Here is a 1,074,349-nt window from a genome sequence, read left to right on the forward strand (position 1 = left end):
ATCTCTACTAAAAATACAAAAAAATTAGCCGGGTGTGGTGGCGGGTGCCTGTAGTCCCAGCTACTCGGGAGGCTGAGGCAGGAGAATGGCGTGAACCCGGGAGGCGGAGGTTGCAGTGAGCCAAGATGGCGCCACCGTACTCCAGCCTGGGCGACAGAGGGAGACTCCGTCTCAAAAAAAAAAAAAAAAAAAAAGTACCAAACAGTAGCTCTACCACTAGAAAATAGAATTATCAAAATTAAGAATTCAGTATGTAGGTATAATAGCAGATGAGACACATCTGAGGAGGGAGGAGGTGAACTGGAAAACAGGGAGGAAGAGATCCCAAATGATGTGTGTTGCACCAGACACCGAAGGAGGAAAGGACTCCATTCCTTCACAAGCTCTTCCAGGAAGCAGAAAGAGGTGGACATCCGCCAACTCATGTTTTGAGGCTAGCATTTCTTTGGCATCAAAATCTGAAGACATCAGCAGAGAGAAAAAAATTACAGCCCAATCTTATGCTTACACATTCACATACTTTTTTTTTTTTTTTTTTTTTTTTTTGAGACGGAGTCTTGCTCTGTTGCCCAAGCTGGAGTGCAGTGGTGCAATCTCAGCTCACTGCAGCCTCTGCCTCCCAGGCTCAAGCGATTCTCCTGCCTCAGCCTCCTACTCAGATAAATTCTAAGCAAAATTTTAGCAAACCAAATCTAGCAGTGAACAATCTCATTTGGTAACTAACTGTGGCTGGATTCAATCAGGTGTCATATCTTGTATTCTGTACCCTTGTTAAGCTCTCTAATTAATCATAACAGTTTCCAACAATATAACAATCTCAGTCCTTTAGATTTTCAACATGACACGTGTTTGGGCTGTGACTGCAGCTTGGCTTGACCTTAGAATATCACTCAATGTGACTCAACACACTGACAGATTAAAGGAGGAGAAATTCATGTGATCCTCACGGCCAAGGCAGACACAGCTTTTGAGAAAATTCAGCATCCAAGAAAAATGCTTAAAAAAAAAAAAAAAAAAAAAGGGCCAGGCATGGTGGCTCACGCCTGTCATCCCAGCACTTTGGAAGTCAGGAGTTCAAGACCAGCCTGGCCAACACGGTGAAACCCCGTCTCTACTAAAAATACAAAAAAACAGCCTTGCGTGGTGGTGGGCACCTGTAATTCCAGCTACTGGGGAGGCTGAGGCAGGAGAATCGCTTGAACCCGGGAGGTAGAGGTTGTGGTGAGCTGAGATTGCGCCATTGCACTCCAGCCTGGGTGACAGGGCGAGACTCTGTCTCTCTTTTTTTTTTTTTTTTTAGATGGAGTCTCGCTCTTTCAGCCAGGCTGGACTGCATTGGCACTATCTCGGCTCACTGCAACCTCTACCTCCCAGGTTCAAGTGATTCTCCTGCCTCAGCCTCCCCAGTAGCTGGAATTACAGGCGCCCACCACCACGCAAGGCTGTTTTTTTCTATTTTTAGTAGAGACGGGGTTTCACCGTGTTAGCCAAGATGATCTCGATCTCTTGACCTCGTGATCTGCCCACCTCGGCCTCCCAAAGTGCTGGGATTACAGGCGTGAGCCACTGTGCCCGGCCAACTCTTAAAAAATAAAAAAAAGCATTCTAGAAAATAAAAGGAATTCCCTTGACTTGATCAAGAGTTTCCACAGAAGCCTTGCAGCCACAGCGCGCGTCCCCATGGTCAGGAGCAGGACTGGGTGCCATTCTCACAGCTTCTGTCCAGCTGTGTGGAGGTCTCGGGAACAGAGAAAGAAAACAAGCCAGAGGTACACTGTGGAAACGAAGAGACAAAACAAAACCCACTGTTCGCAGGTGATGTCACTGTGTTCTGGAAAACTCCAAACAATTTCCAAAGATAACCTAAAATATTTCCCAGGGAAAAATATCGGAAATATTAAGAGATGTCAGCACGTTTTTGGGGATCAAAGTCAGTATACAAGGTGTCATTGCGTTTCTGTCATCAGCAGTCATGCGAAAAGGAAACTTTAAAAAGCCACCGTTCAAAAAGCTTTAAGATATAGAAATGTCAAGAAATAACTCCAATTAAAGATGCAAAAAGATGTTTATGGGAAAAAAATCATAAAACTTTCCTGAAAGAGGTTAAAGAAGACCTAAATTAAGGGAGCCCCATCCCGCATCCGTGGATTGCAGAGCACACTGTGCTGACCCCTGTTCTGCCGTCTCCCCTGTGGCTGGCTGCCCTGGCCCCTTCTTCAGCCGGGCCAGGAGCCCAGACCCGCGCTCCCCTCTGCGTGGACACACCCTCAACCCCTTCGCACCTCCGAGGACTCACCTCGTAGGACTCACCTAGACAAAGCCCCAAGCAGAGATACATGAACCTTCGCCTGCCCTGTACCTGAGAGCAGGAGAAGCAGCGCACACCTGGTTGCATTTTTGCTGTGAAACCACAGGCTTCCAGGCAGCCTCTTCATACTGCCCGGCAGCCCCACTTCCCTTCCCTTTGCCTTGAACCTGTACACCGCCTCCCCACCTCCACTCCACTACTGGGGATGCCTCCCTGTTCATCAGCCAAAGCAATCAAAAGAAACCCCACAGGCACCCCAGCCACACCCACTCACCCACCTGCCCTGCACTCGCCTCCCTTTGGTCCCCCACATGGGTGGGTGCCCGCCTGGCTCCCCCAGCAGCCGGGCCCCACCCGCCCCACGCTCGCCTCCCTCTGCTCCCCCACATGGGCGGGTGCCCGCCTGGCTCCCCCAGCAGCCAGTCCCCACCCACCCCACACTCACCCGCCTCTGCTCTCCCACATAGGCGGGTGCCTGCCTGGCTCCCCCAGCAGCCGGGCTGTGGGAAGATGGGTGAGAGTCAGCTCTCTGAGTGCTTGGCGGCAGGCGGTCAGCTCAGCTGGTGGGAACAGCAGGACGGTGTGGACGTCAGCCTGGCACGGGGCAGGGGTGCCCCTCAGCAGAATGGCATGGGGGCTGTGGCAAGCTCCCCTCCATCTCTGGTCCCTGGAGTCAGACTAGACCTTCGCCGCATCCGGCTCGAAGGCTCGGATGGATGATGGATTGCCCGGCCCATCTTCCCCGGGGGGTTGGATCTGAGACCATCAGCATCCAGCAGCCGTGAGTGTGATGGATGAACCGAGGCCAGTCACCTAGTGGGGAAACGACATCTCACATTTAAAGAACACCAGGCGTTTCTACACAGCGGGGGAAGGAAATCCGTCCTGATTTTAAACTTTGGCACAGCTGTGAAACCGAGGGTAGTGAACTCTGAGGAGAGGACTCTTTTCTGTAAGTGGCCCTCCAAGAGCCGAAGTCCCGGTCCCGAGAGATGCGTGTCATGTGTGTGGCCTTGTGACAGAGCCGCTGGGGTTCTCTGTCTACTTCTGGATCGTCCCCGTGTTGCTGGGTGGGCTCCCTGTTCCCCCACCCCAGGCCGTGCAGGCTGGCTTCGCAGTGGACTCGGCTGTGGGAGGTCCTGGCAGGGCGGGTGCTCCTTCCCCGCTTCCCCTACACCCCCGTGACTACAGCCCCATCCCTGGCATCAGCATCCTTGGGATCTTTGCCCCTCAAGCCCGTAACCTTGCTGGTCTCTGAGGCTGTACAGAAACCTGTTTCCTGCAGGGACATACATTTAACGTCCGTGAAAGCCTCAGACCCCCTGAGCACACCTGCCTAGCCGTGTTGTGGACGAACAAGGGCTGACGAAATGCCTGTGGAGGCTGATTTCACCGGAGTCAGGGGAAGTCAGTCTAAGCAAAGAGCAGGGGCACGGATGAAAATAACAGAACAGTGACCCAGGTAGGAACCGTGTGCCGGGGAGGCTGGGCCAAGCATTTATAGAAACTGCCCAAAGAGCAGAGCAGGGCGGGCGTTTCGGCCCATTTTACAGACCAGGAAAACGGGCGGAGAGGCTGAGTGACTGCCCGAGGCGACACACAGCTCTCCCGCCCTGTTTGCTTACACACATTCTTGGCCATGCAGTGAAGGGAGTTCCCAGCAGTGTCCCCCGCCCACTCGCATCCTATTGCCCAGCTGAGCCCCTCCCTTGGCTCTCCCACCCATGGGCCTGATGGCCACAGCTGGGATCCACCGGACACTGCAGTCCCCCAGGCTTCGGGTCTTTGCCTCCTTAGTCACCTGCGAAGCACCTCCTATGTGCCAGCTCTGCCCGTCCAGGGAGAAGCAGCACAGCCCGGCCACCCGAGGCCTCCTGTGCGCTTCCCCGTCTGAGGTCCGTGATCAGAACTGCGGGCCTCTCCCCAGAGGTCGGGGCAGCGACAGGACAGCCGCGGGCTTCTCCGCAGAGGTCGGGGCAGCGACAGGACAGCCTCAGCCTCTTCAGATGCTGCCTTCAGGGAGCAGTGAAAGAGGGAGGGAGAGACAGAGAGCACCCGGGCGGGTCTCCCAGCCACACCAGGCTGGTGGGTGGGATTTATGTGCCAGGTACTGTGCTGGCTATCACCGGGGCCTGGTGGTCTCTTGGAGTCACAAGCAGCCGCCTGAGATGAGGTTTATCATTTTGAGCTAGAATAGGACTGAAGCTCATTCCCGAGGGGCTGGCCGGGCCGGCTCTCCCTGCCTGCCGGCATCTCCACTGCCTCTGCTGTCCTGAAGCTCTTATGAGGGTTCACATTACTAGGACGCCAATGTGGGTTCTCCTCTGGGCACTGGCCCCAAGGCACCCCAACCTCAGACATGTCACCTCCTGGGCCTACTAGAAATGGAGACTGCAGTTCTATGATGGGAAAATCTCTACACCATCGGTCATTTGGGCTATAGAAGAAAAAGAAATTATTTTCAGCTGCAGCTTCGTTTTTGGAATCTTGGCAAAAAAGTTAACAGTGGAGGGGGAAGGAGGCTGGGCACCCTGCCACGAGGCTGGTTCTTGTGGTCCTGGGCACCATCCGGTCACTTTAAAGTAGCAGGTGTCCCCGATGGTACACGCGTGCCTTGTCAGGGTGCACTGTCGGCCGCCTGCTCGCGGTTGGGACACACATGAGGGCTGTGAGAACCCGGGGGTGGTGGCCAAGTGACTCCACAGTGGCCCAGTTGGGGTCTCTTCACTTGCTGGACGGTGGCTCAGCCTGACAGGTTTCACAGGTATCCACGGGTCTGAGTCCAGAGCTGCCCCACACAGATGGCCCCTCCCCAGGTCCTGCGTCAGCCAGCGAGAGGTTCCTGCCCAGACCTCAGGTGACCCCAGCTCCGGTCACTTCTGCCCAAAGGCAAATGAGCTTTTCCTAAAGTCCAAACCCAGTGGTCCCCACAAATCTGAGCAAAGCTGGAAACCCTTGTTCGTTCTGTGGTGCACAGGACGGGCAACTCTGCGGCTGAAATTGCTGTTTTCAGCTACTGTCAGCTGAGCCTTGCCTGGAGCCTCAAACCGCATTGAGGGCTTTCTGTGCTTTGCCTCCCAGAATCCTGGCTGTGGCCTCATGAAACAGGTGCTGTTAAAATCAGCTGCATTGGAAACAGCCGAGTCAGGCAACGAAGGCACAGAGAGGTTAGACAACTTGTGGAAAATCACGCAGCACCGGTGCCTCCACATTCACACTCCGCCCCTCCGTGTCCTGCAATCCTGACCAGCCCCACGTTCCCCAGGACAAGCCGCCAGCATCCCGGAAGGGGTTAATCCCTCTCTGGTGGGTCAGCTCCTGCCACTCTCCCGAGTGCTTTTGCACATGGTCTGGTCGCAATGTGCCCAAGACGGCCCTGTGCTGGGGAGGAAAGCGCTTACATAATCCTCCCCGAGTGTCTTCTCTCTCAGGCGGCATGCACACCCCACTTGGGTTGCAACACAGGCAAGCAGATGCCAGGAAATTCTGAGGCTGCTGCTGAGCCTGGGCTGGGTGAGGCCCAGACCTGAGACCCCCTCACCTGTGTGGGCCCTTGGCTTCCTCTGTGCCCCTCCTGAGCGGGGTCCCTGGCACAGACTCTTGTTCAGACCGTGCAAGGTAGGTGCGTGGTCAGGAGCCCACGGCTCAGGACAGAAGCCATTTGGGGAACCAGCGGGACCTCCAGCGGCTTGGAGGAGGCTGAGTGGGAAGCACGTTCCTACCCAGGCTGAGCACTTCACACAGGGGGCTGGGCCAGAGGGAGAGCTGCCTGCCCCGGAGACCCCTACCTGCCTTCCTGTGCTGGCACAGCCATGCCCAGCCTCCGCTGGACAGCTTGGACTGAGGTTTCCTTGTGGTGGCCCCTCCCCAGAGTGTCTCCCGGGGGCACAGGCCCTGGCGGCATGCACGTCACCCGGGGGGCTTTTAACAGAGACCAGCAACCCTCCCACAGAGGACTGGGGAGCCGGCCCGTGGCTGGCGTGGGGGAGGCAGGCACTACCCAGCCATGCCGGGTGGACAGGCATTTTCCACAGCTCGGGAAACGGAGCCGGGCCAGGAAGGTTGGAGCTCAGCTCTTGGGTGAGAGCCGCGGAGCCCTGGCTGAGCCTCACCTGCGCTCGGAGCCCGTTTCCTTTTCTGTCAAATTCACAATGGGATCTGGCCCTTGACTCCACCCCAGCAGCACCAAAGACACCGCCCTGCACTCATTACATTTCCTCCCAGCCCGCGGGGGGTCGGGGGGGGTGGTGGGGGTGAGGGTGGGCGCAGGCACTGCCTGGCAGGGGAGTGAAAGGAAGGGCCGCGCCGCCCAGGCCTGGGCCCCTCCCCAGCATGTCTCCTCCCCCACCTGCCACCTCAGAGGGTGGACACCCGGCAGGGCCTGGCGAGGGGCGGCAGGGCGGGTTGTGTGCCTGGGGCTGGGGGATGAGTGTTGGGGTCTGCCGGCGCTGACAGTGGGGTGAGGACCGTGTCCCCTGGATTCCCTCCACCCCCGGGCCCTCTTGCCTGGCGGGGACAGCCAGGAGAGAGACTGAGCATTCTCCGTGTCCTGAGGCTCTTCTTGAAACGGTCCCCAGGATCCTGTGAGCAGGAGCCGCGCAAGGCCTGGATCAGCCTTGATCTCGTCTTGAACTCCCTGACTTCTTGCACAGGAAGGTGCTGGGCGCCGAGTCCTCACTGCGGGTGAAGGACCCAGAGGAGAGGAGTGAGCCGAGGCCGCCTGCCCATGGCCAGGGGGTCTGAGTTGGGACACGTTTTCTATTTGGTGGCCTCAGACCCTGCTGGCTGCCAACCCTTGGAATAAGCAACAGGGCGCCTTGGACCCAACAGCCTGGTGGCCATGAGCCCATCTGAATGCCCGGAACTCGCCTTGGACCCAACGGCCTGGTGGCCACGAGCCCATCTGAATGCCCGGAGCTGGGGAGCTGGGACCAGGTGGTGGGAACTATGCTTGCCTCCCGGCCAGGCCGCCTGTCATGGGAAATGGGCCACCGGAGCCCCTGCCCAGCAGTTGGCTGCCCCCCAGGGCTGCTCCGGCCAAGCTTCTCCAGAGGTCACGCACTGCACCACATCCTCCCACCCCACTGGGCCAGCCCTGCTAGAGGAGGGGGTGCCCCCACAGAGTCTGCCCCCGCCGCTGCCGGCGAGGACCTCCGGGTGTGACCACACAGGGCCCGGGCTCCCATCCAGGCCGAGTGGGCGCAGGGCACGGCTTCTCCGTGGAGTCCCAGGCCCTACGCCTCCAGGCGCCAGGCGTGCCTGAGTGAGGGCCTCATCCTGGAGGACGGGGAGGGGTGCAGGAGGCAGCTCAGGAATCCCTCAGGGCGCCCCAGGCCAGGCTGATCACAGCAGAGCGGCCTTAGCAAAGCTTCCAGCTTCCCCCAGCCTTTGCCGCACGTCTGCAATGGGGACTTTTCAAAGCTGATCTCGGTGCAGTGGGCGTAGCTGATTCCGGCCCCGGGCTGCGGAGCCAGGAAGGAAAGCCTGCGTCTGCTTTTTGCTGGAGTTTAGCACAGATGGCAATCCTGTGCCGCCATGAATTAAGTGGGTTTCAACCCAGTGCTGCTCTCTCCAGCCAGGGCCAGGCTCCTAGAGGGGCTCACAGGGCTCCCAAGCTGGACTCCCTGCCCCAGCTCCTTCCTCTTCCCCGGCTCCCAGCAGAGCGGGGCTGTCATTTCACCAAGCAGCCATGGGGGTGGGGGCCAGAGCCTTGTGGGCTCATGGGTGTGGGGGGAGTGAGGTGGGTCCCTGCCCGTGGGGGAATGTGGGGGCCCAGCGGTGCTGGAACAGGAGTGATTCTGCCCCCAAGCAGGAAACACAAATCAATATGTGAATGTTTGGGGTTGTTGCAACTGGGGAGGGGGCGATACTGGCAATTAGGGGGTGTAAATCAGAGGGAAGAGGGAGGGAGGGAGAAAGAAGGGAGAGAGGAAGGAGGGAGGGAGGGAGGAAGGAGGAGAAGAAGGTGCCCAAGCCCCCATTCCCCAGGAGAGGTAGTGCCCAGGACTATGGTGCCCTTTGCAGGGCCGACCTCCCATCTCCATGGCGTCACTCTCTTTCCTTCTCGGGGACTTGGGGTGACCATGAGCCGTACTATCGAAGTACTTACTGTGGAAGGTGGAAGAGCTGAGGAGGGCGCCCGACAGGATCCCCCAGGACACCCTGGCCCATTCGGCACCATTCGAATGCATGAGATCGCAGGCCCTGTGCCGGTGCCCGGGGCATGAGGGGCCTGCCCGTCCTGCAGGGTGCTGCTCAGATGCCTCGACCCTGGGAGGCCCCTCCTGGCCATTCTTGCAGGCCTGCCCCAGCCTGTGCCTTCTGCTGGGGCAGGGCCTCAGGCAGCAGTGGACAGTGGCCAGGAGGGCGCCGCTCAGGTTGGGAGAGGCCCGTGGGGGATCAGCCTCCCCGGATCCCGGGGTGGGGCCTAGTTACACACAGAGATAATGCAGACTCAGGCAGTGCGCAGGCAAGGCCGGAGTGCCGAGTATGGTACAGGAAACGCAGTGTGCGCAGCTGCGCTGCACCGTGGTCCACACAGCCAGGCTCTTTGGTGTGTTTCCTGCACACAAGGACATTCACAAGCCCTCAGCATCGTCAGAATCAGGGAGTGGACAGGTCCCTGCAAGGCCCCACTGCAGCCTGACCACTGTCCCCACGAGGTTCTGAGAGCGGAGTCTGATGGTGTCACGCCCTTCCCCAAGCCGCCGTCTCTCCTCCATCTCTGTCAGCCTGTGCAGGCTCCTGGCCCCTCCGTGCTGTGGGCACTCGGACTGCTTTGCCTCTGGATTCCTGGTGATGAGATCCTGGGTGGGCGGGGACAGCAGGGGGCGAGGCTGCGCTTCTGCAGGTGTCCTGGCGGCGGGTGTAAAATCTCACCCTGGGCGGTCTCTGGTGACGTGAACGCTGACGGTTTAATTGATGCCGTGTCTGCAGCCTCCCCTGCAACGCTGTCCTTTCTCTCTATTATGATTAATCCGTGTTCTGTGGGGCGTCCTTTAAAGCCATGGGGACATCCACGCGCACCAGGCTTCCAGCTGCTTGTCTGAGCCTGAGCTGTGGGGCCGCTTGTGCCCCAGGCCATCTCCTGGCACTGTCAGCTCCCACCATCCCCCCACAACCCTCCCCATCAAGCAGGCTCCTGAGTGCTCGGGCACGGCCTCGTAGCCCTGGAGGGTCGCGATCTCCTACAAGCCTCTGGTGTTTTCCCTGCCCAGGCTGGAGCTGGCCAATTCTCCCAGGAGTCCTGGCCACTTTGAATGGAACACGGTACTGAGAAGCCGAGGTCTGGGTGCTCGGGATGCTCATGCCCATGGAGGCCGGGACGTCAAGGGGCTTCCAACTCCAGCCTCTCATGGGATGGTACAGCGGCCTGGGCAGGGGCGGAGCTGAGAACAGAATTTCACCCCCGAGGTTCTCGGACTGGAGCTCCAGAGGAGCCGCTGCCCAGGGGCACTTACCGTGTCCTTTATGAAAACAGAAAGTTGAAAACCCCAGATGTCTAACAATGAGCGAATGATTTGGCGAGCTGTGGCTCGGGGTCTGCCATGAATTCTTGGCTCCTGGACTGTGGACTGGGGGTGGAGGACACCAACAGGAACTCTTAGAGGGAAGCTGGAGGAGGTGGGGGAGACAGAGCTTTGGAAAAAGAGCTTCGACTTTGCTCTTGGGTGGAGGAGACGAGGGGAGGGCACGCAGCCAGGGACCACGGGCCGCAATGCTCCCTCCTTCCCAGGGTCCACGGGCGGCAATGCTGCCTCCTTCCCCGCGTCCACGGGCGGCAATGCTCCCTCCTTCTCAGGGTCCACGGGCGGCTGGTGCTTTTTCCTTGCCGGCGTCCACAGGCAGCAATGCTCCTTCCTTCTCAGGGTCCACAGGCAGCAACACTCCCTCCTTCCTGGCATCCAGGGCGGTCGGTGCTCCCTGCTTTCCAGGGTTCCAGGGGAAGTCCCACCCCCTGAATCTTGGGAGCTGGGGAAGAGGTGGGACCCTCGAGGACAGGCCGTAGCCCTCATAGCCAGCCACCCCTAAGGGAGCATAGCTGCTCCACACGGCGGAATTCTCTCCGCACAGACAGCGCAGCCCTGACGCCTCCAGACACCCCTTCTTGCCGATGCCCTTTTCTAGCTTGATCTTGATGGTTCCTAGAGCCTGGGGGTCAAGTGTTCCCTGGCTCGCTTCCTGTAACATCAACTGGAACTTTTCAATGTGGTCTAAAAATAATCCCACCAGCACTTTGGGAGGCCAAGGCAGGAGGATCGCTTGAGGTCAGAAGTTCGAGTCCAGCCCGGGCCACGTAGCAAAACCTCACCTCTACTAAAAAAAAAAAAAAAAAAAAAAAAAAATTCAGCTGTGTGTGGTGGCTCACGCCTGGAGTCCTCGGAAAGCTAAGGCAGGAGGATCACTTGAGCCCAGGAAGTGGACACTGCAGTAAGCTACGATAGCAACATTGCACTCCAGCCTGGTGGACAGAGCAGACTCTGTCTCCATCATCATCATCATCATCATCATCATCATCATCATCATCATCTCTCAAGCATCAATAAGACCTTATTCTATAATGATGATGGTCACACAACTCTGAATAAAGACTAGTGAATTGTGCACTTCACATAGGTGAAATGTATAGTATATTAATTATATCCAAGAAAGCTGTTTATTTCTAAAGGGATTTATCATTCTAATAACAAAAATAAATGATAATAGTGTGACTCTTTGGCACTTTCATTTTTTTTTTTTTTCTGTTTGCTCCTTTGATCATCCAGCACATGGGTGGGAGAAGGCTGGGTTTCACTATCATCTCTGCCTTGCCAGTGGATGAAGCCCAAACCCCAGGTGGGAAGTGCTGGGGTGGAGACTTCAATCCAGGGACTCTGCCCAGGGCCTGTCCCATGTTTTCATGTCAGCTGGCATTTCGTCATCTTAGCCTGATCAGTCCTGTCTAAACTGGTCATTCTTGGGTTGAATCATTGGAATCCCTTTGGCCCTGTCACCGAATCCCCCTCTGGGACAATGCTGAGACAGCTCTGTGGCCTCCAAGATGAACCCACTGACCCACGCCTCCTGGGGTTTATCATCTTCCTACATTGACTCAGGGCTGATGTGTGTGGCCCGTGGAACATGGCAGAGCTGACAGTGTGTAACTTCCATGACTGAGCTGTACAAGGCAACATAGCTTCTGTCTTGGTCTCTCAGGCCATCCACTCCGAGGGGAGCCAGCCCCCATGCTGTGATATTCAAGTGGCCTCATGGCAGGGTCCATTTGGAGAGAACTGAGTTCTGGCCAGCAGCACCACTGGCCAGTGTGTGATGGAGTGACCTAGGAGTGACCTGGGAAGGCCAGCCCCAGTCAGGCCTTCAAATGAGACTGCAACTCCAGCTGATGCAAGACTACAGCTTCAGGAGACTTTCAGGCAAGAATGTTTAATCAAACCCCTCCAGAAATAGGGACTCTTATTCTATCAGCAAGATCATGGCCTGCAGTAATGTGGAAAGTGGCCCAATGAGCTGAATGATCAAGCTAGCAAGCTTTGTAAGGAGGGCACTGAGGGTGGCATATCTTGTACTTTATTTTATTTATTTATTTATTTTAAATAGTAATATTATAAAATAGAGATGGGGTTTTGCCATGTTGCCCAGGCTGGTCTCAAACTTCTAGGTTCAAGCAATCCACCTGCCTTAGCCTCCCAAAGTGTTGGGATTACAGGCATAAGCCACTACACCTGGCCTCTTGCTACTTTTAAATAAAATAAGAGAGGGAAGAGATAAACTAAAGGAAGGGCTGCTAAATATAAAAGAGATGCTTTCTGTCTGAAAACACTTTTTCTCATTCCCGGCCCCTCAAGGTGGCACACAATGCTGAGAATAGGAAACCCAGGGATGCAGGTCATTTAGGGAACAGGACAGGTGATGGTGGCAAGCCTCCCAGATGGCTCCAGTGACCCCCCCAACTCCTGTATTTGTCTGTGTGTGCTCCCCTCCCACACAGCAGGGCTGGTCTGTGTGGTCAGCATAGAGTACGGTGGTGGGCAACATGTGACTTCCCCTTGAGGCTGGATTATAACGGCATTGCAGCCTCCACTTGGCCTGTTGGCTCACTCACTCTAGAAGAAGCTGGCCACCATGCTGTGAGGACATCAGGCAGGCCCTGGAGAGTAACTGGGGCCCTCAGCCAATAGCCAGCACCAGCCCACCCACCTCGTGAGGGAGCCACCAGCCCCAGTCTAGCCTTCAGGTGATGCACCCCAAGCTGACATAAGACCACATGAGAGACCCTAAGGAAAACCGCCCTGCTGAGCACTTCCCACTTTCCTGGCTAACAGTCTGTGAGGGATAAAAAGTGATTTATGCTCTTTAAGCCATTAAGTTTTGGGTGTGTAGCAACACAGCAACAGATATAAAATATAGCAGCATATAAAAGACCTGCACAGAATTCCTATGGAAGTGGGGATGCACCATGGATTTGGACCAGGGACAGACAATATCATCTGTTTTTCCTCCCTGAAACCCTTCTTAATGATCCTGGAGTCAGGGCACTCCTATCAGAATCAATGACCTGCTTTGGGTTTTAATTCTAACCAGCACTGGCGTGTCCCCTCCAACATGCAAGGTATGAGAAGGACTTGCTTTTGGTTACTTAAACATGCCAGGCCATCTGACAACCTCACTAATGACAACCACTTTGCAATCTCACTGATTCTCACTTGGGTGGCCAGTGTTTGACTGGTGACTCTTCTAAAAAGTTGGACATGCCGTTACCCAGGGGTGTGCTCCGTGTCTGCCCCGTGGAGGAAATGCTTTGTCCAAAATGCCTAATCAGAGTCCTAGAGCCAAACCAGGGTGTCAGCCTTGGCTGAGCCCTGGAGACACCTGGGAGCTCTGAACATGCAGCTGCCCACCCCACCCCACCCCGGGAGCTGCTGGGAGCTGGAGAAGGTGGGAAGAGGCCTCCCCAGGGCCCTCAGAGGGTGCACAGCCCTGGAACAACTGGCTCTCAGACTCAGCCTCCAGCGAGGGAGAGGGTGAATTTCTGTCACATGGACCCCCCGGTTTGTGGCACTTTGCTGCAGCAGCCCCAGCACACGGATGTAAAGTGGGTCCGGCATCAGCCCCACAGCCCTTTGTTCCTGCTTCATGGCCCCCAGGAGAGACACCCTGAGCTCCCACTCTCCCACACACACTCGAGGCTGAAAACGCAGGATTTTTATGCCCAGACCTGCTGTTTCTTTCAGTTGTAACTTTTATCTTATGAAAACATTTCTGACCTACTCGAAGGTAGAAGGGCAGGACTCATCACTTCTGCCTCCTCTTTCTGCCCAAGGATAGAAAGAATAAAAGCCAGCCACGTGGTCCCTACAGGAGGACGCCATGTGGTCACTGCTGTCACCAAGAGACTGCACAGGCCCAGCTGTGCATGGGCGCCCTGAGTGTTAACTGGGCTCAGCCATGTCCTCACTTTGATGGTGACACACAGAGGCATCTGCCTGTTAAGCAGGTGGTCCTCCGGGGTCCCCTGAGAGCACAGCCAGGGAACCGGATGCCCACATTTCCTCACTCTCCTCCCATCTTCCCTCCCTCATCTTTCTCCATGCGCTTGAGTGCTTGCTCTGAAATCCAACCTTTAGTGACAATAAAGGAATGAAAAAGAATTCCCTCCACTTAAAGTGGACAGCAAGCCCCTCAATTCCTCTAGGACCCTCTGTCCTTGGTGTAAGTTTGTAAGAAACTTCCAGGAAACGTTGCTTCTATCTTATGTAGATACTTCTGCACAAATGACAGATGTCCACAGGATGTCCAAAGGATGACAGGGGACTCTCCCTGCTGCCCAAAGACATCCTGGCTTCCCTGAGGGTGATGGACCCGCCCAGCTCTCCACTGCCTAGACCCTCCGGCTTTCCTGAGGGTGATGGAGCTGCCCAGCTCCCTGCTGCCCAAAGAACCCCCAGCTTTCCTGAGGGCGATGGAGCTGCCCAGCTCCCCGCTAGATGCCCTGGCTTTCCTGAGGGTGATGGGGCCCTGCCCGAGGACAGCTGCTTTTGTGCCAACTTTCGATATTTCATCTGAGCCGCCAGAGGCTCTAGAAATTGGAATCTACCAATGTCGACCAACACTGGGAGCAGCGTCCTGAGCCCCGAGACAACGTGATCACCCAGAGATCTCTCTTCCCCACCCCACCTTCTTCCTGAGCCATGCACAGAGAGGGTAGACGTTGAACAATGATTAGAAGCAACCCCAGGGTCCCTCCATGGGGTCGAGACCAGGTGACGATGTGCGCCAGGCGCGTTCTCGGAAATGCTGGAGGAATAGGGCCGTCTGGACACGTTGAGAGGTGGGTGGTTCCAGCTCAAACTTCAGGGGGCGCACCGCGGGTCGGGGTGAAAATGGCACTTCTATCTCTAGAGTTCCCCCAGTGGCCAAAAGGTGGACTCAACCCAGATGTCCTTGGGTGGACTGATGCCTGCTTACCCAACATGTGGTCTCTCCCCACCGAGGAGTACGACTCAGCCATAGAGGAATGAGGGCCTCACCCATGCTGCGGTGTGGGCCAGCCTGGAGAACGTCATGGAAGCAGAAGGAGCCAGATGGGAGGACCACACATGGCCAGCTGCATCCCTGTGACATGGCAGAGCAGGTGGGTCTGCGGAGACGGGGGCCCTGGGTGGTTGTCCGGGGCTGGAGGGGATGGGCAGTCATTGGGTGGCCTTTGGGGATGATGAAAACGCTTTGGAAGTAAACAGAGGGCATAGTACAGCATGCGCCTCATGCCACCTACAGTGTCATACTTTAAAACATTAATTTGATGTGCAGTGAGTTTCACCTCAATTTAAAAAACAGGAAGAGAAGTACCAGAGGATGAGAATTGTTTACTCCCTGTGTGCTCTGTGCATGTGAGATGAATGTCACACTCCACACACACTTGCAGACTCCCAGCCGGGTGCCGTTCCTGCCCTTCTGGGGTTGACGACCTGTACAAAGCCCCCAAAAGAATGGGATGGTGTCCCGGCAGCCTGGGGCTTCGAGGGGGGAGGGCGTCGCCCGGGTGGACCCTGCCCCACCCACATGTTCTCGAGGTCAGACCCCTCACTTAGGGGTGGCCGAGGGTGCACCAACTGGCAGCCTGGGTCTCTGTGTTCCGACCACAGCGCTGGGGCCCTTTCTAGAAGCTTCCTGGAAGCGAGAGCCAGTTTTTGTGTAGGCGCGGGGAACGCAGTCCAGAGGCCCCGTAAGGACGGGCACATCTCCCTCCCATTGCCTCAGTGGCTGCACCTGCTTCAGGGTAGCAAAGGGGGCTGCTGGAGTGCTCGGGCTGTGGGAGGTGCCCGTCAGAAGGCGAGCGTGAAAACAGCAGTGTGTGTGGAAGCAATGGAAGGGGGGTCTGGGGAAAATGAGGGGGCGGTCAGGACGGGCTTCTGAAACAGTTTTTAAATGTCTGTTTTCTGATTATAAAGGCAATGTATGCTCATTGTAGCAAACTGCAAAAATACAGGAAAGTAGAAAGTGGGAAAAGGTGCTGCGAATCTGCCGTCCAGACCTAACCGAGAAGGCATGGCATGTTGCCGCCCTCAGGGCATGTGCCGATGGCTCCTCCTGGGCCCACGCCTCCTCCTGCGCCCACCCTCACATCTCCCCATCTGGCATGAAGCCTCTCAGTAGCTATTTGTGGGCTAAATTTTGGCCATGATTAAATTCCTGTGACTCGGCTTCCCTGGAAGCTCATAAGAGCCCAGGACGCCTTAAGTGGATGGAACGGCGACTCGGGGCTCAGGGGAAGGCAGGCAGAATCACTGATGCACCTGCACTCCACCTGGCAGTAGCCTGCCTCAGTGGCAGCAGCTCAGTTTTGGGTGCTGTTTATCTCCTACGAACGAGGAAACCAGGGCTCTGAAAGCACCAAGGCTGGCTAAGGGTCCCCACAGGGAATTGAGGAGTGGGCTGGAATTCCCCCCCAACCAGTGCCCCTTGCTGAGCCTGGAGTGGGGTCTGAGTGTTAAAATCTCCAGGGGAACCCCCACTAAGGGTGACCCCCGCAGAGACCGGAGGGCTTGACATCCCGAATTCCTTGGAGCAGGTGCACCCCTCTGCTGCCTAGGAGGAAAAAAGCCCAGTGGGTTAGAAAACACCCGCTCACCCTTGCAAAGCCGCAGCAGCATCCAGGGTCTTGGCCGCTCGTTCCAGTTTATGGCGAAAGCCAGGTGAAGCCAGGAACAGACTCTGTGCCTCTGAGGCAGCCGGACGCGGCTGTTGACGCAGAAGGTTGATTTTGTCTGGATCTCTCTTGACCAGACAAGGTAGGGTTAAGTGTGTGAAGGGGGAGAAGGGAATGCAGACCGCCTGGAACTTGAAACTTCCCAGCCCAGAGCCAGCCAGTGCGCAGAGACGCAGCCCCAACGCGCTGCTGCTGCTGCGGACACCTGGGGCGTGGAGCCGGGGCACGGGGCAGCTGTCCCTCTGCAGCCACACACCACAGGGGATGGGCGCCGGCAGACACGCCTGCTCGCTCCAGGGTAAGTGCAGTGTGTGGCGTCTGGGGTGGCTCTGGTGTTAAGGAGGTCAGAAGTGAAGTGTTTTCACGCAGGCTGGATTCGATGCGATTGGGCCATCCGGATTGACGATGGTGACGATCGCGATGCCTTCAGGCTCGCAACCGAGGGGGTGCACGCAGGGGAACGTGCCATCCGGGAACATCTTTCAGGCAAAACAAAGCATTTTGCTTTCCAGTTGATGATAGGGAGTGCTGAACCCAATGCCAAGAGCTCAAAGGCGAATTCGTTTGGTGGGAAGAGTCCGCCTGCATCTTTGATCTGATGTGGTTAGGGGCGTCCTCCCCAATTAATGATTTCTATTAGCTGCTGGCTTTGTCTTCTCTCCTTTTTGTGGCACGCTCCAGGTGACCGGCTTATCTCTCAGCGCCCGGGTTGGGATATGCTGTGGACAGACTCAATTAGCTAAACATGTTGTTAAACGTGCATCTCATTACGCTTTTTTTTTTTTTTGAGAAAAGAAAAACAAAGTGTGGAGGCAGAAGGGCTGGGTGCCCCGGCCACCCAGGGGCAGGACGAGTTTGGGGCTTGCAAGTCCACAGCGAATCTGAGGCAGGCACCGTCAATAACAAAGTGCCTTTACGATATTTATAAGAACTAGGCTCTCCTCAATCCTTTCATTTGAACACGTTTCAGAGCAGACCCCTTCCTGGCACTTCGGTGAGGTGTCTGTTTCCCATTATAAAGCTGGGCCATGAATGAAAGTGACAATCGCAGCTTCCAAACATAAACTTCCTGAAACTCCTTTAGAAGGTTCCTCCATGACGTGTAGACATAACCAGAAAGCCGTCACGCTGGGAGGTCGGCCGCGGGTGCGTCTTGGCTCCGTCAGGATCCTGGTGAGGGTGGCAGGTCAGGATTGTAAACTCCAGGAGGGGACTTAAGCGACGGAACAGGGAAGAAAAGTGGCTGAGCTTAGCGACAGGCCGGCCTCAGAAGTGACATTCACCCCCCCACCCCCGCCCCCCGCCCAGTGTCCTTACGCTTTGTGCAGAAATCTGGCGTGATCTAAGATATTGGTGCAGAATTCCCATGTGCTGGTGATTTATCACACCTTCCAGTGTCCTGAGCAGGAACGGGACAGAGGGCGTCGGTGGCTTTTTGGATAAAAACAGGCAGGGCCATGCCAGGCCAGGCTTGGTGGCTCACGCCTGTAATCCCAGCACTTTGGGAGGCCAAGGCGGGTGGATCACCTGAGGTCAGAAGTTCGTAGAGCAGCCTGGCCAACATGGTGAAACCCCATCTCTACTAAAAAAATACAAAATTTAGCTGGGTGTGGTGGCAGGCACCTGTAATCCCAGCTACTCAGGAGGCTGAACCTGGGAGGTGGAGGTTGCAGTGAGCCGAGATTGCACCATTGCACTCCAGCCTGGGGGACAAGAGTGAGACTTCGTCTCAAAAAACAAAACAAAACAAACAAAAACAAACAAACAAAAGAACATGGGCAGGGCTTCTTGCCCAGTGTGATGGCTTAGGGATGCAGAGCTTCCTGGCCACCCTTCGGCTCTGGTCCCATCCGTCCTCACAGCGGTCCAGGGGCTAAATCACAAGGTACCGACAGCCCTCATCGTCCTCCCAGACTTCAAGGAGTGTTTCTTTGCAGACGCCGTACTTGGATTGGGCTGTGAAAGAGGAGAAACCCTCCCTGGGGTAGGTGGGGGTGGTGGGTCACTTGCTACCAAGGCGTCCACCGCAGGGCCCCTGATCGCCGCCTCCCCGCCTCCATCCGCCGGGACCTGGCCCCTTGGCCTCGTGTCTGTGCAGCCTCTGTGGTGACACGTGGCAGAATGCATGTGCTCATGGCTTTGGTTCCTCTGGAAAGGGTGTCCCAAGATGAGGGTGTTCAAAGACTCTTCAAGGACAGGAATCGCTCTCCTCCAACTCTTTAGACGTGGATAGTTTTGTTCTCGTGTTTTACGTGGTGCCTGATGGTAATGCGATTCTTTAACACCAAGAATGGGGCCGTCATCAGTCGCTAAAGCTGTTCTCATGTGTCCACTGCAGTGGCCGGTTTCTGGCGGACGCCCCTTCTGGCCCCTCCCCCCTCCCCTGGGTAGAGCAGGAACAGGACAGATGGTGTCGGTGGCTTTTTGGTTAAAAACACTGGCATGGCCTCTCGCCCAGTGTGGTGGCTCTTAGGGACGCAGAGCTTCCTGGCCGCCCTTCGGCTCTGGTCCTGTTTGTCCCCACAGCAGTCCACGGGCCATGAGATCTCAAAGGCTGGGCACTGGACGCTTTGCTCTCTATCCTTCACACCAAGCTGGTCTGAGCTCTCCACCTGCTGGGGCTGCCCAGTGCCCCTTGCCAGAGACCCAGCTCAGAAACTCAGAAATGCTTCCAGCCACCCGCCCTCGGGACCGGCGTGAAGACCCGGTGCTGGGGCTCCTGGGTGGGGCTGTCACTGCCTGAGTTTGGGGGCCTGCCCTCCTTGTCCCCCCCGAATCTCCCCCTCCCTAATCCCTTGGGGGGGATCAGGAGAGTAGGGGTTCCTAGTTTCATTTCTCCTGCATGAATCAGATCATCTTCTCACCCCACGGGAGCCCTGGGATGCCGAGGCTGGGTGGGGGCGGTAGAATAATCCTCCGTGGCACGAGGAAGCGCTGGAATAATCCTCCATGGCACGAGGGAGCGGTGGAATAATCCTCCGTGGCACGGGGGTGGGTGGAATAATCCTCCGTGGCATGGGGGGTTGGTGGGATAATCCTCCATGGCAAAAGGGAGCGGTGGAATAATCCTCCGTGGCACGGAGGGGGTGGAATGATCCTCCATGGCACGAGGGGGCAGTGGAATAATCCTCCGTGGCACGAGGGGGCAGTGGAATAATCCTCCGTGGCACGAGGACGGTCACTGCATTCGTCACTCTTAGCTGCAGTGCGTGTGACAGTCGCCAGGGCTGCTGTTTGAGGAACGGGGGTTGCCTGCGTCTGCTGTGCCCCAGGTGGTTCGTAGGGTGCTTTTTACTCCTTGCCAAAGCCCACACAGCCCCGCAAGGCAAACAGTGTTCAACTCTTTTCATGGCTGAAAAATTGGGACATCAGAGAGGTTAAGACACTGGCCAGGACCACCTGGCAGGGAAGCTTCCGGGCCTTGCCTGCACCAGGACTGTCCGATGGGGACGTCATCTGCCTCCCAGACGGTATCTTAAAAAAAAAAAAAAAAAAAGACAAGGGATTTATTGAGATACGCTTCACATACCATAGAGTTCACCCATCAAAGTGCAATTCCGTTTAGACTGCAGAGAGATGTGCACCCACAACCACTATCAACTTGGAAATTTTCATTACCACAGACAGAAGCCCCCAGCCTCTCGCCGGCCCCTTGCATTACCCTGGACTGAAGCCCCCCAGCCTCTTGCCGGCCCCTTTCATTACCCCGGACGTTAAGTCCCCAGCCTCTCGCTGACCCCGCCAGCCACACTCTGCTTCAGTCCTGGAGTCGTCAGCTCTGGTCCTGTCCCATGCGTGGGTCACGCAACGCGTGGCCCTTTGGGAGTGTCTCCCTCGCTCAGCGTCACATTCCGGGGGCCTGTCCATGCAGCCTGCACCACCCCAGATGTTCTTGTCTGAGCCTACAAAGATTCCTAAAGAAAGGTTAGAAACTTCAGCTTCATTGGCTCCAGCCAGTGTGGACGCTCCTATCCTTCTGTGATCCCGTTTTCTGCCTGTCCCCACAGCCTGATAAAATGTGCTCCCCACCCCTCCCTTTCTCCTACACCTGGAGGCCTCCAGCTAGACTTCCTTCAGGCCTGCGTTTCACTATCAGTGTGTGGACCTCTGGTTATTTTTTTCCTGGAGAGGACACTTCTTGGGTATTAAGGGGAATTTTGGCCAGGTGCAGCAGTGGCTCATGTCTGTAATCCCAGCACTTTGAGAGGCTGAGGCAGGAGGATCACTTGAGTCCAGGAGTTTGAGACCAGCCTGGGCAATACAGTGAGACCCTATCTCTACAAGAAACAATTTTAAAAAATTAGCCAGGGGTGGTGGTGCGTGTGTATAGTCCCAACCAGTTAGGAAGCTGAGGCGGGAGGAACAGTTGAGCTGGGAAGGTCAAGGCTGCAGTGAGAGCTAGGATGGTGCCACTGCACTCCAGCTGGGGCAACACAGTGAGACCCTGTCACAAAAAAGGAAAGAGGAGTTTTGATCCTCAACACTATAAAGGCCTCTATAACACATACAGCATTTTCTTTTTTCTTTCTTTCTTTTTTTTTTTTTTTTTTGAGACAGAGTTTCGCTCTTGTTGCCCAGGCTGGAGTGTAATGGTGCAATCTTGGCTCACTGCAACCTCTGCCTCCCAGGTTCAAGGGATTCTCCTGTCTCAGTCTCCCAGGTAGCTGGGACTATAGGCACCTGTGACCACGCCCAGCTAATTTTCGTATTTTTAGTAGAGATGGAGTTTCACTGTGTTGGCCAGGCTGGTCTTGAACTCCTGACCTCAGGCAATCCACCTGCCTCGGCCTCCCAAAGTGCTGGGATTATGGCGTGAGCCACCATGCTTGACTACATACAGCATTTTCAAAGGGCCCAGGGGGACACAGTGAACCCAGCAACCCCAGGCAGGATTAGCAAATAAGCATAATTGGGAACGGATGAAGAGCTGAAAGCCTGAGTGCTAAGTTGTAAAGACTCAGAAGCCCTGGTGGGAGCTCGGTAGTTGATTGATGATGTCTGCCATGACTGGGTAGGGGGATAACGGCACGTGTGCTACGTGGTGGCATCTGGTGCAGATTTGGTTGGGTGGGAAAAGTCCCTGGATTCCAGAAGTCAGGGTGGCCACACCCAGGAAGCAAGCACTCACACCACCTTGTGTGTGGACAGCAGGGCCTGGCTGGCCTGGCCCAGGAGGCTCCATCATGGTTGCAAGCTGCAGGCCAACTGGGTCTTGGCACGGGCCCAGTAAGCTGCTTTCAGGGAGTCTGTGAGGAGCTGCCTCCTGGGTCAGCCACCTCTGAGTAGCAGAGGATTTAAAAACCAGACCCCATTGCCCTGCCACACCTGCAACATCTGGCCCAGCACAGTGTGTGTCCTTCTTGGGTAGCCGGGTCCCTGCAGAGGGAGACAGTGTGGCGGGCGCCAGCAGGCCGTGCTCCAGCCTCCACCCGCGCCCCCACACCCTGGAGTCAGCGCACTGCAGAACTGTGACGGCCCCTCCTCTTCCTCCATGCCGCTCCTGCGCCCACCTCTCCCTGCTCGTGATTCACCTATGGGGCTCAGCACAGGGATTCCTGAAGGAATTTTTCTCCATCCGAGAGGCAGTACGATAATCTCCCACAGATGAGATTGGCTGTCTAGCAGAGGAGAACCCTGTCTACTCTTGTGTTCTAGAGCTTTCTTTTGGTGTCACCTTATTTATTTTTGCAACCTCCTGCCTAATTTTCTTTTGAAATGTTTTTTCACTTTAAAAACCGATTCAGAGGGCAAATGTGAACAGAGAAAGGAGTAGGCTGCCTGTGCCCACGTGTCTAGGCCAACCAGCGGCTTTTCTGCAATGCTGCACCCGGAGCAGCCCCCACTGTCTGTGGTCTTGGCAGACACTCCCTTGTTCATTTTGCACCACGTGAGCCAAGGCAGGTTGGGTGGGCCATGGCTGCTCTTGGTCCCAGCGATGGGCATTCAGGTGCAGGCTGGGGTGGGCGTGGATGCCTGCTGGCCACCAGCCTGGGATGCCATGGGACGGAGCTCAGCTCAGCCACCGCCTGCCATTGCCGCACAGGCCAGGAGGTGAATTGAGCTGAAGCCATCGCCCCCAGGCGGGAATCCCACTGTCTGCCTTCAGGAGGGGTGGCAGCAACGCCAGCCTCTCCAGGGTGATTTTCGGTAGAAACAGACCCCTCTAGATCCCAGAAACTGGGCCCTCACCATGGCCAGCTCAGCCTCATGGGGTGAAGAGCCATTGTAATATCCAAGTAACAGCAGCGAGGGTCACGAGTTCTGCCTTTGGGGCGTGCTGGCAGGCGGGCGGGGGTCTGCGTGCCTCGGCTCTCTCAGGCCCGCACGGGAGGTGCCGTGACTGTCCCAGGCTTCAGACAGGCTGACTCTGGCCAGCTGGAAAAGGCTCCCCAAATGCCCTGATCCCCAAAACCTGTGCTTGATGCCTGGATTAGCCCATTTTCACACTGCTATAAAGAACTGCCCAAGACCGGGTAATTTATAAAGGAAAGAGGTTTAATTGACTCACAGTTCAGCATGGCTGGGGAGGCCTCAGGAAACTGACAATCATGGCGGAAGGCGAAGAAGAAGCAAGAACCTTCTTCACAAGGCAGCAGGAAGGAGAAATGCAGAGCAAAGGTGGGAAGAGCCTCTTATAAAACCATCAGCTCTCACAAGAACTCACTCACTATCATGAGAACAGCATGGAGGAACTGCCCCGTGATTCAGTCACCGCCCCCTGGGCTCTCCCTCCACACGTGAGGATCATGGGGATTAAATTCGAGGTGAGATCTGCGTGGAGACACAGAAACTGACCATGCCACTGCCGTGCACAGCACTGCCTGTGGCTGAGGGTCACGAGGCAAGGTCTTCCCAGATGATCCAGCTGGGCCCAACATAATGGCAGGGTCCTTTTAAGGAAGAGGCAGAGGAAGATTCGGCCCACACAGAGGCAATGGCCCTGGGACATAGACGCGGAGGCAGAGATTACAGGGAAGCAGCCACAAGTCAGGGCACGCCTGGCTTGCAGACGCTGCAGAAGCAGGAAGGACCCTCAGGAGAGCACAGCACTGTAGCCCTTGGCTTTGTCCCCACAGGGCCCATGTTGGGCTCCGGCCTCCACACCACATTTTAAGGCCCTTGGTTTGTGATGTCATGGCAGCCCAGGCGCCTGGTAATGGCTGAGGGCTGAGGTGCCCTCCCATGCCCTGCACACAGGTCTCGCTGACCCCAGAGTCAACTCCTCCATGCGATCTGTATGTCATTTGGAGGTGGATGCAGGGTAGAGAAGAGAAGACTTTCTTGAGGATTTTTGTGCCCTTCTCTTTGAAGAAATAAGGACATTTGCACGTCTGTGGGGATGTGGGGATGGAGGTGCACGTCTGTGGGGATGTGGGGATGGGGGTCCACGTCTGTGGGGATGTGGGGATGGAGGTGCACATCTCTGGGGATCCCAGGACAGAGGTGCACGTCTGTGGGGATGCGGGGAGGGGGGTCCATGTCTGTGGGGATGTGGGGATGGAGGTGCACAGAGGACGCCTTCCAGTGAGCCCTGCACCGTCACACTGTGGCCCTGGCCATCCCTGTGGGACAGCGTGTCTGGGTCTGGCTGCTGGTGCAGCCCATCTCGATTCTGGACTGAGATTCAGTGGTCACACCCGACGTCTCCTGGGTGCAGGCAGAAGACAGGGCTCTGGGGTTGCTGCCCAGAATTCAATTGCTCTTTCCACCCTGAAGAATCAGGCTGTCAAGTTGCACAAACCTGGTGAAGGGGACTTCTGGGGGTGAGGATCTTTGGGGGTTGAGTTGCTGATGTCCTAGGATCTTCTCCCCACCTCTGTTTCCCCAGAGAACTCTCGGCTCAAGGGTCCCCACTTCAGTGTGACTTCCCTGAAAGCAGGTGGTGGTGACGCTGTAGGGTGTTGGCCTCCTTTCCTGGCCTCACCCTCTTTCAGGGCCTTGCCCACTGTATGGGGGGCCACGCATGTGTTTGCTGAGGCTAGGTCATCATGGGCACCAATAGCTTCTTGCCCTCACTCCCCAAGACCTCCTGCTCCAGGGGAGTCCAGTGCCATGTGCCAGCAGCTCTGTGGGGAGGCTCAACAGGGGAGTGCTGAGGCCTCGGGCCACCAGCCCCGGTCGGGACTTCAGATGACTCCAGCAAAGACATCTCGACGGCAGCCTCATGAGTGAGCCTGTGCCACAGCTGCCCAGCCAAGTCACGCCACATTCATGACCCAGAGAAACCAAGATAATCAATGACTGTTGTGCTTTTTAGCCACCAAGTTCAGAGGTGACTTGTTACGCAAAAGCAGAGAACAAATGCGCCAGCTGCCAGGGTTGTCGACGGCTCATAGCTGGGTCCCTCTGGAAATGGCTGCCGTGTCACCCCACGTAATGCCTTCTCCTGGGAGCAGCTGCATGGAAAGACTGGTCCTCATGTTTCCATTCAGGACACCCACAGAGGGTCTCTCTTCTTTGTGGGTGAGGCCCCAACAGTGAGACCTCAACAGTGAGACAGCTGAGGCCTCTGCTGCAACCACATTGCAGCCCAGTGGCTCCCCCTGTCCAGGCCCACTTTCCACACCCCTGCAGGTGTTGCTCCAAGGAGCCTCTGCACCTCCTCCCAGACTCAGATCTGTTTCCTGGGACCCAGGCATGAGGCTTCTCCCCGGCAGCCTCCGATGTCACGTGGATCAGGCAAAGCTGGGCATCTGTGTCCACGCTGTCTCCTCTCCAGGATCAGGAGGTGCTGAGCGTCTGTGTCCACGCTGTCTCCTCCCTGGGATCAGGAGGTGCTGAGCATCTGTGTCCACGCTGTCTCCTCTCCAGGATCAGGAGGTGCTGAGCATCTGTGTCCACGCTGTCTCCTCTCCAGGATCAGGAGGTGCTGAGCGTCTGTGTCCACGCTGTCTCCTCTCCGGGATCAGGAGGTGCTGAGCGTCTGTGTCCACGCTGTCTCCTCTCCGGGATCAGGAGGTGCTGAGCGTCTGTGTCCACGCTGTCTCCTCTCCGGGATCAGGAGGTGCTGTGCGTCTGTGTCCACGCTGTCTCTTCTCCGGGATCAGGAGGTGCTGAGCGTCTGTGTCCACGCTGTCTCCTCCCTGGGATCAGGGGCTTTGCCAGCTTGCTCACCTTTGGCCCCTGGGCACATGATGGACTCTTACCAAATGTTAGTTGAGTAAATGTGAGTGGGTGGCACAGGAGGAGTCAGGCTAGGTGGCCATCTGTGTGGGAGATTCGAGAAAACTCTTCCTGCAAACAGCCTCCCAGAAACTAGCACCAGAATGCCTGGGCCTCACCATTGGTGACTCCTTTTTCCCTCACTCCTCACATATAGAATGCAAATACTATGAGGAAGACAAAGACATGAAATCATTAACACTTCTTCAGAGTCACACACACGTCCAGCTGCCCCTCCCCAAATCACCCAGGCCGAGGCCGCCCCACCCCAGTACCCGTCAGAACCCCCTGGAGGGTGAGTTCAGACCCCCGGGGGGCCGCCTCCTGGGCTTCTGATTCAGGAGGCTGGGGCGGGCCCTGAGGCTCCACATTGCTGACAAGTTGCAGGTGGTCCGCTGCCAGTCCGCTTGGAGAATTCTGCTCCCGCTCACGCCGGACTGAACTGGCTGCTGCCCAGCCTACCACGGTCTCCGTCCGTCTTCTCTGGCAGGGGCTGGCTCTCCCAGGTGTCGCTGAGTGCCTGGTTGTTCCAATTCAGTTTGCTTACAGTGTCTGTGAGTAATGTCCAAGGCTCCCCTCCTGCTCCTCCACACCCACATGGCGTGAGCAGCTTCCCCAGCCCTGGTGCAGCCTCCTGACTTCAGGCCCGTCTCTGCCTCAGTGTGAACTGTATCGGAGAGATGTCCTCCCAGCGTGGGCTGCTGTCCTGCGGGTGAGAATCATAACGTGGTCATTCAGAACCACTCGTCTTAAAGTGTCTTCTCTAGACAAAAAATGCCTTTTCCATCGAAGGTGGGGAGGGGAGAAAAATGGCCTCCAACCCAGGGAGTGCTGTGCGGGTTGGGCAGGTGCTTGTGGGCTCTAACAAATGGATTTCCACGAGGGGCCCAGGGCAGCAGGTGCAGCTCAGCCGGGTGTAGCCTCGCTGGAGAAATGCGTCTGCAGCCGGGCTCTGTGGGGCCTCGGGACAGGCACTGGGAAACCTGAGAAACTGCAGACCCGGGCCAGCAATGGCACAGTGTCCGTGGCAGGGAAGCTCAGGCCCCCTTCACAGATGAAGACGCTGCGGCCCAGACGGGCACTCGTGGCGCTTGCAGTCAGTGTCGAAGGCCCCTTGCTTTTCTTCAGCCCCCAGGCACCTGGGCCGGTGCGACTTCCCAAACCCCACTGTCAGGGCCCCTCCCGCACCGCCCCATGTCAAACCATTTCCTGCAGCGATGGGGCTGTGACGCCACTGCCGAAGAGGCCAGCGTGAGGAAGGCCTTTTGAACTAAAACCACTCCCCGCAGTGGCCAGTCTGCAATGGGCTGTTTTTCTAAAGACTTTTTTTTGTGGGTACGTCGTAGATGTATATATTCATGGGGTACATGAGATGTTTTGACACAAGCATGCAAGGTGTAACAATCACATCAGAGAGAATGGGGTCTCCATCCCCTCAAGCATTTATCCTTTCTGTTACAAACAAGCCAGTGATTTTATTTTAGTTATTTTAAGATGTACAACAAATTATTGTTGACTGTGCTCACCCTGTTGTACTATCAAATAATAGGTCTTATGCATTTCTTCTGTCTTTTTGTACCCATTAACATCCCCCCCACTTCCCTTCCCAGCCTGTGGTAACCCTCCTTCCACTCTCTATATCCATGAGTTCAATCGTTTTGATTTTTAGCTCCCACGAATAAGTGAAGACGTGTTTTTGTTTGTTTTGTTTGTTTGTTTGTTGAGATGGAGTCTCGCTCTGTCACCAGGCTGGAGTGCAGTGGTGCCATCTCAGCTCACTGCAACCTCCGACTCCCGGGTTCAAGCGATCCTCCTGCTTCAGCCTCCTGTGTAGCTGAGACTACAGGTGCCCACCATCACACCCAGCTAATTTCTGTATTTTTAGTAGAGATGGGGTTTCACCATGTTGGCCAGGCTGGTCTCGATCTACTGACCTTGTGATCCGCCTGCCTTGGCCTCCCAAAGTGCTGGGATTACAGGTGTGAGCCACCGCGCCCGGCCAAAAACGTGTTGTTTTTCTTTCCATCCCTTGATTATTTCACTTAATGACCTCCAGTTCCATCCGCGTTGTTCCAATGACAGGATCTCGTTCTTTTTTGTGGCTGAATAGTACTACGTTGTGTACGTGTCACATTTTCTTTATCTGTTTGTCTATTGATAGGCACTTAGGTTGCTTCCAAATCTTGATACTGTGAACAGTGCTGCAGTAAACACAGGCGTGCCGGCCAGGCGCGTTGGCTAACGCCTGAATCCCAGCACTTCGGGAGGCTGAGGTGGGTGGATCCCTTGAGGTCAGGAGTTCCAGTAAACACAGGACTGCAGACATCTCTTTGATAGATGGATTCCTTTCTTTTGGGTCTATACCAAGCAGTGGTATTGCTGGATCCTATGGTAGCTCAATTTGTAGCTTTTTGAGGAACCGCCAAACTGTTCTCCACAGCGGCTGTATTAATTTACATTCCCACCAACGGGGTACGAGGGTTCCCTTTTCCCACATCCTTGCGAGCATTTGTGATTGTCTGTTTTTTGGATAAAGGCCATTTTAACCGGGGTGAGGTGATGTCTCATGGTAGCTTTGAGTTGCATTTCTCTGACGATCAATGATGCTGAGCTCCTCTTCAGATGCCTGTTGGCCATTTGTGTGTCTCCTTTGAGAAACGTCTATTCAGATCTTTTGCCCATTTTTACTCAGATGATTAGATTCTTTCCTATAGAGTTGTTTGAGCTCATTATATGTTCTGGTTATGAATCCCTTGTCAGATGAGTAGTCTGAAAATATTTCCTCCCATTCTGTGGGGTGTCTCTTCACTCTGGATTGCTCTCTCTGCTGTGCAGAAGCTTTTTTTTTTTTTTTTTTTTTTTGAGATGGAGTCTTGCTCTGTTGCCCAGGCTGGAGTGCAGTGGCACGATCTCAGCTCACTGCAAGCTCTGCCTCCCGGGTTTGCGCTATTCTCCTGCCTCGGCCTCCCCAGTAGCTGGGACTACAGGTGCCCGCCACCACGCCTGGCTAATTTTTTTGCATTTTTAGTAGAGACGGGGTTTCACCGTGTTAGCCAGGATGGTCTCGATCTCCTGACCTCGTGATCCACCCGCCTTGGCCTCCCAAAGTGCTGGGATTACAGGTGTGAGCCACCGCGCCTGGCCTGCTGTGCAGAAGCTTTTTAGCTCGAGGTGGCCCCATTTGCCTGTGTTTGCCTTGGTTGCCTGTGCGTGGGGGCATTGCTTGAGAAATGTTTGCCCAGGTCAATGTCCTGGAGATTGTCCCCAGTGTTTTCTTGTAGTAGTTTCATCATTGGAGGTCTTGGATTCCAGACTTTAATCCATTTTGGCTTGATGTTTGTATGTGGCGAGAGCTAGGGGTCTCGTTTCACTCTTCTGCAGATGTGTAGCCAGTTTTCCCAGCACCGTTTATGGAAGAGACTGTCCTTTCCCCAGGGTATGTTCTTGCCACCTTTGTTGAAATTGAGTTCACTGTAGGTGCGTGGGTAATGGGCGGCTCTTCCAGCTGGTGAGTTGCCATGGCTTCTGGCGCTTTGACACCTGGTGACAGGAGAGCCTGCTGAGCAGGGATCCAGCCCTGTGGACGCAGGACGTGAGGACCTGTGGCTGAAGCCCGGCTCGGGGAGGAACAGTTTACCTCCAGCCCTGGGGAAGGCCATGCTTTTTGGGTCTCAGTTACCTCCGCAGACTGTGGTGAAGGCACAAAGGCTCTCGCAGCTGAAGGGCCTATCGTAGGTCAGGTCTGGCCTGTCTTAAACGGGTAACAAGTGGCCCCTCTGGGACAGGCGGTGCAGGGCCCCAGCTGTGAGGCGTGCGTCCCTTCTTCTTAATTTCACCGACACGGCTGGTTTGACACCCCCCGGTGCAGGCTGCAGGGAGATCAGATACACATGCAGCCTCTTGCTTTGGAAAGCTCACCGTGTGGTCTAGTGCGTGGAGAAGCTCCCAGGTGTGAGGAAAGTTCTTGCCGCACTGAGAGTGCTGTGGGACTGGACACCTGGCTCCTGCCAGGGCCGCACTGGGCAGGGCTGTGGGCCGTGCGATGGGAGGTCCTGTGGTCCCATGATGTCCGGCGAGCACCATGGGTGGCTAAGGAAGGGTCTCCCCCACCCCACAGCCAGTCCTGTCCCCCACCCCCAGCTTCATGGCCTTTGCAAGTCCCTCCACCTCTCTGTGCCCAAGTTTGCCCACCTGTGAATGGGGAGAACGGTAAGGGCCACACTCCCTGACTGCGGGGGTCTCGGGGGAGAATGACAGGGACCATACTCACTCACTGCGGGGGTCTCCGGGGAGAATGACAGGGACCACACTCACTCACTGCGGGTGTCTCCGGGGAGAATGACAGGGACCACATTCACTCACTGCGGGGGTCTTCGGGGGGAATGACAGGGACCACACTCACTGACTGCGGGGGTCTCAGGGGAGAATGACAGGGACCACACTCACTCACTGTGGGGGTCTCTGGGGTGGGGAATGACAGGGACCACACTCACTGCGGGGGTCTCCGGGGAGAATGACAGGGACCACACTCACTGACTGCGGGGGTCTCCGGGTTGGGGAATGACAGGGACCACACTCACTGCGGAGTCTGAGGTGAGATTGGATCAGGGAACGCGCGGTGCCCAGCTGACTTCCCAGGCCATGAGCTGGGGTAGACGGAGCCGTGGTTCTGGTACTGCATTCTCCTCCGTGCCTCCAGCTTCTGCAAGTGTTGCCCTGGGCGTCTGGGACCCTGTCTGAGCCTCTCTGCAGCCTGGTGAAGGCGGGCCTGGCCCCCAGATGCAGCTGTGTGTGCGGTGAGTCGGCTTGCTGGGCCCACAGAGGGGCAGGGAGCTCAGAGGGGCTGTTGGGGAAGAGGTGCCTCCCCTTCTCCACCTACAAGCCCAGCAAACCTGGTTCCTTGTGGCTGCCGCACTGAGAATTCTTGGACACCATTGCTTTGGGAGGAAGTGGGCACTGGAAACAGGCCAGGGCGAAAATGTCTTCTCAGTCTGTAAAAAATTTCAGCCGCCTTTCTCTTGCTGTGGCCTCTCATGGAGACGATGCTTCTGGGGCCGGGGAAGCAGAACCCAGAGGTGACTTAAAAAACAACCACCAACCCTCCAGGTCGCAGGGCAGTGAACGGTGGCTCCGCAGGGAAACGCAGGTGGTTCTGCCCCTGCCCAGCCTGTCTTAACCATGCTGCCTGGTCTGTGCCGGGCTCTGCGCATTCAGGGTGTGATTCCATTTAATTAAACTTAAACTAAACCTTAGTGCACAAAGGGGAAACGTGGCAGGAAGCACACCAAAAACAGCCACTGTGTTTATTTTCAAGGGGCTGGATTATTTTATGCATTGCTGCCATTTCTGATCTGCAATAGATATATATTATTTTCATAATCAGAAAAACACATTATAAAAAGCTTTAGGAAGACAAGTACATGTGTGACGCTCATATGTCCCGGCTGATCAGCCAAGGTTGCTCCTCTGGAGAAGCTCGGGGGTCACCGCCGTGCACCCCTCCAGCTCATGTCAGCCTTGCACAGTGCACATGACCCGGTCCCCTCCCGCTTTCCCTCCTGAGTTGACCCTGGTTTATCTGGGATGGCCATGGGCTCCGCTAAAAATATGCACCGTCCAGGACGGTGGTGTGGAAAGAGAAAGGTGCCAGGGCCCTGTGTGTTCCTGGACTTCCTAACTCTAGTTCTGGAGACCAGAAGGGAAATCAAGAGGCCCGCCGAGCCGTACTCCCTCTGGAGGCTCTGGGCCCTTCCATCTGTACTCCCTCTGGGGGCTCTGGGTCCTTCCAGCCGTACTCCTTCTGGGGGCTCTGGGTCCTTCCAGCCATACTCCCTCCGGAGGCTCTGGGTCCTTCTAGCTGTATTCCTTCCAGAGGCTCTGGGCCCTTCCAGCCTCTCCCAGCTCCTGGGCACTCCAGGTATTCCTGGGCTTGTGGCCACATTGCTCTCATCTCTGCCTTTATCCTCATGTGGTCTCTTCGTCTTTGGGGGCAAACCCTGCCCCGCCCATCTCCCTCGTGTAAGGATACCTGGTCATCCAGGGTGGCCTCCCCATCTCAGGTGAAAAGTGTGCGCTCTGGGAAAGGCTCTTTGATGAGGATGGAAAGAGAAACTGCAGAGCGGGGAAAGTATTCACTAACACACATGCCCGACTAGAGCCCTGGGGTCCAGACTGTATAGAGAACTCTCAAAACTCAACCGTGAAAAAACAAGCCGATGTGAGAATGGGCAAGATGTGGGGGGTGCTCTTCCATGAAGAGGATGCAGACGGCCAATCAGGGCATGGCAGGTGCTCCTTGCCAGCAGCTGTCGGGAAACGCACTGAGACCACAGGCAGGGATTGCCACACCCCCATGAGGACGGCCAGCACAGAACCGGTGATGTTGCGGTGTAGACACAGGGCCTGGACCTCCAGAACCAGCGATGCCGCAATGCCGCAGTGTAGACACAGGACCTGGACCTCCATTGCTGGCAGGAATGCAAATGGCATGGCCACTGTAAACACCAGCTTGACAGTTTCACCCAAAAGTAAACACCCGACTAATGTACAACCCCACAATGACACTCTTGGGGCGTTTATTCCAAAGAAATGAAGACGTATCTTCATGCCAAAAACCGTGCAGCTGCATTTGTAACAGGCAGAACGTGGAGACAACCCAAGCGTCCTTCAGTGGACACACGAATGGCCACACCACGGAACGCTACTCAGCCGTGAAAACAAACAGACCAGCTGCACACAGCAACTTGGACCATCTCCAGAGAATTCTGCCGAGTGGGAAAAGCCGACCTCAAAAAGCCTGTACATGCCATGACGCTGTTTATGGAACTGGCGTCATCAAACCAGAGACTGAGAACAGGTTGGTGGTTTGCCAGGGCTGGGGACTGTGGGTCGGGGGAGTAGGGGCCGCAGGGGGGCAGCTGGAGGCAGCCTGTGATGAGGGGAATGGTTAGTGCTTTGGTGGTGGTGGCAGTTACACGAATCTACACGTGTGATAAAATGTCCTTGCCTGAAGTGCATGCGTGCACACACACACACACACACACACACACACACACACACCAGGGCATGCAGAGCTACGAGAATCTGAACCGGCCCTGTGGGTCATGCCAGGCTGATGGCTTGGCGTGCTGCTGTGTTGGCACGCCTGATGCTCTGAAGGGTGTGGCTGGGTGGGAGTGAGAGTCAGGGATGCGTGAGGGCCAGGGATATGTGAGAGCTGGGGACGTGTGAGAACTGGGGGCATGTGAGGGCCGGGGATGTGTGAGGGCCGGGGACACGTGAGAGCTGGGGTCGTGTGAGAGCTGGGGACGTGTGAGAGCCGGGGACGTGTGAGAGCTGGGGGCATGTGAGGGCTGGGGATGCGTGAGAGCCAGGACAGATGCGTGTGGCTCTCTCTGCCTTTCTCTGCAATTTCCTGTGCATCTATAATTGTTTCAAAAATAAAAGTTTTTTTACAAAAAGAAAAAAATGAAGAAAAAATCACTGCAAATTCCTGTTTTGTCCCTTTGATCTTTTTTTACTTGGAGAGACAATTCAGGTCTCTGAATACTCAGCCACTGACTGCCTAGAAGACCCTGGGGAGGGCTGGGCCTCTGAGACTCAGGCCAGTTTATACCTGTGGAAGTGTCACGTGCCTTCACGGACCGTGGAGGTGCCACGTGCCTTCGGGGACCGTGGAGGTGCCACGTGTCTTCATGGACCGTGGGAAAGTGCCACGTGTCTTCACAAACCGTGGAGGTGCCACGTGTCTTCGGGGACCGTGGAAGAGGGGCTTTTCCTGGGGAAGGGCTTGATGCTGCCGCACTGTTGCTGGGACCCAGTTTCTTGGAGCCCCGGTCGTGTGCAAGTGACCTGGGAGGTGGACCTGTCGGAGTGACTGTGAGGGAAGCTGTGTGAAGGTGGGAGGCCGCCGTGTCGTCAGAGGCAGCTATGGCAAAGGGAGGCTCCACACACTGCGCCCGTCAGCAGAGCAGGAGGAGGAGCACGAGGGGAGGCGCCATACTGTGATTTTATTTCTTTGTTTTTTTGAGACGGAGTCTCGCTCTGTCGCCCAGGCTGGAGTGCAGTGGCACGATCTCATCTCACCGCAACCTCCGCCTCCTGGATTCACACCATTCCCCTGACTCAGCCTCCCCAGTAGCTGGGACTACAGGCTCCCGCCACCACACCTGGCTAATTTTTGTATTTTTAGTAGAGACGGGGTTTTGCCATGTTGGCCAGGCTGCTCTCAAACTCCTGACCTCAGGTGATCTGCCCGTCTCAGCCTCCCAAAGTGCTGGGATTACAGGCGTGAACCACTGCACCCGGCTCCTATCTTTTCATTGAAATCTTGCCTCGCAGCTTTTAAAGACTGTACATTTCTTCTAAGTTCTTTTTAGAATTCTTCGCAGTGTTCTGGTGGAGCCTTTTGAGTTTTTTCACGGGCTCTCCATAGCCCCACCCTGAGGACGGGAGCCCTTTGGATGGGGCCGGTGTCAGCAAAGGAGGCACAAGAGTCTCAGCTGCTCGACCTGGTCCTGCCCGCCGTGGGCCCAGAGAACCGTGGGAGCAATGTCTACCATTTGGGCTGACTCTCTGCTTTCTGTGTCAGCTCACCTGTCACCTCCGCCTCTGCAGAAGGAGGGTGATGGCGCGCAGGGGTCAGGCACACCCCGGGTGCTCCTGGAGTCTCATCTTCCTGTTTTCTTCCCTTCAGAGTGCGCTGATCCAGGCTCAGATTCCCGACTCTACGGCTTCCTTAGCAGAGGGGCCCTGTTGTCAAAGGACTGCTTTTAAAAGAAGATACAATTCTGACTCACAAATACAGAATACATACATGTCAAAGACTTTATTTAACTCATTAACTAATGCAGGCACCAGTAAGATGTTTCCGGCATTTGGGAGAGAATTCAGAGAACCACACGGATAAGCAATAGAGAATGCTGAGATGAGTTTACAAATAGATGCCGAGCTGCTTTATCCCCAGGTGGTCATCGGCTGCATTCCACGGAGATGCAGTTCACTTGTGTTTCCACTGCTCTCACTTTTCTAGGATTTACAAAGTTGTAAAATAGCCCCAAGACAATGAGAGGCAGGGCGCTAGGCAGGAACTGAGTCACTGTTTGTTTTTGCTCGTTTCAAAGTCTTTTGCAATTTTCCCTGACAACTCGTAACTCTTGGGCTTGTTTTGCCATCTGTGGAATGAAAATAACGTTTGTCCAGTCCTTGAGGAGTTGTGAGCTTGAAAAGAAAGATAGTAAGTGAAGAAATGTCTTCTACAAGCTTCTTTGTATCAGCCGAGGCGGTCTCACGGTTAGCTCTGGGCACCCTGGGAAGCGGGTCTGAAATTCACTATTTCATGATCTCCTACAGGTTTATCTCCCTCCCTCGCTTCATCCCCGCACTCTTCCTTAAAGCCACATCCCTCAGTGCAGAAGCCTGGCCGTCCGCAGCCTGTGGTGCACGTGCGGGGCCCATCTGTGCCGGGTGTTTGTCATTATTAAGTGACCCTGATGAGAATAACCTTGCACGGCTGGGAGCAACTCAGCATTCTTCTTGGTCACCAATTTTCCTTCCAAGCCAATTGCTCAAAGCAACCAAATACCAAAGTTTTCGTCAGAATGCCTCGCTCCACATGCACTGATGAACAACACCTGCTCCTGGGTCACGGGGCCGGCAGCCTGGATGTGTTTTACGCAGAGGATGGGGTGGAGACACAGGTGCCGGAAGCTTTTCCCTACCGGGTCCAGCCGTTTGGGTGGATGCTGGCCGGCCCAGCTCTGGATGTGTGGGACTGGGCTGTTCCCAGGTGGCTGCCTCTCCTGGTTCTCCGCTGGGAAGTCAACGGCAGACTGATAAGGTTTTGCCCAGCTCCCTGAAGCCTGGTCTTGGTTAACTGGGAGCGTGTCGTAGGGAGTGGGGTTAGGGAAGAGATGGGGACATCTGGTTTTTGTCCTGCCCACTGCTTGGGACAGGATGGTTCAGTCAGACCACATTTGCAAAGCGAGAGCCGTCTGTGGAGTCCTGGCCCGTGGGGTCCTGGTGTTGGGTCTCTCTGCCGCCGCCGTGCGTGCTGTGAGGGGAGCACTGTCTTCTGAGAATGGGATGGGGAACCACACACAACCAAGGGGCCCCCAAGTCCGCCTGGGAGGGTGGAGGCTGCACCGGGTAGAGTGTGCTGAGGCCAGGGTGGGTGGACGTGTCCCGTGGAGGGGGAGGCATCGCCCCTGAGCCATTCTCCAGCTTCCCGGCTTCCAGGGAGCGCAGAACTGCCCCGTGGTTGCCGAGGAGGAGAGCAATCTTCAGGGGCAGCCCTGGGCCCAGGGGAGCCACTGCCTGCCTCAGCAGAGCCTCGTGACACTTGCTTTCTCTGGGGTCCTTGCAGGAGGCCCAGGCCCCTGCCTTCTGCTGCATGTGTGTGTTACAGAAATGGCAGATGATAAACTAATTCCTCCATCGGAGCTTGGTGCTCATTTCCCGGAGTGATGTCATCGGGCCGGCGGGACGCATTAGCCAGAGGGCTGGGAAACAGCGGAGATGGCGCGCCCCACCTCGGAGAACACAGGCAGCTGGAGGACGTGGGTGGTGTTACTGTGACGGTCACCTGGACTGGGCAGTTGCAGGCGGCCGGATGCTGGACCCGCAGCGTGAGCTCCACGGCCGCAGCAGGGAGGCGAGAGCCCTCAACCAGGGACGGAGCCGCCCTGTCCACGGAGCATGCAGACCCACCAGAACGCCTGGGTCACCGCGGCTCCCGGGCGGGCCTCACTGCACCGGGACACGTCAGGACACGTGGCAGCTCCCAGCACGGTGGAAGGCCTGAGCCCCGGGAACACTGGCTGGAAAATGGAACTCGGAGGACAGAGCTTGTCGACGGCGTCTCGTATGAATCCCGGAGGAGACGCCCGTGTCGAGGGCAGTTAGAATCCAGGTGTGAGCCCCGGCTGGCTGCGTCCACTGGAGCCGCCTGACCTCACCCGAGGGTGGGAGGCCGTGTGGTTTCTTGGTCCTCAGCCATGCGGCGTTTCTTGGCCGCAGGCGTTGGGTGAGGTTCTAGAAAGGCCTCACCATAGGTGTGGGGTGTTTTGCACCCTCTCCTTCACTGGGATGGCACGAGGCACCCGCTATGTACTGTGCACAGTGGGGTGGGGTGCTGGTGGGTGCTGCATGAGGCACCTGCTGTGTACCATGCACGGTGGGATGGGGGGTCGGGAGGGGGGCGCTGCATGAGGCACCCGCTATGTACCATGCATTGTGGGGTGGGGGTTGGGGGGGTGTTGCACTTGGCACCCACTGTGTACCATGCATGGTGAAGGGGGGGAGGTTGGGGGGTGGGGGCGCTGTACTTGGTGCTCTCCTTACACTGACTTTGGTCCTTGTCCAAACCCTCCGAGGAGTTCACCCTATTATTAAAACTCGAAACAAAAACCAACCAAACATAAAAACATAGAGTTAAAGAGAGAAACTAAGCCGCTGTCGCCAGCGCTGTGTCATGAGCCGAACATTTCAGTATCGATTCTGGCCATCGGAGGGGCTGGCTCAGTGAACTTCCAGAATGAAACGTTCGCAAAGAAACAAAATTGACCTTGAAGAGAGCTCAGCCTTGGCCAGATGGGCCCTTGAAGTCTGGCTGTCACGTCACAACCCCGGCTCACAGGCTGAAATCCGGCCCTGGGCCACTGTGAGAGTTGAGTAGGCAAAATTCCATACATATTTAAGCTTATCTATAATTTATTCCAATGACCTAAGGAATCATATATCATTTTGTCTGTTGTTCAGTGACTTTTAAGCCCTGCCTTCCTAATCCTAAATTGGCCAGGAGGTTGCAGGCCGCACTGCAGAGTTCTGATATAACTGTGCAAATACTCGCCCACTAGGTCCTGGGTTTGCTGAAGTTTACTGTTTATGATTAGGAATTTATTTGTCAAAATACGCTTCTTTTTTACTCACTGGCCACTAGAACAGAGGCTCGTGGTAACGCGTACAGAGATGGTGCGTCCCTGTCCTCTCATCAAAGTGATTCCTCTTCCTTTTGCCAAACTTCCACAGAAGCCAAATAAACAGTGTAGACACTCCGTCACTCGCTACGGCCACGGCGGCCACTCGGATCACACTCTGTCACTCACTACGGCCACGGCGGCCACTCTGATCGCACCCTGTCACTTGCTGCGGCCTCGGCAGCCCCTCGGATCACACTCTGTCACTCACTGTGGCCACAGTGGCCACTCAGATCACACCCCGTCACTCGGTATGGCCACGGCAACCACTCGGATTGCATCCCGTCACTCAATAGGGCCACGGCAGCCACTGTGATCGCAACCTGTCACTCGCTACAGCCACGGCAGCCACTCTGATCACACCCCATCACTTGCTACGGCCACGATGGCCCCTTGGATCACACTCTGTCACTTGGTGTGGCCACGGCAGCCACTCGGATCACACTCCATCACCCACTATGGCCACAGCAGTCACTCAGATCACATCCCGTCACTCACTACAGCCATGGCGGCCACTCGGATCACACTCCGTCACTCGCTACGGCCACGGCAGCCACTCTGATCACATTCCCGTCACTCGCTATGGCCACGGCGGCCACTCAGATCACACTCTGTCACTTGCTATGGCCACGGCAGCCACTCAGATGGCACTCTGTCACTCACTACGGCCACGGCAGCCACTTGGATAGTTGGTCAATAAAATAAGAAGGTCAAGCATTTACCCTGTGTGAGCCGGCAACCTCCAAAAGGCAAACACAGTCAGTTTGGTCAGGAGCTGGAGGATTTGTACACATATTTGTATGCTTTAGTCTGCCACAGTTTTATGTGTGTGTACATAAATATACTTTAGGTATATATTCTTAGCTCTGTGTGTATATATATGTGTATATATATGTATATATATGCTTAACTCTGTGTATATATGTGTGTGTGTGTATAAATATATATTTTAGAGATGGCGTCTCACTCTGTCCCCCAGGCTGGAGTGCAGTGGTGCAATCATAGCTTACTACAGCCTTGTCCTCCTGGGTTCAAGTGATCCTCCAGAATAGCTGGGACTACAGGTGCCCGCCATTGGGTCCAGCTGCAATTGTTATATTTTTGATACTCAGATTGCCTCTTTGTTGGCTATCACTTTTATTTATTTATTTTTGCTAAATGATTTTAGTGGTTTGAATGGCATATGCTGGCGAGTATGGACACATTTTTGCACTCACATAGCCAGCACCATCCCGAGACTACCCATCACCTGGAAAGGCCCTGCTCCACCCCTTGTATGCCCCAACCCGTCTGCTTTCCCTTGCTTGGATGAGACGGTTTTCCAGGGTTTCGTGTCCATGGAGTCGGGCAGCATGCACTGGCTGTGTGTCTGTTCTTTCACCCAGCGGAGCATCGAGGTTTATCCATGCAGTGTTGCCTCTCAGAAGGTCATTCCTTTTATTGTTGAGCAGTGCTTCATTTTTGGATATACTGCGGTTTGTTTGCATGTGCACCTGTCGATGAAGATTTGGGCTGTTTTCAATTTTGGGCTGTTGTTAGGAATAAACTGCCGTGGATGAAGATTTGGGCTGTTTTTAATTTTGGGCTGTTGTTAGGAATAAACTGCCGTGGATATTAACAGCAAGTCTTGGTGTGTGCCTGGGTTTTCATTTCTCTTGGGTGAGGGCCTAGGAGGATAATTGCGGGGCCACGTGGTGAGTATATGTGTGACTTTATCAGCAGCGCCAAACCCTTGCCAAAGGGGTCGTCCCCCCCAGTAGATGTAGGGATGGGTTGCGTATTATAATTTTATTTTTTATTTTTCTAGTTTTTTCATTTTCTAGTGACTAATGATTTTGAGAATCTTTTCCTATACCTCTTTGCAATCTGTGATGAAGTGTCTATTCAGATATTTGACTCTTTTTTAAATTTTGAGATGGAGTTTCACTCTTGTTGCCCAGGCTGGAGTGCAATGGAGCAGTGTCGGCTAACTGCAAACTCCGTCTCCCAGGTTCAAGCGATTCTCCTGTCTCAGCCTCCCAAGTAGCTGGGATTACAGGCATGTGCCACCACGCCCAGCTAATTTTCTATTTTTAGTAGAGACGGGGTTTCTCCATCTTGGTCAGGCTGGTCTCGAACTCCTGAACTCAGGTGAACCAGCTGCCTCGGCCTCCCAAAGTGCTGGGATCACAGGCATGAGCCAACGCACCCAGCCAGTTTCACTCATTTTTATGGGGATGTTTGTGTTGAGTTTCAAAAGCTTTTGATTGTGGTCTGGATGCAAGTCCTTTATCAGGTATCTGTTTGACCAGAATTTTCTCCCAGTCTGTGACTTGTTTTTTATTTTTATTTTATTTATTTTTTGAGACAAAGTCTCACTCTGTCACCCAGGCTGGAGTGCAGTGGTGCAATCATGGCTCACTGCAGCCTCCACCTTCTGGGCTCCTCCCACCTCAGCCTCCTGAGTAGCTGGGACTTCAGGCACATGCCATCACACCCTGCTAATTTTTGTATTTTTTGTGGAGACAGGGCCTCACCATGTTGCCCATGCTGGTTTTGAACCAGGCTCAAGCAATCCACCAGCCTCAACTTCCCAAAGTGCTGGGATCACAGGCATGAGCCACCATGCCCAGGCTGATTTCCTTTTTAATTTCTTAATCATGTGTTTGGAATAATAGAAGTGTTTTCTGTTTGTTTGTTTTTGGTTTTTTTTTGAGATGGAGTTTTGCTCTTGTTGCCCAGGCTGGAGTGCAATGGCACGATCTAGGCTCACTGCAACCTCTGCCTCCCGGGTTCAAGCGATTCTCCTGCCTCAGTCTCCCGAGTAGGTGGGATTACAGGCATGCACCACCACACCTGGCTAATTTTGTATTTTTAGTAGAGACGGGGTTTCTCCATATTGGCCAGGTTGGTCTTGATCTCCCGACCTCAGGTGATCCACCCGTCTCAGTGTTCCAAAGTGCTGGGATTACAGGCGTGAGCCACTGCGCCCGGCCAAGAATAGAAGTTTTCGATGTTTAATTTATCAGTCTTTTTAAAATACTTTTTGTGTCCTATCCAAAAAAATTTGTCTATCTCAGGGTCATGAATAATTTTTCCTATGTTTTCTTCCAGAAGTTTTCTAGATTAAGCTTTTATAATTAGATCTATGCTCCATTTCAAGATACTTTGTGTGTGCTGTGAGGTGGGGTTCATATTTTTCCATATGAATTTGCAGTTGTGCCAGCACCATTTGTTGAGAAGAATGTTCTTTCCTCACAGAATTGCTTTAGCACTTTGTTGAAAATTGACCATTTATGTGTGGGTCTATTTCTGGACTTCTTTCATTGATCTACACATCTATCTTTACACTGGCATGCTGTCTTGTGGTTTTATACTATATCTTAAGATAGTATGTCTTCTAAATTTGTTCTTTTCAAAATTATTTTAGCTATTATAGATCCTTTGCATTTCAGAAATTCAAAGAAGAATTGGTACCAATCCTATTGAAACTATTCCAAAAGACGGAGAAAGAGGGAATCCTCCCTAAGTCATTCTATGAAGCCATATAACTTTGAGAATCAGCATGTCGGTTTCTACAAAAATAGCCTGCATGGCTTGAACTGGAATGAGTTAAATCTATTGGCCGATTTGGGAAGGGTTGCCATCTTAACTCTATCGAGTAATCCAATCCATGAACATAGTTTGCCTCTCTTTTTATTTAGATCTCCTTTAATTTCTCTCAGTAGCATTTTATAGTTTTCACTATCAGGTCTAGCTCATACTTTGTAAAAGGAGAAGGATTTATATGATCTGAAGAGAAATCAGAGTATAGTAGCTCATATTTTGTTAAATTTATCCCTAAGAATTTTATGATTCACTTGCAAATGATATTTTATTTTTTTGCAAATGGTATTTTTTAAAAATTTAAATTTCCAATTGCTTGTGCTTATAGACAGAAATACTGTTAATATTTGCATACTGGCCTTTATCCTGAGACCCTGCTTAGTTCTAGTTCTAGTAACTTTTTAAAAAGTTCCGGTTGGGCGCAGTGGCTCACGCCTATAATCCTAGCACTTTGGGAGGCCAATGCGGGTGGATTGCCTGAGCTCAGGAGTTTGAGACGAGCCTGGGCAACATGGTGAAACCCCGTCTTTACTAAAATATAAAAAATTAGCTGGGAGTGGTGGTGGGTGCCTGTAATCCCAGCTACTGAAGAGGCTGAGACAGGAGAATTGCTTGAACCTGGGAGGCAGAGGTTGCAGTGAGCCGAGATTGCACCGTTGCACTCCAGCCTGGGTGACAGAGTGAGACTCCATCCCAAAAAAAAAAAAAAAAAAAAAAAATTCTTTGGGATTATCGAAGTAGATGTTTGCATTGTCTGTAGATAATGCAGTTTTATTTCTTCCTCTCCTGCATGCTTTTTATTGTTTGTTTCTGTCTTTACTGTACTGGCTGGAACCTAGTACAATGTGAGATAGAAGTGATGTGTGGAGACATCCTGGCCTTGGGGGAAACGTCTCGTATTTCACCATTAAGGATGATGTTAGCTCTAGACTTTACAGAGATGTTCTTTATCAGTTGAGGAAGTTATTTCCTATCCCAGTTGTGCTTGGAGATTTTAATCATAACTGGATGTTGAGTTTTGCCAAAGCCTTTACTGCATCTTCCACAATGATCTTATTGTTTTTCTCCTTATTCTGCTTATATAGTGAATTGTGTTGATTGATTTGTGAATGCCAACTCTGCATTTTTGGGATGAATCTCACTTGGCGATAATATGTTTTTTGTTTTTTGTTTTTTTTGAGACAAAGTCTTGCTCTGTAACCCAGGCTGGAGTGCAGTGGCTCGATCTCGGCTCACTGCAACGTCTGTCCCCCGGGTTCAAGCAATTCTCCTGCCTCAGCCTCCTGAGTAGCTGGGATTATAGGCATGCACCACCATACCCCGCTAATTCTTGTGTTTTTGGTAGAGATGGGGTTTTGCCATATTGGCCAGGCTGGAGTGCAGTGGGGCGATCTCGGCTTACTGCAACCTCTGTCCCCCGGGTTCAAGTGATTCTTCTGCCTCAGCCTCCCGAGTAGCTGGGATTACAGTCACACGCCACCACGCCCGGCTATTTTTGTATTTTTAGTAGAGACGAGGTTTCATTCACCATGTTGGCCAGGCTGGTCTCGAACTCCTGACCTCAGGTGATCCGTCCGCCTCGGCCTCCCACAGTGCTGGGATTACAGGTGTGAGCCACCACGCCCGGCCCAGTTTCATGTTTTCTGGGATGGATTTGCTCATTTTTGTTGAGGAATGTTGCCGTGCTCACGAGGGCCTTGCTCTGCTGTTGCCTGCAGGTTCTTTCCAGCGTTGTCCGCGTCACAGGCCTCATAACACAGATGGGAAAACAGTCCCTCCTCCTTCACTTTCTGAAGAAGTTTGTATGAGTTTGACGTCATTCTCTTCCTTAAATGTCTAATAGAATTCAGCAACGAATCCCTGGCTTCCAGGATCTCGCTAGAATAGAATATTATCGCCTTGATTTCACTGCTTTCATTTTTATGGCGACTTTCTATTTGGTCAGTTGACTCTGATTTTTCCTTTACAGTAGTAATATCAAGTTTGATTTCTCAATACTTGCATTGCAGCTTATGAGAAGATTTGTTTAAAGAAAGATAAGTGAACAGCATTCTGGGGCGGGAGGAGGAGGGCGGTATTCAGATACGGCGAAACCATTTGTTGAGAGTGGAAAGGCTGGTGTGATGAGCGTCGTCAGTGCTGGAGGCGGCAGGGAGGGCCTGGGGCTGCCCTGTCTCACCTCTACCTTGGGAGCCGCTGTGTGAGTTGAGCACTGGGCTGAGGGTGGGGTGGCCTCCTTTCCATCTGAATTCTGTATTTGAGATGAAGAAGGTTGGATTTGGTGACAACAGGAACTGTGTTTAGAAGGAAAACTCCATTTCTTGAAGCAACACCTACTCCAAATTTCCAGAGGGTTTTGCTGTCTCCTCACCTCAGTTAAGTGAGGGAGACTGTGAAGGACCAGCCCAACAGTGAAGATCAAAGAGTTTATTCCCAAAACGCCTCCCCAGAACCAAGCTCCAGGACACACAGGCACGAGGCTTGCCTGTGCCGGCGGCCACAGCAGTGAGTGTAGGCCAAGGGTTCTGCACAGGAGGGGCTGTGCCCGTTTAGGTCTCAGCCCACCGGCCTCTAGTCTGTGTGAATTCTGTGGGAATTACTCCCTGGGCCCTGGGAGAAGGGCAGAGGATGGCAGCTGTTGGGTGACCCAGATGGCGAGACGGCACCAGCACAGATGCCTGAGCCGCTGAGGATGGGTGGCCCCTCTCGAGGCCAAGGGTTGAGCCCCTGAGGGCCACGTCGCCCAGAATGCAGGCCTTTCTCGGGGGGCTGTCAGGAGAAGTAGGGGGTGATCCTGGGTAACTTGGGGCACAGGCTGGTGCAGCCCTCTCCAAGGATGGCGTCTCTTGAGGTTTTACATTGAATTCCATGATATAGCATATTTTTTAAAATATGAAAATGATGTTCATAATAACCAACTGGTTGAATTATTATTTTTTGCTGTTCTCACCCTCCAACCCTCAAATACAATCGATCCTCCATGAAGTGGCACCATTGTGGTTCAGAACACTTTACACTTTGCTTAGAGGGTGCTCCACCTGGAAGGGCCTGAGCTCCTAAGCAAAGGTGTGGGCACTCCCTTTGTGGGTGTGAAAGCCCACAGCTCAGACAAGAGACCCCCTCCCGCAGAGGCAGGGGCTTCTCTCCCCCGACCCAGGTCTCCCTTTGCCCCTGAGCCTGCTCCCCATGACGCTTTGGTCACGTAAACCCCTCTAGGCTGTGGGTTCCCCAAGCTGCCTGGGCAAGAGCTGGGGCCCTCCCAGCCCCTCCAGGCCTCTGCTAAGCTTCCTGGGATAGTCCAGACAGAGCATCCCAGGGGCTCTGCTCACCTGGGCCGGGAGGATCTGACAGGCAGGCAGGTGGGCAGAGCAGAGCGCAGGGCAGGAACTCCCCTCGCCAGCATCTGCCGCTGCTGAGAAAGCTCCTGGCTCACAGGAATGACCAAGAATGGAGAGAACCTTCGATGACTGGAAAATGCAGCACACTGGGAATGTGTGAAATACGCATGTTTGCGTTGAATGATGGCGCTGTGCTTACAGGTACAGCATTAAGTGGAGAAGAATACGTAAAATGAGTTAAGAGAAACAATCGGTAATGCAGTGATAAAGCGTTAAACTCCAACTATCAAAAAGTACCTGCCTCATTCATTCCAACTGGAGCTCATCCCCGTGAGCTCTGGGTCAGAGAGGTGAGCTCCCCAGCCCTGCCACAGCGTCATGCCAGGAACCAAACTAACACGAGCCTCAGGCTCCTCATCTTAAAGTGGGGTTAGCCTTAGGGTCGTCTCGGCCTCTGGTGAGCCATCACGGCAGCCTCTCGGCGGGGTCTGGCGGGCAGGAGGTCCTCGGTGAGTCTTGCCACTGCCTCTGTTCTTCCTTGGAATCTGTGGAGCCGAGAAGACAGAACTCATTGTCCTCTGCTTCCGTACTTTGCACATACCGTTTTTTTTGCTACAAGTTCTATATTGCATTGCATTGATTTATGCAAATATCTGTTTCTTAATCTGGGGTCCTACCCTCTTTCAACACAGTACTTGGAATTCAGTAGGTGATAAATATATTTTTGTTAAATTGAAGCTGCCTGGGAGTGGTGGTTCATGCCTATAATCCCAGCACTTTGGGAGGCTGAGGCAGGAGGATTACTTGAGCCCAAGATTTTGAGACCAGCCTAGGCAACATGGGAGACCCCATCCCTACTAAGAATACAAAAAAATATAAAAAGCCAGATGTGGTGGCGCACGCCTGCAGTCTCAGCTACTCAGGAGGGCTGCGGTGGGAGGATCACTTCAGTCCAGATCAAGGCTGTAATGAGCCAAGATCGTGCCATTGCACTTCAGCAGCCTGGGCCACAGAGCGAGACTCTGTCTAAAAGAGAAAAAAAGAAAAAGAAGGCTATTGCCACACCAGCCACCGAAGCCCCTCCGAGGGAATCCTGGCATGCTTTGGTCTTTGGTTTGGAAAAGTTACCAGTTTCAGACTCAGCTTTTCTTGCTTGTGATCAAGTCCTGGTCCTGTGGTGGCAGAAGTTTCTGTAGTTTTCTCTTCAGTGAAAAACCATTTCTAGATCTGCTTTAAGAGGACTAAACCGAATGCGTGGGTCGGCAGAGTTGGGCTCAAGGACCATTACCATCGGGCGCTGTTTGTGTCTAACCCGAATGCCAAGCTTCCCAGATGGCAGCTTGCAGCATCGGGGTGCGTGCGCAGGAAACGGGAGGCCAAGCTGTCCAGCCCTCCCTCAAAAGCCGGGGTCGAGGCCATCTGGGGGTCTTCAGAGAGGTCTCGCTGTATGCTCTGGACAAACCGCACGCCGCAGACAGCCGGTATAGTCAGTTCTGCCAAAACGTGATATCGGCGTCCCTAGAAACCACCACGCAGGCAGAATGGCACAGTTAAAAACCACAGGGCGTGTGGGGAAAGGAAGCCAAGGGTGCAGCACTCAAGGACTTCACCGGCACCAGGTTACAAAGGGAGTGGAGGCCGAGGCGGGCGGATCACCTGAGGTCAGGAGTTCGAGACCAGCCTGGCCAATATGGTGAAACCCCGTCTCTACTAACGATACAAAAATTAGCTGGGCGTGGTGGCAGGTGCCTGTAGTCCCAGCTACTCGGGAGGCTGAGGTAGGAGAATCACTTGGACCTGGGAGGCAGAGGTTGCAGTGAGCCGAGATCGCGCCATTGCACTCCAGCCTGGGCCACAAGAGTGAAACTCTGTGTCAAAAAAAAAAAAAAAAAAAAAGAGGCACCTAATAAAAACGGCAGCGCAGCCTCCCACGCACTCAGTGGTTCAGACACACGAAGACAGCAATACAGATGTTACCTCGGCTGGTCTCAGCGCAGCACCGGCGCTGGGAAACGACGCTGCCTGGGATGGCGGGCGCGTGGGAAGGCCCCGCGGAGTGGGGGTGTGAAGTGGCCGCGGGGTGTCGGCAGAGACAGGCGGAAGTGGCGTCCCGATGAGGACGAGGTGCCCGGGCAGCCGGGGACGGGGGTGCGAGGGGCGTGTGCTTCTCCTGTTCCTGCGTGGCTCGGTTCCACGGCGGGCAGCGCGGCGTTCGCCTGGCATTTCTGGCGGGTGAAATTGCACAAAGGTAAACACAAATTTGCATCATGTTCAGATCGTCTCCTGGAAATCAATTGCTTTGGAACCAGTTGGCATTTTCAAAACAAACGTGCGGCAGAACCGGCTGTCTGGGCCATTCCGTGTCGAGTAAGGCGCAGAATCACACCCCGTTGAATAAATTTCAAAAGTGACTGCTTTTCTCAGCCAGGGACTGTTGAAAAAAATGAAAAACGAAACAAAAGAAGTCAAAACAATACCAAGGCTGGTGTGTCGCCTAAGCCCTTGTGACACCTGTCTGGATGCAGAGGGGCCGGCCTGTTTGTTAGAACCTCTCGGCTTTCCCTTCCCGGGGCCTGTTTGTTAGAACCTCTCGGCTTTCCCTTCCCGGGGCCTGTTTGTTAGAACCTCTCGGCTTTCCCTTCCCGTGGCCTGTTGTTAGAACCTCTCGGCGCTGCCTTCCCGGGGGCCCAGGCCTTCTCCTAAACCACCCCTTCACCGGGTCTCTCATAGTCAGGCAGAGAAGGTCTTATGTTTCCCCATTTCTGAAAACAATACCGAATGCCCCTTGGGCTTGGGCATCCTGTGAGGCGAGGCAGGCTGGGGCGCTCCTGGACCCCACGTGCCAGTGCAGGGAGGGGCCGCTCGCAGAAGGCAGGGGCTGACCTGGCCACACGGCGTCCACTGCATGTCTTTGGTGGACACTCTGTCCAGGGATGGGGTCAGGGACGGGTTTGGCTGTTGCCTAGATGCTGCCCTGGGACACGGCTGTGCTTTGGGGTCAGCTCTGTGACCTCCTGGTGGGGAATTCCCCTCCTGGTGGGTGGCTTGGGGCGCCCACCTGCCCGCGCCCACCTGCCCGCTCTGGGTGGGATGCTGCCTTGCCAGCCTCTAATGGCTCCTGCCCGGCCCGCGCATCTCCGGGGCTGCTGAAGACAGGGCAGCGATGCTCCGCCCGTGGGAAGCTGGGCAGCGGCAGGACGGCACTCCCAGCCTCTCCATCGGCTTTGAATCACGGCCTGGAGTTCCGATGCTTCGTGGCCACTCTCCTCTCCATGTGTGGACATCGCTGTCTGTGGCCCCGGCCATACCGATGGCTTCAGGTGCCTCAGGCTGCACTTGGGGTCATGCCACAGCGCCAGGCCCCCACCCCTACCCAGGACGGGGAGGTTGCTTTCGGCCTCCGACGCCCGCCTTCCTGCACCCAGGAAGTGATCCCAGTCACTCGGTGCTCGGGGACGGACGCTCTCTCTGTCCTCCCCATGCCCTGGCCTTCGGCTCCCCGCGGTGACTGGCTGCCCAGAAGAGAGGCTGCAGCTCCATCATCCCCATCGCTCCCTCCTGGGTGCTCAGCCCACCCAGAGCGCCGCGTAGCCGGCGGGGCTGGATCTGTGACTGGCCCCATCTCTCCAGCTCCATGGGGCTCGAGAGACTGAGCCTTTCCCAACAACACGTGGCCGTCCAGTGTCACAAACTCATCTGAACTCACACAACCCGGGGTCTTGGAGACACACGCTGGCCCCAGCTCTGCTACCGTCAGGAAAACATTTTCAGAATTGTTCAAAGAATCCATATCACATTCTTTCCTGTGCTCTCGGTGGTGACAAACTTTCATCTTACGAGAGCAGATTCAAGTTTTCAAACTAAATGGAGACATAAGTGCGGCTCTCCTGGGCTTGGTGGCTGTGCACCTGGCTGAGTGTCCTGGGGCAGTGGCCCTCTGCCATGTCAGCCCACGCTTCCTCTTTAGTGAAGTCAGAGGTGGAGGCCTCCGCACAGCATCAGTTACAGGAGGGTGAAGCGAATTTGGACATAAACAGGTCAGCTGAGGGCCCTGCACAGAGCAGCTGCCTTGGGCAGCACTGTGGACCCCCGAGCTGACCACCACAGGTGAAGGGCTCACAGAGCCAAGGCGTGCCACTCCAGGTAGGCACAGGTGCGGTGGGCATGCTGGGAGAGATGCCAGGAGACCCGTGGGCAGCTCCCATGGGAGGGTCACCACACACAGGTTGGGGGCCGGGGGGCTGCCCTTCTTGTGCACCGTAGCTTTGCGGGAGAGCACTGCCTGCGATCAACATCACCCACCAGCTGTGCTGCAGCGTACCGGCCACAGCACCTCACTCGGGAAGGCGGGCACTGAAACAGGGCCCTGCCAGGGCTCCTTCCGCCCTCGTCCTTGGTATTGTTTCTGACGGCCTAAGAATAAAGGGTTACTTCTGATGATTCCCACGGTCAAATCATTACTGCTGGCGATCCCGCACATTCCCAGCGCTTGGCAGCTCGAGAACGTCTTTTGCACAGAGGATTCATCTTTGCTCTGCAACCCTCCCTGTCAAGCAGCCCCTGGGGCCTGTCAGGGAAGGGCTGAGGAAACCGCAGCTCACACAGATGGTGGGAATGGCAGACGCCGCCTGGGGCTCTGAGTCCAGGCCTGACGCGGATTCTCACAGGAAGATTTAATTTAATAATGTATGTATTAAATGTATTATTAAAAATAAATAAAACCAACAGATTTAACCAATAAGTTCAATCATTCAAGCAATAAATCAAATCATTCAATAATTTTAATAAATCAATAGATTAATAAAATAAATTATAAATAAAATAATGAAATAAATATAAATAAAATCAAATAATTATTAAATTAATTAACTAACTTAACATTCATAGGATATTAAAGTTATAAAATTCTTGTGTTTTGAATATTGGAAATACCTCGACCTGGCTTTCTGATTGTACATTATGCATAAAAACGGAAACATCAGCCGGACACAGTGGCTCACGCCTGTAATCCCAGCACTGTGGGAGGCCGAGGCGGGTGGATCACCTGAGGTCAGGAGTTCGAGACCAGCCTGGCCAACATGGTGAAACCCTGTCTCTACTAAAAATACAAAAAATTAGCTGAGCATGGTGGTGGGCGCCTGTCATCCCAGCTACTCGAGAGGCTGAGGCAGGACAATCAATAGAACCCCCCCGGAGGTGGAGGCTGCTGCGAGCTGAGATTGTGCCACTGCACTCCAGCCTGGGCAACAGAGCGAGTCTCTGTCTCAATGAATGAATGAATGAATGAATGAATGGAATCATCATAGTGATCCCAGTACTTAGGTTTAGAGTATCATCTTTCTGAATGTATTGTCATCTAAATGGGCTGCCCTTGGCATTTAGCTTTATGACCACTTTTTCTACCCGGTGGTATTTTGGGGCCATCCTTCTGCGTCGGGACACACTGCTTTGTTCCTTTTCATGGCTGCACGGTGCACTGTTGTACTCACTCTTTGGGCAAACGTTTACGAACCACGTGCTGTGTGCTGGAACCATGTGCTGGGAGCTGGGGACACAGTGAGGAGGACGGAGAGGTCTGCGTGGTTGCACCACCATCCATTTCACAAACCCCTTATGGATGGGTCTAGATCATTCCGTGTGGTTACTTTCTGCAATGAGCCGTGTTGCAATGCATGTCTCCACTTATCCATCTTTGCATATGTATCTATTAGTTATTTAGAGTAAGTTCCTGGAGGTGGAATTACAGAATCAAGAATAAGCACATTTAAAAGCCAGGCGGATGTCCAAGTAGCTCCTAAAAAGCGGCATCCATTTCCATCTGCCGACCCCGTGTGGGTGTGCCCGCCTCCTCACCCTGACAGCAGGGTGTTGCCACGCGTGTAAATCCCTGCCGTCTGGCAGGTGGCCTGGGCCTCGAGCAAGCTGGTGTCATGGATTGTGAGTTAGGATGGACAGCTGTTTGCATTTTTTCTTTGGCTGATTGCCAGTGTATATTATTTTAAAATTTTAAACGGATTTGTCTTTTCCTCAATGATTTATAAGAGCTCTTTCTATATGGAGGATATTTACTCCTTGCCATATACCCATTGCCATTTTTCTCTCTGTTAACTGATTCATTTCATCAGAGTTTTCATCTTGTTTCAAAAGAAAGTCCCCAGGCCGCTCCTCCCTGCAGGCAGCTCCTGGACAGGGGTCAGTCCACCCCCATGTGCCTGCCTCACCGATGAAGCCAGGGCGAGGCCCCGGGCAGAAGGGGCTCCTGACCACCTGGGAAGAATGGGCACTCCCTGCTGGCGTCTGGAACAGAAGCCTATTGGCCTGCGGACCCGAGCATTCCGTGGGGCAGGGCTATGAAGGAATCGTCTCTGTAAATCTTCAGTGTCCTCATTTCTCCCCTCCTTTATCTCACAAGGCCTCTTGGCCGAGCCCAGTCTCCCCCGAGGAATCCTCTCTGGCACACATCATTTGTCGTCTGCTTTGTTCTACTGCTCAATGTTTGGAATTCCAGGCTCACTGAGAAGTCATCTGTTGGGGAGAATTTGGGGCTGGTTGACTCTGTTGTCAGTGACACCGCCAGATGGGGCTGACTCCAGATGGACGAGGTTGGCCAGGGTCGATCTGGGCCAACAGTGCCAGCCCGTGGCTGCTTCCCGGGCAGGGGCCATCTCATGGGTGCCTGAGGGGTGAAAACTTGGGGTGTTCGTGTCACCTTGGCTGGGGCACAGGAAGGCCCCGCACGTTAGCTGTTGGTGAGGAGCACCCACAGCCAGGGGAGCACTCACACCCGGAGGAGCACCCACACCCGGGGCCCCTCTTTCCTGGGCATTCGGTTCCTCAGCAACAGCGGCTTGGTGCTGGGACCGGTGATCCACAGGCACAGATCTGTCTTCAGGGATCTCACTGTGAAGCTGGCCATGTTTTTTTTTTTTTTTTTTTTTTTTTTTTTTGGGATGGAGTCTCGCTCTGTCGCCCAAGCTGGAGTGCAGTGGTTTGATCTCGGCTCACTGCAACCTCCGTCTCCCGGGTTCACGCCATTCTCCTGCCTCAGCCTCCCGAGTAGCTGGCACTACAGGCGCCGGCCAACACGCCCGGCTAATTTTTTGTATTTTAGTAGAGACGGGGTTTCACTGTGTTAGCCAGGATGGTCTTGATCTCCTGACCTCGTGATCCACCCACCTTCGCCTCCCAAAGTGCTGGGATTACAGGCGTGAGCCACCGCGCCCGGCCAGCCATGTTTTATTCTATGTGTTCAGCTGGACAAAGGTCCCCCAGTTGTCCACGTCCTAGTCCCTGGACCTATGAACGTGCAGCTGGACAGCAGTGCCAGAGGTGCTGTGAAATTCAAGGCACTGCTGTTAAGTCAGGTTCCTCTGCGTGGGGGAGGCTGTGAGGATAGAGCCACCTCCAGTGTTGTCTTCCAGCCTGGCCCCTGCCCTCCTCCTCCTCATCCCATCTGGCCCGCCCTACAGGCACAGATGTCCTTCTCACAACGCTGATTTTCATTTTGTTAACTCAGATTGCTGGGATAAAGCAGAGACATGTTCAAGGCATGCAGCTGTCCTGAGCTTTGAGGATGGCGTGTTGCAGCCGTCTCCGGCTTGGCCAGGAGGCTGGGTCCAGATGGCGGCAGCAGGGTCTATTTCTGGCTATTCGTAACCCCAGGCCTGGTTGACCATTTAGATGCATGAGTTGTGTGCTCCTGGTCAGCAGCACTTGCTGTATTGTGTGCCCTTCACAAATAAACCTAGCTAGCAGATGTAGCGTGGGCCCCGCCCGTGGGGGCCCGTTGACATTTTGCTAATTACTCAAAGAGGAGGCCTGGAGCCTGAACGATGGACGTCTGATGGCTCATCTCATCCAGAGATTGCCTCATGCCTGTTACGAGTCTGTCCCCAGCTGCCATCCTGCCAGCTCTGCCTTCTTTGTGGAGAAGATTAGACGATTCTCATGTACCGAGCGTGCCCAGTACAGGGCAGGGCCTGGGTGAGAGCTCAGGTCGGTGCAGTTTGTACCTGAGTGATGACTGTGGAGGGCTTTGTCCTGAGCCTGGCCACTGGGAGGGGAGGATGCAAAGATAAGTTCTGTCCTCCACACTCAAAGATCTCAGCATCCTTGGGCAGACATGCATGTATGTAACTATGGATGCATACAGCCATGTGCATGTACAGTTGTGTGTGCGTATAGCCATGTGTGCATACAACCATGTGTGCATATGGCTATGTGAGCATACCACCACACAAGCACCATGTGTGTGCAACCATGCATGTGCAAGTCATGTGTGCATACAGCCATGTGCACATACAACCGTGCATGCAATAACCACGTGTGCATACAACCATGTGTGCATACAGCTATGTGAGCATACAACTACATATGCATACAGCTATGCATGTATACCACCACACATGCATAGAGCCATGTATGTGTAAAACCATGTGTGTGTATGACCATGTGTGCATACAGCTGTGCGTACATACCACCAAGCCTGTGTACAGCTATGCATGCATACAGCCGTCTGTAACTGTAAACAGTCATATGTGCATACCACCATGTGTGCGGTTGTGTACATACAACCAAGTGTGTGACAGCTATATGTGCATGCAACCGTGTGTGTGCAGCTATGCATGCATGCAATCATGCATGTATACAATTATGTGCACATATGACCGTGTGTGCATACTCCACACATGCATGCAACCACATGTGTCAGCTATATGTGCATACCGCCATGCATGTATACAGCTATACATGCATACAACTGTGCATGAATACAGCTATGCGTGCATACCACCACGGTGTGTGCACAGCTATGTATGCATACCACCATGTGTGCCTGTAACTGTGTGTGTATAACTATGCTATGAGCCATGGTAACTCATTGCAAGAGGGAAGGGAAAGACAGCCAAGGGGTTATTGTAGTCTTTAGAGGAAGAGCTTCTTTACAACTGAGGAGGAGAAAGATGTTTGATACGAGGCATGGTCAAGGCTCAGGGAGCAATGTGAGGTGCAGAGCCCTGGGTTTGCAGATTTGGCTGGGAGACCATGGCTAGCCCAGGGAGACAGAGGGTGGGAAGAGGAAGATGGGATTGGAAAGCTCTAGGGGTGCTGTCTTGCCCAAGACGATAGAGCCGGGTTAAAGCAACAACAGAGCCTGGAGAGTTGCTGGTGTGGCCTTCACCCCATCACGGAGCATTCCACCACTCCCGGTCCAAGGGAGTGCCCATCTCACTCAGTGTCTGTGACATGGACAGCAGAACTGTGGAATCAGACACACAAACTATCAAGGTGTGTTGAAACTATCACATTCTAGAATGTTCCATGGACTCTTTTGGCATCCAAGAGCAGGGACTTTACTATTCCAAACTCAGCCATAATTTTGTAGTAGTTGGTGAATCATTACTCACTGGCAAGAGTTCACTGTTGTTTGTCTTGTAATCACAATCCCGTTTAAACCATGTCCTAGTGCTGGGATCGGCCCCTCCCCTGCCCTCAGCCCACTTTCCCAAATGCCACACCAAAGTCTTGGCAGGGGATGTGCCTGCCTGGGAGCGCCCAGCGGGTTGTCAAGGGATGATTACACAGAGTCCTAGCCCCAGCTTCCTTACTTCTTGGAATAACATAACACATAAACCTCCTAATTTTCATCTTCATTCTACATAAGCCTGATTGAATAGTAGAAAAGTCATCTTTTTAAAAGGAATCTGCCCCTAGACACAATATTAGTAAACTTTATGTGGCAGTGTCTGAATAAAAGGGACATTTAGAGTCATGAAAGGTTGGTTCTGCAAAGGAACATAACAAGCCATCACCAGATTAACCTCTAAATCCATTCAAAATGCCATGTGACCAAATTCACCTCTTCCTGATTTCAGTAAACTAGACATAAAAAGCAGCCTTCTTAACTTCATAAACTTGCATAGGATATTATTCCTAATGGAAACACATTTAAAGCATTTCCACTAAAGTCAGTAGCAAAACAAGGGTGTTGGCCTTGCTGCTACTTTTCTATGTTGTATCTGAGGTCATCGCCAAAGGAATAAGACAAGAAAAAGAAATAAGCAGCGTAAGCACAGCTATTCGGCTATTCACCATTCGGCTGCCTGGAAAATGCTAGAGGGAGGCCTCTGGTGAAACGCTAGGCTGTGCTGACAGGGGGGACCCTGTCCCAATGTAAACACACAGACATTCTGGGTGAAATGTAACCTGCAACATTTTAAGTCCATAGACAAGCTTGAAAGAAAGACCGGGAAAGCTTTCAGGACTAGAAATGAAGAGTGAAATGAGAGGGTGTTTCGGAGATCCTGAGAATTGTGATGAGCGTCAGAGCAGAGACTGCTCTGCATCCCACATGCTGGAAGCTGGGATGAGCCCAGCCAGGAGGCTCAGAGCCCCAAGGAACTGCGCATGCTGTGAAAAGTGGATCTGAAATCTTTTTGCCCCCTGGCCTGGGGATGTGATGAGGAAAATTGCTGTGAAAAGTGGATCTGAAACCTTTTTGCCCCCTGGCCTGGGGATGTGACGAGGAAAATTGCTGTGAAAAGTGGATCCGAAACCTTTTTGCCCCTTGGCCTGGGGACGTGATGAGGAAAATTGCTGTGAAAAGTGGATCCAAAACCTTTTTGTCCCCTGGCCTGGGGATGTGATGAAGAAAATTGCTGTGAAAAGTGGATCTGAAACCTTTTTGCCCCTTGGCCTGGGGACGTGATGAGGAAAATTGCTGTGAAAAGTGGATCCAAAACCTTTTTGTCCCCTGGCCTGGGGACGTGATGAAGAAAATTGCTGTGAAAAGTGGATCTGAAACCTTTTTGTCCCCTGGCCTGGGGACGTGATGAAGAAAATTGCTGTGAAAAGTGGATCTGAAACCTTTTTGTCCCCTGGCCTGGGGACATGATGAGGAAAATTGCTGTCTGTCCAGGCTTTGAGTAGAGGAAAGAAGTTTCCCATAAGAAATAGAATCTCCAGACCTTCTCGACACCTGAGTCTGGTGACTGCATGGTTAGCACAGCACAGAATCCCTAAGACGGAAATTCACAGAACCCCAGGCCAGAGGATCTGGTAAATGAGGACATTTCCTCAGCCCAGCATTCGTGAGACAGTCTCCAAACAACAGCATCAACAACAAAAGATACACAAAATAACTCCTACCGAGTTTGAGCTCCAATAAACAGCCACAGGAAGAAACGAACTGTCAGGATCAAGTGCAGTGAACACAGAATCAGCACTGTGCAGACAGGGAATAATTGAACAGCAGGAAATACATGTGTTTATCTAAAATTATTTAATACAAAAGAGGGAGTCATAATGAAAGTCCAGAGCAAGAGAAATGGATTTGGCATTGAAGTGGCAGAACCGATTTAAATGAAAAATATAGTCATAAAAAAAAACTTTGGCTATATTAAATGGAAGCTGTAAGAGAGCTGGTAAGAAAAGTGGCCGGGGAAATACAATACGGAGGAATAAATATTTGGAAAGGAAGACAGAGCCATTTAGAAATCGGAGGGTAGCACGGAGGAAAGGAGGACGGAGCCACGTAGAAATCGGGGGGTAGCACGGAGGAAAGGAGGACGGAGCCGTGTAGAAATCGGGGGGTAGCACGGAGGAAAGGAGGACGGAGCCACGTAGAAATCGGGGGGTAGCACGGAAAGTCAGTGACAACACTGATTTACAAATGAGCAGGCAGAACGTGAGAGACGCGATGTTCAAAGATCCTGCAGAAAAGCCGGGGGCCTTGCCCTTCTAGTTACCAAAATATACTCTAAAACTGTGTTAATCCAGGAGGAATTTCAGTATAGAAACAGGTAAGTGGATTTTAAATTGAGGCCAGGCGCAGTGGCTCAGGCCTGTAATCCCAGCACTTTGGGAAGCCGAGGTGGGTGGATCATTTGAGGTCAGGAGTTCGAGACCAGCCTGGCCAACATGGCGAAACCCCACCTCTACTAAAAAATACAAAAGTTAGCCGGGCGTGGTGGCGGGCGCCTATAATCCCTGCTACCTGGGAGGCTGAGGCAGGAGAGTCGCTTGAACCCAGGAGGCGGAGGTTGCAGTGAGCTGAGATCATGCCATTGCACTGCAGCCTGGGTGACAGAAGGAGACTCTGTCTCAAAAAAACAAACAAACAAAAAAACAAAAAAATCAAGTCTAGCGTATGGCCCTTTACAAGAGAATTTAATGTAGGAAATTGGTCACGTTTGAAAGAGAGGAAAGAATCATTCAGAGGCATCGTTGGGCCAATGAATCCACCATCTGGAAAAACAAAGTTAGAACCCCACCTTACGGACACAATAAATTCTGTGCAGATAAATCCGCTAAATTGCAAAAAAAGTATAAAAGTATTAGTAGAAAAATAGAATAGTTGTATAATTCTGGTGGAGGAAAAGACTTTCTACCCCAAATTCTAATCCCAAAAAGGACAAGATGGACGTCTTCAGTTACATAAGAAGTTAAAGCAGTTGTGTAACAAAAGACACCAAAACCAGTGTTAGAAGACAAGAGTCGGACTAGGAAAGAAACATGCAGCCCGGGAAAGACGCCCTGGGAGGTACCCCCGTCCTGGTCCCCGGAGCCTGCTATGAAATGCTCAGCCTGGGAAAGAGGCCCTGGGAGGTACCCCCGTCCTGGTCCCCGGAGCCTGCTATGAAACGCTCAGCCTGGGAAAGAGGTCCTGGGAGGCACCCCCGTCCTGGTCCCCGGAGCCTGCTATGAAACGCTCAGCCTGGGAAAGAGGTCCTGGGAGGCACCCCCGTCCTGGTCCCCGGAGCCTGCTGTGTGCCTCTCCCACGGCAGTAGGGCCTGTGCAGATGGGACTGAGCGAGAGGCCTCCAGGTGGGGACCATCCTGGTCATCTGGGTGGCCCAAGGTCATCACGGGCATCCTTGTAGGAGGGAGGCGGGAGGCCAGGGGCAGGAGGGTCAGCAGCAGGCAGTGGCAATGGCAGCAGAGGTCGTGGTGACGTCAGAGGCACCATGAGCCCAGGAACACAGAAGCCTCTGGAAGCCAGAAAAGGCAGGAAAGGGATTCTTCCCTGCGCCTCCAGAAGGGACCAGCCCTGCCGACACCTTGATTTCAGCTCCGTGAGAGCCGGTTGGGCTTCTGACCGCCAGAGCTGTGGGAGAATGCATTCGTGTTGTTTCAGCCATAAGTCTGTGGGCCATTTGTGACTGCAGCCGCAGGAGGCTACGCAGACAGGCTCATGTGTGCAGATCTGAGCTGAGCTCGAGATGCCTGATGCAGATGATAGGAAATAGTCCACAGCGGCCAGGATCTCAACAGGCTTCCAGGGGAACAACACAGCGATGTCCAAGGGTGCGTCCAGGGTGAAACTGCAGGGCCACGTTCAGCACAGGGAAGCAGAGAAAGAAGGTGAGAATAAATCAGCTGTCCTTCCTGCAAGACCCGGCTGGGCGGGGGGTCTGGGAAAGGCTGCCCTGGGAGGGTGAGCAGGTTCCCTGGGCTCTCAGCCACAGCCCTGCCCTGCTTTGCTAGGTCAGGCGAAGGCACCTGACCTTCACCTCCTGGCCCTGGCCCTGCCATCCAGGCTGGGCAGATGATGTTGGCGGGCCAGAATCCTGCGAGGGTTATCCTGAGGCTCGAAAGTGGAAATAGATGGGAGGGACCTTGAAAAGCTCAGAGTGATGCCTAAGCGGGTCCTTATCAACAGCCCAGTGTGAGCCTCAAGCACTGAACTCCAGCCTCAGGACTGAGAAGGTCCTTATCAACAGCACAGACCTCAGCGTGAGCCTCAAGTCTCAGGAGCTTGAAGAATGGCTTCTGTTTACTGAGCACACGTGATGTGCCAGGTGTGGCCCTGGGGCTCGAACTCTATTGCCTGGTCTATAAAGCACATGTCACCACCCTGTTTTACAGAGGAGGAAACTGAGGCTTGGGGAGGCTCATCAGCTCACCCTGCGGGGAGTCGGCCGGCAGCAGCTGCGTCGCTGTGGATCCCACCCGAGGGTCCCTGATGTGGGTCACACCTGTGTGCTGGCTTTAATCCCCAGCCCCACCTGGATGTGCAGCCTGGGGCCAGCATGGCCCACAAGGGTGGGACGGATGGCATCGTCACCCTCCACGCACAGGGGCCTGAGAGCACAGGGCCCCTCAGGGAGAGCCCCTGCGGCAGAATCAGAGTCTCAGGAATAAAGACAAGCAGAGGTCTCAGTTTCTCTGCCTGAAAACTGGGGGTGGCAATCCCCACCTCACCGGCCTGTGATTAGGATGGGAGGAGACAGGCTGAGATGGGGCCCCAGGCACTTCACCGACACCCGGTGAGCACTCACCGAATCCTCACCTGGAGAAGCCCTGGGGGGGTGGGGGGCTCAGCGGCCCTGCCCACGGAATGCCCACCTGGAGCTTCTTCAGTCATGGCATCAGGGGCAAGTGCTTGATCGTTTTGTGCCTCAGTTTCCCCCTGTGTCAATGGAGATTTCAGCAGTTCCAACCTGTTCAACACCATGAAGATGGAATAGGTTAGCGTGCTTAACGCACTCAGGGCCGTCTCCAGCCTTAAGGAGGCACCACTCAGAGCGGGGTGGAGCGCCTAGCGGGGTGGGGTGCAGAGCGGGCTGGGGCGCCGAGCAGGGTGGGGCACCGAGGCTGTGTTCCTTGTTGCTGGGGGGATACAGATGCCCCCCCACTCCTTCCCCCTAAGACGCAACCACCAGCCTGGAACTGGAAGTGGGGATCACCCCCACCTTCGGGCCTCTGCTCCCCCCATGCGTGGCCCATGGCCATGCGTCTCCCTGCAGCAGGAGAAGAAAGCCAGGAGGTGGCCCAGGCCCAGGGCTGACATGTGTCAGACACGGGTGAAAATGCTGCCTTTGTGTCTGACGTCTGTCTCTTGCTGTTAAATGATGACAGCTTGTCAGAAACATCACACACGTTTGCTCTAATTAAGGGAACGTTGTGAACAAGTCGCAGCCTTGCGGGGAGCGGTCCCGGCTGGATGTGTCCTCTGATCGGCCCCTGCCTGTGTCCTCCCAGGCCATGCACTGGCTCTGTGTCTCCTGCATCTTCACTTGTCTGCCTGGCTGGCGGCCAGCGGCACCAGACCAAGGACCCGCCGCTATTTCCCTGTGTTCGCTGCCTTCCTCTTCGCAAGGACACCGAGAGCCCCTGGCTCTGGGCCTCCCATCTGCCCTTCCTCCCGCCCATCGTCAGCGTTTACGAGGGTCTGCCACGTGCCAGGCGCAGGGGAAACGGCGCAGGGTCAGAGGCAGAACCCGCCTGCTGGGGAGACAGGAGTGGGGAGTGGCCTCACACCCCAGAGGAGGGGATGGAAGAGGTACGCCCGGGGCCGTCCCGGAGCAGGGCAGAGGCTTGGTCCAGCCTGTGGCAGTGAGCAGCCGGTGGGACAGAGGCCACAACAAGGCCAAAGGCGTGGTGGGGAGGGCGGGGGGCGTCTCTCTGGTCCCGGCAGAGCTGCCAGTCCCTACTACGTCTGTTTGTTGATTGGGTCACGTTTAACTTCGGGAACCATGCACAGTGTTGGCCAGGAGATGCCATAACCAGAATAAAACAGGACTCTGCCTGGCGTCAACGTAGCTGTCTCATGTCCTTTCAGGAGGTAGGGCAGAGATAAGGGGATGGTGTGATTAACGCCAGCTGCCTCTGCCCTGGTGGAGAGGACGGAGGACATCACGTCCCTCCAGCCACCCCAGCCCGTGACACGTGACATTTAAAGATTTTTCTTGCTCTTTGAGGCACATTTTTCTATTTTCAAGGACAGATGAGGTCACAGACGCAGTGTGTGCTGCATTTGAAATGTTTTAGGCTAATTTTTGGCCTTTGATTCCAAAGCCTCTTTAAGACGTATGTTCTCTCTGTCATCACCCGTGTGGCCCAGCGAAATCCTGAACTCTAAGGAGAAGGCGAAGCTCTATCCTTGCTTTTCAGCCTCAGACAGTGAAGTGAGAAGTTCAACTTGTTGGGTTTTGTAGCTGTTTTCTCCTTGTTTGCTAGACGTGTCCATATTCTAGAGTCTCTTATCTTGGGAAGTTACATGCCCTGTTTTTGCCCCCCTTTTTTTTTTTCTCTTTTTGAGGCGGGGTCTCGCTCTGTAGCCCAGGCTGGAGTGCAATGGTGTGATCTCGGCTCACTGCAACCTCCGCCTTCCGGGCCCATGCAATTCTCAAGCCTCAGCCTCCTGAGTAGCTGGGATTACAGGCTCCCACCATGACGCCCAGCTAATTCTTATATTTTTAGTAGAGACAGGGTTTCACCATGTTGGCCAGGCTGGTCTCGAACTCCTGACCTCAAGTGATCCGCCCACCTCAGCTTCCCAAACAGGCATGAGCCACTGCACCCGGCCCATTGTTGCCTATTTAACGATTACAAAAAAAAAAATCTTTAAACTTAAGTGACCTTAAGTCCCAGGGAAGGGTGATGTGTCATGTTCAGGGAAACAGCTTTGCAGTCAACCGACTAGCATTTTAAAAGCAATTATTTTGGAGCATTTCAAACACACACACATAATGAATGCATGCCACCTGGGGCTGGGCCACAACACCACGGCCCCTCGTGCTATCTCTGCTCCCCCCACCTCCCCTCCCACTGGGCTATTGGTGGCAAATCCCAGATGCCTTTCTCAAACTCACGCATTGGAATCCCACAGCACTAGCTTTGCCATCCAGCCCCTGCGAGCCTCGTGCTTGGCCGCTGTTCACCGGGCCGAGCTGCCCTCTTGGGTTTGCCGCTGTTGGTGCAGAGGTGCCTGCGATGGGCCCAGGGTGGTGGTTCTGCTGCCAGGTCTGGTCTTCCAAATGGCTTCTAATTTCTTCTGGCAAGAATTCTCCTCTCTGGCTCCCCTAGGGGCCCAGTGAAGACCAGAGCTGGATGTTGTGTCCTGGCTGGGCTTTCACGTCCTCCTTATTCCCGATCCCAGGGGGCCTCTTGCCCCGTCGCTGCAGGCTTAGGGTGCTGCCCCAGCCCCCAGTGCCGGGCAACTGCTCTGCAGAAGGATGCTTGGGAGATGGACGGGCTCCCCCTGCCGCTGGAGCCTCCTGTGGCCCGAGGCCATGAGGGCAGTGGGTGGCAGATGTGGGGTGATGAGTGGTGAGTGTCCTGATGGGGCCTTCAGACCAGGGCCCAGCGGTCCGGCCTCTGGGAAGTGGCCGAGAAGCTGGAATTTTCCCAGCCGGCCTCGCAGTCCCGTGTTGGGAGACTGGGCCACTTTGTGTTTTCTGGGCTTGAGAACAGGAACAGCAGCTTCATCCAACACCGCCTCCCTCCACACGGTGCCCGGTGCAGGGCCTGCCTGCTCGCCCTGGCTGTGCACCCCTCCTTGCTGCCTGTAATGCCGGAACCACCAGCTCCTTGGGCACAGTCCAGGCTGCTCAGGCATCCATGCACCAGCGGCACCACGACCCACCCGGGCCCAGGTGACTAGACTCAGGACTCAGACAGTGCCTGGCACGTGGCAGGTGCTCTGGCCGTGGCGGGGGGGCAGGGACCCTCGCTGCGGGCCACCGTAGCACATCCTCAAGGGTGAGGTCAGGCCCTTCTGGCTGTCTTTGTGCCTGCTCCATTTATTAAATCAAAGCCACCTGTGTTCTCTGGGGTCAGGAGGAGCCATGCCACCTGCAGTGGCAGCCGTGGCTGGAACCTTCTTCCCTGTGGACCCGGGTCTCACGCCCCCAGGTGCAGCACAGAGCTAAGGTGAGGCCCGGGGAGAGTGGCACCCTCCCCCCAGTCTCAGCCCCCGTGGGGTTTTCTGGGCTCCTGGGAAAGAATCTGGTGGCCAGGGCCCAAAGCAGAAGCCCCAGGGATGGGGACAGCTCTTCTCTCCCACCGTCTCCAGTCTCTGCCCTGGGGACGGCTGCTCCCGTGTGCTGTGCATTTGTGGGGGGGCATTCCTTACACCTCTCCCTGGCCCTCCACACAGCACAAGGGTGGTTTCCAGCCCATGAGATCCATTTGCACCTGAGAGAAGGGGCTGCTGTCTGAAGGGCCTGCGGGAGGGACTCCAGGGCACTCACGGGGCTTCCAGGATGGAAGGGACCCCTGGGGCTGAACGTGACCAACGGGTGGACTAAGGCTGAAGGGGCCGGAAGAGCACGCTGGAAGAGAGGGCAGTGGGGCTTCCAGCACGGTACAGCGTGGGTGGCCTCCTGGGGGTGTCTCAAGCTCAGAGAAACTGTCCCCACGTCAGGAGGGGTCTGCTGAATAACAGCCCCAGAGGCATCCATGTCCTGATCCCTGGATCCTGCAAACATGTGCCCTCACGTGGCAAAAGGGACTTTGCAGATGTGACTGAGGTTCCCTTTCCAGGGAGAGGACCCTGGATTCCCTGTCATCTCAAGTCCTTGGAAGAGGAAGGCAGAAGGACGAGGCCACGGAGAGACTGGAGCTGCCACGCAGCTGGCTCTGATGGCAGAGGAGGGGCCACGAGCCAAGGGATGTAGGGGCCTGGGAAGCTGGAAAGGTGGGGAAGATTCTCCCCTGGAGCCTCCGGGAGCAGCCAGCCTGCCCGTGCCCTCACCGTAGCCCAGGGAGACTGGAGTCCCACGTCGACCTCTGACCTTCAGCGCCAAAGTCAGTCCATGTTGTTTTAGCCACAGAGACTGTGGCCATCGTTCTGGCAGCAGTGGGAGACACAGGAAGCTCTCGGGTGGGGAGCACCGACTGGGGTCCAGGGCTGCGAATTCAGGCCGATGGAATCCCAGCCCCCAGGGGTGTGGGTGGGAGCCAGGAGAGATTCTGGTCGGTGCTGGGAGGAGAGGCCAGGCTGCTTTCACTCTCAGGGAGGGGCCTGTGAGTTGGAGGAGGTGGGGACCTCCAGGCCAGTGAGCAGAGCACCTGCTGGGTGCAGTGTGCTCACGGGACGCTGTGCCCCCTGCCAGCTAGGGAGTCCCTGGGCAGCTGCTTGCTCAACCCTGGGGCATTCCAACATACCCCTTAGACTGTGAGCATGTTGGATGCAAACTGGCCTCCTGGTCATCACAGGGGCTTCCTGCCCTCCACAGCCCACGTGCAGCTGACCAGGCAGCTGAGCTCAGAGAATATCCCATGTGGAGGCAATCTGAGTGTTGAAGAGAAACCACAGCCTATGGAAGGGACCCCTGAGTGTTGAAGAGAAATCACAGGCGGCAGTGATTGTGGCTTCCTTCGTCGTTGTGTGTACACCAGCGGTCACCTGTCTTTGCACCCCACTCTGAAGCCTGCAATGGGGCAGCGATTGCAGCTTCCTTCGTCGTTGTGTGTACGCCGGCGGTCACCTGTCTTTGCACCCCGCTCTGCAGCCTGCAGTGGGGCGGCGACTGCAGCTTCCTTCGTCGTTGTGTGTACGCCAGCGGTCACCTGTCTTTGCACCCTGCTCTGTAGCCTGCAATGGGGCTTTCCCCCAGTTCCTCCCACGCATCAATGTGTGTTCACTCACCAACTTGCCCCTCTGAGGGGCAGAGGCGTGTGGTGTTTTGCTCCTTCAGAGACTCCCTCGGGGCCTCGTTCCCAGCTCCACCACCCCCATGGGGCCTGCAGCATGTTCTGCACATGAATGCCCCAGCACAGGAGGTCCAGCCACACAAGAGGATGCCCTGCTCCATGCCGGACACACACCAATGGCCCAAGGAGAGCGGAGTTGGCCCTGGCGCGGTGCCTCCCACCAGCGTCCCACTCTGTGAGGTCTTTCTTTAATCACGAATCCTAAGGGAGGAGGTCTCCTGTGGGGCACAACTGGCCAGAGGGGCAATGTGGAAGCCTGGCTGCGGCACCAATGTCTCTGTGAATTGCAGCTCCTTTGAGCTCATGGGACCCTTTCTCCAGGGTCCCTGAGCTCCCAGGTCACTGGTGTCCTTGAGGCAAACCCCCTTCCAGAAGCTGTCAGTGGATCCGGGCCTTGGATGGGCTCCTCCCTCTGGGCTTGGCAACCCTGTCTCAGGCGTCTGCCACCACCCTGCCTTGGTGGCGGTGAGGCTGTCATCATTCTGGGGCTGGGCTGTTGGGAGGCGTCGTGCTGGGGCCAACTCTGTTCTCACTGGGCCGTTGGCCTGAGTCCGGCATGGAGCTGAGCATCCCCTTGTGTGGCCATGACCTCTTGTGCCGGGGGGTTCATGTGTGGGACACGCTGCAGGGTCCTCAGGACTCAGACAGTGCCTGGCACGTGGCAGGTGCTCTGGCCGTGGCTGGGTGGCAGGGACCCTCACTGCGGGCCACCATATCACATCCTCAAGGGTGAGGTCAGGCCCTTCTGGCTGTCTTTGTGCCTGCTCCATTTATTAAATCAAAGCCACCTGTGTTCCCTGGGGTCAGGAGGGGCTGGGCCTGGTTCATTTGTCATTGTTCAGAGTCAGAAGCTGAGCTCACAGTCTTTCCTCCAAGGTCACACAAGGTCTCCTGGTACCACATCAGCTGATATTGTGGAACTTCTCCTTGAAGGACAGCAGCCAGGCCCGCTTCTTTGTGCTCTTCCTGGAAAGAGATGTGCACAGGCCACATGGGAGACCTCCGTGGGCTCTCCGGCCTTCACTCGGCCAGAGATAATTCCCCTGGTGAGTGCTGGGCGGGAGAGATTTCCATGGATTCATTTTCACAGAAAAGACCAAAGCCGTCCAGCCGCCCCTTATCTGTCAGGCCGGTGTCTGTGTCCTGACAGAGGCCATTTGTCGGCCCCCGCCTCTCCTGCCCTGTCTCTGTGCAACCGCAGCCTGAGTGCAGAGATGGGCGCATCCCTGAACAACCCTTTCTGCTTCTCCTGACACCCTTTGCAGCGCTGTGGCTTGGGGAGTGGAGTTTAGCAAGCAGTGGGCGAGTCTTGCACTCAGTCCAAAAGTAGCAAGGGGACTGATTTGTACCATGGTCTCACCACTGAAGAACCCCCCGCACCCCCAGCAGCTCCTGGAGACATGGATGATGCCAGGACAGCAGCTCCCGGAGACACGGATGATGCCAGGGCATTGGGCCTCAGCTCCTGGCTGCAGCTTTACCCCTGACACGTGCTGGGCAGGCTCTCTTTCCCTCTTTCAGTCTCAGGTTTCTCCTCAGAAAACAGGCTGAGGAACTGGTCTATAAACTCCTTTGCCCCCAGTGAACTCCTACTTATCCTTCAAAGCCCTGTTCACATGCCCCTCCTCTCCAGGTGGACAGGCATTGCCATCCTCCAGCTTTGCTGTGCTCCCCATAGAACTTTCCAGGTGTTGCCTACCTCTGTCAGGCAGGGGCACAGCCCCCCAGCACATCACTGGGTTCAAAAAACATTTGTTGGTTAGGAGCAGTGATTCATGCCTATAATCCCAGCACTTTGAGAGGCCGAGGCGGGTGGATCACCTGAGGTCAGAAGTTCGTGACCAGCCTGGCCAACATGGTGAAACCCCGTCTCTACTTAAAAAATACAAAAATTAGTTGGGTGTAGTGGTAAATGTCTGTAATCCCAGCTACTTGGGAAGCTGAGGCAGAAGAATCGCTTGAACCCGAGAGGCGGAGGTTGCAGTGAACCGAGATCACACCACTGCACTCCAGCCTGGGTGACAGGGCGAGACTCCATCTCAAAACACAAACAAAAAAACCAAACAAATAAACTAAAAAATGTGCTGCAAAAATCAATTTAGAGCCATTTTCCTCTCTGGATTCAGTTACAGCTGTTTTTTGGTTTTTGTATAAATATTTCGAAGGGCAAGCCATAGCATCTGGGTAAAATCTAGACTTGCCCTCTGAGCTGCCTCCACGTTCAGGTGGGTGTTAGGGTCATCCGGAGGGGTTGCTGATGGCAAATAGCTGCTCCCCCTTTGTGGGTGGACTCTCAGTGCCTGGAACAGTGCCCAGGAAGCTGCATTGTGAATCAGCCCTTCAGGCGACTGGCTGCAGGTGGTCTTTGGACCCACGGTGAAAATCCTGCCGGCCTGGGAAAAGTGCCATGAACAGGAAGCACCAGGACTGGGTGGGGCCGATTCGGGAGCTTTGAGCTTTCCAGGTTCGAGTTTCCGGACTTTGGGAGGGGGGTGGGAGGGCGCTAATTTTGAGGAAGCAGCCTCTAAGGAAGAACATGAAACTGGCCCGGCCGTAGAAGCGCCGTGGGGTTCCGGTAGGCAGGCTGTGGAATTCTGCGCCACGTCATTCATCTCTCGCCACGGTGGGGAAACTGAGGGTAGAGGCAGGGGTTTGAATTCCTCAGGCCCGGGGAAGGGGTTTCGAGCCATGGAGTTTGAAAGTATCGTCCAAAGAAGTCCAGGAAGAAAGTGCTTATGTATAATTTACGACTCACTAATGAAAATGGCACAGAAGTGACACGCGACTCCAGAGCCAGCACCCGTCCAGGTGAAGCCCCACAGGGGGCAGCTTTCTGGGACCTCAGTGAGCTCCTCTGCCGGCTCAACCCAAAGGCAGCCCCTCTGCAAACAAAGTCTTATTCCTTTGAAACAGGAACCCTCAGGGGCCGCCTGGGGACTGGTGCCGACTGTCAAACCCAGCAGACGGGCTTCATCCAGGCCTCGACTGTCAGCCGGGACGACCCCAGATCACACGGGCGCGGGCCGTGGTCAGCCAGGAGCGTCCACGTGGTCAGCCAGCCTGATGTGTTCGGTGACTCAGCCAAAGCTTAAAACACGGAAGCCGGGGAGCGCTGGGCGGCTGCGTGTCAGAGAATGAGTGTTTCCCGATGGAACGGCGGGACAGAAATGGCCGCAGACTCTCCCTGCTTCCAACCAATTTCGCTTTGCGGTGCTCACCTGTAAGCGACTGTCCAAAAGTCCACAGATGCGCAGGGCTCTGGGTGAGACCTCTGCCAGGGTGGCGTCTGCTGCAGTCCTTTGCTGTTAATATAACTGTGTGCCTCACACCACTGCTTCTAGTGTCTTCCGTGTGGATTGGTAGGCACCATTAGTATCATAATCATTCTTTTAAAACCAAACAATACTTGTGTGCACCCTCAGTTGGCTGCTGCTGTAAATGTTCCCCGTAACCCAACCTGCTGGTCGAGAAGGATCCTCGTTCGGCCACTTCTGAATTGCAAGCTACAGCTCCCAAGAACCTGAGCCCAGGCTTTGGCAGGAAGCCTCCAACAATTTTTAAGGCACCTTAGTAAAGACGTCCCCGCATTCATCACAGCAAAAGTGCAGAATTGCTCTGAGCAACAAAGTCATGGAACCCAGAAACTCAGAAAACCCTTTTCTGATAAATAAATACTTGTGTAAAAGATGTTTCTGCGGAGGAGCTGATGTTCCCACACCAGCAGTAGATACTCCCTTCTTACACAGAAGAGATGGAAACGCCTGCTTCTCAGCTCTTGGGGGCAGGGTGTGGGGAAAGCCCCACAGAGAGAGCTGGCTTTGGAGAAGATGGCCTGGAGGTGAGGCCATGGGTGGAGGAGGGCAGGCGTCTCAGGCTGTGGATGCAAAAACAATTCTGAGAACTGTAGCGAAAGGAAGATTTCATTTTAAATGTGTTGAAAAAATCACCATTTGGCTAAGATTCTGCACCGGGCCCCACCTTGCTCTGGCCCTAACGCGTAACCCTCTGAGATGGGCTTTGGCGTTGGAAAAGTCACGGGCAGCCATGAGCAGCCTACAGACACGCTCTGGTTTCCATAGCTCTCCAACACTCCTCTGCAGGGTTTCTTCTGGGGCTGGGGGAGCGCAGCTGCTTTTCCGTCTATGGTGCTGGCCGAGGCTGGGGCCGGGGCCTCGGCAGCTGTGGATTTTGGCTGCCCCCGCGGTCCCAGATCCGTGCTGCTGATGTCTGCTTGGCGCGCTGGATGCCTCTCTGTGGAATCTGTCCCTGGCTGGGTCTTCTGTTGAGCCCCCCTGTGCCAGCCCTGACGGAGTCCTGGCGTCCACAGGCGGGCTCTGTGGTGCTTTGTAGCTACCTCTGTGCTAATTGGAAAAAACCATTTGCCCCTACCTGGGCCTCTGGATGGATTTTTTTTTAATGTAAGAATTACTTAGCAGTTGGTAAATCACTTCCCTCTCTTCATTTCCAGAGAAACTGTCCCTTTCTGGGAAGGCGAGGGTCGGAAGGACTGCAGAGTTGCCAGGGAGGCCGCAGCCAGGGTGATTTGCTTTGTGTTTCTGACACAAACCGCTGTCTAATGATTTCCCAGACTTAAACCATTTGCGTTTTCATTAATGGTTTTGGAGCCGGGGCAAGTTTCTGTCAAGGGGATCAGCTCCAAATGCCGTCTCCTCCACCTCACTGGCCGTGAAGGGCTCTGGCGGGGCATGCCCCCAGCACCGTGGCTCCGGCTGGCGTCTGCTGCTGTGGTGACGTTCTGCACTGTATGGGGGGTGGCGCGAGGGTTCCCTCCCACGACAGGATATTTCTTTCTGAACTCCTGCTGCCCCGGGCAGGTTGGCGGGGCCGGGGGTGTGGACAGTGCCCAGCACAGGCTGGACAGGGTATCCCATTTCCAGCCCAATCTCGTTCTCTCTGCACTCCGGGAACCCAGGTGGGGGGCTGAATGGCTGCACCACAGCGGAGCCTCCAATCAGGGTGTTCCGGGGTGTCCCCTCGCCTTCGTGGGGGGCCTGCGGTGGTGCTGGGCTCCACACTGAGCACCCTAACCCTAGTTATTCCCTGTATCCCTTCACATGTAAAGCAATGGGCTGGTCTAGAAGAGTCTCCGTTGTCTCTTCCGATGCTAACACCTTGGTATCGGTGATGCTACCTGGTGTTTTGGAAGCAAAACAGTGGCTGGGAAAATAAGGTAGAATTTACCCATTGCCCTGAGGATTTTTCCCGAGTGGGTAGAAGGATGCACCTGCCCGTCACAGGGTGAGGTTGACCTTTGCTTATGGGGACACAAATGGCACGTGCAGGCGAGAAGGTCATAGCAGCCCTCAGCAGGGTCGCTGACTGTGGACTGCGGGAGGCCTTGTGTTAGCCCAGGCCGCCTGCAAGGCACACAGCCCCGGGTGCCTGAGGCAGGCGCTTGCTGCTGAGAGTTCTGGAGGCTGCAAGTCCAAGGTCAAGGGCCCTACAGAGTTGGATTCCCTGAGGCCTTTCTCCATGGCCTGCGGATGGCGTCTCCTCCCCCATGTCCTCACAGGGCCTTCCCTCTGTGCATACATCGGGGTAGAATGAGAGTGAGAGAGAGAAGGGGAGACAGAAATCCCTGGTGTCTCCTCCTCTCCCTAGGGGGCACCGGCCCCAGTGGATCAGGGCCCCACTCTCAAAGCCTTATTTATCCTAAGCCCCCTCCTTAAAGGCCCCATCTTCAAACACAGCCACACTGGGGCCTAATTAAGCCTCAAGGTATGAATTTGGGGACACAGCTCAATCCACAGGAGGTGTGAATTAGTGTTTCCAGCTTCTCCGGTCCTCTGGTCAGTCTCCATCATGGTGTGTAATGGCACCTTGCCAAGCCTTCATGCTTTTCTAAGCATCTTTTTTGTTTGTTGGTTTGTTTTTGTTTTGTTTTTTGAGATGGATTCTAGCTCTGTCGCCCAGGCTGGAGTGCAGTGGCGTGATCTCGGCTTACTGCAACTTCTGCCTCCCGGGTTCAAGTGATTCTCCCGCCTCAGCCTCCCAAGTAGCTGGAATTACAGGCATGCGCCACCACGCCCAGCTAATTTTTGTATTTTTAGTAGAGATGTAGAGATGGGGTTTCGCCATGTTGGCCAGGCTGGTCTCAAACTCCTGACCTCAAGAGATCCACCCACTTTGGCCTCCCAAAGTGCTGGGATTACAGGTGTGAGCCACCGCACCCGGTCTGCCCCATTGCTTCTGTCAAAAAACACTTTGGGAAGAACCATGGTACCATCGTAGAAAGTTCTGCCATTTCCAGGCCACTGTGTTTCCTGATTGAAGCCTCGCTGGCCTCCAAGGCCAGCATATCCCCATCACCATTTGCTGAGGAGGAGCTGAGGCTCAGAGAGAAGGGCTGGCTGCTCACTTTCCTGTTTGTAAGGGCTGCTTAGACTCGCTATTTTGTGAGCTGCATGGGGCGGATTCTGTTCATTTGTCTATCACTGTCTGTGTCCCTAGAGCAGCATCTGCCACATCACAGGCAGCTGCCCGTGCCATCGAGGGGACGGTGAACGCAGGCAGGGATGTGCACAGGAGTGGCACGGACGGGATTTAAGCCTGGGTCTTCTCGCTCCAGATCATGGGCTTTTTTCCTCACTAACCTGGCTTCTGATGTGACTCATCTACATCCAGGAACAGCTGGCAAGCGCTTCTGGGCAGTGGGGTGTGGGTGGCAGGGTTCAACCCGTGCTTTAATGTGGACATGAGCCACCTGTACGGCAGACAAAATGCAGATCCCGTCTGCAGGTCCAGGTGGGGCTGGAGATTCTGCATCACCAGCAGACCCGGGCACCACAATGCTGCTGGTTCACAGACCGCATTCCATGGGGTACAGGGCTAGGCTGGCACAGGTGAGGAGATGCAGAGCTGGGGACACAGACACAGAGCCTGCAAGTCCAGAGTGGGCCATGGAGCGCAGCTGCAAGTGCCGGCCCACAGGGCTGAGTTCAAGTCCTGCTTCTGCCATTGGTGTGTGTGCAGCCCCCTGCTGACCCTGCTGAACCTCCACTGTTTTGAATGACGGCTTTATTGAAGCATAATTTTCCTACCATACAATTCAGCTTTTTAAAGTGTACAAGTCAGTGATGACTGGTTATAGACATAGAGGTGTGCAGCCAGCACCAAATCAATTTTAGAGCATTCTTGTTGCCCCAAAAGGAAACTGTCCCCACTGAGCAGCCACTCCCATCCTCTCATCCCCCAGCCTCTGGCAACCAGTCCTCTGCTTCTGCTTCTGTGGATTTGCCAGTTCGGGATGTTTCACAGAACCGGGATCACACAAGACGTGGCCTCTGCCTGTGGCCTCTTTCACTCCAAATGGCGTTCTCCATCTATGTTGCAGTGTGGACCAGAACCCCATTCCTTTGTATGACTGAATCATATTCCATGGTGTGGATGGACCACAGTTTATGCATGAATTTGGTGGGAATTTAGGTCGTTTTCACTTTTTGGCCATTACAAATAACGCTGCTGAAAACACTGGTGCATCAGTTTCTATGTGGGCATCGGCTTTTGGTTCTTGGGTGTGCACGGAGGAGTGGAATTGCTGTGTTTAACTTGAGAAGCTGCACCATGACGTTCCCACTAGCAGTGCATGAGGGCCTCGTCATCGCCACGTTCTCATCAGCACTCACTGCTGTCTGCCTTCTTCTTACAGCCGTGCTTATAGGTGTGAGGTGCCTCTCGCATGATTGTGACTTGTACTTCTCTGGTGGCTGATGACACTGAGTACCTTTCCATGTGCTTGCTGGCCATTGTGTATCTGCTTTGGAAAAATGCCTGTTTAGTTCTTTTGCCCATATATTAATCAGGTTATCTGTCTTTTTATTATTGAGTTGTAGAGGTGCTTCATATAGTCCAGATACATGTTCCTTATCAGATGTGTGATTTGCAAGTAGTTTCTCCCATTGTGTGTCTTTTCACTTTCTTGATGATATCTTTTGCACAGAAGTTTTCATCTTGATGCAATTTATTTATTTGTTCTTTTCTTATGATGCTTTTGGTGTCATATATAAGAAACCATTGCCTGACCCAGGGTGATAAAGATTAATACCTTTGCTTTCTTCTAAGGCTTTTATAGTCTTACGTCTTACATTTACCCTTGATCTACTGTGAGTCCCTTTCTGTGTATGGTGTGAGGTAGGGGTTCAGCTCCATCCTATTGCACATGGATATCCAGGTGTCCCGGCACTGTTTGTTGAAGACTATTCTTTCTTCATCAAATAGTCTTGATGCCTTTGTTGAAAATCAATTGAACCTACATGTGAGAAGTTGAAGCGTTAGATTTATATCTTTGCAATCAGGATAAAAATTAATACCTGCATCATATTGCTATTACAAGGGTTGAATGAAATAATTCACAGGAGGGATGTCTTATCCATGCCCTGGCATCCTACAGACCCCTGGAGCACCAGGTGATGACAAAGTGAGGAGGAAGGACAGGGATGTTCTCTCCTGGAGGGACTTGAGGTGCTGCTGGGGGCTGGCTGGTGGGAAGCAAGCAGCATGACCCAGCTGACTGTGCAGGCAGAGGCTTCACCACTCCCAGCCCTGTCTTGTTGCCATGCCAACAACAGCCTGGCCCACGAACACCCAACCTGGCCAGCAGGGATGGAAATAATTACTCTGTCTTTTCACAGAGATGGACGATGATCTCAGGTGAGGGGCAGGGATTTGGCACAAAATGTCCTTGGTAACAAAGCCTCGAAGAAAACACAGCCCCAACAGTCATCTCTAGATGGGCCTCGGTGCCGGGGTTTCCTTGCTGGGCCTCCATGGCCCATGCAGCCGATGCAGGGATGCCCCTCCCCTCTGCAGGGCTCCTGTGTCCCGGAGGCTCCACAACCATCACTCATGAGCACCAGGGCACACAGGCAGCCGGCGCCACCGAGGGACATGCGCTTGTTGCTCTCTCGGGGCTGAAGCCGACACCCCCACCTCACAGGCTCTCTCAGGAAGGCCTGCTGTCTCAGTGCTCTTTCTCCCTGAACACTCGGTGCCTGATGGACTCAGTGGAGCCCCACAGCCTCAGGCGTGGGGCCCACTTTCTTCCACACAAGATGTTGCACCACAGGGAGGCCTGGGCTCTGAGCCTCTCTCCTACTCCAGGAATCCATTTGCACCAGTTCCACCTCCTGTGCAAAATTGCATGTGGACAGTTCGAGCTGTGTCCTGGTGAGGGCTCTCCTCTGTGTCACTGTGGCTCAGAGGGCAGCAAGCCTTGTCTGCCAGCCATGGTGAGGGTGGGACAGCACCCATCTCTCCTCCACCCTCCGCCACCCCCTCCCAAGGCCCCCAAACCTGCTCTTATCCACAGCACCATGACAGACCCTCTCAGGGGCTGGAAGTGCCATAGCAGATGGACTCTCTCAGGAAAGTTTATTTGGTTGGATGTGGGGCTGGTGAAGAAATGCCCAGCTCCCCGCTCCTGGTGGCCTCCTGGGCCCCAGATGCCTTCCCTCAGCCCCCATCCCGAGTCTGGGTCCAGGGCTCCAGGTGGGGGCTCCCTGTGTGTCATTGTTATATGACCGTGCCATCCTCGCCACTGCTGGGTGCCATGCCCGTACAAAGTGCTGGCACCTGGTGAGGATGCCTGGGTCTCTGCTGAATGACCAGGGATCCTGTGTTGGGGTTCACGGGCCCCTCATCCTCTCCTGTCCTGGAGAGGCAGCTCTAAGACCTGGATGCCACACGAGGCTCTGAGTGCTTTGCTCAAGACCAAGGCCACCTGGGCCGGCAACGTGGTCAGGTCCTGCTGCGGGGATGCTCCGGGGGTCTGCTCTTGGGGTGTCCGCCACCCCCAGGGGATGCCTTATTGCTTGCCTGAGCCCTATAGACTCAGGGTCCAGGGAGGGACCTGAGAATGTGCATTTCTGGCAAGTCCCCTGGGGGTGCTGCTGCTGGGGCCCCACCTTGAGAACCCTTGTTAGAGGCAGCCTCTGGGCCACACAGCAGGGAGGCGGGAGATGGGAGGTGGGGGCTGGGAGGCCAGGGAGTGGGGGCAGCTGTAACAAAGCCGAGGCTCTGTGCTCTCGCTGCTAGAGAGTGGGGTGGGGGCACGGGAAGCCCCCGGGGCAGGCAAGGGTGTCTGGGTTGCAGCCCCACCCACCCCGAGCTGCAAGGCGACATCCTGCCATCTGGGGGTGCTGTGGACCCCATGGGGAGGGTGGGAGAGCTCAGGCTGGGGGCCTCGGACTCCGACAGTGGAAGCACCACCTGCCACACCTTGAACTTGGGCACATGCCTGCCTCTGCGCAGAAGCCTGGCCTCATCTCTGCTGTCCCGGCAGCCTCTTGGTCAGGACTCAGGGCTGGACAACCTGGCTGAAGCCCACTCTCAGCAGGAGAGGACCGTGAGCCTGGAAAACGGAGGGGAAGAGATGGGAGAATGTGGCCACCGCTGCCCCTCTGCTGGGGAGCTCTGCTACTCTCTTCTAAAGTGGATCTGTGGCCTGTGGACAGCAGCTCCTGCCCTCCCTGGCGGGAAGCCAGGCCGAGTCAGAGTGCAGACAGGACTGGGGTCTGGGGGGCACCGGGCAGTGCAGGGGGGCAGAGCTCTGCAGGAAGACTCCTTTCCAGCTCCTGGGGCCCAGAATCAAGTTGTGGTTCTGAACCTACTGGGGCCTTCCGACATCCTCCTTCCCCAGACCTCGCTGGGGCAGGGACCTCAGCTCCCCAGGTGCACACGTGCTGGTCCAGTGGGGCTTCCTATGGGGTGGGTCAGTTTGTACAGAACTTGTGGCCTACGAGGTGATGTCTTATCAGTGCACCGGTCACGGATGCTCATATGGCTGTATGGACCACTCTCACCGTCCTGGTCACGGATGCTCACAGGGCTGTGCAGACCATTCTCACCGTCCTGGTCACGGATGCTCATATGGCTATGTGGACCACTCACTGTCCTGGTCACGGATGCTCACAGGGCCGTGCGGACCACTCTCACCGTCCTGCAGCGTCTGTCTGTGTGAGCTCTTTCCCCTACACCCTTGGTTTCCTCAAGATTGTCCATATGGTCTCAGGGCACTGCAGATTGTGGAAAAGATCAGGAGCGATTGTGCCTGTGTGTGTCCCGTGCAGTGTGCAGCACCCCAGAGGAGCCGTCTCTACCGTGCCACGGCTCACGGGTCCATCTGATCCCATCTTCTCAGAGTCCTGGGGGACAGGCCATGGCTCTGTGGATCTCGTGTCCATGTGGTGCACGGAAGCGCTTCAGGGATCTGGGAAGGGAAGGCCCGGACGGATGAGCGCAGAGTGTGGAGCGCAGCGTACGGAGAGAGGGGTGGGAAGGAGCAGCCCTTCCCCGCATTCTCGTCTCTAAATCAGCTTGAAGCAAAAACAACAGCTGAGCCTCCTTTTCTGACTTTGAAACAGAGCTGCCTTTCATCAAAGCCTCTAAGTGTTTATATTAACACTTTCCTATCATTTAAAATTATTTGCTGCATTCTCGGTGCTGTTTCTCACCTCCCGTTGTGCAATGGCTTTGTCGTCTTCACAGACACATGGGCAGCCATCTCTGTCCCTTGTCACCAGCGGTGGGCAGTGAGGCTGTCATCCCACAAAGCAAGGATGGTCCCTGAGGGATAAGAGAGTGAGGACTGTGAGGCGTCAGCACAGGCTCAGGGGAGGATCCTGCAGAAGAGCTGCCTCCCCCGTCTGAACTGGCAGCCTGTCTGATGGCAGAGGGAGGCAGCAGGTATTTGGGCCCAAGGCTGCCTGGATCACCTCGGGTAGCTTGTTTTCCCCCTTTCTGACTCAGTTTCCTGAAGTGTGAGTTCTGCTGGCTTTTCTCCTATCCCATATGGATGATCCTACCTATGCAGCTTTCATCAGTCCCACAGAACCCACCGAAGGGTGCTGACCCCTGTGCCTTTTTTCCAAATCCTGTGATTGCGACAAGGAAGGAGACTGGGTCTGGGACTAAGGAGCCACGGCTGTCGCTTGCCAATCTCCCTTTGGAGCAAAGAGACGGCAAATATCAGGCCTGGAGACTTTGGTGGGCAAGATTATCTCTCTAGAATGTAACAGATTTTTAAACGATTTTATTTTTGAAGTGACCTCCCATTGACAGCAAGAGATGCCGGTTTCCTTGTTAGGGCCGGCATCTGTCCGAGACCGGCATTTTTAATGAGGTATTGCTGTTGATCACTGCACTGGAATGTGCTTGGGGAGCAAGGGGTGCTGCCTGCGCACTTTGCACTCTGACCTCGTGCTCCTGGCTCCATCGCGGTCTTTTCTGCGGGTGCGGGAGGCATGTGGGCCGTGGGCAGAGGCCTGGCGAGGCCTGAGAGGAGCCACCAGCCCTTTCGCTTTTCTCAACTCTTTTCACAACAACTTAGCTAAAATCTTCCCTCTGGGGATCAGGTGGGTCCAGAACAAGGGGTTGGGGCACCACTGTGCCTCCCGCTGTTGTTAGGGTTGAGGCACTGCTGTACCTCCCGTTGGTGGTGGGAGAGGCGTGGCACCTGCTGCCCGGCTCTGACATTGCACCTTTTCCCACCCAGCAGCCTGCGAGATACACTGAGCCACCCAGCCGCCAGCAGGCAGGAACAGTGAGCAGCACAGGAAATAAAAAGGGTTTTAAAGGCCAGGTGCGATGGCTCACACCTGTAATCCCAGCACTTTGGGAGGCCGAGGTGGGCGGATCATTTGACATCAGGAGTTCAAGACCAGCCTGGCCAACATGGCAAAACAATGTCTCTATATTAAAAATACAAAAATTAGCTGGGCACTAAAAATATAAAATTTAGTGGCAGGTACCTGTAATCCCAGCTACTCAGGAGGCTGAGGCAGGAGAATCGCTTGAACCCAGGGGGCAGAGCTTGCAGTGAGCCGAGATCGCGCCATTGCACTCCAGCCTGGGTGACGGAGCGAGACTCCATCTCAAAAAAAAAAAAACGGGCTTTATTAATTCCATTGAAAAGTCCAACCTTAAAGGTACACTGATTTATCTTTACAAATACCAATTCTGGTGGAGCATAATAGCATGGTTAAAACAACGTTCTCCCTAAACGGTGACGATCTGTGGGGCGGAAATATTCTCCCTAAACGGCGACGATCTATGGGGCGGAAATATGCTTGGAACTGACAGTACTGCCTGCAGGTGTGTGCTCATCAGAATCTATTCCCAACACAGTAGAAGCGGATGTTTCAGGAGGTGCAGAGTGACTAGACCACAGCATGTGTGTGAGAAAACTGACACTGAATGAAAACACGAAACAAACTTCATCTCAGTCAGTGCTTTCTGTTTGTTGCCTGTCACCACTCAGCGTTTAGAGAAAACGTCCTTGCCTCTGTAAATCAAAGTGGCTCACGAGGGTATCGAAACTTTTCGTATGTGAGTGCTCTATAAATTTTGGTTGCATTTTATTCGGACTTCACTAGAAACTTCCAGTTATTCAATGAATGTTGTGCCAGAAAACATCAGTTTTGTAAGGGGAAAAAAAAAGCTAGCTCAAGGAAAGAAAAGAAGCTGAAATAAATGTTTCCCTGCAAAACCGAGGGACAGCCGAGGAAGCCAGATGACGTGAGCTTGCGTGGCTCGTGGACTTGGCGTGCAGTGTTACAGTTTTACTGTGCAATGTCCTGCACTTGGGCAAGAGTCTTCTGATGGAGTCCACATTTTTAAGTTGGATATATTTATATTCTGGACCCAAATGGAATGCCGTTGAGACAGCCTATGATTTTAGAGCATTTAAATTTAGTGAAACATTGGAAAGAATCACAAATAGAGACAACTTTTTGGAAGAGTTTTGCATGAAGATTTGTCCAATTTTTTTGTTTATGAAAAGTTCTCTGAATGGAGACAAAAAGATGGTACGTACACAAATAGCCTGGCTGAAAGAGCCACACATCTCCACATGGAAACATGAGAGTTGAGAAAATCCTCCATTTAGCCAACTTGCCCTGAGCTTCCTGGGTCTCTTAGACTCGTAGGAAGGGTATTTTTTCAATAAAATATTTCATACTACAGAGTAGAGTCAAAGCTGTCAACAATTTTTAATTTATCCATCACAAAATTCAACACTGAAAAAAATTGGAGGATATTTTATGAAAAATAAAAGAAATAATGAAAAAAGACATTCTTCAAAAAAAAAAAAAAAAACCACATCAATGACATAGTGTTAGAGCCAGAAATGCTTGAAGACTGAAATGAAGTTTGTAAGTATGTACCAAGAATAATTATTCTGCTTGTTTTTTAAGTGTAATCAATACAAAGGATTTTATAAAAAACATTTTGCTTTAATATACAGATCTATTGAAATAATTTATTTTTGATAATAGATTTTAAATAGAACTGTTTTATAAGTCTGCCAATAAAAATAAATACACACAAATGTCAGAAAATAAATAGGCATTTCAAAAAAGCATTTATCTTAACAATTCTTTTTAGTGCCCCCCCCCTTTTATTCTCTGTGTCTTGGTTTGCTTGGCAGTTTCCCTTGCCACCCTGGCAGTGTGTCATACATCACATTTGTGGAATGATTATTTTGTTCACTTTCCTTGCCCTTTATATAAAGGTACAAGTGATATCTTAATTATTTTTGTGTTAATTATTCACTCAATTCAGCTATCCAAAAAATACTTAGTGCCTACTCCAAGCTGGGTATTAGAACTTTGTAAACTCAGCATGTAGCAAGAGTATAGCAACACAAGGCCCTTTAAAGTTGGATGGACGGATGGTTGGGGAGGGAGTAGGTGTTGGATGGATGGGTGGGTGGATGAATGGGTAGATGGATGTGTGGATTGATGGGTGGCTGGATGAATGGATGTGTGGGTGGGTAGATGGATGGATGGATGGGTTGATGGATGCATGACTGGGTGGGTGGGTGGATGTATGAGTGGCATAAGTGGATGAATAGATGGGTAGATAGGTGGGCAGTTGTGTGGATGGGTAGACGGATGGATGGATGGATAGATAGAAGGATGGATGGGTTGATGGATGCATGACTGGGTGGGTGGGTGGATGTATGAGTGGCATAAGTGGATGAATAGATGGGTAGATAGGTGGGCAGTTGTGTGGATGGGTAGATGGATGGATGGATGGATGGATAGATAGAAGGATGGATGGGTTGATGGATGCATGACTGGGTGGGTGGGTGGATGTATGAGTGGCATAAGTGGATGAATAGATGGGTAGATAGGTGGGCAGTTGTGTGGATGGGTAGATGGAGTGATGGATGGATGGATAGATAGAAGGATGGACAGAGAAGGATGGATGAATGGATGGATGGATGGATGGATGGATGGATGGATGGATGGATTGGTAAGTGGGCAGATGAGTGGGTGAGTGGATGAATAGTAGGGTAGATGGATGGGCAGATATGTGCATTGGTAGATGGATGGATGGATGGATGGATGGATGGATGGATGGATGGATAGTTGGGTAGATGGGTGGGCAGATATATGGGTGGGTGGATGTATGATGGATGGGTGAGTGAATGGATGGGTGGATAGATGCATGAGAGGATGGGTAAGTGGATGAATGGATCGGTGGATAGATGCCTGAAAGGGTGGGTAAGTTGATGAGTGGATGGGTGGCTGGATGCAGGGATGGTAGATGTACAGACGGATGAGTGGATGGATAGGTAGGTAAGTGGATGAATGGATGGGTAGATGAATGGATGGATGGATGGATGGATGAGTGGGTGGATGGATGAATGGCTGGGTGGGTGGCTGGATGAGCGGGGTAAGTGGATGAATGATTGGGTAGATGGGTGGGTAGATATATGGATGGGTAGATGGATGAATGGATGGATGGATGAATGGATAAGTGGGTGGATGGATGAATGGATGGGTTGGTGGGTGGGTGGATGAACGGGGTCAGTGGATGAATAGTTGGGTAGACGGATGGGTAGATGGGTGAATGGATGGGTAGATAGATGAATGTATGGATGGATGGATGGACGAGTGGGTGGATGGATGAATGGATGGGTGGGTGAGTGGATGGGTGGGATAAGTGGATGAATAGTTGGGTAGATGGGTGGGCAGATATGTGGATGGGTAGATGAATGAATGGATGGGTGGATGGATGCAGGGATGATAGATGTACAGATGGATGGGTGGATGTATAAGTGGGTAAGTGGATGAATGGATGGGTGGACGGATGCAGGAATGGTAGATGTACAGATGGATGGGTGGATGTATAAGTGGGTAAGTGGATGAATGGATGCACGGATGGATGGATAGATGGGTGGCCAGATGCATGAATGAGTAGATGGATGTTTGGATGAGCAGATGAATGTGTGGGTGGATGGACAGACAGGGTGGGTATGTGGCCTGAACCTCGCTGTTGATGAGGGCACTGTTGATACTCTGAGTTTTTTCCCTTTTTATGTTTGACGTGGATTCTGGTTCATGACAGCACAGTGCCTTCCCTGGCCAGATGATTTCACTGTGCTTTATGGCTCTGCCAGTGGGGATCACAGGGCTGGCCATCAGGGCAGGGGGTGAGAAAGCAGGATGAGGTCAGAATAAAGCCCTTAAATCTTCACAGGGAAGCAGCTGGGCCTTGGGTTTCTGGGTGGTGGGTCTGCAGTATCCCCTGTGACTGAATAGTGCATGAGTCCATTGGAGGCAGGACCAGCACAGGACACTTCCCGTGGGGTTGGATCACAGTCTACACTGAGCGTGCTTTCCAAATTGGCTCAGGGCCAGGCAGTAGGTGGTGTGCCCCGCCATGCCACGGTGCCGAGGGAAGGCAGGGCCATCGTGGGCTCGTGTGTCTTTTATCCCCCCACAGGTGGTGTGCCCCTCCATGCCGATGATCCTGAGGGAGGGGAGGGCCATTGTGGGCAAGTGTGCCTTTCATCCCCTTCATGGCTTTCAGTTGTGCTCAAACCAGAGTGGCCTCAGCCCGAAGGTAGAGGCAGCAGGGCTCCTGTGAGTGGGCTCAGGGCACCCAGCAGGGTCTGTCTGGCATCATGTGCATTTCACTGGAGTCATCTCCCCAAAAGGCTGCCTGTCACCTCCCCATGGAGAAGCATGTGCTGCCTTCCCTGGCTCCCAATGCCCAGCTCACGCCACCCCGGGTAGCCGAGGCTTCTCTGGCGCCTCCCAGTCCCTGTGCCTTCAACCTGGTGTCCCCGATGGCTGTGAAAGGCCATTGAGGGAGGACATTGCTGCGGGGTCTGCTGGTCTCTCCTAGGCACCATTTCAGGAGGGCTCACTCGGGCTCAACTTCCAGAAACTGGGAATGCAGGGCTCTGCTGTCTGAGGCCTTCCTCAGCCTCTGGGCTCCTGGATTCTCGGATGTGAAGCAGCTGGTGAGAATCTCTGGGGACTGCTCGGCCCTCTCTGTGGGCCAGGGCTTCAGCACGCTAACTTTTTTCCAATTTTTAAATCGTGGTAACATAACATAAGACGTACTATCTTAACCACTTTTAAGGTACAGTTCTCTGGGACTCAGTACTTTCTTTATGCTGTGCAAACCTCACCAGCATCCATCTCCAGAACTTATTTGATTCCACACTGAAACTGTGTCCCCACTACACCCCGACTCCCCGCTTTCCCTGCCCCAGCCCGGCCCCGCCGCCTCCTTTCCGTCTCTGAGTCTGATGCCTCCAGGAACCTCGCGTAAGTGGGATCCTGCGGCATTTGTCTTTTGGTGCCTGGCTTATTTCAGTCAGCACAAAGCCCCCGAGACTCATCCACATGGGGTGTGTCAGAATCTCCTTCCCTTTTGAGGCTGAGTGGTGTTTTTAAACTTTTAAAACCTTGCACAACCCCAGAAGCGGGCACTATTGTTACGCACCCAGGGGCCACTGAGGCCCACGCCAGTGAGGAGGCCGACCCTTGTCCCACGGTCACTGCGTGTAGAGTGAGATTCATGACAGACAGGCTGGCCCAGAGCCTGCGTTCATTCTCTTTTCCAGCATTTTCTTGTGAAGAAGTTCAAACATACAGTAAAGTTGAAATAATTTTGCAGTCAACACCCACACACCCACCACCTAAATTCCATTAACAGTGAACTACACTCACTTTGATCAAATCTCCATTCCTCCCTCCCTCCCTCTTTCCTTCCCTCCATCCATCTTATTTTTGGATCCATTTCAGAAAACAACTGTGGACGCAAGCATGATTCACTCTAAATGGTTTTAGCTCAATTTCATTAGCTAGAGTGCAATCGTTGTTTACGTTTTAAGTGAAATTTCCATGCGGTGAAATGCACAAGTCTTAGATGTACGGTTCGCTGTTTTGGCAAATGTGAGCGCCCCTCGGCACCCTCCCTGATCAAGACATGGAACCCCAGGAAGTTCCCTCCCCACTCTTCCCAGCCATCCGTGTCCCTCCTGCACCCCTTGAGGCAACCATTGTCCTGACTGTTTCATCAAAAATAGTTTTTTTAGTCCCAGAACTTCATATAAGCCAGAGTCAGCATTGGAAACCGCCCATCGATAGCGCCACTGGGTGAGGCGTTTTTCAAGGGCTGGGTTTCAGAACCGATATGCCTTTCCTACTCCGTGGATCAGGGCGCTCCAGAGAATCAGAATCATAAACACACACACACACACACACACACACACAAATACATATAAATGTATATAAAATATGTAAATATATAAAAATGTTATATCTAAATCCACCACATTGATAACAGATAGCATTATATCTGTAAAATCATTTCTATATGTGTGATTTTTAGGAGTTTTCTCTTGCAACTGTAGGGGCTGGCGAGCTCACGGTGTGCAGGTGCCGGCAGGCAGGACTCTTGGGCGGAATCCATGCTGTGGTCTTCAGGTGCAATTCCCTCTTCTCTGGAAAACTGCAGGCTTATTCTTTTTTTTTTTTTTTTTTTTTTTTCTAAGAGGGAAATCCCATCTGTCCTCCAGGCTGGAGTGCAGTGGTGTGATCTTGGCTCACTGTAACCTCCGCCTCCCGGGTTCAAGCGATTCTCCTGCCTCAGCCTCCCAAGTAGCTGGGATTACAAGCACCTGCCACCGTGCCCGGCTAATTTTTGTTTTTTTAGTAGAGATGGGGTTTCACCATGTTGGCCAGAATGGTCTTGAACTCCTGACTTCAGGTGATCCGCCCGCCTCGGCCTCTCAAAGTGCTGGGATTACAGGCGTGAGCCACCATGCCCCGCTCGCAGATTTGTTCTTCAGGCCTGCCATTGACCAGATGGGTCCCTGCATTGCAAGAAGAATCTCCTTGACTCCGGCAGCTGGTTGCTGACACCGACCACGTCCACCTGGCACCTGCACTGCAGTGTCCAGGCTGCTGCTTGACCGCCACTGCCCCCAGCCCACTGAGCGACACATTAGATTTCCCTCCTGCACTGGACGCCTGCAAGTTGCCACCTCCTGCCCTGGCCCTGGTTAGGAATGTGGTAGGGAGGTTTCCAAGGTGGGGGGCAGGACCCAGAGACCCAGCCCCGGGGGAAGTCCTGATTCCATCTCAGGAGCCACTCCGCTGCGTTTCCTCATCTCTCTGGTCAAGGGGGCGCCCATCCCGGGCAGAGCTGCAAATGGGGGGTGGGTGTGGCCACCAAGCCCCCTCCCCTGGTTGCCGGAAGAGCAGCTGTTGTGTAACAGAGGGATTCTCTGCACCGCTCCCCAGGACGGACCGCTCCTTACAGCGATGATCTGATTAGGTTTTAATGAGAATAATGTTGGCTTCGAGGAAGGAAGAATCCAGCAGTGTTTTGATGTCAGCCAGGCGTCTTGAACACTGCCCCCCTCCAAACATTTGGAATCTGGCACGACCTGTCATGCAGTTTGGCGGGCGGGTCCCCCTCCACCCGCTTCGCGATGAACCCCATGGGCGTTTCCAGGGAGACGTGAGCCATGTGTCCCTTATTCATTTACACTTCGTTCATCAAAACACAGTTTTGTAAGAGCTAATTGGCACCGGGGTAGCCTTTCAAATCTTTTTTATAAGCCTCTTACCATCTCTCTAGTTTTGAGCCAAGAGTTAACAGAAGCTCAACTTCAAAAGACTGAAGTTTGGTCTGAAACTCAGAGTGTGGGTGTCTGAGGGGTACTGAACTTGGCCGAACATTTTCTACTGATTTTAGGCTGAGCAGAGCCAGGCTGTTGGGAAAGATGCTGGAATCCAGGCAAAGTGAACTGGTTTTTTTCCCCACATATTTTCTAGGCTGACAACGGCCTTGAGCTGGGAATTCCGTGGCCTCCCTGTCACCTGCCCGCTGTGGGCCTGGGCTGGCTCATCAGTGATTGTGACCTTGTGTGGGGTCGCTCATGTGTGATTGTGACCTTGTGTGGGGTTGCTCGTGTGTGATTGTGACCTTGTGCAGGTTCAAGAGGGGTCCAGGTAACTTCTTTCTTTTTAATAGTCCCTTTTCTCTTGCCAAAGAATGGGGCTTAGATAAGTCATTTTGTCCCCATCTCCTCTCCAGAACAGTTTGTTTATCTGTCCATTCATCCACCGGCTTCTTTAATCATTTGTATTGCACACCTGCCGTTTGGCAAGCACTAGGACGAGGGCTGGGCTTTGAGGATTAGCAAACAGCACCGTGGCAGGCCTTCTGCAGAGCAAACTGGGAGCTGACAGCTAAGTAGAAAAATAAGACTCTGAGGCTGGGCTTTGTGGTGGCTGTGCCTGTAATCCCAGAGCTTTGGGAAGCCAAGGCGTGAGGATCGCTTGAGCCTAGGAGTTTGAGACCAGCCTGGACAACATAGTGAGACCCCCCCCTCTACAAAAAATAAGAATTAGAATCTGAAAGGGCAGGAGGGGGGCCTCCTCGTGTGTGGTAGGGAGGACGCCATCTGGAAGGATGTGGGGAGGAGGACAGGATGAACATTCACGTTGGGGGACAGAGTGTTAGGGTCCCTGGGACACCAGGGGACAGGCCGGAAGTGTGTGCAGCTGTGGGTGGGAGGGTCAGCTGTGAAGAGGGTGGGGTTGAGGACAGGGCCCAGCTCACGCATGACTGCCATGAGGCAGAGGGATGAGGTGACGTTGGTACAGGAGGATGTACCTGTTGTTGCTGAAGTCAGGTTTGCTGGGATGTAATCTACGTCAGTAAAATCCACACTTTCAATTGCTGCTCTCTGAGTTTCCGCGAATGTGTACAGTTGTGTGACCAACATGGAAACGGAGGTGCAGGATGTTCTATCACTCCCCCAGACTCCCTTGTGCCCTGGGAGTCAGCCCTTCCCCTGCGCCAGCCCCTGGCAGCCCCCCTCTGATTTCTGTCCTGGAGATGATTTTGCCTGTTCCAGAACGTCATCGAGGTGGAGTTCTCCAGTACGCAACCTTTCACCTACCAGAGTGCGTTTGGCGATCCAGGTTGCAGCCCATCTCCATCCTTCTTAGTCCTGAGCTGAGTCCGGGGCTTAGAGGCACCAGCTGCGGTGGTCCATCCACCTGCCGAAGGACGTTTGGGCTGATTCCGGGTCTGCCAACTGGACACAGAGCTGCTGTGAGCCTTTGCGCCCAGGTCGGCCTTCGTGCTTACATTGGCCGTCTGCCCCTCCGTCCCAGCACCCAGCCAGTGCTCCAGGAATGTTTGTAAGGGCTTTGGCGTGTGCATGTTGAACAAACCCTTCTCCAGAGCGGCCATGCCACGCTCCCACCAGCGGTGCATGAGGGTTCCTGTGGCCCCTCCGCCTCTGGCACACGTGGGCCCACCAGTCTCTCTGGGGTCGGCCCTGCCAGTGGGGTGCAGTGGCACCTGGCTGGGGTTTCGAGATGCATTTCCCTAGTGACTAGTGATGTTGCGTGCCTTACATGGACTTCAGCTGCTGTTTTTAGGATGCATTTATGGGGGGCATGGTGCAGAGAGCACAGGCTGGAGGAGGACAGAGCACCCGAGTCCCGCTTGTGGCTGCTGACTTACTGTGTGACTGTGGGTGAGTCACTTAACCTCTCTCAGCCTCGCTTCCTATCACTGTGTTTCTTTTCCACCTTTATCTAAAGAGGTATATTCGACAAATGGAAATTGAATAGAGTTAAGGCATGTAATGTGAAGCTTTGATGTGCGTATACACTGCCGAATGATTACCACAATCCAGCTAATTGTCACATCCATCGCCCTACAGTGACCTTTGTGTGTGATGAGAATGCTTAGGACCTGCTCTTCTCAAATTTCACATACGCAATCGATTATTCTGAACTAGAGTCACCAGGCTGTGCACTAGATCCCCAGGACATATTCACTGTACAACTGAAAGTTCTCACTCTTTGATGGACACCTCCCCATTCCCTCCCTGTTCCCAGCCCCAGCAACCACGGCTCTACTCTCTGCTTCAGTGAGTTCAACTTTTTTAGATGCCACATGTAAGTGAGATCGTGCAGTGTTTGTCTTTCTGCACCTGGCTCATTTCACTTGGCATGACGTCCTCCAGCCTCCTCCACGTCATCACAGATGACAGGACGGCCTTCTTTTTAAAGGCTGTAGCATGCTCCGTCATGTCTATACCACGCCCTGCTTGTCTGCTCGTCTGCCAAGCAGCCGTTGGGATGGTTCCTTTCTTGGCTGTTGTGAGCAGGGCCGACACGTCTCAATGTTGTACTGATTTCCTTTCCTTTGCATAGGTACCCGTTGATGGGGTTGCAGGATCATATGGTGGTTTTACTTTTAATTTTTTGAGGAACCTGCATACTTTCCTCCCCGGAAGCTAACTGACTTTCCCTCCAACCGCGAGCAAGTGTTGCCGCTCCACACCCAGCACCAGGGGTAGCGGGGGACAGCAGACTTCCCCGGGCTGCCACGAAGGCCAGGGTCCAGGCACAGGAGGGGAAGTGCATCATAGTTAAACACTCACCCTAGGACAACCTCTAGGAGGTCAGCACTGTAGTAATACAAATGTCTTTTAAATATACATTTATCTAAATTTAAGAGAGAAGCTAATTTTAAAGAAATACGTTAAATAAATAACAAGGTAGGCATTTAGCAAGGTAGGCATTTACCTAGGTAGGCATGATGGAGATTTGGCAAAAGTCATGAGGATGCACATGTGAGTGATGTTTGGGAATCCCTGAAATAATGCAAAGGGCCTTGGCCTGTTCTAGCCCCAGCTCCACCCCAGGTAGTGGTGGCCCATCTGCCACCTGTTCCAGGAGCATGTTGAGAATTCGAAGTGATCACTGTCCCAGGCACTTGCCTAGGAACACCTGGAGTTCTGTGGAGCATGTTTCAGAGATTGCACCCAGAAGCTCAGTGTAAGAACTTGCTCCTGATGGTGCCAGCCCAGGCCCAGCCTGCCCTGCTGTATCTCAGAAAGCTCCTGAAGCAGGAACCCTACCTTTCTGCCAGGATGACACAAGCAAAGAATGTCAGGCTCACAATCTTGGCTTCAGATACACACACATAAAAATAATCACATTCTTAAGTCCTATGATCAGGTACTGTGTCTCCATGATCTCCAGTGAATAGTCCCAAATGTTAGCTTATGAAAAATGCACAGACTCTGTGGTTAAATACGGACATTGTAGAGAGTTTATAAATGGGTGGAAGACCCATCGCTGCGTTACCCTGGGGAGAAACGGTCTTTATCCTGATATCATGTCCTTCCTGCTGTGTGATGGAATGACAGTGACAGTAGAGGGTGATGTATTTGTTGGGGTTAGTCTTTAAAATGTGGGAATGAAAAATGATTTTGTTCAAAAAAACTCAAAATTTTACTGCTATTTGGACATCTGGTTCTGACTAATACGGGGTAACAGGAATGGGGATTTACCCTCCTGCTGCTGTAAACTACTAGAAAACTGGATGAAGTGTTCAGAGCATCATGTTCAGACATTGGACAACAGATAGCTCAAGACTGTGATCCCTGCGAGAAAGGACACAAGTGTCCCATGGAGGTGCCAGCTCACTGTAATGAGGGGAGAGGAGATCAAGGTGACCATCTCACTGAGTAGAGGAGATAGAAATGAGTTCAGGGAGGGCAAATAGCAAGAACCAGAGGGCAGACTACTGGAGAGGAAAGCACTGCCCAAAGAGAGCGCCAGAGGTCTGCAGAGAGGGCCCCTGGGGTTTTGGCTAAGCGTTGATCTGTGTGTGCGTGTGAAGAAACTGCTGAAGGCTGGGGAAACACCCACCCGAAAGGAGCAGGCAGAACAATACTTGGAGCTCACACAGGGTGGGGGACGGTTTGTGTTCCCACCAGCCAGGATGGAAAGACTATATAATATGAAAATCCTCAGAAGAGTGTTGCCTGAGAAATGGTGGTAAATTAGCCATAGCCTAAGGCTGTTTTGGACCCACCCTGACAACATTTAAAAGCAAGCCTCAGAAAGATCGAACTGATTCCAAATAACTTCATTGCACATAAAGTCCAACGCTATTCAAAGGAGTACAACAAAAGCCAGAAATCAACAATGAATTTTCACGATGTCTGGCATTTGGTCAAAAATAAGAAGATATGCAAAAAATTAAGATCCATAATTGGAGGTGGGAGTGGGAATCAATCATAAGTGACAGATGATGGAATTCACAGACAAGGATGCTAAACAGCTATTAAAAATGTTTTCCATGTGTTCAAGAAGGAGGAAGAAAACATGGTCATGTAAGGAGAGAAATTAAGCATATAAAAGGTCACAAGCGAAACTTTTAGAGATAGAAATTTAATACCTGAAATGAAAAATACACTGGATGGGATTCACAGAATAGAAGAAAAGATCATTGAGTCTGAAGCTAGAGAAACTATAGCTATAGCTATAGAAACTGTTCGAATCAAAGCAGAGAAAAAAGTCTTAAAAAACAAAAACAAAAACAGGACACTGGTGACCTGTGGGATAATATCAAAGCATCGTGTCTGTGTGTAACTGGAGATCTAGAAAGAGAAGAGAGGCAGGGACGGAAAAATGTTTTGAAGAAATAATGGCCAAACGTTTTTTGAATTTGTTGGAAAGTATAAACCCACAGATCTAAGAAGCTTGATAAATCCCATGTAGAATAAATACCAAAAGAGCCACATCAAGGCATGTTATAAACAAATTTCTGAAAGCCAGTGATAAAGAGAAATCTTAGAAGCAGCCAGATAAGAAAAAACATATTATGTATAGAGGAAGAAAATATGAGAGACAGCAGATCTCTTGACAGAAACCATGCAAGCCAGAAGGCCATGGGAAGACATCTGTAATATGCTAAGGAGGCGGTTGGTGGGGAGAACCTGCCAAGAATGATTTTTTTAACTCAGTAAAAATATCATTCAAAATTGGAGATAATGACTATTTTATACAAATAAAAACTGATGGAATTCATTGTCAGCAAATCTGTTCTACAAGAAATGTTAAAGGCTTCCTTCAACATTTCTTTATTTTTCTTCTTTCAGCAGAAGAAAAATAATTCCAGATGGAAATTTAGAGTGACACAAATCAGTGAAGAGTAATTACAGAGATAAATGCAAAAGATAGATAAACGCATTTTCCTCAATAATTCACTGTTTAAAACAATTTATTTTGGGGTTTATAGTATATGTGGAAGTAAAATCTATGACAATAATAGCACAAAGAATGAGGGTTGGGGGAATGGAAGTACACCACTCAGTGATTCCTACACTCTATGTGAAGTGGAACAATATCATTTGAAAGTAGACTGTGATAAGTCAAAATACATATTATAAACTCTAGAACATTCAATAAAAATTAAAAATTAAGGGATAGCTAATAATTCAATAGTAGGATAAAAGAGAATCATTAAAAATAAGACCCTCGATTAATCTAAAAGAAGGCATGAAAAAAGGAAAGAAGAAAGAAAGAACAGATGGAGGCAAATAGAAAACAAATAGCAAGAAGATAAATTTAAATCAAACATAATCAATAATTACATTAAATGTAAATTATCTAACCTCCAAATTATGAACAACAATTGTAAGATACAGTAAAGAAGGAAGACCGAAGTATATGTTGCCTACAAGAAATGCAATTTAAATAAGAAGCACAAGTAGGTTAAAAGTAAGAGGGTAGAAAAAAGATATATCATGCTAACACTAATCAATAGAAAGATAGAGTGGCTCTATTAATGGCAAACAAAAGAGATTTGCTAGCAAAGCATATTAGTGGAGATAAAGACAGTTATTTCCTAATGATCAAGGTGTCAGTTCATGAAGGGGACACAAAATCCTAAATATGTACATTCTTAATTACAACTTCAACTTACATGAAGCAAAACTTGATAGAACTGAACAGAAAAATAGAAAAATTCAAAATTATAGCTGGAGGCTTCAGTACCCCTGTATCAGATCAGTCAGAGTGTAACCAGAGGAGCAGAATTTGTCTGTCGTCTGTCTGTCTGTCTATCTATCTATCTATCTATCTATCTATCTATCTATCATCTATCTGTAGTTGATCCTTGAACAACATGGGTTTGAACTGCAGGGTCCACTTATAGGTGGATTTCCTCCCACCTCTTCCAGCCCTGATACAGCAAGATTAGTCCCCTCTTCTTCCTCCTCTGCCTCAGCCTACCCAATGTGAAGATAATGAGGATGATGACCTTTACAATGATCTACTTCCACTTTACCAATAGTAAATATGTTTTCTCTTCCTTATGGTTATAATATTTTTCTCTAGCTTTATTGTAAGAATACAGTATATAATACACATACAAAATATGTATTAATAACTATTTCTGTTATTGGTAAGGCTACTGGTCAACAGTAGGCTATTCGTAGTTTCTGGGGAGTCAAAAGTTATTTGCAGATTTCCAATTGTGCAAACATTGGCGCCACAACCTCTGCATTATTCTAGGGTCAACCGTGTGTGTGTGTGTGTGTGTGTAAATGAAATTGGCTAATGTAATTGTGAGGGCTGTCTGCAAGTGTGAACATGGGCTGACATGACACAGACACAAGCTGGAGCTGTTGTTCATAGGAGAAATTTCTTCTTTCCTTTGGGAAAGGCTTACTGAGCTTTTAAGATCTTCCGACTGATTCAGTCAGGCCCTGCCAGGATAATCTCCCCTACTTAACATGGACTGATTATAGACTGTAGTGACACCTGCAAAATCCCCGCACAGCAGCACCTAGAATAGATTTAGATTGGGTAACTGGGACTGTAACCTCACCAACAGACACATCAGAAAGTCATCAGAGCCCTCTCTCAACAACTGATAGAATAAGCAGACAGAAAGTCAGTAACATGTGGAAGACCTGAAGAACGTTACCAATCAGCTTTACTTAATTGGCACTTACAGAAAATTCCCTCTAACCACAAAATAAACATGGAACATTCATCAAAGTGGACTATATTCTGGGCCATGAAATAGATACCACTAAATTTAAGAAGATTAAAATCATACAATATATGTTTTCTGACCACAAGAGGATTAATTTAACTAGTTATCAGTAACAGAAAGATGTCTGGAGACTACCTAAATATTTGAAATTAAACAACACACTTCTAAATAACTCATGTTTCAAAGAAGAAATCACTAAGAAAATTAAAAAATATTTGGAACTGCGTGAAAACGGAAATGCAATCCATCACACTGTATAGAGTTCAGTTAAAGCCGCACTTCAGAGGGAAATGTATAGCATTCAATGCTTATGTTAGAAGAGAAAAAAGGTCCCAAATCAATTATCACCTTGAGAAACTAGAGAAAGAAGAGCAAATTAAACTCAACAACCCAGAAAGGAGAAGAGAAGAAAAGGAAGAATCAGTAAAACAGAAACAGAGGAAATCCGTTTCACTGGTCCTTTTAATTCTGGAGTTGGAGGACACTGCCCTGATCTATATGATGATCTAGGAATTATCCTACCTTAATCTGTACGATTATCCTTCCTAAGTCATAGATGACAAATAGGCTCAGAAACACCAGGTGGCTAGTGTGTGGTGAAGCTGACTCAAACACAGGCCCTCTTGCTTGTAGAAGTTCCCACCTGCTTCCTGCCACCCCAGGGCTACTCCACTCCCAGAGGGCTGGGGGGTCTCAGCCTGATGGCCTGAGGACGTCTGGCACCCTGCACCCACCGAAGCTCATAAAATGCTTCCATTAGATGGGGATCCTGAGTTATTAGTACCAGACTGCACGGAGCTCACAAGTTCCAGCCTTCTGTCCATCATCACGCAGGGCCTCCTGCTCTCCACCCTGGGATGCTTTTGTCTTGGGAGATGCCAGAGTGAGCTGACATCACTGGCGCTGCTCCTTGAGGCCATCCACCCAGAGATGTGCAGTGCAGAGAACATGATGGATTGGACCTGGGCCTGGGGGAGCTGGCTGGGACACCCGTGTGCTTTCCATCAACATTTCAGAGGCGTCAAAGAAGGAGATTTGTTCTGCAGTGCCAAGGAGCTTGGCCAGGCCATGCCTCCAGCCCCTGCCAGGAGCTTCTCCACTAGGGCGTTGGATAGCAGAGACGCAATGGCGGCCTCCACACACCACCCTCTCTCCCATGAAATTAAAGAGCTGCTACAAGAAGTCTCAATCTTGAAACTCTAAGAAATATGAAAAAAAAAATGAAGGTGGGGAAGTTGTTATCATGATGACCGTGTGTTTGTCCTTGGCAGGTTGCTACGCTGCCTGTGGTGGGTCGGCCCGTGGCCTGCCGGCCCACATACAGCCCCGGCCCCTGCCACAACCCCCAACGCCCAGCGCAGCTTCTGGCTCACTCATCTGCTTTGCAGTAAGTTTGGGTCAAAAGAGGCCTTGAGAGGAGAGACAACCCAACCAGAACAGATGCAGCACGGAACACGTACGGGATCGTAAATGCAGAAACGACAGATTCTTCCATCCCACCTTGAAAGTTTTGGCAAGGTGGGGCGTAGCTCGTGTGTCTGTGACCCGTGGCAGGGAAGCCTCATCCGGGAATGGGATGGGCTTTTCCCAGGTCATAGAAACCTCGAGGCAAAGGAGAAGGCACCCGTGCACGTCTCTGGTGACTGACAGGTGATAATGTTTGACTGACAGGTGATAATGTTTGTTTGACTGGAGCAGAAACATTTCTGGACTAATTCACCCCTTCGCTCATCTGGATAGAAAAAGAGGGGCGTGCCGGGCAGGGAGAGAGTGAGAACACAGAAGCAGATCAAGGGGACCCGAGCTGAACTCATGTGCCAAACTATACACACCGCGGGCCTGACTTTCACTACGCAAATGCAAGGTTGAATTAGGCACAGCAAATTCAAATGCTATTTATTGAAGGCTGGAGGTGTCCAGGCTCTTGCGGCTTGTGGAATGCTCCCCTCTTCCCCACCCTGCTCCCCACTCTCCCAGTCCTCACCCCCCACTGGCAAATGAACTTGCGTTTCCTTCCATGCAAGTCCACTGAAATCAGGATATTAGTTATATTTGAAGCGACATGTTCTAAAGTTACTCGGAAAGAAAAAGGTATCAGTTTTCCATCAAGGCACTTCCCATCTCAGACGTGGTCCTGGGGATGTGCCCCTGACACCGAAACCAGCAGACCCTGCCTGTGGCTCCCCGGCCAAGACCAGGCACAGCCAAGGCTTGGCTTGGCTTTTCTGTTGCATCAGAGTGAAACTCGCTCACCAGATTCCTCCTGCATTTAAACCGGGCCTCGTACTTTTATTTTTTTATTTTTTTGAGGCAGGGTCTCACTCTGTTGCCCAGGCTGGAGTGCAATGGTGCAATCTCGGCTCACTGCAACCTCCACCTCCCGGGTTCAAGTGCTCCCCCTGCCTCAGCCTCCCGAGTAGCTGGGACTACAAGCATGCACCACCACACCCGGCTAATCTTTTTTGTATTTTTAATAGAGACGGGATTTCACCATGTTGGTCAGGCTGGTCTTGAGCTCCTGACCTCAGGTGATCCACCCGCCTCAGTCTCCCAAAGTGCTGGGATTACAGGTGTGAGCCACTGCACCCGGCCGGCCTTGTACTTTTGAGGCGGTGTTGACTCTTGCAATCCGTAGCTTTGAGAGCTCCCCATCCGAATCTCAGGCACATTTGACTTTTTCACTCTCATAGGAGTGATCTCCTTAGTCCATCGATCAAACTGCTGAGAGCAGGCCATGGCCTGCCTGCTGTCATGGCCCATGAAGCAGAATTGGAGATGAGAGGGGAGGACCTGGGCTGGAGAGTGGGCAGGAGGAGATCCTGCAAACAGGGAAATGAGAGAGGGGAGGGAGGAGGAGGGTTTGAGAGTGGGGAGGGGAGCTGGGGGTGCTCCCTGACGACCGGGAGGAGAGGAAGGAGGGGAGCTGCAGGCTATGAACGGGGCTGCAGGTTATGAATGGGGCACTCCGGCGTTCTGAGAACTGAGCACTCCGACGTTCTGAGAACTGGGCACAGGGGCACCAGGCCCTAAGTGAGTTCTGCTCCGGGGTGGCCGGGCCCATCCCGAGAGCACTGACGTCCAACAGGAGTGTCGCTGCCCACCGCCTCCCACAAGAGGACACTTCGATTTGCCAGAGAAGGGCAGAGTGGGAGATGACTTTTTCTCAGCATCTTGCCTCGTTTTCCTCTTCCCAGAGGTTTGTTTTTAAGGAAGTTTAAGCTTGCTGCACTGGAAGAGCAAAAAACAATATTTTGTAAAATAAATATTTGTTTTGTGCAGACTTGGGCCTTCCCACATATTGGTTTTTCTTGAAGAGGAGACACAACCACAGCAGGGGTGAGGAGAAGAGAGACACAGTCACTCACTCATTCAGGAATAATCTTTGAGTTGAAACTGCAGTCTCCTCTTGGCCAAAGGGAGGGTGCTGACCACCTTCACCTGGAGGCCGCCTTCACCTGGAGGCCGCCCACCACCTTCACCTGGAGGCCGCCCTTGCTCTTTCAGGATCCTCTTTCATGGGTTTCTGCAGAGCCACTGGGTCAGAGCACATATGTGGGCCATGAGGACTTTTCCTTTGCACCCCAACACATCTCTACCCGTCCTCCCTGCACCCCCAACCCGAAGACGGGCGTGTGATCCTGTGGGTGGGTGCGTGGTCCGTGTGTGTAATTTTGTCCGGAGCAGTCATTCTCGGAGTGGGCCCCAGACCCGCAGTGTAAGCATTGCCTGGTGCTGTGGTTTGGACGTGTGTCCCCTCCACATCTCATGTTGAAATGTATCCCCAGTGTTGGAGTGAGGCCTACGGGCGGGGGTTTGGGTCAAGGGTCAGGTCCCTCAGGAATGGCTTCCTGCCGACCCCACCTGGCAGTCATGAACGAGCCCTTGCTCAATTAGTTCCTGCGTGAGCCAGGTGTTAAAAGAGCGTGGCCCCTCCCTCCCTTTGGCTTCCTCTCCCACTGTGCCCTCTGCACACATGGCTCCCCTTCACCCTCCACCCTAAGCAGGAGCAGCCGGAGGCCCCACCAGAAGCAGATTCTGTTGCCAGGCTTCTTGTACAGCCTGCAGAACTGTGAGCCAAAGAAACCACTTTTCTTTAGAAGTTGCCCGGCCCCAGGTGTCCCTTGATAGCCACACAAATGTTCACCTGTGAACTTGCTATAAATTCAGATTCTCAGGCCCCACCCAGACCTGCTGAGTCAGAAACTCCAGCAGGGGCCTGGAAGTCTGCCTTTTACCAGGAACCTGTGTGATTCCCATACAGAGTTTGAGAACCTCTGGTCTCTGGAACTGCATGCTTCAAATGGGTGCATTTTATGTATGTGGATTATATCTTTAAAAAGATATCCAAAGACAGAAAGATAATTGACTACCTGAAGCAAAGACGGGAAAAGTGTATTGTGGGGTTTGTAACATGCAGAAGCAAATCTGTGGTAACAACAGTACCAAGTATGGGAGGGAGGAAGTACAGGCCTTGCTGTCAGGTTACTACATGTATGTGAAGTGGTAGAATATTGTGTAATGGCAGACTGAGAAGCTACAGCTGTAACTTTATCATAAGCCCTACTGCAACCATGAACAGCTACACTAAGAGGTATAACAAGGCAATAGTGAAGATAAAATGAAATAATAAAAAATACTCAGCAGCTCTGCCTATGGAGTAGCCATTCTTTTATTCCTTCACTTTCTTAATAAATTGGCTTTCACTTTAAAAAAAAGTACTTGATCCAATAGAAGGAAGAAAAACGGAAAAATTATTTAAAAAGAACAGACGAGACAAATACAAAATAAATGTCAAGGTGGTAGATTTAAATTCAACTTCCCAATAAAAATATCCAGATTTTTAGGTTGGGTAGATATAAAAACAAGATCCAACTCTATGCTGTCTACAAAAGAAAAAAAAAATAACATAAAAACATAAGTGGATTGAAGGTAAGGGACAGAAATAGTTATATTCTGAACTATTAAAAGAAAGCTGGGGCGGAGATGTTAGTATCAGATAAAATAGATATCCGAACAAGGAATATTACCAGAGATGAATAGATACATTATATGATCCTGAAAGTGCCATTCTGGCCAGGCGCGGTGGCTCACACCTGTAATCCCAGCACTTTGGGAGGCCGAGGCGGGTGGATCACCTGAGGTCAGGAGTTCGAGACCAGCCTGGCCAACATGGTGAAACCCTGTCTCTACTAAAAATATAAAAAAATTAGCCGGGCGTGGTAGTGGGTGTCTGTAATCCCAGCTACTCAGAAGGCTGAGGCAGGAGAATTGCTTGAACCCATGAGATGGAAGTTGCAGTGAGCCAACGTGGTCCCACTGCACTCCAGCCTGGGTGACAGAGAGACTCTGTCTCAAAAAACAAACAAACAAACAAACAAATAAAAGTGCCATTCTGTAGGAAAATATAGCAGTTGTAAATATGCTTGCACCTAACAGCGGAATTTCAAAACACATGGATCACAAAGTAAAGAAGAAATAGAAAAATCCCTGAGTATCGTTGGAAACTTCAATACTCCTCCAATACTCCTCTCTGTAAGCTATAGAAGAAGTAGACAGGAAACCAGTAAGGATGTAGAACCCTGAATCACAATATCATCCAAATTGATTGATTTGACATTTATTAAGCAATACTTTCAATATTAGCAGAATACACACTTTTTTTTTTTTTTTTTGAGACGCAGTCTCGCTGTCGCCCAGGCTGGAGTGCAGTGGCACGATTTCAGCTCACTGCAAGCTCCGCCTCCCAGCTTTAAGCAATTCTCCTGCCTCAGCCTCCCGAATAGCTGGGACTACAGGCGCCCGCCACCACGCCTGGCTAATTTTTTGTATTTTCAGTAGAGACGGGGTTTCACTGTGTTGGCTAGGATGGTGTTGATCTCCTGACCTCGTGATCCACCCGCCTCGGCCTCCCAAAGTGCTGGGATGACAGGCGTGAGCCACCACTCCCGGCCAGAATACACACTTTTTTACAAATGCACATGGAGCATTCACCAAGATAGACCATATTCCAGGCCGTAAAACAGATCTCAACAAATTTTAAAAAGTGAAGTTATGCGAAATATGTGGCCACAACAGAATTAAGCCAGAAATTAATAGTATGTCTCTTCAAATATTTGGAAGTTAAAGAACATATTTTAAAATGACTGATAGATCAAAAAATCCAAAGAGAAATTAGAAAAAAAATTAATTGAGCAAAAAAGAAAATACATATGACAATTTGTAGGTGCTGGCAAGGCAGTGCTTGGAAGAACATTTATAGCATTAAATGTATATATGTGAAAAGAAGAAAGTTCTCCAATCAGTAATCTAAGCTTCTACCCTTAAAAGCCTAGAAAAGGAAGAGCACAATAAATTCAAAGTAAGGAAAAGAAAGAATATGATAATGATCGAAGCAGAAAGACTGGAAACAAAGTCAGAATGTCACTCTCATCACTCTTATTAACACTGTGCTAGAGGTTCTGGCCACTGAAATAAAGCCAGGAAAAGAAGTGAAAGGCATGCAGATTGGAAATAAGACATAAAATTGCCTTTATATGCACTCAACATGATCATCGATGTAGAAAATCCTAAACAATCTACCAGAAAATGTGTAAGAGCTTATACATTTAGCAAAGTTGCTGGACATAAGGTTAATGTATGAAAACCAATTGTATTTCCATATACTAGCAGTGGACAATAGGAAATTGAATTTAAAAACAATATTCACCATAACATCACAAACATGAAATACTTAATGATAAATCTTACAAAATATGTGCAAAATTTGTTTACTTAAAACTATAAGATGTTGATGAGAAAAAATACAAGAAGACCTAAATAAATGGAGAGATGTACCATGTTCATGGATTTGAGGACTCAGTATTGTTAAGATGTAAATCCCTGCAAACTGAGCTATAGATCCAATGGAATCACAATCAAAGTCTCATCAGACTTTTTTTTTCTTTTAGAAACTGCAAGCTAATTCTAAACTTATATGAAAATTAAAAGGCACTTAAATAACTCACACAACTTTGAAAGAGAAAATCTTCCAAATCTTCTTTGGAAGATTCACACTTGATTTTTGCAAGAGGTACAATAATGCCACTGTAATCAAAACAGTGTGATATTGTCATAAGGACAAACAAGTCAGTCAACAAAACAAAATAGAGTCTTGGAAATAAACGCATGTATATATGGTCAATAGATCTTTTTCAACAAAGTGCCCACATAACTTGATGGGATAAAGATACTCTTTCCAACAAATGGTTCTGGAATAGCTGGACATAAGTCTCCAAAAACAGAGAGAAATGAATCTCAACTTATACCTTACATTAAATACAAAATCTAAATCACAATGGTTGTAGACCTGAAGGTAAAATTTAAAACCGTAAAACATCTAGAAGAAAACAAAAAACTGCTTTGTGAGAATTTGATAGTCAAAGATTCTTAGATAGGATACAAAAACATAACCCTAAAAGAAAAAACTGACAAACTGAACTTTATCCAAATCAAAAGCCTCTGCTCTTTAAAGACATACTTAAGAAAATGAAGAGACAAACCACAGACTAGAAGAAATTATTTACAAAACACATTTCTGACAGGGGACTTGTACCCACAATATTTAACTCTTATAACTCAATACTAAGAAGACAAATATAATCCACTAAAAAGTAGGTAAAAGATTGGAAATAACCCATGAAATAATACCTAAGATGTTTAACATCACTAGTCATGAGGGAAATTAACATTGAAAGCATTATGAATCACCACTGCCAGGTGCTGATGAAAATGCCGCGCGCCTGGAGTCGCGGGCGTTGCTGGCGGGGGTGGAAAACGGGGCTGCCATTTGGAAGACAGTTGAGCTGATGAGTTGAACGTACCCTTAACACGGGCTCCAGCAATCCCACTCTCAAAAGAAATGAAACTGCACGTCCCCACCAAACCTGCACGCAAATGTCTAAAGTGGCTTCACTCACAACAGCCCACATGCCCATCCACAGGTGAACCCGTGAGCAACTGTGTACCTCCACCTGTCCCACAACCTACAGCTCAGCAGCACCAAGGGCGGGACGCTGGTGCCACCACACGGGTCCCGCGAAGCCTGCTGCGAAGTGAAGGAAGCCAGACACAAAAGTCTCCATCCTGTGGGAGTCACTCACAGGACAATTCTGGAGGACGCAAAGCTGTAGGACCGAGGAGAGACAGGTGGTGGTTGGAGGCCGGGAAGGGGCCTGACTGCAGAGGGGCAAAATGTGGGCTGCCTCTGTCGGGGCAGAAGTGCCCCACTCTGGACACTTACCAAGTCGTCGGCTGTGCATCGAAAAGGGGTGAGCCTTATGTGTGTACGTGATACCGCAATAAACCTGACTTGTAAAAGCAGCATGTGAAGTCATCAGCCCAGGACCCGGCCACAGGAGGGGGCGCACGGTGAAAAGGAGACCCTGCTGGGCCCACCTTGCCCGGTGGGTGGGACAGGGAAGCGTCCCTGGAGAAGGCGGCCCATGGGCTTGGGGGAGGGAGGTCCTGTAGGGAGTGGGGAGAGCCACTCGCGTCTTCCTGGGGCTCTTCCTTGCCACCCCAGCCCTTTCCCAGCTTTCTGTTCCTACCGGGAAGGAGGAACGCAGAGGTGCCGGAGTCTCCGGCACTTTGAGGCGGGCAGAAGTGGAAGCTTGAAGTGGGCATAGATTTGCCCCTCCCCTGCCCGGGCTGGGATCTGCACTGTGGCCCCCGTGTAAACAGACGAGACGACCCTCACATCCCAGGGAGAGCCTCACGTGGCTGGGACTGATTCTAGAGCCCCTAACTCAGCTCCGTGCCAGGGAAGACCGATCACCACAGGCCGAATTCCGGGGTCACGGCAGCTTGGCACCCAGCCTGGCAGTGTGGGGCTTGGGGCCACCAGAGCCTCCAGGGACAGGAGGGCACAGCAGTGCAGCCCCTGCTAACCTTGGCAAGCAGGAGGGCGCCGTGATTAAACGTATGATTTCTGCCACCTCCAAAGCCGCAGCCAATGAGAAGGCTATTTTAGCAAAACTGGAAAGAAAAATGCAATTTTTCTTGGCCACATCGTCTTCGTTTCCTCTGCTCCTGGCGTTCGGTTTGTTTGTCTCTTCTCACTACTGAGAGGCAGTTTTGCCAGCCTGTGCCTCCCGCCGGCTGTGGCTCGAGGTGTGGACGCCCGCGCCACCTTCCCGTTCCCGTTTCAGGGGGGAAGCTGCAGAGTTCTGGAGCTGTGAGTAGCACCGCTGTCGCCGCAAAGCAGAACCCCCAGTGATTAGGGACGCTCCACGGACTTCACGGCTGCACGGCCGGCGTCACGGGCTGCTGTTGCTCCAGCGTGTTGGGACGTGCGAGAGGCATTTACGACCTCAGCGACACATTCCCTCAACCTCGTCACGCTGCAAGTGCTGCCAGGGTGTGTTCAGGGGACACTCCCTCTCGGGCTGGCTTGTGCGGGGACACGTGCGTGCACAGACACGGACTCACATAAATGCAATCCACATGCACACACTCACACAATAGGCTGTTATGCACAGACCCTCACACTCATGTGAACACACTCATGCACACGCAAGACTTACATATTCACACTCACACCCGTGGGCACACCCAGACATGGATACACACTCATACAGGCACATACGTATCCAGACACCCACGCACAGACACTCACACCCACGGGCACACCTAGACATGGGTACTCACACAGGTAGTCACAAGCACTCACATATCCAGACACCCATGTGCACACTCACACTCACAGGCACACCCAGACATGGATACACAGGCACACACATATTGGGACACCCACGCATAGACACTCACATTCACACACGGGCACACCCAGACTGATGCACACGAACACAGGCACGCACTAGTATAGCCAGACACACAGGCACACTCAAACTCTCACAGTCACACATTCACATACACTCACATGAATACAATGCATGCACACACAAACATACCTATACACTTGTGTGTGCAGAGAACACACACACATTTGCACTTATACTCACATGAATACAATAGAAACACATGCATACACACTTGTGTGCCCAGACCCACACTCACACATTTGCACACTCACATGACTATAATACATGCACACATGCATACATACATGTGACCAGACCCACACCCACTCACATTCGCACTCACACACACGTGAATATAGTACTCGCACACACATGCATACACATGTGCCCAGACCTACAGACACACTCACATTTGCACACTCACACATGTGAATATAGTATATGCACACACTCATGTGCCCAGACCCACAGACACATTCGCACACTCACACACGTGAATATAGTACATGCATACACACGCATACACACTCGTGTGCCCAGACCCACAGACACATTCGCACACTCACACATGTGAATATAGTACTCGCACACACACGCATACACGTGCCCAGACCTACAGACACACTCACATTTGCACAGTCACACGTGAATATAGTATATGCACACACACACTTATGTGCGCAGACCCACAGACACACACATTCACACTCTCACACATGTGAATATAGTACATGCACACACACACGCATACACACTCGTGCCCAGACACACACACTCACACATTCGCACACTCAGAGTGCCCCCCTCCCTCTCACAGGCCTTGTCCTGGGGACGAGTCAAGCCGTCAGGTACCTACACTCTGAGCTCCCGGATCACTGGGCCGACACCGGAGGCTGCTGCTGTTTGTGGTCCGTCTTCCTGTGGAGTGTATTCGACTGCGGGGGCGTCCACAAGGTGGGTGTGGGTGGGCCCGGAGACCTTTCTTCCGGGAGGCCAAGTTTCCAAAGCCAGTCCTTCACGTTCAAGGATGCCCTCTCCCTGCAGGATCCTGGACTTGTCATGGGGTCTGGATTAGGTTATGCTAATGGCATCCACACTTGGCCTTTCCCCTCTTTCCTTATAAATCAGCCAACAATGGGAGGCCGTGGGCTTCGCCAGAAGCCTCTGGAAACAGAGCTGCTCCTTTCCAGCAGGCCAGGCCGACCGGGGAGGCTGCGGCCCATCGTGCGCTGGGGGAAGGTGAGCCAGGCTCCCATCACGTGCCGGGAGCTGATCTTGGCAGGTCGCGTCCTCCCGAAGCCTGCACTTCAGCCCCAGGGTTTTCCGACCGCCTCTGCTCCCAGAGGGGACCCGCAGGGACGAAGAGGCCGAACACAGCACCGAGACCTCAGTGTCGGGCGCGGGTGCTCCCAAAGCGCAGCGGGCCCACCTCCCCCGGCAGAGGATCGTGCGGCGGTCAAAGTCGCACACGGGGCTTCTGAGACGTGCGGCCCGGGCCTAAGAGCTGCATGTGTGCAAGCCGCTCCGTGTTGGAAAATGTATGTAAAGTAAAATAAACACGGCTCTCGCTGGGAGGGCTCCGGCATCCAGGGTTCTGGCGGGGCGGGGGGATGCGGTCAGCCAAAGCATTTGAGGAAGCGGCTGTGACTCACGGGGCCTGAGCTGCAGAGGAGCTGGCTGCCGAGATGCAGGACACGCCGGAGACACTGGACCCGGGACGCTCAACACACCCTGCCCCCCACTGCAGAGACGGGCTCCAGGGAGGCACAATGGCAGGCTTTGTCTCGGGAGAAAGTTCTAGCAGCCCTGCAGGTGGGGCGGCTGGGAGGCCCCGGGGTATGAAGACGATGTAGCGGGGCCCTCTGGAAGGCAGGGCTGGTGGGCGTCTGGCCAGCAGGTCAGGACTAGCTGAGGTGTCTGTGGAGACCCCCAGGGTCCAGCTCACCTGGTGGGGGGAGCCCTGAGCGGGTGGCGCAGGTTGGGGACCCTGAAGCAGCTCTTCTTTGCCTGGGGTGGCCTAGGAAAGCCGCCTCCAAGCTAGGCCTCCCAGGTCCGACCGGACCCCGCAGAACCTAGCACGTGTGGGCCCAGCACCTGCCCAGGTGTGTGACTTCAGTTTCATGGTCAGCATGAGAACACACGTTCTATTAACAGCAAAATTCTCGCTGATAAAAATGCAGATGAAATTGCATACAGGAAGGAAAACCTCCGGAATGGCTCCTAAACGCAACATCTCACAGGCCCTCTGTAATCAGAACAGTGTGAATTACGCCAATTACAGTAGGACAGGGAGGCCCCTTGTGGGAACATGGCACCAGCCGGGACCCCAACAACTGCTCCCCACAGAGGGTATTTAGGTTGTTTTTTTCTTTCTTTTTTATTTATTTTTTTTGACTTGAAGAAATCTCTGTAAATTGAATCTCAGAAACGCTGGAAGAATCCCAAATGTGGTTTATAGAAACAGTTTGAAGTAGTCCAACTTAATTCCAGATTGCCTGCATTTTTTTTTTTTTTTTTTTACATCTGTGAAATCAAAACCAGACAGAATGCTGTATTAAAATGCAGTGCCTAATGGTGATTTTTCCCATGGCCAATGTAACGAGTCTCAACTCTTAGTTTCCCTGTTTATCTTGGAGTGTCTGAAATCACATTGACTGCCCTCTCCTCCTCCTGTGCTGTTGTCTCTTTTTCCCCAGCAGGGTCTCAGGAAAGGGGCCTGGGAAGAAAAGCGGGTGGGCAGGGGCTTTCCTGGGATGCATCCCGGGCCCTGTCTTTCACACCAGCCTCCTGGCTCCCCTGCTCCCCAGTTCTCCTCCCATAACCCCATCTCCACTTTGGAGCTCAGGGCCTGGCCCTAAGCTGATTCACGCAGTTTCCAAGCAAACAACGAACTTTGCCACCTCTGTGCCTCTGCCCGTGCCGTGACCCCTGCCTGGGGTGCCCTTCCTTGCTGCCCTGGACAACTCCTCCTTTCCTTCCAAGGTCCAGATCACGTCTCACCTCTCCTGTGACACCCCAACACCTCCTCTCCCCCAGAGCACCACAGGCTGCTCCCTCCCCGACTGAGCACCCGTGTAACTGTGCATCTCACTTGGGTAGCATCTAGCACATCTTGGGGGACCATCTGCTGTCTCCTTAGTGTCTGTGTAGACCTGGGGTGTCGTACTGTCATCCTGGGGGCCTGGACTGCTGCCTGGAGGGTTCTGAGGCTGTGCCTGGCCTAGTGGACGGCATGGGCTGCTTAATGACATCTTACAGCATGCAGGAAGGGCGAAGTGCAGCTCCTGGATGGGCTGTTGCCATGGTCTGGCCCCCATGGTGCTCAGACTTGCCAGAGCATCTGAATCTCTGGGAGTCCTGTTCAACCTGGGTCCCCAGGCACCACTGCCAGGGATTCTGAGGCAGGAGGTCTGGGATGCCCCAGAACTTGCGTATCAAACAAACTCTCAGGGATGGCCAGTGCCACGGGTCTCCAGGCTGGGAACACGGATCCCAGTCCAGGCTAGCTGCCCCTGTAGCTCTCGGGAGCCCATTAGAAATGCAGACCCTCCCCCTGCCCAGATCCACTGCACGAGAATCTACATGTCTGTGAGATTCCGGGGGCACCTCTCTGTGGAGTTTGAGGAGCACAGCCTTAGATGCTAGTCCCCGGTGTGGGCACCATGCACCACTCCTTCTGCATTTGTGTCACTACCTGCTTCTGCACGTAGGAGGCACCTCAAATGCCATTTAGAATGGATGCTCAGTAAGCCAAATGTGGCCTCCTTTTTCCCTTTTGGAAAGGAAGGTCCTTCTTTCTCAAACCTTGTGTCTAGAATGTTCCCCAATGAGGGGAGGATGTCTCACTAAAAACACTGAAAGGACATTGCTTATACACTGGCCTTCTGTAGAGAGCCTCTGGAGCCTCGAGGAAGTGTAGCTCCTAACAGTCGGCTGCACTGACTCAATTATACCTCTGTTGGACCTTCCCAAGTGCAGAGCTGCCACTGTCACTTCTGATCGTAACAACCCAAATGCATGTCTCCAGATAGCACCAGAAGTAAGAGCTGGAGGGATAAGGATGGTAATGCTTGGGTGTTAGCCCCACAAAGGAGAAGGGGAGCAAAGGTCTGATGGGGGTATGTGATGGTTCTTCCCAACCGGGGTCTCTGATGGGGGGATGTGATGGTTCTTCCCAGCTGGGGTCTCTCATGGTCTCTCTCTGACTGGAGTTGGGGAAGGATATTTGGACACCTGGACATGCGTGTCTGCATGCCCCTGGGACGTGCTCTCTAGAAAAGCACTGGGCACGTTCATTTATCCACCATTCCACATGCACTTATTGTGCTCCTACTGTGTGCCAGGCACTAGGTTGGGTGCTGGGGAAACGCTCCTATGGGGGAATTGTTTTCTGTGCTAATTGTTGCCACAGAAAAAGGCACAGGCTGGGCACAGTGCCTCACACCTGTAATCCCAGCACTTTGGGAGGCCGAGGTGGGTGGATCACCTGAGGTCAGGAGTTGGAGACCAGCCTGGCCAACATGATGAAACTGTCTCTACTAAAAATACAAAAAATTAGCTGGGCATGGTGGCAGGCACCTGTAATCCCAAGTACTTGGGAGGCTGAAGCAGGAGAATCGCTTGAACCCAGGAGGTAGAGGTTGCAGTGAGCCGAGATTGCACCACTGCACTCCAGCCTGGGTGACAGAGTGGGACTGTGTCGGAAAGAAAAGAAAAGAAAAATGCACAGAAATTTTAACCAACCAGGAGGCAACCAGACTCTGGGGAACTTTCAAGATCCTTATCACAATTTCCCACCCCACCCACCCTGTTACTTCCTCTACTTTTCTCTCTCTTGTTGCCTTGTCTTGACCCTTTGTGCTGCAAAATGGGTACCCATACATGGGGCTGGGGGCTTTAGACCAGTGGACGGGTCTCAAGCCACACAAACAGCTAATCTGGCTACACGAGGCCAAAACCTTCTCATTTTTCTGGGCAACTTTTTTTCCTGGCCCAAAATGTTTTGATTGTTGTAAACTCACAGGAGTGGGGTAGACCATTAAGGCTAATTTCAGGCCGAATATTGTCATTTTTAGAGGAGAAAAGTGGAAACCCTTGGCACTTGCCTGGGTAGTGGCTGAACCAGAGGTGACACCTTGCTCAGTCCCAGCACAGCCCCACCATGCACCCGGCACCACACCAGGCACTCACCCTCTTAACTCATGCAACAGGACAGGTGGCGTGTTTGTGAAACTAGTGGAGGTTTGTGTTCAGGAGGTGGAGGAGGGAGGACAGGAAGGAGAGGGAGAAGAGCATGCACTGGAGAAGTAAATCCAGGGATCACACACAGCCACGTCCTCACAATGCATGCTTGAGATCAGTGTTTGTACTAAGGGCAATGGGGAGCTATTGAAGACTCCAGGCTGGAAGCAACACAGGCAAGAGTGTGTCTTAGAAGCATCTCTGTTGCATTTGGTAGGCTGAGATAGAGGCTAAGCTGAGGCTGTTGGAGAACTCAACAGAGGAGGGTGTTGGCTTGAACTAGGGAAGTATGTTGAGTAAACGGGAGTGCTGTGACCTTTTGCAGTCTTACTTTCCCACTGACTTCTATGGAGTATCAGTTTCCTGTTGCCTCTGTAACACACTGCCACAAACTGGACTTTAGAACAATAGATGTTCATCATCGCTCTTCCCAGGAGTGTCCGGAGGGAGCCAGCCCCTGCCAACACCTGGACCTTAGGACCTCTGACCTCCAGAACTGGGAGAGACTAGATGTGTGTGGTTGGAAGCCTCTAAGTCAGTGGTCATTTGTTATAGCAGTGCTAGGGGCACTAGGAAACAATTACCAGAGGCAAGAGACAAAGTCTTATTAGCTACCCTCCTCTGAAGGACAGAAAGGAAAATATGAGACCAGGAGGGTGTTGAGAGCCAAGTGGATTGAAGTGAAGGCTTGGGGCTCCTTGTGGATTTTGTTTGTGTGGGTTATTTTGTTCCCAGGAGTCTCAGGCTGTGTAGCCAAATGCAGTCTGCAGTTCTACTCTTTCCTTTCTTTGAAAGCAAACAGCCTCTTTTGGAAGAGTGAAGGGCACCCGAGGTTCCAGCTGGGGCTGGCCCAGGCCACGGAGCTCTCGGAATGCGTACAGAGCAGACAGCACCCTGCAGTTGGGTGGGTGCTGGCTTTGAGGTCTGGAGATCTAGATGCCCACAAGGTGCCCCTGGCAATTGGGGGCTGCAAAGGCATCAACCACCGCACTGGGCTGGGGCAGAGAAATTGACACGATGAGCTCGGAAAACATTTCTAATGTATTTATTTTTTGTGGTTCGGCTACAGAAGAGAATACGAAAGGGCTGAAGGGGATGAATGAACAAGAGCAGGAGAAGGACCGCCCTGAGGGCAGGAGAAAAGGGTGTGAATCGGGATAGAAGTCAGAACCCCACCAGCTTCTCGCCTGGGAACCAATTGCTGGGGCTGCTTCCTTCCTTCATTCATTCCTGCTTTCTTCACTTCTTCATTCCCTGAACATCAGACATGGTCATAGGCCCTGCTGAGAATTAAAACAGAACAATGAACAAGTCCCACTCTCAGAACGCAGGCAGAGGTGAAATGTTCGGTGGGCTATGGTGATGGCTTTGGAGATTTACTGGTAGCTTCTGTGGGGTTACTCTGGCTGGGATGGGGACCCCAGGGGCCTGCTATGGACAGAATTGTCTCCCTCTCAAATTTGTATATTGAAGTCCTAACACCCAGCGTGATGGTATTTGGAGGGGGGGACTTTGGAGGGTGATTAAGTTTAGATGAGGCCATGAAGGTGGGACCCCATGATGGGACTGGTGTCCTTACAAGGAGAGGAAGAGGCTGGAGCTCCCTCTTTCACCTTGTGAGGACACTGTGGGAAGCCACCTGGAAGTCAGGAAGGGCCCTCATCAGAAGCCAAGTCAGCCATACCTTGATCTTGGAATTCCAGCCTCCAGAACTATGAGAAACAAATTCCTCTTGTTGAAACCATGCAGCCTGAGCTGGTGGAAGCGTTCGGGGTGAGCATGGCTCCTGCAGGGAGATGGAGCAGGGACATTGTGTCAGGTCTAAGGCTGCTGGTAGAGCCTCAGCTTCCTTTCCTTGGCACTCACCAGGCCATGCTGGGAAAGAAGTCTGAGCCAGGTAGTTCGGAAAACACCCCCTTGGTAACTCTTTTGGGAAACGGAGACAGACATCAAGGTCTTGTCTACTTTGTGCAGGAAGATGACATGCGGTAATAAGGAAAAGAAAATGGGAGGTCCTCTGTCTCATGGAATTTGGGGTCACAAGTGTCTCTACAACACCTTACTGGGTCTCAACTCCCAGCTTCTCAGGAGCAAGAGACAAAGAATACAGGTCAGCAGAGCAGAGCCCGAGGGGCTGGTCCACAGTCCAAGTCACACATGATGAGGACAGTATTGAGAGTCATCACATGATGATGGCAGTGATGGTGGTAATGATGATGGTGGTGATGGTGATGATGGTGGTGATAAAGGTGATAATGGTGGTGATGATGGTGTTGATAATGGTGGTGGTGACAGTGGTGATGATCATGATGGTGATGATGGTGGTGATAGTGGTGATGACAATGATGGTAATGATGGTGATGGTGGTGGTGGTGGTGATGACAATGATGATAATGATGGTGATGACGGTGGTGGTGATGATGATGATGGTGGTGGTGATGGTGGTGATGATGGAGGTGATGGTGATGATGGTGATAGTGATGATGGTGATGATGATGAGGATGATGGTGATGGTAGTGATGGTGGTGGTGATGGTGGTGGTGGTGATGGTGGTGATGGTGGTGGTGGTGATGGTGGTGATGGTGGTGGTGATGATGGTGATGGTGGTGATGGTGGTGGTGGTGATGGTGGTGGTGATGGTGTTGATGGTGGTGGTGGTGATGGTGGTGGTGGTGATGGTGGTGATGGTGGTGGGGATGGTGGTGATGGTGGTGGGGATGGTGGTGATGGTGGTGGTGGTGATGGTGGTGGGGATGGTGGTGATGGTGGTGGTGGGGATGGTGGTGGTGGTGATGGTGGTGATGGTGGTAGTGGTGATGGTGGTGGTGGAGATGGTGGTGGTGGGGTTGGTGGTGATGGTGATGATGGTGGTGACGGTGGTGATGATAAGGATGATGATATTGATTATGAGAGTTGTCTTAGTCCATCTGGGTTGCTTTAACAAAATACCGTAAATTGGAGGCCAAGCATGGTGGCTCACACGTGTAATCCCAGCACTTCGGAAGGCTGAGGCTGGAGGATCACTTTAGGCCAGGAGTTCGAGATTAGCCTGGGCACTACACAGGAGGATCCATATCTCTACAGAACATTTTAAAATTAGCTGGGTGTGGTGGTGTGCACCTGCAGTCCCAGTTACTCAGGAGGCTGAAGTAGGAGGATAGCTTGAGCCCAGGAGGTTGAGGCTGCAGTGAGCAATGATCTCACCACTGTGCTCCAGCCTGGGTGGCAGAGCGAGACCCTGTCTCTAAAAAAACCCCAAAAAAACATAAATTAGGTGGCTTATAAACAACAGAAGTTTCTTTCTCATAGTTCTGGAGGCTGGGAAGTCCAAGATTAAGATCTCAGTAGAGACAGTGTCTGGTGAGGCCCATTTCCTCATAGATGGTTAACTTACTGCGCCCTCACATGGCGGAAGGGGCAAGGGGGCTTTCTAGGGCCTTTTATAAAGCACTCATCCCATTAATGAGGGCTCTGCTTCTTAACCTCGTCACCTCTCGAAGGCCCCACTTCCTAATCCCATCACTTTGAGGTTAAGGATTTCAACAAATGAATGTGGAGGGACACAAACACTCAGGCCTCAGCGTGGCCCGGCACCTGCAGAGTGTGGCTTGGTGCAATCACTCTTTAAGCTCCCGCCCCTGGTTACTTGGTTTATTCCCCCCTCCGCCACACAAACCTCCAAGGCTGGGCTACTGATCATCCTCTTCCTACAGACGAGAGACTGCAGGCCTGGAGATGGCACAGCCTGCTCAGGCCACACGGCCTGCAGGTGGCACTGCACTGCAGCAGCCGGGGACGGGCCTCACGTCCTCAGTGCCCCGTGATGTCATTTCAGTGTCGGAGCAGGGAGGGACCTGCTTGTTTTAGAGAAGGGGGTTCACCTGGGACACCCCTGAGCTTTGTCCCAAGCCTCAACAAGCCACTCACTTCCCACTTGGGAGTAGTTTCTCTGCACGCACCAGGCAGTGGGACCAGGGAAGAAATCGCGTCCGCTAAGTGGTGTCGTCTGCCTGCAAGACCTGCACAGCTCCCAGGCCTATGGCTTTGGGCACCAGGTGCTGGGCCGGCGTCTGGAAATGATTAATTCCCTTTGGAGAGAAAAACATCACAGCTGCGTGGCCCTTCCCGGTCCTGGGCGTGGGGCGGGAGGCAGCCGTGCCCGGGATTTCGCGCTGCCCCCGGCGTCTCCTTCCCCGTGCTTTTGTGACTTGATCAGGGTAGATTTATTTTCCGATCCACTGGTTTGTCAACATGTCAATTGACTTGCCTCCATCTGCTTTTTCCCCATGCCAGGACGGTGCCGGCTGAAAGGGAAGTGTCAGCTGTTCTTCTGTCTTTAAAAGGCAGCAAAGAAAAAAGCGCAGGGTTGGGTTTCGTAACGTCAGAGGAGGCCAAGGACACAGCATGGAGTGAGTTACCCGGGCGGGGAGGGAATCGGTGGGGCTGGTCCACGTCGCTGTCCCAGGGAACGGTATTTCTCTCTTTCTTCAGCCCTCATGCGTGTTGCTGGGCTGTGGACACTGGACGAGTTCGGAGAACTCTGGGCCACGTAGGCCCCAGAGGTGCAGGCTGATGGATGGGCTTGTCTTTCTCCCCTTGTCGCCTTTCAGATCTGACGGGAAACGCATGTGGGCGAGGAGGTGATGGGCTTCAAGGCGCGGCTCTCTGGTCGCAAGCCGCCTGTTCTCAGAATACAGCTGGCTGTGTTGTAATCGCACGCTGATCTCACAATAAATAACGTGTGCATGGAACGTGCCTTCAGATGAGCGTGAATTTTTACAGTGTGCACAAACAAAATCCCCCAGCCTGGAGAGCTAAAAGCAGGAGGCGGCCCAGGGGGTGACAGGGCCTGCCTTTCTGGACATGCATGACCTGCAGCCTCTGCACCGGGACTGTGCTGCTAATTATAGCTGTGTTCGTGGGCCCCGCTGGGTGGTTTTGCGAAAATCCATGATTCAGTTCACACTGATAATCTGCTCTGAGGCTGTGGGTGAGGGAGGATTTTCTGGGGGAACAGAAGGTGATCTGAGGGCTGGAGGGGAAGTGGGTTTTAGCTGGGGCTGTCGGCTGATCCTGGCCAAGAGACAAGGTTGCAGAGTTGATTCTGAAAGTTGGACGTGTCTTGGGGTGAGAGTCTCTCTGTCATATCGTCAGACTCAGCATGAAGGTGGTAACAGTCCTCGAGAGGGCATGGGCCCAGCTAACAATGGCAGATGGACGTTTGAAGAAAAGGGGGAAGAGGGCTCTTGCTCTGAGACCTCGGGGTGTCCCGAGATGCAAAGGAGAACAGAGCCCAGAGCGTCAGGAAAGGTCCCATGAGTCTCTCATTGGTCCCCCACCCTGAGCTGTCTCCAGGGAAATCTCTTCTGGAGTAATTTATATTCCATGTCAACTGGTCAGGACAGCCTCTGTGGGTTTGGGAAGGTAGGAGGGAGCTCCAGAGACAACACCGAGCAGGACTTGATGCCCAGACACTTGCTCCCAAGATGATTAACTTGGGAAACTGGAATTATTCTGCCCAGAGGAGGCTGCGTCGTGATCCACAGACATCTGATATCTCAGGCCACATCAGTAATGTTCTGTTTTTCCTGGAGACCTGTGCTCTGACTTATCCATCTGCATTTGGACATTGGAGTCTGTGAGGCCAGCCCTCGCCTTTCTGTGTGTAGGTGGCGAAACTGAGGCCTAGAGAGAGGCATGGCTTGCCCGAAGTGGTGCTGATGGCGTGAAGTTGCTCTTAGAAGTGGAGTACCTGTCGGGACAGCATCTACCTTTGTGGACCACCAGGCTAGCAGGCCTGGCCCAGAACAAGACCTGCAGCCTGTGCCAAGGAGAGAGGTGGCCTGGGTCAGGTCAGGTGCAAAAGCTGGCTCTGAATGACGTCTATGATTCTCATGAGGGCAAGGATCCCAGCCTAGTTCAGCAAAGCCATCGGGGGGAAATTTGGGTTTGAGCAGTCATGGGAGGAGTCTGATAATATGACAGAGGTACCCCCACCTCAAGACATGTCCAACGTTCAGAATGAACTCTGCAACCTTGTCCCTTGGCCAGGAGTGGCCGACAGCCCCAACTAAAACCCACTTCCCCTCCAGCCACTCCATTGAGTTTGGTGGAGTGGTGTCCACCCAGGAGTGACCACCAAAAATAGCTGGAAAGAAGCAATAAGGGAACAGGGCCTACAGGTTGGCTGCTGTGGGCCACTCACTGACAGGCCCCTTGCTCTGCCCAAATTGTCTTGGTAGCCCTTTAGTCAGGTGATATCACCCCTTCATCACAGATAGGAAAGTGAGGCTCAGAGCTCCACCAACTGCTCAAGGCCACACAGCCAGGCCACACAGAGCAGGAGCCGGAGACTGAGCACTGTTTTGTCCGATGCCAAAGCTCTTTCTGAGAGTGCACACACCTCCATGAGCCCTGTGGGCTCCTCCTGCTCTTTGGGGCATGAGGAGCGCTGCTTATGCCCTTAGGGAGATGCCTTGGGAGGGGTGACTTGCTCTTGAAAAGCAGCCACCTCTCACCTGGGTCATGTCTGAGCTGGGCTCCCCAGAGCATGACTGTCTTGTTCAGCGGCTGGAATTCGTCCATCAGTGTTGGTCACTGACCGTTTTCAGGGATGCTTCTGGCTGGCGCTCACTTCCCTATAGATCTAATCTTGGACTTCATCACCGAGGCCATCACACCTAGGAAGCTGGCTGTCCCTACCCTTCTAGCCTTCGGATAAAGCTGTACTTGCAGGGGAAGCTGCCCCTTTGGCCTCCGAGTGGAGCAAAGACGTCAGGAAGCACAGGTGCAAAGGAAGAAGCCAGTGGCACGGACCATGGCTCACCGCGGGATCCTGCCTCTTTGTACAGACACAGAGGAGGGCTTTGGCCACTAGAGCAGGAGCGAGCAGGGGCAGCTTCTTCATGCTAAGTCCCCCACTAGTCTAGATTCTTAATATTTCTATTCTCAGTGCTGGATACATAGAAGGTACACAGTTAATGTTTATCCCACAGGATTAAATGCCCACAGGAAAGCAGATGTCTTTCCCAAGGGAATGTGGGCCAAGGAATTGGGATGGCACGATCAGTTTGCATTTGGGAGAAAGCCCTTGCCCATTGTATTAGTCATCCACTGCTGCATAACAAACTACCCCCAACTCAGCAGCTGCTGCCTCAACACTTACCCTCCCCATGGTTCCTGGGGCCCAGAGTCTGACAGCCACCCAGTACGATGGTGTGGGCCTTGTGGTCCTGCAGTCACAGCGTCCGTGGGGCTGCCATCATTCGCAGGCCCCCCCAGGGCCGGAAGGTCCACTTCTACGTTTGCACCTGGAGAGTGTGTGCTGGCTGCTGGTGGGAGGCCGTGGGCATCTGCCATGCGGGCTTCTCCATGGGCTGCCTGTGTGTCCTCACAGCATGGCAACCAGCTCCCCAGGGACCAGTGATCCCAGCAGAGCAAGGCAGGCCTGCGTGTCTTTTGACTTCATCTTGGCAGCTGCACGCTAGTGTGCCCACAACCCTCTACTCATTAGAAGCATGTCCCTGAGTCCAGCCCACACTCAAGAAGGGAGCTTTTGAGGGAGGAGTGTCAGAGTTTGGGGGTGTATTTTAAAACCACCACACCCATCACAGCTACAGAAATCTCATTTGCTCATTCAAAAACTGTCTCCTGAGTACCTGCTGTGTGCCCAGCCCTGGGGCTGAGGACAGAGCCCTTTCCTGCCATCATGGAGCCTGCATTGCACGGGGTGAGATGCGTGACAGAAGGACGTATCCCACATCACGTGCACTGAAGACAAAGCTGTGAAAGGATGGAGTGTGGGGAGGGGCTTCTGTCTCAGATGTGGAGGTCAGGGACGTCCTCCCCAGCGGGGGACTTTGGAGCAGGGGCCTGAGGGACGTGGGAAGCCCGGCAGACCCCTCATTACATGTGTTAAAGCCTCCTCCGGTGGGGGGCTGGGCAGAGGCTATTGCAGTTGTCCAAACTTCCTGCAATGGCAGAACATTCTAGATCTGCACTGTCCAGTAAGGTGGCCATGAGTCACACGTGACTGTCGAGCTCTGGAAATGCAGCTGGTGCAGCTAAGGAGCTGAATTTTAAATTGTATTTAATTCTTGTCACTTTAAATGTAAATGTCTACCCATGGCTAGCAGTGACAGGGCAGGCCCACCTGGCCTTGGCGAAGCAGGTGAGTGCTGGAGTGTGTACTTTGAGGCTGACGGGTTTCTTGATGGATGGGTGGCGAGCAGAATGGGTTTTTAGCTGGCCAGGCCTTGGAGTTGTGAAACCTGGGCTTTGTTTCGTGGTGGTTCTGTGGTCTTGGACAGAGCTCACAACCTCACCAACTCCCTGTTTATTAAAAAGAGAGCGATGGCTCTGCTGGTCACGCCGGGACGTTGCAAGGCACAAATGCAGCAGACGTGAGCCTGTGTGTGGCTCACATTGGGTCAGCGTTAGCCCCGCAAGCCACCCGAGGCGAGGGCCCCTGGCAACTCCAGGGCGGCTGCTTGACAAGACGCTGCTGCCGCCTCATGTTCTCTGTTAGCTGGCTTGGGGTCTTCTGGGCTCTGCAGGCCGTGTTTGAGGTGGGTTGTGACCCAGTGCTCCAGTCTGACCCTCGACCCTCCCCCAAATGCCACCAGGGTTCCCATTCCACCGTGACCTGGCAGGAGATGTCAGACCGCAGCTGAGGGCCCTGCTGGTTTCCTACGAGGAGGCTGCAGATGGGAATGAGGACCTCACGGTCAAGGGCATGGGCACCGCCCACCTGGCAGATGACACATTTGTGAGTGGGTCCCCAGAGGTCTGCCCTGGCACCCGACAACCCCAGGAGGCAGGAACAGGTTAGAGCCAACTGTGGAGCTCATCAGAGAGGTGACTTTCAGTACCAAAAGGGTGTTTTCCAAGGGAAATCCTGCCACACAGGGCAAATGAGAGCAGGTCAGGGCTCACCAGTCACTGCAGAATCCGCCGGCCCACATGTCCCTGGTCTTCAGGGGTGGGAGCAGCCAGCGGGAAGGAATCCACCTGCCCCCATGGCCTGTGGATCTGAGGACTCTGCTCCCACCTCCTGTGCCAACCATTGTTTGATGAAGGTGCCCTTGCTCCCAGCCCGCTCTCCTCTGACATTCTTTGGTGAACATCCCATCTCCTTTTCTCCAGAACCAGCCGGCTCGGACCACCCACATATTTTACAGTTACTGGGCTTCTATGTTCCACAGAGGGTGCTTGGCTGTGGGGACTGGGGAGGGGACAGAGCCTCAGGCCAGGTGCAGGGAGGACAGTGCTGGCCATAGGGCTGGGGCAGCCTCAGGTCACACCACCATTCCAGCACTCTCTGTGTGGCTCCAGGGACTCAGCGTCCCCACCTGGGAGTCAGGATGGGGGCTCAGGCAGAGGCGCTGGTTTGTTGTCCCACAGATCAAGCCTCTCTGAGTCCTCGGCTGTCTTGGTGGAGACTCCAAAGGTGAGGCCGGACTGCATGTCCCATGACCCTTCTCTACCAGGCAGGGCCGAGGACCCCGCAGCAAGGGCCCTTCATGCCGGGCTCACCACCCTGTTCCCTCCATGACCTCGCCAAATGCCTCCCGCTCCCACCCCCGGCTTTGGGACGGTCAAACAGGCGAGGGCTGGGGGTCGTGCCCCGGGGGGAGGATGACAGGTGACGGGAGGAGTGCCCGGCACGGCCGAAGAGAACACGGCAGTGGGGTGTGTGTCAGCAGCAGTGGCACCACCAAACCCCGGCAGGCTTCACGCAGAAGGCGGCATTTGGGGAGAAGTTAAAGGCTGAGCAGGAGCCAGCGGGTGAAGTGGGAAACGGAGAAAGGGCTAGCCTGTGCCCAGCTCTCCCTGTCAGCCCAAGACGAGGGACATCTTTTGTGTCTGGGCACTGCCTGGGTTGCTTGGACAGAAGCCTCAGAGCTGGAAGGAGCTGAGAAACCACACGCTCCAATGCTCACGCCCCATAGGGGACCGAGGAACCGCAGAAGGGACCGCACCTGCCCCGTGGCCAGCAACAGAAGGCCGGCAGGGAGCGAATGCACTCCAGCCCCTACGGTCTCTCCGCTCTCCCAGCTGAGCTGTCTTCCCCGGAGGCCGGTCTGCAACCAGAGAAGGCGCCACGCCATCGGCCCTCACCCTGCTCCGCCTAAGCTGCTGCTTTTCCTCTGCAAATGCCCTGGGCTGGACGTCAAACCACAGTCAGGTAGGGGCGGCCCAGACCAGGGACCAGCAGCTGGTTCCCTCTGCCTGGTCTCACTTCTAAAGCCACTGGAAGAGGAAACACATAAAATGTGACTTTGCAGAGGAATTCCAATAAACAAGATGTGTTTCCAAGTCTTCTGAGGCTGCTGAGACTGAGTAGCTGCATGTGAGCAGCCACAGCTCCTCTGTTGTCCTCCTGCAAAGGGGTCCCCGCCCTCCCACTCAGGTCGCGTTCCTCCGGCCGCCCCCGGCTGCTCCCGCCACAGGAGACTGGACGGTGGGCTCTGGCCCTGGGGACCTCCGGCCCTGCCTGCAGCAGGCCCCACTGTGTGTGGGCGAGAGGGCCGGGCCAGCTGACTCCCGTCTTTCTTTGGGACCACGTCATCAAGCGGGCTGGAGCCAGAGGCTGGGCCCCTCTGTGCCCCGGGGATCCTCACCCCGCAGGTCCCCAGTGCTGTCCTTGTCACCACTGAGCGACAGTTTCTCCCCACCCCGTGCTTCAGTTTACCTGTCCGGACCAGGGGTGGCAACCTCTTTTCCAGAACGGGGCAGAAGGTGAATGCAGTTCACTGTAGTTCTCTGCATTGTGTCTTCTTTTTAAAGAAAATAACCCTTTACAAATGAAGGGTTGGCCGGGTGCAGTGGCTCACGCCTGTAATCCCAGCACTTTAAAAAGGTCAAGGCAGGTGGATCACCTGAGGTCAGGAGTTCGAGACCAGCCTGGCCAACATGGTGAAACCCCATCTCTACTACAAATACAAAAATTAGCCGGGCGTGGTGGTAGGCACCTGTAATCCCAGCTACTTGGGAGGCTAAGGCAGGAGAATCATTTGAACCTGGGAGGTGGAGGTTGCAGTGAGCCGAGATTGTGCCACTGCACTCCAGCCTGAGTGAGAGAGTGAGACTCTGCCTCATAAATAAATTAAAAAAAAAAAATGAAAACAAAGGGTTAAAACACCACTCTCAATGTGGAGGCTGGGCACAGACAGCTGTGGCTGCCGGCAGTCCTGCAGCCCTGGAGTGGACTGTGGGGTGAGGCCGCACCTGCCCAGGGGTCTCCGGGTGTCCCTGCAACTCCATCTTGAGCAGGTCCTTACATGCCAGTGCCTGGCATTGCTCGTGTTGGCCTGTGGTTTACAGATGAGGAAACTGAGGCTGGGAAGGACCAGAAGTTCCCTAAGGCGCCGGCTGCTGGCAGGGGTGGGGGAGCTCTGAACCCTATCATTTGTGTGCTCAACTGTGATTCGATAACCCACAGGTGGTGGGGGCCGTGGTGTCTCTTGATGGCCTGGGGCTCCCATGCGGGCCCACCCTGCTGGGTCCAGGGTGTCCTCCTGTTCCTCCTCCCTTTTTGCCTGGAGGAGACTCCTCCACTAACTCGGAGGTTCTAGTGACTTCCTGCCGTGCTCCCCCCAGGAGTAGCCATGTTTCCACAGCCACCCCACGGGCAGTGGCCAGAGTGGCTGGAATGCCAGGTTCAGCGTCTGTGGTGTGAGGCATGGACACGGCACCTGCGAATCCACGTTGGCTGTCATCACTATTAACCAGTTATAACAAGGATCACACACCTTGTTCCCCACACCAGTCATGTGGTGGCTGCACTGTGAGGCAGACACCAACCGTGCATTTTCCACATACAGAAGTGGCTGAACACAGCCCAGGAGCTTGCCCAAAGCTGCAGGAGGCCGCTTTGGCTCGGGCTCAGGACCGGGGGCTGCTTAGAGTGAGGCTCTGGCTGTCCTGCCTGCCTGTGGGTCCTAAAGTCCTCTCCTTGCCATTCCAGGTGCCCCCGTGGATAAGCTGCACCCACCTGTCCCCAGGAGCACAGCCAGCACCTCTCAGGTGCGCCCCTGAGGTGTCTGCGGCACCTGTCTCTTATCCATCATCATTCTCCCAGGCAGACCCAGGGCGGGGCAGGTGCTGGCTCTGGCACCGCAGGAAGCACATCTGGTCCAGGGCATCTCAGAACCTGAGGCTCTGGGGTGTAGAATGGACTTTGAGTTTCTGGAAGAGACCTTAGGAAACGTTGTGTCTGCATTTCCAGGTGGCCGGATGGTGGTGGGGGCGCCTCACTCCTCACCGTGTGCTGCATCCTCAGCCTCTGCCTGCATCTCTCGAGTCTGCTCTGGGTCAGCACTGGGGGTGAGGAGGTGATGAGGGGCAGCGGCAGGGGCCGGGGGTCAAGAGCACCAGAAGGGAGGCCAGGTCAGGTCCCTGCAGCCCAGGTGAGATGAGGGCCTCGTGGTGGCCTTGAGGGCTGGAGGTGAGGGAAGGGCCCTGAGCCGGGTGCCGCAGCCGATGCCCTGTCCTTTGCCGTGACAGTCTCTGTGCAGTGCAGGCAGCCCCCACCGAATCCAGGTACAGTGCTCAGTCACAACCGTAGGGAGAGTGGTCAAATCGGAGCGGGGGCGGGGGCCGTGAGTCAGGCTGAAAAGAAGAAGCTCAGAGCAGGAAGGGCAGAAGGGCCGGGAAGGGCAGGTCTGAAGCTCGGAGTGGGAAGGGCAGAGGTGGTGAAGGGCGAGTCCGGAGCATCCTCGAGTTGCCCAGGTGCTCGGAGAGTGAGGAACCCCCCAGGGAGGGAGGAGCCCCCAACCCACAGGGCTGCAGCCTTGGACATGGCCAAGACCCGCGTCTAGGAAGAATGGGGTCCTCAGAGCTCAGGTGGGTTACTCATCCGCCCGCTCTGTGCCCAGGGCCCTCCCCCACCACCGTCAGCGAGTCCGCACACAGGTGCCCGGGGTTGTCACCTGAGGGCGGCGCCTGCCTCCTCTCCTGCTCCCACAGCAGCCCAGGGAGCAGGGCCCCGTGTGAGCTCCCGGAGCTGCGGCATCAAAACACCACAAATGACGGTGGGGGCGGGGACGGGGCGGGGGTGGAGGCAGGAGCTGGGGGCCAAAGCCGTGGAATTCACTCCCTCTCAGCCTGGAGACCAAAATCCAGGTGTCTCAGGGCCATGCTGCCTGGGGGGTCTCCCGGGGATCCTTCCTGCCTCTTCCAGCTCCTGGTGGCTCCAGGCGTCCTTGGCTTGTGGCCATGCCACTCCAGTCCCACCTCATCCTCACATGGCCTCTGCTCTGTGTCTGTCCCTGTGTGTGTGTGTGTGTGTGTATCTCTGTGTCTCTCGCTTTATAAAGACACTGGTCATTGGATTTAGGGCCCACCCTACTCCAGCGCAACCTCATCTTGACTAATTACATCTGCAAAGAGCGCATTTCCAACAAAGCGACACTCACACGGGTCGGGGGTAGGACTTGGACACAACTCAACCCATAGCAAGTGTGGGTTTTGAAATAGAATCTTAAAGAAGTCCCTCATAAGCCCCAGAGAGCAGCTGGAGGTGCCCCATGAACCCCACAGAGTGGCCAGAGGTGTCTCATAACCCCATAGAGCAATGGGAGGTGCCCCGTAACCCCATAGAGCAGCGGGAGGTGCCCGGTAACCCCATAGAGCAGCCGGAGGTGCCCCGTAACCCCACAGAGCAGCCGGAGGCGCTCCGTAACCCCATAGAGCAGCCGGAGGCGCCCCGTAACCCCACAGAGCAGCCGGAGGCGCCCCGTAACCTCATAGAGAAGCGGGAGGCGCCCCGTAACCCCATAGAGCAGCGGGAGGCGCACCATAACCCCATAGAGCAGCCGGAGGTGCCCCGTAACCTCATAGAGCAGCTGGAGATGCCCCATAAGCCACATAGAGCTGCTAGGGTACCCCAGGCCTTGTCTGTTTTTCTGGGCATCCTGGGAACTGGGCAGAGTGGGATTGTGACACCCGTGGACCAGGAGAGATTCTGGGAAGCCCCTGCCATTCTGTTTCCCACTTCTTTCAGGCCACTTGGCCAGCACCGCTAGGCCCTCCTCGTCCCTCTTCGTGGAAAACCGTGCAGAGGGAGGCAGGTAGAGGAGAGAAAAGATGTCTGACTTCAAGCTTCTAAAGGATTTTCTCCGACAGGAGGAAGAGATACTTTTCAAAATGGTTGTGAGCCGCCTTGGCCAGAATGCAGGAGGACCCTGTTAAGAGGAAATCAGGCACAAGGCACCCACACAGCCAGGGTGGGAGGTCATTCCAGGATGGTCACAGCCGTCTCCGCTGTGGTCTCAAATGACTTTGCTTGGCCTTCTGGAATCTAAAGGGTCCTGGAGTGGGGCGTTCACTGGATTTGCTGCCGAGAAGTCTGCAGCTTTTCACTGTCACTCTTGAGACCTGGATCCTTCAGACGTGGAAAAGGGGGTGATTGCTCTGAAAGTTCCAGTTTGGGTGCTAGCGACCGGCCTCCAGGCATCTAGGAAGTCGGACAGCACAGTGCTGGGGACCTTCCATAGAAACCCAAGTGTGCGCCAGCTGCAGGATTTATAATGTAAAAATCAGTGCTCGCGTTAAGGGGCAGCGCCGAGGGAGCAGAGCCTGCGTCCATCGCCATTGTGTTCCAGGCCTCCTTCTGTGAGGTGCCCCTACCAGCAGCTTGCATTCCCTGTACCCCAATATTTCACTGCAGATGTTACTGGAAGCCCTCTGCCACAGGAATCCTCAGGAGCTGATTATTTTAGGAAAGTAAATGGAGAATGAGGAAAATAATATCCGAATACATGACCTCAATCCGCAATGGAGATGTTTCCCGGCAGAACGTTGGCTTCGTAGAACCACCTGATTATGTCCCGGCTTCCTCGAAGGGTTTTTTAGGAGCCTCCTGAGGCACAGCAGGGCTTCGAGGAGGCTCCTAAAGGGTACAGGAGCACTTTGCAGGGCCGTACCCAGAAATCCCATTCTAGGCAGGGTTCCCCATTTGGGCTGTGTTTTGAGAAGGCGTTTTTAAGGATTCTAATCCTGTATTCAAACATCATTAAGAGCCTAACATCAACCTCATAGTTTTTTCCTGAACATTCAGCTTAAGGGGCTGAGCTCCAGCGTGGCAATCCTGAAAGTGGAATGAACAGTTTCGGGGTGATGCTAGAATTCTCTATAAAAACACACACAAGCAAAGAGAGGGCCTGGGGCTCGTCCGGCGGTAACAGCAGCACAGTACAAGGCACGGATGCGGAACCGGCTCCCAAACCCCGCGCCTCACTGTCCCTGGTGTAGTGACGAGGTGTCAGAGACGCGCGATCATTTCAGACGTTTTCTATGGGGAGGAAGCTGGGTTTTCTGAGCAGTCATGGGGGGTGAGTGATGTGTGTGAGGACTCGCACAGGCCAGAAAAAATGATGGCTTTAACACGGATCTGGAAAGAAATTCTGAAAACCAAAGAAAGTCGGCAATGAGGCCAGCCTGGGAAATGTTCCGAGAGGGTGTGGAGAACTGGGGAGCAGTGGAGGGTTTCAGAGGAAGGGGGGGGCCCAGCCCATGACAGGCCTGAAGAAGGACCCTGAGCCCCCACCCCGGGTGGCACAGGGGCGCCCAGGCCTGCAGCCCCCAGGGAGAGACGCCGTTCCTGGTGAGGGAGGGGGGAGCTGTGCTGACCCCCCGTGTTTTCCATGATCTCTCACTCCATGCTGGGCAGAGGCTTTAGGAAAAGCTGAGCTGTGCCCGGAGACGGCACCCAGGAGTCCAGCCGGGATAGGACTTGTTTTTCTTCAACAGCAGCGCCGGAGGCGGAAGGGCCAGGACTTCACTTGCCGTGGTCCCGGCCCCTCTCCTGGGGCCCATCCTGGGTCTTGGCCTGGGCTCAGGGCCCACTGGCTGGACAGACTGGAGACCCGAACTGAGTGCAGGAGGCTGTGGGTCTGGGCGCCTCCCTTGGGACTTCCATTCATTGCATTGATTTATTTTCACCGCAGATACCTCAGGTGTACTTCCTAAGAGCAAGCAGAGGCCCTTTCATAACCGCAGCTCAGTTTCGGAAATGGGAAAACTTCCATGATCGCAATCCTGTTACCAGATCCACGGACCTTGTTCAAAGGCTGCCGATTACCACAATCGTGTTCTTTATGACAAAAAAACAAACAAACAAACAAAACCCTACACTTGTCTCTGGTCCAGCCCAGCAGCCAGAGTGGTGCTGGTTTGTCACGACTCGACTCTGGTTCCCTGGAACCCTGCGTCTTTCTTTCTTTTAAAACCTCGATGGCTTTGGAGGGAACAGACCAGTTTGTAGGTTGCCCCTCTGCCTGGGTCTGGCGGGCGCTTCTTGGTGAGAGATCCCACTTGGTATCTCTGTGGGAACGGAAGGGAGGGGAGGCCGTGGGGACGGAGGGGAGGGGAGGCCGCGGGGACGGAGGGGAGGGGAGGCCGCGGGGACGGAGGGGGAGGGGAGGCCGCGGGGACGGAGGGGGAGGGGAGGCCGCGGGGACGGAGGGGAGGGAGGCCGCGGGGACGGAGGGGAGGGGAGGCCGCGGGGACGGAGGGGAGGGGAGGCCGCGGGGACGGAGGGGAGGGGAGGCCGCGGGGACGGAGGGGAGGGGAGGCCGCGGGGACGGAGGGGGAGGGGAGGCCGCGGGGACGGAGGGGAGGGGAGGCCGCGGGGACGGAGGGGGAGGGGAGGCCGTGGGGGACGGAGGGGAGGGGAGGCCGCGGGGACAGAGGGGAGGGAGGCCGCGGGGACGGAGGGGAGGGGAGGCCGCGGGGACGGAGGGGAGGGGAGGCCGTGGGGGACGGAGGGGAGGGGAGGCCGCGGGGACGGAGGGGAGGGGAGGCCGTGGGGGACGGAGGGGAGGGGAGGCCGCGGGGACGGAGGGGAGGGGAGGCCGCGGGGACGGAGGGGAGGGGAGGCCGTGGGGGACGGAGGGGAGGGGAGGCCGCGGGGACGGAGGGGAGGGGAGGCCGCGGGGACGGAGGGGAGGGGAGGCCGCGGGGACAGCGGGGAGCTGAGGCTGCGCCTCCTGGTTCCCTGGCTGAGAGGGTAACTCTGACCACCTGGGTGCAGTGGAGCCGCCAGCTGTCCCCCCTGTAAAGGGACTGGCGGCTCTGGGTGCCTGTGGCTGCTCCAACAACGAACCACAAACCGGGAGCTTAAAACTTATTCTCTCCATTCGGAGGCCAGAAATTCAAAATCAGCCTCCCCTAGACATAACCAAGGTGTCGACGGGGCCGCCCTGCACCTGGGAGAGTCTCCCCGGCCCTTCCAGCTTCTGGGGCTGCTGGCTTCCTCGGCTTGTGGCCGCATCGCTCCCGTCCCCACCTTAATGGTTACAGTGCCTCCTCTCCTATCTGAAATCTCCCTCTGGCCCTCTTATAAGGATGCACCTGATAGCAGCTGGGGCGCCCTGGATAAGCCACATCACCTCCACATCTCGATCCCATCTGCAAAGTCCCCTTTCCATATGAAGACGCGGTCACAGGCTCGAGGGTGTGGGGGGTGGATGTGTCTTTGGCGGCCATGATTTAGCCTGCCAGACTTAATAAGTATTTTGTGAGCTGCCTTTGGAATGTATAAATGTCCTGTACTTTGTTAAATTTCATGACGACTGAAGAGATTTCCTTTCTCCCCATTTATCTGTGTATTCATTTATATATTTACATTAGTGTGGACTCGTGGCTTTTTAAAGATTTAATGGGTTATAATCCATTGCCATCATCATGTGTTTGATGCCCACATTGTCCCGGGTTTGGTCGGTGGGAGCCCCTTCAAGCCAATTCCTGTGTCCCCATCATCCTTTAAGTACCTATTTCCTTTGCAGCAGGAAGAGATATCTCAAGCTCATCTGCGCTTTCCCTGTTGCGTGCTGCAATCTGGCGCTTTCCCTGTCACGTGCCGCAATCTGGAACTTTTCCCATGAAGCCTTCTGTTCATGGCAAAAGGTATCCAGAAACCAAGACGTGGGTGCTAGTGCGCTCATTACTACTGGGGTGCCTCGGTGTCCAGGGTGTTTCAGTGGCTTCAGTGAAGGAGTGTAAGGGGAGGAGAGGAGGGAGGGAGGGAGGGAGAGAAAGGGAGGGAGGAGAGGTGGGAGGGTGGGAGAGAGAGAGGGAAGAAGGAAGGAGGGAAGGAGGGAGGGAAGGAGAGAGGGAAGGAGAGAGGGAGGGAGAGAAAGGGAGGCAGGGAGGGAGGGAGGAGAAGTGGGAGGGAGAGAAGAAGGAAGAAGAGATGGAGGGAGGGAGGGAAGAAGGGAGGAGGGAAGGAAGCACGCACAGATAAGACAAGATAGGACAAGAAAAGACACACACATATATCTGCATCTATAATCTGTCCATAGTAAATGCGCGTGCGCGCGCACACACACACACACACACACACACTCTCTCTCTCTCTCTCTCTCTCTCTCTCTCTAACATACATGAGCCACGAGCTCCCACGATGCCTCCAGTTCCAACCTGGAATACCTGCGAGTCCTTCCCCAGCAGGGCCAGGTCTGCCCTCTACCATTCTCAGGGTATTTGCTTATTTGCTCAGTCCTAGAATAAACAGAAAATAGTTTCAGCATTGCTAACCCACCCCACTGTGGAAACCACATCTGTTCACCCCACATATTCTTTGCCTGAAGTACAGCAAGCTTCTTTTGTTTCTATCTGCAATCCAATTAGAGTCACCTGCCCCCTCTTTTTTTCCTTTCAAGTATGTAAACTTAACCTGGTTCCACAAAACAAAACCCTACACACACACATCTATTCGGAGAAATGTCGCTCCCTAGTCCATCTCCCCAACACTGTCCCTCACCTCCTGTGACATACACCGTCTCATCGGTCTCTGGGTTGTTCTTCCGGTGTTTCTTTTCTTTTCTTTTTTCTTTTTTTTTTTCTTTTGAGATGGAGTCTTGCTCTGTTGCCCAGGCTGGAGTGCAGTGGCGCGACCTTGACTCACTGCAAGCTCAGCCTCCCAGGTTCATGCCATTCTCCTGTCTCAGCCTCCCGAGTAGCTGGGACTACAGGTACCCGCCACCGCACCCAGCTAATTTTTGTGTATTTTTAGTAGAGACGGGGTTTCACTGTGTTAGCTAGGATGGTCTCCATCTCCTGACCTCGTGATCCTCCCACCTCGGCCTCCCAAAGTGCTGGGATTATAGGTGTGAGCCACTGCACCAGGCCCCTGTGTTTCTTTTTACAAAAACTAAGCATTGTTTTATTTCCCCTTTCTTTTACCCAGAAGATGGCATGTTAGAGATAGTCTTTTACATTATTTTCACTTAATAACATATCGTGGAAATGACTCCATATGAGTTCATAGAGGACTTCCTTATTCTTTTTTACAGCTGCATAGTACTCCACTGTTTGGGCATACCACAGTTCATTCAACCTCTCTCCTGTCTGTGGGCATTCCAGTTGTTTCTAATATTTTGCAATTACATGCAATGTTGCAATGAATAAACCTGTGCATCTGTTTTTTTCTAATGCATTTTCATACTGTTGTAAGAGTATCTTCAGAGTAAATTCTAGTCATGAGATTACTGATGCAAAACTAAACTCTTCCTCCAAGACGGTTTTACCAATTTGTATTCCCACCAGCAAAGTAAGGAAAGGCCCACTTCCCCAGAGCTTTCTCATGGGAACATGTTCTCAGTGACGCTGCTACATTGTTGCAGTCTGAGAGGTGAGAAATGAGACCGCAATGTAGCTCTGATTGACATTTCTGTTTTGAGTGATATTGAGCCATTTGTTCATGTGTTTAAGGCCCATTTATAAACATTTTTGGTAAATTATCTCTTCATGTCTTTTGTTCATTTTCCTATTGGGTCTTTGGTCATTTCTTCCCTCAGTTTTTAATAATGCTTTCTGTATTAGAACTATTTCCCCTATATTTGATGTATGTTATAAATATTTCTCCTAATTTGTCATTTGTCCTTTGGATTTCTTTGCGGTATTTTTTAACCATGGAAAAGTGGTTCTGTTTTTATATCGTCAAATGCATCCATCTTCTCTAGTGTTGCATTTGGATGTTGAAAAGTGGTTCTGTTTTTATACCGTCAAATATACCCATCTTCTCTTGTGTTGCATTTGGATGCTGAAGTTTAAAAAGCTTTTCTGACATTTCCTTCTAGCATTTGTATGGTTTAATTTTTTACATATAGATCTCTAATCCATTTGGAGTTTATTTTTTATGTATAGTATGAGATATGAATCTAATTCCATCTTTTACTAAACAGCTAACCAGTTGTCCCAGCACCGTTTGTTAAAAAGATCATCTTTGTCCTAGAGACGTGAACGTCACTTTGACCATCTACGAACTATTCAGAGGTCCTCAGGTCTATTTCCGGGTGTTCTTTTCCACCGTTCTGTTTTGTTGTGTATCGGTCCCACACTTTTTTCTCTCTAGAAGCTTTTTAGTGTGTTTTAATGCCTGGTAAAGCTGGGCCTCCTCCTCCACCCCCCACCAGCCCCCACTGTGCTAACGTGTTTATTTTTCATATAGGTTTTCATATCAACTTAGCATCATTGTAAAAAGCTCATTGGTATTGGGCGGGGTTGCCTTAGCAGTAGGAATTAACTTCAGGAGAACCGATGCCTTCGGCCGTTGAGTGGCCTTGGCCAGGAACAGGAGATGCCTTCTCATTTGTCAGTCTACTTGTATGTGTCTCTCAGGAGTATTTTAATGTTTTCCTTAAATAGTTTTTCCCCGCATTCTTGATACATTTATCCCTAAATGTTTTTATCTTATTTGGTGCTTTTGTAATGGAGGTTTTCGACCATTAGCTCTTCCACCTGGTTATTGTTGATGTACACGGAGGGTATTGATTCTCATGTGTTTGTGATCTATTCTGCTGCCTCTATCAGGTTTGGAGATGCAGAATCACTAGAAGACAGAGGTTAGAAGCCTTAGTACAGGGAGGTGATCGTCTACAAGGCAGGCATTAGTTAAATGCCTGGAAGGCCAGTGTCTTCACATCCCATGCTGGGTCACGGACTCTTCAGGGTGGGTGGTTGTCAGGAGGGAAAGTCGATACAAACTGGGGGTCACATTGTAGGTTTCTTTGAATGTCTAGTGATCTTTTATTGTATTCCGAACGTTGTTACTGACACATGGTATAGACCCTGGGTCCTGTAACAAAGACTGGGCTCTGTCATGTTTCTCTGATGTGTACTGATTTCTCGGTGTCTGTTTTAATGGGCAATTCACTTAGCTGAGCAGATATGTGCATACTTCAGGTGTTAGACAAGGATTTGGGCAGAGTTTATATGCAGAACTGTGGGCTCTGTCTGTTTTTATCTTTTTCTGGATTTTTCCTCCAACCGTCCAGCTGCTGTGATCTCCACAAATTCTGTCCTTTGCTTGTTCAAGCCGGTATGCTTGTGAGTTTCCTATTAGAATGTTTGCCACCTGTGTGGTGCCAGCTGGGCCCTGCCCTGATGCAAGGGGCATGAAAATGGGAAGTTCACCCAGCACCATTCCCTTCACCCATGTGCAGCACCCTCCATTTCATGCTTTTCCATGCTCTCCAATTCCTCCAGATGTTTTAAAAACAATTTGTCCAGTGATTATGGTGGTTATTTGTGGAACAGCTGGTCTTGTAGGGATGACTTCTCCATTCCTGCAAGTGGAATTCAGTTGCCTTGCTTTGTTTATTCCTTGATGCTAGGCTAAAATTCTTATATATTTTGTCCTCTTAAAGTTGCCTGCTATTTTTGTCTGGAGGACCCAAGCATTTTTTTTTCTTCATCTTTGAGGATTTCTTTCTTTATATGTAATGTCTAATAGTCTCACTGAGCTATGCCTCGGAATCACTTGTTCCAAACGGATTGCCCCAGTCACCTGGTGGATCCTTGCATAGGTCTTCTATCTCAGGTCTTCTATCTCTGAGAGTTCTCTTGCATTACATTTTTCTTTTCCATGACTTCACTTATACACAGTGTCTCTTCTCCTTTCTTCTGTTTCAACCACTTTATCTTTGACACTCTTTCTTTTTTACATCATCTCATTTTCATTGCCATGGTTGATTTTCTGCTCTTCTTCAGTGGTATCCCTGAATTTTCATTAACATCTGTTCTCCTTTGGGTACCTTTTAATTTAATCTTCATCATTAGTGTGATTTTTGTCATATTCTTCTCTTTCTTTCTTTCCTTCTTTCTTCCCTTATTTATTTATTGACATTTATTTATTTTAGACAAGGTCTCACTCTGTCACCCAGGCTGGAGTGAGGTGGTGCCATCTTGACTCACTGCAACCTCTACCTCCTGGGCTCAAGCAATCCTCCCACCTTAGCCTCCCAAGTAGCTAAGACTAAAGGCACACACCACAACACCCAGCTAATTTTTGTAATTTTTTTTGTAGAGACAGGGTTTTGCCATGTGGCCCAGGCTGGTTTTGAACTCCTGGGCTCAAGCAATCCGCCTGCATTGGCCTCACAAAGTGCTGGAATTACAGGTGTGAGCCACTGCTCCCTGCCTCTTGTTTCAGTTCCATCAACTTGTACCTTGTTTCTTCCCATTTTTTGGTCCATCTATGTCCTTAGTTTTAAATTTTACATCACAAGGTGATTTTTATATACTCAAATGCTTAAGAATATTTAATTTATGTTATGCTACCGTTTTCTTCTGCTTTGTGTTGATACTGGGGGTGGTAATTTTTAGTCACTTGAAATGTTTTGATTCCGTATTCTGTTTGCTTTTTTTTTTCTTTGAGATGGAGTCTCGCTCTGTGGCCCAGGCTGGAGTGCAGTGGCACCATCTTGGCTCACTGCAAGCTCCGCCTCCCTGGTTCACGCCACTCTCCTGCCTCAGCCTGCCGAGTAGCTGGGACTACAGGCGCCCGCCACCACGCCCAGCTAATGTTTTTGTATTTTTAGTAGAGACAGAGTTTCACTGTGTTAGCCAGGATGGTCTCGATCTCCTGACCTCGTAATCCGCTCGCCTCGGCCTCCCAAAGTGCTGGGATTACAGGCATGAGCCACCGCGCCCGGCCTCTGTTTGCTTTTAATAGTAGTTTTTTTATAGAAGAAGACTTCTTACATATTTGCACTTAATGGACAGGGTTGGCAAGTTGGAGTTGTTTACAAGATTTCAAGAGCATTGTCTTTTGTTAGCATAGCAAAAAGTCTTCGGGGTGAGCATGGAGAAGGACGTGTGTGCTCATCCACATGTTTGTGTCTTCAGAGAGTCTAAATTTCTCTCCTCATCCTACTCATCACGATGCCATTTCCAAAGGGTGCCTCCTCCTCCTCCCCCAAAAGGGTTGCCTTTCTGAGATTACCTCCTCACTCTCGTGTGTCCTTCTAAGAGCTTTTCCGGGAGTCAGGGCTCTTTTCCCAGTATTTCCACACTTACTGTGGCCTTGCTGTTTCTGGGGGTGCTTTTAGCTCAGTCTCCTCTTCTGTTTTCTGGGTGGCTTTTCCACCCCTTCCCTTTGCTCCCAGCTTTCCGCAGAGGCTTACGATGAGAGCTCAAGAAATACTTCTGTTTGAAACTGGTGTTTGTTTTCCTATTTGCAGATCATTTAACATTTATATTATTCTCTGTCATGCAGACATGCTGAAAGCGTGGAATTTGTGTGATTTTGTTCTTGCTGATCTGTGTGATTTTTAGAGGATGTTTGGAAAGATTCAGATTTGGGTGGTTACTCTTGTCTTGGCTGCAGAAGTCACAACCCCTGTCCTCTCTTCGCTTAACAGGGAACTGTGTGTGTCTTGACCTGAGTGACCCCAGGGAAGCATGGAGGCACATGAATTAATACAAGGGAAAGCTACTCTATTCCATAAAGAGGATAGGATACCCCCCGAAGGATTCACTGATAGCCTCTTGATGAGAGCACGCCCAGGGGTTTTCCGGTGATGACCCCATCTGCAGTTTGCTCACAGCAAGGATTTCCTATAAAGAAGATGTTCTCCATGTGAGGGCTGGTTAGCTTTCTGCTTAGATTTTCCAGAAGCTAGAGTTTCCATATGAGGGGAGTCAGGGTGACTCTGGGCATTTGAAGAGGGGTGTTAATGTCCCCACTCTGATTGTAGATTTGTCTACCTCTCCTTTTAGTTCTTTTGAGTTTTTTTTTTAGAAGGTATGGTTTTATTTTAGTTCTTTATTTTATTATTATACTTTAAATTCTGGGGTACAGTGCAGAACGTGCAGGTTTGTTACATAGGTATACACGTGCCATGGTGGTTTGCTGCACCCATCAACCCGTCATCTACATTAGGTATTTCTCCTAATGTTATCCCTCCTCTAACCCTCACCCCCCGACAGGCCCCGGTGTGTGATGTTCCCCTCCCTGTGTCCATGCATTCTCATTGTTCACCTCCCACCTATGAGTGAGAACATGCGGTGTTTGGTTTTCTGTTCTTGTGTTAGTTTGCTGAGAATGATGGTATCCAGCTTCATCCACGTCCCTGCAAAGGACATGAACTCATCCTTTTTTATGGCTGCATAATATTGCATGGTGTGTATGTGCCACATTTTCTCTTGATTTTTTTTTGAATAAATACAGACTTAGGATTCAAGTATTTTTCTGGTGGATTGACCACTTTATCTGCAGAAAATGTCCCTCTTTGTCTCTGATGATGCTCCTCGCTTTATAGCTTTAACTAATATTAGACTAGTTCTTTTGGTTACTGTTTGAATAATCTTTAATTCCATATTTTTATCTTTCAAATTTTCTGTCCTATAATTCTGTCAGGCATGTCTATTGTAATCAGCATGCGGACAGATTTTGTTTTTTACCTAGTCTCCAATAATTGTAGTCATTAAATTGGAGTAGTCTATTTGCCTTTAATGTAATTACTGAAATACTTGCATTTCTATCTACCATGCTTTCTTTCTGTTTGAGCCATCTCTTTTATACCTTCCTTCTTTCAAATCCATTTAATGTAATTACTGAAATACTTGCATTTCTATCTACCATGCTTTCTATTTAGCCATCTCTTTTATAGCTTCCTTCTTTCATATCTTGCCTTTTAATTTTTTTTTTTTTTTTTTTTTTTGAGACAGAGTCTCACTCTTGTCACCCAGGCTGGAGTGCAGTGGCATGACCTGGGCTTGTTGCAACCTCCGCCTCCAGGGTTCAAGCGATTCTCCTGCCTCAGCCTCCCAAGTAGCTGGGATTACAGGCACCCATCACCACCCCCAGCTAATTTTTGTATTTTTAGTAGAGACAGTGTTTCACCATGCTGGCCAGTCTGGTCTCGAACTCCTGACCTCAGATGATCTGCCCACCTCGGCCTCCCAAAGTCCTGGGATTATAGGTGTGAGCCACTACACCTGGCCAGCCTTTTTTTTTAAATCAATAAAAAAAAATTATTCCATTATTTCCCTTTATTAACTTTTGCTAGTCTTTTAGTAGTTACCTTAGCGATTAAAACAGGTACTTGAAATGTTGCCTCTGCTACTCCTGGATAATGCCAGAATCTTAACCGCTACTACTTTTATGTTTTTGTGGTCTTGCATTATTAATTCTATATATACTTTAAACCCCACAATCCATTCCTATCATTACTTTGTACAGCTAATATTCAGTAAATATTCCTTCATATTTGTCCACAGATTTACTTTCTCTTTGCTTTCTATTCCATTCTGCAATTTCATGTTTTCCTCTGGGGTCATTTTCCTTTTGCCCTAAGAACTCTCTTCCATATTTTTTTTTGGTACAGATTTTCAGACAACAAAGTCTCTCAGTTTTTACTTGTCTGAACATGTCTTTATTTCACCTTCATTTTTAAGATGATTTTCGCTAGGCATATAATTCTAGGTTGGCAGATACCATCTTTCAGCACTTAAAAGATATTATTTCAGGTCGGGTGCAGTGGCTCACGGCTGTAATCCCAGCACTTTGGGAGGCCGAGGCGGGTGGATCACGAGGTCAGGAGATCGAGAACATCCTGGCTAACACGATGAAACCCCGTCTCTCCTAAAAATACAAAAATTAGCCGGGCGCGGTGGTGGGTGCCTGTAGTCCCAGCTACTTGGGAGGCTGAGGCAGGAGAATTGCGTGAACCCGGGAGGCAGAGCTTGCAGTGAGCCGAGATCACGCCACTGCACTCCAGTCTGGGCAACAGAGTGAGACTCCGTCTCAAAAAAAAAAAAAAAAGATATTATTCCATTGCCTCTGCACTTCCTTAATTTCTATTGAGAAGTTGGCTGTCAGTCTTATTGTTGATTCTTGGAAGACACAGAGTCTCTGACTGCATCTAAGATTTTATATCTGGTTTTGGAAGTCTTCATATGATGTACCTAGTTGTGCCTTTGTCTTTATCATGCTTCTGATTGAAAGGGTTTTGGAAGCTATCCTTTCAAATATTGCTGCCTTTTTCATACCTTACCTCTTCTCCAGAGATACTGATTACTGGATGTTAACCTTTTAACTATGTCCCATTTGTCTCTAACATATTTTTCTATATTTTTTATTATTTTTTTCCTGTTGCTTCAGTTTGCTTATGTTCTATTAAACTGTTTTCCAGTTTACCAAGTCTGTCTTCTTCTTTGTCTAATCTGTGTTCTTCCTTTTAGTTTTTTTTTCTTCATAGAATTCTAAAATTCCCTCTGGTGAATTTCTTCATCTGTTCCTCTATTTTCCTGAGCTATGGTTCTTGAATCAAGGTTATTTGAAAGTTGTTGCTTGCAAAATCTGTTATCTGGATCATCTCTGTATCTGCTTCTAAGTTGTGTATTTTCTCTTGGTTTTTGGTCGTGTGGTCCTGCCTTTGGTCATGACATGTGATTTTTGATTGAATACTAACACGGTGAATAAAATGCATCGTGGAGGCTCCAGCTGATGCTATTTTCCCACACAGAGGGTTTACCCTTCCTTGTGCTAGGATGAGACAGTAGTAACTCCTCTCCTTAATCCAGCCAGGTACTCTGCTGAGTCAAGTGGGGCTGCAGCCTGGCAAACTCTATCTCCTTTGAGCTTTCTGATCCTTTAGAGTTTTCTATGGAAAGCGTGATGTGTTCCTTGGGGCCCCAGTCTTTCATGGGTCCTGAAGTCTAAACATTGCCTTGTGACTGTGTTGAAATTTCTTTTTTTTTATTATTATTATACTTTAAGTTTTAGGGTACATGTGCACATTGTGCAGGTTAGTTACATACGTATACATGTGCCATGCTGGTGTGCTGCACCCACTAACTCGTCATCTAGCATTAGGTATATCTCCCAATGCTATCCCTCCCCCCTCCCCCCACCCCACCACAGTCCCCAGAGTGTGATATTCCCCTTCCTGTGTCCATGCGATCTCATTGTTCAATTCCCACCTATGAGTGAGAATATGCGGTGTTTGGTTTTTTGTTCTTGCGATAGTTTACGGAGAATGATGATTTCCAATTTCATCCATGTCCCTACAAAGGACATGAACTCATCATTTTTTATGGCTGCATAGTATTCCATGGTGTATATGTGCCACATTTTCTTAATCCAGTCTATCATTGTTGGACATTTGGGTTGGTTCCAAGTCTTTGCTATTGTGAATAATGCTGCAATAAACATACATGTGCATGTGTCTTTATAGCAGCATGATTTATAGTCCTTTGGGTATATACCCAGTAATGGGATGGCTGGGTCAAATGGTATTTCCAGTTCTAGATCCCTGAGGAATCGCCACACTGACTTCCACAATGGTTGAACTAGTTTACAGTCCCACCAACAGTGTAAAAGTGTTCCTATTTCTCCACATCCTCCCCAGCACCTATTGTTTCCTGACTTTTTAATGATTGCCATTCTAACTGGTGTGAGATGGTATCTCATTGTGGTTTTGATTTGCATTTCTCTGATGGCCAGTGATGATGAGCATTTTTTCATGTGTTTTTTGGCTGCATAAATGTCTTCTTTTGAGAAGTGTCTGTTCATGTACTTCGCCCACTTTTTGATGGGGTTGTTTGTTTTTTTCTTGTAAATTTGTTTGAGTTCATTGTAGATTCTGGATATTAGCCCTTTGTCAGATGAGTAGGTTGCGAAAATTTTCTCCCATTTTGTAGGTTGCCTGTTCACTCTGATGGTAGTTTCTTTTGCTGTGCAGAAGCTCTTTAGTTTAATTAGATCCCATTTGTCAATTTTGTCTTTTGTTGCCATTGCTTTTGGTGTTTTAGACATGAAGTCCTTGCCCACATGATTATCTCAATAGACGCAGAAAAAGCCTTTGACAAAATTCAACAACGCTTCATGCTAAAAACTCTCAATAAATTAGGTATTGATGGGACGTATTTCAAAATAATAAGAGCTATCTATGACAAACCCACAGCCAATATCATACTGAATGGGCAAAAACTGGAAGCATTCCCTTTGAAAACTGGCACAAGACAGGGATGCCCTCTCTCACCACTCCTATTCCACATAGTGTTGGAAGTTCTGGCCAGGGCAATTAGGCAGGAGAAGGAAATAAAAGGTATTCAATTAGGAAAAGAGGAAGTCAAATTGTCCCTGTTTGCAGACGACATGATTGTATATCTAGAAAACCCCATTGTCTCAGCCCAAAATCTCCTTAAGCTGATAAGCAACTTCAGCAAAGTCTCAGGATACAAAATCAATGTACAAAAATCACAAGCATTCTTATACACCAACAACAGACAAACAGAGAGCCAAATCATGAGTGAACTCCCATTCACAATTGCTTCAAAGAGAATAAAATACCTAGGAATCCAACTGACAAGGGATGTGAAGGACCTCTTCAAGGAGAACTACAAACCACTGCCCAAGGAAATAAAAGAGGATACAAACAAATGGAAGAACATTCCATGCTCATGGGTAGGAAGAATCAATATCGTGAAAATGGCCATACTGCCCAAGGTAATTTACAGATTCAATGCCATCCCCATCAAGCTACCAATGCCTTTCCTCACAGATTTGGAAAAAACTACTTTAAAGTTCATATGGAATCAAAAAAGAGCCCGCATTGCCAAGTCAATCCTAAGCCAAAAGAACAAAGCTGGAGGCATCACACTACCTGACTTCAAACTATACTACAAGGCTACAGTAACCAAAACAGCATGGTACTGGTACCAAAACAGAGATATAGATCAATGGAACAGAACAGAGCCCTCAGAAATAACGCCGCATATCTACAACTATCTGATCTTTGACAAACCTGAGAAAAACAAGCAATGGGGAAAGGATTCCCTATTTAATAAATGGTGCTGGGAAAACTGGCTAGCCATATGTAGAAAGCTGAAACTGGATCCCTTCCTTACACCTTATACAAAAATCAATTCAAGATGGATTAAAGACTTAAACATTAGACCTAAAACCATAAAAACCCTAGAAGAAAACCTAGGCATTACCATTCAGGACATAGGCATGAAATTCCAACCTACTTCCCTGGGGCCTTCCATATATCCCATTTCCACATGACCCCAGTTTTCATCATGTGACTTGTGGGGAAACCTGGCCAGGTCCTTCAGGCAGCCCAAGTCTCCACCAAGAGCTCAGCTCTTTCCTCTGTCCCCAGAAGTGGCCCTCCGTGGGTACAGCTCAAGGTTCTCAGCCTCCTGCCTGTGCCCACAACTGGCAGATGCCCCTAGAGAGAAGGCACCTGAGACATTGCTCCCCTTCCTGGTTCTCCCCTAGAGAGAAAGCATCTGTAGATGTTTGCTCACCTTCCTGGTTCTCCCCTCTCCAGAGTTCTCCAATACTTGACATGACCTCAGCAGCCTCATGATGCCTTCCAAAGACAATTTTGTGTCCAATAGAGTTTTTCTAGCCGTTCTCAGTAAGCCATGGCCCCATGGTGGCCTCATTCCCACCCAGAACCTGCTGTTGGGGTTCTGAAACAGAGGGCACTGCATGCTGGCCTCATTCCCACCTAGAATCTGCTACTGGGGTCCTGAAGCAGAGGGCACTGCAGGCTCCCTTGTGTGAACGCATCCTTCAGCGAGATTGGAAGATACCCAGTGTGCAGCCGGTGTGACGCCAACCCTGCTATAAAACCTGGAGAATTGTTTGTAAATGGAGGAAGTCATGGAGGCCTCAGATCTGCTGAGATGATTTGTGGATGATTTGCTGGGATTCCCACCGTATGAGAGCAGTGCCAGAGCTTTCTTGCCCGGATGAAGTGTGCTGCAAGCAGATGGCAGCCAGGTGACAGAATGCCACAGTGTGACCCATGACGGGACGGGGGTGAACCGGGTGCTCTCATCCAACACTTACTGAGCCCCTGGAGCAAACTGATTCTCGTGATTTATCTCATTTAATCCTCATGACACTGTGAACTAATCACAGTTATGGTCCCATTTCACAGCTGAGGAAGATGAGGGAGAGGTCGCACTGTCCAGGTCATGTCACTTTAAGTAGCAGAGCCCAAACAGGAACCTGAGTCTGTGGTTCCAGGGCCTGAGCTCTGAGCCACCGTATAGCACAGACCTTGGTGCAGCCATGGGGCCCCTACACCCTTGAACATTCCCCCACAAGGGGATCCTTCCTGGCCTGGCTCCCAAATTAACTCTGGGCGTTTCTCCAATACATTGTTCAGGTTTGGCTCCCACTTGCCACTTGCTCTCCGGGTCTCAAATTGCTGCCATCCACCTGCCCTGTACAGGGAGCCTCACTCATCCACTCACTGCCACCAGTAAGCACCACCCTACACCCTGCACTGGTCCCTGAATGGCCAGAGGGAAGGACCACCCAGAACACTGGTGAAGGCGTTAATCAGGGACCCAGTTCAAGCCAGGCCCTTCTGCTGCTCCTACTCGGTGTCACTGTGAGGTACTGGGAGTGCCCAGGACACAGTGACCCAGGCCTGGACCCGCTGGCACGTTCTGGATAGAGCAGGCCTCACACCAGAGAGATGAGGGCTTCGGGTAAGGACAGACCCGGGCTGGCTGGGCCGCAGAATGTCATCTCCTGCTAGCCGTGGCTTCCTCATCACCAGATCTATAAAAACAGCTTCCCACGGCCGTGAGGGCTCGAGCGAGATAGCGCAGAGGAAATGCTTCCCCACTTGTAAAACTCTCTCTGTGGGCCACTATCGTGCCTGGCCGCCACACTTCCTCTCTGCTCCAACTATGGCCTCGCTCTTCACATGCAGGCAGCTCCCCGAGGAGGTTGTGGGGCCAGGATACAGGGCCTTGTAGACGAGCAAGAATGCATGGTCTCAGGGGGACGGGAAGCCTTCTGAGCGCTTCCTCCAGACTGTGCCGGAGAAGGGGCCTGGCTGCTCCTTGCCCCGGCTGCGGGCCAGCGTCCAGTCTGCTATGTCTCTTGCATGTGCCCCTCTGAGATCAGTGAGAGCCCCCGTCATGCATCCCCAGGGGTCCTGTAACAGAGGACCACACACCGGGGGGCTTCAAACAACAGAAATGCATCCTTGCACGCTTCCAGCGGCCAGGAGTCCTAAGGCATCGGCAGGGCTGACTCCTTCTGGGGTCTCCGAGGGAGAATCCCACTCCATCCGCTCCCAGCTGCTGCTGGCCCCTACTCTTCTCTGCTTGTGGACACTTCAGTCCACTCTGCCTCTGCTGTCCCGTGGATTTTCTCTTCTAAGAACACTTGTCATTGAATTCACAGCCCTCCCTACTTCAGAACAATCTCATCGCTACATCCTTAACTGAACCACACCTACAAAGACCCTTTTTCCAGATGAGGCCACTCTCACAGTCTCTGGGCCGTGGGCTTATTTTTTGGGGCTGCCATTCAACCCCCCTCATCACACTCTCACACTTTCTGAGCTGAGATCCACAGTAAGGAATACACTGTTTCATCTTTGCCCTAGGCACATACTCTCATCCGCAGCTGAAATGCAGTTTCAGAATGTGAATCCTTATCTCACGTTCTGTGTGGTAATGTTTTCTGTTTTCTCTCTGCCTCCTCTTCAGCACTGGCTACACACCCACTAATTGATTCCCAGAGCTCACAGCCTGGATCAAAGTTGTTTCTTTGTTTTGTTTGTTTGTTTGTTTGTTTAGAGACAGAGTCTTGCTCAGTTGCCCAGGCTGGAATGCAGTGGTGCAATCACAGCCCACTGCAGCCTCAACCTCCTGGGCTCAAGTGATCCTCTTGCCTCAGCCTCCCGAGTAGCTGGGACTACAAGTGCATGCCATCATACCTGGCTAATAATTTCAAAATTTTCCTAAGGCTGGGTGCGGTGGCTCACGCCTGTAATCCCAGCACCATGGGAGGCCGAGGCAGGTGGATCGCCTGAGGTTGGGAGTTTGAGTCCAGCCTGACCAACATGGAGAAACCCCATCTCTACTAAAAATACAAAATTAGCTGGGCATGGTGGCACATGCCTGTAATCCCAGCTACTAGGGAGGCTGAGGCAGGAGAATCGCTTGAACCTGGGAGGCAGAGGTTGTGGTGAGCCGAGATCATGCCATTGCACCCCAGCCTGGGCAACAAGAGCGAGACTCCATCCCGAAAAAAAAAAACAAAAACATTCTAGAGACATGCTCTTGCTATATTGCCCAAGCAGCTCTTGAACTCCTGGCCTCAAACGATCCTTCCACCTTGGCCTCCCAAAGTGCTGGGATTATAGGCATGGGCCACCACACTCATCCCAAAGGATTATTTTTGCAAAGCGTCAGCCTCTCCCTACAGCACCCAGCACCTGGGTTCCATGCTAGAGGAAGTCATCCTGATTTGTAAAAGAGGGTTGAAACCAGTTGCTTAAAACCTGCCACACAAGGGTAAAAACCTGAAGCATGATGATGTTCCCAGCAGTGGCATTTGTGAGAGGGAAGAACTGGAAACAACCCAGGTGTCCCCTAATAGGGGAGTGATATGGTTTGGCTGTGTCCCCACCCAAATCTCACCTTGAATTATAGTGTCCATAATTCCCATGGGTTGTGGGAGGGACCCAGTGGGAGAAAACTGAACCATGGGGGCCGTTTCCTCTATTCTGTTCTCGTGGCAGTGAATAAGTCTCATGCGATCTGCGGGTTTTATAAGGGGAAACCCCTTTCTCTTGGTTCTCATTCTCTCTTGCCTGCTGCCATGTAAGACATGCCTTTTGCCTTCCCTCCCCAGACACATGGAACTGTGAGTCCATTAAACCTCTTTTTCTTTATAAATGACCCAGTCTTGGGTATGTCTTAATCAGCGGCATGAAGAAGAACTGATACAGAGAGGCTGAGTAAACACCATGTGGGGTGTTTGCATCACTGAGTATCACACAACCTTTTCACTCATGGTTAGAGACGGAGCAGAAAGGTGGACAGACACCCCAGCACAAAGCCGAGTGAAGAACTCTGAGGAAGGATGCGTGCTTGGGAATGATGCCTCGACCCTGGTGCCTGAAGCCGTGCCTGGTGCGTGGGGCGTCCCTGTTTGCTGAAGGAATGTGGGGACAGAGCACAGGAGCAAAGACTGGCTGGGACCGTGTGAAAGCAGCTTTCCGCTGCCTCTCATCCAGCCCGCTGTGTCCTTCCACAGCACTCATCTCAATTTGTGGTTATTTGACTTTTCTCCTGTCCCTCTGGGCCGCCCGCCCCCTTCGTTAGAATGTAAACTGTGTGGAGCGCAGGCCTCGCCTGTCTTACTGTGCCCTCATCTCACGCTCAGCACCGCGTCCCGCCCTGGGGGCCCCCATGAACATGTGCCGAATGAACGAGCGGAGGAATGGGGGTTGGGGCATTTTTATTAGTTTTCCATTCGCCCAGTCATTTCTAATGTGGATGATTTTCTTTCAAATGATAAGAGCGATGTTGACTTTTCTATGTTTGAAAATAAGATAAAATAAAACAAAACACGCCTGTTGTTTTCTCGGGGCAGGGGTCTGAAGGGAGCCGAGCTCCTTCTGCAGAAGGGCGCTGAGAAGGGAGCTGGAAGGAAAAGAAGGAAACATTCCTTCCTCAACTGGAGGAAGACACGCGGCCACACACAGAACCAGCGGCCCCAGGACCGCCACCCTGCGTGCCCGGGCCTGTCCCTCCTGACCCCAGGATTATAGTGGCGAGGCAGGGTGTTAGCCAAGCGGATTGAGCCAGGACACAGCACCGCGGGGCCCCGCAGGTGGTGAGTGATTTCTTCCTGGTTTTTAACGTCACTGTTGGCGCGGATGAGGTGTGAATCTGGGTCTTGCCTCTGTAACATGCGCTGGAGGAAAGGGCCTTCTTTCTGTTTCATGGTCCCCAGCAAATACTTGGGCAGTACAGGAATGTGGACGGGGTTGGGGGCTGGCCTGGGTGTGGCCTGCAGCGTGGCACTTAGTGGTAAACCCGTCAGCTTCTCTGATGAGGAGACTGAGGCGCAGAGAGGCTGAGCAGCCTGACACGCAGCAGGAGGGCGTCTGGGCTGCACCTCAATCCAGGCTCGCAGGGTCGGAGCCCGGCAAGGCCGCGAGCTCTGCCCGTGTGTCTCTGTGTGTGTGTGTCCATGTGTGTCTCTGTGTAAGTACGTACATATGTAAGTGTGCACGTGTGTGTCTGTAAGCATGTACACGTGTCTCTGTGTGTGCACACACATGTGCCCTGGGCCCACAGCCTTTTGATTCCTTATCTGTGAAGCGCCCAGTGGGTCCCCAGCGGCTCAGGGTGTTGAGCGGCTCAGGATCTGCTGTGCTCTGGGGAGCGGAGGTGCCCCAGCCTCACTGCTGGGCTCACGTGGCTCAGCCCCATGGTGGGATGGTGGGGCCCCAACGCTAATCCTAACCCTAACCTCCGCCTCTGACCATGCAGGATGTGAGCGTGGGCTGCTCTGCTCCCCACTGTACATCCTCCTCACTGGCCCCCCTGCCCCTTCCCCTCAGTGCCTACGGGCGCCTGGCGCAGGGATCACCCGACCCTCTCAGCAGTTTGGACTCTGCCCAACCTCCGTTCCCCACTGGCTTCCTCAGGCCACCTGCCCTCAGCCAGCCATAAATGAGTGGCTGTCTTTGAGTTTCCTCAAATATTCTAAAAATCACCCTTGTGGCACCCACTGGGAGTTGGATTCTGATTTCCCGATGTGGCTGAATTCTGGCTGAATCCCTGCATTGACTCGATTCAGAGTCCCTGAGGTTTAAACTTGAGACACAGTCTCCACTGCTTATCCCAAAATCTTATAGAGTGCGAGGCATTTTGAAGGAGGCTTTAGATCAAAGGCCCCCTTTCTAATCGCCAGAAGGGAAATCGGTGGGCAGGGATTGGGGAGACCCTTCAAAGGGAAGGTGAGGGGCAGGGAGGGTGGAGGGCTTTGCCTTTTTCGGGGAGGAGGTGAATGCAAAGGGGGTGAAGGAGGAGCCGCCCATGCCCTCTGCCGCAGCCTGTGTCTGTGGCCCCCAAATGTGTGTGTTGAAACCCCACCCCCAAGGCCATGGTGTTGGGAGCTGGAGGACATGAGGGTGTGGCCTCGTGGGTGGGATTGGTGTCCTTACAAAGAGGCCCTGGAGAGATCCCTGCCCTTCCCATCACATGAGGACACACAGGAAACACTGCCTATGAACCAGGAAGGGGCCTCCCCACACACGGACCTGCCAGCATCTCCATCCTGGGCTTCCAGCTCCAGAGCTGCCAGCAGGAAATGTCAGCTGTTTGCAAAGTACTTAGTCTCGGGTGTTTTGTTATAGCAGCATGTATGTACTAAGACAGCCTCCCTGACAAGTCCTGAGGTCTCTGGCAGCTGGACCTTCCTGGCTGTCTCAGGACACCCTGGCTCCTTGCACATGGCAGAAGGGCTTTCTCTGTAGCCCCAGGATGGTCGCCCCCCACCTCCCCAGGCTGCAGGGTGCCGTCACAGTGGCCCCGCTGGTGTCTGGGGGCCTTGGTCCATGGTCACTCATGAAACCGAGCCAGAGATTTTTCGCAGGCGTCTGTGCTGGGGGTGGAGGGTGCTAAACGTCTTCCACCTTGTTAAAGTCCTGAGTCTTTTTGGACAGTTGTTTTGGGTTGAATTGTGTCCCCCCAAAAGGCATGTTAAGGCTTCACCCCCAGCACGCAGGATGTGAGCTTGTGAAAATGGGCCTCTGCAGATGTGAGGAGGGTGAGGTGAGGTCGTTAGGGTGGGTCCTTAGGAGGCTGGGAGAAGAGAGGCGTAGGGGAGAGGCCACGTGCAGCGGGAGGCAGAGGCTGGCGTGGTGCAGCTGCCCACTGAGGACCCCCAGGATCGTCAGGGCCTCCCACAGCTGGAGTGGGAAGGGAGCAGACCCTTCCCAGCGCCTCCAGAAGGAGCCGGCCCTGCCCTCACCTTGATGTTGGGCTGTGACCTCCGGAGTTGGGAGAGAGGAGTTCCTGAAGCTTTGCAGCACCCTAGTCTGTGGCCCTTTCTTACGGCAGCTCAAGAGACCAGTGCGGCCCTCCTTCTGGAAAGCAGATGTCACCCTCCAGACACCGATGGTGCTGGGTGATGCTCCAGATGCTCGCCCAGACCTCGAATGTCCCCTGGCAGACAAGGCTCAGGAGGGCCCGAAACAGGCCCTGCCCGCCCCCCAACCCCCACCTCCAGCTCCATTTCCTCCTCCCTTCCTGCCTTTAGTGGTTTCACCGTCTTATTTGCACCCTGCGTACTTCACCTCTGAGTTAAGAAGTGTGGGTTCCAAAGCAAAGGGCGTGTGGGAAATCACGCACCACAGGCTGCACGTTTAAATTCCAGCCCCCTGTGTTCCACCCGGGAAGGATTCCCAAAAAATGCCCTGCGCGTTTCCACCCGTGCCTCCTCCGCGCCGGGGCCTGCGCGTTTCCACCCGTGCCTCCTCCGCGCCGGGGCCTGCGCGTTTCCACCCGTGCCTCCTCCGCGCCGGGGCCTGCGCGTTTCCACCCGTGCCTCCTCCGCGCCGGGGCCTGCGCGTTTCCACCCGTCCCTCCTCCACGCCGGGGCCTCCACACTTTGCAGCCACTGCAGGGATCCCTGCGGCCAGAGCTTGCTGCCTCTGTGTTTGAAAGCCCCTTGCCCGTCGTGGGGATACATAAGGGCGGGCACCTGACTAGTCTTGTTCCCACTGTCTCCCCAGGGCCGGGAACAGTGTCTAGCACAGGAAGAGAGAGGAAGCGGGGAAGGGGGAGGAAGGAGGATGGAAGGAGGCCGGGAGGACCCGTCAACCGCCACTCAGCCGTGCCTGGCCTCAGGCTGCCCCCACCCCTTCTCTCTGTCTCCTGGCTCCTGGCCTGGGAGGCCCACACCGGCCTCCAGTCCCTCCCTCAGCTTCTCCCTGTCTCCCCATCTCCCTGTCTCCCTGTGTCCCCGTCTCCCCATCTCCCCATCTCCCCATCTCCCCATCTCCCCGTCTCCCCTTCTCCCTGTCTCCTGGCCCCCGGCCTGGCCCCCCCCTTCTCCCTCCCTCGAGTCTCCCCACTGCCCCATCTCCCTGTGTCCCCGTCTCCCCTTCTCCCTCCCAAGGGTGCCTGCCTTGATGCGTATTTTCCATATGTTCATCTCTGTGTTGACGTCCCCAACAATGATGGAGACGTTGTTTCCCGTCACCGCTGTAACAAATGCCACACACCGGAGGCTTAAAACAACAGAAACGCATCCCCCACAGCCCTGAAAGCAGAGGGCTGGCATCAAGGAGCCGGCCCAGGGGTGCCAGCCGTCCTCGGCGTTCCCCGGCACGCAGGTGTACCCCGCCAGGCTCCGCCTCCATTATTATGGGACCTTGGCTCACAGGTGCACCCCGCCAGGCTCTGCCTCCATCCTTAGGGGAACTTGGCTCACAGGTGCACCCAGCCAGGCTCCGCATCCATCGTTACAGGGCGTTGTTCCTTCCATGTCTTCATGTGGCTCCTCCTTTTCTTATGGGGACACCCACCGTTGCATTTAGGGCCCCCGATCCAGTATGACCTCGTCTAAGCTGAACTGATCACGCCTGTAAAGACCCTCTTTCCAAATAAACCCATCTTCTGAGGTTGCAGGAAGACGTGGCTTTGGAGGACACTGTTTGGCTCACTGGGAGGGTGTGGGCTGTGGAGCAGGGGGACCCTGCCTCGCTCCTTGGTGCTGCCTGCCGGCTTCGCAGGCTCCGAGCAACGGGATGAGGGCCCCACTGCGCAGGTCGCCCTGTGGGTCCCGTGAGACAGCACACACGGCGCCTGGCATGGGCGCTGGGTCTGGGCCCTGGGGTGTGTGTCCTGGGGCCTTGCCTTACAATGGCACCTGCCCCGCAGGACTACTGCGGGATTCCCGAGATAAGCCCTATAGCAGCCCTGTCAGAGCAGAGGAGAGGGCACGGCAATGGTGGTTTACTCTCTACTCTCAGACAAGCTGATTAAAGCAGAGACGCACCCCTGGGGAGGAGAATATTTTCCGTAACTTATTTTGAAAGCTCATCCTGAGTGTCCAAACCTGGCAACTCCTGTTTTTTTGCAAAATATTCTCATTATGAGAAATTTGGAAAACACATAAAAGTAGATAAAGGACCAAAAAGACACCAAAGCCAGCTCTTACTCATCTTCTGGAGAGTTTCCTTCCGGCCTTGCTTTGCTCCCCCTGTGAATTGTTTCAATAGTTGGGATTGACCTGGAAAACAATTTTCATACAACTCCTGGGAGGCCTGCCTGTGTCAGATGTCATAAATGGCTTTTATTTTTAATGCAACACACACCAGTTTGGCCATGGGCTCCCAGTGTCTGGGTGGACGGGGTCTGGTGAGGCAATGTGGGGGCTCAGCAGCAGCATCGGGCAGAAGCCAGGCGGGGAGGGAGGCACAGCAGCCGGGCACCCATATCTGCCGTCCTCACCGTCCTTGTCAAGGTAAGAGCTGAGCCATCTGCAGTCCACGGTCAACAAACAGCATTTAACCCATCACCTCCCCGGGACTGCAGACTTTTCCAAAACTTCAAACATGAGAATTTATTTTGCACTTCACTAAAAATGAATCAACTTAAAGGAGAATAAAAAAGTCAAACCAAGATAAAGAGATAAAATCGATGTAAATATTTTCACCAATTTTCCAATATTTTTCTCGAGAAAAAAAACAACCGGAGAGACTCTAGTGAAGATCTTGACAAGACATGGCATTTGTGCTGGCTCCAGCCTCCTCCGCGAGCAGCCCGTCAGGCGGCAGGAACCTGCCACTCCTGGGAGTAAAAAGCTGCTCTCGGGAACCCTCCTGCTTCTCGGGCACACCAGCCCTGGGAGGACTTAACGATGATCTGGAGGAAAAAGAGGCTGCACGAGGTTGGAGGCAGCTTGTTTTCCGTTCCTGCCAAGACCCTCTGTGGTCATTACGTGCGGTGCTTGTGCTAGTCCTGTCTGAATGATGAATGTGTGCGTGTGTGCTGATGTCACGCGTGTGGATGTCACACGTGTGGATGTCACGCTTGTGCGCTGATGTCACGCGTGTGGATGTCACGCGTGTGTGCTGATGTCACGCGTGTGGATGTCACGTGTGTGTGCTGATGTCACGCGTGTGGATGTCGCGTGTGTGCTGATGCCATACGTGTGGATGTCACACGTGTGTGCTGATGTCACGCGTGTGGATGTCATGCAGGACCGCAGCTCCCTCCTCACCAACAAACTGCTTCCCACAACAATGGTGCCTCTGTGCACACCTCCTCCTCCACTCTGCCCCGCTGTGGTCCAGGAGCCCAGGGAGGGTGAACAGCAGGGACCCCCCAGCAGGTGCAGCAGGGCCGGTGGCTCTCCCAGGGGCACGGGGCCAGTGGCTCTCCCGGGGGCGCGCTCTGTTCTGGAGGACTCTGTGCCACTCTGGTTGGGTCTGGGATCCAGGGCAGCAGCCTACTTTCTCAGGGCCCTTTCTGTCCGGTCCTCATCCACTCTCCATCGGGAAGGCTCAGACTGTTTCCAAAGTCCAGTGTCCCTTTCCCTCCGGTCCTCATCTGCTCTCCATCAGGAAGGCTCAGACTGTTTCCAAGGTCCAGGTGTCTTTGGCTTTCATTGACGATGGAATGAAGATTTTGGGTTCTAGTCCCGCTCGTGGTTTTCCCAGAAATTCCAAGGAAGAGAGAACACAGCAGAACCACCCTTCCACCTTCAGCTGGAGCCTGGAAACAGCCAGAAAGGGCTGATCCGAGGCTGCCGTCTGCTGTCTGCTTCAGGATTGCTGAGGCGGCCTCTGGCCTCTGGGCCTGGGCCCCCAGAGGCAGGCCTTGGGAGCAAGATTTGGGGGTGACCCCAGGCAGCCCTGGGGAGTGGGCAAGTCAGGCAGGAAAGGAGCTGATAAGGGCTGATGAGCAGGGGTCACTGTGGGTAACTGGGCTCTGAGCCTCTGGGGACTCCCCTAGAGGAGCGGAACGTGGAACGCACCAAGGAGTGGGCAAGTCGGGTGGGAAAGGAGCTTATGAGGGCTGATGAGCAGGTGTCGCTGTGGGTAACTGGGCTCTGAGCCTCCGGGGACGCCCCCTCTCCCGCCAGAGAGTGGAACGCACCAAGGAGTGGGCAAGTCGGGCGGGAAAGGAGCTTATGAGGGCTGATGAGCAGGTGTCGCTGTGGGTAACTGGGCTCTGAGCCTCCGGGGACCCCCCCTAGAGGAGTGGAACATGGAACGTACCAAGGAGTGGGCATCTGTCCCGCAGTCCCCACCCGCTGCTGAAGCGGCTGCTCCCATGGCCTCCCTCCCTGGCCCCGTGGCCTCTCCTGTGGACAGGGAGCAAGCTGCCTGGCAGAGGCCCGGGCTCTCACAGCGGGAGCTGTCAGCATGCTGGGGACGGTGAGTGCCAGGTGCCATGGGCCAGAGCCTTTGGTGTAGGCTCTGGCGAAGGGACCCAGGACACACGGCTGGAACTCTAAAAGTCCTGGGAATCTGACATGTCACACGGGAGAAAACCTCAGACCAGCCGCACGTGCCCTCCCCTCCCCCAACACACGCAAGCCCTTCCCGGGCTGGAGAGACGGTGGCTCCTGGTGGTCATGCCAGTTGGTTCATGCTCATCAGAACCCATGGATGGCATTGCCTGGGGGACTTCCAGGATAGCAGGGGAAGGCAACACTGTTGCCCAAACGGGAGGAACAGGACCACATCGGTCAGAGCCCAGCAGGAGGGAGACAGCACCTGGAGGAGGGCTTCACAGTGCTGAAAAGGTTTGGGCGGGGCTCAGGGAACCTGTGTGAAGGGACCGAGGACCCTGTGAAAGAGAAGCCCCATCGCCCTAAGCCTGAAGGCTGGGGTGGGACTGGGGTGGTGTCCTTTCTTGGAATCCACAGAGGACAGGTGTGTCAGTGCCACGGGGCTGCGACGAGATGACCACAGGCTCACAGCTCTGTCAGCTCTGGAGGTCAGAAGTCTGGCACACACCTCGCTGGGCTAAAATCAGGGTGTGTGAGGGCCGGTTCCTCCTGGGACCTCCAGGGGAGGGTCCTTTTCTTACCTTTGTGGCCTCTGAGGCCGTTGCACTCCTCGGCTCATGGCCCTTCCTCCACCTTCCAGGCCAGCAGCGCAGCCTCTTTCCATTTCTCTCTGACTCTGTGTTCCTTCTCACACCTCCTCCTCCTGTGAGCCCCCCGCCTCCCTCTTCAAGGACCCTGGGATGACACTGAGCCACCGGGACAACCCCGGGCCACTCCCATCTCAAGAGCCTTCACTTACTCACCTGCTCAGTCACGTCTGCATGTAAATATCACCAGGGAACATATTCCCAGGATCTGGGATTAGGATGTGGGCATCTTTGGGGGCCATTATTGAGCCAATAACAGTAAAGTCTGAAGGTGCCCGTGATGGGCTTTTTGGGGTGCAGCCAAGCCGCAGGAGGCAGGGAATGAACACCCGGCCCCAATCTCCCTGCTGCCACACTCTGCATGGACCCAGGCATGGTGGACCCTCCGGGCAGGCTCCTGGACCTGGAGCCTGGAGGGAAGGCAGGGCGGGCGCGAGGAGGGTATCTGGCCCTCAGACCTCGACCACGCAAAGGCTGGGCACTGCCAACGTTGACGGCAAGGTCCCTGCTGAGGCTGCAACAGTTCCCAGGTTCAAGAAAACTAGAGCACGAAATCACGCTGAGTCCTGCCACTTCTTTCCCAGCCTCAACCTGAGGGCAGGATGAAAGGATTGCCCTGCACAGCCATCGGGCTGTTTCAGTGATTACCTGGATGTTTAGAACACAGATTTTAAAAACCTCCCCCACCCAATACGGCTGGTCAATGAGAGAGACACCACTTTGGGAGGTGGCGTCAACAGCTCCCCCTCCCACCACCACCCCGCCTCCCAATTCCCTGGGACAGCTGGACCAGGCCTGGGACTTTCGGGGGTGTCCAGGCACTGGCCACTGCAATCTCTGGAAAGAGTAGAGAAACCCCAGCATCTTTCCTCCATCCTGATTAGGCCTGCCCTTTGCGGAAATCATTCTTGTCCCAGTTAACGCTGTCCTTGTTTTGAGAAGAGGTGCCCTGGGTGCAGTGATGCGTGGGTAGCAGGCTGTCCGGGAGCTCTCTGCCTGAGAGAGGGTCAGCCTGCGGCAAGAGGGTAGCTGCAGAGTGATCAGGCCACGGCGGCTTCTGCTGGCCCTGAGAACGCCCTGCCTGGGGCTGGGTCGGGTCTGTTTGGCAGCATTGCCCAGATTGCAACTCATGTGTCCTTGAACAAAGTCAATGTGTTTTTCCTCTCCAGAGCCCAGCAACTATTTGACATTCGGAGCTGCTCCTCAGGGTTCTGGGCACGTCGCATATTGCGCCCCAGCCTTCTCAGCAGCCAGGAGCTGGGAGGTGGAGGGGCCTGTGGTCTGGCCGCCGCCTAGCAGGCCTGCATGGCCACCTCCAGCCGGGTGCAGGCTGGCTGGGGTGGGGCTGCCCTTGACCTTGGGCTCTTCCTCCTCCGCCAGATCCTCAGGCGCTGGCTCAGCCTCCCACGGCCCGGGGGAGCCTCTGTCTGCTCCTTCCAGCCGTTCAAGGACGAGGCTTCCGAAAGACTCACTGTTCCTGTGTGGGGAACTGAGGCCGTGTGAAGGCTGGATGAACCGCTGCTGTGGCCTGGTGAGAAAGAGGCTGTGGGCACCGCGGCAAGCATCTCCCCTCCCACAGTGCCAGAGAGCCGTCCCCGCCAGGTTCTTTGTGTGTGTAGCCTCGTTTCTGCTTCTGTTTTCATTGTGGGGCTTGGGAGGAAATCGCCAACCTTCAGCACTGGGGCAGCCCCACCATGGCCAGTGGTTTGTCAATTCCTTTTGTCCCTGCCTGTGTCCAAAGTCTGGGGGCCACCTGGGAACCTGAACATCATTGCCGTCTTCCTGGCCTGGGCCGTGGGCTCACTTTGTTATTCCTCTTGGAAATTTGGCCAGGCCACCTTGGATGGGCCCCAGGCAGCAGGGGGCTACTGGATGCCGTGTTCTGGAGGTTTCTGCGGGAGGGAAGGCGCCCAAATGTATAGCAGCTGGCCTTGACTGGGTTCTGTTTTGGTGAGGGAGTTTGATTAGGCTTAGGGCCGCCTGGGCATGAAACAGGATCCCAAAACCTCAGCCCCATGACTCTCCCACTCTCCCACCAGGGGAAGGCAGATGTTTTGGGGCCGTGATGGGCTGGCCTGGCTGTGCCGAGGTGCCTGGAGGCAGATCTGTTTCAGGACCCCGATGGGGACGTAGAGGATGCGGGAAGCCCATGAGTGCCTCCTGTGCGCGAGCGCTTTGGTGAGCGCAGTGCAGCCGCCTTCTTGGTTGCTGGTGGACGTTCAGCCCTAATACCCTGCTCTCTCGCCCGCAGCCCCGTCTGAAGCCCCTGAAATTTGAACCTTGGTTTAGGGATTTGGCCTGTTTGTCAGTGGGTTTTCCACATGTGGTTTCCACAGGAACTTTTGCTGTTTAAGTGCTTTTTTAAACGATGAAATTATCTTTTTCCTATTGGGATGAGCTCACTGGCTTTTGTGTGGGCTGCAGGCGCTGGGTGATTGGAAGGGCCATGGACTTCTGAACCCAGAGGAGAAGCCCTGTGTACAAAAGCCGCTGGGTCTCAGCAGTCCCCGAGGAGGTGGTTGTGAACGTAGCACCAACTTCTTTGATCTTCTGAGATCACTGCGTTTTTCTAGTAAGGCCCCCATGGAAAGCTTAGCATGCAGGCACGTGGGTCGTGGCCTCCCTCTTGAGTGAGCTGAAGGATTTAAGAACTGTCAGCTTCCTATATTATAGATGGGATGGGATTTAACATCTGCAGCAGCCAGACTTTGTAAGGGCCAAGAAACTTGTGTGACCTTGTGTGATCTTGAGGGGCAGGGAGAAGACCTTTAGCTCAGAACGGTACAAAGAATTAACGCTGAGGACGAAGCCAGGGAGGGGAACCAGAGCCGGAGCTGGGCTAAGCCAGTTTCCACCTCCCATCTCGCAGCGCAGACCGGGGCTGGCTCCAGCCTCGCAGCGCGGACCAGGGCTGACCGTGGCACAGCCTGTGGATCATCCACCAGGGGTGCCTGAGGGGACCGGTTTGGACGCAGCCCGTGGGGAGCTGGGCGCGCTCTTCTGGAGCTGGACGGCCTCCAGGGTCCCCTCAGAGTGTCTCCGATGGGGAGGCTGGACACAGCGTCCCTGAACCAAGGGGGCAGTGCTCTCGTCACAGAGCAGAGGGCCGCACCGCCCGTGTTTGTCTTTCCCATTGCAGCTTCTCAGGCCCTAGGCCAGGCCTCGTTCCCATCAGATAAAGCCTGGGGCGGCCGGACGCAGTGCAAGCAATCGTGCCTGACTCACAGGAAGGGAGGAAAACAGGAATTCACGCAGAAGCTGTAATGTTCCCCCTTGGCCCTGGGAAGGGTGTGAAGGGATGTGCGGGGGGGCAGGCGGCCGAGCGGGGTGGGGGCGGCTCTGCCCTTCCTCGCCCCCTTCCAGGTGCCTAGACTTGGGAAGGAGAGGGATGCCGCCAAGCTCGGGTCCTGCAGGGCCCCGGCCTTCTGGTGTGGGATCTGGCTTGGGAAGGCCCGGCGCTGGGGCTGCTGCTGAAATTCTTGAGACTGGTTGACAAGGGATCCCGTGGTTTCATTTCGCACCGGGCCTCTCCAGGGATGGAGAGGGTCCTGACTGGCAGTGTCGAAGCCACGGGGTCTCTCCTTGGTCCCTGGCTCCCCTCACAGCCCTCCCTGCCCATGGAGCTCCGGGCTTCCGCACACATTTCTCTCCTTTTTAACGGCTCATTTCTTTGGGTTCAGCAGTACCTGGGTCCCCAGTGCCCTCCTTCTGAGGCTCTCTCCTTTGAGTGGCCACCCTCCCCCAACACACCTGGAGCGCGGAACTGGGAGTGCCGTGGACACCAGCCCTCCCTGGCCCAGAGCCTCTGCCTCTCCTGGGCCTCCCAAGAGTAAAACCTCTCCACGCCAGACCAGGCTGCAAACCTGGATTTGAAACCAGCGCTGTCGCACTCCTTGAACTGTATCAGGGGTTTTCAGTAGCGGGACGGGAACCAGAACCCAAAAGAGGCTCCTTCCTTGTCTTGAATTCCTCCCACCTGAGTTAGCATCTTGGAGGTCAACGTTTCAAGGAATTCAGTATCTGAGAAGAGAAAGACACCAAACCGTGGTTCCCCATGAGGACTTGTTGCTGAAAAAAACATCTAACTCCATACAATATTTGAAGAGAGTTATTCTGAGCCAGATGTGAGGAGCGTGACCCGTGACACAGCTCCAGGGGGTCCTGAGGACATGTGCCGCAGGGGGTTGGGCCACAGTGTGAGCTCATACACTATGGGGACAGGAGGTTCAGGCAGAGTCAGTCAATACTTGACAGATGTGCGTTGGCTCTGCCCAGAAAGGCGGGATGACTTCAAGGTGAGGAGGGGCTTCCTGGTCACAGGTGGGTTCAAAGACTTTCTGATTAGCAATTGGTTGAGAGAGTTAAGTTATTATCTGATCACCTGGACTCAACAGAAAGGAGTGTCTGGATTAAGATAAGGGGTTGTGGAGACCAAAGTTCGTATTCTGTAGAAGAAATCTCATAGGGGGCTGCCCTTCAAGGCAATAGATGGCAAATGTCTCCTATTGAGACCTTTGAAATGTGCTAGATGCTAAGCCCATCTCTCCAGCATCAGAAAAAGCCCTGGAAAGGGAAGAGGATTCTCTACAGAATGTGGATTTTCCCCACAAGAGACAGCTTTGCGGGGCCGTTTAAAATTATGTCAAACACTCTATTCCTTCCAGGACCTGCTCCCTGTCATGTGATGTTATACTAGACTCGGGTTGGAATTTGGTGTCTTATTGCTACAAACAGCCTGTGCTGTCAGTCTTAAAGTCTCAGTTTTAATGTGAGTGCTGGTCAGCTGGGCCTGAATTCCATAGGGAGGCGGGTATAAAGAGACGTGTCCGACCCCCACTTCCCATCACAGCCTGAACTTGTTTTTCAGGTTTACTTTGGAATCCTCTTGGCTGAGAAGAGGGTTCCATTCAGTTGGTTGGGGAGCTTAGAGTTTTATTTTTGGGCTGGGCGCGGTATCTCACGCCTGTAATCCCAGCACTTTGGGAGGCCGAGGCAGGTGGATCACCTGAGGTCAGGAGTTCAAGACCAGCCTGGCCAACATGGCAAAACCCCATCTCTACTAAAAATACAAAAATTAGCCGGGCGTGGTGGGGGGTGCCTGTAAGCTCAGCTACTCTGGAGGCTGAGGCAAGAGAATCGCTTGAACCTGGGAGGCGGAGGTTGCTGTGAGCCGAGCTAGTGCCACTGCAGACACAGCGAGACTCTGTCTCAAAAAAAAAAAAAATTATATTTGGTTCACAGACTTAAAAGAATCAGTGCTCTGCCAAGCAAACCAGCATCCCTCTAATTTTTTCTTAATTAATAAACTATTTTTAAGAGCAGCTTTAGGTTTCAGAAAATAGAGCAGATAACAATTACCATATCCCTTCTCTCCATCCTCCCTTGCCCTCCAGTTCCACTACTGAGAACATTCTGTGGGTGCTGACAGATGAATCATGGCACACGATCCCCATTACAGTATCACAGAGCAGCTTCCTGGGCCCCTAAATCCTCCATGCTCCTGCCACGGACCCTCCCTGCCCTCCTTGCTCCTGCCACTCACCCTCCCTGCCCTCTGTGCTCCTGCCAGTCACCCTCCCTGCCCTCTGTGCTCCTGCCACGCACCCTCCCTGCCCTCCGTGCTCCCGCCACTCACCCTCCCTGCCCTCCGTGCTCCCGCCACTCACCCTCCCTGCCCTCCGTGCTCCTGCCACTCACCCTCCCTGCCCTCTGTGCTCCTGCCAGTCACCCTCCCTGCCCTCTGTGCTCCTGCCAGTCACCCTCCCTGCCCTCCGTGCTCCTGCCACTCACCCTCCCTGCCCTCCGTGCTCCTGCCACTCACCCTCCCTGCCCTCCGTGCTCCTGCCACGCACCCTCCCTGCCCTCCTTGCTCCTGCCACGCACCCTCCCTGCCCTCCGTGCTCCTGCCACTCACCCTCCCTGCCCTCCGTGCTCCTGCCACTCACCCTCCCTGCCCTCTGTGCTCCTGCCAGTCACCCTCCCTGCCCTCCTTGCTCCTGCCACTCACCCTCCCTGCCCTCCGTGCTCCTGCCACTCACCCTCCCTGCCCTCTGTGCTCCTGCCAGTCACCCTCCCTGCCCTCCGTGCTCCTGCCACGCACCCTCCCTGCCCTCCTTGCTCCTGCCACTCACCCTCCCTGCCCTCCTTGCTCCCGCCACTCACCCTCCCTGCACTCTGTGCTCCTGCCAGTCACCCTCTGCCCAGCCCCGGCAGCTGCTGATCTTTCTTGTTTTCATGGTTTTGCCTTTTCCTGAATGTCATGGAGTTGGAATCACACAGTATCCAGCCTTCTCCAATGGGCTTCTTCACCTAGCAGCACCTAAGACTCCTCCCTGCCTTTTCACAGCCTGGCAGTTCCTTTCTTTATAGCACTGAAAAATATTCCATTGTCTGGAGGGACCCCAGCCCATCCATTCACCTATGAAGGTATCTTGGTTTCTCCTAAGTTTCTGGAGATGATGAAATCCACCCTCTAATTTTCACCTGTTTCTCTGTGCTCCGCCCCTCCCAACTGGGAGCTCTGACGGGGAGGGGGATGCCCACGCTGCCATGTGGCCGGCAGCACCCACTCACCCTGTGTCTGCTGAACTGCATGGTAGGGAACAGAAGGGAGGCTGGAAGTTCCCCGTGGGAAGGGAGAGAGGAATGAGCCCTTCTGTCCCTCTGTCGGGTGGAGAGCCGCACAAGTGACACACAGGGGTCCCTCCCTGATGCTGCTGGGAAGGAGGCAGGAGGAAGGGATGTCCCAAAGTGGGACGCAGAGACCCTAGATAGATAGACCCTAGGTAGACCCTAAATAGACCCTAGATAGACCCTAAATAGATAGACCCTGGATAGATAGACCCCAGATAGACTCTAGGTAGACCCGAGGTAGACTGCCTGGGTCTTTCCAAGCCAACTTGAGGGCTTCCCTTAGGAGGCCACTGTCCAGGTCCTCTCTGGGTTGGAGACTGGGGTTTGCCAATCACCACTTAATTTAAACACTTTAAAATGTATATATCTGAGAACATTCAGGACCAGAAGGCAGTGAAGTTGATAGCTTCCTATCAACCCTCTTAAAACCATGGAGATCCCAGCCTTCTCTGCAGGGAAGGGGGCAGAGCCCGGAACCTGACCCTGGGGCAGCCATGCCCTGTGATAATCCACCAGAGCCCAGCAGCCCACTGTCCTTGTTGAGAAGAGCAGGCGCCTCTGCTTTGTAGTGGAATCACTGCATACAGAACATGCTTCTGAAAGTTCCTGCCCCTCAGCCTTGTGGAGATCCGGCCTCCCTCCCTCCCATGGCCTTGGCTGTCTGCCCAGCTTCAGGAGATACAGTCCAGCCTCCTTGGTGACTGTGTGAGGCTGGGTGAGTCACTGCCCCCTTTCTGACCTTGTCTGATTCATGGTAAAACGGGCTATGAGTAACTGGTTTAATCTTGCACATGAACTGGGATTGACTGGTAATGGCTGTCTGGAGTCTGGGTCTAGCTCTGTGTAGATTAGACATGTCTGCCATGGTGCGGGTGAGGGAGGTGGGGTTGTGCCGAAGTCTCTGCCATCGGCTATTCTCTGGGGTTTTTCTACTGGTCCTACTCGTTTTTGTTCATTTTATAATCCAGAGTTGTGAGTTGGGTAGATCAGCTGGGAAAAAATTGAAAAGTAGTTGTTTTAATTATTTCCCCTTTATGTGGTTAAAAAGAAGATGAAGAAGATTCTTTAAGTTCTAGCATTGACTGTTGAAAGCCACTTATATAAAAGGTGCCAAGAACTACAGGATTCTTTCATCTACTGCTTTGCTTCAGGTGAGACTTGGAATATGATGGGATCAGGAATGGGTCTGAGTGCGAATTTTCATGATGGTCTCTCTTTTTTTTTTTTTTTGAGACGGAGTCTCGCTCTGTCACCAGGCTGGGGTGCAGTGGCGCGATCTCGGCTCACTGCAAGCTCCGCCTCCCAGGTTCACGCCATTCTCCTGCCTCAGCCTCCCGAGTAGCTGGGACTACAGGCACCTGCCACCACGCCCGGCTTATTTTTTTTTTTTGTATATATATATATATATATATATATATATATATATATATATATATATATTTTTTTTTTTTTTTTTTTTTTTTTTAGTAGAGACAGGGTTTCACTGTGTTAGCCAGGATGGTCTCCATCTCCTGACCTCGTGATCTGCCTGCCTTGGCCTCCCAAAGTGCTAGGATTACAGGTGTGAGCCACCATGCCTGGCTAACAATCACTGTGGTCTCTTAATGACAGTGTTATCTTGCATGCCCAGAAATTTACATTATTTCCAGCTTGAAATTGCCCAGCTAGGTAGGTATTACAATCTGATGGTGGAAAAGCTCAGGCAGACCTGCCCAGGCCCCATTGGCGGTGGAGGGGCTGCTGCTCTGGCCTGTGCTCGGGGCCATCGATCCTCCTGCCCAGAGAAGAGCCAAACACCCATGCCCATTGGTGACTGACCCTGAGCCGGCGATGCTGGCTGCCTATGATGATTTAAGGGGGTGATTCTCAAAGCCTGCTCTGTCCTGCCAGCCCCAATCAGCAGTGGGAGGTGCTCCCGGTCATTTCTGGAGGTCAGGACGTGTCTTCTCACACGGGTTTCTTTCACTTAGCCACAGTGTGGCCTGACCTTCAGAAATGAGTCACTTAAGGAGGAGTGGGAGGAAGTCCAGTCATTCCTCTAATAATCGTGTGATGGGGGAAGAGAGAGAGATTTGGAGGGAGGGAATGAGAGAGGCAGAGAAAGAGCATGGTGGGAGAGAGGCCACAGCTAGCAGCTGACAGTTGCCCAGGGCTGCGTGGGGAGGCTGGCCTTTCTGTATGGGATCGGTCACGGGCATGCTGACCGCCTGGCCTCAACACTGTGCCCACCAGGTGCAAGAATTGAAAAGGGAATGCACTAATATGCAGAACGTGGGGTCCACAGAGACGCAGATGCATCAACCAGAGAGCGAGAGAAGCGTCTCTGGAGCTGGGATAGGCCACTGTGTAAGATGCAAGGCTGGAGAGTGGGTATCTGCCAACCCCAGAGCCCTCAAAATAGGGGAAATTAACCGCTCCAGGTGGAAGGCAACTTAGGGATATTTTGGAGACAGGCACATCACCACTGTCACCTGCAGCCACGGGCAACCGCGAGTTGGTTTGAAGGATGGTTGAAAAGAAAAGCCCCTTGTGATGGAAAAGTCCTTCCCGGCCCACTTCCCCTCCCCAGCTGACGCCAGGGACCCTCAGTGTGCCCCAGCCTGCACCGCCAGCCCTCTCTCAGTGGGGGTAAGAGACACACAAGCCACCTGCCACCGAGGCCCACCCCAGGGGCTGGGCGGAAACCCCATCTTCCTGCAGGCCCTGGCTGCCAGGAGGGCCGCCCACACCATGTCAGACGCTGCCTGGCAGGGCTCTGCCATTGTCCCTGCTTGGTCACGGAGCAGCATGGGTTAAAAGTGCTATTGTTAGGCCGGGCGCAGTGGCTCACGCCTGTAATCCCAGGACTTGGGAGGCTGAGGCAGGCAGATCACTTGAGGTCAGGAGTTTGAGATCAGCCTGAGCAACATGACAAAACCCTGTCTCTACTAAAATTAGCTAAGTGTCATGGCACGCACCTGTAATCCCAGCTACTTAGGAGGTTGAGGCAGGAGAATTGCTTGAACTCGGGAGGTGGAGGTTGCAGTGAGCCAAGATCGCGCCACTGCACTCTAGCCTGGGCGGCAGGGTGAGACTCCCTCTAAAAAAAAAAAAAAAGCCCTATTGTCACATGAAAAGTTTATTTGTTGGGGACCTGTAAGGCTCAAGAGAATAAACCCAGACTTGGTGGCAGCTCTGTTGGTGGCTGAGCTCTGGGGACAGTGCTCTCACTGGGGTGGGCTCAGGTGTCACCAGGGCCCAGGCGACAACTGGGGAGCCAGCACTGAACCAGACACAGTGGTTGTCCCTCCCTTGCACTCATGACAGGCTCAGGGTCCTGGCAGGCGCTTGCAGAGCCCACTGGCAGGGAGTGTTGACATCCGGTCCCCACCCATCCCGATCACACCACTGATGTCATCACCTTGTACCCCTGGGATGCTTCATGGCCTCTCCACCATGCACACTGGAACATGGGGAGAAGGATGCCATGTCTGAGGTGGTATGAGATGACAAGGAGCATGCTTGGGGCCGGTGGAACAACGTGCTCCCAGCTGCCCCTGCCCTTCAGGGTGAGGGACCTGCTCCAGCAAGTTCAGGGCCCCGTGGAGACTCAGCCTGGAGAGGAGAGGCTCAAGGGCTCCTCCCGGAGTTCTGGGAATGTGTGGGAGATGGGGGCACCCTGCAGCTGGAAGGCGCTGTTTCCCGCTGCTGTGCAGACAGGATGGGAGGAAGGGGGTTCATGCCGTACCCAGGGAATTTGGCGAGACTGTTAAAGGCTGAGCAAGGAGCTCATGAGGCTTTGGTGGGGCTGGCATGGGTCCCCCAACCCTGGACGTCGCAGACAGCACCACCTGCAGGTGGCCCAAGCCATCCTTCAGGAAAGGCACTCGAGCCCAGCGCTCTGCAACCGGCTCTAGTGGTCAAGGGTGAGGAGCCTGGAGCCCCACACTGGGCCCTAAGGTTCAAGGGCTTCTCATCAGCGGCTTCTCATCCGTCTCACCCTGGTCTGCAGCTTCTTCTCTAAATGCATTTTCAAAATTCAAAATGCATTCAAAATTCTTCAACAATGCATTTCTGCACAGCTCTGGAGGCCAGAGTCCGAGTCAGGGTGCCGGCAAGGCTGGCTCTTCTGAGGCCTCTCCCTGGCTTGTCGAGGCCGCCTTCTCCTTGTGACCTCACTTGGCCATCCCTCTGTGCATCTATGTCCTAATCTTCTCCTAGAAGGACACCAGGCAGATTGGACTGGGGCCCACCCAGATGACCTCATGCTACCTGAGTCACCTCTCTAAGCCTGTCTCCAAATACGGTCACATTCTTAGGCCCTGGGGGTTAGGACTTCTACATGTGCACTTTGGGAGGACCTAGTTCAGCCCAGAGCAGATGGGAGGAAGCTCCAGCCTGACCACCGCCCCCTTTCCCAGGCAGGGTCCTAGGCAGCAGCGGGTTGAGGGTCAGCCTGGTTCCCACAGCGAGGATGCTAGCCATTGCCTGAAAGCATGAGGCATCTCCGGCACATGGGGCTTGGCACTGTCTCTAAAGCCCAGGGTGTTTACACATTCCTGTCATGGAGGGGAAAACCCAAGGAGCAGCAGCCTGGAGCACGCATTCACCCCTGCCTGCCAGGGCTTCGGAAGGAGCTAGCTGGGAAACCATGAGTCAAGGAAAATCCTTTATGGAATGAACAAAAACAAAAGGAACAGAAGCCTTTGACTCAGCTCACCGAACCCCACAGGGAGACACTGATGCGGTGGGGGATGTCTACCCGCCTAGTGTCTCCAAACTCACTGCTGGCCAGCCCGGGTATTCTGCATCCCCTGGGCCCACTTTCCGCTGCTTTATCATCACTGCTCATGACAGGGCTCAGCAAGTGGCTCACGAGGCTGGAAGACAGTGAATTGTCCTTGGCTGGTGGCCAGCTCATAAGCTCCTCATGTGACCACCATAGAATGGCACCCACCTGAGATAGTCAGTGTTGGTCCATTGGTCACCAGTGCTGACAGATCCGTTCACAGCCTGACAGCACTCACTCTAAGCCTGCTCAGTCATGGATGCCTGTACCACTGAGCTCTTCCATGGTCATACCAGTAGGATCCAGTCCCTGTCTACAAGAGGGTTCTGGCCACAGTTGGGATGTAAGATATACCCACCCCTTCTGGAAGTTTCCTCAGATTCTCCAGGCACAGAGCGTCCATCAGTTGTGTTCACATTTGGCACTTGTCCCCTCCTCTGTAGTCATCTGCTGATGGACCTCCCCAAGACTGCATTTCTCAAGGACAAGCGAACTTGGGTTCCCAGGCGAGCAGAGGGAGTAGAGCATCTCCTTCAACCCCATGGTCCCTGCATGTACGTTAGCAGGTGGTCCAGAGGAGATGCCTCCTCTGTGCTGTTTGGATGGATGGGTGGGTGGATGGGTAGATGGATGGGTAGATGGGTGGACAGATGGGTGGATGGATGGATAAATGGGTGGATGGGTGGATAGATGGGTGGATGGAAGGGTGGATGAATAGATGGATGGATGCAAGGATGGATGGATAAAGGAATTGGGTGAATAGATGAATAGGTGGATGCATTGATGGAAGGATGGATGGGTGCATGGATGGATGGTTGGATGCATGGGTGGATGAGTGGACAGGTGAACTGATGGCTGGCTGGATGCATATATATATATATATATATATATATATATATATATATATAAATGTATGTGTGGATGGATGGATGGATGGATGAGTCAATGAGTGAATGGATGGATGTACGTATGGGTGAGTGCACGGATCATCGGTGGATGGGTGAATGGATGAGTGCATGGATGGATGAATGGATGGATGGATAGGTAGATGGCTGAATGGGTGGGTGGGTGGATGGATGGATGGATGGATGGGTGCATGGGTGGATGGGTGGATGTGTGGATGGACAGATAGGTGGGTAGGTGGATGGATGGGTGGATACATGCATTTATGCATGCATGGATGGGTGGGTGGGGGTTTGGGAGGGTGAATGCATACATGGATGGGTGAATGGATGGATGGATGAATGACTGGATGGGTGAGTGGATGGTTGGATGGATGGGTGGATGAGTGGGTTAGTGGATGGGTGAATGGGTGGATGGATGGATGGGTGGATGGGTGAATGCATGGGTGGATGGATGGATGGATGGATGGATGGATGGATGGATGGATAGGTGGATAGATGGATGGATGGGTGGAAGGATGGGTGGGTGGATACATTGATGAGTGGGTGGATGCATGTATTCGTGGATGGATGGATCAGTGAATTGATGGATGGGCAGGTGCATGGCTGGATGGGTGGATGGATGCATGGATGGATGGATGGATGGATGTGTGGGTGTCTAGGCAGATGGATGTATAAGTGAAAGGATGGGTTAGTAGATGCATGAATGCATGGATTAGTAGATGGGTGGGTAAATGGGTTTATGGATGGATAGATGAATTGATGGGTGGATGGGTAAGTGGATGAGTGGGTGGATGGGTAGCTAAACAGAGGTATGGCTGGGTAAGCATAAAACAGTCACCTAAGTTTGACAACTGGTGCATATTATATGCCCAGTGGCATGGCTCAGAAAGTTTATGATTTAGGAAAGCAGAAAAACTTATGGTCCCCAGGAGATGTGGAACTTGGTGCCAATGACAAGAAGAGACCCTCTGAAGTAGTGCACAACCCTGGGACACCAATATATCACTGCTAAAAGGAAGACCATGAACTGATCAGAAGACCCATCGGAAGACTAGGCCTTGTCCTACAGTCCCAGCACTCCTGAGCAGCAGGACACACCCGTAGGGCAAAGGAATTTTGTTTCCGAGGGAAGGAGCATTTGGTCTCTGTGGACCCTTCATCAAGGGTCATGTTGCTATGAGGGAGGGGAGGAAAGAAGGGGTGTGTTCTGAGGGGATCAAGTCCTTCCTGATGAAGATGTCTCAGCAGAGGTACAGTCATGTGAGCCTGGTGCAGCCTTGCTGCAGCATGAGGAACTTAGGACCGATGTAGTAAGGACTTCGGGCTATGAGGATGATTAAGTAGAGGAGGAGGCTGTGACTCAGTCCTGCAGGCTGTGGGAGCAGAGCTGTTTCTCATGGTCTGCTGCTTGCTGGAGTCTGGCTCCAGAACAGTTGGAGAGAGGATGCGTAGGCTCTTGGCCTCTCCCTCCTGGACCGTCCTCCCGCAGCCGCTGTGAGACTCAGCAGGGCTGAAGTTCACTGCTGTCATCTCCCTCTGTGGGTCCTGGAGATGAGCCCTGAGGCTGGGAGGTCAGCTGCCCAGGAGAAATCCAAGGCTGACAGGCAACAGTCGCCTCTGAGCTTTCCCAGATGAGTCACCACGTGACGGTCACCTTCCTCATCCTCCACAAGCCCAAATCCCGAAGAGGGGAATTCTCATCCCCAAGTGTCCTTCTCCCCCTTGCCTACAGAGCTCATGAGTCAAGACTCCCCGGCCTATTTTTAGGCCATTTCTTCAGATCACACGGTGGGCAGGGTTTGTTTACTCTGGATCAGAGCTGCTCTGGGAACTCTCCATGCAGCCACCAGACACTAGAACAAAGACCAGTGAGGAAGGATGACTGAAGTCCAGACATTGAGCGTGCCTGGTGTGTGTCCCGGTGACAAAGGCAGCCGAACAGACCACAGGGACTGGGGCTGGAGCAGTACATAGCCCGGGGACATCCTCCTGCCTGGCTCAGCAGCTGGAATGGTTGCTTTGGCTCATCCAACAAAAGCAGAGAGGACGCATCCGCCTGGGCGCCATGCAAAGTTTATTGGACACAGGAAGGTCAGCCAGTGCTCAAAGGGCTTCCCTCATGCAGCCATCAGCTCTGGCCCCAAGCCCCTGGAGGGCCTCATTCATTTATTCTTTGCTCCCCATGATGTTCTGAGAGCAAGCCAAGGGCAGGAGCTCCGCCTTGCCCATGTTCATAACCCCAACTCTACCACCAGAAAAGACTCAGTAAAGTCTGTGTTCATTCACTTACTCATGTTTTCATTCATTTATTCATCCCTTCTGTATTTAACATTTGCTGTGCACCTGATGTGTCAGGTACCAGTTCCATCTTCAGGAAACTTTACCCAGGAGACTGGCAGAAACAGGTGTGATAAGCGTCATAGTGGGGGAGCAAAGGAGCTGGGGGACCAGGAACCCCATCTCAGAGCAAGCCAAGTAAGGATTCCCAGATGAGGGGAGAATTTGTTGAAGGACCTGTAGGCATCAATCAGGCATGGAGACGGGTAGGAGGAGGCTGTCTTGGCACACTCGTTCTCACACTTCAGCCTGCATTAGAATCGCCAAGAGCGCTTGCTAAAACACAGATCACTGGCACCAACCCAGAATTTTTTATTCGTAGGTCAAAGTGAAGCCCAGGAATTTACATTTTCAACAAGTTTTAGTGATGCTGATCTGCAGGTACAGGGACCACACTTTGAGAACCACCGCTTTAGGGAGCAGGAGCAGCAAGGGCAAAGGTAAAGAGGTGACTGTGAGTGAGTGAGTGAATGAGTGAGTGAATCAGTGAGTGAGTGAGGGAGGGAATAAATGAGTGAATGAGGGAGTGAATGGTGAATGAGTGAGTGAATGGTGAATGAGTGAGTGAATGAGCAAGTGAATGAGTGAGTGAATGAATGAGTGAGTGAATGAGTGAATGAGTCAATCAGTGAAGGAGTGAGTGAGTGAATGAGTAAGTGAATGAATGAATGAGTGAATAAGTGAGTGAATGAGTGAATGAATGAATGAGTGAGTGAATGAGTGAATCAATGAGTGAGTGAATGAGTGAATGAGTGAATGAATGAGTGAGTGATTGAGTGAGTGACTGAGTGAGTGAATGACTGAGTGAACGAGTGAGTGAATGATTGAATGAGTGAGTGAATGAGTGGATGAGTGAGTTAGTGAATGAGTGAATCGTGAATGACTGAGTGAATGAGTGAGTGAATCAGCGAGTGAATGAGTGAGGGAATAAGTGAGTGAATGAGGGAGTGAATGGTGAATGAGTGAAGGAACAAGTGAAAGAGTGAGTGAGTAAATGAGTGAGCGAGTGAATGAGTGAGTGAGTGAATGAGTGAGTGAATGGTGAATGAGTGAATGAGTGAGTGAATGAGTGAGTGAATGAATGAGTGAGTGAATGAATGAGTCAATCAGTAAATAAGTGAGTGAGTGAATAAGTGAATGAATGAATGAGTGAATAAGTGAGTGAATGAGTGAATGAATGAATGAGTGAGTGAATGAGTGAATGAATCAGTGAGTGAGGGAATGAGTGAGTGAGTGAATGAGTGAGTGAGTGAATGAGTGAATGAATGAGTGACTGAGTGAGTGACTGAGTGAGTGAATGACTGAGTGAACGAGTGAGTGAGTGAATGTTTGATTGAATGAGTGAGAGTGAATGAGTGGATGAGTGAGTGAGTGAATGAGTGAATCGTGAATGACTGAATGAGTGAGTGAGTGAGTGAATGAGTGAGTCAATGAGCGAGTGAGTGAGTCAATGAGTGAGTGAATGAGTCAGTGAGTGAATGAGTCAGTGAATGAGGGAGTGAGTAAATGAGTGAATGAGTGAGTGAGTGAGTGAATGAGTGAGTGAGTGTATGAATGAGTGACTGCTTGGGTGAACCCAGCTCCCATGGTTGGGTCATGTCCAGATTTGAGTCTTCTCAGCTGAGCTGCCAGACATCCAAATTGCTGACCCTCGGAACGTATAAGCATTGTTCAGTGGTCGTCCCAAGCTGTGACGCGGCTGGACGGAAGGCTATCAGAGCAGCCAGCCTCAACCAAGTGGGAGGCCACCCACACAGGGCTGCTCCAGTGGGGTTGGAGAGACAGGCCACAGCCAGGTCAGAGACAGATGAGAGCCAGAGAACCAGTCTCTGACTTTGGGGGCTTGTGAACCAACCAGTGGGATACACAAGGAGAGAAATAGAATTGGCCATTTTTAAGGGAACAGAGAAAGCACTCTTAGGGTGAGAGAGCTTGCCTTCAACGTAGAAGTGCATTTAGTAACCACTGTGGAAATTATCAAGAAAAATTCAAAGCTGAACCAGGCCTGATAGGACCAAGCGTGAAAAAGGCGGTCAAATGGATCCGTGTCTTTGATAAAAGCTGTGAGCAGACATTCGGGGACTGAAATATTGGTCCAGTTTCTCTCTCAGAGTTGCAACACTCTCTAAAAATTCCCCCCAACTGCCAGGCACAGTGGCTCATGCTTGTAATCCCAGCACTTTGGGAGGCCAAGGCAGGAGGATCACTTGAGACCAGCCTGGGCAAGATAGTGAGACCCCTGTCTCAAAAAAACAATTCCCCCCAACTAATTTTAACTTGTGTAGAATTTATAAAACTTGAGTGTATGCTATAATAGTACCATGAGAGAGGAAGATGGGCTAGTTATAACATTAAATAAAAGAGAGAGTGTTATAACATGTTTATGAACTCAGCATCATGGAACTTTGGAGTTAGAAACCTTTGCATTTATTCATCTGGACTCCCCCACATTGCAGATGACGAGACGGGTACAGGGAGGTCCAGCCACTCATTTCAACAGGTCAGCCAGTAGTAGCAGAGCGGGGATCAGAAGCCAGCTGTCGGGCTGAGGCAGGTGCCCTTTCTCCACTTCAAAGCTTTTCCTTTGTCTGGCAGGGATGATCTCTCTGTGTGCGCACCATGGTCTCAGCCTCAGTCTTTCCCTCCCCGCTGTGTCCCTCGGCCTCTCTGTCCACCTTCCTCAGTGTGTCTGTCTCCCTCTGTGACTGTGTGTCCGTGTGTCTTGCAAGGCCCCTGGCTGTCTCCCTCTCACGCTGCACACACATGTCTATGCGCTCTTTTTAACCCCACATCCATTGCTGATGCCCCAAATGAAATAGCCACAGGGATTATCCAGTATCCCATGTCCCAGGTGCCCCGAGCCACTGCTGGATAGTAGCTCCACTCCTTTTATGGGTAAGATAACAATATGCCGTCAATACCCACAGCCAGCTTCTGTTTAAAAAAAAAAAGAAAGAAAGAAATGGGGTCTCAGGCTGTTGCTCAGGCTGGAGTGCAGGGCCACAATCATACCTCACTGTAGTCTCGAACTCCTGGGCTCAAGCCATCCTCCCACTTTAGCCTCCCAAGCAGGACTCCCAAGATGGGACTACACCACAACTGCCATTTTTTTTTCTTTTTCTTTTTCTTTCTTTTTCTTTTTCTTTTTTTTTTTTTTTTTTTTTTTTTGAGTTGGAATCTTGCTCTGTCAGCCAGGCTGGAGTGCAGTGGCACCATCTCGGCTCACTGCAAGCTCCACCTCCCTGGTTCACACCATTCTCCTGCCTCAGCCTCCAAAGTAGCTGGGACTACAGGTGCCTGCCACCACGCCGGGCCAATTTTTTATATTTTTAGTAGAGACGGGATTTCACCGTGTTAGCCAGGATGGTCTCGATCTCCTGACCTTGTGATCCGCCCACCTCGGCCTCCCAAAGCGCTGGGATTACAGGCGTGAGCCACCACGCCCGGCCAATTTTTTAATTTTTTTATAGAGACAGGGTCTTGCTATTTTGCCCTGGCTGGTCTGGGCTCAAGTGATTCTCCCTGCTTGGCCTCCCACATTGCTGGGATCACAGGCGTGAGCCCCTGCACCCAGCCCCCATGACCTGCTTCTAGATCATGTGTGACTCCTCCTCACCCCAAGGCCCCTGTGCCAAGTGCTCCTCCCTGACCTTCAGCATAGCTGGTTCCTTCTCGACCTCCAGGATTTGGGTTGAAGTTGGCTCCTCAAGTGAAAATGTCGCTTACCTCTCATTATTCTCTGTCTATCCCTTTTTAAAATTAAAAACATTCTTACTTTGCAATTCAAGTATAATGTATGTGCAGAAAAGCGAAGCTGTATATATCTAATGCAAAGCGTTTTCACAAAACAAAGCCACCAATCAGATCAGGAAACGGAACAAGACCAACACCCCAGAGATGCTCCTACTGCACCTCCGTGGGACTTCCCTCTCCTCTTCACTAAAGGGCGCTGCCATTTTCACCTCTATCACCTTGAGTTAGTCTCGCCTATTTGAACTTTATATGAGTGGAATCATATCACGTTATTCCTGTGCATTAGGCTTCTTTTGTTCAATATATTTTTTGTGAAGAGTTATTCATTCTGTTACATGTAGCTCTAGTTTATAATTTTTATTGCTGAATAGTATTTCATTTTGTGAATATAAAACAGTTTGTTTATCCATTCTGTTGTCGACGGATTTGTTTATCCTGCCCGGGCTTCACTGAGATTCTTAGAACTGTAAATTTATGTTTTGCACCAAATCTGGGAAGTTTTATGTCATTTCTTCACGTATTTTTCAAGTGACTTTCCCTCTCATGCCTCTGGAATTCCATTTCCACATAGGCTGCACTGCTTGCGGTTTTTGCATAGGTTTCTGAAGTTCTATTCCTTTCTTTTCAATAATGTTTTCTCCATTTTTCAAATTAAGTAATTTGTTTTCACTTATTTCCAGGTTCTCTGATTCTTTCTTCTTCCAACCCCAATCTGTTTAAAAACTAGCAAGTTTTTAAAATCTCAGTCATGGTACTTTTGAGCTCCAGATTTATCACGCATCTGTTGTAGTTTCTGTTACTTTGTTGAGGCTTCCTACCTGTTCGGGGTTTTTCCGTTTTGGGGTTTTTTTGTTTTGAGATGGGGTATTGCTCTGTCCCACAGGCTGGAGTGCAGCGGCATGATCTCGGCTCACTGCAAACTCTGCCTCCCGGGTTCAAGCGATTCTCCTGCCTCAGCCTCCCAAGTAGCTGGGACTACAGGCACCTGCCAACACACCCAGCTCATTTTTATATTTTCAGTAGAGACGGGGTTTCACCTTACTGGCCAGGCTGGTCTCAAATTCCTGACCTCAGGTGATCCACCCGCCTCAGCCTCCCAAAGTGCTGGGATTACAGGCATGAGCCACCGCGCCCGGCCTGTTTGGTTTTTGATAGCACATTTTCCTTCAGGTCTCTGAACACATTTATAACATCTCATTTGAACTCTCTCTGTGAAACCCATTATCTGGATTAACTGGGAATCATTTGTTCTTGAGCACGAGTCACACTTCCCTGTTTTGTTGAATGTCATTTAACATTTGGACATTGCATGTGTCATGTCTACATGCACGTGTCAGGTAATCTACATGTAGAATGTAGATGCTATGTCGGCAGCAGCTCTGGAATCTGTTGTGTTCTTCTGAAGATTGTTGCTTTTTTTGTTCTAACAGCTGTCATGTGCTGGATTCTAAGGACAAACATTGCCATCTCTGTGGTAAGCAGCTAATGTCCCTGCTGTCTTTTTTTTTTTTTTTTTTTTTTTTTTTTTTTTTTTTTTGAGATGGAGACTTGCTGTGTCGCCCAGGTTACAATGCAGTGGCGTGATCTCGGCTCACTGCAACCTCCACCTCCCGGGTTCAAGCAATTCTCCTGTCTCAGCCTTCTGAGTAGCTGGGACTATCAGTGCATACCACCACACCTGGCTAATTTTTGTATTTTGAGTAAAGACAGGGTTTCACCTTGTTGGCCAGGCTGGTCTCAAACTCCTGACCTTAAGTGATCCACCTGCCTCGGCCTCCCAGAGTGCTGGGATTACATGTGTGAGTCACCGCGCCGGGCCCCTGCTCTCTTCTTATGGCTCCAGCTGCTGATTTTTAAGCCTGAATCCTGGAGATTTTCCCTGCACCTGTGCAACGGGGCAGGCAGCCATGGATCTGGGCTAAGGCTATGCTCAGATTTAGGGTCTCGGTGTCTCAGTGGCTTCCTTGCTTCCAGTGAGTACTCCTGAATTTCCACAGCTCTGCCAGCTTTGGGCTCTGTCCTCTTCAAGCATCTACGGCTTCAGGTGTCTGCCTCTTGAGCTGCACACAGCTGGGGCATGCACTCATTTAAAAAGGCAGCAGCACACAGACCTTGCCCTGTGCAACTCCATCTTTCAAGAAGTGGCTCCACTCTGGCGTTTCCCTGCTTATTGATGGCTGCCTGGGACTCCCTCTGCATATGCACAGTCTAATTGTCAGCCAGGGATTTGGGCAGAGCTCACCCTGGGTGTGGAGTTTCAAGCCAACTTTTCTCACTGCCAAGATCTCCCCTGTATGTATATACTCCACACCCAGGCAGTCTTGCCCCTCATCTCTGGCACCTGGAGTCTGTCGGGCTGTGATTTCCACCAAGGCTGTGCCGTCAAGACAGAAAGCTGCAAACTCACAGCTCCTAACACTTCCATTTGCAGTTGACAGTCACCTCTCCTCTGGCTTCTCTTGGCTTCTCATCTCTTTATAGAGTATTTAAATCATCACTGTTTACATTTTATGAAGTGTTTGGAGTTGTTATCTGCGGGAAGGTTCACATAACCACTCAGCTCTCATGCCATTCCCAGAAGTTCTTCGCTAAATACTTAAGTATGTTGATATCTATAGAGACTATGACTTCATTTGAATAAAGTATATATACACGCATGTGTATGTGTGTATTACTGAAGCATAACTTACAGTAATAAGCACATATGTTAAGTGTGTGATTTGATGAGTTTTGACAAATGTATAGCCTATATAATCAACACTCATATGAAGACATAGAACGTTTTTCACCCCAGAAATTTCTCTCATCTCTTTTCCAGTCAGTTCCACCAACATCTCCCAGAGGCAGCCACTCTTTGAATCTCTATAGCCTGCGTTATTTCTGCCTTTTCTTGAACTTCCTTTAAGCAGAATCCTATAGCATACGTTCCTTTGTATCTGCCGGTTTTTTGCTTCACATGGTGTTTTTGAGATTACGCTGTTGTGTATTTCAGTGGCTCATTGCTTTTTATCACTGAGCAAGAGTCCATGGGATGAATGAATTATCACCGTTTCAGGTCACTTACTTGTTAACATTTGAATAGATCTTTGGAATGTTAGAGGGGTTTTGACTGTCATGAATAAAGTTGCTGTCAGCATTCTTATCCATGCCTTCTTGTGGCCACGTTTCATTTCTCTTATGTGCCTACCTAGGAATTGAAATGAGGGGTCGCTGAGCAGAAGACATTTTGCCTATTAGAAACCCTCGCAGAGATTTCCACAGTAACTCCCTGACGATCAGTGAGGGACCTGGTTGTCCCGCTTCATTACCTACACTTGGGCTTGTCTTGTTTTTTCCTTTTAGCTCTTTTAGTGAGCGTGAGGCTGCATCTCACTGTGGGATTTGCATTTCTAGTTCCCTGATGACTGATGATGTGGACCCCCTTTTACTGAGCTTAGGGACCATTTGTGGATTTTCTTGCATAAGGTTGTGTTCAAATCTTTTGTCCATTTTTTGTTGTTGTTGTTTTTGTTTTTGGAGATGGAGTCTCATTCTGTTGCCCAGGCTGCAGTGTAATGGAGTGATCTCGGCTCACTGCAAACTCTGCCTCCAGGGTTCAAACAATTCTTCTGCCTCAGCCTCCTGAGTAGCTGGGATCACAGGCGCCAGCCACCATGCCTTGGCTAATTTTTGTATTTTTAGTAGAGACAGGGTTTCACCATGCTGGCCAGGGTAGTCTCGAACTCCTGACCTCAAGCAATCCTCCCACCTCGGCCTCCCAAAGTGCTGGGATTACAGGCGTGCACCACCGCGCCCAGCCCTTTTGTCCATTTTTAACAGGTGGTTTGTCTTGTTCTTACTGGTTTGAAGCAGTTCTTTATATTATTTGATGTTCAGTTCCATGCCAAATCTACATTGTGAATATTTTCTCCTAGTCTGTAGCTTTTTTTTTTCCATTTCCTAATAGTGTTATTTAATGAGCAGAAATTATCAATTTTGATAAAGCCAAATTTAACTTTTTTCTTTTCTGGTTATTACTTTTGGCTTCTGTCTGATAAATACTTGCCTATCCCAACATCACAAAGATATTCTCTAGTGTTTTCTTCTGTAAACATTACTGCTCTAGGTTCTATGTTTAGGCAACAATGCATTGCAAATTCATAGTTTTGCACAGATTGAGATAGAGGTAGAGATTTATTTCCTTCCACGTGATCGCCAATTGTCCCTGCACCATTTATTAAAAAGTCTTCCCTTTTCCAAGTGAGTTGCCATGATGTCTTTACTAAAAGTCAGTTGTATATATGGGGTCTATGTCTAGATTCTCTAATTTTATTGAACTATTTGTCCATTCATACACCAATATAATACTTTGTTGATTATTGTATATTTATAGTAAGTCTTAAAGTCAGATAGTATAGCTCCTCTAATTGTGTTGTTCTCTTTAGAGATCATCTGGCAGCCGGGCATGGTGGATCACGCCTGTAATCCCAGCACTTGGGGAGGCCGAGGTGGGCAGATCACTCGAGGTCAGGAGTTCAAGAGTAGCCTGGCCAATATGATGAAACCCCGTCTCTACTAAAAGTACAAAAATTAGCCGGGCGTGGTGGCACATGCCTGTAATCCCAGCTACTCCGGAGGCTGAGGCAGGAGAATTGCTTGATCCTGGGAGGCGGAGGTTGCAGTGAGCCAAGATTGCATCATTGCACTCCAGCCTGGGTGACAAGAGTGAAACTCTGTCTCAATAAATAAATAAATAAATAGGCTATTCTAGATCCCTTTGCATCTCTGTATAACTTTTAGAAACAGCTTATCGACTTCCACAAAAAAAAAAATCAGCTAGAGTTTTGATTGCAAATGCTTTGAGATTACAGATAAATTTTGGGGAAAATTAACATTGTAATGGTATTGAGTGTTTGAATCCATGAACATGGTATACTTCTCCATTTATTTAGGTCTTATTTAATTTCTCTCAATAATCTTTTGACATTTTCAGTGTAAAATTGTTCAGTAGCTTCTTTTCTTAATATACAACTATGTCATACATAGACATGTACGATATGGGCTGTGCTCTCAAATTGCTTAGGGTCCGATAGCTGGGAGAAATAAAAAATCTTGGACAATGAGCCCAAGTAATTTAAGACATTCACAGTTGGGCTGTGGGTTGCTCTTGCCAATGTGCAGATGCAGGCTGCATATGTTGCAGGGTCCTCTCATTCATTCCTCAAACATTTATCAAGCATCAGTGATATGCCCAAACACTTAGAATATAGTGCTAAGCCAGATGGGTTCTATGGGAAAGGAAACTCAATAGTAATGATAATTATGTGCCAGGTATTTTCTACATGCTTTCCCTGTGTTATCTCATATCATCCCAACACAGCTATAAAGAAAGTGCTATTTTTAATAAACTTAATTTTTAGAGCAAAGTCTAAACCTCTGTTTTAAGTTCACAGCAACATTGAGCAGAAGGTACAGAGATTTCCCATATATCCTCTGCCCCCACACAGGCATTGCCTCTCTCATTATCAACATCCCTCACTAGAGTGGTACATTCATTCCAGCTTATAAACCTACACTGACACATTATTATCAACCAAAGTCCACGGTTTACGTTGTAAGAGTTAAAGAAAGAGGAAAGAATCCTGAAAAGTGCCTCAACAGTCCGAGACAGGTTTATTTTGGAGAATAAACCTGAGAGGGGCTTCTGGCCAATTTCAGTCAGGAGTGCTCTGTCTTACAGACTAAGAGTATGGAAGGGTTCAGGGCGAGAGAGCTTATCACAGCCTTAGGATGTTTCTGTGTGGAGGAGAAGTTTATTACAGGGTTGGAATGTCTCTGGTCGGAGGGAAGGTTACCTCTGGGCTGGCATGTCTCTGGTTACGGAAGGGTTTGTCTTAGGGTTGGCATGTTTCTGGTTGGAGATGTCATTTGTGATTTATGGTCATGCTGACATTAGCCATTAGGCTGATTCCCCTTGGGTTGGATTTAGGCCGTTTTTGATCATGGGGAACTTTAAAACGGTGGTACTTGTCCAAAATGGCGATGCTCCTGCTCTGTCATACATCAGGGTTCATTCCTGGTGGTGTACATTCTGTGGGTTTGGAAAAATTTCTAACAATATCTATCCACCATTATGGTATCATACAAAGTAGTTTCACCGCCCTAAAAATCCTCTCTGTCCTGCCTGTTCATCTCACCCTCCTGCCAGCCCCGGGCAACCACTCATCTTTTGATGGCTCTCACAGTTTTGCCTTTTCCAGGATGTCACATAGTTGGAAGCACACACTACGTAGCTTTTTAAGACTGTCTTCTTTGACTTAGTAATATGCACTTACATGTCCTCCACATCCTTTCATGGTTTGCAGCTCATTTCTGTTTAGTGCTGAATAATGCTCCACTGTCTGGATGGACCATAGTTTATTATCCATTCACTTATGGAGGGCTATCTTGGGTGCTCCCACATTTTGGCCACAGTGAATAAAGCTGCTATAAACGTCTGTGTGTAGGTTTTTATGTGAACATAAGTTTCCAACTCCTTTGGGTAAATATCAAGGAGTGTAATTACTGGGTGGTATGGTAAGAGCATGTTTTAGCTTTTTAAGAAGCTACCAAACTGTCTTCCACAGTGGCCACACCATTTTGCATTCCCATCAGCAATGAGTGAGAGTTCCTGTTGCTCCACATCCTCGCCCAGCATTTGGTGTTGTCAGAGTTCTGGGTTTTAGCCACGCTGTTAGGTGAGAGGCGATATCTTATGCTTATTTTAATTTGCATTTCCCTGATGACATGTGTGGTGAGGAGCCTCTTTTCTTTCTTCCTTCCTTCCTTTCTTCCTTCCTTTTTCCTTCCTTTCTTTCTTTTCTTTTCTTTTCTTTCCTTCTTTCTTTCTTTCTTTCTTTCTTTCTTTCTTTCTTTCTTTCTTTCTTTCTTTCTTTTCTTTTCTTTCGTTGATGGAGTTTCACTCTTGTTGCCCATGCTGGACTGCAGTGGCACAATCTCAGCCCACTGCAACCTCCGCCTCCTAGGTTCAAGTGATTCTCCTGCCTCAGCCTCCTGAGTAGCTGGGATTACAGGCATGCACCACCATACCCCACTAATTTTTTTTTTTTTTTTTTTTGCATTTTTAGTAGAGAAAGGGTTTTGCCATGTTGGCCAGGCTGGTCTCCAACTCCTGACCTCAGGTGATCTGCCTGCCTTGGCATCCCAAAGTGCTGGGATTACGGGCGTGAGCCACCGTGCCCAGCCGGGAGCATCTTTTCATATGCTTATTTGCCATCTGTGTATCTTCTTTGGTGAGGCGTCATTTAAGATCTTTGGCCCACTTTTTAAATTGGGTTGTTTATTTTCAAATTATTGAGTTTTAGGAATTCTTTGTATATTTTGGATAACAAGCCTCTCTTCTCAGATATTTCCATCAAAAATATTTTCTCCCAGTCTGTGGCTTGTCTTTTCATTTTTTGGCAGCATCTTTCACAGAGCAGAAGTTTTCGTTTTAATGAAGTCCAGCTTATCAATTATTTCTTTCCTGGATCCTGCCTTTGGTGCTGGATCTAAAAAGTCATTGCCAAACCCTAGGTCATCTAGATCTTCTTTTATGTTATCTTCTAGGAGTTTTATAGTTTTTCATTTTTCATTTAGGCCTGGGATCCATTTTGAGTTATTTCTTTGTGAAGGTCCATGTCTAGATTCATTGTTTGCAAGTGCTCTTTTTATGTGCATTGATGAGGTTTGGGAAGGTCAGTAACTTGGACAAAGCACACACCCTGGTCAGCAAAGGAACCCCAGACCATGCTTCTATCCATAGGGCTGAGCTGGGGCACAGCTTTGTGGAAACTGAGTTATGTATGAGACCCCACAAAAGGCTTAGAATCACTTCCCTTTTCCCCTCTCACTTCCTTGGCTCCAGAATGAGAATAGAATGTGCGTCCAGAAGCTCCTTTCAGTCTGCATCCTCTGACCCGTGTGCCCACATGCTGCAAGGGCTCTGATGCCCTCTATGAAGTACAAGGAAACACTTATAAAATAGCTAAATGTGCAGTTTTGCCCCAACCAGAGGTGATTGCAATAGAACCTGGTACAGACCAGTAGAAGCAGGCATTGACAATTCAAAGAAGAAATAATAGACAAACATAACAGAGAAAGAAACATAATTGAGAAACAGAAAAATTATGGGAGACACATAACAGAGAAAGGGTGTGTGTGTGTGTGTGTTAGGGAACAGCCACTATGTTCTAACTTTGGGGAAACATCATTAAGATCTCTGAATTACTGTGTCACAGAGGAAGGGATTTCAAGACCACCTGCTGACATTTGAGGATTTTGCTCAAGGAAGGTTCCTGGAAGGGAGGGGCCACTCCCATGAGACAGCACAGCTCAGCAGAGCTGAATGGCTCACCCCCCCACCCCCCCAGCTTACCCCCTACATTGCCGATGGCCTTCTCTGCCAGGGATAGGGGCCCTGGAGCCATCGGCTAAAGGAGGCCCAGCACAAAAGGTGCCCAAGTTTATTGAGGGTTCTGGGCTAGAAGTTTAAGGCAGTAATATTGGAGAGAACCTTCTTCGTGGTGACTCTAGCTTTGGGGACGCTAAGCATGGTAGCATTTGGCACAGACCCATGAGTTTAGACACTTGGAGATTTGAGCGTTTGGGTGAGGGTGACGATGATGGTGGTGGTGGTCCTTGTGGTTCTGATGAACTCGGATGACATTTTAGAGGGTTTGCAGCAATGCAGAAAACGCAGCCCCAGCCTCATGGAACTTGCGTTCTGGCAGTGGGAGGTGTACAAACAGCATCCCTCACAGTAATCCTTCTACACAGATGTTATGCTTATTCTACACTCAAGGAACCGAAGCTCAGAGATGTCCACAGCTTGCCCAACCCACACAGCAGGTGGTGGTGAGCCTGGATTTGAACTGCCTTGTCCGTGGGGTGGTAGAGATTTGAGCTGAGAAGACACACGTGCCTCACCAAAACTCGTGGGAGTATTTTGTTCTCAGGGGTGACTGAGCACGCCATTTCCTCTTGACCCAGCTTAGCTCAACCCTTCAAAGGACCAGAGAATGGTATGTGTGTCTCTTTCTCTTTAAGCAAACTTTCCTTAGGGGAAAAGAAAAAGCCATGCCACAAGGCAGAAGAAAGTCGCAGGAATGAGGCCGTGCGGCCAGGCCTCGCGGCCACCCACCGGCTTGTGAGTGGGAAGCAGTGGGATTTCCTCCCGGGCAAGCCGACCCACCCCCCGCCCCCCCGAAGCGGGCCAGAGAGGTGTCCTCGGTGGGTCAGGAAGGGTCGACGCCCCCTCCTTCCCTCAGCCGCATCCCGCGCCCCCATCCCTCTGCCCGCCAGATTCTGCGGAGTCTGCGAAACAAAACCGCCGTTGTTTCCAGCCGGGCTGCTCAGGAAAAACAACAGGTTTTTCCACTTTGGGGCCTTTGTAGATGTGGATGCCCCGCATGCTTCTCCTCCGCTGCAGAAGGCTGTGGTCTTCTGTTCATTTCGTCAGGAAATACTCTGGGAACTCTCCAGGGCCACGGCAGCTGGGGGCCTGTCCAGCCTCCAAACTTAGGGGTTCCCTGGGACCCCAGAATCCCTATGAGCCCCAGGATCTCCCAGCCTGACAGCCACCCCCAGGCACCGCGCTCTTTCTCCTCCCAAGATGCCTCTCCTCTGCGTCTCACCCCCACCTGCACTCACACCAATGTCCCAGGGTCTCCACACACCGTGGCCCCCAAGCGGCCTCCCCAAAGTCCAGGCGCTGATCCCTCCCTCCAGGGAGAGACCCCTGACCCTGGGGTGGGGGGCTGCAGGCTCCGCCGAAGACCCTCCTGGACATCTGAGCAGCAGAGCTGATGTCTTACTCCTAGGACACAAGCCCCATCCGGACATTTACAGATTTACATATTTTTTCTGTACATCTAAAACTGTTTTAGAATAAAAAGATAAAAAGTCACTTTTTTTTTGTTTTTTTGTTTTTTTGTTTCGAGACAGAGTCTCACTCTGTCACCCAGGCTGGAGTGCAGTGGTAAGATCTTGGCTCACTGAAACCTCCGCCTCCCGGGTTCACGTGATTTTCCTGCCTCAGCCTCCTGAGTGGCTGGGATTACAGGCGCACACCACCACGCCCTGCTAGTGTTTTTTTTTTTTTTTGTATTTTAGTAGAGACAGGGTTTTACCATATTGGTCAGGCTGGTCTCACACTCCTGACCTCAAATGATCCTCCCACCTCGGCCTCCCGAAGTGCTGGGTTGACAGGCGCGAGCCACCGTGCCCAGCCAAAAAGTCGCTTTAAAAAGCATTCGGCTGAATGAGGGAACGAGTGTTTCCACAATACGACACGATGTCAGGCTCAGCCTAAGGCCTTGGACTGAGCAGGTTTCAATGAGCTCTGGGCCCCTGGCCACGGTTGCATCTCCGGCCGTCAGTCCTAAGCCTCGCTCTGGGGACTGTCTAGAGTGGTAGGTGCTGGTCTGGGTGCACACACGTGTCCCTTGTGTTTGCTGCTGGGAGGACGCCGCTCTCACAAATTTTGAGAAATTGGCTGGGTTTAGGAGAGTGGAGGGGCTTTACTCTTTTACAAAACTGCTTGATCTTTGACGTTCTTCTCAATCATGCTCGCGGCTCCGTGTTGACTAGGATATAGAGCTAAATGCCGTCATTTCTTTTCTCCATGATCAAATCTCAAACCCATCTGTACTGGCCCCAGAGATATCAGATCCTAATCCCTGGGACCTGTGAATGCTACTTTACACAGAAAAAAAGGGTCTCTGCAGATGTGATTGAACTGAGGATCTTGAGATGGAAAGATTGTTCTGAACCATGGTGGGGCGGCGTCTGATGGCATCAGGAGGTCCCGATAAGAGGGAACAGAAAGAAGTTTAAGACACGGAGAAAAGGAGGAGGCTGCGTGGCCACGGACGCAGACTCTGGTGTGATGCAGCCATGACCAAAACGCCTGCAGCCCCAGGAAGACAGAAACACGGCGGAGAGGATCAAGTGAAAATGGGGAGCCCGGGCCAGCGTCTGGGGGTCTTGGTGCCTGACGGGGGCTTCCTGGTTCTAACAGCTGGGATGCGGTCCGGAGAGGCTCGAGCACGCTGCCACTATCCCAGGAGGCAATCAGCGATCTCACGCATGGTGGGCGGGACACAGGTGGGCCCTTCTGGGGCCTCAGCTGCTGATGCGGGTGGGAGAGGAAGGAGCCCGCATTTGAGGGAGGCAAAGTGTGCAGAGAGAAACACTTTGAGGTTCCTTTTCCTTGTGAGAAAAGCCCTGGGTGCCACCGCCCCTCACACGGCACCACCTGCCCCTCCCTGTGGCAGAGGCTGTCCCCATTCCATTTTGGGCTGGGGGAGGCTTGTGGTCCAAGGCTAAGGGGTAAGTACATGTGCCGCAGCCCTGGAATGCACAGTAGGTCATGCCCCCCGCTGAGGAATTGCCAGAGGCGGGGGACTTGTCTGATGTCACACCTGGCCTCACCCAGTTCTGCTGACGGATGGGCAGCCACAGGACCCGAAGTCCTGAAGCTTTGGGAAGTATGAGCCTGTCCTCTAGAAGGGCAGGTCCTGGCCTTTGTAAAGAGCTCATTTTGGTGGATTGAGAACCTGGAGAAGTGAAATTAATGAGCTGAAAGTGACACCTGCCTTTGACACAGAAAGTCCACCAGCCGCTCCTCCCCCAGCCCTACCACAGGGCAAGTTCTTGGCCCTGTGCAGGTCTGTCTCGGGTGGGGGCTGCCTCGGTTAACTCCCCTTCCCGTGGCTGTGGGGAGAGGCAGGGAGCAGCTGTAGAAACCAAGAATTCCGTCTGGATCTTCAGGGTGAAGGCTCTTTGCTGGCTGTTCCCTGCTGGTGGCACAGAGGGCTTCTGTGGATGAGGACTCGGAGGCCCCCTCTCTGAGCCCAAGGAAGGCCTCACACCCCAGTGAACCACAGAACAGGGGCCATGGCGCTGCACTGGCTGAAGCTCCGGCCTCCTCTCCCTCCCACCATCTGTGCAGGACGCCCGGCTCATCCCAAACCAACTTCCTGGAGCTTTCCGAGGCCGATCTACGAGTGACAACCAGGTGAGCTGCAGGCTGCACCGACGTTTCCACCTCACTCAGCCTTCTGGATTGTAGAGACTATGTCTCCACTCAGCATTAGTGAAGGAATTGCATTCTTGGGATTGGGGGAATCTGAGGGAAGAGGCCTTTTCCATCCCGGTGGTAGCAGAAGTGGAAATCTGTGCTGGAAATAAAACACCCTGAAATAACAGAAGAACTGGACATACTCCAGAGGGTTTTGAAGAAACCATCCCAGAGCGAGAAGGCAGCCTGGCTGCTCAAAGAGCCGAGGGGTGGGGCGTTTGAACTGCAGTTCAGTGACTGGAGAGGGGCCATTTGGGGCAGTGGCTTCCAAACCAAGTGGCTGGGCTTTGGTGGATGGGGAGCAGTCCATCATAAGCTACAGTTTGCAGGTCACGGATGGCTGCAAATTTCCTCCACGGCTGGAGGAAGATGGGCCCTTCCATGGGGCTGTCTAGGGCTCTGGGGCAGCTCTGGAAAAGACAGCCATGAACTTGGCCACGGGCAGGAGCCTGCAGAGTCCCAGCAGAGACCCCACCACCTGGGGGGCAGAGGCTCCCTATTGGGGTCCCCTCCTGGGGTCCTGGGTCCCCACAGACCAAGCACAGGCCGACAATTTCCCTGCCCTCACGCATCTCGGAAGGCTTGATGCTGGGCAGGGCCAGGGATGCTTCAGTGAGTTCTAAACATTCTCAGTGGATCAAAGATTCTCATAAACAGAGGCCTAAGTGCTTACATGGAAATTCCCAGTGGTTTATCTTGGGAATTAGTTAAGTGCAATAAAACAGGCTTCGGGCAGATCTGCGTCCTGTGGTGGCGTGACCCCCACACAGCCTCCTACGGATGAGCTCTGACCGGCTTGAGTGGGGCTGGGCTCCCTCTCAGTGGAGGAGCGTTTCATTAGCGACAGCTGGGGATCGTTCGCAGAAATGCAGGCGTGGCCCCCGGGAGAAGCAGACCTGTGAAAATCCGGACTTTGAAAATGGAAGTGAAAAAACAAGCTCTGTATGAGAACTAGGAGTCTCCAGGGATTCGTGTCTGAGTTCCTCTCTGTGAAGGAGCTTGCTGGCACTGGTCTGTCCAACCCCGGGGTTTACGGAGACTCAGGTTCCCGGACGATACTGCGTCTCCACGGCGTCCAGCGAAATGCCTCCCCCACCCCACCCAGTTGTTGGGCCTCTGGGGTAGAAAACGAACTAGGGGATTGGGATTCACTGGTGTACTCAACAGATGCATATGAGGCCCTTGTCGCAGGCTGGGCTCTGCCAGGCTGCTGTAGTACGCCGAGGTGAGTCCTCTGTGAATCGGGAACGCCCGCTCCCTGTGTCTGCCCAGAAGGCTGCACTTGTCCTGGGCCGCTCGCGGGAAGAGGTCACCCAGCAGGGAGATGTTCTGTGCCAACGTGTGCGGGGCCCCAAGGAGACAGAGGGAGGGGCAGGCGTGTGGGCCATGGTGGGGTTGGTTGGCTGAGGGCATGGGGTGCCCATGTGGGCAAATCCCTGGGACCTCCTGAGGAGGGTGGATTGGGACTTTGCTGAGAGGCTCAGAAGGGGTCAAGGGTGCAGTGGGCAGCTCAAGCCTCCCTTTTCCGGGGGGTCCAGAGTCGCCAGAGGACCCGTAGCCCCTTGCAGCAGCAGCAGGGGCAGATGGACAGACTTTGTGGGAAGGGCCCTGCAGACACCGCCTCTCCCATCCCAGAGGTGACTGTGAGGCAGAGGAGGAGAGGAGGCCTGCTGAGAACAAACCCTGGGTCCCCCACCTCCGAGACTGATGCGCCGGGCAGAGGCCGCCTTCCTGCCTCCTTGCTGGGGCATCTTCCCCTTCCTGCTGACCTGCGTGGCCATGAGACCCCAGGCTGGGCTGACCAGAGCCCTGGAACAAGCTCACAGAAAGCGCTTCTCCACTTCCCAGGGAGCCTCCTGCCCACACCAGCCTCCCTGTGGCAGGCCCAGTGTCCACACCACGTGTACTCATGGAGCTCGGCCCCTGGGAGACTTACTCCCCACCCCCCAGGACCTGCTCCTGGCACCAAGCTGGCCACAGGGGCCACGTCCTCTGCATGTGGCAGGCCTCAGGGACGGCCCTGCCCACAAGGTCACTCTGCTCCTGGGTCCTCAGGCCCCTTTGCTTCCAGGAGGAGCTTGTCCTTCCTCCTCCCACACCGAAACCCACAGAGAGGAGCGGACGCCCCGTGGCTCCTGCCCTGCCCTAGGCTGGCCACCCCTCATGCAGCTCAACTCCCACGTATTCCTGGGGCCGGGGCAGGCCAGCCCTGATGCCCACCTTCCTCTCTCCCATGGCCCCCTTTGAGGTGAGCCAGCCCTGTCTCCAAGCCTGGGGTGCTGTAGAGATGCCTCCTCCTGTCTGCTGGCTCCAGGACTGTCCCCTGCTCTGCCCCCACCCCAGCCTCCCCACCTGTGCATGTTCACAGAGCCATGGCACCTTCCAATACCTGCTGAGCTCAGCCCTGGCCCCTCATCCCAGCCCCATCTTCCTCCCACATCCTCCTCCCCCCTCATCCCAGCCCCATCTTCCTCCCACATCCCCCTCCCCAGCACCACCGCCTGACCCCTGCATGGCCAGAGGAGACACACCTTTGTCCGGCCTCCCAGCCCAGCCACACCTCAAGCTCAGCACAGGTCCCCGCTCCCCCGAGCCCCTCCCAGTCCAGTCCTGCTCGTCCCACACCTGCTGGGCTTTGGCGCAACCCTAGGCTGCCTGGCCACACGGCCCCCCGCCTCGCACCCTCGCGCCAGGCACAGGCGGTACTGCTCAGATGCTCACTGCGCTGCTTTCCAGTGGGTCTGGGGGCTCCTGAGGGTGACCGTGGCCTCTCCCCCATGTCCTTCCTGTCCTCATCCAGGGAGCGGGCACACAGGGCTGACTGCGGTTCTGTGCTCAGCAAGGGAGACGCCCATTTTCTTCGAGGATTTCCTCTGGCGCTGACCTACTAGATGCGTGGGTTCAAGGGACGGGGGCAGGGCAGAGGAGTTCAGGTTTCGGCAGCTGCCACTCCGCCCTCATCCTGTCAGGGACACCTCAGGCCAAGGCGCTGTCTGGATTTTAGCCAGCAATGGGGAGTCCCGCTCTGCCCTGGCCGCCGCCCACTGTCTCGTGTGAGTGAGTCACCGGCTGCTTCAGCTCCCTCCTCCTCCAGGGGTGACTTCACCCGGTCGGCTCTCACTGACCAAGAAAGGGATCCAAGAAATCAGGGGTGTGGAGGCAGGAGGCCAGGGGCCTTCCTGGGACCCCTCAGGAGGTTCCCCTAGCACCACTCGCAGGCAGAACAGCCCAGCCTCACCCCGAGGGCTGCGGGAGGTGCTGCTAGAAAATCACTTGGGGCTTCCTTTTGGCCTCCCAGTGAGTCATGAGGGCTGCGGCACAGAGGGGCAGGGGGACATCCAGGAGGGCTGGGTGCTCCTGCTGCTGTCCTGGGAGGGGGCACGGCAGTATCCGGCGGGGCCGGGTGCGTCCAGTAAAGGAGTGCGTGCAGCGTGTGGCATCTGAGCAAAGCCAGAGCCACACCGTGTGGCTGGGGACCGCAAACACCTCACTCAGCTCCCCTCAGCCTCAATGTTCCCGTCTGTGAAGTGGGGCACAGGAAACCCGCCCGTCCTGGGTCACAGGGTGCTGCAGGAGCAGACGGGAGTGGGTTGTGCCCTGCGAAACTCTGCACCTCGGGAGGCGGCGCGTCTCTCTCGCAGCCTCACTGGGGTGTGTGTGGCCCAACCAGGGGATCCCCGCTGGCTTCTCCACTCCCTTGGCTGCCTCCAGGCTCAGCAGAGGTGGTTTCTGTCCTTTGGTTTAGATGAAGGTGGTTGGCTCAGCGGAGACCATCTTTCTCTGGTAAATGGGGACAGAGGCCCAGAGGGGGTGGGATTGGCCCAAATTTGCACATGACGGGCCCTGAGTGCCCGGCCAGCTCCCCACCCCCAACAAGCTTGAGCTGCCACCCCTAAGTGCCAGGCTTCCTGGAGGGCCCCTGCCCAGGCAGCAGGCCTGAGTTCCGTGGGGATGGTGGCCTGTGCCCTCCGACAGACACGGGGTTGGCCACTACTGAGGGTCAGCAGCGTGTGAGGCTGGCTGGCCACTGTGAGGCTCAGGAGGGCAGGGGGCCCAGCCCTCCATGGAATGCAGGGCCACTGGGAGGCCGGGTTCACGCTGCAGGGACAGCACCACTGGAGCTATGGGGGGACTTGGGGCCACTGGGAGGCCAGGTCCACGCTGACCACAGGGATGGCACTGCTGGAGCTACAGGGAGGTTGCTGGGGCCGCTCCGGCTGAGCTTCCAGGTGTCAGGCCCCAGGCTCCAGGAGACAGTACGGCCTGTCGTGCACACGAAGGAACCAGGAGCAGGGAAGGTCACTCGTGTCCTCGGGGTCTCACGGTTGCTGGGGTATGTTCAAGTCAAAATAAAAATGTAGAGGCGAATTTCCAAGTTTAACGTTTTATTTGGGAAGAAAGGATTGCATCTTGGGGCATACGTGCCGACCAGGTAAATGGTGGAGGTTGGAGAAGCAGTAGAAGGTTGGTGGTTTTACAAGAAAGGAGAAGGTTACCTATTGCTCTTTGAGAAAGTTCACTGGCGCTGGGAAAGTTCTGAGGACCTGGGACGTGCTGGTCGGTGTGACAGCTGTGAGCAGAATTCCTTCTGGAGTTGGAGCAAGTGACCTCAGCAGCTGTGGATAAAACTGGTCCCAGGTGACAAAAGGCAGTTTCAGCAGCTGGACTTGCAGAGAGTTCCATCCTTGGAGCAGTGTCGTGCCCTGAGTACTTTTCCCCTGCCTTCCGAAGGCAGTTTTAGTTGGTGTGACAAGAATGACACACTTTGTATGATCAGTGTTTATAGGTGTGAGCTTGGTGGCGGGGGCATCCTCTGCAAACTCATCCCAGCCATAACCAGGGGGGCCCTGGAGCAGCAGCCCCCGCCAAGTCCTCGGGAACTGGATTCCAGGCGCTCCGGGTGCCCGGCAAGAGGACCTGGGTGTCCGTGGGTCACGACTCTGGAGCTCACTCTATCTGCCTTCTCCCTGCGGCTCACACTGGCTGGCGGCACCCTCCATCGGCGCCCTCACTCTCTGCGTGTGGTCTGTCCGTGTCACTCATCTGCCCCTGTCACTTTGGCTTATTTATACCTTGCTGCCGAGGGCTTGCTCCTGACCGTGGCTGCCATGGAGCCCCGCCTCCACCCGTCACCACATCGATTCTTTCCCTGTGGCCCCGTTTAAGTGCCCCAGGGAGGAATCTGGCCCAGTGCCTTCTTGCCCAGCCTCACTTCGGTGCCAGTCGCGAAAGCCCAGGGATTGTCTGCCCGGGAGCCCGACGCACACCCCTGGACACAGAAGTGCTGTCCGTTCAGACGTGGTGAGGAGGGGTCCGGGGGCCAGCTCTGCTCATCTCATGCCCAGGGCTGGTCCACCACGGACACAGAGCAGCACGTGGTCAGTGAGGCTGGAAATAAAGAGCCTACTTTTCCCGGCTGAGCTGAGTCCCTTTCGGTTCCAAATGGATTCTGTGTTCCTCCCTCTGGGGCAGGCTGGCCTGGCAGGAGGTCACCACACAGGGCCCCCAGGTGTGGAGTGGGTCCCTGGGGGATAAGGGCTGAGTGGAAATGGAGGGGAGGGTGCACCTGTTGGGGGATTGACTTACCCAAGTCCAGGAGGAGGCTGTACTGGGGGCAGGGGGTCAGCAGGGACACCGTGGCTGTTTGCAGGTCGGGCTGTTTGGGATAATGCAGCGATGAGTGTCCAGTAGGTTTCACTTCACTCACATAGATTCCTTGGGGTGGCACTGCCGGGTCCTGAGTAAGCCGACCTTTCACCTTTTAACAGCACCAGCTGGCTTTCCAAAGCGGCTGAGCCATTTCCCATGCCCCCCGGCAGCAAGGGAACCGATTTCTCCACATTCTTACCGGCTCCTGCCATCCTCTGGGTTTTGATCAGGGTTATTCCAGCAGGTGTGCAGTGGGCTTCGATGCGCTTTTCCCCTCTTCATGGAGGTTGAGCTCCTTTGGATGTGTTTATTTGCCATTGACATGTCGTCTTTGGTGAAATGTCTATTCAAGTCTTTTCCCTATATTTTAAATGTAAACTTTTTACTTTGGAAGAATTTTCTATTTCTAGGACAGTTGTGGCATGAGCCCTGCGTTCCCATGCCCCGTTGTCAGTCTCCCCCTCGCTGGTGTCTTAAGTCTCTGTGGTGCATTTGGCTACCCTGAGAAGATGACGTTGGTCTGTACATCAACAACATTGACTGACTACAGACAAATGTCAGACTTGGTTCTGATTTCAGTCGTTTTTTCACCAACATCTGTGTTCTGTCCCAGGACCCCGTGTGACACTCCATCCCCAGGGCCTCCTCTCAACTGAGACCGTTTCTCAGAATTTCCCTATTTTTGAGGACCTTGACAGTTTTGAAGAGGACCGGCTGAGTATTTTGTGGACTGTCCCTCAATTTGAGTTCTCCTGGCGTTTTTCTCCTGGGTAGAGTGAGATCCTGGGTTTTCAGGAAGAACATGCAGGGGTCAAGTGCTTGGTGCCTCATATCCCCGTGGGGGTTGGCACCGCCAGCAGGACGTGTGGCTGTCGACACTGACCTGGGCCGCTGGGCTGAGGTCACGCTTGTCACACTTCTCTACTCTGTTCTTTGGAAGCAAGTCACTAAGCCCGGGCCACCATAACATTTTTTTTGAGGTAAGCCTGGGAGGGTGCCCCAGACACTCGCTTGAAGTACATCGAATGTTTTCTGTGTGGAAAACGTGCAGCCCGGCCCCCATGAGCTGTGGGACACCAGGCAGGTCACCTCCCCTCTGTGAGCCTCCCCTGAAGAGGGAGGGGATCCTTGGACACATAGAGCCCTGGGCCTGGGCAGTGACATCACATTTAGGCCCTTGGAAGGGCATGGAAGGTCACGGGCTGCCGGGAGGAGAGATGGTATTTCAGTTGACCTAGGAGGGTCTGGGCCATGCAGGGCCTGGGTGAGGGCTGGGTATGCTGGGTCCCTCTGCTCAGCCCTCCCCTTTCTCACAGCCCAGTCTTTCCATGAGGAGCAGGTGAAGGTGGGGCAGGCACGGCAGGCGGGAGCTGGGCTCCACACCAGTGGAACTGGGTTTGAGTCTTTCCACTTTCCACGGCCGGCTGGGGCAAGCTGCATAATTTCTCTGCGCCTTAGCTTCTTTCCCTGCAAAATAGGGATAAAAACTGCACCCAGGCGGCTTGGCCTGTGACAGGTGGGTGCACCCAGGCGGCCGGGCCTATGACAGGTGGGTGCACCCGGACGGCCGGGCCTACAGCAGGTGGGTGCACCCTGGCGGCCGGGCCTGTGGCAGGTGGGTAGAACTGGTGTTTCCCACAGGAGATGAATATCACCCTGCAGCACATTCTTTTTCTTTTTCTTTTCTTTTTCCCAATCCTCATCTTTATTTTTATCTTTTCTCAACATCTTACTATGTGACTTTCCAAACACACGGACCTCTTAAGACCCCTGCACACACTATGGGCCCCGCCTCCACCTGGGCTGCCCAGCTTCCTCCCACCATGTCTGTGTGGCATCCTCCCACCCATCCTTACCGGGACGCTTGTTTAAATCACGTCTTCTGCACCTGCTGGTTGGTATCCTGCTCTCGGGAACTGCTGACCAATCCCCCCAGCACACATTTGCCGGTTTTTCTGTCACCAGGATGGCCCTGTGAGTTGTTACTCTATTCCATGAGTTACAACCTCAGTGGCTTCTGATGGCTCCTGAGGTGGTCAGGAGTGTCCCCACCTTTTCTGAGTGTGTCTGACTTCCCGGCGTAGATGCTCCAGGTGCACCCAGTCATTCTCCTGCCCACGCCCTGGACTCAGCCACTTCTCCATGGAGCCCCGGCTCCTTTAGAGCAGAGTGTTTTCTAGAAACCACCATCCAGGATCTAGGTTCGCGTCCTGCATTTCTAGGTGGTTGTGACATCAGCACTGCCTCCTGTAGACGGGGCAAGCCATCATCAGCTGGAGACTGGCATTCGTTAGTAGCTTTTTTTTCTTGGAGGTAAATTGCGCCTGCAGTGAAATGCCAAATCTTCATGGACCAGAATTCTGGCATGCATCCTCCTGGATGACCCCAAGCCCATGTGGGTAGAGAGAGGGTCTGGCCAGGGCCCTGCTCCCCACCCTGGGCCCAGGGGACTCCAGCTCCTTGACCTTCGGCCTCCCAGCCCTGCCACCCATCCTTCCCAAGGACGTTGAGGGTGAAGGGGAGGAGATCTGGTTGGCTGCTCACAAACCAGCTGGGCCTTTCAGCACCGTGGGCTGATGGCTGTGTGTGCCCATGTGGCCGGCCAGCTCACCAGGGTCCTGGATGCTCGCACCTGCTGCCTGGAGGGTATGGAAAATGGGGACAGCCAGAGGCTCAGGACAAGGCCGGACTCCACATGGCTGCTCAGGGCCTGCTTATCATGCAGACTCCCTGGGCATTTGTGTGCATGCTTCTGTGCCTGAGCTTCCCAGACAGTGACATTCCATCCGTCTGCAGCATACAAAACCAAAGGCTTTTACCATACTCGATGCTTCACAGACTGTGCCCAGATTCCAAGTATCCAAAGCAATCATGCTCACTCCACGGGAAAATTCTCCAGGCTGCTTTCCTCTGCCTCTTGTTTTTCTCTTGGCTTTTGCCTGCTTCTCATTCCTCCTCTCTGGGAAGGAAAAGCCCATCGCTGAACACTTCTGTGTGGTGTTCAAGGCTTTCTATGGAGGGCTAACCGCCAAGAACTTCTGGGCTTTGAGATCAGTGCCGTTGGCTTGAGCCTCCACCCATTTATTCTATCATTTATTCATTCATTCATTCTTGTTTTCAGTTCAGGAACAGACAGTTCAGGTGTGGGTCCCCCCTCTCGGGGCTGGCATCCAGGCTGAGGATTCACGGCCGGTCCACATCCCAGCTCTGGAATCAGACAGGCCTGGGTTGGGATTCAGCTCAGTTGTTCACTGTGTGACTTGGAATGAGTCGCATTCCCTCTCTGAGCCTCAGGGGTCCTCCTCTATAAGAGGGGGATGGTAACAGAACCTGCCTTATAGGGTTGTTGAAAGGATTCAGTGAGATTCTGCACAGAATGCTCGAGCCCAGGCCTGGCTTCCCGGAGAGCGTGTTGACGTTAGTCACCGTCATCATCTTTGTTGGTAATAACAGACCCTGCGGAAAAGCTATTGTGCAGAATTTGGACAAAGTACGTGGGAATGTGGCAACATGTGCAGCTGCTCTTCCCCCAGGGAGGGGGTTAGGGCCGGGGCCGGGGTCAGAGGCGGCTTCGCAGACCATGAGGGTGATTTGTGAGAAGGTGGCCTAGACTAGAACAGCCCAGACAGAGGCATGAAGTGTGGGGAGCCGTGTGAGTTCACAGTGGGCGGACTGGCTTCCAGGGCTGGGCTGCAAAGGTCTCGAAGGCCTCAGTAGGACGGCATGTGTGGCACGTGGAAAGGAAGCTGCCTGATGACGCTGCTTGCTCCCAACAGGGTCTGAGACTAGAGCATCCAGGGGGCCAGGCCCCAACAGCAGGAATCCCCATGGAGCTCAGAGCAGAGCTGCATGCAGGAATCAACAAAGGGTCAGAGCGAAGGTGAGGCAGGGGAGCTGAGTCACCACAGCAGGCAGGTCCAATGGAGACTAAGTAGGAACTGACCATCAAGAACTCAACAGAGTTGGGAACAGACAGGGCTGGGGCACAGTGTCAGATTCTAGACGTGGCAGGGCTCTCAGGGGTGGGTGGATGGATGGTGGGTGGTTGGGTAGATGGATGAATTGTGGATAAATGGGTGGGTGGATGGATATATGAATGAGTGAGTGGATGGACAGATGGATGGATGGGTGTATGGGTAGATGAGTGGGTGGATGGATGAATTGTGGATAAATGGGTAGGTGAATGGATAGATGAGTGGTTGGGTAGTTGAATGGGTGGACAGACGGATGGATTTATGAGTGGGTGAATGAATGAACTGGGGATAAATAGGTGGGTAGATGGATAGATAAATGGGTGGATGGATGAATAGATGAGTGGGTAGATGGATGAATTTTGGGTAAATGGGTAGGTGGATGGATAGACGAGTGGGTGGGTAGATGGATGGGTGGGTGGATGAATTGCGGGTTGTTAGATGGATGGATAAATGGATGTGTGGATGAGTAGATGGATGGATGAGAAGTAATGAATGGATATGTGGATAGACGAATGGGTGGGTGGATGGATGGGTGGGTGGGTGGGAGGATGTATGCATGCTGGGTGGTTAGATGGGTGGATGAATGAGTGGGTTGATGTAGATGGATGGATGGGTGGGTAGGTGGATGGATGGTGACTGGATGGATGAATGGTGGATAAATGGTGTGGATGGTTGTATGCTGGGTGGTGAGATAGATGAATGAACAGGGGGGTGTATGGATAGATGAGTGGATAGATGAATGAACAGGGGGGTGTATGGATAGATGAGTGGATAGATGAATGAACAGGTGGGTGTATGGAGAGATGAGTGGATAGATGAATGAACAGGTTGGTGTATGGATGGACGAGTGGATAGATGAATGAACAGGTGGGTATATGGGTAGACGAGTGGACAGATGAATGAACGGGTGGGTGTATGGATAGACGAGTGGACGGATGGATGAACGGGTGGGTGTATGGATAGACGAGTGGACGGATGGATGAACGGGTGGGTGTGTGGATAGACGAGTGGACAGGTGGATGAACGGGTGGGTGTGTGGATAGACGAGTGGGCAGATGGATGAACAGGTGGGTGTGTGGATAGACGAGTGGACGGATGGATGAATGGGTGGGTGTGTGGATAGACGAGTGGACGGGTGGATGAACGGGTGGGTGTGTGGATAGACGAGTGGACGGATGGATGAACGGGTGGGTGTGTGGATAGACGAGTGGACGGATGGATGAACGGGTGGGTGTGTGGATAGACGAGTGGACGGATGGATGAATGGGTGGGTGTGTGGATAGACGAGTGGATAGATGGATGAACGGTGGATAAATGGGTGGATGGATAGATAGACTGGTGGGTAGGTGGACAGGCAGGCACATGGCTGGATGAGTGAGTGGGTGGATGGATAGCTGGATAGATAGATAGATGGATGGGTGAGTGAATGGATGCATGAATGAAGTTGCCAGTTGAAACCACTTGCTGCAATCCTGTGTGGTGTTATGCTAGAAAAGAATGACCTTCAGAGGAAAACAGTCATGGTTCTGTCCCTCACAACCACATTACTCTGCAGTAGTTCCTCAATAATATCCATCCAACAAAGGATTTTTATATAGAACTTATTTTACAAAGTCGTGCACATGAAAAGACGCACAATATCACTAATCATTGGGAAATGCAAATCAAAACCACACTGACATACCACCTCACGCCCATTAAGATAATTACCATAAAACACAAAGCTAAACCAGAAAATAACATGTGTTGGCAAGGACGTAGGGACACTGGAACCCTCCTGCAAGGTTGGTGGGAATGTAAATGGCACCGCATCTGTGGAAGACGGTATGGAAGTTCCTCAAAAAATTAAAACTATATCTGCTTTATGATTCAGCCACTTTTGTGTACATACCCAAATGAACTGAAAGCTGAGGTCCAAAGAAACATCCGCACACCCATGTTCACAGCAGCACTATTCACAACTGCTAAAAGGTGGAAGAAATTCAGTGTCCGTGGACAGGTGAATGGATACATACAATGTGGTGTATTCACACTGTGGAATATTTTTTTTTTTTTTTTTTGAGACGGAGTCTCGCTCTGTCGCCCAGGCTGGAGTGCAGTGGCGCGATCTCGGCTCACTGCAAGCTCCGCCTCCCGGGTTCACGCCATTCTCCTGCCTCAGCCTCCCGTGTAGCTGGACTACAGGCACCTGCCACCATGCTCGGCTAATTTTTTGTATTTTTAGTAGAGACGGGGTTTCACCATATCGGCCATGATGGTCTCGATCTCCTGACCTCGTGATCCGCCTGCCTCGGCCTCCCAAAGTGCTGGGATTACAGGCGTGAGCCACCGCGCCTGGCCAGAATATTTTTTATTCAGCCTTAAGAAACTCTGACACATGCTACTGCATGGACGGACCCTGAGGACATTCTGCTCAATGAAATAAGCCAGACACAAAAAGACAAAAACTGTCTAATACCCATGGTGTGAGGTCCCTAGAGCAGTGAGATTCACAGGGCTGGGAAGTTAGTCTTTAATGGAGACAGAGTTTCAGTTGGAAAGCTGAAGAGAGTTCTGTGGATGGTGGTGGTGATTGCACAATGCCGGAAACGTGTTTGATGCCACTGAACTGCTTACTCAGAAATGGCTAAAGTGGTAAATTTTATGTTATGTGTATTTTACCACAATAAAAGATAGAAATATAAGTCTCATAGACATGGTGTTGCATGAAGTCACATGCTTCTGGTGTGACCGCACCAATAGAAGTTTCACAACAGATCAGCCCACCCTCTGCCTTCAGAAGACAGGCTGGTGTCCGGGCGGGGCCCCCGGGGAGGGCAGGCCGTGTCCTGATTCTGGATCGGGCTCTGGTGACATGCGTGTGCTCTGTGTGAAAAGGCCGTGGGGGTGTGCTTGCTTGCTCATTTTTCTGTGTTTCTGTTATCCTTGGAAGAAGGTTTTAAAACTACAGAATTCAGTTCAATTCTGCTATTCAGTTATTAGAGTAAAGGACACTTCTTTCACCGTAGCTTCATGGAGGACTCGCCGTATTGCCTTAGCCCTCACTCATGGCCGTAGGATCCTGAGAACCTTCTCATGGACCTGACATGGTTCGCAGACGGACACTGGCAAACATTGCTTATGGGGCAGCACTGGCCCCCAGGCAACAGCCGAGCTGTTTTACAAACAGCGTATACACGCTTGGACACTCGCTCGCACACATGCCAACACTCTGATTTAAAAACTAAAAAGGAGCAAAGTTGCCTTAAAGACAGAGTGAGTGTGTGGGAGGGGGTTTCCGGGAAGCCTGGGTGTCCCCACCCCCATGTCTGTGGGCTGGAGAGATAGGGCACAAATGCTCCCACGAGCTCTGCAACCTGGAAACGATTAATTAATTAGACAGTGGAGACGGGAGCCTGCCGCGCATTTGGCCTCTGCAGGCAGCTGCTTTTTTATGTCTCGCTGACAGTCCGAACGATCCTACATAAAATGGGGAGGGGCCGGCGAGCACCTGGGGAGGCCGAACAGTGGATCCCAGCAAGCACAGCCACCATGCAAAGACCCCAGCCTCCGGTGCTCTGCACTTTTACATGTAAAACATCACCAGAGACAAGAAAACATGTCTTTGGAAGCTACCTGGGTTACTTGGAGTCATGGGTGCTGAGTTAGCTGGAGTTAGCTGGGGTGACGGGTGCTGAGGAAGGCACCAAGAATCCAGTGCTCCTGAGATCCCCTCAGAGCCACAGCTCCTGCCGCCACCCACCTTCCGGGGCGTTGATGGCGGGAGGGTGCCTGGAGTGGCTCGGGCCCTCACAGCATCCTTCCACCTCTGTCATCACCCTGAGAGGGAGGCGCGGCTTTCTCCTCATGACTAGAGTGGGTACACTGAGGCACTGAAAGACCAGGCTGGTGTCCAGGCTGCTGGCTCTGAATCCCATGCAGCTTCTAAACCGGTGTTTGTCACGAGCCTGATTTCCTCCTTCCCCCAAACCCCAAAGCCTCCCAGGACCCTGGTTAGGGAAGGAAGTGTGGGGCTGGCAGCGTGGTCCTGACTCTTGTTGCGGCATGGCGGAGGGGATAAGACCCCCCCAGGAGGCGGGGCACAGGGGAACAGGGGAAGGTGTCTCCCCAGCCCCTGGCTCACACAGCCCAAGTGAGACACAGAGTCCTGTAAGATGGAGACCAAGGGGCTGGAAAACACGGGAACAGGCCCATAAAGTGCAGAGTCCATCCTGGGAGGCCGTGGCAGCGACCCCGGCAGGACCACAGCGCTGCAGTCCTTCCCCCAGCATGATGCCGCCTGGCACCCTCCAACAGGCTCCACATGGGCCAGCAAGTGGACACCCCCTCTGGGGCACAGTGCAACGACCAAACAGAGTGATCCAGACTTAGATGCCATCCTGGGGGTGGGGGATGGGGTGAGAAAACGAGGCCCCTGCACAGGAGTCAAGGCCACAGAAAGCTGGATGGGCAGGTCCTGGGATGGCCAGGCCCCTGTGCGTGTAAGCGAGTGTGCTAAAACCATCCAAGCACACTCGCTGGATATGGAGTGGGGGTGCAGCAAGCAGGGGGGATTGGGAGGAAAGTCAGTGCATTTCAGACAAGCGCCATCAAGCTGGCCCCTCTCCTCCACGGGGCCTGGCAACTGCCCACCCTGGGGGGCTGCACCCTACTGGTTTCCCCAGCACCCCCGCCGAGCACCTCAGCCTAAATGTCTGTGTGTGATTTGCAGAGTCCTCCGGAGGCTGAGAGCAAACGGCTGCACTAGGAACCCAGCAGTCAGACCGGCCCCCACCCTGGAGTGAACACATCGCCACTGCCAGGCATCACAGGGGTAAGGAGCGGTTTTCTCTTCTCTTTAAAGCTTGATTTCGCGTCACGTCCTGCCTTTTTCCTTATGTTTATTGTCACGGGCTGTATCGCATGAAGACAGTGCACGAGTTAGTACTGGAATCATAGCAGTGCATGGGTCAGTGCTGCACCACGCTGACACTCAGTCAGGACCCTGTAGATGTCATTAGTGCCACCCTACGCTGACACTAGGTCAGTACCAGGTAGATATCATTAGTGCTGCGCCACGCCGACACTTGGTCAGTACTGTGTAGATATCATTAGTGCTGTGCCACGCTGACGCTCGGTCAGTACCATGTAGATATCATTAGTGCTGTGCCACACTTATGCTCAGTCAGTACCATGTAGATATCAGTGCGTGGTTAGTGCTGCGCCACGCCAACACTCGGTCAGTACCATGTAGATATCATTAGTGCTGTGCCACGCTGACGCTTGGTCAGTACCATGTATATATCATTAGTGTTGCACCACACTGATGCTCAGTCTGTACTGTGTAGATGTCAGTGCACGGTTAGTGCTGTGCCACGCTGACGCTTGGTCAGTACCGTGTAGATATCAGTGCACGGTTAGTGCTGCACCACACCGACGCTCAGTCAGTACCGTGTAGATATCAGTGCACGGTTAGTGCTGTGCCACACCGACGCTCAGTCAGTACCGTGTAGATATCAGTGCATGGTTAGTGCTGCGCCACGCCGACGCTCAGTCAGTACCATGTAGATATCAGTGCACGGTTAGTGCTGCACCACGCTGACGCTCAGTCAGTACCGTGTAGATATCATTAGTGCTGTGCCACGCTGACACTCGGTCAGTACCATGTAGATATCAGTGCACGGTTAGTGCTGCACCACACTGACGCTTGGTCAGTACCATGTAGATATCATTAGTGCTGTGCCACGCTGACACTCGGTCAGTACCGTGTAGATATCAGTGCACGGTTAGTGCTGCGCCACGCCGACACTCGGTCAGTACCGTGTAGATATCAGGGCACGGTTAGTGCTGCACCACGCTGATGCTCCGTCAGTACTGTGTAGATAGCAGTGCATGGTTAGTGCTGTGCCACGCTGACACTCAGTCAGTACCATGTAGATATCAGTGCACGGTTAGTGCTGCACCACACTGACGCTTGGTCAGTACCATGTAGATATCATTAGTGCTGTGCCACGCTGACACTCGGTCAGTACCGTGTAGATATCAGTGCACGGTTAGTGCTGCGTCACACCGACGCTCGGTCAGTACCATGTAGATATCAGTGCAGTTAGTGCTGTGCGACGCTGACGCTCAGTCAGTACCACGTAGATATCAGTGCACGGTTAGTGCTGTGCCACGCTGACACTTGGTCAGTACCGTGTAGATATCAGTGCACGGTTAGTGCTGCGCCACCCTGACACTCGGTCAGTACCTTGTAGATATCAGTGCACAGTTAGTGCTGTGCCACGCCGACGCTCGGTCAGTACCATGTAGATATCATTAGTGCTGTGCCACGCTGACACTCGGTCAGTACCATGTAGATATCAGTGCACAGTTAGTGCTGCACCACACTGACGCTTGGTCAGTACCATGTAGATATCATTAGTGCTGTGCCACGCTGACACTCGGTCAGTACCGTGTAGATATCAGTGCACGGTTAGTGCTGCGTCACACCGACGCTCGGTCAGTACCATGTAGATATCAGTGCAGTTAGTGCTGTGCGACGCTGACGCTCAGTCAGTACCACGTAGATATCAGTGCACGGTTAGTGCTGTGCCACGCTGACACTTGGTCAGTACCGTGTAGATATCAGTGCACGGTTAGTGCTGCGCCACCCTGACACTCGGTCAGTACCTTGTAGATATCAGTGCACAGTTAGTGCTGTGCCACGCCGACGCTCGGTCAGTACCATGTAGATATCATTAGTGCTGTGCCACGCTGACACTCGGTCAGTACCATGTAGATATCAGTGCACAGTTAGTGCTGCACCACACTGACGCTTGGTCAGTACCATGTAGATATCATTAGTGCTGTGCCACGCTGACACTCGGTCAGTACCGTGTAGATATCAGTGCACGGTTAGTGCTGCCTCACGCCGATGCTCGGTCAGTACCATGTAGATATCAGTGCAGTTAGTGCTGTGCGACACTGACGCTCAGTCAGTACCACGTAGATATCAGTGCACGGTTAGTGCTGCGCCACGCCGACACTTGGTCAGTACCGTGTAGATATTAATGCACGGTTAGTGCTGTGCCACGCTGACACTCGGTCAGTACCTTGTAGATATCAGTGCACAGTTAGTGCTGTGCCACGCCGACACTCGGTCAGTACCGTGTAGATATCAGTGCACGGTTAGTGCTGTGCCACGCTGACACTCGGTCAGTAGCGTGTAGATATCATTAGTGCACAGTTAGTGGTGTGCCACGCTGACACTGGGACAGTACCATGTAGATATCATTAGTGCTGTACCACGCCAACGCTCAGTCAGTACTGTGTAGATATCAGTGCATGGTTAGTGCTGCGCCATGCCGACACTTGGTCAGTACTGTGTAGATATCACTGCACGGTTAGTGCTGCACCACGCCGACACTTGGTCAGTACCGTGTAGATATCAGTGCACGGTTAGTGCTGCGCCACGCTGACACTCGGTCAGTACCTTGTAGATATCACTGCACGGTTAGTGCTGTGCCACGCCGATGCTCGGTCAGTACCGTGTAGATATCAGTGCACAGTTAGTGCTGTGCCATGCTGACACTCGGTCAGTACCTTGTAGATATCAGTGCACGGTTAGTGCTACGCCATGCTGACGCTCAGTCAGTACCTTGTAGATATCAGTGCACGGTTAGTGCTGTGCCACACTGACACTCGGTCAGTACCATGTAGATATGATTAGTGCTGTGTCACGCCGACGCTCGGTCAGTACCGTGTAGATATCAGTGCACAGTTAGTGCTGTGCCACACTGACACTCGGTCAGTACCTTGTAGATATCAGTGCACGGTTAGTGCTGCACCACACTGACACTCGGTCAGTACCGTGTAGATATCAGTGCACGGTTAGTGCCGCGCCACACTGACACTCGGTCAGTACCATGTAGATATCAGTGCACAGTTAGTGCTGTGCCACACTGACACTCGGTCAGTACCTTGTAGATATCAGTGCACGGTTAGTGCTGCGCCACACTGACACTCGGTCAGTACCGTGTAGATATCAGTGCACAGTTAGTGCTGTGCCACGCTGACACTCGGTCAGTACCTTGTAGATATCAGTGCACGGTTAGTGCTGTGCCATGCTGACACTCGGTCAGTACCGTGTAGATATCAGTGCACAGTTAGTGCTGCACCACGCCGACACTCGGTCAGTACCGTGTAGATATCAGTGCACGGTTAGTGCTGCGCCACGCTGACACTCGGTCAGTACCATGTAGATATCAGTGCACGGTTAGTGCTGTGCCATGCTGACACTCAGTCAGTACCGTGTAGATATCAGTGCACGGTTAGTGCTGCATCACGCCGACACTCAGTCGGTACCGTGTACATATCAGTGCATGGTTAGTGCTGTGCCATGCTGACGCTCGGTCAGTACTGTGTAGATATCAGTGCACGGTTAGTGCTGCACCACGCTGACGCTTGGTCAGTACTGTGTAGACATCAGTGCACGGTTAGTACTGCACCACCCTGACGCTCAGTCAGTACTGTGTAGATATCAGTGCACGGTTAGTGCTGTGCCACAGTGACAGTCAGTATCGTGTAGATATCAGTGCACAGTTAGTGCTGCGCTACGCCGACACTTGGTCAGTACTGTGCTGATGTTGGTGCACAGATCAGTGCTGTGCCACACCAACGCTTAGTCAGTACCTTGCACAGGTTAGTGCTGTGCCACACCAATGCTTGGTCAGTACCGTGTTGATTTTGGTGCACTTGTTGGTGCTGTGCCACCCTGATGCTTGGTCAGTCCCATGCCGATGTCAGCACACGGGTTGGTGCTGTGCCACGCTGATGCTTGATCAGTACTATGCTGATGTTGGTGCACAGGTTAGTGCTGTGCCACACCAACGCTTGGTCAGTACCATGTAGATATCAGTGCATGGGTTAGTGTTGTGCCACACTCAAACTTGGTCAGTACCATGCATGGGTTAGTGCTGTGCCACACCGATGCTTGGTCAGTACCATGTTGATTTTGTTGCACGTGTTGGTGCTGTGTCACCCTGATGCTTGGTCAGTCCCATGCCAATGTCAGCACATAGGTTGGTGCTGTGCCACCCTGATGCTTGGTCAGTACTGTGCTGGTGTCGGTGCACAGGTTAGCGCTGTGCCACACCAACACTCAGTCAGTACCATGTAGATATCAGTGCATGGGTTAGTGCTGTGCTATGCTGATGCTTGGTCAGTACCATGCATTGGTTAGTGCTGTGCCACACCGATGCTTGGTCAGTACCGTGTCAATTTTGGCACACAGATTAGTGCTGGGCCATGCTGACGCTTGGTCAGTACTGTGCCGATGTTGGCTCACAGGTTAGTGCTGTGCCACACCAATGCTTGGTCAGTACCGTGTCAATTTTGGTGCGTGGGTTAATGCTGTGCCACACTGATGCTTGGTCAGTACTGTGCTGATGTCGGTGCACAGGTTAGTGCTGTGCTATGCTGACGCTTGGTCAGTACCATGCACGGGTTAGTGCTGTGCCACACCGATTCTTGGTCAGTACCGTGTCATTTTGGTGCGTGGGTTAATGCTGTGCCACACTGATGCTTGGTCAGTACTGTGCTGATGTCGGTGCACAGGTTAGTGCTGTGCCACACCAATGCTCAGTCAGTACCATGTAGATATCAGTGCATGGGTAAGTGCTGTGCCACACTGACGCTTGGTCAGTACCATGCATGGGTTAGTGCTGTGCCACACCGATGCTTGGTCAGTACCGTGTCAATTTTGGCGCACAGATTAATGCTGGGCCATGCTGACGCTTGGTCAGTACTGTGCCGATGTTGGCTCACAGGTTAGTGCTGTGCCACACCAATGCTTGGTCAGTACCGTGTCAATTTTGGTGCGTGGGTTAATGCTGTGCCACACCGATGCTTGGTCAGTACTGTGCTGATGTCGGTGCACAGGTTAGTGCTGTGCCACACCAACACTCGGTCAGTACCATGTAGATATCAGTGCATGGGTTAGTGCTGTGCCACACTGACGCTTGGTCAGTACCATGCATGGGTTAGTACTGTGCCACACCGATGCTTGGTCAGTACTGTGTCAATTTTGGCACACAGGTTGGTGCTGTGCCATGCTGACGCTTGGTCAGTACTGTGCTGATGTCAGTGCACAGGTTAGTGCTGTGCCACACTGATGCTTGGTCAGTAGTGTCTGGATATTGGTGCACGGGTCAGTGCATGGATTGTACTGCGAGATGTTGAGCACGAGTTCATATCATGCTGATGCTGGTGCATGGGTTAGTTAGTACTAATGAGCCAACATTATTGCATCAGTCATTATTGTGCCAGTGTTGGTACCTGGGTTGGTATGAGCTGGCATTGGTGTATAGTGTAGGGTAGTCCATGGCAGATAAGGAAATGTAATCTCGACATTCCAGCAGTTCTTGGGATGGACCAAGGGCCAGAAACACCTTTGGGCAGGAAACACCTTCAGCCAGGCTCAAGGCATTTGGGAGACACAGCTCAGAGGGCAGTGCTGGCTCCACAGGGGTGCACCTTGTGGATGGTGGTCGGAAGGCACCTTGGGCCTGTGTTCTCACTGTGTTCCAGGGTGAAAAGTGGGGTTTATGTCAAAAGTCAGCCCTGGGTGATGAGTGGCAGCCGCCTGGTGCTGTGTTGAGAGGGACCTGGGTGTGTCTGGGTGTGGCGGGGAGGCTGAGGTCACTGTGAAACAATCATGCCCGCAGTGCCTGTTGGACCTTGCCCTGGGCCCTGGCCTTTTGACCCCCGCTGTGGAGGTAATCATCCTTCAGATGCTCACCTTGCAGAAGACACAGTGGTGACCATCTGGAGCCAACATGCACAGAGGGGAGTGTGTATAAGAGCTGGGGGATGTCGCCAGACTCCTCCACACAGCTGCAGAGACGTCGGATTGCAGACACAGCCCCTTATCTGCTCAGCCGTTAAGCAGCTTTATGCAGTGCAGAGCAGAGTCCCACAGGGAAGAGCCTCACTGTCAATTGTCAGCACGTCTCACCCGTAAAGGGTCATCCCTGTTACCAGAGCAGGAGACATCTCCTGACCTCGATGGAGTGGATGCAGCTACTCACTGCGGCTATAAAAACTCCACCCTCCTAAAGCAGCTGTCTGGGCTTGTTTCTGATTAAGGTCCACACAGGGAGTGCAGCATTCTGGGAGCGCATTACCTCCTGGCAGCCCTCAAGCTCCCAGAGCAGCCCCAGGAATCCAGAGTATCCTGACATTTAGCTTAACGGGGAGCAGGAGGACCCCAGCGATTCCCTCCGGAGTTTGGCCAATGCATTAGGTCAAGAAGTTGGCAAACCCAGGAGAAAGTCACTTTCCCATTTCTAATTATTCAAGACCCGGCTGCACAAATTGTTTATTTTAGTCGTTGACATTTATTGGAGCAAATGCTGAGTGGTGAGCAGTCGTCTAGGGGGTGGGGAGGGGACTGGGAAGGAACGTTTCTGGGGTGATGGAAACCATCTATACCTTGACAGGATTTCAGTCACCCGAGGGAACGCCTCTGTCAGAACCCATTGACTTGTACGCTTGTGATGTGCACATTTTAACTAAAAAAAAAAAAAGCAACCATAAACAAATGTTGAACTCTGGTTAACGCAGTACACCCTGAAGTGTGTTGGGGAGGTGTGTGGACACCTGCCGTTTACTTTGAAATGCATCAAAAAATAAGACGAATGAATGAACAGAGAGGGATGGAGAAGTCAATACATTTGTAATAGCAGGAAGAGTAAAACGTCAACAACTGTGAGCCTAGGCAGTGGGTCACTGGATGTGTGCTACGCCATTCTTCCAACTTTTCTGTGTGTTTGAAAATTTTCCCAATAAAATGCTGGGAAAAAATTCTAGGTGGTGGGTTGGGGGTATCTGTTACATTACTTTCTAGGCTTTTCCCTACTTTGGATATCGTTCATGATTCTCTGGGGTGTGAGGAGTTGGAGCGGATTCTTAGGGCTGGCCACTTTCCGGATGGCCCACCAAGGTAGCTCAGCTGTGAACGCGGAGGCTGGTAGACCCCGAGTCTGCCCGAGGTCTGCGGAGGCTGGTAGACCCCCAGTGTGCCCGAGGTCTGTGAAGGCTGGTAGACCCCCAGTGTGCCCAAGGTCTGCAGAGGCTGGTAGACCCCCAGTGTGTCCGGAGTGCCTGAGGTCTGTGGAGGCTGGTAGACCCCCAGTGTGCCCGAGGTCTGCGGAGGCTGGTAGACCCCCAGTGTGCCCAAGGTCTGTGGAGGCTGGTAGACCCCGAGTGTGCCCGAGGTCTGTGGAGGCTGGTAGACCCCCAGTGTGTCCGGAGTGCCTGAGGTCTGTGGAGGCTGGTAGACCCCCAGTGTGCCCGAGGTCTGCGGAGGCTGGTAGACCCCGAGTGTGCCTGAGGTCTGTGGAGGCTGGTAGACCCCCAGTGTGCCCGAGGTCTGCGGAGGCTGGTAGACCCCCAGTGACCGAGGTCAGCGGAGGCTGGTAGACCCTGAGTGCCCAAGGTCTGCTGCTGCCATTAGGTTTGAGCAATTATCTCTTGGCTCAGTTTGCTGACAGAGCCCCTGGCTAAATAAAAATGGACGCCAGGCTGGGCACAATGGCTCACGCCTATAATCCCAGCCTCCTGAAGTGGATGGTCTCTTCGACCGAGGGATCCTGGGGCATCCCAAGAAGAATGACTTGAGCCCATGAGTTTGAGACCAGCCTGAGCAACATAGCAAGACCCCATCTCTACAAAAAAATAAATACATAAAATTAGCTAGGCCTGGTGTAATCCCAGCTACTTGGGAGGCTGAGGTGGGAGGATCGCTTGAGCCCAGGAGGTCAAGGCTGTAGTGAGCTGTGATTGTACCACTGCACTCCAGCCTGGGCGACAGAGGGAGATCCCATCTCAAAAAAAAAAAAAAAAAAAAGAACAGGCTCCTGTAAAAACCAACACACAATTCACCACCACCAACACTCTGCAGGGTGGGTCCTCCCAAGGAGAGCAGCAGGTGCTAAGGGCCTTCCGTGGTGTGCGGCCTGCAGGCACACTCCGCCGTGCCCCTGGCAGCTCTGCAGGAGGGCGATGGGGCCTTGGTGAGGAGTGAGACTCAGCCTTGGCCTGAGCCGCAGGTCCCCACACATGGATTCCTGATGCTGAAAGGGGCCATCTGTCCTCTACCAGCTGGCACTCTGGGAGGCCACTGTCCCAGGCTCATGCAGGAAGAATTTTGTTTTGTGCTGATTGCACTGAGATGTTATTTCCCAACAGAGATCATCCTTGGGAGTCCAGGCAGCCGACTCTGAGCCCACAGCCGGTTCCCCTAGGGCCGGGTCTCAGGTTCCCAGGCTAGGGGGAGGCGCATTGCCCATGCCTGGCCTAACATGCCTCATACCCGTCAGCTTCAGCCCAAGAAGCCCAAGGCACACGTGCCCATGACCATCACTGACTGTGGAGTCTCAGGGCTGCTATCTGGGCCAAAGGCCCGTGTGCCCGGAGAACTGCCCCCAGAGCTGTGGTAGGCAGGCAGCATCAGCCCCGCCTCCCGCAATGGAGCTATTCTGGGTACATGAGGGTTCCTGCCAGGGCAGGTGAGGCCCTCAGGAGAGAGTTCTGAGCAGGGCCCACTGCTGAGCGGTCTCTAACCCTCGGCATCTGTGCAGGGGATCAGGCAGGTGCAGCAGCCATGGTCACCCTGGTGGACGAAGACAGGCAGCCAGGGGCTGTGGGGAGACAGTGTGGGAGGCCACACTGTCACAGCAGAATCTTCCAGGCATTGCCACAGCCAGCGTGGGCAGGGCCACAAAGAGCAGGGTCAGCCTGGTCACGAGGTGAGGCCTTTCCAGCAGCTGACACGGCACCCAGGACCCGAGGCCCACCTGTGGCCCATTTGGCACCCTCTTGCCCACAGCTGTGGTCTGTCCATGTAATGTCCTTTCAGACACGCTGGAAGCGTCGGCACGGTGGGGAGGTGCTCAGGGCCTCCGTGGGGCCGGTGGAGAGCAAGCCAGCTGGTGATGTCCCTGGGCCCTCTCTGAGTGGTGGGCAGTGAGGGGGTTGGGAGTGCCCTCTGGCAGGGGCCACCATGTTGTCTGCTGCTTCCCAGGCCACCCTCGTCACAGTGCAGTGGTGGCAAATGCTTTCCATGTGGGAGGGGCCCTCGTGCCACTTGGCCTGTGGCCACAAGAAGGCCTCAGCTACAGATGTCTTCATCCCTCCATGAGACTCCTGCTGACCCTGTGAAGGCCGCTCACTCTGGCATTGTCTGCTCAGCCCCCATCGGACCCACAGCCCGGAGCATCGCCATCTCCTTCCTTTCAGAACCACCCACCTGTGTTTTAGCCCAGGAGCCCCAGTCCCAGCCCACTCGGTGCCTCCATCGTGCCCCATTGCTGGGGATGGAGCACATTCCCCTGTTGGGAACTGCCTTTGGCTTTTGGAGTTTTTGTGCATCCTGTCCTGCCTGGGACGGATGAGTTTCTCAAAGTCACAGGTCCCTCCAGTTGTTTTCCTAAGAAGCCCCCACTCCGTTCACCACAGAGTCCTGAATGGATTCAGGCTCCTGGGCCTCAGCGGCAGCTAACTGTGCAACAAGATTGATTCGCTCCTTGGAGTCCTGGGAGAGCCACGGCCTGGCTGCTGACATCTGCCGTTATACTCAGGTGGCTGCCAGGCCTTTCTGCACCTGCCTGTCTGCTCTGAGCTCGCTGGTGCCCTCTTCTCCCTGCCCCATCCTCTCCCCATCTGAACGCCGGGTATTTACACCTTCCTGCCAATCTGCAGGAGCCAGCTCCCACATGCCATCCTCTGGCTGCTGATCTGAGCCACTTGCCATCGGGAGAGGACATGGCCCCTCACCTGGCCTGGGCCCCTGCCAGGGCTTTGTCAGTGCAGGTGGGGGAGGGAATGTGGAGGACAGGAACATTCTGCATTCAGTGCTGACAAGATGCCATCATTCAGCAGGGGCTGGCTGGGAAGAGGCTCCCAATGACTGACAGGTGAGCTGCTGTGAGCTTTAGAAGGAACAGAAAAGTACTTTCATGTTCCCAGTGCTGCGTGGCCCACAGAACAGGACAGATACTGCCCTGTGGCCCTGTCCTGGCCCCTCTCTGCCTCTGTGTCTTATAATACTGCATCCATCCAGGTCACATGAGTCCCCCTGAGGCCCTCGACTCCCAGATACTGAGCTCTGGGGAACTCGCTCAGGAGAGGAGATGTGGGTGGAGCCACATCAGGGGGAGTGTGTATGAGACCATCTGACTACAGCAGCTCAAATGAGCTTAGGAATGCCTAAGTCCCGTTTTTCTTATTCTTTTGCTTTTATTTACAGTTCTACCCTATAACTAGTGTCCCCAAACACTAGATTTTTCTTGCTTTTTAAAGCTTTTCTGAACATGGTAGGGTCCAGGCCATATGCTGTTCTGTGACTTGCTTTATTTCACCGAATCTTCAGTTTCTAAGGTGCACCTTGGTTGTTGTCCGTAGCCGATGGCCATTCATCCTCACTGCTGTATAATACACCCTTGTGTGAATGTGCCACAATTTGTCTACCCAAGTCTCCTGTCAACGGACACAGGAGTTTCCAGTGTTTTGCTGTCACAGTGAAACTGCTCTGAGCATCACAAGTCTCCTGATGTGTGGCACAAAGGTTTCTCTAGGTGCACATGTATATGGCATGTTGCATTGTAGACAGTGGTTGTGTACAACCGCACCAGCGGAGCCCAGCCACCTCCAAAAGGCTGCACCACTGCCCACTACCACTAGGGGGAGACAACAGCTCCAAGTCTCCCCACCTTGTAGCACCTGCTACCCTTGAACTTCAGTTTCTTTATCAATCCCATGCTGGCAAAACTGTAGCTCACTTTTTATCTGGTGGATCATTTTATCACAATTATAAATACACATCACTTAAAGCCTTAAAACATTGAACAGTTCTATAAGGCTTGTTATGAGAAACAACATCCCTCCCAGGTCCAGCCCCCACCCCCAGTACCCTTTCCGGTCTTCATGTTGCTATGAATGCTGGTGTGACGCTACTTCTTGAAGTTCTGTTTTAAGCATTATGCATTCACGCTCCAGGCTAGACTTCCTTCACCCTGCCGCATTAGCCTTATGGCCAGCGCTGACTTCATGGTGATCACGTAGCTGTAATTCATAACTGAGGCTTACTGAGTACTGTCATTTCCTTTTCTTTATTGCACATGTTTTTTAGAAATGATTTGAGATTTTTGTCGGTTGGTTGTGATTGGCTGGTTTGTTTGCTTGCTTTTCTGTGCACTTATTAATTCAATCCCAAACTCACTCCAGTTGTATAAATCTCCTCCCAAGACTTTCAAACACACTAGATAATTTATCCATTTCATCTTTGTGGAGAAACCTTTTTCCTCCTGCTGCTCCAATCTGGACTAGATGTTCTCCGTGCCCTGTGGTCAGTCAACATTTTGCGAGTCTCCTTTCTCCATCTTACCGGGGAGTATCTGTACCTTGCTCTTGTGTTGAATCTCCTGCTTCCTAGATCCATGCCCTTCACCTTCTTGGTTTACTCCCTTGTTTTCATGGAGCATGCCCCCAGTAGCTTTGTGAGAGAGGGAGCCAGGGAGGCACGCATGTTGAGAACTTGGATGTTTTCACATGTGTTTATTCTACTCTGTCACTCACGCTCCTTGATGGCAGGACCTACCTGTTTTTTATTTATCATATTTGCCTTTGTTCACCCCATTTTTATTGCCAAGAACATTGTCTCCTACCCATCCACCTATCCAAATCTATCAATCATCAAGGCTACACTCTATGATATTTATTGCATCACTCTCTTGACATTTATACTCATCACATTTATTCATTAATTCAGCATTCACTTGATGAACACCTGCTATGTGTGTTTGAGGAATTCACAATGAATCAAAAACAAGCTCTTCTGCCAAGAGGAATTCTAGAATGCTGGAGCTAGACGGGACCCCTGATACTGTCTCATGTAACCCCTGTTGCATAGATGGAAAGATTGAGACCTGCTTGTCCAAAAAGTATGCAGCCCAAATCTCCTGACTTCCAGGCTCTTGCTCTTCCTATGTCAAAAGCTATGTACCAGAGGGGCTTTAATATAAAAGGATGACAAATAAAAGTAAAAGCCTGTGACCAGAGTTTCACAGGAGAGAGAGAGAGAGAGCACTTGTAACAGAAGCACTAAGGGCAACAGTACCAGAAAGTCATTTAATGACAAAGAGCATAAAGCAGACACTCCATACATCCAGTGTTCTTGGTGACTCTACAGTTATAGTACAGTGGTGGTGATGATGGTGGTGGTGATGATAATGACGATGATGAGGGTGATAATGATAACAGTGATGGTGATGATGGTGGTGATGAGGGTGATGATGATGAGGATGTTGATAGTGATGAGGGTGATGATGGTAACAGTGATGGTGATGACGGTGGTGTTGAGGATGATGGTGATGGCAATGATGATGATGATGAGGGTGTTGATGATGATTAGGTTGATGATGGTGATGGTGGTGATGATGAGGGTGATGATGATGATGAAGGTGATAATGGCAACAGTGATGGTGATGATGGTGAGGGTGATGGTGATGATGATGGTGATGAGGATGATGGTGATGGCGATGATGATGATGAGGGTGTTGATGAGGGTGTTGATGAGGGTGATGATGGTGATGATGGTGATGGTGATGATCATGATGATGGTGATGATGATGATGATTATTATGACAAGGGTGATGATGATATGATGATGATGATTAAAATAACACAATTACACCGATCTGTGACTGCGAGTTATTGAGTGTTTGTTCTCTGTTAAGTAAGTACTATGCTGAGTGCTTCACCTAAATTAGCTCATTTAATCTCCCATCACCACTCCATGAGCAATGAGTGTTATTTCACTCATTTTACAAATGAAGAAGCTGAGAGAGAGAGAAATGAAGTCACTTGTGAGTGGTGGAGCTGGGATCGTTCCCAAGGTAGTCTGACTACAGAGAGAGGGTGCGTAGGAGTGAATGTGTTCCTAAGCTCTCTTGGTCTTCGTGCCTTAAGGTCCTGGTAACAGATGTTAGAAATGCAGAAACTGGCAGATGCGCATGGTAGGATTTATGGACCAGATATGCACACTTATGTCCCAAGTGTGTGTCTGTTGTATGTTTGTGGAGTGAGGAGGGAATCCCTTGCAACATTGCCTAACCAGAAAATAGCTTTCACGGGCCAAGAAGACTCAGCCTCTTATTTAGGCTGATGGACATTGTCTGGAGCCTGAGGCTGTGTCAGAGCACACAGGAGACACTCTGTCTGGGCACTACTTGGGAAAGATGTTTGTTCCCAAGTCACAACTGTGAGCCGCTCCCTCAGAGCTCAGACAGCAGCGATGGACATCGTGGGTGAGCTGTCTGTAGCTCAGTCCCTCTGAGAGCAGTGAGGCACTTAGAGTGCCGGGAGCCATGCACCGCGGCTTAGCACGCCAGCAGGAGCTAATATGTACGCTGCACCACTGTCGCGGCATCTGCCTGGCTGCAGATTTCCTGTGCAGCTGATGGACTTTCAGATGAAAGGCAAAATTTCCGGTGCCCTTGATCTCAAAGTTGTCTCTTGGACTTCTCACTTCCTCATAAGCTGCCTCCATAAAGGGACAGAAAAAGGGAGGTTTTTGGCAGAAAAGGAGTGGGTGTTGGGAGCCTTTCGAAAGTCTGTTTCCAGCATGGCAGGTGACGTCCCCTCCTTAAGCAGATCTGTTATCCCTGTCACAGTTGGGCCATGACAGTTCAGAGCCATGTTCAGGTTCACACAATTCGAGATGTTAGTCTCTTCCTTTCTGAGGCATTCCTGAAAGTTCTATCTGAGGCTCTATTCCTTTATATACAATTCTATGTAAATAAATGTTGAGAGTCTGAACAATCCTAGTACCGAGCATTCTGCATTAAGTAGAATTACCGATATTGGGTCCCATCTATTCATCCCCACCACCCCCCAACCTCAACTACAGCAGAAGCTCTGCCCAATCTGGTTCTGCCCAATTTTGTGGTCACCACAGTGGCACATGCTGGAGGTTTTCAATACATGTCTGCTGAACGAATGAGTGAATGAAGTCACATCTAGGAGGTGCCCACTTGTTCATGACCCTGATTGCAAATGACCTAGTGGACATCAGGCCACCCCCACCTTCAGGACAGCATCTTTCCAGGGATCCCTCTGCCTGCCATTCCTGTGTGGGTTTAAACCCACGTTTCCCCACAAAACCAGATCGGAGCGCGTCAGCCTTGGCCAGTGCTCTCTGCCTGATGTCCAGGGCAGCTCCTGCCACATGGGGTATCTGGGAAGTCTCGCTGAGTGACTGGATGGGCTCCAGGTGTGTGTCCGTCCGGCACCTCTGCTTCCCTCTGGGAGACACACCTGGAGCCAAGCAGGCCAAGGGATGCTAACCCACATAGATGGGGCAGTCCGGGCTCCCCACTCCCCTCTTGGCTCCTCAGACCCACCTGGACCCTGAGATTTCTCCAGAAGCACCAGTGGGCAGAAACCATGAGCTTCCTGTTCAGACTTTTCTGTAGGAGCTTGGTGTCTGCCCAGCAGGGACTCCAGGGGCTCGGCTGCTGCACATTGGTCCCCACTACACACACTTGTTTGATGCATGAAGGGCACTTGCTGAATTTTGACCAGAATCCTGAGCTATCGGACGTAGAAGCAGCTTTAGCCTCCCAGCCCACTTTCCCCTCAATAAGACGCGTTCATAAACTTCTGTCCTTCGCCAAGTCCTGCTGCCGGGGAGGCAGAACCTCGTCTCTTCGCATCGGGCAGCCATCATCTTGTTTTACAGATGAAGACACCGGGGCTCAGCACGCGGCTTGCCTGATGTCTTCCAGGTAATAAGGAACAGTCAGGAACTGGACTTGCCTCCCTAGTTAGAGACTCTCCCACTTGTGTATCCGTCTTACACCCCATGCAGACGCCCCCCTTCATAGCCCTTGACCTTGAGGGAGCCCCGTGCGGAAGCACTTCTCATGGCTGCTGGTGGTCTCGGTGAATATCAGCAGAAAGGAAATGGAGCCGCCATATTGGATCCTCCCTGCGTCTGGGTGTCCTGGGAGTGCCTTTAAGTCCTCCTGGGCCTCAGTCTCCCTTCTGGGGAGAGAAGAACCACCCAGGTCCGTCCTCCCTGGCGAGCTGATGTGGTGCCTTCAGACCCCTCTGTTTTGTGTCCTTCCTTCTAAGAAGGCAGGGCCTCTGGGGCTCAGCCTTGATGGCTGCTGGCTGCCCAGGGAAGGGGCTGGAGCCGAAGGTATGAGGCACATATTCTGTGGTAGGACAGTTTTGGGGACCGAGGCTTTGGTGTCAGGTCCCAGGAGTCTGGAGAACATGAAGTGGATCTGGATATGCGGGTCACAATTAAGGCAAGGGGGTGCCATGTGGGGCCTGGAGAATGGAGCAAAGGGGACTTCCAGAGGCAGAGGGGGAGCCAGAAGGGGCCCTGGAGTCACCTGCAGTGGGTGGGTGCTGCATAGCACTGAGCTGCCTGGTGTGCGTGGTCCCAGCAGGGGCCTTGACCAGACAGCAGCCGATGCTTGGGTCCCCAGCACCGAGGACCATGCATTTCCAACTGGGGCAGGGTGGCCCAGGTGAGCCAAGGCCACAGGAGCCGGGACATTGGGTAGCAGGGCCTGAGTGTGAGTCCCTGTTGTAAACTCGGACCAGTAATTTTGCATCTATAGGCCTCCACCCTCCCATCTATGAATTGAGACTGATAAACCCACCTCACCAGGGCCCCAGTGGGGTCCGGGGACCAACATGTGTGAAGATGCTTCACTGGAAAGCATTGTGGTGACATGTGTGACGCACGTGGGGAAGGGTCAGAAAACGGGTTGAGTGAAGCCTCGTACAGCTAAGTCGGGTGGGTGGGCTGGAATTTGGAGCTGGAATCTTCTGGGGTGATGGTGGCCAGCCAGGCCTCGGTGGCCTTGACTGGAAAAGTCTGCCCATTGTGAAGCGCCTCCTGCTCTGGGCAAACTGTGCTCATTACTTGCTCACTCGTAGGCTCTCCAGACTCTGCCCTGAGTCACTTTCCCCATATGTTAGCTGTCTCCACCCTGTGTTATCAAAAAAAAAAAAAAAAAAAAACCTCTAACAGAATTTGATTTCCATCCAGCTCACCAGGAACTTTAAATCCCCCTGTCTGGATCCTTTATCGGACACTGGTCCGCTAGACAGTCTCTCTGAGGAGCACGATCCTGACAGTTTCCACCTAAATGCCCTTGGGGAGGCCCTGGGGTCTTCCTCATCCTTCACACAGAAAGATTGAGATCAATGGCATGGCCTCTACCAGCAGCCAGAAACATAAATTTACTTCCCTTCTATTCTCCTGAACAAACTGAGGCCTGTGGATGGTGGGTGGATGGATGGATGGGTGGATGGGTGCACGAATAGATGCATGGATAGACTGATGGATGGATCAATAGGTAGACAAGTGGATGAATACATGGGTGGATGGATGGATGAATGGATGGGTAGATGGATGGATAGGTAGATGGGTGGATGAATGGATGAATGGGTAGATGGACAGGAAGATGGGTGGATGGATGGGTGGACACGTGAGTGAATGGATGGATGGGTAATTGGATGGATGGATGGATGGATGGATGGATGGATGGATGGTTAAATGAGTACATGGTGGATGAATGGATAGTTAGGTGGATGAATAATTGACTGGGTGGATGGATGGATGGATGGTTAAATCGGTACGTGGTAAATGGATAGATAGGTGGATGGATGAATGAGTGAATGAGTGGGTAGGTGAATGGATGGGTAGGTAGATAGATGAATGGGTGGACTTATTTACTAAATGGAAAGGGAAATGATGATCCATCACCTGCCAAGATTCTGGGCTTTGTCTAGAAAGTTCTCCCACCTGAAGGGGTCTGTACTGGCCATTTCTTCTTTCTAGAATATTCCCTTCAAAGCTTCATTGGGGGGTGTATTTTCCCTCTTAACCTTAATGTCACCTCTTCTGAGACTCTTCTGTGATCCTATAGGGAGACCAGCACTAAATAAATAATTAACCTTCAAATAAGTCTACAGTGTCCAATTAGGATGGGTGCATGAGGACTGGGACTGTGGGTGGGAATTGTGGGGCATGGAGGGGGCTATGGGTAGCTGATCGGGAAAGGTTTCTCTTAGCCTTCGGTCTCTCTCCTAAGGCACAAGCAGGCTAAGTGGGGTTCACGTGACACAGGTGGAGGGAACGGTGTGAAGACCACGAGACGGCCTTTACTCTGAACCAAGATAAGCATCTGTGTGCTCTCTGCCCAGCTCCGAGTGCCAGGACTGTGCACGGGGTCTCCCCTAGAGCCCCCAGTGCCTCAAGAGAGGAGTCAGTGGCCTTTGTTGGATGTGAGGGTTATCTTCCTATGGTCACCCAGGAAAGCTCTGGCTCAAATTCCTTTGTGGCCAAAAGTTGCTTGTGGCAGAAACACATGGGACCAGTGACAAAGATCAGCTGAAACTGTCTTTAGACCAAGATGCCAATCAGAACCAACTGTGCAGAACCAGTGTGCCGCCATGCCAAACCACTGCCCAAGGTAGGCTCGTGCCATCCTACCTCCTGCCCTGTGCACTTCTAACACACCATCTAAGCACCCGCTCCTTCCTTACTTCCTTCCACAAATACCTGCCTAGTGCTGTCTTACTGTCTCCTCAGTGGTTTAGGGCGCATAAACTTGGCCTTCCACATCATTGTGCAAACTCCCTTGTTCAAATCCACATGGCACTTTGCTGGGTTCCTGCCTCCTGCCCTCTGGGCTCCCAGGCTACTCAAAGACACAGGCAAGAAAATACAACCCTGCATTAAGAGCCACTCATTCTTTGAAGAAAGAGGCCATCTCATCTGAGGAGCTTTTTCCACGTGGAAATTGCCTCTTTAACCCTGAGTATCCTTGAGTCCAAGCGCTAAAAACCAACACACCTGCTTGCTTCCCACGACTGGGAAGCGGCTAAAAGCCTGGGTCTCTGCTTTCTTTGTAGATCGTGGCTGAGCAAATGCAGCCGATGAAATGGAAGAGCAAGGGGTGAAGAAATGAGTGAGGTGCCCACGCAGCCCTCATAATGCCGGGGCCATCGGAGAGAAGACCGGGATGAGTTTTTAGGGTAAATGCCAGGTCTCTGTAATAACCAAAGAATGATTTACACCAAGCACGGCCTGTGCTGTTGGGGCATCCATGGCACAATGACTAGCAAGAGCCTCTCGAGCCCTCAGGACGTGGCAGGGCTCAGGGTCTGGGGAGGATGTCATCTCTAGCCCCCAGGACGTGGCAGGGCTCAGGGTCTGGGGAGTATGTCATCTCGGGCCCCCAGGATGTGGCAGGGCTCAGGGTCTGGGGAGGACGTCATCTCAGGCCCCCAGGACGTGGCAGGGCTCAGGGTCTGGGGAGGACGTCATCTCGGGCCCCCAGGACGTGGCAGGGCTCAGGGTCTGGGGAGGACGTCATCTCGGGCCCCCAGGACGTGGCAGGGCTCAGGGTCTGGGGAGGACGTCATCTCGGGCCCCCAGGACGTGGCAGGGCTCAGGGTCTGGGGAGGACGTCATCTCGGGCCCCCAGGACGTGGCAGGGCTCAGGGTCTGGGGAGTACGTCATCTCGGGCCCCCAGGACGTGGCAGGGCTCAGGGTCTGGGGAGGACGTCATCTCGGGCCCCCAGGACGTGGCAGGGCTCAGGGTCTGGGGAGGACGTCATCTCGGGCCCCCAGGATGTGGCAGGGCTCAGGGTATGGGGAGGACGTCATCTTGGGCCCCCAGGATGTGGCAGGGCTCAGGGTCTGGAGAGGGCGTCAACGGCTGTAGCTGAGCCCCTGCTGAGGAGTTGGGTTGTGGCCATTCTGGTGTTTGTGGGTTTTGATTAGAGGGCTATCTGAAAGCGCTGATCTGTCATTGAGCTGTACAACTGTACACATTGATACTACGGCCTACACTCGGTGCACACAAAGACATACATGGGCCAGGCCCCCGGGAGATGCTGGGCAGGACCAAGCTGTTCACCCATCACTGTGCTTAGCAGTGCGAGGATGGCTGAGTTCTAGAAGATCCCTCTCTCTGGAACAGATCTGGTGAAGATGTGCTGGGAACACCATCTGCTCTCTGCGTGGAATGACAGACACTCTCATCAACACAGATAACATATGTCTGAGGTCTCAACCTGCGTTCTGTCGCCCCAGAAATATGGAAGGCAGCTGGCACCTCTGCCCCTGTGAGATGTTTGACTGTCAATAGAGAAAGGGCTTGGATGTCGCGCCATCCCTGGGGCAGCGCCTGGCTTTGATAAGCGTCCCCCCTCGGGCTCTCGGCTCTGCAGAGGATATTGCCCCTGAAGGGTGGAAGCGAGCCCGCCCGGCTGCGCCTTTGCAGGGCCCCCTCCTTTCAGATCCCTTCCTGCGACAGGAATTTCCCCGAGAGTGGCCCTGACAGACCCTGATGCATTGCAACAGCCCCAAGGCCATAGGGTGGGGCTTCTGTGTCCAGACTCCAGATGCCTGGGAAGGGGCCAGCCTGGCGGGGACATCCTCATAGGATCCCAGCTTCTGTCCCCACTGGGGATGGCAAGGTGGGCGGAACATGAGAGACAGGCTCCAGCTGCGTGGGGGTGGGGGAATGACACACACACTCACACACACATGCTCATGCACACATACACAGGTGCACATACAGACACATATGTGCACACCCATGCTCACACACATACATGCACACTCACAGACATGCTCACCCTCCCCCCCACACACAGTGCACAAACACACATATGTGCACACTCACAGACAAGCTCACCCTCCCCACACACACACAGGTGCACATACACACATATATGCACACTCACGTGCTCACACACAGGTGCGCATATGCACACACATGCACACTCACAGACATGCTCACACTCATGCACACTCACATACGCATACACACATGCACAGACATGCTCACACACTCATGCACACTCGTGCACACTCACATGTGCAGACCCATGCTCTCACACATTCGCCCATGCTCCACCCACACACACATACACAGGTGCACATACATGCACACACACATGCACACATGCTCTCACACACATGGTAGTGCACACACATGCTCACACATACCACGCACACACTCACGCACCCACACCCCACCGAGGGGAGGGACAGGCACACCAGGCAGAAGGACAGCCCTGGTGCAGCACGTTGGATGCAGCTGTTTTGAAGCAGGGCCATTTCGGTGCAGGCTGGATCAGAAGCCACACAGACTGATGTTGGCCACTGAGCAATGCGTTCAAACTGTCTCTCAGTGGGTCCTCGTCTCCCAAACGCTGGAAAAGCCATTGCTCCAGGAGAGATCTGGAGCAGACATCCAGTAAGCAGCCAGCGGCAGGCACCAAAACAGTGTCGCCACGCAGGGGCTGCTTTCGGCTCTAGCCTCGAAACCTGCATTCCGTCCAGCCCAGCAACATGCAGCTCAGAGGCGGCTCAGTGGCGATGGGAGATTGGGACGGGGCAGGCGTCTGAGTGGTCTCTCGGCTGTGCTGATGGCTACAAAGCTAATGGCGGGGGGCTGGCTTCAGGTATGATCAAAGAGGTTCCGTTGCTCAGCAGGGTCCCGCCAGGGATGAGTCAAAGACGGGTGCGTGCATGACAAGGCTCAGCCACCCTCCACGTCCGCTTTCCTTGGCTTCTCTCCATGCACTTTTTTTGTTTTTTTGCACTCTGTCATAGGCTTACCTGCAAAGCACCTGCATCTGCCCACACGTGGCCTGGAGGTGTCCGGCCTGCCTCACTGCCGCTGAGTCTCTCACAGCCCACGGCACACGGCAAGTGGGAAACGGAAGCTGTTGCCATGAGCCCTGCATGCCTGACCTCCTGCAAAGACCCCTCCGTGGGATGGGAGTGTGGCAGCTCACTCCAGTCTCCAGGGCCGGCATCTTCATCTCTCTCTGCTCTGTCCCCACGCACCCTCTCCTCTCTGTGGGCCGGAGCCCCCTCTGCCTCCCTCTTATGAGGACATCTGTGATTGCATTCAGGGCCCACCCAGGTGGTCCAGGATCATCTCGTCTCCAGAACCTTCACTTAGTCCTGTGGCCCCTTCTCCAAACAAGGACACGTTTGCAGGGTCCAAGGATTAGGACCTGACCTCTTTAGGGTACATTATTGAGGGCACTACAGGTGCCGGTGTGGCTTTTGTCCCCAGGAGTCCCTGGGAGGTGACAACTGCCATCCTTTGCCTGTGCTCCCAGCTTGAGGAAGGAGGTTCCCCAATATCTTTATGTTACGAGCAGGGCGAGTCGATTCCTGCAATTGTCCCACAGGTCTTGTCCCCAGAAATCAAGTCCTTCTTCATCTTTTCAGTTTATGAATGGCACAAGGGCCTTAAGACCAGAATTGCAGATGTAACCCCGCCATCCTCTTGACAGTCCCCCACCCCCTGCCACAGCCCATGGGGTGAGGTGGGGTCTGGGGGCACCAGGCTTGGTCCCCAGGACTCTTTCATCAGCGGCTTTGGAGAAGGGGCCTCTGGGCTGTGCTGTCCACTCCCATAGGCAGCGGCACCCCTGGTCAGGGCTTCCCGGACCAAGAACATGCCTCGAGCGTGTTTGCTGGGGGCTCCTTCTGCCTCGAGGAGCTGTGCACAAGGGAGTCTCCGGGAAAGGGCGGATGACACATGCAGGGCCAGTGCCGCCAAGTTGCTGCTTGTTCACTGAGTTCCAAGAGAAGCCTGTTCAATCTGGGGCAAGGCTGGGAGCAGCCACCAGTCCAGACAGCCCAGGCTGAGACCCTGGAAGGCGAAACTCAAAATGTCTTCAGTTGTTTTAAGCTTTTCACATTAGGAAAGTCTCCTGAGGCGTGGAGAGGACATGGAGCTGCTGACGATTCTTACTCTTAAAATATTTCAGATTTAGACATTTCTGAGCTCTTGGTTATGTGCCAGAGAGATTTGGCCCTGGGACACGGAGGGAGGCAATGTTCTGGAAGGTCACACCTCCCACCTTCCTCTCCCCACTCCTCACTGGCTCTCCAGATCCCACGGGCACCTCCCGAGACAGGAGCAAGCAGACGTGCATTCCATCCTTAAATAGATAGGTCTGCTAGAAATTCCTTCCATCTTTGAAGCCAAAATCCACATCCCTGTAGGGTCCACCCAGCTGGCCCCATTTTTCCCTCTGAGGGGTGATCCCTCTTCTGTGTAAAATCCCCTCACAGAAGGTTTGGTGGTGAGCTCTCTGAGACCTGGGGGAGCAGACACACAGCAGACGCTTGCCCGGGGAACCTAGGCCAGCCTGAGCCTGTCACCCTGCACCTCCAGAGCCCCACACAGATGAGTGTAGGGTGGAGGTCAGGAGAAAGGCCTGCAAGCCAATGGGGGGCAGGGAGGGCTTCCTGGAGGAGGCAGCTTGGGGTGGGGAGGGCTTCCTGGAGGAGGCAGCTTGGGGTGGGGAGGGCTTCCTGGAGGAGGCAGCTTGGGTGGGGAGGGCTTCCTGGAGGAGGCAGCTTGGGGTGGGGAGGGCTTCCTGGAGGAGGCAGCTTGCGGCGGGGTAGGCTTCCTGGAGGAGGCAGCTTGCAGCAGGCGAGGGCTTCCTGAAGGAGGCAGCTTGCAGCAGGAGAGGGCTTCCTGAAGGAAGCAGCTTGCAGCAGGAGAGGGCTTCTTGGAGGAAGCAGCTTGCAGCAGGAGAGGGCTTCGGAGAGGCCGGAGGGCAGAGGCTCCAGGTGCCGGCAGCACTGTTCTTTGGAGGAAGGAGCCGAGTGAAAGGGAACCAGCCAGGCTGCTCCAGGAGCCAGACAGGAAGGAGCACAGCTTTGATGATCTAACAAGGGCTCATCTTGAGGCATGGGGCTGTGGCTTCTGGGAGTCATAGCTGAACCCAGGGAAGCTTTGCCGTGCGGTGTGGGCGGTGGCAGTCTCTGTTCTGGGGCGGTGGCTGGGGGTCAGGTCGCTGTGATCCCACTCCAGCTGAGTGCCAATCCCTGCCCCACCTGGATGAGCTGCTGGGAGGTCTTCAGGGATTTGGGTGGGCTCTGCCTCTGCCACAGGGGCCCCACTGGCTCTCATCCACTTCCCTGGGCAAGACAGGGGACTCAGGCCCAGGAGTTGCCTGACCCTGAGCAGGATGGACTTCTCCATGGGGGTTCCAGCCACTCTGGCTGGAGTTTCCCTCTGAGGCCAGCACTGCCCCGGTGCAATGGCAGCATTGCAGGGCGCTTGTTTGAGGACGACCTTTTCTTTGTGTGGTGGCATCACCACGGCCCCTCTGCCAGGTCTCTCCCCGGGGAGCCTGCTGTGATGGAGGCAGCGCACGGCACGGCTAGGGGGACGCAATGGCATTTGCGGATGAGGAAGGAACGGGAGAAGGGCCCTGCTCGGCCTGACTGGCTTACACCATTGTCCCTTGATTGCCTGACCTGGGAAAAGGAAACTGGAATTTCTCCCAACTCTGCAGTGGGGCATCTTCTCTTGGTCAAAGTCACTTTGATTTCAACAAAGTTGATTCTACTCCCAGAGCCACTGGGTTGCTGGAGGCACAGCCACTGCAGTTCGCAACAGTCCTGCCCGGGTGGTGAGGGTGGGAGGTGGCCATGGATGGAGGCTGGATTTACAGTCGGGAGACCCAAGTTTAAAGTCAGCCTCCACCCCTCTGAGCCTGTCACCCTGCATCATCTTATCATCTTCAGTCCAGGTCCTCGGATATTCGATATCTTTTCTTCCTCTCTAGAGTGAAAACCTGCGTGTGACGGGTGCAGCATCCCCCAGGGCCCCGACACTGCTCACAGGCGCCATGCTCGGTGCTGCCATACTCTATCCTAAGCCAGAAACCCACCACCTAGCAGCAGGGAGCGCTTCTCTCGGTGGCTCCATTTCTTGTATACAAAGGGAGCCTCAGAGGTTGGCACACCATTGTGTCTAACACTTGCATAGAGCACGTGATTCCCCTTGGAATAATGAACAAGTGAGTCGTGAGTGGGCCGCCTTCTTCACCCACCCAGCCCCTGGGGAGCTCCATGATGACTCCAGCCTCTTCCAAGCTGGTTGTCTCACTCTAAGAGCCCGTTCTCAGAGCTAAGCTGTTAGAGGCCGGGTGCGGTGGCTCACGCATGTGATCCCAGAACTTTGGGAGGCCAAGGCGGTTGGATCACCTGAGGTCAGGAGTTGGAGACCAGCCTGGCCAACATGGTGAAACCGCGTCTCTACTGAAAATACACAAATTAGCCAATCGTGGGGGCAGGTGCCTGTAATCCCAGCTACTCGGGAGGCTGAGGCAGGAGAATCCATTGAACCTGTGAGGCAGAGGTTGCAGTGAGCTGAAATCATGCCATTGCACTCCAGCCTGGGCAACAGAGCGAGACTGTCTCAAAAAAAAAGAAAGAAAAGAAAAGAACTAAAGCCGTTGGGAGCGTGCTTTGTACGTGAGAGGATGGAAGATAACTCCGACGCACAGTGGCCACACTTTTCTTTTTTTTTTGAGATGGAGTCTCGCTCTGTCACCTGGGCTAGAGTGCAGTGGCGCCATCTCAGCTCACTGCAAGCTTCACCTCCCAGGTTCACACCATTCTCCTGCCTCATCCTCCCGAGTAGCTGGGACTACAGGTGCCCGCTACCACGCCTGGCTAATTTTTTGTATTTTTAGTAGAGACGGGGTCTCACCATGTTAGCCAGGATGGTCTCAATCTCCTGACCTCGTGATCCACCAGCCTCGGCCTCCCAAAGTGCTGGGATTACAGGTGTGAGCCACCGCACCCAGTGGCCACGCTTCTCTAAGCGATGATTATTTGGAAGAGAACCCTCTCTTGTACTCAGTGAACAGTGGGATGCAGAGGCAGACGCTCACCCGAACAGCCTCTCCAGGGCACCGTCAGGCGAGTAGGGGACACAGGCATCTCCTGAGCGTTTGGGCAGGTCACCATTTGTAGCCACGTCCAGGAATTCCCAGGAGCTGTTGAGGAGCCTGCTGGGAGTGGTCATGAGATGCCGTCCCTGTGGGCACCACTGGTATGGGGCAGGGCCAGCTTTGTCTCCGCCCAGCTCTCTTGTCCCTTCTGTCTCTGTGTACATCCTTTTTGTGGGTTACTGAGAAACAGGCCTCACCTTTCTGCCCCTGCCACCTGAGCCCCCTCCTCAGATCTCCACTCGGGGCTCAGCATCCCAGGCTGCAGGCAGGAGGGGGTAACTATCAGGGTGACAGTCCTGATGACTGTTACCCAATTCCTAGTTCACCAGCAACTGCAGGCCCTCCTCCCCCAATCCTTGTTACATATACATTGTTGTGCTCACTATAAAGACAGGGAAGCTGAGGCTCAGGGAAGCCCTGAGCTCCACCATGGCAGGGCTGAGCCTGGCTCACGGGCAGTTCGTTGCCAGGCAGCCCTGTGCAGAGCAGATGCTGCTGAGAACAGCTGGGCTCTCGGTCAGGACAGTGGCCCTGTTCTTCCTGGGTAGTGGGAGACTCGGGGGGTAACCGACGCCAGGGAGGACGGAGGAGCTGCAGGGGCGGTGGTTACCTGCCGTCTGACCCGCTGTTCCCGCTGCTGTCGGAGTGCTGGGAATCAGCCTCTTATGAAACAATTCCACACAAGCCCAGATGATATTAATGATAAAAATGCTTCATCTCTGAGTCTGGCCAATGGAGTCTCACTCAAGATAAAATTCATTCCTTTTTTAAGAGTGGATATATTTATATTTGGTGCTCTGTGTGTCTTAAAAATCTGTTTCAGTGGCTGCTTCCTTTGGCCCGGAAGCGCGGCCCACCCTGCCTGACTTCCAGCACTCCGTTCCTCGGCTTCTCCATGAAAAGGAGAACGTGTTCCGGCCACCTCCCTGGGCTCACAGCTGCCTGGGCTCGTCTGGACCTGTGGTTGAGAAAGGTTCTCCATTGCCCTGGTGGTGGAGATACAGGGTCAGGCTGTGTACAGAAGGCGCTCCACAGATGCTTGCTGGCCAAGAGTGAACAGACGTTGGGAGGAAGGACCAGCATCTGCTCCCTGCCGGAGGCTCACTTTCTGCTTGGACTCCGAGGCCCCTGTCCCTGCTGGCTGCTCTGTAGGGCCCTGCATCTGTCTGCTTTCCAGGAACCTCAGGTGTCTACCCTCGCCTCACTCTCATCTACCTCCCAGTTCAGCAATGTGCTGTAGGGGCCAGGGTGGGGCCACCACTACAGAACCCCTCTGCCCTGGCCAGCTGTGGGGCTGCCGAAAAGGGGAGGCTTGGCAATCCCAGATGCTGCAGAAAAACAGATGTGTGGGAAGGGCGTGGAACTCAGCAGTGCCAGCCTCCTGCAGGCCCCTGAACACTCCTGTCCCGGGTGCCAGTGTGGAGCATTTGCCTTTCAGAGGTTGGGTCCCTTAGGGTTGAACTCCAATCTGACGGCTGAAGGACAGGTTCCCTACTCCCCTGGTGTCTGTCTGTTAATCCCTGCTGTGAGCTCTGGGCCTGATAGGAAAGTGTGAAGTTGTGTCTGAGGATTTGGTGTTTGCAGCCTGTCATTGTCGGAGCAATCCAGAGCTGTACCCTCCAGCATGCAGCCGCCAGCCATGGTGATCATTTATTAATTAATTAAAGTGAAATCAAGGTAACAATTCACTTCATCCCATGTATCATTGCATAAGTTCTCCTGGGCCCCGTTGGCTGGGGACGTGGACACGTGTGATTTCTGCTCTGCACCCTCGCCAGCGCTGTTCTTTCCAGTGGGCCTTTCCAGCCGGGATCCCTGCCCACTTCCTTGTGCCCAGCTTTCCAGAGCCCCTCAGCCCCTCCAAGGGCCCACCACAGCCTGCAGCAGCACCTGGCCCTGGCTCCCATGGAACTCCACTGCCGGGAGGAACATTCTACTTGTGCTTCTTGGAGGCATCTCAGAAGAAAATCTCAGAACCGCAGAGTTGGAGAAGCCCTCCCGAGGGCATGGGGTCCAGCTCCACCTCCACCTTCCAGTGGGGCTGATGGCTCCGGCGGTGCCTCCACTCTCTTCCTACCTTGTCCTCCCAGCCAAGCCATGAGCCTCTTACAGGCAGGCCCAGCATCCTCTTCAGAACATGTTTGACTCCCCCTGAAATCCTGAACCTGCCTGCTAAGGGGTGGGCTCCTCATCTGGAGAGTGGGAATGACAATTATCTTCCTCTCATCAGGAGGTTGTGCAGATTGAAGGAGATATGATGCAAAGCACCCACACAGGCCACACTCAGTGCCACACACTCAGTGCCACTCACTCAGTGTCATCGCTCTTAATGAAAGTTGCTGATGAGGTCTGGGGGCTGCTCCTGCTTCCTCTTGAAGAGGTGCTTTTGCAAGGAGCTGCTGAGAAGTGAGGCAGCTTTCCAGAGGTAATGGGGCAACTCCGCAGCTCCTGGGCTGTTATGCAGACCAGAGTGTGCTCAGAGGAGGCTTGTTCTGGGAGGAGGACTTGCTGGCCTTTGCAAGCAGTTTGCAACCTTCACATAGGACCCCTCTGGAAAACTCATCCTAGGAGTGGGGAGAGGCTTGGGAAGGGAGACCATGGATTCACAGCCCTTTATCTTATCTGGGAGGTCACGGATGCCCCGACAGCCCAGCGCTGCAGCCCGGCCGCCCCCACACCAGTGACACCAGGGCGATGGAATGCACACACGTCCCCATCGCACTGTGGGCTCCTCCCACCCTGTTGCAGGCGAGTCTGCACGGCCAGTACAACAGCCTGGAACTGTCTGAAGATGGGAAACTGAGAAGGGCCAGGACAGAGGAATCTGCAGGGGCCAGGCCTCCATCCAGACCTCTCTCTCCAAGAGCGGAGAGAGCTGTGGGGAGGGCATTTTGACTTTTGGTGACAGACTCACCCAGTCGCCCGGTGAGCAAGGGGGCCAGCATGTTCCCATATCCACCCGACTCAGCTCAGGAATGTGCCTGTCCAGGGCTTCACCCAGCTGCTTCTGCTCTCTGTGGCATGCTTCAACCTCAAGTGTTTGGAAGCCAAGAGCATAAAAAGGCAAACACTAACCCAATGCATTCCTTCCCCCATCATCTCAGTGTTTTATTCCTCCCAAAGAGCATCTGCTCCTGGATGTTGCAAAATCAGATTATAGCTTTTGACTGCTGCTTTGAGGAATTTGTATTGTCTCATCTGGCTAAGGAGGCAGTGTAATAACACATTGTTCACCAAAGCAAGGGACCCAGGTGCTGCCTGCACCCTGGAGGCCAGTGGACTTGCTTCCCCTGCAAGAATTTGGACATTGGCTTGGGATCCCTTTTCTGAAGCTCTGAATCCTGGGCTCTTAAAGCCACACCCAAGTTCCATCTGGAATCCCCCTCCCCAAGCCACTGGATGATTTAGGAGCCTACTGGAAGCTAGAGCAGTAGAGGCCAAGCTGGAGACAGGGCAGCATCTGACACCCACACAGAGCAAATGCAGTGATGGGCATCAGCAGGAGTGATGCCCTGGTGCAGAAACTCCCAGTCCTTCTGAGTCCTAATGTCCATGCCCGGCATGGGGCAGGCCACACTGAGGGGATGTCTGCATGTGCAGGAAATGTCAGTGCACACCCTCACACACATGCACACACACGCTCACAGGCACACACGCATGCACACCCTCACACACATGCTCTCAGGCACACACACACGCACACCCTCACATGCACACACACACAGGCACACACGCACACCCTCACACACATGCACACACATGCTCACAGGCACACGCATGCACACCCTCACATGTGCACACACACGCTCACAGGCACACATGCACGCCCTCACACACGTGCACACATGCTCATAGACACACACGCACACCCTCACACGTGCACACATGGTCACAGGCACACACGCACACCCTCACACACATGCACACACACGCTCACAGGCACACATGTGTGCACACCCTCACACGTGCACACACGCTCACAGGCACACACGCACACCCTCACACATGCACACACACCCTCACGTGCACACACATTCTCACAGGCACACACGCATGCACACCTTCACATACACACACATGCTCACATGCACACGCATGACCATACATGCATACTCTCATACCTGCACACTCATGCCTGCATGCTCATACACACGGAAACACACATATGCACACTCATAAATGCACATTCACATGCACACATATACACATGTATGCACACTCACCACTCATGCACATGCCCAGACACAGATGCACACTCACGCATCCATGTTCACATACACACATACATCCCCAGCACACTCTCATGCACACCGATATTCTCATGCACTCACACACTGTCACGTAAACCCACACACTCACATACATGTCCTTACACACATGCACACATGTACACATCCCCACACCCCATGCAGCCATACACATGTGGGTGTGAATGTAGACACCTGGTCTGACTGCACTGCAAAAAGGCCTGGAGACGCCAAGGCTGGTAGTTCCCAACAGGTGTGTTGTGGGCCTAAGGAAGTCACAAGGCAGGGGCTTCCAATGACAAGAGGTTCAGAAGCAGCCTCCTGTCCATGGTTTACTAATGATGTCAGGAGCCTACAGTGTGCCAGGCACCGGACTGTGCTGCCAGCACCCTCCAGGCACCTCTTGCTCTTGTGTCCACACACCCCTGCATGGCAGGTGCTGTCCGCATCTCCTTGTCAGTAAGGGAACTTGAGGAGCTGAGGGACGTGCCCTGCCTCTGCCTCCTGTGTGAGGGCTGGAGCTCTCGCACTAGCCTGTCACAGTTGTTCTCTGTAGGTGTGTGGATACCAGGTGGGTTTAACACACAGCAGCCTGCTTAGCCTGTGTGACACCCTGGGAGGCTCGGGGAGGCTGAGCTGCAGAGCACCTGTTGAGTGGGAAGCCCTCAGGAAGATGCGGGATGTCACCTGCACCCAGAGGGTGGTGGGGTGTGGTCCACACAACACTGGGGCCACCAGCACCAACAGCCTGAAGCCCCATGACTAGCCTGAAGCCCCATGACTGCCCGGCATTGCTTGATGCTGTTGGAACGTAGCTCAGACGCCTCCAGGCCAGGCGTGGACAGGGCAACCCAGGACCCTGACCAGCACCAGGGTCCTTGCTCCAGAAATGAGCTTTGATGGACAGGCTCTGGCTTTATTCCGTCTCCTTCCCTGTCCCCGCTTCTACCAGATGGTAAGGAGTGGGGGAAAACAGTGAATTTTTTTAGTGACATCTGTATTTAGATATAAGTCATATACCATAAAAGTCATTCTTTTAATTCAGTGTTTTTTTGTGAATTCACAGAATTGTGCAACCGTCACCACTATCTAATTCCAGAACACTTTTATCACTCCAGAAAGAAACTCCAGGCCCTTTATCATCAGCTCCTTGTTCCTCCCCCTACTTCTACCCCGGTCCCTGGCAACCGCCAATCCACTTCCTGCCTCCAAGGTTTCCCTGTTCTGGGCATTTCATAGAAATGGGATCATACCACACATGGCCCTTTGAAGCTGGTGTCTTTTACTCAGCATGATGTTTTCAAGGTCCCCCACACTGGGGTGTGTGTCAGCACTTCATTCCTTCTGTGGCTAAAGAACATTCTGCTGAGTAGATAGACCACATTTTGTTTATCTGTTCTTCCACTGATGGAAGTGTGGGCTGTTTCCACTTTTTGGCTATTGTGAATAATGAACATTTGTGTACCCGTTTTTATGTGAACAAAGGTTTCCATTTCTCTAGAGTCCCCAGCTACAAGCAGCATTGCTGGTCGTACAGTCACTGTACAGTTAACATTCCAAGAGGACTGGCCAAACTGTTTTTCCAAAGAGGTTGCCACATCTTACATTCCCACGGGCAGTGTGGGAGGGTTTCAAATTCTCCCTACTCTCATCAACACCTGTTATTGTCTGTCTTTTTGGTGACAGCCAAGCTCCTGGGTGTGAAGTGGCATCTCATTGTGGTTTTGATTTGCCTTTCCCTGACGGCTAATGATATCAGTGTCTTTTCATGTGCTTGCTGACCATTTGTGTATCTTCTTCAGAGAAATATCTACTCAGACCCTTCACCCCATTTTTAGTTGGATTCTTGTCTTTTTATTATTGTTGCAAGAGTTCTTTATGTGTTCTACAGCCAGGTTCCCTATTGGATATATGGTTTGCAAAAGTTTTCTCTCATTCTCTGGGTTACCTTTTCACTTTCTTAATGGTATTATTTGCAGCACAAAAGTTTTAATTTTGAGAAAGTCCAGTTTATCTACTTTTTGTCATTTGTGCTTTTGGTGTCATATGTGAGAAATCATAGCCTAACTCAAAGCCACAAAGATGTATTCCTATGTTGTCTTCTAAGAGTGTTATGGTTTCGGCTCTCACATTTAGGTTGCTACTACTTTTGGAGTTCACATTGTGTATGGTGTGAGGTAGGGGTCTAACCTCATTCTTTTGCACATGGATATCCACTAGGCCCAATACCATCTGTTGCAAAAATTATTCTTTCCCTGTTAAACTGCCTTGGTGCCCTTGTTGGAAATCAGTGGACTGTAACTCTGAGGGTTTATTTCCAGCCCTCATTCTCAGTCCATTCCATCAATCTGCGTATCTGTGTTTATGCCAGCTCTTGACTTCTGTGCTTTTGCCATCAGCTTTGAAAGTGGGATGCGTGAGTCCTCCAGCTTTGCTCTTTTTCAAGATTGTTTTGGCTATTCTGAGTCCCTTACATTTCCATATGAATCTCAGGATCTGCTTGTCAGTTTTGGCAAGAAAGCCAGAAGAGATTGTGATCGGGATTGCACTGACTCAGGGATAAGATTTTAAAATCATCTGATTCTTTGGGAGATGTTTTTAAGGACCTAGGGAATCTTTCACCAATAATGAGTTAAAATGAAAGGGCCAGTTCTTCCCATCTCCCCCAGCCTGCCCCTCCACACTCTGTTCTCTGCAGAGCACCCAGCATTGCAATCTAGTCCTCTCCCACTAGAGCCCATGTCTTAGAGCAGGATTCCTTCTCTTCTTCACTGCTGCATTCCTGGTGCCTGGAGCAGAAGGACACCCACAGACTGGGCATGGTGAGGGCTGGAAGACTGAGCAGACCCCACCTCCATGAGGTCCATGGGATGCAAAGCACAGAAGATTCTCAGGAGACCCCCAGAAAGAAACTGGGAGGTTTTTCCTCATCTATTTGGACAGACACCCTTCTAAGTGCTGTCTGCAGAGCCATGAGAACATGCCTCTCAGGCCTTCCATTGTGGGGAGCAGGACTGACCAGTGGCCCAGCCTCTGCATCCTGAGCTCACCTCCACATTTGCATCAAGGCTAGCCTGACACCCAGGCAATCTGTTCCTGGGTGGTGGTGACTTTGGCTTGAGGTCCCCCCAGTGGCCCTGCTGAGCCACCGTGCAAAGGGCTCCCAACCTTCCTTCCTTTCCTCTCCCCTGCCCAGGGCCCAGACCCACGTCCCGACTGGACCTTCTCCCAACCTCCCAGGCTCCTGCCCCGGTTTTCTCACAGATTTTCCCCTAGTGAGTCTCTCATACCTGATCCTGCCCTGTGCGTGTTGCCCAGAGGCCTAAGGCTGATGCTCACCTCTCAGGGGAAGGAGGAAGGCCTCATAAGTGTCACAGCCTGGAGGAGTGGGCTCCGTGGTGGTGTGCTGGCAATTTGAGGAGGGTGGGACAGCGGTGACCTGTGGTGGCCAGCCCTACAGGGACACCTCCGAGCTGGGCCAGGAGGAGCACAGTGTTCAGGACACCTGACGGGGGGAGTGCCCTCTGAGGTCCCCTGTCAGTGTTCAGGACACCTGGTGGGGGGAGTGCCCTCTGAGGTCCCCTCTCGGTGTTCAGGACACCTGACGCGGGGAGTACCCTCTGAGGTCCCCTCTCGGTGTTCAGGACACCTGACGGGGGGAGTGCCCTCTGAGGTCCCGTCTCGGTGTTCAGGACACCTGATGGGGGGAGTACCCTCTGAGGTCCCCTCTCGGTGTTCAGGACAACTGGCGGGGGTAGTGCCCTCTGAGGTCCCCTGTCAGTGTTCAGGACACCTGATGGGGGGAGTGCCCTTTGAGGTGCCCTGTCAGTGTTCAGGACATCTGACGGGGGGAGTGCCCTCTGAGGTGCCCTCTCAGTGTTCAGGACACCTGGCGGGGGGGTGCCCTCTGAGGTGCCCTCTCGGTGCCAGGGAGTGTGGTTCACTCTCCTCAAATGCTGGCCTCCAAGCCCCTCTGTCCTGTCCCTGGGATCAAAATAACAAAGCATCAGGGCCACTCTGTTAAGGCAGAAACAACCCACGTGGCAGGAGTCAGCTGTAACCTGAGGGCCTGCCCCTGCCAGAGGCCAGATCCCTCCACTGCCCAGGGTAGCCTGGCTTTGAAGAGTCAGGTCCATGACCCACCCGTGTTGTAAAACCCTTCCTAGAATCAGAAGAGCAATAACAGGTGTGCAATTCCTGTGCACTGAGTGGCCTGAGAGGGAGGGCGCTATGGGGAGCAGGGGTGCCCTCCAGTGGTGCAGTGGGGGCAGGGAGAAGCCAATGGGGAGGGAAGGGGTCATCAGGTGGGACAGCCTGGCATGAGAGCAAATCTCTGCAGAACCCTCAGATTACACGGAGGACATCAGCTTCAGGCACCTGCTGACTTCCTCACCACCCCCAAACTCTGAGGCAGGAGAGGTTGGGGGAGGGAAGCAGAATTTCTTTGGGGAGCTGGGGGGTGGGAGCTGTTGGCTAAGACACAAGGCAGTGCCTCCCACTGCTTAAATTTTAGGGTGGCCATGAAAGGCAGAAATAAGGGTGTGCCTGGGGCTCTGGTCACATCTCACAAGTCACACATCTAACACAGCCCTGCGTGCTGCCCCTTCTTCCCGGTGGAACCATTTGCACACAAAAGTGATAGCTGCACTTCCCCCTTTGTTTTTCTGTAGCCTGTGTCTTGGATCTTGTTCCTTGACAGTACCTTGTCCTTCATTTTATTTTTTTTTTTTTATTAATTTTATTTATTTACTTTCTGAGACAGAGTCTCGCTCTGTTGCCCAGGCTGGAGTGCAGCAGCGCGATCTCGGCTCACTGCAACCTCCACCTCCTGGGTTCAAGCGATTCTCCTGCCTCAACCTCCTGAGTAGGGATTACAGGTGTGCGCCACCATGCCCAACTAATCTTAGTATTTTTAGTAGAGACCGGGTTTCACCATTTTGGCCAGGCTGCTGCTTTTTATTTTTAATAGGCTTTTTAAAAGAGCAGTTTTAGATTTACAGAAAAATCGAGAAGATGGCATAGAGTTTCTACTTGCCCTGCGCCCAACTGTCCACATCTCACCCTCTCACGGTGCCTTTGTTGTCACTGATGAACCCAACACTGATCCATCCTCATTCACCGTGCACCCTCACAGCCTCCTCCTGCACCAGGACCACATCCGGATCCCACCCAGGATTTGCTCGTCACGCCTCCCTCGGCTCCTCTCCAACTCCTTGTTTTTGAGGATCTTGACAGTTTTGAGGACCGCCTGGGCATTTTGTGGATCATCCCTCAATTGGGATTGTCTAGTGTTTTTCTCATGGTTAGACTACAGCGATGAATCACTGGGAGGAAGACCCTGGGGGCGAAGTGCCCATCTCACCACATCCCCTCAGGGGTCTACATCATCAACAGGATGCATCGCAGGGGACATTGACCTTGGCCACCTGGCTGAGGCCTCACTCTTTTTAAAGCTGAAACTGCAGGTCCCCAGGCTTTTATCCAAACCCTGGAGCTCGACAGGCTTTTTATTTCAGAGCTCAGGATTTTAGAAATGTAATGTACATTTACACAGCACTCCCATGGGATCCAGGGAAATAACCCATAAGAAAGCCCATGACTGTTTCTGCACTGAAACATGAATATTTACCCTGATTGGAGAAGCAGAGAAAATAAACAGTCTCACTGCAAATTTCCAAGCAAGTTCCAGAAGAACTTTTGTGGGGACTTCAGAACAGCTAGTAAGGGATGGTGGCCTGCCCTCCGTCAGTGGTTCATTCTATAACTTACTGTGCTGGGCTCCAACTGAGGGGTGTCTGGTGGTTTCAGGGCTGTCCCTGCAGCGTTGCAGAGACAGTCCTAGTGTGGAAGTCTCTGTGAGTACCTGCCAGGTAGATTTCTGGGAGGCCACACTTGGCCCCAGGTTTTTGTGTCTTAAACTTGGATTGAGTTGGCCAAGTCGTTCGCCAACAAGGACATATTGATTTGCATTTTCGCAATGATATAGCCTGGGGCTTGTTCCTGAAGCTGCGTGCTTTCAAATGATTGATTGTGGAACACCTGATGGTGAAATCTCATTGGCTGCTTGTATTAGTCCATTCTCACACTGCTGATGAAGACATACCCAAGACTGGGTAATTTATAAAGGAAAGAAGTTTAATGAACTCACAGTTCCACATGGCTGTGGAGGCCTCACATTCATGGCAGAAGACAAAGGAAGAGCAAAGGCACATCTTACATGGCAGCTGGCAAAGAGAGAATGAAAACCAAGTGAAAGGGGTTTCCCAGTATAAACCCATCAGATCTCATGAGACTTCTTCAGTACCATGAGAACAGTATGGGGGAAACCACCCCCATGATTCAATTATCTCCCACCTGGTCCCTCCCACAACACAAGGGAATTATGGGAACTACAGTTCAAGATGAGATTTGGGTGGGGACACAGCCAAAGCCTATCAGTACGGTAGTTCTAATTCCCAGGAGGCTCAGCCTGTTCTCATGTGGTTATAGGTTGCTGGGATTTACCTTCTTGCACCAGCTTCTCAGGCCATTTGCCCATTTGTCTCTTGACGGGTTGGTCTGTAACTTACTCTTTTTGTTGTTTCTTTAATCCCCTGTTTCTGATATATAAGTTGCCAAATTTCTCCCCAATTCTTCACTTGCTCGTGTGCCTGTGTTTTGTTCATTTGTGTTGGCTTTAAGACCCTTATTTTATGTGGTCACATATACCCACCTCCTTTTAAGCTTCCTGTGTTTTGTTTCATTCTTCAAAAGGCCTTGCGCATGCTGAAATTATTTTGTTAGAAACATCTTTCATGATTTCTTCTAGTGCTTTTGTTTTTTTGCCCTTAAGTCTTTGATTTGAGGGAGAGACGCCATTTTTCCTTTGTCTAGGGGGTGAGCCAGCTGTGCCAAGACCATTTGAAATGCTGCCTTTACAACGCAGTCAATGCGTCTGCCTTGTTCCACTGATGGGTCCACCCATCTTCATACCAGCCCCAAACCGCATTTTACTACAGTAGCTTTGCAAGCCATGCTGGTGCGCCATGGACTCCACGCCTCCATGCCCTCACGAATTATTCTAGGATGGCCTGGATGTTTATTTTTCCATATGAACTTTAGACTCAACTTACTTAGTTCCAGAAATAATTGTTGGTATAGGAAAAAGGAGCTGATTGACTCTGCAGCCTGATCTAGGGATAACTGACATATTTGTTATTATCGTGGCTCCTGGTCAGGGTCACGGTCAGGGTCAGTGTTAGGGTCTTCCCTTGATTCGGGCATTTTGAGCATCCCTCCGCTGTGCCTCCAAGTTCCCTTCATGTGGCTGAGGCACATTTCCTAAGTTTTTTCTGAGATATCTTTTTGTTGCTGTTATAAATTTGATCTCTCATTATATTTTCTATCTAATTATATATGAGAAAGCTGTTGATATTTGAATATCTTACTCTAACCAGTCATCTTCATGAACTCTGTTCATTTTCCAGATATGTAATCATATCAACTAAAATGGTGATCATTTTCTCTGCTCTTTTTCAATTTTTATACCTTGTAATTCTTTCTCTAGTCCAATTGCATCCGCCCATCCCTCCAAAAAATGTTCAATCCTAGTGAATATCTCTGTCTTATTTCACTATCTGTAATTAAGACGATGCTGGTGTGGACTGTCTCTGTAATTAAGACGATGCTGGTGTGGGCTGTCTCTGTAATTAAGACAATGCTGGTGTGGACTATCTATCTCTGTAATTAAGACAATGATGGTGTGGACTCTATCTCTGTAATTAAGATGATGCTGGTGTGGACTGTCTGTGTGATTATGATAATGCTGGTGTGGACTCTCTCTGTAATTAAGACAATGCTGGTGTAGACTGTCATCTCTGTAATTCAGGCAGTGCTGGTGTGGACTGTCATCTCTGTAATTCAGGCAGTGCTGCTGTGGACTGTCATCTCTGTAATTCAGGCAGTGCTGCTGTGGACTGTCATCTCTGTAATTCAGGCAGTGCTGGTGTGGGCTGTCTCTGTAATTAAGATGATGCTGGTGTAGAATATCTCTGTGATTATGATGATGCTTGTGTGGACTGTCATCTCTGTAATTCAGGCAGTGCTGATGTGGGCTGTCTCTGTAATTAAGATGATGCTGGTGTGGAATATCTCTGTGATTATGATGATGCTGGTGTGGACTGTCATCTCTGTAATTCAGGCAGTGCTGGTGTGGGCTGTCTCTGTAATTAAGATGATGCTGGTGTAGAATATCTCTGTGATTATGATGATGCTGCTGTGGACTGTCATCTCTGTAATTCAGGCAGTGCTGGTGTGGACTGTCATCTCTGTAATTCAGGCAGTGCTGGTGTGGACTGTCATCTCTGTAATTCAGGCAGTGCTGGTGTGGGCTGTCTCTGTAATTAAGATGATGCTGGTGTAGAATATCTCTGTGATTATGATGATGCTGGTGTGGACTATCATCTCTGTAATTCAGGCAGTGCTGCTGTGGACTGTCATCTCTGTAATTCAGGCAGCGCTGGTGTGGGCTGTCTCTGTAATTAAGATGATGCTGGTGTAGAATATCTCTGTGATTATGATGATGCTGGTGTGGACTGTCATCTCTGTAATTCAGGCAGTGCTGGTGTGGACTGTCATCTCTGTAATTCAGGCAGTGCTGGTGTGGGCTGTCTCTGTAATTAAGATGATGCTGGTGTAGAATATCTCTGTGATTATGATGATGCTGGTGTGGACTGTCATCTCTGTAATTCAGGCAGTGCTGCTGTGGACTGTCATCTCTGTGATTCAGTCAGTGCTGGTGTGGACTGTCATCTCTGTAATTCAGGCAGTGCTGGTGTGGGCTGTCTCTGTAATTACGATGATGCTGGTGTGGAATATCTCTGTGATTATGATGATGCTGGTGTGGACTGTCATCTCTGTAATTCAGGCAGTGCTGGTGTGGGCTATCTCTGTAATTAAGATGATGCTGGTGTGGAATATCTCTGTGATTATGATGATGCTGGTGTGGACTGTCATCTCTGTAATTCAGGCAGTGCTGGTGTGGGCTGTCTCTGTAATTAAGATGATGCTGGTGTGGAATATCTCTGTGATTATGATGATGCTGGTGTGGACTGTCATCTCTGTAATTCAGGCAGTGCTGGTGTGGGCTGTCTCTGTAATTAAGATGATGCTGGTGTAGAATATCTCTGTGATTATGATGATGCTGGTGTGGACTATCATCTCTGTAATTATGCTGAGGAAGTGTCCTCCTCGATCTGACCTGGAGTTTTGAATGAGATATGATTTTCCTCTCTGACCCTAGATTATATTTTGGTGAGAGCCAGGGGCAGGAAGGTCTCCCCCGAGGGCCAGGGCTCCAGGGCAAGTCACCTAAGGTTGTGCGGCTTGGTTTTCCTCACTGTGAAACGGGCGCACGAGATCTGTGTGGTCGGAGTGTTGGTGCCCTCTGAGGTCCCTGGGGCAGGGGCTGGCACGGCACTGGCCCCAGACCTAGAAAGCAGGGCCACCATCCTGTGTGTCACTGTTGGGCCACACATGCACACAGACCCAGGAAGTGGGGGCCGTCATCTTCTCCATCGCTGCCAGGCCACGCACGCACACAACGCCTGGATGGACTCTGGCCTGACGCTCACCCTGGCACAGGGGGAGATGAAGCTTCTGTTTGTTCTTTGCAGAGCCCGCTGCCTCTGTTGGACCATTTTATCGCCATGGTGACCAAGGGCGTGGCCAGGTGACTTTGCAGAGGAGGGAGCAGGGCCCAGGAGCTCTCAGGCCTCCCTGTGACCCCAGAAGGAGGGTGGCCATCCTAGTCCAGGGCTGGGGAAGTGCACATCCGTGCGTCTGCCTGTGCAGAAGGTGGGGGAGGGAGGACCCTCACTCAGCCGATCAGCTTCTAAAGCCCCCAGGGTTCAAAGGACAGCCCTCGACCTCCTGGCCTGGGTTGGTTTCCAAGACAAGAGCAGGCCTGGGCTGGGGTCCTTGGAGGCCAAGGGGGTGGGAGACACGGAGCAGCGGCAGGAAGAGCAGCTGGTCCTCCAGGCCCTCCCCCTCCTGCTGAGTCACACACAGGGCCTCGCCCGCCCAGGCTGCCTGCTCCGGACGTTCCAGAGGAAACCTGGAAGTGCACAAGGCCCTGACCCCACCCCCGGCGCCTGCACCACTGAGGAAAGGCTGTGATCACGGCCATGCACCTGCAGCTCTGTAGGGCGGCACCTGGACCACGCGTCACCAGGGCACATGCTGCCACCACAGCCCCGGGTGGGCAGAGAGCAGGGCCGGCCGCCCCTCACTACTCGCCAGTCTGAAAGGCAGGAGCAGCTTCCCCCAGGTCCGTCCTCCTCACCGGAATCTCCGGGGCAGTTTTCATACGTTTTGAACAGTCCTAAGTCAGAACCCGCAGGGCTGGGTCCAGGAATCTGGACGTACCTTTTATACCTTGGGCGAGTGTGATCGCAGCTGCCAGCCCTGGTCTGCCCGCCAGCATCTGCCACCTTTAGGATGGGATGGTGCACCACGCTCGTGGGGCCAGACGCCAGCCTTGCATCCAGCTCACCTTGGCACGGCTCTTCCCACTTCTCTGCCCTGGGAGTAACACTCCTTCCGGGGTTTTCATGAGGGTGATGTGATCTGACATGCAGACACCCCGACGGTGGGCCTGGGCTCCCTGCTGCTCAGCCAGTGTGCGTCAGCTTGGCTGGTGAGCACTGAGTATAGGTGCTGTCTTTTTTTTTTTTTTTTTTTGAGACAGAGTCTCGTTCTGTCGCTCAGGCTGGAGTGCAGTGACACGATCTTGGCTCACTGCAACCTCCACCTCTGGGGTTCAAGCGATTCTCCTGCCTCAGCCTCCCGAGTGGCTGGGATTACAGGCGCCCGCCACCACGCCCAGCTAATTTTTGTGTTTTTAGTACAGACAGGGTTTCACCACGTTGGCCAGGCTGGTTTCAAACTCCTGACCTCAAGTGATCCACCCGCCTCAGCCTCCCAAAGTGCTGGGATTACAGGCGTGAGCCACTGCACCCAGCCTGGGTGCTGTCTCAGTGCCGCATTGCCCAGCATGCTGGGAACCTATCGAAGCTGGGGTCCTCCTTGAGAAGGATGCACCCCCACAGAAAACTCCAGATCCCACGCGCTCTCCAGCTCTAAACCCAGAACACCTGACCTCGGCATTCTCCCTCCCAACCCAGCTGGAAGGGGCAATGCTCCACCCAGATAATAAACTGTAGATGGTGGGGCTCTGGCAGAGAGAGGGGCCGGCCGGCCAGAGGCTTGAGGAGAGCGCCACATGGGCAGCCCCCACCCCAGTTTGATGGAATCCAACTGATCTCAGGGCTGAAGCCCTTTCCCCACATGCTGGCCTGGCCCTCAGCTGTCAGGCAGGGTGGGGAGCCGAAGCAGTTCCCAACTGCCTCTCCAGCGTGATGAACACCGACTCACATGCCAAAGCCTACTTCAGACACCCTCTTCTCCGTGGAGCCTCCTTCTGCCTTCTCCCCAGGGCAGATGCTCACAGCACCTCACCTGTTCCATTCTTCTGCGGGTGAAACGTGGTCCTAGGGGGACCCTGTGCATTTTCACCTTTGCACGCTGGCCAGGGGCAGGGTGGAGCCTCGGAACCTGGCTGGTGAAGGTTGGAAGAGTTTCGCATCCTCTGAAAACAGAGGTAGGGCCACGGGCCTGTGGTCCAGGAGACCCTTCCCTGGGAGGGGTCTCTCCTGGCATTCTCCCGACCTGGTGCAGATGTAGTCTCCATCGTGCTGAGGCTTGGGTGTTGGGGTTGAGGGGCAGTGCCCGCCGGCAGCCGCCCTGCACAGCTCTCTGGCCGGTGCAGAGGCCTTCTCTTTCCTCACTCTGGCTTCCAGCCACAACTGTCCTCTCAACCACAGGAAGTCCATGTGCAGCTTCCCAGACGCCTTTCCCTTGACCGTGACTTGAGTCCCCAGGAACTTACAGGAACCTTCCAGAAATTCCCTCTTTATCTCCCAAATCCCATCTGGTTCTGTTTAAGGATTCACCATACTTCCTCCTGCTCTCTGCGCCGCTGAACCGGGCCTGTCTCAGAGCTCGGTGTCATCTTTCTCCCTGGGACAGGGGTGAACCTAGGTCTTGAGGGTGATGGTGGGGTGAGGTCCCCGTGCCTTGGCACTCAGAGCATGGCCTTTCCTCCTGCTTCCTCCTCCTGGCCCCAGCCCTGTCCTCTGCTGTCCTTTAATGACAAGTTACTTTTATTGCCACAGAATCTGCCACTGTCCCCATGAGGAGAGGGACCTGCGATCCCTGCCCGTGGCTTGGGCCTCTCAGGTTTGGACAGCCGGTGGCAGCTCCACCCTCTCAGCCCTTCTCTCCCAGATCTTCGGGCCCAGCCTGGGCTGGAGGGAGGCCGCTGGTTCTCCAGGGCGCGTTCCATGGAGCTGCGGCTGTGGCTGTGGGTATACCAACTGCAAAGCCCCCAGTGGGCCCGGGTCTGTTACATTCGGCAGGGGCTGCCCTTTTTAGCCTGGCCCCCTCCAGCCCAGCCTCCTCCTGGAGACGCTGCCCCCCCTTCCTCCTCTCCATGCTCTGTGCCCATTCGGTAAGCGGGGAAGAGCCAGCGGTGTCCTCTGCCCCAGCTGCATCTCAGGATCAGGGGAGGAGCTGGCGGTGTCCTCTGCCCCAGCTGCATCTCAGGATCAGGCAATTCTCCCCCCAGCCCTTTAGCAAGTCAGGGAGACGCGGTGGCCCCTGCCTGCCAAGGGCAGGAGTGGGGTGGGGGATCAAGAAGGGGACCATTTTCTGGGTTCTGTTGCTCATGAAGTAAGAACTCCTGGCGTGTCCCACACCTGGGCTGCCTCCCTCCCTGGCCTGTGCCGTGGGGAGAGGACAGAGCTCAGCCACGGCTGGCTGCTCTGCCAAGGGAGGAGTCTGAGATCTTGGAGCTCGGAGGAGGGGATGCTCCCTTGGAAAGCATGCGAGGGAGGGAGTCTGTGCAGAAGGACCACTGCCAAATCCCGAACAGCGCGTGCAAGGGGGAGAAGCCCCAGCGTCCAGACGGCCATCATGCAAACAGCTTGGCCCTCACGTGGTGACCGTCCTCACCAGGGCAGCAGCATCTTCAGATGTCAGCTGTATGACACCCAGAGATAAACTTGCTTTTGTTTGGGAGCCCAAAAGTCTCATTACCTGGGGGTCAGGACCAGACGGGGCACCCCAGGGCTTTCCTAGCAGGTCATTTTGTATTGCCAGCTGGGGTCAAGAGGGCCTTGGCCACCAGGCTGGGGCAGGATGGGACTCTGCCTCAGGCTTCCGATGCATGCCTTCCCATGACCGGCCACTGTCCTGCGGATTCTGGATTTGGGGTTCGGGCTCCTCACAGACAGATGGAAGAGGGTCTGGGTGTCTGGCTGCCCACACTGTCCCCCTTGGCCTCACCTCCGAGGGGGCCTTGCAGGTGGCCGAGACCTGGACACCTGCCTTTCTGAGGTTCTTCCTCACCAGTGTCGCCTAAACAAATGCACTCAGGCCCCTGACTGAGCCGAAGGGGGCTCCTCGTCTGCAGGGCCAGGAGACTTTCTTGGGCGGAGCCACACAGGAGGTGCAAGGATTGGGCCCCGGGAGGAGGGGGCTGCTCCCCCAGGGAGGAGGAGGCAGTCCGAGGCCTCGGAAGGTGGGGGCCCTCCTGAACAGAGTGAGCACAGGCCCTGCTGATGCGCCCGGGTCCTGCCAATGATCCCTTTTCCATGTGCAGCGCCTCTCAGAGGGGAAGCAGCGGGGCCACTCCCCAGGCTGCCCTCCTAGGGCCTCAGGTAGCCCCCTTGGCTCCCTGCCACCCTTCTCCTCCCCATCCACCATTTCCAGCCCTCCCTAGGAAGCCCCGTCTGTGGGTCGTGCAAACTCGACGCCTTGGGTTTGTGGATGCTGCAGGGAGAATAACAGGACACGCTGAGTGGTCAGGAGCCGGCCCCCAGGCCTCCCTGCAGCCCAGCTTCGCAGCTAGAGGACTCCCCTGCCCTACAGGTGGGACCCTGACTCTGGTGGAGACCAAGCTGCTGGGTGAGGAGCTGGGCCTCAGGCCCCTATCTTCCAAGGAAAGGTTTTCTCCAGTCTCCAAAGCCAGAATGGTGGGCTCCTGACCCTCATGTGGGGTCAGTGAGGGTTTCCTCCCATCTGGCATCTCCCCGGCCTGAAGCCTGACTCCTCGCCACACAGGCCATGATAACAGGCACCCCCCAAATGTCCAACAGCGGGGGATAATTCAAAGCATGGCCAGGCCTCCACTCATGGAGCATTATGCAGCCATTCAAAAGCAGGTGGGACATTTACAGAGCACGGGGGAAGCTGCTTGCCGTGGCAGAAGTTAAACAGGCTGAGTGCCTTGCACGTGTTTACTAAGTGATAATTCCACCCAATTTATATAATCCTAGGGAGACTCGGGGTTTTAAATGTCATCTTCAGAATGTTCCTGCTGATTACACTGCCCTCATGATGGGAAGCCTGCGTTTACTCTAATGGTAATAATTATTGTTAACAGTGAGGCCTTGCGTCTTCATCAGCATTTCTTAAAGGCTGACCACGAGATTCTTTATTCTTTTTTCTTTTTTCTCGGAGACAGAATCTTGCTCTGTCGCCCAGGCTGGAGTGCAATGGCATGATGTGAGCTCACTGCAACCTCTGCCTCACAGGTTCAAGCAATTCTTCTGCCTCAGCCTCCAGAGTAGCCCGGATTACAGGCGCCCACCACCATATCTGGCTAGTTTTTGTATTTTTAGTAGAGACTGGGTTTTACTACGTTGGCCAGGCTGGACTTGAACTCCTGACCTCAAGTGATCTGCCCACCTTTGCCTCACAAAGTGCTGGGATTACAGGTGTGAGCCACCATGCCCAGCCTGACCATGAGATTATTGACAGGTATGTTGGTCTTGAACTTGAACACGTCAGCTGGAGACCCGCAACAGCCTCCTGCACTTATGTCCATGTAGTCTCATTGCTGGTCTTTAGAAAAACAACAAAACAACCCCCAGTGGTTAACCAGCCAGTCAATGCCGAACCCACCCAGCACACGCCCAACACGAGTCCACAGAGGGTGTGAGCTGCCCCCTCAGACTCTGCAAGTGGGAGGAGTTCAGGACGCAGATGCAGTGTCCAGTGCTCGGGAATGAATGAATGAGTGAATGGATAGATGAACAGGCGAATGAGACACCGTGGCTGCCATCCGAGGCTGCCTTTCAGTATGAAATGTTGGGGTCAGGGTGGGGACGTGAGGGCCTTCCTCAGCCAGTCGGTCCCAGGTTGACCAGGCTGCAGAGCGGCCCAGCCTGGCCCGGGGATGCCGCAGGGACCAAGCTCCTCCTGTCCAGGCTGTCCTGGGCGAGGCGCCAAGGGGAAGGTCCTGGGGTGCCCCCCACCTTGGGTTTCCCCCTCGGGATCTTGCTGGGGCAAGTCTGAAATCCGTAGGGCAGGCTGGAAACCCAGGCAGGAGCTGATGCTGCAGCCTTCAGGCAGAATCCACCATCCCAGGGAAACCTTGGTTTTTGCCCGTAAGGCCTTGCCTGATTGGATGCAGTCTTCAAATTCTGCATGTAAGGCCTCACCTGACTGGATGCAGCCCTTGGCATCTGCTCATAAGGCCTCACCTGATTGGATGTGGCCCTTGGCTGCTGTGTTAGGCCTCACCTGATTGGATATGGCTCTCAGAGTCTGCATGTCAGGCCTCACCTGATTGGATGCAGCCCTCGAATTCTGCATGTAAGGCCTCACCTTATTTGATGTGGCCCTCGGATTCTGCTCATAAGGCCTTACCTGATTGGTGTGGCCTCAGATTCTGCATGTAAGACCTCATCTGATTGGATGTGACCCTCGGATTCTGCTCATAAGGCCTCACCTGATTGGTGTGGCCTCAGATTCTGCATGTAAGACCTCATCTGATTGGACATGACCCTTGGCTTCTGCACATGAGGCCTCACCTGTTTGGATGCAGCCCTCGGATTCTGTTGGTAAGGCCTCACCTGATTAGATGCAGCCACCGCCATCCGGAGCATGATCTGCTTCACTTAAGGTCAGCTGATGGCCAAGGCCAGTGCCTCCCCCAAATGCCTTCTTGGCAACACCCAGACAGGTGGGATGGAACCCAGGGCTCAGTGGCCACAGGATGCTGCACCGCTTCTGACATCACTCAACAGCAAAGACCCTAGGACAGGCCCTGGCGAGATCTCTGTGGGATGAGAGGGCCCTGGGCATGAGAGAGAGGCCTCACTATTGGAAATGGTCCCTGTGGGCCTGGACGAGCTGGGCGGGCTGCAGGCTACAGCATCATGGAGCCACGGCAGGAGGTGCCGCCTGGGCTGCTCCGACCCTCCCCGCGGCCTCGGCATCTTCTCCCAGCCTCCGATGGACTCAGAGCCCAGCGTGTCAGAGCCGGGGGCGCTTTTCACCCAAACCTGTGCCCCACACAGTCCCCAGGAAATCGGAGGCCAGGTGAATCGGAACTCACCTGAGGCCCCACGGCCGCTCTGGGAGGAGCCAGCTCTGCCAGTACCTGGACCCATCACATGGGAGGCGGCTGCGAGGCTGGGAGGCAATGGCTCCTGCACCTGCTCTCGCGGTCTCGGGAGCCCCGCCCTGCCTGTCACGTCAGTGTCCCGGCCGTGTTCATCCTGAAGCTCCACAGCCGCAGCCACCCATGGCAGTGGGGAGCCAACTGCAGTATGCTCTGATCAAACCGTATCTCATGGCTCCAGCACAGATGGCGGGAGCTACGGCAAGTCCGGTGATGCTGGAGGGGGTGTGACTGACGAGGAGGGTTTGTGCCAGAGCAGGCGGCACCACCACTCCTCGGAGACTGTGTGGGACCCGAGCGACCCCTCCATCCCACGGACTCCAGGACTCAGTCAGGGGTCGCCCTTGCCTTGAGCTCTAGGCTGCATCAGGAAATGCATGAAGGTTGCCGAATAACCACTCCAGGCCCTCCCCGTGCCCACCCACCTTCAGGAGAATCCGTGGGATGGGGGAACCATCGAATGGACTTGGCCCAGGACTTGGGGGCCAGGTTCAAATGTGAGCCCAGCCCAGGAGACTTTGGGCAGGCCTGTGACTGTCGGAGGCAAGGAGACGAGCTCAGGAAAGCGGAGAGGATGACAGCTCTCGGCTCCTCCTGTCTCTCCCAAGATTGGAGAACGGCATGCTTACAACGCTGTCAGTACTCATGCCACCCAGCCACGGCCATCTGGAAGTTGTTAGCTGTTATTACCTGTGGACAGTGTGGATGGCACATGAGCCTCAGTTCCCCTCGTCTGTAAAGTGGGGGCAGTGATCCCACATCATGGATTAGAGCTGCCGTTCCCTGGGTGCCCATGTTGTGCAGTCAGGAGCCAGGCTCGGTGGCCACCCTGCCTTCTGCCACGCAGTCTGCCCCAGGCTCTGCAGAGCTCCGAGGAGGGGCCCCGGAGGCCTTGGTGGTGCAGTGCCATGCCCCTGGGAGGCTGGGGACACGTGTCCCAGGCCCTGACACCCTCGCAGGCCGCTCAGTGGATTACAGGGCCACAGACCTGTCCTGACAGGGCCACATACAGCTGCCAAGATGATGGCTGCTTACCTAGCAAACTCTAATGCCAGAAACCACCTTCTTCCTTCCCACTTCTCTGTAGCATTTGTGTTTTGATCACTTCTGACATCACTCAGCAGCAAAGGCCCCAGGACAGGCCCTGGCGAAATCTCTGTGGGGTGAGAGGGCCCTGGGCATGGGAGGGAGGCCTCACTATTGGAAATGGTCCCAAGAGCCTCAGGACCCTGTGGGAAGGCCTGGGCAGCCAGGCTTCCTCTTGGCAAAGCCAGGATCTCCCTGACCCCCACTTTCTGGTGGACAGTGTAGAGGTATTGGGGGGGCTGCCACTGAGTGGCAGAAGTGGGCAGGGGGACTCCCACACCCAGTGTTGCCCATGACCGGTAATGGCCGTGGTCCCACAGACCAGGGGCCCACTCTGCCCCTGGCACATGCCAGACCGCAGCTGTGCAGTCTCCCACTCCGTGCCCCCATCCCCCTGCAAAAGGGTGTTGTGTGTCCATCCTACAGATGGTGACAGGGAGACTCGGAGGAGGCACGTGGGGGTGCCCACCATTTCACCCCTCCCAGTTCCCTACCATGGTAGAACAATCACCCCAGAACTTAGTGGCTAAAACCAAGCAGAGTTACTTATTTTGCTCACAAATCAATGGTTGTCAGGGCCTGCGGGCAGCAGCTCACCTCAGTGACACAGGCTTCAGCTGGAGCAGCTGGGCTGGGGTGAGATCCGCCGCAAAAATGGCACACCACATGGCTGGCCAGGGGCCTGTGGTCAGCGCCTCCCCACGGGGCCTGTTCGGGGCTACTTGGGCTTCCTCACAGCATGAGGGCTGGGTCCCAAGAGGCAGGAAGTAGAGGCTGTCAGTTTCGGACCGCCAGCCCTGAAATTTTCTGAGCAATACTTCTGCAGCATTCTGTTTTGGCCAAGAAGTAAAAAGGTCCAGATTCAAAGGCAGAGACGCAGACCCCCACACACACCCCTTATGGGAGGTGGGTGGAAGGATGTGGGGGGCTGTTGTGTCACAGCTGTGCCGTCTGGGATGTTGACCTCCCCAGAGCTCTCAGGTGTGAACACACGTGTGGCCAGGCCTCAGTGCTGTCCTCTCCTATGGCTGTGATGCAGAGAGTCCCAGAACCAGGGCTCAGCCCGGGAGGGTTCTTGGCTTCACTCAGGAAAGAATTTGAAAGCCAGCTGGTGGTGGAAGGCAGGTTTACTTAAGCGGCCGTGTACAGAGAGTTGCTGCTCCTTGCAGAGCAGGGCTAACCCACAGGGAGTGCGCCAGGGTGAGTGCATAAGGGACTGTAGCTGTTTTTATACCCACTTTTAAGTATGTGCGAATTAAGGGGAAGGTTATTCAGAAATCTCTAGAAAGGGGGCGGCACCTTCCAGATGTTGCCATTGCGTTTGTAAACTGTCATGGTGCCGGTGGGTGTGTCTTATGCTGATGGGCAGAGGGGGCAGCTGGAGGAAGCTGTGTTAGTCTGTTCTTGCACTGCTATAGAGAAATACTTGATACTGGGCAATTTATAAAGAAAAGAGGGTTGGCTCACAGTTCTGTAGGCCGTACAGGAAGCATGGTAGCTTCTGCTTCTGGGGAGGCCTCAGGAAACTTACAGTCATGGTGGAAGGTGAAGGGGGATCCAGCACTTCAGCCAGTGGGAGCAGGAGGAAAAGAGAGAGGGAGGAGGTGCCCTTGGGAAATATCCTTCCAGCAGCTTCTGGTTGAGATCACATCCAGCTGCGGCATACTCAGGGTCTCAAGTCCTCACCTGCACACTCCAGGTGGTCCCGACAGCAGCTGCGACATACACAGGGCCTCAAGTCCTCACCTGCACACTCCAGGTGGTCGCGACAGCAGCTGTGACATACACAGGGCCTCAAGTCCTCACCGGCACACTCCAGGTGGTCCCTACAGGCTCCGTAAGCTGCCCGAGGTGCACCCCGGGGGGCCGCAGGGGCTCAGACCCAGGACACCCACCAGACTGCACAATTGGTGGCCAGCTTCTGGGGCAACCATCAGGGTCACAGTGGGAGAGGCACAATTTCCACCCAGAGCATCACTCTTCCCAATTCATGCCTGAAGGCGGGGCAGCCGCTGAGTACCCTGCCCAGGGGACCCGGAGGACACAGGTCAGTGATAGGCGTGGCCCCACCACTGCAGCCAGGGGCACTATGTGTGGTGGCGCCAAGCCCAGCATGGCCAGAAATGACACTGATACCCACACCAGGACACAGTGTCCCAGGGTGGTAGAGCTGGAAGGGCCTCTGCCACTTAGGGCTCCTGGTCCCATCCCTCATGCAATTTGTGGCCTGTGAGACCCCCTAAGGGAAAGTGACTTGTTCAATGTCACCCCAAAAGTCTGCAGTGGGGCCAGGACAGACAGGGCCTTGCCACTCAAATGCTCCGTGTGACGGCTACCCTGGTCCTTCCTTCCCCTCTTTCTCCTTCCTTCCTCCCTTTCCTCCTTCCTTTCTTCCACGCATCCCAGATGGGGCTGCAGGGCAGAAGGATCGGTGCTCTGCCCCCTTAGACCTGAAGGACGCCACTTCCTCTCTAGCCTCAGCTTCCTCAGCTGTACACTGTGAGCAATAGAGCTAACAACACCTGTCAGTCAGTCCAGGGGTGGCCACTGTGCCTGTGATTGCGCCCCCTCCCCACTCCCAGCCAGTGTGATCCTGTAGGCAGAGAGGAGGGGCTGCCAACCCAGAGGCCCCAGCAATGGGCCACAGACATGTCCTGGTCTCAGAGCCTTTGTGATATGGTTTGGCTGTGTCCCCACCCAAATCTCATCTTGAATTCCCACATGTTGTGGGAGGGGACCCAGTGGGAGGTAATTGAATTACGGGGGTGGCTCTTTCCATGCTGTTCTCGTGATAGTGAATAAGCCTCATGAGATCTGATGGTTTTAAAAATGAGAGTTTCTCTGCACAAACTCATTCTTTTTGCCTGCTGCCATCCATTTAAGAAGTGACCTGCTCCTCCTTACCTTCTGCCATGATTGTGAGGTCTCCCCAGCCACGTGGAACTGTAAGTCCATTAAACCTCTTTCTTTTGTAAGTTGCCCAATCTCAGGTATGTCTTTATCAGCAGCATGAAAATGGTCTAATACACTTCGAGACACTCTCCAGGGACTGCAGCTTCTGCTGCTCCTGGGCCTCGGGGACATCCAGAACCACTTTATTAAAGCACCCAAGGCCCAGGGCAGTGACACTGCTGGGCAGGACACCGCATGTTTCCCAGGGACCACCCTCCAGCCACCTCACATGGAGGTCAGGACCAGAGTGCCTGACGCAGGCACTCACATGGAGGCCTCGGGTTTGGGGTGTTTGCTTTAACGTCACTGACTCATGGGACCCCCGCTGTGAAAGCACCTTAGAGACCTTCCAGAACAATCCCAGATCAGAGGGTGACACCCAGGCCTTCCCTGGCCAGGGCAGCACTCGGGCCGGTCCTGACCCCCCCGCTCTTTCCTGACTCAGCCATGGCTGCCTTGTCTGCACTTCATTTTCTTGAAAACTGGGCAGAGTACCCAATGCCCACCTGGCAGCGGGGCCCAGGAGCAGCACCCCCACCTCTCTCGGCCTGTGTCCCTGTCTCCCTCCCCGTCGCTCTCCCTCCTGTCTGTCTGTCTTTGGTTTGAGCTGTCTCCTGGGTCAGGGCGGCCCCGCCTCTCTGATGGGCGGAGGGTCCTGATGTCCTTGGTCTGTCCTCAGCATCTGCTGTGGGACCTCAGGAGAAGCGCCACTCTGGACCCCAGGAGTGGGGCCATCCCCCATCCCAAATAGTGTCCCTCGTACTGGCACAAGGTCCAGGCCCCGGGTGGCCGCCTCTCCAGAGCCTGTGGGACCCTGTGGCCTGCACCACTGGGGCTTCTCACACCAGCCCCTGCCTCCCCGGCACTGGTTCTCTGGGTCTGCCTCTCCATCCACTCAGCCTCACGCCAGCCCCCGCCTCGCCACGCTGGTCCTCCCGGCCTCGCCTCTCCTTTGTGCAGCACCCCTGCCACCTGGCTTTGGTAGATGCACCTTCACCTGCTTCCCTGGACGAGGTGGGCTGCAGGCCACATCCTGTGAAGCGGGTAGGCAGCCCCATCCCAGGGCGTAAGCATGGTGTGGGTGCTGAAATGTTCTCATCTGCGGTTCCCAGGGCCAGCTAGGGGCCAGGCCTGTGCCATCCTCAACATATCACGTTGGGGTTGGGGGGGGGTCTGTGCTCACGGTGGGCTGCGTCACCGGCAGCAGGACAGGGCACGTGCTCCGTACCTCAGGGCTGAGTGCTTCCAGGGCCACCTCCTTGTTCCTCCCTCCTCTCCGCTCCTCCACCGCCCTCTCCCCTCCCACCTTCCGTGCACACTCACTGAGCACTGACAGGGCAGCCTGGGCTCCATGCTTAGACCCCGCACCACAGGTGTCATCCGGAAGGAGCTGGAGAGGCCGCAGTGTGGTCGGAGCTGACTAGGCCCGGCTGCTTGAGAAAACCGGCCGGATCCCGAGTTCAGCTGGGGCCCACACACCCACCGGAAACACACCCAGCAGAGCAGAAACCAGAAACGTGAGATTGTCTACCAGAAACACTTTCACGGCCGGGCTCCATCACGGCTGCACACCCACCTGCTGTCCCAGCCAATGGGGAATGCACGACCCATGCTGCTGCCCAGGCAGGAGAGCAGCAGCTCCCGGCACACACGGCGACTCCCACAGACACAGAAGGGCACACGCCATGGGAGCCACGGTCCTAAAGCTGGGATGAGGTCGAGGAATCCGCAGGTCCCAGGGAAGGAGGAGCTGCCGAGTCTGTGCTTCTCGCCCGGGGCTGCTGTGCAGGCAGACGCACGCTATGTCATGGGCCAGGCCGGACACTTCAGTCTTGGTGCTTTCTGCACGTGTACTGTATTCTGCCTTAAAGGTGTATTTAAAATGCCTGTAGAGGAACAAAATTCTCACTCTGCTGCTGACTGTGTGACCTTGGCTGAACCATATGACGGCTCCCAGCCTGCACTTCCTTACCTGTGTGATGGGAATGATAGCAGTGCCTTCTTCACAACCTCCAGGGAGGTTCCCCAGGAAAACGCCATGGCAGTTCTCAGCCGGGGCCTGGCCGCATGGCTACCGTCGAAGCTCTGCTGCTGGACCTGAAACGCCACGGCCCCAGTGCAAGACACCATCAGTGTGTGCTCTGTGGGGAAGCTGATCCGATGCACCTGGCCTGACATGGATCTTTGTGGGGTCCAGGGCCCGGGTTCTTCTCCAACGCACTGATCTCCTCCATCCCTGGCTCCCAAAATGCACCAGACAAGGAAAACCAGAAGAAATCAGATACAACCCTCAAGCGTTCCAGCCGGGGGGCTGGGATGTGCACACACAGCTGAGTGCAATGGGAGAGGGTGCGGTGTGAGCAACAGAGGCGCCCAGTCTAGGGAGGGCTGCTTCCCACACAGTGAGCACCACACAGGAACCAGAGAGGATTCCAGGTGTCCAGAGAAAACAGCTGGGGCAGGCGGGTGGGGGAGACGCAGTTTGGCCACAGCAGAGGAGGCCGAGGAGGAAGCGGAGGAGGCCGAGGAGGGAGCAGAGTCAAACCGAATCAGCAAGAAGGGTCAGGGCCCTAAATGTTCTCCACGGGGTCCCGACGTTCACCCGCAGCCGGAGTCCTTCAAAGAAAACCCAGAGACCACCTGCCTCCATATTTCCTGCAGTTTTTATAAAAGTGCAAGTTCCTGTATCCGACCCATGATGTGCTGACCGGGAGCTCTGGCAGTGGTATCCGGGGTCTGTGTGTCGACCCTCACTGTCAACAACAGGGAGCCACAGAAGGTTCATGAGCTGGGGAGTAACACGGCCGCTGCTGTCCGTGACTGGGCAGGTGGTGAAGGGGCTCCAGGGAGGGAGCCCAGCCAGTGTGTTTGCTGCTTCTTCATCTTCTGAGAACACGGAGAAGCCCCGTTGGAAGGAAAGGCCTGGGTTAGTATTGATCCAGATGTGGACACAGCTAGCCGATAAGGGAGGGTGTGTGAGACGTGATTTAATTCCTCCCACCAACCGCACATCGCTGCCTAGCGGAAGCCCCCTCCAGGGGTCTCACCTCATACCACAGCCAAGCAGGGGCTGGGGGCTGCCTCCCGCTGGCCCTCTGAGGGCCTGAGTCAGAAGGGTGAGGATGAAACACAGGTGGGAGCTCCCCAGATTCCCCAGAGGGGCTCCCTTCTCAGAGGCGAGGGCTAGCACCTCTGCCAGCCACTTCTGCCCCTGAAGGCCCCAAATCCTGGGAGCGCTTCGGTCCCCAAGAGACTGGGAAGTTGGTCACACTGACAGGGAATTGGTCCTCATTGAAAACATTAGTCTTTCAGCTGTTCCAGGGGAAAGGGGACGGGGGTCAAGGGAAAAGTTCTTAACAACATTTGTGCTGAAAACATGGGGTTGGGGGCAGCAACCCCAAGGTGAGAACAAGCTGAAACCTTTCCTGGGATGCAGACGCCTTCACAAGGCCTCACCCACCAGAGCAGAGATGGCCTCAGCCCTCAGGCCATCCGGTGAGGGACGGACAAGCACCACGGGCGCCCACAGGCGTGGCATCATCCAGGCACCCAAAGGAACGTAGTCTGATGCACTCTGGGCACAGGGTGCCTGGGTACAGGCAGAGTGGAAGCAGCCAGTCACAAAAGGCCACATCCAGCCTGATGCCATCCACATGAAATGCCAGGCATAGGCAAAGCCTCAGAGGCAGAGGGAGGTCAGCGTTGGACTTGGCCTTCTGACTTTCGGTTAGAGCGTTTCTCATTTAGGGACATGCAATGATGCTGTCATCACCCCTAGGCAATGGGCACTTATGCTGTGGCTGTTTCCTGTGAATGCACTTGCACACGGGACCTGTGGCATCCTGTGGGCGTCCTGTGAGTGTTGTGTGGGTGTCCTGCATGTGTGTGCACATGCGAAGGCCCTTCCTAGCATTTCTGCTGTGTGTACTGTCGGATACGGTCCTGGAAGTGGACTCCACGTTGCCGTGATGATGTGTGGGGCATTGGTGCCATAGCCACGCCTTCTGAAAAGTCATGCCCATTCAGGCTCCTACCCTGAGAGCGGAGTGGGTTTGCTTCTCCACACCGTCCTTAGCACGCATATTCCCAGTGGTTCTCATGCGTGAGCAACAGTCACAAAACAATGACGTGTTGTGGTTTTCCTGGCATGTCTTTGGTTCTCACTGGCCCAGACTGTGGCCTCCGCTTCATGGACAGAGGGACTAAGAAAGAAGCTTGTGTCTGGCTTGCCACGTGTAGAGGCAGAGGCATGGCCCACACCCCTGCCTCAGTCAGCACAGGAGGTGAGAGACTTCTGCCCCCAGGGAAAGGAGAAGTTTTCTCTCCTGGCCCTCCCATGATCTCTCCTGCTGAGGCTGCACACTGAGTGACAGGCCAGCCACTGCCGCATGCTACCTGTTTGCCACTCTGTGACCTTGGGCTTGCCCCTTCAGTCCTATGAGCCTCATCCACAAAAATGGAGACACATTCCCTGTGCAGCAAATGGTTTGTGCAGACTGAGAACATGTCTGCAAAAGCACCTGGCATGCAGCAAGTGCTCACTAAACACTGAGCAGCTGCATCATCATTGTCATAGTCATCACCATCGCCACCACCATCACCATCACCACCATCGTCACCATCACCATCGCCATCACTATTACCACCATCATCACCATCATCACCATCACAACCATCACGACCACCACCACCATCACCACTATCACCATTGTCACCATCGCCACCACCATCACCATCGTCACCATCACCATCACCATCACTATTACCATCATCACCATCATTACCATCACCACCGTCGTCACCATCACCACCACCATCACAACCGTCACCACCACCACCATCACCACCATCACCATCGTCACCATCACCATCACCTTCATAGTCATCATCATCACCATCACCACCATCACCATCATTATCATCATTGTTACCATGACCATCACCACCATCATCCTCCTCACCACCATCATCACCATCATCATCATCATATCACCATCACCATCACTACCATCGTCATCACCATCACCACCACCAACACCACCATCATAACCATCATAATCACCACCATCATCACTACCACCATCATCACCATCATCATCACTATTGTTATCACCACCACCATCATCCTCATCACTACCATCACTATCATCACCATCACCACCATCGTCATCACCATCACCACCACCACCACCACCACCATCACCACTATCATCACCACCATCATCATCATCACTATTGTTACCACCGCCATCATCATCACCACCATCATCATCTTCATCACCACCATCACTATTATCACCATCATCACCACCATCATCATCACCATCGTCACCATCACCATCACCACTATCATCACCACCATCATCATCATCACTATTGTTACCACCGCCATCATCATCACCACCATCATCATTCTCATCACCACCATCACTATCATCACCATCATCACCACCATCACCATTGTTGTCATCATTATTCATTTTTCCTTTTCTGGAGACACCCATGAGTCCTGGAAGCTCAGGATGCAGGCTTTAGGAGTAGCCCCCTCCTCATTCACAGGAATATGAAGGCCTGGCATGGCAGTGACTTGCCCAAGGCCACTGTGCCAAGAGCAGAGCTGGGTTTGACCCTCTGTCTCCGCATGGCCCTTGGCAGCCCCCGAGTCCCCTTTGGCAGATAGCTTTCCTCACAGCCCTGAGGACAGGCATGATGGGACAGGGAGTCTCTCTCCACCCCCTCCTTGGTGTTTAGTTGACATCAGTAAAGCCACCGAAGGAATCTTTCAGAAATAAACAAAGTTGCATTTTTTGACAGAGGATGGAAAATGACTCATAGGAAATCAGCATTCCAAGTGCACTACCCCATTAGGTATTAAGCGGGTCGGGTTTCGGCACAGCGTCCAAGAATGCTGTGGCTTATTGCAGGAGGATGACACCGTCTGTGTGGGGAGCTGGCGCGGGTGCCTGAGGCCTGGAAGCACCCGTGGGAACCCATGATGTGCCGTCACCGCGTGCCCTGCCCCCTCTGTGCCGGCTCTCCTGGCAGTGCTGAGCACCGCCACGCTTGGGCACAGCCTTGCCGCTGGCCCTGGCCTTGAGCAAGGTCCTTGCAGCATCACTGGATGCTGGGTTCTAATTTGGCTCTGAATCTGACTTGCAGGTTTGGGCCATTCCAGAAGAATAAACCTTTCTGTGTGCACCTCTGGCAGGCAGCCACCTGGCATAGGCCATGTGAGGCAGGGAGAGGGAAGGCACCATGAAAATCAACAAAGCAAGTCCTCCCCTAAGGGACTCCAGAACCCGTGGGTTGAGATGGGCAGGATGGGGGAGGGGGGGCTGCTGGGAACAGGGTGAGGGCCCCCAGCACCACTGCTCAGGCCGGCTCTCACAGCCTGCAAACCCTTCCCACAAGACTCCACACAAGCAGCCTCTGCAGCCAGCCTCCTCACCGTTTCACAGACGAGAAGACCAAGGCCCCGGGTTGCCCCTTGAGTCTGGGCACTGGAGACCCAGTCATGCTGCTTTCCAGCCCATGACCTTCCCACCCCCCTGTCAGAGCCACCGAGCTGTGTCCCCAGGAGCCACGTCCCTGCCCAGCCTCTGTGGCACCCAGAGGTGCACTCTGGCACCAGGACACACCCCGTGGGTCCTTGTGCTGCTGCTCATTGGTGATTTGGCGGTAAACCTTAGAGGGAGGAGGCCTGCTGGGATCATGTGCCCACTGCCCATGCTGTGGCCTCTGTGGGCAAAGCGAGTGTCCCCACATCCACCGTCCATCCGTGAGTCCCCTGCTTGATGCTTCCTGAGAGCCTCCACCCACCCAGAGGGAAACCAGGTGTGGTCTCCAAGCCGGTGGGTACGGCCAGGGGAGAGAAGGCTCCGGACTTGCTGAGTCACGGAAGAGGGGCCCATGGGTGGAGAAGGCTCGGACTTGCTGAGTCACGGAAGAGGGGCCCATGGGTGGAGAAGGCTCGGACTTGCTGAGTCACGGAAGAGGGGCCCATGGGTGGAGAAGGCTCGGACTTGCTGAGTCACGGAAGAGGGGCCCATGGGTGGAGAAGGCTCGGACTTGCTGAGTCACGGAAGAGGGGCCCATGGGTGGAGAAGGCTCGGACTTGCTGAGTCACGGAAGAGGGGCCCATGGGTGGAGAAGGCTCGGACTTGCTGAGTCATGGAAGAGGGGCCCACGGGTGACTGAGCGACAGTTACAACTTGGAGACATTTCCTTCCAGCAAAGATGCAAAGGTGGGGCATGAAGGCAGGAGCACGGAAGTCTTTGCATGTGTGGCCGGGGCTGCCTGCCCAGGGAAGGCATTTTCATTCTTCCCACGGATGCGGGCCCGCGAGGTGGGGCTGGTAGTAAAGATCCCGAGGAGAATAAAAACACACCAAGAACCGGAGCACTTCACACACTTGAGCAAGGGAGAGTGACGGCTGCGTGGCAGGGGGTGGGGGGGACGTGGGGGCAGTTGCAGTGTGTGTGTGTGTGTTTGTGTGTCTGTGTGTGTGTTTTTGTGCATCTGTGTGTGTCTGTGTGTGTCTACATGTGTATGTGTTTGTGTGTCTGCATGTGTGTCTGTGTGCATCTGTGTGTATCTGTGTGTGTCTGTGTCTATGTGTTTGTGTGTGTGTGTCTGTGTGTGCATGTGTGTCTCTGTGTGTCTGTGTCTGTGTGTGTCTGTGTGTGTGTGTCTATGTGCATGTGTATGTCTGTGTCTGTGTGTCTGTGTCTGTGTGTGTGCCCAAGGGAGGCAGGCGTGAAGCTAAGGAAGTCTTGCTCTGTGTTACAAATGTCACTCCCTTTCCTAAGAGACCAAAGAGTTAAGAAATTTTTCAGGTTTGTTGAGATGCTGGACTAAGCTGGACTAAGCCTCCTGTGAATGCCCCCTTTGAAAAAAATTCTGGGGATGGATGGTAAAAAACAACAACAACAATCTTACCTGAAACGCTCGGGACCAGAAGTGTTTTGGTTTTGATTTTTGTCACATTTGGGAATGTTTGCCTTACGCTGACCAGTTGAGCATCCCTGACCCAGCATCTGAAATCAGACATGCTCCAGGGAGCATTTCCCAAGAGCATCATGTCAGAGCTCAAACAATTTTGGGTTCTGGGGCATTTTGGGTTAGGGATACTCAACCTGTATGACCCAGGGTGTGCACACATCACAGAGCCGGGAGTGATTCATCTGTCCCAGAAGGTTCAAAAGGTCAAACTGTGACCAATTCATGTCCACCTGGAGCCGATGACTGTGGCCTTATTTCATATAAGGGTGTCGGCAGATATGATTGCACTAAAGATCTCAAGATGAGGTTGTCCTGGACCAGGGTGGGGCCTAAATCCTATGAAAGCGTCATAAGGAAAAGGGAGCCTGAGATGGGAAGATGCCGACGGGAGGACACACATGTGATGGATACAGATGAGGGAGCCGTGTGGGAAGATGCCGACGGGAGGACACATGTGACAGAGACGGACGTGGGAGCCGTGAAGGAAGATGCCGACGGAACGACACATGTGTGACAGAGATGGATGTGGGAGCCGTGAAGGAAGATGCCAACGGAAGGACACATGTGTGATGGAGATGGAGGGGGAGCCGTGTGGGAAGATGCCAACGGGAGGACACATGTGTGATGGAGACGGACAGGGGAGCCATGCAGCCACTGGGCACAGGAAGAGGCAGGGAGGACCCACCAGAGCCTTTGGAGGGAGCACAGCCCTGCGCATGCCTTGATCTGGGACTCGCAGTCTCCGGGGCTGTGAGAGGATGAACGTCTGTTGCCCTAAGCTGCTAGGTTTGCCAGGAAACCAGGCCAGGCTCTCCACCACCCCAAAACTCAGAGCTTAACTGTAGGGTCAGATGCAGGCCAGGCTCTCCACCACCCCAAAACTCAGAGCTTAACTCCCTGGTTAGTACATATCTGGATGCACGTCAGGAATGCAGGCAGGGCTGGATGCACTTCCGCTCCACATGGTGTGGATGAGGGCCACTCCGGGGTGCTCTGTGGGCAGCTGGGCTGGTCAAAAACTTCCAGGGCGGCCTTACTTCTGCAGCTGGTGCCATGGCGAGACAGCTGGAACGTCCCCACAGGGCCACTCTGGCACGGGGTCTCAGGGTGGCCAGGCCCCCTCCTCGGCCCCTCAGGGCTCCCAAAGTGAGTGTCTGGAGGGGCCTCTGATGACCCAGCCACAGGGCCTCACTTTGGCCACACTCCACTGTTCAGGCATTGCCAAGTCCAGGCAGATGCCTGGGAGGGGAATTAGCTCTGCCTCCTGATGGGAGGAGAAATGAGAGCCTCGATAAGCATCGAATCAATGAAAGAAAGAAACTCACATGGAGGCATTGACGCAGCAACACCATGCATGTTCATCCTTCACGTGAGACACTAACATGCCAATACCACGCACATTCGTCCTTCACGTGAGACACTGATGCGCCAATACCACACATGTTCATCCTTCATGTGAGACACTGATGTGCCAATACCACACACATTCATCCTTCACGTGAGGCACTAACATGCCAATACCATGCACGTTCATCCTTCTCGTGAGACACTAACATGCCAATGCCACGCATGTTCATCCTTCATGTGAGACACTGATGCACCAATACCACACATGTTCATCCTTCATGTGAGACAGTGATGCGCCAATACCACACACGTTCATCCTTCACATGAGACACTAACATGCCAACACCACACATGTTCATCCTTCACGTGAGACACTAACATGCCAACACCACGCATGTTCATCCTTCACGTGAGACACTAACATGCCAACACCACACACATTCATCCTTCACTTGAGACACTAACACGCCAATACCACGCACGTTCATCCTTCACGTGAGACACTGATGCGCCAATACCACACATGTTCATCCTTCATGTGAGACAGTGATGCGCCAATACCACACACATTCATCCTTCACGTGAGACACTAACATGCCAACACCACACATGTTCATCCTTCACGTGAGACACTAACATGCCAACATCACACATGTTCATCCTTCACGTGAGACACTAACATGCCAACATCACACACGTTCATCCTTCACGTGAGACACTAACATGCCAATACCACGCACGTTCATCCTTCACATGAGACACATGCCAATACCGCGCATGTTCATCCTTCACGTGAGACACTGATGTGCCAATACCACACATGTTCATCCTTCATGTGAGACACTGACATGCCAACACCACACATGTTCATCCTTCACGTGAGACACTAACGTGCCAACAGCACATATGTCCATCCTTCACGTGAGACACCGACATGCCAATACCACACACATGCATCCTTCACATGAGACACTGACACGCCAATACCACGCAGACTCATCCTTCACATGTGCGATTCGGTGGCTTTTCATGCATTCACAAAGTTATGCGACCATCACCACTATCTCATTCCAGAACAGGTCATCATCCCCAAAACAAACCCCATACCCATGGAAGTTCACCACCTGCCGTTCCCCCAGCCCCTGGCCACCCCGAGTCTACCATCTCTGCTCTTCTGGGCATTTCCTGTGAGCAGAATCATGCTGTGTTTGCCCCTTTGTGTCTGGCTTCTTCCACTCGGCCCCGTGTTTTCAAGGTTCCTCCACGTTGCTTCATGTGCTAGTGTTTCACTCCTCTTCGTGGCTGAAAAGTATATTCTGTCATGGTTTAACCGTTCACCAAATGATCAGCATCTGGGCCATTTCCACGCTGGGGCTATGGTGAGTAGTGCCGCTATGAACGTTCACACCTGGTATGGTTTGGCTGTGTCCCCAACCAAATCTCATCTTAAATGGTGGCTCCCACCATTCCCGCATGTGGCAGGAAGGACCCAGCAGGAGGTAACTGAATCATGGGGGCGGGCCTTTCCCATGCTGTTCTCATGACAGTGAATAAGTCTCATGAGATCTGATGGTTTTATAGGGGAGCTCCCCTGCACAAGCTCTCTCTTGCCTCCTGCCATGTAAGATGTCCCTTGCTCTTCCGCCATGATAGTGAGGCCTCCTCAGCCCTGTGGAACTGAATGCATTAAACCTCTTTCCTTTATAAATTACCCAGTCTCGGGTATGTCTTTATCAGCAGTGTGAGAACGGACTAATACAACACCCAAGTGTTTGCACGGACGTGTTTTCAATTCTGCTGAGTTTATACCTAGTGGTACAGGGTCCCAGCGTCACTCTCTGATTGTCTTTTTGAGGAAGTGCCAGGCTGCTCCTCATTTTGCATCCCCATTTGCAAGGCACGAGGACTCTGGTCCTCTGCATCCTCAGCAGCAAGCATCACTGCACATCTTTAGTTCTGGCCACCCCACGGGCGTCAGGGGCAGCTCGCCGCAGCTGTGACGCACGTTTCCCTGGTGGCTGATGGTGTCAGGCATCTCTCCATGTGCGTTGGAGAAGCCCACTCAGATACACGGCCTCTGCTTTAATGGGGTTGTCTGGCTTTTTGTTGTTGAGTTGTGCGTGCTCTGTGTATATGCTGGACGCTAAACCCTTCTCAGATGGACGGTTTGCCAAAATTTTCTCCTGCTTTGTGACCTGCCTTTCACTTTCTCAATGGTGTCCTTTGAAACACAAATGTTTTTAGCTTATGAGGATCCACTTTCTCTATTTTTCCTCTGGTTGCTGTGCTTTCGGTGACACATCTACGAAAAGTGCTGTCACTTGGCCAGCGGTTCCTAACTTTGCTTTCTCACAGTGCCCCAAGACATCCCATGGCCCATGGGCAAACTTCCTCTTAATGCGCAATGCAACCCTCCAGCGCTGCCAATCGCCTGGGGAGAGACCCTCCGGCGCCTCCAATCGCCTGGGGAGAGACCCTCTGGCTCCCGGAAGGCAGGGGTCCCATGGGTGGGGAGCTGCTGACTGTAGTGCAGTACCCAGCGGTGGTCCTGAGCTGGGTCCAGGCTGCGGGATAGTGCTCTGTGGTTGATTAGCAATGTCTGCCCCGGCAAGAGAGGAGTCTGCACCCTGCAGGCCACCCCCGGCTCCTGACTCTCCAGGCTGATCATCACTGTGCCCTGGTCGACTTGATGAGGAGAGGTGGCCTCGGGTGATGCACTGAGGCTCCACGCCCCCAGGGTGTGTTTGCCCCGCACAAGTATTGGGCCGTCTGTAGAGACTGTCTCCTGAGAACCACAGAGCCCCCAAGCCATCTTGTGCTGTCACCAAGGAAGAAACACGGAGGCCAGAGGCCTCTGCTGGGTGAACATTGCCCCCAAACCCATGTCCACCCACAACCTGTGAACATGGCCTGCTTTACAGACAGGGCCTTTGCAGGTGCAATTAGTTAAGATGAGATCAGGCTGGTGTCCTTATCAGAAGGGGGGATATGGGCAGACACACAGAGGAAGGGCAGGGCCACAGCAGAGATGGAGGCTGTGGCGATACAGGCACAGGCCACAGGCCAAGAGCGTCACAGAAGCCAGCATCCCCCAGAAGCAGGGAGGGGCAGCAGGGACCCTCCTGGAGCCTCAGGAGGAGCGTGGCCCTGCAACGCCTTGGTTTCAGGCTTCTGTATGGAGAGAACATTTGTCTCTTTTTGAAGTTCCCCAGTTTATGGCACTTTGTTCTGGAAGCCCCAGAGAACCCACATCACACTTGATAGTGTGCGTTCACTGCACAGCAGGGCTGCCTGAGCTGGACTCCCCAGGGCTGCTGCGTCCTGGAGGGGGCGTGCCTGCCTGAGCAGAGAAGTCACTCAGGTGCACTCCCAGAACTAGGAGGGCCACTGGAGCGAGAGTGGGAGCCAGGGAGGACAGGGTGGCGGGGGACATGGGGACAGGGTGGCAGGGGGATGTGGGGACAGGATGGCAGGGTGATCGGGGATAGGATAGCAGGGGATAGGATAGCAGGTGGCAGGGGGACAGACTGGCAGGGGAATGGGGGACAGGATGGCGGGGGATGGGGGACATGGTAGCAGAGGGATGGGGGACATGGTGGCAGGGGGATGGGGAACATGGTGGCAGGGGGATGGGGACATGGTGGCAGGGGGATGGGGGACAGGATGGCAGGGGGACGGGGGACATGGTGGCAGGGGAAGGGGGACATGGTGGCAGGGGGATGGGGACATGGTGGCAGGGGGATGGGGACATGGTGGCAGGGAGATGGGGGACATGGTGGCAGGGGGATGGCGACAGGATGGCAGGGGGATGGGGGACAGGATGGCAGGGGGATGGAGGACATAGTGGCAGGGGGATGGGGATGGTGGCAGGGGGATGGGGGACATGGTGGCAGGAGGATGGGGGACGTGGCAGGGGGATGGGGGACATGGCAGAGGGATGGGGAGACAGGATGGCAGAGGGAGGGGGGACATGGCAAGGGGATGAGGAGACAGGATGGCAGGGGGATGGGGGACAGACTGGCAGGGGGACGGGGGGACATGGTGGCAGGGGGATGGGGGGACATGGTGGCAGGGGGACGAGGGGGCAGGATGGCAGGGGGATGGGGAACATGGTGGCAGGAGGTCAGGGGACAGAGTGGCAGGGGGCCTGGCCATGGCAAAGCCCAGGTGCTTCACGGGGTGGCACAGTGTTGGGGACGGGCCACCCCTGCAGAGGGGAGCGAGTGGGCGGGCCTCTTTACTAAGATACAAACCTTGGTCATCTTCTGAGCATGCAGGGGACAGGTGCAATATTTTTAAGCAAGAGCAGTGCCAGGTCTGAGCCACGGACACCAGTCCTCTCTATAAAGTGAGTCAGCAAGCAAACAGCCCCCTCACCACCCCTTCTCCTCCTACCCCAGCCGACATGGCTGAGCCGGCACAGAGGTGCCTCCCCTGCACGGCAGTCCAGGCCGGCACGGCAGCTTAAGGAGTTCACCTGCAGAGCAGGGGGAGCCTGTTGTTCAGGCACAGAGCACCTCATAGGTGGGAGTGAGCCACGTGTACCAAACGAGGTGTTGTCATGGGCCAGGTGTCAAAGGCCAGGTGACATGAACAGGTATAATGGACCAGGTATCAAAGGCCAGTTATCATAAGCCAGATGTCATGCGTCAGGTGACATGAACAGGTGTCATGGGCCAGGCATCACAGGTCAGGCATCACAGACTAGGTATAAAGGGCCAGGTATAATGAACCAGGTGACATAGGCCAGACATCACGGGTCAGGTGTCATGGGTCAGGCCCACAAGAAGTTCTCGAAGCTTTGATAGGACTGGGGAGTGCTGGGCTTTGCAGCCAGAAAGTCTCCCAGGGAGGGTGCTGCCCAGCCCCACAGAGCTGAGGCCCAGAGGGAGGAAGGAACAACAGTGCAGGGCGGCGCAGCTTAACAGCCGGGAGCACAGAGGAGGCAGGTGCGTGGGGAGGAGTCCCGCTGGAACAGAATCCGCCTGCCTGGGCTGGGAATCAGCAGAGGGGAGGGTGGGTCAGAGGGGAGGGTGGGGCAGAGGAGAGGGAGAGGGTGATGCACAGGGAGGAGTTTACAGGCAGAGGTGTCAGGCAGAGCCACCCTGAGGGACCGTGAGAGGACTTGGGATGAGGACCTGCTAGGAGAGCCCGGGGGCCTAGCGTGGAGGAGGGCCTCGCAGAGAGCCCTGGGGGTTGGGGTAGCAAGGACCCTGCAGAGAGAGCCCGGGGCCCGGGCAAAGCGGTCCAGGCTGGCGTCTGGCTGGCAGCCCTCGCAGAGCTCCTGGCCCCCTCCTGAGCCACCTGAGCACCTCGTCTTCCCCCAGAGGTTCAGACCTCTCCTGTGAAGGTCCAGTAGCAAATCTCTCAGGCCTTGTGGGCCACACGTGGTCTCTGTCACACATCTCTACCTATTTTGTACAATCCTGTAAATGTGTAGAAGCCCTTCTTAGCTCACAGGCTGGACAACACCAGGTCTTGGGGTGTCCCTGTTCAATGCCCGCCTGGTGCACTGAATGCTGGGGGCCTGTACAGGGCCAGCCCCTCAGTCTATTCTCCAGGGCCCAGGAGGCGCATGGGCCAGGGCCTCCCACTGGGAACATGCGTTTGGAATCTTGCTCCTGGTGGCTGCTGGGACTCAGTTGCCCCTGCTGGGACGTGCTGGGCAGCGTGAGGCAGGGCCGGCCACTGTTGTGATCTCTCACCTGGGGGACTCATTCTGGGCCACCCTCCAGGTTTCCCAGGTCAAGCCGTCCTCCCCAGCTCTCTGACGTAATCCCAATTTCCTTTCGCATTGACTCTCAAGCCGTGCCCCAGAAAGCAGGCACCTGGGTTCCTAGCCATCCTAACTCCCGCACGGCTCACAGCTGGGACGGAGCCAGGGTGGCAGCAGGCAGGCCCTGCACACCTGCAGGTGGACTGGGTATCTCGGTTTTGCCATCTGCGGGGGCATGGATGCATGCTCCCTGAGGCAGGTGGTGCAGCGTCCACAGACTGGGGGTGGGGTTCAGATGAGCCAGGAAGGGTGTGCAGGGGAGGATGGCTGGGGGCTGCCATGCCCAGTGGGGGCTGGGCGGGTGACTGGATGAGCCTGAAGGACTTGGGGACCAAGGTCATGATGGGTCCAGGGCCAGGGCGAGAGCATCACCAAGGGCGCTGGCCATCTGGGAAGGCCGTGAGAAGGAGCTGTGCAGGTGTCGGGGCGGCCAGCATTGATGTGTGGACTTCGAGGTGCCCAGCTGGGGAAGCAGAATGGGGCTTTGGGCATCATAGCAGGTGGCAGCTCCAGCCAACAGGGTCCCAGGTGAGGCAAGCAGCAACATGTGCAGGGCGGGGCGGGGCTGGCTGGGGACGAAGAAGGCCGGTGGGAGAGGCCGGGCAGGGGCTGAGGAGGCGCTGCGACAGGGGTCTCCAGCCCTTCGCCCCCCAGCACCTCGCAGGTCTGGGCTCGGTCTCCACCTTGTCACTGCTGGGAAGGTGACTCGAGAGATTTACCCAAAGTGACCAGGGAGCTCAGTGTGGGGGTCCAGGCTGGGACTTGAGTCTCTGCCTCCCCTCCTGCCTGCATCTCTCATGTTCCTGGAGCTCCAGGAACCTCAGGAAGATCTCATGGGGGAGGCCAAATGTCCTCTCCCAGCAGCCCAGTTCCCTGTGCCCCGCTCATGGCCGAACCTGGATGGAGCCTCAGAATCCTCCTCAGCTCCCCACTCCAATGGCCACTGAGGGTCAGAGAGGATGATCGGGGAAAGCTGCTTCTGCTCTGATGCACGGTGGGGGCCCACTGCCCTGCACTCAGGTAGGACATCACTGCCCCACCTCCTGTGGTCCCGCAGCCCCTTCCTTTGCTCAGCCTCTCGGACCTCCTGCCAGGGCCCGTCATGCAGAGGCGGCTCTGAGCAGTGAGCCTTTTCCCTGTAACTTGGGGACAGACCATGGGGGGACTGAGGCTGTGCCAGCAGGCGGTGGGCCTGCTTCTTTTCAAGGTGGCATCTGTTCTGCGTTGGGCCAGGTGGGAGAACGTGCATAAGTGTAAGACTCTAGCAGCCGCCTGATGCCAGCGTAGGGCGATGCCTGTCAATGACGCCAGCATAGGGCGATACCCGTCAAGCCCTTGTCGGGACCCAGTTGCAGGACGTCATGTGTATTTGGGTGGTGGGTCCCTGTGGGAGGTAACCCTCCCTCACCTGGAGGGGCACAGGGGCAGCAAGGCTGGGCTCAAGTCCTTCATGGCCACTGGATGAGCTTTGTGGGCAACTGCTGAGCTCCACGTGGTCCACAGGCAAAGCAGCGGGCAGATAGCACACGGGGACTGAGAAGCATAGGCGTCCTGTCTCACACCCCTTGTGGTCCATAGGCAAAGCAGCGGGAACATAGCACATGGGGACTGAGAAGCACAGGCATCCTGTCTCACACCTCTCATGCTCCTGGGTCCGTGGTAGCCCACCCTGCACTTGCTCTCCTGGACCTCCGTCCAGAGCTCAGGGCCACGGCTGAGATGGCATCCGGTGACAAAGTAAACATGGTATGGGGTTGTATGGGGTTAAAATCCCAAGGATAGAATAAACATCCACGAGCCCACAGTAACATAAAGTATCGAATGGATGAAATAAATAAATGGGGAAGAAAAGACACATCCCTCCCAAACAATGTACATAGACGCTTGCCCAGGAAGTAGCACAGAGCCGCCCGCCCACATGCAGCCTGCCCATCGTGACTTCTTCCTAAGAGCAGAGTGTGTGTCTTAGTCCATTTCTGCTGCTGTAGCTGAATCCCTGAGCCTGGGTAGTTTATAAAGGAAAGAAGTTTATTTCCCAGGGTTCTGGAGACTGGGAAGTCCAAGGTCGAGCGGCTGCCTCTGCTAAGGGCCTTCTTGCTGGTGGGGACTCTGCAGCATCTGAGGCAGCACAGGGCATCCATGGCAAGGGGGCTGAGCCTGGTGGCTCAGGTCTCTCTTCTCCTTCTTATGAAGCCACTAGTCCCACTCCTGTAATAACCCATGAATCCATGAATGGATTAATCCATTCATGAGGGCAGAGCCCTCTAATCACCTCTTAAAGGCCCCACCTCTCAAGACTGCCACAATATGGATTGAATTTCAACATGAGTTTTGCAGGGGACAAATATTCAAACCATGGCAATATGGGGAGATGGAAAGAGAGGGACTGCACAGTGGAGATGCTGACAAACACGACCTCGGCCAGGAGGTCAAGGTCATCCTTGACCATCATGAGTCCTTTTGATGGTGTGGATCCTGGACGGGACATGATCAGATGGGCACTTCACCCCTGGGGTCTCTGTCCCAAAAACCCATAACCCTCGTCTAATCATGAGAAAAACAGCAGAGAGTCTCAACAGGGAGAGACTCTACAAAACACCTGAGCGGTCCTCACAACGGTCAAGGTCATCAAAAACAAGGAGGGTCTGAGAATTTGTCACGGCCCAGAGGAGCCGAAGGAGACACGAGGATCCTGGATGGGATCCTGGGGCAGAGAAAGGGCATGGGGGGAGAAGAGGCGATGGGGGGGCGGGTTCCGAACAAAGCGTGGACTTCAGTTCATACCAACGTGTCGATGCTGGTTCCTTAGTTCTTGCTGGTGTCCACAGTGATGTGAGATGTTAACGGCAGGGGACCCTAAGTGAGGGGTGGACACAAACTCTCCATGCTGTCTTTGCAACCTTCATGTACATCTTCAACTGTTCTGAAATTAAGAGTTTATTGAAGAGCCATTGGGCTGGGTTGCAGTGCTGGGCACAGGGCCTGAGGCAGGTGCTCTGCAGAGTGAAAGTCCCCATGGGCTTCTGGCAGGGATGGGGTCAGTGTGAAGAGGGGCACATTGCACTGGGGGCCGGGACAGCCAGCTGTGTTTTGGCCCTGCCTCTGCTGCTGTGCACCCTCAGGCGGTGCCCGGGCCCTCTCTGGGCCTGTGACCACAGCTGTGCAAAGAGCGTGGGAAGCAGCTCTGCATATGGCCATGGTGGACCCAGGATGCAGCCGGAAGGTCCCCCAAAGTGCCTGGGTTCCTGGGAGGGGCCGCTATGGGTGTGTGCCCCGTGTCCCAGAGGCGAGACCGGGTCGGAACCCGAGTCTCCTCCCCAAACCACCACATTGGCTCTGGGTCCCGCGTGTCGAACCCGTCAGGTCGCCCTGCCTCCATCACCCGGCCTCTGGGATTTCCTGCAACCTTCCAGGTGTCAAGCGTGTGGCCCCGACATCCCTGACAATGTTGTATATCCATCACAGAAGTCGCCCTGACTTGGGGTTTGGCTGGTCAGGCCCAGAGCCCTACAGCAGGTTCTAGAAGGGCCTGAGAAGACCAGTCACCTCCTCCTCACCCGTTGTAAAGGTGACGTGAGCCTGGGATGGGGGGAGTGGATCCCGAGGTCATAGGGCATGTTGCTGACAGAGCCTGAATTGTCCAGCCAGCCCCCTCCCGGGCACCCAGGCCAGATGCTCCATTTCCATCCTTGCTCTTGAGTCCAAAAGGAGACCCTGGCATGGCGCCATCCACGCACACCTCGTGTGACCGTGGGACAGCTCTGTGCCTGTGCTGGCAACAAGCTGCCACCACACACAGGGCTTCTGAGCACCTGAGGCCTGGGTAGTGGTATCAAAAAACCAGATTTTTAATTGTACCTAATTTCAATTAACTTAAATGTAAGCAGCTCCGTGTGGCCCAGGGCTTCCTTATGGGACGGCACAGCCATGATGGCTACACACGCAAACGTTGGGTAGGTGACACCAGGAGCATGGGATCTGCACCAGGGCCCCTCTGTGGTCACTCACCATGAGATGTGGGCACGTCACTGCCCTCTGTAAGACGAGAGGCCTCTGCAGGCTGGCATGGCAGAACCCACACCTGGGCAGCTGTCCCCTCTGCCCGTGGGGTCGCCACGGGGTCCATTTCACACAAGCCCAGAGGGAGCCTCTGGCTCACCATGCAGGGAAGGGCGCTTTCCAAAGCCTTGCCTGCTTCCACCAAAACACTGGCTCCAGCTCTCCTCACGTGGATGGAACTCCCCCGGACTGGAAGAAGGAGGGTTTTACGAGAGTCAGCTTTTCATAGGGGAGAATGCTTGCCAGCCCGCCCGCCAGGCCCCACCGAGGCTGCCAGAGGTGACCTTCAGGCTTCAGCAACTCTGCCCTTCATCCAGAAGGATCTAGACCTGCTCCCTCGTCGAATATCACTACAATGACCTGGCATCGCATCACCCTGGAAGGACCAGAGGAAAATGGCGCCATCTGTTCCCATTATTCTTGGCGGGGGCAGGAGCGTGAGAGGTGGGGCTCTGGACCGGGTCAGGCTGTGAGCACACCACTCAGATTTCTGGCTAAAGTGCTGAACTTCACAGCCGAGAGCATTACAAAAGAATTTTTATTCCTTTCCTACTCTTCCTCCGTGGGTGCCCGACAGATATCTCCAGGGATGGGAGTTCTCGGCTCCATCCCAGGCCCGATTCTCCAGTGGTTTCCAGGATGTGGGGACGGCCGGTGCAGGCTGCTGGGTGAGGGAGAAGCATGGTCTCTGGCCCGTTCATCTCGGGAGAACCTCTGCTGACCACGAGGCCCTGCGAGTGTGCTGGGGACCCAGCTACGCTTGTCCACTAATCACCAAAACAGACCCCGGCTCCTGGCAGAACTCGCTGGGAAACTCCAGGTCGGCTGCCCGGAGCCCCTCCCTCCCAGCCCTGGCCTGGACCTGCACATGCAGCTCCCATGCCACCTCAAAGCCACAGAGCAAACCCTACAGCAGGACCGTTGCTCCTACTCTTATTTACTTTTATTTTTTTTATTTTTTAGAGACAGGGTCTCGCGCTGTTGCCCAGGCTGGAGTGCAGTGGCACGATGTTGGCTCACCGCGGCCTGAACCTCCAGGCTCAAGCAATCCTCCTGCCTCTGCCTCCCGAGTAGCTGGGACTACAGGTGCGCACCACCACACCTGGCTAATTTTTTAATTTTTGTAGTGATGGAGTCTCGCTATGTTGCCCAGGCTGGACCTGTTCCTTCCTTTAAGAGGAAGTGGGGAGATGGGCGGCCCTGTGTGTGCGTCCCAAGCTGCTCAGGCAGCGAGCTGGCCCTGGACCTGCCCACTGCTGGACTTTCAGGTTCCCATTGTGTCCACGCTGCCACATCCTCCCTCAGACTTTCTTCAGAACCACAGAATGAAAATCGGCAGCCGGGAAGAACCAGCTGGCCTGGCCACCCTCGGGAGAAGGCCCTCGTTCCCAGGAGAGGCACACTGAGGTATTTAGCAAGAAATGTCATTCCTGCTGGTTCTGGGGGGAAGTAAGATAAATTCACAGGGAAAGAGCAGAAATGTGGTAATGTGTGAACAGGCCGTACGGCTGAGCTTGGGCGGTCTCAGCATGGTGTCACCTGTGTTGGTTTTGCTTCCCTGGGAGCAGGATGCCGGCCCTACCTCCTTCCCACCAAGCTGGGGACCCACACCTATGAGGCAATGCAGGAGGCCCCTGAACCTTTGGACGAGTGAGATCCCATGTTTTGGCTACATTCGATCCCCCAAAAGACGTCAGGGCCCCACCCCCACACCCGTGCACGGGCCCTTCTTTGGAAATAGGGGCTTTGCAGATGCTCAAGTGAAGACATGGTCATTAGGCCGGGTCCTAATTCACTAGCACTGTTATTCAAAGGTGAGATTTCCACTGAGCCGCGGGCACACCCAGAGAGACGGTCACACGTAGACACCCGGAGGAGACAGTGTCGCCAAGCCCAGGAGAGAGGCCCGGAGCAGACCCTCCCTCCTGACATCCGCAGGAACCAGCCCCACCATCTTCACTTTGGACTTCCAGCCTCCAGAACTGTGACGATAAACTCCCGTTTTAACCACACCATCTGTGATACTTGGTTATCATGGCCCCAGGAAACCCATCTGCCCCACATCCACCCCGATGTGAAGAACTGTGGGGAAGGCGGGGCCAGTCTCCTCCAATCACAGTGAAGAACCTGCACCTCACCCCTGCCTCTGGTCCTCCCATCTTCGCCTTTCCAGCCTTGGCTCAAATTCACCCCAAAGGCGTCTCAAGTCCTGGGCCACGCCCAGCACCCACCCGCCTCCTGGGACCATTGGATGTGTTTGGGCCTCCCAGGAAGATAGCAGAGTCCTGTGAGAGGTGTGCAGGGTACAGCTGGAGTAGGGGTGCCCCATGACCCCTGAGGAGGAGGATCTCAGACCAGGCAGGGCAGGGCTCTTCCCAGAGAGCTCCGCCAGGTGTCAGGAGCCCAGAGGCCCAAACGGTCTACCCTGCACCCCCACGTCCTCCTCGCTGTGGAAGCCTGGTGGGCGGAGCATGGTCGTGGTGGGCCAGGGACAGCAGCGGGTCGGAGCCTGAGTCTTCTGGGCTGGCCCACCTGCCCCTTCGCATCTGTGTGCGTCCCCTGGGGCTTCCCTGACAGCAGCAGCAGAAGCGATCCTTTCAGAGCTCTGGGGCCGGAAGTGCAAAGTCAAGGTGGCTCAGGGCCGCCTTCCTGCCTCTTCTGGCTCCTGGTGGCTGCGGGAGCTCCCTGACTTGTGGCCACATTGCTGCTGTCCCTGCCTCTGGCTTCACACTGCTGTCTCCCCTGTGCGTGCCTCTCGTTTCCCTGTCCTTGTAGGGACACCCATCATAAGATTCAGGGCCCCACCCCACTCCTGTGCGAACCCAGCTCCATGACACCAGAAAAGACTCTGGCTTCAAATAAGGCCACACCAACAGGTCCCCAGGGTTGGGACATGGGCATATCCCTCAGGGGCCACCATTGCACCTGCCTCAAGACCCCGCCACCCTCAGCCCCAGAACTGGGATGACCTGCTGATTTGCCCACACGGGGGAGCTGTACAGGGAGTGGGGGTCCAACAGTGTCCCAGTGGACCGGGTCAAACAGGTGAGGGACAGCACTGACCAGGGCCAGCCCAGGCCCTGCCCAGACCCCTGCCGTGAGACGTGGGGACCTCCTGAGGTGCCATTTGGGGGCTGGGACCTGGGTTGGATCCGGGGAGCCTGCCTCAGCCGCCCCACTGCCCTGGGACCCCAACTCTCCAGGTGAAGAGTTGAAGAAGACCTGTCGTCTCCTTCTTGAGGCCCCTGGGGCTGTCGGGGGAATGGTCACACAGGACCCCACAGGCACTCGGCATCACGCGTGGGCATGTATGTGTGTGCCTGCGTGTGTGTGGTGCACACAGCCGCTCTCCCGGGACAGGGTAGGGCTCACCACAGCCCCCACAGCCAGTCCTGAGCTGGGGACAGCATACGAGTCCTCGGCCCCTGCCTCCCACGCAGGCCCCAAGCCGACTGCGGCCTCTCTGACCATTTCCATCGCTTTACTCGGAAAGATCCACAGGCCAGCATGGCTCTGGGCGGGAGGCAGGAGGCTTCCAGCAACCTGGAAAAAGAAGCAAGCAGCCACTCGTCCCCCCTCACCAGCACCTCGGTTCCAGACACCCAGGCCGGTGCAGCCTTCCCCGACGGAGCAGGAAACTGAGGCCATGAGAGACAGACGGAGGCTTCACAGCCAAGAGGGCTGAGCGAGGCTCTACACGCACAGGTGACCTTCAGGTAGCAGCGAACACCACACACGCTGCATGGGACATGCACATGAGCACCACACACCACACACAAGTACACACATATCACACACACACACCACACACAAGGGCACACACACCAGGCACCACACACACCACACCCAAGTGCACACACCAGGCACAATACACACACCACACAAGTACGCACACCCGGCACAATACACACCATACACAAGTACACACACACTCTACACAATACACACCAACACAAGTGCATACACACCAGGCACACACCACACCCAAGTGCACACACACCAAGCACAATACACACACCACACAAGTACACACACACACCCAGCACAATACACACCAACACAAGTGCACACACAGCAGGCACAATACACACTGCACCCAAGTGCACACACACCAAGCACAATACACACACCACACAAGTACACATCCAGCACAATACACACCACACACAAGTGCACACATGCCCAGCACAATACACACCAACACAAGTGCACACACACCAGGCACATTACACACATCACAAATGCACACACACGAGGCACCATACACACCACACACAAGTGCACACACACCATGCACAATACACACCACACACTTGCACACACATCACACACAATACACACTACACACCACATACCACACAACACACGAGACACAAATACACACCATGAGCGATACATACCACACAATACACACCACAAGCACATGCAGCACGCACAGCGTACAGACCATGTGCACCCACATCACACACAGACACCCCCAGCTTCTGCCATGGCCCAGCCCGGCAGGCACGAGAAGGGCAGTTCCTCCCGCCCCCCTTGGGGCGGAGGGTGCAATCATGGAGCTGCTTTAGTAACCGAAGGTCAAACACTGTCCACGTTTAAACACAAGGCAGCCACAGCAGCTGCTCCAGGCGGATCTCCAAAGGTGTCACAGTGAGCAGCCTCCCACAGCACTGCCCTCCTGTCCCAAGGGCCCTGCCCCCCCGTCCGCTCCCCTCCCCTTGGCATGATCCACGCAGGGACCTGGATGGTGCCCACACAGGCTCCAGCACAAGCGCCACATCCCGGCACAAGGCCATGGGCACCTCCCGGCGCACCCACCTCCCTTGGCCAGAATCGCCTAGGGGAGGGCAGGGAAGCCCCACCACCAGCTCTCGCCTGGGCTGGGCCACTCACCAGCACATGACCAGGCAGGTCGCCTCCCTCTCAGAGCCTCAGTTTCCCCTCCGGAAGATGGCCAGGACCTGAATTAACAGGGGAGGCAGACCAGCCTGGACTCACGCTTAGCCTCCCTGTGGTGGGCGGAATAAGATCATGATTCCGGAACCTCACGTGGTGAAAGGGGGACGTTCAGGACGCTGAGATGGGAGAAGATCCCAGGGCTCCTGATGTCATCACCAAGCTCCTCAATGCTGAGCCAACCTCCCTCTTGGCCAGAAGTAGATGTTGATTATGGCAGCAGAGGTTAGAGACACGCGCTGCGGGCTCTGAAGGCAGAGGACCCTGAGCCCAGCAATGCAGGCCTCTAGAATTTGGAAAAGGCAAGAAACAGATTCTCCCCAAGAGAAAAGATTCTCCCCTGGAGCTTCCGGAAGGACCCAGCCCCGCCAACACCCTGATGTTCGTGGAAGCAGTGAGAGTGATTTTGGACCCTGACTTCCAGAACTGTGGAGGAATAAATGTGTGTTCCAAGCCTCCAAGTGTGTGTGGCCTGTTGCAGCAGCAAGGCGACCTGCCGCGCTCCCCCGGCGTGGCCATGTGACCCTGGACACCTGCTGTGACCTTGCTGGGCCTGTTTCCTGGTCTTCAGCATGTCGGGGTCAGTCACTCCAGGTGCTCAGGAAAGGGTGATAGGTGACAGGCAGTGTGGCCTGTCCCTGACCTCGGCACACACCCGGCCCTCGGTGGCGTAGCCAAAGGCTGGACGGCTGCCCCCTCCCACTGCTGGTCCCGGGTGCCCAGCTGCGGGTCACTGGGCTGTGTGGGTCTCCGTTTCCCCAGCCATACAATGAGGACGTTAAATGCTGGGAGTTTCTGAGACCTTCTTCTGCCCCACAGGCCTCTGTGCAGGCCTCCATCACCCCAGCCATGGGATGAGGACGTTAAATTCAGGGGATCTGAGACCTTACTCAGCCCCACAGGCCTCACATGGCACCGCCCTGGGCCTGTGGGATTGTTGTCTGACAAAACCAAAATCAAAGCACAGGTCCCAGAAAGGCCCTGACCCCTCAGGAGCAAGAGCATCCCAGGCTCCCCAGGCGGCCTGTGATGTCCCCGTGTCCTCCGCGAAAGGACAAAGGGGCCGCCGACGCTCCAATGACACTGACCAAGTCCCGTGCTGTGGCGGCCGCCCTGGGCTGTGGATCTGAGGTCCAGACGGCCCTCTGTGGAGGCCCCCACCCCCACCGCCGGCAGCAGGCCCCAGCCGGAGCTCCTCCCCCACCAGCAGGGTGCAGGGGGTTGTGCGGGGCTCCAGGGTTTGAGGCCGGGCCACGCTTTGCCACCACCCACCACCCTCTCCCCACCCTTGCTTGTCTCCACTGGGAAATGACAAGTGGTGCCGTGCTCGCTCCAGCATCTCATTTGATGTCTATAGTGGGTTTCGAAACTGGGTCACCTGGCTGGTGGAGAAACACGACGTGTCCCACGTGAGGAAGGGAGGCCCCTCCGCCCCGAGGAGAAATATGATGGTGACGCTCACCACGACACAGAGAAACCTGCAGGTGGTGCAGCCACAACAGGCCACACATGGTGGGATTCCGTTTCTAGGGAACACCCGGAACAGGCACACACAGAAAGCGGGTCCATGGGTGCGAGGGGCTGGGGGCGGGGGATGGAGAGTGACTACCCAGAGGAACAGGTTTCCTTCTAGGGTTAGGAAAAAGCTCCAAAACCAGCGAGAGGGGACGGGTGCACAATGCCATGGACAACTCACTGCCACCAAACTGCCACCGAACTGTGCCCTTTCAGATGGTGGCAGCGGTGAATTTTAGGAGTATGTATTTTGTCGCAGTAAAGAAGCTTCATGCCAACCCAGAGGAATGACAAATTTGCCTGGTGTCCTCGTGACTCATCTGAGAGAATTTCACTTATGAAACCAATAACAGAGCCAGGGCCTTTTGGAGGGTGCTGCAGGTGCACAGAGGGAGGGGTTGCCTGTGTGGAGGCTGAGCATGGTGCTGACGGGCACGGAAGGGCACACTGGGCACCATGGCTCAGCACCAGGCCACTGGGCTGCCAGGCAGGTTCCTGAAGCCCTCAGGCCTGTGTCCTTGTCTGTACAACCACAACAGGCATGGGGCCAACTTCCCAGAACTGGTAGACGGGGCCGATGGTGGGCACTTTGGTACCAAACCTGCCGTGGGAATGAGCCCTTCCCCTCCCTGGCTGGTAGCAGCCGTGGGGACGTGGCGTGGAAGATTTCGAGGCTACAGCCCCAAGGGTCTTCTCTCCCCTCTTCTCCCTCCCTAGGCAGGTCCACATCACAGGGAGATGTGGGCATATGGCTGCCCCGGCCTCACAGCTCTGATGGCTGACCCCGTCCTGCTGCATGGGCCTGACCCCTGGGCACTGCCCCAGAGCCCACCGAGTGAGACGGCTCCTCCTGGGTCCCCTCCGTTGGAGAGGCCTGGGAGGTGGGGGCAGAGAGCCAGGCCCAGCCTGGGGTGGGAGGCCAGCCAGAGAGATGTGGTTCTCAGGCCCAGCAAGTTGGGGGCGCCCAGGCAGGCCCCGGTGAGACTGCAGGGTCTGGGCAGGGAGAGACCAGGCTCAGGCTCAGGGTGGTGCCAAGCAGGAGGGAAACCCTTAGGTGGGCTGACATCCCAGGGTGGGATGGTCCAGAGAATGCTGGTCGCCTAACAGTCCTGCGGACAGTGCACCTCCGAGGCCGTAAGTCTCACTGCAGAGAGAGCGCTCCCAGGTCCAGCCCTCTCACTCGAGACGTCACAATACGCTCCCAATAATGCGGCTGGAGGGACCCTGGCTCTTTAAAACGTGAGTCTGCCATGTCTTCCTCCACGCAGGAACCACCGATGGCTTCTGCCCTCCCACTCAGAGGGCGGGACAGTGTCACTACTCCCATGCCAATGACAAGAGGCCTGTGACCCGGCGCCCACCTCCGCTTGGGGCTCAGTCCCACCCAGCTTCCCCAGCCCCACACCCTGGCCCCCTTCACGCTGTACAGAGCCACCAGCGGCTTCCTGCCCCAGGGCCTTTGCGCACAACGCCCTCCGCCAGCCTCTCGCGGCTCACTGCTGCCTGCCCAGAGAGGCTCCCGGAGCCCATTGGGTGCCTTAGGCCTTCCCTGCTCGGTGTTGCTTCAGAGCATGCGCGCGTGTCGTGGTGAACGGTGGCTCCCAACAACTCAGTCCACACGAATCCTCAGAATGTGACCTCTCTGGAAACAGGGGCCTTGCAGGTGTAATTTGCTATGGATTGAAATGAGGTCATACACAGATGCAGGGAAGATGAGCCCAGGATGACGGAGGCAGAGATTCTGGGGATGCGGCCACTCGCTGAGGACCGCCTGGGGCCTCCGGCAGCTGGAAGGACCAGGAAGGAAGCTCTCCTGGAGCTTCCGGAGGGAGCATGACCCTCCCCTCCCTGCTGTTGGCCTCTAGGCAGCGGGAAGGTAAAGCCTGTCGTCTCAGCCCCTCCTCACATCCGCCGTGAGGGGTGAATGCACCCCTGCCTGCTTCATATCTACCTGCTCGTGGCTGCCCCAGCTGGAATGTAAGGACACAGGGCCAGGGACCGTGTTGCCAGGCTGTGGCTGCAACCTCAGCACTGGGGACAGTTTCACAAACAGTGGGTACTCAGTGAATGCCTGTGGACTCAGTGGCTAGGTGACAGCTCCCTGTGACACAGCCTCCTTGCAACCCAAGGGGTTCCCTTCTACGGGCAGAAAGTCTGCCGCAGGAGCCGCCAGCATTTGAATCCGGGTCTGTAGCTCCCCAGGGGGACCAGGGAGAAGCAAGGGATGGTGCCTGGCATCCTGGGGCCGGCTGCCTGCCAGCCCAGTGCCAGGTTCGGGGTAGGAGGGCTTCTGGCAGCCAGGTCCTCGGCTCCCTGGATATTCTCTGGAACCCGGGACGCAGGCGGCGGGAGTGGAGAGGGCTGTCTGCAGAGTGGTTACCAGCTCGTGCTCCAGAATTAGGTGCAGCTGGGGTCAAGTCTGTGTTTGGCCACTTACTAGTCCTGTGACCTGGGGTGAGCCACAGGAGCCGACCGCACCCCGGTTTCCCAGCCTGTCCAGTAGGGATAGCGGGACCAAGTCGGAGCAGTGACTTAAGGATGAAATAAGAGGGTGCGTGCGAAGGCGCTTCTCACCGCGCCCGGCCCCCAGCTCAAATGGAATCGAGGCTGCTGTTAGGGTGCGCTCATGTGTCTAAACGCTCTTTGAATTTAATTTCCATTCTCCGCCCAAGCAGTCTCCCAAGCGGACCAGGCTCCCAAGGCTCCCAAGCCTCCTGGCTGCAGGTAAACAGGGCTTCCTTTTACTCACCCTAGACCCACCTTGGTCAGCTTCAAAAGGGGCCTCTCAGCCCTGAGGCTCCAGGGTCTGAAGGGCAGCTGAGATCAGAGCAGGGTGCTGCAAGGGAGGCCTGAGGAGTCGAGTCGAGTCCAGGGTCTCCAGTGGGGGCAGGGGGCTGAGAAGAGACTTGTGCTTATCCAGCCCAGCTCGTCTCTAGGCCCTTGTCCCCGCTAGGGGAAGAGCACAGCACTGTCCCACCTGATACTCAGGGAACGTGGGCTCGCGGCCCTGTCTCCCACAGACCTCGGGCCTGGGGAGGGTGGGCAGGGGGCGCAGAACACTGGGCAGAACACTGGGCACCTGCCCAGCTGCAGACACTCAGCTCCGCCAGCCTCGGCCTCTCAACTCTACAACGAGACTATCACGCCCCCTCCCAGAGTCCACTGTGCAGACAGCTGAACACCCATGGCTGGAGGTGCTTAAAGGCTGGGCTATTTTCTCATCCTAATCCCAGCAGCATGACCTCAAACAGTCCCCTAACCTTCTTGGGCCTCGGTTTCTGCTGCTACAAAACAAAGAAGCTAAACTGGGAGCCCCTGAAAGTGGCCTCTGGTTCCTACCCTCCCCGTCCCGCCACCATGGCGCTCACGGACGAATCAGCTCCATGTTCATCTTCCCGCTGGACCCTTACCTGGCCTGAAGGATGGGGAGAAACGTGAGCGTGGCGTCGGTGACCCGGGCTCCCGCACCCTGCAGCAGCTGCTGCCGATCCTGGGGGTGGGTGAGGAGTCCAGGCCAGGCCCTCAGATCTCAGTGCTGGTGGTCAGATCGGCCTGGCTGTGAGTCCACAGGCAGCAGTCTGCTCTGTGAGTGGACAGGTGTTTCCAGGACCCGCAGGAAGCCCAGGCACCCTAACAGGCCTATCATCCAGGGGCTGGGAGTCTTGCAGGGAGAGTCCTCTGGGCCACATACTCAGACCCAGCATGGCGACAGCTCTGCAGAACTGTGAGCGGGGCCGGGGGACACTCAGGAGGCAGGATGGACCTGGACCCGAAAGAGGTGTGGGACTCCCAGGGGAGGACCAAGACCACACTTTGGGGTGCAGACATGCCCTCGGCGGCCGCCTCTTGGGTCAGCCTCTGGGGCATGCCGTGGGGGTCCTGCACAAAGACCTACACAGAAGGGGGTTTTAAAGCCTCCGGCCTGGCAGACGTCCCATATGTGGCCACACCCCCTGAGGCCCTCTGAGGAGGAGAGGACCCTAGAAGCTGGCACCACCAGCCTTCATCATCACTTTCAAAGGTCAGCAAATCAGACCGCACGCCCCGCCCTCTGCCACACCACTTCAGAACTATGTGTGTACCCCAAAATCACACCCGTACCCTCCATCCCTCGTGCCCCTCCCACACCACTGGTGGGGGCCTCCTCGGCTCTGGGCACAGAGAGTTCAATGTGGGAGCCGTGGGTCTAAGGTTGGAGATCAAAGGGGAGTGGTCAGGGTCCAAGGTCCATGATCGAATCTCAGTCCTGCCACTGCCCAGCTGTGAGCCGCCTGGTTTCAGTCTTGAAGCCCTAGCGGGCTTCTTGGGAAACCTCTGCCCCAGTACACAGGGAGGGGGCAGGGCTCCATGCAGGAGCCCCTGGGGAGGCCTGTGTTTTAGTATAAACAAATGTGTGTGTCACTGTGTGTTGACGTGTGCCTGTGTGTGTGTGTACACATGCCTGTGTGTGTGTGTACATGTGCCTGTGTGTGTATTGCCGTGTGCCTGTGTGTGTTGACGTGTGCCTGTGTGCGTGTGGGCATACACCTATCATCACTGTTAACATCATCACCATCTGCCAGCTCCCAGCAGACTGGGCTCAGAAGGTCCTCCAAGGCCATGTCAGTGGAGAGGCCAGATACATGAACAAGGCACCACGGAGAAAACCTCCAGCCAGGGTTTCCGTCGTTCCGTGACCTTGACGCAGCCCCATGTGCAGAGGGGTCAGTCCTGGCACAGCCTGTGGACTCACCTATCTCTGCTGTTGGCCTGGAAGCTCCCCGGGGCAGGAGCCGCATCAGTTCCTGGAGATGGGGCAAGAGGCACCAGGCCAGGGTCCGCAGACTCTTGCTGAATCCCGGCTCTCCTGTTAGCTGTGCAGGGTTAGGCAGTAACAGAGAACCTTCTGGAAGCTTGGCTTGCCCTGCTGTGACACGGAGGTGCAGCTGTGGTGGCACATGGTGGGTGCCCAGGCAATGCTTGTGGGGGAGCTGCAGGGTGCCCGGCCAGCCCCGGTTACGGGTCCCCTCCCAGCCCTTGGTGGTCCCCAGTTGTACCCTCTGACCCGGGCCGGGCTGGCCCTTGGCTGGAGGGGTTGGAGGTTGGTGGTCTCCCTGGCAGCAGGGGCAGAACAGTGCTCCTTCTGGGACGATGACAGAGCCCTGGACCCGGGTTTGAATCCCACTCCCCACTTACTGTCCCTTCAAGCCACACTCATGACCTCAGTTTCTCAACCTGTACAATGGGATGACAACCTCTCTGCAGAGGTGGTGGGGACCAGCTGTCACTGCAGCGTGGTGCCACCTCTCCACGGGTCTAGACACTGCCCCTAGCCACCTGCAGATATCCAGTCCTCGACTGCGTTGACCCCCAGACCCTGGATGAAGACTTCCTAATGGACATGGGAAGTGTAGGTTCGAGTCTCATCCCGGCCCTGATCCTGGGAGGCCACTCCCCCTCCCTGGGCCTCGGTGGCATCAGCCAGGAAGTAGCAGGTGGACCCCAAGGCCTCTTTCCGAGCCAGCATCTCAGTACACTGGGTGCTAGCAGGCAGGCGGGGGCCTGGGCAGGGAGGCGATGGCTGAGACAGAGGGGAAGAGGGGGGGCCCGGGCTTGGTTTGAGTTAGCTGTGACTGAGCTCCGAAGCACGCCAAGTCTGTTTTGAGGCAGCGCAGTTATTTCATTTCCCATCGCATTTATGGGAGATCATGATTCAATTAGTCCTTTTGTTGCCCATGCAATGCAAAAATGTGCAGCATGCGCTCACTGCCTCCCAAACTGTGGTTGTTATTAAGCGAGTGACTCAGGCCGCCAGGTGTAGACAAGGGAGGCCGGAGGGAGCCGGTGGCAGGGCCTGTTGGGAGGACGGAGCGGAAACAAGAAGCGCCTCTTCTGCAGGCGCCTTCCACACCCGCAGTACAGATGCCTGGGATGGCATTTGGCCCGAAATGTCCACTTGTCCTGGGAAGAAACTGAGGCACAGAGAGAGGGAGTGAGTGGTCACATGGACACGCGGGGGGCTGGGCCAGATGGCCTCAAGATCCAGCCTCCTTTCAGGGCAAGCTTCGCTTCAGTGTGGGCTGCTTGAGGTCCCACCTCCCCCAGGCCCCCAGCCGGCTTGCACTGCAGCGTGGGCGTCAGGCCTCAGGAAGAACAGAGGCGGGCATTGTGAGGAAGCCCAGCTAAGCAAACAGACTCAGCTCGGACCCCCAGCGCCCAGGGGCTCGGACCTCAGACCCCCACCACGGCCCCGCAGCTGGAAGGTCCACACCCGGGGGAGGGGGGCTGGTCTTCCCACCCGGCCTCCAGGGACCGTGTTGGGCAGAGTGTCATGATGCGAGACCTCTGGGGCTGGGTGCATTTCCTGTATTGCAGGATCATTTATGTACAGAAAACCACACAACTCGAATGTCTGTAAAATGAACCTGCCCACCCATGTACCAACCACCCAGATCCGAACATTCCGGGATCCAGGAATCCTCCCTAGAGGCAGCCACCAGCCTGCCACTCCCACCCAGGCCAGGCCCTGATGCTGAATTTTATTTCCATCAGTGACATGGAGGAGGCTCTTTTGTGTCTGCCTCTCTTGCAGAGAACGCCAGGTCTCTGAGAGTCACCCCATCCTGGGGTGCGTAGCATTCCTCTGTGTGAAGGCACCACTTTTGTTTTAATTAATTTATTTTAATTTTTTTTTTAATTTTTATTTTTTGAGACCGAGTCTTGCTATGTCTCTCAGGCTGGAGTGCAGTGGTGTGATCTCGGCTCACTGCAAACTCCACCTCCCAGGTTCAAGCGATTCTCCTGCCTCAGCCTCCTGAGTATCTGGAATTACAGGCGCGTGCCACCATGCCAGGCTAGCCTCACCTTTTCTTGTCCTTTCTGCCCTTGGTGGACACCTGGGATGCTTCCAGTCTCAGGCTCTTCTAACTTGCAGGCTGTGGGCTTCCTTGGACAGCTCTTGGGAGCATAAGTGTTCACTCACTTCTACGGGGACTCCCCCTAGAAGTAGAATCACCGAGTCGTTGGCTGTGCAGACGCTCTGCCCCAAAGATGCTGTCACACAGCTATTCAGAGGATCTGTGGCAAGTTACGCCCCCACCAGCAGCACGTGAGTGTCCTGGGGGCTCGGTATCCTGCCTGCATTTGCTATTGTCTGCTTCAGAGAGTCCCGGGGGCTCGGTACCCTGCATGCATTTGCTATGGTCTGCTTCTGAGCGTCCCGGGGGCTCGGTACCCTGCCCGCATTTGCTATTGTCTGCTTCTGAGTGTCCCGGGGGCTCGGTATCCTGCCCGCATTTGCTATTGTCTGCTTCTGAGCGTCCCGGGGGCTTGGTATCCTGCACGCATTTGCTATTGTCTGCTTCTGAGTGTCCCGCGGGCTCGGTATCCTGCCCACATTTGCTATTGTCTGCTTTTGTGCTCTGTTTCCCTGTGTTTTCATTTGAGTCATTTGGTTTGTGTGGGAAGGAGTTTTGATTTACATTTCACTGCTGCCTAAAGATGTTGCGAACTTTCTTAAACATCGTTGGCTATCGGGATAGCCTTTTTTTGTGAAGTGTCTGCTCGAGTTTCAGTCCACTTATCTAAGATCATCTCTGTCTTTTTTGTATTGATTTTAGAAGTATTGAAAAATACTTTCTGGATACCAGTCTTTTGTTGGAAGAAAAATAAAAGCATTGCAAATATATTCTTTTACTCTGGGGCTTACATTATTTCTTCTTTCTTCCCCCAACATTGGATCTGAAAATCAAATATCTAGAAAGCTCGAAAGAATTCTACAGTGATGATCCATATACCTGCCACCTGGATTGTAGAATTAACATTGAATAGACCTTATCATGTCTCTGTCCATCTTTCTATCTATCAGTTCATCTTATTTTTTGATGCATTTCAAAGTAAGTTGCAGACATTAATACACATTGCTCAAAATACTTCAACATGTACATCATTAACAGAGAGGTCAATATTTGTATATTGGTTCTTGATTTTTTAATTTTTTTTGTATTTTTAGTAGAGATGGGGTTTCATCATGTTGGCCAGGCTGTTCTCAAACTCCTGACTGCAGATGCACCCACCTCGGCCTCCCAAAGTGCTGGGATTACAGGCATGAGAAACCACACCCGGCTGGGATTACAGGTGCACACCATCACGCCCAACTAATTTTGTATTTTTAGTAGAGATGAGGTTTCTCCACGTTGGCCAGGCTGGTCTCAAACTCCTGACCTCAGGTGATCCACCCACCTCGGCCTCCCATAGTGCTGGGATTACAGGTGTGAGCCACCGTGCCTGGCCTTGACTTTCTTTTCAAGTGAACTTTACATGCAACGAAATGTACAACTCGAGCGCCATTCAGTGAGGTCCAATAAATACAACCTAAAACCTGCCAACGTGCAGAAGAACATCATCTCTCCAGTCAGCGCCCGCATGCTCCCCCAAAGGCAGTCCACCCCCAGACAGCGCCCGCATGCTCCCTCAAAGGCAGTCCACCCCCAGACAGCGCCTGCATGCTCCCTCAAAGGCAGTCCACCCCCAGACAGCGCCCGCATGCTCCCTCGAAGGCAGTCCACCCCCAGACAGCGCCCGCATGCTCCCTCGAAGGCAGTCCACCCCCAGACAGCGCCCGCGTGCTCCCTCAAAGGCAGTCCACCCCCAGACAGCGCCCGCGTGCTCCCTCAATGGCAGTCCACCCCCAGACAGCGCCCGCATGCTCCCTCAAAGGCAGTCCACCCCCAGACAGCATGCTCCCTCAAAGGCAGTCCACCCCCAGACAGTGCCCGCGTGCTCTCTCAAAGGCAGTCCACCCCTGCCCGACACCCCCTGTTACAGTGATTCCCAACCTTTTTAGCCTCAGGGACCGGTTTCATGGAAGATAATTTTTTCATGGACAAGGGGTGAGGAGGATGGTTTTGGGATGATTCAAGCACATTACTTTTATTGTGCACATTATTTCTATTATTATTACATTGCAATATATAGTAAGTAATTATACAACTCACCATAATGTAGAATCAGTAGGAACCCTGAGCTTGTTTTCCTGCAGCTAGGTGGTCCTATCTAGTGGTTATGGGAGACAGTGACAGATCATCAGGCATTAGATTCTCATAAGGAGCACACAACCTAGATCCCTCACATGCGCAGTTCACAATAGGGCTCACCCTCCTGTGAGAATCTAATGCCACTGATCTGACAGGAAGTGGAGCTCAGGTGGTAATGTGAGCCATGGGGAGTGGACGTAAATACAGATGAAGCTTCCCTGGCTTACCTACTACTCATCTCCTGCTGTGTGGCCCAGTTCCTAATAGGCTTGGGGGTTGGGGACCCCTGCCCTAGAGGAAGCACACACTGTATGATTCTATTTTTATATAGGAAAATCTAGAGCAGGTAAAACTAACCTATGATGGAAAAATGAAAACACCAAATCAGAGAAACTTCGCATTTCCCAGAAGACTGATGATGTTGACACCTTTCCATGTGCTTATTGCCCATTTGGATATCTTCCTTTGTGAAGGTCTCTTTAAATTATTTGCCCACTTAAGGCATTTTCTGTTCTAATTCTTTATATGCCCTGGATACAAGTGCTTTGTCAGATACATGTTTTGAAAATGCTTTCTCCCAGTCTGTGTCTTGTCTATTCATTTTCTTAATGGTGACTTTTCATGAGCACTGGTTTCTTTTTTTTTTCGTTGAAATCTAACTTATGAATATTTTTCTCATATGTTCTTGCTTTTCATGTCCTAAGATACTTTCTCCAATCCCTAAGCTGTGAAGATATTCATCTAAATTTCTTTCTTTTAAGCATGATCGGTTTAGCCTTTAGGTCTGTGGTTCATCGTGACTGAGTCTGGGGTGTACAGATACCCAGTTGTGCCTGTGTCATTGGTTGGAAGATTCACCATTGGATTGCATTGACACTTCTGTTGAAAAACAAATCGTCATGTAAGTGTGTGTCTGTTCCTGAATTGTCAGTTCTGCTCATTGATCCGTTTATTGACTGCTGTTGCAGTCCCTGCTGTCTGGCTTCTGTAGCTTTAGATTGATTCTTAAATTCAGCTACTATCGATTCTTCAACTTTGTTCTTTTCAATGTTGCTTTGGATATTCTTGGTCCTTTACATTTCCCTATCATTTTAGAATCAGTTTGTCAATTTCTATGGAAAAATTCTGGTAAGATTATCATTGGAATTGTATACCAATTCCAATGGTATACAATTGTAAGATCAGTTTATGGCTCCTGGTTTTTGCATAGAATGTCAAAATGTGGAAAGAGCTTTGCTCCCATCCTCATGCTGTTCACCCATGTAGTTACCATTTCTGATGTTCTCCATTTCCTCCAGAAGACCTGAATTTCTATCTGAATTCCTACCTCTTCAGCCTTGAGAAGTTTGTTTAGTATTTTCTTAAAACCTAGGTCAGCTGCCGATGAAATTCTCTAGTTTGCTTTTATCCAAAAATATCATTTCACCTTCATTCTTGAAGGGTGTTTTTCCTGGATATAAAATTCTGGGTTGACATTTTTTTTCTTTCATCGCTTTAAAGATGTTGTTCTACTGTCTTCTGACTTCTGGTGTTTTTAATGAGGATTTCGTGGTAATTTGGATCATTATTCCCCTAGATTTTTGGTGCCATTTATCTTTGGTTTTCAGAAGTTTGACTATGATATGCCTGAATATAGCTTCTTTATATTCTTCTTGCTTCTTGTTGACTTTCTTATAGCTATAAATTTATCTTTCACCAAATTGGAGAAAAACCTAACTGCTGTTTGTCCAAATAATTTTTGACCCATTGTCACCCTCCTTTGTTTCTGAGGCTCCAATTACACACATAGCAGACCTTTTGATATTGTCCTGTAGGTCTCTGAGGCTCTGTTAATTTTGACTTCCATCTTTATCTAGGGTTAAACCACGTCCATTAATCTATGTTCAAACTTATGAATTTTTTTCTTTGTCATCTCCATTCTACTGTAGAGCCCATCCAGGAAATTTCTCATTTCAGATATTGTATATTTTACTTTTAGATTTTTACTTGTTTCCTTTTTATAGTTTCTATTTTTCTGTTGAGGCTTTCTGTCTTTTTTATTTGTGACAAGCATAATTTCCTTTACAACCTTGAGCCTAGTAAAAGAACTACTTTTAAAATCTTTGTTGATTCTAGCCCCCAGGTCATATCAGACTTGGTCTCTGTTGATTGTCTTTGCACTTGAGAAAGTGTCACATTCTTCTGGGTTTTTGTTGCTGTTGTTGTTGTTGTTTTTACATGTCAGGTAATTTCAGATTTTATTCTGGACATTGTGAGTGACATATTTTAGAACCTTTAGATTCTGCTGTGTGCCTCCAAAGAGTGATGCCTCCAGACAGCAAGCATTTAAGTTGGATAAACTCAAAGTGAAAGAAAACTCTGTCTCCTCTGTTGTGGATGACAGCTCAAATCTTGATTCCAATTATTTAGCCCCAGCCAGACTGCCTGGGGTCTACCCCATGCATGTGTGGCTTGGGGGAGTCAGCCAGATGTCCTGGCAAAGTTTAAATACAAGATTTTTCCCATGTTGGTCTCTCCTATTTAAGATCTCCTCTCCTCAGTTTTCAGTGTCTGTAGCTGCCCTAAACTCTGTCTTCTGGTTTTTCCACCCAGCAAGACCACAGGTTTTGCATCAGAGTTTTAGCTGTCCCACGTGGCAGACATTAGAGTCATCTCTCAGACCAAAAGCTGTAAAACCCAGAAAACACCACAAATACTCATCCTTTTTTCCATGTGCAGATGCCCCTCCAACATCAGCCTGCCTTTATTCCCTCTCCAGCACCTCTGAGTCGTTGTTTTCTGGTATTTTGTCTGCAGTTGATAGTTATTACCTGCATGCAGGCTGGTCTGGAAGGGGCTAGTTGGCCATTAGCAGGAACAGAACTTGTGGTTTGCATCTCACTCTCTAATGGTGTCTACTGGTGAACCGATGATTTTAATTTTAGTGCACTTTTATTTATCAGTCTTTTCCTTTATAACTAGTGTCTTGTGCCATGTTTAAGAAATCACTGCCTATTCCAAGACCACAGATATATTTTTTGTGTTACCTTCTGGATGCTTTGTTATTTTACCTTTCACACTTAGAGCTAAGATTCCGAAATTGAGTTTTGAGTATGATGTTAAGCAGGGTTCAACATTCAGTACTCAGTTGATCCAGCAGCGTTTACTGAAAATACTATCATTTCCCCTGCAATAATTCATTGGCACCTTTGTCATCAACCAGGTGACTGCATATGTACAGATTTATTTCTGAACTCCAAATCTTGTTACTTTGGTCTATCTATTCCTGTGCCAATATCACTGTTTTCATTACTTTAACCTCACAGGAAGTCACAATATCTTGTGGTGGAAGCCTTCCAGCATGTTCTTCCTTTATTTTGTCTGGCTATTATTGTTCCTTGCTTTTCCACACAAATTCTAGAATCAGCTTGTTAGCTTGTTGATTTCCAAAAAAAAAAAAAAAAAAAAAAAAAAGCTGCTGGGATTTAGACTGAAATTGTGTTTAATCCAGAGATCAATCTGAGAAGAATCAACGTCTTTCCATTAGAGTCTTCCAGTCCATGAATATGGCCCCACACTTATTTAGGTCTTAATTTCACTTAGTGATGTCGTGCCATTTTCTACATAAAAGTCTTGTATAGACTGGGCGCAGTGAGTCACGCCAGTAATCCCAGCACTTTGGGAGGCCAAAGCAGGCGGATCACTTGAGGTCAGGAGTTCAAGACCAGCCTGGCCAATGTGGTGAAACCCCATCTCTACTAAAAAATACAAAAATAAACTGGGTGTGGTGGCAGGAGCCTGTAATCCCATCTACTTGAGAGGCTGAGACAGGAGAATCCGTTGAACCCAAGGGGCGGGGGTTACAGCAAGCCAAGATCACGCCACTGCACTCCAGCCTGGGCAACAGAGTGAGACTCCATCTCAAAAATAAATAAATAAATGAGTGAATAAAAAGGCTTGCACATGTTTCATGAGTTTATTCCTGGATATTTGATGTTTTACGATGTTATTTCAAATGGTATCAATTTTCAAATTTGATTTTCCGATTGCATGTGGGGAAAATGAAATAGCATTATTTTGGGATCCATGAGTCGAGTCTCAGCCCAGCTAATCATTAGCTGAGTAATCTCGAGCAGACCTCCAGGCATCAATTTTCCTGTCTGCAGGATGGAAGCTAGGCCTGTGTGCCAGATATTAGTTGTGTTCAACTCCCAACATCCAGCCTTTTCTGGTTTATGTTGCTCTACTTGTCTTCTGGGGATTGGCCTGGTGTTGGCTCCACCCATGGCTCCTGGGTGGCCCACAGCTAAGCCCATCCAATCAGAGCTCTACATTCCTGGCTGCTGGGATGGACATGGGACCCACTGGAGCCAGTGGTCAGTCATGTCTTCTGGGACTGTCAGAAGGGGCCAAGCACCCATCTGCTGCTGGACCAGGAGGTGGCGGGCATGAGGCTAGCATGGGGGAGCTGTCTTCCTGCTGCCAGGGGCAGGGCTCTGCTGGGAAAGAACCCTGGAGCCGGCCAGCAGAAGCCCTCGGCTGTGCCTGGGCTTTCCAGTTATGTGAGCCAAGCACTGCCTTTTCTCAGCTGGTCCATTTGGGCTGGGTTTTCTGCCACTTGCTGCCAGAGGGTCCTGACCAGGAGCGGGTCCACTCCATGGTGCTGGTATGGCTTCAGGGCTGAGTGTGGTTGCAGGTGTCCTCACCAGCCTTGGAGTCCTTTGCAATTACATCTGTGGTCGGGGTAAGTGAGGGAGTCCAAGGGTTCCATTTACCTTATCATGGCAGAGGCAATGCCGCCACACAAGCTACCAGGCTGAGACTGCCAAACCCTTCCCAGATTGAGTTCTGCCTCCTCACTAAAGCCTCCTCTACCTCTTCCAACCAGCCATACACACATGGTGACAGTGCCCCCTGCAGAAATCTGCAACATTCTGGTGTTCCCCCACAGTCTACTATGTGTTACAATTAAGATAATGTAGACAATAAGTTTACAAGCCCTGGTATAAAGTAAATGCTGATAAATGTGAGGCCACCATCATCACCATCATCATCACCATCATCACCATCATCATCACCATCATCACCATCATCATCACCATCATCACCATCATCATCACCATCATCACCACGATCATCATCACTATAACCATTTTCATCATCATCATCATCATCACCACCATCATAATCGTCACCACAACCACCATCACCACCACTATTATCATCACCATCATTACCTTCACCACCACCACCATCATCACCATCATCACTATCACCGTCATTATCATTACTGTCACCACCACCATCATCATCACCACCATCACCATCAGCCCCATCATCACCTTCACCACCATCATCACCTTCACCAACACCACCATCATCACTATTGTCACCACAACCACCATCATCACCACTATCATCATCACCATCATCACCATGATCATCATCACCACCACCATCACCATCACTATCATCATTATCACCATCATCATCATCACCACCACCATCATCACCATCACTATCACCTCCATCATCACCTTCACCACCATCATCATTGTCACCACAACCACCATCATCACCACTATCAGCACCATCACCATCATCACCACCACCATCACCATCATTATCGTCACTATCACCATCACCATCATCATCATCACCATCACCATCATCATCACCATCATCACATCACCATCATTATCATCATCACTATCACCATCATCACCGCCATCGCCACCGTCACCATCATCACCAATACCATTACTGTCATCACCACCACCATCRCCATAACCATCATCATTACCATCACTACCACACCATCAACACCATCACCACCACCATCATCACCGTCATCATCACCAAGACCATCATCATCATCAAGACCATCATCATTATGAGCAATAACAGTGCTAACATGATCTCTGTCATTACCACCATCACTGACACCTCCATCCTCATTACTAGCATCTTCACCACCACCACCAACATCATCACCATTGTCTTCATCACCATCATCATCTTCACTTGAGGGCAAGATCCATGTCTTCCCCCTTTTTGCGTCCCCTCAGTGCCTGTCACAGACTCTGATTCCTCTGGGTACTCAGCAAATGTTTGCTAAGTAAATGAAAGAAAATAGCCTATTGAGCTCCAACTGTATACCAAGTTCTTAGTTTTAACAATAGCAACAGCATATATTGAGTTAGATGTTGGTCCCCACGCTCTCATCTCAATGGTCATAGGCAAGACTCAATCCTTCAAGGCAAGTATTCCAAGCCCACTTTACAGATGAGGAAATTAAGGAACAAGAGGGGTTAAGCTCAAAGTCCCACAACTCGTGAGTGACGGAGCTGTGATTAGCATGTGATGTGACTGGCTCCAAAGCCTTCCTTCCCCTGCCCCAGGATAGCTGATGAAGGTCATCCTTCGCCACCTTTTCCCAGGGCATGGGGCACCAGAACATTTGCCATGATAGCAGACACAGAGACAGCTTTGAGGGCTTTGGAAGGAAGTGCACGTCCCAGCGCCTGTGATGAACTGAAGCAGGAATTTAGAAATCAAAGCAAAGCGACCATGACCACAAAAAGGTGTTTGTGTGAGTGTTCTGTGTGCTGGAGCCAAGCCCAAGCATGCAGTGACCTCCATTATGCACCAGGCCCCGCATCCTTGGGCACCATCCTGAGCCTCACTGGCAGCTGCTCATCGGCTGGTCACTGGCTCCGGTCCCTGGGGTCCCGGGCTCATGGCCCCATCTGGAATTCCGAACAATTCCACGAAGAGACCAGCTTTCCAAGAGACATATTTATCAAAAAACAAAAACATCCCTCTCCAAAGCAGCCCCCACACTGCTGAACCAGTGAACCTGGGCCAGCATCAGCATCAGCGCCAGCTCTACGGCAAACACAGAGACCCGCATTCTTATCCTAATGCCCGCAGACGAAAGCACGCCCGATCTCAACTCCACTCCAGATGAGTGTCCTCCCTACACAGGATGAGAGAGGAAATCCAATATTATTTTAGGACTTGCCTTCGCATAATAGCAGCGAGGGCAGAGAACAATCCCGCGCTTATATCAAACATAAACAAGCCTGCTCCCTCAGCTGACACTGGGCCTCACTGCTGCCCAGGGGCAAGCTTGGCATCAGATGCTGTGTCCTTCTGGACAGTGACCGGGTCTCTGGGTTGGAGTCCGGAGCCAGTCACAGCCTCCACAGAACCCACGGGCAGATACTGAGGAGGGCGTAAGAGCTACACATGTGGGACAGGGTACAGGTGACCTGGGCCTGGACGCCATCCCTGAGCCGGCAGCAGAGAACTCAGCTCTGATGGAGGCCGAGCTCCTTGCAGGGGCTCTGCGAGGTGGGGGTTCTGCGAGGTGGGGGGCTCCATCCTTTCTCTTCAGGGCTTCCTGAAACCATCTAGCTTCTTGGTCTCTGAGAGCAGAGCTTGGTCATTGGCTGGGAGCAGCCTCTGGGGAGAGTGCAACCTTGGAGAGAAGGTGGTCTGGAGAGAGTGGCCTGGGAGAGCATAGCCCTGGGAGAGTTTGTGGTCTGGAGAAAGAGTCGCCTGGGAGAATGTGGCCTGAGAGGGTGTGGCTGGGAGGACATAGCCTGGAGAGAGAGTGGCCTGGGAGACCATGGCCCTGGGAGAGAGATTGGCCCAGAAGAACGTGGTCTGGGAGACTGTGGCCTGGGAAAGTGTGGCCTGGGAGAGTGTGGCCTCAGCAGTGCCACCAGCTCACTGAGCTCCTTGATCTCCTTCTCAAAGGCCTGGGCAGGCCAGGCACAGTGGCTCATGCCTGTAATCTCAGCAGGCAAATCACTTGAGGTCAGGAGTTCGAGACCAGCCTGGCCAACATGGTGAAACCCTATCTCTACTAAAAACACAAAAATTAGCCATGTGTGCTGGCGGTCACCTGTAATCCCAGCTACTTGGGAGGCTGAGGCAGGAAAATTGCTCGAACCCAGGAGGTGGAGGTTGCAGTGAGCTGAGATTGCACCACTGCACTACATTCTGGGCAACAGAGTGAGATTCTGTCTCAAAAAAAAAAAAAGCCCTGGGCGGCAGGTCTCCACAGCTTCCACTTTATGTACCAGGCCCTGCATCCTTGGGCGCCATCCTGAGATGGTGGCCCTGCAGGCTTTCCAGAAAGTTCTGAGCCATGGATTCCCCTCGCCATTCCCCCACCCCACGCTGGGGAATAAACCCCTCCCTCCCAGGTAGGCAGGACGCCCAGCACATGCATCACTGCCCTTGGGACGCCACATGCAAATAAATGCAAATGACATGCAAATCCACCTGTTGGGACTAAAGCCCCATTGCTTCTTCCCAGGGCTCCTTGGCATTGCCTGACTCACAGGATGGAGGCAGCCCAGTAGGCTGGGGTCTGTGTGGCCTTCTCTCCCCACTTCTCCATTGCAGGGGGCACCCAAGCCACATGAGGAGAATATGGGAATTGAAGTCGGACACAGCAGGGCATCATGTCAGCCCATTGCCCATTGCTATGTGACCCTGCGCAAGTCACTTCACCTCTCTGAGCCCAGCTCCCTCAACTTCAGGCAGGATGCTAATGTCATGAGTCAGGTTCACAAAGTAGCCCCTGGCTGTGACGACATTCTCATGATGACTCTGAGGGGCGACACTGTCCCCACTGCCCTGTTTCTCAGATGACAGAGCAGGCTCTTGCAGAGCTAGATGGAGAGGAGCAGGAATAACGAGGGGCCACGGTGAGGTGGGGCCCGCCCTGTGCTGTTCATGCCACAGAGGCCACCCCCGCGACCCCCAGCCCCAGCTTCCGGGGACAGTGACACAGTCTCAACAATCCGTCCCCACCGCGCCCTCAGAAACCACAGTGTCCGCTCCTTCCCTCCTGGGGACCCACCTCCCTGAGCACAGCTTTGACCACTTGGGCTGAGGCCACTGCTTTTAATTGCATTGTTTTCCTGTTTCAAAAATAATACCTGTTCTTTACACAAAGTTTGGACACTCCAGCAAAACCCAAACAGGGAAATTTCAAAGTTGCCCTTGATCCTGTGGCCGGGATGTCGACGCAGCCTTTCTGACCGCTGTCTGTCTTCCCACTGTTCCCAGGAGCATCAGCTTCTTTTTGTTGCCTTTTAACAAAATGAGTGCAGACGTCTCTTATAACCAGCTTTTTACACGCACCTATTCGGCACAATTTCCAGCATCAATAAGAACAAGCCTTTTCAGCATCTTCTGGTGAGAGCATATGTATTTAAACTATTTGCCTGTTGTGGGCATTTGTGCAGATTGTTGCCGACTCTGATACCATGAAGAGCGTGGGGCGGGCTCCACCTCATGGTGGGCCCCTCGTTATTCCTCAGGGGAAAGCCATGACACAGAGTTGCCAGAACAGACAAAGGTTCCAGAATTCAGTAGCATGTGCGTGCTCACTGTCCCCCCAGTCACTAGCCCTGGGATCCACGTGCCCTGAACCTTGGACGATCGGCTAAGGAATAATATCTTGTCGTGTCACCCACGTCTGGGTTCCTCTCGGGGTTAGACGTTCCGTGTGACTGGGCTGCTGCGTGCCTCACGTGTGTCACATGTTTGTGTCCAGGGCCCACTCCTGAGTCCTGAAGCGTGTGAGTCTCCTGGGGCTGCTGTCACAAATGACCGCAAACTGGGCAAGTGAACACAGCAGCAATCTATCCCCTCAGCTTGGAGACCAGAAGTCTGAGGCCGAGCTGTGGGAAGGGTGGGTGACCCTGTGGCTCCTGCCTTCAAGATTGGAGTCTCTCTCCATCCCTTGAAGTTGGCTTTGGCGATGGGGCAGTAGCAAGTGCGATGCAAGTAGAAAAAGCTTGGAAAGTTTTGCTCATGGGGGTTACGCTCTTGCTGAGCTTGGGAACCCTGCAATCCCTGCCATGTGAGTGAGCCAGGCTACCTGCTGGAGGATGGGAGGCACGCGGCCCAGTCATTCCTGTCGTCCAGCTCACAGCAAGTCAACCATTAGACCATCCAGCCCCAGCCAAGTGGCTGGCTGAATGCAGATATCAGCCAAGCTGGCCTAGGCCAGAAAATGGCCCACATGCTCCTCTGAATCATGAGAAATAATCTAGTTACTGTTTAAGCTGTTAACTTTGGGACTGGCTGTTACACAGCAAAGCCTCACTGATAGAGCATCCCACAGACATGGCAGCCTCCTCAGTCTGAGAAACCAGCCTGATCTCTTCTGAGACAGGAAGAGGAGTTAGTCAATACTAAGCACACACAATGCTCCGATAGATAAACAATTAGGAGAATCCAGGATGGGAGATGCTAATTTATCCTAAAACCCATGCACAGCCATATACATGAGCAATCAAGTTCTCACATTTACATAGGACGTGACAATTGACAAAGGGTGTGGCATATGTCCCCAGTTCAGTCCTCATAGTAACGGCCTGATAACAGGCCAGGCAGATCTGATCATCCCCATGTGACAGATGGGAAAACCAAAGCTCAGGGAAGTGAAGGGGTTTGCCCAAAGCTGCCAGTCATGCTTTGTAGAGGCAGAGCTCCACCCCGGTTCTAGATCTCAGCCAGAAAGTCATGCTATGGACAAAATGCATTCACACTCATGCTTACAGTAGGCTTGGTTTTGAGAATTTAGCATTCCTTGTTCCATCTCTTCCTCAGTGATGTAACCATTGAGCAAACCTAGCCAGCCACCAACATCACAGCTTGGTTGCTTGTTCTCAGTGACATCAACACATTTGCTATGCTTAATTTGGTGTTTTCAGTATACTATTCTGTGAGATCATCATCATCACCATCACTATCATCACCACCATTATCACCACCATCACCATCATCACCATCACCATCATCGTCACCATCACCATTATCACCATCACTACCATTACCATCACCATGATTACCACCATCACCATCACCACCATCATCACCATCACCACCATCATCACCATCACCACCATCATCACCATCACCATCACCATCATCACCATCATCACCATCACCATCATCACCATCACTACCATTACCATCACCATGATTACCACCATCATCACCATCACCACCATCATCACCATCACCACCATCATCACCATCACCACCATCATCACCATCACCGTCACCATCATCCCCATCATCGTCACCATCACCATCATCACCATCACTACCATTACCATCACCATGATTACCACCATCATCACCATCACCACTATCATCACCATCACCATCACCATCATCCCCATCATCGTCACCATCACCATCATCACCATCACTACCATTACCATCACCATGATTACCACCATCATCACCATCACCACCATCATCACCATCACCATCGTCACCATCGCCATCACCATCATCCCCATCATCATCACCATCACTACCATCACCATCATCACCATCACCATCATCACCATCATCATCACCATCACCATCATCACCATCACTACCATTACCATCACCATGATTACCACCATCACCACCATCACCATGATCACCATCACCATCATCACTATCACCACTATCATCACCATCTTTACCATCTTCACCATCATCACCATCACACCATCACCATCATCATTACCACCGTCATCATGATCTTTGTCATCTTCACCATCACCACCATCATCATTACCATCTTTACCATCTTCACCATCATCACCACCATCATCACCATCACCATTATCATTACCACCGTCATCATGATCTTATCATCTTCACCATCACCACCATCATCACCATCTTTACCATCTTCACCATCATCACCACCATCATCACCATCACCACCATCATTACCACCATCATCATGATCTTTACCATCTTTACCATCACCACCATCATCATCACCATCTTTACCATCTTCACCATCATCACCACCACTACCATCATTACCAACATCATCATGATCTTTACCATCTTCACCATCTTTACCATCATCACCATCATCACCACCATCATCATGATCTTCACCATCATTGTCTCCATCATTACCATCTTCACCATCATCGCCATCATCCTCTTCATCCCTTCCTAACGCTGACAGAATCCCCTGGCTTGGTACCAGGCACTCTTTTAAGTACTTGACATTGTTTTGTTGCATTATCATGACAATGTTTGAGGTGTCAACCTCTATTTTGTCACCTCTGTTTTTCAAAAAAGAAGACTGGGGCTCTAAGAGGAAACAAGACTTGCCCAAAGTCACCCAACTGGCAACTGACAGGGCTCCTCCTGCAGTGGCCACAGTCACCCTGTGCCAGGGATGTCCAGCTCCCTGGTATATGGCTTGCAGGAGTCTCATTGTGTGACAGGATGTGTTAGGTGGTTTGGTGGGGGAGTGGAATGAAGCCAGGATGCCTTGAGAGACAGCATCTCAGGATGGGGTGTTGAGCTGTCAACAGGATGAGACAGCTGGGCTGTCCCTGTGTGGAGGCGGATGGGGAGGCCACGCAGAACAGAAAGTCCCCTTGGGAGATCTGGTCCCACCCTGCCTGTGCCCCACCTGGCATCTCTCCCTCTCTGGGCCTCAGTTTCTTCATCTGTAAAGTGAAAAGCCTGGACCAGACCACCCTCAAGAGGCTTTCTGGTGCCAACATTCTCAGATGCTCCATAGACTTGCTCACATCACAGTCACATTGGGTTAAGCACAGAGGGCTACCTTCAGGGGAGGAATCTTGAGCAGGTTTTGGAAGAGAGAAGAAACGGCAGGGTGCGGTGGCTCACGCCTATAATCCCAGCACTTTAGGAGGCTGAGGTGGACAGATCACTTGAGGCCAGGAGTTTGAGACCAACCTGACCAACATGGCAAACCTCCATCGACACTAAATATACAAAAATTAGCTGAGCGTGGTGGTGCACGCCTGTAATCCCAGATACTTGGGAGGCTGAGGCAGGATAATCGCTTGAACCCAGGAGGAAGAGGCAGAGGCTGCAGTGAGTGGAGATTGCACCACTGCAGAGCCTGGGCAACAGAGTGAGACTTTGTCTAAAATTAAAAAAAAAAAAGAGGCTTTAAGTGTCAGAGATATGAGCCATTCCAAGCTGAGGAATGAACGTAGTGTGTGGTGAGGAATGAAAGAGCAGACTCAGCCCATCACAGATGCACATAGCCCTGCATGGGGTTAGGCACTGTCTGAGGTACAGGGTGGACAGAAATGAGTAAGGCCTGGCACTCTGTGGCCCAGCAAGGGAGAGCCAGTGCACAGCGAGACACAGGACACAGTATGACATATGTGTGCCAAAATACAAGGAGGCAGCATAGAGGAGGTGACTTCTGAATGGGTCTTGAAGGATGAATAGGAGTTTGCTAGCTGGCAAAGCTGGCAGCAAGGGAGAGGATTCCAGGAAGGAGAAACATCACATACAGAATGAGTGAGGTGCGGGAGACTAGGGAGCAGCAGCTCAGGGTGGCCTGAGTCGGAGTTGGGGAGGCAGAGAAGAAGGGGCACTGAGACCAGGAACATAGCTGGGGGCCCCGACAGGGAAAGGCTGTGAGTCTAGAACTGAGTGAATATTCATGCTATGGGCACTGGGGTGCCATGTGAGGCTTCTGAGCAGGGGCATGACATGACGAAGTCCATGTTTATTCCTGACCCCTTGGTGTTCAGGGACATTCTTGTGATGGGTAGGATGTTGTTTTCTTATTCACACTAACCCAGAGTTTCATTAACAAAGAGCTGCGTGTGCAGTGGGCTGAGCTCAGCACCATGTGCGGTGGGCTGAGCTCGGCGCCGTGTGCTGTGGGCTGAGATCGGCGCCGTATGCCAAGTGGGCTGAGATCGACGCTGCTGAGCTGTGAGCGGCTGTATCTGCGCTCTGAGGCGTGCTGGTTTTGCTAGCAGCTTGGGCGGTGATGCAGGCCCCAGCACAGCTCACAGTTCGCAGCAGATGTAAAGGTTTTACCTGCCCTGAGCAAACGCCTGGCAGCGTTCAGTGTGGTGGAATCTACGCACAAGGCTCCGGGAAAACACAGGCCCCAGCTGCATTTGCAGAAACCGCCCAGGCACCGAAGCGCTGGGACTGTGCACACAGCTGGGGCAGGGCCCTGGAAGGACAGGCCCGAAGGCTGCAGCAGGCGCAGGGCAGGGTGGTTGATGGTCTCTCAGGCTTTTTCTGGTTATGAAATAGAATTCATGACCAGCGTGGAAATTTGGGAACTTGTGAAGGAGAAAACAAGTCACCCAGAAAAGATTCCAAGAGCAGCCACAGAGTTCACCTCCATCCGGACTCAGGCTGGGCCGCCCTGAGGGCCTGACGCAGGCCACCATTCATCTCTCTCAGCACAAGGATGGGGAAACTGAGGCACAGAGGGGCCAAGGCCACTAGCCCAAGGCCACCAGTAAGAGGCAGAGCTGGGATTGAACCCGGACGTCTGCTACGCTGCCTCTCAGCAGGCATCTGGGCCACTTAGCAGCAAGTTGGGTGAGTTACCAGAACGAAATACATTAACACCTGTGACATCTTTGCACAGAGTCCCACCAGGGACACAGGCCCGGCTGGCTACTGGTACCATTGCCATGAATGGTTCCACAGCATGGCCCCTGGTACACCCAGACATCGCCCCTGCCGGTGCCTCTGCTCATCCTTCCCACGTTTCCTTCCAGCCGTTGAAGAATCTCTTTGTTCATTCATTTATTCAACAAAGAGGAGTGTTCCTGGGTGCCGGGCGCCATCGCAGGCATGAGGCGCACTGTCCTCTGGCACCCGGCCTGGTCACATCTGACCACAGTGGGAATGCTGAGCCACACGGCCAGCCTGTGCAAGTTCAAAGACTAAACGAAGGAAATCGTCTGACTGCCGAACTTCACCCCTTGGGAAATCAGAAGGAACGACTGGGCTCCAGCAGCAGGTGGCAAAAACGGAAGCATGATTTTTCTTTAATGTCACTAAAGGGAAGAAGAGCTGGCTGACGTGTGGGCCGGACTGGAGTGGATAAGCCATTTGGAGAGGAAAAGCTCCCAGGGAAACTTGCCACATTTTTTTCTAGAAGAATGTTGGAAGATTCAGTGGCCAGGTATGGAAAAGAAAACCCGCGTACACTGAGGGCATTCATGGCAGGTTCAGGGCGGGCGGCACGCAGGCCCAGGTGCTGGGAGAAGGACGCCGCTGTTCACGGCGCAGCCGGGCCACAAGGGCCAGTTGTCTGCACGCCTTCGCCAGTCGCCCCAGCAACACAAAAACACACATCAATGCGCCTTTTACTGTGGGCCTTTCTCGCAGGCTCTGGATAAATGACTGAGCTGAGCAAAATGTAAATGCGTAGTTGTCCCCTGGAGACATAATTACAGGAAAAAAAATGAGGACAGTGGCGATTCGGACTGCGGACGTCTGACTCCTTCACACAGCCGGGCCCGGTGTGAGGGGACGTCCGGGGTGAGAGGGGGAGGGAAGCTGCAGCAGGCACTGAAGGCCGCTGTCCCTCTCCTCGCCTGCCCCAGGCCTGCCCCAGGCACTGCCATTCCTTGGGCCCAGCCCGGGTGCCTCCTCCGGGGCCCTCGCTCTGCCGCCGCCCGTGAACGGGCCCATTCATGCGCCAGCCGCTGGCTGGGGTTCCCGCGGCCGGCCGGTCTCCACCGCCTCTGTTTTCTTTTCATTAGAAGGATTCCCATTTTGAAGGTCTGCGAGGGCTGAGTGAGGGATGCTCCGGCTGAGCGTGTCTGGAGAGAGCAGCTGCCCACGGCCCCAGCACATTCACTGGGTTACCGCGGCAGATGGGGAAACTGAGGCTCGCGGGGTGTCCCGGCCACACGGCTGGCAGACAGCAGAGCTGGGGCTTGGACCCAGGCCACCAGCTGCCTGCTGTGCCTGAGATTCCCAGAGAGGCTCCTAGGGCAGCCAGGAAGTGCAGGGCACAGGTGTGGTGTGTGCCCAGCCCAGACGCCAGGCCTCCTCCCAGCGTGCCCCGAGGCCCCCGAGGGCCCAGCCTCCTACTGGGTAAAGCAGGGAGGACGGCTCTGCCCGCTCATGCCGCCGGGAGGGCCAGAGGCACCAGAAGGCCAGGCCCCAGCGCAGGCTGGCTCTCAGCTGGGTCCCTTCAGCATCTCCCAGGAGGGACTTGCCAGAGCTGGAGGCAGAGATGGGACTCGACCCAGAGCCCACAGTTAGCCACCACTCCTGTGTCTTCTGCACACCAGGCAGGCCACAGGAGTCTTCCCAATGGGGCAGGGGCACAGACCGTGTGTCCAAAAGCAGCCCTGCTCAGAAGGCAGGAGCCGGGGTGGTGCAGGGCAGGGGGACTTCCCAGGGGAGGGGCGTTGCTGCTCAGAGCCTCACAGAGGGTGGGCAAGGTGGATCCTGCATGCCCAGACCCTCTGCCGACCCATGGGCCCGGTGGCTTCCGGCTACTCTCCCGCTGGGCCCGCCACCCATGGCAGCACGTGAATGTGTGAGCCGGTGTGTATGGCCTGCAGTGGGGGTGTGTGCCTGTGCCCCTGTGCAGGACGCCCTCGAGGCCACCCCTGTCCACCCCAGCTTTTTGCTCTCGACTGGGGCCATTCAGATGATGGGGCAGAAACGCTTGGGCCGTAGGCATCTGAGTCACGCGCCACCATCCGTCTGGAATGTCTCCTTGGACCGGGCTCAGCCGGGCTCCAGGCCCTGACACTCCCTCCCTCAAGCTTCCCTCTGTCCTTCCTCCCTTCCTCACTCCCCATCCTCCCTCCTCTATCTCCCTCCTCCAGCCCTCCCTCCTCTCTCCCACTCACTTTCCAAAGCCTTCCCCCTGTCCCAGCTGGCATCCTGTACCCACACAGGTCCTCAGGGCGCGGACCACGCCACCCCTCAAGCGCTGGCCTGCAGGTGCTGTGCTCTGTAGATGAAGATGTATTCATCCCCACTTTCGTATTCTAGAGCTTGTTGTTGTTGTTGTTGTTTGATGCCAGGAAAAAAAAATGGTTTTTGAGCCGAGCCCTGGCCAGGTGCCTAGGGCAGCACAGGGGTCACCACAGCGTGAGAGGAAGCCTGACCCAGGGACGGACACCTGCATCCTCAAGGACCCCAAGTCCAAAGAGCCACCCACTCCTCCTACCTTGCACATACCTGTTATGTCCAACTGTCCTAGACGCCCCAAGATCCCCCCAGTTCACCGCCAGGGAGTGGTGAGGCCGCAGCACCGTAGCCTCTAGGGGCCAGCTCTGCCCTCCTGACAGGTGGGCGCCATGATGTCATCTCCCAGATGAGCAAGTGGAAACTCAGAGAGGCCGCTGACTCACCCAGGCACACACGGCGGGCAGGGAGCAGGGGGCACCGGGGCCGGGCCTGTTTGTGCCCTTTTCTCTGCAGCATCCAGACCCAAATTGAGGGTCTACTCAGCAAAGTCCACGGGTACTGATTGTGTTCCAGAAATCCCAGGCTGGTAAAATAACTAGCGCCATATCAGCCAGGTCGCACGTTCTTGGAGAGGCCCCGTGATCGCTGTCCTCTGTGCTTGCACGCATCGTAACGGGGAGAGGACACACAAGCCCCTGCTCACCTCCTGCTGCACCCAGGAGCCGTCCTCAGGGAGGTGGGAGCTCATCAGAGGCCGTCCAGATGGGCTTCCTGCCCCATAGGGAGCGCCGAGTCTGCACCTCTGCCCGGCTGCTCACAGACCCCTGTATGTTGTGCAGACCCCAATGCTCGGGGCCCCCAAAGCTGCTCTCCCTTCCACTCCCACCCTGAACTAGGGAGAGGGTGGCAGCAGTCAGCACCTGGGACAGGCTCGACCACTAACTGCCACATCTTTGGGATGGGCTCTTTGCATCCTCCAGCCTCAGCTTCCCCTATCTAGCAAATGGGATTAAAGAGCCCATGAGATCACAGGTGAAGCTTGCTTTGAAAACTCCCAGAGTGTTTAAACGTCCCACATGCCACATCTCGGCCACAGGTCTGGTCCTCGCTCGGAGGTCTCCTCTCTCGAGAGCCCATCTGGGGCAGGCGTGGGCCCACACGTGGCAGGGGTGCGGCCTTGCTCTCAAGGTGCATGGTTGTCAGGATGGACGGGTGTCCACACACCCAGGCCATCAGCGCTGACCTCGAGTGCCAATGGCAATTGCCCTTGGAATCTGTCGGAGGCTTCTCGTGCCTCCCCCTGCATGGCGCTGGTTACTCGGTTTCATTTTTACATCAGGCAAAAGTCCAGGGGGTGACTCGTGTGAGCTGGCCCTCCTGACCGTCTACTGGGACCCAGGAAACCTCGCCCCCCGAGGTTGATCAGTAGCAGGCCTGGAGCTCTGGGCAGCATGTGGGCTTGGCCAGGGCATGAGACCTGGCTCAGTGGCTGTGGGTAAGTCTAGTCAGCAGCCTGCTGGGCCAGTTTCCTCCTGGAAAGCAGGGGCTAGGACCACCCGGGAGCCTTCCAGCTCTGCTGAGCTCACAGACACAGGGGACCTTCCCAGCCCCTGCTCCCTGCAGAGCACCCCATCAGGCAACTCCTTCCAGGAGGGGTGGACGTGGCCCTCCTTTTCAGCTCTCTGATGGCTTTGAGGGCTATGAAGAGGGGGAAGAGGCGCTGCCAGGGCCAGGCCAGGGGAGGGACGGGAATCAGGAGGCCAAGCCTGGAGCAAAGCTGCCCCCAGGAGGGTGCTGATACCAGGATTCTCACCTCCCGCCATTGACACCTGGGGCAGGATGATTCCTGTGCACTGGGGAGGCGTGGCAGCAGCCCCTGCCCCCCAGCTAGATGCCAGAGGTAGCTCCCAGTTGTAACAGTCCAAAGTGACTCCTGATGCTGCCACTGGGTTAGTCAAAGCAGGTGGGTGTGGAACATGGGGACAAGGCAAGGGGTGGACGGTGGCTCTGGGACAGGGGAGGTGTGCCGCGGGCCTTGGCCAGGTTGCTAGTCCTCCCTGTGAAAGGGAAGAGGCAGTCCCACCTCGCGGGGTTGTCAGAGTCCTTCACACAGTGACTGGCCCGGAGTGGGTACAGGGTCATCCCCTGTTGTCACCATGCTTGTGAGCATGGACTCTGAGTGAGGGCTTCTGTCATTTCTCACGCCCAGGCGGCATTCAGGTGCCCCAGGGCTAGGAAAAGAACTTGTGTGCATGCATACACATGCAGTCACACACACACATACTCACACACAGACACGCACTCACACACACAAATGCACTCACAGACATGCACTCATACACAAACACACACACAGACACACACTCACACACAAATGCACTCACAGACATGCACTCACACACAAATGCACTCACACACAGACATGCACTCACACACAAATGCACTCACAGACATGCACTCACACACAAATGCACTCACACACGTGCACTCACACACCCAGACATGCACACACACACACGCACTAAAACACAGACATGCACTCACACATGCACTCACACATGCGCTCACACACATGCGCTCACACACAGACATGCACTCACACGCACTCACAGACACGCCCTCACACAGACATGCACTCACACAGATGCATTCACACATACACAGTCACACACAGACATGCACACACACATGCACTCACACATACGTGCACACACACATGCACTCACACAGACATGCACACACACGCACTAACACACACGCACTAACACAGACATGCACTCACACACAGACGCCCTCACACAGACATGCACTCACACACATGCACTCACACACGCACACACCCAGACATGCGCTCACACACATGCACTCATACACACACAGACACGCCCTCACACAAGACATGCATTCACACACATGCACTCACACTCAGACATGCACTCATACACACACAGACATGCACTCACACACAGACATGCACTCACAGACGTCCTCACACACATGCACTCACACACATGCACTCACACATGCACACACACCCAGACACACACACACACGCACTCACACAGACATGCACTCACATGCACTCACACACAGTCATGCCCTCACCCAGACATGCACTCACACACACTCACAGACATGCACTCACACAGACACGCACTCACACACAGACACGCCCTCACACACAGACATGCACTCACACATATGCACTCACACAGACATGCACTCACACACATGCGCTCACAGACATGCACTCACACACATGCACTCACACAGACACGCTCTCACACACAGGCATGCACTCACACACGCACTCACACACCCGGACATGCACTCGCACACACGCACACACAGACATGCACTCACACACACACTCACACACAGACACGCCCTCACACACAGACATGCACTCACACACATGCATTCACAGACACACACACAGACATGCACTCACACACGCACTCACAGACATGCACTCACACGCACTCACACAGACATGCACTCACACACACGCACTCACACACATGCACTCATGCACTCACACACAGAGACATGCACTCGCACACAGACACACACTTATACACACATGCACTCACACACAGAGACATGCATTCACACACACGCACTCACACACAGACATGCACTCTCTCACACACACACACGGGTTTGGAAATTGAAGTCTTTCTTAGAAACAAGAACAGACCCAGTAGAAACGAGAAGGAAGGAAACGCCCTCTGGGGTCTTTGTCCACAGCCAGGGGACCCCTGGCCCTTGAAACTTTAGGAAACCCGCTTGATTGAAATCCTGATTAACTCGAGAGGGTTTCTTAGTTCTTCCCCATTTTCCATGGAAAGGGAGATCCCAGGACCTGGAGGCCCCAGATGATGCCATGGAAATGTGAGCCAAGCCTCGAGCCTCTGGGGCCTTTCAGCCCCTGCCCCTTTTTCAATTCACGTTTTCGCGTCCACTGGCAGGAATGCCATGTGCTGCGATGCCAGCACAGAAACCCCACTGCCATGTGCAGTTCCTTTTAGTTTATTCTATACCGTTCGCAGAGTCCCAAAACAGCTTCAGGAGGCAGACCAGATTGGGGGAGGGGCAGGCCCACTCATTGGCTCCACCAGAAGGCCCGTGGTTAGGCCACACCTTGCTTTACATAATAAAGGTGTCCTTAAAAGGGTGTGCAACTTGAACTTGCGTAAGTAAAGCGTGCTTGACCTGCTCCCGGGGGACCTTTGTCTGAAGGACTAATTCTGAAAGCATTCCTTTCTGCGAAGTCCCCCCACTGCCACCCTATTTCTTAGAAGTCCACCAAGTTCATGACTTGGGATCCTCTGAAGTGGGGGAGGGCGATCCGTCCCCAGATGCTGCCCGTAACGCTGCACCCCTGCCCTTGGAGGAGGCCCACACGCCCCTGTCTGGGACAGCCGGGGACGGGCACGTACTGGGCCAGGGGGCTCTGCCTGGAGCCATCTCCGCCGTGTGGCCTTGGGCAGGTTCCTTGTCTTCTTCAGGCCTTGGTTTCCTTGGCTGTGAATGGAGATGTTGGACAAATGACCGGTAAGGGCCTCTCCCTCTCTAGGGGCCTGGATGGCTCCTAGCGCCCCACCAGCAATGCTGCCGAACTCACGGGCCAGTCTGGGGCAGTCCCAGGGCTGGACAAGGGACCCAGAGTGGAGACACGAAGGTCTGGGGGCAATGTTAGCTCCCACCTATGAGAAAGCGTGCCATGGGGACCTCCTTATGGTGCCTTCGAGGGCCAACTTGAGCCACTCAAACCGAACTTGCCCAGGCAGGTGCCAGGTGCCAGTCGGGACATCCCCCACCTCCTAGACAGAAGCACAGGGACAAGCGTGTCATGTGTGGGCACCTGGGGAGCTGGAGCGCAGGCCAGGGATGGAGATAGAGCAGCCACTGGAAGCCACATGGGTAGCATTATGGCAGACGTTTTTTAAGTTGTGCTGAATGCAGCGTTTCCGTCTCAGCAGCAAGGCCTGCCATTCTGGGGTGGGCTGGCTGGGGAGTGTGAAGAGGGGGTTCAGGGAGCAATGCCTCAGGGCCCCCCATCGCCGGGGTGGGTCCCATGAAACAAACACCTAGGAAAAGCGGCGCTAAAAATAGCTGGGGGGAGGGTGCGGGGGCGGCGGAGTCTGTAACCTAAGCCGCCCCAGCCTCCGGGGGGCAGACCCCGCGGCCGCCGGCCGGCGTCCGGCCTTCCCAGCACCCGGCCCAGGGCTGGAGCTGGCTGCAGGGCTGGCCCGCGGCGACCTGGGCAGGGTGGCGGCTGCTCCCTCTCCTCCCACCCCGCCCCGAGGCGCAGCGCGCGGCAGAGCGGCTCGGTGCCCGGCGGGCGGGCGGCCCGGGCGGGCCTGCGGTCGGGATGAGGACGGCGCCTCCGCTGCAGAGCGCTGGGGCGGCGCGGGCCGGGAGCTCGTTGGCGGCGGCCGGCGTGGCGGGCGGAGCGGGCCTCGGAGCGGAGGTGAGTGCGGATGCGCCGCCTGGGCGCGCGCGGTGCCTGGGGACCCCGGGCTGGAACGCGGGGCGGGGGTGTCACCGGGCTGCGCGGGGGTCTCCGGCCCGGCTCCCGCTCCTGCGCCCTCGGGGGCCGCTCCCCGGCGGGGCCGGACCCTCCCAGCGCTCGCGGCGCCCGGCCCGGCTCCCCCGACCTCCTCCTCCCGGGCCCGGACGTGCGGGGCAGCGAGCGCCGGGGCCCGGCGGGGGCCGCAGCCTTGCCCGGAGCGGAGCGTTGGCAGCGCGGGGTCCGGCTCCGTGGGCAGTTTGGGAAGCGCCCGGGCAACGTACTGGCGAGGGCCGCGGAGCGAGGGGCTCGGGGAGCGGGACCTCCGGGCGGGGCTGCGGGGAGCGGGGCCCGGGCCGCCCCATTCATCGCGGATCGGAGCCGGGGGTGCCCCAGCCGTGCCGCCGCCTCCTCCGGGCCGCCCGCCCGGGCGTGCTGGCCCCGCGGCGCTCCGAGCGCGGCATAGGCTTGCGAGTCGGCGGTGTCAGCGCCCCGGACGGGGGTGGGAGCTTTGGAGCCCACCCTGGGGGAGACCACGCCGCACCCCCGCCCAGCCCCGCGCACCCCCAGAGGCTTTTGCAGAGCCGGGAAGTTGGCTGGACGTCTAGACCCGTGGGGACGCGGCGCCCCGCGTGGCGGCGGCCGGAAGGGAAGGCCAATGGGGCTCGGGGGACTCCCGCGGCCACCCAGTCCTTGTCCCTGCACCCTGGGCCGAGGGCAGAGGGACAGGTCCCCGGCGGGGGCGGGGGGGCAGCTCAGCTGCCAAGTCCGCTCCTGCAGCGGAGGCGGTTAACTGCTTCATCCCCAGCCGTGAGCCATGCTGGGCATAGGGAGTGTGCCACGTGTTATCACGTTTAATCCTTACGTCCTGAGATCCGTGTTAACCCAAGTCTTAGATGCAGAAACTGATGGTCAGAGTGGGCTGATGCTGGGAAGTGAGCACAGCACGCGGTAGTGTCGTGGACAGCCCCTGCCCATTCTGCCAAGAGCAAGTCTAGTTCCCTTCTGCCGGTCGGGTGGACAAAGGTGTCTTGAGGCCCTCTCAGTGCCCAGCCTGTCCTAGGTGCCCCCAGCACAGCCCACAGCCCTGCATTCCTGAAAATAAACAAAATAAACAGGTAAATGCCTGGACAGCGTCGGGCGTGAGGGCTGAGCAGGGAGCTCGGAAGCTGGGGCGGAGCTGCAGTTTTAGGAAGGGCAGCCAGGCACCCTCGGAGGAGGTGGCCTGGGAGACGTGTCTTCCATGCCATGCGCCTGGCAGGTCCCAGACCACAGGACAGAGCTCACCGGGAGGTGATCATTCTGCCCTGCAAATAGAAAAGAGGAAGAGGATATCTGAGGCAAAAAGGAAGGCCAGGGCCTTCTCAAAGGGAACCCAGGGGCCCCGCAGAGTCTCAGCTTGGGAGGCACAGGTGAAGGGTGTGTGGCTGTAATGCCCCGAGGCTGGCAGCTCTGGGCAGTGTGCAAACCAGGAAGTCCCAGGATTTCAGGGTCAAGGGAAATTTTGGGGTCATGAACTTCAACCCCCTCATCAGCGCTTCAGTCTCCACCAGACCCTGCCTCCAGGTTACTGACTCTGCTTGGATACCTCCAGTGACCGGGAACTCACTCCCCATCACAGCAGCCTGTTCCAGCCATTCCTGCAGTCCTACCAGCTGGAATGCACTGGTCCATCATCCTGAGGCAGCAGGCAGCACATCTGCTCAGCTGTTACACATGGCTGCCTTTGGATAATTTTAATAGGGATGGTCTCCCCCTGTATGCCTAATCTCTTCAGGTCATTTCTGACTTGACATTCCTGGTCAGGCCCCATCCTGCCACCTTCCCCTGGGAGAAATTCAGTGGGTTTCTGCCCTTTCCTCGTGTTTGCTGAACGGAAGTAAACCTGAACACCAGGGTGGCCTGGAAGCAGAGATGCCCTCCCCTCCTTTCTCCTGGAGTCTTGTCACCACCGATAGTGCCCTAGATATCAGGCCATGGTGGACTCATCTGGAGCCCAGATGGTTTCAAGACAAGCCCCCTACCCTCCCTTCCGGTTCTGACTCCTACTAATAATTCAGTTACCAGCCGGGGATGGTGGCTGTGTAATCCCTGCAATTTGGGAGGCTGAGACAGGTGGATCACTTGAGCCCAGGAGTTTGAGGCCAGCCTGGGCAACATAGTGAGACCCCATCTCTACTAAAAAAAAAATTGAAGTAAGTTAGCCAGGCATGGTAGTGTGCACCTGTACTCTCAGCTACTAGGGAGGCTGAGGAGAAAGGATTGCTTAAACCCAGGAGTTCAAGGCTGCAGTTAATGATGATCGTGCCACCGCATTCCAGCCTGCGTGATAGAGTGAGACTCTGTCTCAAAAAAAAAAAAAAAAAATTCTGTTACCCTGCCTGCCTCCTTGTCCAAACATAGGGCTGATGATGTGGGGAATGCCTGTGTAGTAGTTAAGAGTCCAGGCTCTGGGAACAGCTGCTAGGGGCTGTGTGGCCTTGGGTGAGTGACCAAACCCCTCTGGGACTTTATTTCTCATCAGAAAAATGGGGAGCCCTCACAGGGGTCAGTGGGACGGGCTGGTGTGTGGAGCACCCTGGCACAGGCCTGGCACACTGCAAGTACTTGGTAGGTACCAGCTGCTGTGGTTGCAGCCCATGGGTTTCAGGAGACTCCGTGGGACCTGTGGAGAGGGTTCTGAGGACAAGAAAGACCTGAGTGGTGCAAGGTGCCAGCTAAAAGCCCAGATGGAGGCCGCCATAGGGAGCAGGGATGCCGGTGAGGCACAAGCGGCCCGGTCCCGTGGACTCTGCCTTCCCCATCTTCTTCCCAGCGCCCTCCCCATCTTCCCAGCGCCTTCCCCATTTTCCCTCCTGGCCAGCCAGCCCACCCTTGCTTTGGTTCATTCTAGACCTGCAGGGTGGGGAGGAGACCTGGGAGAGTGTGACCAGCCCGTCCTCCTGCTCACTGTGGGCGGTGGCCATGCTCGGGTCCTGCATTCCAGGCCACAGTCCAGCCCTGTTCTGACTCCCTGATAAGGGTCCTCATGGGTTCATCTCAGGATGTGTGTTCTCTCTTCCCGCCTCCTGCCCGGGACCCCACCGTCCCGCCCCATCTCCACCGGCGACTGCCTGCCCTTCTCCCCTAGACATCACCCCCACCCTCGTGGGAACACCCCTCCTCTCCCTGCTGCCCTCACGCATCCTGCATCCCACCTCCCATCACTGGTGTCCCATCTACCCTGCAAGGCCATCCCCCTTGACGAAGGGGCCCTATTCAGGCCGGATCCCTTCTCCCCGGGCTCAGCAGGCGCTGGCCGGTGACTCGGAGGGTCCCGTCACATCCAGGGCCCTCTAGTGATTCCTTTCCAGACACAGCTCCATCCACCTACCTCGAGAGACCAGCCGCTTCCAGGTCAAGCCTGTCTCCAAGTGGCTTTAAGGTCCCAGGCCTCTCAACTGAACCCCATGAGCCAGCCTCGTTCTCTGATGGAGCTGACCTGCTACATGCTGGGGGCTGGACAGAGCGTGGTGGAAGGCAGTGGGTGGTTCCGTGAGGATGGGGCTCTGTGAAGTAGCCTTGAGGTGGCTCAGGGCCTGTTTCTTTGGCCACTCCCTCCCCGTGCTCATCATTTGCCAGTGGTCATGGTGGGGGTGGCAGATGCTGTCCTCAGGGACTGGCTGCAATCGTATACTTCAGAGCTAAGGACTTCCATTTCCCTGGGTAGAAGGAAAGATGGGCCAGTACAGTTGGGCAGGTTGTTCACTGCACGTCGGCACCCAGTCTATACTCTGCTTGTCGGGCCTCCCCAACCTCCAAGACTGTGTCCACCCAGGGGAGCGCCTTGTGCTAGACACCCAGAGACCCGCGGCAGCCCTGGGTCAGGTGCGGACGCCGTCCGCACCCCTGAGGACCTTCCATTGCAACCCCATCCTGCGTGCCTGCGGAAGCTGCCCTCAGTGGCCGGAGGGTTGCGGCCTTGGCCCTCCTCAGGTGCTATCGGCCGTCCAGCCCCCTCATTCCTGTGAGTCCACGTCACTCCCGGTTCTCCCCCCTTGGTCTGGGTTCACCAGGCTGGCTTCAGGGCGGGGTGGGAGCGGCGGGCAGGACCCACCCCCGGGTGCCGGGGGACTCGGGCCGCGGTCAGCACAGCCTCCAGATGTTCTTCAAAGCATGCCCCACCCCCTTGGCTGCTTGCGGTTGCTGGTCCCGAGTCCGGAGGACCAGAAAGTGAGACCAGCGACAACGCTGGGGGCGGCTTGGGGGCTGTGACCCGGCGTCAAACGGTAGACTTCCTGCTCAGTACTCACCCCAGCCCTGCCAGGAGTGAAGTGGTCTCTGAGAATCACACTGTTGCTGAAAGGGAGCTGGCCTTGGGGAGGAGAATTCCAAATATAAGCTGTTTTTGACCCAGCGAGGAGAGCCCGCAGGCCAGGCTGAGAAGGCTCAGCGTGTGTGGGGAACGCTGGGTGCTCACCTGGCCCACCCTAGTATGGTGGACCTGGGGCTCCTGCCACCCCGTCCCCCTAACACCCAGCTCTTGAAGCAAGAGGAGCTCTGCCCCCCGCCGTGGAGGAACCAGGAGCAAAGGGCCCATCTCCCCAGCCCTTGCTCCTCCAATCAGGGTGGGTGGCCCCTCAAGTGGAAAGAACACAGGCTTGGGGTCCTCAGAGCTCTGGGGCCAAGCTTCACCCAGCCCTCCCAGCCACACCGCCAGGACAGGGCAGCCACGGCTCCCAGCCTCGGTTTGCGTTACCAAGTGGGGTGCACAGCACCTGGAGTCTCTTTACAACCCCAGAGTGGCTGCAGAGGGGCTCCCCAGAGAGGAGAGCGGCCGAGCAGGCGCGAGGGTGTGGATAGGCAGGTGAGTGGAGGGATGAGTGAGCAGTGAGTGTGAACTCAGCAGCCCCGGCCGAGGGAGCTGTGCCCAGGGCTGCTCCTAACACTCCCCACCCTCAACCCCTCCTGGCCGGTGGGCCAGAGCCAGAGGCAGGATGGGGGACATTCCGTCCCCTGGCTAACTGCTAACAGCGCCTGTCCTGTCTCTGGGCTGTTCGCAGGGCCAGCATCCCAGCCAGCGGCCAAACAGAGTCCACATTCATGAGCAGCCATTGAGGCTTTCCTACCGGCCGGGCACGGCAGCCGCCTGCAGAATGTGACCGTTGGGAGCGTCCCTGAGCGGGGTTTTCCGCATTCCTCCGGGGCTGCTGGGCCAAGGTGGCTGTGTGTAAACAGAGCCTGCGTCTCCAGGCCTGGATGTGGCCAGCCGGGCACTGCCCACTGGGAGGCTACAGAATGGAGCTTCTCTGCATTCCGGGCAGGGGCAGGAATGTGACTTGCTAAGATCCCAGCCAGAGGGGGCGTGGGAGCCAGGATACCCGGGTCTCCATACTGGAGGAGGCTGCCCCATCTGTAGAAGCCGGAGAGCCTGATGCCAGGGCCAGTCTCCATACTGGAGGAAGCTGCCCCATCTGTAGAAGCCGGAGAGCCTGGTGCCAGGGCCAATCTCCATACTGGAGGAAGCTGCCCCATCTGTAGAAGCCGGAGAGCCTGGTGCCAGGGCCAGTCTCCATACTGGAGGAAGCTGCCCCATCTGTAGAAGCTGGGGAGCTGGGTGCCAGGGCCAGTCTCCATACTGGAGGAAGCTGCCCCATCTGTAGAAGCCGGGGAGCCAGGTGCCAGGGCCATCCTCTGTGCCTTACACCAGCCCTTCGCTGTAGGAACCTTTTCTACAGAGACAGCGATAAAGCTCTCGAGTCACATAACCGCTCTCCTACAGTGTGCGCTTCAGTGGCTTTCAGGATATTCACAAGGTTGTACAAACATCACCACCATCTAGTTCTAGAACGTTTTTATCACCCCAAAAAAAACCCTGTGCCCATGAAGAAGTCACTCCCTATTCCCCTCTCCCAGCCCTCGGCAGCCGCTCCTTCCTGCCTGTGGATTTGTGCATTCTGGACACTTCGAGTACGTGGTTCCTACATCCCGCTCGTTTGTGACTGGCTCTGTCACTCAGCGTCACATCTTTAGGGTCCATCTGTGCCGTGGCGGGAGTCGGCGCTTCCTTCGTCTTTGCGGCTGAGCGCTGTTCTGCCCCGTGGACGGAGCACATTTTGTGCACGCACCCCTCCTCCGTTGGACGCCTGGCTTGCCTCCCCTGTCTGGCTGTTGTGAGTCCAGCTGCCGTGAGCTTTTGTGTACCGCTTCTGTGTGGGCACCCACTGTCATCTCTCCTGGGCAGCTTCCTGGGGATGGAAGTGCTTCGTCCCGTGGCCACCCTGGCCTTCAAGGAGCTGCCCCACTCTTTCCCACCGTTCCGCTCCCACCAGTGTGTCAGTGGTGGGAACCTCTTACCCCGACTCTGTGGATGAGGCAACCAGGCCAGGGGAGGGTGAGGCGTTGGCTCAGGACCACACGACTGGGAATGGGGCCAGGATTCAAACTGGGAATGGGGCTCAGGATTCCCTGAGTAGGGAAGTCAAGGCAAGGGAGTGAGTGGCCATGGGGACCTCAAGGCTGTGTCTTTGAACGACAGCGCAGTCCCCCAGGAGGCTCCCCCGCTGTGCCTCCCTGGCCCCCTGAGGACAGCACAGCCCTCGCCTCCTGAACACTTACCTGTCCACTCTCCACTCTCCACATGCAGGGCCAGGTGCTTCCTCAAGGGAGCCTGGTGAAGCCGCGAGTGAGGTGGGGTCGGCCTGCGGAGGGCCCCGCTACGCTGCCAGAGATGACGCTGTTCGTCCTTGCACAGCCTCCTCCCAAGGGACCCACAGCTTTTTTCCGGGGTGGCTGTGTGTCGAGGAGAAAGAAATAATCAGACTTTCGGGGGCCACTAGACACTGGCTCCGAACTGACACTGACTCCGGGAAACCCAGGACATCCCTGTGCTCTCCAGGCAGAGGGGCTCACGGAGGTCAGGTGGTCACGGGGTTCAGCTCAGGCCTGTCTCACAGTGGGCCCAGCGGGTCCTGGGATCTGTCCTGTGGCACCTTCCCCAGTTCTGGATACACATGGGAGTAGGGGCACCCACCAACTGGCAGGGGCCCCATGGCTCCAACCCCACCGAGGTCAGGGCACCTGTCCAGAGCCTACCCAGTGGGGAGCAGTCAGAGGGGTTGGGGGAGGCAGGCCAGACTGCGTAACCCCACGTGGGGTCCATGAGCACTGTGTGTCTTCTCCAGCCAAACAGGAGGCGGCCGCTCTGCCTGGGAACCCCCACTGCTCCTCCTGACCCAAGTCTCACTTGGACACAACCTCCAGGGGGCCTCAGTTTCCCCTTCCTAGGCAAGCTGACTTTTCCTGCACTGTCAGCTACTCTCAGCTGGAGAAAACAGGAAGCAGGGACGGCCACAGTGCTAACATTCGGATGCCGCCGGGCACTGCCCCAAGCAGCCCCTCCAGAGGGTAGAAGCCAGCAGGTAGACTAGGGAGACAGGCCAGTGTGTGAGGATCCTATAGTGGCTCCCTGGGGGAAGGCGTCTCTGAGCTGGGTGGGTTTTGAACGGTGACTGGGAGTTCTCCAAGCATGCCAGATGGGAGAGGGAATCCCCAGGTTCTCCAAGCATGCCAGATGGGAGAGGACATCCCCAGCAAAGGAAGCAGCATAGGCAAAGGCGCAGAGACACATTCCTCTTGGCAGAACTGAAACCTCTGGCAGCTCATGGTCAGCAGTTCCGAAAGACCCGACCCAGGCAGCTGCCCACACCACAGGCCCGGGTGAATGGCCCGCGTCATTCTCTCCAAATCAGGCTGCTGTCCTGGCGATGGGACCAGCTCCGGCTGCCGTCCGCCCATGTCATGCAATTGCATTTGGGAGGTGTGATATAGAATCCCACTGTGCCAGCTGCTGCCCGGGAGACTGTGGCCAAGTCCCCCGCAGCCTCAGTTTCCCCACCTGTTCAGTGGAGTGATAAGATGTGGAGAGCACCTCAATGGTGCTGAGGCAGCACAGGGCACCATGTGCAGGGTCTGGGTGCCAGCACCCCGTGGAGAAAGGAAAGAGCCGGGCAGCACACAGGGCTGGGATTCAAAGCTGCCACCTCTTGCTTGGCAGAAGGGACAGAGCCAGGACAGTTGCTCCATGTGACTGTGCTTGGCTGGCTGCGTTCCCCAGGTCCCAGCATCCACAGGCTCAAGTCTGATCCTGGGCAAAGCCCTGGGGAACAGCGAATTCAGGGCCATCGTTTTGGACAGACTGTAAGGGTTGGCTGTCTCTGCCACCCAAGGCAAGGGTGTCCCTCTCTGGCTTTGGTGTCCTCTTCATCAAGTGGAGGGCTGAGTGGTCCCCACAGGCACAGGCCCAATGCCTCGGGATCGGGAGCCTCTGACCTGTGTAGGTGGGAAGGCTCTTGGGACAGGTGGGGCCGGGGGACAGGAGGCGGCGGGGAGCAGTGCGGTCTGTGGCCCACGGCAAGCACCCGACACATCTTCAGGAGATGCGAGGGGACAGGCTTATGGCGGCCACATCTCATCGGCTTTCAAGAGAAGCCTGACTGAACTTTTCTGTAACATCTCTTGGCTGGAAATTTTTATGAGCATTTTGAACCCTGTGCAGGCAGGCTGGGTTTGCAGTCTGTGGGTCAGAGCTCACCAATAGAAATAGCTAGAAAAATTTAGTATAATATGATATACAACATAATGTAATAAAGTATAATGTAATCTAAAGATATGATGTATGACAACCTGTCATATAACACATAACATGATACGGTATCCTATTATGATGCAGATACATTATATCACATAACATCATACAATATCTTATGCAGGCTACAAACTCAAGCTACCCAAGTGATTTTGGAGCCACATTTAAAAATATGTAAAGAAACAGATGAAGTTAATTGTATTGTATCTGCAAAGTATTCTCATTCCACCATGTGATTGATACAAACGTCAGTGAGTTCACATTCTCCTTGCTGCGCCCTCAGGAAGTCGCGTGCGCTCTGCGCTTGTACCGTGTCTTGATTCTGGCCAGCGATGTGCAAACGCTCCGTGGCCACGTATGCCCGCAGCTGCTGCACGAGCAGCTCAGCCCTGCACCCAGGGTCTCTGAGTGCCCTTGTGCCTTGCAATCCTGATGCCAAACGCCTAGCGTAGGTGCCTCCTCCCCAGCCCAGCCTTCTCACGCCTGACAGCCTTCTCTGTTTTCTCCGGGAAGCCACACCCGACTTTTGTGTCCATCACGGACCTCTTTCGTCTCTGAGAGTTCGTTCCTTAAAATAGGGTCGGTGGGCCTGGATCAGACCCCCTCGGGGGCTGGTTAAGCCACACATTCCCAGCTGAGTGGAAATCAGTGGGGCAGGGTCTGGGGTCTGCATCTGAGGCTGCTCTGGTGATTTTTATGTTGAGCTTTCAGACCCTTGTAAAGCCTCATCTCTTTGTCCCTAGATGCTATGTTTCAGGCACCTGGATGGCAGCTGCTGTCCCCAGACACCCCACTTCCTTGCTCACCACCAGACCATTTTGCTCTTGCTATTCATCTCCACCTGGAATTCTTGGAAGACTCCTATTCATCCTTCAAAACCCACCTCCAACATCGCCCTGCCTTTCCTCTGAGAAGGTCTCCCTTCCCCGGCAGGTTCCCTCCCCAACCTCCCTTGCTCCTTGTAGATCTGTGGTTTGCCTGCTGGTCCTGAGTCCCAAGTCCCTGAAGCACTGACACCTGCTGAGGGTCGTGACTGTCACCCAGCTCTTTGAGTCCCGGAGTCCGCCAGGTCCTGGCACAGAGAGGCCTCAGAGCGTGGATGTGGGATAAATCCAGGCGTGTGTGGGTGGGTTGGTCTCTGCAATCTCAGTAAACATCTGGCCGCAGGGCCTGGCAGGAAGCTGACCTCGTGGGCACCACGCGGCTGGCAGCTGTGGCCGGTCTATAAATACATTCTAAACGCGGACCAGCCCGTGTGCATTCCTGCCTCGCCCGCCCTGGAGTGCCCTCCCAGCGGAAGAAAAGCCGCCAGCGGCCCTCCGTGCCCGGCCAAGCGGTCACTCCCGGTGAGTGGGAGCATGCCCACAGCAGGGTCAGCCCAGGGCCCGCGGCATCCGATTGTTAGCTGAGCGCTCAGGGCCTGCCTGGAGCTGGGAGCCGCATTTAGCTCTGGGAAAGGCTGTCCACACCAGCAGCCTGCTTTGCTTGGATGTCTGGGCTGTGTTTATGCCGGACCGGTGCCTGGGGAATAATTAGAGTCTCCAGAGGGCACCCAGGGGGGCCTGCCGTAGGCGGGAGGTGCCTGGGACCCAAAGCCCTGCTGTGTCCTGTGGCCCAGGGTGGGCAGAGCCCAGGAGCCCATCGAGGAAAGAGCGGGAGTGGGTTCGCCCCAGTGCCGAGCTGCCCGGGCAGGAGGAGGGGTTCGGGTGGGGGTCAGCCCTGGAGCTGTGGGTTTTGTTAAGGTATTTCACACCCTCAGCCTCAGTTTTCCCACCTGTTCCCTGGTATCACAAGTCCTGCCTTCAGGACACAGGTGACAACCAGCAAGGCTGGCAATTGGTCTGAAAGGCAGAGGCCAGGGCCGGTGTGCGACGGCCATCATGGTTCCAACCACAAGTGGGGCGGACGCTGCCCCACCGGTCTCCGGCCAGCAGCTTTGAGGGCATGTGTCCAGGAGACGTCATCGGGGACCCCAAAGGGCGAGCCATGCTGGGGCCTCAGGAAGGAGGGGCTCATGCTACACCTCTGCTGTCCGACAGGAGGGGGGTTTGACACGTCTACACCTGTGCTATCCGAGAGGAGCGGGGTTTGACACGTCTACACCTGTGCTGTCCAAGAGGAGCAGGGTTTGACACGTCTACACCTGCGCTGCCTGAGAGGAGCAGGGTTTGACACGACTACACCTGCGCTGTCTGAGAGGAGCGGGGTTTGACACGCCTACACCTGCGCTGTCCGAGAGGGATGGGGTTTGACAGGTCTACACCTGCGCTGCCTGGGAGGAGCGGAGTTTGACACATGTACACCTGTGCTGTCCAAGAGGAGCAGGGTTTGACACGTCTACACCTGCGCTGCCTGAGAGGAGCAGGGTTTGACACGTCTACACCTGTGCTGTCCGAGAGGGGTGGAGTTTGAGCCACACTCAAGTTTCAGGTGCTCAGTGGCTTCAGATGAGAAAAGAGGTGAAATGAACTTTAATGATACATTTCATTTAGCCCGGCATAACCGCAATAGTTTCACGTTAACATGTGGTCTGGATTTTAAAAAATTATCCGTGAAGCATTTCACGTTCTGTTGGACTCAGTCTTTGAAGGTGCTTCCCGGTCGTATCATGAGCACAAGAGGTGCCCGTGGCCAGGCACCTTGAAGGACAGGCCTGTGGGGTGTGAGGTGGGGCTGACACTCCCGGCCCCTCCCCAGGCCAGGCCTGGCATCTCCTCTGCCGCCTGGTGAGCTTGTCGAATGCTGGAGGTACCTTGTCATTTTTTTGGCCCTGAAGGCCAGGAGACATCCAGGTGTTCAGAGAGTGAAAGGTGCAGTGCCTGAGGGAACAGGGGGCTCAGGGCCTCTCAGAGCGTGACAACAGCATGTGGAGACCCCTGGACACGTCGGAGCCCTGTCACCATGGCTTTCATGTGGTCCTTCTCTCATGGTCCCCGAGATACCTGGGCCCACCACTGGGCAGGCACCCAATCCTCTTTACCAACCTGTACTCACCCCGATCCCTCCCTGCTGTCCAGGACAACTTTACTGTGCCTTGGCCCCAACAACAGCGTTGCCCCCATCAGCCTCTCCACTCTGGGATCTGGGCTTTGCTGCCATGTCTTGGCCAGTACAGCCTCAGGTTGGCTCACGTGCCCCCCGCCGCAAGGAGTGAATCAGCCCCAGGGACCCTTCTACTTTGAGGTGAACTCTGTAGGCAGAACTTCAGAAAGTTGAAGCCAGGAGGAACTTTCTCTTATGGCCATGGACAGCCAGCCAGGGAGCTCTGTAGGTAGGTGGGTATGTGGATGGATGGGTGGATGGATGGGTGGATGGGTAGATGGATGGATGGATGGATGGATGGATGGATGGATGGATGGATGGATGGGTGGATGGATTGATGGGTTGGGTGGGTGGGTGGATGGATTGATGGGTTGGGTAGGTGGGTGGATGGATGGATGGATGGGTGGATGGCTGGATGGCTGGATGGGTAGGTAGGTAGATAGAAAGATACACACATATATACAGATATTGTGTGTATACTTATGTAACATTGTATGTTACACGTATTGTATAAATAATATATAATTGTATATATGTACAAATATAAATTATATAACTGATATGTTCTTGGTTTGGGTGTGCCACTCTTGAGTATGACATACTAGGCACCATGCTGTGACCTGCCCAGGTTCGTTGGTGTCAGGGATCCTCATGGAAGCCCTGTGGGTAGATAACATTATAATGTTATAATTCCCACCGGAGGCTCAGAGGCTAAATGCCTCACTCAGGGCTGTGTGACCAGCAAGGAGAAGGGATTAAAACCTGAAGGCAGAAGCTCTAGAGTCTGATCTTCACTCTATGCTGGGCCATTCCACAGCCAGTAAGAGCTGCCACCATGCGGGGTGCACATGGCCCAGGATGTTGACAGGCATCAGGCCGCACGTCTTTCCTGGATGGATCAAAGGCCATGCTGTGTTTAGACAGGCCCCATGCCCGTCTTCTGCACCTGTCCCGAGGGTCCTGACCCTGGGCCACCCCAGGTGAACTCTGGAGTCATCCCCACTGCAGGTGACGCCCTCCCAGCCATGTGCTCAGGCTTCCTACAGGCAGCAGAGTTTAGGTCTGAGGGCGGACACGGGACCATCTGTCGTGTATCCACTCCACGTCCCTTCTCCCCGTAATCCCACTCTCAGTGTGACGGTCAAGCTGCGTTTTTCAGGTGCTTGTACTTTGGGTCTGTTGAGTGCGAGTGACAGAAACACAACTCATAGAACACAATAGAGAATTTCTTGGCTTGTGATACTGAAAGGTCCATGGAATGATGGACTTAAGGCAAAGCTAAATCCAGGTTCTCAGACAGGGCCGGCAGGTATCTGCCTGTCTTCATCTCCTGGCTCTGCTTTTCTGCACATCAGCTCCAAACTCAAGAGACCCTCCTGCAGGGAGGCCTGGAGGAGACCCTCTTGAAGGGAGGCCAGGCAGAGACCCATCTGAAGGGAGGCCAGGAGGAGACCCTCCTGAAGGGAGGCTGGGAGGAGACCCTTATGAAGGGAGGCCGGGCGGAGACCCTCCTGAAGGGAGGCCGGGAGGAGACCCTCATGAAGGGAGGCCAGGCGGAGACCCGTCTGAAGGGAGGCCGGGAGGAGACCCTCCTGAAGGGAGGCCAGATGGAGACCCTCCTGAAGGGAGGCCGGGCGGAGACCCATCTGAAGGGAGGCCGGGAGGAGACCCTCCTGAAGGGAGGCCGGGCGGAGACCCTCCTGAAGGGAGGCCGGGAGGAGACCCGTCTGAAGGGAGGCCAGATGGAAACCCTCCTGAAGGGAGGCCGGGAGGAGACCCTCATAAAGGGAGGCCAGGAGGAGACCCTCGTGAAGGGAGGCCGGGAGGAGACCCTTGAGAAGGGAGGCCAGGCAGAGACCTGTCTGAAGGGAAGCCTGGAGGAGACCCTCCTGAAGGGAGGCCGGGAGGACACCCTCCTGAAGGGAGGCCGGGTGGAGACCCTCATGAAGGGAGGCCGGGAGGAGACCCGTCTGAAGGGAGGCCAGGAGGAGACCCTCATGAAGGGAGGCCAGGAGGAGACCCTCCTGAAGGGAGGCCGGGAGGAGACCCTCCTGAAGGGAGGCCGGGAGGAGACCCTCATGAAGACAGGCCGGGAGGAGACCCTTCTGAAGGGAGGCCAGGCAGAGACCCTGCTGCAGGGAGGCCAGGCAAAGACGCTCCTGCAGGGAGGCTAAGTGGCCCCCAGGGCTGAGGCCTCTGTCTGACCAGCACAGCAAAAGCACCTCTTCCTATGAGTTCCAGCAAAGGACCCAGGGAAGCCTCTCATTGGCGGACCCGGTGCCCACCCTCAAGCGATCACCATGGCCCTGGGATGGATGTGGTGCCCTGGCTTGTGAGACTGGGCCATGCACTCACCCTGGGACCTGGGACAGGGTCAGTCCCACTCGGGGCTTGTGGCCTGGGAGTGCCTTTCCTTCATCATCTCCCTCCTGCCATGCAGGTCTGCCTGCCCTCATCCCAGCTAAGAAGACTGCTGAGGAAGGCTGGCTAAAGGAGATCGATGGAGCTGGCAAATTTCAGGATCTCAGGGGGTTAAAGGGCAAGGTCGTGTATCTCAATGTTAGCAGTCTTTGCCCCACCATGTAAATCCAAAGCTGAATATTTATAAGGCATATATGTATGTAGTATGTGTATATATGTGTGATGGATGGATGGATGGGTGGATGGATGGATGGATGGATGGATATAAATAAGAGATAGATAGATAGATAGATAGATAGATGTGATAGAGACACATAGATATATACGCGAGGAAAGAGAGAGAGAGAGATTCTCCTCTGTAAGATCTCTTCTTATGGTCATTCGAACGAAGGTGTCAATGTGGAGAATGTTGGAAATCCCCTCCCTGGATGGCCTCTGACTCCCTGCATCCCAGACACTTTGGAGACTGTGCCTGGGAGTGACAGTCGAGGTCAAGAGAGGAACTCAGCTTTTGCTTCATGGCGTGTCATCAAGCCTCTGGTGTCAGGGGCCTGGCTCTCAGGTCCAGGGTCAGAGGTTCTGCCCTGCCCAGAGCCGGGCACAGGAGATGGTGCAGGTCCTCTTCAGCCCGGCAGGGCCAGGCCTCCATTAGCCTCTGGACAGGGCCAGGTCAGAGAAAGCAAAACAAAGCCCCAGAAAGTGCTGGAGGAGGTGACCTCTCTACAGCCTGATGGGCCTCTGATCCCTGCTCCCTGCTGTGGTGTCAGAAGTCCTGGTTGCAACGTGCAGCTCTTTAGAGTGGCAGGTGGGGCTGTGCTCCCTCCACCACCCTCCTCACTACTGGTCCTGTGTTCAGGCCACACACGCAAGACACCACAAGCCACGGACAAAGGGAAACGTGAACCACAGATGAAGGGCGACGTGAGTCACAGATGAAGGGCCACGTGAGCCACGGGTGAAGGGACACGTGAGCCACGGATGAAGGAGGACCCGTGAGCCACGGATGAAGGGACATGTGAGCCACAGATGAAGGGACATGTGGGCCACGGATGAAGGGACATGTGAGACATGGTTAAAGGGGGACCCGTGAGCCACGGATGAAGGGGGGCATGTGAGCCATGGACAAGAGGACATGTGAGCCACAGATGAGGGGTGTGTGAGCCACAGATGAAGAGAATGCGCGAGCCACAGACAAAGGGACATGTGCCACAGATGAAGGGGGCATGTGAGCCATGGATGAAGGGACATATGAGCCACAGATGAAGGGGGGGTGTGAGCCACAGATGAGGGGACACGTGAGCCACAGGTGGAAAGGGCATGTGAGCCACAAATGAAGGGAACACGTGAGTCCCAGAGGAAGGGACACATGGGCCAGCAGGATGGACTTGGACTTGGCTCCTTTGCAGCAGCCCAGGGCATCCGGGCTGGGATCCGTGACCAAAGGTCAGGGCAGATCTGAGGAAAGTGTTGCTTTCATGGGTCAGAGACAAAGCAGAGGACGACAGTCACTCGTCTGCACTCACTCTGACCTGCACTGCCTCATTTCATCCCCACAGCAAACCACCACCCCCCCAGGATCTATTTTTAACCTCATTTAACAGATAAGAAAACACAGCATAGAGACGTTAACCACTGTCAGCTGCCACGTAACAAGCAGCCCCACTGCTGAGGTTCACACGGCAATGGTCTCCCCTGTTCCGAGAGTATGATGTTGGCGCTTCGGCAGGTCTCACCTGGCCACCCAGGGGCTGCATGTGGCTGGCAGTTTGGCAGGCAGCCCACTGGGCCCAAGAGGCTCTGTGTGTTTGCCTGGCAGTCATCTGAGGCTGGGCCTGGGCCCCTCCCTCCCCTCTGCTCCCTCATGTGATGGCGAAGTCTCCAGACTCATATGACATCTGCCGCATCCCAATGATCAAAGCAAGTCCGGGGCCAGCCAGGTTCTGGGGACAAGGATACACTCCATGTCTGGATGGGACACAATGCAGAGACTGGGACCACATTCAATTACTTGCCCAGAGTCACAGCTACAAGATGACAGTGTTGGAATTTAAACTGGGCCTGTGGGCCCACAGGTTACACAAGCAGATGCCCGTGGGCCAGGCAGGAGGGGGCTGCGTGAGAAGCCCGGCTGTGGGTGGCAGGGGCAGACAGAGCCACCTTCATGGGAGGGCCAGGCTGGAGCAGGGACAACCTTGTCACAAGAGCCAGAAATGAGTATCTGTGGTGCCTCCCAGCTGCTCAAAATCACCTAAAACCAAACATTTTCAATAGCAGAACACGCTTGCTGTGGCCAGGTATGAGCTGAGGCCCACATATGTGAGCTGCCCCCAGCCTCACTCCTGCAGCCTGAACCAGCTGTGCACCCCTCTCTGCTGTGGATGGAGCTCCCAGTCCTTCCTTCTCACCCAACGCCCAATCTCGCAGGAGTGCACAGGAGGCGTGGAGCCTGGGACAGCAGCCAGGACGGCAGCCCCTCTGCCAGGTGCTCCTCCGCAGGGCTCTACCCAGGGCTGGGGCCACCTCAGGAGAAGCAGATCCCTAGAGAGGCAGACACCAGGAGCTCTGGGATCCCACGCGGGTCACTCCACCTCCCTGGGCCTGGACTCCTCATTGGGAAAATGGAAGCCACCATCATGCCTGCCTCATAGGGTGAGTGAGGGCCGGCTGAAGTGTGGCAGGGACGTGGGGTGAAGGGAGGCAGTGTCCGGGCCAGCCGTTCATCAGCAGCAAATGCCATCATGCCATCACTGGGGAGGCGCAGAGCCAATGGCCTTCATGGCAGGTGAGGACGGGCACCCAGCAAGGAGGCTGGCATCTGGATCAGCAGGCCCGAGTTCGAGCTCCGGTTCTGCCCTAGCTCACACGGGACCCTTTCTGCCCTCCTTGGAGCCTCAGTGTCCTGTGGCCCCACCTGCTGAAAGCCCAGCAAAATGTGCCCAGGCCTGGCAGCTTGAAGCCCTGCTGCAAAATTGGCCTACCAGGACAACGGCTCCATTTTCCAGATGGGGAGACTGAGGCCCTGCCGGCTCACACCTGTCAGAGCTCCTGCTGCTGCTCCCAGGAGCTGGCCAGACCAGGAAGGAGCACAGTCCCAGAGCTGCTGTGGGTCTTGGAAGCAGTTTGCTCGTCCCTGCTTTCCGGAACCTCTAAGCCAGGCGAGCCCAAAGGCCTTCCTGGGGCCAGGGACCCAACTGCTCCACATCAGTCCCTCCTCTCAGCTGTGAAAACAGAGCAGCAGCAACAGCTGGACCCAGAGCCAGCTCTGTCCCCACAGTCATGGGTCAGCGGGTGGTCGGCAGTGCAAGGCCCCATTCCAGAGGCTGAGGGCAAGCTGGGATGGCACCCAAGGTCAGCCTGTGGGTCCGCAAACAGTCTATCTCTGGGCAGGTCACCTCACCTCTGGATAAAATGGGCAGAATCTCTTCAGATCGTGTTCACGGGGTCACCTGGGAGCATCTTCAGTAACCCCAAGACAGTGGTTACCACCACTAGGGACCAAGCAGAGGGCCAGGGGGTGGCGGGGGCAGGAGATGGAGGGGCCCAGAAACAACCCGCTGAACAACAGGCCAGGGGTTGCTTCTGCAGACCGGAGGGGGATGGAAGGGCATCCACTGCAGGAAAAAGAAGAGGCCATTGTCCCCCACCAAGCCTGGCTCCCTCCACCCCAGCCCCTCCCTGACCCTGGCTCATAAGGCCCTTGGACACTCAGTAGTCTCAAGCAGAAAAGTGCGTTCAGACCCCAGAAGACTGGGTACAGTTTCTCTCTCCCATGGGACCCAGAGACAACCAAGAGTAAATGCAAGAGAGGGGCAACTTATCTCTTCTCCCAGCATTGGGGTATGCAGAGCAGTAGAAGACAGTGCCACGGGCACCGTGCTGTCCAGCCTAACAATGTCAGGGCCTCTCTGGTTGAGGCTGGGCAGTGGGGGACAGTACGGCAGTGGCTTACTCCAGGACGCCACAGCACCTTCAGCCCTGCAGTAAGCCGAGGGCTAGAATAGAGTACTTGCAGGCCCAAGACCCAGATTCTAGTCCTGATGATGGACAGATGGATAGAGGGAAGAATGGATGGATAGGTGGGTGGGCAGATGGATGGATGGATGGATGGATGCTGGGGTGGGTGGATGGGTGAGTGGATGGATGGATGGATGCATGGGTGGATGGATGGATGCATGGGTGGATGGATGGATACATGGGTGGATGAATAGGTAGATGGATGGATAGTTGGGTGAGTGGATGGATGGATGGATGGATGGATGGATACATGGGTGGATGGGTAGATGGATGGGTGAGTGCATGGATGGATGGATGGATGGATGGATATATGGGTAGATGGATGGGTGGATGGGTGGATGGATGGGTGATTGGATGGATGGATGGGTAGATGGATGGATGCATGGGTGGATGGATAGTGGATGGATGGATGGTAGATGGATGCTTGGGTGGATGGATGGTGGATGGATGGATACAAGGGTGGAGGAATAGGTAGATGGATAGATGGGTGAGTGGGTGAGTGGATGGATGGAGGGATGGATGGATGGATGGATGGATAGATACGTGGGTGGATGGGAAGATGGATGGGTGGATGGATAGATACGTGGGTGGATGGGAAGATGGATGGGTGGATGGATAGATATGTGGGTGGATGGGTAGATGGATGGGTGAGTGCATGGATGGATGGATGGATGGATAGATGGTAGATGGATGGGTGGGTGGATGGATGGATACATGGGTGGATGGGTAGATGGATGGGTGAATGCATGGGTAGATGGATGGAGAGATGGTGGATGGATGGGTGGGCGAATGGATGGATGGAAGGGGGAATGAGTGGGTGGCAGATGCTGGATGGTGACTGCAGTCTTCCAGGCACCAGAAGCACAGTGGTGACCCTGTCCTACTCTACCCTCTCCTTCAGGAGTGTCCCATCTAGTGCAGGAAGCAGATTCACCCAGGTGAACAGGTGGATCAAGAACTGGGCCCCAGTTATGCTAAGGATGCTGAGTGCTGTGGGTAGCACCATGGCTGGACCATGAAGTCATGGGAGTGCAGTGGGAGGGAGGATGGTGAGGAGACAGTCTGGGGGCACCAGCTTGGGGAGAGGATGCTACCTGGGCCAAGTTGTGTTTGAAGGCCCCTGTGGAGAGGGACAGTGTGTCCCTGCAGGGGCCTCAGTTTCCCTCTGTGAGTAGAGACTTTCCCAGGATGCTGGTTGCAGCTCAGACCCCTTTGCAGTTGACCTGGGTCTGCCCCCACGGTCAGGGCCTCCACCGTCACCTGCTTTCTCAGGGCCCTCTCTCATGCCAGGCCAGCCCTGCCAGGATCTGGGGGCACAGAATGGGGCCCGGCCCCCGCCTGCCTCTGGACATTATTCCTCCGGTTCCAGGGCCTCTGATGAGCTGGGTTCATCTCCCACTGAACTCCCTTATGCACTTCATCTTACCAGTGCGGAAACCGAGACAGGCCAGGCTGGGGCAGCGGTTGGCCCAGGGTCACTCCACCAGCCAGGCTTTCCCTGGGCTCTGCTGACTCTTTCAGCTGAGAACCCCCACGCCGGGAACAGGAACACCCCATCAAAAGGCCAGCCCGGCCCGGGAAGATGAAGCAGCAAATGGCAACACCCGCCGTGCATACCAGAGTGTGGACGCGTGGGAGACATGGTGCATCCAGGCACTTTTAACTTTATGGGGCCCAGAAACTTAAGAAGGAGAGGTGTGGGAGGGATCGGGGAGTCCAGGAGAGAACCTTGGGTGGAGGCCGAGTGCGGTTGGGAGCTCGGGGCCAGTGGCCGTGCTGGATGCTTCTGTCCGTCCGTTGCCAGGGCTGTGTTCCGCAGGGTGGCCATGCATCCTGGTTGCCCAGAACAGTCCCTGCTGTCTCACACCTGCTCTGGGTGAGCATTTACCCTGGACTTCTCATTTTTTGTAACATAGTGTTATTAATGGTTATGTTAAAATCCTCTGCGTGGGTTTGGTGGCTCTGGGTTCCGTCTCGCACTTGCTGAAGGGGGCAAACACAGGATCTTGTTTGGACAGTGGTGGGATTGGGCAGGTCACTGCTCTCCCAGGCACCACAGAGCTCACACCGCCATCTCGGGAGCAGCTGCTGAAACACAGGGCAGAGGGCTCCAGGTCTCGGGGTCTGCAGCCGGGCCTGTGAGCTGCCATCGAGGCCACCGTCTGCAGAGGCCAGGGAGGGTGGGACCAGGGGTGGGCGAGGGTGGCAGAGCAGCTGCTGGGACAGGGAGCAGGGCCTCCTGCCCTCGGCCCCCACAGTTTGTACCATTTGTTTCTGTCTTGATCATTGACCCTTTCCATTCTGCAATTGTTACAAACTTATAACTTGAATTGTTTTACTCTCAGAAGTAGCCTGGTGCCCACAAAGCATCCTCCATCCTCCCTAGAGGCCAAGCCCTGGGCCTGTCTGGATGCCTCCCGCCCCCACTCAGCTCAGGTGCCCCCTCCCCTCAGTCCCAGGACACTCCTCAGCCTGGTTCAAAAGCAAATTCAGGGGTTCCTGGTGGGCAAGGAGGGGCAGCGCCCTTCCCACCAGCTCAGCTCTGTGGCTTCGGGCGGTGCTGCAGGGCCCCCCAGAGGCCTCTCCGCCCTCACACTGACAGTGCAAACACAGCCTCTGTGCCGCCAGGGGGCCCAAAGCCCCCCGACTGGTCAGCTCCCCTGCAATTCTGGGATCCTTTAGAAAAACAGTGATTGTTGTTTTGCGGGACCCTTGTGTTTATGCTTTTATTGTGGACCTTTTTAAACATATACAAGAGCAGCGAGAGACATGTCACAGCCCCACACCCCCGGCACCTGGCTGCAATGGGTGCTGGCCCCTGGGCAGCCTGGCTTCATCTGTCTCTGCCCCCATGCTTATTCTTGCTGTGCTTTTACAAGCGGATTCTAGATACCAGGTCATTTCGCCTGTAAGGACTTCAGCAAGAGCCACAGCCAGGCCTTGAGAGGCCCGGCAGACTGGCCCTGGGCGGCGCCGGCGGTGCGTGTGCTGTTAGTGATTCACCAGCACGAGTGAGTTGCTCACCTGTGTGATTCAAACTGGAGTTGGTTCGAGGTTGTCCACCCACATATCCCTTTGGCCATGTTCTGTTAGGCCTTCGTGGTGGGGAGAGGAAGGGGCAGCTGTCATGGCTGAGCCACAGTGGGGATGTCGTCTGTGCCTGGGTGGCAGGGGAAGAACTGGGAGGCCTTGGAAAGGTGGAAGGCTCTAGTGCAGGGTGATTGCCCACGGACGTGCTGCTATGCAAATGAGTGCATGTGCTGGTGGGGGCAGGCACAGAGGGATGCTGCAGGAAGGAGGCACCGACCACCCAGAGGGGTGAGTGTGAGTGGCATTATGAGGAGAAAGGTAGCTAGGGACCACAGGGCTGAGTCAGGCCCTCAGGACAGCCAGTGCAGACGCACAGCAGACCCAGGACAAAATCGGCACCCAACTGGGTCACCCGTGAATCCCCACCTGGGGTCATGTTGGTCAGGACACTTTTCAGCTTCAGGAGGACAGAACGCAACTCCAAACAGACTTAGCAGAAAGGAGACTCTATTGGCTCACATAACCAGGCTGTGCAGGGGGACTTCAGGCATAGCTGGATCCAGGTATTCAAACATCAGCATGAGGATCCAGTCTAACAGGGCGGGGAGGGGGTCAGCCCTCCCGGAACCACATGAACACAGGGCAGGGGAGGGTAGCTCCACACAGCATGCTTGAGGTGCTGTTGCCAACAATGGGAGATTGGTGGTGGACAGGCAAGGAACAGATGTCCACACAGAGGGGACATTTGCAGCCACAGGATGGGCCAGGGCTAGAAAGGAGGATGAGGAGAGCAGAGCAAGAGCATCTGAGCCCTGAGCCTTGGGGTGTGGCCTCATACAGGACGAGGCTGGCACACGGGTAGCCCCTGGGCTACCGCTGTGGTTTGGCCACCACTGTTTTTAAAATATTAGAAGTGCACGAGAATATCCAAGCTTCTGTTGGAAACCAGAGGGGAGTGGCCACATGGGCCCGTGGTGCCTCCCGGCAACAGTCAGGTGGGGCCGACTGCTGCCACCCCTTGGGATGGGCCATGAGTTTCCCCAGCGTGCCCTGTGGCCCACCTGCCTCCCTGGCGTCCTCCCCCAGCAACTGAGGCATTTGCATCAGGGCCTTGGGGGCTGGAGAGGACTCCAGTGGGAAGGGCTGGGGAGTGAGTGGACACAGGTCCCCAGGGAAGTGAACACCAATGAGATTTCACCAAACACCCATGAGAGCAGAGCAGAGGGTGCAGCTGGGCCCCACGGACCCTGTGGGTGCTCAGAGTACCCCCAGGAAGTGCACGTGGGTGTGCAGGCTCCCGGCACTCCAAGCCGCCTCGGTGGGGCCACAGCGTCTGTCCCGGTCATAGCCCGCCCTGCCAAGCCCTGCCCAGCCCGCCCCACGGCCCAGGCCAGAAACGCCTCCAGCCCTGCAGCTCTTGGCCTCAGAAGCGGAAAAGCCTCTGCAGTTAGCAACACAAGACGGTTCCTGCGTCCTCCCGACCCCCGCCCCCAAAACACACACACACACACATCAGAGCGTCTTGGCAGCTGGTGAGCGCTAACGTGGCTGAATTGCTTTTGGGGACTTTGAAGGAAATTAATTAAAACCAGCTGAGATGGGAAAGCTGGAAGGTGGCGGGAGCCAGGGACAACTTTCCACAGGGCCTGGGAGGGAGCAGCCCGGAGCCGACCACGCCACCACGAGCCACCGTGTCCAGCCAGGCCCGACGACCTGCCCGGCCTCGCCAAAGGTGGGACTGCCCAGGAAACCGCCCTTCCGTGGGGCCCAGAGCTGAGTACGGGAAATGGGGTGGGAGGGCAGAAACGTGGGTGTGTCTCAGGGTGGCCGTGTATGTGTGCACGTGTGTGTTCATCCGTGTACACATGTGTGTGTTCCAGGGCAGCTGTGTGTGTGGAATGTGTCTCAGGATGGCCCTGTGTATGTGTGCCTCAGTTTACCTGCCTATCCAAGTGCCCTGCAGTGCCCCCCACGCTGGGAAGCCCCCGCTGCCCGCTGTGGCCTTCCTGTCCTCCTCCCTGCCGTGCGGGCTGCCCATGGCCAGGGTCCAGGTAGCCTGCGCCTGCCGCCTGCAGCTCAGCAGAGGATCTCCAGGTTATCGGAAGGACCCGTGCTTTGGTTCTTCTCATTACAAAAGCTGTCCCTGCCCAGGGTGAGGGACTTAGACGCAGAGGGTTCAACAGGGAGAGGAGAGGGGCAGCTGACCCCACGCGCCTGCAGCCCCTGCCTCCGAGGGCCGCAGAGTCCTCTCCCTGTGTGCATGTCTGCGGCCCCTGCCTCCGAGGGCTACAGAGTCCTCTCTGTGTGTGTGCGCCTGGGCATAGAGGTGGCTTTTCTTTGCCTTTTTTACAAAGATGGGGTTGTGCCTCGAGTACTGTTAGTGTTTTGCTTTCTTGGTTGGGGATGACACAGGGTTGGCGCCACAGCTTCCCCCGTCGGCCCCCAGGTCTCCTGATTCCCCCTAGCGGCTGTTCAGCACCCCTCAGGTCACTCAGTGCCTCGTGGGTCCCCCTCAGTGGACATTTTCTTTCATTTCCTACAATCTTTCTGCCTTAAAAATCAGCATAAACATGTTTTAAGAGACCAGGAGATCGCGCCTGTGATACTGGGGACAGTGCTTATCTGAGAAGCCTGCCCTGATTGCTGTGACCGCCGCACCTGGGCCTTTGCTCTTTCTCCACCCTCTGCGGCCCCAGGACTGAGGTGTGTGCCCGGCGCTCTGTGGCCAGCTGTCCCTGAGTGGGCGGCTGCGGCTCAGAGCTCCCAAAGGGGTGAGGTTGGGCTGGGCCCCCCAGGGTGGGAGCTCCTGCGTCACTGGGAATTGTCTCAGCTGCGTCCACACTTCCAGGGATCCGTCCGGAACCGTCGCCAGCACCTGCGTGCAGCTCTGAGCTGGGAGCCGGCATCATGGCAGGGCTCACGGTACCCTCTTCTCAGTGTTACGCGAAGGAAGGAGCAAGCCTGGACAGGGATGGGGCGGACCCTCATCAGCGTCACTCTCTGTATCTATAGCGTGGCCGATGACGCACTAATTGAGTACCCTGCCTGATCATTTTTAGTGAGAAATCACCAGGTGTCGGACACCGAACGAGGCCGTGTGCATCCGACGTCTGAGTTCATCTTCATTTCAACCCTGTGTGGCTGTGTCCTTGTCCCCGTTTTGTGCAGGGGAAACTGAGGCATGGGCATAGGAGAGTCATTTGCCCAGATGGCTGGCATGTGGCAGAGCCTGGGTTCCAGGCCTGGCATGCATTTCTAGATGGTTCCTAGCCCCCAAGTCCCACCTGTGGGCCCAGGTTTAAATTACTCCCAGGGTGGTGACACCACAGGCCCTGCCAGTGCTCAGACGCTGCCTTCTGTGAGTTGGGGGCATGGGCATCTCCTGTGGAGCCCTGCTGGTGCCCACTCTGTCTCTGAGTACAGGTTTGTGCAAATTAAGACAGTATCACAGGTAGGACATAGAAACCACATGCACACACCCGGCCATGCCTGCACGTGTGTGCCTGCTGCATCACGTGAGTGCATGCATCTGACACACGGGCACTCACTCCCCTTGCCCAGGTCATGGAAGAGACAAGCTTACTGTGTGTTGTTCCCTTTTTGCCTTGCTGGCCAGGAAGCTCAGAGCTTAGACTTCCTGTAAGCTTTTTGGTTTGTGGTTTGTGTCTCAACCTCTTGTCGTATAGGCCTCATTTTCCCTAAGCCCCCTTAGTACTTTTTTTTGTTTTTTGTGTGTGTTTTTTTGCAAAGGAGTCTCACTCTGTTGCCCAGGCTGGAGTGCAATGGCGTGATCTCAGCTCACTACAACCTCTGCCTCCCAGGTTCGAGCAATTCTCCTGCCTCAGCCTCCCGGTAACGGGGACTACAGGCACCCACCACCACGCCCGGCTAATTTTTGTATTTTTAGTAGAGACGGGGTTTCGCCATGTTGGCCAGGCTGGTCTTGAACTCCTGACCTCAGGTGATCCGCCCACCTTGGCCTCCCAAAGTGCTGGGATTTCAGGCGTGAGCCACCGTGCCCAGCCCACTTAGTACTTTCTGGAACAAAGGGAGGGCAAGTTTTCAAGAAACAAAGTTGGAAGGAGAAAAAGATTGAGGAATGAGAGGGAGGGGCTGTCACCGTAGAACCCTCACCAGAAGCGGGGTCAGCACGAGGCTCAGGAATGCCCTCCCAGACTGCCAACGACCTGCCAGCACTGACTGCTCAGGGCTGAATTGGTGTCTCCCCGCTTTCCTTCCGGAATCGTCTCTCCCTTCCAGGCTTACTGCCGGGGCCACATGGGCTTCCCAGGCCAGCCCTGACCCTCCCGCCTGGCCCCCGTCCCTGCAGACCCCAGCTGGCCCGAGAGAGGGGCCGCCTGTGCCCGGCACCCAATGCACCATTGAAGGAAAACATGGCCCCAGTGCCTTTTCCAGCCCCTGGCAGATATCCCTCTTTCTTCATTTCTTCCCTACTTTTTCTCCAAATGATGAAAGAAAAACACTCATAGGGAAGCGGGGAGGGAGGGGCTTTCTGCTGTATCCTATCCAGCCCCACCTTCTGAAGCCAGCAGCTGGGGCTTGTGTGGGCTGAAGGTCAGCCCAGCAGGGGGGCCCTCCCTAGCTGCAGGGGAGATGGGGCTGGGGCTGGGGCTGGGCCTGCAAGGAAGCTTCTCTCTGGGGGCCCCTCTGCTGCAGGGAGGGTCATGGGACCAGAGACCCCGGGAGTGCGGCCTGGAGTTGGGGGCTCGCCCACCTGTGATGTGATGTGTCTGGGCTCAGGTCAGCATTCAGGGAGGGTCAGTTCCTGACCTCACGGTGACTCAGTTTCCCCACCTGCAAAGAGGCGATGATGACGAGGTCTCTTGGAGCCATCTGTGAAATGGAGGTAGAGATGGGATCTCCATCCTTCCCTCGGAGACACTTGAGAACTGGAGGATGACCAGAGACTGAGCACGGCTAGACAAACGTGAAAGCGGGAGGGCAGCAGCCAGGACAGAGGCTGGTCACTCGAGTCCTCAGGGCAGCAGCCAGGACACAGGCCAGTCACCTGCATCCTCGGGGCAGCAGCCAGGACACAGGCGGGTCACCCACGTGCTCAGGGCAGCAGCCGGGAGTGTGGGAGGAAGAGACCCTCACCAGGGGCAGGGGGCCAGCCGGGGAGGGGTCCTGGGTGTTCAGGATGGAGGACCTTCTCCTCATAGGCCGTGTGCACCCCATGCACATATGCTATATGAGCGTGTGCACTCACAGACACTTTTTGAATGGAGACGAAAAATGCATGTGTTCACACGTGTGCAGCTCTGCGTGAGGAAAATGCAAACAAAGCTCGGTAAAGCAGGCCGGGGCCCACACATGCGGGCAGGGCATCCAGGCAGCTTGGGCAGAGTGATCAGAGGTCCTCGCTCAGTGGCCTGTGAGCGGAGGCCTGAGTGCGACAGGTGTGGTGGCCATCTTGGCCGGGGGGGGGGGGGGGGGGCGCGGGGCGTTCCAGGGCTCTGGGTGGGGCGGGCCTGGTGCAGGTCTTCCAGGCCAGCTCTGGCTGCTGGAAGATGGTGAAGCAGGGTGCGCAGCAGAGCCCAGGAAGGGGATGCCGAGTGTTCCAGTGGACGATGAGAGTCAGGGGGTTCAGAGCAGATACTGGGAAAGGCTGGATTCTAGAAGGCAGAGCCACTGATAGATCAGATGTGGGGGTGGGGGAAGGAAGGTAACTTAGCAGATCAGGGAAGCCCAACTGTTCACGGAGAAGTTCACGGTGCAGGTCACACAGTTCACGGTGACGGCTATGATGCCATTGATGGTGCAGGTCAGACAGTTCACGGTGACGTCTATGATGCCGTTGATGGTGCAGGTCACACAGTTCACGGTGACGTCTATGATACCGTTGATAGTGCAGGTCACACAGTGACATCTATGGTGCATGGTTCACAGTAACGTCTATGATGCTGTTGATGGTGCAGGTCACACAGTTTACGGTGACGTCTATGATGCTGTTGATGGTGCAGGTCACGTGGTCATGGAGAAGTTCACGGTGCAGGTCACACAGTGACATCTATGATGCACGGTTCACGGTGACGTCTATGATGCCGTTGATGGTGCAGGTCACGTGGTCATGGAGAAGTTCACGGTGCAGGTCACACAGTTCACGGTGACGTCTATGATGCTGTTGATGGTGCAGGTCACGTGATCATGGAGAAGTTCACGGTGCAGGTCACACAGTTCACGGTGACGTCTATGATGCTGTTGATGGTGCAAGTCACGTGGTCATGGAGAAGTTCACAGTGCAGGTCACACAGTTCACGGTGACGTCTATGATGCCGTTGATGGTGCAGGTCACACAGTTCACAGTAACGTCTATGATGCTGTTGATGGTGCAGGTCACGTGGTCATGGTAAAGTTCACGGTGGAGGTCATGGTGAAGTTTGCAGTGAAGCGATGACCCGACAGGTGTGGGCAAGGCCACCTCCTGCTCAGGCCCCTGGAGAAGGTCCCTCCCACCTCCTCCTCCTCCAGCCCCTGGAGGTCCCAGGCATTCCTGGCTCGTGGCCGCCTCACTCCACCTCTACCTCCATCTTCACGTGGCCTCCTCCTGCGTCCGTCTCCCTTCTCTTCATGGGGCCCTCTCCGAAGGACACCTGTCTTTGGATGTAGAGCCCCTGTAATCCAGGGCGACTCCTCTTAGCTAATCGCATCTGCAAAGACCCTATGTCTAGGTAAGGTCACATTCGTAGGTGCTGGGGTTAGGACTTGCTTTTGGGGGACACACCTCAGCCCACACCTCACAATTCCCCACCCTCCACCCAACCTCAGCAATGACAACTTCAGAGGGTGAAAGTGCCACACAGACAATGACACAGAGACGCAGGTGAGTGGCTCCGTGGGGGTGGCTCAGACCCCAGCGAGCCAGCATCTGGGCCGAGGCCTCCAGAGCCCAACGCAGCCCCGGCGGGTGGTCCAGGGGGAGTGGCGGGCAGGGGTGGTGGGGCAGCAGGGGCAAGGCCAGGAGGTGTGTATGCTTGGGCTCAGGCAGGCAGGTGAGCAGGCAGGGGTGCGAGTGGGCAGGGGTGCAAGCAGGCAGGGGTGCGAGCGGGCAGGGGTGCAAGCAGGCAGGGGTGCGAGCGGGCAGGGGTGGGTGTGAGCATGGCTCTCCCGCATGGCTGCAGCCTCAGGTGTGTTTGGAAGGACCCCTTGGCCTGCCTCAGGGAGAACGGGGTGTAGGGAGCCCCAGGAAGCTGGAGACAGGTGTCAAAATCTTCTGGGCAGGAGACGGCGGTGGCCTGAGGTGGCGCAGGGTGGATGCCAGCCCAAGTGCTGCAGGGCCTGGGGCCTCTCACTCTGTGTCCATGGCGAGTGTCTCACCCTCTCTGAGCTTGGTTTCTTTATCTGTAGGGAGTGTGTGAGGCCCCCACCTGGTTTCCCTTTCTGTCACAGCTGAACAGGCCCACACCTGGGGTCCCCTTCTGCCCTTCAGCATTCTGGGGGCCTCACAGGGCCCCCACCAGCCTGCCCTGCCTTCCCAGAAGAGACGAAACCCTGATGTTCATGGAGCCCTGGCGTGGTGTCGCACAGCAAGGCCAGGTCCAGCTGGCGAACCTGGGGTCCCAAGACCCTGTTGGTCTCGCCTCTGTCTCCTGCCAGAGCCGAGTCAGCCTCAGGCTAGGGAGGTGCAGGGGGCGGGGGGTCCGGAGAGGCAGTTGGGGAGGCAGGGGCCAGCATAGAGCCCCACCCTCCATCAGGAGCCCACCACGCCCCCTGTCCCAGGCCCACCGTCCCAGGCCCACCCTGCTCTGCCATCCCCTCTCCAGTCCCAGGCCCGAAGTAACACGTCTGCCAGTCCCACTTGGCCATGCAGGCCTCTGCGCAGCCTCAGACACAGCCACCCAGTGCCCACCTTCCCAGTGCCCTCTCCACAGCCTGCTGTGTGACTGCAGGCACCTCGCTTAACCTCTCTGAGCCCTACTGTGTGACCGCAGGCACCTCGCTTAACCTCTCTGAGCCCTGCTGTGTGACTGCAGGCACCTCGCTTAACCTCTCTGAACCCTGCTGCATCGGAGTTCATGAGGTCTTTGCCAGTGAAGGCTTTTCCTGCTCCAATGGCGGTTCCAGAAACCCTTGACCTTTCCTGGGCACAGCAGCCCAGACCCAGCCATAGAGCCAGGGACCTTTGTTCTGTCCTAGAGTTGCCCCAGACTGGGCCCTGGGATAGCAGCATGCAGCATGGGGGACAGGGAGGGCAGTCTGTCTCACCCACAGCGATGTCCCCACACTCGGTCAATATACCCGAAAGAGCGAGTGGGTGAACGGGGGACCTCGTCAGGGCGGGGACAGCTTGGAAAATGTGCAGCCCAGAGAGAACGCTCACACACCATAAACCATGCCGACGGCTTCGGCCCACATAGTAGTTACTTGTTTTACATGAATTCTTGCCAAAGTTTTTAAATGGGGAGATTTCACTTTAAAACCTGGATTTCTCAAAAATCAGAAAGTCTGCCACTGTGCTCCGTGTCCTGGCAGCCACAGCCACAGCCGGGGCCCGGGCAGCAGTGGCCGCTTATCCAACTGTGGGCATGGGAGCCCTGCGACCCCCACCTGAGTGGGAGGGTCACCGAGAGACCCAGGGCGCACCACGGCGACACCAGACCAGGCACTAGCGGTGTGGCATCCCCATTGCTCCTTCCTTGAACAAATCTGGGCCATTATCTCTGCCTTATCCAAGGCACGGGGGCCATAGTCGTGCGTAAAGCTAATTAAAATCTGGGTCCCCGCACGCACGTGATAAATGGGACAAACAGCTGCCATCCCGTGTGCACGAGAGGCCGGGACCAAGAAGGCAGAGCAGCAGGAAATGGCTGGGTGCTGAGGCTGGCGGCCTGGGCAGTGACACTCCAGGACAGACCCGCTCTGTCTCTCCCCTCAGCCTCTCTCTTCCCTTCACCCTCAAAACACCCACCTGTGGGCCCTGGAGGTGGCAGGAGGAACGCAGGAGTGAGGAGACAGCAAAGGAGAGGCCCAGCAGGCCGAGGCCCGGCGCACCGTGGCTTTCCCAGCACAGATGTGTTTTCTGTGTTTTTCTGAAAGCAGGGAGCCCTGGGCTCTGTGGCAGCCCTGCTCAGCCCCACTGGGCCCCGCCGTCCTGCCTGCCTGTGAACCCAGGCCTCTGGAGAAGTGATTCCGTCCAGAGTGAGCCTCGGAGGGTGTCCTGCAGAGCTGGGGGCAGCGTTATAGCAAGGTTCAGTCAGTCCCGCCATTGCCTCTAGCTGGGCGTTGAACTCGGTTTTCTCAGCTCTGAAATGGGGTGACTGTGGCAGTGCTGACTGCAGCTGTGGTCCGGAGGGTGCAGGACCCAGGGACATCCCAGCTCCTGGGCTCCGCGCCTCAGGGCCTGGGCAGTGCCACAGAGGCCTCTGCAGCCTCCGCAGCAGTGGGGAGAGCGACCGGGCCAGCCCCCAGGGCTGTGTGAGTGTGGTGGCAGGTGCCATGGAGGCAGGTGCCATGGAAGCAGGCGCTATGGTGGCACTTAGAGACAGTGACCCTGAGCCTCCACCAAGAGGGGTGAGGAGAAGGGCCCTGCTGCCACCTGGCCAGTGACAACCCCAAGACCATGCGGTGGAGCCGTCTGGGACCCTCAGCATCCGAGCTTTCCCTACACCCTCGGGTCTGGGACTCCCTGAAGGACAGCTGGAGGCTGCAGGCCCTCAGGGCTGGCTGCCTGCAGTGGGTCCACACCCTGTCACCCTCAGGGCCTAGATCCCGAGTCCCCAGGAAGACAGGGTAGAGTCCAACCTTGGGAGCCCAAAGCCCCCACCTGGATTCAGGCTGCTCCCTGCAGGCCACGGGCCTCCAGGTCGGACACGGCCACAGATCACGGCCACGGATCCCATCACGCCCGGGCTTCAGTCTCCAACACAAACACCTGCTGGGCATCGGGAAACGGGAACAAACTTTGGTGTGGGGTGGAGGCATCTGGCCTCGGGGGCACCTGGAGGAGGCCACAGTCTCGTTACCTCCACCCCAAAGAGCCCTGGGGACCGCAGACTCGAGTTGTTGGAGGCCCAGGGATGCTGTGGCGCCGGGATTTGAAAGGTGGCAGCCTCCCGGGAGAGAGCCGTGAGGGCAGAGGCCCCCAGGCCCGGCAGAGCTGCCCTGGATTGGGAGCAAGCTATGGCTGGGAGCGGGCCCCACGGCAGGAGGGTCCGAGGGAGAGGCAGGCCCTGTGGCCTCAGGTTGGCACCGTAGAGGCCTCCTCTGTCCTGGCTGTGGCCTCCTGCTCTCGAGAACAGGCCGAACCCAGAAGGACGTCCCAGTGGGGGGTAACTTCCCCTGCCCCAGGGAACAGGGCTCTTCAGTGCCCGGGCGGCACAGGGCCACCCCTCACCAGGCCACTGTGGCCAGAGGTCCACGCAGGACAGCCCCGCCCAGACGTCCACTGCCACCCGGCCCTGCCTTCCCAGGGCCATGGGTCAGCCAGTTAGGGCGGGGCAGAGGGGAGCACGGCCAGGCCTCCAGTTTCCAGCTGCCCAGAGACCAGCTGAGGCCACACAGCGAGTGGGAACAGCAGGGTCAGCCGCGCCAGGGCCCAGGTAGCCTCGAGGAGGCACCTGCAACAGGGAAGGGCACTGCCTCGGCCTCGCAGAGACTCCGGTCCCGGGTGCCACTTCCCACTGTGTGGCCTTGGAAAAGTCCCTTCCCCTCTCTGAGCCTCGGTTTCTCGTCTGAGCAATGGGGAGGAACAGAACCACCTTGTGGGGCCTTGAGAGGATTCATGAGGCAGTGCTGGCCCGGTGACCACCCGGAACATCAGGGACCCTCCGGGATCTCAGGATCTGTCAGGCCAGTGCCGGTCACAGCTGAGCGAGGTCCTGGAGAGGGGCCGGGAGCCTCCACCACAGCCTGCCGCCCAGGGCCTCGAACTGCCCAAGGCTCACCACCCTGCCCCACAACCTCAGGAGCCAGGGCCCTTCCCCCAAGCCCCTCCTCAAACCTCAGCCAGACTCCACCCCTGGCTGAAGGAGGGAAGAAGGCTCTGTGTCCTGGGAACCCAGGGGCCTGTGCTGCGGGGGGCAGTGCTGTGCCCATTTTACAGCTGAACACACTGAGACTGAGCCCCCAGCCTGGGAATGGCAGTGCAGTGGGAATGCCTGTCACTCAGGCCCCCTCTGCAAAGTGTCTGGAAAATCACAGCTGGCACTCCAGGTGGCCACCCAGACAGGATGTCTTCCAGGGGCAGGAGGACACGGACCCAGCCTGCTCAGGAGCAGGGAGAGCGCCCGGAAGTGACCAGAGCTGGGTGCACGTCCCAGCCCCACATCTCAGCCATGTGCCCTGGAACCCAGCACTGACACTGGAGGCCCATTTCCTCATCTGCAAACCGGGACCGACGGCTTCTTCCAGGCGTGTAGCTCCCAAGCCCCGCATGATCATTGGACCGATTGCCTGGAAGGCCACACCCGGCACACAGTCGGTGCTCATAGTGTCCTTCCTCAAGCTGGGGCGGCAGGCACGCAGCCCGGCCCCTCCCAGGACGACTCGCTTCCCAGCGCTGCAGAGCCAGAGTGCGGACACCCCATCCCCACCCAGCTCCCACCCCGGGCACTTCACTAATCCTCTCGTCCTTAGGAGGCAAAATTATAATCACTTTTAATTGAAAAAGGAGGCTGATATGATTCCGAACCCCACAGCAGCGGGAGAGTAATTAACGCAGCCACCAGGCGTCGCAGAAACCCATTAATCATGTCACTCAGGAGACAGCTCATTAAACCTCGGCTGGGGCAGTGGGAGGACCAGGTGACCCCCATGTAGGCCTCATCGGTCCCGGTTTCTCATGCAGAGACCTCACTCGAGGTGGGATGGGCTCCGTTCCCAAAAACCAGAGGCCGTGACCTTCTCAGGAGGCCACTTGACGGCACAGGGGAATCCAGGTGGCTGCTCGAAGTTCACTTACGCTATTGCTGCCCGGGCGTCCTCATCTGTGAGATGGGCCTGCTGGGGCTTCCCCACGCTGGAAGACAGACGACACCCAGGCCTCCCGTCCTACCTCCCACCCAGACCAGCTTCACACTGTCACACGTTGTGATCTTAGTGGTGTGTGACTTCGGCAGGATCTCCAAGGCAAGCTCTGGGCCTAGCCGGAAGCTTCTGACCCAGAGAGTCTGGGTAGGCCCCAGAAAAGACCACTGAAAGAAGCCACTTCAGACGCCACCACCATTACCGTGAGAAATTGCACGCAGGGCTTCATTGGGAAAGAGTAATGGAAAATAACTAGGGTTTCTAGCATCAACAAGCAGTCACGTGGTGATTGGTTGTTTTAGGGGAGGGATGGTAACAACCTTGCCCACAAAATCAAAACCCCGCAGGACCACGCACCCTTCGCCCTTCCAGGGCTCCCTCCACGGGACCCAGCCTGCAGAAGGGTCCTGCAGGAAGTGGCACGCTCGCTCCCCGGGAGGGGTACCCAGGGCTCCTCTTGGGGGACCAGAGCCTGAGCAGGGGCCTGTCCTGCGGTCGGCGTCTACCCCAGGGCCTGGGACTGTCAGGTCAAGGTCAGCCACCCACACACTCAGGGCGTCCTCCTGGGGTCCCGTGGAGTCTCCGTGGTACTCGGCTTCCTTCTCGCTGTGACAGGGTGAGGGCTGACAGCTCCAAGAGAAAGGCAGACTTGGGCACCGCCTGCCCTTTTCCAGAGCTGCTGCTTGGCACATGGAGGACTGTTTGTCTGCTGGGCCTCCCCCAGGAGGCCGAGAGCAAGGCCCCCACCCACCCTGCCCAGAGCGTCGCTGCAAGGGAGCTCAAAGCCAGGGGCGAAAGAGCCCAGGCTCCGCCACTGTGTGGCCTGGGGCAGGCCCACACCCTTTCTGAGCCACTGTTCCCATCTGTGAAGTGGGCACACTGACCGAGTCACCCTCAACGATCCTCATTCTAGAAATCCAAGGCAGGGCTGCTCGACCGGCCAATGAGAGAAAGGCACCCCCGTCTTTGGATTTTAAAGTGGGTTCTGGGGCTGTGGGCACCGTTGCCCATTCTAACCACCTGCCACCTCCACACCCTGGACGAGCCGTCTCAGCCTTGGGATACCCGCCTGGCTGTATTCACCTTGGCTCTGCTAGAAGGTTCCTGGGGCCAATGAATCCCAATCCAGTCCCCGCAAGCCAGATGCCTGGCGGGGCGGCCCCCAAACGTTTCTCGCTCCCCGCACATGGTCCCTCTTCCTACACCCTTTGGGCAGGGGAGAAGGACCCTCAGACAAATGTGCTGATGGAGGCAGCTGGCGTTTGCTGGGCTCCGGTACAGCATTGACATTTAGAGGGTAGGCTGTGTCTCCAAAGTCATTTCTGGACAGCATGCTACAGTTGCACCTCCACCTCCCAGTGCCGGGGAGCTCTCAGAGTCTCCTATAGAAATGAGGCCCCAAAGCCCCCCATGGCCTGGCAGGGGAGTGTGCGTGAGCCCACGTGTGCATGGGCATGTGTGGATGTATGCACGTATGAGCATGTGCTCACGCGTGTGCATGGATGAGCATGCATAACTGCACACACCTGTATATGTGTGCATGAGTGTGTCCACGTGTGTGCTCACAGGGAAGGCCTGTCCCCACCCTGCAGCCCACCCGAATTGGTCCCTCACCCTAACCTAGAGCCCCAGGTTCAAGGAGCAGCTCCTGGAGACCCCAGGAATAACAGCTGCCCCAGCTGGACTCTACCCGGGCTCCTGAGCACCAACTCCCTGCCAGGCCCAGGATGGGGGCAAGCAGAAGACCTGCGGCCCCAACCGGTGTGATGCCGGCAGTGAGGACAGGGGACAGTACAGCAGCAAATGGACACCATCTACAGAGCCGGGACCAACAGCAACAGCTCTGTGGTCAGGGAGGGCTTCCTGGAGGAGGTGGCATTGGAGCTAAAGCTGAAGGCCCATCTCGGTGAGGCCGTGGAGGGTTGTCTAGGAGACTGAGCAGAGCTGGGTTGGGGCCTGGCCACTGATGAGGTCCTGGTGTCCTTCTGGGTAATGACCCCCTGAATATTGGCCTTTGTGGCACAGAGGGGCAGAGGAGAGGGGGGCTGCCGTTCTTGCCTGCCTCTTGCCATGTGCCAGCTCTCAGCAATTTCAGTGGGTGGCAGGGCTCCGTCTTTAAGCACAAATCCCCACCGCCCCCCCGGCCACCTCCCTGTCATTTTCGAAGACATCATTTTCTTTCCCCATGTGCCCCCTTATCTCCCTCCTGTTAAAGGATCTCGAATAGGCACCCCGATAAGACAGGACGAACACCATTCCCCAGCCCCTCCAATGCCGGCCTCCACTTTCCCCCAAAGTAATTAAGATAAATGCAGCTGATAATTTGCGCCGTATTCTTAAACTTACCCTCCGGGCCATATCTCAGATATAATTTTACCTGCAAAGGTTTATCTGAGCACTCAGGTAACAGATAGTTTTTAAGCAAAGCGGCAGCGTTTGAAGCAAAAGGAAAGGAGAATGTTTGTGAAATAAATGTCAGGAGGCAGCAGCGCTGCAGCCCCGTACGGCGAGGACTACAGACGGGAGGCCCCTGTGCTTTTCTCCTGGGCTGCTCGGCTCCACCAGGGTTTGGGGTGAGCCTGGCCGCCTGCCCAAGTTGTGAATGGGGCCGGATGGGTGTGATGGGCAGACACGATGCTCAGGATGAAGGCCGGGGCACAGCCGAACTCCTCCCTTTTCCCAGCCTTGCTGTCTCGGGTGACCTGGGACCGGAGGCTGCTGCCCAGCGGTGCTGGCACACATGGCATCTGGCTTTGTGCTCCACACCCATCGGGGAGAGGCTAGCTGGCTTCAGGGGCCGTGCCAAGCCACGGAAGGGGGGTCAGACAGCAGGGGACGGTGCCCAGGGTGACACAGCTCGGACAGGATCAGCCCTGGTGGGCAGCCAGAGGCCGGAGGGAACCGACAGACTGGACCGAGCTGGTCCGAGGACGGGCCGGTGCCTCCCAAACAGACCGGGAGAGCTCAGCACGGGAGGCCAACATCCTGACCCCGGCTCTGCTCCCCAGACTTGCCATGTGACCTTGGGCAGGTTCTGTGAGCCTCAGTTTCCCCCATTCGGCCTGGAAGCCCAGCTGCTCTTCCCAGCCCGGTCCCACCCCATGGCACATATTTCTTGGCCCTTGTGTGGTGTCCAGGGTGGGACAGGTGGGGCCCTGGGATTGGGTGTGGACAGCCTCCCTAACCCCCGGCAGCCTCCCACTCCCTGCCCCTGAAGCCCATGCTGGTCCCACCCCTTGAAGCGCCGTCTGCCCCCTCAATAGCACTCCACCCCTCCTCAACGTTCCTCCAACAGCCAGGAATGCCCCCAACGCCATGCCTGAGAGACCCTCACCCAAGGCCAAGCCTCGGCTGAAGAGTCACATCATCAGAGCAGCCGCTCAGGTCACCCAGAAGGCCCCATGTCCCCACTCTTCTCTCTCAGGCCAGGGCCTTGGAGCTGGGATTGAGCCAGGCAGGACTCGGGGGCCTGTGGGGCTCACGCAATGCCCTCCTCTGCCAAAGGGAGGAAGGCACAGAGAGGGGTGGAGGCCGGCCTGAGGCCACACAGCACACAGTAGCAGACCCTGGCTGCAGGTGGGGGCCAGATCCCAACTGCAGGTTCAGCTCTCAGCCATGCTGTCCTTCCCCAGTGCCATGTCTGGAAAGCGGGGCCACACGCAGGTTCCATGTGTGGGGAAGACAGGGCACATGCACCAGGCCCCACTCCCACACCGGGACGAGGGAAGAAAGGGCAGTTCTCCCGCAGCTCCCCCTCGCCTGGAACCCCACGCTTTCCGCTCTCCCCACAGAGGGGCTGAGGAGAAAGGGAGAGCCAGTCCCTGCTGTTTGGGAAGGCACGGGCCAGCCCTGACGACAGCAGAAACAACCAGGAGAATGAAGCCTACCCCACACCAGGGATGGATGCAGCTGAAAGGGCTGGGACCGTTCACAAGGAGGAGGAGCAGGTTGCTTAGGATGCCTGGCTGCAAGTGGGACTGCGTGAGCGTTGATATCAGGGTGTCACAGACAGGCCCAAGGACCCATCAGATCCAACCTCCATTTACAGTTGGTGAAACTGAGGCCAGGAGGCCCAATTGGACAGTGGCACTCCAGTTGGGCAGTGCAGCCGAGTGTGCAGGGCTCCCAGGCCTGGTCCCCAGGGGATGGCCACCAGGATGTGGAACGACAGGCGCCCTTTGAGAATTGCAGGATCATGGAGACACGCCCGAGGAGTTCACACCACACGCAATCCAGGAGGGCTTCCTGGAAGAGGGATGCCATGCTTCTGAGCAAACGTCTGCTAGGCACTCACTGCGTGCTGGTTTGTGTGCTCCATGAGGTGGCTTGCGTTGTTCTGTTTAACCCTCTGACCACACCCTGTGAGGTCAAGACTCTGATCATCCCCATTTCACAGGTGGGAAAACGGGCTCAGAGAGGCTGGGACGGGGCTTGGATCCCACAGTCAAGGAGTGCGGGATCTGAGAGTCAAGCCCAGGTGGGGCTGGCCCCAAAGCCCCCTGTGTGGTTGGCCAGGAGTGAGTGGGGGTCGGGAGGAAGGGAAACGGGAGGGGCAACCCAATCCGAGGGATCTTCTCCAGCAGAGGCCCCAGGAGGGGCTGGGAAGGAAGGGCCAGGGGTGGGACCAGGGGCAGATTGGGGAGAACCTGGCTCTCGAGGGTGCACAGGCCATAGCTGAAACTGAGCAGGTTGAAAGAGGAGGTGAGGCGAAGAGGGTTGGGAGCAGCGGCCAGGGGTGGGGCAGAAGCGTGGGGGCAGGAGCCCAGGTGGGGGCACCCCTCCTTTCAGGCACTGGCATTCCCCCACACCCCCAGCCAGAGCCACCCCAACCTGCTCTTGAGTTACCAGAGCGCTTGGCCGGCTAAAGAGGGGCCAGTTCCTATTTCTGAGAGAAAAGGAGCCGCTCGTGCTCCTCCGGGGTCTCCCTGGGGCCAGCCCTAGATCTGGGGGATAGGATCTCCCGACTTCAAAGGGGTCCGGCCTACTGAAACCCACACCGACAGGCTGGCACCAAGGGGCTCTGCCAAGAGCCTTGGCGGGGCCAGAACCCAAGGCCTGGAGCACATGCCGCCCCATGCCCACCCCAGCTCCAAGGACTGGGACGCGTCCCCGAGCCCCTGGAGGGACAGCTGGCAGCTGGCCCTCGAGTGCCCTGGGGTGCTGCAGGCAAATGTCCCTGCTGTCCTGGGGCAGAGGAAAGGGGATGGGATGGCCAAGTTCTGCCCGCAAGCTGGGCAGGCAGAGGCAGGGCCACCCCAGGAGATGCGAAGGACAGAGGGACAGGGTGTGGAGGCAGTGGGGTGGGGCCACCCTTTGTTCAGCGCGGAAGAAGCACAGTTATAGACAGTCCTGCCTTCAAATCTCAGCTTGGCTGTGTCAATTGTGTGACCTTGGACCCGTCACACCACCTCTCTGGGCTGCAACTTCCTCACTTGCAGCAATTTCTTGATTCACTGACTTTCTGGTCAGCCTAAGGCTGCGAATCTGTCACATCACTGTGTGCCCAGTGCCTGACACAGCATCCAACACAAATGTAAAGACTTGTGGATGGATGGGTGGGTGGGTGGATGAGTGGGTAGATTAGAGGGGATGGGCAGGTGGGTAGATGAATGGGTGAGTGGGTGGATAGATGGGTGGGTGGATGAATGGGTAGAAGGGTGGACGGGTGGCTGACTGGGTGGATGGATGGATGGATGGATGAGTGGGTGGATAGATGGGTGAGTGATGGGTGAACGGGTGGGTGGATGGGCAGGTGGATGGGCAGGAGGATGGGGGGACGGGCACGTGGATGGATGCATGGGTGAGTGGGTGGATAGATGGGTGGATGAATGGTAGAAGCATGGATGGATGGGTGGATGGATAGGTGGGTAATGGATGGATGGATGGATGAGTGGGTGGATAGATGGGTGAGTGATGGATGGATGGGTGAATGGGCAGGTGGATGGGGGGATGAATGGGTGGATGAATGAATGGGTGAATGGGTGGGTGGATAGATGGGTGGACAAATGGTAAAAGGGTGGATGGGTGGGTGGGTGGATGGATGGGTGGATGGGTGATGGATGGATGGGTGGGTGGATAGATGGGTGAGTGATGGGTGGATGATGGGTGGATGAATGCATGGATGGGCAGGTGGATGGGGGGATGGGCGGGTGGATGGATGAATGTGTGAGTGGGTGGATGATTGGGTGGAAGGGTGGATGAGTGGGTGGGTAGATGGATGGGTGGGTGAGTGATGGATGAGTGGGTGGATGGATGGGTGGGTAGATGGACAGATGGGTGGGTGGGTGATACATGAGTGGGTGGATGGATGGATGGATAATGATGATGGATGAGTGAATGGATGGATGGATGGATGGATGGATGGATGGTTGGATGGATGGATGGGTGGATGGACAGATGGGCAGATGGGTGGGTGGGTGATGGATGGGTGGATGGATGGATGGATGATGATGATGGATGAGTGAATGGATGGATGGATGGATGGACGGACAGACGGACGGATGGGTGGATGGGTGATGGATGGGTGGATGGATGATGATGGATGAGTGGATGGATGGATTAATGGATGGATGGATGGATGGATAGATGGATCAATGGGTGAGTGGGTGGGTATCTGGATGGATGGGTAGGTGGGTGGATGGATGGGTAGATGATGGATGGGTAGATAGATGGATGATGATGATGATGGATGGATGGGTGGATGGATGGATGGATGGATGGATAGATGGATGGATGGGTGGGTTGGTGGATGGATGGGTGGGTGATGGATGGGTGGGTGGATGGATGGATGGGTGGGTAGATGGATGGATGGATAGGTGGGTGGATGGATGGATGGATGGATAGATGGATGGATGGGTGGGTGGGTAGATGGATGGATGGATAGGTGGGTGGATGGATGGATACATGAACAGATGGATGGGACAGTGTGGCAAAGGCTTTACTGCTAAGTCCCAGTGGCTTCCTGCAGTTCTTCACCCTCCCTGGGCCTCAGTCTATACATCTCTGGGTAAGGACATGCTTCCTCCTGTGACACAGTGACTCACATTAGGGCCTCTGGGTTCTCTACATTGCTAGGAGGGGCATGAGTTACGGTTGTCTATTGCTGTATCATAAAGAACAGACTGAAACAACAAACCTTTATTATCTCTTAGTTTCCAAAGGTCAGGATGCAGGCACAGCCTAGCGGGTGGTTCTGGCTCAAATTCCCTCACAAGGTTGCGGTCAGAATGTCAGCAGGGGCTGCAGCATCATCCAAAGGCCCAACGGAGTCTGGGGAAGCCACTTCCAAGATGGCTCCCTCACACAGCTACAGGCAGGAGGCCTCTGTTCCTCACCTCATGGCCTCTCCACGGGGCTGCTTGAGTGCCCGGAAAGCATGGCAGCTGCTTCCCCACATGTGTGATCTAAGTGTGCAAGGAGGAAGCTGCAGTGCCTTTTAGGGCCCAATCTTGAAGTCCAGCACCCCTCCTTCCAGCATATTCTGTTCATTAGCAGTGAGGCGGTAAGCTCAGCTGTGTTCAAGTGGAGAGAATGAGGCTCCACCTCTTGAAGGGAGGAGTGTTAAAGAATGTGTGGCCATATTTTAAAACCATCACGGAGACTGACAATTGGACAATCTCCTTCCAAAGTCAAACGCAGGTGCCCTTTGACGCAGCTAGGCCCACAGCGTTTGGAGCACAGGCTGTCGCCATGTGGTGACCATTGCTGTATTGTTTCTAAGGGCCGAATGCAGGCAGCAGCCCAGTGTCCATCCAGACAGGTCTGGGTGCTCTGCAGCCTGGATGCGAGGACGAGTGGACAGAGAGTGAGAAACCTCTTCACGGAATGTTGTGGGATTATCTACAGGATATGTTGTTACATGAAAAAAAGGTCAGGTGCAGAACAGTGAGCGTAGCCGACGATCTTCTGTTGAAGGAAGGAGGAAAGGCAGTGTGTGTTCCTGTGTGCTGGTGTTTGCATCCAGGGACTCTGGGAGGAAACACCAGAAGCTCCTCTAGTCTCCCCAGCGGGACTGGGGAGGGATCCTGGCAGGGATGGGAGGGGCAGCGTTCTCACTGCAACTCGTAATAATCTGGAGCTTCGGAGCTGCATGTACACACAATCTATGCGTACATAAAGACCCAACAAAAAGAGATTTAAGATAGCCGTCAAAGCTGCAGCTGAGGCAGCCAGGTGACCCCTAAACCCTTCAGGGTCCCCCGGGCCAGCTGAGCTGCCCGCTGGCCTCTGAGGGGAGCTCACCCATCTCCCGGTGGCTCTTGGTGGCTTCCCGGTGCCCTGAGGCCACAGCCGGCTCTGCCCAGGAGCCGCTCCCTCCCACCTGGCTTCTCCTCGGGCTCTTGGTCCAGAGCCATGCACCACATCGGCCCTGACATGCTTTCCATTTTCTTTGCAGCCAAGAAATTCTCATTCCTCAGGAAGTTGTGCGGCGACCCAGCTGAGGGGCCCCCGACTCCCCAGGTATGTACAGGCAGCAGCCTGCACCGAGGCTGGCCACAGATGCTCTGGTCTTGATGGTCCTGAGGCCCCCTCCGCCCCCACCCGCCCGGCCTTCCTCTCCCTCTCAGGACAGTAACCGGGCCTGCCTACTGCCTCCCGAGAGCCGACTCCTGGGGCCCGCCGGGCAGGGCTTCCAGCCACAGCTCTGAGCCAGCAGGCGGGCGTGTCACCTGATGTTCCTCATGGCAGCCGCTGAGCCAGCAGGCCTCACTCCTTCCCTTGATAAATCAGACCAGCTCCTTCCCTTGACAAAGCCCCTGGGCACAGCTGTGTTCTCAACACTCCTCCCCACCATCCAGGACTCCGTAAAGGCCACCTCCTCCAGGAGGCCTTTATGATGCTCCATCTGGGCTGAGGTCCCCACTCTGAGCCCCCTCCTCCTCCATCACCTCCTGGAGGACTCTGGCCATGGGTAGGGGGGTCTGACATGTGGGACTGGGCTTCATGTGGGGCCTGGCTGTTGCTGTTCCTACCCCCAACCCTGCAGCCTGGCCCCAGTGGGTGTCTGGGCCATGTGGGACATGGCTAAGCCCAGTGCAGGGCAGGAGATGTGCAGGGCAGGAGATGTGCAGGGCAGGAGATGTGCAGGGCTAGGAGCCAGCCCTCCCAGGAGGACCTCGCCTACACTGGCTGAGGCCTTGAGCGGGTTCCCCACCTCTCTGTGCCTGGATTCCTCACCCATAAATTCAGGGCGACAATCACAGATCACCTCTGAGCCACCGTGAGCACAAGGGAGGCAGTTCAGGAAAGTGCTCAGACGCCCAGCATCATTTATTCACTCAACAAACCTCACCTGTGAATCCTGGCCCCAAGGACTCCCAGGCCTTTGCCCCCTGGCAGTGGATCCCAGAAGAGGGAAAGGGGCCCTCCTCCCGGGGTCATGGGACAGGAGGTACCTCAGTGGTGGGGGCAGAGGAGGAAGGGGCACCCGGGCCCCCCAGCTGGCATGACTCTTTTTGGTGGTGTGATGTGGAGTTTGCAGGCTGGGACCTCGCCCACCCTGGAGACCTTGGCCCAAATTGGGCAGGACCCTCCTCCCCGGTGCAGGCAGTCCCTGGGCACAGCAGGAAGAGCCAGCCGGAAGTACAGGTACCAACCTCGTGCTGGGGACAGAGGGCCTGCCAGCCTCTGCGTTAGGAGTCCCCAGGCGGCTGTAGTGCGGGAACTCCGGGAGGGGCATGAGACACCACCAGCTCAGGCCGGTGGGAGGGTCCTGTGACCTCAGGAGGCAGCCCCCGCCTCCACAGAGGCAGCAGGGTCTCTGAGAGTGCTCCAGGCCTGAGGCCTGTCCCTTCAGCTCCCAGCTGCTCTGCTGCTGGCTGTGTGACCCTGGCCAAGTCATCCGCCTCTCTGGGCCTGCCATGAGGACCCAGGGGTCAGTGGCAAGGACAATGCCTGCAAGGGCTGAGCCCTGCCTCACTCTGCTGTGTAAAGGACGCCCGGTCCCTGCTGGGCAAGTCAGAAGGGGCCCCCACACGGAGCGGCCTGCGCACCTCGTGGCCACAGCCAATGGCTCGGGTCTGAGTCCTGTCCGCACAGAGGACAGTCCCGTATGTCATGACATGAGAACAGACATGATGAGTGTGAAGCCAGCCCTGGGTGAGCAAGGGGCCAGGCTCCTCTGGGCAAGCGGCTCCTGCTACATCTGGCATGTGCCAGAATGGGAGCCGGCACCGTCTGGAGGCTGGGGGCTTCCTGGAGCAGGATCTGGAGGTTACCCTGTAAGGCCTGGTGGCAGGGAGACCCTGGCTGACGGCAGGATCTGGAGGTTACCCTGTAAGGCCTGGTGGCAGGGAGACCCTGGCTGACGGCAGGATCTGGAGGTTACCCTGTAAGGCCTGGTGGCAGGGAGACCCTGGCTGACGGCAGGGGAGTCCCCGCTTGGAACCAGCCGCCCAGGCCCTGAGAGGTTCAGGTTGAGCCTCTGCTGCCTCAGTCCCCTATGTCCTGCAACGCAGCCTCCTGCCTCAAGGCCCTCCCCATGGCAGGTGTAAGCATCCACCTGGGCCCTCCTGGACGCTGCCAGGACCCTGCCCTGGGGCAGTTCCTGCAGGCTGAGAGCTTGTGCCCCACACAGGTGCCTGTCCTCTCCACAGCCTGGCCGAGGACTGCTCTGAGCCTGTAAGCGGCCTCCTCACACCCCAGAAAGCTCCCCCTCCCTCCCCCTCCACTCAATCTCTGCGCTCCACCGCCCCTCTTCTCCCTAAGACAGGGAAGGGTCCCTGTTCCATCTGGCGGGATGCCCTCTCCCTTCCTGCTTCTAGGTAGGGGCTGAGCCGAGCATCCCTTCTAAGCGCGGAGCTTCTGTGATGGCTGCACGCAGCCTCTTCTGCTTCTGGCCCGGCCACACCCGCATGGAGAGCCTAGAAGCTCCCTGTCTAGGCGAGGGCCACCCAGCCCCTCTGCCCCACTCACCCCTGACCTTTCCTTCCAGGCTCCACTCAGGACCATGAGCGCAGGCTTCCCTGGGGCCCATCGAGGGCTGAGGATGGCCGTCCAGCCCACTCCCCAGGGCCCCCCTCGGACAGCTGCGTCGTCCTAGCGCCAGGACGGAGGGGCCATGCCTGGGGAGCGCCCCCGAGGAGCGCCGCCCCCCACCATGACTGGAGACCTGCAGCCCCGCCAAGTTGCCAGCAGCCCGGGGCACCCCTCCCAGCCGCCACTGGAGGACAACACCCCAGCTACCAGGACCACCAAGGGTGCCAGGGAGGCTGGCGGCCAGGCCCAGGCCATGGAGCTCCCCGAGGCCCAGCCAAGGCAGGCCAGGGACGGGGAGCTCAAGCCCCCATCCCTGAGAGGCCAGGCCCCGAGCAGCACCCCTGGGAAGAGGGGCAGCCCCCAGACCCCACCGGGGAGAAGCCCCTTGCAGGCTCCCTCAAGGCTGGCGGGCAGGGCAGAGGGCAGCCCCCCACAGCGCTACATTCTGGGCATCGCCAGCTCGAGGACCAAGCCCACCCTGGACGAGACACCAGAGAACCCACAGCTGGAGGCTGCCCAGCTCCCTGAGGTGGACACCCCCCAGGGCCCTGGGACTGGAGCTCCACTCAGGCCGGGCCTCCCAAGGACTGAGGCCCAACCCGCCGCCGAAGAGCTTGGCTTCCACAGGTGCTTCCAGGAGCCACCCTCCAGCTTTACCTCCACCAACTATACCTCACCAAGCGCCACCCCCAGGCCCCCAGCCCCGGGGCCCCCCCAGAGCAGGGGCACCAGCCCCCTCCAGCCCGGTTCCTATCCCGAATACCAGGCCAGTGGGGCCGACTCCTGGCCTCCCGCTGCTGAGAATAGCTTCCCAGGTGCTAATTTCGGGGTTCCCCCCGCCGAGCCGGAACCTATTCCCAAAGGCAGCAGGCCCGGCGGCAGCCCCAGGGGAGTTTCCTTCCAGTTCCCCTTCCCGGCACTGCATGGGGCCAGCACAAAACCCTTCCCTGCGGATGTGGCTGGGCACGCATTCACCAATGGGCCACTGGTGTTTGCCTTCCATCAGCCCCAGGGAGCGTGGCCGGAGGAGGCCGTGGGCACGGGCCCTGCCTACCCGCTGCCCACCCAGCCTGCGCCCTCACCCCTGCCCTGCTACCAGGGCCAGCCAGGTGGCCTGAACCGCCACAGCGACCTCAGTGGTGCCCTCTCTTCCCCTGGAGCTGCTCACTCGGCCCCGAGACCCTTCTCTGACAGTTTACACAAGAGCCTGACCAAAATCCTTCCCGAAAGACCACCTTCAGCCCAGGATGGGCTGGGGAGCACGAGAGGGCCCCCTAGCTCCCTACCCCAGAGGCACTTTCCAGGGCAGGCGTACAGAGCCAGTGGGGTGGACACCAGCCCGGGGCCTCCGGACACCGAGCTGGCCGCCCCAGGGCCCCCACCCGCCAGGCTGCCCCAGCTGTGGGACCCCACAGCAGCCCCTTACCCCACACCTCCTGGGGGCCCCCTGGCTGCCACCAGGAGTATGTTCTTTAACGGCCAGCCCAGCCCAGGCCAGCGGCTCTGCCTCCCCCAGAGTGCCCCCCTGCCTTGGCCCCAAGTGCTCCCGACCGCCCGGCCAAGTCCCCACGGAATGGAGATGCTGAGCCGGCTGCCTTTCCCCGCGGGGGGCCCCGAGTGGCAGGGGGGCAGCCAAGGAGCCCTGGGCACTGCTGGCAAGACACCGGGACCCAGAGAGAAGCTGCCAGCCGTGAGAAGCAGCCAGGGCGGCTCCCCAGCACTGTTCACCTACAACGGAATGACAGACCCTGGGGCTCAGCCCCTGTTCTTCGGGGTGGCCCAGCCCCAGGTTTCACCCCACGGGACACCCAGCCTGCCCCCACCGAGGGTAGTGGGAGCCTCCCCCAGCGAGTCCCCACTGCCGTCACCGGCCACCAACACGGCCGGCAGCACCTGCTCTTCCCTGTCGCCGATGTCCAGCAGCCCAGCCAACCCCAGCTCAGAGGAAAGCCAGCTCCCCGGCCCCCTCGGGCCCTCGGCCTTCTTCCACCCACCCACTCACCCCCAGGAGACGGGCAGCCCCTTCCCGTCCCCGGAGCCCCCCCACTCCCTCCCCACCCACTACCAGCCAGAGCCAGCCAAGGCCTTCCCTTTTCCCGCAGATGGGCTGGGAGCCGAGGGTGCCTTCCAGTGCCTGGAGGAGACCCCATTCCCCCACGAGGGCCCCGAGGTGGGTCGGGGAGGGCTGCAGGGCTTCCCCCGTGCGCCGCCTCCGTACCCCACACACCACTTCTCCCTCAGCAGCGCCAGCCTGGACCAGCTGGACGTGCTGCTGACCTGCAGGCAGTGTGACCGCAACTACAGCAGCCTGGCGGCCTTCCTGGCCCACCGGCAGTTCTGTGGCCTGCTCCTGGCCAGGGCCAAGGATGGCCACCAGCGGTCTCCAGGCCCCCCTGGGCTCCCCTCGCCCCCCGCTGCCCCCAGAGTCCCTGCCGACGCACACGCGGGCTTGCTCAGCCACGCGAAGACCTTCCTGTTAGCTGGGGACGCCCAGGCCGAGGGCAAAGACGACCCCCTGAGGACAGGCTTCCTGCCCAGCCTGGCCGCCACCCCCTTCCCGCTCCCTGCCTCGGACCTGGACATGGAGGATGACGCCAAGCTGGACAGCCTCATCACAGAGGCGCTCAACGGCATGGAGTACCAGTCGGACAACCCGGAGATCGACAGCAGCTTCATCGACGTCTTCGCGGACGAGGAGCCTTCCGGCCCCAGAGGTCCCAGCTCCGGACACCCCCTTAAGAGCAAGGCGGGGGTGACTCCAGAGAGCAAAGCTCCGCCCCCGCTCCCAGCAGCCACGCCGGACCCCCAAACCCCCCGCCCTGGGGACAGGGGCTGCCCAGCCCGAGGCAGGCCCAAAACGCGTTCCCTGGGTCTGGCCCCCACCGAGGCGGATGCGCCCAGCCAGGGCAGGCAGCAGAGGAGGGGGAAGCAGTTGAAGCTGTTCCGGAAGGATCTGGACTCGGGCGGCGCAGCAGAGGGGTCGGGGTCGGGCGGCGGCGGCAGAGCCTCCGGCCTGAGGCCCCGGAGGAACGACGGTCTCGGGGAGCGGCCCCCACCCCGTCCCCGGCGCCCTAGAACGCAGGCCCCCGGGAGCCGCGCAGACCCCGCGCCCCGGGTCCCGAGAGCCGCCGCCCTCCCCGAGGAGACCCGCAGCTCCCGGCGCCGCCGGCTGCCCCCCAGGAAGGACCCCAGGAAGAGGAAGGCTCGGGGCGGCGCCTGGGGCAAGGAGCTCATTCTGAAGATCGTGCAGCAGAAGAACAGGCGCCACCGGCGGCTGGGGCGGCGGGCGGGCAGGTGCGGCTCCCTGGCGGCGGGGAGGCCCCGGCCCGGAGCTGAGGACCGCAGGCTCCGCGAGTACGACTTCGCCTCGGAGTCCGAGGAGGACGAGCAGCCTCCGCCGCGGGGCCCCGGCTTCAGAGGCCGGCGGGGCCGAGGCGAGAAGAGGAAGGAAGTGGAGCTGACCCAGGGTCCCAGAGAGGATGAGCCACAGAAACCCCGGAAGGCGGCGAGGCAGGAAGCCGGCGGGGACGGAGCCCCCGCGAACCCCGAGGAGCCGGGCGGGTCTCGCCCGGGCCCCGGCAGGAGCCCTCAGGCCCGTGGCCCGTCTCGAAGCCTGGAGACGGGAGCGGCCGCCAGGGAGGGAGGCCCCAAGTGTGCTGATCGCCCCTCAGTGGCCCCCAAGGATCCCCTGCAGGTCCCCACCAACACCGAGACCTCAGAGGAAACCCGCCCGTCGCTGGACTTTCCCCAGGAGGCCAAGGAGCCTGAAACTGCCGAAGAGTCAGCCCCGGACAGCACAGAATTCACAGAGGCTTTGCGTTCTCCTCCAGCCGCCTGTGCGGGAGAAATGGGAGCAAGCCCCGGTCTCCTGATACCAGAGCAGCCGCCGCCCAGCAGACATGACACCGGCACCCCCAAGCCGTCGGGAAGCCTCGCCAACACGGCGCCCCACGGAAGCTCGCCAACGCCAGGTGTGGGCAGCCTGCTGGGTGGTCCTGGGGGCACACAGGCCCCAGTCTCCCACAACAGCAAGGACCCCCCTGCCCGCCAGCCTGGAGAATTTCTGGCACCCGTGGCTAACCCCTCAAGTACCGCCTGCCCCAAACCCAGTGTTCTGTCTTCAAAGATCTCCAGTTTTGGCTGTGACCCTGCTGGTTTTAACAGAGACCCCTTGGGGGTTCCAGTTGCCAAAAAGGGGCCTCAGCCCTACAGCAGCCCCCACAGTGAGTTGTTCCTCGGACCCAAAGACCTGGCTGGCTGTTTCCTGGAAGAACTGCACCCCAAGCCCTCAGCCAGGGATGCCCCGCCGGCCAGCAGCTCCTGCCTTTGCCAGGACGGCGAGGATGCCGGTTCCCTCGAGCCACAGCTGCCAAGGAGCCCACCTGGCACCGCTGAGACGGAGCCAGGCAGGGCTGCATCGCCACCGACCTTGGAGTCCTCATCCCTCTTCCCAGACCTGCCGGTGGACAGATTCGACCCACCCCTCTATGGCAGCCTGTCTGCGAACAGGGACTCCGGTCTGCCGTTCGCATGTGCCGACCCTCCCCAGAAGACGGTGCCGTCAGATCCACCGTACCCCTCTTTTTTGCTGCTTGAGGAAGTATCCCCGATGCTGCCTAGCCATTTTCCTGATCTCTCGGGGGGAAAGGTGCTCAGTAAGACGTGTCCCCCTGAACGGACAGTGGTTCCCGGCGCCGCCCCATCTTTGCCTGGGAAGGGGAGTGGATGTAGCGTTGCTCTTATGAGTCACCTGTCCGAGGATGAACTGGAGATCCAGAAATTGGTCACCGAATTAGAAAGTCAGCTGCAAAGGAGCAAAGACACACGTGGGGCCCCGAGAGAGCTTGCAGAAGCTGAGTCGGTGGGCAGGGTGGAGCTCGGCACAGGCACAGAGCCACCCTCCCAACGGCGCACCTGCCAGGCCACCGTGCCCCACGAGGACACGTTCTCGGCAGCTGACCTCACGCGCGTTGGAGAATCCACTGCACATCGGGAGGGTGCGGAATCGGCTGTGGCCACCGTGGAAGCGGTTCAGGGGAGGCCTGGGGGGACGTGGCCCTGCCCAGCCTCCTTCCATCCGGGACATGCAGCCCTTCTCCCCTGTGCCCAGGAAGACCTGGTTTCTGGGGCTCCTTTCAGCCCCAGGGGAGCCAACTTCCATTTTCAGCCAGTGCAGAAAGCCGGAGCCTCCAAGACTGGACTTTGCCAGGCAGAAGGAGACAGCAGGCCCCCCCAAGATGTCTGCCTGCCTGAGCCCAGCAAGCAGCCTGGCCCACAGCTGGATGCCGGGAGTTTAGCAAAGTGCAGCCCCGACCAGGAACTTTCATTTCCTAAGAATAAGGAGGCCGCCAGCTCACAAGAAAGTGAAGACTCCCTGCGGCTGCTTCCCTGTGAACAGAGAGGAGGGTTCCTCCCAGAGCCCGGCACAGCAGACCAGCCCCACCGAGGGGCCCCTGCTCCAGAAGCTTTTGGCAGCCCTGCTGTCCATCTGGCCCCTGACTTGGCATTTCAGGGTGACGGGGCTCCACCTCTGGATGCCACCTGGCCTTTTGGTGCCAGTCCCAGCCATGCTGCCCAGGGACATTCTGCAGGCAGAGCAGGTGGGCACCTCCACCCCACGGCAGGGAGGCCTGGCTTTGAGGGTAATGAGTTTGCACCGGCGGGGGCCTCCTCACTGACTGCCCCCCGGGGCAGGGAGGCTTGGTTGGTCCCTGTGCCAAGTCCCGCCTGTGTATCCAACACCCACCCTAGCAGGAGGTCCCAGGACCCAGCTTTGAGCCCCCCCATACGTCAGCTCCAGCTCCCAGGGCCTGGAGTGGCTAAGAGTAAAGATGGCATCCTGGGCTTGCAGGAGCTGACACCTGCTGCCCAGAGCCCTCCACGAGTGAACCCCTCAGGTCTGGAAGGGGGCACTGTGGAAGGAGGGAAGGTGGCCTGTGGCCCCGCCCAGGGCTCCCCAGGGGGTGTGCAGGTGACAACTCTCCCTGCAGTGGCCGGACATCAGCTGGGGCTGGAGGCAGATGGACATTGGGGCTTGCTTGGCCAAGCCGAGAAAACCCAGGGCCAAGGCACAGCCAACCAGCTTCAGCCAGAGAACGGGGTGAGCCCAGGGGGCACGGACAACCACGCCTCAGTCAATGCCAGTCCCAAAACAGCGCTGACCGGCCCCACCGAGGGTGCAGTCCTGCTAGAGAAATGCAAGGGAAGCAGGGCAGCCATGAGCCTTCAGGAGGAGGCCGAGCCCACCCCAAGCCCCCCGTCCCCTAATAGGGAGTCCCTGGCGCTGGCCTTGACAGCAGCCCACAGCCGAAGTGGATCTGAGGGCCGGACTCCAGAGAGGGCGTCCAGCCCCGGCCTGAACAAGCCACTGCTGGCCACAGGGGATAGCCCAGCACCCTCTGTCGGGGACCTGGCCGCCTGCGCCCCCTCACCCACTTCAGCCGCCCACATGCCCTGCAGCCTTGGGCCCCTGCCCCGTGAAGACCCACTTACCTCGCCTTCCAGGGCCCAAGGTGGGCTGGGGGGGCAGCTGCCAGCATCTCCGTCCTGCAGGGACCCTCCCGGCCCCCAGCAGCTGCTGGCCTGTTCTCCTGCCTGGGCACCTCTGGAAGAGGCAGATGGCGTCCAAGCCACGACAGATACTGGGGCTGAGGATTCCCCGGTGGCTCCCCCGTCTTTGACAACAAGCCCCTGCGATCCCAAGGAAGCCCTGGCTGGTTGCCTTCTCCAGGGGGAGGGCAGCCCCCTGGAAGACCCTTCCTCCTGGCCTCCTGGCTCCGTCAGTGCTGTAACCTGCACTCACAGTGGGGACACCCCCAAAGACAGCACTTTAAGAATTCCAGAGGATTCCAGAAAAGAGAAGCTGTGGGAGTCTCCTGGCCGAGCCACCTCTCCTCCTCTGGCAGGGGCCGTCTCCCCCAGCGTGGCCGTCAGGGCTACTGGCCTGTCCAGCACTCCCACCGGAGATGAGGCACAGGCAGGCAGGGGACTCCCAGGGCCAGACCCCCAGAGCAGGGGAGCCCCGCCCCACACCAACCCTGACAGGATGCCCAGGGGCCACTCCTCGTATTCTCCAAGCAATACTGCCCGCCTCGGCCACAGGGAGGGCCAGGCTGTCACAGCTGTGCCCACTGAGCCTCCCACGCTACAGGGTGCAGGGCCGGACTCCCCCGCCTGCCTGGAAGGTGAGATGGGGACCAGCAGCAAGGAGCCGGAGGACCCAGGGACCCCTGAGACCGGGCGCTCTGGTGCTACCAAGATGCCCAGGGTCACCTGCCCTTCCACAGGACTGGGCTTGGGAAGAACCACAGCCCCAAGCAGCACAGCCAGTGACTTCCAGTCTGACTCCCCCCAAAGCCACAGAAATGCCTCCCACCAGACTCCCCAGGGGGACCCCCTCGGCCCCCAAGACCTCAAACAGAGGTCCCGTGGCTATAAAAAGAAGCCTGCATCTACAGAGAACGGCCAGTGGAAGGGCCAAGCTCCACATGGGCCTGTGACCTGTGAGGTCTGCGCAGCCTCCTTCCGCTCCGGGCCGGGCCTGAGCCGGCACAAGGCCAGGAAGCACCGGCCACACCCGGGAGCCCCCGCGGAGCCGAGCCCAGCGGCCTTGCCTGCTCAGCAGCCTCTAGAGCCCCTAGCCCAAAAGTGCCAGCCGCCCAGGAAGAAAAGCCACAGGGTGTCTGGGAAGGAGAGACCAAATCACTCACGGGGAGACCCCAGCCACGTCACCCAGCCACCGCCTGCCCAGGGCTCAAAGGAGGTTCTCAGAGCACCGGGGTCCCCACACAGCCAGCAGCTGCACCCTCCAAGCCCTACTGAGCATGAGGTAGATGTGAAGACTCCGGCCTCCAAGCCCAGACCAGACCAGGCCAGGGAAGATGAGCTGCATCCCAAACAGGCAGAAAAAAGAGAAGGCCGGAGGTGGCGCCGAGAGCCCACCGTGGACTCTCCTAGCCACTCAGAGGGGAAGTCAAATAAGAAAAGGGGAAAGCTGAGAGGGAGAAGGCTCCGGGAGGAGAGCATTCTTCCAGTCTCTGCTGATGTGATTTCAGATGGGCGCGGCTCCAGACCATCCCCTGCAATGGCCAGTTACGCAGCCTCTCCGAGCCACTGCCTCTCTGTGGAAGGAGGGCCTGAGGCTGACGGGGAGCAGCCGCCTCGCTTGGCCACTCTGGGACCTGGGGTGATGGAGGGTGCAGCGGAGACTGACCAGGAGGCTCTGTGTGCAGGGGAGACTGGGGCCCAGAAGCCACCTGGAGATCGGATGCTGTGTCCAGGGAGGATGGATGGTGCAGCTCTGGGGGAACAGCCAACTGGGCAGAAGGGAGCCTCGGCAAGGGGGTTCTGGGGACCAAGAGAGACCAAGGCGTTGGGTGTGTGCAAAGAGTCTGGGAGCGAGCCTGCGGAGGACAGCAGCAGGGCCCACAGCCGATCAGAGGAAGGTGTCTGGGAGGAGAACACGCCCCCCTTGGGCCCCCTGGGTTTTCCCGAGACTTCCAGCTCTCCGGCGGACAGCACCACCAGCAGCTGCCTCCAGGGCCTCCCGGACAACCCAGACACCCAGGGTGGAGTCCAGGGGCCTGAAGGCCCCACTCCTGATGCCTCTGGCTCCAGTGCCAAGGATCCTCCAAGCTTGTTTGATGATGAGGTCTCTTTCTCCCAGCTCTTCCCTCCAGGCGGTCGCTTGACTAGAAAGAGGAACCCGCATGTCTACGGGAAGCGCTGTGAGAAGCCGGTGCTCCCGCTGCCAACCCAGCCCAGCTTTGAGGAGGGCGGTGACCCCACGCTGGGCCCAGCCCGCCTGCCCACGGACCTCAGCGACTCCAGCTCCCTCTGCCTCTGCCATGAGGACCCGTGGGAGGACGAGGATCCCGCAGGTCTGCCCGAGTCCTTCCTCCTGGATGGGTTCCTCAATAGCAGGGTGCCTGGCATTGACCCCTGGGCCCCCGGCCTCAGCCTGTGGGCCCTGGAGCCCAGCAGGGAAGCTGGTGCAGAGAAGCTGCCCTCCCACTGCCCCGAGGACGATCGGCCGGAGGCCATTCCTGAGCTGCACATGGTCCCAGCGGCTTGGCGAGGCCTGGAGATGCCGGCCCCTGCCGATGACTCCTCCTCTTCTCTCGGAGATGTGAGCCCCGAGCCCCCCAGCCTGGAGAGAGAACGCTGTGACGGTGGGCTTCCCGGGAACACCCACCTGCTGCCGCTCCGTGCCACGGACTTTGAGGTGCTCAGCACCAAGTTTGAGATGCAAGACCTGTGCTTTCTGGGACCCTTTGAAGACCCCGTGGGTCTCCCCGGCCCCAGCTTCTTAGACTTCGAGGGCACGGCGAGCTCACAGGGGCCACAGAGCCGAAGGACAGAGGAGGCTGCAGGGGCAGGGAGGGCCCAAGGCAGAGGCCGGCCGGCCAAGGGCAGGCGGGCCTCCTACAAGTGCAAAGTGTGCTTCCAGCGCTTCCGCAGCCTGGGCGAGCTGGACCTGCACAAGCTGGCCCACACGCCCGCGCCGCCGCCCACCTGCTACATGTGCGTGGAGCGCAGGTTTGGCTCGCGGGAGCTGCTGCGGGGGCACCTGCAGGAGAGGCACGCGCAGAGCAAGGCCGGGCCCTGGGCGTGCGGCATGTGCCTGAAGGAGGTGGCCGACGTCTGGATGTACAACGAGCACCTGCGTGAGCACGCGGTCCGCTTCGCCCGCAGGGGGCAGGCGCGGAGGTCCTTGGGGGACCTGCCCGGAGGCCTGGAGGGCAGCAGCGCTGTCGCCCACCTTCTGAACAGCATCACGGAACCCGCGCCCAAACACCACAGGGGCAAGCGCTCCGCCGGCAAGGCCGCCGGGAGCCCGGGAGACCCGTGGGGGCAAGAGGGAGAAGCCAAGAAAGACAGCCCGGGCGAGAGGGCGAAACCCCGGGCACGCAGCACCCCCAGCAACCCAGACGGGGCCGCGACCCCAGACAGCGCCTCTGCCACCGCCCTGGCTGACGCCGGCAGCCCGGGCCCCCCCAGGACGACCCCCAGCCCGTCCCCCGACCCCTGGGCCGGCGGGGAGCCCCTCCTGCAAGCCACCCCGGTGCACGAGGCCTGCAAGGACCCCTCCCGCGACTGCCACCACTGCGGGAAGCGCTTCCCCAAGCCCTTCAAGCTGCAGCGCCACCTGGCGGTGCACAGCCCGCAGCGCGTCTACCTGTGCCCCCGGTGCCCCCGGGTCTACCCCGAGCACGGGGAGCTGCTGGCACACCTGGGCGGGGCGCACGGGCTGCTGGAGCGGCCGGAGCTGCAGCACACGCCGCTGTATGCCTGCGAGCTCTGCGCCACGGTTATGCGCATCATCAAGAAGTCCTTCGCCTGCAGCTCCTGCAACTACACCTTCGCCAAGAAGGAGCAGTTCGACCGCCACATGAACAAGCACCTCAGGGGGGGGCGGCAGCCCTTCGCGTTCCGCGGCGTGCGGAGGCCGGGAGCGCCGGGACAGAAGGCCCGGGCCCTCGAGGGCACACTGCCCAGCAAACGGCGCAGGGTGGCCATGCCCGGCAGTGCCCCTGGGCCCGGCGAGGACAGGCCTCCTCCCCGGGGAAGCAGCCCCATCCTGAGTGAGGGCTCTCTCCCGGCCCTGCTCCACCTGTGTTCGGAGGTGGCTCCCAGCACCACCAAGGGATGGCCCGAGACCCTAGAGAGGCCTGTAGACCCCGTGACCCACCCGATCAGAGGTTGTGAGCTGCCATCCAACCACCAGGAGTGTCCCCCGCCGTCTCTGTCTCCCTTCCCAGCTGCCTTGGCTGATGGCAGAGGAGACTGCGCGCTGGACGGAGCCCTGGAGAGGCCAGAGAACGAGGCTTCCCCAGGCAGCCCCGGGCCTCTTCTCCAGCAAGCTCTCCCTCTGGGGGCATCTCTGCCGCGGCCGGGAGCCAGAGGCCAAGATGCGGAGGGAAAGAGGGCTCCTCTCGTGTTCTCAGGGAAACGCAGGGCCCCGGGTGCCCGTGGCAGGTGTGCCCCTGACCATTTCCAGGAAGACCACCTACTTCAGAAAGAGAAGGAGGTGTCCTCAAGCCACATGGTGTCTGAGGGGGGGCCCCGAGGCGCCTTCCACAAGGGCAGCGCCACCAAGCCTGCGGGCTGCCAGAGCTCATCAAAGGACAGGTCGGCAGCATCCACCCCCAGCAAAGCACTCAAGTTCCCAGTGCACCCAAGGAAGGCGGTGGGGAGCCTGGCACCCGGGGAGCTGGCCCGTGGCACAGAGAATGGGATGAAGCCCGCCACCCCCAAAGCCAAACCCGGCCCCAGCTCCCAGGGCAGTGGAAGCCCTCGCCCCGGCACCAAGACAGGAGGTGGCAGCCAGCCCCAGCCAGCCAGCGGGCAGCTCCAGAGCGAGACAGCCACCACCCCAGCCAAGCCCAGCTTCCCCAGCCGGAGCCCTGCACCAGAGAGGCTCCCCGCTCGAGCCCAAGCCAAGAGCTGCACCAAGGGGCCAAGGGAAGCTGGTGAGCAGGGGCCCCACGGGAGCCTAGGTCCCAAGGAGAAGGGAGAGAGCAGTACGAAGAGGAAAAAGGGCCAGGTCCCAGGGCCAGCCAGGAGTGAAAGTGTGGGGAGCTTCGGGAGAGCCCCCTCAGCCCCTGACAAGCCCCCCCGGACCCCTCGGAAGCAGGCAACTCCCAGCCGCGTGCTCCCGACCAAGCCCAAGCCCAACAGCCAGAACAAACCCAGGCCGCCACCATCAGAGCAGCGGAAGGCAGAGCCGGGCCACACACAGAGGAAGGACAGACTGGGCAAGGCCTTCCCCCAGGGGAGACCCCTGCTCAGGCCCCCCAAGAGGGGCACAGCTGTCCACGGTGCTGAACCTGCCGAGCCACACACCCACCGGACGGCCGAGGCCCAGAGTGACCTCCTCAGCCAGCTCTTCGGGCAGAGACTAACTGGCTTCAAAATCCCTTTAAAGAAAGATGCTTCCGAGTAATTTCTAGGAGCAAGAGCCTGGGACCGGAGCTGGGCGTTCCTGTCTCGGCCTGCCTCCTTGGCCAGCTCCGGCTCCCTGAGATGGTCCACTCTGTGGCCACTTGACTTCTTGTGCAACTGCTCAGGCCTTGATGTCAGAGCTGAGGTGGTGATGCTTTGAACAGGGCCCAGGTGGGCAGCATTCCCTTTCTTGCTGGAAGGCTGGGGGTGAAAGACGGGGCCACTGCAGCCCTTTTGAGACCACACAGCTGTTTTCTTGGTACCAAGTACTTGAAGAGACAGCAGCCCATCCCCTCAGCCCACACCCCTGCGCCCTGTGGGCACCGACACCACAGAAGCCAATGTTTGGAGATTTGCACAACCTCCCGTTCCCCCACATGGAGAAGGGAAGTAAGTTGAGGCAGCCGTGGGATGGTGGTAGGTTCCCTCTTAGTCTTGCTGCTGTTGCTGGAATTCCAAAGTGACCTTAGAAACCACGTGGGGGAAGGCAGTGCTCACTACTTAGAAGGGTTGCTTCTGAGCCGCCTGGTCCCCCAAGAGCACAACAGGCCTCCTCCCTCTGACCACAGGGTCATGCCTCCTCCCTCTGACCACAGGGTCATGCCAGCCTCCATTTGCTCTGCGGGAGAAAAGCCCATCTCTAGCACACCTTGACCCCAGGAACCGGGTTCCCGTATGGAACTGGGAAGAAACCGCCCCTGTGCCAGCTCCCGCGGGCCCTCCTCGTTCCCTCCCAGCCTCCATGGCCGCCCTCTAGAGCCTCCCTGCTGTACGGAGCTCTGGGCTCCGCCTATTTGCAATGTTACTCTGAAGTTTCTGGTGCTATTTTTGTGTTGTAATGTGAATACAGGCTTCCTTGATTTTTTTTTTTAATGGGGGTATTGGGTGGGACAGACGGGGTCAGGGAGGCCCCACCATGGCTTGTCGAGGGCACGGGCACCTGCATGGCGGCGCTCTCCCTGCCTCCCCTGCCGGGCTGCAAGCCTGAGGTCTGTGCTGCCAGACGGGGATGCTCAGGGCTGGGGCTGCAGAGCCGCTGCCCTGGCCAGGGCACCCTCATGCACCGACCCAACCCAGGCCTGGGACGCACGTGTCCTCTCACAGCGTCGTGCCTGTGAAGGTGGGTCAAAGGGTGAGAGGGCTTCCTTCTCACCCTTCTCTCCATAAGTATCTTGAAGATCCATGGTTTGTTTTGCTCTATTGTTTAGTTTTTACTTGGGTGCAATGTGTACGTCAAAAGTTTTTATTTTGATATTTGAAAGAGACCAAATCAGGCCCAGACCGCCTCTCTGGAAGGTGTTGTAGGCCATTCAAAACGCCTCCGGAGTGTCGCAAACCAAGTGCGGAGGGGCCCTGAGGTTGTACTGTAAACATCATAGTGACTTGTCTTTTCAAATATATTCCCACTATTTTCGCAGAAAACCTCCAGCTGCGTGACGTCTGTCCTCCCGCCGGCCCCCATCCCTGGTCTGCACCTCCCTGAGCCTCAGAACTTGGCTCCCAGGGTGTCTGCGCCAGCTGCCACTCTCGGGCCACCGTGGGCCAAGGGCCCAGCCGGGGCTGCGGGACCTCGTGCAGGACCCAGTGATGCAGCCATGGCTGTGTCCTAAGAACACCCCTTCAGCAGTGGGTGTTCCAGGTTTTCCAGAAAGGGGCAAGCCCACCCCGGCCATCCTCACTGAGGACCTCCCCCGCCCCCAGGAGGAACACACCACCCCTTCAGCAGTGGGGGCTGGCCCAGGTTTTCCAGAAAGGGGCAGGCCCACCCCGGCCATCCTCACTGAGGCCCCCCCTCACCCCCCAGGAGGAACAGACGGGAGGCTGAGGTGCCCTGGCGCCCCTCCCCCACATCAGAAGCAGCCCGGGGGACCCAGGGAGCGATGGGGCTGGGCTGAGGGAGGATAGGCGTGGGGACTGGGCTCTGCCACCCTCGGGCCTCCCCCCAGGCACCCGTCTGGTGTGAGTTTTCCAGCCTTCACATGCCAGGACGCAGCCCTCCCAGGCTGGGGAGCCAGGCCCCCTCACCTACCCAGAGACGCAGCCTTGTCCGCCTTGTCCCCTCCTCTCTCCCACACTCGGGTCCCTGAAGGTGTCCACACGTCCCTGCCTCAAAGCCTGCTCCCTCATGGCCCTTCCAAGCTTCTCCTGAGACTGTCTTCTGGAATGTTCTGTGGAAGTGCCTGCCACTGACCATCAAGGCATCCTCTCATCTTCTTGGCCAATGGACTTGGTCAGCTTTCACCCCTCCCCCAGGTGGGCGCTGGGCCTCCCCTGCTTTCCACTTGTTGCTGGCGGAACTCACACCGTAAGGGCGTCTGCGAAGGGGCCCAGCGTGGGGAGGGCAGCGCCTGTCCTCAAAGCCCTGCTCTCGGGGTGGATGTCGGACACCGTCATGCCAGCTGCAGGGGCTGGGGGCATGGGGAGCTCTAGACCCCAGCAGAACCTGGGCGGGATCTTACAAATGATTCCCAGCGGGGCAGCCACACCTTCCTGCTTGTTAACACACGGAGATCATGAGGCCGTCAGCAGCACTGCCTCAGTCTCCCGCTCTGTTTCCAAAACTTCCTGGCTCCGGGATGGGGTCCTCAGGGAGCAGAGTGGCTCCATTGAGGGAGCCGCAGGGAAGGGGCCAGGGCCGCAGGAAGAGTGGAACCAGGAGACCCTCCCCACCCAGCCTCCTGTGCCCTACAGCGCCCCTCAAAGATCCCAGTGTCCAGGAGACAAGTGACCCTCTCCAGTGAGGGTGGGTCAGAGTAGACCCCTGACTGGGCAGATGAGGAGGCTGCTCAGAGGAGGCCTCCAGCCCTCCCTGCCTCACCAGCCTTGCTTTCCTCCCCTCTTCCACGGGAAGCGGAGCTCCTAAATGAGACACCTTAACCGGGGTCTCACCACTTCCGTCCAAGCACACGGTGCCCCTCTTCCCTGGATAGAGGACAGATTCACCTGCGGCCTGCGGCTGTGGCCCACCCACCCCCACCGCCTCCCCACCCGCCAGGCGCCTGCCTGCAGGGTTCCCTTTGCCAGGAACACTGTTCCCAGGCCCGCACACGGCCCCTTCCCTCCTTTTGGGCCCCTCCCCTCACGCCCGCCGTCCTCTGCCTGGGTGGCTCTCTGCTCGGACACTGGTTTTGGGGTCTTCCCAGCCCTGATGGTGGCAGAGGCCACAAGGCAGCCTGGGCCAGGCCTGCCTGCAGGAGGGGCTGGTGAGTGGGGGTGTGGCCATCTGCCCACCCCCTTTGCTCACATTACCCCCCCACTGTGCAAGGAGCCTGGCTCAGGGAAGCCAGCAGACGCAGCCCCCAGGCGGGGCCTTCTGAACAGGTGCTGGTCTGGCACAGGGACTATACCTGGCGGGTGGCTTCATATCCAGGGAGGAGGCTCCGCAGGAGGCCCGTAGACGGGGGTTGGGGGGAAGGGCATGGAAAGGACCTTGCACCCCGCACAGGGCTCTGAGTTGGTGTTGGGGCAGCGGTGGGTCACGGGGCTGCCTGTCTGGGCTCGGTGTGTGAAAGGGTCCCATGGACTTCATGGGTGGAGACCCTTGAGGTCCCACCAGGTCTGCAGTCTGGGACACCCGCAGTGTGTCTGTTCAGCACAGTGTGTCTCAGGCAGGGCCCCGGCCGGCAGCATCCAGGGCACCCCACTCGGGTCAGCGGCTCTGGGACGGGCTGGGCACTCGCTCCCACCAGCCTCGGGGGCTGACGTTGGAGGGCCGCTGCTCTGAGCCATCTGAGGCCATGCTCAGGGACTGCCAGGAGTGAGCCCTGCCCCTGTCCACTCACCGCTCCTCCTGTGGGGCCTGAAACCACCGTTTGGCTGGAGACCCAGGATGTGGACGGCCCCCGCCTGGCCACCAGGTGGCAGCATTCGCCCAGCCAGGGGGTCCAGCCTCCACCTGGGCAGGGCGGCCGCCTGCAGCCTCCAGAGGCACCGCACCTGCCGACCCCACACCCACTTGACCTGCAAACCACCCACGTGCACACCCGGCACCTCCACACACTAAAGGGGACAGACAGGCGGGAATCCCTCGACTGCACACGTGCACACAGCACAGCCTCACCCCTGCGGACACCTGGGCATTCAGACGCATGCCCACAGGCACACACGCATGCACGCACGCACGCACACACGCCTACTCGGCCCCCGGGGTGCACTCAGGTGCCTGCCAGTCGCTCACACAGCCACAGGAGAGAGTGCTGCGGAGTCCCTGCAGGGTTCCCTGAAGGACAGGTGTTTGAGCTGGGAGCAGAGGAGCACTGGGCGTGAGCTGTGCAGGCCCTGTGGGGACCCCTGCAGAGGGAGTGGACACTGAGGCCCGGCCCTGTGCACAGCCAGGGTCACTGTCCACACCAGCCCTCCCCCTGGGCACAGTCAGGGTCACCGTCCACACCAACCCTCCCCCTGGGCACAGTCAGGGTCACCGTCCACACCAACCATCCCCCTGGGCACAGTCAGGGTCACCGTCTACACCAACCCTCCCCCTGGGCACAGTCAGGGTCACCGTCTACACCAACCCTCCCCCTGGGCACAGTCAGGGTCACCGTCCACACCAACTCTCCCAACCTGGGGACTCTGTCTCTCCCACCCAGGATTCTGAGGCCCAGTTTGCCCCAAGACTGCAGAGTCCCTCTGTGGCCAGAACCCCCAATGGGCTGCCCTGAAGCAGCAGGGGGAGGCAGGGAGGCTATGAGTATGCAGAGAGCTCCCATAGACAGCGGCGTTATTTCCCATCATCCACGTCTAGATTCCAAGGCCGCTGGGGAAGTGGGGTAGGAGAGAAGTGGGTGCCCTGGGCCAGGCTGAGGAGACAGAGGGGGCAGGCAGCCGTGGAGGAGACGCAGGCAGGGGAGCACATGCCAGGTGCCCTTGGGTCTCAGCCTGTGGGGCGAGGAAGCAGAGGGAGGGTAGGAGGGTGCCAGTGGTGAGTGGCAGGCCTGGCTTCATCCCCACACCCCACCGCACAGAGAGGAGGTATGCAGGGCAGGGTCAGGGGTTCCGCGGGATGGGGGCACACCCTCCTACCCTCCTCAGGGAACAGTTTACCGGGACGGTTTACTGGGAAACTCATTATTGAAAGCAGGCTCTCCTACACGCTCCTACACCTTGAAGCATCTGCTCTCCTGAGAAGATGTGTGGATGGCCAGGTTCACGCAGTGGGGAGAGGGGGATGGAGAGGGCCGGCCCCGGGGAAGGGGCTGTGTCCCAGTGACTTTGGGGCGGCTAATGTGGGGATTCCTTGAAACACCCCAGAGGTGATGGGACTTGGAGGCCCTGGAGCCCATGGGGAGCTCAGTCCTGCCCGTGTCCTCTGTCCACGTGCCACGTATGGGCCACAGAGATGCAGCTGAAGTTGGGGGCTCCAGCCCCAGTGTCTCCCCCTCCCAGCGCAAGGACAACAAGCAGGTCACGCCAGGTTCCAGCTGGGAAGCAGCGGGAGGCAGTTCCCAATTCTGGGTGGATCGCAGCCCCAGGACAGCCACGCTGAGGCCCAGGGGTGTCTGTCTTTCCAGGCCTGCCCTGGCCTGGGTCCCAAGCCCACGGCCCCTTTCCCCAATGCAGTGTCTGTCTCACTGACCAGCCGCGTGGCTGTGAGGAGAGGAGGCAGAGCTGGTCCTCCCCAAGGCCCGGGGCATGGCAGGGAGGTGAACACACTGCCCCTTGGCCTGCACTGCCCGAGAGAACCCCAGGCCTGCTTCTGGGCCCAAGGAGAGGGCAGATGTGTTCTGCCAGCACCAGGAGGTACCCAGGAGCAGCAGAGCACTGAGCTGGGGGCCAGAGGCCTCAGGCTGGTCACCAGCAACCCCCGACCGGGCCTCAGTTCTTCCATCTGTTAAATGGACGAAGTGACCAGCAACATCCTTTCCAGCCCTGGCTCCCAGCAGCTCCCTCTGAGAGCTCAATTCCAGGCAAGGAGCCGCGGTTCCCTGCGCCCGGCTGGATTTCACACTGCAGGCTCAGTTTCCCCTGTCTGTAAAACGGGCTCCATGAGACCTCCCGGGACTGTGGTGAGAAGGAGACGGCGTTTGTGAACTGCTGGCCTCACGCCAGGCAGTGGCGCTCTCTCTGTGAGGAGAGACGCACACGCTGCGGCTGGCGCCTTCCACACTGACCTGGGCCCCTGCGGCGAGGCTTGCGGAGTCAAAGTCATGCGGTGCTTCCTCGCCCCCCAGGGCCTGGCGCGGCTGGGGCCCTGCCCCTCTCCGACTCCGTCTCCCACCCTCTGTCTCGGTCATCTCTGGCTGCATGAAAAGCCACCCCGGCACTCAGTGGCTCGGAACAACAATCGCGTCTTTTGCTCACAAATCTACCATTTGGGCAGGGCTGGGTGGGCACAGCTCGTCTGCTGCCCGAGGCACCTGCTGGGGCTGGCGTCTCCGAGTGAGCTTCCACCCAACATGGTGATTGAGTTCCAACATCGAGGGTCCCGAAAGACGAGACCCAGACGCCGCCGGCCTCTCGAGGGCTGGGCTGGGAGCCGAAGTGGCGTGGCTTCCCGCACATCCTTCCGGCCAAGCAGTCACGGAGCCAAAATCCAAGACGGGGCCTGGGTCTCCCTGCCCGCACGGAGGTGTGTCACAGATCCGGGGGCCATGTTTTAAAACCATCACCGTTGCCCTCTGGCCACAAATTATTTGTATTCCACCCAGATGCAGGGCACACTCACCCCTCCAAAAGTCTCCCCAAAAGTCTCACCGTGTCTCAGCGTCAGGCTCAGGCCCGGGGCCCTGACATTTAGATAGGGCCAGGTGTGGCTGAGGCCATCGAGTCATTCCTCCGGTGAAGTATGCCCGTGCGTCGGGGTGCAGGGCACGGGGTGTAGGACAAATGCTACCAATGCCCCTGTCGGGAACTGGGAGGAGGGTGGCACATGTCCGTCACTGCCACAGGCGGTTCCGAAGCCCGGGCCCTGCCCCGTACAGTGACTGTGCTGTTAGCCCGGCCACCTGGGGCCTGGCTCTGCACTGGCGTGTCCTCTCCTCGAGGCGGCTGAGTCTGCCGTTCGGGGACCTCCCTCGCTCCCCTGCCTGGTGTCCTCTCCTCGAGGCGGCCGAGTCTGCCGTTCAGGGACCTCCCTCGCTCCCCTGCCTGGTGAAGGTCATGGGGTCCCGGGCCTCTTCACCCTCTGTGTTGTCTCCGCCTCCTTCCATCTCATCTCATGGTGCATCCACCAGAGCAAGGCCCCTTCGACCTTCATGGACAGACCCTTCTCCACTCTGCCAGCCGTGGCTGCTGTGTGGCCGAGCTCTTCCGATTCTGGAGGCCGATGTCCAGATGCAGCAACAGGGTCTTCCTGGGGCCAGACACGCAGTCTTGCAGCCACACCTTGGACCAGCTCCTCACTCTGAGGCCAGGGCTTCCTCCGAGCATCTTTCTCAGCGAGAGAGACTGGAAACGCGTGGCAGTTTTCTTTCCAGCCTGGCATATCCACACTCTCGCATATGGCTCCTAAGTTCTGCTTGAAAACCAAACAGGTCTTCCTGCAGCATCGCCTGGGACCAACCACACAGGCCACAGCCGCTTTCCATGTCCTGCCCGGGCCGTCCTCGCCATCGCGCACAGGTTTCCTGGCTCCTCATCGTGCCTCGGGTCCTGTGCCGAGAGCTTCCCCGGCGGTGCCAGAGGTGCAGCCACTGCGTCCCGCAGCTGTGCGCAGCCCCTGCCTCCGCTCACCCACGTTCGTCTGCACCATCTACGCCCGTGTCACAAACAGCCCCCAAGCTCGTGGCTGAAAACAGGACTGACGACGGACCAAGTTTCCACAGGTCGGCTGAGCGGACTGTCTTCTGGCCTCACCTGGGCTCATTCTGGCAGCTGCCACCCACCAGCAGGTCAGCAGGGGCAGGGCTGCACACCCCCCACCTCCAGGCAGTCTTTCATCCTCAAGGCCCCAGGTCAGGCGTCTTCAGGAAGCCGTGCATACACCTGCTCCGTGAGCCTCTGCTTGCCTCCGATTTGCTGGCGCTCCACTGACCGAAGTAGGTCACAGGGCCATGAGGTCAAGCCCAAGGTGGACAGAGATGGGGGAACTGAGCTGCAGTCCACAGCCTGCCTTGGCCACGTGCTGGCTCCCTCCTCCCGAAACCCTCCCCAAGTGTTACGGGGTCTCCCCTAGACACCTGGTCAGATGGCAACCCCCGCCCCACCTGATTTATAGCACATGGAAGCCCCCCGTGTCGTCTGCTGTCCACTCACTGCTGTTGGCCACCACCTCCGCCTGGCACAGTCCATCACACACAGTGACGACTTGTGTGTGTTCACTGCCTAATCTCAGTACCTGGGTTGGGAGCTCAAGACATATTTATGGATGGAAAGAAGGAAGGGAGGCCGGGTGCAGTGGTTCACGCCTATAATCCCAGCACTTTGGGAGGTGAGCGGATCACCTAAGGTCAGTAGTTCAAGACCAGCCTGGCCAACATGGTGAAACCCTGTCTCTACTAAAGATACAAAAATTAGCCGGGCATGGTGGCAGGTGCCTGTAATCCCAGCTACTTGGGAGGCTGAGGCAGGTAGAATTACTTAAACCCGGGAGGTGGAGGTTGCAATGAGCGGAGATTGCACCATTGCACTCCATTGCACTCCAGCCTGGGGGACAGAGTGAGACTCCTGTCTCAAAAAAAAAAAAGAGAGAAGAAGGAAGGGAGGGAAGAGGGGAAGAGGAGGAGGGAAGGAAGGAAGGAAAGGAGGGAGAGGAGAGAGGAAGGAAGGGAGTCCTATCTGTGATGTACATGACCCCCACTATCAGAGATTAAGAAATGTCCAGATAAGATTTCCTGTCTGCACTGGTATCACCTTGCCCCGCCGGATAAATGGGACAGACAGGCAGTTGCGTGAAAAGGTCACTCCCGGCTGATATCCAAGGACAGTCTCCAGGCAAGAGCCTGGCCATTGGCTCTTGGAGGGCAAAGCTTGTGAGACCCACAGGAGAGGGGCTTATCCAGCGTGCTCCCAGGCCAAGCCCGCTTTCTGCTGTCCCCGGATGTCTGATAGATCAGATGGGTCCCGGCTGAGGGTGGGACTGCCTGAGCCCCGTCTCCAAAGCCAGAGCCAGCCCCAGTGACAACAGGGCCACAGCAGCAGCAGCCCCTGCCCAGGGTGGCCCAGGCAGCATCCCAGAGCCAGCCAGACCACCCCCCATGGCGAGTGGCCTCCCGATTCCTAACTTAATTTATTTTGACATCTCCGCTGCCGCCTGACCTCCTTATGGAGTCATGTGGTATTTAAAACTCATTATCCCCCCCATTGAAACAGGAAGTTAATTAAACCCTTCACAGAGCCAGCTTTGACAAATGTCAGAATGGGCCCCTGGCACGGCTGCCCGGCGGCGCCAAGGCCTGGGGATGACTGGCAGTGGGGGAAGTGAGGCCCTGCCCGGGCGGGGACCACGGGAGAGGTCCTGGGGTCCCTTCCCCTCACTCAGCCACCCCTGTGCGTTTCAGAGCATGCGCGTCCCCGAGAGAGTCCTGCCCTGCGCTTCCCTGCTTTGCTGCTTCAGGCGAGTGACTTCCCCTCTCTGAACCTCTGTTTACAAATCTGGCAAATGGGAATTCTGACAGCTCCTTCTGCAGAGAGCTGCTGTGAGCAGAGTGTGCCGACATATGCAAATGTGCAGCCTGGCTCGGAAGGGCCCTCCGCAGTGTCTGCTGTGGCTGCTGCTGTAGGAGGGCAGCGCTGACTGCGGAAGAGGAGACAGCTGGGCCTGCCCTGCACTCTGGGACAGAGAGACCTGAGCCTGCCTGGGGCACTCAGTGGATTCCCTCAGGAGGGGTGGGCAGACCAGGCCAGGCAACGGAGGGAAGGGTGCACCCAGCAGCCCAATAGCTTGTGCCAAGGGGGACCGCTGGACCCACATACAGGGAGGCTCCAGGATGAAGGAAGGGCAGAGCCTGAGGCTACGACACATGGCTCTTAGGAGGCCCCGCTGGCTTCACCCTTCCATCAGGGACCAGCCAGGGTGGGGGAGAGTGGGCAAGATGAGGCTGATGAAGGTTTGGAGCAGGGTGGGAGGGGCCTCTCAGAGCCATAAGGAAGTGAAGTCACAGATCCTGGTGACAGGCCAGCTGTGGGGAGTGGTGGGAAGCAGACAGAGGAGTTGGGTGCAGCCTGGTTCCGAGGCCCTCACGTGGCCTGACCTCCAGGTGCACCAGCCCTGCAGCCACTGCGGTCCCTGGTCCACCCACCCCGGCCTCCAGCTTCTGCCCCTGCACCCTCTCCGCCAGAAATGCCCTTCTCTCTCCCATCACTCTTTTTTGATCATCCTCTTCATCCTCATCCTTCAAGGTCCAGCTTAAGTTCCTAGAACATTCTGTGGCTCCTTGAGTCACAGCTCAACAGTCGGCCTGGCACATAGGTGGTGCCACAATTAGCCCCTCACCCATCCACAGCTGCTGCCCAGCCCCGGGTGGCCTTCCTGAGCTCTCCCCGGGAGACTGCCGAAGAGGAGACAGGTGGGCCTGCCCTGCACGCTGGGGCAGCTCGGCACTGGCCCGTCAGAGGAGCCAGGTCCATGGCCGGTAGCCCACAGGTAGGAGGGAAAGTGGCAGAGCCAAGACTCGAACCCAGTTTTCCCAACGTCCCATTCAGGGTGAAGAACATGCGCTCTGGAGTGAGAGTTCCTGGGCTCCCTCCCAGCTCCAGCACTTCCAAGACGTAGGACCCCTGAAAAGCAACTGGTCCGCTCCAAGCCTCAGTTTCTGCATCTGTAATATGGTGGTAACTTGAGCCCCCACCCCAGCCAGTTGTGCAAAGGTGGCACGGACCTGGCACAGCCTGGAAGCACAAAGTCAGTGCTGTGCTGGTGATGCTGACACAGGTCCCGGAAAGGGGAGAGGAGGCTGGGGAGCTGGGAGAGGAGGCCATCTCAGAGTGCCTCCTCCCTTACCTCCAAATGTACAGGGTCGGCAACGCACAGGAGAACCTCCCCTGAAACCGACCCAGCATCAGGGGCAGGGCTGAGGCAGAGTAGAAGCATAGTAAGGCATTTGCCCCATCACACCCCTCTACTCCTAATAGAAGGCTGGAATTCCATGTCCACTGGCCCAGCCCACCCCTGCACACCCCCACTTCTCAAACCCCAAAAATGTCTTCTTTGGGCTGAGGTTGTTTTTGGAGGGGAGGCAGTCTCCAGGCCACTGCCAGACAGCACTTCCTATGTGTTCCAGGCCCTGCTCTCCCTGGGAGCCAGCAGGGGAGAACCCAGTGCAGCTCCTGAATGCAATTCCAACTTCCCCACCAGTGACTTTGGATGTGAATCTCAACACACCTCGAGAACATGCAGGGGCAGATGGAAACTGGGGTTCACAATGGGCAGCAGGTGGGGGGTGGAGGTCCTAGGTGGGCTCAGCCTGGACAGCCTCAGCAACCCCACGCCCTGTTCCTCTCCCACCTGATCAGGGACTCCTGGAAAGCCCCACTTGGATGTCACCTTCTCCAGAAAGCCTTCTCTGATTTCCCCAGGCAGAGATGGCCGCTCCTGCTCTGGGCTCCCCCAGACCATCCTCTAGACAGCATGCCTTGTGTCTCTTCCTCAGTGTATGGTTATCGTCATGACCACCCTGAGGGTTTAATGGTGTGTGCAAGGTCCTGCAGCTTTACCACTCGACATCAGCAGGCAGCCTCCCCTCTTGGCTGCGGTTTTCTCATCTGTAATAATGCCTTCCTCCGGGCAGGTAGAGGGACAGAGTGTAGAAGGAATGTGCTACAAAAGCAGCCCTGGCAGGGTTAGGGGACCTGTGACCGGTGCAGGGGCACAGGGCCCGAGCTGGGAAGGGCACCACACCGGGCTCAACATCCTGCCCTTGATGCCCTGGGGTTTTGGGGTTTGGGGGTTTTGATCAAGGGGGCTCCACATTTTCATATTTTCATTTTGCATGGGGCCTTGCAAGTGATGGAGGCAGGGCAGCAGGCTGTGGTCTGGACCTGCCGCCTGCCCCCTTCGCTGGCTTCCCTGGGCATGTCCCTCCATGTTTTCATCTATATATGGGCTCATAGAAATAAATCAGATCAGGCAAAGCAGCAGCCAAAATGATCCCCATCGTCTCCTCCTGCAGCCTAGACAGACATCAATCATGGATGATCATGGCTGTCTCCTGTTGACCCTCGGAATCCACCTCAACACAGATCTCCGCCCGTTCCAGCAGCGCCAGCCTGGGTGCCACTTGCTGTGCGTGGAGCTTCAGACCCAGCCCAGGTGCCAGCCCATGGCCACCTCCTCCAGGAACTCCCCTAACTCACAGGTCCACATACTCTAAAGTGGACTTCTTTGGGGAAGGAGGCGAGGCCTGGTGGGAAACCCAGACAGGTAGGTGCTCCATCCAGTTGACAAGCACTGGGTGGGGGCGGGAGGGTGGGGGGGAGGTCCTAGGTTGAGTGAACCAATCAGACATGGGCCCCACCCCCTCCAGAGAGCAGCTGTGGGAAGGCTGTGCCCACTGGACCCTGGCAGAGAGCAGGAAGGGCTGGAGGACCCGTATGCCCCTGGGCAGCTCTCTTGGCCTCCTGGTCTCAGTGTTCCTGTCTGTCCATGGCAGTGGGGAGGGACGGCGCATATCCAGTGTTGTACCCCTGCCTCTCCTACCCACCCGCCACTCTCCTGTACCAGGCTCTGAGGGTAAGCCCCCACTTCTCCCCTTCCTTGGAGCCAGGGAATAGGTCACAGAAGTTGGCACGAGATGGGGTCTTAGGAGCTCCCAGCAGGCTGGCGGGTGGTGTGACAGTCCTGCTGTGCGATGATCTCATCATCAGGTGGGAGGGGTCCTTCCTGTCTGCCCCTGGGCCCACTGACGCCCGTTTCTTATGAGTACGGGGGATGGGGGAGCAGGTAGCAAGTGTAGACCGAGAACATTAAAAGGAGATGATACAACTCAGCTGGGAGTGGGGGACAGCCCCCCAATGCGTGACCTTGAGCAAGTCCCCGAGCCTCCGTGAAGTGGGGCTCTTGAACACACCCCAGAGGGCAACAGTTCTCCATTTCCAGGCCTGAGCTGACAGCACCGCGCCCACAAACCTCGCTGACCTCTGACTGCTCCGAGAGGGGGCTGTGGCCCGGGCGCTGTGGGCAACTCCTTCGTGGGTCTCCTGCGGGGCGCCCTGGAGAGGCTCGGTGAGGAAAGAGGCCCCAAGTGGCAACGCCCAGGGCTGCCGGCTCCCGCGCCCCCTCCTCGATTTCCAGCCTGGTCTGAGCTCACAGGGGAAGACCCGAGATCCTGCTCTCAGTTGGCGGACCCCACCGCAGTCTGGGACGGAAGCCCCCTCCCTGGCCCGAATCCGCTCCACACCCCAAGTCTGGCCCAAGAGAAACGTGGGCGTCAAGGCCTCGGGCTTCCTGAGCCGGTTGTCACTGCCCCCACCGCGCACGTGGAGCGTGCGGCAGAGCCCAGGGGTCTAGGGAGGGACCAAGGGCTGGGGGCGGAGTTACAGTGCGGGGGCGGAGCCTCGGCGTCTCAGGACCCAACCAGGTCGGGTCAGGTTTGGAGGCGGAGCTGGCGCCGAGAGGCGGGGCGCAGGATGCGGTGCCGCGGGGCAGCAGAACAGAACCGAATAGGTCTCAGACTCCCAGCGCGGCCTGGGGACATGACCTCCGGGCCAAAGAGGAGTGGGGGAGGCTAGAGGTCTCCCCGGGGCGCGGGCGGGGCCGAACCAGGAAGGGGCGGGGCATCGAGCGGGGCGGGGACAGTGCCTTGAAGGCCCAGACGGACAGGGGCGGGGCCGCAGCGCTGGGGTCGGAGCCAGCGCCGTAAAGAGCGAGGCGGGCGGGGGCGCGGTCGCGGCTCTGGGGGCGGAGCCAGAGCAACGAAGAGCCGGGCTGGCGGGGGCGTGGCCGCGGCGCTGGGGGCGGAGCCGGAGAGGTGCAGGGCCCGGCAGGAGGCACGGGGCGGGGCCGGAGCGCCGGGGGCGGGGCGGGAGGTGCGGCGGCCGACGACGCTCAGGCCCGGCCCCGCCCCGTGCCTCCAGCCCGCCAGGAGCGCCCTCGCAGTGGCCGCCTGCTCCGCCGCTCGCCGCCCGCGGGTTCCATTGAGAAAAGCCGAGCGGCCGCGGCGGCGGCGGCGAGTGCGCGGGAGCGGAGGAGCCGGCACCCGCCCGTCGGGCAGTCCGCGCGCCCGCAACGCAGGACCGTGGCCTCTCGGGCCTCCGCGGCAGCTCCAGCGGCTCCGGGGCTGGGCGCGCGGGCTGGGGGCGCGGGCCGGGGCGGCCGCGGAGACCGGGGGCCGGGGGCATGAGCGGCCCCGCGGCCCCGCCGCGCCCCCGCCGCCCGCCGCCGCCCGCCCGGGGCTAGAGGCGGCCGCCGGGAGGGCGCGCGGCGCCGGAGACATGTCCAGGCGGAAACAGAGCAACCCCCGGCAGATCAAGCGTGAGTCAAACTTTGCCCGCGGTCCCCTCCGCGCGCCCGACCCCCGCCGGAGCCCAGCCGCCAGCGCCGCCCCCGCCCGTCCCCGCTCTGCCCTGGGCGCCGGCGACCTTCACCCCGCGCCGCGCCCCCCGCGCTGTGCCAAGCGCGCCGTAATCTAATCTCCGCCGGCGGCCTGGGCCCCCGCGTCTCGGCTTGGGCACCGGGGGGTTCAGCCCAGGAGGGGGCCGCCCGGAGGCCGGGAGGAGGGTGTTTGGGGGCGCGGCCCGGGCAGCTCGGCCCCTCGCGGCCTGCCCCTCCCCCGCATCTGCGAGATGGTGCGGCGATAGGGCGGCCCCGATCTGGGCTCAGATAAAGTTTAAAATATTACATTCTGCAAGTCCCGTCCTGATAAGATCGTTCTGTCGGGACGGGCTGAAATTGTGATCTTATCTCGCGCGGTTGACTCTCCCAGGCTTTGTATCTAGAAGCGAAGAGAGAGACCTGGGAGGCAGAGGGGACACCCGGGGCCGCGGAGATGCCTGGCCAAGTGGCAGGCACCGGCCCGCGCCCACCCCCACCGGTGCCGTCGCAGAGCCGCAGGACAGGGGAGGGGGTAGCGCGCAGCTGCCGCAGCCTAGGCACTTGGCTCCAGCCCCCCAGACACCCCCACCCCGTGCCCTAGCGCTGAAGTCCTGAACCCAGGCCCCGCCAGCCTGGTGACACCTCCTGGACCCTGCAAGTGTCCCAGCCAAGGCGGCATGGGCAACAAATGGTGCCCTCGGATGCCCGCGGGCACCCCCTGGCATCCCAATGGGCTGCTCTGAGTCAGAGAAGGGCCTCCCAGGACGCAGCCCCGGGCCGGGGTCGCCCCTGCACGCCACTAAGTTTCTCGCTGGTCCGGCTCCCTGCCCGGTCAGAGGCTGCTGCCCCGCCGCCACATTGCCAGTGCCCCCGCGATGAGAACTAAGCTGTCGGGGCCACTGTCTGGCCTGGGCCTCTGGGCTGTGCCAGGAGGGAGCAAGAGCACAGGAAGCTACCCTCCCCACCCTATGCCAATAATAACTTTGCGCCTCACAGTTAGGGCCCAGACGCAGGTCTTCCTCCCCGGGGCGCCTCCCCGGAGCCTGACGGGCAGGTCGTCTGAGCCCTGCCAGGAGGCCACGACGGAAACCCGCCCGCTGCCCAGCCGTAGGCGCCCGGGCACTACCTCCTTTGTCCACACGACCACTGCCACCAGGACCCCTTGTGCGGGGCCTGTGGGAGCTTCCCTACTCAGGAGGTCTCCCGAGGCGGGGGTCACAGGCATGAACCGGTTCCCGTAACCCAACTCCCTCAGCGCAAACGGGACCTGTTTTCCGAAAGTCGCCTTCTATCGTGTCAACTCAAGTATTAAAAGCCACCCACAGGTCCCGATCCGCGCTTGTGCTCTGGTTTCTTTTTCCTTCCTTCCCTGAGCGCCTATGTTCGGTTCTGGGGTGTGTGTGTGTGTGTGTGTGTGTGTGTGTGTGTGTGTGTGGTGTTTCACTGTGATGAGAAATGCAGATAGCTCGGACAGGGAGATCGCAGGTTGGAAACCGATCTCCAGCGCTGATAAGGCCGCCAGCGCCAGCGAGAGCCCGTAGCCCAGCCCAGCGGGGCGGGCAGAGCGCGCGCACTTTGGGAACTGGGACCGCGGCGGGTGCACGGTGAGCCACCGCGGCCCATCCTCGTTGCGGCCCGGGACCGGGGCAGAGAAAGGGCCCGGACGAGGAAGGCAGGGCCGCGGACCCTCCCTGTCGCTCGCGGCCCGGGGCGCCTCCTCCCCATGGCAGATCTCAGCACGTTAAGATGCGAAGGCTGATTGTCACCAAGCGGCGGCGCCCGCCCGCCCGCCCTCTTGCCAGCGCCTGTGCCTGCCCGCTGCCCTGGCCTCACCTGCGGCCGGGCCGCGAGTGCAGAGCGGAGGGGGCCGAGCGCTTCGGGCCGCCCACCCCCCACCCGCGCCCCCATCAAAGCCCTGGCGCAGCTGCCCGCGCCTCTGTGCGCCTTTTGTTCCGTGCGGAGATAGATGTGCCGCGCTGATAAGGCGCGCAACCGATGGTGGCTGAGATAGGCGCTTCCATTTATTAACTTCAAACGTGGGAGCGGGGGCAGGGCGAGGCGGGAGCGCGGCCTTGGCCGGCCAGATGGCGGAGGCGATAGGCCGGGCTGCCGACGGGGAGCGCGGGGCCGGGGCAGCTCGGGACCCCCGGCGCCCCCAGCCCGCTGGGTTTTCCTCCCGCCCGAGTCGATGTGAGCTCCGATAAGAGCCTGGCCGGTCGGCCCGATGGCGATCGCCAAGAGCGATAAGAGGCCTTATCTTTGGCCACCAGGCCCGGCCGGGTTGGAGAACAGCGCGGGGGCGCCGCGACTGGGGCGAGTGGGGGCTTGGAACGGCCCGGGTTGGGGCCGGGGAGCCGGCGTCCCTGCGCTGGTCTGTCTGGGGGAGTTTTCTCCCCAAACACACTTAATTGCCAAGAAGTTGATCCTCCCCTGTGGCCGGTGGTACAGTCCGTCAAAATGAAAGAAAACTGGCTTTGCCCCGGCCAGGAGGGGGAAGGGGGAGGACACCCCGCCCCGAGTCCTCGTAGATGGTGCGAGACCGCTAGAGGTGGGTTTGTCACCTCCAGAGGGAGAGAGGGTGTTTTCCCCTTGAATCATGCTGGTGTTGCTGGTAGTTCCTAGCAAGAACCAAGTGTACACTGCTTGGAGTTTTCTTGAAAAAAAAAAAATCAAGGTGGTTTCCATGGCCCAGACTGCTTTGGGGGAGGCCAGTGTACCCTGGTGTGGAGGCGCTGCAGACCTGCCTGGGCTGAGCACTGTTTGCTGAGCACTACTGCATACAGGCCCTGGGTCCCAGTGGCAAACGAGAGGGGCAGAGGGGGCAGCCAAGGGGAGCAGGGGGCACGTCAGGTGGTCAGGGACACTTCTTGGAAGGGGGTGACCTTTGGCACAGTAGGGCTGGCCTCAGTTTTCCACTGCTGTCGGGGGAGCAAGGGCTGAGAGGCGCCTGGGGCTGGGGGGCCAGCCTGTGCCAGCAGGTGCGAGTGAGGTCGGGAGTGATGGAGTTGGTCAGGTCCTTGGTCTCCCACTCTGAAAAATGGAATCAGGAATAGGTCCCCAGGGCTGTGGGAGTCCCCAGGTCAGGCTGGAGATATTGAGGGTCCACCGAGGCACTTTGCAGTGGAAGGGCCCATGGATCCCACAGGCCAGATAGAACCCTAGGCCATCTGGGTAGGGCCTTCCGGAAGGAGCCGGGGAGGGAGGGTCCCTGAGCCCCTCCTATTCCAGCCCAGGCAGCTGCTGCAGCTCAGAACAAGGTGTTTTTCACACACTCTCAGAGTTTGATTAAACAAATTATTGGTAACCACAGGATGACTAATTCACTCCAAGCTTCAAAGTCACCCACCTGCTCTCCCCAGCAGCCCAACGCCCACCCGTGGGGCTGGCAGTGCCATCTGGCAAGGGCCATTTCCAGTTCCAGAGAGGGCTGGGTTGGGCCCAGAGGGAGATGGGGTGGTTTCTGTGATGTGTTATGAACATGAGTGGGATGTCAGCACAGAGCCATCCACACTGGCCTTCCATGCGTGGGAGGCACCCGGGTGTTGAGGCTGTCAGAGGCCACCTTACCATGCTCATGACCCAGAGTGGTGGCAGAGCATCCAGGAAAGAAGGGGCTTTGGCAGCCTGGCTGACCCTGGTGCTGAACCACAGGGGACAAGTTACTGTGCTTTCCACAGCTCTCAGTTTCCCCCTGTTGGAAACATGGATATGATAGTGTCTGCCATCCAGGGGCTGCAGGTCCTGCTCTCAGCTTACCTGGTCCTTGGCCCAGTTGCCTCGTCCCCAGTCACCATCCTGAGGGGAACGGTGCCTGCAGCCTGCTTGATGCTTAGGCTGCGAAGCCATCATTGTCATCTCAGAGTCCTGATCCCAGCCACGTTTTTCTCTCTTTCTCTCTCTTTTTTTTTTCCTTAGTTAAAATTTTTTTACAAAATAGACATGGAGTCTCACTACGTTGCCCAGGCTGGTCTTGAACTCCTGGGCACAAGCTATACTCCCAGCTCAGCCTCCCAAAGCACTGGGGTTCCAGACACGAGGCACCGCACCTGCCCTCAAGCCACATTTAGCAGAGGGAATTAGAGATCGGGAGGTACTCTCAAGGCCCCCCACCCCTAAACCTGGACTCCAGCAGGGTCTGGCGGACCCCGGAGTCCACGCCGTCACCCAGCTCTGGGCCGATTGTGGTTTACCCCCTTTCCTGGGCCTTAGGGAAGGCAGACAGCTCATGATCATTTGATGGTAAGAATAATATTCATAACAGCCAATGCTTAAGAGCCCTCTCTGTGCCAGGCTGTGTATTAACTTAAAGCAGGTCCTCTTCTGATCACTATTTTACATCTGGGGAAACTGAAGCACAGAGAAGTTTCTCGCCCAAGCAAGTGATGGAGCTAGAGTTGGAACCCAGGCGGCCGGGCCTGCGCTCCTTAAGGGTGTGTCCGTGAGCACCGCGCTGCCTTCTCTCCATCCTCCGGCTTCTGTCTGCCCTGCCACCCTGAGCCTCTCTCAGCCTCAGTCTCCACATCTGTGAAATGGGCCTTTGGGACCAGAGGCCCTCTGAGGTCTTTCCCCAGATGGCCTCCTTCCTAAGACATGACTGCAAGGGGGAGGGGGTCCCCTGGGAGGCTCATCCGGGCCTTCCTTGGGCCTGGGACTGCCGTCAGCCCCGCCAGCCCCTCCCTGGAGGTCACCAGGAACCCAGTGTGGCATCCAGCACCACTGGGGATTTAAATGGGTCAGTTGGAGAAGAAAGGAGGAGGGAATGTGATGCCATTAATTGTGCCCCTTATCTCCTGTTTCTATGCCAACCAGACGTTCCTGGGCTTGACGGGCTTGTGAATAATACTCCCGCTGGCCTATCTGCCATCGACAGCCTCCTCCTGGAGGCAGCTGTTGCCTGGCCGATTGGTATCACCAACCCCATGGACCCGGCCCGGCCACACTCGGGGCCCTGGTGGGGCTCCTGCCCACCTGGCCACCATACCCGTGGGTATTCCTGGAGGTGCCCAGTGGCTCCTGACCCCATTTCACAGAGGGGGAAACTGAGGCTACAGCCACAGGTCTGCTCTCCAGACCTCGTCTGCCACCCTACACTCAGGCAGGAGTGGCCCAGACTGAAGGGAAGGGGGTTCCAGAACCTGCAAAGGGGTCATCTGCGCCCTGCCTGGTGAGTCCCGCCACTCTGGATGCGCTGTCCTTGCTTGTGTCATTAGGAGGCAGATGACCCCATGGGTGAGGGATCAGCCACCTGCAAGCTGCAGGCAGCGCATGTGGCCTTATGGACCAGGGGAGAGCCGGCGCCCGTCAGGGCTGAGCCCCTCGTTAGGGCCTGTGTGCAAGTCGAGACTTGGGTGGCTCCTCTGTGGCTCCTTTTGGCCCCTGGAATTTGCCTGTGTGCAGGCGGCCCCCATGCAGCTCCTTCAGAGGCCCTGTCCACACCTGCCTGATGGCCTTGCCAGCCCATCCTGTCACCCACTCCCCGCTCAGGCCCACAAGCTCTCTGAGAGCAGGACTGGGTCAGTCCCGTCCCCACAGAGTGGGCCTCCCGGAACTCTGTCAGATAAATGACCAGAGGGACGCTCAGCTCAAAATAGACATGGTCTGCTCACACCACAGCTCTGCCACTTACTGGCCGTGGAACTATGGGCAAGGCCTACCCATGTGAGCCTCCGTTTTCCCATCTGCAAAGTGAGCGTAATGATAGTACCTGCCCCCTGAGCACTGTTGTAAGAATGGAAGGAAAATACCTGTTATCCGAGACAGCTGCTACTAACCCTCTCCCCCTCCTACCCTTCTCCTTCCTCCCCTTCCTCCTCCTTCTCTTCATTCCCCCCTCCTCTTCTTCCTCCTCCCCCTCCTCCTCTTTCTCCTCCCCCTCCTCTCCCTCCTCCCCAGCAGCCTAACGCCCACCCATGGGGCTGGCAGTGCCCTCTGGCAAGGGCCTTCCTCCTCCCCCTCCTCCCCTTCCCCCTTCCCCTCTTCCCCTTCCTCCTCCCCCTCTTCCTCCTCCTCCCCTTCCTCCTCCCTCTCCCCCTCCCCCTTCCCCTCCTCCTCCCCCTCTTCCTCCCCCTCTTCCCCTTCATGGTCAATCACTTGGGTGAGATCTGTGGTTTCCAGCTTATCTGAGATGGAGCAATCCCTCTTCCCAAGCTGTCTCCCAGGACAGCCCAGCATGTGAAACACACAGGGGCCCTGCCTTGGAAGGGCCCCTCAACCCTGCTGCTCACATAGCTCACTGCGCTGGCCCCAGGTTCCAGGTCAGGGCAGCCCCTGACACCCACCCTCTAGCTGGCTGGCCCTTCCCTCCAGCGCATCCCGACTCCCCAGGCTGTGTGGCCTTGGCATACTCTTGCCCTCTTGGGCTGGGGCTTCCCTTTGGCGAAGGCAGCGAGGAGGGGCTGAGATGATGCTCCTGCCTGTGCCTGTCCACCTCCCCACCCGGCTCTGGGAGGGTCTGGACCAAGCCAAGCCAGAGGGGTTTTGGGTCCAGGCAGCCAAGCGAGAGGCCCAGGGTTTATCGAGGGTCCCCAGCCTACTGTTGGCAGGGCCCGGAGAGCAGTGGGCTGCTCTCAGCCTGGGAAGGTGGGTCAGGAGGAGTGGGGTTCTTCACAGGAAGGCACACTGGCAGTTCCTGGGGAGCTGCCTGCCATCTTTCTGGGCCCAGGCAGTGTCATGGTGGCGGCCCTCCCTGCCTCGGTTGGTTCAATGGGCATACCCATTTTTCAGATGAGGATGAAAAGGTCCTAAGGGGCCAGGACTCAAGTCCTGCCCTGGTGCGAGGAAGAAACAGGGGAGATGGTCTGGTCCTGCCCTCTGCCCAACACCAGCCTTCATGTTTAGCACGTGGCACTGACTTAAGGACCCCAGAGTGAGGATGGAGGGTGTGGCTCTCAGCCAGGTGGCCTCAGCCAATGCCCACCTTAGAGACTCCGCTTTAGAGTGGGAATAACAGGGTCCCTCCTATCCGAGCTGTGTTGGGTAGTCTAACAGGGCTGGTATACAGTAGGTGCTTAAATAGCAGCTGTTTGGAGCAGACCCCTGGTCCCGCGTCAGGAAGAGGACCTGACTTATTCATGCCGGGTGACATGGTGCTCCTACTCCCGTGGGCCTCGGCCTCCCAGCTGTTCATGGGGCCACTGGGCAGGCTAAGGACTGAGGGATGGGAGGCCTGGTGAGGACCGAGGGGCGGGGCGGGAGGCCTGGTGATGACCGAGGGGCGGGGCGGGAGGCCTGGTGAGGACCGAGGGGAGGGGCGGGAGGCCTGGTGAGGACCGAGGGGTGGGGCGGGAGGCCTGGTGAGGACCGAGGGGCGGGAGGCCCTGGTGAGGACCCAGGGGCAGAAGGTCTGGTGAGGACCAAGGGGCAGGAGGCCCTGGTGAGGACCCAGGGATGGGGCGGGAGACCTGGTGAGGACCGAGGGGCGGGAGACCTGGTGAGGACCGAGGGGCGGGGCGGGAGGCCTGGTGAGGACCCAGGGGCGGGAGGCCTGGTGAGGACCCAGGGGTGGGGCGGGAGGCCCTGGTGAGGACCGACGGGTGCGAGGCCTGGTGAGGACCAGGATGCTTGCTGGGGAGTCCCCAGGTTCCCACCCCATCCCCACCGCAGGGGCTTTGCCCCGCCACCTGGGCTGCACCCTCAGGGCTCCGGGTGGTTGCCGGCCTTCAGCTCTGGAGAGGGAGGTGACCAGTCTGGGGACCGCTTCGGACAACAGCGCAACCTCACGTCCTGGCCTGGCCTTGCTGTGACCCTTTGGCCAGTGGCTGTATCTGGGGCCTCTGTTTCTCTCTTGAAGGAGGAGCTTGATGAGAACACCTCCTTCCCGGCTGTTGTGTGGGGTGCAGGCTGGGAAGGGCTGTCCTAGGGACACGTCTGTGAGGGACTTTGCTGCCTCTGGAGCTGCCGGTTGCATTATTGATATTTTGCCAAAAGCCCTGAGGGTTGGACGTTAAGCAGAGTCCCGCTGGCCCTCCCCTCCTTCAGGCGTTAGGTTTTGAAGGGAGGAGGGACTCTGCCTGAGTGTGCCACGCCCTGGACTGGGCTGGCCTCACACCCCAGCCCCGGCTGTCCTCTTCTTGCCCGGAGATCTGACCCACTGCTAAGATCATCGTTGGCACTGGCCAACCCATTTTACAGGAGAGAAACGGAGGCCCTGGAGGCGTGACATGTGTGAGGTTATGTGACGTGGGAGCTGGGGCCGTGGACCCTGGGGGTGGGCCCAGGTTTCTCTGGGCACTGCCCACTCAGCACCCCCAGGCCACCAGCCCTACTGCATCGGCCGGCGGCCTCCCCATCTCCTCCTCCCTCCCCAGCTGCCTTGTGTTTTGGGGGAAGGCAGTGGTCCTGCTGAGGCAGGAATGTGGTGGCTGATCTTGGGCAGAGCCGCGTGAGCAGATAAGCAGGCCCCTCCCCTCAGCCTCCTGTGCCTCCGTCTGCTTCCCCAGCTTCCCCTGGGCTGCTGGCTGTGGTCTTGGGAGCCTCAGCTTCCCCGGCTGTGAAATGGGTGTTGGGGGCTGGTGGGCAGCTTCCGAGAGCTCAGGCCCTGACTCCCCTGGTTCCCTCAGTTCCCCACCTGGAGCTGAAGTGAGCCCGGCGTGCTGAGGGCTCCTGTCTGCTAAGTGCCTTACGGGCATCCCCGTTCTGCCCTTCTCCAGACACCACTTAGCTTTGGGTTCTCCACCCATTTCGCACGTGAGAAAATCGGGGGTCAGAGAGGGTGGGTGGCTGCGCTAGAGTCTCACAGCACACAGTGGTGCTCTGGCTGTGGAGGCAGCGGCAGGGCAGGGTGACCCTGCTGTGCCTAGGACCTGCATGGCTGCCTGTGCCTAGGACCTCCTGGACTGTCAGGGGTGTGGCTTCCTGAGAAGGAGAGGGCAGCCACCGCGGGCTTCCGGGTTGTTCCGGGAGCTTCCCTGTGGGCCGCCATGGTTGGAATCCTGGAGTGGAGAATCCTAGACCCTCTGTCATTATAGGGAGGTTACCTTGCTTCTCCAAGCCTCAGTCTCCATCTCTGCAAAGTGGGGGTATCGTAAGGCACCAGGCTGGGCTCCAGGGTTGCCCGGTCTTCGTGCAAGTCACTCAGCCACCCTGAGCCTCAGTTTCCCCACTATAAAATGGAGCAGTGATGCTCACCTCACGGGGCTGTGAGGAGCGATGCCACCCAACACGGGAGGTGCAGCCCGGGCCAGGGCCCCCTGTGGTCTGTAACAAAATCCACACAAACAGGGCAGGGGCCCCCCTCCCCTCCCCAGGTTGCTGACGTCCCTCAGGTGTCTCTGTCACGGCTGGCCTTGCGTGGGCCCACTCCTTCCCACTTCCTTCTGGGCACCTGCACCCATCACCGCCTCCTGCCCCAACTTCCCTTTTTTCCATCAAGCTCCCACTTCCCAAGTCAGACCCAGGGAGCAGGAGCGGAGGAGGCCCCAGGGCCAGGTGGTCGTGGCTCCTTCCCGAAGTGATGCATGAGGAAAGACCTGCTGGGTAGTCCTCCGGGGACAGGGGACAGGGCCTCACGGTTGATGGCGCATCTATCCTGGACATCCTCAGCCCCCAGTGAGGGACCAGGTGCCTGCAGCTGCCCCCTCAGCCTCTCTTGGGGTTCCTCTGGCAGCAGGCGCCCAGACCCTCGTGATGGGAGGGGAAGCCAAGACTCAGAGCCATCAGTGGCCACAGGGCCCTCCCCCGGATGTGACCCCAGGACCTAAGCCGCTCTCCACACTCAGCCCCCAGGTTCACCGGTGTCACAGCACCTACTGGGCATTTACTAGGCCCCTGCCTCGCACTAGGCCACCGTGCCCAGGATTTGATAGACGTGGCCTCACGTCCTTCTCCCGGCAGCCTTTGAAGGAGGCCCAGTGTGCAGATGGGGAAACTGACGCTTAGAGAGTTTCAAGGTCAGCCCCAGCCCCGGAGCTTGAGCTCCTAGATCTGGGCGGGGAAACCACCCGGCAAATATTTTGAGGAGGGAACGAGAGGAGGGCAGCAGTGGTGGTTTTCATAGGAGACCTTTCCCTGCTCCCGCTGGGCCAGGGGACGCCCGTCTTCAGGCTGAGGAAACTGAGGCCTTCCTGTGTCTCTAGGCAGATCCAGCTCTGGCCTCAAAACTGTGTCCTCTGGCTGTGTGACCCTGAGCAAGTCCCTTCCCTGCTCTGGGCCAAGGTGGCCACTGCAGGGCCTTAGAAATGTAGGAAAGAGATCAGAGCCACGGCTAGACCTGGCACACGTAGGGCAGGGCCAGCCCTGGGCACTTCCAGGAAGTCCCAGACCATGGGATGGGGCTCCAGCCAGCCAGGAGCCCTTGATCGAGGTGTTTGTTCTATACCCCGTGGTCCATCGGTCAATCCTTGGGGGCTGGAAGGAATGGATTGGAGGCTCCTTCTTCCCAGTGGACAGAGGTGCTCTGTTTAGGGCCTGGGTGCCGCGTCTCAAGGAAGGGCCCTGAGGAGAGGTGAGCAGCCCCTCAAAATTTAAGGGTGCACTGAGCACACCTGGGCCCGAGGGGCCGAGGCATGTGAGCCGTGCCTAAGGTTGAGACCCACAGGGGCAGGGCCCCCAGGTGCCCCCAGGCTGCCTGTTTATGACTGATAGTTCCCGACTCCAGGCCTGGGCCCTGGATATGCTCCCAGAGGGGACGGGACACCCTGCAAGTCCCAAGGCAGGAGGACGGGGTGTTTGCACCTCAGTCCTGCTGCTGTCCCCAACACCACCTACCGTCTTTCCACTTCGTGGGCCTGGAACAGCTCAGGAAGGCTTGGGACTACCCCAGCCTTCTTGGGACCTTGAGGCAGTCAGCCTCAGTTTCCCCCATTGCTCATAGGCCCACACCCAGCTCCACCAAAACCAAACATTTTCCCAGAAAGCAGAGAGACCCCCTACCCCCGCCATGGCAATGGTCGGTGGGCACCCAGGCCCTCTGGGGCCCTGGCTCAAGCCGATCATTCCCATACCCTTCCAGCTCTACAGGCTGCGGCCTGGTCCGCCCTGCACTGTCTCCTGGTCCGGGCCTCTGGCGGGCACAGGTTTCAGCTCCTGCGATAACTGGGAAAGTTGAACTGGCCCCATTACTGCGCCAAGATGGTGAGTGAGATACAGCCTTGATAATGGAGGAGATACCAGCTTCTCGGTGGCCAATAGCCCAGCCTCTCCACCCATTAACATTCCCCACCAGCGATCCGCTGCCTATCTCGTCCATTTCCACTCCTCCCGAAGATAAGAATGGAAATTCTGACTTCATAGCTCACTGATTAAAGTGTCTGGATTTCTTGATAATACATAGATAAATTATGTTTTTGAAAAAGAAGGTAGGGAGGAGGGTGAGGAGGATGGGGGCCTGGGGTGGGTGGGAGCCCTTGGCCGTTTCTCCCAGCCTCTTTTGGCCCCTGGGCCAGACCATGAACCACAGAGCATCCGGCCTACACCGCAGCGGCCTCTGCACAGACCCCGTGTCCGGAGGTGCAGAGTTAGCTCACAGCAGGGCCCGGGCTGGGGAGACACAGGCAGGGCGCAGCGTCTGCTCAGAAGACAAACAGCAGAAACATGTCATAATGCTGGAAACAGGCTGGTGCTGGGAGCTAGTAACCGTGGCCCACAGGCCTGCGGGGAAGCCCTCTGTCGGGGAAGTGCCCCTCCCAGCAGCCTGGTGGTGGGCAAAGGGTGGAGGAAAAGCCAGAAGTCTGGGCCTGGCTGGCTGCGCCTGTCTTGGGCCATGTCTCTGTGCCTCAGTTTCCCCACCTGTCAAATGAGTGGGAGCACGGGGCCCTCCTCACAGCCTTGACAGCAATGCAATGCCCCAGGGTGGGCATTTCGCCTGTGTGGATCCCTGGTGTCCCCCTGGTGCCTAGAACAGTGCCCGGTTATACAGTAGGTACTTAATAAATGTGGAGGGCCCAGGCAGAGTCCCATTGGCCAGCTGGGGAGGGGGAGGGGCTTGCCTGCATTGAGAAACCCTGTGTGCTCCCCGGCTTGGCTCCCACCCTGTCCCCAGCCATCCCTGGCCCTGCTGCTGCACCTGACAGCTGCGCCCAGATGGGACTCAGGTGCCATCGCGGCGTCTGTCTGGATAAAGCCGCCTCCTTCAGCTGATCCGAGATCCGGCGCTGATGGAGCGATTAGCGGCGATTAGAGCCCGGCGTGCGGCTAATCCTCCTGCTGAGGGACAGGTGAAGCAGCCATAGGGGTGGAGGAGGGACAGGTGAAGCAGCCATGGGGTGGAGGGTGCCAAGGGGCCCGCCGTGCACGGGGGAAACCAAGGCCACGCAGCTACGATGTCTCCTTGAGGCAGTGGCCCGGCCGCTCCCTCGCTGGCAGAAAGGCTTCCTGTGGAGCCGCCTGGGCTCCCAGTGGGTGCAGGCCAGCTTGCCATTTCCCCCTTCCTGGATTTTATATTTTGAGTGACTCTTGAGAAATGAGATCCTCTGGGAACCCAAAGGCAGGATCCCTGGGGCGGTGTGGATGGTGACATTTCTGGGTGGTTCTGGGACCCCCAGTTGTAGTGATCCTGATGGCGGCCGTGGTTAGACAACAGCTCCGTTACCCAGCCCCGGCAGTTCTGGCATGGAGTACTCTGCAGCCCTGGGAGGGGCGCCTATGACCTCATTCTCCTCAGAGAACTGAAGGCTCAGCGAGGTTGAGTAACTCACCCAAGATCACACAGCATGAAGAGAACAGAAGGGACCCTGGCTTCTGGCTTAGAGTCTAGCCGAGGTCAGAGTCTCCATCCTGGCTGGAGGTTCTGGGGTGTTTGCAGTGGGGGGCAGCCCACGAGCCTCCCAGGGGGCTCACCCGTACCTTTCAGGGAGAAAGGCCAAGCACAGAAAGGGCAGGGGACGGCTGAGGGCCGCACAGCCCATCCTGGCAGTGGGAGGGGATGGGCGGAGGCTGGCCTGCCTCTATTCTTGTTTCTTGGGTTCATTTCATCTGTCCCCAGAAAATAAGCTCCTTTGGTGAGAAAGTTGGTTTCTTTCTAACTTTTGGGTTTGGTTTTGTTTCAATATTCTAAAAGGAAGTCAGCTATTTCCAGTGCAGTGGGGTGTGTATGTGGGGGAGGGGGGTAAATGTCAGCTCCAGTGACCAGCGTTTAAATCCTGCCCCCTGGCCGGCAGCCTCTCAGTTTCCTCACTTGTATCATGGGCATGATCACAGTTCCAGCCTCCTTGGCCTTTGAGGAATTAGGGCAGAAGTGGGTAAAGCATCTGGGGCCCTTGTGCGGCAGGGCTCAGTGAACCCCAAAACGGCGGTGGTATTAATGGGGGGACACGAGCCGGGGCGAGGGTCCCTGGGGTGGGGCCACCTCTCCAAAGCCCTCTCTGCCCGCAGCCCACCCTCCCTGAATCCTACTGGCATTCTTCCTGCACGGTTTTCCGCCAACGGCTACAGTGTGCCGATGACCTCAGTGATGTCACCTAGGGCCTCGTCCCATCACACAGCGGCCAGAGTGGCTCCAGAACATTTGTCCCTGTGATCCAAGAGTCTACCCCTTGTCAGTCCCCCATAGTTGCCACAGTCACCCAGACCAGGAGCCGCAGCAAACAAGCAGGGGGTACAGCATCTGTCCCCATGGCCCTGGTTCTCACACACATCCCAGAGTCTCAGGTCTCAGTTTCCTCATCTGTCAAATAGGGCCGACACCGCTAAGCCTGCCCTGCAGGCCATGGCCAACCCCCCTGAGGTCTCCCCACCCCTCCCAGCGGTGCCCACCCAGGGCTTCTCGAGGAAGGAGCTCAGCACCCGCCCCAGTGACACTTCACTTCTCTGGGCTTTGCTGCCTTTTCCTATAAAATGGGGTGCCAGTCGCCCTCTCAGAGTCCTTTCAAGGAGCTGATGGTGTAGACCGCGAGACCTGCCTTGCAGGGCACATGCGCAGCTGCTCCTGTCATGCTGGGACCTCCGGACCCCGGGCCTCGCAGCTGCCTTGGATCCCCTCCCTCCTCCAGTCACGGGCTCTGGGCTGGCTGCTGGGCGTGTTGGGCACAGCGGGCCCTAAGCTGACCCGTGCCCTTTGTGGCTGGGACCTGAGATGGGGAGGCCCCCACCCCCTAGTTCCATGGCTTTGGGAGGTGGGGGTGGGGTGTTTTCTACTCTACCACCCTACAACGAAAAAGAAGAAAAGAGAACTTGATAAAAAAGGGCGATGCGTGCTGTGCGGTGGAGGAGGTGCTATCGCCGTTATCTATCTGCTTGCTCGAGCTGAGCGGCCCCCCTTCCCCTTATCTCACCCCACCCTAATGCCAGGAACAAAAGTGAGAACACACTCTCAACCCGCACACCCGCGAGCCCCCCACCGCCCCTCACACACCCGCGAGCCCACCGCCCCTCACGCCCCCGCGAGCCCACCGCCCCGACCCACCCGCGAGCCCACCGGCCGCTGACGCACCTGCGAGCCCACCGCCCCTCACGCACCCGCGAGCCCACTGCCCCTGACCCACCCGCGAGCCCACAGGCCCTGACGCACCCGCGAGCCCACCGCCCCTCAAGCACCCGCGAGCCCACCGCCCCTCAAGCACCCGCGAGCCCACCGTCCCGACGCACCCGCGAGCCCACTGCCTGCGGCGCACAGAGCCACCAGATCTAGAGGGAGAGCTGAGCACTCGGGGTGCTCTGAAAGTCATCATCATCATCATTTTGCAAAGAAAGCCCCCAAATAGCCCTCCCTGAAACAAGGCAGCCAAAAATAAGAAGTCGCTCTCAACAGGCCCCCACAGGAGAAAAGAGGCCGGCCTTGGAGAGGGGTTGGGACTTGGGGCCAGGTCCCAGCTGTGCCGGCCTCTTGGCTGTACGACCTTGGACCAGTATCTTTCCCACTCAGAGTCATCCCTGAATGGATGTCAGGGAGCCTTCGAGGAAAGGGGAGAGCCTGCACTGTAACTGAAGCCCCCCACCAGCCCCATGCAGCTTTCTGACCCTAGACTTGGGGCTGGGACCAGTCACCCAGAATCTGATACCCCCAGGGCCCCGCCCCCCAGAGCCCCACCCCCATGGCCAGGGCACCACTGTCCTAACCAGCCTGTTGGCAGCCAATGGAAATGGGGTATGCAAATGAGCAGGGGTGAGGCCCAGGGATTGGCTGAGCTGCTGTGTGGGGGCAGGGCCTCCTCCAGGGGCTGCCCTTGACCTGGGGGAGTAGTTCCCATCCTGGACCCTGCCCCAGGACGGGAGACCTCTGCCACCACCACCACCGGCTCTGGAAGGGCCCGCCTTTTAGGGGCCTCGCTGTCTGGGCACAGGCGGATGGACAGGCTGGCCTCTGGATGACCTGCCAACCGTCAGAGCCCAGACCCACGTGGCCTCAGTTGGGGACCAGGACCCAGGAGTTCCCGAGAGGAGTGCAGCCAGCAGCCACTCCCAGATGGGAACAGCGAGTTTCACAACCCGGCAGGGACGGCCCTGGGGCCAGCCAGCCTCCCACCCCCATGTCTGGGCCCACTCCAGACCCTCCTGCAGGCTGCCCCCCACCGCTCCACCCTCTCCCCGCGCTGACTTCCATCCGGAACCTCATTCTGCCAAGCTTCTGAAGTGCCGGCCGGGCCAGGGACGTGGCACCATCTTAATGAATGACAGTCCCAACCCCTTTGCCCACCCTCAGCCTCCCCATCTGTAAAACCGGAAGGCGGTCTAGTAGGTCTGCCTCCCAGGATGGTTTCTGGGCTCTTCAGCAAGCCCCTTGCCGGCCTGGGCCTCAGTTTCCCCTTCCACACCATGAGGCTGAGGTGGCAGGTTCTCTGGGGGTCCTCCTGTCTGTGGCTGTGGCATAGCCTGGAAACCTGGGGTCTTCCAGATTTCCCATTGTCAGAAATTCATGTGCCAGGAGACCATGTCTACAGGGGGCTTAGGACACCTTAGGGGGCATGCACCTGTGTTCTGCATCCACCCACACTGCACAGTGGGTCTTGCTGGCAAGACCAGGATGAGGCAGGCTCCGCCGGCCTGAGACCTGGCTGGAGGCCCTGTCAGCTCCCACGGCACCTGAAAATCAGCCACAGGTGTGGGTGTTTGTCAAAAATGTGTAAGTGGAAAATAGTGGCGGGGCGAGGAGAGAAAGAGTCTGGGCTGAGATCTAAGGAGAGGAAGTAGGGAGGGGCCGTCCGACCAGAACCAGACATCACCTTGGCCAGGGCCCCACCCCCTAACGTGGGGTGCAGTGCCTCTCACGTGGTGAGGGTCAGAGGTGCGTGCCCAGCCCAGAGGATCTCCCCACGCAGCCCTCCCAGTCTGCAGAGGGGTCTCCACACATGCAGGCAGCTCTGTCCTCTCCCAGGACAGCTTGGGGCATACAGTAGGTGCTCCATAAATACTCCCCAGCTGATTTCTGGATCTGCTCCCTGTGCCTGGCTGTGTCCCCAGAGGCAAAGCAAGCAGAAGGAAAAAGGAAACGGAGAAAAAGCCAGGGCCTCCAGAGCCAGCATTGTCCTGGGCAAAGGCCCCTCCCGTGTAGGAGCATCGCCTGTGGAGAGCCACGGTCCTTGTCCCTGTGCTGGGGCTGTGACTCACTCCTGCGGGGTCCTTGCTGTCAGGGCCACCCCACCTGTCCTGGGGACAGGGCTGCTGGACGGGTTGGGGCGGGCAGCCTCTGGATGCCCACGGGTGTCCCCTGTACTCTCCAAACCTGTACTGAGTGCCTGCTGTGTGCTGGGCATGGTCCAGGGACCCCAGGTGACCTCATGGAACCCCAGCCTAACGAGGGAGAGTGAACACAGGGGTCTGACGTGCTCTGTGGCAGAACCACTGGGGAGGCTGTTGTTGGGGGACTGGTGGTGTGGAGGGCCGGGTGGTGACACTCAGTGACAGGTGAGGATGTGGCACGGTGTGGAGGGCCGGGTGGTGACGCTGAGTGACAGGTGAGGATGTGGCACGGTGTGGAGGGCCGGGTGGTGACGCTGAGTGACAGGTGAGGATGTGGCACGGTGTGGAGGGCCGGGTGGTGACGCTGAGTGACAGGTGAGGATGTGGCACGGTGTGGAGGGCCGGGTGGTGACGCTGAGTGACAGGTGAGGATGTGGCACGGTGTGGAGGGCCGGGTGGTGACGCTGAGTGACACGTGAGGATGTGGCACGGTGTGGAGGGCCGGGTGGTGACGCTGAGTGACAGGTGAGGATGTGGCACGGTGTGGAGGGCCGGGTGGTGACGCTGAGTGACAGGTGAGGATGTGGCATAGGGAAACACATCCTCGCCGAGCGCACAGTGGGAGCTCCGAGCAGGGGATGAGGTCGTCCAGGAAGGGGCGGGAGACGCAGCGTGACGCACTGACCCAGGGCCCAGCTCAGATGCCAGTACCTCACCCGGTGGGGTCCAGCCTCCGCGACAGGCATTCCCTTCCCCGTGTGCCCTTGCCAACTACATACTGGGCTGCCCAGAGGCTGCCTTCTGAAGGAGCGAGGGGGCCGGGAGGAGGAAAGCCCAGCTCCCCTGCAGCCATGATAGATAGACCAGACTTTTCCTCTCCACTTACTCCGCCCTGACCGCGATGGGCACTGAGAATTCAGACAAGAGCCGGACTCCCTGAGCTCCCAACCAGCTGACCCTCCAGGGCTGCAGCCATGTGTGACCTCCACCCTCGCGAAGGCCAGCGGCCGCAGGGTCTGGCTTGGGCTATAGCATCTAGGCTCTGAGATGACTGTGTCCGTGGCGGCTCCCGCTCACAGTTCAGGACCCCGAGATGACCGTGCCCACAGTGGCTCCCACGCATAGTGGGGGGGCCAAGACCCCAAGATGACCATGGCTGCGGTGGCTCCTGCTCACAGTGGGGGATGCCAGGACCCCGAGACGACCATGCCCACAGTGGCTCCCACGCATAGTGGAGGGGCCAAGACCCCAAGATGACCATGGCTGCGGTGGCTCCTGCTCACAGTGGGGGACGCCAGGACCCCGAGATGATCGTGGCTGTAGCGGCTCCCACTCACAGAGGTGGGGTCAGGGCCCCAAGATGACCGTGGCCGCGGTGGCTCCCACACACAGTGGAGGGGTCAGGGCTCCCGGCTCTAAAGCCACATGGCCTGGGCATGAATTCCTGCCCACCACTTACTCACACTGGGATCTGCCACAGACACCTGAGCCTGTGACTAAGACTAAGGCTGTGTGTCCATCTCTGTGAAATCGGGGCGAGGCCCCCGCGGGCTGGGAGGGCTCTGGGCCTCCGGCTGGCTGTGCACCATGTTCCACTGGGTTATTCCTGAGGGGACCTGCAGGTCCGCAAGAGCCTTGGGTGGGCCGGGGCAGGGGCCGTGTGGTCTGCAGGGAGTGGAGCCAGAAGCCTGGGCCTCCCCGGTAGGAGCCCGGCAGGGCCAAACCCTGATGGGCAGCGGAAGTCTGTTGGGGCCACTCTCAGGACAGGTCACCTCAGCTGGGCTCCCACCACCCATGGCCGCCGGTAACCCCACCCCATCTGTGGACCCAGTTCGTGGAGGGGGCGCAGGGCTGAACCCCAGCGAGCCCCAGCCTCAGTGTCCACACCCACAAGTGGCTGGAGGCACGGTGGTGGGCAGGGCAGGTGCCCACAGGGTGGGGCACACAGGCAGGGATGTGCCAGCTCTGCGCCTCGGTCCCAGGAGAAAGGGAAGAGGCACCAGAGCGCCTGCTGCCACCACAGCACAGAGAGGGTGGCATTTCCTGCTTTTTTGTTTGAATTTTCTTTTTTTTTTTTTTTTTTGAGACTGAGTCTCGCTGTGTCGCCAGGCTGGAGTACAGTGGTGTGATCTGGGCCCACTGCAACATCTGCCTCCCGGATTCAAGATATTCTCCTGCCTCAGCCTCCTGAGTAGCTGGGACTATAGGCGCCTGCCACCACGCCCAGCTAATTTTTGTATTTTTAGTAGAGACGGGGTTTCACCCTGTTGGCCAGGATGGCCTCCATCTCCTGACCTCGTGATCTGCCCGCCTCAGCCTCCCAAAGTGCTGGGATTACAAGCGTGAGCCACTGCGCCCGGCCTGAATTTTCTATTTTTTATTGTGGTAAAGTGTACATCACATTTACCATATTAACCCTTTCCCGTGTACAGCTCAGGACACAAGTGCATTCGGTGCTGGGAACCCAGCAGCAGTGGGTCCCCATAACTCCACGCCCTCCCGGCACAGGCTCTCCCTGATGGTGGCTCCCACCCTTGCCCCAGCCCCACTCCAGCATCCTAGGCTCCGCCTCTGTGGGTTGGAGGCTGATGTGTTAACTCCTGGTTTCAGGCGGGGCAGCAGGCCCAGGGCAGGCCTGCATCACAGAGCTCAGAGCTCTAGCGCCCCACAAGCTTCCAGGACGCCGCAGCCCTGGACCCCACCAGGACGAGGGGCCAGCTGGGCAGGAGGTCTGGGCGCAGGCCCTGCGGCGCTGCCGTCCCCCGTGGGACCGGGCAGCCTCCGTTTCTGCAGCTGTGCGGTGGGAGCAGTTGCTTTGCTGCCTGAGACCCTGGAACGAGGAAAAGGCTGAACTGAGCCAGAGGGCGTGACTTCTTCCTTTCTGAAAGGCATCTGAGGGTCTGGACACTAGGGTCCCCAGGTCTGGGGTGAATCCTGCTCCTGGCCCCCGGGAATCTCCGGGATGGCCCACTTGGAAGAGGATGGCAGGAACCACCCACCCTTGGGCTGTGGTTGGATGCTGTGAATGAAAGCCTGGAGTCTCCTGGGCTTGTGAGCTCACCCACCGACCCTCAGGCCTCAGCCCAGCTGTACAGCCACTGATGAGGGGCCCCTCTCACCATGGCCTTGAGGGCGGGGTGAGGTGAACCCACAGGCCTGTCCTCGAGGGCCGCAGGGCGGGAGGAGGGTCGGCTGCTAGGGAGGGCCATGACGGCCCCGCTGCCCCGGGGTCTGGGTGCTGCGCCCCACTTCTCCCATGGCCGGGCCCATCCTGGGGGACCCCTGCTCCCTTCCAGGGAGCCAGCTGCCTCCACCCATCTGACGCAGGCTGCGCGGCGATGGCTCCGTGAGCCGCGGCCCCCGCCCCATCTATCAGCCCTTATCACCCATCTGGGGAGGGGGGTCGCTCCCCAGCCCAGATTCTCGGGGCCGTGCTGGGACCTCTCCTCCTCCCTGGGCCTCCGGCGGGCTTGCAGCCGCGTGCGTGGCCTCAGCCACCCTGCCACACATATGGCCTGACCCCATCCTCACCTTCACCCTGTGCGGTGGTCCTTGCCCGCCACGGCCCCACGCGGCCTCGCCACCCCCACCCACATCCCATCCCTGGGCACCCCCTCGGCTCTTCCGCAAGGGGTTTAGTAATCGGTTCTCCGGAGTGAAGCAATCTCATGTAATCTATCAGTGGCTATCAGGCCCATCGGAGGGCCGGGAGTGGCCGGGCCCAGAGATGGCGCCAACCTTCAGCGTCGATAAAGTTTCCGAGTTCAGCGGTGATGAATGTTGAGTAAGCGCAGGCCGCACCGATAGGATGTGGACTTGGCAGGCGGCGGCTCCGGCTGAAACCAATCTCTCCCCTATCAGCCGGGCTGGGCTTTCTCAGGCCCCGGCTCTTTCTTCCCTCCTCCTCCGCCTCCCTTTCTCTCTGCCTTGCCCCGCCCGGGCCACTGCCCCTGGGGACACGGGTGGGGGACCAGCCCACTGGCCCTGGCTCCAGAGAAGGGGCAGGCTCAGGGCAGGGGGAGGATCCAAGGGAGCCCGAAGAGGTGGCCAGAGCTGGGGGGCTGCCTGGAGGTGGTGGCAGATGCAGCAGCTGCCCGGCCAGGGTTCCCCCAGCAGCCCAGGGACCCTACCACAGTCTGACAGATTTTGGCATTCTGCTCGGTGTCTGATGGTGGCTTCTCACGGTGCCCAGAATAAAACCCCAGCTCCCTCCAAAGCCTCCAGCCCCCTGCCTCCCCGCCACCCGCCTCCTCCCATCCCTGGGCCGTGCAGGGCTCCGTCCCACTTCGGGGGGCGGGGGGCTCTGTCTTCAGCGCTCTCTGCCCGGAGCTCTTCTCAGTCACAGGTAAAGGTTAGCCTCTGAGAAGCCCTGGTGACCACCCTGTCTGAAGCCAGCCCCCACGCCAGCCCGCTCTTCTCCATCCTGAACACTGTCCGAGCCTCCGCGGCATCCTCCATTCCCACACATAGGATGTTCATTTGCTCCGCTCTTAACGCCCCTGCTGCAGAACCCCCAGGGCTGTCGGGAACCCGCATCTGGGGCCTCTCTGCCTCCTGCAGAGCCTCCCAGCCTCTGTTCACAGCAGCTCTTCGAGACTGATGAGTCCATACTCGTTGGCCAGATGTGTAAACCAGGACCTGGGCAGCCCCTATGCCCAGAGCCAGTCGCCAGCTAGATTCCACTTGGCCCTGAATGGCAGCTGACCTGAGGCCCGTGCTGGGACCATGCAGGGACAGGTCTGGCTGCTCTCTGCCTCAGTTTCCCTACAGGCCTGTGCTTGATCCTGGCAGAGCTTCATAAACTGTGAAGGGCTGTGCATTCGTGTTGATGGGGATCTGGTCAGAGGGAGCCACAGCTCCGGGAGGAGCCATGCCCGATGCCAGCCCTGCACCAGAGCAGGCGAGGCAGGTGGACGCTCCCGTGGGGTGTCGAGGGTGCCCTGGCTTCAGCCATGCAGTGGGCACCTGGCAGGGCCCAGGCCCTGGGGGGCCATCAGAGGGGAGGGTGGGCACACACAGGGACCATGGTGAGGGCAGGAGCGCACGCGATGGGAGGGAAGGTGTGGGACCGGGAAGGGCCTCGCTGAGCTGTGATCCTCCTATGACGTGGAGCCAGGAGGAGAAACTGAGGCCAGCAAGGGGAGAGACCAGACCTCGGGCCTGGAAGCTGCACAGACCTGTGTCCCAATCCCACCCAAGTAACCCTGAGCAGGGGCAGGGGTCCGGGGGGGGGAGCACAGCCAAGAAAAAGGGAGGAGGAGGAGGGGAGAGCGAGCTGAGGCCTGAGAAAGCCCAGGTCCTCTCTCCTGACTGTGAGGACCCCAAGGACAACGCCGGGTACAGGGCAGGGCTCGGGAAAAGGGTGCAGGCAGGCTGCTGGGTCAGCACACCTGGATCTGTGCTATCTGTGTGGCCACCCCGAGGCTCGCTGGCCACTGCCCACTGTCTGCTGCCTACCACTGTTAGTTCCTCTGCTTAGGGAGGGGCTGGGCTCAGAGGAGCCCCAGCATTGCCTGCAGCCGATGCTGCCTGGGACGCACGCGTGCAGGAGGACCTGGGCCTACCCTCGGCCCCCTGGACGGCTGCTCAGCCTGGACACCATTCGGCCAGAGGCTGGGCGTGGCTGTGGGCCCAGGGCAGTTAAGCCCACCAGGTCCACCCCTCGGTTACTGGGTCAGCCACAGGAAGAAGTGGTGGGGCTGAGGGGGTGTGGGTGCAGAACCCCCTCCCAATGCTGGTGCCCCATGACCCTGAGTCTCATCCCTCTCCTCGTGGTGCCCCCACACCCACCCAGGCCTCAGACCCCACAGGGGCAGGTAGCAGGGCACCTTGCCATGGGCACCTTCGGCCAACCAGGTGGGACTCAGCCTGGCTCACCCACCCCAGGGTGAGCAGGCTGAGACCCGAAGGCCCCTCGCGGGAACCAACCAAGCCTCCATCCCTCTGCACAGCCTCCCTGCTGGGGGAGCCCAGGATGACCTAGCCACACCCCCCTCCAAGCCAGCCACACCCCACCAGCCTGTTTCCAGGCCCTGACCCTTCCCGTGTCCATCAGCATTTGCTGGGTACCTACTGTGTGCCGGGCACCGTTCCAGATGCTGGGGGTGCGGCCGTGAGCATACGTGAAGGGAGGGAGAGAGGGCCGCCAAGTGGCAGGGCGGCCATCGTGGGAACTGGGGAGGGCTGAGGGAGGGAGGGGAGAGGGCCGAGCAGGTGCCTGCTGGAAGTTCTGGCAGAGAGGGCAGCCAGGGCAGGGCCATTTTCGGAAACCAGGTGGGAGCTGGGTAGGGGTTTGGCTTTTGCTCCGAGATCCCCGGGGGCCCATGGGAGGCATTTCAGCAGAGGAGGTGAGGGGTTGGGGGCTGCTTAGTGAACATGACCACAAGGCCAAGTGTGGCTGGGGAGGCAGGGAGACAGTTCTTCACACAGCAAGTGTGTTGTGGAATCCAGGCTGTTGGCACCGAGGGAGGGACTCGACTTGAACATACATACGATGGGGGCCAACCTGAGCCAGGGAGGGCTTCCCAGAGGGGCAGGGAAAGGCAGGGAATTTGAGGGCCCGAGATGGTCAGAAGCTAAGCCGGTGGCCTGAGGGCTTCCCACTTCTGGCCCGGGACCGCTTTTGGCTGCAAGACCCTGGCCCCCCAAGGGCAGTGCTTACGCTAGACACACAGTGTGATAGCGATGGAGAGAAGATTTGGACGTGCGCACGCCCGTGCGCCGGGTCCCTTCTCCACACCATCGCAGACCGGGGCCACGCAGACCTTCCCCGCAGCCCTGAAAGTGAGTTCTGGTCTCTGCCAGCCCGGCTTCCCTGCCTTCCATGAGGAAATTGGAACATGGACATAGAGGGAACCACAGGAGAGGAGAGGAGGGAGAGAAGCGGGCACAGTTCACATGAGTGCCGGGAAGGGACAGCTGAGCAGCCACGTGGGCTGGGCGTGTGGGCTTTGGCCTGTGAGGGCCCCGGGTCAGCGGAGAAGGGCACGGGGAAGGTGGCTGATGCTAGAAAGAGTAAGATTTTCAGTGACTCCTTTCAGACTCTTGAAGAGAAGCAAGCACAGATTTGGGTCACCGCGGTGTGTTTCTTTGCCTGAGACTGGGCCAGGTGGGGCCCTGGATTTTATTTGGGCTGCGTGTTACCACCATACCCATTTCCAGCAAACTTTCCTGCCTTTAAAAGCCAAACATGGCTGGGTGCAGTGGCTCATGCCTGCAATCCCAACACTTTGGGAGGCTGAGGTAGAAGGATTGCTTCAGTCCAGCATGGTGGCATGAACCTGTGGTCCCAGCTACTCAGGAGGCTTAGGCCGGAGGATCGCTTGAGTCTAGGGGTTTGAGGATACAGTGAACCGTGATTGCACAGGCACACTCCAGCCAGGGCAACAAAGCAAGACCCCGTCTCAAAAAAGAAAAGAAAAGAAAAGCAAAACCAAGAGAATGCTTATGGGGATGCAGTTGGTTGTATGTGAATTCCATCTCAATTGAATATTTATAAGGCTCTCACTGGGAGTGAGTCAGGGCTCAGGGCCCCTGCACAGCAGCCACCTACTTGAGCCTGGGGACATTCAGTTCAGCAGCAGCTCCCCAGGCTTGGCCTGGAGGGCGTGTTGGGCTCTGAGGCTGCTTCAGTGGGCTTGGCCCTCCTGGAGCCCACAGCCTGAGGCCGACCTCGGAGGGGAGAACAGGGAGAACAGACCTGGGGGTGGGTGGGTCTGGGACTCAGAAGAGGCACGAGCTCCCCATGGCAGGGTGTGTGGGAGCTCTGTCTGTCTGCCTCTTGGTGGAGCCGCTCAACCGCCATGTCTCCCCTGCCCCAGGCCCGCTGGCACAGTTGAGGGGCAGGACCGATGGGGGAGGGTGTCTGGGCCCAGAAGGCACAGCCCGGGTGGTGGGCTCAGGCCACGTCCCCAGCCTGCCACGACTCTCTGGGACCCTGGAGGTTCAGCCACGTGCTCCTGCGCTGGTTAGGGCTCTGCTCTAGTAAGCCGCACCCTCACCGGCATCCGCTTTTGTGGTTGCCCTGGCTGACAGCAAGTGCTGATCCCGAACTGAGGAGCTGCGGGTGGGCCAGGGGTGGGGCTGCTGCAGGGCACTCTTCCCGCCTGGGCCTCTCATAGCCCCCGAGGGCCTCTTCATTCTTCATCTCCATCAGCGTCTGCGTCTACACAGCCGTTCCTGTGTTCTTTCTTTAGCACCTGGTGCCGGCATCCCTGTAAGGGGTCGCTGTCACGGTTGCCCGTCCTGCCTCCCGCAGGGCTCACTGAGCTGCTGTTGCGGGCCCACAGAGGCACACATGCCCCCTCCCAGTCCAGCCGGTGAACCAGTGTGACCTACAAATAAACGAGGCTCCGGCAGAGCTGGGGTGCTGGAAGGGAGGCCTGGACCATGGGGGACGGACCTAGGCTGGGGGAAAAAGCCTCCGCCAGAGGGATGAGGAGGCCTCAACTGCACATAGAGGCGAGGGTTCCCGTAGAGGGGGCAGGGGGTGCTGAGGCCCCAAGGCAAGGGCGGCAGGGGAAGGAGTTGGGGGCCAACCTGAGGACCCATGGGTTTAAGAAGCCAGGTGACAAATGCTACTCGAGGGAAACGGGGGTGGAGACTTCCCCGGGGGCCTGGACCCCACATGGCAGTGGTGGCTCCGGGCCACACCGGGGTGATGGGTTGGACGTGAAGGAGGCTCGAGGCTCCGAGGGCGTGTGCCGAGCCTGGGCTCCCCAGTGGGTAGGTGGGTAGGCACAGAAGGCGCCGTCTGCTCCGGGCTCTCCCAGGCTCTGCGCCCACTCCCTCAGCTGCCCTAGTGCCTGGAAGTCAGTCTGGCTGCTTGATGGATTGCGCGTGAGGTACTGGCCACTTGGTCCTGAGGGTGTGGGCGGTGAGTCCCGAGTCCCAACCGCGGGGCCGGGCTCCCCACGCAGGTGGTGCTGGGCTGGTGTCGCCAGCAGACCCCACTTTGATGGCGGGGCTGGGCTGCTGCTACCACTGCTCTCTGTGCTTCGGTTTCCCTGCTTGGCGAGATTCACGGGATGAGAGATGCTCCTAGCTGGGCCAGGGGGTGTGGACAGCATCAGCCACTCACCAGGGACCTGGGAGGGCGCCGCTTGGCTGGAGGTCATGCTGTAGACTCAACTCGGGTCAGCCTGGGGGACCCAGGCCCTCTGCAATGGCTCACCACGGCCCCCAGACCCAGCCTGGGCCCCAGTCACCTTGCGCTCCCATAGCGTGGCCTCAACAGAGCGAGCGGGGCCGTCCCCGTCTCCTCTCTGTCCCCACCGTGGCCCAAGCTGCCCGCTGCCCAGCTGGTGGGAAAGTCTGAATCTGTTGCTATTTTCTGTCTGTTATCAGGGCCTTATCTGGCCGCTGTGTGCCGCCAGAGGCCAGGTTCTCCCTCCTGGCAATGCTGTGACCCCCCCCCACCCACCTGCTACCCAGGGCCAGCAAGACCAGGAGGCCAGCCCTGGGGGTCTTTCTCTTCTGCCTCCCCAGCCCCACCCCTCTCCCATCTCCCCATCCCATCCTCTGCCCCGACCTGTGCCCCTCTCCGCTCCCCTCCCCGTCCCTCCCTCCCCCCCGCTGCCACCCCCGCAGTACTTCCTCCCCCAGCCCTGGCCTTCACCCACTCACACCCCCCGCCGAAGGAGGAAGATGGGGCACGTCCCTGCAGAGTAGAAACAGTGACAGCAGCTGTGGTGACAACCTCACATCTGCGCCCAGCGCCCACTGCCAACACCTGGCTGAGTCCTAACGCCAGCCTTTGGCAAGACAGTTTGATCCGCTGAAACCAGGCTCAGGGAGAAGCCGCCTGCCCTGTGCCAGCCTCAGCTCCTGCTGTTCCTTTCTCCTGGAGCGCTTTTCCCTGGACCCGGTGCTGGCAGCCTCCTCCTCTCCCCATCCAGATTGCCACCCACTTGCTACTTCCTCCAGGAAGCCTTCCTGGATGGCACCTCTGACTCTTTCCTGTGGTGCTCACACTGGCATCTTCCACTTTTTGGGGGATGGGGCTGGTCACTGCAGGATCTCTGGCACCTCGTGAGGGTGGGGCACGCCAAGGGCTCAGGAAGGGGAAAGGAGCCAGCGAAAGCGAAGGAGGAAGAAGTGAGTGTGTGAGGGGACGGGTGAGTGAGGGAGCGGATGAAAGAGTGAAGGAAAGAGCCGTGGTGCTGGTGGGGGAGGAGCGGGGCCGTGTGGCTGCCAGTGGTCACCCGCCCCACCAGCTGCTCACATGGGGCCTGGGCAGGCACCTGCACCTCCACTTCCTCCCCTCTAGACCAAGAATGAGAGAACTCCCAAGAGAGGCCAGCATAGGCGCCTGTGTCCCCTGCAGGCACCCACTGGGGACTTAGGCTCATCTCAAACACTGAGCCGGAGCAGGGTGCTCCCTGGGCCAGGGCCCTGGTTTTCAGAAGGCTTGCCCAAGGTCACAGAGCCAGGGGCACCGCAGGGGCCTCCCCAGGGGCCTCAGACTCCTCATCCACAGCCCCCATCTGCGCCCCACCTGGCATGTCCACCCTGGGGCCCACAGTCTGGGGGATGCCCCCCTCTCCTCAGCGACTGGCTCCAGCTTTCCGCAAGACAGTCGTTCAAAGGAGCCCCCCAGCGCCTCGCCATCAAAGCCGGGAGGGGCCACCTTAATCGTCGGTGTGGGGACTTGGAAGGGAGCTGGGATCATCCCGCTGCACAGAGCCAGCTCCATAATTCAGTTTTAAAGCATGAAAAAAGGGAGTTGATGAAATTCCGCTATCAGCGCCAAGCCAATATGCAAAATATCTCACCCCCAATCAAATAGCTATTATGTTTTCATTTCCATTTCGGCGTCCGGCTTAATGAGCAGGAGACGGATGGGCGCACGGGTGTCTGCTGGCTGTGATAACCAAGGGGCTCCGGGCACCACAGGGGCTGAGCCCAGTGCTGCCCTGGCCGCCAATGACCACAGCCATAGCCCGTGGACACCTCCAGGCAGGTGCAGCCTTGGCCACTGACCTCTGCCAGGCCAGGCAATGGGGCTGACATCACCCTCACTGCAGGTGGTCCCAGGGCGAGGGAGGCGTGGGGTCCGTGTCTGGCTCGGGGAAGGGCTACGTGCTGGGTGCAGGTCTGAAACCCAGCCCCAAGTTCCTGTCCCACCACCCCCACCCCCACCACCGCTGCCTCCTCGCCGGGGGCCGTGGACAGGGCAGCTCGCAAGTCGGCCTTGCTGGGCCTTGGTTTACTCACCTGTAAAGTGGGAATGACCTGGCTTCCCACTGTGGGTATTGGGATGTGGTTGGCGAGTGGGATTTCCACGATGGCTGCCCCCAAGGTCCTGCTTACGCTACTCCACTCCACCCTGCCACAGCCGTCACCGAGTCCCCGTACTGTCCTCATACCCCCTCCTCCATGCACCCTGTCCCCCTGCACTTTCCTGACCGCCCCTACCTGCTGAGGTCTGTGTGGGCTGCCACCCTCTACACCCCAGGTTCCCCATCTGAAATGAAATTGGAAGACCATCTCGCTGGACTACGTGGGTGGGGGCGGTTAAGGGTGGGCATTTGTAAAGTGCTGAGCACCGCCCGTCCAGTCTTAACCATTCACACCCTTGCCCATTTCTCAAAACCTGTGCTAGCCACAGTTCATGTTCACTGAGCACCTGCCCTGTGTTGAGCTCTGAGGACGCGGGCAGGCTGCACGTTTCATCTCCTGAAGTGGGAGCTGCTGTGGCTTCCATCTGTAGACCGGGAAACTGAGCACAGAGAGTGGAGTGACTTGCTCGAGGTCACACAGCAAGGACGCAGCAGCTGTCAGCCTGCCTGGCCGTGGGTTGGCCTGCTCCAGCTGTTGGCATCACTGGGCAGAGAGAGGGTCCCCAGAGAGGCTAGGGGGGTTCTTTGCTAGCCCCGGGCATGGGGAGAAAGCAGCAGAGAGCAGCTGTGGCTCACAGATGCCCCCAGCCACTGGGGGCCCAAGTGCTCTGTCGCCCACCTGGAGAGTCCCCACGGACCCCAGGTGGGCCACAGACGAGACCGGTGCTGACTTAGGGGCTCGGTGGGGACCAGGCAGCTGCTCTCAGACACCGAGGCAGGCCCAGGGCAGCATCCACCTCGACACATCCTATTTGTGGGCTGACAGTTGTCTCCTGCATTATCAGAGCCGTTTTAATTGTGCTGGAACTGAAATTAGCCTGGCAGCCTCTTTCTCCACGCTCATCACCACGGCTTTGTGTGGAGCAGGAGCCTTTGTTCTTGTGTAAATAGGAGAACCCATCACCATCCCAGCACCTCCCTGGGTGTCTGAGGCCCACCTGGGTGGGGTATGGAGAGCCAGCCCACCTTCCTGAGGCTGCAGCAGGTATGCACAGGGCTGTGTCTCCTGTGGGCCCCAGCCCCAGTGCTCTGGTCCCCGAAGTCCCTGAAGGCAGGTGGCCTCCAGCCCATTTGCCAGAGCAGGTCACTGAGGCCCTGATGCCCTACAGCTGCTCAGCAGGAGGAAGCACAGCTCCTGGGCAGCCCCTCCCAGCTCCATGCCAGCCACAGAAAGCCCGGGCCTCTAGAAGGGGGAGGAGCCGGGCTGAGCTGATCGTTCCGCGTGCTCCCGCCAAGTCGGGGATGGCCGAGCACCTCCTGACCTTCTGGATGGCACTGCCTGCTCAGGGCCGACCCCAGAGGTGGGGAGGGGAGGCCTCGGTGGCTGCTTTTCTGCCCTGGCGTGTGCTGAGGGAGGGCACTCGGGTTGGGCCTCCTGTCCCAGGGGCAGGAGTTGAACCGGTCAGGGGTGGCCCAGCCTGCCCTGGAGCCTGCCCGTGTGGGCGCTTTAATGGGAGGCTGTGAGCCCTCGCCTGGGGCTGGCTCCTGTGTGGTCTGAGCCCAGCCCCCTCCTATAATTACAGCTCTGAGGTGCTCTGAGGAGGCCGGGACTCATGGGTCCCAGCTAGAGCCCCAAAGGCTGCAGCTAGGAGAGTCCAGCCTGCCCCTCCTGTCCAGGACCCCCCATGGCTCCCCGGTGGCACCTGCCCCTCCTGTCCAGGACCCCCCATGGCTCCCCGGTGGCCCCAGGATGAGGGTCCCCTCCTCCCCGTGGCCTCTGAGGTCAGCACGGCCAGGACCCTGCCTGCCCTCAGCCTTGACTGCCAGCACACCCTGGCCCCCGACCTCCCCTTCCTCCACCACCTCTGGCCCCGCCCCAGGGCCTTTGCACATATGGCCCCCTCTGCCAGAGCTGTCTTCTCAGGGGCTGGTCTCACAACAACCACTGTTCCCTCCGAGATCTACCGGCGGCAGCCCCTCCCATCCCCGTGTTTTTCTGTCTTTCTCTCATGGCCCCTTCCCTCACTGCACTTCCAGAACTTGCCATTGTTTTCGGCCGGGGCCCATCTGTTGTTCTCTGACTGTCCCCACAGTGGCCCGGACACCCAGGGCAGTGTTCAGCGATCTGGTGCACCCCTGCATCCTGGAACGGCACCTGGCACCTAGCCCTCGGGTGTCAGCAGAAGGCAGAAAAGGCATCTGCCCCTCCAGGAGCAGTTTGGTTTGACGGCATCAGCCAGCCACAGCCTGCTCATGATCAGAGAGGGGGCTGGAGTCCAAACGCGCAGAAAATCCACCTTCCCGCCTCCCTGCTGCATGGAACGGCGGGGTCAGCCTTGGACATCAGCCTGAAACTCAGTCACAGCATTTCTCCTTCTCTCGCATCTTCGGGGGTCTCTGACATGAGCCTCTGAACCTGGCGTTGGACGCTGGCGGGTGGCACGTTTCTTACTGGCTGGGCAGGTGTTTCGGGCGTTAGCAGGCTCCACCTCCGACCAGCCCATCTCCCTCCCATCTTCTGCCTTTCCCTGGAGAAACAAAGCAAAGCAGGGATCATGAGGGGCTGTGAAGGAGGACAGTGGGGATTCGGAGAGAAGCTCTTGAAGCTGGGCACATGTGGGCGCTTCGGTGTGTTTTTCTGGGGAGGAGGCACCAGGTTTCATCAGATTCCCAGAGGGGCCATGAGGCAAGACAAGCCAGGAACCACCTAGCCAGAGGCGCAAACCCCGAACAGTTCTCCATCCGTGCGGCTTGCTTGCCTCCAGGGATGGGGCGCTCAGCCCTCAGGAGGTGGTTGTTCCAGCCTGCAACGCTCAGGCCTTCCCTCTGGTGTCTTCTGTTCTGCCCCACCCCCACTCTGCCCCATCAGCTCCCCTGACACGTGAACTCAGACACGCGGTTTCCAGACTTTTCTTATTCATTATTCTGCTGTGACCATGGGGCTTGGCGGCCGCAGGACCTGGGGTCTGGGCTCAGGAGGGCCACGGCCCCTCCCACTCCTGAGTGTGTCGGGAGGCTCTGCCCCCATCGTGCTTCACACAGGACAGTAGAAGGCTGGGCGGGTCAGGCCTTGTGGAGTATGGGTGCAGAGGGGGCAGTCGCAGCACGCAGGCTGAGTCAGGGCCTGGGGACCTGGGGAGCAGTCAAACAGGATATGGAAGGGCACCTCTGTCCTCTGTTCACACTGGACACCATCACCCATCACCAGCCCCGCCGGCGGATGTCAGCACACACACCTGCACTCAGCGCCACTCCACAGCCACTGTGGGGTCCGGAGCAGCTGCCCCCGCACTTGGGCCGCGTGGCCTTGTCTCAGTCTGCCTTGTCACCTGTCAGGTGGACTCCTGGAGTTCCCCCACCCCGATGTGTGAGTCTCTGAGGGACCCAGGCCCTGAGGCACTCCACCCCCAGGTGCTGCAGACACCTGTGCCCTGCTTGGTTTGTTCGCTCGACAAGTCTGTGAGCGCCTCCTTTGTGCTGGGTGAGGGTGTCACCCCAGGGAGTTCCCAGACCGAGGGAATGAGTGTGAGGGAAGTGCACGGGGACTGGGCCCCTGGGCGGGGCACTGGCAGGTGATGCCAGGCGGAGGCCGTGGCGACGGCGACCCTCAGGGCCTGGATGGACGCTGGGCCTACAGTACAGGGAGGGCCCACTCGCAGCTCCAGGGCTGCCAGAGCAGGTGGGGGCCTGTCCCCTGGTGCTGGGGGGAGCAGGTGGGAAAGAGACACGGGGTCCGCGGCCCTTCTCTGGCAAGAGTGGAATCCGTGGGCGTGGTGGAGGCCAAGGGTCACGGCAGGTAAGGGTGGGCGGAGGCGACCCTGCAGCTTTGGAAATGTTGCAGAGGGTGGGGGTTCGTCAAGAATCATCAGGTCTTTTTTTTTTTTTTTTGAAACAGAGGTCTCACTCTGTCACCCAGGCTGGAGTGCAGCGGTGCAATCGCGGCTCACTGCAGCCTCCAACTCCCAGTCTCAAGCGATCCTCCCACCTCAGCCCTCCTAGTAGCTGGGACTACAGGTGTGCGCCACCACACCCAGCTAATTTTTGTATTTTTTATAGAGACAGGGTCTTGCCATGTTGCCCAGGCTGCTCTCAAACTCCTGGACTCAAGCAATCCTCCCACCTCAGCCTCCCAAACTGCTGGGATCACAGGTGTGAGCCACCATGCCCAAATGTCAAGTCTTGAGGAACCCAGAGGGAGCCCCCAGCTAACAGCCACCTGTCCTTTGACCTCAGGGTGAGGGATGACCCTCACCCCCACCCATTGCCATTTCCGCCTGGGCACCGGGGCTGTACCTATGCCAGGAGGGGTCAGGAGGCAGGAGCTGTCCCCCCAGAGCTCCTCCCGAACCCCCATCGTCTTGTGTCCACAGGTTCCCTCGGAGACATGGAGGCCAGAGAGGAGGTGCAGTTGGTGGGTGCCAGCCACATGGAGCAAAAGGCCACGGCACCTGAAGCCCCGAGCCCTCCCAGCGCAGGTGAGTCAGACTGAGCCCTCTCACCGCGCCTCCAGCCGGGGCCTCCATTGCTTACCCGTACCATGCCCTCAGAGCTCAGTGGTGTCTGAGAGGTGTGGGCCAACTATATGCAGGAGTCCAGGACAGGCGTCTTCCAGCCAGAGGCCTGTTGCCCGGAGGCCCTCGGTGGGGCTGGGGGGTCTCCAGGAAAGGGGAGATGTGCACACCTGCTGCATGTGCAGCCTGAAATCCAGCCCTCATACAAATGAGCAGACCAAGGCCCAGATGGGGCAGGTCTGGCCCTGGGTTGGATGGGAATCCATGCCCCTCCCAGCCTCAGTAGACCCTCTGTGAAGTGGGGACCATGAGGCCCCCTCCCTGGGGCTTGTTGAGCTGTGATCCCTGCTGGCATGCTGCTTGGGCTGAGTGCACAGTGGGTGCTGGGTGCAAGTGGGTGCTGGGTGCACAGTGGATGACCGCTGGGTGCAAGTGGGTGCTGGGTGCACAGTGGGTGCTAGGTGCACAGTGGATGGGTGCTGGGTACACAGTGGGTGCTAGGTGCACCATGGGCGCTGGGTGCACAGCAGATGGGTGCTGGGTGCACAGTGGGTACTAGGTGCACAGTGGATCGGTCCTGGGTGCACAGTGGGTGCTAGGTACACAGTGGGTGCTGGGTGCAAGTGGGTACTGGGGGCACAGTGGATGCTGGGTGCACAGCGGATGGGTGCTGGGTGCACAGTGGATACTGGGTGCAAGTGGGTGCTGGGTGCACAGTGGATGCTGGGTGCACAGCAGATGGGTGCTGGGTGCACAGTGGATGCTGGGTGCAAGTGGGTGCTGGGTGCACAGTGGTGTCTCCTGCTAAGACACCACACCCCATTCACAGACCAGAGAAGTTTGGTGACTTGCCAGGGTCACTCAGCTCGCAAGTGCCCTAGTGGGGGTCCCACCCAGGTCTGGGTTTAGCCTGATTTCCTCCACCCTCACAGGCACCTCCACATTCCCTGGGCCCTCCTGGTGGCCAATTCCATGGGGCAGGGCATTTCCCAAGCCGGAAGGAGGGCCTGCCCTCCCAGGAGACAGTTAACCTGCCATAAGGAGGCCTGCTGGAGCCAGCTGTACCCCAGACACATCCAGAGACCCTGGGAGAAGGGGCCTCCCTGGGACAGAGGTGCCAGGAGAGGTCAGCATGCTCACCCCCATTTTCCAAGGTCCGAGAGAGACAGCAGCAGGTTGTGGGGTGGGCTCCACCCAGCTCCCCCACACTCCACTTGCAGCCCCAGGCACCAATCTCATACCTACCCCATGCCATGAAACCCTTTGCACACAGACTGTGAATTACCCCCACTCCAACGTGGAGGGGATGTGGCCATACCCGGACCATTTGGGAGGATGCTAGGTGGGTGACATGAGCTGGGGTGGAGGAGAGATGGATGCGTGGGGCTGCCCCTGACGGGCGGAAGAATGCCAGGAGGCAGTGACAGCAGGTCCAAAGGCTCCAAGGCCAACGGGGGTGGGGGAGAGGTTTCAGAGGGGTCTGCAGCCGAGGGGCTGGGGTGGAGATCCCAGGCAGACCTTGGTCCCTGGCTTGGGAGCGGGATTTCTCAGTGGGGACCCCCACCCCAGCATTTCCCAGTCTGAGTGTCAGGGTCCCCGCTGGGTGGGCCGCGGCCCCAAGAGCCCAGCAGGCCTCACCCCCATCTGCACATGCCCAGCCTGCTGCGCCTGGGCCCCTTTTTCTGGCAGGCAGCAGGCCCTGGGGTCACCAGAGCCAGTGGGACTTGACCCCAGGGCTGGGGCCGCCATCTCCCCTAGCTCACCCAGGGACATCCCAGCCCCAGGACGGCCAGGCCAGGTGCAGGCGTCCAGCCCAGCCTCTGGTGAGGCCTGGGACCCGCTGGCTGCCACTCCTCCCTGTCCTTGCCGCCGTCCCCGTCGGCACACGCTGCTCGTGGTACAGCCAGAGCTCTCCCTGGCCAGTCCCGGGGCCGGGCTCTTAACCCTCGCGGAGCCTCCGTTACTGCACATGTGAGCTGGGTGCGAGTCCCTTGGTGGCTGGGGGGAGAGAGCACGTGTAGCACATGTGGACTCCGAGGCCCTTGGCTGTCACCGCCGCCAGCCTTAGTGCCGCACGCAGGTGCCGCCGGCAAGCTGCAGGGCGCCCTGATGGAGGGGCCGCAGCAAAGGGCAGGTGGAGGTGGACTTTGACCCGGGCCGGCTTCCCGGGGAGCCAGGCTCCTTATCTGATCTAGGAGCCAGGGCCGCATGGGGGCGGGGGTGGGGCCCGGGAAGGAGCTGGAAAAAACAGCCAGGGCTGCACCTGGCACCGCCCGTAGTGATAGCGTGGCGATGGGCGCGATAACACAGCAGCGCAGGAGCTGTCTGCCGCTTGGCGGGTCCAGCGAGGCTCCCTCGCGGTGGCTGGAGCTCAGATGCCAGCCACTTTGATTTATAGCCAAAAATAATAGGACTTTTATACTGTGTGATTGACTTATTTGATGTTAATCGCAGCCCTTATCGCGGGTATTAATAATCTGTAGACACGTGACGTCATGGGGTGGGGGGGCTTTATGGGATCGCATCGATCGGGGCCGAGGTGGTTATCAGGCCAGCTGGGAAGGCAAACATGCCCTTTGGGCTGGAATCGGTGCAGGGCCTGGTGGAGGGGCCCCCAGCTGCCAGCAGAGGGGACCAGGGAGCTGGCGACGGCGCATGTGCCTGCTGGCCGGGACAGGCCAGTTGGCCATCCTGTACCCTGATTATCAACAGCAGCTGGAATAACAATTATCTTTGAAGCAATTAATGAGGGGAGAGGGGTTTTAAAAGAGCAAGAGGAAAACTTGGATGTCTGTCCCACCCCAGTGAGAGCGCACCAGGAGATGGGGGTGGCTCTGGGCCCGAGCTCCCCAACCCGGCGCCCAGCGCCTCAGCATCCTTCCCAGCTACAGGGAGGGGCAGCTCAGTGCCCGGCACTCAGCAGGGATGTGACGGTGTTTTCCTCTCTGCAGATGTTAACTCACCCCCACCGCTGCCGCCCCCCACATCCCCAGGAGGCCCCAAGGAGCTGGAAGGACAGGAACCAGAACCCAGGCCCACGGAGGAAGAGCCGGGCAGTCCCTGGAGCGGGCCAGGTAACCACGCGGGTGGTGGGGGCAGCAGCATCGCCTCCCGGGCAGCCTGGCCCGGCCCCTGGGAGCAGGGCGACGTGGGTGCTGGGGCAGGTGTGCAGGTTGCTGGAGACCCACCAGGCCCAGGCCTGTGCCTAGTCCAAAGCTCAGCCAACCCGTGCAGCTGGTGGTATCACTGGAGCTTGGCACCCTCGCGCCAATCCCGGGCCTCACGTGGTGTACAAGGAAGCGCTGGGGGGTTCCCTGGATCAGAGCCTGGTCTGGGCCGCGGAAGAGGATCCAGAGTGGTGGCTGGTAAAGAATCCTCAGAGGCAGGAAAGGCAGGGAGGTGGGAACAGGAGGCTGCGTCTGAGCTGCCCGGGCCCGTGGCCTTCCCAGCTGGGCCGGGATTCAGAGCTGTGCTGAGGTGCCCAGGCAGGCGGTCAGGCCTGAAGGGCAGGAGAGGGCCCCACCCCACTCCAGAGCGGCTGCAGCCTATGGGGACGGAGTCCCATCCACATACCCCGCGGGGCCTGGGCCACAGGGTGTGTCCTAGAGGGTGGTTTGGTGACTCTGCTCCGTGATTTGCAGCTGGAGTTCTGACCCCAGAAGTCCCATGAACGTGTTCTCCCTGTGGCCCCTTCGGGGACTGTGAATTCCATTCATTTATGAACGCAGGAAATACTGGCAGTCAGGTTGTTTCTGTCGTTCCTAATAAATCCCACAGCCCAAGGAACCGCAGTAGCGTCTGGGGTGGAATCCCAGGGCTGCCTGGCCAAGGCCGTCATGGGAGCTGGTGGGTGAGGGAGGGAGGGGGCCCAGCAGAGGCGGGGTGGGGGTCGCAAGGTCCCCCGTGGAGGAGGGACAGCGTGGGGAGGGGCAGGTGCTCGAGCCAGATGCATGTACAGATGCAGCAAGTATTTATTATTTTTTTTTTTTTTTGAGATGGAGTCTCACTCTGTCGCCCAGGCTGGAGTGCAATGGCGCGATCTCGGCTCACTGCAAGCTCCGCCTCCCAGGTTCACGCCATTCTCCTGCCTCAGCCTCCCGAGTAGCTGGGACTACAGGTGCCTGCCACCATGCCCGGCTAATTTTTCTATTTTGAGGAGAGACGGGGTTTCACCGTGTTAGCCAGGATGGTCTCGATCTCCTGACCTCGTGATCCGCCCGCCTCGGCCTCCCAAAGTGCTGGGATTACAGGCGTGAGCCACCACGCCCGGCAGCAAGCATTTATTGAGTGCCTGCTGTGTGCCAGGCATATAGCCGGGAGCAGATGGCCGATGCAGAGCGCGCAAGCGGCCGTAATGACACCAGCAGGGCCCCGTCTGTGGAGAGAAGATGCATGGTGAGGCGCTCGCCGTGCTGGGGAGCGGGAAAGGCTTCGCTGAGGCAGAGGGACCACATTCCTTCCCAGGGGCCAAGATGGAAAGGGGTCAGCGAGGTCCCAGCAGCAAGGGGAGAGTGCACGATGGGTCCATGTGCCCGCCGGTGCAAGTAGGCAGCCGCTTGTTTAACGCTGCCCCTTCCCACAACAGGGCAGCCGGGGCCACAGAGAGAGGGGTGGGCCTGGGCAGCCGCAGCCAGGAGGATGACCCGGCCCCATGGGGAAGCTGAGTTACACCTGCATGGGCTGTGGGGCTGCCCAAGGCAATGCTGGGGCCTCATGGCCACCGGTCCTCACGGGCTCCCCCTGCTGTCCCCCAGGAAGGGGGACCGGGCATCCAGCACAGCAGATGATGTGACTTGCCCACCTGGGACCCACAGATGGTGGGGGTTCCAGGCGCCATGGTAGAAACTTGCTGGCTGCGTCCCTTCTCCTCAGGGACACCAGGTGGGGAGCAGGCCCAGGACACACCTGTCGGGGGTCAGACAGGCGCTGGTGCCTTCGGGGCTCTCGGTCAGGCGCTGGTGCCTTCGGGGGTCTCGGTCAGGCGCTGGTGCCTTCGCGGGTCCCAGTCAGGCGCTGGTGCCTTCGGGGGTCCCAGTCAGGTGCTGGTGCCTCAGGCCTTCGCTGCGGAGTCAGCATGACAGGGAGGCCTTTTCACTTGCAGGGCAGCACTGTGGGGTCGGGAGGGGCCGCCCTGACTGCCTCAGTGTCCCCTGCTGTAGAATAGGGTAGCGGGTAGCAGGGAGGGCGCCCACAGGCCCCCCTCGGGCCCGCAGAGCTCCCACACTCTATCAGTGGAGACCACCCACGCAGTGGCAGGGACCATTGTGTACCTGTGGGACCCAGTTGGCCACTGGGCAAACAGGGTGCTGGGCAGTCCTCACACCAGCCCCAAGAGGGGCCGAGATGGTGACCCAAGTCTCTGGAGGAGGAGACCCAGCCCGGGGATGCAGGACGCATCCACCGTCATGCGGCTGGGAGGTGGTGGAGCTGGGTTTAGGCCTGGAGTTCATAGACACTGGTTTGATCGCCACCCCAAGGGTCCCTGTCCATCCCTGCGGTGTTGAGAGGGGTTAGATCATCCTCCTGTTCTCCAGACGGAGAAGGCCCTGGGGGATGGAGCCTGGCGCCGGGAAGGGCCGGGCCCCTGAGGCCGGCCGTGGTTTGGGGCTGGGGCACACCCCCGAGCTTCCTGTGCTGTGTGCATCCTCAGGACCAGGCGGTGCCCTATCGGCTCCCGCAGATATGAATTTCTGTGCAGTGGGCGGTGATGGGCTGATACGCGGCCGCTGGCCAACCGCTGCAGTGGCTACGGCCTATCAGACCCACACAGGCTGAGCTATCACCCGCGGGGAAGCCAAGGAGGCTCTGTGGGCTGTTATCTCTCGGGGCGGCCCGTGCGTCGATGGCCAGCAGGGTCAGTGGCCCCAAGGGCAGTGCCCAGCCAGGTGACCGGTCCAGTGGCCAGGGCACAATAGGGGATCAGCCACATTTGCCCTGCTCCTCCTGAGCATCTCTGCCTTCTGTCTCCAGACCCTCTCTCTGATGCTCCATCTTGTGTGAGCCCCTCTCTCTCTCCCCATCCCTCCTCGCCTTCTCCCTCTCTCCCTTCCTCTCTCCCTCTCTCTTTGCCGTTCTCCTTCTCTCTTCCTCCCTCCCTGCCTCTCTTTCTCTCTCTCTCTCTCTGTCTCTCTCCATGCCTCTCTCCCTCACCCGTCTCTGCCCCTTTCTCTCCCAATTTCTGTTTTATGGTCTCTGGCCCACAGCTGCTCCCCACCCCACCCAATCCCAAGGGTGGGAAACAGTGCAGGCCCCAGCCCTTCTGAACCTGCCCCAGCCCCTCTGAACCTGGCCTGGGGCCCTGTTCTTGAGGCGGCCTGGGAGGTGCCGTCCTCCTTTCCTATCTGGGGTGGAGGGAGCACCAGCTCGGACCAAGGGGCACTCTGCACCTTGTGGCTTTGGGGAGGTGACTGGGCCCTGAGTCTGTTTCCCATCTGTCCTGCATGTGGATGGGACCCGGTCACGCTGCAGAGCCCAGAGCCCAGGGCCCTCATCTGCTGGCTGGACCCGGACTCACAGGTATCCTGGGAAACCCCCCAACCCCGACCCCGGTTAGACCCATTTCCCAGGGAAAGCGACTGGGACTTGTGGACATCCAGAAGGTGGACGGTGTTAGCCCGGCGGAGAGGCCCGGCCTTGGTGCCTCTCCCAACAGCTCCACCATGGGTCCAGCCAGGCTGCCCTGTCCCTGGTGGTCCCAGACTCCCTGGAGGCACTCATGTAACATCAGGCAGAGAGGAGGCCTCCCAGCCCCTCTCCTTCTCCCAAGGGACACCCAAGAGGCCCCCAACACCCGCTGCACACATAAGTGAGTTCCTGGGCACACAAGGACTTTGTAAGCACCGGAGAGCTGTCCCGGGGAGCAGAGACCTGTCCCAGGGTGTGGGGAGCTGTCCCAGGGAGCAGAGAGCTGTCCCAGGGTGTGGGGAGCTGTCCCGGGGTATGGAGAGCTGTCCCGGGGTATGGAGAGCTATCCCGGGGTGCGGAGAGCTGTCCCGGGGTGCGGGGAGCTGTCCCGGGGTGCGGGGAGCTGTCCCGGGGTGGGGGGAGCTGTCCCGGGGTGGGGAGAGCTGTCCCGGGGTGAGGAGAGCTGTCCCGGAGTGAGGAGAGCTGTCCCAGGGTGCGGGGAGCTGTCCCGGGGTGGGGAGAGCTGTCCCACGGTGAGGAGAGCTGTCCTGGGGTGCGGGGAGCTGTCCCGGAGTGAGGAGAGCTGTTCCGGGGTGGAGAAAGCTGTCCTGGGGTGTGGGAAATTGTCCCGGGGTGGGGAGACCTGTCCCGGGGTGGGGAGAGCTGTCCCGGGGTGGGGAGAGCTGTCCCAGGGTGCAGGAAGCTGTCCCGGGGTGCGGGGAGCTGTCCCGGGGTACGGAGAGCTGTCCCGGGCTGCGGGGAGCTGTCCCGGGGTGGGGAGAGCTGTCCCGGGGTGGGGAGAGCTGTCCCAGGGTGCGGGGAGCTGTCCCGGGGTGGGGAGAGCTGTCCCGGGGTGGGGAGAGCTGTCCCGGGGTGTGGTGAGCTGTCCCGGGGTAGGGAGAGCTGTCCCGGGGTACAGAGAGCTGTCCCGGGGTGCGGTGAGCTGTCCCGGGGTGCGGGGAGCTGTCCCGGGTTGCGGAGAGCTGTCCTGGCATGCACATGGCCATTGTCTTGACTTCCCATGATCTCCTGGCCCTGTTACTGCCCCCACCCCAGCCCCTTCCTGGCCCTACCTGATACCTGGTGGTCCCAGAGCCCTAAAAAGGATCAGGGAGGCACTCAGTGGGTGCTGGTTTTTGTTTTCAAAAGTTCTGAGCTCTGTCTGCTGCGAGCGGCTTTGCTCTCGAGCGCCACGGCTTCAAAGGAGGGCACCTTGAGCTGTTCTGAGACGGGAGCACAGGCCCTATAGTCCAGCCTCGCTGAGTGACAGCAGGCAGGCCGCCTGACCCCTCCAGGCCTCAGTTTCCGCATCTGTAAAATGGACATAAGGAAAGCCACAGCCGCAGGAAGCCTCCACGAGGAGGGGGACTGCGGAGTGTGTAGCGCAGAGTGTGGCTGGAGTCACTTCCCAGACCTCGGCTGCAGGCCTTGAGCTTGTCGGCTGCCCCGGGGCGGCCTGGGTTATCTCGGATTGGGGGGTGCGGGCAGGTTCTACGGGGAGAAGCCGCCATCTGCAACCTGGAACTCCCCTTTCCGCGGCCAAGAGGCGGCCGAGCAGGGGCCGGGAGCAGCCACCTTGCGCTCCCCCGTCGGTGGCAGTCACCATGGCCTCATGGCAGGAGGAGCTCACCCCCCAAACCCCGTTACCCTCTCAGCACCAGGGAGGCTTCCAGGTGGAAGCCGGAAGGGATCCACCAGTGGGGTTGTTGCAGTGCGGCCCCGCTGTCCAAAGCAGGACGCCCGGCCGGGGTGAGAGGCCGCGGGCAGAGCCTCCCGTCACAGGGACCAATCACAACACACCAAACCCCGCCGTCACCACCCACAGCAAACCCAGGAAGCGAGGGGGAAACAGGGAGGGGGCTGATTCCAGGAGGGGGTGTCCGCGGGCCTCCAGGGTGAGTCGGGGCCCTGCAGTAGGGAGCAGAGGGTGCAGTAGAGGGCGCAGCCCTGCACGGGCAGGAGGCCGCAGGGCCTGAGTGGGGGGCGAGGCGGGCGTGGACAGGCAGGAGTGCGGCCCGGTCACTGGGCCTGTGGCCTTGGACTCCAGTGAGGCAGCAGGAGGAGCCGGCAGGAGGAGAGAAGGGCTGGGGTCTGAGCGTGATCCCAGAAGTGGCCACAGAGAAGGGACCTCGGGTGGAGGCCACCAGGGCCTGGACTCCCTCCTCCTCCCTGGAGCCACCAGCCCGGATGCGAAGGGAAGGATGGGCGGCAGGAGGCGGAGAGCTCCTATTTTATCTTTGAAATGACCTTGTTTGCCGGAGGGGCGGCTGCTTAAGATTCTGCTATGCAAATGGCTAAGCCATAATCTATAATCCCTGCACGCGCTCGGGAGCAGCTCGGCCGTGGCTCATCCTGCAGGCCCGTCCCATCGTGGGATGTGGGGCTGAGTCCTGGGCATCCCACTCCTGCCTCGGAAAATGGAGGCGCTCAGACGTGCCAGCCCCACTAGGACTTGGAGGGGTGGAGCCGGGGTCCCATTCGACTCCCTGGGGTCCTGGGCTGGCCCATTTCACGGGCCCTGTGTGGTCGTCTGCCCAGAGAGTAATCGTGTAGGCTGGGCCACAAGGAAACAGGTGCAGGAAAAGGCCGAAGAGCGTGGGGGCTGGACCCTGGAGTGTGGAATCCCCTCCCCTGGAACAGGCCTCCGCCACCTCCCTCTGTGAGGCTGGGCAGAACTGAGGGGAACTGGGCTCAGAGGAAAGCTTCTCGCCCAGGGCTACCTGGGGCACCGAGGAGGCCTCACTTGTCCGTCCTTCCTCTGGCCCCCTACCTGCCCACCTGTGCCAGTGCAGAGGAGGTGCCTGGTCTGCTGGGTGGGCAGAGAGCGAGTCTCCCCCAGCTCTGCCTGTGTCTGTCTGGGAGGCAGCGTGGTGCAGGCACCGAGGGTGGGAAGGATGGCCTGAGACCTGACGCTAAGGGCAGGACCGTGCCAAGGGTGCCATGCTAGGCGGGGAGTGAGGAGGCGGCCTCAGAGGCCCACAGGACTTGCCCACCACTCTGTGTGTGTGAAGTAACATGAGGGAAGCCGGGGCTCTATGGCCCCGGATGGAAGGTGAGTGGCCAGGAGCCCACTTGGGGGCCAGGGTGGTGGGGTTCCCTTCACCAGGAGGCGTCTCGGGGCCTAGAGCTTTTTCCTGGTAACCAAATGTATGAAACAAAATGCAACTGGGCCATGGGGAGGGGGGCATGCTAAGGCAAGAGGAGCACAGGGGTCCGCCTGTGAGGTGGGAGCTGGGGTGGTCCAGGGCAAAGCGTGGCCGCATTGCCCACAGGCTCCGGGGCAGGCTCCCAGCAGTGACTCCTGCGGCTCTCACCTGAGCCTGGGCTCCATGTGGCCCCACGGCCATCCTTGGGCAGGGCAGGACACTCCATCCCAGAGTCCTCTGGAGCCGAAGGAGGAGGCTTCCAGAGGGCACCTGGCAGTGGCATCCACTGCCCTTGGGTGTCAGGGAGAATTTTCCTGGTGGGCTCAGCACACATCCCCTGCCTGGCCTCCTGGAAGGGTTTTCCATGAGGAGGGACCAGCCTGGGCAGAGGTGAGAGGCCCAGGATGTGACAGCGGCGGGGCTGGCTTTATCCTGAGAGCACAGGGCTGGGGGTTCCAGGCTGGAGCCTGGCCTTGGAGACAGGCTGGATAGGAGAGGGAGGGCAGAGTGGGGCTGGGTTGGTGCTTGGGGACCTGACCCAGGTGCACCACTGAGGCTCAGCCCTGGCCTGTGCAGTTCCCGGGCAAGCAATCCTCATGAAGCCCAGACCCCGCCCCACCCCCACTGACTCCAGGGGCAAAGTGGGGCCTGGGAAGCTGGGCCTTTGGTGGAGGAGAGGCCTGGGGTACCCTGCGGCTGAGATTGAACAGGGGGGCTCCCCTGGACCCTGAAGCCCCCACCTGGGGGCTTCAGGCTGTGGAACAAAAGTCCCCACCTGCCCTGGCCCAGGGTGGGCCACAGGGGAGAGAAAGCAACAGAGAGGGGGCTTGGGGTGGGGACGGGGACCCTCACCCACACACTGCTGGGCATCAGAGCACACCAGCACTGGTCATGTACACGGGGCTTGAGGAGATCGCCTCTCACTGGGCGTTTCCTGTGAGGGGGGCTCTCGACTCCTGGTATACAGGGTCTCTCACGTCTGGCAGCCAGTCCTGCAGGGGAGGTCTGAGTTGGATCCCACTCTACAGTTAGGGAAACGGGGGCTCAGCAAGGTGAGGTGGCTTCGCCACAGCGGTCCAACCCTGAGTGGACATGGGGCTGGGACTTGGGCAGCGCTGCCTGTGGGTGGGGGGCTGCCAGGCCTGCCCCTGCCCAGGAGCCGCACACACCTGCTCCTGGCTCGCTCCACCCGTAAGTGCCTCAGGACCTGGAGCTCTCCCAGGACCACTATGGACAAGGTGAATTCCAGCTGATCACACAAGTCGTGACTTTTCCATCCCCACTCCATCCTGGGCTCTGATGGCAGAGATGGGAAGGCTGGCCATGTCCCCAGGGCACTGCTGGCCAGTAGAAGGGATGCCCGAGTGTCAGGCTGGGTGTGAGAGATGGGAGGGGCGGCAGGTGGACGGCCCCAGCCCCAGCCCCAGCCCCAGCCCCATTCCAAGGTGTGACAGACACAGTAGAGTGGGGTCGGGTGTGCACAAGGAGCTGGCTCAGGGCCTGAGTTTCAAGTGGTCAGTGGTGGCTGGAACATCAGGGCCCGGGCGGGGATGGGGTTCAGAGGGGTCAGGGTGGGGCTCAGGGCCTGGGCGGGGATGGGGTTCAGAGGGGTCAGGGTGGGGCTCAGGGCCCGGGCGGGGATGGGGTTCAGAGGGGTCAGGGTGGGGCTCAGGGCCCGGGCGGGGATGGGGTTCAGCGGGGTCAGGGCGGGGGCTCAGTGCCAGGGACTGCAAGGAGCTGCCTCGGTTTTCTTGGCTGTAAAATGGGTACCCTGAAGGGTTTTGTGGGGGGTGTTCGTGCCGTGAGCGATCCGGTCCAGCATCCCGGCGCTGGGAGCCGGCAGCTGCTGTGAGGCGGGAGGAGGGCTCTGTCCACTATTTCCTGCCTGAGGCCCACGAAGGGTCCCCCGCCCCAGGGTCCCGACAGGGCCCGCCCGAGGCTGGGAATCCTCACCCGAGTGTGTGAGGGCGTCGGGCTGGTTATCTGGGCCGAGCTCCATCTGACTAATCTCGCCGGCGGAGCGTCTACGCAAACCTCAAGGCCTGCTATCGGGTGGAGGCTGAGGCGGGGGCCCGGCCTGATGGACAGCAGGGAGATGGGCCGATAGGCGACTGGCTCCCTCCCCACCCGGTGTGCGTGGGTGGGAAATCATTCCAGCTATTCTGCCTTATCAGCGGCCCTGTGCTGCCCCCGATAGCACTATTAGTCTTAGATTAACGGCGGAGGAGGGGGCCCTGGCGGATGGCAGGGGTCAGCCTGGGGTCAGCTCCAGAGACCAGACCCAGTGCTGGGTCAGGAGCCACCTCCTCTGGCTGTCCTGGGGAACACGGACCCACCTGGGGGGTCCCCAGAGGGAGCCTCAGACCCCGCCCCACTTCACAGCTGGGCAGAGGGGGCCCTGGGGAGCCCGAGACAGAACCCGAGGAGGGGCTGTGTGTCTCGCAGCCACGCCCCTTCCCCGGAGGTTTGCTGAGCACTTTGGGGCCAGGCGCATATCAGGTGCTGGATAGACAGGGATGGGCCTGCCCTGGACGTGTATGGTGGAGGGACACGGGCCCTGGAACCAGAAAGAACATGGGTGTCCTGCCCGGGAGCAGTTAAGAGAAGGAGGTGGCATGTTCATTCAACCAGCGTGTGTATGAGGGACGTGCTCAGGCCAGCATAGCCCAGGCCCTCCGGGATCTGCTCCTTGGTGAGGGAGACACCCCAAATCATGACGAGGTAGGAACCCCACATGTCCGAGGGGCAGGCAGAGCCGGCCTCGCTGAGCCGACGTTTGAGTTCCAAATGAACGAGGGGCGTCTGGAAACGGTGTCCCAGGCCGAGGGCGCAGTCCCGGAGCCGGGGGCACCCCTCTAATCTGGAGTGATCGCAGGGGTGAGGCAGCAGTCAGCTCAGAGCCTGAGGCCCCATCACATTGGGCCTGCGGCTGCAGAGGGTGGTTATCTTGGAAACTGAGTTCAGAGGTCGCAGGCTCTGGCTGGCCTGACCCTGGGTCGTTGGCGTGGACACCTTGGCTGCCCCTGGCCCTGAGCCTTCCCATGACACCCTTCCCTCCCCTCTCCCAAGCACTGGCCCCAGGCCTGGGTGGGGGCTGCACCCGGGTCCTGCCTGCACCACCAGACCCCAGGCCTGCCTCTCCACGCAAGGCCCTGTGGGCGGAGCCCCTGGACAGGGTTGAGCTTGGGGCCAGAGCCATCTGCAGCCCCCGAGGCCGGCTCCCCTTCCTTCATCCCCAGCTCCCCAACGGCCCCCGTGGCTCCCCCATGACCAGGCTGCCGGCACCCTGGGGCCTGGCTGACCTCCCGCACCCACCCCAGCCCTGGCCATACAGAAGCCGCCTCCTGAACCTGGCCCTGACTTCAGCCTCCACCCCGGGAAAGTCACCTGGGCCTCGAAGTCCCGAAATCGCAGGCAGAGCCGGCACTCACTCACTCCCTTGTACTTCCATTTATTGAGCACAAGCTATGTGCCAGCCCTGTGATAGACAGGGGGATGCAGCGTGAGGAAAACAGACCTCCTCCAGAGCAGCCGCGGAGGAGAAGAGAGCAGTCGTGGGGGCCGCGCAGCGGGTGGGAGACGCAGGCCAGGGCAGAGGAAGCCGGGTACAGAGGCCTGGGGTGGGGCCGGCCCAGCTGACTTTGGGAGCAGCGAAGGGGCCAGGGGGCAGGCAGGACCGCGCACGTGGACAGGGCGGAGCCTGGTGCCTAGCAGGCTGGACACGGAGCAGGTCTGCGTGCAGTGTGGGGGACCCCACCTGGGTGGCCCCTGAATCCCGCTGGCTGGGTGGAGGACGGCTCAGGGGCAGACAGAGGGAGATCTGAGAAAGGGCTTGGCTGAAGTGGGCAGTGTCCCCATTCACAGATGGGAAACTGAGGCCAGGAGAGGTGAGGTAGCCACCCCACCCCCATGCTGGGGAGGGGCCGAGTGGGCACAGAGCCCACAGGCCTGCCTCCCAGGGAAGGGCCCAGGCCCACCCATCCAGCCTCTCCGGGTCCAGCCCCCAAGTCCCGTGGGCTCCCCGGCCCCTCCTCGGCCCCATGCCAGCAGAGGGTGAGCGGACAGTGGATGCCCCATGAGGAGCGCAGCCGGAGCCCTGGGTCTCCAGCCATCCTGGTGGTTGGGGGGCGGGGGCCGGGCCTGGCTGCCTGCCGTGCTGCCCTCTGGCCTCACCACCTTCCGGGAGAGGCTATCTGTGGCCAGGGCAGCCTATCTCGGCCGCAGGCGCTAATCAAGCTGGCTTCCTCCTCCGCCCTCCCACCCGGCTTCCTGCCCCGGCCATCCCCCACCACCAGCCCCCACCCAGGCCCCGCCGTTGCCCTACCGGCCCCTCCCAGACATCTCGGGGGCAGGCCCACCAGAGTCACCTGGGCGAGCCCCTGGAGCCCCGGCTACTGCCCAGAAGCTTCCCTCCTTGCCCCTCCTGGGCCTGCCGCATGGCCGGGGACACAGCCAGCTCCCCCCATGAGCTGGTGGCCTCGTCAGGAAGACGGCCACAGGGCGCTCTTGGGAGGACCCTTGGGACAGTGGGCAGGCGCTGGGCAAGCCACAAGCGTGTCGCTGGCAGCTGCTGCCCCAGCTGCCCTTGTTCCCACCACTACACCCGTGTCACCACCAGCGTGGGCACCGTGACTGTCACTAGCACAGAAACAGCGCTATTAGAGAGTGCTGCTGCTGGCCTGGCCGCTGTCACCTTGCTGGTGCTGTCGCTGTCACTCTGGGTCATTCTGTCACCTTGCTAGGACTGTTGCTGCCAGCAGTGCTGTTGCCGTTACTGGCACCAACCCTCCCGCTGGCACAACGGCAGACTCAGCTTCCAGGTGTCACCTCTCTCACCGCAGACCTGGGGCCTGTTGTGCCCTGTTCTGGGCTCAGGGTCCTCATCTGTGAGACGTGGACAGGACAGTTCAGGCTCCCTGGGGCTGCTGGGGCAGGGCAGGGCCCACAGTTTCTCTTTCCCAGCAAGTCTGCGTGGTCAGCTCGGATCTTGGCCACCCTGGGCTGAGCCAGGTCCTGGGCACAGTGCTGGGTCCCTAGACGGCACCTCGGTGTCCTCACCTGACCGACAGGTACAGCGGGCCCTCCCTGTGGGGGTGCAGCCTTGGCTGGGGATATGTCAGGGTCTCTAAGGCTGGCCCCTCCCCACACTGGCCTGACTTCTCCACCTCCTCCTGCCCAGGAGGGAAACTGAGACACCACTGCTGGTGATGGAGGTAGCGGTCATGGATGCGGGGGCCCTCCCGCAGGTGCTGGTGATGATGGAGATAGCAGACATGGATGCGGGGGCCATCCCGCAGGTGCTGGTGATGATGGAGATAGCAGACATGGGTGCGGGGGCCCTCCCGCAGGTGCTGGTGATGATGGAGATAGCGGGTGTGGGTGCATGGGCTCTCCCGCAGGTACTGGTGATGATGGAGATAGTGGGCCTGGGTGCGGGGGCCCTCCCGCAGGTGCTGGTGATGATGGAGATAGCAGACATGGGTGCGGGGCCCTCCCGCAGGTGCTGGTGATGATGGAGATAGCAGACATGGGTGCGGGGCCCTCCCGCAGGTGCTGGTGATGATGGAGATAGCAGACATGGATGCGGGGGCCATCCCGCAGGTGCTGGTGATGATAGAGATAGCAGACATGGGTGCGTGGGCCCTCCCGCAGGTGCTGGTGATGATAGAGATAGCAGACATGGGTGCGTGGGCCATCCCGCAGGTGCTGGTGATGATGGAGATAGCGGGTGTGGGTGCATGGGCTCTCCCGCAGGTACTGGTGATGATGGAGATAGTGGGCCTGGGTGCGTGGGCCATCGCGCAGGTGCTGGTGATGATAGAGATAGCGGGTGTGGGTGCAGGGCCTCTCCCGCAGGTGCTCTTGATGATGGAGGTAACGGGTGTGGGTGCCGGGCCCTCCCGCTGGTGCTGATGATAATGGAGATAGCGGGCATGGGTGCAGGGCCCTGCCGCTGGTGCTGGTGATGGAGGTAGTGGGCGTGGGTGCAGGGCCCTCCTGCCACTGCTGTTTGCCATGGGATCAACCCCAGCCCGCGAGGGGGCTCCTGGGCCGATGAGCAAACTGAGGCCCAGTGAGTTCACGTGGTTCATCCGAGGTGGAGACCAGGCCGGTGAGCCCTGACCTCCTGACCCCAGCCCTGCAAACGCCCCAACCCATGGTTTAACACTCCTAGTAGCTCCTCCACCCCCGACGCGGCTCCACCCGCCCCCCCCCATTTATTTATTTATTTATTTATTTATTTATTTATTTATTTATTTATCTCTCCTCCTTCTCTGCGTGTAACTTTTTATTTCCTCACTGCGCTTTTCCATTACAGCGGCCGTGGACGCAGCTGATAAGATCGGTCCCCGGAGATGGGACAAAGGGGCCGCCATCGGCTCGAGGGCTGGTCATATCCTGCCCGAAAGGGCCGAGCAGGGCCTGAGATGCGGCAAGATGCTATCTCGGGTTTATTGCGTCTCGTGAGGGTGCCTCCCACCCCGGCCCCCCGCCCTCTCCCGCCCTGCCCAGGGGCCCGGGCGCCGGGCACTCAGGACCCACCTCTGCCCCATAGGCCTGACGCCTCTGTGCTTGCCCCTCCATGTCCCCCAACCCCGTCCCTGTGCCCTGTGGGCCGCCCGGGGCCATGGACAGGGTCTTTGGCCCCAGGTTCCCATCTGGATCCACCCTGGAGTCACTGTAGGTCTTGGGCTTGTCCCCAGCCTCCCAGAGCCCCACTGTCCCTTCCCGTCCAGTGCTGCTGGAGGCAGTGGCCTTGGTGACCCCCCCTAGCCGAGGGTCCCCACCTCGCAGGTCGGAGCCACCCGGTCCGGGCTGCCCCAGCGCCAGCAGCTGCTGCTTCCCTTGACTCAGCAGTTGGCTCCTGGGAATTTATCCCAGAAAAATCATCCCGGCATGGGCGGGCTCAGGTCAGCATGTCAAAGATGGCAAGCCATTTATTTTTTTAAATTTTTGCTGTCTTGCCACGTTTCTTCCAGAGAAGGATGTTCTAAGGGCAGCAGAGGCCACGTGGATGCCCGTTTGTGGGTCTCTGCACACACGGTGGCCGGACGGCAGATCCGGGGCTGCCCTCAGAGCGCTCGCCACCCCCACCCGCCTTTAGCTGTCGTTCCTCCAACCCCACCAGCCATGAAGGCCCCTCAGGGCTGGAAGGCTGTGTGCGGTCTCTTCGGCAGGTGGGAGGTGGCAGGGGCGCTGCTCCGCGGGGCAGGGTGGGTGGATGAGCACGGCGCCCCTGGGACAGGAACCCCCACTGTAGCACAGTGCTTGATTCAGGGGCCAGTGGGGACCCCCGTGGGTCCTGAGCAGCGGCACAGGGGAGGGAGCTGTGTCTGGGGGGCCACGGTTCCTGAGTGGAGGGATCTGTGTCTGGGGAGGGGCCCACGGTTCCTGAGTGGAGGGATCTGTGTCTGGGGGGCCCACGGTTCCTGAGTGGAGGGATCTGTGTCTGGGGAGGGGCCCACGGTTCCTGAGTGGAGGGATCTGTGTCTGGGGGGCCCACGGTTCCTGAGTGGAGGGATCTGTGTCTGGGGGGCCACGGTTCCTGAGTGCAGGGATCTGTGTCTGGGGGGCCCACGGTTCCGGAGTGGAGGGATCTGTGTCTGGGGGGCCCACGGTTCCTGAGTGGAGGGATCTGTGTCTGGGGAGGGGCCGGCCTGTTCTGCCTCCAGGGCTCCTCCTGCTTCCTGGTCTTTCCCACCCTCTGCCTGGCCTGCATCTGACTCACAGCCAGCTGCCTCTCTGTGGAGCCAGGTCCTCTCTGACCTCGGTCTTCTCATCTGTGTTGGGGTGATCGGTGCCATGGCAGCACCCTCTGTGGCTTCCCATAAAATCACACGTGACTTTTAGAAGAGGAGACACATTCACAGTTCACGGAAGCACCTTCTGCCTCCGGGACTCACATGGGGCTGGGCTCACCCCGGGGCACAGGCCCTGTACCCCAGTTAGCGCCTCGGGCTGCCAGGCAGATCTTGGGCTCCCGAGGCCTCAGTCTCCCCCTGGTTAGCACCTCCTCTGTGGAGGTGACGAGCCTGAAGGGTCAGTGAGGGCTCAGGGCAGCAGCCTTTTCTGGAAGGGACTTTTCCATTCTTGGGGGTAGCAGTGTCCTGACACTCTCGGTGGGTACCAGCGTCCTCACCAGCACCTGCCTGGGTGTCCATGGCTGCCCTCAGTGGGGGTGGGTGCCTGCCAGGCTGGGTAGATGGTCTCGCCCAGGGCTGAGGCAGTACCCTGGGCCCTCACTCACCCTCTCCCATTTATGAAGCACAGACAGAGTCCCCAGGGGGCAAATGAACAGGCTGAGCAGGGACCTGGTAGGAAGAAAGGGCCCTCAGCGGCATCCAGACCCTGGAAAAACGGGGCAGAGGCCAGGGCGCCCAGGCCGATAGGACACAGATAAGGTAAAGAAAATATGTTCTGTGCAAACAGCTTATCTGACATCCTGTTTTCAGCCACCAATAGGACAAGGCAAGGCTGGGGAGAGCCAGGGACCCCCACCCCAGTTCTCAGGCCTCAGGGTCCCCAAAGACCAGACTACTAGGACCTGGAGGCAAATCAGCTCCCTCTCCCCACTTCCCAGGCGGGAAGACCAAGGCCCAGGACCCAGGGTGTTTAGCCTTCCAGAAGCCCAGAGAGGCCGCCAATCTCCCAGCTTGGAGGTGACATGAGGCTGTGGCTTTCAGACTCCTCAGCCCTGGCGAGGTGCCGCAGAGTGGCAGAGACACCGCCCAGGGTGCATGGAGAAAGAGCACCTCGCTGGGCCCCGTGCACAGACCCCTTAAGGGTACATGGAGGGACATGGCCCCCCTGTGTACCGTGGCGCTCTGCCTGCCAGTCCAGCTGCCCCAGACGGGGCCAAGGTAGTGGTGTCTGAGACCACAGTCCCCAGAGAGCACCATGGAAGGGGTTCAGACAGGCAAGACCTGGCTCCGAGCTGTCCTCAAGGCCTCTGAAAGGGCAGTTCTGGGCCTGAGCACTGCCCCACTGCCCCTGTGGGGCCAGGGCCTTGCCCTTTCCCTTAGAGACACCCCCTCCCCAGGACAGGCCACTGGGCCTGCAGGTGCGAGGGCCCCCAGGTCCCTGCAGGAGAGCTGGGCCCCACCCTGCCCTCCTTGCTATTCCCAGGCGGTCCCAGCTCTGCCATTAGCTGGGGCCAGGGTTCAGCCCGATAAAGATGGGCTGTTGTTCTGTGTCAAAAAATCAATAATTGCAGCGATGTTCCAGGCGATAGGAAGACAAGTTCACAGGCACCAGCTGGCGGGTGGGCGGGGCGAGGCTGGGGGCTGCAGCACCTGGGGCCGGCCCTTCCTGCCTCTCCCTCGCCCGGTGGCTGACGCAGCTGCTCTACAGTGGACGCCAGGCCCAGGCTTGGCCAAGCCAAGCCATGGCCCCTGAGCCTGCTGCTCCTTACTGCCCGTTTGTGGAAGGGCAGCCCAGAGCCAGCTAGGGCCTCGGCGAGGAGGCCAGTCCCTCCCCAGGGTCCTCTGGCTGGGTCTTCTCCCAGGCGGTGGTGCCCTCCTCCTCCAAACACAGGCACTCAGGTCCACGGTGTCCCAGTGCCTTGGGGACACAGCCGTTCAACAGCCGGCCCTGAGGGGCTGACAGTCCAGCAGGAAGACAGAGTTAATGAAATCAAGACCTCTGCCCCCTGGTGCCCTCAGGAGGTGGTGAGCACTCTGGGGACCTGGGAGGCAGGGAGGAGGTGGGAGGGGCCGGCATCGCCCTCCGCACGACGGCTTCCTGGGGTCCTGGCACGGTGCCATGTGGGCTGGCCCTGAGGCATCACCATACCTGGCATCTACCATTCCCTGGAGCCAGCACCCCCTGCCGTCAGCTCCCGGGAACGCAGCCCATGCCGCCTGTCTGCTGACCCCACCCAGGCCCCCTGCGATGTGGGTCCTGAGCACATCTTGGCAAGGAGACCACCGTGCTGGTGGGCGGGTGCTTGGAGGATGGGCACATAGGGCACGAGGCCCACCTCTAGCAGAGAGAGAGCCTCGGCAGGTGCAGCCGCCGGCAGGGCCCCCCCATGGGGCTTTCCAACCACGTGCTCACCCCAAGGACAGGCACCCCCCGCACCCCCAGCCCCCCACAGCCATCCACAGTGAGTGCAGGGTCTGAGGGTCTCAGGAAGGCAGGTTCTGTGGTTCGAAGCCCTTTGTTAACCTCTGGCCTGGGGTGAGAAGAAAACCCTCATCCAGGAGGCCTGGGGCTCTAGGCCAACCCCACCCTGGGCTCTCCACTGGCCTCCAGGGTGCTCTGAGGTTTGTGGCCCAGCAGAGGCCAGGCATCATGGCCAGGAGGCCAACAGGGGCCATGCCAGGCAGAAGGCAGAGGAGACCAGGGCAGGAGGTGGGGAGACCAGGGGCAGGGGCAGGGAGACCAGGGTAGGGTTGGGGGGCACCAGGGTCAGGGGGCAGGGAGACCAGGGCAGGGGTGGGGGGGCACCAGGGCAGGGGGACCAGGGTAGAGGAGCTGGAACCCTCCCAGGAGGTGATGGGCCTGGGGTCTTCTAGGGCAGGGCGCTGGGGGGCCTTAGGCAGGCCCCTCCTTTGTTTCCCCTCAGTGAAATAGACTCAGGTCTTGTGCTGGGGCTTAACTGCAATGCTGGGCACACAATAACACAGAATAATCCAGAAAGGACTGAATGGGGGCGGGCGGGCAGGGCAGGTTGTGCACTGAGTGTGCGTCCGCAGAGTGGTGGCCATCACTGGGTGTGCACGGGGCACAGCTCTGAGGAGCAGAGCCATTTCCCCAGTGTGGCCAGAGGGCCCAGACGTATGTGACATCTGGTTTTTCAACAGCAAAGCTGATCCATTTCTCTACCCATCCTGGGTGTGCAGCTCCCAGGCTCCTCTGCGCCTCTCCCAGACCCAGCCCTCCTGCAAGGACCTGGACCCTCTGAGGGGCGCTGGGGGGACCCAGGAGGAGGCAGGGTGGGAGCCCTCATCAGGCCCCCAGAAGCCAGGCTAATCTGCAGAGCCCTCGAGTGGCTTTGTCTCCAAGCTCTGGTGCATCCATGGCTCCCGTCACCCGCGTCTCATCCGCCTGCGGCTCCGTCTCCCTTCTCGCTAGCGCATGTCACGTTGTTCCTTCCATCTCGGCTGTCCCGAGTGCCACAGCCGGGGCCACTGCTGCGAGTGAGGGCTACGGTCCTGCTGGCCTTTCCAGGTGGCCTTCTGCCTGCTCCGCTCGGCGACTCCTATCTGTGAACGGGGAAGGGGCTTCACGGAGGGCCCACTACCCAAGGGGTGGGATTCACTGCAAGTGGGGGTATGGCCTGGGCTGCAGACATGGGTTTGCGATCAGAGGACCTGGGCTCGACTCTCCCATGCCACTTGCTGGCTGTGTAACCTCCGACGTGGCCCCCAGCTTCTCAGGCCTTGCTTTTCACAGACGAGAGCAGGAGAAACGGTCCCCATCATCCCCCGAGCTCTTGGCCTCACCCCCTCAGCACCATGTCCCCGCCTCCAGAGCTCAGAGATGGGAAGCTGAGGTCTGCCCAGAGGTGCCATGGCCATCAGTGACCCAGCCAGGGCTGGAGTCAAGCCTGGGTCCCTTTATGTTTCTTGACTTGGCATTCAGGTGTGGCTTGATCCAGGGAACACACTGACTGACTAGTGCCCCATGGCTCTGGTCTCCTGGTCCTAGACCTGGGCTGCCTGGGTGTGTCAGCCTTCTCCATGCCCTGGCAGGTTGGCTGGACGGGGTATGACTCAGAGGACGGTGCTCAGCCACTGTCCATAGCCTGGGTTGGGTCTTGTGGATTCTACAGGCCTGAGAACACCAGCCCCCATGGGAGATGCCATCCAGCTCCGGCAGATGTGGGCCTCGGGGAGAAGTGGCAGCCCTGAGGGGCCCGCATGGCTGTGGGAAAGGCCCCCTGCAGAGAGCCAGCTGCCCAGTGTACCCTGACCTCACCCATGCACCCAGGCATTCGGATGCTCACAAGGGACCCTTGTGAGGCCCCTCTGCAGATGGGCCCAGCCCCACAGCCCTCCTGGGAGGATACCCTTCCCCAGGCCATCCTGGGCTCCACTCGGGGGCCTCCAGCAGCCACTCCCTCCTCTGGGCCTTGGTTGCCCCATCTGTAAACAGGAACCTAAAAAGGGGATCACAGGAAGGGGCCCAGTGGGTCGAGGATGTGTGAAGAAGTTGCTGGTGGGCCGGGCACGGTGGCTCACACCTGTAATCCCAGCACTTGGGGAGGCTGAGGTGGGCAGATCATTTGAGGTCAGGAGTTCAAGACACGCCTGGCCAACATGGCGAAACCCCTTCTTTACTAAAAATACAAAAATTAACCGGGTGCGGTGGCGCGCACCTGTACTCCCAGCTACTCAGGAGGCTGAGATGGGAGAATCGCTTGAACCCGGGAGGCGGAGGCTGCAGTGAGCCGAGATTGCACCGCTGCACTCCAGGCTGGGTGACAGTGCAAGATTCTGTCTCAAAAAAAAAGAAAGAAAAGAAGTTGTTGGACCCCCAGCCTCGTCCCCCATGCATTTCTCACCAGGCTTGGGTTTGTTCCCAGCCAGATCTTGGGAGGATCACATGTGAAGGAGGCCATGACATCCACACAGGACCACCCTTTCTACTGCCCAAGAGGCTTCCGTGGCTGCAGAGCAGGCCACAGAGTCCAACCACAGGCCTTGGGCTCCACGTGGGTTCCCCTGGTCTCTCCTGGGCACAGGCCCATCCCGACGCTCACTCTGAACCTCTCCCAGATGTGGCCTTCGGTGCCTGCCGTGGGCCCTGGTTGGTGAATCCTGGGAACCAGGGCTCTGCCTCCCGTAGGTGGCTGCAGCACACAGAGCCAGGGCCTGCTACTGAGGCTGCAGAGGGGACACAGAGTTTGCGCGGAGGTCACGGGGTGGGGGAGGAGCTACTTAGCCTCCCCCCTCCCCTTCTGTCGCCTCTCTCTGTCCTGGGGCCTCAGCTGCCACCCAGATTACGGGCTTTTCCCCCCAGGAGGGTCTGACTTTGGAGCCGGTGACCTTGGGCAGGTCACCTCACCCCCTGTTAAATGGGCTCCAGGTCCTCAGGGGCCCCGCGGGGTTTGCCTGCGTGGGAACCAAGCACAGGTGATCAGCAAGCGAATCCGCACGCGGCGCGTCATCGTGGACAGAGGGGCCGGCTTGCCCCGCCCCACGCAGCTGACCCCTGGCCACCCCGGTCTGCCTCCCGTGTGACCCTGGGGAGCCGCTCGCCCCTCTGGCCTCGGTTTCTGTGTCTGTACAGGATGTGTTGGAAGCTGGTGTTCTCGGGGCCCACGTGGTCTGTGCACCAGCCTCACCGCCAGTCCGCTGACCCACAGAGGCTTCCAGAACCCCGTCAGCCTGGGGTTTTTCCTTCCCTCCCCCTCACTCCTTTTTCTTTCCTTTTTTGTGACTTTTATCAAAAGCAAACAGCATGATCCCTGAGACAGGGCCGCTCCCAACAAAGCTGGACCCAGCTGGCCTATGGGAGCCACAGGGCGGGGCCGGGCGGAGCGATGGGGCCGATTAGATAAGTGGGTGCTGGGGTGACCCCACGGTGGGCACCAACCACAGAGCCCACCATCTGGGGTGGCTGGACTTTGCACTCCCGAGACTACCAGCCATTAGGCACACAGGGAGGCTGGCCCCTGGAAGGCGGGAAGGCCAGCTGTGTGCAGGAGGGGCCCCGGTTCCCGGACGTCCGCAGACTCACAGGGTGACGCCTTCACCTGCCTCCTCAAGTCAGAGCTGTGAGCCAGCCTGCCAGGGCCAGGGCTCAGGTGGAGAAACAGGCCTGGGGAGGCGGGCGGCTGAGCAGAGTGGGTTCAGGAGCAGGTGGAGAAACAGGCCCAGGGAGGCGGGCGACTGAGCAGAGTGGGTTCAGGAGGCAGAAGACCCTGGGTGTAGCCTTGGATCCTCTGTCAGAGAGCAGCTTCAGGGTCTGGTCTCGGGAGCAACTGCCCTCCCTGCTATGTGACCCCCAGCTGCTTGCTGGAGTCTCTGGGCCTGTGGGATGGGAGCAGACGCTCCTCTACCGGCTTGCTGCCACACGCGCGTCACGGAGGGGGCCACGGTTCCTGCGCTGGGCACTGTTGGCCACGTTGTTGAGGGAGGCGACAGGGGCCTCTGGGGCCTCGGGGGCAGAGCCAGAGCCCAGGGGTGAAGGCCAAGTCCCAGGGGGCAGCCCTGGGCTGGGCCCCAGGCCTTAGGATGCCCACCTGGTGCAGCTTCTCAGCCCATCTGGGCAGCTAGGAGAGAGAGAATAGTGCTGGCTGCACCGGCAGACACACCCCCTAACCTCACGGCACGAGCCCGAGGGAACGTCATGCTGGCACCCCCTTCTCCATATGGGTAAACTGAGGCTCAGAGCACACACAACCGCTGGCAAGCTGGGCAGAGGCAGGACTTGGCCCCAGGCCTGTGGATTCCAAACCCCAGCTCTCCCTCCCCAGGCACCCCCAAAAGGCCCTGGACCCTGGCCAGACCCACCGGGCTCCCCTCAGCCAGGTTCCCCACTCTGTGGGGTTGGCTCAGCCAGCAGCGCCAAGCTCTGCCTGGTCCTCGGTCCCCCACTGCTTCCATCCCCATGGGGTGTAATCGGAGGGCTTTAAGACCCATGTGGACCTTTCAATCATATAAATATGCAATGGCTGGAACTTCTCATTTGGTTCCTCGCAGATGCCTGGGGGTGAAATTGAATCCCAGCACAGCGTGTTTGTTCTGGAAATGGCGTGTGCAGTCTTGTTTGCCTGAATAAATTAGTCCTTGTCCCAGTGCTGTGCCTGTAGTGGCGGCCCCATTCCCCTGGCTGGGCTCACCCATGCGGCCTAGGTCCCGCCCCCTCCTCAGGAGACCCGTCTAGAGATGGGGAAACTGAGGTCAGAGCAGGAAGAGTCAGCCACGGGGCCACCAGCCGCTGCCTCCCACCTCAGCTCAGAAGAGCCCTGGGGCTCTGGTTCAAACCCACCCACCCACTGCCTACCCTTGGGCCAGTTGCTTAACCTCTCGGATCTGTCTCCCCCATGTACGTTGGGAGGAGTAACTTGAGCACAGCTGGAAAGAATCCTCACAAGTCCTGCTGGGCCTGGCTGAGGCTCGGTCCGTGGGGCAGGTACTCAGTTGGGTCCGTGGGGCGGGCACTCATGTTGGGTTCGTGGGTTTTTGGGAGCCACAGCTAGCGTCCCCATTCTTCAGCTGCAGAGACAACCTGGCCGGAGCTGGCATCTCTGCTGGGCTCACCCAGTTGTTCTGGAGCTGGGGAAGAGGAGGCAGAAAGACCAGTCACAGGAGGCTGGCAGGGAAGGACACCACCCCCTGGAAGCCCACCCTGACAGGCCCGCCCTCAGAGCTGTCGGTGCCGGTGGGGGTGTCTGGCCACTGCCTGTGTTTTCTGGGAGCCCCAAGGCCAAGGCTGTGGCATGCCTGTTGCTGCCCCAGGTGCCCCACAGGGTTTTGTGGCGGGACAAGCACTGAGCTCACGGTGGGTTCTGGTCCCACCTCCAGCCACAGCTCCCAGTGTGGCTTGGGCACTCCTCAGCCTCGCCGGGCCCCAGGCTTCCTGGTGGTGGGGTTGGGTGCTGACCATCTCCATGGGTGCCACTGTCTGGATCCCCCAGCCATTTCAGAGGCCATTTAAAAAAACAACTGCCTGTGTCTTCCTGCCCATTCCCACCCAGCTCAGCATCCCCCGGCCCTAGGCTCCAGGCCCCTCACCCTCACTCACGGACACTTCCATCCATTCTCAGCCTTGAGCCAAGTCCTCAGGAGGCACCCCATCTGCCAGGAGTAGGAGGCCTCACCCACCCCCACTTTCCAATGCGATTTTACTTCCGGTTGGGAGAGGGTCTCTGCAGGAACAGGGCTGGAAATAGGTTATGTGAGCAGAAGAGCGTTGAGAACCACCACGGCCTCTATGTTCAGTTGCACAGGTCGAATGCTGCACAAGGGCACCTGGGGTGAGCTGGGGCTAAGATCAGCCATGCTCCCCTTACCAATCCAGGCACCTGCATCCACCCCCAAGAGGCACCTTTCCCGTGCACAGCCCCTTGGAGACGCATCCTGAACCCTGGTCCAGGGAGATGGGTTGTCATGGTGACCATTGCCCTGGTCCCCAGCCCCACACCCCTCCGATCCCTGGACTCCTTGGAGGCCCCTCGCCCAGCCCCCGGCCATCCCTGAGTGGTGGGTTCTGCCCCTGGGCGAGTGGAACGGCCACCTTTATCAGAGCCAGCCCTCTCTGGCAGTGTGTGATACCCATACCCAGAAGGGGCGGCCGCCACGGGAAATGCCAGCCACGCTCTTATCTGGGAGGCTTGGCCGGCTGGCCCTGGAGCTCCGATTAGGGAGCAGGACCGTTTGCCTGTGGGTGCCTCGTGGGCCGGGTAGGGTGGGCACCAGTTCTGCCCTCCCACTTCCCCATGAGGGCAGGGGACAAGTGAGAGCCCAGGGCTGCCAGGACAGGGACCTCAGCACCCTTGAGGTGTGATACGCGGCAGGTGTGGACGCTGCAGGCCCAAGCTCCTCCTACCCCTGGAAAGGTGGGCACCAGCCCCAGGTGCACAGCAGTGTCTCAGGAACAGCAGGGACTCTGGTCAGGAATGTTCTGGAACCCGAGGGGAAGGCATGCCACCCCTTCCCTCTCTGAAAGGAAGTCGCAGCCACTCCTGGGTCCAGACGTGCCCTCAGGGGCTTCTCGGACAAGGGGTCCTCTTGGCCCCCCACCCCGCCCTGCCCCCCAGGCCCCAGCAGGAGAGCAGAGGCCTGCATGCAGGGCCCACCCCACGAAGCTCCAAGCGTTTCTGACAGTCCGGATGGGATTCCACATGCTTCCCTGTGGCCCCAGCCCTGACTCGGGGGTGACACACAGGCTCACTTGATGGTGGCACTGAGGACCCGCCGGAGGCCAGACAGAGGGACAGATGAGCACACACCAGGAGCTCCCATCGGGGGAGTCTCTTCTCTCCCGTGCCCACCCCCGAGGCCTGGCCAGGTGGGCCAGAGTCGCAGGTACAGCCAGGACATGAGGGGCCGGGCCCCCCACCACTGTCACACGCAGGGGTGCCCCTGGAGCCAGGCCTCTGGGTTTGGACCCCGGTGCCCCACTGCTAGCCTGCTAGCCGCAGAGCCTCCAGGGGCCTCGATGTCCTTGTCTGTGCAGGGGGATGACCGTCACAGGAATGGGTGTTCCCGGTCCCCCATAGGGCCGCGGGGTGCTAGCTGGCCCGTGTGACTGTGATGCTGGGACCCCGCTCACACTGGTCACCCTCTTGGTGCCAAGCCCTGCAGGGGCAGGGGAGGGGGCGGCCTAGTGGTCAGAGCCCTGGGCTGGGACCCAGGCATTCTGGGTGGGCTGGCAGCCCTGAAGCTGAGACGGCAGAACCGCTCCTGCTGCCCCCAGTCCGCTCTTCCCTTCCTGGGGGCTGATAAAGGGGCGCGGGCCTCCTCGGCCTCTCGGTCCTGGTTCGCTGCCATCTTATCTGCCCTGGGGAAGACAAAGACCCAGTTAAAACGTTTTAGCAGGGCCTCCCGGCGTATTTACATGTTATCTCTGCCATTAGGCAAGCAGCTATCTGATCATCAGGCCCATTAAGACCACAGCCTGCCCAATCGGGGCTCCAGGAAGTGGGGCCGCCACAGCACTGCGGCCAGGGGACCAGGCCAGGCCACGTGAGGCCTCTGTGGGCCCAGGCAGCCCTGGCCACAGGAGAGGTAGAGGTGGCCCGGCCTTCCTGGGCAGAGGGTGTGTGGCCTGGGAGGAGCCACGTCCCTGTTGTCCACCAAGGAGGCTGAGGCTCCAGGAGGCAGGTGAGGGCCAGGTGTGGCCAGGTGTGTGTGTGTCCTCGGCTGGGTGCTAAGTTAGCGTGACCTGGGGCTTCAGGCAGCAGAGTGTGTCCTTGCACAGCCCGGAGGCTCCAAGTCCCAAGTCCAAGTGTCGGCAGCACCAGGCTCCTTCCAGAGGCTCCCTCCTGCCACTCTCAGCTTCTGGGGGCTTCAGGCGACCCTCATGGCTGCCTCCCATCTCCACCTCCATCTTCCCATGGTCTTTTCTGTCTCCTTTTCTGTGTCTCTTAGAAAGATACTTGTCATTGGTTTTAGGGCCCACCTGATAATCCCATTGATCTCAAGAGCCTTAATCTAATTGCATTTGCAAAGACCCTTTTTCCAAATATCAGCACGTTCATAGACTGCAGGCTGATGTATCTTTTGGGGGCCCCCAGTCAGCCATGACATAAACTCAGGCCAGCGTTGCACTGTGCGGCCGGGCTCTGTGGGCCTGTCCCACCCGCAGCCCTTGCTCTGGAGAACGACCATCGCAGGGCTCACAGCTCGCTCAAACCCAGCCACAGGCATCCTCCTGGCTGCGTCCCTACACCCCACAGTGCCCTAGAGATCTTGCTGCAGGGCTGCCCAGGCCCCTGGGACCCAGCACCTGCCCGGCCCCTGCCATTCACCCCAGGCCCCCAGGACTGCCACCCTCCACTGCCCCTTGGGCCAACCCTAGCGGGAGGTGGGCTGGACAGGCCCCAGACCGGGCACGCCTCATGCCTGCGATGTCTCTCTGCAGACGAGCTGGAGCCGGTGGTGCAGGATGGGCAGAGGCGCATACGGGCCCGACTCAGCCTCGCCACGGGCCTGTCCTGGGGCCCGTTCCATGGGAGTGTCCAGACCAGAGCCTCATCCCCCAGGCAGGCGGAGCCGGTAAGAAGCCCCCATCCCCGCCCCTGCCCGCCCACCCCAATGCAGGGCAACATGGACCCAGGGGACAGGCCCAGCTTAGATGCCAGCTCCGGGGCTCTGGCCACTTGAAGATGTGGGCCTGAGATATTGGGACCTGGAGGATAGGGAGGGATTCGCTGCCTTGGGGCCCAGGGAGGGCTTCCTGTAGGAGGTGATATGGGGCCTTTGGTGCCCCAGGGAGGACTTCCTGGAGGAGGGGTTCTTTAAGCAGGACCTTGACAGATGACTGGGCATTGAAGCAGAGGAGAAGAGCATTCAAGGGGAGGGAGGAACAAACCAATGGCCCAGGCCTTGGGGTACTGGGACGGTGGGGATGCTACAGCAGAGAGCGAGAGGGTAGTTCTGTGTCTGTCCCCGCGGACTCTTCTGACGACAGGCACGGCCGTCAGGCCCATGGTCTCCATGGCCTCGGCACGTGTGCTCATCTCCTTGGTGACAGCCCCTGCCTGGCAGAGCCTTCCAAGGCAGCCCCTTGCTGCTAGACACAAAGGCCTGTGTCGTTTGTCTTGGATGTACTTCTGGGGCTACCTCCAACTTATGACAAGTCAGTTCGGTTTCCTCCGAAGAGGGTATAATGGTTTCTTTTAAACCACGTCTCAGCTAAGAAAGGGCACTGGTATATAGAAACCTGTAAGTACGTGTGGGGCTGCATCATGGGCGGCATAGGGTCTGGGGCCTCCTGGGCCATTCACACAGCCTTTTGCAGCTGAGCGGGCAGACGCATGTCCCAGGCCGCTCAGGGAGTCACTGGGAAGCTGGCCCAGGACAGAGGGCGTCCCCCTTTGCCAGGCCCTGGAGTCTCCTGCCTTTATGCCATTTCCTTGCTGTGCATCCCCAGGCAGGCCCCTGCCCACTGTGAGCCTCCACTTCCTCAGCCTTTGGGACCTTGGGTGAGACACAGGGGCGCCTAAAGCTTCCTTTTACGTCTGAGCCTGCAGACCCTGAGAGGGGGCGTGGGCAGGGCTGCAAGCTTATCTGTGGTGCAGGGAAGCCCAGGGCACCCCTGTCTGCCAGGGCAGCTGGGCGGGTCACGTGAGATGGTCAGGAGTGGTGCTTGACACAGGGCATGGCTCAGTGGGCACTGCGGCCAGCAGCCCTGCAGGAGGGGTGGCTGCCTGGCCCCGTGGCCTGGAGCAGGGAGGTGGAAGAACGGCAGCGGAAGCTCAGTGGTGGTCAGTTTTCTCCATGGAAGGAGCCACATTTCAGCTCCACCACAGGAAGGAAGCCATGGTGTTTAGAGCTGGTTCTGTGGGGCGTGAGCTCCCCATCACTGTACGCGTGTGAGCGGCAGTTGATCCTTCTGGGGTGCTGGGATGTGGGGATCTTGGCAGGCATTTATGGTTGCCAGGAGGAATGAGTGGATGGGCTAGGAGCTCCGTGGCTCTCATCTCTGAACTCTCAAAGTGTCAAGAAAACCCATAGGTAGAGACCAAGGGCAAAGACCGTAGGGGCTGAGATTGGAGGGCTCTGTGAGTTCCAGACACACCACACGCCCATCCTCACTTCCTCCTCCCCGCACCCTACGAGGAGGGTCCTGCCACTCCATTTTACAGATGAGAAAACTGAGGCTCCAAGATGTTAAGTCAATTGCCCAAATACCCAGGATCAAACAGCAGAGGGAGAAATAGAACCCACATCTGCCTATCCCCGGAGACCCTCGCAAGCTCCTTAATGGTAGGGCTGAGGGGCTGGCACCGGCCCAGGAGTCATCCCCACGGGCTGCCCTTTGCCCTAGCTGCAGTCACCCCTCCCTGTCCGCCTGCCTCCGCATTTAGTCCTGCTCTGGCCTAGGGCACAGGCCATCCTGGGGATACGGGCACGGGGTTAGAAACGCTCCCAAGTGGGGAGATAACGTCTGGGGGCACAAGGGGAGCCAAGGCCAGAGGAGCCGCTGGGGCTCTGTGGGGAGCCCGGGGAGGAAGGAGCCCCCGCTCCACTCTTCCCTCCTCTGCTTTATCTCCTGCAGAATTAAATCCTTGATTAACCCTTATCTCCCCAGCGAGGCGCTATCTCCGCCTTGGCGCCGAGTGTCCAGACACACCGTACAAGATGATTGATTTCTTCAAGATATGCACGCCTTTCCGATACTTCATTTATTGTCTAAATATTTTTGCGTCTCAGCGGGCCCCTGTCGCTCTTGGCTGATAGGTCCCAGTTCTCTCCCCGACCCCTCCCTGAGGAGGACGTTGCCTCCTGCCCGGATCGCCCCAGCTGCTGCCAGTTTTTCTTCTCTCTTTGTAGAAGGAGAAGGGGGAGGGGTGCAGATGCGATGCTGTGACCCTCCCCGCTGGCCTCCACAGGCCTGGGGCTTGCTCACAGGCCGGGATGAACAGGGACAGGGTGGCTTCCCCCTCGGTTCCCCACCTCTGGACATGGGGGGCGGGCACCCACAGAGGAAAATGAGTGCACAAGTCCCCAGCCGAGTCAGGAGCGTGGACTCTGGCACCGACTTGCCGTGTGACCTGGGGCAGGTCGCTTCCCTGATGCAGCAACAGCTCCCACCCCTGCCACGCCAGGGGTTGGAGGAAAGGGGCCTGAGGGGCCCAGCCAGCTTCAGAATTTATAGTCAGATACAGAAGAAACACTCGTGGTGGATGGGTAGGTGGACGGATGGATGGGTAGATGGATGGATGGATGGATGGATGGATGGATGGATGGATGGATGGATGGGTGGGTGGGTGGGTGGATGGATGGATGGATGGATGGATGTGTGGTTGGAGGGCTGGGTGGATGAGTGGGTGGATGGACAGATGGATGAGTGGGTCGGTGGGTGGGTAGGTGGGTGGATGGATGGGTGGGTGGATAATGGGTGGATGATGGGTGGATGGGTGGATGCATGGGTAGATGGATGGGTGGATGGTTGTGTGAGTAGATGGGTAGATGGACAGATGTGTAGGTAAATGGATGGATGGCTGGGTGGATGGATGGATGGATGGATGGATGGATGGATGGATGGATGGTTGGATAGGTGGGTGGATGGATGAGTGGGTGAGTGGGTGAAGGAGGGGTGGATAGACTAATGGATGGATAAATGAGTGGGTGAATGGATGGACAGGTGGATGGATAGGTGGGTAGATGGATGGTGGATAAGTGGATGGATGGGAGGATAACCAGGTGGATGGATGGATAGATGTATGGGTGGATGGATGAGTGGGTGGGTGGATAGATGGATGGATGAATGAATGGGTGGGTGGCTGAAAGGGTGGGTGGGTAGATGGATGGATGAATGAATGGGTGGGTGGCTGAAAGGGTGGGTGGGTAGATGGATGGATGGATGGATGAGTGGGTGAGTGGGTAAAGGAGGGGTGGATAGATGGATGAGTGGATAGATGAATGGATGGATAGGTGGATGGATAAATGAGTGGGTGAGGCCAGGCGCAGTGGCTCATGCCTGTAATCCCAGCACTTTGGGAGGCCGAGGTGGGCGGATCATGAAGTCAGGAGATCGAGACCATCCTGGCTAACATGGTGAAACCCCGTCTCTATTAAAAAAAAATTAGCCGGGCATGGTGGCGGGCGCCTGTAGCCCCAGCTACTCGGGAGGCTGAGGCAGGAGAATGGTGTGAACCCGGGAGGCGGAGCTTGCGGTAAGCCAAGGTGGCACCACTGCACTCCAGCCTAGGCGACAGAGCGAGACTCCGTCTCAAAAAAAAAAAAAATGAGTGGGTGAATGCGTAGATAGGTGGATGGGTGGGTGAGTAGATGGATGGTGGATAAGTGGATGGATGGGAGGATAACCAGGTGGATGGATGGATAGATGTATGGGTGGATGGATGAGTGGGTGGGTGGATAGATGGATGGATGAATGAATGGGTAGGTGGCTGACAGGGTGGGTAGGTGCGTGGATGGATGGATGGATGATGGGTGGATGGGTGGATGCATGGATAGATGGATGGTGGGTGGATGGGTGGGTAGATGGGTAGATGGACAGATGTGTAGGTAGATGGATTGACAGCTGGGTGGATGGATAGATGGATGAGTGGATGGATGGATGGATGGAAGGATGGATAGTGGGTAGATGGACGGATGGTTGGGTAGGTAGCTGGTGGATAAGTGGATGGATGGGAGGATAACCAGGTGGATGGATGGATAGATATATGGGTGGATGGATGAGTGGGTGGGTGGATGGATGGGTGGATTGATGGACGGATGGATGGATGGATGGATGGCTGAGAGGGTGGATGGATGGATGGATGGATGGATGGATGGATGGATGATGGGTGGATGGGTGGATGCATGGGTGGGTGGATGGGAGGGTAGATGGGTAGATGGACAGATGTGTAGGTAGATGGATTGACGGTTGGGTGGATGGATAGATGGATGAGTGGAGGGATGGATGGATGGAAGGATGGATAGTGGGTAGATGGATGGATGGTTGGGTAGCTAGCTGGTGGATAAGTGGATGGATGGGAGGATAACCAGGTGGATGGATGGATAGACGTATGGGTGGATGGATGAGTGGGTGGGTGGATGGATGGGTGGATGGATAGATGGATGGATGGATGGATGGATGGATGGATGGATGGATGGCTGAGAGTGTGGGTGGATGGGTGGATGGATGGATGGATGGGTGGATGGATGGATGGATGGATGATGGGTGGATGCATGGGTGGGTGGATGGGTGGGTGGATGGGAGGGTAAATGGGTAGATGGACAGATGTGTAGGTAGATGGATTGATGGCTGGGTGGATGGATAGATGGATGAGTGGAGGGATGGATGGATGGATGGATGGATGGGTGGGTGAGTGGGTGAAGGAGTGGATAGATGGATGAGTGGATAGATGAATGGATGAGTGGATGGATGAATGGATGGATAGATGGATAGGTGGATGGATAAGTGAGTGGGTGAATGGGTGGATAGATGGATGGATGGATGGATAGATGCATGGTGGATGGATAACCAGGTGGATGGATGGATAGACATATGGGTGGATGGATGAGTGGGTGGGTAGATAGATGAATGGATGAATGAGTGGGTGGGTGGCTGAAAGGATGGATGGATGGATGGATGGATGAATGGGAGGGTGGGTGGATGGATGGATGGATGGGAGAGTGGGTGGATGCATGATTAGGTGGGTGAGTGGATGATGGATAGGTGGATGGATGGATGGGTGGATGGATGGGAGGGTGGGTGGGTGGATGGACAGATGGATGGGAGGGTGGGTGGATGATGGATAGGTGGATGAATAGATGGACAGATGGATGGTGGGTGGATGGATGGATAGGAGGGTGGGTGGGTGGATGATGGACAGGTGGATGAATGGATGGACAGATAGATGGTGGGTAGATGGATGTGTGGATGGGTGGGTAGATGGGTAGATGGAGAGATGTGTAGGTAGATGGATTGACGGCTGGGTAGATGGATAGATGGATGAGTGGATGGATGGATGAATGGATGGATGGATGGATGGATAGTGGGTAGGTGGATGGATGGGTGGGTAGATAGCTGGTGGATAAGTGGATGGATGGGAGGATAACCAGGTGGATGTATGCATGAATACATGTATGGGTGGATGGATGAGTGGGTGGGTGGATAGATGGATGGATGAATGAATGGGTGGGTGGCTGAGAAGGTGGATGGATGGATGACGGGTGAATGGGTGGATGCATGGGTAGATGGGTGGGTGGATGGGTGGGTAGATGGGTAGATGGACAGATGAGTAGGTAGATGGATTGACGGCTGGGTGGATGGATAGATGGATGAGTGGATGGATGGATGGATAGATAGGTAGGTGGATGGATGCGTGGGTGAGTGGGTGAAGGAGGGGTGGATAGATGGATGAGTGGATAGATGAATAGATGGGTGGATGGATGAGTGGATGGATAGATGGATAGGTGGATGGATAAATGAGTGGGTGAATGGGTGGATAGATGGATGGATAGGTGGGTAGATGGATGGTGGATGGATGGACAGATGTATGGGTGGATGGATGAGTGGGTGGGTAGGTGGATAGATGAATGGATGAATGAATGGGTGGGTGGCTGAAAGGATGGATGGATGGATGGATGGATGGATGGATGGATGGATGGGAGGGTGAGTGGGTGGATGGATGATTAGGTGGGTGGGTGGATGGTGGATAGATGGATGGGTGGATGGATGGGAGGGTGGGTGGATGGGTGGATGGATGGATTATTAGGTGGATGGGTGGGTGGATGGAGGGATGGGTGGGTAGATGGATGGATGGATGGGAGGGTGGGTGGATGGATGGATGATTGGGTGGATGGATGGATGAATAGATGGATGGGTGGGTGGATGGATGGATGGATGGATGGGAGGGAGGGAGGGAGTGTGGGTGGGTGGATGGATGGACGGATGGATGGGAGGGAGGGAGGGAGTGTGGGTGGATGGATGGATGGATGATTCGGTGGGTGGGTGGATGATTAGGTGGGTGGGTGGATGATGGACAGGTGGGTGGATGGATGGATGGATGGGAGGGTGGGTGGGTGGATGGATGATTATGTAGGTGGGTAGATGATGGACAGGTGGATGGATGGATGGGAGGGTGGGTGGGTGGATGGATGATTAGGTGGGTGGGTGGATGATGGACAGGTGGATGGATGCATGGATGGATGGATGGATGAATATATGGCCTGAGGCCAACCTCAGTGTTCCCTCCCCCATGCCGTTCCCTCCTCTGTGCTGTTTCCCACTGCCACTCCATGCTGTTTCCCCCGCCTCCATGCTGTTCCCTCCTCCGTGCTGTGAAAACTAAAGGGAGAGTGGCCTGACTCAGCTCCCCAAGCCCAGCCTTCCCCTCCTATGAGATCAGGTTCTGCCATGGTGATGACCCCTGACGCCAGGCTCTGGGGCTCCCTGCATGGTTTCAGAGGACTGCTCAGACCCTGTGGTGCCTCCAGGGGTCCCAGCCCCATCCCCAGGTGAGAAAGCCTCAGGCCATCGTGGGTCAGGGACCCCCCGCTAAGGTATCCTGAGCACCAACACCATGTTCCCTCCCCCGTGCTGTTCCCCCAACCCGTGCTGTTCCCTCCCTCATGCTGTTCCCTCTCCCCTGTGCTGTTCCCCCAACCCATGCTGTTCCTTCCCTCATGCTGTTCCCCCAACCCGTGCTATTCCCTCCCCCGTGCTGTTCCCTCCCCTGTGCTGTTCCCCCAACCCGTGCTGTTCCCTCCCTCATGCTGTTCCCTCTCCCCTGTGCTGTTCCCCCTCCCCTGTGCTGTTCCCACACCCTGTGCTGTTCCCTCCCCTGTGCTGTTCCCACACCCTGTGCTGTTCCCTCCCCTGTGCTGTTCCCTCCCCTGTGCTGTTCCCTCCCCTATGCTGTTCCCTCTCCATGCTGTTCCCTCCTCTCTGTTTCCTCCCCCGTGCTGTTCCTTGGCCCCCTCGTATCCACACCCTCCCCTCCTCACCCTCCAGGTCTCGGCCAACATCCTGGCACAGCCACCCCCACTCCCCGTCTCAGCCTGTCCCGTGTCTCTGTCGCTGCCCCTCCAGGTGCCTACCTGCTATTTCTGGGCGGCTCCACACTCCAGGACTCACGGGAGATGCAGTTCTGTTCACTGTGTTCCCCACACCTGGCAACAGCTGGTGCACAAGGCCTGCCTGCCGGATAAGGGAGTGAGTGAGTGTGTGACCCAGTGGATGAAGTGGCAGCAGCAAGGCGGCAGGGGTCTCACGGACCTGGCTTGTAGTCGTGCAGGCCTCAGGCCCTCACCTGGGAAGTGTACTCCTTGCATGGTCGAGGGAGACAGAGGCACTGAGGGACCAGCTGGTGCCTCTGTTAAGGTGATGGGGAGGTGGAGGACTTCTCAGGGTGGGCTGGAGGAAAGACGGGCTGGGGCCTCAGCAGCCTCAGCCTCAGCCTCAGCTCCCACCCTCCCGTGAACCTGCTGCTGGCCCACTACCCCGCAGTGTCCTGGGGATGACCAAGCAGCCCCACGGGGCTTCTGCAGGACCGGCCGTTTGGCTCCATGGGCCGGGCCACCCCAGCAGCCCTGCAAGCTGCTTCAGAGCTTCACAGCGAGGTTTGGGAACGGCCTCAGATAAAGTTGTCACAGCGGATGCTGCACAGATAGGGTTTCCGATGGCTATCGGTGCCACCGCAGAATCAAGACACTGACCTCTTTGTTGGGGGAAACAAGGAACATTCTCAGGTCCGCCCGGGGAATTTAAAGTGGCCACTGCTGGTGGGGCCGGCCAGGGCCCAGAGGAGGGACAGGGCAACCCCAAGGGGCGGCAAACAGGGTGGGCTCTAGCGTCCTCCGTGGACCCTGGACACACCTGCCTGACCAGGCTGGGTGCCGAGCCTGTGGCACCCTGGGAGGGAAGATGGCCGCAGCACCCACATCTCTGAGAGTCTTGGCAGAAGGGCCTGGTTTGGAAGTTAAAAATAGGCCCCCTCCCAAGGCCAGGCGCGGTGGTTCACGCCTGTAATCCCAGCACTTTGGGAGGCCAAGGCGGGCAGATCACCTGAGGTCAGCAGTTCAAGACCAGTCTGCCCAACATAGTGAAACCCCGTCCCTACTTAAACTACAAAAATTAGCTGGGTGTGGTGGTGCTTGCCTGTAATCCCAGCTACTCGGGAGGCTGAGGCAGGAGAATTGCTTGAACCCCGGAGGTGGAGGTTGCAGTGAGCCGAGATCATGCCATCGCACTCCAGGCTGGGGGACAAGAGTGAGACTTCATCTCAAAAAAAAAAAAAAAATAGGCCCCCTTCCCCCTTGCTCCCCAGTGCCCACAGGCAGAGCAGGGTCAGGAAGGGCCTGCAGCACCAGAGAAAGGGCTTCTGTTCCAGGCTGATCAGAGGTGGGGAAACAAGAAGAGACAGAAAAAAATCAACAGGCAGACCCGTGCCCGGCCAGCCCCTCCGCAAGGGAAGCAGAAGCTGAAATTGGCTTCCTGCCCCAGCGTCTCCTGGCCGCGGCCCCAGCAGTGGCTCCCAGGATGGGCGGGTGGCCCCGGGCTGGCTTCAGGGGTCCGGCCACTTGGCACCGGGCAAGACCCTGGTTCAGGGCTGGCCGTGTCCATGCCACCTCCAGGCTGGGGACCCTGGTGGCCCCAGGCGAGGCTGTGCTCACCTGTCCCCTGAGAGGTGTCAGGGTGGCCCCTGCATCCTCAGCAGCCAGGGCAGACTGGCAGGGAGGCCCTCACCCCTTCCCAGCCTGTGGTCGCAGAAGTAGGAGCGGCAGGCCCCTCTGAGAGTGTTTGGCAGTGGGGGCCGTGGCAGGGTGGCCGGAGCTGCTTATCTTGCACCCCTAGGTCTCCTACCTGTTCCCTCCCGGGTCGGGGGCGGGTGCCGGATGGGAGCCTCACCCTCCTTCCCCCTGCCCCTCCCCACCCGCACAGCCAGGCCAGGCGCCCCGTCGCGCCCCACATACGCGGGGTGCACTCGGCGGGGCCGGGCGGGAACATGGCGCCTGCCCTCCACTCGGGACCGCCACAGAAAAATCGGGGGTGCGTGCAGCGTCAGCACAGTTGCGGCGCGTGTTTTTATCATGCTGGGAACACGCTGCTCCTGGGAGTGATAAGCATTAAACCGGCCGGCAGGCTGTCAGTCTCAGTTTGAGGGTTTAGAAATATTGGGACGAATAATTAGATTTCATATCGTTACCGCAGCACCCATCGGAGGATCAAGCAGATTAATTTTTTTCACCCTCCTCTGCTCATTAATATTCATTAGAGGCTCAGGAAGGCCAGGGTGGGGAGGGCCAGGCCCCAGCAGCCTCGCCGAGCGCTGCCCGCCTGGCTCGGGAGCAGCCGGGACACAGTAGCCGCCGGTCACCCACCTTTGTGCCAGGAATGTGCCTGCCCATTGCCCCTGGGGTTTACCCCCCAGCCTGCCCCAGCAGAAGCCCCCATCGGAGCCGGCAGAGCCCCACAGCTGGCGTGCAGTTCCTGAGCCCTGCTCTGCGGCCCTGGGAATCACGGGGGTGTCCTTTAAAAGGGGGGCACCCACCCGATGCCAGCCTGCACAAAGCACCTTTCTCGGGGCAGCCACTCACCACAGTGGACACTCAGCATGTGCTGCCCCGGACATGCCCTGTGGACGGCACCCCATGCCCACTTTGTCCTGCCAGGTCAACCCAAAAGCAACAGCCAGGGCTGGAGCTAATATGCATCCTGTGCTGGGAACCTGCCAGGCAGGCAAAAAGCTTCACACAGATCATGGCCTCCCAACATACCGGGAGGAAACTGAGTCAAAGGAGATAGGACTGACCCCCCTGAGACTGCCCCAAAGGCTAATGGTGGGCTTCGGGTGGGTCCAGAGTGAGCAGGGGCTCGGCCGCCCCTCTGTCCCCCCAACAGCCATGTGGGGAGAGGGCAGAGCCCCGTCTGCAGAGGAGAACCTGAGCCAGGGGTTGGGGTGGCTGCTGGGGACGGCTTCACACTGGGACTGCAGGGTTGCACCCACCCCAGCCAGGGCACCCACCCCACTGGCCAGCTTAGCTCTGCTCACCCGTTCTGTGGCTGAGCCGTGTGGTAGCAGGCAGGTGACGTGGAAGCCACCTGCTCTGCTGGCCAGCCCGCCTGAACCTTGCCTGAGTAGTCACTGAACGTCCCAGCCCAAAGGCTGTATCTTGCTAGATTCCTGAGTGCCCTGCGGATGGGCCAAGAGGCAGGGGTGGCCCAGAGGGGTCCCTGCATACGGGTCTGGTCGTGCCCTGCCCAAGGTCGCAGCAGGGAGGCCGAGCCTGGCTGGGACCCCACTGCCCACCTCTGCGGCCCACAGGGTCCCACGCGTGCTGGCAAAGTCCAGGAAAGCTCATGGGCTGGCACCTAGTGGGGAGGTACCCCAGACCCACAGGGGACATCCCTGCACTGTCACCAGCCCGACCCCTTGTACCATGGCAGGGTTGGGCTGACTGCCATCCTCACCACAGGGCTGCACAAACCTGTCCCGGGCCAGCGGCAGCATTTGTAGGTGACACTGGCTTTTCAGGCAAAGGTCATGGTGCAGGAAGTTTCTGATTAAAAGGCATTCATTTGTATAGAACAAAAAGTGTGTTTACAGGAAGTGCTGGAGCACGCGTGTATGCTGTGCCTCCAGATTGGACACCCAGGTGGCTAAGCTTGGGGACCACCAGTGCAGTGAGCAGCACAGGGCTGAGGGTCAGGGCACTGAGGCTGAGTCAGCCTTGCAGGAGGGACCGAGGCCTGAGGGGCAGCGGCGGTCACCCCTTCCTCCGTCACCATTTTCTCCCCTTGATGTCTGACCAGTGTTGGGCACCACAGAGCGAGGCCATGGACTGCCCGCCCCACCTCGCCCTGTCCCAGCCCCCGACTGCACTGGGATGGGGCCCCTCGCATTTCCTCTGCCATTCAGCTGGGGGCCGGGGTGCAATGGATGCAGGAAACGAGGCGGCCTCCACGGGCTCGGCCCAGAGTGTTTTCCTTCCAGACTTAGCCTGAGCCACCGCCGACAGCATGGCATGGCCCGAGGCACTGGCATGAGCTCTGTCCCTCCCCTTCCCAGGCCTCAGTTTCCTCACCCATGAGATGGAGAGGAGGGTACTGCCTGCTTTCCAGGGTGACAGTGAGGCCAGGGGGGCCAGGGCCGATCCAACACAGTGCTGGTGTCTCAGGCCCACAGGAAGGGGCCTGACCAGCCTCAGGGTGGGGACAGACCTGCTGAGTCCACCAGGTGCTCCCCAGCGTCCGCCGTGTGCCGGCCCCGGGAGCGAGCGGGAACGCAGGTGGCCCTGCCACGCCCTGTGGCAGGGAGGGGAGCCATGCTGTCAGGAGGACACTGAGGCCCGAGGGTTGCTAGGGAAGTGCCGTATCTTCTGGGCTAATCTCGGCCCCAGCCCACAGAGGTCATTCTGGAGGCATCTAGGGCCTGTGTGGAAGGAGCCTCTACCAGGTCCAGCCCCTGTGGGAACAGCGGTTTCACACCCAGCACTCTGGGGGCAAGGGTGGGCGAGCAGTGGGGAGAACACAGATACGCAGACCCGGGTGTGAGTTCAGGCTCTGCTGCTCCCTGGCTGTGTGACCTGGAGCATGTTGCTCGACCTCTTTGGGCCTCAGTCTCCACAAGAACCCTGCGCCCAACCCTGGAAGGTACTACTCCCTGCCAAGCCTCCCAGCCCCAGCACGGTGTTAGCCCCACCGGTCAACTATGGCACAGATGGCCCATGCCACACCTCTGCCAGCTCTTGGGCCAATGACTGTCCACAGCTTGGCCTACCAGCCAAGCCGGGAGGCAGATCCGTGTCACAGATGCCCCACATACTCACGGGAACCCCCAGGCAGGCTGCTGACGGACCCCTCCCCACGTGTTCCTACCCTCCCCCCCCAGAGCCCAGCCCTGACCCTGCTGCTGGTGGACGAGGCCTGCTGGCTGAGGACGCTGCCCCAGGCCCTGACTGAGGCCGAGGCCAACACAGAGATCCACAGGAAGGGTCAGTATGACGCGGCACCTCCGTCCCAAGCCTTCCGGAAGGTGGGGGTCACTTGGCTCCCCCTGGGCTGAGCCCTTAAAGGGAAACCAGCCTGCTAGGGCAGGGGATGGGGCACAGGGAGCTGCTGGCCCCGGGCGCTGCAGCATGAGGCAGACACTCTACTGGGACCAGTCAGCCCAGACCATGAGTCCCTGTATGAGGGTCCCGACTGGCAGGCTGAGCCAGGACAGGTGTCCGTGGCGGGGGGGTGGGGGAGGATTCTGCCCCTCTGGGGGACACCGTGATCCCCGTATCTCCTCCCTGCCTTGGCTGCACCTCTGGGAACCCACCAAGGGCAGCAGCAGGGACCCCGACACCAGACTGGCTGGCAGGTGCCACTGGACCATCCTCCATGTCGTCAGGCTGGCTCCAGGAACGGTCAAGGTGGCCGTCCAGGAAGTCGAGGGGCCTTGCCGTGCTGCTGCTACTGAGGGTGGCACGTCTGGGTGGCCTGCACCTCCGAGCACCCGGGGATGAAGCGGGAGGCCCTCTGGGCTTAGGCAGGTCCACTGGCCAGTGGAGTCCCTGGCCCCAGTGCAGGGTGGGGACAGGCTGTGGTGCGCGTGAGCGGGCCGGCTCAGGCCTGAGGGCGGCACCGCAGGGGACACACAGCCCGGGCGCCCCAGGTGAACAAGCCGGCCCCGCGCAGCCTGGGCTTTGTGGGCTGAGGCTGCCCCCTGCGGGTGGCTGCAGGAAGAGCCGCCCTTGGACGGTTTCCTGGAGAGCCGGGTCCACTCTAGGGCCCCACCTCTGGCTGCCGTCCCTGAGTGGCCACCCAGGGTCTCCCCTAGTTACTCCACCACCCGCCCTCCACGTCATCCCTTTCCTGGGAGACTTCCTCGGGGCCCTCCCACTAGGATGGGCCCAGAGCAAGGAGGCCTGGAGGCAGGCAGGCTGTGAGCACTCACAGGGGACCACCCAGCCTTGCCCCCCAGGCAGGATGGCCCTGGCAGCCAGCCAGCCATGGCTGTGAACCCGGGTGGCCGCTCTCCTGACCCCATCCTCTGCCCCTTGTTTAAGACGGGACAGGGAAGTGGGGCACAAAGTCCTAGGTTTGGACACCTGTCTCCCTCCAGATGACGCACTCTGGTGCAGGGTCACCAAGCCGGTGCCTGCGGGGGGACTCCTGAGCGTGCTCCTCACGGCCGAGCCCCACAGCACCCCCGGCCACCCTGTGAAGAAGGAGCCAGCAGAGCCCACGTGCCCGGCCCCTGCACACGACCTCCAGCTCCTGCCCCAGCAGGCCGGGATGGCCTCCATCCTTGCCACCGCAGTGATCAACAGTAAGTGCTGGGCTCTCCGCACCCAGGGCGGCTGCTCCACCAAGGAGGAGCAGGCAGGGCAGGAGAGGGTGGGAGCTGAGGGTGGGAAGCTCGGGGGCTGCAGGCTGCCGACAGAGTGAGAGGTAAGGCAGGGAAGGAGGTGACGTGGGTGGTCCCAAGTGCAGAACACATAGGGACAGGAGGGTCCCCAGAGCCCAGGGCCACCACAGGGAAAGCCCCTGCCAGCAGGCAAGCGGGCTTAGGCACAGACTCGGCTCTGCCCCGCACACCACACTAGAAGCCAGTGCTTTCCCTGGGGGCAGACGCGGGGGCGGCCCTGACTGTGGGCCAGAGCAGGACCCTCACCTCGGCCCTCCTGGCGTCTGGGGCCAGGTCACTCCACAGTGGAGGTGTCCCTGGACACCACGGGGGGTGAGCGGCAGCCCTGGCCCCGGCCCACTAGGTGCTGCCACCACCTCCACCTCCAAGTTGTGACAACCAAGACATCTGTTGGTTGGGTTTTTGTTGTTTTTTTTTCGAGACAAGGTCTCACTCTGTTACCCAGGATGGTCATAAAGTCCTAGTCTCAAGCCATCCTGCCTCAGCCTCCTAAGTAGCTGGGACTTCAGGCACACGCCACCAAAATCTCTCTACACATGGCCGTATGTCCCTGGGGACAGAGCCGCCCCTGGGGACAACTGAAGTGGACAGATGCCACTCTTGCAGTGGCTCTCTCGGAAACTCTGAGGGTGGCTGCGGGAATCATGAGTCACTCACCCCCGGCCGGGTACAGGAGCCATACCTGTGATCCCAGCACCGTGGGAGGCCGAGGCAGGAGGACCGTTTGAGCCCAGGAGTTCAAGGCCAGACTGGGCAACACAGAAGATCCCATATCTGCCAAAACTTTGAAAAATGAGCCGAGGGTGATGGTGCGCCCCGTGCACCTCTGTGGCCAAGGACAGCGCGTGGCCATCGTGGACAGGCACGAGTCACGCAGGGAACACGCAGCAAGTCTGGCTCCGGCCAGCGGCTGGGGCTTCCCAGGGGAACAGGGACGGCACCGGATGGCGTTTGGAGGGGGACGGTAAGACTCAGGTTTAGCTTTGGTGACCACAGAGTCACAAAACTGGAAGAAAAGCGACCTTTGTGAGCAAGTCGGATGTGAAGACGGCTTGAAGTAGGTGGAGGCAGCCAGTGGTTAGGGGCAAAGAGACCTGCAGGGCCAAGTGTGCAGCCACTGGGGGGATGTCAGCCCGTATGAGAGTCAGGGGAGCAGACCCCCACTCTTTGAGTGTCCTGACATCAAGACACCTGCTACATGCAAAAGAGAAGCCACAGAGTCCACTGAGGGACAAGGATGGGGCTCAGAGAGCCCTGGGGCCTGTGGACCCTGGAGTCAGGGGACAGGGGACATCTCCCAAGGTACGGAGAGTGAGCTGAGATAGGTTAGAGGGGGTCCTGGAGGGCGGCAGGTGGTCTGGCACATCCAGGCTGTGGCGAGACCAACAGCAGAGAAATGACTACTGGTCCTGACAGTGCAGAGGTCGCCATGACCCTGACCGAGGCCGCTCCAGGGAGGGTCAGAGAGGAGGCCTGCACAGGGGCCAGCTGGCCAGAGGGGGATGGGCTTGTGTGCCTGGTAGCCAGGACATAATAGCCCATGTTATGTGCTGGTGGGAATAGCTGGTGACACTGGAGAGAACGGGCCGAGCGGCCAGGTCCACACCTAAGCCCAGGTTGGGGGCAGGGGCTGGGCAAGCCACTGCCCCAGGGAGCCAGGAGGTCAGAAGAGAACACGGGCCGCAGGTGACTGAAAGGAGCCGGGAGCAAAGGGGGTCCCCATCTGCCTTCTCCTCTTCCCTGAAGAAGGCACGGAGGGGATGGGAGGCCATTGCACCCCTCCACCAGGATGGAGAGGGGGTGCCCCCGTAGTGTCTCGGGGTGCCCGGGAGACCCAACTCCAGGGGAACACCCCGCTGATAACGCCAGTAAGACAGTGGGGACAGCAGGCTGGTGAGGGTCCCGTCCTCCAGCAGGGTCCTTGCCCACACAGCCTGCGGAGACCACCTCCCAGTCCCTGAGGGGCAGCTGCGGGTGCCCCAGGCTCAGCCTCTGCCTCGGTTTCCCCCTCGCGGGTCTGACATGCCTCATCCCCAGGCAGCAGTGTCCTGGGAACGCTGCTTCGGAAGGACACCACCGTGAGCCACACATCTTGTTGACATACCTGAGTCCTGCCCTAGCACTTCTGCGGCTGCCAGGGCACGGCCGACGCTTGTCTGCTGCTCTGGAAGAGCCGCAGGAACCAATTCCAGGGTCAGATCCAGTTTCATTCTTGAGCCTCCGGCACTCTGGGCCCATCTCGCCTGTGAAGCGGGATGCAGAGGCACCTGCCTGGAGGCCCCTCCGCAGGCCACCAGATTTGGCCTGTGGTCACCAGCAGGCGGGCAGCCTTTCTAAACTGCATGGCCACGGCCCCTCTCCCCACACCCCTGCAGCAAGAGTCCCCCACAATGACCTTGGAGACGCAGAAACAAACCCACCCAGTGGCCTCCCAGGTCTGGGACCCAGCTCAAGGCCTCAGCTGAGAGAGGACAGAGCTGCCTGCAGCCCCCAAGTAAAAGGAACTTGAGAAACAGAAATCAACAGCACAGGAGGGAGATGTGAGCCAGAAAAGTCGTTAGAACAGCGAGGTGGAGGAGGAAGAGCCACCTCACCCAGGCACTGAAATTCCTCCCAAGAGGCAGAGGTGGCGAGCAGGCCGCAGAGGGGAGGGCGCGGGGGTAGGGGCCACCCCTGCGTGATAACTGCAGACTCAGGATCAACATCGGAGAAGCCGGGTGAGAAACCAGCACTAACCTGCAGAGGCAGAAACCAGATATCACATCAGTCTCTAAGTGGAACGGGCTTGAAAGCCAGATAAGGAATCCCAGGGCCCCTGGGTTCCACACGGAGGCCAAGGCCAAGCTGAACAGGTCCTTCCCTTCCCTGTCTTCAGCCAAGGGGCCATGGGCAGATGGGGCAGGGCTCTGGGGCAGAGAACATTCCTTAAACTGCTATAAAGACAAACCGAGAACACGCTAGAGAAGTCCTCCCCTGCTGGCAAAACCACCGTAAGCAGAGTGCAAGCCCCCAAAACTCTCAACAGTTATAAGCAGCCCATTTGGGGTCAGTGTGGTAAATTCGACAAATCTGACCAGCCAGGTGGTCACTGACATGGAGCCGCCCAGGTGTGTGGGCGCATGGGGGCTTCCTAACTTGTGCACTCCTGGTCTCATGCCCACATCCCTAGAACTGCAGTCAGCAGCCATCGTGTGCCTGAGTGCCCAGGGACTGTGTGCGTGGGTTTTCTTTGCAGCCTGGCACTCCCACGCACCTGCACGCACATCTGTACACACACGTTTCCTCTTCCACGGCCTCCCGGGTCCACACGGTCACCCCAGTATGTCATGGATGCTAGCCTCACCTGGCGGTGTCCACTTCTTCCTTCTGCCCCCATGAGGCCAAAGCATCTCCTTATGGGGCTCACCATTGGAAGGGGACCCATAGGGGTTCACTCAGACCCCACTCCCCACGGGTCCCAGGGCTCCTGGGATCTACGGAAGGGAGTGGGGCTGTCACAGGACCATCCAGGAGGCTTACAGTTACAGGAAGGGGTCAAAGCCTCAGCTCCTGGGGTGGGGAGGACGGTGGGGTCCGTCACGGCCAGGCCCTGCCTCCGCCCACAGCCTTGCCCTGGCTGGCAGGCTGGCCTTCAGCCTGACCCCGCCTGCTTCCCACCCCACAGAAGACGTCTTCCCCTGCAAGGACTGTGGCATCTGGTACCGCAGCGAGCGCAACCTGCAGGCGCACCTGCTCTACTACTGCGCCAGCCGCCAGGGCACCGGCTCCCCGGCCGCAGCCGCCACAGACGAGAAGCCCAAAGAGACCTACCCCAACGAGCGCGTCTGCCCCTTCCCCCAGTGCCGCAAGAGCTGCCCCAGCGCCAGCTCCCTGGAGATCCACATGCGCAGCCACAGCGGTGAGCCCCCACCCCGGACGCGGGTCCTCAGGATGCCGGCTGCTTCCCCACCCAGTCCCGCAGGCCGCCCGGGAAAACCCACATGCAAGCACACACGGTGCCACCATTCACCTGCGCGGTCTCCGGCACACCCAGGGCCCCCGCAGGGGCCCAGAGCAGGCAGGCCGGACTGTGGGCTATCTGGGTAGTCAGCTGAGGGCTGGGCCCACTGCTGTCCCGAGAGACAAAAGGCGGAGGAGGAGGAGGAGGGGTTTAAAGACCCTTCAGCACAGGGTCCCCCGGCACAGATCACGGCCCTGGGCCCAGTCGCCTTCCTCATCCCTGGAGTCCCAAGGTTAAGCTGGCCCGGGCACCGCTCTTACGCGCCCTGTGTTCCAGGAGAGCGGCCCTTCGTGTGCCTGATCTGCCTGTCGGCCTTCACCACCAAGGCCAACTGCGAGCGGCACCTCAAGGTGCACACGGACACGCTGAGCGGTAGGCACCGCAGGGGCCGGGGGGTGTGTGGGTCCCGCCTCCCCGCCCTGGGCCTTGACCACCTCGCCATGGCCCACAGGTGTCTGCCACAGCTGTGGCTTCATCTCCACCACAAGGGACATCCTCTACAGCCACTTGGTCACCAACCACATGGTCTGCCAGCCTGGCTCCAAGGGTGAGATCTACTCGCCAGGGGCCGGACACCCAGCAACCAAGCTGCCCCCAGGTGAGCAGCCCTGTGGGGGCCACCCCTGCCCCTTAGGCCCCCTGAGCAGTGGGAAGGGAGTGGGCTTGTCGCCCAAGACAGGTGGGGGTCCGTTTCAGCCTTCGCTCTAAACCACTCCCGCCCACCCCTCCCCTTCCGGAGCTCGCCCTCCAGCTCTGACCGGCCAGGTCCTGCCCCAGGCCTGAGGTGCCACCCCTGCGATCTCTCTGCAGACAGTCTGGGCAGCTTCCAGCAGCAGCACACGGCCCTGCAAGGCCCCCTGGCCTCCGCGGACCTGGGCCTGGCGCCCACCCCATCGCCAGGACTGGACAGAAAGGCCCTGGCCGAGGCCACCAACGGAGAGGCCAGAGCGGAGCCTCTGGCCCAGAATGGAGGCAGCAGCGAGCCCCCGGCGGCCCCCAGGAGCATCAAGGTGGAGGCGGTGGAGGAGCCGGAGGCGGCCCCCATCCTGGGCCCCGGAGAGCCTGGGCCCCAGGCCCCGTCGCGGACGCCGTCGCCGCGCAGCCCCGCCCCGGCCAGGGTCAAGGCCGAGCTGTCCAGCCCCACGCCGGGCTCCAGCCCGGTGCCCGGCGAGCTGGGCCTGGCCGGGGCCCTGTTCCTTCCGCAGTACGTGTTCGGGCCCGACGCGGCGCCCCCCGCCTCGGAGATCCTGGCCAAGATGTCCGAGCTGGTGCACAGCCGGCTGCAGCAGGGCGCGGGCGCGGGCGCCGGCGGCGCGCAGACCGGGCTCTTCCCCGGGGCCCCCAAGGGCGCTACGTGCTTCGAGTGCGAGATCACCTTCAGCAACGTCAACAACTACTACGTGCACAAGCGCCTCTACTGTTCAGGCCGCCGTGCGCCCGAGGACGCGCCTGCCGCGCGCAGGCCCAAGGCGCCCCCCGGCCCGGCCCGCGCGCCCCCCGGCCAGCCCGCCGAACCCGACGCGCCGCGCTCGTCCCCGGGCCCCGGAGCGCGCGAGGAGGGGGCTGGGGGCGCGGCCACGCCCGAGGACGGCGCGGGCGGCCGGGGCAGCGAGGGCAGCCAGAGCCCGGGTAGCTCCGTGGACGACGCGGAGGACGACCCCAGCCGCACGCTGTGCGAGGCCTGCAACATCCGCTTCAGCCGCCACGAGACCTACACCGTGCACAAGCGGTACTACTGCGCCTCGCGCCACGACCCGCCGCCGCGCCGACCGGCCGCGCCCCCGGGACCCCCTGGGCCGGCCGCGCCCCCGGCCCCCTCTCCCGCCGCGCCTGTGCGCACGCGCAGACGCCGCAAGCTCTACGAGCTGCACGCGGCCGGCGCCCCGCCCCCCCCGCCGCCCGGCCACGCCCCCGCGCCCGAGTCGCCGCGGCCCGGAAGCGGAAGCGGAAGCGGCCCCGGCCTCGCCCCTGCGCGCTCGCCCGGCCCCGCGGCCGACGGCCCCATCGACCTGAGCAAGAAGCCGCGGCGCCCGCTCCCCGGAGCCCCGGCACCGGCGCTGGCCGACTACCACGAGTGCACGGCCTGCCGCGTGAGCTTCCACAGCCTCGAGGCCTACCTGGCGCACAAGAAGTACTCGTGCCCCGCTGCGCCACCGCCCGGCGCGCTCGGCCTGCCCGCCGCCGCCTGCCCCTACTGCCCCCCGAACGGCCCGGTGCGCGGGGACCTGCTGGAGCATTTCCGCCTGGCGCACGGCCTGCTGCTCGGCGCGCCCCTGGCCGGCCCGGGGGTCGAGGCCCGGACGCCGGCCGACCGCGGCCCCTCGCCCGCTCCCGCCCCCGCCGCCTCCCCGCAGCCCGGGTCCCGTGGCCCCCGGGACGGCCTCGGCCCGGAGCCCCAGGAGCCGCCGCCCGGCCCGCCCCCGTCCCCGGCCGCCGCGCCCGAGGCCGTGCCGCCCCCGCCGGCGCCCCCCTCCTACTCGGACAAGGGCGTCCAGACTCCCAGCAAGGGCACGCCGGCGCCGCTGCCCAACGGCAACCACCGGTACTGCCGTCTTTGCAACATCAAGTTCAGCAGCCTGTCCACCTTCATCGCCCACAAGAAGTATTACTGCTCCTCGCACGCCGCCGAGCACGTGAAGTGAGCGCCCACACTACAGCCGCAGACGCTTTGCACGCCCCGCTGCGATGCGGGGAGGGGGCCGCCCCCAGGCCGCACGGACTGCCGCTCCTGGGAACCCCGCCACGCACAGGCCTCGGCGGAGGGGGCCGCAGGGGGCAGCGCCCGCCTGGACCCTTGGCACTTAATAAAGAAGTTCAGTTTGATGAGCATGGTGGTGGGCCAGCCTAGTTCTCTGAGCCAGCAGGCACACGCAGCCAGTGTCACATCCAGCCCTGCTGTGTACACAGGCCACTGCGGCCCGGAGTGGCTGGGCCCCTGCCGGAGTTACACCACTGGGTGCTAAGAGCTAGACCGAGCGTCAGGTCGGAGGCCACAGCACACACTGAACCACTGCAGGGCCAGCCGCTCTGGGCCTACCCCACCCCAGCCCTGTCCATACCCCCCTAGGGAGAGCAGCCTCCACACTGCTGACCCTCTCCACGGTCTACTTGGCCGCCAGACACGGAAGAGAGGGGCACTGACCTGGCTGGCCATCCCCCAACCCTGCATGGTCCTGGGGGTCCGATGTCCCCCATCCAGTCACAGACCACCAGGGATGGCAGGGGTGGGGGCGCCCTGGGGAGGATGAAGCCCTGTGGTGGCCAAGGCTGGGGGAAGAACAGGCGAGTAGGTGGACAGGAGAGGGAGACCGAGGCCGAAGCATTCCCTGGCCTCGAGGGGGTCCTGATGCTCACTGGTGGGTGCATCTCTCCCTCAGAGCCAGGGCTGAGGACAACCGTGTGGTGGAGTCACCTGTGGTGGCTGAGTCGGTGCAAGGGTCAGGGCACCCCCACCCCCCGTCTTCCCTGCCCTGCTGGGCTGTATGGGCCGGCCACACTGAGGGAGTACTTGGCTGACCGCGTTCAGCCACGGTGTCACCGTGCCGTTTGCAGCTGGGTGGCTGTGGGCAGCCTCCAGCGTGCTTTCTCACTGGAGAACAAAAACACTCTTCTATTCCCAACGTCACTTTATTTTTTTATTTTTGGGTCTCACTCTCTTGCCCAGGCTGGAGTCCCTGGGATACTCACGGCTCATTGCAGCCTTGACCTCGTGAGCTCAAGTGATCTTCCCACCTCAGTTTCCTCAGTAGCTGGGGCTACAGGTGTACACCACCATGCCCAGCTAGTTTTTGTGTTTTTTGTAGAAATGGTGTCTCCCTATGTTGCCCAGGCTGGGCAACCCTATATTTTTTAGAGCTAAGGTCTTGTTCGGTTCCCCAGGCTGAAGTTCAGTGGCACGATCATAAGTCACTGCAGCCTCAAACTCCTGAGCTGAAACCATCTTCCTGCCTCAGCCTCCCAAGTAGCTGGGACTACAGGCTTGACCCACCACACCTGGCTAACTTTTAAAACATTTTTATAGAGACAGGGTCTTCCTGTGTTGCCCAAGATGGTCTCAAACTCCTGACCTCCAGTGCTCCTGCAGCCTCAGCCTCCCAGAACATTAGGATGACAGGCGCGAGCTACCATTCCCAGCCCATTTCCAACTCTACTTGAACTAGCTGCATTTTTTTCAGCTTTGCCCAGCAGCCCTGGTGAGTGCAGGCAAAGAAGGCAGCGGCCTCTTGCCTCAGAAGCCCGAGGCACTTCCCAGCCAGTCCAGGGCTCGCTCTCCTGCCCGCAGCTCGTGGGCCTGGGTCTGCAGCGCTTTCAGTGGTCTCTGATGTCTTTGTCCACCTGCCCACTAGGGTCTGGCCAGATGGGGCCCGTAGCCAAGGCCAATGGACAGACATGGCTTCCACCCCCTCCCAGGGACCTGAGCTCCAGGGAAGGCAAGCAGCCTTTTCCTCACAGACACCCCTTCTGTTGAAGACCAGGTGATAGCGGGGACGGGAGGCACGGACCCCTCAAGTCTGCTCATCATTTGCATTGTTGTGCATGAATTTGCGTGGAGGGTTCAGGAGGCTCTGCCCCCAAGTCCTCCCCAGGTGCGGGCGCAGGGTACAAGATGTTCTAAAAAATAGAAACCTGGTGGGGGGTTGTCACTGTGTGTACATTTAAAAGTAAACTGTTTAAAGGTGTCTAGAAACTACGAATACAGTCTCTGGTGAGTGACAGGTGCTCAAAGGGGGTAAAAAACACAACTCCAGTGTCCTCACCCCCTTTGAGCCCCACCCCAAACCTGACCAAGCGAGGCCCTGGAATGCAAGACGCAGAGGAGAATCTGGAAGACAGCCCAGCAGTGCCGCACAAACCCGCCATGCACCCAGACGTGCCTCAGTGTCCACACCTGTGCCGCAGGAGTGGGAGTTCGGGCCTGGCAACCCTTCCTGGGGGCTCATCTCAGAGGCAGCAAGGACCCTGTGACCGGGACCCAGACCTGAAGTCACCCCAGAGGGCCCCGCCACGGCCCGGACTCGAAGCTTAGGGCAGCACACTGAGCCTCACGAAGGGCCCTGCGCCTGTCCTGGCTTGCATAACCCCCTACTGTCCCCACCATGCAGGGCTGGGTACCGCTGCCATCGCCCGTCCCAGGTCATTGGCGTGTGGCCAGAGCCCGTCCCCATCGCACCCAGGACTCGCCTCGGGCACGCGTCTTCTGCACAGACCCTGGGGCCCCCACACCTGGCAGACGCCATCAGTCACCCCTACTCCCTCAAGCCATCACCCCAGTCTCCCCCCACCAGACCACCGCCTGGGCCTCCACCCTGTGCCTCCCCTGTAGCCGCTGACTCGGTGGTGGCCCAGGCCTTCTCCCGCCTCTCCCCAGGAAGCTGCCTGCCCTGCTCACAGACACCCCCTCGGCCCCCCAGCTGGTTCTCTGCTGAGCCAGGTTCAAGGCTCTGAGTCTGCCCTGGTCTCCCCTTGAAGTTCTCCCTCCACACTCCTGGGGTGGGCTCATGGTCTTCTCTCCACTAATTCTGTAGTCTAGCCACGCCTCCCCTGAGCCCCAGACCTGCAGACCTACAGCCCCTGTGTCCTTCCAGGCCCTTGATGTACCATGAGTGACTGTAACCCCACGCACCTGTAACTTCTGCCCACACCTGTGCAGGTGTTCCCCTCCCCCAAGCCCACCTGTCTCCCCACACCAGTGCAAGCACCCCCCTGGCTCACTGTCTCCTCCCCTCACCTGCACAGGCATCACCCCGAGCCCACCTGTCTCCCCACCAGCCCACCTGTCTCCTCCCCTCACCTGCATAGGCATCCTCAGTGGCCCCCTGCCCCTCAAGCTGGAGAGCATCAGCCTTGCCTATTCACCCTTCATTGTCAAAGCAATGCTTGATTTGTCCAAATCCCACCGCTTCCCAAACCCATCCACCATCGCCGACTCCCAGACCTGGGACTTCACCCTTGAGTCTCTCTGAACAGCCGCTTCCAAATCTCGAGGGTCCACTCCTCACACAGCTGCCACCGCTCCCCTCTCCCAGGCTCACCCTGCTCTGAGGCCCGTCCCCGCCCCCAGGTGCCTGTGCTTCGCGTAAAACCCCTTCTGTTACTGGCCCCATCCTTCAGAGGTCAGAAGTCCCCCTTCTCTGCCTCAGCACAGAGGAGAGGAGCCTCCCGTTGGCGGCCTGTCCCGACGGCAGCCCCTGGCCCTGCTAAGCCCACCACCCGCTGGGCTCCATGCTGCAGCTGGTTGCTCCAGGCAGTGCCTCCTGATGCCCTCTCTACTCCTCCGAGGCTGTCCTTGTCATCCAGCTCTCAGCTTAGGTGCCCCCTCAGACCTGTCCCTGGCTCACTTCCCGCGTAGGAACGGTCACTCTGCACCTCTGTCCCCAGCTCGCTCCCGTGTAGGAATGGTCACTCTGCACCTCTGTCCCCAGCTCACTCCCACGTAGGAACGGTCACTCTGCATCTCTGTCCTCTTGCCCGTCGCCTACTGGCCTGTCTCCTTTGAAAGCTGGGGCTGCGCCTGCTTGACCTCTGCCTCCCAGGCACCCACAAGTGGCCGACACAGAGGAGGGGTCTGCATCTGTTGAAGTCACAGGGGTGTGTGTGGACCACAGCCAGCCCCTCCCCATGCCCAGCAGTCAGTCCAACTGTCACAGCCCACTTTCCAGCCACACTGTCCACTCATGGCACACGGCCACCGTCACAGCCCACTCTCCAATCACACTGTCCACTGAGTCCCATGTGTGACCTGAGCTTCTTGGATCTCGGACCGCTGCATTCCAAGCTGCTCTCTCCCCACTCCTCCCCCCTCCCCACTCCCCCCAGCTTTGCCTGTGAAACTCCTTCTCTCCTCAAGACTGGCTTAAAAGGTCCCCCTCAGGGCCACCCAGCCAGGCTGTACCCGTCCCCTGCCCTGCACAGGATGGGCCTCCCGCCTCCACCCTCCTTCTTCCAGGAGGGCACCTGCTCCCTTCTACCTGAGCTGCATACAGCTCAAAGCCCCTTGCAGGCTGGCAACTCCCAGGCAGGGTCAGCCCAGCCTGCCGGGAGTCCCTCACGCTACTTGGGACACAACGTCCACGAGATGATGCAGGGCAGCCTCGCCCTCCTGAGGCCCCTTCCTCTGCCAGGCACAGGGTCTGTCCTCTCAGCCACACCATGGGCTGAGTGCCCTGACTGTGCACGAGGGCCCCAAGGTTCCATCGGGACACACCTCCTGCCCAGGCACCTGGCGGGCACAGCTGGGCCAGGACACATCCCTCTGCTGGCTTCCAGCACTCGGTTCTCGACCACCAGCCGTACTGCTGGGCACTGGCTCCCAGCCACGCCCTGGCTTACAGAAAGCTCAGGCCTAGCAGAAGCCCACCCCAGCCTGCCTGAGGAAGGGTGGGAGTGGAGAGGGCCCCCACTGCCGGCCCTGTCTCCCACACCAGGACACCAACATGCAGAGCAGGACATCACCTGTGGCTGGGGGGCTGCGTGAGCTGGCAACCGTCGGATGGGTCTGCTCTGAAAACCGGTCCCCACCTGTCCCCCGCAAGCCGACCCCTCGGGAGAGCCCAGCTTTGGAGTCTCAGGCAGAGCCTCAGGACGCCAGGAGGCAGCAAAGCCGTTGCACTCTGGCCTGCCCTGTATCTGCCGGGGCCTTGCAGAGGGGGAGGGAGGAAGATTGGGAGGAGGCAGCCTCACCCCCTCAACACCCAACCCCCTCCTCCTTGGAGGTGCCAGGGAGAGGTGAAGAGAAGAGCAAACCATGCAGCTGTGGACAGAACTCGCCTCGGGACCTCGGGCTGGGAGTGTCTCAGAGGTGAGCCAGGCAGGGGCAGGGAGGGTCGGGAGCTCCGGGCAGAGGTTAGGGTTAGGGCGGGACGCATGGAGGAGGGAGGCGCAGAGCAGGAGGTCTCGCAGCTTTTCGGAAGCGCATCCATTTCCACAGCGAGGGAAGGAGCAGGGGAGGTGACTGGCCACCCGGGAGGAGCTTGGCCACCAGACAGCCAGGTGGCCTGGACCTGGCGAGAGTGGCGAACCCGGCAGAATCCCAACCTCACAGGGCTGTTCCAGGCTGCTTCCAACACGACCCTGGAGGCACATCCTCTGATGCTGTCCTTGGGCAGGGAGCAGGGGGCTCCCAGGCACGGTGACTTGCCCAGGGTCACAGGAGTGACCACCAAGATGCAAGGGAAATACACAGCCTGAGCCCTGCCTTGCACACGGCGGCCCTCGCACCAGCACGGCCTCCCCATCTGGCACCCTCAGAGCCCCTCTGTCCCCTCAGAGCCCCAGGCCTCCCCAGCACTGCCCACAGACCTGCAGCAGCTTCTGTCTGGCTGCTTCCCTCCCTGCCGGCCAGGGCCTGGGAATCTGCATTTAACCAGCTCCCAGCAGTTTGCTCTCTGGCACGTGTGAGACCTGCACTCACAGCAGGTGCCCAGACCGTGGGCGCCGACCTCACTAGCTCACCAGCAGGAGCACACACAGCCCTGCTCACCAGGCCTTCGTCAGCTGAGGCAGGGGCGGGGCAGGGAGAGAGCTGGACCCAGATCTCTGCCCAAGGGCCGTGTCCTGCCCTGCGCGGAGTGCACACTTGGCCCTCCCCTTCTCTGACACTCCTGGTGAACAGGGTGGCGAGGGCAGTAGCCCCACCCTCGAACGCAGGGCATGGGCTGAGGCTGAAGGAATGCCTAGGAGAGTGTGGCGTGTGCAGGTGGGGGGCGGAAAGGGGCAGGGAAGGGTGAAGAGGACCTTGGTGTCCTGGCTAATCCGAGTCCTCCGTGTTGAACCCCAAACCCCAAGCAGCCGGGAGAAGCTGGAGCAGGCCTGGCACACACCCTAACTCCAGTCTGAAATTCTGGGCCCCTCCTGCACAGCCCAGATCCCCCCAGGAGGCCGCTGATGGCTCAAAGAAGGTCTCATATGCTCTCATGGGCGTATGCCACCAGCCTGAGGCAGAGACCCAAGGCCCACACGCCCGGCTATTGCCGTGAGCCGGCAGCACGTGGCCTTGATTCTCTTCCCGATGCAGGACAGGTGGGCCACGCAATTGAGGCTTAGCCAGGAAAGAATTCAAGGGCAGGCCAGGGTGTTAGACGGCAGCAGTCTGTTATTGAACAATTTTACTCCTTGCAGAGCAAGGCTAACTCCCTGGCAGTGCATCCAGAGTCCACAGTGCTCTTGGCAACTGTATTTATAACCACTTAAACCCCTCTTCAATTACATGCAAATTAAAGGGTGGGTTAATGCAAATTGAGGAGCAGGTTACTTAGGACTTTCTTTTTGTTTGTTTTGTTTTGAGACAGAGTCTTCCTCTGTCTCCCAGGCTGGAGTGCAGTGGCATGATCTTGGCTCACTGCAACCTCCATCTCCCGGGTTCAAGTGATTCTCCTGCCTCAGCCTCCCAAGTAGCTGGGATTACAGAAGCCTGCCACCACGCCCGGCTAATTTTTGTATGTTAAGTAGAGACAGGTTTTCACCATATTGGTCAGGCTGGTCTCGAATTCCTGACCTCAGGTGATCACCTGCCTCAGCCTCCCACAGTGCTGGGATTACAGGCACGAGCCACCGCGCCCGGCTGTTACTTAGGACTTTCTAGGCAAGGGGCAATAACTTCCCCAGCATTGCCACGTAAAGCAGGTTACGTCCAGGCTGTTGCCATGGTGTTTGTAAACTGTCATGGGGCTGGTGGGACTGTGTTATGCCAGAGAACAATGAGGCAGCTAGGGATCGCCTTCCTCGCCATCTGCTGGTTCCTGCTGCTTTCCTTACTTTATCCTTTCTGGACCAGATCACGTTTTGGTCAGCAAGGTTGTGACCAGAAATGTCCTGCTGGTTTCCTACCTCAGAACAGCTCAGAGGCTGCATGTGGGTGGCCCGCCCTTGGCTCTAATAGGGTCTCTGGCTATGGAAAGCAGGCTTGGGCCTCTCAAGAGGCTGGGGGCCGTCCTTATGGGCTGTGCTCTCATGTCCCCTGCAATGCATCTCCCCCACCAGCCTGCCTGGCCTGGGCACATTGATTGTTGGGCAACTGTCACTGTGGCTGCTGTCACCTCCCCCGAGGTTCTCCCCATTAACCAGCTGGCTGCACTCCTCGTTAGACCCTGCCAACTGGGGCCTCCGAAGGGGCACAGAGCCAGCAAGTTTGTCCCTCCTGCCATCTGCTGGGAAGGGCCAGAGAGCTGGCCCCTCCTTCCTTCCACAATCAAACATGGAGGTGGCAAGGAAGTCTCCAGAGCCTGGGCTTGAAGTTTCGAGTCCTGGCTTGGGATCCAGTGTCTGCACATCCCACAGGAAGGCCGGAGACAGGGAGGAGCCTGGTGGGAAGACATTGTCAGGGAGGGCGAATTATAAATGAAGAGATGCGGCTGGCACCAATCAGATGGGCGGTGCGGGAATGGGAAGCACCAGGTGCCAGCAGCAGGTGGATAGGCAGCTCCAGTGCACCTGGCGGGCAGGTGCAGCCCCCTCAAATGCCGCCTGGCCATGGATGGTGGAGATTGCTGGGTCACAAGCCATCCCAGCACAACCTCCTGGCGTTGCGTTCTTTCTTCCTTAATAGCATCCTGTAAATGTTCATTAATGAGGGCCTGACTGGGCAAAACTATGCTACTGTTTTCTCTGAAAAGCTTTTATTGTGCCATAATTCTTGAACGAGAAGTTGGCTGGACACTCCATCCAGCTTGACAGTTCACTTTTCTCATTCTTTGAAGATGTGCTAGGCCTGGCATGGTGGCTCACGGCTATAATCCCAGCACCTTGGGAAGCCAAGCCGAGTAGATCACCTGAGGTCGGGAGTTCGAGACCAGCCTGACCAACATGGATAAACCCCTGTCTCTACCAAAAATACAAAAAATTAGCCAGGCGTGATGGCACATGCTTGTAATCCCAGCTACTCAGGAGGCTGAGGCAGAAGAATCACTTCAGCCCGGGAGGCAGAGGTTGCAGTGAGCCGAGATGGTGCCATTGCACTCCAGCCTGGGCAACAAGAGTGAAACTCTGTCTCAAAAAAAAAAAACAAAGGAAAAGATGTGCTTCCACTTTTCTCTGACTCTCATTGTTGATGAAGAGTAGTCAGCTGTATTTCTTTATCATCACCTCTTTCAGGATCGGTTCACCGTTAACAGCCTGCAATTGTATACAGTTCACTAAGTGTGCATCCTCGTTGGCATTCCTACATCCGAGAATTCTTACCTTTCAACATTTTTGAAAAATCCCCAGCCATTTTGTTTTTGAATGTTGCCTTTCCCCATTCCCTCTGCTCTCCTTTCTGGAACTCTGATTAGATTTATATTAGATTCTCTTCTCTACTCTGTACTTCTTAGCTTCTCTTTCAGATTTTCTATCTCCTTATCTCTCTGCACTCCTAATGGGTCATTTCTTCTGATCTACTTTCTGGTCAATAAATTCCCTCTTTACCAGTGTGTTATCTGTTGCTTAATCTGCGGTGAATATTTTTTATGGCATTTTTCATTTCTAAAGTTGAAAACGCACATTCTGATGATGGTGGTGATGGTGACAATAGTGTGTGATAATGATGATGATAGTGACGATCATGGTAATGATGAAAATAATCAGTACAACTATCAAAGATTGGCCAGGCACGGTGGCTCACACCTATAATCCCAGCACTCTGGGAGGCCGGGTGTGGTGGCTCACACCTGTAATCCCAGCACTTTGGGAGGCCAAGGCAGACAGATCACAAGGTCAGGAGTTCGAGACCAGCCTGGCCAATACGTGAAACTCCGTCTCTACTAAAAATACAAAAATCAGTCAGGCATGGTGGCTGGCGCCTGTAGTACCAGCTGCTCGGGAGGCTGAGGTAGGAGAGTCACTTGAACCTGGGAGGCAGAGGTTGCAATGAGCCAAGAAGCCAAGATCGCACCACTGCACTCCAGCCTGGACGCCAGAGCAAGACTCCGTCTCAAAAAAAAAAAAAAAAAGAAAAAAAAAAGCACTACCAAAGATCATCATTGTTGGCTGCACTTGTGGTTTCAGGCAGGTAGCCTTGGCGAGTTTGTTCATACCTCATGATCATTGGAGCTGAGATTTGCAAACTGCTCAGTGCAGCCCTGACTCCCTGTGAGTCAAAAGCCACTTCTCACCTCACCAGGAGCTGTGGTGTTTGTTGGGTGTCAATGTACGACTTTAGTTGTTGTTGTTTTAAAGTTCTACTGTGTGTTTTTTTAAAGGACCAGTGAAATTTGAAAATAGCCAAGGAAAAGAAAACTGGTTCCCACAATCACAGACACCACCATGGAACACACCAAGGCAATTTCTTCATTATAAAAATTTTATTATGAAGAGACAGGGGCCGGACGGGGTGGCTCACGCCTGTAATCCCAGTACTTTGGGAGGCCAAGATGGGTGGATCAAGAGGTCAGGAGATTGAGACCATCCTGGCTAACACGGTGAAACACCATCTCTACTAAAAAAATACAAAAAATTAGCCAGGCGTGGTGGTGGGCGCCTGTAGTCCCAGCTATTCGGGAGGCTGAGGCAGGAGAATGGCGTGAACCCGGGAAGCGGAGATTGTGGTGAGCGGAGATCGCGCCACTGACTCCAGCCTGGGTGACAGAGCGAGACTCTGTCTCAAAAATAAATAAATAAATAGATAAAATAAGAGACAGGGTCTCACTATATTGCCCAGGCTGGTCTGTGAACCGCTGTGCTCGATTGGTCCTCCTGCCTCAGCCTCCCAAAGTGCTTGGATCACAGGCATGAGTCGCCGCACCTGGCCAACACGGGGGCAGTTTTTGATGCAATGTCTGCAGTGGCTGGAGGGAGCTGGGCTCCTGCTCACATCATGCTTTGTGCTTCGGTTGCTCCCACTTCAGGGCTGCACTCACCCTCCCTCAGCAAACCTCAGACTTGGAAGAGGCTACCATGAGGGTGTGTGGCTTGGTTTAGACCTTGTTGACAAAGAAGTCAGTTAATCCCAAGTTCAGTAACTAATAAACATCAGCACATGGTAACACACAGTCTAACTACTAGTTTTTTTGTTTTTTTTTGTTTTTGGGTTTTTTTTTGAGACGGAGTCTTGCTCTGTCGCCCAGGCTGGAGTGCAGTGGCTCCATCTTGGCTCACTGCAACCTCCGCCTCCCAGGTTCAAGCGATTCTCCAGCCTCAGCCTCCTGAGTAGCTGGGATTATGGGCCTGGGCCACCACGTCTGGCTCTGTGAGTCAGCACAGGGAATCTTACCATGGACGCTGCCGGGAGATGCAGGGCCACTCAGGTGTGCACGTACACTGGATTCAAATACAGGCAGCAGACATAGACAACGATGCCGGGAGAGGGGCGGCTGGCAGAAGAATGGCCCCAAAGATGCCTGTGTTTTCATCCCCAGGGGGAGCCTGTGAAGGCGCAGCCTCATGCAGCAGAGGGGAGTTAAGGCTGCAGGGGAAGTTGAGGTTGCTCATCAGCTGACCCAAGATACAGAGATTACCCTGGATCATCCTGGTGGGCACAGCATAATCACAAAGTTCTTATCAGTGGAAGAGGGGTCAGGAAGAATACCAGAGAGGTGGGATGGGAGGACTCAATGGGCTTTGAAGATGGGGGGGGTGCCATGAGCCAAGGAACGGGGAGGCTTCCAGAATAAGCAGCTGGTTCTCCTCAGGAGCTCCCAGCTGGGGCCAGCCCTGCTCACGCCTGGACCTCAGCCAGTGAGACCCGCTTCAGTGAGCCCCACTGGCTCCTGAAGGCTGCTGCACCTGACTCAGGATAGCTGGGACTTGGAGTAGGGTGGGACACAGGGCACAGAGGGCCGGCCAGGGCTGCAAAAAGATCCCGGTGGCACCTCATGAGCTGGGGACAGGGGTCCTGTGCCCGACCATCTTGCGTCTCTTTTTGTTTCTACCTTTGCAATAATAATAATACAAGTAAAGTCAGATAGAAGTTCAGGAAGCATGCACATGGGATGCTCCAGTCTCCAGCCAGCACGAGGAAATCATCACTCTCCAATCAAAGGCAGAGGGCGAACAATGGCGCCATCACGGTGCACTGCAGCCTCAACCTCCTGAGCTCAAGGGGTCCTCCCACCTCAGCCTCCTAGGTGCTGAGGACCACAGGCGTGCAGCACCATTCCCAGCTATTTTTTTTTACTTTTTGTAGAGATGGCATCTCACTATGTTGCCCAGTCTGGTATCCACCTCCTTACTTAAGCAATCTTCCTTCCTCAGCCTCTCAAAGTGCTGGGATTACAGGCATAAGCCACCGCACCCAGGCCCGAGGTTGAGCTTTTGAGTGGCTGTCACCCTACTTTCCACAACAGTCACACCGATTGCTGTTCCCATCAGCAGTGCATGCCAGGCCTCCACATCCCACCAACACATGCTGCAGCACTGTCTGACTTCAGCATCTGAATGCATGAGAAGCGGAGTCTCACTGGGGCTGTAATCTGCATTCTCCAGTGACCGGCAGTGCCACGCAGCATCCCCCTGCTCACTGGCCACTGTATGTCTATGGAGAAACATCTGTCCAGACCCATCGCCCATCTCTGCACCTTTCTGCTCATTTCTAAGGTGAGAAAACAGAGGGTGGACAAGGTGAGGGAAGAGAGGGTGGAGAAGGCGAGGGGACAGAGGGTGGGGAAGGTGAGGGGACAGAGGGTGGAGAAGGTGAGGGGACAGAGGGTGGAGAAGGTGAGGGGACAGAGGGTGGGGAAGGTGAGGGGACAGAGGGTGGAGAAGGTGAGGGGACAGAGGGTGGGGAAGGTGAGGGGACAGAGGGTGGAGAAGGTGAGGGGACAGAGGGTGGAGAAGGTGAGGGGACAGAGGGTGGGGAAGGCGAGGGGACAGAGGGTGGGGAAGGCGAGGGGACAGAGGGTGGGGAAGGCGAGGGGACAGAGGGTGGGGAAGGCGAGGGGACAGAGGGTGGGGAAGGCGAGGGGACAGAGGGTGGGGAAGGCGAGGGGACAGAGGGTGGGGAAGGCGAGGGGACAGAGGGTGGGGAAGGCGAGGGGACAGAGGGTGGGGAAGGCGAGGGGACAGAGGGTGGGGAAGGCGAGGAGAGGGTGGGGAAGGCGAGGGGACAGAGGGTGGGGAAGGCGAGGGGACAGAGGGTGGGGAAGGCGAGGGGACAGAGGGTGGGGAAGGTGACCGGACAGAGGGTGGGGAAGGTGCGGGGACAGAGGGTGGGGAAGGTGCGGGGACAGAGGGTGGGGAAGGTGAGGAGACAGAGGGTGGGGAAGGTGCGGGGACAGAGGGTGGGGAAGGTGACTGGACAGAGGGTGGGGAAGGTGACGGGACAGAGGGTGGGGAAGGCGAGGGGACAGAGGGTGGGGAAGGTGACCGGACAGAGGGTGGGGAAGGCGAGGGGACAGAGGGTGGGGAAGGCGAGGGGACAGAGGGTGGGGAAGGCGAGGGGACAGAGGGTGGGGAAGGCGAGGGGACAGAGGGTGGGGAAGGCGAGGGGACAGAGGGTGGGGAAGGCGAGGGGACAGAGGGTGGGGAAGGCGAGGGGACAGAGGGTGGGGAAGGCGACGGGACAGAGGGTGGGGAAGGCGACGGGACAGAGGGTGGGGAAGGTGAGGGGACAGAGGGTGGGGAAGGTGAGGGAACAGAGGGTGACAACCATCCAAGTGTGAAACTCATGGGTATGTGCTTGGGCTGCAGACACCCTGGCCTCACCCCACCTTGGCCCTTTTGATCCATGAGACTGCACAGTTCCCCTCCTGGACCCTTGGTTCCCCCCACACCCAGGAGGCATAGAACAGGCAGGACATCCTGTGGCCAGAAAGATGATCGGGGGTCTCCAGGGCACGGAGCCCCCACCCACACACTACAGTAGGGATTGACAGCAGCCTGACCGCCACTGCCCTTTCCCCTGTAAGGTGGGGTTCCCAGTGGATGGCCAGAGGGTCCCACCCCAGTGGCTCCAATCCCCACCCTCCACGTCAGCACCAGCCAGGTGGTCACCGTCAATGACCCTGTCACCCTCCCGGGGGAAGGGGCTTCCAGGCCCACAGCCCTGGCAGGTTCATGTGGGGCACTGGCCCTCTTCCTGCCCCACCCACCAGCCCTGTGGTCTGGGCGCCTGGCTCACACCTCCCTTCCTCCCACACGCACCAGCCACAGGCTCCAGGGTCTCAGAGGAACTCCTGGGACATCCCTTTATCTGGCACCAAAGCCCGGGGCAGGGCCTGCATGTTGACCGACTGCCTTCTCTGCTCTGGCTGGGCTGAATAGCTGGGCCCAGCTCCCTCCCGGGGACTCTTCCCCCAGCCAGGGTTCACCTGAAGGCACCAGTGAGGCAGCGCCACCCCGAACAGGGGTCCCCAGACTTTGGAAAAATCACAAACCAGAAAACTGTCGACAATCACTTCCGGGTTAGCATAGGACTCTAACCTTATGTTTTTTCCAGATACTGACATTAATTTTTTTAACTATTGCTCAATAGTCTCAATATCTCATAAAAGCACCTTTTAGCACCAAATACAGTAGGATAGCACAATCTCTGCACAAAAAGCCTTTTACACGAAAGTATTATTTTTTTTAATAGAGACGAGTTCTCCCTATGTTGCCCAAGCTGCTCTCAAACTCCTGGGCTCAAGCGATCCACCTGCCTTGGCCTCCCGAAGTGCTGGGATTACAGGCGTGAGCCACCGCGCCCGGCCCACATGAATGATTTATTCCACTTGGCGCTCCTTTTCCTCGTTTCACTGTACATCGATGAAGACATTGGCACCAACGCACAGGTCCATGGATCAGAGTTGAGGAAAGTCTGTTCCAATCTTAACCCTTTTGGTGCTGGCTTTGTTTTACTGAAGACGAAACAGAGGGTCCAAGTGGTTACATCCCGAGCGCCGGCAGTGGCTGCACGAGGCAGGACTGCCTCCAGCTCTAACTGTACTGCACCTGCACCCACCAGCCAGGGTCCGCCGCTTTCAGCCGGAATCCATAGACAATTCACACGGCAAAGAGAGGAGACCAAGCTTGGGTTTCAAAATGAGCTGAAATATCAAAGCAGAATAAAGTCACTTCTTTAAACGTGGGGCCATTTCAGAGTTAATTTCACAAAAGGAGACATCGTGTTGCTTCAAACTGCTGTGCAAACATCAGAGTGACTCGTTATCTAAGTCTCAGTCAGAAACACTGGCAGTCACTTCTGATCTGCGTTAGATTGTAAGTCATTTGTTCTCCTCTAAATAGCAACAAGAGGCCGGGCATGGTGGTTCATGCCTGTAATCCCAACACTTTGGGAGGCCGAGGCAGGTGGATCACAAGGTCAAGAGATCAAGACCATGCTGGCCAACATGGTGAAGCCCTGTCTCTACTAAAAATACAAAAATTAGCCGGGTGTGGTGATGCGCACCCATAATACCAGCTACACGGGAAGCTGAGGCAGAAGAATCACTTAAACCTGGGAGGCAGAGGTTGCAGTGAACCGAGATCACGCCACTGCACTCCAGCCTGGGGACAGAGCGAAACTCCATCTCAAAAAAAAAAGAAAAAAAGAAAAGAAACTCTGAAGTCAGTCTGAAGCCTGGGAGGGACAAAGGTGTTTTGCAGGTTCCTGCAGCTCAGGCACCCAGCGGGGGCTCACTTGAGAGGGTTAAGAGGGTGAGTGCCTGGGAGGAGCCTTCAATCAAAACTTAGCTGTAGCTGAGTCCAACTGTGTGGTACCTCCCCAGCACAGCCCTCTGACCTGGGAACAGGCCCAGAGAACACAGAGGGAGTGAAGGTTGGTTATCTCCCCCTGAGGTCTGCGCTCCTACCCCTGGCTCCTGATCCGAGCCCTTGCTGTCAGAGAAGACAGGAACCTCACACTTCCTGAACACGCGCAATGCCCCTACCAAAACACGGGAGCTGCAGGCGGGCCTTTGGTCTTCTTCTGCTCCGTGCCCATTGCCATCTTCCAGAAGACACACATCATGCCTGTTCTCTCCTTCCACGCCAGGCCAGGGGAGAGGGTGGCCCCCACCCCAACCCCAACTCTGCTCCAACCGAAGGAGCCTCCTCCTGTGTGCACCCCCGTCCCCAGCACGGCGCAGCTCTACCACCAAACAGACAAAGCACAGCCAGCTCTGATTGACCCAGGGAGGCCGGGGACCTTGCCCTCTGGAGCAGCCCACATGGCCCACGGATGGCGCAGTGGCCCCCACACAGAAGGCTGCCCTTGGGCTCCTTTCCGGAGCGGCATGGCCCGGAGGAAGTGGCCAGGTAGCAAGGCCAGGCTACAGTGAGGCTGGCGGAAAGAAGAGGAAATGGGCGTGGACACCATCTGCCGGACTCAGAGCCCTGGGGACTCAGGCAGTCTGACAGCAACCTTGGCCCATGAAAACACGGAGCCTAAGGGGCTCCCGGGAGAGGACAGTCCAGGCTCCGAGCCCAGCTCAGATGAGAGGCTGCCCGGATAATGACCTTCAGAGGGCTCTGCTCATCATTACATGAAATTATGCAAATGAGACTTTATGTATTTATTTAAGAGTCTCTGTTGCCCAGGTTGGAGTGCAGTGGTGTGATCTGGGCTCATTGCAATCTCCACCTCCCAGGTTCAAGTAATTCTCATGCCTCAGCCTCCCAAGTAGATGGGATTACAGGCGTGAGCCACCGTGCCTGGCCAAGACTCTTTTAAAATGCGAATTCAGGCCAGGCGAGGTGGCTCAGGCCTGTAACCCCAGCACTTTGGGAGGCCGAGGCAGGTGGATCACCTGAGGTCAGGAGTTCAAGACCAGCCTGGCCAACAGGGTGAAACCCCGTCTCTACTAAAAATACAAAAATTAGCTGGGTGTGGTGGTGTGGGCCTATAATCCCAGCTACTTGGGAGGCTGAGGCAGGAGAATTGCTTGGACCCAGGAGGTGGAGGTTGCCGTGAGCTGAGATCACGCCACTGCACTCCAGCTTAGGCAACAGAGCGAGACTCCGTCTCAAAAAACAAAAAACAACAACAAAAAAAAACCCACCCCATTAGCAGCCGCCTGCCTCTCCCCCTCCCCAGCCCAGACACCCCCAGTCCTTACCCCTGCTGTGGCTTTGCCTGTTGTGTGCATTCTGGAGACACAGAGGCACACGCATGTAGCCTCTCGTGACCGGCATCTTTCACTCTGCAGAAGGGTCTCAAGGTTCGTCCCAATGTAGCCTGTGTCAGCGTTCCACTCCTTTTTATGGCTGAAGAATTTTCCAGGCACAGATGGACCCCATTTCGTTTTTCCATTCACTCATCAATGAGCACCTGGTCTTGTCACATTTTTATTTTTCATTTACTTATTTATTTACTTTTTGAGACAGGGCCTCACCCTGTCACCCTGGAGTGAGGGTGGAGTGCAGTGGTGTGATCTCAGCTCACTACCACCTCAAATTCCTGGGCCCAAGTCATCCTCCCGCCTCAGCCTCCCGAGTACTTGGGACTACAGGTGTGCACCACCACACCCGGCTAATTGCTCTGTCGCCCAGGCTGGAGTGCAGTGGTGCAATCTCGGCTAACTGCAACTTCCGCCTCCTGGGTTCAAGCGATTCTCCTGCCTCAGCCTCCTGAGTAGCTGGGATTACAGGCGTGCACCACCATACGTGGGTAATTTTTGTTTTTGTTTTTGTTTTAGTAGAGATGTGTTTTCACTATGTTGGTCAGGCTGGTCTTGGACTTCTAACCTCAAGCAATCCACCTGCCTTAGCCTCCCAAATTGCTGGGATTATAGGCATGAGCCACCACACCAGGCCTGATTTTTTTTATTTATATTTTTTGCAGAGATGGGGGCCTCACTGTGTGCCCAGGCTGGTCTTGGACTGGCTTCAGGCAATACTCCCACCTCAGCCTCCCAAAGTGCTGTGTTTACAGGTGTGAGCCATTGCCCAGCCTCATCACATTTTTTAATGTGCTCATTGGCTGCCGACAGGTGCCAGCTCTGGACTGGGTTTGGTAGAACTGAACCCCGGGCTCAAGCCCAGCTCCTTCCGCTCCTGGCTGAGCTCCTCCTTCTCAGGGCTTCATGTCATTGTTCCTGAAATGAAGGCTGAAAAAGCCCTCTGCCTCCCACAGGGACACAACCTTGTCCAGGGGCTCCACCGCTGGGAAGCCTGGCCTCGCTGATCCTCCGGGTCTGTCTTCCCCGGCAACACACTTGTCCCTGGTCACGCCTGCCTGCCACAGGCTCTGTGGCTCCCAGCCCCACACTCCTGAGCCCTCTGGAAGACACACTGCCCCACACATGACCTTCCACACCCACTGGGCCCACAGGGCCCTGCTCCTCCTGACGCATGCCTCCAGCTGTGGGCTGTTCCAAGTGGCGGGAATGCCCTTCCCGTACTCCTCCATGTCCAAATCCTTCTCGGCACGGAGGGGCTGGGGCAATCTTCCTCTGAAACCCCCTCATTTAGAGGCTGTTTTAGGTTGAGCCGTGTCCCTAGCCCCAGGACCTGTGGATGTGGAACCAGGGTCTTTGCAGAGGTAATGAAGGTAAGATGAAGGGTCACAGCTCTGGGCTGCTGCGGCTTATGTCCTGATAAGGAGAAGGAGACAGAGACACAGAGGAGGGGCTGTATGAAAACGGACAGCGAGAAAGCCACCAGCCAGGAGCTGGAGAGGCAGGAAGGGGCCTCCCTGAGCCCTGCAGGGAGGGCAGCCCTGAGACCTCTTGGTTTCAGATTTGTGGCCTCCAGAGCTTTGAGAGAGTAAATTTCTGTTGTTTTAAGCCTCCCACCTCCCGGCTGGTGGTCACGTGTGACGGGGCAAAAACCGAGCCCCGGACCTCACAGGGGTAGAAACCGAGCCCCAGGCCTCAAGGCTTTGCACCTGGGTTCTTGCTATTTAAGTGCACGCTGCACCTCTGACAGCAGCGGGGAGGCTCCTCCAAGACACAGCTGCGTGGCGGCTCTTTCTCCCACGACACAGCATGGCCAGAGGCCCACAGGACGCCACAGAGGTGGTGCCAGCCGGGCTCCCTGGGCTTTTCATAGACCTGGCATCACAGGTGCCACTAAGAGGAAACATTTTGCCAAGTCCTTCAGATAGTGCTCCCAAGAGCCACGGTCGTTCTACTTTATTTTTCTCAAAGCCACGGTTTCAGGTGAGAGAAGAGTTTTCTCTGTCTCCCTCAAACCTGCCATGAAAAGTGAGTTAATCTGCCAGGCGCGGTGGCTCACGCCTGTAATCCCAGCACTTTGGGAGGTTGAGGCAGGCGGATCACAAGGTCAGGAGATTGAGACCATCCTGGCTAACACAGTGAAACCCCATCTCTACTAAAAATACAAAAAATTAGCCGGGCGCAGTGGCGGGCGTCTGTAGTCCCAGCTACTCGGGAGGCTGAGACAGGAGAATGGCATGAACCCGGAAGGCGGAGCTTGCAGTGAACTGAGATGGCACCATGCACTCCAGCCTGGGTGACAGAGCAAGACTCCATCCCCCCAAAAAAAAAAAAGGAAAAGTGAGTTAATTTCACACTCAGGAGGGACAGCATTGGTCATTTAATAAAGCTGCAGAAGCTTGCCTAACTTCAGTGCAGTAACCAAAATTAACGAGTTTATACACTTTCCATTAAAAGACACTTCGTGTGAATGTAGAGGGGAATGCGTGCCGAGTGGAGATCCACTGCTGTTTTGTGGGATCTGGGGAGGAAGGAGTCAGCCCCGGTGGGTTCCTGCAGGGCTGCCGTCTGCAAGCTCCAGCCAGGGCGGGACGCACGCAGTGCAGAGCTGGGACGGACGCCCGCAGTGCAGAGCTGGGACGGATGCGCAGCTGAAATTCCGGCACTGCCACCTCCTCTCTCTCTGACTTGAGCCTGGGGTAGGGGGATCTTCAGTGAGGTCTGGAAAAAAATGACAGAGATGTTATTGCTTCTGTGAAAACCCCAGTGTGCCTGGGGACATCGGCCCAGGCTCATCACTGGGTCACCGCCGGAGGAAGGCCTCCGCGTTTGCTGGTGGCCTCATCACAAGTATAAAATGTTTACAGCCCCAGCTAGCAGAGAGGTGGGAGCCTGGGCAGGTCACCAGGAAGCCCCGGTCAGGCTGGGGTGCTGGTCTCTGGACGAGGGTCCTGTGGCTGCTGGAACAAAAAACCCCAGAGTTAGTGGCTTGAAACCACACAGCTTCATCCTCTCACAGTTCTGCAGGCCAGAAGCTAACGCAGGTTTCTCAGGGCTAAAACTGAGGTGTGGGCAGGGCTGCTTCCTCCTGGAAGGGCTCCGGGGAGAATCCGTTCCTCGCCTTTCCCAGCTTCCAGAGGCTGCCTGCGTTCCTTGGCTCTCAGCCCCTCCTCCATCTTCAGAGCCAGCAGGGCAGCCTCTCCTCTCCTCTCTGACCTGCTGCCCGCCTCTTACGAGGACCTTTGTGGTTCAGGGGGACCCGCCCGGATAATCCAGGGTCATCTCCCCTCTCTTGATCCTTAACTCAGTCATATCTGCAAAGTCCCTTTTGCCAGTGGGGTCCCAAGGGAAGAGCAAGGGTCAGGTCTGGAGCACTCAGGAGGAGAGACTCGAACCTGGAGGTTATGGGCGAGTTCACACCAGGCCCCTGCCCTTGCCTTGTATCTCAGGGACCCAGTCTCTGTCCCAGCCCTCCTCCCTACTCCTTCCGCTGGTCCCGCCTCAGCCAGGCCCCTGGGAGCATTCGAGTCCTCATCTGAAGACCCGCAGCAGCAACCTCGGCCCCACCCCCAGCCCAGCTGGGCCTCCCTGACACAGCCTTCCCGCCTCCTCTCTTGAGCAGGGATGGGCAGTGGGCAGCTGGGAGGCAGGGAGACAGGGACAAAGGACTCCCCTTCCAGGGCTGGTCCAAGCCCCTCCATGCTGGCGCCAAAGGCCTGGTTGGCTTTGAGGGAGGCCCTGCAGCTCCCAGCCTCCCCGCTCCCTCCCACAGCTGCCAACCCTCCACCAGGGAACCCTTGTCTGAGCCAGGGGCCACCGCCCTTCCCCACGGCCCCATTCCTCCAGCCTTGCAAGGCGCCAAGCAAGGGGCATCTCTCTCCCTCGGGCCTCATCCTGCACGCCTGACCTTTCCCATCCCAGGTGTTATCATAACCTTTTAGCAGAATTTTGCCTTAATTCTCAGCATTTTTGGCTTTCTTTTTTTTTTTTTTTTGATAGAGTTTCACTCTTGTCACCCAGGCTGCAGTGCAGTGAGGCGATCTCGGCTCACTCCAACCTCCGCCTCCAGGGTTCAAGCGATCCTCCTGCCTCAGTCTCCCAAGTAGCTGGGATTACAGGCGCATACCACCACACTCAGCTAATTTTTTGTTTTAAGTAGAGACAGGGTTTCGCCATGTTGGCCAGGCTGGTCTTGAACTCTTGACCTCAAGTGATCTGCCTGCCTCAGCCTCCCAAAGTGCTGGGATTACAGGCATGAGCCATTGCACCCGGCCCCCATCCCAGTGTGTTACCATAAACTTTTAGCAGAATTTCCGCTTAATTCCCAGCATTTTCAGCTCCAAGTCTTAACACTTCCCCTCTGTCTTAATGTGGCTCCAGTGGCCCTTCGTCTCTCCCCTGCCCCTTCCATGCCTCCCGCCCCATCCCCACCCCCTCTGCCCACCCCCTGGCTCCTCTCCACCCCCAGCCCCTCCACAGCTCTTTGTCTCCACCTCTAAGACTGGGGCTCCTGGAAGCCACTGGTCCTCATCTTATTATCATCCTGGTCTCCACGGAGCCCAGGACGGAGACTCACACAGCTCAGTGGAGCGTCGCCAAGCTCGGAGGGCACGCAGCACCCTAGCAGCACCTGCAATGGCACCTGTGCTCTCTCTCGGGAGGAGATGATGGCCCCAGCTCAGGGCCCAGAATTCGCGCCTGACTGTGCCCCCTTCCGGACCTAAGGACCGCCCTCTGCTGTGCTGGGACTGCCTATGTCTAGACAGAGCGGGGCTCACTCCCCGACCCAAAGGGTTCCCCAGAGTGTGGCCCCATCTCCAAGGCCCTGCTGCCCCCACTGAAAACCCGCCCAGCCCATGGTGAGCACCGCAGAATTCACAAGGCGCTTCCTGCAGACACTTTCTCCCAAGCGGGCCATGCCTTCATTGCTACTCAGATCTCCCTAAAGCCACTGATGTGGTTTGGCTCTGTGTCCCCATCCAGATCTCATGTCGAATTGTCATTCCCAAGGTTAGGGGAGGGGCCTGGTGGGAGGTGACTGGATCACGGGGGTGGATTTCCCCCTCACTATTCTCAGATAGTGAGTTCTCACGAGATCTGATGGTTTTAAACTATGCGGCACTTCCCCCGCCCCCCACTTTCTCTCTCTCTCTCCTGCCGCCATGTGAGGACGTGCCTGCTTCCCCTTCACCTTCCACCATGATTGTGAGTTTCCTGAGGACTCCCAGCCATGCTTCCTACACAGCCTGTGGAACTGTGAGCCAATTAAACCTCTTTCTTCATAAATGACCCAGTCTCCAGTAGTTCTTTAGAGCAGTGTGAGCCTGGACTCACACAGTCACCCATTTCCGGGACCTTTACCACCAGGCCAGGCAGCCACCAGTCACTTTACACACAGCATCTCGTTTCCTAGCACCTGGGCGAAAGTGCTGTTTTCAGCTCTACTTACAGGCAAGGATGGAAAACCCAGAGGGTTCAGCCAGCCTCACCTGCTCGGGAGGGCACAGCTGGGCCGCCTGTACTGCCTTAGAAGGAGAAAAAGAGAAATGGAAACAGGCTCCACGCTGGGGGCCACTATTCTTACCTCACCATAACCTCACAAGGACTGAGCACACCACGGGGGCTCAGAAACCAGGGTCCCCGCTCAGAAACTGGTCCCCTCACTCACACGTGATGTGGCCACTGAAAATGGCTGGGTGCCCTGGCCGGGCGTGGTGGCTCAAGCCTGTAATCCCAGCACTTTGGGAGGCCGAGGCGGGCAGATCACAAGGTCAGGAGATCGAAACCATCCTGGCTAACACAGTGAAACCCTGTCTCCACTAAAAATACAAAAAATTAGCTGGGCGTGGTGGCAGGCGCCTGTAGTCCCAGCTACTTGGGAGGCTGAGGTAGGAGAATGGCGTGAACCCGGGAGGCGGAGCTTGCAGTGAGCCGAGATCACACCACTGCACTCCAGCCTGGGTCACAGGCAAGACTCCGTCTCAAAAAAAAAAAAGACATCCATGTCCCTAACCCTAACCCTGTGAACGTGACTGTATGTGGAAGAATGGAAGAAAGGTCTTTGCAGACATGATTGAGTTAAAGATGGAGAGAAAGAAGGCATCTGGACAGACCCGACGTGATCATGAGTTCTCCTGAGAGGGAGGCAGAGGGAGATTGGACACAGATGGAAGAGGAGAGGCGTGGGACCACAGAGGCAGAGCAGGAGCTATGCAGCCTCAAGGCACGGGAGCCACGGATGCCTGAGGCCTGGGAACCTGGAAGAGGCCGTGGGGAGCCTTCCCTGCAGCCTGCAGCCCTGCCCGTGCCTCGAGTTCCACTTCATGACTCTGCTATCAGACATCTGGCCTACGGAACTGTGAGGCGATATGTTTCTGAGTGTTTTTGTTGTCACTATTGTTGTCGTTTGAGACAGTGGTGCAATCACGGCTCACTGTAGCCTCGACCTCCTGGGCTGAAGCAAGCCTCCCACCTCAGCCTCCAGAGTAGCTGGAACTACAGGCGTGCACCATCTTTTTTTAGAGATGGGGGTATCACTATGCTGCCCAGCCAGGACTTGAACTCCTGGCTTCAAGCAATCCTCCCGCTTCAGCCTCCCAAGTGCTGGGATTGCAGGTGTAGCCACTGTGCCCAGCCAGCTTCTGTGGCTTTAAGCCGCCCATTGGTGTCACTTGTTACAGCAGACCCAGGACAAGCCACTCAGCTGAATGAGTTTAGAGTCTGATTTTACCCTTTCTGGGCCAGGAATGCCCTGCGGGGCAGGCGGCTGCAGCTGAGCCTTCTAGACCTCTCTCTACTGAAAATACATAAAAGGCGGAGGTTCAAGTGAGCAGAGATCGTGCCACTGCACTCCAGCTCTCCATCTCAAAAAAAAAAAAGAAAAGAAAAACCAAAGTAGCCATTGAGTAAAAAGGGAAATGACAAAAGAGTCTCGCTCTGTCGCCCAGGCTGGAGTGCAGTGGCGCGATCTCAGCTCACTGCAACCTCTGCCTCCTGGGTTCAAGCGTTCATCCTGCCGCAGCCTCCCCAGCAGATGGGATTAGGAGTTAAAGATGTGCGGTGAGTCCCGCGTCCCCCCATGCTCCGGGGGTGTGAGTCGCGCATCCCCCCGTCGGGGGGTGAGTCGCCCGTCCCCCCGTGCTCCGGGGGGGTGAGTCCCGCGTCCCCCCGTGCTCCGGGGGGGTGAGTCCCGCGTCCCCCCGTGCTCCGGGGGGGTGAGTCCCGCGTCCCCCGGTGCTCCGGGGGGGTGAGTCCCGCGTTCCCCCCGTGCTCTGGGGGTGTGAGTCCTGCGTCCTCCCGTTCCCTGGGGGTGTGAGTCAGGCATCCTCCCGTTCCCTGGTGGTGTGAGTCCCGCATCCTCCCGTTCCCTGGGGGTGTGAGTCCCGCATCCCCCCATGCTCCAGGGGTGTGAGTCCCATGTCCCCCTGTACTCTGGGGGTGTGAGTCCTGCATCCTCCCATTCTCTGGGGGTGTGAGTCCCGCGTCTCCCATGGACCAGCGCTGTAAGTCCCATGCCCTCCTGTGCTATGGTGGTGTGAGTCCCGTGTCCTCCCATTCTCTGGGGGTGTGAGTCCCCTGTCTTCCCGTTCTCTGGGAGTGTGAGTCCCATGCCCTCCCGTGCTCCGGTGCTGTGAGTCCCGCGTCCCCTCAAGCTCCGGAGCTGTGAGTCCCGTGCCCTCCTGTGCCTGGTCGTGCAATGTTGAGTTCGGCACTGAAACTCTCTGAGCTTCATTTTTTACCATCAGCACCCTGCTTCCCAGCGCCTTTGGGAGGAGCAAAGGAGAAAGTCGGGCCCAAGGCCCCAGCAAGAGGCCAGCCCTTGACAGCTGTTAGCTGGACTTTGCTTCCGTCCTGAAACAATACAACTTCTGAACCACACGGAGCGCTGTTGGCCAGAAACTCAGAATCGGATGGGTCCCCATATCTGTGTTTTAAAAGTCACTCCAGACTTCTCCAGGGCACAGCCCTGTGCTTCCGGGGCCTGCAGGCTGGGGGGAGGGGAGGAGAGGTGGGCTGCTGGGGACACTCACAGGCACCTTGACTCCCCTGGGCCCCCTGGTGTTCCCTGCCCTTTTTTTTTTTTTTTTTTTTTTTTTGGAGACGGAGTCTCGCTCTGTCGCCCAGGCTGGAGTGCAGTGGCACTATCTGGGCTCACTGCAAGCTCCGCCTCCTGGGTTCACGCCATTCTCCTGCCTCAGCCTCCTGAGTAGCTGGGACTACAGGCGCCCACCACCACGCCTGGCTAATTTTTTGTATTTTTAGTAGACACGGGTTTTCACCATGTTAGCCCGGATGGTCTCAATCTCCTGACCTCGTGATCCACCCACCTCGGCCTCCGAAAGTGCTGGGATTACAGGCATGAGCCACCATGCCCGGCTCCCTGCCTTTTCTTTCTTTCTTTCCCCTTCCTGTCTTTTTTTTATTGAGTGAAATTCACATAACATAAAATTAACCATTCTGGGCTGGGTGCTGTGGCTCATGCCTTGTAATCCCAGCACTTTGGGAGGCCAAAGTGGGCAGATCACCTGAGGTCAGAAGTTCGAGATCAGCCTGGCCAACCTGGTGAAACCCGATCTCTACTAAAAATACGAAAAATTAACCTGGCATGGTGGCAGGCGCATGTAATTCCAGCTACTCAGGAGGCTGAGGCATGAGAATCACTTCAACTGGGAGGCAGAGGTTGCCGTGAGCCGAGGTCCCACCACTGCACTCCAGGTTCGGCCACACAGTGAGTCTCCATCTCAAAAAAAAAAAGAAGAAGAAGGAGAAGAAAAAGAATTTTTCAGCATCCCAGAGGCCCCTGGCCTCCCAGCCACTGTCCCTCCCTTCCTGGAGGCCAGCCACCATTGTGATGAAGAGAACCCCGTCTCTCCCTCAACATGCACCCCAAAACACCATCCTCTATGTTGCCTGTTTGTGATCCACACAGAATTCCACAGAATTGAGCCTGGCCACTTCTGCTCAATGTGATTGAGAGAGGCTTCCTTGCTGCGCATAACTGCAATTCGCCTGTCTCCACTGCCGCGGAAGGGCCCGGCGACGGGATAGACCATGATTCGCCCGTCTCCACGGCCACGGAAGGGCCCGGCGATGAGATAGACTGCAATACATTTTCCCATGAAGCTGTTGATCGGCTCCTGGGCTGTTTCTGGTTTGGAGGGTGTCATGAATGAGGCTGGCATGAGCACATGAGTTCTGGCTGAGTAGTATTTTCAGCAGCTTGGCCAAAAGGTATGACTTTTCAGGACCTGGCTGAAGGAGGGACTCCAGAGAAAAGGGCTGATGGGCGGGAAAGCGCTGGCAGAGGGGATGGCCAAGCCACAGCTGGCAGGCTATGGTTCCCAGAGCCCCAATCAACACACCTCAGCTCCCAACTGGGGCTACCTGGAACGACAGGAAAGGCTGACTCCATGAGCTGTCATGGCGTGGAAGACCCAGTTGTGCCCAATGGACGCAAGCTCCCTCCATTTCTGGCCATCCCCTGCTGATTCCCTCCCACCCCCACCTCCAGCCCGACCCCGCCTTCTCCACCAGGTGCCCTCCCATGAATTCAGCTCCATGGACAGCTCCCAGGCTGCTGTCCTCCATGTGGTGCTGAAATCACCCCAACAGAGAAGCCAAGACATGGAGAAGCTAAGGAAGAAAATGGAATGAAATGGCATGGGATGGAGCTACAGAGCCATCAGTCCTGAACCCGCCACCACGTAGAAGTGGAGGCAGGGGTCCAGAGAGGGAAGTCTTTTGCCTAAAGGGGTCATGAAGTGCTCGGTGGTAATAAATGGAATCGTCTACGACGACCGAGATTTACAGAACCCTGTCTGCATGCCAGGCACCACGCTGAGTGTTCGTATGTGGACCGCCACCGTCAACCCACACGGCAAGCTCAAGAGTAGGGCCCTACGATTGTACCTGCTCAACAGAGGAGAAGCCTCATCGGTGAGCAGCAGAGCTGGGCCTGGAACCTGTGTCTTCAGCCCTACCCCGGGCCTTTCCTCCCCTTGCCCTTGGTCTCAGTGGGTCCACTGTTTCTCTAGAACCAGAAAATGACAGTCACAGCAGCGTTGACGTCACCCCCAGTATATGAGTCAGGGTTCTCTAGAGGGACAGCACTAATAGGACAGATGTATACATGGAGGGGAGTTTACTGGGAGTATTGACTCACATGATCACCAGGTGAAGTCCCACAATAGGCCGTCTGCAAGCTGAGGAGCCAGGAAGCCAGTCCGAGTCCCAAATTCCAGGCGGTGAAATGGCAGCTGAACTGACATTCATTCATTCATTCATTCATCAATCAATCATTCATTCACCCCCACCAGCCTGCAGAGGTCCTACGGTGCCAGGCCCTGGGGCTGCAGAAACAACAGAAAAGCCCCCAGCCTCAAGCTCAGCTGCGCCGGGAATCCTTTCCCCGGCCTCCTTGGGGTGTCTGAGACCTCGTCAAAGAGTTGGGGGCCCATGGACATCTCGAGGGAAAGGCAGGGGGCCAGATGGGGTCAGAGCCAGCATCCCTCCAGAGGCTGGGACAGGGACTGGAGTGGACTCACTGTGTCTGTGGTGGGGGCCATGATGGAAGTGGGGGTCCCACACAGAACAGACAGGGCTTCCTGCAGGTTTCACCTGCAGTCCAGGGCCTGGGACCACCCCCACCCCCCCATCCCCCATCCCCCACCCCCCCACCCCCCCACCCCTCTATCACCCTTCACCCCCCCATCCCCCCTTCCCCCCGGGAACAGCGGCTGGGCGGAGTGGGAGTGCCCTCTGGTGGCTCTTTGAGGAAATAGCAAGGGCTATCCTTCGTAAAATGCTTTCAGACAGAACCGCTGGTATGGCACTCGGCCTCCCGCTGAAGACATGGATACAGGCTGGACACACACGCTTCGCTGTGTGATACACGCATGTAACGGGGCCTGTGGGGAGTAACCAGCGCTGGTGGGGCCCGGGGCTATATCCCTTGAGCGAACATAAACAAGAAAGTGAGCCCACGTTCAGCCTGGTTTTCCTTGTGGGGCATCTTCCCACATTGGCGTGGAGGTCCAAAAACAGAAAGCACAGCCTTGCCGAGCTGAGAAACAGGGATTAGAGTTTGAGGCTCCAAACCTGCTGGGGCCTGAGGGAACTTGGAGAAAGAGCCCAAAGCCCTGAGTGCAAATCCCCTTCAGGCCGTGGCCGCCCCCTAAGCTGAATATGCCCCCAAGAAACTCCAAGAAACCCAACAGAAAAGGCTCCCGGGAGGATGGAGAGCTGAGCAGGGGTGTTGGCAGCTGCGACGGGCTGGAGACCAAGCCCTGTGGGGGGCGGGGGCTGGTGACCATCACAGGCTTTCCCTTGGGAGCACAGAAGTTCCACTCCCTGGGAACAAGGGCTGTAACCCCCAAAGCCAGTCTGGACAGGGCTAACCTGGGCGCGATGGCTCATGCCTGTAATCGCAGAGCAAAAAAAAAGAATAAGAAAAGTTACAAGGTGTCTTAGTCTGTTACCTGTTGCTATAGCTTAAGAGTGGGTAATTTATAGAGAAGAGAGGTTTGTTTCTTACAGTTCTGAAGGCTGGAGGTCCAAGAGCATGGCGCTGGGCAAGAGCACGCCAGCCCAAGTCTCTCTTTCTCTTCTTTTCTTTCAAGATGGAGTCTCGCTTTGTCACCCAGGCTGGAGTGCAGTGGCACCATCTTGGGTCACTGCAACCTCTGCCTCCTGTCTCAGCCTCTCAAGTAGCTGGGATTATAGGCACCTGCCACCACGCCCGGCTAATTTTTGTATTTTTAGTACAGACGGGGTTTTGTCATATTGGCCAGGCTGGTCTCCAACTCCTGACCTCGTGCTCCGCCCACCTCAGCCTCCCAAAGTGCTGGGATTACAGGCGTGGGCCACCGCGCCCGGCCCGTTTCTTTTGTTATGAGGCCACTAGTCCCATCATGGGGGCCCACTCTGATGACCTTATCCAATCCTAATTACCTCCAAAAGCATATAATTGTGGAGATTAAGTTCCCAACACATAAAGTCTAGGAGAAACATTCAAACCATAGCACAAGGCATGCTCTTAGAAGGGACCAGAAGCCGGGAGTGCATGCCTGTATTCCCAGGGACGAGGGAGGCTGAGGTGGGAGGATCACTTGAGCTCAGGGGGTTGAGGCTGCAGTGAGCCCTGTTCATGCCACTGCACTCCAGCTTGGGCAACAGAGTCAGACCTTGTCTCAAAAAAGAATAAAATAAAAATAAAAAAAGAAGAAGGGACCAGATCACCAGACATGGTGCTGATGCCCATAATCCCAGCACTTTAGGAGGCCAAGGTGGGAAAATCATTTGAGCGCAGGAGTTTGAGACCAGCTTGGGTAACACACTGGGAACCCATCTCTACAAAAAACGAAAACAATAGCTGGGCATGGTGGTGCACACCTGTACTCCCAGCTGCTCTGAGGGCCGAGGTGGGAGGAGCGCTTGAGCCCAAGAGTTTGAGGCTGCAGTGAACCATGATTGTACCACTGCACTCCAGCCTGGGCAACACATGCAAAACCCCGTCTCAAAAATGTGGGAAGGGCAGGGCACGACAGCTCACACCTGTAATCCCAGCACACTGGGAGGCCAAGTCAGGTGGATCACCTGAGGTTGGGAGTTTGAGACCAACCTGGCCAACATGATGAAACCCTGTCTTTACTAAAAATACAAAAATTAGCCAGGCATGGTGGCACATGCCGGTAGTCTCAGCTACTCGGGAGGCTGAGACAGGAGAATCACTTGAACCCGGGAGGCGGAGGTTGCAGTGAGCCAAGATCGTGCCGCTACGCTACACTCCAGCCTGGGGGATGAGTAAGACTCTGTCTCCAAAAAAAAAAGAGGCAGGGACTAGATCACTGAAAACCAAGAGAAAAAGCACTTAATAGCGACGACAGAATCAGAGGTGGTTCAGATATAGGAGGCCTTCAAAATGATAACATGCTACTTTCTTCATGTTGCTCCCCTGCTCAAAAGCCTGCATTGCTTCCCCTTGTTCTTCAATGGGGCAGTCACTACTTTCTTTGCAAGCGGCTTTGCACAATGCCAAGAAAAGAGCTGAGAACGCTGGGTTTCAGTGTGGGCTCTGGCTAAGCCAGGGGTGGTCTTGGACAAGTGATCTCTGGGCCTCGGCCTCCTTCTCTGCACATAAGGCAACTGGAAGAAGTTCCTGCCTCCAACTCTTCTCTCCTAGCAGGTGCTCTAAGGGCTGAGTCATTGTCACAGGGCTCTGCTAGCGAGGTGGGCCTGTGTGGATGCACACTTTGTGAAAACTCATCAAACTGCACACTTACAAGTGTGCATTTTGGGCTGGGCGTTGTGGCTCACACCTATAATCCCAGCACTTTGGGAGGCCGAGGCAGGCGGATCACGAGGTCAGGCCAATATGGTGAAACCTCGTCTCTATTAAAAAATACAAAAATTAGCCAGGCGTGGTGGCGCACCCCTGTAGTCCCAGCTACTCAGGAGGCTGAGGCAGGAGAATCGATGGAACCCAGGAGGCAGAAGTTGCAGTGAGCCGAGATTGCGCCACTGCACTCCAGCCTGGGCAACAGTGCAAGACTCCGTCTCAAAAAAAAAAAAAAAAGTGTTCATTTTGGCAAACCCCAACTCAATAAAGTTGGGGTTTTTTTGTTGTTTTTTGTTGTCGTTTTGAGACAGAGTTTTGCTATTGTCGCCCAGGCTGGAGGGCAGTGGCGCAATCTTGGATCACTGCAACCTCTACCTTTTGGGTTCAAGTGATTCCCCTGCCTCAGCCTCCCGAGTAGCTACGATTGCAGGTGCCCGCCACCACACCCGGCTAATTTTTGTATTTTTAGTAGAGACAAGGTTTCACCATGTTGACTAGGCTGGTCTCGAACACCTGACCTCAGGTTATCTACCTGCCTCGGCCTCCCAAAGTGCTGGGATTACAGGCATGAGCCACCACACCTGGCCTAAAGTTGATTTTTAAAACTAGCTTCCTGCCTCTTCCCTCCCAGTTTCCACCCCCAATTGGCAACAAGTTTTAACTCTTTTCATGGTCTCTTCCGGCATTTTCCCGATCTCCAGTAATATTCATACCAATGTTTCTTGACTTTTTCTTAATAAGGGCACTAGTCACACTCCCAGCAGCAGAGTACGTGATTCTAGTTGCTCCACATTCTTGTGAAAAAAAAAATATGAAATTAATTTTTTAGACCAGTTTTAGGTTTAAAGAAAAATGAGAGGCCAGGCACAGTGGCTCACGCCTGTAATCCCAGCACTTTGGGAGGCTGAGGCGGGTGGATCACGAGGTCAGGAGATCGAGACCATCCTGGCTAACATGGTGAAACCCCGTCTCCACTAAAAAATACACAAAAATTAGCCAGGCGTGGTGATGGGCGCCTGTAGTCCTAGCTACTCGGGAGGCTGAGGAGAATGGCGTGAACCTGGGAGGTGGAGCTTGCAGTGAGCCGAGATTGCGCTACTGCACTCCAGGGTGGGCAACAGAGTGAGACTCCATCTCAAAAAAAAAAAAGAAAAATGAGCAGAGTTCCCCTGTACCCCCAGCACCCCTGCCCATCTCCCCTCTTATTAACACCCTGCACTGGTGCAGAACATTTATTACAATTGAGATAGGAGGCAGGACTTGACTCCAGAGGCAGGGCTTGGAGCTGGGACCAAACAGGACTGGCTAAAACAGGGCAGGGCAGAAGCAGCTTTTTATAAGACACACCAGACTGGGCGCAGTGGCTCATGCCTGTAATCCCAGCACTTTGGGAGCCCAGGCAGGCAGATCACCAGAGGTCAGGAGTTTGAGACCAGCCTGGCCAACATGGTGAAACCCTGTCTCTACTAAAAATACAAAAATTAGCCAGGCATGATGTCCCATGCCTGCAGCCCCAGCTACTCAGGAGATTGAAGCAGAAGAATTGCTTGAGCCCAGGAGACAGAGGTTGTGGTGAGCCGAGATCAGGCCACTGCACTCTAATGTGGGTGACAGAGGGAGACTCCGTCTCAGGAAAAGAAAAAAAAGACACACCCACCAGTGTTCTGTGTCAGTTTACCATCGCCATGGCAACACTCCCACCCCTTTCCATGGCAATGACTCAGTGACCCAGAAGTGACTACTCCTTCCCCAGAAATTTCTGCATAAACTGCCCCTTAATCTGCATGTAATTAAAAGTGGGTATAATGGGTCTGCAGAAGTGCGTTGAGCTGCTGCTCTCTGCCTTCTGGGCAGCCCAGCTCTGCAGGAGCCGTCACGGACCTGCCACACTGCCTCTTCAATCAAGTTGTTCTCTTCTACCTCCGGCTTGTCCTTGAATTCTTTCTTGGGCAAAGCCAAGAACGCTGGCAGGCTAAGCTCCACTTTGGGCCTCACCTGCCCTGCATCACAACCAACCAGCCCGTATCGGGACACGATCATTGACTTAAGTCCACAGTTTACATTACAGTTCACTCTTGGCGTTGTGCGTTATGTGGGTTTTGGCAAATACGTAACGTCCCATAGCTGCCATTATGGGACATTACATATTTGTACTTCTTCATACAGAAGAGTTTTGCCACCCCAGAAATGAGGCTTAAAAGTCATTTACCCACTTCCTGCTCTGGAAGAGGAGGGTCTGTGCTCTCACCGCCTGGCACGCCGTGTTCCATCCAGCCTCTGCTCTCTGAATGGTTTTTAGGCTAAATAAAATGTTTACTAAATATTTTTAAGCACTAATAACAATAACGGCCTTATGCAGTGGCTCACACCTGTAATCCCAGCACTTTGGAAGGCCAAGGTGGGAGGATCGCTTGAGGCCCAGAGTTTGAGACCAGCCTGGGCAACAGAGTGAGACCCCCACCTCTACAAGACCCCCACCTCTACGAAATGAACAAATAAACAAACATGATGGACTCCAGCTTAAAAACAGAACATCCCAACCAGGTCACGCTACTGACTATCAGCCCCCACCGCAGGCTCCGTGGCACTGCCTCCTGGTCACTGCTCCTGGGGCCCCCATCACCGCAGATTCGGCTGCCTGTAATGAGTCGCAGCAACACGAGCCGAAGCATTTGTGTCTGGTTTCTTCTGCGCAACATCCTGCCTCTGAGATCCATGTTGCTTGTAGGGGTAGCGTGTCCTTTTCGTTCCTGTACGATATTCCATTGCATGGGGGTTACACCCCAGCTGGTTCATCGTTCTGTCACTGAAGCACCTTGGGGTTCCTTCTAGTCCGGAGTGTAACGAGTCATGCTGGGGTGAACGATCTTGGATGTGCCTTTTGCTGGACGTAGCAGCTCATCTCTTCCGGGAAGTCACAGAGGAGTAGCACGGCCCAGGTGCCGCCGCACGAAGGCTGCGGTTCCGTGAGCGCCGTCGCAGGCTTCTGGAGCGGGGCCACCATTTTCACTCGAGCACAGGCCGCAGGCTCTGGGTGCCCCACACCCTCAGCAAAACCGCTCATGATTTCAATTTGATAGAAACGTGGACCGGGCGCAGTGGCTCACGCCTGTAATCCCAACACTTTGGGAGGCCGAGGCGGGAGGATCACGAGGTCAGAAGATCGAGACCGTCCTGGCTAACACGGTGAAACCCCGTCTCCACTAAAAATACAAAAAAATTAGCCGGGCGTGGTGGCGGGCGCCTGTAGTCCCAGCTACTCGGGAGGCTGAGGCAGGAGAATCGCTTGAACCCAGGGGGCGGAGGTGGCAGGGAGCCGAGATGGCGCTACTGCACTCCAGCCTGGGCGACAGAGTGAGACTCTGTCTCAAAAAAAAAAAAAAAGAAAGAAAGAAAGAAAAGAAATGTGCCCACCCTGTCTGCTTCTGCACTTGCCTTTGTCATGCAACCTCACAGATGGTCTTCACCCGTTTATTTATATCTGTGTATACACACTGGAGGTTCATGCGTTAGCATTTTTAACAACCGCGATGTTGCAAATGTTGTACCAGATTACTATTACAACAGTACAATCATCTGCTCATCAACATCTGGGTGGTTTTCTGGTTTTTTCCTTTGTTCTTTTTTTTTCTTGAGACGGAGTCTCGCTCTGTTGCCCAGGCTGGAGTGCAGTGGCATGATCTGGGCTCACTGCAAACTCCGCCTCCCGGGTTCATGCCATTCTCCTGCCTCAGCCTCCCGAGTAGCTGGGACTACAGGCGCCCGCCACCACGCCCGGCTAATTTTTTGTATTTTTAGTAGAGACGGGGTTTCACTGTGTTAGCCAGCATGGTCTCGATCTCCTGACCTCGCGATCTGCCCGCCTCGACCTCCCAAAGTGCTGGGATTACAGGCATGAGCCACCGTGCCCGGCTCCTTTGTTCTTTTAGTTATGACTACTAACAGACCTGCTATGTCCTTGTTCATGTCTCATGCCCACGGGCAGATGACACCCCAGTCCGGTGGCCCACCTGTACCACTGGGCATCAGAATCCCCTGAGAGCTCTTCATGGACCACAGGGCCCTGGGACCTCACTCCCAGTCACTGGTGCGGCCACTCTGGGGCAGAGCCCAGGAAGGCACATTGCTAACAACCCCTAGTGATACTGAGGCTGCTTGCCCGGGTCCCACTTGGAGAACCCTGTCGAGGGTGGCACTGCTGGTCACAGGGCACTTCTTTTAACTAACATTGTTTTCCAAAGAGGCTGTGACCAACAGAGTTTACTGTTCATGAAACTCAGATCGCAGACAGGCACGTGTCTGTCACAGCCGGTGCCGGCCGCTCCTTTCCATGGACAGTAACGTCCATGCAGGCTTATGTTCATCAGCTGAGAAAAGGGCACTTGCTGGGTGGGACCTTGTCTTATCGACACATAGAGTCTGCAGAAGGTGCCAACTGGTGTCGCAGGGCTGCTCCTGACACGACCCAAAATCACCAGGGTTGAATTCACATTCCTCTTACGTAACCATAACAAGTTGCTGGGACTACAGGCACGCACCACGGTGCCCTGTTAATTTTTTTGTAGAGACAGGGGTCTTGCTTTGTTGCCCAGGCTGGTCTCAAACTCCTGGAGGAGGTGGTCCTCCCACCTTGGACTCCCAAAGTGCTAGGATTACAGGTGTGAGCCACAGTGCCAGGCCTGTGGTACCTCTTCCAAGGACACTAATCCTATCAGATCAGGACCCCACCCTTATAATCTCATTTAACCTTAATTACTTCTCTAAAGGCCCTTTCTGCAAACACAGTCACATTGGGGATTAAGGCTTCACATACAAATGTTAGGGGGACAGAACTCGGTCCATAGCATGGAGTCGCACAGGTTTTGTCCTTTTGCGATTGGCTTGCTTTACTTAGTATGTTTCCAAGGTTCACCCATGTTGTGGCATGGGTCTGAACTTCACTCTTCTTGATGACTGACTCACACTCCACTGCATGGACAGCCAGCATTTTGTCTGTTCCTCAGTTTGTGGACATCTCGCCCCCTTGTTTCCACCTTGGGGATATGGAGGAAGATGGGATGAGCGAAGCCCTGTGATCCCCAGGACCAGCCACGTCGTTGGCAAGGGTCAGCGCAGGATGAAACCGCCGGCCCCTGGTCTCCGGCCGGGCCCTCCGTCTCTAGAGCAGCTCGCACCGCTGCAGCCCCTGGACGCCCCGGGCTGTGGACGCGCCCGTGGGACACCGCGCTGAGCAGGACACGCGACAGGTCCCCTCACTGGCGCTGCTCGCGTTGAACCGCGCGGGGAGCCAGGCAGCCCACGGGAAAGGTAAGAATTGTTAGGCTTTTAATCTAAAGTCGATACCTCAAAAAATAATTCCGGAGGTAAGCATTTAATATCAACATTCAATAAAGCAGGAAGTATCAGCCCGACGAAGACCGCCTTAAGTTTTCCACTTTGATGAACTCGATCATCCCCGGGGATGAAGAACCCGCCGGCCCAGCCGGAGCCCCGTCACGTGACCCGGCGGCCGCGGGGAGCTCTGTGCGCAGGCGCGGATCCGCACGCCCGCCGCCTGAGAAGCGAACTCCCCGTGGCGCCTGCGCTGTAGCGGGGGTTCGGCTGGCTCGCGCGGGTCCGGGCGCGCGCTGCGGGGGCGGAACCGCGCGGAGGCCGGAAGGAAGCTGGAGGGGGCGGGGCGAGGGAGGGAAGCCCGCCGGCCGTAGGACTACCGTCGCGGCCTGATGACGTCGCACAATGGCCGGCCCCCGCGGGTAGTGGAGCCCGTTTGTTCCGCCCGTGTCGAGCCTGGAGCCAGAACCTGTGAAGAGCGGAAGGGCCAAGGGACGTCTTCTCCACGCCGCTCCGACTCCAGGGGAGCCGTGGCCTCCTCTCCGCCCTAGCGCTGAGGTTAGCTGGGGCCGGGAGGGCGGCGGGAGGCCGGGCCGGCGGCGGCGGGAGGAGGAGGCCGCCGAGGCGGCGGCGGCGGCCGCGGGAGGGAGGCCCGGGAGCCCGGCGCGCCTCCGGCCGTGCGGACCCACCGGCCGAAGCGTGGCCCTCGGGCCCAGGGAAGGGGACCTTGAGACAGGCACCACCCCGAGTTCCGTCCGTAAGCCGGCCCCGCGGTCCTGGGGCGCCCTGGGCGCCCGAGCTCCTCGCGCGCTGCCTCCGCGCCCCGCGGCAGAGTTTATTTTCCTGAAGCTGTCATTTCTCTTCCGGGCCACTCGCGTGGCACATGTGTGCCGCCGGCTAAGGGGCGGTGAGAGGCGCCCAGATTCACCTCCAGAGTAGGTCATCCCGGGCTGCTGCTGGGCTCTTCGGAGAACTTTGAGCTCTTTATGAACCTCCTGGAACTTGCTCCGCAGCTTCAAAGTGTGCACAGGTTGGGCGCAGTGATTGCCCCAAGACGCGCGCCGGTCTCTTAGGAGTATGTAACTTCCTTGCCCCTTGGATTAGGAGATCAGAGGTGCTGGGTCCTTTATATAGACCAACTGCAGCTATAATGCTGGAAGAACTGAAACTTAACAGCCTTACTCCTGCCAAACATTTTTCCTGAATACTTTATGACAACTGAGTTTGCCGGGTAGAGTGGCCGTTTTAAATGAGCTTTGTTCGAACAACGCTAACTCATTTGCAAGAGTAGGTCATTCTTCAGACCCATTTGGGAAAATGGAAGAAGAGAGTGTTTGGCATCTGAAGTACCGTTTGGGGTGTAGCAAGGTGCTCATCATGTCTCCTGTTAGACTCACCTCCAGCCTGTTGTCTGTAGAGTAGTCCTTTCCCGTTCAGTAGTTGGGATTATCCGGGTGAGGTTTGACCTCGGCTGAATCCCGCTTCCCAGCTTTGGGAGGAGAGTCTTTTCCTGATAATTTTACTATCTAAGGGCAGTATGGAGCCCAGCCAGCCCTGGAACCAGTCAAATGTGTCCCAAAGCCGGAAACTCCTCTCCCGTTGTAGGTGGGACATGCTGAAATATTGTAAGAAAGCTTTGTGGAGTCACTCCAGAAAGCAAACAGGTAAGTTAACCTATGGCCTACATCGTGTTTACAGAGATTTGTATTTTGTCACAGCTACAGAGCATCTCAAGGTGAGTACCTCTTTATCAAGGAGTTTAGTGGTCACGCTTGGTCACTTTGCACGTGGGGTCTGTCACCAACCTTGATAACGTTCATTTAGATATTTTAAGTCCATGAGGTTATGAGTCAGAATTTTAACCAGATGTACCAGAACTTAGGCATTCAAATAGGTACTGCTCTGTTGAAAGTAATTGTCCCAAAATGTGCTTGTATTTCATCGGTGCTTCTTTGCCAGAATCTCTTTAGAACTCCTGTTGTGGTAGTAAAAATGTAGTCATATGGGAAAATCAGTCTTATTCAATAGTCACCCTCCAGGTTTGACCAAAAGTTTACTTACGTGGTTGGTAGCTCACCTTATCAGGTGAGACTCTGACTTGCAGCACTTTATCAAAGTGACTAGCTTGAGAGGAGGAAGATTTGCCACCACTAAGAATACCAGAAGACTTCTTTAGGCTTGGAAGGTCATTCGCAATGAGAAGGTCCCCAAACGCTCTGCATTTCAGCAGTGCCGTTGGAGTCTGTGCATCCTCCCAGAGGGGCTGCTCGGAAGGGAGGTAGCACCTGCTCTTTATTATTACTATTATTTTTTGAGACGGAGTCTCACTCTGTTGCCCAGGCTGGAGTGCAGTGGCAGGATCTCGGCTCACCGCAACCTCCTCCTCCTGGGCACTTATTTTAAATTCCTTTCTGGTAGGCAACAGGTAGTTCCTCAATTAACGAGTTTTTTGTCATGTATTCAACAAATATCTATCAAGTATCATCTGCCAAATGCAGAAAGCAACGGAGACGGGACGATGGGCACTTGTTATTTCATTCCTTAGGCAAGTTCACCCATCTGGTGGATCAGAGGACTAAGGATTTAGTTCTAAATTGTGCTGAAAATCTTCAGTTATAGATAGTGTAAGAAGACCAAACTGAGCACAAATTGCAAACGTGGGTATCAGTTGAGACTCTTCTACTGACACCCCTGTCTACACTTCTCATTTCATTGTCTACACTTAAGAGGCCACGTTTCCCTTCGTAGCACCTTATTACTATTTTTTGAAACGGAGTCTCACTCTGCTACCCAGGCTGGAGTGCAGTGGCATGATCTCGGCTCACTGCAACCTCCTCCTCCTGGGTTCAAGTGATTCTCCTGCCTCAGCCTCCTGAGTAGCTGGGACTACAGGCACGTGCCACCATGCCCAGCTAATTTTTGTATTTTTAGTAGAGACAGGGGTTTCACTGTGTTGGCCAAGGTGATCTCGAACTCCCAACCTCGTGATCCTCCCGCTTCAGCCTCCCAAAGTGCTGGGATTACAGGCATGAGCCACCACACCCAGCCAATTGTGTGATTTTTAAAACTAGTTTGAGGAGACATTTAGTTTTGCATAAAAGTTGGTTTATTTAAGAGATCACTTTGTTTCCAAGGTTGACATTAAACTATAAAACATGAGAATCAGAATTTGTCATATTTCAGGTCTGGGTTCAGCTTGGGGCATCCTACTGGGCACCAGGCGCTCCGCTTAGGCAGCTGGGGAGATGTGAACTACCTGCCCTTCTATGAGGAAGATGTTTATACATTGTAATAAAAAGTGTACGAAGATAGTATAGGGTGTTACTAATGTCGATAGCTAGGCAAGAGAGAGAATTGCCAGTTTGCCACCGGTGACTTACTGCCACAACCCCACGCAGACTCCCAGTCTTGAACAGTCAGTGCGTAGAGGCCTTAGCAGCCTTGGTGCTTTTCATCCTTGCTTTTGTTGCCTTGGGCTGCAGAAATGCTCTGTGCATCAAGCGCCCCTGTGATACTGTTTGGGGATCAGCTCCTTGACTTTCCCATTTTCAGCAGTGTATACCAGTTTAGGACTACCTTTAATAAAAAGACGAGGGTCTTACCATGTTATCTAGGCTGGACTCGAACTCTTGGGCTCGAGTGATTCTCCCACCTCAACCACACAAGTAGCCGGGATTCCAGGTACATGCCACCACTCCTGGCTTAGGACTGACTTTTTAATAATTCCTCCCAGTAGTCCTGTCTCTGGATAGTAACCGAATAGTGTACTTAGAAAACCAAAAAGTGAATCATTTTCAGAACTGTCTGCTTTTAAGTGACTTGGAATGGATTGGTTGGTTTGTAAATCTATGTTATTGCTAACCATTTAGGTTTTTTTTTTTGAGACGGAGTTTTGCTCTTTTTGCCCATGCTGGAGAGCAATGACACAATCTTGGCTCACTGCAACCTCCGCCCCCCCGAGTTCAAGCAATTCTCCTGCCTCAGCCTCCCGAGCAGCTGGGATTACAGATGCCCACCACCATGCCCAGCTAATGTTTTGTATATTTAGTAGAGACAAGGTTTCACCATTTTGACCGGGCTTGTCCTGAACTCCTGACCTCAGGTGATCCACCCGCGTCAGTCTTCCAAAGTGCTGGGATTACAGGCGTGAGCCACCACCCTTGGCCCATTTAGTTTTTATAAAGTGATGAATTTTAAATGATTTGAATTTTCTTTTGAGACGGAGTCTCGCTTAGCCACCACCTAGGCTGGAGTGCAGTGGTGTGATCTCGGCTCACTGCAACCACTGTCTCCCAGGTTCAAGCGATTCTCTCGTCTCAGCCTCCCAAGTAGCTTGGATAACAGGCACCTGCTATCATGCCCAGCTAATTTTTGTATTTTAGTAGAGACCGGGTTTCACCATGTTGGCCAGGCTGGTCTTGAACTCCTGACTTCGGATGATCCACCTGCCTTGGCCTCCCAAAGTGCTAGGATTACAGACGCGAGCCACCACGCCTGGCCAGATTTGGGTTTTTTTGGCTTTTTTGTTTTTTGTTTGAGTCAGGGTCTCACTCTGTCACCCAGGCTGAACTGCAGCCTCAACCTCCTAGGATCAGGTGATCCTCCTATCTCAGCCTCCCAAGTAGCTGGGACGACAGGTGCCCTACCACACCCAGCTAATTTTTTTTTTTTTTTTTTTTTTTTTTGGTAGAGATGGGGTTTTGCTATGTTGCCCAAGCTGGTCTAGAACTCCTGGACTCAAGTGATCCGCCCACCTCAGCCTCCCAAAGTGCTGGGATTACAGGCATGAACCACCGCACCTGACCAATTTGTTCTAATGTATCTTTTTTTTTTTTTTTTGAGACGGAGTCTCGCTCTGTCGCCCAGGCTGGAGTGCAATGGCGCGATCTCGGCTCACTCCAAGCCCCGCCCCCTGGGTTCACGCCATTCTCCTGCCTCAGCCTCCCGAGTAGCTGGGAACACAGGCACCCGCCACCACACCCGACTAATTTTTTGTATATTTAGTAGAGACGGGGTTTCACCGTGTTAGCCAGGATGGTCTCGATCTCCTGACCTCGTGATCCACCCGCCTCGGCCTCCCAAAGTGCTGGGATTACAGGCGTGAGCCACCGTGCCCGGCCTCTAATGTGTACTTAATCTTAATGATTTCCATTAACAGCAAAAAAAAAAAATGTTTAACTGTAGGTTGATACCAATTCTTGATACTGTGCATCTTTAAACAGGTTGTATTAAAAGTATAAATTTAAAAGATGAATATTTTTATCTTTAGTGTGTATGGTTATTTGAGATACAAGACATATAAATGTGTATGTGTATGACTTGCTGCGTCCGTAGTTATCTTGAGATGAATAATCTGTTTCCAGACCTTGCCGAGATGCCGAGCAGTGTGACCGTGACATACGTTATTTTAACAGCCTCACAGACTGAACAGTCAAGTGACCGCTGACCTGGCACTGTCCCTGCTGCTCCACACTCACTTGGTGGTGACTAGCTGCCCTGGTAGTGGTGGTGTGGCAAGTGTTTGCCAGGCAGGTGTTGCCGTTCTACACCTTCCTACCCGTCTTAACACCGTCCACTTTTAAAGCATGGGTAGCAGTGTACTTTCTATGAGTTTTTGAGGAGGGAAACTCGAAAATATTAACTTTATAATTTAATCTGGATTAGTAAAAATAGGAATGAAGTCTGAAGTGACCCCGTCTTTTTTTGTTTTTTGAGTTTTTTTTGGAGATTGGTCTCACTCTGTTGCCCAGGCTGAAGCACATTGATGCAGTCTTGGCTTACTGCAGCCTCCACCTCCTGGGCTTAAGCGATCCTCCTGCGTCAGACTCCCAAGTAGCTGGGAATATAGGCACGCACCACCACACTCTGTGACTTAGTTTTTGTTTGTTTGTTTGTTTTTGTTTTTGTTTTGAGACGGAGTCTCACTCTGTCGCCCAGGCTGGAGTGCGGTGGCGCGATCTCAGCTCACTGCAAGCTCTACCTCCTGGGTTCACGCCTTTCTCCTGCCTCAGCCTCCTGAATAGCTGGGACTACAGGCGCCTGCCACCACGTGCAGCTAAGTTTTTGTATTTTTCATAGAGACGGGGTTTCACCGTGTTAGCCAGGATGGTCTCGATCTCCTGACCTCATGATCCACCTGCCTCGGGCCTCCCAAAGTGCTGGGATTACAGGTGTGAGCCACCGCGCCTGGCCTGAATTTTAGTATTTTTTTTTTACAGAGACAGGGTCTCACCATGTTGCCCAGGCTGGTCTCGAACTGCTGGGCTCAAATGATCCTCCCGTTGCAACCTCCCAAAGTGCTGAGATTGTAGATGCGAGCCACCGTACCTGGCCAGCCTCGTCTTTTACATACGCGCGGTACTTAAGTGTGTCAAGTTTCCTGCCAGAGTTCTTTTCGACAGCAGCTACCTGTATGGGAAGAGGGGTTCTCAACTTAGGAGTGTGAGTTGCTGAGCGGGTGAACACAGCCCTCTCGACACCTGCTGGAGGGGCCAGTGAACACGCAGGCAGGGCTCTGAGCCTGCATTGCTAAAGGGCAGCCAAGGGATTCTCGGAGGCCCTCAGAGGCTGGCCTTCGAGAAGTGTGTTCAGTAACAGAAAAGGCTCCAGACTTGGACACTGCCGAAGGCTGGCCCAGGTTCCTGCTTCAGGATGACTCCAGAAAAATGGTGAGATCTGGGCCTGCAGTTTTGCTTCCTCGTTCCATGATACAGTTTATCTTTAATTTCAAAAGTAAATACTCCTCTAAGAATTCACACAGCTGTCCTTTGCGATCCGTATCGTTACTCACTTTCTGTTAACTCGTGTGGGCTGCCCTTGAGCGGGGAAGGGCTAGGCCAGGCTGCGTCTCCTTCTGCCACATCTCATTTTGCCAGATTGCCAAAAACGGGAGGCACTTAACACCCAGCTTAGCTGAGCAGTCTAGCCTTGTGGAGTGGAGTTATGGCCTGTCTTTCTCTGCAGAGTGGAGTGTGGGATTTGGGGCAGGGCCGTGTGGGACCAAGCAGGATGGAAGTCCTGCTGCTTCAGGCCAGGAAAGTAGGGACAAGGTTTGTTTTCCATTTTGCTAAAGGCTGTCAATCTGTATTCTCTCTTTTGCAGAACCGTGGGTACCGATGGATGTGGCCGAGAGCCCTGAACGGGATCCTCACTCTCCAGAGGATGAAGAGCAGCCACAGGGACTCTCGGACGATGACATTCTGAGGGACAGCGGGTCCGATCAGGATTTGGACGGGGCGGGGGTGAGGGCTTCTGATCTGGAGGATGAGGAAAGTGCAGCCAGGGGGCCGAGCCAGGAGGAGGAAGATAATCACTCCGACGAGGAGGACCGGGCAAGTGAGCCTAAATCCCAAGACCAGGACTCAGAGGTGAATGAGCTGAGCCGGGGCCCGACCAGCTCCCCCTGCGAGGAGGAGGGGGACGAAGGGGAGGAAGACCGGACAAGCGACCTTAGGGATGAGGCCTCCTCAGTCACCAGGGAGCTGGATGAGCATGAGCTAGACTACGATGAGGAGGTTCCTGAGGAGCCAGCTCCCGCCGTCCAGGAGGACGAGGCTGAGAAAGCGGGGGCTGAGGATGATGAGGAGAAAGGCGAAGGCACTCCCAGGGAGGAGGGGAAGGCTGGTGTTCAGAGTGTGGGAGAAAAGGAATCCCTGGAGGCTGCCAAGGAGAAAAAGAAAGAGGACGATGATGGAGAAATCGATGATGGGGAAATAGACGTGAGTATGATGGAGCAGAGCGTCGCGGGGCATCCTGCCCAGCAGCCTGACATAGACTGGTGCTGGAAAGGAGGGACTCTGTGTGGGACTGACTTAGTGATTTGTTACTAGGGATGGTGCAGGAGAATGAGAGGCTTGTTTTGGGTTCAGTCCCATAGTGATTGGAGAGAAAGAGCCAGAAATCGAGAATGAGCAGAGGCAGCTCCAGAAGCTGCCAGCAGGGTTTCCGTGGCCCTCGGCCGGCCAGCTGGTGGGATTGTTTGGGTTGTAGTGAAAGGTCCAGCGCCCAGTGTTTTTAGGTTCTAGGAATGAAGGGTTAATGTCTGTCCTTGTCTTTGCCGTCTTCAAGTGATACTCAAGTTAACACTCAACCAGAAACCACGTGGGTTTCCACTCTTGTCAGGTTTTTGGACTGAAAAGAATGAGGAAATTTTCCATCTGGTTTTGGATGTTTTAGGCATTTTTATGCTGGTCCTAGAGCCTGACCTCTGGAGAGGGCACCAGCTGGGCCAGGCCTCTTTGGACATATCCCTGAAAAGACTGTGGTGGGCACCTCAACTTCTGACAAAGCCAGCACACTTTTTTGTACATTAAATTAATGTGGCCTTCAGGTTGAGGGGAAGGTAGTACTATCTATGATCCTAGGTATGGGTAGGTGGGGTTTTCTTAGCAGTTGATGCCGTTGGAAAAACTATGAGTGTTTCGGGAGAAACACCCCAAAGTCCTCCTGAGTGATACTTGCCGGAGCTATTGAACTCAAAGGAGGTGAGCAAGGGACAGAGCAGTTGAACTGAACTGGGTTTTTGTTGTTTTTTTTTTGAAAGATCCTGGGGAAGGGGATTGTGCTTATGGGGAGTCATTGCGGTGAAGAGTGTCTGCCGAGAGTATCTCTCTGATGTCATGCTCTGGGTTGAGGCAGGTAAAGGCTGCCAGTTAGATGTGTAACCGCCGGTTTGCCTTGAATGCCATGCTCCTTTTTTTTGAGAGAGAGAGTCTACCCTGTAACCCAGGCTGGAGTGCAGTGGCGCCATCTCAGCTCACTACAGCCTCTACCCCCAGGTTCAGGCAATTATCCTGCCTCAGCCTCCTGAGTAGCTGGGATTACAGGCGCCCGCCACCACTGGCTAATTTTTGTATTTTTCGTAGAGATGAGGTGTCGCCCTGTTGGCCAGGCTTGTTTCAAACTCCTGACCTCAGGTGATCCGGCCGTCTCAGCCTCCCACAGTGCTGGGATCACAGGCGTGAGGCACCACGCCCGGCGGGTGCCATGCTTCTCCAGTAGCATGCTGGCGTGCGTGCTCTCAATGCACGTTTGGATATGACTTTCCGGCCATCGCTGCTCTCTGTGGCACTGCTCAGTAATTTATAGGGTTTGAAGTATTGCTCATGTGACTTTACGGGACGTGTGTGCACCTGCAAGCTGAGAATTTTAGATGTTTCATCTTTCCGCAGCGAAGTGTAGGAAGTGGTCTCCTCAGCTAGTGCTTTTTGCAAGAGGAGACCTACCCCAGGGCTGGCAGAGGGAAAGGAGAGACGGTGAGATTCAGGTTCATCAGCTGGGGGAGCTGGTTGGGTTGAGGATGCCCATGAGACTGAGTTTTTGTGTCCTGGGGGTAACAGCCCTGTCTGCACCACCACTGGGAGTGCAGCAGGTCCTGCACCCAGGGCTCTGGCGTGCTCTAGTTCCTCTTAAGAGGACTGGCTGCAGACCCTCAAGTCTTGGGGGAGATTCATCAGACGGATCAAGGGTCCCCATAGTGGTCCTGAAAGGCCATGTCTGTGGAGCATACTGTGAGTTCTCAGTGCCGCACCATGGGCGCGGGCGGTGCGGTAGATGGGTCCAGCTGCTCTGGAGAATGGCCCTGGCTGCCAAGGGCCTGGACATGCTGGTTTCCCCTAGACACAGCACATGGAAGAAAAACCCCATTTGCCATTTTTGCCTACCTAGACCTTGCCTGCCCTGCCTGGCACCGTCTTGTGAGGGGACCCACAGTTGAAAACGGAGTGCTGCTGTGGAAACCCCAGCACAGCTCCCTTGGCAAACGGGGAGGCAGGTTTCTTCCACCGCACAGACTGCCTCCAGCGCCCCACATCCCCCATAGGTCTGTGCTCCTGGACACCAGCACAGGTGGACCTTGCTGTGCCACATGCTGAGTGTGACTGGGCAGGGCGGAGCAGAGCCCGCTCCTGCTGTGGGGGCAGCAGGCCTTTAACCAAGGTGGGCAGTGCTGTGAATGGTGGGTTCAGCCTCTACAAGAGCACATTTGACTTCAGGCCCCTGGGTTGCTTGCCCCAGGAGCCCCCGTGGTCTCCTCTTGTTCCCACGCCCAGCAGCGTTTCAGGCTCCTCCATCCTTTATGTGTCAACCTCAGCATTTGCGTAGGCTGTTTCTCTGTTGCCTCTGCCTCTCTGTCGTGACACAGGTTCATCTGTGTGTGTGTGTGTGTGTGTGTGTGTGTGTGTGTGTGTGTGTGTGTGTGTGTATATGTATATGTCTCTGCCTGCTGCTTCCCCTATTCCCAAGAACATGTTTCCTAAGACTGGGGGCTACCTGGCTGGTTCCCCTATCTCCCTGGGGCCTGGCACATAGTGGGCAGCCAGTCAGTAGAGGAATCCTACTTGCCCGGGGCACATTGAAGGTGAGAACCTTTGTAATGTGAAGTGGCAGTGAGTGGAAGGTCCACGCTCAAGAGCCAGTCACAGATGGAAGGGAGTTCACGTGAGCAGCATCAGCCCTCCACCCTTGTGGGAAGGACCCAGCAGAGGTACGCGCCACGCCATCCTGTGCATGAAGAGCTGCCGCTCCGGCTGCTTCCAGCTTTTTCCTCCTCTCAGGCCCAGTTCCAAGCCTGTCGTCCACTCTTGCATCTCTGCCGTATCTCCACCAAGCCCACCTCCTGTGCCTGCCTCTTTCTCAGAGGCCCTGCTGCATTCCTGCCCCGCGCCCTGCTCCCTGTCTCTAGCTGGGTTTCTCTGATGGACTGGGAGCCCTGGGGTGCGCCGGGTCCGTGAGCAGTCAGCTTCCCACCAGGCCTTTCGCCCGGTCCCCTTTCCTTTCAGTCCCTGGAAAGCAGCCTCTGCGTGTGGTGCAAAGTGTCCGTTCTAGAAGACATTTTTCTCGTTGCTTTCAAGTAGAGCCCTGGTGTCACGTCTACTACCCAGATGTTTCTCTGTGGAAGAATTACTCTCTTTGGCCTGTACCTTCGCAAATGGATGTTTCTGAGGCCTCATAGCATTCCAGGTCCCAGCAGGGTCTTACCGGCCCAGTCAGGAGAGGGACTGATTCGCCTAGAGGCTTTCCCTGCATGCCTGCAGCCTCGTGGCCTACCCCTTGGCACCCTGGTCTACTGGATACCTGGAAGGATTGAATGGCAAAGTCTAGAGAGCCGTTTGATTTGGCATTCTTTTCTCTTTTTCTTAGTTTTGATTTTTAATTTTTGTTGCTTTTAATTTAAAAAACAGATGGGGTCTCACTATGTTGCCCAGGCTGGTCTTGAACTCTTGGCCTCAAGTGATCCTCCTACCTGGGCCTCCCAAAGTGCCAAGCCACTGTCCCTGGCCTGATTTATCATTCTTTTTCAGAAGCGCTTTCTCTTCTCTCAGGGCACATGTCCCTTTTAGATTTTGGGTCACTGGGACAGGTGAACTGATTATGGGGTACACTTTCCTTGATCGGGACATCAATTTGTACAATAAGCCCTTGAAATTGTTTAAACCACATAGCTTGTGCCTAAGGCCTTGAATCTGTGTTTGGTATGCTGCCAGAACACCCCCTGATGCAAGTATCTTCTGGAAGTGCCGCTGGCCTGCGTGGTGGGGTGGAAAGTTTCCGTACAGGGCTGGGACCAGCAGTTTGCAGCACCTGGCTCATTTGTGGTGTGGGTGAGGGCGTCCCTGACACCAGCTGACCTTCAGTCACCGGTCTCTTACCTGTTCAGGAAGCGGCATGGAAGAGAGCTGGGTGCAGCAGGCCTTGTTTTTATGCTCCTGCCGTCCAAAGAGTGCGTGGAGCCCACCCTGACCCACTCATGCCATGTGGCAGCCTCTCCTTTCTCCTGCACGTCTAGTCTCTCCCCAGAACCACCTTTCCTGCTGGGAGATGACAAGCTCCTTCCAGCCTGGCGAGGCTCTGATTTGCCGTTACAGTTGAGAGGCCTGGCCTGGGTCTGTCTGCCCGCTCTTTTGCTCACTCCATGTTCCGTGTTTATATCTGACTTGACATTTGATTAGCAGGCCTTCCGTCACCTGGAGCACACTGGCCCTTGGAAAGGATAGGGTTCCCATTTTGTTCCATTCTCCTCTTATTGAGGACCTCCTACATTTGTAGGGTGGCCTCCTAGTCAGCCAGCAGCGCAGTGGGCCCTGTCCTGAGTGGGTGGGCCACATGACTCCTGTCATAATTGGTAGCTCTCAGTCCACCTTTTGGAACATTTTCTTTGCACATGGTCTTTAATATTTTCTCCTGTTTAAATCCACCTTTCCTTTTTCTTTTCTTTTTTTTTTTTTTTTTTTTTTTGAGATGGAGTCTTGCTCTGTTGCCCAGGCCAGAGTGCAGTGGTGCGATCTTGGCTCACTGCAACCTCTGCCTCCCGGGTTCAAGCGATTCTCCTGCCTTAGCCTCCCGATTAGCTGGGATTACAGGCATCCGCCACCACGGCCAGCTGATTTTTGTATTTTTAGTAGAAATGGGTTTCACCATCTTGGCCAGGCTGGTCTTGACCTCCTGACCTCGTGATCCACCCGCCTTTTATGTCTGGATCCATGAGCTCTTCTGCAGAAGATTCTTCAGCGAGCCTCATGGCTGTGGGTTTCCACTTCAAGTGGGGTTCTCTTCCGTGTCACTGATAAGGTGCCAAGTGCGCCCATTCTATTGCCAAAGCCCAGGAAGCAGCGGCCTGTACCACACTTGGAAAAAGGGCCCCGTAGCATCAGTAGTAGGCTCAGAGACCTTCTGTGCCCCTTAGCGTGGTTAGTGTTCCACATAGCCACATGAAAAAGCGCAGGCCACCGTCCTTACAGCTCTGAGGCCTCAGAAGCTCTGAGAACTGAAACCTTTTCCTCACCTGGTGGCAGACCTGGCCCAAGCTGGCGTGAGGCTGCTCATAGCCTCCTGCCTCCCCTCTTGTGGGAGGGTCCCCGAGACCTCTGCACAGGATTGCTGTGTACCTCGCAGGCTACCGTTTTAGACCCTGTGTTGTCACCTTTCTGAAGCCAGAATATTTCTGAATTCTCAAGACACCTGGCCCCACAGGTTTCAGTTAAGGAATGATAGACCCGTATTTTCACCCACATCCTGCAGACAAGATGCCCAGGATTCAGGAGGTTGTGGTTGGCCTGAGTGGCCGTGCCAGGTTGGGCCCGGGGCCCGGCTGCTCGGCTTCCTCTGGCACAGCAGCTCCACGCAGTGGCCCCCTTTCCTTATCTGCATCTGCCTTTGTACAGAAGCTCCAGTGTGAAATAACTTTTTTCTTGTTGTGTAAGTAATACATGTTCACAGTGTTCTTTCTATTTAAGAAAGGAAAAGAAAAGGCTGCACAAAGAAGAAAGCGAAAATCCCCTGTGTCATTGCTCTGAGTTAGTCCTGTTTAGCACGTTACCAGTGAGGCGTTTCCTTTGAAATGGAGGACTCAGGCGCGCTTGCTGAGCACTTGCTGCTCATGTTTTAAGCACGGTGCAGCATTTTCCTTCAGCCCACATCACCCTGCTCTGGGGCACTTGCCCCGTGGTGCAAAGGGGAAGGCGAGCTTTGCAGATCAGGTGACTTTTGCAGATCAGGTGACCTGTCCACACTCACAGTCATGACAGCCTGGACCCAGGATTTGAACCTGGGCCTTTTCCCCCACTGCATGTGAATTTTATAAAGGCTCTTAAAATTGGAGTAGATGATGCCCTCAGCCTGGTGTCCTTTATCCACGTGTGTATTTCCCCTGTGGTGAGAAAGCACCAGCAGGAGTGTGCCAGCGTGGAGACCCGGCTTCAGATGGGTGCACTGAGGCCTGTGTGTCTCCTCACACTCACCCTCAGTGTCCACGTCAACTTGGCCTGTCCCAGGTGGTGTGTGTTGAGAGCCCCACGGGCACCATCCGTTTTTAGGCCAATTTGTAGCTAGCTGGTCCACTCAGGCCCCTCCTTGTCCTCTGCTTCCTACTCTCTGTGGCTCGGGTCACATGAGCAGAAGGCCATCGGCGTGAGGGAAACCAGGAGACCCGGAGTTCCTGCGTGGCAGACACTTAGTGTGACAATCTCAGATGACTTCAGCTCTGGGTCCCTGTCTTGAGTTGTCTTTGCATGATATTCTAAAATTTAAGAACTTGTTTTAATTATCCATTATTTAGTGATTTGTTTATTTATTTTGGGAGGTTAAATATTTTGTTATTTACACATATAAAGTAAGAATAAAAATTGGGCACGGAGGCTGGGCGTGGTGGCTCACACCTGTAATCCTAGCACTTTGGGAGGCCAAGGCGGGCAGATCACCTGAGGTCAGGAGTTCAAGACCAGCCTGGCCAACATGGCAAAACCCCGTCTCTACTAAAAATAACAAAATTAGCCAGGCGTGATGTCGGGCACCTGTAATCCCAGCTACTCAGGAGGCTGAGGCAAGAGAATTGCTTGAACCCGGGAGGCAGAGGTTGCAGTGAACCGAGATCGTGCCACTGCACTCCAGCCTGGGCGACAGAGCAGGACTCTGTCTCCAAAAAAAAAAAAAAAGCATGGTAATCATCCATTATTTAAAAGACCATTGTGCTAAATGGTGGTTAGTTGAAAATTCACAATATTATATTGCTGAGTGATTGGTGGATTATTTTTGTTTGTTTGATTTTTTAACTGAAAGGGGCCATAAGCCCAGCACACCAATATGTACAGCCCCTGGTCCTTGCGGGTGTAGAGGCTGGGTGACTGGGGTCAGTGTGTAGGTGCTAGTCTGTGTTCTTTGGGTTGAAATGATGTCTCGCACCTTCAGTATGCAACTCTGGTCTGTTTACCGATCACCTTTAGTAGCTACAGGGTCCTCCCTCCAATCTTAAGGTGGTTACATTGTTCTCCTTTTTTGCTTCTGTGAATGTTGGTGGTTACATCTTTGCAGAAACAATGCTACATCTGATCTAGTTTGTTTCCTATTCATCCTGATGCGGGAAAAACCCTTCTCACCACCTCATCTCCTACACGCTCACTTCCAAGTAAGGCAGGAAGATTGGAATGGATTCGAACTTTCCAAATGAGTTTTGTTTTTCTCATGGGAACAAAGAATGTGTTCTCCACTTAGATTTGAGCTTACATAGAATACCACGTTGAGATTTTAGTGTGGTGCTCATTACTGTAAGAATAGTAGTAAAAAGAAGACACAAACTAAAAGACCAGAGAAGAGAGACATCCTGTCACTTGGCATAAATTAAACATGCCTTCTCTGATCATTTCTTTTTTTAATTTGTTATGTTTGATCATTTCTTTAAAAAGTGATTCTGCTGGATTACTTAAGGGATATAACTCTCAGGAATCTGTTCTTTTCCTTATAAAATACTTTTTAATAACCAGATATCTTTGAGGCAAAAAATGATGCAAATATTTAAGCTGTGAAAGTTTAGGTTGTCGTAAATCCAGGGTTTGGTTTCAGCATTTTTTCATTCAACAGATAATTACGGACTGTTTACTGTGAGCCAGATGCTGCCTGGGCCCAGCAACTTGGCGATGGGCCTGCCCTGGCAGACGTGGGCCTGCCCTGGTGGGGCACAGGGTTCAGCCAGGCAGGTGGTGGTGTCGTCAACACAAGGGTGCTCAGGTGTGGCTGCAACACCTGCAGGGCTTGGGGCTGCAAGGACCTGTCGTAGGGGGAGCTCAGGGAAGGCCACCCCAAGGAAGGGGACTCAAGCTTCCATCTGAAAGTAAGTTGAATAATCAGGAAGAGGAGAGGGAAGAACGCGGTCAGGCCTGGAACTGGAAAAGGGCGCTTCACACTGTGAAGCGAGACTGGAGGAGTTGAGGAGGGAATGAGAGAGGTCAGTTAGAAAGTGGTTTTACCAGGCTGGGTGTGATGGGCAGTGGTGCAGATTGCAGGAGATGGGGAGGGGGATCAAGAGGGGCCACATGGGACCGGTGAGATTGGTTACGCTAGGGCTGGCTGGAAGAGGCCGGGATCAGGCTGACGAGTACTTCCATCTTGGATGGTCCTGTGTCAGGGATGTCAGGTGGGCAGCTGGTGCCCACGTGGGCTGGGGTGGTGTAAGGAGGGGTCTCAGCTGCACGTCCGTGGGAACAGGCCCTGGGACAGTGGGTGGCTTGGGGAGAGCACCAAGCAAGGGTCAGGTTTGGCTGTGCACCCGAGTCCCTGTGGGTGAGGCCCAGCTTAGAGCTCCTGGGTTGTTCTAAGACTTGACAGTCAGGGTGAGGAGCTGGTTGAGGATGAGCCTCAAGGCGGGCCACTCCCAACTGCTGGCATCACTGCCCTGAGGCACCCAACTCCTCCCCTCCCCAAGAATTGTAAATTAGAGGATGTTTGTGTTTAAGGGACATAAAATATTTTGTTCTCCATATTTTATTTAAATGTTAAAAGTTTTAAAACCCCGAAGTGTTACTATTTCCTGCCCAGAGTTGATAGTTAAGAGAAATGTCACGAAAGCCCACTCTGTAAATTGCCCTGTGTGCTGCACAGTGCTTCTCCCTGGTGCTGTGGCGGGATGCTTAGAGCTGCCGGGCACGCTCTGATCATCCCTGCTATGTAGATCTGGGACCTAAGATTTGGAAAATTGACGTGAATTCAATTCCTGTGACAATATCCAGGTTCCACACGCAGCTTCCTGCCCCTTCTGGTTTGGAGAAAGCAGTGCTGATTGATAGATGCCTCCCCCACGCTAAGACGGTGTTCTCTGTTTCAGGATGATGACCTGGAAGAAGGTGAAGTGAAGGACCCCAGTGACAGGAAGGTGAGGCCTCGTCCCACCTGCCGGTTCTTCATGAAAGGTAATTGTCTGCGTGTGAGGCCTTCTCGCAGCCAGCTGGGGCCCCACCTTCTGGGGCTGTGGTGCTGGCTCACCTTGCCAGGCCCTGCTCTGCTCAAGGCAGTTCTCTGGGCATTACTGGCTAGGTGGTGGTGGTGGTGGTGGTGGTGGTGGTGGCAATATTGATGGTAAACAATAGGCCCTTTTATTGGTGCTTTTATCACTTTAATGACTGCCTTGGTGGGAGCAGCCTGGTCATTCTCATTCTCACACTGGTGGTCCCAGGCCCTTCCGATCGCAGCAGACCCATAACTATAATGCAGATGGCATCAGTCATTTTTCAAAGTGGTCCTTTTCATAAGGCCGAATGTTCTAGACACCAGAATTAGCATTTTCCCCACCTCTGTAGAGATGGCCGCTTTTCCTGCAAGATGTGTCCGAAGCGTTTGTTCGTGTGGAATGGATTTCGAAATGGCCAGAGATGGCCGCTGAAGGCAGCAGGGCTCTCTCCTGTAGAAGGAATGGTGTGAGTTCAGGAGCTGCAGCAGGGGACAGTGTAAGAAAGTGTCAGAAAAGTCTGGGCTGACCCATTTTAAAATGTGGCAGAACTCTAGCCTGATGATGTTAGGGCTTTTTGTTTCGCTGCTTAATGTCTTGGGGGATTCGGAAATGGAAATGAGAATTTCCAACTTGTAAGGGTATCTTTGATGTGCAGCAGTAGTTTTGGCATATTTCTTGTAATTCAGCGTTCCCCTTGGAAAGGTAGGAAGGTGTTTTTCTCTTTTCTCTTAATTTTGCTGTAAGCCCATAGATGACTGTCACTGCCAGCCTGTGTGTGCCATCTAAAGCTCACAAGAGCTTCCTGTACTTCTTTTCCAGATGTTGTGACACCATTATCCACTCTTCTTCCACCAATATCCAATTCCATACCATTCAGAGGCCAGGTTAAAGGTACAAAATACGCTATATTCACTCTCTTCAGTACCTTAAAGTCCCCCTACTCCAGAGGCCAGACTTCCTTCTCCTGGATCCAGAACACAGCTGTGAAGCCAGAAGGAAAGGGGGTCTTTGAGGGGCAGAGAGCTGTTCGGAACCTCCTCCTTAGAGGCACGTGAGCCAGTCGAGCATCGGGGACAGGCAGGACACACCCTTGGGGTGTGGCGGAGTCCCATCATTCAGAGGCAGGCTGTGCTCTTAGAGCAGCCGGGAACGCCCCTGTGCAAGAGATGACCTGATGATGTGGGGCTCATGGGAACCCCGGGTTAGGCTCGCTCCTGTGGGTGTGTGCTTGCTTGGTTTTGCCAAGCAAAAACAGTTGACGTGCCCAAGTCACACGTGCATGTGAGGGGCCCCTACTGGGGAGAGCCTGTGAGGGCAGCAGACTTAGAGCCGTAGATTGTCACAGACACACCTAAGAATGCAGAGAAATGTGCGGTACGTTTTGGAAAAGCTTTGGTATTCACAGTGTCAGTATTTAAAGAAATTGGAATTTAAGCAGAAGACCTCTTTTCCATAATAGTGTGGGAATTAACAACATCAGTGTCTCAAATTTCTGTATGAAAGTGATGGAGAACAATCTGTACACATGTACGTGTACACATTTGCAGTCATTTTGAATCAGCACCCATCACAGTGCAGTGCTCTGGTCTCTGGGTGGCAGTGTGACTGGGAAGCTTGACCGGCCAGTCGGCGTTGGCCTGATGGTTCCAACTGCAGGAGGCTGCAGCATCCACCAGGGCAGGGAGACTCTGGACCAGGAGCCCAGGGCTCACTGCTGAGCTAATTCCAGAATTTAACAACAGAAGCACAAAACAGACAGAGAGATGGTTACTGGAACTCTTCATTCCCTTCATTGGGAGATGCCTGGATGAACACAGACAGGATCCTGTCTCCTTGCACATCACGTGGGTTGGTCAGAATTGGAAGGTGGTGCCCCCAAAGTTAGACTAAGTACTGAGTTTGGGTTTCAGCAAGTGAGACCATGTGGAAGGGTTTCTACAGTCAAGAAAGGAGTTTGAGACCAGCCTGGGCAACATAGTGAGACCTTGTCTCTACAAAAAATGAAAACTTAGCAGGGTTTGGTGGCACGCATGTGTAGTCCCAGCTACGTGGGGGGTGGGGGCTGACAGGGGCAGATCACTTGAGCCTGGGAAGTTGAGGCTGCAGTTGTGCCATGATCGTGCCACTGTACTCCAGCCTGGGCGACAGTGAGACTCAGTCTCTTGAAAAAAAAAAAGTCAGAAGCTAGATAAGGCAGCATTTTTGCGGCTTAATCAGGTGTTATCAATAACTCATTTCAGAAGTGTTTTTATTCTGTAGAGTGAGGTGATACGGTACAGAGGAAGTGGCTGATTCTTACCGTTTTCTAGATCATGTCTTCTGCTGCTGCTTTGTTATGAGAAATTTGGACTTAAATGTTTCTGCCTACCTGCAGTTTATATGAAATTGAAATTCTTCAGTTTATGATCTCTCCAATAACAACAAGTTATTTTAAAAACAAAATGAAGTTTGTTGTGTTGGCAAGGATATGGAGATGTTGGAGCCCTCATTCACTGCTCGTGAGAGGGTAAAACGGTGCAGCTGCTTTAGGAAACAGTTCCTCAGAAGCTCCCGGGTACCCACTGTATGACCCAGCAGTTCCACTGCAGGTATGCAGCCAAGAGAAACGGACGTGTGCATTTATGTGAAAGCTTGTGCATTAATGTTCACAGCAGCATAATTTCCAGTAACCAAAGAGAAACAACCCAGGTACCCAAAAAGTGAGGAATGGATAAACAAGTGTGGCCTGTCCATGCAGTGGAATGCTACTTGGCCATAAAGGGAATGAAGCACTGGCTCATGCCACAATGTGGACAAACTTTGAAGACGTGCTGAGTGACAGAAGGGAGCACAGAAGGCCACAGGTCCACAGAGACAGAAAGCAGATTGTGACTCACGCCGCAACGTGGACGAGCCTTGAAGACGTGCTGAGTGACAGAAGGGAGCACGGAAGGCCACAGATCCACAGAGACAGAAAGTAGATTGTGACTCATGCCACAATGTGGACGAGCCTTAAAGACGTGCTGAGTGACAGAAGGGAGCACAGAAGGCCACAGATCCACAGAGACGGAAAGTAGATTGATTCCTCGTTGCCTGGACTGGGGGTGGAGAGTGATAGCTAGTGAGTACAGGATTTCCTCTTTGGGGTGATGGAATGTTCTAGAACTAGCTAGTGGTGATGCTTACACAACTTTGTGAATATACTGCAAACCAGTGAATTGTACACATTAAATGGGAGTATTTTATGTTATGTGAATTGTGTCACAATTAGAAAATTCTTTTCTTAGAAAAAAGTCGGTGGCTGGGCATGGTAGCTCATACCTGGAATCCTAGCACTTTGGGAAGCTGAATGGGGAGGATCACTTGAGCCCAGGAGTTAGAGACCAGCCTGGGCAACATTGCAAGAGCTCATCTTTCTTTTTTAAATTACTTGTAGAGATGGGATCTCACTATATTGCTCAGGCTGGTCTCAAATACTAGGCTCAAGCAATCCTTCCACCTCAGCCTCCCAGAGTATGGGGATGACAGGCATGAGCCACTGCTCAGGCCTCTCTTAGCTTTATCTCCGACACGTTGTGATATAGAGATTAATCATTTAATCGCTTAGTGGACACATTGAGATTTGTGACCAAATGACAGCAAAATGCACTGGGAACACACCTTGCTCACATTTTAGAGATCAGTGCTTTGTGTACGCCTGCCCGGCTCCACAGCACATACACTACAACTGGAGCTGTACTTCTTCATGGGATGTTTTTATCTCTCGTGGGCCTGTGTTGGATCATCAGGACACAAAGTTCTGTCCACAGAGGAGTAAGTAGCATCTTCTTTAAACTGTGTCCCACTTTGGGTTTCTTTATTTCTTTTTTTTTTTTTTTTGAGACAGTGTCTCGCTCTGTCACCCGGGCTGGAGTGCAATGGTGAGATCTCGGCTCGTTGGAACCTCCACCTGGGTTCAAGCTATTCTTCTGTCTCAGACTCCCGAGTAGCTGCGATTACAGGCATCTGCCACCACCCCCAACTCATTTTTGTATTTTTAGCAGACATGGGGTTTCATCATGTTGGCCAGGCTGGTCTCGAACCCCTGACCTCAGGTGATCCGCTCACCTCAGCCTCCCAGAGTGCTGGGATTACAGGTGTGAGCCACCACACCCGGCCCCTACTTTGGGCTTCTGATTTATCCCTCAGTGAACAAGCATCCCAGTCCATTTTTTGGGTCTGATCTCCTTGGCTGTGCTCCCCCTAATTTTTTAAAATTGTGGTGGAATACTTTTTTTTTTTTTTTTTGAGATGGAGTCTTGCTCTGTCACCCAGGCTGGAGTGCAGTGGCACCATCTCGGCTCACTGCAAGCTCTGCCTCCTGGGTTCACGCCATTCTCCTGCCTCAGCCTCCTGAGTAGTTGGAACTACAGGCGCCCGCCACCACGCCCAGGTAATTTTTGTAGTTTTTGGTAGAGACGGAGTTTCACTGTGTTAGCCAGGATGGTCCCGATCTCCTGACCTCGTGATCTGCCCTCCTCGGCCTCCCAAAGTGCTGGGATTACAGGCGTGAGTCACTGCACCTGGCCTTCTGTCTTTTTAAGACTGAATAATAGGTGCGGTGGCTGATGCCTGTAATCATAGCACTTTGGGAGGCCGAGGTGGGTGGATCACTCAAGGTTAGGAGTTCGAGACCAGACTGCTCAACATGGTGAAACCCTGTCTCTACTAAAAATACAAAATTAGCTGGGGGTGGTAGAGCACACCTCTAATTCCAGCTATTTGGGAGGCCAAAGCAGGAGAATCGCTTGAACCCAGTAGGTGGAGGTTGCAGTGAGCCAAGATCACACCACTGCACTCCAGCCTGGGCAACAGAACGAGACTCCGTCTCCAAAAAAAAAAAAAAAGATTGACCAATATTTGTTAGTGTGGAGCAGCTGCATTGGGTGTTTCCCTCATCTGTGGGTGGACACTTGGGTGGTTTCCACCTCTAGGCAATTGTGAATAGAGCTGCTGTGAACGTGGGCGTAAAAATCTCTTCAGACCCTGCTTTCAGCTCTTTCGCATGTGCCTGGCAGTGGAGTTGCTGATGACCTGGTGGTTGTGTGTTTCATCTTTTGTGGAACTGCTGGCAGCGGAGTTTCTGATGACGTGGTGGTTGTGTGTTTCATCTTTTGAGGAACCGCTGGCAGTGGAGTTGCTGATGACCTGGTGGTTGTGTGTTTCATCTTTTGAGGAACCGCTGGCAGCGGAGTTTCTGATGACCTGGTGGTTGTATGTTTCATCTTTTGAGGAACCGCTGGCAGCGGAGTTGCTGATGACCTGGTGGTTGTGTGTTTCATCTTTTGCGGAGCCGCTGGCAGTGGAGTTGCTGATGACCTGGTGGTTGTATGTTTCATGTTTTGAGGAGCCGCCAAGCTGTCTTCCACAGTGGCTGTGCCATTTTACTTTCCCACCAGTGGTGTGGGGGCTTCCAGTTTCTCCACGTCCTCACCATTACTCTGTTCTCTGTTTTTTTTTGATAGTAGCCATTTCAGTGGGTAGGAGGTAATATCTTACTGGGTTTTGATCTGCCTTTCCTGAAGATGGGTGGTGGGGTGTCTTTTTTCATGTGCTTAATAGGTCATTTGTGTATCTTCTTGGAGAAATGTCTTTTGCTCAGTTTTGAATCCTTGCAAAACTGTGTTTAAAGCAGCAGGTCTGAGTGTCATCTGTGAACCCCTGGGAGTCCTTGAGACCCTTTCAGGGGACCCTGAGGTCAAAACTATATTTATTTATTTTTCTTTTTCTTTCATTTTATTTTACTTTTGTGAGATACAGTCTCCCTCTGTTGCCCAGGCTGGAGTGCAATGGCGTGATCTCAGCTCACTTGCAACCTCCACCTCCCGGGTTCAAACGATTCTCCTGCCTCAGCCTCCCGAGTAGCTGAGATTACAGGCGCATGCCACCATGCCTGGCTAATTTTTGTATTTTAGTAGTGGCTAAATTTTGTGTTTCAGTTGGTCAGGCTGGTCTCGAACTCCTGACCTCAAATGATCCGACCGCCTTGGCCTCCCAAATCGAAACTATATTTATAATAACAGTAAGGCTGAGCCAGGCATTCACCATGCACTGGCATTTCGAATGCCACTTTACTTCATGTCTGTGCTGTAGTAGTAAGAACTGTAATTTAATTAAATCTTACACTTGTGTACAGATGTATTATTTATTTTTATTATTCGTAAGTTCTTTTTAAAAAACTTTATTAAAGTAATATTTATGTGCCATGAAATTGACCCATTTTAAGTGTACAGTTCCATGATTATATAAGCATATCCCTATGATAAAGTTTAATTTATAAGTTACGCACAGTAAGAGATTAACAACAATAGCCAATCATAAAATAGAGCAATTGTAATAAAAATGTGAATGTGATCTCTCAAAAGAGCTCACTTTACTGCACTCAGCCACTCAGCCATCTGATGACGTGGGATGAAATATGCTCGCATGATGACACGGAGGCCCTGCCACTTAGCATTGGGCCCCCCTTGACCTCCTGCCAATGCGTCAGAAGGAAGGTCACCTGCCCCCAGTGATCCTGGGTCACTGAGCCACAGTGAGCACAGCACCGCCGTACCCCCAACGGTTGTTGGCCAAGAGGGCTGCTAAGTGACTAGTGGGCAGTTAGCGTCGTGGACAGCTTGCATCTGCTGGACAAAGGGATGATTCGTGTCCCAGGTGGGGCAGAGGAGGTCGGCACAAGATTTCATCACGCTGCTCAGCACAGAACATCATTTAAAACTTAGGAATTATTTTTGGAATTTTCGATTTAGTATTTTCAGACGCAGGTAACTGAAACTGTGGAAAGCCAGAAAGCAGAGCTTCTGTGTGTGTCTCAGTACTCAGCGTGGTGGAGTGGCAGCGTGGGTAGAGCCCCTGCCGGCACCCAAGTCCAGCGGCCTCAAGGGGCAGCACGTGCAAGGCTGGAGCTGCGGCTGACCCTGTGCGCTCTCCGTGGAGCACACATTGATGAGAAAGACTGGCAGACATGCCAGGGAATGCAGATCCGGGTCCTGGCAGGAACAAAGTGAGCCTGTGGCTTCAAGGAGAACAACGGACAGTGTTAGCAGTATTAAAATTGGAGCTTTCAGTTGAAAATTGGACTTTTGTGTGCTCACCAGCTTCTCAGTGTGTCAGGACTTTCTCAGGTGACCATTGCAGGATGTCACAGAATCATGCCTGGGTAAAAGACCCATTCAAAGTTCAAGATAGACCAATGGATTTCAGAAGAACCAAGTTGGAAAAGTGTGGTGATAGGGTTCAATTGCAGCTCGCTGTAAGGAGCCTTCCCTTGCTGAGTGCGGTGTCAGGGAGAAGCTCTGAGCACACTGAAAAGGCTTTTAGATGCCCCTCCCTCTCTAGCTGCATCTCTTCCTGGGGCTGTAATGTCCTCTCCTGCTTGAGCCACAGCGGCCCTTCATGGTCGATCGCATGCAGATGGGAGGCCAGGGGTTTTCCAGGGTCAGCATTCAAGAGATTCGCAAAAAGGCAAAGAATGCTATTCCTCTCACCAAATATTTTAAAAACAGTTTCATAAATATTTGTTACTATATATTGGATATCTTGTTATTGTTAAATAATGAGATATCTTTAAGTGTCTCTTAATTTCTAATATCGTACGTATCAATAGAAATGACACATATAAACCAAGTAAACACAGGGAATTGATATTTACTGTATTCAAAATCAGAAGAGACATTTAAAGATACTTCATGTGTGGGCTGTGCTGGAGCATGAGCTGAGCCTCAGTTCCTGCCACCTCTGTGTTTAGTTTCCGGATTTTCCATGTTTCCTATCTGTTTCCTGTCTGTTTCCCTGATCCAGTTTGGGTTGGTTGCTACTGAGCATGCAGGTTCCCTTTCTGTAGTTACATTGTTTAGTGAAAAAAAGCAAGGTTCAGCACAGAGCATAATATATATGCTCAGGTAAAAGGGGGCAATGATTGATGGATGGAGCCCCAGTATATTGATAACTGCCTCTGGGAATGGCCCTGGAGGCATGGGATAGGTGGTCAACTTCACAGTGTACCTTTTAGAGTGGGTGGGTATTTTTTATTTACAAGTATTTCATTTGATTATGAAATATTTCATATATATAAAATAATACAGTGTTTACACAAGCGTAAAGATTAATAAGAGAATAAAACAGTTGGCTGGGCGTGGTGGTTCATGCCTGTAATCCCAGCACTTTGGGAGGCCGAGGCGGGCGGATCACCTGAGGTCGCAAGCTCAAGACTAGCCTGACCAACATGGAGAAACCTCGTTTCTACTAAAAATACAAAATTAGCCAGGCGTGGTGGTGCATGCCTGTAATTCCAGCTACTCGGGAGGCTGAGGCAGGAGAATCACTTGAACCTGGGAGGCGGAGGTTGCAGTGAGCTGAGATTGTGCCATTGCACTCCAGCCTGGGCAACAAGAACAAAACTCCATCTCAAAAAAACAAAAACAAAACAAAAGAAAAACCAGTTGCTGCTGTGCCGACATTCCAGTTAAGAAAAAGACCATCATCCTGTCTTGAAGCCAGAAATAGTACTTAGACATTTCAGCAGTGGAGGGGCCGCCTCCGCCCCGCTCCAGCGGCCTCTGTCCCTCCTTGTCCTCTTCTGGCCTGAGGCCATGTCTGTGTACACAGTATCCGCAGAACTATCTTTATACTGTTAGAATCACAATCCACATAAATTTTGGGTTTGAAGTCCCATTTGTAAACCAGAAGATCTTTATTGTTGCTTCTATTTTCTGGATAATTTCTTTCTTTCTTTTTTTTTTTTTTTTTTTTAACAAATTGCTTTTTAAATTATGAAAGTAAGGCTGGGGACGGTAGCTGACACCTGTAATCCCAGCTCTTTGGGAGGCCGAGGTGGGCGGATCACCTGACTTCAGGAGTTTGAGACCAGCCTGGCTAACATGGCGAAACCCTGTCACTACTAAAAATACAAAAATTAGCCGGGCTTGGTGGTGCACACCTGTAATCCCAGCTACTCGGGAGGCTGAGGCAGGAGAGTTGCTTGAACTGTGAGGCAGAGGTTGCAATGAGCCTAGGTCGCTCCACTGCACTCCAGCCTGGGCAACAGAGCGAGACTCCATCTCAAAAAAAAAAAAATTAAAAAAAGGAAAGAAAGTAATATGGGCTGGCAGAAGGCAAGAAAATAAAATCTAAAGCCCCTTCCCACATTCCCGACAGTTGGGTGTGTTCCTACACAGATAAAAGTTCACATTTTAAAAAGATAGATGGGACAATGGTGTTCTTTCTGCCTGACGTCTGCTGGAAGTGTGTCCCAGCTAGACGTGCAGACCAACTGTGCTGCTTTCCAGAGCCATCTTCCCCTTTACTCTGGCCAGGGGCAGGACAGCGCTCAGCACCCCCGGGCAGGTGGCTCCCGAGAGCTGAACACTGTCACCCACTAGTGTCTGGTCTCTAGTGGCAGCCCCACGCTCGCCTTCTCAGCTTGCTCTTTGGCGCTCACTGGTTTGTTCTCTTCTGCCTTGTTCCTCTTTTCTCCCCATGCCAATATCAGTGAGAAAGGATCTTTTTTGATAGTAGGTTCGTAGGTGATGTCCTAAAAATTTTCATAAATACAGAAAAGAACGATAACATTTAGCCACCACCCAGATACATATTTTAGATGAAAAAGAAGTACAGAGGCCGAGTGTGGTGGTTCACGCCTGTAATCCCAGCACTTTGGGAGGCCGAGGCTGGCAGATCACAAGGTCAGGAGTTCGAGACCAGCCTGACCAAGTTGGTGAAGTCCCGTCTCTACTAAAAATACAAAAATTAGCCTGGCATGGTGGTACCCGCCTGTAATCCCAGCTACTCAGGAGGCTGAGGCAGGAGAATCACTGACACCCAGGAGGTGGAGGTTGCAGTGAGCCGAGATTGCATCATTGCACTCCAGCCTGGGACTGTCTCACTCAGTCAGAGTGAGACTCCATCTGAAAAAAAAAGGAAAAGGAGTACAGAAAAGCTGTGGTTTCTATTGTCAGCACTTTTCTGTACTTGGACATTTTTTACAATGAGCTTTTGTTACTTGTTTAGTTACACACGTGATTTTGAATACTGCATGAGTATTTTCAGAGGCAAACCATGAAGAGCTCTGTAGTGTGTTGAGTCTCAGATGGATGACTGCATAGTCAGTTTTTCTTTAAATCTCTCTGAGGCTCTGGATTTTTGAACCCCCTATAGAATAACATTTCCCAACCTCTTTTGTTTTTTGTTGTTGTTTTTGAGAGAGACTCGCTCTGTTGCCCAGGCTGGAGTGCAGTGGCACGATCTCGGCTCACTGCAAGCTCCACCTCCTGGGTTCACGCCATTCTCCTGCTTCAGCCTCCCAAGTAGCTGGGACTACAGGCACCTGCCACCACGTCCGGCTAATTTTTTGTATTTTTTAGTAGAGACGGGGTTTCACCATGTTAGCCAGGATGGTCTTGATCTCTTGACGTCGTGAGCCACCACGCCTGGCCTCCCAACTTCGTTTGACTTATGTGTGATCTCTGAAATGCTTTTAGAAATTTTAAAAATTACTTGTCATTTTTGCATTTCCAGAGAAGCAGTTTTAAGTTTTCTTTCGTGTTTAATTTGGATCGATATTGTTATTATGTTGTATTGAGTTGGTTTTAATGCAGGCTTAAGTGTTCCTGATGTTTAAGGTTAAAATTTTAAATGATTTAAAATCTAACTGCATGTTAACCCATTGAAAAAAATTTTTAAACCGCTTAGATACTATATGCCATATTTGGTTTTAAACAATGTGTACACATTATCTATTCCCAAAAAAGTACATTTTAAAAAAGTGATTCACTCAGTAATTGAGTTAGACACTTAGATGTCTTATATTCTACACTTGAAAGTCGAGGTCTCCTTTACTAACCCGGATATTCTGTTGAAGATGAAGGTTTGTGATTGTTATTTATGAGCAAAGTGTAAAAGCCCGTTTCAGTTCCAGAAATATCTTGAAATGCCCTGTGAGAGTTTTCTCTGTGAGAGAAATGCAGACGTACAGAGGTGGCCAAGGGGACCCTGAGCACACCTGCAGGCTTCTGATCATTGTTAATGCTTCTCATTGATGTCTGTTTCGGCACAAATACAATTAACATCCAGTTGTACCTAGATGAGCCTGGGCCAGGGCTGGAAGCAAAGCTCTGGGGCTTTTCTGGTTTAAGGGGAAAATTAATACTCAGACAGTTGATACGCGTGAACTCTCCACAAAGTGACTTTGTGGTCACTCTGACCGAGGTGCCTGGCAGCCTCTGGGGAACTGCCGTGCCTGGGCAGGTGCAGCTGTCTGGCTCAGCCTCTCCAGGCTCATCCCGCCCACCTCCCCGTTCAGTTCCCACTACTGTGTGGCTCGCCATCAGGCCTGGGTAAACATGGCCTCTGCCCCCTCCCACCCCCCACCCCAGCAGCTGCCCTTGTGCAATTAGGCTCTTGTGGACCCTTTCTGATCTCACTTTTGTTTCCATAGGGAACTGTACCTGGGGAATGAATTGTAGGTTTATACACCCTGGAGTGAACGACAAGGGGAACTACTCCCTAATCACCAAAGCCGACCCCTTCCCGCCTAATGGTGCCCCGCCTCTCGGACCTCACCCGCTGATGCCCGCCAACCCTTGGGTGCGTGATGCCTCTTCTTTCATTGTTAGCACATCAGCCAACTGAGCTGTGTCTGAATCTCAAGCTTAAGACAAGTCACTGTGCCTTAGCACAGGCTCAGTGCCCCCTTTCGGCTGCTTCTGTCGTCCCGAGTGGAAGCAGGCCTCGGCTTTCCGAGGACGGAGTGAGGCTTGGTGGAAGGAGAGCGGCCACACACGGCCGGCTTGTGTTGTAGTTGATGTTTTTACTGTCTGGTTTCTCTGTACACTTGAAAGTTTTACTTTCTCACCTTCTCCCTTCTCGTTTTTCAATAGGGTGGGCCGGTAGTTGATGAAATTTTGCCTCCACCCCCTCCAGAGCCCCCAACAGAGAGTGCCTGGGAACGAGGACTCCGGCATGCAAAGGAGGTAAACACAATTCAGCAGAAATCCCGACAAGAAAGATGCTATTACAGGAGTGGTTCTTGACAAAACTGGGATTTCCTCGGTCCAGAGAGAGCCCCAGAAATCTCTGAAGTTAGGCGTCTGTTTCTGTGGTGTCTTTCTTTATTTTTTATTTATTTATTTTTTTGGAGACAGAGTTTCACTCTTGTTGCCCAGGCTGGAGTGCAATGGCCCAAACTCGACTCACTGCAGCCTCCGCCTCCCAGGTTCATGTGATTCTCCTGCTCGGCCTCCCAAGTAGCTGGGATTACAGGCATGCGCCACCAGGCCCGGAAGGATGGAGAGTTATATCTAACTGTCTCAGGCAGCAGCCCAGTAGGCCAGGGAGTTCAGTCCAGGGCATACCCACTGTCTTCATGGGGCTGGATCAGCACTGGGCCACACCCCAGCTGGCACTGCCCAGGAGCACAGGGTGCAGTCTCCAGCCACTCACAGAAAGCCTGGCGAGGCTGCCCGAGCCGCACCCCCAGGATCTGCACCCCACACTCCTGAGACTCAGTGTCTGCTCTTCCTGGAGAAAACTTGGAGCTTTCTGGTCCTATCACTGCACACTTCCTCCCTCTAGGCCCACGTTGGCCCCAGTGTGTGAGCTTCAGCTCTGGGGACCACTCTGCTGGCACCCAGCCCCACTTCCTCATTTTCCTGGTCAGCCTCCCTGCTGGGAAATGACGGACAAGATGTTCCTTCTCACTCCCTCGGCATGTCACTTCCTTCCCTCTGAGACTCCAGCCACTCCACCTGCTGCTTGTCACTGAGTGACTGAACCCTGGATCTAGTTCCAAGGGTAGTTGAAGGAAGTGATGAACACCTCATGTGGGCACACGGAGGCCGGGGGCAGCTGTTTGTGCAGAGACGGGCACAGACTGCCCTCCCCAGAAGGACAACTGTGCTGTGTCCGCCCCTCACCCCTTGAGCACTTGCAGCGTGCAGCTCCTGCTCCTGCAGGGCTGCTGCGGTCGGGTGGGACGGCTCCCTTTGTGTTTCCTAACAGCGACGCCCGGTATTCTGTTCCATGTTGACTTCTTTCTTCTTACAATGGTAGGTTTTAAAAAAAGCAACTATTCGAAAAGAACAGGAGCCTGATTTTGAAGAGAAAAGGTTTACGGTGACCATTGGCGAAGACGAACGGGAATTTGACAAAGAAAATGAAGTTTTTCGAGATTGGAATTCTCGGATCCCGAGAGATGTCAGAGACACAGTGTAAGGAATGGCCCTGCCTGCCCCTCCGTTTCCTTCCTGCATGCGGCCACGCTCCGGAGAGAGCAGCCATGTGCAGGGCCCCAGGGTGCGCTCGGCTGAGACCCAGCCCCACTCACTGGAGTCTCAGTGACGTTCCTGAGAGCATTCAGGCACGGTTCTCAGAGCTCATCTCAGTTTTTTGCTTCTAGGAAGGAAGCGTTAGGGCTCTGTGCCATGGGCCTTGACTGGCAGCACTCACACCGTTGTGGTTCCTGAGCTCTGAGAGTTTTCGCTGCTGTCCTTGAGGCCTCTAGAGCCCCACAAGTCTGTGTTTCTGGCTCCTCACCCCTGCCCACATTACCCAGGAGCCAGGAAACGTGTGGAGGTTGCCACAAGCCAGGAACACAACAGCTGCGGCCTCTTCGCTGTCAGGGCTGTTCTGCCTTCACTGCTTCTCCTCCAGGGCATTGATGGCTGGTTTTTGTTTTTTGGTTTTTTTTCCCGAGGCAGAGTCTTGCTCTGTCGCCCAAGCTGGAGTGCAGTTGCGCAATCTTGGCTCACTGCAACCTCCGCCTCCCTGGGTTGAAGTGATTCTCCTGCTTCAGCCTCCTGAGTAGCTGGAACTACAGGTGTCTGCTACCACACCCAACTCAGTTTTGTGTTTTTAGTAGAGATGGATTTCACCATGTTGGCCAGGATGGTCTCGAACTCCTGACCTCAAGTGATCCACCCACGCCTGCCTCCCAGAGTGCTGGGACTACAGGCGTGAACCACTGCACCCAGCCCCTTTATGCCTGGTCTTTAAAAATCCTGTCTTAACAGAAGAAGTGCCTGGGTCGAAGGGTGGAAGTCAGATCTTGGGGGATTGCATGGCATATAAAGTGCTGTTTTCCTCTGCCTGTGGATGGCACGGTGAGGTTCAGGGCAGGGAACTGGATTATAATTCGGGCAGATCTGAATTGGCACTCCATCATGCTGAGGCTTTAGCAGCCCTGTACATTTCTGGTTGCTATTAGGGAATCATAATCACTATGATTTCTATCTGGAGTGACAATAAACGGTGCTCAAAAAAGGAAGGCGTGCAGGGCTTGCACTCCAGGATTTGGTCCTGTCGACTTGGCCCTGCAAGGCCCTTCTCAAGGCCTTCTTGCCGCGAGCAGGCTACCCTGGGCTTTCCGCCTGCGGAAGTTGGGGGAGGAAGCCCCAGTGGCCCACACCTGCCCCAGCAGGTGAGAGCTTAGAGGTTAAAGGGATAGGTATTTAAAGACTTGGTTAACATGTACATTTTCTAATTAAGTTTTGTGTGGAATGTCAGATCACAGAAAGGAGCATTTGAGTCAGAACTCTGCAGGATCACCAGGGGTGTCTCCTGAAGCCCTGGAGGCCTTTGTGTTTTTTTGTTAGATGTGGATATCGTCTTTCCTTCCCCAGAGCTCGTGTGCACAGAGGTCTCTATAAATATGTGTGGGGAAGGATGGATTTTAGAACCTGGGCGTGATCCTTGACACTCTATTTCCAGTTTCCCTGGCTGGAGCAGGGACCGGAAAACTGCCTGCTTGGAAGTGGTTCGGCAGGTCTCTGAGGTTTTTTGGAGTGCCCTCTGTGTGTGTTTTACCTATCAGTGTTGGTTACAGAAACAGGTGTCTCCCATCCTGGCACCAGGTGACAGAAGCTGGCTCCTGGCTCCCTAGCTTCTCTCCCAGGAGCCGGTATCTACACTGCAGGACCCCCAAATGTTAAAGTCTCGGCAGTCAGGGCTGAAAGGTTTTCACTGGTGTCTGAAAGCCAGGTATTTCTGTATGTTTGTATTTTGTTTGTTTTTATAGAGTAGCCTCTGTGTATGTTACAGTTAACCTGAGGCCTTTTGTGCCATGCCTCCCCCGAGACCTGGTGAGTCAGGACCTCTGGGAACAGGGTCAGGGTGCATGTGTCACAGTGGCGAGGTGCCCTGGCTGTTTCTGATAGACACAGTGGAAAGAACTGTCAGGGTTCTGCCAGGAGGGTGGAGACCCCCCTATGATTGTCACAAAGAGCATCTAAGGGAAGGGTGGGTCCACCAGGTAGGTTGCTACAGAGGAAAACAGTGAGTAGAGGGAGCCAGTACAGCTGGGCTGCTGAGACCCGGAGGGAAGGAAGGAGCTGCACTGCAAGTGCAGATGTCCTGGTGCGTGCTGTTGGCAGGAGTGGGTCCTCTTGTCACCCAGCCTTCTCGGTCCTACCTGTGCCCGCTGCAGGCAGGGCCTCACCTGGAACAGCTGGCAAAGCAGGTCGCAGCTTGTAGGGTGTGCAGGAGGGTGGCTGGCAGCCCAGTTGGCGGTCAGGCTCCAGGGCCTTAATGGCACAGAAGAGGCCAAGCCAGCAGCACTTATGTGTTGCAATCCTGCTGCATGACAGGCTTCGCATCCAGTGCTCCTGACCTGTTTTGGGTCACAGCAGGCCGAGGTCAGGGCCATGTCCCTGCCTCACAGGTGAGGAGAGTGCAACCTGGATTGATAGCTGTGACCTCCTGGTGTGGTGCCTTAACCTCAGCCACATCTGCCCCCAGCAGCATGTGAGAGGTCAGATTCTTAGCTCGACCCCAGGAAGACTGAGTCTGAAACTCCAGGGAGAGCCCAGGCCAGTGGTTTGTTTTTAACAAGCCCTCCAGGTAATTCTGATGCATATTAAAGTTTGAGAACCATTGATTGTAAGTAATTCCAGGGACACAAATTCTCTGAAGATACCATGTTATTTTATTTCCTAATGTCGAGAGTTTTCTGTTGGTTTTTTGAGATGAGGTCTTGCTATGTTGCTCAGGCTGGTCTCCAACTCCTGGACTCAAGCAATCCTCGCGCCTGAGCCTCCTAAGTTGCTGGGAATATAGACGTTAGCCACCTGATGTTGAGTTTTGCAAATAATTGTCACATAGAAGCACCTTCATGCAGGCAGGCTTTGCTTACTACAGGATGGAGCTCTAGGCACTTCATTGTAGAACCAGTGGAATATGAGGACTTTTCGAGAAGTCTTGAGGACATAAAGGACAAGAAAATTGTTGTTCCTTCTTTTTTTTTTTTTTGAGACGGAGTCTCGCTCTGTCACCCAGGCTGGAGTGTAGTGGTGCCATCTTGGCTCACTGTAAGCTCCGCCTCCTGGGTTCACGCCATTCTCCTGCCTCAGCCTCCCGAGTAGCTGGGACTACAGGCGCCCGCCACCACGCTCAGCCAATTTTTTGTATTTTTTAGTAGAGACAGGGTTTCACCATGTTAGCCAGGAATGGCCTCAATCTCTTGACCTCGTGATCTGCCTGCCTCGGCCTCCCAAAGTGCTGGGATGACAGGCGTGAGCCACCGCACCTGGCCTGTTTTTTCTTTATATCTCTTTTGGAATTAAAAACTGACCTAGCAGGATCACTTAGTAAACATAATACTTTGTGGCCGGGCACGGTGGCTCACGCCTGTAATCCCAGCACTTTGGGAGGCCAAAGCGGACGGATTGCCTGAGCTCAAGAGTTTGAGACCAGGCTGGGCAACACGGTGAAACCCCATCTCTACTAAAATACAGAAGAAATTAGCAGGGCGTGGCAGCATGCACCTGTAATCCCAGCTACTTGGGAGGCTGAGGCAGGAGAATTGCTCGAACCTGGGAGGCGGAGGTTGCCAGTGAGCCAAGATCATGCCCCTGCACTCCAGCCTGGGCAACAGAGCGAGACTCCGTCTCTTTTTTTTTTTTTTTTTGAGACGGAGTCTGGCTCTGTCGCCCAGCGTGGAGTGCAGTGGCGCAATCTGGGCTCACTGCAAGCTCTGCCTCCTGGGTTCACGCCATTCTTCTGCCTCAGCTTACCAAGTAGCTGGGACTACAGGTGCCTGCCACCATGCCCGGCTAATTTTTTTTTTTTTTTTTGTATTTTTAGTAGAGATGGGGTTTCACCATGTTAGCCAGGTTGGTCTCGATCTCCTGACCTTGTGATCCACCGGCCTTGGCCTCCCAAAGTGCTGGGATTACAGGCGTGAGCCACCGTGCCCAGCCCCATTTCTTAAAATAATAATAATAATAATACTTTGCTAGACAGACGCACTCTGATTCGCAGCTTTAAATATTCCGTTTCTACCACCTCAAGCACTTTGTTCAGGTACCATCTGACTTATAAAACCTCACATATTGGCTGGATACAGTAGCTAGTAATGTCTATAATCCTAGTGTTTTGGGAGGTCAAGGTTGGCAGATCAGTTGAGCTCGGGAGTTGAAGACCAGTCTGGACAACATGGCAAAACCCCATCTCTACAAAATATACAAAAATTAGTTGGGCATGGTGGCACGCACCTGTAGTCCCAGCTACTCAAGAGTCTGAGGTGGGAGAATCTCTTGAGCCCGAGAGGTGGAGGTTGCAGCAAGTGAGATCGTGCCACTGCACTCCAGCCTGGGTGACTGAGTGAGACTCTTTCTCCAAAAAAAAAAAAAAAAGTTCTCACATATGTAAGACATTAAGAAATGAAATGACGGCCGGGCACAGTGGCTCACGCCTGTAATCCCAGCACTCTGGGAGGCTGAGGCAGGCAGATCACAGGGTCAGGAGATTGAGACCGTTCTGGCTAACATGGTGAAACCCCATCTCTACTAAAAATACAAAAAATTAGCCAGGCGTGGTGGCGGACACCTGTAGTCCCAGCTACTCGGGAGGCTGAGGCAGGAGAATGGCGTGAACCCAGGAGGCGGAGCTTACAGTGAGCCGAGATGGCGCCACTGCACTCCAGCCTGGGCGACAGAGCAAGACTCCATCTCAAAGAAAAAAAAAGAAATGTCATCTCTGCATAGGGCTCCTGGGGATGCTGTGCCCAGAATATTCTACAAGTCTAATAGGGACATGTGACCCAAAAGACACAAGGGCCTCTAGTGCGCACAGGACGTCACCTGTGAGAAATGCGGTCATCAGTAGTAGCCCCACCGTGAACAGAGTTTCTGATTAAATCAGAGTCAGGCTGTCAGGCCATGGCCAGGGCCATGGACTGGGCCCCTGCCAACTCCCCATACGCCCCCAGCACAGAGAGTAGTGCAGTGCCGGTGTATTAGAGGCGGAGGTGCAGGCTGCTGTTCTTTGGAGTAGGATGTCAGGCTGGGATACAGAGGAAACAGAACAGTAATTTTCAAAAAGCACACTCCCTTTCCTCAGGTAACAGGTCTACCAGATGCTGGTCCAGCACCTCCTTTGTCCCAGATGCTTAACTGAGAGAGCACAAGTGGCTTTTACCTGGGATTTGCTGGTGCCCTGTGGGGAAGCCCCCTGAGTGAGCAGGGAGGGAGGGTTGGGCTACCTGGAGAGTAAGACAGGGCCTGCTCCACATGGGTAAGCCCACAGTCCCACAGACTCAGGGCAGATGGATGTATGGGTGCCCAGGCATTGCCTGTGGCCTCTGCATGCCTTTGGGGACCTCCTCCCCTGCCTGCACTTTCAGTGGCCAGCGTTGCAACAGGAACGTGGGCAACAGGCAGGTGGGCACCAGGTCGACCATGCTGGGTTGGGGTGAGGGCAAGAGGCAGCAGGGGGCTGCGTCGCTGCTCCCTTTGTGAGCTGCCTGGGACCCTCCTTTTCACCTTGGGTCTCTGCAGCAAGCAGGGACACGTGAGCATCTGACTCCCACCCTTTGCAGAGCACAGCCTCCCTCCACCTGGGTTGAGGTCAGCACGATTTCAACCTGAATTGTGCAAATGCAAGTTGCATTTCATTGTGTAATATTGCATAACCCTTAGATTAAAAGTGAGTAGTGTTAGACATTTTAGAACTTTTTCCTAGTACTTTTTGAGATCCAGTTTCCTTGTCACTGAAATGAAATGGTTAAACAAAGTGATCTCGAAGCTCCAAACTTCTGTCTTACACGTTCTCTAATTGCTCGACTTTTCACCTGCCATGCCTCTCCCTGGGCAAGGCTGTGGGCAGAAACCACCTGCCCCTGATGGGCATGTCCAATGGTTCCCCTTAGCCAGGACCTCGGGTTCTCCTCTCCAGCGAGGAGTAGGTCCACTCCACGTGCCAGTGCTGAGTCTGACGCTGCCCAGACCTCTGGGGACGCGGGGCCTCTGGAGTGCAGATTCCACGTGTGTGCACAGGACACTGTTGGTGTTGGCTGGTTAAGTGGTGACTGCAGAACGAGGTGCGAGCCTCCCAGTTGCTGCGAGCCAGCTTTGCCCAACCTTGCTTCACCACAGAACCCTTTTCTCAAAAGGCCCATTAACATTTTGGGTTCCCTAAAACAGTTGGGGAAGAGTTTGTGCATACCATGATACTGCCCAGTAGCATTTATTTTTAAATTGAATTAAATACCTTCCAAATTCATTTCAAGAGTGTTTCAGAATTTTTCAGGATGGTGCTGAGGAGTCCGTTGTTGGCATGGTTGCAGTTCCTGGTGGCGTGTTGTGTTGACACGTTCTCTAGAACGCATGCTGCGGAGCAGATGGTTCCGAGGCAGCCACGCTGAGGAAATGCTGTGTGCCTCATTCCTATCCGCTCATCCACGACTTCCAGAAAGCCTGCAGGAAAGAGGCCTTTTCATTTTGCTTAAGTACAGTTTCCCAAAAACAAATTTGCCGGCACAGTCCTCTTGTCAGAGAACACACGCCTCACACATTTTGGGAAAGGCTTTTCTACCCTATTGGGCTTACGCAATCAGCCTCAGCCCACCGAGTAGTTGGGGGCCACAGCCATGCACCACCAGACCTGGCTGCTGATGTGTTTTTTGTAGAGACGGTGTCTCGCGTGCTGTCCAGGCTTCCTCTTCGTTTTTATGTAGCCTGATGTCATATTGCCACAGGTCTCTACAAATGTTTCCTGAGTGTTATAATTCAGTGTGATTTGAGTAGTGTGCACATTAGATTGAACGGTGTCCGACTGATGGGAACGGACTGAAGCTGTGTCCTTTGGGAGAGCCAGTTCTAGGCCATGTGGAGAGTTGAGGAGGCCTCGAGGGTGTTCGTAGCCACCCATCGCTGGAGCCACCTCAAGCCATGATGCCTCAGGTTCCCACCCAGTCTACCCGAAGCAGAGGGTTGGCTTGTGGCTGAGACATACCCTGGAGGGGCGTCCAGGGACCTCCTATTGCTAGTGTACACTTTGTTTCCTCTGCTCCACAGGAAAGGAGATGCAGAGTTGTGGGCCCCGCCAGGAGTTTAGAGCAGGCCCCCCCCAACCCTGTGCGCAGTGGGGAAGAGAGCCTGACCTTCCCAGCAGCTGGACAGTCGTCCCCTCCCTGTTCAATGAAGAATCCCCTCTGTCCCTGAGATGCCACCTCTCTGGGCGTGCCTGGGTCTGCCTCTGGACCTCCTGCCTCCTCCTTCTGGCCGCCGGTTTTCATGTGCTGCGATGGCACTGGCTTAATTATACAGGCTTTTTAGGATGTTTAATGTCTCAGAGGGCGTGTCTGGCGTGTCTTTTCATTTCCAGGGTTTTCTTGGCTGTTCTTGGGGTGCGATTTTTCATGTGAACTTGGGTGTCAGCTTGTCTGGCTCCTTAAAGAAGCTCATTGGTGTTTTTGCTGGGATTGTGTTAAATTTATCAGTCAGTGTAGGAAGGACTGACTTGTGGGCGATTCCGAGCTGCGCTCTCCCAGTGCAAGAGGCGTCTCCCCATTATTCATGCACGCTTTGTGTCAGGTTTCAAAACCCCCATTTATTCATGCACACTTTGTATCAGGCGTCTCCCCATTTATTCACACGCTTCATGTCTCTCAGGCGTCTCCCCATTTATTCACAGGCTTCATGTCACGTGTCTCCCCATTTATTCACACACGCTTCATGTCTCTCAGGCGTCTCCCCATTTATTCACACACACTTCATGTCTCTCAGGCATCTCCCCATTTATTCACACACACTTCATGTCTCTCAGGCATCTCCCCATTCACATGCTTCATGTCAGGCGTCTCCCCATTTATTCACGCACGCTTCATGTCTCTCAGGCGTCTCCCCACTTATTCACACACACTTTGTGTCTCTCAGGAATCAGCTCTGCACATTTCTGGTGAAATGTGTTGATATTTTATTCCTAAGTACTTTTTTCTTCTTTCTTGCTATTGTAAATGCGGTTTTCTCCACTCTGCCTCCTAACTGGTTATAATCTGTGTCTGTGAAGACACTGATTTCTATGTTAATTTTTTTATCCTCTGCCTTTCCAAGTTTCTTCATTGTTTGTTTGAATTGGCTTTATCAAGTCTCTGGGTTTTTCATGTATAGTATCATATCATTTTGCAAATCTGAGCTCGTTTTGCTCCTTGTTTTCGTGTTCTTGTGCCTCTAGTGGGCTCCCCTTGTCCAGTCAGGGGGTGCCTCCACACAGGGACAGGTGGTTGCGGAGACTCCTGGGGGAGCTCCTCCTATTCCCCAGTGAGTAAGGTGCTGACTTTTGTTCCAAAGTGTGTCAGTATATTTTTATCATGCTAAAGTATCACTTCCTATTTTCTTTCCTTTTTTTTTTTTCTTATTTAATTTTCAAGACGGAGTTTCACTCTTGTTGCCCAGGCCGGAGTGCAATGGCACAGTCTCGGCTCATGGCAACCTCCACCTCCTGGGTTCAAGTGATTCTCCTGCCTCAGCCTCCTGAGTAGCTGGGATTACAGGCATGTGCCACCACGCCCAACTAATTTTGTATTTTTAGTAGAGAAGGGGTTTCTCCATGTTGGTCAGGCTGCTCTCAAACTCCTGACCTCAGGTGATCCACCTGCCTCGGCCTCCCACGGTGCTGGGATTACAGGCATGAGCCACCACACCTGGCCCTCACTTCCTATTTTCTTGAGTATTTTTTATCAAAAAGGCTATTGAATTTTTGTTAGACATTTTTATCATCTGTGAATAGAACCCTTTGACTTCTGGCCTGCTCTTAGATGTAGTTTGTGAACAGATTTCCTAACCTTGAGCCAACCTTGCGCTCCTGGAGTAAACCCCACTGCGTCACGGTCTGTTACTTTCTGTCCCTAATGTTTCGTGTGGTCTTTTTACGCCAGTGCTCCTAAGTGATGAGAGTTCTTTTTCATTGGCCCTTTTCAGACTCGAGCCTTACGCAGACCCTTATTATGACTATGAAATTGAGCGGTTTTGGCGTGGCGGACAGTATGAGAATTTCAGGGTGCAGTATACAGAAACAGAGCCGTATCATAATTACCGAGTAAGTATGACTTCAATATCCACATATGAACTTCATGATCTGTTCATTCAAGTTATCCCTTTTTATTTACAGTAAAAAATACAGGGCTTTATATGAGCTTATAGAGCCAGCACAATGTACCAATTTGAAAACCAAATTGATTGTTACGGAGAACGAATTCAGAGGCAGCGATTACATTAATGGTCATTTGAACAAAGACTTGCCTGAAAACTGGTTCTTGCTATGGTTTTGTTTTTTTGTGTGGTGTTTGTTTGTTTGTTTTTTGAGATAGGGTCCCACTCTGTCACCCAGGCTGGAGTGCAGCGGTGCAATCTCGGCTCACTGCAACCTCTACCTCCTGGGTTCAAATGATTCTCCATCCTCAGCCTCCCGAGTAGCTGGGACCACACGCATGCACCACCATGCCCAGCTAATTTTTTTGTATTTTTTTTGTAGAGACGGGGTTTTACCATGTTGTCCAGGCTGGTTTTGAACTCCTGAGCTCAAGCAATCCGCCTGCTTTAGCCTCCCAGAGTGCTGGGATTAAAGACATGAGCCACTGCGCCCGGCCTGGGTTGTTTGTTTTGGAGACGGAGTTTAACTCTGTCACCCAGGCTGGAGTTCAGTGGCGTGATCTCACCTCACTGCAACCTCTGCCTCCCAGATTCAAGCAATTCTCCTGCCTCAGCCTCCTGAGTAGCTGGGATTACAGGTGCCCACCATCACACCTGGCTAATTTTTTGTATTTTTAGTAGAGACAGGGTTTTGCCGTGTTGGTCAGGCTGGTCTCAAACTTCCGATCTCAGGTGATCTGCCTATCTCAGCCTCCCAAAGTGCTGGGATTACAGGCATAAGTCACTGTGCCCAGCTCGGCCTGGTTTTGAAAATGAGATTTGCCAGTATACTTACTGATGCCTGTGTCCAGGGGTGCCTGCGTCTCCCTGCTCGGGCGTGTCACTCTTCCCCACCCCTCAGTGATCCCGTTTAGGATGTGGCGCCTGTTCTGGTCCACTTCAGCCAGCTTGTTAAGTCTGTTCCGGGCCTGCTGCACCTCACTGCTCTCATGGAAGACTGGTCTATACTGAGATTTCCGCCCTGGAAATCTCCCTGGTCTGAGCCTCAGAGTTTAGCATATTGATGAGTTATGTGCTTCAGACTGTGAGTTCCTCATCTTAGCTGTTAGGGTGATTTGACGAAGTTGCCCCAGGGAAGGGTCAGTTAGAAGCTGCTGTGTAGTTCTGTTCTGTGACTGCAGGGACAGTCATGAGCTTTGAGGACCAGGTGCGGCTGTCTCCTCAGGAGCCCATCAGGGTGAGCTTGCAGAGGGAAGAGGGCCCCATCGTGCCAGAAAAGTCCCCCTGCTCGATGCTCTTGTGCCCCGTCTCTCCATAAAGCAGCTTCCTCATTGCAGGTGGGCTGCAGGGTCCTGCTGCTTACCCCTGGGCAGGGTACCCTGGAAGGTGGGAGAAAGCCCCAGGGATCCCTTTCCACTGCGTTCCTCTCTGCTGTGTCCGAGGGAGGGGCAGCAGGGAGGCTCGGGGTGCACCCTGCATCTCCCCAACAGAGGCCTCAAGCCTGAAACCCATCAGGTGCGTTGTGATTGGACTTTATTCAGTTTTAACCTTGAATATTAGAGCAAATGAATGAGTAAGAGCAGAGGAAAAGTTGGAAAGGGCATCCGAGGATTGTACTAGAAGAAGAGGAGCAGTCTTTTGGGTGCCTGCTCTGCTCCAGAGGCAGGGCATGTGCTCTGCTGTGGCTGCACCTACCTGGGACAAGCCTGGAACTCCCGTCTCTGGATGGACAAATGGACTTGCCCAGGCCACACGGCGGAAGGCCATCTGTGCCAACGACACCGGGCTGTGACTGCAGAATTGCTGCCCTGAGTTAGTCTAGAATTGGTGGTTGGGATGATTTCACTCCTAGTTTGTGTTTGCTCTAATTTGGCATCTGACCCGGTTTTTAACATTGTGTTTTAAGGAGAGAGCTGGGAATGAGATGAGATCCCCACTTGAGGGTGCTCCCTGATCCTGCCTCTCTCTTGCCATCTCCTCTGTACTCCACCGCAGAGAGTTCAATCATAGTCGGGAGCACTTGGCGTTTTGTGTGTAGGTTTGTGGGGTACAGGTGTGATTCTGTGACACAGACAGATCGCGTGGTGTTGGAGCCAAGGCTTTCAGTGCCTCTGTCACCCAAATAACGCACGGTGTCCCCATGTGTTTGGCTTTTTAACAAAGGAAAGGGAGCGGGAGCGAGAGAGAGAGAACAGACAGCGCGAGCGCGAGCGGGAGCGGGAGCGGGACCGAGAGCGGGAGCGCCGGCAGAGGGAGCGCGAGCGAGAGCGGGAGCGCGAGCGCGACAAGGAGCGGCAGCGGAGGAAGGAGGAGTGGGAGCGTGAGCGAGCCAAGCGGGACGAGAAGGACCGGCAGCACCGTGACCGCGACCGGGAGAAGGAGCGGGAGAAGGAGAAGGGGAAGCCCAAGCCCCGCTCCCCGCAGCCGCCAAGGTAGACCCTGCTTCCTGAAGCCCAGGGGTGTGGGGGAGGTCCGGCATGCAGCTCTGTACCTAGTCCCCCTGGCCTGCGCTTCCCCTCTGTGGCCCACAGCTCTGGAGCCCAGGGGACCAGTGCAGGCCCACAGCCCGAGCCCATAGTTCCAAACCCAGAGCTCTCCAACGCAGGGCCTTTCTGTAAAACTCCCAAGGCCGTGACATCTGCCCTGAGCTCCTGGGAGGCTGTTCTCATTCTAGAGGATCTCACTGATGTGAAAATGCTTACAGTCCACGTGCAAACATCGGTGTGTTTTAATAGGCGCTGCCCTTGTATACCACGCACGGTGTGTAACTCACACCCTGGGCACCATGTTACTGTTCTCAGGAGAGTTCTGAATTCCAAAGCATGCCTGGCCCCCAGAGCTTGGGACTGGGCTCAGGTGCTGTGGGGCATCCGTGTTGCTGGCCAGGGTGAGGCACTCTAGCAGCCAGCATGCAGGGGAGGGCCGGGCGGGCTGCTGTTTTTCCTTTGCGGAGTGGGTGCCTTGGGTGCAGAATGATCCTTGCTGCCAACTGCTGGGGGCACAGTCAAGACCCATGAGACAGGCAGGCGCTGGGGCTCAGGACAGCCCTTTTTTTCTCTCAAATATACTTGACTGTTAGAGCAGAATGGATGGGCGTCAGTGGACATTAGAGTACTGGATGATGTTTTTGGTGGGTGTTTTTTACAACTTTATTGAAATATAATTAATGGACGCTGCAACATACCCATTTAAAGTGTACAATCAGTGGTTTCTAGAATATTCACAGAGTTGTGCAGCCATCATCGCAATCAACATGAGAGCACTTTTGCCCCCTAAAGTGAAACCTTGCGGTGGCTCACACTTGCACCCTGCACTTTGGGAGGCTGAGGCAGGTGGATTGCTTGAAGCCAGGAGTTTGAGACCAGCCTGGGTAGCAAAGCAAGACTCCATCTCTATTTAAAAAAAAAAAAAAAAAATTAAAAATTAGCTGGGGGAGGTGGCATGAGCCTGTGGTCCCAGCTACTCGGGAGGCCAAGGCAGGAGGATTACAGGATCGCCCAGGTGTTGGAGGCTGCCATGAGCTACAATCGCACGGCTGCACTCCAGCCTGGATGACAAAGTGAGACCCTGTATCTAAAAAAAAAAAAAAATTAAAAATTGTTTTAAAAAAATCTAGGCTGGGCACGGTGGCTCACTCTTGTAATCTCAGCACTTTGGGCGGCCGGGATGGACAGATTGCTTGAGCTCAGGAATTGAGATCAGCCTGGGCAACATGGCAAAATCCCGTCTCTACAAAAAAATACAAAATATTAGCAGGGCGTGGTAGTGCACCACTGTGGTCCCAGCTACTCGGGAGGCTAATACGGGAGGATCACTTAAGCCCAGAAGGTTGAGGTTGCAGTGAGCTGAGATTGCACCACTGCACTCTAGCCTGGGTAATAGAGCAAGATTCTGTCTCAAAATAAAAAGAAGAAACATTGTACCCATCAGCAGTCACTCTCCATTTTCCCCACACTTCCCAGTCTCTTAGCAGCTTTGTGTCTCTAGGTATCTGCCCATTCAGAACGTTTTGTAGAAACGGAAGTGTGCAATACACAGCGTTTTGTAACTGGCCTCTTCTACTCCGAGCGTTTTTAACATTTGTCCACGTTGTAGCGTGGGTCAGTGCTTTATTCCTCCATGGATGCACCGCATTGCATTTCTCTGTTCGTCTGTTGATGGACGTTGGGTTGTTTCCAGCTTTTGGCTGTTGTGGTTGTGAATTTGTGTGCAAGTTTTTGTGTGGACATAGGTTTCCATTTTTCTTGAGCATATACCTCAGTGTGGAATTGCTAGATCACATGGTCACTCTATGTTTAGCTGTTTGAGAAACCCTCAAACTGTTGTGCAGAGCAGCTGCACCTTTTACATTCCCGCTAGCCGCATAGGAGGGCGCCATCTCTCTGCATCCTTGTCTGCACTTGCTGCGGTCCGTCTTGTTGATGACAGCCGTCTTGGTGGGTGTGACGTCTCCCTGCCGTTGCGATTTGTATTTCTCTGATGATGGATGATAATGAGAGCATCTTCTTCTGTGCTTATCAACCATTTGTATATCTTCTTTGGAGAAACGCCTATTCAGATCCTTTGCTCATTTTTTGTTTTTTATTATTGAGTGGTAAGAGTCCTTTATGTATTCCAGATACAAGTCCCTTATCAGGTTCATGATGTGCAGTTCCAATTAATGTTTTCTATTTTGTTGCTTATGGTTTTGGTGTCATGTAAGATACCATTGACTAATACAGGGTCATAAAGATTTACTGCCGTGTTCTCTTCTAAGAGTTTCATAGTTTTAGCTCTTACACATAGGTCTTTGATCCAGGCTGGGTGACAGAGAGAGACCCTGTCTCAAAAAAAGGGGGGGTGTCGATGAGAGCATGAACGTTGCTCCGTCTCAGGGTTGGTTTGTGTCACCGTCCCCGTGGGGGTGAAATGCAAGGAGGGATCAAGGCAGTTCCTTATTGGGAAACAGCCCGAGATCCTTCCAGGGCCATGGCCTGCAGGACTTCCCAGTCAGGAGTCTGTACTTCCAACTCAGGGATGTTGTTTGACTTGGCTCTCATAAAAATCCACATTTGGGCCTACACCTTCCAGTAACACTGGACTCCGCTAGACCTGCAGGCATGGGCAGCTTCGTGGCTGGAGCCACACAGTGGCCACACTTGGAGGGGCCACAGTTCTCATGCTCCCCTCAGAGACCTGGCAGCCATCAGGACCTGCGACTGTGGCTCTGGAAGGATTTGCTTTCCACCACGGGACAAAAACAAGCCCCTTGTCCTCCTCATCTTGTCCGTGTGGCTGGACGACACCCGCTCTTGTGTACAGTGGAACACAAGTCATCTACGCTTTTCTGAAAGTCAGCTCTCAGGCAGGACTTCGCAGGCCTTTGTTTCAGGGTCACTCATGGCTGTAGCTGCTGCTTAGCCGGTGGCAAGTGCCAGTTTTGACTGTTTTCATTCTCCAGCTCACAGTGAATGGACTTCCCTAAATGTGCTGTATTTGTCATACTTTCCTAACACTAGGCAAAGTAATCTTCTTAAAGAACATTCAGAATAAGTGACATATTTCAGATGTTTTTAATCCTTTTATGTTACAGTAATCTCTAAGTTATTTTGAAGTTTACATGGTCATCCAAACGGGGAAACCGTCATTGACCTTGACATTGTGCCGCCTTCTTCAGCCTTTCAAGCCCTTTTGGATAGAAGCCCTTCCCCTACAGCACACACAGTATTTTCAGTGTGCACTCAGCCTAAGGCTGCCTTCTCCCCTGAGACCCCACTGCAAAGGTGCAGCCCAGCACCCCGTGCACACACCCCCAGCCGCTCCCTCTGCCCAGATGGGCTGCCCCCATTTCCTCCATTCCGTCTGCCTGGACGGGCTGCCCCACCTCCTGTTCCCTCTGCCCAGATGGGCTGCCCCCACCTCCTCCATTCCCTCTGCGTTTGACAGGCTGCCCCCACCTGCTCCGTTCCCTCTGCCTGGACGGGCTGCCCCCACCTGCTCCGTTCCCTCTGCCTGGACGGGCTGCCCCCACCTGCTCCGTTCCCTCTGCCTGGACGGGCTGCCCCCACCTCCTCCATTCCCTCTGCCTTTGACAGGCTGCCCCCACCTCCTCCGTTCCCTCTGCCTTTGACAGGCTGCCCCCACCTCCTCCGTTCCCTCTGCCCGGACGGGCTGCCTCTACCTCCTCCAGGGTTTTGCTCAGATTCCTCTGCACAGGGAAGTCTCCCCATCCCCTCCTGCTTGCCAGCCTGCTTTCTTGTTCCTCATGGCCCTCAGTGCCCATCTGGAGCCCTTGCAGCAGATGGTCCTGGGGCACCACCGTCTGCCCTGCTCCCCGTTGCAGCCTCTGTGCCTGTCCCAGAGTCCCGCACAGGTTGGTGCTTACCCACATTTGGGGGTGCTGTCCGTGAGTTTTGGATTTGGTATCAGCCTGCATTTTTACCTGCATGTCATAATTGATTGTTACAGGGTTGCTAAAATTGCACATTGATTTCTACAAACAGAACCAGCTGAGTCTGCTTTCCAGATTCACAAAATAGGGGTTTTCACGCCACCCAGATCATTGGTTTTAGAAGCAGAGACATAGAAAGGCAGTGATATCCACGTGGAAGGTCACTGTGCTGTGTGGCTCTGGGTTTATGAGTCCGTCAGCATGTCCACTTTGGTGGCTTATGGGCACACGTGCCTGGCCACAGACCCCCTTCCCCAGCCCCTAGTCATGTATTCTGCCTGTTTCTAAGCAGCCGGGGGCTCTTCCCAGTCAGGAGTCTGTAATTCCAACTCAGGGATGTTTTCTGTGTACAAGAATGTACTTCTGGAGTACGCGTTAGAGGGCCGCCATGCCTAAGGTTGCTGTGTTCCTCTGCTGTGGCCCGCACTTTAGTGACCCGCGGAATGGGAGGGCAGATTCCCGACTGCTGTGCCCGTCTCCTGTGTGCTCAGCCTCCCCAGAGGAAAGCGGGTGACGGATCCCAGGAGGCTTGGAGAGGGTAACTCTGCCAGCATGGCCACCAGGCAGCAGGTTGCCATCGCCAGCCCCTGAGCCCTCAGCTTCACAGAGGAGTCTTACATTCAGGAAGGGACTGGGAGGTGCTCAGACGTTGTCTGGCCTGATCTGGGCTCACAGCTAGGGTTCAGGAAACTCTGTACTAAATGAGTTTTTCTTAAAATCAAACACAGCTGCTCTCACCAAACTGGGCCGAGCCGCTCTTCCCACCTGTTTCTGACCTGGTTCATTTCCCTTCTGCGAGGCTCACGTCCCTTTCTTTCCTTCCTGAAGCACTTGCTTGTGCTCCTGGGGCTGCCCTCAGCCCCTTCTCGGAGCTGCCAGCAGCAGGGCTGACGTTCTCTGCGTCGCTTGCCTGGATTCATTCAGCCGGCTTCCGGGTGCTGGGGAGTCCCCGGTCTTGGCTTCACTCACCTTTGCGGGAGCCCTGCCAGGCCCGCTACCTGCCTGGAGGACAAGGGTTTCCCCAGCGCAGAATTTCCAGCCAGTGCTCCTGCTTCCTTCTCCCTTATCAGCCAGAACTGGCCTGGCTGCCTTTTCAGGAGCAGCTGAATTCCCTTTGCAGTAATACACGTATTGAATGGGTGGGTCTTTGGCAGGTTGGGAGTTTGTAATCATTAGGTGGATAGAAAGAACTTTTCTCACCTAAACTGGAAGAAAATGACACAGTTTTACCCAGGGAGATCCATTTGGGAAGATTCTGCCTTCAGCTACCAAGCAGAACACGAATGAGGGGCTCTGCAGTGTCCAGCACGGCTGCACCAGGGCTAGGCCTTGCATGGGGGCTACACCCTAGTGAAGCGCAGTCACTTTTGTTTGGTCTGAAGCGCGGCCCAGGCTCGTTATAGCAGGCACTTCACCACCCCAAGCTTCACGAGAGGGGGCACAGTCGTGCAGCGGGAGGAGCGAGAGTCGGCCACTGTTTGGGTGCCATGGGTGTCCTGGGTAGAGTTGAGGGCCTCCCCCGGGAAGGATAATGCTGAGCCCCAATAGGAAACACTGCCCTGAGCTATCTGATGGCCAGCCCTCTGTCCATGGGGGAGCCATTTCTTTTCCTTATCTCTAAGCTAATACCCCTCTTTCCTGAGGTTCTCTCTTACTGCCTAAGCTGTTTGGCTCTGGGAGTTACTGGCTAGCTTGTCCCCGTCGGGATCTCATCCCCATCGGTATCTCTGGCAGGGCTTCTTGACCAGCTCCCCCCTGGACCTGCGGCTGGAGACGGAGTTGTGCCGCTCTCTCCGTCCTAGTTTGCCTTTTGAGGCTTACCCACTCCTCCACCTGGGCTGTTTTAAAATGATTAGAGCAGAACCTTTCAATCAATTCTATCAAATGCATCTGTAGAGCTAAGGGGGCGGTCCCTTATGTGAAACCTAATCTTTATAGCTAGGCCGATGGGTGTGCTCACCGCCGAGGCACGTCATTACGATGCTCTTTGGCTAGTCATTGTCATTAGAAATGTAAACACTGATTGGGGACCTTCCCGCAGGAGCTGTCTGGGCTGCCTGCTGTCTCCAAGCTATTCAACTTCCAGGTTTACCTTTGCAGCTTTGGGTGCCCCTTCAGGGCTTGAGCTTGGCAGGCTCCTGCGGTGGGGTTGTGGGGTGGACCCCTGAGACTGGAAGCACTCGCCCCCCAGCACCTACTCACCCCGGGCTCTTCATTCTCACTCTTCCCTGGTAAGTTCCGGACACCGCAGAGTCCGCACCCCTTTGGCGGCCCATCCAGTGGGCGCCTGCTTCCTGGGCCACCGCTTCATGCTCAGTTTTTTGGGCTGAGCCCTCTCATCTGCCAGTTTGAGGCACCCCAGGAGTCTCAAGATCTCTGCTGGGAGTGGGCCAGGCTACACAGTCTTCTTCAGAGGGATTTGTGACTCCCCTAGAAAGGTTAAGAAACCCTATTTTAGACCAGCCTTCTGGGTAAGGGACTAGTGGAGTTAGGGATTTTCATGTGCAGTTGAACGCACAGAAGGCGCAGTTGCTGGTGTTTGTATCTGCTCTGCGCTGAGACTGGCTCTTGCAGGTGTGAGTGAGGCCGCCTGGCCTTCTGCACAAGTCACAGAGAAGGTGACGGCCACTCAGGTCGTCCATTGGACTCCACTTTTTTTTTTTTTTGCAAAGTGTAAAGACATGGGGCGGGCACTCCAGGTCTGCTTTGGGCTTTTTCTGTTACGTTTTAAGGGAGGTGGGGAGAGCATGTGGCCCGTAGCTAAATGCTCCACAGGCACTCACAGAACAAGCCAGGAGAGAAGCTTTGCTGTGGAGGTGCTCCCAGAGCTGCCTCTGAGCAGGCTCAGCCCGGGGAGGCCCATAGGCTCCCATCTCCCTTTTCCCTTGTTGATGTAGATGCTTAGCTCTTTTGATTGAAGAAAGAACCTTCATGCGTTTTTATCCTTTTTCACCTTTGACCCCAAACTTGACAGCTGCTGGGGTTGGAGTTTCTGGACACGTGGCCTGTAGCAGCCTGGCATCTGTGGCGCCTCGTGTGGCTGCTGGCATCGGTGAGGCATGAGCTATGAGTGTGCCAGCCTCGGGCCCTTGGTTTTGTCTGCCTCTGGCATGTTTGCATTGGTGGTGGAGCTGACCTTTGCCCCTTAGAGAGTCTCCTGTGGCCTTCAACGGGGAATGGGGGCCAGATGATAGCGCGGGCCTTGTGCTGCGGGAAAGGCTACTTCCTCAGTCAGAGGTCATCTGGAGGGTTCTCCCCTGCGGTTGGAAGTGTTCATGCAAATTCCAGATCTGTCCTGGCCCAGCTTGGAGGTGGGCCTTCCTGACTGGGCCATCCCTTGCGAGCGTTCTCAGCCCACACTGGCTCCCTCTGCGCAGGCCCCTACTTGTGAAGGAGCTGAGCCGCACTCGGTGGGCTGTCCTGGGGCACCCATGTTGTGTGTTTTGGTTTTGTTTATTTTGTATCTGCCTGGTTTTTCCAAGTCTAATCAGGATGTCCCCTGGGGTGACATTCTTTGCTGAGAGAAGGGCACATGCCTCGGTTCCCTGGGCTGTAGAAAGCCAGTGCTCAGCCTTGCTTTCTGCCGCAGACTTGGTGCCCGGAGACTCGCTATCAAAGTGCAGTGGAGATAATGTCCAATGGGAGGCTGAGGCAGGAGAATGGCATGAGGCAGAGCTTGCAGTGAGCCAAGATCGCACCACCGTACTCCAGCCTGGGCAACAGAGCGAGGCTCTGTCTCAAAAAAAAGAAAAAAGGAAAAAAATGGTTATCTGCATCCTGGTTAAAATCAGTACCACCACGTCCCACACGTGGTAACATGGACTTGCTGGATAGGACCTCCTTGCTCCATGGGCCTGGAAGCAGCTGCTTCAGAAGGAAGGTGGTGCGGCCGGCGGCAGCGGAGGGCGCGCTGTGCAGTGACGAGATGGTGCAGGCCCGTCCACAGCCCTGGCCCAGAGAAGGAGAGACCTCACTGACCCCTGCTGGGCCTGCCTCTGGCCATCTTCATTTTGAAATTCGGTATCATTGTCTCCAGAGGGAATGAGCAGCTCTTTCTGGGGGGCAAGCACCAGCTGCCCTGAGATTGTGGAGGCCTGCACTGCCCGCCTCTCTGGACCTCAGCTGGTTTTATTTCCATGCCGTGGCAGGGGGCAAGCAGACGCTGTTTTTCCTTCCCCCTCACCGCAGCTAGGACTCCACATGCTGTTACAGCTTCACCCGAAGAAGAGGTGGTCCTGACCACGCCTTGACTTCTGCCCGTTCCCTCTCCCTGTGTTGGAAGGGCCGCGCTGTCCCTGTGACTTATTGGTGCTCCCTTTCCTCTTGGGGTGTTAGGATGAGAGTTATACAGGAAGTATAAAGGTGAAAGTAGCTCTCTAGTAGCCTGTGACAGGGAGGATCATCAGACAGGTGTTTACTTCCTTCCTGGATTACTTTTCCAGGAGACACCCAGATGTGGCAATAGCTCTTGGGGTTTTGGGCTGACGTACAGGAGCTGAAGCTGTGATGTCGCGTGTCCGTGTCCTTAGGACAGTGTTAAGTGGGGAGCTGCCCCCATCCTGCATTCTCAGCAGATAGCAGGCATGTTTGCCAGCCGGTTGGTTAAACAAGCTCTGAAAACATAAACATTGATGGTTTTGGTGGTTTCATGTGTTGTCGTGTGACGTAAGCAGATGCTACCACAGCAGAGCCAGAGGTGAGCAAGACGTAGGGCAGAGAATCCCACTCACAGTAACACAGGAACTAAAACAGCTTTTTAAAATGTGTTTGCAGGCCAGGCATGGCGGCTCAAGCTTATAACCCCAGCACTCTGGGAGGCCAGGGTGGGAGGATCACTTGAGGCCAGAAATTCGAGACCAGCCTGGGCAACATAGGGAGACCTCAAATCAATGTTTAATGACCTGGGTGTGGTGGTGCACACCTGCAGTCCTGGCTACTCAAGAGGCTGAGGTGGGAGGATCCCTTCAGCCTGGAAGCTCAAGGCTGCAGTGATTATGCCACCACACTCCAGCCCACATGGGTAACAGAGCAAGACCCTGTCTCTAAAAAAGAAAAAAAAAAAAAAAGCCACGTTCTGCTTATACAATTGCCAGGATTTTGGGTTAGTTTGTGTCTGGGTGGTGGTTGTGGTTCTTAGTGGTGACACCGAGCCCAGGTTCGGCACCGCACACTGCTGGCTGAATGAGGAAAAAATATCTGATAACCCACCAAGAACCTGTAAAATGTGTATCTCCTTTGACCCATTAATTCCATTGCTCAGGAGTTTACCCTTTAAAAAGTCAGATAAAGATTTATATATAAGGGGTCAGTTTAATATCATTTGTGTTTGGGTTTTTTTGTTTGTTTTTTATAATGGAGTCTCACTCTGTTGCCCAGTTTGGAGTGCAGTGGCGCAGTCTCAGCTCACTGCAATCTCTGCCTCCTGGGTTCAAACCATTCTCCTGCCCTCAGGCTCCCCAGTAGCTGGGATTACAGGCACGTGTTACCACACCCAGCTAATTTTTTTGTTTTTTGTTTTGTTTTGTTTTGAGACGAAGTCTTGCTCTGTCGCCCAGATTGGAGGGCAGTGGCGCAGTCTCAGCTCACTACAACCTCCGCCTCCCAGTTTCAAGCAATTCTCCTGCCTCAGCTTCCCAAGTAGCTGGGATTACAGGCGCCCGCCACCACATCCAACTAATTTTTGTTTTTGTTTTTATTTTTTTTTTTTTGAGACAGAGTCTCGCTCTGTCGCCCAGGCTGGAGTGCAATGGCGCGATCTCGGCTCACTGCAAGCTCCACCTCCCGGGTTCACGCCATTCTTCTGCCTCAGCCCCCCAAGTAGCTGGGACTACAGGCGCCTGCCACCACGCCTGGCTAATTTTATATATTTTTAGTAGAGATGGGGTTTCACCATGTTAGCCAGGATGGTCTCGATCTCTTGACCTCGTGATTCGCCCGCCTCGGCCTCCCAAAGTGCTGGGATTACAGGTGAGCCACCGCAGCCGGCCTAATTTTTGTATTCTTAGTAGACATGGAGTTTCACCATGTTGGCCAGGCTGGTCTCGAACTCCTGACCTCATGATCCGCCCACCTCAGCCTCCCAAAGTGCTGGGATTACAGGCATGAGCCATCGCGCCCAGCCTAATTTTTGTATTTTTAATAGAGACAGGTTTCACCATATTGGCCAGGCTGATCTGGAACTCCCGACCTCAAGTAATCCACCCGCCTCGTCCTCGCAAAGTGCTGGGATTGCAGGCGTGTGCCACCATACCTGGGCTTATTTCATAAATATTTATTATGAACCTACTAGTATATCAGCACTAGAGATAGTATTAGACACGGCAGACACCATCCCTGTCCCTCCTAGAGCTGACAGCGTAGTTGGAAAGATGGAAATTAAGTAAGTAATGACACTCACAGAAAGTAACTGCCATTCTGGTTCAGGAGAAATCTGGGTGTTCCCCTGAGTAACAGACACTGAGCCAAGGGCCATGGACATCACCCAAGTCCATGGGGTGATGGGTTTTGTGAGTGGCCTTTTTTCCCCTTAGGACCCTTTGTTTCTCAGGTGATCCTTAAATAAGCCAGGTATGAGATCCATAGTCTCTCCCGCTGCTGTCACACCTGGCATTGCTGTGAAGCGGAAGGTGGCCTGAGAGTTGCTAATGCCTCTGTAATTTCAGCCGCCAAGCTGAGCCACCAAAGAAGGAGGCTGCCACCACGGGGCCGCAGGTGAAGAGAGCAGATGAGTGGAAGGACCCTTGGCGCCGATCCAAGTCTCCCAAGAAGAAACTCGGGGTGTCGGTCTCCCCGAGCCGGGCTCGAAGGCGTCGGAAAACATCAGCCTCGTCAGCCTCTGCCTCTAATTCCTCCAGGTAAGGAGGGCTCGTGGGACGGCTGGGGTGTCAGCACCTTGGAGCCGTCAGCTGACACCATGTACCTCACTGGGTCAGGTGGGGAACACCCCAGCCCCACTGTTTGCTGTGGCGTCGTTACCTGCAGACCAGTCAGTGGGACTAACCCGGCGTTTATACCTTCAGCAAAGAGCATCAATGCCAAGTAGGACTGACGCAGTGACCCCAAATGGGGCACAGACCCCGGCGACTGAGCCTGACTGCTCCCAGGGAGTCACAGGCCACACTGGAGGGAGGGGCACCTGGATGCGGGAGGACGCACAGACCTGGGGCCCAGTGAGTCCATCTGTTCCTCCAGACTGGACCTGAAACTGTTGCCCCTCCACCTACGGTCCTGGTCTCAGCACACAGGAGCCCGGCTCCCGAGTGAGGGATGATGGAAAGCAGGGGGCCGGGGTAGACCCCATCATGCTCGGCAGGAACAGGAGGTGTGGGTGGGAGGCCAGGCTTCACTGAAAGTGGATGCAGATGAACAGATAGACACACACACGGACCCACGTGAGCTGGGTCTGCCCACTCAGGCAGCGCCACCCGGTAACAGCAGGCACACCCCACGCCCAGGTCTTGATTTCTAAATGCCGTTCTGCACCAAGGAGGGATGGCACTGAAGAGTGTCTGGGGGAGGCTGTATGCGTCTGTGCGCGCGTCTGCAGCTGTGCGCGCGTGCGCAGCTGTGCGCTTGTGTGTAGCTGTGCGTCTGTGGGTGTGTAGCTGTGCATGTGTGCGTCAGGGCGTGTGGGGCAGGGAGGGCCCTTCTCACTTCTCGCCACGCTCCGTCCCGCCCGCCCCAGGTCGTCTTCGCGGTCATCGTCCTACTCTGGCTCCGGCTCCTCCCGGTCGCGATCCCGGTCTTCATCCTACAGCTCCTACTCCAGCCGCTCTTCCAGACACAGCTCGTTCTCAGGAAGCCGGTCCAGGTATGTCCCCAGGGCCCATGAAGGGCCCTCAGCAGGTGCAGTGAGCAAGGGCACCTGCGGATGTGGCTTTAGTTGTGGCGCCAGTAGCCCCTTGGGGTATTGAAGGTCCCTGCTGGCAGCTGAACTAGGATGGCCAGGGGGTCGTGTCCTGTGTCCCCCACCAAACACCAGCCTTGCGGGCCCTCGTCCTTGTGTAGATGCGTGCTGTCACTGAGGGCCACAGCCTGAGATCCTCGAGTTGAGGCACTCCAGTCCTCCGCAGACAGGCCGAGGAAGGGGCCAGACCCAGCCCTGTCCTGTGGGTGTTTCTATGGGAGCTGTGCTGCTGCCCCACTGCCAAGGAGCCTGTCTCCTCCTGTCCTGCACACACATGAACGTGACACTCGCCTCCCGGAGGACCCGCCAGTGGATGCTGACACCTTCCACGCTCTCTGGTCTACTCTGGGCCTGTGTTTTTAGCAGATGACAGAACAGTCCAGAACTGAAGTTAAAACTGAGGCACATAAATGGAAATTCGTGGCCTTCTCCATGGGTCTGGGTGGGTCCTCAGTGGGCTTGGGCTGGTGAAGAAACACCCCCAGGCCCCTTCCGACACCTTTGTTCACTCCCCTAGGTCCCGGTCCTTCTCTTCGTCCCCGTCCCCGTCCCCAACACCTTCCCCACATAGACCTTCCATCAGAACCAAGGGAGAGCCGGCCCCGCCGCCCGGGAAAGCAGGGTGAGTGCCCAGCCTGTGGGCAAGTCCTGGCCGGCCAGGCCTCCACAGGCTGCAGCCTCCTCCCTCCGTCTCTATCTCTCATTTGTGTTTGGGACCAAAGAGGTGAGGATGCCTCAGGGGGCTGGCCCCAGGGGGTGACTGGGCTGGGAGGCACTGGGCACAGCTCCTGTTCTCACGGGCCACCCTTACACAGCAGCACTCCCTCGGGAACCCTGGGGACAGAGCACAGCCCTGGGGACACGGCAGCAGCCGGGTGTTCTTAAGGGGTCTTCCTATTAGCCTGCTCTCCCCACTGCCTGGCGGTGCCTGTAGCTCTTGCCTGTTAGAGGGGAGCCTGGAAGGGCTGCTGGGGGCTTTGAAGCCGTTCCCAAGCACTCTGACACCGATGGGTGGGGAGCCGTGTCCAGGCACGAGCGTGCTCACCGAGCGTCACAGGCATGCAGTGTCGTTCCCCGAGCTGTGGGTCCATTGAAAGGGGATGTAGGCCAGCGGGGCCCCGTCCACCAGCCCTGCCCTGCTCGAGCCTCCCTGTCTCACAGAGAGAAGTCAGTGAAGAAGCCGGCCCCGCCTCCAGCCCCACCACAGGCCACCAAAACCACTGCTCCTGTCCCCGAGCCCACCAAGCCAGGAGACCCTCGGGAAGCCAGGAGGAAGGAGCGGCCAGCCAGGACCCCCCCCAGGAGGTGAGCACTCCGGCGTCCGGGGCCCTCAGGCTTTCCGTGTTCTTGGTGCCACTGTGATGCTGGCACTGCTGGAAATCCAGAGTGCCAGGGTCCAGAGCCAGGTGGTGGGAAGCGCCCCCTAGCCGAGCAGCACCCAGTGAGCCCTTACCCGGGAACCTGCCCTGTCCCCTCCCTGAGCCTGTGTTTCTGGAGCGTGAAGGGGAAGGGACAGCGTGGCACGGAGCACAGGCCTTCCCGCCATGGCCCCGTCTGCACTGGAAGGTGCTGCCCCCGAGAGACTGTACTTTTTATCTTGACAAAACACTGAGCCTAAAGGAAGACAGGCCCAGGCCCTGTTCCAAGGTGGTAGCAAGGCCAGTCTGGAGGCTCACCTCACAGGGCTGCTGGTGGGGAGGGGAGGCCGCGAGGGGCTGTGGAGGCCACGCCCCCTGAGCCCCGCTGTTGCTTGTATTACAGGCGGACGCTAAGCGGCAGCGGCAGTGGCAGTGGTAGCAGCTATAGTGGTTCCAGCTCCCGATCCAGGTCATCCCCATCACCCTGTGCCTCTGTTTCTCCCTCCCCGTCGGGGCCAGGAAGTCCCAGAAGCAGCCAGTGTGGGTTGGGCTGTCTCCCACAGGTGGGCTGGGGCCCTTCTGGATCTGAGTCACCCTGGGGCTGTGGAAGGCTGCGGTTGAAGCTTTGACACAGGAGAAAATGGGCCAGGACTCGTGATAGGAAGACCCCCTCCCCCCACCAAAAAAAGATTCACAAACTCGGGGGCACTCAGGTCAGGAGGAGGTGCCTCTGCCCTGCTGACTTGATGCCCAGCACCCTGAGAGAGCACCTGCACCTGGGGAGGAGCCGGCAGCTTCCAGCCCAGCAGGGCAGAGGCTGGGCCTGCGTGACCTATCACACCTGTCGAGGGAACCGGCCTGAGGGGGTGGGGAAGCCGATAAAAACATCTGAGAAGAGAATACATGGAAAAGCTTTGTGGGCCAGGTGCGGCGGCTCACACCTGTGATCCCAGCACCGTGGGAGGCCAAGGCAGGAGGATTGCTTGAGCCCAGGACTTGACCAGCCTGAGCAACATAGACCCCATCTCCACAGAAAAAGATTTTTTTTTTTTTTTTTTTTTTTGAGACAGTTTCATTCTTGTTGCCCAGGCTGGAGTGCAATGGCGCGATCTCGCTACCTCCGCCTCCCGGATTCAACCTCAGCCCCCTGAGTAGCTGAGACTACAGGCGCACACTGCCACGCCCAGCTAATTTTCTGTATTTTAGTAGAGATGGGGTTTCACCATGTTGCCCAGGTTGGTCTCAAACTCCTGAGCTCAGGCATTCCACCCACCTTGGCCTCCCAAAGTGCTGGGATTACATGCGTGAGCCGCCGCACGCAGCCTAATTTTGTATTTTTAGTAGAGACTGGGTTTTACCACGTTTCTGATCTTGAACTCCTGACCTCAGGTGATCCATCCGCCTCGGCTTCCCAAAGTGCTGGGATTACAGGTGTGAGCCACTGCACCCAGCCCAGAAATTTTTTTTAATTAGCTGGGTATAGTGGTGTGTGCCTATGATCCCAGCTACTTGGGAGGTCAAGGTTGAATGAGCTGTGATCACGACATTGCATTCCAGCCTGGACAACAGAGATCCTGTCTCAAAACAAAAAAAAAGGATTTTTGCTATTTAGTTGTTTTAAAAGAAAGTATTAAATCAGTCCTTAGATTCCTTGCATAGAACTCTTTCATTTCCAGGCAGCAGGTCGTTTATATATTTGTCACAGTTCTTTGTTTCTTTTGTTTGTTTTGTTTCTGGAGAGACATGGTCTTGCTGTGTTGCCCAGGCTGGTCTCAAACTCCTGGGCTCAAGTGATCCTCCCACCGTGGTCTCCCAAACTCGTGGGATTATAGGCATGAGCCACCGCGCCTGGCCTAAATGTTTCTTAATAAGTCTGAAATGTTTTAAAGACCTGACTTTTGAAAAAAAAAAATGGTTCTCTTACATTCCCCCGTTCCTTGCTCCGGTACCCAATGTACCTGGAAGACGTGGTTGGTGTTTTCTCGAGCAGCATATGGGCAGGGCAGACTCAGGTGCCAGTCCTGTGTGCTTTGTGTCCGTGTTGAGTGCACGCCAGTGAAGCTACAGACCTGCTGTTTCCAGTCTGTCTGCCGTGTGTTCCTCAGGCATTCCCTGAGACTGCGGAATTGCTCCTTGTGTTTTTAATTTCCCTGTGGGCTGAGGCTATCTCCCTTTTGTCTAAGCCAGGGACTCTGCTTAAATTCCATCCTTGCCGCTGTTGAGTCAGCTCAGTCCTGTTTCCCTTCCCAAAAAGCAACCTGACATTCGTTTTGTTTTTTGTTTGTTTTGAGACGGAGTTTCACTCTTGTCGCCCAGGCTGGAGTGCGATGGCATGGTCTCGGCTCACTGCAACCTCCACCTCCCGGGTTCAAGCGATTTTTTTGCCTCAGCCTCCCCAGTAGCTGGGATTACAGGCGCCTGCGACCACGCCCGGCTAATTTTTGTATTTTTAGTAGAGATGGGGTTTTACCATGTTGGCCAAGCTGGTCCCGAACTCCTGACATCAGTTCAGCTGGGTCTCAGACCCCATTGCTCGTGACGAGATCTGCCCATCTCAGTCTCCCAGAGTGCTGGGATTACAGGCGTGAGCAGCCGTGCCTGGCTGCAACCTGACATTGATTAGTGAAATGGGGCCCTGGCCTAGCCATGGGGACGTCCCTTACTTTGTAACCCTGAAACTGCCCAGTGTCCCCCCAAAATCACACATTCCGTGGGTACATGATCCATAAATGGACACTGCGTAAAAGTGGACCATGGAGCACCCCCTGCTGGCCCCTCCCTCCAGTCTGGCTGGGGTGTGGTGAGATGTGCTTGTGTGTCCAGGTCCCTGAGCGTGAGCAGCGTCTCCTCAGTGTCCAGTGCTACGTCGAGCAGCAGCTCTGCACACAGCGTGGACTCGGAGGACATGTACGCAGACCTGGCTAGCCCCGTGTCCTCAGCCAGCTCTCGGTCCCCGGCCCCAGCCCAGACCAGGAAGGAGAAAGGTACTCAGGAGCCCTGGTACCTTTGGGGAGCAGCTCCCGGGGGAGGAGGGCGGCATCAGCACAGACTTTGCCTGGCTGTTGGTGTGGCCATGGGAAAATCACCAGTACCCCCATGACTGCGGATTTATCATTGGTAGGAAAATCTAAGAAAGAAGACGGTGTTAAAGAGGAAAAGCGGAAAAGGGATTCGTCCACACAACCACCCAAATCTGCAAAACCTCCAGCAGGGGGGAAGTCCTCCCAGCAGCCCTCGACACCCCAGCAGGCACCCCCCGGGCAGCCCCAGCAGGGCACATTTGTGGCCCACAAGGAGATCAAGTTGACACTGTTGAATAAGGTGAGGGCAAGGGCCCTCCTGGTGGCTGCCCCAGCGTCTAGGCCTGGGTCCATCTGCTTCCTGAGACAGCTTCCTCCTGGGGGACGGAGCCTGAGTGAGGGCGAGTGGGGCCTTGCAGGTGTCAGCACAGCCTGGGTAACAAAGCGAGACTCCATCTTTCCGGCCTGGGCTGGGAAGTGTGAGCATCTGGGGAGGTTTGGGTGCTGCTGGCCTCTCTCTGAACAGAGAGGGCGTTCTCTTCGTGCCTGTGGCCGCCATTCCCTGCCATGCAGTCTCAACACAATACAGGAAGCCTCCGTCCCTGTCCTCTGTCCTCAGCAGGACACATCCCTGTCCTCTGCTGGAAGGGCAAGAGGCCTGGCTTCATGGGTCCCAGGTCCTCCTAGAGTGGCCCCCGTGGGGAGCAGGAAGGCCTGCAGGGTGCTTCCCCTGGAACGTGAAGGGCCCCAAGTGCACAGTGGGGGTGCCCTTGGTCCGGGTCCTGGAGGCCTCACTCAGGGCTACGGGGTCTCATGGGTGTGTGGTGGGACCTTTGGGAGCAGAGCAGGTTGCTGGCAAGGAACCCATGTCCTCTGGGGCGAGGACACGGCTTCTGGCTCCTGGCCCTGCTGTCCTCACTGGCCTCTCTCTTGTCCCAGGCGGCTGATAAAGGAAGCAGGAAGCGCTATGAACCATCAGACAAGGACAGGCAGAGCCCTCCTCCAGCCAAGCGGCCCAACACATCCCCAGACCGAGGTGAGCCTCCCAGCCCCTAGGGGGCAGGGCAGAGGGACGGGAGCCTGGGGATGCGGAGCAGCTGGGTCTGAGACCCCATTGCTCTTAACAAGTAGGAGGAGGGTCCAGAGAACATCTGACTTGCAGATGATGCCTGTCGGTATTTAGGGTGTTGAAAACTAAAACGAAGAAAAGGTTTTAAATATTTGTTTAAAAATAACAGGACCGGGCGTGGTGGCTCACGCCTATAATCCCAGCACTTTGGGAGGCTGAGGCCGGCAGATCACTTGAGGTCAGGAGTTCCAGACCGGCCTGGCCAACCTGGTAAAACCCTGTCTCTACTAAAAATACAAAAATTAGGCCGGGCGCGGTAGCTCATGCCTGTAATCCCAGCACTTTGGGAGGCCAAGGTGGGCAGATCATCTGAGGTCAGGAGTTTGAGACCAGCCTGGCTAACATGGTGAAACCCTGTTTCTACTAAAAATACAAAAAATTAGTTGGGCGTAGTGGCGTGCGTCTGTAATCCCAGCTACTTGGGAGGCTGAGGCAGGAGAATCGCTTGAACCTGGGAGGCAGAGGTTGCAGTGAGCTGAGATTGCACCATTGCACTGCAGCTTGGGCAACAAGAGCAACTGTATTTTTTTTTACACATGTGCCATTTTTGCAAAATATATTTTCCAAAACAAATGAGCAGGAATGGCATTGGTTTTTCCATTTTTGCAAATCTCTTCAGTCTGGCTGACGGAAGACGGCTGGACCCACATGCCTCGTGCCTTCTGGAGATCCTCCCAGGCTCCTGCGGACTGAGTGACGAGGCAGATAGTGTCTATATTACTGTTGAACCACACAGACCTGAAAGGGCCTCGGGGACCCCCAGCCATGCTGACCACACCCCAAGAGCTGGGGCCCAGATGGAAAGACAGGGAGATTGTCCTGGCTGGCTTTGATGGGTGGAGCTCAAACCAGATAGAGGACAAGGGGGCCTGGCCACCCGCACAGACACTCCCAGACACAGAGAACAGGCAGGGGGCTTCCAGACCCCTTCCCAAGCAGTTCTCTGGGTTTGTCGGACACAGGAAGAGGAAGCTGCTCACCTTTGTCCCTAAGCCCAGGGCCTGTGCCCTGTGTGGCTGGTCTGGAACAGCCTTGCTGCCCTTGCCTGGGGTTGGAACCAGGGCCTCTGGGGTCCTGCGGACCTTTGTTCTCGCACCAGCCTTGGGCCTGCGCTGGGCAGTGGCCCCCCCCTCGGTTGCCGCGCCTCCCTCCTAACATTGCCAGAGTGAAACACTCCTAGTCTCTCGGCTTTGCTTGTATTTCTTTACTGCCATGTCTTTCTTGTTGTTCCGTATTTGAAGACCCATGTGATAAATTTCTTCAAAGCTAGGAAGGAGTTTTGTCTCTCTGCGTGAGATATTGGCTGCTTGCTGGAACCTGGGGCCCAGGTTTGGCCTCAGCCTCATTTCCAGATGCCTTGGTGCCCACATCTCTCTTCTCCTACTTGGCTCTCCCCTTTTTATTTCTTTATAAAAATGAAGGTGGTGAACTAAGCAGCCTCAGGCTTTAGAAGTGAGTCCCTGGCATCGGTGAGGCCACCCACACAGCCATTCCCTGTACATCAGGAGGGTGGTCTCACTCTGTACCTATCACCCAGGTTCTCGGGACCGGAAGTCAGGTGGGAGACTGGGCTCCCCGAAGCCAGAGCGGCAGAGAGGCCAGAACTCCAAAGCCCCTGCAGCCCCGGCTGACAGGTGAGTCCCACCCAGCATGTGCCCTGGGCACACCGAGGGGGCCAGCCCCAGTCGCTTCCCCAGGGAGGCCAGCAGCAGCAGGGCTAGCACTGGGCCAGGCTGGAGGCGTCACTACAGCTCCTGCTGGTCTGACGGGGTGAGGGGCATGGACAGCGAATTGCAGCCCCACCCCCCACCCCCCCCCACACACACACACACGCTCCTGCCCTGGTTGAGGCTGGAGGGTGCCCTCTGCTCCGCATGCCCTTGGGCAAAAGATCCCTGGGCACAGAGGTGGGAAGAATAACAGGAGGTTGTGCGGGGCCAGCCCAGGACCCTCCCAGTCTGCTCCACAAAGCCCGGGAGCCAGTGGCTAGGACCAGGCCTGCTTGTGGCAGTGGGAGCCTGGCCATCCAGGGAGCCCCTTGCCTGTCCTGGTGGCCGCTGAGGACACAGTGGAAGCGCCCCTACGGGGAGGTCACCCCTTCCACCTGCAGACGTGGCTTCTGGGGGCTCAAGGTCTTCCCCACCCCCTTGTAGGAAGCGCCAGCTGTCACCCCAGTCCAAGAGCTCCAGCAAGGTCACGAGCGTGCCCGGCAAAGCCTCGGATCCCGGCGCCGCCAGCACCAAATCAGGGAAGGCCAGCACGCTGTCTCGGCGGGAGGAGCTGCTGAAACAGCTGAAGGCCGTGGAGGATGCTATTGCACGCAAGCGGGCCAAGATCCCCGGGAAAGCATAGGCCGTGCCCCGACCGGACTGGACGCATTTTTATACATAGGGTAAGCGCAGCCATTTTGGATTTTGCAGTTAATGTCTTATTTTGGCTGTGATTCTTTTTAAAAAGTAAAAAAGAAAAAAAAGTTTCTCAGCTGGAAAAGAAGCCACACAGGAAATGACAACGACGCTGAATCCCAGCCTCCCTCCCCAGAGCAGAAGTCCCGCAGGACAGACAGACACAGACAGCGCTAGTGACCAGCACGGTTCTCATGTAAATTACAAGCCCCAGCCGCCAGCCCCGCCTTCTCTTCCTCCTCCTCCGTCTTCTTCCCTGGCCCTGGTCAGGCCTGTGGAGCCCCAGCTCTGGGTCCCTAGCCCGGGTCCAGGCAGCCAGGCTCCCTCCTGAGCTGAGAAACGGAACCTCGCGAACCACTGGTGGCACATCCTTCTCCTCCCCCGCCCCTGATCACCCGCCCCCGGATCAGAAATATATCTATATTCTCGACTAAAGTCTCATCAGGAAATATTTCCTGTCTTTTATTTTAAGCATCAAATTGTTTTAGTTGATTTAAAAAGGAAAAAATACAGAAAAGACCAAAAAAAGGCCAAGGGTGTTGTTGGGGCGTCTGTCTAATGTGGTGGGTCTTTTTTTGAGGGGTCTCCTAAAATAAAATATTTTGATAAGCAGCTGTCCTTGCCCTCGTGGTGTGTGCGCCCTCTGCCCATGCGCAGCCGGGGCTGCCTCTGTGTCGTGCACTGCACTCGGCCCAGCACTCGGGAGCCGCTGGGGGGCGAGGGTGTGGCTGTGCACTCACTCCCCCCGGGAGGACCGGCTGTGGAGCAGCTCCTGCCTTCAGACCCAGCCCAGGAGAGCATTGCGCCTCAGTTTCCCCATTCGTGGGGCTGGGTTGGGGCTTCCTTGGTCCGTGAGGTGGAGGTACTTTCCCTGCAGGGGCCGTGGAGCTGCTGGAGGGGAAGAGGTCCAGGGCTGACTCCCAGCCCCAAGCCCAGCTGCCACCACTGCAGTGACCACCACCGGCTCCGTGTGCAGGCCCCAGACCTGCTGAGCCAGGCCCCGCGTGTGATGCCACGTTCCACAGCAGGGGCCACCGGCAGAGCCCCCCAGGACCCACCGCTGCTGCTCCCTGCTTTCCACCTTGAAAGCCACAGGCCTGCGCCTGGGCAGCGGCCTCCCAGGTGCACGCTCCAGGGCCTCCAGCGCCTCCTTTAATCAGATTCAGGTAGCCGCGGTGTGGTGCCCAGGCCTGCGGCCCACCCATCTCCCTCATCTACTTCCTGACCCGAGGTTCAGGATGAGACCTCCAAGAGAGAGCTCCCTCCCACGGGGCCGCGAGCTGAGCCCCAGGGAGGCAGCATCCCGTGCTTCTGCTCCCAGCATGACCTGCGTCCATGCCACTCTTCCCCTGGATTAAATGACAATTAGAGTGTAGGCAGAGGAGCTGGGCGTGAGCGAGCACCACAGGGGGACCGCCTGTGCACTCCTGAGGGGACTGTTTCCCATTTTATGTCCACCTCCCTCCGATAGCGCAGGCCATGCAGTTCATCTTGTGTCCCAGCGGCCTGGATCATGTGTCTCAGCAATTTTTTCTTTTCTTTTTTTTTTTTTTTTTTTCCTGAGACTGAGTCTCACTCTGTCGCCCAGGCTGGAGGGCAGTGGCACGATCTCGGCTCACTGCAAGCTCCGCCACCCGGGTTCACACCATTCTCCTGCCTCAGCCTCCCGAGTAGCTGGGACTACAGGCGGCCGCCACTACGCCCAGCTAATTTTTTGTATTTTTAGTAGAGACGGGGTTTCACCATGTTAGCCAGGATGGTCTCGATCTCCTGACCTCGTGATCCACCCGTCTCGGCCTCTCAAAGTGCTGGGATGACAGGCGTGAGCCACCGCGTCCGGCCACAGTTTTTTGAGGCTTATCCGATTTGCCATCAGGTCAAAGCCAGGTGCAAGGGAATTCCCATTCTCTGAAAAGGGTGGCCTTCAAGGCCACAGAGCTGGAGTCCAGGCCACCCTGGGTGCCAGCCTGCAGCCTGTCATTTGTGAGCTGCACCATGAGGGCTGGAGGCCAGGAAATGGCGCTCTGTGCCCCCAGTGTGGGGCACCTCAAGCTAGCATCTGCAGTGACTGTCTCTTTACGGCCAGGAGCGGACAGGTGAGCCCACCACAGCTCAACGGCCAGGAGCAGACAGGTGAACCCACCACAGCTCACCTGTGGACTGGGACCAGGCGAGGTCCCCTCTGCGGCTGCTCAGCCCCCGGCCACAGCCCTAGGCACCTCAGTCTGGAGCTGGGTTTGAACTCGCACCGGGTGGCAGTGGACCCCAGGTGTGGCTACCCATCCCTCTGGCTCTTGGACACTGGTGCAGAGGGGCCTGTCCTAGGAGGGTGACTGCCCCCATGTGGTCTAGTGGAGAGGATGTTTGGTCAGGCAGCTGGGAAGGACGGCCTTGCTGTGTGACAGGCATCGATGGGCGTCCACGCCCTCCAGGGACGTCCTGCTCCAGGTGGTTGGCACTCACGTTCTCCTCGCTCCCCATGCAGTGACTAGAAAGCCTGTGTGGGATTCTGGCAACGGCATCCGCCCGCCAGCCCCTCCCAGGGGGTGCCCCAGGGCCTCTGCCCTCTGCCCGCAGCTCCTCCCCCACAGCCACGCTTCCACCCACCCGTTCGGCTGGGCTTTGGGTGGGCAGGCAGACGTAGACCCTGCTTGGAGGCGGTGGCCCTAGAGGGATCCACAGATGGGGAAAAGGCCGAGACACACGAGACCACTCCTGCCGGGGAAAACCCATGAGGGGGTGGGGGCGGCCGCGCCGCAGGGAGGGGCCCTCTGCTGTCCCAGCCAACGTCCCATGACGATTTTGCACCCCCGCCAGCAGTGCCCTCGGCTGGACACACCTGCGTTGTGGGCAGCCGGCAGCGCGTGACCCACTGTGCACCTGCGCCTTGATGTAGGGGGGAGACCCTGCAGAGAGCGCTTCCTTCCGCCCTGTCCAGTGCCCTCCCTGCCTCACCCCTCTTCCCGCAGGCCCGCTCAGGGCGCTGAAGGGCTCCTGACCGTGGGTCCGTCCTTCGCTGCGTCTGGGGGGCGTCCCCCGCGCTGCCTCTGACCCGCCCGGCCCTGCGTTTGTCTGAAGCCCCTCGTTCCGCATCTCCGGACCAGGGTCCGGGGGCGTGGTCTGCTGGGGGCGGGCCCGGGTTGTGGTTTGAGAGCCGCTCGGCCTGTCTGGGCCTCCGCCTCCGGGTCGCCCTCCAGCCTTCCTGCCGCCGCTTTTCCAGTCTTGCCCAACCCGGTATTTCTGCGCTTGCCTCAGCCACCCGCAGGAGCGCAGGCCGCCCTTCGTCCTCCCGTCCTCTGCGCCCACAGGACCCCGGGCCCCGCCCAGTCCGCAGGTCCCGCAGGTCCCCCCGGGCGTGTCTTCCTGGCCCTGCGACCCCCGGGACAGCGCTGAGAACACGCGGAAGGTGGGGAGACGCGCGGCGCTGGCCGGGTCCCTGGCGCCGTTCTCGCGGTGCAGCCTGTGCCTGGGAGTCCGGCCGTCCCACCTCAGAACCAGAGCAAAGCGGGAGATGGGGCGGCGGCCGCTGGGGAGAAGGCAGCCCCGGGTCGGAGGAGGAAGGAGGCGGGGGCGGAGCGGAGTCCGCGGTGGGGCTGCCTTCTTCCATCCTCCCCTGGGCGGGGCGCAGGATGCGGGGGCGCCCAGCCGAGGGAGGGAGGCCGGGGAGGACACTCCTGTGCCCGAGGGCTCCGGCTTCTTCTGCTCACTCCCTCCTGCCGAACTTTTCCACTCGGCCATTTACCTCCTCAGGCACTGGCTGCCCTCATCAGGCCGACCAGGTCCTGCCCGAGGGAACGGCGTGTGTGACCCACGTGTGGACAGACCTGTTCCCCATGCCAGGAGGGAGGGTCACTGGCTCCACCGGGGGATGGGGGACGAGGGCACTAGGCCGAGGTGGGGGGCTTCTCGCTCTCCCCGTCTTTTCCTGGCGTTTTCCTCCATTCCCTCTGGCTCCTATTCCCTCCCCCTTCCTCTCTTTCTTGGGTATGGTTGAGCAGGTCGTGCACTGCACAAGGACTCCCAGCAGAGGACGAGGACTGACATCAATTTGTCTTTCCCTCCCAACACTGTGCGTTCCCTAACCCTGCACGAAGGCACCCTCCTCCCCTCCTCAAGATTCCCCACCCGGCCTGGCCTGCAGCCCTAGCCCCAAGCCGCAGCTGGGCAGGTTGGGCAGAGCACTGGGGAGGCCAGGCCCGGCCATGCTGAGCCCGGTGACTCGTCAGGGTTTCCACAAAACATCTTGAGCACCCAGCTGCAGGCCCCTCGGGACGTTTCCAATGAGGCTCCCCTGGGCCCCTCTCTGTGGCAGAAGGGACCCCGGGGCTGCTTCGTAGGTCTCAACCCAGGGGAGGCCCCCAGAGACTCCGGAGCCAGGGAGGGGCCCAGCCCCCTACCCCCAGGCTGTGCTTGGCATGCAGAGATTGCGGGGGGTCTTGAGTTTTTGTCCCCAGAAGAATGGCTGAGTGGACTCTGGAGAAAAGACAAACACCCCTGCCCCACTGCCGCCGCCCTGTCTCCCAACAGTAAGAGTGCTTGTCAGCCTCCTGGCGGCAGGTGCTGCGGCCTGCGACCACCTGAGCCAGGCAGGTGATGCTAATGCGCCTCAGGGCAGCCCTGGCACTGGAGCTGCTATCATCCCACTGTACCCATGGGGAGAGCCGCTCTCCTCCCTCCTTTTTCCATTCTGTGTTATTTACAGAGCACCCTCCTGTATGCCCTGCACTACTCTCAACCCTGGGTACACAGATGGGGCTGCCACAGACGTGGCCCTCAAGGCGCTCAGGCCGCCTTTTGGGGAGGGCCGTGAGGGGCTGGAATTTTTCTGAGACAGCCAAGCGCCCGTGCAGAGAGGCCTGTATCAGCCCAGCCTAAGGCAGGGCCAACCCACACAGGAGCACCTGTCCTGCTGGGGATGCAGTGGGTTCTGCTGTGTCCTGGAAAAGGCTCTACCCACACCCTAACCCAACCTGTGAACGCGCGCTCATTTGGAAAAGGGGCTTTTGCTTTGATGTAATTAGGGAAAGGATCTTGAGATGGCTCATCCTGGGTTAAGGCAGGTCCCACGTCCTGAGAAGGGGGGAGGGATTATCTTTTAGACTGGGCCCTACATCCAACAACCAGTGTCCTTATAAACCACAGAAGAGGAAAAGGCGGGTGCAGCAGAGAGGCCACGGGAGGAGCCGCCAGCCCGGGAAACTGAGGGCTGGAAGAGCCTCCAGGAGGACCCAGCCCTGAACACGCCCAGCTCCACGGCCTCGTGGAATAAACTTCTCCCATTTCACACCCCCCAGTTTGTGGTGCATGGTTAGCACAGCCCTAGGAAACCAGCACGGATAGTGAGCTCCCCGTCACAGGAGGTATGCAAGCAGAGGGTGGGTGGGCAGGGGCACTGTCGGGAGGAGCAGCCCTGGGGACTCCAGCAATCTGTCTTTGATTCCTCCCAGACTGTTAACCCTGGGGCACAGCCTCCTTCACCCCCAGAGGCCCACAGCAGACAAGCTGAGAGCCACACAGCGGCCAAGAGGAGGTGCTGGAGGGCCCAGGGGTCCCAGTGCTGCCTCAGCCCCACCCGACTTGGGAGCTTTTGTGTTCAGAGAGACTGAGGTTTTCAGCTTAGAGGACACCTCCGTGGAACACATCTGCACCGCGGCAGGGGAGGAAAGGCTGGGGGCACACAAGCACCCTCCCTCCCGCCCTCACCCCGAAGCTGAGGGGACCAGGGCGGACAGATTCCCCCACCTCTGATGTGGCCAGGGGCCCTGGGGACTCCAGGACAACCCTCCTCAGGATGACGTCAAACCCCCGGCATTCAAACCTTCCCAAGTTCTGGCTGCAGCTGTCCCTTTCCGGGGAAACAAAGGCACCTCCAGCGCCCCCACCCCCAGCCAGCCTCACCGATCAAGGAGGCCAAAGGCAGCTCCCGGCCCCGCTTACATAAAGCTTCCTGTGTGTGCTGGTCACACCTCACACCTCACGCCTCACGCCTCATGCCTCATTCACACCTCACACCTCACTCCTCACACCTCCAACTCAGACTTTTTAGCTTGAACTTTTTTCTCAATAAAACCACAGAAGCCCAGGCCGGGTGCAGTGACTCATGCCTGTGATCCCAGCACTTTGCGAGGCCGAGGTGGGCAGATCACGAGGTCAGGAGATCGAGACCATCCTGGCTAACATGGTGAAACCCCGTCTCTACTAAAAATACAAAAAAATTAGCCAGGTGTGGTGGCGGGCGCCTGTAGTCCCAGCTACCCGGCAGGCTGAGGCAGGAGAATGGCGTGAACCCAGGAAGCTGAGCTTGTAGTGAGCCGAGATCGCACCACTGTACTCCCCGCCTGGGCGACAGAGTCAGACTCCGCCTCAAAAAAACAACAAAAAAAAAAACAACACAGAAACCCAACAGAGACCTGAAGACGTGCCTGCCTCCCCCATCTCCGGGACCTCTCCCACCTGGGTGAAGGGGGCACGTGAGCCTCACCTGATCTTGACCATCTCAGCTAAAACACTGAACCACCCTTGGCACCCACCAGCAGCAGACGGAGAAGAACTGTATAGGGTGCAAAAGCGCCCCGCCACCATCAGGTCCAGATGAAAACCTACAAGTTGAATCAGCAAGGTGCTGACGGATACGCAAGCAGAAACCCTCTTATAGGAGGTTCAAGGCTGGGCGCAGTGGCTCACTCCTGTAATCCCAGCACTTTGGGAGGCCAAGGCGAGCAGATCACTTGAGGTCAGGAGCCTCAGACCAGCCTGGCCGATATGGCAAAACCCTGTCTGTACTAAAAATACAAAAATTAGCCAGGCATGGTGGGGGGTGCCTGTAATCCCAGCTACTCGGAAGCCTGAGGCAGGAGAATCGCTTGAACCTGGGATGTGGAGGTTGCAGTGAGCTGGGACAGCACCATTTCCCTCCAGCTCGGGTGACAGCAAGACCCTGTCTCAAAAAAAAAAAAAAAGTTTGAGAATGTCAGACAAGGCAGCACCCTGTGTAGGTGCTCAGGTTGGGCGGAGTCTCTCTCGGGGGAGGGGGGTAACAGGACAGCGCCTCCCGGGGCCTCCTTGCATGTCTGTGTCCTGATGCACAGCAGGCGGGGGCTGCGGGGACCAGAGAAGGAAGAAGCGCCCCAGCTGGGCACTTCCCGAGGAGGAAGTGGTGCCGGAATTTCCCCCAGGTGTGGCCTCAGGTATAAGAGCGGCTGCTGCCAGGTGCATGGCCAGGTGCACCTGTGGGATTGCCGCCAGGTGTGCAGGCCGCTCCAAGCCCAGCCTGCCCCGCTGCCGCCACCATGACGGTGAGCCTCTCCACATGCCGCTCGGATGGATGCTGCTTGGATGTGCAGCCTGGCATGGAAGGGCTGGGGTTCTCTGAGCCTGGGAGGAGGGTGTTGGGATGGGGTCTGGGAAACCCCTCAGTCTGGGGGTAGGGGAGGCAGCTGCAGATCCTCGGAGCGCTGGCATGCTGGGTGTCTTGGGCTGAAGGGCTAGCCTCTCTGGGCTTCAGTTTCCCCATCTATAGAGGGAGGGCTGTACTCCATCTTTCCGCTGGGAACAAGGAAAGCTGAGGTGGAAGTGAGGTGCCCCCTGCCCTGGGCACCTCCTAACCACCCACCTGCCTGTTTCACCAGCTCCTCCCCGGCCTCCTGTTTCTGACCTGGCTGCACACATGCCTGGCCCACCATGACCCCTCCCTCAGGGGGCACCCCCACAGTCACGGTACCCCACACTGCTACTCGGCTGAGGAACTGCCCCTCGGCCAGGCCCCCCCACACCTGCTGGCTCGAGGTGCCAAGTGGGGGCAGGCTTTGCCTGTAGCCCTGGTGTCCAGCCTGGAGGCAGCAAGCCACAGGGGGAGGCACGAGAGGCCCTCAGCTACGACCCAGTGCCCGGTGCTGCGGCCGGAGGAGGTGTTGGAGGCAGACACCCACCAGCGCTCCATCTCACCCTGGAGATACCGGTGAGGACCTGGGGATTCCGCTGTGGCGTGGGGCTGCCCCTCCCCTGGCGGGGCCCTGACTGCCCGGAGAGCTCTCTGGGCCTTGGTGGTTCTCACCTGTCAAGTGGGCGTGGCCACCTGAGCTCCCTCCCTCCGGCCCTCCTGACCTGGACGGCTGAGCTGCTGCTTGCGGCTGGCCGTGCCCTGCCTCCCACTGTCCTAGGTGGCCAGGGTCCCCTGGGGAAATTCTGGGCCCGTCACCTGAGCTCCTGCAGAAGTGGGGCTGGGTGATGAAGTGGAAGGGAGGCTCCTAGAGGCCTCCGGACCCTGCTCTGTGCTCTTGGAGGGCCCTGGGGAGACGTGGATTACCACCACATGTGAGCCCGACTGCACCCCAAGCCCGTGTGGCTCAGCCCTCGCTGCCTCAGGTCCTATCCTGAGTACACGGAGAGGGGCCCTGAGGGGAGAGGGGCCTCCAGGAGGACAGGGTAGGGCCAGAGACTCACTGTGCACCCCGTCCCGCAGTGTGGACACGGATGAGGACCGCTATCCACAGAAGCTGGCCTTCGCCGAGTGCCTGTGCAGAGGCTGTATCGATGCACGGACGGGCCGCGAGACAGCTGCGCTCAACTCCGTGCGGCTGCTCCAGAGCCTGCTGGTGCTGCGCCGCCGGCCCTGCTCCCGCGACGGCTCGGGGCTCCCCACACCTGGGGCCTTTGCCTTCCACACCGAGTTCATCCACGTCCCCGTCGGCTGCACCTGCGTGCTGCCCCGTTCAGTGTGACCGCCGAGGCCGTGGGGCCCCTAGACTGGACACGTGTGCTCCCCAGAGGGCACCCCCTATTTATGTGTATTTATTGTTATTTATATGCCTCCCCCAACACTACCCTTGGGGTCTGGGCATTCCCCGTGTCTGGAGGACAGCCCCCCACTGTTCTCCTCATCTCCAGCCTCAGTAGTTGGGGGTAGAAGGAGCTCAGCACCTCTTCCAGCCCTTAAAGCTGCAGAAAAGGTGTCACACGGCTGCCTGTACCTTGGCTCCCTGTCCTGCTCCCGGCTTCCCTTACCCTATCACTGGCCTCAGGCCCCCGCAGGCTGCCTCTTCCCAACCTCCTTGGAAGTACCCCTGTTTCTTAAACAATTATTTAAGTGTACGTGTATTATTAAACTGATGAACACATCCCCAGAGGCCAACATTCAATGCGACATTCTCCCGTTCAGCCCTGGTCCAGGCCAGCCATGGACCCAATTCTGGGGTGTCCTTCCAGAAAGGTCTACGCAGCCGCGAGCAGTGCATGCAGGTGGGACTGAGCTGTAGCACGGGGGGGTCACAGGTGTCCCTGCTCTGCCCACACAGTGTCTCCCCTGAGGACACCCCTGGGAACAGGAACCAGCCTCCTTCCTCAAGCAGTGCCTTGAGCCCTATGCTTTGTAATGATGTGAGCGCCTAGGGGCACCCTCTCGGCCCCCAAGGCAAGTCTCTGAGGATGAACTGCAGGGCTGTCGGCTCAAGGCAGGGCCCCCAGCCTTCGTGGTTCGGATCAACATCCAAGGCCAAGCGCCCTCCCTGATGGTGAACTAGCCACGCTTCGGGACCCAGGCTCTGTTGGAGATTTTAGTTAAGGGGCCCCGGGGGGAGCAGCCCCAGTCGTGGAAAGGGGGCCCAGGCCTGTGACAGTCTCAGGGTCTCAGTCTCTAGGCCCCCGGCCCCAAGGGCTGACATTGCCATGGGGCTGCTGGGCAGTTGTTAGCCCCTCCCCTGCCTGGCCCCCTGGCTCACCCACCTACTGCGTCCAGGTGCCTGGAGATGGGGGTGGGGGTGCTGCACAGAAGAACAAGGACTCCACTCAGACTCCCAAAGCAAGAGGCCTCAGGGAAGACTTCCTGGAGGTGGTGGCCCTTGTCCAGGAGATGGAATTTTCATTCAACACATTTATTGAGTTTCTTTTCTTTCTTGAAAAAGGGTCTCGCTCTGTTGCCCAGGCTGGAGTGCAGTGTGGTATGACTTCAGCTCACTGCCACCCCCACCTTCTGAGTTCAAGCGATCCTCCCAGCTCAGCTTCCCAGTACAGGCGTGCACCACCACACCCAACTCATATTTGTATTTTTAGTGGAGGCGGGGTTTCGCCATGTTGGCCAGGTTGGTCTCGAACTCCTGAGCTCAAGTGATCCTCCCACCTCGGCCTCCCAGAGTGCTGGGATTACAGGCGTGAGCCACCGCACCCAGCCATATGAGTTTCTACTAAGCACCTGGCACTGGGAACAGGCCGAGAACAAAATGGTGAAAACCCTTCCTGCCTCCACGGTGACTAATGAAACAAGTGGTGTGTAGTCTGTGAGTGAGTCCAGGACAGAGGCTCTGGGGGAGGGGCTGCAGTTCTTTTTTTTTTTTTTGAGGAGTCTCGCTCTGGCCCAGGCTGGAGTGCAATGGTGCGATCTCGGCTCACTGCAAGCTCCGCCTCCCGGGTTCACACCATTCTCCTGCCTCAGCCTCCTGAGTAGCTGGGACTACAGGCGCCCGCCACCACGCCCGGCTAATTTTTTGTATTTTTAGTAGAGACGGGGTTTCACCGTGTTAGCCAGGATGGTCTCGATCTCCTGACCTCATGATCTGCCCGCCTCGGCCTCCCAAAGTGCTGGGATTACAGGCGTGAGCCACCGCGCCCGGCCAAGGGGCTGCAGTTCTAAGCAGAGGGTCAGGGAGGCCTCGAAGACCTGAAGGGGAGGAGGAAGGAGCCAGGCAGCCATGCAGGGAACAGCTCCAGGCAGCAGGAAGAGCCCATGCAAAGGCCCTGAGAAGACACATGCTGCGTGTGTCCAAGGGTCAGAGAGTGGCCTGCGTGGCTGATGCCAGGTGAGAGGGGGACCGCAGGGGCAGGGCAGGGCGCTGGGGGTGCAGATCATGTCTGCCCTGGGGCCATCAGAAGCTTGTGGCTGTCACTGGAGGTAGCTGAGCCTGTGGGTTCTGAGCCTGCGGATTCTGAGCCGGAGGCACTGGGGTGAGGCTTTGGGTTTCAATGGCAGCATCAGGATGGTTTCAGGGGATGAGGGCAGAGCGGGAGGCGGCAGGTGGCCTGGGTGGGGATGGCCCATGTAGCTGGGGTCTGGATTTGGGCCAGGATTGGATGTGGGGTGTGGGGGTTTCAAGGGTGACCTGAAGCTTGGTGACCTGGGGGGACGGCTGAGATGAGGCTGGATTGAGACGTCTGTATGGTGCCGAGTGTTGGCTGGTGGGGGGTGGATTCTGAAGGCCCCCAGGAACAGAGGACCCTGGCTCTGAAGTGTGAGTTGCTGGGAGAGCAGGTGGACAAGCAGCAGGCAAGGGCTTCTCCGGCCTCAGGGGAGTGGGTGCCTTGGCGAGAGCCCAAAGGTGGGGGACGTGGCTGACGCCGGGCAAAGCTTTGGGGGCACCGGGCTGGGGTGGTGGTGAGGACCTGTGGGCAGGTGTGTGTGCAGCCAGCCACAGCCTCCGCACAAGTGAGGGGAAGGGGTGGCCAGAAGCCCCTGCAACTTGGCCTGAGCGTCCTGGGCAGCTGGGGGGCCCCCCAGCATCAGTGTGGGGGCAAACAAGGCCACATCCGCCACCAGCTTCACCCCAGCTTCTACGGAAAAGAGGCGCAGGGTAGAGGCTCACCACGTGGCTCCGACCCTGTTCCCTTTTCACTTAACGCCAGCGGCCTCCTCTGGAATCCAAGCCCCTTAGGGAGGCGTTAGGTGTGGAGGGCCTGCAGGGCCTGCAGGAGCTGTCAAGGGAGGACTCTGCTGCCTCCTCCAGGCCCGGGAGGACCTTTCTAGGGAGGCACACACCTGGAATCCAGGTACTATATTTCGTGGAATATACGGTACCCGGGATTTCGTGTGCTGCTGAGAAGGAAGGCGATGCTGATGTTAATGAAACTGGAATGCGGCCCGGCTGGCAGGAAACGGGGTGCCTGCCCAGGCCTCGGGAACCATCGCTACCCCAGCCCCGCCCACCGGCCCCAGGCAGAGGCTCACGCGCTCCCGGCTTCGCTGCATTTATTGCAGGTGGGTGCACCTGGCGGGAGGGCAGGTCCGGGGCGAGGTCACACGACCTCGTCGGTCACCGGGATGGGGTTGACCTGGGGACCTCCCGGGGGTCCCCCCGCCGCCACCGCAGCCTCCTCCTCGCTGGGCTTCTTGCGGGCCTCGGCCGGGGGCCGCGGCGGGGGGTTGCTGGGCGGCTGCTTGATGGTGCCTCCGATCTGCGGCCGCTCCCGGGGCTTGGGCTCGATGGGCGTCCACTGCTCGCCACGCACAGCCGCCTGCGGGGCACTGAAGGGTTGAGCCGCGCCCCAGCGCCCGCCCTCCCTCCCTCCCTCCCTCCCCGGAGGCCCACCCCGCTAGGGGCCCTGGGACAGGCTCAAGTCTGAATCCCACGCAGGATGGTGTGACTGCCACTCAGAGAGGTTAAGTGACGCGCCCGAGGCCACACAGCCAGGACCTGGGTCGGCCTGACACCAGCCCAAGCTATTTCTTCATGCCAGGAGTGGGGCCCGAACCCCTGGGCTTCTGGAAGATCCCGTGGTGGACACTCCCAGATGCAAATTCTAGTACTCAAATTCTCCTCTCAAGGTGCCAAGGGCAGGGAAGGCAGGGAGGCAGGCCCGAGGTCCAGCAGGAGGGGTGGCCCAGGAGAGTAGCAGGCCCTGCTCCGTCTGGTGGGCGCCATTCACCCACGCTGGCCGGCAGCCCCCCAAGGGTGCCCAGGCATTTCTGCACATGGGGGTGGTGGGGGGAGAGCTTGAAGACCACGGGATTCCACTGGCTTTTACTAAAAATACAGACTCCTGGGCCCATGCCCGGAGGTTCCACTGCAACAGGTCAAGTGGACCTGGGAGTGTGTGCTTTTCATCTTCTATCCCATAATATCTGGTGGAAAAATATGTCACATCATATACGTCATGAACAGAAAGAGAAACTGGACATGTGTGATCCTACCTGACTCCAAAACGGAAACATTCCATTCTGAAAAGCAAAACTAGAAGGCTGATAGAAGAAAAGGCAGGAACGTGAAGGCAGGACCCAGGGCCAGGGAAAGGTGTTTTCACAAAGCACAGACCATAGAGCAGGTGAACAGGGAAACCTCTGCTCTTCCGTGCAGTGAAGGACTCCACGCGCCAAGTTAACAGACCCTCACCAGAAAGCATGAAGGCATCCCCAGTGTTTAAAGGTTACAAAGGCTAAATAGCTAAAATATATGTGGACTTCCTGCAACTTAAGAAAAAGACAATCAGGCCGGGCGCGGTGGCTCACGCCTGTAATCCCAGCACTTTGGGAGGCCGAGGCGGGCGGATCACAAGGTCAAGGAGATCCAGACCATCCTGGCTAACGCGGTGAAACCCCGTCTCTACTAAAAATACCAAAAATTAGCCAGGCATGGTGGCACGTGCCTGTAGTCCCAGCTACTCGGGAGGCTGAGGCAGGAGAATTGCTTGAACCCAGGAGGCGAAGGTTGCAGTGAGCCGAGATCACGCCACTGCACTCCAGCCTGGGCGATGGCGCGAGACTCCATCTCAAAAAAAAAAGAAGAAAAAGAAAAATACAAAAACCACAATAGAAAAATGGGCAAAGGATTTGAACAGGCAACTCAAGGGAGAAGAAACTCCAACAGCTCAAATCCACAGTCAGAGAAGGGCGAGTCCAAGCTCCACACGGCCAGCTCGTGCTGTGAAACTGGCAAGCGTGGGAGAAAGCCTAGTGCATGGTGGGAGAGATGGGGCCACATGGCTGGTGGTGGGTTGTCTGCTGAGGAGCAGCTGAGCCCGGCAGGGTGAACGGTGCAGAGGCTGATGCCTGACCCAGCAATTCCTCTCTGGGTTTAGCACAAGGAATTCCTCCCGAGGTCTCCAGGAGCCACTAGCTGTGCGTGGCAGCAGGGAGACGGGGGGGATGCGGGTGGCCCCCGGAAAACAAAGCAACAGCCCAGATGAGCACTTGGCAACAGGAAGGGGTTCTAAAGGAGAGTTCTGCCGGTGGCAGGTCAGTGAGGCTTGAAACAGAACTCCACTTCCATACGCGGAAGGCGTACACAGAAAGTGCTGCACCTTTCCCACGCACACACACTAGAAGACGCACAGCAAGGGGAGGGCAGTTGCCTCTGCGGGCAGGAGGGACTTGGCTCTATGGACAAAAGGATTTAAATAAGCAAAGTCTGAGGGCTCTGTCCACCCAGAGACCCCCGCAGTGAGAGGTGGCCTGCAGCCGTCTGTTCCGGAGCCCAGGGCAGGCAGAGGGCATTTCACCCAAGGCCTGGCCAGGCTGCGCCCTGTCCTCCCACCCATCCCTGGCCTCTCAGAGAGATCACTGTATCCCATGGGATGGGCAGCCTTCTAACAGGGTGCAGCAGTCATAAACCAAACGCAGGTGTCGGCAGTTTAAGAAAATGTCTGCGTCCTGGCACCGCCCATGAATCAGCGCGAATAGGGTTTAGGTGAGAAAAGCCTGATAATGGGACCCAAGCGCAGGCACGGTCTTCGGCCGGCTGCGTGACCCCAGGCCAGTCACAGCACCTCCCTGAGCCTCCGCATCTTTGTCTGTAAAGTGGGGACCCCAGTACCCCTCCCAGGGCTGTGGTGCGGGTTAATGAGGAAATGCAAGGAAATGACCCGACACACTAGACACGCCAAAAATGGCAGCAGCAACCGCTGCGTCCCCGCCGTGCTGTGAGCACACGCCCAGGCTCACACTTGCTCCCAGCCTTGGCTCAGCCTACAGAGCCGGCTTCAAGGGCCATGCGTGTCCGAGGGTGTCAGGGCAGGGGCTGGGGATGGGGGTGGCCGGGGCCGACCTCAGAGGGCGCCACTCACCAGTAGGTAGATGCCGCTCGCAATGGCCAGGCAGGCGGTCCCAAGGATGGTGGCCAGCAGGAAGCCGGCGGGCACCGAGAGCCTGGGGGACAGCGGGTGAGAGGCAGGGACACAGAAGGGCACTCAGAAAGGGGAACGGAGCCCCAGGTCTGGGGGCCAAGGCCACAAAGTCTCAGGACAAGGCAGACTGCAGACCCAGGGGACGTGCGCGGACCGGGGCTTGTTTCGGTCCTGGGTGTTCTCAGCCTTGATGTGGACACTAGCGGCTCTGGTGCACTTGCTCGGAGGAAGCAGCCACGTGTGGGTGTCCTGGCCTCAGCCGGCAGTAACCAGCAGACACACAGCACGGAACCCTCCACCCTACCAGGAAGCCCAGGCAAGACCCCCCAGCAGTGCATGCTGACCCCAGACCCTGGCGACGGATCGGAGCTCCTCGGATTTGGAGTGGATCCTTACAAATCCTGCACACTAGACAGCAGACACAGGCCCTGCCAGAGCCAGGGACCCGAATTTTTGTTTGGAAAAACACTGAGGTAAGTGGGGGTGGCTCCTGTCCAGGCAGCCCGGCCGGTGGGACAGTGGGGAGGGTCGGCTCCAAGCCCTCCTGAGCCCTAGAGGGGGTGCGGGACGGGGACTCACAGGAGATGCAGGACGGCCCGAACATAGTAATTCCTGGTAAAGGGCCCGAACAGCTTCACCACGGCGGTCATGTACTTCTGTCCCCTGGGGGAGGGAGGAAGGCGAGACGGCGCGGCTGGGCCTCTCCCACTCGGGACTCCTTTGCTGCCCTGCTGACCACCCCAGGGCACCCAGGCCTCTTTCCTCCCACAAAACACACCGGGCAGGCACCGGCCTTGGTTTACCCACAAGCACCAAAGGGTTGGTTCCGGAGCCTCCAAGTGAGAAACCAAGCTCCACCCAACCCTGTGAGCCCTGCCTGGGCCCCGCAGCCCCCGGAGAGACCCCAGAGCAGGAGGAGACTCACCAGCGCTCCATGGTGGAGCCCTTCTTCCTCTTCCCCCGGGGGTACTCCAGCAGGCACACAAACACGCCCGCCACACTGAAGCCATGTGGTTAAGGAACAGCCCAGCTCAGCCTGAGGGGCCACAGGGAACTCCCTTTACTGAAGACAACACAGAGAGGGGCCCGAGCACGGTGGCTCATGCCTGGAATCCCAGCATTTTGGGAGGCTGAGGCGGGAGGATCACTGGAGCCCAGGAGTTTGAGACCAGCCTGGGCAACATAGTGAGACCCTCATCTCTACAAAAAATTTAAAAGCCAGGTGCAGTGGTGTGTGCCTGTGGTCCCAGCTACTCCAGAGGCTGAGGTAAGAGGGTGGCCTGAGCCCAGGTGGAGGCTGCCATGAGTCACAGCTGCACCACTGCACTGCAGCCTGGGGGACAGAGCGAGACCCTGTCTCAAAAAAGGTCGGGGGCAGCCACTGCCTGAGGTCACAGAGCCAGGAGGCAGCCACGGGAGGTTCCAACAGGTCTGGCACTCGGGGCTGCCCACGCCCTCCCTCCCACCACCCTGCCCAGTGCTCCTTGTCGCAAGGTCCGGCTGGGCGGCAGGGCTGAGATGGGGCAGAGGAGGTAGAGGGGCCGGTCAAGGGGGATGACTGACAGGAGCGGGCAGAGGGGATCCCAGCAGTCCAACAGGGAGGCCTCAGTGCTGGCCCTGGCCCTCTGGTGACACCCCCTGCCCACCACTCACCAGGACTTAGACTGGCGGGTCTGCCGCTGATCGCCACATGGTCCTGGCGAGGGGCCTGGCTGCTGGGGCCTGGGCTGCCCAACCCGTGCACAGCCCACCCTGTGTCCCAGCCTGGCTGCGGTGGTGGGGAGCGGAGGCAAACAGCTCACTGTGAAGTGGCTCCCCAGCTCTGCCCTGGGCGTTCCCCGCCCACCCCAGCCTCAGGTGGAAGGATACATGGAGTAGGCACCAAAGTACCACTGGGTGAAGCGCCCAGCTGTGGCCACGATGCCCCCGGTGATGAGGACTGCGGGGAGAAGTGGGTCAGGCACTGTGGGGCTCCCGTCCCGGGGGCCTGGGCCACCCCCCTTCTCTACCTACTGTGGGCCACCAGGCCACCCAGAGCTGCCCCCTACCCATCCCCACAGCACAGTGACAGGGTCGGGGACACCCCCAGGAGGCACCCCTCTGCACTGGTGAAGAGCAGAGCCTGTGGCGCACGGGCTGGCGGAGGGGGTGCTGGACATGCCCGGGCTCTGGGTCCCAGGAGTGGCCAAGGACAGCCCGACCTGCAGGCCCCAGTGGGCTCTGGGACCCCCAAATGGACCCCCTTGTCACCATGAGTCTTTGTTTGATGCACTGAAAGCTAACAGGCCGAGTGTGGTTTCTGCATCTTCTTGGGGGAGTGTCTTTTTCCCCCCGATACGGAGTTCCTCTTAACCCGTCAGCGGTTTTGCCTTAATTTCGGTTTCGTCTGATATGGCTATTTCTGCACATTTTTGGGGGGGTATTGTCCAATATTCCCCCTTACTGTTTTTTTTTTTTTTCGAGACGGAGTCTTGCTCTGTCACCCAGGCTGGAGTGCAGTGGCGCGATCTCGACTCACTGCTACCTCCGCCTCCAGGGTTCAAGCAATTCTCCTGCCTCAGCCTCCTGAGTAGCTGGGACTACAGGCGCCCGCCACCATGCCCAGCTAATTTTTACATTTTTATTAGAGACAGGGTTTTCACCACATTGGCCAGGCTGGTCTCGAACTCCTGACCTCAGGGAATCCGCCCGCCTTGGCCTCCCAGAGTGTTGGGATTACAGGCATGAGCCACGGCGCCTGGTCCTTCCTACTATTTTATTTCTTTTTTTTTTTTTTTTTGGAGACAGAGTCTTGCCCTGTCACCCAGGCTGGAGTTCCGTGGCGTGATCTCAGCTCACTACAACCTCCACCTCCCAGGTTGAAGCGATTCTCCTGCCTCAGCCTCCCGAGTAGCTGGGACTATGCGCGCCTGCCACCATACCCGGCTAATTTTTTGTATTTTTAGTAGAGACGGGGTTTCACTGTGTTAGCCAGGATGGTCTCGATCTCCTGACCTCGTGATCCGCCCGCCTTGGCCTCCCAAAGTGCTAGGATTACAGGTGTAGCCACCTTGCCCTGCCAGCCATTCTGTTTTTGTCTCCACATGGTCTTGTTGGAAGATTTCCTATCCTTGGTTTGAGCCCAGCTACACATTAACTCTCTGGGTTTGTCTGTCTGCGTCGGAGGAGGGGAGGGCAGTGTCCTTGAGTCTACTCAGCCAATTGTCCATGCATCTTTGGGGACCGTCCTGGTCCCGAGCCTGCCATCCGAAAGAGGGTGCAAAGCTGCCGCTGGTGCCACCAGGGAGGTCTGAGGACGTATTCTGGCACCCAGCCACATTTACAGAGCACCTGCTGTGTACAGGGGGGACTCTTTGTCAAGGCCCTGCTGTCTCCGGGCCAGCTGCCTCCTGGGGCTGCACGGTCTGGAAGGACCTCCCCAGGCAGGTGGCATTTGAATTGAGAAATAAATGAGACAGCCATGAGGCTCTGCAGAAGCAGCAGCTTGTGCCGAGGCCCTGGGGCACGCTCAGGAGATCTAGGAACAGAAAGGAAGCACGGCAGCTGGAGGAGGGGGCCGGAGAGCCGGGAGGCCAGGGCGGGCAGTGCAGGGCGTCCAGTCTGGCTCTAACTCTTCGGGCCAGGAGCCCCTGGAGGGTTTCAGCAGGAGGCCAGACTAGAGCCCAGGTCTCCTGGCTCCCAGCTGGGTGCCCTCAGTCCGTCTACTTCCTGTAGGGAGTGCGGGGCAGGCAGGGTGAGTCTCACGGGGCAGCTCTGGGGAGAGCTGTCTGAACTGACCCACCGACTTCTTGGCCGCTGACTCGAAGCAGGCGGTCACTTTCCTGGGCACAGGACAGGCTGCAGGGCCCCGTCCTCCAGCCCTCCCACCCTGAGGTCTCTGCTCCCACTCCAGCTGCCACGCACCCTCCAGACAACAGGGAGGGCGCTCAGAGCCCCAGGGGAGTGGTGGCAGCGGGCCCCTCCTCCTCACCCTCAGCCCCCAGGCCCTTCCCAGGCACTCCTCCCCCGGTGCAGGTCCTTCCTGGAGCTGCTGCAGTGGTGCCTCTGCCCTCAGACCTCGCCTGAGCCCAGCCTCACCCGTGCTGGGCCAGACACTCCCTGGCCCTGGTCCCGAGAGGGTCCATTTCCAAATGGAGTCCGCTGCCCTCACCAGAACCTCTGAGCAAATGCACAGGAGGGTGACTGGGGGCTGTGCCATCCCACCCCAAGAGCAAAGTGCCTGTGCAGCTGGGCTGGGCAGGGCCGTCACTGGGTGGTTTCGGCGCCTTGTGAAATCTCAGACCGCCTCCAGCGCAGACTCCAGATGAGAAGGGCTGAGCCCCAGGGCATGAGCCCATTCCCCACCCCAAGCCCAGGGAGAGCGACCTCCAGGCCAGCTGGCTACCGAGGGGCAGGGGAGCTTCTCCCGATGCCCAGGCCGGAGCCCCCACTCGGGGGCTTCGGGGCGGTGACCCCGGAAACCACCGGGGCTGAACCGCCTCTTCCCCTGCGCTGCAACTTCCTCCTTCGCGGAGTCGGGGGACCGAGAGAAGGGAATGGGGGAGGGGCGCCGCGCTCCGCAGGGTCTGCAAGGGAATTACTGGGGGTCTCAGAACTCCTCCTTCCAGCCCGCGGCCTGAGGGTCCCGCCCCCGTTCCCCGCACCCTCCTGGCCTGACCCCGGCCCGGCCTGGCCCGCCTGGCGCCCCACTTCCCCACCCTGTAAGTAGCCCGAGGTCCCGGCTGGGGTCTTGGGACACCCCTCCAGGCTGCAGCCTCCACCGTCCCTGACGTGCACTCACTCAGGCCGGACGCCAGCGCCTGTTCGTTGGCCCACATGGCCCACTCGATCTGCCCCATGGCGACACGAACCCGGCTGGGACACTGCTAGGCGCGCACTGCCGCCCCTGCGCTCCCGGCCGAACCCCGCCCCGCCCAGGCCCCGCCCCCAGCCCCCCAGGTGACCGCGGCTGGGCGGAGACCCGCATCTGTAGGGTGCAGGGCTGTCCCGGAGCCTTCTGCCCCCGCCCTCTCTAGCCACGCCGAGGCATAGGAGGGGCCCTGCCCGGCAGCCCCAGCCCAGGCGGGGAGTTCCTGCGCTTCCCCAGGGCTTCCCAAACTTCAGCTCTCAAACACTGACAAGTGCCCCTGCCCAATGCTCCGGACCCAACCGAGGGTCCCGTGTCAACCAGGCGTCTATTAATAGCAGGACAAGGTGTGAAGGTCGGCTTCCTGAGCAAATCGGCCTCTCCAGAGCCTTGGGGGGTGGGGGAGTCACCCCTACAGCCCGGGAACACCTCTGCACCCTGATGCTACCAAGGACAAGGGTGGCCTCCCCATGGGGACCAGAGGCCCAGCCCCCATTTCCTCCCCCTGGCTCTGGGCTGGCACAGGCGTGGCCTGGGTCAGACACTGCAGGGGGCCTCCCGTCACCAGGTCACTGAACTGTGACTGAGACTCGAGGGAGGGGACAGGATGTGTACAACTGGGAAAGCACAGAATGCAGGGACGGCCCCGTCACGTCCGGCCTGGGTACGGGAGGCAGGGGCTGGCGTGGGGGTGGTGAGCCCAGCGCCCATGGGAAGACTTTAGACCTGGGGTTGCTCCTGAGGGTCCCACCTGAGCCAATGTGGGGTTTGAGGGGAGCCCCTCTGTGGCTCTGCCCAGCCTGCCCCTCCCCCAGGCCCTCATGGGGCACACCTGGACTCCCTGACAGGTGCCAGGGTCACTCAGAGCAGGAACCCCGGGATGCTGGTTTACGAAACAGAAAAACGGCGGAGGCCGGAGGCAGCAATGCTGGTTTATTCCCCATGGCCACCGGGGCCGCACTGGTGCCCACTCCTGCCACCATTCCAGCCACACCCAGGCCGTGGGCAGCCACCCTCCGAGACACCTGGGCCGGGGGCAGGGTCTCAGCAGAAGCGCCGTGGGCAGCCACCATCCGAGGCACTTGGTGGTTTCCTGAGGCCCAAGGAGGCTGCTCCCAGCACGGTGACCCCTTCCCTGGTCCGCTGGAGGGACCACCTCCCCACTGAGCTCCTTTCTCAGAGAACTGGGCATAGCCAGAGCTGGGGTGAGAAAGCCCTTCAGCCCTGCTGCACCGAGGCTCTGCCAGTTCTCATACCCCCTCCCCATCCCATCTTGGCAAAGCGCTGGTGCAGCTTAGGGCAGCTGAAGCACTCGGCGGGGACCTCTCCTGACACCTGGGCGGCCGCAGGACTCCCTGCACTGCCCCACAGCAAGCTGCCCATGGGCCCGGGGTCAAGCCACCACCCACATGTCCCAGGAGTCCGGCCAGCCCACCACATCCGCTCCCTAGCTCCGGCGAGGCCACCCCTTCTCCAAGCGGCATGCGGTCCCTGCTGAGGCAGTCAGGCAGCTGGCTTCGGCAGGCCGTCAGGACCCAGGAGGTGGGCGCAGGGGTCATCCAGGATTTGAGGCCCTGGCCCCACCTGGGGATAGAAATCCATGTCAGGTCACCAGGAATGGCAGCGCCTCATCCTGTGCCCAGCATCTGTAGGGCCGGACACAGGAGGGTAGCGGTGTGCCCCCGCCCTTCCTGTGGGTCCTGGTCAGAAGGTAAAGCGCCTGAGTGGTGACACCCACACGCAGCTCCTGCAGGCACAGCCGCCCCTGCCAGCTGCGAGCCCCCTGCCCTGGGCACTGCTTCTGTCACAGGGGGGACAGAGAACCACAGAGCCTGGGAACAGGCAGCCCCTGAGAGGAAGGTGGCGGCAATGGCTTGGGCGGCCGTGATCACTGGATGCAAGCTTGGCCCTCGGAGCAGGTCAGAGGGCAGGAACTCCGGTCTGCTGGGGTGGTTGGGGTGGGGGGGTCCCAGGGACCCCAGCAGCCCCCACCCCAGGCGCTCCCTATTCAAGGGTCTGATACTCCCCACCTGTCTCCCTGGGAGCCTGTGTCAGACTCACCCTCCCACCCTCAGCGCAGCCCTGCTGCTCTGAGCATCACCAGTGGCCTGTAATGTCCACTTTGAGAGCAAATGAATGGACAAAGGCGTTCTGGCTTCCTGCCTGAGACACGGTAGGGACAGGGAGCCGCGCTTAGCCTTTAAGGGCCCTGGGGGCTGGGCGGGCCCCCCTGGCAGGAAAGGAAACCCCGGGGTACTGGGTGAGCCCCAGGCCTCACCTGAGTGACAATGATGTATTTGACCCCACCGGGGGTCGGCTCCATGGCCAGCGCAGCCTGAAGCTCAGCTGAGAGAGGGGCCGGCCTCACCTGCAGCCCCTTCAGAAACCTGGAAAAGCAGGGCAGGGGCACGGTGAATGCATCCGTTTCTCTAAGCGTCTACAACAGTCTACAACAGGCAAGTCCAGAGATGGGAAGTGCATTCCTGGCCGTCAGGGCTCAGGGAGGGGGAGACGGCAGGTGGCTGCTGTGGGGACAGGTTTCTTTTAGGGGTGATGAAAAAGTTAAGGAGGTGGCTTGAGGTGGTGCTCACATGACCCTGTGAATGTCCTCAACACCGCAGGATTATATGCTCTCGAATGGCTGAGACAGGAAATTTTAGGTTATGTGGTAAACAGCTATGCCCAGGCTGGACCCACATCTGGCCAAGGGTGCTGCCAAGCCCCATGGGGTAACAGCTCAGGGAAGCGCCCAATTCAAGCTGGTGCGTTCGTCACCGTGTTCTGCAGAACAGCGGAAGCCTGCAAGCCCCACCCGGAGCAGCAGCCACGAGCCTGGTGCTTCCCAGGCGGGCAGTCCTGGGGTGTGGGTCTGAGTCCACCCCACAGGGCAGGCCCCTGACCATTAGAAGGTGTTATTGCTCCCACCCGGGACAGACGCACATCCCCACACGCTTCCAGACACCCTTAAATGGGAGGCGCCTCTCACATTGAGAATAAGACACCATGAAAACACGGGAGGGAAGAAATCAACAGCCCCGGGGCGTAAGGAGGCTGGGCCAAGCTGTGCACCGAGGAGGGCGTACATGGGGGCTCTGTGGCACCCCCACAGAGCAGCGCAGGGGAAGAGGCGGTTCAGGGCCAAGCTGTGCACCGAGGAGGGCGTACATGGGGGCTCTGTGGCGCCAAGATGCAGCTGCCGGACCCCACCCAAGAAAAGACACCCAACTGCCGGGGCGGGGTCAACACCCGGCCGCCTTGACTGGCTCTAACTCGCTTCAGTAAGAAGGAAATCAGGGGCTTTGACTCCTTTCCTTCAAAATGTCGGACACTTACGCACACATCTGGGAGTGCAGGCGTGTTTCCTAAGCCACTGTTCTATAGAATAAGAGCCTGCGGGGTCCCGAGCTGCAGGGGACGCTGTCACTCAGGAGGTGGGAGACCCTGGGCGTTGCTCACACACGCGTGAGCGGCCTCTCTTTCTTCCCTGTGGACGTGGGCTGTGGGATGGCTCTATGGGGACACCCTGCCCGTGGCTCCCACACTCGGGGGACTGCTGCCTGCCCTGGGACTCCCTGTCTCAGCGCCACAGCCTTCAGGTGCCTCCGTCTCTTCCGACCAGAGTTCCTGGCACCATCTCCCAAAAAGGAGGAGGGGCGGGGTCCACACTCACGTGTCTCCATTCGAGCCTGGGGGAAAGCCGTGCCACACAGCAGCCACAAACTCAGCCACAGTGTCGTCCAGGGTGAAGATCACGGCATTGGGGCCCGCGTCAAAGGTGTACGCCACCTGGAACCCACAGCAGTCACCCTGGCTATTCACGTGGTGCCTGACCCTTGTCTCCCCAACCCTCTGGTCTGCCAGGCGGCCTTGGGCTCTCCAAGAGCTCAGTCTAGGCCCTCAGGGCCACACTGGAGTGGAGCTGTGACCCCAAGTGCCTGGTACTTGACACGTCTGCCTGTGAACCCAGGAAGAAGGTGGTGGGGCCGTGACCCGGGCAAGTCAAGAAACAAAATGAAACAGAAGAACCCAGATGGTCAGTGAGCTTCGCACACAGCAGGGTGGAGCTTTCAGACACAGATTGCCCTGCACGCGAGCCCCGGGGCCGTCTCCACGGCAGCACAAGCCTAGACACGCGCTACAGCGCGAGCGCAGCCTCTGCCCTCCCGGCCCGCGTCACCTTGGTGTCCCCGTGGTGGGCGTTGAAGCGGTGCACCAGGTGGATGATGCGCCAGGAGATGGCATTGAGGTAAGAGATGGGCGGGAAGGTGTCGAGGCAGGTGGCGTGGAACTGGTTGCTGTCCTTCATGGTCAGCTGGGCGAAGCTGGGGAAGTCTCGCTCCCGGATGCAGCGGGCCATCTCCGCCATGCGCGCGGGCACCACGGACTCGGCCCGGAACTGCAAGGCACAGGGTGTTTCCCATGGAGCCGCTGGGGGTCTCGACAGCAGAGGGTTCGAGGAGAGACTCCGGGGTTGGAGGCCCGGCTCGAGCCCCATCTCTGCATTTGGCTCCTGCACGTGGTCTTGGCGGGGCTGCCGCAGGTGTGAGAACACTCGGGCCCAGACAGAGGCTGAGGGCAGAGCCGGGCACAAGCGTGACTCCCAGGGCCCCGGGACCACCCGCTCCTGGCCTTACCCGAAGCAGGGGGCTGGTCTCCACACTGGCCCGCATGCCCACGGTACTGCCTGTCAGCTTCTTCTCAGCGCTCACCTGCACGAGGGAGAGACAGCCTGGGCCACACCCTGCAGGGGGCCAGCCCCAAGGACCTCAGCCTCAAACACTCGGCCCTCCCTCAGCCAATGCAGGCAGCGGGGGTGGGAGTCAGTGCCACCTGCCTGACCACAGAGGCCTCCCGGCCACAGCAGGGGTGACGCAGGGGCAACTTCCAGATCCCAGCGGGTGGTGGCGCCCGCCGCATGGGAGCGGTTCCTGAGCACTCAACCACGCTTCTGTTCCTTCAGCCCCCGCTGACCCCAGGAGCCAAGCAAAGCCTGGATGGACGCCTTCGCTCCTGCTCCCGGCAGCAGCCCTGACTAGGGACAGAGGCCACCGGGCTGCTGCTCCACCCGCCCCACCCCACTCACCACAAGGATGAGCACGCGGAGTTCAGGCCAGTGTGACTCGGGGGCCACTTGCCGAGCGATGCTGTCCTTCCCGTCGGCCTGCTCTCCCATCTGCCACTCCACAAAGCCCCCATACAGGCTCCGGCAGGCGCTGCCTGAGCCCCGGCGAGCCACTTCTGAGAGGTCACTCTCCACGCCGTAGACACGGGCCAGGGTGTAGGCTGCAGGCATGCGGATTCAGGGAGGGTCCTCAGAGCTGCCTGCGCTGTGCTCCCTGACAGCTCACCGCCCCAGGAACGTCCCACACCCCACGGCAAATGGGGATTTCCAGATGACAGGGCTTCTGGGCCATCAGCCTTTGAGGCCAGCATTCACCGGCCCAGCCGTCTGTCCCCCACCTCCGCTAGTTCCACTCTCGGACACTCTCTGTTCACGGCCTGCAGAGCTTGCGGCCCGCGACAAGGGCAACAAAAGGTACCTGCGGCAGAGCAGGAAGCCCCATGGAAGGCGGGAGAAAGGCCCCCGAGGACACCCAAGCTGGGCTTTGAGGGTGGGAAGGAATTTTAAGGCTGTGTGGGGCAGGGACCGATGCCAGGACAGAGCTGGACTCCACAAGACGCGCCCCCTGCCCACCCAGCACGGGAGCCACCTTCTCCCCTCCTCCCACAGGGCTCCAGCAGGGCAACCCCACCTCCAGGTCTGGTCACCCACCCTGGTCACCGAGGGTGGTTCAGGGAAGGCGCAGGAGCCCAGGTGGGCCAGGAAGCGTCACCCCTGGAGTTGAGGGGTGAAGATGGTGTGAGACCACCACCGGGGGGACAGGCTCTGACAGTGGGTGGGAAGCTGCCAGCAAGTGGCCTGGGGCCAGCAGAGAGCTGGGTCCAGCGGGGCCTGCAACCAGCTGTGCCCATTGGAATCCTCAGTTACGTGAGCCACAAAATCATCGCTATTTTAGGGCTGAGCCAGTTTGAAGTGGTTTCTATCACTGACAATCTAGAGGGGCTCCACATACAGCAACGGGAAGATTTTTTTATTTTTTGTAGAGATGGGGGGGGGTCTCACTATGTTGCCCAGGCTGGTCTTGAACTCCTGGCCTACAGTGCTTCTCCCCCATCAGCCTCTTAAGTACTGGGATTACAGGCGAGAGCCCCACGCCAGCTGCAACTGGAAGATGAAAATGTTCAGATGTGCTCTGGGAAGAGACTGAACAACTCCAGAGAGGCCAGGGAGGCCTGGGGTGAGGGGATGCTCTTTTAGCCACGCCCAGCAGTGGGCTCCCTGACCCGGGAAGAGCATGAAGTGGCTCCTGCGCCCACAGCCCAGAACCCCTGCGGGTCTCTGTGGGCACCCACCTAGGCAGGCATAGCCCGCCGCTGAGGAGGCCAGGCCCGCAGCCGTGGGGAAGTTGTTCACCGATGCCACGTGCACCTTGCAGCTGAGGCTGGAGGGCAGCGGGTCCCCATCCCGTGAGTTCCTCCGCTTCCGGGCCAGGCAGCGGACTGCAGAGACAATGAGACAGCGTGTGGCCCAGCCGTCAGCACCCTGCCCGCCCTGCTCCTGCCCACCTGCCCGGGGTCACAGCTGAACACCAGGCCTCTGCCTGCCAGACTCCTCGTGGAGAGTTTCTTACCCGGGAAAACCCCAGACTGACCCAAGCCCAGCTGGTCATTGAGGTGGGCCACTGCCCTGGAGCTGGCGGCCCAGCGGGCATGTCTGGTTCCCAGCCACCCCGCCTGCTGCCTCAGGAGGGGCACAGAGGCAGAAGCACTTTCTGGATGCTCGGACCCTGCTGACAACAGGGAGGGATGGGCTTATGGGGACCCCAGCTCACTCTCCCGCAGGCAGGCCTGCAGCCGCGGCTGCCCCACATCCTCCTCCCGGCCATTCAGCCAAATCCGGTCCTCGGTGAAGTCCTTGCTGATGACGGCTGTTGTGGTGGTTTTTAACTGAAAAGGAAACCCAGGGCCACCTCAGAGGCCAGCATTGAGGACCGATGCCAGCCAGGTACCCCTTTCTACTGAGAGAGCCTCATGGCTGCCCACTCGAGCAAGGTCAGCCCTGCTGAGGGCAGGGGGGGAAAGGCCAGTCTCAGCTGGGCAGTGGGGAAGCCCGTGGGGGATGAAAGCGTGGGCCACACCTTGTGGAGCAACCAGGCCTTATCCTGAATAAAGAGACGGGGACTCCCAGGGGAGCCCCTGGGGCACGGTGTGCGCATGTGTGACGAGACCTGGGGGCACATGTGTGCTGTGCTCAGCTCTCCTAATACTGGGAGATGGAACAGACACTGCGTGCTGGCTGGGAGTCGTCGCTAGGCCATCTCATCCTAGCCTTTAGGTAAAAAAGTACCAATTTTTTTTTTGTTTCAGAGACAGGGTCTCACTCTGTCACCCAGGCTGGAGTGCAGTGGTGCGATCATGGTTCACTGTGGTCTCCAATGCCTGGGCTCAAGAGACTCTCCCCAAGTGCTGGGATTGCAGATGTGAGCCACCATACCCAACGGGTACCAACTGTTCTACAAATGTTCTGGAAATGGCACTGTGGTGTTTAGTCGTCAGTCCACACATACCTGGTCCTGGTGCAGAGTGACGCTCAGGGAGGAGTTGATGGGCAGAACCAGCTCTTCATCGCGCTTGCCCCCTGTAATGAACAGCCAGGGCCAGGCCGGTGGGCTTCCCGGCCCACCCTCCCCCAGTGTTCCCCACAGGTGCCCCCACCCCCCACCCACGGCCCCCATCCGCCTCAGTCCCGTCTCTCACCGCACAACCTGTGTGCCCCTCCTCCTGCCAGACCCCGGCCTGCAAGAACTGCTCCCACCCCACTGAGCTCAGGCTCCCAGAGCAGAGCTGGAGGCCAGCCAACCTCCGTCCCCGCTCCCCATTCCTTCATCGCTTCTACTCCAGCATCCGTGAGTGCCCAGGTGCGGATCGCTCCCACCGCGGCCTGCCTCCCCTCCACCTTCCCAAACAAAAGGAGCCCAGCTCTGAGAACTCCTCACATCTCACTGCTCATATGCCCCAGGAACATCCAGGATAAACCCCTTTCTGCCCAGCACGGCCATGGGACAGCACGTGAAATCAAACTTCCAGAAAGCCCGAAAGGAAACGTTTGCCCTGGGAGCGCTGCGTGGTGCTTCAGCTGAAGTCTTATTCCACGGCGGCTTCGCTAAGCACACCATCTGCTCGGTTTTGTGCGAGGGGAGGTCTCTGAGGATGGCGGACAGTTCCAGGGGTGATAAACGCGGACACCTGGCAGAGAACCACGCCCTGCAGCTCGCGAGGCTCTTTCACGCACAGCACTGAGCGGCCCCCCTTGCAGGCGGACGCCGCTGCCCTGACAGGCCGGGCGAACCTCTGCTTTCAGGAAGGTGGGCCAGGGGACTTCTCCCGCTTCCTCCCACTGGGGACAACTGAGACCCTGGACATCACAGGTGAGACTCTCACGGGTGACAGAGGGCGGCTGTGGGACAGTGCAGGGGGAGCCCGGGGCTTTCTTTTCTGCTTGCCCTAGACCTAGCCCTGCAGAAGCTGGAACTGCCAACCAAAGCCAGCCCTCCCTAGCAGGACCAGGAAGGGCAGCCTAGCAACACAGAAACAGACTCCTGGCCGGGCGCGGTGGCTCACGCCTGTAATCCCAGCACTTTGGGAGGTCGAGGTGGGCAGATCACCTGAGGTCGGGAGTTTGAGACCAACCTGACCAATATGGTGAAACCCCATCTCTACTAAAAATACAAAAATTAGCCAGGCTGTAGTGACGCACGCCTGTTATCCCAGCTACTCAGGAGGCTGAGGCGGGAAAATCGCTTGAACCTGGGAGGCGGAGGTTGCACTGAGCCGAGATGGCACCACTGCACTCCAGCCTTACTCCAGCCTGGCAACAGAGGGAGACCCTTTCTCAAAAAAAAAAAAAAAGAAAAGAAAAAAAGAAACAGATCCCTCCCACACTCCAGGCTGGAACAGTGCCCCGCCCCCTTTCCCTCCCTGAAGGAGTGGGGACTTTCACCTCCCCAGGAGTCATTGGAGAGCACACGGGAGACTGGACTCCCCTGACCTGCCGGCTCTTGTCAGAGGCCAAGCAGACACTCAGGAATTCCTGAGGGCCTGGTGGGGATGGGACAGCGTTGGTGGGGAGGGGAACCTGGACTTCTGCCTCCTTATCTTGAGCCAGCACCCCCTCCTCCACCAGCGCGCTATCAAAAACCAGCTCAAACGTAAGGTTTAAAGAAGACCAGAGTCTCTGAACGTTACAAGAAAATGGACACGTTTCCATAAATATCACTGTTGGTGAGCCTCAGTGGCTCACACCTACGATCCCAGCACTTTGGGAGGCCGAAGCAGGCAGATCACTTGAGGTCAGGAGTTTAAGACCAGCCTGGCCAATATGGCAAAACCCCGTCTCCACTAAAAGTACAAAAATTAGCCAGGTGTGGTGGCGCACACCTGTAGTCCCAGCTACTCGAGAGGCTGAGGCAGGAGAATCGGTTGAACCCGGGAAGCGGAGGTTGCAGTGAGCCGAGATCACGCCATTGCACTCCAGCCTGGGTGTCGCAGTGACAGTCTGTCTCAAAAAAATAAATATAAAAGTAATACAAATAAATATAAAAATATAAATATAAAATAAATAAATATAAAAAATAAAAATAAAAGGCCAGACGCGGTGGCTCACACCTGTAATCCCAGCACTTTGGGAGGCTGAGGTGGGCAGATCACGAGGTCAGGAGCTTCAGACCAGCCTGGCTAACACGGTGAAACCCCATCTCTACTAAAAATACAAAAATTAGCCAAGTGTGGTGGCACGTGCATGTAGTCCCAAATACTCAGAAGACTAAGGCAGGAGAATTGCTTGAACCCAGGAGGCGGAGGTTACAGTGAGCCAAGATTGTGCCACTGCACTCCAGCCTGGGTGACAGAGCAAGACTCTGTCTCAAAAAAAAAAAAAAAAAAAAAAAAAATAGCAGAAGAGAAAATCCAGAAATAGACCCACACAAACATGCCCAGCTGATTTTTTTTTTTACAAAAGTGCAAAAGCAATTCAATAGAGGAAGGATAGCCTTTCTGGGCTAACTGGACAACCTTGGATCACAGACTTAAATATAAAAGGCAATCCTGTACAACTTGGAGGAAAGCAGACAATCTTCAGGACATAGGGCTAAGCAAAGAGGTCTTAGACTTGACATCAACATTGATACACTGAACTTCTTTAAAATGAAAAACTGGCTCTTTGTTAAGAGGACAAAAAGATTAGCTAGTTTGGGAGACAATACCTGCAAACCACATGTCCAACAGGAGACTAATATCTAGAATACATATTTTATTTTTTTTCAGTAGAGACGGGGGTTTCACCATGTTGGCCAAGCTGGTCTCAAACTCCTGACCTCAGGTGATCCGCCCACCTCAGCCTCCCCAAGTGCTGGGATTACAGGCTTGAGCCAGCGTGCCCAGCCTAGAATGTGTAATGAACTCTCCAAACTTATAGTAAAAAAGCAAACCATCCAGTTCGAGCGTGGACACAGAATATGAAGAGAGATTTCACCAAGAAAACCCACAGATGGCAAATAAGCACAAAGAAAGATGCTCCACGTCACTGGCCAACAGGGAAACGCGAATGAGGACCACAGCACCCTGCCAGCACATCCCTACCAGGACGCGGCTAAAATGAAAAACAGCAACTCCACCAAATGCTGGTGAGGATGCGGAAAATCTGCATCACCGTAGGGATGCAAAATGGCCCAGCCACTCTGAAAAACAATTAGACAGTTTCTTTAAAAAAAAAAAGTATATATATAATATATATATGTATATATACACACACATACATCTATATAGGTGTATACATATACACACACATATATCTATACAGGTGTATATATATATACACACACACAAACATACATATATACATAGAAAGAGAGAGAGAGACAGAGAGGCATATATATATATCTACCATCTGACCCAGCAACCGCACTCCTGGGCATTTATCCCAGAAGAATGGAAATGTATGTTCACACAAAAACCTGTATACAACATTTTATGGCAGCTTTATTGGTAAGGGAAACACAAAAAAATTAGCCAGTCGTGGTGGCGGCTTCTGGAAAGAAAAGAAAGAAAGAAAGAAAACGTTAGATGCTCTTTGCGGGGTGAGGCCTTGGCTAGAGAGAGGGTGGTCCATGGATTCCACGGACTGGCTCAGCAACAGAGGGGCAAAGCACTGATACAATCCCGGGGCACGTCCACATTCTATGCTGAATGAAATAAGCCAAACTCAAAAGATACTGGGTGGGCCACATAACTGCGATTCCAGTTTCAGAACATTTTGAAATGACGTTACAGAAATGAGTGGTCAGTGGCGGCCAGGTAACCCCGGCGCGAGGGGAGGGGCGGGGCTGTGAACGCACAGGTGCGGACCGGCCTCCCCGGCACGGATGTGGGCCTGCGGGCCCCCCATTACCGCTCCTTGGAGGTTACCGCTGGGAGAAACGGGGCGAGGGAGGGACACAGGGTCTCGGGCTGGGGGAGCAGTGGCGCGATTTCCGCTCACTGCAGCCTCGACCTCCCGGGCTCTGGCCATCCTCCCGCCTCAGCCTCCCGAGTAGCTGGAGCCACAAACGCGCACCACCACGGCGGATTCTTACGATTCATGGGAATCGATGATTGATGATTTCGATAGTTCGGTAATCGCTAATGGGCAGGCGCCGGGCGACCCTGCAGGGGCGGCAGCCGTCGCGGGGGAACGGGTGGCGCCGAGCTTGTCACGCGAAGGAGCGCGCGGCCCCGCCCGACCACCGCCGCGCCCCTCCCTGAGCCTCAGTTTCCCCGTCTGTCGAGGCCCTGGGAGGGCAGGACGGAGCGCGCCGCCGAATCAGCGCGCGACCCCCGCGTACCCGGCCTCGCTCCCGGCCATCCCCGTCCCAGGCCGGCCCGCGGCACTCACAGTACTTGATGACCGCGATGTTGACCGGCGCTGTACAAGTGACTGCCGCCAGCGGCTTCTCCGAGGCCATGGTCCCACCGCGCAGTGACCCCAGCTCCACAGCCACTTACGGCCCGCGATCCCACCCCAGAGGCCTCTGCCTCCTCACGCGCTACCACAGGATTGGCCCGTGCGAGCCCGGCTGCTCGCGCGCCGACCAATCAGCGGCGAGTCGGGCGCACGCATTACCTCTCAGCCAATGGACGGGATCGGACGATGGGTTGCTGACGTAGGTCCGCCCCACCCGCAGGGTGCGCTCGCCAGGCCTGGGGCGTGGTGTTGTCTGCGCAGGCGCCGTGTGCCCAGGCGCCTGGCGTCCGCGTCGGCGATCCGGGGTCTGGGCGCGGCGAGGTGGGCGCTGTTGCCTGTGGGGGCTACCTGTCTGCTGGTGCTGTGCGGGCTTGTGCGGGGCTGTGCGGCAGCTGTGTGGGGCCCGTGAGGAGCTGTGCGGGGGGCTGTGCGAAGGGCTGTGTGAGGCGCTGTGCTGGGGGCTGTGCGGAGACCTTGAGGCGCTGTGCGGGGTCCGTGAGGCTCTGTGTGGGGCGCCGTGTGGGAGACTCTGCGGGGGCCGTAAAGGGTCCGTGAGGCGCTGTGTGCGGGTTGTGAGGCGCTGTGCGGGGACCATGAAGGGGCCGTGGGGCGCTGTGCGGGTGCCGTGGGGCGCTGTGTGGGAGGGAGGCTGTGCGGGGCCGTGGGACGGTGTGCGGGGCTGAGGGGAGGGCGGGTCGCGCTGTGCCCTCCTTGAAGCTCTTGGACGGCCCCGCTGGGTATGGGGGTGCACACAGGCCCGAGGGCAGGCGCTGGAGGATGTATCCCGGGATCCACTCTTAACCCGGCAGCCGAAGGCACCCTGTCCCGCCGCCCACAGCCTTCTCCGCGCCATGTCCTGGGCCAGGATCCCCCGCCACGGGGCTCACACGAAAGACCCCGGGGCGGGGAAGCCCCGCAGCCCGGAGCTGGGTCCAACCTGCATTAAGGTGGGCGTCTCAAATACCCCCTGTAAGGCCCTGTAGGAGCAAAGCCTTGGACTGGGTTGCGGCGCTTGTGTGTGCATTGACTTCTCCTGTGAAACGTACAGGAACATTTAAGCGTGCCGTTCCCTGCCATTCATTCCAATCATGTGCCACGCCCCCACTATTTCTAGAGTTTTCTCACCCCAAACAGAAACTCTGTCCCCTTAAAACAATGACTTCCCATTTTCCCCTTCCCCTTTTAAAATTTTACCTTTAGTTTTTAAATAGCTCAGATTGGCTGGGCATGGTGGCTCACACCTGTAATCCCAGCACTTTGGGAGGCCGAGGTGGGCGGATCACGAGGTCAGGAGTTTGAGACCAGCCTGGCCAACATGGTGAAACCCTGTCTCTACTAAAAATACAATAATTAGGTGGGCGTGTGGTGCACGCCTGTAATCCCAGCTACTGGGGAGGCTGAGGCAGGACAATTGCTTGAACTCAGGAGGCGGAAGTTGCAGTGAGCCGAGATGGTGCTGCTGTACTCCAGCCAGGGTGACAGAGCAAGACTCCATCTCAAAAAAAAAAAAAAAAAAAAAAAAAACTCAGATTTCGGAAAATAGGGGAGTATGCAGTGTGAAGTGTCCACTCTGCCTAGCCACCTACTTCTATTACCAGAACCATCATACTTATAAATTCTTTATTTTTTTCCAGAAATAGAAAAAAAGTCTGTTTTTTTTCTCACTCTGTTGCTCAGGCTGGAGGGCAGTGGTACGATCAAAGCTCCATGCAGCCTCGACCTCCTGGCTCAAGGGATCTTCCCACCTCAGTTTCCTCAGTAGTTGGGACTACAGGTACACACCACCATGCCCGGCTAATTTTTTTCTTAATTTTTTTGTAGAGATGTGGGGGGGTCTTGCTATGTTGCCCAGGCTGATTTGAAGTCCTGGCCTCAGGGAACCCTCCCATCTCAGTCTTCCAAAGTACTGGGATTAGGTGTGAGCCACTCCACCTGGCCTGTCAATTCTTTGTGTATTTTTTCATTGACGTGCATAGTACAAGCACATAGCGTGTTCTCCCACCTTGCTTTTTCTACGTACCTTCTTCTTAGAGATCATCCCAATTTAGTAAAAAGCTTCCTTGTTTGTTGTCTAAATATACCTGGTCTGTCCTAGTTGGGTTGTTACTATAAACAGTGCTTTCCTACGTTGTTTGTGCACATGTATTTCTGCAGGAGAAATTCCTGGAAGTGGAATTGCTGGGCCAAGTGGGATGTGCCTGAGTACTTTTGATAGCTGTTGGCAAGTCGCCCTTTGTGGAAGTCAATTGATTACTCAGGTCTCTCTGCGGAAGTCTGAGAGTGCCTGCATGCCTTCACCAGCACAGTGGGTCACCTGCCAGAGTGACATGTGTTGTCTCACTGTTTTCAATTTGCATTTCAGATGGTGGTTATTTTTAATTTCTCTTGCAATCACAGCTGCTTTTCCATTTTATGCAAAGCCACTAAATCCTATTGAAGAGCTGATGTGGACTGTCTCGGCCTATAGTCAGGGTGTATTCCCTCAGCTACTCAGAGAGAGTGGGGCTTCCAGTCACCTCCTTCCTTCTGCCACGGCTGTGATGAAAAAGAAGACACAGGCTTGGTGCTTTGGGAGGCCAAGGAGGGCAGATTGTTTAAGTCCAGTAGAAAAAAAAACAATTTATTTTTGTTTAGAGACAGGGTCTCACTCTGTTGTCCAGGCTGGAGTGCGATGGCACCATCAGCTCACAGCAGCCTCAACCTCCTGGGCTCAGGTGATCCTCCCACTTCAGCCTCCCAAGTAGCTGTGATAAGTGCCACCACTCCTGACTAATTTTTATTTTTTATTTTGTAGAGATGGAGGTCTTACTGTGTTGCCCAGGCTGCTCTTTTTTTTTTTTTTAGACAGAGTCTCGCTGTGTCACCCAGGCTGGAGTGCAGGGGGGCAATCATAGCTCACTGCAACTTCTGCCTCCTGGTTTCAAGTGATTCTCATGCCTCAGCCTCCCAAGTAGCTGGGATTACAAGCGTGCACCAGCAGGCCCGGCAAATTTTTGTATTTTTAGTAGAGACGGGGTTTCGCCATGTTTGGCCAGGCTGGTCTCAGACTCCTTGCCTCAAGTGATACGCCTGCCTCGGCCTCCCAAAGCACTGGGATTACAGGCGTGAGCCACCATGCCTGGCGTTTTTATTATTATTATTTTTTTTTTTTTTTTTGAGACAGAGTCTCGGTCTGTCACCCAGGCTGGAGTGCAGTGGCGTGATCTCGGCTCACTGCAACCTCCGCCTCCCACGTTCACGCCATTCTCCTGCCTCAGCCTCCCAAGTAGCTGGGACTACAGGCGCCCACCACCACGACCGGCTACTTTTTTTTGTTATTTTTAGTAGAGACGGGGTTTCACTGTGTTAGCCAGGATGGTCTCGATCTCCTGACCTTGTGATCCGCCCGCCTCAGCCTCCCAAAGTGCTGCGATTGCAGGCGTGAGCCACTGTGCCTGGCCCTATTTTTTTAAGTTTTAGATAACCTCTATTGATTATGACTCAATAGAAATAAGGAATTCTCTTCCATCTCCCAGTCACATACCTTCTTATCCTATCCCTCCATCAGCATTCCTTATTTTCATTATTACAATTATCTAAGTTATACTCACAGTTGAGCCATGTAGCAATGGGTGCCGACAGTGTGCTTGTGGGCAGACTCCCTTATTGAGTGGAGAACTAGGATAAACTACCTCCCTGAAAGATGTCACACATCGATCCCCACCCTGACGCCTGTAGCCCAGCTCTCCTGAACCTCAGCCTGTATGTGTGTCGAAAATAGGCCAAGCATGGTGGTCCATGCCTGTAAGCCCAGCAGCACTTTGGGATTTGGGAGGACTGCTTGAGGCCTGGAGTTCAAGACCAGTCTGGGCAACATAGCGAGACTCCACCATATCCACAAAAAAAAAATTTTTTTTTTTTTTTTTTTTAAGACACAGTCTTGTTCCATTGCCCAGGCTGGAGTGCAGTGGTGCAATCTCGGCTCACTGCAACCTCCGCCTCCCAGGCTCACTGCAACGTCCGCCTCCCAGGCTCACTGCAACCTCCGCCTCCCAGGCTCAAGTGATTCTCCTGCCTCAGCCTCCCAAGTAGTTGGGACTCCAGGTGTGTACCACCACACCCAGCTAATTTTTTTGTATTTTTAGTAGAGACGGGGTTTCACCATGTTAGCCAGGATGGTCATGGTCTCGATCTCCTGACCTCGTGATCCACCCGCCTAGGCCTCCCAAAGTGCTGGGATTACAGACATGAGCCACCGCATCCAGCCTACAAAAAAATTTTTTCAAAATTAGCTGGCCGTAGTGGTGCACACCTGTACTCCCAGCTACTAGAGAGGCTAAAGCAGGATGATCGCTTGAGCCCAGGAGTTCAAAGCTTCAGTGAGCTCTGATCACACCACCGCACCTGAGCCACAGGCATGGGTGCTTTGCTGAGTATGGTATGGGTAGGCTGTGTGTGGCACTGATTCATGAGGGGAGAGGGTCTGGGAGATGAATGGGAAGCCAGACAGCTGGAGCCCGTGGGTGGGCCCTGACTGGTGTTGGGGCAAGGAGGGGAAGCCCAGCCAGGGCTGAGCATGTCCTGCCTGGTTCCAGGCCTGCAGCCCTGGGGGTTTGGCCTGGACAGGCCAGCAGAGGGGCCCCGAGCACAGCCTGCACAGCATCCTACTGCTGATCCCCGGGGCTTCCTGCGTCCTGGCGCTTCCTGTCCTTTCCCCAAGCCCAGGCATCTGGGACTTTAAAAAGTCAGAAAGCAACTGGAAAGGAAGGCATGTGTCTAGCTTGCTCTATATCTGCCTTGCATTGGGAGGCCTTCAGTGGGAATGTTTTTCTGGAAGCAGTCAGCAAATGTGAAACACCATGAAGCCAGGCGATTGGAGAGGTAAAAAGAAGCGAGGACTCAGGGAATATGGGCATTTTAAAAATAATAATTTAAATTAAAAAAAGACAAGGAAATGTTTATTCCAGAGGAGTTAACAATTTGATACTTTTTTTTAACTTTTATTTTAGGTTTGGGGGTACATGTGAAGGTTTGTTACATAAATAAACACATGTCACGGGAGTTTGTTGTAAAGATTATTTCATCACTCAGGTACTAAGCCCAGTACCCAATAGTTATCTTTTCTGCTCCTCTCCCTCCTCCTGCCCTCCCCCCATCTTTTCTGCTCCTCTCCCTCCTCTTGCCCTCCCCCCATCTTTTCTGCTCCTCTCCCTCCTCCTGCCCTCCCCCCATCTTTTCTGCTCCTCTCCCTCCTCTTGCCCTCCCCCCATCTTTTCTGCTCCTCTCCCTCCTCCTGCCCTCCCCCCATCTTTTCTGCTCCTCTCCCTCCTCCTGCCCTCCCCCCTCAAGTGGACCCCCGTGTCTGTTATTTCCTTGTGTTCATAAATTCTTATCATTTAGCTCCCACTTATAAGTGAGAAGATGCAGTATTTGATTTTCTATTCCTGCGTTAGATACTTACTTTTTATTTTTCATTTGTTTGTTTTGAGACAGGGTCTCACTCTGTTGCCCAGACTGAATGCACTGGCAAGGTCACGGCTCACTGCAGACTTGGCCTCCTATGCTCAAGCAATCCTCTTGCCTTGGCCTCCTGAAGTACTGCGATTACAGACTTAGCCACCACACCCAACCAATTTTTTAATTTTTTTGTTTTTTTGTAGAAACAGGGTCTTGCTATGTTGCCCAGGCTTGTCTTAAACTCCTGGGCTCAAGTGATCCTCCCACCTCGGCCTCCCAAAGTGCTGGGATTACAGGCATGAGCCACCACGCCTAGTCTTCTCCTCTACACAAGAGTCAGTAGAGAAACCTGGCTTCCCCACAGGACTGCTTGAGTCCAGATCTCAATCCGCTGTCTTCCTGCAGCTCCTCCCACCATATCACCCCACACACTGGCCCCACTATAAAAAGCAGCACCATATTTGCGGTCCTGATCAGATACCCTACTCTGCCTTCAAAGTCAAAGGGGCCGGTCACGGTGGCTCACGCCTGTAATCTCAGCACTTTGGGAGGCCGAGGCGGGCGGATCACTTGAGGTCAGGAGTTCAAGACCAGCCTGGCCAACATGGTGAAACCCCCCTCTCTACTAAAAAATACAAAAATCAGCTGGGTGTGGTGACATGCACCTGTAGTCCCAGCTACTTGGGAGGCTGAGGCAGGAGAATCGCTTGAACCGAGAGGTAGAGGTTGCAGTAAGCCAAGATCGCACCACCACACTCCAGCCTGGGCAAGAGAGCAAGACTCTGTCTCACAAAACAAAAAAAAAGAAGTGAAAGGAAATCTCAGAATTTCTTACCGAGTGACAATATAAATTAGAGACAAAAATGACAGACTCTGGCTGGGTGCAGTGGCTCATGCCTGTAATCCTAGCACTTTTGGAGGCCGAGACGTGTGGATCACTTGAAGTCAGGAGTTCGAGACCAGCCTGGCCAACATGGCAAAACCCCGTCTCTACTAAAAATACAAAAATTAGCCGGGTATGGTGGTGCGTGCCTGTAGTCCCAGCTACTTGGGAGACTGAGGCAGGAGAATCGCTTGAACCTGGGGGGTGGAGGTTGCAGTGAACTGAGATCGCACCACCGCACTCCAGCATGGGCAACAGAATGAGACTCCATCATAAATAAATAAATAAATAAATAAATAAATAAATAAATAAAATTACAAACTCTGGGTCTAAATTGCCCGAGTTTAAAGAACAGCTCTGCTACTGATTCACTGTGTGACTTCAGGCAAGCTACTTAACCTCTCTGTGCCCGTTTCCTCACCTGTGGGGATAAGGATGGTTTCTTGTAGATGATACAGCCCTCTGAAGGGGCCCACCCATGTTTATCTGCAGGGAGTATTATTATTGACCCACAGAGAAGCTCTTGGGTGAGTGTGGTCATCTTTCAGAAGAAACAATGTGCATTTGGTTAAATCAGTGAGTAAATACAGCTTCTTCTGTAGCTTCCAGTTTTCCAAACCAAAAGCTGCAAAGCATGCACGTGGCCGGAAACCTGGCCAGCTGGGCTGGTGGCTCAAATAGCCCTGCCGTCCTTGTGTTCGAGCCACTCACCTCGGAAAGTATTTCCCTTCAGGGACACAAGCATCCACCTCACAGTTTTCCAGCTCGCTTTCCCGCACCATGGTGCTCCTGGGTGGGAATATCTGGGGCTTGATTCATGATGCCTGGGTGGACAGAGAGGCGGGATTGCCCAAGCCTCCTGGGACTAGTGGGATTAAATTTTTTTGCCAAACAAGCAGATCCCTTTCCAGAGAAGAGAAACAAATCTGTATTTACCCTCATTAGAAATTAGTATCAGCTGGGTGCGTGCGGTGGCTCATGCCTGTAATCCCAGTACTTTGGGAGGCTGAGGCGGGCGGATCACGAGGTCAGGAGTTCGAGACCAGCCTGGCCAACATGGTGAAACCCCATCTCTACTAAAAATACAAAAATTAGCTGGGCATGGTGGTGGGTGCCTGTAGTCCTAGATACTTGGGAGGCTGAGGCAGGAGGATCGCTTAAACCCAGGAGTCGGAGGTTGCAGTGAACTGGGATCGCACCACTGCACTCCAGCCTGGGCGACAGAGCAAGACTCCGTCTCAAAAAAAAAAAAAAAATTAGTATCAGCCAGGGACAGGGGCACACATCTGTGATCCCAGCACTTGCGGAGGCCAAGGCAGGAGGATTACTTGAATTCAGGAGTTCAAGACCAGGCTGGACAATATTGCGAGACCCTGTCTCTATAAAAAGTTAGCCAGGCATGTGGCACACACCCAGCTACTCACGAGGCTGAAGCAGGAGGATTGCTTGAGCCTAGGAGGTTGAGGCTTCAGTGAGCCCTGATTGCACCACTGCACGGCAGCCCGAGCAACAGAGCCTGATCCTGTCTCAAGAAGAAGAAGAAAATAAAATTAGACTAGGGGCACGGTGTAGCTCACACCTGTAATCCTTGTATTTTGGGAGGCCGAGGCCAGCAGAATCCTTGAGCTCAGGAGTTTGAGACCAGCCTGGGCAACAAGATGAGACCCAGTATCTACGAAAAATGCAAAATATTAGCTGGGCCTGGTGGCGTGCACCTGTAGTGTCAGCTACTTGGGAGGCTGTGGGAGGATCCCTTGAGCCTGGGAGGTCAAGGATGCAGTGAGCCAAGATTGTGCCACTGCACTCCAGCCTGGGTGACAGAGAAAGACCCTGTCTCAAAAAAGCAAAAACAGAAAAGTTTGTCTAAATCTTTTTCAGGTCTGGTGTGGCAGATGTGGATAGCTGGACCCTCCTGGGTGCCTCTGCGTTATGTCGTTTGGTTGATGCATTTGGAGAGAATCTGTGCTCTCCACAACTGCAGGGGCAACATGCTTTCCTGGCCTCTTCAGATCAGGGTGGCTGTTCTTGGGTGCTGCACCAAAACTCCAGCAGTGGGCTTTCTTCAAGGTGAGCTGCAAGATGGAATCTGAGGCCCACCCGTCAGTAAGAGTTTCCTCCTGGTATCCATGGAATCTACTGGTCTGTCTCACTTTGGCCTTTGACCCAGGCAGGGGTTCCTAACATCTACATCGGTCATTCGGACAGCCTTGCTTTTGGTTCACTGCCTTACACGGGGCTTCCAGATGTTGACCTGCTTCATTTTACAGTATCAGGAAATCACTTTCCCCTCAGAAAGTAAGCATGGGAAGCTGTTAGGCTTTTAGTGGAAGGTGAAAGTTTCCAAATTTTCTTTTTCATTAGACTGTGTAAGTTTTACCATTGGCAGTAAGTTCTGTCTGTTGTTCCTCTTGAAGTGGCCGGCTCACCTCATTCCTGCCAAGACCCAGGTCCGTGTTCTCACAGTGCTGCCATCTTTCCTCCGTGTGAGCGTGGGCTGTGCGGAGAGTGGACCTCGGTGTGTGCGGGGCTGCGTGCACTGCCATCGCTCCCTCTACACGAGCCGGCGTGGACCCAGGGCTGAGCTGTGACCACGAGGGCCATCCCGACGAGCCGCCATGGACCCAGGGCTGAGCTGTGACCATGAGGGCTATCCCGACGAGCTGCCGTGGACCCAGGGCTGAGCCGTGACCATGAGGGCCATCCCGAAACTGTGATTGTTTTCTGGTATGTGGGGGATGTGCCAGAACCAGGGCTGAGCTGTGACCACGAGGGCCATCCCGGAGCTGTGATTGTTTTCTGGTGTGTGGGGAATGTGCCAGCACTCACGTGGCTATGGCTGCTTTTGCACCATGGGTGCGTGTGCCAAACAGGAGAGCAGCTCTGCCCAGCAGAAGCCACTTAGAGGGTCTCAAGGGGTCTGCAGACCACCTGTAAGAACAACTTGTTCTGAGACGAGGGAGACCCCACCATGCTGGGCAGAGCCCAGCTGGGGTGCGGTGGGGGGGCACACCCTGTCACGGCACCGCAGAAATGATGCTTGGTGGATGGGACGGCAACGGGACCAGGACCCGCTGGCTGGGCTGTGTCTCCATCTCAGCCCCTCTTTTTGCCAATGCAAAACAGTTGAGTTTCACAAGGGCCTTGTGCGGATGAGAAGTGCCCTGTGATCTCACTGCCCACCTTCTCTCGCCTCTCAGCTTCATTTCTGAAGTTTCCTGGGCCTCCCCGCTGCCTGTTCCCAGGGGAAGCAAAAAGGAGCTGGTATTTGGGGCTGGATAAGCAACACTGCAGTGATCTGCGTCTTCCTGCGGATGTATCACAGGCTCACCCTCACTCAGAGAACAAGCACAGGGGAGGGGAGGGGAGGGGAGGGAGAAGCAGGGGAGCTGCTGAAGAGAAGGGGCTGCTTTAAGATTCCCAGATTTGGCGTTGAGGTGGGGGTTTCTGGGAAGGAGCTGGGGTGGCAGTGCTGATTGACATCCTGTGGGAAGGTGGCCCTGCATTTCCTTGGGATTCCCAGAGATGGCGCATGACCCCTGGCAAGATGGGAGGCGTCTATCTACCGTTAGGCTGGGCCCTGGGTCTGAAACTCTGCCGCCTTTACCCATTCGCATGATACAGCTCTACCCAACCCCGGGGCAGGTGCTGAGCTGCTCTCAGGCATTGCCGTGGGCCGGGCCAGGGGTGGCTGTGAAGACAGACTCGCTGCAACTAGAACCTGGCGTCCAGAAATAGAGATCCTAAGAGGAGTCAAAGCTGAGAGTGTTCCTTAGGTTGGCAGTTTTATTTTGGGTGTCCTAAATGTCTTTGGTTTTTTTTTTTCTTTTCTTTTCTTTTTGTTTTTTAAGGCAGGGTCTCGCTCTGTCACTCAGGCTGGAGTGCAGTGGGGCGATCTCAGCTCACTGCAACCTCCGATTCCCAGGTTCAAGTGATCCTCCTGCCTCAGCCTCCTGAGCAGCTGGGGTTGCAGGCGCACACCACCACGCCTGGCTAATTTTTGTATTTGTAGTAGAAACAGGGTTTCACCATGTTGGCCAGGCTGGTCTCGAACTCCTGGCCTCAGATGATCTATCCACCTCAACCTCCCAAAATGCTGGGATTACAGGCGTGAGCCACTGCGCCCGGCCAGCCTTTGGTTTTTCTATGGCTTACTTGGAGTTCTCTTTAATTCTGACATAGAAGTTCGCACAATCCCTCTTTTACAGATGAAGAAACCAAGGCTTTGTGACTAACTCAACCCCTCAAGAAGGACAAAACTAGCATCAGAGCCCCTTGCTCCTGGGTCTGGCAAGAATGCCTCTTGTTTGCTGAGAGGTCCACAGATTTACCCGGCTCAAGACTGGGAGATGGGAGGTGACCAGGTCAGTGCCAGCCTCTCTCTGAGCTCCTCTGAGTCGTGGCAGCTGAGGTGCTCCTCCGAGAATGTTCTGCCATCCGTGAGGTCGTGTACGCCTGGAAGCTTTTGTTCCATTGAACTCTGCCAGGGAGCTATACTTAGCCACGCGAGTGGAGGCCAGGAGTGGGTTCTCTGAATATAGATAGTAGCAAGCAGGCTATTTTCAAACACCTAGAGAACCCCCATGATTATTCTGGGCCAAAATGATATTTATAGGATGCTCTGGGCCCTTGGACATGAAGGCAATAACCTTAGCGCCTTTTGGCGTTCGGGATAAGTTTCTATCAACGGGGAGTGGAGAGAGGGACCCGGTCACCCAGAGGCCCGCTGTCCCTCAACACCTGTTTCCAGGAGGCCAGGCGTCTTCTTTGCTTTTACACTATGAGTCAGAGAACAGCGAGAGGCACGCAGGGCCCTACTAATTTTCCTTCCTGCACACCCTGGTGTGGGTCCTGTCTGAGGCCTGCCGTGTGCTATTAGGGAAGACGTCATCAGGGGACTTTTTCTGCTGTGAGGAGGGTGCAGCCCCTGCCTTTCAGAGCTCAGGACACCCTCTTCCTCTTGTCCAGGATCCTCAGGGATTTCCTAGGCTTCCACCCTCACCCAGACATCACTGGACCGTCACTGAAACACCCGCTTCCAGTGTGCTCAGGTCCTGCAGCCTCCTGTCCATCCTTGCCCCGCCTCCCGCCCGGAGGAAAGACTCTGACACTGCCCCTGGAAGAGGGAGGAGAGTGGATGTGATGAGTGAAGATTTGGGTGGGGAAAGGAAGGCCTGAGTCCTGGGAGGAAGAGCTCTCCCCGCCCCGAGCCCCCGGAGACTGTGAGCAAGGCTGAGACGCCTCCTTCCTGGTGCTCAAGCTGCAGGTGTTGGATAGGCCTCCAGAAGCCCAGATTTTAAATGACCGCTCCAGGTTAACCTGGGGATGGTCAGGCAGAACAAGGAGGAGAGGCCAGCAGTGAAGGGCAGGGCTGGTGGGCAGTGGCTGGGGGTGTCCTGGGTGGGGCTGGCCACCCTCGCTGCCTCTGACTTGGGCCAGACCTGCGTTAAGTGGAGTGGCTCCTCCATTCTTTACACCCCAGGCCCCTGGCAGGTGCCCTGCCTTTCCTCTGCCCCTCTCTCTGCCAACCCATCCTCTCCCTCCCAGCCCCTGCCCGCCCAGATATAAATATAAGAGCATTTTCCATGGGCTGAGACAGAAGGGAAAACATTCAGCTTTATTTTCGGCTTGTGAAATTCCTGTCCTTCATTCCCAACAGGTGCAATCGCCTCATTTAGATATTGGGACCCAGAAATAGAAGACAATTTACAATATAGCTTCCTTTAGGGATCTGGATGCTACCAAACAAACAAACAAACAAAAAAAGCCCTCCTGTGAGATGCCGAGACTTAATAGAAACCGTGGTTGGAGCTCTTGCCTTTTTCCAGGCCGGTGGAGACCCTCACCCCTGGCAGCCTGACCGTGAAGCAGAGGAGGCAAGAGCTCCGGGAGACAGTCGGGAGGGAGGGGGCCCTGGAGGACAGGCTCCTAGCCCTACTCCTCCTCAAGACCCGGGTGCTGGCCTGTCCCCTGCCTTTGCCCCGATGGGGATGAGGGAGAGGAGATGGGTCAGGGAACAGCTATGGCCATTGGGGAAGGTGACTTGGATGCAACCTTTGAAAGAGATGCTTCCAGTAAACCCCATCGGTTAAGATCAGCTGTCCCCCATGATCCTTTGTGTGTGTTTTTTTGTTTTCACACAGGGTCTCGGTCTGTCGCCCAGGCTGAGTGCAGTGGTGTGATCTTGGCTCACTGCAACCTCCACCTCCTGGGCACAAGCAATCCTCCTGCCTCAGCCTCCTGGATAGCTCAGACTACAGGGGTGTGCCACCATACCCAGCTCATTCTTTTGTATTTTTAGTAGAGACAGAGTTTTGCCATGTTGCCCAGGCTGGTCTCAAACTCCTGGGCTCAAGTGATCCACCCGCCTTGGCCTCCCACAGGGCTGGGATTACAGGAGTGAACTCCCATGCCTGGCCCTCATGATCCTTTGTAGACTGAGGGACAAAAGAAGAGGGTGAGGCCTCCCCTCTCCTCAGCGCTGAGTGCAAGGACCCTCAAGGCAACTCTTGGCAAAGCCCCATGTTTCCACTGGCTGTTTAGGTGGAATTGCGTCCCCCCGCTTCCGTATGTTGAAGTCCTAATTTTCGGGCCCTCCGCTTGTGACCATATTTGGAAGTAGAGGCTTTGCAGATGTCATGAGTTAAGATGGGGGCCTCCTGGAGCAGGGCAACATGACTGTATCCTCATAAGAAGAGGAGAGACAGAAACAGACACACACAGGGAGATGCCACGGGACTCCCAAAGCCACAAGAAAGCCTGGAACAGCCCCGCCCTCACAGCCTCTGAAGGAACCAGCCCTGCCTTCACCTGGATCTGGGACTTCCAGCCTCCAGGACTGGGGGAGAATGAAACTCTGTTGTTTCGGCCACTCAGGCTGGGGTGCTTTGTTATGGCAGCTGAGTGGGTGCCTCCCTCTCTGGGGACGGCCAATCCCTGTAGGGGAGGCAGTGGTCCCGGTCCAGGAAGGTGAGAGAGGCTTTCTCAGTGTCTTCACTTCGCCAGCTCACGTGGAGACTGGTAGCGGCTGGAGCCCAAGCTCTTCTGGGGAGCCGGTTTACTCAAGGTCACCCTTGATCCAGCGGAGCCCAAGGTCTAGGTCAAGCTTCCTCTGGGATGTCCCCAAGGCTCTTCAAACAGGTGTCGTCAAGCCATCTGCCCAAGGGCCCGTCAGCACCTGGCAGGTGTTAGCCAGGCTGATCTGCAGGCGGGGCTGCCCCGAGTGGGGCTCCCACTGCCCGGGTTGGGACTGGAGCAGCCAAGTGGCTGAGCAACAAGGTGCTTCATGTGTGGTCCCTGTGAGCCCCCCTGAATAGTCTCATGGACAGACGGATGGACGGGAGGCTCAGTGGGCTCTGGGAGCAAGGGGAGCGCTTGCCGCTCTCCACGTGGCTCCATTCCAGGACCAGGACAATGATGTCTTCCTGTCTGCAGCCAGAAGCAGGGCAGCTGACAGCGGCCCAGCCCTCCTGAGGGACAGGTGTCCGCTCCCAGAAACCTCCCTTCCACCATCCCCATCAGCGAAGGTGTCAGGGACTAGGAGGGGCCTCCTTGCTCCTTCCTGGACGCTGCCCCTGGGGTTGAGCTGGAGAGGCTGAGACATGCTGGGAAGAGGAGGACCAGCCCAGTGGGCGGCCGCCCAACAGCTCGGCGGTGAGAAGAGGCCACGTGTAAGAAGGAAACGCCACCACCCCACTGGATGGTGGGAGCAGGACTCCAGGGAGGGGGGTCTTGAGTGTAGGCAACCATGTCGATTTGGCACAGTGTCTCAACAGGGCAGGGCAAGGGTCTGGGATTCCAGTTCACGGATGCCCCAGGTACCATGGGTGGACAGAGGCCCAGACCCTCTGCAAGACAGCAGTGATCATGTCAGACCCTCGCAGCGCTTGAGGGCTGCAGCAGGAGCCCTGAGTCCTCTGTTCTGACCAGGCAGCAGGGAGGACTCGCTGCCCCCAGCTGCACAACGCCTGCCCCGGCCTTGGTCTTGGCCCTCTACCCGGCACCAGCTGGAGCCTCTTGGCCATTCCTCTGTGCCATGGGACACTCTCCCACTCCTGCGCTGGCTTCTGCCCACAGTGGCGCCCCTGCTCACCCACTGGCAGTGTCCCCACCTCTCAGAAGAGTTTTTCACAGTGGCAGGCCCTGACCCAGAGTCTCCTGCCTACTTGGTGGCTAAAGGCCCCAGGCGATCCCCAAATCCTGCTGTCTCAGGGAGTTTCTCAGAGTCCCACCTCCTCCACAGAACCAGGGGATTGGCCAAGACTCAAAGCTTCGAAGAACGGAACATGCAGGTGTGCAGAGACCATTTATTACCCCACGGCTGTTATTGCCTGGGAAGCTGAGTGCCCTGAGACCCCAGCCCCCTGAGGCTCTGACCGGGACAAATCCCACAGGCACTCCGCCTCATCCCAACACACCCAAATCACCAATCGTGGGCTCTCCCAGTCCTGCCCCATCTCCCGGAGAGTCTAGTGAGGTGGGGAGGGCACGTGTGTGTACATGTTTGAGTGTGTGTGCACATGCACATAGACGTGTGACATGGGGCAGCTCGTCCCAGACCCCAAACCAAAGGCTGGCGGGGGCTGGCTGAGAGGTAGTTGTGCCTACTGAGGAAGGGCCACAGGGCGGTGCTCACTATAAGTCAGAACTGTTCATTTCTGCTGCAATGGAACTAGGCAGCCTTGCCAGCCATCCGGCGGCAGTGCCGGCCCATGCTGGCGGCCACCTCCCCGAGGCTCTGACTCTTGGAAGGGTAGCCCCGGAGACCTGGCCGTGTCGAAATGGAACCATGGCTCTTGTTCTGATGAAAGCCTTCCCCGGGAGAGGAGTCTCCTCTGAGTGGGCTCCGCGCGGTGGGATGCCTGGGGGAGTGTCCTCCGGCCCAGTGGCCCCCGCTGGACTTCTTTGGTTCTGATTGGACGCAGATGTGGAGGACGCACCAAGTGTGAGGCCAGGCCCCGCCCTCCCAGACTCCTGGCTCCTCTGGGGGCAGGAGGGACGCCAGCTCTCCCGGTGAGGACCATCCCTCCTACCTGCGCCGACCACGTGCCTCTCAGGGGCCCGGGCAGCAGCCAGACTCCTCATGCCGCGCCAGGAGGGACATGCGGGAGAAGGTCTTGGTGCAGCGCCGGCACCGGTACTTCTTGGCGTCTGAGTGCGTTTGCAGATGGGCCCGAAGGTTGGAGCGGTCGGCAAAGGCCCTGCTGCAGTGCGAGCAGGCATAGGGCTTCTCCCCTGTGGGAGGAAGGCGGCGGCCAGTGACACCATGGAAGATGGAGTGAAGGCTAAAGCACCCACCCTGCCCATCAATGGATACTCCCATCCCTTCCCCACAAATGCTCACAGCCAGAGCACCCAAGGTTGAGCTGTGTGGGGACGGGGTGGCACGCCACATCACCTGAAGCCCCTCCCAGGAGCACAGGCAGCCACAGGTGCTAGATCTCCTAGTGTTGCTGCAGTAGCCCTCCCGGGGCCCTTGGCCACTGGGAGAGGACGGGAGAAGCACTGGGGGCCTCTGGCAGCTGTTTCTGGCCACTCACAGGCAAGTGGGGGGGTCTGGCCAGCTCCAGCAGAATCCAGGGCAGGGGCAGAGCTGTGGACCTTGAGGAGGCAGAATTTAGGAACCACCTCCCATCAGGACAACAGGGGATCTGGACAAAGTCCTGCTGGGACCTTGGCCCAACACCTGTAAAGGGAAGTGTGACTGGGAATCGTTTGTTCATTCCTGTAGCCCCATAGAGTCCTGAGAGACCTCAGCCTGCAGCCCCTGAGGGGCCCAGAGCACCTGCATTCCTGCTGGTGGGACACTGGGCATGCTCCTGGCCAGGCCAGCCTCCCGCAGGGCCTCCCCACACTCCTCACTCCCAGGCTGAGGGCACCAAGCCCCAGGGCCCTTTGGCACGGAAAGGGGGTGTGTGGGGGGTGTCGTCATCAAAGAGTTGAGAAAAACCAGAAAGGATTTCCCAGAGACCTGGAAAAGGCCTTCCCTCTGGCCTGCACCCAGGTGTGACTCAGAGGGTCCCAGTCACAAAAGTCATGACTTAGGGGGTAGGGAACCTCCAGTTAGAAAAAGTATGAACTAGCAGGCCGGGCGCAGTGGCTCACACCTGTAATCCCAGCACTTTGGGAGGCCGAGGCGGGTGGATCACGAGGTCAGGAGATCGAGACCATCCTGGCTAACATGGTGAAAACCCCATCTCTACTAAAAACACAAAAAATCAGCTGGGCGTGGTGGCAGGTGTCTGTAGTCCCGGCTACTCGGGAGGCTGAGGCAGGAGAATGGCATGAACCCAGGAGGCGGGGCTTGCAGTGAGCTGACATAGAGCCACTATGGTCCGGCCTGGGCAAAAGAGTGAGACTCTGTCTCAAAAAAAAAAAAAAAAAAAAAGAAAAAGTGTGAACTAGCTGGGCACAGTGGCTCATGCCTGTAATCCCAGCACTTTGGGAGGCCAAGGTGAGAAAATGGATTGAGCCCAGAAGTTCAAGACCAGCCTGGGCAACATAGCGAGACCCCCGTTTCTACAAATAATTTAAAAATTGGCTGGGCATGGTGATGCATGTCTGTGGACCCAGCTACTCAGGAGGCTGAGGCAGGAGAATCACTTGAACCCAGGCAGTCAAAGCTGCAGTGAGCTGCAATCAAACCACTGCACTCCAGCCTGAGCAATAGAGTGAGACCCTGCCTCAGACCAAAAAAAAAAAAAAAAAAGTGTGAACCTTTGGGCCTGATGTGGAGACTGAAGCTTATTCCTGGCGCCCTTTCTTCCTTTCTGTTTTTATTCTTTGCACGCTGAGGTTGACAGAAAGCCCGGGCAGAGGCTGCTGGCCGGCTCTTGGGAAGGGCAGGCCACTTTTGTACTTTAATGGCATTATGTTTTTGATTTTTTTTTTTTTTTTTTTTTTTTTTTTTGAGACAGAGTCTCGCTCTGTCACCAGGCTGGAGGGCAGTGGCGCAATCTTGGCTCACCGCAACCTCCACCTCCTGGGTTCAAATGATTCTCCTGCCTCAGTCTCCTGAATAGCTGGGATTACAGGTGTGCACTGCCACGTCCGGCTAATTTTTGTATTTTTAGCAGAGACAGAGTTTCATATGTTGGCCAGGCTGGTCTCAAACTCATGACCTCAGGTGATCCACCCACCTCTGCCTCCTAAAATGCTGGGATTATAGGCGTGAGCCTCCATGCCTGGTGGGTTTTTTTGTTTTGTTTTGTTTTTTTGTTTTGAGTTGGGGTCTCACTCTGTTGCTCAGGCTGGAGTGCAGTGGCATGACCACAGCTCACTGCAGCCTCAACCTCCTGGGCTCAAGTGATCCTCCTGCCTCAGCCTCCTAAGTAGCTGGGCCTACCAGCACGTGCCACCACACTCAGCTGTTTGGATTTTTAGTAGAGACTGGGGTCTTGCTTGTTGGCCAGGCTGGTCCTGAACCCCTGGCTTGAAGTGATCCTCCCACCTCAATCTCCCAAAGTGCTGGGATTACAGGCGTGGCTCCTGCACTGGCCCCTGCTGACACCTGGATTTTGGACTTCTGGCCTCTAGTCTGTGGTCTGTGGGACTTTGTACAGATAAGTCAAAAGGCAGAAGCTGAATGTGAATGCCCATGCTATTGTTTATAAAATCACCCCTCCTCCTTTTCTAACTCCCGCAGCCCACCCTCTTCCCCCAGCCCAGACCGTCCTTGCAGACCTTCACCCTGTCCTACCTGTGTGGGTGCGGACATGGCCCTGCAGTAACCAGGGCCTGGAGAAGGCCTTGCCACAGATCTTGCAGGTGCAGGGCAGCGTGTGAGTGCGGATGTGCATCTTGAGGGCACCCAGGCTGGTGTACTCCTTGTCGCAGTACTTGCAGGTGAAGACACGCCCCACCTGCAGGTGGCAGTGCAGCTGCCGGTGCCTGGCCAGCCCGGCCAGCGTGTGGTAGGGTTTGTGGCAGTGGAAGCACTCAAAGCCGCCCGGGGCTCGGGGCATCCGCTCAGCCCCAAGCAGTTTTTCCGGAGCCCCGTGCCGGTCTGGGCCCAAGGTCGGGGACCACCGTGTGGGCAGCACCAGCAGTGGGGGCAGGTTGAGGTGGTTCAGGCTGTCTTTGAGGGGTACAATGGCGGCCCGGCTGGCCCGAGGGTCGACCTCGCTGACTTCCAAGGCGTCCAGCCCAGAGGCCCCCAGAGCTTCCTCGATCCGTGGCAGGAGGGGCAGGGAGATGCAGGCGACGGCCGAGGAGCGGTCCCAGGGCTGGGGAAGGTCACCGGGCACAGAAGGGGCCTCCTTGTCTCGGGGGAGGAGGGGCACCACCAGCCCCCCACAGGCAGAGCAGGCACCATTGATTTCTAGAGGGGTGGAGGGGAGAGAATAGAAAGATGAAGACTGAATCCCCAGCACTTTGTGTTTTCCAACTCTGATTCGTGGACCCAGTCACAGCCCATCAGCAGCCTGGCGTGGGAGGTGTAGCCGGGAACCTGCATGCAGACCCAGCTTGCAAGGGAGCTGGCGGTGCTGTGCAGGGAAGTGACAGCGTGGCCAGGAGTGGAGTCATCTAGAACAAGAAGGCCCCGCGGTCTAGAGAGCGAATCTCACTTCCTCTTTAAACACAAAGAAACATCTGACGGGACCCTTTGTGTTCAGGAACATGAAACAGGCCTCGTGGGTAAAGGAGGGCCCTTTACGCCTCGGCTGGGCAGGACCCTCTGATGAGCCCCACCCACCTCTGGAGGGGTCCCAGCCTGGGCCGGCATCCTCCAGGTGCCCATGCAGCAGCCATCAGTCAGACGCTTGGCAGCAAGGTGCCGGCTGAGTGTAAAATCAGCCCACTCATAACTAATCACCCTCCAGTCACCCCACAGTCGCCCCTCGGGCATCTCCTTTTGTGGATAACGAGGCAGTGAGCTCAGAAGCCTCCCTGGCCGCTGACCAGTGCCCACTCTACTGTGCTCTGAATGCAGCTGAGCCACATGGCTGGGGTGCTCTGGCCTGGGCTTTCAGAATTACCCCGGCTGGGCTCCTCCCCAGGACGGTGTTTCCTCTATCTGGGGGCTGGCACACTGCACACCACATGGGTGATCCATGTAAGGGCAGCAGCCCCCAGATAAACAGGTTAGTCTGCAGGTAAGAGTTAAACTCTGTATGTCCCCAAAGCCAAAATCTCCCAACAGCCCTCAATCCCTTTCTTACTCTATATGTGTTAAAATGGATCTCTGGCTCTGTTTCTACCTCCATGCTGAGGCTTTGGGTAGAGACAGACAACCCATAGAATAGGAGAAAATATTTGCAAATCAGACTTCTGATCAGGAATAGCATCTAGAACACTAGAACATATAAAGGATGTTAGCAAGTCGACAATAAAAAGACAAATAATACAATTTTAATATGGGCAAGGGATTTTTTTTTTTTTTTTTTTTTTTTTTTTTTAGAGACGGAGTCTCGCTCTGTTGCCAGGCTGGAGTGCAGTGGCGTGATCTCGGTTCACTGTAACCTCCACCTCCTGGGTTCAAGCGATTCTCCTGCCTCAGCCTCCTGCGTAGCTGGGAGTACAGGCGCCTGCCACCACGCCCGGCTAATTTTTTTGTATTTTTTTTGTAGAGACAGGATTTCACTGTGTTAGCCAGAATGGTCTCGATCTCCTGACCTCGTGATCCACCCTCCTTGGCCTCCCAAAGTGCTGGGATCACAGGCGTGAGCCACCGCACCTGGCCCCCCACCCTTTTTTTTTTTTTTTTTTTGAGACAGAGTCTTGCTCTGTCTCCCAGGCTGGAGTGCAGTGGCGTGAAATCGGCTCACTGCAACCTGCAACCTCCACCTCCCAGGTCCAAATGATTTTCCTGCCTCAGACTCCCAAGTAGCTGGGACTACAGGTGTGCGCCACCATGCCTGGCTAATTTTTTTTTTCCCCCAGATGGAGTCTCGCTCTGTCACCCAGGCTGGAGTGCGATGGCACGATCTGGGCTCATTGCAACCTCTGCCTCCCTGGTTCAAGCAATTCTCCTGCCTCAGCCTCCCAAGTAGCTGGGATTACAGGCATGCGCCACCACGCCTGGCTTATTTTTGTATTCTTAGTAGAGACAGGGTTTTACCATGTTGGCCAGGCTGGTCTCGAACTCTTGACCTTGTGATCCGCCTGCATCAGCCTCCCAAAGTACTGGGATTACAGGCATAAGCCACTGCGCCTGGCCTTTTTTTTTTTTTTTTTTTTTGAGCTGGAGTCTCACTCTTGTCGCCCAGGCTGGAGTGCAATGGCGTGATCTCAGCTCACTGCAACCTCCGCCTCCCAGGTTCAAACAATTCTCCTGCCTCAGCCTCCTGATAGCTGGGATTACAGACACCTGCCACCATGCCCAGCTAATTTTTGTATGTTTAGTAGACGCGGGTTTTTGCCACATTGGCCAGACTCGTCTCAAACTCCTGGCCTCAAGGGATCTGCCCACCTCAGCCTCCCAAAGTGCTGGATTACAAGTGTGAGCCACTGCGCCCGGCCTGGGCAAGGGATCTGAATAACTATTTCTCCAAAGACGATACACAAATGGCCAATGAACACATGCAAAGATGCTCAATGCCATCAGGGAAGCCCAAATCGCAATCACAATGAGATGCTCACACCCAGTAGAACTGAAAAAAATTGACAATAACCAGTGCTGTGAGGATGAGGAGGAATAGGGGATTCAAAGGAACGCCTCCCATCTGCCACTCTCTCCTGACCTGACCTCCTCCCACCCTCAGTTTTCCTAATTACAGAGTCATCAGGTTTCTGTCCACCCAGAAGTGACGGCAATGACAGGCTAAGAGGCAGCGTCCAAGAGAGTTCTGGGGAGACAGCACTGGGGGAGCCCCAGGTTTCCCGGCTTTGCTGGGGCCTCTCTGCAGGAAAAAGTCACCATTTCTTTTTTCCATCTCTAAGACATGGCCACCTTTCTGCCTCCAGGTATTGTCACAGAGCCAGGACCCTGTTTGTGGGCCCAGTGGCTGAGCCCAGAGGCAGGACGGGGCAAGAGACAGTCTCGCCCCGTCAGGCTGACCATGTGTTTCTGCTGGGATTTTAAATGCTTTCCCCATACTCTCTGGGTTTTGCTTGCCTTTTTATTCATGCTGCGGTCCAGATCCTGGGGAGAAGACACTGTTTTGTTTTGTTTTGTTTTGAGACAGAGTCTCGCTCTGTCGCCCAGGTTGGAGTGCAGGGGCGCGATCGTGGCTCACTGCAACCTCCATCTCCCGGGTTCAAGTGATTCTCCTACCTCAGCCTCCTGAGTATCTGGGATTATAGGCACCCGCCAGCACACCGGGGTAACTTCTGTATTTTTAGTAGGGACGGGGTTTCGCCATGTTGGCTGGTTTCGAACTCCTGACCTCAAGTGATCTGCCGTCCTCGACCTCCCAAAGTGCTGAGATTACAGGCATGAGCCGCCACACCCAGCTGAAGAGACTGTTTAAGTACCTTGCTGGCTTCAGGGGTTCCCTGGGGAGCCATAGGAGCCATTTATTTAAAAGGAGAGATTGAGGGGCCCCAAATCCCAGCACCTCAGGTCTATCCTGGGGTAACATCTTGGCAGAAAGTTGCCAGGGCCCCCTGGCTGTCAGAAAGCCAGGCAGCTGGGGCTACAGTGAGGAGGGGAGCGGGGGCGGGGAGCAGAGAGCACTGCGGGGCAGCACGGCTACTCACGACAGTTGCCCACTGGGCCCAGCACAGCTACCCAGATTTGCACACTGGGATGGACCCTAAGCAACACTTTGAAACTTGCAACTATTACCCATGTAAATTCCGCACACATGTGTAGTCACATGCGCATCCACATACACATAACAGAAGCCAGTGTCCTTCACCATGAGCCAGGCACTCCGGCAGTTTCTGCTCTATTTTATTTTACAAAATTGCTGGGGGTGACTGATGAAACTGATTTCAAAATGCACATTTGAAAAGCATGGTCCTAGCTGGCACCCCCTGGTGGCAGCCCGGGCCTCGGGTGTGGGTCCAGGTGGGATCCCCCCCATCCCCAACTCTGGGTTCTGAGCTGGGATAAAGGCCTCTTGGCGGTGTTGCTGGGGGCCACAGCCCCAACAGCGCCCTTCCTGCTCTCCCCCACCGGCCACAGAGCGTGAGTCCCGACCACCGCGTCCGCCGGCGCCCCTCAGTGGGCCTTTGTCCCAAGAAGCTGCCAAGCCAGGTGGGGACTGCTCTCACCGCCCGTGTGGCAGGCTGTCCTCTGAAGGACAGAGTCCTCTTCTCTCGTGTCCCTAAGCCTAGCAGGCAGTGGGAATGAACGGGCAGCCCGGTTGCTGGGCACCCATCTCCCCAGCCTAGCCGGTGTGTGGAGGATTGCAGCCCTTTAGCCCAGCCTGCCCAGGCAAGCCTGCCGGGGTGAGCAGGAGGGCTTCTGGGGTGAAGGGAGGTGGGGGAGGGAGGGAGACCACGGGCGGAGGCTCACCTGAACTGAATGCAGGAGGGGCAGTGCCTTTGCACCAGAAAGAGCCCATGTGTCCTTCTCACCATCCCCTGTGCTTACACCCCCAGTCAGCATGCTCCGGGGGTCCCTGAGCCGGGCCGCCCCAGACGGCCCTCCTTCCCTCCCACCCACCACCCCGCGACCCCTCCCAAACGTGTGCGCCAGGAAGATGACTCCAGGGTGCCTTTAGCTGGGGCTGTAGTGGTTGGGACGGGCGGCTGTATATCAGGGGTGAGTTCCAGGGAGACTTGGGGGCTTAGAAAACTTAGAAAACTTCTCCAAGTTGGGAGAGAATCCCGCCCGCCCTGCCGGAGGCGGGGCTCAGTGCCCTGAAGTGGAGGCGCCCGTGGGCCACCTCCCTCCCTGCAGCCGCAGCCGCTGCGCAGAGGCGCTGGCTCCTTCTCCTCCCACCTGGGACAGGTGTCTCCCCAGCCCCCGCTCCCAGGGGCCTCTCTCTCTCTCCCGCCCCTCAGGGTCGAGTCCCGGCAGGGGCTCGGGGATCGGGTAGTCAGTACCTCTCTGCGTCTCCAGCCGCCGGTAGTTGGGGACCCTGTGGCTGGAGTGCGTTTTCACCAGGAAGGAGCGCGGCATGTTCCCCTCCCGGGCGGCAGGCCGGGGTGGGCTGGGGCGGGAGGGGCGCGCCTGGGTCCGGACTGCTGCGTCCGCCGGCGCTTGAAGGGGTCAGGCTCATTAGCATAGCGCGCCGCCTCCGCCAACCAGCGCCCGGCGCGAGTGGGGCGGGGCCACGGGGGCGGAACTGAGGGCGAGGCGGGGTCTCGGGCAACACGCCCAGGACAGGTGCGCGGGCGGGACGGGGCGGGGAGCGCGTGGCCGCCGGTGTCCTCCCCACGGGAATTCTCTGGCGTGCGCGCCGCCGAGTCACACACCGACCCGTCGGGCCTGGCCACCCACTCGCCGTGAGTGAAGGGCAGAGTTCAAAGCTGTGTGGAAACCGAGCGAGAATCTCTTCCACAGAATGTGGAAGCGTCGGCCGAGCGCGGTCCTTGGAGAACCCTTGCTGCGGAGAATGACGCTCACTCTGCGGCCTGGCCTCGCCTCCCCATCCCTTCTGCAAACTCACAGGACAGGATTGATGGGGAGAGCCCAGGCGAAACGAAGCTGACCCTAGTGACCAGCCCTACTGGCGGCTCTGGAACAGGCCCGGGACCGGTGGCCTGGAGACAGTGGTCCTTTCTGGATGGGCTGCAGTCTCCGAAGGCTTCCCCCACTGGAGTCAGCCCTTTAGGAGTTTGTCCAGTGCCTCCAGAAAGCTGTTTTTTGGGGGACGGAGGACTTGGCCTGGAATTCTGGAATTCCCAGGGGGTCAGACATGGTTATGGGAAGTTTAATAAAACCGGTGAATCACGTGAATTCTGCAACAGCTGCACGTGTGACCTGGGCAATCCGTTTCCCTCCTTTGTGGTCCTGTAGAGCCCTCAGGGTCATAAAAAGCTGGGAGCCGCTGTGTCCAGTGTCTGGGTCTCTTTTGACATGGACATTTCATAACGTTGGGGGCCAGGTGGGGCCGTCTCTGGGCTGGCGTGCACACAGGGTGTCCCTGGCTGTGCCGCCGGCCTGCCTCCCCAGCAGGGCTTCCACCTCAGAGCTGGGTGGCCTTTGCCCCCTGTGGGCCGGGGGTGGAGAAGGTGGGGGGTGGTGAGTCCATGGAAGCTCTGAGGGACAGACAGCAGGGAGGAGGGCCGTGCCACACCAGCATCCCACGTCCCACATCACACGTCCAGGGTGTGAAAAGCTGGGCTAGTATCAGCCCCACTTTGCCAATGAAAAAAAACTAGGCTGTGAGTCTGGGCTCAGCAGCTCACGCCTGTAATCCCAGCACTGTGGGAGGCTGAGACAAGAGGACTGCTTGAGCCCAGGAGTTTGAGACCAGCCTGAAAAACAACATGAGACCCCGTCTCTACAAAAAAAAAAAAAAAAATTATTTTAATTAGCCAGGCGTGGCAACACCCATCTTCAGTCCCAGCTACTCAGGACGCTGAGGAGGGAGGATTGCTTGTTGCAGTAGCCTCCAGGAGGTGGAGGCTGCTGTGAGCTATGATGACCCCACTGCACTCCAGTCTGGACAACAGAGCAAGACCCTGTCTCAAAAAATTAAAAAAAAACAAAAAAGAAGACCAAGGCTGTGAGAGGTTAGGACACAGTGGGATTGGGACCCAGCCACACTCCAGCTTGTCTGCCACTTGGTGAGGGGGAGTGGAAGGACAGGTGGAGGTGCCCCTGGAAGAAGGTGCCCGCCTCTCCTGCAAGCATGGCCTGGCACCACCACGCCGGGAGTGTAGATTTCAGAGGACACATGCCTGCCTTCTGCTTATTCACCTGTTCCTCGCCTGGAAAGGTTTCTATTTATAGCCTCCCTTCCTTCTCTCTCTCCCTCGCAGACACAGATAACGCTTGCAGATACCTGAGCCAAGCCTCCACCCACACCGTCCCTCCCCGCCCACCTACCCGTTGTGTGGCCACCCGCCAAGCCCCAGCAAGCTTATCTCCTAATCCCAGCTAGAGCCTGGTGTTACTCAGGGCTGCTGTAGCCCTCCCGAGGAGAATGGCTGATCTCATCCCGGGAACGCCCTAGAGGGCCTGCGAGCACCTTTGGGGTGGGGTCCCAGGGCTGCCGCAACAACTTGCCCCCCAGGGACACTCAAGTCGGCTGCAGACTCACTCTTCAGCTGTGATGCACAGGGCGGTGTCCAGGCTGGACCCAAGAAGGCCCCACAGAGGGAAACATCAGCGTCCCCCTTCCCACAGGTGCAGCCTCGGGGGTGGGGATTGGGGGAGGGCGGCCGTCTCCATCCTTTCCGTGTCTTCCGTTCCTCACTGCCGGCAGCTTGGCTCTGGGGGTTAAACTGACGTGCCCCTGAGTGGGGAAACCCACGGCCCACAGCCTGCTAGACCCGCCCTCCTGAACTGCAGCAGGCGACCCAGGTCCTTGCCCCCTTCCCTGGACATCTAGGACATCAGGATGATGACTTGTGCTGGGCCCGGCAGCCTGGCCCCTCCCATCTGCCTCCATCCGACACCCAAGAGCGGTTTTCCAGTGGGTAGCCCACCCCAAGAATTGCCGGTCAGGGCAAAAACGGTTAGAGTTCCATTTATGTTGACATTTTCATCCTTCCTACACGTATGTCTTCCTGCCTTTCTGGTTTTACAGTGACTGTAACCATAGTGTCTGGAGATGTGCACACAGGTATCCAACACGGTAGACATCTCTGTCACCATTGACTGTTGTTTGTTTTAAGATGGAGTCTCACTCCAACCTCCGCCTCCCAGGTTCAAGCAATTCTCCTGCCTCAGCCTCCCAAGTAGCTGGGATTACACGTGTGCACCACCATGCCAGGCTAATTTTTGTATTTTTACTAGAGACTGGGTTTCACCATGTTGGCTAGGCTAGTCTTGAACTCCTGATCTCAAGTGATCCTCCTGCCTTGGCCTCCCAAAGTGCTGGGATTACAGGCGGGAGCCACTGCTCGTTTTTTACTCATAGGGCTTTATGACCCAAACCTTGGAAACCCTCACTCCGAATTAGAACACAGTCCTTGAGAGCTAGACCAGGAGGGGCTCAGCCCTTGCTACCTGCACAATGCCCGCCTGTGGTCAGGTGCATGCTGGGGGTTCAGCAGGGCTTGTTGAACTGGATGGAAGAGAAGCAGGAGCTTGCAGACAGTGTGGCCTTTCTAGAGGCCCTGCCCCATGCTCTGGGGGCACGTAGGCCCTGTCTGTCTCGAGTGGAGACACTCAGGTGAAGACCCAGGCCCTCAAAGGAGAGTCTGGCAGCTGGGCCTTGCTTGTCCTTGGACTCAGAGAGATGGCCCCTCTTGTAGGAGCAAAGGCAGTTCATCGAGGCAGACATCCCATGCGGAGGCAGACATCGAGGGACAATCCCATGCGGCCCAAGGTCATGGGCCCATGGAAACTTGAACCCAGTGCTTGAAATCTCAACATCCAGCCAGACCGGGCGCCACTGTGTGCTTGGTCCCCCTCCGTGAAGGGGAACTCACTACTGTTTATGGCTGCCCACACCACCGTCTGAGGGCCGGATTGTCAGAGGGAGGGTGGTTTTTTGTTTTTTTGTTTTTTTTTTTGTTTTTAAGACGGAGTCTCACTCTGTCACCCAGACTGGAGTGCAGTGGCGTGATCTTTGCTCACCGTAACCTCCACCTCCTGGGTTCAAGTGATTCTCCTGCCTCAGCCTCCCAAGTAGCTCGGATTACAGGCATGTGCCACCATGCCTGGCTAATTTTTGTATTTTTAGTAGAGACAAGATTTCACCATGTTGGCCAGGCTGGTCTCCAACTCCTGACTTCAGGTGATCCACCTGCCTTGGCCTCCCAAAGTGCTGGGATTACAGGCGTGAGCCACCGCACCTGGCCAGGAAGGGTGGTTCTTAAGCTGGGGTTCAGTGGACACATCCTGTGTGATATGGGGGTTCTGAGAGGCAGACAGGGTTGTTTTCAGAGCCCCCAGCGAAAGTGGCTTTCAGTGCCAGTGCCAGGTGGCTGGCAGCCCTGTGCTCTTGGGAGATGAAGGGGATGGACATGGTATTTGCCGTGTGCCTTTCCCGGGATGTGTCGTTTGCCTGGCAGATGGCCTAATGCCTAGTTGTCTGACCTGCAACCATGAGTCCCCCCAGGAAACTTGCTCACACTGGCAGACGCCCCGTGGCTCCTGTCTGATTCACGTCCAGGTTATGCCTGCCTGACCATCGCTCTGGTGTTGGGAGCCTGCCCTCTGTCCCCCACGTCCCCGAGAAAACCCAGCCTGGGCAGCCCCTGGTTCTTCCTTGTGGAAGGTGCAAATTCAGTCCCCACTGCAGTAGGAAACATGTTCAAAGACTTACTACTCACAGGTCCTGGGCAGGGAGGGCGCCAGGAGTGGGAAGGGCCATCCTCCGTCCCCAGATCCCACAGGGCAGAAGTGAAGAGTCAGGCAGAGAGAAGACAGTGTGTGGTAACGGGCCGTATGCACAGGGAATGGGGAGTGGTCACTGCAGGTTCACAAGCAAATGCCTGAATGGTCTGATTAAAGGAAGTGCAGGGAGTGCGGGCAGCCCAGGCTCCTGGGTGGGAGATACGCCCCTAAGTGCTCATCTCTGGCCCCTGACATGGGCGGTTGAGCGTGGTGTCCTCCTGGTGCCCAGGCTGCAGGCTTGGCTGTGCTGCCCGTTAGAACAGTCCCTACCCACACCAACCGTAAGACACATGAAACTGCACAATGCCTCAGCACAGGCAAGGGAGAGTGACCGGTGCTGAGGGGAGCCCTTGGGCCTGCGGCAGATGAGGTGAGACTTGAGCCATCAAGCAGCGAGGCAGCGTGCGTGTGAGTCTGCAGGCCACAGGCGTGTTCGTGCGTGTGTCCATGGGCGTATGCGTGTGGGAAGTCGCAGTAGCTGCTCTGAGGTGACATGGAGGCTGGGCATCAGCGGGTAAGTCCCGGGCACCAGGAGAGGGATCTGTGGGGTCCCCGGCATCGTCCTGCCGAGTTGGATACCTGAGCTCGGTTCCAGCAACACCATCCGCTCTCTGCCAGGGTCCTTTGAGATTCCCACCTGCCGTGTGAGGGAGCTGACACCTTACTCGCGGCAGGCTGTGGGGCCACGCCCTGCAGCTGAGGGAAGGAAGAACTCAGGCCCGCTGAGTGTTCTTTTGTCCAGCCACAAAGGGAGCAATGCCTGCCGGACGAGGGGCTGGGGCCGCATCATGCCTGGGACCCGGATGAGCACTGTCCAGGGCTCCTGCGAACAGGGGCGGGCCTGGGACAGGGGGACCTGGGGTGGGAGACATAGGAGAGGGGACCCCTGGGGGAGAGGGACTTGGCATCCCTTCCGGATGCAGGCCAGCAGCAGGTTACACAGGCCCTTCGTAAAGGTGCTTTCTCTGTGGCCTGCGCCCTGGGTCACCCCATCAGCAGGGTCCTTGGAGCCCCAGTGCCTGCAGAAATGCCAGGGACAGCATTGACAGCGTGCTGACGGACAGCACCGTGGATTGAACTGTGTCCCCCTAAAAGATGCTGGGGTCCCCCCAACCTCTGGGCATGGGGCCTTATTGAAAATCGAGTCTTCACAGGTCCCATCAAGTCAAGGTCAGGCCATTAGGTGGGCCTTAATCCAAGGACTGGTGCTCTGATGAAAAGAGGAAGCTTGGATTCAGAGCGCAGGGGGAGGGTGACGTGCGGGTGCAGAGGAGTTGTGTGTTGACCACAGGAGCCAGCCAAGAAGCACCAGGCCGCTGCGGCCGCCCCCGGCCCCCACCCCTGCCCCATGGCACAGCCCGCCCACACCTGGGTACTAGACTTCCTCCTGAGCTGGCGACACTTAGACTCCTGTTGTGTTCGGCACCCCAGGGTGTGGCCCCTTGATACAGCGGCCCAGTAGACCCAGCGTCCAGACCGGGATGAGGCCACAGGCCCTGGCTTGCCCCTGATTCGAGGGACTCGTGGAAACAGGCCACTGCTGTCCATGCAGAACACACCCCAGTCCCCACAAACCCACAGCAGGTGCACTGAGGGTTCCGAGAAAAGCACCACGTGGGTGCCACTCCCGTTTCCTGGGGCTGGCGCCACAGCCGCTCCTCTCCAGAGACTCTGGGAAGCTCACACGGCAGACTCTGCAGGGGTTGCACTGGCCCCGGGTTCAGCATGCCATCCACCACTGGAAGAGCCCAAACCGCGGCCAAGACCAGGACTGCACGTCAGAGGGTCCGGGTGGGCTTCCAGCCAGGCTTCTACCTGCCGAGGCCCTGGCTCTGAGTGGGTGCCATGTGGAGTCTCCCCTTGCCCTGCAAAAATGTATCTCCAGCCAGCCACAGTGGCTCACGCCTGTAATCCCAGCACTTTGGGAGGCCAAGCTGGGCGGATTGCTTGAGGTCAGGAGTTCAAGACCAGCCTGGCCAACGTAGTGGAACCCTGCCCCTACTAAAGATACAAAAATTAGCCAGGTGTGATGGCGCGTGCCTGTAATCCCAGCTACTCGAGCGGCTGAGGCAGGAGAATTGCTTGAACCTGGGAGACTCCTTCTCAAAAGTATCTCTACTTGTGCCCGAGAGCCCACTGATAATTAGAGATGCATTCCTTAGGCTATTTTTGTCAAAATACCAAAGTGCCTTTGACATTGTGATGCCTTGCTGAGTGCATTTAGGCCTCTTTTTCCTAGAGTGAGTTTAGAGAGTGGCGAACCCTGGGGATGTGGTTATAGAAGGAAGGGCGGCGGAGGCAGCAACACCGGAGATGGCTTTTTCAGGCCATCCCTCGATGGGGCCGGGTCCTCCCAGGTGTTTCGGATCGGAGGAGGCTGACTGTAGCTGAGGGCACCCTCCCTTCCCACCTTCCTCCTCCCTGCATCACATCCTGGGCAGAGTTAGGGGTCCCCCATGGAGGCCTCTGGGGTTTTCCAGGTGGGCTGCCAAGTAGGTGCCCCGGCTGGACCACAGGGTGGAATGTCAGCCGGGTTTGCCTCTTGTTAGCAGGAGATTTGGGGCAGGTTTTCTGAATATCTGTTTTCATCCATGAAACAGGAAAAGTGGCTTCTGCTTCCTTCCCTAGGGCCTCAGGAGCCTAAACCCAGGTGGCCCCAAATTAGAGGAATCCTCAGGCACCACCCAGACGCACCCAGAGGATCCTGGGAGGGTCAGGCTGCTGCGGCAGGTGTGCTGGGCCCTGGGGTAGAGGAGTTGCAGCTGGGAGGCCCCTTATTGGAGGGAGCCCCCACCCCCTCCCCACCCCCGGCCACCGCGCACACCTGCAGTTCTGGAAAGGCCTGGGCTGAGTCTCGCGAACCACACCCTGCTGCCGCCGCCTTGGAGTACCCAAAATGCTGGTCGTGGCTCCTGAGATCCAGGTATAAGAATTATCAGCAGTTTCTTGGGGGCCCGGCCTGGGGCCAGGGGCTCTCCATTCCCACCTGACCCCTTTCTAATGGAGAAGTTCCCTGGTCCCTGAGACCTGGACGCGCTTTCTGGGGAGCAGGGTTCATGCTTCCCATGCAGCTGCATAACGTGAAAACAAGGGCATGCTGCCCCAAGTCTGCGACGGGCCTGGACCGCGCAGGGCAGGAGCCCCAGCTCCTCCAGGGCGAGCCACATCTGGCTTTGTGCCTCGCTGTCAGGCCCTGGTGTACTCCAGGGTGGGAGGGAGACCCAGGCTTCCAGGACTCTGCCTGAGCGCGGTGGGTCCACATCCGAGCTGCCGCGGCCCCGGTGGTCAGAGCGGGCGGCCCTCTGGCTCCGGCGCTGTGCACGCCCTCACACCCCGACGTGAGGGGCTTCGGCCCACTTCCCTCGTGTGGCCGTAGGAGGGGTCCCGGCCTCCCCACTTTCACTGGGACAGCCCCCACGGGTATCGGGGGTGCAGACATTTGGCTCTATCTAGGGCTTTGTTAACAAGAAAAATGGAGCAGGGGTCTTGCTCCGTGCCTGAGGTCTCGTCCCACCATGGCAGGATCTGCTGAGCTCTGACGGACCTGAGTTCCCCACTTTGCTGGGGTTCGTTCTGGAGTCCTCCCCTGGGCAGACTCTCCCAGACACCAGGTCACCCGAGAGGCGGCCGGGCCCGTGAGGAAAGCTGAGGCCGCACCTTCACCCAGACGCTGGCCTGTGGCTCTCAGCTCTCCTGTGGCCTCCATGAGGGGACCTGGTGGGAACAGGCCTGCTCCCTCCAGAATTGTGTGCAGGGACACAGAGAGTCCTGAGGAGGGGGTCCTGGGCTTCCTCTGACAGCCCTCCTGGGCACGGCAGCAGCGGGAGGCCTGGGTTCAACCAGGAGGGGACAGGGTTTTGCTTCCTCGGCATTCGCAGGTGGCACGGGGCTTGGGAGCAGGTGCTCGGCAGGGCTGAGAGTTCGGAGGTGGCCCAGGGTTTGGGAGCGGGGCAGGCCAAATGTGATGGGGACGGCTCCTTGTCTGGGCTCCGCTCTCTGTCCCCTCAGTCTGGGCACTGCTGGCTTGTAGGAGGCTTGTGGCTGCGGTTCAGTCAGGGAGGGAGGGCAGTCGCGTCGCCTGCGGCCAGCGGGACAAGCACACAGGGACAGGCTTCTGCCCCTTTCAGAGGCCGCAGTATGTTAAAACCGTTCCTATCCGTAGCATGAGCGTCAGTGGGCCCCCGGGGGGTCTTTCTCCTTCCCGCCCCGGGCCCAGTGCCTGCCCTGGCCTTGCTGAGTCCCCAGCACAGCGGTCACAGTGCGGTGCCAAGAGGGGGCCTCAGAGCTGAGGGTGACACAGAGCAGGGGGCCTCAGACCAGCCTAAGTCGGGATTCGTCCCCTGAGGCACCTGCCACGGAACTGGGGGCCTGGGGCAGAGCAGAGCAAGGGGAGGCAGTTCCCAGCCCCAGCCAGTCCATGCCTCCCACAACATGCCGGCTCCTCTCCCTTCCCCAGGGCAGTGAGGTGCCGCTCAGTGACTGGAAGGTGCTTTGCCCTCCTCAGGTGAGGCGTAGAGACTTAGGCATCACCTCCCCGAGGGCTGCTGTTGAGACCACGGCCTGCCCAGACAGGGCCCAGAGCTGTCTTCAGCCTTCCTGGGCACCCAGGGTCATGCCCTTGTGACGGCTCCGTGTCACCCTCGGGTCAGATGTGGAGGCGGCTTGGACGTGGAGAGCTGCCCCCGTCGCTGCTCCTGCTGGGAGGTGGGTGGCGGGTAGGCTGCCCAAGGGGTGAGACAGGCTTGGCCAGTGGCCAGGTGGCGAACTGTCGGCCTCACTGGGCACCAGTCAGAGGCCCACGTGGCTCCGGGGGACACTGTGTCTTGAGCCTCCTTCTGGAAGGCCACAGGGAAGGGCAGGCTGGCAGGTGTCTCTGATGTTCCCTGGAGTTTGGTGCTGCCTGGTGAGGGCCTCCCAGACACAGGACCATGTCATCAGGGGTCAAAGAGTAGTGGGAAGGGGAGGTGGGGACTCCAGTGGCCCTTGGCGAGGGCAACTGGAAATCAGCCCTGCTCCCTTGGGGGTGTCTCCCTTCAAGTGACAACTGGCAGAGGCTCCTGTGTGTCCGGCCCAAGCTGTGGCCTTCAGGGTCAGGACAGCCACCTCCCCTGCGAGTAAGGAATCCAGAACAGAGGCTGGAAACACTCCTTAACTGAGTGCGGGAGGGAGGAGGCAGGAGGCAGTGACTGAGCTATAATGACCAGCTGCCCTGGGGTTGGCTGGCGAACAGGTGATTCTTGTTGGCCTGAGGCCCTTGGACACTGGAGAACAGGACATCCCATGGCCCTGGTGGTGGCCCCTCAGAGAACTACAGGCAGTTAGTGTAACACTCAGTATGCTCAGAAACCAATCCAGGAGGTGCTGAGGTGGCGCACACCTGTAGTCCCAGTGACACGGGAGGTCAAGGCGAGTGGACCACTTGAGCCCAGGAGATCGAGGCTGTGGTGAGCTGATTGCACCACTGCACTCCAGCCTGGGCAGCAGAGTGACACCCCACCTCTAAGAAAAAGCAAGCAGCCTAGGAGTCCGAACCCCAGCAGCCCTGTGGGTGTGGGAACAGGGTGGTCCTCTCTGAGGCAGGAGGGCCCAGTGCCAATGTGTAGGTGGCTCTGTGGGACCCTCCGTGGCTGAGTGAGGCTCAGGCCCAGGCTGTACCCCCAGCGTGAGCTGCCTGGGGAGGACACAGCCGACCTCCAACACAGACAGCAGCTGGCGATTCCACACCGTGGAGCACAAAAGCCAGTCGAGGCTGCTAGAGATGCTCTGAGACATTTTATTTAAACTTTTTTTTTTAAAAAAAAGACAGCAATAATTAATGCCAAGAACAGAAAAGAATGTTGACGTGTTGCCCGGCCCGCCAAGCGGGCCCCTGCCCAGGCCCCCAAGCTCTGCCACCACTGGGGTGCCGTCCCCTCCCGCAGCGGGGCACAGTCAGCTTTGAAGGTGACAGCGGGCCAAGGCCAGGACTCTGGGTGGAGGAGGCCCCTTCTCTGCCGGCCCCGCCTCTGCTGGGAGCAGCCACAGCCTGTGGCTGGGGTGCTGGGATTTCTTCCTGGTCATCAAAGAGAAACGTACAAACCTCAAGGACCCAGACACACAGTGGGTGGCCAGGGCAGACCCCACAGCAGACCCCATGGCTCGCCTGAGCTCTGGCAGCTGCCCCACTGCTCCTTCCATCCTTGCCCCAATCCCCCAATGCTTGTTTTGATTGTTTTCTTAAAAAATATAATTTTGTAAATGTTCCATAAAAATACTATTATTCCTAGTCAAACACAGATATTGCAATATGAAGAGTAACTGCTCTGTCTTTGCTCTATAAAACGTGAAAAGATTATCACACTGGATAATATAGAAAAGATGCCAGGGTTCCTAAGTATCACAAAAGCCAGTACCAAATGCGCAAGGTGGAAGTGGGGCCGGGGCAGGGTCGGGCTGGGCAGGGCAGCAGCCTGGGTTCCTCCCGGCTCGACTGCGGAGCGCGACTCGCGCGTCGGTCCCTTCTTCCCACGAGGGGGTATCATGGCTTTGAAGAGACGGCGGCAGCTCCAGGTCCCAGCGTCCAGCCCTGCCCAAGTAGGCCGCCTGCTCGGCCAGAAGCACCGAAGAACCCAGCGACGCCGGTGGGACCAGGCGGCCCTGCTCTGGCGGCCTCGGCGGCTGGCCCGTATTCAGGCCCGGAGGCTCGGCCCCGGCTCCCCTTCTGCGCGGGTGCAGGCTCCTCCTGTGAGCTCAGTCCGGTGAGGTGCGCTCCCGAGCAGGTGCCAGGTGCGACACAGGAGCGGGGACATCCCTGACCCCAGACGCAGGCGGGTGGCTGCGCTTCCCTTCAGTTCTCAGAGAGAGACAGGGCCAGAGCAGCCTGGAAGGCGGCCTCCTCGTCAATACTGTAGTCCTGGAGACAGGAAGGAGAGATGCACCGGGCTCGAGGGAGACAGGAAGGAGAGGTCCCCTCTGCCCATCACCCACACAGGCGTGTCCACCCTTCCTGCCTCCCTCCAGCAGGACACAGGAAGGACCCAGCTCCACTGTCCCCACAGGCTCGGGGCCTGCACGGTCCTCTGGGGGGTGAGAAGGTGAAGGTGTGTCCATCACCCGCTGGGTACGGGGGCACTCGGAATGGATGGCTGCTGGTTCAGGTCGGACTCTAAGCCCGGGGTTTCCGAGGTGAGCAGGCCGGCCAGGGCTCCCTGACCTCTAACAATTTCCATCCTGAGGCAGGCGGAGCGTGGGTCCCGGACGACTGGCAGAGGGAGTGACAGCCATCGCCAGGACTGTTAGCCAGGGCCAGGAATGAACAGGGCGGCGCAGGGAGGGGCCGCACCAGGAGTGAGGAGTTTGTGCGAGGGTCTGCAGGCCCGGGGGCCAGGTGTGTGCCTGACCCGCGGCGGGTGGGAAAAGGAGACAGGGCTGGAGTGTTCGATGTTGATGAAAGTCCTTCCCGCGCTCTCTAGAAAGCTTCCAGAAGGAAGCCTGGCTCACCCTCGAGGGGTTCTGTGGGGTGGGCAGGCAGGGACCTGCCCTGTGCGGTCCATGTCCCCGAGAGGCCTGGGCACCCTCTAGTGGCCACTCAAACTCAGCTGCCATCACTCCCCACCTGCAGGCAGCCCCCACAGAACCTGGGGGAATGTGGCCACCTGAAACGAGGCTTCTGTTTCTGGCTTCCTCTGAACCCTGCGGACCCTGAGGCTGGCGAGGGGCCCGAGCAGGAGGAGGGTGGATGAGGAGGGCGTGGGGGAGGACGGTGCTGGCGGGATGCCTACCACAAAGGTGTCGTAGGAGAACTTGTGTCGGTGAAGCAGGTGCTGCAGGAAGTTGGCGCTCTTGTAGCTGGGGTCCCCCCAGGGCATTGCCGAGCAGATGGGGCACACCTGGAACAGGCACTGGGGTCAAGCCGAGCCGGACCGCGGAGAGGCGGGGTAGCCGCAGTAGGACTGGGGGCCCTCCACTGAGCCCCGTCAGTGCTGCCTCAGCCTGGGAAGGCACCCCAGACCTGGAGGCGCGTGTCCCGGTGACAAGCGAGTTATTCAGTGCGCGTCACCCTGAAGGACTCATGGACACTCCCCGGTTTCCGCCAGGTGCTGCTCGGGCAGCCAAGTTCCCACCCTGGGTCCCAGGAGGCCTTTGTGGCCTGGGCACCCCCGGACTCGCCGCGAGCAGGCTCCTGGGCCTTGTACTGTCCCCCACAGGCCTCCCCTGGCGCAGGCGTCGCTTGGGGCAGGCACTGCTCACCACGCGGTTGGGGTCGCTGCGGTGGCTTTCCACACAGTGCTTCACCAGCTCCTGCTGGTCCAGGTTGCGGGCACCACAGTACGGGCAGGCGAAGGTGGACCTGTTGGGGATGTTGCTGGCGGGGCGGGGGTAGAGTGAGTGGCACGGCTAGGTGTCTAGGGGCTCTGCCTCCCCGCTTCTCTCAAACACAGGCGTGGCCCCAGGCCTGCCCTCTGTAGGCTGCAAGAGCGTGGCAGTGGCTGGGTGCCCCCCGTGCCTCTGCACGCCATGGCCTCCTGAGGACACACCCAGGACCCTCGTCCACCCCACACAACTAGGCCAGCCAAACGGCAGAGACTCTGCTGGCGCTGCCCTGGCAGGAGCCGTCTCTCGGCCCATCCACCTGCTGGGAGGCGATGTGTGGGCCCGGCCTGCGCCCTCCTCCTGCTCCCCACAGCTGAGCTGTCCCTACCCCAGGGGGCCTGGTGGGTATGCCAGGGAGGGCAGCACAGGAGCCTTCCTGCAGGGTGGCAAGGAAGGTCCACTTCCCCAGAGTGGACCCGGCCCCGGGTGACTCCCCCAGCCTCTCTGGGATGGGGCACTGCGCTTGCTCCCAGAACGAGGAAACCGCCGAGGACAGTTCCTCTCCCTTGCCCGGCAGCGTGCCTACCTGGGGATAGGCTGTGATGTGGGCACCACGGGGACGAACTTGGGGCAGTTGGCCATCTGCTCCTGGACCTTCAGGCAGGACGAAATGTGCACTCTCATCTTTGCCAGGGTCACCTAGGAGACAGGGCAGGGAGGGCAAGGCGGTCCTGAGAATCTGGAAGGGCCGTCCTGGGGAGGCCGAGACCTCAGGTGTCCAGGACCAGAGAACTGTAAGCAAGCGTCTGTGTTGCCAGCAGCAGGGGGACCCGGTCCCTTCTGCTGCTAAAACAATCTCAGGCACTGAGCAGCCACTACTCCATGGCCAAAAGCAAGTCACTGCAGGACAATCTGGCCGAGGGCAGAAACCTGGCTGGAGAAGGGTAGCGGGAAACAGGTAAGGAGATCTCTGGCGCCTGCAGGAGTTCAAATACTTGCTCCAGAAAAAGGAAGAGGCCAAGTGGAGGCCACTCAGAAATGCCCCAGGCTGGGGACAGACGCTTCGTGTGACTGAGGGGCAAGCTGGGGATGCTTCCGTGGAGGCAGGGCGCCATCCTCCACCCACAGCACACCCACTGTCCAGGGCAACAGGCTGCAAGATCGCAGGTGTCTGAGGCCCTCCTGGACTCAAGCTCGGCACCCAGCTCTGCCTAAGGGCTGCTGGACTCCGAGGGATGCACCACATTCCAGCAAGGTGCCGGGAGACACAGCCGCATCTGAAGACCCAGATTAGAGAACGGAGCTGCTGTGGGATACGGGAGGCCGCTCTGCATGTGACCGGTTCTGATCCTTTCTGGCTGCCCAGGAGAGAAGAACTCTGAGCAGGGAGAGACGGGAGGTGCCCAAGCACCCAAGACCACAGCCTGCTCAGCCGCACCACTCTGGAGTCCAGGGCAGCCCCTGGACATCTGGACCTTCGACCTCGAGGACAAACCACCGAGGGGCCACGTACTAGTGTGAGCGCTTCATAGAACTTATTCACCTGAGATGTGGCAACGTCGGGAAACGCAAATGCAAAATCACCTCTAGCTGCTCAGTCCTCCGGAAGCCACTGAAAGAACGGGGCGCTGGCTGGGGCCTCTCCACCCTGAAGCGGATGTGCCAGGGAGGGCCACGGGGCACGGGCCAGGCACCAGGACAGGATGGACATGGGGGCCAATGAGGCCCATGACAAGCTGCAGGCCCTTACGCTGCTCTGATGTGGGTGTGGCAGTGCCCATCAGCCCGGCTCTGGCCCTCCTGGCAGCTGGAGGGTGCTCGGCCCTTAGATGTCCTTGACTGTGCCCGCGGCCCTTGTGACCTTGGAGCCCCCAGCGCCGTCCCCGGTATCGGCTGGCAGGGGAAGGCTGCATTGGGAAGGTTTCAGCTCAGCCCCCTGGTCCTTACCCTGGCCACAACCCACGTGGGTTCCCCTGGCCCGGGCTAGGCGGCTCTGACAGTGCTACCCCCACCGGGCTGGCCCCCCCGTCAGCCGTCACCACAGGAAGTGAGAGATGAAGACGGGAGGGGAGGGAGGCGCCGGGGCTGGCTTCCTGGTGCAGGAGCAGAGACCGCGATTACTCAACAGGAAAGAGAGAGGGCCCCGGCCCCCACCCTCTGCAGAACCCGTGGGCTGAGGCTGCCCATCAAGTGACCCCGGCTCCAGGGCGGCCCAAGCAGGCGGGTACCTTTTTGTTGCAGCCTCGACAGGGCGCTTTGTAGGATGAGAGCTGCTTCTCCACGTGGGTGGCCTTGTCCACCTTCTTGGGGTCGAAGGGCAGGCGGCAGAGTGGGCACAGCGGGGATGGCACCTGCAGGCAGGGCTGGAGACACTCCCCGCAGAACCTGCAGGGCACAGGGGCCTGAGTGCCAGCCCGCCCCTCGGGTCTCCCGAACCGCAGGCCTTGCTCGGGGCCCTTCTTAGGACCCAGCATTTGTGGGGTCCACAGGGGCAGCTCCCCCTACCGCTGTCGCCGTCTCTGGAGATGGTCACTCCTATGTCCGGGGCCCACCAGCTGGATGGGCCCCATCTGGCTAAAGGGTGGCCCCGGTCCCTCCTGACAGTAGGCCCCTGTGGTTTCTGGCTAGCGGCAGAGCCGTCACTATGGCTGTCCCCGCGAGTGGGCCAGAGGAGCTCCCATAGGCAGGAGGCCCCAGCTCGGGCTACCAGGTTCACGTTCACGTGGCGACAACACCTGGGTGGGCTGTGGGGCGCAGGGACAGCCCGGGGACTCTGGAAACTCTCCCGGCTCCACACTCTGGGGGATAAAACCTCAAACAATCGTGGGAAAGGAAACGGCCAGGCCCCAGGGGCTCCAGATGCACTGGACAGGGAAGGGCCAAAGCTAGCCAAGTGGCAGCACATCCTGAGGCTGGGTGGCAGTCACCAGGCTTGGGACAGCTTCGCAGGCAGGAGGGGGTCCTGCTCCATCTGGGCGGAGGCTCGGGTCCTGGGCACCCATGGGCCCTGGCTCTTGGCACTGCCCCTGGGGACACCACATCGTGAGGACAGACTGAGCGTCCCACAGCCCCGTGCGCACTCCGGGCTCCAGCAGCAGGGGCTTCCTTGGGCTCGCACACCCTCCCGCTCTGCAGACGCACACAGCCCTTGGAGGGGTGCACCACCAGCCAGTGGGAGCACCAGGCGCGAGAGCCCCCAGTGCAAACACAGAGAAGGAGCTTAATACTGGGGCAGCCACATCTGGCCTTGTGAGGAGCACTGTGGGGACAGCTGAGCTGCGGCGAGGAGCTGGAACTGAGGCAGAGCCCCCCAGTCCCAGGAAGGCTACAGCACCCGGGGGTGTAGCTTCCCTTCTCCCTGGCAAGGCCACAGGGCTGGTACAGGAGCCCCACTGGACAGAGGGGCTGTGGGCAGGCCCTGGGTTCACAAACGACTCAGCTGAATTCAGGGCCAGAGTCCTCTTTGCTGTCAAGAGATTTCCACATCCCTCAAGAAAAGGCCCTTTCTGCAAGGAGGAAGTCTGAGGGCCTCAGGCAAAGGTGGCCAAGCAGGCATCTTAAGTCCCTCCTGCTGTCCCCCAGGCCCTCTTTGCCACCACTGGATTCCCACAGAGCCACCACCTGGCTGGTGGCTCCCACATGAAACTTCGTGTGAGAGAAAGCGGGACTCAGCTTGAGACCCGTCAGAAAGTGAACAAGCCTTTTTCTGCAGAGTAAAGAGGTCGCTCACTTTACCCACCTCACCCGAGTTCTCACCAGGCGCCCCAGCAGATATTTCCAGGGTCATCCCTGGCACTGACCCCTGGATTTGAGCCGGGGGGGCCGCCTACTTCACCCGTTCACGGGAGGAAGGTGCTGGCAAGATGGTCCACCTGGGGAGGCCTCAGGGGACCCCCATACTCAGGCACTCATGGCAGGAGAAGCGGAAGCAGCTCAGGTGCCCGTCGGTAAACGGATGAAGAGACGGCGTGGCGTGCACACCCATGGAAAGGGCGTTCGGCCGGGAAGAGGCGTGCAGCCCCACCACGCACCGGAAGGCCTGGAAAACAGTGCAGGGCAGACAGCAAGCACGTCCCACCCGTGTCGTGGGGGTCCACTCACGCTCAACGTCCAGCAGAGAGAAACCCAGTGACCAGAAAGCAGACGGGTGGGTGCCAGGCGAGGGGGAGAGTCCTGGGTTTCTTTCTGGAGTGGGAAGAATCTTCTAGAATTGCATCGATTGTTGCATAATTGCAAACACACTGGAAACGACTGGATGGTGCACCTCCTGAGTGAACCCTGAGCTGCCAGAGACCAGGCCGGGGCTCGGCTGCACAGCACGGCCACGGGCTGAGGGGAAGGAAAAGGGTCCCAGGCAGAGCTTGGGAAGAGAGGAAAGGTGCCCAGAAGGTTGGCTGGGAGGAAGACAGCCTCGTCCTCCCCGGAAGGACTCAGGAAAGACACAAGAGGGAACCCAGCCCGACTGGCAGGGCGGCTGGGCCCGAGGAGCAGGAGGCAGAACGAGGCACCCACAGGGTGGGTGCTCTATCGGCCTAGTTTCCAGTGACTGCCAGCCTGGTGTTCAGAGAGCCAGCAGCCGGGAGTAGTGCCCGCTTCCCCCACAGGAAGTTCCTGTCTGCGCCCACCCAGGGGCTGGTGCTGAGCAGCTTCTCAGCTGAAGGAAGTGGCTGAGGGCGATGGGTGTGGGGGCGTCGACAGCCTTACAAAGGGAGGGGCGATCGCGCACTGGCCCTCCCAGCAGGCACCCGGGACTGCCAATGTGTCTCCCACACTGGCCGCTGCACAAGCTGAGAAGCTGGGACGGCCCGTGCCTCAGGGATCTGCCTGGCTGGCAGGCCAGCACCCTCAGCAAGCCCCACAGCTGTCCTGCACGAGTGGAGGCTGCTCACACAGCCCTTCCAGGCAGGTTCGTGATCACGCGTGTCCTGGCCCACAGGCTTCTGGTTACAGAGGTGGCTCACTGCTCAGACTGTCCCCTGGCTGAGAACAGCTCCTGCTGGGCCCCCAGGGGGCCTCCTGCGCGAGGGCTAGAGCAGGGTGCATGCCCCCACACTGGGATACTCTTGCCATGAGAGATCTACCCTGGAGGAGGAAGTTGCTCTGGTTGGGGAGCTTGCGGAGGGGACAGAACCAGACCAGCAACAAACTTCCGAAGGGAACCTGAAGAGCCTTTAAACTTTCTGTGGTCATTTGCATGCATGCCTTAGCAACACCAACAAGAAACAAAGTTAGAAGCAGAGAGAGAACAGCCAGAAAACAAAAGCCAGCAGGAAAAGTCGGGGAGAAAAATCTTTGAAAGGCAAAGGCTGTGTGAAAAGCTCTTGCAGGACCCGCGGTGAGACTAGGATGGTCGTCATTCTACCAAGAAAAGCATGGCAGAGGGGAGTTTTATAGGAAAGATGCTCCACAATTCCATGTGGTTCTGCATTCTGTGTTATGGAAACTACATTTTAGGAAAAGACATATTTGAAAAAGAAGGGCAAAGACCAATTTGTGCAGGTTAGGAAAGTGGAGATGCTGTGGCCGACCACACGGTGAAGGTGTTGGCACCCAAAGCCTACGGGAGGCTTTTCTAAAACAAGGCCTAAGTCAAGCCTCACAGCGCTCAGTAACAGATGAGAAGGTGCGGAACACACCTTCAAACACCCGCTACCTGCTCACAAGAAGGAAGTCCTGCCAGGCGCGGTGGCTCACGCCTGTCATCCCAGCACTTTGGGAGGCTGAGACGGGCAGGTCACCGGAGGTCAGGAGTTCGAGACCAGCCTGGCCAACATGGTGAAACCCCTTGTCTACTAAAAATACAGCAATTAGCCGGGCGTGGTGGCGGGTGCCTGTAATCCCAGCTACTCTGGAGGCTGAGGCAGGAGGATCACTTGAACCCAGGAGATGGAGGTTGCGGTGAGCCGAGATGGCGCCACTGCACTCCAGGCTGGGTGACAAGAGCAAGACTCTGTCTCAAAAAAAAATATTCCCGTTCAGAGGCTGCCCCCCCAAAATGTCACGGCTAAGTGAGATGGAGGAGCAGGGGCAGAGCCTGTAGCAGCCTCACAAGAGAAGTAGGTAGAGCTGTCCCAGCGTGGGCAGGCGCCTGTGCTGCCTGACACAGGTAATGAAGGCAGCTCTGCATCCTGACACTGGCCCTGCCACCTCCGTGGGTGACCAGCACACATCCACCTAGCAGTCCCAGCTCCCTCTGTACCAGGAGCCCCTGAAGTCAGCTGACTTTGCTTGCAAAATGTTCTAGAGCCTCCTACCAGTCTGGGTGCACCCCCCTCCACTCCACCACCTCAGCAGCTTGGATGTCTGCGGGGAAGCCCTCCTGCTCTCTCTCTCCCCTGCCACTGCTGATTTTGCTCAAGAGCTGTATTATTCAGCACTTAGGAGGGAGCAGACACTGATCTAGGCTTCCTCCCAACGGGGCTGGCAGCTCCAGAATACTTGAGCACAGCTCCCCGCCAGGAGAGCCACGTCCTCCAGTTTCTGTTCCTGAAACACCCTGGAGGAGCCGGCTGTGAGCCCTGGTGCAGCTGGAAACCCCAGCAAGGTGGTCAGTGTCTGCTCCTCTGTGGACCAGCCTGCCTGGCTACTCAGTGATCGGTGTGACTCAAGTTCTCCTTCAAACAAAACTAAGAACATCAGACTCCAAACAAGCCCCTCTAAACTTTAGGGAACTCCTTTCCTCTGTAGTCAAAACAGGCAGACAGCGGGTCCGAACAAGAGTTGATAGCAAAAACTACAAGTTATTTATTTACAACTGCCCATTCCAGCCGCACAAGCCCAAATCCACCACCACTGGCGGAGCGGTGGCACCTGCTGCCCTCTGAGTACCGGAGCGCCCGCCGCAGCCGCCGGGGACCCCGAGCTTGGGCAGGGCCGCAGGTCGCCCGGTGAACCGAAGCAGCAGTCGGACCGGGCGCCTGCGGCTGGCGCGAAGGAGGCTGGGCGGGGGATGAACGCGCCCAGAGGGCAGAGGCGGCGCGGCACAGGGAAACCCGGACCCCACGCGCCCCGAGGCCCCGGCGCCCCGAGTCCCCGCGCGCCCAGTCCGGAGCTGCACCGGGGCGGCCGCCGGCCTCGCGACCCCTCCCGCGGCGGGGCACGGCCCCCTCCCCGCGGCCCCTGGGCGGGCGCGCTCACGTGTGGCCGCAGCTGCCGATGGCCACGGGCCGGTGATAGACCTCCAGGCAGATGGGGCAGGTGTACTGCGCCTCCAGGCCGCTGTCGCCGCCCGCCGGCCCGGCCGGCGGCTGCCGCTGCTGAGCCGAGGCCACCAGGCTGCGGAACATAGCCATCCCGGGGCCAGGCCCGCGCCGCCCGCCGCCCGCTGTCCTGGCCCGGGCCGGCCCGCTAGTCACAGCCGCTACTGCGCCGCGCTGACGTCATCGTAGGGCGCCGCCCCCAGCCGGGCTTCGCGGCCGTCACGGCGCCACTCCGACGTCATCGGGGCGCGCCCTCGCGCTGTCGCCGCCACAGTCTGCGACGGGACCCGGCGTGCCCATGTGTCAGGTGGGCGAGGACTACGGGGAGCCGGCGCCTGAGGAGCCGCCCCCGGCGCCGCGGCCCAGGTAAGAGCTGGCGGCCGGACCCGCCAGGCCGCCCCTCGCCTTCCCGCCGCACTCCTGCCCCGAAGGGTCCCGGCCGGGCTTGCTCCGGGAAGCCCCGCGTGGAGAGCGGGACCTCGCTCCCTAGCACTCGGGGAATGCCTGTCAAGCGGTGACGGCCACCTAGAAGGGGACTTACTCCACTGGCTCGCGCCTCTCATCCTAGCAGCCACTGGGGACGGCTCTGCCGCTGACAGTGCTGTCCTTATTCGGAGAGAACTGGTGCCGTGAAGCTGTCTCGCCTCCCCGTGTCAGCCTTGGGAGACTGAAAAGCGGCCTTTATGTGCCCCCTGAGCCGGCTTTTCTAGGCTAAACATCCCCCCAGAGCCTTTGTTTTTCTTGAAGTTTGGACAGAACACAAGCCTGGGTTTGTGTGTGTACCGAGGTGCCTTTCTCTGACCCAACTCAGGGTGAGAAACAGGAGCTGTCTCCCCAAAGCCCACTAGGCGTGGGGAAGATGTGATCTGTGTTTCTCTCTTCTCCCCCCTCCCATCTCCAAAGCCGTGAGCAGAAGTGTGTGAAGTGCAAGGAAGCGCAGCCCGTTGTGGTGATACGAGCCGGAGATGCCTTCTGCAGGTGAGGCCTGGAGGTGGCTGAGACCCTGGCAAACATGGCCTCGCTAGCAGACAGGATAGCCGCAACTTGTGATGCTTTGTTAATTCTTTTTAAAAACATGTACTTACTTTATTCCTGCTCCTGATGGGGTCCCTCGTGCCCCTGGTGTTGAAGTGGAGGCGAAAGCATTGGTTTCCTGCTTGGGAAAGTTTCCCATGAGCTAGCCACAGATCCCCTGATGAGGTTTCTGATGGAACTTATGGGGACAGTTGGAAGTGGGGCCGTGGTGTCTAGACTGGGATAAGCTGTAGGAGGACCAGGCGTTTGGGGGCAGCTGGAATACATCTAGGGGCGGATCAGAGCATCTTGGGAACTTGGCAGATGGTCTGGGTGAAAGTTTTTAATCTCGTGTGAGATGCTTGTTTCATCTGTGGCAGGATAGAGGCTTGGAAGACCTCTAGCTTTCCCCCAGGCGCTTGTCATGTCTTTCTTGGCTTGTAGCCATTGTATTGTTCAGTTGTTTCCACTAGACTCATAGCTCCCTGAAGGGAGGACCAGGTCTCTCTCCTTTTAGCCCTCTTAATTCCCAGTGGTGGTGCGTGGTTTTTTTGTTGTTGTTGTTGTTTTTTTTGAGATGGAGTCTCCCTCTGTCACCCAGGCTGGAGTGCAACAGCTGGAGTGCATGATCCCAGCTCACTGCAACCTTTACCTCCTGGGTTCAAGTGATTCTCCTGCCTCAGCCTCCTGAGTAGCTGGGATTACAGGTGCCTGCCATCATGCCCGGCCAATTGTTTTTGTATTTTTAGTAGAGACAGGGTTTCACCATGTTGGCCAGGCTGGTTTCGAACTCCTGACCTCAAGTGATCCACCTGCCTCGGCCTCCCAAAGTGCTGGGATTACAGGCATGAGCCACCACACCTGGCCAAGATAGGTACTTCTTTAACCACCCAGGAGCATCTGAAATTGCCAAGAACACCAGGCTGCCGGCAGAATTCACTGAGGAGAGGCTGCTGTGGCTGTATGCTAGGCCCTTGTGGCCAGAAGGGCTTTTGCTGTGCTTGCTGGTCCCAAGGAACAGTGGGGAGCCGGCTCTCTAGGGGAAGGCCTTAGGAATCTACATCGAGCTGGGATCCCCAGGGATCATTCAGGTCAGCACGTGGGAGAAACCTTGGCCTTCCCTGACCCACAGGGGACAGCGTGGTTTCAGGAGCCCAGACGCAGCATGTACACGTGGACCCACCACGCTTGAATCCCAGCTGGTGGTGTAGGGCGCAGAGGCTCTCCTGGTCCACAGTGCGGAGGTGAAGCCCAGCACCTGTGTCTCCTTGTATGAGACTCCCCACGCCCAAAGCTGGGTCCTGGGGGTCACTTCCCATGTCCCAGCCTTGATACTTGCCAGTTACCTGCAGTCCCTCACCTGGCATCTTGCTGTTAAACACAGACTTGCTTTACTGTCTGTAAAGGAACCACAGGGGGGTCATTCGGCCTCTTGTACGTGGTATCCATTCAACGTAGGGAGGGACTGCTGTGCACATCAAGTGTGTCTGACAGGAAGGAAGAGACTTAGAGCCCCAGGTGCAGGGTGACTCTTGCAGTGGCATTGTCCGCTCTGTACCGGGTGCTGCTCTTCACCCTGCCTGCCAGGATTGCAGGAGAGCTTTAAAATGCAGACTCCTAGGCCTCACCCCTAGACAATTTGACTTAATTGGTTTGTGCAATTCTAACATACAGCCAGGGCCAAGAACCCCTGACGTAGTGAGCCAGAGTCAGATGGCTGGAAAGTTTATTATGAACAAAGATTACAGCTGGGCGCAGTGGCTCATACCTGGAATCTCAGCACTCTGGGAGGCCCAGGCAGGAGGGTCACTTAAGGCCAGGAGTTTGAGACCAGTCTGGGCAACAAAGTGAGACCTTGTCTCTACAAAAAATACAACAATTAGCTAGGCATGGTGGCATATATCTGTAACCTGTAGTCCTATCTACCTGGGTGGCTGAGGCAGAAGGATCACATGAATCGAGGAGTTTGAGGCTGCAGTGAGCTATAACTGTGGCACTGCACTCCAACCTGGGTGACACATCGAGACCCTGTCTCTTAAAAATGCAGTTCCCAGGCCTGGAAGTTCTGATTCTGTGGGGTTAGGGGAGGAGCCCAGGCCACTCTGTGAGTGAGCCTCTTAGCCATTCCTGGCCCAGTTGAGCCCAGCACACTAAAGATGCCAGCTCTGGGGCCCCAGGATACTGAGCCCTCGCTGTGGCCCACCCCATTTCCGCACTTCACCCCAAAGAGGTGGTGTCTCTGCATGGTGGGTCCTCGCTGTGGCCCGCTCCATTTCCACGTTTCACCTCCAAGAGGTGGTGTCTGTATGTGGTGGGTCTTTTTTTATGGGGTCTGGGTTGGCCTTGCCCTGTACGTGCCTAAGTCTGTCCACTCCACCAGCTGGGCCCTTCTGAGCGCCTGTGGGGAGGGGTGCCGGGGCTCTGCCCTCGTTTGCTGGATGCAGCCTCCGTGGCTGTGCAGTTTGTACCTGGTCGTGGGAGGGGCCGGTGAGCCTCGTGTTCACCCTGAGGAAGCCACTGCCAGAGGGGCCAACCCCGCCCCTTTCACCAGTCTCTGGACAGAGCCTGGATGTGAAGATGCTGCTTTTAAAGATGGAGATTGGCAAAGGACGTCGTCACCTGGCAGCGCCTCAGGACGCTGCTCACTGTGCGGGTAGCAGGCGGTTCCCTCATCTCAGGTCTGTGTTGCAGGGACTGTTTCAAGGCCTTCTACGTCCACAAGTTCAGAGCCATGCTGGGCAAGAACCGGCTCATCTTTCCAGGCGAGAAGGTAGCGTCTGGGTCCTGGGGGTCTGACTGAGCAGCCTGGCCCCTCGAGGTCCCTGCTTGTCCCTCCCACAGGCAGCCTGGCCTGCTGCAGCCCGCCAGCTCCTCCTTGGCCTTTGAGGACAGACTCGATGTCCTAGATGTCCACGAGGTGGGGTGTCTGCCTGTGTTGGAGGTGCGGTGCCCTGAGTGATGTTTTTTCTCCCCCAGGTGCTCTTGGCGTGGTCTGGGGGGCCTTCGTCCAGCTCCATGGTCTGGCAGGTTCTTGAGGTGCGTGTTCACCACCCCGTGGGCCCGGGCTGCTGGGCTGAGCTTCAGGCTGGGGGCCTCCCTTCTCAGCCTGCTGAGGGGCTCTTGGTTGGGGCTAGAGAGCAGTCCACCCTGCGGCCTGGACACTTGGGGGGTTCTCAGATGTGTTCACAACAGGTGCACCAATCAGGAGCTGAGTCCACAGTGTGTGTGTGCGGCCCACTCTCAGATGTGTTTACAGCAGGTGCACAAATCAGAAGCTGGGTCCACAGCGCGTGTGTGCGGCCCACTCTCAGATGTGTTTACAGCAGGTGCACAAATCAGAAGCTGGGTCCACAGTGCGTGTGTGCGGCCCACTCTCAGATGTGTTTACAGCAGGTGCACCAATCAGAAGCTGGGTCCAGAGTGCGTGTGTGCGGCCCACTTGACTTCTGTCCATTTGCTCAACCTGCGTAGAAACACAGTCAGTGGAAAGCTGCATCTTGGCTCAGCCATGTGTGACCCGAGGGAAGATTGGGAAAGGGGCGGGGGTTTGCCAGGAGAAGCAAAGGGAGCAGCGTTTGAGGTGGAGGCGGCGGCCCGCGCAGGGAGGTGGAGGCGGGCTTAGGCTGCACACAGGGCTCGGCTGGGGGTGGTGGGGCTGTGCCCGTGGCCTGTCAAGGGTCAGCTCAGGAAGTCTGAGGCAGGTCGGGCTTCTCAGGAGGGCACAGGAGCGGGATGTGCTTGGTTTCTCTGCACTCTCATGAGAGGTGCAGACCGGAGGAGGCTGTTTCTGTGGGCTGGGTGGTTGAGAGGAGAGGGGTCGGCTTTGCCGGGTTGAGGAGTGGGGTGTTGGTCTCAGGATGGGCGCATGGCACAACACTGCTGAAATTAGTTTTCTGTTTTCTGAGGTCCCCTGAACCTGCCAGGAGGGTGTTGTGAGGGAACTGGCCCAGCCCTCTGTGTAACGCTGGTGCTGCCCTTCCTGTGCCCAGCGGCGCCCCTGCCTCTTGCAGGCTGTTGGTTTCTGCTTGTGAGAGCAAGTGCTTCCTTAGTGGTCAGAAGCGTGTGGGATGGTGGCACAGTGGCCCCGTAACCCAGCCCCCTCTCCTGGGGCGTTGTTGGGACATCCAGGACCAGCTGGTGAGGGGCATGTTTTACCAGGGGGATGAAGACCCCCAGGCTACCCTTTAAAATAAGTCGGGCGTGCGGCCTCGCCTACTGGGCCTGCCCGGCACCTGAGTCTGAATGGCTTTGTCCAATAAACGCAATGGCAGGGGAAGACCACTTCACCTTCCAAGATGGCATTAAATCCAGATGAAGAATGTTCTGAGCTGGAAAAGTGTCCTGTGGCTTATGGCTGGGGGCTGAGTCCCTGCTGCTTCTCCCTCTAGGGCCTGAGCCAAGATTCTGCCAAAAGACTGCGCTTTGTGGCAGGAGTCATCTTTGTTGACGGTATGTGGGGCCATTGCTCCTCCTAGTCCCTGGCCACTTGGGGTAAGCCCTGCGGATCCTCCCTCTGGTGTGGACCCTCCCTCTGGTGCCGGTCCTCCCTCTGGTAGGATGTGTTGAGCTACTGGTGCTGCCCCTGCACTGAGGGCCTGGTGGGGACATCTCCCTGAAGGAGGCAGCAGATGTATCCATCGTTAGGTGGCATCACTGTTCCTGGAATCTAAGAACATCCTTAGAAAGTCGGGGGTGGGAGCAGGAGTGGCGGCTGCCCAGCCCCCATCACGGGGTCTGGGGACAAAGAAGGGCAAGTTAAGTGCTGATGGTGAGCGGGGGCCCAGGGGCCGACTCCCCGACCCTTGCTCCTGCAGAACGAACTCCTGGGGTGTTGACTGTAGCGCTGAGGTCAGCCGCAAGAGAGAAACCCCTGCCCAAAGGAAAATGGCCGACACCCCACAGCTCCGCCAGGAAGCACCGCCCTGCGGAGCGAGGCCTCGAAGGGTTTTCCCAGGTGGAGGTGGCCCTGCAGCCTGCCCTGCCTGGCTCCTCTCTGAGCCCTGACTCTTTCTGCCTGGGTTTTTCAGAGGGAGCAGCCTGTGGCCAGAGCCTAGAGGAGAGATCAAAGACCCTGGCCGAAGTGAAGCCCATTCTGCAAGCAACTGGGTTCCCATGGCATGTGGTGGCCTTAGAGGAGGTGGGAGGGCTGTCCCTGGAAAGGGGTCCCGGAGGTGACCCCTGGGGGGCACCTGCCCGTGTCCCAGCCTCACTGGCCTCTCCCTCATCCCAGAAGGCGGGGCTGTCGGTGGGGGGTGGGAGGCACCTGCCCGTGCCCCAGCCTCACTGCCGTCTCCCGCATCCCGGAAGGTGGGGCTGTCTGTGGGGGGCACCTGCCCGTGTCCCGGGCCTCACTGGCGTCTCCCTCATCCCGGAAGGTGTTCAGCCTGCCACCGTCGGTGCTTTGGTGCTCTGCCCAGGAGCTGGTGGGATCCGAGGGGGCCTACAAGGCGGCCGTGGACAGCTTCCTCCAGCAGCAGCATGTGCTGGGGGCCGGGGGTGGTCCTGGCCCGACTCAAGGGGAGGAACAGCCACCCCAGCCCCCGCTGGACCCCCAGAACCTGGCAAGACCGCCTGCCCCTGCCCAGACTGAGGCTCTTTCCCAACTGTTCTGCTCAGTGAGGACACTGACTGCCAAGGAGGAGCTTCTGCAGACCCTGCGGTGAGGCCCCGAGAGCCCCCCTTCCCCGGGCCCTGACCCCCACTCATGCCCCTGAGAGCCCCCTTCCCCGGGCCCTGACCCCCACTCATGCCCCTGAGAGCCCCCCTTCCCCGGGCCCTGACCCCCACTCATGCCCCTGAGAGCCCCCCTTCCCCGGGCCCTGACCCCCACTCATGCCCGAGAGCCCCCTTCCCCGGGCCCTGACCCCCACTCATGCCCCTGAGAGCCCCCCTTCCCCGGGCCCTGACCCCCACTCATACCTGAGAGCCCCCCTTCCCCGGGCCCTGACCCCCACTCATACCCCTGAGAGCCCCCCTTCCCCGGGCCCTGACCCCCACTCATACCCGAGAGCCCCCCTTCCCCGGGTCCTGCACCCCCCAGGCCCCTGAGACGCTCTGTGCTTTAGGACCCACCTGATCCTCCACATGGCCCGAGCCCACGGCTACTCCAAGGTCATGACTGGGGACAGCTGCACACGCTTGGCTATCAAGCTCATGACCAACCTGGCGCTGGGTCGAGGGGCCTTCCTGGCCTGGGATACGGTAGGCAGGGGCCTGGGTGTTCAGGAGGCCCATCCTCACCTTCACCCCTTCGGCCACCTTTACTGGAGAGTAGCCTCTCGCGTATCAGTCCTGCGGCCTCGGATGGTGGTGGGGTCTGTGACCTCCCCTACCTGGCAGGGGAGGAGGGGCAAGCACATTCGGGCCTTGACCTGGACCACACAGCCCCTGCCTCCCGCAGGGCTTCTCGGATGAGCGGCACGGGGACGTGGTGGTGGTGCGGCCCATGCGGGACCACACCCTGAAGGAGGTCGCTTTCTACAACCGCCTGTTCTCCGTTCCTTCTGTCTTCACACCAGCCGTCGACACCAAGGTGGGCCTTGTGGGCTGGGCAACCTCTCTCACCATTGACACCGGGGTGGGCCATGTGGGCTGGGCAGCCTCTCACAGGCTCAGGTCACCAGCACACCTTCAGTGACTCCTGCTGTGGCCCCCAGCAGTGCTGCATCCTCTGAGCCCACCCTGTGCCGTGAGGGTGTGGGGGTGACAGGAGGACCCCACAGTGGGTGCACTGCTGAAGCGGGTTCTCTGGCTGCCTTGAGCAGTCGCAGCAAAGCCAGACCCATGTGGGCCAGCAGCGTGGAACCCACGGCACCTGTCCTGGGGACTCTGCCCCAGCCTGGGGCTGGCCTCTGGGCTTTCCCATAGCCTCCAATCTGATTGTCCCTAGGCCCCTGAAAAGGCCAGCATCCACCGGCTGATGGAGGCCTTCATCCTCAGGCTGCAGACCCAGTTCCCCTCCACTGTCAGCACTGTGTACAGGTGTGGGTGTGTGTGGGTGTGTGCGGGGGGTGCGCGGGTGTGTGCTGTGCGCGGGTGTGTGCGGGTGGTGAGCTCACCACTCGTGCTCAGGCCAGGGCTTAGGGTGGAGCCCCAGCCCGTGTGATTCACCTGCTCCTCCCACAATCCGGCCACAGGACAAGTGAGAAGCTGGTGAAGGGCCCCCGGGATGGCCCTGCTGCTGGCGACTCCGGCCCCCGCTGCCTCCTCTGCATGTGTGCCCTGGACGTCGACGCCGCTGGTCTGTGTTTCATGCTCTTGGGGTGATGCGGGGAGGGAGCCAGGGAGTGGGTGTGGGGGCTCAGCAGCCCCAGGCTCCGTCACCCCCTCTCTGCTTGCAGACAGTGCCACGGCTTTTGGGGCTCAGACCTCCTCGCGTCTCTCCCAGATGCAGTCACCCATCCCCCTGACTGAGACCCGGACACCCCCGGGGCCCTGCTGTTCTCCAGGGGTGGGCTGGGCCCAGCGCTGTGGCCAGGGGGCCTGCAGGAGGTGAGTCCCTGTCCCTGCCACCCATGGCCAGCTGCATGGGGCGGGAGGGGGACCTGTCCTTACCCCACACTGCACGGCATTGAGGTGCCAAGGTGGGCACACAGCCAGCTCTGCTCCCGCAGGGAGGACCCCCAAGCCTGCATTGAGGAGCAGCTGTGCTACAGCTGCCGCGTGAACATGAAGGACTTGGTGAGTACGTGCCCACCTGTCCTGGGCCGGGCTTGGGGACGCGGGAAGGCCGTCACCTCGTGGGTGGCTTGAGGGGGTGCTGGCAGGTTTCTTGGCCCCTCGACACCGGCCTCTGTTGCAGCCCTCACTGGACCCCCTGCCGCCGTACATCCTGGCTGAGGCCCAGCTCCGCACACAGAGGTACTGGGGCCCACACTGCCGTGGCGCGTGGGTAAGGGGCCTCGGGGCTGGTGCCCACTGCAGCTTTCTCTCTAGGGCCTGGGGCTTGCAGGAGATCCGGGACTGTCTGATTGAGGACAGTGACGACGAGGCGGGCCAGAGCTGAGCGTGAGGACGTGCTTGCCGGGACAGCAGGCAGTGGCCACCTGGTACACCACACTGGAGCCGGAAGGCAAGGACGGGGGACTGGCCTCTGATTGTCCATTTGTATAAATAAAACATTTTTTAATTAAAAAAAAAACTCTACAGTACACGTGGGGGACGGCAGCGCCACGCAGGCCGTGGGGACGCAGTGTCCTTCTCTGACAGCAGCATCAGGGCTCAGGCAGGCCGGGAGGATGCATCACAGCTGGCGGCCTTGGACGGGGCAGTGGCTCCCCCGGCCTGAGGAGTGCCGCCCCTTGTGGCCACGCTGCCCAGCAGGCCGGCTCCTTCCCTCTCGGGCGCCAGCAGCAGCTCCTACTCCTTCTCACGAGTCCACTTGATCATGGTCTCCGGTGAGCGGTAGAGGAAGATGAGCTTGGCGTACAACTCCTCCTCCAGCTCCAGCTCCCGAGTCTCCCGCACCAGGAAGATGTCCTGGCAGAGCTTGAGGATGCGGTCCACGCACGGCAGCTCCTCGAACATAATGGAGTGCGAGATCTCGCTGAAGAATCCGCGCACGAACTTGCCGATGACCAGCACGATGGACACGTACAGCCCCATGATGCTGCGGGGGAAGCTGGTGAGTCCTGGGGCCGCCCGGAGCCCCCCGAGCTGCGGGGTGCCCCCCCAGCCACTCACTCACCCGTAGCCAGCCAGGAAGCCGAGGCTCGGTGGGCTGACCTTGTCACTGAAAATGACCATGGGCAGCAGGTTGCAGTCGGTCCGGCACTCCTGCAGCTCGATGACCCACCATTCGAGGAAGCCGGTGGCCCCCGCACCCTGCTCCCTCCGCAGCTGGATACGCACGCCGAGGTAGTCGGCCTCCTCATCTGGGATGGAGGGAGAAGATCGTTGAGGCCGCAGGTCACCCCTCTCTAGCCTCCCCCAACCCCCACGCCCATACTCACTGGGCTGCAGCTGCTTCACAGGGTTGGCTTCGGGCCCGTTGGGGGCACGGATGTACTTGGGGAAGAGATTAGGGATGACCCTGCAGGGAGGTGCTGGCAGGTCAGGCCTGGCCCAGCCAACCTGGCACAGCCCTCCTGCCCACCACCCGGGCCCTTCACTCACACAGACTGGTCCGAGGTGCCCTCGAGCAGGCTGGCCAGCTGCCGCCGTGCAGTGCTGTTGGGGGCCAGGGCCAGCATGTGCTTCTCGTTGGCATACTCCACAGTGCCTCCCTTCGCCAGGTCCCTGGGGGTGGGAACACAGCGTGACCCACTGTAGTGGGTCCACCCACCCAGGCACTGCCCCAAGTCCAGGACGAACCTCTGGAAGTTCCAGGTGAAGCGCAGGGTGATGTCGGCCGTGCCGTTGTAGAGCTCCCGCTTCATCTGGGCACGGCTGGGGGGACTGATGCGCCACAGCGCCCCGGAGCTGCCCTCAATCTGCGCCGTGACGATGTCCTCAGGGCTGTACTGGCTGATGAACTGCATGGCCAGCTGGGTACAAGTGACACCCTCAGTGACTGCAGCCGCCTCCCCACACCAGCTTTCACAGGGCAGAGGCCACTTACCGGCTGGGGGTCAAACTGCCGGGACAGCTCCTCATAGGCCTGGGCCGTGAAGGGGATGATGGACGGCTGCTGGGCGCTCATGGTGAACAGCGGCTGGGGCAGGCACGGGGACACGGGGCCACGAAGATGAGCGTGGAGGAGCGGCTGGGGGTGGTGCACCACCTTGGCCAGAACCCCCAGGGGATGGGAATGGACAGGCGGACCCACACATGCTCACCTCATAGCCGCCCAGCTTCAGGGTGACGGTGACATCGATGGGCTGGTTGACAACCCCAACCACGGAGCGCACCAGCGACATGAAGAGCAGTGGGAACCAGATGATGGCGATGAGGAAGAGGATGATGAGGCCACCCATGCCGTACTTGACGATCTTCTTCTTCTTCTGCCCTTTGGGCTGCGGGTATTTCTGGAGGGGAACGACACAGGTCATACGCTCAGCTCTGCCCTTCCTGCGGGTCACACAACCGCATTCTCCAGCTCACCCAGCAGCCCAGAAAAGCCCCAGCCTGACCTCAGTATGGCACAGCGGTAGTAATGGTGGGCAGACACAGGCCAGTGGAGTAGAACTAAGAGTCCAGTTGGAACCCTCATGTTCAGGGGTCGTTGATCTTAGACAAGGGAGCTGTGACCGTTCAGTGGGAACGGACAACCTTTTTCAACACGGTGCAGGCACCGCCCCAGGCAGGAGAATGAAACGCAACTCCTGCCTCATACCATGTGCCAAAATTTACCTCAAAGTGGATCAAAGAGCGAAACTTCAGAGCTAAAACTATAGAACTTTTAGAAGAAAACGGGCAAATCTTCATGAACCTGGATTTGGCGAAGGAAACAAAGTAAACCAGATATTACCAAAATAAATACTTTGTGCTTCCAAAGACACCAAGAAAATTTAAGAGACAGTCCATAGAATTGGAGAAATTTTCTGCAAATTTTAATTGATAAGGTTCTAGCAACCAGAGAATACAGAGAATTCTTCCAATTCAGTCATTTCTAGCCAATGTATCTGCAGAAAAACAGAAAAAACTCTAATAAAAAACAACCCAACTGCTGGGTGTGGCGGCTCACACTTGTCATCCCAGCACTTTGAGGTCAGGAGTTTGAGACGAACCTGGCCAAAAATACAAAAGACTAGCCAGGCCTGGTGGTGCACACCTGTAGTCCCAGCTACTCGGGAGGCTGAGGTGGGAGAATCGCTTGAACCTGGGAGGCAGAGGCTACAGTGAGTGAAGGTCATGCCACTGCACTTCAGCCTGAGATCCTATCTCAAAAGCCCAACTAAACTATGGAGAAAGGATTTGAATAGACATTTCCCCAGAGAAGATACACAAATGGCCAAGCACATGAAAAGACGCTCAGCGTCGGTCAACAGGGAACTGAGAAGAGCCCACAGCAAGCCACCCGTTCAGCAGCATGGCCAGAACAAAAAAGACATAGTAACAGGTTGTTGAGGATGTGGAGAAACCGCAACCTCGTGTTGGTGGTGGGAACCTTAGATGGTGGAGCTGCTATGGAAAACCAGCAGCTCCTCATGATGGAAACCACCACCAGCACTTCCGGCCCTGGCGTGCAGCCACAGGACCAGGGGCACGGGCACACAGACGTGTACACCGGCGTGCCTGGCAGCATCACGGGCAACAGCCCATCAACAGATGAGCATGTTGTGGTCCATCCATGCCACAGAATATCATTTGCCCATAAACAGGAAGGCCATACTGCCACGTGGGTGGACCTCAGAGACACCATGCTGAGCAAGGAAAGCTGATTACAAAAGGACAAACGCTGTCTGAGCCTGTTTTCATGAAATATCCACTGTAGGCAAATCTCATAGAACCAGGACCTAGACAAGGGGTTACTAGGGGCCAGGGGAGGGGAAACCGAGTGACAGCCAATGGGCACTGGGTTTCTTCTTTTTACTTTTTTAGAGACAGGGTCTCACTCTGTTGCCCAAGCTGGAGTGCAGTGGTGTGATCAGGCTTAATGCAGCCCTGTACTCCTGGCCTCAAGCCATCCTCCCACCTCAGCCTCCAGAGTAGCTGGGAGCACAAGTGTGCACCATCACACCCAGCTAACGTTTATTTTTTTGTAGAGAGAGTCTCACTCACTATGTTGCCCAGGCTGGTCTTAAAACTCCTGGCCTCAACTGATCCTCCTCCTTTGGCCTCCCAAAGTGCTGGGACCATAGGCATGAGCTGCCATTGCCAGCTAATTGTTTTATTTTTACATTTGCTGAGGCAGGGTCTCGCTTGTGGCCGTGCAGATCTTGAACTCCTGGCCTTGAGCAGTACCTCCCTCCTGGGTCTCTTACAGTGCTGGGATGATAGGGGTGAGCCGCTGTGCCCGGCCCGGGGTTTCTTTTTGAAGTGGTGAGAAGGCAGATGCTCAACTGTGAATCCACTAGAAACCCCTGAGTTGTACTTTTTACGTGGGGGAGTGGTCTGACGCACGAATTCTCTCTGAGAAAGGCCATTAAACAAGAATGCAGCAAACAGTGGCTGTCCGGTCCTCCCTGCACCAGGCCCTGCTCTGCTGCCAGCCTGCCTGGAACAGGACCAACTCCGCTGCCCACTTCTGCGCCCAGCACTCACTCGCAGCTGCCAAGATCACTGGCCTCGTGATCAGCTAGTGGGTGGGCTCGCCTCATGTCCCCATGGGCTCCGAGCCCTGGGAGGGCCTCCAGCACCACGGGTTCTCGTGGCAGCAGTGCCTCTGTCTTAGGGAGAGGGCATATCCCTGGCCCTTGTCCCGGCCCCCGCCCTGGGCCCAGGCACCTTCTCTGTCTCTCGGCTGCATTTGATGATGAAGATGTTGGCATAGATGTCCTCCACACACATCCAGCTGGACAGGGACAGCGTGGTGTCCGTCCACACCCAGTCCATCACTGCCCGCAGCTCCACCAGGAACGGCACCAGCCGGAACCTGCCCACAGCCAGGGTTCCCGTCAGGTGGGCTCCCTCATGCCCGGGCCGTGACCCCCACCCCGGCGGACCTGCACTCACCCCTGGAAGAGGAAGAGGTTGAGATGATTGTACTTCTTGGTGAGGAAGTTGCCGAGGATGCGGGTGGGGTAGCCGCAGCGGATCTGGTAGGCGGACAGGGCGAAGTAGATGCACTTCACGAAGTACCAGAGCTGGGCCACCACATTCTGGTTGAACATCCTGGGGCGGGATGGCCAGGTCAAGGACCCCATCAGAAACAGCCCCGCAGGGCCCCCAGCCTGCACTGCCCCGCCCCTGGAGACCGAGCGCCCCCACGCGTGGGCCCACCTCTCAGTGACGGCGGGCAGGATGAAGAACATCCATAGGTGGATGGCCAGCACCAGCGCCACCTGGAAGGCCAGCTTGCCCAGCACGGTCTTGCGCAGGTAGAGGGCGCGGTCAACCACCATGGTACTGAACTGGATCAGCAGCATGACCAGGAAAGCCTCGGGTACCTGGTCGTCTGATAGGGAGGACGTGATGTCTGTGGCCGCCGAGTGCTTCTGTGGCCAGGAGAGCACAGGTCAGGGGGAGCCAAGCCCAGGGGATGTGGGTGGCTGCTGAGCTCTGCGTACACTGGGTTTGGGTCCCGGGCCTGGCTCACCCCAAAGGCCCAGAAGCCAAAAATGATGATGATGAAGTCGACAACATCAGCCAGGAACATGAGGGCATAGACGTCGGTGGCTGCGCGGTACTTGGTGTGCAGGATGTCGTGGAAGAAGCGCCGTAGCGGCCGATATGTGCCCTGGGCCCTGCGGAAGGGGGCGCTCAGCCTGGGCCCAGTACCCGCCTCCCCACCCCCACTCCCCAGCTGCCCCCGGCCGCCATCACTCACAGGGACAGGCAGAAGCCCTGCAGCCGCCGCCCGGCCGCCCTTACTCTTCCTCCAGAGCGGCTTGGCCTCTTCTCTCTCCCCGTGGGGGCCTCTTTCTCTTCCTCCCCCTCTTCTTCCTCCCTGTCCTCAGCTTCTGTAGGGAAAAGCTGACTTCTGCCTGGGCCCCCTGGGGACTGGGCCTGGCTCATGGCTCCTGACCACCCTAAGAGGCTGGCATTCTCCCTGTTTGACAGACAAGCAGACGGAGCACAGGAAAGCTCCCAGTGTCACTGGCAAGGAGACAGCTGGGGCTGTGTCCTCTGTCTGGGGCAACTGTGAGGGGCCAGCCCAGGCCAACAGTCACCCTACACGTGGGGAGCATCCCCGGGGGCAGCAGTCAGGGACGGCTCTGTAGGCAGAGCCGGGAGCTGTGGCTCAGAAGTGGCACCTTCCTGGGATCCAGGTGGGCCTCGCACTGGGCTTGGCCGTCTCATCTGAGAAAGACCCTCCCTGCAGTAGCCCCACTCAGAAAACTGGGTAGGCAGGAGGTTGTGAGGCAGGGCGCTTATACCGATGGCTGCCGCTCCTTTCCGTGCTGGGCCCTCCTTCTTCCTTCTTCTAAAACGTAGACTGATGCGCCTCGTATCACGGGGCCTGAGCTCCACTTGGGGTTCTGGGGTCCCGTCCGTGGGTCCGACCCTGGCTTCCACCTGAATGTGGTCTTCGGTGGTGGCCGCAGGCACCCCTGGCCCCTCCTCGGCTCCCTGCTCCTCCTCGCCGCTCTTGTCATGCTCCTTGGATGGTGAGTCCTCCTCATGGTCCCAGAGGCCATAGCACTGAGGGGCGGGAGGGTGTGGTGAGGGGGCCTTGCCTCCCTGGTGGAGAGCACAGGTGCCCAGAGGGCCTGCCCAGCCCCGCATTGCCAGCCAAGGCTCACACTCACCAGCAGCTGGGAGCGGTGGAAGAAAAGGGCCATGAGCTGCACCAGGTCGTACTTGATGTAGCCGTCAGTCTTCTCCAGGCCCAGGATGCGGGGCGGGAAGTAGGGCTTGTTCTCGTAGCGCCGCAGCACCACGTGGCTGTTCCAGGGGAAGAACCCAAACTGGAACAGGTACTTGACGACCACCGCGATCTGTGGGGGAGGGGGCTCAGCACGCGGGGAGGGTCACGGCGCGGTGGGCCGGGCGCCCCCTCCCCCGCGGCCTCGGCCCACCTCGGTGAAGACGATGGCCGTCATCCAGAAGCGCTTGCTGGGCCTCGGGATCGACAGCATGGCCCACAGGAAGACGAGCACGGGCAGCACCAGCGAGCCGGCGGAGGCCGTGACCATGTGGTTGAGGATGATGATGAAGTAGCAGAGCAGCTCCGAGTGGGCGGCCACACACTGGTACACGGCCCGCAGCAGCCGCAGCGCCCGGCCCTGCCCCTCCGCAAACAGCTCTGCCTCCTCCAGCTCTGGGATGCGCAGGCGCCTACAGGGAGACCCGCGTGTTTGGGGGAGTCTGGGACTGCCCGAAGGCATGACGGCCCGATCTGTTGCCGGTCACAGTCAGTCTCCTGCCCCTGTTCGGCTGCTCCCCGAGGGCCATGGTGAGGCTGGTGTTGTGCGCGTCCCGCCCCCACCTGTCCAGGAGCAGCTCGCTGGCCGTCCGCATCAGTCCCTGGTACAGAGAGGCACCAGCCTCACGCTCCCCGGGGTCGGTGACTGCCTCCTCACTGCCACTGCGCGTGTGGTAGCCGGTGCTCAGGGGGCTGCCCATGTCGTCTGTCATGCTGCTGAGTGGCTCCTCCGCGCCCAGCCCACTGGGGAGGGAAGCCGAGTCACAGAGAATCCTGCTCTATGGCCTGACCCCAGGCTACAGGGAGGGTCAGGGTGGAAAGTGCCCACGGTCCTTTGGGGTACAAGGGAATGGCGAGGGTCGGGGATGGCTAGGCGATGCCCACACACCAGGGGCAGCAGCTGGGGCTCGGGTCACCCCCGCACCTACCTGGACACGGTGCTTGGGGCATTGGGGGCCTCGGTGGGGCCTGGCAGCGTGGCCTCGGCCTGGCTTGTGTACAGCTGATCCAGCACGCCCCTGTGCACTTCGCCGCCCTGCAGGGCACAGCAGGGGGCTCAGGGCTGCGTCCAGCTCTTGTCCCCACACGGGGTTTCGTGCAGTGGGCGCGGGACTAGGCTGTTAAGCAGGCAGGGGCGTAGTCAGGCAGAGCAGGGACGAGCGTGGTGCACGGGCAGGCTCACCTGCAGGAGCTCCTGTGTGAGGAGGTAGCGCTCTGCCCGCAGCACGTCGCTCATGGTGCCGTGGTGCCGGGTGAACTCCTGCAGCCAGCGTGTCAGCTCATCCACTAGCGCCTGCCCCAGCATCCACAGGAACTGCGCCGTGCTCAGCACCCTCTGCACCACATGGCTCCGGCCTGCGGGAGGGCGGGAGGGGGCGCTGGAGGGGCAGCCTGTGGGGCCAAGAGAGACCTCCCACTCCCCAGCCCCGGGCCCACGTACCTGCCGCTGCCTCCTCGGGGCCCTCTGCTGGCTCCACCTCCTGGCTGGGACCACCTCCTGGGCACAGGATGCTGGTGAGTGACTGGCAGTCCCGCGGCTTCCCCTCAGAGTCCCCACGCCCCCCAGCTCACCTGTGGGTAGCTGTCCTGCCTGTTCCTGCCTTGCCTGCTCCTGCTCCTGCTGCCGCCGCCTCAGCACCGCCTGGGCGTTGGTCACCCATGCCTGGTACGCCAGCTGTCGGCCAGCCCCCGGGTTAGGACCCGGCCTCCCGAGCCATCAGACCCAGGCGGGAAGCTGGGGTTGGGCAAGCCGGGCGCCAGATCCAGATCCCTGCTCTGTGTCTCCCAGGGACCTCCGTGTCCCTGAGCCCCTCCCGGATGGGGACCCTGAGGGGCTGTGGGGGAAGACTCCCACCCATTCAGGAGTTGGGTGGGCTGGTCTAACACCAAGAGCCAGGGGCCCAAAGATGGACCCAGGACAGCCAGGCGGCCAGCACAAAGGTGTTGGGCCGGTCTCACAGGTCAGGCCACGGGCAGCCACCAGAACCTGGGTGGTCAGAGCCAAGACCGTGGGGCAGCAGGCTACACATGACCCATGTCCCTGTAGCCTGGTTTCCCATGGGACTTGGGAGGCCTGGATGGGGCGGGGTGGGCTAACTGGAGGTGGAGGAGCTCGGCTCCCAGGCCCTGGGGGCATCTGACACCCTCTATGCTGCCCTGGTCCAGGACCACAAGCTCTGTGGTTGGAGTGGGGCCGACGGGGCTCTCCCACCTCACCTGGAAGGCACTCTGTGCCGACGGCCTCGGGTCTTCAGGAACAGCCTCCTCCTCTTCCTCACTGTCGGACTCAAACAGGAAGTAGTCCCCGGAGTGGATGACTGTGGGCAGGCAGCACTGAGAGCCAGCCTTCCATGCAGGGAGACTCCCAGCCAGACCCCCTCCGCCTGCATGGGCCAAGGCCCGAGAGCCACCCTTCCCATGCGGAGTAGCCGGGAGCAGTGCAGGCACAAGACACAGGCCAGCGCGGTGGGACAAGACAGAGGTGGGCAGGGCAGCTGAGGAGCAGAGCCAGCGCGGGCTGGGGTGCAGAGTGGGCCGACTGCAGAGGACCGGGGAAAACCCAGGAGGCTGTGTGAGAGTTAGAAAAACAGAACAGGCCGGGCACGGTGGCTGACGCCTGTAATCCCAGCACTGTGGGAGGCTGAGGCGGGCGGATCACCTGAAGTCAGAGGTTCGAGACCAGCCTGGCCAATATGGTGAAACCCCATCTCTACTAAAAATACGAAAATTAGCTGGGCGTGGTGGCGGGCACCTGTAATCCCAGCTACTTGGGAGGCTGAGGCAGGAGAATCCTTTGAACCTGGGAGGTGGGGGTTGTAGTGAGCCGCAATCACGCCATTGCACTGTAGCCTGGGCGACAGGGCAAGACACCGTCTCCAAAAAAAAAAAAAAAAGGCCTGGAGTGGGGCACATGCTTGTAGTCTCAGTTACTTGGGAGGCTGAGGCAGGAGGATCACTTGAACCCGGGAGGTAGAGATTGCAGTGAGCTGAGATCATGCCACTGCACTCCAGCCTGCAGTGACAGAGCGAGACTCCATCTCAAAAAGAAACAAAAACAGAATAACGCAGTGCTGCTGGGTCCCAGGTGAGATCGCTGCTCGACCACCATGTGTCATCGGGGCAAGCTCCGAGACTCCCACTGTTGGAAGGGCTGGGGCATAGCCAGGAGAGGACATAGTCAGCCCAGGGGTCTGCAGCCAGTGAGGCACCCCCCGACCCAGGAGGCCTGAGCACGTCCTGACGCTCAGGGCCTGGGAGTCGGGGGAAGGGAGGGGAAGATAGCAGGCCAGGCAGAGGACAGATGGGGGCACAGAGGGCCTGAGAGGGTGGCCACAGGCGGCCTAATTGGGGGTACCTGTGGCGTGGTCCAGCCAGGGCCGCCACCACTGCCTCCGTGGCGGGGAGGAGCCCCCTGGACTGTCGGGCCCTGTGGAGGGGCAGGGTGAGCATGAGGCAGCAGTCAAGCCACCAGGAGGGGTCGGGGCTGTGAGTGCTCCCGTCTTGGAGACAGGATAGGTGGAGACAGACACGGACACCCACAGTGACGGGGGCCGTGTGGGGCCATGGGGCTCAGAGCCCATGTGCGTGGACGGACAGTCACAGGGCGGCCATGGGGCCTGCCAGACAGAGGGTGATCATGCGGACAGGACAGGCGGGCTGGGAGCCCTGTGGGACGTCACATGGGCACAGACGCAGCACACGCCAGCAGGCACAGACATGCTGGACACGGGGCCCTGGGTGCCCGACTCCAGCTGCACTCACCTGGCTCCAGGCCGGGGTCCTTGGGGCCCAGGGTGTCCTGGGGGCGACTGCGGTCCACCCGGCCCTGCCTGTGCTTCTCCTGCTTGGCACGGATACGCTCCATCCTGTGGTGGGGAAAGGTGGGGTATGCTGAGCATTGGGGGGAGGAGCCGGGGAGTCCCCGCCCCAGAGGCACCTACTGTCTTTTCAGCTGGGCCAGGGACTTCTCCTCTATCCTGCGGTGAAAGTCAATGCTCTTGAGGTTGGCAGCGTTGTAGAGGGCGAAGCCCCTGTAGGGAGGCGGGGATGGGGTGTGAGCACCAGGCACTCGACCCCAGCAACATGGGCAGCCGCCGCTCCCCGCTCAGCCCGGGACAGCTCAGCCTGCTCCTCTCTGCCCACGCTGGACAAGAGGCACCCACGGGGGAGGCATCTGCTGCCCCCACCCTCCGTGCTGTCTGCGGCGAGGACAGGCCCTTCTGCCGTACAGATGCAGGGGCGTCTGGTGGCACCCACCCCACCACAGCTGCAGGGAAGAAGGCAAAGCTGGCCCCAAGCCAGAACCCCTCCCTGGGGCAGTCGTGACACCACACAGTGGCCCTCCCGCTGGTGGAGAAACTTAGCCCTTAGTGGGAAAGTTGGCTGGGGGTGAGACACCAGCCACCGTCAGCACTGCAGCCTGTGGTCTCTGACAGACCCAGCACTGGGGCAGAGTGTGATGGTGCCGGGGATCTGCCGGCCTTCATTCTCCCTCTAGATGACACGCCCATGTCACAGAGTGGCAGAGCCTGCCCTCCACGGGCCGGGGCCTGAGACAGTGAGGAACCTCCCATTGCCCCCTCCCAGCCCCAAGACGGGAGCTCTGGGCTGTGTCTGGGCCCAAGCTTGCCTGGAGGCTAGCAGGGCGGTGGCCTGGAGGTCGGCCCTGACGTGCAGGTAGTAATGGCTAAGGAAGACGCGGCGCTGCAGCAGCAGGAAGAAGAAGCAGACGCTGTCCCAGATGATGCCAGCCTCCTCCACAGGCAGCAGGCAGTCCTGGTCTCTGTCCATCATCTCCTTGGCTGCAAGGCAGGCACCGGCAAGGGTCAGGCCCAGGGCCCAGGAGCAGGGGGCTTCCCCACGCCCTCCCCCGCCACCGTCCTGGCCACTCACGGTCATAGTAGCCCTTGACGGTGCATACAAGGCTGAAGAGCTGGATGACCCAGCAGAAGCCGGTCTGCATCTGCTCCACGAAGACGCAGGCCAGGAGCTGGGGGAGAGCAGGGTCAGCGGGGCCAGCGGGGCCCCAGGGCGGTGGGTGCGGGGGGGCCGGAGGCTCACCGACAGCATGTTCTTGGAGATGATGACGGTGACGTTGTACAGAATGAGGCAGTCCCACAGCACGAGGCGGGCCCGTGTGTCCCTCTGCAGCAGGGCCGTGCCGAAGAGCAGCAGGTAGAAGCAGGCCAGCAGGTAGCCCAGCCCGAAGATGCTGATGCGGGTGGCCCCCGTGACAAACACCACCACCAGCACCAGCCAGAACAGGTATCGGAAGACGGCCACCTTCAGCATGTCAAGGTAGGACCTGCCAGGCCGGAGCGTCAGGGCGGGCGCCCCGGCCACCCCTCCCAGAAGGTTCCCCGTGGAGGGTGACGTGGAACCCACCTGCAGTGGATAAAGTTGGGCACGGGGTTGGGCTCCCCCCGCAGCGGCTCCAGGCGGTCGGTGTTGACGCCAGCCATGCGCTGCCACTCCTCTGTGCGCTCAGCTGAGAACACCTGCCACTGCTGGGAGGCGCACAGCAGCAGGAGAAAGTCGCCTGCAGGACACAGGAGCCGCCGCTGTGCCACACGGGGACCCACACGAGGTGGGCACGGCGCATAAATCCCACCTCCCACCCCAGGCCTGTCGGCGTGCAGCCGCTGGGAGCGGACACACGTCTGCCTGGGTGAGTGGCCGGGTGTCCCTGGGGGAGCCCCGGTGTGAGGGCATCTGCACAAGGGCTGCCGTGCACACAGGCTGAGGTCTGCGTGCGTGCGTGCGAGGTCAGGGCCTGCAGGCCGCCATGTGCCTGACCACACCTCCGCCCGTGCACGCCTGTGTGCACACTTGTGAGCAGATTTGGGGGCGTGAATGTACTCTGAGGGTCCTCTGCAGAGGCGGGGGTGGTGGGGGGCACTCACTGATGAGGTTGGTGGAGTTGGGGGCCCGGAAGAAATCAGGCAGGTACAGCCACTTGATGAGTGCGGAGTTCATGGGGACGGCCCGGCTCCAGCGCCAGGGATAATCTGGGGGAAGGGGTGTCATGTCAGGAAGGGCCGGGCCTGCCTGGGGCCTGAGACACCCGGTCCCCACCCGTTGACCCGAGTCTATCACCAGCCCTCAGGGTCCATGGGAATCACCTCGCGCACACCTGGTGTCTCGAGAACTGACAGCTCTAGTGTCCTGTGTGTTCACACACACAGATTCCTTCAACTCTGCACCAAGCCCCTGGGGGCAAAGGAACTGAGCAGGAGGCCAGAGAGCACGGGGGTGGGGGCTGCTGGGCCTGAGTTGTGGCCCACACGGCGTCATATTCCATGATAGGACAGTGCGTGTGATAGGACAGCTCTGAAAACAACGGCCAGAAGCTGCACGGACGCCTGCAGCCAGGAAAAGTTCAACCTGCAGCAACCACAGCTGGGAACGCGCTGCTCAGCACGTGGGACCGGGATCCATGCGACAGCCTAGACAGACCTCAGTGTGCTCTGCCAAGTGAAAGAAGCCAGACCTAAAGGCCACCTGCTGGGAGTCCTGCTGACGTGGCGTTCTGATAGGACCACGTGCTGGGGATGGGAGCGGCCGGGGCCTGCTGGGGAGGGAGCCGTGGCACTGCCGGCCCCCGGCCACACTTCCTGGGAGGCGTGTGAGGCAGGGAGGGTCGGTCCCTAAGGACTGAGGGCATGGATGTGACTCCACGCATCTGCGAAACCCACAGCCCCATCTGCCACAGAGGGAACCTCGCGACACAAAAACAAAGTGACCCTCCATGCTGGGGAACCCAGGACATGCTGAACTCACAGCCCCATCTGCCACAGAGGGAACCTCGCGACCCAAAAGCAAAGTGACCCTCGATGCTGGGGAACCCAGGACATGCTGAACCCACAGCCCCATCTGCCACAGAGGGAACCTCGCGACCCAAAAACAAAGTGACCCTCGATGTTGGGGAACCCAGGACATGCTGATCTCACAGCCCCATCTGCCACAGAGGGAACCTCGCGACACAAAAACAAAGTGACCCTCGATGCTGGGGAACCCAGGACATTCTGAACTCACAGCCCCATCTGCCACAGAGGGAACCTCGCGACACAAAAACAAAGTGACCCTCCATGCTGGGGAACCCAGGACATGCTGAACTCACAGCCCCATCTGCCACAGAGGGAACCTCGCGACACAAAAACAAAGTGACCCTCCATGCTGGGGAACCCAGGACATGCTGAACTCACAGCCCCATCTGCCACAGAGGGAACCTTGCGACACAAAAACAAAGTGACCCTCCATGCTGGGGAACCCAGGACATGCTGAACTCACAGCCCCATCTGCCACAGAGGGAACCTCGCGACCCAAAAACAAAGTGACCCTCGATGTTGGGGAACCCAGGACATGCTGAACCCACAGCCCCATCTGCCACAGAGGGAACCTCGTGACCCAAAAACAAAGTGACCCTCGATGCTGGGGAACCCAGGACATGCTGAACCCACAGCCCCATCTGCCACAGAGGGAACCTCGCGACCCAAAAACAAAGTGACCCTCGATGCTGGGGAACCCAGGACATTCTGAACCCACAGCCCCATCTGCCACAGAGGGAACCTCGCGACCCAAAAACAAAGTGACCCTCGATGCTGGGGAACCCAGGACATGCTGAACCCACAGCCCCATCTGCCACAGAGGGAACCTCGCGACCCAAAAACAAAGTGACCCTCGATGCTGGGGAACCCAGGACATGCTGAACCCACAGCCCCATCTGCCACAGAGGGAACCTCGCGACCCAAAAACAAAGTGACCCTCGATGTTGGGGAACCCAGGACATGCTGATCTCACAGCCCCATCTGCCACAGAGGGAACCTCGCGACACAAAAACAAAGTGACCCTCGATGCTGGGGAACCCAGGACATGCTGAACCCACAGCCCCATCTGCCACAGAGGGAACCTCGTGACCCAAAAACAAAGTGACCCTCGATGCTGGGGAACCCAGGACATTCTGAACCCACAGCCCCCATCTGCCACAGAGGGAACCTCGCGACCCAAAAACAAAGTGACCCTCGATGCTGGGGAACCCAGGACATGCTGAACCCACAGCCCCATCTGCCACAGAGGGAACCTCGCGACACAAAAACAAAGTGACCCTCGATGCTGGGGAACCCAGGACATGCTGAACCCACAGCCCCATCTGCCACAGAGGGAACCTCGCGACCCAAAAACAAAGTGACCCTCGATGCTGGGGAACCCAGGACATGCTGAACCCACAGCCCCATCTGCCACAGAGGGAACCTCACGATACAAAAACAAAGTTACCCTCGATGTTGGGGAACCCAGGACATGCTGATCTCACAGGATGGCGACTGCATGGCGCAGCCGCGTGGAAGGAGGCAGAAGAAGGGGAGCTGGCCTAGGTGACGCTTGATAGCAGGTATTTCAACAAGGAAGAGGTGGACAGGAGACGGGGAGCTGGCCTCGGTGATGCTCGAAAGCAGATGTTTCAACAAGGAAGAGCTGGAGGGCCCAGAGGCTGAGGCAGCCCTGTAGCAACAGGCACACCCAGCGCCCAGACCCCGGGCTCTAAACCTCACGCTCCTAGAACTCGATTGGGCTCCCTGGAGCAATGGCTGTGAGCACAAGGCTGGGCCTGGGTAGCAGAAGATGAGGCAGCAGCGCCTGGGAGCAGAAAACAAGACGGGGCCGGGCGTGGCAGCTCACGCCTGTAATCCCAGGAGGGAGGCCTGTAATTTGGGAGGCGGGTGGATCACCTGAGGTCAGGAGTTCAAGACCAGCCTGGCCAAGATGGTGAAACCCCGTCTCTACTAAAAATACAAAAATTAGCCGGGCCTGGTGGTGCTTGCCTGTAATCCTAGCCACGAGGGAGGCTGAGACAGGAGAATTGCTTGAACCCGGGAGGCGGAGGCTGCAGTGAGCCGAGATTGTGCCAGTGTACTCCAGCCTGGGTGACAGAGCAAGACTCCATCTCAAAAAAAAAAAAAAAAAAAAAAAGGGTTCTTGCTATGTTGACCAGAGTGGTTTCAAACTCCTGGCCTCAAGGGATGCTCCTGCCTCAGCCTCCCAAAGTGCTGGCATCACAGGCGTGAACCACCATGCCCAGCCAAATACGGGGAGATGATGTAACAGTGTGTGGCCGGAGGGGCCAGGACCCACTCAGCAGAGGGGAGGCCCAGGGTCTGCGGATGACAGAATTCTTGGAAAGCAGCCAGTAACAAATGGCAGCTGTCCTTGATGGGAATCCCAGCTGACAGACACACAGAGACAGCAGAGAGAAAGTCTGTTTCGTAAAACCACAAGGCTGACCCCACACAGCCCACCAGTGCCAACAGGCTGGGTGCCACTGTGGGGCAGGTGGGACGCCCCTGAGCCGGCCACGTGCACAAATGTGACTCCCCATCTCAGACCGCAGGGTGCTGTGTGCCTTGAGCAGACCTGCAGCACCAGGACAGCCACGCAAATCCAGTCTCACGGCGTCAGCAACGCTACCGGCCTCCCTCCGGAACTTCCCAAGAGACAGGAGAGGCGGGGGCGGCTTAGACCCAAGACAAGAGACTAGAGCAAACATCAGACCAGATCCCGTCTGAAAACCAAATGGCCACAAAGAAGGGTGCTGAGGCCGGGGCTGTTTGAATGCAGAGGACACGTTTGACGATGGCACTGCCAGGAGACGGGACCACGGGTGTGGGGCTGTGGGCTCAGACACCCTCACCCAGGAGACGCATGCTCGAGGCAGCACTTGGGTGTGAGGCATCACGGCCGACCCGCACGGGGCCCGGAGAGGACGCAGTGCTCCTTGTGTGACTCACAACTTTCCTGAAGGTTTGAAATATTTCAAGATAGAATACTGGGCAAAAAAGGAAAAGAGAACAGCAGAGCCTGGAGGGGGCCAGGCCGCCCCCGAGAGACAGGATGCAGGTGATGGCGCCTGGGTAGGATGTGGAGCAGAGAGGAGGGACTGGAGGAGGCCAAGGCTAAGTCTAGGAGGGTGGACAGGAGTCTGGGGCAGGCGGGAAACACCCCCACGGGCATCCACAAAGCCACAAAGCCCACTCCCACCCAAGCCACGTGCCCCTCACCAATGCACAGGGCCGGGGGCATCCCCAGGCACAGCAGGTACTGGTACAGCAGGAACAGCGCCAGGAAGAGGCAGTAGTTGGGCCAGAGGCGGGCAATGGCCTGGCGGTGCCTGCGGGTGAGGATGGCCACCAGCCAGCAACCGTGCAGGGTCACCAGAAAGTTCATGCGCTGCCCGATCACGTTCACGGCCATCAGGAAGCAGATCTGGGGAGGGGAGAGGGCGGGGTGTGGGGATGCACTGAGTCTGGGGGGAGGGACTTTCTTGTCCCACCCAGCAGGCCTCAGGCTTGCAGCAGCCCTGCCTGGAGGCTGCGGGCATCAAGCAAGGACAGGGCCAGCGGCGCTGTCAAGAGGGCAGGAGTGGCTGGCAGTTGCCATCGTGCAGGGGAAACTGAGGCTCCAGGAGGTGGGCTGTACAGTAGAGCAGATCTAACTTGGCCCCCTGCCTGTTGTCAGCACCGACACACCACAGGAGTCCAGGGAAGCCGTGCCTGGCCCTGAGTCCCCCACCCTCTGTGGCCCAGGCAAACCCAGGTGGGGCCAGGCTTGCGGTGCCTGCACGGTGCAGCCGTCCCTCCCTCCCGAAGGCCAAGCCCTGCCCCAGGGGGAGGCAATGTCCTTGCCTCACCTCCAGCCCGAATTTGTAGAAGAAGAAGTTGATGAAGTACTTGAGGCAGCCGAGCAGATCCTGGTCCAGCTGCTGGCGGGTGCCGCTGGCAAACACGGCCTGGGCAGGCAGCGGGGCCAGCTGGTGCTGCCGGCGGTAGTGCTCCTGGCGCCGGTACACGATGGCCTCGAATACCAGCAGCAGCAGCACTTGCAGGTGGTTCTGCGGAGGGCAAGGGTCAGGGGGCAGCCGGGTACTCGCCCGCCCAGCCGCCCACCAGCCCTTCAACTCACCTGGATGTAGCCCAGGTTGGGGAACCCTTTCCGCACCCCAAACCAGTTGGCAGGGTCCACGGGCCCCCGGTACAGCAGGGACTGGCTGATCTCCGTGGGCAGCAAGTTGGTGCTGTTGGGGAAGGGCTGGCAAGAGGCCAGGCATCAGTGCCCCCTCCCAGGCCACAGTGCCCCCTGGCCCTGCCCGGAGCCCACCACAGCCACAGCTCTGGGGCAGGTCCACTGCTCCCCAGCCAGGGACACGGGGGCTGCCAGCCTTGGAGCCACCTTCACGGGGAAGGGGACCAGGTGTTTGAGAAACAGGGAGACCACGGGCAGGGGCTGGGGGAGTGAAGAGAGGTCCAGGGAGAAGGAGGGATGTGCGAGAAGGTCCCAGGCAGAGATGCCTGACTGTCTCTCCCTGTCCAGGGGTGGGGCCCTCCCGTCCTCACTGCCGGAGACCCTGGGACTCCGCCCCTACTGGACACCCTTGTGTGCAGGGAGTGCGCCCCTGGTCCACAGTTGAGGTCGAAGGATGCTGCCTCCAGGAAGCCCCCTTGGCGCCCCCAGGGGAGAGTCCTCCATCTCCATTGCTGGCCCCACTGCACTGAGGCAGCTGCCCCAGGAGGGTCGGGCTGCGAATACAGAGTTGCCTGGAGCTTCCTCCCGTCCCAGCCCTCGGGGGCCGGTACCTCGGTGCAGTTGCTGGAATACTCCTGGGGGTTGACAACCTTGAGCTGGTACAGCATCTTACACACGATGATGACGCAGGTCCACACGGTGGACAGGCAGGAGGCCATGGGCCGGAAGCGTGGGTAGGGCAGGGCGAAGGCCCACAGCACCACCAGCAGCAGGTTCATCACCGACACCTGAGGGCAGTGGGCACGTGGGGCTGGGCTTGGGGAGGGCAGTGGGCACGTGGGGCTGGGCTTGGGGAGGCCAGCTGGGCAGGCCAGAGCGACCCCACCCCAGATGGGAAGCTGAGTTGCCTGCCACACTCACCTCCTTCAGGGCCACCCAGACGGTGTACAGGGCCACCAGCTTGAAAACGTGAAGCTCCAGCAGCCGCCGCAGGAACACCTGCACGCGTGAGAGGACGTCCGAGAAGCCGGCTGCCAGCTCCAGCAGCCGCTCAGCCACCAGGCCCCACTTGGCTGCCCCTGTGATGGTGTGAGGGTCAGTGCGGGGCACAAACGGGGATTCCCGGGTCCCCTGTGAGGAAGAGGCTCTGGAGCCCAGAGGGGACTCTGCCAACGCCCCCCGAGCTGGGACATGGCACAGCAGACTGGGTGGCAGCTGTGCTCTGCCCGCCCAACCCACCTTCAGGCACCTGCGTGGCCTGGTGGGGAGTGGCCACGCCCAGCCCCTCGTCCCTGGAGTCCTCCTCCTCCTCCTCCTCCTCCTGCTGCTGCTGCTGATGCTCCTGCTGCTCCTCCCGCAGCAGTGGGGTCCCACTCACTGCATCCTGCCTGGGAGAGGGTCCGAAAATGTCATCTCCCAACTGGGTTCCTGCCCCTCATTTCCTGGGGCTGGAAGAAGCCCTGTCGGCACCGCTTCTGCTGCAGCTGCCAGTTCAGGTGCACAGCTGTGTCGCAACTCATGCCCACTGTCCCTGTGACCTCCACGCTACTGCCATCCCCTTGGTATGAGCAAATGCCCCTTGGGATCTGAAGGTGGAAGATGTGGCTCCTGTCCAACTCCCACCTGGCTCCCTCCCTGGCCCAGGAGGCTACACCTCTCCAGGGCCGGACAGGGAGGGCGGGGCCGCACCTGTGAGCCCAGCGCGGGAGGCGCGTGCCAGGCAGGGACACGTGCTCCATGTCGGTGAGCTGCATGAAGGGCCTGTGGAAGTAGTGCAGCTGCAGGATGCAGGCCAGGAGGAAGAAGCCGGGCACCAGGATGCTGGAGAAGAGCTCGGACACGCTGAACTGCTCCAGGCCCAGGTCCCCCAGCCTGTGGAGGGGCAGCATCAGCACCGGCCCGGCCCCCGGCAGAGCCGCTGCAGCCCCGGGGAAGTGCACGGGGTTTCGGCGCCCCTGCCCCACCGCCCCAGCCTGGACTCACTGCTCGTCGGTGAAGCCAGTGAGGTTGCGCCAGTAGGCAGGGAAGTCCTGGAACTGGAAGGTGTAGACGGCGATGAGGACCAGCATGGTGTAGGCCACCACGAGCCACCAGAAGGCCTTGAGCAGCTTCCGCCACAGGCTGTAGTAGACCTGCCGGGTGAGGTGGGGGTGGTGAGGACCGCGGGGAGGGTCCGTGCCCCAGCCCCCATCCCGGCCCCCCAGCCACCTGGAAGAGGGTGAGGCAGAGCAGGAAGAGGAACATGTAGACAATCTTGTAGACCACGAGGCGGCCGGCGAAGCTGACCACGATGAACATGCCAGCACACACATAGATCCAGTACTTGGCGTACACGCCCTTCACCAGCTCCCCCAGGCTCTGCAACAGCGTCTGCGTCCGCGTGGGCTCTGTGGGCCAAGCCAGGGGCAGGCGATGGCATCAGGGCGGGCAGGCAGGAGGGCAACCCCCGCCTCTGGCCCACCACTCACCTGTGTCTGCCACGGTGACCTCCGTCAGCGCAGCTGGAGACTCTGCCCACTTCAGCAGCTTCTCTTTCACAAACTGGCGCAGCAGGAGCCAGAAGGTCAGGGTGTAGAGCAACTGTGACAAGCGCAGGGTGTCACAGTCAGCCGGGGGGCCCAGCACCCCTCCCACAGCCGGGGGACCCAGCACCCTCCTATAGCAGGGGGCAAGAGCTCTCAGGCGGCTGGCACCAGCCCATCCACCGCAGCCTCCCCACAGGCACCGAACACCCTCTCGCTCACACCCACTCAGAGGCACACGAGCACACACTCTCACATCCATGGATGAGTGCATGGGTTCACTTGCGCTCACACGCAGAGTCACACACGGGTTCACTAGTTCACGTGGGCACAGATCCATGCACGCACCTGCACACATGTCCACATGCTGGAGTGCATGTTTGCCCACATGCGTGCTCACATATGCACACAAGCTCACAGGTGCATATGTTGGCACACAGGCTCACAAGTTTCACAAGATGAGACCCACTGGCCTGCAAACAGGTGTCCAGACACGATGCTGGCACCCGTTTCACATGGACACGCAGGCACCCTGTGAACACATGGCCTGCACAGCTTGTCACTGAGACCCAGGGCTGTGCATGGTGCCAATGGGCAGAGCCCACGCTCACACACACTGTCAGGGGCGCAGGGGTGGTGCCTGTGCCAATGGGCATAGCCCATGCTCACACACAGTGTCGGGGCACAGGGGTGGTGCCCGTGCCAACAGAGCCCACGCTCACACAGTGTCAGGGCACAGGGGTGGTGCCCGTGCCAACACAAGGTTGTCTGTTTATTCAGTCAACAAACGCTCACTGAGAAGCTACTCTGGGCTGGCTCTGGGTGGGCAGAAGGGGACAGACAGACACATCTGCCTTCTTGGCGCTGCCACTCCCCCGGGCAAGTGGACATTGAACAGGACGACAACCCTGATGGGTCTGCGCACCCAGGCACCCCCGGATGTGGTGGTGCACACTCACCATGGCACCAAGGTCCAGACAGGGGTAGCGGGTGTGCTCCAGCCCCAGCTGGCGCAGGCTGACGGGGCCCAGGGTGGTGGGCAGCTCAGGGCGCAGGTCCATGGCCCACACGTAGCGTAGGCAGCACAGCGTCATCCCATACAGCAGGATGCAGGGCGAGCACAGCATGGCCAGTTGGTGGCGGCTGCGCACCGTCCAGATGAGGCAGGCCCAGAGCAGCAGTACGAAGGTCAGCCAGCTGTGGTAGGTGATGCTCCATACCTGCGCGGCAGAGAGGGCTGCACAGCTGCCCAGCGCACCCCACCCAGGCGATGCCCCACACCTGCGCGGCAGAGGGGGCTGCACAGCTGCCCAGCGCACCCCACCCAGGCGATGCCCCACACCTGCGCGGCAGAGGGGGCTGCACAGCTGCCCAGCGCACCCCACCCAGGCGATGCCCCACACCTGCGCGGCAGAGGGGGCCGCCCACCCCAACCCCCACAGCCGCCTACCATCATGGCAATGAGCGCGCACACATAGCTCTGGTCCATGATGAGGTGGCCCAGGCTGTGGAGCGGAGACGCCTCCCTGGGCTCAGCCCGCTTGGGCCGCACTGCAGGTGGGGACAGCGGTCAGCTTCGGCAGGTTGATCTGCAGGCCTCCCCACCCTGACTATGCCCTAAAATCTGGGCCCTGGGCAAGCACACAGCAGGAGAGACAGGCCCCCGGTGGGCTATGGGCAGAACACGAGGGCTCCGGCAATTGGGCTGACACCGTCCCTGAGCGTCAGGGATGGCCCTGCCAGCACCTGCCGTTCTCTGGGCCTCACTTTCCTTGAAAGGGTGGGAAAGGTGGCCCTGACCCCCTTTCCAGCTCTGCGCACCTGAAGACTCTCAGGACCCCCACCCCAGGGCCGTGGCTTCATTTGCTTCATTCAGAAACACATTGCAAAATGGAAAATCAAGGGTTAGGGTAAAGAAAGAAAGTAGCCAGAAAGAGCCCCCAGGCCCTCCCAAGGCGACGTGGCCAACACAGAGTTCCCAGGCCAGCCCCTGCCCTGGACGAGCGGCCTCCTGGGGCCACTGGGCCACCTGGAGCAGCTCCCAGAGCTAACAGCACAAGACAGCATAGCCACATTCTCTGGGGAGGGGTTGGGGGACCTGGAGGCCCCCCATGGGGTCTTGGGGATCAACGACGCGGCCACTCAGCTGCCCTGGGGGTCTTGGGGGTTGGTCAGTGACATGGCCACTCGGCTGCCCTGGGGGTCTCGGGGGTCACTGACACCGACCCGTGGATGTCCTGGGCCCCCGAGGGGGCGGCAGGCAGAGGTGCGGCGCGAGCATGCGAGAGCGCCAGGCGGCCACCAGGGGGCAGCACCGGCCTCCGCCCCGCCCCCCGCACCCAGCCATACCTTGCAGTGTGCGGTACTCACCAGGCCGCCGCAGGACGGAGCTCTGGCCGGTCAGCTCGTGCACGATGCAGTTATCAGCCTCGGTGTCGGGTGCTGTGGGCACCACGTGCTGTGGGCAAGCAGCGCTGAGCCATGCACGGGCTGGCCGGGCGCCCCCCACGCTGGCGTCTCCACCTGCCTGGCTGCTCACCTGGTCAGACTCCCGTTCCTGGGGCCACTGGTCCAGCTCTGCTAGCTCCAGCTCCCGAGCCTCATACCCCTTTGCCGCCTCCTTCCTCTGCAGAGACCAGCGTCTTGAGCCCAAACCAGCTCCACACCCCACCCAGAGGCAGGAGGTCCTGAGACCAGCCCCATGGCCTGGCCTCAGCCCACCCACCATGGGTGGCAGGTGCTCACCTGGCCGGAGGGGCGGTACGCGCGGAGCTTGCGCAGAGAGGCCGTGGCGTAGCACAGCAGCAGGAGGACGCCGGGGCTGGCATACACAGGCCAGTCCAGGCCGGTGTTGAGGACCAGCGCGTGGGGGCTGGAGCAGTTGGTGGGACCCACGAAGTCCTTGAGACCCAGCACCCTGTCCAGAGAAGACCCGTCACAGCCTACCACCCCAGAGGCAGTGGGGCCACAGGGGCTAGACGAGCCAGGTGGGCGGGACCAGGGTGGCAGGAAAAAGGGGCTGTGTGGCAAGCCGTTACCTAGCCCAGATGCCGGCAGGCGGGAGCAGAGCCTGTGCCAAGGGCATCTGGTAGCAGTAGAGGCAGATGAGATGGCCGGCGCCGAAGCACCCCACCGCGACGCAGAGTCTGCTGAAGCCCCGAGTGCTGATGGGAAAGTGGCAGGCCCACCAGGTGCAGAGGGCCAGGAAGAGCAGCAGGTAGACACTGGAGAGGGCCGAGGGGTGGGCGATGCCTGCGGGGCAGGGGCACACAGGGTGGTACCTGGCCAGTGCCATGTGTCCCGCTGTCTCCACAGTCATCAGGGAACTCCCAAGACCCCTCCCAGTGTGACTGCCAGTGCCCCCTGCCTCGGTGCGTACCTGCCAGTGCAAGCAGTGTTACGGCCAGGACCCGCCCAGCCGCCACCAGCAGCCAGTGGGCCGTGACTCGGAAACGAGCGGCCAGCCGTGACCTCCGTGTAGGGGCCAGCGTTGCTGCTTCCTGCAGCCCTGCCGTCGGGCTGGCATCCACATCCCTCTCATCATCATCCTGCCAAGGTCACGGACAGGGGCAAGGTCAGGTGTATCGCACTGACGCCACCTCTCCAGCCCACACCTGCCCAGCCAGGAGCGTGGGAGGCGGCCACATCCACAGCTGCTCCTCTGAGGGCCACAGGACAGCCTCCCCGGGCACAGGCCCCAGCCGTCCCTGAGGTCTGCCTGACACCTTCCTACTTCCTCACTCAAGCTCACAGTTCCTGCAGGCCTTCCTGGTAGCAGCTCCCACCCTGGCCGAAGACCCAGGGTCTGTCCTGCCAAGCCCAGGCACGTGATGACCTTGCCAGGTACAGACAGACCACAGACTGTCCTATACCACCTCATCTCCCCGAACCACGCACCCAGGGAGCAGCGGGGCCCTGTCTATACCCCGGGGGGTCTCTAGAGACCAAGGGGGCCTGAGGGACATGGCCAGGCTCCAGGGTCTCCTGTGTACCCCTGCCAGCCTTCTGGGTGGCTCTGCCTGGAAGATAGGGGTGGTACTCCTGCCCTCCCCAAGCCTCTGGGGGGACAGAGGTGGCCAGCTGCCTAGAAGAAGTGACAGGCCGGCCTGGGGCTGGGGAGAGAGACCTGCCGGGCCTGTTTTCCCTGGACCTGACTAAAGATTTCCCAGAACACAGCCATTTCCCAAACACCAGGGAAAGCCAGGTGTGGTGGAAAGAACACGGCTGTCGTCAGATGCCCTGGCTCTGGCCTGGCTGCCACCGGCCCAGTGTCCCCATCTGTGACTCGGGGGCTCTCCTGGTGGCTGAGGCGCCAGGTGCCCGGGCTGAGACCGCAGGCTGTGGGGCTGGACGATAGGCCCCACCCCAGCTCTGACAGTCTCCGTGCTCTGCAGGCCGAGGCAAGTCACAGCCTCTCGGAGCCTATTCCCCTTCTGTCAAATGGGATGGGGGCTTGACGGGACAGATGAACCAGACCAGTCCTGTCCTCACAGGCCTCCAGGGCTGCAGGGGCTGCTGGGAGGCTCCGAGGCCAGGGTAACAGGGAGATCAGGGCAGGAGAGGCCCAGGCCCTGAGCCCACCCCTCTCAGAGACCACACAGCAGCTGGGGGCGAGGCTGGATCAGAACGCAGGGCGCCATCGCTCACCCCACCCACAGCCTGGCCCTGGCCCTGGCCCTGGGAAATCTTCTGAGCAGAGCCGTGAAAAATGAGCATTTCTGGGAGTGGAAAGAACAGAGGCAGCTGCTGTGAGAGAACAGGTGTGAGGCCACCGAGGGGCAGGCCCGGCCCTGACTTGGGGTATGAGGCCACCGAGGGGCAGGCCCGGCCCTGACTTGGGGTGTGAGGCCACCGAGGGGCAGGCCCGGCCCTGACTTGGGCCCCACGTGCCGCAGCCATGCTGCAGACGCCCCTCACCCTCCTCTAGCGGCCAGCACCCCTCGGGCTGGCTGGCACACTCCGTCGCATGCCTGCAAACACGTGTGTGTGTTGCCCATATGTGGGAGTGAGGGTCGCCCGGGGGCCCTGCCAGGCCGGGTCATGGGGCTTCTAGATCTTTCGGAACGGTATCCTGCAGGTGCCTGGTGCCCCCAGCTCACTCTGAAGTCTGTCCACGCTGGCCGCCCAGGGCGCAGCTGCACACTCAGGCTCCCATCACACCAAGATGAAGATGACCAGAGTCCAGCCACCCAGCCCCTTCCCAGCAGCCAAACTCTAGGAAGCTCATGCCCCATGCCCCCATCAGCATGGAGGGGCTGACGAGGGAGGGGCGGGTCTCTTGGAGGACAGGCAGCAGCACAGTCCTCATGAGCGCTGGACCCCCTCAAATGCCCGGAAAAGCCACTTGACCTCCAGGTCCCCGTTCCCACTTCTGAAATGCGGGCACCAGCCTTGCCCCATGGGGTGGCGACAGGACAGGCAGGAGGGCAGGCCGCCTCTGCAGGCTGAGCAGGTGTACTCGACCTACCGTGTGGCTTGGGGAACCCCTTTCCCTCTCGGGACTCCTCTAGAAGTTGAGGCCCATGTGCGTGGCGAGCATCAGCTATCTGACGAGTGGGCACTGGGAGGGTGAGGTGGGAGGAGGCTGGGTGCCCGGGGCAGGGAGTTCGTGGGCCAGGACACCCAGGTGGCCATAAATCCTGGCTGAGCCTGGGGATGGCAAGTGTGGGCCCAGGCAGGGACGAGAGGGTCTGAGCAGTCAACGTTGGGTGTCGCAGGCCCCAGCTCATGCCCTGTCCGTGTGAGGGGGCCATAGCTCAGAGATTCCCGGGGCCGGACCTCCAAGTCTTGTAGCAGCTAAAGTTCACTCTGCCTCCCACTCCGAGGACAGAGGCCCTGCTTCAGGCCCGTCGCTCCTGGGGTCCAGGCCCCTGCTGGGGCTCTGGGCCGACAGCCTGTTTGCCTGTAAGTGCATGGGGCCTGCTGGGGCCGCCCCTTCTCAGCCCTTCTGCAGTGGCTCTCCAGCCAGACCCACTGCCCAGCACTGCAGGTTTCCACCACCGCGTGGCCCCAAATAATTCCCCTGTGAAGAGTTCCTAAGGGCACAGATGCCATGTCGGGGCGTGGAGGTTTCTGACTAGAGGCAGAGCCCGAGTAGAAACAGGTCTGAACGGATGGAACTGCAGGCTGGGCCCCGGGGTGGGATTTGGAACTTCCTCCTCTCTTTAACACCAACTTACAACCAAAACGTCTACATCTGTTTTAAAAAGATTAAAATAACCCTCAAAATGGCTGAGACCACAGCTCTCGAATGACCTCCCTGACACACGGGTGACGCAGCTGCCCTCACCAGCTCCCGTGGATGTGGGCTCTGCCGGGTGTTCCTTGCAAGGCGCCCGCAGATGCCGAGGCAGACAGAGGAGACCACCAAGATGCCCAGGTCAGGGGCCACCAGCCGGATGGCGTTGGGGATGTCCTTCAGGTCCAGCCTGCGGAGAGCAGGGAGCAGCCGCGGTCAGACCAAGAGGACAGGTGTGGGTGTGAGTGTGGATGGGTCTCCAGGTGCGGGTGGGAGTGTGGATGGGTCTCCAGGTGCGGGTGGGAGTGTGGATGGGTCTCCAGGTGCGGGTGGGAGTGTGGATGGGTCTCCAGGTGCGGGTGAGAGTGTGGATGGGTCTGCAGGTGCGGGTGGGAGTGTGGATGGGTCTCCAGGTGCGGGTGGGAGTGTGGATGGGTCTCCAGGTGCGGGTGAGAGTGTGGATGGGTCTCCAGGTGTGGGTGGGAGCGTGGATGGGTCTCCAGGTGTGGGTGGGAGTGTGGATGAGTCTCCAGGTCCCCCTCTGTCCCTCCTGGGTCCCCCCACTTCCTGGGGCCTGAAATCCCCAAGGGAGGCTTGCTGGTTGGGGGTGGGAGGAATGGTCTTACCTTGTGACCCCTATGTGTCGCGAGAGGGTCTCCCAGCGGCTGCCTGCAGAGAAAGACGGGGGAACCCAGGTCAGGCTCTGCCCAGCCAGCACCGTGGCCTGGTCATCCCTGGAGCGTTTCACCTGGACCATCCAGGCCAGACATAAATCAGGCTGAGTCAACCCCCCCAGGAGACTCGGGGTCACTGCAGGGCCCTCTCCCTGACCCCCAGGATGGCTATCCCTACCCCGCCCCCTCAGCGACTCACAGCTGGGTCCCAGGAGCTGGTCCAGGCGGGGCACAATATGCAGGCAGATCTGGAGGGCGAGATGGGCCACCAGGAAGAGCAGGCTGAGGCCCAGCAATGCCCGCAGGAGGCGGCCTGTGTGACCTGCGGCAGAGCGAGTGGGTGAGGCTGGTCCCGGGGACGGGGAGGGGCCGCAGCCCAGGCCGCTCAGCCGGACAATAGCCCCCAGCCCGGCCAGAGCCCAGAGGCCTGAGATGCAAACCCGCCATGGACTCAGGACCCCATCAGGCAGGCCGGCCAGCCCCACTCCCCACGCCTCCCGAGGGTCACTCTTGTCACAAGGAGCCGGGCATCCTCCTGGGGGTGGCAGCAGGATGGGCCTGGGGCCCACAGGCAGGAAAAGGCCTCCCAGGCTCAGAGGAAACCACCTGGGGTGTGCTCCCTCATCCAGCAAATACCTGTCACCGTTCAGTTGTGGAAGCAGAGGAAATAGACACAAGGAGAGGCAAGAAGCTCCACCTCACCCCAGTGGGGGCTGCAGGTGGATGGAGACCAGAGCATGCGGAGCGCCCCTGAGCAGCCGTGGCTGGGGTGGGAGCAGGGCCATGATGGCTCTGGAGAAAAGTGGGGCAGGCAGCTGCCTCCCTGGGGCTGAGGGGCTGCAAGGAGAAGTTGCATCCCGATGCATGGCCTATGCATGGTACCCAGTCCCCATGGCCACCCTGGCATTTCAGGCACCTGCTGTGCACCAGGTCAGGCCCCAGACCGGCATCCTCTCTCTCTCTGTGCACCCACACCTGGCAGGAAGCGGCAGCACCATCTGGTTGCCTGGCAGCCTTGTCCTGCTCCCAGCTGCCTGTGGCCCCACTGGACTCAGCCCCCCAGCAGGGAGGCCTTCGGCTGCAGGGCAGGGGCTGGGCGGGCGCACCCTGTGGCTGGGGGCACTCAGGAGCCCTGGCTTCACCTCTGCTCTCGGCGCACATGTGGACAGCTCACCCTTCAGCAGGGGTCCGGACCAAAGTCCTTGACCCACCGGGTTCTGAGTCCTGACAGGGCTGTGGACAGCTTCCCTTTCCACCCCGGCACGTGCTGGCAGGAGCTTCCGGGCCCTCACCCTGGGGCAGCAACTCCTGCACCACCAGCCACGCCCGGCCACGAGAAAGTGCAGAACAGCTCAGGCCCTTCTCACAACTTCCTGGAGCTCAGGGACAGGTAGCATCTGGGTCTGGGTCCAAGGTGGTGAATGTCACCACCACATCTGCCCTCTCTCGGCCTCGGGGCGCAAACTCAGGGCCTGTGTCCACTCTGTTCAGTTTTTTGAGCACAAATGGTGTTAGGTGACAGACTCGGGATTGGCCTTGGACACTCAGCCCCCTCTTTCTGGAGCAAAGACTCATGACCCACGTCCAAGTCACCCTGCACATCCCTAAGCCTGACCGTGAAGCAGCCCTCACGGATGCCCAGGACTCCCTGTCCGCACCACCAGGCAGCCGAGGCAGGTTTGGACCAGCTTCTCACACTCACACCTTCCTAGGGTTGCCCCAGGCCCTGACCTGCTGACCCTGCAGCTATGACCTCTGACCTGTGGAGGATGGGAGGGGTGAGCAGCAGGGAGAGTGGGAAGGAGGAATGGAAAACCGTCCAGGAAGGGAGGCTGCAGCCCCGACACGAACAGGAGCCACCACCAGGGGGTGCTGTGCAGGGCTCCCGGAGGACAGGACCTTCCAGGGCCTCCCTGCCCCGAACCCATAGGTGCCAGGCTTCTCACTGCTCACGACCTCCGTGCCGGGCTCATACCTGCCGCGCCAGCCCCTCTTCAGCAGAGCACAAGTCTGGCAGCAGGAGGGCACCAGCCAGGGGCCCCGCGCCCCCGCCTCTGTACAGCAGGGTCACCGTGGGGTGACATGAGAACACCGACCCAGGGAATGGGCTCCTGCCACACCTGCCTGGGAACCTGGGCTGTGAGTCCTGCTCGCTGCACCCTCTAGCCTGACGTTGAAGTAACCTCGCCAGCGGGGCCCTCTGTGGCACTGGGCACTCAGGGAGAGCACGTGGCATTGGAGAAGGTATTCTGAGTCCTACAGAGAGGGACCTGCGGGGCCTGCCCCACAGGCACGTGGGGCTCCTGCTGGGGCTGTCAAGGACCCCCGGGCACTGAGAGGACATCTGGGCCCTTGGGCAGCCAGGCTGACGGGTTCCCTGCACACACGATCCAGCAGCCCGGGAAGGAACTGCCTGACCAGAGACCCCTGGGCAGGGAGGGGCTCTCAGGCCACCTGGCTCCCGCCCACCCGCCTTGCCCTGCACGACAGTCCAGGATGTCCGTCTCTGGCTACATCTCGGATGTCACTGCTTCCCCATTGTCTTCCTCCCTCCCCTTTCCCTGCCTCCTTCCCGGTTCAGTTCTCGGGCCGGCCAGAGTGTCCTGGTCTGGCCATGTTAGAACAGCTGGGCCATGATCCCTCCGCAGGGTCGAAGGGGCCGCAGCTGGGCCTGGAGGCCACTCCTGGCCACGTGGCACGCCCGCTCCCTGCCTGGGCTGGATCAGACTAGGGAGCTGAGAGTCCGAGGGGCACCCCGGGAAGAGACGCTGCTGGAGATGGGAGGGGGCCGGAACGTGCAGAGGGATCGAGGCTCTGCTGACCTGCACGGGGCGGGGAGCGGGGAGGTGCACACAGAGGCCGAGGGGGCACCCTGACACCGGCCCTCTTCTCCGACGCAAACAGCATGACCTCAAGGGGTCGGGTGGCTTTCTCGTGCCTCCACCTGCAGCCCCTGTCCCCGCCCACCCCGTCACTCTCCCCCTGCAGGTCCCACCCCCAAATGCAAAGCTGGGAAAACCAGGCTGAGCCGGGGATCAGGCCACCTCCGCAGGGACCCACTGCTGCCTCTTCCAGGAGCCCAGGAGACCCAGTGGGTCTCCTGCCCCCGACTCCAACTCCCTCCTGGCAGGACACACCCAGCTCACAGTGGCCTTTCCATCCTGGGAAAGGGAGTGAGAGGAGGCTCAGGCCAGGGACCCGCCCAGCTCTGGCCGGCAACCGCCCTTCAGCCTTTCCTGAACCACTGTGTGGGCCCCAACCCATCCGCTGCCTGCCGGAGGGAGCCCATGGGGAATGGACTATTCTTGCCACCCCTATCCATGGCAGGGGAGGGGCTCAGCATGGCTCTTGCCCACCCAGAAGAAGGTGCAGGGGGCCTGGCGTGGTGGTTCACACCTTTGGGAGGCCGAGGTGGGTGGATCACCTCAGGTCAGGAGTTTGAGACCAGCCTGGCCAACATGGTGAAACCCTGTTTCTACTGAAAATACAAAAATTAGCCAGGCGTGGTGATGGGCACCTGTAATCTCAGCTACTCAGGAGGCTGAGGCAGGAGAATCACTTTCACTTAAACCCAGGAGGCGGAGGTTGCAGTGAGTTGAGATCGCGCCACTGCACTCCAGCCTGGGCAACAGAACAAGACTCCGTCTCAAAAAAAAAAAAAAAAAAAGGGGCCGGGGCTCCCCCTCCAGCTTGCAGGGCTCTCAGGAGGAAACAGGAAGGGGCGGGGAGGCCCCAGGGTATTGCAGACCGGATGGTTGACAGAGCATGGACCTCCCCCAGAGCCGGAGCCCTTGGACCCCGGCACGGCCTGCAAAGGCTGAGGGGCCCCACCACGGCAGCATCCTGATGCGTGGTCCATAGCCACCATCCCCACACCTGCCGGACAAGGGCTGGGCCTGATTGTTCTGTGGGGAGTGTGGAGTTGCCCTGAGTCTGATCCGTGGGGTGTGCATGGGAGCCCCCTGGAACCTGATCCATGGGGTGTGCATGGGACCAGCCAAGGGACCCAGGGTGCCTTGAGGCTGAGCCATGAGGCCCACCCAGCGACAGCTAGGGCTGAGCTGCGGGGTAGGGCCACGAGAGGGGCCTTTTGAGACAGAGGATGGAGACTACACAAGGCTGGCAGAGCCGGGGGACCAGTGAAGCTGGAGAGGGTGGCAGGGCCTCCCTGCACGGGGCATGGTAAGAGGTGGGGGGTGATCTCTCTCCAGACAGCAGGGTCAGTCTTGGAGGTGGGTTTTATCCTAAGGCAGGATGGGGCTTCTGAGTCCCTAAATGACAAGCAGGTCTCTGGGAGCCACCCCCTGTGGCTCTGCCTGCAGCCCTGCCTGGAGCACCAGGGTCTGTTCCCTCTGCCCCAGCCCCAGCCCCTACCCCTCTCCTCCCTGTTCAGTCTGAGCTCAACCTCCAGCCCCCCAAGGATCAGGCTGACGCCTACAAGGGGACCAAGGCTCAGATGGCGTCAGAGCTTCCACCAGGGCCACGCCAAGCCCAGCAGCTGCACAAATCATAAAGCCCCGGGCACTCGGCTCGGGCAAGCCTCACACTTTCCTCTCTCCCTCCCGGAAAACTGGGCAGCATCTCCGTCTCTGAAGGGCCTCTGACGAGGCTCAGGCAGGGAAGTCCTCCCGGGTCCTCTCCAAATCTTCCCACCCCAGCTCCTCCCCTGGCCTGGCTGGGCGCCTGCCTTCCCCCACTGCTGATTAAAGGAAAGTGTTTCCAATTGCGCCCTGGGCATGAAATATTTACGGAACAAACGGCGAAACGCCAGGGGCCTGGGAACAGACAGAACCGGCTCCACAGAGCAAAGGGGAGGCCCAGGATAGGGACCGGGAGTGGGGGTGCCCACCCACCCCAGCCATGCATCCTGGAGGGGTTTGGGCCTCGGGCCCCAGCGACTCCCAGCACTCGGCCGCACTGGGCCCCTCCCAAAATGCCTCTCTGCACCCCTGAATTCTACCCATGATCCAAGATCAGTGCCTGCGCTGGGCACAGTGACTCACACCTGTAATCTCAGCACTTTGGTAGGCTAAGGCAGGAGGATCGCTTGAGCCCAGGAGGTGGAGGCTGCAGTGAGCCATGATCATGCCACTGCTCTCCAGCCTGGGCAACCAAGCAAGACCCCCACTCGAAAAAAAAAAAAAAAGCCAAGCACGGTAGCTCATGCCTGTAGTCTCGGCCGAGGTGGGCAGATCACCTGAGGTCAGGAGTTCAAGACCAGCCTGGCCAACATGGTAAAACCCCTGTCTCTACAAAAACACAAAAATTAGCCAGGCATGATGGTGGGCGCCTGTAATCCCAGCTACTCGGGAGGCCGAGGCGGGAGAATCGCTTGAACCCGCGAGGCGGAGGTTGCAGTGAGCCCAGATCGTGCCATTGCACTCCAGCCTGGGTGACAGAGTGAGACTCCATCTCAAAAAAAATAAATAAAAAAGACCATTGCCCACCCCACAGCACCACGAGCTAGGAGGAGCCTCTGGGATGCTTCCAGCCAGATGTCGCGAGGCCGGAGAGCGACCTTCCACCTGCAGCTGGCAGAACGATGGACCCCAATGATGCCTGCACCCCAGTCCCCAGAATCTGTGAACGCAGAAGCTCACATGCAGAGGCGAGTCCAGGCAGCAGAGGAAATGGGGGCTGCCCAACAGCTGACCTTAAACCAGGGAAGTCGGCCTGGATTAGCCGGGGAGGCAGATGGGACGAAGCCACAGGGTTACCGCAGGGGAGAGGGAGCAGGAGAGACAGGGTGTGATCCTGACCCCACCCCACCGGCTCTGGAGATGGAGGGAGGGGCCCCAAGCCCAGGAAGGTAGGCACCTGGAGCAGCTGGAAGAGGAAGCAGATCCTCCCCAGAGTCCCCTGGAAAAACGCAGCCCGGTGGACACCTCGTAGCCATGGACAGGCCCCGACGCTGCCAGCCTGATGCGTCCAGCACCTCCCAGAAGGGCGGCACCCAAGAGCCTGTCTCCACAGTCACGCCCCCTGGTCCTGCTTGGCCTCCTCTCTGCCCTCTGCTGGGGAAGGTCTCTTGCTGCCTACACTTGCCCTCCCTGGGGACCTTCCTTCCTTTCAGTGGCTCTTCACCCTCCAAACCCAAAGACCAGCGGAGGGCCCGGCCCCACCCACGTTTGGCCCATGGCCTTTGGGGACAGGTCTCTGAGTGTTTGCTCCAAAACGCGCTCTCCTAAAACGTGGGCACAAAATGGACATGGCCCCCACAGGGCAGGTAGGTGACATGTCACAGGATGGAGGGTTTGCTGCTACCCTCGTCACCCAGGCTGCAGGCTTGGCACGTGGCCTCACCGCCCTCTGTTTGGAGGATACGGGAGAGCAACACAGTCCTGGCCCAGCTCAGACCCCAAGGTGGTTCCCAAGGGGGGTCTCAGCTCCCCCCCCCCCCCGCACAAGTGGATCAAAGTCAACTGAGGTCCAACCCCACAGCGGGCAGCGGGAGGGCGGTCCAGGCGGCTGGAACTCCCAGGCTGCCAGAGCCTCAGCAGGCAGGAAACGTGCCTGGAGCCTGCAGAGAGTGGGCAGTTGGGGCCCATCCACTCCCTGTGGCCTCCCAAGGGACACAGAGACTCCACCCCCATGACCCTCCTCGCCCCTCACAGCCCCTGCAACACGGATCAGAAAAGATTCTGAGCTTAGCTTGGGGTCTACAATGAAAATAAGAAACTTTGATGGCTGGGCGTGGTGGCTCACACCTGTAATTGCAGCTACTTGGGAGGCTGGGATGCGAGGATTACTTGAACCTGGGATGCGGAGGTTGCAGTGAGCCAAGATTGTGCCACTGCACTCCAGCCTGGGAGATAGAGCGAGACTCGGTCTCAAAAAAAAAAAAAAAAAAAAAAAAGCCGGGCGCGGTGGCTCACGTCTGTAATCCCAGCACTTTGGGAGGCCGAGGCGGGCGGATCACAAGGTCAGGAGATCGAGACCATCCTGGCTATCACGGTGAAACCCCGTCTCTACTAAAAATACAAAAAAAAATAAGCCAGGCGTGGTGGCGGGCGCCTGTAGTCCCAGCTACCCGGGAGGCTGAGGCAGGAGAATGGCGTGAACCTGGGAGGCGAAGCCTGCAGTGAGCAGAGATCGCGCCACTGCACTCCAGCCTGGGCGACTGAGCGAGACTCCGTCTCAAAAAAAAAAAAAAATTTTATTTCGGGACCCCTCATCTTCCACCCCGGGCTGTTAAAGGTGAGGAAAGCTGTACGAATTTTGGCCCCAAACGAATGCCCACCCCCTCCCACCCTGAGAGCGTGGGCAGGGTCCCCTGGCCTTACCTTGGAGGCCGCATCGGGTGGGGCCGGGGAACCAGGGCAGCAGCAGCAGGAAGAGCAGGTAGACCAGCGAGAGTCCGCTGAAGCGGAGCAGGCAGGCTGCGGGGAGATGGGCGTTAACTAGGTCGCCAACAGAGGATGGCCAGCCCCACCCCAGAGGACAGCGCACCCACGGCCCAGCTCGTCACACCGCCGAGGCCGTGTGCCCTGTGAGTGCTGCCCTGAGCCAGAGCCGTGGAAGCCGCCTCGCGCTTCCGTACATATCTCACACACGCCACGACACGGGCACCAGCCTCCCAGCGGGGCGCTGGGGTTTTGACCCATCTTTCTACCTTGCTTTTTTTCCTTTAAAAATGCTATTCTTGGGCTGGGTGCAGTGGTTCACACCTGTCATCCCAGCACTTTGGGAGGCCAAGGCGGGCGGATCACTTGAGGTCAGGAGTTCAAGACCAGCCTGGCCAACGTGGTGAAACCCTGTCTCCACCGAAAATACAAAAATTAGCCGGGCATGGTGGCGGGCACCTGTAATCCCAGCTACTCGGGAGGCTGAGGCAGAAGAATTGCTTGAAACCGGGAGGCGGAGGTTACACTGAGATGGCACCACTGCACTCCAGCCTGGGCAACAGAGCAAGACTCCGCCTCAAAAAGAGAAAGAAAGAAAATGCTATTCTTGGCTGGGTGTGGTGGCTCACGCCTGTAATCCCAGCAGTTTGGGAGGCTGCAGCAGGAGGATCACCTGAGGTCAGGAGTTCAAGACCAGCCTGGCCAATATGGTGAATCCCTGTCTTGACAAAAAAATACAAAAATTAGCTGGGTGTGGTGGCGGGCACCTGTAATTCCAGCTACTCAGGAGGCTGAGGCAGGAGAATCGCTTGAACCCGGGAGGTGGAGGTTGCAGTGAGCCGAGATTGAGCCACTGCACTCCAGCCTGGGCGACAGAGCGAGACTCCATCTCAAAAAACAATCAAACAAAAAAATGCTATGATTCCTGCCCCCAGCACGTGTCTGGGAGCCCCCGCACACGTATGGGGCAGTGGGACACAGCGCGCCTTCAGCCCAAATGCTCTGCGTGGCCGCACTCGCCACAGCCCCCACACCATGTCCCGTGTCTGCCCTCCTGCCTGTCCCAGAAGGTCCCGGGGCCTGGCCTCCCACCCTCATCCTGAGAGTCCGGCCAGTGCCTGCATCAGTCCCAACCACACAGCTCCCACCCGGGGTCTCCCTGGCACTTGCACTGATCTGATAAGGTCTGGAGTCAGGGAGGCTGTGCCTGCCACGTGCTAGCCAGGCCTGCTTCCTCCTAGGAATGTGAGGTTTGTCAGGAGATGAGGGGTGGGGCCTGATGTCGTCTCCTCGCAGGGGACCTGAGGGACCACTCAGCCTTTCCGGGGCTACCAGGGAGGACACTGGGACTGGAAAGGCGCCTCATGCTGCCTAAGGGGCGCCAGCAGCCCATCCTCCAGCCCACTATCCACCCACCCTCCACCCTCCACCCACCCTCCAGCCTCAGGACCCCGGTCAGGAGGCTGAGGAAGGAGGCCACAGTGAGCTCAGACCCGTGTCCAAGCGAGACCCCTGGCTGCTGCTCCCACCATGACCCCAAAGCCCCAGCCAGGATGTAGCCAACGAGATCCCTCCATAGTCTGGCTCTGTGCCCAGGGGAGGCCATGCGTGCCACCATCTGCCCCATCCTTGGTGCCAAAGGAGCCCCGGGAAGTCTTCTGGAGGGAGGCCCAGCCCAGCCCAGCTCTCACCTTGACACCCACCTGCCCCTCAGTCCCCAAGACCCGAGCCTCACCCTAGACCAGGGGCACGGAAAACGCAGGGCAAGTTAGAGGAGGCGCAGGGCAGAGGGAGACCCCGACCTCCACGGACAGCACAGGAGGCCGGGCCTTTCACAGCCTGGTGGGGCCTCCAGACCCATCTCCCCATTGGCACCGTGGAGCTGACGCTTGCACCTGAAAGGGTCAGGGGCACACGGCAAACTCAAGAAGCACAGCCCCTCCCTTCCCACTCTCAACAGCTTCACCCTTCCACCCTCCCGGAAGCAGACACGAAAGAATCGCGCTCGGCGCTGCTACGGGCTCAAGGCGGCCTCGGCTTAGCGCACACATCGCGGAGTGCCGGGCTCCGGGGGGCACCGCCCGCCCTGCTGGACACAGCAGCCTCCCCCAGCTCCCCCAGGAGCCCTCCCTGAAGTTAAGATCCCCTCTTCCTCCCATTAACGCACCAAGCATAGCCATCGGCTCCATGCTTTTAAATCTAAAGTTTTTTGACGATTATACATTTTCATTAAAAAAAAAAAAAATCCCTAAGATCTGGCCCAAGAGGCAGGAGGAAAATGCATTCACAGCAAAGGCTTCTGAAGTTCTGAAGTTCTCCACAGCTGCACTTTTCAGCCGGGTGAGTTCTGCCCCAGTCCTGTCCCCAGAGAAGGTGGCACCTCCCCTCTGCACCTGTCCAGCCAGGTGGCAGCCGTCCATGCATCCGTCAGAGCAGAGGAGCTCACGGTCTGACCTGCCAGGAACGTCCAATGCTCAACAAGTGCACCAGGGTTGGGTTCGAAGCCCGTGGCAGGGCACCTTAGTGTGGTGTGGACACCAGGCAGGGCTCCTGGAGTCAGAAGCGTAGGTCCTGGGGATGAAGGTCACCAGACCCTGAGGCTGTGGGGAGGCCAGGGAGGTGGTGCCGTGCGTGCAGTTTCCTTTGGGAAAACGAAGAAGTTCTAGAGATGGGTGTCAGTGATGGCTGCACAACAATGCGAACATGCTTACCGCTGCTGACCTGTGCCCTTCAATGCGGCTAACGTGACAAACTTTAGGCCGGGTGTGGTGGCTGAGGCCTGTAATCCCAGCACTTTGGGAGGCCAAGGCAGGCGGATCACTTGAGCCCAGGAGTTCGAGACCAGACCAGGCAACACAGAGACCCCATCTCTACAAAAAAATTCAAAAATTAGCCGGGGATGATGGTGCATGCCTGTGGTCCCAGCTACTCAGGAGGCTGGAGCAGGAGGATCACTTGAGCCCAGGAGGCTGAGGCCGCAGTGAGCCATGATCACGCTGCCGCACTCCAGCCTGGGCGACAGGGTGAGATCATCTCAGGAAACAAAGCTTTATGGATGTATATTTTGCCAGAATAAAAAAATAACCAGCCCTGAAATCTGCAAAGGATTCTCAGAAGCCCGAGCCTGAGGCTGCAAGGGGCTGGGGCTGGAGATGAGGCGGGTGCAGGGGCTGAGGATGGAGATGAGGGAGGGGCTGGAGCTGGAGGCCTCCCTGACCGCCCTGCCCCTGGCCGAGCCAGAGGGGAACCTTGAGGGGCAGAGTGGACTCAAAGGCAGAGGACGATGGGGGCATGGGAGGCACCTTGGCAGGGGTTCCCCGGCAGGCCAACGTCACCCGGCAGGGCAAGTCCCCTGCCTGAGACCATGACCCACCACGGGCCTGCCCTGGGGTGATCAGCAACACGCCCCCCAGAGTTTGTTCACTCATTCATTCATCCATTCATCCATTCATCCATTCATTCATTCATTCAATACCAAGCAGGCCCCACCAGGCAGCGGGCTTGGTCTAGGGTCCGGGGACATGGTGGACAGTTGGACAGACAGCTAAGGCTTGTCCCAGGTGGCGGCCACTCACCAACAACACAGACAAGGAAAAGGCTCAGAGAGGAAGAGGGCTACTTAGCCCAAAGCCCACCCACCGCCCCCAGAGCACACCCACCGCCCCCCAGAGCACACTCACCCCCGGAGCACCCCTGCCCCCCCAGAGCACAACCGCCCCCCCAGAGCACACCTATCCATCCCCAGAGCACACCCCGCCCCCCAGAGCACACCTGTCCATCCCCAGAGCACACCAGCCCCCCCAGAGCGCACCCAGCCCCCCAGAGCTCACCCGCCCCCCCAGAGCGTACCCGGCCCCCCGCAGCACACCTCCCGCCCCCGGAGCACACCTGCCACCCCCAGAGCACACCCACTCACCCAAGGACGGGCTGAGACAGGAGGGCCCTGGCTGGTCCCTGGCGCCATCTTCTGTCAGCCTTGCCACAGACACCAAGCAGGGGCAGCCTCACGGGTGGGATGAGAAGGGGGCTCAGGGTCACAGCCCAGCCCACCACTTCTCCCATCATCTGGTCTTGGGGTCCTCGGAGTAGCCGGCTAGCAGGGCAGGAGTGAGGAGCACTCCTCCAATGCTCCAATGCCCCCATTTTCAGATGGGATGGGCTCTGAGAGGGGAGGAGCTCCCAAGAGTGGTCAGGACCCAGGTCCGGGCATCCCGGCCGCAGGGCCACGGCTTTTCGAAACACTCCTTGGATCTACCTGTGCTGTCTATGCAGCCGGCAGTGCTCTTGGTCTAAGTGTGTTGATGTGGCCTCAGCTGTGACTTTGTGGGCTAAAGCCAGAGGGGGAGACTTCAGAGCAGGCTGCCTGGAGGAGACGGCATTGCTTTTGGCCCTGAAGACTGGCTCCAACTCAGGGCAGGTCGGAAGCTTCGCAGATCAGGCTCAGGCAGAGAAGGAAGAAATTCAGCCAAAGGGGAGGCGGGGCCTGAGACAATCCAAGGAGCGGGGACAGGAGCCTGCCCTGCCCTGTGGCTCCCATGTTCCCATCAGGAGCTGCCCAGGCTGGGCCTGTGACCCCGTGGGGGTAATGCCTTTTCCTGAGTCAGCTGCAATGGGATGGGGTCAGAGAGAGCTGTGGTTCCCAACCCCCAACCCCCTCGCCTCACCAGCACACGCCTGACTATGGCCCACATCCAGCTCCTTGGGAAGCAGAGAGCCCAGCCATCACCCATCCACAGACCTTCATCCTACAGCTGAGAGGAGCACAGTCAGGAGGGGAGAGGCTGCCCCCACGGTAGCTGCTGGGCCCCTGGGTGTCCAAGGGCTGGGCTGGCCTCTGCTTTCAGTGGGTGCTGGCCAGGAAAGCCACAAATGCCACATGGTGGTAACCAGGACCACACACCACTCAACCGGAACATTCCACAAAGAGGGCTGGACACCACCCACTCCCACTGGCACATAGGAAGACCTGCCAGGGGATGTCAGATGCCTGAGCCCCCCTGCCAGGATCCAGTTCCTGGGATGAGACCCTTGCAGCTGACCCACGCCCGGGTGGGAGAGGAGAAACTGCCCAACCCTCGTTCCCTGTGGTGATCGAGGAGGAGCTGTCTGGCCTCCTCTAACACGGGCTGAACCAAGCCTGACGAGGCCTGAAGGACTGTCACAGGGAGGGCTGCCGGATGGGGCTTTCACAACCTGGACACCTCATACATGCTCCCTCCAGGAGCCACACAGAGACCCAAGGCCAGGATTTTGAGCAGGGGGGCTCCGTGAAACAGCCGGTGCGGCCTGTGTGTGACCCCACACTGCCGGGGCCCGCAGGCCAGCGCTGGCCGAGAGCAGGACGTGGTGCAGAAAGACTGCGGCCCACACGGGTGGGTGACCCGGGACCCACAGGAGCTGAGGCTGCATCACAGAGCAGGCAGAGACGAGCTGGGGGCATCGTGTGAACGAACGCCCCGGCGTGCCGTCCCGCTCCACGCCTGCACAGGAGCTGAAAGCTGGGGCCCCAGGCCCAGCAGCTGAACCTCCCACCCGAGGACACCTGTTGCGCCCCAGGGAGAGGAGAGGCCTAACCAGAGGGTGGACACACCTGCGGCCATCAGGTCACCGCCGCGGCCATCACGTCACCGCCGCCCCCAGTGCAGGCACGGGGCTGGGTGATCTGTCCCGTACAGTCCTGTGGCACTAGCCGAGGACCACGACTGTCACCTCCACATTGCAGACGAGGAGATGGAGCAAGCCTGGGATGCGGCGAACAGCCGCCCCCGCCGCCCCCGCCATGTGGCTCGGGCCTAGCTGGCTGTGGGGACAGAGTAACTTTATTTAAATGCTAATCTGCTGATTAACCCCGGGTCTCGGAATGCCTCCAGACTGGCTGGTTGATGCATCATCTTCCTGCAGGAGCACCTACTCCCTGGCATTCACGTGCAGGAAAGAAAAAAAAGAGTGTCTAGTCCTCGTACGTTTCTTCCTAAACAAACCCGGTGCTGCAGCAGGAATCTGGCCACCCCACCCGCCACGTTCCCAGCCACCTGCACATTCCTCCCAGGGCACGATACGAGCCCCAGATCGGGCGTTTGGGTTCAGAGCTCTACCTGCCTGGAGGCTGCCTGAGGCCATGTTTCCGTCTGTAAGTTCCTGCCAGTAAATAGGCGGGTACCAACACACTTGCTCTGTCTGCCTCCTTTTATTTCCCGGCTCCTTCAGTATCTGGGGGTTGCTTTGCTTATACCGCCTTTTCACCGAACGGTGGCGCCTACCCTCAAAGCTCCCATCTCCAAAGGGGACAGTGCAGAAGGCACCATGAGAGGCCGGGGGCCCCCAGGCCAAGAGCTGCAGAGCGGCCTCACAGGAGAGCCTCGGGCGGTGGACAGGTGGGGACCGGGTGGGACCAGCAAGTCTGAGGAGACAGTGGCGCTCAGGAGTCAACCTGGCCAGCAGATCCTGACATGAGAAACCGGGGCCAGGGGGTGGCAATTCCTGGGTTCCCAGCACAGGGCAGAGCCTCGGAGCGGGGAGGGCGGGGGCCACCCAGGAGCCAGGACAGCAGAAGAAGGAAGGACTGGGGCCTGGAGTCCAGGTGTGGCCCAGCACTTGGGTCCAGGGTCACAGGAGTGAGCAGTCAGAGGTGTCCTCAGCCATGGAAGGTATCACACACCAGGCAGGGAAGTGGGGCTCTGCGGCCGCCATCTGGGAGCCTCGAGGGTGGTCTATGCTCTCGGGGTGACTGTCCACTCCTCACGGGCACCAGGCCACAGGGAGGGTGTGCAGGACGCCCACACCCAGCCCGATGTCCACCAGGAGCTCAGTCTTAGGCATGGAGGCACCTGCCCAACCTGGGTGCCTAGAAGGATCCTAAGAGGCCCCTCCACAACCTGGAGTCAGTCGTTCTGCCTCGGGACTCTGGACCCCACAATGGCCGCACTGGCCACTGATGGGGCGGGGTGGGCTAATGGACCGGAAGGATCTCGTGTGACATGTCCTCAGGAACCACACCCACCTGAGTGCTGTACAAAACTGGTGGCTGGGGCCGGGCACCGTGGCTCACGCCTGTAATCCCAGCACTTTGGGAGGCCGAGGCGGGAAGATGGCTCAAGCCCGCCATCTCATGGTCAGGAGTTCGAAACCAGCCTGGCCAACATGGTGAAACCCCATCTCTACTAAAAATACAAAATGTATCTGGGTGTGGTGGTGGGTGCCTGTAGTCCCAGCTACTTGGGAGGCTGAGGCAAGAGAATCGCTTGAACCTGGGAGGTGGAGGTTGCAGTGAGCTGAGATTATGTCACTGCACTCCAGCCTGGGCAATAGAGCAAGATTCCGTCTCAAAAAACAATAAAAATAAAAACAAACAAGCCAGGTGCAGTGGCTCATGCCTGTAATCCCAGCACTTTGGGAGGCCGAGGCGGGCAGATCAGAAGGTCAGGAGATCGAGACCATCCTGGCCAACATGGTGAAACCCTGTCTCTACTAAAAATACAAAAAAGTAGCCGGGTGTGGTGGCGGGCACCTGTAGTCCCAGCTACTTGGGGGGCTGAGGCAGGAGAATGGCGTGAACCCAGGAGATGGAGCTTGCAGTGAGCCGAGATCAGGACACTGCACTCCAGCCTGGGCGACAGAGCGAGACTCCGTCTCAAAACAAACAAAAAATGGGTGGCTGGGGAGCCGCACTGGCCCTCGGTCCCTGGGGAAGGGAAGGGCTGAGGCAGGCAGATGGCAATCCAGGTTTAGACTCCAGGTTAGACCACCTGGAGGCTGAGCCCTCGGAGCCGGGGGCTGGAAGACGCGATGCATTGAGGTTAGGAGGAGGGACCTCGAGAGAGCTGGCAGCGCAGCAGCACCTGGTGCAGGCCCTGGGTATGCAGGGGGCGTTGCTGGCGGGGGGGTGGGGGGTAGTTACCTAACCTGCCTGCTTTCCCGTGTGGTTAAAAGGCTCCAATGACAGTGCCTGAGAGTGTGTGGACACTGGCAGCCTGTGAGAGCAGGGGCGGGTGGGAACAGGTCTCCAAAAGGACTGACGGGGCCTAGGAGACAGGAGAGGGACAGGTGCTTGAACAAGGGCTGGGGGCCAAGACGGGGGAAAGAGCTTCTCAAAGGAAGTGGAGCCAATGGGCTGGACTGAGATCCCATCTCCACCTTCTCCAGGGCTTCCACACCCAGGAAGGAGAGCCCATGGGTTGAAGCTTCGTCACCTGGGAAGCAGGAGAGCCCGAGGGTTGGAGTCCATGACCTGGGGGTTCCTGGCCCTGAAGGAGCCAGGCTGCGGGCCGGAGCTGGGCCAGCTGCCATGGCTGGAGGCATCACTCTCCTTGGGTCCTCCCAACAACCTAAGGGTGGCACCATCCCACCCCACAGACAGGCGAACTGAGCCCAGCATGGCCCAGCAAGAGACTCAAGTCACAGGCAGACTCCCCCAGCAGCCTCAGCTCCAGCAGATGCCCCAGGAGGCAGGAAGGGTCTGGGCCAGTTATCACAGATTTCACAGACTCCAGCCAGCCTCAGAAGGTGCCACAGAAAGGCCTGGCTGGACACCCCTCCGCCACCCTCTGTGCCTCTACTTCTCTGCCCTGACCTAACTGGCAGAGAGGATATAGGGCTAGACGAATAGGCCCTCCGGGGTTGGGGACAGAGCAGCTGAATCCTGGGAGGAATCCCCAGGAGCCTCCTCAGCCCTGTGGTCCCACTATTTCAAGCATGGGTGGGTTCCTGGAAGCGGCTGCCCGGACTCTCCTCCCACAAGGAGATGGCCATTGAGGAGCAACAGCCCTCTCAGCCCAAGTCCTTGTGCACCGAGACCAACTGTGTGGCCCTCAGTCTGGCATTCAAGGCTCCCACCACTCTGGGTTAAGTGTCAGCTGACCCTGTGGGCTTCCTGCCACTCCCTGACAGACCAACATCGTGCTGCATCCCAGCCTTGGCCCCAGCAGTGGCCTGGCCTGGGGGCAACCCTGGCTTCTGTGAGCTCTGTCCCCACCCATCGTCACTCAGCCATCCCCAGGGCTCCTCCTGCTGTGATGCCAGTCATACCCGTGGCTCATAGCAGCTCATGCGTAACTGCTTCTCCCTGAGCCTATGACAGAGGCAGTGCTTGGAAATGCAAACCCACTGCCCCCACTCCACAGGCACCCACGGACTCACAAGACACAGCAGATGCAGGAACAGCCTCGGCACCCACCTGCAGAGCAGGCCAAGCGGCAGGGGGTGCGGCAGAACCCTGTGGGTCGTGTCTGTATGTGCCCTGCAGAATGACACCACTGGGCTCTGGCCCTGACCTCTCACAACTGCTGAGATGACCACAGATGAGCCCAATCTCCTCTGTCTTAGTTTGTTCGTCTATAAATCAAGAACCATAACTCCCTCCTCACAGGATTGTCGCAGAGACAACAGTGCCTGACACATAGCATGAGAGAGCAAACATGCACCAATCCCTGTGGCACTGCCAAGTGATACAAGCCACAGAGAGTCAGACGCCTACCATTCCTTTTGTGTAAAACTGAAATTCCACATGTCTAGGATGGACAAAAAGGCTGAGGAAGATCCACACCAAGCTGTTGCGTCTGCTCCTGCAGAAGAGGTCCTTGGTCCCCCCTACCCACGGCATTTCCCTTTTTTACAAGGGGAATGTTTTCATGCGTTGCTGGAGTTATCAACAAGTGAACTGGTCAAAAAGGAAAAGGACTGGAGGAAACAGACAGAAGCAGGGCAGGTCGCTTGGTCCAACCTTCCTCTCATCAAAGGAAACAGAAGCTGGGAAGGACATCAGTCGTCTGAGTCCCCAGAGCTCACAGCGGCAGCTGCAGGGCTAGAACCTGGGCCTCCTGGCCGGGGCAGGCACCTTGCTAGGTCTTGACTTCTTTTGCTACCAGCTGAGCATGGGAAGCTCTGAAAGGGGCCGGGTGAGGGCAGGCGAGGATCAGAGTTCGCGGATGACAGCTGCCAGGCCAGGGCAGCTACAGGGAGCCGGGGTCCTGGTCCAAGCCCCAGCTGCCCTCCCCCTGGCCTGCTCCAACTCCTGCAAGAGCGCTCTCTGCCTTATTTGGCTTGGAAGAGAAACCGATAAACACTCCCGTGCTAGTGCTTTCGACGGTGGGCGGGGCCGGGCAGAGGAAGAGAGGAAGAAGAGCAGACGTGGTACAGGCAGCTCCTGGCGGCCGCTGCTCTGCCCTGCTCTGCAAGGGAGCCTGCTGGGCCTTCCCTGCCATGACCCCAGGCAGAGCACAAAAAGCAAACCCAGACCCAGAGGGGCCATGAGGGCTCAGACGGATCCCACTTTTATGGAAGAAGAAGGCTGGCAAGGTTGGCCCAGGGGACGGGGGGAAGCCAGCCCGCCCCCAGACGCCCCGTGCAGCGTTCACAGCAAGGTCTATGGAGGTTCACACGGGCTGCATGGCCTACCACCCCAGAGTGCCAGCACAGGAGCCTTGGACAGCAGACAGAGGGGGAAGCTGTGTGGGGAGGGGACCTGGGGGGCTCCCCCAATGGAGGCCGAGCCCGGCCAGGCCCACCTTCACCAGCCACCCTGGCATCCGGGCCTGCTCCGCACAGGCTCCCAAAACCCCAGCTGCTTCACTCCTTCTCCGCGCCAATCCCCACCTGCCCCTCAAAGGCCCCAGCGGACGTGACACCTGGTCCACGCCTGGCCCACCCTCCACAAGCAGAGGTCCTGCCTCCAGCGCCCACCACCCCACACGCCCACCTCGGACCTCGCCGGCGGGGCCTCCGTGCCCTCAGTGACAGTGACCCCGGCCGTGGCTACAGACGGCTGAGCCACGGGCTCCGCTCCCCCGGGGCGCTGGACCGTCTCAGGCTGGGATCCTGCACGGTTCTCTGTCCATCCCAATCCACCCCAAGCTGAGGACTGAGGAAGCCCCTCTTCCTGCCTCATGGACAAAGAAGAGTTGAGAGAAACTCAAGAAAAAGCCCAGTCTATACTCTCTGTCCAGCAATGAGAGAGAAAATGGATTCTAGAACACTTCACAAAGCTCTAAAAACCTCAGAGACCTTTGAACCAACCCCTGTCATCTCATGGGAGAACCCCAGGCCCTAGGAGAGCTTTGTCCAAAGGCAACAGTGGGACGTGGCCACAGGGCAGGCAGCACCCAGGGAGCTCAAGACAGGCAGGGATCCGAGGGGAACGACCCGCCTTTAAGGCAGCAGGACCCAGGGAGCCCAGGACAGGCAGGGGCCCGAGGGGAGCCACCCGTCTTCGAGGCAGCAGCACCCAGGAAGCCCAGGACAGGCAGGGTCCCAAGCGGAGACACCCGCCTTTGACGCAGCAGCACCCAGGGGGCCCGGGACAGGCAGGGGCCCGAGGGGAGCCACCCGCCTTCGACGCAGCAGGAGGTAAACGGAATGTTCCTCACCTACTTGGAGCCCGGCCAGCAGCCTGGGGCACTGAGGAGCTTCTGGACCATTTAATTAGCTCGGTGTCCAGGTTTAATTAGCTCAGTGTCCAGGAAACTCAGTTTTATGGCTCATCTGACCTACACGGGGCAGGGTCCTGCAGGCCTGGTGGCTGCTGTGGGCTGGGCACCCACCGCACCTGCCACAGCCATCTGCTCTCAGACCTGCTGGCGTGGAGAGTCAGGACACCCTCCCGGACACACTCAGCCCGCAGCCCCTGGAGGGGTTTGCAGGGCAGGGTGGGGGTCCGTCTGTGAAGAAGGTGACTGTGCAGGAACAGAGGGTCAGCAGGCACCTGCTGCACACAGCCACGTGGGTGGGACTGGGGGAACTGTCTCTGCCCAGGGAGCGGGGCAAAGCCCACAGGGTCCTGCAGGCATCAGCCCCTGGGATTCTCCCACAAGCCAGGGGTGACTCCACCACGCCCATTTCACAGATGAGCACACAGAGGCTGCAGGAGGGGAGGGTTCCCCAGGTGACCTGCTGGTGGGTGGAACAGTGGCACCTGCACATCTGGGCCTGAGCTCTTGTGGCACTGCCCTGCCCAGGAGGGCACCAGGCTAAGAGTGACTTGCAGGGCACGATGGTGCTGACCAAAGGCCCAGCGGCACGGCCCGAGGCAGAAGCAGTCTGGTCCCAAAGCCGCCGCCTTCCGGTCCCCACACCATGGCAATGGTTGTGCTTGCGGGGTGGGGGCGGGTGAGCTGGGAGGTGCCTTTGCGTTCTCCCCGATGCTGCTCAGCATCCCATCCCCATCTTCATGGTACTTGGGGTCCGCAGTGAACGACCCCCAGCATGGCAGGAGACCAAGCAGAGATGAGAATGCCCCACCCCACGCGTGAGACATCCCCCACATCGGGGCCTGGGTGGCCCTTCCCCCACTTCCTCCTGACCCTCCCCACTGCCCTCCGCACCTCCCCCTCCCTCCCAGGGCCTGTCCTTCCCCACAGACGACCAGCAGCGCTGCCAGGGTGTGGAGGCCTCAGAGTTTTTCTGTGCTGGGCTCCCCTGCAGGGTCAGGGATCTGGGACTCATCCCTCAGCAACAGAGAAGGGGACAGATTCCAGGGCATGGGTGAGGCCTGCGTTCCACACAGAGCAATCCCCTGACTCTCTGCGCAGGTGGGTTCCTCGCCAGCCCCCGCAGCCTCTCCAGAAAGGGAGGAAACCAGGGCTTATCTGGGCAGCCATCTCTGGCGCAGATACAGGTAAATAGGTGGGGGACAGTGGGTAGAGGGTGTGGCCCCAGGAAGGACGCAGGTCCCGGAATGTCTGACGGAGCCGACCCTATGCCCCCACTGTGCCCTGGGAAGGGAGCTGGGTCAGGCAGAGCCACCTCTGTGAGCAGCAAGGTCTCCCTCCCGGCCCACCCAGAGCTCAGGGGTCTGGGCAGAGCCCAGCTGAAGAAAGGGCCCCCGCTGGCCTTTGCACACAGCAGGCACTCAGAGGGGCGGTGACAAAGTAAGACCTCCCACTCAGCTCTCCTTCCTTCACACACCATGGCCTCCCCCACCTGAGGTCAGTGATGGGCACTTTCCTGCCACCCTTGGATCGGCCCTGCCCACTGGCCCCCATCTGAGCTGCAGGCACTGCCCTCCTGGATTCCTGCTGCTCGACAATCCCGGGGACGGCAGGACCCCCTCCAGCCCCAAGGAGAGGATGTGTCTGGGGAGGAGAAGGGGCTCCCAGCCAAGCGGCCAACCCTGACTGCCAAGGGTAGACCCCCAGTGGTGCCACGGCCAGAGGGGTTTGCCAGGTCACCCGTGGCAGCCAAGGCAAGGAAGGGGCAGCCTCTCGGGTCTCCCGGCAGCCCACAAGTGCTGTGTCGGCCCTGACCCTGAGCTGTGTGCCAGGAAGTGGCTTCTGTTGTGCCACTTGTCAGACGGGGAAACTGAGGCACGGTGGGCTTACAGGGCACTGTGTGGACAGTGTGGCCTCCCACAGCTTCAGCCGCCCTGCACACAAGCCCTGACCAGGCCTAGCTGAGAAGGACAGCCACAAGGTGGTCCCTCGGCCAGCAGCTATGAGTTCACAGGTCCCACAGGCTCTTTCCTGAGACCCCCAGTCCCCAATACGCCCGAGCCCCCACCTTATACCCAGGAGCTCCAGGCTGCAGGACTAGGAATTGGCAGCTCCCTAAGAACCACAGCTTTCCATGAGCAGCCATCATGGGGGTAGCCCGTCCAGAGGGTGCAACCAAAACAGTCTGGCCCTGGGGCACTTGGACAGGGTGCAGGTCCAGGGGTAGAGCCAGAGACACCTGGCGTTCCAGGTCATGATTCAAGCCTGCCCAGGGGCCAGCTGGTGAGCTAGCAGCCAATGTCCTCCGGAGATAGGGATGAGACGCAGGGCCGGCTCCTGGCGGCTCAGGGCACTTACGGGGGCCCAGTTCCTCTAGGAGGGCCCTGCTCGAGGTCTCAGCCTGTGAGCAGCTCCTGTGTGAACAGGGCGGCCCAAGGCAGAAGCTGGAGGTGAGCAGAACCGGCTCCAGACCAGCAGCCAAACCCCTGCTTCTTCTCTGGGATTCTGTCTCTTCATCTAGAAAGTAGCAGTGGGCCAGGTATGGTGACTCCTGCCTGTAATCCAGCAGTTTATGAGGCCAAGGCAGAAGGTTCGCTTGACCCTGAGAGTTCAAGACCAACCTGGGCAACACAGGAAGGCCTCATCCCGATTTAAAAAACAAAACAAAACAGAACAGAACAGGAAGGCACTGACATGCCTCGTCACCTGGAGCTGCCAGCCAGGGTCTGGCGTGATACAAATGTGCAGAGTGAAGAACCAGGTCAGGGCAGCACTGGGTAACAGCCGGTAGGTGCTCCCTGACACTCTCTGGCTGACCCAGGGAGTGGACAGCACATTCCAGAGGCCGCATGGACCACAATGATTACATTGATTAGCATGGAAGGGCCGATGTTAAGGTCTGGGTAAACAAGGTCGCTCTGTGACCTGGAGCTGGCCCCGCCCCCAGCATTCCAGACTAATTGAGAGGGTAAGATTCCTGAAATGAAGGCTTTGGAAGCTAGGAGGCAGCTCTCCGGGCTCTGTGAGGCCGTCACAGCCATCCTGCCCCAGGCACACCTGTACACCTGCACACAGGGTCGGCACGCAGGGGGTCAGGTGTGGTTGGAAGCCCGTGGTTCAGAGGGGTTTCAGGAGCCCACAGCCTCCTGGGGGCCAAAGTGCACGATGAGCCACAGTTAGCACCAGATGCTGAGCTGGGTCCTCAGGGAAGGCTTCCCCGGGGGGCACCAGAGCAGGACCCAGTGGCAGGAAGGATCTGGGAACATCAGATGCGAAGGTCCTGGGGGAAACCCAGAGGTCATGAAGCTGCGGAGGGTGGGGCGGGGTACGAAAGGGGATGTGCCTTGAGACACGGGGTCTCGGCCACAGGAGATGGGGTCCTCTTGAAGCCCCAGCAGCAAGCACGTGGCAATGCCCTCCCGGCGCCCAGGTTCCATATAACCCATTCTCCAGAGCTGAAGTCCACACCACCAGCGTCGCTGGATCCTGAGCAGGTAGATTCTTAGGCTGAGGTTCATCCAAACCCAGGCGCCATGTTCTAAAGTGTCCTCTGGGAAACATGAACGTGCTCTCCAGGCAGAGATCACGCGTCGACATTCCCCTGCCAGGCCGGGCGCGGTGGCTCACACCTGTAATGCCAACACTTTGGGAAGCTAAGGCGGGTGGATCATGAGGTCAGGAGTTCGAGACCAGCCTGGCCAACATGACGAAACCCCGTCGCTACTAAAAATACAAAAATTAGCCGGGCATGGTGGCACGTACCTGTAATCCCAGCTACTCGGGAGGCTGAGGCAGGAGAATCGCTTGAACCTGGGAGCCTGGGATCCCAGTGAGCTGGGATCGCACCACTGCACTCCAGCCTGGGCGACAAGAGTGAAACTCCGTCTCAAAAAAAAAAAAAAAAGAAAGAAAAAAGGAATGCCCCTGCCACGGCCTGCCTTTGACTCCCAGCATCATGCCGTGACCTCCCAAAACGAGGACTCCGCCCTCGGCACCAGGGGCAGACACTGGCGACCACTCCAACCATGGCCCCAGCAACTCACCCCAGAGAGGCAACAAGGGCTTCCTAAGAAGCCTGGCCATTGAAAACCTCCCGGTAGCCGCCTCTCAGGAGCACTGCCTTCTCAACACAGCTACCTGGCCCTGGCAGACCCGGCTGCCCACTGTGTCCTCAGCGGTGCTGGACCCAGGACAGAAGATGGGGTGCTGACTCAGAGCCCTCACCCTGTGATTTACCCAGCGGCACCCAGCCCCCTGGCCTGTCCAGTCTGGCCTGTCTAGACTGCCCCAGGGCCCAGTCACAGGCTGGCCTGCTCTCTAGGGACTTCCCCGGCACTCAGAGAGGAATGCAACCTGGCCACCTCCCTCGCAGGCAGGAGGGGAGTCACCAGCCACTCGGAGGCAGCCTGGAGAGGGGGTGTCACGGGCAGGTGTCTGGTCACACTCCCTTCAGAACCTTGCTTCCCCTTCCCCCCAGGCCACTGGGACAGGGCAGGAGAGGGAGGGGAATCTCAGGGCAGGTGTCCAGGATGGTCGTACATCATGTCTGTGTACTTCTGCAGGAGACTGGGGTCTGGTCCTAGCTCAGCCCTCCCCTCTCTGTGCCTTGAGTTCCCAGTAAGTGAAATGGGGACAGAATTGGGCACCTGTACCAGAACCATCTTGCCCTCCCAGTGGATGCCACCCCAGAAGCACTGCCCGGACACGTGGCCAGGTGAGCACCTCGTATAGCTGGCAAGGGGCTGGACAGCAGCGCCTGGAGCCTGGCTCCCTGGTCTCTAGAGAGCCCAAGTCGTTATCTCTAATTTTTTTTTTTTTTTTTTTTGAGACAGAGTCTCACTCTGTCGCCCGCCCAGGCTGGAGTGCAGTGGCACAATCTCGCGCACTACAACCTCTACCTCCTGGGTTCAAGCGATTCTCCTGCCTCAGCCTCCCGAGTAGCTGGGACTACAGACACCTGCCACCACACCCGGCTAATTTTTCTATTTTCAGTAGAGATGGGGTTTCACCATGTTGGCCAGGCTGGTCTCGAACTCCTGACCTCAGGTGACCCGCCCACCCAGGCCTCCCAAGGTGCTGGGGATACAGGTGTGAGCACTGCACCCGGCCGCTATCTCCATTCTGAACAGGGTGCTGAGGATGGAGGAGGTGCGACCAGAGACATCACATGCGAGTCAGCGCACGGCTGTGTTCTCAGTCGGCAGCGTGGGTGCCGTGGTCACGCCTGCGGGTGGGGTGTGAGGGTTGATTCATGTGTCAGCGCTGCTGGGCCACGCTGCCCAGTTTAGTCAAACGCCAATCGCAATTTGGTGTGCAGGTGTTTTTAAAATGAGATTGATTTAAATCAGCAGACGGCATGAGGGCCTCATCCAATCAGCTGAAGGCAGGGGAGTGTCGCCTAAGGGCCCGGAGGAGGAATTCCCAGGACCGCCACAGAGAAGCCCGGCCTGAGCGCACAGCCTGGACTCGAGACTGCAACAGCGGCTCTTGACAGCCAGCGCGCCCTGCGAACTTCAGACGTGACAGCCCCACAATCGCGTGCGTCAGCTCCTTAAAATAAATACCCATTTCACAGGTAGAGAGACATATCAATATATAACAAGCACCAGGCTGGTGTGGCCGAGGCCTGGGGACCCCGAGTTCCTGCCGCCTGTGTGGTCCCTCCCAGCACCTGGCAGGGCCCAAAGGGGAAGCTCAGGCACACACCCACCTACCTCCGGGGCCCTGGGCCCAGCTGACTGAGCTTGACAGCCAGCTCTGCTGCCACAGGGCTGGGGCGAGTGGGACGCCGGGGGCCCCCACACATACTCTGGAAATTCAACAAAGTCATGAAGCAACCAAGGGAAAAAAATCAACATTCTGGGCTCATAACCACTAGGTGGGCAGGGCACTGCCTGGCTCTTCCCCAGGATCACCAGCCCCAGAACGGGGACCCGGCCCCAGCTGCTCTCAGAGCCACAGGGACGATCACCTCAGGCCACGAGGGCCGGGGCCACCCCAGGTTGGAACCCTGGGCCCAAACTGGCTAGAGTGGGCCTCAGTTTCCCCTTTCCATGAAATCTCAGAGAACATTCACTTTCCTCTTCTCCACTTTCAAAAGTTTTTAAAATGCAGAGAAGCACAAAGTAACACCCAAGGTCCTCACAGTCAGCCTGTGAGTGCCGCGACTGCTCTGCCCGCACGAGCCTATTCTACCAAGCACAGCTTTCCCATCAGCTTCTCCGATCGATTGGCTTCCCTGATTGATTGATTAGCTTCTTCCCGGATTGAGCTGCAGTGCGCTCTTCACTCATCTCCCCATTCCTCCCCCTTCCCAGAAGGAAACGGTCTCATGAGTCTCGGGACATCCTTACGGGAAGGAGACATTTCTGAGTTCTGGAATTCCATCCAGGGCCATCTGCAAGGGCATCCCTGGCCTGTGGCTGTGCTGAGACCCCTGGGCCAGGTCCTGCCCATGAGGAAGGAGGTCAGGGGGCTGTGCTGGGAGAGCTTTAAGTCACAAAAACAGGCCCCCACAGCCCAGAGCCCCCCAGCCCTGATCCCCCAGAGACCAGAATGACTGAGGCAGGAAGGAAGGGGACCAGCCACAAGGTCGAAGCTTCAGTCAGCTTTGGAACTCCCCCACTGCAGGTGACTGGCTGGGGTGGAAGCCGCCAGCTTCCCTACAAACCCCTGCTCCTCTCCCATCTCTCTCAGGACCCCAAGAGCCACATACCATCATACACTTGGCCACTGAGCCAGAACCCACATTTGCAGGGGGAGCCCATGTCATCCTCAGCCACCTAGGAAGGCGGAGTCACTGCTGTCCCCTGGCTCAGAGGAACCAGGGTCCCCAAAGGTCACAGGGTGAGGCCACCCAGCCAGGGAGGGGCAGAGCCAAGCCAGAACATCTCCGCTGAGCCTTCTGCCTCAGGGTGACCCCACCCTGCCCTGCCCTACAGCCCCGAGTCAGGACTACAGCCTTGAGGGATCGAGGGGACTCAAGCCAGCTTCCACCACTGAAGGGCAAAACCCACACTCCCTGACACAACCCCCAAGCCCTCGCAGACTTCCCGGGCTCCCTGACAGCACGAGACTCACGCACATGCTTCTCCCGCTCCCTCCCCCGGGTCCAGACCCCAGGTCCCTGAGATTTCCCCCAGGCCCTCCAGAGGGGACCCCGTGGACCAGACCCCTTAAAGCAGAGGTCTGCAAAGTGGGACCCACGAGCCCCCAAAGCCATGTGCCACCACAGTCGTGTCCTGGGGAGGGGGGCCCAGGGCCCAGGGCCCAGCCAACCTCACGGGCCCAACCTCGGTCCAGGGCTGCCAGCTGGTGGGGCAAGAGCTGGGCTCCTCTTGTGCGGCCTGGCACACTGCCTGGGCCTCGCAGCCCCTCCCCCCACATCCCAGCTTAGCTGCTGGACCTTATGGCAGGGTGTCCCCATAGCTGTTCCCACCACGGCAGGCCGGCTCCAAGAAGCTCCCCGGGCCAGGAGGAGAAGCTGATTAAGTGGCCACTTAAGAGCAGAGAGTGGATTGTTCCCTGTGGGGGGTGGGGAGGGGACTGGACGGCCCTGGCTAAAACCTATGCGCGTGCTCAGTTCCTGGAAAAAGGGGAGTGAGAAAGACGGACACACTGCCCTCTCACCCACCACATCCTGTTTTTATGGAAAACTAATCCAATTCCTAACAGCAGAGCGAGCAGCCGAACTCCCGGGGGTCCCGGGTGGCCCTGACAAGCAGGTTGTGGGCGGGGGCTCCCTAGTCCGTGGGGCAGGAGCTCGTCCACAGGGCAAGAGCGCTTCCCTCTCAGCCGCTCCTCCCTTCTCCCTGGGGAGAGGCCAGGATGGATGCGCCCTTCCTGGCAGTGAGGGGCTGGCTGACCGTCCCCACCCCTGCAGCCTCAGCCAGGCCCTGCTCCCTTCTAGGCCTCGGCCAGTCTGGGGTGGGGGCGGTGCCCACAATGGGCAGGCCAGCGACACCGCGAGCTGCAGGGCCCAGTCCGGGGCACAGCAGTATTGTGGCTGCAGACCATGGGATCTGGAGCCAGAATAGCCATGGCCGGGGCCGGATGCACCTTGGCAAAGCAAGCTGGGCCTCAGTTTCCTCATCTGTACAGTGAGGACACCAGCCCTATTCACTGCAAAGGCCACACACTGAAGTACGCTAGGACACAGCAGCACCCGCGCCCACACTTGCTATGCAGAGTGGGGGCCCCTCATCCAAAGGGGCCAGAAGTATTTCCAGTTTAGGATTTTCTGGATTTTGGAATATTTGCACACGCATAATGAGGTATCTTGGGGATGGGACTCAACACAAAATTCTACTCACATTTCAATATATACCTCGTACACATACCCTAAAGGCAGTCACATAATTTTGTGTAAATAATGACGGGGGTCTCACTATGTTACCCAGGCTGCTCTCAAACTCCTGGCCTCAAGTGATCCTCCCACCATGGCCTCCCAAAGTGCTGGGATTACAGGTGTGAGGCCACCACGCCCAGAGCATACTTTCAATAATTCTGGCTTCTGACTGTGACCTGGCGTATGAAGTCAGGCCTGGAATTTTCCGCTTGGATTTAGATTTCGGACTTGGGGACTGGGATGCCCAGGCTACACCATCCTCGCATTTTCCTTACCAATATGAAGACAGACCTGCGGAACGCCTCGGCAGCAATGGAGCTGTGGGACCGGTCCCGCCTCCTCTCCTACCACTGCACATGACCGGAGCCCCCACCTCACATCGGCCGGCTCCATTCCTGAGGGTCAGGGCCAAGCCTGGGGACCTGCAGCCTCCAGTCAGCACGCAGGGAGCAGAGCAGGGAGAGGACCCCGGGCCTGGCTGTCACTGCTTCCTCCTGAGGACCTGAGCCAGGTCTGGGGCTGAGGCTCAAACACAACATGTAGCTCTGGTGGGCGGAGCGTGGTGGGAAACAGGGAGGGGCCAGGGTGGGCGGGGCCAGGACGAGCCTCATGTCACCTCTGCTAGCTCAGAGCTGGCCCTGCTCCTGCGCAGGTTAGAGGGAACAGAGAGGCCGGCATGGGGCGGAGTGTGGTTAACAGATCCCCTAGGGGGTCACACCCCTTCCAATGCCACATGGCGGGGCAGCAGGGGGCTCTGAGGCCCTCCTAACCTACTCCAACCTGGAGGCTCGGGACCCCCACGCCTCTGCCCCTGAGAGAGGAAGTGAGGGACTGTTGACGCATGGCCCGTCCCCAGGGAAGAGGACTGATGCCTCCCAGGGTGTTCTCCCTGCCCACACGCCCCAGCCCCTCCCCACCCTCTCTCCAGGCAGAGAGTGCACAATCCGGTCTTCCCAAGCCTCGGTCTGTCGGGACAGAACCTGCCAAAGCCAGAGGAGGCCTGCAGGCAGCCCCACAGGACGCCTGGCAGGCGGCTCCCAGGACGTATCCCCGAGACCTCTCAGCCTGATGCCTGTGCACAGCCCGCTCCCCCATGACCCGGTCACACCTGCCCCCCAGCCGGGCCCCGCCTGCATCACTTTCTGGCTATGGACTTGGGAGCTGGCTCGACCTTTAGGAGTCTGCAGTTCCTGTCTGTGGGGTGGGGGGACGGGAGCGGCTGCCTGGCCAGGCTGTAGCGAGGATGGCACGGTGAAGAGTCCAGAGTCTGCCAGGACACTGAGCAGGGCGTTCTCCTCAGGGGCGGCTCCAGAACTGCAGTCCATCGGGAGAGGTGGCCGTTAGTGCGGGGGCCCCGCCATGGGCGGTGCCTGCCTGGGCCGCTCCCTTCCCCCTCAGCCTGAACACGGTCCTGGGTGGGGGTACTCTCCCGCCAGCTGCCGAGCACGTCCACCACCTGGTGCCTTCACTGCCAGTGACTCAGCCAGGCCGGCTGGCAGCCCAGCCGCACCAAGTCACCCTGAGCACGCCCCACGGTTCCCACGGAGCAGTCAGGTCCGGGCCAGGCGTCCTCCACTGGGCCCCGCGCGGCCCTGCCATAGGTGACACCAGCCACCACCAGAGTCGCTGGGCCTCATGTCCTCACCTGGGAGGCCAGTGAGGTGCCCTGGGGGCTTGGGCGAGGAGCTCTAACTATAGGAATCCGGTGGGCGGCACTGGAGAGACTCCCTGCCGTCACATGCCCTGAGCGCAGGGGATTAAGAGGCTCTGGGCCCTCTCATCTGCAGGCGGGGCCTGGGCGGAGCAGCTCCACCCTATCACGTCTTGCTCTGTGTTGCAAGGTCCTTCCGCCCCTGTCACTTAGCAGGTGGTCTCAGTCCCGGAGAGCCAGAGCCGTGAGGCAGAGCAGGGCAGGCGCTAATCTCACAGGGAGATAAAAATCAACCGTGCGAAAGGCCCCACAGAGCGACCGCTACTGGCACCGGGCCCAGCCTTGCAGGAACTCTGCACCCAGTGACCCCCCCTTGGGAGGTCCAGACCAGTTCCACTCTTAAGGACGAAGTGCTGGAGGCTCAGAGAGGCTGAGAGATTCACCCAACCACCGGCCCAATGGTGCTCAGCAGCAGAGCCAGGACTGGGAGCCTCATCTGACTACATACAGCTAGGAGTGCGGCGACAACAAGAAACCAGGCCAGGCGGGGCTCCCATCCCACCGCCTCCCTTGCCCTGCAGGCCCCAAGCCCAGCAGGCAGGGTAAGGAGCACACAGCTTTCTTGACTGGGGGCTCGGCTCCCCACGGCTCACGCAGCTGCTGGGCTCAGGGGCCACACACGCCCAAGCCTGAACCTCAGCAGGGCCACTCGACAAGTGCCCTATGACAGTGTCCAGCGGAGGTCCCAAGCTAGCCATGGGGGTCCCCCTCAGCCCACAGTCAGAGCAGGGCCATAGGGAGGTGCTGGGTGGGACAAGGTTGCAGAGGTGACACTAGTGGAGCCGACGTCCAGATGCCCGTCCACCCGCGGCCCCAGGCCCTCCTGAGACTCTATGCCCGTCCACCCGCGGCCCCAGGCCCTCCTGAGACTCTATGCCCGTCCACCCGCGGCCCCAGGCCCTCCTGAGACTCTATGCCCGTCCACCCGCGGCCCCAGGCCCTCCTGAGACTCTATGCCCGTCCACCCGCGGCCCCAGGCCCTCCTGAGACTCTATGCCCGTCCACCCGCGGCCCCAGGCCCACCTGAGACTCTATGCCCGTCCACCCGCGGCCCCAGGCCCTCCTGAGACTCTATGCCCATCCACCCGCGGCCCCAGGCCCTCCTGAGACTCTATGCCCGTCCACCCGCGGCCCCAGGCCCACCTGAGACTCTATGCCTGTCCACCCGCGGCCCCAGGCCCTCCTGAGACTCTGGTCAGGATGCCTGTCCACCTGCGGCCCCAGGCCCTCCTGAGACTCTGGGCATGGCTGTCAGAATGACCATCCCTGGTGCCATTGAGACCCCAGATCCAGCACCTGTGTCCAGCGCTGAAGTCCCAAGTCTGTGTCCAAGCTCAGAAGGAGGGCCCAGAATCCCAGACGTATCATGGCAGCAAGTGAGCCGGGGGTTGGGACAGGTAAGCAGGCTCTTGTGGCTTAGCCACCAGCTCGGAATATACTTTCCATGTGGACATGAGGCCCAGGTGCCAATAACCAACAGCCACGCTGGAGCTGAGGGCCCTGGGAGCCTGCAGGCCCCAGCCCACAGGCAGGTGGCAGAGGGCACGGCTTCCTCCCTCATAAAAAGGCCCGTGCCTGGCAGGGCACAGTGGCTCACGCCTGTAATCCCAGCACTTTGGGAGGCCGAGGCAAGCAGATCACGAGGTCAACAGATCAAGACCATCCTGGACAACATGGTAAAACCCCGTCTCTACTAAAAATACAAAAATGAGCCGGGCGTGATGGTGGGTGCCTGTAATCTCAGCTACTGGGGAGGCTGAGGCAGGAGAATCGCTTGAACCTGGGAGGCGAAGGTGGCAGTGAGCTGAGATCGTGCCACTGCATTCCAGCCTGGCCAAAGAGTGAGACTCTGTCAAAAAAAAAAAAAAAAAGGCCTGTGCCCCCTCCTCCCTGTTCTCTGAGGGGGATGCCCGCCGCAGCCCTGGCTCAGTCTTCATGTCACCCCCTTGCAAATGTGCAAGCTCCTGAGGCCGCAGGCTGGGGTGGGCCATGGCAGGGCCAGCCTCCCCTCCAAACACCCACGGGACACGTGAGTGGAGGCACATGGCTTCCAGCTGGCCCCAGGGGTGCCTGGAAGACTGTGTCAGCCTCTGGAATGTGAGGCGGCCTGTCTGTCCACCCAGAAGCTTCTGGCACTCCAGGGAGCTCGAGCTCGCTGTGCTCTGGAAGCAGCAATTACTCCTCCATCTGTCACCAGCGGCTCCAGCCAGCCCTCAGGTCCACGTGCCTCCTTCCTCCTGGGTCTCATTGATTCAGGCTGAGCCTCCCCCTCTGGCCCCCCAGTAACTCCCGGCGTCACGCCCAGGCCCTCGCTCAGGGGATCTGAGTAGAGGGGAGGCCTGAGTCAGGACAGCCCTCCAAGAGTGGGCAGCCAACGAGGGACCCCCTGAATAAAAACCGCAGAGGAGGTCTGCCCACCTGGCGTGGGGGCCAGGGAGGAGGTGGGCAGGGGGAGGGGCCTTGCCCGAGACCAGAGGTGGCTGGGGGCCGAGGGTCGGCAGGAAGCCAGGCGACCGATGGGCGCAGCACAGACTGCCTCCACGTGGCCCTGCACAGCCTGGCCTCACTAGGGGAAGGGTGAAGACAGCAGCTGGCGCTTCCCCTCAAAAAAACCCTGGGGGCTCAAGGCCACCCCTGAGGTCTCCAGGCTCCTAGGAACAGGGCCTGACAGGGAAAAGGCTGACAGGCAGGTCGGGGGACTGGACAGCAGCTGCCTATTGGGTGACAGGCAGGTCGGGGGAGTGGACAGCAGCTGCCTACTGGGTGACAGGCAGGTCGGGGGAGTGGACAGCAGCTGCCTACTGGGTGACAGGCAGGTCGGCGGAGTGGACAGCAGCTGCCTACTGGGGGTGAGGGCTCCGGCCACCCTGCACCCAGTGTCCTCCTGGGTGGTCTTAGGAAGAGGGTCACTCGACCCCAGCCCTCCAGTGCAGGGCCCCACCGGAGCTTGCTCTGGGCACTTCTGGCCCTGCCAAAAGTCCCCTCAGGTGCCACCATCCCTGACCACCAACACCTCCCTGCAGGTCCCCCGAGTCCCTTCAGCACCGCAAGCCTCCTCCCCGCCACTGCTGACCTTCAGAGATTGGGGCCCCTCCAGGCCTCCCTCTCCCCTGGCTTGGAAGTTCTGTGCCCGGCGATAAGGTCTGGGATGCAGCTCCCAACACAGCAGGAACCGGTCACCAGGCAGGGCTGGGTGGGCGTGGCCTGAGCTTCTAAGCGCATGACTGTCACCTCCTCCTGGCCTCTGCCTGGGCCCCCTTCCCACCCACAGGATGGCGACGCCCAGTGACTCCCTGACCAGGCTGTAATAATATAAACTAGAGGTCCAGCCTGGTGATACATGCCTGTAATCCCAGCTACTCAGGAGGCTGAGGCATGAGAATCGCTTGAACCCGGGAGGCGGAGTTTGCGATGAGTCGAGATTGTGCCACTGCACACCAGCTTGGGCGACAGAGCGAGACTCTGTCTCGATAAGTAAATAAATAAAAATAACAATATAAACTGGAGAAAGACACCCGTGGGTGCTGAAGGGGAAAACAGGACCCAGCTGTGATAGCCAGGACAGCTCAGGGTCAAGGAGACTCACTCCTGGGCTCCAGAGTCCCCAGCAGCAGCCTGGGCACCTCTGTATACCACGTGGAGGAGAAACGGGTGGGCATCGCTGGCCCAGCTGCAGGTCTGAGTGGGGGTCCCAGGAAGCCTGAAAAGGAAGCCGGCAATCCCGCGCTGGACCCATGAAGAAGGGCCGACCAGACAAGGATGGGGCCCAAGGGCAAAGAGACCGCTTGTCTTATGCCACAGTGGCTGGGGAGAGCACTCTTAGGGTACATGGGGTTCCCTGCAGGATTCCGCAAAAACAGGGCACCCCGGAGCCGGCTGCGCAGGAGCGAACGGTGCCCACATGGTCTAAGATACCTCAGCACAGCCTCCTGGGCGCTGAAACCACCCAGGCATTCAGAGATGGTAATACCAGGCCTGGGAATTAACCCCAGAGGAACCAGTCAAAGGAAGGAAAAACAGGCGCAAAGATAGTGGCTATGTAACGACAGGGCGGTGCTGGGAGGCAGGCTCACTTTGCAGGGACCCAAAGGCACCCACTCCATCCAGCAGACACCCAGGGAGGCCCCGGCCCAGACAGTGAAGACGACAGAGTTCCCGGCCGTACCCGTGACACCCAGGACGTAACGGAGTGAGGGGACCAGGGACTCCGGAGCATGGCAGAGGGGCCGTCCCTGACCCTGACAGGACGCAGGCCCTGGGGAGAGGCCTGGCTCCTGGAAGGTGAGCAGGATTGCCTGGCACAGGCTGGAGCAGGAGGCAGAGGCGCCCACACAGGACACAGAGGATGCCGGGGCAGACCTAGCGGCCAGTAGCCAGGCAGAACAAGGCCCAACACAGGCTGAATGCCATGGCCACCCACACAGGGAGAGGACGTTCAGTGGCAGGTAGAGCCCCTGAGCAGAACCCCCAAGAGTGTCCGGGCTTCATCTGAATGAAATGCCTGCTCTTAAAAACACATGGCGGGGGCCCGGCGCAGTGGCTCACGCCTGTAATCCCAGCACTTTGGGAGGCCAAGGCAGGCGGATCACCTAAGGTCAGGAGTTTGAGACCAGCCTGGCCAAAATGGTGAAACTCCATCTCCACTAACAATACAAAAATTAGCCGGGTGTGGTGGTGGGCACCTGTAGTCCTAGCTACTTGGGAGGCTAAGGCAGGAGAATCGGTTGAACCAGGGAGGCGGAGGGTGCAGTGAGCCAAGATCGTGCCACTCCACTACAGCCTGGGTGGCAGAATAAGACGCTGTCAAAAAAAAAAAAAAAAAAGAAAAGAAAAAAGACATGGCGAAGGGCAGGACAGGAGTGGCAGCCAAGGGTAGGGAGAGTATGTGCAGGAGGCTGGCTGATGGCACCAACAGGTCAAAAGACAAAAGACCCCATTGTTTAAACAGCTGGGAGACTTGAGGAGACTCCTCAGAAGAAGGCAGTGCACACGCAGAGGCAAAGGCCCTCGTTAAGCACCCAGGTCACTGCAGATTAAAGCCACGGGAGGCGCCAACCAGAGCCGGAGCCTGGCTCCAGCATGCGCAGCACAGGCCGTGGGGCAGTCGGGGCCTCAGAGCCAGGCCCACGGGCTACAAGCTGGGGAGCGCAGGGGCAGTTTCCTTTCAGGTTAAACACGTGCCACCCAGGACCCGAGATCCCACACTGTGGTGCACAGAAGGAACCAAATGAGGCCGGGCGCGGTGGCTCACGCCTGTCATCCCAGCATTCTGGGAGGCCGAGGCGGGTGGATCATGAGGTCAGGAGATTGAGACCATCCTGGTTAACACGGTGAAACCCCGTCTCTACTAAAAATACAAAAAATTAGCGGAGTGTGGTGGTGGGCGCCTGTAGTCCCAGCTACTCGGGAGGCTGAGGAAGGAGAATGGCGTGAACCTGGGAGGCAGAGCTTGCAGTGAGCCCAGACTGGGCCACTGCACTCCAGCCAGGGCGACAGAGCGAGACTCTGTCTCAAAAAAAAAAAAGAAGGGATGAGACGCAGGGCCAGGACCTGGTGGCTCAGGGCATTGCCCGGGGCCCAGCTTCCCTTGGAGGGGCCCCACTAGCTGCCCCAGCCTTTGGGCGGCTCCTATGTGCACATCTAGGAGGGGAGGAAGGGGAGAGGCTGTGTGCTCAGGGCATCTGGGGAGGCGAAGCCACGGGAGGTTAGCAGGGAATGAACACAGGAGGGAACTGGGGGGCCACACACCAGGGGCAGAGTAGGGGATTCAGCAGACGGGAGTGACCGCAGAAGGGCCAGGGCTTGGGGACAGGACTGTGGGGCTGGACCCTGGCTCGGGGCGGGCCAGTCCGGCGCTGATAGCCTCTCTGCCACCCACGGCCCCTGAGCCTGTACGTCCTCATGTGTGCAACAGGGCTGCTGCTGCTGTCTGTCCCAAGAGGGGAATGTGTGTGCTCATTCCCCGCCCGGCAGGAGATCTGGGCCCGGCTCACTTCTTGGCAGGGACTAGAAGGAGGGAAGGGCCTGCACCAGGCTGAAGTGTCAGGATTTTCTTCTTCTTCTTTTTTGAGATGGAGTTTCGCTCTTGTTGCCCAGGCTGGAGTGCAATGGTGTGATCTCGGCTCACTGCAAACTCCGTCTCCCGGATTCAAGTGATTCTCCTGCCTCAGCCTCCCGAGTAGCTAGGATTACAGATGCCTGTCACCATACCCAGCTAATTTTTGTATTTTCAGTAGGGACAGGGTTTTGCCATGTTGGCCAGGCTGGTCTTGAACTCCTGGCCTTGGGATCCACCCGTCTCGGCCTCCCAAAGTGCTGGGATTACCGGCGTGAGCCACCATGCCCGGAGGACCTGCTCTTTTAGGAAAAGCACAAGGGCGTGCACCCACCAAGGAGGGAGAAAGCGAAGGCAGCGGAGGCCAGGGCAGAGCCTTACAGGCCGCCCATTGCAGGGTCCTCATTGTCACTGGCCCGCAGACACATTGCAGGGTCCTCACTGTCACTGGCCCGCAGACACATTGCGGGGTCCTCACTGTCACTGGCCCGCAGACACATTGCGGGGTCCTCATTGTCACTGGCCCGCAGACACATTGCGGGGTCCTCATTGTCACTGGCCCGCAGACAGGAAAGGAAAAGTAAATCCCCGCTGAGGCAGGGGCAGTGGGATGGACGATGGCTTCCCTTTTCAAAACTCCCTTTCATGTTGCTTTAATGATGTGTCGTTTTAAACGGTACTTTAACCATAAACAGAAATCAAGTAAATGAGGGAGCGAGGGCCGCGTGGTGGCTGAGCTGCGTAAAGGCAGACAGTGGGGGTCCCAGGCGACAGATTGCAAACTGCAGGCCTTGGGGGGTCCAGGAGGTGAGTGAGACCAAGACCAGACCTGGGGTCCTTGAGGCCCCTCCAGGGCAGGCAGCCCCAAACCCACGCCTGTGCCTTCCTTCGAGGCTCCTCCCGGGCAGGTGGCCTCCCTAAACCCACATCTGTCCCCTCCTTTGACGCCCCTCCTGGGCAGGCGGCCTCCGCAAACCTGCGTCTGTCCCTCCCGCATGGCCCTCCAGGTCTCGCCACAGCCACAAGCCTCCGGGAGCTCCTGCGGGCCTGGGAATCTGTTTAAGTCACAGTTGAGTTTCATTGTTTTCCCCGAGGCTGGAGGCTTCTAGACACACGGGAGGGAGGGCGGACAAACACACCCCAGCACTGCGGGGGTCCAGGACTCCCCTGCCTGATGCCGCTCCCGGACCGGTGTAGCTCACAGATGGGCATGGCCCGAGCCCCCTTCCTGCTTTTGGGGGTAGAGCTGTGGCACCGAGAGCCGGCCTTGTTCTTGACTCTTCCTGGGCCCATTTTAGCCGCCCATCCACAGGCAAAGGAAACCACAGGGGGTGGCTGAGGCGGCTGCTGTCCCTCTTTAGCCTGAACCTGAGGAAGGAGAAGCAGCCCCAGCTATATATACCCACAGAAAAATAGTGTGCAGATTGGAGCCTGGTAAACAGCCGGCAGCCAAACCCTGCCGGCCCGTCAGAGGGAGCCTGAAATACTCCCTGTAATTATGCTATTAAAACACACCCGAAAAATTGATCCACCCCACTCGGCAAAGGTTCCTGAGACAACGGCGGGGAATCGGGTGGCCACGCACGTCGGCCTAAGGGGCCCTGGCAGCGCCCGGCAGGACAGCCGTCCACTGCACACCTCAGAGCCGGCACCCGGGACGGTCAGCGTCCCCATGGGCCCGGCACCAGCAGCTGCCCAGATCCTCACCCGCACACAGGAAGGGTCCCTGCAACCCAGCGTCCACCGTGGAGAAACATGAACGTGAGCAAAAATACGGCCTGCGGTGGGTGTGCGACCCCACACAGAAGGGCGAGAGGCTCGTGTGCCATCCCACACACTGGGAGCCACCCACACACCCAGGCATCCAGCAGCCGCCGAGGCACAAGGCTGTGGCCCAGGGAAGGCACCTGGGGAAGCGGCCGTTCCAGCTGGGAGAGAGACCCAGAGAGCGGGGGCAGGTGGGGTGCATGGCGCGTTCACCAGAGGCTTCCCGCTGGGAACAGGGGAGGACAGAGGTTCAAAGGGTTAAAAAGGGAATTTAATCTGATTTACGACTTCACTTTTTTTTTTTTTTTTTGAGAGGGAGTCTTGCTGTCCCCCAAGCCCCCAAGCTGGAGTGCAGTGGCACGACTGTGGCTCACTGCAACCTCTACCTCCTGGGTTCCGGCGATTCTCCTGTCTCAGCCTTCCCAGCTGGGAATACAGGTGCCCGCCACCATGCCCAGCTAATTTTTGTATTTTTAGCTGAGATGGAGTTTTGCCATGTTGGTCAGGCTGGTCTCGAACTCCTGACCTCAGGTGATCCACCTGCCTCGGCTTCCCAAAGTGCTGGGATTACAGGTGTGAGCCACCGCGCCCGGCAAGGGATCCCATTTTGGACGGCGTCGGGGGAGCCCCATTTTCCTGGCACTGATCGCACTTTTCTTTCCCCGCCTGTGCTCAGCATCGCGCTTTGTGAATAAACAGCAATGACCGTGCGGGGCCCCCAACCTCCTTTCCTGGCTAGCTTGGGAGGGAGAGCAGGGAGCTCCAGCCCCACCCCAACACCCACCTCCACTGGCCCTGAACCAGAACTTGGACTTCTGGCTGCTGCCCAGAGCTCTGTCCCACAGGACCGGCGTGAGAGGATGCATGAATGAATCTGAGTGGTCGGGAATCTGCAGTGGGATGGGCTGGGCTGCAGACACCCCTGGGGACGCGCTGTGTGTGCAGCATGAGGGAGGCCGACAGCCCCACAGGTCCCAAGGAGCCTCTGTGCTCCTGGGAGCTGCCCTGTGTGCTCCGGGACCAGGCGGTGAGTGGCCCCTTCCCCTCAGCTCCATGGAGGCCCGACGGACCCCCGGCCACCGCGGCACTCAGCGCAGCTGGGAAAGCCTGTGTTGCGGGTCTCCTGGCCCCACGATTGTGCGAGGAATTCTGAGCCTTCCGGGGGGGACGGCTGTCCCGCCCCTACCCCCACCCAGCCTGGGTGTGAGATCCAAAGCCCGAGAGACCTGAGACTTGGAAGCGGCTGTGAAGCTTTTACGGTGTCACTTACAGGGGAGGAAACCCAGACCCAGAGAAGGGGGTGAGGGCCCCACACGTTCAGAGCAAGATAGGGTCGGCTGCTGCCCACGAGCCGCCACCAGGTCGGCCACCCCTCTGCCTGCCCCCGTCCTCCCAGTGACCCTGGACCCCAAGTCCCCTTCAGGTGCCTCGGCCAGCAGGTGTGGGACTCAACCGCCAAGGAGAGGAGAAGCCTTCACCCCGGGCCTGTCCCTTCCCACCAGTGTGATCTTGGGTGTGTGAATTAACTTCCCTCACCCCAGAGTCCTAATCCAAAAAATAGGCTCAACAGCCGCACCCTGAAGCCAGCAGAGGAGCTCAAAGGTCAAGAGCAGGACAGAAGGCAGATACAGAGGATGTGGGTGGGGGTAGGGGAAGGGGGGGTCCCACCTCACAGTCACCCAGGAGACTCAGGCCTCCAGGCAGGCTAAGGCAGAGAGGGGCAGGGGTTGGCTGGGAACAGCTTGCCTTTCAGAAGAACACAGGACCCACACCCAGCAAGGAAGGGTCTGTCCATGCCAGATGTGTGTGTGGGATACTGTGCTGGCTTCTAAACTGCTCTGTGAGCTAGGATTCTCTACCACAAGGAAGGGCAAACTTGCTTTTGGAACCAGAAGAAAAAGCTTATATAAACAAAGAAGCAAAAGTCTAACTGTCAGCCGGGCGCGGTGGCTCATGCCTGTAACCCCAGCACTTTTGGAGGCTGAGGCGGGCAGATCGCTTAAGGTCAGGAGTTCAAGGCCAGCCTGGCCAAAGTGGTGAAACCCCGTCTCTACAAAAAATACAAAAATTAGGTATGGTGCTACACACCTGTAATCTCAGCTACTCAGGAGGCTGAGGCAGGAGGATGGCTTGAGCCCTGGAGGCTGAAGTTGTAGGGAGCCAAAATCACGCCGCTACACTCCAGCCTGGGCGACAGAGTGAGCCTCTGTCTTTAAGAAAAAAGAGAAAAAAGCCTAACTGTCTATTTCTAAAATAGCTAAACAGAAGACTAACATTTTGTTGAATTGAAAAGGGGATTTCTGAGGCCAGAGAGGCCAGGAATGGCTTCCTGCAAGATGCGGCTCTCACTGGACCCTGACGACTGCGGTGGTCCCATCTCAGGAGTGGGCTGCAGCGGGCAGATGAGGCCGTCAAGGCCCACGGTGGTTCCCCTTCATCTTTGAGCACCGAAAGCAAATGCACTGCCGAGTCAGCACAGGAGAGACACCGCCCAGGAAGCTGCCTTGGGGCCAGGATCAGAGACTGTGCGCCCCCACCCACCCCCAGAGGAAACTTCCTCTCTGTGGGACCCTGGCAGCTGGGGCTGGAGCTCCCTGTGTCCTGGGCACCAGTGACCCGCTGCGGGACGAGCACCCGCTGTGACCCATCCTCAGCTCCTGGGCAGTCCCTGGCCCCTTCCCCAAACACGCACACATGTGCACACTCACACCTGCAGCCCTTGGTGCTGTGAGGCAGGCCCCAGGCTCTCCTGCTGACTCATCCAGCCTCCAGGCCCAGCATGGGGACAGAGTGCGCCCCTCTGTCACACCAGGGAGCTGATGCTCAGAAGGGGCCCCCAAGCCACAGAGGAAAGCAGCTCCCACCCTACTCTGCCACGGCCATGCTCTTCCCAGCACCCTCGGATGGGACAGGCCAGGGTTCTGTGCAGGTCCTGAGACCCGGGCACAGGCCTCCGAAGGGTGACTCTGCCATGCTCAGCTCAGAGGGTCTGCACTGCTGAGCAACTGTGAGCCGAGTGCCTGCTGTTCCCCAGCTTCTCGGCCGCCTCCCAGGAGTGGTGAGACCCTGATGGTGACAATGTTCTGAAAAAGGAGGCAGCATCCCTCATGCTAAATGGTGACACTTCTCAGTGACAATCAGCCTGAAGGAGGTGACGCCCAGCTTGCCGGCCGTGGGTGTGCCCCTAGGCTGTGCCACGAGGCACCCTGAAAAGCAGAAGCCATATTGTCAGCCCACGTGGGTGTCCCACAGTCAGTGACACGGTGGCTCCTCTCGCACCAGCTGGCTTTCCGCAGCCCTGTCTAGATTTCCCACTGATAGAACTGGAGGTGCGGTCCCATATTATCAGAATCACAAATGTCCTGCCCTTTTTTTTCCTTTTTCTTTTTTGAGACAGGGTCTGTCACCCAGGCTGGAGTGCAGTCATACAATCATGGCTCACTGTAGCCTCCAACTCCTGGACTCAAACAATCATCCCACCTTGGCCTCCTGAGTAGCTGGGACTACAGGTGCACTACCACCATGCCCAGCTAATTTTTAAATATTTTTCATAGAGATGGGGATCTCTACGTTGCCCAGGCTGCTCTCGAATGGCTACGCTCAAGCAATCCTCCCACCTTGGCCTCCCGAAGCTCTGGGATTACAGGTGTGAGCCATCGCGCCCAGCCCTGCCCTGACATCTCTCTAGAAGAGATGGGCCCTGATCCCCCAAGGCTCCAGCAACATTAGGTGAGACTGCTGAAGGAGGCCCCTGCTCCCTGTGGGTGGGGCAGCTCCCTGCCAGATTTTTGGGTAATGATCCTGCACTGGAGAGGGAGGGCGTGGGGGCCAGGGGCACCCCAGGATGACTCAAACCCTCACCAGGCACTGTCTGAGCCAGCGCAGGCACACACTGACTAATGCCTTCTGAAGGCCTCATTCATTTCCAAAACACGGTAGAACTGCTTCCAGCCAAAGCTCGCCAGAGAGGGAGGGGGCACTCCAAAGACAGCAAAGCCAGTGTCCCACCTCCGGCCAGGCCAGCTGAACCTGCACATCGCGGGTCCATCTGGAGCTGCCCACACCCCAGGGCCAGAGAGCCTGACTCAGGAGTCCCGGCCAGCAGGCAGGCAGGCAGGGTTCTTGGCCGGCTCCACTTCCATCTCCCCCAGGTGACTGAGAGAAAACACTGAGTGAGGCCCAGGCCCCACGCCCCATCCCCAGACACAGAATCAGTGTGGGGTATGGCCCGGGCTTCAGCATCTTTCAAATTAAGAGACTTTATTTGGGACCAGTTTTAGGTTTAAGGAAAGTACCATACAGACAGACAGTCAGTCATCACTATTCTTTAAAAGTTTCATAGAAGACTGACACGGGGCCTGGGTGAGCACCCCTGGGCTACCTCCCCATCCTCCCCAAGGAGGCCAAAAGCAAGAAGAACAGTGATCCCTCCCCCAGATCCCCCACGCGGATAGCAATCGAGAAGGCAGAACCCAGGCCCCCTGACCAATGCCCAGGGGGCAGCAAACCACATGTGCCACAGAATCGGGCTCAACACCTGTTTAGGTACAGCCCATGAACTCAGGAGGGCTTTTACATTTAATGGCTGGAAAAATACCAGAAGAAGAAGATTTTGTGACATGAAAATATTTACCATCTGGTCATTTAAAGAAAAACATTGCCAACTCTGCCCAAGGAGCAGCTGCCATCTGAGAGGGGGGGCATTCCCTGCAGGGAGGACACCCGCTCCCACTCAGACACAAGAGGAAATGGAACGATCAGTGTGAACGGGACGTTTCAGAAGCTTTCCTGTTTCCCTCTCTAAGGCCTGTCAGCTCTAGACTCTGCCTCTGTGCCAGGCTGTCCTGCTTGTTTTCAAGGCACAGGAAGGAACACAGCCGGGCCCTGTTTACGGCCCATCTGACCCTGCACTGGGAGCAGGTCCCAGGCTGCCCAGTCCACACAGGGCTGACCGCACTGAAGAGAGTTGCTCAAAACCTCTCCTCTCCAGCCTCAATGGTTTTCATTGATTCCTGTCTAGAAAATCTTCCCCAAGTTTCACCACCTTTCTGTGCGACCGATCAAAACGCAGTCTGTCTGGGAGCCTCAGGCAGGCGGCTCTAGATCCCCAAAGCTAGCGCTGGGCGAGCTCCCACCTGGAGCGAGGCAAGGGCTCCGAAAGGGCTTTTACAATCAAAAGGCCCCACCTGCCGTGTCCATGGCGGACTCCCAATGCAAACCGTCCCACTTGTCCGTGGGTTAATTCCATCCGACTGCTTCCCAGATCAATCACACGTGGGGAGCCCCCGGGCGGAGGGCGCGGACCCTGGGTCCCGGCTAGGCCAGGGTCGGGGAAGGGTAGGGGTGCCAGGCCGTGCAGCACCAAGCCACCCGGGTGTGCTTCGCGAAAGGGGCACCACTGCCCGGCAAGCAGGGAACACAGATGCCAGGACTGGGGACCCCTGCCCCGCCCTGACACCAGGCCACAGCCTCCGGGGGTGTCCCCTCCCCCAGACCAGGGCAGAGGCCGGCCCCCGCCCCTGCGAAACTGAGCCCAGTAGGGCAAGGGAGGACCAGGGAGGAACCCACACTATTTTTTTCCAAAGTGTGGGACCGCCTCAGTCCGGCAGAGGGGGGTGCAGCGGTGAGCGGGGCTGGGCCCTGGGCACGGACGTTCGTTGGGCTCGGGAAGCTCCAAATTAAACAGCTCCAGGCAGGAAGCCCGCCTTCTCCCAGATTGTCAGGAAGTCCTGATGCAACTTTGCGCTTTTTTTTTTAAACCCGAAAGAGAAAAAGAGATTCGTGCTCCCCCCACCACCGCCGCGGCCCTTCCCACCGGGGCAAACACCGCCTCGCCCGGCGGCCTCCTCTCCGCAGCGCCCCGGCGGAGACGCCAGCCGCGCTATGCCCGGCGCTCGCTCGACCGCCCCCGTGGGCACGCGGTGCCGTCTCCCCCAGCCGCCGCCGCCCTTCCAGCCCGGCCCTGGGACAGGAGCCCCGCCGCCGCCTGGCGCGCTCATGCTTCAGGAATGCGGGCGCCCGGGTCGCGCGTCCCTGGGAATTTCCGCGCCCGCTCGCCCGCAGCCCTCGCCCCGGCCGGCGTCGTCCGGTGTCCAGGCCGTGGGGAGCCGAGACGCAGCCCCCTCCCGTCGCCCCCAGGCGCCCGCCCCCCACTCACCAGCCAGCAGCGCGCAGGGCAGCAGCAGCCAGTACAGGACCGCGCCGAGCACGTGCGGCTCCATGGCTGGAGGGCCCAGGGCCCGGCCCAGACCGAGCGGACGCCGCGGCGCTATGGGGCGGTGCGGGGGCCCCGGGGCCGGCGCGCCATGGCTGACCCGCGGGGACCCGCGCGCCGCCTTCTCCTCTTCCTCCTTCTCCTTCGGCCGCCCCGCCGGTGCCGACGTCCCGGGCCCGCGCTCGCTCAGGCGACCGCCCTGCCCCTCGGCGGAGCGCAGCGCTCGGCTCACTGGGGCCGAGCTGGGCCGGACGGCGGCTCCCGCCCTCCTCCGCCCGCGGGCCTTTATAAGCTCGGCCCCCTCCCGCCCTCCCCGGCGTGCCCGCCTCCGCGCTTCCCCGACGGCCCGGCGCGCCCAGGCACCCCCTCCGCTGTCCCGCGCGGCCCGTCCCGCCTCCGGCCCGCCCTGGTGCGTTGGGGCCTGGAGACCCCCGACTGGCGCTGGCCCGGAGCGGACCCCTCCCCTCCCGCAGTCTTGGCCCCGCGGCTCCGAGCGTGCGCGGCGGTGGGCAGGGGCGCTTCTCGCTGGGTGGGCTGCGGCTGGGGCCCGGGCGCTACATAAGGGGTCCCGGGGCCTCTGGCTCCCCCAGGCAGCGCCCCACGCGCAACTGCACCCCGCGTGCCCGAGCGACTTTCGCTTTGCTCCCCGAGGCGCGAGCACGCAGCGCCCCCTGGGGACCGTGGGGAGGCTCGGAGTTCCCGCGGCGGCCGGGCCTAGTGGTCCCGGAGGGAGCACGCGGGATGCTCGGGTCGCAGCAGTGCCGCGATCCGCGTTGGTCTGACGGGGGCTCGGGGGCTGCTCCCAGCCACGCCGGCCACCGCGCGCGGCTTTGCCCGGGTCGCTCTGGCGTGAGACGGTGAGAGTGAGAGCCACGGCCTGTGCACCTGCTGCCGCGGCGCCCTGCCACGGAGAGGTAGGGTCTGAGTCCAGGGTGTTCGGGACCCTCACCCAGGCCACGTCAGTTTGGCCTTCGTCTGCCCTTGAGATGGGCACAGAAAGAGGGCAAAGGGCTCTACACCGTTTAATTGGGCTCAGTTCATGGCTCTCAAACTCAGCTGCGTAAGGCAGGGAGTGGGGCTGGGGGGACTGTGGCCACTGAGCCTCAAGGCACTGGCAACTCATGAGAGCCCAGCACAAGCCCACACCCTCCAGCTCAAAAAAAAAAAAAAAAAAAAAAGATGGCGGGGCAGTGGCTCAGGCCTGTAATCCCAGCACTTTGCGGGGCTGAGGCAAGGGGGTAGGGGGTCGGGGGATCACTTGACGTCAGGAGTTCGAGACCAGCCTGGCCAACATGGTGAAACCCCGTCTCTACTAAAAATACAAAAATTAGGCCGGGCGCGGTGGCTCACGCCTGTAATCCCAGCACTTTGGGAGGCCGAGGCGGGTGGATCACCAGGTCAGGAGATCGAGACCATCCTGGCTAACACGGTGAAAACCCATCTCTACTAAAAACATAAAAAATTAGCCGGGCGTGGTGGCGGGCTCCTGTAGTCCCAACTACTCGGGAGGCTGAGGCAGGAGAATGGCATCAACCCAGGAGGCGGAGCTTGCAGTGAGCCGAGATAGCGCCACTGCACTCCAGCCTGGGCGACAGAGCCAGACTCCGTCTCAATAAATAAATAAATAAATAAATAAATAAATAAATAAATATACAAAAATTAGCCGGGCGTGATGGCAGGCGCCTGTATTCCCAACTACTCAGGAGGCCGAGGCAGGAAAATCGCTTGAACCTGGGAGGCAGAGGTTGCCGTGAGCCGAGATCATGCCATTGCACTCCAGCCTGAGTGACAAGAACGAAACTCCATTAAAAAAAAAAAAACCACCCAGAAATGGAGATTTTCATGGGAAGTCTAGTGTTTAAAGGCTGATATAGGCCGGGTGCGGTGGCTCACGCCTGTAATCCCAGCACTTTTGGAGGCCGAGGCGGGTGGATCACGAGGTCAGCAGATGGAGACCATCCTGGCTAACACGGTGAAACCCCATCTCTACTAAAAATACAAAAAATTAGCCGGGCGCGGTGGCGGGCGCCTGTAGTCCCAGCTACTCGGAAGGCTGAGGCAGGAGAATGGCGTGAACCCGGGAGGCGGAGCTTGCAGTGAGCCGAGATCACCCCACTGCACTCCAGCCTGGGCAACAGAATGAGACTCCATCTCAAAGAAGAAAAAAAAAAAAGGCTGATTTACTTTCTCTGCAAGTCTCACCCTCTGGTCAGGCTTTGAAAAGTTGCTGCAGAGGTGGGGAAGTCTGGGAGCTTGCCCTGCAGATGGACTTGCAAAGGTAGAGGATGTATGTGTCCTAGAATTGTTCAAGCAGCAAAAAGCAGAAAAACTCTGCCCACAGAAGCTTGTCAAATAAATGATAGCGTGTCTCACAGTGGAGTGCTACACAGCAGGTAAAAAACAGAATCCGGCTAGGTGTTTTGTATCAACATGAAGCTAAGATACAATGGCACTCTGTAGCAGCGGTTAGAGAGAATCCCGCAATTGCTCTGTTATCAAGGAGGAACAATTGCTAAGTTACAGTGCTAACAATTGGGAAAAGCAAGCAGCTACACTCAGGGCCACGCTCACCCACTTGGGGTGGGAGGGAGACCTGGTCTTCACCTATACCCTTTGGTGCTGTTTTAATATTTTGCTTCATACATAATTCACTTATTCACAAAATAAAATTAGCAAAATGGAGACAAATACTCTGAAAAAGATCTCTGCTTGCCAGCCAGGGAGAGGTGGGGCGGGCAAGGGCAGGGGAGCCCACCTGTGCCCAGTTCACTGCCCGTTCAGGAATTTGGACCGTGTTCTAACTCAACCCCTGTTGCAGAAGAGGACGCTAAGGGCCAGAGCGGGATAACCATTTGCCAAAGGAATAGACCGGCCTTTGCACCCAGCTTTCCAGATTCCAAGTCCAAAGTCACTCCTGTCCCACTGACCCACAGCTGGGAGCCCTTTCTCAACTTGCTGTTGCTTTTTATTTTTGTCACTGTTTAAAACAGTGATTTATTTTTTATTTTATTGTATTTTCTTGAGACAAAGTCTGCCACTGTTGTCCAGGCTGGAGTGCAGTGGAGCAATCTCGGCTCACTGCACCCTCCGCCTCCTGAGTTCTAGTGATTCTCCTGCCTCAACCTCCCAAGTAGCTGGGATCACAGGCGTGTGCCACCACACCTGGCCAACTTTTGTATTTTTAGTAGAGATGGGATTTCAAAATGTTGGCCAGGTCTTGAACTCCTGACCTCAAATGATCCGCCTGCCTTGACCTCCCAAACTGCTGGGATTACAGGTGTGAGCCACCATGCCCGGCCAGTGACTTAGTCTTGGGAGAGCAACAATGGTCAGGTCCCCTTGGGAGAGAGGAAAAGCCAGGGCAAGAGGGGTCACAGGGACTTTAAGCTTTATCATGCAGGTTGTAACTTTTTCCCCAATGATAACATAGTCACCATTACTTGTCTATACTTAAAAATTAATTTCAGGCTGGGTGTGGTGGCTCACGTCTGTAATCCCAACACTTTGGGGGCCTAAGGCAGGAGAATGGCTTGTGGCCAGGAGTTGGAGACCAGCCTGGACAACACAGCAAGACCCCATCTATACAAAAAATAAAAATTAGCCAGGCATGCCAGGCAGGCATGGTGCCTCATGCCTGTAATCCCAGCACTTTGGGAGGCTGAGGCGGGTGGATCACAGGGTCAGGAGTTCGAGACCAGCCTGGCCAACATGGTGAAACCCTGTCTCTACTAAAATACAAAAATTAGCCAGGCGTGGCAGCAGGCACCTGTAATCCCAGCTACTCGGGAAGCTGAGGCAGAATCGCTTGAACCCGGGAGGCAGAGGTTGCAGTGAGCCAAGACCATGCCATTACACTCCAGCCTGGGTGACAGAGCGAGACTCCGCCTCAAAAAAAAAAAAAATTAGCCAGATGTGGTGGTGCCTGCCTGTGGTCCCGGCTACTTAGGAGGCTGAGGTGGGAGGATCTCTAGAGCCCAGGAGGTGGAGGCTGCAGTGAGTAGTGATGGCGCCACTGCACTCCGGCCTGGACAACAGGCCAAGACCCTGTCTCAAAAATAATAATAATTTTGGCCGGGCACTGTGGCTCACACCTGCAACACCAGCACTTTGGGAGGCTGAGGTGGGTGGATCACTTGAGGTCAGGGGTTCAAGACCAGCCTGGCCAACATGGTGAAACCCTGTCTCTACTAAAAATACAAAAATTAGCCGGGCATGGTAGCGCATGCCTGTGGTTCCAGCTACTCGGGAGGCTGAGGCGGGAGAATCGCTTGATCCCAGGAGGTGGAGATTGCAGTGAGCTGAGATCATGCCACTGCACTCCTGCCTGGGTGAAAGAGCAAGACCCTGTCTCAAAAAAAGTAATAAAATAAATAATAATTTCAAGAGGCAGCAACCCCAGAGTCTGTTAATGGAGTGTAGAAACAAAATGTGGTCTGTTCATACAATCTGATATTATTTGTCCATAAAAAGAAATGAAACTCTGATGTACGCTACAACAGGGATGAACTTGTGTGTGTGTGTGTGAGACAGGGTCCCGCTCTGTCACCCAGGCTACCAGGCTAGATTGCAGTGGTGCAATCATGGCTCCCTGTAACCTGGACCTCAGGCTCAAGGAAGCCTCCCACCTCAGCCTCCCAAGTAACTGGAACTACAGGCATGCACTGCCACACCCAGCCAATTTTTTTTCCCATAGAGATGGGGTCTTGCTATATTGCCCACGCTGGTCTCAAACTCCCAGGCTCAAGCGATCCTCCTGCCTTGGCCTCCCAAGGTGCTGGGATCACAGGTGTGAGCCACCGCGCCAGCACGGGGCTGGGGGACGTGGAGGGAAGGGAGCCAGGCACAGAAGGAAGACACCATGTGGCTCTGTGTACGTGAAATGTCTATGGAGACAGACAGCAGAGGGTGGTTACCAGGCCAGAGGGGGAAGTGGGCAGCTGTTGTTTAACAGTGGCAGAGTTTCTCTTTGGGGTGATAAAAAGGTTCTGGAAATAGTAGTGTTGACACAACATTGTAAATGTGCTTAATGCCTCCAAATTGGACACTTAAAAATGATTTAAAAGGTACATTTATATTATGTACTTTGACCATGATAGACAATTTTAAGAAATATGTACGTGGTTAAAACAATTTTCAGGCTGGGTGCAGTGGCTCGTGCCTGTAATCCCAGCACTTTGGGAGGCCGAGGTGGGAGGATCACCTGAGGTGGCGAGTTCGAGACCAGCCTGGCCAACATGGCAAAACCTCATCTCAAATAAAACTACAAAATTAGCTGGGCGTAGTGGCGCATGCCTGTAATCCCAGCTACTCGGGAGGCTGAGGCAGGAGAATTGCTTGAACCCAGGAGGCGGAGGTTGCAGTGAGTCGAGATCGTGCCATTGCACTCCAGCCTGGGTAACAAGAGTGAAACTCCATCTCAAAAACAAAAACAAACAAGAAACGATTTTCAAGCAGTGGACTCTATGCCTCCCTCGCAGCCAGGATCCCTCCCCAGAGGCAACCACAGTCTCTGTGTCTTCCACATACTGCTTTCCTGACTCCTTGTCAGGGACTGTGAGATTCGGGAACTTCTTGTTTTATTTCCCTGAGTGAATTCCCATTGGGTTCCCCAGCCTCCCTTTCCTGGAAACCAAGAACAGGAACTGATCAGCAGGGCACAAACTCCCACCTGTTCCTGCCGAGGGTCCTGGGTTCTTCTAAGGGGTGATCCCAGCCGGGGCACCGAGCTGGGGGCTCTGCAGACCAAACAGGCAAAAGGCCGTTTCTTCACAGGCAGCAGACAAGTTCCCACTGCCCGTGCATCTGATTCCCCGCCCCCGCCCCCGCTCTTTCGCAGCCCCAGCCGAGGGAGGAAGCCTGCGGTCACTGCCATCACTGCCTGCCTCTGTGGCAGCCAGGCCTGGTCCTCAGGGAAGCTCTGAAGCTGGGCAGCGTGTGCCCAAGCCATGCCTCTCACTGCCTTGAGGTCTTGGATAAGCTACAGAGCCCCAGGAGCCTCAACCCCCTCCTCGCCTGTAAAGCAAGGGTCCTGCCTGCTGCTGCTCAGAGGAGGGTTGAGTGAGACACCCGCGTGGAACACACCTGGGAAACAGCATGTGCTCTCCTGCCTTTTGGGAGGACACAAACTTCAGGTACTTCGCAGACAACTAACGTACCAGCCGTGATATGCCATGATATCCCACGGGGAGGGGAGAAGAGGGGAGGGGAGGGGAGAGGAGGAGAATGGAGGGGAAGAGAGGGGAGGGGAGGGGAAGAGAGGGGAGGAGAGGGGAGGGGAAGAGAGGGGAGGGGAGGAGAGGGGAGGGGAGGAGAGGGGAGGGGAGGGGAGGGGAGGGGAGGGGAAGGAAGGAGAGGGGAAGGGAGGGGAGGGAGGGGAGGGGAGGGGAGGGAGGGGAGGGGAGGGGAGGGGAAGCCTCACTCTCATCCCCCATGGCTGGCCTCAGTAAACATCCTCCTCTCCCACCCACCTGCTCTCCGGGAGCCGACCTGCGGGCCCCTGCCACCTGCCTGCCTGAAGCTGGCATTCGGCTCCATCCATGCTCAGGGTGCTACCTTGCCGACGTCAGCAATGGACCTGCCTGGGCACCTGTGGCTTGAAGTCTGGCCTGGAACCTGCCTGCTTGCCTCGGCGGCCAGCTGAGAGTTAGAAGGTTGGCATTAGGACCCCGCAATGTGGCCAGGAACCCTGTGACAAACCCCTACCAGCAGCAAAGGGGGCACTGAGGCCCCTAAGCTGTGGCGAGGAAGCTGGGATGAAGACGCCGATCCGTCCCTGGCTCTCACCATCCCCACCTCGCCAGTAAAACCAGAGCCCAACTGGATGCGCTGATGGGAAGGACGCGGCCAACACTAACCTGGAGACCAAGGGCCCAGGCTGGAGCGCAGATGCTGCCCCGAGTGAAGATGAACCACGTGCTCTCCTGCAGCCACCCATGTGGTCTTGTGGCCCCGCGTGGTCTCGTGGAGTAAATGCAGTGCTCGGGGCTTCAGAGACAGGCACAGTGGGCTGGAACCGGGATCCGCCCCGCCCTCCAAGCTCGGCCCCCAGTAGGGTCTCTGAGGAGCAGCGGTGGCTGCTCGGGCCCTGCTTGGGAGGGTACAGAATTGCTGACTGCTCCGGGCAGCAGTGGGGATGAGCTGAGCATCACCCGGGTGAAGAGCTGGAAGTCCTGGAACCAGCCTGGCCCCCAGCTCAGTACCCGCAGGCGCCTCTGCCCTGCTGACTCACCCACCCCCACTTCTGGCCCACCCAGTGGCTGGCTTTCCTGGGGGCCTGGTCATAGCTGAAAGGGGAGCGACCGGCCCCCTGCCGCCTGCCATGTCCTGCCCACACTTCTGGGTCCAGACCCTCCGGGCTGCTTGAGGGTGGAGCAGGTCATGTGTGGCCCTCGGAGTCCAGGCTTTCAGGCAGTACCCAGGACAGAGGAGGTTTTCACAGACAGTCCTTTCCTCACTCTGAGGCTCCCACGTGCATTTGGAGCATTTGGTGCATTTGGTGACTCTGGCCCCGTGCTGATCCCACAGATGGAGGTCACAGTGAGGCGCAGAGCCCTGCGTGGGTGGCTGGGTGGCGTCCTCTCATGCCCTGGGGCTCTGGTTGGGAGCAACAAAGGGAGAAAGGAGGTCTGGGGGCATTCAGGCCCAAGGGAGCAGGACAGGGACCTTCTGTCTTCAGTCCCCTCCTCTCGGCTCAACACAGCAGCCATACCCCCTCCTCACTGCTCAGTCCCCCCACTGCACCAACCACACAGGGCCATGGAATCCCCCAGGGCCATTGTCCTCAGTCCCGACTCCCCTTGGAATGCTGTCCCCCACCTGCCAAATCCCTCCTCCACCTTCCAGCAGTCCCTGCCTCTGAGCCCTTCCTGACTGCCCAGAGCTCACCTCACTCTGCTTCGACCCCTTGAGGCTCCCCTAGCATGTCCTCGGGATGTAACCATCTGTGGCCCTGGGGCTCCCTGGAGCTATGTCTCAGGTGACTGTATCCCCAGGGCCATGAGGAGGTTCACTCCATGCCTGACGAGTGACCATGAGGTCAGTGGCCACTGCAGATGACTGACCACTCACCACAGCCACCGGGCCACAGCTCAGCGTGTCCACAGGCAGTGACGTCACATGGGCCCTGGCCGAGCCCTTCCCCTGCCCACTCCTGCCCCTGCCTTTTGCTCAGAGCTTCTTTGTTGCCAGGGAGGCCGAGATGCCCAGGACCCACCCACGCCCATGGGCGCCATCCAGAGGGGAGCACAGCTGACCCTCCGTCAATGAGAGCTGGTGCAGAAACTCTTCTCCCCCTCCCCTGCACAGCATGAGGTGTGTTCCACCCGCTGCCTGGAGGACCCTCGTGTGTGACTGTGTGGTCGGCTGCACGTTGACATGGCCAGCTCCAGGACGCGCCGTCCATGGGCTCCTGTCCGTCCTGCCTCACTCTCCCCGCCGCTCACGCCTCTCTGGGGTTGCCCACCCCAGCAGGAAGGCTCTGCCTCGGGCTCTGCCTTCCGGGCATTCGGGGTTGAGAGAGCCCCCATCAAGAAAGCGTGTGTTTCCGGGGCACTCCCAACAGCAGCTGGTCTGAGGACAGCGCAGACCCCACAGCGGGGGCCCCTGGACAGAGATAAGGCCCCCCACACCCCCAGAGGGCAGCTCTCCCCATAGACATGTTCGCCGCATGGGCCAACCACCCTCATGTCCACTGGGAACCTCCCTCTCAGGTTCCTTTGAGCTTCCCGGCCTGACCTGCAGACCTCGGCCCCAAGCTGGCAGTTACTGGGGCGGAGCTCAGCCCGGGGGCCCCAAGCTGGCAGTTACTGGGGCGGAGCTCAGCCCGGGGGCCCCAAGCTGGCAGTTACTGGGGCGGAGCTCAGCCCGGGGAACACTCCACCCCTGCAGCAGGGCTACACCGTCGCCAGGCAGAACGTCTCCCACCGGCAAGCCTCGAACCCGGGGTGTAAAGCCGTGACAGTCCATAGGGGGTTTTACCTGGGAAGTCTCCTGGTCCCATTAAAGAAAGCAAGCAAGCAGCCCAGGCCTCCTTATATTCCCACCGATTCCCTCCGCCCTCTATATTCCCATCCATTGCTACTTGAATTGACCTTTACAAGGAGTCATTGCCCCAGGGCGTGAGTTCTATCACCTGGGGCTAGGATTGTATCACCTGGAGCTTCCGTTGTATTATCTGGAGGTAAGGTTATATTTTATTTTATTTTATTGTTTTTTGAGATGGAGTCTCACTCCATTGCCCAAGCTGGAGTGCAGTGGTGCTATCTTGGCTCACTGCAACCTCCACCTCCCAGGTTCAAGCAATTCTCCTGCCTCAGCCTCCTGAGTAGCTGGGAGGCACCTGCCCCCACACCCGGCTAATTTTTGTATTTTTAGTAGAGACAGGGTTTCGCTGTGTTGGCCAGGCTGGTCTTGAACTCCTGGCCTCAAGCAATCTACCTGCCTCGGCCTCCCAAAGTGCTGGGATTATAGGCAGGAGCCGCTGTGCCCAGCCCAACCCCGCGAGCTTTTTTTTTTTTTTTTTTTTTTTTTAATAGGCAGGGTCTTGCTTTGTTGCCCAGGCTGGAGTGCAGTGGCACAATCACCATTCACTGCAGCCTCAGCCTCCTGTGCTCAAGCAGTCCTCCCACCTCAGCCTCCCAAGTAGCTGGGACTATAGGTGCATGCCGCCTTTCCTGGCTAATTCTTTTTTTTTTTTTTTTGAGACACAGTTTTACTCTGGAACACAGTAGCATAATCTCAGTTCAGTACAGCCTCCACCTCCCAGGTTCAAGCCATCCTCCCCCTTCAGCCTCCTGAGTAGCTGGGATTACAGGTGTGCACCACCATGCCCAGCTATTTTTTGTATTTTTAGTAGAGACATGTTTTTGCCATGTTGGCCAGGCTGGTCTCGAACTCCTAGCCTCAAGCAATCCACCTGCCTCAGCCTCCCAAACTGCTGGGATTACAGGCGTGAGCCACCATGCCTGGCCTTCTTGTTGGGATTACAGGGGTGGGCCACCGTACCTGGCCCTCTGCCACCATTGCTAACCATCAGTGGCTTCCTGTTTCTTTTTTTTTTTAAGAGGAAGTCTTGCTCTGTCACCCAGGCTGGAGTGCAGTGGCATGATCTTGGCTCACTGCAACCTCCACCTCCCAGGTTCAAGCGATTCTCATGCCTCAGCCTCCTGAGTAGCTGGAATTACAGGCATGTGCCACTATACCCGGCTAATTTTTTTGTATTTTTAGTAAAGATGGGGTTTCATCATGTTGGCTAGATTGGTCTCGGACTCCTGACCTCAGGGATCTGCCTGCTTTGGCCTCCCAAAGTGTTGGGATTACAGGTGTGAGCCACTGCGCCTGGCCTGGCTTCCTGTATCTTGAGGGCTGCCTATGAGGCAGGCGCGCTGCAGGCATGCTCCATGAACCCTTATGACAGCTTCCTGGGCAGACACTATGGTCTCCTAAGTGGGACCAGGTCATGGGCCCACACCACATGTGAAGGTCCCTAGAGAAGCCGGCATGTGCCCTCATCTGGAGTCCATTTACTCCCTCATCTGAACACCATGGGCCTTTGCCCAGGTTGCCCAGCTCATTCAGGCTCCTCCTCAGACACAGAAATGTTAAAACAAGAAACCTAGTCTTGCAGGGTGCAGACTATGGGCTCATGCCCATAATCCCAGCACCTTGGGAGGCTGAGGCAGGAGGATCACTTGAGGCCAGGCATTTGAGACCAGCCTGGGAAACATAGGGAGACCATGTCTCTACAAAAAAATGTTTTAAAAGTCCAGGCATGGTGGCTCATGCCGATAGTCCCAGCATTTTGGGAGGCCAAGGTGGGAGGATCTCTTGAGCCCAAGAGTTCAAGACCAACATGGGCAACATAGTGAGACCCTATCTCTACAAAAAATTATAAAAATTTGGCCACGTGTGGTGGCTCACACCTGTAATCCCAGCACTTTAGGAAGCCAAGGTGGGAGGATCATCTGAAGTCAGGAGTTCCAGACCAGCCTGGCCAACATGACGAAACCCCGTCTCAACTAGTAGAACGTGGTGGCGCACGCCTGTAATCCCAGCTTCTTTGGAGGCTGAGTTATGAGAATTGCTTGATCCTAGGAGGTGTAAGTTTCAGTGAACCTAGATTGTGTCACTGCGCTCCAGCCTGGGAGACAGAGAGATCCATCTCAAAATAAATAAAATAAAATAAAATAAAATTAGCTGGGCATGGTGGCCCTTGCATGTAGTCCCAGCTACTTGGGAGGCTGAGGCAGGAGGATCACTTAAGCCCAGCACTACGAGGGTGAACTATGATTGCACTCCAGCCTGGGTGACAAACAGAGTGAGACCTTCCTGGGTAAAAAATAATAATAATAAATAGACCTGGTCTTGCCTGTCCTGAGTGTAAGACTCCATTTCCCTCAGGGGAAGACCAAATGTTCCCTGAGGCTGAAACCCCTGAAACAGCCTTTCCTATCTGCACCTCCTCCTCACTGCCCAAACCCGGGAACCAGCCTAGCCCAGCTCCTGCCAGGAACAGCCTCTCTCCCAGGCTCTGACAGCTGCCTCCCTGCAGCTTCAGTCCCCGGGGAAGCTGAGTTCACAGTTCTCTGGAGAGGCGTAAACCAGCCTGTTTAAGGTGTGCTGCCCCGCTGGAAGCTCACCATGACTCCCCAGGCTCCCAGCACAGTGCCTGGAGCATAGTAGGTGCTCAATTAATGTTCTTGAATGAATGATCATCTTCCTCCAGCCTGAGTCCTTGAGCACTAAGCTAACCTCCATGTCTGCCAGGCGAGGAGCCCTCAGTGCAGGGCCACATCTTATTCACCCTGGACTTTTGGGGGCATCGGCTCCCCCTGGTTTGTAGTAGGGCCTTCAAAGTTGTGAAATCAAGGAACATCTATGAAGCCCCTCAAAGGTAGACCACCTAGGGGTGCCTGTTGGAGGCAGGGCAGATGCCCACCCTCACCTGTGGGTGGAGAAGAAGGAACCCCTGGGTGCGTGTTTGCTTTGCACATGCTGGGAAGCAGCTGGGCCTTCCTCCTGGGGTAAGCACTGCAGCTCTAGAGGGTAAGCTGAGGGCACCACCCACGCGTTATTTTTTGTTATTTGTACAGTTCCAGCATTCTCCCTAAAGTGCCTTTTTTTCTTTTGAGACAGGGTCTCGCTGTGTCTCTGTCCTAGGCTGGAGCACAGTGGCACCATCATAGCTCACTGCAGTTTTTACACCTGGACTCAAGTGATCCTCCCACCTTGACCTCCCAAAGTGCTGGGATTACAGGCATGAGCCACCATACCCAGCCGTTAATAACTTTTTTTTTTTTTTTTTTTGAGACGGAGGCTTGCTCTGTCGCCCAGGCTGGAGTGCAATGGCGTGATCTCGGCTTACTGCAAGCTCCGCCTCCGGGGTTCAAGTGATTCTACTACTTCAGCCTCCCGAGTAGCTGGGATTACAGGCACGCGCCACCAGGCCCGGGTAATTTTTGTATTTTTAGTAGAGACGGGGTTTTACCATGTTGGCCAGGATGGTCTTGAACTCCTGACCTCAGGTGATCCGCCCATCTTGGCCTCCCAAAGTGCTGGAATTACAGGCATGAGCCACTGTACCCGGCCTAATTCTACTTTAATTACTTTTAAACACTATTTGATTATTGAAAAACTTTTTAGCATACTTGGAACAAGTTGGGAGTGTGAATCCACTTTTCAAGATGTGAATTTTACAAAATCTACATCAAAGATCAAATAGGCCAGGCACGGTGGCTCATGCCTGTAATCCCAGCACTTTGGGAAGCGGAAGTGGGCAGATCACCTGAGGTCAAGAGTTCATGACCAGCCTGGCCAACATGGTGAAAACCTGTCTCTACTAAAAATACAAAAATTAGCCGGGCGTGAGGGTGGGCGCTGTAATCCCAGCTACTCGGGAGGCTGAGGCAGGAGAATCACTTGAACCCAGGAGGCAGAGGTTGCAGCAAGCCGAGACCGCGCCATTGCACTCCAGCCTGGGCGACAAGAGCAAAACTCTGTCTAAAAAAAAAAAAAAGGATCATATAATTCCATGAAAATGGAGCTTCCTTGAAACTGAGATGTGCTGTAAGTGTAAAATATACACTAGATTTCAAAGACCGGTGTTTAGAATTGGTGATTATACTTAGAGATTATGTCACTGATGATGGTGCTGATGGTGATGGTGGTGATAATGGTGGTCACGGTGATGATAATGAAGGTGGTCATGATGGTGATGGTTGTGAGAATGGTGAGATGGCACAATTGTGATGATGGTGATGGTGATGGTGAGGATGGTGATGATGATGATGGTGGTGATGGTGAGGATGGTGGTGATGATGGTGAAGGTGGTGGTGATGATAATGGTGATGGTAATGATGGTGGTGATGGTGATGATGGTGGTGATGACGGTGATGATGGTGATGGTGAGGGTGGTAATGGTGGTCCTGGTGATGATGATGTTGAAGGTGGTGATGGTGATACGGGTGATCATGAGGAAGATGGCAGTGATAATTACGATGGTGATGAGAAAAATAGTGTGAAATATCTCATTAATGAATTTTGGCTGGGCATGGTGACTCACACCTGTAATCCCAGCACTTTGGGAGGCCGCGGCGGGTGGATCACCTGAGGTCAGGAGTTTGAGACGAGGCTGGCCAACATGGCAAAACCCTGTCTCTACTAAAAATACAAAAATTAGCCGGGCGTGGTGGCAGGTGCCTATAATCCCAGCTACTCGGGAGGCTGAGGCGGGAGAATCGCTTGAACCCCGCAGAGGCCAGGCTCTTGGCAGGCACTCATGAATACCAGCTGATCAAATGGATGGAGGCACAGACCCTGGTCTCCAGGTTTCTCCAGGGTAAATATCCACAGACAGGGGTTCTGGCACCTTGGCCATGATGGCTCTCTCTCCTGAAGGCACTTGAGCAGGCTAAGTCCTCTTAGCACCCCATACCCATAAGCCAACATGGCCTGTCTGGGGGAGCCTGGATGGAACAGAGCAGAAAAGGGCCTTCACCTCCCTTACACTAGACTCTATATTTCTACTAATGCAGCCTCATATAGATCAACCCTTGTGACCATGCTTTAATTACAGCATCTTGGGTTAGAAGAGCTAGAAACCCACTCAGAGGCACTTCAGGCAAAAGAGGCAAATATATGGGCAGGAATAGGCTACTTCATTAAAATCTAGGGCAGCCTGGAGGGCTGGCAGGCCTCTCAAGAGACCACACTGGAAACTCTTCAAAGCCATCTGGGCTAGCAGCTGTGTCTGGCTGCCTCTGTCTTCACACCACAATGAAAGGCAGCCAATAGCTTACTCCTACTGGAGGCTCCAGTCCCAGGACAGGATCTGATTGGCTCAGCTGTGCACCTCTAGCCCAATCAGTTGTGACTGGGAGGCAGGGCTATACAGCACAAATGTGCAGCTGAATGAACTCCATCACTGCAGGTGAACAAGGCAATTTTCCAAGGACCCCTCCAAGGCAGAAGTCATCCTGAATGGCCTACTCTCCAGGGGTGACATTGAAAATACTGAGCAGTTGCCATGGCTGGATCCTGAGCCACCATAATTGACATGGGCCATTGCACTCAGGCCGGGCATGGCCCCCAAGGCACTGGGTGCCCCCTTCCAACCTGTTGGTTGTGAGTTGTGAACACCGGCCCCACCCTCAGCCTCCCAGCTCCCAACACTTCTGAAGCCTGGCCCCTTGCCCCACACAGAGCCAGACCCAAGCTACATTCATGCCTGCACTCTTACCAGCCCCTGTGCACTGTACTTCTGGGTCCAAGCTCATTCCAGAGCCTGCTTCTGCCCCCGGCTGGAGCCCCAGGGCTGGCCACGATGACAGCAACTGCCATGGCCCCTTCCCTCCCAGGAGGCTCGGGAGCCACCTCTTGAGGTGAGTGGTGACAGGTGCTGCTGTGCTGAAGTCAGGAAGGAAGCCCCCATCCTGAGGTGGTCTCTGGGAGCATCTCATGACCATGGGCCTAACCTTGGCCCCTGGCATGGCTCCAGGAGTCCAGCGCAGTACCCTGTGGTTCCGGCTGGTGCGTGGGCAGGTGGCAGGAGAGAAGAAATGCTGGAGTCGCCTTGGCATTTTGAAGGCCTTGGAGACGCTTCTGGCAGCATCCTGTCCATCAGCTTATCTATGGAAGGCAGGGACCGGGCCAAACGGTTGCACCAGCAGCCAGATGTGGAGCAGTTGCTTGTGGTTAAGTGCCGCTAACGCTGCCTCTCTGAGACCAGCTGTTTCCTTATTCTCAATGGGAGACAGAGTGGGGAGCCGCCACGTCACCAGGGGAGGTGACAGCTCCCTCCTACCTGACAAACGGTTACGATGTCAAGGATTTGCAAGGTCCCCTTACTGCAGATGGTCCTAAGGAGAGGATGCGTCTGTAATTCATGCTCCCATTACAGCTCTAACATTTTACATTTTCCCTCTTTCATACGTAGCCGACTTCTATTTGGTTTGTGTTCCACTATGACTCCCAGATCACTTTCTGCCCCCTTTGAGAAAAGCCAGGATCCCCATCTTGATTAGAACAGAATGGAATATTACAGCTGAAGAGACTCCCAAGCAAGGGTCGCCACGCAGAGCTGTGCCAGCTAAGGCCTGCACAAGGGTTCCTGGCCAAGGGAGCAGCGGGGGCTGAGATCCCCGTGGCTCCACTTGTCAAGCCGTTTTTCACAAAGGTGCCTTATGAGCTAACTGCCCTGCTGGAGGTTGTCTGGTCCCAGGGGCCTTCAAACTCTTTTGTCCAAAACCCACAGTGCGAAATACGCCTTTTCAAGACGTTCTATTTTCAAAAAATTCAAACATCCAGAGAAGTTGAATCTCATTTACCCCTCAGACTCTATCTTAATGTTCTACACTGTTCTTTTTGTTGTTGTTGTTGAGATGGAGTCTCGCTGTCACCAGGCTGCAGTGCAGTGGCAGGATCTCAGTTCATTACAACCTCCACCTCCCGGGTTCAAGCGATTCTCCTGCCTCAGCCTCCCGACTAGCTGGGATTACAGATGCCCGCCACCACACCCAGCTAATTTTTGTATTTTTGGTAGAGATGGGGTTTTACCATGTTGGCCAGGCTGGTCTCGAACTCCTGACCTCAGATGATCCACCCGCCTCGGCCTCGCAAAGTGCTGGGATTACAGGTGTGAGTCACTGCGCCCAGCCTGTCCATCTTATTTGATGCATTTTAAAGTGTCAGACATCTGTTATTCCTAAACACTTCTGCATGCATGTCATTGACTAGAGTTCGATATTTGCTGATAATTTGGCTTTTAAATAAATTTACATACCATAAAATACACAAATCTTAAGCTACCCTCAGATTTTGATAAATTCATACACTTATGTGACCCAAACCTGTCATGATCTAGACCATTTCTATCACCCTAGAAAATTGCCTCGTGCTCCTTCCAAGTCAGTTCCTGCCCCAACCTGCAACTAGTTTTGACTGAAGAAATACATTGTTTGTTTAATGTGTGGTGTGGCCAGGTGTGGTGGCTCACGCCTGTAGCCCCAGCTACTTGGGAGGCCGAGGCAGGGAGATCGCTTCAGTCCAGGAGTTCGAGACCAGCCTGGGTAACATGGTGAGATGCCGTCTCTACAAAAAAACAAAAACAAAAAACAAACATTTAGCCACGCGTGGTGGCTCACGCCTGTAGCCCCAGCTACTTGGGAGGCCAAGGCAGGGGGATTCCTTTAGCCCAGGAGTGGAGGCTAAGCTACTTCACTCCAGCCTGGGTGATCAAAAAAAAAAAAAAAAAAAGCACGTGTACCAAAACAAAACTTTTCAACAAAACGTAGCTTTAAAAAATGTGGGTCTCAGTCTTCCATATTTATTTCTTGACCCACTAAAAATTTGCTACCAGCTGCTTGCAAAACACAGGTCTAGGTGCTGATCCCTTATATACAGATGGAAAACAAATGCCTCACCACGCCCTCCCCATCCCCCCACTTATGAACGTCCTCACTTTTGAGGTGTTTTGTTTTGGAGATGGAGTCTCGCTCTGTTGCCCAGGCTGCTGGAGTGTAGTGGCGGGATCCTGAGTAGCAGAGATTACAGGTGCCTGCCATCACGTCCGGCTAATTTTTGTATTTATTGTAGAGACGGGGTTTTGCCATGTTGGCCAGGCTGGTCTTGAACTCCTGACCTCAAGTGATCCGCCCGCCTCGACTTCCCAAAGTGCTGGGATTACAGGCGTGAGCCACCGTGCAGGCCACCTTTGAGGTATTTTGCAAGCACCAGTTGCATCATCAAACCGGTTTCTATTCCTTTAACTTAAAAAAAAATAGGCACAATTCACGCTTTTTACAGAAAACTTGGAAAATGGGAAAACAGAAGCCCTCCTCTGAGCCCTGGCCGCCTCCACCCGCGTCCCCTTCCCTCGCAGGCCTCCAGGCCCCGGCGGCCCGCATTGCTTTGCGGGGGACTTCCGCAGCGCTGCGCCTGGCCCTGCTTATTGGCGTCTCTGGAAGGAGTGGCTGTGGCTCGGGCTCTCCAGATAAACCGCGCTCTAGGCCGTTTCCCAGATAGGAGCGCTATAGGTTTTAAGAACTAAAACTTTAAAATCTCAGCCCTCAGCCATGCTAAAGGCAGTTTCTTTTCTTTCCTTTTTTTTTTTTTTTTTTTTTTTTGAGACGGAGTTTCTCGCTCTTTCGCTCAGGCTGAAGTGCAGTGGCGCCATTTCGCCTCCCGGGTTCAAGCGATTCTGCTGCCTCAGCCCCCCAAGCAGTTGGAATTACAGGCGCCCGCCACCACGCCTGGCTAATTTTTGTATTTTTAGTAGAGAGGGGGTTTTACCATGTTGGTCAGGCTGGTCTCGAACTCCTGACCTCAGGTGATCCGCCCGCCTCGGCCTTTCAAAGTGCTGGGATTACAGGCGTGAACCATCGCGCCCGGCCCCTTTTCTTCGTTTCCATGTAATAGCTTGATTGAGAAATAATTCACATATCAAATCCACCCTTTTAAAAAGCGAGCAACGCGGATCGCGGAGGCCACGCCTGTGATCGCAGCGCTTTGGGAGGGGGCAGTTCCAAGAGAGCGGATCACTGAACCGGGGAGTTCGAGACCACCCGGCAACGTAATCTCCGCCTCGATAGAAATAGTTTTTTTTTTTTTTTTGAGACGGAGTCTCGCTGTCGCCCAGGCTGGAGTGCAGTGGCGCGATCTCGGCTCACTGCAGGCTCCGCCCCACGGGGTTCACGCCATTCTCAGGCCTCAGCCTTTTGAGTAGCTGGGACCACAGGTGCCCACCACCACGCCCGGCTAATTTTTTGTATTTTTAGTAGAGACGGGGTTTCACCGTGTTAGCCAGGATGGTCTCGATCTCCTGACCTCATGATCCGCCCGCCTCGGCCTCCCAAAGTACTGGGATTACAGGCGTGAGCCACCGCGCCCAGCCAGAAATAGTTTTAAAAAAAGAAATAAGGAGCGTGCGGCCCGCGGGGGAAGCGCCTTTACCAGCTCGAGCCTGCAGCCCCCCAGGCCGCGCCGTCCTCGGCTCCCCCGGGCAGCGCCGGGGTTTTGTCAGGCGCGCGCTGCTGTTTGCCTGGATTGCGCTCATTCTGACCCTGAAGCCAGCGGCCCCACTGACACGCCCTGAAAAGTGGGAGCCACACGCGGGATCCGGAGACCGCGCTAAAGTCCCACGCACGACGGCGCCCGCCGGCGAGTCCACGCCCGCACGTCGGCGCATGCGCGCGGCCAAGCCGGTGCCCGCGCCCACCAGCGCGCATGCGCGCCCCGTCCCTTCCCTCCCCCCGTGCTCTGCCCCGATGGTTCGGTCCGCGCCGGGGGCGGGGCCAGGGCGCCCGCGGGAAATTTGGCGGGAACCGCGCCCGCCTCTTCCTCCCTTCCTTCTTTCCTTGCTTTCGCCGCGCACTCCGCCGCCATGGAGCAGCGCCGCGTCACCGACTTCTTCGCGCGCCGCCGCCCCGGGCCCCCCCGCATCGCGCCGCCCAAGCTGGCCTGCCGCACCCCCAGCCCCGCCAGGCCCGCACTCCGCGCCCCGGCCTCCGCTACCAGTGGCAGCCGCAAGCGCGCCCGCCCGCCCGCCGCCCCCGGACGCGACCAGGCCAGGCCACCGGCCCGCAGGAGACTGCGGCTGTCGGTGGACGAGGTGAGGGGCGTGGGGAGACTGAGGCCGGGGAGTTGGGGGCGGGGAGACTGAGGCCCGGGGGGCAGGGCTCGGGGAAACTGAGGCGGAGGGACGGGGGCGGGGAAACAGGCGGGGGGGACGGGGCGCAGGGAACTCTGGGACAGGCCGGGGGATCCTGGGGGCGCCCTGCCACCACTGGGGACTTGGCTGGCTCCTGAGATGAGCAGGAGGCACTGGGGGGCTTGCACCGGGATCCGATGATGGGGCTGGAAGTCCAGCTTCTCTGCGAGGCCAGGGCAGGGGTCCGACCTGGAAACGGCCCCGGAAGACGAGAGCAAGGCTGTGTCCCCGGCCTTAGCACAGACCACCATCTACGGGAAGTCCTAAGCCCCCCAGCCATGCCCGTCCCAGTTAACTCAGAGCGGCTTCTGATCCTTCGGGGTCCTCTGCAGAGCCAGGAGCACCAGGTCTTGTCATGAGTTCACCCTTGGGGTCCCTCCCACCAGGTTTCCAGCCCCAGTACCCCCGAGGCCCCAGACATCCCAGCCTGCCCTTCTCCGGGCCAGAAGATAAAGAAATCCACCCCGGCAGCAGGTCAGCCGCCCCACCTGACATCCGCGCAGGACCAGGTGAGGGGCGGGGCCTGGGGCAGATGCGGGAGGGCTGAGTGGTGCCGGCCTGCCTGCCTGCCTGACGGCACCGTGTCCCCTGATCCCCCTGAAGGACACCATCTCTGAGCTTGCGTCATGCCTGCAACGGGCCCGGGAGCTGGGGGCAAGAGTCCGGGCGCTGAAGGCCAGTGCCCAGGATGCTGGGGAGTCCTGCACCCCAGAGGCCGAGGGCCGCCCTGAGGAGCCATGGTGAGTGCTGGGTGGGCGGCCACGAGGCCCCGGCAAAGGCCGGGTTGGTGGCAGGCGTGGCCCAGCGAGCCTGTCAGAGGCCCAGGTCTGCTCCTTCCAGGGAGGGTGGTGGTGAGGTCACCAGGGCGCGGACCCAGACCCCTGAGAAAAAGGTCCCGGGCACTGCTGGCGCTGTGCCCTCAGTCCCTCCTGCGGGGGGCAGCTCCTGCCTCGGGGACTCTGGCAGGTTTCAAATGCTCCTGATGCATTGGTGTGTTGTCTGCCTCTGCCCCTGAGAGCTGACGAAACTGCGCTGGGGAGAGGGCAGAGCTTCCCTGGGGGAGCTGCGTGGACACAGCAGAGCTGGGGTGTGGAGCCGGGCTTTCCCGTCACCACTGCTACCCCTAACGGTGCCAGTGCTGGTGGGTGTGCAAGGGCCGCGAAAGCCATCGTGTGTGGCATGGCAGGCCCCATCGGAGGGTCTCCCTGGCCGAGGGGCCTGCTGTGGCGTTGGAGGGGTAGGGGCCTACTGCTTCTCATGAGGCTCCTCCCTCCCTGACAGTGGCGAGAAGGCGCCCGCCTACCAGCGCTTCCATGCCCTGGCCCAGCCCGGCCTGCCGGGACTCGTGCTGCCCTACAAGTACCAGGTGCTGGCGGAGATGTTCCGCAGCATGGACACCATCGTGGGCATGCTCCACAACCGCTCCGAGACGCCCACCTTTGCCAAGGTCCAGCGGGGCGTCCAGGACATGATGCGTAGGTGAGTGGCCGGGGGTGGGCTGTGGCTGTCCTGGAGTTGGGGGTGGGCCCGGGCCTGCCTCCTGAGCCGCCCCCATCCTCCCATAGGCGTTTTGAGGAGTGCAATGTTGGCCAGATCAAAACCGTGTACCCGGCCTCCTACCGCTTCCGCCAGGAGCGCAGTGTCCCCACCTTCAAGGATGGCACCAGGAGGTCAGATTACCAGCTCACCATCGAGCCACTGCTGGAGCAGGGTGAGTGCTGGGTGCGGGACCTCGGTTTCCCCATCTGTGAGCCGCACAGTTTCCAGGGTGGGTGTGAGGTGCTGGGCATCTGGCCCAGGACTGGTCACGGGTGGGTGGCTGGGTGGCCTGGTGGGGACTTAGGCCTGGACTCGTCCCACAGAGGCTGACGGAGCAGCCCCCCAGCTCACGGCCTCGCGCCTCCTGCAGCGACGGCAGATCTTCAGCCAGAAGCTGGTGGAGCATGTCAAGGAGCACCACAAGGTGAGCGGCCCCCGGCCCCGCTGTGTGAAGATGGTGGCACCAGCACTGCCTCAGCACCTAACCCTGTGCTTGGAGCATCCCTGCCACTCACAGCTTCTCCCGGGATGGAACTGGGCTGGGTTCACCCTGAGCTGAGGGCTGGTGTGCTCAGGGTGCAGCCGCAGGCACTGAGGAGGTCCCCAAGGCGTTCAGCGAGCGCGGACCATGGGAGGCCTTGTGCTCTCCCTCCAAGCTGAGCACTGGGCAGAGGCTGAGTGACTTGCCCGAGGCGGCCCGGCTGGGACGTAAGCACAGGCCTACCTCACATGCAGTCTGCCCTTGTCTCAGATGTGCCCAGGGTCACCCATCTACTCCTTCTCCCCAGGCCTTCCTGGCCTCCCTGAGCCCCGCCATGGTGGTGCCGGAGGACCAGCTGACCCGCTGGCACCCGCGCTTCAACGTGGATGAAGTACCCGACATCGAGCCGGCCGCGCTGCCCCAGCCACCCGCCACGGAGAAGCTCACCACTGCTCAGGAGGTGCTGGCCCGGGCCCGCAACCTGATTTCACCCAGGGTGAGACTGCGAGGCTTGGGCAGCCCATTTCTCCCGGGTGGGTGGGCCAGCCTGACCCCAGGCTTAAGAGGTGGAAGCCTTGGTGATGAGCTTGACGCCTCATCTGGCTTCCTCCTTGGCTGGCGGATCCAGAGAGTTGGTGGCATTTGCCCTCTGTCCCCAGCTGCAGCCTCTAAGCCTGGCTCTGCCACTAGCCCCATGTGGGGAGTTGGCCTGGGCAGGCGATGCTGCACACTGGGACACTGCATTGACCGGCACAGACCACCCAGTGTGCTGGGTGAACTTGTGCCTTGAGAGATACCGGGGACTCCTGGGCAGACAGCCAGGGGCACGTTGCATCTTGTGACCTCTCCAGTCCAACCTGTCCCTCCCGCAGATGGAGAAGGCCTTGAGTCAATTGGCCCTGCGCTCTGCTGCGCCCAGCAGCCCCGGGTCTCCCAGGCCAGCACTGCCGGCTACCCCACCAGCCACCCCGCCTGCAGCCTCTCCCAGTGCTCTGAAGGGGGTGTCCCAGGATCTGCTGGAGCGGGTGAGTCGTCCCCAGTGATGGCGGGTGGGCGCCTGGTGACCTGCTGCCCACTAACCAGGTCCCGGTACCTGCTGCAGATCCGAGCCAAGGAGGCACAGAAGCAGCTGGCACAGATGACGCGGTGCCCGGAGCAGGAGCAGCGGCTGCAGCGCTTAGAACGGCTGCCTGAGCTGGCCCGCGTGCTGCGGAGCGTCTTTGTGTCCGAACGCAAGCCTGCGCTCAGCATGGAGGTGGCCTGTGCCAGGATGGTGGGCAGCTGTTGTACTATCATGAGCCCTGGTACGTGCAGGGCGGGGTGAAGGGGCGTGCAGGGTGGAATTGCCTGGTGCTGCAGCTGCCTCCCCAGCTTTCTGAGCAGAGGTGTCTGTCACTGATCTGTTCTGTTCAGATGTGCAGTGGGCGCTGGCCTCTTGCACTGGTGTGTCCTGGGCGCTCTGCCCTCCTTGGAGCCACCCCTGAGCCTCCGCCCGGCCCCTCCACACCTGCAGCCTCTGGAGGCAGCTTCCCCCTCACAGCTCTGGCCCTTTCCCTGACCACCTGCAGTCCTTGGTCAGAAGGGGCCCCACATGCACCCTCCACTGCCTCCCAGGCCTCTGGTGACCAGGCCCTGAGCACATAGGGGTCCTGACGCTACAGGGCACCTCCTGCCTCAGGGCTTTCATGGGCTGGCGGCCTCCATGCTCGGTGCCTCCTCACAGGGCCTCAACTGTAGGCCTGGCTCTCTCCGGTCACTGTTCACACCACCCAGACCTGGGCCTCTGATCAGAACCACCTCTGCCCTAAGTCCTGGTGATGGGGCCCTGAGGGCGACCAGGCAGGCACAGAGGTTGGGTGGTCAGGCTGGTTTCAAGTGCTGCCCGTGCAGGGCTGGGGCCCAGCACCAGCCTCAGTGTCCTCCTCTCCTCCCCCAGGGGAAATGGAGAAGCACCTGCTGCTCCTCTCCGAGCTGCTGCCGGACTGGCTCAGCCTCCACCGCATCCGCACCGACACCTACGTCAAGCTGGACAAGGCCGCGGACCTCGCCCACATCACTGCACGCCTGGCCCACCAGACACGTGCTGAGGAGGGGCTGTGAGCCTGGGGGCCACTGTGGACAGACGTGGGCTTCAGAAGCTCGCTGGCCTGGGCCCACCAGCATTTTCTTTTATGAACATGATACACTTTGGCCTTCCTTTCCCCAGCGCCCCTGAGGGCCAGAGGCAGATGTGGGCTGCAGGCTGCACAGCCCGAGGGTCTCTGGCTGCGGGCGGTGGGCCCCTTCATGGGGCTCACCTGGTGGATTCACATTAAACCGGTTTCTGTGGGCACCTCTGTCCTTGCTGCTGGTGGGGAAGGGAAGCCAGATCCAGCACCCCCTGGGGGGCCATCGGGAGTGTGGCTGGGGGTGAAGGGGGCTCTGTGGCAATATGGGGTTGGGTAGTGTGGGTGGCAGGCCATCCCCTCTAATCTTGGAACCTCTGAATATGGGACCTCCCACAGCAAAGGGTGACTTTTGTCATTAAGAAAGACTGGGGTGGGTGTGGTGGCTCACGCCTGTAACCCCAGCACTTTGGGAGGCCAAGGTGGGCAGATCACGAGGTCAAGAGATCGAGACCATCCTGGCGAACATGGTGAAACCCCATCTCTACTAAAAATACAAAAAATTAGCCGGGTGTGGTGGTGGGCACCTGTCGTCCCAGCTACTAGGGAGGCTGAGGCAGGAGAATGGTGTGAACCCAGGAGGCACAGCTTGCAGTGAGCGAAGATCGCACCACTGCACGCACTCCAGCCTGGGTGACAGAGCGAGACTCCGTCTCAAAAAAAAAAATTTCAAGACTGGAGAGGTGATCCTGAATTGTCCAGCTACGCCCCATGTCATCACAGGGCCTTCATGACAGGGCCAGAGCCAGCCAGCTTTGAAGACGCGGCCCTGCCCCGACACAGGCAGCCTGGAGAAGCTGGGCAGGACAAGTAGGACATCCCTGGAGCCTCCAGAAGGGACTGGCCTCTGCCCACACCTTGACTTCAGTATTTCTGACCTCCTAAACTCTAATAAAGTCATGCTTACAGCCACTAGATCTGCAGAAGAGCCCTCGCTTGCTCCCCTAGAAGATGGGCCCACATGGCCTCTTCCTGCAGTGCCTGGAGGGTTCTAGCTCCTGAGGTGAGAACCAGGACAGGTTCTGCTGGGCATCACGCCAAGCAGCACATGCCCACAGTACAGCTGAAGTCTGGTGTTGTCCTGGGGCTCCCTGCCCTGGGGAACAGGAGGACAGGAGACGGCTCTTGTGGGAAAGCTGTTTACTGCGTTCTCCCGCTGTGTGTAATTGGGTTCAGTGTGGCTGAAACACAGCTTTGCCCCAGGCTTTGGCACTTCCAGCCCCAGGAGAGGCGCTGAACCCCAGCAAAGGAATGTGTTCCCTGTGGGCAGCCGGTGCCCCTGGTCACTGCAGTTGCCCAAGGCTGATATTTCCCTGGGATCCAGCTGGAGATGTTGGGCTGGGAGGCCCTGTGGTCACTCATACTGCAGGAGAGAGAAGAAGGGTACAGGTGCCAGCTTCTCCCTGCCCTTAAGCGAGGTCAGCTCCACCAGGCTCACGCACTCCAGGACCTCAGCCTGCAGGCGGCCCAGCAGCTCACAGGCAGCGTTCATGGTTCCTGGGGATGGGAGGGTGAGGTCCCCAGTTGGCCTGGGCTGCAGAGAGCAGGTGCTCCAGGCCAGCCCCTGGGTTGGGGAGGGGAAGGCATGGGGAGAGGAAGGTGTCGGCCTGGCCACCAGGCACCCTCTGGACAACAGTAAGCTGCATCCCATGTCACACAGCGAGGTCCTGTCCCACTCCCACCAGGCCCTTGGAGCCACAGCAGTTGGCTGCGGGGAGACCCTTACCACCAGTGGCCAGCAGATCATCCACGACGACCACCCTCTGTCCTGGCTCCAGGGCGTCTTTCTGAATCTCCAGCTCAGCCTGGAGTGGGAAGTGGTGTGTGGTCCTCAGCCTCCCGCAGAAAACAGCTTTGTTGCACAGCTTGGCAGCTGCCACCCTAGACCCTGACTCCAACCCCACCTTGCTGTTACCTGGCTGTGTGAGCCCAGCCTATGTCTCAACCTCTCTGAGCTCCCAAGGCCACTGTAACCACAGCAGCTCCACTTGACACGCCTGGGAAGGCCTTTTAGAACTGGGGGAGAGTGGCCACGGTGGCCTGGCCCTGCCCTTCCTCTGGCCACCCCAGCCCTCTTACCTTCCCGTACTCCAGGGAATAGGAGGCCCACAGAGTGGGGCCTGGCAGCTTCCCCCGCTTTCGGATGAGCACGCAGCCCAGTCCAAGCTCCTGGGCCAGGGAGGGGCCAAAGAGGAAGCCTCGGGAGTCTAGGCCTGTCAGGGTAAGTGACAGGAGTGACTCGGCAGCATGGGAATCCCCAGGGGCCAGGGTTGGCCGGTGGCAAGGGGTACCTGGTTGGCTCCCAGCTGAAAGGCCAGTGACATGCACCATTTAAGGAATGTTACCCATCACCTACCCGGAGCTGCTTCCAGGTCAGAGTGCAGACCTGGGTCTGTCTTTTAAGGGACCACTTCTTAGCTGTGTGTTCCTAGGGGAGTCACCACCCCTCTCTCTGAGCTGAGCAGCCCATCTGTAACTGGGCTGGTAGAAACCTGACAGGCCTCAGCTTACTCTCAAAGGCAGCTCTGCACCAGGGCTTCTGTCTAAAAAGGGAGTCTCTCGAGGTGGCCTGAGCTGTGATGGTTGGGGGACGCTCAGGGAAACCCTGCCCCGGCCTGGCAGGAGGTCAGGGAGGGCTTCCTGCAGGAGGTGAGAAGGGAGCTCTGGCAGTGTTGTGGCTCCAGCAAGAGCTGGCGCTTTCCTCAGGGCAGTGTCCAGGGAGTGGGCTGTCACACCCTAGGAGAGGCAAGACGGCCAGGAACACTCTGTTCTCCCTGGGCCACCTCTTGGGCTCTCCCGGAGGCCTCCAGGCCTCCCTTCCCTGGGTGGGCATTCCGTGATCTTCACCAGGGAAGGCCTGGCTCGTGGCAGGCGCTCAATACCAGCTCGCAGAAGGAACAAGAAGCAAGGCAGCTGGGCCCTGTGGATTCAGCTTGGGCACTCCAGGGAGACCAACTGACCCGGCAACTCGGTCACGCCTGTCCTGGGCTGGGGACCCGGAACCTGCGGGAAGGACGCCTGCACAGCGCGGCGGCCTCGGGGGCTCAATCTCACAACCCTTCCCGGGCGACCCAAGCACGGCGCCCGTCCCGGCGCCCCCTGAAGCACCCCAAAGGCCCTCCCCCAAGCAGACGCGCAGAGCCCACGTGCTGCCCTCGGCGCGCGCAGAGGCGGAAGCGCCCTAGATGCGGCCACTGGGCACTCGCCTGCGATGTAGTCGATGCGGCCCCCGTGGGTCGCCTTCAGGTGTCGCGCCAGGAGGCCGATGGCGGCGCGGAAGGAGGCGGGGTCCTTCAGGACGGGCGAGATGTCCCTGGACCCAAGGACAGGCCTGGTGACGCCGGGGCCGAAGGAGGGCAGGGCCCCGGGGGCGAAAGACGAGGGTTCCCGCCCCGCCCGCCCGGAGGTCGCGGGCCACGCGCTCCCATCCGTAGGCCCGCAGGTCGGGGCGCCACGAGGGCGGCCTGTGCGTGCACCTGAATACCACGCCTGGGGTGGGGAAGTCGGGGAAGCTGCGGATCCGCTGCTCAACCAGCTGCAGCTCGGAGTCGGCCATGGCCGCGTGCGAAGAGCCAGCGGCAGCCCGAGCGCGCCTGCGCGGGGACGGGCGGGACCGCCACGAGGGGTGGGGCATCCCCGGAGGGCGGAGCGTGGGTGAGGGGCGGGGCATCCGTCGCCGGAAGCCTGTACCGTATTTCATGGACTCCTAGGCGCCATCGATTTTAAGACGCGCTCGCATTCCACGCACCACTGAGCAGAACGTTCGAACCGGACAAAAGTGCGAGTCAAGGCGCCCTTCCTTGTCTCGGGCTACGCTTCTGACTGCAGCCAGGCAGCTGTGGGCCGGGGCCTTGGCGGCTGGAGGAGGGGCGTGAGCTGGTCTCGCCCACGCACCTGGCGCGCGTACGGGCCGCGCCCTTTCTCCTTTATTGGCCGAGATCCCCACGCTGCGCGCGGGAGGCTGGCGCGCGGGGTGGAGAAGGGCGTGAGGAAGCGGTCCAAGTAGCAGGAGGGCGGTGCAGGGCCCGGAGGGAGCAGCCCAGGGCGGAGGCGGCGGGCCTGGGCTGGACCGGCCGGGGGCGCTGGCCTCTCGCGGATGGGCCCTGCCGTTGAGGCGGCTCTTCCCCGCCCGGACCCGGGGGAGGGAGGCCGGAAGGTGTGGCCAGGCCAGGGCGCGCATCCGCGAGGGCAGAAGCCCTTCTGTCCGCCTGCAGAGGCCAGGTGACCCCTTAGCCTTGGGGTGGGGAGCTGTGAACCCCCTGGCCGCCCGAGGACTGGTACCCAGGGGGTTGTGTGAGGCATAACTCCCCCCAAACACAATTTCCTTTCAAGAAAATCCCCAGAGCTAAAATGCCTTGTGCTCTATTCCAAGACTTTTCTTCATTTCGCAACTTTTTTTTGAGAAGGACTCTCGCTCTGTCGCCCAGGATGGAGCACAGTGGCGCCATCTGGGCTCACTGCAAGCTCCACCTCCTGGGTTCCGGCCATTCTCCCGCCTCAGCCTCCCGAGTAGCTGGGACTACAGGAGCCCGCCACCACGCCCTGCTAATTTTTTGTATTTTTAGTAGAGACGCAGTTTCACTGTGTTAGCCAGGATGGTCTCGATCTCCTGACCCCGTGATCTGCCCGCTTCGGCCTCCCAAAGTGCCGGGATTACAGGCGTGAGCCACCGCGCCCGGCCCATCATTTCGCAACTTTTACAATTCAGCTTTGGCCTGGCAGTTACTGCAGAAGGGAAAACCCACTCAGTGGAAGGCAGCCCCCAGGAGCCTTCGGAGGGGGAGGCCGGAGGCTGCATGCGGCTGCTGGGGCCCCGGTTCCAGGGCGGGTGGGGGACCCATCGTCTGATGCCAAGGGGCGTGGTAGGGGCGGCTGCCTCGCAGTGTGCGGTGGTCAGGGCTGGCAAGGCCTGGGGCCTGGGCTCCAGACCCCTAGGGAAGGTGGAAATGGAGGACCCTGACATCCTCACGTCCCCGGGGAAGCTGCCACATGAGCCGGCCCCACCGGTCCAAGTGTGTGAGCTACACTTCAGCCGTCCACGTCCAGCCCAGGAGGCCTCCGCCTTCCCCTTCCTTGTTCCTGATTCTGTCTCCCAGATGGCCCGAGGGGGGCCTGGGAAGGCGTGGGGTGGGGGGGTACTGGAGGAGGGGCCTGGGGAGGGTTCAACACAGAATTGGCCCTGTGGCTTCCTTCAACCCGGGCTGTTGGGCTGGCGTGGGAACAGCAAGGAGCCCCGAGTCCTGCCCTTCAACAACCAATGTGGCGCTGGCCTCTGGAGGAGGCCGGCCGGGAGGCAGCGGGAGCTGGGCACCTGATTCTTGGCAGCTGCTGAGAAGGTGTGAAAGGAAAATAAATCTCCGGACCCCAAAATCACTCAGCCAAGAGAAAAATCAAGCTGGGAATTAGGCAAACCTGCCTCCCGTTTTATTTCTAAATAACATAGTTACAATGATAAGAAGCTACACGCCTCCCTCATAATTAGCGTCCAGGGAAATTCCTTGTGGACAAAGGACAGACGGAACTGGAAGTCATCCCTCTGGGGCTCCCCTGAGACAAACGCTTATATGATTGCCCCGTTCCCTTACTGTTTACATAAAAATGCGGATTCACTGGGCCAGACTCAATCGTGTATTCAGTGGAAGGCTGACTGAACCAATGTACGCCATACACATACTGATCTTGTGTCTCCCTAAGATGTATAAAGGCAAACTGTATCCCCAGCCACCTCAGGCACCTGTTGTCAGGACCTCCTGAGGCTGTCACAGGTGCATCCTTAACCTTGGCAAAATAAACTGAGACTGGTCTCAGATATTTGGGGTTCACAAAGGCGTGAGACGGCAGGGTCCTGAGGTCTGAGGCGCCGTGGGCGAGGAGGAGGGTCCTGAAATCTGAGGCGCCGTGGGCGAGGAGGAGGGCCAAGCACACGCCAGGGTCAGGTCCTGGGCAGGTGGAATTGTGCAGTCCCCCTGCGTCTGCAGGTGCTGTCTGTCTGGCTTGGGCAGGGTTGGGGGAGGACCGAGGCCAGAGCCATCCTTCCTCCAGGCACTTGCAGGGCCAACCGGAGATTCTAGGCCTGGCCTGAGTCTGCGCAGGTGCTAGTGGGACCAGAGGCACTTCTTGGGAATGGATTCTGGAGGTGTCAGACACTTCCCTAACTTTTCACAGCCCGGAGGTGCCCAGTTCTGGGAAATGAAAATTGAGAAAAAGAACATGCAGTTATTCAAGCTCTTCTGGACCCAGCAGCAGCGGGCATTTTGTTGTTGCTGTTCTGAGACAGTCTCACTCTGTCACCCAGGCTGGAGTTCAGTGGCGCGATCTTGGCTCACTGCAACCTCTGCCTTCCGGGTTCAAGAGATTCTCCTGCCTCAGCCTCCTGAGTGAGTAGCTGCTGGGATTACAGGCACGCGCCACCACGCCTGGCTAATTTTTGTATTTTTAGTAGAGACGGAGTTTCACCATCTTGACCAGGCTGGTCTTGAACTCCTGACCTCGTGATCCACCTGCCTTGGCCTCCCAAGGTGCTGGGATTACAGGTGTGAGCCACCACGCCCAACCATTTTTGTATTTTTGGTAGAGACAAGGGTTCCCCAAGTTGGCCAGGCTGGTCTCAAACTTCTGACCTCAGGTGATCCACCTGCCTTGGCCTCCCAAAGTGCTGGGATTATAGGCGTGAGCCACCGCGCTTGGCCTCGAGCAGTTTTGATGTGTCCCCTGCCCAGGTCAACCCCGGACCCCAACCAATTGGCCTCAGTGTGGGGACCACCTCGGTCCAGGTGGGCAGCTACACAGACGCTCCCCAGGAATCATGGGAACTTGGGAGATGGCACCCTCTTGACTCGGCCTCTCAGCTCTGAAGGCTGCCATTGGAGAAATGAGAACTTGGTGGGGAGGTCCCGGGTATGGGGGATGCAGCTGCCAAGTGGCTGAGGGCCTCCGAGGGCCAGCAGTGTTAGAAAGGGCAGGCGGTCCTCCCAGGAGGGCCCACCCTGAGCTTCTCAACTCATCACCCTCTCCTGCAGCTTCAGCCTCTCAAGAAGCCTTTCCCAGGGAGAAGCCAGTCCCTACTGCGCTGCTGGGCTCAGTTCAGTGCGGTGCTGAGCGGAGCCCGCACCCCTCCATCGCCTGGGTGTGTGTGGACCTCACAGTGCAGCCTTGCTTAGCGGAAGCCTTGCTTGATGGGAGGGCACTTTTCCTGGCAACAGAAAGGGAGACTTATGCCGCTAAGAGGAGCCTTCTTGGCTGAAATGAGTGCAGTTTGGTTCTGTGTCCCCATCCAGGCCACTTCTGTGCCACGTCAGACGCCGCATGGCCCTGAGGGCACTTTCCGGGGACAGACTTTGGATTCTGGGTGCTGCTCAGGGTACTAAGGACAGTCTCCAGCCCTAGGCGGCAGCAGGGATGCCGCATGAGTGTCCCTGCCCCCTTGGCCACCAGAGCAGGAGTGGGTTTGGGTGAGGAAGCTGCTCCCAAACTCCAGGGGCAGCAGAGGCAGCCGCAGGGTGTGTTTGAGTCTGGATGGGGGATCTGCATTTCTCAAAGGCCGCTCAGCTGTCCCAGAAGCAGGGGTCCAGGTGGCCACACTCCCTCTCCTCTGTGCCAGAGACGCCACTGAGCCCCTCTCCTGGGGCTGGCCTGGAGTTGGCGGGGACAGAGGGCAGGGAAGGGGTAAGGAGGGCCCCCAGGCTTCACACGCGTGTCTGTGCATCTCCCCCATGGCTCTGCTCACGGTGGCATCTGGGCCCCTCAGACCCCAGTGGCTCAGCTCGCCAGGTCTGAGTTGGCACTTTTCCCCCTGCAGAGAGCACAGGTGTGGCGGTGGGGGCAGTTCCCCCAGTGCCCAGGAGATGGCAGTGGCAGCCAGGCTGTGTGCGCCCACCTCCCCTGCCCTGTGCCCACTGTCTCCATGGCAGGTGTGGCCTGCGCCCGTGGAGCCACTGCAGCCTGGGTCGTAGAGAAGGACCCAGCAGCACGGAGTGGGATTGGGTGTGGAAGGCAGAAGGCCAGGGCTCCTCCACGGCTGGTGGCCCTGGGCTCCTGGGGCCCCGAGACTCAGGGGTCCTGAGACAGGGACCTCCCTGCTCCACCACTGAGTCCAGAGGCGGGGACGCCAGCTGCCCAGGTCCCTTTGAAGGAAGGGCCCTGAATATCTTCCTATGAAACTTGCCAGGCACCCCCGCCCCCCGCCCCCCAACTAACGGAGGTGGCCCTGCCCTGCCCAGTCCTAAATAACCCTGCAGGGTGGACTGTCCCTGGGCAGGGACAAGGCCATCTGCCCTCCATGGTCCTCACTGCTGGTAGGTGCTCCCGATGGCCGGTGCTCTCCTGTTACATCCGCCGGCCCACGCTGTGGCTCCCTGGCTGTTCAGAGCCACCACCTTCCTTCCCACGGCACGGCGGGCACCCAGCGGCTCCCACGCTGCAGCCGGGTCTGGCCCTGGAAAGAGGCTTCAGCTGGGCCTTTTCGCCCGCACAGCAGGAGCCCAGGCTGAAGTCTGCAGCTGCCGAGGGGCCTTCTTCCCGAATCCTGCGCGGCAGATCCAGGGGCTGTGGGCAGCCACGCCCAGCCCGTGTAAACAGGTGAGCGACGGCCCAGGGGCCTCGAGGCTGGGCTCGGCCATCTCCACTGTGCTCGGTGGGCTCTGGGCACCCAGGAGCGACACCGCAGACCTGTGTGTGGCTCGTTTTTGCCGACTAGAGCGAGGGCCGCACGTGTCCCATCTGAAGGAGCTGTGAAGACCTGCCCTGCTGGGACCCACATCAGCTGTGCTGGGAAACAGGCCTTTGCGGCCACTGCACACGCGGGATGGCTGGGCCGTCCACATGCCACCCTATGGGACCCCCAAGCAGGGGACAGAAAAGCTGCTCCTGAGAGGCCCTGACTGCTGCGGCCCCCAGGGCTGGACAAGACGACGACGCATCCTTTGTGGCCTGAACACAGACTTCAGTGAAACTTTGGAGGCACGTCTGTGCTTGTGTTTCTGGCCGATGCTGGCGTGATGAGGCCGTTTCTCTACTGGAGGTGAACAAGGCCTGGTCTTGTCAGGCTGCACGGAGGTGCTGCTCTGGGTGGGTGCCTATGAGTGAGATCAGGTCTGATGCGAAGGTCTCTGGGGCTGGCCCAGCATGAAGGAGGCACAAATGAGAACCTCGCAGGTGGGCCCTGGGGCCGCCGCCACTCAACAGTGCCCACCAGCCCACCCGGGACCCACCGGGCAGTGCCGTTCCTGCCTCGGTGCCTTCAGAGCCCGGGAGTTTGGAGGTCATCACAGGGCCCCTGCAAGGAGAAGCTGCCCGTGTGGGAGTCGAGGACCAGGGGACCCCGGACCCTCTCACGCGCCCTGCTGTCCCTCAGTGACTTGTGGGGGGCAGGAGAGGGGCCTTGGAGCTCCCCAGTCTCAGCTCAGCCAGGCAGAGGCCCGGGTGGCCGGCTGTGGACCTGCGGCTGCCCTGGTGCAGCGTTGTTCTGGTCCCCGAGTCGCTTGGCTCCTGCCTCCCGAATCCCGGACGCCGCCGCGTGTGCTCTGAGGCACGAGGGCCTCACCACTGACGGAGGCGGGGAAGCACGCCTGCCTCTGCCCTGTGCTGGCCACGGTTCATCCTGGGCCCCGGGTGGGTGGCTGCAGCCCCGGCAAAGAGACGGCCGCCCACACACCAGCCACTTACCATGACCGCCCAGTTGCACACGTTGAGCTGGGGCTGCGCGGGGACCAAGGCCTCCTGGTGCTGCTGGACGACCGAGGTGATCCTGCTGAGGGCCTCCTGGTACTCGGCGCTGGCAAAGCTGGGGACAGAGAGCTCTGGTCACACGGCTGGGGCTGACAGCGAAGGACGGAGAGGGGCTGGCCTGGACAGGCTGAGGCTGCAGAGCTCTAACGGGCTGAGAACCACAGTGAGCAGTCACTGGGACCATGTGCTCAAGCCTGCAGCGGCCCCGGGCCTCGCTAGGACAGGCAGCAGGCACCCGAGCCATCCTCTGCCCTCAGACTCACGGGCAAGAGAGGAAATGAAGGCTCAGCAGGCCAAGCCCTGGCAGAGAGGCTGTGAGTAGAGCCGTCCCATCCTGTCCCTGCCTGTGACCAGGACCCGGGATATGTGGGCTGGGGCCTGTGGGTCTCCCCAGCACTCACTACTACGTAAACATTTACAAATATGACACACCCTTCTTTCATTACAAAAGCAACGTCATCCCATTGCCAAAAAGCAGGAAATGGAGGGGAACGGCATCTGCAGTTCTAAAATTCCAATGCAAGCTGCGGAGTGTTTGGATTCCTTTCATCTTCACGAAGATACGATTACACGGCTCGACGAGGTGCCACGGTTCGCGATGTCAGGGCCGCAGTTTGCGATGCTGTGAATCTTGGGTCCACGGCGCCGTCATGCTGTGCTCTGAGGACATCTGCACAGATGATGCCTTTTCACCATTTTCAATCACTTCTAATATCGACAACATCCACATAAAAAGACACCTGCCATCGCTGCCATAGCGGAGATGCAGGGAGGAACTTCTGCGAGTGTGGCTGAAGCTGGAGTTTCTCAATGCCCAGGCTGGGAGCTGCGTTGCTGCTGGTGGGGACGTGGACCGGAGCAGCCACTCTGGAAGGTGGTGTGGCAGCTCCTTACAAAGCTAGAGACGGGGTTACCAGGTGAGTCAGCTCCCCTCCTGATGGCAGCACCTGTCCAGGCCCAGTACCTTCTGGGAGGTGAGCCCGGACCCACTGAAGCCCAGTCTTCTGCCTTGGACGCTCAGCAGTCTGTGAGAACTGGCTTTTTGCTCCAGAACCTTCCCTAAAAATGAGGCTTCACACGGAAGCTGCATGCAACAGGGACGGGGATGCGCCCCCCTCCCCACCCCCGGCCACCTGCCCCAGCCTCTTTCTGCTCGATCCACCCACTCCCTGCTTAGGCCTCAGGCCTGGGGTTGCATCAGAGGGCGACCTTCAGGAGAGCTGGGGTCCTTCAGGGCTCCCCGCTTGGTGCCCGCGGAGATGCCTGTCCTGGTCCCAGCCTGGGCTTCACACAGCGCCCCTGAGCACAGGGTCCATTTTTAATCCAGGAGGGTCTCAGGTGCATTTGTGTTTCTGCAGGATTCTGTGGCCAAATACTGCTGGTTGAGAACTGGCGTGAACTGCACGTGCACTTTCTGACGGTGAGCGTCCCCGAAGGCCGTGGCCTGGCTTGTTGCTTTAATCTTGTTTATTTCATTTATTTTTTAGAGACAGGATCTTGCTCTGTTACCCAGGCTGGAGTGGTGAGACAGCAGCTCACTGCAGCCTTGACCTTCCAGGCTCAAGCGATCTTCCTGCCTCAGTCTCTTGAGTAGCTGGGACCATAGATCACTGTGCCTGGCTAATTTTAATTATTATTTTTTGAGAGAGAGTCTCGCGCTGTCACCTAGGCTGGAGTGCAATGGCATGATCTCAGCTCACTGCAACCTCCGCCTCCCTGGTTCAAGCGATTCTCCTGCCTCAGCCTCCTGAGTAGCTGGGAGTACAGGCGCCCGCCACCACGCCTGGCTAATTTTTATATTTTTAGTAGAGACGGGGTTTCACCATGTTGGTCAGGCTGGTCTCGAACTCCTGACCTCATGATCTGCCTGCCTCGGCCTCCCAAAGTGCTGGGATTACAGGTGTGAGCCACTGTGCCCGGCCTTAATTTTTTATTTTCTGTACCAGTAAGGTCTTGCTGTGTTGACCAGGCTGGTCTCAAACTCCTGGGGCTCAAGAGATCCTCCTACCTCGGCCTCCCAAAGTGCTGGGATCACAGGTGTGAGTGACCATGCCTGGCCCCGTCGTCTTTTTTTCTTTAGACGGAGTCTTGCTCTGTCACCCAGGCTGGAGTGCAGTGGTGCGATCTCAGCTCACTGCAACCTCCGCCTCCTGGGTTCAAGCAATTCTCCCGCCTCACCTTCTCGAGTAGCTGGGATTACAGGCACCGACCAACACATCCAGCTAATTTTTTGTATTTTGGTAGAGATGGGATTTCACCATGTAGGCCAGGCTGGTCTCAAACTCCTGACCTCAGGTGATCCACTCACCTCAGCCTCCCAAAGTGCTGGGATTACAGGCATGAACCATGGCGACCGGCCACCCGTCTTTAATTTAGAGAGGCTCCTGGCAAAGTGACATGTGTGTCTGTGTCTGAGAAGCAGCCCACGGTGAATCAGGCTGTGTCATGGGTGTGTGACCTCAGGGACAGTGGTTCTCAAAGGCATGGCCGACAGCTGGGCCTCCTTGTGACCCCCTCTGGGAAGCTCTGCCTGCTGCCTGGGTTTGCTTTGAAATAACCCTGCCTTCTCCAGCTGTGAGGGCGGGGCTGGGTGGCTGTGGTGGGTGGGACTGTGTCTCTGCTCTGGCCTGGCTGGAGGGGCTCCAGCAAACGCAACAGGCGGGGAGCAGTGGCCCTGAGGACCCCCCTGTGGATGCCAATCACGCCCAGTGGACGCGAGGGGGCACCGCCATCCAGGCTTTAACCTCGGGTGGTCCCTGGAGCGACCAGCCTGTGGGGGGTGTGGCGGGCACCGGTGTGGCCAGCAGCTTGTTCTGTGTAACTGGGGCCTGCAATCTGCTCCCCGTGGTCCCCCTGGGACGGCGCTTCCAGCTGGGGGGGCTGTTGGCTCCTCAGTGACTTCTGCGGGCACAGGGGGCTCCCAGACAGCCCCTCCAGCTCCACAAGGCCCCAAGCTCCAGGCCCCCCATGGTTTCACGGGTCTCACCCCCATGGGTGATCACGAGTCCCCCGGGGGCGTCTGTCTCTGTATCTCGGCACCCCCACAACATATGACCATGAACTGGGGCTTAAAACAATGAAACTGCAGATGCCCCTCACTTTTCCAGAGGCCAGAGGCTGAAACCAAGGGTCTCAGGGCTGTGCACCCCTGGAGGAACTGGGGCTCCTTCCTGCCTCTTCCAGCTCCAGTGGCCCCAGGTGAGCCGAGGCTGGTGGCGCTCTGTCCAGTCCCCGTCTCGTCCCGTGGCCTTCACCATGTCTGTGTCTCCTCCCTCTGGACTCAGGGCATTTGGCCTTGGACCCAGCGCCACCCGTGCCTTAATCACAAGGCACAGGCCCTACTTCCCTTCAGGCCAAGCTGGGAGGTGTGGGTGGACCTGGGCCTGGGGACACTGCTGTCCACTCCAGGCTCCATGCTGCCTTCCCGCAGTCACCATCCTGGGCTTCTGAGCTGGACGCTCGGTGGAGGAGAGGTGCTGCCGAGGAAGTGCCCAAGGGATCCCTGAGGGGCTGCAGCCCAGGAGCCTCACCGCAGGCTCAGCCCCGTGGGAAGGCGGCTGCCCCGTCCAGAGGGTGCAGGAGCCTCAGGGCACCTTGGCGGTGGTGCTGCCACCCTCGGTCCTGTACTGCTCTCTGCTGCCTCCCACCGGCCCTACTCAAACCCAGGCCCATCGGGGAGCATAGAAAGCCTGGGCAGGGAGCAACCGCTGTGCTCAGGCCTGGTTCTGCCTCTGCACGCCACTCCCCTGATGCTCCTGGGTCTTCCCAGGACCAACTCGATAGGGCAGGAATGCTGGAGACCACTAGGCATGCACGTGCCCCAGGACCCCCAGGCCAGGAGCAGGAATTGGGGACCTGCTCATCCTGCTGGGGTGAGGGGGGGAAGCCTCCAGGTAGCCCTAGCCCAGGGAGATGGGTTCGGACAAAAAAAAAGGAAGCCAGGGCGGGGTCTCCAGCCAAGTGTTGGGGCCTCTGTGTCGCCCCTAAGGAGCTGCCAGCAGGTGAGTCTGGTACTGGCGACCATGACCCTCAAGACTCCTGAGGGTAAGGGGAGGGCTTCCCTGAAAACTGGCAGGTGATGGCGCAGACTCCGGCATCCTCGGTGGGGTGAGGACAAGGCCCAGAGAGCAGAGGGTGGAGCTGGGGCTGGTGGCTTTCTGCCATTCCTCCTGCTAGCTGACCTGTGTCCTTGTACCTCCTACTTGCCCCAGGGCCTGGACCCCTCCCCTCTGGCCTCAGCCATCCCCAAATGCAGCTCAGAGTAGGGGATACATCACTGGGGGCCAGGTGGATGGTGGCCCAGAAGGGGCAGAAGTGGGGAGACCACCAGGGTGGGCAGCAGCAGGCACCCTGGGAGGAGGGCAGGCCACCAAGCACGTGTGGGTATGAATAGCAACAGCAGATGCAGGCAAGGGGAGGCGGCGGGCAGGGTGCAGAGGGCTCTGTCCCTGTGGAGCCTGCATTTGGGGGAGTCCGGCTGGCACTGCCTCAGCAGCCAGGAGGCCCTGCACCGACTCACCTGAGGGGGAACCTCTCCCCTGGGTCCCGTCCCAGGTGGAAGATCAGGGGCAGCTTCGTGTGGTCTTCCAGATTGTGAGTTGTGACCCCTGAAACGTTCTGCCCAGGGCAGAAATCAATGCCCTGCAATGAGAAGAGGGAAGGTGTGTCCTGGAGCCCCTGACCTGCGGCCGTGAGGGGCCTCGTCTGCCCGTGTCCTGGAGCCCCTGACTGCGGCCGTGAGGGGCCTTGTCTGCCTGTGTCCTGGAGCCCCTAACTGGGGGCCGTGGGGGGGTCTCGTCTGCCTGTGCCTAGCAGCGTCCCTGGTACTCAGCATGGTGCAGGGCGCTGGCTAAACGCTGAAGGACTAGCGGGCCCATAAGCATCCTGTGGAGGAGGTGAAGCCACCCGCTCTGGGCCCGAGATGCGTAGCTGGCATGCCTCACGTACCCTGTTTTCATGTACCCCTCTTCTTTGCGAGGCAGGTGAGTGTATTTAAAACACCTTAGCCAGCCTCAGATCTGGACTGCCACTAATTTCATGGAGGAAAGCCCCTTTTAACAGCCTACTCTCTGCTGGGGAAGGGAGGGGAGGGAAAGGGACGGGAAGGGAGGCCCTGCCCTGGGAGAAGGGAGAGCCACAACGCTCAGAATCCCTACAGAAACCCTAAGACAGGGAGGAGCAGGACCAACATGTGAAAGGCAAGAGAAAACACAGAAAACAAAAACAGACCCAGGGAGCTGACACAGATTCACACACTCAAGAAGGGCAAGGATTTTACAGTAACCACAATTCTCTTTCTGCTGCCCCTGGGCCTCCTGATTCGGGAAAGGCGAGGTATGCCTCTAACATTCCCAGAGCGGGTGCTGCAGGCCAAGGGGCTCGTCCGAGGACTGTGCCCAGGACGGCCCTCGCAGGCGGCAATGCCGGGGACCGATGCCCAGGACGGCCCTCGCAGGCGGCAATGCCGGGGACCGATGCCCAGGACGGCCCTCGCAGGCGGCAATGCCGGGGACCGATGCCCAGGACGGCCCTCGCAGGCGGCAATGCCGGGGACCGATGCCCAGGACGGCCCTCGCAGGCGGCAATGCCGGGGACCGATGCCCAGGACGGCCCTCGCAGGCGGCAATGCCGGGGACCGATGCCCAGGACGGCCCTCGCAGGCGGCAATGCCCGGGGAACGATGCCCAGGACGGCCCTCGCAGGCGGCAATGCCCGGGGACCGATGCCCAGGACGGCCCTCGCAGGCGGCAATGCCGGGGACCGATGCCCAGGACGGCCCTCACAGGCGGCAATGCCGGGGACCGATGCCCAGGATGGCCCTTGCAGGTGACAGTGCTGGGTAAAACCCGAAAGAAGAGCGGGTGCGGGGCCTGCACAGGGTGGGGAGGAGCCAAAACACTCCTGGGCATCATTGCCCTCCAGACACTGCCCCACGAGCAGCTTCCCTCCTCAGCCTGGGTGCTCAGCCCTCAGCCCCAGTTCTCACTTCCAGTCTTTAGACTCTCCATTACACTAAATGATTTTCTTCCCAATTAAGGCAGATTAGCAGGGGGTTCATATCTCAAGACTTTGATGCTGGGAGTGGGTGGGGCTGAGAGAGACCTCTCAGGAGGGGCTGGGGGATGCTGGAGCGTAGGGGTCAGCAGGGGCCAGAAAAGACCGTGGGGAGGGAGCAGGAGGCTTGAGGCGAGGGCTCGTGGGAGAAAGCCTGGCGCTGACAATGCTGGGGTAGCCTGGGGCGGCAGGAGCCCCAGGCCCTGTGCGTGTGGCGTTTCACCCTCCCACACTGGGGGTTGCTGTGGTGATGCCAATGCTGCGGCCCCCATGTAGCACCTGGGCCAAGCAGGCCACGTCTCTGTCGCCTCCAGCCTGGGGTGTGGGGGAGGCTCAGATGCCCTGGCAGGATGGAGAGGCCCATGGGGGCCACCTGACCAGGGTCTAGGCCACGCCTGTAGCTATGCCGCGGGGCTACTGTCATCACGCGGGGCAGGAAGAGGTCCCTCCCTCCTCTCCAGCCTGTCAGCTGCCATGCCCTAGGCCACGCTGAACGACTGGGGGCCACACAGAGAAGGCTGTGGAGGGGGTGGAGTTCCTGCCTGTCTCACCCTCCTGTGCCTCCCCCAGGACGGTGCTCAGGGGCCACGTCTGGATAGAGATGGGGGCAGCTCCGCCTGCGCCCACGTCCCGAGCCCTGTACCTGTCTGAAGTTCTCCCAGGAGTTGGTCCAGGTCCAGAAGTGAGCCTTGTGCTGCCCGAGGGTGGCCGCCATCAGCGTGTCGCCACGGTAATAGAAGATAGGCCTGTGGGATGGGAGGGGAGGACCATGTAATGACAGGAAGGACACGCTGGGGCCACCTGGAGGCTCTGGGCTGCGTCTGTCATCAGTGGCTCATGCCTCCACGTGAGGTCTTGGTTGATACTTTACAAAGATGATTGAAAAGTAAAAAGGCCCGCAAGGTGGCTGGGGCTGGGGTGCCTGGGCGGCCGGGGCTGGAGCTCCTGGGTGGCCAGGGCTGGGGTGACTGGGTATCTGGGGCGCCTGGGTGTCTGGGGCTGGGGTGTCTGGGCGGCCGGGGCTGGGGTGACTGGGTGTTTGGGCGGCCGGGGCTGGGGTGACTGGGTGTCTAGGGTGCCTGGGTGTCTGGGGCGCCTGGGTGTCTGGGGCTGGGGTGTCTGGGTGGCCAGGGCTGGGGTGCCTGGGTGTTTGGGCAGCCGGGGCTGGGGTGCCTGGGTGGCCGGGGCGACTGGGTATCTGGGGTGCCTGGGTGTCTGGGGCTGGGGTGTCTGGGCAACCGGGGCTGGGGTGGCTGGGTGTCTGGGTGGCCGGGGCTGGGGTGACTGGGTGTCTGGGGTGCCTGGGTGTCTAGGGCTGGAGTGCCTGGGCGGCCAGGGCTGGGGTACCTGGGTGTCTGGGCGGCCGGGGCTGGGGTGCCTGGATGTCTGGGGCTGGGGTTTCTGGGCAGCCGGGGCTGGGGTGCCTGGGTGTCCGGGACTGGGATTCCTGGGCAGCTGGGGCTGGGGTGCCTGGGTGTCTGGGGTGCCTGGGCGGCCGGGGCTAGGGTGCCTGGGCGTCCCCTCATTGCTGGTCCTTGGCAAGGCTGGGCCAGACCCTGGGGAGGGTGGGCAGACAAGAGGATAAGCAGGCGGCACGGGGTCTCCTGACCATGTTGGGCCTGCGAGTCAGGAACGGGGAGTGGGGGACGCAGCTGGGCACCGTCTCTCCCCACAGTGACCAACCACTTGTGCCAGGTCTCGAGAGGGGACAAGTGAGCAAAACTCCCTCTACCCGGCCCCAGATAGCCGGAGGCGGCAGCTGCCTTGGGCCGTCCCCACCTTGCTTCCCGTTGAGCCTTTGGAATCCTCATCCCTTCAGGACCACCCAGGAAACGTGGTTTGAGTGGAATGGTGGCTGCTCTCAGGGGGTAGGAAATGGACTTTGGACACTAAGGATTTGGACAGAAGGTAAGAGCTGGGCCATGGACTTGGCAGAGCAGCGACTTGGATGGAAGGAAGAAGGAAGCTACAGGAAGCCATGAGGCACCAAAAACCAGGCTGGGCAGGGAACAGGGGTGGGGCAGACAGGGGCAGCGTGTGCCCGGGCTACAGACAGGGAACAGGGGTGGGGCGGGCAGGGGCGGCGTGTGCCCAGGTACAGGCAGGCAACAGGGGTGGGGCAGGCAGGGGTGGCATGTGCCCGGGCTGCAGGCAGGGAACAGGGGTGGGGCGGACAGGGGCGGCGTGTGTCTGGGTACAGGCAGGGAACAGGGGTGCGGCGGACAGGGGTGGCGTGTGTCTGGGTACAGGCAGGGAACAGGGGTGGGGCGGGCAGGGGCGGCATGTGCCCGGGTACAGGCAGGGATGAGGCCCCTCTCCTGGCCTTGCCCTCCCTCCTAAGGCTTTCTTGAAAGCCAGGGCCTCGCTGTGCTTGGACCCTCCCAGGATGGCCCCTGCCCCACAGGCAGGTCCCCAGGTCCTCTCGTCTCAGGCACCCCTGCCTCCTCCTGCCCTGGGCACGAGCACGCCTGTGTCCAGAACCAGGAGGGCTGCTGGGCCTGGGGGTTGCACCTGATTAGCAGCTCTGGGCTTCACTACTTGGATCGGGGGAAGGGGCCGGGGCAGGTCTAGCACCAACCTGTCCATCAGCCGGCCCTGCAGGAGGGTGGGGAGGAGGTTGAGGCCATCAATGGCCCTGTCGCTGGGCGGCGTCAGGCCCGCAAGGGCCAGGCTGGTGGTGAAGAGGTCCATGATGCTGCCCAGCTGGTGGCTCACCTGAAACACATGGCAGCAACACGGTCAGGGCACTCTGCACCGACCCGATGGGGCTGGGGGCCAATCCCTGGGGGGGCGTGAGCCCCGCTGCCCAGCTGGGTCTACAGATATGCATACATGCTCACACGCCCACAGCAGGGACTGAGCGGGGTCACAAGGCCTGTGAGAGACAGAGGAGCCTCAAACCAGGCCCAAAGACCCCAGAGCCAGGCCACGCCCTCACTCCCTGGCACCCTTCTCTGCCTCTGTGGATCAGATGAAAGGAGAATCACAGCCCTCCCAGGGAGATGCCCCTCCAGGCCCACCTGTCCGGAGAGGATCAGCCTCGCTCTAACACTGAATGCCCTAAGGCCACTGTGAGCCCTGCCCCTTAAGTCAGAGGAGCAGGTGGAGAAAAACCAGATGTGGAGGGGCAGCTGAGGCTGGACAGGAGCAGCTCCGAGTGGCTGGGGTGGGGACGGCTCCTGACACACCCAGAGAGCTCCAGGACAGGCAGGAGGCTGTCTTTCCCGCCGTGCCTTGACCTCCGGAGGGCGTGGGCACTGCTGACCAGCCATGAGCAGAGCGTGCCATCTGGCTTCCCTCAGTGGCCCTGTCTGCTTCTTGTTTTTTGTTTTTGTTTTTTGAGATGGAGTTTTGTTCTTGTCACCCAGGCTGGAGTGCAGTGGTGCGATCTCAGCTCACCACAACCTCTGCCTTCCAGGTTCAAGTGATTCTCCTGACTCAGTCTCCCGAGAAGCTGGGATTACAGGTATGTGTCACTACGCCCGGCTAATTTTGTACTTTTAGTAGAGACGGGGTTTCTCCATGTTGGTCAGGCTGGTCTCGAACTCCCAACCTCAGGTGATCTGCCCGCCTCAGCCTCCCAAAGTGCTGGGATTACAGGCATGAGCCCGGCGGCCCTGTCTCTTTCTTAACTCGGGGGCTCCAGGCTTGGGTCACTCGACGGGGAGACTGGGGTGGGGCTGGAGAGACACCCCTGCCTGGCAAGCTCAGCCCCTGGGGCAGCTGGGCAGGGACCGCCATCCGCTGCCAGGCCCTGGAGCTCCCACCCAGTGTCGACAGCCCTCCCCACGGTCCAGGGGCACCCTCGCCGCCTGCAGCCAGCTCCTCGCTAGGGCAGACGGCGATCGCCAGCTTCTCCAACAGAGGAGCCCTGGCCTCACAGGGACACTCACTCCGCGCTGCAGCCGCTCACGGGATGTGGGGTCTGCAGCGCCCAGTGTGGGGCAGGGAATGCAAAGCTCAGCGTTTGCCAGGAAAGTTCAGGAAGCTTTGCAGAAGGTGAGAAGCTTCCCCAGGTCTGGTCAGCAGTGTCTGTGCGACTGCTTCCCGTCCTTCCCGTGTCCTTTAAAGGACAGAATAATAAAGGAAAGAAATCCAGATGCTTTTGTCATCTGAAAAAATAACTGCGGAGCAGTGCTTGTGGTGCCGGCAGGGCGGGCGGGCGGGAGTGGTGTCAGCACAGGCAGGGTCCTCGTGGAGCGTTTTCGAAGAACTCTCCAGGCAGCGATGCCTTCCAGAAACATCCAGAAATGCAGTGGGCAGCTGCGGCTGTGGGAGAAGTCACTGAAACCGTTATCAGCGCTTTCGAGACTTCACTCAGAATCCAGGGCTGCAGGGACTAAAGCCTCCCCTGCCCAGAGGGAACTGTCGGGACAGACGTCAGGCGCTTTCACTGAAACCCCGTCGTGGTGTCCTGGTGCACAGGCCTGATGCCATCGAATTCAATTTCACTTTGTGGCCCACGGGAAAAGGCAACTTGGTGGCTCTGGGAAGAGGGTTTCCCTTCCTCAGGTGGGGAGAGGGTTTCCCTTCTTCAGGGAGCGAGGCAGATGGCAAGGTTCCAAAACGCTGAAATTGGCATTTTTCTCAGCTGGAGCCTTTCCGTGGGCAGGTGGGTGGGGAGGTCTGTGGGGTACAGACGTCCCTGAACCCACTACGCATGGAGCCGGGCGGCGCTGGGGTGGCTCCCCTCACCTTTTCCAGGCTGCTGCTGAGCACAGCCACGGGTGGCTCCCAGCCTGGGGAGCAGAGCCCCAGCCCTGTCCCGGCCTGGTGGGCACCCACTGCAGTGGGGAACCTCACATCTCCCAGACCTACGCAGGTCCCGAGTCTCATGCCATCGTCTCCCAGACCTACGCGGGTCCCGGGTCTCACGCCATCGTCTCCCAGACCTACGCGGGTCCCGAGTCTCACGCCAACGTCTCCCAGAGCTACACGGGTCCCGAGTCTCATGCCAACGTCTCCCAGAGCTACACAGTTCCTGAGTCTCATGCCAACGTCTCCCAGAGCTACGCGGGTCCCGAGTCTCATGCCAACGTCTCCCAGAGCTACACAGTTCCTGAGTCTCATGCCAACGTCACAGTGTTCACTGAGTGACCACCGGCCACTCCCTGCAGGTGCCCCCACACAAGAAACCAAATGGCCCATCCCTACCCTCAGGGGGATGGCGCTCAGGGGAGTGGAGGGGGCGGCACAGCTGCATTCTGTCCTAGGGGCACCCCACACCACAAAGGAGGCCGTGCCCACCACCCATGCTTCTCCTGCACAACAAGGCGGTCACTCTCACAGCCACTCTGCCCTTCACACGGAGCCGCAGCTGCCTTTTCAGTGAACCGTGGGGTCTCTTCCACCTTCAGGGTCCTGGGAACTTGGGGTGGCCCAGGAGTCCCATGTCAGACAAAGGCTGCCCTGGGCAGGGTCTGAGGGAGGCCCAGACAGCTGTAGAGAACAGGCGCCCTTGGCAGTTGCCGCCCCCAGTCCCACTGGCTGCTGGGGACACAGGGGACTGCCCAGGCATGGTGGGCAGGAGTGCAGGATCCACAGCCAGGCGCCTGCTCCCACCTCTGCTCCCTAGTAATTGGGGGACCCTGACAGACGACTTCCTCTCTGGCCTCAGTTTCCTGATGTGTAGAATGAGTGGGGAAGAGGAGGATCTGGCAGAACAGCAGCCAATCCCTGGGCCTTCAGGCGCGCGACCAGGCCAGGCAATTGAGGCGGCAGACACAACGCAGGCCGCTCATCAGCGAGGCTCGAAACAGGGAGGCCAGCCTGGGTGAGCAGGGGGTGGGGTGGGACACAGCCACAGGGTCCTCAAAAGTGGAACAGGCGCCGGGCGCGGTGGCTCACGCCTGTAATCCCAACACTTTCGGAGGCCGAGGCGGGCAGATCACGAGGTCAGGAGATTGAGACCATACTGGCCAACATAGTGAAACTCCGTCTCTACTAAAAATACAAAAATTAGCCGGGCATGGTAGAGCATGCCTGTAGTCCCAGCTACTCGGGAGGCTGAGGCAGGAGAATCGCTTGAATCTGGGAGGTAGAAGTTGCAGTGAGCCGAGATTGCACTACTGCACTCCAGCCTGGGCAACAGAGTGAGACTTCATCTCAAAAAAAAAAAAAAAAAAAAAAAAAACGTGGAACAGGAAGGCCAGGGACAGATGCCTGCGTGCTGCTGGCTTTGACGGTGGAGGGGCCAGGAGCTCAGGAATGGGGCAGCTACTAGGATTGGGAAAAGGCAGGGAACAGAACATCTCCTGGAGCCTCCAGAAGGAGCTGGCCCCACGCACGTCTTCACTCAGCCCCATGAGCCCCATGTTGACTCTGGCTGTCGTCATGTGTGATGTTCCAGCTGCCACTGGGAGCCCCCCCCATCCTCGTGGGGCCACTTGAAGGGGATGGCTGCCTCTGGAGGCCATTGGGAGGGCAAAAGACTAAGAAACAGTGAAGAAACAGCGGTCGTTTACAAACACCAGACTCAGCCCCGCGTGTTGATGGGTATGTCTGGCTCAAGTGCCTGTTACAGAAGACCACACGGTGTGATTCTCAACCGAGGGGCAGCTTCCTGGGCCAGAGGAGATGCAGTGACAGCATGAAGGTGGTCACACTGAGATGGCAGGGCGCACCCTCGCCCAGCCAGGACCCAGGCCACCACCGAGGTCCGCACCCCATGCGGCAGACAGACACCAACGGTCTCGTGTCGGGCTGCTGCTGTTCTCTGAGTGTCCTTAGGACACTGGCCTGAGAAGATGTGCTTTGGGGGAAAAAACGACCGATTCTGTAGTAGACAGACAGGTTTTTAAACACTCAGCCTGCTCTAAGCCCCTTCTAGAAGCTCATGGTGCCCACCAGCATGCTAAAGGCACTGATAAGTCCTGCAGGGAAGAAACCTGTTTAGCTCCATTTAACTCAGGACTGCTGCGGTGACTGGACCACGGATGTCTCCTCACCACACAGTCATTACCAGCACCCACGTGACACACGGCAGTATACGTGGCTCCAGTCCCCACCGAGAGCCTTCCTGCCTGTCTGACCAAGCACAGCAAGCCCTACACACCGAGAGCCACCGAGAGGGACCTGGTTCCGAGGAGAGCGGTGAGGCCGAGCACGGGGTGCGTGGGGAGGAGAGCGGTGAGGCCGAGCACGGGGTGCGTGGGGAGGAGAGCGGTGAGGCCGAGCACGGGGTGCGTGGGGAGGAGAGCGGTGAGGCCGAGCACGGGGAGCGTGGGGAGGAGAGCGGTGAGGCCGAGCACGGGGTGCGTGGGGAGGAGAGCGGTGAGGCCGAGCACGGGGTGCGTGGGGAGGAGAGCGGTGAGGCCGAGCACGGGGTGCGTGGGGAGGAGAGCGGTGAGGCCGAGCACGGGGTGCGTGGGGAGGAGAGCGGTGAGGCCGAGCACGGGGTGCGTGGGGAGGAGAGCGGTGAGGCCGAGCACGGGGTGCGTGGGGAGGAGAGCGGTGAGGCCGAGCACGGGGTGCGTGGGGAGGAGAGCGGTGAGGCCGAGCACGGGGAGCGTGGGGAGGAGAGCGGTGAGGCCGAGCACGGGGTGCGTGGGGAGGAGAGCGGTGAGGCCGAGCACGGGGTGCGTGGGGAGGAGAGCGGTGAGGCCGAGCACGGGGTGCGTGGGGAGGAGAGCGGTGAGGCCGAGCACGGGGTGCGTGGGGAGGAGAGCGGTGAGGCCGAGCACGGGGAGCGTGGGGAGGAGGGTGGTGAGGCTGAGCATGGGGTGCGTGGAGGCTGAGCACAGGGTGCGTGGGGAGGAGAGCGGTGAGGATGAGCACGGGGTGCATGGGGGAGGTGGCCAGTGAGGGGCGCACACACCCTGGGATGGCTGCAGGCCTGGACCTGCTGCCCGGCAGACCGGTGGACGCTGACTCACCTGGCCTGCAGTGACGTGCCCTGGCCACCATGCGAGGGCAGGCTCCCTCATCCCTCCTTCAAACGTGGTCTGCTTCCCACACAGAAAGGGGCCGTTGCTGCCACCTGGGAGAGAGGGGCCCTTGTCAGGCCACTGGGACCAGATGTCCCCAGGCCCTCCCCCTCCCTCCCCACTGAGTCACTGAGACTGGTCATAGGGACAAAGGGCCCGGCCAAGGCACTCTGGCTGGAGTGCATGATCCGAGCCTCGGGGTGGCTCTCCAGGGGCTCATCTGAGATGCCGCGGCTGCAAAGTCTCCTGGAGAAAGTGGGGACATCATGCCCACTGAGGAAATGGAAACACAACCATACGGTGTCAGCAAGACTCAGAGAGGTACACTCCCGCAGCAGAGGCCCTGGGTGCCACGTGCGCAGCTGCCGACTGGTGCTTCCCGAACGTGAATGTTCACAAGCCTCCCGGTGTTTGGGGTACTTAAAATGCAGCCAACTTCTGGCCTCCCCATGGTTCTGACTCAGTCAGTCACGGTGGGGCGTAGGAATCTGTGTTTCTGACAAGCCCCCAAGACCGGATTTTGGTTTCTGAACCATCACTTGTGGGAAGTGGTCACGGGGCAAAGGCCATCTCAGGTGACTACACCATCCCTGGCTCACTCCCAGACATGGAAGAAGGGGGTGGGGGGCCCACGTCAGGGACAAAAGCCACCCCTGCTGCTGTAGCCTGAGCCACTTGAGGCTCTCTCAGCTTCGGGTCCCCTGAATAAAAGGGAAAAAGGAAACGAAGGGGCCGGCTGCGGTGGCTCATACCTGTCATCCCAGTACCTTGGGAGGCCGAAGCAGGGGGACTGCTTGAACTCGGGAGTTCAAGACTAGCCTAGACTGGTTTCTACCAAAGAGAGACCACGGCTAAACCCCATCTCTACAAAAATACAAAAATTAGCTGGGTGTGGCGGCACGTCCTGTAGTCCCAGCTACTCAGGAGGCTGAGGTGGGAGGATTGCTGGAGCCCAGGAGGTCAAGGCTACAGTGAGCTGAGATCGCGCCACTGCACTCCAGCCTGGGCAACAGAGCGAGACTCCTTCTCAAAAAAAAAAAAAAAAAAAAAAAGAAAATATTTTTCCGGCAGTGAAAAAGTGAACCATCCAGGGGAGGCAAAGTCACCGCAGCTCCTTCCTGCGCTGCCATCCAACCCCGAGCGGCAGCGTGGGGAAGCCTCTGAACGGAACCTCGCAGGCAGCTCTGCTCAGAGCCCCTCACGGGCAAACACGCCAACACCCGCAACCCGGCCTGTCTCAGGGAGGGCCCTGCTCACAGCAGCAGAGCCACAGAACCTGTGAAGGGACAATGGACACTGAGCTGGGGACACTGGCCACTTCTAGGGGACACTCAGGCTCACAGGAGGCCATGCTGTGCTTCTTCTCCTTCCCTCCCTCCCTTTCTTTCCTTCTCTCTCCCATCCCCTTTTTTTTTTTTTTTGACATGGAGTCTCGCTCTGTCGCCCAGGCTGGAGTGCAGTGGTGCGATCTCGGCTCACTGCAAGCTCCGCCTCCCGGGTTCAAGTCATTCTCTTGACTTAGCCTGCCCAGCAGCTGGGACTACAGGTGCCCGCCACCACGCCTGGCTAATTTTTTGTTTTTCAGTAGAGATGGGGTTTCACCGTGTTAGCCAGGATGGTCTCGACCTCCTGACCTCGTGATCCACCCGCCTCAGCCTCCCAAAGTGCTGGGATTACAGGTGTGAGCCACCACGCCCAGCCCCCTCCCCTGCTTTCTTTCTCTGGGATGTTCTGTTTCTAGTCTTGTGCTGGGTGCTGGGTGTGTGGGTTCTCATCTTGTTACAAATAGGTACATATACCATTTGTTGGTATGAAACATGCCATTTGTTGGTATGAAACATTCCATCATTTAGAAATGAAGACTCAGGTCGCTGGGACCCTTGCCCCTGCTGGCTGGTGGTTGTGGGTGCTGGCGTCGAGGTGGGCCCCCCCGGGCTCCCCATGGGGAATGACGGCCAACACCACCCTCCCCCCACCCAGCACCCTGCCTCCTGGGAGCTGCCTGTAGCCCTCCACACATGGGTCTGTTGGGGGCCTCGACTCGTGGGTCTGACTCCAGTGGGCGGGAGATGGAGCTGTCCGGAGGGCCTGCACGAGAGCCAGGCTCACCCAGGGGAGCTATCTGGTGGGACGTGGCGCGAGGGAGCCTATGCTTCTGTTTTGGCTTTCAGCTGTGCTGGTTTCTATCACTTGAAACTCTGAAGCCCCCAATCCCCGCAGCACACTGGGCTGTAGGCGCCCCCCGACATGGTCTGGGACGAGGCTGTAGGGCTCTCCCCACCACGTGGTCTGGGAAGAGGCTGCAGGGCCCCCCCCCGCGTGGTCTGGGAAGAGGCTGCAGGGCCCCCCCGCGTGGTCTGGGAAGAGGCTGCAGGGCCCCCCTCAGCGTGGTCTGGGAAGAGGCTGTAGGGCCCCCCCCGTGTGGTCTGGGAAGAGGCTGCAGGGCCCCCCTCAGCGTGGTCTGGGAAGAGGCTGTAGGGCTCTCCCCACCGCGTGGTCTGGGAAGAGGCTGCAGGGCCCCCCTCAGCGTGGTCTGGGAAGAGGCTGTAGGGCCCCCCCCGTGTGGTCTGGGAAGAGGCTGCAGGGCCCCCCCCCGCGTGGTCTGGGAAGAGGCGGGTTCAGGTTTGTTGGCGCTGGGGATGGGTCAGGCATTCATCAGTGCCGAGCGGGGGAAAGGCTGAAGCTCCATCCCAGGAACCACTTGACAGGGCTGTGGTGGGGGCAGGAGTCCATCTTCATGGAGGCAGCCCGGCCCCTGGGTGACCAGGTCCAGGCCACACTCACAGGGCTGCTCGGGGTCTGGGGTGCCGGCCCCCACCTCAGCAGGGACACCCTGCTCCACCGGCCCTGCTGTTTCCATGCGGCCTCCAAAGCCTCCGGCCTCCGGGGTCACCCTTCGGGAGGCGTCAGCCTCTTCCAAGACAAACCCTCTCCCCTGTGTCACCTCCTCCCCACCCCCAAGTTCAAGGTCACTCCTGCTTCCAGGTTAGTCCTGGGCCAGAAGGGCCTTGCTCGAGGCTCGGTGACATCTGCTCCTCCCGCTGGACCCAGAGGGACCCTTCATGCTCTGCCCACCACAGACCCCGTGGGCACAGCCGGTCCAGGCACTCTTCGCTGACACGCTGGCTGTGGGGAAACCGTGAGAAGTGACAGCGAGCACTCACCTTGTTCGGGGGCGGAAATGAGGGCAGCGCCGTTGTCCGACGTGAAGAAGACGAAGGTGTTGTCCGCGACGTGCAGGTCTTGGAGGAGCTCCAGTATCTTCCCAATGCTGTCATCAATCTCCCGGACGGCGTCTCCATACCTGCAGGATGGTGACAAAAGGCATCTCCATACCTGGAGGATGGTGACAAATGGATCAGGCAGCCAACGGCATACTGTGATTCACGGAGTTCATTAAATCATAACTTCACAGACCACAGTGAAACTGGCCGGCCTCTTCCCAGAAGAGGAATGGCCTCAGTTCAAGTTCATGTGGCTTATGAAGGACAGAGCCAGCACCCCCACCACAGCCCTCCTCTGCTGATCCCAGGCCAGTGGACGGCTTCAAAGGGGTGGGGTTGCTCTGGCCTTTCCATAATTGGCCTAAATGCCACGGTACTGAGTGTCCCATCTCTGGAGTCAAGCACAGCTGGGGCCTCCAGCGAGGTCTATGCTCCATGGAGCCAGGACTCACCGCCCTCGCTGACTGGTGCCCAAGAAGGGTTTGGAGGCATAGACGGGTGCGTGCGTGGCGTCGACAGCCCAGTAGAGGAAAAAGGGGTGGTGCCGTGCCTGTCTCTTAATGAAGTCCAGGGCTTCCTATGGAGAGAGCCACACCGTCGTCCTCCAGCCTCAGGCCGACCTCCTCATGCCTCCCACGGTCCCCGTCCCCACACGTCCCACGGGGCGAGGTTGGTGCGGTCCCCGTCCCCACGCGTCCCACGGGGCAAGGTTGGTGCGGTCCCCGTCCCCACGCGTCCCACGGGGCGAGGATGGTGCGGTCCCCGTCCCCACGCGTCCCACGGGGCGAGGGTGATGAGGTCCCTGAACCCATGCCTCCCACGGGGTGAGGTTGATGCATTCCTGTCCCCACGCCTCCCACAGGATGAGGTTGGTGCGGTCCCCGTCCCCATGCGTCCCACAGGGCGAGGATGGTGCGGTCCCCATCACCTGCAGGTAGATCTGGGTGAGGTTGGCTTCCCCCGTCTTCAGATTAATAGGAAATTCTTCATAATATCTGAAAAGAACACAGATCCAGACAGACTTCAGAATTTAGGCCAAGAAAGTCCCGTTCTCCCTGATTTCACCAGCAAAGCCATGGGCTTCATTTAAAAGAAGGCTAGGGCTGGGCGTCATGGCTCATGCCTGTAATCCCAGCATTTTGGGAGGCTGAGGAAGGTGGATCATGAGGTCAGGAATTTGAGACCAGCCTGGGCAACATGGTGAAACTCTGTCTCTACTAAAAATACAAAAATTAGCTGGGCGTGGTGGCGCACGCCTGTAATCCCAGCTACTTGAGAGGCTGAGGCAGGAGAATTGCTTGAACCCAGGAGGCGGAGGTTGCAGTGAGCCGAGATCGCGCCACTGCAATCCACCCTGGGTGACAGAGCAAGATCCTGTCTCAAGAAAAAAAAAAAAAAGGAAGCCTGGAAATGAAATGTCCACTCAGGGAACAACCAAGCTGGACGCATCCCTCGCTCCCCCAGGGCACGGTCTTGCATCTGATGACCTGGCTGAGGCCGGTGCTGCAATAACCTGCCACATGGGAAGATGGGGGAATGGGGCTGAGGGCACGACACCAAGGTGAAGGCAGTGAGGCGGCTGTGGTCACTCGGCTGGGGCTGGGGAGCCGCCGCTCAGGCCATGGGGCTCGTTCTGAAGCAGCTACAGTGCTGGTTGTCCCAGCCTGTGACTAATGCCAACCACAGAACTGCACACTTCAAATGGGGGCTGCGTGGTGCGACTCCCACACCTCCACGGGGCTCTATCTAGAAAGAGGCAGCAAGCTGGTGCTGCTTCTGGTCACCGTCATGTAATGAATGAGCACTTCCGCCAAGAAGAGTCAAGTTAAGCAAAATAAAATTCACAAAAGATGAGGGTCCCGGACCCGGCACTGCCGTGTCAAGAGGTGCTGCCCCCACGCCCGGGCACCAGGACGGCTCTGTCTGGACAGCGGCTTTTGCTCCTGGTGTGGCTCCCAGTGGGGGTTTCATCCCACCTCCTGTCCTGCCCATGTCCCTGGATGTCTGGAGCACAGCCGGCCTCCCCACCCGTAGACCACATGGGCAGTACCCTGACAGCTAGGGCAGACCGTGTGGGCTCGCTCTGCTGGGGGCCTTCCTCTCTCAGGACAGCTACAGGGATCTACGACCCTGAAAAGGTGGGAAACCCCAGGCAGGAGTCTCATAGGCTCTGGGGCAAAACTTGGTGGGACAGAAGCCACCAAACCAAAGCCCTCGGTGCCCGGGGACCCAGGGACAGACCAGCCCTCATGAGTGGCGACTTGAGCCCACCAGTGCTAGAGGCGGGGGGCAGGCACGCCGGGCACAGCAGTTCAGGACGTGGGAGGGGAAGGGGTGGGGCTCCATTACCTGCCAACCATCTCCCAGTCCCTGTACACAGGGATGTTGGGCCTGGCCTTGTTGTCATAAGGTCCAAAGTGGCAGTTGGGGGATCCAAACCACTCATCAAATCCGTGCTTCAGGGGGTGGAACTGGGGCCTGTGACCCAGATGCCTGGAAACAGGAACCCAGGACACTTCAGGGACCCCACGTGGGGACACTCGGAAGTTCTGAGCAGCAACAGATACCACCTTCACAAAATTCTTGGTAAGACGAGCACCCTCCAGCACTGAGTATGGGCTATGCCTGGGCACGGCAGGGACAAAAGACCAAGGCCTCACCCGAGGAGGGTGCTGGCACTGCCCGCCTACCCTGCAGAGCGTCTGGGCACAACCGAGGGCGGCAGGCATGGCGGCGGCCGGGGTTCCCTGCACGGTGAAGGGTGGTGCATCGTGAGGAGCCTCCCAGCCGCCTGGAACCCGCCTGACATGCCCCTCGTGGCCCCGGCTCCTTCCTTCCACGTTTTCTGAACTCCCAGGAGAGTTTTGCGGGTCATGCCTCGAACCCAAGTGTGTCTCCTCTGGGTTTTCCAGGGCAGAAAATATTTCCTGCCAGGTAATTACTGGGTCTCTCCACACCGAGGCGCTCAGAGTCTCATCTCCCAGTTCAGGGCAATGGCCCCAGGATGACGACTGGGCGGGGCGTTGTGTGCCGTGCGGGAGCCCCGGGGCCTGCCAGCTGTACCCACATCCCCAGGACCCTGGCAGAGGCAGGGATTAGAGTGACGACAAGAGAACGTGACAGTGTGGCCACACTGGTGACCTCCACCAACCGCTCTCCTGGGACCGGGGTTCACCTGCTGGGAATGGCCATCGCCAGGCATCACACCCCAGGCCTGTGGGAACCCCTCCAGACCCCGTCCCGCACTCCCCTTCTGACAATCCCCCGCAGACCTTGTGCTCCCACCCTCTGGTGGCACCTAATCTCATCCTCCGGCCCACAGCAGCCCTGCAGGCCACACCTCTGTGCCCACTCGCCCTGGCCCCCAGGCCAGCTGTCCGGGTTTCCTTGCGCAGCCTGTCCTGTCCTGGAACGAATCCAGCTTGCGGCTGCTCTTCAGAACGGGCTGCAGGAGAGGTGGTATGAGATGGCTTCTAGGCACGGCCGTGGGCGGGTCTCACGTCAGTTGCGTGTCGTCTGAGGAAAGTTCTTCTGCAGCTACGGCTTTGAAAGCAGCATCCCCGACGCAGATTTCCCCGAGGCAGATTTCACCACAGCAGATTTCTGCTGCCTCCCTGGACATGGCCTCTGTACCCTGGACCTCCCGAGCTGCCTCTCCCCATCTCCTCTCTCAGGTAAGCACGCCTGGACCTCTCTGTGACCTCAGAGCTCCCTTGGCTGCCAACTCCGGGCTGTTTCCTTTGGGTCTTCAGCACTTGGGCCCATTGCTAGAGCACCCCGACATCCCTGAACACCCCAGGCAGGTCACCACCCAGCCACAGGGGACACTCGTGCGTCCACGTCCGCAGGTCACCGCCCAACCACAGGGGACACTCGTGCGCCCACGTCCGCTGGTCACCGCCCGGCCACAGGGGACACTCGTGCGCCCACGTCCACAGGTCACCGCCCGGCCACAGGGGACACTCGTGCGCCCACGTCCGCAGGTCACCGCCCGGCCACAGGGGACACTCGTGCGCCAACGTCCGCAGGTCACCGCCCGGCCACAGGGGACACTCGTGCTTCCACGTCCGCAGCACAAAGGCCTTGCTCAGGGGAAGCACATGGGCAGGACGCTACACAAATTAAGCTGTCAGCTCAACGTCCTTGTCCGAAAGCAGCAGTGGGGCCTGGCACTCACCAGCAGGTGACCTGGAGCAGGGAGTGTCCGCGGCCCTCTGGGACTCAAGTCCCTGCCCTGCACACCCGCGTGGCTTCATGCAGATCAAGCAGCCTCTTTTTGAGTCCAGGTGAGGGGCCTCAGGGAAGTCTGAGTCATGGCTGACAACACCCCTACTGCCCTGAGAGGGGACCCTGCTGGGATAGGGACCCCCCCACCTGACTGAGCAGCCGCTGTAGGACCCAGCCCGGGCCATCCAGCCACTGCACCATGTGCGGGAGGAGCCTGGGGCTCTGAGGTCTGCCTGGCTCCTGCTCCCACTCCTTGGGGTCCCCTCTCTCCCGTCGACAGCTGTTCAGGAGCCTCGAGGCCTCTATGGAGACCCACTCCCTGTCTAGCTCTGGCCACCGGCACCAATGACCATGCATAGGAGGCCGCTGGGCCCAAGACAGAGCTGCCAGGCCAGGCGGAGAGCTCTGGGTCACTGTGGGGCTTGTCACTTGGAGAGGCCACCGGCTCTTCCTCCTGTTGGCACAGTACTCACGCGCTCCAGTGGCCCTCGGGGGCTGACTTCCGCCATGGCCCCTGGCACTGGCTCAGGGACTATGCAGGCTGCGTGGGGCCCAACCTCCCTGTGTGAGGACTCTGCAGCTGCTGTGCCCATCAGCTCTGCCCTGTGCTTTCTGAGAGCTCAGCTCGGCAGGCTGCTTCCTCTCATCTGAAGAATGATGAAGTGCTCCCTAGACAGCCTCTGGGTCCTCCTCATCCAGTGATCAAGCTCAGCAAATTCCTGGCTGCCATGACCATCTACATCCAAGGAGCATCCATCTGAAGGGGACCGGCAGGAGCCACAGGCAGCCGACTGGGGATCACAGAGGCTGGGAAAGCAGCAAGGGCTTCCTGGAGGAGGCGGCATGCGGACCTGACAGGCGGGGAACGCTCCAACAAGTGGAGAGAAATTCGGGACAGGTGACTCCTACCCAACCCTCTAGGCTCACTCAGGCGTCCCAGGGAGTAAAAGAAATGAAACATCCTGTGCGCCTAAAACCGCAGCGTGGGGGCTGTGTAGCACCCAAGCTCTCATCAGCTCAGGATTTCATCAACTGCTAGGCTGTTACTCTCCTTCCTGGTGGCTTCTTTGTGGTTTAGACCAGAGCTTTCACCATCCAACAGGCCCCTAGGGTGGACAGGCAGCTCCTCCGCCACAGCTCCTGTGTGTAATGACGTGGCCCCTCCAAGGACGACGTGGCAGGAGGCAGCCGGGGGGCAGTGGTGGCGGGTGCTAGGGGCTGTGACTCGAGGGATGACGGTGACAGGCCTGCGGAGTCTGATGCCGCAGGATACTCGCGGCCGTGGGACCAGCCTGGTGACCTGAGATCCTGCTGGCAAGGTCACGCTGGCCTGCACAGGGACGCTGGAGACACCTGAACACACCCAGAATCAGCTGCCGTTTCCCACCCAAGACACCCTCCTCATTTGGAAACTTGTGGCCATGTCCCTTGGAACCAAGGCCAGGAAGTGGATGGAGCAGGACGCCTGGGCAGGCGTGGCCAGGAGACTTACCACTTGCCGACAATCTTGCTGACGTAGCCGGCCTTCTTCAGAAGCTCCGGCAGGAGCTGCTCCGAGTCTGGGATGCCGCCCACAATCTCCTGCGGTGTGTAGGCTGGAAGAGCAGCGCTGGGTGAGCCCCGAGGAGACCCCGAGAAGCTGCCACCAACCCCATCCTAACAGGACACTGGGGGCTGCGTCCACACATCCTAACAGGACACTGGCCCCTCGGGGTCAAAGGCTGTGCCTGGGGGCTGCGCGTCCACAGGGCATGGCACTTCCCAAGATTTTTCCAGGCACCCCTCAGAGCCAGTGCCATCACCAGAGGGTGGGGACGGGGCAGACTCCGTGCCCCCCAGCGCCTTCCTTGGGACTCCTGCCCACCCTCAGGCCCCACCCTGCCTCTCAGGCCAGCCTCCCACCTGCCTGGTCTCCAGGGGTCTCTGGAATATGCCACGTGATGCTGCACTGCCCCACCCCTGCCTCCCCCGTCCTTCCCTTTCCTCAAATGCCACTGGAAATCCCACTTCCCCTGTGAGATGCCCCTGGGGAGCCCATCCAAACCCCTCAAGCACAGCGATTCCAGAACATTCCAGAACTGCCGCTGATGCCACAGCCCCGGCCTCCCTGTGGGTGTGCGGCTCACCCGCCTGGGGAGTGGGAGCTTCTGGGGTGGGGGTGCCGGCTCAGCTCCTTAGGCCAGACTGGGCACCCTCCGCTCAGTCCCCACTGGGCCAGGGCAGGGAAGGAAGCCAGCTAGGGGGGCCTGCACTTCCACCTAAGTCCCAGAGACCCAGGCACCAGCGGTACCCCACCTGCAGCTTGCCACCCGAGTCCCGGAGACACGGGCACCACCCGTAGCCCACCTGCCCAACCCTGCACCCCAAGGGTGTCCCTGGAGGCGGTGGGCAGCCTACCGTTTCTGGCATGGGCGTTGGTGGTGTAGAAGCCATTGCGGATGGGTAGCCGTCCTGTGAGCAGTGCCGCCCTCGCTATGTGGAGGTGACAGAAACAGAAACTGGATAAGAAGGGTGTGGCTCAGACCCCGGGCGTCAACAAGAGCCCCAACGAGTAGACAGACGCGTGACAGACGAGGCACGCGCAGGTTTACAAGGGGCTGCCACGCCTGTCAATCCCCGTTAGCGTCTCCACCACCTGGGTGGGGCACGGCACCCATTCCACTGAAAGACGCGTGGCCCTTGGGCCCTGCAGCTCAGCGTTGTCCCCAAGACCCCGCCTCCTTTCGCAGGCTCCTGGGACACCCACTGGGCGTGCAGGTCCACACGCCCCCATCCTCGAGCACCAGCCCCGTGCCCTGCCTTCTCCTCTTCCTCACGATCAACACCACATGTTTCTGTCTCCAGCAGGAGAGACTCTCCCCAGGGAGGGAGGGAGTGGGACTCCTGCTTCCCAGGTACCCTGAGACGGAGCCACACTGCAGCACCTCTCCCCAGGCGGCCACAGCACTCGACTCTGGGAAACAGAACAGCAGCCACCAACAATACCGCAACTTCGACCCTGAAAACCCAGCAGGTGCCGCACCCCACATGGCACGGAGCCGGGCTGGGATTTGATGAGAAAGGCCTGAGCCCACCTGCCACCCTCCCTGCAGTAGTAGGAATAGACAAGGTTGATGCAGCCGCCCAGAGTCAGGGCTGGAAGGACCCGGGAGGCCTCGGCCTGTTGGGCTCACCCCTTCCTGGGGGCGAGGGCCCCGCTGACTTACATGGCGAGCACAGAGGGTTGGCAGAATAGAAGTTTGGGAAAAGCAGCCCTTCTGCAGCCATCCGGTCCAAATTCGGGGTCTCTCTGGAGGGCTCTCCATACACCCCGAGGTCACCCCATCCCATCTGCAGGGAAGAGCACGGGGAGGAGGAATGAGCGCCTTCTGCAGGTGCTTCTGGCCTGGGGAGCTGCCCATGGTGCCAAGAGCGTGTCGGGGACCGTGGAAGCCAGCACCACCCTGTGTCCCAGCCAGCGGCAGAGCTCGGCCAAACCCCAGCATCGCCTGCGTGCGTGCACGATGGGGCCGCTCCACGCCAGCCCAAACCTCAGCATCGCCTGCGTGCGTGCACGATGGGGCCGCTCCACGGTCAGCCCACGCTGTCTTTCGCCTCCACTTCTGCTTGGTCTTCAGGTGGGGAATGTGTCCGTCTGCCTCCTCCCAGCCTGACACCAGCATCTGCATGCTCGCAGGAGCTGGCCTCTAAACACGTGCATCTATTTTCAACATAAATACACAGGCCCTCGTATGTCTGTACACGTCTAGATTTCAAAGTCAACTGGTAACTGTCCCCCAGAAGCCCAGTTATCGTGTGACCCTGCAGTTCCACGCTGCAACTCCACTCCTAGCTGTACACCCAAGAGACTGAAACTTACGTCCACACGCAGGCCTGCATACGAGCGTCCAGGGCAGCACGACTCAGTGGCCAAAAGGCAGGAGCACCCTGAGCGCCCATCGGCAGACGACAAAGTGCGGCCGGCGTGTACTACGTGGGTGTGGCCACATTTGGAAGTAGGGTCTCTGCAGATGTAGTGAGCTAAGATGAGGTCACGCTGGGCCAGGGTGGGCCCTCAATCCTATGACTGGGCCCTTAGAGACGCAGACATGCAGTAGAGATGCCGGGTGAAGGCCGAGGCCGAGACTGGAGTGACGCAGCCACCAGCCAGGGGACAGCAAGGACCTTCCTGGAGAGCCTGAGGGGGAGGGGCCCGGCTGACACCTTGATTTTGCACTTCTGGCCTCCAGAATCCGGCAAGAATCCATTTCCGCTAAGGCCACCTGGCCTGTGGTAACGTGTTATGTCTCAGGAAACTCACGCACGTACCGCGGCACACTACCCAACCATCGAAAGGAAGGGCACCCCACACCGCGCACGGCCCTGGAAAGCTTCATGTGAGGGAAGGAAGCAGACACAAGGGCCACACAGGCTGTGATTTGCTCATTAAGCCTCCGGAACAGGCCGGTCCGCAGAGGCAGGAGGCGGCTGAGTGGCTGCCGGGGCTGGGGGTGGGTGCTGGGGAGGGCCTGCTGATGAGTACCGGTTTCTTCTTGGGATGGACTGTTTGGAAGCAGGTAGAAGGGATGGAGGCACCACGCTGTGAATGGACTGTGCCCGAGTGGTGCACGTTAAGGTGGCTGTCATGGTCAATTTTACGTTCTGTGTATTTTACAATAAAAACCCCAAGCAGGAGGACGGGTGAGCACAGGGCAGGAAGCACGGAGGCTGGGGTGATGCCAGGAGGCCGGGGTGATGCCAGGTGTGATGGCACCAGCACAGCAAATGCCCACGGCAAACTCCGGAGGTGAGTGGCAGCGGCGGTGTTCACTGAAAACTTCTTCAAATTTTACAGTGTGTATTGTTGGAAAAAAGTGCTTTTAAACAGGCAGTGGGCCAGGACTTTGCTCTAGAAGGAGAAGGGGAGGGCACCGCCTGGGGCTTTGGCTCTCCTCGGATCCTCCAGCCGTCTCCCTGAGCGCCCACCTCAGCAGGAGCCTGGTAGAAGCCAACACTCCGAGGCCCCTCTGTCTGGCCTGTCTTCCTTCCTTAAGGACATATTCCCTCCTGAGGTGCTCCAAGCACCAACCAAGACACCAGTGAAGTGACTGTGCCTGCCTGGGCCCCTGCCCTCTACAGGCCGCCTTCAGCAGCTTCGGCAGCACAAACACACAACACCTGGGAAAGACAACACATTCTAAACACAACGACCAAGTTCACAGGCCCAGCTGAATTCAACCACCACGTTCACAGGCCCAGCTGCATTCAACGCATATTTATTTCTGAAACCAATCTGAATGCAAATATGGATATTTAGAGCTGGCATCAGCAAATGCATTATGTAAAGGGCCTCACAGCAAATCCTTTCAGCTTTGTGGGCCATATGGGGCTGTCACAGCCCCTCAGCCCTGCCACAAGCCAGCATGCGAGCAGATGTGCACGCTCTGTGCCAATAAAACTTTATTCATCAACATCTGAATTTCATATAATTTTTCATGTCACAAAATATTACTCTTTTGGTTTTTTGAACAATTTAAAATTATAAAACCCATGCCTGGCTTATGGGTTTAAAAAACGGCAGGTGGTGGGCCGGGCTCGGTGGCTCACGCCTGTAATCCCAGCACCGTGGGAGGCCGAGGCGGGCGGATCACCAGGTCAGGAGATCGAGACCATCCTGGCTAACATGGTGAAACCCCGCCTCTACTAAAAATACAAAAAATTAGCCAGGCATGGTGGTGGGCACCTGTAGTCCCGGCTACTCGGAGTACAGTAGCCGGCAGGAGAATCGCTTGAACCTGGGAGGCGGAGGTTGCAGTGAGCCAAGATTGTACCACTGCACTCCAGCCTGGGCAACAGAGGGAGACTCCGTCCCAAAACCACAACAACAACAAAACCCAGCAGGTGGTTCACATTTGACCCATGGGCTGGAGTTGGCCAACCTCTGTCTTAGTGAAAGTGCAGCTACCCTATCTTAAAAGGCAATCATGGGGCTGGGTGCGGTGGCTCACGCCTGTAATCCTAGTACTTTGGGAGGCCGAGGTAGGCGGATCACAAGGTTAGGAGTTCGAGACCAGCCTGGCCAATATGATGAAACCCAGTCTCTACTAAAAACACAAGAATTAGCTGGGCATGGTGGCGGGCACCTGTACCAGCTACTTGGGAGGCTGAGGCAGGAGAATCGCTTCAACCCGGGAGGCGGAGGTTGCAGTGAGCCGAGATTGTGCCACCGCACTCCAGCCTGGGTGACAGAGCAAGACTCCGTCTCAAAAAAAAAAAAAGGGCATGAGAGGATCACTTAAAGCCAGGAGTTCGAGACCAGCCTGGACAACACAGCAAGACTCCAACTCTAAAAAAAAAAAAAAAGCCAAGTGTGGTGGTGTGTACCTGTGGTCCCAACTACTCAGGAGGCTGAGGTAGGAGGATCACTTGAGGCCAGGAGGTTGAGGCTGCCGTGAGCCATGATCACACCACAGCACTCCAGCCTGGGCAACAGGGTGAGACACTCTCACTAAACAAACAAACAAAAAAAGATCATGGCCCAGCAATTCCACTTGTAGGAGTTTATCCTAAGAAAATAATTACAGCTATGTATAACCCATTATGCCAATTTAAAATTGTGGTTGAGATACTGGGAACAGAAATTTGGTTAAATAAATCACAGTTCATCTGTGTTAATGGGTGGAGCTGTATCCCCAAAAGTTATGCTGAAATCATGGCCCCAGTGTAGCTCAGCATGTGACCTTAGTTAGAAACAGGGTTGCCGCAGATATGATTCAGTAAGATGAGGTCACTAACATGGGGGTGGACCCTCATCCCACACACTGCAGTCCTTATAGGAGACAGGGCGAAGGTGGCCGTGTGGCAATGGGGTCAGAGGCGGGAGACACACAGCCATGGGCTCCGGACGGCTGGGGGCCACCAGAAGCTGCAGGGGCAAGAGGTCCCTTGCAGGTTTCCGAGGGAGCGAGGTCCTGCCCACACCTTGAGCTCAGACTTCCGGCCTCCAGACCGAGACAGAATGCGTTTCTGGCTTTTTTTTTTTTTTTTTTTTTTTTGAGACGAAGTCTTGCTGTTGTCGCCCAGGCTGGAGGGCACAATCTCGACTCACTGCAACCTTTGCCTGCACGATCTCGGCTCACGGCAACCTTTGCCTCTCGGGTTCAAGCGATTACTCCTGCCTCAGCCTCCCAAGTAGCTGGGATTATAGGCGCCCTCCATCATGCTCAGCTAGTTTTTGTATTTTTAGTAGAGACGGGGTTTCGCCATGTTGGCCAGGCTGGTCTCGAACTCCTGACCTCCGGTGATCTGCCTGCCTTGGCCTCCCAAAGTGCTGGGATTACAGGTGTGAGCACTGTGCCCGGCCGTGTTTCTGTTCTTTTAAGCTCCCGACCCCCGTGTGTGGTCCCAGGAGGCTCCTGGGATGGGTGAGATGGGGGTGTGGCCAGGGGGTTACTGAGAAGCCCACTTAGTGTGAACAGACATTCACGACACCTGGTTGTGTGGACACCTGTGGACACACCTGGACGGCAGGGAGGGAAAACCTCTTAGTAAAGCAAGTATCTGCAGCCCAGCCATGTCTGGCAGCCAAAGCCTTCAGGAGGAACGCAAACAGCTCCACCCGCAGCTCTTAAGCACACTGGAGACCACCGATGGTTCTTTTTTTAAGTCTCTGAAATACTTTTCTCTCTCGTTGACCAGCCTGGGCAACAAGGTGAGACCCCATCTCTATAAAAAATCAAAAAATCAGCTGGGCATGGTGGCACACACCTGTAATCCCAGCTACTTGGGAGGCTGAGGCAGGAGAATCCCCTGAGCTCAGGAGGCAGAGGCTGCAGTGAGCTGAGATCGCGCCACGGCAGTCCAGCCTAGGTAACAGACAGAGAACCCTGTCTCAAAAAAATAAAAAACAAAAACCTGCCACTTTTCTCCAAATTCACCCCATCCAGCCTCCTCCTGTCACAAGTGGCTCCAGGACTCACCCACAGAGTAGGACTGCCACCTGCATGGACAGCAGGGACCTTGAGGAGGGCTGTGCCTGGAGGCCGAGTGGGGCTCACCTGCCCATCGGGCCCTTGTAAAGTTTCCACCATTTCAAATGACCCCAAGACAGGCTGCATGGGCCCTGGTGCTCCAAGAGCCGGAGAGAGGCTCACTTTGGTCTCTCCACAGTTCACCACGACAGGGACTAGAGTCTGATCGCTGATTGTCTAAGGTTGATTTTTACCAAACAAAACAAAACATTAAAAGTGAACTCACTGGAAACTGGAGCCCTCACACACCATGTAAGAACGTGACACGCAGCACCTGGTGAGAGGTCCGGCAGCGCCACGCAGGGTGGCCACGCCGCCCGGCAGCGCCTCCCTGGTACACGCCCAACAGAACTGAAAAGTGTGTCCACGTGGAAACCTGTGCATGAACCAACACCCACAGCGGCTCGCTCCCTGGCAGCCAAGCTGGAAACACCCGGATGCCCATCCATGGGTGGAAGCCTCAGCCACACGTGGTCCCTCCACACTGTGGACCATGACTCAGCCACGAAAAGGAATGGAGTCCTCACACAGGCTGTGTGTGTGAAGCCCAAAAACCCTGTGTGAGGGGAAAATAGACACAAGGCCCATGAGCCGTAAGATTCCATTCACCGGACACGTCAGAAAAGGCAGATCCTTAGAGACAGAAAGGGGAGCGGGTCGGCCAGGGGCTTCGGGGAGCACAAGGGAGTGACCCCCATCAGGGCTGGGGCTTCCTTCCGTGGTGACAAAGATGATGTGACGATGTGTGGTGGCAGGACGACTCTGAGAACACACTAAAAATGACCCGCACACTTTCACCAGCGAATTCCGTCTCAGTAAAGCGGCTATAAAAGAATGAAAGGCCGGGCGCGGTGGTTCACGCCTGTAATCCCAGCACTTTGGGAGGCCGAGGCAGGTGGATCACGAGGTGGTCAGGAGATCGAGACCATCCTTGCTAACACAGTGAAACCCCGTCTCTACCAAAAATACAAAAAATTAGCCAGGCGTGGTTGCAGGCGCCTGTGGTCCCAGCTACTCGGGAGGCTGAGGCAGGACAGCCTGGGTGACAGTGAGACTCCGTCTGAAAAAAAAAAAAAAAGGAAGTGCGGGCATCCTGGTTTTCTGCAGATGGACCAGGGGCTCCCCTGACACTGCTGGGTCGGGGCCGGTGGGCGTTTGACTCGCTGGGTCCTGGTAAGTCAAAGAAGCAGCAGCCTCGGGGCCTGTGTGAAGTGACAGGGGTCTGAACAGAGGGGAAGCCCTCACCGGGGGCGGGGGTGGCAGCGTGCTGACTGGGAACGGCTGCTGGAGGGATGGGCGCTGGGCCCCGGGGACCGCGGGAGGACAGTGGGCCGCTCTGGGCGCACGTGGGTGGCTGGACATCCAGGTCTGCGTGGTCACACCTTGGTCTTTGTCTGGATGCAATGATCCATTTCCCCGGTGGACGGCAGGCTACATGGCCCCTGCCTGTAAGGCTCAGCTTGGCAGGGTGGCCGCTCCTTGCCTCAGCCCCTCCTAACGTGTGGAGTCCCAGAGCTGGGCCAGGTCTGGGCTTTTTCCTCTCAAAGGCCCTCCATGTCTCATGGGACACAATTCTGTTTGGCCCTTTTAGCTTTGGATCCCTTTTGAGATGGTTTATTTTTTTGAGACAGGGTCTCACTCTGACAAACAGGCTGAAGTACAGTGGCGCGATCTTGGCTCACTGCAACCTCTGCCTTCCGGGCTCAGGTGATCCTCCCACCTCAGCCTCCTGAGTAGCTGGGACTACAGGCACATGCCACCATGCCCAGTTAATTATTATTATCATTATTTTTTGAGATGGAGTCTCACTCTGTCACCCAGGTTGGAGTGCAGTGGCGTGGTCTTGGCTCACTGCAACCTCCGGCTCTTGGGTTCAAGCAATTCGCCTGCCTCAGCCTCCTGAGTAGCTGGAATTATAGGCACCCACCACCAAGCTCATCTAATTTTTGTATTTTTTTTATAGAGATGGGGTTTCACCATGTTGGCCAGGCTGGTCTTGAATACTGACCTCAGGTGATCCACCTGCCTCAGCCTCCCAAAGTGCTGGGATTACAGGTGTGAACCACCGTGTCAGGCCAACTTTTTTGTATTTTTGGTAGAGATGGAGTTTTGCCACGTTGCCCAGGCTGGTCTTGAGTGAACTGAGCTCAAGCAGTCCACCCGCCTCCACCTCCCAAAGTGCTGAGATCCCAGGTGTGAGCCACCACGCCCAGCCCTGAGATGGTTTATTTTGAAGTCACTGAAATGGCTTTTCTGAGGACAATGGAGGCTGGAATGAAAGGAGGACCTAGAGAGAGGTGTCCCCTGAAGCTGATGAGGAAGAAAGGGAGGTGGGAGGACAGGGGGCAGGACGCCCGCAGAGCTGCTCATGGGCTGAGAAGGGACCTTGGGCTCAGTGGCACCTAGTCACAGTGGGCGAATGCGCCCATGTCAGGGTGAGGTGCATCCCACTGAGGCAGCAGAAACCTGCAGTGCAGGCTGGGACGGTACAGCTCCCTGAGGCCAGCCTGAGGGGGACTGGCCACACACGCCCAAAGCTCCTTGCCCTCCACCTCCCCGAGTGCAGATTCATCCTCTCAGGTGGCTTCTGCACTTCCTGCTGTCTCCAGTCCAGGTGGGAGAGTACAGAATGGCAGGTGGGCCGGGGGCACAAGGCCTGGGATGGGAGGGAGCAGTATGTTTCGCCCGTTACACTGTCTGCCCATGCCCAGGACCACTGCTGGGCTCCCTTCGGGCTGGGAGTGAGGCCGCACATCTGAATACTGGGTGCCATGTGCCCGACCCTCCCTGCAGGCTGCGTCCTGAGGCTTCCCGAGGCGGGTCTGGCCTCCCCAGAAGGTCGGCAGTCAGCAGAGCTGCGTCCGGATCTGCTTGTGCTCACCTGGGTCATCCTCCTACCTGTTCCAGGCCACAAATAACATGAATGGATGCAGCGGAAAATGCTGTAAAGGGAGTGGGCTCCACGCTCATCACTCACCAGAAAATACTGCGGGGAGGAGTCCCAGGGCTTGAGGGAGGGGGCTCCACGCTCACCACTGACTCAGAAGATACCGCAAGGGAGCACTCTCGCTGGGAGGAGTCCCAGGTCTTGGCGACAGTCCTACTCACTGCCATGACTTACAACGGGGAGGGCATCAGCCAGGGGAGAAGGTGCGGGCGGGGCCGGGGAGACCAGCCGCAGCGTGGAACCCTCCCCAGGCGGAGCCACACGGGACGCTCGGGCTGCGAGCACAGGTGCGGGATGCTGACGGGGAAGCTGTGCGAGACTCAGTTCCCAGGGCTTTTGCCTAGGCTGGCAGTGCGGCCGCCTCTGCCTGGCATGTGCCGAGACTCTTTATGCCCAGAAGGAGGATGCTGGGCATAAATCGTGGCATGTGCAAAAACAGTGTGGCAAGGTGAGCTGCTCCTATCAGCGAACAGCGGGGGGACCTCCTGTTCCCAGACGCCAGCCGAGGGCAAAAACCTCCCACACATGTGCCTTCTGACCAGCCGAGGGCAACGTCCCACACGTGGGCCTTCTGAGGACAGCGTCCCAGGCTGCTGGGCCAGCTCTCATCTGCTGACCCTGTTCTTTCATTATTTATCGGCGCCTTTCTTGGCTATGAAAAGCAGGTGTGGACAGCCTCCCTGCAGAGTGAGCAGGTTACCATTGAACATCTAAAACCCCCACAGGGCACCACGGGCAGGAACCACCTTTCTTCTCTCCCTTAAAAGTCCTAAAAGGGCTGGATCCAGTGGTTCACGTCTGTTATCCCAACACTTTGGGAGGCTGAGGAGGGAGGATCGCTTGAGCTCAGGAAGTCAAGACCAACCTGGGTCTCACAGACAGACACTGTCACTAAAAAAAACTTTTTTTTTAATTAGCCGGGTGTGGGGATTCCGTTCCAACATGGCTGAATAGGAACAGCTCCGGGCTGCAGCTCCCAGCGTGATTGACGCAGAAGACGGCGATTTCTGCATTTCCAACTGAGGTGCCTGGTTCATCCTACTGGGACTGGTTGGACAGTGAGTGCAGCCCATGGAGGGTGAGCCGAAGCAGGGTGGGGCATCGCCTCACTCAGGAAGTGCGAGGGGTTGGGGGATTTCCCTTTCCTAGCCAAGGGAAGCCGTGACAGACTGCACCTGGAAAATCAGGACACTCCCGCCCAAATAGTGCGCTTTTCCAACGGTCTTAGCTAACGACACACCAGGAGATTATATCCCGGGCCTGGCTCGGAGGGTCTCATGCCCACGGAGCCTTGCTCACTGCTAGCACAGCAGTCTGAGATCCACCTGCGAGGTGGCAGCCTGCCTGGGGAGGGGCGTCCGCCATTGCTGAGGCTTGAGTAGGTAAACAAAGCGGCAGGGAAGCTCGAACCGGGCAGAGCCCACCGCAGCTCTGCAAAGCCTGCTGCCTCTGTAGACCCCACCTCTAGGAGCAGGGAATAGCTGAACAAAAGGCAGCAGAAACTTCGGCAGACTTAAACGTCCCCGTCTGACAGCTCTGAAGAGAGCAGTGGTTCTCCCGGCACAGTGTTTGAGCTCTGAGAACGGACACATTGCCTCCTCAAGTGGGTCCCTGACCCCCGTGTAGCCTAACTGGGAGATACTTCCCAGTAGGGGCCCACTGACACCTCATACAGGCAGGTGCCCCTCTGGGACAAAGCTTCCAGAAGAAGGATCAGGCAGCAATATTTACTATTCTGCAATAGTTGCTGTTCTGCAGCCTCCACTGGTGATACCCAGGCAAACAGGGTCTGGAGTGGACCTTCAGCAAACTCCAACAGACCTGCAGCTGAGGGACCTGACTCTTATAAGGAAAATTAACAAACAGAAAGGAATAGCATCAACATCAACAAAAAGGACATCTACGCCAAAACCCCATCTTTAGGCCACCAGCATCAAAGACCAAAGGCAGATAAAACCACAAAGATGGGGAGAAACCAGAGCAGAAAAGCTGAAAATTCTAAAAACCAGAGCACCTCTTCTCCTCCAAAGGATCGCAGCTCCTCGCCAGCAAGGGAACAAAGCTGGACAGAGAATGACTCTGACGAGCTGACAGAAGTAGGCTTCAGAAAGTCGGTAATAACCAACTTCTCCGAACTAGAGGAAGATGTTTGAATCCATGGTAAGGAAGCTAAAAACCTTGAAAAAAGATGAGACGAATGGCTAACTAGAATCAACAGTGTAGAGAAGACCTTAGATGACCTGATGGAGCTGAAAACCATGGCACCAGAACTACGTGACGCATGCACAAGCTTCAGTAGCCGATTCGATCTAGTGGAAGAAAGGGTATCAGTGATTGAAGATCAAATTAATTAGCCGAGTGTGGTGATGGGCGGCTATAATCCCAGCTACTCAGGAGGCTGAGGCAGGAAAATTGCTTGAGCCCAGTAGTTTGAGGCTGCAGTGAGCTGTGATCGAGCTACTGCACTCCAGCCTGGGTGACAGAGCCAGACCTTGTCTCAAAAAAAAAGTCCTGGCTGGGTGTGGTGGCTCATGCCTGTAATCCCAGCACTTTGGGAGGCTGAGGCAGGCAGATCACCTGAGGTCAGGAGTTTCAGGCCAGACTGGCCAATATGGTGAAACCCCGTCTCCACTAGAAATACAAAAATTAGCTGGGCACGGTGGTGGGAGCCTGTAGTCCCAGCTACTCGGGAGGCTGAGGCAGGAGAATTGCTTGAACCTGGGAGACGGAGGTTGCAGTGAGCTGAGATCACACCACTGCAATCCAGCCTGGGTGACCAGAGTGAGACTCCATCTCAAAAAAAAAAAAAAAAAAAAAAAAGGCCTAAAAGCCCCCAAATGATTGTCCACGTTCAGCGAGCACAGCTGTGAGCCATGGATCAGTATCCTTCAGAATTTCAGAGTTTTAAGAAACGCAGTTTCCATTCCTACTGGTTGCTATGGGATTATTATGAAGACGAGCAGGCCAGTGCTTGTCTGTTTCAAACGAGGGGCACTGAGCAACCCTCCCCGGACTCTGGTGGCTCGACGAGGCTGCTGTGGCAACAGGAGCTGGCCTGGGTGGCCCTGACTCTCCACTTCCTCTGTGGTCAGGGCTGACCCTCCTTAACCCTATTTTCCAAATAAGGAGTGGAGACACAGAGTGCTGCTCGCCCTGGGAGGCAGGAGCTGTGTGTGGGCCAGAGTGGAACTTGTCACTGGGTCTCACCTGTCTCCAAGGCCCCAGAAGCCCTGGAGAGCAGAGTGGGCCACGCAGGTTTCCTCACTCACGCAGCAGGTGCCCAGGGTACTACGAAGCCAGGCCGCGCTGGACCGTGGGTCAGTGAAAGGCCAGGGCAGGGCAGCCCTGGGGAGTGCAGGTAGACCCGTCCTTGCCCGGCTCAGCTCCCCCTGGACAGGTGGGGGCTCTTGCCAGCTGCTCTCACCCCTGAGTCCCAGCTTCCCCTTCTGGTCCCGACTCTGGGGGCAATGGTTCTCTCCCGGGTCAGTGTGACCAGTTGGAGAGTGGCTTCTGGCCATGAGGGGTGCAATAAGCTAGTTTTGGGGACAACCCTTTTCTGAAACTGCACTTGCTTAGACGAAAGGGGGGCCCAGGCCCCCCACTGCCCAGCCACAGAGGACTGGATAGGGGGAGACTGGGCTGGAGGCAGCCGGTCCCTGGAGGGCCATGCTCCAAAATCTGAACTTGAGACATGCACACTCGTCCTCAAGTGGTGCTGGGCCCAGAGCTGTGGGTCATCAAGCCATCCCATGTCATGCCAGAGGCCGAATGACCTGTTGCAGGTTCAGACGCCAGCGCCCTGGCAGAAACAACCGGTCTGCAGTGCAGGAAGAGGTGTGGACAGGGCTGCGGAGGAAGCCCCGGACTCCAAGGAGAGAAGACAGCCTGTGAGGACCCCCTTGCACCCTGGGCCACGTCAGGGCACCTCGGGGCTCCACTGTGAGCTTCTGTGGCTCTCACCTGCCAGCATCCCTGCCCTGTCCTGGCAGCTGCACCATGGGCCCTTCAGGGAACCCCCTCTCTGCTGGGTCCAGGCAGATGAGATGATCAGGGGCAGTCTCCCTTCTGGGGTAGGCCCGAGGCTCCGAGGCCTGGGCTGGACAGGTCAGCATGTGCCCCTCCCCCAGTGTGCTTGGCGCAGGGCTGAGACCCACATCACGCTAACATGACACGGGCAGAGCCAACCTCCCACTGGGTCTGCTGACTGCAGGGGTGACTTGGAGTCACCTAGGACCATCACAGGCTGAGTGAGGATGTGGCCAGTTCAGAGGCAGCAGAGCCACGAAAGGGGAAACTCGCCAGGCGGCCCTGGTCTGTCGACTCAGGAGGGCCAGGGAATCCCCACTGTTGCTTGTCACTTTGACTTCATCTTCTGCTGTCTGCATCAGAAAGTCCTTACAAGTACACCTACCGGCCAGGACACAGCTCCTCTGGGGTTCTTTAGGCGTCAGCTGCCAAACGACCCCACAAGCCACACAGTGGAGGCCACAGAACAGGTGCCCAGGTGGGCGGGGCTTCCTGTCACCCTCCCCCACATGTGCCCCGGTGGCCACACCCCACCCCTCCACCCTGCACGGCCTGAACCCTTGCTGTCCTATGGAAACGTAGGGTGAGTCCACATGCAATTCCCTATTTACCGGGAGCCACATTAGAAAAGCAGAAGTAGGTGAAATACAGACTAACTTTATATTTTATTTAACCCAACATAACCAAAATATTATTTCGACAAGTCTTCAACATAAAAAATTATTCATGAGCTGCCCCGCCTCACCCCTCTGTCCTCTGAGAAAGTCAGGAAAAGCAGAAACTTAACAGGGAGGCTTCACCTGCAGAGCCCAGCTCATCCAGCGAAGCTATGCTGGCCCAGAAGGAGTTACACAATGAAAAGAAGAAATTCTGAAACAAAGTATCTACACTGGCCCAGAGGAACTTCAAAAGTGAAAGGATGAAATTCTGAAGCAAAGTATCTTTAGGAGGGAGATGCCACTCAGTGCAGAGAAAGGCCCGGCTACTGCTGTCAGGACACGGACCCCTGGGCGCTGGAGAGCGTGCTCTGGAAAGCAGTCACTGCACACAAATAAGACATATGAGATGGAAAAGCAGCTGCCCAGGACTGTCGGCTGTCACCCCTGGGTGGGGAAATTATGGGTGGTGTCTGTTATCTTTTCAAGTATATCTTTATGTTAAAAAACCATTAATTTAATAAAATTGTTAAGTGAGATATTTTACATTATTTTTCTTTCACCAAGTCTTCTAAATCTGTGTATTTTACACTACCAGCACCTTCCAATTCCGACAGCCACGACTGCCCAGCCCTTGGGTGTGGCCCGTGGCCCCCACTGGTCAGCACAGGTGGGTCTGAAGGCACCTGTCAGGGTCTCTGCTGGTCGGAGCCAGCACACAGGGGCTGAGCGACACCGACGGCCCAAAACTGTCTGGTACTCGGTGTCGTCCCAGTCCTCACACACAACGTGAGCACGGCGGGACAGGTGTAACCCCCCAGGTGTGGCAGCTGAGGTTCAAGAATGGAAGTGACCCCCAAGCTTGGAGACAGTAGGGTTTCAACCCAGGTGTGTCTGGGGTCCTGCACGGTGACCCATGCCCCAGGCAGGCTCATTCCTGAGTCTCCAGGTGGCTCCCACAAGGAGTTAGGGAAGGAGGCCTCCAGGCTGGCTGTGACCCCTGACCCCGCACTTGCCCACCAGGAGACATTCCAGCCTTTCAGTTCTTCAGACCTTAGGGACACCTGACCTTCGCTCAGCATTCTCCAGAGGACAGAGACAGCCGTCAGGTAAGACTGGAGCCCAGCGGGGGGACCCGGCGGCCCGAGGTGGCGGGAGTGATTCCTAGGGCGACGCAGCTCTCAGGCAGGGCGGCAGGAGCAGCCTCTTCCTCCCTTTGGGGAGGCCACGCTGCGCGCCCACCTTTCCCAAGAGTAGAGGGCGGGAAAGGTCAGACGGGGGAGGCAGGGCCCGGTAGCACGCCGGCCACCCACCTGCCAGGGAGGACGCTGTCCCGGTCATGCAGCACAGTGGCAGCGCGTGTGGTGATCGGTGACCGCCGAGACCCCACGCCTGGACCCCGCGGCCACTCCCCGAGGGGCCTCCCCCTCCCCGCACGGGGATACCCCCCGTCCCCTCCCCCTCCTCCTCCCCGCGCGGGGCCTCCCCCCTTCCCCAAGGGGCCTCCCCTCACCTCTCCCCCCACCCCGCCCGCCCTTCCCCCACCTCGCTCCTCCCTCCATCCGCCCCTCCCCTCCCCGCCCCACCCCGGCCCTGCCCCGTCCCACCGCCCGCACTCACGTCGTCCATGAGCAGGAGCAGGATGTTGGGGGGCTGCGGGGCGCCCGAGGCCCCCATCCCCGCGGCGCTGAGCACCAGCAACAGCTGCCACCACCTCGTCGCCGCGACAACCGCCGCCATGGCAACCACGGGAGCCGCGGAGCCCCGGCCAGCGAGCCGACCTAGCGAGCGTCCGCCGGCCCTTCCGGCTGGGCTGCGGGGCGGGGCCTGGACGGCCACGTGACTCGCGGGGCGGGGCCAGAGTCCGCGGAGGGACGGGAGGCGGGGCCTGGACTGCCTCGTGACCAGTGGGGCGGGGCCTGAGCCAGCTGTGTGCGGATGGGGCGGGGCTTTGGAGGCCGCGTGACCAGCGGCGGGTCACGTGACGCGGTGCCTGGCGCCGAGCCTCCCAAGATGGCGGTGTGCATCGCGGTGATTGCCAAGGAGGTGCGTACGCGCGGCGTGGGGCGTCCGGGCTCGCACCATCCTCGGCTCTCCGCTTTCTTTCTACTTCTTCCCTGGGCTTAGAAGGCACCTTAGGAAATGGGACCTGGAGGAGGCCTTCGCCGAGCTCCAGCGGTCAGGGGCTTCGCGGTGGACGAGCCGCCAGGCAGACCCTGACTGAGACCCCAGTTCCGCGCTCGCCCGTCCCGCTGCTGAACGCACCCCTCGGCGCAGCAGGTCTCCTCCCCGCCAGGACCCACCAGAAACCTAGGTGGTCCCGGGCACTACCTCCGTCCTCCGTCCTCAGCAGGTTCTGCCCGTTCTCCCGTCCAGCGCTGGTTCCCCGCGGACGGCGGCCCCGGCCCTCCTGCCAGTCTCCCCGGAGCCGAGTTAAAAACAAATCGGATCCTGTCACGCCTCTGCCTGAGACCTCTGCAGTGGCTTCTCGTTGCCTTAGGATGCTGTCTGAATAACCTGCTCTGGGATCCTTTCCCCCCATAACCCTTGGCACTCTCCGCTCCAACCAAACAATTCTGCAGCTCCCTGGACATGCTCTGCCCTCTCACCTGTGGGCCTTTGCACGCGGAACACCTCTCCCCAGCTCCCATCCTCTTTACTGGCCCACATACATTTCAACTGGAAAGCATTTTCTGAAGGCTAAGACTGAGCTGGGTGGCTGCCCACACGCTCCTGCTGCACGGAGCCTTCATTTCCTAGCCAGGGTCTCCCGAGACCAGACTCGAGACCGCTCCCTGCTGGGCGGTGGCTGCTGCTAAGCTGCTCATGGGCTTCCCTCTTGGCCAAGATGATCATTTGCTTGTTTGTGGGTTTATTGACTAGGTATCACTCCCCACGAGGGTAGCGAGGACTCTTGTTCACTGTATTTGTGCAGGACCCAGTGCTGAACACACACAGGGTAAATGGTGGTGTGTGAAAGACCGAGAAAGAAGCTGTTAATTCTGGGCTTCCAATGGTCAGAAATGCAGAGATGAAGGGAATTTGAGCTGAGTCTTGAAGGGTTTAGTAAAAGGGTCACTGTCAAGGTGAAGAAAAGCCAGTATTGAGGGTGCTGTATTTGGGTGAGCCATGCAGAGTTAGAGGTGGGCTGAGGCAGAGTGGCCTCCAGGAGAAGGTGAGAGGCGTGCCCAGGTGCCAGGCTTGATCGGCAGGCTGTGCTCAGGCCCATTTTTCTGATTCATTTTTTCTTTTCCGCCCACCCTACTGCTGCTGCTTTGCAAACAACACATAAATCTCCTTAGGTTAGCTGGGATCCCCTGAAGGCAGTGCCCACTGCGGCATAGAGAATGAAGCGGTGGGCCTTAGAGCATGGGAATGCGTTCCCCGGGTGGCTGCAGGTCACGGCTCTGCAGCATAGTTCAGAGCTGGTGTGCGCTGGGTGGAGTCTTGTCCTTTCAGTCGCCGTCATCCTTTCTTGCAGAATTACCCCCTCTACATTCGCAGCACCCCTACGGAGAACGAGCTGAAGTTCCACTACATGGTGCACACATCTCTGGACGTGGTGGATGAGAAGATCTCCGCAATGGGGAAGGCCCTGGTCGACCAGAGGGAGCTGTACCTGGGCCTGCTCTACCCCACGGAGGACTACAAGGTGTATCTTTCAGGGCAGGGTGTGTGTCAGGGAGGACCTACAGTTGCAAGATGTACTTTAGGATCAGATAACTTGAAACCTTTTAGAAGAAAAAGAGGTGAGAGTTTTTAGCCAGCCAGGGAATTAGGGTAGCTTGAGGTGAATGAAGGCCTGTAACTCTTCTCTTTCATTGGAAGAGCCATTTGGGAAAAGCAAGGCTAGAATTCCCCGTAGAATGTTTTGGTTTGCACGTGTCCGTTGTCTGGTTTGCAGAGGAAGTGGGACACTTCTGCTTTGTACCTGCAAGGATTTCTTTCTGTGCTTTTCAGGGGGAGCCACCACCTTTGAGCAGGGGATAATAGTTTCATTTATTTCATTAGGCCTTGCCTCTTATGTCACTAGACACTCGTCTAGTCCCTTGGGACAAATCACTTGAGGCCATGGAATTCAAAGACCTTCCCAAAAGTCATCATGTAGCCTGTCCATGGTGACATTTGCTAGTAGCCACTATTTTACAAAATAATGTGGCCTCTAGAGAGGGGATCCGCCTTGTTCACGAAGCCTCTGGTTTTGCAGTTAACTTTCCGGGCCAGGCATTGATTCATGAAGAGGGTGAGGTGTTCCAGACAGACAGACTCGGAGTCTAGGTGGTTCGGCTCCTGGAGTGTGAACTGGGTAAGGCTTGGCTGCCTGCTCTTCGCTTCTCCTGCAAACACCAGACGTCGCCCTAGCAAAGTATTTAGGCTTGTACCCAGCACGGCCACTGCAGGACCAGCCCAGCATGGGCATTTCCTGTGATTCAAGGTTGCCACATTTCTCCAAAGTGAGGGCCCACAGAGGGCCCTCCACCGGCAGTCCCTGTGTTACGAGTGCCTTCCCTAACCAGCTGTGCAGATACGGCTACGTCACCAACTCCAAGGTGAAGTTTGTCATGGTGGTAGATTCCTCCAACACAGCCCTTCGAGACAACGAAATTCGCAGCGTAAGTCAGGGAGTTAGAGGGCCACGCCCGAGTGGGTGTTTTGTTTTTCCTTTTTGACTTTGTTTTGAAATGCTGAGAAACTAAAAATCTGGCAGTGGCTGTGTGTATGTGGCAAGGTCATGGTTTGCTGGGTCTTTTTCAGATGTTCCGGAAGCTACACAACTCCTACACAGACGTGATGTGCAACCCCTTCTACAACCCGGGGGACCGCATCCAGTCCAGGTGGGCCCTACTTTCTGTGTCTTGCCACCTTCTTTCTGTAGGACATGCCTTGCCATTTTGGTTGCCAAAATGCAACCATTTGGAAAATAAGGGAGGAAAGATCTTTTTAAGCTATGAGCACCATCCCCCTAGGGCAGAGGTTTTAAAGCCACAAAGCCCCGTTTCTCCACACCAACTCTTACACAGATCTCCAGCGCATAAAGTGGATAGAGTGTGTGTGGTGTGGGGAGTAGAGCTTGCCCATTTGGCTTCCCAGGTGTGCCCAGTGGGTACCTGGGGCACCTGCAGGACTCAGGGCCAAGCACATGGGCAGTGGCTTTCAGGGATCACACGTCCTTTTGTAGCTACCTGATCTTTTATGTTGAATTTGGAACAGTCAGGAACCTGGTTTGCAGGTGTCTTCCGAATAGTCCACAAAGTAAACAGATTTAACTTTTGAACATCATGAGGGAAATGTGGGGTCCATGCCCACATTCCAGACTTGCTTTCAGTGAGTCCCCAGTTCCAAGACATAATTCCCTGTGGTTGGCAGGGAAGAGGACGCTGCAGTGATCCAAGGCAGGCCCCTCCCTCCACCAGGACACTGTCTTGGGGCCATCCTGGTCCCAGATGGGAGCAGGCAGGCGAATGTCCACAGTCTTGCCTCCTGGGCTGCACAGGGCCATCCTTGCCACACCACCGCTCTGCCTGCCCATGCTGCTCCCTCCTCCACCCCTTCCTGGGGCCTTGGGAGGCTGCACAGGGAACTTGGAGGCAGCAGATGGGTTCTCAGTGCCCGGTGGGGTGGGACTCCTGTCCTGGCCTCTCAGCGGAGTTCACATTTCTGGACCCTGGAGAAGGTCCCGAGCATCCTGTGGATGGAGCCATGCTGCCCGGCCCGTCTCTGAGCAGAGGGGTGGAGGGCCTGGCTCTCCTCTGAGTGGGTCTGTTTCTCTTAGCAGGGCCTTTGATAACATGGTGACGTCGATGATGATACAGGTGTGCTGAGTGAGCTGTGCTGCCAGCCATCGCAGAGGAGCCCGCGCACGACTGTGGTGGGGCCGTCGGTCTGTTCTGGTTGCCTCTTCCTGAATGGGACGCCTGGGGCTTTCAGGGCAGGCAGCTGTGCATGTTCTCTCAACTAAAGGTCTTGTGAGAGGAGATTTGGCTTTTTCCTTCCGTGTCAGCCAAGGATTTAATTAAGAAGAATTCAACTAAGGACTTTTCTGGGGTGTGGGCAGAGGTTTGGGATCAGATGGCGCAGGTAGCCTGTCCTCAGTTGTCCCAAAGGGGCAGAGGCAGGGGTGCCTGGAGCCAAGAGTTCCTGAGCCTGCAGGACCTGTGACCATGTGGGTCACCCACTGGCTGAACAGGTGGGCTGGTCTGGAGGGGGTGGCCTCCTGAGCCCAGAACCAGCCTAGGATCTAGGGGCACAAGGGGAGCCGGCGTGGCTTCCCACAGGGGAGGGCCCTCCTCTTTCTGGACTTGGCCTCCATTCTTTGCATCTGGCTCAATGTCTGGATTCCGCCCGGCCTTAAAAGGAGCCCTTGTGAAACCTGGGAAGCCTCGTGGCCCCGCGGCGTTGGCTCAGCTGCAGCCCTGGTCCTAAACCTTGGAGCGCAGACTTGAGGCACCCCCTCCTGCCTGTTGGTGCTGAGGGGGTTGGGTGCTGTGTCACTTGATGACGTGGCTGACTACCACCCAGGGCAGCGGCCGAGCCCATAGTGGCGTCAGTGCCGCCGGCGTCCTTGGGGTCCAGCGGTCAAGGCTCAGCCCGCTGAGGGGACCCCCCCGGAGTTGGTTCCAGCACTGGTCCAGGACTGGAGAGTTTCTCAAGGACCTTGAGGACCCCAGAAGCCCTTGCAGCAGGAAAGGCTGTAAGGGGGGGTCAGCCTAGGGCAGGACCTAGGGAGGGGAACTTTCTTGATACATATTTGCCTTTTCATCCCATCTAGCAAGCACAGTGTTAATTTTAGAAATTATAGAAGAAAAAATCAGCAAGGAGTGTGGGAAAACTGCATGCCCCAGGCCTCCCCCGCCCCAGGGTGAATTGGAAGCCCTGGAATGGGCCGAGGCACACCAGGCAGCTGATCTGGGTGCATGTGGGCCACAGACCACTCTCACAAGGTTAAATCTTTAACAAGAGCCTCATGTTTGTTAGGAGAAGGTGGGACCCCAGCCCAAGCACTTCCCCATTGCAGCCTGGCATGAAATCTTTGCCTTTTAGTGGGGATCACTCCTGCCCGAGTCCTGGCTGTGGTGGGGACTCTGCAAGTTGCTAACCCAGCGTCCATTCTCTTTCCTCCGTACTAACAGAACCCCGGTGCCTCTGCCCAGTTCCAATAGCGGGCAGACGAGAGCCATGTCCTGGGCTCCCTTGCAGCCCGGGGTGTGCAGCTGTGGCGTGGAGGTGGGTGGTGCTGGGAGAGACTTGCAGGGAAGCTCCTGTGAAGGGGACTCAGCTGCCACATGCAGGACCCTTCCCCTTTGCCTTCTTCCTGCCTGGAACATGGATGTGATGGCTGGTGCTGGGACAGCTGTCCTGAGAGCGTGAGGAAAGGGTCACACCCTAAGGACAGTGGAGCAGAACACAGGAAGGACCCTGGGCCTTTGCTGACGCAGAACGCGGGAAGGACCCTGGGCCTTTGCTGACATACCAGCCCCAGACTACTTAAATTCAGCTTTTTTTTTAATGTGAGAAAATAAATGCACCCCTCTCTGGTTTAAGCCACTGATTTTTGGGTTTTCTGTTAGGTGCAGCCAGACCCACCTGTAAGTACTTTTTACATGAGGGCGTTTTCACAAGCCTTGTTAGGCAGCATCCCCATTTTAAGCCCAAGGAAACAGTGCCTGATGAGGCGCTGTTAGTCGTGGAATGCTGGAGTCAGGTGTGTGCACATAAGCAGCCTTGGGCTTCTGCGGCCGTGCATGCAGCCAGGGAGCCCGACTGGCTGTGCTTTCAGAGGGGACAGTCGTCAAAGTGCCCAGGACAGAGACCTCCACTTCTGCTTCCTGAGCTTCTGACAAGGGCCAGCGTCCCGGGTGTCTGTGTCACTTGGTGGGGGACATGTGGCAGGGTTACGAGGTGTGGGGGCACCTTGACAGGCAGTTGCAGCCCACCAGGCTGGCAGTGGCATTGACACCGCCTCAGCCTGTGCACGCTGCCCGCTTGCTGTCAGTCGCGAGGGGTCTGGAGCCCTGTCCTCATCCCACAGCCACGGCTCGCCAGCCGCCTTCTGTGTCCCGTCCCACGGGGAGACGCGGAGGGAACCGCGCGCCCCGTCCCACGGGGAGACGCGGAGGGAACCGCGTGTCCCGTCCCAGGGAGAGATGCAAAGGGAACTGTGTCCATGGGGGGAATGCACAGGAGTGCTGCTGCCATTTGCTTTTAAAAAGAGCCCAAGTTTAATAATTTATGCTTCACCATTAAGACACACGTTTCTATTTTTCTTAAAATGACTTAGTTGAAGAGCTGAGCATGCCAACCCCAAGCTGGCCTGGCACTGCCTGGGACTCTGCTCCTCCCCTCCCTCAACACCCAGAGCCCCGCAGATCCCCGTGGGGCCCATGCCAGGCTCACCACCGGGCCGTGGCTGTGACTCGTGGCTGTGGCCTTGGGTCTGGACCACCATACAAGGCCCTACTGGGCCATCCCCCCGCCAAGAGGGGGCCAGTGGCTGCTCTGGACACCCCTCTCCTCTGGCCTCGCCCCCGCGCCACTCCCTGCCCCAGCCCCAGGATGGAGCACAAGTGGTTTACTCCTGATCCAGGCCCCAGCCCCTCTCTCAAAATCGGGTCTTCCCTTTAATACGGTGAAAACCATGGTGAGAATTTTCCACGGGCCCTGCACGGAGAGAGAACACACACTGAGTGGCCTTCCAGAGGAGAAGGGGTGGTGGCCCAGGGCCCCGGGGGACAACAGGATAAGGATGCAGGGAGGTCACCTGGCTGCTCAGGCAATGCCCCAGGGGCCTTTCTGGTGACTCCCAGCTGCTCTCTTGGGAGGGTCCCACGAAAAGGAAAGGCAGTGCCAGGAGAGCCCCTTGGGGCAGCTGTAGCCCACCCTGGGGCCTTTGTGGGAACAAGAAGGGGTCACCTCTCCCAGCAGAGAGGCTACAAAAAGCGCCCCCCCCACCAGCTGATGCAGCAGCCACAGCCCTCACCCAGGCCCCGCCAGGTACATTCCTGCAGCCCCATGAGGAACGAGCTCAGGGACCCCCTCCTGCCCCTGATGCCCTCCACCATGGCCCTCGCCCCCAGGCTGCCCCCACAGGCACCCACTCACCGGTTCTGCCCTTGTGGTCTGAGCCGGGGCCTGCCCTGGAGGCCGCTGTGGGGGAAGGGTGCCCCCCTGGAGCCTGGGTGTCCTCGAAGGCCCCCGCGGTCTGTGGAGCTGATCCCAGGGAAGTTGGTTCTTTTCGGCAGCACCTGGAGCAAAGGCCTGTTTTGAGTCCTCCTCAAGGAGCAGCCGAGACCCAGCTCACAGCCCCCGCAGCCCCCACCACCCCGGAGCATGGGGTCCTGCCCGGCTCAGGATACCATTCGGGCCTACAGGGTTCCCTGCCTTTGCCTACCATAGCTGTCATATGACACCCCGTCACGGCCAGCACCCCTGCAGAGGGGGGGGTCACGGCCAGCACCCCTGCAGAGGGGGGGGTCACGGCCAGCACCCCTGCAGAGGGGGCTCCCGCCCGAGAGGGGACACTTCCCCACCATGCCACTGGCAGACCAAACCCAGCTTCAGGTCCGAGGGTCCCGCCACATCCTGTCCAGGCCCAGCCAAGCACCGTGCCTGAGACACGCTGTGCAGAGAGGAGCCAGCTGGGGCTGCTGTGTGTCCCAGGGCCAGTGGGCCAGCCCCTCTGCGCTCATGTTCCTGGACCTGGGGAGCACCGGCGCACCTTGATGACCCGGCCCCGGAAGAGGCTCTGGTCCAGCTCCACGGCGGCCTGCACGGAGCCCTTGGTGGCAAACTCTATGTAGGCATAACTGAGGGGAGGGGCAGGGAGGGGAGGGGTGAGGCTGGGCCCTGTCCGCATGGCCAGTGCCCCCACCAGGCCCCACACTGACCCCTTGGGGTGTCCAGAGAACTTGTCACACAGGATCGTGACTCGGTGGACCTCCCCACAGCGGCTGAAGTGGGCCTCCAGCTCCTCGGCGGAGCCCCCGTAGTCCACCTGCACCCAGGCCCAGACCAGCATGTGAGGGAGACGCCTGGCCCTGACTCGGGGCCTTCTTGTTAGAGGTGAGGAAAGAAACCCCAAGGCTGGGCCCCGTGGCGGGGATGGCCCCAGGCCTCCACCCCACACCCCCGCTGGGGTTGGAGGGAAGAGAGGAAAGGATATCTCGTATGGAGCGCTTCCTTCTGGAGAGCTGGAGCCTTTTAAAAAGCTTCTCAAAAGTGGAGATTTCATGTGCAACCCCGAATTCCAGCTCATGTTGAAAAACTGGAATATGTGCCCAGGCCAGTGTTTCCTCAAGGTGACGGGGCTGCCCCCAGGGTCAGACCCCCTTCCCAGCAAGGCTGCCTGGCCCATGGCCGGGCGCCAGACCCTCTGGTAGAGATGGGGCCCCATTCGCTGCCTGCCCCTTCACCCCGCCCACCACTCACGTTGCCCACGTAGACGGATCTGTGGTCAGCCTCCACCTTCTCCTCGGGGGTCCCAGAGAGGGGGCAGCCTGCGGAGAACACAGCTCAGGCCCGCAGGCCCTTGGTTCCTTCCTCACTCCTCTCACGGGGAAGGTCGCCCAGGCTTATAGGGGAGGTGACACCTTGGAGCCTGCCAGGCCCAACCTTAATGGAAACTGTGGGACCCTTGCTCAGTGGGGGGCGGCCTGTGCCCTTGGTTCCTACCCACGGTCTCAGGGCTCAGCAGCTGCCCGGCCGCGGTGCCCTCCTCTTCCTCGGCCTGTTGCTGCACTCCTGGAGGCCGTGGCGTCCCCTCGGCCTGCTCCATGGCACACACCTTCATCTTGATGGCCTCCAGCTCCTGCCGACACACGGCCCTGAGCCGGGCAGGCAGCCTGCAGGCTCTGCTCAAGGAAGGTGGGTGTGTGGCCTGCCAGCTCCAGCAGAGGGTCACAGCCCCAAGGGGCAGCCCTTCTCTGGACAGGGACACTCCTTCCTGGGGCAGCTGGCTGGGGATGAACTCGCCCCTGCAGAGAAGCCCCCGAAACCGCACCTCAAGGGCCCTTCCCCAGGCGAGAGAGGCCACCTTGACCCTGCAGTCTGTGTGGCTGGGGGCGGGGGGTCTCCTTGCCACCTTCGTCCAGGCAGGTGGGCAATGGCCCTCTCCCCTCCTAAGTCAGCTGCAGCCATCCGTCACCCAGACCCCGTGTCTCCACCAGCCCCTGTGCCCCAGGTCCCCTGAGATCCCCAGGGCCTCCACACAGCTGTTACCTGGTCAGGCAATGGGCACTCAGCCAGGTTCTCTTGCTCCAGCAGAGACAGCAGAAAGCCTGCATCCCCATCCTGGTCTTCCTCTGCATCCTCTTCCTCCTCTTTCTCCTCCTTCCCTTCCCCACCCTCTGGCCCCAGAATCTCCTTGGTCTCGTTCCAGGCCCCCCAGCCCTGGGCCTCAGGGTCTGAGGAGACCGTCTGGAGCCAGGCCTGAGTCGGGGGTGGGAAGAGAGAGCGGCTCGGGAAGGGCCACATGGTAGAGGGGCAGGAGGAAGGTGGGCCAGGCGAGGCCTCCCCTCCACTCCCCTCGCGTCCGCACCTGCCCAGGCTCTCCTGGAGTTTTAAGCCCTCCCCTGAGGCCAGCTGCTCCCACTAGAGCATTTGCAAAGGCTGAGTGGGGCTGAGCTTCCAGCCTTGGCTCCCGGCCCCGCCCCTTCCCTGTCACTCGGACAGGTACCTCCAGGACACTCTCCCTGGAGGAAGGAGAGGCTGAGTTGAGTGGGGGTCACCGGTCTCTTCTGCTTCCGCCTGGCCACGCTGTGGCTCACTGGAGCCTTGGTCTGTGACAGGGTTCACACCTCAGCAGCATCCACACGGCACGAACGCCACACTGCATGAACACTCGATCTAAGTGGGAACACGGGAGTGGTTTCTTCTAGTACCAGGGACCAAGCAGGCTGGAGAGGTGGCTTCCGACCAGGAGAGGCAGGGCCTGAGCAGAGACCGAGAGCAGGTGCATGGGATGAGAGGGCCGAGGCAGGTTGGGGCGGGGTCCTGGGCCCAGAGGAGGGGCAGCAACAGCTGTCTCTGCATCCTGACCCCCATGGAGTCCCCAGGGACCCTTGCCTCCCTAACCCTTATTCTGGGCCTTTTTTTTTTTTTTCTTTTTTTTTTAGGCAGGAGTCTTGCTTTGTTGCCAAGTCTGGAGTGCGGTGGCGCGATCTCGGCTCACGGCAACCTTTGCCTCCCAGGTTCGGGTGATTCTCCTGCCTCAGCCTCCTGAGTAGCTGGGATTACAGGCACCTGCCACCATGCCCAGCTAATTTTTTTTGTCTTTTTAGTAGAGACAGGGTTTCACCATGTTGCCCAGGCTGGTCTCGAACTCCTGACCTCAGGTGATCCGCCCGACTCGGCCTCCCGAAGTGCTGGGATTACAGGCGTGAGCACCGCACCTGGTCTGGGTCATCTTTTAGGTGGGAGCCACTTCCATGAGGCCAGAATTATTCTGCTGTGGGGCGGGGGCTCCGTGGGGAGTGACGGCGTGAGTTATTGTGGGGCGGGGTCTCCGTGGGGAGTGACGGCGTGAGTTACTGTGGCGGAATTCAGTGGGCATCCGGTGGTGTCTGCACCTGGCTTCACCCATGCAGGGTTGCAGCAGGAGGTGACCCGTGTCCGCCCTTGCGCCTCCCTCTGCACCTGCCACCGCGGCTGCTGGAGTCTGCTCTGGCCTTCATCTCCAGTGCTGCCGTCTCCCACCCACTCTGTGAAGGACTCGGGGCCAGGGGGTCATGCATGGCTCTTACCCCTGCCATTGGTGGTGGGAGACGGGGCCCCCTGCACAGCTCCTACCCCCAGGCCGAGGCCATCCTCTCTGTGACTGCACCCCGGTGTTTAGCCAGTGGGGCTGGGATTCCTGGGAATTTGGGACTGGGGGAGGAGAGAGAGACAGGGCGTGGCCTAGGCTGGAGCTGCACTGCTGCACCATGCACCACCCACGCAGGGCGGCCCTTCCTCCATCTTGGGCTGGGGGCTCGGGGAGCAGGTGGACATGGAGGCTGCCACAGCCTGGGAACCCAGGCTCCTGCACCCAGTCTGTTCTCACCTCTGTAAAAGCCAGAAGGTGTCTGAGATGGGTCTCAATCAATCAGTTTAGAGGTGTATCTTGCCAAGGTTAAGGGTGCACCCAGGAAAAAGAAACACGAAGCCACAGGCAACATCTGTGCTCTGCTTTTTCCAAAGAGGGTTTGGAGGCCGGGCATGGTGGCTCACGCCTATAATCCCAGCAGTCTGGGAGGCCGAGGTGAGCGGATCACTTAAGGTCAGGAGTTCAAAACCAGCCTGGCCAACATGGTGAAACCCTGTCTCTACTAAAAATACAAAAACAATTAGCCAGGCATGGTGGCGGGCGCCTGTAATCCCAGATACTTGGGAGGCTGAGGCAGGAGAATCACTTGAACCCGGGAGGCAGAGGTTGCAGTGAGCCGAGATCGCGCCACTGCACTCCGGCCTGGGCGACGGAGTGAGACTGTCTCAAAAAACAAAAACAAAAAAACCCAAAGAGGGTTTGGAGACTTTTATACTTAAAGGGAAAGAGCGGGCAGGAGGGGAACACAGGAAGGAAAGAAAAGGGAGGGCGGATAAAAGGCAAGTGGTAGCGTTCCTTTGAATCTCTGATTGGCAGTCACCAAATGCACATTTTGAAATGTGGAAGGTGGGGGTAGAGAAGAGAATTACGTAGCCCCACGCTCAGCGACTCTGCGTTTCCACAGAAGATAAAACTGCCACAGGGAATAGGAAGCTGGCAGGTTCGCATTCGCCTCCGGTGAGCGGAGGGTAACGTTAGCTCTGTCCTTTGTCCCATACCTGGGAAGATAAGCTGCTAGATCACACTATCTGGGTGGGATCCAGCAGAACTGTTTCAGAGCCAAGATCTTGGGACCCACAAGGAATTTCCCTGTAAGCGCGATGCGAGGAGGCACAGGCTTCTTCATCTTCGTGGCTGTCCAATTAGGAAGAAAATGGGAGGCAGGTGTGTGTGATTCGGCTCCCAGCTTGACTTTTCCCTTTGGCTTAGTGCGTTTTAGGTCCCGAAATTCTGTTTTCTTTTCCCACCTCCAGGAGGCTGACTGAAGACCATGCTGTCACCCCATCTGTTCACCACCCAGAGGATTTTCTGGGGCAGGCTCATGAGGTCGGGGAGGAATGGGCCTTGTCTGGAACCTGGCTATGGCCCTGGACGCCCCTTCCCCTCTCCCTGGCTCCGCACAGCCACACACTTACGTGTGCGTGGTCCCTGGACGCTGTTCCCCCTGCGAACACGGTGCCACTGTTTCCGGGAGGGCTGCCGGGCTGCTCCTCCTCCCTCGAGAGCCGCTGTCCTCACGCCTTTCCTGCTGTCCGTCCAGTGTTGATGACTTGGCCAGCTCTCCCCTTAGAAACCAAAGCTCCTCAGGGGCAGCGCCCACATCTGCACCGAGGACAGGTACGCTGGGTGGAGTGCGGCCTCAGCCTGGGATCCTCCTGTTGGGATGGAGCCCCCTGCCCCGTGTGTCTGTGCCTGTGTGTTGGAGGGTCTGCCAGCACCCGTGCCTCCACCTCCCTGTCAGAGGCAGGATTGCAACCAGTTCCATCCAAGACCAGAGTCTGCTGGACTCGGCCCAGGCCCTGACGCATGCCCCTCTGAGCTCGGGCCCCGGCCATGGAAAACCTTGTCATCCTCACCCTGTCTGAGATTGCTGACACACAAGGCCCGGCCAGGGCTCCTGCCAGCTGCCTGGCAGGGGACAGACGGCTCCGACCCTGGCCTTTCCAGTGACACTCTTCAAATACACCCTGTTCCAGAGCCGGGCCTGAGGATTCATGGCAGCCTGGCCCCTGGGGCCCCAGCGCCCAGGACAACTCCTATTCCAGACAGGATCCGTGTGTGACCCAACACCAGGGCCCCATGGGGGTGGCTGAGAGGGGCAAGCCGTCCCTTCCTGTGCTGTCCACCCTCAGGTCCCCTGTGTCCCCTCAGTTTTCATTTCTTTTTTTTTTTTGAGATGGAGTCTCACTCTGTTGCCCAGACTGGAGTGCAGTGGCACGATCTCGGCTCACTGCAACCTCCACCTCCTGAGTTCAAGGGATTCTCCTGCCTCAGCCTCCCAAGTAGCTGAGATTACAGGCACCCGCCACCACACCCAGCTAATTTTTTGTATTTTTAGAAGAGATGGGGTTTCACCATGTTGGCCAGGCTGGTCTTGAACTCCTGACCTCAGGCAATCCACCCGCCTCGGCCTCCCAAAGTGCCGGGATGACAGGCGTGAGCCACCGTGCCTGGCCTCCCCTCAGTGTTGTCTGTGTCCCCTGAGGTCCCCTGTGTCCCCCATCGGGGTCGGAGGTGTCATGGCCCCAGCCCCAGCACTGTCTGAGGTGGGGCTGCTCAGGCAGGGGCTCCAGTCTTGGAATCCTCAGGACCATCTCCCGGGTGTAAAGTTGTTGGGACCCCCCCAAAGTCCCCTTTGCAGGCTCAGCCGTTGCCAGCCCTGCAGGGACCCTCGTGGCTGGGGCTGCTGCTCCTCCCTGCCTGTGTGCTCCCGCCCTGCCTCTTCCCCGTCGTGCTCCCGCCCTGCCTCTTCCCCGTCGCCCCAGCCCCACGTCACACACTGGCCTGTTTGTCCCTGCAGTGTGCGTGGTGCATGGGGAGGCCCCGCCCTACCAGGCACGGAGGAGCCCCAGCAGGTAATTAGTGAATTCACGGGTGAGACGAGGCTCAGCCGAAGCCTCCTGGGACCCAAGGAGAGGAACAGCCAGGCGACAGCGAACGTTCGCTTTATTACACGGACACGGCGCTAACCCGACTATTGCATCTCACAGCATCTACAGGCCAAACCCATAGTACGTCAGACGGAGCGGCGAGGGCCACCTCGCAGCCCTGCACAGCCTGCAGACCCAGGGCATGGGCTTCTCACAACTACAGAAAACAACTCAACTCCTCTGGGAGAGTCAAAAAAAAGAGGAGGAGAAAGTAGAGAGTAAGTCCCCTCCCCACCAGGCTGCACATGGCTGTGCCCCCGCCTGGTCCTCACCGGCCCGACCCCCTCGGCCCTGGCAGATGGGGTTGGGGAGCTGACAGCTGGCCTGGCGGGGCTCCCCACCCCAGCCAGGTGGGGACAAGGGAGGCCTGTTGCCGTCATTGACGTATTTCAAAAGCAGGTTTCACTCTGAGTACTGACGCTGAGTTCCCGTTCCTCTGGGTCTTTGGGAAGCTACTCCGGGGCTTGGCTGGATTGAAACATAAAGAACAGAAAGTGTCCAAAATGGAGTTTCCTAGAACTTCGGGAAAATGGAGCAGGGGTTGTCAGCAGCGCCCTGGCCTTATCTCTGAAGTGTGCACGGGAGCTGGCGGGCCTCTGGGAGGCCAGCCCCATGGACTCCCCCCTCTCCTCACTGTCTTCCTCTCCGGCCAGCACGCTCATCATCCAGGGCCCCAGCCCCATTTTGGAGAGCACCCCCTCAGTGTGGGAGCTTGCAGGGCAGTGTGGGAGGAAATAGGCCCCGGGGCTCGGGGATGCAGGGCAGGGAGGCTGCAGAGGACCCTGGGGAGCACCCATCACTCCTGGCAGAATTTATCCAGGCAGGTCTGTTCCCAGAAGTCCCCAGTCTCAGGCCGTAAGGACTCAACTCTGAGCCATCTGGGATCCCAGGAAAGGGAATGGGAGCCTGGCACCTGTGAGTACACCCCGAGGAGTGGGGCTCCAAGAGTGCTGGGGTCTCGGGGAGGCTGCATGGGGTCACCCTCCTCTCCTGGGGACACCCCCTCCAGGCATTGACCCCTGGAAACAAGGAGTGGGAGAGGGCGGCCCTGCAGCGTCGCGGCCCTGCCAGGGAATGTGCTCACCCTGGCGCCCTGGTCGGGGACCCTGGGCAGGTGTGTGGGCCGCCACCCAGTGTGTGCTCCTGGCCCCGGCCACCCACCTGGAGCTCCAGGTGGCCCCAACTGGCCAGAGCTGTTGCGAGGTACTGGTCCCACCTGCTCACAGCACCTGCAGCAGAATTTTATCTGCCCCTGCAGGTGTCTGGAGCAGTCCTGGACTGCGCTGGGTATGGAAGAGGCTGCCGCCCACCAACAGGTTCCCTTAGGGCAACAGCTGAGGTCATGGCAGGAGCAACCCTTGTCACTGGCACACGACGGGGGGCAGCTGGTGCCACTCTGGGGTCCGTGGGTGGAGAGGGTGGGGTGGGATGGAGGGACGGCTGTGTGGGTGGCCAGAGGACACACAGAGGACACGCATGTGGGGCGCGTGGGGGTGGAGGGGTGGGTGGGGGGGAAGGGCGGGGGCTGGGGGTGGGGAAAGTGATCTCTGGGATACTGGACAGATGGGGCAGAAGAAAACGTGATGAGAGAGAAGAACCAGTCACTGGGGGCCGGGTGGCGCCGGCACGAGGACGGAGGGGCCGGCATGCACATGGCTGGGATGGATGGGGATCGATGCTGGAGTCAGGCTTTGGTGTCAGCTTGAGGATCTATTTGGAAAAACTGGCAAACAGAAGCCCTTTAGGCCCATCTTGATCCCTGTCACTGTGTCGTTTGGGTGAACCCCCCATCCCCGCCGGCTCTCCCGCCAGCCCCCCATCACTGAACCTCTCGGGCCTCTGTGGCCTGTCCCCACCTGGCTGGGCCTCGTGGGCCCTCCTGGGAGGCTGGCCCCTCCAGTCCTGCAGCCTCAGCCCTGGCCAGGTCCTGGGGCGGCCCTGGCAGGCAGAGGGGCTTGCGGGTGTTCAGCAGGCCCCTCCCAACACCCACTCCTTGAGCACCGTGGGAGACGCTGGTCTCTGCCTTGTTCAGGTCAGAGGACTGGACTGGAAGGAGCCGTCCGGGTGCACAGCCATAGCACAGAGCCGGGCTCTGCTGGGGACTGGGAGGCCCTCTCAGAGGAAGGCTTCCTGGGTCCGAGGCTGGCCGGGACAAGGAGCAGTGAGGAGGAGTGGCAAAGGCTGAGGGGCGTGCATCACGAGCCTCTTTCCAAAGAGGTCATGTTGGTTCTGCTAACCCATCAGGCCATCGTCCGGCCGGGCCTTGGGCTCCCTCACGGCTGTCCTGTCCTGGCTGTGATCTCAGGATGGGAGATGCAGCTGCCGTTTGGTTTGGGGTTTGAGGAAAAGGCTCTGAAGAGCGTTTGGCTTGCCATGGTCCTGTCTTGACAGTGGCTGGCGGGAGGACAGCTTGGCAGGCTGCGCCTCTAGCCAGTGATCTGTGAGCTTGTGGAGGTGGCAGCCGGGAAGGGGTAGAGACAGGGTGACTCTCCCCAGTCCAGGTGTGGCCCCTGCCCAGACCCCCCTCTGCCTGGGGGAAGAGAAGCAGATGCCTGCAGGTGTAGACTGCAGGTCGGAACCATGGGGATGGGTACTCATGGCCACCAAGGGGACCACCCCTAACACAAGAATGCCGCCTGTCCCCGTCCCCTCCCCAGAGCTATGGGTTCCACCTGGTTTGCTGTCAGGTCTTTGACCACCAGGGCCTGGGCATATGAGCTACAGAAAGACGGGCCTCTGAAGCATCGGAGGGGGCCCCAGAGCCTTCCTGGGCAGGAGCTGCCTTGCTTCACGTGACTCGGCCAACACCCGCCCAGGGTTCCCTGACACATTGCACCCAGGACATCCCCTTCTTCTGTCTCCGGGCCTCAGTTTTCCCAGCTGTCCTGATTCCTTGTGGCCCTCGGCCACAGGGCTCCATCTGCCTGGTCTCTGGCCAGGTCCTCATGCCAGTTTTGCACTCGTGCTGAGGGTGGCTTGGTGCATGGTGGGGGGCTACGCAGGGCAGATGGCATTCATCTTTGGCTCGAGGGCTGACCCCTTCCCAAGATCTGAGGTGACAGGGCCTGTCTCACCCTCAGCCTTGTGGTCTGGCCCCTGGAGGCTGCTGGCCAGATCGATGCAGCCAGCTGGTGCACATGCCACTGTCCCTGGTACACCTGTGTGTACCCAAAGAAGGATCCAGGGAGGGGAGGGAAAAAGAGGAGGCTTTTGCCCACAAAGTAAACTCGTGTCTCCTCCACGCTCCCCACCACAGTCCTGACCCCAGGGACCTGAGTAACCAGGGAAGCTGCCCATGGGTCCACTTGCCCTGGGGCTCGGTGCTCTAGAGACCACCGGTTCACCTGCACAGCCTTGGAGGGCCTGACTCAATTTACCCCACAGCACTGTACCCATTTCCTGTCCCCTAGAGCCTTTGATCACCACAGCCAACTGCCCTGCCCACCTGGAAGGGCACTGGAGTGTGGGTGGGGACAAGATGGAGCCCCAGTGGGGGAGAGAGATGAGAAGAGTCCCAGGACGTCTACCTCCGAGGGAGGCAAGTCCCCTTCGTGGGCACGGGCGTGTCCGCTGCTGCCGCTGTGTGGGTTCGGAGCTGGAGAACCGCAGCCCTGGAAGGAGGAGAGGCGCGCTTCTGCCACTTAACCGAGAGCCCAAATCCCAGACCGGTCCTTGCTTCTCTGAAACCCACAAAAGCAAACCTTGGGGAGCTTGCTGGGCCTGTCACTGAGGAATGGAGGTGGTGCCGGGGCCAGGGCAATGTCTGGAGGACAGACTCGATCTATCTTGACTTTCAGAACGAGGTTTCTGTTGTCAGACTTGGTTCCAGACGGTACCTGACCGGTGGTGACCCGACAGGATCCATCCTTATGATGCTCAAAGAATGAATTTTTACCACCGTGAAAGAACCACCAGCAGGCAAACCGCTCCTCCCCTCGGGGCCACTGTTCGGATTTCTTTGAAAATCTGTTTCCTACACTTCGCAAACTCCTGCGGTTTCTGTTTTTTATTTGGCAAACATCTCGTTTATTACCATCATGAATATCATTTGGACCTCTGCAAAGACTATATACATTCACATTAACGTACACGCTCAGCTTCAGGCCTCTGGCGGGCTGTTCGTGGCTGGTTCAGTAGCTGGGTCACTCCCGTATTGCACTGAGTTCCTAGAACTCCTGATAGCCACGCACACAGATGCCAGGCCACGGGCCACGCCACGCGCACAGATGCCAGGCCACGGGCCACGCCACACACACAGATGCCAGGCCACGGGCCACGCCACGCACACAGATGCCAGGCCACGGGCCACACCACGCACACAGATGCCAAGCCACGGGCCACGCCACACGCACAGATGCCAGGCTGCGGGCCGTGCCTGCTGTCTGTCCTTGTACTCGGTGCAAGCATGAATTTCTTTATCCCTTTATTTCCTTCTTGAAATCGCTGAGGCAGTTGAGAGGAGTGGAGGGAGGGTGGGCAGGGCTGGAGGATGGGAGGGAGCACGTCTGATAGAAAACGTCACCGAGACACACCCCAGGGCCAGAGGCGAACGCATCTGAGGGGTGGCTGGGCAGGAGCACCAGGGCTATGTACACGGTCAGGGTCTTCCCTGGGGAGGAGGCAGAGGGCTGCTTTTGTTTGTAGTTTTTTTGTTTTTTCTGCAAAAGTTTGGAAGAAAGGGGAGTAGCTGCGGTGGGGCGATGGGGCCGAGAGGTTGGAGTTGGGGCGATGGGGCTGAGAGAGGTCGGAGCTGGGGTGAGGGGGCCGAGAGAGGTCGGAGGGCGCGGAGAGGAGAGAGGTAGAGGAGGACGGGCTGGCCGAGAAGCAGTGTTTCAGGGAGGCCTGCTGGCTCCGCATGCTCGAAAAGCAGTCGAGAATCAACCCAAAAGATTGTCACAGTTTTGTTTCGGAATTATGCTCTCTCTGGGAAGAAAACTTTAGCACTTTTTTTCCACAAGTGGAAAACGGAAATATGAAAAGTCACAGGGGGCGTGAGGACAGACGGCGTGTCCTTTCCTACACATATGGAGACGCAGGCCGGAGCAACGGCACACGGACCACGCACACGCGGCGGACGCACCAACGCCTACGCAGAAGAGAACAAAAGTCGCTTCTAACTGGGCACAAACCCTCTGCACCCAAATATCCCGACACCCACAAACAAAATCAGAACAGAAGAGAAAAAGACCCACATCCAAACAAACCCAAGAGCAAGTGAAACAGTGAAAAAAATACTTTGGCAGTGACAAACAAATTTTGGATTTTGATTTCTTGTGTTTGCTTTTTTGGATTTCCTTTGGAGCAGAGGTGTGTCCGGTATCCTTGGCTGGCTAGCTAGCAAGGTAGTTCACAAGTATGCTTCCTTTGCTTTTTTAAAAAAACTTTTTGGATTTTTACTTAAAGCCAAAGAGTTTAACATTACAGGAAAAAAAAATCTGAAACCAAAAATGCATCTTGAGTCAGAAATCGAAATCTTTCCTCCCGTCTTCGCTGATCAGCCTCACGCCCCTGGGGGAGGGGCACAGCTGGGTTCAGATCTCCAGCTATAAAATCGCAGTTTTCTTTCTCCCTTTTTAATCAGGAGGGGGAGAACCCCCCCGTTTTCTTTGTCCATTTCTGAGTAGCTCTTTTGCCAACACACAAAACCCCCCAAAATTCTTTGCTGAAAATATAAGCCACCAATTCGATTTTTTCATTGAAGAGAAAGTGTGTGATAGTCATAGAGAGAGAGAGGATAGAGAAGACAGAGGGGGAGAGACAGACAGAGAGGAAAAGAGAGGTGGGCAGAGCCGCCGCGCCTGCGGCATCTGCTCTGCTGTCTAAAGCTCAGTCGAGGCTTCTGAGGATGCTTGAAGAGACGTTGTCAGGAGGTCTCCGCGCGGAATCATTAGGTAGCTGAGGCAGGTGCACTGAATGCGGTTTTGTTGGTTCTGTGTCTTCTTTCGGAGAGGGGCAGTAGCAGCAGTGACTAATTGGTCGGCTCCCCCAGGTCAGGCGGGGCGCAGTGTCTGGCAGGCCAGGCATCGGAGGCCAGGCACAGCATCCGGTGGGCCTGGAGCTGGGTGGGGTTGGCACGGTGCTGTGTCCGGCAGGCCAGGGGCCAGTGGGGTCAGCGGGGCACGGTGTCCAGTGGGCCAGGTGGGCTGGGGGAGCCGGGGCGAGAAGGCCCCGCAGAGCCGGCTTCGCTGGGGCTGGCAGCACCCACAGGCAGGGAGGGGCCCAGGCTGTGGGCGGCTTCGGGCGGTCCAGGCACCGGGTCGGCCACCACGGCTGTGGGGCCCTGCAGGCTCTGGCCACACACGTGGTGATGCTTCTCCCAGTCCCGATGCTGGCAGAAGGACCCGCAGTAGCGTGCCGCGTTGCAGCCGCTGCACGTCTCACTGGCTTTCCGCCCGCAGTTCCAGCAGCTCTGGGTGGGGGCAGAGGGGCCAGTCAGGGCTGGGTCTGGCCACCCGAATCCCCAACACACGCCTCAACCAAGCCATTCAGACCCAGCCACGTCATCACCAGGTGAGAAGAGAGAAACTCCAAAGCCCCACAGCCCTCGGGCCATGCTCCAGATACAGCCACTCACTGGGCCATTTTGCGGGACGGCATCCCACTACCGTGTCTCACGCTCCAGCCCACCCAGATAGGTCTGCGCTGTGCTAACTGGACAACGACCCCTGCCTCCTCTCCAGGAAGCCCTCCTGAGCTCACCAGGCTCCAAAACCGCAAAACCAAAGGGCGTGGCCCCGGCAGGATTGAGGCTGCTGAGATCTCACCATCCGCCTCTGCTGCATCCACACCCACCCGTCCCCCTCCCCACCTCTGCCCCACCCCTGCCTCTGCTGCACCCCCTCCACCTCTGCCCCCACCCTGTGGTGGGCTCTGCTCCCTTCCCGTAGGGTGAGTTGTGCCCTAGGCATCCCTGTGGGCAGAGGGGGTGGGGGATGCCACAAAAAGCCTGTGGGCAGAGCAGGTAGGAGATGCCACACAAAGCCTGAGCATATTTCTTCTTGGGGCCTGGCTGGATCTCTCACAGACGGTTGGGCTGTGGGGTGGGAAGCCCAAACCTGCCCTAGGGGAGAAGCCCAGGTCCCTATTTGGCCTCCAAAGCCTCTGGTACCACCTCCCACCCCACCTCGCCCTCACTGCCACTGCAGCAGCAGCTTCCCTGCGGACTAGGCACTGCCAGGCACAGTCCCCGCTCCAGGCCCTGGCCCCTGCCGGTCCCTCCGCTGGGCCCGCTCCCCCGATGCCTGCGTGGCCAGCTTCATTCCTCCCGGCATCTGCTCAGGTGTCACCTGCCGTGAGGCCTCCACAGCCCCACTCCCCACACACTTCCACCTCCCGAAACTGCACGCCTCACTTCTGCGTTTGGTGTTTCCTTCTCAGTGCCAGCTCTGTGAGAGTTGTGCCTGTGGTGGTCTAGCTTCTCCCTAGCTGAGAGCAGGCGTGGAAATGGCCGGTGCAGAGACCCCTGAATCGATGGGGCTCCATCTCCTCCCACCCCGGGGCTGGCCCAGGCACAGATGCACACAGGGGCTTCAGATAGAGATCCGCCCTATCTCAAGGGACAGTCCTGGGGCTCCCCTGGAAAGGGTCTCTCCCTGTCCCCTCTTCGTGGACAAGGCAGAAAAGGGTCGCGGAGGGTCCTCTGCCCCCGCCTGCCTCCCAGGTGCACGGGCACAAGCATCGTAATTCTCAGGCCTGCCGTGTGCACCGGGAGGGAGCCGGGCGCCTCGGACGCCACCTGGGGCCCTCACAGCTCTCCTGGATCCTCCTGTTCTCACAGGCTAGAGAACACGGGTTTCAGGCCAGGCACAGCGGCTCGCTTCTGTCATCCCAGCACTTTGGGATGCCGAGGCGGGTGGATCACCTGAGGTCAGGAGTTCGAGACCAGCCTGGCCTACGTGGCAAAACCCCATCTCTACTAAAAATACAAAAATTAGCCAGGTGTGGTGGCGGGCGCCTGTAATCCCAGCTACTTGGGAGGCTGAGGCAGGAGAACCGCTTGAACCCGGGAGGCGGAGGTTGTAATGAGCCGAGGTCATGCCACAGCAACAAGATCACTTCAGTCTGGGCAACAAGAGTGAAACTCCATCTCAGCATCAGCCAACCTGGGCTCGAGTCCTGGCCCCACCGCTTCCCAAGGCCGTGACCTCAGACAAGCTGCCAACCCTCTCGAGCCCTCAGTTTCTGGAACTACAGAACGGGGACATCCATAGGACGCCTCACTGAACCATGTGGGATCTCTGTGCTGATAAAGCACAGTGTGGGCGGGGATGGCGTGCCTGCTGCAGGATGCCCGTGACAACTGTGCTGATGCCACGTGGAGGCTCAGAATCCTCATGGGGGTGGCGTGGGACCGCACGGGAGCCGAGGCAGGGGATGGGTGTCAGCGTGGCCGGGTGGCCCTACCTCGCTGGAGTCCTCCTGCTGGTTGATGACCGTCAGGGCGTCCTCGGAGGCCTGCCGCTTCGCCTCGGCCAGGGCCCGCTCCATCTTGGCACGCTCCGTGGTGATGAGCTCGTGCGCTTTGCGCTCCGCGTCCGACACGGCTTTCTGCAGCTCCGACATGGCCTGCCGCTTCACCTCATTCACGGCCTCTTCTGCAAAGGACATGGGCAGGGCTGGCGGTCACATGGGCCATCCCAGATGGGTCTCTGGACTTCCTACGCGTGGCCACAACCTGGGGACAGGGGCTGTGTGCAGCTGAACACACGTACCATCTGTGCACACAAAGGCACATGTTGATGGGGCTGTAGGCAGCTGAACACACGTAGCATCTGTGCACACACAGACACACGTTGATGGCCCTCATGCCTGTGCAGACAAGTGCATGCAAATAAACACAGGCATCCCAGGCATGTGTGTGCAAAGCTGGGTCACGTGGTGTCACAAGTCAAAGCTTGCACTCTACCGCAGCGGCTCCCCAGGCACTGCACCCCTGCAGGGCAAGGGCGAGGCCCACCCCAGGGCCTGGTCAGCCAGGGGCGCACCCGGAATCTGCATTCCTAACGCGAGCCGGGGGAGCTGCTGCTGACCTGAAGCACTTGGATAACTCTGCCGTTCCGCCTTCACCTCTGGCCCCACCCAGACGCAGCCCAGGAAGCCCCCTCGTCCAGGGCTCTGTGCTGTCACCCCAGACCCTGCTGTTATCCTCACCGCACTTGCCATCCTTTAACCTGGCTGGCCTCTGAAGACCATGCTCCCCGACCCACACACAGCCACACACAGATCCTGATCTGTGCTAAGATGGGGTAGGCTCAGAGCAGCCTCCAGGGAGCACTGCCCACGCAGCTGGGGAGGCCATGTTTCAACTCCACCACTGAAAGAGACCCTGAGGCCAGCTGGAGACCCCGGTACCGCTGCCCAACCCTAACCCTAACCCTAACCCCAACCCTAACCCCTCTTGCTGCCCACATATCTGGCTCTGCCCCAGCCCCTCCCCCAAGGCTGATTCCCACGGCATGAGCAAATGTCCCCACAGCCTTGCCCAGCGCTCAGCTCCACGTCTGCCCCTGTTCTGACCCCATTCTGCCCGGACTCTGGCCCCGCGTGCCTGACGCGCCCAGGCTCCGAGTGTGTGCGCTTCTGCGTGCCCTCCTGGGTGTGCAGGTCCAGGACCCACTTTATTCTGCTGGGCGGCCACCGGTCCGTTTCCTGGTAGGCGCAGGTAGCAGCTGTCCTGCCCTAAGTGTGAACCTACTCTGACCTCTCCGTGAGCCACACAGCGGAATGCAGAAAGCCTTGTAGCCTGAGCCCCCAGAGAGAGACAGAAGCTCTTCAAAGCTGAGCCGGTGAGAGGCGCATCTGGGGCCCTGGCCTCCCACAGCTCTGCTGGCCAGGCCCCTGCACCCCCACTCACCAGCCTTCCTCCAGATGTCCTCAGGCACGTAGCCGGTGAGGGTCCTCGGCAGGAACTCGCGAGGCACGTCTGAAACAGGGGCCGGCGTCACACAGGATGGGCCACGCGGCTGCCCCTCCCACGCTGGGGCCCTCCCCACCCTGGCTGGGCCCTGAGTGCAGGGCGTGAGTGTGTGCGTCCCTGGGGGGAGGCCCAGGTGCCCTCGGACAAGGTCTGGCTCAGGCACCCAGGGCAGTGCCCGGGCACGGGGGGCATTGGAGCTGTGGACCTTGGACTCGGCTGGGAGCCGTGTGTGTCCTGGGCCTCTCCTGTGTCAGCATTCGTCGCTGAGGCGGAGAAGCAGAGACCCTCAGGGCCTCCCAGCTCCGAGCCTCTGGCCCACCAGACGCTCTGAGCTCCAGGCTTCCTGGCAGACCAGCCCGTGTTTTCCTACAAAGTGAAAAAGGTGCCTCTTTCTCAAGCGAAACTGTTCTGCCTGGTGTTTCGTTGCATTGCCTGCCTGACAGCTCCCAGGTGTCCGCCCCACCAGAGCACCCCGTGTCTGCTCCCTCCCCCCACACCCCACACGCACCTAGCTGAGGCCCTTCGGGACCGGCGGAGCTGCTGCGGGGCCGGGCCGCGGCGGGAGCGGGGCCCTTCTTTGTGTCCTCGGCGTCGCTGTAGCGCCGCGCCCAGTGGTTGAGCTCCTCGCGGTCGGCCTCCTGGCACCTGCGCAGCACCGTGAGCGAGCGCCGCGTCTTCTCCACCATGTCCATGATGCAGTTCAGGAGCTGGGGGCGGGCGGCGCAGCCTTCAGCACCTCAGAGGGACCGGGACGCACCAGACACTCCCCCAGCCCACTCGGCCAGAGCCCCGGACAGGATGGGTGCCCGACCAGCCCACCGCCCGTGAGAGTAAGGGGGTGAGGGAGGGCCCACCTCCATGGCTTGCAAAGATGGGTCCCTAGCCTGGGACTGCCGAGCGCCTGGGGGTACCAGACTCACATGGACACGTGCCTAGACGCACGCAGGAGTTTGGGATTCTCCTTTTTAACCCGCTCAGCGGGGCTCTGCCTCAGGGACCTGGCTTTCCGCCTGGGCTCCCCTTCCAAAAAGCATGAGGGCGAGGGGCGAGGCTGACAACAGTGCTGGGAGGGGTGCTGGCCCCATGCCTGGCGACCCCTCCTGGGACGTGCTGCAGGATGGGGTGGGTGGGTTCTGAGGAGCCCAGTTCCGGGCCGTCCCCGAACACGTCCTGCCTCAAAGAGGCCTCGGCACTGCTTTTGCCCACACTTCTTGCAAGACTCAGGATAGACTCTGGGAAGAGCCAGTGAGCAGAAAGTAAGTGGAGGGAAGCAAGGCCCGCCATGAGGGTTTTAGGAATCCTCCTCCCTGGGCCTCTCGAGATGCCTGGGCTGCGCTGACAGCTGGGAGGAGGGGGGCTCAGGTGAAGGACCCAGCCGCTGCGCAGGGACGGCGCAGGCCACACAGGAGGGCACTGAGCTCAGGGGCGCCCACACAGCCCTGCTGTCTCCAGCAGCCCCAGGCCCCATGGGGCAGAGCCATGGCCGTGTTTATGCATAGGCATACAGGTGTGGCTGTGTGGGGACATGGCTGTGTGGGTGTAGCTGTGTGTGGGCATGGCTGTGCGTGGGTGTGGCTGTGTACATGGGGGGGTTGTGTGCATGGGTATGGCTGTGTGTGTGGGTGTGGCTGTGTGTGTATGGCTGTGTGTGGGTGTGGCTGTGTGCGTGGGCGTGGCTGTGTGCGTGGGGGTGGCTGTGTGTGACTGCACGGGCGTGGCTGTGGCTGTGTGGGCGTGGCTTGTGTGGGCATGGCTGTGTGCATGGGTGTGGCTGTGTGTGGGCATGGCTGTGGGCGTGGCTGTGTGTGCATGGCTGTGTGTGCGTGGCTGTGTGTGTGCGTGGCTGTGCGCCTGGGCATGGCTGTGTGGGCGTGGCTGTGTGTGGACACTCACGTTGTTGAGGTGCTTCCACTCTTCTGCCCACTCACGCTCTGTGAGCTTGTGGTCGATCACTTCTTCCTGCCGGGACCCAGGCACCACTGTGGATGGGGGAGGTGCACGCTTAGGTCCCACCCACAGCCAGTCTCTGCCCTATTCTCCCAGACCCCGCCCTCTGCTCCCAGGCCCCACCCGTGGGCTGTGCCCGCTGGGGACGATGGACAGGGTAACCGAAGGGCTGGTTGACTTGGTGACCGTGGAGGATGCCTGGGTTACTGAGCCGCCTGGGGCTCTGGGCCGACTGCTCTTCCCCTGCAACACGGCACACGCCTCCAAGGGAGGGTTCAGTCTCAGTCCCATTCTGCAGCTGAGGAAACTGAGGCTGGTTAAGAGGATGTGTTTGCCTGTGGTCACCAGGCAGGGAGCGGTGGGGGTGGGGTGTGGACCGAGGCTGGCTGGAGCTGGAGCAGTGTCCTCAGCCACTGGCCGGGAAGGCTTTGTTAGACTAAGCGTGGCCTGAGGATGCCTCAGTGCCAAGTCACACCATGACCTGGACCTGCCTTAGTCCGTGAATCAATGGGTAACCTCACTGGGAGGAGCTGGTCTCAGTCATTCGCGGCAGCCCTCTGCGGTCACCCGCAGGCGCCCATGACTCCGATGAAGCCACGCCAAACACCACCCAACCACGTGGCCTCGGCACCCGCCTCCTGTCTCTGCCTGTGAACACCGCCAGCCAAGCCGAGGCCAGGGCTCTCGGAACACGCTGGCTCTGAGGCCCATCCTATTCGGGGTTGTTCTCTGCTCAGTTAAACTCTGTTCAATACAGCGTGTCTAAGGTTTTTCCCTTTTGACAGGCTCCAGGACTGAAGCCGCAGAGGCCACTCCCACAGGTCACCAGAAACTAAGACGTGAGTGACGCCCGGCAGTGGCCGACTCTTCCGCCGTGGCTGTGCCCATGGGAGACGTGAGTGACGCCCGGCAGTGGCCGACTCTTCTGCGGTGGCTGCGCCCACGGGAGACGTGAGTGACCCCGGCAGTGGCCGACTTCCACGGTGGCTGCGCCCACGGGAGACGTGAGTGATGCCCGGCAGTGGCCAACTCTTCTGCGGTGGCTGTGCCCACGGGAGACGTGAGTGACGCCCGGCAGTGGCTTACTCTTTCGTGGTAGCTGCGCCCACGACTTCTGGAGACATCAGAGGCTTCCAGGCCCCACTGTTTTCTGCATTTGGCCACTGCCCACGCTTCTGGGGCTGAGGTCTCCCTCTTGGGGCCCTTTTCAGCCCCTAAAGATCTCCTAGCCTCCGAACCTGAAATGGCTCCCCCAAATTGCAGAGGAGGTGGGGAAGTGGCAGCCACAGCTCAGTCACCAGCCTGCTCTGCCGCCTGTGAAGCTGCAGCTGGCAGCAACACCCCAACCAAAATAGTGGCTGAGACGTGCCCGACAGCTGGCGTTTATTTCTGTATTAGCAGAATCGGGTGGGAGTCAGCACCTGCCTGACCCGGCTGCAGCATGCCAGACGCCGTCACCTGCTGCCTGGGCCCTGGAACCCTCCGCAAGGTGGGGGCTGGGAGATGGCCTTGTGTAGGGCAAGGCCTCTGCTGACCCTGCTGCTGGGCCCCCACCGGGCCCTGGGCCTCTGTCTCAGCATGGCAGACTGGAGGCCTCCCTGCAGCCTGTCCTGGGGGGGCTCCTGGGGTGGGGCTGGGCCTGACCATCTCTGGGTTCTCAGCACAGAGGCCGTCAAAACGTCAGGCAGGCTGGGCTGTGAGACTGTGGGTGCATTATGTGTGCTCTCAGGCCTCAGTCTCCTCATCTGTGGTATGGGGGTGCTGACGCCACCCCACTGACGGGCTCAGAAACGAGTGAAGGATAAAATGCACCGAGACTCCGTGCCCACCTCTCTGTTATCCACACCAGCCTGGCCTCACGCAGAGACTCTGTGCCCCTCTCCTGCTCTAGATACCAGCCAGGCCTCACGGCAGCCCTTGCTGGGCCCTGCATTAACTCCCCCAGGCCTTGGACTCTGAGAGTTGGGACTCTCGTCTGGCCCAGGTGACAGAGGAGGAAACTGAGAAGCAGAGAGCCACGTGACTCACCTGTGGGTGGACTGTGGGAATCGCCAAGCTCGGATGAGAACCACGTGGGCAGTTCCAGGCCCGAGGCCGCCCACCCCGGGGGGAGAGGTGGGTTCAGGGCCCAGGACAGGCCCCTCTGCAGCCACCGCTCTGCTCCAGGGGGAATGCCAGGCAGGGGGAAGGGGTCTCCCGAGCTCAGGTGCACACAGCTGCCCGTGGTGCCCTGTGCCCACATGCTCAGGTGTACATGTGGGCGCATGTGTGCTCCTGTAACACGCGTCCACGCTCCCGCCCCACCGGGCTGCTCACCAAGCGGCCGATGGCGCTCTCGTAGCTCCCGGGGGTCTGGGTGGCGGTAGGCATCTCGGAAGTGGTGGGCCATGGCTATGTCCTCCAGGCGGTAGTGCGGCGGCGGTGTGGGCTGCGGTGGCCCGTTGCTGGGGCTGTAGCGCTGGGCAGGGTTCAGGGTGCATGGCCGTTTGCTGAGGTGCTCGGGGTGCAGCGGGTCGCGGTCTGACCCGTTCTCTTTGGTCCTAGCCCCAAGAGCAGGTGGGGCGAGGGCAGTGGACATAGGATGAACCGGGGACAGAGGTGCAGGTGGGGTGAGAGGCAGACAGGCAAGGGCAGAGAGAAAGAGGACACGTAAGGGCGAGACAGAAACACGGAGCAAAACACCAGCCCCGGGAAGCCCAGCCCGGCGCCCCCACTCTCTGCCCCTCTGCCGGGGCCCATGCCAGCCTCAACCCCTGCTCCAGCTGCATGGCATCCTGGGGCCTGGTGGTCAAAGAGCCGGACTCGCTGCTCTGGGAACGAGGAGAGGGATACACCAGGCTTCCGTAACTGGAGACCACCTGCCCCTTGGGCAGCAGCAGCACAAGAGCGTCTGGGGCAGCAGAGGGGGCCCAGCCCAGGCACCTGGGGACCATGGACCCCGGACGCTCGGAGTCCATGCCCGGCACACAGGGGAGAGCCGTCCTCCCACCAGCCTCCTCCCTGTCCTCCTAGGCTCCCCGGAGCATCTGAGTCTGCAGCCCACTGGGGTGTCCGCCCGTGCAGCCACCAAGCCTGCTGGCCCTAGTACACCTCGCCACGCTCCCTCAGCCCGAGAGAGCCGGCCGGGCTGGCTGCAGCCCCAGAGGAGGTTCCCTCTCTTACCCAGAGGGGAGCAGGGTGAGCCGCGTGTCCACGGCACCCCCAGCCCAGATCCCCGGAGCCCACAGGTACCTGTCGGGCGTCCTCCTCTTGCCGTTCTCGTTGACTTCCAGTAGCAGCTCTGAGGAGTCGATGGGGGAGGAGGCGCTGGCGTCCAGCAGGAGCTGCTCATGCTGGGCCAAGTACTGGGCGGGCGTCTGCTTGGCCAGGCGTGCACAGTGCAGGAGCTCCCGCTGCAGCAAGGGCAGGTTTGCCTGTGGGGTGGGGAAGGAGGGCCTGGGTAGCATGCAGGGGTGCACAGCCCTGCTCAGGTCCGAGCAGAGGGGGCCTGGGCTGGGTGGCCGAAAGCTCAACTTGACCTCGGGCCTCAAAGGTCAAGGTGCTCGACCTCTCTGGGCCTCAAGTTCCTTCCTAGCAGTGCCATGGGAGGGTGGCGTGGGAGGGTGGGCACAGAGCTTCGCAGGAGTGCCTCACCTGGGCCACACGGCGATGTGGGGCATGTGGGACTTGAGCCCAGATCCTGGACTCCCAGGGTGGGGCTTTCCCACCGCACCCAGCTCCCTCCCATGGCGTGGTCTGGAGAAGGCGAGAGGACGAAGGGGCAGCAGATCATGGTTGGTCTTCCCGCCTGCACCCGCCCTGCCCAGCAGGCACCACATGACCCAACACAGCTGGGGAAATGCAGGCTCAGAGAGGGGGAGGCAGCCCTGGGCCTACAGGCGGCTCACACGAGGGAGCTGGGAGTGAAACCCAGCTGGGATTGCCTGCAGTGTGTCTGCTCCAGCCCTGATGGGAAGCCCTGAGGTTCAGCTTCCCCTTCCCTTCCCGCTGGTTTCCAGCCTTGGCCTTGATGGAGCGTGGACCTAGGACGTGGACACCCACGTTCTGTGGCTGCTCAAGTGATCCTCCAGCCTTGGTGAGGACGGCCTCAAGACCCACGTGTGCGGGTAAAGACTCCGCAGCATGCGGCCGAAGGACGGCCCGGTGTACGGGATCCGTATGCAGACCCTGCCTTTGACGCCTGTGTGTACCCGCGGCGCCCGCCGCCTCGTCCTTGGCTCCAGGCTGGCACTGCTGGGCCGCAAGCCGGGCTCCTCGGGTGCCTTCCCCAAAGTCTTCCCAGAGCTGCCGCGGGAGGGCGGACAGGCGTGCTGGACCCTGAGCATGCTGGACCAGGGCCCAGCAGCAGGCCACTTGGGAGAGCCAGCGGTTCTAAGCATTTGTAAATAAATCCAATTCCCCAACTTTCTCATGCGTTTCAAAGCTGCCACGCCGCCTTCTCCTGCCAGCGCCTCCCCATTCCCCACGAGTGCATCCACCAGGCCCTCGAGCAGTGCCGGCTGCCGGCCTGTTTTTCTCTTTGGATGGCTGAACAGGGGCCAACCGGCCATCTGTTGAGGACATCAGGAGCATGAGCTGGGAAACGAGGTCCCGGGAGGTCTGAGGAGCCAAACATCCTCCCTCCCTCATCAGCCCCTCCCCAGGGGCCTCCTCTTGGTCAGTTCGGGAACCGGCTGGTCGCTGTTAGGGCGGGGAGAACATCTGGATCCCTGGCTGGCTGGGGCCAGCTGAGGCCAGCTGGGAGCCGGGGCGGTGGGTGGGGCTGCATCCCCCAGCTTCTGGAAGGCCTGACCCTTGGGCTGCGTGTGGGGCAGGCTCAGGAAAGGGTGCAGAGAACCCAGGACTGGGCAGCATCAGCGTAGGGGCCGGATGCACAGCAGCCCTCGGCAAGCAGGGAATGTTTCCTCAAGGCCTGCGGAATGGGGTGGGGACTGTGGGAACCTCCGGCAGTGCCTCCTTCAAGGCAGTGTCCCCACTCTGTCCCCAGGAGCCCAGGGCACCCGGGGAGGTGTCACCACTAAAATGCTACACACACTGAGCTGGTCAAAATGCCCCAACTCCACCACTGAACGGAAGTTCTGCCTGCAGAACTTCTGAAGCTGCCCTCTGCACAGATGGGCGCTCAGGCTGGGGAACTGGTGTTTGCAATGACGGCGGCGGTGGCTGAGGCACTAGTTGAGCTACAAGGGCTTTCGCGGACTCCGCTGCTCTGCCAAGCACCCAGCTAAAGCCTCCCTGACCGTGGGCTCTGCCATAGAGGGGCTGTGGCCTTGGGCTGGTCATTTAACCTCTCTGACCCTTGCTGTATCTGCAAACTAGCGCTGTGGAGCCTCTGGCCGAGACAGACTCCGGGGAGCTCCGGGTGAATCAGCTCAGTCCTTTCCCACCACCCCGTGAGGGAGATTCACCACCCCAACTACGAGAGAGAGGGCCCAAGCCAGGGCTGGGGTTCCAGCCAAGCAGGCCCCCACTCTCTCCGGCCCCTCAGCCACGATTCCTGCCGTTTCTAGGATGATGTCTTCAAGGACTGCGTGAGAGTACCCCAGACTGGGCCTGGCGGGCTGTGGATGTCTTGGGAAGGTGCTACCCCTCCCCCAGCCCAGGCCACAGTCAGGAACACCGAGGCCCAAGGGGACTGGCTGGGGGTCACTCCCACTCGGCACCTCCTGTCTGGCCTGGGAAGGTCGGACTCCCCCACTGCACTCTGTGTCTGAAGGGGCTGCGGCCCTGCAGGGGTGTGGGTGGGGTTGGGGGGGTGCGGGTGGGGTTGGGGAGGGGTGGGGTGGGGGAAGGGTGTGGGTGGGGGAGGGGTGGGGTGGGGGTGGGGTAGGGGTGGGGTGGGGTGGGAGGGGGTGGGGTGGGGTGGGGTGGGTGGGAGGGGTGGGGTGGGGGCTGCTCCCTGGGTGGGACAGTGACAGTAGGGCCAGGGTTCTGGCTTGTATCTGAGCCACAAGACCTGGAAGCAGGACTGGCCGCAAGATCTTTATTTTTTATTTTTGAATCCTCCTGGCCTCCCCCTAGAAGCGCCATGTCAGAGAGGTGAACAGACTTCATGTCCCACTGGCCCCGGGCCCCGGGTGGGGGCACGAGGTGGGCTGGCCCTGAGCTCCAGCTACCCCACACAGGCCGTGGGATCCCCTGTGTACCAAGGGGAGACTGAGGTGGACACGGCCCTCACGAGAGCCGGGCCGCGGGCGGCACCTGCTGGGGCGTGGCCGGGGGACACCAGGGCCTGACCAGACGTCATGGACAGGGGCCGTAGGCCTGGTGGGGGCAAGGGTGGGGATGCTGCGGCGTTTCTCTGCCTGACCCTGATCCTCAGTTAAGCAAGGGTGGCTGAGGCTGGGGGCATCTGTTGGTAATAAGCAGGCGCACTGTGTCCCCAAAGACTGGGAGGGGTGGAGTCCGCAGCAAGTTAAAAGAAGGGAAGGGAAGGGCCGCTAACGAACTGCAAACGACGCCAGATGGGCCCAGGCTCCTGCCACTCCAGAAGCTTCTCTTTTGTCACCATCTGGGAGCATGAGCACAGCAGGGCGTGGGAGGGGGCGGAGGAAGGCGGGAGGAGGGATGGAGCGATAGAGGAGGGAGGGCAGGAGGAAAGGAGGGGGTGGTGGGAGGGAGGGAGGACTGGGGCAGCGGAGGGAGGGAGGGCAGGAAAAAGCAGAGGAGGCAGGGGCGGGAGGGAGGGAGCGAGGGTGGGAACAGAGGTGGGTGTGATGTGGGGTCCCCTTGGGGAGGGACTGAGGGGAATGAGGGTCTGACCCTGTAAGTGCCCTGGGACGACCAGGGCGTTTGGAATTTGACAGACCTAGGTTTGAGCCCTGGCGCCCTCTCTCCACTACCTGGGGGGAACCCAGAGCCTCAGTTTCCCCACCTGTTAATCAGGAACATGGCAGTGCCTACACTACACCTTGACAGAGGCCAACAGGTCTGTGAGAGACCTTCCTGAAGCACTCCTCCTCCTCCAGGGACGACACCCCGCGATTCCTCCTCCTCCAGGGACACTTCAAATCCCTGGACGACGCCCCGCGATTCCTCCTCCTCCAGGGACGACGCCACGCGATTCCTCCTCCTCCAGGGACACTTCAAATCCCTGGACGATGCCCCGCGATTCCTCCTCCTCCAGGGACACTTCAAATCCCTGGACGACGCCCCGCGATTCCTCCTCCTTCAGGGACGACGCCCCGCGATTCCTCCTCCTCCAGGGACGACGCCGTGCGATTCCTCCTCCTCCAGGGACGACGCCCCGTGATTCCTCCTCCTCCAGGGGACGTTTCAAATCCCTGGACGATGCCCCGCGATTCCTCCTCCTCCAGGGGACGTTTCAAATCCCTGGACGATGCCCCGCGATTCCTCCTCCTCCAGGGGACGTTTCAAATCCCTGGACGATGCCCCGCGTGAATCTAGAACATGCCTCACCTCCCTGTAGTCCCCGCTACCTGGGAGGCTGAGGTGGAAGATTCCCCTGAGCCCGGGAGTGAGGCCCCGTTCTTTCCGCGTGTCCCTCCACGCTGTCTCCTCAACAGCCTGAGGATGATTCCATTTTGCAGATACAGAAACCGAAGCACAGAGGAACTGGCCTCACCCAGGGGCCAACAGCTGCTAAGTGGCAGGCTCGGGCTCAAGCCAGGGAGCATCTGGTCTGGTCTGTCCTCTGGACCCCCGAGGGGAGGCCTGGCCCAGCAGAGATGGAGCCCACAGCAGTACGGGCAGTGCTCAGGCTGGGCCCGAAGGTGTGGCCAGGCTGGCAGCTCCCAACTAAGCTCCACGGAACCCTGACCCCAACACGTGCTCGGCAGAGAAGGTCACATGGTCAGACACATTTGGGGAACCTTTCCTCAGCTCCTGCTAGAGATGTGCAGCCGTCTTGGGGAAATGGAGACCCGCAGAGATGGCAGTCTGACTCCACGGCACTCCCGTGCCCGTCCCGTCTGTGTGTGCGTGGGAATCACTCTCCCATGGGAATCACTGGCTTCATTCATTCATTCATTCATTCATTCGTTCAGAGACAGGGTGTTGCTCTGTCGCCCAGGCTGGAGTGCAGTGGCGTGATCACAGCTCACTGCAGTCTCGACCTCCTGGATTCAAGCAATCCTCCCACCTCAGCCTCCCGGGTAGCTGGGATCATAGGTGCATACAACGCTCAGCTAATTTTTATATTTTTTGTAGAGATGGGGTCTAGCTGTGTTGCCCAGGCTGGTCTTGAACTCCTGGCCTCAAGCAATCCCCGTTCCTCAGACTGGCATCTTTAAAAATGCAGGCTCTGATTCAGCAGGTTTGGGCCGGGCCGAGAGCCTGCAAAGCTGACAAGCCCCGCGTGCTGCCACCCTGGTCCACGGTTGATCTGGGTGTGACCATCTGACCTGCTTTCACCTGACACCTCTTCATCCATCGGCCTGCGCAGCCACAGAAGCCCCTTCCCGCCTGTCTACCGCCCTCACCTCCCGCCCTCACCTCTGCTCTCTCCACCCCACGTATTCTGTTCCAGTCACACTGACCCCTCTGCTGTTCCTCAAGCACAGCGGGCGCCCCATACCTCAGGGCCTCTGCACGTGCAGTTACTGCTGTCTGGAAAACCCTGCGCTGGCTCTGCACCTAGCTCCGCCCTCATCCTCAGCCCTCACCAACACGCCTCCAAGCAAAGGACTTTCGGAATACTTCTCCACCACGTGCAGCTGCAGATTTGAGAGTGGCTGTGGACCGAACGCCTTCCCACCCCAGGGTGCTGGCTCCAGGAGGGACCTGCTGCATGTCCTGGGCCCTATCCCCGAGCCTTGCCCCCACACTGGCACGTCGTCAGTGCTCAAAAATCACCCGTGGAGTGAGCGAGCACATTCGGCCAACGGCAACCAGAGGCGAACCGGACAGCTCTGTCCTGTGCTGGATTTAAGGGCTGATAATCATCCGGTCTGGCAACTAATTTTCAGGCCTTAACTAGTAGGAGTCAACCCTGACTAGTCAGCAGTGCTCCCCTAGGGTACCACAGGGTCCCAGGTTGGCCAAGATCGATGCCTCACACCTCTTCATCCACCTGCCTATCTGGCCACTTAAGCCCCTTCCCGCCTGTCCACCGCTGTCCACGCTGGCAAGGAGTGGGATTAAGGGGCCTTCTAGGGAGGCTCCCGCAGCACGGGGGACGGGTTTCGCATTACCTTCAGGAAGGGAATGACAAACGGCCGCAGAGGGAAGTTGGTGGCCTCCTGAAGCTTGGAATGAAACTCCTCGATCGTCAATGTCGAGTTCTGCAGGGGAGAAAACCCACCTCACATCAGCACCGCTCGGCATGTGAGCCAGCGCCGACCCACCCATGCCTGAGGAGGAGGCTTCCGTGTTGGAGGCAGGCAGGCAGCCCAGGAGCTGGGCACGGCCTGAGAGGGTGCAGGTGGCATCGTGGGAGCGGGTCCACGCCCGGTTGTCAGCGTGGAGCCCATGTAAGGAGTGGCCGTGGCTGCAACCTCATTAAACGGAGGGAATATGCATGTCCCAAGGCCCCGGCTGTCCCTGCCCAACTCACCACCAGGCCCAGCACCAGTGTGCGCACGCGCTCCCCAATCTCTGGGGAGATGTCGCTGCCAAACTGCTGCAGTGTGGTGAGGAAGCGCTTGAGCTTGCTGAGCTGCCGGGCCCCGCAGGCTGGGGGCAGGTGCTGTGTGGACAAGGAGGCTGTGGACGAGGTGGCCGGGCCATTGCTGAAGCCGTTGGGTGTGCACGGTGCACCATTGATGGCTGTTGGTGAGTGGCTGCTGCCGTTCATCACTGCAGGAGGGAAGCGGACATGAGGACACAAAGGTGATGGTGACAACACAACCCAGACGGCGGCGACAGTGAGGGAAGCAGCGACTAAGGTGACAATGTCAAAAGTGACGGCAACAATGATGAGACACAAGGACAGTAGCGCTGAGGATGACAGCAGGAGCCCTGGGCCCGCCCAGGGCAGCTGAGCTGGCCCTTAGCATGCTGACCATCTGTCCTTCCGGCCCTGCTCTGAGAGGTCACACACACCCCCTTACAGACCTGGAAATGGATTCCCAGGGAGGTGAAGCCTCTTTGCCCCAGGTCCCCAATGGGTAAGGGCTGGGATGGCACCCACAATGGTGGTGGCCGTGGAATGACTGCGTTCTGAGTGTGGCTTCTCCTGCCTGGCACCACTCTTGGGACTTGCTCTGGGGCTGAAGTCAGGCCCTTCACACCCAGCAGGGGTGCGGCCCCTACGCCTGGCCTGGGAGACACCAACCCTACCAGGCTGGCTCAGGTTTTCACTGTGAACAGGGAGCAAGGGGCTTCTCCACACGTCGGGGGCTTGATGGCTCACTTCCCACTTTCTGGAGGCACAGGAGACTTGGAAAATGAGAAGTCGCTCATCCCCCGAAAGGCCAGCTACCATCACCTCTGGCATGATGTTCCCAAGCAATACCCCCACCCCCAATCAGGCATCTCCCAGCCCTGAGCAATGTCCCCACAACAGGTGCCTCCCAGCCCTGAGCAATGTGCCTCCCCACACACAGGCGCCTCCCAGCCCTGAGCAATGTGCCTCCCCACACACAGGCGCCTCCCAGCCCTGAGCAATGTGCCCCCCCCGACACACAGGTGCCTCCCAGCCCTGAGCAATATGCGCTGCAGGTGCTTTCCAGCAGAGCAATGTCCCTCCTACAAGTGTCTCCCAGCCCTGAGCAATGTCCCAGACAGGTGACTCCCAGCCATGAGCAATGTCCCAGACAGGTGACTCCCAGCCATGAGCAATGCCTTCATTTGCACACAGCCCCAACGCCTGCTAATGGGGTTCCAGGGGGCAGAGGAGCTGGGACACCCAAGGACACACTGGGTGGGTTCCTGCCCCTGGCGGCTGGACACGCAGATGCCCGTGCACACAGGCCAGTGCATGTTGAGGACAAGCAGGTGACATAAGGAACAGCTGATGAGCGCGCTGCAGGGCCGCCTGTTGGCCACTGAGACGTGACTGCCTGGCTGGCCCTGCTATTGGGGTCAGTGTTCCAGGGGCCTGGCAGACATGGGGCTGCTATGGAAAGTCCCAGGGCCGGGCCTCACCCCTTTTCTCAGGTGACAGAGCTAAGGCCAAGCCTCTTGCAAGGCGGCCAGCGCACCCCTCCTGCGCCTGGGACACCCGCACCCCGTGCCCTTGGCCTCAGGAGCCTGAGGGGCGGCCTCCAGGCTCTGAAGGCAGGTCAGAGGTCACAGGGCTCCCAAGTCCCTTGCTGACAGGGGAGGGGGACTGGATGCCTCTGGGAGGCCTGAAGTCCTGGCCAGCTCCTTCTGTCAGGAGGACTGAAGCCCCGCACACACTCACGGCTGGCTCCCGCCTCCTGCAGAAGGACACGCTCCCTACAAAGGGTACCAACTCCCCTGCCCTCAGAGCGAGCCCTCCATTTCCCTGCCTCCACTCACCCCCCACCACCCTTACACACATGCACGCACACATGCACACACACATGCATACATATACACATGCACACAATGTACACACATGCACGCACACATGCACACACACATGCATACATATACACATGCACACAATGTACACACATGCACGCACACATGCACACACACATGCATACATATACACATGCACACAATGTACACACATGCACGCACACATGCACACACACATGCATACATATACACATGCACACAATGTACACACATGCACACACACATGCACACACACATGCATACATATACACATGCACACAATGTACACACATGCACGCACACATGCATACATATACACATGCACACAATGTACACACATGCACACACACATGCACACACACATGCATACATATACACATGCACACAATGTACACACATGCACACACACATGCACACACACATGCATACATATACACATGCACACAATGTACACACATGCACACACACATGCACGGCTATGATGTACACGCTCGTCTCTCTTGCTCCACTGTGGCCCCAAGTGCCCCTCTCCAGGGGATCCACCCCTCACCCGTGCTGAGAGTGTGGGTCTACGGGTGGGGGGCAGCTCAGAGCCACCTGCTCCCTCAGGGCCGAATTCCTCCGAGGCCCCAGCCGTGTGTTCGCACCTGTGGCTGAGACCTGGCGGGGCCTGTGTGCGCCGAGGAGGAGGGGAAAACCCTTTCTACAGGATGGAGACGCCCCTGGGCTGGGCTGGTGCAGCGGCTCCCCCTGGGCAGCCGGCAGGCACCAGCTGTTTCCTTCCTGTGCCCTGGATGGTGGGGGGTCTTGGTGTACCCTTCAGATCAGGCCAGCCCTGCCCATCCTGACCTGGCCCCTGGGAGGTGACCCCTGCTGAGTGTTGTGGCCTCTGTCTGGACGGGAGGGAACATGGGACGTGGGGACCTACATGCCGGCCCCCCTTTCTGGGCTGCGTCCCCACAGCTGGGGCTCCGGCTAGGCCAGGCCTCCCTTTCTACCCGCTCCTGCAGGCCTGGACTGGAAGGGGCCGCACCCTCCAGAGGGCACTGACCAGCCCGTACCTCCAACAAGGCCCTTCTGAGGGGTCAGGCCCTCTCTAAGTGTCCCTCCAGTAACCTTTAGGTGGCCGCCATCAGCTTCCTCCACTCCGCCTTCCCAGAAGCCGCCTGAGGCTCCCACCTTCCCGACCCGTGGTCTAGTGGCACCTGCGAAGTGCGCCCGGGTCAGGAAGCTGTGCTGTGGCCCGGGCTGGGCTCTACACCTGCACACAGGCTGCGCGGTTATCACACACATCCCATGCGGCAAATGGGCTCCGAGGAACCGAAGACACACAGCAGGGCAGCCCGGCTCCCCCAGATTGCCTCCCGTCCCCGGCAGGCCCCACACACCGAGCAAACAGCGCTGGGCACAGTGGCACAGGGGGGAGGCCGGCCCTGTGCTCTGGATGTTCTTGGTGGAGCGGGGGGAACAGGTGTGCCCACGACTGCCTCCCCCGGGGCCCAGCGCTCACTCTGCTCTCACTCCAGCCTGGGCCTCACAGATACCCACTGCAGGGGCTGTGGGAGGCCAGGAGGGCGGGGGATGCTACAGAGGCCCTCAGACACACCAGCGTGGTGAGGAAGTCCAGACAGACACGGCCCTGCCCTCGAGGGCTGGGGGAAGCTGCCCTGGTTAGGAGTGAGGACCGGCCGCCAGGCCCAGACGTGCCCTGTGAGTCAGACTCGGCGCCTAGCCTCAGTTTCTTCATTTGCAAATGGCTCCCAACCCATCCTGGAGTTCCAAGTGGGGCTCCAGGGACCAGAGGACAGCATGGCAGTGACCTCCTTTGTACTGTGTGTCCCCAGCCAGAGTCGCTCAGGCCTGACCTGGGCTTCCCCAGCCTCTCCTGCGCTGCCCAAGTCAGCCCCCCAGGGTTGCTCCATCCTGACTGGTTTTATGGGTCGGGTGTTGTGTGAGGCTGTTGGCAATAAACAGCCCCCACACCTAGTGGAATTCTGGAAACCACTAATCGCAGGTCAGATATGGCACAAAACCTTGAGTGCACGCGTGGCCTCAGACTTTCCCTACGGGGGGGCTGCAGGATTGAGACATCTCTGTTGCTGGGGCCGCGAACCTCCACACGCTGTTCTGAGCGGCTGCTCCCCTCAACCGGGCAACCTGCACAGGGGGTAGCCTGTCTGCGCCCCTGGCTTGAACGATCTTAGCAGCGCCTTCCTGGGCTCAGGATGGACGCACCGGCCCTCTGGAGCGCGCGGCACCGATAACGGCGTCGTATTCTGGGGCTTTCCCTCTTCTGGGGGGACAGTGGACGCTGACACAGGATGCACCGAGCCCCTGGTCTCTCGCCTTCTGAGCCTCTGTCCGGAGGACCCCACCGCGCTGCCGAGTTTCCCTCTCAATGGTGAGCTCCATGTGGCCACACGGTGGACTGTGACACACACACCCCGTCAAGACTGAGGATAGCCACTTGCGGTCACCCAGCCAGGCCAGGAGATGGCCCGTCACCATGGGAGACCTCACTGCAGCGGGAGGCTGGTTTCTCCAGAACACGAGGGACTGTCGTCAGGACTGTGGACCTTCCAGCAGCTTCTCAGACGCGCCACAGTGCACGCCGGGGCCCCTGCCCACCGCCCCGGCCAGCCTGGGCCTGGCCCTCCCTTAGGTGCGCTTACCAGCCTTGCCCCGGGTGCCTGGTCCTTCCGGCGGCCTGCTCGCCCTCGCCTGCCCGCGCACTCCCTCCCGCGCTGCTGGGCAGTCTCAGCAGCTAAAGAGACGCCAAAAATAACCCCGGCACAAGCGCTTTCATTCCCACGACAGGTGTGTTCCTAAGTTAGACCGCACACGTGTCCCCAGCTGAGGATTGGGGGCACACGCGAGCACCCCCGCGGCTCCCCCAGCCTCAGAGCCTTGGTGGGGGGGTCAGATGCGACAGAGGCACCCTAACGCAGCCCCTCCTGTCACCCCTGCTCCTTGCTGTGGGGGCTCCGGGATCTGGGATTCACCAACTTTGCCATCCATAAGATCACAGAGTGGATGACAAGAGCCACTGTCCAGGAGCTGCACGCCAGGCGCGAGTGCGTGGCCAGGCCCATCACAGAATAATGGCTGTGAAAAGGACAGCCCTGTGCAACAGAAACAACGCACAGTTGTTCTGCTGCCCTCGTTCTTAGAGCCGGGAGTGCCACGACAGCCACACCTGGGCCATGCTGCCAGGCTGGCTGGTAGTGATGGACCGGAGTCTGTCTGATGGGCTCAAGCATGGCTGCACTCAGTGGTTGACAAAAACTATAACCACCACCTGGTAAGAGCCCATGCTCCCTGAACGCCCGCCATGGGCCACGCACGTTGACAGAAACGTCTGCTGGTGACTCAAGTCTGCTGAGCTCTCAGCATGTGCCCGGCCCCACCATCTGACGGCTCCTGGAGATCACCATTGGCACTAGGGGCCATGATGACTTCCATTTTACAGGTGGGGAAACTGAGGCACGGGGGGTGGTACCTGGCCAAGGTCACCCTGGCAGGAACAGTTGCAGCTGGGACTCCAGGTAGGTGGGGTCTGCCCTAGCAATAGCTGAGCTACAGGCTGGCCAGGGACAGTGTCTCGCCCCTCCCCTCGGCACTCGCAGTCAGCCCCATTGGCCATGTTTTGCTGCTGGGGAAGGAGAGCTCAGAGAGGCTCTGCTCCTGCCTAAGGCCCCGCAGCTTGGAGCGGAGGGTCTGTGGGATGCAGCGACCCGGCGGCTCTGCCCTCCTGCGCCCTCTTCTCCCTAAGGAGGCAAGACCAACACAACAGAGGCAATGCTGAGGGTGCGGAGGCCGGGGAGGAGAGCTGAGCGCCCCCAGGGCAGCAGTGTTGGGCCAGCTGAGGATGCTGCGGTGAAGACCTCTGGGGAGGCCTGCGGTTTTTGTTATTTTACTTACAGAGACAGACCATAGACCATTTTAAGCAGCCATGAAAACGGCCGTGGGGCAGCGTCGCAGGCCCGTCCTCTCGATCTGTAAGCAAAATAAGAAGAACACGCTGTCAGGAGGGGCGTGGGCAGGAGACTCTGCCCTCAGGGGCGCCCGCGGCCACCTTTTCCTACTTCTCAGAGTGATTTTTGGTGGGGGCGTGGGCAGGAGACTGCCCTCAGGGGCACCCGGGCCGCCTTTTCTTGCTTCTCAGAGTGATTTTTGATTTTCGGAGGGGCCTGGGCAGGAGACTCTGCCCTCAGGGACGCCCGGGCCGCCGTTTCCTGCTTCTCAGAGTGATTTTCTGACGGGGCTCTGTCACCACCTGGGGCCAGGCCACTCCCCTCTCCGAGCCTCAGTTTCCTTCTCTGAGAGTGGGTGATCCCTAAGGGCCGTTCTGGCAGCACTGTTCCGGAGTTTACAAGAACCGCGGCTTCTCTATGAGCAGGGGCGGGGCCCCTTGTTTTCATCGTCCTCTTCCCAGAAGGCCCCTGTGACCCCATGAGCACCATCCTCAGGGACCTGGGCCGAAGCCGCGTGTCCTAAAAGCGACCTGAGACTCGGCTTGGAGTCTCTGAAACAAAGCCCTGGGTCGGCACTGGAGGAGGAAGCACCAAACAGGAAGAAAGATTCGGCTGGGCTCAGTGGCTCACGCCTGTAATCCCAGCACTTTGGGAGGCTGAGGCGGGAGGATTGCTTGAGCCCAGGAGTTCAAGACCAGCCTGGGCGACGTAGGGAGACCCAAACTCTACTATATAAAAAAAGAAAGAAAGATTGAATTTGTTCGAGCTGAAGTCAGTGGCGCAGGCCACAGGAAGACAGGCTCTAGTAAAGACGGGTAGTGAGTTCTCTGTCATGGGGGTAATCAAGGGCAGGATAAAGCCTTAGCCCTTTAAGCGTCCTCCCAGCTTTAGAGGAGCTTGGTCTGGGTCCCTGCTCCTTATATGCCTTCCCCCTCCCCACCCCCCACCCCACAGCAGCACCGCAGCTTCAACTCCAAGATGAATTTGCGCCCAGGGCTGTCACTGGGCAAGAGAAACTTCGGCCCTCAAGTCTCCGTTCAGACTCAGTCTCCCATCAGCTTGGCTCAGAGGCCAGTCCCCGGGGAGGAGCCTCCCGGCAGGGCTCTGCAACTGAGCTGTGGCCCCTGAAGGGCACCCACCACCCACCAGCCAGGGGCAGGGGTGCGGCCAACCACCTGGCTTTCACGGAATTGTGTGGATTAGGGGATAAATCTGAGGCTACCTCAGGGGTGGCCAGAGCCTCAGACTGATGCTGCTGACAGCCCAGTGGGACTGAAGCATCGGCTTAGAAAAGAAAAAGCACCTGCTTATCTCTTTCATAACCTTCACGCTCCTTAAACCAGCTGGGACCTCACCCCAAAAACATGACCCCAAGGCGGGCTGGGAGTGGAGGGAGCAGGAAGGACCCCAGCCCCAGGCATGCCGGCTGCCCTCACATCCGTTCACAGGTCTCCAGAAGCAGAGCCCGACGCTCTGCTGATCCCAACCCACCTCCAGCCAGGAGCATCAGACCGGCACCTTCCAAGCAGAGGCTGCTGGTCCCCAGGGAAGAGCAGGTGGGGGAGACGCACCCTTGAGGGTCTGGGGAACCAGGCTCAGCCCACGGTGTTTGTCCCTGACAGTGGGGCCTGAGGTTGTCTGTGGAGCGGGTGTTTTAGGCACTGCGCCCATGGCCGGGTCTCCCGTGGTCCGTCCTGAGCGTTTCCTCCCCCGGGGCTGGGGTATACTGCAAATTTAACACAGCAGCGGTCTCCCTCTACCTATGTGGGCTCGGTGTGGTCGCAAGCTGCCTGGTAGAGAGACGGCCCGTGGTTTGTACCAGACCGGAGGGCTCTTCCGAAGAGAGGGAAGGGTGATCCCAGCCCGGCCACATCGCCGTGTGACAAGGACATGTGAGAAAAAGCCCAGCCAGCCTCTCACTAGAAACCGTGGCCAGCTCCGCAGAGCCAGGACCTGCACGCTGGGCCCGCCGTCCCCCAGGACCTGCAAAATCGTGAGTGCGGCGTCCCGACTCTCTGAGGCAGGGCCGGCCCCGCGGGTGCAGGGAGTAGCCGTTAGGCTGTTTGGCTCCTACTGAGTGCCGGGCACATTTCCAGCTGTACCTGCCTCTGGGCGGCACACCTGGGGGCACCCCATTGCTGGGCCACCCCATTCCCCAACCAAGTCGGGAGGCTGACTCGGAGCCAACATCCTACAAACAGGGCCGCAAATCTGCTGCCTGACCGCACAGCCAGTGCTCTCTCCAGATGGAGGGGAGATGATGGCCAAAGCCCTCGGCGGAGCAGGCCCCCAGCCTCAGCGGCAGAGCCAGGGAGGGAGCCAGGCCTGGCCTATAGCCACCCGGTGCTCTGAGGACAGTCGTGACGTAAAGGGACTGAGGAAGCAGCTCTTTCTGGCCCGTCAGGGACCCGGGGCAAGCAGGACGGAAGTCTCAGGCTCCCCGCCCAGAGAGGGGCTTCGTTTGAGTTTCAGAGCCTGGGGAGGGTCCCCCAGGTACGGGGCTTTCTGGCCGCTGCATGTGGAGGTGGTACATGGAGTCTCCCCCCTGCAGACACTGAGATGCACTCCTGAGCCCCCAGCCTTGAGGGACAGGGACGCTGCCACCCCGCCGGCCCAGCAACTGGGCCAAAGAGCACCAATGTCTGTCCTCAAAGCCAAGGCTCTGCGGGTGACTGTGATGAGAACTGGCTGTTCCCTGCCCCACAGCCTCCCAGGGCCCACCATCGGCGGCTCTGTGCGCCAAGCACGGCCAACCCCTTGCCAGGGCCAGCAAGACAAGGCCTGACAGCTTCTTGAGGTCCCACCCTTCCGGCCTCCTGTGCCAAGGCCCCCACCCTGGCCCCCGTGCTCAGCCGGGCTGTGGAGCTCCTGAGATCTGAGCCCCTCCAAGGCCAGAGCTGCCTCTGTGGTCCCTCCACGGGGCCTGTACGCAGGTGACCTGCTGTATGACCCTGCGGAAGCCCCTGACCCCATCCGAGTTCCACGTTCTCTCTGGATGAGCCTGGCATTCCTAGGCCTGCCGGACGAGGCAGGAAGCCTGAGGCACAGCGGCCGGCTTTGACCCATGGCCGGCCCTGGTGAAAGGCCTGTGTGGACTCACCTGGCCCCACCACAGCCCTGGGAGGACCTGCATTGCAGAAGAGGAAGCCCAGGCCCCCCGGAGGGCAAGGACATGACCCGGAGCTACCCAGTGGGAAGCAGGGAAGCTGGGATTTGAACCGGCCAAGCCTGGGCTCTGGGCCACACGAGCTCCTCACACTCAGGGCTCACAGAAGGTGCCCGCTGGCTCCGGGCAGGAAGCTCAGAATTTCAAACAACACAAGGGCCTCCCCTGAAACACCTGGCCCTCGGCTGCCAGGTGGGGGCTACTTACGTGTGTGTGGCGTGAAGGAGGGGGGGCGTGTGGCCCCCTGGGATGCGGCAGGCGGTGGGGGCGGCATGCTGGGGGGTGTGGACCGGGGCTGCGTCTTCACCTCCGCTGGGGAGTCCGGCATCGCTGAGGCCTTAGCTTTCCTGTCCACTGGGGCTGCGACCAACGGAGAAAGAAAGAGTCGGTGAAGCAGGCTAAGTGCAAAGGCCAGGGCCCGCAGCCCCACGGTTCCCAGCGAAGGCCCCACTGAGTGTCCGCCCAGCGCTGGGGCAGTCTGCCCCAGGTGTCCTGACAGGTGGCTGACGTCCCACGTGCAGGATCACGGGGGCAGAACCAGGCCGGAGGACGGGCTTGGGCCAGCTCATCTGAGGTGGCCGGCCAGGCTGGAGCTGGGGCCCTCGGTGTGTGGCCGCCCTGCGAGAGCCGTGCCCCACTCCAGGCTTGAGGCTTCTACAGACCAGGGAGTGGGCAGTGCCCCGAGGCAGCGGTGCCTTGCTCCCACCTCCATGAGCATCCCCCGGGGGGTGTTCAGACAGACCTCAGCCTCTTCCCCCAGTCCTGATTCAGCAGGTCAGGCTGAGACCCAGAATTTGCATTTCCGGCATGTTCCCAGGTGGCGCTGCTGCTGGTCTGGCCCTGGAAGCCATGGTTCTAAGAGTCCCTTCCACTTTCAGATGCTAGAAGGCTCCCCTGGGCTGGGGGGCGGGGGACGGTGTCTGCCCAGGGAGAGGCCGGCAGGCAGGCCATTTAGGGCGGCAAAACCTCTATTTTAACCGTCTTCTGCCCCGGTGATTCACAGGACAGCCAAGACAGAGGCGGCATTGACTTCAGGATGGCCGAGGCCTGGCTGCGCTGGGCGCAGCCCCCGGCAGGTGGTAACGCCAGGACACGTGATTAATGAGAACCTGCAGCTGAACAAGATTCCCTCGTGGTCTGAGGCTCCCTGAAGTCTGAGAAGCTCCACCCAGGGCCAGCTGTGTCCGGAGACGGCAGGAAAACGCTCAAGGCGCTGGTGGGCCGGGACTGGGGGGCACGGAGCCCCCTTGTGCCACCCAGAGAGCAGGACCTGCAGACAAGGTTAACCGAAGGGCCTGCAGCACAGACGTGCCCGAGACACCAGGAGGCCAAGCCAGCACCCTGTCTGCGGCATTTTCTGCAGGGGGTGCGGGTGTAAGCCCCAGGGCCTCCCCATTTATCTTAAGGCAAGGTCAGCCAGTGCCAAAGCAAGGCAGAAAGACCTGCTATCCGTGGCTGAGACTTCGGGGGCCTCAGCGGCTTAGAGCAGCAAGGTAGGCATCCTCAATCTGCTGAATACCGGACTGCCCCGCACCCTGCTCCTGCTGACACCTGTGGGTCTCACCCACGACTGCCCCGCACCCTGCTCCTGCTGACACCTGTGGGTCTCACCCACGACTGCCCCGCACCCTCCTCCTGTTAACACCTGTGGGTCTCACCCACGACTGCCCTGCACCCTCCTCCTGTTAACACCTATGGGTCTCACCCACAGCCTGGGGCATGAAACAGGTGAGGCCACAGTTGGGGGCTGGTATCTGTCGTGTTATTAGTCAACTGTGGGCGCTGCCCCTGCTTCTGCCCGTTCCCCATTCCCGGGGCCCCAGCACCATCGTCAGACGGAGAGATCCACCCAGGGCCACGGCCACGCGGACTCTGTGGAAGGTGACGGATAAATGACTTCTACAGCGATCACATGCCAAATACGGCACAAACCTCTGCTGATCCTCTTGCCGCCGGCTCCTTTTACAGAGAGGCAGAGAGGTTCAGAGGTGCTGAGGTCCTGCCCAACATCTCAGGGCAGTGGCGCCTGGGCTCTAACCGGCCCCTGGTGCTCCAGGCAGGAGTGGAGCAGTCCCCCTCTGCTGGGCCTGTGGGGAGTGGTGGGGGGAGGAAGCAGCCAGTAAACAGCCACAGGCCTCGCGGCACCTGCTGTCCCCTCCGCACAGCCGCTGACCTCCCTCGCACAGGGCGCCCTGCTCCTCCTGGCCACCCGCCTGTCCGGAGGCTGATGGCTGGGCACACGTGTGGCCACAGCTGTGGGGGCCATCAACACCGCCTGGCTGCAGGGCCGGTGGCCAGTCCCTGGTGACAACCAAAGAAGGTGAATGTGGCAGGGTGTTCCTGTGGTGGGGGTGTTCCCGGCTGGGGGGGGGGGCGTTCCTGGGGGGGCATTCCTGGGGGGGGCGTTCCTGGTGGGGGCAGCCCTTCCAGACCAGGCTGCCCTTGGGCCAGCGTGGGTTGGGCATGCCCAGAAGGGAGCAGGCAGGGATGTGGCCGAGAGCTTCAAACGCCAGGCTGGCTCGGGGGACACAGGTCCAGGACACTGGGGATGCCCCCTGTTTGGACTTTCCAAAGCCCTCCCATGGAGGCGGCTACATTTGAGCCACGAGACTTGAATAAAACAGAAGTGGATGCAGAGAGCCCCACTGGGGAGCTGGTGCCGGGCGCTGGACGGGCGCTCGTAGGATGGACGGACATGCCACATTTCCTAAGGTGGAGAGGGTGGCCAGGAGACCGCTGGGCCGTCATGCCACGGCGCAAGGAGTCACCACAGCCGTCACCCAACAAGGGCTCATGGCCACCACCTGCGTGCTCACGGCCACCACCTGCGTGCTCGTGACACTCTGGATCCCGAAGCTAGAGCAGACAGTGCCCTGCCGGCGCCCTGAGCAGTCGGGGACTTCATGTGGTTCCCTTTGGGCAGAACAGGAGGCTGTCCCTTTACTTCAGAGGCCTGGACAGAGGCTCACTGCAGGAAGATCCTTCTCGGTGCTCTGCAGATATCGACGACTCATTGCATCCTCACCGAGACCCTCTGCGGCTGATGCTGCCATCAGCCCATTTTACTAGGACGGACCAGGCTCGGAGAGATGAAGTCATCTACCCAAGGTCACACCGCGAGTGTGCTGCGGGCCGGGATCGGAACCACGACCTGGTGTTGCCCCCACAGGGCCAGGACTCGGCAGGACTCCAAAGTCTCCGCTTGTCATCAACACGCTTGCCTCCTTTTAGGCCTCAAGGTACTTGCAAAGAGGCAGCAGGTCTGGGATTCAAACCTGAGGCCGAACGGAGGCTGCAGGGGCAGGAGGCCCCGTGCCTGAGGAACACCCTGGGAGCTGGTGGTGTCCTCCCCTCCGTTCTCCAGGCCCCACCCCGGGTTGTGCGGGGGCAGCTGTGCAGGAGATGGGACCTTTCCGGGCCCCACCCCGGATTGTGCGGGGGCAGCTGTGCAGGTGATGGGACCTCACGGGTGTCTGTTGAATCCTGTGTGAGTGCTCCTGGCTGTGTGGCCTAGGGAGAGCCTCTTCCCCTCTCTGAGCCTCACTTTCCTTCCTCTGTACATGTGGAGGAAGCCAGGTGACAGGAAGATGACGCGGAGTTCCCCACGCCCTGCCTTGGCAAGCAAGGAAACCAGGCCAAGGCTCATGGAGCAACGTGTGGCCGGGACCTGCTCCTGGCGCTGCCCCTGGCACAGACTCTACCCGAGAAAGCAGAAAGTGACAAGGACCCTCAGAGAAGATGAGGGGTGAGTGTGGAAAGGTAGAGGAACAGCATTTGTGGCCAAGAGAACAGCCTAGGAGTTGGCCAGGACCTGTGGAGGGACCTGGGAAGGAGGGGGGTGGGGGAGTGGGCAGCGGGGAGTCTGGAGCTCTGCACAGCAGCAGCTGGCGCCGTCTCTGGGGCGGGCACATCGTCTCTCTCCTGCTTAATACCCTTCAGCAGCTTCCACTGTACATGGGGCTTCACCAGCCCACACCCACTCCATGACACCCATCTCCCTGCTCTCCCCCAGTGCGGGGCTCAGGGCCATGCACGACCCCCCACCGCCCCTCGTTCCCTCTGGGATTCAGCTTCAACCTCACTTCCCCAGGAGAGGCTGCCCCGCCCCCGTGAAGCTCTTCCATCCTTCCCTGTTCAGTCCTCAGGATGTCACCCCACACTGGGCGGTCCTGCCTCTTGTTTGACCTGTTTGCAGGGTCTCTGTGCTTGACTGGGCCCCCCAGGATGCAGCTCGCCCAGGGTAGCCTTCAAAGGAAGGCCCCCAGAGGAAATGCCTCTTTGGGTTCCCCCAGCCCCCGCTTAGGGGCTGGAGGAGAGCAAAGATGGAAGTGGGGTGAGTGGAGCGCCATGATCAGGGCGGGCCTGAGGGGAGGTGGGGCTGAAGGAGGGGCGGGGCTGAAGGAGGGGCGGGGCTGGAGGGGCGGGGCTGAAGGAGGGGCGGGACTGGAGGGGCGGGGCTGAAGGACGGTGGGGATGAGGGGGCGGGGCTGAGAGCTAGTCTGCGGCAGGTGGGAGGGGCTGGGCTGCCCAGCTGCAGGACAGGTGCTTTCTGCAGACATGGGGGGCTGGTTGCTCAGGGCAGGAGACCCATGGCTGCCCTGGACACCCATTTCCTTGGCGCTGGCTGGGCAGGGAGGCACCGTGGGTCCACCCCACAGCCACAGCAGGAGGCTGAGTCCTGCCGGCCTGGCTTCCTCGGGCAAGCCACAGCCTCTCTGTCCATTTCCTTGCCTCTTCAAAGGGGATGGAGATGAGGCCGTGCGCAGCAGGGGGGTCCAGCACTCTCCGCCATCACTCGAAATGGTGGCTATTATTATCCTCCTCTATCCCTGCACCCCCAAGCAGTGTGGGGAGTCTCTGGAGCTCCCACCGGCCCACAGCTCCACCAAGGCCAACTGCAGGCTCCTCTCCAGGCTAAGACACCGCTAGACAGGGGCAGCCTCGTCCTTCCTAGGTGCCTGGCTTCCCACCCCATTCCCCTTTGAGGCCCTGCACCTCGGCCACAGGCCATTTCTACTCCGCAGACCCACTTCGAGGCTCGGAGGCCCCGTGGGCTACCAGCCCACGGCTGCGAACCACACAGGAAGAGGCCTGGCCGCATCCCCTCGTCCCCAAGACCACTTGCTGACCCTGCTCCCCGCTCCAGCCGCAAGACGGCCCCGTCCAGACACACGGAGGTGAATAAGTCATCAAACCACTTGGAAAAATAAAATCGCACAGAGCTTCACAGTAGACACCAGTGTCCTGGTGCAATGGCCCTGAGGCAACCCCGGGGGCTCAGCAGCGCCAGAAAGGGGACCGTCTCTGTCTCAAGGCAGAATAGAGAAGTGGCAGGAAGGGCTAATGTCACGGAGGAACCTGGTGCCCCAGGCCTATTCTCAGCACCGTCTACCCGCTGCCCCATGAGGCGGGCCCTGTCACTACGCCCACTTTCTAGACGGGGAAACTGAGGCCCAGAGAGGGTGAGTGACTTGTTCTGGGTCTCAGAGCCCAGAAGCACCAGGGCATGTGCCTGCAGCCCCCAGGAGATTAAACGGTCCCGATGCCAGCCAGCCTGGACCCTGACTCAGCCTTGCTGGGACAGCCCAGGCATCCAGCCCCACGCTGGGACACGCGGCCCTGTGGGTGTCACATAGGCCGAAGGGACGCTGGCTCGTACTGGAGGCTGGGGTGGGTGGCCCGTCACCATACAGGGTCTGGGGTAGCACCTGGGGTGGCCGGCTCTGAGGCATGAGCGGAAGGACCATCTTTCAAACCCCAAGGGGTTTTCTTTCCAGAGCTCGAAGTGCCCATGAAAGAGAAACGAGGCCTCCAGCATCCCTGAACTCTACATCAGCTGCAAGGGGACCCCGGTCCCCGAGGACACCCACATGTATTTTCAAACAGCTCCCGAGGCCCAGCGCTGCCCGTGCAGAAGAAAGCATGGAATTTGGGGAGGGCTCCCGAGGCCTGGCCGCCCAGCACAAGGGGGTCCCTGGGGCACCTGCTGTCCCCACCCTGGCTATCCTCCTGTGGCCTACACAAGTATCCTAACCCCTCCCTGGCTCAGAACAGCACTGAGGTCCTCCTGCTGGGGTGGGTGGGGTCAGTCTGGGTCCCAGTCCCTTCCCTATGGCCCTGGCTCAGAGGCAGGTGGGCAGCGGGTGCGGAATCTGACGAGAAGGGCTCTGACGCCCGGAGGGGAGGAATCTCATACAGAGGACCAACTCTGTCCTCACGGATTCTTCCGCGGCCCTGAGATCCTGCGCTTCTCTATCTTACGAGTGGGGAAACAGAGGCACAGAGAGGCTGAGGAGGGGGAGAGCCAGGTGTGGATCCAGGTGACCTGGCCCAGCTACCCCTTCCCCACTGGCCACAGAGGGCACCTGCAGCCTGGGAACCCCGAGGGGAGGCACCTGCCCTCCTGGCCTCCCTCTGTGGCTTGGGCCTCTGCCAAGTGTCCTTCTCACTCCCCCTGCCCATGACTGACGGTGGCATCTTCTAATTGTCCCCTCACCCCAGAGCAGGGGCTTTGCCTGTCCTTCCCACCCTCGATGGCTCAGGCACTGGCTCTGGACACAGTGCGCCCCTCTCTGGGCATGCCTGAGTCTGCCCTGATGTTGGGTTTCCCTCTATGCGGTTTTCCCCAAAGGGTCTGGGCATGCAGGAACTGGTCAGATGTCTAAAGGAAGAGGACAGGGAGAGAGTGCCAGTTCCTCCCCCAGCCCTGGCTGCAGCCTCATCTGCCTCCCAAGCTCCCACTCATCAAGAAAGTTCCCAGACCTGCCAGACGTGGTGACTCACACCTGTCATCCCAGCACTTTGGGAGGCCAAGGTAGGCAAACCACTTGAGGTCAGGAGTTCAGGATCAGCCTGGCCAACATGGTGAAACCCCGTCTCTACTAAAAATGCAAAAATTAGCCGAGCGTAGTGGTGCGTGCCTATAATCCCAGCTACTTAGGAGGCTGAGGCCGGAGAATTACTTCAGCCTGGAAGGCAGAGGTTGCCATGAGCCGAATTCGTGCCACCGCACTCCAGCCTGGACAACGGAGCGAGACTCTGTTTCAAAAAAAAAAAAAAGGAAAAGAAAAAGAAAATTCCCAGACCCTGGAGGCCGCTCCCCGGGGCCCATGGGAGAGGCCGTTTCTTTCCCAGACGGCACATCCAGTTCCCAGCAAAATGTCACTAACGGGCCGGGAGAGGAAGCCGCTTTGCAGGTTGGGCAGAGCCAGTGGGAAAGAGCCTGCAATGTGCCGGGGCCGCTCATCCATCACTTCCCCGTCCGTGGGGGCACCCAGCCCGCCCTGCCCAGCTGGGAAACAGCCACAGCCCAGGGCTCCCAGCCTGGGAGTTCCAGAACTCTCCATGGAAGGAGGACCCATGGACACCAGTGCAAGAGCTCATCTTTCCGGCCTTCCCCGCCTCGTACCCTCGCCAGCTCTGGAGTAACAAGCCCTGCTTCCGCTGTAACCTTCTTTGACCCCTCACAAAAGCCTTGGGGCATAGGACGCTGGGCAGGTAACGCAGGTGACCTGTCTTGAGGCCTTTGCACAGGCAACATAGCCACGGTGATGACGTCCTACTGCGTGCCAGGCCTGACCTGAGCATTTTGTGCAGAACACCTCATTTCGTGCCCCCGAAAGTCTAGAGGCTGTCAGGTGGGGAAACTGAGGCACGGGCCCTGGGCACCTGGCTCTGGATCCGATCCTCTCCGTGGGTTTGGAATATGCTCCCGGGGAGCGGGGGGCACCGGCTCTGCCCTTCCTGGAGCTGACCACAGGCCCCAGGCAGGGGAGGAGGAGGGCATGGCCTGCAACCAACCCGAGGGCTCCAGGCCTCTCCTGTTACTCCAGCCGAACCCTCATCCCAGGATGCCCCAAAGTCCAGCCTCAGAGGCCCAGCAAGGCCTCTTGCAAAGCCTTTTCTGGGGCTGTGGTGCAGGCAGGGCTCGGAGATGCTCAGGACAGGTCCAGGACGGGCTCTGGACCCAGAACAGTGCTGTGCCTCAGTTGGCCCCTCCATAAAAGTGCAGAATTAAGGGGATGAGCTCAGGCTCCGGGCCCTGCAACCTGGGTGGGCAGCCTCAGTGTCCACATCTGTGCAATGGGGGTGAGGGTTGACATGAATGCACGCGTGGCAGTCACTGGCAAATCCCAGGCAACCCCAGCGGCGGCTGGGACGGAGGACACCACTACATCCCGGGTGACCCCGACGGCAGCTGGGACGGAGGACGCCACTGCAACCCGGGTGACCATGACGGCAGCTGGGACAGAAGACGCCACTGCAACCCGGGTGACCATCACGGCGGCTGGGACGGAGGACGCCACTGCTTTAAACAGCTGTTTATTTTCCTTCAGAATCACACGGTCCCACAGCTTCCTCTGGGAAAGGCACAGATGTGCAAAGAGGAGACCCCGAGAGTCATCCGTCCACGGCCGCCCTCCCGCCTCCTCACAGCCCCGGAGATGGACGACCCCGCACCCACGCTGCCCCTGAGAGGTGAGGTCATCTGAGGTCACTGGCCACGGCCGTGCAGTGAGTGAGGGGCTGAGCCAGGAATGGAGCCCCAGCCTCTGAACTCCAGCCTCTACTTGGCCGGGCAGCCGTCCAGTGCAGTAAACCCAGGCCAAGGTAAACCCGTACACTTGGATTTCTGGGGAACCAGAGGGACGAGCCACCCTCCAACACATTTCCCAAGAGCTGTCCACGGCGGCTCCCACGGCGGCTCCCCAGCTGCTTGGCCAGTGCCACAGTGGCCCGGCTGTTCCTCGCTTGGTGCCTGGCTGTCCCCTCTGGCCTCACCAGCTGTCCCCTCTGGCCTAACCACACGCACTACCCCACACCCGCCTGTGCTGTGCCTCGGTCACTCGCCGCACTTGCCCCAGGGCCTTTGCATGGCGGTGTTTCTGCAGGGAATGCACTTCCACCAGGTCCCCGCAAGTCTGCCTCTCATCCTCACACCTTTGCTGCAGGCTGCCTCCTTCCCGGTGATGCTGCAGCCCGCGCGGCCCTTCACCCTGGCTCCCCTCCTGTCACCGGCTCTCCCTGTAGCTCTGCTGGTGAGCCCACCCGCCTGTCCTGCTCCTTCTCTTCTCTTGTGGATGCTCCCCGTGAGCTCCAGGAGGGCTGGGCTTCCTCTACAGCCTACAACAGTGCCGGCCACACTGCAGGCATTCAGCAAACACTTGCTGCGTGGTGACTGAGAAAACCTGGAAAGGCACAGCCCACTGAGGACCGGACACTCCCAGCCTCAGTGTCCTCCGGAGCCACCGTCATCTGAAGGCGTGGGGACAGGCAGTGCCCTCCCACCTCAGGAAGAGCTGTGGGGTGAGCTGCGGATGGCGTGAGCAGTGCAGGGCGGCCCTCGCAGCGGGGTCTCTGTGCCACTCTCTGGTGCCCCTGAGGGGCATGTGAAACAGAGGAGAACCTGGTGCTGACTCCGGGAAGGGCCCTGAGAAGGTCTTTGACCAGCATCAGACCTGGGGCTCCCAGGCCAAGATAGAGGCAAAGTGAAGGGACGTGGGGCCCCTTCTTGGCAGGCTCTAGGACAGTGGGTGTCCCCCCAAATCCCCTCGTATCCAGATGACCAGGAGGCGGCTCCCTCCCCTGCCCCCAGCCCCCAGCCTCCAGGGCTGTGCCAAGTGTGGGGATCTGGGGTGGGCAGAGGCGGCCTGAGAGCCTCAGGCGCTGCCCTGCGGCCGCCTCCACATCTGGCTTGTATCCAGCCTTCCTGCCTGGCGAATAAGCAGCCATATAAACACGGGGAGCAGTGCCTTCTCTGCCATCGGTCTAGGCAGACCCTCCCGCCCCCACAGGGACAAGGAGCCAAGTCCTATTTCTCTCCCAGGCCCTTCCAGGTCCTCATGGGCCTGACCCAGGGCGGACCCTTCCTCTGGCCCCACTCACTCACTCCTGCTGCCCTTCCCGCCGTGGACAGGAACAAGGGACCCTGACCCCAAGGCCTGTGGGTGATGACGATGGACGGCACGGGGTTGCCATGGCAACAGAGCGGGGCCAGGTGGCAGGAAACCCAGTTCGCCTCCCGCGCCGCTGTGTGAACTGACTGTGAACTCGGGGTGGGGGCCGTCCCCAAATGTGTATGAGTCTCTGGCTCCCCTTGGGTAAGATGCAGTGCCTCTTTGGGTGGGGTCACAGCAAACAAAAAGGCTTTCGTAAACTCAAAAGCCCTCTGTGGCCCTGCCACGGGGACGTCATCTCTGGCGATCTGAAGGACAGGGGCAGGGAGGGAACGGGAACCTCAGGCGCCCTCTCCCTGCAGGAACGGAGTTGGCTTTTCCGTCTCCTAATCTGGCCTCAGTTTTCTCATCTGTAAAATGGGAATGGGGATGGAATTCCCGCAGAATCACGGAGGGACGAAGTACATGAGCTCACGAAAAGCGTCTAGAACAGAGCGCCTGGCCGCTCGCCCTGGCCACCCAGCTGTCATGCTTCGGGCTATCTGTCCGGCCACAACGGCCGCGTGGAGCTGGTGCAGGTGGGGCTTGTCTTTGGCACTGTGCCCAGAGCTGGCCCATAGGTGACACTGAGCATCAGTGTTGGGGAAGGGGACCCATCGGAGAGCCTCTGGGGCACAGTGAAGACCCCCCCTCCTGCCTCGCAGCTGTGTGGGGGAAGCTCTGTTGCCCAGAGTTGGCTGGCAGGGCCCAGACTGCCCACCGGCTGCCATCACCAACACGAACAGGTACCCAGGGCATGCCTTCAGCCGGCCTGGGTGCAGAGGTCCCGTCTGTCACAGAAGTGCTGCTGAACCGTAGCAGACGAAAATCTCACAAACTCCCTCCGGGCCCCGGCCCAGGGCTTCCCGTTGGAAGGTGCACAGGCCGGCCTCTGCCTGCAGGCTGGGCCCACCCGCGCCTCCCCAACCCACTACGTGGCTCCAGGCGGACCTGGCCTTGCCTCTTCCTTTCCCAAGGAGAGAAGAAAGCCTCCCTCATGGGTTTTTGAGGACCAAGAAGGCTCTCTGGATAGCTGCACCCTGCAAGTGAACCCAGGGCTCGCCAAAGAAATGCGGAAGATGGGACAAAGTGTGCTGTGCGTCCTGGGGCCAGATGGGGACAGATGGGCTGGGGGTCTCTCCGTCAGTCTTGGCCAGCCACGCCAGCTGTGCTTCTGTCCCTCCCGTTGGCCTCAGGGCCTTGGCTCCTACTGGAATACTTCCCTCGATCTCTGCATAGCCGTCTCCTCATCATTCAGGTCTTGGCGCAAATGTCCCTCCTCAGAGAAGCCTTCCCTGACCGCCCATGTCCCTGCCCCCACGCTCTCTGCCCCATCACCCATTTTTCTTCTCCAGCCACTCGTCAATGTCTGAAGCCTCCGTCTGTGTTGGTCCTCGTGTTTACGCCCGTCTCCCCCAGGGCAGGGCCCTGAACAGCACCTGGCACACGGCAGGGCCCCGTAAAGGTTTGCTGACTGGCGCATAAGGACAAAGCCCCCTATCTGCCTCCCCTGGCAGCCCTGTCCTCTGCAGGTTCAACGGGGCGGCTCGCTGCTGCAGGACAGAGCCTGGGCTGGGCTTGAATCGAGGCCTGTCCCCTCTGCCGTGTGAGCCCAGCAGGCAGCTCCCCTCATCCATTAAGTGGGAGGAACACACCTCCCGGGGGTGCGTCTGAGGAATAAGGAGCTAATTGAGTCTGTCCTGCAGCAGGAGGCCAGGGAATGCCGGTCATGGCTATTCAGGGCCCTCTCCCCCAAGGCGCGTTTCCTGCTAATGGCCTCGATTTCCCACCCTGCCAAAGCCCCTGCCCTTTCGATGGGATTGCAGCTCTTCCAGTGCAGAGGCGGGGTCCACTTCCCTGCCCCCTGGATCTGGGCTGGCCGGGGGACTTGCTTTGGCTGGGGGCAGGATGTGGCACAAGGGATGTCAGATGACCCTGAGCCTGGACGTCAGCGGCGGGCAGCCCCACTAGCCCTCTGTGGAGCCCCCACGTGAACACGCCCAAGATGAGACACACGCAGGACAGGGTTGGCCCGGCCACTTGGTGGAGCTGGACTGACCGTGGCTGACCACGGACCAGCCAGCAAACCCAGCCACGCCCAGAAGAACCACCCCCCTGAGCTTGCCAAAACTGCCAACCTAAAGAACTGTGAGCCAAAGAAGGGTGGTTGCTTTGAGCCACTGTTTGAGGGTAGCTTGTTACATGGCGATAGCTGACTGATACACTTTGGTACTTAGAATCTCAACATATCAGAGCTGCAAGGGACCTGAGAGACAATCAAATTTCACAGCTGGTGAGAGGGAGGCTGGGAAGCTGGAGAAGAGAAGTGACCCATCTTGTCTCTAGCCGAACCAGGCCTCAGATGCCAATGCTGCACTTGCCCTCCGCTACTCCACACCTCATTCCTCCGTGGGGGGGTCTCAGCCGGGACCAGCAATTCCACCTTCAGGAATGCATTCTCAGGACATGTGCACAAACAGTGATCTACAAGGATGTTTGTCACAGCATCGTTTATGAGAATGACAAACGGAATAAATACGATGACTCCTCAGAGAGGGCTGGGTAGATAAATTATCTACTCGACACAAAACTAAGGAACCTGAAAATCACACCGTGGCCACCTTCATTTTGGAAAGCTGTTTGTTGGTATCTGCTGACTGGAACAGTCACAGCTGCTGGAATAGCCGGCTCACTCCTGGGCACAGAACCTGCAGAAGAGCCAACCCACAGACACAGGTGCCTCCAGAGCAACAAGCCACAGCTGCACCGGCCACTTCCTCAGCAAGCGTGCACCGAGGTAGAGGGACACGAGGCTGCAGCACGGCCATACAATGGAATACAATACAGCAAGGAAAAAGGACAGGCCCACCAAGTACAACACTGCACACGGTCTCACAAATGTACAGCACTGCAAGCGGTCTCTCACAAACGCGGTGGCCAGGCCCCGCAGAGCATGGGATGCGAGAGTCCGTTTCTAGAAAATTCAGAATCAGGCAGCAACACTCTGTGATGCTAGAGGTCAGGAATGGTGGCCACCCTGACAGCGCAGTGACCAGAGGGGGATCGGAGGCCTTGGGGACAGGTCGGAAAACGTTTGTCAGGCCCATAGCCGTGTGCACGTGATGCTTTGTGGTGCACACTTCTGTGTGCAGTGCTGCGAGCATACATTTAATTGCAAAAATGATGTCACGGGACGCTCTCTATTGACATCCCCTATGAGTGAACATCAACAAGGCGACAAAGCATGAGGTTCTATTTTGGAAATAAAAACACGCACAGAAAGACGACTAGACCAAAAATGTGATCGTGGTTGCCGGGCAGGACGCTGTCGCAGCCATCACAGTCTTGCCATGTTTTTAAAGCGACCAGGGTGAGTCTGGGCCTGTCCTCTGGCTTAAGCCCAGAGCCCCTAGCCATCAAAGGTGCCATCAAAGGTGCCCTGACCCTCTGCCCTGCACCCTGTGGACAGTGCCCAGGGCCTGGTCTTCTACAGCACCCTGCCGGTTGAGCAAAGCCTGGAAAGGCTGGGGGAGAGTGGTGAGCTCAGAGGCTGGAGTGAAAAATCTTCCCTGCTCCCCAAAGGGCCGCAAATGGGACCCAGATGTCTGGGGCCTGCTTGCCCCGTGGCCGCACACAAAGGAAGCACATTCCTTGCCCAGCTGCTAGAGCTGCGCTGCCAACAGCAACTCCCTGAGCGCCCTGGGGGAGGTGGCCCCACAATCTGGGCCGCCCGCTGCCGGGGCGGGGTGGGGGTGGGGGTGTGGCTGCCAGCCGGGGGCAGGGGTGGAGGGAGGAAGGGGCGCTGTCCTTACCCAGCACTGGCCCTGGCACCCTGGGAGTCCTGGGGGTAGCGGGTCCCTTCTCTTGTCTCCATGCCCCCAAGCCACCAAGGGAGGCAGCCGAATTGCAGACAAGCAAGCTTCCGTTGAGGATCCGTGTGCTGGGGGTGCCGCCAGGTGGTGGCGTGGGTGTGGGGTGGGGAGGAGGCGTGGGTGTGGGGTGGGGAGGAGATGGGGCTGGGGGGCCTATGGGTGGGTCGCGGGGTGGGGAAACTGGTGGGTGGTGGCCTCCTGCTCTGGGTCTGCCTATCTGAGTGAATTCTCCAGTCTGATCTCAACTCAGAGGAGGGACAGCTCCTTCAGGAGCTCCACAAGCAGCATGGAGGGGGGAGCGTGGAGGGGGGAGCGTGGACGGGGGCAGCGTGGAGGAGTGGAACGTGGAGGAGGGGAGAGTGGAGGGGGCAGCATGGACGGGGGCAGCATGGACGGGGAGAGCGTGGACGGGGGGAGTGTGGAGGGGGAGCGTGGAGGGGGAGCGTGGACAGGGGGAGAGTGGACGGGGGAGCGTGGACGGGGGGAGCGTGGAGGGGGGAGCGTAGAGGGGAGCGTGGAGGGGGGAGTGTGGAGGAGGAGCGTGGAGGGGGAGCGTGGACGGGGGAGTGTGGAGGGGGAGCGTCGACGGGGGAGCGTGGACGGGGGGAGCGTGGAGGGGGAGCGTGGAAGGGGGAGCGTGGGGGGGGAGTGTTAAGGGGGAAGTGCAGAGAACGAGCAGACACGTGGGCTAGACACAGGGTGGGCGGGCGCCCTGGTGGGCTGTGTGGCTGGTCACCTCAGTCAGAATCTCGCCCTCTCTGGGCCACTCCCTGCCACCTTCCCCTCTCAGGAGCGTCACGGTGCCCTCTATCCATTAGGCATGTGTGCGTGTGAGTGTGCATGCATGAGTGTACGTGGGTGCATGGGTCTGTATTCATGTGTGTCCATGGGTGCCTGTGTGCATGGGTGTGTGTCCGTGTGTATATGTGTGCACTCGTGTACACATGGGTGTATGTGTGCATGTGTATTCATGCATGTGTGTATTCATGTGTGTGCATGGGTGTGTGTCCGTGTATGTGTGCACTCACGTGTACATGTGGGTGTGTGTGCATGTGTATTCATGCGTGTATTCATGTGTGCGCATGGGTGTGTGTCCGTGTACATGCACTTACATATACATGTGGGTGTGTGTATTCATGTGTGTATTCATGCGTGTGCATGGCTGTGTCTGTGTATATGCACTTACATATACATGTGGGTGTATGCGTGTGTATTCATGCGTGTATTCATGTGTGTGCATGGGTGTGTGTCCGTGTATATGCACTTACACATACATGGGGGTGTATGTATTCATATGCGTATTCATGCGTGTGCATGGCTGTGTCCGTGTGTGTGTGCACTCACGTGCACATGTGGGTGTATGTGTGCGTGTGTATTCCTGTGTGTATTCGTGGGGTGGGTGTTGCGTGTGCATGTTGTCTGGTAAGGGCTGTGTGACCTCAGGGATGGCTGCAGAACACTCCGGCCTGAGTGAAAGGTGGTCTGATCTGCAGACAGAGCTTCTCTGGAAGGAAGAAGGGCGGCCCCTGGGGAGAGGTGGGTGGGCTGGGTGGGGAAGGGGGATGGGGGGCTCCTTTGCCTTCCCTCCTTGCCTCCCAGCCCTTTATTGTATGCCACATCCTTGTTTTATTTTTAAAAATGCCTCTTGGCCACTGGCACAGGCCCCTCCTTGCTACAGCCCCTGGGGGTGAAGGCGAGACTGCTAGGTGGAGTGGCCAACAGAGAGGAGGTCAGGCTGGCTGTCATATTGGTTACTAGACAGGCGTGGAGGGGCCAACAGAGGGGAGGGCAGGGTCTCGAACGTTGTATCAGTTACTAGACGGGCGCAGAAGCACGGATTCTTTTAGAAAAAGAGGGCTGCTTAGGAGGCTGAGGCAGGAGATTCGCTTGAACCAGGGAGGTGGGGGTTGTAGTGGGCTGAGATCCCACCACTGCACTCCAGCCTAGGTGACACCGTGACTCTGTCTCAAAAAAAAAAAAAAGGAAAAAAAGAAAAAAGAAAAAGGAAAAAAGAGAAGAACTGGTGGAATCTGAGATCATCGGCTGTCGGCTGACCCCAGGCCCGGGCTGCAGGAGTTAGCTGGCCCTGCCCTCTGCACAGCCACATGCCTGGACTTAGGTGTGGAGCAGAAAGTCCCACAGACAACCCCAGACACAAGCGGAGCGGAGAACCTTCCAGGAAGAGGCTGCACCTGGTTCTGAAGGCTGCGGAACTGGCACCGTGGGAGAAAGGTGCCACCGTGGGAGGGGAGGGCCTGCCCCGGGGAGGGCACAGAGGCTGGGATGCTGGGGACAGGCAGGTCACACAGCCCTGGGAACGGGACCCTCCCACGTGCAGGGCCTGCAGGGAAGGCTCAGCTGTCTGCGGAGGGTCTGGAAACCCCTGGAAACCTGAGGCCTCTGTTAGGATTTTCCACCAATGAGGCGCCAGGGGAGGCTACACCGGTTCCCAAAGTGTCGTCGCTGTTTAAAAAAATGTGTGAATTGGCTGCAAATCACCTTGAACTCTGCAGAGGGCGGCTGCCAAGTTTAAAGTCAGCCACTGCCGGTGTGGACGCTAAGGAATAATTAGGGTCTGGCGGCTCATGGTGCCCCTGCGTCAAGTCAAGAATGTTTTCCCTGAAGTGCCAGAATGTTCCCCCAGCAACCCCCAGCAGTGTCATAAGTGTGACATGTGATGTGCGCACGTATGACACACACATGCAGACGAGAGTGTGCGTGAAGACGAGAGTGTGGGTGTGGACGACAGAGTGGGTGCGGAGGAGAGCGTGGGTGCGGACGAGAGTGTGGGGTCACAATCCCCTCTGTCCCTCCGGGGTGCGTGGAGGGACCCCAGGAGACGGTGCAGGCGAAACCCACAAATCCTAGCAGCCCAGACAGGACTTTAGAGGTGGCCTCCCTGGAGTGGAGGAGTGGACAGCCTGGGCTGGCTTTGCCCTGGGGCTTCCCGCCACGTCCTGTGAGCTGGCATGGCCAGGCTGTGCAGGAAGTGGCCCCCATGGAGAGACAGCGTGGCCTCCCTGGTGCTGACTGCAGGAAGCCCCTGGGACCCCAGGACCCTGGGCCGGGGATGCCTGTGGCTTTTCTTTCTCACCCCCACCCAAATGCAAACACGCGCACAAATGGCCTTTTGCTTCTCAGTTTTTTGACACTGAGGCACCAAGCTGGGCCCTCCCTGATCCCTGCAGGCCGGGGGTGAAGGGAGGCCTGGGAGAAGACCCCACCATGGCCTGGGCCCTGTCCTCTTGCCCTGGCATCAGAAGGGGCCCTGATCCCCCTGCCTTCGCAGTGTGGGCTGTGGCTGCCCCTGGGACCAGCTGCATCACAACGAGGTCCCAGCCCACAGCCGTGGGGAGGCCTTCGCCACTCTCACCTCCTGGACAGGGTGGGGCTCCCGCCCCTCCAGAGCCCACACGGTTACTGGCACAGGCCCTGAGCTCCAAGCGTGCGGCCCACCAACCTCCTCAAAATTTGTGGCTGTTGCTGGTTTTATGTTGTGAGCCCCACACAGGAGGCTGGGTGGCCTCCAATGCCTCCAGGAGGGAGGGCTGAGCAGAGCTATGCCCAGGCCAGAGCCCCCAGCCCAGAACATTCTGTCTTCTTGCCCTAAGAACTTTTGAAATGTCCCAGAAGTTCCATGGCAGGTCACCCACATGGCCCAGCCCGGCCTCCCACGGCAGGGGGTGCCGAGAACCTTGGAGCCACACGGCCTCCAGGGTTGGTGCTGAGAGAGGTCGGAGCTGCAGGCTCGCCGGGTTATCAGTGTAAAAAAGTAGAGGTTCCCCTTCAAAGATACTTTCCTCCCCGTCTAATTAGGAATAAACAGTAACTTCTCTTAGAAGCAAAATTTATTCAAAGACCTGTGCTGACATTCTTAAATATCTGCTAGCCTTAATAAAGAAATCAATGTACTTTATGTTCTTAGCTCCCACAATTTAGCCTAAGTATCTGCCCTGGCATGTTTATACTGGTCGAAGCAAGCATTAGGTCACGGCCTGTTCCTCTTCCTTATTTGAAGGTGTTTTTACCTTTCTCAGCATTCCACAAATTACTTCCTCCTTCCTTTGTTCTCCTCTGCCTTTGCCTCTTTTAAAAAGTTCTAAGTTGCGAGCCAATCGGGACAAATACAGAATGTGAGGTCCCGTTCCAGCCAATGGAAACCGGACACAGCAGTAGGTATAAAAAAACCGGACACAGCGTCAGGTTATAAATGACCCTGGTCTCCTTCATTCGGTGTACTCTCGTGGCAAAACTGCTGGCGAGTGTACCCTTTCTGCAGAAAGTAAATATGGCCTTGCTGAGAGAATTAAATTTACGTTCAAGTGCTATTTCTTTGCAGCACCAGGGAACAAGCACTCTATTTCTAAATAAACATTCCTAACATCAGCGTGGCCTCAGGCGCTGTCCCTACCGCCCGGTATTCACTCAGCCTTACGGGTAAGAAGCTCAGTGCCCATGGCCATGATCACAAGGGCAAAACCCACTCCTCGAATTCTCCAAACTGCACGCATGGTGCAGGGCAAGCGCGGGTGTTCCCTCCCACCCAGAGCAGCCTCTCCGCGGAGTCCCCGGGCGGGACCCCAGTTACTTCTGAGCACGTGCAGTCTGGTGCATGTTTACTCTAAAAAGAAAGACAAGGATGGTGCCTACAAGAGGAACTGTTGGAAAGTCAGTGTCGCTCCACGTAATCCGTGGACACTGTTTCAATGCAGGTCTGGAGGCCGCATCAGACCCCGCCCCACACTGCAACTCCTGGGCCTCGGTTCCTTCATCTGCACAAAGGGGCCAATGATAGCGTCTCCCTGGAGAGTTACCTTGGGAAGCAGCATGAGAATTGATGAGAATTAAAGCGATTTACAAGTGCAGGCATACAGCAAGTGCTCAATTAGTGCCAGTCTGTAAACCAGCAGCTTCCCGAGCACTCTGCTCAAGGATTCAACCCGCTCCCTGGGGTGGGCGTTCCTGCCTCCCTCCTTCCCCAGATAGTGAAAGGGTCAGGCGGTGTGCGCCCGAGGCCTGCCGTCCTCCCACACCAGGGACTCGCAAGTCAGCTGACCAGTGAAGCTTGTGCAACGGTGGAATGTTCTAGGCCCATGCACTGACAGTCGCTGGAGCCCCAACTGGCTGCCAAGTACTTGAAAGGAAGCCCTATGAGGGGAGAACTGAATTTTACATTTTATCTTCTTTTTTTGAGATGGAGTCTCGCTCTGTCACCCAGGCTGAAGTGCAGAGGCATGATCTCGCCTCACTGCAACCTCTGCCTCTCAGGTTCAAGTGATTCTTGTGCCTCAGCCTCCCGAGTAGCTGAGGTTACAGGTGCCCACCACCATACCCGGCCAATTTTTTTTTTTTTTTTTTTTAAATAGAGACTGGGTTTCACCATGTTGGCCAGGCTGGTCTCGAACTCCTGACCTCAAGTGATCCGCCCACCTCGGCTTCTCAAAGTGCTGGGATTACAGGCGGAAGCCACCACCCCTGGCCAGGAATATTTCATCTTAATTAATTCAAACTCCAACGGCCACAGGTGGTGCATGGTGACGGAGTGGCAGGAGGCCCCACCACGCAATGCCAAAGGCACCAAAAGTGCAGGTGGACAAGGGCGGCCTCTGCCTCCCCGTGGGGCAGCCACACCTGCCTGCTCCTGGATTCTGCCAGGAGGACTGGGTCCCCAGCCCCTCCCTGCCCTGCCTGCTTGCCAGCCCCAGCTGGGTGGTCTTCCTCCAGCCAGGCCCACCTGAGGCTGCCTCCCGCCCTCCTGGAGGCCAAGCCCCTCGCCAGGGGGCTACATTAAACAGCAGGGCCAAACTCACTGGGGAGGCATCTTGGAGAGCAGCGGGACGGGTGTCTCCACAACCTGGAACAACACATCCTTTCTCTGAGTTTAAAGAAAACAGGCTGCTCTGGAGGCAAACCTTTTAAACAGATGTTTCCTCTTGGCGGAACCTCCCTGCTCCGCCCCCACCCTGGGCCTTCCCCCAGGCAAGGCCTGCCCGGCTCTCACAGGGCGGAGGCCTGGGGCAAGGGAGACCAAGTGATTTCAATTCTTTCTAGGAAAGGGGAGGAAAATATTTTTAAAAATGTGTTTTACAAGCCTGCCTCTGCCATTGTTGATGTAAACAGGTAAATTGTTTCCTGCCTCAATTAAAAACATCTGCCACATAAATGAATACCAATTAACTCATCCTGTTTTTAATTACTCTGTTAATTACACGCAGGCAGCAGAAAGGATGGGCGGGGGGAGCAGGGAAGCCGAGCCGATCCTCCGTGCCACGCCGCCCCACCCCAGCTTGGCAGGATCGGAAATGTGTCTGGCTGGTGACGGATGGGGTGGCAGGGAGGTGGTGGCACGTGGCCAGCCGGGATTTCCCGATCCAGGGCGGCGAGTGGGCCCCTCTTCCCGGGATCTCCCTGGGTGGGGTCCAGCCCCTGCCCCTCTCCTGCCCTCCCTCTCTGTCTGCAGCCCCCTGCTCACTTCTTGGGCCACATTTTGCTGGGGGAGGGAGGGGGGGCGGTTGGGGGGAGGCCTGGATTTTGTCCAGGAAGTTCTGCCTTAAGGCTGGGGTGGTAGGAGGATAAGAGTCACCCTAAACAGGACCCCTGGGAATTAGGATCCTGTCAGCTGCCATTTCCTGAGCCGTACATCCGCGGTGCCGGGGGACTTGCGGCTGCAGCTCCCTCATTTGAAGTTGCTTCCTCGGCGGCACCTGGGACGCCCCCCATATGCGCCATAGCCTTCGTGGTAATGACACAGTTTCTCGTTCGCTTGCTTCATTAAATGTCTACCTGGGGAATGGGGACGCCTCACCCCGTCTCACCCAGACCTCTCTGCGCGGCGCATTTTGACTCCCAGTTCACACGTGTCAAAGCTGAGGCCCACACAAGCAACTGCCTGTCCAGGGTTAAATCACTGGGACAGGCCAGGGTGAGCCGTGAGCCCAGGGCTCTGATTTCAGGGCTGGTGTCGATGCCACCAAACGTGTCGTGGCCAGGACATCCCGGGAGCTGGGTTCAATGGCTGAGGCTGGCCTGCGCCACACTTTGGGTGGGGGTACTTCCGGTCTAAGGGCATCTGAGGGTCTTCACCCAAGAGGGTACCCCATGCCTCCCTGGAAAACAGCCCCCACAGAAACTGTTCTCACCCTAGGTTTCTGCAGTCTAAGGATGCGGAGATGGCCAGACCTGGCTGGGCTCTCAGAGCCGGTCTAGCCAGAGTAAAAGTCCTGTCCAGCAGCAGGGCCTAGGATCCTCCCCGGGAAGACTGCTGCTGCCTTAGCAGGATTGAGGGGGCCGAGGGCTTCGGTGCACTCACCATGTCTGCCCCGGGCACCAGCGTGGGCGCAGTGGGAAGGGGCTGTATGGGCCTGGAGCATTAGATCCTGTCTGCCCTTTGCAGCACAGAGGAGGCAGGACCTGAGTCCCAGGGCCTGGCCATGCTGATGCCCGGGGCAGACATTCTGCAAGCAGTCTGCCTCTCCTATCCCACGCCAGGGCTATGCTTGAGGCCTTCCCGAGGGCGGGGTCAAGAATGCACCAATGCCCGGGACAGCAGCCAACCCACGCCTGTTCCTGGGCAAATCCCGCCTACAGGCCGGGTCCCAGCTTGCAGCCGTCGGAGGGTGGTGGACGGCCCCTTCCTGGAATCCCATCCCGACCTCGGAGACGGTGACACCACTGTTCCCGTGGCACAGGCTTTGCCCCTGCGTGGTTTCACATGGCCAACAAAATACTAACTCATTTAACCTCGGCAGCACCCCCACCCAGGAGGCTGTTCTGTTATATAATCACGATGAAAACATAAACCTCTCACTCTTCCCACCGTACAGATGGGGCAGCAAAGGCCCAGAGAGGAAGGAACTGCTCAAGGTGCACAGCGGACGGACAGAGCTGGGACCCGACCAGCTCTACACGGCTCTTTACAGGCCCCCAGCGCCCTCACCTAGCGCACCCCAGCTGCCTGCTCCCACCAGGTCCCTCCAAATACCCCACGTCTCCCCAATTCGCCAAATGTGGAGGGAGAGACGCGGGGGAGTTTGTGATGTGCTGAGATGGCACAGCAGGTTGGCGAGCTGGGAGCACAGCTTTGGGGTTTGAAGTCAGCGTCCACTGGTGTGGGCGAGTCCCCTGGCCTTGCTGGGCCTCAGCGTTCTCCCTGTGAAACGGGGGGGACCCGCACCCCCTCCTCATCGCACAGAGGAGGTGAGGATTCGGCGCTTCTGCCCACTGCCCCCTGCCTGCCTCCTTTTCCAGGCAGGCCACCAGGCTGAGCTGCTAGTTGCCTTGAGGTTTCCTGAGCTGCCAGGGACTTGCACAGAGACCTCAAGCTGAGTGGGGGCCTCTCAGACCTTTGGCCACCCATGTTACCCGCCACATCCACTGCCACCAGAAGGGCTGTTTGTTTGGGGCCTTTGAGACAATTTCAGCAACAAATGCACTTCCTGCTGTGTGAGCTGGGGAGCAACTGAGCCGTGAGGGGGCAGCTGGGGAGCAGCTGGGTTGTGAAGGGGCTGCAGGCTCTGCACAGCCCAGTCCTGGCGCGCAGCACAGCTCGGGGAGGGAGGCCAAGCTGCGCATCCTCCGCAACCCGGCTCACACATGTCGCTCCTGCTGTCAGGGTGGGAAGGCTCCGACATGGAGGTCGGCTTTGGAACTCGGGCTCTGGGCTCCTGGGCTGGACACCGGCACCGTCTAGGTTGGGGAGGCTCTGGGAAAGACCAGAATGCCGAACCCACCCCCGAGGACCGTCCTCTCTCAAAGGTGGGGCCGGGGGAGGAGCCCAGTCAAAGGTGAGAGGCCAGGCTCACTGGCCAGGACTTTGGAGCATAGATCACCACAGTGCAAGGACCACGAAGACCCTGGGATCTCATGCTGAGGGTGCACAGCCCGGCAAGGGTGCACAGCGACCCAGCCATGGTTACAGCAAAGACCGCGGGTGGAGGTGGGGGCGTGGTCAGGCAAGGTCACAGCAACCCAGCCAGGGCTAAAGCAAGGAGCCAGGGTGGGAGGGCCGCGCCTGCTGGGCTAAAGCAAGGACCCCTGCGGTGGGGCGGGGCAGGTGGTGGTCATGTCTACCCTGGAGGGGCTACACCTGCTGGGCTGAGTCCCAGTGAGCCTGAGTGAAGATCTGCCCTCTCTGGGCCCCGCCTTCCTTGCTATTCCCTGGGAGCTGCAACGGCTGTGCTGACGTGGGGCACACTGCGTGCCTTCAGGACCGCTCCAGTCGCCCTGCACAAGCTCCGCCCTGGCCCTGCCTCCCTGGGGCCGCCGACCACAAGGAGGCTAGACTCTGCTGAGACAAAAGGAGAGGGACCCGGGGTCCAGGAAGGTGGGGAACGAGGCTCTCGGGGGCGATGGCTGGGATGGCCTTGGAGACGGGTCCAGCAATGGGCAGACACAGGCCAGGGGGAGAAGAGCGGGCGGAGGGCCCAGTGGTGGCTGCGGGGGCCACCAGGGCAGCTCTCGGTGCTGTGTCGTGGGGCCTCGAAGCAGCTGGAAGCAGGGAGTGGCCCCTGCAAGGCAGCACAGGACAAGCCTTGTGGCTCCCAGAGGCAGAGCCCCATGGCCGGGAGCATGAGGTCACTCTCGTCAGACAGCCTCTGCTGCCCAGATGCAGATGGTCTCACCCATTGCCCCAGCTGGCCGGACGCGGCGGGGACAGCCAGGCACTGGGGGCCAAGCAGGTGCAGGAAACCACCTGTTGAATTTAGACCCAATCAGGGGCTGTGAAGGCGAGTCCTGCCCACAGCTTCGGGCTGATGGAGGCCGCTGCCACCGCCTCCCACCTCACTGAGTGCTCTCTCCACCAAGGCCACAGAGCCACACTCCCCGCCACCACGTGTGGGTGCAGACAGTGAAAACTGAGGGACGGCCCTGAAGAAATTACAAGCCACCGGTCACCGTGGCCAAGCCCAGGGCTTGCTGTGTCTGCGAGGGGTCTCAGCTCTGCACCAGCCCAAGGGGGAAGCAGTGGAGAGAGAGGGACCCGCCCGGAATCACACAGCAACGGCCTCGTCCTGGACACCGAGCTCGCTGACCCTGGGGCAGCAGGCCATGTCCGCAGTGGGCAGAGGGCCGGGTTCCAGCCCTGCCCGGATTGGTCCTCTCCCAGCCCCCGGCCTTGGGAAGGTGCCAGGCAGGCAGATGGGCCGGGCTTGGGCACGGTGCAGCCGCAGCCGTGGTGGCAGCTGCTCGGGGGAGACCCACAAGGGGCCTGCTCTGCTGCTCCCTCCTGAGCGGTGCCTTCCGGGTACCCTGACTCATCCACCAGGCGCTCTCATGCAGCCTCCAGGAGATCTGCAGGGGGCCAGGGGGTGGTGCTGCTGAGTCAAAACAGCCCCCAGGGAATATTCTGCAGGGGAGGGAGGCCCTTCCTGTGCCAGGCAGCCAGAGACCTGCTCCGAGTGCCCTGCGCTGCTCTCATCCCAGCAGAAGGACGACTCTGAGGGTGGCAGGCGGGACAGGCAGTCACTTTGCAGTGGCAGACACAGGCTCAGAGAGGCTCCAGGCCTGCCTGAGGCCACCTGGATGACTCTGAATGCTGCTTCTCCCTCCAGGGCACCAGGGTAACCGGAGGCTTCTAGTTTCTTCAGGGGCCGTCCCTCAGCCTTCACTGTCTGCCCGACTGCCCGCCGGGAGCCCCTGCGTGTGTGGAGATGGCAATGTGCTTTCCCGGGGGCTCAGAGCTGCTCCTGCTCCCCGGCGACGGGCTTTTCCAGGCTGCGGCATAGGGAGCCCCGGTACCAAGGACATGGGTGGCACTGCGGAGTCGGTGCCATCCTCTCTACGCCAGACGCCATGTGAACGTTTTTACGATGATTTTTAAAAGAGAGGCTGAGAAGGACCAGGACCAGAAAGACACGGCTGTCCTGTCTCCCACAGGCTGCAGCCTCGAACTGGCACCATCTCTTCTGCCCCCTGGAAGGTCAGCTCCGTGAGACGGGGGAGGCCCCCGTGAATTGTGCAGGGAGCACTTGGTGGGCGCTGGGCGGTCTCACGTTCCCCACCTGTGAAAGGGGGTTAATCCCACTGTGATGGGGCCAGTGAGCGAATTCCCAGGAGGGCAGAGCAGAGCCGCAGCCGGGGGTACAACTGGCTTCTGGGGCCGGGCTGCCGCCTCCAAGAGCCTAACCTTGTTCCCAGAGGCGAGGAGTGAATCTGGGTTCCGTGCAGGGAGTTCCAGCACCTAAAAGGTGTGACAAATTCCTCCTCCAATGTCCAGCTGGACAAACCTCCTCAATCCACCACTGAAGGCCCCCCAAGCGCTCCGAGGGACCTGGCGTGCTATGGGCTGGGGGGCGTCTGTCCCAGCCTCGTCTCCAAAATGTCGGTGTCTGCTCAGCCCTGTGCTGTGGTTTTCAGGGGTCGAGGCTGAGCGACCTCTCTTTCTATCTCTCCTGCTCGGGGCCAGTCACCAGGCCGGAGTCTCAGGGCTGTGACACAGAGGTTTGTCATGCGTCACACCAGGTGGCCCTGGGTCAGCCAACGAGCTTTGTGTCAGGACAGCGTGGGTGAGCGCTGCCCCCACTGCATGGCTGCAGGGAGGCCCGAGGGCAGGATCTTCCCAAGGGACAAGCTGGCCATGGTCCCGTGCGTGCCAGGGTGGGGCCTGCTGAGCCTCAGTTTCCTCGGCTGTAAGACGGGACGGAGGTGTTCACAGTGGGGGTTGCTGGGAATTCCTCCTCTGGATTGGGCTGGTGCCTCGGTGCACCGTGGGCTCCCAGGAGCTCACAAGGCCTTCCGTGCCTGTCCCTTGTGCCCCACCTCACAGCGAGGTCCTTGCAGCAGCAGGGCAGCCCCGTCCGGCCCCCGCTGCCTCCCTGCCCTCATCTCCTTTCTCTGAGACAAGGCTCCTCACTGGTCCTGGAGGTGGCGGCACACTCCTGCCTCGGGCCTGGCACGCGTGGTCCTTCCCTCCTCCCGCAGCTAAGTTCCACGTCCCTTTACCAGAGAAGCCAGTGTCAACCCCCACGGCCCTTGGTGGGGCAACATCATCGCTGCTCCCTTCCTTCACTCTGTCTCTGCCAGACGGAGCAGCAGCCCCGGGCGTACAGCAGGCACCAATCACTATTTGTCGAGGGAATGAACGGGCACCGCCTAACGAGTTGGGTCAGATGGAGGCGTGGCTCAGAGATGTCAGCGTCAAGGCCAGGTCGACGTGACAAGCCGGGTCCCGCCCTGCCCTCGGGTGCATGGACTTCCCCAGGCAGCACTGATGCCCCCGCTGAGGTGAGGCCGCTGGGCCCCATCTGTGGGGAGAGGCAGCTGGAAACTGGGGGCCCCAGATCCTCCTCGAGCCAGATCCTGACCCCAGACCCAGCCTGTTTTCTGGGTGTCTGAATCCTGCCGGGGTGGAGGAGGGGCTGGGGAAGAGGTGGGTCCACCTGTTCTCCTCCAGGGACCTCCCTGCAACCCTTCATGAGGTCAGAGCTGGGCATCCAGGGAGACAGCGACCCTGGCCATGGGGGCCACGCCACCCAGGTACCAGCCTGGCATGCAGCCTGCAGGTGATAATCTCCGGGCTGCTCTGGGGCTAGGCTGCAGCTGTAGGGGGGTTCAGCTGTCACAGAGGGAGCCGGGGAAGCCAGCACTGCCTGGGATGATCCCCCTTCCGCCTCCTCCTCCCCAGGCCCCGGAGGCCCAGCTGGCCGTCCGCCCGTGCGGACACCCGGGAGCCAACACTGACCCGAAGACAGGTCAGCCAGACTTCCCACCTGCTCCCTCAGGAGGTGGGATCCGGTCCCCTCCTGCTGGGCTGCACGGGCCACGATGGAAAGGCGCCTCGTGACACGCTGCGGTCAGCTCAGAAAAGCCGCAGATGCTGACACGGGCAACCCTGCCCAGTGTGGGGCGTCCTCTGAAGTGGGAGCCGCAGGGAGGGCCTCACGGAGGCCTCTGTCCACAGGCAGCGGCTCCCGGCACCCACCGCTGCTGACCGAGCCCCTGGCACCCCCAAGCCGAGCCTTTGAACCCCAGCAGGGAAGGCCACCTGGCCGAGACCCTGGCCACCACGGGGCCATCACTGTCCCACGGGGCTCTGTTCCGACTCCTTGGCCCGAGGGTCTCTGAGCACCACCAGGGTTGCCTCACGCCTCTGAGTTTGGGGTGGTTTGTTCGGCAGCACTGGGGCCCGGGGCAGCTTCTTGCCCGGCGTGTGGCACAGCTGTCCTTGTTGGGGGCGTTTCTGGGATCCTGTGGTTTCGGGGACGCTCCCCTACTCCCTGGCCTTGGGGGCCGATGACCAGGTGGAGCGGGCCCGGTCTGTGAGGGAGTCACAACGCCAGGTCACTCCAAGCTGCCTCTGTGGCCACACGTCCAGCTGCCCCCACACAGGCGAGACCCATGATCAAGCCCCAGGGCTGGAAAGCAGACACAGGGGATGTATTTGTTTGTGGAATCAAATACGACGGCAGCTTGCAGGCAGCCCAGCCGCTGTGCAAACAACCCTCTTCCAGCACCCAGTGAGGGCGTCCCTGAAGCAGCCGGCGACCCCGGGCGCTGTCACCCGCCAGGTGGGGTATGGGGACCGTCCCTCAGGCAAGACAGGGTGCCTGTGTACTGAGCGCCTCGTGTGTCAGGTGCAGGTGCAGACAGGCAAAAGTCCTGCCCCACGGAGCTGACCTCGGACGGGAGCCCAGGAACACTGTGCAAACGTACGAGACCGAGGCTGGGAGGTGTGGTGGTTGGGAGAGGCACGGGTGGGTGACTGGATGGCCACTGAAAAGGTGCCATCTGAGCAAGGCCTGAAGGAGGGCAGCTGGGAGCCACGCAGGCGTCGGGGGGAGCATTCCAGGCACTGGGGCCAGCAGCGCAAAGGCCCTGAACTGCAGCCAGGCACGGTGGGCCAGCAGCAAGGCGGAGCAGAGTGGGTGGTGGAAGGGAGGGGAGTTTGTGTGGTCTTGGAGGCCCCACGAGGACCTCGGCTCCGTTCCTGGAGAGCTGTGACTGGCCTTTAATGGGTTCCATCTGGCTGCCGAGTGCAAAATAGACCTGGGATGGGGGTCAGGGGTAGAAGCAAAGAAACCAGGTACAGAATCTGGCACAAGTCACGCGGTCAGAGAGCAGGTGCTGGAGAGATCCCATAACTGTTTGTGGAATCAAACAGGACAGCAGCTTGCAGGCAGTCTGGCTGCCGCTGTGCAAACAACCCAGGGCGCCCCTGAACCAGCCCGTGACCTCAGGCAAACGGCATCCATCACCGGGGCCGGCACACCATCGCCTGTGAGAGGCGTGGTGAGGGCTGCTCCCACGGGCCTGCGGGAGGACCCGGTGACAGCAAGGCCAAGCCCCCTGCCCACCAGGACAGTGGCTTTTCTTGATAATTTATCCCTTGAAACCCCGTGGACAATTAAACCCAGAGTTACCAGGTGAGCCAGGGATTCTACTCCTAGGAATCCAACCAAGAGAAATGAAGACATTCATCCACACAAAAGCTACCGATACCCACAGCTGCATGGTCCACGCAAAAGCTACCAATACCCACATCTGCATCACCCACGCAAAAGTCACCAATACCCACATCTGCATCATCCACGCAAAAACTACCAATACCCACAGCTGCGTGGTCCACGCAAAAACTACCAATACCCACAGCTGCGTGGTCCACGCAAAAACTACCAATACCCACAGCTGCGTGGTCCACGCAAAAGCTACCAATACCCACAGCTGCATGGTCCACGCAAAAGCTACCAATACCCACAGCTGCATGGTCCACACAAAAGCTACCAATACCCACAGCTGCATCATCCACGCAAAAGCTACCCATGCCCACAGCTGCATCATCCACGCAAAAGTCACCAATACCCACAGCTGCATCGTCCACGCAAAAGCTACCAATACCCACAGCTGCATGGTCCACGTAAAAGCTACCAATACCCAGAGCCGCATGGTCCACGCAAAAGCTACCAATACCCACAGCTGCATCATCCACGCAAAAGTCACCAATACCCACAGCTGCATCGTCCACGCAAAAGCTACCAATACCCACAGCTGCATGGTCCACGTAAAAGCTACCAATACCCAGAGCTGCATGGTCCACGTAAAAGCTACCAATACCCACAGCTGCATGGTCCACGCAAAAGCTACCAATACCCACAGCTGCATCATCCACGCAAAAGTCACCAATACCCACAGCTGCATCGTCCACGCAAAAGCTACCCATGCCCACAGCTGCGTGGTCCACGCAAAAGCTACCAATACCCACAGCTGCATGGTCCACGCAAAAGCTACCAATACCCACAGCTGCATCGTCCACGCAAAAGCTACCCATGCCCACAGCTGCATCGTCCACGCAAAAGCTACCCATGCCCACAGCTGCATGGTCCACCATAACAACAATGGGGGCAACAACCCACGCGTCCATCAACGGACACACAAAACGTGGTCTTTCTGCACAGTGCAGTGCAGCTCAGCCACAGGGAAGGAGGCTCCCCACTAGGCTCCAGTGCGGGGAGCCACGAAGGCCCCGAGCTGACAAAGCCAGACACAAGGGCCACACGTGGCCCCGTCACCTTCATCCGCGGTGTCCAGAACAGGCAAGTTCACAGAGATGCAGGAGCGGGGGCAGACTGAGGGCTGGGGGTGGAGGAGCGAGGAGATGGGGAGGGGGCAGACTGGGGGCTGGGGGTGGAGGAGCGAGGAGATGGGGGAGGGGGCAGACTGGGGGCTGGGGGTGGAGGAGCGAGGAGATGGGGGAGGGGGCAGACTGGGGGCTGGGGTGGAGGAGTGAGGAGATGGGGAGGGGCAGACTGTGGGCTGGGGGTGGAGGAGTGAGTGGCAGTGGGAGTGGGGTTTCCTTTCCGGGTGATGAGCACGTGTGGGAGCGAGCTGGCGGGGGGCGTGGCGTTGCATTGTGAGTGCACTAAGTGCTACTGAAGTGACACTATAACTCCACGATGCTTAAAATGATAAACGTTATGTGTATTTTCCCACAATTAAAAAAACAGCGGGGAGACTGAGACAGGCAGCTCATGACCTATTAACCTGCCCCTGCCAGGGACCCATCCACGTTGCTAACAGCCCAGGAGTGATGAGTGGAGCCAGGCTGCCTCTTCCCTGAGTTTGGGCACCTTAAATGTGAGAGGGGCTCAGCCTCCCTCCCAGGGGCCCTGCTCCTGTCAACTGGGGCCAACTTGCAGGCAGGTAGCGGAGGCACTGCTGTGACTCCAGCCCTGGCTCTGTGAGCCTGGCTGTGCTGGAAACCAGGAGGGTGGAGGCCAGGCCCAGAAGGCTGCTGGCTGGAGTGAGTGGGAGCTGAGCGACCTTCTTGCTGCAAACAACCCCCTTCCAGAGACACAAGCACACCCTTAAGGGTGGGAAGCGCTCACAAGGACCGGTCTGTGGCAAGTGACAAGTGACCTTTCCAACCCGAAGGTCTCCTCGGCAGAAGCCCCTTCATGTGCCAAGGACGAGCCAGAGGTGGAGAAGGGCCGTGGGCCGGCCCCGTGGACGAGCCAGAGGTGGAGAAGGGCCGTGGGCCGGCCCCGTGGATGAGCCAGAGGTGGAGAAGGGCCGTGGGCCGGCCCCGTGGACGAGCCAGAGGTGGAGAAGGGCCGTGGGCTGGCCCCATGGTGCAGAGTGAGCAGGTGCTGGGGGCACTGGCCTGCAGCTCAGGCCTCTGCTTGTCCCTCTGGTCACCCCAGTCCTGGGGCAGCATGGTCCCTGGGTCTGGGCAGGTTTGGTTGGATGCAGGTGCTGTGGTCCCCAGTGAGCCCTGGTGTCACGGCTCACGCTTTATAAAAGCTCTCAAGGGGTCACAGTGCAGAGGGGATGGGGAGGAGGGTTTGGGGAGGGTAAGCACTTCGCCGGGGCACTTATCATTTGTGGAACATTCTCTGAGGCTGGCTGTGGGGATCCCCTGTGAGTCTGGACAGCCAGGTCATAGGTCATGCTTCCTCCTGGCCCGGTTTTCACACCGTGGTACCCCACACGCATGCACACGTGTGCACACCATCACACACTCAGACTTTACACACATGCACCTGCACGTGCGCCCCTGGCAACGGCACCCGACGCAGTGACCTTGGGGCTGCTGTCGTCGGGAAGACAGCCTGCCAGGTGGCCCCTCACACGGCCCCTGCTTCCCCCTCACACGGCCCCCGCTTCCCCCTCACACGGCCCCCGCTTCCCCCTCACATGGCCCCCGCTTCCCCCTCACACGGCCCCCACTTCCCCATCCCGGAAAACAGGCAGAGCACACACTTCCAGGAAAGAGGCCGCCCTGGCGCTGGACTCAATGACCATAAAACAGCCTCTTAAGCTGGGTGCAGCGGCTCACGCCTACAATCCCAGCACTTTGGGAGGCTGAGGTGGGAGGATCGTTTGAGCCCAGGAGCTTGAGACAGCCTGGGCGATGTAGCAAGACCCCATCTCTACCAAAAAAATTAAAAATTAAAAAAACAATTAGCTGGGCATAGTGGTGAACACCCATAGTCCCAGCTACTCTGTAGGCTGAAGGGGGAGGATCGCTTGAGCCTAGGAGGTTAAGGCAGCAGTGAGCCATGATCGCACCACTGCATTCCAGCCTGAGCGATAGAGGGAGACCCCGACTATAAGTAAAGGGAAAAAAGAGGCAGGGCGCGGTGGTTCACGCCTGTCATCCCAGCACTTTGGGAGGCTGAGGCAGGTGGATCACCTGAGGTCAGGAGTTCGAGACCAGCCTGGCCAACATGGCAAACCCGTCTCTACTAAAAATACAAAAAAAAAAAAAAAAAAAAAAAAAAAAAAAGCCGGGTGCAGTGGTGTGTGGCTGTAATCCCAGCTACTCAGGAGGCTGACGCAGGAGAATCACTTGAACCCGGGAAGCAGAGGTTGCTGTGAGCTGAGATTGCGCCACTGCACTCCAGCCTGGGCGACAGAGTGAGATTGTGTCTGGGGGAAAAAAAGAAAGAAAGAAAAGAAAAATGGCCTCTTGGGCCAGGTCCTGGGAGCTCGAGGGAGGTGACGGCATGGAGCCAGGACCCGGAGACGTCACTTCTGATGGAAGTCCGCACGCCCAGAGACAGGCCAGGCCCTCAGTGTGCAAGTCACCAGCCTTCTCTCCTTTCCAGACAGGCTTTGCCCTGTGGCCCCGGCCCTGCCTGGTGCACCTCCCGTTTGCCTCACTGGTCAACTCCTGGGGGCTGTTTTGCGCTCCCCCAGTGCAGGGTCCCAGACTGCACGCCTCACAGTGCCACACGTCTGCACGCCTCTGCACACGTCACGTGCCTCTATACGCCTCACACGCCTCACAGTGCCACACGTCTGCACGCCTCTGCACACGTCACGTGCCTCTATACGCCTCACACGCCTCACAGTGCCACACGTCTGCACGCCTCTGCACACGTCACGTGCCTCTATACGCCTCACACGCCTCACAGTGCCACACGTCTGCACGCCTCTGCACACGTCACGTGCCTCTATACGCCTCACACGCCTCACAGTGCCACACGTCTGCACGCCTCTGCACACGTCACGTGCCTCTATACGCCTCACACGCCTCACAGTGCCACACGTCTGCACGCCTCTGCACACGTCACGTGCCTCTATACGCCTCACACGCCTCACAGTGCCACACGTCTGCACGCCTCTGCACACGTCACGTGCCTCTATACGCCTCACACGCCTCACAGTGCCACACGTCTGCACGCCTCTGCACACGTCACGTGCCTCTATACGCCTCACACGCCTCACAGTGCCACACGTCTGCGTCCCCACAGCCATAGTGGCCACTTCATGCCACGCGTATGTGACTTGGTGAAATCCCCGTCCCTCTGCTCTGTGCAGTACAGCAGCCGCAAGCACAAGACCGGCACGAGGAGGACAGAGGCGAGACCCCAGTGAGCCAAGCTGCACGCTGCCCCCGGGAGAGCTGAAAAAAAAATACCTCAGTCGCTTAAAAATCAGTGCATGTCGAAAATAATGAGTTTTGGACACACTGGGTTAAGTAAGATTATATATTATAAACATTAATTTTGCCCGGTCTCTTCTTCCCTTTTTCAACGTGGCCACGAGACAGTCTGAAATGATCCACGCCCCTTCCCTGGCATGCCGAAGCTCCCTTGGGAGAGGCCGCCCCTCGGCACACGGAGGCACCGGCGAGAAGGGCTGCCCCACGCCCCTCGGCACACGGAGGCACCGGCGAGAAGGGCTGCCCCATGCCCCTCGGCACATGGAGGCACGGGCGAGAAGGGCTGCCCCACAGTGGCTGCTCAGGTCACAGGAGGGGCCGACTTGGGCCCATAGGGGAGGCTCCATGCACGTTCCCGAACACTCTGCTCCCAGGTCCCCTGTTGGATGCTTTGGGCTTCTGGGCATGAAAAGTGCTGGACCCTGAAGGAGCAGCTCGGCCGCAGAGGCACGGTGGGGACACAGCAGCCAGCAGGGCCACACAGAGAGGGTCTCAGCCACACACCTGGCCGGCACGGCCGGCACCATCGGGGGGCGACAGGCGAGGCTCCATCTTCCCTGTGCACAGTGTGTGGTGCTGACCAACCCCCGCAAGGGACAGATGGGGACACGGAGGCCCAGAGGAGCGGAGAGGAGTCTGGCCTCGCTGCCTGCCTATTCTTGCTGTTGGCAGGGCCTGGTAAAGGAGGCAGAGATGCCACGAAAGAGGCACGAAGGGCCGTGCCCTGCCCTCTTCCACCCCCGAAGTTCAGAAGGACGCATTCTTTTTTTCTCGGAGACGGAGTCTCGCTCTGTCGCCCAGGCTGGAGTGCAGTGGCGCGATCTCGGCTCACTGCAAGCTCTGCCTCCCGGGTTCACGCTATTCTCCTGCCTCAGCCTCCCCAGTAGCTGGGACTACAGGCGCCCGCCACCACGCCCGGCTAATTTTTTGTATTTTTTAGTAGAGACGGGGTTTCACCGTGTTAGCCAGGATGGTCTCGATCTCCTGACCTCGTGATCCACCCGCCTTGGCCTCCCAAAGTGCTGGGATTACAGGCGTAAGCCACCGTGCCTGGCCAGAAGGACGCATTCTTTAAGGGAGCTGAAGGCCACGTGGTGGAGCTGCAAGCCTCCATCAGGCACAGGGATACGTGGAGTCCAGCACCCAAGGCCCCTGTTCTGTCCACTTGGGCACAGCCACGGCCCAGAGACCCAACGCTGCCCCCGGTCAGGGGCAGTCCTGGGTTCTGATGTCTCTGGCGCAGGAGAGGCTGCATGGAAGGGCCCCATGTCCACTGCGCTCTGAGTACAGGCTGGGCTGGACTAGGCTGTGGAGCCCTGGTGTGGTGGCCAAGGCAAGGGGAGGGGCCCGGCAATCCCCAGGCCTGGTGAGAGCCCCCCACCACCTGCGTGGGGACCCTGGTGGTGCAGAAATACCTAGGCTCTGGAGGGCCCAAGTCAGGTGGCCTCGGCTCCCAAGTGGGAATTCTGCCTCTGACAGGGAGTAACTAGAGTACAACTGATCTTACCCTCAGTTTCCCCTCTGTAAATGGGTCTGCAGGTGGCGTGGTGCACCCGGGGGCCCAGGGCTTGGCCCCAAGCTTGCAGGCTGTCCTCGCGTGGGTGGAGCAGGCACAGGGCCTGGGGTCTGGGCTGTGCCAGAGTCTGACCATCGAGGTGGTCTCTCTGGACCACCCCATTTTGCAAAGGTGCAGACAATGAACTTCTGTTCGGGGGCCTGCAGAGAAGGGGGCCTGGGTGCAGAGCTGCATCATGCCGCATCCACCACTGAGCCTCAGGACACCACCGGGTGTCCCCCCAGAAAAGGGACGAGGCTGATGGTCCCAGTCCAGACACACACATCCCAGCTCATCACAGCCCGAAGGGGTAAATGCCTTTGTGACTGCATTTTGCGTTTGAGACCCGAGGGACAGATGGGAATATGTGGTGTAGGTCACGCAGCTGCTGGGAGGGGAGTCGAATCCAGGTGGGGGCTCCAAGAAACCGAGGGGCTGCCCATCCCCCTCCCCGCTGCCTCCGGGAACAGGGCAGGGGGCTGCAGTCACCCCTGGCCCTCGTGGGGAGCCCCTCCCCACCTGTAAGAGGGTCTCACTGCAGCTGGAGCTGCTTCCCCTGCTGGCTTGATGGCACCCTGGCTTTCCCGGGTACTCAGGGAGGTCGGGTACACTGGGCGGGGACTTCCTCATGAGTTCCATGTGTGACCTGGGGCCACCAGGGTGCGCAGGAGCCCTCCTGACTGCCCCGGGCATTTCCTGGGCGTCTCCCAGGTATCTCCCATCCTGGTCTCCGGCAGGTCCCACCTGCTGCCTCCCCGGTGTGGACTTTCCTCTGCTGAGTAAACAGAAGACTGCCCCGGTGCCTGGACTTCCTCCCCAAACCTCCTCCTGCCACGTCCACCATGACCCCAGCCTCAGGGGCAGCCAAGCATCCACCACGACCCCAGCCTCAGGGGCAGCCGAGTATCCACCACGACCCCAGCCTCAGGGGCAGCCGAGTATCCACCACGACCCCAGCCTCAGGGGCAGCCGAGTATCCACCACGACCTCAGCCTCAGGGGCAGCCGAGGAGGCTCTGAGCTGCCCAGACCCGACGGGGCAGAACCGGCCCTGGGTGGCTAAGCGGGCGGGAAACGCAGAGGCAGGCGGCCGACAGCAGTGCGGGGTGAGCTGCCGGCTGGGCTGCTGGTGCCTTGGCTCCGGGAGACATCTTCCTTATTACGGCCAAATTCATCTTTGTTTTCCTTCCCAGTGACATCTGGCTCTCAGTGAGGTCCCACGAATTACAAAAAGCAGAAGTCTGAACTTCTGTTTTATTGCCACAGGAAACTCATTGCCACAGCACAGGCGGAAAGCCGGATCCCGGCGGGTCCTGAGTCCCCAGCTCCCACCCTCGGGGCAAGCTGCGAGCTCAGAAGTGGGGACTGGGGAGCAGTTATCTCTCACTCTCCTCATCGTCAGTTTCCAGCCCAACTGCCAGGTCTCCGCCTGAGTCTTTTCCACTGATGCTACAAGGGCGGTTTCCACTCCAGGAATTTTTTTTCCAGACAAGCAAAGCCCTTGCCTGCATTTGCTCTCGGCTAAGGCGGCCCTCCCAGGCCTGCCCGGTGGGCTGTTTCCCGCAGCACGGCCTGGGCTCCGCTGAAAGGAAGGTCCCGGCCTACGGAAGCGCAGAAGCAGAACCAGGCCTTCTCACTCTGCCCAGGAAAGTCAGGAGGTGGAGAATAAAACCCCCAGGAAAGGATCTGGGGTGTCGTTCACTGACGCAGGCTTTCCCAGAGAGACTGAGCCACGAGGTGGACGAACAGCGTGGTGTCCACCCAACCTGGCCCTGACACCAGGGATGGTGACGCTGTCGTGAGCCTCCCTCTGAGCTGCCCTCAAGCGGCCTGCACCTCCCTAGCCAGTACCCCAGCAGTTGTGTTTCCACCCCTCTCCTGCCCCTGCGAGGCAGCGGGTCCCAGCCCACAGTGTGCACTGGACTCTGCACACTCCCGGCCCACTCCCTGCCGTCCCCACGCTGGCCCTCCCGTGTCAGAACTCAGTGGGAAGTTCCAGGGGCCTGACCACCCTGGATGTGTCACAGACAGAGCCCCGTGGTACCCACCCGCGTCGGGCTCCTGCGCTGTGAGCTAGGAACTTCTGTGGGCCTCGGCTTCCCGGTCTGGAAAGTGGGGCAGCAGCGGTGCCCTCAGGGCTGGCTGCCGTGAGGATCCAATGCAGGGCCTGGGTGCCTCTCACTGCATGTGACTCTGCCCCCGCCTGGTATGGAGTAGGTGTTCGATCAATACTTGCCCAGGGAATGAGCACTGGAGGACAGGCACTTTTTGTCCTGTAAGTGAAGTGGTGGCAAAGCCACCCTCCGGCATTGACAAATTGTAGAGTTTAGGTCCTTTCCGTCCCCAGGGGCCTGGGGCCAGCCTGGGAGGTGACATCGGTTGCCTGGACGTGGATTTCTATGAACACTGGATGCCATGTCTGTGATAATAGCCGGGCAATGTTCCAGTGGCTTCTGGAGGGTCTTTAGCAACAACGACCTCCCTCCCCTGCACAGCAGGGCAGGAAGCAGAGGTGGGGCTGGCCAGAGGTGCAGACCTAGAGCAGCCGGGATGAGGCTGGCCTTGGGGCTCCATGACCCAGGCAGGGCAGAGGTCAAGTTCTCCCACCCGTGCCCTGACCCCAGATGGGCCCCAGGGCCTGTATCCAGGTGAGGGCTTTTGCACCTACAGTGCTAACCCCGAGTCATGACCGAGCCCTCAGCCACCAGATCCCCCAGTCCCTTGGGGGTGCTCAGGTGCTCTAAGAATGTGGCCCGGCAGGCTGGGGATGGGGACCGACAGCACAGGCAAAGGAACGCCCGGGCAGGGCTGGACAGGGACTGGGCGGGGCTGGACAGGGGCCTGGAGACACTCGCTGCGGCCCGCCGTCAGACTGGCTCCCTGCATGACCTGTGGAGTGACTGTACCTCTCCCGGCGTCGGAGACGGGGAACGCTCCACGGCCCTCGTGGGTGTTACAGGGACGCGACAGTGCGTGTAAGCCCCAGCGCTGTTGTAGGCTCTAAGACCCACCCAGGAAGGCTCCACGACCCTGTGAGCAGGAGACACAGGCCACAGGCAGGCAGTGCAGCAAGTGCGGGCCGGGAGAGCAGCCCCATGGAGACGCCAGCGCCTTCACCTGTGGCACCAATAACAAGGCCCTGCTAGTCCCTCCATGCTGGGTCTGAACACCCGCGTGGCACACACGGCACTGGGGCACGCTGAAGTTGCTTCTGGTTCCTCCCTGCCAGGGAAGGAAATTCAGAGCCACTTAATTCAAGCACCATCCTTCCACCCTGGCACTGTGGGAGGCTGAGGATGAATCAGAAAACCCCAAAGTCAACCTGCTAACGGTGCAGCAGGGAAGGGGGGAGGCCAGCGGAGAGCCCCAAGATGGTTCCAGAAGCTGGCAGGGAAATGCCTCACCCACCTCACACCCTCCCTGCCACCCCAGAGGCGGCAGCGGCGAGGCCCGGCCCTCCCCACTGCAGCCCTGAGGGCTGGGATCTTGGGGATTAGTGACCCAGCCTGCTGGCAGCATCTCCAGATCCTCGCGTAGGGAGAAAAATTAATTTCTTCCAGTCATGCAGAAATGAAAATACGTGGAGCCAAACCAGAGAGATTTCCTGGAGGTGGTAACTGAATTACGCAGATAGCGGGCGGCAGGGGAAGAGCTCAGGGGGGCTCGGGCGGCTGGTGTGTGGCTTCGTAGCCCCAGAGGGTTCTGGAAGGCGATGTCTGGGGAAAGCCCTCCCACTCACCAGCCCTGGCTTCACAGGTGGTGACAGCACGGCCCCAGCACCACGAACCACTCATGTGAACTTCCCTTCTCCCCTGTCACTAGAGGATCCCAGCACATCCCAGGAGAGATGGAGCCTGCCGGAAGACTGATCCTGATGCGACACTCTCTTCCCTCCCTGAGCCCCAATCTCGGGTGGAGGCCACATCTGTTCCTCCTGCTCTGGGCGCTTCTTCCTTTCTGTTTCCCTTTCAGTGTGGAAGAGTGGCCGCTTGCCCAGCAGGACGGTCCCAAATAGCATGGCTTTTCCAGGCACGGTGCTGTCGGCCGCACAGAACAGGACCCTCCCGGCAGCTCCGGCTTGCACAGCATCCGCCTGTCTGGCCCCTGTGGAAGTATCTGACTCCCAACGCCCAGACTGGAGCGGGGGCAAAGGACACAGCCCGACCCCAGAGGCACACAGAGCCAGCCCTCCACGGAAGAACGTGCCCAGGAACTGTGGGCTGGGCCTTCCTGCCTCCTCCCCTGCCGCGAAAGCGATGCCAGGGGCAGGTGAGGGTCGGACGCGCTCAGGCCCAGCCCTCGCCCCTTCAGGTCTGGGGGACACAGTGGAGTCCCAGCCTCAAGAAGTTTCCCCAACCTCTCAGAAACTTGAAGGGCAATGCCAGGTACCGAAAAACCGGCCCCCGCCCCTTATCCCCGGCCGACCCGTCCGCCGAGGTGGCTGCCCTGGGAACCTCCTGTTCCTCGTCCAGGAGAGGAAACGCACACCCGGGCCGGACGCACAGAAGCCGCACCCTGGCTGGGGCCACAAGCCTGACAGCTACCGACAAGCCCCCACCCACAGGAGCACGCGACGTGCTCTCTTTTCAAGGGAAAGGTTTTTCTTCCTGGGCCCTGGAATGGGCCTGAAGTCAGCCGGCCTCAGCCCACAGGGTGAATGAGGGGTGGGCACAGCCCGGCCGCGGCCCCAGCACACACGGGCGGACGCAGGGGCGGGGGAGCGCCAGCCCCGCAGTGTGTTCGGAGCCCAGCGGCTCTGAGTCGCCGCCACCAGCCTGGCCGCCTTCTGCTCCACGTAAGTGAAGTCAGCCGTCTAGGGCTGCGTTTCCAGCCATCTGTCCCTCCACAGAGGCTCACACCTCCCTCCCCGCTGTTCCCACAGCCTGGCTCGGGGCCTGCCCAACACAGATGGACGCTTCCCAAAGGCTGTGCGCGCCATCGCTGCCACCCGGCTGTGCCGAGGCCCGCGGCCGTCAGGACCCCAGGGACCGCATGCCAGGCAGGGTCCAGGACCCCCAGCGCGGACCACCTTTAGCCTGCGGGGCAGCGCCGGGGACCCGGGCAGGAGGGAGAGGAGCAGGAGGGAGCTCTGGACCCCCCTCCCCAGACCGGCCGCCGCCACCTCTGCCTCTCCCAGGGCCGCCCTCGGCCTCCCCACTCCCGGGTCTCCGTCACGCGGGCCGCGGGGCCTTTGTTAGGAAAACCGGGCGGCCCCAGGGGAGCCCGCGAGACTCCCAGCGCCCGGGCGCGTCGTTCCCCTCGAAGTTTCGCCGCAGCCCCCGCAGGTCAGGCTCTGCTCACGGGGGGCTGCGCTCAGCCCGGATGGGTGGGCGCTGGGCGGGTTGGCTCCACCCTGCCGTGGGCACCAACTTTGAAAACGGCCCGTGCGCTCGGCGCGGCTGCGGCGCAGATCCGGGAACGGCAGCCGCGGGCGGAGTCGGGGTAGAGCGGCGGCGGCGCGCGGGGCGGACACGGCACTTACGGTCGGGGGGTCCGGGGGATCCGGCGGGCGGCGGACGGCGCACACTCGCGACTCGGTCCGGGAGTCGCTGCTCCTTCCAGCTTGGTCCCCGCCTCCACGACTCAGGGGCGGCTGCGCGCTGTCTTCTGGCGCCGCACCGGGCTCAGGCGCGCGGCGGGGCTGGGGCGCGCGGGGCGGCCGCCTGGGCCATGCCGGGGACTCGGCTCCGGCCACCCCGCGCGGGAACAAAGCGCGCACCCCGCCCGGGGCGGTCTCCGGCCTCCGCGGCCCGCGCCGGGTCCAGCCGCCGCGCCTGTGGCTCCAACGCCGCGCGCTCGCCCGAGAGTCTCACGGGGCCCCGCGGCCCCCGCCCCGCGCGCTCCGCCTCCGCCTCCTGCCCCCCGCCGCCGCCGCTGCGCCACCTGCCTCCCGCCCGGCGCCCATGGCGCTCAGCTCCGCCCCGGGGCGCCGGCCTGGAGAGGGGCTCCCCGCCGCCGAGAGCCGCCCCCAACGCCTCCGCCACCGGGGCGGCGCCCTAAGAACTGGCCGTGGGGGCCGGGGCTGTGCGGAGCGCCGGGAGCAGGGAGAGGGGAGAGGGGCGCGGGGAGGGGGCGACGGGCGCGCCGCCTCCTGCGGGGGGCGGCGCGGGGAGGCGCAGGCGGGGGCGAGCGAAGAGGTTGAGGGGTGCGGGCGCCGTGGAGGGGGCGCGGCTCTGGGGGGCGGCCCCCGCCTGCGCCCACCCTCTCCCCCTCCGCAGGCCGCGCACACCCACCTCGCAGCAGTCGGCGGCCGCGGGCCTCGCAGCTTTAGAACCGCGGCTTCTGGCGGCCGCGCGGGAGGCTGAACGGGAGTTGGGGGGTGTGGGGGGGGTGGGGAGGTGGGGAGTTGGGGGGGAGGTCGCTCCTTCGGCCGCCGCCCCCGCCCCCTGCCCCGCGCTCGCCCCCAGCGCGGCGCCTGGCCCGGCCCGGGGCCACCTCCGTGCGTGGCCGGCAGGGGTCGCGCTCCCCCCGCTCAGCCTCCCGGGCGGGTCCGATGCGAAGCCCTCGCTTCCCGCGGGTCCCGGGGCCAGGTCATTTGCATACACTTTGCATTCATTTGCATATCGTGCGTTTCATGTCCACCTGCAGAAACGCCCCGAGCCGCTGCTCTGCCCTCTCCGCACTTTCTCTGCCGGCAGGCCCCCTCCCCCGCCCGCTTTGCCTTTCCCTAAAGTACTTTGTGGCGTGTCTGGCGCATTTGCCTGCTTAGTACATTTTAGTAAAATTGGCGCCTTTTCCCTGTTTCCTGCCCCAACGCACACGTGCTCTTACTTTAGACACAAGCGGCTGGGGGGCCCAGGGGTCACCATTAGGAGACACAAGAGGCCAGACCTTCAGAGCAGCAGGGCCTTGGTTTGCCTCTCATTTCGCATAAATTTTGCATGTGAAGGTCCGAGGTCCCCAATCCCCAATATAAAAATATGGCAACGTGCGAAACATGGCCCATTCCAGCTTTGTGCCGCGGGCCTTTTCCCCCCACCCCTCGTCCCTCTCATGGACTTGGCTCTACCCACCTGAGCTGGCAGAGGAAGGGGACGGAAACCCAGAACGGGGGCTCCGTGAGGGGGAGGACAGCACCATGTCCTCCTGCAGCCCCTGGGCAGCGGTCTGGTCAGCTGGGTCACTAACCGCAGTGTGGCCCAGCCAGTTCCTCCAGCTCCTGGCTGTGGGAAGTGCTGTCTGAAGCCAGCCAGACTCCGTGAAAATTGTGACACAAACGCCAAGCACCTTCATTCTCCTGGTTTTCAGACTGTGCGTAACATGGTGCTTGCCCATGTGGCTCAGCCCAGTCCTTGTGGAATGGAGGTTTTCAGACTGTGCGTAACATGGTGCTTGCCCATGTGGCTCAGCCCAGTCCTTGTGGAATGGAGGGGGAGTTCTGAGCCCACCCCACAGTACAGTGCGAGTCCCCATGCGGTGGGTGTGTTGCCTAAGGTTACCGATTTTATGCTCGAAATTTATCCATCCTGGCTCCCTGGCTTCATGGACTCTGAGGCACAGTGGATTTTAAGATGCACCATTATTTTGTGTGCCACTAAGAAAGGAAAACATTCTGCCGGTGATAATCCTAAAACGCCCCCAGGTTTCAGAGATTTTACAAAGCAACATAAACGTGGGAGTGGGGGCAGGTGGGAGAATTCAGCAGCGAACCACCCTGAAGTCAGTCGGGTTGTGAGCTAAACAATGCCTGCGGCAGCTGTGGCTGCCCACAGGGCCTGGGAGCAGAAGCTGGCCTGGACCTGGGCCGGAAGCCCTCACCCAGCACCAGCGGCACGTCCGTGGTCTCGGTTCTCTGGACCGCAGGCTTCGGGTGTTAAGTGACCAGTTGCAACATCTCTGACTTACACAGGGTGCTCACAACCATTTGAGGAGTGACAGACCTGAAGGCACTGAAGATACCACTGCAGCCATCAGACACCACAACCCAGGCGCTGCACCTGCCCCACCGCAGCCCCTCCTCCCTACTCAGGAGAGCTGTGGTGGCGTGGTAGAGAAGAAAGGGATATCGCAGGCAGGAGGGCTTCCTTTAGTGCTGTGAGTGGGTCAGCCTGACGCCTAGCCCAGCGGTCACAGGGTGGTCAGATGGTCCTGGCAGTAGCTGGCACAGAGCTGGGCACCGTCTCTGCATTTCCCCCCGTGCTGTGCGGATGCTCCCGGAACGCCCATTTTACAGGTGGAGAGGCTGAGCCTCTCAGCCACACCGACTTCCTGCTGCCTTATCCAAGAACTGGTTTCTTGCCCTGGATGCGGCCAAGTCACAGCTCCTGGGCATTTCGAGGGGACATTTAAGGAGGAGACTACCAGCCCTATGTGAAAGATGTCTGCAGTCTGTCCGACAAGGCCAGCGTCACCTGTGCGGGAGACAGACCACGGGCGAGCAGGACCTCGGAGGGCCACACTCAGGGCTCGGGAGGGGGCAGAGCCGTGGAGGAGGGAGCTCGAGGGTGTGCCCATGGAGCTCCCAGTGTGTCGCTGTCTGTAGAGGCAGGAGCTCAATTCACTTAAAAGAAACCACCACGGCCGGGTGCGGTGGGTCACGCCTGTAGTCCCAGCACTTTGGGAGGCCGAGGCCGGCGGATCATGAGGTCAGGAGATCAAGACCGTCCTGGCTAACACAGTGAAACCCTGTCTCTACTAAAAATACAAAAAATTAGCCGGGCGTGGTTGCAGGTGCCTGTAGTCCCAGCTACTCGGGAGGCTGAGGCAGGAGAATGGCCTGAACCCGGGAGGCAGAGCTTGCAGTGAGCCGAGATCACGCCACTGCACTCCAGCCTGGGTGACAGAGCGAGACTCCATCTCAAAAAAAAAAAAAAAAAAAAAAAGGAAACCACCTCCCCTCCTCATGGCATGGCAGCGTTTCCAAGTAAAGTTGACTCCCCATCAGCATCTGGTGCCCCGATCACACACCCATGGAAGCCCTGGGAGACCGTGCCTGGCTCTAGGGCCCGCGGCGCACAGCGGGGCAGCCCCAGCTTTGCTGACCTGTGCTGGGTGTGCCTCTGAGGCCCCACCCTGCTGCCCTCAGGAAAACAACTGCAGCCTTCTGTCCTGCCAACTGCACTTCTGGCCATCCTGATCCCCCTCCCCAAAGGGCAGCACCCACATCTGATTTCCCTCTCAACCACCCAACAGTGCCCAGCTCAAGGTTTGGATAAAGACGCAGTTTATAAACACTTGCCACAGGCGTCCCTGCACTGTCACCTCCCCGCAGTCATGGCCCCTTCTTCTGATACCAGGTAAGACTCGCTGTCTGTGGGGCCCTGGCCAAAGGGCAGGCGCTAGGCCCTCTCATGTGCCCTCCGTGACCCTAGGAGGTAGGTCTTGCCACCAGCCTTGTTTGCCAGAGGAGAACACCGGGACCCAGAAAGCTTGAGTAATCTCAGAACACAGGCTGGTCTTTGGCAGAGCTGGAGTCCTGCCAGGCCAGCGTGGTCCAGCGGGAGGCCAGGCCATCACTGTTGCTGACCTTCAGAAAATAGTTCTGAGCACTATAGACTCTCAAACATTTTCTGTTATAACTAAAACTCTGCAACAAAAGTTTAGATAGCTGCCAAGAATAGAAAGTCTGATACACTATAGGTATAGATATTTAAAAATAAGCGGGTGGCTAATGGATTCTAGATACCATAGCAATTTGATAGCCACTGTCGTTCATTAAAAATATCTGAATAAACTCGTCTTAAACACCTGCATTTTCACTCAGCTCCCTACCTAGAACAGTGAGTTTTTAAATATAACACCAAAAGCATGATGCATACAATAAAAATTTGGCAGGTTGGATTTCATTAAAATTTCATACTTCGGCTCTGCAAAAGACACTATGAAGAGAATGAAAAGACAGGCCATAGACTGGGAGAAAATATTTGGGAAACACATATCTGATGAACAACTGTTATCTAAAATATACAAAGAACTCTTAAAACCAAACCATAAGAAAACAAACAGCCCCATTAAAAATGAGCAAAAGATCTGAATAGACACCTCATCAGAGAAGAGATCTAGAAGATGATCTGGCAAATAAGCACAGGAAACGATGCCCAGCAGCCTTGCCACTAGAGAGTGGGTCAGCACAGCCACGAGAGGCCACGACACGCCTGTTAGAATAACTAAAACTCAACACACGGACAACCCCAGATGCCGGTGAGGATGTGAGGCAACAGGAGCTGTCATTCATTGCCGACGGGAATGCAAAATGGTACAGCCCTTTGGAAGACAGTTTGACTGTTTCTTATGAAACTACACACTTTTACCACGCCACCCAGCATTCACGTTTCTTGGTATTTACCCAAATGAGTTAAAAACTAATGTCCACACAAAACCCTGCACATTAATGTTGATAGAAGTTTCATTCGTTTTTACCAAAACTTAGAAGCGACTGAGACCGCCTTCAACAGGTGAATACATAAAATACTGTGGCATATGTAGACGATAGAGTGTTATCCATGACAAAAGTAGTGAGCTATCAAGCCATGGAAAGTGAACATTGATGGCCGGGCGTGGTGGCTCACACCTGTAATCCCAGGACTTTGGGAGGCCGAAGGGGGCGGATCACCTGAGGTCAGGAGTTCGAGACCAGCCTGGCCAACATGGCAAAACCTCGTCTCTACTAAAAATACAAAAATTAGCTGGGCGTGGTGGCGGTGCCTGTAATCCCAGCTACTTGGGAGGCTGAGACAGGAGAATTGCTTGAACCCAGGAGGCAGAGGTTGTAGTGGCAGTGAGCCAAGATCATGCCACTGCACTCCACCCTGGGCAACAGAGCAACACTCCATCTCAAAAAGAAAAAAAAAAGTGAATATTGCTAAGAAGTCAATCTGAAAAGGCTATATACTGTCTGATTCCAACTCAATAGCATTCAGGAAAATGTAAAATGATGGAAGTAGTAAAAAGGTCAGTGGTTTTCAGGGGGTTATAGAATAGGGAAGGTTGAGTAGGGAGAGCAGAGAGGTTTGTTTGTTTTTGGAGGCAGAGTCTTGCTCTTGTCTCCCAGACTGGAGTGCAGTGGCATGATCTTGGCTCACTGCAACCTCTGCCTCCCGGGTTCAAGCAATTCTCCTGCCTCAGCCTCCCGAGTAGCTGGGATTACAGGCGCCCACCATCACGCCCAGCTAATTTTTGTATTTTTAGTAGAGACAGGGTTTCACCATGTTGGCCAGGCTGGTCTCGAACTCCTGACCTCATGATCTGCCCACCTCGGCCTCCCACAGTGCTGGGATTACAGACACGAGCCACTGCTTCTGGCTGAGTTTTTTTGTTTGTTTATTTTTAGACAGGGTCTCACTCTGTCTCCCAGGCTGGAGTGCAGTAGCGTGATCACAGCTCACTGCATCCTTTGACCTCCCAGGCTCAAGCGATCCTCCCATCTCAGCCCCAGCTAATTGTATTTATTTTTTGTAGAGACAGGGTTTTGCTGTGTTGCCCAGACTGCACAGAGGATTTTTAGGGCAGTGACACTATTCTGTATGACAGTCTAATGGTAGACGCAAGTCATATGCTTGTCTAGACACATAGAATGTAACACCAAGAGAGAAGCCCAATGTAAACTATGGATTTCAGTTAATGAAAAGGTGTCAGTATTGGTTCATCGGTTGTAACGAATGTATCACACCAGTGCCAGGTGCAATGTAGGGACCCCCCACTAGGGAACAAGTCGGAAAGAGTAATGAGAACTCGGCGCTTTCCGCCCAGTTGTCCTGTAAACCCAGAACCACGCTAAAGAATAAAATCTATTAACTTAAAAAATTCAGCAGACAAAAATGAGGATATCAATGACATTTTATTTGCCGTTTAAAAGACAGATACAAACAGACTCTTCTGCAGCGCCTGAATCTCTACATGGCCCTTCTCTCCCTTAATGCCTCCTTCCATTCTACCCAGCCGATTTTTATCCTAATATGTTTTCATGTTTGAAAGTCTTTTGATTCCCCTATCGTACAAAACTAGGTACATAGTTGGAATGTCAAGATTTAAACATTTTCCTATGTTAAAATTTATTTCCTGGGCTGGATTATCGTTATAATTATTGGTAGTATACAACCGATACAAACAATGTGAATGTATTACACATTTTGAGAACTAATAAGGATACAAAGTAGGCTGGGCTTGGTGGCTCACACCTGTAATCCCAATGCTTTGGGAGGCCAAGGAAGTAGTATCGCTTGAGCCCAGGAGTTCAAGACCAGCCTGGGCAACATAGCAAGACCTCATCTCTACAAATAATAAAAAAGTTAGCCGGGTGTGGTGGTGCGTGCCTGTAGTCCCAGCTACTCAGGGGGCTGAGGCAGTGGGATTGCTTGAGCCCAAGAGGTTAAGGCTGCAGGGAGCTATGATCACGCTACTGCACTCTAGCCTGGGTGATGGAACGAGACCCTGTCTCAAAAATAAAAATAAAGATACAAAGTAAATTTTTGTTGGAAGACATCTCGTAAAAGGAGGGAGGGGCACTTTTTGGTAGTAGTTTGTGTATTCATGCATGAATAATACTGCCAGAAAAAGACAGGATTTGACATTAATTCCATTCCCGTGGTGGGTGTTTAATGTGAAAGCCAGAGAATCTTCAGTCCCATAAATAACTCGATCAGAACGGGAGCTGTGTCCTAACCATCTCACTGTGACCTCCTTCTGAGAGTCAGATGCCGCAAGCCACGTGGTGATTGGTCATCAAAGTCATTTTTAATAACTATCAGCTGACAAATCGGTTCTGTCCCCCCTCAATTCTGTTTCATGCAAAGACAAGAAATCAGCAGGTTGCAGCAGAGACACATTCGTGGCGAGTGGGGAGCTGGGGGCAAGGCACCAGGCTGGCCCCAGGCAGAGAGACGTTGGTCTTTCTTGGGGAACTGGGAGAGGGTGACTGTGCAGGGGTAGCTGGGAAAAGGACCCACACTGGCCCAAGCAGGTTCTGCCTTGGCCGTCAGCCTGGGCCGTCTGGTGTGGGCACCAGATGACGCGGCTTCAAGTTGCCCACAAGGTCAAGGAGACCCTCCCGGAGGCAGGGAGGAACCCTAAAGCAGAGGGAGTCCGGGCTCCGGACAGGAGGCTTCCCTGCCTCAGGAGTGTCTCTTGGCTTTCTCCCCTGACTCACATCGGCATCGCTGCTTTTGCAGAATGAGGTTCCTAATTGTGAAGTGGCTTCATTCACGTATTCATTTCTTTCTTCCTTCACTCTCCATATCCAATAGAAAGCAAGTTACTGAAGCTTGCCAAACCTCAGTTTTTCCTGTAAAACGGGGCTAAGAGCTGGCTGGCCTACACATTTGCAATGTGGCTCAAAGACAAGTTCAGAGTTCTCTCTTGTCTTTGTTGAAGTTCACACGAGAACCAGGCCAAGCACAAACAGTTGGAAATCGGAAGTGTCCCGTAGGAAAAGCAGCCGGTGCTCGTGTGTAAAAGGGAATGTGGATGGGATTGAGGTGGCATTTAAAATCCCTGGAGAAGCACAAACTCCCCAGTAGATGGTGTCAGGACAACTGCCCCATGTGGGGAAAATGAATTATATACTCCTTACTTCACTTGGAAAAATAAACTCCACTTGGGTTAAAGAATAAAATGTGAAAAACTGGAACAGTGAAAGGATTAGGAGAAAAAAGCAGAGCAATTTATATAATACCAGTTTAAAATTAAGGCAGCCGAGAAACTCTGAAAAAATTTTAAGAAGCTGGAGGGGTTTGGCCGTGTAGGCATGAGCAACTTCCATGTCCTGAAAGAGACAGGGGACCCCGATAAGAGATGGGTTGGGAGGCCGGGCGCGGCGCCTCACACCTGTAATCCCAGCACTTCGGGAGGCCGAGGAGGGCAGATCACTTGAGGTCAGCAGTTCAAAACCAGCCTGGCCAACATGGCGAAACCCTATCTCCACCAAAAATACAAAAATTAGCCAGGTGTGATGGTGTGTGCCTGTAGTCCCAGCTATTCGGGAGGCTGAAGCAGGAGAATCACTTGAACCCGGGAGGCGGAGGTTGCAGTGAGCTGAAATCGAGTCACCTGCACTCCAGCCCGGGTGACAGAGCGAGACTCTGTCTCAAAAAAAAAAAAAAGAAAAAGAAAGAAGATGGGCTGGGAGTGGGTGTGGGGACAAACGACAGTGGCCCCAGCACACAAACATTGCTACAGAGAAGAACAATACAAGCACTCAAAATAACGCTCAACAAACTTCATGAGTAGGCAAATCCCACAAGAAGAAAACAAAAGGGACCAGACACAGTAGCTCACGCCTGTAATCCCAGCACTTTGGGAGGCCGAGGCAGGCAGACCACTTAGGGTCAGGAGTTCAAGACCAGCCTGGCCGACATGGCGAAACCCCGTCTCTACTAAAACACAAAAATTAGCTGGGCGTGGTGGTGGGTGCCTGTAATCCCAGCTATTGGGGAGGCTGAGGCAGGAGAATCACTTGAACCCGGGAGGCAGAGTTGCAATGAGCCAAAATGGTGCCACTGCACTCCAGCGTGGGTGACAGAGATTCTGTCTGAAAAAAAAGAAAAGAAAACGAAGGAACGAAAACCCCCGCCACTCTCGAAGTCACACGGCTTCCCTGCTTCTCTTCCTCATGACTGGCCCCCTCTCCTCCTCTCCCGTCTCTCTTCACCTCTCTTTATCTGGATCTGTCTCTGCTTGTTCTGCGTTTCCCTGTTCTCCAGGGCAGGAACCACATCGGTCTGTTCACCCCTCCCCTGGACCGGCACCGCCACAGAGGGTCAGAGTGTTGGCACCTGTCTTCCAGGTCTGTTCACCCGTCCCCTGGACCGGCACCGCCACAGAGGGTCAGAGTGTTGGCACCTGTCTTCCGGGTCAGTTCACCCGTCCCCTGGACCGGCACCGCCACAGAGGGTCAGAGTGTTGGCACCTGTCTTCCGGGTCAGTTCACCCGTCCCCTGGACCGGCACCGGCACAGAGGGTCAGAGTGTTGGCACCTGTCTTCCGGATCTGTTCACCCCTCCCCCGGACCGGCACCGCCACAGAGGGTCAGGAGTGTTGGCACCTGTCTTCCGGGTCAGTTCACCCGTCCCCTGGACCGGCACCGCCACAGAGGGTCAGGAGTGTTGGCACCTGTCTTCCGGATCTGTTCACCCGTCCCCTGGACCGGCACCGCCACAGAGGGTCAGAGTGTTGGCACCTGTCTTCCGGATCTGTTCACCCGTCCCCTGGACCGGCACCGCCACAGAGGGTCAGAGTGTTGGCACCTGTCTTCCGGATCTGTTCACCCGTCCCCTGGACCGGCACCGCCACAGAGGGTCAGAGTGTTGGCACCTGTCTTCCGGATCTGTTCACCCGTCCCCTGGACCGGCACCGCCACAGAGGGTCAGAGTGTTGGCACCTGTCTTCCGGATCTGTTCACCCCTCCCCTGGATCGGCACCGGCACAGAGGGTCAGAGTGTTGGCACCTGTCTTCCGGATCTGTTCACCCGTCCCCTGGACCGGCACCGCCACAGAGGGTCAGAGTGTTGGCACCTGTCTTCCGGATCTGTTCACCCCTCGCCTGGACCGGCACCGGCACAGAGGGTCAGAGTGTTGGCACCTGTCTTCCGGATCTGTTCACCCCTCCCCTGGACCGGCACCGCCACAGAGGGTCAGAGTGTTGGCACCTGTCTTCCGGATCTGTTCACCCCTCCCCTGGATCGGCACCGGCACAGAGGGTCAGAGTGTTGGCACCTGTCTTCCGGATCTGTTCACCCGTCCCCTGGACCGGCACCGGCACAGAGGGTCAGAGTGTTGGCACCTGTCTTCCGGGTCTGTTCACCCGTCCCCTGGACTGGCACCAGCACAGAGGGTCGAGTGTTGGCACCTGTCTTCTGGGTCTCCATCCCTCCCTTTGTTTGTTGAGTGACTGCATGTTCTCATTTCCTTATCATACAATTCTTTGAGAGGTATCATTAGCTGCGTCTTATTTTATTTTCACCTTCTTTTCTGTTACCTGTATGTTTGAATTTTCCTATAAGTATTTTTGTTTCATCTTTGCTTTTTTAAATTAAAAAATCAGTTTTAAAATTGCACCTGCAGTACAAAATCAGGGTGGCGACCGGGTTGCTGCCATTCCCTCCCCTCGGGTCTGTGGCTTCTCAGCTCCAGCTCGGGTCACAGACCTGCTGCCACGGCCCCAGGGTGGGCACAGGGCTAGCAGGACAGTCATGCAGGCAGCCGCGGCCCCAGCGATTGGTCCAGGAGGAGGGCAGGTGACCACACGCGGCCAATCACAATCCTTCCCTGGGAGTTTTTGAACTGGAACAAGAGAGGAAGGACCTCTTCTTTGATCTGCGTGGGAGGCAAGCCCAGAGTGGCCTGGACAGCCGCTGGGAAGAGAAGGTGGGCAGAGCGGCGGAGGGTGTGCTAATGGTTGGGTCTGTGGGGCCTGAAACCGGTGCCCCTGCCCATCCTATAGTTTGGTGCTTGAGCCAGCACAGTCCCAGGTGTCCCTGACGCCTCCGAGCTGGGTTTCTGTCACTCGCAGCTGCAGCATTCTGGCACAGACCCTTGGCCCAGGACCCCTGTGCAGAGGTGGGTTTGGGTCTCCCCGGCCCCAGCAGCCCCAGGAGCCTGTGAGATCTAAGCCGGAAGCTGCTCTGGGCACCTGAGTGCTGACAGCCCGAGTGATGGGAACAGGCTCGCTACTATGCAGAGACAGAGAGACTAATTTTTATCAGCCAGATACCTGGCCAGGCCCCAGGGTGGACAATCTCCAAACCGCATGCATCCCGGCACTGACAAAGCCGTCTATCATTGCTGGAGCCAGGACACCCGGGGAGGCTGTGCCAGGCCACGGGGTGAGGGAGCTGCCTCCCTCCAGTCCTTCTCCCGTGGGGCACTGAGACGGCTTTCAGCAAGACAAATGCCCAGGCCACAGGGTGAGGGAGCTGCCGCCCTCCAATCCTTCTCCCGCGGGGCACCAAAATGGCTTTCAGCAGGACAAATGCCCAGGCCATGGGGTGAGGGAGTTGCCGCCCTCCAGTCCTTCTCCCACGGGGCACCGAGACGGCTTTCAGCAAGACAAATGCGGCCCTGCCACTCCCTGACCGAGATAAAGTCTCAGCTCCTGAGCCTGGGGTGCCTGCTGCTCGCCCCCATCGCCTCTCTGAGCTCCAGCCTCACAGGCACACACCGCTCCCCTGCCCAGAACATTCTGCCCACAAACTCCTCTTAGCCTCAGGTCCCTGCTGAGTGGCCATTCCTGCTGGGAGGCAGGAATTCCCTGATCTACCCTTCCTGAGTCTGGGAGAGACGCCTCCCATACCCCCATGACAGCCCATCACAATTGTTCACGGATCTCTGTGTTCTCCCTCAACAAATACTTGGCGGACCCCCTGGAGCCACAGCTCAAGGCTTCCTTCCCCCCCACCCCCACACCCTGGGGACAGCATGTCCAGGACCCCCACGCAGGGCCTGTGTCGAGACGGCATGTCCAGGACCCCCACGCAGGGCCTGTGTCGAGACGGCATGTCCAGGACCCCCACGCAGGGCCTGTGTCGAGACGGCATGTCCCGCCATCGGGTTTGCTGCTGAATGAGCAGATGATCTAATGAGTGACCGTCCTCACCCACGAGAAAAAACACAACCTGGTCTCCGTCTGCCGGTTAGATCGGCCCCCAGTCCTGCTGGCCCCAGCGATGACAGAGGAGGAGGAATGAGGAGTGCCGTGCCTGGGCTGGGCCATCGCCTCTCTCCCTCGGCTGGGTTTGTCATGCTCAGCCAGACCCGCTCCCGGTGGAGAGGCCGAGGGACCCTCATTTCTACGTTTGCATCCCTTTCTTCCAGGGCCTGCGGGGCTGACAGGCACACAGCCAGTGGTGAAGGTTCACGGAAGAACGAAGGAAGGAGTGAGCGTGGGGAGAGCCAGCCAGGCTCCCCATGTCCACCCAGATGGTGAGCTGGCCCTGCCCTGGAGACACTGTGTCCAGAGGCCAGCATAGCCCTCAAAACGGTTCCCACAGCTCCCAGCGGAGCCCTCAAAATGGTCCCCACAGCTGCCGCCCACTCTTGGGACCCTGAGTGTGGGGAGGCTGGGGTTGAGCAGTGGGGATCAGGATCTGGCAGGATCGGAATGTAGAGGCCTGGGGGCTCCCGGCTGGGGACAGTGCCAGCAGGAGTGGCCGGGACGATGACGAGGTGAGGTGTCTGCTCCCAGGCTGTGTGTGGCTTGGATGCCAAAGCGCCTTTTGCTGTATTCGGCACCCTGAGACCCTTATGTCTGCCTATTGAAGGCACAGTTTACTCCCGGGAAAATAAACATTTGGGTTTATTTCGCTGTGACTGCACCCCCTGAATCTTAATCATATGTGTCTCTGGGTTTCCCTTAAGGGGGATGGCTCCCCTTAAGATGACTTTGGGGCTGCCATGGGCCTTGTCACCTGCATTGGGCTGGTGAGGACAGGGACAGAGATGCCCACAGAGCAGGTGGGCTGTGCTCCTGCCCTGGGCAAATGAGGGCAGGCGGCCTCTAACAGCTGACACCATGTCAGGACAGTGGCTACCTAGCAGGAAGCTCTTTCATCTAGAGTCCTGGTCCTTCATGCCTGGGTGTGGTCATGGCCCCTCTACAGCTGCCAGTCAGAGAACTGCCCAGGAGCTCCCACTCCTCCTCTGAAGACCCCAAATCTCACCACTGACCAAGATAGCCCTCTGACCACAGTGGGCTCCCCCAGCCACCACGATGGTACCCCAACTGCTATGAAAGGTCCCCTGACCACAACAGGCACCCTGACCACCATGATAGGCCGGCCACCCATCTACTCTGACAGCCCCCTTCCCCTACAGCCCTGCCCAAGTCTCCTGACCCACCCAAGGGTCCTGACCCCACCCAAGGCTCCTGACCCCAGCCAAGGCTCCTGACCTCACCCAAGGCTCCTGACCCCACCCAAGACTCCTGACCCTACCCAAGACTCCTGACCCCACCCAAGGCTCCTGACCCCATCCAAGGCTCCTGACCCCAGCCAAGTGTCCTGACCCCAGCCAAGGCTCCTGACCCCGCCCAAGGCTCCTGACCTCAGCCAAGGCTCCTGACTCCACCCAAGGCTCCTGACCTCAGCCAAGGCTCCTGACCCTACCCAAGGCTCCTGACCCCGCCCAAGGCTCCTGACCTCAGCCAAGGCTCCTGACTCCACCCAAGGCTCCTGACCTCAGCCAAGGCTCCTGACCCTACCCAAGGCTCCTGACCCCGCCCAAGGCTCCTGACCTCAGCCAAGGCTCCTGACCCTACCCAAGGCTCCTGACCCCACCCAAGGCTCCTGACCTCAGCCAAGACTCCTGACCCCACCCAAGGCTCCTGACCCCACCCAAGGCTCCTGACCCCAGCCAAGGCTCCTGACCTCAGCCAAGGCTCCTGACCCCACCCAAGGCTCCTGACCTCAGCCAAGGCTCCTGACCCTACCCAAGGCTCCTGACCCCACCCAAGGCTCCTGACCCCATCCAAGGCTCCTGACCCCAGCCAAGGCTCCTGACCCCAGCCAAGGCTCCTGACCCCGCCCAAGGCTCCTGACCTCAGCCAAGGCTCCTGACTCCACCCAAGGCTCCTGACCTCAGCCAAGGCTCCTGACCCTACCCAAGGCTCCTGACCCCACCCAAGGCTCCTGACCTCAGCCAAGACTCCTGACCCCACCCAAGGCTCCTGACCCCACCCAAGGCTCCTGACCCCAGCCAAGGCTCCTGACCTCAGCCAAGGCTCCTGACCCCACCCAAGGCTCCTGACCTCAGCCAAGGCTCCTGACCCTACCCAAGGCTCCTGACCCCACCCAAGGCTCCTGACCCCATCCAAGGCTCCTGACCCCAGCCAAGGCTCCTGACCCCAGCCAAGGCTCCTGACCCCGCCCAAGGCTCCTGACCTCACCCAAGGCTCCTGACTCCACCCAAGGCTCCTGACCTCAGCCAAGGCTCCTGACCCTACCCAAGGCTCCTGACCCCACCCAAGGCTCCTGACCTCAGCCAAGACTCCTGACCCCACCCAAGGCTCCTGACCCCACCCAAGGCTCCTGACCCCAGCCAAGGCTCCTGACCCCACCCAAGGCTCCTGACCCCACCCAAGGCTCCTGACCCCAGCCAAGGCTCCTGACCCCACCCAAGGCTCCTGACCCCACCCAAGGCTCCTGACCCCACCCAAGGCTCCTGACCCTACCCAAGGCTCCTGACCCCACCCAAGGCTCCTGACCTCACCCAAGGCTCCTGACCCCACCCAAGGCTCCTGACCCCACCCAAGGCTCCTGACCTCAGCCAAGGCTCCTGACCCCACCCAAGGCTCCTGACCCCACCCAAGGCTCCTGACCTCAGCCAAGGCTCCTGACCCCACCCAAGGCTCCTGACCTCACCCAAGGCTCCTGACCTCACCCAAGGCTCCTGACCCCACCCAAGGCTCCTGACCCCAGCCAAGTCTCCTGACCCCGCCCAAGGCTCCTGACCCCAGCCAAGGCTCCTGACCCCGCCCAAGGCTCCTGACCCCAGCCAAGGCTCCTGACCCCGCCCAAGGCTCCTGACCCCAGCCAAGGCTCCTGACCCCACCCAAGGATCCTGACCCCACCCAGGGCTCCCGACCCTGCCCAGGGCTGCCAACCCCCAGGCCTGCCGAGTTCCTGCTCCCTGAGGCTTTGGGAAAGACTCAAAGGCTTTGGGAAAGACTCCATGTCAGTTGTCTGCCAGGAGAGCCGTGGAGGGCAGCCGCCTGGCCCCAGCCCGAGGCCATGTAGAGCCTCCAGACAGAATGGCCAGGAAACTGAGTCAGAGCCTGTTTATCACGCGTGTGACGGAGGGCGAAGACCTGCATCACGGGAGAACCCCACGCACACGGAGCTCATGGCCTGTGCCAGGGTGGGCGGGAGACCTTCACCCACCCGCCGGGTCCCCGGGACACAGCGTGTCCGCCTGCTCTTCCCCAGGGGTCTCAGGGCTCTCTGCTCTTTGAGCCCAGGATGACCCTGCTCCCCCAGGCTCAGAGCCCAGCAGCTCCCGGAGGGTGGAGGGTAGAGGAACGCGGAGCTTCTACTGGCCTCACAGGCATGGCCCCATTCATTTAGTTCCACAGGTCGGGGCTTCCCAGCAGGGGACATGGAGGCCCAGAAAGCATTTGTCTAGAGTCACACAATACCGTGGCAGAGGGAGGCGAGGCTGGGACCCATAGGCTCTGTCTCCATTACCCCAACCTGCAGCTGCCCCACCTGGCCTGGTGTCTGTTACTGGTGGACCCTGCTGGCGGAGCCCTGGGAGAAAGAGGCGCTCCAGGCGTGGGCGGCGGGGGCTGGCATCTGCTCCTCGGCTGCTTTCCTGACCGAGTTTGGAACTGGACCGCATGGCCCTTGCCCTCCCTCTGTGCCTTCTCCAGGTGGCGTCACAGGGGCCTGCAGCAGCTGCACCAAGCCCGGCCCCTGGGGTTCTCAGCTGCCTGGCACCCTCCAGTCCACACTGTACTTTGCCAGGGCCTCTGAAATGCAGAGGCTGAACCACAGAAGAAGTGGCTCACCCGGAGACTGCGGCAGCCTGAAGTCGGCTGAACCACAGAATGAGTGGCTCACCCGGAGACTGCGGCAGCCTGAAGTCGGGGCCCTCTACGTCTTTGTCACGCTCTCTCCCGGAACAAAACCGCCCTTGGGCTTCAGGCCCCAGAGGTTATGCCCACGGGCAGCTGCCCAGCAGAACCATCATCACACGAGATTGGTTGCTCACTCCTCCCCCATCGACCCACTCCCCGGCATCTTCCCTCTCACCAAATGCTGCCGGTGGTTCTAACCTCACAGTCTGGACAGCCAGCTGATGGCCCCAGAGGTTCCTGGTCAGAAGTGCTGCCTTTCCCTGCCCTCGGGACACCCCCGCCCCCACGGCAGATGCCACTGCCTTTCAGGGCCAGTAGCAGACATGGCAGAGCACTCTCCGTGGGGCTGTCACCTGACTCGGGATAACAGTGCTACTCACACAGCACAAACGGGGTCGGAGCTTGCACAGAGACCACGATGCCCCCTCAGCCCAGGGAGGACGACGCAAAGGTGATAGCTAGTCCCTCCACCCCCAGACACATCCCCTTGCTGACCCCCACACCTGTCCTCAGTGTACATCTGGGAAGCCCAGAGAGGGTCAGTGGCTCACCTGAGACACACAGCTGTGGTGAGACAAGGTTCTCCATAGACTGTCAGCCGAGCACAGATAAACTCAAAAGCAGATGCAGTGCACACTTATTCAGACATAAGAAGGAAGGCAGGTCCGACACACGCTCCAGTGGGGATGGACCCAGAAAACACGGGCGAGTGGAAGAGCTGGACACAGGATCCCGCTTACACACAACACCGGAAAAGACAAATCCACAGAGGCAGGAAGCAGATCAGTGGTGGGCAGGGCAGAGGGAGGGAACGGGCCTGACTGCCCGTGGGCATGGGGTTTCTTTTGGGGGAAAATGTTCTAAAACTTGTTAGCAATGATGGTTGCACACCTCTGGGGCTTTGCTAAGTGCCACTGACTTGTGTACTTGAGATGGGTGAGTTGTAAGATGTGTGGGTTATACCTCAACAAGGCTGCTGGAAAACCACAGTAGACCCGGAACGAAAGTACCTGTGAGCTGCTCACAATCCCTCGCTCACAGAGAGGCCACGGAACTTTGTCAGCGCACCAGGGCAGTAGCGGGATGGGTGTCAAGGCCGTGCACACCCACGAGGCCGTAGGAAGCCTGGTCAGGCTGTCGGGGCCTCAGACGGCAGAAACCTATCCCGAGAGGAAAGGGCCCTGGGCACAGGCTATGGCAGAAGAGCTTCGAGAGCCCAAAGCTCCCAGGGAAGCTTTGAGCTTCCTCAAAAAGCTATTTTGAGCCTAAAATAGCTTCAAGAGCCCAAAGCTCCCAGGGAGAAGTTGAGGTTGATGTGGTCACCTCGAATGGGGAACTCCTCCAGGAAGGAAAGGAGAAGTTTTATTTGGGGTGGGGGTGTTAGAGTAATGCCAGGCGGGGCGGCGGGGGAAGAAGGTTCTGGGGCGGGGCGTTAGAGTGACACCAGGTCCCGGTGCAGCGCTCGTGAGTGCCCCACATCCCTGGGCATCACACGCGTGTCGTCTGGAGCAGAAGCTGGTGGAGAGGTGTCCTTCCTATTTCTCAGATGGGGAGACTGAGGCCTGGGTGGGGGCAGGTGGAGAAGCACAGTCGCCGCCCAGCAGCCCAGCACTACCTTTGGAGGGAGACAAACTCGCTCCCCCAGGGCCGGGGGCTGGGGGCCTCGGTGTGGCCTTTGGAAGGAGATGAACTTGCTCTCCCAGGGCTGGGGCCTCAGGGCCTCAGCGTAGCCCAGGTCTGCGCTGGCTCTGGGCTCTTCCCGCTGCAGGTGTGGGTCCCCCGTGGGCAGCTCTCACACCACAGGCCTGGCTCCCTAGGGGTATGGTCAGAGTGGGACCCTGTACCGCCTCTGCCGCCCTTTTCCCTTTGCCTCCATGGAGCGGGCCTGAGTTCCCAGAGGGCTGATTCCTCTCTCTGCCCCGACCCCTGGCAACCCTGTCAGCTGCTCATTCACCTAATAGACAAGTGCTGTGTGCCCGGGCTGTGCCGCACCAACCCAGGGCCAGGATTCAGAGGGGAACAGAGAGGAAGCCCCATCCTCGCGATGCCAAGGTCCCAGCAGCTGGAGGGGCAGCGCCCTGCTGATTGACGCGCTGAATCGTGTGCCCCCGTCCTTACTGGCAGGCACGCCACATGTGCTGTGTGCCATGTGTTCAGGTCTGGCCTGGGCCTGCTGTGTCCTGGTCTCATACACGCTACATGGACAGTCACATGAGCAGCTGCTGTGGCCGCGGACGGGTGGTGGGGACAGGGCATGACCCTGTTGGGGGAGCAGAGGGGTCTCCTTGCGGGAGAGAGTTGAAGTAGTCCTGGCGATGATGGTGGGCTCCCAGGAGAGGTGGAGGGAACACGCATGCACGCCCAGGGCTGGAGGCACGTGGGTGTTCAGGGCCTGTGAGGAGGCCCGGGCACCAAGGCAGCACCCAGCGCTTACAGAGCCTGCAGGTCTTGGACAGAGGTGCAGGCAGAGGCAGGAGGTGGCATGGGTCATACCACCTGTAAAAGCCAGGCGCAGTAGAGAATGTTCTAGAAATAAATGTGATGCTGCGATTGCCTGAGAGGGAACCCAGGTGCAGGAGAGGGAAGGTCCCGGGGAAACCCTCCTTTTCCTCCTCCTTCCTCCCAGCAGCTGGGAAAGGCGATGGAGAGAAAACGGGAGCAGGGCAGAGACGGTATCTGGGATTACAGGAGGAAAGGTGGCTCATTGTTTAAAAAGATCATTAAGCCTGTCATCCCAGCACTTTGGGAGGCCAAGGCAGGCAGATCACCCGAGGTCAGGAGTTCGAGACCAGCCTAGCCAACATGGTGAAACTCCATCTCTACTAAAAATACAAAAATTAGCAGGATGCAGTGACGGGCGTCTGTAATCCCAGCTACTTGGCAGGAGGCTGAGGCACGAGAATCACTTGAACGCAGGAGATGGAGGCTGCAGTGAGCCGAGATTGCACCACTGCACTCCAGCCTGGGTGACAGAGCCAGATTTTCCAAAAAATAATAATAATAAATTAAAATAAATAAATAAATCATTAAGGTTCCAAGGAAAGATGAGTCTGTTTCCCTCAGATGATTTTCAGTAGAAAACAGGCAGAGATAAGACAAAGTCCTTGATTCCCAGGTTTGTCTGCCCTCCCAGGACAGCCCACGAGATGTGAGTGGTATTGAATGACTCAGGCCTACACCTGCTGGGCTGGGAGGGCAGGGCACTCTTCTGCCTCAAGCTCTAAGTTCAATGTGGACGGCATCTGTGAAATGGGACTGCGTCACCTGCTCTGCTGAACTCACGGGGCCAGGTGCCAGGTCGACGGGGTTATGGGTGCAGAGGCTGTTTGAAGATAGCAGAGAAGATGTGAAGAAAGAAGTTTGAAAATCCTGGTGTGAGAAGGCCCTCGGGAGTGTCACATTTGAACACTATTGATTTGTGGACTGGAACCTACCGGAACGAATCCATTTGTCATGGGGCATAAACAGAAGTCGGCTGAGTGAGGCCTCCACAAGAATCTCAATTTTCCTTATGAAAAGAGGCTGGCCTAGTCTTTGTCCTCTGCCCCTTCTTCCTCCTTCCTGCCTGGAATGCAGACATGATGCCTGGAGCAGGGGCAGCCACTTTGCAGCCAGGAAACCATAAGCAAGAGGATAGTGAAGCTGAAAGAGCAGAAATGCCAGGTACCAGACAGTGTCGTTGTGGCACTGGCCTGGGCCACCCGCCTCTGGGTTTGGTCATGTAGAAACAAACCTTGTTTACACCCCCGTTAGGTTTTCTGTGATTTGCAGCTGACATAATCCTATTGGCTACAGGGATCAAATCCATCACAGGGAGGTCTGCCAGATTTTGGAGATTACAGATGCAGAATGCCTGGTTAAATTTGAATGTCAGATAAACGATAACTGATTTTTAGTGCATGTCCCAGGCAATATTTGAGATACGCTTACGATTTAAAAATTTGTTTATCTGAAATTTGACTTTAACTGTAATGCTATTCACTGATGAAGTCACAGAATCCAGAGAGGCTGTGAGACCTGTCTGAGGTCTCGCTGTGGGCAGGTGGTGGATGGGGCTCTGCCTTCTGTCTTCCACGGCCTCTCCTTGCTTTGATCCTGATCTGGTGTCTCTAGAGCTTTCTAAACCTGCTGTAACAGATCTGTAAAGAAGGGGGCCTGTGGATGCCGCCAGAGCCCGTGAGAGGTGGTTCCCAGACAGGGGGCGCACGGGGAGTGACGGAACCTTCTGTAGGAACTGACACACAGCACTGGAGATTTCCACTGCATAGTAACCGACACTCACCCCTGGGCATTCCCACCACATAGTGACTGACCCTCAGCACTGGGCATTCCCACTCCATAGCAACTGACCCTCAGCGCTGGACATTCCCACTCCATAGTAACCGACCTCAGCGCTGGACATTCCCACTGCATAGTAACCGACAGTCAGCGCTGGGCATTCCCACTCCATAGTAACCGACCCTCAGCGCTGGACATTCCCACTCCATAGTAACCGACCCTCAGCACTGGGCATTCCCACTCCATAGTAACCGACACTCAGCACTGGGCATTCCCACTCCATAGTAACCGACACTCAGCACTGGGCATTCCCACTCCATAGTAACCGACACTCAGCGCTGGGCATTCCCACTCCATAGTAACCGACACTCAGCGCTGGGCATTCCCACTCCATAGTAACCGACACTCAGCGCTGGGCATTCCCACTCCATAGTAACCGACACTCAGCGCTGGGCATTCCCACTGCATAGTAACCGACACTCAGCGCTGGGCATTCCCACTGCATAGTAACCGACACTCAGCGCTGGACATTCCCACTGCATAGTAACCGACAGTCAGCGCTGGGCATTCCCACTCCATAGTAACCGACCCTCAGTGCTGGGCATTCCCACTCCATAGTAACCGACACTCAGCGCTGGGCATTCCCACTGCATAGTAACCGACACTCAGCACTGGGCATTCCCATTCCATAGTAACCGACACTCAGCACTGGGCATTCCCACTCCATAGTAACCAACCCTCAGGGCTGGACATTCCCACTCCATAGTAACCGACACTCAGCACTGGACATTCCCACTGCATAGTAACCAACACTCAGCACTGGGCATTCCCATTCCATAGTAACCGACACTCAGCGCTGGGCATTCCCACTCCATAGTAACCGACCCTCAGCACTGGACATTCCCACTCCATAGTAACTGACACTCAGCACTCGGCTTTCCCACTCCATAGTAACTGATACTCAGCACTGGAGATTTCCACTGCATACTCGTACTTTTTTACTTTTACAAAAGCATCAATTGCCAATGGATATTTATTTTCCACAAATAACATGAGACGCCATGAACCAGCCTCGAAGGTGAATGCACTTCCCAGGCTGCTGTGTCCACTGTGTCTGCTGGGGTCACTGTCCTGTGGGGGACGCTGAGGCTTCCTCTGTGCTCAGCAGGAAAAGCATTGTGATCCATTACCCATGCCTGTCGTGAGTCCCGAAGGAGAGGCCCAGGGCCCAGGCCACTCTGCACCCTGAGGGCACGTGGTGGGGCCAGATCACCAAAGGGCACATTTGGGAGGACTGAACACAGATGCCGAGTCCCCTGGACCACGTTTCGGGGGGAGACAGCCACGTAGCCGGAGCCAGTGCCTTCCCACCCAGCACCTCCTGTGGTCCTCACGGTGCTCGGCCCAGCCACGAACATGGGTGTCTTTAGATGTCGCCTGGTGGGAAAACAGGGGGAGCAAAGCCTGCTGCTGCTTTCTCGTCTGTGCCCCGAACCCTGGAGATGAGGGGCGCTGACCCTGCACGGCTTCTGAGCACCGACATGAATTCCCAGGTCCACTCGGAAGGGAGCTGGGCAACCCCACCCCGCGTGTCTGAAAACTTCCACTTGCTTGATTTCCACAGGGCCTCCAGGAGGGCACAGGGCACGCCACCCCACTCTGTGGTTTGCAGAGGGGAGATAACGGAGGTTGGGTCCAAAGCCACATCCTCAGCACCTGAGCTGCAGGGACACAGTCAGTGCCAGGGGCCCTGGGCAGATGCGTAGCTGGGCCTGGCAGGATGCTGGGGGTGCTTCTTCAAATCTGGAGGGGGAGCTGGAAGAAGCAGACACAGGCCCAGGGCCGGAGGGAGAGAAGGTGGGGGCTTGGACAGAGGCTGTAAGGAGTTTCTACCAAAGTCCAGGGACAGTGGGGGAAGGCCAGGGGTGGGCGCTCATCTTCTGCCAGGGGTGGGCGCTCGTCTTCTGCCAGGGGTGGGCGCTCATCTTCTGCCAGGGGCGGGCGCTCATCTTCTGCCAGGCTTTTTTTTTTTTTTAAGAATGTTAAGATCTTTTAAAAATTTGTGATAAACAGAACATAAAATTTACTATTTTCACCATTTTAAAGTGCACAATTCAGTGGTATTTAGTACACTGACAACGTTCTGCAACCAGCGCCTCCACCTAACTCCAGAGCACATCATCAACCTCGCAGTGAATCCCGGCCCCAGGAGCTGTCACTGTCTTCTCCACACCCTCCCCATGGTGACCCCAAATCCACTCTGTCTCTGTGGATTTGTTATCGTGGACATTCCATAAAATGGGACCAGACCGTATGCGGCCTCTTGGCTCTTTCACTTAGTGTGATGTTCTCAGAGCTGAAGCACCGCGCTGCAGTGCGCATCAGGAATAGATTTTAGCGGCGTCATGCCTGGATTTCCCTGCTCAGCTGACACTTCGTGAGCCAGGCACACAGCGGCCCGAGGAGAGCCGCATTCTGTGACTCAGGGTTCTGCGGGATCCTGGAATGCAGGGAGGCTCGGGTCCGTGCACGTCTGAGGCAGGAGGCCTGGCCTGGCCACACGGGCGTGGGTTCCTCATCCCTCTGAGCCTCTGTCTCTTCGTGGTGACTTAGGGGACTCTGCATCTCGCTTGCAGTGCATCTTGAGAAAGAGAAGAGCTCTGTCTGCAGTGAGGAGAGGACAGAGAGCTGCCCAGAGCTCCCAGCCCTGCACCTGTGAGGTAGGTGGCACAGCTCTATGGGGGTCTTTAAAGGGCCACGCACACAAGACCATCTGCATACCTGGGCCGATCGGCTTAAAGGAATCCATATGTGGGTCTTCACCTTCCAGATTGTTCTGCAAACACGGCTTGGGGTCAGCTGTGTGCTGCTCCTGCCTGCTCTTCCCCCAATTCATGGGTTGCCTCTCTCTAGCATGAGTCTGATGACAGGGCTTCGACCCACCAGTGAAAACCTGGGGCAGGCCCCATGCCCTGCCTGCCTCCTGTTCGGAAACCACAGACCCAAAGGTGTAAAAAATCACGTTGACTTCTGGCCCTCCTGGTGTTAGCCAGGCTGCCAAGGGCCCAGTGGCCTCTTTTGACTTTTAATTTACTGCTGGTGAGGCTTCAGTTAGGGTTAGGGTGCAGAAAACTGACAAGTTGCAAGCTACTTGTTGTTCTGAAGAAAGATTGCACTTCACTAATTCCCACTCGTCAGGTTCCGTGTGGCTTTCCTTCTTCATGGGGTCTTTAATGTCCCTCGTCCCCTCTGAATCACCTGGGCTGCCCGACTGGCTCCCTCATCGCGGAATAATACACCTTTCACACATGCTTACTGTATGTGTGTATAAGAACTATGTTTTTAAGATTTGAAAAATATACTTTGACCTTTCCTTCCTGCTTCCTTACCTTTTTATCTTCCCATCCATCTATCCACCCACCAACCCATCTATCCATCCACCCACTCATCCATCCATCCACCCATCCATCCACCATCTATCCATCCAGTCACCCATCTATTCATCCATCTATCTATCCACCCACCCATCCATCCACTCACCCACCATCTATCCAACTGTCCATCCATCCATCCATCCACCATCTATCCACTTATCCATCCATCCATCCATCCATCCATCCATCCATCCATCCATCTATCCATCTATCCATCCATCCACCTACCCCACCCACCATCTATTTATCCATCTATCCATCCATCCACCCACCACCTATGCACTTCTCCATCCATCCATCCATCCACCCATCCATCCATCTATCCACCCACCCATCTATCCATCCATCCATCCATCCATCCATCCATCCACCCACCCACCCACCCACACATCCATCCATCTATATCACAATTAGAATTCAAAGTGAGGCATTTGGATCATTTAATAACATGCTTATTTGAATTAATATCTGACAAACATCAGTCTGGGCAGATTGTTTTTCAGTGAGGACCAGTTCTGCCCTTTGTTTTTAAGGCAGCATTTCTATAAATCAAGTGAGCTAAATGTGCAGATTTTCATAAGACCAGATGCCAAACACTGGTAACATATTAGGTATGCTAGAAAATACAGTTTTTGAGACTGTTTAATCAATGTTTAGAGGCTGCAAATTGGCCCATGTGGCACCATTGCCAAGGGTCCTGTGTCCAGCCTTTGGTTTAGAAGGATACTTGGTGCGCAGCGCCAGCCACAGGCCCCGAATCCTGCTTCTACAACCCAGGGGGCTAGGTCCCTGCGGGGCAGAGAGTTTGCAGAACAGGTGTGTGCCACGGCCAACACATGCCTCACACACTGTATGCAGCTGTTCTTCTGTGACCCAGTGGTGAGGTTGCGGGGTGCAGCTGTCACCTTATTTATTTTAACAACGTCTTGTCCACAGATACCTGTCATGTTTGAAAACCTCTCTAGTGGCTCCTGGGCCACCATTATCTGCCAAAAACGAAGCAGCATAAGGTCTGTGTGTGGCCAGGCTGGGTGAGGCTGCTTTGTAAGCAATTTCATCTTATAGGGGAACTTGGCTTGTCAAAAAAAAGTTTTAGGGAGCTCGCAAACAAAAGCATTAAAAGCCCACAGAACCACCGGCTTTGAGAATCGGGCCTGGTGCTTGGCACCTGACAGGTCCTCTCCACTGTGCCCGGTCCCTCCTCTGTGGGCTGATGTCAGGGGAGGGGACGGGGGCCCATTCGGCAGCAGGAACAGAGAGACCCCACAGAGCATGGGTGCATACAGAGTTCCCCCTGGGCCACTCCTTGGCCAGGGAAAGCAGACCTCGCCTCCTCTCGTAGCTGCAAGGTGGGGCCCCTCTGGACGGAGTGGGCTTTCCCGGTTTGTGTGGGTCGCTCTGCTCTGAGGGTCACTCTGCTCACTGGCCTGCACAGTCCCAGGACTTCCCCGACCTGAGTCACAGCACGGCTTCCTGAAACACATCTTGGCCACATTAGGCCGTCTCTAGGGACAGACTCCAGAGCAGCCAGCTAACAGGGCTGCCATTTTACCCTGGTCCTTGGCAGGAGTGAGGCCTGTGCCGGGGTAGGGGGGTGGCAGCCCCTGTGAGTGCCCACAGAGGAGAGCAGAGCGGGGGATCGCGAGTCCACAGACCTCCCGGCCCCTCTCCCACCTGTGCAGCATGGCTGGGCTACCTCCCCTGCCACACCCTCATCCCACCTGGGGTGACCACCAAACCCATGTCCAGACGAGGACCAGGCCCAATCAACCTCTGGCCTCCCATGAACTCAGTAGTGGAAGCAGTAGAAGCACCCGGTGCCAGGCCCTGCCCAGCGCCCAGCTTCCCAGCCTCCCTTGGAGGCCGGCCCTGGTTTCCACAAACAAGGAATTCCTCCAGGAGCAATGGACACTCTTGACCTCCAGAACCACTGCCTGCCATCACCAACACCTGCGCTGGACAGAGGCCTTTCTGAACACGAGCTGGGTGGGTTGGGGTGGGGGGCGTCTCCAGTGACTCCCGTGCCCTGGCCCTGCCTGGCTTGCAGAGCCACCCAGATGGAAGTCGGATGCAGCACGCCCACTGCTGCCCCTCAGAGACCAGGCGCTCATTTCCCCCAGGAAGCCGGGATAGGGCCCACACCCACCCTGGACTCTGGAAGCCCAGGATGAGAACTTCGTATCACACTCTAGTCCCTGTGGCCAATGTCTTGTGTTTGCCTTGGAGAAACCATGTGGGCCCCAGGGGACGAGGGAAAGCATCCTTGATTGAAGCATTGTTTGTAGCACGGGAAATTGACGCACTCAACCTCTCTCCATAGGGAAGCTGAGAACAGTGCGCTGGTGTGTGCCACCCCCAACCCCCAACCCCCGAGGTGCCACTCGGCCCCGACACGCGGCAGCACCATGCCACCCCCCAGCCCCCGAGGTGCCACTCGGCCCCGACACGAGGCAGCGCCATGCCACCCCCCCAGCCCCCGAGGTGCCACTCGGCCCCGACACGAGGCAGCACCATGCTCAATGCAGTCAGCCTCGCAGGTGTCGAGAGAGGAAATTGCAAAGGAAAATGAGAATTCGATGCCTTTTCTGTAACTGTGCGAGACACACTGCCTGGGAGCGACGGGGACGGGGCAGGATGCCTGGGGACGGCTTTCCACACCCTAAGTGCTGCCATGCGTCCACCTGTTCAGTTTTCACAGATGTGCCGGAGACGGGGACTGCTATTGCCCCATTTACCGATGAGGAAGCCGTGGTGGGGTGTGGGGTGGCTAAGCCTCTGAGCTAGGTCCCCCCAACCCCTTGATCCCATCTCGCCGCCCCCAGGTGGGGTGGCCTTCCGGGCTGGGGACACTGGACCTACAGGAATTCCTTTCTATAAAGAAGAGGGAAGGAAGGAGCAGGCCGGGGACGGGGACGGCGTGCTGCCCTGCGTGGCTCCCGCGACCTGGCTTCTCCTGGGGGGTTAAAGATCAGCCACAGAGCACAGGGGTGAGGGTCAGGCGCACACTGCCTGGGGGCTCGTCGCGGCTCAGCCCTCACACTGCCCCTTCCTGTCCAGGGCACCGGGGAACTCAGGACGCCCCCTGCCCCGGAGCAGCGCGTCCAGCGGGGGTCGGCGTGAGCTGTGTGGAGGCGCCCACCCTCCCTTGCAGCCAGAGGTAGGAAGTAGAAGGGAAAGAGGAGAGGTCGCTCTGTGGCCTCCAGAATGTCACCATTTTCACACATGTTCAGTTTATAAACTTTTAAGCTTTCTGCATCCTTCTTTTCGCACCATGACTAAAGTGACTGAAATTCTGTGGGTTCGACGGGTCATGGGGCTGAGTTGGGACCATGTGACCACAGGGCTTTGATGAGGAACCCCCCATACCGCCCATGCTGGGGCCCACCTGGAGGAAATAGGCCCAGAGAGGCACGCCCTGGTGAGAGGCCGAATAAGGGTGGACCACAGGGGACTGCCAGGGGCCCTGGCCGCAGGACTGCCCGTCCCAGCTGTCTCTGGCCCTGGGGAGGGGCTCAGTAGGGAGGGGCGGGAAGCACCTGGCAGTTTCAGTTTCGCCAGGAAGCGGCTGCCTGCTGTCTCCCTTCCCACCCGCCGCCCGGAGAGCCCCCCAGGTGGGGACGGCCCCTTGCACTGCAGACGAGGAAGCCCCAGCTGAGGGGCCGCAGGACAAGCCTCACGGCTCCTGGCAGTGGGGACAGAGCCAGGCCCAGCCTCAGCTGCGTCTCAGGAGGACCTGGGGTGGGAGAAGCCCCTGGGGGCCGAGAGCAGATGAGGGCAGATCTGACTGGCATCTTCTGTCACCTGCTGGTGACCTTTTAGAACACGTGGTCCCAACCCTTGGTCTAGAATATGCTGCCGTGTTGGAGGGGCAGAAGCAGCTGAGACGGCTGTCCGTCCCCCGCCTGTCAGTCCGTCTGTCTGGGGCTGGGGGTGTCAGGACAACACCCACCACTGCAGGCCCCCTTGGGAATAAGCGGCAAGAAGCTTCGGGGTCCAGTTTGCACCGAGCCCCTCCAGCGGGGACGCCTCTTTCATTTCTGCACCCTGCGCCTGGCACGGAGGGGTGTGCGGTCAGCGGGTGGGGGCTGATTGGGTGACTTGCAGTGACAGGGTGGCGAGGCCCTGGACCTGAGTGCCATGTGACCCCCATGGACCATAACCCCTCTGAGCTCCAGGGTCTGCAGCGCTGCAGGCCTCACACAAATCGGGGGCCAGGAGCCTAAGATCTGCTCTCTAAATCTGGGAGCCCAGCCAGAGCAAGCCCTCAGCAGACCCAGCCCCAGTGTGCGGCCTGGTGCCCCCGTTTTGAGGAATCCCCCATCCTCTCGTGAGCAGTCGGCTGGGTCAGGCTGGCTCCACCGGCTCTGGGATTCGGCTGCAGCCTGGCCCGGATGCCGCCGGGGTCACCGCCATCTGGAGTGAGGGGCTGCAGCGGACACGGCTGGAGGGACGGTTGCAAGGTCCCCTCCCCCACTCTGTCCCCCTCAGGTCTGTGAAGTCGGGACTTTCTAGACACTCAAAACACACCTGGACTTGGGAGCTCAGGAGGAAGCTCCGGGAGCCCACAGGGTGGGGTGAATTCTCCAGTTCCTTCTCTACTGGGCTCCCTCCCGGCTGGTGCCTCCTGGCCTTGGCAGGGGTGGGAGGCCTGGTGTCTGCAGGGCCAGCTGCGGGGGTCGCAAGAGCGGGGCCCCTTGGGAAGGAGTGCCAGGAAGAGGGTCTTTCCTCACCAAATCCCACCCCAGCCTTCAGGAGGGGCTCGCCGCCACCCCGTTTTACAAACAGGAGACAGGCTGGGGTCAGCGTGGCCGGTGGACAGCAGTTTCCATTCCCACCATGGTCGGGTCCAGCCACTGCCCCTCACAGACCAGGGAGCCGAGGGAGAGGGGGGCGGGGCCGGCCTGACGACGCACAGACCTCAGCACCGCCCGTGGGGCTGCATCTTGCAGGCTCAGGGCAGCAGGCCAGGCTTGGCTGCCAGGGTGCGAGTGGCAGGTGCCGGGGGGCAGGTGCTGGGGCTCCCGGTGGGCCCTACTAGAGGGCACCGTGGACCCGGTCCAGTTAGGGTGAGCATGGCCTGGGGGGTTGCGATTTGGCAGAGCCCCCGATCTTCTGCAAGGCTGTGGGTTCACCCCATCCCCCTCCACAGGGGCCTCCCAAAATGAGCCCCAGAAGCTGTGGCTGTTGGAGGCTTCTGCCATGTCTTCTCAGGAGGGCATGCCTTCTGGCCCCACTCCTCCCAGGGAGAAAGCCACACTTGGGGCCCTCACCCCAGGAGTCCTCGTCTCCACAAAGGGGGCGCCTGGAAAAGCTGATGGAAATTCACGTCAGTGGGAGGCAGGCCTGGGGGAGGGGTTGGCCCACTCTCCAAAAGCTGCCAGTGAAACGGCTGCTCTGCAGCTGTCCTGGGCCGAGAGAGGATTTCACTCCAGGAGGCGGTGGCGGCGGCCCCAAGCCGGCAGCCTTGCTGTGTGATCAGCTGGGTGTCAGGATGTGCTTGATCCAGGGGTCGGCGACGCGGGTGTCAGGCAGCACCTGCGTGGGGCTTCCTCAGGTGAAGCAAGGAGACGGAGAGGTGGGTTCGGAGGGGCTCAGCTGAGGGCGCGGCTCTCGTCTCAGAGCAGGGCGTGCAGTGGGGTCCCTCTCCTGAGATGCGACCTCAGCTGCCTTGCCTCTGGGAGGGTCCCTGGCAGAGATGCACAGCCTGGGAGGACGTGGCCCACCCCAGCCCCGCTGTGTGAGCTCGGCTGGTTTCCTGACCTTTCTGATTTGTGTCCTCATCTGAGGTCAGCGATGCCCTTGAAGTGTTGCCGGGTGAAAGCCGGGAAGGGATTGCCGTCTGCCCCTTCCCTCCGGGGCCACAGGGCCTGAGTTCCTGGGAAAACTGTGGAGCCAGTCCCTGCCTCAGCACCAGCAGGATGCACACAGCCAAGTAACAACTGAAGGACCAGGAGCACGGAGGCCTCGCCTCGCCTGGAGATGGAATAGACTCACGCCTTCCAGGGCTCAGCACCCTCCTGGGCCAGCACCGTCTGCTGAGGGCCCTGCTGCAAGCAGGCACCAGAGCCCCTGTCTCGTGCAGCCGACGCTGGGGGCCGGGGGATGAGTAGTACGTAAGGGGGCAGCTGGTTTTTCTCATGGGGTGACAGATTGAAGGAGAGGAACACCGAGGGAAGGAGGTCGGTCGGGAGGGGGCTCCTCGGCGAGGGCATAGCACAGGCACGGGCTCGGGAGGCTTGTGGAGCCGCCAGGCAGCCGGGGCTGTGAGTGCCGGAGGCCGACGCGGTGGGGTCGGGCCGGGAGGGCTGGGCCGTGGGTGTGCGCAGGTGTGATGTGGCTGACGTGTTTTCATCAACTCAATTTTCCTTTTTTTTTAAAGACACGGTCTCCCTCTGTCATCCAGGCTGGAGTGCAGGGGCGCAATCTTGGCTCACTGCAACCTCTGCCTCCTGGGTTCACACGATTCTCCCGCCTCAGCCTCCCGAGTAGCTGGGATTACAAGCACCCACTACCACACTCAGCTAATTTTTGTATATTTACTAGAGGCAGGGTTTTGCCATGTTGGCCAGACTGGTCTCGGAATCCTGGCCTCAAGTGATCCGCCTGCCTCGGCCTCCCAAAGTGCTAGGATTACAGGCATGAGTCACGGCACCTGGCCTTGATTTTTCAAATGACATGGTGACCCAGCCACTCTCTGCCCACCTGAGAGAGCTGCCTGGGGCCTGGGGTGGGCAGAGCTGGGAGAGGAAGCCCCTCGGTGGGGTCCCCGCTGTGGACCTGTGTCCTGGGCAACTGCCCGACAGGCCTGGGAGCGGCCGTCCTGGGGGTGGACTTGGGGGTTTTGTGCTGAGAACTTCATTGGCGCCTGCTGCAGGCCGGCCTCTGGCTTTGTAACAGTCGACCTGAGTGACCCAGTCCACAGCTCCCAGCTGGAGTTCCTTCAAAGGGTGGGTGGGCGGCCCTCAGACAGGCCTCTCTTTTCCCTGCTTCTCTCCAGCTGCCCCTGGCCGACGTCTCCTCGGAGGAGCACTGGCCGGCGAGTCCTGGCTCAGCTGTGACCAATCGGCCTCTCCCTGAGGCCGCTCTTCCTGCCTGCGCCTCCCCGGTCAACTGCAGTCACGGAAGTGAAAGTGCCGGAAAACCCCTGCCCAGCGCCCAGGCAGGTTAACGGGACGCACTGCTTCTCGGTCCACATGTGGTGAGAAGTGAAAGTTGTCTTCGCCTAAAGAGTGGCCTCCTAGAGCCGCCCCCATGGGGCCACTTCCTCCAGGAAGCTGGCCCGGATTGCACCCTGACCCTAGGCACCGCCCCTGTCTTCCTAGGTGCTGATTCAAGGTCTTTCTGCTGGACAGGAGGACATGGCTGGTTGCTGTCCTTGTGTGTGGGGATGGGCTGGTATGGGGAAGGAGCGGAGCATTCCAGCAGCCACTGAGGCCTCAGGGAAGCAGTGCCACGCTTACTGGGGAGGGAGGGAGGGAGGTGCACTTATGGGACCTGGAAAGCTGGCTGCACCTGGCAGTGAGGACGTGCCCAGAGCCCCTGCTCCCTGCTCTGTGCCAGTGGAGCCTCCGGTGGGGAGATAGTTGGGGGGGAGTCAGGCTTTGTCCCACCGTCCACTCTCCTGAGGACTTCCTGCCTCTGTGGATGCCCCTCTCTCTATTACTAGCTCATCCATTCCTCTTCACCCTCTGGCCCCAGAGCTCTGCACTCTGCCGCCTCTGTCTGACCTTCGTAAATCCTCCCTCATGGAGCTGTCCATGCACTGGCAGCCCTGTCCCCTTGCGATGCTGCTGGCTTTCTGCCATGACTGACCCAGGAGGGATTCCAGGGCAAGCTTCCCTCCGAGCCTGGGGCTGGACTCCACGGTCAGTCTGATTTCACAGCAGCAAGATCCTCACATCTCCAGCCCATCTGCCTCTGCCCCACAGGGTCAGCAGAGCCTGCTGTGTGCCTCTCAGAACCTCAGTCTCTTCTTCTGTGATAGCAGTAACAGCAGCACTCCCAGGCTGGCTCCCCGACATGGAGCCCCCCAACACCATGTGGTCAACAAAAGGGGGGACAGGAGGCGGGAGGTGAGGTCTGAGGGTGCTGGGGACCTTGGGATGATGGCTGTGATGGCACTTTGCTCACAGACACAGGTCTGACAGCTACCATCCGGCCCCTTTGCAGGCACCCTTGGGGCTGCCTGTCTGTCTGTCTGTGGCCTCAGACGTCTTGTCATGCACACACTGACCTCCCTGCCTCTGGCTGGAGCCCACAGACACCCTGGCCGAGCTCTGCATGATCCACCAGCTCCAAAGCCCAGCAGACACAGGGCCTGCGGCTGAAGGAGGAGTCGGGCTGAGACCGCCCGGCTGCTCATGTCCACTCCCCCTCCCACCGCGCCCCCTTGATGGGGCACCTCCCATAACCGGGGCTGCCTGCAGCCTCTCCAGTGCCTCCCTGTGTCCCACCGCCTGGAGTGCAGAGTGAGTGGCTGGAGCTCTGGCCTAGGGTGGGCTGGGCCTTAGAAGAAGGAGGCAGAGGAAGATTTGGGAGGGAGGAGACGGCCTTGCAAAGACAGAGGTAGTGGCTGCGGCACGGCGGCCACAGCCCAGGAACACCTGGGACCAGCAGGACCTGGAGAAGGCAGGACCTGGAGGAGCACGGCCATCTGACGCCTTAGTTTCGGACTTCCAGCCTGCGGCACTGTGAGAACAGAAGCCTCTGTTGTTCTGAGCCCCCAGCCAGCTTGCAGCCCATCCTTACTGCAGCCCCAGGAGATAGAAACACCCGGGGAGGGCAATCCAGACCCAGAACATTCCAGACCCAGAACCTTCCAATGCAGAATATTCCGGACCCAGAACATTCCAAACCCAGAACATTCCGGACCCAGAACATTCTGGACCCAGGACGTTCCAGACCCACAACATTCCAGAGGACAGCTGGGCCTGGATGGCCACTTGAGGGGATGGAGGATGGAGAGTGAGTGGTGGCAAAGCCCAGCCCCAAGGGCAAGGTCGGGTAGAGGGAGCCCAGGCTGACCGCAGGCTCTGGACGTGACCCCTTTGCCAGGTGGGCTCCAGCCAGGGCTCAAGCTTCCTGCACGGATGGTGCCTTCACAGCATCTGCCCAGTCCCCATAACATCTGCCCGCCTTGCCCGGTCCCCATAACATCTCCCGCCTTGCCCGGTCCCCATAACACCCGCCCGCCTTTGCCTGCACCCCTCCACTGATAGTGCTCACCACCTCCCCGAGATCCCACGTCGTCCCTCTAAGGTGACACCAGGCAGGCCTGACTCAGTTTCTCCCCCATGGAGGTCCCAGCACATGGCACTGAAACTTCTCTGCCTCAGCCTACACTTGCCAGGTGGATTTCAAAATCTCTGTCCCTGGCACCCTCCTCGGGTGACCTGGTTCCCATCCCTCTCTCCTGAGGCAGTCAGGTCACCTTTCTGACCTCCGCCTCTTCTTCTGCAAAGTGGGCTTGGGGGGACAAGGCGGTGAGAGCCTGCACAGCTCCGAGCACACACAGCGGGCGCCTCGTAAACCCAGCACCGCAAGCACCGTCTTCAGGGGTTCCTTCTGCACCACTGGGCCCAGGGGTCAGTGAGGATCCAGACCCTCCGCGTGAGGGGGCTGGTGAAGGAGCCCAGGGAAGGGGTCCCGGCCCCCAGACGGCGGCGTGTGCTCTGTGGCCATCTTCTGATTGCTTACACCTCAGCCCCCAGGACGCTGTCAGAGGAGACGAGGGGCTGAGGTCCTCCCACCCCCTGCACAGCACACAGACGTCTCTCCTGCCCGCCACCAAACGCGCAGCAACACAGCCCTGCTCAGTACGCCTTTGGTCTAAAGACAGGAAGGTTCTTCTACTTCAGCTTTTAGAAATATTACTGTTCTCCCCAGAGTTTAAAGCCAATCGGCCTGTTTTCAGGCCTCAAAGGTTTTAGGAACTCTTGGGAGGCCTGTGTGCCTGACAGCCACACAGTGGGGCTGAGGTGCCCTCAGGTCTGTCCAGGACCCCCCGCAGTTCCCATGCCCCCCATGGCCCCCGCTCCTCCAGCCAGGCGAGGCTTGATGCCGAGGCTTTCTGGCATCACAAGGCTCCCACATCTGTCCCCTGGGGGCCTTGGGAGGCCCCTGGGGTACAGGATGAGAAGCCCCAAGTGCTGGTATTCACATGTAACTCTGCTGCCTGATGTGGCTAAGGCTGTCCCATGGGTACCCTGGAATAGGGCCGGGTGGTTGCACGGACAGAAGCCCCTAGAAGCCAGGGGCAGGACCCCGCACCCAAGTGAGACCCTGCTCCCTCCTCACATTGCAGCCCCTAAGCAGGGGCTCCCTGGGGGTGGGCACAGTGGCTGGGTACTCTGTGTTAGAGGCCACCCTGGCCCTCTGCTCCTGACCTGCAGCCATGTCAGAGGTCCACCCTGACCCTCTCTGCTCCACATCTTTAGCCATGTCAGAGGTCCACCCTGACCCTCTGCTCCTCACCTGCAGCCATGTCAGAGGCCCGCCCTGACCCTCTGTTTCATGCCTCTAGCCAGCAGCCCCTCGCATGACTCAGGCACGGGGCCACCTCTTGGCCCTAACCTCCTTCCACGGTAGACACCCCCGTCCTTCCACAGTAGACGCCCCCATCCTAACAAAGCGGCGGCTCTCCATGCGCCTCAGAGCCCGTCTCTCTCCGCGCCGGTGAGAACCTGCTCTCACGCGGGGAGCAGGTCGGAAGGGTCTGAACCATGAGGAAACTGAGGCCCAGGGAGGAAGCACCCGGCCCAAGGCCACTCAGCGCCAGGGGATAGACAGGGCCGCTCCAGAGAGGACGGGATGGCAGATGCCAGGGCCAGTGGGCTGGTGCTGCCTTGAAGGTGGCTCTGAGTCACCCATTCGGGAGAAACGAACAGTAGCACTGGCTGTGGTGAGGTCCGGCCTTTGCATTCCGGGCACCCGGGGTTGGGAAGTTCCTGCTCACATCTGGGGCCCTTGTGGGGGATGGCCCTGGGGCCCCACGGGCAGCTGCAGGTGGGAACAGCCTCAGGCAGCCGCCGCCAGGACCTGCTCAGGGAATGTGGTCTCCAGAGATGGGGACACCCCTCGGTCCCGGGTTCTGTGTGTGAGTGTCAGGGGTGCAGTCAGACCTTGGACCTGACGGCCTCAGTGAGAGCCCCGCGAGACGGGAGACTGTGAGCTCCTGAAGGTTCCGACGGCTGCTGGGAGTGTGGCCACGAGGGCCACTGGGAATCGGGGCCACCAGCCTGCAGCTGCAGCCCCCAGCGTCCGGGGATCCTTGTCCTGGGACTTCGCAGGCTCGGGTGGGGGGTATCAGCAATAGCTGGCGTCCTGCTGGACTGGACCCCTCCCCAGAGCCCGAAGCCCCCAGAAGGGCAGGCCCAGGTTCCCCGTAAACCCCCACTGCCCTGGCTGGAATCGTTCCTCGGACAGGGGCCCAGGGTTGGGTCCATTTCCTCCTCACCGGGGTCTTGGGCCAGTGCCCTCCCCTCTGGCCTCAGTTTCCTCATCCAACCTGCTGTGAGGTGTCACACCCGGAGGGCATCCCAGGAGGAGGAGGGCTCTCTTTCTAGGACCCCCCCATCACTTCCCGGCTGCGGCCCTCCCACCCCCAGGAGAACACAGCCCACCCTCCTAGACGGGGCTGAGCAGCCCGGCCTCCAGCATCTGCCTCTGGGTGGGGCTGGGGCACCTGGCTGGCACCTGCCAAACCCTCACCAGCCCACCTGCCCCAGCTGTGCAGGACCTGCCTGTGGGGTGGCCCTGTTGATATCTGAGGTGAGTCAACACGGCCATCCGTGCCGGCACTGTCAACTAAGCTGGGCAGGCCCCGCGAAGCTCTAAGGAGTCACAGCCCCGGCACCGGCTGCCGCTCTCTGCCCCCACCCCACCACCTTCCCCTCGAGCCTCTTACCTGGGCCGCCCTTCCTGGGACCCCGGGGTGCGGAGCAGCCGGCAGATGCCAGGAGGCCGCTCTCCAGCACAGGGTGCGTCTGGGACATGGAGCCACAGGTGGATCCCGAGGCTGAACTGGCTGCCCTGTCCCTCAGTCTTGAAGCCGGCATGAGGAGGGCCACCCTCAGGGGCCAACCTGGAGCCCAGGACAGGCCTCTACCAGGACTGCCTTTCCCGACCTCCTGCAGCCTTGAGGGAAAGAGGAGGGGCTGGGCCAGCTGGGGCGTCCTGGAGTTGGGCCTCTGTCCCTGGAAAGCCGAGGCCCTCCCGGCCACCAACTGGGTGTCCTCTGCCCTGGGGAGGGGGTGGGAGCCCTGGGGCTCATGTGACGCGGGGCGGGCCTGGGGCTGCAGGCTGGGGAAGGTCTCCCTGCAGCCTGCGGGTGAGGCAGCCAGCTGTGTCCCCGTGATAATGCCGGGGCCGGAGGCCTGCAGCTGCGCCCGCCACTTCCCTGACAGGAACCATCTGGGGCCCTGCCCTGCGCGGCCTTCCCTCGGGCCATTCCGGTTTGACCTTCCAACAACTTCCTCCTCCCAGGCAGCTCTGGTGACGTCCCACCCACCCTGAGCCCTACAGCGTGGCCACTGGGCATGTGTTTCCTCGGCCCCAGGGCAGGTGTGCAGGCCTGAGGGCAGCTCCATCCTGGCCCAGAGCCCTTGGCCTGTCCCGCCCACCCATCTTCCCCCCAGGGCTTGGCCCTTCCTTCAGCCTGGGGTATCTGGGGGTGTCCTCCCTCTCCGCTAGCCCTCAGTCAGCCGAGCTTTCCCCAGCACCCCTTTTAGTTTGCCCCCGCTCCAGGGGCCACCCTGCCCGTGTTCCTGTGTCTGCTGACTGTGCCCTTGAGCAAGGCGGGGCCTCTGACCAGCCTCTCCTCAGCCCCTGCTCCGGGGTTCTTGGGCACCTGACCTGTCCTCAAAGTACCTCCCGCCTGCTGGGAAGGAAACCCTCTCTCTCTGCTTGGCCTCGTGCACAGGGCTCCTGGCCCTCTGTGGAGACAGCAGGGCTCCCCCACTCTCCGGGGGTGCCTCAGAAAGACCCTCACCCCACGCCCCAGCGGCCGCCTCCGGTGAGCAGCCTGGAGTTTGCGGGGGTCGGGGGTAGGTGGCTTCTCCAGTCTGGGAAATTCCAGAAGCCACCTCAGAGCACTCTTGGGACTACTTAGACCCTAGGGAGAGTCCTAGGACCCCTTTCTAGCGGCCGTTGGGCTGAGAGAGTGAGGCACATCCCAGATGCTGGGAAAAAAAGCCACTTTCTAAAGCTCCCTGACAACTGTCAGAGGGCAGGAGCTTCCTGGGAGGGGACAGTGACCCTTCGGCCCTGCAGCCCTGGTTCGGTGGCTTTTCTGATGCCATGGCTGGAGGTTTCCCGGCCTCAGACAGGCCAGAGGTGTGGAGCCCGCAGACCCAGGGCCGGCTCACGGGCATCTGTGCTATTTTGATTTGATTTGATTTGAGTTTTAGGTCACGTTTGCACGCAGTTAATAATTCAAGCCGTGCAGGAGTAAAAGCCGACTCCTTCCCCGCAGGGTCTCCAGGTGTCCCGGGTCTCCCTGTCCCAATAGTCGAGTGTCTTTCTCGAGTTGGTGACAACAAGCTGCATGCCAGCGTGTGTGTCCAGCTTACAGTGGGGATGTGTTTGTTCCTGCTGGGGAACTTCCCAGACGCCAGGCCCACCCGGGGCCTCCCCTGCCCTGGGTGGTCGGCCGTTCTGCCCCCAGGACTGAGGCTGGAGGGGACATTCCTGCCAGCCCGGGGCCCATCCCCTGGTGCCATCATTCGGTCCCCACGTCCCCTGCTGTTCCCTGTGCTCTGGCTCAGGGTGGGATTCACAGTGAGGGTCCTGGGGGCCCTGACCCTCCTGGTTTCCTCATTTGTGCAGGGTGCACGATCCTAACGGCGTCAGCTCCTACAGCGTTTCCGGGAGTGGAGACAGCAGAGGCTCTGAGCCGCCACATGGGCCGGGGCCACCGTGAGCATGTGGCTGGGGTTGGTCTGTGTCAGTGCCTATTCCCCAGCTGTGTGCAGTGAGAGTCTCAGAGTCGGGGAACTGAGGGTCTCAGGGGGCACAGCCCCCACTCCGTGAGGCAGCAGGACAGCACCCTGGGTGAGGGTGGTGGCTCCCCCCACCCGGGGTAGGAGACAGGCAGCCCTGCCCCCAGCCCTGAGGCAGATGTTCGAGGCCTGCACCTGCGCCCCCCACAGATGGGACACTTCCACTTTCGCAATGAGGCCCTGAGCTCCCCGCCTGGCCCCGTCTTGCCTGGTGTCTAATCAGGGGGTCTGACGGAGGTGGGGTTGGAAAGAGAAGAGAAGAAAGTTGCCCACAAGTTGGGGGCAGGAGCTGCCCCCCAACTTTGGCGGCCACCTGGGGGTGTGGGCACCACTCCCCACCTCCCCACTACCGGCCTCCTCTCCCCCAGGCCGGGCAGTTGGTGCTTGTGGGGAAGCAGACGTTGGCTGTGGCTTTCAGAGCTGGGCGGCCAGGAGATAAGGGGCTGGGGAGGAAGTGGCTGCAGAGGTGGGGGCAGCAGGAGGGGCCTCGGCTTCTCCCAGGGACCTCTGCTGTCTGCAGCCAGCACCCAGCCTCTCGGGGCAGGAGGGGCCTTTCCTTCCTTCCTAAAAGACCTATTAGGGCCTACTGGGGTTCTTTCGGTGTCCAAGACAGCCCCTGGTCCTGCTCTCTGGGAACTATAGGAGACACGTTCCATCAACATGGCCCAGCATGTGGGGCCCATAGGGCAGTTGGGGAAACTGTCCCTGGGTGGGCAGAGGGGCCCTAAGGCAGGCTTTGGTGAATCTGTAGGATGGCCAGAGAACTGGAGGAGGGTGAGGGGGCAGTGGGGGAGATGACGCCATGTGGGGGTGGGTGAGGAGGCCTTCCTTCAGGCAGGGTGTCTTATGTTTGCCTTCTCTTCTAGCATGTAGGAACCCCCCCACCCCCAACACACACACCCTTCACTGCTGGATGAATAGATGAATGAATAGATTGATGAATGAATGGGTGGGTGGGTGAGTGGATGGGTGGGTAGATGATGGGTGGATGGGTGGGTGGGTGGATGAGTGAATGGGTGGATGGATGGGTGGATAGATGGGTGAGTGGGTGGATAGATGGGTGAGTGAGTGAGTGGGTGGATGGGTGGGTGGATGGATAGATGTGTGGATGGGTGGGTGGATGGATAGATGGGTGAATGGGCGGAAAGATGGGTGAATGGGTGGATGGATGAATGGATAAATGGGTAAATGGGTGGGTGGATGGAGAGATGGGTGAATGGGTGGGTAGGTAGATGGATGGGTGTGTGGGTGAATGAATGGTGGATGGGTGTGTGGGTGGGTGGGTGGATAGATGGGTGAATGTGTGGATGGGTGGATAGACGGGTGAATGGGTGGATGAGTGGATAGATGAGTGAATGGGTGGATGGATGGATGGATGGATAAATGGGTGAATGGGTGGTGGATGGATAGATGGGTGGATGGGTGGGTAGATGGGTGAATGGGTGGATGGGTGGATAGATGGGTGAATAGGTGGAAGGATGGATGGATAAATGGGTGAATGGGTAGGTGGATGGATAGATGGGTGGATGGGTGGATGGATGGAGAGATGGGTGAATGGGTGAGTAGGCGAATGGATAGGTGGGTGGGTGAATGTGTGGATGGATGGGTGGATGGAGAGATGGGTGAATGGGTGGGTAGGTGGATGGATGGGTGTGTGGGTGAATGAATGGTGGATGGGTGTGTGGGTGGGTGGGTGGATAGATGGGTGAATGTGTGGATGGGTGGATAGACGGGTGAATGGGTGGATGAGTGGATAGATGAGTGAATGGGTGGATGGATGGATGGATGGATGGATGGATAAATGGGTGAATGGGTGGTGGATGGAGAGATGGGTGAATGGGTGAGTAGGTGAATGGATCGGTGGGTGGGTGAATGTGTGGATGGATGGGTGGATGAATGGGTGCGTGGATGGGTGGATGGATGAGTGGATCAGTGAATGGGTGGGTAGGGATGGATGGGTGGATAGACAGGTGAATGAGTGGATGGATGGATACATGGGTGGATGGGTGGATAGGTGGATGGATGGGTGGATGGGTGGGTGGATGGGTGAATGGGTGGATGGGTGGATGGATGGGTGGATGGATGGGTGGATAGATGGGTGGATGGGTGAATGGATGGATGGATGGATGGGTGAATAGATGGGTGCATGGGTGAATGGGTGGGTAGGTGGATAGATGGGTGGGTGGGTCAATGTGTGGATGGATGGGTAGAGGGGTGGGTGGATGGGTGGATGGGTGGGTGGGTGGGTGGATGGGTGGATGGGTGGGTGGGTGGATAGGTGGATCAATGAATAAGTGGTAATATGGTTTTATGTAAGTCTCATGCCAGCCCACTTTACAGAGGAGGGAGGAGGCCCACAAGGGTGCCATCCCCAGTCACAAAGCCTGGAGAGAGGAATGTAAGTCGCGAAGCCGCTCCAGAGGATGCTGAACAGTGTCATGTACGGAGGAGCCTTGCCCCGGCTTTCTGGTCCTGAATAAGGTGTGGACAGTTGGGGTGAGCCACAGAGGGAGTGGGGGCCGGGGGTGGAGGCAGGAAAAAACCTGCCCCGGGTGTTCAAGGCAGTGCAGGTGAAGCGGCTCATAGCTGGATGCTCAGCCACTCCCCAGCTCAGGGCACGGCTGAGCAAACCCAGAACCACGGAGAAGGTGCCATGGCCGGAGGGCTGGGGTGATTTGGGGAAACCTGGTACAAAGTGGTGCAGGATTCCAGGGCTCTGAGACTGCAGTTACTGGGCGCTCCTGCCACCCCCAGAAAGAGCAGGTCTACCTGGGGAGTCCGAGCCGAGGCGCAGGCCGGAGACACCCCAATGAGAGCACGGAACTGGAATCGGGGTCTTCACCTTCCCGGTGTGTGGACTCCTTGGGCATCTAGTAAGCAAATAAGTTCACAGAATTATGAAGGAAACCCATTTTACCAAAATACAGCTACCACCCCGTTAGAACATTCTGGTGTAGTGAGCACTGTGCTTTTCATTAAGCCATGATTTAAAGTGGTGAGGCGTGGGAACCGCATTAGGAGACGTGGTGGTGAGTGGAAGGCGAGGGGGGTCTTTTGTGGAGCCCTGGACCCTCCCAAGGCGTGGCTGCTTGGGGCCCACCAAAGTGGCCCTGGGGCAGCTCTATCGGTGTCAACGGCACAGGCGCGGCTGACACCCTGGGGAGGTGCCCACGTTCTTGGTTACAGGAAAGGCTAAATTTTGGTTAGAGACACGACACAATGCCAGATGAAACTCATCCAAGTCCACGGATCCCCTGAATTCCAAGGAAAGAACCGCGGTTCCAGCTTCCCTCGAAGGTGTCCCCCGGTCCCGCTCACCACCTCAGCTTCCAGGAGTCTCCGGTGGGACAGCCGGAACCCCACTGAGGGTCTCGAAGTCACAGGCCCCTGGTTCACACTCAGCATTTCCTGTCTGTGCTGGGTACGCTTGGGCAAATGTCTTGACCCGTTTCCCCAACTGTAAAGTAAGAAGGTAACAGAGTCAGCTGAATGGGGGTGTGGTGAGGATTTAATAAAACCGTCCACGTTTGGACTCTCCTATGGTGCCCGTGAAGGTGGGCAAGCACGGACGGGCAGCTGTGACCCCTGCGAGATCCCTGAGCCGTGAAGGGGCCAGCCCAGGGGGACAGTGGAATCCCCACACCGCCTTCTGGCCATGGCCGCCTCCGGGGCAGGCGCGTTGCTGCTAGAAAGCTCTTCCTAAATTGAGCTCAGGTCGGCATCCCTGCAGATGCGGCCCCTCTCCGGAAGAGTGCTTTGGAAGGGAGAAAGGGCTCTCCCAGCCCCACCGCCGCCCCCTGGAGTCAGCCACAGCCTCCTCCCCCACAGCCTCCTCCCCCACAGCCCTCCCGCCCCCATGGCAAGAGACCTGCTTCAATTGTGATGTGGCTGCCCCGCCCCTCCTCTTAAACCTTCAGTGGCTGCCCACCTCCCTCAAGATCAAGGCCAGACCCTGAAGGTGGCTGGGGGCCCCTCCACACTCTGCCCCAACCCTACATCAGAGCCGCTTCTCCTGAGGGTGTTTCCTCATCTCTGGGCCTTCCCCAGCCCTCCCATCGAAACTTGCCTCACGTGGCGGGCTCCTACCCAGCCCTCAGAGCCCATAGGAAGTGCCCTGTCCTGTCCTGGGCTCCACACCCCCTGCACACCTTCCTGGGTTCCACACCCCCTTCACACCTTCCTGGGCTCCATGCCCCCTGCACGCCTCCATCACAGCATTAGCACCTTGGGTTGCAGTTGCTGTGGGCTGGTTTCCTTGGACCCACAGGAAAGCAGCCCTGGGCGGGAACCTTGCCTGTCTCCAAGGGCTGTGTTCCCGGCACAAGGCGCAGGGCTCCATGGGTGATGACTGGCTGGCGGAGTTTGGCACACCCACCTCTGGGTCCCCCACACGACACCTGGAACTTCTCTAGGCTGAATTCCACCTCTCTCGCCCTCAGGACTCCCCTGGGGCTCTGCCCCACACACATCCCAGGGAACACAGAGGAAATGGCCGGTCTCCCCAGCTGCTTCCGAAGAGCAGGATGGGCTGAGACTCCAGGCCCGGCCGCCCAGCGCAGCCTTGGGACCCTGGGGCAGCCCCCAAGGCCTAGGGGGCTCAGTGGCCTTTGCCCGGACAGGAGGGCCTTCCCCAGCTCATCAGCCACCCCAGGCGGGTAGTGGGTGTGGGACAGAGAGCTGACGGCAGTCAGAGGCCACAGCCCCACAGGACCCGCTGTTCCCTTGGCTGGCATCCTCCTCCCCTCCTGAAGCGCATGGGGCTGAGCCCAGCAGGGTGGAGTCTGAACAGAGACAGGAATTTGAGCATCAGGGCAGCAACAGCGTCGCCCCCGCTTCCTGAGCACCCTGGACTTGCGGGGGACGCTGGTGACCTGGTGGCATATATTCGGTGTCTGACAGGACTGGAGAGGTTAAGCAATTTCCCAGGTCACCAGCGGTGGGATTTGGGACTCAGGCTGGGTCTAAGCCAGTCCTCTCCCTGAGGCAGAGAGCCTGCTGTGGCTACACCCACCCAGCTTCCAGGACACGGAGCCCTCTGCCCACCGTGGTCTCTGCTCCTCCCCAGCGCCCAGGAGGCATCAAGACCCGGCAAGGCTGCCCGTTCTGCAGAACAGGAAACCGAGGCTCCCAGAGGGGAAAGTCCCAGCCTCCCTGGGGGTCCCAGGGTCCTGGGCTGCTGCACCCCAGCTGCAAAGGGGGAAGCCCCGTCCGGAGGCCACTTTCCCTGTAAGGAGCCCAGGCGGGGTGAGGGCTGCGACGTGCCGGTGCCGCCCCGGTTTCCCTCTGACTCAGGCTGAGGCGGCTGCCCCTGTGCTGGTGCCATGTCTAGTCCGCAGGCCCCACACCGGTGACCTGCCCTCATCTCATCTCCTGTGAGTCCGCGAGTCCACGGCTCTGCCGACGGGGGGTGGTGTGTGTGCAGCAGAAGGAATGAACGAGGGAACCCCTGCCCTGTGCTCTTCCTCTCCTCCCCTCCGTCCTGCCTGGGTGTTCACAGCAGCTTAAGAGGGAAGAACGTGGCCCTGGCCTACCCACCAATGTTCTAGAACATTCTGGAACATTCTGTTCTCAGCCCGGAGCCTGGGAACTGGGTAAACCTGGGCCATCGAGCGGCATCCAACATGAGGAAAATACCAAGAGGCTGGTGTGTGGTTCTGTGTGTGTGGCGCGTGGCGCGTGGTGCGTGGGGAGAGGCAGCCGCCCGCCCTCCAGAGCCAGGGTGCCACCTCCTGCGTCATAGACACCTCCCCCAAGCAGTGCCAAGCTCCTGCCTCCCACCAGTGGCTACTTCGGGCTGCAGTGGGGCCTGGGGCCACGGAAGACCCAGCTAGGTCTGGCCAAGAGGCCCAAGGATATTCCAGGCACCCGGAAGGATCCGGAAGGATCTGGGAGTCTTGGGTTAAGAACCATGCAGCCTGACCTGCTCCAAACGTGGACTTCGTCCCTGAAGAGGCTGCAGGACCCTAACCATTCGCGTCCTGGGCGATTGTGAGTGTGATGGACGATCACAGCACTGTTATTGTATCTTAGAGCTGAACTGGAAGACAAACTGGCCTGTATCCAATAAGAAAAAAACTTTGTGTTTTGCTTCCATTATTTATTTTTTCTGAGGCAGGGTCTTGCTCTGTCACCCAGGCTGGAGTGCAGCAGTGCGATCTTGGCTCACCGCAGCCTCCACCCCCTGGGCTCAAGCGAATCTCCTGCATCAGCCTCTTGAATAGCTGGGACCAGAGGCGCCCGCCACCATGCCTGGTTAATTTTTTATGTTTTGTAGAGATGGGGCCTCACTATGTTGCCCAGGCTGGTCTCAAACTCGTGGCTGAAGCGATTCTCCTGTCTCAGCCTCCCAAAGTGCTGGGATGACAGGCATGAGCCACTGCACCCGGCCTCATGGCTTTTTAATAGTTAGGTTTCTATTGACCTTGTTTTCAGACACACACAAGCTTAGAGGATATAACACAGGCTTGTGGATCAAGCACTCTGCTTCACTGAACTTGAAACATTTTAAACATCAGATTCTTTTAAGGCGCCTTTGGGTGCCCTGGCCTAAAACACCCTTCCCACTCTGCCCGTGTTCAGTCCTGACTCCAGACACCGCGGAAAGTGAGAGGGGTCGGGCAGGGGAGTCCAGGGGTTCTCAGAGCGCAGTCCCTGACCCTGCGCCCATGTTCAGTCCCGACTCCAGACACCGAGGAAAGTGAGAGGGGTCTGGGAGGGGAGTCCGAGGGTTCTCAGAGCGCAGTCCCTGACCCTGGGAGCTTGTCAGAAATCCTCACCCACCCAGGATCTGTGCGTGGGGCACCTGGGGCTGTCCTGGGTCTGCTCCGATTGTCCCCGAGGGGATCTGGAGGGACGAGGTTGCCCCGGGGTCTGCTTGGGGACAGGGTGAGCCAGCACTGTGACTCTGTCATTGCAACGGTTGTCTCTCCCCATGGGTGGGTGGAGGGACTTCCCTGAGGCTCTGGGACCTCCCTGGCAGTTCCAGCCACCTGAGCTCGGAGCACATGTCTGTGGTGCTTGGCGTGGGGGTGGGTCCAGGGTCCAGCCCCTTCCTGGCTGTCGCCTGCAGGCCTGACCCGGCTAAGGGGGTCCAACCTGGCCTTATCCGTCTAAGGGGGTCCAACCTGGCCGGCCCGAGAGGGTAGGGCTTCTTGGGAGAAAGCTGAAGGTCATGGAGGAGAAATGGGGGCAGGGAAGACCGTCAGGCTGAAACCCCACATCGGGCAGCTCAGAGGTGGGGGCAGGGAAGACCACCAAGCTGAGTCCCCCCATCAGGCAGCTCAGGGGAGGGGGCTCCATGCTGGGCCCCTGAGCCGCCTCCTGCTGTCACAGCATGAGGTTTATCATTCAGCACCCAGGCAAGCTGGCCCTGCAGGCAGGGGTCCGGCCTCCAACCGCCTTCCGGCTGCCCCACCATGTCCAGGGACCTGCTTCAGCCCTCCAGTCGTGCTTCCTTTCTTCCCTCTGCTCACTCGGCTCCTCCTGGAAGTTCCTTCTCGCTAGCCCCCAGGGGGTTTGGATGCTGGACCCTGGGGAAGGGGCCTTGGGGTCTGTAGCAGGGCATCTGAGGGTCCTGGGACACCCAGAAACCCCAGGAAGGCTGTGGGTGACTCAGCAAACCCACAAGCCGGGGGGTCTCTCAGGCATGTGCTGCAGGGGGGGTATGATGTGGGGTCTGCTCTGAGTGAGGGTCTCGGCCCTTGTCTGCTCCTTGTCCCCCTGTCCCAGCCACAGCCCGCTCCACTCCCAACTCTGCCCACGGCTCACCCCGGGCCTCTCAGACCCTCGCCTCTGGGACCCCCTTGTGAAGATCCGCCTGCCCCCCTACAGCCCCACAGCCCCCATCCTGCTTTGCAGCCCCCTCCCTGCTTTGCTTGTCTTGAATAGCAGGTGGCACTCTCTGATGTGCTGAACGTTGTTTACTGCCTGTCTCTCCCGCTAGGTCAGCTCCAGGGAGATGAGCTTTTTCTTTTTCTTTTTCTTTTTTTTTTTTTTGTTTAAACATATTTTATTTTTTAAAGCAGCTTTAGGTTCACAGCAAAATTGAGCATGAAGTACAGAGGGTTCCCCTGCACCCCTGGGCTCAGCATCCCCACGAGAGTGGCCGTTTGTTACAGCTGAGACCCCCCTGGACACAGCATCATCACCCACAGGCCGCACGACCTCAGGGTCCACCGGGTGCTGTGCAGTCTATGGTTGGACGAACGTATCCTGATGTGGACCCACCGTTGTGGTATCATACAGAGTAGTTTCACTGCCCCAGGTCCCCCGTGTTCCTGCTGCACATCCCTCCGTCCCTCCCTCTCCCCAGCCCCTGGCGTCACTGATCTTTGTGCTGTCTGCACAGTTTTGCCCTTTCCTGGATGTCAGAGTCAGAACCCTACAGTGTGTGGTCTTTGCAGACGGGCTGCTTTCACTCAGCAGCATGCATTTATGGTCCCTCCGTGTCTTTTTCCTTTCTTTTCTTTTCTTTTTGAGACGGTGTCTCGCGCTATCACCCAGCCTGGGGTGCAATGGTGTGATCTCGGTTCAGTGCAACCTCTGCCTCCTGGGTTCAAGCAATTCTCCTGCCTCAGCTTCCCTAGTAGCTGGGATTACAGGAGCACGCCACCACGCCCAACTAATTTTTGTATTTTTAGTAGAGACGGGGGTTTCTCCATGTTGGCCAGGCTGGTCTTGAACTCCTGACCTCAAGTGATCCACCCACCTCAGCTTCCCAAAGTGCAGGGATTATAGGCGTGAGCCGCAGCGCCCGGCCCCTTCGTGTCTTTTCAGGGCCTGGGAGCTCATTTCCTTTCACTCACTGAAGGGCATCTTGGTAGCTTCCATGTCTCAGCATCGGCAATTGTGAATAAGCTGCTTTAACACCGTTGTGCAGGTTTTTGTGTGAACACAAGTTTCCAACTCGTCTGGGTAAATACAAAGAGGTGCATCGTGTAAGATGCTGTCAGCTGCATTTCCTGCTGTAGCCCCAGAGTCCAAACAGCACACGGCAAATGGACACTCAGCAAATCCTGAATTAATACATGAAGAAAGAGGCAGGGCGGCCAGAACAATACACCACGCACAGGGGCTTTGGTGGCAGAAACCAGCTTTCGCACAGTTCTGGAGGCTGGAGGTCGAGACCAAGTTGTTGATGAGCTTGGCTTCTTCCAGGCCTGTGTCCTTGTCTTTGCTGACAGCTGCCTCCGTGCGTGGCCTTGTCCACGTGCACGCACCCTTGGCGGCTCTGTAAGTCCAACTTTTGTTTTCTCTTTTCTTTTCCTTCCTTCCCTTTCTTTCTTTCTTTCTTTCTTTCTTTCTTTCTTTCTTTCTTTCTTTCTTTCTTTCTTTCTTTCTTTCCTTCCTTCCTTCTTTCTTTCTCTCTCTCTTCCTTCCTTCCTTCCTTCCTCTCTCTCTTTCTTTCCTTCCTTCCTTCTTTTTCTCTCTCTCTCTTTCTTTCTTCCTTCCTTCCTCTCTCTCTCTCTTTCTTTCTTTCTTTCTTTTTCTTTGATGGAGTCTTGCTCTGTCACTCAGGCTGGAGTGTGATGACGCGATCTCGGCTCACTGCAACCTCTGCCTCCCGGGTTCAAGTGATTCTTGTGCCTCAGCCTCCCGAGTAGCTGGAATTACAGGCACACACCACCACACCTGGCTAATTTTTGTATTTTAAGTAGAGATGGGGTTTCACTATGTTGGCCAGGCTGGTCTCAAACTCCTGACCTCAGGTGATCCACCCGCCTCTGCCTCCCACAGTGCTGGGATCACAGGCTTGAACCACCGCACCCGGCTGTAAGTCCAAGCTTCCTCCTCTTATAAGGACACCTGTTGGACTGGGTTAGGGCTCCACTCTGATGGCCTCTGTTTAACTTAATTATCTATTTAAAGGCCCTGATTCCAAATACAGTCCCATTCTGAGGTCCCATCCGGACTTCCACATGGGAATCTGTGGGGCAGAATTGACCCCATCACAAGGTTCCTCCTGGAGCCTTCAGAGGGGGTGGCCCTGCCGACACCTTGATTCAGACTGTGGACCCCAGAGATGCGAGAACGTGTTTCTGTGGTTTCAAGCCCTGGGCTATGGGCCTTTGCGTGCAGGGCCACAGGGGCGCAAACCCGCTCTTATCCTCCGGTCCCATATTGCAGATGGGAAGCCAGGGGTCAGCACTGGGTGATGGTCCCACTCCACGACGGGAGCTCCCAGCAGTCTCCTTCCCACCCACTCGGCTCCACGCAGGGCAACGGGAGCTCCTGGCTCCCAGCAATCCCCTTCCCACCCACTCAGTGTCTCGTGCATGGCACACACGTGTCCTGCGGGCCCGCTGGGAGCTGGCTGCTGGTCCCTGTACGAGGCTGGGGGTCTGACCTCACCACCAGGGACAGACAGCAAAGCAGACCATGAGACAGGGGAGCAAAGCCGTGCGGTGGGAGGGGTGAGGCGTGCGGCATGACTGCAGGGCGGGGAGGGCCTCAAGGGGAGAGGCAACTCGGGGCAGCCCGCATGGCCCAGGCGTGGGTCAAGCTCTGGGAGGCACGCTCCCCGCAGGACCAGCCGCACGTGCAAAGCTCCTCCTGCCCCCAGCCCCGGCCAGCATCTCGGAGCCACTGCGGATTCAGTCGTGGGGTCCCTGGAAGGCAAGGCCTTCCCTAATCTGGGCACCGGGGCCTCCCAGGTGGCGACGACAGACTCCCAGGCTGGCTTGAGGCAAAAACACGGCGCGCTGGGACGTATTTGGATGTAAATGTTTTCAGCACAGAGCAGCTGGGAGATGCGGCCTCCGTGGGAGCTGGGAGCCGGGGCCATATGGCCCCTCTCCCGCCTGTACTGCCTTCGAGCGGGGGCGCTGCCTGGTGGGGCCCCCAGGGGTGTCTGCGGGGGTCGGACTTGAGTCCTGCCGGCCCCTCGCTGGCTGCTGCCCGCCCTGCCATCTGTCAGGTGGGGCGAGACCGTGCCAGCTGCCCTGGCCCTGAGGAGGCCTTGAGGGCATCTGAGGGGCTTGGGCCTGGCGCCAGCCCGATGGGTGTGTGCATCTGCAGCCTTGGCAGCATCTGGTAACTTCCCTCTTCCCACTCTTGGCCCTATCCCTGGTTGGGGAAGAGCCAGGTGCTCACCTGCGGCCCTGCATGGTAAACCAGACGGCGGCTCACAGGGTCATCTTGGCAGGGGACCCTCTGGCCACACAGAAGACTCGGAATTCCTGGCTCTTCTCTCCCAGCCCACGGCGGCTCCTTCCAGAGACCCTGAGAGACCCCTGGCACCCTGGGAGATGGGAGCAGAGCTGGGATCTGTCCTGGACGCAAGGGATGCCTCCCCTCTAGAACAAGCACTGGCTCCCCATGTCCCATCAGCTGAAGGCTACATCAGGTTCAGCCCTCACAGCCCTGAGCGAGCTGCCCTCCTGTGCCCTCTCCACAGCTGGGGCTTCCCGGTGGTTCCATACGGAAGCCCCTCCCTCACAACCCACCACCCCCAGCTCCAGTCACCCGTCCTCAGTCATGGTAGTGGGTGATTTGGGCTGTGAGGCCCTGGGGGGTGGCCCAGTGCAGCAGCGGCAGACGGGGCACTGTGGGGGGCTCCACGGGGGTGCTGCTGGGCCCTCTCCAGCTTCAAATGGAAAAACACAGGCCTGCGTGGGGCCCGTCCTGAGGTTCTGGACTGGGTGTGTCAGTCAGTGACGTCATCAGGGACCCTGGCCCGCTCCCTCTCATGCCTTGTCGTGGCCTCTGCCAGGCCCGCTGTCATCCGGCCTGTCGTGGCCTCTGCCCGGCCTGCTGTCATCCGGCTTGTCGTGGCCTCTGCCCGGCCTGCTGTTGTCCGACCTGTTGCCTCATGGTTCCCAGATGGGTGCTGCAGCTCCAAGAGTCACAGCTTCTGACCACTGCGTTCAGGGAAGGAAGAGAAAGAGCCAGGGAGGAAAATCTCTTCCAGAAACCTCATGCAGTTCTCCCCTTTCAGCTGACTGGCTAAGCCGGGTCTCACAGCCGTGTCTGGCTGCCAGGGAGCTGGGAAAGTTCTGTGGGGTCCCTGCCTTTCGGGGGGATAAAGGCAAGGGCTCAGAGGGAACAGAGTTAGCCGTGGCCATGGAAGGAAGAGCAGAGCTTCCTCCAGGCTGAGTGGGGCCGGAACACTGCTGGGCCCAGCTCTAGTCGGCGGGAGGCTGTGTGCTGTGTTGGGGAGCGGATTTGGCACCTGAGTGTGTGCCTCAGTGACAGTACCTGTGCTCTGGGGCTCAGGATGGGGTGACAGGACAGCACCACCCCAGGTGTGGACAGCAGGCTTAGACTGGTGATGAGGGGGCTTGTCCTGGGGAGGGCCTCAGGCAGCTCTGTTAGACCCAAAGTAGGAGAGCTTCTTGCAACGGAGGCCTGGAGCAAATTCACGCCTGCAGAGCGGAGGAGCCCTCCTCTTCCCAGGTGGAACCCCACGTGTACCTCTTCTCCGAGGAGGCTCCTTGGGGAGCTGTGTGGATCCTTCCCACTTTCCCTCCACCTGGGGCTGCCTCTCTCCCCTGCCTAGCTTCGAGGGATGGGGATGGTGGCTGGCTGGGAGCCCTGTGTCCCCTCACTATGATGGGGACCCTCAGCTGTACCCGCCTGAGGGCTGCAGCCGACTCATGGTGCCCCTTGCCTGGCTGTTCCGAGGAGTCCGGAAGAGGCTCACTTCTACATTTGCCCTGAAAATCTCAATTTTTGCTTTAAAATGCAGCAGCGACTGGGCAAGGTAGGGCTCACGCTTGTAATCCCAGCACTTTGGGAGGCCGAGGCGGACAGATCATCTGAGGTCAGGTGTTTAAGACCAGCCTGGCTAACATGGTGAAACCCTATTGCTACTAAAGACACAAAAATTAGCTGGGCCTGGTGGCACATGACTGTAATCCCAGCTCCTCGGGAGGCTGAGGCAAGCGAATCACTTGAACCTGGGAAGCGGAGGTTGCAGTGAGCTGAGATCGTGTCACTGCACTCCAGCCTGGGCGACAGAGTAAGACTCTGTCTCAAAAAATAAATAAATAAAATGCAGCAGCCCTGGTCCCCTTAGGAACCCTTTCCTCCACAAATACCCCTGTTTACCTGAACACAAGGCTGGGGGCTGTGTTTCTTTTGTGTCCCCAGTGCCTAGACTCGTACCAGGCACACAGTAGGTGCTTTGTACGTGTTTGTAGAAGGAACGAATGAACAGTGCCCCTGTGATGGGCCCAGGGAGCCCAACGTGACCCACACAGCACATGCCTGATCACACGTGGGCGCTGGGGGGCGTGTTATGTGTCTGCTTGTTTGTAAATGTGAGTCTTTTCTTTCCAGACAGACTGGAGCCCGAGGGTAGGAATTTGTTTTTCCAAGACTCCAGACTCCAGCCCATGACAAAAGCCAAACACACAGCTGGCGACCCGCGGGCCCGGAGCTGCCTGGTGACTGGGATACCCCAGGCTGCCCAAACAACTGGGTACCCTGGAACGTGGCGGCCTCGTGGATTCTGGAGGCCGAGGCCTCCGCATCCTGGTGAGGTGCATGGCTTCTCTCTGGGCCTGCTGTGTCTGTGATGTGGGGCTCCCTGACCGCCTGGGCCTCAGTTTCCCCACCATCCTACAGGGATAACGGGGTATAGTGAGAGAAAGTCAGTTGTTCTCTGCAGAAAGCACCCCGGGCCGGGAGTGCTGGGGGCGGGCTGGGACTCTGCTGCTGACGGCTGGGCGACCGTGGGGACGTCTTCCTGGGCCACCTCCGCATCCCACCCCCGGGGTCATCGCCTCTACAGGGTGGGGCTGGGGCTCTGAGTCTGCAGACAACTCCACATCCGGCAGCCCATCTCTGTGCCTGGGAACTTCCCCCAGTCTGCCCAAGGTGGCCCGAGAGATACTGGGCAGGGGGCTGGGAGCGTTCCTGCTGTGACAGAGGCAGTTACCCGGCCTGCTTGGCCTTCCTCTGAGTTTATCTCCCATAGCCCAGCCAGGCCGCCTCCTTATCACGGCCACGGTGAACTGGGGGCAGGGGTCACAGCGTCAGGCGCCCCTTCAAGAGGCTTCTACCCAAATCCCCAGCCACCCCGAGGTACTCCTTCCCCAGGGGCACCTGGAGTGTCTCCCATCAGCTGCCTGGGTGGGCTCCCAGCCCCCCATCAGCTGCCTGGGTGGGCTCCCAGCCCCAAGCGCGAGAGCCCTGTTCCCTCGGCTGCCTGCGGCTTCCCCCACCCCCACCGCCCAGGGCTGTTTTGCTCTCACACCTGTGCTCTGAGTCTCTGAGTCGGTTCACATCAGCCCTCGAATCTAACCGAATCCAAAAATATGAAGCCGGGGCCCATCTGTCGGCCAACTGATGAGCGCAAATGAGCTCTGGATTTCAGACGAGGCCGGCAGCCGGTCAGGGATGTTAGGAGCGGCACCTGCTGCCCAGCTTCCCTGTCCCCCTCTCGTTCCTCAGCCCCTCCCAGCCCCAAGATCCTCTGGAGGGGCTGGCTCCTGCTCCACCAAGTGGGAGGAGTGTCCTGGGGCCTCCACAAGAGCCAGGCCCACCAGCTGGGACCCTTTGCTGTGAGCCTGTGCTCAGAGCCCAGCCCCGGGCTGCAGCTGGGCAGGAGCTGGGTCCGCTCTGGGTGGAGACACTGGCAGCACTGCGGCTGCCTCACAGCCTCAGCACTTGCTTCCCCCTGCCGGGAGCACCATCCCCAGGGGCCCCAGGACTCCTTCCCCTCCATCCCAACACGTGGTTGGGACTAAACAATATGTTTGCAACTTGTTTTGGGGTTCACATGAGGGTTCCATCTGCTTCATGTAACGGATGCCCTTACTGCTCTTATGTCCAGAGGGGGTGGAGAGGAAACAAAGCAGATGCCCCTCCCTCCTTCCTCCCTCCCTCTTCCCTCCCTCCTCCTCCCTCCTTCCTGCCTCCTCCCTTCCTCCCTCCCTCCTTCCTCCCCCCTCCTCTCTCCTCCCTCCTCCCTCCCTCTTCCCTCCTCCTTTCCCCTTCTTCTCTTCCTCTCTCTCCCCTCCTCCCTCCCTTCCTCCTCCTTCCTCTTTCCTCCTCCCTCCCCCCTCCTCTCCCTCCCTCTCCCCTCCTCCCTCCTCCCTCTTCCCTCCCCCTTCTTCTCTCCCTCCCTCCTCTCTTCCCTCCTCCTTCCTCCTCCTCCCTCCTCCCTTCTTCCCCTCCCTTTCTCCTCCCTCCCTTTTTTTCTCCTTCTTCCCTTCTGTGAGAGCCAGAACCAGGGGCCCAGTGAGGAGGCTGTGGTTTTGGAGTCTGAGGTTGGGGCTGGACAGGGGAGGTATGGCTGGCAGCTGGGAGGAGCTGGAATCTGGCTGTAGCTGGGGAAGAAGCAACAGGACCGTCCGGCAGATGAGAAAACTGAGGTTACCTGGAGTCGGTCGGCCCTGCCCCTGCCCCATAACGTGCCCCCCAGGCACCTGTGCACGAGGCTTCTCTGTGGTCAGCACCTGTTCAGCTCCAGGGATGGCCGAGGGAGCCCCAGGACCAGGAGTCTTGGTGGCTCAGGAGGAACTGGGCCTGTCCAGAGTCCTGGGGTCCGAGAGCACGGATGCTGAGGCAGGTTCAGCCCTTGCTGGACAGGTCGGAGACCTGCTTCCAGGCCAGCGAAGCCCAGGGGGCCTGTCTACCACCCACCTCCCTCAGCTCCTGTCCTGGGCGTTTTGCTTTGGTACCAGGACCGGGCGGTGGCATGGGCTCCACTCCCTTCTCCCATGGGACGGATGAAGCCACTGAGAGCCAGGGTCTCCCAGGCAGGAAAAGGCAGCACCAGAATTGGAACCCAGTGCCCCCTCAGTGCCAGGCATCCATGACCCCAGTCCCCAAGTGGCTGAGCCGTGGGACCCAGATGAGACCTCCCTGCGGCAATTGGGGCCCCGAGCTGGGCGGCCCTAAGGCCACAGTCAGGCTCTCACAAGCGGCTTGGGGCAAGGGCTCCCCCAACAGCAAGCCAGGTTTGGGGCCTGGCTGGGGATCCCTGGCTGTCCCCAATCCTCGCAAGCCTGTTTGCCCATCCCTCAAATGGGGATCAGGAGAAGCCAGTTCTCCTAGTGTTTGCATTGAAATCTGCCCAGGTCTGTGGCTTGCGAGCCTTTCTGAGCACAATCTACAGTGAGGAAGGCATTTTATCTCCTCACAATATTCACGTGCTCTTGTGTGTTCTGCAAATGACACAGCAATGCCACTTAGACGCACGAGAGTCTATGTGATTTCTGTGTGCGTGAATGTGGGATCTGTTCACGCTCACACGTGGCGGACAGCAGCCCTTCCCCTTCCCCTTCCCCTTGGAGAAGTGCCGTGGCTTCCATTTTATTTACTGTAGCATTTCTTTTACCTTTGCACTGTGAAGTGCACACGCCCTTGGGGCAGCAGGAAACAGAGCAGGTGGGACGCCCTGAGCCCCTGCATCCTCCACGGCTGCCCCAGGAGGTGGCTTCAGCCCCAGCACGAGCTGCGATCACATCCCTGCTTTCTCCGTCGTTTTAGGCCTCTGTGCGTGTCCCTTCCTCAGCACAGCGTCGCCTGCCTGTGGCCGGGACCCGACGTCTTTTTCGCCTCCTTGCCTCTGAGTTCTGTTTCGTGTGGGGGGTGAGTCTCAGGCTCCCACGTTCCTGCCGCACAGCATTGCTGGAGGAGACATCTCCTCGCTTCATTTGTCTGTCCCGCCAGGCTGCTGTGGGACGTTCACAGTCACAAACTGCAGCGTCATAGGAAACGTACCTTTGGCCTCTGCCCCAGTTCCTGGCATGGAGCTCCTAACCCTTAGCCTTTCCGGGATGCCAGGAGCATCCTTTGTTCTACTGAGGTACCCATGGGGGCTCCTGGATGGGGGCTGCACATCAGAGAGCCCCCCCTAGGATTAGAAGCCTAGAACTCTCAGCCCCAGCCCCTGGGAAGAAGAGGGCTGGGACGCTGAGGTCATCAGGGGTCATGCTTATGTGATGAAGCCTCAAAAGAAATCCCTAAAAGACAAAAGACAGGACTTGGGAGCATCCAGGGTGGAAACACATCAGTGCCGTGAGGGCGGCCACCCCCACTCAGTGGGGACAGGGCTCCTGCGCTCTGGAAGCTTCCGGACCCCACCCTACGGACCCCGTCCTGCGAGTCCTTTGTAACATCCTCTATAATAAACCAGCATGTGTAAGTGTTTCTGAGTCCTGTGAGCTGGCCTAGCACACACCAGACCGGGGCTCAGGGCTCACAGGAGTCTGGGTTTACAGCTGGTCAGTGAGAAGCACAGGTGGCCTGACCCAGAGACTGGCGCTGAAGTGGGGGCAGCTGCAGGACAGCCCTGGGCTCCCCGGGTCTGCGGTGACTCAATGTAATCAGGCTAAATCGTAGGGCTCCCCACGGTCATCCACAGAGAGCTGGAGACTGGCTCTGTGTGGAAAGCTCCCACGTCCAGGGCCCCGGAATGAGTGGCTGTCTGAGAAAGGAGCTTGTTTCCCTCTTCCCAGACCCAGTGCCCGGCATCCAGGCACACACAGTCTCTCTGGGGTACACGGGCACCTCGTCCTGGGGCCTGTGCCTCTCAGCACCCACACTTTCCATTTTATTCTGTCTCACTAAAAAAGGCTGCTCACGATCCGCTAAATGGGTTCGCGTCCCCTGCAGGGACCGGCCACCCCCGCAGCCTGACAAAGGCTGGCCTACAGGTGCCGGGAGGGCCGAGGGGTGGCCCTCGGGCACAGGGTGACACTGCAGCCTTGGAGGTCCCTGGGACCCCAGCCCCATCCTGCTCACCCAGCCTCTCACCCCTTTTAGCCATCAACGAAAGGGGCAGCCCCTGGCGTGGAGCGGGGGGGCCTCTGGGACCCTGTGCCATCCCCTGGTGACAGCTGGAGTCTGCTCTGGTGGCTGGCGTGGGAGTCTTTCGGGGCTGCCGTGATAAATCAGCACAGACCAGGAGCTTCCACAGCAAGGATCTGTTCTCCCACGGCTCTGAGACCAAGCTGTCTGCAGGGCCGGCTCCTTCTGCGGTGCTGGAGGGGTGGGGGCGGGCATCTGCTCCAGGCCTCTCTCCAGGTTCTGGGGGATGGGGGAGTCTCTGGTGCGCCCGGCGGGTTCTGGGGGATGGGGGAGTCTCTGGTGCGCCCGGGCTTGTGGGTGCATCACCACGATCTCCGCCTCCCTCTTCACCCAGCGTTCTCCCTGCGTGCACAGCTCAGTGTCCACACCTGCCCTTTCTAGAAGGAAGCTAGTTCTGTGGGGTGAGGGCCCACCCTAGCGATCTCACCTGGATCATCTTGAAAGACCCTATTTCCCAGGAAGGCCATCGTCTGTGGTGTTGGGGGGTTAGAACTTCAACTTATAAATTGGTGGGGGGCTCCATCCAACCCGTAAGGTAAACCTCTTAGGCCTCACAGTCTTGGGTGGGGGCGTATCCCCTTGGGCTTCCCAGAGCCAGCACCTGTGGGGACTGAGGGTGGAGTAGGAGTTTGACCCTCGAGACAGGGTTCCAGATCTTGGCAGGTGCAGCCCTCCTAAATGAGTCCATCCATGGTGGGTGAGCCTCCTGCACCCTTTCGCCCATCTTCTGGGCTCCTGGCCTTGAGCCATTCATGTTTTGACCCTCGAGAGAGGGCTCCAGATCTTCGCAGGTGCAGCCACCCTAAATGAGTCCAGCCATGGTGAGTGAGCCTCCTGCACCCCTTCACCCATCTTCTGGACTCCTGGCCTTGAGCCTCAATCAACTGGCTTGGATGAGAAGCCAGTCACACTGGATTGGGCCAATAATATGGGTTTTGGGACTGAGTCAATGCAGCCCTTCTCAGCCGCCTGCACTGGTGCCTGCAGGTGACTCATCTGGGCTGCCACACACATCACCCTCCAGGGCATTGAATTCCAGCCCGGCCAGGGCTGCGGGGGCTGGTGGGAGGCTGGGCCTGGGGCAGCTACCAAACCACAGATATGAGAAGCTTGGAAATGCCACACAGGATAACACAGCAACAGTATGGCAAACAACGAAAACCCACACCCAGGCACATAATGTTCAAACTCCAGAGAACCAAAGACAAAGAGAAAATTATGAAAAGAAGTTGATGCGGGAGGAGGACTGAGCATTTTATATAGTTAACACCAGAGAAGGCAGGAAAAGATGGAAAAAGCAAGACTCTTCAAGGGAAGAAGCAGAATTCAAAGTGTCTACAGTGCATCATCCCCAGTACTCAACATACAACACTGCTGGGTACACGGAAAAACAGGAATGCAGAGCCCATAGTCAACAGAAAAAACAGTTACTAGTAGTAGACACTGAGATGCCAAAGTTAGCAAACAAGAACTTTAAAGCAGCTATTAGAAATGGGCACAACTAGCCGGGCGCAGTGGCTCACACCTGTGATCCCGGCACTTTGGGAGGCCAAGGTGGGGGGGTCACTTGAGGGCAGGAGTTCGAGACCAGTCTGGCCAACATGGTGAAATCCCATCTCTACTAAAAATACAAAAATTAGCCAGGCGTGGTGATGGGTGCCTGTAATCCCAGATACTTGGGAGGCTGAGGCAGGAGAATGGCTTGAACCTGGGAGGTGGAGGTTGCAGTGAGCCGAGATTGTGCCACTGCACTCCAGCCTGGGTGATAGAGTGAGATGCTGTCTGCAAAAACAAACAAACAAACAAACAAAAATGTGCTCAACTGCCAGGCATGGTGGCGCCTATGTTCCCAGCTACTTGGGAGGCCAAGGTGGGAGGATCAGCTGAGCCTGAAAGGTCGAGGCCACAGTGAGCTGTGGTCATGTGACTCCAACGTGGGTGGCAGAACAAGATCCTATATGAAAACAAATAAATAAATAAATCCCAGTCCTCACCCCAAAAGAAGTGTGCTCAACTGCTTAACAAAAAAATGTGATCACAATGGGTGAACAGACAGGGCTTCACATAAAACAATGAAACAAATAGAAATCCTAGAACTAAAAAGTATAATACCTGAAATAAAAAATTCACTGGGCCAGGCACGGTGGCTCACACCTGTAATCCCAGCACTTTGGGAGGCCGGGCGTGGTGGCTCACACCTGTAATCCCAGCACTTTGGGAGGCTGGGCGTGGCGGCACACACTTGGAATCCCAGCACTTTGGGAGGCCGGGCACGGCGGCTCACACCTGGAATCCCAGCACTTTGGGAGGCTGGGCAAGATGGCGCACACCTGGAATCCCAGCATTTTGGGAGGTCAGGCACAGTGGCTCACACCTGAAATCCCAGCACTTTGGGAGGCTGGGCAAGGTGGCTCACACCTGTAATCCCAGCACTTTGGGAGGCCGGGCACGGCGGTGCACACTTGGAATCCCAGCACTTTAGGAGGTCGGGCGTGGTGGCTCACACCTGTAATCCCAGCACTTTGGGAGGTCAGGCGCGGTGGCTCACATCTGGAATCACACCTGTAATCCACTGCACTCTAGCCTGGGAGATGCAGTGAGACCCTGTCTCAAAACAAAACAAAGCTAATTAGACTGGATAGGCTTAACAGCATATTGCAATGATAGAAGAAAAGATCAATGAACTTGAAGACAGAGCAGTGGTAATCATCTAAAGAACAGAAATTTTAAAAACACTAAAAAAGAGAGGCAGAGCCAAGTCACAGAACAATGTGAAATTGCCAACTCCACGTGTAATTGGAGTCTCCAAATGGGAGGAGAGAGAGATTGGAGCTCAAATACATTATTTAGAGAAATAATGGCCCAAACTTCCCTGGACGTAGTGAAAAGCATCAATTTATAGACCCAAGAAGTTCAGCTAACTTCAAACAGGATAAATAGAAACACATCTGTAGGCACAGCACAGTCAAACTGCTGAAAACTGACGAAAATGTGGAAGAAGCCGGAGAAGAGGGTGGCCAGAAGTGCCAAATGCTGCTGCCTCCTCATCAAAAACCAGAGGGCGGAGGGCGGAGGGCGGGGGGGGGCGGAGGGAGGAGGGCGGAGGGAGGAGGGCAGAGGGCGGGGGGCGGGACAGAGGGAGGAGGGAGGAGGTAGGAGGGCGGAGGGAGGGGGCGGGGGGCAGAGGGCGGAGGGAGGGGGCGGGGCAGAGGGAGGAGGGGGGGGCGGGGCAGAGGGAGGAGGGAGGAGGGCGGAGGGAGGGGGCGGGGCAGAGGGAGGAGGGAGGAGGGAGGAGGGCGGAGGGCGGAGGGCGGGGGGGCGGGGCAGAGGGAGGAGGGCGGAGGGCGGGGGGCGGGGGGCGGAGGGCAGAGGAGTGAAAACAATGAGCCGCCCCCACCGCTCTGAATCCAGCAGGAAATCCTCAGAGTGAAGGTGAAGGTGAAATAAAAGCGCTCTGAAGTAAATGAAACTGAGAACATTTGCCGTCCTAAGAGCCGCATGACAAAAACATGCTAAAGCTGCGTAATCTGCACAAGATAAGGAACTCACTGACGGGCAGGGTGGCGACAGCCCATGTGCGACCGTGCAGGTGAACAAGGCGCCTGTCCTCTCCTCGTCATCTCTTTTAAAGGGCAAATCTGCAGGCGTGTGTGTCCAGCATCATGAGCTTCGTGGGGTCTGAGTCATAGAACGTGTGAGGACAGGAGCGTGAGGCGTGGGCGTGGGGAGGGAACCGCACTGCTGCAAGGGGCTTGGGTTTCTCATCAAACGGCGCCACATCTTCAGATGTCTCTGGAAGCCGAATTGAGACTGGATTTGGGTGTGTGAAGATGTTTAGGACCAGCACGTGTGAAGGGAAGCAGGCAGGGCTGACGTGTGGTGCAGGCCCCACGGGGCCGTGTGACCCCACGGGCAGCTCTGGTGCACTAGGGGCCCATCCGGCTGGCACTGTGGGAAGACCTGCACAGCCCAGCCTTCATCGGTCACTAGACTCCATCTTTCCGGGAAGGACAGGGCCGTGGGAAAGGTGACCCTGAAGGAACAGACGGGGTACCCTGTGCTTCTAGGAGCAATCTGAGCAGCACCAACCTTGAAAGCGGACTCCAGGCAGACCGCGCCGTCTGTCTTCTCTCTTGCTGCCACGTGTCCGCCATCCCTCCAGATGGACCAGTCCCCAGACGTTCCCTGCACCCACACACACCTCCGTCCCTGGGCTGGGGCCTCTCCCATGCCCGGGGCTTCCTCCGCTGCCCCCTCCTCTGTCTGTGCCCCCTCCTCCTCCAACCCGGAATCGCTCAAGGCCGCTAGAGTGACCCACGCTGTGCCTCCTGTGTGGCCCAGTGGTGCTGCAGCCTCATCGCGATGTCGGAGGTGACCCCACGCCCACTGCTTCCTTGTGGGGAATGGAGCCTCCGCACCTGCAGGGAGTGGGGAGGGGCCCTTTCCAGCCTCGACCTTTCTCCTTCTAACGAGGAGCCACATGGGTGCTCTGCCAGCTTCCAGCACCTCCTGTTCTTCAGAGAGAATTCTGGAAAATAACAATTCCTGACCAACATGCAGCCCCCACGAATACTCAGAGTCCCAGTTTTTAAAGCCACCTTAGCCGCCTCCATCCAGCTTCTGCCCTGGTGTGGCCTCTGGTCAGCACTCACTGTCTATGAAGAAGACAGAGAACTGGGCCTGCCCATCCCCCAGGGGTGGGCTCCATACTCTATTTGGCCTGGATCACTGGGGAGAGGATGCGTGGGTCAGGCGGGCTGGGATTGCTGTTGGGCGGCAAGACCCTCCACTCGACACAGCCACGGCTTCCGTGTGAGTCGGGCAAGTCCTCCATGTGGTGACTCAGGGATCCAGGCTGCAGGCTGCTGAGATCTGAAGCCACAGCTTCTGCATCTCCAGGGAGGAGGAGGAGTGCTGACAGCACGGCCGGGAGATGTGGGGGCCAAGTGTGCTTGGGGAGCACCATGCTGCCCGGCTGCCACGAGTTTCCTGGGCTCAGCACCCTGGGAGCCTCCTGTGCTCGGCTCCCGACAACCCTAAGCTGCTGGCACTCCACCTCATTCCTGCGCTGGGGGAAATTCCTGCGGGTGGAGGCTCCAGGCTCCCGGCTGCAGACTCGGAGTGGATTGAGTCCTGCCATCTGCCCAAGAGGGGTCACAGCCAGGTGGGGGTCCGTGTGTGTCCTCTGGCTGAGTATCAAAGCACCAACACTCTGGGGGCCATGACAGTGGAAGTTGGGGCTCTCACAGCCTGCAGCGGTGAGCTGACATCAAGGTGCGGGCAGCGCTGGCTTCCTCTGAAGGCGCTGGGAGCCCTTCCCGCCTCATCCAGCTCCCGGGGCTCCCTGGCTCGTGGCCCTCACTCCCATCTCTGCCTCTGTCCGCACGCAGCTGCCTTCCCTGCGCATCTGACTCCATCCTCCTTCTCTTCTAAGGGTACTGGCCGTTGGATTTAGGGCCCACCCTACCCAGGACGATGTCATCTCAAGATCCTTCACTTAAGTTTTCCTGCAAAGACCCTTTTTCTGAATAAGGTTACATTTCCAGGCTCTGGGTTTTAGGATGTGTCCACTGGCAACATGAAACTGGGGAGCTGGGGGGACAGAGGAGCTGGGGAGACAGAGGAACTGGGGGGACAGAGGAGCTGGGGGGACAGAGGAGCCTGGGGGACCCAGGAGCCGGAGGGACAGAGGAACCGGGGGGACAGAGCAGCCGGAGGGACGCAGGAGCCGGAGGGACAGAGGAGCCGGGGGGACAGAGGAGCCGGAGCCGGGGGGACAGAAGAGCTGGGGGGACAGAGGAACCGGGGGGACAGAGGAGCCGGAGGGACGCAGGAGCCGGAGGGACAGAGGAGCCGGGGGGACAGAGGAGCCGGGAGTACAGAGGAGCCGGGGGGACAGAGGAGCCGGGAGTACAGAGGAGCCGGGGGGACAGAGGAGCCGGAGCCGGGGGGACAGAAGAGCTGGGGGGACAGAGGAACCGGGGGGACAGAAGAGCTGGGGGGACGGAGGAGCCGGGGGGACGGAGGAGCCGGGAGGACAGAGGAGCCGGGGGGACAGAAGAGCTGGGGGGACAGAGGAACCGGGGGGACAGAGGAGCCGGGAGGACAGAGGAGCCGGGCGGACAGAGGAGCCGGGAGGACAGAGGAGCCGGGGGGACAGAGGAGCCGGAGCCAGGGGGACAGAAGAGCTGGGGGGACAGAGGAACCGGGGGGACAGAGGAGCCGGGGGGACAGAGGAGCCGGAGCCGGGGGGACAGAAGAGCTGGGGGGACAGAGGAACCGGGGGGACAGAGGAGCCGGGGGGACAGAGGAGCCGGAGGGACGCAGGAGCCGGAGGGACAGAGGAACTGGGGGGACAGAGGAGCCGGGAGGACAGAGGAGCCGGGGGGACAGAGGAGCTGGGGGGACAGAGGAGCCGGAGCCGGGGGGACAGAAGAGCTGGGGGGACAGAGGAGCCGGGGGGACAGAGGAGCCGGAGCCGGGGGGACAGAAGACCCGGGGGGACAGAGGAGCCGGAGGGACGCAGGAGCCGGGGGGACAGAGGAGCCGGAGCCGGGGGGACAGAAGACCTGGGGGGACAGAGGAGCCGGAGGGACGCAGGAGCTGGGGGGACATAGGAGCCGGGGGGACAGAGGAGCCGGAGCCGGGGGGACAGAGGAGCCGGGGGGACAGAAGAGCTGGGGGGACAGAGGAGCCGGGGGGACACAGGAGCCGGGGGGACAGAGGAGCCGGGGGGACAGAAGAGCTGGGGGGACAGAGGAGCCAGGCTCAGTGGGGGTCAGGGTGTAGGCTCCAGCCCCTCTGCCCATCCCATCTGCTTTGCCAGCCCCAGTTTCGCTGAATTGTCTCATGAGCGTGTTCTGACCCCTGCCTCACAGGAGGGGCGGCACGGCAAGGCGGTGGATGGGCCAGGCCCCGGGTCAGCTCGGCCTCGGCGAGGCTGAGCAGGTCACGTGCCACCTCCATCCTGCGTTCTGCTTTCCATCACGAGCTACAGCAGGAGCAAGGTGGCCGTGACCGAGAACCCCTTGGAACCCCAGTTTCGTTGTCTGAGAGGAAGATAACTGCATCTCTCGCAGGATCAGGTGGCAGCAGAAGAGACGGTGGACGCACTCAAAACCATCCCGTTCCTCGACTGGGGCGGGCTGTGTTGTGCACACCCGGCCCGGCCCCACACCCAGGCCCCACACCCAGGCCCCACCATCAGGGGCACCCAGCTGGCATTTGGAGTGGAGCCCTCAGAGGGGGCTGGGCTGGGACTGGGATCCCGGGGGAGAAGCGAGGAGAGCCTGCATGGGAGCAGCAGAGGCTGCCCAGGGAGGCTGTGGGGCTTGGATCTGGATCTGGAGGGGAGAATCACTGGGGAGCACCCCCCCACCCCCCAACCCGGCAACGGCAGCCAGGAAGGGCTGGAAGCAGACGGGAACGAAAGCAGGAGATGGAAGATAGGAGAAGATAGGAGAAGAGAGCAGATGAGGCCGGGACCGAGGGGGAGAGGCTGCGGTGGGGAAAGGAGGTGCTGGGGAGAAGGGAAGCCCAGACCGCTACCCCTCACCCCCTTTTCCCCAGCCTGGCCGAGGGGCAGGGGCCGCAGGAAGATGTAAGCGACCAACAGCCTTGCCTTGTTGCAAAGAAAATATTCCCTGAAAGACATTAAAATGAAGTAAATAAAAGAGATAAAAATGGAAATATCAAGGCAGCAACTTCTCTTCTGATTACAAAGCAGGCAGCGGGAAGCAGCGGGAGCCCATGAGGACGCAGCTGCACAGCCGGGCGGGCCTGATAAGGCCTCGTAGCCTGCGCGGGCGAGATAAAGCCAGCACGCGCCTGTCCTCAATCCCGGCCGCCATCAACATGCAGACAGCCTGAGCGACTGGCATTCCAGATAGAATAAGCACGCACGGCCGCGCTATTACTGAGACCTTATTAATCCGCCTGCAGGCGTTTAAATGCCGTGGGAAATATGGAGTTTACCAGCGCAGCTGACGGGGACTTGACACTTCATCACGTTGTTCCCTCTCAGCCTCTCTCCTTGGCCATCGTCTCTGGGCCCCAAGTTTCAGTTGGAAGGGAAGTTTTCAGGTGCAGGTGGAGGGGCCAGGAGGAGGGGGCCTCCAAGCACCTGGTGAGTGGGGAATCCCATGGGGTCACACCCCTCCGGGGAGCTGTCCCTGAGGTCTGGGTGGAGAGGCCGAGTGGCGGCAGTCTACCGCGTGTGCGCAGCCTGGCGACATCTCACCGTTTTAAGTCCTTGATGCGCTGGGTTCCCAGTTTGAATTTGATCTTTTTTTTTTTTTGCAACTGCAATTGCTGCCTGGCCTCCTGCGCTTTTTGTCATGGGGGGGTCTCCCAGTCCTGAGCATAGAGGCAGGCGGAGCAGAGGAGGGTCAGACCCTGGGGAGATCTCCTCTCATCACAGAACAGGCAGGACTAGAGCCCACTGGTCTCCACCTTCAGGTAACTGACCCCACCTCAGACCCCAGCTGGGAGCAGACAGAGAGTTTATTGATTGATTGGTTTTTATTTTTATTTTTATTGAGACAGAGTTTTGCTCTGTCACCCAGGCTGGAGTGCAGTGGTGCAATCTCGGCTCACTGCAAAGTCTTCCTCCCAGGTTCAAATGATTCTCCTGCCTCAGCCTCCTGAGTAGCTGGGATTACAGGTGCACGCCACCACACCCAGCTAGTTTTTGTATTTTAGTAGAGATGGGGTTTTGCCATCAAAAGTTGGTCAGGCTACTTTTGAACTCCTGACCTCAAGTGATCCTCCTGTCCCAGCCGAGTTCTATCTTTTCTGTCGTTGCGGTGTCGGCCCAGCTGGCAGAGACAAGTGCTGAACACACGACCACATAAACAACTTTGCTCCTGCGGGGAAGGAGGTGAGCTGGTGCCGGAGCCGCCTCAGGGCCCTGTGAGGAGGAGGCCATTCCTGCTGAGGCTGGGTCAGCCAGGCCGCCACTCTGCCTGCGTCCTCCATGGCTGCAATGCCCTCCATGGGAAGCCCAGGCCACCGGGTCTGGCCTCCTTTCTGGTCTGGGCTTGCTCTGCTCATGGCCTCACATGAGCTGCAGGCCCCCTGGAGCCCTCTTCCTCCAGACGTCCTTGCAGCCCGCCCACCTCCTTCAAGGCCTTGCTCAACTGCCACCTCCCCAGAGAGGACTCTGGGACCAGCCCCTCCCTTTAATGCACTCCTCCTTGCCCACACATAGGAGCAGGTGCCACGGGAGCGGGTGCCAGGAGAGCAAATGCCACAGGACCAGGTGCCACGAGAGTGGGTGCCATGGGAGCAGGTGCCAGGAGAGCAAATGCCACGGGTCCGGGTGCCACGAGAGTGGGTGCCACGGGAGCAGGCACGTGTGTCCACTTCCTCCCCCACTCCTTCCTCAGGCTGAAAACAGCAAGTGGAGTATGGCAGGCATCGCTCCAGGGCTGTCAGGAGCAGTGGGGTTGGATGCAGGGGTGGGCTGGGAGGTGGGATGCTGAGGCAATCGGGGGCTGGGCCAGTCAGAGGTGAGTACAGGGGAGGGACCTCCAGGCAGAGGGACTGGCTTGAGCAAAGGCTTCGAGGTGGAGGTTTTAGGTGGGTGAGGAGCAGAAGGCCAACGCGGGTGGCTGAGGAGAGGGCAAGGAAGAAGAGGCAGGAGTCCACCGCCAGTGCCAACCAGGGGCCTCGGGGCACCGCTCCAGGAGCAACCCCAGAGTGCATCCACCTCCTCCCGGGTGGGCCACGCCTTGAGGTGCTGACGGCGCCCCAAACTCCACTCCCCGGAATCGGCCCAGGCTCAGCCACATCGGCCCGGGCTCCTACAGAAGCCGACCTGGAGACGAGGAACTGACCTGGAGACGAGGAACTGACCTGGAGACAAGGAACTGACTGCAAGTGGACCATTTGCAGGGCGACCCCAAGGGCAGGGGAGTGAGATGGGAGGGCAAGATCCCCGAAGAAGTAGGCGCCATCAGCCAGTCACTGCTGAGGGGAGTGGCACCTCCTCCAGGTGGGGGTCTCTGGGGAACGCGTGGAGCACAGCTCAGAGCTGCCCCAGGGCTGGGAGTGAGCTATGTGCACACCGGCTCCCTCCAGCCACCAGACAGATGCTCCCTGCTTGGGGCTGCTGCGTGGTCACAGGCTCCAGCAGCCAAACAGAGGTGGGACCTGGCTGGTGGGCACCCCTCTCCCCTCCCTCCCTCTCCATCTCTTCCCCACTCCCCTCCCTCCTCCTCCATCTCCTCCCCCTCCCCTCCCTCCCCCTCTATCTCTTCCCCACTCCCCTCCCTCCTCCTCCATCTCCTCCCCCTCCCCTCCCTCCCCCTCTATCTCCTCCCCACTCCCCTCCCTCTGCCTCCATCTCCCCCCTCCCCTCCCTCCCCCTCCATCTCTTCCCCACTCCCCTCCCTATCCCTCCATCTCCTCCCGCTCCTCTACCTCCCCCTCCATCCCCTCCCCCTCCCACTCCCCTCCATCTCCTCCCCACTCCCCTCTTCTCCCTCCATCTCCTCCCCACTCCCCTCTCCCTCCATCTCCTCCCCACTCCCCTCCATCTCCTCCCCACTCCCCTCTTCTCCCTCCATCTCCTCCCCACTCCCCTCCCTCCTTTGCCCTCTCGCTCCCCACTCCCCTCTTCTCCCTCCATCTCCTTCCCACTCCCCTCCATCTCCTCCCCACTCCCCTCTTCTCCCTCCATCTTCTCCCCACTCCCCTCTTCTCCCTCCATCTCCTCCCCACTCCCCTCTTCTCCCTCCATCTCCTCCCACTCCCCTCTTCTCCCTCCATCTCCTCCCCACTCCCCCCTCCCCTTCCATCACTTTTCCTTTGCCTTCTTCTGGTCCCAGAAGGCCGGCAGGAGAAGCCTCATTTCCTCCTACCTGGGTAGATACAAGCATGTTTAAAAGAAAACAGGCACAAATGAGAAAAACTTCAGAACACCACGGGGCAGAAGAAAACCTGACTTCCTACTCCTGTGGCTGAGAAGGCCTCTGGCCCCGTCTCTCAGGACAGACCACTGCTGTTGGGGGACAGTGGCCAGCTCCTCCTTGTGGCTGTCTCTGGCTGCCCCTGGTCCATATCACCTCCAGTGCTGTACTTTCTCTCCCCAGAGGCGGGTCTATGTGGGTACCTGGCCTTATTCATGAGCAAATGCCATGGCCCCCGGGGGGCAAGAGCTTGTGGTGAGCAGGATTGTTCTCTGCAGATATTAGTGATCATTAGCAATCATTAATTAGAATGATAAATAAATGATTGACGGTGACAGTGGGAAGGTCTCTCTTGGGAGTGGGTTCCCAGTGGACACAGGGGACTTGGCTGAGCCATCTACCTCACCCTCACATGGGATCAGAGGCTCTGACACCCACCTGGGCTGCCCAGAGGCTGGTTCTGTGAGACCCACCTCATGCACAGGATGAGGCTCCGATGGAGAGGCAGCCCGGGGTTCTGGTGTGTAAAGGACTGCAGGGAGTCCAGGTCTCCAGAGTGGGTCAGTGTCCACCATCCACCTCATCTTTGCCAGGAGAACCCATGACACACCCACCTCATCTTTGCAGGAGGACCCTGACACACCCACCTCATCTGTGCCAGGAGGACCCGTGACACACCCACCTCATCTTTGCCAGGAGGACCCAGACACACCCTCCTCGTCTTTGCAGGAGGACCCTGACACACCCACCTCATCTTTGCCAGGAGGACCCTGACACACCCACCTCATCTTTGCCAGGAGGACCCCTGACACACCCACCTCATCTTTGTCAGGAGCACCCGTGACACACCCACCTCATCTTTGCCAGGAGGACCCTGACACACCCACCTCATCTTTGCCAGGAGGACCCCTGACACACCCACCTCATCTTTGTCAGGAGCACCCGTGACACACCCACCTCATCTTTGCCAGGAGGACCCTGACACACCCACCTCATCTGTGCCAGGAGGACCCGTGACACACCCACCTCATCTTTGCAGGAGGACCCTGACACACCCACCTCATCTTTGCCAGGAGGACCCCGACACACCCACCTCATCTTTGCCAGGAGGACCCTGACACACCCACCTCTTTGCAGGAGAACCCTGACACACCCACCTCATCTTTGCCAGGAGGACCCGTGACACACCCACCTCATCTTTGCCAGGAGGACCCGTGACACACCCACCTCATCTTTGCAGGAGAACCCTGACACACCCACCTCATCTTTGCCAGGAGGACCCCTGACACACCCACCTCATCTTTGTCAGGAGCACCCGTGACACACCCACCTCATCTTTTCCAGGAGGACCCTGACACACCCACCTCATCTGTGCCAGGAGGACCCGTGACACACCCACCTCATCTTTGCAGGAGGACCCTGACACACCCACCTCATCTTTGCAGGAGGACCCTGACACACCCACCTCATCTTTGCCAGGAGGACCCGTGACACACCCACCTCATCTTTGCCAGGAGGACCCGTGACACACCCACCTCATCTGTGCCAGGAGGACCCTGACACACCCACCTCATCTTTGCAGGAGAACCCTGACACACCCACCTCATCTTTGCCAGGAGGACCCTGACACACCCACCTCATCTTTGCAGGAGGACCCTGACACACCCACCTCATCTTTGCCAGGAGGACCCTGACACACCCACCTCATCTTTGCAGGAGGACCCTGACACACCCACCTCATCTTTGCCAGGAGGACGCTGACACACCCACCTCATCTTTGCAGGAGGACCCTGACACACCCACCTCATCTTTGCCAGGAGGACCCTGACACACCCACCTCATCTTTGCAGGAGGACCCTGACACACCCACCTCATCTGTGCCAGGAGGACCCTGACACACCCACCTCATCTTTGCAGGAGGACCCATGACACCTGGCCTTGGGTTGAACTCCTTGCTCCTCTTTTCCTCGGGACCCTGAGTGAGTCATATCCTACTCTGAGGTCCACATCTGTCAAGTGGGGACCGCCGTGCTGACCTCACGGGCCGCGACACGGGTTAGAGACAGGGTGTGGGTGTGTCCAGCTCACAGCCCTGTCGCACTGGGCGGGTCTGCCCAGGGAATGGACAGGTGTACCTGCAGGCTGTGGGGTGGAGTCTCCACATGGCTGTGACAGGTCTGGGGAAGTTCTTAGAGGGCAGCTCCTCTGTCCATGGTGCTGAACCCTCATCTTGCGGGGAAACATCACTTTCCCCCACTCCTGAGCCCCACGAATGAGCCAGGTGGAAGGAAAAAGGTGTTGGGAGAAAAGGAAAGGCAGAGAAAGGGAAAAGAATCAGGAAGAGAGAGGGAGAGAGAAAGAGAAAGAGGTGAAGAGAGAGAGAAAGGGAGGCCAAAGAGAGCAAGGGAGAGAGGAGGCAGGTGGTCTGAGAAGCCAATGAGGGCACCTCCTCAAGACAGGACAGAGAGCAGCTTTTGTTTTGACATCATTGTTCTGACATCACCCTCTCTAAGGAGCACGTTTCCCTGTGGTTATTTCCCACCTTCCTCCTTCCCAAGGGTTCCACCTGTGGGTCCCTGGGCAGGTCTGTGTATGAGCAGAGCTGCCATTTATGTGCATGCGACGTATGGATAGAGAAGTGTGTGTGCACATGGACATCACACGTGCACCCATGCACAAGCCTGCACACACGCACCCATGTACACACACACAAGAACTCACACAACTTGGAATGTGCTACAGGGAGGTGACCACGCACAGCTGGGCATCTGGTTAAGTGACCTTTGCTGTTGTCCAGCGCTGGAGATGAAGCCACAGTGGACAGTGGGGAGGGAGCTGTCTGTAGAGTGGGCGGAGGACAAGCTGCAGCCCTAAGGTTGTCCAGCGCTGGAGATGAGGCCATGATGGGCAGTGGGGAGGGAGTTGTCTGTAGAGTGGGGGCGAGGACCACGGTGGGCAGTGGGGAGGGAGCTGTCTGTAGAGTTGGGGTGAGGACCACAGTGCGTGGGCTGGACCCTCTCAAGGGCAGGCTCCAGGTGTCCTGGCAGCTGTGCCTGTGGCCTTGGCAATGGGGGTGTCCTGCAGAAACTGGACTCATCACAGAGCTGGACACACCCCAGGCCCTGCACTCAGAAAAGCCAAAGGAGGGTCAGGCCACTGGGTCATAGGAGCAGACCCTGCCACAGCCACACAGCAACCAGCAACTCTGCAGATCAGGGACAACACGAGAACTATGAGGGGGGGCCACCTCCCCACCGGACTCTTCGAGTCTCCCATGCAGAAACGGAGCTGAGTCCAGCCTGGGTGACCCAGGACAGAGCCACTGCAGTGAAGGGGCAGCAGGAACCGGCTCTGGGCAGCCAGCTGTGGTTTGCAGTTGGTTCCTCTTAGGTCAGGTCTACGTCCCGCCTGTGAGCCCCGCTGTCCTTGTCCTTGGAACTTACCTAAGGGTCCTTGGAAGAAACTGCCAGACCTCCTCCTCTCAACCCCTTCTGGCTGCATATGAAACTTCTCACTGTTTCTTCTGACTCCAGAGAAGCACAGAAAGTTTACTAATCTGGGAAGTTAAGCCTCTACTTTGCCCTCATGGATGTGTGCCATCGACCCATCCACCCATCCACACACTTATTCACCCACCATCCATCCACCCACCCACCTACCCACGCTTTATCCATCCACCCATTCATCCACCCATCTATCCATCTATCCATCCACCCACCCACGCACTCACCCACCCATCTATCCATCCACCGACCCACGCACTCATCCACCCATCTATCCATCCACCGACCCACGCACTCATCCACCCATCTATCCATCCACCCACCCACGCACTCATCCACCCATCTATCCATCTATCCATCCACCCACCCACGCACTCACCCACCCATCTATCCATCCACCGACCCACGCACTCATCCACCCATCTATCCATCCACCCACCCACACACTCACCCACCCATCTATCCATCCACCGACCCACGCACTCACCCACCCATCTATCCATCCACCCACCCACGCACTCATCCACCCATATATCCATCCACCCACCCACGCACTCACCCACCCATCTATCCATCCACCCACCCAAGCACTCATCCACCCATCTATCCATCCACCCACCCACACACTCACCCACCCATCTATCCATCCACCCACCCACACACTCATCCACCCATCTATCCATCCACCCACACACGCACACACCCACCCATCTATCCATCCACCCACCCACGCACTCACCCACCCATCTATCCATCCACCCACCCACGCACTCATCCACCCATCTATCCATCCACCCACCCACGCACTCATCCACCCATCTATCCATCCACCCACCCACGCACACATCCACCCATCTATCCATCCACCCACCCACACACTCATCCACTCATCTATCCATCCACTCACCCACACACTCATCCACCATCTATCCATCCACCCACCCACGCACTCATCCACCCATCTATCCATCCACCCACCCAAGCACTCATCCACCCATCTATCCATCCACCCACCCATGCACTCATCCACCCATCTATCCATCCACCCACACGTGCACCTATCCACCCATCTATCCATCCACCCACCCATGCACTCATCCACCCATCTATCCATCCACCCACCCATGCACTCATCCACCCATCTATCTCTCCACCCACACATGCACCTATCCACCTATCCATCCATCTACCTATTCACCCACCCATCCATCCATCTGCCTATTCACCCACTCTTCTGCCCACCCACTCATCCATCCATCCATCCATCCATCCACCCCACCCATCATGCGTTCATCCATTCATCCACCCACCCATTCATCCACCCGTTCATCTATCCATCTGTCCACTCATCCTCCATCCACCCCACCCACCACCCATCCACCCATTCACCCACCCATCCATTCATCTGCCCATCCACTCATCAATCTGTCCACTCACCCACCCATCCACCCATCCATCTATCCATCCGTCCACCCATTCTCCATCCACCCCATCCACCATCCATCCACCCATTCACCCACCCATCCATCCATCTGCTTATTCACTCACTCCTCCACCCACCCACTCATCCACCCATCCATCCATCCATCCATCCATCCATCCATCCATGCATCCATCCACCCACCCATCCATTCATCTGCCCATCCACCCATCTATCTATCTGCCCACTCACACACCCACCCACCCACCATCCATCCACCCATCCATCTATCCATCCATTCACTCACCCATTCCTCCACCCACCCACCCTTCCATGCACCCACCCACCCTTCCATGCACCCACCCACCCATTCATCCACCTGTCCATCCATGCACAGGTATTTGCTGAGCTGGTGCCACATGCACTGGCACTTTGCTAGCCTTTGGGAAGCACAACAGTAAAACACAGGTCATGTTTACCTCAAGTTTCCAATCTATTGTGAAGCTGCAGGCAGAGGCGAACTCATCTTGGGGGCTTGCAGGACACAATCCCATGAGGTAGAGAAGTAAATCAGGCAGAGGTGAACGCATCTTGGGGGCTGCAGGAAGTAAAAACATTAGCACCTGGGTTTGTGTGTCTTTTCATCCCATCTCATTCTTTATGTGACTCCTTCTGTATACCAGTTTTACAGTGCAGGGGGGTGCTCAGGCACGTCTCTCTGTTTAGGGGCTGCAAGGAAGTGAGCCACTGGGTGGCTGAGCCACGTAAACAAGAAGAGGAGTAACAATCTAAACTGAAAGGGCTTGTGGCTGGGTCACAGTCTGCAGGAGAAGGGAGGGTTCATCCGGGTCTTGGATGAATTTGTTGGATGGGAAGTTGGTGAAGAACATTCCGTGGGCAGGACAGGTGCAGCCAGCAGGGGTGGAGAATGAGAAGACACTCAGGGCATGGAGTTTTGGAGCTGGGGCTGCAGGAGGCGGGGACAGAGGCACTGTCGATGGGTATGGCTTTGATGCTGGTTCGCAGGCAGCCTGAATTCCACCTGGTCGATATCAGAAGCTGCTGAAGGAGGATGAGGGCATCTGGCCTCAGCCATGAGACTGATTGAAGCTCTGTGGGGACCAGGAGGAAGTGGGGGCTGAAGCTGCTGGGCAGGGGGTTGGGGGAGATCTGGCTGAGTCTGAAAGGTAAGGTGCTGTTCGCAGTGGCAGGTGTGTCATTAACTTGCTGTGGAACCAAACACCCAGATCTCAGTGGCTTCAAACAACAGCAATGTGCCATTCTCCTGGGCTGACAGTTGGGGATGGCAGCTGGCGCCCCTCGGGTCTCCTACAGGCAGCCGGCAGCTCCTTCCATGGGGTTCTCTGGGCGGCTGCGCGAGGGCAGAGGTGGAGGCCACGCAGCCTCTTAGGGCAGGACACCACTTCCACCACGTTCTGTGGGTCAAAGCAAATCAGACGCCCACCCAGGCTCAGGAGGGGGACCTCCACCTCTTCATGGGAATTTCAGCAAATCCCTGTGGTCGCAGCGCCGGGGGCCCAGTGTCTCCCGAGTGCGTCCACATGTGTGCTGAATGCAGGCTGTGGAGTGCAGGGGAGAGAGGTGAGCGCCTGGGCGGGTGAGCGGGGAGAGGTGAGCACCTGGGCGGGTGTGCAGGCAGAGAAAGAGTGAGGAAGGTCCACCTTCAGCTGGAGCTGAGGACAGGGCTGCATTTGGGGAGGAAAAGGGGCCAGATGGGAGTTCTGTGCCAGGCTGGGGTTCGGGTCAGGAAGGCTTCTCCACAGAGCGGCGTGATCACATCTGGATCTGGCAGGAGTGGGGAAGGACAGTCAGGAGTCGATGGGGAGATGGGACTGGGTGGGGGCAGCAAGGATGGAAGGTGGGGAGACAGACGCTGTGGAGGCCCAAGGGGACTCTGGCTGGTGAACGAGGACACCCCCAGGCTCTAGGCCCCCACCCCAGGGCGGAGAACCCCCACTTCCCAGGTCCCGAGGGAGCCCTGTCTCACTTCTCCGCTGAGGCCAAGGCTCGTTTCCAAAGAGGAGAGGAAGAGGGGAGGGGAGGGGAGGGGAAGGGAAGGGAGGGGAAGAGAAGGGAGGGGAGGGGAGGGGAGGGCAGGGGAGAGGAGGGGAGGGGAGGTGAGGGATGTTCAGATCAAGAGCCCCACTGGGGAGAGCTTTAAAAAATGCAATTAAATGGAAAATAATTAAATCCAATTAAAAATGAGCAGTGGGGGGTGGGGAGTGGGGGGATGCTGGGACTGCAGGGAAGGCTTGGGCTGCCCTGTGCAGTCTGCAGTCTTCCTGATTGCACTTTCGAGGTGGAAAAAGGAGGCCAGACCTGGCCCCCAACACTGTGGGAGCGCCCAGTGGCTGCAAAGCCGGGGCCACCAGGCCACGCTCTCCTGGGACCTGCCCCGCTGGACCGGGGACGTCTGTCACCGCTTCTTTCCCAGCCGCTCTCTCCCACCTGCTGGGGCTCCCCAGGGCCCCAGGCCCCCTTTGGAACACCCAGTCTTGCTCTCCTCCAGTCAAGCCACATTCCATGAGAGCACCTGAAGGGGATTGGCTAGGGGCCGCCTCGAGACCCTCTGGCGTGGAAACCGTCAGCTGGTGAGCACATGGGCCAGCCGGGGTGTTTGTTACATGTGCATTTCCTGACCCCGCCCAGTCTGGCTGGATGGATCCTGGGCATCTGAATTTATGTGAAGCCCAGGTGGGTCAGGTGGCAGTCAGGTGGCTCAGGTCACACCTGGAGACCCCATCTAGTGCCGCCCCCTCTTTACAGAGCATTGCCTGGGGCCCTCCTTGCTGAGCTGAGGGACGGCCCAGGCTGCATCCCCCCGCCAGGAGGTGGCCTCTGCTGGGTCCTGGAGAGCTGGTTCCCGAGCTAAGGCCAGAGGTGCTGCTGAGGGGTCTTTGCCTAGGCCACTAGCAGGGGCTGGATGAGGAGGGGGGCCACGGCTTTGGCGGCTGGTGCCTGACCTTGGCAGAAGGACCAGGAGGGGGACGGCGGCTTTGGCGGCTGGTGCCTGACCTCGGCAGGAGGACGAGGAGGGGGATGGCGGCTTTGGTGGCTGGTGCCTGACCTCAGCAGCAGCCTTCCCCGATGGGCTTCTGGGAACTTGCTGCCTCCTCCCTGGGCTCCCAGCTGCTTCCCTCCCCTGCAGCACCCCTCTCAGATCTGCCACGGCTGTATGCAGGTGGCTTCACCCCTGGGCTGGGAGCTGGAGGAGGCAGACCTAACAGGCGGTGGGCCCAGCCCAGCAGACATAGCCGCTGCTCACAGCAAGGAGTGCAGGGACCTCAGCAAGGCTGGCTGCCAAGGTGGAACCACTCTGCCGAGGCTCCCTGCACCCTGCACGAGGCTCCCCACACCCTGCCCAGGGCTCCCTGCACCCTGCACCCTGCCCGGGGTTCCCTGCACCCTGCACCCTGCCCGAGGCTCCCCGCACCCTGCCCGAGGCTCCTGCACCCTGCCCGAGGCCCCCTGCACCCTGCCCGGGGCTGGCATCCCACACTCTGCACAACAAACGCCTGGTCCTGGGGCACGGGGGCTGTGGGGAGGCGAACTCCACGCAGGAGCAGGGGGCTGAGGAGGGCCTGTCTGCCCCAATTAACACTCCAGGATCATCGCTGAGCAGAAACCCCATTCTTGGAGGTAGGGCCTAGAGAGGCCTAGAGAAGACATCATTTTTAATTTAAAAAAATGTAAATGTTAAATAGGGAAGACATGCCTATAACACCAAGCCCAACAGCTAGCACAGTCAACAGTCAGCACAGTCAACAGTCAGCACAGCCAACAGCCAGCACAGCCAACAGCCAGCACAGTCAACAGCTAGCATAGTCAACACCCAGAACGGTCGACAGCCAGCACGGTCAACAGCCAGCAAGGTCAACAGCCAGCACAGCCAACAGCCAGCACAGTCAACACCCAGCACAGTCAACAGCCAGCACGGTCAACAGCCAGCACGGTCAGCAGCTAGCATAGTCAACACCCAGAATGGTCAACAGCCAGCACGGTCAACAGCCAGCATGGTCAACAGCCAGCACGGTCAACAGCCAGATGGTCAACAGCCAGCACAATCAACAGCTAGCATAGTCAACACCCAGCACAGTCAACAGCCAGCACAGTCAACAGCCAGCATGGTCAACAGCCAGCACGGTCAACAGCCAGCACGGTCAACAGCCAGATGGTCAACAGCCAGCACAGTCAACAGCCAGCACAGTCAACACCCAGCAGAGTCAACAGCCAGCACAGTCAACAGCTAGCATAGTCAACACCCAGAATGGTCAACAGCCAGCACGGTCAACAGCCAGCAAGGTCAACAGCCAGCACGGTCAACAGCCAAGCACAGTCAACACCCAGCACAGTCAACACCCAGCACGGTCAACACCCAGCACGGTCAACACCCAGCACGGTCAACAGCCAGCACGGTCAACACCCAGCACGGTCAACAGCCAGCACGGTCAACAGCTAGCATGGTCAACACCCAGAATGGTCAACAGCCAGCACAGTCAACAGCCAGCACGGCCAACAGCTAGCATAGTCAACACCCAGAATGGTCAACAGCCAGCACGGTCAACAGCCAGCATGGCCAACAGCCAGCACAGCCAACAGCCAGCACAGCAGGAAAAATAGTCAGTTCCCCTCCATCTGCAACCCCCAAGGGCCACAGTGTCTTCTGAATCCTCCCAGAGATGGGCCCTGCTCAGGAAAGCATGTGTCTGACACTGTGTATCTCACATGCACCCACACATGTGGCAGCAAAGCCCAGAATGGGGGTCTCCATCCACAGTTCACATCAAAATCACTGCAGAGGTGTTCACGTCCTCCTAAAGCTCCCACGGTGAAATCCTACCCTGAGAGGATGAGTGAGGAGGTGGCCTTCGGGGGAGGGTGAGTGAGGAGGTGGCCTTCGGGGGAGGGTGAATGGCCTTCGGGGGAGGGTGAGTGAGGAGGTGGCCTTCGGGGGAGGGTGAATGGCCTTCGGGGGAGGGTGAGTGAGGAGGTGGCCTTCGGGGGAGGATGAGTGAGGAGGTGGCCTTCGGGGGAGGGTGAATGGCCTTTGGGGGAGGGTGAGTGAGGAGGTGGCCTTTGGGGGAGGGTGAATGGCCTTTGGGGGAGGGTGAATGAGGAGGTGGCCTTTGGGGGAGGGTGAATGGCCTTCGGGGGAGGGTGATGGCCTTTGGGGGAGGGTGAATGAGGAGGTGGCCTTCGGGGGAGGGTGAAGGCCTTCAGGGGAGGGTGAATGGCCTTCGGGGGAGGGTAAGTGAGGAGGTGGCCTTCGGGGGAGGGTGAATGCCCTTCGGGGGGCAGTTAGGGCAGGAGGCTGGGGTCCCCCCGATGGGATCAGTGCCCTCACCAAAGAGGCCAAGGGAGACCCCTGGGAGTGCACAGAGTGAAGGCGTCACCCACAGCCAGGAAGAGGGCCCTCCCCGCCCCGTCCTCGGACGCTGATGGCAGATTCCAGCCTCCAGAACAGTGAGGACTAGATCCCCGTGGTTTCAGCCCCGCAGCCTGTGATGATTTGTTACAGCATCCTGAGCAAAGACAATCACCGAGGCAAGTTTTTAAAAATTCAGAAGACTGGCCCCACCCCCACAAGCTGCATCCATCCCAGTGGATGGGTTTGGGCAGAGCGGGTTTTTTGTTGTTGTTGATGTTTTTAACTTCGTAGACAATGTTAGTATTCAGCCAGTGCTGAGAGCCGCACGATGCAACGCAGCCCTGCAGCTTGCTGTTTCTTGCTGTTTCTCCTGTAAGATAGCTGGTTCTGCTTCACTACGATTCTCCCAAACACCAGAGCCCTGATCATACTTAACCCACAGCCAGCTGTGCCTGGGGAAGACTCTGGGGCCGTCCTCCGTCCACCGTCTGCGAGGACGTGGGGATGGGCCCCTGGACAGTCAGAGCCACGGGATGGCCCTTAAGTGGAGTTGCTGCCGCAAAGCGTTTATGATTCAAATGGAATCAGACTTTGTCTTTCCAGTGTCATATGTTGGGGAGAGTGAGACACAGAGTCTGGTCCGATGTGGGGAGGGCACACCCCTCTGTGCTTGTCAGCAGCATGGTTGGTCGCTGATGTCATCTGGAGGTCTGGGCTGAATGAAAGGGGGTGCGTGGGTAAGGCAGTCACATGTGGGCTGTGCAGGGATCTCAGCATGGCTCTTCCAGCCTCCATTCCAGCTCTTCCTGCCTGGAGAGGATGAAACGCTAACTCCACTGCTCGCTCTTGCACTGGGCTTCTGGCTATAGATGAGCCCCCACCAGCTAGACGTACTCACAAGCTGGACCAGCAGGCAAGAGCCCATGGCCACTTCTGATGACAGCACAGTCAGGAGACACGACTCCCTCCGAGCAAAGTTTTAAGGAGCAGGCAGAGAATGGCTGGCACCCTCCCTATTCCAGCCCATCCTCCTGAGCCCAGCCCAGCCTCCGGAAGCAGGAGGTGGTGCGGCCATCTTCCTAGTCCCCAGGAGGACAAGAACCGGGTCTGTCTTTCCTACCAGTGCCTGAGTGGTTCTGTTTTCGGGGCTGAATGTGGACTGATGCAATGTCTCCTTTCCCAGAAGCACCCGTAGGAGGGGCTGGGCTGCAGGGACAAGGATCCGAGGGGTCAGCTGTGCACCAGGGAAGGATAGCTTCCCCCCGCCATGGCAGGAAGGGACACGGTCACGTCCACTTCAGGGCTTCTGGACCCAGCCTCACCCCACCCCACTGCAGGGAACTCAGGCAGCTGCTACCCCACAGAGCAGGCCGCAGGTGGCCCCAAAGCACATGGTCCTGGTGTGGAGTGGAGTTTGGATTTTTTTTTTTTTTTTGAGACGAAGTCTTGCTCTTGTTGCCCAGGCTGGAGTGCAGTGGCGTGATCTCAACTCGCTGCAACCTCTGCCTCCTGGATTTAAATGATTCTCCTGCCTCAGCCTCCCAAGTAGCTGGGATTACAGGCGCCCGCCACCACGCCCAGCTAATTTTTTTTGCATTTTTAGTAGAGACGGGGTTTCACCATGTTGGCCAGGCTGGTCTTGAACTCCTGACCTTCGGTGATCTGCCTGCCTCGGTCTCCCACAGTGTTGGGATTACAGGCGTGAGCCACCGTGCCTGGCCTGGATTTTCTTTTCAGAGCAGTGGGGGAGCCCTGGGAGTGCTTTAGGAGCAGGAGCAGCAGGACCGTACACTGAGAAGGAGATACCACAGGTAGAGGAGCTGGGACCAGCACGCCTGGGGCAGGGAGGGGCACCGCTCGCCTGGAGGGTTCCTGGGTCCTGGCCTCTGAAGATCAAGGGGAGGAGCCTGGAGCCAAAGGCCCCAGAAGGAAGAAGCGAGGTCCCGGCACCAAGGGCACGGGATGGCAGCCACTGGGAAAGCACCACGGAAGCCGCATCGGCAGGTTCCTGCTGCCACCCCTTGGTGCCAGGTACAGGGCAGGACGCAGAGGGGAAGCTGGCCCAGGAATGCCGCCACAGGACCCCGCGGGACCCCCTGCAGGTGTCGGAGGGGCTGCCCAGACCCTGCCCAGCATTCTGCAGGCAGCTTGAGTCCCGGGGGGCTGATGAAGTAGGGGCTGGACCCCAAATCTCCAGACAGAGCAGCATCCAGTTACTGTGCAGAGACAGCACATCTCAGTCAAAGACGGGGCCAGGAGGGCGGTGGTCTCCTCTGGAGCCCCTCTTCCTCCCACTGGCAGCCCTGCAGACTCCCAGAGCAAGCTGCACAACCACAATCACACCTTCTGGTTCACCAAATATTCATGGAGTGCTCCGCGTGCCGGCACCGTTCTGGACACAGACGCTCCCCATGTAGACGCTGAGAGGCAGCCTTGCAGACAAGAGTCCTCAGAGCAGCCAGCCCCCGAGTCAGGTGGATCCCCCTGGAACAGCCAGCCCCGAGTCAGGTGGGTCCCCCAGAGCAGCCAGCCCCGCGGCCATGTCTAGAGCCCCTGGAGCAGCCAACCCCTGAGTCAGGTGGGTCCATTTGCTCCCGGTCAAGCGCAGGGACGCGTCCCAGGGGCGTGGTTACAAGGAGGACTTCTGGGAAATTTGTTTCTGGCTCTTAAGGGAGATCCACAGGAAGACACAGCTCCCTTTTTCTATGTGTTACTCCCTACTCTGGGTGTGATACCCCACATTGCTGAGTCATCTTGCTACCAAACTGTCAAGAACCGTGAGAGGTCTGAGGCTAACACATTGGCTTGCCATTGTTTTAAAGATGCTAGTGGAATACACGAGACTCCTGGATCAGAAGCGAAGACCTTTATTACTCATGGCACAGCAAGCAGCTTGAGGTTTTTGTTTTTGTTTTGTTTCATTTTGTTTTGAGACAGAGTCTTGCTTTTGTCACCCAGGCTGGAGTGCAGTGGCATGATCTCGGCTCACCGCAACCTCCACCTCCTGGGTTCAAGTGATTCTCCTGCCTCAGCCTCTCAAGTAGCTGAGATTACAGGCACCTCCCACCAAGCCTGGCTATTTTTTTTGTTTTTTGTTTGTTTGTTTGTTTTTTGTATTTTTGTATTTTTAGTAGAGACAAGGTTTCACCGTGTTGGCCAGGCTGGTCTCAAACTTCTGACCTCAGGTGATCCAGCTGCCTCGGCCTCCCAAAGTGCTGGGATTACGGGCGTGAGCCACCGCACTCGGCCAAGCTTGAGTTTCATGGCTGCCTTGGTTTCCCAAGCCCTGATGGTCCAGGGGATGCTTCGCACAGGGTGTTTGCATCACAGTGGAAGAAACACGAGCTCAGGGAACTCGCACAATGGGCCACAAGCAAGCGTGCCTGTCCTTTATCCTGGAGGAAAAGGCATCTCTATCACACTGAACAGCAAACAACTTTGCCTTCTGCTTTGGAGGGGATGTTCTCTTTACCAAGGCTGTTTGCAGAGCTAAAATCTTTGCAAAGATCATCTGGAACAAAAACGATCAGTGTCTCTGCTTGCAAGATGTGCAGAAATGCCACAGCGACAGGCCCATGGGAAATTGTCTCCCAATGGCCTGAAGACGCAAAAAGAATAAGGGTCTCCAGTGACATTATGGAGCCATCGTGTCAGCCCACGCGGGACCTGCCCCTCTCCGGACTCCTGTCCGGGAACTCCTTTCCTTATCCTCTCAGGTTGTCGCTCGCAGCCACAGCATCCGAGGCGACCTGCTTCATGCCGTGATCCCCTCTACCAGGTTTCGTTTAGTCCTTACCTGCCACTGACAGTGTGATTTGGGACAGATGATTAAAATCTTGTTATCTCACTAAGGTGTGGTGAGGGCCAACGGAGATTTTATGGTGAATGTGCTTAGAAAATGACAGAGTAGTATATCGGCCGGGTGCGATGGCTCATGCCTGTAATCCCAACACTTTGGGAGGCTGAAGCGGGTGGATCACCTGAGGTCAGAAGTTCAAGCCCAGCCTGACCAACATGGTGAAACCCCGTCTCTACTAAAAATACAAAAATTAGCTGGGCGTGATGGCGGGCACCTGTAATCCCAGCTACTCAGGAGGCTGAGGCACTAGAATTGCTTAAATCTGGGAGGCAGAGGTTAACAGTGAGCTGAGATTGTGCCACCGCACTCCAGCCTGGGTAACAGAACAAGACTGTCTCAAAAAAAAAAAAAAAAAGAAAAAAGAAAAAAAGAAAAAGAAAAGAAAGAAAAGGAAAGGAGAAGAGAAGAGAAGGGCATGATTATTTTTTACTTTTCCCCTCTTTCCCTGGTCGCAGGCTGGCCCCTGACTTCATTTCCTGGTGCTTTGTTAAAATGAGTTAAGTGCGAGTTCAGGAGAGAGGAGCCCCTCATTCACTGCACACCCCGCCCTCCGCCCCTTGGTGAACTTTTGTCAGAGAGAGGCCTGTGACCCAGGCGAGGGCAGAGAAGGCAGAACCCATGTTCTAGGTGGGCAAGAGAGGCTGGAGGCCGTCGCAGGCGCGCTGACGCCCAGCAGCAGCCACCGGAGTGAGACAAGCGGTTGGCTCTCCCTGCACCGGCTGCGGGAGCCCCAGCTGCTCCACGTCCCCACCAACCTTGGTTTTGTGCCTTCTTCACTGTAGCTGTTGGGTGGGTGTGTGGTGGCGTCTCTCTGAGGCTGAGCACTTTTCATGGGTTTCTTGGCCATTTGGGCATCCATCGTCCTATAAATCTTACTAATTTATAGGAGTTCTTTATACATTTGAGGAAACGACAGTTTGAGGACGTTGAGGCTGGAGGTGTGGGTACCATCCCTCCACCTGTCTGCCCTACCCAGACCTGTCCCCAGCACCACAGGCCACCTCTTCACATGCACAGCCTGAGTGACAGCAGCGTTTCCCAGCAGGGGCTCAACTCACAGACGCCTCTCAGATAAAAGGCTTCATAGTGGACCCATGGTGCCCACAGCACACGGGAGCGGCTCAGGGAGGTCCTGCAGCCAGCACACCAGTTCAGCCCTGTCTGGCCGAGAGCTTTGCACGCTCATCTAACCATGGTTTCATGGAATGTCTGTGATATCTCATGGAAGTCAAGTCACGCTCTGGGAAAGAAGAGTGGGAAGTGCTGCGCCAGCCTAACCCCTGCCCAGAGACTCACATGTGGACGCAGGATCTTGTATGTGCACACACACCCTGCATCCTGCGACCGACACGCATACACACCTCCCACCACACCCGGCAAATTTTTTTTTTTTTTGTATTTTTGTATTTTTAGTAGAGACGAGGTTTCACCGTGTTGTAGAGATGGTGCTCACATGCACCCACAGTCACACTCACACACACGCTCACACTCACACGCTCACAGGCACGTCACATACACACACTCACACGCTCACAGGCACAGTCACATACACACACTCACACGCTCACAGGCACAGTCACACGTGCACCCACAGTCACACACACACACACTCACACCCTCACAGGCACAGTCACATACACACACTCACACTCATACGCTGACAGGCACAGTCACATACACACACTCACACACGCTCACAGGCACAGTCACGCATGCACCCAGTCACATACACACACGTTCACATGCACACTCACACGCATACACACACACTCACAGGCACGTCACACAGGCACCCACACTCACACACATGCACACACACAGGCACATCACACATGCACCCAGTCACACACATACACACACACTCACACACATGCACAGTTGCACGTGCACCCGCACTCACATGCATCCCCACCTGGTGCTGCCCCCAGGGTCTGGGCCATTCAACCCTCAGGGTTGCCCAGGTCTCTTGTCCCCCCTGCAGCAGGAACTGCCTCTGCAGAGTCTCTCTCTGTCCTTCGGGGTCTGGGTTCTCAGGAGCTGAGATCTCTTCATCAGTGAGGGGAGGGGAGGTGGCAGTTGTGGCCTAGTCCAACCCACATCCTTGGACCTGCCCAGAGAGACCCCTCTAGCAGCCCCAGCTTCCCGTCCCCTAACACAGACCCCATTCTGGACCTGGGGTTCCCGGCCCTCCCGGCCCCTCACCCCTTCCCCACCTCCACTGCTCGGGGCTGACTCTGCCATGCATTACATTCCCCGTGTACGGCAACAGCTGGCTGAGCTTAATTAAGCCCCACAGTGCCGGGTTCCACCTGGCGAGGAATTAACAACAATAACAAAATAGCAAACACCGGAGGAGGGGGTCTGCAGAGGCAGGTCTGGGGCCTCCTGCTTCTCCCAGAGGGTAGGAACGTGGCCAGGGAGCCACTGGCCTCTGCCTCCAGTCCTGAGGCCACCTTTGGGGGCTTGCTGTCAGCTCCTGGTCTGGGGATGACATGGCCAGCCCTTGCCACTCTTCCCAGCGGGACAGGGTCTCAACCAACGAGGGGTCTCCATGTCCTTTGCTGTGTGAGGGGCGGCAGCTGGTTGCCCACCCACAGGGGAGGAGGCTCAGGGTACCTAGGCTCTGTGGCTCACCTGTTCTGCACACACCTGCCGAGAACCATGGCGTGTAGGGCACTGTGTGACAGGTTCCCAGCTCACCAGGGTCCAGGCAGAACGGCTGGAGTGAGACGGACACACGGCGTGCAGGTACCTTGGGTGTGGACAGGGGGCACTGGGCTTGCCTTGGAGGAGTGGCAGGGGCTTCTCTCACTGATGTCTGAGCTTCGTCTGGGGGATGTGGGCAAAGGTGGTGTCGGCACCAGGAGCCTGGGAAGAGGCTGGGCGGTGCAGCAGAGTGAGTGGAGTTCCACGGACCCTGAGGCTCCCCAGCCTGTGCTCTGCAGGGGTGGCTCCAGGAGGGCCCTGAGTTTTGGCCTTGCGGGGCTGGAGCTCAGAGGAGGCACCTCTAGCATCACACATTAAGGGGCAGAACAGGAATTTAAGTTCAGGATGCCTGGCTCCTAAGCTAGGGCCTCATTTCTGTACCAGATACACACCCAGTCATCCGCTGCCTGGGGTGGGCTCAGCAAGGATGGAGCTGCAAGGGAGGGTGGGGCTCCCTCAGAAGCAGGCGCCTAGAGATGACAAGAGACGGGGCGGTGGCTGGGGACCCCCAGGCAGCACTTCTAGCAGACTGAGCGTCGGACAGGTTAGCAGATGCCGAGGCCCACCTGTGCACACAGATTGATTCCTTTAAATAAGTTATTTATAGCTTGTACCCATCTGCTTCCAAAAGGGGTTTGGGAAATGCAAGAAAAAAACAGAACATTGGAAACAGAACTAGCAGTTTATCGCAGAGGCACAAGAAAAACAGAATAGTGTAAATAGAACTAGCAGGTGATCGCAGAGGCACGAGAAAAACAGAACAGTGGAAATGGAGCTAGCAGGTTATCGCAGAGGCACACACACACACACAAAAACCAGAACAGTGGGAATGGAACTAGCAGGTTATCACAGAGGTTGCAGGGATCATCGTGCTCCAAACCATCCTAAGGTTTTGTTCTGGACTTCCTGGCACCTGAAGCAAAAAGGGAAACAAAAAGGTGTTGTGAGCTTTCATTTTGTGTTTGGCTTTTCCAATTTTTCCGAAAATCACAGGAGAGGTAAAAGCTTTCACAGAAAGAGTGCACTGTGCCATGAGGAACCTGGAATGGGTCCCTGCTCTCTGATCTCAAGAAAATCAACAACCTGTTTGGTCTTGTTTTCGTCTCTGGTGAAATGGGAATAATAATAATGTCCAGGCTGGGCGCGGTGGCTCACGTCTGTCATCCCAGCACTTTGGGAGGCTGAGGCAGGCAGATCACCTGCGGTCAGGAGTTCCAGACCAGCCTGGCCAACATGGTGAAACCCCTTCTCTACTAAAAATATAAAAATTAGCTGGGTGTGGTGGTGCATGCCTGTAGTCCCATCTACTCGGGAGGCTGAGGCTGGAGAATTGCTTGAACCTGGGAGGCAGAGGTTGCAGTGAGCCAAGATCGGACCACTGCACTGTGACCAATAAATAAATAAAATAATAATCACAATAGTGCCCACCTGCTTCCCTGGGAGGATGAGAGGCCCAAGGGAATGGATGCTTGTGAAGTGCAGTCAGGCAACTCTGGGGGGCTGTGAATAAGAGGGGTATTACGTTAAGCTCCTGGAGGGTGGGGTTGCCATCCACCGCTGCCCTAGGTGGGCTGCTTATCCTTGGTTCTCAGGTCCCTGCCTGAGGTTACTACCAACACCGCACTCTCTCAGCCAGCAAAGGGTTTTTGGTTTGGAGAACAAAGTCTATGGTTATCATATCCATGTATATGCCTATTTTTGGTTTTGTATTTATTTTAGTATTATTTAAAATGCAGTTCCTTATCTCGAGGAGCTCATGTTGCAGAAGAGTCTAGACAACAGGAGGGAATCCCACCAAGGGCAGTGTTGAAAGATTTCAGTGGGTTCCACAGTTTCCTCTCTTCTCATACGAGCCTTTGTCTTTTGCACCAAACACTCATGCGTGAGAGAGAAAAGGAGATGAGGGAGCCAGGCTCTGAGTACCTTCCCTGACGTGAGGTGTGAAGACAGTTCTGCCACTTCCTGTGTGACTTTGGCAAGGCACTGAAACACTCAGCCACTTACCTCGTCTATGACTCAGGGTTGTAAGAAATGGTCAGTAAATCACCAGGTGTCGTGGCTGTGGTAGATGCTGTAGAAATGGTTCATGACAGTGACTGTTCTCACCATTGCCCCAATTGCATTCAATCTTTCCAGACTGTTCTTCAGTAAAAGCTGATGACTCATCCTTCCCAGAACCAAACAACCTATTCTTTCAGTGGGGGAGGTTTTCAATTATGATTGCCATTTTTTTTAAAAATCAGATGTCCTTTCAGAGTTTCTATTTCTTCTTGTGTCAGTTCTGGTAATTTGTGTCTTTTAAATCTCAGAAGATTTAAACCTTAAATGATTTAAATCTTTTGAATTTATTGACATGTTTTATAGTGAATGATCTAAGTACATTTGAAAAAAAAAGTATGTGTTCTGGGTGGGTGGGAGCATCCTATTAATGCCAACTAGGTCATGTTGGTTGATATGTTGTGTTTGTCTTTTGCATCCTTGCTGATTTTCTGTCTACACATTCTGTTGCTGAGAGAGGAGTATTGAACGCCCTAGAAATTTGTCCATTCCCTCTACTGTCAAGTTTATTGGCATAAAGTTGTTCAGAATATTCCCTAATTCTCCTTTTAATACCTACAGGGTCTGTGGCAATGTGTTATCTTTCATTCCTGTTACTGGTCATTTATATTCTGTCTCTCTAGTAATCTAGGAGTTTATCAATTTTATCAATATTTTCAATGACCTAACTTGTGAATTTCTTGACTTTTCTCTATGGTTTGTTCATTTTCTATTTCGTTGATTTTTGCTGTTTAATACATCCTTTTTGAGCTTAATTTGTTCTTTTTCTAGATTTTCAAAGTGGAAGTTTAGATCATTTGTTTTCAACCTTTAGTCTGCTAACACAAGCATTTAAAGCTATAAATTCAACTTTAAGCACTGCTTTGGTTAGAGCACCAAATTTTGATATGTCATGTTTTCATTTTTATTAGTCCAAAATATTTTCTAATTTCCTTTGTGATTTCTTGTTTTACCCATATGTTATTTAGAAGTTTATTGTTTAATTTCCAAATATTTAAGGACATTTTACAGATATCTTAATGTAATTAATTTCTAACTTTATAGTGAGAGAACATATCTTATATGATTTCAATCTTTTCATTTGTTGACATGTTTTATGGTGAATGATCTATGTGCATTTGAAAAAAAAGTTTGTGTTCTGTTCTGGGTGGGTGGGAGTGTCCTATCAATGTCAACTAAGTCATGTTGGTTGATATGTTGTTTTTGTCTTTTGCATCCTTGCTGATTTTCTGTCTGCACATTCAGTTGCTGAGAGAGGAGCACTGAACGCCCTAGAATTGTGGGTTTGTCTGTGTTTCTCTGTGGATCTATGTTGCTTCCCATATTTTGAAACTGTTATTAAATGTGTGTATATTTAGGATTGTTTTGTGTTTCTGATGAACTGACAAGTTTATGACTATATGTTCCTCCTTAATTCTGATAATATGGTCTTGCAGTCTATTTTGTCTGATATTAATGAAATCACTCCAGCTTGCCTATAGTACTATTTGTGTGATGTATCTTTTTCCATCCTCTTACTTTCAAACTATCTGTGCTTTATATTTAAACTATTCTCTTGCAGACAACAGATGGTTGAGTCTAGCTTTTTTAAATCCAGACTGGCAATCTTTGCTTTTGTAAATTTAAGTTTTATTATCTTTGCTTTTTAACTGAAGTGTTAGTCAATTTACACTTAATGTAATTATTGACATGTTTGGGCATAAATCATCTTGCTATTTGTTTTATATTTGTCCCCCTTGGTTTTTGTTTTGAATTTTCCTCCTTTCTTGCCTTCTTTTGAATTATTTAATTATTTCTTAGTATTCCATATTCTTTAATAAAAAACATTTATTTAGAGATGGGGTCTTACTCTGTCACCCAGGCTGGAGTACAGTGGCACAATCCTAGCTGACTGTAACCTCAAACCCCTGGGCTCAAGCAATCTTCCCACCTCAGCCTCCTGAGTAGCTGAGACTAGATGAGAGGCACTGTGCCCAGCTAATTTAAAAAATCTTTTTGGAGAGACAGGGTCTCACTGTGTTGCCTAGGCTGGTCTTGAACTGCTGGGCTCAAGTGATCCTTCCACATCAGCCTCCCAAAGTGTTGGGATTACAGGTGTGAGCCATGGTGCCTGGCCATTTTATTTATTTCATATACGTATACGTGTGTGTGTGTGTGTATTTATTTATTTGGAGGCTACACTTCTGTTTAGGATTTTAACAGCTGCACCAAGGATTACAGTGTCTACCTTGCATTTATATTATTTTGCTTCATGTAGAATGGAAGAAAATTGCAATATGGTACCATTTACCCATGTTTGTGTTTCAGTCATACATTCTACTTCACAAATATTATGACTCTTATAATATCTTTTTATTATTTTTACTTAAAATGGTCAGTTGTCTTTAACATAAAATTAATACAGGAGTAAAGCACACTTTATATTAATATATGGGTAAAGCAGACTTTATATTAATACATGAGTAAAGGGGACTTTATATTAATATATGAGTAAAGCGGACTTTATATTAATACAGGAGTAAAGGGGACTTTATATTAATATATGAGTAAAGGGGACTTTATATTAATATATGAGTAAAGGGGACTTTATATTAATACAGGAGTAAAGCAGACTTTATATTAATACATGAGCAAAGGGGACTTTATATTAATATATGAGTAAAGGGGACTTTATATTAATATATGAGTAAAGGGGACTTTATATTAATATATGAGTAAAGGGGACTTTATATTAATATATGAGTAAAGGGGACTTTATATTAATATATGAGTAAAGGGGACTTTATATTAATATATGAGTAAAGCGGACTTTATATTAATACAGGAGTAAAGGGGACTTTATATTAATATATGGGTAAAGGGGACTTTATATTAATACAGGAGTAAAGCAGACTTTATATTAATATATGAGTAAAGGGGACTTTATATTAATATATGAGTAAAGGGGACTTTATATTAATATATGAGTAAAGGGGACTTTATATTAATATATGAGTAAAGGGGACTTTATATTAATATATGAGTAAAGGGGACTTTATATTAATATATGAGTAAAGGGGACTTTATATTAATATATGAGTAAAGCGGACTTTATATTAATACAGGAGTAAAGGGGACTTTATATTAATATATGGGTAAAGGGGACTTTATATTAATACAGGAGTAAAGCAGACTTTATATTAATATATGAGTAAAGGGGACTTTATATTAATATATGAGTAAAGGGGACTTTATATTAATACAGGAGTAAAGCAGACTTTATATTAATATATGAGTAAAGGGGACTTTATATTAATATATGAGTAAAGGGGACTTAATACAGGAGTAAAGCAGACTTTATATTAATACATGAGTAAAGGGGACTTTATATTAATATATGAGTAAAGGGGACTTTATATTAATACAGGAGTAAAGCAGACTTTATATTAATATATGAGTAAAGGGGACTTTATATTAATATATGAGTAAAGGGGACTTTATATTAATACATGAGTAAAGCAGACTTTATATTAATATATGAGTAAAGGGAACTTTATATTAATATATGAGTAAAGGGGACTTTATATTAATATATGAGTAAAGGGGACTTTATATTAATATATGAGTAAAGGGGACTTTATATTAATATATGAGTAAAGGGGACTTTATCTTAATACAGGAGTAAAGGGGACTTTATATTAATTCATGAGTAAAGCGGACTTTATATTAATACATGAGTAAAGCAGACTTTATATTAATATATGAGTAAAGCAGACTTTATATTAATATATGAGTAAAGGGGACTTTATATTAATACAGGAGTAAAGCAGACTTTATATTAATATATGAGTAAAGGGGACTTTATATTAATATATGAGTAAAGGGGACTTTATATTAATACAGGAGTAAAGCAGACTTTATATTAATATATGAGTAAAGGGGACTTTATATTAATATATGAGTAAAGGGGACTTTATATTAATACAGGAGTAAAGCAGACTTTATATTAATACATGAGTAAAGGGGACTTTATATTAATATATGAGTAAAGGGGACTTTATATTAATACAGGAGTAAAGCAGACTTTATATTAATATATGAGTAAAGGGGACTTTATATTAATATATGAGTAAAGGGGACTTTATATTAATATATGAGTAAAGGGGACTTAATACAGGAGTAAAGGGGACTTTATATTAATTCATGAGTAAAGCAGACTTTATATTAATACATGAGTAAAGCAGACTTTATATTAATATATGAGTAAAACAGACTTTATATTAATATATGAGTAAAGGGGACTTTATCTTAATACAGGAGTAAAGGGGACTTTATATTAATATATGAGTAAAGGGGACTTTATCAATACAGGAGTAAAGGGGACTTTATATTAATTCATGAGTAAAGCAGACTTTATATTAATACATGAGTAAAGCAGACTTTATATTAATATATGAGTAAAGCAGACTTTATATTAATACGTGGGTAAAGGGGACTTTCTATTTACTTCATGTTTGCCACCTCCAGGGCTCTTCACGTCTTTGTGTGGATCTGAAATTCCATGTGGCATCATTTCCCTTCAGCCTGAAGGGCTTCCTTCACATTTATTTATGTACAGTTCTTCTAGTGATTCATTTTCTCAGATTTTGTTTATCTGAATGCTTTATCTCACCTTAATTTTTGAAGGACTTTTTTTTCCTGCAGAGTGTAGGATTTTGAGCTCACAGTTCTAACACTCTAAAGATACTGTTCCATTGTCCTCTGGCTTGCATTGTTTCTGATTAGAAGTCAAAGATTTTGTTTGTTTTGAGAGGGAGTCTCACTCTGTCACCCAGGCTGGAGTGCAGTGGCACGATTTCAGTTCATTGCAACCTCTGCCTCCCTGGTTGAGGCGATTCTCGTGCCTGAGCCTCCTGGGAAGCTGGGATTACAGGTATGTGCCACGATGCCTGGCTAATTTTTGTATTTTTAGTAGAGATGGGGTTTCAGCCTATTGGCCAGGTTGGTCTCGAACTCCTGACCTCAGGTGATCACCCGTGTTAGCCTCCCACAGGGCCGGGATTATAGGCATGACCTGCCATGCCTAGGCTCTTTGGATTGTTTTTATGTATCCATCTTCAAGTTTGCTAACCATTTCTTCTGTAGTCCAATCCTCTGTTGGACTCATCTAGTGAATTTTAAATTTTAGATATTATAATATTTAGTTCTAGATTTTTTAATATCATTTCCCCTTCCATAGTTTCCATTCTTTTGAGAATCTCTATCTCCTCACTCATGTCTTTCTCTTCTTTTAAATCTTTCTCTTTGAATTCCAACATCTGTGTCATCTCTGGCTCTGTTCTATCAACTTCTCTTCTGGTTAAATTTGCCTGCTTCTTTGCATATATAATAATTTTTATTGTATGCTGAACATCATGGAGGCTATATTGAGAGTTTGGATGATGTTGTCATCTTTAAAGATGGGAAGTTTTGTTCTAGGAGATGGCTGTCAGCTTGAGTTTAGACTTTGCGAGGGCAGGTTCTCAAGCAATCCTTAGCCTGTGGCTAGGATAGTCCTCCTGAGACCTGCCTTACTGGGGTTGTCAGCGAGGTCTTTCCACTCAAGCTGTTTGGGTCACACAGTGTCTTCCAGCACTGTTTTACCTCCAAACTCTTTCCTCCATGCAAAACGCTTTGTCTTGGCCAGGCCTTGTGAAGTCCTTCCTATACGGCTCAAGGGAACTCCTGTACAGATTCCTGGGCTCCTTTTCTTTGCACAGCTTCCTCCTTTCTGTTCGCCGCAAGTTGCGGACACCTCGGCAGCCCCATACTCCCCGCTCTGCTTCTCTGCCTGTTGAGACATCTGTGCTGGGTTGAGTCCCCACTTCCTTGTCCTGTGGTTTGGAAAGTACCTCCCAGCAGAAAGCTTGGGTGCACGTGGAAATATCTGTTGTGCAGTGCCTGAAAACAGTTCATTTACATTTCATCCAGTTAAACAATTGTTTATAGAAGGAGGATGAGCCTGACGGACACCCGTGATTTTTATCATGGCTGGGAGTGGACGCCATGCCCTGCCTTGGCAGCATCCTGCCTTCCCACTTGTAGTGCCGTTCCCACCACACCCTCAGTCCCATCAGAGCCCCTCGTTCCTCCTGGCCCCATCCACACGCTACATCTCAGTAATGCGTCCCTGATCTGCACTCTGAGCCTCACCCGTCCTCCCCTGATCTGCACTCTGAGCCTCACCCGTCCTCCCCTGATCTCCACTCTGAGCCTCACCCGTCCTCACCTGATCTCCGCTCTGAGCCTCACCCGTCCTCACCTGATCTCCGCTCTGAGCCTCACCCGTCCTCACAGGCGTCTTCACTGCTTGTGTGCCCTCTGAAAATTCTCTGTGGCATCTGGCACAACGTGGCTTCAACAAAGGTGGATTTATCTGAATTGGGGCTGAAGCAGTGGGAACTGCTCTCACGAACCACTCCTGGTCTTTCAGTTGGGCCAGAGCCGGCATTTAAAGGCGTGGAGGGGAGTCTGGACTGTCAGAAATTCAACCTCTTTATTTTCTAGATGAGGAAATGGATCCAGAAAAGTTTCATAATGTATTTCAATTATGTCATTTATTTATTTATGATTTTTTAAAATTTTGAGAGGGAGTTTCACTCTTTTTGCCCAGCCTGGAGTGCAGTCGTGTGATCTCAGCTTACCGCAACCTGCACATCCCAGGTTCAAGCGATTCTCCTGCCTCAGCCTCCTGAGTAGCTGGGATTGCAGGCATGTGCCACCATACCGGGCTAATTTTGTATTTTTAGTAGAGATGGGGTTTCTCCATGTTGGTCAGACTGGTCTCGAACTCCCAACCTCAGGTGATCCACCCACCTCGGCCTCCCAAAGTGTTGGGAGTACAAGCGTGAGTCACTGCGCCCGGCCTATTTATTTATTTATTTATTTAAAGTATCAAACAGCAGCCATGAGTTAGGCTCTGGGGATACAGAGAAATTGCTTTGCCCTCAAAAAGCTCTGAGATGGTAGAGTGGGGGAAATAGAGGAATAAACGAGTGGCATCCACTCAGGACCCTGCGTGGTGTGAGCTTGCCGGGGAAAGCCTGGTACAGGCAGGGAAGACCTGGAGGAAGGCAGGGAGGCTGAGCTGTGAGGTCATCGGGAGAGGGCCAGGAAGGGGCACGTCCATGCCACCGGGAGAGCATGTGGAAGGGCCCCAGGGGCCCTGCGAGGACAGTTTTGAGGGTGCACGTGGTGCCCTGAGGATTTGGGGCAAGGGCTGGCATGGGAGGGTGAACTCGATGGGATGGCAGTGAGGAGCAGCAGGAGGTTCCAGGCCAGGGCAGGGTGATCCAGTGTGTTGTTTCTGTCCAGCCACCGTGGCTGGACAGGCCAGAGGAGAGGGGGTGTGGGAGGCAGTGGGCAGCTGGGAGCTCTTCCAGAGAGGGGGTCATGGGATGAAGCAGAGGAGGTGGGCTCTAGGGGGACTCAGGAGGTAGAAGGGGAAGCAGACCCCCTCCCCACAGCCAATTTGCTGTTCCAAAGCTGAGACCAAGGCCCGAGGGCACCCAGGGAGCGTGTGTGCTGCCATTCACCCTGCATCTGTGCTGGTGCTCCGGTCGTGGTGCCGGGATTTGCTCTCACTGGTGAGGGAAGAGACTTGGGTTCATGGAGGGGCAGAAGGTGCCATGCCCTGGCTCACACAGCACACGGGCAGGGCTGGGGCCAGAGCCCAGCACTCGGACTGCAGGCAAGTGCATGGCCTCCCTGGGCGTCCACCCGCACTGCAGGGCTGAGCTGAGCAAATGTTAGTGGGTGGCCAGAGCTGCACGTGCACACACACACTCAAGCATGGGTTCCCCCCCACAAGTTCACACACACACTCACGTGTGGATTCACCTGCACTCACATGCGTGGGTTCACCCGCACGCATTCACACACACATGTGTGGGTTCACCTACACTCACACTCATGCTTGGGTTCACCCACACGCACTCACACACACACGCGTGGGTTCACCCGCACTCACACACTCCCACACGTGGGTTCACTCGTATGTATTCACACGCACACTCACGTGTGGGTTCACCTGCACACACTCACATGCACACTCACACGTGGGTTCACCCACACGCGCACACACACAGAGCACACTCTGGCGCATGCATGGACACAGTCAGGCCCGTGCTCTCTGAGGTCCGATGGAGGGCATCGTTCTGGGAGCTTCCCTGACCCCTGGGTGTCCCGCGCCTGCCCTCTTCAGTGGTGGTGGAGGCCGGGCAGGCCGCGGTACCAGTGGGAGGAGAGGCTGGCTATGGAGTTGGTGCCTGGCATTCTTTCCTAGCACACTTGGGGCACCTTCCCTGGCAAGGTCAGGCAGACAGGCCAGGCTAGGCCTCCTGTCAGGGACCCAGCAGGATGCCACGTAGCAGAGGCACCAGCACATCCCAAACTGGCCGTGCCCACGGCCTCGTGGTGAGAGCAGGGCCACCAGCCAGGAACCAGCATGCTGGCAGGAGGTGGGAAGAAACTTTGTTTTTGGCTGCGGCCTCCTCTGTCCTGGAGAAAGTGGCCACAGGGCTTGTAGAGGCAGGTGGAGAGGGGCAGGGCCTGTGTTGAGGCCGGGGGGCCGGGTGTGCCTGGGAGCACAGCCCCCACCTGCTTGCCCCTCCCCGGCCCCCTCTGCTTCACCCGGAGCTCCTTCTCTCCCTCCTCTGCTCCTGCCCCTGCCGTCCGTTCCTCTCTCTCCCTTCAGATTCATCCTCTCCTCCTGCAGCAACAAAGAAACCACTGCCACCCCCGCCCCCACCGCTCTCCCCAAGACACAATGCGAGACCTGTTTATCAATTTGCCACTCTCTCTCCTCGCCGTCTCTCTCCCCGCCTTGTTCTTTATCTTTTTCTCTCTCCTTCCTCGTCCCCCTCCCCCTCCCTCCTCTTCATTCTCTCTCTCTCTCCCTCTTGAAAAGCAAGAGAAATGGAAGTCAAGATCTTCTCCTGGTGATAATTATTGAAAAGTTCAGCACAGAAGCAGACAGCGATGCTGCAGGGGGAGGGGGATATTAAAATGCATGTGCACAGCTTGGCTTTGCAGCAGATGTTGGCATAATTAGAGAGGAAAAAATTATGAAATTAATTTGCGGTTCAATGTAAATTTCAGTGATGGGGGAAAGCTGGGCTCCAGTCACCTCATGAGCACAGATAGACATGCACATATGCACACACGCACGCACACGCACACACACATGGACACACGAACACACACACACGCACACACGCACACACATGAACTTGCACACGTGCACACACGCACACACACATACACGGACACCCCAGCCGCCAGGGAAGGGGTAATTGTCAGTCTCGTGCAAGGAGAGAGGATCTGGCATGAGCAGCAGGGTGCCGGGAGTAGAGGGTGGGATTCTGCCTCTTAAAAGCTCAAAGGCAGGGGACAGCGCCCCTCCCCAGGGTCCCAGGCTCACATCCTCAGGTACAGGGAGGGTGGCCCCTGGCTTAGGACTAAGCCACAGGGCTCCCTGAGTGTTCCCCACGCTTCCAGTGTGCAGGGCCCTTCTCCCACTTCCAGCAGGTGAGGACAGGTAGAGGGGTGGACGCCACCACACCAATGAGAGGAGAGGAGCTGGGAGGTGAAGGCAGTGCGGGATTTGGAGGAGACAGTGACGTTGGCTGTTCTGGGGGATGTCAGGCCGGGAGACGAAAGGAGGTGGCAATGGAGAGTCATGGAAAATTCTGGAACGGGGGCGGTGGGAACGGCGCTGCCTGGGACTCTCGAGCCCCTTGCTCAGAGGTCACCTTCTTCCAGCTGTCCTCCCTCTGTGGCTCCGAGGTCCTTACTGTTGCTCCCGCCCCCACCCCCAGGCCCCCAGCTTCGCTGAGGCCACACACAGGCAGCCCCACCAGGAAACCCTGGCTCTCCCCATCCCCCTCATCCTGCCCTCCACCATTCAGCTGACTGAGGGACCCTCCACACCTCTTTCCCTATCTGCTCCATGAGGGCCAGGTGGAGGCCAGATGGGGGCTTCCCACCTGCTGCCCGGGGTGCTGTGCCAAGGACAGGAGGAGAGGTCTGTGAATGCAGCCCTGCTCTGCCAGTGTCAGGACACCCACCCTGGCTGAGGAATCACCCCACTGTCCCCCTGCCGGCCTCAGGACAGCCACCCCGGCTGAGGAATCACCCCACTGTCCCCCTGCCGGCCTCAGGACAGCTACCCCGGCTGAGGAATCACCCCACTGTCCCCCTGCCGGCCTCAGGACACCCACCCCGGCTGAGGAATCACCCCACTGTCCCCCTGCCAGCGTCAGGACACCCACCCCGGCTGACAAATCACCCCACTGTCCCCCTGCCAACCTCAGGACACCCACCCCGGCTGAGGAATCACCTCACTATCTCCCTGCTGGCGTCAGGACACCCACCCCAGCTGACAAATCACCCCACTGTCCCCTTCGGGGTCCCCAGCCAGAGCCTCAGACTCCGTAGGCTCCATCCCCACCTGCCAGGTCTCTTCCTTCCTCATCCTGATGCATTCATAGTGCGATGCTAGGCCTTCTCCTCCAGGAAGACTTCCCTGACCACCCTCTGAGGGCAGGGTGCCCACAGTCTGGATCAGTCACGGCCGGCTGCATTATCAATGGGGCCTGTGCCCTGCGCAGTCCTGAGCTCGTCTGCGCGGGGCTGCTGGCCTCTAGCAAGGTGCACCGGGGTGTGAGGTGCAGGCGGAGAGGTGCGGGCAGGCTAGGGGTTTGCTCCATTCTCTTGGCCGCCTGAAAGTCATCAACGTGGCAGGTTCTCCGCTGACCCTTCTGGACCCAGGGAGGCTAGGAGATGGACCCCAAGAACCAAGTGTTAGAGGTTGAGACACCCCAGGAGACGGGCGCTGAGAAACCACAGCCCTGCAGTGAGTGCTGGGCAGGGAGGGGTCCTGCCTGTCCCCTGTAGTGTCCTGAGCCTGATCTCCACTGTCCTGGGGTGGCTGAGGAGCCCTTCTGCAGGGTGCCGGACAGCGGCTCCAGTCCTGGTCGGGTCAGTTTTGCGTTTTGGGTGGTGCCCCATGGTCCCAGTCACCCGGCTGTGGCTTCGACATGACGCAGGGTAGGGGGGTGAATGTGCTTTAAGGAGGCCCCGGCCCTAGGTGGACACAGGCGCACAGAGAAGACAGGGCCCCAGAGGGTCTCAGTGATCTGTCCAGGACCTGGGCCCGTGGGCTGTGGCGCCGAGGCTGGACACCAGGTCTGTGTGGGCACAGCGTCTGTGCTGCCTACTGTGGACGGGCACAGGCCTTTGTGAGGGTCCAGCTGGAGGCTCCTTGACCACACCCCTCCTGAGACGCTCCTGGTCCCGTGTGCCCATGATATCCGGGCTCAGGTGGCCACCACCCCCTAAGCTCTGCCCTGGATCCCACAGTGCTGGCTGCTGGCCCTCTCCGAGGTGCTGAAATGGCGTCCGGCGTCTGCCTCAGATGCAGTGGAGGCCGCTGAGGTCTGGGAGCCTCCACGTTTTCCGATGTTTGCTTTCTAAAGGGTGAGGAGAGGAGCGTGCGGGGAGGAGCGAGCACCTAGGCACTGTGAGAAGGAGAAATGGCAGAGGCCAGGCTCCTGGTGGGGCCTGGGTGGAGGGTCGGTGTCTCACTTGGGCTCGCAGCTGGGGAATTTCCAGGAAGGGGCTCTTCCATCTGGCTTTCCCCAAAGCAGCCCCAGCGGGCTTCCCTCCAGTCCTGGGGGCAGGGGCAGGGGAACAGCCTCTGTGACTTCCTTGCTCTGGATTCTTTGTTTTAATCCCTGTAAATTTACATCCTTATTTAACCCTAAAAAGTAGAAGCAGAAAGGGAAGTTGAGGCTGGGTGAGTCTGTCGGCTCTCTGGGGTGGGATCCCATACGTGTGTGTGTGCCAGTGTCAGGCATGCAGGGGGTGAGGCTGGGCACGGGAATGGGCAGCTCGCAGCCAGCCTGGGTGTGCAGGGCGAGTTTGCCGGGTGGAGGCAGCCGGCCAGTCCTGGGTCTGTGCACGGCTGGCCAGAGGCGGCCAGTGTGTGCGCTGCTGGCCCACATGAATCCATGCGTGTGTGCATGTGTGTGTGTGTGTGTGTGTGTGTGCGTGCGCGTGCATGTTCCTGGGGTGACTCCCAACAGCTCCCATCCCCTCCCCGACTCAGTAAGGCGCTCCCATTTTTCTGACATTTGTGCGCCTCACGTACCGGCAAGAAGTAATTTACTTAGAAGAAATTAAAAGTTCATGTTAATCGCGCACACTGCAGTATGCAAATGAGGAGCGTATTAAGCTCACTGATGCAGAGACGGAGCCCTCATCAGCACTTAACCCTCTGCACGCCGGCCCCTCATCAGCACTTAACCCTCTGCACGCCAGCCCCTCATCAGCACTTAACCCTCTGCACACCGGCTCCCCTTCTGCACAGGGTCCAGGCCTTGGAGAGGCCTCCCTGTTCTCAGGCGGAGGGGACGAGCTATGTCTGGAGCCCTCTCTGAGCTCTCTGCAGATGTCCATCCGGCATGTGCACGGCACCCTGGGGAGAGGCACAGGGTCTGAAACCCTCTCAGCTCCAGTCCGAGGCCATGGGTGGTGACGCTTTGGCCAGGCCCTGGGCTCTCTATGGGGCAGCCTCCTCAAGACTCCCAACTGGCCTGAGGCCACAGCAGAGAATCCCCAAGGCCTAACATGCCGTGCTCACCACAGAGGGAGGCTTCGAGGTGGTGGGTGGTGAGGACGAACCCCTTGCGGTCAATGCTGCCCCCGCCGCGCCGGCCATATCAACACCCCTTCCCGGGAAGGGTGGTGCTCGCCCTGCCTCCTTCCCAAGGTGGAGGTCTGCGGGGCGCAGGTCTCTGTCTGGGGCTGCCATCCACATACGCTGTGGCTCATGTACAGTGACCACCTGCTGCAGGATGAGACGGTGGCACCCGCCGCTCCCTGAGAGCGGCACTTCACTGCAGCTCAAGGGCCTGCTTCTGCAGTGAGGGCAGAGCCCCAGGGTGACAGTGTCTCCTGCAGGCCAGGCCCCTCCATGAGGCCAGCATCCTGTGCCCTCCCTGTGCTGTCACCTGCCACCCACGTACTACCATGGACAGGTGTCTCCTCGGAGGTTCAGAGGGGTAAGTGGCTGGACAAAGTCATGGAGAAATTTCGAGAATCAGAGCTGGCGTCTGGCTGGCTCCTGATGCCAGGCCCTGCCCCGTGGCCTCCTTGGGTGTTCAGGGGCCCGTGGGGCCATGGGACGTGGTGGGGGCACCTGGCCGCCTCCTTCAGCAAGGAAGAGAGATACAGCAGGGTTCTTCCCAGGCCCTGGTGGATCTTCCCACAGGGGCTCTTCCTCCCAGCCCAGGAGAGAGGGGTGGCCACAGAAGCCAAAAGAATTTGCCTAAAGCCTCCAAGGCAGCAAGCCCTGGGTCTCCTGGCCAGATCAGAGGCTCAGGGCTGGCCAGACCAAGGTGTTAGGTTCTGGCCGTGTGACACGGGTGTGGCGCCGCTGTGGCCACCCCGCCACACTTCTGGCATCGGGAGCTGTGCCTGCAGCCCCTGACAAGTGGCTGGTAGCCTCTACCCTCGCCTGCCTGCCGCCTGACTTCTTCCTCGGGCACCCGCATTGGATGACAGGTCCACACTTACCCAGCTCAGCCCAGCTCACCCCAGAGCAGTGGGGGCGGGGGAGAGAGTCCCCACCCTGTCTCCCCGAGGGGCCTGGCCCTGGGCTGGAAGCGGGGTTGCCGCTGAGCTGTGGCCATCCCCGGGTGCTGGTTTTCGTGTGATTTCCCCCACCTGTCAGACCTGGGTGGTGGTGGTGTTGTTACAGAGTCTCGCTCTGTCGCCCAGGCTGGAGTGCAGTGGCGCCATCTCGGCTCACCGCAAGCTCCGCCTCCCAGGTTCACGCCATTCTCCTGCCTCAGCCTCCTGAGTAGCCGGGACTGCAGGCGCCCGCCACCACGCCCGGCTAATTTTTTTGTATTTTTAGTAGAGACGGGGTTTCACCGTGTTAGCCAGGATGGTCTCGATGTGACCTCGTGATCCACCCACCTCGGCCTCCCAAAGTGCTGGGATCACAGGCATGAGCCACCGCACCCAGCCGACACCTGGGTTTTTAATGACAGTGAGATGAAGCTGGTTCATGGATGGAAGGCGGCAGCCACTCCAGGGCCAGCCCATGATGTCCAGGCCCCACAGAGGGAACCAGCCTGGCTGGCCTGGGGGAGCAAGGGCTAGAGCCAGATCCTCTTGACACCCCAAAGCCATTCCCCAAGGGCAGCATCCGCCTAATGGCACTGTCCCTTGTGGGCAGCTGGGGAGCCTGACCACATCCCGGCTCCACATCCACACACCAGGGCCCCCACCCATCCCCTACAGCCCAGCTCCATGTCCACACACCAGGTCCCCCACCCATCCCATACAGCCCAGCTCCACGTACACACACCGGGGCCCCACTCATCCTGTAGCCTCTTGGCCTCTGCCCTCGGTTCAGCTTCTGAATCCATTCAGTTTTATCTCACAGTCTCCAAAGGAACAGGTGAGGGGGAGAGGTCACCTCTGACCCTTGTTCCTCAGGAACCCACAGCTCGGAGGGGCAGCTGCGAGTCCAGGTTCCCCCAGCTGGGTGTGGCAGAGTGGGCATGATGCGGGGGTGGGTCTGTCCTCTGCCCTAGGGGCTCTCAGGCCCACTGGGCACTGACCCCAAGTGGATCCCAGCAGTCGGACGGCGAGGACCATGGAGGGAGTGCTGGGCTCCCTGGACTCCGGTCAGTGCCCATAGGCTGCTCTCAGTCCTGGCCTCACCCCATCCTGTGCAGGAGGAGCCCAGGGAGGCCTGGGCAAGGGGGGATGCGGCGCTGGGGCTCCTTCCCTCCCCTCCTGTTTGAGCTGATGTCACGCCTGCTCCTTGGCGCAACCTTACTCCCGGCTCAGGTGGGAGGGCAACCGAGTCGGCCTGGGTTCAAGTTCTCCAGAGTGCCGGCCCTCCACTCGAGTTCCCCTGCCCCGGGGAATGCCCTTTCCCTACACCTGCAATCCCCTGAGGGACGGGAGGAGGCCGGTAGTCCATGAGCATCTGTCACTGGCTGTGCGGCTCTGGGCGCTCTGGGCCAGTTACTGAACCGCACGTCCCTCCTTTTCTCTGACACCACAGGGACACATCTCAACCATGCTGGGCTGAACCCAGGAAAGGGCCCCATGGCAGCAGTGCCTCTTGTCCTCACGTCTAGCAGAGGCGTCCATGGCAAGGGGCTGGCCTGGGAGCCTGGCTAGGTTGGGGGACTGAGGAAGCGCCTGGCTCCGACTTCCCAGCACTAGGACCAGGAGTGTCCTCGGCCCCTGCCGCTGTCTGGCCCCACCAGCCCTGATCTCACGGCAGCAGCAGCTTTCCTGGTTCTGGGCCACGTCGGTGTCTTCCTGGCAGCAGCAAACTCCTGTGCTCGGCTGGCCCCCCGTGGGTGCCTGTGAGCACTTGCAGAGCAGCTCAGCTATTGGTATTCCCACCACCCTCCCGCCCAGACCTCCGGGCACCCCTAGCCTCCCTGGGCCTCCCACCTAGACCTCAGCATGCCCTTGGCCTCCTCGGGCCTCCCGTCCTGGCCTCAGCACGCCCTTGGCCTCCCCGGGCCTCCCGTCCTGGCCTCAGCACGCCCTTGGCCTCCCCGGGCCTCCCGTCCTGGCCTCAGCATGCCCTTGGCCTCCCCGGGCCTCCCGTCCTGGGCTCAGCATGCCCTTGGCCTCCCCGGGCCTCCCGTCCTGGGCTCAGCATGCCCTTGGCCTCCCCGGACCTCCCGTCCTGGCCTCAGCATGCCCTTGGCCTCCCCGGGCCTCCCATCCTGGCCTCAGCATGCCCTTGGCCTCCCCGGGCCTCCCGTCCTGGCCTCAGCATGCCCTTGGCCTCCCCGGGCCTCCCGTCCTGGCCTGCGTAGCCGTTGCTCTGCAGCTTCCTCTGTTGAACTTGTGCGTGGCACTCACGAGCCCAGGCTTTACTGAGCACATCCTGTGTGCCAGGCGTGGCCGGTGACCAGCAGGTCGCCACGATGTGTGGACAGAAGTGCAGGGTGGGGGCTGACCCGTTGGTCACAGGGCAGTCAGCAGCTGAGCTTAGACTTCCGGAACCCAGGTCTCTGAACCCACAGCCCGTGTTTGGGTCACAGTGTGCTGCTGAGATGGGAGCGGGTGGAGGCGTGTGGCTGGGGTTTCCCAGGCGTGTGGATGGGCGCGGGGCTGGCCTGCCAGGGTGCAGCGATGGGCGCGGGGCTGGCCTGCCAGGGTGCAGCGATGGGCGCGGGGCTGGCCTGCCAGGGTGCAGCGATGGGCGCGGGGCTGGCCTGCCAGGGTGCAGCGATGGGCGCGGGGCTGGCCTGCCAGGGTGCAGCGATGGGCGCGGGGCTGGCCTGCCAGGGTGCAGCGATGGGCGTGGGGCTGGCCTGCCAGGGTGCAGTGATGGGTGTGGGGCTGGCCTGCCAGGGTGCAGACCCCATGCATCTGGTTGCTGTGAAGCTGCTGGGGGGAGCAGGAGGGGTCTGCACCAGGTCTCCAGGCTCTGCGGCCGTCATGGAGAGAGCTTGAGGTTGCTCCTATTCACTGGAGACAGCCGTTGTGGGGTCTTCAACGCTGAGGCCCGTGGGCTCCTGGGTGACCTGTGTGGGGGGCATAGATTAGCCCTGAGTGGGCCCAGGCATGAGGGCGTCTTGGAACTCATCTAACCCAGGTGGCAAACAGGGGCCGCCCGACTGCCAGGGAGAATTGACGAGCAGTGGCGTCCTGGAATTCCCGTGAGGTGGCGGGAGAAGATTCTATGATTGATCCGTCATGCCTGCCGTGGCTCAGGATGGGACCGGCCTCTCAAGCTACAGATCAAGAAACTGAGAAGGGAGTAGCCTAAAGTCACCATGAGAGTGGCCAGGTCTGGGCCGGCCTGGCCTCCACCCCGCAGAGACCATCTCAGCTCTGCTCGCTCAGCCTCGTCCCCGCCTCTGACATCCTTCCATTCCCGCTCATGGCCCTCTCTGTCTGCCACCACCCTCCCCGCCATGGGTGCTTAAAGCCCCCGGCAGCTGCCCTCCCGTCCCCCAACATGGCCCTTCCTGACATGCCAGCCCCTCCCAGCAGCAGAGCCTTCCCTGTCCTGAAGAAGACGGAGCCGAGCTCTGCCATCCAGGCGGCATCTGTGCACAACAGGAACACGGGGACCCCGTGCAAGCCTCATGGCTGCCATCAGGAGACATGACAGCGGGTGGCTCCTGTCCAGCACCTCCCGGGCTGGGGCAGGGCCGTGCAAAACACCATGCGCTCTCCCCATTTGGTCTCACAAGTGCCTGGGGGTGTCGAATGCAGGTGGATGATCATTTCTATATAGAAACACAGATGTGGAAACCATCTCCTGGGAGAACCGGTATTGCCAGGTTGGTGTGGGGCACCAGGCCCTTTCCAAGGGGATGCGCTGCAGACCTCTTAGTAACCCTTAGAATTATTCTCCACTCCACAGACTAGACAGGGGCGAGGAGCAGTTGGGCTGTTTGCTGGCACAGGCCGCAATCCACCATCCGAGCCCTGCACAAGCCTTCCCGACTTCTGAGACCTCACAAGCCCTCACTCAAATCGGGTCAGGATAAATGGCCCAGACTCCCCAAGGGTCTCTGGTGTGGCCCTAGGCCCCAGGACCTTCCAGTCACCTGCACCCTCGCTTGGAGAAGCATGCTTACCCTACAAGGCCCAGGGAAGATACCACCTCCTACAGGAAGCCTGCCTTGACTCCCCCAGTGGACGCTTACTCTCCCTGACTCAAAGGTTCTGCAGGACCTCACCCTCTGCCGGCTGCCCCTGTCACCCTGGTGTGGGGGCAGCGTGTGTGCCCCCCCTCTACCCAGCACTGTACTGATGCCCGATCTGGGGCTGGGGGAGCATTGTGGAGAAAATAGATGAACACTGTGGATCCAGGTGTCTCTGGCTCCTGAAAACTGCAGGTGAGGACCAGCCGAGGAGGGCGTCCCCAGCAGCCCCTGTCCGTACATGTTTGGCACCCAGACAGCCCCCATGTGGTCCTTGCAAAGAAAGGGGGCTGTGGCTGAGCCCAGCACATTGTGTGCAGGGACCGCCCTGGAGTGGACGCAGCGGGAGGGCTGGCCGCACCTCCCATGCACACCCTCTCCCCCAAGCCCCAGACGCGGAGCAGGAAAGAGTTAAGTCCTCTGTGAGCAACTGTGTGAAGGAAGTGGTAAACAATTTTTCTCTCCCTCGGCTAAATTAATATGCAAATTCCCAAGCCCCCCTCCATTCCCTTCCCCTGCCTTGAAATTAGCGAGGTAGAATGCTTGGGCTAATTATGCATTCAAACGAGCAGGCTGCGTTCGCCCGGCACTAAGAAGATGCGGAAAATGATTGTGAGAAGATGGAATTGACATTCGAACGCGGCCCTCCCAGTGCATCTGGAGCCACTCTCCTGCATCCAGCAGATGGAACCCGGCAGTGACCGCCGGCCACCCCCTGGCCCGGGAAAGGGCTGCAGCAACTAGCAGTCGGCTCTGCACCCTGGTCCAAGGTGAGGGAAGAGGGGGGCCCATGAGCAACCATCTAGACCCCCTTTTCCCCACTGCGGAACCCCACGTTGCCAGCCTGGCACATAGAGCTTCCCCAGGAGCCTTTGGTGCTCATATCCAGAGGTCAGAACCTCAGATGGGGGTGCTAGGGTGAAGGCCATGGCAGGCGGCAGGAGCCACAGAGGCTGGACTGGGTCCAGACAGGCGGCCTCAGGCCAGCCGTGTGAAGCAGAGCCTGGAGCTCTGCCAAGGGGCCTCCATGCAGGGCGGGTGGGGGCGGCAGGGCACTTGGGACCCTCGCTGCAGCCACCCTCACCACCAGCCCCGACAGCCACGGCCCCTCCCAAGCAGATGTGCTATAAATTGCCATTGTAAGTAAAATTTTGCTTCAGAACGGAGTTTCTCTGCAAAGTCGGAGTTTGACTAAGAGGGAAACAGAGGCCAGAGGCTGCCTGGCATCAGAGATGGGCGGGGCCAGTAAGGAGCAGGCAGGCTCGGGAGCCGTGACTCTGAAAGCTAAGACGGGCCAGACTGGAACCCTTTCTCACAGGGCCTCGCTCTGCATTTACTGGAGAAACCCAACCTTCCTGCCTGTGGGGGCCTGTCCTACCCCATTCTTCCAGCCACCTCCTACCACACGACACAGGAGCCCTCAGTTTGCACACCATGGGGCCCTCTCCTGGCACGTCCTCTTCCTCACCTCTGTCTCAGGTAACCAGTCTCAGGGCCCTGTCCAGACCGACTGCCTCTGCCCAGCCTTCTGTCTCTCCCCTCGCTCCCTGGGCCACTGCTCTTGTGAAGCTTCATGAGGCCTCTTTTATTCTTGTGGAGCATGGACGCTTAACATTCCCAAAGTCCAGCATGTCTTTCCCACTTGTCTCTAAACACCTGCAGGACACAGCTTTGTGCTGGATCTCTGGAGCACCCATGGCACCTGGTCCTGACCTTAGCTTTCTTAAAGACCTGTCCATGGGGACGCTGATGAAAGGATTGGTTAGGCAGCCCCCAATCTGCTAGACATGCTATTTGTAGCTGCACATGAGAAGGAGGCTCCTTTTGGAAATGTGTGCCCAGCACTTCCGAGGAAGTCCTGGGAGGATCCACACACTGATCCAAGTCCACTCACGCTGCAAGCAGCAGCATTATCATCACCATCATCATCATCCCCACCATCACCATCATCATCATCACACCATCATCTCCACCATCATCATCACCATCATCATCACTATCACCATCACCACCATCCCCACAGTCATCACCATCCCTATCATCACCATCATCATTATCCCCATCCTCACCATCATCATCATCACAACAATCCTTACCCGTTTTCTGGGCATTCACTTGGTACCAGACATCATACAGAAAGGTTTAGACACAGGATCACTTTGAATCTGCACAGCTCTTTTGAGGTATGTACTATTATTATCGTCAGTCTACAGATGAAGAAAGTGAGGTCCCTAGCTAGTGATAGAGCCTGAACTTGAACCTAGGTCCTTCTGACACCAAAATTCCAAGTTCATAGCTCTATATTCTTCTCCCCATTTCCTCATGGACATGCCTTCCAGTGAGGGGACAAAGACCAAAGGAGTGGCTCATCCAAGCATAAATGGAGACCTCTGAGGCCAGAGCTTAAGTCACGACCTGAGGGGTTTAGATTAGACTAAACCCAAGACTTTCAAATAATGTGTGTTTTTAGTTCTCAGAATAACCAAGAGGAAGTGTTTTAGCAACTACAGAGATTCTTGCCTCTCCCAGAATGTGTAAAGACCAGCAGGCTGATGGATTGTGGGTGAGTCAGACCCAGCCCGGTGGCCTTATGGTGCAACCTGATAGGTGTGCCCTTGCCAGGCAGGCCGGCAGGTAGGTCAGGGGCCTGGGGTCTCAGGACGTAGAGACTGTCCCTGCCCTCAGTTGGAGAGGACTGCAGACCCCTTCACTCCCTGACCTGGAGGAAGATGTGTGAGTCTGGGCTGTGGGGGTCACAGAAGCAGCAGGTGGCCTGTCTGCAGGTCCTAGGCCAAGGGCTGACTGGGTCCGGTGACATCCTTTGTGCTGGCGTTAGTTTCCCTCTCTATCCAAGGGCTGACTGGGTCTGGTGACACACTTTCTGCTGGCCTCAGTTTCCCTCTCTATCCAAGGGCTGACTGGGTCCAGTGACATCCTTTCTGCTGGCCTCAGTTTCCCTCTGTATCCAAGGGCTGTGACTGGGTCAGGTGACATGCTTTCTGCTGGCCTCAGTTTCCCTCTCTATCCCATTAGAGTGTTGGACTAGATATTCTCCAATGACCCTTTTCTTGCCTAAAGTTTTGTCATTCCAAGTGCAGAATGCTGTTAATTTGTCCATCTGTCCATCCATCCAAACCCCAAAAGCTTTCACTGGAGGTGTCTGAGTGCACGGCCCTGACGTCTGAAGGAGGCGCAGGTCTAGAAGACATAATGCCAGAGCGGCCCTCGTACCCACAGAGGAGAAGCAGAAGCTCAGAACCTATGGCCAAAGCAAGACACAGGCGGGGAAGTGCCATGTCCTCAGAACCCAGGAGTGCCGGTGGAACAAGCACCTCCGCCCGCCTCCCACCTGCTTCCTTCCTGCCATCCAGGGAGAACAGCCCTGGTTTCCAGGTAGAGGCATCCAGAGCTTCTGTGCCAGCCCCAACGGCCACACAGATGGATGATGGTGTTAAGTACTCATCAGCTGCAGTGAGGCTCCTGGAGCCGCCCATGAGGATGTAAGGTGCAATGTGCACCTCGCTCCTAACACCCAGGGCAGACGTTTGTCAGTGCGGGAATGGCAGGCGGGGGAGGAAGGCAGATCGTCCCGAGGCGTGCATCTCGAAGCCACCTACAGTGCTCATCAACAGGGAGCAGCAGCTCTGAGCAGCCCAGGAGTGGGTGCCAGCCGAAGTCAACAGGCAGGCGGGTAAATGCGTCCCAGCGCGGGGAGGGCTTGGAGAAAGGCCTGGAGCGTGACCCCTGCGTAAAGAAGAAAAGTGGCCGTTCTAGGAGAGGAGCAGTGAGACCCCAGGCTTTGTGGCGGGATGGGCCCCAGAGCACATTTTGGGGGCCTGGTGGGGTGATGGCAGCTGAGACAGGACAAGGCCGCTGGACCCCACAGGCAGTGGCCTCGGGTCTGAGGGAGGCTGTCCCAGTGGCCACCACACCTGGCCAGGCAGGGCCGTCAGGTGGGACCTAGGGGTGGTCACTGACTACTCTGGGCAGGCGCCTCCAGGAGGGGAGGGGAGTCCCAGCACCTGCTCACTTCACTTCCTGGAACCGCCTCCCGCCTGGAGGGCCGGCGCTGCTGGGGGCCAGGGCTGGGATGCTTTGTCCCTCCACGGGGACGGGGACGTATGGCCTCGCTGATTCTCCGCGCAGCCGCTCATTCTGGTGCAGCTGCCGCGCCGCCCTCCAGGCGCTGGGTAACTCCGGGCTGCAGTGCTTCTGCACATTAACACCATTTGTTCCGTGGAACGTGCTTTATTTCCACACCACACGCAGAGCTTATTACCCCGCCAGCAGCTCAGGGAGCAAGACGGCTGGGACCTGGGGAGGCGGAGGGACGACGCGGCCCAAGCCCCCTCCCCCCGCGCGTCCCAGCCCACTGCCCGCATGGGGGAGGGGCACTGGCCGGATCCCTGGGCAGTGAGCTCAGGAGGGCTGGGGCGTCCCAGTCAGGGAGCTGGTTCCCGGGAGGGTCCTCGCTGCTTGTGTGGCCCTGGTGACGATGCCGGGGCTCCTGGATAGATGCGCCCAGGCAGCTTCTTTTCTGGCTCTGCGGCCTCAGGGAAGCAACATGGCCTCTCTGAACTTCTGTCTCCCGAAATGTGGAGGCTGAGACTGTCTCTGTGAATGGTAGGGTAACTGTTTCCCTGCCACTGTAGGTGACAGTTAAGGTCGAGATGACCGCTAAAGACAAAGGCTTGACCCAGAGGCCAGGAGCAAGGGGGCGCGGGAATCACAGAGACTGGGGCAGCCCTAGATCCCCCGGGTAAGCCTTTTGGGCCCCTGCCTGCACAGCAGAGCAGAGCCCAGGGTGAGCCACGCAGGCGCGTGGAGAGGGCACCCCATGTGGGGCAGACTCCCGCTCAGAGGGGCCTCGCTGTGGCCACCACCTACAGACCAGAACCCGGGGCCGGGGTCTCATGGACCTCCTGACTGAGGAGACCTAGCAGAGCCAGACAGGGCCTGTGGACCGAGCAGAGGCTGGTGTGGACTCGGCTGGGGCCCGCTCCCTTCTCCTTTGACCTGGGGCACAAAGGTCCCCTCTGTGTAGGACTCACTGACTGGCCGCTTTCTACTCCTCACACAGTTCCCAGGCCCTGGAACTTTCCATCCGTCTTGTCCTTCTTGCCCTCACCACCCCTGCCCCGAGGTCCTCCGCCCACATGACCTGGTGGGGGCTGGCGTGAATACCTGGAGCGCAAGGCTGGGCAGGTTTTGCTCAACGTCATGAAGTCTGATCTCCACGCACAGAACCCGGCGTGGTGCCCACACCGTGTGCGTGAGCACAGGGACAGAGGTGTGGACGGATGACATCGGGTGACTGCAAGACCAGGCTGGCCACCATGCAGCTAGGGGCGAGGTGGACTCCAGGAGCCTGGTCTTGTTGGCATGGGGTAAGGAGCTCTTGGCCACCAAGGTACTGAAGTAAGAGGTAGGGAGAACCCCTCCTCCCTGGGCCTGTGAGGGTGGTCCTGGACACACAGGTACTGGCTCCCTCCTATGCGGGGTGGCGGCTGCCCTCCCTCCAGAGCCCAGCCCCAGGGCTGATGTGCCCGCACAGCTGGCACTGGGCTCTCGGGAGGCGGAGGCGGCAGGGAGGCCTCTGGGCTGGGGGAGGGCGCAGCAGCTGGACCCCTGACCCTTAGCAGAGCAAAGGGGAGGCGGAGGCCCAGCCACTGTCTCGGGAGGCACAGTGGGCGGCCGGGGTTGGCACAGGGGGAGGGGCTGGCCGGGCGCCCACTCCTTCCTAGGGTTTGTTGGGAGGCCAGCTCCCTCTCCATGGTGCGTGGAGCTGCAGAAGGCTTTATGTCAAGAGGCAGAAAGGCCCATGAATATTTCATTAGGGAAGCGATGTGAGGCTGCCAGGAACATCTGGCAGGAGTCTCTAGGGAGCTCCGAGCCGGCGCGGGAAGCAGGGACTGTGAAATTCGGAGGTGGAGGGAGGAGGGCTGCGGCAGGCAGCAGGGTCCCCTGTTCTGCTGTGGCCCAGCAAGGCTGCGCCCCTGACAAAGACCAGCCCTGTGCAGGGGCAGCTGTGGGTGAAACAGTGGGGGTGATGGCAGGGCCAACTTCCTCGATCCCGGGACAGCCCCCTGCCCACCCTTCCTACTCAGGCTCATGGCCGGGTCAGAGCAGCTGAGGGTGGGAAGGGGCCTGAGAGACAGTCTTGACCTGGGTCAGGCAGGGCTGGAATGGGGCGCCGCAGGGGCGGCACACACCCGGGGCATGGGACGGGGCTGTGGTTGGGGCCGGAGGGACCTGCACCTGTTGCTGGAAGCCCAGTGGGCAGCCAGGACCCCGGAAGCCCCTCAGTGGGTGAGGTGCCTGCTGGGTGTTCAGGCCTGCAGGTGAGGGGTGGGGGGTGAGAGGTTGGGGGGGGGACCTTGCCCAGCAGAGCGGGAGAAGCCCGGTCCCCAGTCTCCATCGTGGGGGCCGCAGCTTCCAGCTTGTCCCACCCTCCATGCCATTTTCAGGTCCCCTGGGGCCCTCGAGGGAGGGGCATCCACTCATGCCACTCTCCTCACGACTGAGGCCTGGGACCCACAGGTGCTGCCATCCCACCCAGTGCAGACCCAAGCCAGGGTTCCAGCCAGCACCTCGCCCATCTAAGTCTCCTCTGGGAATCCTGGAATGTGTTGTGCCCCGCCCCCCACCCCTGAGCCTGAGGGGCCAGGGCCACTGCTGTGTCCCCAAATCCCCGGAGCCCCCCTGCCTGAGTGTTTATCCCACTGACACCCATGCTGGGGCCCACCCTGCCCGCCCTCCACGCCTGTGCCATCTGAGGGCAGGGACTGCAGGGCCGGGTCCAGGCGGCCACTGGGGAAGCTCACCTGCGCCAAGGCCCACCCGGGATGACCCCACCGCCAGCACTTCCAAGGGGAAGCCCCCGTCATGAAGTGTTGGCCAGAGTCGGACTGAAGCCGCCACAGCAGCGCCTCCCGGGGCTTAAGGGGAAGAGGAGGCTGAGGATGGCCAGTCCCTGGGAGCCCCGCCGCACCTCCGCCCCCGGGATGTCTCAGGCTGGGCCTCTGCGGGGCTCTGAGCCTTTCCCTGAAGCTCTGAAGCACAGCCCAGACCCCTCGTGGGCCTTCAGTCCTGCCGGCTCTGTCCGACCCCAGGACCCTGTGTTCCCGACCTCTGCCCGACCCCTGGGCGTCTGGACCAGATGACCACTGCCCTCCCCCGCCCCCCCAGCCCTCCCTGCCCCTCAGCCCAGCCCGGGCTCCTGACCTTGGCCTCAGAGGCCCCTCCTAGCCCCTTCAAGGTGGAGGCTCCTGTGGGCCAGCCCGACTCTAGGCTCGGAGTTTTAAGGTCCATGGGCCTAACCTCCTCCCGGGCTTGGAGGAGCTGGGGGCCCAGCCACCCAGCCATCTTTACCCCAGCCCCTGCCCATGTGCTCTAATCGCCCCTCCAGTGCAACCTTCTTTCTGGGACTGGATTGGCTGCCCAGAGCATTGACTGGGACAGCGGCCAGCCCAGAGCCCCCGGCACAGCCAGGGCCCCTCTGTGCCATGCTCCTGCCAGGGCATGGGTCTGGTGCCAGCCTCTGCCAGCTGATGCTGTGGCTGGCAGCCTCTGCCATCCTGCTCGCCATGGATCACGCTGAGGGGCCACAGCCAGACGCCGGGACTAACACCCCCAGCCCTGCCAGCTCCACGCTGGCCCACCTGGGTGTCACCCACCTTTCTGCAGGTGAAAATCCCCTCTCCCACGGCCCCCAGCTCTTTCTGCCCAGCCTGTAATTGCTGGGAAGGGCAGCAGGACTTTGCCTTGGAGCTGCTGGGGAGTCCCTCACCTCGGGCTCCTTCCCACCCTCAGCAGCTGGGCTTGCTGCACCGTCACCCGCACTCCTGCTACCACACGTTTGGCGTCTGTCCCATCGTTCCGCACAGGCTCTGAGGCACCAAGCCAGGCTGGGAGCAAGAGGTGGGGCGGGGGCTCCGGGAAGACGAGAGGGAAGGCAGACGCACTCCCCTAGGAGCCCTGGGCCCCAAGATACAGCCCTGCAGCCCACGCATGGGGACAGCGACCAACATTTGGGGACCATCTGGGGGACTATACGGAACTGGGCAGAGGAGACCTGGCCCTGGGGGCCCACAGGGCATCAGGCGGAGGTGATGTGGCCGACCCCATGCTGGCCCCACCGAGCCCACCCAACCGAGCTCCCTGGAGGACGAAGGGCCAAGCACAGCTGGAAACAGGCCCCAGGGCGACGCTGGGGAAGCCGAGAGGAGCCGTCCTCTACCAGGCTGGCCCAGAACCCTGCGGGATTCAGCCCTCCCTGATGCTGCCACGCCCTGCAACCCAGAGCCAGGCCAAGATCCGGCCCCGGCCTCTGGCACCCGACGCAGATGCCAGGCGCCCACACCCCGCGAGCCCGCACGCTTTACCTGCGCTGCTGCTGCCAGGATCCACCTGCCCCAGCCGGCCCTCCCTGGCACCTCTGCCAACTGCTGCCGCCTCCCGCCACGGCTGCCAGCGATCGCGGTGGGTTTTGTGGATAGGCGTTTGGCCCCCTGCAGCCGCTGGCATACGTCGGTGGCACGCGTCCATCCTCACCGCAAGCTGCCCGCACCTTCCTCCTCCCCGTGCCTCCGGAGTCCCCAGTGCCAGCTCGGAGGGGAGTTGGCACGGATGGAGGCTGGCCAGCGTCTCGCGGCTGAGTATAGGCACGCTTCTTTTTTTTTTTTTTTTGTATTTTAAACACACACACATATTCTCACACGCACACACGCCAAGCCCCCACCCCTGGCAACACACATCCCTCCTGTCAGGAGCAGACATAGCCAAGAAAGCCCAGAGCAGGCGGGGGCAGAGAGAAGGGGCTTCGCCGAACGGAGGAACCTCAGCCCGCAGCTCTGTCCCTGCCCGTCCCCATTGCTCTCCCTCTTACGTAAACCACCAGGAAGAAGAAGAGGAAACACGGATCCACGTCACATCGAGGAGCCTCCTGATTGGGCGTACCTTCCCCTGCCAGGTCCCCTGGGACACACGCCAGCCCCGGCCACCCTGTCCCCTGCCCAGCCCCCCGCCTCCCCCAACGGTCTGCCACGGTGACCACACCCAGCTCCCTGCGTTTCTTCTCTTGAAAGGCGTTTATTCATCGAGTGCCAACCCTGGCTCCTGTGCGGACACGGCGGCTGGCAAGACAGCAGGGCTGGCCGAGAGTCTGGCGGGATGACCCCGGGGGTTGTTGCCTGCCATGGGCACAGTCCGGGAGTCCTGACCTACGTCTGAGGGCCAGAGGGCATCCCAACTGGACGTGAAAGGCCAGCCTCAGGCTGAGGACGGGGTGGAACAGAGCCTCGGCCAGGCTCCTGCTAGAGAGCGGTTGCCGGCACTTGCTCTGTGCTGACCCCGCTGTCTCTGTCGCCTCCCTTGCTTGAAGAGCCCCATGTTGGTTATGCATGACCTCTGACCCTGGAGACGCAGGTGACAACTCCCGGGCATCGGGGAGACGAGGTGTTGGGGACAGAGCCGGCGGTCATAGCCTCCAGCTCCTCTTCCTGCATGGAGTGACCTGGCGCCGCGAGGTGGAGCTGGTGTCCGAGCCCTGAGGATGAGGCTGCTCCCTCCGCAAGGTGGGCGAGGAGCCAGGAAGAGCCAAGGGAGTGGCCACCCTGCCCTGACGGCCACCAACGGCCACCACGTCACCCTAGAAGACAACCCAAGCCCGTCTCCCCACACCTCGCGGATGGTGCAGTGCAGAGAGAAGGCCGGGCGGGTGCTGGGGGGCCCATCTCCCCGAGCCTTGCAAATAGTGCAGTGCAGGGAGAAGGCCGGGCGGGTGCTGGGGGGCCCGTCTCCCTGTGACTCGTGGACGGTGCGGTGCAGGGAGAAGGGCGGGCAGGTGCTGGAGGACTGAGTGAGGCCCCTCCAGGATGGCTCCCTGCCCCTCCATGCGCTGGGTCCTCGGGCCAGGACAGGTTGCATCTGGGTCACCAGCCCCCTCACACCCGCTCGCCTGAAGGCGGCCGACCCTGGCCACTGGTCGCCTGGTGGCAGAAGCCTCTTCTGGGCATTTTCAGGCACCGCAATGCTCTTCACAGCGTTAACTTTTTTTTTATCCAACCAAGGACAACCTCAGCTTCAGAAAGCCCTGGAATGCCCCACAATGGACAAGCAAGGAACACCCTCCGGGACGGACCGCGAGACTCGGCCCTGAGATGCCTCAATACCCTGGACACCCCAGAACCTCAGATTGCGTGGCTGGGGCTCCTGCGGCCACCCTGCTCCCCAGAACCTCGTCGTCTTCCCGGTGCCCTGCGGCAGGAACACAGGGCTGGAGCCGACCCCCAGGGCATGGCTGGGAGCTGCGGGAGTGAACGGGGAGTTAACCCCCAGGGCATGGCTGGGAGCTGCGGGAGTGAACGGGGAGCTGCCTGTGGCATCTGCCCTGTGGCTGTCACTCCCCTCACCTGTTCCCAGCCCGTGTCTGACAGGTCCCACCCTGGGCCCTGCCCCATCCCGCCCTCGAGGCCACGCCCCCTCTGTGCCACCCAGGCTGCTCCTGGTCACAGTTTGCATTTAGGCTGCAACCTCTGACCTCAGGCCCCTGGGTCTTCCTCTGCATTGGGCATTCCCAGGCCCCAGGCTGGAGGAGGCTCTGGGAGGTACGGCCTAACCCTGGGATTGGGGAGGTCAGGGGCCTGGGCTACTCAGCTGACCTTGTGGCCTTGCCCTGGAACCCGGCCCCTGCTGCCTCCCTGGGTTCACTCTGTTCCACCACACGGGCCTTCTTGCTGCCCCTGAAATGTTCTGGGAGCTCCTCCGCCGAAGCCCTGGCTGTTCCCTCAGCCTGGACGCTCCTCCTGCATGTCCCGGAGGTGGCTCTGTGGCCCGCTGTGGCTACCCAGCAGGACCTGAGGTCTGAGGCCCACTGTGACCGCTGCAGGTGCATGTGATGTGAGGCGCAGGAGCTGGGAGAAGGGCAAAGCCCACCTTCCTCTGCAGCTGCTGCCTGTTCTCAGCTCATCTGGAAGAGAAGGGAAGGTTCAGAGTGCGGGGCCGCTCAGTGGGAATCAGCACAGACCTGCCAAGCACCCTCGTGGCGCTGACCTTTCCTTTAACCTCCCGGGTGCCTGGGCGCGTCCTGCTAAAATGAAACGAAGAGCAGATGTGAACTCGGGACAATGAACCACCAGCGTGTCCAGCTGTGGGGCTGGGACCCCTTCAGGATGCGATCAGATCAAGGCAGGCAGAAGGGCCGTTCCCGCAGCCACAGTCCGACTACAGAGTGACACCATGGGCTGGAGTGACCGCCGGGGAGGGACGGAGCCTGGAACCATCAGTGCCTGGCCTCCCCCAACCCTGTGTGGGCAGCTGCTGGTGTTCAGCCCCCACCCTGCCAGCCCCCACCTGGGCTCCACCCATCACCCCGACAGATGGGCTGAGTCAGGGGACCCCCATCGAGAGTCAGCACCCTGCTGCCGGCAGGTCGCACACCTCCGTCACGGGGCACCACTGGCAGGGTCTCAGGAGCCCCGACACCTTCCGAGGCCTCTCGGGGTCAGCACCTCCCCAGCCAGGGCCTCCAGTTCCCCGAGCGGGTGCCACCAGGCTGCTACCCCTGGAAGAGAGGCATCTCCTGATGGCTGTAGAAGGGGCCCCTCTCCTGGGCTCACGGCTCTGTGGGCCTCCCTGCCCGGGCTCATGCAGGGCACCTGGCCTCCTGGAGCTGGGAGCAGAGGCTGAGCCCGTCCTGGGGTTCTTGCTGGTCCCACACGTGCAGAGATGTGCAGACAACAGGCTCAGCTTCGCACGTCTGTACCTCAGCTTCCTGAGTAGGATGTGAGGGCTCAGTGAACCCCCAGATTCAAACATCAGGGCCAGTGCCACAGCCAAAGCCCCATCCCCAGAGCAGGTTAAATGTCACTGTACAGCCATGTGCGGTGGCCGGGTCCGGGTGCTCTGGCTGTGATGTTGCGTGCCCCGCCTGTGTGTGTGCGTGAGCGTGGGTGGACTTCCAAGTGTGTGCAGAGTCACATGCGGGTGATCCTAGGCGTGCATCCGCCTGTGAGCACGTGGGAGAGTGCGCCACCCGTGTGTGTGGTCCGTGAGCATCCACCAGGTGCATACACACCACGAGCCACTGTGAGCATGCAGGGTTGCGTGTGTGCCCATGAGCCTCCATGAATGTGCAGGAATGCATGTGTGTCTAGGCGTGTGTGTCCGTGTGCACCTGTTTATGTGACCGTGCTGCAGTAGGTGCTGGTAGGCAGGAACCCAAAACCTGCAACAGCCCTGCCTGGCAATGTTCGTCCATTTCTGTGGTGTAAACTCTCCCACCAACTTCAAGCTATGACATGATGTAACTCAATTATGATGTGATGTCACTCAGTTTGGAGTGGGGAAGAGGGGAGCCCCATCGGCTCCCACAACCGGTTCAGGCGGCTCCAGCACCACTGGCCATGTGCACCTGCCTGCACACGTGTGTGACAGCATGAGTGTGATTGTCTTGCCCTGAGTCCCCACGTGGCACTGCTTGTCACTGTGGGCCTGGTGTGCGTGTCTCTGGGTGTGCCACGCTCAGTGCTGGGCACCCTCCATTCCATCAAGCCTCAGTGTCAGCCCCTAGGTGAGCCCTGGGGACCAGCGAATGGGTTCCTTCTGCTGGGAACTACCTGGTCACCCCACCCTGCTCCTCCACACGGCCATGGCAGCCAGCATCAGTGCAGAGCCAGGGTCCCATGGCCCACCCTGCAGACCCTCCTGGTGGCTGACAGTTAAGATTGGAGGGAGGCAGGGCACCCGGGTCAGCCCGGATAGCCAGCCTCGTTGGCAGCGGCCTTCCCGTCTTCAGTGAAGCGGGCCACGCTCAGGAAGAGAGTTCTCAGGCAATCGTGGGGTCCCAGGTGCCTTGGCCCTTGGCTGCACTGACAGCACTTTCCCAGCCATGCCCAGTGATGCTGGGGGCAGCCCTCTAGAGCCTCGGGTTCTCAGTGGCACCCCCAACACCTTGGATTCCACCTCATGAGGACAGCCTGTGCCTCAGAGCGACCACCACTCCTGCCTTAGTGCATTCAGGAATTGGGCCGACGGCAATGTCAGGACGTCCTCACAGGGCTGTGGGGCCAGCCAGCCCTGGGTTATCCGTTCTTCCCACCTCTCTGCAGGGCTGGGATTGGCTGTCCCACTTCACGCAGGAGGCAGCAGGCCCAGCGGGGAGAGGTCACTTGTCCAAGGCCTGGACTCTCATCTTGGGTTACCTCCACCAATCCCAGCTGTCCTCGAGGTCACCAGCCCCAGCGCCCACAAAGCACTCAGCAGTGCCAGCCCAAGAGAGAGTGGGCAAAGCCAGCTGGACACAGGAGCCCCTGCCCTCCTTCCTGTCCTCCTCCTCCCAGGTGGACGCGGGATCCCCTGTCCTCCTTCTGTCCTCCTCCCAAGTGGACGCGGGAGCCCCTGCCCTCCTTCCTGTCCTCCTCCTCCCAGGTGGACGCGGGATCCGCTGTCCTCCTTCCTGTCCTCCTCCCAGGTGAAATGTGGGAGCCCCTGTCCTCCTTCCTGTCCTCCTCCTCCCAGGTGGACACGGGATCCCCTGTCCTCCTTCCTGTCCTCCTCCCAGGTGAAATGTGGGAGCCCCTGTCCTCCTTCCTGTTCTCCTCCTCCCAGGTGGACGCGGGAGCCCCTGCCCTCCTTCCTGTCCTCCTCTCCTCCCCTTGAGATGTCTGCAGGACAGATGCAGGGTGGAGGGAGGGTGCCTGCCAGACCACTTGCTCAGCCTTGAGCTGGGGTGTGGACCACTGGGCATTGGTGAGAGGCAGAGAGGCGTGTGCCCAGCAGGGCCCTGCGGAGTCAGGATGAGAGAGTAGGGGAGGGGCCGAGCTCCTTCTACCCTGGGACGCCTCGTCCCACCGCCTCCTCCTGGACAGCTGCAGGACCTGGGCCTCTGGGAGCCTCCTTAGAGGGAGCCCAGGCCAGTCTGAGATGGTGCAGTCTGTACTGGGCCCTCCTGCCCCACCAGCCCTTCCTGCCTGTCTCCTCCACCAGGGCCTGGAGCCTCACGCCTGGGGTCAGTGGCACTGGCAACCCAAGCTGCCACCAAGCGCGAGCTGCTTCCAGTTCCACACACAGCAGAGGTGCTCACACCACAATCACCCTCAACAGCGCAGACGCTGCTGTGAGGAAACACTGAGGGATTGAGAGCCGCTGGTTTCGTCTGCAGTTAACCAGCGAGCCACTCGGTGCAGGCAGCAGGAGGGTCCCCACTGCCAGGCGGGGGTGACAGGAGCGCCCAGTTAACTTTAACCCGGGCTAACCACTGCCAGGGAGGTGCCAGGGCTGGGCTGGCCTGACTTGAGGGGTAGGGAAAGGCTGTCGTGTCTGGCGTCACCCCAGAGATGACCTGGACTGTCAGGGCTGTGTACTGATGGGGGTAGCCCCTCCCTGCCCCTGGGACCCAGGCCCCCAGGGGCTGTCTGTGTCACGGGATGGTTGGGCTCCAAGCCTGGGGCTGCAGGGTCAGAAGGAAGGCTGGGTTCCTGCCACTGGCAGAGGGGTCTGGGCCCCAAGGGCGGGCACATAGGGCACACCCCTTGACCCTCTGGAGCTCTCTTCTTCCACAGCTCGTGGGCCTCCTGGGTCCCTCCTGGCCCACAGGTCATCCAGGAGCATTGGTTCAGAAGCCTCTGCAGGCTCTTCCAGCCTGAGACGAGGCCTGGAGGCTGAGGCAGGAGCCCAGGAAGCAGCAAGAGGGGCCCCAGCTGTGTCCCTGAACCCTGGCAAAGATGGCCAAACTTTGCCTCCAGCCTCAGCCTCCCTGGGCAGCTCAGCCTCCACAGCAGGAAGACCATGGGAGAGTGGCCGGCGGCGGGGCAGTGGGGGGTGCCATTGGGGTGGTGGCAGGATGGTGGAGACAGGACCCACCCTTGACCTTCTGCCCATCAGTGGATGGATGAAGAAAGTGTGGCACACCCACGGTGGAGTACTATGCAGTCCTCAAAAAGGAGCAACACCATGGGCGAGCCTGGAGAACGTCACACTAAGTAAAATCAGCTGGGTGCAGAAAGACACACGCTACCCATCTCATGAATGTGTGGAATCTAAAAATGTCAATCCCCCTTAGGAGCTAAGAGCAGAGTGGTTGTGAGCTTGGGGTTAACCGTTCGGATTGAGAAGATAAAAGAAAATAAATAAAATAAAATTTATAAGGAAAGGCGAAGGACCTGGAATACTTAAAACAATCACCTAGCGCAGTGGCTCATGCCTGTAATCCCAGCACTTTAGGAGGCTGAGGCGGGCGGATCATGAGGTCAGGAGATCGAGACCATCCTGGCCAACATGGTGAAACCCCGTCTCTACTAAGAATACAAAAATTAGTCGGGTGTGGTGGCGGGCGCCTGTAATCCCAGCTACTGTGGAGGGTGCGGTAGGAGAATCGCTTGAACCCAGGAGGCGGAGGTTGCAGTGAGCCAAGATCGCACCACTGCACTCCAGCCTGGGCAACAGAGCAAGACTCCGTCTCGGAAAAAAAAAAAAAAAAAAATCTTGGCCAGGTGCGGTGGCTGATGCCTGTAATCCTAGCACTGTGGGAGGCCGAGGTGGGTGGATCACCTGAAGTCAGGGGTTCAAGACCACCCTGGCCAACATGGCGAAACCCTGTTCCTACTAAAAAATACAAAAAGTAGGCCAGGCTCGGTGGCTCACGCTAGTAATCCCAGCATGTTGGGAGGCCGAGGTGGGTGGATCACGAGATCAGGAGATTGAGACCAGCCTGGCCAACATAGTGAAACCCCATCTCTACTAAAAATACAAAAATTAGCTGGGCATGGTGGTTGTGCCTGTTATCCCAGCTACTCGGGAGGCTGAGGCAGGAGAATCACTTGAACCCGGGAGGCACAGATTCTAGTGAGCCAAGATCATGCCACTGCACTCCAGCCTGGGCGACAGAGCGGGACTCCGTCTCAAACAAACAAACAAACAAAACCAATCCTGAAACAAGGGAGAAAAAAGTGGAGGCATCACTCTAGCTGGCGTGGATATTAAAGCCTCATCCATTGTGACAATGTTGAGAAAGTGACGTGTGTGCATCAGGGTAGACTCTTGAACCAACGGAACAAAACAGAACAGAACAGAAAACCCAGAAACTGACCCACACAAATAGGCCCACCTGATTTTTGACAAAGGTATAAAAACAATTCAGTGGAAGAAGAGTAGCTTTTCAACAAATGGTGCTGGAAGAATCAGACATCTACAGGCCAAAAAAAAAAAAAAAAAGGAACTTTGACCTAAGTCTCATAACTTATACAAAAATTAACTCAGAACGTACCCAGAGGAGGCAAACCCACAAGGACAGAAAGCAGATCTGAGGCTGCGAGGGGAAAATCCGCTCATGTGTTTTGCTCTTGCCATTGCCAGTCATACGTCTGCTCCCGTCATCTCAGGGCGACGATTTCTTGGTGCTGCTCTGTGTGTTTGCTGTTTTCTCACCCTTGGCAGGTACATTTCACTCCAGTTTTTGCTAATTGTTAGAGAGATATTCATCCTGTTTTAATTTTCTGGTACTTGCCGTATTTTTCTCTGACCACGTGTGTGAGGAACCATCTCCCCGTGTGCGAGGACTTAGCCTGCCTCTGCCTCCCGTCACTGTCCTCCCAGGGATACTTATTTTTGTGGGCATGTGAAGAAAATGAAGACTCAGCTGATTGATGTGATTTTGGTTTGCATATGAAGTTTCCTTTTGGAATTGTTGGTGGGATTTGCACCTTATTTCTTAACCATGTCATAGTGATTACTGGGATTTGAGATCTCAGCCTGTCCGCCATGTGGATTCTTCCCTTGCTCCCTTCTGCGATTTAAGGAAAGGTTCGGGCTGCTTCCCACGGCCTTTTAGGATTCTGTATGCGTGCGCTGAAGGAACCCCAGGCTGATTCTCAGGCAGACATAGGCCTGGTCAGTGCAGGTTGAATTTACAGGATGAAATCCAAGCTCCACATCTGTCCGCACATGTCCCCCTGCCCAGCAGCAGCCCAGCTGGGCGGCCCCGCAACTGGCCCTGGGGTCTTTCCTTCTTCCTCGGCTTCTCCCCTCCTCCTGCAAATCCCCCTCCTCCTTCAGAAGCAGCCCCCAGGTGTGGACACAGCACATTGCTGAGGGTGCCCCTGAGCACCCACCTTCTTCTGGGACGGACCGGCGCCCAGCGGACACTGGAAGCATCTGAACTGGTGTGCAGTGCAGCCCTGATTTCCCGTGGGCTCCTCCCTTTCCCGTGGGCTCTGCGCTTTCTCGTGGGCTCCTTCCTTTCCCGCGGGCTCTGCACTTTCCCACTGGGCTCCTCGCTTTCCCGTGGGCTCCTCGCTTTCCCAGTGGGCTCCGCGCTTTCCCTTGGGCTCCGCGCTTTCCTGGTGGGCTCCTCACTTTCCTACTGAGCTCCTCGCTTTCCCGTGGGCTCTGTGCTCGCTCCCAGGACCAGCAGTCACTGTCCCTCCATGTGCTCACCTTGGGGCACCGGGCACTGGCTCCTGCCTGATTTATGGTCTTCCCCGCCCTGGTCTCAGCTGCCCCAGGGGCGCTGGCCCCGTCTTCACCTCACGCCCCCAAATGAATTACAGGAGCCACCTGGGGAGAAGTTTTAAGAGGAGAAAAATACCTTATGATCGAAAACTATGAAGAAGTAAAATAGCAGCTAGGAGCAGCTCCCCTAACCAATCCCTGGCTTCCACGGGCCAGTGGCCAACACCTGGCCAGACGGGCCAGCAGCCTCCTGCCAGGGCCCTGGGCTAACAGCTGAGGCCACCTGCACCCAGGAAGTTTCGTAGTGATTTTCAAGGTCTGGTTACCGAAAGGGCGAAGGGATGCTGGGCACTGGGGGAAATGCTGACCTCCAGCCTCCACCCCCACGGTGAGGAGCGTGAAGCCCCAGGGTGGGTGGGGAGATTCCTTGCAAAGGTGGCCCCGTCCCTGCACCCCTCACCCCTGCTGCTCCCCCACGAGGAGTGGGAACCCCTCATCCATGCCCACACAGGGGCCCTGCTGCTCCCCCACAAGGAGTGGGAAACTTGCAGTTTTCCGGGAGGGACTGTGCACCAACTCCAGCTTAGGCCTCCAGGGGCTCAGCCCCAGCTCTCCAAAGCTTCCATCGCCATGGAGACAGCAGGATCAGCAGAGCAGGGGGAGCCCATGAGGGCATGGCTGTGTCCAGCCTGGAGCGAGGTAGGGCAGGGGGTGAGGGGTGAAGCCCGGGGCCCAGGCTTGGCGGGGTGATGGGAATGAGGCAACCTGGCCCAAGGACCCAAAGCTGATGGAGACCCACAGACAAGGGGAGGTTGAGGAGCTGCAGGGTCTCCTGGTGGTGGTGGGGGTCTGGGACCACCCAGCCTCAAAAAGGCTGTGAGAATCACAGGAGTGTTTGAGACACCCCACAATTAAGGGGCATGGCGGGGACCAAGCAGGGTCCCAGAGCCCAGAGCAGAGACGGTGGGAAGGACGGGCTGTGGACGAGGATGGGTTCTGACAAGAGGAGGGTGACAGAGCGGGGCGGCCATGGCGGCAGGAGGGCTGCAGGGGCAGGGGAGGGAGTGAGGTCAGTGGGAGCTGGGGAGAGGACAGGGCGGGAGGGCTTGAGGGGCTGCTGAAGGTATGCACTGAGGCCTGCAGAGAAGCCAAAAAACGCTGGGTTTTGGGTGCCCCCATAGAAACACAGGGCCCAAAGGGAAACGGGGAGCCCCTCTCTACCCGGGACCCGCCCTCAAGGGTGGCTGGATGAAGTGTGTCTGGGGGCTTATGGTGGTGGTCACGCTCCAGGCCCATCCTGGACCGGGGATTCTGGGCCCAGGAAAGCTGCTGGAGCCTGTGGTCACCTTTGACCCCTGCGGCCTGGCTGCTCCTGACAGCATGAGTTGATTCAAGGACAAAGCCAGGACCCCTGGCTTGGAGGGACAGTCCCACAACCCCTGGGTCCCAGGCTGGCACACGTGCCTCCTGGGCCACCCCCACCTGCCCCCCACCGCTAGCACCCCACTCTCTACCCTCCCAGGCCAGCGCACTGCCTCCTGGGCCAGCACCCCCACCTGCCCCCACCGCCGGCGCCCCGCTCTCTACCCTCCCAGGCCAGCACACATGACTCCTGGGCCAGCACCCCCGTCCCCGCCGGCACTTCACTTTCTACCTTTGCTCTTCTTCCCCGGCCATGTCTCCTGCTCTGGTCCTGGGGCCGGAAGTCAGCGCTCTGTGCAGATGAGCTTGGGGCAGCCCACGCCCTGCAAACCCTGCCAGGCTTCTGAGCAGCCGTTGACCTGCCCTGCTCCCCTGATGCCTACCTGGGGGGCAAGAAGCCTAAGTCCAGCCCCCTTCCACAGGGTCCCTTTAGCTTCTAGGGACGCATGGGGGTGGGGTCCAGGTCCCCTGGCCCAAGGGCTGGAGGTGCCAGGGGCTCTTTGATTGCAGGAAGGGAGCCCCAGACAAGTAAGGGAAGGCCAAGGGGGCATGAGGAGGCTTGACGGTGTCTGCCTGGTGCGGGGTCCCCACCCTGCTCCTTAGGCCAGGCCGTGTGGCCCCCTCTTCTGGGCTCTGCCCACTGGGCTGCCCAAGGGCCTGGTGCACTCGGCCTTATCCAGCCTCCTGGCTGTGAGGCTGGAGCATCCTTTGCACGGTGGCTCCATCTCCCCTCTGCACCGTAAGGGCTGACGTCTCCAAGGGCTTCTGCGATGGGGGCCCTCTTTGCAGGCGGAGTCTGCTGGCCCTGACTTGTCCTGGGGTGCTTGAGTGTCCCAGGAGGCCCAAAGAAGAACAGGCTGAGAAAAGGGGGCACAGGTGGCCACGGCCCCAGGTGTGGTCCAGCCAGGCCAGTCCAGAGAAGGAGGAAGGGAGACTGGGTGAGGAGGGCCCGGCCCCTGGGAGTTTCCCAGCCGCTGGGGGCCCCGGAAACGTGGGCTAGCCTTCTGCTGAGCGCGTGACCATCCCCACCCTGGTCACCCACTGGGCTGGCTGGGCCACGTAACCCAGAAGCCCTCATGGCTTCCAGGAAAAGAGGCCGTCCAAGAGCCCTGACTCTGACCCAGGGGCATGGGTGGCTCCGGGAGTGACCTGTGGGGAGGGGCACAGAGGAGCCTCCCCGGGCCTCAGCCTGGGTCTTGCCTCTGGGCTGCGGGAGCCGGGGAGCCTCGGCCGTGTTCTGGGCTCCACACAGTCCCGAGCCCCACAAGATCAGCCCTGGCTTGGTTCTGTACGTTGCTTCCTGCAGGGGAGGGGAGGGGGAGGGGAATGGCCAACAGCTGGTGTTCAGGGTGCCCTGTGGGATGGCATGGCCCCTCAGGTATCAGGGAGTCCCGTTAGACTAGGCTCCTAACCAGGACCTGGGCAGGGGAGCATCACAGCGCTGGGGCCCCAGACTGCTGCCCACCGGCTGCCTGGGTTCCTCTCTGAACCTCAGTCTCCTCATCGGCCTGGCGGGAACAGCTGCTCGCTCCTGTTCTTTCCCCGTCAGGCGTGTGAGACGTGTCTCCTTTCTCTCCGCCAAGAGTGAACTCCCTTTGACCAGGCCTCGTGGTGGTTCAGGGAGAGATGTTCGTGAAGCAAGGGCGTCCCGTGAGCCTGGCCCGTCACCCGACCTCTAGGCTTCACAAACCTTCAGATCTGAGCAACACACAGTCGTGACCCTGTGGCTCCAGAGCTCCCTCTCCAAGTGGCTTCTCCGGGTCCCGCAGAGCAGGCCCTGCAGATCCAAGGCCAACCTCCTAGGACCCCGGCCTCCCACCCACAGGAGGGTTTTCCCTCGGTCCTAAGCGGCCCTCCTTCCAGCACGGCAGGGAGACCTGGGGCTGCAGGGATTTGCCGGGAGAGCCCGGGGCCACCAGCACCGTCCTGCGAAGGATGTAGCCTCAGGCCAGACCCCTACTTCTAGAAGAGTCCTGCCTCTTGCTACCCACCATGGCCTGGAAGGCACATTCTGAGGCTTTGCTTGCTCTGCAAATCAACCCTGCTCTGTCTGGTGGCCCGAGGAGGGTGTCACAGACCAGGGCCTGGCTTAGAGCTCCCGGGGCCCAGCCCACCACCCACAGCATGTGGAGAGGAGGCTCAGAAGGGCTGTGCAGTGTCCTCCACTCGGGATCTGCCCTTGGGGCTCAGCGGCACTCCAGGCCGTGACAGCAGAGGCGCTGTCCCCAGCCGTCCCCCGATGGCGGAAGCTGGGCCCTCTCTGGGCTCCTTGGACTCTGAGGGGCTCAGGCTCCCAGACGCCACCCTGCCCAGCTGCCCCGAACGGAAGTGTGCAGTGTGTGGGCGTTGGAACATTCCACCCACCCTGCCTGCTGCCACCCACCCAGGGGACTGGGAAGTGAAATTGCTTGGTCTGTGCCGGGCGTGGCAGGTAAGGGCCGGGTGGGCCCACCAGGCAAATTTCTCAAGGGTGGCGTGGGAACCCGTCTTCTTCCAGGCAGCCGTGTCCAGGGTGGTGGTGGTGTCCAGGCACCTGGGGTGGGCGCTGAGTGTCCACAGCAGAGGAGAGATGGGCTACACCCTTAGGGGTGCGGGAGATACCCCCACCCTGCCCCCAGGCTGCCAGCCCACAGGGAGGAAGTGATTCTGCAGCCAATCAGAGGGAGCATTGATTCTGCGGCCAATCAGAGGGAGCGTTGATTCTGCGGCCAATCAGAGGGAGCGTTTGGCGCCCGAGGGATGGGTTTCCACCTGGGCTTCCAGGTTCCCCGGAGGCCTCTTGGGGGCATGGCTGCCGTGGGTAGGGTCTGGTGGCCAGGGCCCCTGTTCTCAGCACTCCACGAGTCTTCACTCAGCACCCTGAGAGGCAGCTGTCCTTTTTACTAACCCCTCCCCTTTTCAGGACAGGAAACCGAGGCACAGAGGCAGAGTCAGCTATGTCATCTGCAGGGTCCATAGAAAATGAAAACGTGTGGGCACATGGTGGAGCGTCTGTCATCCCAACACCTCGGAAGGCCGAGGTGAGAGGATCACGAGGTCGGGAGTTCAAGACCAGCCTGGGCAACATAGTGAAACCCCGTCTCTACTAAAAATACAAAAAAATAGCCAGGCATGGTGGAGTGTCTGTAATCCCAGCTACTGGGGAGGCTGAGGTGGGAGAATCGCTTGAGCCTGGGGGTCGGAGGTTGCAGTGAGCCAAGATCAAGCCATTGCACTCCAGCCTGAGTGACACAGTGAGATCCTGTCTCAAACAAACAAAACAAAACAAAAAAGACGAAGACAATGAGAATGTGGGCCTTTCTTTAAGAAGTATTAAGCATTTCAGGATGGCGGCGGCGGCAGAGCATTGGCTCAGCAGGGGCCTCAGCACACAGTTTCGGGAGGGTGGTGAGCAGTTCTGGGAGGGTGATGAGCATGCGTGGCCTGCAGGGAGAGGGAGAGCCGGGCCCAGAGGGGTCACAGTGGAGTCAAGAGGGGGACGGAGTGAGGGGGGCCCTGGAGCCAAGAGCCTGGCGGCCTCCACTGCCTCGGTCTGTGGTCTACACAAAGGGCTCAAGTCAGACACGTCCAGGAATCTGGGTCCAACGCAGTGACGGGTTTCCGTCCATGGGACTCGTCCACACACATGACAGACCCCTCAAGGGGGCGGGAGGGGAGGTTACAGCGTTTGGTGTTCCCCGAACCGCCCGACACGGAACACTGTTTCTCTCGGGACTTCTCCCAGGGCTGGCGATGTGTGAATGAAATGCACGTCGGGAAGGGGAGTTGCAGCCTCGGCCCCGATGCAGCTGAGGGGCTAAGCACCATGGTGTCCTGACTGAGCAGCCGGGCAGGCCCTCTGGACACCGGTGCAAAGCAGCAGCCCCCGCCCCGTCCTCTCAGAGTGCTCCAGTCAGCCCACATTCAGCGTGGGGTGGGCCCTCCTGGTCCCTCTGATCCTGGCTGGAAGGGCTGTGAGCCGTGTCCCTCCTGGTACCCCCGATCCTGGCTGGACGGGCTGTGAGCCATGTCGCTCCTGGTCCCTCTGATCCTAGCTGGACGGGCTGTGAGCCGTGTCCCGCCTGGTCCCCCGACCCTGGCTGGACGGGCTGTGAGCCGTGTCCCTCCTGGTCCCCCGACCCTGGCTGGATGGCTTGTGAGCCGTCACCAGACAGGCCGGGGCTTCCCCGTCAGCTGGAAGCTCCTCCGGAATTGCCTCTCCAGACCTGCCTTTCAAGGAGCCCCTCTCACCCGGCTTCTGTGTCTGCGGGCAACTGTGGATTGCTGTCCCTGCCCACCTAAGCCCCTGTGTCGTTTTCTCTCGAGGTGCTTGTCACTCAGGTGAGCAGGAAATGTTTGTGGAATTCACCGTGAATCCGGGAGGGGAGGCGGTGGGGAGGCCATGGTGGGGTCAAACTCAGGAGCGGGTACAGCCCAGCCTGGCCCCAAGACCTGTGGCCCTTCTCCTCCCACTACATGCAGTGTGGACACAGACCTGCTGCCTCATCGCCACTTTCCAGAAACATTTGCAGAGCCATGTTATGTGGCTACCCGAGTTCTGGACAGACACACCAGGAGCAGAGGCTGGCCCTGTCCTGATGCGGGCTTGCTGTGTGGCCCTGGGCAAGCTGCTGGACCTTTCTGAGCCTCAGTGTCCCCTTCTGAGAGTGGAGGTAACACAGCCAGTGAGGACATGGAGAAAGAGTGGCCCGGGGAGGCTCATTCACTGAGAATTTTTTCTAGTTTTTTGCAGGGAGGTCACCCGGTGAGTGTTGTGGCTAAAACAAGATGTGGGGGAGGGATCCCCCCAGGGAGCATGCGTGGCTTGCAGGGAGAGGCAGAGCCGGGTCCAGATGTGGTCCCTGCAAGCCACACCTTCCCTGGGGGGGATCCCTGGGGGTCTGGCTGGGCCACACCTGTGACACCACAGCAGTGCCACACCCTGCAACCCCAGCTGCCCAGGATACCCTTCCTGGTGTGCGTCACGTCACGTCTGTGCACCAGCTCATGTGTCCTGTTCCCGGACTCTTGCTTGCAAAACGTATTGCCCAGAGCAGCTGGGCCCGGTGCCAGCAGCCCTGCCCCTAATCTGCCTGCCCGGGGGCTCCTGAGGGAGACACCCTCTCCCCAGGGCTGGAGGCTGGACTTCAGCAGGACCCACTGCAGCCCTTACCCCCTTTCCCCTGCTGTACTGTCAGGACCCCTTCCCACACAGGAACCACTGGCCCAGGCTCTAGCTAGTCATGACAGTTCCCCAGTGCCAGGCACTGCAGGAGGCTCTGAGAGGGGTCGGTGGCCTCTGTCTCAACTCAGCTCGCTCAGCGGCCCTGGGAAGCCAGGGGAGGTTCTGGAGCCAAGCTCCAGCCAGACCCATCCCATCAGCATTGCTGCAGCTCCCCAAGGGCTCTGCTGCGTGCTTGGAAGTGAAAATTGCTGATGGAGGGGGTGGGTCCGACGAGAAGAGAGGAAGGGACAGAGTCCAGCCACAGGTGGTTCTGGGCATTCTCCAAGCTCCTCCAGACCTCTCTGAGGCCTTGGCAGAATCCTGCATTACCCAAGCCTGTTTCTCCATCTGTAAAATAGGGATAGGAATACTTCCACCCCCCAGGTCCTTGAGAAGACCAAATGAGGTGATACTCTGCGCATGTTCTTGGTGCAAGGAAGTGACTACCCACATGCACTGTCGTATCAGGGACACAGGTTAGCCACGTTCATCCTCAGAGGTACCTGGGAGTGGAAGCATTGTTACCTCCACTCACAGAGGAGACCGAGGTACTGAAAGGTTTAGTAGCCCACCTGAAGCCATGCAGCTAGTAGAGAAGGAGCTGGAAATTCAACCTGGATGGTGATGATGGTGATGGTGGTGGTGATGATAGTGGTGATGATGATGGTGGTGATGGTGACGATGATGATGATGGTGATGATGACGATGATGATGGTGATGATGATGGTGGTGATGATGATGGTGGTGATGGTGATGATGATGGTGGTGATGGTGATGATGATGGTGATGATGATGATGGTGGTGATGATGGTGGTGATGATGGTGGTGATGATGGTGATGATGATGGTGGTGATGGTGATGATGATGGTGATGATGATGATGGTGGTGATGATGGTGATGATGATGGTGGTGATGATGATGGTGGTGATGATGGTGATGATGATGGTGGTGATGATGATGGTGGTGATGGTGGTGATGATGATGGTGGTGATGGTGATGATGATGGTGGTGATGGTGATGATGATGGTGGTGATGACGGTGATGATGATGGTGGAGATGGTAATGATGATGGTGATGATGATGATGGTGGTGATGGTGATGATGGTGGTGATGATGATGGTGGTGATGATGGTGACGATGATGATGATGGTGATGGTGATGATGATGATGGTGGTGATGGTGGTGATGATGATGGTGGTGATGATGGTGATGATGATGGTGGTGATGGTGATGATGGTGATGATGATGGTGGTGATGTTGATGGCAGTGATGATGATGATGATAGCAATGATTATAGTGGTGATGGTGATGATGGTGGTGGTGGTGATGATGGCAATGATGATGGTGATGATGGTGGTGGTGGTGATGATGGTGATGATGATGGTGGTGATGGTGATGATGATGATTGTGGTGGCATTGTTCTTGACAGTTTATACATATTAACTCATTTAATTCTCACAATAAGCCAATGACTGTGTCCATTTTGCGAGTGAGGACAGTGAAGCAGAGAGAAAGTAACTTGCTTAAGACCACACAGTCAGTAAGTGGCAGAGCAGGGACTCGGGGCTACACATTCCAGTTGGAGCCCATGTCCAGAGCCCACGTCCACAGCTGCTGCGCTGTCTTGCTCCATGAAGCCATGCTGCTTCACACAGTATCTCACGAAATTGGGGGAAGAGGCTGAGTTCAGAGCACAGGGTGCACCCCCACTGGAAGGAGTTGGAATTATGCAGGAGGTGCAGTGGACTGAATGTTTCTGTCCTCCCCAAATTCATATATTGAAATCCTTATCCCTAGAGTGATGGTATCAGGTGGGGCCTTTGGTGGGTGATTAAGTCATGAGGGTGGACCCTCGTGAATGAGACCGCTCCCCTCATGAAAGGGAGCCGAGAGAGCTACCAGCCCTCTTTTCGTCATGCGAGGACACAGCGAGAATCTGGCCATCTGCAGCTTGGAAACGGGCCCTCACCAGAACCTAACCATGCCAGCACCTTGATCTTGGACTCCAGCCTCCAGAACTGTGAGACAGAGAGGTCTGCTGTGTATAAGCCCTCAAGCCTGTGGTCCTTTCTTATAGCAGCCCGAGCTGTCTGAGGCAGGAGGCGAGATTTAAGCTGTACCTTGAAGGGCATCTATAAGTGGGCCAGGGTGGGAGGGTCTGCCTGGGAATGGAGCAAGGTCTCAGGGGGAGACTCAACAACTGGAATCTGGCTCTGGGGAGCCTGAACTCCAGCTGCACCAGTGGGGCCTGCCTGCAGCCCACATCTTCCAGCCACACATCCCACCCACCAGCTAGGCTCTCTCCCCATGCGGGCAGTTTGGGGGCGTCTTTGCCCGTACCCCTCCCTGTCTACCATGAGCTCGTCCCCCAGGCTGAGCAGAGCCACATGTGGCCCCTGATGGGCCAGAGTCTACAGGACTCAAGCAGGGACAGCCGGGCACCCTAGGGGTGCTGCTGGCTGGTGGGAGGGGGATCCCTCCAAGGTGTGCCAGGGTCCCTCGGTGCAGCAAGGGGCATGGCCCTTACCCCCACCCCCCTTGCCCCCCCCACCGCCGTCCTTGCCCTCCACCAGCACCCTCACCACCCCCGCTGCCGCCCTCACCCCGCACCACCACCCTTGCCCTCACCAGCGCCCTCACCACTGACTGCTGCCACCCTCAGCCCCGACTGTCGCCCTCACCCCTGACCACCGCCCTCACCACCCCCACCGCCCTCACCCCCACCGCCACCGCCCTCAACCCTCCACAGCTACTCTCACCCCTCTGCCGCCGCCCTCGCCCCCCCACCGCCGCCCTCACCCCCCCGCCGCCGCCCTCAACCCTCCGCCGCCGCCCTCACCCCCCCGCCGCCGTCCTCAACCCCCCAACGCCACCCTCGCCCCCGCCAGCACCCTTGCCTCGCCTGCTCCCTCTGCCTCAAAGCAGAACATTCTGGACTTGGGGTGAAAAGCCTGGATTTGAGCTATGCTGCCCACCACTCTGCCTGGGTTTGCTTTTCTGGATAACATCTGCCTGCCTGCTGTGGCTCCACTGGTTGCCCCCCTGGCGCCACATCTCTTCTCCTCTGCTGCTGGAGTCCAGGTCTGCCCTCCTGGGGCACCCGCCCAGCTCACAGGCAAACCTACCCGGTCTCGGGGGCTGTGACTGAGGGGTGTGGCAGAGGCTTCGGGTGTTCACTGGGAGCTTCCGCAGGGGAACCGGCCTGGTAGGAACGGCCGCTTTGGGGAAGGCAGAACCATCGGGAACCAGCCTCAGGGTGCAGGCTTCCAGGACAGTGCTCACTCTGGGCAGAGCCACCACCACATTGCTTACTCGTCCCCACAGATGGAACAGGAGCGAGGTCGCCTGTATCCTCCGGGAAATGCTCCTGGAGGTCAGGGCAGCCGGGTGAGCACTGGGTCCGGCTGCTCTCCCCAGCTTCTCTTCTCCAGTCAGCCAACCCAGCCTCCGCGAGAGACAGAGGAAAGACAGACACGGCGTTGGCTGCGCGGGGGCCTGCATCCCTCCCGACCTTCTCATTTGATCCTCCTGCCCTATGCGGTTGGTGCCAACGTTCATCCCATTTTACAGATGAGTAAACTCAGCTTCAGTGAGGCCGGGGCCTTCCTGGAGATCACAGAGCAAGTGAGCCCAGGCCTCAACACCCCTCTCCCCTCCGCACCTCTGCCGCCCCCTCCCGGTTCCTTTCCCGACTCTGGACCCCACGGGTGTCCTGGGCTCTGCTGCGGTGTTCCTGGCTCCGCTCTCTTCCTACCTCCTGGGCCGGCAGGGGAAAGTGCTCCCAGCTGGGGCCACCACACCCTGACCTGCCCATTCCACTTTCCTCAGCTGTAAAGCAGGGAAGTCAGGGCCCCTCTTTATGGGCTTGTGGAGTTGAATGGGGTCATGTTGTGTAAATCCCTAAGCCCAGTGCTGTCTCGGAAAAGACCTCAGTTCCGGGTTTATTGTTCTCTCTCCCACTCAGGCACCATCAGTCTCAACTGTCGCTGGCCGGAGCTGGCTCTACGCGTTTCTTTCCTCGTACTCTGTGGTCTACAAGGACAGGAGGTGCTGGGGGCTGGCTGGCTCCTCGGGGACAGTGGGGAGCCGTGTAGGAAGGGACACCGAGGCACCAAGGGCCCAGCAGGACCTGGGGAGGGGGTACAAGGATGGCTGTGCTGCAGCAGACTGGCTGCCTCCACGCCCACTCTGGAATGGCCGGGGCCAGACTGCGCAGCTGTCGTTTTGATTGAATCCAGATGCCCCTGGTACTCGAGACAAATGTGCTCTGGGGAGCGTTTAAATAAAAACACAAGGATCAGAGGTGTTCCCAGGGGCCAGTTTCATGGGGAGCCAGGGAGAGGGAGGAGTGGGCCCTGTCCCTACACCGATAGCAGGTGGCCCAGTCCGTGACCGGACACAGCTCCCCTCCACCCACCAACCTCCTGGCCACCTGCTGGGGCCCCCCCGAGTCTGCAAATCTCCCTGAATCTGTTTCCCCACCATGTCACCGGGCACCCAGGAGAGCTGCACCTGCAAGTGACTGGGTGCTTGGCCCAGGGGTGGGTGCTGGTGGGTGAGAGTGGTCCCTATCACTATCACAGATGATAAGTGACGTCTGTCACACCGGGAGCCTGGGCCGGGCAACCTGGCACCCATTTCCTCTCTTGGAAGTGGAGGCCCTGAGGCTTCTGAGCGCGCAGGGCTGCTGGGAGGACGAGTAAGAAAAGCGGGTGAAGCACAGAGCCCAAGGCTCCGTGTGGCCCCCCCAGTCAGCTGAAGTCGTGACCCTCACCGCAGCCTCCGCCCCGCGCCAAGCCTGACTGTGGTGGCTTCCGATGGGTGTCCTCCTGGGCTTCCCAAAGCAGGAGGTGAGGTGCAGGACAACGCTGGCGCAGGCTGGCTCAGAGGCACAGCAGAGCCGGGTCCTGCACGGCCAGGCGCATCGGGAGTGGCCTTCCCTGGCTGTCAAGGTGTCAGGCAGCTGCCTTTGTGCAGGGCACTTACCTGGAGTGCGGTGGCCCCGAGGAATCTCGTTTTTTTTTTTTTTTTTTTTTGTTTTTTATACAGAGTCTCACTCTGTCACCCCGGCTTCAGTGCAGTGGAAGGATCTCAGCTCACTGCAGCCTCTGCCTCCTGGGCTTAAGCAATCCTCCCACCTTAGCCTTCTGAGTAGCTGGGACTGCAGGTGGGCACCACCACGCCCAGCTAATTTTTAAATTTTTTTATAGGGACGGGGTCTCGACCTGGACCAACCCAGGCTGGTCTCAAACTCCTGGGCTCAAGCAATCCACTTGCCTAAGCCTCCCGAAGTGCTGGGATAACAGACGTGAGCCGCCACACCCGGCCTTCACATGGTTTGAGCCGCCGCACCCGGCCTCTCACATGGTTCTTCTCACGGGCGCTCCCCACATGTGCGGACCCCTCCTTCGTGGCCTCCAGCTTCTATTTAGAGAGGGTGTGACACGCTGAGATCTTTCACACGGGTGGTGACGGGACTGAATCGAGTTGCAGGACGCCAGCGGGTATGAGAGCTGCTGCTGTGGAGAACGGCAGCACCATTTCCACACCCACGTGTGGCACTTGGTCACGGCCCATGCGGGAAACAACTACACCCACCTATTTCCCTCCCAGAAAACCTACGTTTTTCTTCCCAAGACAGACACTGTGTGCTCACAACACCCTGTTGCTGCCTTTCCTGAGTAGTATGTGTGCAGGAGTCCTCACAGCAGCCGTGTCGCAGGGAGCAGGCGCCACGGCCTTGGAAGCCAGCACAGTCAGCGAAATTCCGTAGGGAGCTGGGACTGACACGGCCCAGTCATGTCATGGATGAGCCATGTCATGAACGACTCATGCATGCACCAGTCACGTGAGGACCTGTCACGTGTGGACCTGTCATACATGCACCAGTTGAGTGTGGACCTGTCATGTGTGAACTTGTCACGTGAAGACCTGTCACATGTGAACCTGTCACGAGGACCTGTCACGTGTGGACCTGTCACGTGTGGACCTGTCACGTGAGGACCTGTCACGTGTGGACCTGTCACGTGAGGATCTGTCGTGTGGTCCTGTCGTCTGTGGGCCTGTCACGTGAGGACCTGTCATGTGTGGACTGTCACGTGTGGACCTGTCACGTGTGGACTGTCACGTGTGGACCTCTCATACATGCACCAGTCACGTGTAGACCTGTCACGTGTGAACCTGTCGTGTGGTCCTGTCGTCTGTGGGCCTGTCACGTGTGGATCTGTCACGTGTGGACCTGTCATACATGCACCAGTCACGTGTGGACCTGTCGTGTGGTCCTGTCATCTGTGGGCCTGTCACGTGTGGACCTGTCACGTGAGGACCTGTCACGTGTGGATCTGTCACGTATGGACTCTCACGTGTGGACCTGTCATACATGCACCAGTCACGTGTGGACCTGTCACGTGTGAACCTGTCGTGTGGTCCTGTCGTCTGTGGGCCTGTCACGTGTGGATCTGTCACGTGTGGACTGTCACGTGTGGACCTGTCATACATGCACCAGTCACGTGTGGACCTGTCGTGTGGTCCTGTCGTCTGTGGGCCTGTCACGTGTGGACCTGTCACGTGAGGACCTGTCATGTGTGGACCAGTCATGTGAGGACCTGTCACGTGTGGACTGTCACGTGTGGACCTGTCATACATGCACCAGTCACGTGTAGACCTGTCACGTGTGAACCTGTCGTGTGGTCCTGTCGTCTGTGGGCCTGTCACGTGTGGATCTGTCACGTGTGGACTGTCACGTGTGGACCTGTCATACATGCACCAGTCACGTGTGGACCTGTCGTGTGGTCCTGTCATCTGTAGGCCTGTCACATGTGGACCTGTCACGTGTGGACTGTCACGTGTGGACCTGTCATGCATGCACCAGTCACGTGTGGACCTGTCACGTGTGAACCTGTTGTGTGGTCCTGTCGTCTGTGGGCCTGTCACGTGTGGACGTGTCACGTGTGGACCCGGCTGAAGGCAGGATGCCTCAGCCAATCCTATGCCTGGGCAGGGCGGGGGATGCCTCTGCATTTTCTGAGCCCCATGGCCCTGCAGTGCTGCTGGGTGGCTGTCACAGACCCAGGCCAGCCCCTCCTCCCAGGCAGGCAGCTGGAGCTGCAGGGGAGGGTGTCACGGCCAGCCCAAGAGGCCTCATCCCTGCTACCGGGTACCTGCCGTAGCTATGTCCAGCCCAGGTCACTGAGTGTGTAAACACACCTCACGTCCGCGTCGAGAAGGCGTCACCAGTGCCTGCTGAACAAAGAAGGTCTGGCCCAGTGTGGCTGCAGCCAGGAGGCCAAGGAGACCAGTGAGAGCACCGCCCTCGCCACTGACGCTCTTGCTGGGCTCATTGTTGTGCTGGGCCCAGTGGAGCAAAAGACAGGCCTCCAGCCGGGGCACCTCCCAACAACTCTGCACCCTTGATTGAAATGCAATGTCTGCGGCTGACGGCCACGTGACTGCAACCCACCCTCCCGGCTGCCGATTAATTTTACCTTTTGTGCTGCCAGCTGCAGTGGGTTCATGGTGAGAGCTGAGTTGATGCATGCGAGTGCGAGGGTGTGTTAATGTGTGCACATGTGTGACTGTGTGAGGGTGTATATGTGTGTGTACATACATTGTGTGCATGCGTGTGAGTGTGTACACTGTGAGCACATCTGTGAATGTATGCGGGTGTGTCCCTATGAGCACGTGTGTGTGCACGTGTGACCGTGTGAGGGTGTATATGTGTGTGTGCATACATTGTGTATGTGAATGCATGTGAGTGTGTACACTGAGCACGTCTGTGAATGTATGTGGGTGTGTCCATATGAGCACGTGTGTGTGCACCTGTGACCGTGTGAGGGTGTATATGTGTGTGTGCATACATTGTGTATGTGCACGCATGTGAGTGTGTACACTGTGAGCACGTCTGTGAATGTATGTGGGTGTGTCCATATGAGCACGTGTGTGTGCACATGTGTGACTGTGTGAGGGTGTATATGTGTGTGCATACATTGTGTGCGTGCATGTGAGTGTGTATACTGTGAGCACGTCTGTGAATGTATGCGGGTGTGTCCATATGAGCACGTGTGTGCACGTGTGACCGTGTGAGGGTGTATACATGTGTGTGCATACATTGTGTATGTGCAGGCATGCGAGTGTGTACACTGAGCACGTCTGTGAATGTATGTGGGTGTGTCCATATGAGCACGTGTGTGTGCACATGTGTACATGTGACATGTGTCACTGTGAGCGGATGCATGAGTGCATGTGAGTGTCTGCATGTGTTAGTGTGTGTGGCTTTGTCCATTGTGAGCATGTGTACTCGTGTACATAGGTGTGTGAACACAGGCATACAAGCGTACGTGGTGTGCGTTCACTGTGCATGTGAATGTGTGTGTGTGTGTGGGCAGGTGGCTGTGCACGCACATGTCTGTCCACTGTCTGTGTGTGCTCATGCATATCTGCGTGTGGGCATGTGGTTGGTGTCATATGTGGCTGTGTGAGTGTGTGCACATGTGGAATATGGGTGTCTGGCTGTATCCGTGTGTGAGTGCACACGTCTGTGTGTGAGCATTTGATTGTGTGAGCACGTGCACACTCATACAAGCACAGATGTGAACCATTGCCCTGGGGCCTGCTTGTGCTACCTGTGAGCAGAGGAGACATCCTGAGGAGGCTCCACTCCCAGCCCAGCCCGTGGAGGGACACCCATGGCCTCAGGTCTCCAGGCTCCCGACGAGCTGTTAGCCAACTCAGTCCCCAAAGCAAAGCTCCAAGTTGGCAGTTGAGGATTGGAGCCCAGAGTGACTTGTCAGGGGTTTGGGGACCCAGGGAGGAAGGCCTAGGAAACCCGGGCGGGCCCACAGGGAGGCTGGCCTCCTGTCGGCCAAGGAACAGAAGAAGCAGAGGATGGAGCCCACAGGGGCTCCCACCTACTATTCCCAAGTCACTTGTCACCAATAATAACGTCCATGCTTGCAAATAAACTACGTTTAAAAGTAACAAAATTCAACATTGCCCTTGTGTGGCATCACTCGGCTTCCCTGGGGTTCTCCAGGAGGATAGAGGCCCCAGGACTCAGTGACGCTGAGATGGGCGCCCCCGGCGTGTCTGCACCCCCTGCAGGACGTCCTGGAGCCTCCGTCAGCCACACTCATGGAGTCGGGCCCCGGACCCGGGGCAAGGCAGCCAGAAATGACTCTGTAGGTGGCCCCCATGCAGCCAGCCCAGCTCCTGCCTCAAGGACACTTCGCAGGGCTGGGTCCAGGAGGTTGCTGGGCTCCAGTCCCAGGTCCCACCTTCATCACTGTGACCGCGGCACCTCTCGGACCCTCATTGGAAATTGAAAGAGGGCGCAGCCATTGGCAAGACCGCTGTGGGGGTGGGAGCTCTATAAGCCGCCCCTGGCGAACTCCATTGTCGGGGGGCCTCTATAAGCCGCCCCTGGCGAACTCCATTGTCGGGGGGCCTCTACGAGCCGCCCCTGGCGAACTCCATTGTCGGGGGGCCTCTACGAGCCGCCCCTGGCGAACTCCATTGTCGGGGGGCCTCTACCAGCCGCCCCTGGCGAACTCCATTGTCGGGGGGCCTCTACGAGCCGCCCCTGGCGAACTCCATTGTCGGGGGGCCTCTACGAGCCGCCCCTGGCGAACTCCATTGTCGGGGGGCCTCTACCAGCCGCCCCTGGCGAACTCCATTGTCGGGGGGCCTCTACCAGCCGCCCCTGGCGAACTCCATTGTCGGGGGGCCTCTACCAGCCGCCCCTGGCGAACTCCATTGTCGGGGGGCCTCTACCAGCCGCCCCTGGCGAACTCCATTGTCGGGGGGCCTCTACCAGCCGCCCCTGGCGAACTCCATTGTCGGGGGGCCTCTACGAGCCGCCCCTGGCGAACTCCATTACTGGGGGGCCTCTACGAGCCGCCCCGGTGAACTCCATTGTCGGGGGGCCTCTATAAGCCGCCCCGGTGAACTCCATTGTCGGAGGGCCTCTATAAGCCACCCCTGGCAAACTCCAGGGCTCACCTCAGGTCGGATCGAGCCCCCTCTGGGGTTTCACTGAAATCTCCAGCATTTTCAGAGACACCAGGAGCCCTGGATGAAAGGAAGACTGGCACCCTTGGTGGGAAGGACCCTCCCCCGATTTTGGAACAGAGGAGGCAGAGCTCCTCCTGAAGGCTGGCACCTGCCCCGGGGCTCTCCTGGTTACCCCGCAGCAGGATGAGCCCAGAGGGTGAGCGATGAGGCCAAGGTTGTCAGGAAGGGAGGGGCAGCTTGGTCAACGCTGCCAGGAAGCTCCGACAGTATCTCCAAGGACATGAAGGTCTGAAAAAGAAACAGGAAAATACAGACATCCCCGCTTAAGCAGGGTTTGTTTTTCTTTTTGTTTTTTTGAGACAGAGTCTTGCTCTGTTGTCCAGGCTGGAGTGCAATAGTGCAATCTCGGCCTCCCGGGTTCAAGTGATTTTCCTGCCTCAGCCTCCCGAGTAGCTGGGATCACAGGCATGCACCACCACGCCCGGCTAATTTTTTTTTTACTTTTAGTAGAGACAGGGTTTCTCCACGTTGGCCAGGCGGGTTTCAAACTCCTGACCTCAGGTGATCTGCCTGCCTCAGCCTCCCACAGTGCTGGGATGACAGGCGTGAGCCGGTGTGCCGGGCCCAGGGTTTCCCTTTTTCTGCAGTTTCAGTTATCCATGGTCAACAGAGCTCCAAAAATATTAAATGGAAAATTCTAAAACTAAACAATTCATAAGTTTTAAATTATGCACGGCTTGATGAACTCTGACACCTCCCGCCCTGTCCGCCCGGGAGGGGATCCTCCATTTGTCCAGCGAGTCCACGCTGTGGACGCTCCGCACCGGTGAGTCCTCCAGGAGCTGCCTCTGCTGTCAGATCAAAAACACATCGGATATGTGGGGTTCAGGCATCCCTGGGGGTCTGGGAATGTGACCCCCTTGTATACAAGATGGCTGTATGGTTTTTCTCCTCCTTAGTGTCATTTTTATGTTAAGTGTATTTTTTATGTTATTTATTTTTAAAAAGCCACCCGGTTTTATTTCCAGGGCTTCATGTCACTCCACCAAATGGATTCTGTCCCCCTCAGTGGCTCAGTCCCGTCGTCTGGGTTCCCAGCCCCAGGAACCTAGGGCCTGTGGAAAGCCAGCCTCCCCTGGAGGTGGCTCCTCCTGGACCCGTGGCCGGGGCACCCCGAGGACATTCTGTGGTGAGATGGTTTCAAGGCCTGCCTACTTGCGGGCCCACCCTCACCCCCCATTTTCTCCCCGTTTTCATCTTCGTCCTCACCTCATGTACCCTCTGTTTTTGGTGAGGCAGTGTGGATGGATGAATCCACCTTGCTCCCGAAACACCCCCAAATCTGTCCCGCCCGGGCCCTGGACTCTGGCTCCTAAAATGCCACCACTACACCCAGACATGCCACATGCTCCCCGGCACCCCTCCTCCGCCCTCCTGCAGAGCCAGGCGATGCCCGCACCAGAGATCTGTGCCAGCCGCAGGACATCTGGGAGGAGGTGCATAAACCCAACAGGGCCAAGCACAGAGGGGCGCACGTGTGACTTCCTTGGGCTGGCGGGCCCGTCTGCTGGAATACAGCGCGACTTTGCGGGAACTCCATTAGGCGGGTGCTTCTGTGTTTTCTGCTGTTCGAGGCCAGGCCTTCCCTGGCTCACGTGGGGCCTCACCATGTCCCAGGGTTCTCTCCCTTGGGAGCTGTTGCAGCTCGGACACAGGCCTCCAGCCTCTGGGTTTCTCAGAAACTCTGGGTCCCTCCCACTGGTGGCACCAGCTGGCTCACTCTCTGGGGTCTAAATGGAGGCTTGGAGACCCTGGGAACAATGCAGCCAACAGGACCTCGGCCCACACACCCAGACAATGCTGTGTCTGCCCTGATTTGGCACAAGCCATGGGGAGAGGCCACTGCTCTGATTGTGCAGGTGGTGCCTCAGGCCTGGCGCTGAGTGATGAGAGGACCTTGTGGGGCTCGGGACTGCTGGAGAAAGCAGAGGGAGGAAGGAGGGCCTGAGGAGGAGGAGTGTGGTGGGAAGAGGGAGGATCTGGAAAGGTTTCTAGGCTCCAGGAAAAGCGTCCCCACCATAGGTCCCAGAAGGCGGCAGCCAGGCCTCCCCTCGCAGCTGCTGTGCAGAGCTGGCATCTGTGCCCGCCGCTCCACATGTAGAAGCCAGACCCTGGGAGCCGGGTCTGTGCCAAGCCAGTGCCAGCTGCCGGGACACATGTGTCTGGCACTTGGACAACTCCGCCCAGCGAGGCCTGTGCGTCTCTTTCCTTGTGGGGAGAGCGTGTCATGTCCAGGCCTGGGGTCACCACATGCCCATGCCTGGCATTCTTTCCATCTGGGCTCACCCCCATCGTGCCCATGATCTGGGCCCGCCCCCATCGTGCCCATGTCCAGCGCGTGGCTGCCATTGTGCCTGTGTCCAGCACATGGCCCCATCGTGCCGATGTCCAGCACATGGCCCTCATCGTGCCCATGATCTGGGCCCGCCCCCCTCGTGCCCGTGTCCAGCGCGTGGCCCCCATCGTGCCCGTGTCCAGTGTGTGGCCCCAACAGTCAGCGTTGTTGACGTCACCTTCTGGGAGGGAGGTCGGCCTCGGGGCCAATGGCCCGGAGCTTGTGTGTATGGCTCTGTGTGCGTGTGCAATGCACTCAGCATCTAAGCTACGGTCAGGCCCTCTGGAGGCTCCTGCAAACTTTGAGGGCCTGCCCAGAACTCTCTCCAAGCCCAGGTGGGGCAAACGCTTCCAGGTCAAATGCCAAAATTCCTGTCCCCATGACATGGGCCTTAGGCAGTAAAGGAAGACGCAGGGGTGGAAGAGAGTGCAAAGACGCACACGAACATCCATGACCTGCACACATACGCACCATGCTCACGTACATGCACACGCGTGTCAGGGAGCACGACTGGGGCAAGGCAAGCGTTCTGGGTGGTTTGGGGTGTTTGACTGTTTATGTTTATCTGGGTTTTTCCATCTGTCTTCTTTACAGTGAGTATATTACTTGTAATAATTTAAAGTTTTAAAAATGCAATTGTCCAAAATGAGGACTGTGGAGGAGCAGGTGGGAGGGCAGCCTCCTGCCCACGGAGAACTGGCCTGGATCCAGCCTCCTAGAGACGAGGGAAAATGAAGCCACAAGGAACTTCTCTGGGCTTTGGGGCATCAGCAGCTGTTTTCTGGCCCCATGGGGCACAGACGTGGTCAGAGGGGCACACGGGTAATGCACGGATGTGGTCGGGGGGCACACGGGTGAGGCGTGGACATGGTCAGTGGACGGGGCTTGGCGTGAGCTCCTGGAGTTAGAGGGCTTCAGTTGGACCCCACTTACTTTCACAGCAAGACCCTGGGCACTGGAAGATGCGCTCCCTACCCATGACTTTGAGTGGCCCAATGGGCAGAGCCTGGTCTCCTCCAGAGGGTGCACTCTGCCCTCCTGCCAGCCCCTCGCTGTCTCTGCCCACTGCTGACCCTTCTTTTCTTACTTCTCCCCCCAGGAGGCTCTGGATCGTGGGGCCCTGCTTCTGTCGCAACACATCTGCCACCCCTCGTGGATCCTGTGGCCACCCGCTCAGTATCTCCCGGCCTCGTCCACCTCCGTCTCCCAGAGCCATGGTCCTGGCTCTGCATGGCCCCAGCGGCACCCGACGTCCTCTGCCTCTGCCTCCAGGTCGGCATCTTCATGAGCCATGGCCTTGTCTCCAGCTCTGCCCTGCAACCTGCAGCTGCTCCCTGTGGCCCCAGAGCAACTGTTCTCGTGGGGTCTCAGGGCTCTTTCCCAGTCTTAGAGATCATTCAGTTCATATGTGGGAGCTGGAAAACAGTGGAACTTATGGAGATGGAGACTAGAATGATGGAGATATTCCCAGAGGCTGGGAAGGGCGGTGGGGAGTAGGGGGGTGGTGAGGGGATGGTTAATAGGTACAAACATAATTACATGGAAGGAATAAGATCAGATATTTGGTAGCACAATAGGGTGACTATTGTTAACAAGAATTTATTGCATATTTTAAAATAACTGAAAAGTGGACTGGAATGCTCCTAACACAAAGAAATGATAAAGGCTCGAGGTGACAGTGGCCCCGATTACCCTGGTGTGATCAACACGTCACGTGTTCCCCATAGACACAGATAATTATGTACCCATAGGCATTAAACATTTTATTTTTTTTAATTTTTATTTGTTTTGAGACAGAGTTTCACGCTTTTTGCACAGGCTGGAGTGCAGTGGCGTGATCTTGGCTCACTACAACCTCCACCTCCCAGGTTCAAGTGACTCTCCTGCCTCAGCCTCCCGAGTAGCTGGTATTACAGGCATCCACCACCACGCCCGGCTAATTTTGTAATTTTAGTAGAAATTACACCTTGTTGGCCAGGCTGGTCTTGAACTCCTGACCTCAGGTGATCTGCCCACCTCAGCCTCCCAACGTGCTGAGATTACAGGCGTGAGCCACCGCGCCCGGCTAGAATTAAAGATTTTAAAAGTCATTCAGGACCCCAAGAGCTTCTGTTTATGTCGGTAATGGTTATTGATACTTACCAAATTCAAAAGAAATTGGAGAACATTTAAAAATATTTATCTAAAAATATTTATCAAGTCAATAGTAACCACAATAAACTCACTGAATGTTAACATAAACAACACGTTTTGTTGGTTTTTTTTTTTTTTTTTTGAGACGGAGTCTCGCTCTATCACCCAGGCTGGAGTGCAGTGGTGCGATCTCGGCTCACTGCAAGCTCCGCCTCCCTGGTTCACGCCATTCTCCTGCCTCAGCCTCCTGAGTAGCTGCGACTACAGGTGTCCGCCACCGCGCCCAGCTAATTTTTTGTATTTTTAGTAGAGACAGGGTTTCACTGTGTTAGCCAGGATGGTCTCGATCTCCTGACCTCTTGATCTGCCCGTCTCAGCCTCCCAAAGTGCTGGGATTACAGATGTGAGCCACCGCACCCGGCCAACGACATCTTTTATGAAGATATCTATAAATTCCAAAACAAAACAACTCTGGAAACTAGGGCATGATTTTATGTGTCCGCTGTCACTGTAACACTTGGCTGCGTGGGCCAGAGGGGAACCTGTGTGCCTCCATATCCAGTCTACTGTGATATGTTGTTTTGATTGAACTATATGAAGAAAATCTGGCCTCACACCGATAATGTATAGTGGAGTACTGTAACAGCCTCTTTCCCCGGGGGAGGGGTACCGCAACAGCCTCTTCCCTCCCGGGGGAGGGGTACCGCAACAGCCTCTTCTCCCCCGGGGGAGGGGTACCGCAACAGCCTCTTCTCCCCCGGGGAGGGGTACCGCAACAGCCTCTTTCCCCAGGGGAGGGGTACCGCAACAGCCTCTTCTCCCCCGGGGGAGGGGTACCGCAACAGCCTCTTCTCCCCCGGGGAGGGGTACCGCAACAGCCTCTTTCCCCAGGGGAGGGGTACCGCAACAGCCTCTTCCCCCGGGGGAGGGGTACCGCAACAGCCTCTTCCCCCCGGGGGAGGGGTACCGCAACAGCCTCTTCCCCCCGGGGGAGGGGTACCGCAACAGCCTCTTCCCCCGGGGGAGGGGTACCGCAACAGCCTCTTTCCCCCGGGGGAGGGGTACCGCAACAGCCTCTTCTCCCCCGGGGGAGGGGTACCGCAACAGCCTCTTCCCCCGGGGGAGGGGTACCGCAACAGCCTCTTCCCCCCGGGGGAGGGGTACCGCAACAGCCTCTTCCCCCCGGGGGAGGGGTACCGCAACAGCCTCTTCCCCCCGGGGGAGGGGTACCGCAACAGCCTCTTCCCCCGGGGGAGGGGTACCGCAACAGCCTCTTCCCCCGGGGGAGGGGTACCGCAACAGCCTCTTTCCCCCGGGGGAGGGGTACCGCAACAGCCTCTTCTCCCCCGGGGGAGGGGTACCGCAACAGCCTCTTCCCCCGGGGGAGGGGTACCGCAACAGCCTCTTTCCCCGGGGGAGGGGTACCGCAACAGCCTCTTCCCCCCGGGGGAGGGGTACCGCAACAGCCTCTTCCCCCCGGGGGAGGGGTACCGCAACAGCCTCTTCCCCCGGGGGAGGGGTACCGCAACAGCCTCTTCCCCCGGGGGAGGGGTACCGCAACAGCCTCTTTCCCCCGGGGGAGGGGTACCGCAACAGCCTCTTCTCCCCCGGGGGAGGGGTACCGCAACAGCCTCTTCCCCCGGGGGAGGGGTACCGCAACAGCCTCTTTCCCCGGGGGAGGGGTACCGCAACAGCCTCTTTCCCCGGGGGAGGGGTACCGCAACAGCCTCTTCCCCCGGGGGAGGGGTATTGTAACAGCCTTTTCTCCCGGGGGAGGGGTATTGTAATTTTGCCTTTTCAGTAACCATGGGAATTCTTTGACACCAAAACTGGAAGAGTGCCACTTTTTTAAAGGTTTGCTGAACCGTGGTGTCTAAAACCAAATCTGAGCTTTCCCTGCTGCACGTTAAAGCTGTTCTCTTTTGCACTCTGAACCGGTCTTTTACCACCACACGTGATTCCGCCACACCCCACATCGGTCATGTGAGAAACGTGGGTTCACTGAGCTGCGTGTGCACACACTGACGGGTTGTGTTGTGTAAAAATTCACATGAATTAATAACGATCACTGATATCAGCAAATTCTGTAAGTATTGGGCAGCTGTTGAGTTCACAGAGGTGAACATGCTTATCTCAGTCTCTTAACTTTTTCTTGAAAGTCAAATCGTACCACAGGAGGACAAATACATTTGGCTGTTTTTCTGGAACTGTCAGGCTCACTCCGTTCTGCCAAACACCCGAGTCTGGGTCGCTGTCCTCCATCTGTCTGTGGTTCTTTCCAGTCAAAATGGCCATGAACAGCAGCTGATTCTGACAGGGGCTTGGGCCTTACCCAGGACAAGCCTCGTGCCTCCGAACGCAGCAGCAGTGGGTGGCGTGTGCCGCCCGTGATGGGATTTGACGTGAACAGCCTTGTTGCTGCTCCATCAAGGGCATTCTTAGGTGGAGCTGGCCCTCCCCCGACTGCGGGCTGAGGACACAGCCCCTGGGGGTGGCCGTTTGGGGCCGCAGCCTCACAGGGTGAAGGCAGCAGCGGTGTTACCCACATGTCTTCTGTACAGTCTGTGCAAATGTCAACACACAGGAAACACGGGCAGCATCTTCATATCATTATGAAAATACTTTTGAACTCATGGAGCCGGGAAAGGGCCCTGGGGCCCCTGGGGCGTGGGCAGCACTCGAGATGCGTTGGCAGAGGACAGAGCTCACAGCCCCTGTCCAGCTCCACGCCTTCCCGATGGAGCAGACGGGGACCCCACGCCATGCCATGCCCTGATGCCATCACATGCCCTGATGCCAGCCTGGCATCAGGAAGCTGGCACAGCTTCCACAGCTGTGATGCAGCGTCCACCTGTCTCAAACTTGCCCCTCCTGTGCCTGGACCGGGCGCTGCCCCTGCCCCTCCCTTGCTGCCTCTAGGGAGCCCCCTCACCATCGCCTCGGCCTCACGGCTCCACGCTCACTCACTCTGAACCGCATTGTAGGGTGCTGGTTTGAACCCCAGCTGGGTGGAACGGTCCTTGAGTGGTGTCCCCTTATGCCTCCTCACTTCCTCACTGACGAAGCAGATTACTTGGCTGGTTGTTCACTGGACTCCCTCCCTCCTCCCACCCCACCTTTAGGCACCTTCACCTGTAACAAAATCCAAACTAAAAGCAACCACAGCAATAAGGAAGATGTCTTGACTCAGAAGTGCGGAGGCGGCTTCAGATAAAGTGAGTGTGGATCACACAGCTGAGGATCACACGGGCTCCATCTGCCTGTCGTCCTCACGGCTACAGGAGGGCTGCAGTGACTCCAGACATCACACACGACACTGTGGTCACCGGGGAAAATGGGCTGTTTCTCCCGAGGCATCTCTTGTTTTGTGGTGAAACAAACCTTCTTGGATTTGTCCTCACCTTCATGGGCAGGGTCTCTGAAAAAGCAAAGCCATCACTGAGCCTCAACCACTCAGCACTCGCCTTCTGGGGCCCACCTCCCCATAGCCCCTTACTCAGGGCCGATGGGAATGGGAACCGGATCAGGGTCCGAAGAGAGGAAGGAGGACTGGTGACTGTTGAACGGGTGCCGTCAGCTCCTGCCGTGGCTCGATTCCCGCCTTCGTGGAGTATGTGGGTCCGACAGCAGCAGCATCTCTGCCAACAGCTCTTCCAATGTGAGTCAGTCTGTGCCATATCTGATCCTGCGAGAATCCGTGAGCTGACGCATCAGGGTGATCAGATTCAAGAGTAAGAAGACTCTTGCTTATCCATGTCTCCGGCAGCCCCTGCACGCCTACCACAGGCCAGGTATCCCGCAAGAATCAGAATGGCCTTGCCACATGGTGCCACAGCCTCGAAGCTCCCTGCTCCAGCCTGCCACAGCTGACACAGAACCCTCCAGAGGCTCCTGAGCTCCCTCCATCTAGGTTCCAGACCCCTTAACTCCAGCACCTCCTGGCCTGATCCATTCACCTGCACAGCTGCCCACCCATCGTACATTTGGGCCCCAGCTCCAACTGAGTATGAATGGCCTTCAGCAAGCTCCGGCCTTTCAGCCTCCACACCTTTGTCCATGCTGTCCCCTCTCTGAGGACACTGGTCCTCTATCGCCCCAGGCCCAAATCCTGCCTCTCTTTCAAAGGCCAATTCACATGTTACTTTTCCCACAAAGCATTCCTGAGCCCACCGGGTTGAACTAAGATCATCTTGAACTCTTCCCATTTTGCAATATAGATATTTTATGACAGCGATGATAACTATTTATTGAGCCCAGCCTGGCCAACATGGTGAAACCTCTGTCTCTACCAAAAATACAAAACTTAGCTGGGTGTGCTGGTGGATGCCTGTAGTCCCACCTACCTGGGAGGTTGAGGCAGGAGAATCGCTTGAACCTGGGAGGTGGAGATTACAGTGAGCCGAGATTGTGCCATTGCACTCCACCTCGGGTGACAGTGGGACTCCATCTCAAAAATAAATATTTACTGAACAAATGTTCCGTAAATTCCAGGCACTGTCCAGGCACATTCCAGGCACTGTCCTAGGAATGTTACCTGGAATATCTTATATAATTTTTTTTAGATAGGGTCTTACTCTGTCACCCAGGCTGGAGTGCAGTGGCACAATCACAGCTCACTGCAACCTCAAACTCCCAGGTTCAGGTGATCCTCCTACCTCGGCCTCCTGAGTAGCTGGGACTACAGGCACGCACCATCATGTCTGGCTACTTTTTTTTGGATTTTTTGTAGAGATGGGGTCTCATTATGTTGCCCAAGCTGGTCTCAAACTCCTGGGCTCAAGTGATCTGCCCACCTCAGCCTCTTAAAGTGCTGGGATCACAGGCATGAGCCATCATGCCCGGCCCTTATTTAATTTTTATAACATCCATTAGCAGCAGGTGCTCTTATCTTCAGGTGAGGAACTGAGGCTCAGAGAGATGAGTTTCCCAGTATCATGCAGCTACTAACTGGCTGAGGCAGTGTATTCGTTCTCTATTGCTGTCTTCAAATTACCGCGAAACCTAGTGGCTTAAACAATGAACATCTATTATGTCACAGTTTCTGTAAATGTGGAATCCAGAAGCAGCCTGGCTGGGTGGCTCTGGCTCGGGGTCTCTCCTGAGGTTGCAACCACAGTGTTGTGGGGCTGCAGCCTCATCTGAAGCTTGACCGGAGCTGAAAGAGCTGCTTCTGAAGCGGCGTCTGCTCTTCACCATGTAGGCCTCTCCACACGCCTGCTTGAGTGACCTCATGATACAGCAGCCACCTCCCTGAGTGTGTGGTACAAGAGGCAGCAAGAAGGAAGCTGAACCACCCCCCGAGAAGTCACACACAGCCATCCCTTCAGCCTCCTGTTGCCGACACAGGGCAGCCTCATTCAGTACGGGACAGACACCAGGAGGCAGGGTCCCCCAGGGCCATCCTGGAGGCCAGCAGCCACGGGCAGGGTCAACCTAGACTCGCCTGACCCCATCGCGGGGCCCTGGGCCTCCACCTTGAGTGGCTGCTGACGAGCAAATCATATATGGGTCCTTCCAGGGGGATCCCTTCCTCCCACCACCACCACTCCCCGGTCAGCTTGCCGCAGAGCCTGCAGTGGGAGGGCAGTGTGTTCACAGCTCACAGAAGCACCTTTGTGAGCAAACACTGCCAGGCAGATCCGTGTTTTCCTTTAATCAAATGAAAAGGTGTGACCCACACGCCCCCAGCAGTTTCCAGGGGGCTCATTAAGGGAGATGTGGACAGAATCCGTGGCGGGGTGGTGATTCCCACCCAGCCTCTGCCAGTTTCCAGGGAGCTCCATTAGGCCAGAGGTGTGAACGGAATCAAGGAAGGAGGGTGATTGAGTCAGGGAGCGGGGGAGATTGGATCGGGGAGGGGATGATTGAATCGGGGAAGGGAGTGGTGATTGGGTCAGGGAGGAGGGTGGTGATTCCCACCCAACCTATGCCAGTTTCCAGGGGGCCCCATTAAGCCGGAGGTGTGAACGGAATCAGGGTGGGAGTGACTGAATCAGTGAGGGGGGTTGGATCAGGGAGGGGGTGACTGAATCAGGGAGGGGGGTTGGATCAGGGAGGGGGTGACTGAACAAGGAGGGGGGTTGGATCAGGGAGGGGGTGACTGAATCTGGGAGGGGGTTTGGATCAGGGAGGGGGTGATTGAATCAGGGAGGGGGTTTGGATCAGAGAGTGGGGCTACTGAATCAGGGAGGGGTGGTGTTTGCATCAGGGAGCTGGGGGTTTGTGATTCCCACCTGGCCTCTGCCAGTTTCCAGGGGCCTCCAGCTGGGAGGATTTCCTCCGGGAAAGGCTGGGGGTGGACGGGGGCACCTTGGGGCAGGCTGAGCTATGCCCACATTGTCAGGCAAGGAGGTATGGCTGGCTCCTGGAAGGGTCCACGGAAACCACGCACCTCTTGCAGAGGCTGCAGTGGCTGCAGACGCTGTCTGCTCACCGGCGAAACATCCATTCCCTGAGCATCTGCTTCAGGGGCTGGGGATGGAGATGCTAAAAATGACAGGAGCGAGAAAGAGTAGCAGTTAATATTCACCGACAGCCTCATTGGCCTGGCTCTCGACTCCTCACCGCACTCCTGAGGTGGGAGCTGTTACTACCCCCTCGTAGTTGCAGGGGAGGGGCAACCGGGAGGAGGAACACAGGGAGCTCCCGGCTGGAAGCAGGAGCGGGCTGAGCAGTCAGGACCAAGACATGCAGCATCTCACCCATTCGGGGGCCCCCCCGCCCAAGGCCCCTCCCCAGGGCACCTCTCCTCTGAGGATCGGATCCTGAACTCAAAGAACAGGCGAGAGGGCCACAGAGAGCCCCAGGAGCAGTGAGTCCCTGGGGCTCCTAGACCTCCCTAGCTCAAAGCCCTTTCACGTGGGGGCCAGCTCCCCGCCAAGCCAAGGCCCGGAGGCTGCAGTGGGCAGTGCCACAAGGCTGAGCTGGGAGCCAGGCAAGAGTTCTCTTTGGAGGCAGCTGCATCCCCTTCCATGGGGTCCTGCAGACCTTCTTTCCGCAGAGTTGGGGATCCCAGTGCACAGATAACTTCGTGTGCTGATTTTTAAGTTTGAGGTTCTCATTCAACATTAGACCGTCATACACAATTCCCACGTTTCTATTTGGCGTCATGATTAATGGCTGCAGAGCCGCTCTTATTTGGCCATCTCCTGATTCACTAAAGTCTGTGCTGGGATATCCAGGCTGTTTCCTGATTTGTGGCTGCTGTAAACCACCCTGGCACAAACATCATTGAGGATCCAGCTTTGCAGATCATTTGTTCTTTATGAAGGAGTTGGTCTGGTGTTGCATGCAGAAAAGTTTGGTTTTCAGCAGAGGGGGGTGTCATTTGTTCATTGAATCTCACAGCGATGCAAAGAGAGGCATGTCTGGGGGCAGGGGTGGGGGTAAAGGATGCCAAATTCTGGTTTCAAATCCCAGCTCGGCCGCTTTCTAGGTACGTAAGCATGGACAAGTGACATCAATTCCCCGAGCCTCAGTTTCCTCATTCGTAAAACGGCACAATGCAATCCTTTGCCCGAGAGTCATTGTCACTGCCCTCAGAGCCCAGCTCCATGCACCGCAGAGAGGGGCCCTGGCACTCGTGTCTGAAGTCCTGGCCGTGTGCTCCTGCAGCACTCTTGTGCTTATCACCACACGGCACGTATTTCTCCTCCCACCTGCACCCTCGTGCTGGGAACGTGCCTGAGGGCACATTTGCACCTGCACAGACACTCCTGCCAGCGAGTCTCCTGAAAGGCAGGAGGCCAGGAGAGGCCGTGGGGGTGTTCCGTGTCTGGTATTAGACAGTAGCAGCTGGTGGCACGATGATAAGGCTTGGCCCATGGAGAGTCATCTTGTTCCTCTCCATGACATGCACCTGCTGGAAGGCGACTTCCCGGAATCCTCTTGGTTTATTTAGGGAACAGGGGCAAGAATCCAGCTGAAAGTGGCCGAGTTCACGTGGTCACCTGGAGTGTTTCCTTTCCTCTTCCTCTAAAAACTATTTCATAGTGTAGTTTAACTTTTATACTTATCAGTTGTACGTCCACAAAGTTTAAAGAACTACCCTCCCCTTCCTGCTCACCAGAGGTGAACCTTTGTTCTGATTCTCTTGGTGTTTACCCCCTGGAGGTTCCTGTGGTCTCCTGCCAGGCCTGCCCAGGCCACACCACACACCTTCCACCCCGGGTCCCTCCCGTCGTCTGCGATAAACTCGTTCGATCAGCGGCAGTTTTGCATGCTGATGGTTACACTGTAGATGTTGAAATGATCGTAGTTTAGTAAATGCTATGGACAGCGGAGCCTCCTACAGCAACATGATCACGTGCCCTTTGCTGGCAAACACATCTTCCTGTGTTCCCAGTGTTTAATCTCTGCCTTATTTTTCTTGATTAGTTTTCTATGTATTGATCATCTATCCCTAAACTTTGCTTGCATTGTTCAAGTCTCCTCTCAACATGGTAAACACACAGGACACTCTGTCCACCATCTTCCCGCGGGGGGATTGCCCCTGCCTGCCAGGCCAGGACTCCCGGGAGTCACAGGAAACAAGGCCAGAGGGGAGGAGGGCGGGGCTCGGGGACCTGGTGGCCACAACAGGGCTTGGGCAGGACCCCCTGTGGGTTCTGAGCAGGATCCCACTCAGGTTTTAATGGGGCTACTCCAGCCACTGTTGGGTTCTTCATGAATCCAGTGAGGACTCCTTTAGGAAACAAGGCTTTCCTGGTCTGGGTGGTTACAGCAGCGCTGGTGGGACAGTCTCTGACAGAATTTGCAGGAGAAACCAGTAGGACTCAATGTGGTGTGGGAGGGAAGCAGGGAGCCATAGACTGAACCCCAGGATCGAGGGTGAGATGCAAAGTGTGAGGGTGGGGGCGCTGCTGCGGGGGAGACCTGAGCTCCTCTGGGGCCACATCGGGGTCTGATGTCTCTTGGATGTCCCAGTGAGATGCCAGGTGGGCACTTAGGACCCTCCCTGTCCACATGTTCTAAACTACATTGACGTCGTCTGCCTGGTTGGTGCGGCCACTTTCACTCCCTGCGCTGGATGTTCTGCAGCCCTTCGTCTGCTAATGTCCACGAGTTTACCTGACAGCTGACTTCTCTCTGTTTTCTCTGCCCTCCCTTCCTGAAACTACCGTATTTAGCATATTGGATGCCTGCCTGAGCCCACTGATTTTTTTATCTTTCCTCTCCTGTTTTTCATCTCTCGGTCTTTCTGTTCTATTTCTAGGAGACGTCCTTTAGCCCTTCCCTTAGGGTTTTTACTCAGGCTGTTGTATTCTGACCCCTCCAGCCCCCCTTTATGTTACTGGAACGCTCTTTCTCGGGGCATCTCGCTCTGGACTCATGGGGGCTGTCGCTTCCCTTGTCTCCCTGAGGGTATTAACAGGGGGTGGTTTTGGGGGTCTCTTCACTCTGCACAGCCTGGCTGCCTGCAGTTGTTCTGCTGGTTGTTTCAGCCCACGTCTCTCTGGCTAGAGGCTGTCCTCCAATGTCTGCTAATCCCTGACTGCTCCTGCTTCCCACCTGCCACTATGATGCTGACCAGAGCCGAGGCACAGATGGGACCCCTGCTCATAGGATGACTGGGCCATTTCTCGGAGACTGCACCCTCCCCCCACTGCCACCCTCACAGAGCCATGGCCAAGGACCACGGGAGCTGTCACCCTGTCCCAAGTCCTGTCTCTAGGTGGGTGACGCAGCCTGAGCTCTTCAACTTCCCAGGGATAGAAATTTGCGCACACACGTCCTGGGGCTGAATCCTGATGTTAGACGCCCTCCTTACTCTTCCTACTGCCCTCGTCGGAAACACCATTCAGCCTGCTGAGTCCTGGAAGCAGACAGAATTCTGACACCAGATCAAGCCTGTCCCAGTGGCAGAGGGTTGGACTTGCTTTTTCTGCATGATACCTAGCAGGGTGGCAACCAGAGGCACTAGAAGTTTGGGTTTGTTCTCCCACGCTCTGTGTTACAAACTTCCCCCAGATCCAGCTCCTTCCTCCCAGGAAAACCATCCTCGGGCTCCTGAAGTGCCCTTTCCTGAGCTTTCCAAGGACACAACTGCTGCCCCAGCAATCATCACAAGAGAGGAAGATGGGCATGGAAAATAATACACTTACAAAAAAACTGTGCAAGGTTCTGCAGATAATTTTTTTTTTTTTTTGAGACAGTCTCACTCTGCTGCCCAGGCTGGAGTGCAGTGGCGCAATCTCAGCTCACTGCAGTCGCCACCTCCCAGGCTCAAGAGATTCTCCTGCCTCAGCCTCCCGAGTAACTGGGATTACAGGCACCTGCCACCACTCCCGGCTAATTTTTGTATTTTTAGGAGAGACAGGGTTTCACCATGTTGGTCAGGCTGGTCTTGAACTCCTGACCTCGTGATCTGCCTACCTCGGCCTCCCAAAGTGCTGGGATTACAGGCGTGAGCCATCACACCAGGACGGTTCTGCAGATAATTTGTACTACTGTTTGCCAGTACATGTCTTTGTGTTATTAGTATTCATTTTAGGGGAAAAACCCTCAAATTTCAGCCAACTGGACTTTGTGTTTGGCTTTAAATGTTTTCCGCCACTGTCCATCCAACAGTCTCGCTTCATATTCGTATCCTGGTTCCCAAGTCCCTTCGAGGAGAGATTCTCAAATGCGGTCCGTTTAAAATCACCCAAGAAATACAAAAATTAGACAGGCATGATGGCGGGCGCCTGTAGTCCCAGCTAATTGGGAGGTTGAGGCAGGAGAATCACTTGAACCCGGGAGGCGGAGGTTGCGGTGAGCCGAGATCACACCACTGCACTCTAGTCTGGGCGACAGAGCGAGACTCCATCTCAAAATAATAATAATAATAAGAAAAAGTAACAACAATAATAATAATAATAAAATCACCCAGGAGCTCAGCGTGCAGACCCCCAGCCGCAAAGCCCAGAGAGCCCCTTTTGGGAGGACGGGGCGAGGCCCAGCAATCCGCGTTGGGAGTGGTCCCGCGCGCCGTTCTGATCTGGGCAGCCCTGGGCTAGCGGAGACCACGGCGCCTTGCCTCGGCCACGGCTCACGAGACGCCCGCGGCCCCGACCCCGCCACGACGGGACGGGCGGGACAGGGGAACACGCGCGCCCGGAACCCGCCGCCACGGCGCCGCGCCGGGGGGACGCGCTTGGGCGACGGACGCGCCGCGCCGGGGAAGCTGTTGGGCGCCGGAACTGGTCCGGCCCGACTCACGACCCCGCGGGACCCGGCCGGAACCCGGCCCGACCCCGGCGCGCGCGCGGCGGAGGACGAGGAAGAGTTGTGGCGAGGCAGATCCTGCCCCGTGGCCGCGGCCGTCTCGTAGGTGCGGGCGGCGGGGCCCACGGGACCGCGGCGGGGTCGGCCGGGCGCAGAGCTCTCGGGGGCGCGGGCTCCGGCGCCCGCCCCTGGGTCGCAGCTGGGCTTGAGCCGTGGCCCGTGGCGCGGTCGCTTCCCCGCGAGCCGCCTGGGGCCGGGCGTCGGCCTTCCCGGGACGCCGAGCCTCTCGTGTCCGGTGGGGAGCGGGGCCCCCGCGCGGGGTGCGGGGAGAGAAGCTGTGCGGACGCCGGGCCCGGTGATACCGTCGAGCCGGCGGGGTCCGTGTTCAGGCATCCTCAGAACGAATCGTCTTTGGTTGTGTTTGGAATAAATTCACTTCCATTTCTCATTGGGCTTCAGAAGTCACCCTTGAAGTACTCCCCGTTTTAGTTGTTTGCTGCGTGCACCTTGCTGGGCGCGTGGGGCACAGGTTCACAGCCGGCCTAGCCCCTGAGGGCATGTAGATCTATGAGCAAGCAATGGAGACGTGCGGCCGGCCGTGAAGTATTTGGAAGGTACTGCAGGCAGCCCATTCCCTGGAGAGAGGGAAGGTTTAAAGGGGTGAGGCCCGGTGCAGTCAGGAGTTGATGTTGCTGTCCTGAGTCTAAATTCCACCAGGCAGGCCAGGTGCAGTGGCTCATGCCTGTAATCCCAGCGCTTTGGGCAGCAGAGGCAGGAGGATCACTTGTGGCCAGGAGTTCAAAGCCAGCCTGGGCAACATGGTGAGACCCCTATCTCTACAAAAAAATGTAAAAATTAGCTGGGTGTGGTGGCGTACACCTGCACTTCCAGCTACTGGTTAGGCTGAGGCACGAGGATTTCTTGAGCCCAGGAATCGGAGGCTGCAGTGAGCCATGACAGCACCATTGCACTCCAGCCTAGGTGGCAGAGCAAGACACTGTCTCAATAAATAATAAAACTGAAAAAGAAGAGGTGATATTTGAACTGGGCTTGGAAGAATGATTAGGAATTTGCTAGAAAGGGAACACGTTTAGAGATAGGAACACGAATTGTGTCTGGGGCATAGTTGTTGCTTTCCCATCCTGGGAGGACAGACATTCGTGTTAGGGCCCAAGGCTGAGACCTTGTTGAGGAGGGGGTTCACATGGTGGACCCAGGAGCACGGGTGTTACTACCGGTGGACCCTGGGGACCCTGCGAGCTTTGTAGCGTGAAGCCTGGCTCAGGCTGGTGTCCTCTCCGCAGGTGTTGGAGGACATAAGATGAGGCTTCCCTTGCTCTTGCTCCTTTGGCTCTGAACCATCTCCTCAAGGCAGACAGAAATGGCGGATTAAACTGTGGGCTTGGGATAGTTGTAAGTGTCACCTTTCCAGATGGCATTTTTAAAATAGTATTTTTCTTCCTAAAATGGATATGGGTTTCAAGTGTATTTTTCCTTTTTGGTTTTTTTTATTTGAATGTACTGCTCATGAATGCAATGTGAATGTCTGTTACTTAAAAATGTAATTTTGAAAATAACCCTCCAAACCACAGGTGTGATGCTGAAACGCATCCTGCCCCGCAGGCCGAGCACAGCCCTCCTCTGCCCCACGCTCTCATCGGGGCAGCCGACAGGAGGAAGTGCCGGCATCCACTTCAAACACAAGGTCTGGGGGGGCGGGGGTGTCAGGTGTGGTGGTGAACAGGTCAGGTGTCGTTTTATTCATGTTGAAAGCAGCCCTTCATTTGAATGCGAGTGTCATTCTCATCTAGTAATTTTTGTTGCGAGGCTCCATGGGGAGCACCCTGCTGAGCACGGCGCGGCCGTTTGTCTTCTGCCTGGCCTGTGCCGGGCCATTCGTACATTCTCACGTGAAGCCTGTGAGGCAGGTCTTGTTACTGTGCCATCTTAGCGGTGGGAAGTGAAGGGCTAGGCCAGTGAGGAAATGAGGACAAAGGCAGCAGCCGTTCAAGTCGAAGCCTGTGGTGACTAACTCTGCCATTAACCAGCACTCCAGTTAGGAGGGAAAAGATGCATCCCGCTGCGCTGCATGTGTGTTCCCGAGAAGCCCCAGTGCCTTAGTGGTCTGATCTCAGAACCTGATGGCTAGAACACCGAGAGGTCCTGCCTCCCTCCCCGAGGGCTGGAGAGCCACTGTTTTCAGTGGTTCCAGTACGCCTTCACCAAGGAGGCTGTCCTGGCTCAGGCACCTTTCTCAGCTTCTGACTAGAGTCCTTGCCCAGCCACGTGGTGACGCCGCTGACCTCGGGTTATCAGGGTGCTGCGTAGCAGGGGTATGAAGCTGGCTGAGGGTGGAAGCCCCTGACTGAACTGCATTTGTCTGGTGGGCAGTGTCCCTCCACACTGTGCTCCTGGTGGTGATGGGGAGCCCCACGGTAGAAGGGGTCCCAGTGGTTGAAAGGTGAGGTTCTCTCTGAGGAAGCTGGGGTGCCTCTGGACCGGGAGGTGTGCAGGAAGACCGCGCACAGCCATCTGCCCTGAGTAGGCTCTGTCTGCGTGTTCGAGGCAGGGCTCTGATCCGATGACCGTGAAGATTCAACCTCTGTGCTGAAGAGAACTGATGACTGGGCACTTCATTGTCCCAAGCCTGAGGGACTGAAAAGCTGGTTTGATGGGGCTGGTTCCGTTTTCCACATGCTTGGTGGGAGAATAAATCAGCACCTCGTTGGAGGGGACTTTGTCAGTATTTCTCAAAATTAAAGATGACCCAGCAATGTGACTTCCCGGCATCTGTGCCCTAGACACCCCGAGTGAACACAGCTGTAGGTGCCAGGACTCCCCCCTTCCCTCGGCCGACTCTGGCTAGGCCAGGCCCTTCTCACCCTCCATAGGAAGCCTCCCCACCAGGCCCCCGTCCGTTCCTCCTGCCCGTGGCCTCTCCTCATAGCGCGTGGGCTCTCTGGGAGCTGGGACCATGTCACACGGGGCCAGTCACATCTGTCACCTCCCAGGGGCTGGTGGCAGGAGTGCCCACCCACAGGCAGCGCTCTGGATTCCGCGCAGGAGAACAGCAGTTTCTTCTCAGCCTGCACTTTGAGTTTGCCCAGCCCAGCTGTGCACGTCAGCATCACCAGCTCTGCTGAGCTCTGGGTTTTGTGGGGAATCCACTCTTATTCTTCCGTGGCTTCGCCCTGCGGGGTGACTCAGGAATTTGTAGAAATGCCAAAAGGGGGGCTGTGCTCTGGTAGTGTGTGCTGTGTGTGCTCAGCGTGTGGTTAGCGTGTGCTCAGCGTGTGGTTACCGTGTGCACAGCACGAGCTTGAACTCGCTTTGTCAGAACTCGGTTCTTTGTGGTCTGCAGAAACCTTTTCTGAGCAGCAGCTTTAGTTAGAGGGAAGCCGTCATCCCCCTTTTATGTGCTTCTGTCATATTGAGAAACAGCTACACACAATGACAGGCACCTTCTATATTGAGTGAGTGTCGCCGGCCGTCCTAGTGCTCCGCTCCTTAGCACCCCAGAAAGCACCGTCCCCTGCTCCGAGCACCCAAGGCACTCCCTGTGGCTCTCAGCAGCGGAAGTCTGGCCTCGGGGCCGTAACCCAGAGCACCCAGTGCCCAGTCGGTTTTCTGTGTGTGGATTCTCCTTGTTTCTGTGCCCTCACACCTGTAAAGCAGTGCAGGATCGGTTGGAAGTGAGGAAGGAAGCGTGGTGGGGCCGCCCTGGTTTGCTGCTTTCTGAAGCTGGCACAGCCCACGTGCCGATCTCGTGTCTTGTGTCTGGTGAAGCCCAGTTGTTTTCTTGCCATTCTCTGGGTTTCTCTATGGTAGCAGAGTCCAGGTGTGTGGGCGGACCAGCCACTGCCCTGCCTCTGAACAGCTGTGGAGGGCTTCTAGAACATGGGTGCCTCGCGTCAGGAGATGATGTGGCCTGCAGGACTGACCGTTTGGTAGGATTCAGAGAAGACTCACACAGGACGTCCAAGCAGCCCGCGGAGCTGTGCTGAGGTTCAGGGCCCTGCGTGGCTCGTTTTCCTCCTGCCTGGGCCAGAGGCAGGAGATCCCTCAGCTGGCTGGGACAGGGGACTTCATTAAGAGCCCCAGGCTACCTGGGAGGCGGAGCTTGCAGTGAGCCGAGATCGTGCCACTGCACTCCAGCCTGGGTGACAGAGCGAGACTCCGTCTCAAAAAAAAAACAAAAGAGCCCCAGGCTAGTGGGGAAACCAGACACCCAAATCAAACAAGCAAAAACCAAGGCCAGTAGTTGAGGGTCTCAAGCACAAAACATACTTTGGCTCTGACAATTTTCATTGTCATGAAGTTTGTTTTGTTAGACAACTATGAAGTGTTGTGACGGTTTCAAACTAAGAGCAGAAAACAAAACTGTTTAGTACAAACCACAGACAATAACACAGTAGCTTTCCCCTCACAAGTTAATGAAAGAGATGTGCTGGAGAGAGAGAACCTGCTGAACATGGGCACAGATCCCACAGAGGGGGCGTGGTGTGTGGGAGGAGACTCGACAGGGTCATGGGGTCACTGCTGCCCGTTGTCGGGAGATAAGGCTCACAGCTTTATTTGATAATGTTGTCTTTAGCTTGTAAATGAACATGCTTCCCTTCCCCCATTGAGTGTTGAGTGTTGTGCCTGTGGGAAGCGTTATACACACAGCCTGGGACCTCAGCACAGATGCCCGTTGACAGGTGTCCCACCGGCCTTCCGGGTTCCAGCGCCAGGCCTGGTGCCTGCCCCAGGAGGATGAGCATTTGCATTGCCTGCACCTTATCGTGCCCTTCCACCTGCTGAAGCAGCTGTGCCTGCCGCTCTTGTGAACTGCGAACTTCCCCTTACCTCCTCTCTCTGGCTCGGGAGCTGGGTGAGTTTGAACTTGGCCTCCTTTGCTTTTCTGTGTGCGAACAAGTGGTTGCCTTGTTTGTTTACTGAACAGAGTGTGGTTGAGGCAAAATGCTGAGATGAAACCTAACCTAATATGTGTGTATTAGACGGTAGCATCATTGTCAAAATAATACTTGTTCAAAGTCCCTGAAAACCAAACGGACAACTTGACTACGCTTCGGCCACAGGCCTGGGACGCTGTCAGACCGAGGGCCGCTGAGTGCCCAGTGGCAGCAGAGCCCAGAGGGTGCTTCCCCCAGGAAGGGAGGCAGACCAGCCTATTCTTACTGTGAGTCGAGCAAAGCTTTGATTATAAAGGGCCAGGGATGCAGGAGCCTCGTGGAGAGTGCCACCCCTTCTTCTCGCTCTGGAATGCGGGGGCTGTGCCCCTGGCCTGTGTCCGCATCCTGGGGCGGTGTCCCGTGGGCAGTGTCCTCTGGCTGCAGAATGCATGTTGCAGAATTGGACCAGCCCTCACGCGTCAGGAGCGTTGGGCCCACAGGCGGAGGCACCCTGGCTTCTTCTCGGTCTCCTTTCTCTGAATGAAGAATTCCAGTGGACGGCGGGCCCGCGCGACCCCTCCCAGGGAGCCCTCGCTTCCTGCTGATTTATTTGTTATTTAGTAGTTAAGTTTTTGGGGGGAAAGGAGAGAATTATAGTTCAACCTAAAACACGTTTTCTAGCTCTGTGAATTGCCTGATTTAAAGCTTGGCTTGGCTGGGTGCAGTGGCTCACACCTGTAATTTCAACACTTTGGGAGGCCAAGGTGAGTGGATCACCGGAGGTCAGGAGTTGGAGACCAGTCTGGTCAACATGGTGAACCCCTCGTCTCTACTAACAATACAAAAATTAGCCAGGCATGGTGGTGCGCACCTATAATCCCAGCTAGTCAGGAGGCTGAGGCAGGAGAATCACTTGAACCCAGGAGGCGGAGGTTACAGTGAGCCCAGATCACACTACTGTACTCCAGCCTGGGTGACAGACCAAGACTGCATCTTAGATAGATAGATAGATAGACAGAGCGGGTGAGACTCCATCCCAGATAGATAATAAAGAGAGAGAGAGAAAGGAAAAAAAGGTGAGAGAGAGGAGAGAGAGAAAGAAAAGAAAAGAAGGAAAAAAGCATGGCTTACACCTGCCATAACCCCAGGACTTTGGACCAGCCTGGGCAATACAGTGAGACCTTGTCTCTACCAAAAAAAAAAAAAAAAGCTGGGTGTGGTATCACATGCTTGTGGGCCCAGCTACTCGGGAGGCTGAGGCCACAGGATGGCATGAGCCCAGGAAGTCGAGGCTGCAGTGAGCCATGATTGCATCACTACACTCCAGCCTGGGCGACACAGCAAGACCCTGTCTCAAAAAAACGAACCTTGGCACCTCACCACATTTCCACTGCGCACCAGTGTGGGAAGGGTCTGAGAGAGGCAGCGCCGTGTCTGCCCCGGGGGCGGGGTCTCCAGGCCATGCCTGTTGTGAGCGGGGGCTGTGCTGAGCTCTTCTCTGCACTTCCCCCTCTCACGGGTGGTTTTCCAGGCTCAGGATTCTAAAACCCATTATTCAGATGTACCTTAAGTGTGTTGAATTTTATATGCTTCTCCTTGGTTTTACCTAGTTTATTTCATTGTTTAGAATTTTGTGTGGTTTGGGAATCCTTAAACTCATGAAGTGAAATAGAAAGCTGAGATGCTGGGCACGTACGGAACGTTCCAGCAGTGTGGGTGAGAAAGGCTGGACGTGGCCTGTCTGGTGCGCTGCCTCATGACTGAAGGTGCAGCAGGCGTACCTGGCTGGGTACTGGGGAGGTGTTTTAAATCCTGTCTTGGCCACGTTTGGATGGGACAGTTGGGCACTCACGTCCTGTGCCTTGCCTTTCTCCAGCTCGGCCGCCTGTCAGTGCAATGCTGCCCCATGTGGTGCTCACCTTCCGGCGCCTGGGCTGCGCCTTGGCGTCCTGCCGGCTGGCGCCTGCGAGACACAGAGGAAGTGGTCTTCTGCACACAGCCCCAGTGGCCCGCTCGGACAGGAGCGCCCCGGTGTTCACCCGTGCCCTGGCCTTTGGGGACAGAATCGCCCTGGTTGACCAGCACGGCCGCCACACGTACAGGGAGCTTTATTCCCGCAGCCTTCGCCTGTCCCAGGAGATCTGCAGGCTCTGCGGGTGTGTCGGCGGGGACCTCCGGGAGGAGAGGGTCTCCTTCCTATGCGCTAACGATGCCTCCTACGTCGTGGCCCAGTGGGCGTCATGGATGAGTGGCGGTGTGGCAGTCCCCCTCTACAGGAAGCATCCCGCGGCCCAGCTGGAGTATGTCATCTGCGACTCCCAGAGCTCTGTGGTCCTTGCCAGCCAGGAGTACCTGGAGCTCCTGAGCCCGGTGGTCAGGAAGCTGGGGGTCCCGCTGCTGCCGCTCACACCAGCCATCTACACTGGAGCAGTAGAGGAACCGGCAGAGGTCCCGGTCCCAGAGCAGGGATGGAGGAACAAGGGCGCCATGATCATCTACACCAGTGGGACCACGGGGAGGCCCAAGGGCGTGCTGAGCACGCACCAAAACATCAGGGCTGTGGTGAGTGCCGCCTGGCGCCGTGATGGTTTCGGTGACCGCACAGCACTCCGGGTGGGCTCCGGGCCAGAAGCACATCTTTTCATTCGCTTTTCTGTGGAGTCATTCACAGTTGTCACCATCCTGCAGACCCGTGTGAGATACAGGGACGCAGGCCCTCGGGGTGTGGCCGCTGGCCTCACTGGCCACGCAGGACGGCTCTGGGAGCGTCCAGGTGTAGAGGGATTGAGGGGCCGCCGAGTGACCCTGCCAGGACCATGCGGCATGAGGTCAGAAGGGACCACTCACTGCCTGTGATGCTGAGGGGCTTTTCGGAGGCCAGCCACGTGTTAGGATGCGTGGTCAGGACCCCACATACACCCGGGTCTTACTCGTTTTTTGTGTGTCCTGTGACCTCAGTCACATCTTCACAGAACTCTCCAACCACATCACTTACCTGGCATTTGTACAGTGTCATAACGTCTCCTATGCACTTGAAGCAATCAAGTAAAAATGAAAACCAAAAGCCAGGAAGGGGAAGGCAGGAAGTGTACCCCACGGAGTCGTGGGCTGACGAGGCGCCATGAGCACACAGCAGGCTGGGCCCTGGGTGGCCTGCGCCGTCACTCCTGGAAGCGGCGCGCCTGTCGGGAGGGACGGGCTCTGGACTCCTCTGTCCTTGCTGAGGGGAGTGACATGCACATGTGCTTCTCCCTGGAGCCTGTGCAGGCAGCAGGCAGTGTCCTCCGTGAGATTGGACAGAGGATTCAGTGGGCCGTGCCTCACGCTGCTTCTCAGTAAGAGCTGAGGGTGTGCTCTGGAGCCTGGCCTGGGTTCTGTCCCGGCTGAGCAGGTGACGATAATTCACGAATCGGCAGAGCTCTGTGTGGGCAGTGCTGTCACCTGAGCCAGTGGTTGGGCTGGGAGTCGATTCCAGCCTGAATGGCGCTGGGTCCCTGAGTCCCAGGCTTGGGCAGGGGCGGAGCTCTGTCGACCTGGTGTCTGCAGAGCCACTCCCCGACCTTCTAAATTCCCTAAAGCCTCTGGCTGTGTGTGGCGCTGTCCTCTGTCCCCAGGGTAAGTGAGTGACCCAGCAGATCTGCTGTGGTTTTGTCGTCATCTTGAGAGGCTGCTAAAGGGGAGCAACAAAGAGCCAGCCTTCTCCTTCCCCTTCCTCAGTGGGGAGGCCCAGAGCTCCTTTCCGTGAGCCCGAGGTCTGTGTGTGCTGTTGCGGGCCACAGTCTTGCTCTTGCTCTCAGCTGTGCTCTCGTCCCCTGCAGGTGACCGGGCTGGTCCACAAGTGGGCATGGACCAAAGACGACGTGATCCTCCACGTGCTCCCGCTGCACCACGTCCATGGTGTGGTCAACGCGCTGCTCTGTCCTCTCTGGGTGGGAGCCACCTGTGTGATGATGCCTGAGTTCAGCCCTCAGCAGGTGAGTTGGGGTCAGGGCTCTCGGTTGCACCCTCAGACTAGGCGCCTTTCCCCTGTCGGGGCCAGGGCTCTCAGCCGCGCCCTCAGCCTAAGCGCCTTTCGCTGGTTGGGGTCAGGGCTCTCGGCCGCGCCCTCAGACTAGGCATCTTTTCCTGGTGTGCAGTCGCCCCTATCCACAGGGGACGTGCCAATGCCGAGACCCTGGGTAGCATGGAACCCTGTACCTACGATGCTTTTTGCTATACATACGTACCTATGATAAAGCTTAATTTATAAGTTAGGCACAGTAAGAGGTTAACAATAACAGAACAGTTATAACCATGTACTGTAATCAAGTTATGTGAAAGTGCTCTCTCTCTTCAAAATACCTTCCGGTACTGTGCTCGTCTGTTGTGAGACTGCAGTGGGCCACGCGTCATTGAAACCGTGAATAGTGAGACTGGATGAGCGGAGGTGACTGTACAGGCCCTGCTGCCCGCGAGCTCCTGCGGCTGCGGCGAATGCTCACGCGCTTGGTTTAAAATAATGCGAGTTTGTTCTTACATGCTTGGAGGCCAGGATTCTGAGACGAGTCTTGCGGAGCTGATGCTGGGTGTGGTAGGGCTGCTCCGTCAGGAGGCTCCAGGGCAAAGTCCGTTCCTGCCTCTTGCAGCTCTGGAGGCCGCCTGTGCCCTTGGCTCCAGCTGCTTCACGTCCAGCTCTGCTTCTGCAGGCACACGGCCTTCTCTCCGTAGTCAGGGCTCCCTCGGCTTCCCTTTGTGCAGCCTATGCGGATATTCCAAGATCATCTCCCATCTTGAGGTCCTTCGCTTCATCCACCTGCAGTTCCCACCACTGCGAGAGGTGACACATTCGGGGTGTAGGGCGTAGGGCGTGACCCTTTGAGCTATGATGTGGCCACTGTGGCAGCCCTCGGTTACTCCAGAGTACTGGCCCAGCTGGAGAGCTGCTTGCTGCGGAGGGTTACTTTGGAGTATTGGCCCAGCTGAAGGGCTGCTGTGGAGTCTCTGTCTCCCCTCTCTGCATGGCTTCCTCTGTAGCGTCTCCCTTGGAGCAGGCAGGGAGGGAAGGACGCGGTGCTGGTCACACAGAGCGCTGGGGTGGGAGCAGTCATCGCCGAGCTGCTGCGCGCAGCCTTGCCTGTGCAGGGCTGTCTCCAGGCAGATCAGGGATGCTGCTTTGGAGGGAAAGGACCTGGGCTCGAGGCGGGACCCTGTGCACAGCATCGGGCCTCGCCTGTCAGTTGGGGATGGCGGTGGCTTTTAGGAGTTGCTGTGGCCCTGTGTGCATTCTAGCTGACTGCAGGCAAGAGTCACTCACCAGGCTGCAGAGGGCATGAGGGGCAGGCCTTGAGCCCACAGGAAGGACACGGTGTGCGTATGTCACAGGTGTGGTGAAGCAGAGCCCTCCGGTGAGGCCATGGACGTTTACCAGCCTCTGCCCGTATAATGAATATGCCTTTTATTCACAGGAAAAAAAGTTTAACACGTGAATGTATGGAAAAGCCCTTAGAATTTGGATCGTATCATGATGGTTCTCAGCACAGAGGAGCCCATCTCTGAGGCCAGATGCCTGGGACTGGGCTCTTGGTCTGTGCGGGGTTGTTCTGCAGGGCAGACGTCCCGGCCAGCAGAGGCACAGCCCTAAAGCCCAGAGCACAGCAGCCACCAGTGGCCGGCCCCACACTCACCGCTCTTGCCAGGACTCTTCCTGTCTGAAGTCTTTCTGGCCCCATCGAAGGCTGTGTGGAGCTCTGAGGCCTCTGACCGGGAGCTCAGGACCCAAACCCTAGTCAGGTGTGAATTTCGCCAGGAAGGGGTCCCTGCAAGCAGTCAGCCCTGCCCACCTTCCCTCTGCTTCTCCTGCCGCTGAGAGGCCCATCCTCTTCTCTGCAGGGCATCCAGCCCCACACGGTGGCTGGAGGTGGAGAGAAGGCAGCTTTTCTGGCCCTCCACCTCTCTGACCTTCAGTCTCATCCCCGGAAAATAAGGTTGGAGGCCGGCTCACAGTGGGCACAAACTTGGAAAAGAGAAGGGGCTCTTCTCTAGCCTCCACTGGAGGCAAGGTCTCACAAGAGAAGCCAGTATGTAGAACAGCTTTGTACGAGCAAGTGAGCCTGTTTCTTCACAGATGATAACATTGGGCTTTAGAGAAAGACCTCTTTAAAATCTAGCAGTTACTACCGTGCCAAAGAGAGGTGGCTGCCAGCACACTTGCGTGATTAGCCGTCAGCTCCCTCCACTGCTCTTCAGGACGCCTGTAGCCACAGAGCCTCCCTGAGGGCCCCGTCGCCAGGGTCACCTCCTGAAGAGCCTCCCTGAGGGCCCCGTCGCCAGGGTCACCCCCTGAAGAGCCTCCCTGAGGGCCCCGTCTCCCTAACACATTCCACATTCTTGTTGGCTTCAGTCCTTATTTTTCACAGACATCTCAGCCCTGACCCCAGCTGCGACACAGCAGTCTGTTAAGATGGCAGACACTGCGGCTGCCTCATCTGCGTGGTCCATCCCGGAGACATCTGCCTGGCGCTCTGCTCCAGGCCTTCCTGGCTCCCCTGGTAGGGATCTGGCTCAGTGACCCGACCCTCCTTGCGGCTCTCTCTGGGGTGCGCCCTGCATGGACACAGCTGTCCTTGGTGAACGTCTGCTGAGTCAAAGTGGTTTTGCTGCAGTGAGTTCCCCGTGAGTGCACTGTGTGGGTGGTGCAGCGCCTGGTGTGTAGGGAACTTCCATGCCTTTGCTGTGTCTCTGGGGGCTCCTCTGACGGGGCAGCTCCCTCCTCTCCGCCTTAAGCTCCTCCTTTCCTTTGGCGGTCAGCTCTGTCCAGGGTGTCAGTTTCTGTGCCTGTGACTGGGCCCCCTCAACCTGCCCCACCTTGGCCTCTGCTCCTTGGCAGCCTGGCCCTGAACCTCTGTTGGGGGCTGCCCGGGCGCTGACGGTGGCTGGTCTACCATGGTCACTTGGGCAGAGGCAGCAACGGCCATTGTCGTGGACCGTGCCAGGGCGAGATGCAGCTGGCAGGGGCAGAGGCAGAACATCTCCCAGGGAGCTGAGGGCAGGTTGGTTCCATCGTCCCGGAGGGCAGGTTGGTTCCATCCTCCCAAGTAAAGAGTGTGTTACCCTCAGGGCGAGAGGCAGGTGGGTGTGGGTGCTGGCGCAGGCCAGCTGTCAAGGATCTGGGCTTTCTGGTCTTGCTGCTTCTCCAGCACTGCATGAATGACACCACCTGGCCCTTTCCAGTGCCCACAGGCACACGGCTTGGGAGCTGCTGCTGCGGCGTCTCTGCCCAGGGGCATCTGCCAGGGGGTCCCTGCCTTGGGGTCTGTGTCCCAAGGGCGTCTGCCCAGGGATTTCTGCTCCGAGAGTGTCTACCCTGGGGTCTCTGCCTGGGGATCTGCTGTCATCTTCCAGACACTGCAGACTGGCTCATTAATGGACACGGGAAAGCCTCAGACCTTCAACGGACACGGGAAAGCCTCAGACCTTCACCGTTTTTGACACTTACTTGGGATTTTTCTTTAAACTATGCTGTGAAAACTTAATTTTTTTTTTTTTTGAGATGGAGTCTCGCACTGTTAGCCGGGCTGGAGTGCAGTGGCACGATCTCGGCTCACTGCAACCTCCGCCTCCTGGGTTCAAGCGATTCTCCTGCCTCAGCCTCCTGAGTAGCTGGGATTACAGGCACCTGCCACCACAGCCAGCTAATTTTTTGTATTTTTAGTAGAGACGGGGTTTCACTATGTTGGCCAGGCTGGTCTAGAACTCCGGACCTCATGATCCACCTGCCTCAGCCTCCCAAAGTGCTGGGATTACAGACGTAAGCCACTATGCCCAGCTGAAAACTTAATATTTAAACAAATTTGATGCTGTGGCTACAAAGGATTGCAACTCTTTTCCATAAACTCCAAGTTTCAGGGTTTTCCAACTTTAGGAATTTCTATGTGTAAAATCCAGCTGTCAGCGTTATTGAACTTTGGGATTTTGTCTAAGATTGTGTGGAAGAATGTGTAGGATACAAGTGTGGGGTGACCAGACACCTGCGGTGGTGCTGAACGATCTCAGACGCGGTGTCTTCAAGTCATCCTGCACAGAGGGCCGTGGGTGTCAGTGCCTGCAGGTGACGGATGGGGTTGGGGGAGAGGAGGAGGATGCCGGAAGATGGATGTGCAGCCACAGCCTCTGGAGATCAAAGTCACCACTGACGAGACAGCCAGAGGCTCAGATCAGTCACTCGTCTCCAACAGCACTGCCCTGGCCGACTTCCTCAGGATCGCAGCATGGACTCAGGAGGGCTGCCATCTGGCAGGGTCTGTGCTGTGGCAGCTCAGGTTAGAGCAACAGGCCTGCTCCTGCCACCTCAGAAGCACTTGCTAGTTAGTCAAATGTTATGGCGCCCTTCAGGGGGCCTCCAGGTCTTTCACGTCTTGGAAGTGTGGCAACACATTGGGATGTGCTGGAGGAAGAAGGTCACCCTCGGCTCTCAGTGCCCTTCTTTAGGGCAGCAGCTGCCCTCTGAAGATTTGGATGAATTCCAAGAAAGACCGTCCTTCGTGTCTTTCACCTCCGCGCCTGCTCCCTGCCCCTCAGCCTTGTCCCGTTGCGTGCATGCTGTCCCCGCCTCAGCACCATCCTGCTACACGCATGCTCTCCCCACCTCGGCACCATCCTGCTACACGCGTGCTCTCCCCGCCTCGGCACCATCCTGCTACACGCGTGCTCCGTTTTCCGTGCCTCAGTGTCACGTTTGTGTTTCTGGTTCACTGTGCTGTTGATCTGTGTGTTACATCAAATGCAGTTTGTTCTTTTTACGTTGCTGTGTTGTATTTCCTGGTGTGCAGAAGCCACAGTGCGCTTATCCATTCTGCTCTTGAAGGACTTGAGATTGTTTTCAGTTTGTGGCTATTAGAAGTCACGGTTGCTATGAACATTCTCACACAGATGTCCCTGTGGACAGTTCCCTTGGATCCGCAACTCCCAGTGCCGGCTCACAGGCTAGATGTATGTTTCATTTCAGTGGAAACTGCGGAAGAGTTCTCAAACGTGGCTGCATGTTTCACACACCCCAGCCCCAAATGTGGCTGCATGTTTCATACGCCCCCAGCCCCATTCTGCTGGTACCAATTTACTGTATTAGTCCGTGTGCACACTACTGATAAAGACATACCCAAGACAGGGAAGAAAAAGAGGTTTAATTGGACTCGCAGTTCCACATGGCTGGGGAGGCCTCAGAATCATGGTGGGAGGCAAAAGGCACTTCTTACATGGCGGTGGCAAGAGAAAATGAGGAAGAAGCAAAAGCGGAAACCCTTGATAAACCCATCAGATCTCATGAGACTTATTCACTATCATGAGAATAGCACAGGAAAGACCGGCCCCCATAATTCAATTACCTCCCCCTGGGCACCTCCCACAACACGTGGGAATTCTGGGAGATACAGTTCAAGTTGAGATTTGGGTGGGGATGCCATCAAACCATATCAGGAGTCCTTAAATTTGTTAAATTCCCCACATGTCTCCTCTTCTGGTGCCTTCATTTGTCCCTACAGAGGTTCTCCGCGAAGCACTGTGCTTCCCCCAACTTGTTTCCCTTCAGCCTGGAGAACTTCTTTTCAATAGTTCTTGTAGTGCAGCTTTGCTGACAACAAATCCCTCAATTTTGTTTCACTGAAAATGTTTTTATTGCACCTTCCCTTTTCAAAAACAGCTCTATCGAGATACAGTTCACACACCGCAAAATTCATTATTGTAAATTTTGAATTAAGTAGCCATTACCTCAAACCAGTGTCCATTTCCCCCCATTCCCAGCCCCTGGCAACCACGAATCTGCTTTCTGCCTCTAGGATTTCCTTGTTTGAGATGGCAGCGTGTGCAAATGGGGCGTGTCACACTCAGTCTTTTATTCCAGCTTCTTTCACTTGCAGGATGGTTCTGAGTTTCATCCATGTTCTACTGTGTGTATTAATAACTTGTTCCTGAATAGTACTTCATCATATGGATATACCACATTTTCCTCATCCATTCACCATCTGATGGGCATTTGGACTGTTTCAGTTTGGAGCTATTATGAATAATGCTGCTATGAACATTTACATATAAATCTCTGTAGACATTCATTCATCTTACATAGACACAGAGGGATAGAATTGATGGGTTGTATGGTGACTTTCTGTTTAATGTTTTAAGAAACTGTCAAACTGGCCGGGCACGGTGGCTCACACCTGAAATCCTAGCACTTTGGGAGGCCGAGGCAGGTGGATCACTTGAGGTCAGGAGTTTGAGACCAGCCTGACCAACAGGGTGAAACCCTGTCTATACTAAAAATACAAAATTAGCCAGGCACCGTGGTTCACACCTGTAATCCCAGCTACTCGGGAGGCTGAGGTAGGAGAATTGCTTGAACCCAGGGGGCGGCGATTGCAGTGAGCCAAGATCACACCACTGCACTCCAGCCTGGGCAACAGAGCAAGACTGTCTCAAAAAAAAAAAAAAAAAAAAAGAAAAGAAAAGAAACTGGCAAACTGTTTTCCAAAATGGCTGTGTTGCTGTACGTTCTCATCAGCAGCGTATGAGAGTTTTCATTTCTTTACGTCCTGCCAACACTTGTCACTGGCTTCAGTTTGCGTTTCCCTAATGACTACTGATGTTAAGCTTTTTTTTTTTTTTTTTTTTTTTTTTGAGATGGAGTCTCACTCTGTCGCTCAGGCTGGAGTGCAGTGGCTCAGTCTCGGCTCACTGCAATCTCCGCCTCCTGGGTTCAAGCGCTTCTCCTGCCTCAGCCATCTCAGCAGCTGGGATTACAGGCGCACAGCTCCAGGTCCAGCTAATTTTTTGTATTTTTATAGAGACCAGGTTTCACCGTGTTGGCCAGGCTGGTCTTGAACTCCTGACCTCAAGTAACCTGCCTGCCTCAGCCTCCCAAAATGCTGTGATTATAGCCGTGAGCCCGCCGCACCCGGCCAGATGTTGAGCATTTTTTGTGTTTATTTTTACTTTTTTCCTTTTAAATTATTTTTGCAGAAACAGAGCCTCCCTATGTTGCCCAGGCTGGCCTCACACTCCTGAGCTCAAGGGATCCTCCCGCCTCAGCCTCCCAAAGTGCCGGGATTACGGGCATGAGCACTGCACCCAGTGCTGTTTTTTACGTTCTTGTTTGCATCCGTATGTAATCTTTGGTGAACTGTCTAATGAAATCTTTGGCCATTTTTAAATTGGGCTGTTTGTCTTCTTACTGAGTTGTAAGAGTTCTATGTGTATTCCGGATACGAGTCTCTTTTCAGATGTACGGTTTACAAATATTTCCTCCAACTGCAGCTTGTCTTTTTATTTTCTTAATGTGTCTTTTGGAGCACACATTAATTTTGATGAAATTCATTTTATAAAAAAAATTTTAAAAATAAATTCATTTTATCAATTTTTAAACTTTATAGATTGTGCTTTTGGTATCTCATCTGAGAAGTCTTTGCCAAACCACAGGTCATGTCATGAAGATATTCCCTTTTGTTTTTTCTTAGAAGTTTTCTAGTTTTAGCTCATACGTGGAGGTTTCTGACCCACTTTGGGTTAATTTTGCATATGGTGTGAGGTAGGGTCTAGGAGTCACCTTCTGCATGGAGATATTCAGTGTGTCAGTGCCATTTGTGAGAAAGATTATCCTTTTGTCCTTTTCCCTATTGGGGACTTGGTTTCTTTGCCAAGAATCACTTGACCAGATATCTGTGCATTCGTTTATTTCTGGACTCTCCATTGTGTTTTGTGGGTCTCTTGTCTAATCTTACACAGCATCACACTGTGTTCGTTACTTCTGGTTTACGTCAGTTTTGGAGTTGGGAACTGTGTGTTCTCACCTTTAATCTGCCTTTTGAAATTTATTTTGGATCTTCTGGGTCCTTTGCCTTTTCGTGTAAAACGTAGGATAAGTGTATCAATTTCTGCAAAATAAAGCTTGCCGGAATTTTGGGAAGATTGCTTTGAAGCTGGAGCTCAGTGTGGGAAGAACTGCCATCTTCACAACATGGAGTGTTCCCGTCTGCGAGCCTGGCCTCTCTCCACCCGCTTATCTGTTCCCCTCCCTCCCTCGATGGCAGTGTTGTGGGTGCTGCTCCGCGGTGCTGCTGTCTCCCGCACTCTGGTCGCCTGTGTCTTTGCTTTCCCGTCTGTGGGTCAGCCTAGATCACCCCCGTTGACTGTGTCTGACTTTTTTCCTCTTTTCTGCTGCGTCTTGTTTGTTATTAGGTCTATTGAATGAATTCATTTTGGATCTTGTGTTTTTCAGTTTTATGATTTTTTGCAGTTCCACTTCTCTTTGCAATTCTCCATCTTCCCCACGTTGTTCATCTTTTCTTTGAAATTCCTTAATCTGCTTATTGCAGTGATTTGAAGGGCCTTGTCTGGTGATTCGGACGTTTGGATTTCCTGAGACTTCTTCCCTTCAGTTGGGGATCACATCTTTGTGTCCTTACATGCTTTGTGACTTTGAAGGGTTCCAGTCTTTGTCTTTGAAAGAATGATATTATTTCTTCCCCGGAGATTCCTGCCTTTCTCTGCCAGGCAGCTGCGGTGAGGCACTCGTCACTGCAGTCCAGTGAGGAGATGAGATGGGCTGGGGCTGGACTGTGGCATCGGCATCCGTCGACCCCAGTTTCAACGCCGTGTGGGCGAGATCTGTCCTGTGTGTCCTGGGCCTCCCTTAGGTGCTGACCCCACAGCACGAAGAGTGCCCTCCTCCCTCCGCCACACCCTTCGGTGCTCCGTGTGGAACACCGCGGGTAGAGAGGGCCATGGAAGGAATGCGGCTCACCAGCTCTTCCTGAAGCTTTATGGGCGACGCGAGAACCCGCTAACGAGTGAGGAACTTAAAACGTATTTATATGTAAGCAAGAAATGTTTATTATGGAGTAAAATATAAAATTCACATGACTCTTTTAAATAAAAGACTTCACCCGTTCGCTAGTCACTGCATGCCTGTCCATACTGGGAAGCATGCTGACTTCAGGTCTGCGGGCAGCCAGGCCCTCCTGCCAGCTTCCCCAAGGTGTACATCCGCCCTCTCTGTGTAGCTGGAAGAGCCTGACCACTCACGTCTCTCCAGGCCACAGATCCCGAAGCCCTTTTCTAGCTCTGTTCACGATTGCTCTTCCCCTCACAGGCCAGACGCAGCTGTCCCGCGCAACATGGCTTCTGTGGGAAGGGGTCAGAGTTTGAGGCACCCCTTTTAGAAGGGAGGCGCTGCAGACTCTTGAATGTGAACCATGAGAACGCTGTGCCTGGAGCCAGGAGCCTCCGCCACGGGCCCCAGTGCCTGCTCATCTTCCTACCGAGTGCTTCCTTTCCTTCGTAGGTTTGGGAAAAGTTCTTAAGTTCTGAAACGCCGCGGATCAATGTCTTTATGGCAGTGCCTACAATATACACCAAGCTGATGGAGTACTACGACAGGCATTTTACCCAGCCGCACGCCCAGGATTTCTTGCGTGCAGTTTGTGAAGAAAAAATTAGGTAAGTGAAAAGAGCCCACTTTCTCGTTCAGAAAGTCTTAAAGATCAACAGATACGACTTATTTCTAATAAATCACTCCTACTAAGTTCTGGGAAGCAGTGCTTTCCATTTCCTTTCAATGTTCCCTCTCTCTCTACCCGTCTCCGTCTCTACCTCTCTAACTGTCTCTCTCTCTCTCTACCCGTCTGTATGTATATCTGTAATCTCTTCCACGTCGATAGCTGCCTGGATTCTGTATCGCTCTCTCTGTCACACTCTGTCTCTCTATCTCTCTCTGTCTCTCTTTGTCTCTCTCTCTCCATCTCTCCATCTATCTGTCTTCTCTGTCTCTCTTGTCAGACTCTCCATCTCTGTCTTCTCTCTGTCTCTCTCCATCGCTCTTCATCTGTCTCTCCGTCTTCTCTTTCTCTATCTCTCCTGTCTCTCCATCTGTCTCTATCTCTCCATCTGTCTTTGTCTCCGTCTGTCTGTCTGCTCTCTCTCCTGTCCGTCTCTCTCTCTCTCTGTCATGGCGTCTGAAGGACAAGGGTGAGGACAGTGAGCTGACCCGCTTGCTCCTGCTTCATCTGCCCACATGTCCCACGGCGCCTGCCTCTCCTATGCAGTCTCTCTGCCTTCGTGGGCAGCCCTGTGAGGCCTCCTGCCTGGGGCACGTTCTGCTGCTTTTCCTCTCAGCCCCGCTCCTCCCCTCCCAGCTCCCTGGATAAACCCCTCCCTCCCAGGACAAGCTGGTCTTTTGGGCCACCCAGGGGCGTGTTTGCTCTGCACTCTCCCATGAACCTGCAGGCGTGGGAACGTTTCTTTTCCCTCGTGGCTGTTGAGGTGTGGTTCACTAACTGGAAACGCACACGTGTGGCTCAGTGAGTCTTCACACGCATCACAGGCCCGCACCTCCAGCAGAGTCGTGGGTGGGGTATTTTTTCTTTTTGTGAGAGGGAGGGGTGGCGTGGAGGGTGCACTGCAGGAACTGAAGGCTCCACTGCCATCCAGTTTCCAGTGGGATGTGTGTGTCTGTGGCTGCCGCGCGCTCCTCCCAGTCCCCAGGAAGTGCACAGGGAAGCGGCACCTTTGTTCCTGGAGAGAATTCCGGGTTGTCCAAGGCACATGTCTGAACCGCTTCGCTCTCTTTGCCGTTCCCTTGCCCCTTTTCTGTGAGGCCACCGGAGCCCATGGTTTTGCTGCTGCTACTGCTGGGATACCCTGGGGCTGGGCAGGCCCCAAGCTGAGCAGGGTGAGCACAACGTTTTACCAAATCTAAGGAACCAAGGGCAAGAACGAGGTCAGTGAAGGAGAGGATCAGGTGATTTCTGGGGTGACAGAGGCAATGAGACCTCGGCCATCTGGATCTCCCAGCGGGGGTCCTGTCAGTGGTGCCTCCTCGTAAAGCAGGGGCAGCAGCAGGGACCACTCCGCTCAGACCGCAAACAAAAGCGCCTTCCCTACTGCCCGTGAGGCTGCGGGAAATGCTGTGTGAGAGCGCGGGGACTCGGAGTTCTCAGGGCCCGTGTTCTCCTGCCAAGCCTGAGCTGACCCTGTGGGCCAAGATGGCTGCAGTTCTGCGGGTGGTTCTGAGCCCCTTGGGTGTGCCCGGCCCCACCCCTTGGGTGCCGCGGCCATTCACCCATGTCCGCGTTCTGCTGCAGAGCCTGCAAGCTGAGCCGGCTGTAGTCCCCGGATGTGCCTGGCCGCAGCCTGCAGCGCCGTGGCTGTTCACCCGTGATCAGCTCCGTGGTCGGCAGCTGCACGGTCACTGCTGTTCTTGAGCGTGGTTGTGAACAGCGCAGGAACTTTGCAGGGGACACCGCGGACCCTAAGCACATTGTTTACCCTCATTAGCTGTTGGACCTGCTTCCTTCTAAAATACACCCAACAGATCGTTTTCAAAAAACAAAGTCACGCCGTAGCGCAGACTGCAGCGTTGGTCCCGGGTGTCGCACAGTGGTGCTGTACCCACGGCCTGGGGCTCCTGCACTCGTGAAGGAGCTGCCACTTTTGCAAGCAAGGGCCGCCTCCTGAGGGGCTAAACCTGCCACCTTTGCACGCGAGAGCCACGTCCCAAGGGGCTAAACCTGCCTTTGGTTGTGCCGCGTAGGCTGATGGTCTCAGGCTCAGCTGCCCTGCCCCTCCCAGTGCTGGAGAAGTGGAAGAACATCACGGGCCACACCCTGCTGGAGCGGTATGGCATGACCGAGATCGGCATGGCTCTGTCCGGGCCCCTGACCACTGCCGTGCGCCTGCCAGGTACGAGCACTTCCCACAGCTGCGTTCCTCTTCCACTGTGCTCTGAGCCCCCCAAGGTGGGCCAGTCTCGAACCACCCACATTCGGACTGAAGGGCGGCATGGAGGATGCTCCCCCGTGGGACAGGCCACTCGGCCAGGAGAGCACTCAGGATGCACTGCGACCTGTCCCCTCTGGGTAGATCAGCCTTCTCCCAAGTCTCAGTCGGGTGGATGGGGGAGGTGTCTGTGCTGGCCCCTGGCTGTATGACTGGGGAGACAATGGGAAGAACAGCAATGCCTGGAATGCAGGCGTCAGTGCATGTCTCAGAGGAAGGCGGGGGGCCATGCTGTTGGCTCCAGACCACATCAGCAGTGGTGGCAGCCTCCGTCTGTCTGGAGTCCGGGTGCCACACAGCGCCAGCAGCAGTGCCAGGAGAGGTGGGTGTGGTGGGCAGGGTGGGATGAGTCAAGCACCTGTCTTCCTTCTCTAGATGTGGGCTCCTGATACCGGGCCCCTCTTGTCCAGCCTTCCCTAACACATCCCATTCTGACTTTCATCTGACCCAACCATTTGAGCCCTGGGTCCTCCGCTGGGACTTCTGGGAACAGAGCCCACAGCTGGGGGGCCACCCTGCTGCTTTCTGCGCAGCCCTTCCAGTCTGTCTAGAGTAGAAGAGAGATCTCAGTGCAGACTTAAAGTGAGACCATCCCGCACATCTGTCTGTGCAGCTGCTTACCTGCAGACCCAGTAAAAATTCACCCCTCTGGCGTGCAGCTCTGTGTGTCTTAAGAAACATCATCACAGTCAAAATAGAGAAGGGTTCCTCGCCTCAGAAACTCCCTTCCTAGTGCTCAGCACCTCCTCCACCCCCGAGGCCTGGCCCCTTGTTCCTGTTTCTCTTCTTGTGGTTTTGCTTTTTCTGGGAGGCCACGTGGCTAAATCCTGCAGGACGTGGCCTCTGAGCCTGTCTGCTTCCGCCCGGCTTCCGCCCACAGTCAACTGCCTGTGCTGTGTGCGTCAGAGCCCGCGCCTTTCCCTGCTGAGTGGCATCCGTGGTGTGGGTGCGGCACCGCTTGTGACCCTGTTTTAAGCAATGACACGTGAGATGTTATCAACATTTGTGTGCAGGTTTCTGTGCGAACGTGGTTTTTTATTTCACCTGGGCAGATACCTAGGAGAGAGATTGCTGTGTTGTCTGAAGCTTTCAAGCTGTTCTCCAGAGCGGCTACACCATCCCCTTCCCCCTGCAATGGGTGGGAGGTCACGAGCACCTGCTGCTCCAGCGGGCGGTGGTGGTGTCTCGTTGAGTTCATGATTCTCTCATGATGGGTGGCGTTGAGCACCTCTTCCTGTTCGTGTCATTCCGTTTTCAACTGGGGCCTTTGTTTTCTTGAGTTTTGAGAGCTTTTAAAATTCGGGACCCAAGTGTCAGCTGTGCGATTTTAAATATCATCTCCCAGCTTGTGGTTTGTCTTCCCATTCACCTAACAGCGTCTTTAAAATCAGGAGTTTTAGGTTTTGGCCCGGTTTATCAATTTGTTTTGTGAATTGTCTGATGTCATATCTAATAAATCCTTGCGTAGCCCAAAGTCACAGAGAATAGTTTCAGCTCTTACGTTTGGGACCATGATCCATTTTGAGTTAATGTTTGTACATAGTGCGAGATACGGACCACAGTTCTTTTTTAGTGTGTGAATGTCTAACTTTTTAGCACTGTTCGTTGAAAAGACTCCCTTCTCCATCGAACAGCCCTTTGGATCTTTGTTGAAAGTCCGTCGACTCCTGAGGGGTCGGCTCCTGGGCTCTGCTCTGTCCCATTGCTTTCCGTGTGCCCTTTGGCTCATTCCATGCCTGCTTGGTTCCTGGGACTCTAGGGTAAGCGTGGACATGGGGGTTCAGGCCCAGGCAGGGACCAGCTGGTGCCAGGCAGCGATACGGTGCTGGGGCCTGCAAGGTGAGTGTGAGGGCTGGCTGGCTGCTGGGCTGGGAGGAGGAGAGACTGTAGGCTCACGCCCCTTTGCTGGGCCTGGGGAGCCATGGGGGCTGTTAAGTGTATTCTGAGTGTAAAGTCTCGGTTTGGCTGGGGCATCCTGAGCAGAATGACAGGGCCATGGCAGCGAGATCCTCAGCTGCCGTGCAGAGCTGCCAGTGGGGTGGCCGCACAGAGTGCAGTGCCTGCTGCAACAGTGCCCAGGGCAGTGGGCGGGTGGGGGCATGTTGTGAAAAGAAGTCAGTGTGAGTGATGAGAAATACATCCTAGTCTCAGACCCCAGGAAACCGCCGTCAGTGCTGGTGGCCCCTGCCCTGGGCCGGCTCCCGCGTTAGTCTCAGACCCCAGGAAACCTCCACCTCCGTCAGTGCTAGCGGCCCCTGCTCTGGGCTGACTCGCGCATCTCCACGATGGCTGCGGCACCAGCTGTTTCTTCGGTGGCTAAAGCTCTCTGGTGGAAATAAGATGGGGACCTTGAAATCAAATGTGACTGGTCTGTTGAGTCTCTGTCCTTATCGTTGTCCTTCTTAGTAGGATGTGCTGGTTTTGTCCAGTGCCACCGGCCACAGTCACCACGTAATATGGACGGAATGAGCAAAGCCCGGCTCGCTGAGGCTGCAGGCTGCAGGCAAGTGAGGACTGAAAGGGTAACGGGCTCTGGGCTTTGTCCTCTCTTTGTTCCGGACATGTGAGCAGGACAAGTTCTGTGTATTCAGAATCTGTCTGCACAGTTTGTAGTTCATGATGACTGTTCATCCACAGCATTGCTTTGTGGGCGTCCTCTCTTTTGATCTTCTCGAAACAGCCCCTGCGATGGGGTCATATTTTGCACTCACATACAAGAACCCATGAGCCTGCCCACGGTCACGCGGCTGGTGAGTGATGCACTTCCCAGGAGCACGGTGACCTCTTCAATGGCCCTCACTAGAGAAGATGGACAGTGCCCCCCTAGCCTTTTTTACTGGAACAGATACAAGGCTGAGAAGCTGAAATCAGGAGCAGCCCAGGGACCACTGTCTACACCGAGGGAGTCATGAGCAGCCCAGGGACCACTGTCTACACCCAGGGAGTCAGGAGCAGCCCGGGGACTGCTGTCTACACCGAGGATGTCAGGAGCAGCCCAGGGACCACTGTCTACACTGAGAGCGTCAGGAGCAGCCCAGGGACCGCCGTCCACACCAAGAGCGCCAAGGAGCAGCCCAGGGACCGCCGTCCACACCGAGGGCGCCAAGGAGCAGATAGTAGCCCAGAGACCCAGGGGAGGCTCAGCTTCCCCACGCTGGAATCAGAACTCCTAGGCGAACAGGAAGGAGCCCCAGACAGATGGCACAGGGAGAGGAGTCCCCGGCTGAGGAGGGGGATCCAGAGACCCTGAAGCTTCAGGGTTATTGGGCAAGAAACCTGAGTGCACCAATCCCCGAGTCTTCAGCTACCGACGGCAGGTTCCCTCGGGTGCCGGGGATGCTCCCTCTTCTCTAAGGCAGAGCCCACAGTAGGTTCCCTCAGGCGCCAAGGACATTCCCTCTTCTCTAAGGCAGAGCCCACAGCAGGTTCCCTCAGGCGCCAGGGACGTTCCCTCTTCTCTAAGGCAGAGCCCACGGCAGGTTCCCTCGGGCGCCGGGGACGCTCTCTCTTCTCTAAGGCAGAGCCCACGGCAGATTCCCTCGGGCGCCGGGGACGCTCTCTCTTCTCTAAGGCAGAGCCTGACGGCAGGTTCCCTCGGGCGCCAGGGATGTTCCCTCTTCTCTAAGGCAGAGCATACGGCAGTTTCCCTGGGGCGCCGGGGACGCTCCCTCTTCTCTAAGGCAGAATCAAATATCTGTGATTTTATCCTTGCCTTTAAATCACCAGCAGTGTGAGTTCTTTGGTTTGGAAAAAAGTAAGTAAAGTCACCTCAGCATTAAATCCAATATGCCCCACAAAAACTCCAAAATGCAGCCTCCTGAGCCATGTTTCTAGAGGGCACGGTGGAGGAGAGCTTTCCTCACTCTCAGGCTCTAACCCCCACCCTGGTGGCCATGGCCTTGACCCTTGGGTCGGCTCCAGCCACAGGCTCTGAGCTCATGCTTGGCCTCGCTGCTCAGTGCACTGTCCGTGCTCGGAAGAGAGAGAAGCTGGGTGGAGGGTGAGCTCTGTCGTGTGTTATGGTTACAGGCCTGCTCCGTGCGGTTCCTGTGGAGGGAGATGAATAATTCATGGCCGACCACTGCTGGGCCTCGTCACACTCTAATTGGAGGTTGAGCTCAGAGGTGCTCACGGCTCCTGGGCCACTCTGTGGCATTGACAGGGAGCTCCAGGGCCTCATTGGCGGTTTCCGTTCCCTGGGTCCCAGTCCCCAGTCAGAGTTATCAGGGAGGGGCTGGCTGACAGCGATTTTAGAGGTGGGCTGTGGCAGGAAGGCAGTGCCCCCCACCTGCCTGCAGCTGCGCTCCCATCTACATTGGCCTTTGCGGGGCCAGCCTCTGTCCACTCTCTTGAGCTCTCATGTCCACACTGTCACATGCCCGGGGCACAGCGAGCGGCACCTGGAGTGTGGGGACCCCTCCCTCGAGCTCTCACGGGTGGCACCTGGAGTGTGGGGGCCCCTGCCTCAAGCTTTCATGGGTGGCACCTGGAGTGTGGGGGCCCCTCCCTGAAGCTCTCACGGGCGGCACCTGGAGTGTGGGGGCCACTCCTTGAGCTCTCATGGACAATACCACTGCTTGGCTGCTGCAGAATCCAGACACCATCCCAGAGCCTCTTCAGCCTCTGCAGATGGTGTGGGACGGCCACACGGCCTCCCCACCTGCGGCCCCCGCCCCTACCCCAGCCGTGCCGTGTCCTTGCGCTGCGTCCCCGCCCCAGTAGAGGCATCACCAGGAAGAGGCGAAAGGCCGCCTGTGATGGTCCTCTTCTTATGAAACGCCCAGAACAGAAAAACCACGGACGCGGACAGCAGACCTGGTGCCAGGTCTGGGGAGGGAGGGTGTGGCGGTCGTGGGCTGTGCGGGAGTTCTGACTAGGGGAAGTGGGGGGCTGTGCAATGTGTGTGCGGAACACCGCCGTGCCGCGCACTGAAATGGGAAGTCATGTGTTATGCGGGTTTCACCCCCATTTAAAAATCTTCAGAAGCAAAACATAAAGGAGGAGAAAGGATGGAAGAAAGGGGGCTGAAGCTGGCCCCGCCACACCCCCCATAGTGGTGACACGGGTTTCTGACCAGAGTGGAGGTTCGGGGCGTCTGCATACCTGGAACCACAGAGAACTCCCGAGGTGACACTCCGCACACCACACTAGCCCGGCTTCGCCTGCAGGACCCCAGGTGTGGACAGGCCCAGCAGGATCAGCAAGACCGAGCCGGGCACCGACAGCCCCTCACCAAGCGTCTGGAGGCCGGGACGCCCCATGGATTGCAGAGTTCACTGCACTGACCCTCGATGCTGACCCTTGAAGTGCCGGAAATCTCAGCGTGGACTCAGACATGATAAGCGTTCAGGCACTCCCCTGACGCAGGCCAGGGCAAAGGCCTCACGCCCCGGGATAGACAGGAAGTCCCACGTCTGCTCTGCCCCTAGGTCATGCCCGTGCTGACGCCACATCGCCAGGGCCGCACTCCATGAGCAGCCTCTGCCGTCCCACCAGCAACCTAAACCACAGGCAGAGCGAGGCTGCGGCAGCCCTGCGTGTGCCGGCGGGACACGTCTCGCCACCTGGGCTCTGCCCCCACCCCGGCCAGTGTAAGATATGATTTTAGCCACGTTGAGACTGTGCAGGTGGGATGGATACACTGAGCAAATCATGGGTGTCTAATAAATGAGCCAGTACAAAGTGTGGTCCACCTGCCATGCAGAGTTCAGGACAGCCCCTCCTGGGGACATAGGGCAGATCCTGCCTTAGCCCGTCGTGTGCCGGGCACACACAGGTCCCCTCATCGTGGACAGCCCCGGGGCCATCAGGGCAAGGCGCCAGCCCTCCCTGGCCAGCAAGTGTGTAAAAGTGGGAATGACACCAGAATCTGTGGGCAGCTGTGAGGCTTTGGGAAGTAACTGGGAAAGTGATGTATGAGGGGCCCAGGGCAGGCCAGGCCCAGCGTGCCACGTGAGTGCCTGCTGTGCCACATGGCCATCACTGTGGCATCGGCTGGGCCTGAGCACACCGTGCTTGCCAGCCACGTATCGTGTGGCTTTTCACCTGCTGGTGCCTACACCATCTTCTCTCTGGGTCACAGGGCACGTCGCTCCCTCCACACAGACTCCCGCACGTGGCACACGGGAGCTCAGCGGGATCCGAGCTCAGTGTGTGCTTCTCTCCTCCAGGTTCCTCTCACTCCAGCCTCCCCTTCAGTGTTTCTCCTCTCCTGTAGGTTCCGTGGGGACCCCACTGCCTGGAGTACAGGTGCGCATTGTCTCAGAAAACCCACAGAGGGAAGCCTGCTCCTACACCATCCACGCAGAGGGAGACGAGAGGGGGACCAAGGTAAGCCACTCTGCTCTTGGCAGGTGGGCGGCCGTGTGTCCAGTCTAGGCCCCCCAGGGTGGTTACACTGGTGCATCTTTCCCCTGGAGGCAGACTCCCCTCCACGCAGGGGACCAGCCCCCTGGACACTGCAGGTGCTGGCTGGTGTTGCAAGGGCACTGGCTGGTGTTCTGGGCCCTGCCTGCTGCGTGTCCGTCTGTGCGTTCACAGAGCAGTGGGCAGAGGGAGCCCAGGGCGGAACGCCAAAGGGACTCACACCCGGGCACACAGCTCCTCCCAGGGGCCCTGTCCACGGGGACAGGCTGACGTGGGCCATGATGGCCTTGGCTAAGCGGAAGAGATAAAGAGCAGAGGCCGTTGTTGTTGATGGGAATCTGGTTAGAAATATGAACTGGCCTGACCCTGGCACCCGTCCTGAGGGGACGCTGACCACAGGCCCCCATAGTAGGTGTGGGGAGATTCACGGGGCCCTGCACGCGGAGGTGGGTGCCTGTGCAGTGCTCTGTGGCTGCCTCCTTGTCTTGTGCGTTATTCTAAAGCTGACAAGGGTGAACAAGAACAAAGGACATTGTCTCATTTCTGTGAGGATTTTAACATGAGAGTCTGCTCATCACACGTGAACTCATCACAGAGAAAGGTTTAGGGATTATGGGGAAATGGAATCTTGATTTAAAAGGAAATTATTTTCTCTGAAGCCAGTATCCACACCTGATACCACACATGATTGACTGTGTTGCCCTGAGGTTTTCAAAGATCGAGGGATCCTGAGTCTCATCTCTGTGCATTTCCTTCTCTGTGACACCATCTTGGCCCTCACGGGCACAACTGAGCTCCCTGTGCAGAGGCTGAGGGGCCGTGGGCCTTGCTCTCGTGAGTGAACAGCCACACGCCCTCCTTGTACCTTGGTTTCCACACATGACCACGTGAGGGTTGGAGCGATGGTCGTGGTTGGACGTTTTAGCTCCAGCAACCAAGTAGGATGTGGGTGGCTTTCAGTGTCATTAAATGACACTGAAAGGTGCAGTGGCCGCACCTTGTGTGGAGGGCCACACGGCGTGTCCCGCCTGGCCTGGGCCCCCCGCAGTGGGCTGTTATCCCCCGTGGCCCTGAAGTGGGTATTCTGTTTCCCCGTGGAAACCTCTCACCTGGGGCCACCTGCAGTGGCCGCACCTTGTGTGGAGGGCCGCACAGTGTGTCCCGCCTGGCCTGGGCCACCCGCAGTGGGCTGTTATCCCCCGTGGCCCTGAAGTGGGTATTCTGTTTCCCCATGGAAACCTCTCACCTGGGGCCACCTGCAGTGGCCGCACCTTGTGTGGAGGGCCGCACAGTGTGTCCCGCCTGGCCTGGGCCCCCCGCAGTGGGCTGTTATCCCTGTGGCCCCCACAGAGCCATGGGGCAACTTGCTGAAACCCACCTGGGTGGCTGCCCCTTGCTATACCCACCTCCCCTGCCCTCTGTAGGGCCCCAGCCCATGCTGTTGTCCTGACATGCCTCTCCTGGGATTCCTGCCTCTGCCCTGCTGGTACTAGGCTGCTGGCCACACCCCACATCTCAGGTTCCTGAATACACCGGCCCTTCCTGGCTCTCAAGTCTGTGCCCTGCAGTGCCCCTGCCCCCAACTCGAGGACCTCCCAGCTCAGCCAGTTCCAACCCTGTCTGCAGGGACGGGGCTCAGCCTGTGCCTGGGTTGGGGACACCATCTAGTCAGAAATGTCCCCAGCAGAGAGCAGAACGTGAGTGGCGTGTGGAGGAGTGAGACGCCCCGTGGCTGTGCAGCCCTCTCCAGGTGTCAGTCAGCTGACACTCCTGCCTCTGAGCACCTGCTCTGCCGGAAATGGCAGAAATGTTGCCAGAGAAAGGGGCGGAGCGGGGGTGGGGAGCATTTCTGTCTTAAATTAAAACAAAACTTAACTGCTTCACACCTGCATTGGCTGCCGCGCCACCTGATTGCTCCTGCCTGAGTTTCTTTAATTATTTGTGTCTGCTGGTTTCTTCCCTGAAGCAGTCTTGAAATAGAAGCAGCAGCCTCAGCTACCTGGGCACCCTGACAGTCAGAGACACCGCACAGGGGCCTCTGCGACAGGCATGCAGGCAGACCCTGCAAGGTGAAGCCGCACAGATGCTCTGGGGCTGCTTAAATCTCAGCGTACGGGGGGTTTGCATCTGCTGACAGCAGGCCCGGGAACATTTCCAGTTCAGCCAAGGAGTCGGTGCAGCAGGTGGAGTACAGCTGCCCTGCGGGGCCTGGCTCCACCAGGGGCCAAGACCCTTCGTGGGGAGGAGCACAGCCTGAGGGCCTCAGGGTTTGTGCCCTCCGACACCTGAGATTCAGGGCTCCCAGAGGGGTGGGTGGGCGCCCCAGGACAACCAGGTGATGATGGGCGCTGTGAACTCTGAAAAGCCCCAGCATCAGAGACCTGCTGCTCTCTCATGTGAAGGGACTCCCCACCCCACGCTCACACTCGCAGACGCACTTGGTACTTTCATCTGAGTCTCACGCAGTAGCCCTTCTCTCCACAGCATCCCAGAACCCGAGGGTGCCCCTCACTACCACGGTCCCGGATCCACGTGGCTCAAGTGAGGCTGTGGCCGACAGCTGGGCTGTCCGATCCACTCTTGTCTGTGCCGAGGCGTGGGTCCCGGCCAGCGTCCCTCCCCAGAAGGTCTCCCTCAGGACTAGTCATGAGAATGGCCATCCCTAGGCCTGTGGAGTGACTCATGACTGTTCCTGGGCAGATGATCAGCCAGGCCTTCAGAGCTGAATTAAGAGGCTTGGTGTCATATTTGTCAGGAAACAGAAAGTACCTGCAGAAAGGAATGTGCCCTGTGGGGATGGGAGGACACCTTCCCAGGATCATCCCCGGGGCCAGAGTATCTGGACCCTCCCCAGGTGGCAGCTGGCCTGCCAGGCCCAGGGCTCAGCCTCCTCCATCACCTCGCTGAGGGGCTGGCTCCTACCACTCCCTCACATCCTGTGACATATCACAGGTACCACACACACATGCAGTGCGCGCACGGGTATCACAGATACACGCAGTGTGCACACGGATAGCACACGTAGTACGCATGGGTATCACATGCAGTGCACACACAGGTATCACACGCACGCAGTGTGCACACTGGTATCACACACATGCAGTGCATGAACGGGTATCACACACATGCCTAGTGTGCGCATGGGTATCACACACATGCCTAGTGTGCGCATGGGTATCACACACATGCAGTGTCCACACAAGTATCACACACACATACACATTGTGTGTGCACAGCTGTTACACACATAAATACAGAAAAAAAGACCTGATGGAAACCCCAGAAGTCAATATGGCTGAGCTCCAGGCCGGACTCCCTGACGATGTCATAGGACGAGGGGGCGCGTGTGCACACTGCATATATGTGTGTGTGAGACCCGTTTGCACACTACATGTATGTGTGTGATACCCCTGTGCACACTGCATGTGTGTGATACCTGTGTGTGCACTGCTCATGTGTGTGTTACCCGTGCGTGCACTGTGCGTATGTGTGTGATACCCGTGCGTACTCTGCGCATGTGTGATACCCGTGCACACACTGAGTGTGTGTTACCTGTGCACATGCTGCATGTATGTGTGTGTGTTACCCATCTGCTCACTGTATGTATGTGTGTGAGATACCCATGCGCACACTGTGTGTGTGATACCCATGCATGCACTGCGTGTATGTGTGTGATACCTGTGCACATACCATGTGTATGTGATAACTGTGCACGCACTGCGTGTGTCACATATGCACACACTGCATGTGTGTGTGATACCCATGTGCGCACTGCATATACGTGTGTGTTACCTGTGTGCAACACTGCATGTGTATGTGACACCTGTGCGCACACTGCATGTGTGTGTGATATTTGTTGAAAAGACTACCCTTTCTGCATTGCATTGCCATTGCCACTTTGCCAAAGATTAATTGGACATATTTGAGAGGGTCTACATACAGGTTATCTGTTCTGTTCCCTTGATCTATGTTTCCATTCCTCTACCGACACCACATTATCTTGACTGTTGTGGTTTTATAGTAGGTCTTAACAATTGTAGTGTGATTTCACCAGCTTTATTCTTTCTCAGAGTTGTTTTGGTGCACATATTAATTTTAGAATTAGCTTGTCTAGCCGGGCCTGGTGGCTCACACCTGTAATCCCAACACTTTGGGAGGCCAAGGTGGGCAGATCACCTGAGGTCAGGAGTTCAAGACCAGCCTGACCAAGATGATGAAACCCGTCTCTACTAAAAATACAAAAATTAGCCAGGCATGGTAGTGGGTGCCTGTAATCCCAGCTACTTGGGAGGCTGAGGCAAGAGAATCACTTGAAACCAGAAGGCGGAGTTTGCACTGAGCCGAGATCACGCCACTGCACTCCAGCCTGGGCAACAAGAGCAAAACTCTGTCTCAAAAAAAAAAAAAAAAGAATTAGCTTGTCTATATCTACAAAAAGTTCTTTTGAGGTCTTGAATGGAAAGCCAGGTGTAGTGGCTCATGCCTGTATTCCCAGCATTTTGGGAGGCCAAGGCAGGCTAATCAACTTGAGACCAGGAGCTCAAGACCAGCCTGGCCAACATGGTAAAACCCTGTCTCTACTGAAAATACAGTTAGCCAGGTGTGGTGGCACACGCCTGTAATCCCAGCTACTCGGGAGGCTGAGTCACAAGAATTGTTTGAGCCTGGGAGGTGGAGGTTGAAGTGAGCCAAGACTGCACCACTGCACTCCAGCCTGGGCAACAGAGTGAGACTGCCTCAAAAAAAAAAAGAGAGAGAGAGAGAGAGAGATGTTGATTGGAATTTAGCCATTCTGATCGGGGAGATCACTTGGGGGAGAATTAACAATTACTATGCTGAGTCTTCCAATCCATGAACATGGTATGTCTCTCCATTTACTTAGATCCGTGAACACGGTGTGTCTCTCCGTTTACTTAGATCCGTGAACACAGTGTGTCTCTCCGTTTACTTAGATCCGTGAACCTGGTGTGTCTCTCCATTTACGTAGATCCGTGAACACGGTATGTCTCTCCATTTACTTAGATCCGCAAACACGGTATATCTCTCCATTTACTTAGATCCGTGAACACGGTATGTTTCTCCATTTACATAGATCTGTGAACACGGTCTGTCTCTCCATTTACTTAGATCAGTGAACATGGTGTGTCTCTCCATTTAGATATACTTTGGTTTCTTCTGTGTTGTATTCAGCATATAGATGCTGTACTTGTGTTAAATTTATAAGTAAATGTTTCTTCTTTTCTTTATTCCTCCTATTTCTTCTCCTCCTTTTCCTCTCCTTTTTAAACTATTGTAAGTATGGCAGGTGGGTATGGGGGGAGAGTTGTTTGTTTTTTTGAGACAGAATCTTGTCCTTTCGCCCAGGCTGGAGTGTAGTGGTACGATCTCAGCTCACTGCAACCTCTACTTCCTGGGTCTAAGTGATTCTCATGCCTCAGCCTCCCCAGTAGCTGGGATTACAGATGTGTGCCACCACACCTGGCTGATTGTTGTATTTTTAATAGAGGCAGGGTTTCACCATGTTGGCCAGGCTGGTCTCAAACTCCTGACCTCAAGTGATCTGCCCGCCTCGGCCTCCCAAGATGCTGAGATTACAGGCATGAGCCTCTGCACACAGTCACGTTTTTGTTGCTGTTGTTAGTTTTCAACTGTTCATTGCTAGTAGGTAGAAATAGAATTGATTTTTGTGTGTTGGCCTCAAATACTTTAGTTGTTACCTTGCTAAATTAACTTACTAGTTTTAGGAGATTTTAATAGACTTCTTGGGAATTTCTACAAATACAATCATGTTTTCTGCAAATACAAACAGTTTTATTTCTTCCTTTCCAACCTGTATGACCAAAGCCCTGACTAGGACTTCCAATACGATACTGAACAGAAGCAGTCCGAGTGGACCTTCTTATTTCTGATCTTAGGGAAAGGATTCAGTCTTTCAGCAAGTGTGTTAGTTACTGGCTTTTTGCAGATTCCATTCTATCTATAATGTGCTTAGACTTTTTATCACTAAATGTATGTTGAATATTTTCAAAAAGCTTTTCGGTATTGATGGACTTTTCTTTATTAGGCTGTTAATATGGTAGATTACATTGAACCAAGCTTTCATTCCCAGGACAAACCCCACTTGGTCCTGGTGGGTCATTTTTTTATATATAGTACTGGATTTGATTTGCTAGCATATTGCTGAGTATTTTTGCATCTGTATTCATAAGAAATTTTGGTCTGTAGTTTCCCATTTTTGTACTTTCTTTGGGTTGTGTTTGAGGGTGATGCTGGCCTCATTAAATGAGTTGGGAAGTGTTCTCTCCTCTTTTTTTTTCTGGAAGAGATTGTGTAGAATTGGTATTATTTCTTCTTTCAATGATTGGTGGAATTCACCAATGAAATCATCTGGGCCTAGAGGTTTTCTTTTCTATTATTATTATTTTGTGTGTGGGGGATAAGGTCTCGTTCTGTCACGCAGGCTGGAGTGCAGTGGTGCAATCATAGCTCACTGGAGCCTTGAACTCCTGGGCTCAAGTGATCCTGCGTCAGCCTCCCAAGTAGCTGGGACCACAGGCATGTGCCAACATGCCCAGCTAATTTTTTATTTTTATTTTTGTAGAGTTGGGGGTCTCACTATATTGCCCAGGCTGATCTTGAACTCCTGGCCTCAAGTGATTCTCCCTCCTCGCCTCCCAAAGTGCTAGGGTTACAGGTGTGAGCCACTGTGCCCTACCAACGTTTCTTTTTTGAAAGAAAAAGAACTATGAATTCAATTTCTTTAGTGCTTATAGGACTGTTCAGGTCATCTGTTGCATCTTGGGTGATTTTTGGTACATATCATTTTTGAGGAATTGGTTCATTTAATCTGTTAAGTTTCTTTATGTAGAGTTTCCCTTCAGGCCACGAAACCATTAAAAGGTTGATTAAAAGGTTAATAAGGGAATTCCCATCTTAACCTTTTAATGGTTTCAGGGCCTGAAGTTATGTGGCTCCCATTCCTCATGTTGGTAATTTGTGTCTTCTGTTTCTTTTTTCTTTGTTATCCTTGCTAGAAGTTTATCTGTTTTATGGCTCTTTTTTCAAAGAAGTCACTTTTGGATACATTGATTTTTCTTTACTGTTTTTCTGTTTTCAGTTTCACTAGTTCTTGGTTTCTTCTACTTGCTTCTGGCTTTTCTCTTTTTCTAGTTGCTTAAGGTGAAGCTTTAGATTATTGATTTGAGACCTTTCCTCTTTATAATGTGTACATTTAATGACGTACGTTGCCCTTAAGCATTGCTTTAGCTGCATCCCCAAATTTATATATAATATATATATATTTTTTTCTTTTTTCTTTTTTTTTTTTTGAGACGGAGTTTCGCTCTCGTTGCCCAGGCTGGAGTGCAATGGCATGATCTTGGCTCACTGCAACCTCAGCCTCCCAGGTTCAAGCAATTCTCCTGCCTCAGCCTCCTGAGTAGCTGGGAGTATAGGCATGCGCCACCACGCCCAGCTAATTTTTTGTATTTAGTACAGATGGGGTTTCACCATGTTGGTCAGGCTGGTTTCGAACTCCTGACCTCAAGTGATCCACCCACCTCGGCTTCCCAAAGTGCTGAGATTACAGGCATGAGCCACCACGCCTGACCTAAATTTTGATATATTTTTATTTTCATTTAGTTCAAAATATTTTTAATGTTCCTTAAGACTTCCTCTTTGACTTGTGGATTATTTAGAAGTATAGCACATATTTTCCAAATAGTTGGATATTTTTCCATTATCTTTCTGTTACTGATTTCTAGTTTAAGTCCATTACAGTCAAAAGACGCACTTGGTATATTTCAATTCTTTTAAATTTGTTAAGTTGTGTTTTGTGGCCCAGAATGTGGTTTCTTTTCAGGAATGTTCTGGTGTACTTGAAAAGAGTATATATTCTGCCCAGGCGCAGTGGCTCACACCTGTAATCCCAACACTTTGGGAGGCCAAGGCAGGAGAATCACTGCCCAGGAGTTTGAGCCCAGCCTGAGCAACATAGTGAGACCCCATCTCTACAAAAAGTTGGAAAAAAAAAAATAGCTGGGCATGGTGTTACATGCCTTTGGTCCCAGCTACACAGGAGGCCGAGGCGGGAAGATCGCCTGAATCTGGGAGTTTGAGGCTGCAGTGAGCTGTGATGATGCCACCGCACTCCAGCCTGACAGAGCAAGAGTGTGTGTCCTGCTCGTTTTAGGAAATGTCTGTTCTGTAAATTAGATGAAGGTGTTTGATCGTGTTGTTCAGTTCTTCTATATCCTTGCTGGTTTTCTCACCACTTGTTCTGTTACTAAGTGAGGGGTTGAATTTTCCAACTATAACTGCCTGTTTCTGCTTTCAGTTTTTGCTTCATATATTTTGAAAGTCTGTTGTTTGGTACATTCACATTTATAATGATTGTGTCTTATTGGTGAATTGACTCTTATTAACATTTAATGCTCTGGTAATGCTCTTTGCTCTTAAGTTTACTTTGATATTATTATAGCTATTTTAATTTCTCGGTTGGAGTTTGCATGGTATTTATTGTTCTATCCCTTTACTTCCAACCTACCTGTGTAATTGTATTTGAAGCAAGTTTCTTATACACAGCATACAGTTGGATTATGTGTGTTTTTTAAATCCAGCCTGACAAGCTTTGTAATTGGTATGTTTAGACCATTTACATTTAATGTAATTATTGATGTGCTTGAATTTAAGCCTACCATTTTACTATGTGTTTACTATTGTTCCCTGAGAGTTTTATTGCTCAACTTTACTGCCTTCTTTGAGGTTATTTTTTCATATTCCATTTTAATTTGTCTCTTAAGTTTTTGACCATAAATGTCTTTGCATAGTTTTTTTAGTAGTAGTTCCAGAAACTACAATATACATACTTCCTTTTTTACAGTCTACTTAAAGTCAACATTTTAACACTTCCAGAAGAATGTAGAGCCACATCCCTGCCTCCACATCGGTTACTTACCCTCTGCCTTTAGAGTGTAGTCAGTGTAATACCTGTATTTGTTGTAAACTCCGTTAGACAAAATGGTAATTTTTGCTTTCAACAGTCAAAAATATTTCAGAGAACTTGAGAAGAAAGGAACTCAACTTCATTCATCCAAATATTTGCCACTTCTGTTGCTTTTCCTGTATTCCCAATATACCAAGTCTCCTTCTGATACCAGTTTCTTTCTGTCTGAAGGACATTCTATAGGAATTCTTTTAGATCAGATCTGCTTGCAACAAATTACCTTATTTTTCCTCATCTAAGAATGTCTTTATCTTCCTTCCTGAAGGATATTTTCATTGGATTAGGAATTCTGGGTTGACAACTATTTTCTTTCAGCACTTTAAAAATATGATTCTTGGCTGGATGTGGCAGCTCATGCCTATAGTCCCAGCACTTTGGGAGGCCAAGGTGGGAGTGGATCACCTGAGGTCAAGAATTTGAGACCAGCCTGGCCAACATGGGGAAACCCTGTCTCTACTAAAAATACAAAAATTAGCCAGGCATGGTGGCACACACCTGTAATCCCAGCTACTTGGGAGGCTGAGGCTGGAGGATTGTTTTAACCTGGGAGGTGGAGGTTGCAGTAAGCCGAGATCATGCCATTGCACTCCAGCCTGGGTGACAGAATGAGAGTCTGTCTCAAAAAAATACTACTAATAATATAACTCCACTTCTTTCCGGCCTCCATTGTTTCCGTGGAGAAATCAGTGGGCGCAGGAACCCTTGTTCCTCTCTGTGTGTCAGTGATTGGATTATGATGTGTCTGGGCTTGGACATCTTTTGGTTTGTCCTGTTTGGGATTCTCTCAGCTTCTTTAGTTTATAGGCTTATGTTTTCACCAAATTTTGGGTTTTTAGCCAAATTTTATCAAACGACTTTGTGCACCTAAGTGTTATCTTTTCTTCTGTCACTCCAGTAGCATGAACGTTAGCCCTCTGTGTGTTGACTTTCCTGGTGATTTTTCTCTGCTGTTCAGATTTTGGGTCATTTCTGTTGCTCTGTCTTCAAGTTGTCACGTTCGTTTCTTCATCGTCCTGCTCCTGAACCAATCCATGAGATTCTTTATTTCTGTATTTTTCAGTTTTTAAATTATTGTTTGGTTCTGCTTTATATCTGTTATTTCTTTGTTGAGACTTTCTGTTTTTCCATTTATTTCCAAGTGTTTGCCCTTTCTTTCTTTTTCTTTTTCTTTTTCTTTTTTTTTTTTTTTTTTTTTTTTGAGACAGGGTCTCACTCCGTCACCTAGGCTGAAGTGCAGGGCTGCAGTCTTGGTTCACTGCAATCTCCACCTCAAGCGATCCTCCTACCTCAGCCTCCCAAGTAGCTGGGACTACAAGCACTGACCACCACACCTGGCTAGTTTTTATCTTTTTTGTAGAGACAGGGTTTTGCCATGTTGCCCAGGCTGTTCTCAAACACCCGAGCTCAAGCAGTCTGCCCGCCTCAGCCTCCCAAAGTGTGCCCTTACTTTTTGGAGCATTTTTATAATAGTGCTTTAAAGTCTTTCTCAGATAATTCCAATAACTGTGTTGTCTCAGTGCTGTTGTATTCTTTTTCTATATGAGTTGCTATTTTTCTGGTTTTTTCCCGTGTTGAGTAACTTTGTATTGTACCCTGGATATTTTTAATGTTAGGGATGAGATTCTTGGTCTTGTTGACATTCTGTGAAGATGTTGAGGTGTTTGTTTTACTGTGACTTGGTTGGCTTAACTCTACAAAGTCTGACCCTCCTTCCCTGGGATTGGTCTCATTGTCATTTTATTTGTAGGGCCTTTGCCTTGCTGTCTCTACATGTCCCACAAGTGTACTGACCAGTGGCCAGTCTGACCACGTCAGTGGAGCAGATAAAGGACAGCAGTGGAAAAATTCACGAAATTCAGATAAAGTCCGTGGTTTCTTTGAAAAAACAAACACAAGGCTCTGAGCAGCCAGGAGTTAGGCTGGGCACTGCACGGAAAGCCCCGTCACCATGTGGGGCAGGTGTTTCACCCCCGTGGGTGGCGTCAGCCCCTCCTGGAGGAGCCCAGGCTGGCGGGTTGGCAGCCCCGTCATCATGTGGGGCAGGTGTTTCACCCCCGTGGGTGGCGTCAGCCCCTCCTGGAGGAGCCCAGGCTGGCGGGTTGGCAGCAGGACGACACACTCGGCAGAGGCTGCCATGGGGCAGTGTTGGCCCCACGGCGTTTGAGCGCCCTTTCTCCACATCAGATCAGTGTGTTCTGCTATTTCGCAGCTACTTCCCTGGCCCCTGGTTTTCTGAAGTCCATTCCAGATGGCAGGTGATGAGCCTCAGTGAGACTCTTGTACGCATCCCTTGACCTCCGGGGTCACAGCCAGTCACTTTCACAGTAGAGAAGAGTGAGGGTCGTGGAGCTGGCAGCTGCTCATCTGAAGCCCCTGCTCCTTCTCTGCCCTCCCCAGACCCTCCTGACCTATGAGCCGAGGGCTCGGCCGGTGTCTTCACAGACCCACCGTGTCCAGGGCCTCCCGTGCCATCTGTTCCTGGTGCTGCAGGGACCCCCAGCCCAGGCTCATATAACCCAGCCTCCCTCCCGCCCTCTCCATGGTCACAATAGAAGAACAGTGAGGCTGTGTTTCCTGGGGCCATGGCAGTGCCTGCATGCTTAACAGGGGCCTCCAGGGACCCTCCACCCTCAGGCCCCACCTTCCCTTCCCACGGAGTCTTCCCTCTTGTAATTGGTCACTCAGCCCTGTGGAGGGCGCTGCCCGCTCCAAGCTGCCCCAGCCCCTGTGGGCAAGGTGTGGACAGGTGCCCGCTGCTGTGTTCCCTGGTTTGAGAAACGCCCCCGAAGATGGGATTTGGGCACAGGTTTTAGACGTGGACAGGCTGCCTGAATCCAGCCCAGGCTCTGAGTGCTGAGGCCTGGGCCGGTAACATGCTCAAGTCTAGAGGATGGGGTAGGAGCACGTTCTTCTGTGGCTGTTCTGGGAGGAATGAAAGGACACCCAGCTCCCGGCCAGGGCACCAGGGCCCACAGAGGACGGCGGGAATGCTTAGCTCAGCATGGTTGGCTTCCACCTGTCAAAGCTGCGTTTTCCAAGCATTCCAACAAAGCGCTCAGTTTCAGAAAGCACGCGGCCCTGGGTGGGCCCTGGGTGGGCAGGGAGCAGCCCACAGTTTCAGAAAGCACCAATCCCAAGAGGGTGTGCCCAGCTCTGACCTCCATGTTCTTCATCCTCCACAGGTGACCCCAGGGTTTGAAGAAAAGGAGGGGGAGCTGCTGGTGAGGGGACCCTCCGTGTTTCGAGAATACTGGAATAAACCAGAAGAAACTAAGAGTGCATTCACCCTGGATGGCTGGTTTAAGACAGGTAGGACCCAGCCCCATGGGAGTGGAGGAGACCCCGAGGGGACAGGCAGGAACTCATTGCTGCCCACGTTGAGTGACACCGAGGCTGGGAGTTCCCAGAATTTTCAGCCAAAGGCAGAAGATGGGGTGGAGTGGGGCTGGGGGCCACTGTTACGGCACTGCCTCCTGAGCACCCGGCCTCCCCACCGGCTTCTAGAGTGGGCTCCTTGGCCCTGTCCCTCAGTGCCAGGGGCCCCAGTGCCCCATGACAAGGCTTCTACACTGTCCCTCAGCGCGACAGCCGCTCCGGCACGCACGCACCCTGACCACAGACGCCGGGCCCCACGCAGCCCTTCCTGGTGGCCCTGCTGCCCCTCGTGGGCTGGGGCACCCTCCACCTCCGAGGTGTACCCCTGTACCCAGAGACCTCACCACCCCCACGCTTAGCCACACTTGTGCCCTCCACATCCTTCTCCCCACCAGAGTCAGAAGTCAGCTGACGCAGTGCGGTTGGTTTGCAGTGCGGCTGTTTGTTTACTGTTCCACAAATTAGCACATTCTCTCTGCCTGCCAGAACAGGCCTGTGGGTGAGTGGGAACCTGCCCACCTGATTGAGGTGGCCCAGGAAGCCTGTGGCGGTCAGGAGAGACGGCGGCGCCCCTGGAGCCTGCTGGCAGCCCCCACTGCCACCCTCCTGCTCTCCCTGAGCCTGCCCTGAGCTGCTGCTGCCTGACCCCCCTCCTTTGTGAGAAGCTGGCTTGGTCCCAGGATCCCACATCCCGCCCCATGGGGCGTATTTGGACAGTGGATATTTCGACATTTGGATAGTGGACGTATATGGATGGACATTTGGATAGCGGACGTATGTGGATGTGTTACTAGGGGGTCCTTGCTCCCAGAGCTCCCAAGATGGTAGCGGGCAGCTTCCAAAATGGCGGCAGGCTGCTTCCAAGATGGTGGCAAGCGTCGTGTTCTCTGACCTGGGGTTCTTGGCCTTATGGATTCCAAGGAATGGAATCTTGGGCCATGCGGTAAGTGTTATAGCTCTATTAGAAGCCGTGGGCCACAGAAAAGAACCATGGAACCCAGTGACTAGTGTTCAGCTTGATTAGGATGAACGTGGGTGCTTAGCCGTGCAGGAACAATGGCGAGCCTTTAGGCCAGTCGGGAGTGGCAGTGGGTGCCTCGCTGGATCAGGAGCACAGTGGACACCCTGCGGGATCCGGAGGAATAGAAGTCAGCGGCGGGTCTGCAACGGCGGCAAGCAGCAGTGGTGGACGGCGAGCGAAAGCTCAACTTGAGCCGTAACTACCACGGACCAGAAGAGAGTGTAGTTGCAAGATTTAATAGAGTGAAAACAGAGCTCCCATACAAAGGGAGGGGACCCAGAGAGGGCAGCCGTTGCCAGGTTTATATCCCGATCATTGTCCCTCCTGCTGTGCTCTGAGGAGATAGATGATTGGCTATTGTTTACCTCCTGTTTTAGCCTAATTAGCATTTTAGTGAGCTCGCTTTACTACCTGACTGGTCGGGTGTGAGCTAAGTTGCAAGCCCCCTGCTTAAAGGTGGATGTGGTCACCTTCCCAGCTAGGCTTAGGGATTCTTAGTCGGCCTAGGAAATCCAGCTAGTCCTGTCTCTCAGATGGACATTTGGATAGTGGACGTATGTCCATGGATATTTGGATAGCAGACGTGCGTGGGTGGACATTTGGAGAGTGGACACACGTGGTTGTGTGGCTGCAGGTACTCACTGTAGTGTATTTATCCGGAAGATGTGCACGTTGCTCCTGACCCCTGGGTGGTGAGATTGCGGTGGTTTTTCTTTTCCTGGTTTTTTTTTTTTTTTTTTTGGCCTGTCTATATTTTATGCTGAACATCATTATTTTATAATAACCTTTAAGTAATATTTTCCAAAAAAAAGAGGCCCATTTTCATGCATCAGAATCTGCTGGCCCAAAATCAGAAACGCATCTGCCCCATGCCCTTCCACAGGGAGCAGAGCGGGGGGCTGCAGCGTGCAGGCGGGATGGGCTCCTTGAGGGATGCTGGAAGGGGCAATGTTGGCCTGCAGCCTCTCCGCCTCATGGCCTGATCCTGTGGGTCCCAGAGGCCCTGGAGCATGTGCTGCTGTGAGGCAGGTGTGCTAGGTGTGTGGCAGTTCCGCACGTTTGCAAAGTGAAGGCTCCGTGAGCCCCTAGAGCAGAGGCCAGTGCCCCACGCAGCATCTCATAGGCTTCCCAAGGTACCCTGGGAGGCACCTTCGTGGGCTGGACATCAGCAGAGGACCCAGGGCTGGGGCCCTAGAAGCCTCTCTGTGACAGGACGTGGTCAGCACATCAAACACTCCCTCCCAATTTATCTTTTTTATACATCCCCATTAGCGCATGCTGATCTGGGGAAACAGCCTGTCCATGACTTCCCTTCAAATGCAGAATTACAGGAACCGGACTTGAGCAGGTCTTGCTCTGAGCATCCCTCCAGTGCCCTCTGAATGCCCCGACCCCAATCCGACTCACGCTGCAGTTGTTTTATTTATTTAGTTAGTTATTTTTGAGACGGAGTCTCGCTCTGTCGCCCAGTCTGCAGTGCAGTGGCACGATCTCAGCTCACTGCAACCTCTGCCTCTCGGGTTCAAGCAATTCTCCTGCCTCAGCCTCCCAAGTAGCTGGGATTACAGGCGCCCGCCACCACGCCCGGCTAATTTTTGTATTTTTAGTAAAGACAGGGTTTTGCCATGTTGGCCAGGCTGGTCTCGAGCTCCTGGCCTCAGGTGATCCGCCCGCCTCGGCCTCCCACAGTGCTGGGATTGCAGGCGTCAGCCACTGCGTCTGGCCGGTTCTTGTATTTTTAAATTCAGGTAAAAGCTGAAGACGTTTTCTTCTTTGAAAGCACAGGAACCACAGCCCTGTGGATTTTGCGAGTCGCGGGGCTCCCGGAGCCGCTGGGAGGGCAGCCGTGTGAGATGCGGGGCTGCGAGCGTGGAAACACTCGCAGTCGCCAGTGCTGAGGCATGTTTCAGCCGGGGCGGAATCACATGCATTAATTATTGTACAGAGATGTCTTTAGTAGAAAATGATTTTGAAATTCAGTTTAATTTCATTGTAATGTGCTGCAAACAGGAAGGGAGTATGTGTGTTTAATTGGCTCTCGGGGGTAAGGCCTGGAAGCCGCATGTCTTTGTCACAGGCCATTAGCGATGCTGCTGCATAATGAGAGCCTGCAATCAGCTCACAGCTGCCGCTCCTGCCGGGAGAGCATGATATTAAATAGAAATCAGGAGAAATTAAACTTAACCCTTTCCCTGGCCAGCCCCTCCTGCCACACGGATTCTGGCATAAGCCGGCGGGCACAGGGGACAGCCAGGGATGGCTGGACACAGCTGAGGATGGCCGAGGCCGGCCTGCAGCTCCCCAACGGCCTCCTCCGGGTCAGGATGAGAGGAGAGGTTGCCAGCTTTGATGCCAGCCGCTCCTGCCTCCCCCACCTGCCTCTGTGCCTACAGCCCGCTTCTGCCTCAAGATCACACAGCGGGCTTGTGAGGCCAGGGGTCTCCGCTGCTGCTCAAGGAGATGGCAAAGGTCTGTTTCAGGTAACTCCTCTGACGGCCACAACGATGTCTTCAGACGTCAAAGGTCTGTCTCAGGTAACTCCTCTGACGGCCACAACGATGTCTTCAGACGTCAAAGGTCTGTCTCAGGTAACTCCTCTGACGGCCACAATGATCTCTGCAGATGCTCTGACTCCACGTGCCCTCGCTCAGAGACACACGCGCACATTTGCCACCTGGGGCGAGTGGAAGGTGACGTGGAGGTGGGCACCTCTGCCGGGCAGATGCGGGAGCAGCAGCAGCAGCAGCCCCTCCTGGGGGCATCCAGGGGTCAGGAGAGGGGCGGTAGGGCAGGGCGGCATCCCTGCAGGGGTGAATGGCGTCTTAGGCTCCAGCCGGGTGAGGAAACCTGATAACCGAACTCCTTAGAGAAGAGCCAGGGATCCCGGGAGGACCACCAGGAGCTTGTGGGGAAGGACTGAGGGGAAGAGCCCCAGGTCTCGGGAGGACCACCAGGAGCTCACGGGGAAGGATTGAGGGGAAGAGCCCCGGGTCTCGGGAGGACCACCAGGAGCTCACGGGGAAGGATTGAGGGGAAGAGCCCCAGGTCCCGGGAGGACCACCAGGAGCTCACGGGGAAGGATTGAGGGGAAGAGCCCCAGGTCTCGGGAGGACCACCAGGAGCTCACGGGGAAAGATTGAGGGGAAGAGCCCCAGGTCTCGGGAGGACCACCAGGAGCTCACGGGGAAAGATTGAGGGGAAGAGCCCCAGGTCTCGGGAGGACCACCAGGAGCTCGTGGGGAAGGATTGAGGGGAAGAGCCCCAGGTCCCGGGAGGACCACCAGGAGCTCACGGGGAAGGACTGAGGGGAAGAGCCCCAGGTCCCAGGAGGACCACCAGGAGCTCACAGGGAAGGATGGGGAGAGGGGAGTGGGGGGCTGGAGAACCCCCAGACTGAGAAATTCTGCTCGGAGCGAGAAGGGAGCTGGGCCCAGGTGGCCCCATCCCCCAAGGTTGAACATCAGCCCAGCCTCCCAGGCCCTCCACGTGCTCATGGGCACCACTGCCGGGCACTAGCTTACTTGTCACCCTGTCTGAGGCGTGTTGGGGTAGGAGCAAGAGTCCGCTGCTTCCAGGGCCCAGCTGGGGCTCCATGTGTCCCTGGGCACCCCAGAACCCTCTGGGTCTCAGCCGTTGGGTTCTTACATCTGGGCCAGTGGCAAAGGGTTAAAGGGACCTTGTGACTTAGTTGGGACTCACTGGCCTCAAGAAGCGAAAATCAGAGGGACAGCAGCCCCAGCCGCCGGGGATTCCCTGTGGCGCCAGAGCTCCCCGGCAGGCACTGTGGAGGCCAAGTGGGGACCGGCAGTGTCGTGGTCCCGGCCCACAGCCTCTCAGCCTCCCACAGCCTCTCCCTGTGGTAACGAGGTGGACGCTGAGCCCCAGGCCTGATGGCACATTTGAGGTCAGGTGGGGGCACCTGGGCTGTTCCTGTAGCTGTCCCCTCGTCCAGGGGAGGGACCTTTTCAGAAGCCCTGGGGCCTTTGTCTCATTGACCAAAACCCTCCTGGCCATGCTGCCTTCACAGGACACTGGGCATCTCTGTGGGGCAAGGGAAGGAACACAGGCCTCCTGGTGGGGCCCCAAGACCCAACCAAGGCTCGTCTGGCTGGTGCCAGCCTCTGCGCCAAGGGTGCCGACCAAGGTCAGAGCCGATCGCGGGGATGACAGGTGCCGAAATGGCCATGCTTGCCCCAGCCCCTTTCATCCGGCAGAGGGACCTCGCTGGGCCTGCCACGCTCAGCCAGGCTGTGCTGTGAAGCCCCTCTCTTCCCTTCTCAGAGCCATATGTCCACGCTGACAGCTCCTGAGAGGGACCATGTTTTGCTGCCTGCAGGTGCCAAGCTGACTGATGGGCCATGCTGAGGAGGGTGCCCCAGCCCTCCTGCAAGATGCCCTTCTGTGCAGCCTGCAGGGCCACCAGGCCCACGAGGCGGCCATGGTCTTCAGATGTGTCTTAGCCTGGGTTCCCTAGAAAACACATGAGGACTCTGGGCAGAGGCTGAGTGTTTTTACATTTTTATTTTTAAGCCAAAGTTACACACCTGTGGCTTAAACACCCAAGTAGTTGTAGCAGTTTGAGAAGAAGAATCACAGCCGTGCCCCTTCCCCAGACTCGCCGGCTGCTGCTTCTGTGCGGTCCCCGCATCCCGAGGGCCGCCAGCACCGCCACCTCCAGGCTCCTTTTTGCTGCCATGGCTTGAGTCCCGCAGAGGAGGCCCCTCCTCAGGCACGGCCCGGCTCAGTCCCGTATGGCATCTGCACTATTGAGACTATGGAGTCGCCGCTGAGAACTGAGCCCAGGAGACACTGAGGTTTTTCCTCTTTCTTTGTTTTCCAGAGTCGGGAAAGTCTTGGTTTTCTTGGTCTCCTGGTGCCAATTCCTCGTGGGCTGGGCTGGTCTCCCCATGGCGCCTCCTTCCCCATCACCACCACCCCTTCCCTCCTACCGGGTCAGGACGTCGGCTCCCAGCCCACAGCATCCTCGTCTTCCCTCTTCCGCCCCCAGCTGTGGGGACTGCTTTCCCCTGGGGCTTCCTGAGGCGGGTGTGTAGGGTCCGTACTTGGAGACTTGCGTGTCTCTCCGGGTCTTCGTTCTGCCCTCAGCCTTGCTTGTCGGTTTGGCTGCGTATAGGGTTCAGGGTTAGAAGTCGCTTCTCTATCATTTTCTGGCCTTCAGATTTGCTGCTGCCACAGCCGTGCTGAATCCTGGCACTTGGTGACCCCCTCCTTTTTTTTTCTGTTTTTTTTTTTTTTTTTTTCGAGACAGAGTCTTGCTCTGTCGCCAGACTGGAGTGCAGTGGCGCCATCTCGGCTCAGTGCAACCTCCGCCTTCCGGGTTCAAGCAATTCTCCTGCTTCAGCCTCCCGAGAGTAGCTGGGATTACAGGCGCCCACCACCACACCTGGCTGATTTTTGTATTTTTAGTAGAGACGGGGTTTCACCATGTTGGCCAGGATGGTCTCGATCTCCTGACCTCGTGATCTCCCCACCTCAGCGTCCCAAAGTGCTGGAATTACAGGCATGAGCCACCGCACCCAACCATGACCCCCTCTTTTTAACGTACAGGGTGTCCTCTGTCCCCAGACCCCTGAGCCCAGGTTGAGGAGCCACCAGCTGAGGACGGAGCCAAGGTCACGGAGCTGCCGGGTGAGCGCTGAGCCCAGGTCAGGGAGTTGGGTCTCAGGCCGTCACTGGGACTCCCTCTGCCTTCAAGAAGCCTCTTTCACCCTTGGCCCACAGAGGAGACCTGGATGGCACTGGGGTCCAGGTGCAGAAGCCTCCAGTGTCCACGGGCACCTGAGCTTCCAGCACCTTCCCTCCTGCTGGGCGGTGGCCTGTGCCTGGCCGCAATGGAGGCCGCCTTCCCCACTGCCCCTCTGAGCCTCAGTCTGTCCTCCCTGCAGCCACCTCCCCTGGCCAGGTGCCCCGGGGTAACTGGTGGAGGCTTTCACGTAACTTGGTTTCCAGCTGCCTCTGTACACACACAGGCACCTGTTCCAGGCTTGGCCTCTCTGTACACACACACGGGCACCTGTTCCAGGCTTGGAGGCTGAGAACTTGGGGGCAGAGATCTCAGGGCATCGGCTTGGGCGGGGTCCTTGGGCAGGGCCTTGGGCTTCCCTCGGCACTTTCCTCAAGGACTGGGGCCAAGCTTCACATTCTGTTGCTGGCATCAGTGCCATTTGGGAGCAAAAGTCCGACAGGCTGGGTCTGGGCCTCTCTTCACCTTGTTTCCTGGGATCGCGCTTTGGGTGCTGGTGTCACTCCAGATCCAGGCTCGGGAACCACATCTGCACAGCAGAACAGGCGCTGTTCTTATCTTGCGTGCGGGTCAGGACATCCCCCCGGCCAGGAGTGCTTCCTCCGAGGCCCACAGACAAGTTCTCGCTGGGGGACTGGGGACCACAGCACCTCACTCCACCTACACTCTAGAGAATTCAAATCTGAGTATTGGAAGATTTATTTTCAGTTACAGTGGAAGGCAGAGACATGAAATAGCACCAAATTCAAAAGCAGCTCATAAATCCAGGTAATAGGAGTTTATTGATTGCTACATTGTATCTGTCAGAAGAAAACTCCTTTAATGAACACATCAGGCCGAGGACATACACAGCCCATTGGCAGCCGACTCCGATTCCAGAATCGATGCATTTTGATAAATAGGTTGTTATGGAAAGTAAAGGTTATTTAACTTGTTTGACTTGCATTTCACAGTGATCGCAAGTTGCCCTGGAGCCCTCTGAACCTTCTGAGTCGCCCTCGCTGCCGCAGGACCTCCTCCCGCGGGGTGTCCGACCCGCTCTTGCTTGGCTGAGACTTTGTTTAAACCCTGGCTCCGATGCCTCTGAGCCCTTGATAGCAGCGTCCCAGCCTGGAAGAACAAAACCAGCCACTTTTCCCCTTGGCAAAGGCACAGCAAGGCGGGTGAGGCGGGCGCTGAGTAGTCTGGGAATGGGCAGGGAGATGTCGACCCTCGGAGCTGAGACTGCTCTGTGCTGAGAAGCTAGAACAAAGCCTGACATGTTCCAAGGGGCAAGCTCAGGGCTGGGAGGGAAGCAGCGGGGCCGCCCCTTTGGGTGGGGGTGCCCAGGCCTTGCAGACAAGACACTGGCCAGAGGAGGTGGAGCAGGGGTACTGGGGCAGAGGGGCCATGTTTGTGCAGCAGGATGGACCCTGGAGGGCCCCGGCCTAGAGGGGGCCTTTGCCAGGAAGATGCCAGGAACGTCCAGGCCAAGGCGTCCGGGCAAAGGCATCCAGGCCCGGGAGACGCATGTGGGACTTGGGCTTTCCTCTGTGGGCAGTGGGAAGTCTCTCCCTACCCCTGGAAGGAGCTCCAGGCAGCAGTGAGGATGGGGATTCTGACACTGGAGTGGGGAGCCGGCCCTGTGGTGCTGGCTGGGCTGAGAGCGGCACCACCTTCTGATGCCCAGGGTGGGAAGGACACACGACTGCCACCATGCACTGAGGGCCCTGCACGCCACACACGTGCTCTGAGCACTGAGGGTCCCCTCATGCCACGCACAAGTTCTGGGCACAGAAGCACCTCTCAGAATCATCCCCGAGACAGGCGTCCATCACAGAGACAGGTCTCAGTCCTGCACTGATTGGCTTCGCCCAGTGCTGCTGGGGGAGTCTCAGACACAGCCTTTTTCCGACAGGTATAGCTGCCACTTTCTCCGGCACAGAAGCCTGGGGCCCTGGGAATGGCACCATGTTGCGCGCCGACCCCTACGGTTCTTCCCTCCGCATGGCTCAGTGGAAACCGTGCGTGCAGCACAGCAGGCAGCTGGGGCCTGTGACGACCCTGGGGTTGGAGGCCAGGCAGGGCTATCACTGAGAAGCAGGGATTTGGGGCCTGGGGCCCAGGGAATGGACAACTCCCCAAGCTGCCCCCACCAGTCCTTCCTGAGCACTGGCTCTGGAAGAAGCATCTCGGGGCAGAGGCAGCCAGGCCCAGGCAGGGAGAGACCCCCAAACAAGGCCTACAGCAGGGTCTCAGGGCCTGACCATGCCAGAAACAGCCCAGAGCCAGAGAGGATGGGCAGATACTCAGTGCCACCACTCCTGGGAGATCTCAGCACCAGGGCTTCGACCTCTGGGGATACACACCCACACCTGCTGAGATATAACACATCTGCAGAGACACAGCCACGCCTGCAGAGACATACCCACACCTGCAGACACACCCACACCTGCAGACACACCCACACCTGCAGACACACCCACACCTGCAGAGACACAGCCACACCTGCAGACACACCCACACCTGCAGACACCTACACCTGCAGGCACACCCACACCTGCAGACAGAGCCACACCTGCAGAGACACCCTCACCTGCAGAGATACAGGCACACCTGCAGAGACACAGCCACACCTATAGACACACCCACACCTGCAGAGACACACCCACACCTACAGAGACACCCACACCTGCAGACACACCCACACCTGCAGACACACCCACACCTAAGGAGACGGGGTCTCGCAGTGGGCGGAGAGGTTGGGTCTTGCATCTAATCAGCCATTGATGGGCCTCTCCTGTGAAGGGCACTCATTCCTTGTATTCATAAATTAAGCTCATGTGAGTTTGTTCTTTAACAAGTTATTGCGCGATCATAATCCATTGCCGACGTTGGCGTGACTCACCATGTCATGAGCCCACTCGGGGCTGGTGCTGCTGGAGATGGGGAAGAAAATTGCTCCATAAACCAAAAAGCAACATTTTAAAACTTATAAAAAAGATTCGCAGGAAATTAGAAATAACACACAGGGGTTCCTTGTGCCGTCCCCCCAGTTTCTCCCAGCATCAGCCTGGTGTGTAACGGTGGTACATCCTCAGTGCCGTGCGTAGCTTTGGTGCAGTCTCAGCCCCGTGCGTAGCTGTGGTGCAGCCTCAGCCCCGTGAGTAACTGTGGTGCATCCTTGGAGCCAGGACACAGGCAGCTCAAGAGGGTGCCGGGGACTTGTCAGCCTTGGGGGCAGGCAGTGATGGCCTCTCCGGCAGGACCAGAGCAGGGCAGTGGCTCCATGCTGCGCTGGGTCTCTGGGTGGTGCAGGCCAGGGTGGAGCCAGGCCAGAAGCTGTATGGAGGGCCCTGAGCACCTGGCAGCCTCCCTGGTGTCAGCAGCTGTGGCATCCGTGGGGCAGGAGCAGCCTGGACGGGGTGGCTCGGTGCGATTAAGAGATGCTATTGGAAGATTGGTGGCTGTCTGGTCCAGAGGGGACACACAAGCCAGGCTGCACAGCAGGAGCAGGAGCCATGGCGGGTCCCACGGGACTTGGGACAGGCTGTGTCCAACCCCGCCCACAGCCCAACCTGCACACCCCCTTCCAGCCGCCCAGACTACCCCAGGGGCGCAGTGAGACCACTCTCCTGTCGGGGAGCCTCTGGTTTTTCTGCTACCCATCAGCACAGAGTTCCAGAGTTCCAGAGCTCCATAAATAAGCCTGGAGCCCACCTGGGCACACCCATCCGTCTTGTTTAATAGACTGAGGAGCACGCCATGGGTCTCAAGGAGTGGTGAGGTGGATGGATGGGGCCTTTCTGCGTCCAACAGCATGATGTATAATGAAGTATTTATGATTTATTCCAGCTAATAACCCATGTGGAGTGCAGGGTATGTGGAAGCAGACAGTTGAGGCCTCAGCACTGCCCTTACATGCCCTGCATGCTCCCACAGCCACGGCACACATGTGTGCGTGCACATGCTCACAGTCACGCATACCGCGCCCTCCCAGCTGCACACACGCTCGCAGGCACGCACACTATGGGCCCATGCGTCATGAGACAGCTTCGGGCTGGGAGTACAGGCTCTGAGGCTGCAGCCCGCTCTTCCCGACTCCCCACCCTCAGTGGCTGGTGGTGTCTGTGTTGAGCTACTCGAGAAAGGAAGAAAACGAAGGAAGCTTGGTTCCCACAGGAGCTCCAGGAACTGCACGGGGAGGAGCAAGGGCCACGTCGTGGCTTTGCCTTAGGAAGGAAAACGTGGGGCAGCCCCGGCCATTGTTCTAGGACCAGCATGGTCAGGTGTGGAGGGCACAAGATGGGCACCAGCAGGAGGCTCCAGGCACCCAGGAAAGGCCCTGTCCTCCTCAGCCACCAGCCCCTCCCTGTGGCCTCTGCGTGGGCCTTGGTGCCTCTCCCATCCAGAGGGGCTGGGCATTCACTGCTGGAGCCCACCGTGGTGGGATGTTGTAATGTGTCTGGTTCACTTCTTTTACTGAATATTTGGCCTGGATTCTTTTGTGGGCCTGAGAGAAATGGCAGGACAGGGCCTGGTGGGCCTCGGCCCCTCTCCCAGAGCAGCCTGCCTGCATGAGGGGCGGCCCCTCTATGCTGCAGTCCCAGGGGCTCCGTCTGGGGGCCCTTGCAGCAGTAGCAGCACAGCCAGGAGGCCCAGCACACCCTGGCACCCATCCTGAGGGAGGGTAAAGCATCAGACCCTGTGCTTGTTGCTCAGAAAAGGCCACGCATCCCACCCATGGCCAGTGGTTATCAATCACTGTCACAGAAACAGGGCCTGAGCCGGCTTCCTAATGCAGGGTGTCTGCAGACCACAGGCCCAGCAGGGCTTCTGGCACCTCCTGCTCCTGGCAGGCTCTGGACCCACTGCTGACCTGCCCCTGGAGGAAGTGCATACAGCTGAGCATGGGGAAGGGACCCCACAGGAAGGGCAGACCCCACATCATGGGCACAGTCCCACCTTGGGACGCACGTCGTGACCACCAGGAATGTGGGCTTACCTGGCATAGCTGTTTCTCCGTTGGGGTTGCCACAGGGTAGTAACCAGAGCCCCCTTTCCTCAGAGGACACCGTGGTGTTTAAGGACGGCCAGTTAACCAGAGCCCCTTTTCCTCAGGGGACACCGTGGTGTTTAAGGATGGCCAGTTAACCAGAGCCCCTTTTCCTCAGGGGACACCGTGGTGTTTAAGGATGGCCAGTACTGGATCCGAGGCCGGACCTCAGTGGACATCATCAAGACTGGAGGCTACAAGGTCAGCGCCCTGGAGGTGGAGTGGCACCTGCTGGCCCACCCCAGCATCACAGGTGCGTGGCCGGACTTGGGCCAGGGAGGCCAGGCTAGACGGGTGCTGCCTTCCATGTTTGAGTTTTAGACGACTGCAGATGAGTCGACGCCGTCCCAGCTGCCTGCAGGGGTCCCTGTGATGCTCACCTCTGGTCCCTGCCCTGGCCAGGGAACATGGGGCTAGTGGGGGTGCAGCCTGCTCGGTGTTGGAGCCACTGACCCCGTGCCCACCAGAGCTCCCAGGCCTGGCCGGGCGCAGCTCCCATCTGCATGATTCCCCTGCAGGAAGGTGGCAGGGAGAGTGCAGAGAGCCAAGGGGCGGGAAGGCAGAGCCCCTGTGAGTGCCCAGTCCCCAGATCCACCGTGGGGAGCCCGTCCTCACTCCCCTCCCCACAGGCCCAGCCAGCACCAGGACGAGTGATTGGAGTGGGGCCTGTCCAAGGACGGGCTCCAGGGCTGCGGCCAGACTGCGCTCTTCCTGTGTGTCCAGGCACTCTTCGGCCTGTAAGGGTCACTGAGGCATCCCCATGTTCTCAAACTGTTCTTCTATCCGCAGATGTGGCTGTGATTGGAGTTCCGGATATGACATGGGGCCAGCGGGTCACTGCTGTGGTGACCCTCCGAGAAGGACACTCACTGTCCCACAGGGAGCTCAAAGAGTGGGCCAGGTAGGGCTGGGTGGGGCGGGCAGGGAGCACTCATGGGGTCTTGGGGGTCCAGTCTTGAGGGCCACCCTAGGTATTGGCATCGTCCGTCTTAGAGGTGGAGATGAGGGATCAAGAAAGACCAGCAGTGAGGGTCCTTAGAGACCTGAAGGCCGCACACAGCAGGTAGAGACGAGGGCAGGGGGCAGGAGCCGTGCTCAGATTTGACTTGGTGGCAATATTCCGAGGGGGCAGAAACTCACATTCCTGGGACAGGGCCCTGTACGGCCTGTGGTGGGTTCCGTCCTGGTCCCAGGAGAGATCCCGGATGAGCCAGGCCAGGCCCATGCAGGAGGTGCATGGAGCTGAGATCCAGGGTTGACACCAGCTGGCCGCACGCGCTGGGCCCTTCCCCGCCAGGCCACAGGCAGCCTGTCCACCTGCCGCCCCAAAGCCAGTGCTGGGCCCCAGCAGAACTGCAAGGCCCACCCATTCTCCGTCGGCACCTGCACGGCCTCTCCCTCTCCTGCCCTGGGGGTGGGTCCTGAAGGTGCCTCACACACCTCCAGTCAGTTCCACGGAGACCCCAGCACCATCACCATCCCCTCAGTCATTTCACTTTCCCCTCCATGTCCAGGGCAGGGCCTGTTCCTCAGCGGTGGCCACCACCCAGTCCTTAAACTCACCTGCATTTTTTGTTTTGCCTTTACCTTACCCAGAACCTTTCCCCAAGGACTTTCTCCCACCTGTCTCACCCCCAGTGGTTTCTGATGCATGGGATCCACAGACCCTCCACTTTTGCCAGCAGTGGTGGTGGTCACGCCCAGGGCTGAACCTGAGCTATGGCCTTGTCAAAGGCCGTCAGGACGGAAGGGTATCCCATAGGACCGTCAGGGCAGAGCCAGGCTGAGCTCAGAAAGGAAGCTTTTAGTTTCACCTACAGTAATTTCTTTTGTTTTTTTAATTTATAAAGAAACGGGGTATAATTGGCTCATGGTTCCACAGGCTATACAGGAAGCGTGGCTGGGGAGGCCTCAGGAAACTTACAGTCATGGCAGAAGGCAAAGGGGAAACAGGCACATCCTACATGGCCGGAGCAGGAGGGAGGAGGGAGGAGCCACAGAGTGAGTGAGGGAGGAGGGAGGGTCCACAGAGGGAGGGAGGGTCCACAGAGTGAGTGAGAGAGGAGGGAGGGTCCACAGAGTGAGTGAGGGAGGAGGGAGGGGTCACAGAGTGAGTGAGGGAGGAGGGAGGGGCCACAGTGTGAGTGAGGGAGGAGGGAGGGGTCACAGAGTGAGCAAGGGGGGGAGGGGCCACAGAGTGAGCGGGGGAGGGGCCACAGAGTGAGTGAGGGAGGAGGGAGGGGTCACAGAGTGAGTGAGGGAGGAGGGAGGGGTCACAGAGTGAGTGAGGGAGGAGGGAGGGGTCACAGAGTGAGTGAGGGAGGAGGGAGGGTCCACAGAGTGAGTGAGGGAGGAGGGAGGGGTCACAGAGTGAGCGGGGGGGGGGGGAGGGGCCACAGAGCGAGGAGGGGGTGGGAGGAGCCACAGAGCGATGGGAGAGGGAGGTGCCACGCACTCTCAAACATGCAGGTCTTGTGAGAACTCACTCACTAGCACGAGAACAGCAAGGGGAAAATCCACCCCTGTGATGCAGTCACCTCCCACCAGGTCGCTCCTCCAACAGCGGGGATCACAATTCAACATGAGATTTGGGTGGGGACACAGATCCAAACCATATCGTTCCTCCCTGGCCCCTCCCAAATCTTACGTCCTTTTTACATTGCAAAATACAATCCTACTTCCCAACAGTCCCCCAAGTCTTCACTCATTTCAGCATTAATTCAGAAGTCCACAGTCCAAAGTCTCGTCTGAGACAAGGCAAGTCCTTTTCACCTATGAGCCTGTAAAATCAAAGACAAGTTACTTCCCAGATACAGTGGGGGTGCAGGCATTGGGTAAATACACCAGTGCCAAAAGAGAGCCGCCAGCCAAAACAAAGGGGCTGCGAGCCCCAGGCAGGTCCAAAACCTAGCAAGGCAGTCACTGAATTGTTTTTTGGTTTCTTCTTTTTTGGTTTTTTTTTTTTTTTTTTTTTGAGACGGGGTCTTGCTCTGATGCCCAGGCTGGAGTGCAGTGGCATGATCTCAGCTTACTATAGCCTCTGCCTGCAAGCAATTCTCCTACCTCAGCCTCCCTAAGTAGCTGGGACTATAGGCATGCACCACCACACCCAGCTAATTTTTGTATTTTTTAGTAGAGATGGGGTTTTGCCATGTTGTCCAGGCTGGTCTCGAACTCCTGACCTCAAGTGATCCACCTGCCTCAGATTCCCAAAATGCTGGAATTACAGGCGTGAGCAACCCCACCCAGCCCAATAAATCTTAAAGCCCCAAAATAATCTCCTAAGACCCATGTCTCACATCCAGGCTACACTGATGCATGGAGGTGGCTCCCAAGGCCATGGGTATCTCTGCTCCTGTGGCTCTGTAGGGTACAGCCCCCATGCTGCTTTCATAGGCTGCTGTTGTGTGCCTGCAACTTTTCTAGGTGCACCACACAGTGCAAGCTGTCGGTGGGTTATTCTGGGGTCTGGAGAACGGTGGCCCTCTTCTCACAGCTGCAGTAGCCAGGGCCCCACTGGGGACTCTGTGTGGGGGCTCCAACCCCATCTTTCTCCTCTTCACTGCCCTGGAGCAGTGGCCTGAGCTCTATCTGGAGCCCTTTTAGCCCCAGAGCAACAGGGATGCAGGGGCCAGTGTCCCTCAGGGCAGTGGCCCACAAAACCATTCTTCCCTCCGAGGCCTCCAGGCCTATGATGAGAGGCACTTCCATGAAGGTCTCTGACACGCCTAGAGACATTTTCCTCATTGTCTTGGCGATTAATATTCAGCTCCTCTTTACTTACGCACATTTCTGCAGCCAGCTTGAATTCCTCCCCAGAAAATTGTTTGTTTGTTTGTTTTCTACCATGTGATCAGGCTGCAAATTTTCCAAATTTTATGCTCTGCTTACCTTTTAAATCTAAGTTCCGGTTTCAGGTCATCTCTTTGCTCATGCTTAACAAAAGCAATCTTTGCTCCAGTTCCCAATAAGTTCCTCATCTCCCTCCGAGTCTACCTCAGCCTGGACTTCATTGTCCATATCGCTATTAGCATTTTAGTCACAACAATTTAACAAGTCTTTAGGAAGTTCCAAACTTTCCCTCATCTTCCTGTCTTCTTCCGAGCTCTCCAAATCGTTCCAGCCTCTGCCTGTTACCCAGTTCCAAAGCTGCTTCCACATTTCCAGATGTCTTAACAGCAGTGCCCCACTTCCCTGTACCAGTTTTCTGTGTTAGTCCAGTCTTGCATTGCTATAAATGAAGCCAGATTTTTCTCAGCCACTTTGCCAACCGGGGACCTCCGTGGCTGGTGACACCCCCAACCCAGGCCTGCCACAGAAGGCACCCACACACTCGACCCACTGGGCCATGCTTGGCTTATGCACTGGCTCAGCCCACCTGTGTTATAGCTTATACCTGCATTCATCGGTTCCCAAGTTCTTGTCCCGCGTCCAAGAAGAATGAGGTTACACTGACAATTCAAAGGGTGAGGAGAGTGGAGAAGAATTTTATTGAGCAATGAAACAGCTCTCAGCGGAGAGGGTATGCGAGGGTGCTGAACCGCCCAGAGTTGGGTGTGGCTGGGTCTAGGGCTTTTCTGGGCACAGAATGGGGAGGGGCAGGCTGTAGGTAGCACTGGAAAAGGTAACCTTTGGTTGGTTAAAAAGCATTATTCAGAAAGAACCAGTGGGAAAGAGTGGGCAAACAGGAATAGAAGTTCTCACTCCAGGCTGCAGGTTTCAGGCTGTTTTTGGCTTGAAGGTGGGGTTTCACCAGGGACCCACCCCTGTCTATCTGGGCATTTGACTGCTTCCTGTTGCTTTCATAAGGAACTACCCAAGATGGTAATTTATAAAGAAAAGAGGTTTAAGTGGCTCACAGTTCCACAGGCTATAAGGAAGCATGGCTGGGGAGGCCTCAGGAAACTTACAGTCATGACAGAAGGGGAGGCAGGCATGTCCCACATGGTGGAGCAGGAGGAAGAGCTCACCTACAGCAAATTATTTAAGACCGAGCATTTGTCTCTGTTCTGTTCCCTCTCTGGACGCACCCTCCTGCCTCCACCCTGACTTGCCGTCTCCTGAGCACTGAAGATATTTTTGGCTTGTCCGATGTGACTCCACAGACAGCAGAAACGCTTGCTTGATCAGGGCAGCATCAGGGCACCACACATGCCTGGGCTTGCACAACACAGCGGGAGCACTGCCACTCAGCAGCAGCTGCTGCTTTCATTAAACAGTTACCTTGAGAAGAAAAGATAGGTGTCGAGGGCTGAGAGCTGTGCTAGAGTTTCAGGGTCCGAGTTGGCAGGAACTGAAGTCCCGATGCTCCTCAGCCCTTGGCTGTCCTCAGGGCTGCCCTCTGCGTGGGGACACCAGGCCGCCCCTGCCCAGGGACACCAGGCCGCCTGCTCCTGCTCTGTGCATCTCTCACATCAGGCTCCTCACCCAGCATTGTTTGGGCTATGACAGTGGCTGTGACAAGACCCTAAGACGGGAAGCTGCGTGCAGGGCACTTGAGGGCCCGCTGAGGAGAAGCCGCCTGTGAGGGACAGGACTGGGCAGGGAAGGCCACCAGCCATGCGGTCACAGCCCAGGACTCCGCCAGTCCTGCAGGAGCCCTGGAGCCAGGCCCTTGCTGTCCAGGCCACTTGCTGTACCTGGCCCACAGCTACCTCCCCTGCAGCCCTGAGTCCTGCTTGCTGTGCCCGGCTCAGGCTGAGACTGCAGTGCTTGTCCATTCACCATGAAAGAAAGAAGAACAGGAAGGGAGGCAGGAGGAAGTAAGTTAGAGGATTAATCCAAATGTTCCAACTGTCTAATGGGAGTTCCAACAAGAAGATATCCAGGGAGGAAATTCACAGTCAAATTTCCCCAAACCAAAGGTCATGAGTTTTCAGGTTGAAAGAACACCCAACCAAGAGGAGAGAAAACAGCATTCTAAATATCGGAAGGAAACGAAACCTCGCCTCAGGCATGCGGGCTCTGACGGGCAGGATGGCGGCACGGAGGGCTGCTGTATCCAGTGAAGTCAGCAGTTCAGATGAAACAGATAACTCCCTTAAAAGACACAAATTGCCAAGACTGACGCAAACACTGAAACAGACTGAACAGTTCTGAGTTACCAATTTAAAACTGCAAAGCAAATAGCAGGCCCAAAAGGCTTCACTGATAAATTATCTCAAACATTGAAGGCAAAAAATAAAACCAGACACAGCAAAGTAAGTCTCTGATGAAACAGAGTGGGGAGGAACACTTCCTAACTCCCCGTATGGGACCAGCACTACCCTGAAATCAAAACCAGACAAGAAAACGAGAGGACAGTGTTCCCAATGGGCAGACACACAAAATCCTAAACAAAACGTTAGCAAATTAAATCCAGTTAATGCACAAAAAGACAACACGTCATGATCAAGCAGCATTTAAGCCAGGAATAGAGGGTTACTTTCATATTCAAAAATCAGTCTGTGTAATTCACCATATATTTTTTTTTTTTTTGGATGGAGTCTCGCTCTGTCGCCCAGGCTGGAGTGCAGTGGCACGATCTCCGCTCACTGCAACCTCCAGCTCCCAGGTTCAAGTGATTCTCCTGCCTCAGCCTCCTGAGTAGCTGGGATTACAGGTGCGCACCACCATGCACAGCTAATTTTTGTATTTTTATTAGAGACGGGGTTTCACCGTGTTGGCCAAGCTGGTCTCGAACTCCTGACTTCAAGTAATCCTCCCGCCTCGGCCTCCCGAAGTCCTGGAATTACAAGCGTGAGCCACTGGTAATTCACCATATTTACAGAATGAAGAAGAAAGATCATATCATTTCAATAGATACAGAAAAAGCATTTGCAAATGTCAAAACCCTTTTATAACAAGCACTCTTAGCAAACTAGGAGAAGAAGGAAAATCCTTGAACCTGATGAGGGAGTCTCTCAAAAGCTACCAGATGACATCCTGCTCGATGGGGAGCTGCTGGGCGTTTTCCTCCTGTGACCAGGAAGGGGCGCCTGCCCTCACCACTGCCACCCAGTCTCATTCAACACAGAGTTTGTCCCCTGTTAGAAACCGAGACGTTGGTTACACGTGGAGGTTGGGAGTGGCTCAGGCAGGCAGAGGGGCTTCTGGGAACCTGGCCATGTTCCCTTTCAGTCTGGGCGCTACTTAGAGCAGGGGGCAGTTGCTTCAATAAAACTTTAGATTCCCACACAGGCCAGGCGTGGTGCTCACACCTGTAATCCCAGCACTTTGGGAGGCCGAGGTGGGCAGATCACCTGACGTCAGGAGTTGGAGACCATCCTGGCCAACATGGTGAAACCCCGTCTCTATTAAAAATACAAAAATTAGCCAGGCATGGTGGTATGCGCCTGTAGTCCCAGCTAGTTAGGAGGCTGAGGCAGGAGAATCGCTTGAACCCGGGAGGCGGAGGTTGCGGCAAGCCGAGACTGCACCACTGCAATCCAGCCTGGGCGACAGGGCAAGCCTCTGTCTCAAAAGAAAAAAAAATCTACACATCCCTCACCACACTGTACATAGGACAGCTGGGTGTAAATTACATCTCCATTTAAATGCCTGTCATAGTTTTATACAACTATAAAATATATACGTGCCAAAATAAATTTGATAGGAACATTGGAACCAGGTAAGGTGACGCATACCTGTAGCACTTCGGGAGGATCCTTTGAGCCCAGGAAGTCGAGGCTTCAGTGAGCCATGACTGCACCACTGCACTCTGGCCCAGGCAACAGTGAGATCCTGTCCTAGAAAGAAAAGAGAAAAAAAGAAAAATGCGATTTGGAAATGTGGAGGTCGAGGTTGACAGCGACACCGAGGTCGAAGCCAGTTGCCCCTGGAGAGCGAGAGACTGGGCTGGGCCGACTCCCACCTCTGTCGCGAGAGGCCTACGGGCAGGGGCAGGTGGGCAGGGGGACTGTGCTGGGTCTCTGGCCGCGTCTGGACGGCAGGCGACACTTTCTCCACAAAAAGCGTCAAGAAACCACGACACTTGGTTTCTGGACTTTTCCGCGGAACAGTAACCAGAACAATCGCCATGAAGGTTCGTTTCTGTCATGGCTCAGTGCAGCCTGGACGCCCTGGACCAGCCCCTCCTGCGCCTGGGCCACGGCCGCTGCCTTCAGGGCATCACTGGTGGGCGGCACAACCATCCTCCCTTTGGGGGGTTAATTTCATTTCTTTCCTCCCTTCTTTAATGGTGAATGGAGGAGCACCGAGCACCACTGCAGTCTCAGTTTCAGATCCCAGCGCCTCGTCCCTGCCCACTGCCCTCGGCCCCGCCCGCCTGCATTGGCAGTGCCCTGGCCCCACCCACCCGTGTCAGCACCGCCCACCGCCCTGGCACCACCCACCGAGTTCTCGCCCATGAGGAAGGGGGACCCTGAGTGGAGGTTTCAAACCTTAGGGGCCGTCCCTGCCGTGCAGGGCTCTGTGAGGCCTCTTGCCACATAGGCTTGTGTCTGCAGGACTGTGCGGCATTTACTCCCATCTCAAATACCCCATACAGGGCAGACTGCCCCTGCCCCACCTGCCCACCCACTCCCCAGCCTCTTCCGCACGCCTCCTCTGGAAGGGGAACGGGCCACAGAGTGAAATGGGGCCTTCCAGCTCCAGTGCGGGGACTTGGAAGGCCTGGCCCGGTGTGGGGGCCCCTCTGCCCTGCAGGCCACTCTGTGCAGGCCTATCCTCAGGTGTGCCCTCGCCCAAGGCCTGCACGCACCATGGCTTCTGTGGTACCAGTGATAACACCATGCCGGGCACCTCCTGCAGTCACCACCCCTGGGCTGCTAGGGCAGAGACAGCTGCGGTGGCCCGGTGCACCTGCCTGGCCTCAGGATGGCCGAGGCGCCTGGCAAGGCTGCAGGGTCCCAGGGGCACCTGTCCGTACTGCTGGGCGCCTGAGTTCCTCCTGCTGGGCACTGTCAGGGCAGTGCGCCTCAGGCTGTGCTTGTCTCTGCAGAAATGTCCTGGCCCCGTACGCGGTGCCCTCGGAGCTGGTGCTGGTGGAGGAGATCCCGCGGAACCAGATGGGCAAGATTGACAAGAAGGCGCTCATCAGGCACTTCCACCCCTCATGACCCGGCAGACTGGGACTGCGGGTCTGGTGGGGAGCAGCAGACGTCCCCTTCACACCGAGAACCACGGGGGCCCGTCCAAGACCTGGCCTCCCTTAAACCTGAACCCCCCAAATCAGGTCACGTAGAATCAAGAACTGTTTGGGATGAAATCACCATGTGGGGTCCCCAGCCTCGGGCCAGTTGTTGCAGCTCAAGGAGACCGTCCCTGGTGTCACCTCTGCCTGGTCACCGCCGACCTCATCTGTGCAGCGCGGTGCAGCCAGCCCCTGGCCCCACGTGCTGAGGCACCTCCCGCCCCACAGTGCCCTGCAGTTGCCAGGCTCTCCAGGGCAGGTCCCAGAGGTTTCCCACAAAAAACAAAGACTCCACTGGAGGAAACAAGCCCCTGTCCCACGCCGTCTGCACGTGCCTGTGCCTCACCCAGAGCCAGTGTCTCCCGGCCCACATAGGAGGTCTGGGCAGCCACCCAGGGGGCCCTCCTGGGAGGAGCTGAGGGTTCACAAGCCTCCCAGAACCAGCCCTGTCCCATGGGTTCCGTGCATTTCCTGGTGCTGCTCTTGGAGGAGAGCAGCTCCCACTGTGGGGACACCTGCCACCCTGCACACTACTGTGTGTCCATCAGCATGTGTCACAGAAAGTGCGTGGACGGATGGCCCCGGAGCTGCTCTGCCGTGACCCTGCCTCACCCCCCAGCGCAGGGACTTTCCAGGTCATCTCCACACCAGCCCCTCAGCCGGTGAACCCTCTCTCCCATCACCGTCTCCACCCAGACCCCCACCTGCCCCATGGCCCCCATTTCATGTCTGTGGCTCACCAGCTTTTCCCCAGACCCAGCTCCGGAGCCCACAGGCGTGGCCGATGCAGAAACCTCAGGAAGGTGTGTTGTGAATGTTGGGTGCACCCACGTTGCATTTACTTAGCGGGGCCAATTCAGATGCACAGGGGCCACATGCAGAATCCAGAAGTTTCTGGACAATTTTCAGAAGAATAGGCTGCCTCCTCCCCACAGCCTGGGGGAAGTAACAGTCATCGCCCAGCAGTGTCTGGCCTGAACTTACCCAGAACATTCTGCCCCCGGAATGCACGTCTGAAAGAGTGGCCAGAAACGAGTGTGCCGGGCAGGAGGCCAGCCCCATCTCAGGCTCACGTGCCTCTGACAGGAGACCAGCCCCATCTCAGGCTCACATGCCTCGCGGACAGTTGGACGTGGCCTGGGGCCCCTGCTCACTTGAGCATGTCGCCCACCAAGCTTGTCTGAGGCCACAGAGCAGCGTCCCAGCCCTGTTTTCCAGGACTGGTGGGTGCCCCAGTCCACGGCCCTGCCCCACCCGAACTCCTGCCTCACGGTGTGGCCTTGTGCATCCCCATGGCCTGACCCCGGGAACAGTCAGAGGAAGGGGTCCCGCCCTCCCGCCAGAGGCCTGGACCCAAGGGAACGGCAGTCAGAGACTACAGTCCAGACGTTTGTGTCTAGGCCTTGCTGGTAGCTAAGGAAATGCCTTCTGTTGGGAAAAGGTCAAATTTAACATAGCAAAATTTTTACTTAATTCCACTAATTTTACATTTGCATCTCTCTCCTTTAATCCTGAAACTTTTGATTCCTAAAAAGCTTACATAATCATTTGCTTTATCCGATAGTATACATCAGTATATCATGCTTTCGAAATAATGAGTGTAACTTTCTGCTGACAATACTACAAACTACAGAAAGCCTGGAGCTCATTGACCAGAAACTGCAGAGAGCCTGGAGCTCGTTGACCACAAACTACAGAAAGCCTGGAGCTCGTTGACCAGCCGGTTGACCAGAATACGGTGCTCCAAGGACATGCGGTTGAATGCCGTGTTCTAAAGTCACGAGTGACTCTCCAGCTGGTCCCTGTGCCAGGCTGGTCGGCCTTCGTGCACACAGTCCGCCAGTGCCCAGCCAGGCCCCTGGTTCCCCTCTGCTCCACCAGCCGAGAACAAGCCCGTCCTGGAGGGAACTCATCCTCTCCTCCCTCCCCATTAAAGCCCAGTTTATTCCCCATCTTGGCCTCTGGTGCTGACCTGGCCTCTGGAGACACAGGCCGGGGGGTGCTGTTTGCGAACTCACCGTGACTGAGCTCCATGAGGATACCACAGTCCCACGTGGCTGGCAGCGCCCACCCCACACACCCTGCCCCTTGCTGGGCGGCCCCATGCCACAAAAGTTAGACCCAGGAGCAGGTGCCCTGGGAGCAGGCTGCCACCAGCTGGGTCAGAAGCCCCTCTACATGCCTGGTGCTTTTGACCTCCTAGGGAGGCTGGCTTGAATCTGGAAAGTCACCAGTTCTGACCCCAGCCAGACACAGGGGTGCTGCCAGGAGCTGCTCCCAGGCGGGTGGCCCAGCTTCTCTCAGGCACCAGGGGATGGCAGGACTCCTGGTGACCAGCTGGTCCCCAAAGCCGTGGCACCGCGCCTGCTGCTGCCAGCAAAGTCCCACACACAGCCTGTGGCAGGTGCCGCCCCATTCTTTCTGCCCCTCCCTCATCAGGGGCCAGGGTGAAGCCCCTGCCGCCCTCTGCCTTCCCTCCACCTGCGGCTTCCCTGGCAGGGAGACCATGGACCCAGCTCCTGCCTCCTCCATTCGTTTAACAGATAGGGCCCAGGCCAGCAGCCCAGGCATTAGGCTGGCCGGTCCACTGAGGCCTAGACAGGCCAGGCCTGAGGCAGCTCAGGAGTGCCAAGCTGGCCCCACGTTCCCACCCAACAGCGGCCCTTGGGGCTGCCTTCCTGCCAGGTGTCCAGGCCCAACACACAAGACCTGAGCCTGCTCTGCCTCAGTTTCCCTACTCTGTGAACTGCGGCTGCTGCTCTCTCGGGGCCCTTCTAGCCCTGGCCAAGGGGTGGGGGCTTTGTTCCCTCGGGCGTCCTGTCCCTGGGGACTGGCCACACACACACCACACACTGCCCTCCCACCTGGACTCTGTCCCAGCGGCACCAGGGTCAGGAGCAGGAGCCTCAGGACCCACGCAGCACCAGGCACAGCACGGAGTGAGGCAGTGGGCGGTGTGGCAAGCGCTGTGTGCACCACTAACCTGGAGGAGCCACGGCTCCCGGACCCTCGTGTCAAAGCTGCCGGCCTCCTTTGCTGGGAGCCTGAGAGGAGGTCCTGGTGCAGAACAGCAGCTTGTTGCCAGCCACAGTGAGAAGGTGGTGAGTGTGCCAGCCACTGAGTTAACCATCAGTAACAGGAGGCGTGTGCAGACAGGTGTGGACCACAGGTATGTATGTCACATGCCTGCATACGTCACATGTATGTGTATCTCACACGCCTGCATACACCACAGGTATGTATGTCACACGCCTGCATATGTCACATGTATGTGTCTCACGCCTGCATAAGTCACATGCATGTGTGTCTCACGCCTGCATACACCACAGGTATGTATGTCTCACGCCTGCATGTCACATGTATGTATCTCACACGCCTGCATGTCACATGTATGTGTATCTCACATGCCTGCATATGTCACATGTATGTGTATCTCACACGCCTGCATACACCACAGGTATGTATGTCTCACGCCTGCATATGTCACATGTATGTGTGTCTCACACGCCTGCATAAGTCACATGCATGTGTGTCTCACACGCCTGCATACACCACAGGTATGTAAGTCACACGCCTGCATGTCACATGTGTCTCACACGCCTACATGTGTCACATGTATGTGTATCTCACACGCCTGCATACACCACAGGGATGTATGTCTCACGCCTGCATATGTCACATGTATGTGTATCTCACATGCCTGCATGTCACATGTATGTGTCTCACACGCCTGCATACACCACAGGTATGCATGTCTCACGCCTGCATATGTCACATGTATGTGTATCTCACACGCCTGCATGTCACACGTATATGTCACACGCCTGCATATGTCACATGTATGTGTATCACACACCTGCATACACCACAGGTATGTATGTCACGCCTGCATATGTCACATGTATGTGTGTCTCACACGCCTGCATATGTCACATGTATGTGTCTCACACGCCTGCATAAGTCACATGTATGTGTCTCACACCTGCATACACCACAGGTATGTATGTCTCACGCCTGCATATGTCACATGTATGTGTATCTCACACGCCTGCATATGTCACATGTATGTGTATCTCACACGCCTGCATACACCACAGGTATGTATGTCTCACGCCTGCATATGTCACATGTATGTGTATCTCACACGCCTGCATACACCACAGGTATGTATGTCTCACACACGCCTGCATATATCACATGTATATGTGTCACACATGCCTGCATACACCACATGTATGTCACACACATCTGCATATATCACTTGTATGTGTCTCACACACCTGCATACACATATATGCCTCACACGCCTGCATCTATCATGTGTG

At 57.5% G+C, this 1,074,349-nt stretch overlaps 19 protein-coding genes, 20 long non-coding RNA genes and 3 other non-coding genes across 120 annotated transcripts, besides 217 other annotated features; 20 read left to right on the forward strand and 22 right to left on the reverse strand.

The window, feature by feature from the left end:
• Positions 1–5,393: 5,393 nt before the first annotated feature.
• LOC124903754 (uncharacterized) lies at positions 5,394–6,348 on the reverse strand. Its single transcript, XM_047435027.1, has one exon. The coding sequence runs from the start codon at positions 6,331–6,333 to the stop codon at positions 5,620–5,622; it is 714 nt and encodes a 237-aa protein (XP_047290983.1). The 5' UTR covers positions 6,334–6,348; the 3' UTR covers positions 5,394–5,619.
• Positions 5,996–6,623: an enhancer, noted in NCBI's record as "H3K4me1 hESC enhancer chr16:88123859-88124486 (GRCh37/hg19 assembly coordinates)". NCBI's record gives its function as "activates a minimal SCP1, AML or CMV promoter by ChIP-STARR-seq in naive H9 embryonic stem cells {active_cell/tissue: H9 hESC(naive)}" and the evidence as "EXISTENCE:reporter gene assay evidence [ECO:0000049][PMID:30033119]".
• Positions 8,510–9,137: an enhancer, noted in NCBI's record as "H3K4me1 hESC enhancer chr16:88126373-88127000 (GRCh37/hg19 assembly coordinates)". NCBI's record gives its function as "activates a minimal SCP1, AML or CMV promoter by ChIP-STARR-seq in naive H9 embryonic stem cells {active_cell/tissue: H9 hESC(naive)}" and the evidence as "EXISTENCE:reporter gene assay evidence [ECO:0000049][PMID:30033119]".
• LOC400553 (uncharacterized) lies at positions 15,152–16,728 on the reverse strand. Its single transcript, NR_120310.1, has 2 exons — positions 16,437–16,728; positions 15,152–15,273 (listed from the first exon to the last, which is right to left on the reverse strand). It is a non-coding gene; the product is annotated as an uncharacterized LOC400553 (long non-coding RNA).
• Positions 16,674–356,496, forward strand: ZNF469 (zinc finger protein 469). Of its 2 annotated transcripts, XM_047434810.1 has the most exons (4): positions 16,674–16,812; positions 192,217–192,318; positions 340,550–340,614; positions 343,088–356,496. In XM_047434810.1, exon 4 carries the CDS (start codon positions 343,214–343,216, stop codon positions 355,073–355,075), a length of 11,862 nt encoding a protein of 3,953 aa, XP_047290766.1. In that variant the 5' UTR covers positions 16,674–16,812; positions 192,217–192,318; positions 340,550–340,614; positions 343,088–343,213; the 3' UTR covers positions 355,076–356,496. The 2 variants fall into 2 exon arrangements, with proteins under 2 accessions (XP_047290766.1, NP_001354553.1); NM_001367624.2 differs by lacking the exons at positions 16,674–16,812; positions 192,217–192,318 and adding an exon at positions 298,702–298,997.
• Positions 28,990–29,491: an enhancer, noted in NCBI's record as "H3K4me1 hESC enhancer chr16:88146853-88147354 (GRCh37/hg19 assembly coordinates)". NCBI's record gives its function as "activates a minimal SCP1, AML or CMV promoter by ChIP-STARR-seq in naive H9 embryonic stem cells {active_cell/tissue: H9 hESC(naive)}" and the evidence as "EXISTENCE:reporter gene assay evidence [ECO:0000049][PMID:30033119]".
• Positions 29,492–29,991: an enhancer, noted in NCBI's record as "H3K4me1 hESC enhancer chr16:88147355-88147854 (GRCh37/hg19 assembly coordinates)". NCBI's record gives its function as "activates a minimal SCP1, AML or CMV promoter by ChIP-STARR-seq in naive H9 embryonic stem cells {active_cell/tissue: H9 hESC(naive)}" and the evidence as "EXISTENCE:reporter gene assay evidence [ECO:0000049][PMID:30033119]".
• Positions 32,434–33,633: an enhancer, noted in NCBI's record as "BRD4-independent group 4 enhancer chr16:88150297-88151496 (GRCh37/hg19 assembly coordinates)". NCBI's record gives its function as "activates an origin of replication core promoter dependent on BRD2, P300/CBP, MED14 and CDK7 cofactors, and independent of BRD4, by STARR-seq in HCT116 cells {active_cell/tissue: HCT116}" and the evidence as "EXISTENCE:reporter gene assay evidence [ECO:0000049][PMID:35650434]".
• Positions 63,431–64,058: an enhancer, noted in NCBI's record as "H3K4me1 hESC enhancer chr16:88181294-88181921 (GRCh37/hg19 assembly coordinates)". NCBI's record gives its function as "activates a minimal SCP1, AML or CMV promoter by ChIP-STARR-seq in primed H9 embryonic stem cells {active_cell/tissue: H9 hESC(primed)}" and the evidence as "EXISTENCE:reporter gene assay evidence [ECO:0000049][PMID:30033119]".
• Positions 93,032–102,502, reverse strand: LOC105371401 (uncharacterized). Of its 3 annotated transcripts, NR_188673.1 has the most exons (4): positions 101,815–102,502; positions 99,187–99,323; positions 94,527–94,695; positions 93,032–94,389 (listed from the first exon to the last, which is right to left on the reverse strand). It is a non-coding gene; the product is annotated as an uncharacterized LOC105371401 (long non-coding RNA). The 3 variants fall into 3 exon arrangements; NR_188672.1 differs by lacking the exon at positions 99,187–99,323; NR_188674.1 differs by lacking the exons at positions 94,527–94,695; positions 99,187–99,323.
• Positions 102,626–103,433: an enhancer, noted in NCBI's record as "H3K27ac-H3K4me1 hESC enhancer chr16:88220489-88221296 (GRCh37/hg19 assembly coordinates)". NCBI's record gives its function as "activates a minimal SCP1, AML or CMV promoter by ChIP-STARR-seq in naive H9 embryonic stem cells {active_cell/tissue: H9 hESC(naive)}" and the evidence as "EXISTENCE:reporter gene assay evidence [ECO:0000049][PMID:30033119]".
• Positions 109,806–110,100: an enhancer, noted in NCBI's record as "tiled region #11460; HepG2 Activating DNase matched - State 12:CtcfO, and K562 Activating non-DNase unmatched - State 12:CtcfO". NCBI's record gives its function as "activates a minimal TATA promoter and a strong SV40 promoter by Sharpr-MPRA in HepG2 cells, with weaker activity in K562 cells {active_cell/tissue: HepG2 | K562}" and the evidence as "EXISTENCE:reporter gene assay evidence [ECO:0000049][PMID:27701403]".
• LINC02182 (long intergenic non-protein coding RNA 2182) lies at positions 110,024–110,960 on the forward strand. The gene is made up of 3 exons (NR_110944.1): positions 110,024–110,254; positions 110,493–110,608; positions 110,810–110,960. It is a non-coding gene; the product is annotated as a long intergenic non-protein coding RNA 2182 (long non-coding RNA).
• Positions 110,309–110,841: an enhancer, noted in NCBI's record as "H3K4me1 hESC enhancer chr16:88228172-88228704 (GRCh37/hg19 assembly coordinates)". NCBI's record gives its function as "activates a minimal SCP1, AML or CMV promoter by ChIP-STARR-seq in primed H9 embryonic stem cells {active_cell/tissue: H9 hESC(primed)}" and the evidence as "EXISTENCE:reporter gene assay evidence [ECO:0000049][PMID:30033119]".
• Positions 155,886–156,180: an enhancer, noted in NCBI's record as "tiled region #6305; K562 Activating non-DNase unmatched - State 23:Low". NCBI's record gives its function as "activates a minimal TATA promoter and a strong SV40 promoter by Sharpr-MPRA in K562 cells {active_cell/tissue: K562}" and the evidence as "EXISTENCE:reporter gene assay evidence [ECO:0000049][PMID:27701403]".
• Positions 158,079–158,579: an enhancer, noted in NCBI's record as "H3K4me1 hESC enhancer chr16:88275942-88276442 (GRCh37/hg19 assembly coordinates)". NCBI's record gives its function as "activates a minimal SCP1, AML or CMV promoter by ChIP-STARR-seq in naive H9 embryonic stem cells {active_cell/tissue: H9 hESC(naive)}" and the evidence as "EXISTENCE:reporter gene assay evidence [ECO:0000049][PMID:30033119]".
• Positions 174,449–175,195: an enhancer, noted in NCBI's record as "H3K27ac-H3K4me1 hESC enhancer chr16:88292312-88293058 (GRCh37/hg19 assembly coordinates)". NCBI's record gives its function as "activates a minimal SCP1, AML or CMV promoter by ChIP-STARR-seq in primed H9 embryonic stem cells {active_cell/tissue: H9 hESC(primed)}" and the evidence as "EXISTENCE:reporter gene assay evidence [ECO:0000049][PMID:30033119]".
• Positions 175,890–180,283, reverse strand: LOC124900374 (uncharacterized). The gene is made up of 2 exons (XM_047435026.1): positions 178,556–180,283; positions 175,890–177,977 (listed from the first exon to the last, which is right to left on the reverse strand). Exon 1 carries the CDS (start codon positions 179,791–179,793, stop codon positions 178,834–178,836), a length of 960 nt encoding a protein of 319 aa, XP_047290982.1. The 5' UTR covers positions 179,794–180,283; the 3' UTR covers positions 175,890–177,977; positions 178,556–178,833.
• LOC107984862 (uncharacterized) lies at positions 176,297–180,877 on the reverse strand. 2 transcript variants are annotated; one of them, NR_171662.1, is made up of 3 exons: positions 180,604–180,877; positions 178,556–178,778; positions 176,297–178,292 (listed from the first exon to the last, which is right to left on the reverse strand). It is a non-coding gene; the product is annotated as an uncharacterized LOC107984862 (long non-coding RNA). The 2 variants fall into 2 exon arrangements; NR_171663.1 differs by having other exon boundaries at positions 176,297–177,982; positions 180,508–180,877.
• Positions 176,366–177,231: an enhancer, noted in NCBI's record as "H3K4me1 hESC enhancer chr16:88294229-88295094 (GRCh37/hg19 assembly coordinates)". NCBI's record gives its function as "activates a minimal SCP1, AML or CMV promoter by ChIP-STARR-seq in naive and primed H9 embryonic stem cells {active_cell/tissue: H9 hESC(naive and primed)}" and the evidence as "EXISTENCE:reporter gene assay evidence [ECO:0000049][PMID:30033119]".
• Positions 180,328–181,527: an enhancer, noted in NCBI's record as "P300/CBP strongly-dependent group 1 enhancer chr16:88298191-88299390 (GRCh37/hg19 assembly coordinates)". NCBI's record gives its function as "activates an origin of replication core promoter dependent on BRD2, BRD4, P300/CBP, MED14 and CDK7 cofactors, with strong dependence on P300/CBP, by STARR-seq in HCT116 cells {active_cell/tissue: HCT116}" and the evidence as "EXISTENCE:reporter gene assay evidence [ECO:0000049][PMID:35650434]".
• Positions 180,328–182,132: a biological region, named in NCBI's record as "P300/CBP strongly-dependent group 1 enhancer GRCh37_chr16:88298191-88299390".
• Positions 180,525–181,329: an enhancer, noted in NCBI's record as "H3K27ac-H3K4me1 hESC enhancer chr16:88298388-88299192 (GRCh37/hg19 assembly coordinates)". NCBI's record gives its function as "activates a minimal SCP1, AML or CMV promoter by ChIP-STARR-seq in naive H9 embryonic stem cells {active_cell/tissue: H9 hESC(naive)}" and the evidence as "EXISTENCE:reporter gene assay evidence [ECO:0000049][PMID:30033119]".
• Positions 180,921–181,070: an enhancer, noted in NCBI's record as "active region_11350". NCBI's record gives its function as "activates an Ori minimal core promoter by ATAC-STARR-seq in GM12878 lymphoblastoid cells {active_cell/tissue: GM12878}" and the evidence as "EXISTENCE:reporter gene assay evidence [ECO:0000049][PMID:35858748]".
• Positions 181,330–182,132: an enhancer, noted in NCBI's record as "H3K27ac-H3K4me1 hESC enhancer chr16:88299193-88299995 (GRCh37/hg19 assembly coordinates)". NCBI's record gives its function as "activates a minimal SCP1, AML or CMV promoter by ChIP-STARR-seq in naive H9 embryonic stem cells {active_cell/tissue: H9 hESC(naive)}" and the evidence as "EXISTENCE:reporter gene assay evidence [ECO:0000049][PMID:30033119]".
• Positions 187,257–187,763: an enhancer, noted in NCBI's record as "H3K4me1 hESC enhancer chr16:88305120-88305626 (GRCh37/hg19 assembly coordinates)". NCBI's record gives its function as "activates a minimal SCP1, AML or CMV promoter by ChIP-STARR-seq in naive and primed H9 embryonic stem cells {active_cell/tissue: H9 hESC(naive and primed)}" and the evidence as "EXISTENCE:reporter gene assay evidence [ECO:0000049][PMID:30033119]".
• Positions 190,397–191,202: an enhancer, noted in NCBI's record as "H3K4me1 hESC enhancer chr16:88308260-88309065 (GRCh37/hg19 assembly coordinates)". NCBI's record gives its function as "activates a minimal SCP1, AML or CMV promoter by ChIP-STARR-seq in naive H9 embryonic stem cells {active_cell/tissue: H9 hESC(naive)}" and the evidence as "EXISTENCE:reporter gene assay evidence [ECO:0000049][PMID:30033119]".
• Positions 219,566–220,067: an enhancer, noted in NCBI's record as "H3K4me1 hESC enhancer chr16:88337429-88337930 (GRCh37/hg19 assembly coordinates)". NCBI's record gives its function as "activates a minimal SCP1, AML or CMV promoter by ChIP-STARR-seq in naive H9 embryonic stem cells {active_cell/tissue: H9 hESC(naive)}" and the evidence as "EXISTENCE:reporter gene assay evidence [ECO:0000049][PMID:30033119]".
• Positions 221,106–221,605: an enhancer, noted in NCBI's record as "H3K4me1 hESC enhancer chr16:88338969-88339468 (GRCh37/hg19 assembly coordinates)". NCBI's record gives its function as "activates a minimal SCP1, AML or CMV promoter by ChIP-STARR-seq in naive H9 embryonic stem cells {active_cell/tissue: H9 hESC(naive)}" and the evidence as "EXISTENCE:reporter gene assay evidence [ECO:0000049][PMID:30033119]".
• Positions 224,554–225,055: an enhancer, noted in NCBI's record as "H3K4me1 hESC enhancer chr16:88342417-88342918 (GRCh37/hg19 assembly coordinates)". NCBI's record gives its function as "activates a minimal SCP1, AML or CMV promoter by ChIP-STARR-seq in naive H9 embryonic stem cells {active_cell/tissue: H9 hESC(naive)}" and the evidence as "EXISTENCE:reporter gene assay evidence [ECO:0000049][PMID:30033119]".
• Positions 231,526–231,820: an enhancer, noted in NCBI's record as "tiled region #14328; HepG2 Activating non-DNase unmatched - State 4:PromP, and K562 Activating DNase unmatched - State 8:EnhW". NCBI's record gives its function as "activates a minimal TATA promoter and a strong SV40 promoter by Sharpr-MPRA in HepG2 and K562 cells {active_cell/tissue: HepG2 | K562}" and the evidence as "EXISTENCE:reporter gene assay evidence [ECO:0000049][PMID:27701403]".
• Positions 248,362–249,561: an enhancer, noted in NCBI's record as "P300/CBP strongly-dependent group 1 enhancer chr16:88366225-88367424 (GRCh37/hg19 assembly coordinates)". NCBI's record gives its function as "activates an origin of replication core promoter dependent on BRD2, BRD4, P300/CBP, MED14 and CDK7 cofactors, with strong dependence on P300/CBP, by STARR-seq in HCT116 cells {active_cell/tissue: HCT116}" and the evidence as "EXISTENCE:reporter gene assay evidence [ECO:0000049][PMID:35650434]".
• Positions 248,806–249,100: an enhancer, noted in NCBI's record as "tiled region #4027; HepG2 Activating DNase unmatched - State 10:DNaseD, and K562 Activating DNase matched - State 1:Tss". NCBI's record gives its function as "activates a minimal TATA promoter and a strong SV40 promoter by Sharpr-MPRA in HepG2 and K562 cells {active_cell/tissue: HepG2 | K562}" and the evidence as "EXISTENCE:reporter gene assay evidence [ECO:0000049][PMID:27701403]".
• Positions 265,499–266,466: an enhancer, noted in NCBI's record as "H3K27ac-H3K4me1 hESC enhancer chr16:88383362-88384329 (GRCh37/hg19 assembly coordinates)". NCBI's record gives its function as "activates a minimal SCP1, AML or CMV promoter by ChIP-STARR-seq in primed H9 embryonic stem cells {active_cell/tissue: H9 hESC(primed)}" and the evidence as "EXISTENCE:reporter gene assay evidence [ECO:0000049][PMID:30033119]".
• Positions 296,429–296,973: an enhancer, noted in NCBI's record as "H3K4me1 hESC enhancer chr16:88447094-88447638 (GRCh37/hg19 assembly coordinates)". NCBI's record gives its function as "activates a minimal SCP1, AML or CMV promoter by ChIP-STARR-seq in naive H9 embryonic stem cells {active_cell/tissue: H9 hESC(naive)}" and the evidence as "EXISTENCE:reporter gene assay evidence [ECO:0000049][PMID:30033119]".
• Positions 297,518–298,061: an enhancer, noted in NCBI's record as "NANOG-H3K27ac-H3K4me1 hESC enhancer chr16:88448183-88448726 (GRCh37/hg19 assembly coordinates)". NCBI's record gives its function as "activates a minimal SCP1, AML or CMV promoter by ChIP-STARR-seq in primed H9 embryonic stem cells {active_cell/tissue: H9 hESC(primed)}" and the evidence as "EXISTENCE:reporter gene assay evidence [ECO:0000049][PMID:30033119]".
• Positions 313,329–314,131: an enhancer, noted in NCBI's record as "H3K4me1 hESC enhancer chr16:88463994-88464796 (GRCh37/hg19 assembly coordinates)". NCBI's record gives its function as "activates a minimal SCP1, AML or CMV promoter by ChIP-STARR-seq in naive H9 embryonic stem cells {active_cell/tissue: H9 hESC(naive)}" and the evidence as "EXISTENCE:reporter gene assay evidence [ECO:0000049][PMID:30033119]".
• Positions 325,745–326,944: an enhancer, noted in NCBI's record as "BRD4-independent group 4 enhancer chr16:88476410-88477609 (GRCh37/hg19 assembly coordinates)". NCBI's record gives its function as "activates an origin of replication core promoter dependent on BRD2, P300/CBP, MED14 and CDK7 cofactors, and independent of BRD4, by STARR-seq in HCT116 cells {active_cell/tissue: HCT116}" and the evidence as "EXISTENCE:reporter gene assay evidence [ECO:0000049][PMID:35650434]".
• LOC112268182 (uncharacterized) lies at positions 339,277–346,105 on the reverse strand. Its single transcript, XR_007065178.1, has 3 exons — positions 346,015–346,105; positions 345,707–345,865; positions 339,277–342,009 (listed from the first exon to the last, which is right to left on the reverse strand). It is a non-coding gene; the product is annotated as an uncharacterized LOC112268182 (long non-coding RNA).
• Positions 346,339–346,498: a silencer, noted in NCBI's record as "silent region_7847". NCBI's record gives its function as "represses an Ori minimal core promoter by ATAC-STARR-seq in GM12878 lymphoblastoid cells {active_cell/tissue: GM12878}" and the evidence as "EXISTENCE:reporter gene assay evidence [ECO:0000049][PMID:35858748]".
• Positions 348,747–349,247: an enhancer, noted in NCBI's record as "H3K4me1 hESC enhancer chr16:88499412-88499912 (GRCh37/hg19 assembly coordinates)". NCBI's record gives its function as "activates a minimal SCP1, AML or CMV promoter by ChIP-STARR-seq in naive H9 embryonic stem cells {active_cell/tissue: H9 hESC(naive)}" and the evidence as "EXISTENCE:reporter gene assay evidence [ECO:0000049][PMID:30033119]".
• Positions 353,193–353,342: a silencer, noted in NCBI's record as "silent region_7848". NCBI's record gives its function as "represses an Ori minimal core promoter by ATAC-STARR-seq in GM12878 lymphoblastoid cells {active_cell/tissue: GM12878}" and the evidence as "EXISTENCE:reporter gene assay evidence [ECO:0000049][PMID:35858748]".
• Positions 358,866–359,731: an enhancer, noted in NCBI's record as "H3K27ac-H3K4me1 hESC enhancer chr16:88509531-88510396 (GRCh37/hg19 assembly coordinates)". NCBI's record gives its function as "activates a minimal SCP1, AML or CMV promoter by ChIP-STARR-seq in naive H9 embryonic stem cells {active_cell/tissue: H9 hESC(naive)}" and the evidence as "EXISTENCE:reporter gene assay evidence [ECO:0000049][PMID:30033119]".
• Positions 363,240–363,476: a silencer, noted in NCBI's record as "fragment chr16:88513905-88514141 (GRCh37/hg19 assembly coordinates)". NCBI's record gives its function as "represses an EF-1alpha promoter that drives an FKBP-Casp9 reporter gene in an ReSE screen in phorbol 12-myristate 13-acetate-treated (for megakaryocytic differentiation) K562 erythroleukemia cells {active_cell/tissue: K562(+PMA)}" and the evidence as "EXISTENCE:reporter gene assay evidence [ECO:0000049][PMID:32094911]".
• On the forward strand, positions 367,512–452,774 carry ZFPM1 (zinc finger protein, FOG family member 1). Of its 6 annotated transcripts, none has more exons than XM_011522914.3 (10): positions 367,512–367,681; positions 401,682–401,786; positions 404,774–404,896; positions 430,130–430,263; positions 442,557–442,659; positions 443,775–443,981; positions 447,745–447,978; positions 448,357–448,452; positions 448,532–448,678; positions 448,891–452,774. In XM_011522914.3, exons 1-10 carry the CDS (start codon positions 367,543–367,545, stop codon positions 450,720–450,722), a joined length of 3,120 nt encoding a protein of 1,039 aa, XP_011521216.1. In that variant the 5' UTR covers positions 367,512–367,542; the 3' UTR covers positions 450,723–452,774. The 6 variants fall into 6 exon arrangements, with proteins under 6 accessions (XP_011521216.1, XP_047289623.1, NP_722520.2 ...); NM_153813.3 differs by lacking the exon at positions 367,512–367,681 and adding an exon at positions 369,023–369,421; XM_011522912.3 differs by lacking the exon at positions 367,512–367,681 and adding an exon at positions 397,186–401,107.
• Positions 368,748–369,047: a silencer, noted in NCBI's record as "silent region_7849". NCBI's record gives its function as "represses an Ori minimal core promoter by ATAC-STARR-seq in GM12878 lymphoblastoid cells {active_cell/tissue: GM12878}" and the evidence as "EXISTENCE:reporter gene assay evidence [ECO:0000049][PMID:35858748]".
• Positions 369,058–369,147: a silencer, noted in NCBI's record as "silent region_7850". NCBI's record gives its function as "represses an Ori minimal core promoter by ATAC-STARR-seq in GM12878 lymphoblastoid cells {active_cell/tissue: GM12878}" and the evidence as "EXISTENCE:reporter gene assay evidence [ECO:0000049][PMID:35858748]".
• Positions 369,608–369,737: a silencer, noted in NCBI's record as "silent region_7851". NCBI's record gives its function as "represses an Ori minimal core promoter by ATAC-STARR-seq in GM12878 lymphoblastoid cells {active_cell/tissue: GM12878}" and the evidence as "EXISTENCE:reporter gene assay evidence [ECO:0000049][PMID:35858748]".
• Positions 369,958–370,027: a silencer, noted in NCBI's record as "silent region_7852". NCBI's record gives its function as "represses an Ori minimal core promoter by ATAC-STARR-seq in GM12878 lymphoblastoid cells {active_cell/tissue: GM12878}" and the evidence as "EXISTENCE:reporter gene assay evidence [ECO:0000049][PMID:35858748]".
• Positions 370,968–371,677: a silencer, noted in NCBI's record as "silent region_7853". NCBI's record gives its function as "represses an Ori minimal core promoter by ATAC-STARR-seq in GM12878 lymphoblastoid cells {active_cell/tissue: GM12878}" and the evidence as "EXISTENCE:reporter gene assay evidence [ECO:0000049][PMID:35858748]".
• Positions 371,708–371,767: a silencer, noted in NCBI's record as "silent region_7854". NCBI's record gives its function as "represses an Ori minimal core promoter by ATAC-STARR-seq in GM12878 lymphoblastoid cells {active_cell/tissue: GM12878}" and the evidence as "EXISTENCE:reporter gene assay evidence [ECO:0000049][PMID:35858748]".
• Positions 372,018–372,067: an enhancer, noted in NCBI's record as "active region_11351". NCBI's record gives its function as "activates an Ori minimal core promoter by ATAC-STARR-seq in GM12878 lymphoblastoid cells {active_cell/tissue: GM12878}" and the evidence as "EXISTENCE:reporter gene assay evidence [ECO:0000049][PMID:35858748]".
• Positions 372,098–372,227: an enhancer, noted in NCBI's record as "active region_11352". NCBI's record gives its function as "activates an Ori minimal core promoter by ATAC-STARR-seq in GM12878 lymphoblastoid cells {active_cell/tissue: GM12878}" and the evidence as "EXISTENCE:reporter gene assay evidence [ECO:0000049][PMID:35858748]".
• Positions 375,891–376,394: a silencer, noted in NCBI's record as "fragment chr16:88526556-88527059 (GRCh37/hg19 assembly coordinates)". NCBI's record gives its function as "represses an EF-1alpha promoter that drives an FKBP-Casp9 reporter gene in an ReSE screen in phorbol 12-myristate 13-acetate-treated (for megakaryocytic differentiation) K562 erythroleukemia cells {active_cell/tissue: K562(+PMA)}" and the evidence as "EXISTENCE:reporter gene assay evidence [ECO:0000049][PMID:32094911]".
• Positions 377,546–378,461: an enhancer, noted in NCBI's record as "H3K4me1 hESC enhancer chr16:88528211-88529126 (GRCh37/hg19 assembly coordinates)". NCBI's record gives its function as "activates a minimal SCP1, AML or CMV promoter by ChIP-STARR-seq in primed H9 embryonic stem cells {active_cell/tissue: H9 hESC(primed)}" and the evidence as "EXISTENCE:reporter gene assay evidence [ECO:0000049][PMID:30033119]".
• Positions 377,724–378,018: a silencer, noted in NCBI's record as "tiled region #3966; HepG2 Repressive non-DNase unmatched - State 17:Gen3'". NCBI's record gives its function as "weakly represses a minimal TATA promoter and a strong SV40 promoter by Sharpr-MPRA in HepG2 cells {active_cell/tissue: HepG2}" and the evidence as "EXISTENCE:reporter gene assay evidence [ECO:0000049][PMID:27701403]".
• Positions 377,724–378,018: an enhancer, noted in NCBI's record as "tiled region #3966; K562 Activating DNase matched - State 1:Tss". NCBI's record gives its function as "activates a minimal TATA promoter and a strong SV40 promoter by Sharpr-MPRA in K562 cells {active_cell/tissue: K562}" and the evidence as "EXISTENCE:reporter gene assay evidence [ECO:0000049][PMID:27701403]".
• MIR5189 (microRNA 5189) lies at positions 384,661–384,774 on the forward strand. Its single transcript, NR_049821.1, has one exon. It is a non-coding gene; the product is annotated as a microRNA 5189 (primary transcript).
• Positions 393,586–394,511: an enhancer, noted in NCBI's record as "H3K27ac-H3K4me1 hESC enhancer chr16:88544251-88545176 (GRCh37/hg19 assembly coordinates)". NCBI's record gives its function as "activates a minimal SCP1, AML or CMV promoter by ChIP-STARR-seq in naive H9 embryonic stem cells {active_cell/tissue: H9 hESC(naive)}" and the evidence as "EXISTENCE:reporter gene assay evidence [ECO:0000049][PMID:30033119]".
• Positions 394,512–395,436: an enhancer, noted in NCBI's record as "H3K27ac-H3K4me1 hESC enhancer chr16:88545177-88546101 (GRCh37/hg19 assembly coordinates)". NCBI's record gives its function as "activates a minimal SCP1, AML or CMV promoter by ChIP-STARR-seq in naive H9 embryonic stem cells {active_cell/tissue: H9 hESC(naive)}" and the evidence as "EXISTENCE:reporter gene assay evidence [ECO:0000049][PMID:30033119]".
• Positions 395,903–396,403: an enhancer, noted in NCBI's record as "H3K4me1 hESC enhancer chr16:88546568-88547068 (GRCh37/hg19 assembly coordinates)". NCBI's record gives its function as "activates a minimal SCP1, AML or CMV promoter by ChIP-STARR-seq in primed H9 embryonic stem cells {active_cell/tissue: H9 hESC(primed)}" and the evidence as "EXISTENCE:reporter gene assay evidence [ECO:0000049][PMID:30033119]".
• Positions 396,404–396,904: an enhancer, noted in NCBI's record as "H3K4me1 hESC enhancer chr16:88547069-88547569 (GRCh37/hg19 assembly coordinates)". NCBI's record gives its function as "activates a minimal SCP1, AML or CMV promoter by ChIP-STARR-seq in primed H9 embryonic stem cells {active_cell/tissue: H9 hESC(primed)}" and the evidence as "EXISTENCE:reporter gene assay evidence [ECO:0000049][PMID:30033119]".
• Positions 398,643–398,782: an enhancer, noted in NCBI's record as "active region_11353". NCBI's record gives its function as "activates an Ori minimal core promoter by ATAC-STARR-seq in GM12878 lymphoblastoid cells {active_cell/tissue: GM12878}" and the evidence as "EXISTENCE:reporter gene assay evidence [ECO:0000049][PMID:35858748]".
• Positions 398,978–399,483: an enhancer, noted in NCBI's record as "H3K27ac-H3K4me1 hESC enhancer chr16:88549643-88550148 (GRCh37/hg19 assembly coordinates)". NCBI's record gives its function as "activates a minimal SCP1, AML or CMV promoter by ChIP-STARR-seq in primed H9 embryonic stem cells {active_cell/tissue: H9 hESC(primed)}" and the evidence as "EXISTENCE:reporter gene assay evidence [ECO:0000049][PMID:30033119]".
• Positions 399,484–399,989: an enhancer, noted in NCBI's record as "H3K4me1 hESC enhancer chr16:88550149-88550654 (GRCh37/hg19 assembly coordinates)". NCBI's record gives its function as "activates a minimal SCP1, AML or CMV promoter by ChIP-STARR-seq in primed H9 embryonic stem cells {active_cell/tissue: H9 hESC(primed)}" and the evidence as "EXISTENCE:reporter gene assay evidence [ECO:0000049][PMID:30033119]".
• On the reverse strand, positions 422,106–428,266 carry LOC107984890 (uncharacterized). 3 transcript variants are annotated; one of them, XR_007065179.1, is made up of 5 exons: positions 427,279–428,266; positions 426,548–426,819; positions 425,279–425,813; positions 423,915–424,422; positions 422,106–422,799 (listed from the first exon to the last, which is right to left on the reverse strand). It is a non-coding gene; the product is annotated as an uncharacterized LOC107984890 (transcript). The 3 variants fall into 3 exon arrangements; XR_001752298.2 differs by lacking the exon at positions 422,106–422,799 and having other exon boundaries at positions 424,222–424,422; positions 427,279–427,412; positions 428,093–428,266; XR_007065180.1 differs by lacking the exon at positions 422,106–422,799 and having other exon boundaries at positions 424,222–424,422; positions 426,636–426,819; positions 427,279–427,663.
• Positions 424,176–424,681: an enhancer, noted in NCBI's record as "H3K27ac-H3K4me1 hESC enhancer chr16:88574841-88575346 (GRCh37/hg19 assembly coordinates)". NCBI's record gives its function as "activates a minimal SCP1, AML or CMV promoter by ChIP-STARR-seq in naive H9 embryonic stem cells {active_cell/tissue: H9 hESC(naive)}" and the evidence as "EXISTENCE:reporter gene assay evidence [ECO:0000049][PMID:30033119]".
• Positions 425,692–426,195: an enhancer, noted in NCBI's record as "H3K4me1 hESC enhancer chr16:88576357-88576860 (GRCh37/hg19 assembly coordinates)". NCBI's record gives its function as "activates a minimal SCP1, AML or CMV promoter by ChIP-STARR-seq in naive H9 embryonic stem cells {active_cell/tissue: H9 hESC(naive)}" and the evidence as "EXISTENCE:reporter gene assay evidence [ECO:0000049][PMID:30033119]".
• ZFPM1-AS1 (ZFPM1 antisense RNA 1) lies at positions 428,702–446,796 on the reverse strand. Its single transcript, NR_148997.1, has 4 exons — positions 446,675–446,796; positions 446,185–446,351; positions 437,764–437,863; positions 428,702–429,046 (listed from the first exon to the last, which is right to left on the reverse strand). It is a non-coding gene; the product is annotated as a ZFPM1 antisense RNA 1 (long non-coding RNA).
• Positions 441,203–441,790: an enhancer, noted in NCBI's record as "H3K27ac-H3K4me1 hESC enhancer chr16:88591868-88592455 (GRCh37/hg19 assembly coordinates)". NCBI's record gives its function as "activates a minimal SCP1, AML or CMV promoter by ChIP-STARR-seq in primed H9 embryonic stem cells {active_cell/tissue: H9 hESC(primed)}" and the evidence as "EXISTENCE:reporter gene assay evidence [ECO:0000049][PMID:30033119]".
• Positions 441,791–442,377: an enhancer, noted in NCBI's record as "H3K27ac-H3K4me1 hESC enhancer chr16:88592456-88593042 (GRCh37/hg19 assembly coordinates)". NCBI's record gives its function as "activates a minimal SCP1, AML or CMV promoter by ChIP-STARR-seq in primed H9 embryonic stem cells {active_cell/tissue: H9 hESC(primed)}" and the evidence as "EXISTENCE:reporter gene assay evidence [ECO:0000049][PMID:30033119]".
• Positions 442,605–443,345: an enhancer, noted in NCBI's record as "H3K27ac-H3K4me1 hESC enhancer chr16:88593270-88594010 (GRCh37/hg19 assembly coordinates)". NCBI's record gives its function as "activates a minimal SCP1, AML or CMV promoter by ChIP-STARR-seq in naive H9 embryonic stem cells {active_cell/tissue: H9 hESC(naive)}" and the evidence as "EXISTENCE:reporter gene assay evidence [ECO:0000049][PMID:30033119]".
• Positions 442,605–443,379: a biological region, named in NCBI's record as "H3K27ac-H3K4me1 hESC enhancer GRCh37_chr16:88593270-88594010".
• Positions 443,250–443,379: a silencer, noted in NCBI's record as "silent region_7855". NCBI's record gives its function as "represses an Ori minimal core promoter by ATAC-STARR-seq in GM12878 lymphoblastoid cells {active_cell/tissue: GM12878}" and the evidence as "EXISTENCE:reporter gene assay evidence [ECO:0000049][PMID:35858748]".
• Positions 443,346–444,085: an enhancer, noted in NCBI's record as "H3K27ac-H3K4me1 hESC enhancer chr16:88594011-88594750 (GRCh37/hg19 assembly coordinates)". NCBI's record gives its function as "activates a minimal SCP1, AML or CMV promoter by ChIP-STARR-seq in naive H9 embryonic stem cells {active_cell/tissue: H9 hESC(naive)}" and the evidence as "EXISTENCE:reporter gene assay evidence [ECO:0000049][PMID:30033119]".
• Positions 449,167–449,727: an enhancer, noted in NCBI's record as "H3K27ac-H3K4me1 hESC enhancer chr16:88599832-88600392 (GRCh37/hg19 assembly coordinates)". NCBI's record gives its function as "activates a minimal SCP1, AML or CMV promoter by ChIP-STARR-seq in naive H9 embryonic stem cells {active_cell/tissue: H9 hESC(naive)}" and the evidence as "EXISTENCE:reporter gene assay evidence [ECO:0000049][PMID:30033119]".
• Positions 449,728–450,289: an enhancer, noted in NCBI's record as "H3K27ac hESC enhancer chr16:88600393-88600954 (GRCh37/hg19 assembly coordinates)". NCBI's record gives its function as "activates a minimal SCP1, AML or CMV promoter by ChIP-STARR-seq in naive H9 embryonic stem cells {active_cell/tissue: H9 hESC(naive)}" and the evidence as "EXISTENCE:reporter gene assay evidence [ECO:0000049][PMID:30033119]".
• Positions 449,728–450,390: a biological region, named in NCBI's record as "H3K27ac hESC enhancer GRCh37_chr16:88600393-88600954".
• Positions 449,931–450,390: a silencer, noted in NCBI's record as "silent region_7856". NCBI's record gives its function as "represses an Ori minimal core promoter by ATAC-STARR-seq in GM12878 lymphoblastoid cells {active_cell/tissue: GM12878}" and the evidence as "EXISTENCE:reporter gene assay evidence [ECO:0000049][PMID:35858748]".
• Positions 455,437–456,039: an enhancer, noted in NCBI's record as "H3K27ac-H3K4me1 hESC enhancer chr16:88606102-88606704 (GRCh37/hg19 assembly coordinates)". NCBI's record gives its function as "activates a minimal SCP1, AML or CMV promoter by ChIP-STARR-seq in naive H9 embryonic stem cells {active_cell/tissue: H9 hESC(naive)}" and the evidence as "EXISTENCE:reporter gene assay evidence [ECO:0000049][PMID:30033119]".
• ZC3H18-DT (ZC3H18 divergent transcript) lies at positions 475,846–477,726 on the reverse strand. Its single transcript, NR_146877.1, has 3 exons — positions 477,247–477,726; positions 476,994–477,114; positions 475,846–476,468 (listed from the first exon to the last, which is right to left on the reverse strand). It is a non-coding gene; the product is annotated as a ZC3H18 divergent transcript (long non-coding RNA).
• Positions 485,327–485,436: an enhancer, noted in NCBI's record as "active region_11354". NCBI's record gives its function as "activates an Ori minimal core promoter by ATAC-STARR-seq in GM12878 lymphoblastoid cells {active_cell/tissue: GM12878}" and the evidence as "EXISTENCE:reporter gene assay evidence [ECO:0000049][PMID:35858748]".
• Positions 485,547–485,596: an enhancer, noted in NCBI's record as "active region_11355". NCBI's record gives its function as "activates an Ori minimal core promoter by ATAC-STARR-seq in GM12878 lymphoblastoid cells {active_cell/tissue: GM12878}" and the evidence as "EXISTENCE:reporter gene assay evidence [ECO:0000049][PMID:35858748]".
• Positions 485,837–486,166: a silencer, noted in NCBI's record as "silent region_7857". NCBI's record gives its function as "represses an Ori minimal core promoter by ATAC-STARR-seq in GM12878 lymphoblastoid cells {active_cell/tissue: GM12878}" and the evidence as "EXISTENCE:reporter gene assay evidence [ECO:0000049][PMID:35858748]".
• ZC3H18 (zinc finger CCCH-type containing 18) lies at positions 486,146–547,707 on the forward strand. Of its 11 annotated transcripts, none has more exons than NM_001294340.2 (19): positions 486,146–486,309; positions 492,853–493,469; positions 502,343–502,427; positions 503,285–503,356; positions 513,921–514,069; positions 514,363–514,455; positions 515,534–515,691; positions 524,677–524,794; positions 527,011–527,279; positions 537,940–538,131; positions 538,962–539,087; positions 539,701–539,805; positions 540,345–540,488; positions 540,945–541,010; positions 543,365–543,525; positions 543,663–543,862; positions 544,501–544,597; positions 546,228–546,324; positions 546,844–547,707. In NM_001294340.2, the coding sequence occupies exons 2-19, from the start codon at positions 492,867–492,869 to the stop codon at positions 547,040–547,042; spliced, it is 2,934 nt and encodes a 977-aa protein (NP_001281269.1). In that variant the 5' UTR covers positions 486,146–486,309; positions 492,853–492,866; the 3' UTR covers positions 547,043–547,707. The 11 variants fall into 11 exon arrangements, with proteins under 11 accessions (NP_001281269.1, XP_047289565.1, NP_653205.3 ...); XM_047433609.1 differs by having other exon boundaries at positions 492,853–493,118; NM_144604.4 differs by lacking the exon at positions 503,285–503,356.
• Positions 486,347–486,416: a silencer, noted in NCBI's record as "silent region_7858". NCBI's record gives its function as "represses an Ori minimal core promoter by ATAC-STARR-seq in GM12878 lymphoblastoid cells {active_cell/tissue: GM12878}" and the evidence as "EXISTENCE:reporter gene assay evidence [ECO:0000049][PMID:35858748]".
• Positions 486,687–486,736: an enhancer, noted in NCBI's record as "active region_11356". NCBI's record gives its function as "activates an Ori minimal core promoter by ATAC-STARR-seq in GM12878 lymphoblastoid cells {active_cell/tissue: GM12878}" and the evidence as "EXISTENCE:reporter gene assay evidence [ECO:0000049][PMID:35858748]".
• Positions 505,264–505,558: an enhancer, noted in NCBI's record as "tiled region #13594; K562 Activating DNase matched - State 17:Gen3'". NCBI's record gives its function as "activates a minimal TATA promoter and a strong SV40 promoter by Sharpr-MPRA in K562 cells {active_cell/tissue: K562}" and the evidence as "EXISTENCE:reporter gene assay evidence [ECO:0000049][PMID:27701403]".
• Positions 507,454–507,703: an enhancer, noted in NCBI's record as "active region_11357". NCBI's record gives its function as "activates an Ori minimal core promoter by ATAC-STARR-seq in GM12878 lymphoblastoid cells {active_cell/tissue: GM12878}" and the evidence as "EXISTENCE:reporter gene assay evidence [ECO:0000049][PMID:35858748]".
• Positions 522,894–523,394: an enhancer, noted in NCBI's record as "H3K27ac hESC enhancer chr16:88673559-88674059 (GRCh37/hg19 assembly coordinates)". NCBI's record gives its function as "activates a minimal SCP1, AML or CMV promoter by ChIP-STARR-seq in naive H9 embryonic stem cells {active_cell/tissue: H9 hESC(naive)}" and the evidence as "EXISTENCE:reporter gene assay evidence [ECO:0000049][PMID:30033119]".
• Positions 525,888–526,833: an enhancer, noted in NCBI's record as "H3K27ac-H3K4me1 hESC enhancer chr16:88676553-88677498 (GRCh37/hg19 assembly coordinates)". NCBI's record gives its function as "activates a minimal SCP1, AML or CMV promoter by ChIP-STARR-seq in primed H9 embryonic stem cells {active_cell/tissue: H9 hESC(primed)}" and the evidence as "EXISTENCE:reporter gene assay evidence [ECO:0000049][PMID:30033119]".
• Positions 543,337–544,053: an enhancer, noted in NCBI's record as "H3K27ac-H3K4me1 hESC enhancer chr16:88694002-88694718 (GRCh37/hg19 assembly coordinates)". NCBI's record gives its function as "activates a minimal SCP1, AML or CMV promoter by ChIP-STARR-seq in naive H9 embryonic stem cells {active_cell/tissue: H9 hESC(naive)}" and the evidence as "EXISTENCE:reporter gene assay evidence [ECO:0000049][PMID:30033119]".
• Positions 544,054–544,768: an enhancer, noted in NCBI's record as "H3K27ac-H3K4me1 hESC enhancer chr16:88694719-88695433 (GRCh37/hg19 assembly coordinates)". NCBI's record gives its function as "activates a minimal SCP1, AML or CMV promoter by ChIP-STARR-seq in primed H9 embryonic stem cells {active_cell/tissue: H9 hESC(primed)}" and the evidence as "EXISTENCE:reporter gene assay evidence [ECO:0000049][PMID:30033119]".
• Positions 549,176–549,245: an enhancer, noted in NCBI's record as "active region_11358". NCBI's record gives its function as "activates an Ori minimal core promoter by ATAC-STARR-seq in GM12878 lymphoblastoid cells {active_cell/tissue: GM12878}" and the evidence as "EXISTENCE:reporter gene assay evidence [ECO:0000049][PMID:35858748]".
• Positions 550,106–550,155: a silencer, noted in NCBI's record as "silent region_7859". NCBI's record gives its function as "represses an Ori minimal core promoter by ATAC-STARR-seq in GM12878 lymphoblastoid cells {active_cell/tissue: GM12878}" and the evidence as "EXISTENCE:reporter gene assay evidence [ECO:0000049][PMID:35858748]".
• Positions 550,256–550,315: a silencer, noted in NCBI's record as "silent region_7860". NCBI's record gives its function as "represses an Ori minimal core promoter by ATAC-STARR-seq in GM12878 lymphoblastoid cells {active_cell/tissue: GM12878}" and the evidence as "EXISTENCE:reporter gene assay evidence [ECO:0000049][PMID:35858748]".
• Positions 550,356–550,435: a silencer, noted in NCBI's record as "silent region_7861". NCBI's record gives its function as "represses an Ori minimal core promoter by ATAC-STARR-seq in GM12878 lymphoblastoid cells {active_cell/tissue: GM12878}" and the evidence as "EXISTENCE:reporter gene assay evidence [ECO:0000049][PMID:35858748]".
• Positions 550,517–551,446: an enhancer, noted in NCBI's record as "H3K27ac-H3K4me1 hESC enhancer chr16:88701182-88702111 (GRCh37/hg19 assembly coordinates)". NCBI's record gives its function as "activates a minimal SCP1, AML or CMV promoter by ChIP-STARR-seq in naive H9 embryonic stem cells {active_cell/tissue: H9 hESC(naive)}" and the evidence as "EXISTENCE:reporter gene assay evidence [ECO:0000049][PMID:30033119]".
• Positions 550,656–550,815: a silencer, noted in NCBI's record as "silent region_7862". NCBI's record gives its function as "represses an Ori minimal core promoter by ATAC-STARR-seq in GM12878 lymphoblastoid cells {active_cell/tissue: GM12878}" and the evidence as "EXISTENCE:reporter gene assay evidence [ECO:0000049][PMID:35858748]".
• Positions 550,751–553,177, forward strand: LOC124903755 (uncharacterized). The gene is made up of 2 exons (XR_007065181.1): positions 550,751–552,455; positions 552,543–553,177. It is a non-coding gene; the product is annotated as an uncharacterized LOC124903755 (long non-coding RNA).
• Positions 553,178–554,314: 1,137 nt separating this feature from the next.
• Positions 554,315–556,211, forward strand: IL17C (interleukin 17C). Its single transcript, NM_013278.4, has 3 exons — positions 554,315–554,390; positions 554,724–555,052; positions 555,557–556,211. Exons 1-3 carry the CDS (start codon positions 554,385–554,387, stop codon positions 555,813–555,815), a joined length of 594 nt encoding a protein of 197 aa, NP_037410.1. The 5' UTR covers positions 554,315–554,384; the 3' UTR covers positions 555,816–556,211.
• Positions 556,360–557,187: an enhancer, noted in NCBI's record as "H3K4me1 hESC enhancer chr16:88707025-88707852 (GRCh37/hg19 assembly coordinates)". NCBI's record gives its function as "activates a minimal SCP1, AML or CMV promoter by ChIP-STARR-seq in primed H9 embryonic stem cells {active_cell/tissue: H9 hESC(primed)}" and the evidence as "EXISTENCE:reporter gene assay evidence [ECO:0000049][PMID:30033119]".
• On the reverse strand, positions 559,032–566,796 carry CYBA (cytochrome b-245 alpha chain). Of its 2 annotated transcripts, none has more exons than NM_000101.4 (6): positions 566,699–566,796; positions 563,788–563,857; positions 562,844–562,918; positions 562,498–562,581; positions 561,859–561,940; positions 559,032–559,314 (listed from the first exon to the last, which is right to left on the reverse strand). In NM_000101.4, the coding sequence occupies exons 1-6, from the start codon at positions 566,754–566,756 to the stop codon at positions 559,096–559,098; spliced, it is 588 nt and encodes a 195-aa protein (NP_000092.2). In that variant the 5' UTR covers positions 566,757–566,796; the 3' UTR covers positions 559,032–559,095. The 2 variants fall into 2 exon arrangements, with proteins under 2 accessions (NP_000092.2, XP_011521207.1); XM_011522905.4 differs by having other exon boundaries at positions 559,032–561,172.
• Positions 563,193–563,242: an enhancer, noted in NCBI's record as "active region_11359". NCBI's record gives its function as "activates an Ori minimal core promoter by ATAC-STARR-seq in GM12878 lymphoblastoid cells {active_cell/tissue: GM12878}" and the evidence as "EXISTENCE:reporter gene assay evidence [ECO:0000049][PMID:35858748]".
• Positions 565,134–566,029: an enhancer, noted in NCBI's record as "H3K27ac-H3K4me1 hESC enhancer chr16:88715799-88716694 (GRCh37/hg19 assembly coordinates)". NCBI's record gives its function as "activates a minimal SCP1, AML or CMV promoter by ChIP-STARR-seq in primed H9 embryonic stem cells {active_cell/tissue: H9 hESC(primed)}" and the evidence as "EXISTENCE:reporter gene assay evidence [ECO:0000049][PMID:30033119]".
• Positions 566,030–566,923: an enhancer, noted in NCBI's record as "H3K27ac-H3K4me1 hESC enhancer chr16:88716695-88717588 (GRCh37/hg19 assembly coordinates)". NCBI's record gives its function as "activates a minimal SCP1, AML or CMV promoter by ChIP-STARR-seq in naive H9 embryonic stem cells {active_cell/tissue: H9 hESC(naive)}" and the evidence as "EXISTENCE:reporter gene assay evidence [ECO:0000049][PMID:30033119]".
• Positions 566,030–566,985: a biological region, named in NCBI's record as "H3K27ac-H3K4me1 hESC enhancer GRCh37_chr16:88716695-88717588".
• Positions 566,406–566,555: a silencer, noted in NCBI's record as "silent region_7863". NCBI's record gives its function as "represses an Ori minimal core promoter by ATAC-STARR-seq in GM12878 lymphoblastoid cells {active_cell/tissue: GM12878}" and the evidence as "EXISTENCE:reporter gene assay evidence [ECO:0000049][PMID:35858748]".
• Positions 566,706–566,985: a silencer, noted in NCBI's record as "silent region_7864". NCBI's record gives its function as "represses an Ori minimal core promoter by ATAC-STARR-seq in GM12878 lymphoblastoid cells {active_cell/tissue: GM12878}" and the evidence as "EXISTENCE:reporter gene assay evidence [ECO:0000049][PMID:35858748]".
• Positions 566,924–567,818: an enhancer, noted in NCBI's record as "H3K27ac-H3K4me1 hESC enhancer chr16:88717589-88718483 (GRCh37/hg19 assembly coordinates)". NCBI's record gives its function as "activates a minimal SCP1, AML or CMV promoter by ChIP-STARR-seq in naive H9 embryonic stem cells {active_cell/tissue: H9 hESC(naive)}" and the evidence as "EXISTENCE:reporter gene assay evidence [ECO:0000049][PMID:30033119]".
• Positions 567,246–567,395: an enhancer, noted in NCBI's record as "active region_11360". NCBI's record gives its function as "activates an Ori minimal core promoter by ATAC-STARR-seq in GM12878 lymphoblastoid cells {active_cell/tissue: GM12878}" and the evidence as "EXISTENCE:reporter gene assay evidence [ECO:0000049][PMID:35858748]".
• Positions 567,683–578,834, reverse strand: MVD (mevalonate diphosphate decarboxylase). 5 transcript variants are annotated; one of them, XM_011523089.3, is made up of 13 exons: positions 578,754–578,834; positions 578,455–578,524; positions 576,263–576,380; positions 574,393–574,463; positions 573,658–573,772; positions 573,179–573,325; positions 572,889–572,990; positions 571,848–572,047; positions 571,399–571,473; positions 570,942–571,160; positions 570,435–570,550; positions 569,043–569,151; positions 567,683–568,348 (listed from the first exon to the last, which is right to left on the reverse strand). In XM_011523089.3, the coding sequence occupies exons 7-13, from the start codon at positions 572,938–572,940 to the stop codon at positions 568,268–568,270; spliced, it is 852 nt and encodes a 283-aa protein (XP_011521391.1). In that variant the 5' UTR covers positions 572,941–572,990; positions 573,179–573,325; positions 573,658–573,772; positions 574,393–574,463; positions 576,263–576,380; positions 578,455–578,524; positions 578,754–578,834; the 3' UTR covers positions 567,683–568,267. The 5 variants fall into 5 exon arrangements, with proteins under 5 accessions (XP_011521391.1, XP_011521389.1, XP_011521388.1 ...); XM_011523087.3 differs by lacking the exon at positions 576,263–576,380; XM_011523086.3 differs by lacking the exons at positions 576,263–576,380; positions 578,455–578,524.
• Positions 578,579–578,998: a silencer, noted in NCBI's record as "silent region_7865". NCBI's record gives its function as "represses an Ori minimal core promoter by ATAC-STARR-seq in GM12878 lymphoblastoid cells {active_cell/tissue: GM12878}" and the evidence as "EXISTENCE:reporter gene assay evidence [ECO:0000049][PMID:35858748]".
• Positions 579,079–579,128: an enhancer, noted in NCBI's record as "active region_11361". NCBI's record gives its function as "activates an Ori minimal core promoter by ATAC-STARR-seq in GM12878 lymphoblastoid cells {active_cell/tissue: GM12878}" and the evidence as "EXISTENCE:reporter gene assay evidence [ECO:0000049][PMID:35858748]".
• SNAI3-AS1 (SNAI3 antisense RNA 1) lies at positions 579,116–602,929 on the forward strand. 2 transcript variants are annotated; one of them, NR_024399.1, is made up of 4 exons: positions 579,116–579,143; positions 587,020–587,208; positions 587,556–587,865; positions 602,534–602,929. It is a non-coding gene; the product is annotated as an SNAI3 antisense RNA 1 (long non-coding RNA). The 2 variants fall into 2 exon arrangements; NR_024402.2 differs by lacking the exon at positions 602,534–602,929 and adding an exon at positions 589,347–591,249.
• Positions 579,339–579,498: a silencer, noted in NCBI's record as "silent region_7866". NCBI's record gives its function as "represses an Ori minimal core promoter by ATAC-STARR-seq in GM12878 lymphoblastoid cells {active_cell/tissue: GM12878}" and the evidence as "EXISTENCE:reporter gene assay evidence [ECO:0000049][PMID:35858748]".
• Positions 593,276–594,033: an enhancer, noted in NCBI's record as "H3K4me1 hESC enhancer chr16:88743941-88744698 (GRCh37/hg19 assembly coordinates)". NCBI's record gives its function as "activates a minimal SCP1, AML or CMV promoter by ChIP-STARR-seq in primed H9 embryonic stem cells {active_cell/tissue: H9 hESC(primed)}" and the evidence as "EXISTENCE:reporter gene assay evidence [ECO:0000049][PMID:30033119]".
• On the reverse strand, positions 593,431–602,250 carry SNAI3 (snail family transcriptional repressor 3). Its single transcript, NM_178310.4, has 3 exons — positions 602,074–602,250; positions 596,837–597,457; positions 593,431–594,372 (listed from the first exon to the last, which is right to left on the reverse strand). The coding sequence occupies exons 1-3, from the start codon at positions 602,147–602,149 to the stop codon at positions 594,191–594,193; spliced, it is 879 nt and encodes a 292-aa protein (NP_840101.1). The 5' UTR covers positions 602,150–602,250; the 3' UTR covers positions 593,431–594,190.
• Positions 594,034–594,789: an enhancer, noted in NCBI's record as "H3K4me1 hESC enhancer chr16:88744699-88745454 (GRCh37/hg19 assembly coordinates)". NCBI's record gives its function as "activates a minimal SCP1, AML or CMV promoter by ChIP-STARR-seq in primed H9 embryonic stem cells {active_cell/tissue: H9 hESC(primed)}" and the evidence as "EXISTENCE:reporter gene assay evidence [ECO:0000049][PMID:30033119]".
• Positions 596,723–596,842: an enhancer, noted in NCBI's record as "active region_11362". NCBI's record gives its function as "activates an Ori minimal core promoter by ATAC-STARR-seq in GM12878 lymphoblastoid cells {active_cell/tissue: GM12878}" and the evidence as "EXISTENCE:reporter gene assay evidence [ECO:0000049][PMID:35858748]".
• Positions 596,723–597,588: a biological region, named in NCBI's record as "H3K27ac-H3K4me1 hESC enhancer GRCh37_chr16:88747432-88748253".
• Positions 596,767–597,588: an enhancer, noted in NCBI's record as "H3K27ac-H3K4me1 hESC enhancer chr16:88747432-88748253 (GRCh37/hg19 assembly coordinates)". NCBI's record gives its function as "activates a minimal SCP1, AML or CMV promoter by ChIP-STARR-seq in naive H9 embryonic stem cells {active_cell/tissue: H9 hESC(naive)}" and the evidence as "EXISTENCE:reporter gene assay evidence [ECO:0000049][PMID:30033119]".
• Positions 597,233–597,412: an enhancer, noted in NCBI's record as "active region_11363". NCBI's record gives its function as "activates an Ori minimal core promoter by ATAC-STARR-seq in GM12878 lymphoblastoid cells {active_cell/tissue: GM12878}" and the evidence as "EXISTENCE:reporter gene assay evidence [ECO:0000049][PMID:35858748]".
• Positions 597,603–597,892: an enhancer, noted in NCBI's record as "active region_11364". NCBI's record gives its function as "activates an Ori minimal core promoter by ATAC-STARR-seq in GM12878 lymphoblastoid cells {active_cell/tissue: GM12878}" and the evidence as "EXISTENCE:reporter gene assay evidence [ECO:0000049][PMID:35858748]".
• Positions 598,143–598,402: an enhancer, noted in NCBI's record as "active region_11365". NCBI's record gives its function as "activates an Ori minimal core promoter by ATAC-STARR-seq in GM12878 lymphoblastoid cells {active_cell/tissue: GM12878}" and the evidence as "EXISTENCE:reporter gene assay evidence [ECO:0000049][PMID:35858748]".
• Positions 601,861–602,020: a silencer, noted in NCBI's record as "silent region_7867". NCBI's record gives its function as "represses an Ori minimal core promoter by ATAC-STARR-seq in GM12878 lymphoblastoid cells {active_cell/tissue: GM12878}" and the evidence as "EXISTENCE:reporter gene assay evidence [ECO:0000049][PMID:35858748]".
• Positions 602,071–602,530: a silencer, noted in NCBI's record as "silent region_7868". NCBI's record gives its function as "represses an Ori minimal core promoter by ATAC-STARR-seq in GM12878 lymphoblastoid cells {active_cell/tissue: GM12878}" and the evidence as "EXISTENCE:reporter gene assay evidence [ECO:0000049][PMID:35858748]".
• Positions 605,443–605,617: a silencer, noted in NCBI's record as "fragment chr16:88756108-88756282 (GRCh37/hg19 assembly coordinates)". NCBI's record gives its function as "represses an EF-1alpha promoter that drives an FKBP-Casp9 reporter gene in an ReSE screen in HepG2 liver carcinoma cells {active_cell/tissue: HepG2}" and the evidence as "EXISTENCE:reporter gene assay evidence [ECO:0000049][PMID:32094911]".
• Positions 607,632–607,681: a silencer, noted in NCBI's record as "silent region_7869". NCBI's record gives its function as "represses an Ori minimal core promoter by ATAC-STARR-seq in GM12878 lymphoblastoid cells {active_cell/tissue: GM12878}" and the evidence as "EXISTENCE:reporter gene assay evidence [ECO:0000049][PMID:35858748]".
• Positions 612,244–622,151, reverse strand: RNF166 (ring finger protein 166). 10 transcript variants are annotated; one of them, XM_011522845.3, is made up of 8 exons: positions 621,914–622,151; positions 617,005–617,161; positions 616,527–616,683; positions 615,363–615,475; positions 614,714–614,828; positions 614,245–614,352; positions 613,677–613,858; positions 612,244–613,376 (listed from the first exon to the last, which is right to left on the reverse strand). In XM_011522845.3, exons 1-8 carry the CDS (start codon positions 622,066–622,068, stop codon positions 613,311–613,313), a joined length of 1,053 nt encoding a protein of 350 aa, XP_011521147.1. In that variant the 5' UTR covers positions 622,069–622,151; the 3' UTR covers positions 612,244–613,310. The 10 variants fall into 10 exon arrangements, with proteins under 10 accessions (XP_011521147.1, XP_047289534.1, NP_849163.1 ...); XM_047433578.1 differs by lacking the exon at positions 613,677–613,858; NM_178841.4 differs by lacking the exons at positions 613,677–613,858; positions 616,527–616,683.
• Positions 616,261–616,340: an enhancer, noted in NCBI's record as "active region_11366". NCBI's record gives its function as "activates an Ori minimal core promoter by ATAC-STARR-seq in GM12878 lymphoblastoid cells {active_cell/tissue: GM12878}" and the evidence as "EXISTENCE:reporter gene assay evidence [ECO:0000049][PMID:35858748]".
• Positions 617,291–617,350: an enhancer, noted in NCBI's record as "active region_11367". NCBI's record gives its function as "activates an Ori minimal core promoter by ATAC-STARR-seq in GM12878 lymphoblastoid cells {active_cell/tissue: GM12878}" and the evidence as "EXISTENCE:reporter gene assay evidence [ECO:0000049][PMID:35858748]".
• Positions 617,371–617,430: an enhancer, noted in NCBI's record as "active region_11368". NCBI's record gives its function as "activates an Ori minimal core promoter by ATAC-STARR-seq in GM12878 lymphoblastoid cells {active_cell/tissue: GM12878}" and the evidence as "EXISTENCE:reporter gene assay evidence [ECO:0000049][PMID:35858748]".
• Positions 621,626–622,263: an enhancer, noted in NCBI's record as "H3K27ac hESC enhancer chr16:88772291-88772928 (GRCh37/hg19 assembly coordinates)". NCBI's record gives its function as "activates a minimal SCP1, AML or CMV promoter by ChIP-STARR-seq in naive H9 embryonic stem cells {active_cell/tissue: H9 hESC(naive)}" and the evidence as "EXISTENCE:reporter gene assay evidence [ECO:0000049][PMID:30033119]".
• Positions 621,626–622,514: a biological region, named in NCBI's record as "H3K27ac hESC enhancer GRCh37_chr16:88772291-88772928".
• Positions 621,885–622,164: a silencer, noted in NCBI's record as "silent region_7870". NCBI's record gives its function as "represses an Ori minimal core promoter by ATAC-STARR-seq in GM12878 lymphoblastoid cells {active_cell/tissue: GM12878}" and the evidence as "EXISTENCE:reporter gene assay evidence [ECO:0000049][PMID:35858748]".
• Positions 622,205–622,514: a silencer, noted in NCBI's record as "silent region_7871". NCBI's record gives its function as "represses an Ori minimal core promoter by ATAC-STARR-seq in GM12878 lymphoblastoid cells {active_cell/tissue: GM12878}" and the evidence as "EXISTENCE:reporter gene assay evidence [ECO:0000049][PMID:35858748]".
• On the forward strand, positions 622,246–631,139 carry CTU2 (cytosolic thiouridylase subunit 2). Of its 4 annotated transcripts, none has more exons than NM_001318507.2 (15): positions 622,246–622,341; positions 622,879–622,953; positions 625,681–625,759; positions 625,966–626,025; positions 627,378–627,438; positions 627,804–628,126; positions 628,365–628,648; positions 629,055–629,190; positions 629,390–629,521; positions 629,879–629,970; positions 630,126–630,229; positions 630,330–630,480; positions 630,603–630,669; positions 630,791–630,849; positions 630,925–631,139. In NM_001318507.2, exons 1-15 carry the CDS (start codon positions 622,274–622,276, stop codon positions 630,992–630,994), a joined length of 1,761 nt encoding a protein of 586 aa, NP_001305436.1. In that variant the 5' UTR covers positions 622,246–622,273; the 3' UTR covers positions 630,995–631,139. The 4 variants fall into 4 exon arrangements, with proteins under 4 accessions (NP_001305436.1, NP_001012777.1, NP_001012780.1 ...); NM_001012759.3 differs by having other exon boundaries at positions 628,017–628,126; NM_001012762.3 differs by lacking the exon at positions 630,791–630,849 and having other exon boundaries at positions 628,017–628,126.
• On the reverse strand, positions 631,081–700,963 carry PIEZO1 (piezo type mechanosensitive ion channel component 1 (Er blood group)). The gene is made up of 51 exons (NM_001142864.4): positions 700,644–700,963; positions 665,127–665,222; positions 658,043–658,165; positions 657,796–657,838; positions 657,221–657,359; positions 654,311–654,479; positions 653,970–654,183; positions 653,677–653,848; positions 653,471–653,557; positions 653,302–653,389; positions 652,382–652,482; positions 651,891–652,151; positions 650,878–650,989; positions 650,618–650,796; positions 650,393–650,541; positions 650,099–650,281; positions 649,649–649,797; positions 649,331–649,488; positions 649,021–649,197; positions 648,350–648,475; positions 648,078–648,278; positions 647,449–647,653; positions 643,300–643,404; positions 642,782–642,935; positions 642,458–642,701; positions 642,290–642,386; positions 642,027–642,198; positions 641,338–641,427; positions 641,159–641,262; positions 640,752–640,823; positions 639,614–639,714; positions 638,969–639,071; positions 638,838–638,894; positions 638,580–638,752; positions 638,326–638,432; positions 637,961–638,140; positions 637,551–637,809; positions 637,281–637,469; positions 636,909–637,173; positions 636,359–636,491; positions 636,128–636,275; positions 635,812–636,026; positions 635,545–635,703; positions 635,317–635,464; positions 632,766–632,954; positions 632,549–632,641; positions 632,302–632,474; positions 632,104–632,226; positions 631,941–632,020; positions 631,676–631,862; positions 631,081–631,597 (listed from the first exon to the last, which is right to left on the reverse strand). The coding sequence occupies exons 1-51, from the start codon at positions 700,705–700,707 to the stop codon at positions 631,348–631,350; spliced, it is 7,566 nt and encodes a 2,521-aa protein (NP_001136336.2). The 5' UTR covers positions 700,708–700,963; the 3' UTR covers positions 631,081–631,347.
• MIR4722 (microRNA 4722) lies at positions 632,021–632,080 on the reverse strand. The gene has a single exon (NR_039873.1). It is a non-coding gene; the product is annotated as a microRNA 4722 (primary transcript).
• HSALR1 (HSP90AB1 associated lncRNA 1) lies at positions 646,923–657,168 on the forward strand. Its single transcript, NR_103774.1, has 3 exons — positions 646,923–647,191; positions 653,564–654,148; positions 654,247–657,168. It is a non-coding gene; the product is annotated as an HSP90AB1 associated lncRNA 1 (long non-coding RNA).
• Positions 653,099–653,318: a silencer, noted in NCBI's record as "silent region_7872". NCBI's record gives its function as "represses an Ori minimal core promoter by ATAC-STARR-seq in GM12878 lymphoblastoid cells {active_cell/tissue: GM12878}" and the evidence as "EXISTENCE:reporter gene assay evidence [ECO:0000049][PMID:35858748]".
• Positions 658,510–661,491, forward strand: PIEZO1-AS1 (PIEZO1 antisense RNA 1). Its single transcript, NR_120387.1, has 3 exons — positions 658,510–659,233; positions 659,335–660,087; positions 660,832–661,491. It is a non-coding gene; the product is annotated as a PIEZO1 antisense RNA 1 (long non-coding RNA).
• Positions 659,607–660,293: an enhancer, noted in NCBI's record as "H3K27ac-H3K4me1 hESC enhancer chr16:88810272-88810958 (GRCh37/hg19 assembly coordinates)". NCBI's record gives its function as "activates a minimal SCP1, AML or CMV promoter by ChIP-STARR-seq in primed H9 embryonic stem cells {active_cell/tissue: H9 hESC(primed)}" and the evidence as "EXISTENCE:reporter gene assay evidence [ECO:0000049][PMID:30033119]".
• Positions 661,311–661,370: a silencer, noted in NCBI's record as "silent region_7873". NCBI's record gives its function as "represses an Ori minimal core promoter by ATAC-STARR-seq in GM12878 lymphoblastoid cells {active_cell/tissue: GM12878}" and the evidence as "EXISTENCE:reporter gene assay evidence [ECO:0000049][PMID:35858748]".
• Positions 678,960–679,719: an enhancer, noted in NCBI's record as "H3K27ac-H3K4me1 hESC enhancer chr16:88829625-88830384 (GRCh37/hg19 assembly coordinates)". NCBI's record gives its function as "activates a minimal SCP1, AML or CMV promoter by ChIP-STARR-seq in naive and primed H9 embryonic stem cells {active_cell/tissue: H9 hESC(naive and primed)}" and the evidence as "EXISTENCE:reporter gene assay evidence [ECO:0000049][PMID:30033119]".
• Positions 679,324–679,618: an enhancer, noted in NCBI's record as "tiled region #10451; K562 Activating DNase unmatched - State 25:Art". NCBI's record gives its function as "activates a minimal TATA promoter and a strong SV40 promoter by Sharpr-MPRA in K562 cells {active_cell/tissue: K562}" and the evidence as "EXISTENCE:reporter gene assay evidence [ECO:0000049][PMID:27701403]".
• Positions 679,720–680,481: an enhancer, noted in NCBI's record as "H3K27ac-H3K4me1 hESC enhancer chr16:88830385-88831146 (GRCh37/hg19 assembly coordinates)". NCBI's record gives its function as "activates a minimal SCP1, AML or CMV promoter by ChIP-STARR-seq in primed H9 embryonic stem cells {active_cell/tissue: H9 hESC(primed)}" and the evidence as "EXISTENCE:reporter gene assay evidence [ECO:0000049][PMID:30033119]".
• Positions 683,376–683,961: an enhancer, noted in NCBI's record as "H3K27ac-H3K4me1 hESC enhancer chr16:88834041-88834626 (GRCh37/hg19 assembly coordinates)". NCBI's record gives its function as "activates a minimal SCP1, AML or CMV promoter by ChIP-STARR-seq in primed H9 embryonic stem cells {active_cell/tissue: H9 hESC(primed)}" and the evidence as "EXISTENCE:reporter gene assay evidence [ECO:0000049][PMID:30033119]".
• Positions 683,962–684,545: an enhancer, noted in NCBI's record as "H3K27ac-H3K4me1 hESC enhancer chr16:88834627-88835210 (GRCh37/hg19 assembly coordinates)". NCBI's record gives its function as "activates a minimal SCP1, AML or CMV promoter by ChIP-STARR-seq in naive H9 embryonic stem cells {active_cell/tissue: H9 hESC(naive)}" and the evidence as "EXISTENCE:reporter gene assay evidence [ECO:0000049][PMID:30033119]".
• Positions 684,546–685,129: an enhancer, noted in NCBI's record as "H3K27ac-H3K4me1 hESC enhancer chr16:88835211-88835794 (GRCh37/hg19 assembly coordinates)". NCBI's record gives its function as "activates a minimal SCP1, AML or CMV promoter by ChIP-STARR-seq in naive H9 embryonic stem cells {active_cell/tissue: H9 hESC(naive)}" and the evidence as "EXISTENCE:reporter gene assay evidence [ECO:0000049][PMID:30033119]".
• Positions 685,714–686,297: an enhancer, noted in NCBI's record as "H3K27ac-H3K4me1 hESC enhancer chr16:88836379-88836962 (GRCh37/hg19 assembly coordinates)". NCBI's record gives its function as "activates a minimal SCP1, AML or CMV promoter by ChIP-STARR-seq in naive H9 embryonic stem cells {active_cell/tissue: H9 hESC(naive)}" and the evidence as "EXISTENCE:reporter gene assay evidence [ECO:0000049][PMID:30033119]".
• Positions 686,298–686,881: an enhancer, noted in NCBI's record as "H3K27ac-H3K4me1 hESC enhancer chr16:88836963-88837546 (GRCh37/hg19 assembly coordinates)". NCBI's record gives its function as "activates a minimal SCP1, AML or CMV promoter by ChIP-STARR-seq in naive H9 embryonic stem cells {active_cell/tissue: H9 hESC(naive)}" and the evidence as "EXISTENCE:reporter gene assay evidence [ECO:0000049][PMID:30033119]".
• Positions 691,927–692,677: an enhancer, noted in NCBI's record as "H3K4me1 hESC enhancer chr16:88842592-88843342 (GRCh37/hg19 assembly coordinates)". NCBI's record gives its function as "activates a minimal SCP1, AML or CMV promoter by ChIP-STARR-seq in primed H9 embryonic stem cells {active_cell/tissue: H9 hESC(primed)}" and the evidence as "EXISTENCE:reporter gene assay evidence [ECO:0000049][PMID:30033119]".
• Positions 696,922–697,051: an enhancer, noted in NCBI's record as "active region_11369". NCBI's record gives its function as "activates an Ori minimal core promoter by ATAC-STARR-seq in GM12878 lymphoblastoid cells {active_cell/tissue: GM12878}" and the evidence as "EXISTENCE:reporter gene assay evidence [ECO:0000049][PMID:35858748]".
• Positions 697,092–697,231: an enhancer, noted in NCBI's record as "active region_11370". NCBI's record gives its function as "activates an Ori minimal core promoter by ATAC-STARR-seq in GM12878 lymphoblastoid cells {active_cell/tissue: GM12878}" and the evidence as "EXISTENCE:reporter gene assay evidence [ECO:0000049][PMID:35858748]".
• Positions 697,252–697,621: an enhancer, noted in NCBI's record as "active region_11371". NCBI's record gives its function as "activates an Ori minimal core promoter by ATAC-STARR-seq in GM12878 lymphoblastoid cells {active_cell/tissue: GM12878}" and the evidence as "EXISTENCE:reporter gene assay evidence [ECO:0000049][PMID:35858748]".
• Positions 697,632–697,711: an enhancer, noted in NCBI's record as "active region_11372". NCBI's record gives its function as "activates an Ori minimal core promoter by ATAC-STARR-seq in GM12878 lymphoblastoid cells {active_cell/tissue: GM12878}" and the evidence as "EXISTENCE:reporter gene assay evidence [ECO:0000049][PMID:35858748]".
• Positions 699,792–700,111: a silencer, noted in NCBI's record as "silent region_7874". NCBI's record gives its function as "represses an Ori minimal core promoter by ATAC-STARR-seq in GM12878 lymphoblastoid cells {active_cell/tissue: GM12878}" and the evidence as "EXISTENCE:reporter gene assay evidence [ECO:0000049][PMID:35858748]".
• Positions 700,194–701,107: an enhancer, noted in NCBI's record as "H3K27ac-H3K4me1 hESC enhancer chr16:88850859-88851772 (GRCh37/hg19 assembly coordinates)". NCBI's record gives its function as "activates a minimal SCP1, AML or CMV promoter by ChIP-STARR-seq in naive H9 embryonic stem cells {active_cell/tissue: H9 hESC(naive)}" and the evidence as "EXISTENCE:reporter gene assay evidence [ECO:0000049][PMID:30033119]".
• Positions 700,612–701,091: a silencer, noted in NCBI's record as "silent region_7875". NCBI's record gives its function as "represses an Ori minimal core promoter by ATAC-STARR-seq in GM12878 lymphoblastoid cells {active_cell/tissue: GM12878}" and the evidence as "EXISTENCE:reporter gene assay evidence [ECO:0000049][PMID:35858748]".
• Positions 701,132–701,461: a silencer, noted in NCBI's record as "silent region_7876". NCBI's record gives its function as "represses an Ori minimal core promoter by ATAC-STARR-seq in GM12878 lymphoblastoid cells {active_cell/tissue: GM12878}" and the evidence as "EXISTENCE:reporter gene assay evidence [ECO:0000049][PMID:35858748]".
• Positions 706,077–706,607: an enhancer, noted in NCBI's record as "H3K4me1 hESC enhancer chr16:88856742-88857272 (GRCh37/hg19 assembly coordinates)". NCBI's record gives its function as "activates a minimal SCP1, AML or CMV promoter by ChIP-STARR-seq in naive H9 embryonic stem cells {active_cell/tissue: H9 hESC(naive)}" and the evidence as "EXISTENCE:reporter gene assay evidence [ECO:0000049][PMID:30033119]".
• Positions 718,786–719,361: an enhancer, noted in NCBI's record as "H3K27ac-H3K4me1 hESC enhancer chr16:88869451-88870026 (GRCh37/hg19 assembly coordinates)". NCBI's record gives its function as "activates a minimal SCP1, AML or CMV promoter by ChIP-STARR-seq in naive H9 embryonic stem cells {active_cell/tissue: H9 hESC(naive)}" and the evidence as "EXISTENCE:reporter gene assay evidence [ECO:0000049][PMID:30033119]".
• Positions 718,786–719,533: a biological region, named in NCBI's record as "H3K27ac-H3K4me1 hESC enhancer GRCh37_chr16:88869451-88870026".
• Positions 719,294–719,533: a silencer, noted in NCBI's record as "silent region_7877". NCBI's record gives its function as "represses an Ori minimal core promoter by ATAC-STARR-seq in GM12878 lymphoblastoid cells {active_cell/tissue: GM12878}" and the evidence as "EXISTENCE:reporter gene assay evidence [ECO:0000049][PMID:35858748]".
• CDT1 (chromatin licensing and DNA replication factor 1) lies at positions 719,532–725,001 on the forward strand. Its single transcript, NM_030928.4, has 10 exons — positions 719,532–719,802; positions 720,288–720,410; positions 720,505–720,641; positions 721,183–721,380; positions 721,467–721,612; positions 721,764–721,864; positions 722,229–722,417; positions 722,794–722,946; positions 723,024–723,225; positions 723,858–725,001. Exons 1-10 carry the CDS (start codon positions 719,575–719,577, stop codon positions 724,019–724,021), a joined length of 1,641 nt encoding a protein of 546 aa, NP_112190.2. The 5' UTR covers positions 719,532–719,574; the 3' UTR covers positions 724,022–725,001.
• Positions 719,614–719,723: a silencer, noted in NCBI's record as "silent region_7878". NCBI's record gives its function as "represses an Ori minimal core promoter by ATAC-STARR-seq in GM12878 lymphoblastoid cells {active_cell/tissue: GM12878}" and the evidence as "EXISTENCE:reporter gene assay evidence [ECO:0000049][PMID:35858748]".
• Positions 720,080–720,963: an enhancer, noted in NCBI's record as "H3K27ac-H3K4me1 hESC enhancer chr16:88870745-88871628 (GRCh37/hg19 assembly coordinates)". NCBI's record gives its function as "activates a minimal SCP1, AML or CMV promoter by ChIP-STARR-seq in naive and primed H9 embryonic stem cells {active_cell/tissue: H9 hESC(naive and primed)}" and the evidence as "EXISTENCE:reporter gene assay evidence [ECO:0000049][PMID:30033119]".
• Positions 720,964–721,846: an enhancer, noted in NCBI's record as "H3K27ac-H3K4me1 hESC enhancer chr16:88871629-88872511 (GRCh37/hg19 assembly coordinates)". NCBI's record gives its function as "activates a minimal SCP1, AML or CMV promoter by ChIP-STARR-seq in naive and primed H9 embryonic stem cells {active_cell/tissue: H9 hESC(naive and primed)}" and the evidence as "EXISTENCE:reporter gene assay evidence [ECO:0000049][PMID:30033119]".
• Positions 722,584–723,097: an enhancer, noted in NCBI's record as "H3K27ac-H3K4me1 hESC enhancer chr16:88873249-88873762 (GRCh37/hg19 assembly coordinates)". NCBI's record gives its function as "activates a minimal SCP1, AML or CMV promoter by ChIP-STARR-seq in primed H9 embryonic stem cells {active_cell/tissue: H9 hESC(primed)}" and the evidence as "EXISTENCE:reporter gene assay evidence [ECO:0000049][PMID:30033119]".
• Positions 725,082–727,671, reverse strand: APRT (adenine phosphoribosyltransferase). 2 transcript variants are annotated; one of them, NM_000485.3, is made up of 5 exons: positions 727,563–727,671; positions 727,293–727,399; positions 726,166–726,299; positions 725,813–725,891; positions 725,082–725,583 (listed from the first exon to the last, which is right to left on the reverse strand). In NM_000485.3, exons 1-5 carry the CDS (start codon positions 727,640–727,642, stop codon positions 725,441–725,443), a joined length of 543 nt encoding a protein of 180 aa, NP_000476.1. In that variant the 5' UTR covers positions 727,643–727,671; the 3' UTR covers positions 725,082–725,440. The 2 variants fall into 2 exon arrangements, with proteins under 2 accessions (NP_000476.1, NP_001025189.1); NM_001030018.2 differs by having other exon boundaries at positions 725,212–725,449.
• Positions 726,005–726,540: an enhancer, noted in NCBI's record as "H3K4me1 hESC enhancer chr16:88876670-88877205 (GRCh37/hg19 assembly coordinates)". NCBI's record gives its function as "activates a minimal SCP1, AML or CMV promoter by ChIP-STARR-seq in naive H9 embryonic stem cells {active_cell/tissue: H9 hESC(naive)}" and the evidence as "EXISTENCE:reporter gene assay evidence [ECO:0000049][PMID:30033119]".
• Positions 727,424–727,823: a silencer, noted in NCBI's record as "silent region_7879". NCBI's record gives its function as "represses an Ori minimal core promoter by ATAC-STARR-seq in GM12878 lymphoblastoid cells {active_cell/tissue: GM12878}" and the evidence as "EXISTENCE:reporter gene assay evidence [ECO:0000049][PMID:35858748]".
• Positions 728,046–728,730: an enhancer, noted in NCBI's record as "H3K27ac-H3K4me1 hESC enhancer chr16:88878711-88879395 (GRCh37/hg19 assembly coordinates)". NCBI's record gives its function as "activates a minimal SCP1, AML or CMV promoter by ChIP-STARR-seq in naive H9 embryonic stem cells {active_cell/tissue: H9 hESC(naive)}" and the evidence as "EXISTENCE:reporter gene assay evidence [ECO:0000049][PMID:30033119]".
• Positions 728,074–728,333: a silencer, noted in NCBI's record as "silent region_7880". NCBI's record gives its function as "represses an Ori minimal core promoter by ATAC-STARR-seq in GM12878 lymphoblastoid cells {active_cell/tissue: GM12878}" and the evidence as "EXISTENCE:reporter gene assay evidence [ECO:0000049][PMID:35858748]".
• Positions 728,731–729,414: an enhancer, noted in NCBI's record as "H3K27ac-H3K4me1 hESC enhancer chr16:88879396-88880079 (GRCh37/hg19 assembly coordinates)". NCBI's record gives its function as "activates a minimal SCP1, AML or CMV promoter by ChIP-STARR-seq in naive H9 embryonic stem cells {active_cell/tissue: H9 hESC(naive)}" and the evidence as "EXISTENCE:reporter gene assay evidence [ECO:0000049][PMID:30033119]".
• GALNS (galactosamine (N-acetyl)-6-sulfatase) lies at positions 729,477–772,690 on the reverse strand. Of its 11 annotated transcripts, none has more exons than NM_001323544.2 (15): positions 772,501–772,690; positions 758,773–758,942; positions 758,449–758,572; positions 757,640–757,714; positions 756,735–756,837; positions 753,365–753,508; positions 751,944–752,010; positions 751,468–751,592; positions 750,956–751,095; positions 747,741–747,844; positions 742,445–742,581; positions 740,510–740,612; positions 738,332–738,453; positions 733,750–733,867; positions 729,477–730,268 (listed from the first exon to the last, which is right to left on the reverse strand). In NM_001323544.2, the coding sequence occupies exons 2-15, from the start codon at positions 758,908–758,910 to the stop codon at positions 730,182–730,184; spliced, it is 1,587 nt and encodes a 528-aa protein (NP_001310473.1). In that variant the 5' UTR covers positions 758,911–758,942; positions 772,501–772,690; the 3' UTR covers positions 729,477–730,181. The 11 variants fall into 11 exon arrangements, with proteins under 11 accessions (NP_001310473.1, XP_011521284.1, NP_000503.1 ...); XM_011522982.3 differs by having other exon boundaries at positions 729,477–733,160; NM_000512.5 differs by lacking the exon at positions 758,773–758,942.
• Positions 731,900–732,009: a silencer, noted in NCBI's record as "silent region_7881". NCBI's record gives its function as "represses an Ori minimal core promoter by ATAC-STARR-seq in GM12878 lymphoblastoid cells {active_cell/tissue: GM12878}" and the evidence as "EXISTENCE:reporter gene assay evidence [ECO:0000049][PMID:35858748]".
• Positions 731,900–732,433: a biological region, named in NCBI's record as "H3K4me1 hESC enhancer GRCh37_chr16:88882597-88883098".
• Positions 731,932–732,433: an enhancer, noted in NCBI's record as "H3K4me1 hESC enhancer chr16:88882597-88883098 (GRCh37/hg19 assembly coordinates)". NCBI's record gives its function as "activates a minimal SCP1, AML or CMV promoter by ChIP-STARR-seq in naive H9 embryonic stem cells {active_cell/tissue: H9 hESC(naive)}" and the evidence as "EXISTENCE:reporter gene assay evidence [ECO:0000049][PMID:30033119]".
• Positions 732,434–732,933: an enhancer, noted in NCBI's record as "H3K4me1 hESC enhancer chr16:88883099-88883598 (GRCh37/hg19 assembly coordinates)". NCBI's record gives its function as "activates a minimal SCP1, AML or CMV promoter by ChIP-STARR-seq in naive H9 embryonic stem cells {active_cell/tissue: H9 hESC(naive)}" and the evidence as "EXISTENCE:reporter gene assay evidence [ECO:0000049][PMID:30033119]".
• Positions 733,528–734,727: an enhancer, noted in NCBI's record as "CDK7 strongly-dependent group 2 enhancer chr16:88884193-88885392 (GRCh37/hg19 assembly coordinates)". NCBI's record gives its function as "activates an origin of replication core promoter dependent on BRD2, BRD4, P300/CBP, MED14 and CDK7 cofactors, with strong dependence on CDK7, by STARR-seq in HCT116 cells {active_cell/tissue: HCT116}" and the evidence as "EXISTENCE:reporter gene assay evidence [ECO:0000049][PMID:35650434]".
• Positions 765,917–766,086: an enhancer, noted in NCBI's record as "experimental_46374 CRE fragment used in MPRA reporter constructs". NCBI's record gives its function as "activates a minimal promoter by MPRAs in K562 erythroleukemia cells, with activity observed for both the introgressed and non-introgressed 16:88916667 variant alleles {active_cell/tissue: K562}" and the evidence as "EXISTENCE:reporter gene assay evidence [ECO:0000049][PMID:34662402]".
• Positions 770,684–770,753: a silencer, noted in NCBI's record as "silent region_7882". NCBI's record gives its function as "represses an Ori minimal core promoter by ATAC-STARR-seq in GM12878 lymphoblastoid cells {active_cell/tissue: GM12878}" and the evidence as "EXISTENCE:reporter gene assay evidence [ECO:0000049][PMID:35858748]".
• LOC107983950 (uncharacterized) lies at positions 770,871–772,323 on the reverse strand. Its single transcript, XR_933884.3, has 2 exons — positions 772,194–772,323; positions 770,871–772,044 (listed from the first exon to the last, which is right to left on the reverse strand). It is a non-coding gene; the product is annotated as an uncharacterized LOC107983950 (long non-coding RNA).
• On the forward strand, positions 771,963–778,421 carry TRAPPC2L (trafficking protein particle complex subunit 2L). Of its 12 annotated transcripts, none has more exons than NR_134671.2 (6): positions 771,963–771,989; positions 774,362–774,532; positions 775,088–775,186; positions 775,316–775,493; positions 775,636–775,715; positions 776,654–778,421. NR_134671.2 is itself a non-coding variant. In NM_001318524.2 (5 exons), exons 1-5 carry the CDS (start codon positions 772,894–772,896, stop codon positions 776,700–776,702), a joined length of 441 nt encoding a protein of 146 aa, NP_001305453.1. In that variant the 5' UTR covers positions 772,870–772,893; the 3' UTR covers positions 776,703–778,421. The 12 variants fall into 12 exon arrangements, 10 of the variants coding, with proteins under 10 accessions (NP_001305453.1, NP_057293.1, NP_001305454.1 ...); NR_134670.2 differs by lacking the exon at positions 771,963–771,989 and adding an exon at positions 772,870–772,926 and having other exon boundaries at positions 776,657–778,421; NM_001318524.2 differs by lacking the exons at positions 771,963–771,989; positions 775,088–775,186 and adding an exon at positions 772,870–772,926 and having other exon boundaries at positions 774,362–774,534; positions 775,406–775,493; positions 776,636–778,421.
• Positions 772,423–772,822: a silencer, noted in NCBI's record as "silent region_7883". NCBI's record gives its function as "represses an Ori minimal core promoter by ATAC-STARR-seq in GM12878 lymphoblastoid cells {active_cell/tissue: GM12878}" and the evidence as "EXISTENCE:reporter gene assay evidence [ECO:0000049][PMID:35858748]".
• A 654-nt stretch (positions 778,422–779,075) lies between the features above and the next one.
• On the reverse strand, positions 779,076–785,878 carry PABPN1L (PABPN1 like, cytoplasmic). Of its 5 annotated transcripts, XM_047434102.1 has the most exons (9): positions 785,095–785,878; positions 784,678–784,813; positions 782,095–782,721; positions 781,549–781,684; positions 781,306–781,373; positions 780,765–780,871; positions 780,596–780,683; positions 779,980–780,122; positions 779,076–779,538 (listed from the first exon to the last, which is right to left on the reverse strand). In XM_047434102.1, the coding sequence occupies exons 3-9, from the start codon at positions 782,347–782,349 to the stop codon at positions 779,499–779,501; spliced, it is 837 nt and encodes a 278-aa protein (XP_047290058.1). In that variant the 5' UTR covers positions 782,350–782,721; positions 784,678–784,813; positions 785,095–785,878; the 3' UTR covers positions 779,076–779,498. The 5 variants fall into 5 exon arrangements, with proteins under 5 accessions (XP_047290058.1, XP_047290059.1, NP_001073956.2 ...); XM_047434103.1 differs by lacking the exon at positions 780,596–780,683; NM_001080487.4 differs by lacking the exons at positions 784,678–784,813; positions 785,095–785,878 and having other exon boundaries at positions 782,095–782,403.
• Positions 779,503–780,253: an enhancer, noted in NCBI's record as "H3K27ac-H3K4me1 hESC enhancer chr16:88930168-88930918 (GRCh37/hg19 assembly coordinates)". NCBI's record gives its function as "activates a minimal SCP1, AML or CMV promoter by ChIP-STARR-seq in naive H9 embryonic stem cells {active_cell/tissue: H9 hESC(naive)}" and the evidence as "EXISTENCE:reporter gene assay evidence [ECO:0000049][PMID:30033119]".
• Positions 786,971–787,110: an enhancer, noted in NCBI's record as "active region_11373". NCBI's record gives its function as "activates an Ori minimal core promoter by ATAC-STARR-seq in GM12878 lymphoblastoid cells {active_cell/tissue: GM12878}" and the evidence as "EXISTENCE:reporter gene assay evidence [ECO:0000049][PMID:35858748]".
• Positions 790,235–790,387: a silencer, noted in NCBI's record as "fragment chr16:88940900-88941052 (GRCh37/hg19 assembly coordinates)". NCBI's record gives its function as "represses an EF-1alpha promoter that drives an FKBP-Casp9 reporter gene in an ReSE screen in HepG2 liver carcinoma cells {active_cell/tissue: HepG2}" and the evidence as "EXISTENCE:reporter gene assay evidence [ECO:0000049][PMID:32094911]".
• Positions 790,601–892,950, reverse strand: CBFA2T3 (CBFA2/RUNX1 partner transcriptional co-repressor 3). Of its 6 annotated transcripts, none has more exons than NM_005187.6 (12): positions 892,400–892,950; positions 817,247–817,399; positions 813,821–813,895; positions 807,987–808,228; positions 807,625–807,714; positions 801,704–801,885; positions 800,789–801,012; positions 798,419–798,504; positions 797,034–797,232; positions 796,463–796,531; positions 795,013–795,203; positions 790,601–793,018 (listed from the first exon to the last, which is right to left on the reverse strand). In NM_005187.6, the coding sequence occupies exons 1-12, from the start codon at positions 892,548–892,550 to the stop codon at positions 792,719–792,721; spliced, it is 1,962 nt and encodes a 653-aa protein (NP_005178.4). In that variant the 5' UTR covers positions 892,551–892,950; the 3' UTR covers positions 790,601–792,718. The 6 variants fall into 6 exon arrangements, 5 of the variants coding, with proteins under 5 accessions (NP_005178.4, XP_005256380.1, XP_047290782.1 ...); XM_011523419.4 differs by lacking the exon at positions 790,601–793,018 and adding an exon at positions 793,442–794,034; XM_005256323.6 differs by lacking the exon at positions 813,821–813,895.
• LOC101927793 (uncharacterized) lies at positions 799,258–802,879 on the forward strand. Its single transcript, NR_135194.1, has 3 exons — positions 799,258–799,961; positions 800,364–800,587; positions 801,485–802,879. It is a non-coding gene; the product is annotated as an uncharacterized LOC101927793 (long non-coding RNA).
• Positions 807,958–808,458: an enhancer, noted in NCBI's record as "H3K4me1 hESC enhancer chr16:88958623-88959123 (GRCh37/hg19 assembly coordinates)". NCBI's record gives its function as "activates a minimal SCP1, AML or CMV promoter by ChIP-STARR-seq in naive H9 embryonic stem cells {active_cell/tissue: H9 hESC(naive)}" and the evidence as "EXISTENCE:reporter gene assay evidence [ECO:0000049][PMID:30033119]".
• Positions 809,198–809,247: an enhancer, noted in NCBI's record as "active region_11374". NCBI's record gives its function as "activates an Ori minimal core promoter by ATAC-STARR-seq in GM12878 lymphoblastoid cells {active_cell/tissue: GM12878}" and the evidence as "EXISTENCE:reporter gene assay evidence [ECO:0000049][PMID:35858748]".
• Positions 818,068–818,611: an enhancer, noted in NCBI's record as "H3K4me1 hESC enhancer chr16:88968733-88969276 (GRCh37/hg19 assembly coordinates)". NCBI's record gives its function as "activates a minimal SCP1, AML or CMV promoter by ChIP-STARR-seq in naive H9 embryonic stem cells {active_cell/tissue: H9 hESC(naive)}" and the evidence as "EXISTENCE:reporter gene assay evidence [ECO:0000049][PMID:30033119]".
• On the forward strand, positions 819,500–823,998 carry LOC102724632 (uncharacterized). Of its 2 annotated transcripts, XR_429796.4 has the most exons (4): positions 819,500–820,784; positions 821,235–821,372; positions 822,064–822,216; positions 822,817–823,998. It is a non-coding gene; the product is annotated as an uncharacterized LOC102724632 (long non-coding RNA). The 2 variants fall into 2 exon arrangements; XR_007065182.1 differs by lacking the exon at positions 821,235–821,372 and having other exon boundaries at positions 822,817–823,042.
• Positions 821,391–821,530: a silencer, noted in NCBI's record as "silent region_7884". NCBI's record gives its function as "represses an Ori minimal core promoter by ATAC-STARR-seq in GM12878 lymphoblastoid cells {active_cell/tissue: GM12878}" and the evidence as "EXISTENCE:reporter gene assay evidence [ECO:0000049][PMID:35858748]".
• Positions 828,873–829,088: a silencer, noted in NCBI's record as "fragment chr16:88979538-88979753 (GRCh37/hg19 assembly coordinates)". NCBI's record gives its function as "represses an EF-1alpha promoter that drives an FKBP-Casp9 reporter gene in an ReSE screen in HepG2 liver carcinoma cells {active_cell/tissue: HepG2}" and the evidence as "EXISTENCE:reporter gene assay evidence [ECO:0000049][PMID:32094911]".
• Positions 837,443–837,522: an enhancer, noted in NCBI's record as "active region_11375". NCBI's record gives its function as "activates an Ori minimal core promoter by ATAC-STARR-seq in GM12878 lymphoblastoid cells {active_cell/tissue: GM12878}" and the evidence as "EXISTENCE:reporter gene assay evidence [ECO:0000049][PMID:35858748]".
• Positions 838,728–839,635: an enhancer, noted in NCBI's record as "H3K27ac-H3K4me1 hESC enhancer chr16:88989393-88990300 (GRCh37/hg19 assembly coordinates)". NCBI's record gives its function as "activates a minimal SCP1, AML or CMV promoter by ChIP-STARR-seq in primed H9 embryonic stem cells {active_cell/tissue: H9 hESC(primed)}" and the evidence as "EXISTENCE:reporter gene assay evidence [ECO:0000049][PMID:30033119]".
• Positions 839,636–840,544: an enhancer, noted in NCBI's record as "H3K27ac-H3K4me1 hESC enhancer chr16:88990301-88991209 (GRCh37/hg19 assembly coordinates)". NCBI's record gives its function as "activates a minimal SCP1, AML or CMV promoter by ChIP-STARR-seq in naive H9 embryonic stem cells {active_cell/tissue: H9 hESC(naive)}" and the evidence as "EXISTENCE:reporter gene assay evidence [ECO:0000049][PMID:30033119]".
• Positions 840,545–841,452: an enhancer, noted in NCBI's record as "H3K27ac-H3K4me1 hESC enhancer chr16:88991210-88992117 (GRCh37/hg19 assembly coordinates)". NCBI's record gives its function as "activates a minimal SCP1, AML or CMV promoter by ChIP-STARR-seq in naive H9 embryonic stem cells {active_cell/tissue: H9 hESC(naive)}" and the evidence as "EXISTENCE:reporter gene assay evidence [ECO:0000049][PMID:30033119]".
• Positions 841,033–846,406, forward strand: LOC105371409 (cadmium/zinc-transporting ATPase HMA2). The gene is made up of 2 exons (XR_005647007.2): positions 841,033–841,764; positions 842,868–846,406. It is a non-coding gene; the product is annotated as a cadmium/zinc-transporting ATPase HMA2 (long non-coding RNA).
• Positions 842,362–843,268: an enhancer, noted in NCBI's record as "H3K27ac-H3K4me1 hESC enhancer chr16:88993027-88993933 (GRCh37/hg19 assembly coordinates)". NCBI's record gives its function as "activates a minimal SCP1, AML or CMV promoter by ChIP-STARR-seq in primed H9 embryonic stem cells {active_cell/tissue: H9 hESC(primed)}" and the evidence as "EXISTENCE:reporter gene assay evidence [ECO:0000049][PMID:30033119]".
• Positions 852,008–852,207: an enhancer, noted in NCBI's record as "active region_11376". NCBI's record gives its function as "activates an Ori minimal core promoter by ATAC-STARR-seq in GM12878 lymphoblastoid cells {active_cell/tissue: GM12878}" and the evidence as "EXISTENCE:reporter gene assay evidence [ECO:0000049][PMID:35858748]".
• Positions 852,521–855,846, reverse strand: LOC107984871 (uncharacterized). Its single transcript, XR_001752305.3, has 2 exons — positions 853,329–855,846; positions 852,521–852,881 (listed from the first exon to the last, which is right to left on the reverse strand). It is a non-coding gene; the product is annotated as an uncharacterized LOC107984871 (long non-coding RNA).
• Positions 855,014–869,525, forward strand: LOC100129697 (uncharacterized). Its single transcript, NR_168285.1, has 2 exons — positions 855,014–856,075; positions 866,000–869,525. It is a non-coding gene; the product is annotated as an uncharacterized LOC100129697 (long non-coding RNA).
• Positions 855,231–855,420: an enhancer, noted in NCBI's record as "active region_11377". NCBI's record gives its function as "activates an Ori minimal core promoter by ATAC-STARR-seq in GM12878 lymphoblastoid cells {active_cell/tissue: GM12878}" and the evidence as "EXISTENCE:reporter gene assay evidence [ECO:0000049][PMID:35858748]".
• Positions 855,901–856,060: a silencer, noted in NCBI's record as "silent region_7885". NCBI's record gives its function as "represses an Ori minimal core promoter by ATAC-STARR-seq in GM12878 lymphoblastoid cells {active_cell/tissue: GM12878}" and the evidence as "EXISTENCE:reporter gene assay evidence [ECO:0000049][PMID:35858748]".
• Positions 856,631–856,810: a silencer, noted in NCBI's record as "silent region_7886". NCBI's record gives its function as "represses an Ori minimal core promoter by ATAC-STARR-seq in GM12878 lymphoblastoid cells {active_cell/tissue: GM12878}" and the evidence as "EXISTENCE:reporter gene assay evidence [ECO:0000049][PMID:35858748]".
• Positions 856,921–856,990: a silencer, noted in NCBI's record as "silent region_7887". NCBI's record gives its function as "represses an Ori minimal core promoter by ATAC-STARR-seq in GM12878 lymphoblastoid cells {active_cell/tissue: GM12878}" and the evidence as "EXISTENCE:reporter gene assay evidence [ECO:0000049][PMID:35858748]".
• Positions 857,021–857,370: a silencer, noted in NCBI's record as "silent region_7888". NCBI's record gives its function as "represses an Ori minimal core promoter by ATAC-STARR-seq in GM12878 lymphoblastoid cells {active_cell/tissue: GM12878}" and the evidence as "EXISTENCE:reporter gene assay evidence [ECO:0000049][PMID:35858748]".
• Positions 857,631–857,970: a silencer, noted in NCBI's record as "silent region_7889". NCBI's record gives its function as "represses an Ori minimal core promoter by ATAC-STARR-seq in GM12878 lymphoblastoid cells {active_cell/tissue: GM12878}" and the evidence as "EXISTENCE:reporter gene assay evidence [ECO:0000049][PMID:35858748]".
• Positions 872,546–872,691: a silencer, noted in NCBI's record as "fragment chr16:89023211-89023356 (GRCh37/hg19 assembly coordinates)". NCBI's record gives its function as "represses an EF-1alpha promoter that drives an FKBP-Casp9 reporter gene in an ReSE screen in K562 erythroleukemia cells {active_cell/tissue: K562}" and the evidence as "EXISTENCE:reporter gene assay evidence [ECO:0000049][PMID:32094911]".
• Positions 881,875–881,934: an enhancer, noted in NCBI's record as "active region_11378". NCBI's record gives its function as "activates an Ori minimal core promoter by ATAC-STARR-seq in GM12878 lymphoblastoid cells {active_cell/tissue: GM12878}" and the evidence as "EXISTENCE:reporter gene assay evidence [ECO:0000049][PMID:35858748]".
• Positions 883,447–883,496: a silencer, noted in NCBI's record as "silent region_7890". NCBI's record gives its function as "represses an Ori minimal core promoter by ATAC-STARR-seq in GM12878 lymphoblastoid cells {active_cell/tissue: GM12878}" and the evidence as "EXISTENCE:reporter gene assay evidence [ECO:0000049][PMID:35858748]".
• Positions 883,727–883,786: an enhancer, noted in NCBI's record as "active region_11379". NCBI's record gives its function as "activates an Ori minimal core promoter by ATAC-STARR-seq in GM12878 lymphoblastoid cells {active_cell/tissue: GM12878}" and the evidence as "EXISTENCE:reporter gene assay evidence [ECO:0000049][PMID:35858748]".
• Positions 884,756–885,611: an enhancer, noted in NCBI's record as "H3K27ac-H3K4me1 hESC enhancer chr16:89035421-89036276 (GRCh37/hg19 assembly coordinates)". NCBI's record gives its function as "activates a minimal SCP1, AML or CMV promoter by ChIP-STARR-seq in naive H9 embryonic stem cells {active_cell/tissue: H9 hESC(naive)}" and the evidence as "EXISTENCE:reporter gene assay evidence [ECO:0000049][PMID:30033119]".
• Positions 887,504–887,643: an enhancer, noted in NCBI's record as "active region_11380". NCBI's record gives its function as "activates an Ori minimal core promoter by ATAC-STARR-seq in GM12878 lymphoblastoid cells {active_cell/tissue: GM12878}" and the evidence as "EXISTENCE:reporter gene assay evidence [ECO:0000049][PMID:35858748]".
• Positions 888,724–888,793: an enhancer, noted in NCBI's record as "active region_11381". NCBI's record gives its function as "activates an Ori minimal core promoter by ATAC-STARR-seq in GM12878 lymphoblastoid cells {active_cell/tissue: GM12878}" and the evidence as "EXISTENCE:reporter gene assay evidence [ECO:0000049][PMID:35858748]".
• Positions 888,974–889,133: an enhancer, noted in NCBI's record as "active region_11382". NCBI's record gives its function as "activates an Ori minimal core promoter by ATAC-STARR-seq in GM12878 lymphoblastoid cells {active_cell/tissue: GM12878}" and the evidence as "EXISTENCE:reporter gene assay evidence [ECO:0000049][PMID:35858748]".
• Positions 891,075–891,619: an enhancer, noted in NCBI's record as "H3K27ac-H3K4me1 hESC enhancer chr16:89041740-89042284 (GRCh37/hg19 assembly coordinates)". NCBI's record gives its function as "activates a minimal SCP1, AML or CMV promoter by ChIP-STARR-seq in naive H9 embryonic stem cells {active_cell/tissue: H9 hESC(naive)}" and the evidence as "EXISTENCE:reporter gene assay evidence [ECO:0000049][PMID:30033119]".
• Positions 891,272–891,481: an enhancer, noted in NCBI's record as "active region_11383". NCBI's record gives its function as "activates an Ori minimal core promoter by ATAC-STARR-seq in GM12878 lymphoblastoid cells {active_cell/tissue: GM12878}" and the evidence as "EXISTENCE:reporter gene assay evidence [ECO:0000049][PMID:35858748]".
• Positions 893,322–893,371: an enhancer, noted in NCBI's record as "active region_11384". NCBI's record gives its function as "activates an Ori minimal core promoter by ATAC-STARR-seq in GM12878 lymphoblastoid cells {active_cell/tissue: GM12878}" and the evidence as "EXISTENCE:reporter gene assay evidence [ECO:0000049][PMID:35858748]".
• LOC124903756 (uncharacterized) lies at positions 896,806–898,029 on the forward strand. Its single transcript, XR_007065183.1, has 2 exons — positions 896,806–896,972; positions 897,699–898,029. It is a non-coding gene; the product is annotated as an uncharacterized LOC124903756 (long non-coding RNA).
• Positions 897,915–898,117: a silencer, noted in NCBI's record as "fragment chr16:89048580-89048782 (GRCh37/hg19 assembly coordinates)". NCBI's record gives its function as "represses an EF-1alpha promoter that drives an FKBP-Casp9 reporter gene in an ReSE screen in K562 erythroleukemia cells {active_cell/tissue: K562}" and the evidence as "EXISTENCE:reporter gene assay evidence [ECO:0000049][PMID:32094911]".
• Positions 899,202–899,702: an enhancer, noted in NCBI's record as "H3K4me1 hESC enhancer chr16:89049867-89050367 (GRCh37/hg19 assembly coordinates)". NCBI's record gives its function as "activates a minimal SCP1, AML or CMV promoter by ChIP-STARR-seq in primed H9 embryonic stem cells {active_cell/tissue: H9 hESC(primed)}" and the evidence as "EXISTENCE:reporter gene assay evidence [ECO:0000049][PMID:30033119]".
• Positions 899,408–899,467: an enhancer, noted in NCBI's record as "active region_11385". NCBI's record gives its function as "activates an Ori minimal core promoter by ATAC-STARR-seq in GM12878 lymphoblastoid cells {active_cell/tissue: GM12878}" and the evidence as "EXISTENCE:reporter gene assay evidence [ECO:0000049][PMID:35858748]".
• Positions 906,732–910,358: an enhancer, noted in NCBI's record as "VISTA enhancer hs1854". NCBI's record gives its function as "enhancer in: heart[7/8]" and the evidence as "EXISTENCE:transgenic organism evidence [ECO:0001131][PMID:17130149]".
• Positions 916,747–917,307: an enhancer, noted in NCBI's record as "H3K27ac-H3K4me1 hESC enhancer chr16:89067412-89067972 (GRCh37/hg19 assembly coordinates)". NCBI's record gives its function as "activates a minimal SCP1, AML or CMV promoter by ChIP-STARR-seq in naive H9 embryonic stem cells {active_cell/tissue: H9 hESC(naive)}" and the evidence as "EXISTENCE:reporter gene assay evidence [ECO:0000049][PMID:30033119]".
• Positions 919,904–920,198: an enhancer, noted in NCBI's record as "tiled region #15211; K562 Activating DNase unmatched - State 1:Tss". NCBI's record gives its function as "activates a minimal TATA promoter and a strong SV40 promoter by Sharpr-MPRA in K562 cells {active_cell/tissue: K562}" and the evidence as "EXISTENCE:reporter gene assay evidence [ECO:0000049][PMID:27701403]".
• Positions 919,985–920,129: an enhancer, noted in NCBI's record as "145 bp enhancer 137 fragment used in the MPRA reporter construct; PK_construct_4171". NCBI's record gives its function as "activates an SV40 promoter by MPRA in K562 cells {active_cell/tissue: K562}" and the evidence as "EXISTENCE:reporter gene assay evidence [ECO:0000049][PMID:23512712]".
• Positions 920,049–920,066: a transcriptional cis regulatory region, noted in NCBI's record as "GATA motif; MPRA enhancer 137 activity is reduced when this motif is scrambled". NCBI's record gives its function as "necessary for full MPRA enhancer 137 activity {active_cell/tissue: K562}" and the evidence as "EXISTENCE:site-directed mutagenesis evidence [ECO:0005528][PMID:23512712]".
• Positions 920,177–920,406: an enhancer, noted in NCBI's record as "active region_11386". NCBI's record gives its function as "activates an Ori minimal core promoter by ATAC-STARR-seq in GM12878 lymphoblastoid cells {active_cell/tissue: GM12878}" and the evidence as "EXISTENCE:reporter gene assay evidence [ECO:0000049][PMID:35858748]".
• Positions 920,437–920,506: an enhancer, noted in NCBI's record as "active region_11387". NCBI's record gives its function as "activates an Ori minimal core promoter by ATAC-STARR-seq in GM12878 lymphoblastoid cells {active_cell/tissue: GM12878}" and the evidence as "EXISTENCE:reporter gene assay evidence [ECO:0000049][PMID:35858748]".
• Positions 936,032–936,171: an enhancer, noted in NCBI's record as "active region_11388". NCBI's record gives its function as "activates an Ori minimal core promoter by ATAC-STARR-seq in GM12878 lymphoblastoid cells {active_cell/tissue: GM12878}" and the evidence as "EXISTENCE:reporter gene assay evidence [ECO:0000049][PMID:35858748]".
• Positions 942,008–942,087: a silencer, noted in NCBI's record as "silent region_7891". NCBI's record gives its function as "represses an Ori minimal core promoter by ATAC-STARR-seq in GM12878 lymphoblastoid cells {active_cell/tissue: GM12878}" and the evidence as "EXISTENCE:reporter gene assay evidence [ECO:0000049][PMID:35858748]".
• Positions 947,843–947,902: an enhancer, noted in NCBI's record as "active region_11389". NCBI's record gives its function as "activates an Ori minimal core promoter by ATAC-STARR-seq in GM12878 lymphoblastoid cells {active_cell/tissue: GM12878}" and the evidence as "EXISTENCE:reporter gene assay evidence [ECO:0000049][PMID:35858748]".
• Positions 947,913–947,972: an enhancer, noted in NCBI's record as "active region_11390". NCBI's record gives its function as "activates an Ori minimal core promoter by ATAC-STARR-seq in GM12878 lymphoblastoid cells {active_cell/tissue: GM12878}" and the evidence as "EXISTENCE:reporter gene assay evidence [ECO:0000049][PMID:35858748]".
• Positions 950,182–951,068: an enhancer, noted in NCBI's record as "H3K27ac-H3K4me1 hESC enhancer chr16:89100847-89101733 (GRCh37/hg19 assembly coordinates)". NCBI's record gives its function as "activates a minimal SCP1, AML or CMV promoter by ChIP-STARR-seq in primed H9 embryonic stem cells {active_cell/tissue: H9 hESC(primed)}" and the evidence as "EXISTENCE:reporter gene assay evidence [ECO:0000049][PMID:30033119]".
• Positions 953,191–953,698: an enhancer, noted in NCBI's record as "H3K4me1 hESC enhancer chr16:89103856-89104363 (GRCh37/hg19 assembly coordinates)". NCBI's record gives its function as "activates a minimal SCP1, AML or CMV promoter by ChIP-STARR-seq in primed H9 embryonic stem cells {active_cell/tissue: H9 hESC(primed)}" and the evidence as "EXISTENCE:reporter gene assay evidence [ECO:0000049][PMID:30033119]".
• Positions 955,909–955,968: an enhancer, noted in NCBI's record as "active region_11391". NCBI's record gives its function as "activates an Ori minimal core promoter by ATAC-STARR-seq in GM12878 lymphoblastoid cells {active_cell/tissue: GM12878}" and the evidence as "EXISTENCE:reporter gene assay evidence [ECO:0000049][PMID:35858748]".
• Positions 976,063–979,573, reverse strand: LOC105371411 (uncharacterized). The gene is made up of 3 exons (XR_001752336.2): positions 978,922–979,573; positions 977,253–977,372; positions 976,063–976,275 (listed from the first exon to the last, which is right to left on the reverse strand). It is a non-coding gene; the product is annotated as an uncharacterized LOC105371411 (long non-coding RNA).
• Positions 979,678–979,787: an enhancer, noted in NCBI's record as "active region_11392". NCBI's record gives its function as "activates an Ori minimal core promoter by ATAC-STARR-seq in GM12878 lymphoblastoid cells {active_cell/tissue: GM12878}" and the evidence as "EXISTENCE:reporter gene assay evidence [ECO:0000049][PMID:35858748]".
• LOC105371412 (uncharacterized) lies at positions 986,782–991,720 on the forward strand. The gene is made up of 3 exons (XR_933889.3): positions 986,782–987,516; positions 987,857–987,939; positions 989,103–991,720. It is a non-coding gene; the product is annotated as an uncharacterized LOC105371412 (long non-coding RNA).
• Positions 1,003,748–1,004,247: an enhancer, noted in NCBI's record as "H3K4me1 hESC enhancer chr16:89154413-89154912 (GRCh37/hg19 assembly coordinates)". NCBI's record gives its function as "activates a minimal SCP1, AML or CMV promoter by ChIP-STARR-seq in naive H9 embryonic stem cells {active_cell/tissue: H9 hESC(naive)}" and the evidence as "EXISTENCE:reporter gene assay evidence [ECO:0000049][PMID:30033119]".
• Positions 1,009,359–1,009,768: a silencer, noted in NCBI's record as "silent region_7892". NCBI's record gives its function as "represses an Ori minimal core promoter by ATAC-STARR-seq in GM12878 lymphoblastoid cells {active_cell/tissue: GM12878}" and the evidence as "EXISTENCE:reporter gene assay evidence [ECO:0000049][PMID:35858748]".
• Positions 1,009,595–1,071,976, forward strand: ACSF3 (acyl-CoA synthetase family member 3). Of its 8 annotated transcripts, NR_147928.2 has the most exons (12): positions 1,009,595–1,009,739; positions 1,014,334–1,014,506; positions 1,016,405–1,017,090; positions 1,018,347–1,018,502; positions 1,027,835–1,027,989; positions 1,030,082–1,030,230; positions 1,032,733–1,032,829; positions 1,036,544–1,036,656; positions 1,048,879–1,049,005; positions 1,061,010–1,061,144; positions 1,061,681–1,061,792; positions 1,069,833–1,071,580. NR_147928.2 is itself a non-coding variant. In NM_001243279.3 (11 exons), the coding sequence occupies exons 3-11, from the start codon at positions 1,016,425–1,016,427 to the stop codon at positions 1,069,948–1,069,950; spliced, it is 1,731 nt and encodes a 576-aa protein (NP_001230208.1). In that variant the 5' UTR covers positions 1,009,595–1,009,739; positions 1,014,334–1,014,506; positions 1,016,405–1,016,424; the 3' UTR covers positions 1,069,951–1,071,976. The 8 variants fall into 8 exon arrangements, 4 of the variants coding, with proteins under 4 accessions (NP_001230208.1, NP_777577.2, NP_001120686.1 ...); NR_104293.2 differs by lacking the exon at positions 1,032,733–1,032,829 and having other exon boundaries at positions 1,060,957–1,061,144; NM_001243279.3 differs by lacking the exon at positions 1,032,733–1,032,829 and having other exon boundaries at positions 1,069,833–1,071,976.
• Positions 1,010,189–1,010,378: an enhancer, noted in NCBI's record as "active region_11393". NCBI's record gives its function as "activates an Ori minimal core promoter by ATAC-STARR-seq in GM12878 lymphoblastoid cells {active_cell/tissue: GM12878}" and the evidence as "EXISTENCE:reporter gene assay evidence [ECO:0000049][PMID:35858748]".
• Positions 1,011,598–1,011,767: an enhancer, noted in NCBI's record as "experimental_46375 CRE fragment used in MPRA reporter constructs". NCBI's record gives its function as "activates a minimal promoter by MPRAs in K562 erythroleukemia cells, with activity observed for the non-introgressed 16:89162348 variant allele {active_cell/tissue: K562}" and the evidence as "EXISTENCE:reporter gene assay evidence [ECO:0000049][PMID:34662402]".
• Positions 1,021,020–1,021,069: an enhancer, noted in NCBI's record as "active region_11394". NCBI's record gives its function as "activates an Ori minimal core promoter by ATAC-STARR-seq in GM12878 lymphoblastoid cells {active_cell/tissue: GM12878}" and the evidence as "EXISTENCE:reporter gene assay evidence [ECO:0000049][PMID:35858748]".
• Positions 1,029,710–1,030,909: an enhancer, noted in NCBI's record as "P300/CBP strongly-dependent group 1 enhancer chr16:89180375-89181574 (GRCh37/hg19 assembly coordinates)". NCBI's record gives its function as "activates an origin of replication core promoter dependent on BRD2, BRD4, P300/CBP, MED14 and CDK7 cofactors, with strong dependence on P300/CBP, by STARR-seq in HCT116 cells {active_cell/tissue: HCT116}" and the evidence as "EXISTENCE:reporter gene assay evidence [ECO:0000049][PMID:35650434]".
• Positions 1,030,109–1,030,208: an enhancer, noted in NCBI's record as "active region_11395". NCBI's record gives its function as "activates an Ori minimal core promoter by ATAC-STARR-seq in GM12878 lymphoblastoid cells {active_cell/tissue: GM12878}" and the evidence as "EXISTENCE:reporter gene assay evidence [ECO:0000049][PMID:35858748]".
• Positions 1,030,304–1,030,598: a silencer, noted in NCBI's record as "tiled region #384; HepG2 Repressive non-DNase unmatched - State 15:Elon". NCBI's record gives its function as "represses a minimal TATA promoter and a strong SV40 promoter by Sharpr-MPRA in HepG2 cells {active_cell/tissue: HepG2}" and the evidence as "EXISTENCE:reporter gene assay evidence [ECO:0000049][PMID:27701403]".
• Positions 1,034,264–1,034,558: a silencer, noted in NCBI's record as "tiled region #10518; K562 Repressive non-DNase unmatched - State 16:ElonW". NCBI's record gives its function as "represses a minimal TATA promoter and a strong SV40 promoter by Sharpr-MPRA in K562 cells {active_cell/tissue: K562}" and the evidence as "EXISTENCE:reporter gene assay evidence [ECO:0000049][PMID:27701403]".
• Positions 1,034,264–1,034,558: an enhancer, noted in NCBI's record as "tiled region #10518; HepG2 Activating DNase matched - State 5:Enh". NCBI's record gives its function as "activates a minimal TATA promoter and a strong SV40 promoter by Sharpr-MPRA in HepG2 cells {active_cell/tissue: HepG2}" and the evidence as "EXISTENCE:reporter gene assay evidence [ECO:0000049][PMID:27701403]".
• Positions 1,049,812–1,050,711: an enhancer, noted in NCBI's record as "H3K4me1 hESC enhancer chr16:89200477-89201376 (GRCh37/hg19 assembly coordinates)". NCBI's record gives its function as "activates a minimal SCP1, AML or CMV promoter by ChIP-STARR-seq in naive H9 embryonic stem cells {active_cell/tissue: H9 hESC(naive)}" and the evidence as "EXISTENCE:reporter gene assay evidence [ECO:0000049][PMID:30033119]".

The sequence above is a fragment of the Homo sapiens genome, chromosome 16 (genome assembly GCF_000001405.40).
Source record: "Homo sapiens chromosome 16, GRCh38.p14 Primary Assembly".
Taxonomy (NCBI): domain Eukaryota; kingdom Metazoa; phylum Chordata; class Mammalia; order Primates; family Hominidae; genus Homo; species Homo sapiens.

Bases quoted from the DNA above. Each gene is read 5' to 3' on its own strand.
- LOC124903754 (XM_047435027.1), bottom strand. From the start codon at position 6,333: ATGCCTGTCCACCCGGCATGGCTGGGTAGTGCCTGCCTCCCCCACGCC.
- LOC124900374 (XM_047435026.1), bottom strand. From the start codon at position 179,793: ATGAGTACACGTGGTGTGGACACTGGGCCTGCCACAGGGAGGCTGGTG.
- ZNF469 (XM_047434810.1), top strand. From the start codon at position 343,214: ATGCCTGGGGAGCGCCCCCGAGGAGCGCCGCCCCCCACCATGACTGGA.
- ZFPM1 (XM_011522912.3), top strand. From the start codon at position 400,930: ATGGACGCTGGGCCTACAGTACAGGGAGGGCCCACTCGCAGCTCCAGG. The intron at 401,108-401,681 runs GTAAGGGTGGGC...TTGTGTCCACAG, and splicing joins GAGGCCAAGGGTCACGGCAG to GTTCCCTCGGAGACATGGAG. The intron at 430,264-442,556 runs GTAAGAAGCCCC...CTCCCCCCCCAG, and splicing joins CCCCCAGGCAGGCGGAGCCG to AGCCCAGCCCTGACCCTGCT.
- ZC3H18 (NM_001294340.2), top strand. From the start codon at position 492,867: ATGGATGTGGCCGAGAGCCCTGAACGGGATCCTCACTCTCCAGAGGAT. The intron at 503,357-513,920 runs GTACAAAATACG...TTGTTTCCATAG, and splicing joins ATTCAGAGGCCAGGTTAAAG to GGAACTGTACCTGGGGAATG. The intron at 515,692-524,676 runs GTAAGGAATGGC...GGCCCTTTTCAG, and splicing joins AGAGATGTCAGAGACACAGT to ACTCGAGCCTTACGCAGACC.
- IL17C (NM_013278.4), top strand. The intron at 555,053-555,556 runs GTGAGGACCTGG...CCCGTCCCGCAG, and splicing joins ATCTCACCCTGGAGATACCG to TGTGGACACGGATGAGGACC.
- CYBA (XM_011522905.4), bottom strand. From the start codon at position 566,756: ATGGGGCAGATCGAGTGGGCCATGTGGGCCAACGAACAGGCGCTGGCG. The intron at 562,919-563,787 runs GTATCCTTCCAC...ACATGGCTTCAG, and splicing joins TACTTTGGTGCCTACTCCAT to TGTGGCGGGCGTGTTTGTGT. The intron at 562,582-562,843 runs GTGAGTCTCCTC...TCCCTCCCCCAG, and splicing joins GGCTCCACCATGGAGCGCTG to GGGACAGAAGTACATGACCG.
- MVD (XM_011523086.3), bottom strand. From the start codon at position 578,823: ATGGCCTCGGAGAAGCCGCTGGCGGCAGTCACTTGTACAGCGCCGGTC. The intron at 572,991-573,178 runs GTGGGTGCCCAC...TTCATCTTCCAG, and splicing joins GGCGGGCTATGCCTGCCTAG to TTGCAGCTGGCGTGGGGCTC. The intron at 568,349-569,042 runs GTGAGGCCTGGG...TTCTATCCCCAG, and splicing joins AATACATCATTGTCACTCAG to GTGGGGCCAGGGCCTCAAAT.
- SNAI3 (NM_178310.4), bottom strand. From the start codon at position 602,149: ATGCCGCGCTCCTTCCTGGTGAAAACGCACTCCAGCCACAGGGTCCCC. The intron at 597,458-602,073 runs GTACTGACTACC...CCACCCCTCTAG, and splicing joins GCGGCTGGAGACGCAGAGAG to AAATCAATGGTGCCTGCTCT. The intron at 594,373-596,836 runs GTAGGACAGGGT...TTCCTCCCACAG, and splicing joins CCATGTCCGCACCCACACAG to GGGAGAAGCCCTATGCCTGC.
- RNF166 (XM_011522845.3), bottom strand. From the start codon at position 622,068: ATGGCTATGTTCCGCAGCCTGGTGGCCTCGGCTCAGCAGCGGCAGCCG. The intron at 617,162-621,913 runs GTGAGCGCGCCC...TGTGCCCTGCAG, and splicing joins ATCGGCAGCTGCGGCCACAC to GTTCTGCGGGGAGTGTCTCC. The intron at 615,476-616,526 runs GTAAGGGCCTGC...CCTGTCTCCTAG, and splicing joins CACACCCACATCAGAGCAGC to GTGACCCTGGCAAAGATGAG.
- CTU2 (NM_001318507.2), top strand. From the start codon at position 622,274: ATGTGTCAGGTGGGCGAGGACTACGGGGAGCCGGCGCCTGAGGAGCCG. The intron at 629,191-629,389 runs GTAGGCAGGGGC...TGCCTCCCGCAG, and splicing joins CCTTCCTGGCCTGGGATACG to GGCTTCTCGGATGAGCGGCA. The intron at 629,522-629,878 runs GTGGGCCTTGTG...GATTGTCCCTAG, and splicing joins CACCAGCCGTCGACACCAAG to GCCCCTGAAAAGGCCAGCAT.
- PIEZO1 (NM_001142864.4), bottom strand. From the start codon at position 700,707: ATGGAGCCGCACGTGCTCGGCGCGGTCCTGTACTGGCTGCTGCTGCCC. The intron at 649,798-650,098 runs GTGCGGCCCCGC...ACCCTCTCCCAG, and splicing joins CTCCCGCGCTGGGCTCACAG to GCAGGATGCAGTGAGTGGGA. The intron at 647,654-648,077 runs GTGAGGCAAGGA...TCCCCTCCCCAG, and splicing joins TCTACAAATTCGGGCTGGAG to ATCTGCTTCCTGATGGCCGT.
- CDT1 (NM_030928.4), top strand. From the start codon at position 719,575: ATGGAGCAGCGCCGCGTCACCGACTTCTTCGCGCGCCGCCGCCCCGGG. The intron at 721,381-721,466 runs GTGAGTGGCCGG...ATCCTCCCATAG, and splicing joins GTCCAGGACATGATGCGTAG to GCGTTTTGAGGAGTGCAATG. The intron at 723,226-723,857 runs GTACGTGCAGGG...CTCCTCCCCCAG, and splicing joins TTGTACTATCATGAGCCCTG to GGGAAATGGAGAAGCACCTG.
- APRT (NM_000485.3), bottom strand. From the start codon at position 727,642: ATGGCCGACTCCGAGCTGCAGCTGGTTGAGCAGCGGATCCGCAGCTTC. The intron at 725,892-726,165 runs GTAAGAGGGCTG...TTCCCACTCCAG, and splicing joins ATTCCCTGGAGTACGGGAAG to GCTGAGCTGGAGATTCAGAA. The intron at 725,584-725,812 runs GTAAGGGTCTCC...TCCCATCCCCAG, and splicing joins TGATCTGCTGGCCACTGGTG to GAACCATGAACGCTGCCTGT.
- GALNS (XM_011522982.3), bottom strand. From the start codon at position 758,910: ATGCAGATGCTGGTGTCAGGCTGGGAGGAGGCAGACGGACACATTCCC. The intron at 757,715-758,448 runs GTAAGTCAGCGG...ACCTCCACATAG, and splicing joins CAACCCTCTGTGCTCGCCAT to CGAGGGCGGCACTGCTCACA. The intron at 747,845-750,955 runs GTGAGTGCTCGC...CCTCTCTCCCAG, and splicing joins CATTTCCGCCCCCGAACAAG to GTGGCAGCAACGGCCCCTTT.
- TRAPPC2L (NM_001318524.2), top strand. From the start codon at position 772,894: ATGGCGGTGTGCATCGCGGTGATTGCCAAGGAG. The intron at 775,494-775,635 runs GTAAGTCAGGGA...GGTCTTTTTCAG, and splicing joins GAGACAACGAAATTCGCAGC to ATGTTCCGGAAGCTACACAA. The intron at 775,716-776,635 runs GTGGGCCCTACT...CTCTCCTCTGAG, and splicing joins GGGGACCGCATCCAGTCCAG to TGGGTCTGTTTCTCTTAGCA.
- PABPN1L (NM_001385709.2), bottom strand. From the start codon at position 782,349: ATGTGGCCCTTCCCGAGCCGCTCTCTCTTCCCACCCCCGACTCAGGCC. The intron at 781,685-782,094 runs GTAACAGCTGTG...GTGTGTCGGCAG, and splicing joins AGTGCCCATTGCCTGACCAG to GAGCTGGAGGCCATCAAGAT. The intron at 781,374-781,548 runs GTAGGAACCAAG...TGTTCTCCGCAG, and splicing joins GCTGAGCCCTGAGACCGTGG to GCTGCCCCCTCTCTGGGACC.
- CBFA2T3 (NM_005187.6), bottom strand. From the start codon at position 892,550: ATGCCGGCTTCAAGACTGAGGGACAGGGCAGCCAGTTCAGCCTCGGGA. The intron at 807,715-807,986 runs GTGAGTTGGGCA...TCTCCCCTGCAG, and splicing joins CACTGGTGCTGGGCCTGGTG to AACTCGACATTGACGATCGA. The intron at 797,233-798,418 runs GTGAGTGTCCAC...GCCCGCCCCCAG, and splicing joins AGTGGAAGCACCTCAACAAC to CTCCTGAACTGCATCATGGA.
- ACSF3 (NM_001243279.3), top strand. From the start codon at position 1,016,425: ATGCTGCCCCATGTGGTGCTCACCTTCCGGCGCCTGGGCTGCGCCTTG. The intron at 1,027,990-1,030,081 runs GTAAGTGAAAAG...TGTGCCGCGTAG, and splicing joins GTTTGTGAAGAAAAAATTAG to GCTGATGGTCTCAGGCTCAG. The intron at 1,061,793-1,069,832 runs GTAGGGCTGGGT...TTGTCTCTGCAG, and splicing joins GAGCTCAAAGAGTGGGCCAG to AAATGTCCTGGCCCCGTACG.